The 1153433-nt window shown below is 46.2% G+C and overlaps 8 protein-coding genes, 1 long non-coding RNA gene and 1 other non-coding gene across 10 annotated transcripts; 4 read left to right on the top strand and 6 right to left on the bottom strand.

Moving 5' to 3' along the window:
• Positions 1 to 23129: 23129 nt before the first annotated feature.
• On the bottom strand, positions 23130 to 137856 carry dusp22a (dual specificity phosphatase 22a). The gene is made up of 7 exons (XM_080188071.1): positions 137602 to 137856; positions 118000 to 118033; positions 114559 to 114641; positions 99738 to 99787; positions 58694 to 58768; positions 58380 to 58551; positions 23130 to 23850 (listed from the first exon to the last, which is right to left on the bottom strand). Exons 1-7 carry the CDS (start codon positions 137620 to 137622, stop codon positions 23644 to 23646), a joined length of 642 nt encoding a protein of 213 aa, XP_080044197.1. The 5' UTR covers positions 137623 to 137856; the 3' UTR covers positions 23130 to 23643.
• A 14420-nt stretch (positions 137857 to 152276) lies between these two features.
• Positions 152277 to 164340, bottom strand: cox4i1 (cytochrome c oxidase subunit 4I1). The gene is made up of 5 exons (XM_080186718.1): positions 164250 to 164340; positions 160635 to 160708; positions 157731 to 157895; positions 153676 to 153807; positions 152277 to 152537 (listed from the first exon to the last, which is right to left on the bottom strand). The coding sequence occupies exons 2-5, from the start codon at positions 160705 to 160707 to the stop codon at positions 152401 to 152403; spliced, it is 507 nt and encodes a 168-aa protein (XP_080042844.1). The 5' UTR covers position 160708; positions 164250 to 164340; the 3' UTR covers positions 152277 to 152400.
• Positions 164341 to 175063: 10723 nt separating this feature from the next.
• Positions 175064 to 191178, top strand: emc8 (ER membrane protein complex subunit 8). The gene is made up of 5 exons (XM_080186716.1): positions 175064 to 175504; positions 183504 to 183580; positions 186931 to 187000; positions 187411 to 187505; positions 190611 to 191178. Exons 1-5 carry the CDS (start codon positions 175301 to 175303, stop codon positions 190768 to 190770), a joined length of 606 nt encoding a protein of 201 aa, XP_080042842.1. The 5' UTR covers positions 175064 to 175300; the 3' UTR covers positions 190771 to 191178.
• Positions 191179 to 206263: 15085 nt separating this feature from the next.
• Positions 206264 to 232731, top strand: LOC145341790 (uncharacterized). The gene is made up of 3 exons (XR_013886451.1): positions 206264 to 206377; positions 223287 to 223419; positions 224382 to 232731. It is a non-coding gene; the product is annotated as an uncharacterized LOC145341790 (long non-coding RNA).
• A 14603-nt stretch (positions 232732 to 247334) lies between these two features.
• Positions 247335 to 265131, top strand: gins2 (GINS complex subunit 2). The gene is made up of 5 exons (XM_080186717.1): positions 247335 to 247606; positions 249621 to 249735; positions 251959 to 252058; positions 254888 to 255014; positions 262995 to 265131. The coding sequence occupies exons 1-5, from the start codon at positions 247517 to 247519 to the stop codon at positions 263118 to 263120; spliced, it is 558 nt and encodes a 185-aa protein (XP_080042843.1). The 5' UTR covers positions 247335 to 247516; the 3' UTR covers positions 263121 to 265131.
• A 66874-nt stretch (positions 265132 to 332005) lies between these two features.
• Positions 332006 to 907653, bottom strand: gse1b (Gse1 coiled-coil protein b). The gene is made up of 17 exons (XM_080186715.1): positions 906459 to 907653; positions 654571 to 654739; positions 418709 to 418927; positions 399877 to 400076; positions 383377 to 383537; positions 381605 to 381799; positions 375753 to 375932; positions 371864 to 372183; positions 368324 to 368639; positions 358971 to 359581; positions 355300 to 355412; positions 350251 to 350521; positions 347383 to 347499; positions 345624 to 346013; positions 338683 to 338952; positions 334927 to 335030; positions 332006 to 332636 (listed from the first exon to the last, which is right to left on the bottom strand). The coding sequence occupies exons 1-17, from the start codon at positions 907437 to 907439 to the stop codon at positions 332502 to 332504; spliced, it is 4752 nt and encodes a 1583-aa protein (XP_080042841.1). The 5' UTR covers positions 907440 to 907653; the 3' UTR covers positions 332006 to 332501.
• A 65304-nt stretch (positions 907654 to 972957) lies between these two features.
• On the top strand, positions 972958 to 1004081 carry LOC145341785 (CBY1-interacting BAR domain-containing protein 2-like). The gene is made up of 9 exons (XM_080186714.1): positions 972958 to 973067; positions 983034 to 983268; positions 988229 to 988297; positions 992032 to 992133; positions 995178 to 995183; positions 995851 to 995955; positions 998036 to 998149; positions 1001230 to 1001328; positions 1003835 to 1004081. The coding sequence occupies exons 1-9, from the start codon at positions 973048 to 973050 to the stop codon at positions 1003979 to 1003981; spliced, it is 897 nt and encodes a 298-aa protein (XP_080042840.1). The 5' UTR covers positions 972958 to 973047; the 3' UTR covers positions 1003982 to 1004081.
• A 17197-nt stretch (positions 1004082 to 1021278) lies between these two features.
• Positions 1021279 to 1113526, bottom strand: LOC145342508 (meckelin-like). The gene is made up of 28 exons (XM_080188070.1): positions 1113326 to 1113526; positions 1103413 to 1103495; positions 1100916 to 1100997; positions 1100431 to 1100506; positions 1099454 to 1099520; positions 1097758 to 1097793; positions 1095663 to 1095734; positions 1093765 to 1093880; positions 1082530 to 1082629; positions 1079810 to 1079887; positions 1076464 to 1076529; positions 1074693 to 1074837; positions 1073761 to 1073869; positions 1071174 to 1071267; positions 1067082 to 1067138; positions 1060622 to 1060720; positions 1056566 to 1056664; positions 1054324 to 1054419; positions 1050225 to 1050324; positions 1047664 to 1047794; positions 1040269 to 1040409; positions 1037650 to 1037730; positions 1035070 to 1035186; positions 1034261 to 1034377; positions 1032396 to 1032500; positions 1025902 to 1026004; positions 1023800 to 1023942; positions 1021279 to 1021459 (listed from the first exon to the last, which is right to left on the bottom strand). Exons 1-28 carry the CDS (start codon positions 1113507 to 1113509, stop codon positions 1021379 to 1021381), a joined length of 2778 nt encoding a protein of 925 aa, XP_080044196.1. The 5' UTR covers positions 1113510 to 1113526; the 3' UTR covers positions 1021279 to 1021378.
• Positions 1113527 to 1121009: 7483 nt separating this feature from the next.
• Positions 1121010 to 1121201, bottom strand: LOC145342808 (U2 spliceosomal RNA). The gene has a single exon (XR_013886651.1). It is a non-coding gene; the product is annotated as a U2 spliceosomal RNA (small nuclear RNA).
• Positions 1121202 to 1139237: 18036 nt separating this feature from the next.
• LOC145341784 (protein phosphatase 1 regulatory subunit 3E) lies at positions 1139238 to 1142961 on the bottom strand. Its single transcript, XM_080186713.1, has one exon. It carries the CDS (start codon positions 1142930 to 1142932, stop codon positions 1142006 to 1142008), a length of 927 nt encoding a protein of 308 aa, XP_080042839.1. The 5' UTR covers positions 1142933 to 1142961; the 3' UTR covers positions 1139238 to 1142005.
• Positions 1142962 to 1153433: the final 10472 nt, after the last annotated feature.

The following is a 1153433-nucleotide window of genomic DNA, read 5'->3' as shown; positions in this document are numbered from 1 at the left end:
ACTTCAGACTGCATTTGCATCCAATCATTTTCTTTTCCGTAGGGACTGTTGGATTTGTGAAGTCAGCTTGTTGGTATTTGGGCAGGGGATGAGGCGGTGCGGATGTTTTGTCAGAAGTCTAACAAGTTGCTCTTGTTGCTGGCCTCCCTTTACAGTTTAAGTTTTGGGCTTGAGTCTTTTACTGTGCTGCTCACCATCCAAACTACCTTTATGTGCTTCTGATGCCTTTTCATTATTTTTCTTCCATGATTTTTCATATCCCCAAGAATATCAAACCTGGCCTCTCACCAATCTTGTCTCTTCTGGAGATCTTCCTGTCATGCCCTCCAACCTCATTGGCAATTTATTGCTATTTGTCTCCAGTTTCTGGTGTAAGTCTAACACACCTTAACCTGGGTTCAAGTGTCTGCTTCCTAATAAAGCTAGCTCGATGCATTGGGTGTTCCAAAGGACAGGTGTGGGCGTGAACATTCATTTTTATGTTCTGCACATATACAATCGGGTTCTGCCTTTCAGAATGCTGCATCTACATACTAATAAAACTCTCCGAAAAAGGGGAAAAAAGCAACATAAATGGAGAAGTAAGAATGTTTTTCTGGACTAGTCTTGCATATCTTAAAATGGAACACCAGTAAAAACTGGGAACTAAGGAATACTGATCTGAACTTTTTTTTCCTGTTTGATTTGATTTGGTTTGATTTGATTTGATTTATTATTGTCACTCATATTGGGATACCGTGAAAGGTATTGTTTCTTGTACGCTATACAAAGCATATCATTCATAGAGTACATAGGGGAGAAGGAAAGGAGAGGCTAGGATATAGTGTTACAATCACGGCAAGGGTGTAAAGAGAGATCAACTTAATATAAGATAGGTCCATTCAAAGTCCGAAGGGAAGGAGCTGCTCTTGAGTTGGTTGGTACACGACCTCAGACTTTTCTATCTTTTTCCTGACAGAAGAAGGTGGAAGCGCAGATCTGTCACTTTAAATAATGCCCAACTAACGCTGATGACCTGAGTATAATACCAGCTGGATTCCTGGCTCCTGTGCTTAATGTTCTAAAGCTGCCGGTCAGAAAAGAGTCTCAGCACAGATATTTTAGGGAGATTAACTCTGCCTGCCTGGTGGAAATTTGGGGCAGCCAGTTGAAAAGCGGAGAGCAAGTTACCCCATGGGATCCGATTGTCCTCTCCATGGAGATGCAATTTTAACCCACCCCATTGCACAGAAGAGAGAGCACCCACTGCATGGTGGTGGAGTCCTTCCTTAAATATGTAGATCAGGCTGTAATGATGTCTTTTGGAGGCTGCCTGCAATTTTAACCTGAGGCCTGGCTGGGGAACCTGTGGTGATGTTGCCTCCACTCCAACTTAATGAACGAAGGAGCTGGTGCCAGAAGAGTGCAGCAGCATTGGCCATCTTTCATTTTATTTTGTTTATTTCTGGTCCAGGGACATTGGGAATGTTTATTTGGACTCCATAGGGAAGCATAAGTCTGGCTTCCCACCCCATCCCTTCAACATAAATCATCTTAAATAATTAGTCCCTTTGGCACTGCTATTAGGAATCCTGAGGCATAATCAGAGGATGGAATCCTACATGCCGTGCTTCCGCTGCAGCAATGATGGAGAATTTGGCAAAAGCTAAATCCCCATTCCCTGCGGCAGGATGGGAAAATCCCGCTGGTGTGAATGGTTGGGACATTCCAGCCAGAGGCTTTTAATTGTTTTTCATTTTCTACGACCGCTTTGTTGGCAGAAAAGGTCTCCAAGGCATCTCGGAGTGAAAGGTCAACAGTCAAAACCTCCAGGAAAAGGTCAAGCCAGAGATAGAACAACGAACAAAGAAAATAACAGCACAGGAACAGGCCTTTCGACCCTGCAAGCCTGCACCGACAATGCTGCCCGTCTGAACTTAAAACCCTTCCAGACACTGTATCCCTCTATTCCCATCCTATTCATGTATTTGTCAAGACGCCCCTTAAAGGTCACTATTATATCTGCTTCCACTACCTCACACGGCATTGAGTTCCAGGTATCCACCACCTTCTGTGGAAGAAACTTAATTCATACATCTCCTTTAAACGTTGCTCCTCGCAGCTTAAACCTCTACTCTCTAGTAATTGACTCTTCCACCCTAGGAAAAAGCTTCTGACTATCCTACAACCCTAGTTGGCTGTGAATGTACCCCCACACCCCCCACCCCCTGCTGTCCGCCCCCCTCCACCCCCAAAGCCTACTCAGGATCATTGGTCATCCCGACAGGTTCAGGCACAAGACTAATAGCGTCATATGCAGATGAGGTCAGGTAGTTCACCGTCTACCCGCGAACTCCACACATCAGGGCGTCTGCGATGGAGCCACCTACAATGACAAAATTGAGACTGTAATCACAGCTCTCTCACTTCATTCATGAAACCACTGATTTGGAGATTATAGATGATTGTCCACTCCCACAACGTGGTTTAATCAGCAACTTAGAGCACAAGCCATGGAAACAAGGAAGGATGAAAAGGTCCCAGTAAATGTATAAAGTCTTACAAATCAGGAGGTGCAGTTTCACATTGGGGTGGCATAGTGGCACAGTGGTTAGCACCGCTGCCTCACAGTGCCAGAGACCTAAGTTCGATTCCCGGCTTGGGTCTCTGTCTGTGCGAAGTTTGCACGTTCTCCCTGTGTCTGCATGGGTTTGCTTTGGGTGCTCTAGTTTCCTCCCACTATCCAAAGATGTGCTGGTTAAGTGCATTGGCCATGCTAAATTGTCCCTTACTGTCAGGGGCTCCAGCGAGGGTGAATGCATGGGGTTATGGGATTAGGGCTTGGGTAGCATTGTGGCTGGTGCAAGCTTGATGGGCTGAAAGGCCTCCTTCTGCACTGTTGGATACTATGATTCTATGAGAGGGCAAGTTGAAGAGCCTTTGAATTTCTGGTACCTGCACATGCCCAGTTACTGCTGGGGAATCCAGTTCCACAGAGCGGAATTCCTGTGCAGCGCTCTCACTGGCACTGCTCCATGCTGTATTATTGTGACTGATAATATTGTATCCTATTCTGCCTGAAAAGGGAAGAGCAGTGCGTCGGCTACACTGGAGATCGTGGAAAGCAATGCGGTAGCTAATTGGTAGTAACTAGTTCTTTCATTACCGTAGAATAGAATTCCAACAGTGCAGAAACAGGCCATCCGGCCCATACAGTCTGCACCAACTTTCTGAAAGAACATTCCACCCAAGCTCTCCCTTCTACCCTATCCTCCTTTCCCCAGGGATTTACCACAGCTAATCCACCTAACCAACACATCTTTGGATACTAAAGGTTAATGTGCCATGATTTATCCACCTAACGTGCACATCTCCGGAGTGTGGGAGGAAACCGGAGCACCCGGAGGAAACCCACGCAGACACAGTTATTGTGCAAGCTGTCTTCTTGAAAAATCTCCAAGTCTTTCGAAGATCTTCATGAAGCAATCGCCAGCTTTCTGACAATGACAATATTCCTTTCTGAGTTTTTTTGTGGTTTCTTTGCATGCCAGATGATGTGTTGAACTCGCAATGAGATGTGGAACTGATTGCACAACGCCCTTGGAGATAATATGCAGTGTCATATTTTAACATACCTTACATCATCTCAGTGTGGAAATAGAATTCTGCTGGGAATCGGCCAGGACTCTGCTTTGAAGTGCATTGTTACAATACTGGCACACTTCACTAAATCATTCCTGGTAATTTCAATTGCATTACCACCATAGAAAATGAGTTTAACTTTAATACTGACTTATCTTACATTTCAGGTTCACTGCCATCTATTGGAACCGCTTAGGAACAGAACAGAGTCGCAGAATTGCTTAGGCACAGAAGGTGGCTCAACATGTCCACACCTGCTCCCAAAGTGAGCCCTCCTCCTTGTTCCATTCCCCCTCCTTCTCCCTGTAAAACTTGCACACTTTTTCTTGTCAGGTAGCAATTCTCTCTCCAACGCCTCGATTGAACCTGCCTCCCCCACAGCCAAGGACAGTGCATTCCAAACCCTAATCACTCACTGCGTGAAGAAGTTTCTCTTCGTTTCCCTTTTGCTTCCTTTGCCACTTATTTTAAATCTGTGTCCTCTCGTTCTAGACCCATACAAAACTGGGAACAATTTCTCTCCACCCATTCTGTCTAGTATTTATTTAAATACAACAACATGATGTTAGATAAGGGAAATTATAGTCAGAAACAGAAATTTGAAATGCTTGGTGTTTTTCTACTGGAGCAGAAAAGGTTGAAAAGGGAAAGGAAAGAAATACTTGCATTTATATAGCACCTCTCACAGCCTAAAGACATCAGAAGGTGTGTTTCCGCCAAGCCTGGACAAAATTCAGCCTTGAGATAATGAGTGACAAGGAACATTTGTGCCAGGAAATGACCATCCCAAAGAGGAAAATCTAAGCATCTTCCTTTGACATTCAATGCCACTGCCATCACTGAATCCCCCATCATTGACCAGAAACTGACCCGCACCAGCCACGTTAATATTGTGGCTACCAAAACAGTTCAGAGGCTGGGATTCCAGTGGAAGGTATTTCACCTCCTGTTGTCAGTGCCTTTTCACCATCTACAAAACGCAAGGAGTTTGTGTGATGGCCTCCTCTCCACAAGCCTGGATGATTGCAGCTTCACCAATGAGCTCAACACTATCGCAGGTTCACCAATGCCTCTACTTTCTCAGAAGACTAAGGAAATTTGGCATGTCAGCTACGACTCTCACCAACTTTTACAGATGCACCATAGAAAGAATTGGTTGTATCACAGCTCCTGCTCTGCCCAAGACCGCAAGAAACTACAATAAAAGATCATGAATGTAGCCCAATCCATCACGCAAACCAGTCTCCCATCCATTGATTCTGTCTACACTTCCCACTGCCTCGGCAAAAGAGTCAGCATAATTAATGCTCCTGCGCATCTTCCACCTTCTTCCATCGGGAAAAATATACTAAAGTCTGAGGTCACGTACCAACTGACTCAAGAACAACTCTTCCCTGCTGCCCTCAGACTTTTGAATGGACCTACCTCTCACCAAGTTGGTTTTTCTCTACACCCTGGCTATGACTGTAATACTGCATTCTGCACTCTCTCCTTTCCTTCTCTATGTGCAGTATATTTTGCCTCTATAGCATGTGAGAAACAATACTAATACATGTGACAATAATAAATCAAATCAACCTCGGAAGATGCTCACACCTCAGTGGGAATAATGATCAGGCAAGCTACTGGGTCACTCACTGGTGAGCACCTCACAGCTGATGGTCCACAACAGGTAGAGTAGGGATGTCCCAGGGATCCAGCACTCAGAGGGATGATGAGGGAGGATGCTGCTGAGTGCTGGTCGTACATACTCCTGCGTCTAGTCGTTCCAGAGCTTCTGGGCCTACAAGGGCAGAGTTGCAAGCATCGGGAAGGGATGTTAGTATTCCTCCTCGGATTCCAAGGCTGACTGGGAGAGTTCCATTGTGCCATCACGACAACGCAATGAGGCCGGAACTGCGAGGGTGGTATCCACTGTGGAGGCCTTGGTGCAAGACATGCATTCCATGGCCAGTGAAGTCTACTGCATGGTTCAGCTCATGAACTCCATGGCTGAGAGCTCCATGGTGCAATGTTTCGACTGGCCCAGGAATGAATGGGAATCCACAAGTGTCAGCGCCAGAGGATAGCAGGGATTCTGAATCTCACTCCAGCTGCCCCTCATTCCCATGAAGGAGCCCGAGATCCATCGGGCAGCTGAAGAGATGGGAATGGTCTGGATTACAGCCCTGGAACTTCCACCCAGGAGACCGTGTGGGGTGTCTAGTTCTCCTGAAACCTCCCTCCCTGTGAAAAACACACCTCCAGCCCTGCACATTGAGGAGGGCAGAACTGCAACACCCTTTGTTGCCCAAGACCACAAAAAACTACAACAAAAGGTCATGAATGTGGCCCAATCCATCATGCAAACCAGTCTCCCATCCATTGACTCTGTCTACACTTCCCACTGCTCAAAATTAGGCCCAGATCCTCAATATCCTATCCTCCCAGCCAGCAAGCCAATTCATTCCTAATAACCTTGCCTCCAGGATGCACTACGCAGCCTGAGGGTGGGGGCTCATTCTCAGTGCAGTCATCCTCACCTGCTATGTGAGAGACTTTTGTCTAATGTAGATAGTAACCACCCCTTGTCATTGCCCCTAGTCTGCCCATGAAGCCAAGCATTTTAGGGCACCCCACCCAAGGAATTCACAGTTGCCCCCTGCACTGACCTTGTGTTTATATTCCACACTCACTCGCTTCCACCTGCCAGCCCAAAAGGGCAACCCCTCAGCAGACATATAGCCAGAAGCCCTGAAAGGGGACCAGAAGAGCATTTCCTGCACGCCAGCTGCCAGACCCTTTGAGACCTAGAGATTCATGGTAATGAATGGCAGCTAAGGCATGCAAATCAGCCTACCCCACCCACGCCCATGCCACCGCCCCCCCCTCCAACACAAGTGAAATCCCAAGACTGAATCTCCTTTCCCAGCCTCGAGTTTCACTTACTTGGTTCCTCTGCAATGCCTCCAGTGCCCCCTCTCCATTGGAAACCCTGGAGGGCAATGGCAATGTGAGCACTCACCTCCAATGTCCCCTTTGGAGGATGAGGTCGTCAATTTCCTGTTTTTATACTAAGCCGTGCACAGTGGCACAGTGGTTAGCACTTCTGCCTCACAGCGCCAGGGACCTAGGTTCAATTCCGGCCTCGGTTGTCTGTCTGTGCGGAGTTTGCACATTCCCCTCCTGTCTGTGTGGGTTTCCTCTGGGTGCACCGGTTTCCTCCCACAGTCCAAAGATATGCAAGTTAGATGAATTGGGCATGATAGATGGCCCCATCGTGTTAGGGGGAATAGCAGAGGAAATGTGTGGGGTTAAGGGGATCGAGCCTGTATGGGATTGTGGTCAGTGTAGACTTGATGGGCCAAATGGCCTCCTTCTGCATTGTAGGAGTTCTATGATTCTATGCTGTAAAGAGCCATTCAGTACAGAGTACAGACTGAATAGACTGGGTCTGTACTCATTGGAGTTTAGAAGGCTGAGGGGGCATCTTATAGAGACGTATGAGATAATGAAGGGGATGGATAGGGTAGAGGTAGAGAGATTCTTCCCGCTTAGAAAGGATAGCAGGACTAGAGGGCACAGCCTCAAGATAAGGGGGGGGGGTAGCAGTTTAGATCAGAGTTGAGGAGGAACTTCTTCACTCAAAGGGTGGTGAATCTCTGGAATTCTCTGCCCGTTGAAGTGGTGGAGGCTACCTCGCTGAATATATTTAACTCACGGGTAGATAGGTTTCTGATAGACAGGGGAATGAAGAGTTATGGGGAGAAAGAGGGAAAGTGGAACTGATCCACTTCAGATCAGCCATGATCTTATTGAATGGCGGGGCAGGCTCGAAGGGCTAGATGGCCTACTCCTGCTCCTATTTCTAATGTTCTTATGTTCTTAAGTGGCATCACATTGGCATGCACTGAATATTCAGAGAGTGGGCAAGTTCCATTGCAAAGGCTCACTAATATGTTGATGTATTTATGTGAGGTTTCTGAGCTTCCTTGGCAAGAACCTTGTTACATCATTGGCAAGGGATGTGGAAAATTGGGAAATGCAATCTCGCCGGCAAGAATCACATTTCCCAATTCTTGCTGGATATTACGCCAGGCTCAGAATTCTGCCTGTTGTTTCTTCATGTGGGTGAATCCAGAACCGGGGGCATTGGTTTAAAATTAAAAGTTGCCATTTTAGAACAGAAGAGGAAAGTATTTTTCTTTCAGAATATTTTTAAGAAGGAGCGAGATGGATTTTTGTTGGGCAAGGGAATCAGAAGTCATCAGGGGTAAATGGCAACATGGAATTTGAAACACAAACAGAACAGTCATGATCTTATTAAATGGCAGAGTGTGCTCGAGGGGCTGAATGGCCTACATCTGATCCTCATTCACATGTTTATCATAATATGGATACTTGCTTCAGAGGAAGGGGAGCACAGTTATTATTTGTTCTGCCACTGAAGAGATAAAAATGTAAAGTTTATTTATTAGTCACAAGTAGGCTTACATTAATTACTGCAATGAAGTTATTGTGAAAATCCCCTAGTCACCACATTCCAGTGCCTGTTCGGATACACTGAAGCAGAATTTAGCATGGCCAATGCACCTAACCAGCACATCTTTTCGATTAAGGGAGGAAACCAGAGCACCCAAAGGAAACTCATGCAGACACAGGGAGAATATGCAGACTCCAAACAGACAGTGAACCAAGCCAGGAATCGAACCCAGATCCCTGGTGCTGTGAGGCAGCAGTGTGCCACCAGGGATAATGTTTTCACCTCTGTTTGTCTGCTAATCTATAAACAGCGGCCGAAATCTTGATTCTTTGTTTGCAGCTGGGGCGTTCCAGTCCATTGAGAGTAAATGGAATTTTGACTGGAACGTCAAATTTTCCATTCTCGCTCCCAATAGGTCACGCATGGGCGAGACCAGAAAATCTTGGCCACAATGTCTCAAAAATTAGCGAATGAATTTTAATGAAACATTTACATCTGGTCCGAGAGTGGATTAGTTTTTGATGAAGGTGAGGACCTGAATGCGTTGCTTGGCATTTTAAAAGAATCCATTAAAATTGGGAGACGGGGCAAATTGATTGTTCTTTTAGAATTATTTGACTTTTAGAAATTTTGAAATTTTAGAGTCCCAGACAGTCAGGGCATCATTTGAAGCCAAGTGTTGTTAAAAGGAAAGAGTCTTGATTGCAAGTGGGGCAATTTGTCACAGCTATCAAAATGTGAGCAGAGTTTTCAGAGCAAGTTGTTGGGTGGATTGGCCTTTAGCTTCCTTGGCGAGTTGGATGCTCCTAATTAAAAGATTTTTTTTCAGTTTTGTAGTTACGGTGCATCAAGCATGCAGGGAAAAGTCTCTAGGAAGAGTCGCACAATTGTAATAACATTGAGTTAATTTAGCGTGATGGAGATCTGCGCTCATCTGAGTTCCCTCTTCACTTGTTGTTATTGCTTTTATTTTGCATTGTTAGTTACTAAGCAGGATTGATATGCACCACTTAATTTTCACTGATCATTGACTACCAAAGGGAGGAAGCCAGGAGCCAGGCACCTGCCTGAAAAACCACAGCCGTCTTAGACATCTTCCAAACACCCAGATAAGGATTTGAACAGCCAGCATGTGAGAAAAAATGAAGATGATAATCAGTGCAGGTTGGTTGATTTACAGGATGTACGCCCAATACTGAAATCAGAATCATTTACTACCTTAAAACACCATTGAAACATTGGAACATGAAATACATTGCTGAGACCTTACTCTGCCGCACATATGGCCTATGAGCTCAACAAGACACTGCAGTGTCTGAAGGCCCTCAGTAGAACCCAAGCCATTTGAAGGCAACAAGTGCCGCAGACTGCTTGATGTCCAAAAGCAATTGACAAGGTTATTGGGTAGAAATCCAATTCGGCAGAATTCGCCTCAGAATGCGTGTGCTACACGCAGATGGCATTCCAGTTATTAGGCAAGCATTAGCCTGCTTCTTTTATATTGCTTAATGTTTGCAATACAAAGCACAGACTGAAATGTAATATGACTGCGTTAATCACTCGCACATAAACTTCACCAGTCGTGACTTCTCCTCTCATAAGTCTAACATGATGCTCAGTTAAAGTGATTGAAATGGGTCAGCAACTTCTGGTTGCATTTCACTAATACTGAATTACCTGCCCATCATTCGGCTGAAAATACATGGATGGACTAGCTAGGTCACTTCCTAGATGATGCAGGCAAATGTAAAAGCCAAGGCTTATTCGTATTAAGGAGCGCCCGTCATTTAAGTAGCTGTAGAATCATAGAATCCCTACAGTGCAGATGGAGGCTATTCAAGCCTGCACTGACAACAATCTCATCCAGTAACGCCACCTAATCCCCTGACACTAAGGGGCAATTTAGCATGGCCAATCCATCTAACCTGCACTTTGGACTGTGGGAGGAAACCCGCACGGACCTGGGGAGAATGTGCAAACTCCACACACACAGTCACCCAAGGCCAGAATTGAACTCGGGTCCCCGGCGCTGTGAGGCAGCAGTGCTAACTACAGTGCCATCATGCCGCTCATGGTAATCATTAAGAATTTGCCAAGCTTGATGAGATTTCATTGTGTATTTGAAAAGTGTCAATAAAAATACACACCAAAATCAAATACTGTAACAAAAGGTTCATAATGAGACTGCTCCCATTTCCTATTATTTATTTAAAACTATTAAAGTAACAAATGAAAACTAACCACAATTACTGTTCAGATCCTTAAACTCTGACCAGCCAGCAGTTTGATCATGGATCCATCACCTCTTAGCATCCTTTTTTGAAGTTTCTGAATGACAGGTTCAAACCACACATTCATTAACCCCCTCCGTCTGCAGTCAGGGGGATCTGCAATTTTCCACAGAAGTTCTAAATTGTGTGCACTGTTGGATGCAGTATATGATTTTCCGATCACCATTTCTCTGCCTCTTATTGGCGCCGTCAGGTTAAATCCTTAAGTTAAATTTTAACACGTCTTGGTCTCACTTACATGCCTAATGCATTTTTCAGTGGGAAGTCGTATTAAGAGATTAAAAAGAAAATAACTACTTAATCTTGTGAGAGAGATATTAACTGTATGTAGTGAGGACATTACGGAATTAAAACACGGGGTTAAAAAAAAAAATCATGCTATACTCAGATAAGCCATCAGGAAAATAATTCCACTGGTGAGAGTATTGTTCATGGTGATGGATATGGTGTGCATTCGAGTTATGCTGTATATTTGCCGTGTCTCAGGATTATATCTTACTTTTGACAGTGCATGGTATCTCAGTTGATATTTGGTCACCAGTAATGATTATGAACCGCAGCCCCACCCTAAGTCCTTTCAGTCTTCAACGTTGCAATTGCAGAGAGAGGCTGTTTGGCCTTGGATTTTGATTGCAGTGAAGTGGAGAGCTGCCAACTGGCATTCCTGAGACAGAGTACTGAGCAATGAAGCTATTCCTAACAGCACATCAAAGGCCCAAAGCCAGCAAAGTTCTTTAACAGGAACCTCAGTGGAGTACATAAAGGTGCTTTCGCATCCGAGAGGAACTATATTTATGGTGGTTATATATGCTTTAATGTTCCAATCCCAGCAGAATAAAAAATTAACTCTGTAGCTCAAAAATGGTATTCACGTGATGAGTTTAGCCAAATACCATATTCTCGCATCAGGAATGTTTCATTAAATATTCCTCCACAATTCCTTTGAATTGCTTGCAACGCTTGACATTCTGAATTACTTCTAATATAATATTTAGAAGGGCTTGTACCCATTTTGGACTCTGAATTGTGTTTCTGCATTGCAAAAGGTTCCATGTTGACTTAATATCGAGTTCGTTCCAGTAAATCTGGTGTGTCAGAATGATAAGCTGCACAGGAAGCAATGCAGAGGCATATCAAGATTGAGATATGACAGTGATAGAGTCAATGGCCATTAGATTCTATGTTACAACAATGATTACACGTGTATACTTGTACTTTAGAGTATCCTAAATTATGAAAGATGTTATTTAAATACGAGGTTTTTGTTTTATTTATTTAATGGATTACATGGTGATTATTGGTGAGAAACTTACCATTTGAAATATGATGATGAGGTTTATAAATACTATGTTTGATATGACTATAACATTAAATGGGAGGATGAGATTAATTGGATTGCTTCACAGAGAACCAATACAGTCAGTTTTCGCATTTATACGTGGAACATGGGTGTCGCTGGCTGGCCAGCATTTATTGCCCATCCCTTGTTGCCTGAGGACAGTTGAGAGTCAACCACGTTGCTGTGGCTCTGGAGTCACATGTGGGCCAGACCAGGTAAGAATGGCAGATTTCCTTCCCTTGATGACATTGACCTCTCATTGCTTTGTATTCACCCCGGTTATATTTAGGTCATTTGCAAAGTGTGAGGTAGAACAGAGGTCATCTGTAAGCAGGTTAACCCATAACCTTTGAGTACACATCATTGACCAGCATCCAGCAAGCAATGTTTGCATGCAGAGGCTGGTGAGGTAAAAAGTGAGGACAAGAAGATTCTTGGGCAGCGTGGAGGGAGGAGGTAAAAGTGTAGGACCTTCTGCGATTGTATGGGAAGGTGCCGAGGGAAGGGGATAAAGGTTTCTAAGTGATGGAGGAGTGGATGGGTGTCACGCAGGGAGTGGTCTCTGTGGAATGCTGACTGGGGGGTGGAGAAGATGTGTTTCATGGCGGTATCGTGCTGGAGGTGGTGGAAATGGTGGTAGATGATCCTTTGAATGTGGAGACTCTTGGAATGAAAAATGAGGACCGGAGGGTTTTGGGAGGGAGGGGAAGGGGTGAGGGTAGAGATTTGGGAGATGGGTTGGACCCTGTTGAGGGCCCTGTCAACTACAGTGGGGGAAATCCTTGGTGAGGAAAAAGGCAGACACGTCAGAAGCAACATTTCCCAAGATGGTATCATCAGAACAGATGCAGTGGAGGCACAGAAACTGGGAGAATGGGATGGAGTCATGGTGGGGGATGGAGATGTAGTGTGAAGGGGACACAGTTGGATTGGGAAACTGGAAATTGTTGATATGACATAGGGCATTTGTGGAATCACGGATGTGGGAAGAGACTGGCCAAGCGGAGTGAGAATAGAGCCAGGATAGGAAGAGATGTGTTCAGTGGGGCAGGAACAGGTCCTGTTTGTGAATTTTGTGAAAGAGGTAGAAATGGACTGTGTGGGGTTAGGGGTCTATGAGGTTGGAAGCTGCAAAGGGAGGGTCCTCAGAGGCACTGTGGTGAGTGACAGTGCTGGAAACAAATGGCTTGATATTCGCTGGTGGGGTTGCCGAAGGGTCTGAGAGGTCTCCACTTCTTCTTCAAGCAGGGGCCCAAACAATCCCTGTCAAGCACCACTCTCCAGCACCGAGCTAAACATATTCTGTCACTAAATAATTTCTCCATTAACTTATCTCACATCCTGTGAAAACAACACTCTACAATGAATCCAGGGATACAGGTGATACTGGAAACACATCATGCATCCTGGATAAACAGGATGTGGCTCCTGTTACTCGAATTTGAGCTCAGGGTTTGTGAGTTTGAGGTGTGGCTGGAGTCACTGCAGGGAGAATTTCCTGGAGCAAATAGTCCAAAAAGTGGTCATGCCAGAGTCACAGAGAGTCCAGGAGATCAGTAATCCTGCCAAGAGTTTTTCAACATTTGGGGTTTTCGTGGATAGAAGCCTGATTATTTTGACAACTGCTCATGCTGCAACTTCTCGAAGGAAAGATTTGGTTTAGATTCAGCTATATGAGTATATGCTGAATTGAATTTACTTCTCGCCATTCTGACTCTGAATCAGAACTTCTTTTCCAACTTTGACAGAAAATGGTTCAACTTGTTAGCTTTTGCATCAAAATGCAAAGTTTATCAGAGTATTATGTTTTGGGACAGTTTCTTTAACTTCGGGGAAAATGGAGATCATGAGACCTTTTTAAAATTTGTGCGTGGGACATGGATGTTGCTGGCTGGCCAGCATTAATGTTCAGAGAGCAGTTGAGAGTAAACCACATTGCTGTGGCTCTGGAGTCACATGTAGGTCAGACCAGGTAAGAACAGCTGATTTCCTTCCCTAAAGGACATCCGTGAGCCAGCTGGGTTTTTTCCGACAATGGTTCATCAGTAGATTCTTAATTCCAGGTATTTTTTTATTGAATTCAAATTCCACCATCTGCTGTGGTGGGATTTGAACCTGAGTGCCCCAAAAACATTAGCTGAGTTTCTGGATCAATAGTCTAGCAATAATGTCACGAGGCCATCACCTCTCCCCATGCTCCAAATCCTGCTGATAACAAGACTGGGTGACCTGGATGTTACAGTCTAAAGGGTGAACTGGGAAGTAGGGCATCAATGACCAGAGTTGCTGGTGTTAGGGCCCAATTTTACCATTTTAATTCTAAGTGCTGGGCAGACTTGAATCTGGGGGTGTTTCAGATCCGACTTTTAGACCCATTCTCAAGCGCTCCCATAGGCACTCTGCCTGAAAAAATAGCAGCGATTCTGAATCGCACTGCACAAGTCTGTGGGCAGGGCCTATCGCACCCAAAATCCTGCAGCTCCGATCGGAGTCTCCAACTGCGCATGGGCATTAGTAAAAATATAGAAAAACTGCCACATCGCTCCCGGTCCGGATAATGCCTCCCCCCGGCCCCCACAGGCATTACCCCATCCCCAAAACATTATTGAACCCCTTATTTCCTTATGCCCACCCCCCCCCAACCCAGACTGATCGCGGCCCCCTGCCCCACTTTCTCCCCATTGACTGCACGCAGAGTAACAGCAGATCCCTCCTTTCTCTCCACCAACCACACACAGAATGGCAGCAAGCTGCCCGTCCCCCCCATCGATCACATGCAAAGTGGCAAAGGACCCCCCCCCCCACTTCCCTCCCCCCCACTGATCGCACGCAGAATGGCAGCGGAACCCCCTTTTCCCCCACCGATTGTACACAGAGTGGCAGTGGACCACCTGCCCTTGCCTCCTCAGCTCCCCCCACCCCCACCAAAGAGCCACGTGACCCGCCTCCCCCCACCAAAGAGCCATCTGTCCCGCCTCCCTCCCTCCCTCCCACCAGAGAGCGATCTGACCCACCTCCCTCCCCCCCTCCCACCAGAGAGCCATCTGACCCACCTCCCTCCCCCCCCGATCAGAGAGCGATCTGACCCACCTCCCTCCCCCCCTCCCACCAGAGAGCGATCTGACCCACCTCCCTCCCCCCCTCCCACCAGAGAGCGATCTGACCCACCTCCCTCCCCCCCCGATCAGAGAGCGATCTGACCCACCTCCCTCCCCCCCCCGATCAGAGAGCGATCTGACCCACCTCCCTCCCCCCCCGATCAGAGAGCGATCTGACCCGCCTCCCTCCCCCCCCGATCAGAGAGCCATCTGACCCACCTCCCTCCCCCCCCCGATCAGAGAGCGATCTGACCCACCTCCCTCCCCCCCCCGATCAGAGAGCCATCTGACCCACCTCCCTACCCCCCCGATCAGAGAGCGATCTGACCCGCCTCCCTCCCCCCCCGATCAGAGAGCGATCTGACCCACCTCCCTCCCCCCCCGATCAGAGAGCGATCTGACCCGCCTCCCTCCCCCCCCGATCAGAGAGCCATCTGACCCACCTCCCTCCCCCCCGATCAGAGAGCGATCTGACCCGCCTCCCTCCCCCACGATCAGAGAGCGATCTGACCCGCCTCCCTCCCCCCCCGATCAGAGAGCGATCTGACCCGCCTCCCTCCCCCCCCGATCAGAGAGCCATCTGACCCACCTCCCTCCCCCCCGATCAGAGAGCGATCTGACCCGCCTCCCTCCCCCACGATCAGAGAGCGATCTGACCCGCCTCCCTCCCCCCCCGATCAGAGAGCGATCTGACCCACCTCCCTCCCCCCCGATCAGAGAGCCATCTGGCCCACCTCCCTCCCCCCCGATCAGAGAGCGATCTGACCCACCTCCCCCCCCGATCAGGGAGCGATCTGACCCACCTCCCTCCCCCCCGATCAGGGAGCCATCTGACCCACCTCCCTCCCCCGCGATCAGAGAGCGATCTGACCCACCTCCCTCCCCCGCGATCAGAGAGCGATCTGACCCACCTCCCTCCCCTGCAATCAGAGTGCCATCTGACTCACCTCCCTCCCTCCCTCCCACTGAAGAGCCATCTGGCCCACCTCTCTCCCCCCCACCGATCAGAGTGCCATCTGGCCCACCTCCCTCCCTCCCCCCCACCGGAGAGCCATCTGACCCACCTCCCTCCCTCCCTCCCTCCCACCAGAGAGCGATCTGACCCACCTCCCCCCAACCGGAGAGCCATCTGACCCACCTCCCTCCCCCCCACCAGAGAGCTTTCTAACCCACCTCCCTCCCCCCACCAGAGAGCAATCTGACCCACCTCCATCCCCCCCACCACCACGGTGTCCATTTTGAACACTTGGTAAGGGGGAATGGGCATGGAGGCGGGCGCGGATCGTACTACTCACCTCACGCCCAACTTTACCAAGTTTTAATGCTTGAAAACGTGCGCAACTTGATGGTAAAATTGAGCCCTTCGTCTCCAAGATCCAGGGAGACATGGTTACTCCATTGGCAAGTTTGGGCATTGCTTTCTCTGGCTGACCACAGAGCTGAAGACAAGGGTTACGTTTAGTTTAATTACAATGAGTTTTGAATCTTTTTCATGGCACACTTGGAGGTCTTCACAGCACACCACCACTGCCTTATGCTATAATCAAAATGTCACGGGCAGGTTCAGAGAACAATTAAGAAGATCAGTGGAATTCTGGCCTTGATATCTGAAGAACTAGAATATAAAGGGCTGAGGTTATTCCACAGCTATACAAATTAGACCATAGCTGGAACTGTTCTGGGCAACACACTGAGGAAGGATATCCTAACATTAATGGGTGTGCAGCACAGATTTACCAGAACGAAACCTGGTTTCAAGAACGGCACTGTGGCACAGCAGTTAGCACTGCCACCTCACTGCACCAGGGACCCAGGTTCAATTCCAGCCTCAGGTCACTGTGTAGAGTTTGCACATTCTATTGTGTGCAGTTCTGGTCACCTCACTATAAGAAGAACGTGGAAGCATTGAAGAGGGTGCAGAGGAGATTTACCAGGATGCTGCCTGGTTTGGAGGGTAGATCTTATGAGGAAAGATTGAGGGAGCTGGGCTTTTCTCTTTAGAGCAGAGGAGGATGAGAGGCGACTTAATAGAGGTTTATAAGATGATGAGGGGGATATTTAGAATGGATGTGCAGGGATTTTTTCCTCAGGTGGATGTAGCTGTTACTAGGGGGCATAACTGTGTGGTTCATGGTGGGAGATATAGGAGGGACGTCCGAGGTAGATTCTTCACTCAGAGAGTAGTTGGGATGCGGAATAGACTGCCTGCTGTGATAGTGGAGTCGGACACTTTAGGAACTTTCAAGCGGTTATTGGATAGGCACAAGGAGCTCACCAGAATTATAGGGAGTGGGATAGCTTTATCTTGGGATTGGACATAGCTTGGCACAACATTGAGGGCCAAAGGGCCTGCACTGTGCTGTAATGTTCTATGTTCTATGTTCTATTCTCCATGTCTGCGTGGGTTTCCTCCAGTTTTCTCCCACACTCCAAAGATGTGCAGGTTGAGTGGATTGGCCATGCTAAATTGACCCTCTTTCAGAGGGATTAAGAGAGTAAATATATGGGGTTACAGAAGTAGAGCGTGGGTGGAATTGTGGTCGATGCAGATTCAATGGGCTGTCTGTGCAATGCACTACATTGATTCTTTGATTTTATGAAATGCGGACTCCAAAGATTAAATTACAAGGGGAGGTTATACAAACTGAAGGTTTATTCTCTGGAAGTGAGAAGACTATGGACTGATTCGGTCAAAGTTTCAATAAATTAAGGGGAAGTGACAGGATGGATAGAGATAAACTATTTCTGTTAATTAAGGAGACTAAGATTAGGCGACCATGATGCAAAAGTTAGAGTGAGACCTTTCAGGGAGGACATCTATGTTCTTCATGATTTATTTTTAACTTGGAAACATTTTATATAAAATTTTAAATGTACCTTTCGGCAACAGCTCCTCTACTGCTGCCAGTGACACCAATAGACACACTGGTAGCATCTTACTCTTTCCATTTTAATGTTCACTTTAGATAAGGGACTAAGACATCACAGGTACGTCACCAAAGTGAAAGTTATAAAGTTTATTTATTAGTATCACAAATGAGGCTTACATTAGCACTGCAATGAAGTTCTTGTGAAATTCCCCTAGTCCAGTGCCTTTTCGGGTCAATGCACCTAACCAACACATATTTCAGAATATAGGTGGAAACCAAAGGCAACCCATACAGACACGGGGAGAATGTGCAAACTCCACACAGACAGTGACCCAAGCTAGGAATCAAACCCAGGTCCCTGGTACTATGAGGGGGCAGTGCTAACCACCGTGCCATTGTGCTGCCCCATCATGGTTCTGAATGAATGCAGCACTGAGCATAAGTTTAATGTCTAGATGGTAGGCACAAAGGAGTGGAATATTTCACAGTCAGTGAAGGAATTAAGGGTTATGGCGAGCAGGCAGATAAGTGGAGCTGGGGCCACAAAAAGATCAGCCATGATCTTACTGGACGGTGGAGCAGGGTTTGAAGAGCCAAATGGCCTACTCCTGCTCTGTGTTCTTATGAATGATGCTGGGAGGCAGTGTACTAAATACAGGGAGGAGGAAGATCAGACTAGATACTTTTACTTTCCAATGAAACCACTTCTCCAGCAGCATCATACGCACAATCTCCACTGAACTTTCATACATGCTGACCACAATATCCCTAAAACAATCAGCATGACCTGAGAATTTGAGCTCAGTTGGTGGAAGATTCATCCAGCAATGTTTGAGGGAATGTAGTCACAGTCCTAAGTGGCCACCACTGGAAAGTCAACTGACCCGCTTTAAAAGGAAGGCATTTCTTCGATTGGCCCAGCATGGTCAACAAAACTAGCAAAGGAAGCTCAACAGGAGAAACAGATCGAATTTTTAAAACCGATCTTGTTTTTAAAAGGTTCAGTCATTATATTGATTCGAGGCAGCTCTCCTTCATATCTTCCAAAACAATTCAAAAAACTTGGGACTTGGATGAGCTGAATCTCAGTAGTTTCAGCACTCCCTTTAACTATTGTGTCATTAATCCTAGTGCACATAGTCGCATCAATATATTTGATTCATATCCAGGTTGGAGAAAGATGCCAGGAGAACAATGGAGCACTCATCTTGCAAAGAATTCTAGCCTGATAAACCAAGAATCACAGCCACAATCTCCCAGACCGACAGAGTTCGATCCTGTGCGATTCAGTGTGATTTTTTTTTTGAATTTCACGGGATATGGTTGTCACTGGCAAGACCAGCATTTGTTGGCCACCCGAATTTTCCTTGAATTGAGAGGTTGCTAGGTCACTTCTGAGGGCAGAGTTAATCACATTGCTGTGAGTCTGTTTACAAGGATGTTCCTTGACTGGGTGGCATGCCTTATGAGGATAGGTTGAGGGAGCTAGGTCTTTTCTCCCTGGAGAGACGAAGGATGAGAGGCGACCTGATAGAGGTTTATAAGATGTTAAGAGGTATAGACAGGGTGGATTCTCGGAGGCTATTTCCCAGGGCTGAAATGGTCGCTACGAGAGGACACAGGTTTAAGGTGCTAGGGAGTAGGTACAGAGGAGATGTCAGGGGTAAGTTTTTCACTCAGAGGGTGGTGAGTGAGTGGAATCGGCTGCCGTCGGTGGTGGTGGAGGCGAACTTGTTGGGTCTTTTAAGAGACTTCTGGATGAGTACATGGGATTTAATGGGATTGAGGGTTATAGACAGGCCTGGTAGGTAGGGATATGATCGGCGCAACTTGGAGGCCAAAGGGCCTGTTTGTGCTGTAGTGTTCTATGTTCTATGGAGACACGTAGACATCCTTCCCTCAAGGACATTAGTGGCCCAGATGGGTTTTATAACAACAATCAATTATAGTTTTCTGGATAGCTAGCTAAGACTAGTTTACAATTATAGATTTTATTAGATAACTAAAGGTGTTTCACCCTCTGCCGGAGTGGATTTGAACCCATGTCCCCAAAGTATAGGCATTTTGAAGAAGTCATACTGACACAAAACCTATCTCCCTTCATATATACTGCCAGACTTGCTGAGTTTATCCAGAATTTCCTGCTTTTCTTTGAATCTCTACAGTACCAAAGGAGGCTATTCAGCCCATCAAGCCTGTGCCAACTACAATCCCACCCGGACTCAATCCCTATAACCCCACATATTTACGCTGTTAGTCTTCTGACAGTAAAGGCAATTTAACATGGCCAATCAATCTAACCCGCACATCTTGGGCCTGTGGAAGGAAACTGGAGCACCCAGAGGAAACTCATGCAGGGAAGAACTTACAAACTCCGCATAGACCCAAGCTAAGAATCGAACCCGGGACCCTAGCGCTGTGAGGCAGCAGTGCTAACCACCATGCCACCGTTACGCCCCTTTTATTGCCAGAGCATTAGCCTGGACATCTAAATTATTAGACTCGTGACATTACCACAATACAGCCATCACCCAGTGGTAATGTTTTCTTGTCAATGAAGGAGCAACGGCCCACGGTTGTTATATGACTGTGTAAACATCTTTTTGAATACATTTGGTGTTTTCATGCATTGCAATTCTTCCCACAATCCAGGACACTGTGACTGTGAACAATTAGTGAATAAGGACCAATGGTGCAATGTAATTCTTCAAAGTGAGTATTTCAGAAAATTATGTGTTGCACTGCCATGATTTCCAGAAAAGCACTACTGGTGAGAGCCACTCCCCACTGGGAGCGCCAGATCAATGACAGAAAATTGCATTTATATAGCACCGTTAATATAGTGAAACATCTCAAGGCGTTTCACATGCAGCATGCATGCCATCGCAGAAGGGAACATTCGGACAGACCATGGCTAAGTGTGAAGTTATAACTTTGATGTGAAAAACAGAAAGGAAGGGTATTATTTAAAGGATGATATACTGGAAACGTGGATGTACAAATGGATCTGGGTGTCCTTGTACACCAGTCAATGAAAGCAGCGATGCAAGTACAGCAAGTCAACAAGGTTGAAACTCATGAGATCCACGATGAGGTATCTAAATGGATACAAAATTGGCTTCTCTGGTTGTAGAGGCCTGTGATCAGCAGTGTGCCTCAGGGATAGTGCTGGGTCCACTATTGTTTGTCATTTATATTAATTATTTGGATGAGAATGTAGGCGGCATGATTAGTAAATTTGCAGATGACACTAAGATTGATGGCATAGTGGACAGTGAACAAAGTTATCTCCAATTGCAACAGGATCTTGATCAATTGGCCAGTGGGCTGACGAATGGTAGATGGGGTTTCATTTAGATAAATGCGAGGTGATGCATTTTGGTAGATTGAACCAGGGCAGGATTTACTCAGTTAATGGTAAGGCGTTGGGGAAAGTTACAGAACAAATAGATCTAGGAGTACATGTTCATAGCTCCTTGAAAGTGGAGTCACAGGTGGACAGAGTGGTGAAGAAGCATTTGGCATACTTGGTTTCATTGGCCAGAACAACGAATACAGGAGTTGGAACGTCTTGTTGAAGTTGTACAAGACATTGGTAGGACCACACTTGAAATACTGTGTGCAATTCTGGTCACCCTGTTATAAAAAGGATATTATTAAATTAGAAAGAGTGCAGAAAAGATTTACTAGGATGCTACCGGGACTTGATGGATTGAGTTATAAGGAGAGGCTGGTTAGATTGGGACTTTTTTCTGTGGAGCATAGGAGGCTGAGGGGTGATCTTATGGAGGTCTATAAAATAATGAGGGGCATAGGTCAGTTAGATAGTCAATATCTTTTCCCAAAGATGTCAGGATGTTGCCTAGTATGGTGGGAAGGTCATATGAGGAAAGGCTGAGGAACTTGAGGTTGTTTTGTTAGAGAGAAGGTTAAGAGGTAACCTAATTAGGCATACAAGGTGATCAGAGGATTAGATAGGGTGGACAGTGAGAGCCTTTTTCCTCGGAAGGTGATGGCTAACACGCGGAGACATAGCTTTAAATTGAGGGGTGATAATTATAGGACAGATGTCAGAGGTAGGTTCTTTGCTCAGAGGGTAGTAAGGGCGTGGAATGCCCTGCCTGAGCAGTTGTGGACTCGCCAACTTTAAGGGCATTCAAATGGTCATTGGATAGGCATATGGATAATATTGGAATAGTTTAGGTTAGATTGGTTCCACTGCTCGGCGCAACATCGAGGGCTGAAGGGCCTGTACTGCACTGTAATGTTCTATGTTCTAAAGGTAGCGGAGGCTAAAACTAGAGGGCATGAGTTTAAGGTGAGGGGAGAGATACAGAAGTGTCCAGAGGGGCAATTTTTTCACATAGAGGATGGTGAGTGTCTGGAACAAGTTGCCAGAGGTAGTAGCAGAGGTGGGTAAAATTTTGTCTTTTAAAAAGCATTGAGATAGTTACATGGGTAGGATGGGTATAGATAGATACAGACCAAATGCGGGCAACTGGGATTAGCTTAGGGGTTTTTAAAAAAAGGGCAGCATGGACAAGTTGGGCTGAAGGGTCTGTTTCCATGCTGTAAACCTCTATGACTCTATAAGTCATTAGTGCGGCAAATGGAAAATTGGCCTACATTGCAAGAGGATTTGAGTTCAGAAGTAGGGATGTCTTACTGCCATTGTACAGGGCCTTGGTGAGATCACTTCTGGAGCATTGTGTGCAGTTTTGGTCTCTCTATCTAAGAAAGGCTATACGTGCCATCGAGGAAGTGCATCAGAGGTTCACTAGGCAGGTATCAGGTTTGGCAGGACTATCCTATGAGGAGAGATTGGTTCAACCGGGCCAGAATTCACAGGGGTTTACACGGATCAGAGGAAATCTGATTGAAATGTACAAGATTCTGACATGGCTGGATAGACTAGATGCAAGGAGAATGTTTTCCCTGGTTGGGGATTCTAGAACCAGGAAGCACAATCTCAGAATATGGGGTAGATCATTTAGGACTGAGATAAGGAGAAATTTCTTCACTCAAAGGGTAGTGAAGCAGTGGGATTCTCTACCACAGAAAGATGTGGAGGTCAAGCAACTGAACATATTCAAGTAATAGATTTATTTTAGATTTTAATGGCATCAAGGGGTATGGGAGAGTGTGGGAACACGGCATTGAGACTGAGGTCAACCATGATCATATTGAATGGCGGAGCTGGCTTATAGGGCTGAATGGCCTGCTCCTGCTCCAAGTTCCTATCATCAGAAGCTGAGTCAAAGAGGTAGGTTTTAAGGAGGACCTTAACGGGGAAGAGATGAAGGGAATTCCACAGTTTAGGAAGGAATTACAGAGTTGGGGGACCTAGGCAGCTGAAACAAGACTGCCAATGACGGGCCAAAGAATGTGCTGGACGGACATGAGGCCAGAGTGAAAAGACCACAACTTATTTGAAATGAAGTACAACGCTGAAGGTCCAATTTGCGATTTTATTTCACTCATTTTAAAATTCAATTAGCTTAAAGAGTAAACACAATAAACAATTATTGGCACATGCTACACTGAAAACAATTTATGTGGTTTCATATCCATTTGACAACACTGTCCATGCCTGTAGGTAAAAGTAGCAACATTGTTAACCGTTGAATAATTTATAGCCCTACATGGCAGTGCCCATAGTTACTGCAGCAAATATCTGTTCCAAATAAAGGTCAGGAGCCAACCATTCCACCGCAGCACGATTTCATACCTGCAGTCTTAGTTAGGCACTTAGTTTAAGGAAAGGCACAACTTGCACACTCTAGCTAATGGGAACATTATTGAAAGTGATAAATAGAAAAAGGAGAAATGATGGTATATAAAGTATATGCCTTTCTCCTGCTTCGTATTGCACTGTTGGTACATATGGCTATATATATTCTTGCTGATTTACAATGAATAAAACGATGTTGAAACATCCAGCAGTCAGGCCCTCTCTCGCCTCTTATCTGTTCACCCAGCTGCGGCTGGTGCTGCCATAGGCATTGTAAGGAAGGGGGTAGACCGTTGCAGTGTGGTTTGTCCAGTGACGTTCTCCAAATCTCAGCTGCTGTTGCTTTTGTTGTTCATCGTACTGAGACAGCAGCTTCTCAATCTCCTGCTTGTCATTGAAGCGATTCTCGCCATATTCTGCCCGGAGCCATCGACGGTACTGGAACAAAACAGGGACATGTAACAATTCTGCTTCTCTCCCCTGACAGCACTACAGCAGGTTTCCAAGAAGTCACCAATGTTCACCAAAGCGCGGGAGTTCTAGGATTTCCCATCCCAACCCAATGACTGTGCTCTCCCACACACAGCAATGTGATAATAACCAACTGTTTTAGTGATGTTGATTGGGCGAATGTTGGTCAGGACATGGTGTAGAACTTCTGTTTCCCTCTTGAAATAATGCCATGGAATCTCTTCTAGCCGCCTACAAAGAGGGACTTTAGTTTAATGTATCTATGAAGAGATAGCACATCCAACAGCACAGCATTCCCTCAGTACTGTACTGAAGTTGTGGCTGTTTAGCATATCTTCACGCCCATTCTGTTTTTTATCCGTCGGGGCAAGTGGGGGCAGGATTTCTGAGCTGATTAGCAGCCCACGTTGAGTGCTATTCCGTGGCCAACAAGTCCTAGTGTTGGACTCAAACCCGGAGCTTCTGGTCTAACGGTAGGCGTGCTACAAGTGCGACACAAGGCCTCCTCACTGTACTGAAGTCCCAGCCTTGATTGTTGAACTCAACCTCTAGAGTGAGACTTGAACCCAAAACCTTGCGACTCCAAGACAATTGTCCTGGCAACAGAGCTACATCCGACATTGGTTAACATTGATGTTTCGATCAACATCAGTAAAATTGTAAGATTTGATCATTATTATTACATTGCTGAGAGAGTGAACGTGCTTTGTGTAAGTTGGCTACTGCATGTCCTACATTACAACAGTAGTAATATTTGAAAAATATTGCCTGGCCCTGGGAATTCCAGGATTTTCTGTGTGGAGGGATGAGACCTGGGCTCATGCCTGTCGTGAACGCAGGTTCATTGAAACAGCATGCATGATGCAGGATATTCTTGTGTGAGCAGTGAAATGGAGTTCTACCATTCTGTGGGGTGGCCCCATTGATCTCCATCAGTAATCAAGAACTCCTGATCTCAGTGGTCGGGTTGTGCAATGCTTTCGGATGTTTGGAGATTATGGAAAACACTATGGGTGGGATTTTACAGCCTCCACGGACGAGACCGGAAATTCCTGCCAGGGATCAACAGGGATGTCCGTTGTCGGACCCTCGCCCGTTCCGATTCCGTGGCGGATGAGGTGATAGAGTTCCGGTCTATATAAATGCAAATCTTTTTTGTCAGAACATGTTACCCTCCTAAGGTCCAGTGGAGAGAATTTTCCCATTCTGTCCGCCACAGGAATCAGAGTGGGCAAGGGGCGGACCATGGAAAGGTCTGTTAACTTGGAGCGGGATTTTCCGGTTTCGGGCCAAGCGCGGCTGGAAAACCCCTCCCAGTACATTGAAGCAGAGCAACATGTCAGATCGCTGAGATCAGAAGTTCTTGATTACTGCTGGAGGTCATAGAAACATAGAGAATAAGGGTGGGAATGGGCCATCTGGCCCTTCGAGCCTGCTCCATCATTCGTTTTGATCATCAGAAGCCAGCAAGTCCCCATTGCCTGTGAATATCTAGAGACACTGAAACATGGGTAGATAAGAGGTTTAAATTAAAAATTGTCTATCATCTGCCTCGGGACCTATGCAGTCTCCTTCATGTCAGCCCAGGTAGTGCCACGATTTCCCACCCCAAGTCTATAACTAACAATGGGGCCACCCCTCAGAATGGTAAAACTCCATTTCACTGGTCACACAAGAATATCCTGCAGCACACATGCCGTTTCACTGAACCTACATTCACAACAGGCATGAGGCCAGGTCTCGTTTCCCCCCACCCCCCACACAGAAAATCCTGGAATTCCCAGGGCAAGGTAAAAACAGTCTCCATCCCTGAGCCAAGAGTCAGGAAAATCTGTTTTATTGATCCTTTTGTGATTTTTACTGGGGTATTGTTCCAAATGCTTTGCCACCTGCATCTCATCCAAACATATCACTTATTGCCAAATGGGTATTTAACCAGCAGCCAAGCACAATCCTGTCTTCATTCCATATCTATACACTTTTGGCAGGGATATTTCCTCTCCCTTTCCCAAGGCACCAATTTGGGTGGCACAGTGGCACAATGGTTAGCACTGCTGATATCACAGTGCCAAGGATCCGGGTTCGATTCCCTGTTTGGGTCACTGTCTGTGCAGAGTTTGCACGTTCTCCCCACGTCTGTGTGGGTTTCCTCTGGCTGCTCCGGTTTCCTTCCACAGTCTGCTGGTTAGGTGCATTGACCCAAACAGGCGCAGAAGTGTGGCGACTAGGGAAATTTCACAGTAACTTCATTGCAGTGTTAATGCAAGCCTTACTTTTGACTAATAAATAAACTTAAAGACAAGGTTGGTACCAACATTGCCATCTTGGCTGAGATTAACCATCAGCAAAGACTTGGAATTAATCCATCGGCCTTCCTGACCTGCATGGCACACTTGGCAATGTTGGCTAATGCACTGAGAGAGGCTGGTTTATTTTATAACAAAAGAACGTTCATGTGTATATTCAGCAAATATTGGCCAGTGATGGTTGAGGATCACACTTTCAAATTGTCTTTTCATGATTAGTGGTTTGTGATGCTTGCACAAGTGAAGTTTAATGTTAAAGAAGTAAAATTGAGGATTATAATGTGTTACATTCCACAAACCTCCTTAAGGCAGCACCTTCCAAACCCGCATGGGAACACCACTACTTGTAAATTGGGGCCAGGATAGCCTAGTGGTATTATCGCTAGACTATTATTCCAGAAACTCAGCTAATGTTCTGAGCACCTGGGTTCGAATCCCTCCACAGCAGATGGTGGAATTTGAATTCAATAAAAAAAATCTGGAATTAAGAATCTACCGCTGACCGTGAAACTGTTGTTGATTGTTGGAAAAACCCATCTGATTCACTAATGTCCCACAGGGAGGGAATCTGACGTTGTTGCCTGTTCTAACCTACGTGTGACTCCAGAGCCACAGCAATGTGGTTGACTCTCAATTGCCCTTCAGGGGTGACAAGGAATGGGCAATAAATGCTGACCAGCCAGCAAAGCCCGTGTCCCACAAATGAATTTTTCTTTAAATTCACACGCCATTCCGAGCCACTTACCATCCTGACTTGGAACTATATCACTGTTCCTTCGCTATCGTTAGGTCAAAATCCTTGAACTCCCTTCCTAATTATGCATCAGAGTCAAAGGTTTTAGAGAAAAGGAGCTGCCTTTTGTTCTATATTGACCCAAAAGGCGGTGATCAAAATGAAAACATATTTCTCAAAACTTTTACTTGTCAGACACAGATCAAGTCTCATAAATAGACCAACGTAGATAAATATTAACATAAGACTAGGGACAAGGTCACTTTCATTACAGTTGCGCAGAACTAGTTGGTTTGATCTGATTTTTGATTTGATTTCTTATTGTCACATGTATTAGTATACAGTGAAAAGTATTGTTTCTTGCGTGCTATACAAACAAAGCATACAGTTCATAGAGAAGAAAAGGACAGAGTGCAGAATATAATGTTACAGTCATAGCCAGGGTGTACAGAAAAATAAATTTAATGCGAGGTAGGTCAAGACAAGACAGAAATAAAGTTATCTGGGAAGGTTCTGTGTACAGACCTAAACAATGTGGCTTGTTGAATAGTTAATGTGTCCTCTGTAGAAGCTTAACCAAGTAAATGTCCCTTTCTTACTCTAAACTTATGCTCCTATCATAGCTGTACTATTATAATTCTGACTAATACAAACTTACATTTATGTAGTGCTTTTAACATAGCAAAAAGTTCCAAAGAGCTTAACAAGAGCATTATCAACAGAAACATTTTTTTAACGCCAAGACACAGAAGGAGATATAAAGATAGATGATGACAGTCTTGATTCAGAGATGGATGCAAGAGCTGAGGGCAGGTTTAGTAGGTGTGCTGGGGGTGCTGGACAGAGTAGATAGGGAGAAACTGTTCCCCCTCATTAAAGGATCAAGAACGAAACAGTACAGATTTAAGATGATTTGCAAAAGTAGCAAATGTGATATGAGGAAAAAACAGTTTCACGTGGCAAGTGGTTTGGGTTTGGAACGCACTGCCTGGAAAGGGGCAAACGTAACTCCATTATTCGAAAAGGGAGGGAGACAGAAACCAGGAAACTACAGGCCAGCTAGTCTAACATCCTCCACAGGGAAAACGTTCAAATCCATTATTAAAGATACGGCAGCAGAGCACTTAGAAAATTTCAAGATAATCAGGCAGAGTCAACATGGTTTTGATTGAGCAAATTATTGGAGTTCTTTCAATATTTGCATTGGATGATCTGGAGGAGGGAACCGAGTGTATGGTGTCGAAATTTGCTGATGACACCAAGATTGGTGGAACAGCAAACTGCGCGGAGGGTGTGGAGAGTCTGCAGAAGGATCTAGATAGGCTGGGCGAATGGGCCAGGAAATGGCAAATGGAATTTAATGTTGGCAAGTGCGAGGTGGTCCACTTTGGTAGGAATAATGGTAGGAAGGACTATTACTTACATGGCGAAAAACTGCAGCAGGCGACGGTGCAGAGGGACCTCGGGGTCCTTGTGCATGAGTCGCAAAAACCCAGCCTGCAGGTGCAGCAGGTGGTCAGGAAGGCGAATGGGATGCTGGCCTTCATAGCGAGGGGGATTGAATATAAAAGTAGGGAGGTCTTGCTGCTGCTGTATAGGGCATTGGTGAGGCCGCAGCTGGAGTGCTGTGTGCAGTTTTGGTCGCCGCACTTACGCAAGGATATTTTGGCCTTGGAGGGAGTGCAGAGGAGGTTTGCTAGGCTGATACTGGAGTTGAGGGGGTTGAGCTATGAGGAGAGGCTGAATAAACTAGGCTTGTACTCGTTAGAGTTTAGAAGAATGAGGGGAGGTCTCATTGAGACGTACAAGATGATGAATGGGATGGATAGGATAGAGGTGGAGAGACTCTTCCCGCTCAGAAAGGACAGTAGGACTAGGGGGCACAGCCTCAAGATAAAGGAGGGGCAGTTTAGAACGGAGTTGAAGAGGAACTTCTTCACTCAAAGGGTGGTGAATCTCTGGAATTCTCTGCCCGTTGAGGTGGTGGAGGCTGCCTCGCTAAATATTTTTAAGAAGCGGGTTGATGGGTTTTTGATGAGCGAGGGGATTAAGGGTTATGGGGAGAGGGCGGGAATGTGGAACTGAGCCACGACAGATCAGCCATGATCTTATTGAATGGCGGGGCAGGCTCGAAGGGCTAGATGGCCTACTCCTGCTCCTATTTCTTATGTTCTTATGTAAAGTGAATGCACTGTAGTTAGATTTTGATTTGATTTGATTTATTATTGTCACATGGATTGGTATTCAGTGAAAAATATTGTTTCTTGTGCGCTATAGAGACAAAGCATACCATACATAGAGATGGAAAGGAGAGGGTGCAGAACGCAACTTAATGCGAGGTAGGTCCATTCAAAAGTCTGATGGCAGCAGGGAAGAAGCTGTTCTTGAATCAGTTGGTATGTGCCCTCAGACTTTTGTATCATTTTCCTGACAGAAGAAGGTGGAAGAGAGTATGCCCAGGGTGTGTAGGGTCCTTAATTATGCTGGCTGTTTTTCTGAGGCAGTGGGAGGCATTAACAGAGTCAATGGATGGGAGACTGATTTGAATGACGGACTAGGCTTCATTCACAACCCTTTGTAGTTTCTTGCAGTCTTGGATAAAGCAGGAGCCATACCAAGCTGTGGTACATCCAGAAAGAATGCTTTCTATGGTGCATCTAAAAAGTTGGTGAGAATTGTAGTGGACTTACCAAATTTCCTCAGTATTCTAAAAAAATGATTTCCAGAATGCATTTGACAAGGTGCCACATCAAAGATTATTGCAGAAAAAGAGCACACAGTGTTCGGGGGATAACATATCAGCATGGGTTAAAGATTGGCTGGCTAAGAGGGAATAGATAATTGACATTAATGGGTCTTTTTTTGGTTGGCAGTATGTGATGAGTGGTGTGCTACAGGCATCAGTGCTGGGGTCTTAGCTTTTCTTAATTTACATAAATTATAACTTAGATGAAAGGATGAAAGGTATGGTTGCTAAATTTGCCGATGACACAAAGAGAGATAGGAAAATAAATTATGATGAGGACATGAGGCAGTTATAAAGCGATAGAGATGGGTTAAGTGACTGGGCAAAGATCTGGCAAATGGACTATAATGCAGGGACATGTGAAATTGGCCATTTTGGCAGAAAGAATAAAAGAGAAGCATATTATCCAAATGGTGAGAGATTGCAGAGCTCTGAGAGACAGAGGGAAAGGGGTGTCCTAGTGCATGAATCGTAAAAGGTTCGTACACAGGTGCAGCAAATAATTCGGAAAGCTAATAGAATGTTCTCATCTATTGTCAGAGGAATTGAATACAAGAGTAGGGAGCTTATGCTTCAATTATACAAAGCAACTGGTGAGACCATAACTGGAGTACTGTGTAACAATATTGGTCTCATTTAAGGAAAAATGTCTATGTGTTAGATGAAGTTCGGAGAAGGTTTACTGGGCTAATACCTGGAATGGTTGGGTTGTCTTACAGGGAAAGATTGGGCAGGTTAAATTGGCATTCACTGGTGTTTAGAAGAATAAAGATAAAGTCACTATAGTCTCAGATAACCATAGGCTGCTCTCCCCTTCGAGGGTGCCACTCTTTCATCACTAACCAGCTGTCCAGCTAACCAACTCCCCAAAGAGAAAAGTAAGAGGTGAATTGATTGAAACCTTTAAGTTTCTGAAGGGTCTGGACTGGATGATGGAGAAGATGTTTCCTTTTGTGGGAGAATTTAGAACTAATGGGTCACTGTTTAAAAACAAGAGGTCATTCATTTACGAGAAAAATTAGGAGAATTTTTTCTCTGAGGGTTGTGAATCATTGGAATTCTCTTCCCAAAGGGGCAGTGGAAGCAGAGTCCTTGAATGCTTCTCAGGCAGAGTAATATGTGGAAATGCTGCTGTTGGACTGGGATAAGCACATAAGAAGTCTCACAACACCAGGTTAAGGTCCAACAGGTTTATTTGATAGGATGAGCTTTCAGGATGCGGCTCCTTCATCAGGTGAGTGATGAAGGGGCAGTACATCCTGCCAACCAGCATTCTATCAGCTTTCCTAATTTTTTCCTCACCTGATGAAGGAGCAGCGCTTCGAAAGCTCGTGTTACCAAATTAATCTGTTGGACTTTAACCTGGTGTTGTGAGGCTTTTTACAAACAGAGTCAAATAGATTCTTGGCTAACACAGGGGTGAAAGGTTACCAGGGACAGGCAGCAACGTAGGTTTGAGGGTTTATCTTATTGAATGGGGGAGCAGGCTTGAAGGGCCAAGTGGTCTATTCCTGTTCCTAACTCGTATATTTGTGTGTATGTAGCCATGCCTTCAGGAGTAGTCAAAGTGTATCTTTCACTGTCTCCCTCCTCCATATTTCTTGCATATTCCCCGCCTGTTGTCCACTTTACACCATGGTTCTGCAGAAGGGAAGATTTCATTTCTATCAGGTTTGTGCTGTATTCAGTTGGATTGTCACTTGGGACCATCAGATGATATGGTTAAAAAGAGTGCAATGAGTTAAATGTGTCAAGGGACCAAGTACACAGCGAAAGACAGTATATTTGTGACTGCACAAATCACTACTGAGCACACCAACCCTAGAGTTACAATGAACTCCACTGAGTATAAAAGCAAACAATGAATACAGTTCTGGGTATCAGGGATTTTCACTTACTAGTTTAAGGAAATTACTCTTTCTTTCTTTGAAAAGTAGATCATCTGTTGACCTAACTGAAATTCTTAAGGCTATAAAAATAAATTTAAGAGTTGACTCAGGCATACTGGTTATCATGATCAAAGACTCAATGTCAACCCAGTCATGTACGCAGCATGAAAGCACCTTCCAAATGCACAAATGCTACTGTCTAGAAGAGCAAAGGCCGCAGACACATGAACAGGATTTTACCACCCCACCTGCCACAGGAATCGGAGTGGGCGAGGGGTGGACAGTGGGAAGGTCCGTAAGCCTCAGGATTTTTTTCAACATTGGGAGGCCCAGCTAAAGAATCATGGCCCAACATAGGGTTGCTACCAAGAACAGATCGGGAACAAAAGTGAGAAAAGTGAGGAAGTAGTTGGTTTGAAACCAATTTAGCCATTAAAATCACGTGGATTGTAAGTGGGAGGGAAAGCTGAGAAGAAGAAGGAGCCCCCTGGGACAGAGTTGAGTTGGAATCGAAAATAGTGTGATGAGTCTTAATTCCATCGGATGGAAATGTAATCATCTATCAATAATTTTATGGGATTTTACACTTTTGGGATGAGCAAGGCCATAAAATCCCACCCTTGGGAACATTACCATTCTGCAAGTTCCTCTCTGAGCCACTCACCATCCTGACTTGGAAATATATTGCCATTCCTCCACCGTCACTGAGTCAAAATCCTGGAACTGCCTCCCCATCAGCACCATACCTACACCTTAGGGAATGCAACAGTTCAAGAAGGCTGCTCACCACAACTTCCTAAAGGGCAATTAGGGATGGGCAATAAACGCTTGCCTAGCTAGCAACGCCTACATCCCGTAAATTAACTTTTAATTAAATAGTCTCTATTTAGTTTTTGCAGGAATTATATTCAAATAAGGATCAGTGTGCTTTTAAAGCAATGTTCTGCCCTTCTGAATGAGTCTTGGTTTAGCAAGCTGTATTCATGTTGGAGCACATAAAAAAATCAATGACACAAAATGACTTCAGTGATGTTTACTTCCCAAACTATACTAGGGTATTTCCAATGGAATTTCCCCCCTGCTGAAGCTTGGCTCAACAGCATTTTGTGACAGATAACTAGTTTAACACAGACAAACACATCTGCATCTTTTACAGTTTGAGCTGATAAATTGTTCAAACAGCAGATCATCAAGCAATTAAGGTATTAAAGGTGCATTGTCTCCATGAAAAAAAACCTGGCAAATCATTTAGTCTCTTATTGTAAATTACTCACAAGAATAACCTAAATCCCTTTGGAAGGCATCATTGTGTTATTTGGGAATTAAACCATCAATGTCGGGAATTATCACTGACGGGGATTTTGGGTTTGGGACAGCTCAGCAAGAACTACTGCAGGAGAAAGTGCCTTCCATCTTTCCAAAATAATATTGGATAGATATCTTAAAGAGAATTTCACTTCAGATGGAACTAATAGGATAGAAGAGAGATGAATTGGATGGGCTGATGGTATCATCCAGCCTTAAGATGGTTGGCTTTGAAAATTGCATTAGATTTCTTGTCTGTCGACCATGTTCAGAGGGAGAATAATCCAGGCCAACAGAGCTGCTCCTCAGACCGAAACAACATTTGTCAGGAGATACATCTCACGTTAAGGAGCATAACCAAAGATGCACGTTGGTTGTGTTTAAGATTGTGTTGTGCCTGGGCGATGTGCCCTGGATGAACGGCAGGAGATATGCAGAGACAATGATGGCATCCTTGCATTGGGAAAGCTATGGTAGCAGCAGCATCTGGAGGAGTCATGATAACAACACGAAGAGTTCCAACCAAGTCACTATCAGAAGAAAAGTGCTTTCCAATTATACAAACCTTAGCCAAGGAAACAGAAGCTTTATTTATTACTTTTGGCAATTAAGAAGTCGCTCTATCAACATGAAAATATTTTGCAACATAGAAAATATTTTTGCGACATCTGACAGATGGAATTTAATCCAGATAAATGCGAAGTGATGCATTTTGGTAGAACTAATGTAGAGGGGAGCTATACAATAAATGGCAGAACCATCAGGAGTATAGACACACAGAGGGACCTGGGTGTGCAGGTTCACAGATCCTTACAGGTGGAGAAGGTGGTGAAGAAGGCATATGGCATGTTTGCCTTTATAGGACAGGGCATTGAGTATAAAAGTTGGCATATGATGTTGCAGCTATATAGAACGTTGGTTAGGCCACATTTGGAATACTGCATCCAGTTCTGGTCACCACATTACCAGAAGGACATGGAGCCTTTGGAGAGAGTACAGAAAACGTTTACCAGGATGTTGCCTGGTATGGAGGGTCTTAGCTACGAGGAGAGATTGGGTAAACTGGGGTTGTTCTCCCTGGAAAGACGGAGGATGATGGGCGACCTAATAGAGATATATAAAATTATGAAGGGATATGGTGAACAGTGGGAAACTTTTTCCCAGGTCGGAGGTGACGAACACAAGGGGTCACAGGTGAGGGGGGCAAGGTTTAACACAGATGTCAAAGGGGTGTATTTTACACAGAAGGTGGTGGGGCCTGGAATACACTGCATTGGGAAAGCTATGGCAGCAGCAGCATCTGGGGGAGTCATGACAGCAACACTAAGAGTTCCAACCAAGTCTCTAACAGAAGAGGCGGACACGCTGGGATCGTTTAAGACTTATCTGGATAGCCACAACAGACGGGAATGGAGGGATACAAATGAGCGGTGCAGGCTTGGAGGGCCGAAGGGCCTGTTTCCTGTGCTGTACTGTTCTTTGTTCTAGTTCTTCACTCTTGCTTGCCTTCTCGATAAATGATTACATTTCCATTGCACGGAACTAAGACCCATCACACTATTTACGATTCTAACTCAACTCTGTCCCAGAGGACTCCTTATTCCTTTCAGCTTATCATCCATTTACAATCTACGCGACTTTAATGTTTAAATTAGTTTCAAATCAACTACTTCCTGACTTATCGTACTTTTGTTCCTGCTCTCTTCTTGGTAGCAACCCTATGGTGGACCATGATCCTTTATCTAGGCCTCCTAATGCAATAATTATGAGCCAGTAACAGTTAGGAGCAATCATATTAATGTAAAGGTACTGGAATTACAGAGTCAGAGCACAGCCTGATAGTGGAGTGGAAATGGGTGAACAACAATGAAAACGGATGTCTTACTCATCTATGCTGTAGAATAAGTTTCAGGTTGACATCCGAGTAATGAATCCACAAGTTTAGAATCAGTGCCAAGCTAAAATAAGCATGGAATTCGATGGCTTACCTGTCGGGAGGATTGAAAGAGAGGATGTGCAATGTATATTTCTGGAAACTTTTGAAAACATCAATAGTTTATAGTTTATTTATTAGAGTCACAAGTAGCCTTACATTAACACTGCAATGAAGTTACTGTGAAAATCCTCTAGTCGCCACCCTCTGGCACCTGTTCGGGTGTACTGAGGGAGAATTTAGCATGGCCAATGCACCTAACCAGTATGTCCTTCGGAATGTGGGAGAAAACTGGATCACCCGGAGGAAACATGGGCAAATATGAAGAGACGTGCAGTCTCCGCACAGACAGTGACCCAAGCTGGGAATCCGAACTGAGCCCAAATGAAGCAGAAATACAGCATTTCTTTCCTAAACAACACAATGCAAATTCATGGGGGCTAAACTTGAGAGCCAATTAAACAGACACAGCAATCGTGACACACAATTATCTTGCACTCATTTTTGGAACATACTCAGCTTTGCTGCTCCATATTGCCTGTTCATTTCAGAAACCATTGTGCACTAACCACACTATTGATTGGTCAGATCAGCAGGAGGCCAATATCACAGTCTGCACCGCTTAAAGCTAGCCTACACCCCTTAAAGAGGGCACTGTGGCTGCAGCAATCACATAGGAGGTGAACCCGGCTTGTCAAACACTGACCAATGACGCAATGTGGGAAACTACTGGCTCCAACATTTGGATGCAGTGCTGCTGGTGTTGGAGGAGGAGATGGGAAGGAGCAGAGATGTCCTGTATCTGGAGGAGGCCTGGAGCCTCTCCAGATACATGTTCAAAAGTGGGAGCAGATAACCATGGAGGACATCCTGCAGATGCACTCAAAAAAATGAGGCCACCTCTGGGTGTCTTCACAATCTTGGCAGTTCTGTCCCTTTGAGGACAGCTACATTTGTGAATTTGTCCTCCTAGGATATCTCCGTAATTCATCACAGATAGCCAAGATGAAAATTGTTGACGTCCTTTTCTTGGTGGCTGTAAGTGGTCTGCATTTCACATTCACAGGATGCTGAGAGCACAGACCTTTATGACAATACTGTGCTCTTAAGAATGTTATGTACCTTGTTGAGGATTTTTTTTAACAGGCAGTTTTATGCATTGGTGCTGCTTTGTTTGTGCCTGGCAGCCCTTGTTGTTCCTGCAGCAGCATAATTGATCTTAACTGCTAAAATGTTTGCTTTAATCTGGACTAATGCAGGGTTGTTATTTTAGTGTTTTCCCAGGAGGTTTTCAGAGTAGGGCTTGATTCATGTTTTCATGGGACAAGTCACATGACTGGGCATGGCTAGACTCACAGAACGAAATCCAGTTCAGTTACTGTTTGGGGCCTGTAGAGAGAAGGGATAGCTCTCTGTATGTCTCTCTCTCTCTCACTCGCTCGCTCTTTGGAGATTAGGATTTGCCAGAAAATAAGACTCTTTCTCTGAAGTTCTGCTGCTTGAAGGTAGACCTTACTCTGGAAACTGTTGTATGGGAGTCAGAAGGCAGATGTCTTTCTGTATCTGTCCAGAAGGGTTAAGAGAATAGAAATCTAGAATCCAAATGAACTTATCTGTTTTTGGTGCTAACTGGTTCTGAAGAAGGATGTATGTCTATAGAGTTCCTGCTTAAATTGGAACTATAGAGATAACTCTTAAAAATTACTGTGTCATGTTTAAGTATTTTAATTGGTTGAGGTTATGCTGATTCTTTTTGTTATATTCTAACTGTGTTCTTAAATAAAGTTTGTTTTCATAAAAGCTACCTAATGGGTCAATAAAATCATACATGGAGCAAAACACCTTATGCTCGCACTATGGCCAAAATTAAATAAAGCTGGGGTCTAGGCCAACTTCATGATGTACCTTGGAGTTTCTGACCTGGTTCCGAACAACTTCTAAAGTATCAACTTTGCCTTAAGGGTCAGCTTGATGTTATTCTATTTGCATTTCATGAGTCAGCCAAAGGTGATTACTGTTTTCCCAATTCCAATGTCAAGTTATGAATCTTTGGAATTCTCTACCCCAGAGGCTCCATCATTGAATATAGTTAAAGCTCAATGGACCATGTGGTCTACTTCTGCTCCTATTTCCTACGTTCTTAGGGGAGGCAGTGGTATAGAGATATTGTCATTGGGCTAATAATCCAGAGACGCAGGGTAATGCCCTAGGGACCAGGGTTCAAATCCCAACACAGCAGATGGTGAAATTGAAATTCAATAAAAACCTGGAATTAAAAGTCAAATGATGACCATGAAACCATTATAATAGAATCCCCACAATGCAGAAGGAGACCACTTGGTTCACTGACTCTGCATCAACTCTCTGACCCAGGCCCTATCCTCATAACCCTACATATTTACCCCACTAATCCCCCTAACCTACACATCTTTGGACACTAAGGGACATTCAGCATGGTCAATGCACTTAACCTGCACACCTTTGGACTGTGGGAGAAAGCCGGAGCCCCTGGAGGAAACCCATGCAGAGGAGAACGTGCAGACTACACACACACAGTCACCCAAGATTGGAATCAAATCCGGATCCCTAGCATTGTGAGGCAAAGGTGCTAACCACTGTGCCACCATGCTACCACCATCATCACCCCCCCCCACCACTTCCCCCTCCACCCGACCCCCCACCACTTCCCCCTCCACCCTGCTCCCCCCACCCCCCCAAAATTGTTGTAAAAACCCAACTGGTTCACGAATGTTCCTTAGGGAAGGAAATCTTTTTTTTAAACATGTAACTCCAGACGCATAGCAATATGGTCGACTCTTAAGGTAATACATGCTGGCCGCAGCCAGTGACACCCACATCCCATGACCATATAAATATAACTCTGAAAAACATTTGCACCAAGAGACAGATTATCTGTCATCGTGAACCCAGATTTAACTGAGTTCAGGTTCAACCGAGAAAGTGGAACTCTCTTAGCATCAGTGATACCCTGAAATCCACACTAAGCATTCCTTAAATGAAACTTTAAATGTGTGTCCCCACACAGGAGCATGGGGGCAGTACCTACAATAATGGAAGCAAACAACCCATCCGTAGATGAAGGGAAGCTGAACTAACTGAAGCATCTTCAAAATCTTGAACCAAGACAGGCAGGTGAGCATTGCGAATTGGCAAGTGAGTGTATCAGTTCAGCTTCAACTGTCTCAGAGGGTGATATCACCTCTGGCATACTAGGAACTGCAAGAATAGGTGATAGATTGATCTGGCTTTTCTTACAGAGCTTTTCGCTCTGTCACTGAATTCCAGCATGTCAGTTTATTGAATCAGTTAGCCCCAGTTTTAACCTGAAGTCCAGCAGGGGGCACATTAAGGTCAGATGCCCAAGATTGGAACACCCCTCTTCCTAGTGGTCAGGGAGGGCGGTGCTTAAAATAACGTGGGCATCCGCCCACCACCTATCCACCTAGCCCTGCAGCTGTCCAATTTTCCCAGTGGTGGAGGGCATCTGGTAGCCCATTTGCCCATAGGCCAATTAAGACCCTTAAGAAGCCAACTAATGCCCATCTCATTACCACAGGGACTTGCGGTGGGAGAGGCCGACTCCAAGCCCTGAGTTGGACAGCTTCCCTCCAAAAGCTGGTGAAGAATAAAGAATGGGGATACCTCCTAAACGAGCACTCTGGATCCTACCAAAGTTCCCTTCCACCTGAGCCTGTCTATCCCGGTCGCCCCTGTTATATAAGGGAGGTTGATCCTCTCTCTGAGAGCTAACGCCTAAGCACTCAAAAAGGAGTACCTCGCTTTATAATCTGTTAAAAGTGTGTGAGAAAGAGAACGATCTGTTCTTAAGCAACTTTTTGTGGTTAAATCAAAATAACTACCTGAGACTCTTGCTGTAAAATCAACAAGTAACAATTTATTCATCTAACTAACAGTGAATAGGTAAACTATTAACGAACCAAATAAAACACTATTCTGATGGAATGCTGTTTAGATAAGTACAATTCACACTTATTAACCAAAAAAAAATTGTTTTTAACCACTCTCAGAATACAACCAGGTTTTATCTTCCAGAATCTTCCATCTTTTTTCTTCTTTGCTATCTTCACTATTGAGATGAGACTTTCTTTTAAGACATAAATGAACTGTGGCAGACACAGTTGTTGTGTCAGAGAGCAGTTGTTGGCTGCCTCTCTCAAGCTGAGAGCTGTCTCTTATACCCCTCATCACATACCAATATCCCCACAATAGGATTGATTCTCAGGTTACTAAAACATCAAATTCAAATCTGAGAGGCTGCTGTTATTCAAATGCCTAGTTTAAATTGACTGGTTAAAATTCAAAAACAGCCTGTTGTCTTTGCAACACTGGCCTCTCAATACAATGTTTCACTCAGTGTACTGCAAATGCACCTGCATCTGTTTCTTTAAACTTTTCTAGAAAAAAAAATCTTTTTAACAGATAATTTTACAAACACCAACTTTGCAACACGCCTCAGAAATATCTGCCAGCCTGGCCCCGACAAGATCCCACCTCCCTCTCCCCTACTGTCACATACCTCTCAGTCCGACTCTGAATCCAGGCCTGGTTCCTCAGCACTGGAGACTATATGCAGTCCCAGCAATGGCCATCACTCCCATGACCACCTGCCCATTTCGGGGCTGAAGTCTCACCTCAAGACAATTAATACCCCTCCTCACATAAAATGCCTTGGGGCTCCAGCCCTGTTTAATCCAGCCCCACATTTTCAGCTTGTTTGATTTTTGGTTTCATGAAAGTCAGTGGAATGTAAAATTGTGAAAGGTGTAAATCATCTCAAATAGCAAGCTGGCTCTTGGGTTAATGTTTGAACAGCAACAGTGAGGACAACAATCTTTCAGGAGAAGGAATTTAGAAAAAGTATCTAAAAAGACTGGAACTCATAGAATCCCTACAATGCAGAAGGAGACCATCTGGCCCATCGAGCCTGCATTGACTCTCTGACAGAACATCTTACTCAGGCCCTATCCCATAATACCACATATTCACCATGGCTAATCCCCCTAACCTAAACACTTTTGATGTGGAGATGCTGGCTTTGGACTGGGATGGGCACAGTAAGAAATCTCACAACACCAGGTTAAAGTCCAACAGGTTTATTTGGTATCATGAGCTTCCAGAGCGCTGCTCCTTCATCAAGTGAGTCTCACCAAATAAACCTGTTGAACTTTGACCTGGTGTTGTGAGACTTCTTACTGCTATACATTTTTGGACACTAAGTGGTAATTTAACATGGACAATCCACCTAAACAGCACAGCGTTTGGATTGTAGAAGGAAACCAGAGCACCCAGAGGAAACCCATGCAGACACAGGGAGAATGTGCAAACTTCGCACAGACAGTGACCCAAGCTGGGAATCGAACCCAGGTCCTTGGCACTGTGAAGCAGCAGTGCTAACCATTGAGCTACCAGGCTACCTTACCTGAGTGGTCACAGGTTTGGAAGTTGTTGTCTAAGGAGCTTTAGTGATAATAGTACAGTATTACTAAAATTTAAATTATTTTTCTCTGATCTGTAGCCAATGGAATGTTCAGATTGTATCAAAATTAACCTGATTAGAGAGTGTGAACTGCAGTTTAAAATGCTGTGCATGTTCTGTGACTTGACTTAAAGAGAATAGCTACCAAATCAAAGCTAGATACAAATAATTTAATCCTGTTACAAGGACTGATTTAAAAAAAAGTACTTTGAGAGCTCAGTTCTGAGAGATTCAATTTCAAGCATTTACAGCCAGTACAGACTACCTTGCAGGAATGAATCCACCAACATGCTGTGAAACAGTCCCAAATTCATCTCCCTATAAAGTATTAGCAGCAAGCAGCTCATTCCATGTTATAACCAGGTCTCTTTCTTCTGTAGGAGCAGCATGGAAAAAGCTACATACACTAGTACTACTGGTCCATGTGAAATAAGTAAAGATCTCAGCATACACTGACTGATGCTTCAAGCTCTGAATTAGTTAAACCAATTAGTATCATGTATTTACATTCAATGAATGGCCTAACTATTTCTCAGTCCAGCCATCTGATGATTCACTGGAGTCAAGTTAAAGGGAACTGAAGGCAACTTAAAAACAGATTGGCTTGTTGTCAAACTGCAACACAGGGTTGGCACAGTGGTTAGCACTGCTGCCTCACAGCACCACGGACCCGGTTTCAATTCCTGGCTTGGGTCACTGTCTGTGTGGAGTCTGCACATTCACCCTATGTCTGTGTGGGTTTCCTTCAAGTGCTCCGGTTTCCTCCCGCAATCGGAAAGACATGCTGGTTAGATGCATTGTCTGTGCCAAATTCTCCCTCAGTGTACCCAAACAGGTGCCGGAGTGTTGGGATTTTCACCGTAACTTCATTAATGTAAGCCTACTTGTGACACTAACAGATAAAATTTTACAAAAATATATATTGCAGTTACTGAAAGTATACAAAAGAAAGCAACTAGAGTGATTGAGGGGGTTTCAGAAATTGAACCAAGAAGAGCCACTATACAAATTGGTCCTGTACACATTGGGAAAGGAAGATTGAGAGGTGGTATGGTTGCCATTTTTAGGATAGTAAAGGGACTGGATAACGTGGGCCATGACATCGGATTTTAAAGAATCGTCCCTTTTGCCTGATGTTGTGCCCTTCCTACTAGTGGAAGCATCCTCTCCACATCCATTCTATCCAGGCGTCACAGAATCTGTACATTTCAATAAGATCCCCATTCTAAACTCCAGTGAGTATAGACGCAGAATCCTCAACCATTCCTCATACGACAAGCTTTTCATTCCACTGATCACTTGCGAACCTCCTCTGACCCCTTTCCAAGCCAATAACATTGAGGCAGAAACACTTTGGGGTACTGTATATGAATAATTTGAGACAGGGCATGTGACTTGCCTGCCAGGGAAAAGATCATTTTTTTTTGACATATGGTTCCCCAAGCTTCTCTGACTACTGAGATTTCCCGTGCATAATGAACTAATTGATAGAGGCGCATTGTTGATTGGTCAACAAGTCAATTATCATCGTGCCATGCAACCATCAGGATGGGAAAAGATGAATAAAGTTGACTTTGGTCACAATTCCCGTGTTTCTATGGTAACCTTATTAGGGATAGGAAATTAGATTGTTTGTTGTACAAATGACTTTGTAATACACATGAAGAAGCAATAATATATCTCTGCGCTGTATACTCAATAATAAAATTTGTCATATTGTCTTCCATATTTTAATTCACTTCCTCCAAGTGGCTGGAATGAGCAAGTTGACTTATTGTAGAATCACGGAATCCCTACAGTGCCAAAGGAGGCCATTCAGCCCACTGGGCAGGATTTTCCAGTCACGCTCACCCCAAGGTCGGAAATTCCTGGCCGAAGTCAACGTACTTTTGAATAGTCTGTCCCCACCCGATACGATTCCCGTGGCAGGCAGGGCAAGAAAACTTCACTCATTGAGTCTGCACTGACTCTGTTTTGACAGAGTGTCTTCCCAAGACCTCTCCCTTGCCCTATCCCTGTAATCCCACACTTTTTACCATGGCTAATCCGTCTAACCTAGAAAGTTTGGGACACCAAAGGGCAATTTAGCATAAGCAATCCACCTAGCCGACACATCTTTGGACTGTGGGAGGAAACCGCAGCACCCGGAGGAAACCCATGCAGACATGGGGAGAATGTGCGGACTCCACACAGACAGTCAGCCAACGCTGGAATTGAACCCTGACCCCTGGTGTTGTGAGATTGTGTTGCCAATCACTGTGACTTATGGGAATAGATCGAAAAGGCTGGGCTTGTTTCCACTAAAGTTCAGAAGAGTGAGGGGTGACTGGATTGAAACATCTGAGATCCTGAATGGTATTGACAAGTGAAAGGATATTTCCGCTTGTGGGTGAGTCCAGAACCGGGGAAACTGTTTTAAAATTAAGAGTCGCCCTTATAGGAATGAGATGAGAAGATTTTTTCACTACCAGAGGATTATGCAACTTTGGAACGCTCTGCCTCAGAAGGTGGTCACTGAATATTTTTAAGGTGGAGGTTGATAGATTCTTGTGAGACAAGGAAATTAAAGGTTATGGGGGATAAATGGGGAATGTTGAACTCGAAATGGTGGAGCAGGCATGAGGGGTTGAATGGCCTATTTCTACTCCTATTTTGTGTTTTTGTAAATGGATTTCTCAAAGTTTTTGCTATTTTTCAACCAAATATTTACAAAGCACTCTGGCGTTACACTTGAGATCCCCTTGGGAGCAATGTACGTGCTTCCTCTTTTTAGGGGCTGTGGTTCCCACAATACTTCCTTGTCGCTATCCATAATCTCAGTTTCAGTCAGGACATGGAAGTTCAAAGGCTAAAAATTCATCCACACCATTTTTATTGGGCGCCAGAGTCTCGATTCTCAACCTGCCCCCGCTGCTTGAGGTGGAGGTAAGCAGCACACTACTGTTATGCTGTCACCTCCTTTATCCGATTATAGGGCAGGACTGAGCATCCGCCACGCTTCTGGTCACCACACGACCAGAGAGACGTGGAACTGGTCACCACACGACCCGAAGGACGTGGAAGCTTTGGAGAGAGTGCAAAGAAAGTTCACTGGGGTATTATCCCCACAGATGCTGTCAGACTTGCTGAGATTTTCCAGCATTTTCTGCTTTTTGTTTCAGATTCCAGCATCCGCAATGTTCTGCTTTTAACACCAGGATGTTGCCTGGTCTTGAGGGGTGTTGGCTTTGAGATGTTGAATAAACTGGGATTGCTTTCAATGGAAAGTCAGAGTCTGAGGGGAGACCTGATAGAGGTCTACAAAATTATGAGGGGCATAGACAGGGTGGATAGTCAGAGGCTTTTTCCAAGGGCGGAAATGTCAATTACAAGAGGACACAGGATCAAGGTGAAAGGGGGGAAGTTTAAGGGAGATGTGTGGAGAAGATTTTCACATAGAGGGTTGTGGGTGCCTGGAACGCGCTGCCAAAGAAGGTGGTGGAAGCAGGCACATTAGCAACATTTAAGAAGCATCTGGATGGGTACATGAATAGGGAGAGAATAGAGGGATATGGGCTGAGTAAAGGCAGAAGTTTTTTTTTAGTTTAGCTACGGCATCATGATCGGCACAGGCTTGGACGACCGAAGGGCCTAAGGGCCTGTTCCGGTGCTGTACTTTTCTTTGTCTTTGTTCTTGCGGCATCTACTCTCAGCACCAAGCCAAGCATAGGGTGCCAGTGGCACATGCTATAGCCAACCTTATGTTCTTCAAGGTGGTCTGTCCCTCCTGCATTGAATGAAAGAGTGTTTCAGCTGAATACTACTGCAGCAAAGGAAAATGGAACACTGGGCCGGTGGCACGGCTGTAGTGGGAGACATGCACGTCCTTAGTGATGGAAGTGGAGAAGGAGAGAATACCCATGGTTCTTTGGGGGAGGGGGAATGTGGGTGATGGAACAGGTAGTCCTTGAAGACTATCCTTAGAAGGCATTGGGAACAGGCAGCTGGGGAGGTCAATCCCTGGCATGTGAGACTGAGGACCTGGCCACGGTGCCCCAAGAAGTCTAATGATCTCATGCGGGACTGGAGCAGAGCTGGTGTGGAAAAGGATGCCTGCTTCTCCTGAGGCTTACAGAGGGGATGGCTCTCAACCAAGTTACCTAGCAGTGCTGATAATATTGAGGACGACAATACGTTCCTGCCTCGCGCCCCTTCTCAACTCCAAGCTTCCTCTCACACTGCTGGTCGTCACAATGAGTAGGCTGTGCACGATGTGGCCATGGACTTCCTACTTTCCACCATACGCTCCTCCCCTCACCCCACTTCTGATTTCAGGCAGCTAAGAATGACCATCTGCCCAATCATAGCACATTTGGTAGGATTTAATTTGACTTATTAATGTCACATGTATTAGCATACAGTGAAAAGTATTGTTTCTTGTGCGCTATACAGACAAAACTTACCGTTCATAGAGAAGCAAAGGAGAGAGTGCAGAATGTAGTGTTACAGTCATAGCTAGGGTGCAGAGAAAGATCAACTTAACGTGACATAGGTCCATTTAAAAGTCAGCAGGGAAGAAACTGTTCTTGAGTTGGTTGTTACGCGTCCTCAAACCTTTGTATCTTTTTCCAGATGGAAGAAGGTGGAAGAGAGAATGTCCAGGGTACGTAGGATCCTTAATTATGCTGGCCGCTTTGCGGAGGCAGCTGGAAGTGTAGACAGTGATAATGGGTGGGAGGCTGGTTTGTGTGATGAACTGGGCTTCATTCATGACTCTTTGTAGTTTCTTGCTATCTTGGGCAGAGCAGGAGCCATACCAAGCTGTGATACAATCAGAAAGAATGCTTCCTATGGAGCATCTATAAAAGTTGGTGAGAGTCATAGCTGACATGCCAAATTTCCTTAGTCTTCTGAGACCACAGTGAGGAGGAGAGACAGCAACAATAGCACAAATGAAGAGATCCATCGCATGATGGGATGGCACAATGGCACAGTGATTATCACTGCTGCTTCACAGGTCCAAAGACCAGGGTTCAATTCCCCAGTGGGTTCAATATCTGTGTAGAGTTTGCATGTTCTCTCCATGTCTGCATGGGTTTCCTCCAAGTGCTCTGGTTTTCTCTCACAGTCCCACAGTGTGGGTTAGGTTGATTGGCCATGCTAAATTGCCCTTAATGTCCTGGGATGCTTAGGTTAGAGGGAGTAGCAGGATAAATATGTGGGGTTATAGGGATAGGGCCTGTTTGGAATTATAGTTTGTGCAGAAATGACAGTTTTTACGATCAGACGACACTCACAGCCATCAGCTCAAATACTGATGCTTGGAAGATAATATCAAGTTGAGTTCAGCACATGGGGAGTTATTGGGCATGAGTGGGCGTCAGTGGGATGAAGGATAGCTTGTGCACCAGGATGACGTGTAAATTCTGCTGTTATGGACTCAGATGAGGACTTTGAGACAGTATGTAGGATAATGCTGGTGGGGTTGGCCTACCTCCTGTCATTATCAGGGAGCCTGGAGATGCCTAGATATGCATTGAGAGGGGCATTGATAGGAGCTGCCCTCTGCAGTCTCTGCTCCATCTCTCTGTTATGCTGCAACTCCAGAGGCATTTAAATTGCAGCCGTTTCTTCCTTTGCAGGGACAGCTCACCAAGACCTCTGTTCTCCTTGTCGGGGTGTAGTTAAATCCAGGGACTCACCACAACTCTTCCAAATAAACAGCAGAGTACTTCCAGTGACTTTGCAATAGTGGGAGCTATTCATAATTATCTTATCTGTAAATTGGGTGCCTGGTGCTTCATTAATTCATGGGACATGGGCGTCACTGGCTGGCCAACATTTATTGCTCATTCTTAGTTGACCGAGGGCATTTGAGAGACAACCACATTGCTCGAGCTCTGGAGTCACAATGTAGGCCAGACCAGGTAAGGATGGCAGATCTCCTTCCCTCCAGGACATTAGTAAATCAGATGGTTTTTTTCTGACAATCTACAATGGATTCACAGTCATCAGTAGATTCTTAATTCTTAAATACTCTTAATGTTTTTATCGGACTCAAATTCCACCATCTGCTGTGGCGGGATTCGAACCTGGGTCCCCAGGACATTGGCTGAGTTTCTGGGTTAATAGTCTAGCGATAATACCAGCAGGCCATCGCCTCCCCTTTAAATAACATTAGTGCTGAGCATCTACTGCAGTTGACCTTTGTTGAGTGCGGGGTGAATTCGCCCAATGACCTGTGTTCCAAATGTGGAGAACGGTCATATCGCCTATCATAGTGATAAGACTGGTCTTGTTATTTCAGGTGCACCCAGCAGATGCCCACACATGCACCTTTCTTAATACACTGTGTCACCTGTATTACCAAGTGGAGGCTCAGTTCCCATAAGGCCATCCCAAGACTCGCTACAATCCAAATTTCACATTACTATTCTTTCTTAAGGCTATCGCTTAATAATCGCAGCCGGAGCCTTCATCAGCATCCTGCTGACTGACCTTATTACAGAACAATCCAAGCATTACAGACACCATTGACTGAACCTCTTCTCTCAGTTTTTCTCCTTGACAGTTCTGTGATTAGAGAAACTGTGGCTGTAATAGAGACTAATAATGCAGTTTGGGGTCCACTTGCAGTCCACTTCCTTTTTATTTGTAACCCACAGCAGATGCTCCATAGATCATTCAGGCTCCTTTCCCTATCCAGTGCAGGAGGTTGTCCAAGTTGAGATGCAGTTTAGTCAAAATCCACAAATGACCTGTGACATCATCCAACAATCATTTCACTGACTGCTTCATTTTCGTAAGAATCAGAAGGAACCAGTCAGCCCATTGCATCTGAACCAACTCTCTGACAGAGTATCTTACCCAGGTTCTCTCCCTCACCCCATCCCAGTAACCCCATACATTTCTCATGGCTAATCTTTCTAACCTACATATCTTGGGACATTGAGGGGCATTTATCATGGCCAATCACCTAACCTGCACATCTTTGGATTGAGGGAGGAAACCGGAGCACTCGGAAGAAATCCACGCAGACATGGAGAGAATGTGCAACCTCCACACAGACAGTGACCCAAAGCCGGAATTGAACCTGGGTCCCTGATGCTGTGAGACTAATCACTGCACCACCGTGCTACCCACACCTGCCCCTTTTCACCTTTGTTCGCTGATTCCTTTTGAAAAACAAACTAATTCCTCTTTCATTTCCCAACTCCAAAGCCTAAATTATAGATTTATTTTTCTCCGCAGACGTTCACTGGCCTGCTAAATCTTTGCTGTATTTTCTGTATGATTTTTTTCAAATTCTCCTGGGATTCAGTGTTCTCTCTACACTTATTGATTGACAGAGGGCAGCGTAAAGTAAAAAATGACAGCAGGTTGTTGTGATCTGTCTGAAAGGGCGGTGGAAGCAGATACAATTTCAAAGTTTCAAAATCGAATTGGATAAACTATGTGAAAGTAAAAAGAGGTTGTGGAGAAAGAGCAGGGGAGTGGAACTAGGGCCAGCACAGATAATGGTGGGCCGAATGGCTCTCTTTTGTGTTATATCACTCTAGGATTCTGTAAGAAGTCATGGGGATGCTATTAGAAGAAAAGATTATAGAATCCACAGTGCAGAAGGAGGCCATTTGGCCCATTGAGTCTGCACCCCGATTCTAGCCCTGTAACCCCACATATTTACCCTGCTAATCCTTCTGACACTAAGGGGCAATTTAGCATGGCTAATCAACCGAACCTGCAAATCTTTGCACTGTGGGAGGAAACCGGAGCATCCGGGAGAAATCCACGCAGACACGAGAAGAAAGTGCAAAATCCAAAACTACAGTGACCCAAGGATGGAATTGAACCAAGGTCCCTGGTGCTGTGAGGCAGCTGTGCTAACCACTGTGCCATCCTGCTGTCCAGTTTTTCCAATTTCTAGTCATCAAGTAAACTTGCTCTGTTAACTTAACAGTACTACTGATTCTGCAGGATCCTGACAAATGTGCTTAGCTGTTAATTGCCCCGTCACATGGTTCATATCAAAAGCTCAATGTGGTGGAAAATCACAGATTGAGAACTTGTCTGCGGTTGACCCAAAGGATTCACCCTGATTCAGATCACAAGTATCAAAATTATATGCTTTAATTAAATTTAAGATAGGAAAGCACCCTGGAATTTTTTTTTCAATGGATTTCAGTCAATGATTCTCAAGGGAAAGGGGACTTTTATTTTAGCCGACTATGCAAATTTGGAGAGCGAAATTGCCGCATCTGATGTCAATGTGACAAAGTTACAGCATTTCTGTCTATGTTTTATTATTTACTGGATGCTTTTTTACCAACTATAACACAGACAGGAAAAAGGTCTGTTTTTTCAGGTAATATACATTGTTAATGTTGACTTATTAATATTGACTTTTCAGAGTAAGAGCTCCTGATATCAATGGTTTGATTGCTGCCTTTGTTTAGCAATCGATCCAATGTTACATTGATCTCTTAGTCAAGCTCTCCTAATCAATACCTTTGTCTTAGTGTCATAGAATTCCAAAGATGCAGGAGGAGGCCAATAGGCCATCAAGTCTGCACTGACTCTCCAACAGAGCATCCGACCCAGGCTCTATCTTCATAACTCCACATATTTACCCCATTAATCTCCCTAACCTTGGGATATTAAGGGGCAATTTAGCATGGCCAATCCATCTTTGACGGTGGGAGGAAACCAGAGCACCCGGAGGAAATCCATGCAGACACGGGGAGAATAGTCACCCAAGTCTGGAACTGAACCTGGTTCCCTGGCGCTGCGAGGCAGTAGCTCTAACTACTGTGCTGCCCTAATTTCGCTACACACTAGTAATTGTGCATGAGGGGTGGGGGTGGGGAATCCATTACCACATGGGAAAATGTAGCAATTCCATCCGTGACCTTTCTAACTACAATAAAACAACTTGACTTCCAGATTTCCATGCACACGTTCTGATTCAATCCAGTGATGGCACATTCTCGGAAGGCAGTGGTGGTTGTGATGTTGACCCTATGACACAAACTCCTGTATTTCAAACATGCAACTTGAAAGTGTTTGGCGTTGTGGGGGAATAAGAAATGCAAGTGGTTAAAATGGTTTCTGTGCATTGCAGGTTGTGTCTCAGTTCAGTGAGAACTCCCTGGATGTGCTGCTGTCTTTTCCCACCAAGAAATTTGTAACGAAGATAGAGAAAACAGGGCTAGAGTTTGGGAAGGGGGCCAGCAGCAGGGGCATGATGTCACACCCCTGGATTCAGTGCCAATAATGATCAAAGACTCCATCACATCGCTCTTCACACCTTGTAGGTGTATCCATCCATCTGCGTCTAAAGACTTTCTTGCAAACCCCCATCTTCACTTTAATTCCCCTTCACACTCATCATATCTTCAAATACTCCAGAAAGTTATTATCAAGGAGTTCAGACCTTAAATGTATTTTGCCTCTTCCAGACTGAAACTAACTCATGTGGTGATTATCAGTAATTTGAGAAAGGAAGCATATGGATGAAGTTTTAGATTACATCATCTGTGGTATCAAAGAATAGTGCAGTATAGGAACAGGCTATTCGGCCCATCATGCATGCACCAATACATGACGCCTTTCTAAACTAAAGACCTTTCGTCTCTCTGCCACTCCCAAGCCTTGAGAGGCAGAAAACAAATGCCAGTTGCATTTCTCAGCTCTCAAACCTGCCACCTTTACTTAAGACAATGCACCAATGAAAGGTACGTCAAAAAGAACTCAGAGAAATCAACCAAAAACTCCAGAAGTTTCCAAAAGACACAAAACCTGGTTGTATATATTTTGAGAGTATACCTCTCTCTAGACTCCCATCCACCATGTTCTTCTCCTTTGTGAAGAACAATGCCAAGTATTAAACATCTTATTGCTCCATTTAGAGACACTAAAGGCATTCTCTGCTGAAGAACACATTTTCCATTTCAATTCAATTTACATGTGCTCTGTCTAACGTAACTCTGTACATTGCTGTCTATTCTCTCCCTCTTCATGTATCTGTCAAGATGCTTCCTCAACATTGCTATTGTATCTGATTCTACCATCTCTTCTGGCAGTGCATTCTAGGCACTTACCATCCCTTGTGCAAAAAGCTTGCCTCTCACATCTCCTTTAAACTTTCCCCTTTTTATTTTAAACTTATGTTCTCCAGTAATTGACATTTTTACCCTGGGGAAAAAGACTCCAACTATCCTTTCTATCCACACCTTTCATAATTTTATAAATTTCTATCAGGTCGCCCCTCAGCCACCAATGTTCAAGTGAAAACAAACCACATTTGTCCAACCTCTACTCATAGCTAATACCCTCCAAGCCAGGCAACATCCTGGTAAACCTTTTCTGTACTCTGTCAAAGCCTCCACATTCTTCTGGTAGTGTGGTGATCAGAACTGTGTGCAATATCTCAAAATTGGCCTAACTAAAGTTACAACATGACTTGCCAATTTTTATACTTAGTGCCCCGAACAACGAAGGCAACCACGCTATGTGTATTCTTGACCATCTTATCCACCTGTGTTGTCACTTTCAGGGAACTGTGGACCTGGACACCTCAATCCCTCAATATCTTAATGCTTCTCAGAGTTCTGCCATTTACTTTACGCTTCCTTCCTGCATTAGAACGTCCAAAATGCATCACCTCGTATTTGTATGGATTAAATTCCATCTGCTATTTCTCTGCCCAAGTCTCCAGCCAATCTAGATACTGCTGTATCCTTTGGCAACCCTCCTGACTATCCCAGTCTTGGTGTTGTCCATAAACTTATATCACAAACAACAGGGGTCCTAGCACTGTGGAACACCACTGGATCACAGATCTCCAGTCAGGAAAACACCCTTCCACCACAGTTCCCTGTCTTCTCTAATGAAGCCAGTTGCGTATCCATCTTACCAGCTCACCATGGCTCCCATGTAACTTCACATTCTGCATCAGGCTGCCATGAGGGACCTTGTCAAAGGCCTTGCTAAATTCCATGTAGACCACATCCACTGCCTTTCCCTCATCAATCATCTTTATCACTACCTCAAAAAACTCAATCAAGTTTGTGAGACGTGACCTCCCCACACACAGCCATGCTGCCCATCACTAATAAGTTTATATTTTTCCAAATGTGAGCAAATCCTGTCCCTCAGAATCTTCTCCAATAATGTTCCCACTACTGACATAAGGCTCGCTGGCCTGCAATTTCCCAGATCATCCTTGTTGCCCTTTTTAAGCAAAGGAACAACATTGGATATTCTTCAGTCCTCTGGGACCTCTCCTGTGACAAAAGAGGATGCAACGATTTTGTACAAAGCCCCAGCAATTTCCACCTCCACCTCCCTCAGTATTCTGGGATAGATCCCATCAGGACCTGAGGAACTGTCTACCTTAATGCTTTACAAAACACCCAAAACCTCCTTTTTTATATCAACATGCCCTAGAATATCAATGTACCCCTCTCTTGACTCCCCATCCACCACGTTCTTCTCCTTTGTGAATATTGATGCAAAGTATTAAACATCTTATTGCTCCATTTAGAGACACTACAGGCATTCTCTGCTTAAGAACACATTTTCCATTTCAATTCAATTCACACGTGATCTGTCTAACGTAACTCTATACATCGCTGTCTTATCTTTCTTCAAAAGCTTTTCCTTATTTCTCTATCATTCTTCACAGTGTTGCAATCTAACAGGGTGCTCACAACTTCAGCCTGAAATGTTTGCTATTATCGTCAGTTGGGAACACCTGCTAACCCTTGCTTCAGTTTCAATTCTGCTGCTGCTTATTTTGGCATTAATAACTTGCTGTGTGCAAAGGATCCGAATTCCCATTCCCCCAACAACAAACACAGCTTTACCATTTTCAGATTCAGGGAAGTGGATTGGTGGGGCGGAGGGTGCTTTTGGGGTTGGGTTAGGTTAACAGCACAGATCAAGCAAGGTATCAATCCACTGATTTCACTTAGAGAGAAATCACATTGAGAAACTATGCTCAGTCACATTAAGCGGAGAGGTTGGCGAGGTGATATCGTAACTGGACTAGTAATCTAGAAACCCAGGGTGATACTCTGAGGACCCGAGTTCAAATCTCACCACGACAGATGAAATCTGAATTCCACAAAAATCTAGAATTAAGACCATTTTCGTAAAAATCTGTCTGGTTCATTAATAAACCTTTAGAGAAGGAAATCTGCCCTCCTAATTTGGTCTGGCCTCCATGTGACTCCAAACTCTGAAATGAACCCCACTCAGTTTAATGACAATTAGGGATAACCGATAAATGCTAGCCCAACCAGCGATGCCCATATCCAATGAATAAAGAAAAAGGTCACAGCCAGCGAAGCCATCCTGCCAGCCCCTTGCACCAATCACACACAAGTTCATGAATCAACAACCTTTACAGATGCACCATAGAAAGCATTATTTCTGGTTGTGTCACAGCTCGGTTTGGCTCCTGCTCTGCCCAAGACCGCAAGGAACTACAAAAGGTTGTGAATGTAACCCAATCCATCATGCAAACCAGCTCCTATCCATTGACTGTGTCTACACTTCCCGCAGAAAAGCAGCGAGCATAATTAAGGACTCCCGGACATTCTCTCTTCCACATTCTTCCTTTGGGAAAAAGATACATAAGTCTGAAATCATGTACCAACCGACTCAAGAATAGCTTCTTCCCTGCTGCTGTCAGACTTTTGAATGGACTTACCTTGCATTAAGTTGATCTTTCTTTATACCCTAGCTATGACTGTAACACTACATTCTGCACTTTCATGTTTCCTTGCCTGTGAATGGTATGCTTTGTTTGTATAACATGCAAGAAACAATACTTTTCACTGTATATTAATACATGTGACAATAATAAATCAAATCAAAATCAAATTATCTATAGGACAGTGTTCAATAAATGCTCCCTGATTTCCAATGATAATCAAGTCAAAAGTACCGGTGCATTCCACATGACCTTTAACACACGGTCCCCAGTATTCCATCTCCCCCACAACCATTCCAAAATCCCAGAATATTCCAACACAGAGAAAGGTTATTTGGTCCACAAGTCTTTGTCAGTTTTCAGGCTCCAAGAATCATCGACACTAATGCAACTCTCTCCTTCTACCCTTTAACATTTCCCTTTTACAAGCAACCCCTTAAGTTCCTTTATAAAGATCTCCCTTTTAAGGGGGCTTTTCTTTAACAGCTTGAAGCAGAGAATTCCAGACTCCAACCACACTCTCACATCTTTCATGAACTTGAAGACATTTCCATCTTGCATTTCAGCTCTAATTTTTAAAAGGAAGACTTAATTTCTCCAGACCATTTTCATAATTGAAACTGAGCATCTTCATAGAATCATAGCACCCCTACAATGCAGAAGGAGGCCATTTGGTCCATTGCGTCTGTGCTGACCACAATCCCACCCAGGCCCTATTCCTATAACCCCTCATATTTACCCTGCTAATCCCCTGACACTCGGGTTAATTTAGCATGGCCAATCAACCTAACCTGCACATCTTTGGGCTGTATCTCTAGTCTGATAAAACAAGGCCAGTAAACTTTGACTTATCCAAAACTCTACCACCCAGATTTCCCTGCAGACTGGAATTTCTGAAATTTCCCGAATACAAACCATCCCATTAATTGATATTTTAATGCGCTGTTGATGATTAGAAACAAATACTGTCCTTTACTTCAACAACAGAAACAGAAAATGCTGGAAAATCTCAGCAGGTCTGGCAGCATCTGTGGAGAGAGAATAGAACCAACATTTCAAGTCAGGGTGATCCTTCGTCATCTGATGCAGGGTCATCCTGTCTTGAAACATTGGCTCTATTCTCTCTCTATAGACGCTGCCAGACCTGCTGAGATTTTCCAGCATTCTATGTTCTTGTTTCAGATTCCAGCATCTGCAGTGTTATGCTTTTATCTTACTGTTCTTTACTTCCTGAGTATATGCATGTTAGTTCATGCAAGTGTTGCCATGCATTCCATCGGTAAATGGAACTCTCCATTAACAAGCATTTCTGATTAACTGACACTACCCATTCCCCACACATGCGACGGCACGGTAGCACAGTGGTTTGCACTGCTGCTTCACAGCTCCAGTGACCTGGGTTCAATTCCCGGCTCAGGTCACTGTCTGTGTGGAGTTTGCACGTTCTCCTTGTGTCTGCGTGGGTTTCCTCCGGGTGCTCAGGTTTCCTCCCTCAGTCCAAAGATGTGCAGGTTAGGTTGATTGGCCGTACTAAAATTGCCCCTTAGTGTCCTGAGATGCGTAGGTTAGAGGGATTAGTGGGTAAATGTGCAGGGATATGGGGGTAGGGCCTGAGTAGGATTGTGGTCGGTGCAGACTCGATGGGCTGAAAGGCCTCTTTCTGCACTGTAGGGTTCTATGATTCCACATGCTGGATGCTAAAGATGGGACTATATTTGGCACACACGCTATCAGAGTGTGTAATGCATTGAATAGTTTAATAAGTGTTTCATTTTGCAATGTTTGTACCACATTTCCACCACCTGAACTCATTCCGTTTTCAGAGACCAGGTCCCTGTACTCTTTTACCCTTATCAAGCCTTCTGAACCTTTGGAATTCATACAGCGCTGGATCATGAATGCTTGCTACACTTTATTAATCTTACAGAAGATGGGTCTCAGATTATGAATGAACATAAGAACATAAGAAATAGGAGCAGGAGTAGGCCATCTAGCCCTTCGAGCCTGCCCCGCCATTCAATAAGATCATGGCTGATCTGAAGTGGCTCAGTTCCACTTTCCCGCTTTCTCCCCATAACCCTTAATCCCCTTGCCTACCAAAAACCTATCTACCCGCGTCTTAAATATATTTAGCGAGGCAGCCTCCACCACTTCAACGGGCAGAGAACTCCAGAGATTCACCACCCTTTGGGTGAAGAAGTTCCTCCTCAACTCTGTTCTAAACCGCACCCCCCTTTATCTTGAGGATATAAACCATTGGTTTATAAACCAATGGTTTATATTGAGAACAGTACAGCACAGGAGCAGGCACTTCGGCCTTCCAAGCCTGTGCTGATCATGTTGTCCTATCTAGACCAACCACTTATATCCCTCTATTCCCCGTTTGTCTATCAAGATAAATCTTAAATGTCGCTAATGCAGCTGCCTCAACCACCTCATTTGGCAATGCATTCCACGTGCCCACCACCCTTGTGTAAAAAACTTCCTCCCCTCAACTCCACTGAACTTGTGCCCCCTCGTAATTATTATTTCTGCCCTGGGGAAAAGCTTCCAACTATTCACCCTAGCTATACTTCTCATAATTTCATAAACTTCTATTCGGTCGCCTCCGTCTTTCCAGGGAGAACAATCCCAGTTTATTCAATCTCTCCTCATAGCTAATACCGTCCATGCTGGGCAACATCCTGGTAAACCTTTTCTGTACTCTCTCCAAAGCCTCCACATCTTTCTGGTAGTGCGGTGACCAAAATTGGACACAGTATTCCAAATGTGGTCTAACCAACATTTTATATAACTGTAACATAACTTGTCAACTTTTATACTTGATGCCCCTTCTGATGAAGGCAAACATGCCATATGCTTTCTTCACCACCTTTTCTAGCTGCTACATTTAAATTTAGCTACAGAAATTCAAAATTATTGGTACAGAACAAGGGAAGATTAGATGCAACTACAGTGGCAACTATGACTTTTGAAAACTCCATTCTATTCTTGACGGTATTTAACGTAGTTTGAGTCCGGTTACCAACATTGAAACATGCCCTGTGCCCAATTTTATTTTCAATCCACTCAATAAATTTCTTTGTGCTTTCCAGCTTCCTTGTTTCTCCCCCTCTCTTGCAGGGGCCACACGCTGGCACAGCGGTTAGCACTGTTGCCTCACAGTGCCAGGGACCTGGGTTCAATTCCTGGCCTCGGGTCACTGTCTGTGTGGAGTCTGCACATTCTCCCCATGTCTGCATGGGTTTCCTCCGGATGCTCCAGTTTCCTCTCACAGTCCAAAGGTATACAGGTTAGGTTGAATGGCCATGTTAAATTGCCCTTCGTGTTAGGGTAAGTATGTGGGTTTACGGGAATAGGGCCGGGGTGGGATTGTGTCGGTGACACTCGATGGCCTCCTTCTGCACTGTAGGGATTCTACGTTGAATCTACATTCTATGTTGTGTTTCAGCTCAAAGCTCAAATGCTCCAGTGACCTTTCAATGGCCTGATGGGCAGGATGAAGCCCACGCTCACACAAGAGGAATGCGCACAAATGCTAACACTTCCTCTGCCAATCTTTTCCCCAGGTTGAAAGATCCACAGGAAGCCGTTGTTTACAAAATCCAAACCTCAGCTTCCAGGCTTAATTAACACATTAATGCTCGGTGGAACTTGAATGCAAAAGCCATCTCCAGGATCCCGAGCTTTGTAAATGCAGACAGCCATCCTGGGATGAAGGGGGTGTCCTATGGCATGAGACTGAGCTAATTAGGTCCATTTTCTCTGGAGTTTAGAAGAATGAAAGGCGATCTCATTGAAAAGTACAAAATTCTGAAAGAGCTTGATAGATAGACACCGGGAGATTGTCTCTGCTGGTCAGGGATACTATTTCACTCAAAGGGTCGTGAATTTTTGGAATTGTCTATCTCAGAGGGTTGTGCGGGCTCCATCATTGAATACATTGAAGGCTGGAATAGACAGATTTTTGGTCTCACTGGGGATCAAAAGATATGAGGAACAATCAGCAGAGTGAGGCAGGAACCCAAGGTTAGCCATAATCATATTGCATGGCAGAACAGATACAATAGGCCTCTGATCTATTCCTCATTCTATTTTGTTCTGCAGCCTTAGTTTTATACTTATCCAGGACAAAATGGGGAGAAATTTGTTCATGTAGCGCTACTTCTCGAGGTGCAATGCAGATTTACATCAATTCCCCAGGGTAGACAGCATTGATACCAAGCAGCAGTGCTGCAAGAAAAAAAATCAGCCATGTGCTGCCTGTCCCTAGGCAATCAAGTAAGAAGTCTCACAACACCAGGTTAAAGTCCAACAGGTTTATTTGGTAGCAAACGCCACTAGCTTTCGGGGCTTTTCTCCTTCATCAAGTGAGTGGGGCGTTCTGATCACAAACAGAGCATACAAAGGCACACGCTCAGTTTACAGAATACTGATTAGAATGTGAGCCATTACAGCTCTTCAAGTCTTAAAGGTGCAGACAATGTGAGTTAGCTAGGCAATCAGTGCATAGCTCTGCAAAATGTCTCCCCCTTAATCCATTTATTTATATTTGTACACAAACAACGTACTGCCTCTACCTATTTTTCAGTGAAAACACTAAAGTCTGTCATACTTCTTAACATTCCAATAAAACCAGCAGTGCATCTGTTCTACTGATTTGGAATCTTTCCTCAAAGAGAATTTTCAAAAAGTATATTTAATGTCCAATGAAGGCATTTCTCCAATGAGGTTCATTGAATCAAGAGTCACTACAGTGCAGAATGAGACCATTCGACCCAATGAGATTGCACTAACTATCTGACAAAGTATCTTACCGAGACCCTCTCCCTATCCCATCCTCATAACCCCACACATTTACCGTCTAACCCGTACATCTTTGGACTGTGGGAGGAAACCAAAGCACCCTGGAGGAAACCCACACAGACACAGGGAGAAGGTGCAAACTCCACACAGACAGTCGCCCAAGGCTGGAATCGAACCCGAATCCCTGGCACTGTGAGGCAGCAGTGCTAACCACTGTGCCAGTGTGTCGTATCTTACATCATGTCTGGATCTAATGGAAACTAGCCCACAGAAACTGAGTGCTTTGCTGAGTCAGAAACTCCAGTATTGTTCTACCGTACAATTTCCAACAGAAGTCAGGTATATTCTTGCATTTCTTGTCTAGCTATTTAGTTTAGCACTTTTTACTGACCTTTCTCAACAGCAATCACAGCAGCGCACATTAAATATCACTAACAGTCAATGGCAGTGCGTAATTCACAGTGAACAAATTCATCGATCATTACATTTCATTTGGCTTCTTTGACATTAATCGTTTAGGTCTAAGACTCAGCATCGCCGGGGCATTGCTCCTGAGCTGCACTTACCTCTTTTACAAGAGTTGCCTCAAACTCTTGGAGCTGTTGCTGAAAGCCAAAGTTAGGGCTGACGAACGACCTGGCAGCCTTCACCGCAGACAAGCACTCTTCCCAGCCACAGTCGGTTACCGTCATGAGGTAGGCCACCACCACTGTCGTGCTGCGTGAAACTCCGGCTAAACTGTGCCGCGAGAGGCAGAGGGATGACAAAGGAGAAGACGTTTAAGAATGCATCGTTCTGCATGATTCCACAAAGGAAGCAGAAAGCAGACGTGGATTGACATCCAAATTTTCCGCCACTGAGAAGCTGCCACTGCACCTACCAGTGAACGATGCAACCTCCTCCTTGCATTCGACATTCATGGATAAACTTGATGCACTCCTTAAAGTGTTGTATCCTAGGAGACATAAATCAATGATTTACGTGAGAAGTCCATTTTCATTATTTTTCAACAAGTTCAGATACAACAACAGAAGATAGATTGTCATGTGAAAGTATGTTGTTCGAGAACTTTCTCTCTCATCAGGTTATGGTGGCACGATGGTTAGCGCTACTGCCTCACAACATTAGGGACCCCGGGTCTGATTCTAGCTTCAGATGATGCCTGTGTGGAGTTTGCACATTCTCCCCATGTGTGCGTGGGTTTCCTCTGGGTGCTCCAGGTTCCTTCTACAGTCCAAAGATGTGCAGGTCGGGTGGATTGGCCATGCTTAAGAGTCAGGGGGTGTGGCAGGGTAAATACTTGGAGTTACTGGGATAGGGTCTGGGTGGGATTGTTATTGGTGCAGGCTCTATGGGTCAAATGGCCTCCTTCTGCTCCACAGAGATTCTATAATTATCATCATGAGGGATCTTAACGTGACAAATCTTTGGCAGTCAAATTGGGGTCCTTACCAGTGGAGCCAAATGCACTGATAAGCAAGGCATAGCAACAGTGTATTATCTTTTCCACTGATTATGAGCTGTTGCATGAGCCTGAGAGTGTGAGGAAGCCATTTTGCCATGGGTGTGTCTGTAACTGGCCACTTTATCCATTTAGTGATTATCAATTCTGCTCCCCCTCACTATGGGGCTCAGCAGTTGTTCCCTCAATAGTGTCTCTGTCAAAAATATTCCAGTTCAATTCTACACACTGCCGGAAAGATGGGAAAGCTCTAGAGAGGGCCCAGAAAAAGTTCACGAGAATGGTTCCAGGAATGGGGAACCCCAGTTACATGGACAGATTGGAGAATCTGGGGTTACCATCCCCAGAAAAGAGAAGGTTTAAAGGATTAAAAGCAGAAAGTGCCAGAAAAGGTCAGCAACATCTGTGGAGGGAGTTACAGAGTTAATATTTCAAGTCCAGTATGATCCCTCTTCGGAACTGAAGCAAGGTAGAGATTTGATGATTGGACATTTGATGGAGATGTGCAAAATCATGAAGGGTCTATTCAGAGTAGATAAGGAGTGACTGTTCCTGTTGGCGGAAGGGTTGAGATCCAGAGATCGCACGTTTAACCTGATTGGTAGCCTAATGAACGAGCGCCACCAGTGACAAACACCAAGTCAGTGATGGTTAAAACCAACTCCTTAACTTGGTTCAAATTCCTGCTACCACCATCTTTTCCTGATGACCAGGGCTTGGGGCCTAGTCTGTCCCTCATGCTGTTACTTAAGCAAAGAGGCAAACTTTGCTTAAAGCTACCTCTGCTGTTTGGTCCTTTTTAATGCTTTTTTTTTATTAACTACTCTGTTTTCTTCATACCATAACTTTTTAAAATTCATGTGTAAATGTTGTGCCAAATTTGATCTCGGGGAGAGGGAACAAATGTGCACGACCTGGAATGCACTGTCTGAGAGTATGGTGGAAACAAATTCACACAGCAAGTGATTAGGATCTGGAATGCACTGTCTGAGAGTATGGTGGAGACAAATTCACACAGCGAGTGGTTAGGATCTGGAATGCACTGTCTGAGAGTGTGGTGGAGGCAGATTCACACAACAAATGGTTAGGATCTGGAATGCACTGTCTGAGAGTGTGGTGGAGACAGAGTGACATAGTGAGTGGTTAGTATCTGGAATGCACTGTCTGAGAGTGCGGTGGAGGCAGATTCAATCATAGCCTTCAGAAAGAAATTGGATAAGTGCCTGAAGAGGAAAAAATTGTCAGGCATTGGGGACAGAGTGGGTGAATGAGATTCACTGAGTTGTTCCTGCAGTGGGTGAGCATTGACACAAGGGAATAAATGGCCTCCTTCTGTGCTGTCACCAATCTGTGATAAATCAGGTGCAGAAATAAGCAGATATAATGGTAAGAATTTAATATTTTTCAGCAAAGGTAATAGAGACTATTCAAAAATACTCACTAAAAACCATGAATCAAATAATTCCTGGAATCCACTGTAAAGGGGTCTGAAGAGATGCAAGTCCGGATGTTATACATGGAAACAAGATACTTTATATGGCTCTTGCTATGTCCAAGACCACAAGAAATTACAAAGCATCATGAATGTAGCCCAGTCCATCATGCAAACCAGCCTCCCATCCCTTGACTGTGTCTCAACTTCCCACTATCTCGGAAAAGTACCCAGCGTACTCAAGCATCCCACGCACACTGGACATAGTCTCGTTCACCTTCTCCCATCAGGAAAAAGATATAAAAGTCTGAGGTCACACAGCTTCTTCCCTGCTGCCATCAGACTTTTGAATGGACATACTTTATATTAAGGTGATTTTTCTCTCCGCCTATCTGTGACTCGTTCCTTTCCTACTCCCCTATGTGCTCTATAAACAGAAAGTTTTGTCTGTATAGCACAAGAAACAATACTTTTCACTGTATCCTAATTGATATAAAGCAGAGATTGATCCCCCTTTGAGAATTATCCAAAGAGGAGTACCTCACCTTATAACCTGTAAAAAGTGTATGAGGTAGTGTAACCAGCTCTTCAGCAACTCCTTGTGGTTAAATACAATATAAATCCCTGACACACTCTCTAAAATCAACAAATAACAATTTATTTATTTAACTTACAGTGAACAAATTAACTAAACTATTCACAAACTGAAAAAATCCCTTCTATTCAAAGTTCTGAATAAAACAAGTAGTCTCTCAACACCAGGTTAAAATCCAACAGGTTTATTTGGTAGCATGAGCTTTTGGAGCACTGCCCCTTCATCAGACTACTCACTGCACCTACCCCAGTCCAACGCCAGCAACTCCACATCATGAATAAAATAAGATTCTAATGGTATGTTGTTCCAATAAATACAATTCCCACTCATTAACAAAAATAGCATTTAGTCACTCTCTCAATTACAACCAGGTTTTGTCTCTTCTGGGCCTGATTCTCCTACCTGGAACTCCTTTCTTCTTTGGTCCCCTTGCCATCTAGATGGCGCTTTCTCTAAGACACAGGTGAAGCTATGAGAGCCAGCAATTGTCTCTCTTTCTAGAATTGAGAGCTGTGAGCTGTTATCTCTGGCAGGTGGCAATTGCTCTCTCTTCTTTGTCCCACTGCTTCCTTTCAAGATTTTCCACCACAGGATTGTTCCGAGGTTGTGAAAACCATCAGATTTAAATTTAATAGATTCTTGGTATCTAAAGAGTCAGATTCAAATTGATTGGCTAAATTCAAAAGCCTGTTGTCCTGGTAAAAACTGCTGCTTGGCCTTTCAATACAAATGTTTCAGTTTGGCTCCCTATGTGCTTGCACTTTTTTTAACTCTCTAAGCACAGAAAAAACACCACCTTTGAAAGGGATCACGCAATGCTTTCCCCCCTAGCATTGTACAATTTTACCATTCTTACAAACACCAATTTCTAACTTTCTACCTTTCAGTCTACAATTACTCCACCCAACTTCACAACATATATATGTGACAATAATAAATCAAATCAAATCAAACTGTGTACAGTCCTGTGGCTTTCCTTTATCCTTAGAAAACATTGTTAAAATATCAGTGTAATATCATACGAATGCATTTCATTTCCTTCTCCTTTTAGGCTACTCTTTCAAGTTTGTGCTCTACAAGACGATTTATTTTGTGTAATTGACGATATGAATTTGAAAACTGAAAATAGAATCTGAAGTTGAGTATACAACCGGACTGTAATACTAACAATCGCCTTTCTCGCACACACGATCAAACAATGACTGTTTTCAGATAATAGGTGATTTTAACCGATTCGCAACGACACAAAATGTTTTCAGCTATAGCAGCGTCACGGATTGATTGTCATAAAGAGTCTGTTCATACAAAAGATTAGCAGAGATTTTGAGAAGAATAGTGAAATAAAGATGAAAATAAGATTATGATATCCAATGGTAGCAAGTAAAATTATGCTAATTTACCAACTTAACAGGCACTATTGAACAGTTTGACTTTTGCTCTTGAATTTCAACTTAATGCAAATCCTCCCAATCTACAAATAGAAAGTATCCGATACAGAGAACTAAAGCTTTAAAAGATGAGTGATGAAATTTATTTTCTTCCCCATTTTGTTCTCTGCTCAATCCACCCTGCCTCCTCTTCACAGCCCCCCTCTCTTCAAACACTTGATCCCATGTTTGGTTTGTGTTTTCTTTTATTCATTCAGGAGGTGTGGGCGCTCACGGGTAAGGCCAGCATTTATTGCCCCAGCTTGCCCTTGAATTGAGTGGCTCACAAGATCATTTCAGAGGGCATGTTGAGGAATCAACCACATTGCTGTGGCTCTGGAGTCACACGTAGGCCAGACCAGGTAAGGACGTCAGATTTTCTTCCATAAAGGAACATTAGTGAACCAGATGGGTTTTTCCGACAATCGACAATGGTTTCACGGTCACCAGTAGATTCTTAATTCCAGATTTTTTTTTACTGAATTCAAATTGTACCATCTGCCGTGGTGGGATTTGAACCCAGGTCCCCGGAGTATTACCCTGGTTCTCTGGGTTACTAATCCAGTGACAATACCACAGTGCTACTGCCTCCCTCCTTATGTGTTACATGGTATTAGGCACTGATGATCTATCATCTGAGGCTGGGGGTGCACTGGCTGTTGCTATTGAGAAGGCATATGGGGATTTTAGGTAGCAACAGCAGACAGGTTTATTTAATGGATGTTCAAATCCCAACTGCAGGCAACCTGTGGAGACCCTGATGACAGCATGGAGTGATCACACGACTGTTCTGTGAAAAGGGCCATGCCACAACACGGTAACTCCCCCAAATCCATCAGGAGAAGATGCCCACATTCCTGATCACCAGATCCTTGCTGGGACTGGCACTGATCAACATCCACTATCATTCATTAGCCATCTCCACATTTCCATTCTATTAAGAATAGCAGGCAGTTTCTCAAGGTGGGAGGCCTAGTCGGTGGGCCCACAACACAAGGCAGCTAGCAGCCACACGCTCACCATCCCCCTGTATCCCCCTCGCTCCCCCAAGGGGAGGTGGGTGCTCCTGAGGCTGAAAGGCAACCTCAACATGGAGGAAATGTTTTGGCAGTGACGCCTTCGTGGGTGAATCTTTGGCTCCGATAGTCTCCGGGTTCGTAGCCTGGAGGCTGCCTCCCAGGAGCTGTCAGACACCACAAGCAGCTGAGGGAAGCTTTGACATTGGGAAAGTGCTGTCACTTCTGGAAAATGGCCCCCAAGTAGGACCTCAATTAACCTAATCCACTGTCCACCTCTGTGGAGTACATTGCCAACTTTGTACCCATTCCACCTATGGGAAGTTCCCCCAGAGGCTGACAGGCCTCCCAAACTGATTCCTAATTTTCCTGGACCCCTGTGGCTCCAAACCCATCTTGACAGGGCCGGGGAAATTTCACCCCCAACACTACAGCACAGGGGCAGGTACCAATACCGGCTCTATGAAAGAACTATCCAATTAGTCCCAATCCCCTATTTATTCCTTAAGGCCCTCCAGTTTTAGAATCCATAGAATTCCTACAGTGCAGAAGGAGGCCACTCAGCCCATCTGAGTCTGCACTAATCCTTCGAAAGAGCACTCTACCTATCCGACTGGCACTGATCATGGCCAATTCGTCTAACCTTCACATCTTTGAGAGTGCAGGAGGAAACTGGAGGAAACCCACGCAGACACGGGGACAACATGCAAACTCTGCACAGGCAGTCACCCAAGGCTAGAATCAAACCCGGGTCGCTGGCATGTGAGGCAGCAGTGCTAACCACTGCCGCCCATTTAAGTCTCTATCTTGCTTCTCCTGGAAGTTGCCACTGAACTTGCTTCCATTCCAGGAACTTGCATTCCAGATTTTAAAAATTCTCTTCATCTCACTTCCGGCTCCTCTGCCAATTAGCTCAGTTGCATTGAAGTTGTGTGAGATTCACACAGAAGATGTCTTGGGGACTGTCATTTCTATTGCTAAGAGCTAAATAGAACGCCAACTCACTTACTCTTTTAACCGTGTTGCTCTTGCAAATCATTTATCATAAAAACCTAAAAATAATAATTTGTTTTAGGGTATAAATCACTCTCCAATTTGAACTAAGAACTCTTTTATTCTGTAACTAAGGAGATTGCTTCACCATTTCCTGATGCGTTATTAAAAGATGTGACAAGCTCCTCTATTTTTGGCTTTAAGAATTTACAGTCTCTTTTTCATTCAGAGGCCTGTGTTTTTTTTTGCTCCTGAAGCCTTCCCAGGGGTTTCTCTTACAGGTACCAACTCCGGCTCGATGCCCATTGGCTGCAATGCACCTGCAGTCTCAAAAGTCACAGGGACCACAAAACTGAGAAGTAATTCATTACCACAGAATGTAGTTGAGGCCAAAATATTGTCCGATTTCAAGAATAAATTACATATAGCTCTAGGAGCTAAAGAGATCAATGGATATGGGAAGTGGGAGACCAGGATAGTGAAGTCAATAATCAGCCATGATCGAAGTGAATGGTGGAGTAGGCTCGAAAGGCCGAATGGCCTACTTCTAGTTTCTATGTCACGGATTCACATACACATGTAGGAACCCTGTTCCGCCATTCAATAAGATCATGGTTGATCTGATTGTCATCCTAACCCCACAGTCCTGCCCAACCGCCAATAACCTTCCACCCCCAGTAACCTTTCACCCCATGTTACACCGCTAAAGAAACGGACAGATACAAAGAAGCTCTGGTGAGACGTACTCAAACTTGGAAAATAAATGCTGCCTTTCCATGGGGACAAGGTGGGGGCTGTGGCAGTGAGGAGGCACCAAGGTGCTGCCGGTATACTAAAAACTGAAGAGGATCTAGTGTAAGGCAGAGACAGGAATGAGCACAAGTCAAACCAGAGCTGAAAAAGCAGCTCGTCTTAAACCAATTGTCATTTAGAGATTGGGCCAACTTGTCGCAGTTGGAGCTGCTTCCCATTGGTTCCGGTTGACGTCAGATGTCACCATTTGTCCACGCCTCCAGTTGGAGCTAGTTGTCACCAGTAGCTCCAAACACCCTCCTCCTACTTACAACATTGGGAAGCAAAACCACGATTTATACAACAGCTTTATGGCAATTGGGTTCCCTAAAATGTCTCATAATTCAAATAACAACCTATTTTTGGCTTACAAGGCTAGTGTTTAAGCTGAGTTGTGACGTCTGACTGTGAGTTGGAAGCATTAAATCTTTTTAAACAGTTGTACAACAACCAAACCTTTTTGAAGTATTTAATTCCATATGACATCAAATGTAGAAACGAGTAGCATTGACGTCTGCTATTTTCACTGATAGACATTCAACATGATGTTACGTCAGTACTGATCGCCCGACTTGTCTATATACATTCACTTCAAAGGCTCGAGTCAAAGCTGTCAGGCTCAAACCTACCCTCTATCCTCCTGCTTTCAACAATTAAAGTACAGATTCTCCACCCTGACGTGGTCAAGTTCCTTTCCATTTTCGTTTGAAACAAATTTGCAACAAGCAAATTTCAAAACTGAAAGATGTGGTAATGGACGGCTTTTGCCGGCATGGAGAATGAAGAACAAGTACAATTCAGGCTTAGTCACGGCTGAAATGTGGCTTTTGTCTGGGGTGAGATCATGGGCTAAAACACTGGAAAAGGCCTATGGGCCAATGCAGAGGTCACAATGAGGCGCGTGCTCAATGGAAGAGATGCAGGCAGCATGCAAGCTTTCTGCTTCCTGTTCATCTCCATGACTGTGGCATGCAGCCCAGTACCAATCATGCTGCTGAATGGTAGAACGCAGAGATAGGCTTGTGTGACGCCAGCACAAATTAAAGTCTGCACTTTGAGAAGCCAATCTGCCCTTCTTAAAGCAGAGGGTGCACTCTTGTTGTGGCTGGTGGCATAGCTGTTTGCAAAAGATTTTCTCAGCACGAAAAGACCAGAGCACAGGAGCAACAAGCAGGAGAGAGAGAGGGCGGCTTTGGGAGGGGTGGGGGGTAGTGCAGGAGACAGGAAGGAGGAGAGAGTGTTATCTGTCTGCAAGGGGCCGTGAGGCTCACAAGACAAGCTCTTAGATGAGAATAGAGGCAGATAGTCAACAAGGTCATTGCCAGGACTCTGGCCCCTGAGATCACTGTGGGAAAAAGTTCAACGACTTTGTATGAATAATCAAGATTAATGGTCAAAAGTCATCTGTTCCTACACCATCAACCTCACACATTGCCCAATGCTGCACACCCACACCACTGATCCAAATCACAATCAGAGCTCATTTCTAACGCTCATTGCTCCACTTCTTCCTCGCTGACTTAGCATTGCTGTAAACCTCATGTTACATAACATAAGAAATAGGAGCAGGAGTAGGCCATCTAGCCCCTCGGGCCTGCCCCGCCATTCAATAAGATCGTGGCTGATCTGTCGTGGCTCAGTTCCACATTCCCGCCCTCTCCCCATAACCCTTAATCCCCTCTCTTATCAAAAACCCATCAACCCACGTCTTAAAAACATTTAGCGAGGCAGCCTCCACCACTTCAACGGGCAGAGAATTCCAGAGATTCACCACCCTTTGAGTGAAGAAGTTCCTCCTCAACTCCGTTCTAAACCGCCCCCTCCTTTATCCTGAGGCTGTGCCCCCTAGTCCTACTGTCCTTTCTGAGTGGGAAGAGTCTCTCCACCTCTATCCTATCCATCCCATTCATCATCTTATACGTCTCAATGAGATCTCCCCTCATTCTTCTAAACTCTAATGAGTACAAGCCTAGTTTATTCAGCCTCTCCTCATAGCTCAACCCCCTCAACTCCGGAATCAGCCTAGTAAACCTCCTCTGCACTCCCTCCAAGGCCAAAATATCCTTGCGTAAGTGCGGCAACCAAAACTGCACACAGTACTCCAGCTGCGGCCTCACCAGTGCCCTGAACAGCCGCAGCAAGACCTCCCTACTTTTATATTCAATCCCCCTCGCTATGAAGGCCAGCATCCCATTCGCCTTCCTGACCACCTGCTGCACCTGCAGGCTGGGTTTTTGCGACTCATGCACAAGGACCCCGAGGTCCCTCTGCACCGTCGCATGCTGCAGTTTTTCGCCACGTAAGTAATAGTCCTTCCTACCATTATTCCGACCAAAGTGGACAACCTCACATTTGCCAACATTAAATTCCATTTGCCAGTTCCTGGCCCATTCGCCCAGCCTATCTAGATCCTTCTGTAGACTCTCCACACCTTCCGCACAATTTGCCGTTCCACCAATCTTGGTGTCATCAGCAAATTTCGACACCATACACTCGGTTCCCTCCTCCAGATCATCTATATAAATGGTGAATAGCTGAGGCCCTAGCACCGACCCCTGGGGCACTCCACTAGTCACCAACCGCCAATCCGAATAGCACCCATTGACCCCCACTCTCTGCCTCCTATTTGACAGCCAATCCTCTATCCATGCTAACACCCTACCCCCAACTCCATGCCCCCTGACCTTCTGCAATAACCTCTTGTGAGGCACCTTGTCAAACGCCTTCTGAAAATCAAGAAAGACCACAACCACCGGCTCTCCTCCATCCACCGCCCTGGACACATCGTCATAGAACTCCAATAAATTCATCAGACACGACTTCCCCTTAACGAAACCATGCTGCGTCTGCTCTACCAAACAATTCTCCTCAAGATGCCTCGCTATTTTCTCCTTGATCACAGATTCTAACATTTTTCCTACAACAGACGTTAAACTAACAGGCCTATAATTCCCCGCCTTTTGCCTGCCACCCTTCTTAAACAACGGCGTAACATTAGCCGTTTTCCAATCTTCCGGCACTTCCCCGGAATCCAGCGATGTTTGGAAAATAATCACCAAGGCATCCACTATCACCTCCGCCATTTCCTTCAGGACCCTTGGATGCATTCCATCCGGTCCTGGGGACTTGTCCACAATCAGTCCCTCCAGTCTGACGAGCACCGCCTCTCTAGTAACAATAATGTCATTCAGACCCTCCACTCCTACCATCTTTCCATCGCTAACACCCGGCAAATTACTCACGTCCTCCTCCGTGAAGACCGAAACAAAAAAGTTATTCAGGGCCTCAGCCATTTCCCCATCCCCTACCACTAAGTCCCCCCTCTCATCCTCTAAGGGTCCAACGTTCACCCTAGCCAGCCTCTTCCTTTTTATGTATGTATAAAAACTCTTGCTATCCTTTTTTATATTAAGCGCTAGCCCAGCTTCGTAGTTTATCTTACCCTTCTTTATCAATTTCTTTGTCATTCTTTGTTGACATTTAAACCTCTCCCAATCCTCTTCTCGCCCACTACTCTTAGCTACTCTAAACGCATCCGCTTTACCTCACAGCATTCACATACTTCCAGCCATTCAGTGATCACAGGCACATCTTTTAACCAGACTGTAACTCATTCACTCATAATCTTTCCTCTGTGAGGCAAAGTGGTAGGTAACAGTCCAGAACAGCAAAGAACTGCAGGGGACAGGTACACCTCCAATTCCTCACCCTCTTGTAATAAACGGCATTCCTCATCATTGGATTGATCTCCACTGAAGTGGTAACATCCAGCATTGTTAAAGGGGATGGTATATTTCTGTCTTATGCACCACCTGAAATCCAATTTCAGTCTCATTTTGCCAACTGGTATCAAACACAAGCTGTAGATAGTGTAATCATGCACCACTTGCTTTGCACATTGTACAGGTAAAACCTGATGGATATTCACCCAAAATGCTTGGCACAGAGTTTAGACTCCTTCCTTTTCAACTTCAAAGCACTGGCTGACTCAGCTGTATTTTTTTTAAGGTTATTTATTAGTGTTGCAATTAGGCTTACAATGAAGTTACTGTGAAAATCCCCTGGTCGTCACACTCTGGCACCTGTTCGGGTACGATGAGAGAGAATTTAGCATGGCCAATGCACCGATTCAGCACATCTTTCAGACTGTGGGAGGAAACTGGAGCACCCAGAGGAAACCCATGCAGACACGGGAAGAATGTGCAGACTCTGCACAAACAGTGACCCAAGCCGGGAATCAAACCTGGGTCCCTGGCGCTGTGAGGCAGCAGTGCTAACATAGGAAATAAAACATAGAAAATAGAAGCAGGAGTAGGCCATTCAGCCCTCCGAGCCTGTTCTGCCATTCATTTTGATAATAGCTGAGCAGCAAATTCAATATCCTGATCCCCCTTTTCCCCCCGTATCTCTTGATTCCCCAAGAGCAATATTTAATTCTTTCTTGAAATCACATAACATTTTGTTCTCAACTACATTCTGTGGTAGTGAATTTCACACATTCACCACCATCTGGGTGAAGAAATTTCTCCTCACCTCAGTCCTTAAAGATTTACTTCTTATGACTCCATTGCTCTGGACTCCCCCACCATCGCGAACAATCTTTCTGAATCTACCCTGTCTAATCCTATTTTAAGTTTCTATGAGTTCCTTCTCACGATCTCTTGAGTGAAAACTAAAGATCCTAGCACTAATTTGAAAATTATTCCCAGTGTCCTGGTCAATATTTATCAATCATCCTCCAGAATTATAGGGAATTATACTGATCTTGGGATTGGACATAGCTCGGCACAACACTGAGGGCTGAAGGGCCTGTACTGTGCTGTACTGTTCTATAATAAAACAGATGATCTTGTCACCAGATTTTTCCTCGCTGGGCCTTGCTGTGTGCAAATTGGCTGCCATGTTTCCTGCACTCTCACAGTGACTGTGCTTCAAAAATATTTCATTGGCAGACGCCCTGAGGTCGTATAAGGTTCTATATAAATGCAAAAGTGAAAGACAAAAGCTGAGGGGAGATAGAGGTCTACAAAACTATCAGAAGCATAAACAGAGTGGATAATTAGAGATAATTAATGACCTGCCAGAGGAGGTAGTGGAAGCAGGCACATTAACAACATTTAAGAGACATCTAGATGGGTACATGACTAGGGAGGGAATAGGGGGATGTAATCCAGGTAAGGCATAAGATTTTTTTTTTAGTTTAGTTAAGGCATTATGATTGGCACAGGCTCGGAGGGCCAAAGGGCCTGTTCCCGTGCTGTACTTTTCTTTGTTCTTAAGGTTTTTCATCACCTCTTCACCGTAGAATGTTCCTTCACCCATTCTTTAAGTACAAGATAAGTGACTCGGTCTTCGATCAGACTTGTGTGTTTTTGGAATTGTAACTGGAAAATTTTATGCCTCTACAGCTTATGCTCCTTTGCCTTGTGCTGTAACGAGCATTTACTTCAGCACTGGTTATTTATATTCTATTACACAACACATGGTTTAAACACTAACTGCCCACTCCCACAAAAAAGAGGAATTGAGTTTTTCTTTAACTTTAACCAAGAAAATGGGAATTAATAAACATTCAGTGGGCTGTTCTCAGTCCAACAGCAAAAGAAAAAAAAATATAAGGGAAAAGTAAAAGTGTTTGTAGGGCACTCGTTGGCTGATATGTTAATTGTGCCGCATGGTAGGATAGCAGATGGTTGTCAACAGTTCAGCAGTTGTTGATCTGGGCTGTACTCTCAAAGAGAGGAGTGGCTCAGATACCAGGTGCTTCCTGACAGGCTATGAACAACAGTTCAAGGACCTTCTCAAGCCTGGATGGCTCTTGTGACATCGCCTCTAAGCTGTCTCAAGACTTGCGGGGGTTGGGGGGAGGAAGAGACGGTGGTCACATTGCAACCAGGGCAGCTGGCCGGCTTGTGAGCCAAGGTCTTACAAAGCAGAAGGGAAGAAAATCAAACGAGGGGAATTGTTAAAGTGGAGCAGGAGAAAAGCTGCCTAAATGTCTGCTCCAAAGATGTGCGGGTTAGATGGACTGGCCATGCTAAATTGACCCCTTAGTATCAGGGGAACGAGCTTAGGTAAATGCATGGGGTTATAGGGATAGGGCCTGGGGGGAATTGTGGTCAGTGCAGATGTGATGGGCTGAATGGCCTCCTTCCGCACTGTAGGATTCTATGGTGCTAAATGGAAGACAGCAGGCTGCAAGTTGACAGGGAGACATGTAGTTCAACTCAAAGCCAGAGGGGGGACCGGAGACTGAATACGGCCTATTTTTGGGTCTGATCCCATTGATCCTCACCTCAGCCATTTCATGATGCGCTGTGGACTGGCTGCACACTCCACAAGGGACCCCACAGCCTCCCGGGCAAGAGCAACAGACAGCGAGACTAGGCCTTAAACTGAACTGCACTCATGCAACGTCACTGCACACCCTCAGAAAGAAATGCAAGCAGTAGACCAGGGCGATCAATTCCTGGAGTCTAGCCTGGAGGACCTAACTGGGAAAAGTCCAATGACCTTACACGGCCGGTTAAGGTCAGTAAGTGCTCCTTCCCTTTACATCTCCTGCCTACTGCTCCACCAACCACTCACACTGCTCAGTGAGCTAAACCCCCACCACTCACCCAGCAATCAGGATCCATCCCTAATACTCAGATACTCCAGTACCAATGCTACCTACCATCCTCACACCCACCTCTCACAGCATTCATATACCTCCTGCTAATCAACCCTGACAGATACATCACTCAGGTACACTGGAACATACTCACAGTTTTCCCACTTTCTTGCAGGGGCAGATAACACAAACCTGCAGGGAGCAGCAAAGAGCCTGGATGATACTGGCAAACTTGTACCAACTGAGCTCTGTATGGTACTCTGCATCTTGGGCCCAACTTTGACTGAGACCATTGAACAGAATCGCTACAAGTGCAGAAGGTGGCCATTCGGCCCTTCGAACCTACACTGACAACAATCCCACCCAGGCCATTTCTCTGTACCCCCATGTATTTACCCAGCTAATCTCCCTGACTAAGGGTCAACTTAGCATGGCCAATCCACCTAATCTTTGGACTGTGGCAGAAAACCGGAGCACCGGGAGGAAACCCACGCAGACACGGGGAGAACGTGCAGATTCCATACAATGACCCAAGCCGGGAATCGAAGCCGGGTCCCTGATGCTATGAGGCAGCAGTGCTAACCACGGTGCATCCAGGGAACATTCAGGGTGACAGCACCTCTTGATCTTATGTCCCTTCTCAAATTCCACCTCACCCTCATCCTCCGATCTGGCAGGAAATGCAATCTACAGAGGGTGTGATTATAAGCCTCCAGCTCTTCAGTGCACCCCATCCCCTATATAACCTAACCCTCCCCTTCTGTCTTTCTGAATCCAGATACCCAAGGACACCGACGTCTGCAGCCTCACTGAGAAGGGTGAGAGAAACACCAGAATTCTGGCGAAGAGACACCATCACTTGATCTGACAATCCGTTGAGTCGCGCTCATTGAGAACTCTGATGGGGCGACACGCTGGAGAACACTGAAGGACATTGGCGCACCCCAAAAAGAAACCAGGGGTCATTGCCAGAGAACATGGATGACCATGAAGCTCATCCATTCCAGCATGGAAACGATGGCCCACACCATGACAGCGCTTGCAGACCCAGCCACAACATAGTTTCCAGTGGTTGATGTCTCAGCTTCCATTGCAGCACAGGCAGAAGCCACAACTCAATACCATAGTGGGCAGCATGGGGGCACAGTGGTTAGCACTACTGCCTCACAGCGCCAGGGACACAGGTTCAATTCCCGGCTTGGGTCACTGTCTATGTGGAGTTTGTATGTTTTCTCTGTGTCTGCGTGGGCTTCCTCCGGGTGCTCTGGTTTTCTCCCACTATCCAAAGATGTGCGGGTTAGGTGGATTGGCCATGCTTAATTGTCCCTTGGGGGACTAGCTAGGGTAAATGCATGGGGTTATGGGGCTAGGGCCTGGATGGAATTGTGGTCAATGCAGACTCGAAGGGCCAAATGGCCTCCTTCTGCACTGTAGGATTCTATGAAAAAGTTCAGACTGGGGTCATGAGATCCCTGCCTGTTATCATGATCAACCTGCTTTCCCTGCAGGCTCTAATTGCTGCAACAAGGGCTGCGGCTTTCAGTGCTTCAAGGGCCTTGCAGACCCTGGTGGCAGTCCAGCTGTCTCTGCTCCAGCAGATTACTAGGACCGCTGAGGCACCACCCCACCCCCAGCGGAGTGGCAGTGGCTCCATGGAGACCAAACCTGCAGTCATTTCTGAAGGTCATGATGTGGAGATGCCGGCGTTGGATTGGGGTGGGCACAGTAAGGAGTTTCACAACACCAGGTTAAAGTCCAACAGTTTTATTTAGAATCATAAGCTTTCGGAGCACTGCTCACCTGAGGAAGGAGCAGCACTCCGAAAGCTCTTGATTCCAAATAAACCTGTTGGACTTTAACCTGGTGTTGTAAGACTTCTATTTCTAAAGTTGACAGCATTTGCACTCTCATCAAGGCCACTCCATCTGTGTCCTTGCCAATTCCAGTCCAGACTGCTCGCGCTGAGGTGTTACAGTCTAAAATCAAGCCCTCTAGGTCCTGAACTGCACGAGGTCAGTCTGAAGGGCCATCTACTGTCTTCCCTAATGAATGCAGTAAGAAAGTCTCACAACACCAGGTTAAAGTCCAACCAGCTTATTTGATGGTAATCCCGCAAGCTTTCGGAAATGCTGTTCCTTCATCAGGTACGGAAGGCAGAACGTTCCACGCACCTGACGAAGGAGCACCATTTCCGAAAGCTTGTGGGTTTACTGTCAAATAAACCGGTTGGACTTTAACCTGGTGTTGTGAGACTTCTTACTGTGTTTACCCCAGTCCAACACTGGCATCTCTACATCCCCTAATGAATGTCAGCAACCGTCCACCGTCCACACCTCAGTCATTGAGATAAAACTGTGACGGTGCAGTGGTGCTCAATGCCTCCTCCTCAGAAATCCTCCTTTTCCTCTTCCTCCCATTCTTCTCTCAGCGCACTGATCCCCCTCTCTGTTGCTCATGCTCCATTTCCAAGTCACACGGCAGTCCTTACGGAACTGAAACTACAGTCTCCGTTACCGAAGTAGACTTTCTCCTGATAAATTTTCCAACTCCTCGCAACTCCTTATCAAGATCCAGCATCATTCCCTCAAAAATCCAAAGTCTTTGCGAAGCTCCCACCAATAATGCTTTGATAGGAAGAATAGGGAATGTGCAGGTCCAAGTGCAGTAGAGGAACAAAGGGATATCCCAGAGTACAAACACATCAATCAGTAAAAGTTACGCTAAATGTTAAGCAAAAGGAGGGGACAGTTAAAAAAGCAAATCAAAATTTACTTAATGACAGATAGAATTGAAAAGTGGAAATTTTTTTTAAAATTCATTTTACAGGATGTGGGCATCGTTGACTAGGCCAGCATTTATTGCCCATCCCTTCAGATTGTGATGCCGAGCTACCTTCTTGAACCACTGCAGTCCCTGAGGTGTAGGTATAACTACAGTGCTGATAGGGAAGAAATTCCAGGAGTTTTGACTTTCCGAGACACTCACCATCCTGACTTGGAAATATATTGCCGTTCCTTCACAGTGAGATATCCAGAGATTAGGGATCTCAGTTACATGGAGAACCTGGGGTTGTTCTCCTTCGAGAATGGCTTGACAGGAGATTCAATCATGATGTTCAAAACCAAGTGGATCTGGAAAGAGACAATTGCCGGAATTTTACCGCCTCGTCCGCCCAAGGCTCATAAGATCCCGTCTGAGGGCAACAGAGAATGCCGTTCCGCAAGCCTCACCTGCCCCAATTCTGGGGCAGGCGAGGCAGTAAATTTCTGGCCAATCTCTTCAATGTCACTAGCCTATGAAGTAAAGGCATGTTGTTGGTTTCAGTTTACATGTCTCATTGACATCTTGCTGGAAGCTAATGGATCTGCCCAACCATCCAATGAGGGGTGAAGCTAAAAGTCTCACAGCTACCAATTGATAGGTGATACAACACGAGCACTTATCCACCGTTCGGTGAGGGCATCAACACTCTGCAATTAACTTCTTAGCACATCAAGCTACGTGGCAAGCTTCAAATGGTTGCTATCTAGATTTACTACCGCTCGGCAGACAGGCTACTCTCCAACAAAGATGCAACTTTCATTCAGAGTTTTTCAACTAGGAGATGAACCAAAGGTGATCGAGAGAGAAACGCAATCCAGGGGACAAGAAGATCTGAAAAGGATGCCAGTGTATTTGATAAATGTTCGAAGGAGAAAATACTGGACATGGAAAGAACAAGTTCCAACACCTTCACTTGGATTAACTCCAGCATTTTGAATTATTGACCTTAAAGATGTGATGCTGTTCCGTTAAGCAAGGGAACAATGGCCAGAGTTCATGTTGGCGGATCTCACATGGTTTCCTATAACTTTTAGAAAATATTACTGATGGCTGCTGACAGGTACAATGGCAGACTTCTCCAGTCTAAGTAACAGTGCACTGCTCTCAAGGTACACTCAATGGCATTACCATCACTCGAATCCACGACTATCAACATCCTGGGGGTCACCATTGACAAGAAACTGAACTTGGCCAACCATATACATGCTGCAGCTACCAAAGCAGGTCAGATGCTAGGACTCCTACAGTGAGTAACTCAACTCCCCAAAGCCTGTCCACAATCTACAAGGCATAAGTCAGATATATGATGGAATATTCTCCACTTGCCTGAATTTGTGCAGGGAGGCGATGGCTAGTGGGATTATCGATATTATATTAATCCAAAAACTCAACTAATGTCCTGGAGACCTGGGTTCAAATCCCACCACGACACATGGTGGAAAGTGAATTCAAACAACAATATCTGGAAATAACAATCTTGGGTCAGCACAGTGGTTAGTACTGATGCCACATAGCGCCAAGGACCCGGGTTCAATTCCAGCCTGGGTGACTGAATAGAGTCCTCCCCGTGTCGATGTGGATTTCCTCCGGGTGCACAGGTTTACATAAGAACATAAGAACATAAGAACATAAGAAATAGGAGCAGGAGTAGGCCATCTAGCCCTTCGAGCCTGCCCCGCCATTCAATAAGATCATGGCTGATCTGTCGTGGCTCAGTTCCACTTTCCCGCCCTCTCCCCATAACCCTTAATCCCTTCTCTTATCAAAAACCCATCAACCCGCTTCTTAAAAATATTTAGCGAGGCAGCCTCCACCACTTCAACGGGCAGAGAATTCCAGAGATTCACCACCCTTTGAGTGAAGAAGTTCCTCCTCAACTCCGTTCTAAACCGCCTCCCCTTTATCTTGAGGCTGTGCCCCCTAGTCCTACTGTCTTTTTTGAGCGGGAAGAGTCTCTCCACCTCTATCCTATCCATCCCATTCATCATCTTATACGTCTCAATGAGATCTCCCCTCATTCTTCTAAACTCTAACGAGTACAAGCCTAGTTTATTCAGCCTCTCCTCATAGCTCAATCCCCTCAACTCCGGTATCAGCCTAGTAAACATCCTCTGCACTCCCTCCAGGGCCAAAATATCCTTGCGCAGGTGCGGCGCCCAAAACTGCACACAGTACTCCAGCTGCGGCCTCACCAATGCCCAGAGGGGAGTATGGTAGGATGAGAGAAGAATTGGCGAATGTGGACTGGGGGAATGTGTTGGAAGGTAGGTCTGCTGAGGAGCAGTGGAGGATCTTTAAGGAGATCTTTCTTGGTGCTCAGCAGAAATTTATTCCGATGGTTAAAAAGGACAGTAGGAAGAGAGGTAATAAGCCGTGGATAACGAAGGAGGTGAAGGAAAGTGTTAAATTAAAAGCGGAGGAATTTAGAGTAGCTAAGAGCAGTGGGCGAGAAGAGGATTGGGAAAGGTTTAAATGTCAACAAAGATTGACAAAGAAGTTGATAAAGGAGGGTAGGAGAAGCTATGAGGCTGGGCTAGCACTTAATATAAAAAAGGATAGCAAGAGTTTTTATAAATATATAAAAAGGAAGGGGCTGGCTAGGGTGAACGTTGGTCCTTTAGAGGATGAGAAAGGGGAGCTAGTGGTAGGGGATGGGGATATGGCGAAGGTCTTGAATAACTTTTTTGTTTCTGTCTTCACGGAGGAGGACGTGAATAATTTGCTGGGTGTTAGCGATGGAAAGGTGGTAGGAATGGAGGGTCTTAATGACATTACTGTTACTAGAGAGGTGGTGCTCGACAGACTGGAGGGGCTGATTGTGGACAAGTCCCCAGGACCGGATGGAATGCATCCGAGGGTTCTGAAAGAAATGGCGGAGGTGATAGTGGATGCCTTGGTGGTTATTTTCCAGACGTCGCTGGATTCCGGGGAAGTGCCGGAAGATTGGAAAACGGCTAATGTTACGCCGTTGTTTAAGAAGGGTGCCAGGCAAAAGGCGGGGAATTATAGGCCGGTTAGTTTAACGTCTGTGGTAGGTAAAATGTTAGAATCCATCATTAAGCAGGAAATTGCGAGGCATCTTGAAGGGAATTGCTTGATAGGGCGGACGCAACACGGTTTCATTAAAGGGAAGTCGTGTCTGACAAATTTACTGGAGTTCTATGAGGATGTGTCTAGGGCAGTGGATAGAGGAGAGCCGGTGGATGTGGTCTTTCTGGATTTTCAGAAGGCGTTTGACAAGGTACCTCACAAGAGGTTATTGCAGAAGGTCAGGGGACATGGAGTTGGGGGTAGGGTGTTAGCGTGGATAGAGGATTGGTTGTCAAATAGGAGGCAGAGAGTGGGGGTCAATGGGTGCTATTCGGATTGGCGGATGGTGACTAGTGGGGTGCCCCAGGGGTCGGTGCTGGGGCCTCAGCTATTTACCATTTATATAGATGATCTGGAGGAGGGAACCGAGTGCAGGGTGTCGAAATTTGCTGATGACACCAAGATTGGGGGAACGGCAAATTGTGCGGAGGGTGTGGAGAGTCTGCAGAAGGATCTAGATAGGCTGGGCGAATGGGCCAGGAAATGGCAAATGGAATTTAATGTTGGCAAGTGTGAGGTGGTCCACTTTGGTAGGAAGAATGGTAGGAAGGACTATTACTTACGTGGCGAAAAACTGCAGCAGGCGACGGTGCAGAGGGACCTCGGGGTCCTTGTGCATGAATCGCAAACAGTCCAAAGAAATGCAGGTTAGGTTGACTGGCCATGTTAAACTGCCCCTTAGTGCCAAGAGGATTATCAGCGTAAATATGTGGGGTTATGGGGAAAGGACCTGGGTGGGGTTGTTGTCGGTGCAGGCTCGATGGGCTGAATGGCCTCCTGCTGCACAGTAGGGATTCTATGATGACCACGAATCCATTGTCGATTGTCAAAAAAACCAATCTAGTTCACTAATGTCCTTTAGGGAAGGAAATCTTCAGTCCTTACCTAGTGTGGCCTACATGTGACTCCAGAGCCACAGCAATGTGGTTGACTCTCAAGTGCCCTCTGAAATGGCTAATAAAGCCATTCAGTTGTGTTTCAAGGAGGCAGCTCACCACCATCTTCTCAAGGGCAACTAGGGATGGGCAATAAATGCTGCCAGTGACGCCCATGTCCCACAAGTGAATTAAAAAAAAGAAAAAAGCTCCATCAACACTCCAGAAGCTTGATGCCATACAGAACAAAGCAGCCCACTTGATTGACACCCTTTCCATAAATATTCATTCCCTGCACCACTGATTCACAGTAGCAGCAGGGTGTACCATCTATTGACACATTGCAATAACTCACCAAAGCTCCTTAAACAGCAACTTTCAAACCCAAAACTGCCACCATCTAGAAGGACAAGGGCAGCAGATACATGGGAACACTACTACCTGCAAGTTCCCCTCCAAGCAATGCACCATCCTGATTTGGAAATATATCACCGTTCCTTCACTGTCGCTGGAGAAAAATCCTGGCACTCCCTCGCTAACAGCGTTGAGTATGTACCCACACTGCATGGACTGCAGCAATTCAACAAGACAGCTTACCACCACCTTCTCAAAGGCAATTATGGATGGGCAATAAATGCTGGCCGAGCCAGAGATGTCCACATCCCATAAATGAATTAACAACCTGGAGATGAATGTGCACAAGTATATGAAGGTCATAGAATCTTACGGTGCAGAAGGATGTCGGCCCATCGAGTCTCCACCGACAACAATCCCACCCAGGCCCTATCTCCACAAACCCACACATTTATCCCAATAATCCCTCTAGCCTATGGAGCAATTTACCACGGCCAATTAACCTAACCCACACATCTTTGGGCTGTGGGAGGAAACCGGAGCACCCAGAGGAAACCCATGCAGACACAGGGAGAATGTACAAACTCCACACAGAGCCAGGAATTGAACCCGGGTCCCTGGCGCTGTAAGGTAGCACTGCTAACCACCGTGCCACCACGCCGCACAATTTAAGAAGGTTGTTTAAAAAAAAAAGCACATGGGATTCATGGCTTTACAAATAGAGGCATTGAGTACAAAAGCAAAGAAATTCTGCTAAATCTTTATAAAACACTGCTTTCACCTCAGCTGGAGTACATTATGGTTGGGAAATTTAACTGCAATTAATTAAGCTAATTCGGGAGAAATTAATGGTGGCCATAAATCTGCCAGATTGTCGTCAAACCCATCAGCTTCACAAATGCCCTTTAGGAAAGGAAATTTGTCCTTACAAAGTCTGGCCAATTGGTGACTCCAGACCTACAGGTTGGTTGATTCTTAACCCTGTGAAATGGTTGAACAAAATATTCAATCACCAATGCCATCACCACCACCTTCACAAAGGCAATCAGGATAAGCAATGACTACCCCCCACTTCAGTGACACCCACAACCTATCAGTAAATAAGGAAAATGGGTGCAACCAACTTTGGCTACAATATTACTAGTGGACCATATAACACTTTGCAGAACAAAGAACTGTCCTGCACAGGAACAGGCCCTTCGACCCTCCAAGCCTACGCCAATCATGATGCCTGCCTAAACTAAAAACGTATGCACTTACAGAGCCGATATCCTTATATTCCCATCCTATTCAGGTATTTGTCTAGATGCCCCTTAAATGCCACTATTGTACGTGCTTCACCACTTCCCCGGGCAACGTGTTCCAGACATTCTCCCTGTGTAAAAAACATGCCTCATTCATCTCCTCAAAACTTTTCCCAACGCACCTGAAACCAATGTCCCTGAGTTCTTGACTTTTCTACCCCTAGGAAAGAGCATCTGACTATCCACTTGCCCATGTCACTCATAATCTTGTAAACCTCTGTAAGTCACTCTTCAACCTCCAGTTCCAGTGAGAACAAACCGAGTTTATCCAACCTCTTCTCATTACCAGGCAACATCTGTTTGGAGAACAGTTCGACAGCACTATTGCTGGAATATTGTCAGGGATGATATTCTTTTCTGTATCTACAGCTTTAAATCGTATGTTAATATTACATAGAGTAAATCATAGAATCTTAGATTCCCTACAGTACAGAAGGAGGCCATTCAGCCCATTGGGCCTGTACTGACAACAATCCCACTTTATCCCCATAAACCTACATTTATTCTGCTAATCCCCCCAAAACTAGGGTCAATTTAGCATGGCCAATCAACCAAACCCAAACAGCTTTGGACCATGGGAGGAAAGTGGAGCACCCGGAGAAAACCCACACAGACACGGGGAGAATGTGCAAACTCCACACAGACAGTGACCCAAGCCGGGAATCGAATCCAGGTCCCTGGAGTTGTGAGGCAATAGTGCTAACTACTGTGCCACCGTGTCGCCCTGTGATAAGCTCATATGAATTAGGAACAGCACATTCAGCCCATTGAGCTTGCTAGCCCATTCAATTAGATTATGGCCTTATTTCCACTCTCCTGCCTACACGTCGATAACCTTTGACTCCCTTGTATATCAAAAATCTGTTGTACAATATGTCCTGGCAGTTGTTATGAAGCATTTCCTGTGCAGGTGCAGCTTAGTCATATGTGTTATTTAAGTCAGTAAAACCCCCTCACCCCCTTTCCAGGTTTAAACCAGCAACCAGCATCTCCCCTCTCCCTCACACCCTCCTCCCTCAAAAACAACTTCAACACTCCGGCCAAAATTTTCCAGTCGTTCCTGCTGGGTGGGATGTTCCTGTCCCGCCACTGGCGAGCCCCAGTGAGAACAATGGGAAAATCTGCGGACAGCAGTGACGGGAGCAGAAGATCCCATTGCCAGCCAACTCCAACACTGGAAAACGCCTTGTGGGGGATTGTGGAGGTGGAGGTGGAGGTGGAGGTGCGGGGCGGGGCGGGGCGGCTGGTGGAGGGGGGGGTGCGGGGGGAGGAGGGGGTTGCGGGGGGAGGAGGGGGTTGCGGGGGGAGGAGGGGGTTGCGGGGGGAGGAGGGGGTTGCGGGGGGGAGGAGGGGGTTGCGGGGGGGAGGAGGGGGTTGCGGGGGGGAGGAGGGGGTTGCGGGGGGGAGGAGGGGGGCAGAAAACTCAGCCTCTTGTGAATGAATAGGGATCTATCCTGTTTCAGAAGCTAGGAACATGCAACACCTTTTTCAGACAATTATTGCCATAGAAAAGGAGTGATTTACCTTTTTCACTTTTTAGTTATCTTTCGTTTTCTTTCTCCCCAAACCATATACATAAATTAACTATATTATGGAATAAGGTTTAAAAATTTTACATTTCAGAACTCAAATTAAATGCCATGATGTGGGGTCGCGGGGTTGGACTGGGGTGAGCACAGTAAGTAGTCTCACAACACCAGGTTAAAGTCCAACAGGTTTATTTGGTAGCACGAGCTTTCGGAGTGACTCACCCGATGAAGGGGCAGTGCTCCGAAAGCTCGTGCTACCAAATAAACCTGTTGGGCTTTAGCCTGGTGTTGTGACATTATTTACTGGGCAAATTAAATGTATGAAGCAATTAAGATTCAAGACTTTTGAATGACCGGACAAAACTGAAACAGGAGCTTAGCCTTCTAGGAGCAGGAATAGGCCATTCAGCCCCTCGTTCCTGCTTTGCCAGTCAATTCGGTCATGGCTGATCTGAGCCTCAGCAAATATATTTACCCCAGGAAAGTTATGAAAGTGATGGGCCAGAACTTCCTGTCAAAATAACACTTGGGGCCAACGGTGTTCTCTGTTATTTAGGTGCAAGTTACAAGGAAACTTCAGGCAAGAACAGATGTGCAGTTAGATGCAAAAATCCAGTCGTTGCTCTCAAAGATGCAGCATTCCACTGTTACAGCACAGTGGTTACTGCTGCTGCCTCACGGCCCCTGGGATCGGTATTTGATTCCTGGCTTGAGTCTTTTTTTAATCAGTGATGTTATAAACTAATTAAATAACAAAAATATACTCTATGAAACCATGTTTAAAATGTCACGGAGATGCAGGGGGTGATGGGGGGAGAGTGGGCATGTTTTTTTTTACAGTGGAAGGATCTGTATTCTGCCTCCATCCATAATAAACAATGGAATAATTTGTTTGTCCAATTGGAAATTCCAATCCCAAAATAGACTAAATTTCCACAATAAACTCAATGAGTCAGCTATGATAAGAGGCTGGGGTTGTTCTCCTCAAAGCAGACAAGGCTGAGAGGCAGACCTGATATAAGGAGCTGTTGAGGAGTTTGGGTCTATACTCAATAGAGTTTGGAAGGATGAAGGGGGGAACCTAATTGAGACCGAGATGAAGTGGATGTGGAGAGGATGTCTCCACTGGTGGGGGAGACTAGAACTCAAGGGCACAACCTCAGAGTGAAGGGCTCTCCTTTGAAACTGAGATGAGGAGGAATTTCTTCAGCCAGAGGGTGGTGAATCTGTGGAACTCATTGTCACAGAGGGCTGTGGAGGCCAGGTCATTGAGTGTCTTTAAGACGGAGACAGGTAGGTTGTTGATCCATAAGGGGATCAAGGCGTGAGAATGGGGATGAGAATCACATCAGCCATGATTGAATGATGGAGCAGATTTGATGGGCCAAATGGCCTAATTTTGCTCCTATATGTTCTAATCTTATAATTGCGTTGTACAAAATTATAGGGTATGTAGATAGGGTAGGTAGTAAGAAACGTTTCCCCTTAGTAGAGGGGTCAATAACCAGAGGGCATAGATTTAGGGGCAGGAAATTTAGAGGGGATTTGAGGAAAAGGTTTTTCACCCAGAAGTTGGTGGGAATATGGAACTCACTGCCTGTAAAGGGTGGTAAAGGTGGGAACCCTCACAACATTTAAGAAGCATTTAGGTGAGTAAATTCAAAATGCATCCGGCAGAGGGACCTAGGTATCTGTGTTCATGAATCACAAAGTTGGCATGCAGATACAGCAAGTAATAAAAAAGGCAAATGGGATGTTGGCATTTATTGCAGGGGGACTGGAATATAAAAGTAGAGGAGTGTTGTTGCGATTGTATACGGTGTTGGTGAGACCACATCTGGAGTATTGGGCCCAGGTTTGGTCTCCTTATTCAAGGAAGGATGTGGTGGCATTGGAGAAAGCTCAGAGGAGGTTCACCACATTGATTCTGGGGATGAAAGGATTGACGGATGAAGAGAGATTGAACAGTTTGGGCTGATACTCATTTGAATTTAGAAGGAGGAGGAAGGACCTGACGGAGGTAAATAAAATTTTAAAAGGTATTGATAAAGTAAATGTAGACCAAATGTTTCCCCTTGTGGAGCAGTCGAGAGCAAGAGGTCACTGGCATAGGTTGAGAGGCAGTAGATTTAAAACTGAGATAAGGAGGGACTACTTGCAGAGGGTGGTGAATTTGTGGAACTCGTCGCCTCATTGTGTGATGGAGTCTGAATCATTGAATGATTTCAAGAAGGCGATAGATATATTTCTAATAAAAAAGGGATAAGGGGATATGGGGAACAAGTGGGGAGGTGGATTTGAGACACGGGAGAGGTCAGCCATGATCTGACTGAATGGCAGAGCAGGCTGGAAGGGCTGAATTTGCCAACTTCTGCTCCTAATTCCTATGTTTTGATTAGAATAGGTAGGTGTTTGATGGCTGGTGTGGCTATGATGGGCTGAAAGGCCTTTTTCTGTGCTGTAAAAACATAGTGGAACAGAAAACAAACAGTAAACAAACAGCACCCAGCATCCATTAGCATTATCCTTGACTTTTCAATTACTTAAGCCTTTGTACTGGAAAAGCTTTGTAAGTAGGAAACGAAAACAGGAAAGCTAAGAGCTGTGGAAACAGGGCAAGCAACTGAGTGTCTCCTTAACCAATTAAGTAGAAAGGTTGTGAAATGAACAGTGGGATACTTTGGGAGTACTCAACGTATCAGATATCATCCGCGGAGAGAGGCAAAGACATCAATGTCTCAGATCAATGACTCTTCATCAGACTGGAAGATGTTAGAGAAGGAACCAGGAGGTGCCAGTAAGAATAGTGAATTCAGTGTTAAAAGGGAGCTAAATTAAGTGAGGGAAAGAATTAAGCGACAGCGCGGCATAGTGACACAGTGGTTAGCACTGCTGCCTCACAGCACCAGGGGTCCAGGTTCAATTCTTGGCTTGGGTAACTGTCTCTGTGAAGCTCGCACATTCTCCCCATGCCCACGTGGCTGTCCTCTGGGTGCTCCGGTTTCCTCCCACCAGTCCAAAGATGTTTGGGTCAGGTGGATTGTCCATGCTAAATTGCCACTGAGTGTCAGGCGGACAAACAGGGTAAATATGCGGGGCTATGGGGATAGGGGCTGGGTGGCACTGTGGTCAGTGCAGACTTGATGGGCCAAATGGCCTCCTTCTGCATTGTATGGATTCTATGACAGGAAGAGAAAACAAATTGGCAGAACCAAAAAAAATTAAATTGACTGTTTAAAAAAAAAATCTCCAACAACAAATAAAAGCTGAAGGAAAGATACACAACACTGATAAGGTGGGAATCCCTGGCCATGCATGCCCGAATACAGGAAATTCCCACCTGAGGTCAATGGGACTTGAAACAGTCTGCCAAATATTCTGTCCCACCTGTTACAATTCCCACTGTGGGCGCAACCAGAATATCTCGCCCATATTAACATAGGAACATCAAAACTAGAAGCAGGAGTAGGCCATTCAGCCCGGCAAGCCTGCTTCACCATCCATTTTGATCATGGCTGATGGTCAAATTCAATATCAGTATCGAGTATTTGTTGACTTATTGTGCCAGAGAAGTTGATTGGCAACAACTGGGATTTGGCATGACAAAGGTATTGGAAATTCTATGTTCCATACATTTGAATAGGAGCCAGATTTCCATTAAAGTTTAAAGTTTTAGTTTATTTTTTAGTGTCACAAGTAGGCTTACATTCACGCTGCAATGAAGTCGCCACACTCTGGCACCTGTTCGGGTACACAGAGAGAATTTAGCATGGCCAATGCACCTAACCAGCACGTCTTTTGGACTGTGGGAGGAAACCAGAGCACCCAGAGGAAGCCCATGCAAACAGGGGAGAATGTGCAGACTCCACACAGACAATGATTCAAGAAGAATTGGGTTCACAAACAGGGCATATATAGACATACAAGATAATGGTTGGAATGCGAGTCTTAACAGGTAATCAAGTCTTTACCGGTGCAGACATGCAAGTGGAGATGGGTTAAGCCCTTACCTCTTTAACTTGTGCTTAACCCTCTCTCCACTTGCACTTGTGAACCCAATTCGCCACTCACCTGATGAAGGGGCAGCGTTCCGAAAGCTCGTGTTACCAGATAAACCTGGTGTACTTTAACCTGGTGTTGTGAGACTTCTTGTGTGCCTACCCCAGTCCAACTCCAGCATCTCCACATCAATGTACAATTGGTTGTGCCATTTTTAATGGAGATTCCTAATGTGCAGCTACAGTCAATCATCTTACTGAATTCTCATAGACAGCCAACCAGGAAATAAAGAGCCAACCACTAAGATCAAGCTGAAACATCGAATATAGTTACTATACGCATCAGCGTTGAAAACCCAGTTACATAAAATTAAATAAGGCATAACTTTGGGAGGATTTCATGCCAGTGATGTGACAGTGGAAATGGGGAAGTTCTCACCACCTCATCTGATTTTAATGATTGCTGCCTTAGGCCATGGCTGCTGGGGGGTGGTGGTGGAGGATGGAGGCATGGGTTTGGAAGCAGAGTAATGAGGAACAAGCCACAGCTTCACAATACTGGCGTTAGTCTGTCCAAATGACAAATCCTGAAATTGCAGTCAACTGCAGTGATGAAATGACAGCTTGCCATCAACAAACCCTGCGCCCCCCCATAAAATCTTTCCATCATCCCAAGCTTTGGTTGGTCTAGTATTGCTCTGTAATAGTAAATACTGGGCGGCACGGTGGCACAGTGGTTAGCACTACTGCCAAACAGCGCCAGGTACCTGGGTTTGCTTCCAGCCTCAGTGACTGCCTGTGTGGGGCTTGCATGTTCTCCCCGTGGCTGATATAATATTTATGCACCGAGATCTTGGGGCAGGATTTTCCGGTCACGCTCACCCAAAACCGAAAAAACCCGCCCAAGGTCAATGGACGTATGCATGATCCGCCTCCCCGCTATGACTCCCGTGGCAGGCGGGATGGGAAAATTCCACCCCTTGTGTTTAATAAACATGCGCAGTTAACCTACTTCAGACTTTGAGGACTTCATTAAGACCTACCAAACAGTATCCAACACTCTAAACATGGTGGCAGTGAATGACGAAACCCAAAACCTCACAAAAAAATATACAGAGAAACTAAAATCTTGATGAAAAATTCAAAGAAAAATTCTGCCTGAAGAGAAGCTGAAGAAGCAGATGCGCAACGGGTCACCAGATGTGAGCGGCATGGTGGCACAGTGGTTAGCACTGCTGCCTCACAGTGCCAGGGACCCGGGTTCGATTCCCGGCTTGGGTCTGTGTGGAATTTACACGTTCTCCCCGTGTCTGCATGGGTTTCCTCCAAGTGCTCCACTTTCCCCCCACACTCCAAAGATGTGCGGGGTTAGGTGGAGTGGCCATGCTAAATTGCCCCTTAGTGTCAGGGGGATTAGCTAGGGTAAATGCATGGGACTATGCGGATAGGGCCTGGGTGGGATTGTGATTGGTGCAGACTTGATGGGCCGAATGGGCACCGTAGGGATTCTATGATTCCTTCTTAAAAGCTGCGAAGGAAGTCTCAGAAACTGAAGGGTGAAATTGAAAATTCCTCTTTGCAGCAGGAGACTCCGTGGGATCTCACGGGACTCCAGCTTCAATTCCTGGAGGGGTCAGCTGACCTATCCTTGATGAACTTCAAGCATCAGAAGTCCCTAGTAGGCATCTTGCAAAATGCCTGCAATAGGGGAAGGAATTGGTGATGATTCAGACTAGCTGATTGAAGGCAGACTTAAAAACCAAAAGTGGTGAAATTCTTGAACTTCGGTCCAATCTGAACAACATGAAGAATGAGCTGTGCAGTATGGAAGAGCAAATCCAGACTTTAAAAGCAGTAACGGGGAACTCAATGGAACAGATCGAAGATTGAACAAGTGAATTTAAAGAGTCTGAGGAACGGTCACACCATGGATTCCAAATCGAACTGAATACTCAGCCAATGTTTAAAGTGTGCCGCAGTCACATTGTCATTTCATCACTGGGGAGGCGATGGCCTACTGGGATAATCACTAGACTACTAATCCAGAAACTCAGCTAATGTTCTAGGGACCCAAGTTCAAATCCCATGGCAGCAGACAATGGAATTTGAATTCAATTTTTTTTTAAATCTGGAATTAAAAATCTACTGATGACAATGAAACCATTGTCGATTGTCAAAAATACCTGTCTGGTTCACTAATGTCCTTCATGGAAGGAAACCTGCCTTCCTGACCAGGTCTGCCTGGCACGTGACTCCAGAGCCACAGCAATGTGGTTGACTCTCAACTGCCTTCTGAACAAAAGCAACTAGGGATGGGCAATAAACACTGGCCAGCCAGTGATGACCATATCCCACAAATGAATAAAAAAAAACACTCTGAAACAAAATTACTCAACTTAGCAGAGTTGTTACCAAGTTGAATGAAAAGATTCTTAATCCCGAAAAGCAATATTGGCACCAGAGCGAGGCGACTTCATACAAGCTGTGCCAAACACACTATCCAATTCTATCTTTTATTCTCTTTCTATGCTTACAATGTGCACTCTCTCCTTTCCTTCTCTATGAACGGAATGTTTTGTCTGCATAGTGAGCAAGAAACAATACTTTTCACTGTGTACTAATACACGTGACAATAATAAATCAAGTCAAATCAAATCATTTGGTTAGAATTGTAAAAGACATGGGAATGAGGATCCCCATTGTTGAAACATGAACTTCCATATGCGTCACAGTGATGAAAGGAGAGGAAAGATGCCATGGGAATGAGCACAGCATTCGCCCACCCCGGGAAAGACAGGGCAAATCAACAACTACCTATCGCCACAATATTCAAATCAACAAGGAGGGTTCGAAACTAATGAATGGAAAAAGAGGATAAGAACAAACTTCGATGTCAGACCAACCTCCAACTCAACAGAATTTGCCTGCAATGACAGAGTCTACCATCTTCTGGATGTCGTGCAAACAACATGTAGAAGGAGTATAAAACTCCATACTGCCTGAACCTATGAAATCAGAGATTTGAAGAGGGGGAGAGATGGGGCAGGAGTTAACAACATAAATACAAGGGGTAAACTAACTTGAAATATATTGGCTAATGATATGGGGGAGGTGTGGTATAATGATCCAGCACATATAAGGTTAATGTGGGATGTGTACATCACTGTGTGAGTAGTATTGTAAGAGAATACATCACGCACACCTAGGGGCCTTGCTTAGTCTAGGACAGAGCACAACAAACATGGAGGCAACTCTTAGTTTGAACCCCTTACTGTATATATGTACATTGTCATAAGAACTTAAGAAATAGGAACAGGAGTAGGCCATCCAGCCCTTCGAGCCTGCCCCGCCATTCAATAAGATCATGGCTGATCTGTCACTGCTCAGTTCCACTTTCCCGCCTTCTCCCCATAACCCTTAATCCCCTCTCTTATCAAAAACCCATCAACCCGCGTCTTAAAAATATTTAGCGAGGCAGCCTCCACCACTTCAACGGGCAGAGAATTCCAGAGATTCACCACCCTTTGAGTGAAGAAGTTCCTCCTCAACTCCGTTCTAAACCGCCCCCCTTTTATCTTGAGGCTGTGCCCCCTAGTCCTACTGTCTTTTTTGAGCGGGAAGAGTCTTTCCACCTCTATCCTATCCATCCCATTCATCATCTTATACGTCTCAATGAGATCTCCCCTCATTCTTCTAAACTCTAACAAGTACAAGCCTAATCTATTCAGCCTCTCCTCATAGCTCAACCCCCTCAACTCCGGTATCAGCCTAGTAAACCTCCTCTGCACTCCCTCCAAGGCCAAAGTATCTTTGCGCAGGTGCGGCGCCCAAAAATGCACACAGTACTCCAGTTGCGGCCTCACCAATGCCCTATACAGCTGCAGCAAGACCTCCCTACTTTTATATTCAATCCCCCTCGCTATGAAGGCCAGCATCCCATTCGCCTTCCTGACCACCTGTTGCACCTGCAAGCTGGGTTTTTGCGACTCATGCACAAGGACCCCGAGGTCCCTCTGCACCGTCGCCTGCTGCAGTTTTTCGCCACATAAGTAATAGTCCTTCCTACCATTCTTCCTACCAAAGTGGACCACCTCACACTTGCCAACATTAAATTCCATTTGCCATTTCCTGGCCCATTCGCCCAGCCTATCTAGATCCTTCTGCAGACTCTCCACACCCTCCGCACAATTTGCCGTTCCCCCAATCTTGGTGTCATCAGCAAATTTCGACACTCTACACTCGGTTCCCTCCTCCAGATCATCTATATAAATGGTAAAAAGCTGAGGCCCCAGCACCGACCCCTGGGGCACTCCACTAGTCACCATCCGCCAATCCGAATAGCACCCGTTGACCCCTACTCTCTGCCTCCTATTTGACAACCAATCCTCTATCCACGCTAACACCCTACCCCCAACTCCATGTCCCTCGACCTTCTGCAATAACCTCTTGTGAGGCACTTTGGCAAACGCCTTCTGAAAATCTAGAAAGACCACATCCACCGGCTCTCCTCTATCCACCGCCCTAGACACATCCTCATAGAACTCCAGTAAATTTGTCAGACACGACTTCCCTTTAATGAAACCGTGCTGCGTCTGCTCTATCAAGCAATTCCCTTCAAGATGCCTCGCAATTTCCTCCTTAATGACAGATTCTAATTATAATAATATAATAATCATAGTTAATAAATACACAGTTAACCTACTTTAGCCTAGAAAGACTTCATTAAAACCTACCAGTCTCCAACAGCTTACAATAATAACCAGGAAGGTAACCCTTGTCAAGGGCAATAAGGGATGGGCAACAAATACTAGCCTAACTAGCTGGGTGCACATCTCATGAATGAAAAAAATAAGAATCCTGGCTTTCTTTGTAATATATCTCCCATGTCACAATCCCATGTAGCAATTAGCATCTGCAGCTCACCAGACTTACTAATTGCACTGGAGGTTACAATTAATGTATTACACGTGTAGCTTGACTGATGTAATCCATTTTCTGGAAACAAAAGGAACATGTCCAAGACTTGCACCGCTTTTGAACTACCCAGGCATCTGCGGAGCCAACTGTTCCCTGTTACATTCTCCATGGCATTGCCTCAGCCAATCAGGATCCTTTTCTCCAGCAGTATAAAGTGTGATGATGGTTTGAAATTTGGCATTCTTGTTTGTCTTAATGAGTACAAGATGAAAAGCTGTCTTTCTTTTCAGTACTATTCACGTTCTGTACTACCAAGAAATTGTTTGTCCTTTGTGGTAAGTTTTGTCATGTTTTGTGCTGTGTCTTGCACACAAGTGGTAGTCACTGGATGGCTGTGAACATTTTACCCATAAAAGTGTAATTACGTTGGAATACCCCTTCCAACATCACAGACTTCCACAAAAGTCACCTACTCCCATCCCTGCCTTAGCTCATTTCACTATGTTGAAGGCACGATATAGTATATGTTGCTGCTGTCATATAAAAGCCAACAGATCTTTATTCTTACAATTCCTCTATGCTGCATGATTCTTTGATCTCAAACATCCCCACAATGAAGCCCATTCCATCACTCAAACCAGCCTTCCATGCATTGACTCTGTCTACACTTCCCACTCAGAAGTGTCTCGGGAAAGCATAATTAAGGATCTCACACACCCTGGGCATATCCTCAACGAAGGTTGAGAGGCGACCTGATAGAGGTTTATAAAATGTTGAGAGGAATGGATAGGGTGGATTCTCTGAGGCTATTTCCCCGGGTTGAAATGGTCGCTACAAGAGGACACAGATTTAAGGTGCGGGGAGGTAAGTACAGAAGTGATGTTAGGGGTAAGTTTTTCACTCAGAGGGTGGTGAGTGAGTGGAATCGGCTGCCGTCAGTGGTGGTGGAGGCAAACTCGCTGGGGTCTTTTAAAAGACTTCTGGATGAGTATATGGGGTTTTATGGGATTGGGGGTTATAGATAGGTGTTGATGTGATCGGCGCAACTCGTGGGCCGAAGGGCCTGTTTGTGCTGTAGTGTTTAGTGTTCTATGTTCTATGTTCTTCCACCTTCTTCAGTGGAAAGAAAGATACAAAAGTCTGAGGACATGTACTAACTAATTCAAGAGCAACTTCTTCCTGGCCGTCAGACTTTTGAATGGACCTACCTCACATTAAGCTGATCTTTCTCCACACCCTAGCTATGACTGTAACATACATTCTATACTTTCTCTTTTCCTTCTCTATTACATTTTGCTTTGTATAGCGCGCAAGAAACAATACTTCTCACTGTGTACTAATGCATGCGACAATAATAAATCAAATCAAATTAAAAAGACAAGTGCAACATGAACAGATCCCCATCATTTTAGCATGAAATCTACCACTGTATGAAACACTGGAAGATTGTGTGCAGTTCTGGTCACCACGTTGCAGGAAGGATGTAATTGCTCCAAAGAGAGTGCAGAGGAGGTTTAAAAAAAATTGCTAGGACTAGGAAAGTATAGCTATGAGGAGAAAGTAGATAGGTTGGGTTATTTTCTTTGAAACAAAGAAGGTTGAGGGGTGACTTGAGAGAGGTGTACTGAGTTATAAGGGGAAAAGTTAGAGTGGGCAAGATAAAATAGTTTCATTTGGTGGAGAGTTCTAGAACAAAGGGACATAGAGTCAAGATAAGTGGCAGTAGGTATGGAGGAGTTTATAAGGAAGAAATTTTTTACACAAAGGGTGGTGGATGTCTGGAAGTCACTGCCCAAATTATTGGTGGAGACAGAGACCCTAAACTCTTTGAAAAAGTACTTGGATCTGCACCTGCATGGTGGCACAGTGTTAGCCCTGCTGCCTCACAGCGCCAGGGACCTGGGTTCAATTCTCAGCTTGGAGTGGAATCTGTGTGGAATCTGCGCGTTCTCCCTGTGAGCCCTTCAGTTTCCTCCCACAGTCCAAAAGATGTGCTGGTTAGATGCATTGGCCATGCTAAATTCTCCCTCAGTGTACCCAAACAGGTGCCGGAGTGTGGCAACTAGGGGATTTTCACAGTAACTTCGTTGCATTGTTAATGTAAGCCTACTTGTGACACTAATAAATAAACTTAAACTTAAGTGCTATAGACTATGGGCTGGGTGCAGGAAGGTGGGGTTAGAAAGGCTGCTTGGGTGTCCTTGGGCTAGCATGAACAAAATGGGCCAAATGGCCTCCTTCCGTGCTGCAATTTTTCTATGGTCCTAGTCAGCACAGCTCCTTGCTTATTGTTCTTGCAAGAATTTCATTGCTGCTTGAATAGAGACAGGCTCGAAACTTGCACGGAGACACCCGTACCAGTGAAGAAAGTGATCTATTAGCGGCTCGCCATTTTGCAATGTGCCCTTTGGCCAAGCCAAGCCCCTTGTACCCTGCCAGCCGATGTCTACCTGTGCAAAAAGCAGCGCATGCATAGTTTTTAAACTTGCAATGATCTGGTTTTACTGCTGTGCTTTGGAGACAGGATCACACACCGCCAGTCACTCTATATCTGAAATCTTCTGTTACGTGTGATCCGAGGTGGGTTTTCACACTTGCGACAATTGTGAAATCAAAATGTTAAAATAACGACTGCAGAAAAGTATCACTTCTGTAAAAAAAAAAGACCTCGCATCTTCCTTCCTGTGGCCTTTGTTCTGGACACGTTCTGATTACAAAAAGGAATAAAGCTATGTATTGCGCAGAAAAGCATTTCTTGTAAACAGAGACATTAGTTCTCCATAATCTGATTCCAGAGGGGCAAGTTTGTTTCTTTATGTCTGATATTCATCCAGGATGTTTGAAATCGCGTTCTGCTATTGGCTTGGCTGGAAGGTTTACAGTAAAGCCTACTGGCTCTGAGTCAAATCACACTCAGCATAACATCACTGGAGAAGATCTTCCACGCAACAGGATTTCACTCAACACTCCCATTAGCGGACAGGTCTCCCTGGGTCAGCAATTGTTATTACTATAATTTCAAAAAAATCGAAAGCATTCATTACCAGCGCCATAGTTTCAGGAACTGACGATTCCATTACAGTTAAAATTGAGTGGCACAGTGCTGTCTCACAGCTTCAGGGACCCAGGTTTGATTCCTGGCTTGGGTCACTGTCCATGCGGACTCTGCACGTTCTCCCCCATGTCTGTGAGAGTTTCTTCCAGGTGCTCCAGCTTCCTCCCACAGTCCAAAAGACATGCTGGTTAGGTGCACTGGCCATGCTAAATTTTCCCTTAGTGTACCCGAACAGGCGCCAGGGTGTGACGACAAGGGGATTTTCACAGTAACTTCATTGCAGTGTTAATGCAAGCCTACTTGTGATACAAATACATAAATAAACTTAACTAAAATTGAGCATAAATAACGCCCATCCCTACCCTAGAAATGCAATGCCCACAACTAAACCTATGTATCTGAGACAAAACTTGGCTTAAAAAGCATCAAAGGATCAGGAAAAAATGGTAAAAGCCCAAACAAGCAGAAAATGTGACTGAGTTAAGAAAGATCTTGCATTTATGTAGCCTTTAGCAACCAGAGGATGTCCCAAGGCACTTCATGTGAAATACATTTGAAGCGTAGTCCTCGTAAGAAATGAGGCAGCCAATGCACAATAAGGTGCTACAAACAGCAATGTCGCAATGACCAGATAAACAGCTGTTGATTGAGGGATTAACATTGGTCAGACACTGGGGAGAACTCCCAACCTCATTTAAACAGCACCATACAATCTTTAATTGGACCTCAGTTGAGCACCTCAACGGTAAGAATAGACTAAGGAAATGCTGGTAGAAGCAAAATGAAGACAATTGGATTTTAACCAGCCTCAATTCATAGCAGTGTAGCCAAGCATTCATTAACAGCCAGAATCAATTTTCCACCTTTAAATTGCACTACAGTGAAATGGCCATTGGGAAGATACATCAAACACAGTTATTTCTTAACCATCTTACTACAGTGAACATCAAAGCACACATGACCAATAAACAGGACATCGTCATGCATTTTTTAACAGCATGGGAATACTCTCAATGCTGGAGGTGTGATAAGGGGAAAGTATTTTCAATTTGAATGAACAACCCTTCTTCATTAAAGGAAGAGAGAGTGTTGTGATGGAGCACCAGTGCTTGAGCACCAGGGAAAACCTGAAGGCCTGCTCGGCACAGTGAATGTCAAATAAGAACATAAGAACATAAGAAATAGGAGCAGGAGTAGGCCATCTAGCCCTTCGAGCCTGCCCCGCCATTCAATAAGATCATGGCTGATCTGTCGTGGCTCAGTTCCACTTTCCCGCCCTCTCCCCATAACCCTTAATCCCCTCGCTTATCAAAAACCCATCAACCCGCATCTTAAAAATATTTAGCGAGGCAGCCTCCACCACTTCAACGGGCAGAGAATTCCAGAGATTCACCACCCTTTGAGTGAAGAAGTTCCTCCTCAACTCCGTTCTAAACCGCCCTCCCTTTATCTTGAGGCTGTGCCCCCTAATCCTATTATCCTTTCTGAGCGGGAAGAGTCTCTCCACCTCTATCCTATCCATCCCATTCATCATCTTATACGTCTCAATGAGATCTCCCCTCATTCTTCTCAACTCTAACGAGTACAAGCCTAGTTTATTCAGCCTCTCCTCATAGCTCAACCCCCTCAACTCCGGTATCAGCCTAGTAAACCTCCTCTGCACTCCCTCCAAGGCCAAAATATCCTTGCGTAAGTACGGCACCCAAAACTGCACACAGTACTCCAGCTGCGGCCTCACCAATGCCCTATACAGCTGCAGCAAGACCTCCCTACTTTTATATTCAATCCCCCTCGCTATGAAGGCCAGCATCCCGTTCGCCTTCCTGATCACCTGCAAGCTGGGTTTTTGAGACTCATGCACAAGGACCCCAAGGTCCCTCTGCACCGTCGCATGCTGCAGTTTTTCACCACGTAAGTGATAATCCTTCCTACCATTATTCCTACCAAAGTGGACCACCTCGCACTTGCCAACATTAAATTCCATTTGCCATTTCCTGGCCCATTCGCCCAGCCTATCTAGATCCTTCTGTAGACTCTCCACACCCTTCACACAATTTGCCTTTCCTCCAATCTTGGTGTCATCAGCAAATTTCGACACCCTACACTCGGTTCCCTCCTCCAGATCATCTATATAAATGGTAAATAGCTGAGGCCCCAGCACCGACCCGAGGCACTCCACTAGTCACCATCCGCCAATCCGAATAGCACCCATTGACCCCCACTCTCTGCCTCCTATTTGACAACCAATCCTCTATCCACGCTAACACCCTACCCCCAACTCCCTGTCCCCTGACCTTCTGCAATAACCTCCTGTGAGGTACCTTGTTAAACGCCTTCTGAAAATCCAGAAAGACCACATCCACCGGCTCTCCTCTATCCACCAAATCTATCCAAATAGGAGTCAAGGATCTCTACATTTGGAGGCAATGGCCCAGAATGATTTAAATAGGACACAGATGAGTCTTGATTTCAACATTGAGGATACAGAAAGAAGGAAGTGCTTGTAGGATGCCCCATAGTTTCCACAGAGTGAAAGAAGGAAAAATCAGGTCAGACTGACAATGTAGGTGTGTGGCGACTCCTTGCAAGCTGTCCCCAGCATAGCTATCTTTCACTCTCGTTCTCCTTCCGTTCTCCCTTTTGTAGTCTACAAACAGTATGCTTTGTCTGTATAGCACACAAGAAACAATACTTTTCACTGTATTCCAACACATGTGGCAATAATAAATCAAATCAAAAAGCTCAACTCAGTTCAGCTGCTTAGCAGCAGCGCGGCTACACACGAGTTTCACTTATTGTCCACTGCATTTCACATACCCCCATTTTCTTGACCATTGATCAAGAGGAGCAGGGCTTGGCATCTTTCCAGGAAGGGGGGAGGGTGTTCAAAGCAAACCTACTCAAATTTTCCAGTCTTGGATAGGCTTGTGTTCATAAAGAGTTATCACCTGGTCACATCTGGACCGCTATTTTACGACCTTGCTCAGGCGAAGGTCTTGACATCACACCTGAGGCCAACAGAGAATTCTGTCCTGCGAACCTCCCCCACCCCAATTCCATGGCGGGCGAAGCAGTAAAATTCCTGCAATGGTGTCTGTCCATCTCTGACTGATCTTTTTCTTTCTCTTACTGCTTCATTTTTACAGTACCTATTTCTTCTCTTGTTCCTCACAAGTTCCAAATACAGCATCTTACAAACCCTTCCTTCTTCCTGTATCCTCAATGTTAAAATCAAGACAAGGGCAGCACGGTAGCACAGTGGTTAGCACTGCTGCTTCACAGCTCCAGGGTGCTGGGTTCGATTCCCAGCTCGGGTCACTGTCTGTGTGGAGTTTGCACATTCTCCTCGTGTCTCTGTGGGTTTCCTCCGGGTACTCCGGTTTCCTCCCACAGTCCAAAGATGTGCGGGTTAGGTTGATTGGCCATGCTAAGAAATTGCCCCTTAGTGTCCAGGGATGGGTAGGTTAGAGGGATAAGTGGGTAAAATATGTAGGGATATGGGAGTAGGGCCTGGGTGGGATTGTGTTCGGTGCAGACTCGATGGGCCGAATGGCCTCTTTCTGCACTGTAGGATTCTATGATATTGGCTTCAACACTACATTCTGCACTCTTTCCTTTCCTTCTCCCGAATGTACTATGTCCTATCACGCAAATCAGCCTCCCATCCATTGACTCTGTCTACACTTCCCGCTGCCTTGGCAAAGCAGCCAGCATAATTAAGGAGCCCGTGCACATTCTCTCTTCCACCTTCTTCCTTCAGGAAAAAGATACAAAAGTCTGAGTTCACACACCAACCCACTCAAGAACAGCTTCTTTCCTGCTGCTGCCAGACTTTTGAATTAAGTTGATCTTTCTTTACACCCTAGCTATGACTGTAACACTACATTCTGCACTCTCTCGTTTCCTTCTCTATGAATGGTATGTCTTGTCTCTGTAGTGCACAAGAAACAATACTTTTCACTGTTTGTTAATACACGTGACAATAATAAATCAAATCAAATCCTCCATAAATGATGTGTATTGTCTGTATAGCACGCAAAAAACAAAACTTTTCATCATAGCCCAATACAAGTGACAATAATAAATCAAATCAAAAGTCTCAGTGCATTGTATCCTATTCAAAACCATTCTGAGCTATTACCTCAAAATGTAGAATTCCTCATCCAATTAGTTTCCTCTTCTTTCCACCATCTGCGGGCTTTGGAAATGTATTTCTGCCTTGTCTTCATCATTTTCCTTTGACTAAAGTCATCTTCTTCACTACTCTTTGAAAACTTGGTTACGGCCTGCAATTCAGGCCTTGTCTTAATAACTCTTTCCCCAGGAGTTGAAAAAAACATTCCAAAGGTGCTGAACATCATGGCTGGAATTCTCCGACCACGCCCGTGGCTGGGATTCTCCGGTACTGCTGCAGTGAATGGAGACTGGGCCGAGCGCCAAATTCTCCATTCTCGCTGGCGGTGGTGGTGGTGCCATGCGAGGCCGGAGAATTCTGGCCCGTGTAGGTTTCTAAATTGCACGAGCTCTTGGTGCGGCCGTGCACTACAACAGAAAGTCTCAATTTATCCTTACAGAACTTAATGCCACAATTATCAAAATCAGCAACTAAAAATACTCTAGGAGAGGAATACATTTTCAAAAGGACAGCAAGGATTGTGCCAATGTTCATGCAGATAAAAGAATGAAATGGGTTCCTCAGTAAAGCCCGCTTGGAAGTTGGCACTGGGTGGCACGGTGGCACAGTGATAAGTACTGCTGTCTCACAGCGCCATGGACCTGGGTTCAATTCTGGCCTCGGGTCACTGTCTGTGTGGAGTTTGCACATTCTCCCCGTGTCTGCATGGGTTTCCTCTGCGTTTCACCCCCCCCCCCACCCCAGTCCAAGGATGTGTGGGTTAGGTTGATTGGCCATGCTAAATTGACTCTAGTGTGACTAGTAGGGTAAATATATGGGATCAAGGGATAGGGCCTGAGTGGTACCGCAGTCAGTGCAGATTTAAGAACATAAGAAATAGGAGCAGGAGTAGGCCATCTAGCCCTTCGAGCCTGCCCCGCCATTCAATAAGATCGTGGCTGATCTGAAGTGGCTCAGTTCCACTTTCCCGCTTTCTCCCCATAACCCTTAATTCCCTTGCCTACCAAAAACCTATCTACCCGTGTCTTAAATATATTTAGCGAGGTAGCCTCCACCACTTCAACGGGCAGAGAATTCCAGAGATTCACCACCCTTTGAGTGAAGAAGTTCCTCCTCAACTCCGTTCTAAACCGCCCCCCCTCCTTATCTTGAGGCTGTGCCCTCTAGTCCTGCTGTCCTTTCTGAGTGGGAAGAATCTCTCCACCTCTACCATATCCATCCCCTTCATTATCTTATATGTCTCTATTAGATCCCCCCTCATCCTTCTAAACTCCAACGAGTACAGGCCCAGTCTATTTAGTCTCTCTTCATAGTCCAACCCCCTCAACTCCGGTATCAGCCTAGTGAACCCCCTCTGCACTCCCTCCAAGGCCAAAATATCCTTGCGCAAGTGCGGCGACCAAAACTGCACACAGTACTCCAACCACTCCAGATTTGATGGGCCCAATGGCCTCCTTCTGCATTGTGGGATTCTATGATTCTCTAATTCATTCCAGCTTTAAGTCAATACTTACAGATTCTGACTAGAAGAATCAGCTGCAGCGATACAAAGATATGTCATGTCCTGCCAAAGAAAAAGAAGCACAATGTCAATGAGACAAAACAAGAGTGTAACTTCTCTGCCTTCTATCCTTTTCATGCATGGATTGAGGCGGTGGCAGTGATGTAATTTTATATTAACCCACCTGTATGTGGGGGTGGGGGGATACTTAGACTATGTTGAATGGTGGTGCATTTACTCTCTATATTACTTGTGTTACTCTCCTTTGATTTCAATAGTAAGGACAGATGGGGGGAGGGGGGTTTTATCCGTTCATGGCTAGGCCAGCATTTATTGCCCATCCCTAGTTGTCTTTGAACTGAGTGTCTTGCTAGGCCAATTCAGAGGGCAGTTGAGAGTCAACCCCATTGCTGTGGCTCTGGGGTCACATGTAGGCCAGACCAGGTAAGGATGGCAGATTTCCTTCTCTAAGGGACATTAGGGAACCAGATGGATTTTTCCGACAATCAACAATGGTTTCATGGTCATCAGTAGATTCTTAATTCCAGATCTATTTTATTGAATTCAAATTCCACCATCTACCGTGGCAGGATTTGAACCCGGGTCCCCAGGGCATTAGTTGAGTTTCTGGATTAATAGTCTAACGTTCATACCACTAGGCCATCGCCTCCCTTGAAAAATTGATTTCCCAATGGGCAGGTTAGGCTAAACATTTGACATGCAGTCAGGTAAAGAGTGCATTGGCCAGCTTATGCACAGTAAACTTTGTCCTGGATGGTGTCGAGCTTCTTGAGTGTTGGAGCTGCATTCATCCAGGCAAGTGGGGAGTATTCCATCACACTCCTGACTTGTGCCTTGTCAATGGTGGACAGGCTTTGGGAGGTTAGGAGGTGAGTTACACGCCACAGTATTGCCAGCCTCTAATCTGTTCTTGTAGCCACTGTGCTTATGTGGCGAGTCCAGTTGAATTTCTGGTCAACGGTAATCTCAAGGATGTTGACAGTGGGGGAATTCAGTGACATCACTGAATGTCAAGGGGCAGTGGTTAGAGTGTTTCTTATTGGTGATGGTCATTGCCTGGCATTTGCGTGGCACGAATGTTATTTGCCACTTGTCAGCCCAACCCTGGATATTGTCCAGATCTTGTTGCATTTCTCCTTTAATTTACACTTTCTAATTTTCCATGTAACAGTTCCCTCCTTCCCCAGTGCCAATGTCCCTCAATTTCAAACCCGTTTCTCCCACACCAACCTTTTATCCACACATTTACCTCTCTAATCTTGTTGACCCCGTGCCAATCAGCTTGTGGCTCACGTTGTAATCCGGAGATTATTACCTTTTAGGTTCTGTGTTTTTTTATCCCCTGGATGCTCACATTCCCTGGGCAGAACCTCCACCCTGAGTTCAGCTAAACTGTTGGGTCTTTACTCTCCTTCTCCAAGTTCCTCTGCAGCCCAGATGTGATAGCCCGAATCCTGGCACAAGGAAGGCAACACAATTTACAGGAATCTCGATCCTGGTCACAGAGAACACTGCCTGTGCCTCTGGCTATAAGATCTCTGATTACGACTACATTTCCCTTCTCCCTCCCCGCTTGAATGGCTCCCTGTACTTCAGTGCTGTGGTTAGTTAGCTCATCCTCCCTAAAGCCCCACTCTCGTCCACACAGGCAGCAAGAATCTCAAACCTGTTGGAAGGATAAGAGGCGAGGCTCCTGCAACCCTACTTTATGGATCCATCTACCTGCCTCACTCACAGTCACACCCTCCTGTCCCTGACCACTGGCCACATTAAAGGTAGTTAATCTAAGGGGTGTGACTGTCTCCTGAAACACAGCGCCCAGGTACCTCTCCCCCTCCCTGATGTGTCACAGGGTTTGAAGCTCAGACTCCAACTCATTAAATTTGAGGCAGAGTTCCTCGAGCAACCAATACTTATTTTGTTTTTCAAACTCTGCTCGCTGCCTCAGTACAACGTGTCTCTCACAGATCCTCCTGTAAATATTGTGTCCCTCACAGGCCCGGCTGTCTCTGCTCCCAAGAAGGAAAGTAAAGGCCCAAAGCCTGACTGTCTTTACTCTCTCCTCTGTACAGTGTGTCCCTCACAGGTCCAGCTGTTTCCTCTCCCGAGAAGGTAAGTGAAGGCCCCAAGCCTGACTCTCTCCTTATCTTCTCCTCTGTAAGGTGTGTCCCTCGCAGGTCCAGCTGTCTCAGTTCTCAAGAAGGTAAGTGAAGGGCCCAAGCCTGGCTCTCTTGTTACCTTATCTATAAAGTGTGCCCCTCGCAGGGTCGAATGTCTCCACTTCCGGGAACGTATTTGCTTCGTTCTCAGTCCATTATCGTTTTTTTTTGGAGGAGTTAGACTGCCAGTCCTGATGTCTGCTCAGGTTACACAGATGCCTCGTTGCCCTCACCATGCTCACATTTTATCAGCTTTGAGCAAATTACAGGCAAGTGATTTCCCAGTCAAAGGTTGAGAGGGAATGTCTAACCAGTGACACCTACGTCAAGATGGCCCATTCTCATAATATTCCAGCCATCACAATGAATATTGTGCATTAGGCAATCAGTACATTGTATATTACTGGACTGGGCAAAACAGAGACACTCCCCCTTTTGAAATAATGAAACTCAGCTAATGTTCTGGGGACCCAGGTTCTAATCCCACCACGTCAGATGGTGGAATTTGAATTCAATAAAAAAAATCTGGAATTAAGAATCTACCGATGACCGCAAAACCATTGTCGATTGTCGGAAAAACACATCTGGTTCATTAACGTCCTTAAGGGAAGAAAATCTGCCATCCTTATTTTGTCTGGCTTACATGTGACTCCAGAGCCACAGATGACTATCAACTGCCCTCTGAAATAGCCCAGCAAGCCCCTCAGCTCAAGGGCAACTAGGAATGGGCAATAAATGCTGGCCAGCCAGCGACGCCCATGTCCCATGAATGAATAAAAAGGAAGCTAGGAGGAGCCTTGTGTGGAACACAATCATAAAATGGACCCATTTGTGTGAATGATGTGTTTCTGTAAGATGCTACGTAATTCCTCTCTTTGTATCTTCCAATTCTGTGCAACAAGGTGGGAGATCAACTCTCAAGTTATTTAAGTGCTTTTCGTGCTAATATAGTCAACATGATGTGATTATCTCACTTCTCACTACTCTTTCCCAGTTCATCTACGGAACTATGCGAGTTGAAATGACAGAATGGCCTTCTTCCGGTGACAGACTAAGCTGCTGAGTAGTATGCCTCTGTGGGATGTTGCCCTGGCAACTAGTAAGCAAAGTTCACTGAGTGATTTAGAGGAACATCCTGTTCTTGATGTTATGCGGAGCTTTGTCACCAGAAATGACCTCCAACATGCCTCCTGGGTGACTGAAGTCTATTTCCATAAACTCCAAGCAATTATGTAACTATAGCAATAATACAAACGGACAGCAAAGACTATTAGAAAATCTATTAGAAATCTAATAAAAATATGAAATCCTGACATGAGATAACGACAATATTTCCTGGATGTAACTATCATTAAGGCAATGGCAGGCTGTTACTTATAAGTCAGTGGAGAGATAGTGCTCTGTTATAAAACAGTACACACTTAAAGTCAATTACTCAGACTGAAGATCAAGCATTTGGGACGGCACAGTAGCACAATGGTTAGCACTGCTGCTTTGCAGCTCCAGGGACCTGGGTTCGATTCCCGGCTTGGGTCACTGTCTGTGTGGAGTTTGCACATTCTCCTTGTGTCTGCGTGGGTTTCCTCCGGGTGCTCCGGTTTCCTCCCACAGTCCAAAAGATGTGCGGGTCAGGTTGATTGGCCACGCTAAAAATTGCACCTTGGTTTGTGAGATGTGTAGATTAGCAGGTAAATATGTAGGCACATGGGGTACGGCCTGGGTGGGATTGTGATCGGTGCAGACACAGTGGGCCGAATGGCCTCTTTCTGCACTGTAGGATTTCATGTTTTTCTTCATTCATTCATTCATGGGACATGGGCGTTGCTGGCTGGGCAGATTCATTGCCTATCCCCAGTTGTACTTGAACTGAGTGGCTTGCTAGGCCATTTCAGAGGGCATTTACAAGTCAACCACATTGCTGTGGCTCTGGAGTCACAGGTAGGCCAGACCAGATGAGAACGGTAGTGAACCAGATGGGTTTTTCCAACAGTTTCAATGATTTCATCAGTAGATTTTTAATTCCAGATATTTTTTAATCGGTGCTAAATTTAGTCTGAGAATGATGCTAGGAAGTACCTTAGTATGAGTTACTGTGTTAAAGGTGCTATATAAATGTAAGTCATGTTGATCTCCTTCTAGATTAGAGGCATATTGTTGTTGTTGGCGGCTAATAATGCCAATAATTTACGTACCAGAGTGGACAAGGAAGGCCAGCAGCCTTCCCAGCTTCCAGACCTGACAACTCCCAGCTGCAGGGCACTGATTACTAACCAGAGGTAGACACCCTGCTTATTGTACCCACCCTGATTCTGCAGCAGCTCAGATAATCAGACCAGACAACCCTTTCCGTTTGGTTTATCACCAGGGGAGTGTGTACTGGATGGGAGGGAGAGGCCACAACTGTAAATTCCCGTTCAATTATCTCTCCCTGTAATTAACCTTTACTGAGCCTCTTCAGAACAACAGCCAAAAGGCTTTGCGATAAGCTGTTGCCCTGTGCACTCTGAACTACCTTAAGCTCATAGTAACCTTGATATCAGAGGTTGTGACAGGGTAAATTACAGTTTGAACTTTCAAAGGTTTATCACTCCTCTGCAGAACCTGATTAAAAGCGGCTGCAAAGTAAAGATGACTTAACATGTATAATATGATGCACAGTGATCACTGCAACAAAGAGATTGTAGTATCAGCTCAGTTGGCTTATGGTGCAAAGCAACGCCAACACCATGGATGGCACAGTGGTTAGCACTGCTGTCTCACAGCGCCAGGGACCTGGGTTTGATTCCCGGCTTGGGTCACTGCCTGTGTTGAGTCTGCACATTCTCCCCATGTCTGCGTGGGTTTCCCCCAGGTGCTCTAGTTTCCTCCTATAGTCCAAAATATGAGCTGGTTAGGTGCATTGGCCATGCTAAATTCTCTCTCCGTGTACCTGAACAGGCGCCAGAGTGTGGCGATGAGGAGATTTTCACAGTAACTTCATTGCAGTGTTAATGTAAGCCTACTTGTGACACTAATAAATACACTAAACTAAACGTCAATTGCTGTACTGGCTGAAGAACCCGCCTTCTCAACCTTGCGCCTTGCCTGAGGTGAGCTGATCCTCAGGTTAAATCGCAGCCTTAAGATCATCTGGGACGGTGGTGACTTTATCTTACTGCAACTTAATGTTGCAAAGATCATCAACTGAGGTTCGACAGGGCTTCTACTTTTCAGGAAGTTTGATTCCCTCACTCTTCTGAATTCCAATGAATATAATCCTGACCAACTAGAGTGAGTGTACATTAATCCAGGATTAACACAAATTTAAACACTTCCTTCCTGATGTCAAAAACAAAAGCCACGCATATCATTTTATTTATTGATAGGTTGCGGGGTTAGAGGGTGGGAAGTGGTTAATGTGAAGCATAAACACCAGCATGGGCCTGTTGGGCTGAATGGCCTATTCTTGTGCCTTGTAACTTTGCAATAGATTTAATTGAGGGGCTACTTTGTAAACTGACAACAACAACTTCCAAATTCTATGTAGCACCTTTAAACATAGCAAAATATCCCAGGGAGCTTCATGGAAGCATTATTACAGTGATCCCTTTGACCAGGGTCATTCAAATGGTCAGTACAGGCAGCAGATAAATGTCCGTGATGTGTGCTGCTGATCCTGTGATCCTCAAAGCTTTGACAAAGAGTCATCTGGACTCAAAACGTCAGCTCATTTCTCTCCTCACTGATGCTACCAAACCTACTCAGACTTTCCAGCATTTTCTCTTTTGGGTTCAGATTCCAGCATCCACAGTAATTTGCTTTTATGCTGAGCAGTGTTGCTGAATATCCACTAACACGTCCCAGGCCTTTCCTCCCCAAACTGCTGCTACATTTTAAAAAAAAATTCCACTTCAATTTGTCACATTGCGCAGGGATACTCCATTCAAAACAGTAGTGGTTAGCACTGCTGCCTCACAGCGCCAGGGACCCAGGTTCGAATCCCAGCTCAGGTCATTGTCTGTGTGGAGTCTGCACATTCTCCTCATGACTGCATGGGTTTCCTCCGGGCGCTCCAGTTTCCTCCCACAGTCCAAAGATGTGCTAGTTAGGTGCACTGGCCGTGCAAAATTCTCCCTCAGTGTACCCAAACAGATGCCAGAGTGTGGTAATTAAGGGATTTTCACAGTAAATTCATTGCAGTGTTAATGTAAGCCTACATGTGACTAATAAATAAACTTTAAAATAATAATAATATTCAGTGAATATTTGCAGCTTCGCTGAGGAAACATCTCTGAATCACACGAGGCCTTAAGAGAGGGCACACGCTCGGGGAAGGGACTGTAAATATGCTGGGTGCAGCTTTAGTGACAAACGTGGATCTGCTGATTGACTCAAAACTCTGCTCAAATGCTTTGTACTACTGCCCTCTGGTGTGTTCCTGCTACAATATACAGGCTGTGGTTATATAAAACAACTTGTTGTTTGACTAAATCTACATGAGGCTGCTTCATTGGAAATAATGCTTTGTCAAATGTAAGTGATAATTTCATTCATAGGCAGATGATTATATCCCTGTACCCCACGATTCAGGAAGTGAAAAGCCAAAAGCTGTTGACCTCTTTACCCTTTATGTAAATCATTATGGGGAAAATTTGGAAAAGATACTGTGGGATCCATCAGTGTCAACGGAATATTGAGATTATATCTCACCAAGGAAAAGCATGCACATAGAACATAGAACATTACAGCGCGGAACAGGCCCTTCGGCCCACAATGTTGCGCCGACCAGTCTTATTTTTAAAAAAAAACATTGACCCACTAATCTAAACCAATCCCTTTTCGTCCATAAACCTATCCACCAATCTCTTAAACGCCCCCAAACTAGGCGCATTTACAACTGCAGCAGGCAGGGCATTCCAGTCCCTCACCACCCTCTGGGTAAAGAACCTGCCCCTGACATCCGTCCTATAACTACCCCCCCTTAATTTAAAGCCATGCCCCCTCGTGCTAGCTTTCTCCATCCGAGGAAACAGGCTATCACCATCCACCCTATCTAAACCTCTAATCATCTTATATGTTTCTATAAGATCCCCTCTTAGCCGCCTTCTTTCCAGTGAAAACAACCCCAAATCCCTCAGTCTCTCCTCATAGGACCTCCCCTGCATACCAGGCAACATCCTAGTAAACCTCCTCTGCATGTACCACCACGACAGTGTATTCACATGCCACCTTAGTACAGTGGGCTTAGATACCAATAAGACATGATGCCAGCAGAGAAACATGGAAACTAGAAGCAGGAGTAGACCATTCAGCCCTTCAAGCCACTCTGCCATTTATTTTGATCATGGTTGATCACCAAATTCAATATCCCGATCCCTCCTTCCCTCATATCCCATGATCCCTTGAGCCCCAAGAGCTATATCTAATTTCTTCTTGAAAATCACACAACTTTTTGGCCTCAGCTACTTTCTGTGGTAGCAAATTCCACACATTCACCACCCTCTGGGTAAAGAAATTTCCCCTCGCCTCAGTTCTAAAAGGTTTACCTCTTCCGCTCAAACTATGACCCCTAGTTCTGGACCTCCCCCACCACTGGGAACATTGAGGGCGATTCTCCCAAAAAAGTTCTAAATGCGGACTCGCGGGCAGGTTGGTGTAAATCACAATAGTTTTTCCAATGGGAGTTCACACTCGAATCTCCCACACACTGTGCAATGCAGAGGTCACAATCGTGAATATCATTAAAAGGTTGGTGGGGGTGGGCGGAGGGGGTCTTATTCACGCTGGAGCCTGACAGTTCTGGGCTTCTGCACACGCGCAGTGGGCCTGAACTGTCAGCCTGCAGTTTGCTGGCCAGCTCAAATCGCCTGGGATCCCCACAGTGCTGCCCCCCCAACCCACCACAGCCCGATCGCAGCCACCATGACCATTCCAGGGCCAGCTCGACCAGCCTCCCTCCCATCCCAGAGCACCTGATCTCCAGCCTCTGCTCTGCCCCCCACAAGCAGTGTCAATTCCCCCACCCTTTCCCCACCAGGCAGACCCCCCTTCCCCCAGCTAACCACCATCCTTCTCCCAGGCCATCCTGACCACTGGCCTCCCTCCAGTCCCAACCAATCCCCATGCAGAGTGACAGCAGGACACCTCACCCCCACCGATTGCCCCTGGGCCCCACCCTTAGACCCCGCCCCTAGGTGTATAGCACCAAGGTGCTCCCCGGGCATGGGCACTTTGCCCCCTTAGTCAATGCCAGTGGGCACAGGCTGGCACTGCCAGGGTGTCCATATAAGAAGTCTCACAACACCAGGTTAACGTCTAACAGGTTTATTTGGTAGCAAAAGCCACTAGCTTTTGGAGCGCTGCCCCTTCATCAGGTAAATGGGAGTTCTGTTCACAAACAGGGCATATAAAGACACAAACTCAATTTACAAAATTATGTTTGGAATGTGAGTCTTTACAGGTAATCAAGTCTTAAAAGGTACAGACGACGTGGGTGGAGAGAGAGTTCAGCATAGGTTAAAGAGATGTGTATTGTCTCCAGACAGTACAGTTAATGAGATTTTGCAAGCCCAGGCAAGTCGTGGGGGTTACTGATAGCGTGACATGAACCCGAGATCCCAGTTGAGGCCATCCTCATGTGTGTGGAACTTGGCTATCAGTCTCTGCACAGCGAACGCTTACCCAAAGATCAGAGGCCGAATGTCCGTGACCACTGAAGTGTTCCCCAACAGGAGGAGAACAGTCTTGCCTGGTGATTGTCGAGCAGTGTTCATTCATCCGTTGTTGTAGCGTCTGCACGCTCTCCCCAATGTACCATGCTTTGGGGCATCTTTTCCTGCAGCGTATGAGGTAGATCGCTTCCTGTTGGGAAACACCCTCAGTGGTCACGGGCATTCGGCCTCTAATCTTCGGGTAAGCATTCTCCAAGGCGACCTTCACGACACACGACAACGCAGAATCACTGAGCAGAGGCTGATAGCCAAGTTCCGCACACGAGGATGGCCTCAACCGGGATCTTGGGTTCATGTCACACTATCTGTAACTCCCATGACTTGCCTGGGCTTGCAAAATCTCACTAGCCGTCCTGTCTGGAGACAATACACATCTCTTTAACCTATGCTTAACTCTCTCTCCACCCACGTCATCTGTACCTTCAAGACTTGATTACCTGTAAAGACTCGCATTCCGACCATTACTTTGTAAATTGAGTTTGTGTCTTTCTATGCCCTGTTTGTGAACAGATCTCCCACTTACCTGACAAAAGGGCAGCGCTCCGAGAGTTAGCGGCTTTTGCTACCAAATAAACCTGTTGGACTTCTAACTGTGTTTACCCCAGTCCAAGGCTGGCATCTCTACAGGGTGCCCATGCCCAGGGGGCACCCCCCCCCCTGCTGCCTGACCCCCTGGGGGGCTGGTCTGAACCCTGCCACAGTGAAATTGTACTGGCGGGGTGGGAGATGCTAGGGGACCCAGAGACTTCAGTCTCGGGCCTGCTAATCACATTAAAATAAGATTACAAATAGATATAAATCACTAACTTCCTGTTCCCGCTGGCTTCCAGTGTGGTTCCAACTGCACCGGATATCCAGCGCTCAGGGATGTGCATGCAGTGGGAACGCATGCGCGAATTGGCCGACACGCAATTCTCCCGGCCTGCCACGCTTAAAGATTAGCACAGTGGAGTGGGAGAATCATTCTCATTCTTTCTGAATCTACCCCATCTAAACCTGTTCATAGATCATAGAACCCTACAGTGCAGAAAGTGGCCCTTTGGCCCATCGAGTCTGCACCAAACACAATCCCACCCGGGCCCTACCCCCATATCCCTGCATATTATACCCACTAATCCCTCTAAATTCTGCTACCCCAGACACTAAGGGGCAATTTGGTAGGAATGACTATAATGGTAGGAAGGACTATTACTTACGTGGCGAAAAACTGCAGCAGGCGACGGTGCAGAGGGACCTCGGGGTCTTTGTGCATGAGTCGCAAAAACCCAGCTTGCAGGTGCAGCAGGTGGTCAGGAAGGCGAATGGGATGCTGGCCTTCATAGCGAGGGGGATTGAATATAAAAGTAGGGAGGTCTTGCTGCAGCTGTATAGGGCATTGGTGAGGCCGCAGCTGGAGTACTGTGTGCAGTTTTGGGCGCCGCACCTGCGCAAAGATATTTTGGCCTTGGAGGGAGTGCAGAGGAGGTTTACTAGGCTGATACCGGAGTTGAGGGGGTTGAGCTATGAGGAGAGGCTGAATAAACTAGGCTTGTACTCGTTAGAGTTTAGAAGAATGAGGGGAGATCTCATTGAGACGTATAAGATGATGAATGGGATGGATAGGATAGAGGTGGAGAGACTCTTCCCGCTCAAAAAAGACAGTAGGACTAGGGGGCACAGCCTCAAGATAAAGGGGGGGGTGGTTTAGAACGGAGTTGAGGAGGAACTTCTTCACTCAAAGGGTGGTGAATCTCTGGAATTCTCTGCCAGTTGAAGTGGTGGAGGCTGCCTCGCTAAATATTTTTAAGACGCGGGTTGATGGGTTTTTGATAAGAGAGGGGATTAAGGGTTATGGGGAGAGGGCGGGAAAGTGGAACTGAGCCACGACAGATCAGCCACGATCTTATTGAATGGCGGGGCAGGCTCAAAGGGCTAGATGGCCTACTCCTGCTCCTATTTCTTATGTTCTTATGTAATTTCTTAGCATGGCCAATCAACCTAACCCGCACATCTTTGGACTGTGGGAGGAAACCGGAGTACCCGGAGGAAACCCACGCAGACACTAGGAGAATGTGCAAACTCCACACAGACAGTGACCTGAGTCGAGAATCGAACCCAGTGCCCTGGAGCTGTGAAACAGCAGTGCTAACCACGGTGCTACCCTGCTGCCCGTCAGAATTTATAAGTTTTTCATGAGATCCCCTCTCACTCTTCTAAACTCCAGTGAATATAGTCCTAACCGATTTAGTCTCTCCACATATGATGGACCTGCCATCCCAGGAATCAGCCTCAGAAACCTTTGCTGCACTCCCTTTGTAGCAAGGACATCCTTCCTCAAACTGCACCCAAACTCCAGGTGTGGCCTCACCAGCACCCGAACAGTTGCAGCAAATCATCCTTAAACTCAAATCCTCTCGCTATGCAGGCCAACATACCATTTGCCTTTTATACTGCCTGCTGTACCTGCCAACTTACTGATGTCAGAGAGATTTACAACATGGAAACAGGCCTTTTGGCCCAAGTTGTCCATGCTACCTTTTTTTTTTAAAACCCCTAAGCTAATCCTAACTGCTCGCATTTGGCCCATTTCCCTCTATACTCTTCTTACTCATGAACTGCCTAAATGCTTCCTAAAAGACAAAATTGTACCTGCCTCTTCTACTACCTCTGGCAGCTTGTTCCAGACACTCACCACCCTCTGTGTGAAAAAATTGCCCTTCTGGACACTTTTGTATCTCTCCCCTCTCACCTTAAACCTATACCCCTAGTTTTTGACTCCCCTACCTTTGGGAAAAAATATTGACTATCTACCTTATCTATGCCACTCATTATTTTATAGACCTCTATAAGATCACCTCTCTGCCTTCTATGCTCCAGAGAAAAAAGTCCCAGTCTACCCAGCCTCTCCTTATAACTCAAACCATCAAGTCCCAGTAGCATAGTAAGTCTTTTCTGCATTCTTTCCAGTTTAATAATATCCTTTCTATAATAGGGTGACCAGAACTATACACAGTACTCCAAGAGTAGCCTTACCAATGTCTTGTACAACTTCAACAATATATCCCAACTCCTGTATTCAATGTTCTGACTAATGAAACCAAGCATGCTGAATGCCTTCTTCACCACTCTATCCATCTGTGACTCCACTTTCAAGGAGCTATGAACATGTACCCCCTAGATCTCTTTGTTCTGTAACTCGCCCCAACATCCTACCATTAACTGAGTAAGTTCTGCCCCGGTTCAATCTACCAAAATGCATCACCTCACATTTATCTCAATTAAACTCCATCTGCCTTTCGTCAGCCCACTGGCCCAATTGATCAAGATCCCGTTGCAATCTGAGATAACTTTCTTCCCTATCCACTACGCCACCAATCTTGGTGTCATCTGCAAACTTACTAACCATGCCTCCTATATTCTCATCCAAATCATTAATATAAATGACAAATAATAGTGGGCCCAGCTCTGATTCATGAGGCACACAGCTGGTCACAGGCCTCCAGTTTGAAAAACAACCCTCTACAACCACCCTCTGTCTTCTGTAAAGAAGCCAATTTTGTATCCATTTAGTTACCTTATCCTGGATCCCGTGAGATTTAACCTGATGCAACAACCTGCCGTGCGGTACCTTCTCAAAGGCCTTGCTGCAGTGCGAGGACACTAAGGTCTCGCTGAGTATCCACCTCTCGGAATTTACACCCATTCAAGTAATAATCTGTCTTCCTATTATTGCTACCAAAGTGGATAACCACACATTTATCCATACTATTCTGCATCTATCATGCAAATGCCCACACACTCAGCCTGTCCAAATCACACTGAAGCATTTCGGCATCTTCCTCACAGCTCACCCTCCCACCCAACTTTATACCATCTCCAAATTTGGAGATAATAATTCCCCCTTCCAAATCATTAACATGTAATGTGAACAGCATGGCACAGTGTGTTCAGATACCAGCATGGCACAGTGTGTTCAGATAACAGCACCACACAGTGTGTTCAAATTCAGCACGGCATAGTGTGTTCAGATACTGGCATGGTACAGTGGGTTCAGATATCAGCACAGTGCAGTGTGTTCCGAAACCGGCGCGGCGCAGTGCGTTCCAGCTCCAGCCTGGCACAGTGTGTTCAAAAACTAGCACAGCACAGTGTGTTTGGATATACCCATGGCATTGAACACCAGCCAGTTTTCAATGGGGTTTTCCGTAGGATGCGCCCCTCGCCACTGGGAAACCCCACTATGGCAGGGTGTGCGTTGTCGGCTGGACAGGAAGATCCTGCCGGAATGTCCATCTGGAAGGTTTCGGCCTATAGCCTAGAACAGACTACACAAAGCCTGAACCTAAAACTCAGTGCCTATCTTACCCTTTTTAAGAACATCTACGTGGCAACTGAAATGCAATTACTTTTACGAACAGGCCCACAGACTCCACTAGCCCATCACTATTACTGACCCTAGCTCTAAAGCATAAATGATCTGCTAAACAGAGTACTTCAAATCAATCTGTTTTTCTTTTGTACCCACACGTGTCTTTATTTCAGCTTCTTGTGGTATCTCGAATATTCCATTGCTTATTGAAAAAAGAATCCAACCTGCTTTCCATTTATAAGTGATTACTTTAAAAGGACCCGTTCCAACTACAAAAAGTGAGGTTTGCCAACACGCACAATTTTTTTAACATTAGCCAAAGCAAGAAATTTGTCTACTTTGTTATCTTTTTAATAACTTTTTTGAGAAGTTATTGAACATAAGGGTTTTAATTTGTACACTTGGAATGGCATAAGCCCAAGTCTAACCACCGTCATTACTCATTAACCCGGGTGTTTTGTGCTAGTCTTGCATGTCGTTGTCGAAACTGCTTTTGAGAGTTTTGAGCTCAATAAACTCTCAAGACCAGGAGCTTACAAATTTTCATCCCCAATTCAAATATCTATTTTTAAACTGGAACATGTGACAGACACATAACACACATTTACTCTCTTTTTCAAAAGTGGTGTCAATAATGATTTCCCCTTCTTACGTACAAGATCTCAAGATGGCGCCAAAGTGAGGAGAGTTTTTGCAAGCTATGCCCAGCATACCTTCTAATTCTATCTTTTACTCTTGTTCTAGACTTCTAAAACTTTATTCTAACTCTCTAACAATGCTAATGAAGTTGTTCTTTCTCTACTCTCTAGCTATGACTGTAACACTACATCCTGCATTCTCTCATTTCCTTCTCAGTGAACAGTCTGTTTTGTATGTGTAGCACGCAAGAAGCAATACTTTTCACTGTATACCAATATACGTAACAATAATAAAACAAATCAAATCACAATACCATGCCTGAAAATCTGTGTCTGAAATTAAGAAGGACGCAAAGATAAAAAGGCTAAGAAGAGAAAGGGTAGGGAGAGACAGAGCAAGAAAGAGTTGGAGACAGAGAGGTGGGGGAAAGACTCAGTGAGAAAGAGAGGGAGAACAGGAGGGAGAGAGGCAGGAGAAAGAGATACGGGTGTGAGAGAAAGAGTGGGAGGGAGAGGCGAGAGAGAAAGGCAGAGGAACAAAAGCTAGAGAGAGAACACAGGAGAAAGAAAAATGGGAAAAGAAGTAGGCGATGAAGGAAGAGAAAGAGTGCTATACAGAGAGGTAGGGGAAAGAGGCAGGGGAGCAAGTAGATAAAAGAACAGGAGGGAGGTGAAAGATAGAGGGTGACAGGAGAATAAGAACAAAAGCTCATAAGAGACTGGGGAGAGAAGCAGAGGATGAGGAGAGAGGAAACGAAAGTAAGAGAAAAACACTATAATTTCATAATTCACTTCAAAGTATCAAGGTAAAACTTTGTCCACGATGGGCTGCACCCGTTTACTTCCAAAGATTACATTTTTCCAATGCGTACTTATGGTATCACCTTCCCATGAATGGCAGATAAGTACAATCGGACAAACATGACTGTTGCAATTCTTGCTGAGTTGCAACACTTACCTCAAGCACAGGCTTGGCATTGTGGCAAATGGACAAGACATGGGAGATCCCATTCTTTGCCAGGTTGTCTTTGTCCTGGGAGTCTGTGCAGGACAGTAAATACAAAAACCATAGTCACAGTCACTTAGCACAAAGAATAAGGGTGAATTACAACCTGGCAAACCTATTTCTACGTAACTGTGGGATGTGACTAGCAATTAGTATAAGTCTCACCCTGGGTTATTTCAACATAGCACACATAGTTCTAACAATTTGTGGAAACTTTACTGAAAAGTTGGCTCATTTTACAGTGTAGGTAACGAGGCAAGATCACCTCCGATTACAAAAAAAAACAGACTTTGCAAATCACAAAAATAGAACAGAAAATGCTGGAAATACACAGCACATTGATGACCTTTGGAACAAAGATATCAGTTCTGGGTGGGCCCTTTTGTCGGAATGATTATAATGAAGTGTCCCACCTAATCGGTGTCAGAGGACAATGGGGTTGTAGACAAGTCTTCCTGTTCCTCTTTGTGCAAAGTGTTCCAAAATTAAATCGCAGCAAGCAGGGATTCCCATTCCCTTGAGCGTTTATGCAGAAGGCAAAAGCACTGTTTGTTCCAGGCTGAGCCTTGAGCTGACTGATTGCAGAGCTCCAATTCAATCTTCATTTGCGGAATGAGAACAGCAAGACATTCTCAGGGTGCTGGCGTCTATCCACACAGCAACCCTGAGCATCAATCTCCGCACACTGCATCTTCAACTCCCTGCAAAGCAGATGCAGCAAGAATAACTTCCCTTCCCTTCATTTCTTAAAATTTAAAATTTGCTTATTAGTGACAAGTAGGCTTACATTGACACTGAAATGAAGTTAGTGTGAAAATCCCTTAGTCACCATATTCCAGCACTTGTTCGGCTACGCTGAGGGTCAACTTAGCATGGCCAGTGCACCTCACCAGCACATCTTTGGGCTACGGGAGGAAACCCATGCAGACATGGAGGGGGGGGGGAAACACGCAAACCCCACACAAGCTGCCACTCCTGTCTTGGAGCTACTGACTCTTGCTGGGGTTCAGCCCTATGGGCATCAACCACCCTCTGAAGTGCCTCTCCCAATATTCACCAATGGACCTATTGAACCACAGGAGCCAACGCAGCAGAGCCCACTCTTTCCTCACCTGCCCACTCTTGGGTGTATGAGCTCTTCAACAGCCATCAGATCAATGACAGGACCAAGAAACAGGGAGATGGCACAGTGCCACAGTGGTTAGCACTGCTACCTCACAGTGCAAGGGACCCAGATTCAATTCCGGCCATGAGTGACTGTGGGAAATTTGTACGTTCTCCCCATGCCTGCGTTGGTTTCCTCCCACAGCCCATGCTAAATTGCCCCTTAGTATCCCAAGATGTGTAGGTTCTAAGGCCAGAGACAAAACCCAAACAATTTTGATAAATTTTCCTTCATTGGACATTGAAAACAAAAGTAATGGATGCAATTAAATATAGTTTTGTATTAAGAGATGATCCAACTGAAATAGTAAAAATTATTGAAAAGGATAGAGAGAAAGAGAGAGAGAGAAACTATTTCCTACGGTGGGGGAGTTCAGAACAAGCATGCACAATGTTAAAATTCGAGCTTATCCATTAAGGAGAGATTTTTATGTTGAGGGTAATTGGAAATCTGGAACTTTCTCCTCCAAAAGCTGAGAGTCAAATTCATAATTTCAAAACTGAGCTTCACAGATTTTCATTAGGTCAGAGGTTCATGGGATACGGAACCAAAGGAGGTAAATGGAATTGAGTTTAAAAAAAATAGCCACAATCTAGCTGAATGAAAGTCGCCATGATGTGTAGATACCAGCATTAGACTGGGGTGGGCACAGTAAGAAGTCTCACAACATCGGTGGCACAGTGGTTAGCATTGCTGTCTCACAGCGCCAGGGACCTGGGTTCGATTCCCAGCTTGAGTTGCGGTCTGTATGGAGTTTGTACGTCCTCCCTATGTCTGCATGGATTTCCTCCAGGTGCTCTGGTTTCCTCTCACAGTCTGAAAGACATGCTGGTGAGGTGTGTTGTCCTGAACAGGTGCTGGAGTTTATGACAATTTCACAGTAACTTCATTGCGGTGTTAATGTAAGTCTTACTTGTGACTAACAAATAAACTTTAAAAGAAACTTTAAACCAATTTAAAGTCCAACAGGTTTATTTGGAATCACGAGCTTTCGGAATGCTGCATCTTCATCAGGTGAGTGGACCCACACCCAAAGTGTCTCCTGAGAAAGGAACAGTGCTCCAAAAGCTTGTAATTCCAAATAAACCTGTTAGAATTTAACCTGGTGTTGTGAGACTTCTGACTGAACAAAGGAAAGGGTTCGAGGGGCTGAATGGCCTATTCTTGTTGTGGTGGACGCATTAATAGAGGGACAGCAAACAGAAGCAAAGAAAAGTAAGGCACGGTGAAAAAGGGCTGGGCTCTGTTTAACATCCTGTTGTTTAATGCTGTCAGTTGCACAATAACCCTAAATATACACACAGGAAGTACTGAAAATTTCACAGAGTAAATAGTAAACTTACAAGGTGAAATATAGCTAAGGATGGAGCCTCTGCCATTTGTTTACACTGATATTTCTTCCCAACACAATTATTGTTTGGACCTGGATTTCTTTCTGAGATCACCCACAAGAGGAAATGAATCCAGTAGCCACTATTTATCAATGAAATGTGGGAGGTGACAAGGACTGATTCCAAACTGGATGCTGCAACCAATTAAAACCTGTTCGCTGTGAGCCTGGTGTCAGATTAGTAGCATGGTGATTATGTTCTTGGACAAATGTTAAGGGGTGGAATTTTATCCCCCCAACCCCTTTCTGCTCCTCCAGGTTAGAACGGTCACTGAGAGTAGGGGAAGAGATTAAAAGTTTCGTACACAACAGGTTGTTGCAAAGTGAGATGCTCTGCCACTAAGTTTATTTATTAGTCAGAAATAGGCTTACATTAACACTTCAATGAAGTTACACGAGTCGCCACACTCTGGCGTCTGTTTGGGTACACTGAGGGAGAATTCGGCATGGCCGATGCACCTAACCAGCAAGTCTTTCGCACTGCAGAAGGAAATGCACTTTGCCACTGTGCCTTCATCTTGGGTCAGACTGTGCAACTACTCAAAGCAGAGAAAGATACAAAGCTTTTGGGAGACTGCTGGGCAGTAATATTAGTTTTGGATTGGTTTTTAGCAGGCTCAGGCATGATGGGCTGAATGGGCTCAATCTGTGCTGTAAGTTTCTACATCAGACAGGAAGTTCTATTGTCTGCTCTAGGCACTGACAATTGCATTTTATTGCAGGAAATGGCTTTATTCAAATGCTGGGCTGAAGAATTTCATGAGACATTAATACCGTTTCAATCCATAGCAATCTTGATAACAGGCCTATCTATTTAAGAAATGATGACCACACTTACCTCTAATATTTCCAAGGTAGAGGCCATCTAAAACCTGGAAAGAGAATAAGATTGCTTTATTAAATCAAGGATACATTTTCTTAACCCTAGCCCCACAACTAACAGTGAGTTCAATGACACCAGTAAATTAATTAATCAGTGAGTTCAACTTCTGCACTGAATGGCAAGTGTGACTCCCTGAAGAATGGGTTTGATATACTACATGGTGTGGTGCTCAGTCATACTGCTTAGACTGTGCCACTAGCTTTGAAACCCGGTTTGCACTTTGCTAATGAACCCCAGATGAGATGGTGCTGCACCCATCTATCTCCCTTACCCTGCTGTAAATTAGAAACATAACACAGCTCTGAAGGATGTACCACGACACAGAGGGGACTAACAAAAAAAATCAAAGGATCATCCTTTGCCATTTCTGTCAATTCCAGCATGACACCACCATAAAACGACTTCACTTTACCTCACCCTCCAGTCAGTATTCTACAGGGACCCCTCTCTGGTCCATTCTTCCATCACCCCCACCTCCCCATCCCCTTCCCATAGCACCACCTCTTGCAGTCTCAGAAGGTGCAACACCTGTCCCTTTACCTCCTCACCATCTAACACCCCAAACGTTCTTTTCAGGTGAAACAACATTTCACTTGCACCTCCTTCAGTTTGATCTACTGTATTCACTGCTGCCAGTGTGGTCTCCTCTACACTGGGGAGACTAAACGCAGACTGGGTGACCACTTTGCGCAACACTTTCACTCAGTCCACAAGCATGACCCTAACCTTCCTGTTGCTTACCCTTTCCACTCACCATCCTGCCCACATGTCTGTCCTTGGCTTGCTGCAGTCTTCCAGTGAAGCCCAGTGCAATCTGGAGGAGCAGAATCCCATCTTCCGATTAAGCACATTACAGCCCTCGGAACTCAAGGTTGTGTTTAACAGCTTTAGACTGTGACCCTTCTCCTCCATCGTGACCTTTTTTTAAATCCAAAATATATTTTGGCTCAATGTAAATCCCCTCCCCCCACTGGGCCATCTGTCACTTGTTCTTTAGATTTGCTTTCACTGAGCACTGACCTTTGATTTCCTATTAATATATTCTAATCTTTTACCTTTATGCCACTGTCAGCACCTTCTATAATCTTTCACTCTGCCATTAACACTTCCTCTGTCTTGTGCCCTACATATCTTTGCTGCAATCTCTCCAAGCTCCCACCTATTATTCTGCTCCAATTACTCCTCCTACACAGTATAAAATCTAACACTTTTCTCCCTCTCCTTAATTCTGAAAAAGAGTCATACAGACTCAAAATGTCAACTCTGTTTCTCTCTCCATAGGTGCTGAGTTTATCTAGTAGTTTCTGTTTTTATTTCCAATTTCCAGCACCTTCAGCATTTTGCTGTCACTTAAAAGGCAGCGCTAAGGTGTTTCACACAGGTGATCACATAAGTCTTGATGTTAAAAGAGCAGAGAAGACCTGATTGAGGTATTCAAGAATATGAGGAGCATGGACAGAGTGGATAGGGAGCAGTTGTTCCCCTTAGTTACGAGGAGACACAAGTTAAAAGTGAGGGGTAGGAAGTTTAGGGAGGATTTGAGGGAACCTTTTTTACCCAGAGGGTGGTGGCAGTCTAAGATGCACTGCCGGAGGGGTAGGGGGGTGGGGGGGGAGCGGAGTGGGGACGTGGTGGTACGCACAATGCCTCACATCCTTTACAAGATACCTGGATGGGTACTTGGCATGCCATAACACTCAAGACTACGGGCCAAGTACTGGCAAGTGGGATTAGGTGGGCATGTCATGGCCTTTCATGTGTCGGTGTGGACTCAATGGGCCGAAGGGCCTCTTCCACACTGTAGTATTACGTGACTCTGAGAAATGTGGGATATTTGGGAGGAGGCGAAGCAGGTAAATTGGAATACTTGCAACTTAGAAGGAAACGATCCTGAGAAAAAAAACTTTTAAAGTCTTGGCTTCCAGTCGATTTGCGTAAAACCTTATCCTGCGCCTGTCCAATCAATGGCTGTCTGTAGCTGACAGCTCGCAGTCACAGGAACTCCCAGCACCAATCCTACATCTGGATTTTATGATTTTTCACACAGCCCACATACATCAGGCCTTTACTCAACAATTGCTCACACAAGCATCTTGTGTAAAATTTCACAGAAGTGCTGTGTTTTCAATTCCTTTTACACCTTTTACAACAGAATCTCCTGATTTCTCATAAAGCATGTATAAAGGTCAGTGCACACTGCTAAAGCTTCTGGAGGAAGGAAAGGGGGATTATTCTCAGCGTTAGTGCTTACGTGCGAAGTACTCAATCTTTTATGTGCTATACGAAAGCAAGCCTCAGAATATCCCCTTCCGAAGAATTCCAGTATTTCAAGATATATGCAGGAAGGAGTAATGGCTTTAAGTAAGAGCCTTTACACAATTTACAATCACAAATTGAATTGTAAAATTTATGGTGCAATAAATTAATCCTTAAACTATATCTTAGGTCATTGAGTGTCTTTAAGACTGAGATAGATAGGTTCTTGTTTAATAAAGGGATGAAGGGTAATAGGGAAAAGGCAGGAGAATGGAGTTGAGAAAAATATCAGCCAGGATTAAATGGTGGAGCAGATTTGATGGGCTGAGTGGTCTAATTCTGCTCTGCTGTCTTATGATCTTATATCTGAATAAAATTATTAAAATTTGATAATTGCATTACACTAACATTGATCAAAAGAGGGGAGGCAATGGCCCAGTGGTATTATTGCTAGACTATTAATCCAGAAGCTCAGCTAACGTTCTGGGGACCTGGGTTCGAATCCCACCTCGGCAGATGGTGAAATTTGAATTCAATAATAAGAAAGTATCTGGTATTAAGAATCTACTGATGACCATGAAACCATTGTCAATTGTCAGAAAAATCCATCTGGATCCCAAATGTCCTTTAGGGAAGGAAATCTGCCACCCTTACCCAGTCTGGCCTAAATGTGACTCCAGAGCCACAGCAATGTGTTGACTCAAGTGCAAGGGCAACGAGGGATGGGCAATAAATGCTGGCCAGCCAGTGATGCCCACGTCCCACAAAAGAAAAAGAATGAATGAATAAAAGATCAAAATGAGTTGTGGGAAATTTGATGCTGTTTTAAATTGGATCAACTATCACTCCACTTGAAAAGGCAGCCATGTTGCTGAAGCTAAAGGCAAAATACTGTGGACACTGGAATCCAAAACAGAAAATGCTGGAGACACTCAGGGGGTCTGAGAGCACAGAATCATAGAGCCATAGAACCCTACAGTGCAGAAAGAGGCTCTTCAGCCCATCGAGTCTGCACCGAACACAATCTCACCCAGGCCCTACCCCCCATATCCCTACATATTATACCCACTAATCCCGATAACCTACGCATCCCTGGGCACTAAGGGGCAATTTCTTAGCGTAGCCAATCAACCTAACCTGCACATCTTTGGACTGTGGGAGGAAACCGGAGTACCTGGAGGAAACCCACGCAGACACGAGGAGAACGTGCAAACTCCACACAGACAGTGACCCGAGCTGGGAATCGAACCCAGGACCCTGGAGCTGTGGGGAGAGAATAGAGCTACAGTTTTGAATCAACATGACCCTTCAATCTTGACTCAAAATGTTGACTCTACTATCTCTCCACTGGTGCTGTCAGGCCGGCTGATTTTGTCCAGCATTTTCTGTTTATGGTGCTGAAGTTTTTTATCTTGCACTCATCTGGACAATGTAAGAATGTCAAATTTTAAATGATTCCAACAATTTATACCACAGGGAAAAAAGGTGCTGATTGGTTGGGAAGCTGACTCTGGTTGGCAGAGGTGTGAGAACTGTAGGCTTAGAAAACTCCTGGGTAATGCAAAAAAGGGCACAAGAACTGAAGAGATGTCTTCCATTTGTAGAGAACGGGTTCCAGAGTAGGTCGCTTCTAACAAACATGATTGAGTTAACCTAATTATCTTAAATTGTTTGTTAGTATAACTATTGGCACACACAGGATTGGTCAGCAAGTGCAGCCCAATCACAGAACCACATTGAGCAGTAGATCTATGAATTTCAATGCTGATGCGACGATAGGTGCACAGGTTATGGGTCCCAGAAATTGGTTGATTGAATCAAACAGCCTGTTCATTTGGTTGTTCGTAATAGGCAGAGTACAGACTGTACTCAACCAGCCCACGCTTGCAAAACCCAAAACAAAACATCTCATTGTACTCCCACATTGCTGTTAGATCTTAATAGATTTTTGTTTCAGTGTTTTGATACAACTCTGTTTCCTAGCAACTGATTCCATTTGTCTCATGAGCAAATGTCTGAATCTGAACCAGACTATTCATGACCTTGGAGTCATATTTGACCCTCTTTTGAGCGACAGATGACATGACTAAGACTGCCTATTCCCAGCTCTGTAATAACACCCAACTCCACTCCACCTTGCCTCCAGAATTTCCCAAAACAAAGCTGTGTCATTATGGGTGAGAAAACCGGCAGATCCAGCGTGATCAGGGTCACAATTTTCCCCACATTTCTTTGGGAGACAGGGCGGGGCCTAAACACACCAGCAAGCCTGACTCGAAAGAGATTGGGCCACTGTTTTTCAAGGGCAAGATTACGCCTCTCAAGCTCTAGAATGAAACTTTCCTCCCTAGGGCAAGATTTTCCATCTGGGCTCGCCTCGGAAAATCCCGCCCGAGGTTAACGGAACTTTGCGTAGTGCTGTTCCGCCAGTTGCGATTCCCATGATGGATGGGACAGGAAAACTCCGCCCACAATATCTAACTCAGAGACAAAAACGCCACCTTACAACAGGAACTACATTTCAAAAGTACTTAATTGGCTGTAAAGTACTTTGGAACAGTCTGAGGTTGTGAAAGTTCCTACATTAATGCAACTTCTCTCCTTCTTGCTTTCCAAGAACTGATGCACATCTTGTAGTAGGGACCAGGAAATCTTTGTTTAGCAGGCCAACATCGAGGGCCGAAGGGCCTGTACTGTGCTGTAATGTTCTATAAGCTAACACACAGCAAGTAAGGAACCTCTGCTAATTTGTAAACTGGCTGCCAGCTGACTTTTCACATCAGTTCTGCTCAAGCAGAGGCCTGGGAACCGAACTTAAACCCTGTAGATTTCAGCCGAAACTAACTGGTGCTACTTGCTCTCAGCGTGTGGTTAGCTGCAAAGGAATAAAGCCCAGAGACTTTGTAATCGTCAAAATCCGTCAGGAGGCTTTTTTTTTAATAATGTTGCTATGAATAAAAGCTGATTGCAAACAGATTCTGTTTCTTGGCAAGTGTATGTCTGAGATAGTCTGGCAAGTTTACTGCATTTCTTTGTAAAGGTCAGCTTGTGGTCAGACTGCCATGCACGTTCTAGAATGTTCCAGTTTGGATTACTAGCCTTTCTGACAGCATGGGTTTGCAAAATCATCTCTGTACGTTGCTCTGCAATAACAATAGTTTAAAATTTTCTTTTTATTAATTTATGGGGTGTGGGCAACACTGGCAATGCCAGTGTTCATTGCCCATCTCAAATTTCCTTGAGAAGATGATGGTGAACTATCTTCTGAAACTGTTGCAGAATCACAGAATCCCCACAGTGCAGAAGGAGGCCATTCGGTCCATCGAGCCTGCACCGACAACAATCCCACATAAGCCCTATCCCCTTGTGTTTACCCTGCTAATCCCCATGACACTAAGTGGCAATTAAGAATGGCCAATCAACCTAACCCACATATCTTTGGACTGTGGGGGGAAACCCACGCAGACATGGGGAGAATGTGTAAACACAACACAGTCGCCCGAGGCCAGAATTGAAGCCGGGTCTGTGGCACTATGAGGCAGTAGTGCTAACTGCTGTGCCAACTTGCCACTGTAGTTGTTGTGGTCAAGTTGCTGTTAGGCAGTGATTCCTTAGATTTTGACCCAGCAACAAGTGAAGGAATAGTGATCCTTCTGCCCATGCTTCTAGCAGGTGTGTAGTGATCTATGGCTGCACAGTGGTTAGCACTGCTATCTTACAGCGCCAAGCCCCCGGTTCAATCCCCAGCTTGGGTTCACACTGTCTGTGTGAAGTTTGCACATTCTCCCTGAATCTGCGTGGGTTTCCTCCAGGTGTTCCAGTCTCCTCCTACAATCCAAAGATGTGCAGGTTAGATGGCCATGCTAAATTGCCCTTAGTGACAGGAGGACTAGCTATGGTAAATGCATGCAGTTATGGGGATAGGGACTGGGTGAGATTGTGGTTGGTGCAGATTCGATGGGCCGAATGGCCTGCTTCTGCACTGTAGGATTCTATATATCAGTAAGGACACGTCTGGCTCCTACAGAACAAATTGATCCTTTTCTCACTGCCTCAAAGGTGCACTGTTCAGTGGAGTGCATCACTGTGTGGAGAGCAGCTCTGTGTCACTTGCTGACATGACAGCTCATCAGGCATTTAATATCCAAACCATGGGTACGTTTAGACTGTGATGGGGGTGCAATTCTATCACCATCTGGCACCACAGAGGCACTTAACAACATGGATGCTGTATGGCAACCGGGATTGGCAATTCTGCAGCTCATGCCCCAGACCAGGAGTGTAGAGACTAATTATGTAGTCACTGTTCCAACTGAAATCAGCAAATGGGTCCCAATACCAGCAACAACTTGCATTTATGTAGCGCCCTCAACATAGTGAAATTTTCACAAAGCACTTCGCAGGAACGCAATTGGACAGAATGTGACACCAAGCCATGTAAAAACACGTTATGATAGTGGCCAAAGAAGTCAGCTTTAAGCAGAAATAGAAAATACTGGAAAATCTTAGCAGGTCTGACAGCACCTACAGAGAGAGAATAGAGCCAACTTTTCGAATGAGTTCTGACAAAGAGTCATCCAGACTCAAAACACTGGCTCTGTTCTCTTTCCACAGATGCTGTTAGACCTGCTGAGATTCTCCAACATGTTCTGTTTTTGTTTCAGATTCCAGCATCTGCAGTATTTCACTTTCACCTTAGATCAGTTCTTAGAATATAGAATCCATACAGTGCAGAAGGCAGCCACCCAGCCCATCAAGTCTGCACCGACCAAAATCTCACCCAGACCCCATCCCCGTAATCCCACATATTTACCTTCCTAATCTCCCTGACACTTAGGGTTAATTTAGCATGGCCAATCCACCTAACCTTTGGAGTGTGGGAAGAAACCAGAGCTCCCGGAGGAAACTCATGCAGACACGGGGAGAATGTGCAAACTCCACTCAGACAGTGACCCAAGACTGGAATTGAACGCAGGTCCCTGACACTGAGGCAGCAGTGCTAACCACTGTGCCATCGTGCCGCCCATAAGTGTGACTTAACACAGGAGAGAGAGGGTAAAAAGAACACAGATGTTTATGGTGGGAATTCCAGAGTCCAGGGCCCAGATGGCTGAGGGCAAGGCCATCAGTACAATTAAAATTGGGGATGCTCAAGAGGCCAGAATTGGTGGAGTGCAGAGGTCTGAGCGTGTCATACAGTTGAAGTAGATTAACAAGATGGTGGGAGGATAGTGTTGGTGAGGGCATGGAGGGATTTGAAAACAGGGATGAGAATTTTAAAAGCAAGGCATTGCTGGATCAGGAGGTACTGTGGATGAGTGAACACAATCAGTGCTGCCTCACAGCGCCAGGGACCTGGGTTCAATTCCAGCCTCGGGTGACTGTGTGCGGATTCTGCACATTCTCCCCATGTCAGCGTGGGTTTCCTCAGGGTGCTCCGGTTTCCTCTCACAGTCCAAAGATGCACTGATTAGATTGATGGGCTGTGTTAAATTGCCTCTTCGTGTCAGGGGGATTAGCAGGGTAAACACATGAGGTTACAGGGATAGGGCTGAGTGGAATTGTGGTCGGTGCAGACTCGACGGATCAAAGAGTCTCCTCCTGCACTGCATGGATTCTATGATTCTATGACAAGGATGATGTGTGAACGAGATTTAATGTGAATTAGGAAGCCAGGCAACAAGGATTTGGATCATCTCCAGCTTACAGAGGGTGGCAAGTGGGAGGAAGGCCAGGAGGATATTGGTATAGACTGATATATGATATTCTTGTGCGGCGTTGGAAAATGTGGATCATATTCAACATCATTAAAAACCTCTCCCAGTCTGTGCTTAAGATATCATGCTGGGAGCTAATGACGTAATGCGGGTTGCTGCCGAATATAGCCTGCTGTGTGAGTAAATACATGGTCTAAATTCAGCTCAGACTACTGCTTTCCGGAGGAGAGATTGCTTGACATCTGCTAGGGTACTGGCATTAAACATGACATGTTGTGCACTGAAGCCCCCCAGAAAGGGGCCACAGACGTTATACAGTACAACAACAACATGCATTTATATAGCATCTTTAACAAAGTTAAATATTCCAAAGTGCCTCTAAGTGTTGTTAAACAACATTGAACACTGAGGAGATATTAGGACAGACGACCAAATGCTAAGGCAGTAGAGGTTTGGATAAACTCAACCCGATGGAGAGTGAAAGGTCGGTGAGACCAACCCCTCCCCAATTTCATCCTGTGGATGGTTATCCCTCTTTTAAATTCCTTTTATTATGCAGCTCCGTTCATTGGATTAGAGGCCCACTGCTGATGTTTACAACTTTATCCCATGTATAGCTGTGGACTTAAGTGAACGTCTTTAGTCCAGAAATCCATGGGCCCTGAGATTATGTCCTTCAGTGCTAGACACAAGACTTGTATCTTCTGTGCCACTGCATTGTCGTCACATAAAAGCACAGAGTGTGCTACCAAGTCTAGTCTTCAGATGAAGCAGTTTTAGTGGGCCAGAGGCTAACTGGACTAGGTAGTGCAGTTGGAATTTAGTCCCTATTTAAAGTTCTTGTTTTGAAGTAATATTTTGGTTTTACGGCCTCATGTATGGTTAAGTAGGGAAACTTGTGACAATGTGGGATGCAGATAAGAGGTATTCGGGGCATTCAGGCTGGTGGATACACAATGAAGGGTTTCAGTGCTGCCAATCATAAAGCATTGAAATTACAGCAATAACCCCACCGGTCCCCGTTATAATTATGGACATGGGAATTTTAAAGAGAAAGTTGACATAAGAGGCAAAGAACACATCAGAAGCAAGGGCGATTATCGCATAAAGGGAATGTCTTCGATTCATTTATTCCATGCCGGCCTTGCAAGGAGTTATAAGGAAAAGGGAATGGATGCGAGTGAAGATGGTTAACATTATATGCAGTAGCAATGTAACTACAGTGTGGAAATAAAGCAGAAAAATGATCATTGAACAAGAAACTATTTATTTCACATTGAGAATTGACATGAATTGGCGTATGTCCTTAATGAAACTGTCTGAAAATGTTCTTTTCTGTTACAGTGACTGGTTTATCACCGATGCATTCATATCGCAAGCTACCAGTCCTCACAACCTTTCACCTAGAAATGCTTGTCCACTTTTTAACACACATGCAGACTGACTACTCACTCTTTGACACACTCTGTTGCATACTCACCGTTATGCATGCACTCATACACATGAATCCTTACTTACTCTTTCACCTTAGGATAGCATTTCCTGATTGAGTTGACAGGCAGGTTCAGTAACACCCTCATCCATTGTCTTGCCGAGACCAAAAGAACATTCCTTTCTGATTTCATGGCCTCTCTTTGTTTACAGAGCTACCCCTCAGAGCTAATAGTCCACTGGGATTGACAAGAAGCCCAAGCGTCAGTCTAGGAATAGACCATAAGCATCAACAACTCCAGTTTTCCATGTGAAAACAGTAGGGTTGGTGACTGAATTTAGAATGGGCTAGTTAATTGAATGCAGATCTCCACAGAGAATTCTATAGAGGAAGTGATTTGTAAGACCTGGAATAAAGCCACGATTACTGTATAAGTAAATATTTAACACTGATAGTGTTCAGTCATTGGGCTGAATTTATTGATGTCTTCTGGAATGGGATCAATGGAGGAAAGGGTGAGTTAACTATGTAGGAGCTCGAATTTCAAAATTACGATGGTATGTACAATCTGAAGAATTAAGTCTTGGGCTTGGCGGAGGTATGTCATTGAACCATCAAATCCCTACAGTGTCAAAGGAGGCCATTTGGCCTATCAAGCCTGAACCAACTCTTGGAAAGAGCATCTTATCAAAGCTCCTCTATTCCACTTGAACTTTTACCATTGAAGGTGCATTTCTTTCCCTTTTCTTTTCCAAAATATGTCACTTCACATTTTCTGTATTGAACTGGATCTGTCACCTTTCTGCCTGTTGTGCTAAGTTTAAGTTTACTTATTAGTGTCACAAGTAGGCTTACATTAACCATGGGGGTGGCATAGTGGCACATTGGTTCACACTGCTGACTTACAGCTCCAGAGACCTGGGTTCTATTCCCAGCTTGGGTCACTGTCTGTCTGGAGTTTGCACATTCTCCCTGTGTCTGCGTGGGTTTCCTCCAGGTGCTCCAGTTTCCTCCCACAGTCCAAAGATGTACTGGTTCAGTGAACTGGCCATGTTACATTCTTCCTCGGTGTACCTGAACAGGCACCGGAGTGTGGCAACTAGGGGATTTTCACGGTAACTTCATTCTAGAGTGAATGTAAGCCTACTTGTGACAAGTAAATAATAATAATAAACATTAATACTACAATGAAGTTACTGTGAAAATCCCCCAGTTGCCACACTCTGGCAACTGTTCAGCTACACTGAGGAAGAATTTAGCATGGACAACACACCCAACCAACCCTAACCTATCAATGGTCTTGCAGCATTTCATAATCTCATGATGTTCTCAGGCAATCAGAATTCATTTGACACATTCTCATAATCGAGTGGTGAGGTTATTATTGTTTCTGGAACCAGGTGTTACATCCATTGTCGTTTTGATGTGAAAATATTAATGTGCCGCTCTGACTAAACAGCAAGGATAGCTTTTGCCACATTCATGGTCCAGGTCTTATAGGCTGGCATCACAAAAACTGGGACATCCATCCACCATATCCCCAAATGGTCAGGAAACCTTGAGCCCTCTTTCTCAATTTGGACTGCTGACAGATGAGAACACCTTCTGACAACAAAATTACTTCTTCATTCTTTGCTCTGAAATAGTTAAAAAGTTAAAGGTTTTTTTTATTCATTCATGGGATGTGGGCAAAGCTGGTGATGCCAGCATTGATTGTCCAGCCCTAACTTCCTTGCGAAGGTGGTAGTGTGCTACCTTCCAGATTGGCTGTAGTAAGTGTGTTGAAGGTCGTCGAAGGGTGCTGTTAAGTAGCAATTCCTTAGATTTTGAACAATAACAGTGAAGAAATAGTGATATATTTCCAAATCAAATGGTGCGTGACTTAGAAGAAACCTCCAAGCCATTGTATACCTATATTCCTGCTGCTCTTGTTCATCTCGATATGAGAGGTTAACAATCCTGGAGATGCTGTCAAAGGAGCTCTGACTCAGCGTATTTTGTAGATGGTATATTCTGCTGCTACAGCGTGCTAGTGCTGGAGGGAACAAATGTTTAATGTGGTGGATGAAATGTTATTCAAGTGGGCTTTGATGGTGTCAAACATATTGAGTGTTGTTGGAGCTGCACTCATCCAGACAAGCGGAGAGTATTTCATCACACTCCTGATTTGTGCCTTGCAGATGGTGGACTGAGTTTTGGAAGAACATACAAATATATGAAGAGAGGAATGAGGAGCAGGAGTGATAATTCGGCCCCTCGAGCCTGCTCCACCATTCCATAAGATCATGGCTCATCTGATTGTAGTCTTCAATTCACATTCACACCTATCCCCGATATCCTTTGACTCCCTTATTGGTCAACAATCAATCTACCTCTACCTCAACAATATTCAATGACCCTACATTTATCGTTCTCTGGGAAAGAGCATTCCACACAGACTCACAACCCTCTGAGAAAAAACATCCTTCTCATCTCTGTCTTAAACAGGAGACGCCTTAATTTTAAACCACGTCCCATAGTTCTGATCTCTCATAAAAAGTGAAATGTTCCTTCAGCATCCACGCTGTCAAGTCCCATCAGAATCTTATATGTTTCAATAAGATCACCTCTCATTCTCCTAAACTCTAATAGTTACAGACCCAGATTGCCCAACCTTCACTCAGAAGGCACCTTCCCATCCCAAGAATCAGTTGAGTGAACCTTCTCTTAACTGCTTCTGCACGTTTATAACCTTTCTTAAACAAAGAGACCAAAACCTTCTCTGGACGTGGTCTCACCCACTATGTGTACAACTGAAGCAAAACTTCCCTATAGTTACATTCCATTCACTTTGCAATGAATGACAATATTCCAGTTGCCTTCCTAATCACTTGTTGTACCCACATGGTAACTTTGTATGATTCCTGCACCAGAACGACCAGATCCCTCTGTACTCAGAGTTCTGCAATCTCTCCCCATTTTAACAGTATGCTGCTTTTATATTCTTTCTGCCAAAGTGGACAAGTTTACATTTTCACTCATCATACTTCCCCTGAGAAATGTTTTCCCATTCACTTAACCTATCCCTATGCAAACTCCTTCCGCCCTCTTCACAACTTACTCTCCAACCTGTGTCGTCAGCATTTTCTTTTCTTAGGATGTGGGTATCATTGGCAAGAATAGCATTCATTGCCCGTCCCCAATTGCCCTTGAACTGAAGGGCTTACCAGGCCATTTCAGAGGGCAGTTAAGAATTAACCACAAGTGCAGATCAGTGGGACTAGGCAAAAAATAGTTCAGCACAGACAAGAAGGGCCAAAAGGCCTGTTTCTGAGCTGTAGTTTTCTGTACATTACTGTGAGTCTGGAGTCACACATAGGCCAGACTCGGTAAGGATGATAGATTTCCTTCCTTAAAAGGGAGGCCTCTTCTTTTAGGATTCTAGGGTGAAGTTCATTAAGACCTGGGGACTTGTTACCTTTTAGTTCTAATAATTTTCTCAGAACCCTTCTCCTAGTAATTTTTATGACAATCATTGATAGTTTCTTAATCACCATTACTGAGACTAGCTTTCAATTCCACATTTCATTAATTGAATTTAAATTCCGCTAGCTGCAGTGGTGGGATTTGAACCTGAGTCCCCAGATTGTTAGTTTGGGCCTCTGGATTACTAGCCCAGTGACATTACCATTACCTGCACCCCCCCCCCCCAACCCCACCATCTCCTTTCACCAAACCATACATTTGGCCCCTTCATTAAAGTAATTTATATAAATTGTAGACACCTGAGGCCATAACTTTGGTCCCTATGGCATTCCATCTGTCACCCCTTGCCAACCCAATGATGACCATTGATGTCTACTCTCCATTTCCTGTTGGCCAACCAATTCTTTTTTCATGCTAATGTTACACTCTACATCATGAGCTCTTATTTTGTGTATCTTGATGTACCACCTTATCAAATGCATTCTGGAAATCGAAGTGCAGTACATCCCCTTTTTCCAGTTACTTCTTCAAAGAGTTCCAATAAATCCATCAAACATGAATTCCCTTTCACAAAACCATGTTGACTCTGCCTGATTGCATTGGCATTTTCTTTGTGCCCTACTATAACCTCCTTAATTACAGATTCTAGCATTTTCTCTTTCAGAGATGTTAAGCTAACTAGCCTGTAGTTTGCTGCTTTCTATCTCCCTCCTTTTTTGAATAGAGAAGTTACATTCATTATTTTCTGATCTGATGGGACATTTCCAGAATCAAGGGAATTAAAGAAAACAATGCAGCTAATATCTCAGTGGCCTCTTCTTTTAAGACTCTAGGATGAAGTGCATTTGGACCTGGGGACTTGTTATCTTTTAGTTCTAATCATTTTCTCAGAACCCGTCTCCTGGTAATTTAATTGTTGTAAGTTCCTCCGTTCCTTTCAACTCATGATTCACAATTATTTCTAGAATGTTGTTTGTATCCTTTACAGTGAAGACAGATGCAAAATACCTGTTGATTTCAGCCACCATTTCCTTATTTCCCATTATTAATTCCCCAGACTCAGTTTCTCAAGGACCAACACTCACTTTACCTACTCCTGTCCCTCTGTAGAAACTCTTACCATCTGTTTCATATATTTTGAACTAACTTTCTCTCATACTCTAAATTATCCCTCCTTATTAATCTTTTAGTTAATCTTTGCTTTTCTTTATATCCTAGCCAATCTTCTGACCCGCCACTCGTCTTTATGAATAATACATTTTTTTCTTTCAATTTGACACTGTCTTTAACATCCTTTGTTAGCTATGGATAGTCTTTTTCAATGGTATGTAATTTTTCAGAGTATTCTGAAATATCTCCATAAATGTCTGTCATTGCATCACTACTGACCTGTCTCTAAGCCTAATTTCCCAATTCATTTTCGCCAGCTGTCTTCATGCCGTCATAATTGCCTTAATTTAAGTTTAAAACACTGGTCTTAGACTCACACCTCTCTGTCCTTCAATAAATGTGAAATTCAGTCATATTATGACCAGTGCTCTCTGGGGGAATCTTCACTATGAGGTCATTAGTTAATCCTGTCTCATTGTACATTACCAGATTTAGTATAGCCTGCTGTCTGGTTGGTGCTAGAATGTGTTGCTCTAAGAAACAGTCCTAAAAACACTCAATGTGTGACACATGTTGAGCCACTCATGGCAGAATCCCCCCACTTCACCTGCTCTTGCAGTACGTATGTGCCTTGTCCAGTTAAATTTCTGGTCCCCTAGCAGAGATATTTGAAGGGTCGCAAATGTGGTGCCTTTGTTTAAGAAGGGATGCAGGGAAAAGCCTGGGAACTATAGGCCACTGAGCCTCACGTCTGCAGTGGGAAGTTGTTAGAAGGTATCTTGAGAGACAGAATCTATAGACATTTAGAGAGGCAAGGACCAATTAGGGACAGTCAGCATGGCTTTGTGGGTAAAAAATCATGCCTCACGAATTTGATTGAGCTTTTTGGAAGGGGTAACCAAAAAGGGTAGATGAGGGCAATGCAGTCAACGTTGTCTACATGGACTTTAGCAAGGCCTTTGACAAGGTACCACATGGTAGGTTGTTGCATAAGGTTAAATTCCACAGAGTCCAGAATGAGGTAGCCAATTGTATACAAAATTGGCTTGATGACTGAAGACAGAGGGTGGTTGTAGAGGGTTGTTTTTCAAACTGGAGGTCTGTGACCAGCGATGTGCCTCAGGATCAGTGCTGGGTCCACTGTTATCTGTCATTTATATTAATAATTCGGATGAGAATATAGAAGGCATGGTTAGTAAGTTTGCAGATGATACCAAGATTGGCGGCGTAATGGATAGTGAAGAAAGTTATCTCCAATTGCAACGGGATCTTGATCAATTGGGCCAGTGGGCTGACAAATGGCAGATGGAGTTTAATTTAGATAAATGCAAGACGATGTATCTTGATAGACTGAACCAGGGCAGGACTGACTCAGTTAATGTTAGGGCGTTGGAGAGAGTTATAGAACAAAGACAACTAGGGATACAGGTTCATAGCTCTTGAAAGTGGAGTCACAGGTGGACAGGTTGGTGAAGACGGCATTCAGCATGCTTGGTTTTAATTGGTCAGAACATTGAATAGGGGAGTTGGGACATCTTGTTGAAGTTGTACAAGACATTGGTAAGGCCACACTTGGAATATTGTTTACAGCTCTGGTCACCTTACTATAGAAAGGATATTATTAAATCGGAAAGAGTGCAGAAAAGATTTACTAGGATGTTGCCGGGACTTGATGGTTTGAATTATAAGAAGAGGCTGGATAGAGTCGGACTTCTTTCCCTGCAGCGTAGGAGACTTAGGGATGGCCTTCTAGAGGGCAGTAGTGGCACAGTGGTTAGCAGTGCTGCCTAACAATGCCAGGGACCTGGATTCGATTCCCAGCTTGGTTCACTCTCTGTGTGGAGTCTGCACATTCTCCCCATATCTGCATGGGTTTCCTCCAGATGTTCCAGTTTCCTCTCTCAGTTTGAATGATGTGCTGGTTAGGTGCATTGACCTGAACAAGCACCACAGTATGGTGACTAGTGGATTTTCACAGTAACTTCATTGCAGTATTAATTTAAGACTTACTTGTGACTAATAAATAAACTTTATCTTTTACTTTACTTTATAGAGGTCTATAAGATAACGAGGGGCATAGATCAGCAAGATAGTTAACAACTTTTCCTAAAGGTAGAGGAGTCTAAATTAGAGAGCACAGGTTTAAGGTGAGAGTGGAGAGTTACAAAAGGGTCCAGGGAGGCAATTCCTTTCACACAGAGGGTGGTGAGTGTCTGGAACAAGCTGCCTGAGATAGTAGAAGAGGTGGGTACAATTTTGTCTTTTAAAAAGCACTTAGACAGTTATATGGATAAGATTGGTACAGAGGAATATGGACCAAACACAGGCAATTGAGACTAGCTTAACGGCGGCATGGATAAATTGGTCCAAAGGGCCTGTTTGCGTGCTGTAAACCTCTATGACTCTATATTCAATATAAGCAACTATGTAGTCATCACCATGTTTTATTCTAAAGATTGGCATAACACTAATTTAAACAATAAGAACAAAGAACAACACAGCACGGGAAACAGGCCCTTCGGCCCAACGAGCCCGCGCCGCCGTCCTACTGTCTGTGACCTATTCCTGATTTTAGTCTACGCCTAACGTGCGAGGATCAGGGAGGTCCAATTTAGGGACAATTTAGTACCCAATCAATCAGCCTAAAAGCACATCTTTGGGGGATGTGGGAGGAAACCGGAGCACCCGGAGGAAACCCACGCAACCACGGGGAGAACGTGCAAACTCCCACAGACACAGGCCCAAATCCATGTGTCCACACAGCAACAGAGATAGTCTCTGAGCTGTCATGTTGCCCTCGAGATGAATGTTCATTCTCTATTAATCTCCATGCTGTAATATAAGCCTATCAAGGTGTTACTTTGGGCTGATGTAACATTAGCCTGTTGAAGCCTTTCAAAAGCAAAGCATGCTATTATTGCACTCACTTAAAGTATCTTATTACCTGATTACATGGAAACATCTTTTAACAGACCAAGCACCCAGAATAGCCTGTCCCAAACATTACTGAACAACAGCCACAGTGCTTATCTAGCACGACATTGCAGTGTAGGTGCAATAACTTCCAAATATATTTCCAAAACAAAACATTAACAATAATAACTGCTCACATTATTTGTACATGAGAGAAACACAGATTAAAACCACAGAAGCATAGAAGTTTCAGGACACAGACAGAGACCACTCTGCCCTTCATGTCTGTACTGGCTAAGAAACCCAGCCTAATCCCACTTTCCATCATTTGGTCCATAGCCCTGCAGGTTACAGCATTTCAGGCACGTATCTAGACACCGGTTATATGAGTTCAGGGTTTCTGCCTCTGTTACCTTTTCAGACAGCTAGTTCCTCACAAACTCTCTGGGTGAAAACAGTTTTTCCCCATCTTCCCTCCATCCCTTCCTTAAACCCATGCCCCCTCATCACTGATTTCTCTGCCAAAATAAATGGGCCGTTCCCACCCATCTGATCCAGGCCCCTCACAATTTTAATATAAAAACAAAATACTGCAGATGCTGGAATCTGAAACAAAAACAGAAAGACGCTGGAAAATCTCAGCAGGTCTGACAGCATCTGTGGGGAGAGAATAGAGCCAACCCTTCATCCAAGGACCATCTCGAAACGTTGGCTCTATTCACTCCCGATAGGTGTGTCAGACCTGCTGAGATTTTCCAGCATTTTCTGTTTTTGTTTTCCTCACAAAGGTAAGAACCCTTGGATCTGAGGACACGGAAAGTTTGCAGAGAGATCTGGATAGGCTGAGTGAGTGGGCGAGGAACTGGCAGATGGAGTATAACGTTGGCAAGTGTGAGGCTATCCACTTTGGAAGGAATAATAGTAAAATGGACTATTATTTAAATGGTGATAAATTACAACATGCTACTGTGCAGAGAGACCTGGGGGTCCTTGTGCATGAATCGCAAAAACGTCTTCAGGTGATCAAGAAGGCAAATGGAATGTTGGCCTTTATCGCGAAGGGGATAGAATATAAAAGCAAGGAGGTCTTGCTGCAACTGTACAGGGCACTGGTGAGGCCGCAGCTGGAGTACTGTGCGCAATTTTGGTCCCCCTATTTGCGAAAGATATATTGGCCTTGGAGAGAGTACAGAGAAGGTTCACCAGGTTGATACCAGAGATGAGGGGGTTAGCTTATGAGGAGAAATTGAGTAGATTGGGCCTGTACTCGTTGAAGTTTAGAAAGCTGAGGGGTGATCTTATAGAGACATATAAGATAATGAAGGGGCTAGATAGGGTGGAGGCAGAGAGATTCTTTCCACTTAGAAAGGAAAGAATAACTAGAGGGCACAGCCTCAAAATAAGGGGGAGTCAGTTTAGAACAGAGTTGAGGAGGAACTTCTTCTCTCAGAGAGTAGTGAATCTCTGGAATTCTCTGCCCATTGAAGCAGTGGAGGTTACTTCGTTGAATATGCTTAAATCACAGGTAGATAGATCCAATAAGGGAATTAGGGGTTATGGGGAGCAGGCGGGTAAGTGGAACTGAACAACTATCAGACCAGCCATGATCTTATTGAATGGCGGGGCAGGCTCTAGATGGCTTACTCCTGCTCCTATTTCTTTCGTTCTGATGTTCTTATTAGGGAAGGCATTCCACTCAGAAGCAAAATCTTGGCCCCAAATCACTCCAGTTCAGCTTTGTCAGATGAACCTAACCTAAATGACCCTTCCATTCCACACTGTGATCATTCTTTGCCTGAGGATCAAGCTCCAAAACAGTTACAGGCAGCTCAGCACAAATCTGATCAAGGGGCTGCCCCTTTAAGACAGGGTAACCCCCCCCTCCCCTCCCCGCCCTCCTTGCATATTTTTTCACGATCACTGTTAAGTGGAGCAGAAATCTGTAAACAGCAATTACAGGAGTTTAAACCCCGTTGCTGCGGAACCAGACAAGGCTGTGAGCGGACTGGCAGCTATCTGAGAGTCCTCGGTGCGGACAAGGACATGTTTAAGTCATGGCCTTGTTTGGTGCTGACCGGGAGAGAGATGCGATTTAAATGCCGGTGTCCCCTGTACAAAATGGACAAAAAGAGTTCAGGCACAAAGTCAGTTGGACAGGCACTGGCTGGACCTTAAGGGTCATCTCCCAAATGTTTTCAAACAACGTTTTCTCGGATCTTTGGCTTTTCTTGTGCGTGTGATTACTGCACACACAGCTGGGTCAAAATCTCCGGTCAACTTTTGGGACATTTAAGACGAGCTCCGCGTAAATAGAAACACATTCTTAAGTTTAAAAGGGAGGTAGTTTCCTGCGCCCTGTTTTTTGTTTAAACCCCCCCTAACCGAGAGGTCCAAGACGTTTTGTTGAAGTTTTCCCCTGAGTTTACTGTTCTTGCTGTCGGGGGTATATTAATAACAGAAGGGGGGAGACCCCCCCCGCCCCAGTTCATTTCCCCCACCAGATGTCCTGTTAATTTCAGAACGTCAGCACCGCTGTCCTTTACACCCCGTGCAATTTCCAGCAAGGATTTCACCAATCCATTAAAACTCACTCCCCCCCCCCCCACCACCACCCGAATCCTCAAGTCTCCGCGGCCAGCTTGCAAAGATCTCCCCCTCACATACCTTGCTCATTCCAGTACCCATGGCTGCTTGTCAGGATCAGAGGCAGAGTGCAGGACACACACACACACAAAAAGACCCCAGCAGACTTGACGCTGATTTAGATGCAGGGCTGGGGGAATCCCGGAGCCCGGAATCTAAACAAGTCAATACCCTTACTGAAGGACTTTGCTACCAGGAGCTAGGGAACGCCGCACTCTGTCACCCGCTCCTGCTGCACTGATGTGAACCTTTGCTTCGCTTCCGCACTCCCTGCTGGAAAACACATCCAAACCCCTCTGACATCGCCACTAGGTGTCTCCGACTTGAATTAAAGGGACCTGCCTGGTCTTCACCATCCCTCATACCATTCAGTCACTCATCCCTTCCATGCTATCACCCCACTCTTTTTAATTCTTCCTCCCTTTCTCCCGACCCCCCCTCCCTTTTTCCCTGTCTTCTGACATTCTTAAGTTAAAGTTTATTTATTAGTTACAAGTTTCTGTGAAAATCCCCTCGTCCCTACACTCCGGTGCCTGCTTGGGGACACTGAGGGAGAATTTAGCACGGCCAATGCACCTAACCAGCACGCCTTTCGGACTGCAGAAGGAAACTGGAGCACCTGAAGGAAACCCACGCAGATATGGGGAGAACGTGCAGGCTCCACACAGACAGTGACCCAAGACAAGAGTCAAACCCAGGTCCCTGGTGCTATGAGGCAGCAGTGCTTTACATCTATTATTCCTCCAACTTTTAACAATTCTGGCAAAAGGTTGTAACCTTAAAGCTTTAAGCTTTCTGTCTCTCTCTGTCCAGTGATGCTGTCTAACTTACTGAGTATTTTGAGCATTTCTTCATTTTTATTTCCAATTTCCTACATCTGCAGCATTTTGCATTTGCCAGTGGGATATGTGTAGAGCAAACTGTGGCCCAGTGGTCTGTAAACACTTGATGGTGTGACTTGATGGTCATGTCCTTGCAGTGAACCCCATTCTTGTTACATCGTCTCAGGGGCAATTAGGAATGGGCAATAAATGCCAGCTTAGCCATCAATGCCCCCATCCTGTGTCTGCCACTGTGCATCAGTGGTGGTGGGAATGAATGTTTGTGGAAGGGATGCAATCAAACTATCTGCTTTGTTCTGAATGGTGTCAAGCTTCTTGAGTGTTTTGCAGTTGCACTGACTCCAGTTGGAGTTGTTGGGGTGCATGGTGGCACAGTGGTTAGCACTGCTGCCTCACAGGGATCTGGTTTGATTCCCGGCATGGTTCACTATCTGTGCGGAGTTTGCACATTCTCCCATGTCTGCATGGATTTCGTCCAGGTGCTCCAGTTTATTCCCACAGCCCCATGGCATGGATTGGTCATGCTAAATTCTCCCTCAGTGTACCCGAACAGGCCGCTAGATTGTGGCGACTAGGGGATTTTCACAATAATTTCATTGCAGTGTTAATGTAAGCCTACTTGTGATTAATAAATAAACTTTAACTTTTCATTGAGGAGTGTGGAGAATATTCAATCATGCTCCTGACTTGTACCTTGTAGATAGGTGCACAGGTTTTGGGGAGGCACAGGTTTTTAAGGGTGGCACGGTGGCACAATGGACCGAATGGCCTCCTCCTGCATTGTTGTGATTCTATTCTATGAGTCTACGAATCAAGAGATGACTTACTTACAATAGGATTCCTAGCCTCTGACTACCCTTGTAGCCACAGCACTTATACAGCTAGACTGTTCAGTTTCTGATTGAGATGAGAAGAAATTACTTCATTCAAAGAGTTGTGAATCTTTAGAATATATTTAATGTTGGGATGGGAAGAATTTTGGTCCCTCAGAGAGATAGCGAGGGGGATTGAATATAAAAGTAGGGAGGTCTTGCTGCGGCTGTATAGGGCATTGGTGAGGCCGCAGCTGGAGTACTGTGTGCAGTTTTGGTCGCCGTACTTACGCAAGGATATTTTGGCCTTGGAGGGAGTGCAGAGGAGGTTTACTAGGCTGATACCGGAGTTGAGGGGGTTGAGCTATGAGGAGAGGCTGAATAAACTAGGCTTGTACTCGTTAGAGTTTAGAAGAATGAGGGGAGATCTCATTGAGACGTATAAGATGATGAATGGGATGGATAGGATAGAGGTGGAGAGACTCTTCCCGCTCAGAAAGGACAGTAGGACTAGGGGGCACAGCCTCAAGATAAAGGGGGGGCGGTTTAGGACAGAGTTGAGGAGGAACTTCTTCACTCAAAGGGTGGTGAATCTCTGGAATTCTCTGCCCGTTGAAGTGGTGGAGGCTGCCTCGCTAAATATTTTTAAGACGCGGGTTGATGGGTTTCTGATAAGCGAGGGGATTAAGGGTTATGGGGAGAGGGCGGGAATGTGGAACTGAGCCACGACAGATCAGCCATGATCTTATTGAATGGCGGGGCAGGCTCGAAGGGCTAGATGGCCTACTCCTGCTCCTATTTCTTATGTTCTTATGTTCTTATTAGCCACGATTGTACTGAGTGGCAGAGCAGCTCAATGGGCCAGGTGGTCTATCCCTGCTTCTATTTCTTGTGTTCCTGTGATGAATGGCCAGTTAACCTGATTGAGGAAATCTATTGCCTGAAGAGATTCCTATTTTTAACCTCAAAGTTTTGACAAAGGATCATCTGGACTCGAAACGTCAGCTCTTTTCTCTCTTTGCAGATGCTGCAGACCTGCTTAGATTTTCCATCATTTTCTCTTTTGGCTCCATTACTTTCTGGGGAAAAGAATATCATAGACTAATAGCCCTCTGAAAGAAAACAATTTTCCGTCATTATGCCTTAAATGATAGACTCTTTATTCAGAAACTAATTCCCTCATTTCTCATCTCTCCCACAAGCAAAACATCCTCCTCATACTCATCCTACCAAGTCCCCTCTGGACCTTGTACATCTCAATAAGACTATCTCTCATTCTTCAAAGGTCTAATAGGTACAGACCCAACCTGTTCAACCTTTCTTCATAAAATAAAACCCTCATCACAGGAAAGAGTCGTGTCACCCTTGCCTGAACTGCTTCTAACGCAAATATATATATTGCTGGAAAGAAGAGGACAAAACCGTACACAGTTCTCCAGATGTGATCTCACCAAGGCCCTGTACAACTACAGTAAAACATCCAGACTTTTATATGCCATTCTCCTTGCAATAAACAATAACATTCCATTTTCCTTCCTAATCACTGTATACTAACTGACTGGACTCCAATGTTTTGGAATCCATTCCCTAAACTTCATTGGTTCTCTTATCCCGCTTTCTTCCTGGAAGAGGCAGACTGTGGCCATCTGCCCCAAGCAGTTCTGACTTATGAATTAGTTTAAGGTAAGAGGCAGATGATTTAGAGGGGATTTGAGGAAAACCTTTCTCACCCAGACTCTGGAAATCACCCAGGTGAGAATCTTTAAACGCAGCTGAAAGCTGGGGGTGAGGTGGGGGTGGGAAGGGTAGGGGTGCAGCATACAAGGCTATGGATCAAGTGTTGGGAAATGGGGCTAGAATAGATACATACTTGATGGCCAGCGCAGGCATGATGGGCCGAAGGATCTCTTTTTTGTGCTGTAAAACTCTATCGGCAGAATTTTCCAGCCACGCTCAACCCCCTAAATCCCAGCCATTGTCATCGGACCTTTGCACGGTCCACCTCTCACCCGTTGCAATTCCTGTGGTGTGTGGTACAAGAAAAATCCTCCCCCTGACTCCATGATGTGAACAACTAAAGGTGAAATGAAAAATGAAGAAGCTCAAAGGTAATAATGGTTGGATTATTAACTGAGCTACAAAAAAAAATTGGTGTAGGGTAAATAAGATTAGAGAGTTAAACACTAGGCTTAAAGATTGGAGTGGGAGAGAGCAGTTTCAATCCCAGAGATACTGGTATCAGTACTGGGGAAAATGGGAGCTGTACCATGGGGATGGTCTCCACCTGAACCATGTGTCCTGGTGAATCATATGACAAGGGTGGTGGAGAGGCCTTTCATATAACTAGTGGAGGGGATGGACGGTGTGGTTAACTAAAGAGGGAGGAGAAGGTAAGGGAGCAGGATATCAGTGAGGGAAATGATTGCCAATGTGTGGCAGGACAGGGCAAAACCTACAAACGTAAGAGCACAGCAGCAGCGAAGGCCACAGATTATGAAAATACTAAGACTGAAGTAAAGGCGATCTATCTGAATGCATGCAGAACTTGCAACATTGTAGATAAATTGACAGCACAATTAAAAGTAAACAAATTATAACCTGATTGGCATTACAGAGACGATGCTGTTGGAAAATTCAAGGGTATTCGGCATTTAGGAAAGATCGGCAAAAAGGTAGAGGAGAACAAAGAACAAAAAGAGCAGTACAGCACGGGAACAGGCCCTTCGGCCCTCCAAGCCTGTGCCGATCACGTTGTCCTATCTAGACCAACCACTTATATCCCTCTATTCCCCGTCTGTTCAGGTGTCTATCCAGATAAGTCTCAAATGTCATTAATGTATCTGCCTCAACCACTTCACTTGGCAGTGCATTCCAGGCGCACTTTTCATAATTTTATAAAATTCTATTAGGTGGGGTAGTGCTGTTAATGAAGGGTGGGACCAGTACATTAAACCAAAGAGGGAGGAGAAGCTAAGAGAGCAGGATATCAATTGAGGGAAATGGTTGCCAAAGTGTGGCAGGACAGGACAAAACCTACAAACATAAGAGCACAGCAGCAGTGAAGGCTAGAGATTATGAGATGAAGTAAAGGTGATCTATCTGAATGCATGCAGAACTTGCAACATTGTAGATAAATTGACAGCACAATTAGAAGTAAACAAATTATAACCTGATTGGCATTACAGAGGCAACGCATGATCAGAAGATCACGATCTCGAATCACTTTCAATCTAGCTAAGAAACAGCAAAGGACAGCAAATTTTTATTCAAAATATTAACTCTCTTTCCCTCTCTACAGATGCTGCCAGATCTGCTGAGTTAATCCAGCGGTTTCTGTTTTTATTTCAGATCTCCAGCGTCTGCAACATTTCACTTTTATTTGCTTTCTTCTTATAATGTGGAGTTGCCGGCGTTGGACTGGGGTGGGCACAGTAAGAAGTCTCACAACACTGGGTTAAAGTCCAACAGGTTTACTTGGAATCACCAGCTTTCGGAGCAGCAAAGATGTGCAGGTGAGATTGATTGGCTGTGATAAATTGACCCTAGTGTCAGGGGGGATTAGCAGGGTAAATGCTTGGGGTTGCAGGAGTGGGGCCTGGGTGGCATTGTAGTCGATGCAGACTCGATGGGCTGAATGGCCTCCTTCTGTACTGTAGGTATTCTATGATTCACTGCTCCTTCATCAAGTGAATGACTCACCTGAGGAAGGAGCAGTGCTCTGAAAGCTCGTGATTCCAAATAAACCTGTTGGACTTTAACTTGGCGTTGTGAGACTTCTTACTTTTTTTTATAGGAGTTGTTAATAGGCCAACAAGTAGTTGGGGTAATGTAGGGCATGGTATAAATCATGAAATTGGAGATGCATATGACAAGGGTAATACAGCAATCATGGGGGAATTCAATCTAAATATAGATTGGTGAATCTAATCAGCATTATTGCTGAGGAGGATATATTCCTGGAATTTATCAGTATGTTGAGGAATCAACCAGAGAATGGACTATTTTAGATCCAGTATTGTGCAATGTGGAAAGGCTCATTAATGATCACACTGAAATGGAGTCTTTAGGAAAGAGTGACCATAATATGATAGAATTTGATATGCAGTTTGAAAGTGCAATCCAAAACTAGGGTTCTTAATCTAAACAAAGGAAATTACAAAAGTGTAAGGGGAAAGTTGGCTGAGATAGATTGGAGAGCTACATGAAGAGGTATGAAGTAGGCAGCCAGTTAGTAGCATTTAAAGAATTAATACAAGGCTTGCAAAAAATTATGTTCCTTTCAGAAGGCAACGCCACAGGAAAAGTGATCTAACCATGATTAACAAGAGCTTACCTCAAATCTATACCCCCTCAGTCATTGATCCCTCCATCAAGGGGAAAAGTTTCTTCCTATCAACTTTATCTATGCAGCTCATAATTCTATACATCTCAATCATGTCCCCCTCAGCCTCCTCTGCTCCAGTTTCCACCCACAGTCCAAAGACATATAGGTTAGGTTAGCCATGGAAATTGCCCCTTGGTATCCCAAGATATATAGGTTAGGGGGATTTGTGGGGTAAAAGATGGGGTTATGGGTAAGACTGGGTATAGATGATTTGAATGGCTTCTGTACTGTAGGGATTCTATGAAAACTAAAATACAACATAAAAAATGCAAAATGAATTGAATTAAAGTGAGGCCTGTGTAATTGTTATTTAAATATCTTTCAAAATTCTGTGAATGTTGGCTTTTCTTCAAATCTAACTGCACTGAAAAATATGTCCGCTACACTATTGGATCATTTTCTGACTGTACTAACTAGAGGAAAGAACATTGTAGAAAGCAATTTAAACCCCAGGGTTACGTTCAGTTTTTTGATACCACATGAGTTCAAATCACATCACAGATCTTGAGAATGGTGTACAAACTCAACACATGACTCATTCAAAATGCAGGATGTTATAATTATGAAGTTATAATTATCCACAAGTCACAAGTAGGAACAGGCAACTTAAGTTTTATTCCGTATGTGATCTACCACTTCAAGACACTCCCATCAGTCATGTGTAGTGAATATGTATTCAAACAGATACTTGGAGCATTACTTCAGCCATTTCCATCAGTAAAATAGTCAGGAATGTCCAAGCCTTTATTTCTGCATCATCACATGCAGGCGTATAAAGTGGGTGTAAAAGACTATGTCAGAAGTTTTGAAACTTTACTTTGATTTGAAATTAATATACAATGTAAAGGTCCAGTTAAACCACCTCTCTTGCATCAATATAGAAGAGATTCAGCTCCACATTAAAATTAAAAAGTAAAGTTTATTTATTAGTCACAAGTAGGCTGACATTCAGACTGCAATGAAGTTACTGTGAAACTCCCCTAGTTGCCACACTCCAACGCCTGTTCACTGAGAGAGAATTTAGCCTGGCCAATGCACCTAACCTTTCAGACTGTGGGTGGAAACCAGAGCACCCAAAGAAAACCCATGCAGACGCAGGGAGAACATGCAAACTCCACACAGACAGTGGTCCAAGCCAGGAAATGAACTGGGGTCCCTCGCACTGTGAGGCAGCAATGCGAACCACTGTGTCACTCCAGATGAAAGGAATAGTATGACCCTCGAATCAATCCCAAATTTTTCTCTGGAGATCCATTGGCAAGGATGTCTCATACTGTCTGTGTACGATATATATATATATATATATAGATAGATACGGAGAAAAACATAACTGGTATCAAGTTCAGTTTAGAAAATCTTCGGGGGCTCCATTGGGCCTTTAGAAGTTAACTCGATCCATTTTCCGTGATTTGAGAATGCATTAAAAATACATTTGCAAATCTCTCTTTCATGACTTGTTGAGTGCAGTTCATAGCTGGGCATTAAAATTGGCATCTCGCCAGCTGTACTTACCATCCTCCAACTAACATCTCGGAGTTAAGAGTCTGCTTTTGACATACCCGCAGGAAACGAGTTACTGGAAAAGGAGCCTATCATACAAGTCACAGTACATTTACCATTCCCCATTCTGTGTGAAGGAACCATAGCTGAAAAAGGGTCCTTTTTAGACCCAAGAGAATACTTTGGTGTAATGTTTTATTCATTTTTGTTTCACCATACATTGTGCATTATTTCCTGAGAGGGCTGAAAGCTAACTGCCTGTAATTATCAACTATAGTATTTGCCTGGATTCATAGAACACAACACTATAATTACAAGAAAATGTATACATTAAGCACACAAATAATAAAGAGGGAACAGAAGAAGCAAACACAAAAAGGCAAAAAAAAAGAAGGCAAAAACTGTAACATAAAATTATTAAGGAATATGAAAACAAATAAAAGTATTCTATACACACAAATAATAAAGACACTGATGATAGATGTAAGGCCATGAATGGATACAGAACAATAAAGGGGCAGGCAATGGTGTAGTGGTATTGTCACTGGTCTAGTAACCCAGAGACCCAGGGTAATGCTCTGGGGTTTTTTTTTTAGTTTATTTATTAGTGCTACAAGTAGGTTACATTAACACTGCAATGAAATTACAGAGAAGATCCCCTAGTCGCCAAACTCCGGCGCCTGTTCTGAGGGAGGATTTAGCATGGCCAATGCGTACAACCAGCACATCTTTCAGACTGTGGTAGGAAACTGGAGCACTCAGAGTAAACCCACAGAGAAATGGGGAGAACGTGCATACTCTGCACAGACAGTGGCCAAAGCCGGGAATTGAAGCCGGCTCCCTGGCATTTGCCAACTACCCTGGATTTGAGTCCCGCCTCTGCAGATCATGGAATTTGAATTCAATTTTTAAAAATCTGGAATTAGAAGTCTAATGATGACCATGAAACCATTGTTGATTGTTATAAAAACCCATCAGGTTCACTAATGTTCTTTAGGGAAGGAAATCTGCTGTCCTTACCCAGCCTGGCCTACATATGACTCCAGACCCACAGCAACGCAGTTGATTCTTAACTGTCCAGCCAGGCACACATGTATCCCAAAGAAGAACGAACTAAACTAATGACAATGAAATGGCAGAAATACAAATTACTTTGCCTTGGCGTTTACCAGAGATCAAGAAGTATAGAAAGGCATTTAAGATAGAAAGGGGAGAGATGATTGATAAACTAATTAAACTAAGAGAGGACAAAATTCTTGATTTGAATGATTCACATCCACTCATTAAAAGTGAAGTAAGCGATTGATGAGGCACTATTAAAAAATATATATATTCATTACAAAAAGAAATAGTGCCCGAGGTTTGGTGGAACAAGTCTAGTCAATTATAAACTAATTAACTTAACATCAGTGGTAGAAAAAAAATTAAGCCCTTATTTAAAATTATAAAGAAACTGAGAATTTGATTTGATTTGATATTGTCACATATTGGGCTACAGTGAAAAGTATTGTTTCTTTCACACTATACAGACAAAACATAGAGAAGGAAACAAGAGAGCACAGAATGCAGTGATACAGTCACAGCTGGGGTGTAGAGAAAGATCAACTTAATACAAAGTATGTCCATTCAAAAGTCTGATGGCAGCAGGGAAGAAATTGTTCTTGAGTTGGTTGGTACTTTTGTATTTTTTTTCCCAACGGAAAAAGGGGGAACAGAGTACGTCCAGGATGTGTGGCGTCCTTGATTATGCTGGCTGCTTTTCCAGGAAGTGTAGACAGAGTCAATGGATGGGAGGCTGGTTTGCATGATGGACTGGGCTTCATTCATGACCCTTTGTAGTTTCTTTTGGTCTTGGACAGGGCAGGAGCCGTACCAACTGTGACACAACCAGAAAAAATGTTTTCTATGGTGCAGCTGTAAAAGTTGGTAGCAGACATGCCAAATTTCCTTAGTCTCCTGAGAAAGTAGAGGCATTGTTGGGTTTTCTTAAATATGGCATTAGCATGGGGGGACCAGGACAGGTTGTTGGTGATCTGGACACCTAGAAACTTGAAGCTCTCAACCATTTCTACTTCATCCTCATTGATGTAGAGAGGGGCATGTCCTCCACTAAATATAATAATCAGAATAGATAATAATCAAAATATAATAATTCGAATAGATTTCAAAAGAAGTATTGCTTGACCAATCTTACTGAATGAGTGAACTAACAGAATAGAGAAGAGTAGTGCAGTAGAAATAATACATTTCAGTTTTCAAAAGGCTTTCAATAAAGTACCACAGAATAAACTGAACTTGAATGTGAACATTCAAGTGGATGAGTAGCAGAACGTTTAACAAATTGGCTACAAAATGAAAAAGAGAGTAGGAATTAAATGTAGTTACATAGATTAGGAAAAGGTGGAGAGTGGCATTCCACGAGGCTTAGTGTTCCTCACTGTTCGCATGAATGATTTGAACTCTGGGGCTCGAAGTACAATTTTAAAATTTGTGAATGATACCAACCTGGATGTTACAAGAAGACTGCAATAAATTATGGGAAGTCATTAATAACTGTACAGGATGGACATGCAATTAGTAAATGAATTTTAGTATAGGCAAGCAGTACTCATTGATAAGGATAACAAGGCCACGAAATCTTTGGAAAATAAATGTCTAAATGGCACAGAGAAGCAGAGGGATCTGGAGGTACAGACTCACAAATCAGTACAAACAAGTAGCAATGCCATTTGTAAAGCCATAAAAAAAGATACACAGCAGAGCAGTTTGTTTTTGGAAAGATAGAATTGAGTAGCAGTAAGGTTTAGTTAAACTTGAGAGATTAAGCTTGGGGTAGAATCATAGAAATCATAGAAACCTACAGTGCAGAAGGAGGCTATTTGGCCCATTGAGTCTGTACCAACCACAATCCCACCTAGGCCCTACCCCCATATCCCTACATATTTTACGTGCTTATCCCTCTAACCTATGCATCTCACAAACTAAGGGACAATATTTTTTTAGCATGGCCAATCAATCTAACCCACACATCTTTGGACTGTGGGAGGAAACCAGAGCACCCAGAGGAAACCCACGCAGACATGAGGAGAATGTGCAAACTCCACACAGACTGTGACCAAAGCTGGGAATCGAACCCAGGTCCCTGGAGCTGTGAAGCAGCAGTGTTAGTACAGTGAATAATTAGGTTACACTGTGGGTACTGTGAATAATACTGTGAATAAATGCAGAACATTTAACAAATTGGCTACAAAATGAAAGAGAGAGTTGGGATTAAATGTAGTTACATAGACTATTCACAGTCTCTGCAATACAAAAAAGGATACACTGGAGAAGGGGCAACAAAGATTTACTCAGATGAAACCAGAGTTGAGGGGCTACATCTATCAAGAAATATTGAAAAGGTTGGTGCTCTTTTGGTCAAAAGAAAAAGAGAAAATAGAGAGGTTTCTTGGATTTTGAAAGGCCATATATGCAACAATGCTTTCATTTGAATTAATTTAGTCCCCCTAATTTTTAAGATAGTTGCATAGAAATCAGAAAATCTACTGTGGAGAAGAAGGTCATTTGGCCGTTGGAGTTTGCACTGACAACAATTCCACCCATGGTCCTATCCCTGTAACCCCATATATTTAGCCTCCTAGTCCCGCTGACACTAAGGGGCAATTTATCCTGGTCAATCAACCTAACCCATACATCTTTGTGTGGGAGGAAACCAGAGCACCCAGAGGAAACCCTTGCAAACACAGGGAGAACATACAAACTCCACACAGACACACAGTGACCTGAGGCCGGAATCGAACCTGGGTTGCAGATGCTGTGAGGCAGTGGTGCTAACCACTGCGCCGCCCAATCTAGTTACGACTAGATCCAATTGGAAATTCAGGAGGTAGTTTAGACAATGAGTGGAAGTTGCTACCATTCTGGTGGTAGTTGAGGGGAACTTTTAGGCGGGAGTGGGGGTGTGAATAAAGAGATGAAAGAGAAAAGAATATGTTGATGGCGTCAGAAAGAAGGTTTGGGGATGGTCTGTGCGGAATATAAACATTGGCATCGAACTGTTGGACTGAATAACTTGTTTCTGTGCTGAAAATACTCTTATGCAATGCCACAAAATGCCTATGCCAACTCTTTGGAATAACTATCCAATTAATTGCAGTCTACTGATCTCAGCCCGTAGCTCGGTATGAATTTTCGTCAAGATCCACCAGTGAAGCCCCCAGTCCCGATGTGAGAAAAATTATAAGCGTTATCTTATGTTGACACACAGATGAGTCACCTCTGGTGTAACATTCAGCTGTTGTTCCCCACTGAGATATGAAAAACAAATTAATTGGCAGAAATAGTGTATTACTGTTACTGTTTTAAACTGTCATCTCCAGCAATTGAATTTACCAAAACAACTAAATTAGAGCAATATTTAAAATATGAAGTGTATTTCATTTGTAATTAAGGAGTTTCACGGAGCCAAAGAATTACAGTTGCTTCACAACTAAGTACATACTGCATTTCCTCCCCTGCATTCTACTCTTAATGTTGAACAGTCCTCATTCAAAATTGATGAAAAACCTTCAATGCCCAAGGCTTCTCAAAGTGCAATGTTGGAGAAGTAGAGGAACCAAGCTGAGCCAGGAAGAGATTACATCAAAAAGATGTTTTGAGAATGTTAAAAGTAACAACACGCAACCATAAGGGGAGGGAATTCCAGAGTAGCGCTGACGCAACGTAAGCTTTCTGAGTGAAAGAAGGAATCCACAAGACCAAAAGAGGGAGATAAAGCTGGAGGTGTTTACGAAGATAGGGAGTACTGTTTTCACATTGTCAGATTCCAACCTGGAATCGAAAACTCCAAAGGCAAGGATTCTAAGTTGCCTGTGTTGCCAAACAGGAAGCCAATGCGTATCAGTAGAAATGTAGGCACATCGACAATCAGTCAGTCCCTTCCTTCTACATGCTCTGTAATACAGGAGGGAGGAGGGGTGGGATTGAATGTTTTATTTTGTACAGCTGAATGCCACCAATTAGTGAAATTATTGATGCTGGAACTCGGACCGCTCTCCTCCACACATCCACAACCACCCCACCAGACCATTTTACTCGCTTCCTGACCTTCCTAAACATCCTGTATCCTTCAATATTAAGAACCTCACACACCCCGGACATTCTCTCTTCCACCTTCTTCCTTCGGGAAAAAGATACTAAAGTCTAAGGTCACATGCCAACCCACTCAAGAACAGCTTCTTCTCTGCTGCTATCAGACTTCTGAATGGACCTACCACGGATTAAGCTGATCTTTCTCTACACCATAGCTATGGCACGGTGGTTGGCACTGCTGCTTCACAGCTCCAGGGACCTGGGTTCGATTCCTGGCTTGAACTTTGTGTGTGGAGTTTGTACATTCTCCTCATGTCTGCATGGGTTCCTTCTGGGTGCTCCAGTTTCCTCCCACAGTCCAAAGATGTACAGGTTAGATTGATTAGCTGTGCTAAAATTGCCCCTTAGTGTCCTGAGATGCATAGGTCAGAGGGATTGGCAGGTAAATATGTAGATAGGGATTGTGGTTGGTGCAGACTTGATGGGCCAAATGGCCTTTTTCTGCACTGTAGGGTTTCCCTGGACCGTAACACTACATTTTGCATTCTCTCGTTTCCTTCTCTATGAATGGTATGTCTTGTCTGTACAGTGCACACAAAATAATTTTCACTATTACATGATAAATCAAATCATCAGGTCCCAATCCATTCCCTCCTGCTAGTCTCTATAACAACTAGCAAACCATATTTATTTCTATGTGCACTACTTTATTTAAAATGCTTTGTGTATCAGATTCAGACCTGCTTTATCCTTTTATTCCGTTGATAGCCTCTACTCATCTACTGGTTTATTATTAGATGTGCACTCTCTATCCCTTCCCATCACAGCCTGTTTTTCATTTCTCTAATAATACTTAGTGTTACAAGTAGGCTTACTTTAACACTACAACAAAGTTACTGCAAAAAAATCCACATCCCCATTCTCCGATGCCTGTTGGGATACACCAAGGGAGAATCTAACATGGCCAATGCACCTAACCAGCATGCCTTTTGGACTGTGGGAGGAAACTAGAGCATCCAGACAAAACCCAAACACAGGGGGAATATGCACTCTCTGCACAGCGACCAAGTCAGGAATTGAACCAAGGTCCTCGTGCTAACCATTATGCCACTGTTTCTCCTTTACCTTCACTCTACTCTCGTTTACACCTTCCAAAATCTGATTCCTTGCCCCCGCTGCTTGGTTTAAAACCTTCATTAGTTCTCTTTTACATGGCTCACAAGAACACCAGTCCCAGCCATTCAGGCATAGACCTACAGTACAGACCCACTTTCCCTTGTGTTGGTACCTGTGCCCCATGAACCAGAACCCATTTCTCCCACACCAGTCACAGTGTAGGTGGCACAGTGGTTAGCACTGCTGCCTCATAGCACCAAGGAACTGGGTTTGATTCCCAGCCTGAGTCTGTGTGGAGTTTGCATGTTCTCACCATGTGTGGATTTCTTCTGGGTGCTCCAATTCCCTCCTAGTCTGAAAGACATGCGGGTTAGGTGCATTGATCTGAACAGACACAGAGTGTTGTGACTAGGGAAATTTCACACTAACTTCATTGCAGTGTCAATGTAAGCCTTATTTGTGACTAATAAACAAGCTTTACTTTTTACTTTACTGGTTTTTTAGCCACATTCGTCTCACTAATTGGATTTGTCCTATGCCAAAGTGACTGTACTTGTGATCCTGTCAATTTTGTTCCAAATTCTGGTGTCTTTTCCGTCCAGCCTCAAATGCTTGAGATATCAACTTTTGAGAGTAATCAATTTTTTTTTGCACAAAACCAGAACAATATTAAATGAAGCTCACCATAAAAGGGATTAAATAGATAATACATTCACCAGTGACTTTAATGTGCAGAAACTCTTTGTATTAATGATATTACAGCACAAGTTGCTTAAGACCCTCATTTGGATTTACAATAATTTGACTATAATACATCTTTTAGATGACAGTAAATTGGAAGGATTCCTGCAGAAATATTTCAAAAGTACTAGGGTGTTGTTCCTAGCTTCTGCATCCTCCCCATCTCAAGTTAGAAATTGCCACTTTTAAAACAACAACCAGCAGACAAACTCACGTAAAGCAGTCAAGTTTATTATATTGAATTTACAGATTAACACCCGACTGTAAGTTGAAGTCCTGAACACAAGCTCATATTTGAAATGTTAAGAGTAACCGTCAAGGATTCCAGTGCACTTCATTTCTTCCACTTGTTATTTTCATAATCCCACATTGAAGCAATGCCTTCAACTGGATTCATCTTCATGTCCAACATTCTTTTGGTCTGCTTTGCCTTCCATTCATCAGAGAATGTGTGAGGAGCATCGCTATACACTGCAGGTGAGAGGCACACATTAGAGCACCAACAATTGATTTCTCCAGCTGGAATCTAATACTTGAATAAATTGTTCATCCTTTTAATGAGCAGTAACAAGAGTATAATTGAGAAAGTTGAAGGTATAAATATATATTTCCTCTGCTTGGAAGTCTTGCCAGTTTGAGCTGGTGCTTTGACCCTTTTCTGATGGCAGCATCTTATTTCAATTTTACGAATGTTTACTTCATAACTATGTTGCCACATTGACAGTTTTATACAATGGAAAATACCAGTTATTTTCAAATTCTGAATTCAATCACATTTCCTCATGTTATCATTGAAGATAAAAGGAAATTTTTTGTCATTAAAATGATGGAATTATTGTGCGGCATTACATAGAACATGCAGCACAAACAGACAATTAACCAGTTCACACTGGCATTCTGCACTACCCCCTATTCCCTGTTCCATAATACAATTCCCCCCAAGAAACCATAACTTGGAAATATTCTTGAATATTTCACAAGTGTTTGAATTTTTAAAAGTGCATAAATTCTTAAGCAAACCGCAATGCTAAGCCACCTGTCCCCAATCCTGGGTAATCATTCAGTTCAAGCACAGACAATGCAGGAGGCTGTGCTGCACACAAGGGTGGCACAGTGGTTAGCGTTGCTGCCTCATTTCACCAGGGACCTGGGTCAATTGTCTGTGCAGAGTCTGCACGTTCTGTGTCTCCGTGGGCTTCCTTCGGGAGCTCCAGTTCCCTCCCACAGTCCAAAAGACATGCTGGTTAGGTGCAGCGGCCATGCCAAGTTCTCAGTGTACTGGAACAGGTGCTGGAGTGTGGTGACTAGGGGATTTTCACAGTAACTTCATTGCAGTGAAAATGTAAGCCTACTTGTGACATTAATAAATAAACTTAAAAAGTGCAATGTGACCCAAAATCTTTCCCTTCTAAAATTACATAACTGCATCCATCTTGGGCAGCCAACTTGATTCGACATAACATTCTCTGCCAGGGGCAGTTACCCAACACTCAGTTCAAGCACAGATAATACAGGGGGTTGTGCTGCATATGTGGTGAGAGAGAGATGTGGCCTAAACAAGGCTTGACATAACTTCTCTTATCTAGCACAACAACCTCATTCCACTTACCAAACATCTTCTGCCACAAGACAACCAGTCCAGTAAAACCCACCATGAAAAGGGCTCCACCAACAACAGTTTTCCATTCACTTGATGATTTGTTCATCTCTGCGAAGCTTTGGTGAAAGCGAATACGATACACTGAGGAAATTAATTAAAACCAAATTAATAAGAAATATATTTTTTAAGCATACCTACTTTAAAAAATGATAACTTTGAAAGACAAGTGGTTAGGGAGACTTAGTAGGTGTCCAAAATCAGGAAGGGTTTGGCAGTAGTAAACATTTCCAGTGGCAAAGGTTCAAGAAACCAGAAGACACAGTAAGTGCCAAAAGAGTGACAAAAAGAGGGTTTTTAAAAAACTAAGTTATGACTTGGAAGGCACTGCCTGAAATAAGGCAGAAGCAAATTCAATAAGAACTTTCAAAAGGGAGCTGGATAAATATGTGAAGGGGGAAATTTTTGCATGGCTACAGAGGAAAGATCAGGGAAATAGGACTAATCACTAAGCTCTTTCAAGGAGCTGGCAGACACAATGGTGCAAATGGCCTTCTTTTGTACAATATCATTCTATCCTTCAAGCTAGGCTTCTAGCCAAAAAGCAAAGTGCAATTACATTACTTGCTACAGAATGAGTATGTTCCAAAGGCAGCATTTCATTCACATAGACCTGCCTGTTAGGAGTTATTCAGTTTGTTTGCCAGGCTACTAGAAAATAAAAATGCCATGCAATTGCACTTAGAGGCAAGATAGGGAAAGAACTGCATTTTGTCTCACAGCTCACGCTCTTCACTTTGTAGGTATCACAAGCCCATGGAGAAATCCACAACCTTCTCCCAAAAATTAATTCTTAGAACCAAGTAACGGAGGGAAAAGGGAGAAAGAACCTGAGAAAGAGGTAAAAAAAATAATTGCAGTGGAATTTAAGTATACCACCACACAATTATTTTAGTAACAGAACGTAAAGTCATTTTTAATAATCAAAATATGAAACTAAAAAGATTCCACAAAAGATAAGCAGCAAATTGGTTTTAAACACCTGTATACTTGTCAGTGCCTATCCAAGTGATGAAAAATATTTAACCAAAGATAGCAGGGAGGTGGTCTGGAGCGTATGGGAGGAAGCAGGGGGACAGAGAGCCAGAAGCATCAAGCAAGAAGCTCAGGATACTTACCGAGGTATCAAATAAAACAAAATTTAAAGTGGCTCAATAGTTGATAATTCCCCTTGCTGGGCAGCCTAGAGCAGTCTCAGAATAAAGGGCCACTTCAGACTGGAGGCGAGGAGAAATGTCTTCAAAAGGTTTGCATCGTTGGATGCTCAGTTGATCAGTACGTTTGATGACTGAGATCTACAGGTTTTTTTTGAAGATGGGGAGGGGGGGGGGGGGGGGGGAAGATGGGGGGGGGGGGGGAGATGGGATGGGGAGGGGGGGGGAAGATGGGATGGGGAGGGGGGGGGGGAAGATGGGATGGGGAGGGGGGGGGGAAGATGGGATGGGGAGGGGGGGGGAAGATGGGATGGGGAGGGGGGGGGGAAGATGGGATGGGGAGGGGGGGGGAAGATGGGATGGGGAGGGGGGGGGAAGATGGGATGGGGAGGGGGGGGGAAGATGGGATGGGGAGGGGGGGGGAAGATGGGATGGGGAGGGGGGGGGAAGATGGGATGGGGAGGGGGGGGGAAGATGGGATGGGGAGGGGGGGGGGAAGATGGGATGGGGAGGGGGGGGGGAAGATGGGATGGGGAGGGGGGGGGGAAGATGGGATGGGGAGGGGGGGGGGAAGATGGGATGGGGAGGGGGGGGGGAAGATGGGATGGGGAGGGGGGGGGGAAGATGGGATGGGGAGGGGGGGGGGAAGATGGGATGGGGAGGGGGGGGGAAGATGGGATGGGGAGGGGGGGGGGAAGATGGGATGGGGAGGGGGGGGGGAAGATGGGATGGGGAGGGGGGGGGGAAGATGGGATGGGGAGGGGGGGGGGAAGATGGGATGGGGAGGGGGGGGGGGAAGATGGGATGGGGAGGGGGGGGGAAGATGGGATGGGGAGGGGGGGGGAAGATGGGATGGGGAGGGGGGGGGGAAGATGGGATGGGGAGGGGGGGGGAGATGGGATGGGGGGGGGGGAGATGGGATGGCGGGGGGGAGATGGGGAGGGGGGGGGAGATGGGGAGGGAATGAAGGAAAGCGAAGCTGATGGTTCAGTCACAATCTTATTGAATGAGCGAACAGGGCTGGATGGTCTATGCAAACTTCTACTTCTCATGGTCTTATGCTGCACGTCCCAAAGGGGACTGGTGAGGTAACATTCATGCCATACATTACTGTGGACAATTAAAAACTGCATATTTGATTAAATGGCATCTGATTATTTTTCAGGGAAAGAATAGGAGGGAAGGATCAACTGGAAAACCTTAACCAACTTAATCAGAAATTCTTTGGTTCTACATGAATTTAAATACACACAGTTCTGCCCTTCTCAGCTTAATGAAAATCATCCATACACAGTTACCCAGATATAAAATATCTAATCCATTAACCTAACCTGTAAACAATTTTAAAGGAATATAAATCAGATAGCCACCACCTTAATTTCCAGCCTGTACAGACATGAGCAGAATTCAGTTGGTCAGTGGGGAAGATATTTCTATTAGGAGACACTAGGAAACAGCCTCAGAGTAAAGGGACAACACTTTAGAATCAAGATGAGGAGGAACTTCGTCAGCCAGAGGGTGGTGAATCTGTGGAATTCATTGCCACAGAAAGCTGTGAAGACCAGATCATTTAATGTATTTAAGACAAGAGGTAGATAGGTTCTTGATTGGGAAGGGGATCAAAGGTTACAGGGAATGGGGGGAGGATGAGGTTGAGAAACATTATATTCCTTTAAAATTGTTTACAGGCTAGGTTAATGGATTAAATATTTTATATCTGGATTACTGTGTGTGTATGGATAATTTTCATTAAGCTGATAATGAAGCAATGGGCCAAATGGCCTAATTCTCCTATATCTTATGGTCTAGCAGTTGGATACGAGATAAAATCCACATCAGAAAAGGACGCACTTAAAGTGAATGCTTATTGCTCTTGAAAACAGCTAGCACAGCCACAATGGGCTGATTGGCCACCAGCTACACTGGAAAATTCAGATTTTATTCTACAAGAGTTTCTGCTTAATTATTATCCAATTAATTTTCCCATAGTGTGTACAATGGCAGGATTGAACTCAGGTGCAAAGCTTCATCAATTAGCCCGCCAATCTTGAGACTCTCACAAAGGGCCACATGGCTGAGTGTTAATTGTATAAACGAAGGTTAAACATATACAGGTGGAGGGCATAGGATGATTGCACTTAATCAAAGAGACATTTATTGACACCGATGCGGTTGAATTAGGTATTAGTAATGTTTCACTTTGCAGGTAAATTTAAAATTTTGATAAGATTGTCTTGCGTCTCCTATTTCACCAACTGGCTGTCAGGAATTTAACCACCAGGAGGTGATTTGCACTAAAACTAACACGCAGCCCCAGGAACAGTGAAAACAATGGCAAACTTGAATGCTTTTGAAGTTACCGAGTAACTGAGTCTGAAGATGCGCTAAATTGAACTTCTATGCACCTTATTCGCAAACATTAAGAACTGGAGTAAACAGATCTCTTCCTTCACCATACCCACACACACTATTTACTGAGGACACCTTGAGATTCATGCAGTCAAGTTCCAAGCTGATTGCAAGTAAACCAGCTCCAACATTTTACTATCCCCAATACCCCCCCCCAACTCTCTACTCTCACTTCTTCCCCCCCACCCCAACTCTCACCACACTCCTCCCCAGTATTTACTGAGGGCACCTTGAGATTTATAGTCAAGTTCCAGCTGATTGCAAGCAAACCAGTCCCAACCCCTCCCCTCTCCAACCTTCTACTTCCCAACTCCCGTTCTCCCCTTGCCTTCTCCACAGCTCGCTCCCCGCCCCCCATCCTTTCTCCTCCCCTCTCGCCAACCACCAAATCAGACGGGTCCAATGTCAGCACGCAGTTTACGCAACATCATCTCAGTTACTTACACTGCAGCTTCTCATCGCTGGAAAGAGAAACCCAAGAGCTTTTCTCCTTTTCCTTCAGGGACTTCTGCTCTCCAGACAGTTTATCCACAAAGTCAACGGCAGTAAGAGGCTCATCTTTACGATCGTAGTAAGCGGAAAGTGAAAAATCGTCAATCTTTGCAACACCTGCAGAGGCGAGAGATTTCTTAAAGACATCAGTGTGCAATAAAATGAAAACACAAGCATACACACCCAAAAAGAAAAGGCAGCAGTGAACATATTTCAGATCTTGTGGCTTTCCATCCACTAATATTTGGATTAACCTCTGCAAATCTTGGTTAAACTGTGTTGAAAGCAGTTACTCAAAGTATTTGCACTATGTGAGCTGTGACTAGCAAATGTATTTTGGCTGTGTTAAACTAATAGATAATGTGGTTAGTTCAGCTTAGACCTACTTTTTCTAAATACAACACTGAGTTAATGGACTTAGAAATTTTCCTGCTATCAGAATTTTTTGACATGACCTTAAATCCCAAAGCTTCTGGTCTACATTTATGATCCAGATATTGATTTCCAATGTAAGCACGCATTTCCTCGAGACACTAAAAATAGGACAGAGGATGCAATTTCCTGAAGGGCTTAGCCATGAATGGCAAATTAAATTTAACATTTAAAGCTTTCCACATTGTCATTTTATATAAATTGGAACAATAAATGGGACCAAATTGGCAGACTGAGAAAGTGACTTCAAAATATGGGAGACTTATCATTTTCATGTCTGCACAATGTGGAAGACAGTCGAAAGGAATATGCTGGAGCATACAGAACAAACAGTAGAGTACATGTCTCGAGGTTACACTGAGCCTGTGATACTTCTGCCAGATCACATTTGGACAATTGATTCATTTCTGTGCACAGTGCTAACAAAAGCACTGAGGCGTTCATGTGTTGCAAATAAGGTCCATAACTATAAACTGACTGCAATTATAAAGGTGACAAGTAAGGTTTAATGATCATAGAGGCTAAAGGCCTGAAATGAAAGGTGAACCTCAACAAGTTGTATGAAAGATTGAATGGTACAAACAAAAAAGCTGGAATTTTACCTCAAATCAAATAAAGTCAAACTAAATTAGTGAAAACACATTTTAAGTTGGAAAACTCTGAACATTTAGCAGGTGAAGTAGTAGGGATAAAATGATTAGAGACATGCCAAGTGCAGATGGAACTTTAATTGCAGAGAGTTAAAGTAACAGAGGGCTTGAGTTCGGTGGCCTTTCTTGTTCTCGTGTATACAGTAGTATTATTTTACATTGTTCGGGGAACGACTTCCTTTAGACAAGTACTACGGGGTGATTAGCACAAGACACTCATACTTAGGGTTAGGATGTGATCTGGGCATGTGGTAGAGTTGAGCAATGTTAATGCCACTAAGGTTCTGTTCTCAGTGGCAGCTCCTAGCTGCATGCCTGCATATCAACCCAAAGTTTCCACAGAGGCTGCATAATGGCACTGGAGTGAGGCAATTTCTTGCGAGTTGTCTCCAGCATACATTATAATTCTATTTTTTACCCACATGCTATACTCTCTCCTTTCCTTCTCCATGAATGGCTTTGTCTGTATAGTGCACAAGAAACAATACTTCTCACTGTACACTAATACATGTGACAATAATAAATCAAAGCAAAAATTCAAAAGTTGATCCCTGTAAGTTGCATAACTGTACAAAAAGGGATAGCATATTTAAACTAATCACTCACCCACTTCAAAACAATTAAGGGGATGCACTGACTCCAAATTGATACTGCTGCTATAGAGATTTGGAGTGTTCATGTCATCCTTTTCTAAATCAAACCACCCTTTGAACTTAAAAGATGCGTGGTGAGGTGGATTGGCCATGCTAAATTGTCCCTTATTGTCAAAAGACGTGTAGGTTAGGTGGATTAGCCATGGGGGAAGGGGGCATCTGGAGAGATGCTCTGTTGGAGGGTTGGTGCAATCTTGGTGGACCCAATAACCTCTTCCTGCACAGTAGGGATTCTATGGATTAATTTATCCCCATCTTTTAACATCACAATTATTCACCAGCAGAGCACTCGCATGCTGCATACAAATTTTGACTAAATAAAATTAGATAAGCATATTTATCCTTGAATTAAGGACAAAAAGCTTTTGATTTAGTTTAGACATCATCTTCAAAAGTTTATGCGTAGATGTATCTAGACTGATTTTGGTGCAAAATGTCTGTCACTGACCCAAAGTGGAACAAGAAATATTACAATATATTGTGAAAAGTTTTAATTTAAATTTTCATTGAGAAGTTCAATGAAATATAATATAGAAACTACCAAAGGTTATCCATTGTAAGGTGCTAACTCAATAATACATTGTCATTGAAACCAAATAAATTGATTCATTGCATAAACATCTAATGCTACACTAATAAGACCATAATCATGCAATAAGACTAAGAACCAGCATTCATTTGTGGGACATGGGGGCCACTGGCTGGCCAGCATTTATTACACATCTCTAGCTGTCCTTGTTCAGAGGGCAGTTGAGAGTCAACCACATTGCTGTGTCTCTGGGGTCACATGTAGGTCAGACCAAGGAAGGATGGCAAATTTCGTTCTCTAAAGGGCATTAGTGAACCAGATGGGTTTTTCCAACAATCTGCAATGGTTTCATAGTCATCAGTAGATTCTTAATTCCAGATTTCTTTTATATTAGAATTCAAATTCCACGATCTGCCAAGGCAGGATTTGAAATCGGGTCCCCAGAACATTAGCCGAGTTTCTGGATTAATGTTCCAGCAATAATACCACTAGGCCATTGATAGAGATTTAAAACACATTATCAGTCAAAATTAGACCAGCATTTTAACTCAGCACTAGAATTTCGAACCTCCAACCACAATTTGCTACTCACCTTGTCCTCGCATGCAAACAGATGTGGAAAGTGCACGCTTGGTGACGAGGCTCAGAGCCCTGGAAGCCAACATCCTGCAATGGTTTAACAAGGCACATTCGTCAGACCATGCGACTCCCATCAGTAACATTGTGGTTAAAATCAACTGTAGTATCGACATGCTGTACTTGGTTGATTATTTTATGAGAATAGAGGAAGCGGAGGTGTCTTTCAGGTCAAACCAAGTAAACAAACTCAAATTACATTCGGAGTTATAGCTTCATCTAAGCAATTTTTTTTTAAAAGCGGCATCTTGGCCTTTTGGCTGAGATGCAAATGAGATCAAGCCTTGAAGGAGGTGCAATGCCTAATCCAATCAGCTTGGATCGTGTAGATTAAGCCCAAGACAGGTGGTGAGAGTCCCCTCTTGTCAGCTTGGATCGGGAATGTCTCAACTTGAGACTCTGAATTGGACTTTTAAAAAATTGTTTAGAAATTCAATGCCGAGAATTTAGCACAGCATGTGGCAGAAGCTGCAAACACCAAAGCTTTGATTCATGAGCAGGGCCAAAGTTCTAATCTGATCACCTTCAGAGAAAATGCAAAACAGCAATCTTCAAAGACGAACAGCCACTAGCAAAACCAAAGGTGGATTTATCAGATGAATCCAGTCACCTTTGGAATTATAAACTTCAATCAAAAAACACAGGGATAATTGAACATCTTAATTTTCCTTATATGAAAATGATAAGATTGGGGGACTCAAAATGAATCGTTAACATGTACTAGTCATTTCTAATTAGTTAAGCAATATTGATAGTGTGGGAGGTTTTAAAACAGTGGAATCTCCCACAGCCCAAATACAGAACAAACATTTCCTTGACTCTGTCTTAGTTCAGTGAGGGGGTCAACAACATGACTGCATATTATTAATCCTAATCACATAGCAAAGTAACGATATGCAAGTATTCAGATCATCAAAAGCAATTCTTGCAGGCTACCTTATGTTGGGGCACATGCTTGGTGCAGAGCTGACTGGACAATACCCAGTATGACCTTGCAGATCCTATTTTTTAGGTCAAACCAAGTAAACAAACTCAAATTACATTAGGACTTCAGAGGGACACACACCAGAGCATTTGAAATTATGGGCATTTCTAATCAATCCAGTTAGGTGGCCCCACCCAAAATGACTACTTCCTCAAAAAAATCTGTAATAAATTAGAACAAAGATTCCATCCAATGGTTTCACTTCTCTGATTTATCTGTAATTAATTCAAATAGACATATGGAAGTTCAAACGTTGACTAGATGACAAGAAATGAATAGAACCTAAACTTAAAAAATCCTGTAAGAATATTCCACTGTGCAAGGCAGCTATACAAAATGCAGTTGTAGAATACATTCCAGCAACAATTGCACAGAGAAGAGGAAGTACTTGGGGCTGAATAATAGTTTATTATTGACTGAAGCAAGGATACAGTCAGGCAATACTACCTGACTGGAACTGCAATTTACCTGTCCCTGCCTCTGTGACCATGACTGAGAATTTATACAGAATATGACCTACAGAGAATATGACCCCTACGGAGAACTGCTATAGAGTGTAATCAGAATCTGTGGGGAAATTCAAACTGAATAGAATGAATATTTCCAACTATTAAAGTAAAATAGAATTAATTGATTACCATTGCAGTTTAACTATGACACCACCAAAAGATTGAAATGATAAAAATGCCATGACTACTAATCATGCAAAGCTGGAGTATACTTTAAGGTTCAAAATACCTTGATTAATTCTTCAAACCTTGGCAACAGAACATCAAATTATTACCCTGCGAAACTCCAACTTATTTGCTAACCTAATTATCCTAAAAGTGAAACTAGGTTTGTAAACACTAACATCCAAATACTCTCAGTACGGAAATGCAGTCGACATCAGATTAGCTTAAAGTCACTAAGGAGCACAATTTATTTTTAAATAAGATGTCTATTGATGTCCAGCATAAATATATTCACATAGGCAGTGCTTGGGACAAATTAGCATAGAAAAGGATCATTAAAAACCCAAGTTGGAAATGGGAAAGGGATATTTAGCTCAGTCCCTTCTTTCAAATAAATTAGTTTGGAGAGGAGCCCATTTATCCTGATTTAACTAGTCAGAGCGCAAGGAAAAGACAGGCAACTGAATTACAATCAGGCATCACTCCCTTGCAGGCAGCTGCACTCCAGGCAACATTCTCAGTATTCAGAGATGCTTCAGTTGAAAGGCTGCGATTTTGCCAATTTGAAACTGTCAGCCATATTGCCCAATCTAACCAACCAATCCTACGTGGATAACCTGGCACTTGAGAATTTTGCAAATGTGTCACCCTCCCCACAGTTCAACTGGTAAGGGAACTTGATATCTTCATGTAGATGATACCAAATTCAACCTTAAACAATGCAACAGTAGATGTGCAAGTCAGTGAAAGATACATCCAGTGATAATACAGAAGCCCATCACTTGTTCCTCCTTTTCATCTAAAATACACATCAGGATTAATGGGGATCAAGGAGAAGGTTGAAGAGTTAAGGTGGCTGCTCAGTGACAGTGGTTAGTACTGCAGCCTCACAGCACCAGGGACCCAGATTTGATTCCCAGCTTTGGGTCACCATACGTGTGGAGTCCACACATTCTCCCCATGTCTGCATGGGTTTCCTCTGGGTGCTCCAGTTTCCTCCCACAGTCTGAAAGACGTGCTGGTCAGGTGCAATGGCTATGCTAAATTCTCCCTCAGTGTACCCAAACAGGCACTGGAGTGTAGCAACTCAGGGATTTTCAGAGTTACTTCAATGCAGTGTTAATGTAGGTCTAATTGTGACGCTAATAAATAAGATGGGGGGATGTTTTTGCAAATTAATGTAGCACAGGCTAGGGTGAGGATGTGCTTTGTAGTGATTACCTCCCTCCCCACCCCCTTGTTAGAAACATAGAAAATACTTAAAGGAGTAGGCGATTTGGTCTTTCGAGCCAATGCCACAATTCAAAATGATCATGGCTGATTGTACACTTTCACTATCCCGCTCCTGCTTTCTCTCCATACTCCTTGGTCCCTTCAGCCACAAGAGCTACATCCAGCTCCCTCCTGAACCTTTCTAACAAACTGGCCCCCCAACGGCTTTCTGTAATAGAGAATTCCACAGGTTCACAGCCCTCTGAGTGAGGGAGTTCTTCCTCATCCTCAGTCCTGAGCGGCTTATTTTTAAGACTGTGCTGAAAGCTGCACAGTTACTTCCTGCTTTGAGAGGTAATAGCGGTAGGTAATGGGAGTGCTCACCCAGCCCCCTCTGCTCTTACCCGGGGGGGGGGGGGGGGGGGGAGTGGAAGGGAGGCCTAAGAGACATTCCCCCCCCCCCGTCCCCTCATCCCCTTCTCCCCCACCCCCCCCGTCAGGAGGTCCAAGGCCCAGGCCCCGGGCCTCAGTAGAGCCCCCGCCAAGGTCAGGCCGTCCCAGGGCCGGCTCCATGGGGCCAGAGGAAGCGGGACAGCCGCTGCTGGCGAGGGGCAAATGGGAGCTGGGGCTGCTCCCCACCCCCGCTGTCCCCCCCCCTCTCGGACAGAACCCCACCCTCCCGCAGCACAAGGATACTCACTCTGCAACTGGAGCGCACAGCCACCCGGAGAGACGGAGAGGGAGAGAGCGGAACTGACGCAGCGCCGCCGGATGTCACCCCCGCGCCTGCGCACAGCCAGCAGGGAGCGAGCGTGTATCCCAATCCCAACCAGCAGGGGGAGCAAATCCACCCAGTGTCAGATATCCCCATACGCTATTATAGACCCAGCGTCAGAGATCCCCATACACTGTGTATAGACCCAGTGTCAGATAGCCCCATACACTGTATATATGAACTGAATGTGAGATACCCCCATACAATGTGTATATGGACCCATTGGAAATGTCATCATATAATGTGTATATGGACCCAGTGTGAGATCTTCCCATACAATGTATATGGACTGGATGTAAGATATCCCCATGCACTATGTATATGGACCATGAGATATCCCCATACACTGTGTGTATGGGCCCAGTGCGAGATATCCCCATAAACTGTGTATATGGACCCAATGTGAGATACCCCCACACACTGTATCTCTGGACCCGTGTGAGATATCCTCTTACACAATGTATATGGACTCTGTAAACAGATGGTAAACAGTGGCTACATTGAATTCTGCCAGTTTAAGCTGGCTGTTGATGCAAGTGATATTGGCATTTGTGATGTGTTATTACAAGAAGATGCAGGTATCAAAAGGCCTGTGGGATACTTTTCAAGAAAGTTACATTATCATCAACAGGAATATTTTACTGTTGAGAAGGAAACATTGGGTTTGGCTTTGGTATTGCAACATTTCAAAGTTTATGTTGCCAACAATGCATTGGAGACAGCTATTTATATGGACTGCAATCCAGTGTGAGTTTTGGAAAATTTTAGAGATTGGAATTTCAGACTGCTTTAATGCACTCTGTCGCTCAACTATTTAACTTCAAACTTATCCATGTGGCACGAAGATGTACTATTAAGGATTTAAATTGTGAAGAAGATTGGTGGCAAAAAACTGACATGGGCTTTATTTTCAACAAATGTTTGAGGTACATCTTCATCTAAATGCATTAATTGGATAATGTGATTGCATATCAGTTGGAAATAGCAGGAAATGATTTTCAAATGAAACCATCTTTCTTAATTACAAAACTTAATTTCTAAAAATGGGGATAGATATCAGAAAAAAATAGTGCTGACTTGAAAGTATCTGGGAAATGCATTAAATTGGAATGGTTTTTTCTGGCAATAGATTTTTAAAAACTATTGGAAAATCTAAGCTGTTTAAAGGCAGGAACAGTCTGATTATGTTAGTGAAACTAGTGCTTTTGATATGTTGGTGAGCCTAGTAACCCTGCAAACAGATATTTACCTAAGGCAAGCTGATAACAATGGGGATTGTTACAGAAAGAGTTTGAATAAGGAGTTAGAAGTTCAAAGGAGGAAACAAGGGGCAGAATTTTACAGCTTTGCTTGTCCCGAAACTGTAAAATTACGTCTGAGGTCAACGGAATTTCACATTGTCCACCCCCTGCCCGCTCCAATTCCCATGAAAGGCAAAACAGAAATTCAAGTGAAAGTGTGAACTTTGCATTTACACTCAAAAAAAGAGTCATAAAATGAAGTTGTTAAGTTTGACTTTTGAAGAGGTTAGTTCAGATAAGGGACGATCAAAAGGTAAAAATGTTGCATCAGAAGATCAAACCAATGCCACCAACCTCAGCCACAGCAGGAATAACTGTTTAACTCAGCAAGCTGAGTCTGTGAAGAGAGCATGTCTTGAAAGGTTTGTTTTACCTTAGAAGCAAACACCAAAGAGATATAATTGCCTGGTGTGGTAACAGTTACTGGATTTTATTGTTGTAGTATTTAAAAGTCTGTAAGAGCTGACCAAGGCCGTCGAGTCCTTGCAGAAGGGTAAAACTCCCGGAAGCGACGGCTTACCGGCGGAGTTTTACTCGGCGTTGTGGGACTTGACGGGCCCGGACCTCCTGGAAGTATACGAGAGTATGCTTCTGGAGGGCAGGATGTCAGAATCCATGAGGAAAGGCATCATTACCCTCATCTACAAGCAGAAGGGGGAGAGGGAAGAAATTCGGAATTGGCGACCCATTTCACTATTGAACGTGGATTACAAAATTCTGGCCAAGGTCATCGCCAACCGGGTCAAGTCTGCTCTGGGGTCAGTGATCCATCCTGATCAAACCTGTGCTGTACCCGGCAGGAAGATCTCTGACAGCCTGGCGCTACTCAGGGACACGATTGCCTACGTGCAGGACAGGCAGGTGGATACGTGCCTCATCAGCCTCGACCAGGAGAAGGTGTTTGACAGAATATCGCACAACTACATGATGGATGTGCTCTCCAAAATGGGTTTTGGGGAGGGAATACGCAATTGGATCCGGCTGCTCTACACAGACATCAGTAGCGCAGTCTCAGTCAACGGGTGGGAAACAGATAGCTTCCAAATCAGGTCTGGAGTCAGACAGGGCTGCCCTCTCTCCTCCGTCCTTTTTGTGTGTTGCATTGAACCCTTTGCCCAGGCCCTCAGAAGCGACCCAGGCATCAAAGGGGTGACAATCCCAGGCAGCGGAGGCACGCAGGTCAAAGCCTCCCTGTACATGGATGACGTGGCTGTGTTCTGCTCGGACCCCTCGTCTGTCCGCAGGCTCCTCCAGGTCTGCGAGCAGTTCGAGCTGGCCTCGGGAGCCAAAGTCAACCAGGGAAAGAGCGAGGCCATGTTCTTTGGGAACTGGGCCGACAAATCCTTTGTCCCCTTCACCGTCAGGGCAGAGTACCTGAAGGTGCTGGGGATATGGTTCGGAGCGGCAGGGGCATGCACCAAAAACTGGGAGGAGCGCATCGCGAAAGCCAGGCAGAAACTCGGCTTGTGGGAGCAACGCTCGCTCTCCATAACAGGGAAAAACCTGGTGATCCGGTGCGAGTTGCTGTCCATGTTGTTGTACGTGGCGCAGGTGTGGCCTATCCCCAAATCCTGCGCTGCAGCAGTGACGCAGGCCATCTTCAAATTTATCTGGAGATCAAAGATGGATCGCGTCCGGAGGGAGACGATGCACAAATCTCCAGAGAACGGAGGGAAAGACATTCCCAACGCCGCCCTCATCCTGATGGCCACCTTTGTGTGCGGCTGCATCAAGCTGTGCGTAGATCCTCAGTACACCAACAGCAAGTGCCACTACTTTTTGAGGTTCTACCTGTCCCGAGTGTTGCGAAGGATGGGTCTGGCCACACTGCCGCGGAACGCTCCGAGTAGTTGGACCGTACCGCAGCACCTGTCCTTCGTGGAGAAATTTTTCCGCAAACACACCTTTGACCACAAGGCGATTAAGCAGTGGTCAGCGCGTAACGTCCTTGGGGCCCTGAGAGAAAAGGAGACGGCGGATCCTGTCGGATGGTTCCCTGAGCAGACTGTCAGTGTCATCTGGCAGAACGCCTCATCACCAGAACTGACAAACAAGCACCAAGATCTGGCTTGGCTGGTGGTGAGAAGGGCACTCCCCGTCAGATCCTTTATGCACGCTCGAGGTCTCAACATCACCGCACGCTGCCCTCGAAGCGGCTGCGGGGCTGACGAGACGGTCGCACACCTCCTTCTGGAATGTGCCTTTGCAAAGAAGGTCTGGAGCGAGATGCAGTGGTATTTGTCGAGGTTCGTCCCGAGCAGCTCGATGACGCAGGACTCTGTGCTCTACGGGCTGTTTCCGGGGACGCACACCGAGACAAATATCAACTGCTGCTGGAAGGTCATCAACTCGGTGAAGGACGCACTTTGGTCCGCCCGAAACTTGCTGATCTTCCAGCTGAAAGAACTGTCCTCGACCGAGTGTTGCAGACTGGCACATTCCAAGGTCCAGGACTACGTGCTGAGGGATGGGCTGAAGCTTGGGGCAGCCGCCGCAAAGGCACAATGGGGAAAGGCCACGCTGTAAGGCCTTTTAACGGAGGCAGACCGAGGGCCCAGGAACTGCAGAATACCCTCGACCTGCGTAACTGTGTGCCAATCTGAGCACTAACGGCACACAGTAATCTATTGAGGCGTGTATATAGTTTTTAAGTATTGAAATGTAATCATGGTAATTAGTACAAATATGTAAATTTTGAGACATGGACATAGTTTTTTAAGTACTGAAATGTAGTCACTGTAGTTTGGACAGATCTGCAAAAATGTTTTGATTCCGCATTGTTTTGCTACTCGAAGCCCTGTACATTGTAATAGATTACTTGAGATTTTTATGAATAAAGTATATTTTTGGAAAAAAAAAATTTAAAAGTCTGTAAGATGTTGTGGAATGCTCGGGAACAATTAGCTCTGAAGATAGTGAAATAATGGGTTTTAGTACTAGATAAAATTAGAGACATTGTGGATAGCATTGTCTTATTTAAGTGCACATCTATTTTATTTTGTTGGGTTTTTTGCTTAATAAATACTTACTTTATTTAAAATTATCACAAAACATTTATTACATCATTCTCTGAATTTTAAGTTTTAAGTTTATTTGCCAGTGTCACAAGCAGGCTTACTGCAACGAAGTTACTGTAAAAATTCCCTAGTGGCCACACTCTGGCGCCTGTTTGGGAGGGAAAATTTAGCATGGCCAATGCACCTAATCAGCACATCTTTTGGACTGTGGAAGGAAACCCATGCAGACACTGGGAGAATGTGCAGACTCCGCACAGGCAGTAACCCAAGTCGGGAATCAAACTTGGGTCCCTGGCACTGTGAGGCAGCATTGCTAACCACTGTGCCATCGTACCACCCCTTTCAAACCTTTCCTCACATTATGTCAAATTGCAAAATTCAGTTGCGGGTGGTTGCTTCAAGTTTCCCTTCCGGGAATTGGAATAATCCAGCATTAACCATCAGTCGTGTTCTTAACACCTGACAACTGTAATACTGAAGATTTGTGCATCAGACCTAGCTGCACTCCAACCAAGCTGTTCCAAAGCAGCTACAACCCTGGCATCCAACAACAATGTGGAAAATTGCCCAGGTATGCCCTGTCCACAATAAGTGTCACAAATCCAACTGCCACTGCATCAACATTATGGAAGGGGTGCCAATCAAGTGGGTTGTTTTACCATGGATGCCATCTAGCTTCTTGGTGTTGGAGCTGCATTCATCTAGGCAAGTGAGAGTATTCCATCAGATTTTTGACTTGTACCTTATAGATGATGATTAGGATTTGGGGAATCAAGAGGTAAGATAATTACTGAAGAATGCCCAGCCTCAGGTTTGTTGTTATAGCCAGCACTTCAGTTCAGTTCCTGGTCAATGGTAACCGCAAAATAGTGAGCGATTCAGGAATGATAAAGCCATGGAACATCAAAGGGAGAATATCTCTCCTTTGGGAAATGGTCATTGTCCGGCACTTTTGTGGTGCGAAATAATTATTTTGTAAGTTGAGTTTGTGTCTTTATATGCCCTGTTTGTGACCAGGATTCCCACTCACTTGATGAAAGGGCAGCGCTCTGAAAGCTTGTGGCTTGTGCTACCAAATAAATCTGTTGGGCTTTAACCTGGTGTTGTGAGACTTCTTACTGTAGGGATTCTGTGTGCAGAGATGTCAAGGGTTGAAATTATTGAGGTAGCCTCTCCAGCTGTATCATGTATGTAAAGCAAAGATTTGGCCACAACAAAAATATGAAGAGGAGGCAGGCGGGTCACAAATGCTTTGAGCCACATTGTAACTATCACTGAGCTACACTGCGTTAATTGGGCTGGCTTAGATGAGCTATTTGTGGTTCACTACGTGCCGAAGTTAGTGAGAGCAAGCCAATTATAAAAACTTCTGTAGGATGTCACTGGATTGTACTAACTGGCTGAGTTCATCGGAACATCTGTTTTTATGAGGGATCGCAGTTCTGGAAAACTCAAATCCTTTATTTAGTTTCCAAGGATTGTTTTCTACATTTTAGAAAATCCTTGGCAGAAACTTAAAGAGAACCTGGCTACAATGGGTCTGTAATTAGGCAGTGATAAAAAGCAGATGTTCTCCCAGGGAACTGTGTCAACTTCACAGCTTTCCAGCTAAATGAAGATTAGGTTTCATATTGAAGCCCTGGAAATGGGATTTTTAAGAATTCATTCATGGGATGTTGGCACCGCTGCCTAAGCCAGCATTTATTTCCCATCCCGAATTGCCCTTGAGAATGTGATGGTGAGCTGCCTTCTTGAACCATGTGGCGTAGGTACACTTGCAGTGCTGTTAGGGAGGAAGCTCCAGGATTCTGATTCAGTGCGAGTGAAGGAATGGTGATATATTTCCAAGGCAGAATGGTGAGTGGCTTGGAGGGGTACATCCAGGTGGTGGTGTTCCCAAGTGCTGCCAACTTTGTCCTTCTAGGTAGTAGCAGTCATGGGTTTAGAAGATGCTGTCTAAGGAACCTTGATGAGTTCCAGCAATGCATCTTCTGAATAGTACACACAGCTGCACTGTTCATCGATGATGGAGTTTGTGCATGGTGCATCAATCGAGTGAACTGCTTTGTCCTGAATGGTACTGAGCTTCTTGAGTGTTGTTGTAGCTGTGCTCATCCAGGCAAATGGAGAGCATTCAATCATACTCCTGACTTGTGCCTTATACATGGTGGACAGATTCTGGGAAATTAGGAGGTGAGTTACTCACCATACAATTCCTAGTCTCTGATCTACTCTTGTCGGCACAGTATTTGGATGGTCTGTCCAGTTCAGTTTCTGGTAAATGGTAACCCATATTGATGCCATATTCAGCAATGCTAATGCCATTGTCAAGGGGTGATGTAGATTCTCTCTTGTTGGAGATGCTCATTGCCTGGCATTTGTGAGGTGCATTCGTTACTTGCCATTTGTCAGCCCAAGCCTGGATATTGTAGAACCTTTTGCATTTAAACATTGACTGCTTCAGTATCTGAAGAGTTGCTGAAAATTGTTCAATCATCAATAAACACCCCTACTTTTGAACTGATGATGGAAGGAAGGTCATTGATGAAGCAGCTGAAAATGGGCAGCATTAATGACGCCTCACAGATCCAGGCTCCTGAGGTCAATTACAATCTGTGTGGAGTTTACACATTCTGTCTGCATGGGTTTCCTCTGGGAGCTTTGGTTTCCTCCCACAGTCCAAAGGTGTGCAAGTTAGATGGATTAGTCATGGGAAATATGTGGAATTAAGGGGATGGGGGTCTGGGAAAGATACTCTGTCAGATAATTGGTGCACACTTGAGCCCAATGGCTTCTTCTACACTGTAGCAGGGACACCACCCTGAGGAACTCCTGTAATGATGTCTTGGAACTGAGATGATTGATCTCAAATAACTTTGTCTAAGTGTGACTCCAGCCAGTGGAGAGTTTTTCCCCAATTCACATTGACTTAAATTTTACAAGGACTCCTTGATGCCACACTCTGTCAAATGCGGACTTGATATCAAAGGCAGTCATTCTTACATCACCACTTGAATTCAGTTCTTCAGTCCATGTTTGGACCAAGGCTGGAATGAGGCCAGGAGTGCAATGACCCTGGCAGAATCCAACCTGAGCATCCATGGAACAAGTTATTGCAAATAAAATGCCTCTTGTAAGCATTGTTGATGACGCCTTCCATCACTTTATAGATGATAGAGATTAGACTGAAAGAGAGGTAATTAGCCATACCAGATTTTTCATGCTTTTTTGTGTACAGGACATACATGGGCAATTTTCCCCATTGCCAGATAGCTACCCAGTGTTATAGCTGTACTGGAACAGCTTGGCTAGGGGCGCAGCAAGTTCTAGACTGCACATCTTCATTACTATTGCTGGACTATTGTCAGAGCCCATAGTCTTTACAGTATCAAATGCTCTCAGCCAATTTTTGATATCATGTGGAGTGACTTGAATTGGCTGAAGATTGGCATCTGTGATGCTGGGGACCTGTGGAGGAGGCCAAGATGGAGCATCCACTTGGCACTTCTGGCCAAAGACTGTAACAAATTCTTTATCCTTATCGTTAGCATTGGTGTGCTAGGCTCCCACATCATTGAGGACTGGTATATTTGTGGAGCCTCCTTCTCCATTGAGCTGTTTACTTGCCCACCATTCATGGCTGGATGTGGCAGGATTGCAGAGTTTAGATCTGATTCATTGGTTGTGGAACTGCTTAGCATTATCTATCACTTGCTGCTTATGCTGTTTGACAGCTTCACCAGGTTGTCACCTCATTTTTATGTATGCCTGGTGCTGCTTCTGGCATTCCCTTTTAGTCTTCATTAAACAAGGTTGATCCCCTGTCTTGAGGGTAATGGTAGAGTGGCGTATATGCCAGGCCATGGGGTTACAAATTGTGATTGTATACAATTCTACAATTCTTATGGCCCAGAGTGCCTCGTGGTTGACCAGTCCTGAGTTGTTAGATCTGTCTGTAATCTATCCCAGTAATATTTGTGTTAGTATTGAATCATTGGGCCCCACACCTAGATTTATATACCTACATATTACTTGAGGGAATTGCTTCAGAGTCAGGACCACCTTGAAATAATTGTAAAAGATTCAGAGTTTTGGTTACAAATCAATGCTAAAAATACACAGAAGGTTTGGTCAAAGATTGGGTTTTTAATGAATGTCTTTCAAGAGGAGATGGAAATGGAAAGGTACAGGGAATTCCAAACTGTAGACCTAGATCAGTGGTTGCACAGTTGCTAATGGTGGAATAAAGGGATGCAGCAATGTATGGATGGTACTCTGGCACAATGGTTAGCACTGCTGCCTCACAACACCAAGGAACCAGGTTTGATTCCTGGCTTGGGTCAATATCTGTGCAGAGTCTGCACATTCTTCCTGTGTCTGCATGGGTTTCCTCCACGTGCTTCAGTTTTCTCCCATAGTCCAAAAGACATGTGGTTAGGTGCACTGGCCATGTTGAATTCTTCCTCGGTGTACCCAAACAGGTGCCAACGTGTGGCAGGATTTTCACAGTAACTTCATTGCAATGGAAGCCTACTTGTGACACTAGTAAATAAATGAATATAATCATGGTAAGAGAGTGCTTGCAATACCGGGGAATATTGTAGAGATGGAGAGCACAAAGATGAGAATTTTAATTGGGAAGTGTTGAGAGACTGGAAGTCAATGTATGTGACATCTCGATTTTAAAATTTTCATTCCTGTTTTAAAATTTGTCCATTGCTTTACCCTTCCCTTTCTCAATAATCTCCTCCAGCCCTGCAACCCTCCACCTCATCTATTTTGGGCCTTGCATCTGTCCTGAAGAGTGCAAGATGAAAAGCTTCGACAGCACATCTCTTTTTACAGCAATACTAAAGTTTTGTATTTCCAAGCTACTAAAAGAGATAAATCCTCCTTCTTCTGTTCCTTCCTAACCAAAAGAGAAAGTACAAATTAAGATAGTCCTTCTTTCATTACATTCCTTGTCATTAGTCAGTTACAATAGGCCCTCCCCTGAGACTGGTCTGTATAAATGGCTTGTTTCCTCCCACAGTTCAAATATGTGCTGGTTAGGTGGATTGGCCATGCTAAATTAACCCTAGTGTCAGGGGATTAGCTGGGTAAATATGTGGGTATGTGGGGTAACAGGAATAGAGCCTGAGTGGGATTGTGGTCAGTGCAGAATCTATGGGCTGAATGACCTCCTTCTGCACTGTAAGGACTCTATGACCCCCCAAGTTATTTTCGTCCATCAAGGTGCTCTTTTGCATGCCAAACAAGTAAACAAACTCAAATTAACTTAGGGACAAATTAAAAGGGGCAGCCCCCCATTCGCCCATCAAGGTAGCTTCATTGGTCCATCTAAATGGTGCCTTGCTGTTTATTGAAATAGTTGGTCACTTATTGATCATCAAAATTGTCCTTCCAATTCTACTGGTTCACCAAAATAAACCCTCAAATACTGTTTGTTCATCAAAAACAGATCTGCTAATCTTTTTGGTTAATCAAAATAGAACCTTCAAGTTATTGGTCCATCAAAATTGGCCATTCACTCTTATTGTTCCATCAAAATAGTCCTTCCAATCCCACTGGTCGGTCTTTTGGGTGGGCCAAACAAGTAAACTTCCAATCCCACTGGTCTATCGCAATAGGATCTTGAGTCTTGTTTCATTAAAATAGACTCTCCAATCCGATTGGTCTTCCAAATTAGGGCTGCAATCCTACTGGTTCCTTATAATAGGCCCTTCAATTTTATTGGGAAGGGTCTATCAAAACAGTCCCTCTAATTCTCTTGGTTTGCCCTTCAATCTTATTGATCCACCAGTTTGAGCACTCCAAGTCTATTGGATTGTCAAAAAAATCCTTCAATCCTATTGATCAATCAAAATAGACCATTTAATCATATTGGTCCAACAGAATAGGTCCTTCAATTCTATTGCTCCAGCAGAATATGCACTCTAATTCTAATGGTTCATTAAACGAGGCCCTTCAATCCATTAAAAAAGGTCCTGTAATTCTATTGGTTGATCAGAATATGTTCGTCTAGCTCTATTAGTTGATCAGAATAGGCTCGCTAATCCTATTGGTTCATCATAATAGGCCCTCTAATCCTCTTGGTTCATCAGAATAGGCCCTCTAATCCAATTGGTTCATCAGAATAGGCCCTCTAATCCTATTGGTTCATCAGAATAGGCCCTCTAATCCTATTGGTTCATCAGAATAGACTCGCTAACCCAATTGGTCGATCTAAATAGGTACTTTAATACTATTGGCTCATCTAAATAGGCTATTTAATCCTATTGGTGCCTCAAAATAGACACTCTAATTCTATTGGTCGATCTAAATAGGCACTTTAATTCCATTGGTCTATCACAATTGGCCCCGCCCTCTGAAATGTTAAAGGGTGGTGAAGCCTTCAGTTCTTTACGACAGTTTGCGACCGAGTTTCAGTTTGTGGCGGTGCCGGTGACTGGGCCTGGATCACGGTGTGGAGCCTGGGGGATGTGAGAGAGGCCGGGAGCGGGGCACCGAGTGGAGTGAGTCCGAGAGAGAGAGAGAGGGAGGTCCCGGCTCCAGTCCCAGGCCAGGCTCCCCGCGGCCCGCAGCGGGCAGCACCGACACTGAGGGGGGGTTTCCTCCGGCCTGCGGCCGCCTTTGGGCCTCCCCCAGCCCCGCGGCCATGACTCTGTTCAGGCTGACCACCCAGGCTTACTGCAAGATGCTGCTCCACGCCGCCAAGTACCCGCACTGCGCCGTCAACGGCATCCTGGTGGTGGAGAAACACAAGAGGAAGGACGGCCAGCCGGTCCTCTTCGTGGACTGTGTCCCGCTCTTCCATGGCACCCTGGCTCTGGCACCCATGCTGGAGGTGGCCCTGACCCTGGTAAGATTCACTCTTACAAAGACACACACTCACACAGTCGTAAACTATCTCACAAACATACACACTCGATCTCATACTCACTCTCTCTGTCATACACACTCACTCACAGTCTCTCTCTCTCTCTGTCATACACACTCTCTCTGTCATACACACTCTCTCTGTCATACACACTCTCTCTATCTCTCTCTCTCTCTGTCATACACACTCTCTCTATCTCTCTCTCTCTCTGTCATACACACTCACTCTATCTCTCTCTCTGTCATACGCGCTCTCTCTATCTCTCTCTCTGTCATACGCGCTCTCTCTATCTCTCTCTCTCTGTCATACACGCTCACTCTATCTCTCTCTCTCTCTGTCATACACACTCACTCTATCTCTCTCTCTCTCTGTCATACACACTCACTCTATCTCTCTCTCTGTCATACGCGCTCTCTCTATCTCTCTCTCTCTGTCATACGCGCTCTCTCTATCTCTCTCTCTCTGTCATACGCGCTCTCTCTATCTCTCTCTCTGTCATACGCGCTCTCTCTATCTCTCTCTCTCTGTCATACGCGCTCTCTCTCTCTGTCTCGTACGCGCGCTCTCTCTCTGTCTCGTACGCGCGCTCTCTCTCTGTCTCGTACGCGCGCGCGCTCTCTGTCTCGTACGCGCGCGCGCTCTCTGTCTCGTACGCGCGCGCGCTCTCTGTCTCGTACGCGCGCGCGCTCTCTGTCTCGTACGCGCGCGCGCTCTCTGTCTCGTACGCGCGCGCGCTCTCTGTCTCGTACGCGCGCGCGCTCTCTGTCTCGTACGCGCGCGCGCTCTCTGTCTCGTACGCGCGCGCGCTCTCTGTCTCGTACGCGCGCGCGCTCTCTGTCTCGTACGCGCGCGCGCTCTCTGTCTCGTACGCGCGCGCGCTCTCTGTCTCGTACGCGCGCGCGCTCTCTGTCTCGTACGCGCGCGCGCTCTCTGTCTCGTACGCGCGCGCGCTCTCTGTCTCGTACGCGCGCGCGCTCTCTGTCTCGTACGCGCGCGCGCTCTCTGTCTCGTACGCGCGCGCGCTCTCTGTCTCGTACGCGCGCGCGCTCTCTGTCTCGTACGCGCGCGCGCTCTCTGTCTCGTACGCGCGCGCGCTCTCTGTCTCGTACGCGCGCGCGCTCTCTGTCTCGTACGCGCGCGCGCTCTCTGTCTCGTACGCGCGCGCGCTCTCTGTCTCGTACGCGCGCGCGCTCTCTGTCTCGTACGCGCGCGCGCTCTCTGTCTCGTACGCGCGCGCGCTCTCTGTCTCGTACGCGCGCGCGCTCTCTGTCTCGTACGCGCGCGCGCTCTCTGTCTCGTACGCGCGCGCGCTCTCTGTCTCGTACGCGCGCGCGCTCTCTGTCTCGTACGCGCGCGCGCTCTCTGTCTCGTACGCGCGCGCGCTCTCTGTCTCGTACGCGCGCGCGCTCTCTCTCTGTCTCGTACGCGCGCGCGCTCTCTCTCTGTCTCGTACGCGCGCGCGCTCTCTCTCTGTCTCGTACGCGCGCGCGCTCTCTCTCTGTCTCGTACGCGCGCGCGCTCTCTCTCTGTCTCGTACGCGCGCGCGCTCTCTCTCTGTCTCGTACGCGCGCGCGCTCTCTCTCTGTCTCGTACGCGCGCGCGCTCTCTCTGTCTCGTACGCGCGCGCGCGCTCTCTCTGTCTCGTACGCGCGCGCGCTCTCTCTCTGTCTCGTACGCGCGCGCGCTCTCTCTCTGTCTCGTACGCGCGCGCGCTCTCTCTGTGTCTCGTACGCGCGCGCTCTGTGCTATACAGTTAATAGGGAAGGAGAGAGTTGCAGAATTTAGTGTTACAATCATAGGCAGGGTTTAGTGAAAGGTCTGCTTAATACGTGGTAGATCCTTCAAAAAGTCTTTATCGTTCTTGCGGTCTTGGTCAGAGCAGGATCCACACCAAGCTGTGCACCAAGCAAATGTTTTAGGCTGCTAAACCTTTACTTTGATTTGGTTCACTGGCACAATGGTTAACACTGCTGCCTTACGGCACCAGGAACCTGGGTTCAATTCCGGCCTATGGTCACTGTCTGTGTGGAGTTTGCACTTTCTCCCCATGCCTGTCTGGGTTTCCTCCGGGTGTTCCAGTTTCTTCCGACAGTCCGAAAGATGTGCAGGCTGGATGCACTGACCGTGTTAAATTCTCTGTGTACCCAAACGAGCACCTGACTAGGGGATTTTCACAGTAACTTCATTGTGCTGTTAATGTAAGCCGACTCGTGACACTACTAAGTCAACTTCAAACTTCAGGGTAGAACTGTGGTTAGCACTGCTGCCTCAGTGCCAGGGACCCAGGTTCAATTCCAGCCTCGGGTCACTGTCTGTGTGCAGTATGCGCATTCTCCCCGTGTCTGCTCGGGTTTCCTCCCACAGTCCAAAGATGTGTGGATTAGGTTGATTGACAGTGCTGGGTAAATATGTGGGGTTACGGGAATAGGGCCTTGGTGGATTTTGGTTCGTGCAGACTCAGTGGGCCGAATGGCACTGTAGGGGTTCTATGTGTTTTAATCGTCACGTATATTGAGGTACATGAGCAGTATTGTTTCTTGTGCACTAAAAAGACAAAATATACTGTTCAGAGTGCATATGGGAGAAGGAGAGGGTGCAGAATAGTGTTGCAGTTCCAGATAGGGTGGAAGGAAAGATCAGCTTAATATATGATAGTTCCATTCGAAAGTCTGATGGCAGCTTTCTTTGTAGAAAGAAACTTTGCCATCTGTATCTCACGGTCTGTTTTTAAAATCTAGAACAAAGAACACCACAGGACCAGGTCCTTCAGCCCAGCAAGCTTGCACTGACACATGACACCTTTCTAAGCTAAATAACTTCCGCTTCCATGTGGTCCCTCTATTCTCTACCTATTCATGTATCTGTCAAAATACCTCTTAAATGTAGTTATTATATCCATTTCTACCACCTCATTAGACAGTGCATTCTAGGTACTTTACACTCTGTGTAAAACAAAAACTTTCCACTCGCGTCTCCTTTAAACTCCACACCCCCCCCCCCCAACTTTTTACGTTGTGTCCCTGAGTAATTGATGTTTCTACCCTGAGAAAAAGACTCAGACTATCCTTTCTATCCTTGCCTTTCATAATTTTGTAAAGTTCTATCAGGTCACCTCTCGGCCTCTAACATTAAAGTGAAAACGGGCCAAGTTTATCCAACGGCACAGTAGCATACTGGTCAGTACTGCTGCTTCACAGCTCCAGGGACCTGGGTTCGATTCCCAGCTCGGTCAGTGCCTGTGTGGAGTTTGCACATTCTCCTCTTGCCTGCGTGTGTTTCCTCCGGGTGCTCCGGTTTCCTCCCGCAGTCCAAAGATGTGTGGGTGATTGGCCATGCTAAAATTGGCCCTTAGTGTCCTGAGATGCGCAAGTTAGTGGGATTAGCAGGTAAAATGTGCAGGGCCTGGGTGGGATTGTGATCAGAGCAGACTCGATGGGCCAAATGGCCTCTTTCTGCACTGTAGGGTTTCTAGGATTTCTAATCTCTCCTAGTAACTAATACCAAGCAGCATCCCAGTGAACCTTTTCTCTACCCTTTCCACATCCTTCTGATAATGTGGTGACCAGAACTATACATAATAGTTTTGTTGCAAGGTGAACCTTTCACATGTCAAATGGACTGATCTCCTCTTTTCCCCCATTGCAAAATGGTAACACATTTTTGATATGTTTTGGATTTCCACATTTTTTATAAAATTGCAACTCTGAAATCTTCTATATGCCAATGTTGCCACTCTAATTTTAATAGTTTGCTTGTGAAACGTTCCAATTTGTTGCTGAGCTCCCTAAGTAATTCATTGTATGTGAAGCACGCTGTAATGTTTGATTATCGGATGTAATCTGGTACTGTATAAATTCGGGTCTTTACAATTCTGATTATAGATCTGTGCTAATTGTTTTGAGTTCTTTTGACATCCTTCCACTTCTCCCCCCACCTTATCCCACCACCAAACAAGGTTCCTCATGGGAAATCTAGTTCAGAAAATTCAAGTGATATTGGCTGCCACACTCAAAAATGGTTAAATTGTGGTTGGGTGTTGGGATGTGCGAGGTGGTCCACTTTGGTAGGAATAATGGTAGGAAGGATTATTACTTACGTGGCAAAAAACTGCAGCAGGCGACGGTGCAGAGGGACCTCGGGGTCCTTGTGCATGAGTCGCAAAAACCCAGCTTGCAGGTGCAGCAGGTGGTCAGGAAGGTGAATGGGATGCTGGCCTGCATAGTGAGGGGGATTGAATATAAAAGTAGGGAGGTCTTGCTGCAGCTGTATAGGGCATTGGTGAGGCCGCAGCTGGAGTACTGTGTGCAGTTTTGGGCGCCGTACTTACGCAAGGATATTTTGGCCTTGGAGGGAGTGCAAAGGAGGTTTACTAGGCTGATGCCGGAGTTGAGGGGGTTGAGCTATGAGGAGAGGCTGAATAGATTAGGCTTGTACTCGTTAGAGTTTAGAAGAATGAGGGGAGATCTCATTGAGACGTATAAGATGATGAATGGGATGGATAGGATAGAGGTGGAGAGACTCTTCCTGCTCAGAAAGGATAGTAGGACTAGGGGGTACAGCCTCAAGATAAAGGGGGGGCGGTTTAGAACAGAGTTGAGGAGGAACTTCTCCACTCAAAGGGTGGTGAATCTCTGGAATTCTCTGCCCGTTGAAGTGGTGGAGGCTACCTCGCTAAATATTTTTAAGACGCGGGTTGAAGGGTTTTTGATAAGAGAGGGGATTAAGGGTTATGGGGAGAGGGCGGGAATGTGGAACTGAGCCACGACAGATCAGCCATGATCTTATTGAATGGCGGGGCAGGCTAGATGGCCTACTCCTGCTCCTATTTCTTATGTTCTTTATGTTCTTATGTGTAATTATACTGTGTTATCGTTCACCAAGACACAGTTGATGTGGCAACTGCACTCTTCCACGCCCATCGAAGTCAGGAGCTATGGATAGTGATGGTAGAGACTCCAGCTTGCCATCACATGGCTGATCAGGAATCTCTCCTGCTCTTATCCCCTGCTATAGTTAATCAACCAGTTTGGCTGCATTATGAAGGCACCTTTCTTCACTATCAAGTCCTGGAGTGACCATCAAACCCAAAATTTCTGGCTTGAGAGCAGGGCTGCCACAAAACCACATCACCACAAGACCTCTCTCTATTGGGTCTGTGTAACTGGAGATTATTCTGGATGGAAAGATGTTGGGTAAAGTGCCATATCCGAGGTAGATTCTTTACTCGAGAGTGATTGGGGTGTGGAATGCACTGTCTGCTGTGATAGTGAAGTCGAACACATTAGGAACTTTCAAGCAGTTAATGGATAGGCACATGGAGTCCACCAGAATGATAGGGAATGGGATAGCTTGATCTTGGTTTCGGACATAGCTCAGCACAGCATTGAGGGCTGAAGGGCCTGCACTGTTCTATAACTCTTGAGGCCAGCACTTCAATTTTTTCATAAATTGTCTGAAGAGTTGCTAGTAATGTCACTTTGAAGATTGTGGACAACAAAACAAAGATGGACTTGACTGAAGCAGCTTTAGAACAATTTATTTTGTAGAGTTGGGCATATAATTGGATGATGCAGTATTGAAGTTTATATATTTGGGAATACAGGGCAGTCTGAGATGTAGGCAGAGCAGGGAAAATATTGACTGGTGAGTCTTTGTGTAAATATGTCAACGTCCAGCTAATAACTTGGAGCTGTCACAATATGAAATAAATGTTAAATTGCAATAAAGGGATATCTTTCTGAATAGAACATTGATTAGCCTTTTATAAATTCCTTCCTGGGATGTTTCTGGCTGGGCCATTGCCCATCCCTAATTGCCTTTGCTTGAACTAAGGGCATTTAAGAGTCAACCACACTGCTGTGGCTCTGAAGATGCATGTAGACCAGACCAGGTAAGGGCGGCAGATTTCCTTCTCTAAAAGGAATTAATAATTAGATGGATTTTTTTCAACAATGGTTTCATCGACCATTAAATCCAAATTTATTTTTTTAATTGAATTCAAATTTGATCGTCTGCCATGGTGGGATTTGAGCCTGGATCCCCAGAATGTTATCCTAGATCTCTGGATTACGAGTCCAGTGACAGTGACAATGCCAATGCCACTGTGCCACCACCTCCCTCATTTAGTTATGGTACCCGCGCATCAGGATGCAACTAAGCTGGAAAAAATATTGTGAATAAATGCGAGTGTATAAAGGAGTGGAGACAAAATGGGTTCAATTCAGTGGGCTTCTTGAAGTTGGGATGGGTACTGGTGGTGGACGGTGTAGGGCTAAGATGACATGGGCCAGTTGGCATGATTTGTACTGGCACAACACTGTACACCTGAGTAGTGGTGACTAAAATGGGAAGAACTTTATTCAGGTATGAAACGTTACTGAGGGGTTTAAATACCATGTCAAGGAAGGTAGTTGGGCGACCTATCAAATATTTGAGAAATGAAGGTAAGCAAGTTTCTTTGGATCAGGAACACCATTGTATACAACCGTTTGGACCCCAGCAGGTCTTTAATATTTGATAATTGAGATGAGAGAGTGCCATACTGATAAAATGGGCTGAATCGTTGCTTCCTATTACAAGAGAGCTATTCCCTCCCAAAACTGGTAATGACCACAACATGTTTTAGCTGCAGCTGTACAACACTCCAGTGATGAAGTCAGCTGTGTATACGGTCTCTTCAAATGTTCTTGATGTTCCCCATGTGTTTAGAATTAGTTTTTCTTTGACTGGTGAGGACAGCATTGTATAAGCCCTGATGCTTGAACAACCTGCTGAACCTCATTAACATGTAAACAAAGGCAATATTCATATTGTCCTGCTACTCCAGCTCATTTTAAATATATTACCCCACCCTTCAGAATCTTGCTGAAGTAGTGTGTCCTTGGGTACCTGTCTTTGTCTCTTATCATCTCTCTACTGTCTTTTCTCAGTCTGTATGATAAATAGCTTGTGCTCAATTGTTTTTATTTTTGCCAAAGTTCAGTCTTTCTTCACCCCATTTCCTCTTTTCTCCTACCTCGGTGTGTTACCACTGACTGCTCCTGACTCACCATTCTGTTCCATTAAACTCTCCTTTCTGCTCAACTCCTGCACCTGCACACACGCTGCCTTCTTGATCTTGCTATCGTATAATTGTCTTGAGACCTCCCAATGTTTCTGTTATTCAGTAGACTCTGGTTACTTCCTTGCTTTCATTCTCCTGCAAACTTCTGTCTCTGGGGGTAGCTACCTACTCCCCTGACACTGTCTCAACTGCCTGCATGTTTCTGACCTATTTTGACTGCAAACCTCTGGCCTGTTTCAGATTCAACGGCACCGGTGGCACAGTGGTTAGCATTGCTGCCTCACTGCGCCACTGACCCGGGTTCAATTCCAGTTTGGGGATCTCTGCCTGTGACCATTTTGCACATCCTCCCCGTGTCTGCATTGGTTTCCTCCCACAGTCCAAAGATGAGCGGGTTAGGTTGATTGGCCATGCTAAATTAATCATAGTGTCATGGGGATTAGCAGGGTAAATATGAGGAGTTATGGGGAGTAGAGCCTGGGTGTGATTGTGATGGGTGCAGACTCGATGGGCCAAATGGCCACCTTTTGCACTTTGTTACATTAGATTCAATGTCCTCCCACCTGATTTTCTGTGCTGTTTATGGCATTAAATTTGCAAGTTATAAATATATCCTGTGCAGCTGTCGCTACCTTTTGTCTCTTCTCTCTCCTAATTGTTTATTTTGCAGTCTGTCTCCATTGCAGTACTGTTACCTGGCTTTTCTCACTGCTGTTTCCAAAAGGTAGTTCCTCCTGGCTTGGATGGTCACACCATACGTGTGCTCTCCCAGATTTCATCGAATCCTCCATTTACCAGAGGAAATCCTAAGATGTGGCCAGTGTGACAGGGCAAATCAAGAGCCACTCTTTTTCTGTGTAGCAAGTGGTACTGTATACATAGCTGTTTTCTAAATGCCTTTATTTGTTTTGCTTTCAGGTAGATTCTTGGTGCAAAGAAAATAACTACATAATAGCGGGATACTACCAGGCCAATGAGCGTATGAAGGACACCAGGTGTGTAAAAATTTTGACATTGTAGGTAAAACTTACACAATCTCGATTTTAATCTTGAATTGTATATCAAATATTTTGGGTTCCTCAAACATCCCTCTGCCTTCTCCTTTAAGTAGAGAAGATGTTAGATCAGCTCGCGTGAGTGAGATTCTTCAATTAATTCATGAAGTGTACAAAAACAACATGCTTGGCTTCCTGTTGTTCCTGGATTATGTACTCCTGAGGGGAGAGGTGAATCGTGAGCTCCATGTTTTTTAGGAAAGCTATTTCCCGTGGGTTCAGCATCCAAAGGTCCACGAACACACCGCTAAAGTCGCAGCTTGTTGTTTCTGCTGTTTATTATTCTGTGCATTGATTAGAACCACTTTTTAAACTGAATCACCTGCTTGAGGAAGGGTTGTGTAAGTGTGCACAACAGTATGCATTTTTAAAGCTTATTTATTATGTCACAAGTAGACTCACATTAAGTTACTGTGACAATCCCCTAGTTGCCACACTCCCCCACACTTTTTTGGCCAAGCTAAGGGAGAATTTAACCAATGCACCTAACCAGCATGTCTTTTGGACTGTGGGAGGGAACTGGAGCACCCTGAGGAAACACGGGGAGAGCATGCAGATTCTGCACAGACAGTGACCCAAGCCGGTAATTGAACGTCACTCCCTGGTCCTCTGAGGCAGCACGTGCTATGCCACCGTGCCATCCCACAATGTAGTAAGTGTAGTTGTAATGAAGATCTTGCATAGTTAAGTGGCAGCACAGTGGCTAGCACTGTTGCCTCTCAGTGCCAGAGTTTGATTCCCAGCTTGGGTCACTGTCTGTGCGGAGTCTACGTGTTCTTCCCACGTCTGTATGGGTTTCCTCCGGATGCTCCAGTTTCTCGTGCTGGTTAGTGCGTTGGCCATGCTAAATTGTCCTTCAGTGTATCCAAATAGGTACCGGAGTGTGGCAACTAAGGGATTTTCACAGTAACTTCATTGCAGTATTAATGTAAACTTACTTGTGACACCAATAAATAAACTTCACAAAATTTTATATGGTTATATACATTTGGGTGAGTGGAAAGCAGGAATTATTCCTGATCAGGATTCTAGTATTTTTCAGGAAGAACTAAAATGGAGAGGATGCAACAGTATTCAGAACCAGTTAGTATTGTGTTTAACAGGCAATCCCCATGATTATAGGGATTTGTGGTGGTAGGGAGATTTTCTCCAGTTCCATATACTGTCTTTGGTACTTGCTCTGAATGCCCAGCAATTGTTTAACCACATATTTGTAATAGGGAATGTTGAGTATGCTGAAGCAGAGGACGACATCATCATACTGAGATCTAAGTGTTGGGAGTTCATTGTGTAAACTGAATCCAAAGGATAGCCTTACTGTTGATTGCTTTGCATCCTAAAAGGCTTGATGTGGTACAGGACCAAGGCATGTTTTGGAATGGGTTCCTGAGATTATTGTTTAACGAGTACTAAATTAACCCTCAGTGGTGTTGTCAAAGGCTCAAGACTAGCTGACTTGTTTATCTAGCTTTGTATCATGAGCCATTTTACTGGTGAAGAAATTGAGTAAATGAAAAATAATTCTGAAGTTCTGACAACGACATCTACTCATCTCAATCTCTCTCCCATTTTTAAGTATGTTTCCACAAAATTGCCTGCAACAAGCTGCTTGCTAGTTATTTTCCATCATGTACTTCTGATATAGCACAGGAATTATTTTGGGAATGTTTCACCTGGAAGTCTTTGAACATGGAGATCTGCAATCATGTGATTACCAGGACTCAAGATTATCATTGCATATCAGACATCAAGAAAACAGGATAATTGCTGGTGTCTGAGATGTGCCTTGATGGGAAGCATGCACTAGTTAAACAGACTCCAGTCCCCCCACCCCATCCTGCAATGCAGCTTGTACTGGATGGTTTGATTATGATAATTCTGGAGGCATGCTTCTTCAATGAAACCATTGAACTAAGAGAGCAAAGAAAAGTACAGTGCAGGAACAAGGCCTTCGGCCCTCCAAGCCTGTGCCAATCATGTTGCCTGCCTAAACTAAAACCGTGTGCACTTACGGAGTCTGTATCCTTCCATTCCCATCCTGCTCATGTATTCGTATACTTGCTCCTCAAATGCTGCTATCGTGTCTGCTCCCACCTCCCTGGGCAGCACATTCCAGACATTCACCACCCTCTGTATAAAAGAACTTGCCTTGCACATCTCCTCTAAACTTTTCCCCACGACCTTCAACCTATGTCCTTTAGTACTTGACTTTTCTACGCTAGACAAGAGCATCTGACTATCCACCTTGTCCATGCCTCTCATAATCTTGTAAACCTCTAGAAGGTCACTCCTCAACCTCTGTTCCTGTGAGAACAAACCAAGTTTATCCAACCTCTCCTCATAGCTAATACCCTCCAGACTAGGCAACATCCTGGTAAACCTCTTCTGTACCCTTTCCAAAGCATCCACATTCTTCTGGTAGCGTGGCAACCAGAATTGTACATCTATACTTGACAGCAATAGCCCAAGTGCTCTTTTATCATTTTGTTATTCACTAGTTTTTTGAATTTTTCACTATCTTCAGTTTATAACGTTCAGTATTGTATCTGTTCCTGTATAGATTTGGCTTGTATATGAACCATGTTCTTGGGCTGTCAGCTCTGTAGGGACAGTAAATTTTGTTGTGGAGGGGGGGGGGAGCAAAAAATAGTAAACTAATTGAAGAAGAAGTTGAAATGGGTGTCAATGTCTTAAGATTTTTAAGTTCAGTGTTTGCATTGACTGCAGGGATGGGCAGTGTCACAATGACCTCGCAGTTTGTTTATCCTTGTTCCCTGAGGACTCTGCTCAGAACCAATGATGGCACTGAAGGTATTTTGCTGAATAGGTATACATCCACAATCTGAAGGACCTAGTAAGGAGTCTCTCAACACCAGGTTAAAGTCCAGCAAGTTTATTTGTAATTGTGAGCTTTTGGAGCACTGCTCCTTCCTCAGGTGAGAAGGAGCAGAGCTCTGAAAGCTCGTGATTCCAAACAAACTTGTTGGACTTTAACCTTATGCATTGAGACTTCTTACTGTGCCCACCCCAGTCCGACACTGGCATCTCCACATGGCTACCACGGACACAGTCAGACTCGACTATACCTTTGGCAATTTAAATCAGAATGTAAATGACTGAATTTTTGGAATAATTTAGTTTGACAACTCAAATGGTGTCAACAAATGACCCCAGTTTTCCTCTCCCCAACACTGGTGCCTTGCACCTTGCTGACAATATTTGCATTGAAGTCTGGAATAATTGACAAGTTGACAGTTTTGAGTTATGTCTTTCCTCTTTTCCTTTTGCAGCCCAAACCAGGTTGCGGAAAAGGTTGCGTCTCGGATTGCAGAAAACTTCAGTGATGCAGCCCTAATCATGGTATGGTATTGTACGAGTTAATATCTCCAGGAGCATAAATTGCAGAGGAAGAAATGGCAGTTCGCCGTGTTGAATTTTGGGACAACTGGCGTTTTTGTCATGGCCGTCGGAAAATTCTCAAATTTGGATTGAAATTCCACTTTTAAATTTGATAATTTGAAATCCATCTTACTTCATTCCCCCTCCGTGGAGCTCTGTGGGTCAGGATAGGAATAGCCACTTGGCCAAGGTACTGGATGGCTGACGACCCCTGTGAGAATAGCTCAGCAAGCCTGAGCACCTATAGGAGAGATCAAAAAGGCTGGCATTAGAATGGAGAGAGAATCAAGACCGTGTCCATTTGTGATGTGATTCTGCAGTGCTGTTTGTAGTACTTGTCTCTAGTTCTAATTCTTGTCCATTTTTATTAGGTGGACAATCACAAATTTACAATGGAGTGTGAAGAACAATCGATTGTAGTGTACGAGCACCATGAAAATAAATGGCGATGCAAAGACCCAAATACGTGAGTATAGATGTGTTCCTAGTGAAACAGAACAGTGTTTAACACACAGCAGATATCTATGTATTCAGATTGGTATCAGCAATGGCTGTGGTATCATTCATCACTGAATAAGAAGGTTGTAGGTTGAAGAGCCATTTCAGAGACTAGAGCAGAAAATCTGAGGGAGAACTGTACTATTGGATAACATCAGTATAACATAGAATGTTATACTTAGGGGTATACAGCCCACTTAAGTGGATGTATACGATCCCCTTGCATTTGTTGGAGGGTGAGTGGAAAGGGAGTTTGTGTCCTGGCCACCATTATCTAGTAATTAACATGAGGTGGCATAGTGGTTAGCACTGCTGCTTCTCAGTGCCAGGGACCTGGATTCAATTCTGGCCTCGGGTCACTGTTTGTGGAGTTTGTACATTTGCCCTGTATCTGCGTGGTTTCATCCAGGTGCTCTGGTTTCCTCCCACAATCCAGAGATGTGCAGGTTAGGTTAATCGGCCATGCTTAATTGACCCTAGTGTCAGGGGATTAGTAAGCTAAATATATGGGGTTACAGGAGTAGGGCCTGGGTGGGATTGTGGTTGGTGCAGACTTGATGTGCCAAATGGTTTTCTTCTGCATTATGACCAACAACAGCACCGAGAAAATCACAGTACCTCTGGTAGCATCTATGGAAAGAGGAGTTGATGTTTCAAATCTGGTATAACTTTGGAATGGTTGGACTCAGTTTCTGTCTCCACAGTTGCTGCCAAAGCATCTTTCAAATATTCAACAACTGCAGTGTTTTGCTCTTCTGACTTCACAGTTCAATTGGTTATTTATCTCACTGGGATCTTGCTGGCTGATGGATTTTCTTACATTACAACAGCCACTGCAGTTCTGGCTGTTAAATGTTTTGGGATGTCCTGAGGTTGTGAAGGAAGCTTTATAAATGCAAGCACTTTTCTTGTATCCCATGGGAAGTGAGAGATAATTGTTTAACTATTCACGTATCTATTACAATTAACGATTTTTGGGAATTGACATGCTTCTAATATTTGTAATGCATTTTGCAAAATGGACTCCTAACGATAAGGGACATGGTCTGTCTTAAAGGACAGTTTTATTTGACTTTTAATATATAAAATAAGACGTGTATTTGCTAACTAGGTAGTTTGCTTTTCTTTTTAATTTGTTACTAGATACAGCTACTGATCTCTCCAATCCAGAATGCTTGGGACCAAGTCATTTCTGGACTTTGGAATTTTCTGAATTAAAGCATGACGTTAAAATGCCTAACCACACATGCATGAATTCAAGTTTTTTTAGGCTTATTTACTAGCTTCAATGAAGTTACTGTGAAAATCCCCTAGTCGCCACACACTGGCACATGCTTGGGTACACCGAGGGAGAATTTAGCATGGCCAATGCACCTAACCAGCATGACTTTTAGACTGTGGGAGGAAACTGGAGCACACAGAGGAAACCCGCACACATGGGGCAACATGCAAGCTCTGCACAGACGGTGACCCAAGCCAGAAATTGAACCCGGATTCTTAGCACTAAGGCAGCAGTGCTAAGCACTGTGCCACGCTGGAAAACACTCTAGATATAAATATTTACTTAAAGTTTAAGAACAAAATTCTAGAAAATCCTTTCAATCAGGAATCTTTTGATTTTGTTCCCTTTCTTGTCCCCTCACCATTCCCCTGAAGAAAAACTCTTGTTCAACCTTGTCTGACTTTCGTGGACCTGTTTTTTCCTTGTCCCACTGACTCATTGCTCAAAACGTATTAGCCCAATTCTGATGAAAGATCATCCTCCTGAAATGTTAATTCTGTTTCCCTCTCCACAGGTGCATTCTAACCTGCTGAGTATTTCCAGCATCTCCATTGTTCTATTTTTAAAGTTGATTTTAGTGTCGTAAGTCGGCTTACATTAACACTGCAATGAAGTTACTGTGAAAACTGCCGATCGCCACGCTCTAGCATCTGTCCGGGTACACTGAGGGAGAATTTAGCATGGCCAATGCACCTAACTTGCATGTCTTTCGGACTATGGGACGAAACCGGAGCACCCAGAAGAAACTCACTAGGAGAACGTGCAAACGCCACACGCAGTCACCCAAGTCAGGGATCAAACCTGGGTCCATGGTGCTGTAAGGCAGCAGTGCTAACTAGTGTACCACCATGCTGCCCTTGTCAAATCTACTCATCCTAAAACTGTGACCTTTTGTTCTAGATTGCCCCACAAGAGGGAGCATCTGCTTTGCATCTAGTTGTCGATACCTTTTATTATACTATGTACTTCAATGTGATAGTGTTTTACCTTGAACCTCTCTGAATTTACTCTCTGGGCTTTGTTTTTGCAGAAGCTATTTTAAATTTAAAAAAAAAAATTCCTGCTGCTGCGTAGCAATGACGGGTGCATTTTGTGGAATGTAACTTTAGAGGAATTTCTAGCCAAATCCCAAACTTAATATGCCGCATACCATATTGTTTTTCTATGAAAGTGACTGCAAAGTATGTAAGGGAACTTTTCTCTTTAGCTGAAAAATCATTGCAGAAATGTACCTTCTGCAGTTTAAATTTTCGTAAGCAAATTACATGTAATGTTTGAAGTAAAAAGCTCTGTTCAGCACATTTGTGTTGTGGCTGTTTCTAACTTAAAGAACTTCTAGGGCAGAGAATGGGATTAACTTATTGTTACTTTGGCATATATTTCTTGAAATATAAAATAGTGCAAGAACATAAGAACTAGGAACAGGCACCTTGAACCTGTTCTGCCATTCACTAAGAAAATGGCTGATCTTCTTGTGTAACCAGCTCCACTTAGCCGCCTGCTCACCATAACCTTTAACTCCTTTACTGTTCAAAAATTTCTGTCATTGCCTTAAAAATATTCAATGAGGTAGTCTCAACTGCTTCACTGGGCAGGGAATTCCACAGATTAGCTGAGTCAGATTTGTGAACACTTGAAAGAATAAAGTAACATCCTTCTTCAGAATGAATAATGAGAGGATTGTATCCAAGATATTTCCCAGCTCCCAGTGTTGACTTCTTTTGCATTGAGCCCTGGGACATATAGCTGGTCATGTATGTATATATTTGCTAAGTGCTTTTCCTTTTGCAGTGATTTCTGTGAAGACTGGTCAGAGGTGCAGCGAATCACAACCTGTCTCCTGGATGGTAAATCGTATGACTCCTTAGTGGATTTTGATAACCACATGGATGATCTCAGGAATGACTGGACAAACCCAGAGATCAACAAAGCTGTTCTTCATCTCTGCTGAGACAGCTTCCTGCGAATGTTCTCGGGGCATTCTCTGGTCGACGGGGACCTACAACCTCCTCTGGCTGCAATGAGCGACCCTTAATGAATGTGAAACCTGATAAGTGGTAAAATGGAAACATTAAGCACACCAGCTTACTGTGCTAAGAGATAAGTGAAATGTTTCAAGCCTTCTCATAACTGGGCCATGGGCCCCTTGGTTTCCACAACAGGACAGTAGGCTTGTGATCAAACCACACATCATTTTTTTTTTAGTTAAGTAGTTTCAGTCATAAAATCAAACTTTGGGCATTTCAAAAGGAGACAAGTGAATTATGAGATTTTTAAAATTTGCAACCTTAAATAACTTTAGTCTGTTTGTTTTAAAGGAAATGCTTTTAGAATATTTGATTAAATGAGAGTTTAAGCACCTCTTGGCTGAATGTCCTGTAGCATGTGTTTGGTTAATTTTATTACTCCAGTTGTGCTATTATGGTTCATCTCCAGTTTATGAAAGATTAAACGTGGGCTAATTTACAAATGAATGGATGGGGGGGGTAAGATTTATTTTTTTTCACTAAATTAACCAAATAAGTTTTTTTTGACTGTGCAGTTTAAAAGCCTGAAGAAAGATCTTCCAAAATGTAACAACACCAGTGGATAGTAATGACATTTTATGCACAGATGCAATGGTGTGTTGCAAGAAAAGTAAGAGTGTTGATGTTGGGATTGGGACTTTGTACAAATTGCATTGCAACAGTGACTAGACTTCAAACTCCTTCACATATATATACATAAAATCTTCCATACCCACAAAATATTTGGTACGGTTATATCTTTTTATTTTGAAACTGGAATTGTAGGTGCAACATTATCCCAGTTTGAAAAATTGAATTCTTGAAATTGTATTCACAACATTCTAAATCCCTGGTTTAACCATAAGTATCTCTCTTGATAATCCTTACATTCTTGGAATCCAGAAGTGAAAAGTGTTAACTTTCATTTAAAGCTCTATGAAGCCAATTGATCAGTGTGAACTAGTTTAGTTGTGGAATTGAGCACTAACAAGTTCCATCCAATTTGAGAACGTATTTTCATGTTGCGCCACCTGAGCATTTGGTGACACAACACTCAGCAATCTACTGCAGATTGCAGTATCTGTATACAACTTGTGTGATAGGCAATTGCCCTGACTTGTTTGTAAATTTTTGTTAAACAAATCCCATGGTACAAGATTGGGATTGATTGTTCTGTCATGAAGAGTTTATTCTGGATGTGGCTGGTTTTAATATGTAAATAATTTGGCAGCAAATGTTTGCTGGTTTGAATTTTGTTCTGGCCGTTTTTCTTCACTCCAGCAGCTTTTGTGATTACGATTATCCCTATCTTCAGGTTATGCCAAGTAAAATACAACACAGCAGCAAATTTATATTTTGGAAGAAACCTTTGCGATTTTGCAGATACCATTGCAGTTCTTACACAGTTAACTTCTTTGCAATCATCCATTGTATAAACCTGAGTGTTTTTGTTTATAACTGTTCCATTAGTTCTGGCGATCACTCCCAGAATTTTTATAACTCTGGACTGCATCTGATTCCATATCCTGCATTCACAGATTGTAGTATGGTGAACAAAAAAAAGAGAGACACTATCAAATCCAAACACCACTGCATTGTGTCATATATATTTATTTCATAATTGAACCCATGTCTTTTATCTTTTTTCAAGCTTTCTGCTCTGTAGATTTTTTTGAATGTGTTGGAATGTTCTGTGTCTCCAGACTTGAATCCAAGTTTGTTTCTCCAGCAGCTTGGGAGATGTACAATATAGACGGGCTCAACTCCGAGGTTTAAGTAATTATAGCAAAGAAAGTTTACATAAAAATGCAAAATGAAATTTTTGAAACAAAATTTGGTTGTTTTTCCTTGAGCAAAACTGCCAGCAGTTGAGCTGCCATTAAACTTGTGGCCAATTATATTCAAGCACTTAATTACAAGACGGCATGGACAACTCACCTTATTCCCTGCGTTGTATGGAGGATACCAAGCTAAGCATTACATAACAATTCATTGTAAGCTGATCTTACAATACCACTTTCTGTGGTATTAGAGGAAGATACTTTACAAATTCTTGAATATGTGTGGAACAGTTGCTAGCTTGGAATTCTGAGCCACTTGTCTGGGAGCAATGGATAGGAGATTATTTTTGATTTCCTCAAGGTGGGAAAAGACTTGTTTCAGAAAATAGTGAAACAGGTCGAGTTACTGAGATGTCAGATTTGCTGTTGTGGGAACATTTGGATCATCACACTGCACCCTCCCACCATGTGCCTTGCTGAAATGTGTTCAGGTTAGAACTAGTCTGCCTTTAATCTGCAGCCACTTGTTGCTTTTCTGTTGCATTAGGTCTTCAACAGATGGGAGGTTTTTACAGGGCATGTTTACAGAGCATGACCCAGATATCTTGGTCATCGTTTCGGCTGAAAGAGAAAGCCGTAGTACCACCACCAGCCCTCCCCCAAGTTAGTCACTGGATCTTATTTTTGAAGTTGGGTTGCAGACCTCATTGGCAAAAGCCTGGGGTGGGGAAGTTGATGAGGACATGACCCAATGCTGTTCCTATATGGCTTTGAGCTTTATTCTAGCAAACTGTATGAAAATCTGTTTATAAAACGTATATTCAAAAACATGAAGGAGTAATTTGGTCTTTTAATGAGCTTAAAACTTCTCTATCTCCTACATCTGCAACCCCCCCATGCCCCACAAGGGGTAACATTGAGTTTTTTCACTTTTTCCACCAAAAGTTCCAACCTTCAGTTTTTAGTTTCACTCATTAAAAACATGCTCACATTGGTGATTACAGGGACCTGTAGGGTAAAGCAGAACCACTTAAACAAGGTGTGGAGTAAGAAGGGACAGGGAAACAGTTAATGGCCTTAGACCAGCCCTTCCCAAACATTTTTTTCTGCTGCGCTTAGTGGAACCCCAAAGTACAATTTGCAGAAGTGGGGAGTAGATTAGAGGCTCAAACAGCAAGTATACAGTCAGGAGAAAGAAACAACTTTTCATGCCAACCATTTAGCCAAGCATCCGATTCCAGGATTATCAAATCAGAGTTGCCGCTCCCACAGCTGCCAATGCTACAGTGGAGATTGTGACCCCAGTGCTTGTTCCATGACTTCAAAAGCGGGGTGGGGGGTGCTGTGACCCAGATTTTGAGAATCCCCACCTCACAGTACAAAGATGGAAATGCAAACGGATGCAGATGCAAGTTGGACACGAGGAAAAGGCAATGGAATCGAAAAAATCACTTTGACAGATTAGCATGGTTAACTTCCCTTTTCTTTACTCTGATCTGTTCCTGGCGGTGGTTTTATTTCACATTTCCAGCAGTTGATCAGCTTAAGAAAAATCAGAATGTAGACCTAACTTTCCAAAGAAGTGCCCCATTTGGGGGAGAGACAGTCACTTGATTGCAGCACAAATGGGGCATTCATATGCTCCATGTTCCTGATTCCTGTTTTTTCTCTACAGGAACCACCAAGTTTAACTCAACTTCTGAACGAGTATTTGGTTGTGCTCTGTTTTCCCTCCTCCCCCCCCCGCCCCAACCCCCAGCCCTTCCCGGCACAGTGAGGAATGTAAGCATTGTTCTACTGTCGTCAAATGCATTAAAACAAAAATTATTTTGGCAAAATGGTAACATTTTCAGCTCCTGAATCTGATGCTGTACGGTCATGCCCTACAGACTTAACCGCACAATCTCAACAACCAATGCATTATTGATGCAAAGCTTCATTGTAAGAGTCTTGTAGATGAGACTTTTTGAGTCCTTGTTGTCGCTTAATCCTTAGGTAGGTGTTTTTAAAAAAATCTTTTCACACAATTGAAAGGGAATCATATCTCTGTTCTGCTAAGCATTTATCCCTCCACGAATTCTGAAGAAATTATATTTCTCATCTAATTTTTGTGGGATTTTTTTGCCAATTGCTGCGATTCTCTGTAACAGTGCACACACACAACTGTTTAATTATGTCAGGGGTGGCCTGTAGTTGTGAAAGGCTGTAAACGCAAGTCCTTTTTTATGACGGAACATATTGTAATTCCAGAGCTGTTAAATGCCAGCTCTTTGAGAGGTCATTTCTATTTCATGCTATCTATTAGCTTTAGTTCCAAATGTTAATATGTACAAAGGCTCCTCCAGTGCCTAGATACCAGTTAAAAATGGCCTGTGTAATTGTAGCTTGCTTCCTGCTTAAACAGTTGGTCTCATTAGATCAATTCTAATCACAGGCTGCTCAAAAGCTCCCAGGCTATGATGGACAGAATTTAGTGGAGCAAGTTGGAGTGAACATGATGGTGGGGAGCCAGGAAAATTTAGCAAGAATACTTGATTTCCTGGCATTGGAAAAACTGTCTCTTGGTGGAAGCAGGTAGGGCCTCGCGTAGGAATCTCACCTGCTTGTAGTGGGATGTCAACTAGCATCATTAATAAGCCACTGATTCCTGAGCCTGACTTGTACAAGTCTCCCACTCCTCCTGAAGGCTGCCAGCAGCCTACTTTTGGGGGAGAGAGCATACCTTGTTGATGGACATGATTGAGAGACCTGGATTTGGGGTGGTTCAGGAGAGGCCACTGAAAACTACCTCTGTGCCCTTGCTGGCAACCCCCATCCTGTGCTACTTGTCTGTCTGCAGTGATCCCTGGCAAAGCCCTCCCAACATAACTGGCAGCAGTCACTGCTCCCATTGGTACTGCTGACCTCTGGTCAGCAACTTATGTGGGTGGGATTTCTGCCCTCTTTGGGACTTTGATCCCATGGAAGGCCTGATCATTAAGTTATTGTATTTGTGTAGTATTGGGCCTCCTGGGCAGAAGTAACATGGGGCTCCCATTGGTTCTCCAATGTGTTTGGGTGGAGGGGGGGGGGTGGTGGAAGAGGGAGAGAGATGGACCTCTGTCACAGGAACTAAACTTGCATAATATCTTCAACACTTGTATTTCATGTTCCTTCAACACTTGTATTTTTTTAATACTGTTGTTGAAATGCTTTAAGAAGTCTCACAACACCAGGTTAAAGTCCAACAGGTTTATCTGGTACCAAACGCCACTAGCTTTCGGAGCGCTGCTCCTTCTTCAAGTGAAGGGGAGAGTTCAGGTGAAAGGGAGTTCAGAACTCCCATTCACCTGACAAAGGAGCAGCGCTCCAAAAGCTAGTGGCGTTTGCTACCAAATAAACCTGTTGGACTTTAACCTGGTGTTGTGAGACTTCTTACTGTGCTTACCCCAGTCCAATGCTGGCATCCCCACATCGTTGAAATACTGGTTGGAGGCCATTTATATTTCAGGAGAAGTTGGGTAAATATGTGAAACAAGGAAAGGTGTTTGACGGTGGGAATAGTTTCCAGTTGTTCTAGCATATCTCAAAACAGGATGGGTCACTTGTGTTTCCACTTGTAAATGTCCAAGTTTCTAAACCCCAGCCCTTCAATCTGGTGAAAAGTAGTGACTATACAGTCATTCTGGTTCTGCAAGGAAATCTCAGTTTGAACCTCCGTCTTGGTGTCATTTGTATTTGTGTACGCCGTTTCTTTGTACTTAAAATTGACCTCCTGCTCAGTTGGTTGAAGGTGTTGCAATATTTCCATAAGTTATTTCTGTGGCTGGACGAGCATTTTGCTGCCTAACTTGTGATTTAATGGGTTTTTCTAAAGCTCTATAAGGTACCAACCACCATTTTAATGTCCATCGTTTCAAATGGCAGAACTTTGAAGGTGACAATTTGAGGATGTTTTATTACACACTGCTCAAGATTATATTGAAGTTGTAAAAGCGTATTTGTAATACACTAATACCAATGCTGTCACCTCGAAGACTATTGTGATAAAAACCTAAATAAATAATTGAAATGGAAATTTGACGTTATTTACTAAATGCGCTGCAAAGATTTTGAAAACTTGGATAGTACAGTGGGTTGCAGCCCTAGTTTGAAGTTTGAGGAGCCTGGACAGAATATCAAGCCAAAACAGCAATGTCGGAGTGCAGGAGTTGAATCCAGTAAAATGACTGACTATTAAGATAGAAGCAAAATGCCACAGAATTGGAAATCTGCAATTTAAAACAGAAAAGGCTTTTGCTCCCACCACATCCTGATGTGAATATTTCCAGAGTTAACACTTCAGTTTTATCATCTTTAGTCAGAATTGGGGAAAAAGTTAGATGAGTTTTAAGCAAATTGTTTCTCCCCCACAAATATTTTTTAATTACTGGGATGTGGTGTCGCTGAGTAGGCCAGCATTTATTACTCATCTGTAGTTACCCTTGTAGGTAGTGGTGAGCTGCCACCTTGAACTTGTTATAATCCAGGTCAGAAAATCAAGCGTTTTATGAAGTCTGCCCGGGTTTTGGGTTTTGCACTGAATTTGGCTAGGAGGAGGTATTTCAAATTCAGATGACCTACTTGGAAGTTTTTATCGAACAAAGTTTATTTAAGAACACATTTAACACATTGATAAAAGCTATCACTAATTTTCTATTATGAATGGAAAAAAACCATGACATTGCATTTCATTGTTAAAGTTCCAATACAACAAACCTCCTTGTGAACATACAGCTACCACAGGTTTAACACGGAGAATAAGAATGCTCACGTGATGTTGGAAGTTAGTCCTTTGGTTGGAGAATTGAAACTGACTTCTCAGCCTTGTAACTTCCAACAGAACTCAAGGTAGAAATAATGCTACTGTTGACCTCTAACCTTTAGCCAGCAAACCACTGCAAGAGACAGAGGCAATCCTTGCCTCTTGTTACCAGCTAGCAAACCAGCAGAACTTTCACTCCACAGAGGGGCAAGATGCACACTTGTCAGTCTGGATTCCGCACAGCTTCTAACCAGCCGGCATCCAAAAGTGAAAACTCTTGGGAGAGGAAAAAAAACTTGTCTCACCTGACCTGGCCTGTCAATAATTCTCCCCACAACAATTCAAAAGGCCGTAAACTCCCAGAAAGTGATTAGGTCCAGACTAAAAATAAACACAGCCTGAGTTAAAGCATTTAAACAGCAATACAAGGACATCTAAAGCCAATGGCTTGCTTATAAACAGAGAACATGATTTAAAAATGCATTCAAGGGCACAGTACCATCACAGACTGTGATCTGTCATGTAGGTACTCATGCTGTTAGAAAGTTGAGAATAGTATAAATGTACTGGGAGAAGCTAGATAAGCATATGAGGACAAACATTATTCTGATAGTAGATGGAGTGTGGATGGAGGCATTTCAAGCTTTCCTTTCCAGCCTGTTCCTGTAGTTAAAGACTACATACTGGACAAAGGGTAGATGGTATTTGTGGAACTATACTCCAGCTAGAGCTATCTTTGGGTGATGAAGGGTGATGATTTATATTTGGGTGGGAAGATATAGTGATCCACACATATATCCTTACTAGTGAAATGGATGCTCATACATTGAATTGTTTTTCTAGTTGGTTTTCTTTTTGACTTTCACTTATTCAGTCTTTCTTTGACAGCCATCTATTTATACTATTTAGAAAGTAAGAAAGATTTGCATTTATAGTGTATTTTGCAAGCTCAACATCTCAAAGCACTTTACAGCCAATTCATTTTTAATCTGAAGTGTAGTTGTTTATAATGCAAGAAACAGTGGCCGGTTTGTACACAGCAACCTCTCTATCACAGGCACATGATGATGACTAGATGACCTGCTTTTTTAAGTGTTCATTAGTGTCACAAGTAGGCTTACAATAACAGTGCAATGAAATTTACTGTGAAAATCCCCTAGTTGCCATACTGTGGCGCCTGCTCGGGTACATGGGGAGAATTTAGCATAGCCACTGCACCTAACCAGCATGTCTATTTGGAGTGTGGGAGGAAACCAGAGCACCATGCAGATGCCGGGAGAACATGCAGCCTCAACACGGGCAATAACCCAGACCAAGAATTGAACCCCAGGCCCCTGGCGCTGTCAGACAGCAGTGCGAACCACTGCAAATTAGCGCCAGTTTGCACGCAGCAATGACTGATGGATAAATATTTGCCAGGAATAAATCCAACTCTTTTCCAAATTATGCCATGAGATTTTTCACTCTATTGGAGTCACCACCTCCCTTTAATAAAGAGTGCAGCAGAAGTGAGTCATCTGCCTTGAAGGGCCAATGGGAACTGAATGTGAGTGATTGCCCCAGAGAGAGTGCCCCCTTTCAGGCAGCTTTGCTTTTGGACCCATGTTGTAAACATGTAAGAACTGGAGTTCTTACTGGAGTGCACGTTAGATTGATTGGCCACATTAAATTGACCCTAGAATCAGAGATATTAGCAGGGTAATAGTTACGTGAATAGGCCTGGGTAGAATTGTGGTCAGTGCAGACTCGATGGGCCGAATGGCTGCCTCCTGCACTGTAGGGATTCTAAGATTAACAGGTATCTAAAATTGAGGTGCAAATTGCCATATCAGAAACATTGTTTACCTGGGATCAGTGGGGTTATACAAATGATAACTTCTTAAAGACAAGGAATTTGAGAGATGTTGACAGTTGAATCCACAGGGTGGAATATGAAAGAGACAGAACAGTATAACTGCTAGCACCCTCGTAGGGGAAGTAGGCTAGTTTTCCACCCAATAGTCCATCTCAATCTAATCTTCAAAGAGGCCAATTGCATCTAACATTTAGAGCCGTGAAGATTTCAGATAATCTCTGAAAGACGCAGTTTTGTGCTTTCACTGGACCAGGGAAAAACCTCATTTATTAAAGCTGTGGTAACTATGAGCTGGATTTGACACGAGTTACTATGGTGCATGTTTAGGAAAAGGGATATCTCAGTGTGTTCAGGGAATGTGGGTATATCTTGGGAACAAGAGGTAATTTTGGTTAAAATGGTGTGATTATTTATGTGCTTGTCATTATATAAATTAGACTTGTGTATGTTTTTTTTTAATAAATACTCTTTATTAATTGTTTACACCACAACTGGACTGATTCCTTATTGGGTTGTGCACTGTTCTTTACATTCCAAACAAATATACACCAATAAGAACCAGTGTTTCACATTTTATACTTTGAGGTTTTGAGACACTCTCGCAGGTAACATCAGCAGGGTTCTTAACATTTACATTCACTTCCTAATCCACGGCCACTTTCATCTAGAAGGACAAGGGCAGCAGATACATGGGAACATCATCTACAAGTCCCCCACCAAGCCATTCACCATCCTGACATGGAAATATATCAGTGTTCCTTCGTAGACGCTGTGTCAAAATCCTGGAATTCCGTCCCTTATAGCATTGTGGGTCACCCCACAACACGTGGACTGCAGTGATTCAGAAAGGCAGCTCACCACCACCTTCTCAAGCAACTAGGGATGGGCAATAAATGCTGGCCAGCCAGCGACATCCAGGTCCCATGAATGAATTTTTAAAAAAAACTTACTTTGAAGTAGATCAGGTAAGTTCTTCCACACTGACCCATCCAATATTTATCCCTCAGCCAACATTTTTCTTAAGTCTGGCCCTTTAACTCATTGATAGTTCTGGGATCCTGCTGTGTAAAATTTGGTGGACACGTTTCCTCTATTACAACAATTCAAAAGGAGTTTGTTGCCTGTAAATACAGTTTGGGCTGGAACGAGCATGAAGTGGAAGGCACTATATTGATGCAAGCCTTTTGCAGATTTATCCATTAATTCTGCCGATCCTTTGAATAGTGAGCATTTGAAATTGCATGGATTTGTACTGGGCGTATAACTTTCTCTTGTAAACATTACTTTTTATTCTGATGTTAAGCTTTGTAAATTAGGAAAATCTCAAGTGCTGCAGCTTGTCTGTTTTTAGCTGTTTATATTATGAAGGGATGTTACACTGGGGCTGAGTAATAACTGAAGGAGAAAGATAAATTGGTCAGTGCTTTTCCACCTAATTGGTACCTGATGGACACTGCTCCTAAATGTGTATGTTGAGGTCAGAGGAGAAGCGGATAGGGATCAGCTATGATGTTTCAACTATGCATTTTGCATCCCTTGTCTGAGCTTGTTCATGAAGAACATTGCTTGGGTGGAGTACTGGCACATACTGCTTTCTGGAGGGATGTCAGAAAGAAAATTAAGGGGAGGGAGTATAAGTAATTCATGTCCCTGGTATTATTACTCAGCTTTTGAACACCAACTATCTTCACTAACTCGGTTTGCGATCCACCAGAATCACTCAGTTCCTGACCTCATTACAGTGTTGGTTCAAACATGGACAGAAGAGCTGAATTCCAGAGAGTGAGTGCTCTTGACATCGAGGCAGCTTTGACCTTGTATGGCGCTAAGCAGTGTAATTGAATACTCTCCACTTAAACTAGATGAGTGCAACTCCAACAATATTCAAGAAGCTCACCATCCAGGATAAAGCAGCCAACTTGACTGGTTTGCTTTACGCAAGCATCACTCCCTCCACCACTGACAAGCAATAGCAACAGAGTGTACTATCTGCAAGATGCACTTGGAGGGGAACTTCCAGATGGAAGATAATGACAAAGAAACTATGGTGAGTTCTTTGTCATTACCTTCCATCTGGAAGCTCCCCAAGTCAATTACCATTGTGATTTGAAAATATATATCACTGTTCCTTTTCAAATGAGAACAAATGTTGGCTCAGCTGATGACGTCCACATCTTGTAAATGACTTAATTTTTTTGAGAGAAGTCATGTTTCAGCAAGTAGTCTGCAAGAGGCAAAACATCATGGTATCATTTCACCTAACAACGGGAAGTTTCTTGTTTGAGTTAGGCACATTTCTCAATAGTACTGTGTGATAGATTAGCATGATAAGACATGTTAGTACATTAAGAATGTTAGAAAAACTCAAGGACAAGATGAGGTCATTCAGCCGAGTAATTGTTCCCTGTTGTATTTGAACTCATCAAATCTGGCACTTAACTGTTCTTAATTTTACTTCCTAGTAAATAGTTGAACATTTATTTGCTTTGAACTCATGTAAATTTGTATTCTGCTTTTCCATTTGTCTGGAATGTAATCTTGTAGGTTTGCCCTATATGTACGACTTAATTATTCATCATATTGAAATTAATGAAGATTTGAGTATTCACCTCCAAGGTACTTCGCTTAGCAAGCTCTTTCACCTCTTGTGTGCTCTTGCCTATTTATAAACCAAGGTCTGATCCATTCCTATATTGTACTCAATATTCCCATTAACTTCTATTAAGCTGCCTCATGGAATTGTGCCAAAAGATCCTGAGTTTAAATAAGCTAATATATATTTATTTATTAGCGGCACAAGTAGGCTTTCATTAACACTGCAATGAAGCTACTGAATGAAAATCCCCTAGTTGCCACACTCTAGTACCTGTCCAGGTACACAGAGGGAGAACATAGCCTAGCCAATTCACCTAACCAGCTCGTCTTTCAGATTGTGGAAGGAAGCCGGAGCACCCAGAGGGAATCCACACAGACACAAGGAGAACAGGCAGACTGCACAGACAGTGACTCAAGCCAGGGATCAAACCTGAGTCTCTGGCACTGTGAAGCAGCAGTGCTAACCGTTGTGCCACTGTGTCACTGTAACAATATATTTTAAAGCAATCAAGATGGTGTTCCTTTTGACTTGCTGACAATTAAGTTAATTATTTCATGAATGTTACGTCTCCAATGGGTTTTAGAGTATAGTTACATTATTTTAAGGTTATTGCGCTTGTCTTTTTGAAGAAAATATGGGCTCAATGTTTGCCAATTTCTAATGGTGTGGAACTTCTCCGGTACCAGTACATTGGTAAGACCACACTTGGAATACTGTGTGCAGTTCTGGTCACCCTATTATTAGAAAGGAAATTATTAAACGAGAAAGAGTGCAGAAAAGATTTACTAGGATGCTACCGGAACTTGATGGTTTGGGTTATAAGGAGAGGCTGGATAGACTGGGACTTTTTTTCTCTGGAGCGTAGGAGGCTGAGGGGGTGATCTTATAGAAGTCTATAAAATAATGAGGGGCATAGATTAGCCAGATAGTCAATATCTTTTCCCAAAAGTAGGGGAGTCTAAAACCAGAAAGCATAGGTTTAAGGTGAGATGGGAGAGATACAAAAGTGTCTAGGGGGGCAATTTTTTTACACAGAAGGTGGTGAGTGTCTGGAACAAGCTGCTAGAGGTAGTATTAGAGGCTGGTACAACGTTGTCTTTTAAACAGCATTTAGATAGTTACATGAGTAAGATGCATATAGAGGGATATGGGCAATTGGGATTAGCTTAGGGGTTTAAAAAAAGGGGTGGCATGGACAAGTTGGGCCAAAGGACCTGTTTCCATGCTGTAAACCTCTATGACCCTACCTGCTGAATCCTTCAGCTCCAAACTCTAGCAGTTAAAGTTCCACCATACAGATTGAATCTGCCCCACCAGCTCCTTTTACCTGGCAATTGGTTCCCTTCTTGGATGCGCAATGCTAAGTCATTAAAACCGGGCCCCTGATAAGGAGCTTGTTGCCCTTTTCAGAAATTTCTCAATTTATAGCCTATTCTGGGGGTTTGATGGGATTCACAGCCTTCCACCTTCTCCTCAGACCAACTAACATTCAGGATCAACTCCCAGCCCTGAAGCATTAGTTGCGGCTGCTCCTTGATTAGTGGATTCGAATTGTAGAATCCCTATAGTGCAGAAGGAAGCCATTCAGCCCATCGAGTCTGCACTGACAAAAATCCCACCCAGGTCCTATCCCTGTAACCCCATGTATTTACCTTGCTAATATCCCCCTGACACTAAGGGACAATTCAGCATGGCCAATCCACCTAACCCACATATCTTTCTACAATGGGAGGAAACCGGAGCACCCGGAAGAAACCCATGCAGACACGGGAAGAACGTGCAGACTCCGCAAAGCCAAGAATCAAAGCCAGGTCCTTGGTGATGTGAGGCAGCAGTGTAAACCACTGTGCCACTGTAGGGTGGAAAACAGGAGAGATTAAATGACAAAAGAGGTATGCAGCGCCAAGGGGGATGGTAACGGATCAAGAAAAGAAACAAAAGATGCGCCTAGGGGCAGATGTGAATGGCAGAATGAAGAACAGCTGTCGTCAGAAAGAAAAGCAAAGAGAAAAGTGAAGGTAAAAACAAACCTGCAAAAAAAGGAAACAAAATGGAAGTAGCAACTACAGTCTGAAACTGTTACATTCAGCATATAGTATGTTGTGGATGTATATTGAATTGGCCTTGCTTCATATGGTGCTCTGTTTATTTATACATAGAAGGGCTGCTTACCCTGATGACATTGTCCATCAGATTTACACACAGCTTGGTTTCAGAAATGTGCTGCAAAGACCGCATCTTGATTTGAAATTGCAATGCTATCTCGGACTCTGTTCGAGAATCTATTACCACCCCAGAACCGTCCAGCAGTACCTCACGATTAATCAAGATGATGCAACAAAACAAATTTCACTCCCAGGCAATATGTTATCTGGCCTGCAGCCACGCCATAGTTAAGAAAGTCCACCAATGCCTCTGCTTTCTCAGGAGACTAAGGCACAGTGGTTAGTACTGCTGCCTCACAGTGCCAGGAACCCGGGTTCAATTCCCGGCTTGGGTCACTGTCTGTGTGGAGTTTGCACATTCTCTCAATGTCTGTGTGGGTTTCCTCCGGGTCCTCTGGTTTCCTCCCACATTCCAAAGATGTGGAGGTTAGGTGGATTAGCCATGTTCAATTCTCCCTCAGTGTACCTGGAGCAGGAACAGGCACGGGAGTATGGCGACTAGGGGATTTTCACAATAACTTCATTGCAGTGTTAATATAAGACCACTTGTGACTAATAAATAAATAAACTTTAAACTTTTAAAAATTTGGTATGTCTGCTCCAACTCTCACCAACTTTTACAGATGCACCACAGAGATCATTCTTTCTGGTTGTATCACAGCTTGGTATGGCTCCTGCTCTACCCAAGAGTACAAGAAATTATAGTCCATCGCAGTCCATCACTCAAACCAGCCTCCCATTCTACACTTACCGCTGCCTTGGAAAAGCAGCCAGCATAATAAAGGAACCCATGCACCGCGGACGTTCTCTCTTCCACCTTCTTACAATGGGAAAATGATACAAAAGTCTGAGGACGTGTACCAACCAACTCAAGAATAGCTTCTTCCCTGCTGCCACCAGACTTTTGAATGGACCTACCTCGCATTAAGTTGATCTTTCTCTACACCCTAGCTATGACTGTAACACTACATTCTGCAGTCTCTCGTTTCCCTCTCTGCAAGCAGTATGCTTTGTCTGTATTGTGCACAAGGAATAATGCTTTTCACTGTATACCAATACATGTCACAATAATAAATCAAATCAAATCAAAAGAAATTTGTTAAATAGGGTATCATGAATATTCCTTTTGAGATTCCTTATGCAATCCAAGTGTTCTTAAATACATTGGACAGGGGCTTGTGCAGTGGGGGAATGAGTAACGGTAATATTTGTCGAATAGCCTTCTGACCAAGCTCCTACCCACAGTTTTATGCCTGAACAGTCAAGCTTAGGACAGGCGTAGGAGTGTCAGAGTAGGGGATTTTCACAGTAATTTCATTGCAGTGTTAATATAAGCCTACTTGTTTTTTTTTATTCATTTGTTGGACAAGGGCATCACTGGCCAGCCAGCATTTATTGCCCATCCCTAGTTGCCCTTCAGAAGGTGACGGTGAGCTGCCTTCTTGAATCGCTGCAATCCATGTGCTGTGGATTGACCCAATTCCAGGATTTTGATCCAGCAAAGGAACGGAGATATATTTCCAAGTCAGGATGGTGAGTGGCTTGGGAGGGAAGTTGCAGGTGGTGGTGTTCCTATGCATCTGCTGCCCTTGTTGTTCTAGTTGGAGATGGTCATGGTTTGGAAGGTGCTGTCTCAGGGTCTTTGGTGAATTGCTGCAGTGCATCTTGTAGATAACACACGCTGCTGCTACTGAGCGTCGGTGGTGGAGAGATTGTAACTAATAAATAAACTTAACTTTAAAACGTAGATGTCTCGCCCACGGATTTACACTGACCATTGCATAATTTTACATTGCAGCCAAGAGATAGGAATGCTGGAAGTGTCACAGCTGAGGTTGCAGTCTATTTTAATTTCCAACATCTTACTGTTTTCAGAATTAAAAATGCCTTTAAACTATTTAGCCAGCAATGTCAATGTATTCCCTGCTCGTGAGACGGACCTGCAAGTTCACCACCTCCCCCCACCCCCAACAAACTTCTCTTTTCAAAAAAAAGACGAATGTTAATTGACACCTCCTTCCCTAGAATCCAGATAAACATTACCTGGCTGCGTGGTAACACTCAGCTAATCATTGACCGCTCGCCATCACTTTACAGGCACGGGAAATCTTGTGATCTCTTCATTCTGTTTATCGAAAGGAGGTTTATATATATATATATATATTTGAAGGGGTGGGGATGTGTGTGTGTCCCGGCGCCAGAAGAATGTAGAGAGAGGCGAAGGGAAGCGACTTGGCGGAATCTTTAGGAGGTGGAGGGGGGGAAAAGAAGAAAAAAATATATAAATGTCTCTTTGACGCAAGATCCAGCAGCGAAAGAGAAATCATGAGGATACGTTGTGAGAGCGTGTGGAGGAAGCGGCGAACGCCACGGTAAAGTATACTGGGAATTTCTCCTGTAATCCTGGACAGAAAGAAACTCACTGTGGCCACAGTGTCAGTAGGAGCAGGGTCGAAGCGGCAGTACCCCCTCTCCCTCCATCTGTCTCTGCCACTCATGTTCTAAATGTGGAACACTGGCTTTTAAATCCCCCTCCTCTTTATGTCACTTAAGTGAACACGACAGAGCGTTCATCCCACACCATAAATGCCCAATAATACCTTTGTCCATTCCGCCCCCCCCCCCCCCACCACCCAAAAATATCTTAGACAATTGTCCACTGGCTACATTGAAGACTGGAAAATAATTCAACCCCCGGTACTTTGTCACAGAGTTTGTTTTGACAAGTACATTTACAGCTTTCAGTTACTTACATAAATACGTGCATTTGCAAAATTCCTCTGCGAGCTTTGCCACCACCCCCGCCAGCACCCCCAGCTGCCTCTGGTTGTTGACTATCTTGTTAAGAGCTCCTAAGAGGAGTGACTGGGTGAAAAGCGGGCAGTTGGCACAAGTTCTAGGGGCTGAACCCCAGAAGAGACTGCAGCAAGGGTTTCTTAAACTTAGCTTGCATTCTTCCCCACCCCAGATGGGGCATCACCCAGGCTGCACGTAACCAACACCCACTGGGGGGTTTGTATCGCTTAATAAGCCACGTACACTCATTTGGCTGTCAGAGTGTCTGGAGGGGTTTTTTTTTAACTGGCCTCTTCCGAGGTGAGCTCAAAGTAAGCACGAGTTAACTGTGTCCCAGCCTTTTGCTGGGAACACTTGACCTGTAATGTGTGAAACAAAACAAACAAGAAAACATCCTGGTGCCGACTCAGAGATGGTCTGCGGCGAGGGGAACCTGGCATGTATGACAAACTGCAAAGTGCCTCCAACAGAAACAGAAAATTCTGAGAAAATTCTACAGGTCTGGCAGCATCCGTGGGGGGAGAAAATAGAGCTAAGGTGACAAGACCCTTTAAGTTTGCTTGTTTTGGATTGCTAGGTAACAGGAGTTGTTCCTCTTTTTGGTTTTAAGCCAATCCTTGTCTTCCCATGGGCTCTGCCAATGGGGAGGGACTTGGCTGTCTTGAACGACATTGGTAAAGTTGATCCTGCCTCTCTGCAACTGTGACAAAACATGTTAACAGTAAAACACGTCGTTAAAGCCCCATTTAACCATCCCAAGGTGTGCTGTCTAACAAAACTTGACACGTGAAGAGATAACAGGACAGTTGGCCAAAAGTTTGGTTGGGAGCGGAAGGTTTAAGATGCAGAGGGTCGAGGGGATAAAGAGGCTTAAGGAGCAAATTCCAGAACTTGGGGCCTGGGAGATTGAAGTGTAGACAGGGTTGTAACGCTAGAGGAGGTTGCAGGGGCAGTGAAAGAGGAGCAGTCATCAGCTCCTCCAGCCTGTTCTACCATTCAATAAGATCATGGCTGGTCTGCTTGTGGCCTCGCCTCCTTTTCTGCCTCTCTTCTATAAACTTTGACTCCCCTTGTCAATCAATAATCTGTCTATCACAGCCTTGAATCTGGTAAATCCAAGGAGGCCTTTGAAAGCAAGGATGAGGTTTAAAAGTTGAGGCATTGCTGTTAGTGAGTCAATGTAGATCGGTGAGAATAGGGATGAGGGGTGAACTGGATTTGACGCGAAATAGGATATGGGTTTGGATTGGTTCAAGTTTGCAGTGGGTACAATTTGGGAGACTGGCTAGGAGAACGTAATCACTACTTGCCTTTCTAGAATCCCTACAGTGCAGAAAGAGGCCATGTGGCCCTTTGAGCCTACACTGATTCTCCAACAGAGCATCCCACCCCTGTGGAGAGTGAAATAGAGTTAACGTTGTGAGCCATATGACTCCCCTCTTCACAAAACGTTAACTCTTGTTTCTCTCTGCACAGCTGCTGCCAGGCCTGCTGAGTCTTTCCATCATTTTCTGTTCTTATGTGAAATAAATCGCTAGAACGCAAAGGAAAGTGTGATTCAATGTGAATGTACGAAGCTATTACAAGTTCAATTGTTAAGCTCATCAGTACTTAAGCTGGCAGGAAATGTGAGTTTAGAGAATGGGAATAATCAAAACCCAGCAAAGAAGAACTATTGTAAAATATTTGATATTGTTTTCGGAGTCAAATTCCATCCATTGCTACTTCAGCCAGGTTTCATCACACCAAATGTTAGAAAATACCACTAGGTTGGATGTTACAGAAATATCACACCTGCAACATGAGCTTTTAAATCTGGAGGTTATTTATTTTATTAGTGTCCCAAGTAGACTTAAGTTAACACTGCAATGAAGTTATTGTGACAATCCCCTGGTTGCCACACTCCGGCACCTGTTTGGGTACACTAAGGGAGAGTTTAGCCTGGTCAGTGCACCTAACCAGCATGTCTTTCAGGCTGTGGGAGGAAACCCTCACAGACACAGGGAGAACATGAAGCTCTGCATGGACCCAAGCTGGGAATTAATCTCGGGTTCTTGGCGCTGTGAAGCAGCAGTGCTAGCCATTGTGTCACTGTGCCACTCGTTTATGACACATTATTGAGACAGAATAAATTTGTACTTTGTAATATTCCAAACAAAAGTGGAAAGTTTAATCACACGCAGTTTCCTTCAGGCTGTAGTGATGCCAGGAGGCTTTGTCTGTAAAAGAGTCTGGGTTGGGTTGGTCTGAGCCTTCTGAACCGTGAGTCATTGTGTTAATGTACCTGAAACTTAAAATATATAGAGGAGAATGTTTCACTACCTTTACTCATTCTGAGAAAGATTCCAGCCAAGAAAATAGGAAGGGGCTGCAGAATTATCCGATTGAAAAGAAAAAGCTTGGAGCTTTTCACCATCACTGACTGTAAGTGCTTTACAGCCAATGGATTTTCTTTGGAAGTGTAGCCAAATCACTGGTGTATTGCAGGAAAAGCAGCAGCCAATTTGCATACAGCAAGCTCCCACAAATAACAGTGTGATGATGACTACATAACCTATTTCTGTGATGCAAAGCATAAATATCAGCTACTCAACACTGGGATTACTCCCCCCCCACCTCTTCATCCACTTGAGAATGCAGACTGGCTCTCAGTTTAATATTTCACCTGGAAGACTGTGCAGCACTCCCTCAGAACTGCAATAGGGGTGTCGGCTTTTGATCTTTGAATTCAAGTCCTGAAGTGGGATTTGATCCTGGACCCTTGCGACTTAGCAACGAGGGTGCCGCCAACTGAGCTGACTGTGAGATATTGTCCTTAATGTATATATAATGTGAAGCTCATTCACTGTGACAATGCAGTTAAGATTAGCTAGTCATTTCTTTTTATTCATTCCTGGGACGTGGCATCGCTGGCTGGCCAGCATTTATTGCCCATCCCTATTTGCCTGAGGGCAGGAGAGAGTCAACCATCTTGCTGTGGCTCTGAGTCACATGTAGGCCAGACCAGGTAAAGACGGCACATTTCCTTCCCTTAAGGACATTCGTGAACCAGATGGGTTTTTCCAACCATCGTTAGTGCTTTCATGATCATCAGTAGATTCTTAATTCCAGATATTTTTATTGAATTCAAATTCTGCCATCTGTGTGCAGGACTCGAACCCGGGTCCCCAGAACATTAGTTGAGTTTCTGGATTAATAGTCTAGCGATAATACCACTCGGCCATCACCTAGAATGAATGGAAAATATCAAACTCCAAGTTTAGAGCTACATGTCGTGGCTTCAGTGTACGTTACCACTGCACTGCCTGCTTAACAATCTACAGGTTAGGTTTGGCATCACATTACTTCTAGTTTCTAATTTGCTAGTCTCCTCGGCTTTGGTCAGCCTTCCAGGGTCCTTTCCAACACCTTACCTGTTTGCAAAAGTAAGTAAATCCATACCTAGCTTCCCCTGCTTCTAGTTACACAACTTAACTAGAAAGGGTCAGCTTCTGCATGTGATACAAACGCAACATTGGTACCCAAGGAGGAAGGAAGAAAACCAGATCCAAGGATTTTTGCTTATCAACCTTTCTTCTTTTCACATACATCATTAGTTAAAGTTTATTTATTAGTCATGAGTTAGGCTTGCATTAACACTGCAATGAAGTTACTGTGAAATTCCCCAAGTCGCCATATTCCAGTGCCTGTTGGGGCCAGTGCATCTAACCAGCATGTCTCTCAGACTGTGGGAGGAAACTGGAGCACTAGGAGGAAATCCACACAGCCGTGGGAGGAGAATGTGCAAACTCCCCATGGACAGTGGCCCAAGCTGGGAATCGATCCTGGGACCCTGGCGCTGTGAGGCAGCAGTGTTAACCACTGTGCCACCATGCCAACTTCGTGATGATAAGGGAACATACTGTACACCTGTTTGTTTTTAAGTGGACACAACATCTTTCACAGATCAGAGTTCATGGTGGTGCAAAATGATAGATTGCCAAACTATTGAGCTATTTAACCAACCAATGCATGATCATTTAAAAGATAAGTAATGAATCAATAGGTCCAAGCAGCATTAACTTCTGAAGTGAAGGTTGCTCGAGCAAATAATTAACAACAAGCAATGTTTAATCATCAAATTAATGAGAAACTCTAGTTCTTCTCCCATTGGTAGGTCAGTTTGACACTTAAAGCCTGTGACAGGCTGGCTTTAGAAGGAGATTTAACTCCGCAAATAACAATTAACTTTTCATTTTTGAATGGAACACTTCATCTCTCTGCACTGCACACAAGAAGTCGAGGACAAATGTAGTTTGGGGGTGAACTGGGATTTCAGCTGGGGTTTAAGTGAACCCAGGAATGCAATGCTACTTTCGAGTTAGACATTTGTCCTTATTTTAAGATATACTTTCATCACAAATCCCTAATTAGAATTGAAACCACATGTGTAAACTTGTCATAGTTTAATTACAGTTTCATATCAGTTGGTGGCAACCCTACAGAGTGTGGGATGCAATTTCAGGATGGGAAATTTCCGCCATTTCCATTGTAAATGTGAACATAGGGACTTTCCTCTTTCCCTATCATTTAAAAATCATAAGGTTTTAAAAATATATCTTAATAGATTTGACCAAAAAACAAGCTGCAAGGCATTTCCAAAGTTGAAAACAATTAAGTGAAGACAAGATAAGTTAATAATTTGAGTAGTTGACATCATGCTTCAGGAGTTCTTATCATGCAGCTGATAAGTCTGGGCTGGAAGCTCTGGTTTCGAGTCCCACTTCAGGACTTAATTCCCCTGGTTCATAATGTGGCCAAACAGGTTGATTATCAGCCTGTAATTCCTTCCAATATTCCTGATAGTAGCTGGTAAGAGAGGGAGAGTTTGCTGGTCCCATATTGCACAAGATAACTTTCTAAGCGGAATCATAGACCAATCTAATAGAAGTCCATGTTGCCAACACCCACTTTGGGAGGACTTCAGGCTTGGATTTTGGAAACGTGCAGACTGGTGGAGGGAAATGGATACTGATGCAAATAAGCATCCAGATTTTGGGTGAGATTGAGTTTGAGTGGGAGATTGTGTGGTGTATTTGGATTTCAGTGCAATGAAGACATGGGGAGGGAGAAAGAAGAACACATAGCCTGAGCTTTTAAATGGCATCTTCAAGTCTGGGAGTGTGCAAGTTCCCCTTGACATCAGAGCAAGACATTGAGATTCTGAATGTCAACAGCTAAAAAAGGACCAAGAGCAAAAAGATCTACCAAAAGCAAGAGGTGGTAGCAGTTGGTTGGAATTTCAAGATCCATGTGGCTGTGGCGTAGTGCTCGGCAACCTGTGACCCAGGGGCCACATGCGGCCCATCTAAGTTTCAGGGTGCAGTCCACGAGGCGTTTTGTTGACCGTTGCCCACGTGCAAGGTTGCCATGTTCTGCTGATTTCCATCTGCGTAGATTTTTTTTCCTACTGATATGATTGAAGTGATGCGCATGTAAAGCAAGGGCAAGTGGAATGAGGTGCGTGCTGATTGCTCACAACATTGACTGTAAGAGCTGTGTGCTCCCTCTGCATCCAAAGTCTTTTGTTTTTACCATTTGAAGTTGATAGTTCTATTAATATATAAATGAACATTTTCTGTCTCTCGTTGTGAAATATTTGACACGTATTAAATGTATTTAAACTTATTCATGGGGTCATAGTTAGTGAACAAGCCCGATTTCAATCTTGCAGCCCATTGCAATGAAGGAGGTGCCACTCATGTGACCCATTCACTAGCCAAGGTTGCCCATCACTGCTATAATGCTTTCAAAGAAATTAATGAAAGTAGATTTCGTTATTCCGTTGAATGGTATAGATCATGGGACACACTGGTCTGTCGTAATTGTATTCACTGCCAAATGGATGTTGAAATGAAATGACTGCTTCAGAATCACTTCCATACATCCAATGTTTTTCCATTTAACACTTACAGTGTTGACAAGATAATTAGCACAATAGCTTCTTGAAGTATGAAACCGGTTTTTAATCTGTCAAATGCTCTTTCCTCTCAAAAGTAGAGGGGATCTGATTTGTACATTTAGACAGAGGAAACTGCTTTAGTCTTGGTGAAGAGATTGGATTACTTACAGTCAGGAACAGCCTGGTGAAAAGTATTTGGTGATAAAAATCTCTTGGTTCAATTACTGTAAGCTAATTGGGAATGGATTAAAAATGCATAGCCAAGCTAATGTCCTGAACATTAATGGAATTCAGAATGCATTTATTCTTTAACACCGCACCCCCCCCACTTAACAGTCTCCTCTCTTCCCCTGCGTTGCTAATTCATTCACAGCTACTTAGCCATGTGGCTGTCCTTTATCATTTGAGACTGGAGAAGTGGGTGCCTGTACGTTTTCAGGCCATGATGTTTGTCAGAAGCAAGTCTGATTTGAGCTGCTCCACCTAGTTGAACACAGACGCCATCCATCAGCAGTGTCCATTAGAAGGAAAAAGGTAGATGTTTGCCCTTTCCCAGCCTATCTCTGACAAGCATAGCACCACTGCTGAGACCAACAACTTGGAGCAACCCTAGAAGGAACTTGGCTGTTTTTATATAAATCAGTATCTGTCCAAGCAATGAAGTTACCTCCTGAGCCATCAGGGCAAGGAGCCCAATTTCCTTCTGAAACGAAAACATAGCAGCGATCTCTTGAACCTTGATATTCATGAATCAAAATAGATTGTTACCTAAATTTGTAAACTCTTTCCGCTGTCTAAATGTGCGACTTTGTCATGACTTATGTCTGTTTAGACTAGTAAGTTTGTAAAACCTACTGCTGAATGTATTCTTCCTTATTAGGCCACAGTGCGGCTGACATCGGTACTGGAGTTGGCCAACACTGGAACATATCCCCACCCCTACTATTTTTCCTGAAGGCATTTGATTGAAATCTTCCATTTTGTCACCCGTGTTCCTCCGTTTAAATATTTTGCACACTTCTGTTTCAACCATGGTTCATTCCAGATTATATGAGAATTTAAAGATATTGTCCACGTATAAAATCAACAATACAATTAATTTATATTTTTGTAGCAGTTAAGGCATAGCAAGTAAAAAGAAAGGGGAGGCAATGGCTTAGTATTTTTGTAACCGGCCTTGTAACCCAGAGACCCAGGGTAATGTTCTGGGGATCCAAGTTCATAGAAACATAGAAAATAGGTGCAGGACTAGGCCATTCAGCCCTTCGAGCCTGCATCACCATTTCATGGTTTATCATACACTTTCAGTAAGCCACTTCCACTTTCCCTCCATACCCCTCAATCCCTTTAGCCACATGGGCTACATCCAGCTCCCTCTTGAACGTATCTCGTGAATTAGCCCAAACAGCTTTCTGTGGTTGAGAATTCCACATGTTCACAACTGAGTGAAGAAGTTCTTCCTCATCTCAGCCCTGAATGGCTTTGACTGTGATCCCTAGTCCTGCACTTGCCCAATATCGGGAACATTCTTCCCACATCTAGCCTGTCTAGTCCCATCAGGATTTTATGTTTCTATGAGATCCTCTCTCATTCTTCTAAATTCCACTGAGTATAAGCCTAGTTGATCCAGTCTCTCTAGACTCTTAGTTTCTGAACTCCCTCAATAACAAAATTGTCCTTCCTCAGACTAGGAGACCAAAACCACACACAATACTCAAGGTGTGGCCTCATCAAGGCCCTGTATAACTGTAGTCAAACATCCTTCCTACTATACTCAATTCCTCTTGCTATAAAGGCCGACATGCATTAGCTTTCCTCACTGCCTGCTGTACCTGCATGCCAACCTTCAGCGGCTGTTCCACCATGACACCCAGGTCACACTGCACTTCCCCTTTTCCTAAACTGCAGCCATTCAGATAATCTTCCTTCCTGTTTTTGTCACCAAAGTGGATAACATCACATTGGTCCACATTATATTGTATTTGCCATCATTCGTGTGACATGGGTGTTGCTGGCTGGCCAGCATTTATTGCTCAGCTTTAGTTGCCTGAGAGTTGTGGTTGAGAGTCAGCCATTTTGCTTATCAAACACCTTTCAAGTACACCACATCTTCAGGTTCCCCCTTTATCCACATTACCTTTTTCTTCCCCCTCAAAGAAGTCTAATAAATCAGTCAAACATTATTTCCTTTTCACAAAACAATGAACTATGCCTAATTGCAGTGTCCAAGATACCCTGCATCCTCCTCACAGCACACGCTGTCACTCAGCTTAGTGTCATCTGCAAATTTGGAGATATTGCATTCAATTCCTTCATTTAAATCATTAATGTATATTGTGAATAGCTGGGGTCCCAGCACTGAATCCCACCACAGCAAACAGTGAAATTTAAATTGAATAAAAATCTGGAGTTAGAAGTCCATAAAACCATTGTCACTTGATATATTTTAAAAAAACCCCAGCCACCTCAGCACACCTGGGGATGAGATGAGGTGTCTGCTGTGGTACGGTGGATAGCATTGCCAGCAGAGAGTCCAGCAGTTGTCAGTTCAAGACTCACTCCAGAAACTTCAGCCTTTTTCATTGAGGGAGTGCTGCCCCATGAGACATTAATCCGAGTTCCCACTGGCCTTGTCAAGAGGACATCAATGATTCTATGGCAGTATCATTTTTTTTCCATTAGATTATAAAATAGTGACTTTAAGAAAGTAAGGAGACAGAGTGCAGGAAACTACTGGGCAGTTGGCCTAGCAATTGTCGTAGGGAAATTGCTAGAATCATTTATAAAAGAGGCTCTAGCAGGGCACTTAGAAGATCTTAATGCAATTAGACAGGGCACTTAAAGTCTTAATGCAATCATGTGGAGATGCCAGTGTTGGACTGGTGTGGGAATTAATGCAATTAGGCATAGTTCATTGTTTTGTGAAAAGGAAATAATGTTTGACTGATTTATTAGACTTCTTTGAGGGGAAGAGAAGGTAATGTGGATAAAGGGGGACCTGAAGATGTGGTGTACTTGAAAAGTGTTTGATAAGCAATGTGGCTGACTCTCAACCACAACTCTCAGGCAAGTGAAGCTGAGCAATAAATGCTGGCCAGCCAATAACACCCAGGTCCTATGAACGCTTAAAAGGAAAATCACAGGTTACCACACAGAATAAACACTCATGGTGGAAGGGGTAACATATTATCATGGACAGCGGATTGGTTAGCTGGCAGGAAGCAGAGAGTGGAGATAAATGGATCATTTTTGGGTTGGTAAGCTGTAACCGGTGGAGTGACGCAGCAATCAATACAGATGACTCAACAATCAATGACTTGGATGAAGGAACCCAATGAGTGGTTCATTAATGGGGCAGCACGGTGGCACAGTGGTTAGCATTGCTGCCTCACAGCGCCAGGGACCCAGGTTCAATTCCCAGCTTGGGTCACCATCTGTGCAGAGTCTGCATGTTCTCCCCGTGTCTGCTTGGGTTTCCTCCCACATTCTGAGGGACATGCTGGTTAGGTGGATTGGCCATGCTAAATTTTCCCTCAGTGTAGCCGAACAGGTGCCGGGGTGTGGCAACTCCGGGATTTTCACAGTTACTTCATTGCAGTGTTAATGTAAGCCTACTTTTGACAATAAATACATTTTAATATTTTGATGAAGAACATGGAGTTTCTTCCGGTGCTTTGGTCAATAATTATCCCTCAACCCGAATCACTGAAGCAGGGAGCTGTGGGATTTTGCTGTCTGTAATCTGATTACAATGCTCCCTACACGACAACAATAATTGCATTTTCAAAAAATACTTCATTGGCAGTACTTTGAAACATCACAAATAGTTTCATATAAACAGAAATTTATTTTAATGGCAGAAGAACAAGTTTTGTTGAGGGATTTTAAAAGAACAAAAAATAGATGGCGTGCTTGAGAAGTGAATTCAGGAGTACAGGAATCTTTCACCCATGATAGGATGAAACTCACCTGATGAAGGAGCAGTGCTCCAAAAGCTCATGCTAGCAAATAAACCTGTTGGACTTAACGCTGGCTACTCCACATCATGATAGGACAAGGAGAAGAGAGATGTGCAAAAGACTGGAGCAGAAAGGAATGTTCAAGGGAATTTTGGGGGAATTTAGGTTTGGAGGAGATTGCTGTTGTAAGGGCATGAAGGGATTTGAAGGTGAGTTAAGAGATTTCTAAGTGTATAATAAAGCCAACATAGATCAATGAGAACAGAGTGATAATTGAGTGATACTTATTGCAGGTCCAATACATTTGACTGTATTTCCACACCAATTTGCTATCTAGTCAATCTTGCTGAAGATTGCAGATTGGATAGAACTCTACTGCAGTATTCCTCTGGGATTAGTGCCTAGGGCTCAGCCTTTCAATATTAAATTTAATTTCTCAGTAAATGTCTTTTCTAATCCAAATGCATTTAATTTTTAATAAGGAATCTATCCAACCAGGTGTTCTTGAGTCGAAGAAGAGTATAATTATTAGTTGCTAAACTCAAGAAAAAATAATAGACACAGCCACACACACACATTAGATGTCAGAAAGTTAGACTCCAGTAAAAAGTTAAAAGGATATACAATTAAGTCCTTTGTTTATCTTTCAGGTGTCGAAGATTGAGCATTGTGGCTGTTTGAAGTTAATTGGTTTCCTGTAGACTTGTGATGATAATTTGATTCAGGTCTGTACTTTGTTGAAGACACTGTTTTAGCTTCAGGGAAACAGGGAGAGATCTCTACTGCTCTCTTCCAGCAATATTTTTAGATGACAATGATGTTTTGTTTTCCTCCTTTTCTGATTCTGCTTGGCAGAGCCAGTGTTTAAAACTCCTGTCTGTATATTCTCAGGAAGGAATTTGATTAGCACATCTTGCAGTCATTATTGCAGACAAAGCAGTCCCATGTTTTGATCTTTTCATCTCTAAAACTTTTGACATTTCAAGATAGAAGTCGATGGTAGATATAATTATTTCATTGTCCAAAGTAGGTTTTGTCTGGCTGGTTAGGAGTTCCCTTCACCTTGATATAACTACTGCTGATCACAGTCCAGCACTTTGCATTTCCAGTGGCCAGAATTTTCCAGACATTCACACTGGCAGAATCTTCTGGTGTTGCCCATGGTGCACTCCCGCTGCAGATTTCCCAGCATCGAGGGGCACATTCAGCAGGAAACCCTGTTGGCAATGGCAGGACAAAAAGATCCCACCTCCATCCAAAGGGGGTTGTATGGAAAATCCTGCCCATTGTCTTTCTTTCAAGAGAGTTTCTGTTTGAAATGGACTGGGACACCTCCCAGTTGTTGAAGTCTATGCAACAGGTCTGTAGTGTAATCCATACAGAAACTTTCCAGAGAAATGGTCAACTTGCGATATCCGATATTGGGTGACACATGACAGCCATGTTTTGATTAGTGGCTTTCCTTGCACTTGTATAAACATCCGATTATATTAGATGAAGGAATAGAGAGTTGTGCATCCTAGTTTGGAGAGATACAAAGAGACATAAATAGATTAAGTCAGTGGGTAAAACTGAAATGCTTCACTTTAGATTCAGAAAAGACAATTGGAAATTATTTTAACAATGAGGGACTATAAAACTATGGAAGAAGGATGTGGATGGTTTAGAGAGAGTGCAAAGAAGGTTTACTGGGATGTTGCCAGGCCTGGAGAGCTTTTAGGCATGAGGAGAGAGTGTATAAACTGAGACTGTTTTCACTGGAAGATGGAGATTTAGGGGCCAACTGATAGGACTCTACTAAATTATGAGAGGCATAGATCAGGTGGATAGTCAACGACAAGAAGGCACAGGTTCAAGGTGAGGGGGGGGGGCAGTTTAGGGGAGTCACATGGGAAATGTTTTTCACACTTGAGGGTGGTAGGTGCCTGGAACACACTGTCACTGGAGATGGTGGAAGCAGACACATTAGCAACGTTCAAGGTATATTTTGATAGACACATGAACGGGAGGTGAACAGAGGGATAGAAACCACATAACGACAATAAGTAGTGGGTCTAAATAAGATTTAAAAATTGGTGTGGGCTTGGTGGCCATAGGGCCTGTTTCTGGGCTGTATTGCTCTTTATGTTAAGACAAAGCAGTTTGGGAGTCGAACACAAATCACTAAGAACTGGTCCACAGACACTAAAAAAAAGAAACTATTAATGGAATTTATTTAATGTTAAAGGTTATGAGTCCAGTTGCACAAAGCTTTGGTCAAACTCTATCTGAAGTATTGTGATTTGTTTTGGCCATTATTCCTCAGGTGTTTGTATGCTACAGGTTTACCAGAATGGTACCAAACTTAAAGGATTTAATTGTGAGGACAGGTTACATAAACTTGGGTTATCATCGCTGTCAGTTGGCCATTATTTGAGGATGATGTCTAGTCTGCATCACGAGTTTCTGCCAATGGTCTTCATGTCATCAATCAGCCTGATTTGCAACCCACAGATCTTTGGTCACATGGGATAGGACATCCCATGAGTTATTCCGATCCAAAGTGCAGGATTTGCCTCTTTATTCCTTTCTTTTCATTTGTTACTACTCTACCCCATAATTAAAGCATTGGTACTCGAAGCCCAATGCAACTTGATAGATTGTCATTTTAAGCTCGTAAGATAGAAGTTTTATTTATTAGTGTCATAAGTAGGTTACGTTAACACTGCCGTGAAGTTACTGTGAAAATCCCCTCGTCACCACACTCTTGACGCCTGCTCAGATACACCTAAGAGACAATTTAGCATGGCCAATGTATCTAACCAGCATGACTTCTGGATTCTGGGAGGCAACCAGAGTTCCCTGAGGAAATCCATGGAGGACATGCAGACTCCATGCAGACTGTGACCCAAGCCAGGGACCAAAACTGGGTCTTTGGCGCTGTGAGGCAGCAGTGCTATCCATTGTGCCACTGTGCCAATCATAAGAAATAAAGGATTAGTAGTGAATCCCTCATTGTCATTAAAGTCAATCCTGCCACACCTCAAAGGTGAGTTTCTTTGAAATGTTTTCTTTAATCTTCCCCTGGAAGGTTGGCCATTTGAGAATTGCACCTGGTGGGGGAGAAGGATTTTGGCCATCCAGCCATAGAACAAGATTTTTCTGCAAATTGGCAAAGGTGAAAAGTGGCATTTGTCGGCTGTTTTCTCTGCCACGTAGTGCAGGACTTGTGGGGAAGAACAAGTCAGAAGCCATCTCATATCGCTGGTGGGATGACTTCACCACTGGCAACTTAGTAACTCAAGGATTGGGGTGCCATTTCTAAAGGCCACCCCAGCCCAAAAGAGTTCACTCTGGGATTCCCTGACCCTGGCACTGTACAAGATCAGTGCCTGGGCCTGGCCACCAGAGTGATGCTGATCCACCTGAACTCCTCTTGGAGACCTGCTTGCCAGACTGGCATGGCCTTTAGAGACCAGTCAGGTATCACGCCATCATGCTAACATGAATGGATTTTCTGAAGTGGGGCATGAGATGGTAGGTGTCTGATAATACATTACTGAATATGGGAGTGGAAAATCCTGGCCACAACATCCAGTCCATCAAAGTAGATTTTGCAAGACTTTTGCCTGAATGCAGTGGACCTGGCTTCAAGCAAGACTCTAGTATTTGTTTGACTGGTGTCCTATTGAATCCAGGCTTGTATTCCATTGAATTTAGACATTTCTGGGATTGTCTAATTTTTTTTTTAGCACGCACAGTAATCAGCAAGCAAGGCAATAGCCTCCACAGTGGCTCAGCACTGTTCTCTGAATCCTCCACTGAATTTTGTCAGGGACAGTCTGCAGTGACGTGAGCCATTCATTGGGGTGCACCACAACTGCAGTCTGGGCTCTCTGCAAGGCCCCACTTGTGCCAATTTGCTGCACGAGTGCCTTGGAAACGGTTGAGGAGTGCCCAGTGTTGGCCTGACAGATTGAATCTGGGTGAAAGTGGAACTGATCCACTTCAGATCAGCCATGATCTTATGGAATGGTGGGGCTAGATGGCTCAAAGGGCTAGATGGCCTACTCCTGCTCCTATTTCTTATGTTCTTATGGATGGGTGACAGATCTGTGCTGAGGAAATTATTTTTAATGGTGGTGTGTTGGTTCCAATCCCGCTGCCATGGGGCCTCTAGTGTCATTCCTTGGTGTGATTGGTCCACACTGTACAGACTGGCATGGTGGGAGAGGCACAGCGGTTGGATTGGTAAGATCCTTGCTTAGAATAATGTAAACCTTCTCCAGGAGATTTCCTGTTGCAATCTCCCTCCTTGTGTGAGGAGGTGGGATGTTGTTCAGGACTGGGAGCCAAGGGAGTTGAGTGGATTTGAGGGTATATGAAGTGATGCACATTGTTATGTTGAGATGGGTATAGCCTGCTATGGGGTGAGTTGTACCATACTGGTAAGGTAAAAGTTAAAGTTGTCATTGTCCCAGATGACCATAGGCGGCTCTTTCCTTTTGAGCGGGGAGAGCTGACTGGTGATTCAACCGAAGGATCACCACGCCTCAGGCAAGGGGCAAAGTTGACAGGGCGGGATAACTTCAGCGGGAATTGAATCCATGCTGTTGGCATCGCTAACCTGCCATCCATTCAAGTGCAAAGTGAAGCCTGGAGCATACTTCATGACTGTCAAGTACCTTGCCAGCGCATCATCTAAAAACCCTCACGTGAACCGGCTAAGAGAGATTTTGGGGGGAGAGGTGGGGGTGTGAATAATGCCAGTGAACTTGTCTTCCAGCTCCTCAGAGGCTCCGAGGTGCAAGAGAAAACTAGGATGCTGCTCGAGCTGCGATGGAAGATGTGAGGAGGAGCTGAGGAGAAGTATTTTTACACAGTGTGCTGTTGTGATCTGGAAAGCCGTTGGAAGAGAATTCAGGAGTAAATTTCAAGAGTGTTTGATGCATAGTTGAAAAGAGGGAAAAGAAATGTACACAGGGCCAGAGGAGCTCCTGTGCTGGAGCATTCTGTGGCTTTACTGTGATTAGTGCTCTGCTCACTAGGTGGATTCAAACCAGCTCAATATCCCCAATTCAGCTCAGTGCATCTACCTCCTGAGCTCATCTTTATTGTGCCAAAGAGTCATGGTGGTAACGTCACACAACAGATGGTAGAATTTGAATTCAATAAGAAAATCTGGAATTACAAATCGACTGAGGGGCGGCACATTGGTTAGCAGTGCTGCCTCACAGCGCCAGGGACCTGGGTTTGATTCCCGGCTGGGACACAGTGTGGAGTCTGCATATTCTCCCTGTGTCTGCGTGGCTTTCCTCTGGGTGTTCTGGTTTCCTCCCACAGTCCAAAGATGTGTGGGTAAGTTTTTAGGTGGATTGGCAAAGCTAAATTGCCCCTTTAGTGTCAGGGGGGTTGGATTGTGCAGACTTGATGGGCCAAATGGCCTGCTTCTACATGTAGGGATTCTATGACTATGAAACCATTGTCGATTGTCAGAAAAACCCACTTGGTTCACAGATATCATTTAGGGAAGGAAATCTGCCATCCTTGCCCAGTTTGGTCGACATGGTTAGAACTGCTGCCTCACAGTGCCAGGGACCCGAGTTCAATTCCGATCTCCGGTGGCTGTCTGAAATTTGCACATTTTCCCCGTGTCTGCGTGACTTTCCACCGGATGCTCCAGTTTCCACCCACAGTCCAAAGATGTGTGGGTTAGGCTAATTGGCCATACTAAATTGCCCCTTAGTATTAGAGGGATTAGTAGGGTAATTATGTGAAGTGCAGCCTTGATGGGCTAAATGGCCTCCTCCTGCACTGTAGGGATTCCATGATTCTACATGTGACTCCAGATCCACAGCAATGTGTTTGACTCCAACTACCCCTTGCAAGCCACTCAGTCAGGAAAAGCAACAAATGCTGTTAGTGCCCACAATCCATGAAAGGATAATATAGAAAACTTGTTATACCAGCAGAATAAATATTCTGATACACATAGTGCTTATTAATGAGGTAAAGAAGCCTTAACTGAACTCAATAGGTACTGTCACAGGGAGGGGGAATGAAAATCCTTTGTAAGGATCCTAGAAAACATGTTCTTAACAGGGTATAATTTGGTAGATTTCTCAAAAGCATGACTGTATCCTTATTGCTAATTCATATCAACTCTACCCTGCTGAATAAAGTACTCATAAAAACAACAGGAGTTCAACAGATGTTGCCAAACTGAGAATCAATAGCGTTACAGCTCAGTGCTAATTAGTATTTTCCTTTCTGTTAGTTTTTAACCAATTCAGAAATGTGCTGGACTCTAGTGCGTATGCCAGGTCTCTATTCCAGGCTGCTTTCGTTATCCAGGTGTCTCTGTGGATTTCGTAAAGGTGGCTTGAATTTGATATATTAGCAGCTGATTATTTTAACATTTCAAGGATGGAATAACAACATCTGTCTGTTCTATTTTTCATCTTTCAATATCCACCGAATTTAGATGGCTAGGAAGGGGATCAGTCCCTTTTGAAATTGTTAGGTTGGTGTTTGGTGGCTTCTCCAGTTTTTATTCCAATGCTTTCTTGGTCACCTTGAATAACGAGGGTCTTTTTTCTGATGCAGGAAAGCAACATTGGACTGTTGACCTGGAATGTACATCCTGGTTCAGAGAGTTCTGTGGCTACCACCTCTCAGATCACAACTTGTACCCCTCCAAAGGATGAAACGATGGGTCTGAAGCAATCCTGCTTGGGTGGTAAGACAATCTCCTCACCCATAAAAGCTTCCTGCTTCCACTAACGCTGACTTAAGCCCTGCTACCTTGTGGTCAGATAAACATCATCCCAGGTCACAACTTGCTCACTCCCTCTCATGCCTACCTTTTGCCCTCCATTCACTTATTATAACCAACTTATTTCATTATGCATCTTCTTGACAGGTGGCACAGTGGTTAGCATCGCTGCCTTTCAGTGCCAGGGACCAGGGTTCAATTCCAGCTCGGGTCACTGTCTGAGTGGAGTTTGCACATTTGCCCCATGTCTGCATGGGTTTCCTCCCACAGTCCAAAGATGCACGGTTTAGGTTGATTGGCCATGCTAAATTGCCCCTTGTGTCAAAGGGATTGCCGAGCAAATGTGTGGGGTTGCAGGAATAGGGGCTGGGTGGGAGTGCGATTGGTGCAGACTTAATGGGCCGAGTGGCCTCCTTCTGTACTGTAGGATTTCTGTTGACACAAATTAAATATTAATTTGACAACTGACCCCTTCCTGACAGCACTGTGGGTTAAGGACGTGCATCAAACGATTCCAGAAGGTTCACCACCACCTTCTCATGGGCAACTAGGGATGGGCAATGAATGCTGACACACCCAGCAACACCCACATTTTTAAATTAATTGTATTTGAACAAAGAAATTCAGCAATTTTCCTGCCTTTTGCTCGTCAGCTTTTGGGAAAACGAAAATGGCTTTGAAATTTTGCTGTCACCTACAGCAACCGATGTTGGCTGGATACCCAAGAGTCACAGTTCCTCCCTGGTGTTACACCGGAAATTATTTAAATTTCTTGGGTTAGGTGCAAGGTGTGGCAGCTGTCAGCCCTCTTTACAGTCACGGGAAATCAGTAAGATTCATTTTTGTCACTTTGTATTTTTCTTCTAATCCCCTCCTCCTGCCCTCTCTGTCTATCTGTCTGTCTCTCTCTCTCTCTCCGTGTCTAGGCTGCAGATTATGTTTACAAGGTGAATGTGATAGAAGCGGCAGTTCAGAGGAGAATGGTCTCCAAGTCCCTGCTATTATAATAACACCCCCGACACCTACCGTTCTCTCAACACCCGGAGGCCTGAAGCAGGCTGACAAGGACTCACTGCTAGACAACACTCTCCCAAACAGATGTTAGCCACAGAAAAAAAAAACCCTGATACTAACGCAAAAAAACCCAAACACTGAGATCACATCAAGAATGGTTCTTGTTTGAAGAAGCGTTAAGAACAGATTGCACTGCCTCCATCTGCCTCGTTTCACTTGGTGTGTGAATGATAAACTATACGCAGATTTATCTCCAAGTCTGTGTTTTTCTTTTTAAACTTTGAAAATTAATTCTGATGACAATGATAATATTGAGCTTGGATTTTAAACTTAAGCGTTTGCAAAAAATTACTGATTGCTTTTTGCACCATCTCCCCGTCTGCTCCTGATGGGCTTCCCAAACACCACAACTAAAGCGCCTTTGGAAAATGTTACTTGGAAAAAAAAAATTGCGGTTACAATTTTTCGCAGATGCCCTTTGTAATTAAAGAGGAATTCTGCATCAAGTCATCTGAATTCAAACTCCCGATGTACATCCAGAGTACCTCAATCCAGCTCCATGACCTGAACTCCGGAGATAGCCAAAGATGTTTTCGATAACGCAGTGAGATTATCACCATGCAAAGATGATCAAGGATCTGTAAAGGAAGACCAGATGGAGTGTCATTTCATCCTGGTACTGTTGATGCCTAAAGGAATTTTTAATGGAGAGGCAGACAGATGGAAATTCTTAATTCATGATGACAGCCAACAGATGGCAAAAGGCATAATCTACAACTGCAAGATTCCAGCGACGCTTTCTTTAAAAATGTCAGCAACCAAATGGATAACAGTGCCTTTTAATTCATCCTGTCTATCAGAAGTGGAAATCCCATTTCATTTTCTTGGGTAAATGAGACACTTAAGTGCCAGTCATATAAATGTGAAGGACAGTTGCAAGCCAGCCTGGATTGGGAGCAATGTTCGAGATCTGTTGAGGAAAGCTACTGCTGGAGTTACAACTCATGTTTTTAGGATCTCTTACATTTTTTAACAATGTTCTTCCTTTTGTATTTCTGAAGGGTTCTCAAAAATGTCCTTGCTTGCATAGGTTGGAGAATGCATCACTAGTTACTCTTGCACAATGGCTCAGTTAGTAAACGCACTGACTGGAATGGCACAAAATCAGTCAGAAGGATCTGCAGTTGGTAGCCTTGACCTCATCAGATTTAGCAGTCATCTGTCAACCATGACTCTGTTAGCAGCTCTTGCCTCCGTGTCAAAAGGCTCTCAGTTCAAGTTCTATTCCAGAAATTGACCTGAAAAAATCTAGGTTGACACTTAGGGTGCAGTGCTGAAGGAATGCTGCCTTTAGGATGACCTGATCTGCCCTCTCAGTTGGATATTAAAATCCCAGGACACTGTGAAGAAGAGCAGGGAGGTTTTGTCCCATCAATATTACTGATTTTTTTTTTAAATGGATTGTCTGGCCCTTTATCACACTGCTGCTTTGTGCACAACCTGGCTGCCATGTTCCCTATATTTACATTGCAAGACAATTAAAGTAAATTTGAAATGTCCAGAGACCATGAAAGGCTATATGTAAATACAATTCTACATTATTACAACTGACATCAGTGCCTCTCAATGAGAAAGAGAAATAACTGGTGTTCCTGATATCCTGCGACTGACGGAGGGGAGTGGTTTATTGGGTTGAGTATCTAATTCAACTAAAGTGCCCATCATGACTGAGTTGCCAATCACTGTCAAGCACGAAGAATGTCCGTTTTGGGTGAGTTAATAGTGGGGATATTGCCAATGGCATCGCAGATCAGCAAGCGTTCATCATCATTTAACATGACAAATTAAAGGTTTAAAAAGTACTATACCCCCTCATAATCAAAGAGTGTCTCATCTAGTCTTCACTCTTTTTATAAGTGACCAGTTGTGTCTCTATTGCTGGAGTGCACTTCTTACTTTGATTTAAAGCAATTTGGGGTGGTAGAAAATTTGACTCAGACTGAGGCTAATGGGATCCACTGAGCATGTTAAGAACATGCTAAAGAATTGGTTTCATGTTGCTGTGATGGTACAGTCCTGGTGGAGGCTGAGTTCTGTCTTCACAGTGATGCCCCCTCCCCTTCCATCATGTTGTGTGGCATTACCTCTGCGCCATTTGTGTAGATTTTGAAACCAATCCAGCCATTTTAAAATTGGGCATCCACGAGGCGCTGTGGGCCATCCACAGCAGCAGAATTGTACTCAACCACATTCTGTAACCTCACGGCCCAGAATGTTCCCCTTCCTCTACCATCGCCATCCAAGTTGTGGCTTAATAAACAGTGCAGAGGTGGCAGGTCAGGAGCAGCACCAGGGATACCTAAAAGCGAGGAGTCAACATAGGGCTACTTGCATGCGATAGAGTTAAAATGACCACACAACCAACAGATCAGCTGTAAGCTCCGCAGTCCCGTCACATCCATTCGTGAATAGTGGTGGACAATTAAGCAATTCACTGGAGGCAGAGGCTATGCAAATATCTCCATCCTCAATAATGGTGGAGCCCAGCACATCAGTACAAAAGATGAGGCTGAACCATTTGCAACACCCTTCATTCAAAAGTGCCTACTGAATGATCCATCTCTGCCTCTTCTTAAACTTAGGAGCAGGAGTAGCCCATTCAGCCCTGTGTGCCTGCACCACCATTAACGATCATCATGGATGATCCCACCTTCTTTCCATGTCCTTTGATCCCCTTCACCCCAACAGCTATATTTAACTCCTTCTTGAAAACACACAATGTTTTGGTCTCAACTGCTTCCTGTGGTAGTGAATTCCACAGACTATCCATTTTCTGGATGCAGAAATTTCTCCCCATCTCAGTCCTAAAACATTTACCCCGTATCCTTAGACCGTAATACCTGGTTCTGGATGCCCCCACAATGGGGAACGTCCTTCCTGCATCTACCCTAACAAGTCCTGTTAGAATTTTATAGGTTTCTATGTCAGAATTTTATGGGTTTCTCTTGACGTCCACAGCATCACAGTTGTCAGTCTTCAGCCAATTTGATTCACTCCATGTGATATCAAGAAGCAGCTGATGGCACTGGATACTGCAAAGCCATGGGCCCTGACAACATTTTGGCAATAGTACGAAAGGTTTGAGCCCCAGAACTTGCCGTGTCCCTAGCCAAGCTGTTTCAGTACAGCTACAACATTGGCATCTACCCAGCAATGTGGAAGATTGCCCAGGTATGTCCAGTACACAATAAGCATAACAAATTCAAAACAGCCAATTACTGCCTTATTAGCATACTGTCGATCATCAGTAAAGTGATGGAAGGGATCAGCAACAGTGTCATCAAGTGGCACTTATTCAGCAATAACCCCATTCACTGACACTCCATTTAAGTTCCGCAAATACCATTCAGCTCCTGACCTCATTACAGCCTTGGTCCAAAAGATGAGAGTGACTGTCCTTGACATCAAGGCAGCATTTGACCAAGTGTAGCCTCAAGGAGTCCTTGCAAAACTGGAGTCAATGGGTATCAGGAGGGAATGCTCTCCATTACTTGAGTCATCATACCTAACACAAAGAAAATGGTTGTGGTGGTTAGATGTCAATCATCTCAGCTCTAGAACATCTCTGCAAGAGATCCTCACCGTAGTGTCCTAGGCCCAACCATGCTTAGTTGCTTCATCAATCACCTTCCTTCCAGCACAAGGTCAGAAGTGGGGATGCTCACTGGTGTTTGCACTATGTTCAGTACTATTTGCGATTTCCCCAGATACTGAAGCAACCTGTGCCAATTTTCAGCTTTGGGCTGAGTGGCAAATAACATACATACCACACAAGTACTAGGCAATGACCATCTCCACCAAGAGAGAATTTATCCAACTCCCCTTCACGTTCAATGATATTGCCATCCTGCTGAATCCTCCACAATCAACATCCTAGCGATTACCGCCAACCAGATACCGAACTGGACTAGGCATATAAATACTGTGGCTACAAAAGCAGGTTAGTGGCTGGGAATTCTGCAGAAAATAACTTATTTCCTATCTCCAAAGCCTGTCCGCCATCTACATGGAATGTGATGGAATATTCTCCACTTGCCTGAATGAGTATAATTCCAATAATGTTCAAGAAGCTTGATGTCACAACCCTGGACACAGATCCTATCCACCTTTTTAACCTTTGCTCCCTCCTCCACTCCTCTATTGATGAACAGTGGCAGCAGTGAGTACCATCTATAAGATGCACTGCAGCATCTCACCAAAACTCCTTTAATGACACATTAAACCTGAGACCGCTACCACCTTGAAGGACAGGAGCACCATATTGCATAGGAACCACCACCATCTACAATTTCCCCTCTGAGCCACACACCATTGTGACTTGCAACTATATCAGCCTCCCTTCACTATCACTGGGTCAAAATCCTAGAATTCCCTTCCTAACAGCACTATGCAGGTATCTATCACACATGAACTGCAGCAGTTCAAGATTATACTTCATCATCACCTTCTCAAGGGCAAATAGGGATGGGCAATAAATGCTGCCCTAGCCAGTGCCACCCAAATTCCATGAAAGGATGTTAAAAAAAAGCCACAGTGTAGCAAGTACATATTTTAGGCTTCACGATTGTACCATGAGATGCCATGTCAGGTCTTGTGCATATTTTCCAAGGAGTGTCATTGAAGTATGTGGAAATGTTGCAGTTGAGCTATGTCCCTTCATGTTGCCATGATATTGAAGCCAGCATTAAATCGTTTCAAATAGAATCATAGGATTCCTACAGTGCAGAAGGAGGCCATTCAGCCCATCAAGCCTGCATTGAGAACAATCCTACCCAGGTTCTATCTCCGTAACCCCACAAAAAAGGCCATCTAGGTAGCTCAGTGAATACAAACAACGGTTGGTGGGATAGTGAGTCACACAGATCAGCAAATTCCCAACTCCACGCTGCATTATCCATTGACTCCTGCTGGCTATAGAGCATGTGAAGAAAGAGGCCTGGATTTAACTGTGATACCTTCTACAGTTAAACCAGTTGTTTAAGCTGACATATGGAGAACAAGTGGGCAGTGCCTAATGGAACTTTAGGAAGAGCTGAAACTTCCAGGAGAATAGGGCACAAAATGGGATTGTATTCTTTAAACTCAGCCTATGATTCAATCCATAAACGCAGCATGAAATCCAATAGATATACATTTCCATTATTGGGCCTCACCGTAGAATGAGATTCGTAAATTGTGCAACTAAATGAGTGCACTTTTCAATGTCTCCCGTAAGCGGTGCATTTCCTAATTCCAGTGGCCTGACTTTACAGTTTTCAGTGTTTGTAATGATAGATAGCACCGATGGTGTCACAAAGAAACAGTCCATTTTTTTAAATGCTACCTTCATTAACCCCTAAGGTTGGAAGAATAAGTAGTGGTTTCCTCCTTTGTCTTCCTCGGCATGCCTTCCCCCTGTTACCGAGAATTACAGAAACTAATAGGTTGCATTACTGTCTCCCTTAAAGTAAGAAGGAATCGCTAAGAGGCAACACTTTCCCTTCGATAAATCCATAAAGGGTTTGATTATATATATTAAAAGAACGCTAAAGATAAAACTGTCAGGGACTTAGAAAGGGCACTTGTTAGTTTTTGGTCTGTACTGAACTCCCCTATCTCACCTGTGGTGACAGAGTTGTGACACTTGGTCCCAGTATCTTTATATCAGGGAGGAAAGGGGATAGGTTTGAGTGGAAAGGAAGCAGCTATGGCTTCTACTCTTACTGTTTACTAGTTACATCCTGTTGCAAGCCATATATTTTGATTTCATTGATTATTGTCATGTGTATTAATGTACAGTGAAAAGTATTGCTTCTTGCGCACTATACAGACAAACCATACTGTTCATAGAGAAGGAAAGGACAGAGTGCAGAATGTAGTGTTAGAGACATAGCTGAGACATAGAGAAAGATGAATTTAACGCATTGTTAGTGAGTTTAAAAGAGCTAGAATGAAGTTTTAAAAGCATAGAACAAAAGTAAAAAATAGAATTAGAAGGTATGCTGGGCACAGCTCGCGAGGAGCCGCCACGCTCTGGCGCCATCTCAGATTAAAAAAACACATAGGTGTTGGTCAGGCGAGACATAATTGGGTTCTGCCCCAATGCTCGAATTTCTAACTGGCATTCAACGCTCAGTTTCACACAGGAAGAGTGACATAAGAACATAGGAGCAGGAGTAGACCATTCTGATCATCGAGACTACTTCAATAGTCATAACTCGTCTTCTTTCTCCACTCTATTATCCTGCCCAATCCCCTTATCCATTTTATTAAAGCATATCTTCACACCCACCATTCTTTCCCCTTTGGGGAATAGGGGGGAAGTGGTGGAAAGATTCTCCAGCTGATTATCAGCCCATTAAACTGAGTTATGTACACTCCTTTTGTGGCCAACGTGTTCTGGCATTGGACTTGAACTCAGAGGTTCTGGTCCAAAGCTGGGGGACACTACAACTGTGCCATAAAACCTCTTTTATATCATGGATTGCCTGAGAGACCAAAAATGTGTCTATCCTAGCCTTGAAGATATTCAACAATGGAGCATCCACAATGCTCCAGGTTAGAGAATCCCAAAGTTTCACAACCCGTTGAGTGAATAGGTTTGTCCTTATCAATCCTAAATGATCACGCCCTTATCCTGTAACTGCACTCCTGTCTTTTCTAGATTCCCTAAATAGAGGGAATTAGCCTTTCAGTCTATGCTGTCAAGACCCCTTCCTGCCACTTGGATAAAAGTATTAATGCCCATGGATCTTTGCTCCATCAGGAACCAACACCTTGAGGACAGCATTAAGTTGGCAAGCAAAAGCAGTACTACAAAAAATCGACAAGTCCTGTTACTATCAAGGACCTGTGGGCATACACTCCAATGACCCTCTGTTCCTCTAAGCCTCTCAGTTTACCCATCATTTATTGCATATTCCCTTGCCTTGTTTGCCCTCCCCAACATCACTACTTCATGCTTTTCAAGACTGAATTCCATTTGCCACTTTTTTCTGTCTAAATGAGCAATCCATGATCCCTTCCTGTAGTTCTCACTCACTATCAGCCACAGAGCCCACGTTTATATCATCTTACATGCATCCCTACATTTAAGTCTAAATCGCTGATATATGTCAATAAGATTTATTTACAGCTTTTATGCATTCATGAACCCAATCAGTGTAACAAGTGCCTGAGTATTACTTATTTAAAAACATAAATTCCCTAAACTACTATAGTAATGCTAGGCAGAAATGAGAATGGCCCACACAGTCCCTTGGCCTAACCCTTTTATTTATGCCTTTTTGTTTGACGATATTGCATGAGAATTTCCTCCAAGTTGCTTTTGCTCTGCCATTGTAGCTTTGCCACCAGAGCAGCAGTCATGCATGTAAACGGATTTTCCCACTCAAGCTGTCCGGGAAGAACTCCAGGGAAATGCTTGACCATTCTCTTTCCTTAACAGACCGAGATCTATCAGGTCCATGGTCATGGGAATAGTCCTGTGTTGGCTCAGCTGTGTTTAGAAGTTCAGGTGCCTAAAATGCTTCAAAAACTAACCTTTGCACTCTTTGAACCAAGGGTGTAATTGCTTTGTGGAAAAAAAAATAAATGTTTCATTTCTATAAATGCAGCGTCCAGCACTTCTTTTGGAACTTTGCACCCACGGTATAGCACCGGCCTTTGGGAGTTTTGAGGTTGGACACAATGGCTAATGCTTTTCAATGTTTTGAATAAAATGTAATCCATGGTCTAACTCGGTATCATGTGACAGTTGATTTCTTCTGTTGATTACCCTTATCCGAATTACAAATACAAACATTAAGATAAGTTGGGAATAAATGGAGGAGTGGATCTTTTCTCCTGGCGTCCCAATAACGATGGTGGGACTTTGCTTTGCCAAAGTGAAGTGATTGGGTGACACAGTGGCTAGCACTGCTGTCTCACAGCACCAGGGACCTGGGTACAATTCCCACCTTGGGTCACTGACTGTGCGGAGTCTGCACGTTTCTCCCCGTGTCTGTGTGGGTTTCCTCCCACAGTCCGAAAGATGTGCTAGTTAGGTGGATTAGCCATGCTAAATTCTCCCTCCATGTACCCGAACAGGTGCCGGAGTGTGACAACTCAAAGATTTTCACAGTAACTTCATTACAGTGTTAATGTAAGTCTACTTGTGACACTAATAAATAAACTTTATACTGAAGTAGTTTTAATGCGTTTTGGTGAGAAATGGCAGTATAACTAGCATCCAGAATCTTAAACCTAAGTGCAGGTAGAGCCAAAGGATGGGAGACATCTTCAAACAGGCAATTTCAGATGGATTTCAGCTTGGATGTGGCTGTGCAAAGTGCTTGAATCTCCTGAGAACTTTCCGCATGGAGTCTTTTTGACGTGCTGCTCTCCTAATGTTACAGGATTGTCATCAGGAAACAGGAATTGTGCAGCTGTATAGAGACATGTGGCAATGGAGCTCCATTGTTATTGTCATTCACTGTCAGTCAGGATAAATTCAATCTACAAAAAACAATAATGTACAATTTCGACAACGTGATTTCCTATCGTGCACTCAATATTGCAAAACGTTCCAACTAGCTTCGCAGGAGCTGTGATCAGGTCAGCAGAAAAAGTGACAATGAACCAGGCTAACGGACCAGAAAGATTGGGCAGAGAGTTTAAAGAACATCTTAAAGAAGGAGATGCGGAGAGATTTAGGGAGGGTGTTTATCATTAAGGAAGTGATAACAGAGCACTCCAAAATCAGACTGAGCCAGAGTCAATGTGACTTTAGAACATAAGAACATAAGAAATAGGAGCAGGAGTAGGCCATCTAGCCCTTCGAGCCTGCCCCGCCATTCAGTAAGATCATGGCTGATCTGTTGTGGCTCAGTTCCACTTTCCCGCCCTCTCCCCATAACCCTTAATCCCCTCTCTTATCAAGAACCCACCAACCCGCTTCTTAAAAATATTTAGCGAGGCAGCCTCCACCACTTCAACGGGCAGAGAATTCCAGAGATTCACCACCCTTTGAGTGAAGAAGTTCCTCCTCAACTCCGTTCTAAACCGCCTCCCCTTTATCTTGAGGCTGTGCCCCCTAGTCCTACTGTCTTTTTTGAGCGGGAAGAGTCTCTCCACCTCTATCCTATCCATCCCATTCATCATCTTATACGTCTCAATGAGATCTCCCCTCATTCTTCTAAACTCTAACGAGTACAAGCCCAGTTTATTCAGCCTCTCCTCATAGCTCAATCCCCTCAACTCCGGTATCAGCCTAGTAAACCTCCTCTGCACTCCCTCCAGGGCCAAAATATCCTTGCGCAGGTGCGGCGCCCAAAACTGCACACAGTACTCCAGCTGCGGCCTCACCAATGCCCTATACAGCTGCAGCAAGACCTCCCTACTTTTATATTCAATCCCCCTCGCTATGAAGGCCAGCATCCCATTCGCCTTCCTGACCACCTGCTGCACCTGCAAGCTGGGTTTTTGCGACTCATGCACAAGGACCCCGAGGTCCCTCTGCACCGTCGCCTTTATGAAAGGGAAGCCATGTTTGACACATCTAGCTCAGTTTTCTGAGGATTTAATTAGAGGATAGATAATGGGGGATCAGTAGATGTAGTATATATATGTGTATAGATTTTGAAAAAGCATTCGATCAGTTGACACACAAAAAGTTGTTGCACGAAATAGGGCTCATGGGCTGAGGGTTATATACTAGCATTGAGGGAATGAATTGGTTAAAGGATAAAGAGATAGAGTAGGAATAAATGATTCATTTTCAAGTTGGCAGGCTGTTACTATTGGGATGCCACAACCTCAGCTATTTACAATTCCTATTAATGATTTAGATGACGAGACTGAGTGTAATGTATCCAGGTTTGCTGATGATACAAAGCTCGGTAGGAAAACAAGCTGTGAGGAGGACACAAAGGGCCCGATTTTACCATCAAGTTGCGCCCGTTTTTGGGTGCAAAAACTTGGTAAAATCGGGCATGAGACAAGTAGCGTGATCCGTGCCTGCCTCAATGTTGGTTCCCCCTTTACCAAGGGCTGAAAATGGCCACTGTTGGGGCCACATCCAAAATGGGCATGCATTTGAATTGACTTAATGGGCTGCACACCCAAATTTACCGGCATTTCCTCCTTTAGCACCACGTTCACCTGTCCAGATTCAGTGTGAAACATATATGGTCCACAAAGGTCTGATTTGGGCGCTCCAGCTTCTGAGGAGCTGAGTGCAGAGCTTCCAGCACCTCCCTGACTCAGAATGGGTTGGGGGTTGGGGGGGAATGGGTGGATCAGATGGCTCTCTGACTCAGATCACTAGGTGGGGGGTGGGAGGTGGGTCAGATGACTCTACTCAAATCATTGATTGGGGCAGGGTCTGGGTAGGGTGGCAGGGAGTCCACTGCCACTCTGCTTCTACTCAGTGAGGGGGAAAGGGGGGTCTGCTGCCACTCTGTGATCGGTGTGGGGTCAGGGGGACAGGGGGCTGCAATCGGTCTGGGTAGCAGAGGGGTGAGGGCATAAGGGGATCATTAATGTTGTGGGAGTGGGGCAACATCTATGGGAGCCGTGGGGGAGGCATTATCTGGCCAGGGAGTGTTGTGGCAGGGAAGCGTTTTTCTATCTTTTTCACTGCGCACGTGCAGTTGGAGGCATCGATCAGAGCTGCAGCATTTTGGGTGCATTAATTCCCTGCCCATTAATCCCTGCAGCACAATTCAGTATTGCTGATACTTTTTCAGGCAGAGTGCGTATGGGGATGCCTGAGAACGGGTCTAAAAAGTCAGATCTGAAACACTCCCAGTTTCAAGTCCGCTCAGCACTTAGAATGGTAAAATGGTAAAATAGAGCCCAAAGAGTCTGCAGAAGGGTATAGAAAGGTGATGCCAGTGGTAAAAAAGTGGCTGGTGGAATATAATGTAGGGAAATGTAAGGTTAATCATTTTGGTATGAAGAATAGAAAACAGTTTGGCCGGAACTTTACGGCTGTCCTCAATGATAAGATTTTCCAGTCCCGCAGTGACGCACCCCCATTGCAGGTTTCACAACAAGAGGTGCAATCAATGAGAAACCCCTTTGACAATGTTGGGACCAGAAGATCCAGCCACCAGCCAAAGGCAAGTCGCCTCCTGCTGCCATGAAGCCCACGGCAGGTTCAGTGGTAAGTCCCGTCCATGTAATCGAGAGAAACTGTTAAACCCTGGGATATAAGATGCTTGGGTAAGCTTGAATTTAAAACACAGAAAGTCAACACATGGGTATAACAGCTAAATGGGGTGTTGGCCTTTATTGTAAGGGGGTAGGAGTATAAGAGTAAGGACAATTTGCTGCAATTGTACAAGGGTTTTGGTGAGACCAAACCTAGATTACTGTGTACAGTTCTAGTCTCCGTACCTAAGGAAGGATATATCTCCCTTAAATTAGATCCAACAAAAAATCATGAGGTAGATTACTAGGAGCTGTTCTTTGAGGAGAAGTTGAAGAGAATGGAGCTGTTCTGCCTGAGTTTTAAAAGGATGAGTGGGTGACCTCATTGAAGTAGGTAAGATACCATGAAGACTTGATGGGGCAAGTGCTGAGAGGCTGTACCGCTTGGCTGGGTCTAGATTTAGAGGGGGCCAGTCTCCAGATAAGAGATTGGCCTATTGGACTGAGATGGGGAGAACTTTTTTCACTCAGAGGGTTATGAATCTTTGGAATTCTCTGCTTCAGAGTACTGTGAGTGTTCAGTCATTAGGTATATTCAAGACTGGCTTTGGAATCAAGAGATATGAGAATAGGAAAGGAAGTTAAGGTAGAAGATCAACCATGATCTCACTGAAAGATATACGCTCAATGGGCTGCAAGGCCTACTCCTGCTCCTAATTCTTATCAATTCCAAAGCTTAGGGCCTAGGCATTGACGGGTTTCCTCTGGGTGCTCCAGTTTCCTCCCACAGGCTGAAAGATGTGCTGGTTAGATGCATTGGCCATACTAAATTTTTCCTCAGTGCACCCGAACTGGCACTGGAGTGTGACAATGTGGGGATTTTCACAGTAACTTCATTGCAGTATTAATTAAGTCTATTTGTGACGCTAATAAATAAAATTTAAACCGACATAGTGGTCTAAAAAGACCCAGAGCCAGGGTGAGTTTAGAGATGGACAGAAATGTGTGAAGAGCTAGGGTGGTGTCAGCTCCATTCCTGTACCTTCTACTATATATGGTGAGGATTTTTAATAAAAATTTGCTATTAATATACTCAAGATTGAAGGGGCATGCAAGAGAGTCCTTCTGGAGTTTTAGGTTCATACTCCAGATGAACAGGAATAAGTAACTCAATATCAAGCAATGTATGAAAATAACAATATGAAGCAATTATTGAACAACAAATAAAAAAATGAAAGAGATAACTTCATTAAAAAGAAAAATATATTCTACATATATACTATATAAGGACATGTATGTTAAGAGAAAGGAAGACAACTTTATGTACATGCTGTGTGTACTATATTGCAAATATATATAAGTACATATGTTACAATTGTTAACCACAAATCGGCCTGTTCACAACTGCTCCCTAAACTGGCAACATTCCCTTTGGTTCATACATTACCAAGTCTCTGAATAACATTGCATGGATGGACATTCCAGTCAGCCACTCTGCTGACACCCCTTCTGCCCATACTCTTGACTGGTTGACTGATCCATTCTGGCTACAGCCCCAACTGCTGTACAAATTTTATCTTAGTCGCCTAGCTTGAAAATGAAAAACGATGATGTAGATGACAGGTAAAGACAAAATACTGTGGATGCTGGAATCTGAAACAAAAACAGAAAATGCTGGAAAATCTTAGCAGGTCTGACAACATCTATGGAGAGAGAATAAAGCCAATGTTTCAAGTCTGGATGATTCTTCATCAGAGCTCTTTCCAGCATTCTTTTGTTTTTGATGTCAATGAAAGACTTAGTTGTGAAGGGCAAGTAGGGTACCATAAGCATAAATGTTTAATTCACTTAGCAAAATGGCCAGTTGTTTACCTTCACTACAGTTGGACCCAGAATAAAAGGAACTTCTTAGGGCGGCACGGTGGCACAGTATTTAGTACTGCTGCCTCACAGTGCTAGGGACCGGGATTCGATCCCTGGCTTGGGTCACTGTCTGTGTGGAGTTTGCACATTCTCCCCATGTCTGCATGGCTTTCCTCTGGTTTCCTCCCACAGTCCAAAAGGCGTGCTGGTTAGGTGCATTGGTTGTGCTAAGTTCTCCTTCAGTGTACCCAAACAGGCACCGGAGTGTGGCAACTAAGAGATTTTCACTGTAACTTTATTGCAATGCTAATATAAGACCAATAAATAAACTTTGCTTTTTTCAATAAACTTTGAGTCAATGATTTATTATGAAATGAAACTTGCACACACATACAACATTGAGGCATGGCATAATTGAGAATGGGACTTAGGCTGAGCTAGGAAATGGGCAGCCAATTTTTGAATGAACTCATGTTTAAGCAGGAAGGCTTACCAGGAGAGCATTGAAATAGTCAATATTTGTTTTCCTACCCCAGCACTGTAAGCTTATGATGTCTCTTGGAGCAATATTAAATCCTTTGACACTTCCAAGTATGTTCCTTCAGCAGCGATTAGATTTGTATTGAAATAAATCAAACTCAGAAAAGCTGGTGCATTATAGATCTCCGAATATATTCCTTGGTTCATAAACACTGAGATTTTTCAGCTATCTCCAAAGGTCACCTTCTTTGAAATGCTAGCAAACTACAAACAGCACCCATTTATAATGAAAGAATTCTAGATTTGGAGGGTCTTGACATCATTTCCCAGAATGAGAGAAGATTCCATGCAGTGTGCTTAAGTGCTTAAATGTCTGACAATGTTGCCAAACCTTTCTGTGTCAACAGTAAAAGTTTTAAAATGTGAAATCTTGTAAAGTGATTGTTCGAATTGATCATAGGGGATTCGGATATCTTTTTAAAAGTTACCGATCGCCATAGGGATTGTAACCACAGGATCCCATGGCACTGTTGCACAATGAGAAGGAGCTAGCTCCAATGTCCTGGACAATATTCATTCCTCAAACAACACCACGAAAAGTGGTTATTACCACATCGTTGTCTGAGGGAGCTTGCTGTGCATACCAAAAGGGAAAATGCTGGAAAATCTCAGCAGGTCTGGCAGCATCTGCAAGGAGAGAAAAGAGCTGATGTTTCGAGTCCAGATAATCCTTTGTCAAAGCATGGTCATCTGGACTCGAAACATCAGATTTTTTCTCTCCCTACAGATGCTGCCAGACCTGCTGAGATTTTCCAGCATTTTCCCTTTTGATTTCAGATTCCAGCATCCGCAGTAATTTGCTTTCATCTTGCTGTGAATTAATTGGCTGCTGGGTTTGCTACATTACTATAGCAACTACACTTCCAAAGTACTTAATTAGCTGTAAAACACTTTGGGATTTCCCGATGTTGGGAAAAGTGCTAAATAATTCCAATCTCTCTCTTTCGAGGCTCAGGCCATCCTTTCACCATTTCAAAACTACCTGCATGTTTTCCGATATGGAATTTTAAATTATTTTGGTTCAAATTCAATTAATTTCCATCAGTGAACATTGGAATTCAGCTCATGGTACCATCTCACTCTCTGTCCATCCTATTCCCTTGTCTGGTTTCCAGTGAGGCAAAACTTCATCCTAAAATACCAACAGATCAATAGCGTAACACTTTTGACATCTAACCAGGGTGCGATTTGCAACCCACTTAAGTTCAAAAGTACACCCAGCTTATCGCTTGAGTATTACAAAGCTGTCTGGGTCTTTGCTGCTTGCTGGTTTATTTGGGTGGGTTGCTGTCCTCATCGAATATTCATCGTGGTAATGAGAGCAGTTTGACCTTCAGTACAAAGGGGCCATTAATATTTCACTGCCTGCTGGCATACAGACTTGTTTTTTTCTGTTGGTGCCAAGCTGGGAGCAGCTTTTGTGGTAGAAAATTCTAATCCAGGTTTTTAGCTGTCGTGCTAAAATAAATTCAACTCAGTTTTGCTACAGAATGAAATCTGCTTTCCTCACAAGTACTCCTCCAGCTTTCACTCAGATCTGCTGCTTGAGTAATGCCAGGGAAATAATGATATTCTCCCTTGATTCAATTTAAACCATGATTCTTAAGTGATAGACATCTGATGCTGTGATGTCCTTCTCCCCTGGCCTGCAGTTTCCTGTCATTATAACTGGGGACCCCTAAGGAACTAGGCTTGGTCCCCTCCCAGCTCTCTGCAAGCTGTCGCTCGATCACATCATCTGAAAATACATCAAGGCGTTGAATTTGTCTTTCTGTGAAGAGGGTAAACCAGTGGCCAAGTTATAAGTTATGCTGCTTTTTGTACCACTGGATTCCTGGCACAGATAATGCAGCTGAAAAATACATATTTCATTTCCACCCTTTTATGTTTTTGATGTGGGGGATTGCAATCTTCACCACGCCATACTCAGTTTCTTCAAGGGAAGTAGGGACAAATATTGGCAGCTGGTGACCGTTTCATCCTGCCTCAGTGATAATCATTTTATCTCAGTTGTGCACTCATTTTAGGATGCGAGCACAAATTCTCTGCTGACTCTTCAGTGCAGTACCGGAGGAGTGCTTCACTGTCAGAGGGGCAGGGTTTGAAATGAGACATTCGGGTGCATATAAAAGATCCGATGGCACTGTTGGAAGAAGGGAGTTCTCCCAATGTCCTGGCTAACATTCATTTAACATCACCAAAAACAGATGAACTCATTATTTATCTGACTGCTGTTTGTGGAGCTGGGCTGTGGACAAATTAAAGGCTTAAAAAAACAACAATGATTACAGCAGAACAATGACGGTGAAGCAAGGATGTAAAAAGGTGCTATATAAATGCAAGTTCTTTCTTTTGCCAGTAGTGCTATCCTTAACATCCATTCTATGGGTCAAATATGCCCTTCTCATGTCTGGTCTTCAGCCCTTCATGTTAATGATTAGATTCACTGGTTTAATATTTTACTAAAATTATAATATTTATGATAATTATTCATACCGTCATGTTGCCACTAACCTCTCTCTGCTGTGAAACTTTTCACTTCGCTTCATGTTGGCACCTTTGGGTTGTTACCGTAAACTGAAACTCAGGTTTTCTCGATATTTTGTTCACAGTAGGAGAATGTAATTTACATGTTAATACTGTGTTATGGATGAACTCGCACACTTGAATTGGTGGCTCATTAGCAATGAATTACCACCAGCCCCAACATTACTTTTATGAAGAAGTGCTAATGTGCTAAGAAGGTTGTCTTTTAGTGTGGGCTGCTGTTCTGGAGGGGCGCAAGCAGGAAAGCATCTTGGTAGATTAATGTCAGCTCAACATTGAATGCACGAATGAAGGATGATGGTTCTAGAGGCATTCCTGCAAGTGCACACATACCTATGGAAGGACCACAGCCAAATTGACTCAATATTAATGACATTCAAACCAATTAAGCCACATTATAGGAACGATGTGATTGCACTTGGGGAGGTGCTGCAGAGGAGATTTACCAGGATGTTGCCTGGGATGGAACATTTAAGTTATGAAGAGAGGTTGGATAGATTTGGGTAGTTTTCATTGGAGCAGAGAAGATTGAGGGGGCAACCTGATCGAGGTTGACATGATTATGAGGGACTTGGACAGAGTAGATAAGCAGCAGCTGTTCCCCTGAGTTGAAAGATCAGTCACAAAGAGACATAGGTTCAATGCAGACTTATAGAACCTTAGATAGGCCACACTTGGAATATAGTGTTCAATTCTGGTCACCACACTACCAGAAGGATGTGGAGGCTTTGGAGAGGGTACTGAAAAGATTTACCAGGATGTTGTCTGGTATGGAGGGCGTTAGCTATGAGGAGAGGTTGGAGAAATTTCGTTCGTTCTCACTAGAATGACAGAGGTTGAGGAGTGACCTGATAGAACTCTACGAGATTATGAGGGGCACGGACAGAGTGGATAGTCAGAAGCTTTTTCCCAGGGTGGAAGAGTCAATAACTAGGGGGCATGGGTTTAAGGTGCGAGGGCCAAGATTTAAAGGAGATGCTCAAGGCAAGCTTTTTACACAGAGAGTGGTGGGTGCCTGATTCTCGTTGCCGGAAGAGGCAGAGGAAGCGGATACGGTAGTGACTTTTAAGGAAAGTCTTGACAAATATCTAAATAGAATGGGAATAGAGGGATACGGTCCCCAGAAGTAAAAGGGGTTTTAGTTCAGTCAGGCAGCATGGTCAGTGCAGGCTTGGAGGGCTGAAGGGCCTGTTCCTGTGATCAAATGTTCTTTGTTCTTTGGGAGGGGGAGAAGGTTTGGATCCCAATTTCAGAGAAGATACCGGTGGAAGTATTGAAAATGGAACTTGATTTTGTCACTTGCAAACCTATGGGCCTGCCGTTCATCAATAAAAACACATATCATAGTATCAATAATGCGGATGCTTTGTCAGTTCTCTTATTTTTCACCTCCCACCTCCATGGGCACTAACCATCCTCCAATGTCTTGATGCATTTCCTTCAGTTTTTGTTTCTCTCATTAGTTCTTAGGTGGACAGTAGAGCGAATCTTTTGGAAAAAATAAACTTCCTTCCTGCACGTTTGATTCAAATCAACTTCCCAGTTGAAAGGTCAGTGAATAACACAACTCAATGACATTACTAAATAGTTGAAACAAAACCTCTTCGAAAGCAGGGCATGCGTTGTTGGAGCTGCTTGTTCTACCCAACCACCAAACATTTAGCACAGGAGCAAGCAAGATATACCTGTGCAGGGCGCAAAGGTATAAGAAAGTTTGCTCACTCTCACGCAGTCTCATTGCTATCTCTGTGTCAGAATTGTAGAATAATATTATAGAAGGAAGGTGATTTGGTTTATCATGTCAGTGTTAACTCCTGGAAAGAATTATCCAGTTATTCTCACTCACAGAATCACATGGTGCAAAAGAAGTCTTTCAGCACATTGAGTCTGCACCAACACAAGAGAAACACTGTCCAACCTATCAAATCCCATCTACCAGCACTTGGCCCATAGCCCTGAATGTTATCATATGCCAAGTCCTCATCCAGATATTTTTTAAAGGATGTGAGGCATCCTGGCTCCACCACCCTTCCAGGCAGCGCATTCCAGCCTGTCACCTCTCTCTGGGTAAAAATGGCTTTTCCTCACATTCCCCCTAAGCCTCCTGCCCCTCACCTTGAACCTATGTCCCCTTATGACTGACCCTTCAACTAAGGACAACAGCTGCTCTTTATCCACTCTGTCCGTATCTCTCTTAATCATGCACACCTCGATCATGTACACAGTCTTCTCTGCTCCAGTGAAAACTGCCCAAGCCTACCCAACCTCTCTTCATAACTTAAATGTTCCAACCCAGGCAGTCTTCTGGTAAATTACCTCTGCAGTCCCTCCAGTGCAATTACATCCTTTCCATTATATGGCGACCAGGATGTACATAGTACTCCAGCTGTGGCCTCAGCACAGTTCTATACAACTCCAACCTCTCTGCTTTTGTAAACTATGCCTCGATTGATAAAGGCAAGTGTTCCATATGCCTTTTTCACCACCCTATTAACATGCCCTTCCGCTGTCAGAGATCTATGGACAAACACGCCAAGTTCACTTTGTTTCTTAGAACTTCCTAGTATCATGCCGTTCATTGAATACTTCCTTGTCAAATTACTCCTTCCAAAGTGTAACATCTCATATTTTTCAGGGTTAAATTCTATCTGCCACTTATCTGCCTATTTGACCGCCCTGTCTATATCTTCCTGTAGCCTAAGACATTCAGCCTCACTGTTAATGACCTGGCTAATCTTTGTGTCATCCGCAAACTTATTAATCCTATCCCTACATAGTCATCTATGTCGTTTATATAAATGACAAATAATAGGGGACCTAGCTCAGATCCCTCTGGTACACGACTGGACACTGGCTTCCAGTCATGAAATCAGACTCTGTCATCACCCTCTGTCTCCTACAACTAAGCCAATTTTGAATCCACTTTATCAAATTACCTTTATCCCATTTATCTTCTTTATTAATCTCCCATGTCAAAGGCTTTGCTGAAATCCATATAAACAACATCAACCTCACTCCCTTTCCCTTTCCCCAAAACCCAGCAATTTTTTCCCCTTCAAGTATCCATCTAGTTGCTTTTTGCATGTTATTTTTGTGTGTGCTTCGATTAGGCAGTGCATTCCAGATTAGAAAAACCTCACAACACAAAAAAAATCCTCCTCATCTTGCCTCTGGTTCTTTTCCCAATTACCCTTAATCTGTATGCATCGAAAGCAGTTTGTCTTGAGTTATCTCATCAAAACCCATCATCATTTTGAGTTCCTCTGTTATATCTTCCCTTAATCTTCACTCTGCTGTGTGGAGAACACCACAGCTTCTTCAGTCAAGAAGATTCTGGGTCCCAGAATCATAAAATCATAGAACCCTACAGTGCAGAAAGAGGCCCTTTGGCCCATCGAGTCTGCACCGACCATAATCCCACCCAGGCCCTACCCCCATTTCCCTACACATTTACCTGCTAATCTCTCTAACCTACGCATCCCAGGACACTAAGGGGAAATTTTTTTTATCATGGCCAATCAACCTAATGCGCACATCTTTGGACTGTGGGAGGAAACCGGAGTACCCAGAGGAAACCCACACAGACACGAGGAGAATGTGCAAACTGCACACAGACAGTGACCCGAGCTGGGAATCAAACCCAGGTCCCTGGAGCTGTGAAGCAGCAGTGCTAACCACTGTGCTACCATGCCACCCCTATATATGGATCTCAGTTGAAAACACAGACTGATAACTGTGCAAAGTAGTGGAAGTCAAGGACTCTCCTTTCAATGAGATACCAAACCTGGGTCCAATCAAAAGAAAAAGGTCCAATAGCACAATTTGAAGAAGAATACTGGGTTTGTTGCCCTGGCTAATATTCCTCTCCCAATACAATGTGACATTTATTAGTCATTTATCTCCTTTATCTGTCACTTCTTCTCACCATGTAGTTGATACTGGCAAAGCCGTATACATCGGTACACCAGTCAGTCTTAGAAAGTATAGTAATAGATAGGAAATTCCAACATTCAGAAGCCAAATACAGTGAAAGAACAGATACTTGTGTAAATCAAGATGGGCTTGTGACTTGGAGAATAACTTAGAGGTGATAGTGGAGTGGCACAGAGGCACAGTAGGTCAGCATGGTGGCACAGTGGTTAGCACTGCTGCCTCACAGCGCTAGGGACCAGGTTCAATTCCCGGCTTGGGTCACTGTCTGTGTGGAGTCTGCACATTCTCCTCATGTCTGCATGGGTTTCCTCCAGGTGCTCCAGTTTCCTCCCACAGTCAGAAAGACATGCTGGGTTGGGTGCACTGGCCGTGCTAACTTTTCCCTCAGTGTACCGAACAGGCACTGGAGTGTGTGGTGGCTAGGGGGCTTTCACAGTAACTTCATTGCAGTATTAATGTAAGCCTCGTGACTAATAAATAAACTTTAACTTTTACTGATGTTTCCATGACACCAGAGCTCTTCCTCTGCTTAGCCATCAAGCCCACAGAGCTGGCACCTGCTCTTCAACTTGGTGAGTTTGGTGAAGTTCCTCTTGGAATTAGTAGGTGATACAGACGCCATGTGCCTGTGCTGGAGTTTAATCAAGAGAAACTGTTCAAGCTTTGGCATTGCATGTTGGTGCACTATTCTCTTCCAAGTGAATGCTGAATATTTAACCAAGCTTTCTCATAGAGATTGGATCATATAGGAGGTGGTGCAGCATTTACAAAATGCCCAGTCTCTGCCTTGTTCTCACAGTCTTGGTATTGATAATGGCTGCAGGTGATCCCGAATATGGTGGTGAGGACTCTACAGCAGGGGAAGTTATTTTTCATTTAGGTTACTGTCAATTGTCAGCTCAAACATGAATGTTGTTGAGAACTTGTTGTAGACTGGCATGTTCTTGAATCATTATTGGTAGAATTGTGAATATAAATGAGCTGTCTTTATCAGTAAACCACCCTATTATATTGGAGGGCAGATCATTAATGATGTACTTAAGATTGGTTGGGCCAAGAACAATTCCCTGAAGATCTTCTGCAGCAATGTACCATGGATGTGATAATTAGCTTTCAAAAACTATAACCATCCAAAGATATGCAGGTTTGGCAGATTGGCCATGCTAAATGGCCCCTTAGTGTCAGAGGGTCTAGCTAGGGTAAATGCATGAGGTTGTGGAGATAGGGCCTGGGTGGGATTATGGTCAGTGCAGACTCAATCGGCTGAATGGCCTCCTTCTGCACTGTAGGATTCTATGATACATCCTCTTCTGTACAGGTCTGTCTCCAACACCAGAGAATTTTGCCCACGATCCCCATTGGGCTATTTGATACCAGAATCGATAAAAAATCTTGCCTTCATTTCACTCCAAGATTCCATTCTTGCAGTCATGCCCAATTCAGAAGAGGGAACAGGTCTGTTGACGTGGATTGATGAACAGCTTATCGCTGGATGGGTGCTACTTGAGGACAATATCAATGAATCGTTCCATCAACTTGCTGATTGAATGCAGGATGTTGGTGATGCTGAATGAAACTGTGCTCCCCTACATAACCACTGAACTCCAACAAGCACTTCATTGTGCAAAGTCCTTTGAGGAGTTTTTTAAATACAAGAGAAAATTACAAATTCCTAATCTCTGTGGTCACTCCTCTTCCAAATAAGCATGGACATCAGTGCTACAAGTAGGTATAACACTTTGAGTAGGTTATCGATAAAAGTTTGAAGAGTTGTAGTGGGGGATGAGGCACTGGTAAAATGCCCATCAGAAAATAGGAAAAAAACAAAAGAAGTATTATTCAGAACTTACAAAACAGAAAGCGGTGGCATGGTGACACAATGGTTAGCACTGCTGCCTCACAGCGCCAGGGACTCGGGTTGAATTCCAGCATTGGGTCACTTTCTGTATGGAGTTTGCACATTGTCTGCATGCCCTGTGTCTGCATGGGTTTCCTCCCACAGTCTGAAAGCTGTGCAGGTTAGATTGATTGGCTATGCTAAATTGACCCTGGTGTCACAGGGATTAGCCAGGTCAATATGAAGGGTTATAGAAATAAGATCTGGGATTGTGTTTGATGTAGATGCGATGGGCTGAATGGCACTGTAGGGATTCTATGATAAACTGACCATTCATCCCAACTGGTCAATCCCAGTGTTTATGATCCAATTAAGACTCCTTCCACCCTACTTCATCTAAAGACTTGCATTTAGCACGTTTCACACTCTCAGGGTGTTCCAAAACATTTTACAGCCAATGTGGTAGTTTTTGAAGTGTTGAAGCACAGTGGTCATGATGTGGATATGCTGGCGTTGGACTGGGGTAAACACAGTAAAAAGTCTGATAACACCAGGTTTAAGTCCAACTGATTCATTTGAACTCTCCATTCACCTGACGAAGGGACTAACCCCGAAAGCTAGTGAGTGTACTATCAAATAAATCGGTTGGACTTAAACCTGGTGTTGTCAGACTTTTTACTAAGATGCTCTGTCAGAGCGTAGGTTAGATTTGATGGGCCGAATGGCCTCCTTCTGCACTGTAGGGATTCTATGATTAACAGAGAAGAGAAAGGTTGTACTTCCGTTGAGAAATAATTGTTTTAAAAAATGATTTTTCAGAAAAAGTTAACATTTTGTCGAAAAAGAATACGGGTAAGCCTATTAAAAAGTTAACCAGCTGGGGGAGTGGGCTTGCCTACAGAGGGGCGGGGCTTGGCGTTTGATGGGCGGGAGTAACAATGAATGGGGAGGTGCGGCCATGGGGCGTGGCCTGCAGTCAGGGGTGGAGCTAGGCTTGTTGAGTGTTTCCGGGGTTGCGTTTGCGCGGGAAGGTGTCTCAATGTTCTCTGTAGTGTTTCAGTGTTCCATCCGGTGTCTCAGTGTTCTATTTGGTGTCTCAGAGTTCTATCCGGTGTCTCCGGGTTCCATCGGGGTGCTTAAACCCTTGAGGGAAGCATGGAGCCCTCGGAGGTGGAGTTTATCGCGGAGAAGCAGTCCGTGACCATTATACCCAACTTCAGCTTGGATAAGATCTATTTAATAACTGTGAGTCTGCTCTAGCAATTTGTCCTCTATGCCCCAGCTTGAATGAATGGGAGCTTGCTTACTGGAACTCTCTATAAGAATATCCGGTGCAGATTTGTACGTGAAAGCACTTTTGAAACAATACTCACGCAATACACATGTAAACAAGTCTAAACTAGAAGGCAAGGTGTTTCTTTTTAAAGGAATTAAATAGATGCAAACAGTGTTTGGGGTTACAGGGACAGAGCAGACTCGATGGGCCGAATGGCCTCTTTTGCACTGCTGGTGTTCTGTAACTTCCATATAAAAGAGAAGAGGGAAATCTTTTCCTTCTGTCGTGTTTCCAGTATCTGGAAGACTCAAACGTTCAGAATAGCTGATCAATTACTTCAATTCTGGACTTTCTTCAAATTTAATTCTGGTTGATCCAAACCTTATTGATGTTACTTGGATAGCTTTTACTAATTTTGTTGCATGCCATGTACTGTGTATACAGGAGTTGATGGTATGCAACAGTTGGCCCCAACCTTTTGACCCAAAAAAAGACATCCATATTTTGATATATTGGTACAAGAGCAATATTTTCACTTTGGTCGCAGAGGGAGCACAGGGCAATCAGCACCTCACCTCACCTGCCCTTGGTTTACGTGCAAATCACTTCTGTCATACCAGTAGGAAAAAACTACACAGAAGGAAATCAGAGGAATGTGTGGATAATGGTAAACAAAATGTCTCGTGGGCCGTAATCCCAACCCAGTTGGGTCACGTGGTTCCCGGACCACAGATTGCCCATTACTGACCCAAGGCACAAGTCAGGAGTATGATGGAATACTCTCCACTTGCCTGGATGAGTGCAGCTCCAACAACACTTGAGAAGCTTAACACCATCCGGAACAAAGCAGTCCACTTGATTGCCATCCCTTTCACAGACATTCACTCCCTCCACCACTGACGCACAGTAGCAACCGTGTATACCATCTACAAAATGCTAGTGGGAACTCACCAAGGTTCCTTAGGTGGCACCTTCCAAATCCATGACCACTACCAATAGAAGGATAGGAGTAACAGATACTTGGGAACACCTCCAGTTGGAGGTTCCCCTCCAAGGCATTCACCATCATCACTTGGAAATATATCCGTCACTGTCACTGGGTCAAAATCCTGGAACTCCCTCCCTAACAGCACTGTGGGTGTACCTACACAACATGGCCTGCCGTGGTTCATAGGCAACTAAGGTTGGTCAATTAATGCTAGCCTAGTGTGTGATGCCCATATCCTGTGAATGAGAAATAAAACTATGGTTCACAGTTTAAAATTAAAGATCTCCAATTTAAGACAGAGATGAGAATTTTTTTTTCCACTGGGGGTTCTGAATGTGTGGATTTCTCTTACCCAGACAGTGGTGGAGGCCGGGTCATTGAATATTTTTCGAGCTGAGTTGGATTCTTGATCGATATGGGATTTAAACTTTATTGAAGATTGGAAGAAAAGGGAAGCAAAGGTTGCAATCAGATCAGCCATGATCTTATCAAATAGCGGAGCAGACGCAAGGGGCTTATGGCCTCCTGTTCAGTATTCGTGTGCCTGCCTGCATGTTCATGTTAGCGGAAATTACCCAAAGTGTTTCATGGCGAACAAACATAGCTTATGGTCAGCAAAGCACCAATTATATTGAAGGCTTCATAAACAGGAATGGGATAAATGAATGTGTGGGTTAGGTTGATTGGCCATGCTAAGAAATTGCCCCTTAGTGTCCAGGGATGTGAAGATTAGAGGGATTAGTGGGCATAATATGTAGGGATATGGGAGTAGGGCCTGGGTGGGATTGTGTTTGGTGCAGATTCGATGGGCTGAAGGGCCTCCTTCTACACTGTAGGGTTCTATGTTCTATGATTTGTTTAATCCATTTTTGGTGGTGTTTGATTATGGTGCATATTAATTTGTGTATAAACTATATCCATCCAGCATGAGTTTGTTGGGCTGAATGGCCAGCTTTTCTGCTGTTATGATTCAGTGTTGTGCTTTTTGTACACAGGGCGATTTGGGACCATTCAATCCGGGGCTTCCAGTCGATGTTCCTGTGTGGCTGGCTATTAATCTGAAACAACGCCAGAAGTGCAGGATTGTTGTGCCAGATTGGATGGATGTGGGTGAGTTATCTTAATTGTGTTTGAGCTTCAGATAGGAAATCAATTTGCATACATTTAAAAGACTTACCCCTCCCACCCCAGGCGTTTTACTGGGGGAGTGAGAGGGGAGTGGGGCTTCACTCACTCTGTGGCTGATAGGACAGGTAACTTGCTACTAAATCCACTTCATTCTTCAGTTCATGTTTTTTTTATTCATTCATGGGACACGCGCATCACTGACCAACCAGCATTTATTGTCCATCCCTCGCTGTCCTTGAGAAGGTGGTGGTGAGCTGCCTTCTTGAATCGCTGCAGTCCATGTTCTGTGGGTTGACCCACAATACCATTAGGGAGGGAATTCCAAGATTTTGACCCAGCGTCTGTGAAGGACTGGCGAAATGTTTCCAAGTCAGGGTGATGAGTGGCTTGGAAGGGAACCTGCAGGTGGTGGTGTTCCCATTTATCTGCTGCCCTTATCCTTCTAGATCATAATAAATTCCCAGGGGAACAGCACTCGAAATCTATGCCTCTCCTGTATGCTGCTATCTCCATTTATCTTGCTTCAGGTATATTAGAGACTGAAGTTAGCTGCAAGTAGTGGGGAGGGGACTCGCAATAGTCCATAGATGACCATAGGCTGTTCTCCCCTTTGAGAGGGAGAGCTGACTGGTGATGATTTAACCTGAGGATCACCACAGCTCAGGCAAAGGGCAAGGTTGAGAAGGCAAGGCCTTTATGGATAACCTCAGCTGGCATGGGAATTGCTGTTGGCATTGCTCTGCATCATTAACCAGCTGCAATTGAGCTAAACCAACTCCATGTCTATCATCAGGTTGATGACATAATGTGTTGGCCTGCCCACTGCTACCCTTTACAATGGCAACGTCACGGCACGGTGACACTGTGGTGAGCACTGTTGCCTCACAGTGTCAGGGACTCGGGTTCAATTCCTGGCTTGGGTCACTGTCTGTGTGGAGTTTGCGTGTTCTCCCCATGTCTGCGTGGGTTTCCTTCAGGTGCTCCGGTTTCCTCCCACAGTCCAAAGATGTGCAGGTTAGGTGCATTGGCCATGCTAAATTGCCCCTTGGAGTCCCAGGATGTGTAGGTTAAAGGGATTAATGAGCTAAATATGTGGGGTTACGTGGATGGGGCCTGGATGGGTTGGTGGTCGGTGCAGATGCAATGGACCGACTGGCTTCTTTATACACTGTAGGGATTCTATCGAAGAAAGAATTTGCATTTGTGTAGCAGCAGTCTTCATATCTTCAGAACATCCTAAACTGCAGGTGGCAAAATGAAGCCCAGGATCAGCTATGATCGTAGTGAATGGCGGAGTGGGTTCAAGGGTCCGTGCCAGGCTACTCCTGCTCCTGTTCCAAATGCTCATGACCAGAGACATATTTTTTGAAATGTAGTTACTGTTTAATCCAGGCAAATGTCACAAAGTCAGCTTTTGCAAGCGGCAGTCAAATAAATAGATGTGTGTTAGGGGGATTAATGCGGTAACTACATGTGGTTATGGGGATAGGGTCTGGGTACAAGTTGGTGCAGACTTATGGAAACTAGAAGCAGGAGTTGGCCATTCAGCCCTTCGAGCCTGCTCCATTATGATCATGGCTGATCCTCAAATTCAATGAATTGAATGGCCTCCTTCTGCACTGTAATGATTCTAAATGAGATGAACACATGAATAGACTGGGAATAGAGGGATACAAATGAATGGTTTAGTTAGGAACATATGGTCGGTGCAGGCTTGGGGTGCCGAAGGGCCTGTTCCTGTGCTGTATTGTTCTTTGACTAGATAATTTCTGTTAACAGTTTTCAGGAATGTATAATGACTATGAGAATTCCCTCGCGGTTCATATCGCCCTGGAATCATTTATCCCATATGAAACCTCCGCAGAACATCTGATCTAAAAGCGGCAGCTCCTGTTGTGCGGTACTCCCTCCATACTTTATCACGTTGTCAGTGCCAAAGTGGGGCTTAAAGCTCACAATCTTTTGACCACCGCTGATCCAACACCGAGCCCCGTGGGTTTGAGGAGTTCAGGATCATTCGTTTTTATACGTTCTTCATCAGGAGGCAAGACGTTCTCGGCCTGTTGTGTGCTGAGACAGTGCCGCTAGCTGGCATTCTGCTGGGAGCCAGCAGTGTAAAAGAAAGAAAGTTTTCGATTATAACTTTTGACTGTGAGTGAGGATTAATGGTATGGGTTATATAAGCATTGTGTTATTTTCCTGCAGAAAAACTTGAACAAATCAAGGAACAGGAACGTAAAGAAGACACCTTCACCCTGATGCCCAATCCTCACTACATGGAGCTCACTAAGTTACTGTTGAATCAGTAAGTTGTTCACAGAACCCAACAATTGCACTAACAATGGTATCTCATATCTCTTTCCTCTTCACTCTTTTCAAAGTGTTAACCTTTTGCTTGGGGACACTGCTCACCCTCTGACTCCTCCTCCTAACTAGTCCTCATCTGTGAGTTAACTTTGGCAGTGAGAATGAGCAATGTAACTGTGATGGGTTGATATCAAAACCAAGCCTTGTGCAATCAGCAGTGTTGGTCCCTCACGTGCTCGGACACAGATGCACATGTGTGCACAGGCACATGCATGTGTGCACAAACCAATGTGTGCACAGACACACAGACATCGATAGATGCATACAAAAACATGCACGGGTACACAGACATACACACTACCTCCATGGACATGTACAGGTGTGTGCACACAGGCATGTACACAACCTGTACAGCCATGTACAGATGCACAGGCACACACAGATGTGCACACTGTCTGCGCAGGGCATGTACTAATGCATACACGCACAAGTATACACGTGTGCCCAGGAGCACACACACATGCGCGTGCACGCACAGGCACACTTCGAGACTGGCTTGATGGAAAGAACTGGAACTGTAGCCGATTTTGCTTCCTCCCTAATCCCTGGTGCTGAAGTCCATTATAGCACCAGAGCCTTGGCTGGGAAGTGGATCAGAGAGCTTTATTTTAAAACAAGAGAAATTTCCAGGTTTCCCCGTCACCTTCAGTTCATCATTCAGCCTGGCTAATGCCACTCTTGAGCTTGACGTTAAGTGCGACAATTCTTGCTTTATTTTCCTGCTGATTAGCATTTCCCCAATCAGTACGCACAAGCTTGGGAATTAAGCGCGTGGAAGATCGAGGTGCAATCCCACAGCCTATGGCTCCATATGCTTTTTGTTGTGACATTAAAAATAATCGAAGCAAGTTAAAGCAAACCTGTTTACATGAGCCCTGATTCTGCTGGCTTCTGGTGCTGAACATGTTGGGGGTTGCTGCTGTTAGCACTGTAAATACTTCCTTTTGCTCATTCCTTTTCTGATTAATCATTTAAAAAGCAATTAGAATGGCTTGAAGTGTGATTCATACAACAAATGGAACAATAAAAGCTTAACGTGCATAGAAACGAAAGGATTATTTCCTTGTATACGGGGCTAGTTGGATGACATCTTGCACCAATATTATGGGACAGGATTCATCGATCATAGAATCTCTACAGTGCAGAAGGAGACCATTTGGCCCATCGAGTCTGCACCAACTACAATCCCACCCAGGTTCTATCCCCATTACCCCAGGCGTTTACCCTAGCTAGTCCCGCTGACACTAAGGGGGCATATTAGCATGGCCATTCCACCTAACCTGCACCCCTTTGAACTGTGGGAGGAAACCGGGGCACCCGCAGGAAACCCACGCAGACACAGGGAGAATGTGCAAGCTCCACACAGACAGTGAGCCAAGCTGGGAATCGAACCCAGCTGCTGCTGGTATTTGCCACCTCACTGGATTGCTGGTAATAAGGCAGGGCCCCAAGCGTAGATCAAACCATCCAGTAAGAAAGGGGGTGGGGGGAGGCAGTGGGAGGGTCACTCTCCACTGTTGTTGGCATGTAGCCAATTCAGAGCAACATTGACTGCGGAGCGCAAGGTGCAGACAGACTGCAGTTAGGCACCGCGAAGAAGGGAAAAGGTGAACATTATTTAAATTAGTGTTCAGTTTTGAAGCCTGCTAGGTTTCACTGTTGATATAAATATATATATGGGGTGCGATCTTACCAGCTCCCTGCGCCTGTCGATTACCGTGGCAAGCCAGAAAGTTAGAGAGAGGTCAGAAATCTGGTTTGTGCCAGGCAAGAATTGGATTGCTATCTTCCCAGCTCCGCATTACTGCCCAGAACAGCTTTGTGCCCAGAAAGGGGGCGAAGCTGATTAACGTAAGATTGCCAACATCTCCATGTGAGTCTGGCACAGCAGCTTCGCCCCCTCTTGGATGCTTCCCACCTCACCGGCGAGACTCACGCCAGCGAGAATTACTACTACTCTGCAGAATGTGGAACTCGTCAACCAGGCCAGCCCTGATCTTATTGAACAGTAGATGTTGGATTCATTCATTCCTTTAAACAGACGAGGGGAAGCTGGTACGGGGTTTTAAAATGAATTCCTTGTATTGAACAAAACTTAAGAAATTAACATGACAGAGGCAGAAAGAAAAAGCAAATTTGGACACTGGCTTCTAAGTAAGCCAGGTCCTGCGCCGCACACACTGGACTAGGCTGGGACAGGATCTCAAAAACTGAACGCTGAAAACACACACTAAAATCCACAATATATCTCAACCCTTATCTTGTTATTGTCAGTGTTCTTCATTGGTTGGCTCTGTTTAGAAAAAGAAGCCTTGCAGCTGCTGCTGTTTGCCTGAATCGTGTACGCTTCGGGAATGCAGTTAGTTTTTTTGCTAACCCAGCATGCCTTCTGAGTTTTAAAATGTAGTCAAGTCAGCAGTCAATTTTTTAAGCTTAGCAGAGTTAGTTACATAGGCAGAAATATCTTAAAATGAAGTATTTGCACAGACTAAAGCAAGCAGGTCTAAGTGATCTCTCAAACTAGAGGAGCCAAATGGCCTGTTATTGCTTCTACGGCTTCTACTTCCTATATTTGTACAGCTGTGTGTGTGAGACCACTTCCGGCGTCAGTAGAAGTCACCACTATGAATGGAAAATGGTGGCCACAGCCCAGAAATGATTTCTTTATTTGTTAATATTAAAAGATAATTTGGATGTGCTTCCTCATCAGGTTATTGGTTTCAGAGTGGTGGCCTAGTAACTCTAACTATTTATTTCCCTTTTCCAGTGCCTCCGATAACATTCCCAAAGCGGATGAGATCCGGACCTTAGTAAAAGATACGTGGGATACTCGCATTGCAAAGCTGCGGTTGTCTGCGGACAATTTTGTGAATCAGCAGGAGGTGCACGCTAAGGTAACTTTAACTTTATTTATTAGTCACCAGTAGGCTTACATTAACACTGCGATGAAGTTACTGTGACAATTCCCTAGTCGCCACACTCTGGCGCCTGTTCGGGTACACTGAGGGAGAATTTAACACAGCCAATGCACCCAACCAGCACCACTTTCGGATAATGGGAGGAAACCAGAGCACCTGGAGGAAAGCCAAGCAGAGAACATGCAGACTCCGCACAGACAGTGACCCGAGTAGGGAATTGAACCCACGTCCCTGGCGCTGTGAAGCGGTGGTGCTAACAACTGTGCCACAGTGCCATGCAAAGTAGGAGACTTTGATGTTCTCACCTGGTGCTCACAGTTTCCAAATGGAAAATTTGACTCCCAGTCTGTATTTTGGTGGCGTCTGGGTAAGTGGAGCCTTTTAGCCTCGAGAGAGACTCACTGAGGCTTTCCAAAGACTCAGTCAACACAAGTCAATGCTGCAGAGACCAAGGAGAGAGAGTTTCGAAGGAATGACCAGAAACTGCGACGTGAGATGGGGCTCGTAAAAGAGAAGAGGGTGGTGAGGAGTAGGGGGCGAGGGGGAACAGTGTTAAGGAAGGATTTTCAAACATGGAGACTGAGGCCAGTGTTGGGACGTACAGGTTCAGAGAATGCAGAGTTTGTGGGACAAGAACAGAGATGGAAAATCTCAGCAGATCTGGCAACATCTCTCAGGAGAGAAATAATATTTCCAGCCCAGTAGACTCTGTCAGAACGGAAAGGAGTTTGTGGGAGCTCACAGCGATCGCGAGGAGCAAACTTCCTGCAAGCATTTAGATATGAGAAATTTGGAATTGGAAGCTTTGAGCAACTGGAAGATATTCGAGGTCAGGGTGATGGTTGATTGGGATTTGCTGCTGGATACAGTACATGTGCTAGAACGTGGATGAGCTGAAGATGTGAGAGGCTGGCATGTGTGACCCGGTGACACCGCGGCAGTCGGGTTGAGAGGTGACAGAGGCACAGCTTGAGGACTTCAACAGCCTGGTTCAGCGGGCGGTGGTGGCTGCGGGAGGGTTGTGGAGTCTGTGGGTAAAGCTGTGGCACGGGCAGGTTCGGCTTGGTGGGCAAGGGAGTGAAGTCAATACAGTGGCTGGACCGATAAGGGAAGCCTCTGATCTGGAAGGGATGGAGAATTTTGGACAGTTGATGCTGGAGACAGGTAGGCAGCACTATCTCCACTTAGTGTGGCAGACAAGAGGAAGATTTAAGAACATAAGAAATAGGAGCAGGAGTAGGCCATCCAGCCCTTTGAGCCTGCCCCGCCATTCAATAAGATCATGGCTGATCTGTCGCTGCTCAGTTCCACTTTCCCGCCCTCTCCCCATAACCCTTAATCCCCTCTCTTATCAAAAACCCATCAACCCGCGTCTTAAAAATATTTAGCGAGGCAGCCTCCACCACTTCAACGGGCAGAGAATTCCAGAGATTCACCACCCTTTGAGTGAAGAAGTTCCTCCTCAACTCCGTTCTAAACCGCCCCCCTTTTATCTTGAGGCTGTGCCCCCTAGTCCTATTGTCTTTTTTGAGCGGGAAGAGTCTTTCCACCTCTATCCTATCCATCCCATTCATCATCTTATACGTCTCAATGAGATTTACAACTATGTGACATGATCCAGCAGATCGGCTGTTTATGGCAGTACCCTGGTGCACACCAGATAAGACACAGCCGCCTTCTTAATTCTCTCATGGGATGTGGATATCGCTAACAAGGCCGACACTTGTTGCCCATCCCTAATTGCCCTTGAACTGAATGATCCACTTAGAAACATAGAAGAACTACAGCACCATACAGGCCCTTCGGCCCACAAAGTTGTGCCGAACATGTCCCTATGCTTGCTGAGCCACTTCAGAGTGGCTGTGGCTCTGGAGTCACATGTAGGCCAGAGCAGGTAAGAACAGCGGACTTCCTTCCCTACAGTGGCACTAGTGAACCAGATAGGTTTTTACAATCGATGACAGTTTCGTGGTCACCATTACTGAGACTAGCTTTATAATTTCATATTTATCTAATGAATTTAAATTCCGCCAGCTGCCTTGGCTGGATTTGAACTGAGCTCTCCAGTGTCTGGGCCTCTGGCCAAGCGACATTGCTACTATAGCACTATCTCTTCCCCACCCCCACTTTTGAGGGAATGGAAATAGATTCCAAACCAGTCTTCCAAAACACCCGGAAGTTGGGAAGAGTAGGGATTTTGCTGGGCAACAAAGACACAGGAGAAGGAGTGACTGAGCAATTTAGCTGTGGAACCGTGATGGTGAGTAGAGGACTGAAGGGTAGACAGTTCCAAGTTACTGAGGAGGGAGTCTTCTCCAGGAAAGGGGTTGGGGAGGGTGTGGGACCTGAAGGATACAAGGAAGTGGTCAGAGATGTTTCACCATGAAGCATGGGGGTTGCCTTGTCTTTGAGGGGGTGGGGATATGAAGAGAAGGATTTTGCTGAGGCTTGTGTTTTGAGTTACTTCCTGACCGGTCGGTGTCTGTACGTGACCCACATTCCTCCCCCACTTTCCAAAATATTCACATTTCCTCTTTGTTAGTCCACCGTCTTCCTATTTTTGAGGCCTCAAGTCGGCCTTGCATTGTCCCACAAACCAGAGTCCTCTCGCCCTCGCCTTTCCCGGGCAAAATTGAGGAACTCGAAGTGAGGCGATGCTAGCCTCGACTGCAACAACAAGTTACATGAGGAAGATAGTGCAAAGTCCCACGGGGCTTCCAGAGCTGTGAACGCTGAGAGGATTCTGGCAACATTTGCCTGCTGTTTTGAGGACATTTTAGATATGCTGATTTTTGTAAAAGCATCAAGTTCCAAATGCCCCTCAGTCAATTTGTCGAGTGGCTTGGACTGTTTATACATTTCATTTGCCACTAGAGGTTGCTGTTCCTCAGTTATCGCCGTGTTGCAAAATAGCACCATGCAAGCCAGTTTCCAACAGGATCGCTCACAAACACCACTCACTTCAGCACTTCTGCTGGTGAGGTTTTTACTGATTAGCTCCAAAGGGGTTTGTATTTGAGACTTAAGCCAGGCTTTGCAGAACTGAAGTTTGAGAAGAGATATTCGACAGAGGTCTGCAAAATCGCAAAGGGTCTGGACAGAATAGACAGGGAGAAGCGCTGAGAACCAGAGGACACTGATTTAAACGGGATTCACCAAAGAACCAGAGGTGACGTGAGGAAACTTTTTTTTAAACGGAGATCTGGAATGCACTGTCTAAAAGTGAGGTGGAGACAGATTCACACAGCGAGTGGTTCGGATCTGCAATGCACTGTCTGAGAGTGTCGTGGAGACAGATTCACACAGCGAGAAGTTAGGATCTGGAACACACTGTCTGAGAGTGTGGTGGAGACAGATTCACACAGCGAGTGGTTAGGATCTGGAATGTACTGCCTGAGAGTGTGGTGGAGACAGATTCACACAGCAAGTGGTTAGGGTCTGGGATGCACTGCCTGAGAGCGTGGTGGAGACAGATTCACACAGCGACTGGTTAGGGTCTGGGATGCACTGCCTGAGAGTGTGGTGGAGACAGATTCACACAGCGACTGGTTAGGGTCTGGGATGCACTGCCTGAGAGTGTGGTGGAGACAGATTCACACAGCGAGTGGTTAGGATCTGGAATGTACTGCCTGAGAGTGTGGTGGAGACAGATTCACACAGCAAGTGGTTAGGGTCTGGGATGCACTGCCTGAGAGCGTGGTGGAGACAGATTCACACAGCGACTGGTTAGGGTCTGGGATGCACTGCCTGAGAGTGTGGTGGAGACAGATTCACACAGCGAGTGGTTAGGGTCTGGGATGCACTGCCTGAGAGTGTGGTGGAGACAGATTCACACAGCGAGTGGTTAGGGTCTGGGATGCACTGCCTGAGAGTGTGGTGGAGACAGATTCACACAGCAAGTGGTTAGGATCTGGAATGTACTGCCTGAGAGTGTGGGGGAGACAGATTCACACAGCGAGTGGTTAGGATCTGGAATGTACTGCCTGAGTGTGTGGTGGAGACAGATTCACACAGCGAGTGGTTAGGATCTGGAATGTACTGCCTGAGAGTGTGGTGGAGACAGATTCACACAGCAAGTGGTTAGGGTCTGGGATGCACTGCCTGAGAGTGTGGTGGAGACAGATTCACACAGTGAGTGGTTAGGATCTGGAATGCACTGCCTGAGAGTGTGGTGGAGACAGATTCACACAGTGAGTGGTTAGGATCTGGAATGCACTGTCTGAGACCCTACAGACTGGGATGCTGCTAGTCCGAATGGCTGTTCCACATCATACTGTTCACTAACTTCCGACTGAACAATTGGGGGATTTTCACTGTTGGAAGCTATCTGTGCCCCCAAGCTGTGCTATCAATACCATGACTACAGCACCTCTCCCATGTACTGTTCTGGCAGGAGATTGCATCCAACAGATGGTATAGTTCTGGTGAGAATCTCCGATGTGCCTTGTTTCCAGTTGAAATGAAGATCAGAAAAAATAGCCACAGACTTTTTTTTTATGTAAAACCGATGGAGTTGCTGAGGAAAATCTGTTGGTGTAATGCAGAGTGGGTGTAGTTCGTGATCTCCGCATTTCATTCTGCCGTTATTGGAATGACTGAACTTCAGTAACACTTCGTTGACTGGAACATGCTGAGTTGAGACAGCGGCATAATGGTGACTTCACTGGACTCGCAATCCCAAGGCCCAGGCTTATCCTCTGGGGACATGGGATCAAATCCCACCATGGCAGCTGACTGAAAAATTCACTTGATAAATCTGAAGCCAGTCGTAAAAACCCATCTGGTTCACTGCTGTCCTTTAGGGAAGGAAATCTGCCGTCCTTTCCTGGTCTGGCCTACATGTGACTCCAGAGCCACAGCAATGTGGTTGACTCTTAACTGCCCTCTGAAGTGGCCAAGCTCAGCTGAAGGGCAATAGGCAACGAATGTCCACATTCTGTTAATGAATAAAGATTCTGTACAATTTTGGATCTTTTGTTCTTGCTTTCTCTCCTTTAACAGTAGAACTAACATTAATATCAAATACTTTCCCTCTGTACACATACTCTTTGCTCATACCACCTAAGCCCATGGTTCTCAAACCTTTTTGTCTGTGAGCAACTGAAGTGGGACAGAAGATCCCCTGGACAATTTACTGGTCCTATGGGTGGCACGGTGCACAGTGGTTAGCACTGCTGCCTCATAGTGCCAGGGATCTGAGTTCGATTCCCAGCTTGGGTGACTGTCTATGTGGACTCTGCACATTCTCCCCATGTCTGTATGGGTTTCCTGCAGGTGCTCAGGTTTCATAACATAAGAAATAGGAGCAGGAGTGGGCCATCTAGCCCCTTGAGCCTGCCCCACCATTCAATAAGATCATGGCTGATCTGAAGTGGATCAGTTCCACTTTCCCGCTTTCTCCCCATAATCCTTAATTCCTTTGTCTGTCAAAAACCTATCTACCCGTGACTTAAATATATTTAGTGAGGTAGCCTCCACCACTTCAACGGGCAGAGAATTCCAGAGATTCACCACCCTTTGAGTGAAGAAGTTCCTCCTCAACTCTGATCTAAACTGCTCCCCCCTTATCTTGAGGCTGTGTCCTCTAGTCCTGCTATCCTTTCTAAGCGGGAAGAATCTCTATCCATCCCTATCCATCCCCTTCATTATCTTATACGTCTCTATAAGATCCCCCTTCATCCTTCTAAACTCCAACGAGTACAGACCCAGTCTATTTAGTATCTCTTCATAGGTCAACCCCCTCATCTCTGGTATCAGCCTAGTGAACCTCCTCTGCACTCCCTCCAAGGCCAATATATCCTTCTGCAAGTGCGGCGACCCAAACTGCACACAGTACTCCAGCTGCAACCTCACCAGTACCCTGTACAGTTGCAGCAAGACCTCCCTGCTTTTATATTCTATCCCTCTCGCTATAAAGGCCATCATTCCGATCACCTGCTGCACCTGCAGACTGGGTTTTTGCGACTCATGCACAAGGACCCCAGATCCCTCTGCACCGTAGCATGCTTCAACTTTTCACCTTTTAAATAGTAATCCCTCCTACTATTATTTCTGCCATAGTGGATAACCTCATACTTGCTAACATTATATTCCATCTGCCAGGTCCTCGCCCACTCGCTCAGCCTATCCAGATCTCTCTGCAGACTTTCCACACCCTCCACGCAATTTGCTTTTCCACTCATCTTTGTGTCATTAGCAAATTTCGTCACCCTACACTCAGCCCCCTCCTCCAGATCATCTATATAAATGGTAAACAGTTGAGGCCCCAGCACCGATCCCTGCGGCACTCCACTAGTTACCAACCGCCAACCAGAATAGCACCCATTGATACCAACTCTCTGCTTCCTATTAGACAGCCAATCCTCTATCCAAGCTAACACCTTACCCCCAACTCCATGCCCCCTAACCTTCTGTAGCAACCTTTTGCGAGGCACCTTATCAAACGCCTTTTGGAAATCTAAAAACAGCACATCCACCGGTTCCCCTCTGTCTACCGCACGAGTCACACCCTCATAATAAATTCGTCAAACAGGACTTCCCCTTAACAAATCCGTGCTTTCCCCCCACAGTCCAAAAGATGTGCTGGTTTGGTGCATTGGCCATGCTAAATTATCCCTCAGTTTACCTGAACAGCGCCAGAGTGTGGCGACTAGGGGATTTTCACAGTAACTTCATTGCAGTGTTAATGTAAGCCTACTTATTACACTAGTATTTAAACTTTACTCCTATCGCTCGCCCCTGTAATAAAACTCACCTGAATTCTGTAAGAACTCATTGAAATCTTTGCTCTTTCACTGCTGAATGAATCAAACCAATATAAGCCCTGATTCTTCTCTCTGTAAACTGTTCATCCATTTTATTCTTAAAGGGGTTAATGCCAGCGTGCTTTATTTTTTAAAATTAAAAATCATAAGTCTGTTATTAGTTCGTGCCAAAAACAAAAGTCTAGACATTTTCACATTATAAACATTAATTCTACAAGAGAACATGTTTATTTGAAACATTCTCATTTGTGTTTAAAATATCGCAATCATCCCCTTCTGAGAAACTAATACTTAATTCACATCGATGTTTATCTGATAAAACCACCAGGATTATAAATCTTGGTTAACAAAACTACGTTGTTGTTGCTCACACTGATGACAACTCTCGCTGCACACGCAGGAGCTTGTCTGGTTGTGTGAGGACGTGTGGCGGAGGTGGGCCGGAACTACCCAGTTCTCTTGTACAGCCTTGGCAGTGTGTCAGCAACTTGCAGTTTGGACCCTTGCCGATGGTTACCCTGCCGCTGTTCAGTTTGCACCCTGGAGGGGGAGCTGGTGAGTTGGGTCTCAGTAAATCCTGTGCACAAAAGTGTTACAAGAACTCGGCAGATCTGGCAGTGTCTGTGGAGAGAGAAACCGGGTTGATGCGTCAAGTCTGCGTGACTCTGCTTAAGTCTCACGTCACCAGGTTAAAGTCCAGCAGGTTTATTCCTCTCATTCGCCTGAAACAATCCTAACCTTGCCAATCTCTCCTCATACGTCAGTCTCGCCAACCCCGGAATCAGCGTTTGGTATGGGAAGGCACAGTGGTTAGCACTGCTGCCTCACAGCGCCAGGGACCCGGGTTCGATTCCCAGCTTGGGTCACGGTCTTGCACATTCTCCCCGTGTCTGCGTGGGCTTCCTCCGGGTGCTCTGGTTTCCTCTCTCAGTCTGAAAGACGTGCAGGTTAGGTGCATTGACCCGAACTGGCGCCAGAGTGTGACCACTGGGGGAATTTCACAGTAACTTCATTGCAGTGTTAATGTAAGTCTTACTTGTGACTAATAGATAAGCTTTTTACTTTTGATGTGAGCGTTGTTGGTTATAGTTTCCAGTGGAAACGGACATGGCTGATGGCGGATTTTTGTTGGATTAAAGTTTTGGTAGGGAAGTTTAATGATCATTTGCTTTTCTTTTCCCTCCCCTCGCAGCTGGACAACCTCACTCTCATGGAGATTAACACGATTGGGACGTTCCTTACAGAGTCCCTGAATCAGATGCACAGACTCCGAGCAAACCTTCAGCCCGGGGAAGAGGCCCAGTCACAGGACTATTAAACTGCTCTCTTTGAGAGAAGTTTGGAGGAGGGGAGACAGAGAGAGAGGAAATGATGATATTTAGGCAATTTTTAAACCTTGAGAAGTATTTACAGCATGGAAGTGGACTATCTGCTCCGCACAGATATTTACGCTGTGCACAGCCGCCTCCCACTGTCCTTCCTCAAAAACTATCCAATCTTCCTATTTCCTTTCTCCCACATACACCCAACCAGCTTCCCCTTAAATGCATCAATGTTATTTGCCTCAGCTACTTGTGGTAGGGAGTTCCACATTCTCACCACTTTCTTGCTAAGGAGGTTTCTGCTCAATATTCCCCATCAGATTGATGGGTGACTAGGCTTGTATAGGGCAGCACGGTGGCACAGTGGTTAGCACTGCTGCCTCACGCAGCCAGGGACCCGGGTTCAATTCCGGCCTTGGGTCACTGCCTGTGTGAAGTTTGCACATTCTCCCCGTGTCTGTGTGGGTTTACTCTGGCTGCTCCGGTTTCCTCCCACAGTCCAAAGATGTGCAGGTTAGGTGGATTGCCCATGCTAAATTGCCCCTTAGTATTAGGGGGACTAGCAGGTTAGATGGGTCATAGGGTTAGGGCCTGGGTGGGATTGTGGTCGGTGCAGGCTCGATGGGCTAAATGACCTCCTTCTGCACTGTAGAGATTCTATAACTGTGTGGTATATTTATGACCCTTAGTTCTGGCTTTGCTTGCAAGTGGAAATATTTTCTCTACACCTGACCTACCAAAACCTACATCATTTTAAGGATCTCTATGGGCACACACACACACCCACACACCCCACCGCCCCCCAGGCTTCATTTCTCAGTGAAGGTCATAAAATCCCAACAGTGTAGGAGGAGGACATTCAGCCCATTGAGTCTGCACCTTACCCCAGTCCTATCCCTGTAACCCCACACATTTACCATGGCTAATCCCCCTATCCTGCACATCTTTGGACTGTGGAGGAAACCGGAGCTCCCGGAGGAAACTTTCAGTTAATTGTACAAAAATCCATCGCCAATCAGGAAGCCAGCTGCGAGCCCTATTGGCAAAGGGAAAATAAAATATTAGTGGCTGAAAAGAATCAATTCTAAGACAAGTCACCCAATCCGCCACTAGGAGGTGCTCAGCTCTGAGCCTAGAGAGCAGGGTAGTGTTGTCCAGTGCCACCAGCTGGTAGGCCTGAGCGCCAGGGCAGCGACTGGGCCGTGAGTCGAATCCCCCAGGGACACACCTCCCAGAACAAAATAGAAGCCCGGCCCGCGGTGATCTCCATGAATCGGCCATTGACGATTTGAGTTTAGTCAAAGCAGTGCAGAAACTGTCTTTAGGTTCCTCGTCGATTTGGCCGCCTGTGGGGGTGTTTTGGGAATACCGCACTGGAGATCTGTGATCGAAACGGCAGATTATGCAAGGGGAAAAGTGAATGCTTTGACTACAATCCTCTCAGGTAGGGTGGCACAGTGGATAGCACTGCTGCCTCACAGAGCCAGGGACCCAGGTTCAGTTCCAGTCTCAGGTAGAGTTGGCACATTCTCCCTGTGTCTGCGAGGGTTTCCTCCGGGTGCTTTGTCCAAAGATGTGCAGGTTGGGTGGATTGGCCATGTTAAATGTGTGGGGTTACAGAAATGGGGTGGGCGAAGAAGGCCTGCGTAAGACGCTCTGTCAGAGAATCGGTGCAGACCTGATGGGCCAAGCAGGCTCCTTCTGCACTGCAGGGACTCGATGATATTTTACAGACGCTGACAAGTGGTGCAGTTCTGAATTCTGTCTCCTGAGGTTTGTTTCTAACAGAGATGGGCAGGTTAGGTGGTTTGGCCATGCTAAAATTGTCTCTTAGTGTCAGCTGGGTTAGCAGGGTAAATACATGGGGCGTCGGCGATAGGGCCTGGGTGGGATTGTGGTCAGGTGCAGGCTGGATGGGCCAAATAGCCTCCTTCTGCGCCATAGGGATTCTATTTAACATCATGGGTTAAAATATGAAAATGAAGGGGGGGGGGTACAGAAGATAGAGAGAAGTAGTGTATTTGAGCTAATAAATGTTTTTTAATTAACACTAGTGCCCTGCCTGACTTCCCAGCGCGTTTATTTGCTGTCATTTTACAATGTGGATGTGTCTGTTCGTTCATATTTTTGACAAAATCTGGAGGAATTTTGCAAACAAGTTGCAAATAGTTGTAGGCTCGGCAACTCTGAGATGAAGATGGTTTCTGTGACCCTCACAAGTTTGGAAGGTTCCACTAGTGGGAGAGACTAGAACTCGAGGGCACAGCCTCAGAGTGAAGGGACGCTCCTTTAAAACTGAGATGGGGAGGAATTTCTTCAGCCAGAGATTGGCGAATCCATGGAACTCATTGCCACAGAGGGCTGTGGAGGCCAGGTCATTGAGTGTCTTTAAGACAGAGATAGATAGGCTCTCCATCAATAAGAGGACCAAGGGTTCCAGGGAGAAGGCAGGAGAATGGGGATGAGAATCATATCAGCCATGATTGAATGGCGGAGCAGACTCGATGGGCCGAATGGCCTAATTCTGCTGCTATATCTTACGGTTCAGATTTCCATTCCGGCTTTGTGGAAAGCCCAGGGTGCAGAGATCCTAGACTTAAACAGAGTGCAGGAAGAAGGGGAAAACCAGGCTTCTCTGGATTACTGTGTAGCTTCATCACTTGGCCATCTTCCTATGAGGCAAGGCCTTGATGAGGGCTGGCTGCATGTGCCTTACTCCAGATTCTGTGCATGGATCATTACTCGGCCGATCGCGTTTGTCCCAGAAGAACGCCTCACATCATCCACCTACCAACTGGACTCAAAAACAAGAACTACCCAAAGCCTTCACGAGGAGCGGAAAACCCCTGCACTGACTCCTTCAAGTAGGGAAGAAAGAGGAATCTGAAAGAGGAGCTTGAAACTTTAAAGCTTTGCAGCTGCAGGCCCATGGGTTTGTGTGTTAACAATGGGGCACTTTGTCATTCAGGAAGATTCCAACACTCTTGCCTCTCTCTCATGTTTGGGTTTAACATTTTACAATCAGTTCGCTCTCAGGGCCGGCGTTTACTGTGCCATTAACATCACCGGAGGGTGGCACAGTGGTCAGCACTGCTGCCTCACAGTGCCAGGGACCTGGGTTCGACTCTGGCCTCGGACCAGTGCCTGTGTGAAATTTGCACGTTCTCACCGTGTCTGCGTTTCCTCTGCGTGCACCGGTTTCTTTCCACAGTCCAAGGATGCGGGTTAGGTGGATTGGCCATGCTAAATTGCTCTTTAGTGTCAGAGCGATTAGCAGGGTAAATATGTAGAGTTATAGGGAGAGGATCTGGGTGGGATTGTTGGCGGTGCAGGCTCAGTGGGGTGAATGGCCTCCTTCTGCACTGCAGGGATTCTATGAATCAAGAAAATCTGACCCAGTAAAACTTAAAATATGTTGGCAGCTTTACACGGGAGAGGAATACTGTTCTTGCTTTTTCACCGCTGTGTCCCACTTTATCATCCAGTTGAGTGGAGAATTGAGCTGCTACATTAGCTGGGAACCCATCCTGAAATTCCTACTTTCCAGTTGAGCATGAGTAGGGCAGCGCAGTTCAGTGTCTTAATAATGAATGTTTCAATTTTACATCCCTGTTTTCGTAATTCTGAGCTTAGCCAGGATATAAATGCAGCCCTTCCCAAGCCAGAATGGCTGGGATTCTAACCCTGATCATTCTCTGACAAGAAGGGGAGATGCAGTTACAAATCACCATTTCTTGTTGCAATGTGGGTATGACGAGCTAGCAAGGATTTTCTACAGCCCTGTACAACACTTCTAAGGTGCTTCGTTGGTTGTGCAGAATTTAGGGCATTCTCATTTTTTTTATTCATTCATGGGACCTGGGCGTCGCTGGCTAACCAGTATTTATTGCCCATCCCTAGTTGCACTTGGGAGGGCAGTTCAGAGTCAACCACATTGCTGTGGTTCTGGCGTCACACGTAGGCCAGACCAGGTAAGGTCGGCAGATTTCCTTCCATGAGGGACATCAGTGAACCAGATGGGTTTTTATGACAATGGTTTCGTGGTCATCAGTAGATTCTTAATTCCAGATTTTTTTTATTATTGAGTTCGAATTCCACTATCTACGATGATGGGATTCGAACTTGAGTCCCCAGAACATTGGCTGAGTTTCTAGATTACTAGTCTAGCAATAATACTTCTCGGCCATTGCCTCCCCAGAGGTGTTTTGGAACATGGTAAGTGTAAGTCTTTCTCGCACTTCCTGTAAAAGTAACCATCTTCAATGGCCTACGGATTTTGGTCTGTATGTCTTCTTTTCTTTTAGTTTTGATTTTGTTGCTGTCCCTATTAAGGCTGGAGCTCGAGCCTCGCCCTCTAACCACATCCACGGAAGCCTGTATTTATCAATAAACTGCTGTGTAGGCTTTTTGATTTGAAGAAGGAACTTATGCCAATTTTGCTGAATCACACAGTGTAAACGGTATCCTGGAAGATGCTGACAGCTAGTATCCTGGTAGTTTTGAATGTCACCGGATAATTTTGTAATCTGTGACTAAAGCAAGATGCAGCAACTGCTGAAAATCAGAAATTAAGGAACTAGGAATACTCAGTAAGTGTTATGCAGTACTGAGTGGCTGCTGCATTCCTGCGGTGCTGCTGCACTGTTACAGATGAGTGTTAATGAGCTCCTGGCGCTGTTAATACGAAAGCAGGAAGTTTATCATAGAATCCGTACACTGCAGAAGGAGGCCACTCAGTCCATCAAGTCTGTACTGACCACAATCCCACTCAGGCCCTATTCCCGTAACCCCACATGTTTACGCTGCTGATCCCCTGACACTAAGGGGCAATTTAGCATGGCCAATCAACCTAACCTGCACATCTTTGGACTGTGGGAGGAAACCCACGCAGACACAGGGAGAATGTGCAAATTCCATACAGACAATTTATGGGCAGTACGGTAGCACAGTGGTTAGCACTGCTGCTTCACAGCTCCAGGGATCTGGGTTCGATTCCCAGCTTGGGTCATTGTCTGTGTGGAGTTTGCACATTCTCCTCGTGTCTCTGTGGGTTTCCTCCGGGTGCTCCAGTTTCCTCTCACAGTCCAAAGATGTGCGGGTTAGGTTGATTGGCCATGCTAACATTGCTTCTCAGTGTCCTGAGATGCGTAGGTTAGAGGGGCTAGTGGGTAAAATATGTGGGGATATGGAGGTAGGGCCTGGATGGGATTGTGGTCAGTGCAGACTCAATAGGCTAAATGGCTTCTTTCTGTACTGTGGAGTTTCTACGATTTCTAGTGACGCAAGGCTGGAATTGAACCCAGGTTCCTGGCGCTGTTAGGTAGCAATGCTAACCACTGTGCTACCGTATTGCCCCACATTGGCTTTCTCCCTACCCTTGAGTTCAGAATGGAGATCCTGGGGGGAATTTTCCCTCCTGCTCGTCACAGGAATAGTATCTGGGTGGGTGGGGGATCTTGCAAAGGTCTGTTGACCTTGGGCAGGATTTTCCAGTCTTAGGATGAGTGTGGCCGGTAAGTCCCATCCTAATATTTCCCAGTACATACTTAGGAAGGGCTGCTCTCTCTAGCAGGTGAGAAGTTAAACCGAGGGACCCATGCGTCCTCCTGAGAGAGAATGTCAAATATCCCTCAGAATTATTTGGAAAAGTGGGCAAGTTCTCCTTGGGCAATATTTACAAAGAACAACCCAGCACGGGAAACAGGCCCTTCGGCCCAACGAGCCCGCGCCGCCGCATCACCCTACACCTATTCTACCCTGCATGTCTACGAATGGAACCCCTAACTTAGCCAGATTCAGGGGAGAATAGTGTCAATTTGGTAAAACCAATCAGCCTAAGAGCACACCTTTGGGGTGTGGGAGGAAACCGGAGCGCCCAGAGGAAACCCACGCAACCACAGGGAGATTTACCCCTCAATCAATATCCCTAATCAGAAACAGGTTATCTGTTTATTGTGATATTTGTGGGAACTTGCAAATTGGCTCCCTGTTTCCTACATTGCAACAGTCGCCATTGTTTCAAAGTATTGGTGACTGTAAATCTCCTTGGGAAATTCAGGGATCCGGAAAGCTATTATCTAAATGCAACTCTTCAAAGAGCTGACATGGGCATAATGGGTTGAATGATCTTTTGCACTGATTTACTCTATAATTTCTATGGAAGTAATCTGATGTGGGTTTGACATTTGAGGGCCAGGAGTATATTCAGCCACAGAAGGCATCACAGCCAAGCCCAATTCTGTCCTCTGAATTCCAAGCGCACGGGCTTACACTGGGAGTTGCAGAAAGCAATCCCATGAGTCCCACTCTGCCCATTTTCCTCATCCTCGCCACACTTAAACATTCCCCTTTGATGATTACTATTGAATTTATTCTCTCCCCTATCAGACAGGTTCATTCCAAATCGCAAACCACACATTGTGTAAAAGGAAAACCAGCATCCCTCCCTGTCTCTTCTAGTTCTTAATGATCTCCATCCACTGGAAACAGACTCTCTTCCTTCACTCTACTTCCACCCTTTGTGATTTTAAACTTCTCTATCACATCTCCTCTGAGCCTTAGCTGTTCTAAGGAGAACAACCTCAGCTTCTCAGGTCTATTCATGAAGCTGAAATCCCTCAACCCTAGAACCATTTTAGTAACTCTCATAACGTAGCCGCTCTAAAATCTTCCTGTCCTTCCAAAAGTGTGGAGTCCAGAACTGGCCACAATGAAGGCAAACTACTGTTTTTAATAGATTCAACAGTACTTCCTGGTCTTTGGACTATATGCCTTGATTTGATTTGATTTATTATTGTCACATTTATTGGTATACAGTAAAAAGTATTGTTTCTTGCGGACTGTACAAACAAAACATACCGTTCATAGAGAAGGAAAGGAGAGAGTGCAGAATGTGGTGTTAGAGTCAGAGCTAGGGTGTAGAGAAAGATCAATTTAATGTGAGATAGGTCCAAACAAAAGTTTGATGGCAGCAGGAAAGAAGCTGTTCTTGATTCGGTTGATATGTGACCTCAGACTTTTTTCATCTTTTTCCTGATGGAAGAAGGTGGAAGAGAGAATGTCCGGGGTGTGTGGGGTCCTTAATTATGCTAGCTGCTTTTCCGAGGCAGTGGGGAGTGTAGACAGTCAATGGATGGGAGGCTGGTTTGCGTGATGGATTGGGCTACATTCACAACCTTTCGTAGTTCCTTGTGGTCCTGGGCAGACCAGGAGTCATACCAAGCTGTGATACAACCAGAAAGAATGCTTTCTATGATGCAAAAGTTGGTGAGAGTCAAATGCCAAATTTCCTTATCTTCTGAGAAAGTAGAGGCCTTGGTGGGCTTCCTTAACATAAGAACATAAGAACATAAGAAATAGGAGCAGGAGTAGGCCATCTGGCCCTTCGAGCCTGCCCCGCCATTCAATAAGATCATGGCTGATCTGTCGTGGCTCAGTTCCACTTTCCCGCCCTCTCCCCATAACCCTTAATCCCCTCTCTTATCAAAAACCCATCAACCCGCTTCTTAAAAATATTTAGCGAGGCAGCCTCCACCACTTCAACGGGCAGAGAATTCCAGAGATTCACCACCCTTTGAGTGAAGAAGTTCCTCCTCAACTCCGTTCTGAACTGCCCCCCCTTTATCTTGAGGCTGTGCCCCCTAGTCCTACTGTCTTTTTTGAGCGGGAAGAGTCTTTCCACCTCTATCCTATCCATCCCATTCATCATCTTATACGTCTCAATGAGATCTCCCCTCATTCTTCTAAACTCTAACGAGTACAAGCCTAGTTTATTCAGCCTCTCCTCATAGCTCAACCCCCTCAACTCCGGTATCAGCCTAGTAAACCTCCTCTGCACTCCCTCCAGGGCCAAAATATCCTTGCGCAGGTGCGGCGCCCAAAACTGCACACAGTACTCCAGCTGCGGCCTCACCAATGCCCTATACAGCTGCAGCAAGACCTCCCTACTTTTATATTCAATCCCCCTCGCTATGAAGGCCAGCATCCCATTCGCCTTCCTGACCACCTGCTGCACCTGCAGGCTGGGTTTTTGCGACTCATGCACAAGGACCCCGAGGTCCCTCTGCACCGTCGCCTGCTGCAGTTTTTCGCCACGTAAGTAATAGTCCTTCCTACCATTCTTCCTACCAAAGTGGACCACCTCACACTTGCCAACATTAAATTCCATTTGCCATTTCCTGGCCCATTCGCCCAGCCTATCTAGATCCTTCTGCAGACTCTCCACACCCTCCGCACAATTTGCCTTTCCCCCAATCTTGGTGTCATCAGCAAATTTCGACACCCTACACTCGGTTCCCTCCTCCAGATCATCTATATAAATGGTAAATAGCTGAGGCCCCAGCACCGACCCCTGGGGCACCCCACTAGTCACCAACCGCCAATCCGAATAGCACCCATTGACCCCCACTCTCTGCCTCCTATTTGACAACCAATCCTCTATCCACGCTAACACCCTACCCCCAACTCCATGTCCTCTGACCTTCTGCAGTAACCTCTTGTGAGGTACCTTATCAAACGCCTTCTGAAAATCCAGAAAGACCACATCCACCGGCTCTCCTCTATCCACCGCCCTAGACACATCCTCATAGAACTCCAGTAAATTTGTCAGACACGACTTCCCTTTAATGAAACCGTGTTGCGTCTGCCCTATCAAGCAATTCCCTTCAAGATGCCTCGCAATTTCCTCCTTAATGACGGATTCTAACATTTTACCTACCACAGACGTTAAACTAACCTTAACTATAGTGTCGGCTGGTTGTTGGTGATTTGGACACCTAAAATCTTGAACCTGTCTCAGTTGCAGAGAAGATGAGCCCATTAATTCTCTCTCTTACACACCAGCACAACCGCACCTCCCCCCGCCCCCTCACTCTTGATTGGCAGAAGACAAGTTCTCAAGACTTTTTTTTCAACCAATAGAAGAATAACTTCTGGGGGAAGATGGTGGTGCAGTGATAATGTCACTGAGTTAGTAATCCAGAAGCCCAGGCTAATGCTCTGGAGGTTCAAATCCCAGCTGGTGGAATTTCAATTCAGAAAATCTGGAATATAAAGCTAGTCTCAGTACTGGTGACCATGGCAACTATCGTCAATTGTTTTAAAAACCTATTTGGTTCACTAACAGATGGAAATCTGCTGTCCTTACTTCATCTGCCCAGGCCCTTGACTCCCACGGCAATGCGGTTGACTCTTAGCCGCCCTCTGAAATGACCAAATAAGCTGCTCTGTTCAAGGGCATTTAGGAATGGGCAACAAATGCCAGCCTTGCCACAGCTGTGCCCACATGCCATGCCAAGGATGAGTTAAAATAAAGATTGGGACCAATGCTCCAGAATGAGCAAGGAGCAGCTGGAGCATGGGAGGGATGGAATGGGAATGGAGAGGTGGGATGGGGACAATATGACGGATAAAAGGAATGCTGTGGGAAACCAAAGGAGAAAATGCTGGAAAATCTCAGGTCTGGCAGCGTCTGTAAGGAGAGAAAACAGCTGACATTTCGAGTCCACGTGACCCTTGGCTCTTTTCACTCCATACAGATGCCGCCAAACCTGCTGAGATTTTCCATTTTTTTAATTTGGTTTCTGATTCCAGCGTCCACAGTAATTTGCTTTAATGCCGTGGGAAAGATGGGATGAGGTACTGTTGAAGACACCAATTGAACCACTAATGTTTTGTGGTCTGTGCTGTTAATTCACGGGATGTAAGGTTTAGTTTAGTTTATTTGTTAGTATCGTAAGTAGGCTTACATTAGCATTGCAATGAAGTTACTGTGAAAATTATAGCTGCACTCCGGCGCCTGTTTGGGTACACTGAGGGAGAATTTAGTATGGCCGATGCACCTAACCAGCACATCTTTCAGACTGTGGAAGGAACTGGAGCACCTGGAGGAAACCCACGCAGACATGGAGAGAACGTGCAGACTTCTCATAGATAGTGACCCACGCTGGGAATCGAACCCGGGTCCCTGCGCAGTGAGGCAGCGGTACTAACCACTGTGCCACCAATGTCAGTGCATTCAAATAATGCCAGAACAAAGGAGAAAAGAAGCAGACATGCAACAGAAGTAATTTTAAACTGCATTTTAATTTAAGACCTTAATATTGGCATTGGGCAACTTTTCAGTGTTCGTGGGTTGGTCGAATTTTTCTTTTTTTATAAAAAAAAAACTTGGACTAAGAAAGAAGAGAATTCCCTGAGCTTTCAGGATGTAGGGGTTAAAAAAGCCTTCAGCTAAATTAAAATCCATGGAGCTCCTGTGGGATGTTGCCACTAGCTCAGATTGCTTTCAACTCTGCAGTTGCTTCCTGTCTGTTGTAAGGCCGTGCATCACAGTGTTGCTGCTATGAATACATTAGCCCAGAGTTAATCTGATGGAAATCAAAGGTTGTGTTGTCATCATCATGGGAATTGGGGAGATTCCTGTGGTTGCGTTAAAGACTCTGAACCTTTCTATCGTTGTATGAATTTAAGCAACAGCAGCTTTTCAAAGTGAATTCAAACCTCGGGGATTCCAGTTTGCAAAAGCGGGGATGAGATTTGTTGGATTAAGCCTGAAGGTTTTGATACTTTCCTCTGTAAGGGATTTCCTGCAATTAATAACACACACCTTGGAGGACCTCATATCTGAAAGAGCGTTGGAATGGCTGAAGGAACCCAATCCCGTCATCAACCAACTTTGTTTCTTTACAACAACAGAGATAATGTCAGAAAGCTGGGCAGCATGGCGGCACAGTGGTTAGCACTGCTGCCTCATAATGCTAGGGACCTCGGTTCGATTCCCGGCTTGGACTACTGTCTGTGTGGAGTCTGCATGTTCACCCTGTGTCTGCGTGGGTTCCTCTGGGTGCTCCGGTTTCCTCCCACAGTCTGAGAGACATGCAGGTTGGGTGCTTCGACCCAAACAGGCGCTGGAGTGTGGCAACTAGGGAAATTTCACAGTAACTTCATTGCAGTGTTAATGTAAGCCTTCCTTGTGACCAATAAAGAAAGTTTTAAAAAATGCTAAAATGCGATTACTTCATGAGATCCCCCTGAGTGGGGCACACCCACACTCACGCACATGTACACCCCCTCACGGGGTTTTGGAAGTGTATAGATTGAGGGAGAGCAGATGAAAGAAAGTGCTGAGTGAGCTGACTTCTCGGAGGGAATTGTAAAGCAATGGTCACGGTGGGACCTGGTGCCTTCAAGTCTGGCTCGTTCATGTAACCTGACGCCAGGATTGAGTTTACCTTTAACCATTTATTGTCACTTTTCCATGTTAAAACCTATGTGTCTTCAAAGATTACTTCCTGCCTCTCTGTAACCAAGGATGCATTATCCTTGGTCTCTTCCCATGAGCAGCTCTTTGGGCTAGAGTTGCCAACCCTCCAGGATTGGCCTGGTGTCTCCAGGACTTGAAGATTAATCTCCAGGACACTCTAACCCTGAAAAACCATCGGGACATTCAAAAATACTGTTGCCGTTTGTCAATTTCTTTCAATGTTTCTCTTTATTAGATATAAATATCGAAGTGGGAGGAGGAGAGACAAGGCTGATTGGCTGACAAGTCAAGCATCATCCGATTGGATAATGGGAGCACCCAGAGGAAACCCACACAGACACGGGGGGAAATTGCAAACTGCACACACACAATGACCTGAGGCCGGAATTGAACCCGGATCCCTGACACTGTGAGGTGATAGTGCTAACCGCTGTGCCACCCCAACCTCCTTTGCCGTACCAGCGATCTCCCAGTATATGTGCCACCGTGCTGTCCCAACCTCCTTTGCGATCTCCTAGTATATACCCACATGTCCCCTTCCATAATGCCACGGTGTCTTCTTGAGAGCAATTTATTTTTACAAGCTGTTACTTGCTAATTTACGAGTGACAGTGTTCAAACAACGGCTGCCTGAGATTGTGAAGCTTACTTTCTTAGATTGGGTACACTCAGTGGGCAGTGAATCCAGCAGAGCATCATAATTGTAAAGTAATCTCCAGTGGGTGACTATCTTGCGGCGTGGAACTGATGCATCCAGATTGTGGAAGGCTTTGTTCTGATCAATAGTCTGTGTGAGTGAACTGATCTCAGTCGGAATGGCAGTCACAGCTTTATAATTATCCTCAGCATGTCGATCCAGAGGTGAGAAAGTCAGCCTGGGTTGCTATGTGATGATCCGTGAAGACAGAACTAAAAAGCGCTTTTTTTCCCCACTCAGTCGTGGGGCGTGGGCGTCGCTGGCAAGCCCAGCATTTATTGCCAGTCCCTAATAGCCCTTGAGAAGGAGCTGAGCTGCCTACTTAACCACTCCAGTCTGTCCAGTGTGGGGACACCCCTGGTGCCATTAGGGAGGGCGTTGCAGGATTTTGACCCAGTGACGTGTTTCCAAATTGGGATGCTGGTTAGAACAGAATTTGCAAGTGGTGTTGTGTCCACGCTCCAGCTACCTTCTCCTGGATGGTGGATGTTGCGAGGATACCCCAAGTGTTTCCCCCAGTGCCTCTTGTAGTTGTCAGACAGTGGTGCTGGAGTGTGCAGGTACATTGGGAGTGGGGTGGTGGAGGAGGCTGCAGTACAGTGGTATTGTCGCTGGCCTGGTAATCCAAAGGCCCGGCGTAATGTTCCAGGGACTTGGATTCGAATCCCACCAGGGCAAAATTCAATTCAGTATATATCTGGAATTAAAGTTTACCTTAATTTATTAGTGTCACAATTAGTTAAAGTTTATTTATTAGTCAAAACTAAGGTTTACATTAATACTACAATGAAATTACTGTGAAATTCCCCTAGTCACCGCACTCCGGCTCCTGTTCGGGACAATGCACCTCACCAGCACGCCTTTCAGACTGTGGGAGAAAACCCACACAGACATGGGGAGAATGTACAAACTCCACACAGACAGTGATCCAAGTCTGGAAATCAAACCTGGGACCCTGGCACCATGAGGCAGCAATGCTAACCACTGTGCCACCCACCCTTCTTTGTCCTCCCTGCAATCTCCCAATATGTACTCACATGCCTCCTTCCATAATGCCACCATGTGAGGCTGCAGTGCTAACCACTGTGCCAACCACTCTTACGTTACAGGCTTACATTAACACTGCAATGAAGTTACTCTGGAAATCCCCTAGTCGCCCACACTCTGGCGCCTGTTTGGGTACACTGAGGGAGAGTTTGGCATGGCCAATGCATCTAAACAGCACAGTCTAAATCGGATGATAACCATGGAGCAACTGTTGTAAAAACCCATTTGGTTCACTAATGCCCCCTTAGGAAAGGAAATCTGCTGTCCTTACCCAGTCTGGTCTACATGTAACTCCAGATTCACAGCAACACAGCTGACTCTTAAATGCCCTCAGAAACAGCCTAGCAAGCCACTCAGTTCAAGAATAATTTAGGGATGGGCAATAAATGCTGCCCACATCCCATGAATAAATTGTAAAAATGGCATTGGAGGGAGTGAATTTTAAGCTGGTGATGAGAGGTACATAAGTTTCATTTGTATAGCATCTTTCACAGCCTCAGGGACTCTCAAAATACCTTACAACCAATGAAGTACTCCTGAAGTGTAGTCACTGTTCTGATGTAGAAAATGCAACAATCATGGCAAGCTCCCACAAATGACAATACGATGAAGACGAGACTGCTGGTGTTGTCCATGGGATGAATGCTGGCAGGGACACAGGAAGAAACCTCCCTGCTCTTTAACACAGTAATGGCCTGCGATTTACTTGTACATCAGCCTGACAGCTCAGTCAAGATTCAGCACCTCTGGCAGTGCAACACTTCACACTGCACAGCTGCCGTCAACCTACATGATCTGCTGTAGAGCCTGGGATGGGACTCGAAGCCACTTGGTTGATGAGCACGGCCACTGAGCCACAACTGACACCCCCTAGATGTCACGAGGGGGAGGAAAGAGAAAACTGAAAGTGAAGCAGTAAATAAAAGTAGCTGCGTTGTTTAGAGTCATCGAATTACTACAGTGCAGAAGGAGACCTTTCAGCCCATCAGGCCTGCACCAACAACAATCCCATCCAGGCCCAATCACCGTAATCCCATGTACTTACCCTGCCAAGCCCCCTGACATCGAGGGGCAGTTTGGCATGGCCAGTTAGCCTAAACCGCACATCTTTGGAGTGTGGGAGGAAACTGGAGCACTTGGAGGAAACCCACACAGACACCGGGAGAACGTGCAGACCCCGCACAGACAGTGACCCGAGGCCGGAATTGAAGCTGGCGCTGTGAGGCAGCAGCGCTAACCCACTGTGCCTCCATGCCGCCCTAAATGAGTCATGTAAATATGATACATGAGGCATTGCTGTTTGCAGAGATACACTATGTGTATCCCCAGTGGAGGTGCTGGCGTTGGACTGGGGTAAACACAGTAAGGAGTCTCACAACACCAGGTTAAACTCATATGCTGTGTTTGAGACCAGAACTCTCCACTTACCTGACGAAGGGGCAAACCCGAAAGCTTGTGGGTTTACTATCAAATAAACTTGTTGGACTTTAACCTGGTGTTCTGAGACTTCTTACTGTGTTATCCCCAGGTGAGGCGGAACTATGTACTTTATATCTAATCCAAAGCCTTCACTGAAGGAGCTGGACCACTCCGGTTTAAAATTGCATGCTGCTACTGTGCTGGTGTTATTCACTGCTTGGTTGAGTGAGTGCCTCTCTGCTACTCTCTGTAGCTTCACTAAATACATTGTGATGGAGCTGTGGATGTCCCTGTGATTTGACTCAATCTGGATGAGTGCAGCTAAACATTGTCTATTTGTGCACAATGCAACACATTCGCACTAACTGATGTATTCAGCTGATTGACACACTCACATCATTCTTTTTGGTATAGTAATTATTTTAAAAGTGCTTGTTAACAGCAGGGAGTAAAAGTGCCTGAGAATTCTCTTTAAAAACAACACCTAATGGTTGTTGACAATCTCCTGCCATGTGATGTGTGTTGGATGCTGATATTTATTATGCAATACTAACAGGCTGAAAAATCAATCCCTAGCACAATTCCAGCACTGCAGGCAGGAATAGGAGAGATTTGCATTTATATTGCACCTTTCACGGCCTCAAGGCATCCCAAAATGCCTCATACAACCCTTACAGTACAAAGGAAGCCATTTGGCCCATCGAGATCTGTACTGACCACAATCCCATCCTGGTCCTATTCCCGTAACCCCACACATTTAGCCTGCTAATCCCCCTGACACTAGGATCAATTTAGCATGGCCAATGCCCCTAACCCGCACAACTTTGGTCTCTGGGAGGAAACCGGAGCACCTGGAGGAAATCCACGCAGACACAGGGAGAATGTGCAAACCCCACACAGAAAGTGACAGAGGCCGGAATTGACTCTGGGTCCTTGGCGCTGTGAGGCAGCAATGTTAACACAGGAAGTGTCTTTAGCTGCAGCTCCTGGAAGCCTGGGTTTCAGAGCTAAAGCTATGGCTGGGGGCACTGTGGCACATCCGCGAAATTGAGAGTATCGTGGATAACATTTACAGAGAGGTGATCACACCGCAGTCTAAGACTCCACAGTCAGAAAGGGATTAGGTGAACACAAGGTAGAGTAAGAGGTGTGGGTAGACAGTGCAAGAAACCTCTGTAGCCATTCTCTTGCAGAACAGATATACTGCTTTAGATACTGTTGGGGAATGGCCTCTCAGGGAAAGCAACAACATCCCAATTTGTTGCATCACAGTTGGCCCTGGAGGAGAAAGAGTGGGAATGCAAGAGTTATAGGGGATTCAACTGTAAAGGGAATAGATAGATTTTTCTGTGGTCACGAGAAAGATTCCAGGATGGTATGTTGCCTGTAGGGTCAAGGATGTCTCAAAGCAGCTACAGGTCATGGAGGAAGAAGGTGAACAGCCGGTGATTGGGGTATACGTTGGTACCAATGACATAGGCAAAAAAAGGAATGAGGTCCCAAAAGCTGACTACGGGGAGTTAGGAAATAAGTTGAAAAGTAGGATCTCAAAGATAGTGATTTCAGGATTGCTACCAGTACCACGTGCTAGCCAGAGTAGAAATAACAGGACAGTTCAGATGAATAGCTGGCTTCAAAGATGGTGCAAGGGGGAGGGTTTCAGATTTCTGGGACATTGGGTCCAGTTCAGGGGGAGATGGGATCAATTCAAACGGGATGGGTTACCTTGGCCAGGACTAAAGTCCTAGAGAGTGTATTTGTTAGCTGTTTAGAGAAGGTTTAAATTAGAATGGCAGGGGATGGGAACTAAAGGAGTATGACAAGAGAAAGAGAAACAACAGTCATAAAAGAACAGCAAAACACAAAAATGGTGCACAGAGTAATCAACAGCGAGAGGTAGAGTGTTCGACAAGGTACCTCTCAAAAGGTTAAGTCATAAGATAAGAACCCATGGTGTTGGAGGTAGTATATTGGCATGGATAGAGAATTGGTTAATGGGCAGGAAACAGCGAGTGGGGATAAGAAGTTATTTTTCTGGCTGGCAACTCATAACCAGTGGGGTTCCACAGGGATCAGAGCTGGGGCTGAAACTGTTTACAATATATATTAACTTGGAAAAAGGAAGCGAATGTACCATAGCCAAATTTGCAAATAATACAAATATAGGTGGAAAGGCAAATTGCGAGAGGGATAAGGATTACAAAGAGATATTAATAGGTTAAATAAATAGGCAAAAATTTGCCAGATGGAGTATAATGTGAGAAAATGTGAAGCTGATCATAGAGTACATAAGGGAGAAGGAAAGGAGACAGTGCAGAATGTAGTGTTACAGTCATAGCTAGGATGTAGAGAAAGATCAACTTAAGCAAAGCTGGGTCCATTCAAAAGTCTGACACCAGCAGGGAAGAAGCTGCTCTTGAATCAGTTGGTACAGAAGAATGAGAGGTGATCTCATTGAAACGTATCAGATTCTTAAGGAGCTTGACAGGGTGAATGCTGAGGGGATGTTTCCCTTCATGGGTGTGTCTGGGACCAGAGGGCATAGTCTCAGGTTAAAGAGGCACCAATTTAAGATTGTGGTGAGGAGTCTTTGGAACTCCTTGCATTGATGATTGGCGAAGGGTCAGATTCCAGTAATGCCTGTTGGGGGGGGATAAGGGGCAGGGGTCTGATTCCAATGATGACTCTTGGGAGGTGGGGGCTGGGGGGAAGGATCTGATATCAGTGATGACTGTTAGTGGATGGGGGGGGTGGGGAAGGGGTCTGATTCCAGCAATGACTGTTGAAGGGGTGGGGGTGTTGGGGCAGGGGTCTGATGTCAGTGATGACTGTTGGGGGGGCGGGGGGGGGAGCAGGGGGGGAGGGGTTTGATTCCAGTGATGACTGTTTGGGCAGTGGGGGGGTCTGATTCCAGTGTTGACTGTTGGGGGAGCGGGGGGTGCTGGGGGAAGGGGTCTGATTCCAGAGATGACTGTCGGGGTGGAGGGGAGCAGGGGTAGGGGTCTGATTCCACTGATGGTTGTTTGGGCGGTGGGGGCCAGAGGGAAGGGGTTCAATGCTGATGATGTCTGTTTGTGTGGATGTGTTGGGTGTGGTCAAGTGCTAGTATAGACTGTTGATTAGGGGTGGGGGGGGTCAGGGACAGAGAGAGAGTGGGAGAAGTGAGGAGGAGCCTCTGAGATCTTCGTGGTGGGGTGGGCGGGGGAGATTATTTCTTGATTAAGGCACCGTTTTAAACGACACCCCGACCTCGGTGTGGCTGGCTTTAACGCTGTGTTCAGGACCCATCCTTGAAAGTTACTGTGTTCCCCTCCACTCCCACTGCTGCTGTTGTGAGAAAGTGCCATAAGATCTGGAGGGGAAACAGCTTGTTTCTCTGGAGACAGACACACCGATTTTCAGGCAGACCCTGACACTTTCCCATTTTCTGGTAAGATTGGGTTTATTTAAGGCTGAGATGGATAGATTTTAGATCAGTAAGGGAATCAACAGTTACAGGGAAAGGGCAGGAATGTGGACATGAGGAATGTCACATCAACAGTGATCCTGCTGAATGGCAGACTAGACTCAAGGAGCTGCAAGGCCTACTCCTGTTTCTGGTTCTTATGGTATTAAGGCCTAATGGATATCCTCTTGGAATCTGGGTTTAACATCTTGAAATTGAAGGTGCAATGCCCCCTCAGTCCTGCCCTGGAGTGTCAGCTTTTGGTTTTTGTGCTCAGGTCCCAGATTAAGACTTAACTCAATACCCTTCCAACTGATGGGACTGCCACAATTGAACAACATTTCCCCATCCTGATAAGAAAGCAATGGTTTGGCAACGCAGATATCCAAACTGTAATCTTTCACAATTCTCCCAATTCAGCAATCATTCCTTCAGATTGAAAAATTCACTCCGCTATTTAAGAGAGATGAGGAAGGAATCCAGAGAAGTCTAGACTAGTTAATGTAGAGTCTTCAAAGCTTATTTATTCGTCACAAGTAAGGCTTACATTCACGCTGCAATGAAGTTACTGTGAAACTCTCCTGGTCGCCACACTCCAGCGCCTATTCAGGTCAATGCACCTAACCAGCACGTCTTTCAGACTGTGGGAAGAAACGAGAACACCCTGAGGTAACCCATGCAGACACAGAGAGAATGTGCAAACCCCACACAGACAGTGACCCAAGCCAGGAATCGAGCCCAGGTCCCTGGCGCTGTGAGGTAGCAGGGCTAACCACAGTGCCACCATGCTGCCCAGTTAGCCTATTATCAGGGAGTTATTAGCGTCCATAATGAAGGAGAGAGCCAGTATCTATCTGTGAAAGGAAATTGATTAACGTCATTGGATTTTTTGAAGAGTTGACTGCAGCAGTGGACAGGGGTATGTCTCTGGATGTGATTTCTATGGATTTCCAGAAGGCATTAGTTCAATCCTCCCATAACAGCCTGTTAGTTAAAATTGAAGCTGATGGAATTAAAAGAAAATTATTGACCTGGTTAGGAAATTGATTGAGTGGAAGGAGTAACAGAGGAGGGATAATAGACAGGTACTCTCACTGGCAGCATATAATGGTGTGCTGCAAGGATCCGTGTTGGGGCTGCATTCATTCATGGCATCATATCACAGAATCTCACAGTGCAGAAGGAAGCCATTCAGCCCATTGAGTCTACCACGACCACAATCCCACCCAGGCCTTATCCCCATAACCTCATGCATTTAACCTCATTAGTCTCCCAACACTAAATGGCGATTTAACATGGCCAATACACCTAACCCGCACATCTTTAGACTGTGGGAGGAAACCTACGCAGACATGGAGGAAGATGTGCAAACTCCACACAGACAGTGATCCAAGTCAGGAATCAAACCCAGGTCCCTGGTGCTGTGAGGCAGCAGTGCTAACCACTGTGCTACTGGCTAACCACTGTGTCACCAATTAACCACTATGTCATTGTGCTGCACAGATGATAGGATTAAAAAGACACATATCCAAATCTACCGATGAGACAAAGATAAGCAGGATTGTAAACAGTGTAAATGAAAGCATATATTACAAGATATTGATGGATTAAACGAATGGGCAAAGCCATCAGGTGTAGAAGCAGAAGTAGGCCATTTGGCCCATCGAGTCTGCACCACCATTCGGTATCGTGATTAATCTGATGTGATAATCATCAACTGTAGCAACGTTTAAAAAGCCTTTAGTTAAGTACATGGATGGAAAAGGATTAGAGGGATGTGTGCCAAAGCCAGGCAATTGGGGCAGGCCAGGAGGGCACTGTGGTTGGCATGGACCAGTTGGGCTGAAGGGCCTGTTTCCATGCTGTATTGCTTTATGACTCTATAACTCCACTTTCTCACCTTATCCCCATAACCCTTGATTCCCTTACTGATTAACAATCTGTCCATCTCGGCCTTAAAAAACCTTGGTAAATGGATTTCAATGGAGAACAATTATGAGGTCTTCCCTTTTGGACTCAAAGTCGATAGAACAGGGGACTTTCTAAATGGTGAAAAGCCAGAAATTGTGGAGATCCAGAGACTTGGGGTCCATGGATCAATAAAATGATATGAACAGATAGAGAAAATGAACCAAAAGGTTAATGGAATGGTGGCCTTTGTATTTCATTGTCTGGAATTCAATAGGGCACAAGTTATGCTTCAGATATATAAAAAACCTGGTTGAACTATATCTGGAGCTCTGTGAGCAGTTCTGGGTGCCAAATCATATGAAGGATGTATAGACCTTGGAGGGAGTGCAATGCAGACTTACCTTGACTCTATGGGTTACACCTATGAGGAAAGGTCCTACAAACTGGGTTGTATATCCTGCAATTCAGATTAAGGGATGATATAATCAAAGTTTTCAAAATATTAAGGAGAATCGATAGGGTGGATAGAGAGGAACTATTACCTCTAGTTGCAGAGTATAGGACCAGAAGGCATTGCCTAACTATTGGCTTGATCATTGAGAGCTTGAGTATTGCTGAATAAAGATAGATGCTGTCAAAGTGTTTTTGGCTTCCTGATGAATACAGAACAAAAAACTTTGACAGCATGTCTCTTTTTTATCAGCGAATTTAATTGTCTAAATATGAGAGCCTGATATCACAGGGTGGATAAGGAGTTTGGGACTCTCCTGCCAAGAGCAGTTGGTGCTAGATCAATTGTTAATTTTAAAACTGAGACTGATAAGATCATTGTGAACCAAAAGGATATGATTTGATTTGATTTAATGTTATCACATATATTGGGATACAGTGAAAATTGTTTCTTGTATGCTATACAGACAAAACATACCGTTCATAAAGTACATAGGGGAGAAGGAAAGGAGAGGATGCAGCATGTAGTGTTACAGCCAGAGCTAGGGTGTAAAAAAAAATCAGCTTAACATGTATATACGGGCCACACTGTGGCACAATGGTTAGCACTGCTGCCTCACAGCACCAGGGACCCAGGTTCAATTCCAGCCTCGGGTCTGCATGGGTTTCCTCTCAGAGTCCAAAAATGTGCAGGTTTGATTGATTGGCCATGCTGAATTGTCTCTTAGTATCAGGGAGATTAGCAGGGCAAATATGTGGGGATTACCAGGAAAGGGCTTGGATGGGATTGTGGTCAGTGCAGACTTGATGGGCTGAATGGCCTCCTTTTGCACTGTAGGGATTCTATGATATAGCAGGTCCATACAAAAATCTGATAGCAGCAGGGAAGAAGCTGCTCTTGAGCTGGTTTTCTTACTTTTGTATCCTTTTCTGACATAAGAAGGTGGAAGAGAGTATGTCTGGGGTACGTGGGGTCCTTGATTATGCTGACAGCTTTCGCAAGGCAGCAGGAAGTGTAGACAGAGTCAGTGGAAGGGAGACTGGTTTGAGTGATGGACTGGGCTACGTTGTCAACCCTTTATAATTTCTTGCAGTCTTGGGCTGAGCATGAGTCACACCAAGCTGTGATACATCCAGAAAGAATGCTTTCTGTGTAGCATCTGTAAACATTGGTGAGGGTAAAGTTGGGTCACAGAACGACCACAATCTCATAGAATGCCAAGCGGGCTCAGGGGGATAAATGGCCTCCTCCTGTTCCCATATTCCTGGAGCCTTGTCCTACCAGGATCATGTACCCTGGAGAGGGAGTCAAACCCTGACTCCAGAGGCAACCCATCCAGCAATGACTGTTACCGTCACAGTTCACCAACAGTTAAGCAAACACTTTGGATGGCACCAAAGCAAAGTCAACAGCGCAAAGTACCAGACCAGCTGTGTGACAACCACTTCCCCAGTCTGTCATTTGACTTTCATTAATAAATTGCATTAAATATCTGGAGGTGGTATTTCATCACCAGCAATCCTGAGATTAAGTTCCATTTAGCCCTGATTCTGTCAGTGAAATATGGCTGTTCATGTCAGCCTCTAATTTATTTGAGATTAATGTCATATGCAGCCTTCTAAAAAGATTAATTATTGAAAGGTATTTCGGGAAACATTTTCACAGCATTAACCTGCATATTTAAACATGAATGGGCTATTTAAAGAGTTATAAAGGAATCCACTTCATTGCTTTTATCTCCTTATTTATTCCTAAATAGGGTCTGACAGTCAGGGTGAATCTAAAAAAAAATTGGTTTACTAAATACAATGCGGAATGTGAAATTTTCCCCCAGTGGTTTGATTGGTGAAAGCACTACATGCTGACTTGTTAACTTGTGGTCTCAGGAAAGGCTGGAGATACACAGTGGCATTGGCAGCATCAGTGGAGAGAAAAACAGAGTTCAAAGGTGAGATTCTCGTGGCGGGAGGCGGTCCACCGTTTTAGAGTCATAGAGCTTTACAGCATGGAAACAGGCCCTTCAGCCCAACTTGCCCACGCTGCCCTGTTTTACCACTAAGTTAGTCTGTATTGCCCGCATTTGGCCCACATCCCTCTATACCCATCTTACCCATGTAACTGTCTAAATGTTTTTTAAAAGACAAAACTGTACCTGCCTTTACTGCTACTTCTGGCAGCTTGTTCCAGCCACTCACCACCCTCTGTATGAAAAGAATGCCCCTCTAGACACTTCTGTATCTCTCCCCTCTCACCTTAAACCTATGCTCTTTAGTTTAGACTTCCCTACCCATGTTGACTATCTAGCTGATCTATGCCCCTCATTATTTTGTAGACATCTATAACATCACCCCTAAGCCTCCTACGCCCCAGGGAAAAAAGTCTCAGTCTATCCAGTCTTGCCTTATAACTCAAACCATCAAATCCCGGTAGCATTCTAGTAAATCTTTTCTGCATTCTTTCTAGTTTGATTATATCCATTCTATAATCGGGTGACCAGAACTGTACACAGTTCATACCAGCGGGATCTTCTGGTCCCACTGATATCAATGGGATTTCCCATTGAATCCAATCCATGCTGCCAGCAAACCCGCATTGGAGGTGCACTATTGGTGCGACCAGAAGACCCACTGGCATGAATGACCAGAAACCGCAGGGCTCAGTACTGGGACCTCTCCTCTTTGTAGTATATATAAACGACTTGGAAGAGGGTGTACGTGGTGTGATCAGCAGATTTGCAGATGACACCAAGATGGTAGGATTGGCAGATACTGAGAAGGATTGTCAGGTGACAGCAGGATATAGATAGGTTGGTATATTGGGCAGATAGATGGCAGATGGAATTTAATCCTGACAAATGCGAGGTGATGCATTTTGGAAGGAATAATGCATGGAGGAGTTATGTGATAAAAGGTAGACCGATTAAGAGTATAGAGATACAGAGGGACCTGGGAGTGCAGGTGCACAACTCTCTGAAGGTGTCGACACAGTAGAGAAGGTTGTGAAGAAAGCTTATGGAATGCTAGCCTTTATAGGAAGGGGTATAGAGTATAAGAGCTGCCGTCTAATGCTTCAGTTGTACAGAACGTTGGTTAGACCGCATTTGGAGTACTGCGTCCAGTTCTGGTCACCTTACTACCGGAAGGACGTGGAGACCCTGGAGAGGGTGCAGAGGAGGTTTACCAGGATGTTGCCTGGCATGGAAGGACTGAGTTACGAGGAAAGGTTGGAGAAACTGGGGCTCTTCTCCTTAGAAAGACGGAGATTAAGGGGTGATATGATAGAGGTATACAAAATACTGAAGGGGATAGATAGAGTAAACAGTGGTAGGCTTTTCCCTAGATTGGGGACAACTATTATGAGAGGTCACGATCTAAGGGTGAGGGGGGAGAAGTATAATTTGGATATGAGAGGAAGGTTTTTCACGCAGAGGGTCGTGGGGGTATGGAACGCGCTACCGAGTAGGGTGGTGGAGGGAGGCACATTGAACTTGTTTACGGTTTACTTAGACAGACACGTGAGCGAAGCAAGGATGGAGGGTTATAGTAGAGGGTATTAAATAGGGTCAGAGCCTCAGGACGACACCGGAAATGTAGTTTTATATGTTAACGTATTGTCTTTTTATTCCACAGGGTCGGTCCACCTTGTTGTCAAACGAGGGGCATGCACACGGTGGGTCGTGCGTGCGCTGCTCTTGGAGGTTCCGGGAGTGGCCTAGTACTTTGTGTCATTGTGTGTGCTTAAACCTGGACCAGCAGACGGGCACCGCAACAGCTCAGTGACTATCACTGCTGGCTGTGCAGATACATGGATTTGGGCCTGTGTCTGTGGGAGTTTGCGCATTCTCCCTGTGGTTGCGTGGGTTTCCTCCGGGTGCTCCGGTTTCCTCCCACACCCCAAAGGTGTGCTCTTAGGCTGATTGGTGTACCAAATTGACACTATTCTCCCCTGAATCTGGCTACATTAGGGGTTCCACTCACATACACACAGGGCAGGGTAGGTGTAGGAGGATGCGGCGGCGCGGGCTCGTTGGGCCGAAGGGCCTGTTTCCCGTGCTGGGATGCTCTTTGTTCTTTGTAACCTGTGGCCTTACACCTTAGCCCATGCTTAAAGTTTATTTATTAGTTGTCACAATTAGGCTTACATTAACACTGCAATGAAGTTACTGTGAAAATCCCCTAGTCGACATGCTCAGGGGCCTCTCCGGGTACAATGAGGAAGAACTTGGCATGGCCAATGCAACTAACCAACACGTCCTTCAGACTGTGGGAGGAAACCAGAGCACCCGAAGGAAACCCATACAGACAATGTGCAAAGTCCACACAGACATCCACCCAAGCCAGGAATTGAACCTGGGTCCGTGGCACTGAGAGGCAGCAGTGCCACTGTGAAAGTTGGCTGCACTTGGAGGCTGGTTGGTGCAACCTATAGCCTGCAGAGAAATAAGTCCTTGAAAATCTTTTGGATGAGACCTAAATGGACACCCCCTGCTGGCTCTGTTGGGATAGGAGAAAAGACTATTTCAGCACTATTCCAAAAAGGCAGCAAAGGAATCCTCCCCGGTGTCAAGGTCAATATTTATCTTTCAATCAGCATCACAAAAAACAGGTCATGTAACATCACACTGCTGTTTGTGGGAGCTTGCTGTGCACAAATTGACTGCTACACTTCCTACGTCACAAATCACTTCAAAGATACCTCACGAGCGCTTCGGGGTGCCCTGAGGGCATGAAAGGCGCTATATAAATGCAAGTCTTCCTTTTGCAGTCAAAGCACTAAGATGTAGCCTCAGTTGGACTCATCACCTCCTGGGCTAGAGAGAGGGGTCAGCCTCACAATCCAGCAGCCGCCTTGGTGAAGTGCGGGCGTTGAGTGAGCATGGGATGGAACTCCAGCCGCCATGCCTGCTGAATAGCTGGTCAACAGATGCTGCCCCAAGTTGAGGAATGGCCGTTCTGCTGAGATATCGGAGCAGGGCTGTCAGCGAATGGGGAACAAGACGTGAATAAGAACCAGCACCTCAGGATAGGACAAATGGGGAAACGGAATAGGAAGGATGTGGCACATATAGGAGGAGGAGAATGAAATCTCAATTGTGACTAAGATTTTCAAGTAACTTACTGACACAGTCAGAACCCCAAAATCAGACTTTCTTGTAAGCCAAAAAGCACAAGTTTGAAAGCGGGGGGAATCCCATGGGAAAGGACCCATATATGTCGCACACAATGTAGACCAAAAACCTGTGAGGAATGTTGCTATTTTCATGAGGAAATCCCAACCCAAGTACCAGCCTGCATGCAAATACCTTTTTAACTAATAACTTCATAGATTCATAGAATTCCTACAGTGTAAAAGGAGGCCATTTGGCCCATCGGGTTTTACACCAAGTCTCTAACAGGCCCTCTTTCTGTAGTCCCACTTATCTTCCCTGCTAAATCCTCCGGTCTACACATCTTGGGACGCTAAGGGGTAATTTAGCAGAGCTGACCCACCTAACCTGTATATGTTTGGGGCGTGGGAGGAAACCATGCACATTGTGCAAGAATATTCAAGATACTTCCTGAGACAAATGTGATCATCTGTGTTTTAAAGTTTAAAGTTTATTTATTTATTGTCACAAGTCGGCTTAGATTAACACTGCGATGAAGTTAGTGTGAAAATCTCCCAGTCGCCACATTCTGGTGCCTGTTCGGGTACACTGAGGGGGAATTTACCATGGCCAATGCACCCAACTAGCACGTCTTTCAGACTGTGGGGGGAAACCCATGCAGACACGGAGAATGTGCAACTTCCACGCAGACAGTGACCCAAGCTGGGAATCGAACCCAGGCCCCTGGCACTGTGAGGCAGCAGCGTCAACCATTGTGCAACTAGATTGCCCCTTATTGGGCAATTTATTCCAAACTTAATTGGACTGAAACAAGTTTTTTGCTGTGTTTCCAGCCTGAGACAGTGACAATGCAGGCAAGGGCTCCCTGTTCTCTGGCACAGTCACCACAAGAGGGAGCCATTCTATCTCCACAACAGGAACAATCTCTCATTGTAATGAAGGGCCCCAGTTGAGCTCTTATTTAAAAGTTTTATAAAATTTTTATTTCCTGTGTTAAACCCCAAGTAGAAACCATGTGGGGGAGGGAAGGTGCGATGTGGAGTGTTGTGATGGGAAAGAACGCAAATGACAGGAATTGTTGCAAATCCATTTTAGCAGTGAATGTCACTAAACCGTAAACCAGGGATTACTCACTCTATTGCATTAAATGACACACTGATTGACATTATTTTATCACCCTCAGCTGTATCCTCTTTTTCACCCTGCCAAGAATAACACTGATCATACCAGTTTACTGCACAGGAGGCCATTCAGCCCATATCGCCTTTTTCAAAGGCTTGTCATTTTAAGATAGTTTAAAGGACAAGGGAGGCACAGGGTATAGAGGGCTGGTGGGAAAGAGGAGTTGGGGTCCACAATCAGATCAGCCAGCCTCCAGGGACCAAATCACCTACTCCTGCTCCTCATTTATACATTTGTGTGTTTACCTGATCTCCCTGCTGCTGTGAAATCCTTGATTCACCTCTCCCTGTTAAACAATCTTGGCTCCATTCCCTGGTCAATGCACTCTTGGACATGGTCACCCAACACCAGTGAGCTCAGTCTCAGGATATCAAAGAACAATACAGCACAGGAACAGGCCCTTTGGCCCTCCAAGCCTGCGCCGATCATGATGCCTGCCTAAACTAAAACCGTATCCGTCCATTCCATTCATGTATTCATCTAGATGGCCCTTAAATGCCACTATCGCACCTGCTCCCACCCCCTCCCCAGGTAGTGCATTCCAAGCATTCAGCACCCTCTGTATAATAGAATTGTCTCGCACATCTCCTCTGAAATTTTCCCCATGCACCTTAAACCTATATCCCCTCGCACTTGACTTTTTTACCCGAGGAAAGAGCATCTGACTATTCACCCAGTCCGTCCCACTCATAATATTGCATCAGAGCAGGGACCTCGTCCCAACCATCTTCAGCTGCTCCATCAACTCCTCAATGCAAAATGTGAATTGTATAAATGGTGGAATTCTGTGTTGTGATAAATGTTATGGCAGCTATCCTTGTAGTTGAAGTGACATAAACCTGTTGTGTATAATGTAAAGCAGCTTAACTTGAGTTAGATTGCGAAGGATCAAGAACATTCAGATGTCAGCGGGGTGAGGAGTGGGGTTAAAGATTTGAAGTGAAGGGTGGCATCGCAAGGCAGGGAGTGGATTCCTTATTGGTGCTTTGGGATGGACAATGATTTGCTTCCACTCCAGTTCAATGGGCTCTGAGATGGTTGAGAAATCCAGTGTGTGATCATTTACCCTGGTACATGTGGGACAGATGCTGCTTGAAGAACTGGATTGAGGAGCTGTTCAGAGGTTTGCGCGCTCCCTCCAATTTTGCCTCTGAGCGCTCCCAGTGAAACCTCTTGATGTGTTTGCTGCCGTCCCACATGAACCTTCTTCATTTTGGTTGGTCAGGAGTCAGCATGTCCCAGGAATCAGCAGGGAAGCTTTGACCTCTTCATGGCTGCTTTTGAGGAGATCACTAAAGCGTTTCCATTGTCCTCCTAGGTGTCTTCCCCTGTGACCAAGCTGCAGGTAGACCAATTGCTTCAGGAGTCAGGCATACAAATGACATCTAATGTCACAATCTAGTGTAGTTCACTTTGTAAAGTTCTTCTCCTCATATTCAAATTTCTCTATGGCCTCGCCTCTCCCTACCCGTGTAACCCTGTGAAATCGCAGTCTTTCATATCCAGATTCCTTTCACCGTTCCATCTTAGACCATTCCACTCTCCCGTGTTTAAGTTGCTCTTTAAAACTGACCTCTTTGACCAAGTTTTTGATCATTTATCCTATTTCCTGGTGTCATGTTTTGTTTGCCAATGTTTCTGGGAAGTGCATGGGATGTTTTACTGCGCTTAAGACACTACATTAATGCAGGTTGCTGTTGTTGCTTTTATACGGTAGCCAGAATTTTCACACCTATGGGATCTTCTGGTCCCACCGATGGGCAGACCTCCTGCCGTGTGTTCCCCGTGACGGAGGTTGCAAACAATGTGAAGGAATGGTCCCACCATCAGCCAATGGCGGGCCATCTCCGTTGCCACAAGAAAGACTCCAGGTATCATTGAGGATCCGGCCCAGTGTCTGATTAAATCAAAATCTCTCAATCCTTCTCATGTGCGTTACGTAGGCAAAGATTATGAAGTTCATTCACAAGATTTGAGTGTCTCTGGTAAGGCCAGTGTTTATTGCCCTTCCCTAATTGGTCTCAAGAAGGTGGTGTTCTGGTGTTCTAGAACTGTGTGGTGTAAGTCCACCCACAGTGCTGTTAAGGAGAGAGTTCCAGGTTTTTGACCCAGTGACAGTGAAGGAATGGTGGTATACCTCCAAGTCAGGGTGGTGAGTGACTTGGGGAACCTCCAGGCGGTTCCCTTGCACACATGTCTATCTAGTTGTTTGAGGTCACAGGTTTGATAGATGTTGTGGAAGGAAGCACGATGAGTTGCTGCGGTGTGTATTGTGGTACACAGTGCTGGCACTGTGCATCAGTGTTGGAGGGAGAGAATATTCATGGTGGTGGATGGGTGCCAATCAAGCAGGCGGCTTCTTCCTGGATGTGTGTGCGTGTGTGTATTTGTGTGTGTGTGTGCATGTGTGTGTGTGTGTGTGTGTGTGCGCGTGTGTGTAAGTATGTGTGTATTTGTGTGTGTGTGTGTGTGATGTCGAGCATTGTTGGAGCTCTACTCGTTCAATTCAGTGAGACAATTCCATCGCACTCCTGACTTGTGTCTTGCAGCAGGAGGGGAGTCTGGAGCAATGTTTCATTTGTTGTAAAGGTTGTTGGTGAGTCACTAAGAGGCTTGGAGCCTTGTATGGTTAAACATTAACTGTTTATTGCTAAACCATAAATATATATAAATATATATCCAATATACAGCCATGTATGGATGCTGTCTCCATGCTGGCTCCTTCTATACACACAGACACACACACCATAGAACCACAGAATCTCTAAGGTGCAGCAGGAGGCCATTTGGCCCACTGAGTCTGCACCATATTCTATTTGATAGAATACAGTCACACACAAACACACAACAAATACACACACACACACATACAGACAGACACCAACAAATACACAAATATACACACACACAAATGCACTTACACACAAACACACAAGCGTACACACACGCATACACGCACACACGCATACACGCACACACACACATAAATACACACACACACAAATACACACATACATACACACACAAATACACACAAACACACACACAAATGCACACATACAAATACACACACACAAATACACACAAACACACATACACACACAAATACACTCCTTCATCATGTGATTGTTTGCATCACACCATGTTCTCCAGTCCCACATTAACCTTTTCTTTGCCCGAACACCCTTAGTCTACACCGCCCCCAAACTCTTATTCATATATATTTACCATACATCTTTACTAGCTATCTCTTCTCCCGGCCCCACGTGTCTTGCTTGATAAATTAGGACGGTTTCGAGGCTTGACAATTCTTCCAGATTTTGATCTGTCACATTTTACGGGGAGTGATAATCTCAATCGTTTTGGCATCAGATGAAAGACTTTGCGTTTCCAGCGCTTAGTTGTCTCCATTTGATCTGCTTTTTATGCACCTTCAAGTTGCATTTTTCTTTCTGGACGGACCCAATCGCTTTGATTGGAAACCATAGGAGCTATTACATGAATTTTGGTCAAAGTGATGAGCAGGCGTGGAACTTGGAGACTTCAGATCCATTGTTTGGGCATGGTCTCAGGTCCCCCCCCGTACGCACTCTGGCTGCAAAATTTTGAGTGAGTCTGTTGCTCGCTGAACAAACCTATGGGCGGGGCTTAACATGCCTGAAAGCCTGCAGGGGGAGGTAGTGCACATGTGCAGACAAAGAGAGCTGTCAGGCCCCTGCTACTGCAGGCAGCCTGAAGCAGCTCCTCACCCCGTCATAATTGTGGGGGCCCTTGGCCCAGTATACAGCCCCCCGCTGTCCCCCCTTGCTGCCCTGATCGATCACGGACTTCCTCCCTCACTCAAAGATCCGTGCAGAGTGACAGTGGGTCCCCTCCCCCCATTAGCCCTGTCCCCACTGCTGCCTCCCCAGTGGCCACACCTCCAATGTCCCTGCCCCATGTCACTGCCCCCCAGTGTAGTTACACCATGAAACCAAAAGAGAAAATGCTGGAAAATCTCAGCCGGTCTGGCAGCATTTGTAAAGAGAGAAAAGAGCTGACGTTTCGAGTCCAGATGACCTTTTGTCAAAGATTCAGCACTTTTCTCTCCTTACAGATGCTGCCAGACCTGCTGAGATTTTCCAGCAGTTTCTCTTTTGGTTTCCAGCGTCTGCAATAATTTGCTTTTATCGAGTTACATGATCTTGCTGGATATTGATGTTTCAAAAATGGAACCTCCATTTTCACCTGTTTCACAACTTTGGCCTGTGCACTCTCTCACTTCCCGATCTTTCTGCAAGCTTAAGAATCTTTTCCTTTGGCTCAGCAACCGTTTTGGTGAGTTTACTTGTCTTTGGTTCAGAGTTATCTGCTTTTACAGTCTGGATTAGTTCTTCCATACCAGAATGGATCAAAGTTCAACAATTTCATTGCCCTTTTCACAATGAGGTTCCAATATTTTGAGATCTTTTGGTTGTTAATTCCACATTCTGAGTGATCCGTAATGCCTTTTCCTGTTCCAGGCAGTTTTTTTGTTGAAAGAGAAGTCTCATCGGGACTTCTGATTCTTGAAGTTAATCAAGTTGTAAATTTTCATTAACAAGTTCATCTTCCATATGTGAAAGTATGTTCTCCACACTGACTACTTTGTCCTAATTCTTGTGTGCTATCCTTCAAGGTCACATCCTTTAATTTACTAGGGGAGGCAATGGCTGAGTGGTATTATCGCTAGAATATTAATCCAGAAACTCAGCTTATTATCTGGGGACCCGGGTTCGAATCCATGGCAGATGGTGGAATTTGAATTCAATAAAAACTATCTGGTTTTAAGAATCTACTGATGACCATGAAACGATTGTTGTAAAAACCCATCTTGTTCACTAATGTCCTTTAAGGAAGGAAATCTGCTGTCTTTACCTGGTCTGACCTACATGTGACCCCAGAGCCACAGCAATGTGGTTGATTCTCAACTGCCCTCCAAGGGTAACTAGGGATGGGTAATTAATGCTGGCCAGCCAGCAATGCCCATGACCCAGGAATGATTTTTTAGAAAAATCACTTCTGCTAGTTGTTTCTGAGGCACTTCACACTTCTCTGAGAACTTTTACTTTTTCTCGCAAATGTTCAACTTTTACTTGACATTCGGGTTTCTCAATTTTCATTTCATTTTTCAACAATTCTTAATATGTTTGAGGCATTCAGTGCTTCTTTCTTTAGTTCAATGAGCTCTATCATCATTTACATTTTCTGATCTTATATTTACCTTTCATTTCTCTGCCTGCAACAAAGCTCTGTTCAGGCCCTCCATTTTGGTTCCATTGAGGCCAGGTCTGTCTCTGGTGAAGTCTTGTTTCGGTTTTGTAGTTGTGCTACGTAAGAACATAAGAGGGACAGTGGACAGTGGTTAGCACTGCTGCCTCACAGTGCTAGGGACCCTGGCTCGATTCCCAGCTTGGATCTGTCTGGAGTTTGCACATTCTCCCCGTGTCTGTGTGGGTTTCCTCCAGGTGCTCCAGTTCCCTTCCACAATCCAAAGATGTGTGGATTAGCTGGCTGGCGATGCTAAATTGCCCCTTAGTGTCAGGGGACTAGCTAGGGTAAATGCATGGGATTATGTGGATAGGGCCTGGGTGGGATTGTGATCAGTGCAGACTGGATGCTCTCCTCCACCCTAGGATTCTATGATTCTAAAAACCAGGAGCAGGAGTAGGCCATCAGGCCCCTCGAGTCTGCTCTGCCATTCAATAAGATCATGGCTGATCTTTTCATGGACTCAGGTCCACTTACCTGCCTGCTCACCAAACCCTTGATTCCTTTACTGTTTAAAAATGTATCTATCCTTGCCTTAAAAACATTCAATGAGGTAGCCTCAACTGTTTCACTGGACAGGGAATTCCACAGATTCACAACCCTTTGAGTGAAGAAATTTCTCCTCAACTTATGACTTAATTATCCACTTGCAGCTTGGAAAGTTCAACAGCTTTTCCTTTCAATGCCTCATCTTTATCGATTGGACTGAAACCTGGTGTTGTCAGACTTTTTACTGTGTTTACCCCAGTCCAACGCCGGCATACCCACATCATCTTTTCCATCCAGCTCTAAGTCCAGCTCTTCAGTCTCTTGCTTGTACGTCTTGGCTTCCTCTTAGACATTGCTGGGCCTTCTGCACCTTGAGTGCTGTAAGATACAGGACTGTGGAAAGGTGGGATTAGGAAAGACAGGGTGTCCTCGGGCTGGCATGGACACGATGGGCCCAATAGCCTCCTTACTGTGATGTCACTTTTCTATGGTTCAATGATTCCCTGCTAACTGATTCTTCAGCCCATTCAGAGTGAGATTATTTCTTTCTTTGTAATTTTTCAGAGTGACAAACTTTGACCTGAGGGAACCCGTGTCACGTGTAAACATTGTTCAGCAGGTTTTCCTTTTCTTTGTGCAGTTCAACTGCTTCATCTTGATTTTTCTTGTAATTCAACAGAGTCTCCTCCAGTTTCTTCTGCTGTTCTTCCATTCTGCTGCTGAAGAAAGTCTTAACTTCTCTGTGCGGCTGTCAGGTTCTGTACTCCCTCCGCCTTTGATTTGGAAGGACAATCTCTTCTCCAAAACTCCCAATTTCGGGTCTTGTTTGGCTCTTGACTTAGCCTTTAGGTTTTAATTTTATTTATTAGTGTCACAAGTAGGCTTACATTAACACTGCAATGAAGTTACTGTGAAAATCCCCCCAGTCGCCTCACTCTGGCATCTGTTTGGGTGCACTGAGGGAGAATTTAGCATGGCCAATGCACTTAACCATCACATCTTCTGGACCGTGGAAGGAAACTGGAGCACCCAGGGGAAACCCACACAGACATGAGGAAAATGTACATTCTCTGTGCAGTTAGCCGAGGCTGGAATTGAACCTGAGACCCTGCCGCTATGAGGCAGCAGTGCTAACCATTATGCCACCATGCCGCCCCTATGCTGGCTGTGGACCCATTGCTGCAGCTTTCTTCCAGCTGTGCTTTCGATATGCTGATCCTTATTGCTACATGTTACGAAAGGTAATCTCAGCTTTTTTTGTCTTACATTTTGTTCACCCTTCCAATGATTTGACCAGGCCTCTTGATACTGCATTCACTCAGGTTCATCCTTTCACCTGCACAAATTATTGCAGATGCAGGAATCTGAAACTGAAAGAAAAATTGCTGGAAAATCTCAGCAGGTCTGGCAGCATCTCTGAGAGAAAAGAGTTGACATTTCAAGTCTCGATGACCCTTTGTCAAAACTTTGAAGGGTCAACTGGACTCGAAACGTCAGCTCCTTTCTCTCCTTAGAGGTTGCCAGACCTGCTGAGATTTTCCCACATTTTCTCTTTTTAATTCTTCTTTTCAACCTATTTTCCTTTGTAACATTTTGCTCAGCCTTTCATGATCTAACTAGGTCCCTTTACTCTGCATTTAACCCGGTCTGAAAATGGCCCTCCACATGCTCTGGAGGAGTCCTTCAGCTTCCATGTCTGCAAAGGGCAGCAGACACATGGCAACACCACCATCTGCAAGTTCCCCTCCGATCTACTCACCGTCCTGACTTGGAAATATATTGCCATTGCTTCACAGTTGCTGGGTCAAAATCCCTGCTTAATGGCATTGTGGGTCAACCCACAGCACATGGGCTGCAGTGTTTCAAGAAGGCGGCTCACCACCACCTTCTTAAGGGCAACTAAGGATGGGCAATGAATGCTGGCCTAGCCAGTGGTGCCCATGTCCCACAAATGTATAGTAAAAAATTGACCTTTGTTTTAGGCATCCTGCAAGTGTATCTACATCTCTCACACATTAGGCTTCAGTTTCTTTACTTCTTCATGCTTTGAGATTCTGGGTTCCTTCTCCAGGTTTGCTGGGATTTGGGGTTCATCTTTCACTGGTGACCAAAATCCCAGTTAAAGAGATGTTCACGGAGTTTGTTAAAGGAGGAGAGGGAAACGGAGAGGTGGACAGACCGAGGGAATAGATTTCAGAATGCTAAAAGCCAAGTCATCACGAGCAGACAGGGAGAGAGGAACCAGAATCAAGCAAAGTGCTGAATCCAAATATAGATGACATTATAAAGAATAATACAATCAATGTATTTATGATAACAAAATAGAGGCTGCAGGCTACAGATTGAATGTTCCTGCAGCTGTACAGGCTGTTTCTGTTATTGCAGAATCTGCTATCATTATTCATATTCATTCCTGGGCAACATATGTCTGAACTGAGACAGTCATGCCAACACCCACACCCCCAAAAAAATTATACCAACATCCATCAAGTTTTCATCTAGTTATCACCAACAGTGAAACATTTGTTTTTATTCTAGTCTACTACATCTCATTTACAGCCAACATATCCAATCTATTATAGCGTTTATGGTCAGTATAAACCTCCTCTCAATCTCCTTCATCTAACCCGATCAAAATATCCTTCTGTGCATTTTTATGCTAAATACATTTGTTTGCATCAGTCTTCACAATTGCAGCTATCCCTAAGAGATCAGATGGGCTGATTTCAAATAGCATGATGACTCATCTGATGAAGGGGCAGCATTCCAAAAGCTGTGCTACCAAATAAACTTGTTGGACTTTAACCTGGTGTTGTGAGACTATTTACTGTGCCCACCCCAGTCCACTGCTGGCAACTCCACGTCAAATAACTTGGGAACAACTTACAAAAATCCTTATCACAAGAAATAGAACATTAGAGAAACTCAAGGGGCTAAAGGCAGACAGGACCCAATGAAATGCGTGCTAGGGTTTTAATGGAAGTCACTGCTGAGATAGTGGATCCATTGGTTGAAATTTCTTTGTAATTCGCTAAATTCCAGGAGCACACCAGAAGATTGGAAAACAGCCTTTGCGACATCCTTGTTCAAAAAGGAAGAAGGCAGGGAACTATAGGCCAGTTAGATTAACTCTATTATTGGCAAGGCGCTGAGGACAATAATCAAAGAGGAAATAGCTAATCAGTTAGAAAGATGAATGCAATCAAACCTAGTCAATGTGGCTTTATGGAAAATAAATCATGTTTGACAAACTTGTTTGAATTCTCTGAGGGTGTAACAGGGAGAGTAGATAGAGGGGAACCTGTGGATGCTGTATATTTAAATTTCCAAAGGGGCATTTGATAAGGGACCACATTCAGAGTGGAAAGATATAACCATTGGAGTAATGCAAGGATCAGTTCTTAGTCCACAATTGTTCACTATTTACATTAATGATCTGGAGGAAGAAACAGAACGTAAGGTTTCCAAATTTGCCGATGATACGAAGATAGGTGGAAGGACATGTTGTGATGAGGATATCGTGATTCTGCAACGGGTATAGATAGATTGGGTGACTGGGTGAAAATCTGGCAAATGGGGTTTAATGTGGGGAAGTATGAGGTCATGGATTTTGGTGGAAGGAATCAAAAGGCAGATTATTATCTAAATAGAGAGAGACTGCAGGTGAGTGAATTTCAGAGGGATCACAAGAAACTAGCAGACAGGTACAACAAGTAGTTAAGAAGGCATCAACAGTTGGGTCTTATTGCAAAGGGGTTGGAGTTTAAAAATAAGGTGGTTTTCTTGCTATTGTACAGGGTGTTGGTGAGGCCTCACCTGGAATACTGTGTACAGTTTTGGTCCCCTACCTGAGAAAGGATATAGTAACATTGGATACAGTCCAAAGGAGGTTCACCAGGCTAATTCCTGGGATGAGAGAGCTGTCCTATCAAGGGAGATTAAATAGTCTGGGTCTATATCCCTTGGAGTCAGGTGTGACCTTATTCAAACATATAAGATCCTGAGGGGGAGTGACAGGGTAGATGGTGAGATGTTTTCACTCGTGGGAGAGTCTCAAACAAGGGGACATAGCTACAAGATAAAGGGCCGGTCATTTAAAACTGAGGTGTGCAGAAATTTCTTTTCTCAGAGGTTGATGAATCTCTGGAATTCTCTGCCTCAAAGGATAATGGAGGCTGGATCATTAGAAATATTCAAAGTGGAGATGGATAAATATTTGATAGACTGAGGAATAAAGGGCAATGAGGAAATGGCTCGGAAAAGAAGTTGAGATTGGCATAGATCAGCCATGATGGTATTGAATGGCGGGGCAGGTTTAAAGGGCCTGGTGACCACTCCTGCTTCTGTTTCTGGTGCTGTGTCTCTTTCTTATTTGCTTTTTTTAACCTTTATTCTTCCGCAGAATGTGGGTGACACTGGCAAAGGCAGTATTTGATGCACATCCCTAATTGGCCTTGAGGAGAGCAATTAAGACTGCTATGGTAAAATAGATGAATAGGATGGAAATAGAGGGATATGGTCCTCGGGAAGGTAGGGGGTTTTAGTTCAGTCGGGCAGCATGGTCAGTGCAGGCTTAGAAGGCAGAAGGGCCTGTTCCTGTGCTGTAATTTTCTTTGTTCTTTGGATTTGGAGCTACACGTAGACCAGATTTCTCTCCTTAGAGGACATTACTGAACCAGATGGGTTTTTAAGGCAATCACTGATGGATTCCTGATCATCATTATCAGATTTATATCGCTTTAGTTGAATTCCAATTCCATCAGCTGCTTTTTGGGATATGACCCATATCCACCACAACTTTAGTCTGAGCCTCTGGATTTAAGATTTGTTTATGAGCGTCACAAGTAGGCTTATATTAACACTGCAATGAAGTTACTGTGAAAATCCCTTTGTCACCACACTTTGGTGCCTGTTCAGATACACTGAGGGAGAATTTAACCTGGCCAATCCACCTCACCATCACATCTTTCAGAACGTGGGAGGAAACTGGAGCACCCGGAGGAAACCCAGAAAAACTCCACACAGATCGTGATCCAAGCTGGGAATCGAACCTGGGTCCCTGGCACTGTGACACAGCAGTGCTAACCACTGTGCCACCGTGTTGTTAGTCCACTGGTATTTCCACTATGCTACCATTAGCATACCCTCAGCTTCCTTCCTTGCTGTTCACCCCAACTAATCCAGTGAGTGCAGGCTTTCAAACATCTTCTGGGTAATGGTGTTCCTCCTAAGTTCTGTGTGGTTCTTGGTTCCTGTCTTTCTCCTCAAGTCATACTAGCTGCAGCCAAGCTAATTCAGCACTAGATAGATGTTGACTGGTTGTGACTCTTGTATCTCTTATTGTTTTCTGTAGCCATTGTCCCCATTTCTCCTGAAGGTGCTGATTCATACCGAGATATGAGAGCAATTGGAGCTCCCCATCTATGTCTTGGTTGAGGTCAAGTAACTCAACATAGGCTGATCAGACCTGGATTCTATCGGTCAGGAAGACTACATGTGATTGTCACTCTATCCCCGAAAGACCTTTGATCAGATAGGGGTATCTCTGGCTGCATTTTCATATCTCTAAACTGCTAGACTTAAAATGGAGGCTCTTTTCCCTTCTCCCGATTTCACAACTTCCAGATGAATCAAGCCAGGTCGGTTGTTCTGGAGAAGTAGTTTGGACATTTTTAGGCTTTTTTTATATGATCGGCAGGAGAGTTGTAATAGATTGAAGGCAACTCGATCTGGCTTGAATAATCAAAGGTTTTATTGCCAATGATAAATAATAACATATGTAGACTGAACTATCTAGGCAACTGTTCAACTGTGCTCCCAGGCTCCTACTGCAGACAATTCCTTGACCCAGGGCACGCACCCTCTTCCTGATTGGCTCAACTTCCCACCATGACGATCCATAGGGTCCAGCCTGATCACGTGACCCTCAGATAATGCCCACTTAAAGGCACCCACCACAGGAATTAAGAGTACTGGGGGCAGACAGGATAGGAGTTAAGGATGATCTTTCTGAATGGCAGAGCAGGCCCAAATGTATGCACTTCATACACTCCTAACTAACTGCATTAGACATCGGAAATAGGATGTTAGTTTCACAGCAGACTGCCACACTGTCTATTTATACAGAAGATCACGCAGACAACCTATTTTGACAGTTTTGTAGTCATGCTGATGTACGCAGCTGTGGTCTGGTGCTGTTGTCAGCGCATTGCACGAGTTATAAACAGCTGGGATGTAATATGCCTCGCATTCACTTATCGATCCCACATATGGATCAAGCTACTTAATGTTAACGTGAATTGATTAAGAAGTTAAGAGGACAATAAGCTCCTCATAATCATTAACTATTGTTTGTATCTCATTTAGCAGAGCCCTGCACATACATTTAAATGTGTTTGTGTGTGTATCTATGTATATGTTCGTGTGTGTATCTGTGTATATGTTTGTGTATGTGTGTATCTGTACATAAGTGTATATATGTTCATGTGTGTTTTTGTGTGTGTATCTGTGCGTATCTGTGTGTATATTCATGTATGTTTGTGGTGTATATGTGTGTGCTTGTTTGTGTATCTATGTGCGTGTTTGTGTGTATTTGTGTGTGTATCTGTGTATACTCATGCATGTATCTGCGCGTACCTGTGTGTGTTTGTGTGTGTATCTGTGTGAATACTTGTGCATGTATCTGTGCGTACCTGTGTGTATATTCGTGTATGTTTGTGGTGTATCTATGTGTATGTTTGTGTGTGAATCTATGTGTATGTTTGTGTGTGTATCTGTGTGCACGTTTGTATGTGTTTGTGTGTGTGTATCTGTGTGTATATTTGTGTGTGCATCTGTATGTACGACTGTGTCTGTTTGTGTGTATATGTTTGTGTTTGTGTATCTGTGTGTTTTGCCACCCTAAATGTTCATCTTTCTTCCCTAAAGCGGCTACTGGTATGGAACCACAGTACCGAATATCAGGTGGCACAAAGCCAGTGCAGATATGTGACAGGAATGTGAATCTGCAACTGACTCAGGGAGTAATCTATGATAAGACATTACAGTGTAATGTGTTCATGTGTTTGTGCGTGTGAGTATGTTTGCATGTGTGTATTTTTGTGTTCATGCAGAGCCCTGCACTTATGCAAGTGTGTACATATGTTTTTGAGGTTCATTTTTTGAGTGTTTTTGTCTATGTGTATTTATGTGTTTATATGTTAAAGTTTGTGTTTATGTAGAACCCTGCAATGTATTTAAATATGTGTGTGTGTGTGTGTGTGTGTGTGTGTGTGTGTGTCTGTCTGTCTGTCTGTGTCAAGGCTGATTGCTACTATTTTGAGGGAATTGAGCAGAGAATAGTATAATTTATTAGCTAGACCTGATGGTAAAGTTTAAAGTTTATTTATTACTGTCACAAGTAGGCTTACATTAACATTGCAATGAAATTACTGTGAAAATCCCCTAGTCACCACACTCCAGTGCCTTTCGTGTACACTGAGGGAGAATTTAGCATGGCCAATGCACCTAACCAGCACAACTTTTGGACTGTGGGAGGAAACCGGAGCACAGACAGTGACCCAAGCCGGGGATCGAATTTGGGTGCCTGCTGCTGTGAGGCAGCACTGCTAACAACGGGTGCCGCTGTGCCACCCTAAATGTTCATCTTTCTTCTCTAAAGCGGCTGCTGGTATGGAACCACAGTACCGAATATCAGGTGGCACAAAGCCAGTGCAGATATGTGACAGGAATGTGAATCTGCAACTGACTCAGGGAGTAATCTATGATAAGACATTACAGTGTAAAAGCACCCCGGTACAAGTTCGCATGACACGGGCATCAGAAAGGTCTGACTCTGAACTATATTTGAAGCTCTTCACTGAGAATGATTAGGCTATCTTGTTGCTGTCTATACTTTTTCTGCGATGTTGATTTTTATTTTCACAACACTGAACAAGGAGACAGAATCTAATCCTGACCATAAATGTGCAGATGTGGATCTGATCAACCTCAGGGGGTTCAGTTTGGTCTCCTTCTCTCTGATTGTAACTAAACTGAAAATATCGAGTATCGCCACTGTTCAGTGCAAGCCTAAATTTTTGACTCTATCTTTAGAATGAATTAATTTGATGAGATATTCTTGATGCATTCGATCGCAACCCAGGTTCGATTCCTGGCTTGGGTCACTGTCTGTGTGGAGTTTGCACGTTCTCCCCGTGTCTGCGTGGGTTTCCTCTGGATGGTCCGTTTTCCTCCCACAGTCTGAAAGACATACTGGATTTGGTGCACTGGCCATGCTAAATTCTCCCTCAGTGTACCCAAACAGGCGCCGGAGTGTGGCGACTGGGGGATTTTCACAGTAACTTAACTGCAGTGTTAATGTAATCCTAGTTGTGACAAATAAATAAACTTTAAACATTACATCAGAAAATGAGTCCTTCAATGAGCCCAAAACATCTTGGCACAGTGGCACAGTGGTTAGCACTGCTGCCTCATAGTGCCAGGGTCCCAGGTTCAATTCCCAGCTTGGATCACTGTCTTTGTGGAGTTTGCACATTCTCCCCATGTCTGTATGGGATTCTTCCAGGTGCTCCGGTTTCCTCCCACAGTCCAAAGATGTACAGGTTAGATGGATTGGCCATGCTAAAACTAGGGAGGGAGCCTACAAGGATGGTGTGGGGGAGAGGGTTTGGATCCTCTGTCAGAGAGTTGGCACAGACTCAATGGGCTGAATGGCCTCTGAATGCATTGTAGCGATCCTATAAGACACAGGAGCAGAATTAAGCCACTTGACCCATCGAGTCTGCTTTACCATTCAATAATGGCTGATATTTGTCTCATCCCCAATCTCTTGCCTTTTCCCCATAATCCCTGATCCTCTTATCAATCAAGAACCTTTCTATCCATGTCTTAAAGAAATCAATGGCCTGGCCTCCACAGCCTTTTGTAGCAAAGAGTTCCACAGATTCACCACTCTCTGGCTGAAGAAATTCCTCCTCATCTCTGTTTTAAAGAATCGCCCCTTTAGTCTGAGTTTGTGCCTCTGGTTCTAGTGTTTCCGACTAGTGGAAGCATCCTCTCCATGTCCACTCAATCCAGGCCTGGGAGTATCCTGTAAGTTTCAATAAGATCCCCCCTCATCCTTCTAAACTCCAACGAGTACAGACACAGAATCCTCAACCTTTCCCTCATACGACAAGCTATGGAGCAGAACGTTGGGAAAAGAGACTCAAGTTTAAATGAGTGTGGAGCACTGACCGTCCCCGAAGAGAGAACTCCTGGTTTGATGTAGAACAAGAAGGTTAAAGGATGGTTTAATAGAAACTTTCAAAATGAGAAGGGATTTTGATAGGGTAGATTAGGAGCACTCTTTCCACAGCCAGGAGGTTTGGTACCAGCCAGAGGACACAGATTTAAGATAATTGGACATGAAACCTAGTGGTGGGGGTAGGGAGAGGAAGGAAGGGATCTTCCTTTTACACAGAGTGATAATGGTCTGGAATGCAATGTCTCAAACCAGATTCAGTAGGAACTGTTGAATATCTAATATTTATGTGGAGATGACACTAGGTTCTACGTGGTACAATAGGTTTTATTCATAGTGCTTTGAAATGCCTGTTCTATGTTTCTAGCTGTGGAGATGCCAGTGTTGGACTGGGATAAACACAGGAAGAAGTCTCACAACAACAGTTATTTGGCAGCAAAGGCCACTAGCTTTCGGAGCACTGCCCTTTCATTAGGACCTGGTGTTGTGAGACTTCTTACAATGTTCCTAGCTCCAGCTTTCAATTCTTTCTCCAGCTTTGTTCATTTCCCTCTGAGTCCACATCCAAGCTTAACCAATCCAGCACAGTGAGCATCAATAGTAAATGGACGCACATAACCAAACACAGAACAATTAAACTGTTGAACACAACTGTGACTTTAAAAGGGGAATTATATAGATACTTAGAAAATAAAACACTTACAGGGCGATCGGAGAAGAGCGAGGGAGTGGGCTAATTAGATAGTTCCTTCAGATAGCTGGTACAGACAAGGAGGGCTGAATAACCTCCTTCTGTGCTCTGGGATGTGAAAAGAGTTAACTCAATGCTGTGATCTGTCAGAAATAGGTTTTATTATCTTGGAATGAAATTGTCTTCGTCAAACATCGTGTTATATTGATAGAAATTCTGCACCATTAGTTTTGCCGATGCGGCATGTAAAATTGCATTATATATCCTATTAAAATCTCTCTTCATCTTGGGACGCTATCGCTACTTTTTATAGCTGCTGTTATAAAGCAATGATGCTATGCCCCAGGTCCTTTCGATGCATTATGGATTTACAAAACGCCTAGTGACACAAACAATACAATGCTGTTTGATAACAGATGATCACAGGAACCGTGGTAAATGAAATCATTAGAAAAGTCTCCATGTTAAATAAACTGCAGCACTCCTACCCAGGGGTTACCCTGGAGACTCCTGCCTTCCATTCTACCTCCCGTTTCTTGCTAAATGCCAATTCATACAAAGACAGCGTTTACGGCTTTTGAAGGAGGAAAGGGAAAAAACAGACAAGGAGGCAGGAGGGAGAAAGTAAAACATATTAATTAAAGGCAGGTGTCATTTGTATTAAGAAGACTGATGTGATCAAAAGTGGAAGGCAGCAATGCTCGCTCTTGCAGGCAGTTCCACAGTCAGGCCCCAGTGCACATCATGGGCAATAATGTCACTCCCTCTACCCAGCTCTCAAACTGCAAACTGACTGCAGCCTAGAAAGGCAGGCACAGGTTCAAATCCCAGCTTGGCCTAGTGGTTTATTGCTAGAAACTCAACTCATGTTCAGGGAACCCAGCTTCAAACCCCACCATGCCAGAAATGTGAATTCAATAACAAATATCTGGAATTAAGAGTCTACTAGAGTCATAGAGGTTTACAGCTTGGAGACAGGCCCTTTGGCAAAGCTTGTTCATACCACACTTTTTTTAACCCCTAAGCTAATTCCAATTGCCTGTGTTTGGCCCATATCCCTCTATACCCATTTACCCACGTAACTGTCTAAACGCTTGTTAAAAGACAAAATTGTACCTGCCTTTCCTCCTACTTCTAGCAGCTTGTTCCAGAATTTTACCACCATCTGCGTGAAAAGATTCCCCCTCTGGACCCTTTTGTATCTTCCCCCTCCCACCTTAAACCTATGCCCTCTAGTTTTAGACTCCCCTGCGCTTGGGAAAAGATATTGACTTTCTACCTTATCTATGCCCCTCATTATTTTGTAGACTGCTATAAAATCACCCCTAAGCCTCCTACATTCCAGGGAAAATTGTCCCAGTTTATTCAGCCTCTCATAACTCAAATCATCAAGTTCTGCTAGCATCCTAGTAAATCTTTTCTGCACTCTTTCTAGTTTAATAATATTCTTTCTGTGACAAGGTGACCAGAACTGTACACAGTATTCAAGTGTGGCCTTACAAACATCTTGTACAACTTCATAAGAAACATAAGAAACATAAGAATCTCACCCATCTCTTATGGATCCGCACATAGTTGACCTTGTTGATCCTTCTAACAACTTATCCAATACAACTTCGACAAGACGTCCCAACTCCTGCATTCAGTGTTCTGATCAATGAAGCCAAGTTTGCCAAATGCCTTCTTCACCACTCTGTTGACCTGTGACTCCACTTTCAAGGAGCTATGAACATGTATCCCTATATCTCTTTGTTCCATAACTCTCCCCAGTGTCCTACCGTGAATTGAGTAAGTCCTGCCCTGATTCAATCTACCAAAATGCATCGTCTCTCATTTATCTAAAATAAATTCCATTTGCCATTTGTCAACCCACTGCCTAATTGATTAAGAATCCGTTGCAATCCTAGATAACTTTCTTCACTGTCCACTATGCCACCAACCTTGGTGTCATCTGCAAACTTACTAATCATGCCTCCTATGTTCTCATCCAAATCATTCATATAAATGATAAATAACAGTGGATCCAGTGCTGATTCCTGAGGCACACCACTGGTCACAGGTCTCCAGTTTGAAAAACAACCCTCTACAAACACCCTCTGTCTACTGTCATCAAGCCAATTTTGTATCCATTTGGCTACCTCACCCTGGATCCTATGAAATGTAACCTTCTGCACCAACCTACAATGGGGTACCTTGTCAAAGTCCATGTAGACAACATCAACTGCACTGCCCTCATCTACCTTCTTGGTTACCTCTTCAGAAAATTCTATCAAATTTGTGATACATGATTTTCCACTCACAAAGCCACGCTGATGTCCTGAATCAGCCCTTGCATCTCTAAATGCCTGTAGATCCTATCTCTCAAAACACCTTCTAACAACTTACCCACTACAGAAGTAAGGCTCACTGGCCTGTAGTTCCCAGGCTTTTCCCTGCAGCCCTTTTTAAACATAGACACAACATTTACCATTCTCCAATCTTCAGGCACCTCACCTGTGGTTGTTGATGATTTAAATATCTCTGCTAGGGGACCCGCAATTTCCTCCCCAGCCTCTCACAATCTTTTGGGATATACCTCATTAAGTCCCAAGAATTTATCTATCTTGGTGCACTTTAAGGCTTTCAGCACTTCCTTCTCTGTTACATGTACACTCCTCAAGACATCACTATTTATTTCCCCAAGTTCCCTAATATCCATGCCTTTCTCAACAGTAAATACTGAGAGAAATATTAATTTAGGATCTCACCCATCTCTTATGGATCCGCACATAGATGACCTTGTTGATCCTTAAGAGGCCCTACTCTCTCCCTACTCCCTCTTTTGCCCTTTATGTATTTGTAGAATCTCTTTGGATCCTCCTTTGCCTTATCTGCCAAAGCAATATCGTGTCCCCTTTTTGCTGTCCTGATTTTTCTCTTAACTCTACTCCTACGCCCTCTATACTCTTCAGGGGGTGACCGTGAAACCACTGTCGATTGTCGGAAAAATCCGTCAGGTTCACTAATGTCCTTTAAGGAAAAAAAATCTGCCGTTATTACCCGGTCTGGCCTACCTGTGACTCCAGAGCCACAGCAACGTGGTTGACTCTCAGCTGCCCTCTGAGATGGTCTAACAAGCCATTCAGTTTCAAAGGCAAATAGGAATGGACGGTAAATACTGTGATGTGGAGATGCCGGCATTAAACTGGGGTAAACATTGTAAGAAGTCTCACAACACCAGGTTGAAGTCCAATAATTGCTGGCCAGCCACAAATGCCCATGTCCCACAAATGAATAAAAAAGCCCCCAAGATAATAATTACTGTACTGCTGATTGCCCATGGCTTTGTCAGTAGCCCATATCCTATATCATTATATAGGAGGCTTAGGGGTGATCTTATAGAGCTCTATAAAATAACGAGGGGTGTAGATCAGCCAGATAGTCACCATCTTTCCCCAAAGATAGGGAGTCTAAAATAGAGGGCATAGCTTTAAGGTGAGGGGAAAGAGATACAAAAGGGTCCAGAGGGGCAAGTTTTCTTCACACAGAGGGTGGTGAGTGTCTGGAACAAGTTGCCAGAGTAGTAGTAGAGACGGGGACAATTTTCTTTTAAAAAGCACTTAGACAGTTACATGGGTAAGATGGGTATCGAGAGATAAGGGCCAAACGCGGGCAATTGGGAATAGCTTAGTGGCTAAAAAAAAGACAGCATGGACAAGTTGGGCTAAAGGGCCTGTTTCCATGCTGTAAACCTCTATGACACAATGACTCTAACTGCTTGTAAAATTCAGGTTTCAATGTATGGCTTCCAATCTGTTTTTTTAAAATCTGATTTTACGCTGAGTTATTTGTTCATGTCTTCCCACTCTCTCCTTTGCTCTGCTTCTTTACTGAATGTTTGAACTCTGGGTGAGAGATTGGTTTCTCTGGGAGTCTCCTGACCTCAGGCACATGTCTGAGCCAATGGGCAGAATGGCCTCCTTCTGTACTGTAAGGATTCTATGGGGACAGTACATGTTGGACTGGATATTGGTCTCTATGGGCAGGATTTTCCAGCCATGCTTATCCCAAGGCCGGAAAATCCCACCCAACGTCAATGGACTTTTGTACGGTCGGTGTCCCATCTGCTACAATTCCCGTGGTAAGCAGGATAGGACTATGTGCTTGTATGTAGCATCAAAGCCTAGGCAAACCCAGTCCTCAAGTGGCACCCACATAGTTTGGCTTTCTCTAACAAAGTATCTTACCTAGGCCTTCTTCCCACCCTATCCCCATAACTCCACACATTTCCCATGGCTCATCCATTCAGCTTAACATAGAAACATAAAAACCCTAAAGTGCAGAGTGAGGCAAATTGGTCCATCGAGAGTGCACCAACAACAATCCCACCCAGCCCCTATCCTGGGAACGCATTCCCTGTGATAGGAACACAGGAATGAAGACCAGAAGTGGGCAATTCAGTCCTTCAAAGACCAAGCAAGTTCAACTCCTGAGAAGATCCAAACCAGAAAGAAACTGATCTCTACGTCTTTACTATGTTGAGTCAGCTAATCGTAACTGGGGCTACGATTCACACAATGTCTTTGGAACGCCAAAGGTTGCCAAGTTTGCCAGTCAAGACCCCCAGTGGAGTTGTGTCTGTGTAGACAATGTCTGCAGTGGAATGGGGCTTGCTGTGACGTTAGTGACAAACGCAAATAGAGAAGTGCTGCAGGGCAGCCGTGTCCATGGAAGTTTGCTGGACTAACACCTGGAATGTTGGATAGTTTTCTGAGGAAAGGCTGGACAGGTTGGGCTTGTATCTGCTGGAGTCAAGAAGAGTAATTGGTGACTTGATTGAAACGTATAAAATCCTGAGGGGTCTTGATTGGGTGGATGCAAAGAAGATGTTCGCTTTGTGGGTGAATCTTCCCAAACACCCTCACAACTCCAAACCCCTCTCTAAGGTCCCTGATTCCATAGAACCATCAAATCTGCACCAACCCTCTGAAAGAGCATCCCATCCATTCTCCCCCCCATTCTACTCTGTAACCCTGTGCATTTTTGCTAATCCCCCTAACCTACACTAAGGGGCAACTTAGCATGGCCAATCCACCTAATCTGCGCACCTTTGAACTGTAGGAGGAAACCAAAACACCTGGAGGAAACCCACATGGACACGGGGAGAACATGCAAACTCCACACAGATGGTCACCCAAGGCTGGAATTGAACCCGGGTCCCTGGCGCTGTGAGGCAGCAGTGCTAACCATTGTGTCACCGTGCTGCCCATTCCTATCTGACCAAATTCTCCTGACTTACCCCTAAGCCTGATATCCATTTTCCTTCTTCCTGGGGAGTGTTTGCAGTTCCAACATTGGCCACTACTTGCTTTAGGGCACTCCTGAGTCTAGAGCGTTCTCAGCCAATCAGATTGGCCAGTAGCATTCCTGGGCAGAAATCCCATTCCCAGGATGTGACCACTCCCACTACTGCGCAGACAACTGCATTTCAAGTTGTTGAGTGACCGACTGAACTTTTGACCAGAGTGTAGGCTATACCTCCCTGTAACATTCACCCCAATACCGAGAGAAACTTGCTACATTGAACAACACTCCTGCTCTCCTTGGTACAAGGATTGAGGGCACAGATGTAAGGTAATTGTTAAAAGAAGGAATGCAGACATGTGGAAAAGCTTTTCCACACAGCGAGTGGTTAAGATGTGGAATGCACTGTCGAGGAGAATGGTGGAGGAAGGGTCATTTGTGGTTTTCAGACAAGAATCAGGCTATTTTCTGAAAATGAATGTGCAAGATGTGGGAAGGATGGGGACAGCCCTCAGTAAATTGTCCTATGACGCAACAGTGTAAGCATGATGGGCTGAATGGCTTCCTTCGAGCTGTAACTATTGTGTGATTGTCACTAAGATTTGATGGTTTGCCAATTCTTGCACCTATCTGCTTGTCACAGTGGCTCAGTTGGCTCCATTCTTGCAGTGAGATGTGTCACTGGAATGTTCAAGTTGATCCTATTACCCTGGTTACCTTTCACAGCTCACATACACCATTCTCTCACCCCCTAACAATCCCCACCCTCGCTGCAATCTGCCCCACCCCCTAACAATCCCCACCCTCACAGCAATCTGCCCCACCCCCTAACAATCCCCACCCTCACAGCAATCTGCCCCACCCCCTAACAATCCCCACCCTCACAGCAATCTGCCCCACCCCCTAACAATCCCCACCCTCACAGCAATCTGTCCCACCCCCTAACAATCCCCACCCTTACAACAATCTGCCCCACCCCCTAACAATCCCCACCCTCACAGCAATCTGCCCCACCCCCTAACAATCCCCACCCTCACAGCAATCTGCCCCACCCCCTAACAATCCCCACCCTCACAGCAATCTGCCTCACCCCCTAACAATCCCCACCCTTACAACAATCTGCCCCACCCCCTAACAATCCCCACCCTCACAGCAATCTGCCCCACCCCCTAACAATCCCCACCCTCACAGCAATCTGCCCCACCCCCTAACAATCCCCACCCTCACAGCAATCTGCCCCACCCCCTAACAATCCCCACCCTTACAACAATCTGTCCCACCCACTAACAATCTCCACCCTCACAGCAATCTGTCTCACCCCCTAACAATCCCCACCCTCACAGCAATCTGCCCCACCCCCTAACAATCCCCACCCTCACAGCAATCTGTCCCACCCCCTAACAATCCCCACCCTCACAGCAATCTGCCTCACCCCCTAACAATCTCCACCCTCACAGCAATCTGTCTCACCCCCTAACAGTCCCCACCCTCACAGCAATCTACCCCACTCCCTAACAGTCCCCACCCTCACAGCAATCTGTCCCACCCCCTAACAATCCCCACCCTCACAGCAATCTGCCCCACCCCCTAACAATCCCCACCCTCACAGCAATCTGCCTCACCCCCTAACAATCTCCACCCTCACAGCAATCTGTCTCACCCCCTAACAATCTCCACCCTCACAGCAATCTGTCTCACCCCCTAACAGTCCCCACCCTCACAGCAATCTACCCCACTCCCTAACAGTCCCCACCCTCACAGCAGTCAGCGACCTTTTGTGAAACTCAGCGAATCGAGGAAAACAAAGACCTCCCCACTCACGAGGGTGTCACCAATGTCCCTCACCTCTGCTGAAAGTCACATAAGCCCTTTAGGGCCACACGCTCAATCTCAGGCAAGTTTGGGGAATCTGAATGATCTTCATAAAAAGTCATGAATGAACACCCCATGGAAGGTTGGACACAATCCCTTGTCCACCTCTGATGCTCATGGGTATCCATAAACCACATCTGCACAATTCATGGCAGATGCAGGTACCTGATACACAAACAGAAGATTATAAACTCTCCTGTGTGCAATTGATCACCCGGAACAGACAGTGGAACACATAACAACTCAATGTCCAATTCATAGTACAGAGGAAGCATTACAGTGATACACAGTCACTCCTGACATAATAACCTGGCTTGCCCACCTTGATGTGAAGTTATAGTTGTTCCACACTCAGCCAGATGGAAGAAAGGGTCCACTCTTGCCTTTGAGTCATGGTTAAGGGGTCACACATACATACCCATCTGTACTTGGGAATCCACTCCAACCTCACGCACACAGTGAGGAGATATTAGATTATCAGATGTTCCCATAAGACCATAAGATATAGGAACAGTATTAGGCCATTCGGCCCATCGTGTCTGCTCCGCCAATCAATCATGGCAGATCTAATTCTCATCCCCATTCTTCTGCCTTCTCCTGATCCCCTTATTGGTCAAGAACCTATCTATCTCCGTCTTAAAGACACACAATGACCTGGCCTTCAGATGAGAGAATCAACCTATATCCCTGCCATGACACTATTGGAAAAGCAGGGAACGCTTGTGGCCTTCTTAACCAACATTCCTTCCTCAACCAATAACACATTTGACAGATTAACTGGTCATTGATCTCACAACCTCCTGTTGATCTTTTATCTTAAAGCTGTCGTGCACCGAGTGCCTCGCAATAACAACCATGACTACACTTGGGAGTTAGTCATTGCGTGTGGAGTGCTTTAAGACTTTGCTGAGAGATACGAGAAATGCAATATAAGTGAGAGTTATTTTCTTTGTAAGAGTGCTACTTGTTTGTGGGAAAAAAAATCACGTTATCATGTAATTTGAAAGTAAACTATTTCCTTTTATGATTCACTGAGCTGCCTTAGCTCTGAGATACTTCACAGCATTCAGGAACAGTGATCAATCACTCCTCCAATTTTGAAAGTTAATTTTTCTCTTCTCCCTCTTTCTCAATTCCTCAGATCAAAGACTTTTACATGACCAAGGGCGTTTGTTGAGTCCTAGCCATCTGCTGTGTAATCTGGTTCCAGTATAACCTGGTCTCTGTGTAATCTTATTCAGATAATCCAGCTTGTAGATAAGGCTGCAGTATTAATTTATCTCTCTGAAATGTCTAATCAATTATATGAATTTTCTTCAGGATACTTTACACTTATAGCTGCACAAGAACCCTGGAGGAAATTGTAAGGCAGATAATTTATTATCTGTGACATTTAGTTGGCTAAGATAATGCCTATTTTGTTTGGTGTTTGACAATTGATGGACCTATTTTGTGACAAGTAGAAGTTGTACTTGGAAAAAGTTTTTGATTCGTGAGTTGATTGTGGAAAGTAATTTTTTCCAAATGCATGTGTGGAATGTTATCGTCGCAGGCAAGGCAAACATTTAATACCTATCAGTAATTGCCCTTGAGAAGGTGGTGGTGAGCTGCCTTCTTGAACTGCTGTGGCCCATGTGGTGTAGAAGCACCCACAGTGCAGTTAGGGAGGGAGTTCCAGGATTTTGACTCAGCCACAGGGGGGAGGGTTTTTTCGACCCACCCCAAGACTGCAAGTTCCCGCCTGAGGTCAACAAACCTTTGCACAGTCCGCTGTATTTTCTCTCCTGCCAGCTACGATTCCCCTGGCGGACGGGATGGGAAAATTCCGGCCAGGGAAGGAGTAGTAAAATAGTTCCAAGTCATGATGGTGAGTAGCTTGGAGCAGAACTTCCAGGTGGTGGTGTTCGCATGTGTCCGCTGCCCTTTGTCATTCTAAGACGGTGGAGATTGTGGGTTTGGGAGGTGCTGTTGAAGGCATCTTTGAAGATTGGTTTTGGTAACGGAAAAATAAATTCGCCAGAGTTGGACGGGTTAACATCCAATTAAGTGCCTTTCACCATCATCTTCATTCGAAGTTGGTGGTAACTAATGAAAAATCAATAACCCCAAAATATTGATTGAGGCTAAAGTGGACTCCTGGCAGATCCCTAGATTGGAAAATGGAGCAGAATATTTTCAGTGGAACCATTTTCTGGTGGGAAGGGAATTGGGGGAAAATGGCCACATTCACCTCTGTCAACATCAAAGGATCAGTTGTTTGTGGTTGGGGAGGGTAAAGCTCCTATCTGCCCTCTGACGTTTGATCCTTTGTGTCTTTAAAAAGCCTCAGTATTAAATTCTTGCCAGCTGAGAGCTGGTGTGAGTCTCACTGAAGCTCCTTTCGAAAGGAGCTCTGCAGAAGAAAGAGATCCTTTCCCGATCGCTGAATTTTGCTTCAGATGGAGTTCCGAAATGACTGATGAGGTGACGGTGGGCTGCTCTGCCTGAGAAAGAGTGGATTGGCATTGCTGGGCATCACTTGAAGACACCCGCACCTGTGTGCTGGGTCATGCCAGATAGACGGACTCAGCTTGGGACAGGGCCCTTCCGGCTTCTGCCACCAGCAGAGACTTGTGGCCTGCCCCGCTAAATAATGTTCTGGATTTATGCTGCTGATGCCATTTTATGATTGCATACTCATGGCCATTCTAATAAGAACATAAGAAATAGGAGCAGGAGTAGGCCATCTGGCCCTTTGAGCCTGCCCCGCCATTCAATAAGATCATGGCTGATCTGTCGTGGCTCAGTTCCACTTTCCTGCCCTCTCCCCATAACCCTTAATCCCCTCTCTTATCAAAAGCCCATCAACCCGCGTCTTAAAAATATTTAGCGAGGCAGCCTCCACCACTTCAACGGGCAGAGAATTCCAGAGATTCACCACCCTTTGAGTGAAGAAGTTCCTCCTCAACTCCGTTCTAAACCACCCCCCCTTTATCTTGAGGCTGTGCCCCCTAGTCCTACTGTCCTTTCTGAGCGGGAAGAGTCTCTCCACCTCTATCCTATCCATCCCATTCATCATCTTATACGTCTCAATGAGATCTCCCCTCATTCTTCTAAACTCTAACGAGTACAAGCCTAGTTTATTCAGCCTCTCCTCATAGCTCAACTCCCTCAACTCCGGTATCAGCCTAGTAAACCTCCTCTGCACTCCCTTCAAGGCCAAAATATCCTTGCGTAAGTGCAGCGACCAAAACTGCACACAGTACTCCAGCTGCGGCCTCACCAATGCCCTATACAGCCGCAGCAAGACCTCCCTACTTTTATATTCAATCCCCCTCGCTATGAAGGCCAGCATCCCATTCGCCTTCCTGACCACCTGCTGCACCTGCAAGCTGGGTTTTTGCGACTCATGCACAAGGACCCCGAGGTCCCTTCGCACTGTCGCCTGCTGCAGTTTTTCGCCACGTAAGTAATAGTCCTTCCCACCATTACTCCTACCAAAGTGGACCACCTCGCACTTGCCAACATTAAATTCCATTTGCCATTTCCTGGCCCATTCGCCCAGCCTATCTAGATCCTTCTGCAGACTCTCCACACCCTCCGCACAATTTGCCATTTCATCAATCTTGAACCAATCTTCCACCAATGAAATGTTATTATCCAGAGGGGAATTTTAACCAGAAATGATGGGCTGGTTTGGGTTAATTATTGGTAAGGGTGAGGGCCTGGAATGTGGATTGGGGGAGAAGGATGTGGGGTGTGATTGGTTCACGTATTAGAAATTAGATTCCTGGCCCAAATCCACCTTCCTCCACCTTTAACTGAGGCAAGAATTTAGACAGATGAATATTTAGCTATTCAACTTTAACAGTGAGTCTTCCCCTTTATCAAAACCTAGTGACTACATCCAGGTGAATGTCCAGGAAGTGACTGCCTATATGTCTATCTTCTGGATCCAACCCGAGGACCCCTTATAATCAGATCCCTGACCACCAGCATTCTCCATGTGGCCTCCAATCTTCCTCCCACCCTCTCCAAGGCCTCTGGTGGCACAGTGATTCGCACTGCTGCCTCACAGTGCCAGGGACCCAGGTTTGACTTCTGGCTTGGGTTACCCTATGTGTGGAGTTTGCACATTCTCCCCATCTCTGTGTGGGTTTCCTCTGGGTGCTCCGGTTTCCTCCCACAGTCCGAATGACGTGCCTGTTCTGTTAGGTGCATTGGCTATGCTAAATTCTCCCTCAGTGTACCTGAACAGGCGCCAGAGTGTGGCGACTAGGGGATTTTCACAGTAACTCCATTGCAGTGTTAATGTAAGCCTATTTGTGACACTAATAAATAAACAATTTTTCCCCACCAAATTTCCCCCTTTGACTCCTCTGATTTTGCCACTTCTCCGACCTCAAATTGCATCCCCTCCAAAGGTTTCTGATCTATACACGCACTGCAACCCCCACCACAGTGCCCCCTACTGCACTGAGGATTCTATGAAAGAAATACTCTATAGCTTTAAACATGTGGCATGAAAATGGGATTTGAGCGTGATCTACCATGTGTGGTCTAACAGGCCCACTCTGCTCTGCCAGGTAGATATCGCTAACATTATTCTATTTGCTTTATTAATTGCTTGGCCAAATTGTCCAGGCATTGAAGATTTACAAAGTTATTCATAACAGCAACTAGCACAGTCCTAATGAGGAACATTCACGTTGGATGCCAGCACTCATAACAGCCTATGGAAACAGTTAGGCAAATTTCTCAGGGTCAAATTAGAAACAGATGGAGATCATTCACTTTGCCAAACAGCAGCCCGTAACCCAAACATTGCACATCACTCGTGAAGAAAACCAGATGCCTTGCTTCTTGACGGGTACATTGCATTAAAAAAATCTTATTTTTTCTTCAACTTGACATTGCCAAGAGTTCTTCAGCCAAAAGCAACCCTGCATTGTGTCATTCTGGGCATTGGCTGGTGTTGAATGTTCTTTGTACTCTGGCAAATATTATATAAACGGAATCTTTCTTATTAAACTAGCCCACCCATTTTATGATTGATGATTGCTGTGGTTGTGAGTGGAAAAGGCACTTTGGGCCATTGATTTCAGCAAACCATCTCCCCATTGCAACATCCGACCGCTTAGATTCAAAGCATTTTAGGCCACTTTCTACTGTTAGATTAGTGTACTTCTAACAGGGTTAGACAGGGCAGATTCAGAAAGAATGTTCCCAATGGTGGGGAATCCAGAACTACGGGTCATAGTTTTGAGAATGAGGAGTAAACCTTTTAGGACTGAGGTGAGGAGAAATTTCTTCACCTCCGGAGCATGATGAATCAGTGGAGTTCATTACCACAGAAAGTGGTTGAGGCCAAAATGTTGTGTGATTTCACAAGAAGATTAGATGTAGTTCTTGGGGCTAAAGGACCAAGGGATATGGAGGGAAAGGAGTGATCAGGATACTGAATTTGATGATCAGCCATGATTATAATGAATGGTGGAGCAGGCTCGAAGGGCCAAATGGCCCACTCCTGCTTTCTATGTTTCTAAAATGGTGCCATATAAGAACTGTAAGATCTTCTAACTGGCCTGAAAGCTATAGCTTTTACTCTGGGTATCAATCAAATTCAACAGCTTGGATATTGGTCCATCAAATGTGGTGCATCTTTTCCAAACCACTAACCAATGGTATAGACTCACAATAATCCCTCAGGACCAGAATCCATCTTAGTGGACAATCTGCCAATGAGTCCTTCATTCACAACTTCTGAGTGACTGATCAGGTCACCCCACCCATCACAGTAACAATAGCCGGCATTTTCTAACATTGCCACAGCGGTCTCCTCTACAGCAGATGCAGTGAGCTGTTCAAATGTCCTTTGGTTTTGGCAGGACCAGAAGATCTCTTGTATGTAGTGCACTTGGAGATCAGAGCGCATGTGAAATAGCACACTCTAGCAATCAGCAGTTGGCTTCCTGGCATGAATAAACTCTATCCACTTTACCCACTGGTGAGAATCACACTTGGCCTCAATTTATTTTTAATTTACATCAGCTTGTGTCTGGAACTTGCCCAAAAAAATGGGCATGATTCTTTCTTGTTTTCAGGCTCGTTCAGCACTTTGAATTTTTTTGGTAAGATCACCCCCATGATCTCTGTGTATAAATCGAAATCTCACTTGTCTATTTGGACTTCATCTTGCAAGATCCAGTGGAGTAATGACCCACCATTGATTTTTCTTCTAGCCAATTTTTTTTTGGGGGGAAGATAGCATGTCCTTTTCTGTTCTTCTCGAAATCCCCCCTCCGCACCACCCCTCCAGGCTGCTATTTCACGTTTCTCTGCATGGAACTGCATTTGCCACCTACCTGCCCACACTGCTTCACCTGTCCTCCTGCTAATCTTCCTCACTTGTCATCATCAGCACACACTAACATACTCCTTCTTTGTACCTTTGCTCAGACGGCTATACAACCAGGGTGTGAAACAAACCCCAGGACAGAGGCAATGATCCTGGACAGTTTAAACATATCATTTAAGACAGAGATAAGGAGGATTTTTTTCTCAGAAGATTGTTGCCAAAATCTTGCTGCCACTTATGCTGGCAGTAGCTTACAGTGCTGCTGAATGTTTCCCAGCCGTTCAACAGGAAACCTCGTTGGCAATGGCAGGACCGTAAGATCCCACCAGTTGCGAGCGGCACGCTGCCTCCTGCCACCACGAAACACACAGCAGAGGGGAAGGAAAATCCCACCCTGTTCATATGTGGAGTGCTCGAACCCCGCTGGAGGTCGGCTCATTCTATATGGTCAAGGCAGAGTGAGACAGATTTTGATTGACTAGGGAATCAAGAGTCATGGGAGGGAGTGGGGGAGTGGGGTGGGGTGGGGGGGGGGGGGGGGGGTGGGGGGGCAGCTGCTGTTGTTGTGACCACAGTCAGGTCAGCCATAATCCTGCTGAATAGCGGAACAGACCGGCGGTTTGGCTGGCCGACTCAGACTCCTAAATCAGAAGTCTCTTTATTGTATGATCAGTCAAATCCTTCAATCAGCCACAATCCAAAACACGAGCATTGGCCATGATAAATTCTCCCTCAGTGTACCCCAACAGGCACCAGAGTGTGGCGACAAGGCCAGGAAATGGCAAATGGAATTTAATGTTGGCAAGTGTGAGGTGGTCCACTTTGGTAGGAATAATGGTAGGAAGGACTATTACTTACGTGGCGAAAAACTGCAGCAGGCGATGGTGCAGAGGGACCTCGGGGTCCTTGTGCATGAGTCGCAAAAACCCAGCTTGCAGGTGCAGCAGGTGGTCAGGAAGGCGAATGGGATGCTGGCCTTCATAGCGAGGGGGATTGAATGTAAAAGTAGAGAGGTCTTGCTGCGGCTATATAGGGCATTGGTGAGGCTGCAGCTGGAGTACTGTGTGCAGTTTTGGGTGCCGCACCTGCGCAAAGATATTTTGGCCTTGGAGGGAGTGCAGAGGAGGTTTACTAGGCTGATACCGGAGTTGAGGGGGTTGAGCTATGAGGAGAGACTGAATAAACTAGGCTTGTACTCGTTAGAGTTTAGAAGAATGAGGGGAGATCTCATTGAGACGTATAAGATGATGAATGGGATGGATAGGATAGAGGTGGAGAGACTCTTCCCGCTCAGAAAGGACAGTAGGACTAGGGGGCACAGCCTCAAGATAAAGGGGGGGCGGTTTAGAACGGAGTTGAGGAGGAACTTCTTCACTCAAAGGGTGGTGAATCTCTGGAATTCTCTGCCCGTTGAAGTGGTGGAGGCTGCCTCGCTAAATATTTTTAAGACGCGGGTTGATGGGTTTTTGATAAGAGAGGGGATTAAGGGTTATGGGGAGAGGGCGGGAAAGTGCAACTGAGCCACGACAGATCAGCCATGATCTTATTGAATGGCGGGGCAGGCTCGAAGGGCTGGATGGCCTACTCCTGCTCCTATTTCTTATGTTCTTATGTTCTTAATTTTCACAGTAACTTCATTGCAGTGTTAATGTAAGCCTACTCACGACACTAATAAATACCCTTCAAATTTAAACTTTAAAACTTTAGCCTTTAAACATTAAAATATCTATTTATCCTACACTCTGCATCATGTCTTCCAGCTCTCCCTGTACTGGACGCTGCAAATATGCAGCCTTCATTAAAAGGTGCTGTCTCGAGATGTTTGATTTAATTCCATCACCTCCTTTATTCTCTTTGACCTTGACGGTGTCCTACATTGTGAACTCTTACTGTGCACCTGGTTTGATCATTTCCAAAAAAAGACATTCATAGAGGAATAGAAATCAAAAGGACTGTACATCCCAATATCATCAACACCAAATAATTGCTTTTTTGTGAATGCAGTGCTGGAAAATTACCAGGATTTGCTTATTTCATAACTAGCTTAACCAGAGTTATTAGGAGACAGAAAATTCTGAGCTGTACAGATGCTTTAATCACCTGCTTTGCACTCAAGATTCAACGCTTACAAGAGACATTACTGCCAACAACTAAAGAGCGAGTCTTCAGGGAAGCCAGTTAGGGTGAAGTCTAATTACGAGATTATTAAGAACACAGAATGACAGCCCAGGAAAAAATTGTCCTGCAGCTTATTCTCCAACGAGCTGATTAGGAGGAGATGCCTTTGCGAGAATGATTAAAACTCAACCCGCAAATCAGGTCAATATTCATTTTAAAAAACGTGTTAATGCGTCTGTTAATGTTATAACGGGGAGCAGAGGAAGCTGAGAATGAGAAACACGTTACAAAGCCGAGAACAGTTGTGGCTGAGACAGAATCTAGAACTTGAAAGAAAACCTCAGGGAATTAAACCGAACATCAGAGCGCACAAAGAGTAAACGCCCCAGTGATTTCTATCTCTTTTTAGGTTTGCTTCCTTGTTTTCTGAAAGCAAAGAATCATAGAATCCCTACAATGCAGAAGGAGACCATTCGACCCATCGAGTCTGCACCAACCACAGACCCTATCCCCATCACCCCACATATTTACCCTGCTAATCCCCCGACATTAAAGGGCAATTTTAGCATAGCCAATTAACCTAACCGCACATCTTTGGACTGTGGGAGGAAATCGGAACACTCAGAGGAAACCCACACAAACACAGGGAGAACATATAGACTCCACACAGATAGTGACCCCAGGCCAGAATTGAACCCAGGTCCCTGGTACTGTGAGGCAGCAGTGCTAACCACTGTGCCACCGTGCTGCCCACATGCAAAATATTGGAAAATATTTACTGTCAAGTGCAAAACATGCTGACAGTTCCAACATCACAGGAATTTTCCTCTCTCACACGCTACAGGAATTATAATGGGCAGAGCAGGGCAAGGGTGGGGCAGCAGGGGGGGAACCTTGCAAAGGCCTGGTGACCTTAGGTGGGGGTTTTCCCATTTTGGGGTGAATGCAGCCGGAAAATCCCAACCTCACAGGTTTTCTTTCTCAGGGTGGGTTCACGCTCCCAATTATTATCCAGCGATCTTTCTCTCAGAAGATTTGCGGGGAATAGTGGGAATGGGGTGGGAGTGGAGCGGAAGTAGGGTGAGAGCAGGGAGGGGGTGGGATGGGTGTAGGGTGGGAGTGGGGTGAGAGTGGGGAGGGAGTGGGACGGGTGTGGGGTGGGAGGGTATGGGAGTGGGGCGGGAGGTGTATTTCTCTCTTCGCGGCCTGATCTAAAAACTCAGTGAGGGCAGGAACACTTACTGCAAACTTGGGATACAAACTGCTCAACTTTCTCCCAGGTCCAAATGGAAAATGGTAGTCAAATAGCGCCTGAACTTTCACATTTTCATAGTGGCTTCAACATAGCAAGATATCGCAAAGCATTTCACAAGAGCCTAATGATTTAAAAAATTGACTCCGATTGGAAAAATGGTTTTGAGCAGTTACACCCAGTTACTGGAAAAGGGGAACCTGTCCTATGTTTGTGTGTGTGTGTGTGTGTGTGTGTGTGTGATGGAGTGCGCTTAGGTCAATTAGTCAGCCAACACCCCCTGTCTATGGTTAGATCATAGAATATCTTAGAATTCCTACCATGCGGAAGAGGCAATTTGCCCATTGAGTGTATACTGTCTCTCTGGCAGAGTATCTTATTCAGGCCCTCTCCCCACTGTGCTATCCCTACAACCTCACACATTTACTATGACTAATCCATCTAACCTATGCTTCTGAGGACACCATGAGACAGTTTATCATGACCAATCCACCTCACCTTTAGACTTATACCTGAAAGATCTTCCCTTTACATGAGGGACTATAGCAAGTTGCTGGTCATATGGTTACAAGTCAACACATTTCGGACAGGAGTGTGTAAGCATGTTTAAGATTATAATAAAGAGGAACAGGAGTAGGCCATTCAGCCTGCTCTGCCATTTAATATGATATCTCACAGCACCAGGTTAAAGTCCCACAAGTTTATTTGGTAACACACGCTTTTGGAGCACTTCTCTTTCATCAGATGAGTGATCAGAGCAGAGCTCCGAAAGCTCATGATTCTAAATAAACCTGTTGAACTTTAATCTGGTGTTGTGACACTTCTTACAACGTAAGTCTGTTTGTGAATCCTCTACTTGCTCAGAATCTTTAGAAAACCAGCTTTCTTTTTAATTCACTTACGGGATATGGGTGTCGCTGGCTGGCCAGCATTTATCACCCACCCCTAGATGCTGTTGTTCAGAGGGCAATTGAGAGTCAGCCATGTTGCTGTGGCTCTGGAGTCCTATGTAAGCCAGACCAGGTCAAGATGGCAGATTTCTTTCCCTGAAGGATATGAGTGAACCAGATGGGTTTTTCTAACAAATGGCAATGGTTTCATGGCCATCAGTAGATTCTTGATTCCAGGTTTTTTTTGTTGAATTCAATTTCCACCATCTGCTGTGGCGGGATTTGAACCCTCATCCCCAGGACAGGAGTTTCTGGATTAATAGTCTAGCGATATTACCACTGGACCATCGCCTCCCCACGTTAGCAGCAAACATGGTATTTTTGGCAGTGAAAGCGAGATTGTAAAGAGTATCACTGATGGTTCGTTGTATCAAGTGATTTCACATTTCAAATGAAGTTCAGTCATGCTGAAATGTTTCAAATTAATTAGTGTAAAAATGCTGCTTTTTTGTTGTTGTTTGCCAAACATTTGGATGACACAGTCAAACTTGGATTAATTATTTGGAAAATGTCCACACATTATTTAATATGCTATTTGCCATCATCTTCTTCAAGTAGTCACGATGTGGAGATGCCGGCATTGGATTGGGATGGGCATAGTAAGAAGCCTCAAATTAAAGTACGTCATATTTATTTGGAATCACGAGCTTTTGGAGTGCTGCTCCTTTATCAGTTGAGTATTCACCTGATGAAGGAGCAGTGCTCCGAAAGCTTATGCTACCAGATTAAATCTGTTTGATTTTAACCTGGTGTTGTGAGACTTCTTACTGTGCCTTCTTCAAGTATCAATACTTGCCTTCGAGTCTCTTGCAAAAAAATCCAGCAGAGACTCCGGTTTTGTTTTCAATTATTCGCTCACAGAACGTGGGTATCACTGGCTAGGTCAGCATTCGTTACTGATTCCCAAATTGCTCTTGAGGAGATGGTGATGAGCTGGTGCTTCTGAGGGTGCTGGCTATGATTCCGGTCATGGCACCCATGCCTTGGAGCTGGAAGGCCCACAGACTTGAACACACAACTCTAGGCCGACAGTTCCAATGCGGCGCTGAGGGAGAGCTGCACTGTCGCAAGTGTTGTCTTTTGGATGAGATGTTAAAGGAAGGAACTGTGTGCCATCACAGGTACATTGAAAACCTTCCCCCTTGTCTGCAGCTGGGATTCTCCGGTGCCAAGTTCTCCATTGTCACTGGCAGTGGGAGCAGGAATGGATGAGATCGGAGAATCCTGCCCGCAGATGTAAAATATCCCAAAGCTACCTATTCCTAATTCCTAACTGAAATTCCTTATTGGAAAGATGGAGGTATTTGGTGGTGTTCGTTTGAGAGATGTAAGAAAAATATCATATGTTTGTTTTAAATTTGTGACATGGAATCGCTCACAGCTACTTGCAGGGATAGGATCTTGGTTTATATCGGATTTCATGGCCCGCTCATCCCAAAACTGTAAAATTCCACCCCCCCCCCCCCAACAAAGTCAACGGAACTTTCCATGGTTAGCCCCTCGCCCATTCTGCTTCCTGTGAATAGATAAGATCAAATGCAGGGAGGTTGTTTCCACTGGCGAGGCATTAGGGAGCATAGCCTCAAAGTAAAAGACAGCAGATTTTGGACTGAGTTGAGGAGGAACTTCTTTACCTATAGGGTTGTGAAACTGTGGAACTGCCCAGTCAAGCAATTGAGGCTACCTCACCGAATGTTTTTAGGGGAAGGATAGATAAACAGTAAAGGAATTAAGGGCGATGGTGAGGGGGACGGGTAAGTGGAGCTGAGTCCAAGAAAAGATCAGCCATGATCTTATTGAATGGTGAAGCAGGCTCGAGGGGCCAGATGGCCTACTCCTGCTCCTAGTTCTTATGAAAGTCGTGTTGGTTAGATGCACTGGCCATGCTAAATTCTCCCTCAGTGTACCCAAACAGGAATGTGATGACTAGGGGATTTTCACAGTAATTTAGTTGCAGTGTTAATGTAAGCCTACTTGTAACACTAACAAACTTTAAACTTTATCTTTAGACTGAGGTGAAAACACTATCCACTAATCCAAAGATGGTATTCAATGTGCATTGATAAGAAATCACCAACACTGAGCATTTTTGTGTCTTTCTGGAAGGTTCTTTACACTGCAAATGCAAAAAGGACACAGGTTTATCACTGTACATGATTTTATTTTTGATTTTTGTCAGAAATTACAGCAATATATTCATAAATACCTAATTACTACATTCAACAAATAATATATTACATTACAATAAATCCAAATACACTTAAAACATAATTTTCACAGCATCAACCCACCCCCCCCTCCCCCAGCTGCACCCCCAATTATAGTGGAGGTCTCATCTGCTTCCTTGAAAGAAAGTGATATATCAAATGTGCACAGGCTGTAACAGAAGTGCAGAGCTAAAGTCCAATCTAACCAGGTTATTAGATACAGTGACCTATCAAGACAAATCTGCCAGTGAGTAGCAGGTGCGCAATGCAGGGAAGGTGGGTTATTAGCAGTGGATCGGATGATTGCAAAGCGGGGATCGTGGCTGCAGGATGTACACTATATATTGTCTGTCAACTCTCTCGTACTTGACCCCCAACCCCTGCCAGGTTTGGGGGGCCAAAGACAGGACGGCGAGTGGGTTGTTGGGGAACTGGCATTTCCCAAGGCCCTTGGGTATTTAATCACGGCAGCATTTGGGTGGCAAAGATATAGAGATTGGAGTGGGGTGGGGTGGAGGTGGGGGTAACGGCTAGGGCAGACGTGGCATTGTCCAGGGAAACATTGGTTCGAGTGTGAGGAGGAACTATTTGGTGCCATTGGCATTTGTTTTTTGTCGGGTACATCATTGAATTCCGTACCACCTCTTGGAAGGTGAATTGCAATTGGCCTCAACAAGACGATACTGTGGCACTCAGGACAGATGCACAGTTAGAAAGCGGTGACAACATTGGCTAGAATTGATCGCTTTTCATTTAATTTCATAGAAAACACGGGTATTCTTCAGAGTCATTTGACCTCAAATTCCCCTCACAAATCTCTGTCCTTGGGTTTTTTTTAAACGTGGGTTCGAGATGGGACTGGATTGTACTAGATTCGCTCAGCAAAGTGCTCACTCCTGCTAACAATGGTACAATTACAGCCAGTTCTCACTCCAGCTGAAGATGGCATCTGCGCCATGGCATCCAAGGTAGATTGCATCACAGCCTCAGCAATACTTTAGCAAGTCTTGCAAAACACCAGCCTTTTTTTAAATATTTGTTAGTGTCACAAGTAAGGCTCACATTAACACTGCAATGAAGTTACTGTGAAAATCCCCTAGTTGCCACACTCCAGTGCCTGTTCGGGAGGGAGAATTTAGTGTGGCCAATGCACTTAACCAGCATGTCTTTCGGACTGTGCGAGGAAACCGGAGGGGTCGGAGGAAAACGACGCAGAGGGAGAATGTAAAGACTCCGCACAGACAATGTCCCAAGCTGGGAATCGAACCTGGGTCCCTGCCGCTGTGAGGTAGCGGTGCTAACCACTGTGCCACCCTAAGATGGTGACGTTCCTTAGAAATTTGCAAAAACCCAACAGACCCTTTAGTTTCCCCATTTTAAAGGGATGGATTGTTTTAAATTCCAGCTCATATTTGCATATCTGTTATCCAATAAGGATTCTGTTGCCAGGTCGGGCAATGGAACTTCAATCTAAAACCCAATTCAATTGGAGACCATGAACAGTAAGTGCAAAGATATCAGCACACCTTCAGCTCCTGATGAGTGAGTGTATTGTGTGTTCCCTAAACAAGCCTCAAAAGTACTGGCTAATGAACCTCTGCTTCCAAGATGAACTGAGTGTCCACACACAGTTTGATCATCATTGGCAGCCTTTATGTCAAATACTTGACTACTGCCATTCAGAATTGGAAAAATGTTCGCGACTGCTCTTTCTTACAAAATAAATTCTGACTTCTTGTGATAAAGAAATTCAGATTTGATTCGATTGTTATCTTTGGTACAAGTGACAGACTCTCAATGGCGTTTGGAGACTGGGTGCTCACTCGTTGGATTGGCCTGTAGTGCCGACCAGCTTCTGATCGTTCAATGGTATGGCAAATGGCACCTATCTTGGAGATGCTAAGAATCATACCCTGCCAAGTTGGACCTGCATTGGTCAGGGTGGAACCATTAGGAAGAAAGTCATTTTTTTTGTATGGTAGTTCCAGTCAGGAGGAAGGAAGCTTGATGGGAAGATACAAATTTTGCAACAGTTAAAGATCAAATTCAACAACCATTTCCTACTACTTGGGATGATTTGCCAGTTAACTGCAGGGTAACAGATGTTCAGTTAGAAATAGGGTGTTGGTGACACCAGTATTAGAAGAAGGCTCTACCATATATTGGAAAGATACACCTTGAACCCTTGTAATTATTTCCTAGGCTTTGGATAATGTTTGTCATGTGATGACTTCTGCAAGTATTGAATCATAGGATTTTGCTACACTGACAATGATGGCAGTTTCTACGTGTTGGTCTATAGGTACTTAGACAGTCTAGGTATTTGTCTGATAACAAATCATAGCAAAGATGTGCAGGTTATGTGGATTGGCCATGCTAAATTTCGCTTACTGTCCCAGGATGGGTCAGAGGGATTAGTGGAATAAATACCTGGGGCTCCAGGGATTGGGACTGTGTGGGCTGATTTGAAGGAGGGTCCTTGCAGACTCGATGGGCCAAATGGCCTCCTTCTGAACTGTAGGGATTCAATGATAAGAGCGACAAGTGTAGTACCAAGCCCCAAGATGGGGTGCAATGCCTTATCTAGTCAGCTTGGATCTTGTTTGTCTCTCTTGTGGGGATTGTGAATTGGATTCAATCTGAATTTGGTTTTTGGAGCCAGCAAGGTGATGGAGTTGGGTCTGCCCGACGCACTCTGAGCATTGGCTTTGTAACTTGAAGAATGGAGTGAAACTTTTTTTTTAAAAACGTGTTGAGATTACTGGGGTTGGCAGGAATGGTGATAAGGCCAGCAATAAGAGTCCCAGTACAGCTGTATGACTGATTGGAGACATGTGGTGGGTGAGAAGGCATCTTGTCATGGTCACTTAGTGGAGAACCTGCAACTAGGTTTGAAGAAGAGGATTTGCTCAAAATCTCTAGTTGCAGAAAGTACAGTAACTATCATAAATACAGTGTGTGGGTGTCCGTATACAACACCCAAAGGAAAATCCTTTCTATCCATCATAGAATTTCCACTCGATATTTGTAGGTTATTGGAAGAAAATCCATTACCTGCACCGGTGCAGAATATTAGCACCATCTAGACTTCAACTTCTAAAGTTGATAAGCAGCGAGAATGGTCTCCTTGCCTTTCTGTATAGGCCCTGATGGGTTACGCTAGGGTCCCAGTGGTTACCAGTCACCATCCAGTACCTCACTCAAGTTCTGACTCAAGTGTGAGAGTCTGGGAGGAGTTGGAAGCTATGGGGAAGGGTGGGGTGGGAGCTTAGCTCCTATCCTTGCCCAACATTCCCACGCACAATAACTCTGAGGGTAATAGTGATCAGGAGCAGAAACCCAGGCCGATTTCTCTCGTTTGGCACATGAGTTGGGTCACTGCTCCCGGCCCAGCATCATACATCAATCAGAACCCTTTCTACTGCATGTGGCTCAGTATGACATTGAGAAGGTTGCACCCCAAGCATGCCATTTGGTGAACTGGATATGTTCTATCTCTACAAGTGGATCAAGCCTAATGAACAAAAGAGAATCTGTTGGTGGTTTGACACACTATCCCTTCATCACAGAATGTACTGAGCCCTCCCTGCAAATACAATAGGAGCAACATATGGCACAAGACCCATTCAGGAAGCACTGCAATCTGACACTGGGGTCCAAACCTCCGAATGATTGGCAGCGGCACTCCCAGGTGCAATTAACTTAGCACTTAGAAGAGTCCCAAATATGAAAAAAAACCCTCTGCAATCTCTTAGCTCTTAGGGCATCCTATTCTTGTCTCCGTTAATCTCTTAGCCACTGAAACTCATTAAAGAAAAGCACCATTCATCCAGCAGGTTGTTGACTATACCTCTTAATCAAGGTACGTAACTACCGTAAGAAAACACTGAGAGGGTGGGTGGGAATGGGATATCAGGGGTACAAGAACCCCATCTTCCCCTCTCCCTATGGTCTTTGTACGCTGAGGTTAGGGAAACAAGAACAGCAAATAACAATTTGGAGCTCTTAAAAAAAATCATTGTTGGCCAAGTCAATTTGTGGCTTGATATCAGATTAACCATTTTCATTATTTGTCTTTTTGACGACTCTTCATTTTGTGGCACTGCACTAGCTAAAGTAGGATAGCCGAGCCTCTTCGATTTTTGTAAATATTGTAGCAATTCTTCTGAATGGGCAGTGGGAGGGTCTATTCTCCCCCGCACAGGAGAGGCGAGATCCCATTCTCCCCCGCACAGGAGAGGCGAGATCCCATTCTCCCCCACACAGGAGAGGCGAGATCCCATTCTCCCCCGCACAGGAGAGGCGAGATCCCATTCTCCCCCGCACAGGAGAGGCGAGATCCCATTCTCCCCCGCACAGGAGAGGCGAGATCCCATTCTCCCCCGCACAGGAGAGGCGAGATCCCATTCTCCCCCGCACAGGAGAGGCGAGATCCCATTCTCCCCCGCACAGGAGAGGGGAGGGCCCATTCTCCCCCGCACAGGAGAGGGGAGGGCCCATTCTCCCCCGCACAGGAGAGGGGAGGGCCCATTCTCCCCCACACAGGAGAGGGGAGGGCCCATTCTCCCCCACACAGGGGGGAGTCCATTCTCCCCCACACAGGGGGGAGTCCATTCTCCCCCACACAGGGGAGAGGGGATACATTGGGAGAGCCCATTCTCCCCCATAGAGGGGAGAAGGGGATATTGGCCATTCTCCCTCATATAGGGGAGAGGGGTACTGTGGGAGGGCCCATCCTCCCTCACATAGAGGAGAGGGGATATGACTGGAGGGCCCATTCTCCCTCACATGGCAGGATTGGGGTATCCCTAAGTCAGAGACTCTAAATATGATTTGATTTAAAGAGAAAAGCTGATCTGTGAGAAATATCGCTGAATGCTACACTTGCACTGGACTAAAGCTTGGAATCTTCGCAGACAAGTGGATTGACTCATTTGAAGGGTCACAGGTTTTGAATGAATAGCTACAGATATATTTAAATTTTCCATCCCTTTGACTTCCCCTGCTTGTCTATGAAGAAAAGCTCAAGGTTTAAAAAAAAACAACCTTGGCTAAGGAGTGGCAGTGTTTATAATTTGCACGGGAGAAGGATTTGAAAAATGAGCTGTAGAACATTAATAAATGCTTTAATTTCTTCCCCTCCTCACAACTTTGCATTTGATGCCCCCATTTTAGGGAATTTTTCTGATGGGACTGTCATGGTTGTAGCCTACCCGGATCTTATATTCATTCAGGGGAAGGAAGTTTACAGATTATGGTTTCACTACAATGGGTCACACGTCTCACACCCGTTATAAAGATGTTACTGGCCCAGTTGAGCGGCTGAGGGGGGTGGTGAGAGGGTGGCGTGGGGGAAGGAATAATGCACATTTAACCCTTTCAATACCAGGACGCAGCAGTCACCCATCAACTGTCAAAGAATGAATAATCCCACCACCTCTGTCGCTGCTCTATTGCTCGATGTGAAAAGAAAAGAGGAAAATCGAGAAGTTATGTCTCGTGTTCAAAAAAATGCACCATCGGACAAGGAGAACCAAGTAAAGAGGGGGGGGGGAGCTTTCCAAAACAGGCTGGGGATGTACAGCCTCTTCCAATTCCAACAAGCGCTGACTTTCCAAGTGGAAACTGGGACGTTCGATCTTTTTCTCTTCTCTCATTTTATGTGGAAGGAATTGAGCGCCCATTACAGGCAAGTGCAAATTAGGTACGGAAATAAAATACATTACAGTACAACAGGAGGAGAGATAAAGCAGCTGATACAGCCACAAGTCGCCAGGGGTGCTTGTCTGTCTCAAGCACGTATAAATATTGGGGATGGGGGCGGGGGGGTAGGAAAGGGGGAATGGGGAGGTGGATGGCGGTGGGGGGCAGGCGGGGGCGGTAGAGGCTTTGCATCCTCCTCCTCTACAGGAATCTTAAACTGGTGCCACATGAAAATAGAACGTCAGCGCATGCACCAGTGAAAGCCACTTCGCTCGCAATTTTTTGGGATTTTTTTTAAAAAAAAACACTTCAATTTTTTTTGTTGTCCTGACCAGCAGCGGGTATGAACACTAAATGCAAGATATTTGCCAAAGCAGAAACATATTAAAAATGGCAAGCTTTAATAACAATAATTAAAGTAATAAAAACATACAAAATCTGTTTTCATTTATATACAGTACAAGGCAAAGCACCTCTTTTGTGAAAAATCATTTTTATTTATTTTTAATTAAAAAAACCCCTGCCCTTCAGGCTGTAGTCTATCTTTTTTTTAAATGTACACACTCAGCTCTGTAACATGCGATTTAAAAGATTCTGGTTTTAAAGGTACCTTCAATTGCCTTAAGTGCATTTTTTTTGTCTGGTTTTAAGAGAAAGCCTCATCATCTGAGCGAGTCTGGAACTGTTGTGGCCTGGTTGCAGTACAAGGGGCCTGAAAGAGAGCCAGTGTTTTTGGGTGGTTTTTGTTTTATGGGTTATGGGGGCTGGGGGATTGGTTTCAGGGTGCGTGGGGAAATGGGCAAGCGATCTCCCAAGGATTGTAGCAGGTGGATCAACGGAGGGAGAGGGGAGGTGGCGAAGCGAGGTCCTTCAATCACGCGTGGTTGGCATTGGGGTGGGGGGGTTGGGGGGGGGGGAGGGGAGGAGCGGGGGCAGCTTTCTCCAGGGATTCGGTTCTTCCGTTGCTCGGGTTTTGGGCTGATAGGCGTCCCCGTGCGAGGGATCCGACGGTTACCGCTTCCCGCTCGAGCAAAGGAGTACAGAGAAACGGTCCAGTCAACGCATGTACATTGGGGATGTATTAGTGTTGGCTCTGGAGGTCACAATGAGGACTCCCCCACTCTCTGGAAAGCAAATTGTCCTTTTTAACAGGGGTCAGGGAACAAAACAACGATATTCAAACAGGCTGGGGAAAAAAAAAAGGTGTCCTTAAGCAAATTTATGTAAAAATAGATCCAGAAGTCTTGTTTCGTTTGCATTGCAATGTTCATTCAAAAAAGGTTGATTATCCATTTACCCCCTTTGCTTCATATGTGGCACGTTTCCTTAGGTCTTGCCTAGAGTATCGATTCCAATGGGAATATTAAATACCAGGATAACAAAATAGTTCCTCTATGTCGTGGCCGAGCTAACAAGGGTGTCACCTTGGGTAGGACTTGAAGTAGCTTCTAGACCAGTGCATTGTGGGCAGTGCAAGGCACTTTCTTAAATGGTCCAGTTCCGATTGGAGTCGTTCCCTTTCTGTAGCGAGTTTCTGCTTCTGAGCCAAAAGTTCCTGCAATTCAAAGAGAACCAGAAGCACATTGTAACCGGTGGTCGGAATCACTGTTGGGAAGTTTGCTTGGTCGAATTCTTTTGAGTTACTTAACTTCTGCCCTTTGTTGGACACTGGTTGACACAGGCTGAAGATTTCATGAAATATGCCAACATCTGTTTCACTTACAGGTAAAAACTTTGAAAAATGTCATCAAGAACGAGCAGTTGACCTCCTTCATGTCTGTGCCAACTGTCTGCACGACCAACTCACCTAACTGTCACTCCCCATGGTCCTGCACTCGTTCCCCGACAGCTAATGATCCAATTCCCTTTGAAAGCCACGACCAGATCTCCCTCCACTGCACTGAGAGTCACAGAGGTTCACAGCACGGAAACAGGCCATTCGGCTCAACTTCTCCATGTTGTGCTTTTTTGTTAAACACTAATCTGGTCCCAATCGCTTGCATTTGGCCCACATCCCTCTATATCCATCTTACTCATTTAACTGTCTAAATGTTTTTTAAAAGACAAAATTGTACCCACCTCTATTCCTACATCTGGCAGCTTGTTCCAGACATTCACTACCCTGTGTGAAAACATTATCCCTCTGGGCCCTTTTGTATCTCTCCCCTCTTACGTTAAACTTATGCCTTCTAGTTTTAGGCTCCCTACCTTTAGGAAAAGATATTGACTATCTACTTTGTCTATGCCCCTCATTATTTTATAGACCTCTATAAGGTCACCCCTCAGTCTCCTACACTCTAGGGAAAAAGGTCCCACTCGATCCAGCTTCTCCTTATAACTCAAGCCACCAAGCCCCAGTACCATCCTAGTGAATCTTTTCTGCACTCTTTATAGTTTAATAATATCCTTTCTATAATAGGGTGACCAGAACTATACACAGTATTCCAAGAGTACCAATGTCTTGTACAACTTCAACAAGACGTCCCAACTCCTGCATTCAATGTTCTGACCAATGAAACTCTAATAGATAGGGGCACATTCTATTGAATCATAAACAAACATTCATCATTTCATAACTGGAGATGCAATTTAATTCCCAACAGTAGTTTTTGGGGGTGGGGGCATGCTCTGGGCTAAACTTGTTCTGTAAAAAAATCTGTTCGAATTCCATATTTCTATGACGTGTTGGGGGGGGTGGGGGTGGGTGGTGAGTGAGGAGGTTGCAATTACCACGTGACCAGGGCAGCAGCCACTCTAAGGATTGTTGACTGGTTAGGTTGCTCAACACCATGGGTGGAACATGGTCCCACTGAGGCACCACTGGCTCTTGAAAACTATGAGCGGGATCCTGAGCCCAGACTCCCTATATGCGAGATCACTGGTGGGGGATTCAAGATCCAGCTGGTAAAATCGTGATTTCCAATACCCCTCGCTCCCAAAATGCTGATGACTTCACCATAGTGGGTCAGATCTCAAACAAAGATGAAACAGAGAAAAGAAAAGAGATAGAGAATGCGGTGAATTGGTGCAATGACATTAATCTCTCCCTCAATGTCAATAAAATGAAGGCAACAGTCATCAACTTCAGGAATGTAGTGGAGGACATGCCTCTGTCTACATCAATGGGGACAAAGTGGAAATGGTCGAGAACTTCAAGTTTTTAGGTGTCCAGATCACCAACAACGTGTCCTGGTCCCTCCATGCCGACGCGATAGTTAAGGAAGCCCACCGACATCTCTATTTTTTCAGAAGTCTAAGGAAATTTGGCATTTAAGCTACTACTCTCGCCAACTTTTACAGATGCACTATAAAAAGCACTCTTTCTGGTTATATCACAGCTCAGTATGGCTCCTGCTCTGCCCAAAACCACAAGAAACTACAATGGGTTGAGGATGAAGCCTAGTCCATCATGCAAACCACTCTCCCATCCACTGCCTCTGTCTACACTTCCCACTGCTTTGGAAAAGCAGCCAGCGTAACCAAGGACCCCACACACCCCAGACATTCTCTCCTCCACCTTCTTCTGTCAGGAAGAAGATACAAAAGTCCGAGGACATGACTAACTGACTTAAGAACAGCTTCTTCCCTGCTGCCATCAGACTTTTGAACGGACCTACCTTGCACTAAGTTGATCTTTCTCTACGTCCTAGCTATAACTGTAACACTACCTTCTGCATGCTCTCCTTTTCTTCTCTATGAATAGTATGCTTTGTCTGGACGGTGTGCAAGAAATAATAATTTTCACTGTATACCAATACATGTAACATTAATAAATCAATAAATAAATCAAAACAGTCAGTTGTAAACAAGTGGATTTTTCGAAAAGGTTTGGTCTCAGCACTTACCGACATACTGAGGGAAAGCTGTTCTGCGGTCAGGCTAAGGTTATAATGAAAGGTTTCCAGCCGTCGGCACTGGGCCTGAAGAACTTGCCTCTCCACATTTTGTTCTGAAATAAAATGATCAATTTTGAGTTATTCCATTTCTTAAAAGCATAAACTGGCCACCGAATTGTTGGCGCTGGAACGGGGGGAATTGATGGGTCTCAGAGCTCAACATTTGAAACAGTCAAGGGTGATACAGGGCCATGCAGCCCTTCAAGTTGATGACTTCTATTGTCTTTGAAGAAAACTTCCCTTCTGATGAGAATGCAAGGTTTGCTTTCTTGACATAATCCTTTGGGTTCTCCCTCAGGTTTCCTTCCACTCCCGAGGGCACTGACCAATCCTGGGGTTATTGACTGCTCTCTAATATCTCCTCATTATTGGGTCTTGAAAGTTTCAGATCAGAGGATAATCAGAAGGTGGCCAATCCTGACATAGGACAATCAGTGTGAAGTGTTCACCTATGGGATTACTGTCGCTGACTCTATTTTCATTCCCCCTTTGACACCACTATGCAAGCACAATATTGAACACTAGCTGATCTTTTATTTTATGTCCAGCCTACTGGCATCTGGACTGAGATGGGCTCAGTTAATTTGGTCTGAACCTGGGATCTACGTGACAGTAGCAAACCCAGCAATGTCCTTACCAAGTGAGCCATCACAATCGCAACATTCTCAGTTTCTCACCTCAGTGAAGCAACTGAAGAAATTTTCTCCCCCAAACACCTGATTCCACTGAGAAACCTTTACAAATATTGCACCTTGAACTCAATGAATGGAGAATAGCAACTTATTGCAATACCACAACAGGAGGTCTGGTGGCGCAGTGATGGCATCTTTATCTCAGGGCCAGAAACTACAAATTCAAGTCCCACAGCAGGGTTTGTTGGCCATGGAAGGAGTGTTCATGGTCATTGGGCTAGGACTCTTTCCGTCACTCCCCCACTATTCTCCAAATGAGATAAAAATGTGTTTGAAGATACGCTAAAACAGTGATGTGGCCTAAGAAGCATAACCTCTGACTAAAACCACGAGTATAGAATGATAGAATCATAGAATGTACGGCATGGGGACAGGCCCTTTGGCCCAAACTGGTTCATGCCGACCAAAAAGCCCATCTAAGTTAACCCCACTTGCCTGCATTTGGCCCATATCCCTCTAAACCTTTCCCATCCATGTATCCGCCCAAATGTCTTTTAAATGTTGTCAATGTCCCTGCCTCAACTGCTTCCTCTGCCACCTCATTCCACAGACGTACCAACCTCCGTGTAAAAAAGTTGCTCCTCAGGTTCCCATTAATCCTTTCCCCTCTTAACTTAGACCCTATGCCCTCTAGTAAAGAAATGAAATATTAGGTTTCAGCATAAATATTTATCTACATTCAAATGGGTATTATTTCTGCAGCTCCATGACTTTTGTCACCAAGTAGTAGAAGAGCTGCAGTTCCAGGACCTGGAATGTGAAGGTTCACATTCCCACCTTCCTTCTATTGCTCTGGGACAACACTTCGGTGCAACCTACAGAAGACCATTGGAAATACTTCTTCAGCACAAGGACTACAGTGGTTCAATAGGAAGTTCTACCACCACTTTCTCAGGGCAATGGGGAAATGGGTTTAAAATAAGGCTGAGATTGAAGACTGGGGACAGTCCTGTCAATTGCTTTGTGAAAACCTTGTTGAGCTCTTGCACCTTAGGTTAAACCTGCACTGTGCACAGAGTACAACCTGGTCACCCAGACTAGTAATCTACAACTTTTACTCCAAGGAAGAAGTCCTCAACCGGTCTCAGAAGTCCAAAAGGCCTATTGGTTAGGTGCAGTGGCCATGCTAAATTCTCCCACAATGTATCTGAACAGGTGCCAGAGAGTGACAACGAGAGGATTTTCATAGTAACGTCATTGCAGTGTTGATGCAAGCCTACTTGTGACACTAATAAATAAACTTAAAACTTAAACGAATATTGGATGTGTACCTAACCTTTGATTCCCTTGCCAAACTAAGAATCTAACTCAGTCCTTAAAAATATTCAAAGATCCTGTCTCCTTGAATTCTGGGAAAGAGAATTTCACAGGCTAATGACCCTGAGTGAATTTTTTTCATCATTCTCTCATGGGATGTGGATATCTCTGGCAAAGTCAACATTTGTTGCCCACCATCCCTAATTACCCTTGAATTGTGTGGCTTACTGGGTTATTTCAGAAGGCAGTTAAGAGTCAACCATGTTACTGTGGGTCTGGAGTCATATGTGTGCCAGACCAGGTAAGGACAGCAGGGGGCATTAGTGAACAAGATGGGTTTTTTACAACAATAAATGATCGTTATCACCATTAAAGAGTTTTATGTTCCAGCTTTATTGATTAATTGAATTTAAATTTCATCAACTGCCATGGTAGGATTTGAACCTGTGTCCCCTAGGCCTCTGGATGATGAGTCCATCACCACTACCAGACCATACAAAAATTCCTCCTCATCTCTACCCTAAATGCGAGACCTCTTATCCAGAGACTCATGGCACTCAGGGAAATAAATTCTCCTCATCTATGTTTTAAATTTCACATCATATTCGGCACATCGTGAGGTGAAAGGCCTGTTCCTGTACTGTCCTGTTCTACGTTCTAAATGAATGACCCCTACTTTGAAACAGTGACTCTCAGTTCTAGATTCTCTGACATGAGGAAACATCCTCTGTACATCCACCCTGCCTATACCCCTCTTAAAGGTTTCAATCAAGCCGCCTCTTAAGTCTTCTAATCTCCAGTGGAGTTGACCAACATGACCACCTCTCGTTGTTCCAAACTTCAATGGACACAGGCCTAACCTTTCCTCATAAGGTAACCCCTTCATCCTCAGTTGACTGAACCTTCTCAGAACTATTTCTTGTGGAATTACATACTTCAAGTAGGGAGGCCAAAACTATACACTGTATTCCAGATGTGGTTCACTGTACAGTAGCAGTAAAACTCTACTTTTATATCCCATTCCTTTTGTAATGAACAACAACATTCCATTTGCCTTCCGCATCACTTGCTGTATCTGTGTACTAACTTTCTGCGATTCATATCACAGGACATCCAGATCCCGCTGTGGGACCTGGGTTCAATTCCCAGCTTAGGTCACTGTCTGTGCGGAGTTTGCACGTACTCCCCGTGTCTGTGTGGGTTTCCTCCGGGTGCTCCAGTTTCCTCCCACAGTCTGAAAGATGTGCTAGTTAGGTGCATTGGCCATGCTAAATTCTCCCTCAGTGTACCCAAACAGGTGCCGGAGTGTGGTGACTAGGGGATTTTCACAGTAACTTCATTGCAGTGTTAATGTAAGCCTGCTTGTGACACTAATAAATAAACTTTAATTTTAAAACTCAAGAGTTCTCTCCATTTAGATGATAAACTTTCAGAAATTTAAGACAGTGTTACTAGACCATTAATCCAGAGGCTCAGGAGCTGGGTTCAAATCCCATTATGGCAGCTGGTGGAACTTAAGTTAACTTAGTTGAAAGAATGAAATCTGGAATTAGTCTTGGTATTGGTAACAATGAAATTATTAGATTGTTGTAAAAGCCCATTCAGTTTACTAATGTCCTTTAGGGAGGGAAATCTACCATCTTTACTGAGGCTGGCCTACCTGTGATTCCTAGTCCACAGTAACATAGTTGGTTATGATTGACTTCTCAAATGGCAGAGCAAGCCAGTCAGTCGTACCACACCCATTGCACCGTACCTTCAACATATTCCTGGTAAGCCTCGAACACCGCTTCAATGCCCTGCCACTTTGACTGGAAAGGCCGCGGGTCCTCCTCTTCCTCGTCATCCTCATTGTCGGACTCCTCCTCGCGCTCGCACGCCATCCCTTTCCTGGTCTGGGTGGCCGCGTGCTGGCCGTTCTGATGTGTAAACAGGGTCCCGCTGACCGAGTGCATCTCTGGAATGTTGTAGCGGACAGAGGCATCCAGCTTGTGATTTTGTTCCGCAGTTAGTGTCGCCGTGGTACCTGGAGAGAGACGCAGGTCGGAGAAAACAAAAAGAAATCAAGGTTTCGAATGGTGGTGGTGATACCCTGGGGAAGGGGGGAGTAAGGAGATGGCGTTGCTGGGTTGAGAATATCTCAACAATGCTCACTTTGATAACGTGCTGACCTGTACCTCAACATCTCTCACTCAAACAGATGACCCAAGTGGGCAATCTCTGGATTTGTGTCAACAAACCTATAAATTTAGTTGATCTTTCTCTACACCCTAGCTGTGACTGTAACACTATACTTTGCACCCTATCCTTTCCTTCCCCCATGTTCTACATGAATGGTATGCTTCGTCTGCATAGCGCACAAGAAACAATACTTCTCACTGTATCCCAATAAGTGTGACAATAATAAATCAAATAATGACATTGCCATGCCAACCAGTTGAAGAAACGCACATTATTTAACTCCTTTCTTGCAATCTATTTCTGCATCTTTAGGTTACCTCCAATTACCTTGCTTTAGTTCATCTACTGCTACTCTCTTTGCTCAACTCTTTATGAAGCCACTTCATAACATTAAATTTTAATATTTTATTTATTAGCGTCACAAGTAAGCTTATAGCTTCCATTTGTGGGCTCTAATTTGTTTGAAGTTTATTTATTAGTGTCACAAGTAGACTTACATTAACACTGCAATGAAGTTACTGTGAAAATCCCCGAGTCGCCACTCTCCAGCGCCTGTTCGGGTTACACTGAGGGACAATTCGGCACGGACAATGCACCCAACCAGAATGTGTTTCAGACTGTGGGAGGAAACCAGAGCACCCAGAGGAAACTCAAGCAGACACGGGGAGAACATGCAGACTCCGCACAGTCACCCAAGCTGGGAATGGAACCCGGGTCCCTGGCACTATGGAGCAGCAGGGCTAATCATGTGCCACCATGTTGCCACCACTCAGGCAGCCCAATGTGTGTTTAAACTGACCGCAATGAAACAGGGACTTGCCTTCACTATTTGCCTGTGTTTATCTAATTCTGAATTTCAGCCAGAAAAACAAGGCAAACTAATAAAAAAATGCAAACAAATAATCATTTGCAATTACTGCCGGTTGACATGTTCAGAATCTCCTTCTTGCTGAAAAGCCAGCTGGTTAATTGGATGCTTTGAGAGGGAGTGCTCGCTTCGATCAGGTTCAAACCCAGCGGGTGTTTGGCTTCCTGGTGTAAGAAACAGTTGCTAAATCACACAGCTTTGAAAGGAAGCAGCAATCTATCCTCAAACTCGTGAGCAGCATTTGTAACAGGTTTGCCCTTTCCAACAGCCCAATCACTCAACATGGAAAGAACAAAAAAAAACTTGCATTTCTATAACACCTTTCACAACCTAAGGACGCCCCAAAGCTCTTTACAGCTAATGGGGCAGCTTTTGAAGTGCAGTAGGCCAACTTTACACACATCAGGATGTCACTGACAGCAATGTGGTATTGACCAGATGATCTGTTTATGTGATGGTGCTTGAGGAATATGTTCTGGCTCTGGACAGAGTACTAAGAGAATGCCACTAATCTTCTGAATCCCTGAGAAGACAGACTGGCACCTCAACCGAAACACACCACACCTCTGACAATGCAGCACTCCCTCAGTACTGCATTGGAGTGCACTAGGTGCCATGCTTAAGTCTCAGGAGTGGGACAGCATGGTGGCACAGTGCTTAGCACTGCTGCCTCACAGTTTCAGAGACCTAGATTCGATTCCAGCCTTGGGTGACTGTCCATGTTTGCCCATTCTTCCCGTGTCTGCGTGGGGTTTCTTCCGGGCGTTCCAGTTTCCTCCCATGATCCAAAGATTGCAGGTTAAGTGGATTGGCCATGCTAAATTGCCCCTTGATGTCCAAATTGTTAGGTTAAGTGAATTAGCAGGGTAAATGTGTGGGGTTACGGGGATAGGACAGGGGAGAGGTCCTGAGTAAGATACTTTATCAGAGTGTTGATGCAGACTCAATGGGCTGAATGGCTTCTTCTGCATTGTAGGGATTCTATGAACCCAAAATCTTCCGAGCTGGAATCGGGGAATGCTACCACTGAGCCAACAGTGACACCTTAGTGTAATAATACTGTGGTCAGTTCTCCTGATGGCTCTAAATACCCTCACACAATGTGGTTCTGTGCTTCTTAGCTACAGAGACTACAAAACATAAGAACATAAGAAATATGTATCTAATATCTATCTAATTTCTGGCAAAGTGGATAAAGCATAAACTGGATAAAGGACAAGGCATTTGGTTTAACAACTGCTCTGTTAGCTGCCCTCAGCTGGGTCCTTGAGACAATAGCACTGTAGTATTGTCAGTGGACTAATAATGCAGAGACCCAGGTTAGTGCTCTGGTGACTGGGGTTCAAATCCCACGATCGATATAAATCTGGAATTAAATAGCTAATGATGATCCTAGTCCACTTTGTTCATTAATGTCCTTTAGGAAAGGAAATCCACCCTTCTTGCCCGGTCTGGTCTATATGTGACTCCAGACCCACAGCAATGTGGCTGATTTTATGCGGGAGGTGATGGTGTAGTGGTAATGTCACCAGGCTGACATTCCAGAGGCCCAGGCTGATGCTCCGGGGACACAGGCTCAAATCCCAATGCAAGGGAATTTAAAACCAAAAGGGAAAATGCTGGAAAATCTCAGCAGGTCTGGCAGCATCTGTAAGAAAAGAGCTGACGTTTCGAGTCCAGATGATCCTTTGTCCAAGTTGGAACATAGGAGAATTTTAATTCAATTCCGTAAATCTGGAATATCCAAGTTAGACTGGGGGAGAAGATTCCAATCAGGAATTGTGCTGGAAAGTGTGAGGACTGCTGTGATGGGTTCCCATTGGGGCGGCACCCAGTGGTCAGCACTGTTGCCTCACAGCGCCAGGGACCCGGATTCAATTATGGCATTGGTTTACAGTCCGTGTTGAGTTTTCACGTTTTCTCCGTGTCTGCATGGGTTTCCTCCGGGAGCTCTGGTTTCCTCACACAGTCCAAAGATGTGCAGGTTTGATGGATCGGCCATACTTAATTGCTCCTTAGTGTCAGCGAGATTAGCAGGGTAAATACATGGGGTTACAGGGGATAGGGCTTGGGTGGGATTATATTTGGTGCAGGCTCAATGGGCTGAATGGCCTCTTTCTGCACTGCAAGGATTCCACAAAAGCTGCAGTCTCGAATGCTGCATGACTCACGGCCACTCGGGTGACACCATGCGCCAGCACCGGAGGAGGATAAGGGTTAGAAAAAAAAACAAGCAAGAAAACAAAAGTCAAACTTCAATGTAACCTGGACTATTTCAGATTCCAAAACGGAATGGGCTGGATTTGATAAGGTGCCATATTTCCACCCACTATCCACCCCCGACTGGTAGCACAGTGGTTAGCACTGCTGCTTCACAGCTCCAGGGTCCTGGGTTTGATTCCCGGCTCGGGTCACTGTCTGTGTGGAGTTTGCACATTCTCTTTGTGTCTGCGTGGGTTTCCTCTGGGTACTCTGGTTTCCTCCCACAGTCCAAAGATGTGCGGGTTAGCTTGATTGGCCATGCTAAGAAATTGCCCCTTAGTGTCCAGGGATGTGTAGGTTAGAGGGATTAGTGGGTATAATGTGAAGAGATGAGGGGGTAGGGCCTGGGTGGGATTGTGTTTGGTGCAGACTCAATGGGCCAAAGGGCCTCTTTCTGCACTGTAGGGTTCTATGATTCTATGACTAAAAGCTTTGATTGGGAAGCTGCCAAAGTCAACGACAGCAACTCTGCAACCATTTTACACTGTGATTGGCTTCGGGTATGACCTCTGGCCTTGTCTGGGGAGGAAGCCCCATCGTCCAAAGCTGCTGGCCTAGAACTCCAGGTTCCACTGAAGCCACTACTGGAACTGGAGCCAGCCCCCTTTTTTCATGTTTGTATTCACTTAAGAGACGTGGGTGGCAGTGGCTAAGACAGCATTTACTGCCCACCCTGAGAAGGTAGTGAGGAGCTGCCTTCCTGGACTGCTGCAATCCCTGAGATTATAGGATGGTATGACCTTGGGAGGAGGGTGGCATGGGAGGCCCCTTGATAGCTGGTTCCTAACCCCTTTTACCAACACTGGCCCACATAACTAAAGCTGCTGGACTACACTTGGCATGGACCTCCCCTGGCTAAGTGTATAATAGCAATCGGGGGTAGGGGAGGAGGGGGAGGAGCTTAAATAACCATTAATTGGACACTGATGGACTTCGATAGGCCCCATGGTGGTCAGGCCACCCAATGCCTCTTCCGTCTCCCACACGATGGGAGGCAGGTGAGGGTGGGCAGGTGGACAAGTCACTCGCTGCATTTCACAAGCATTGTCCCACCTTCAAACACACCTGTGGAGGATACTGAACTCCAGCCCAATATCTAATCAGTCTTTTAACTTACTAGGGGATGCGATGGCCTAGTGGTATTATCGCTAGACAATCAATCCAGAAACTAATGTTCTGGGGACCCGGGTTCAAACCCCATCATGGCAGATGGTGGAACTTGAATTCAGTAAAAGGTATCTGTAATTAAGAATCTACTGATGACCATGGAACCATTGCCAATTATCAGAAAAACCCATCTAGTCCACTAATGTCCTTTAGGGAAGGAAATTTGTTGTCCTTACCTGGTCTGGCCTACATAGAACATAGAACACTACAGCACAAACAGGCCCTTCGGCCCACTAGTTGCGCCGATCACTTCTATACCTACTAAGCCATTGACCTATCTATAACCCCCAATCCCATTAGATCCCATATACTCATCCAGAAGTCTTTTAAAAGACCCCGGCGAGTTCGCCTCCACCACCACCGATGGCAGCTGATTCCATTCACTCACCACCCTCTGAGTGAAAAACTTACCCCTAACATCTCCTCTGTACTTGCTTCCCTGCACCTTAAATCTGTGTCCTCTCGTAGTGACCATTTCAGCCCTGGGAAATAGCCTCTGAGAATCCACCCTATCTATTCCTCTCAACATCTTATAAACCTCTATCAGGTCACCTCTCAACCTTCGTCTCTCCAGGGAGAAGAGACCTAGCTCCCTCAACCTATCTTCATAAGGCATGCCTCCCAATCCAGGCAACATCCTTGTAAATCTCCTCTGCACCCTTTCAATAGCTTCCACGTCCTTCCTGTAGTGAGGTGACCAGAACTGCGCACAGTACTCCAAGTGGGGTCTGACAAGGGTCTTATAAAGTTGCAGCATTACCTCCCGACTCCTAAACTCAATCCCTTGATTAATGAAGGCCAGTACACCATACGCCTTCTTGACCACATCCTCCACCTGTGAGGCCGATTTAAGAGTCCTATGGACCTGGATCCCACAATCCCTCTGCTCTTCGACACAGCTAAGACTCCTACCCTTGATATTGTATTCCTTCATCCCATTGGTCCTGCCAAAATGGACCACTATACATTTATCTGCGATGAAGTCCATCTGCCACTTCTCCGCCCAGTCTTGCATCCTATCTATGTCCCGCTGCAGCTTGACATCCCTCCAGACCATCCACAACATCACTGACCTTCGTATCGTCTGCGACACATGTAACTCCAGAGCCACAGCAACTTGGGTTGATTCTCAACTGCAACTAGAGATGGGCAATAAATGCTGGCCAGCCAGCGACACCCATATCCCACAAGAGAATTAAAAAGAAAGCTGATTTTCTGAAGGTTCTGAGCAAATAGAGGATCCACAAACTGATTTACATTGTAAGAAGTCTCACAACAACAGGTTAAAGCCCAGCAGGTTTATTTAGAATCACAAGCTTTCGGAGTGCGCCTCTGATCACTCACCTGATGAAGGAGCAGCGCTTCAAAAGCTTGTAATTCGAACCTGGTATTGTGAGATGTTTTACTGTGCCCACTCCAGGCCAACATCTCCACATCATGACTTACACTGTGGAAGATGACAGACACACAGGGTGGGATCTTTCAGCGCTGACGCCAGTGGGCACACTTTGATTTGATTCATTATTGTCACATGTGTCGGGGATACAGTGCCATCTGTACCGTGGGCACTGCCATGATTTTGCTACAGAGAGGCCAAAGCCTGAAGGTTGCTGGCTGGTGGCAGGCTAACGGGAGGCCTCCTACACTTACCGCTCCACCAGAGACACAGGCATCTGTGTGTGGGCCGCAGCTGTGTCCGTCGGTCACTGTGTGGAGGGGGTTCAGCGCCACAGGGGCAACCTGCCAGCCCACACCACATTTCAATTTAGTATCTCCATAGCAGCTGGAGCTGGCACTGAGGGTTGTCATTTTACAATGGTGGATAAGGGGGTGTCTCACAGTCAGGTTTTACTGAGCGGATGTTATAAAAATCCCATGGAATTAATGCAATGGATTCTCTTTCAACCAACATCATCAAAAAACTGAGCGCTGCTTGCATGAAGCTTATTGGTGGAGAACGGCTGCAGAATCAAATGCGTTTCAAAATATAATTACACGCATGAATTGTTTTTGGATGTTTTGCTGTTTGAATTTAAGGTTATTTACCACGATATATCTACTGGTACATTAAGCCTTATCATAATCATACAGTTTGGGGCTATTAGACTGCGACAGATTAGCAGCGATGTGCACCATACTGTCTAAGATAGCTTAAAGTGCACAATTAGCAGTTGTATTTTTCCTTCAGGAGTGTGAGGCAGGCATCCGGTCCCATTTACCTTTATGCTTCTGTAATGCTCGCTGCGTGGACTGCAGCACGGATTCGTGAAACTGCTGGGCAAAATCCTCCGCCATGAACACTTCCCAGGGCTTGCTTTTCTCACTCAGGCTGTGCACGGACGCAGGGTTCTCCTTCTGCGGGGCACCCGCGGCATTGGTCAGCACGCTCACTGTTCTGCTCCCGACTGGCCCTTCCAGAGGCCGACCCTTGTCGCCGTGCGGGCCGCCCTCCTTGGGCCTGGCGGTCGTCTCCGAGGCTTTGGGCGGCTCCGCCCGGACCGGCTCGGCACTCTTCCGGAGCTCTGGCGGGGCCGGAACGAGGGGGGTGGCACTTGGCGGCCTGTCGGAGTCGGCCGCTGAATGTGCGTTCGGCAAGTCGGCGGCGGCAACTGCAGAAGGAAAAACAGGCAAAGGGTCTCAGGATCAGAAAAAAAAGGGCATGCTCTTCTAACGCTGCAGGGTTCTGCTCAAGGTGCTGCCCAGGCATGAACGCTAGGACTTAAAGGAAAATCAGTTTCCTTATTCCCTGTTAGAAGGTGACTAATGCACCCAGGAAACTGTGCGAGTGCGTGGCTACGCAGTAACTCACAAGCCCTGCTCTGTGAGAAACACTGTGTGCACAGTCACACAAACACCTACAGAGGAACCATGCAACAAATAAAATGGACTGTGCTACACAACAATTAATTTTACAGGCAACAATATGCAGGAGGGCAGGGAAAAGGCACTAGACCATGATACCTGTTTGGAGGGGTCGGTGCAGGCATAATGGACCAAATGGCCTCCTTCTGCACTGTAACAATTCTGAGGCAAGTCTGGTGCTAAGACACGTTTCAACTGGCGACTCTCTCCAGTAAACTCACACTCAGGTGGACAGTCTGTTGTGTAGGCTTAGCCGGGGCGGTTTGGTGGGGGGTTGTCCTTGCTTATTCCTCCATTCACGCATTGCCCAGCTGAGATCGGCGAAACCAGTAGACTTGAATCTCGGCCCTCTAGATCAGTAACTGCACGAGGCAGTGGCTTCTCCAACTGGAACTCTGATTTCCATGGTTACCTTCCCCTGTGGTTATTTTGGCCTCTGAATCTTGGCTACTTTTACCTCAGTAAGAAGTCTGACGACACCAGGTTTAAGTCCAACCAATTTATTTGACAGTAAACTCACAAGCTTTCGAGGTTAAGCTCTTCGTCAGGTGAATGGAGAGTTCTGGCCTCAGAATTCCATTCACCTGATGAACAGCTTGTGAGTTTACTATCAAATAAATCGGTTGGATTAAACCTGGTGTTGTCAGATTTCTTACTGTGTTTACCCTAGTCCGACGCCGGCATCTCCACATCATGACTACTTTTACCTCACCCTAGGCCGCAGGGTACTGGGAGATAACTGCACTGCACCAATCCAGGCCAACGTTCATTACTGCAGCACGAACCAGGGATCAAACCTGGGAGTCCCTCATAAGCCAACGCAGTGCCATAGATTTAATTACTAACCACTGGACCAGCTTACATTAACTTAGGGATTTGCACACTCTGACTAAAGGCACAGGAAAAGACAAAGCCTAAAAAAAACCCCTTTAGCACATCATCTGCCTGGGGCTTGTAGGTCACGTGAGGTGCCATTTCTCCAGGTGTGAAAATTGAAGGTGTCACCACAATGCCAGAGGAAAGTTACCCTAGGGTGTACTTCCCAATACGTTCAGCAGTTCAGGAATCTCCCGCGGACGGGTTACACAAGGATCGCTTGAAGAGGTCAACACTCACCAGTCTGAGAAGAGCTGGGACTGCTACACGATGGAGGAGAGAGATATTTAAAAGGTGCTTCTGAAGGCCGTGGCTTCTGCTTTAGGGAATGGATCATTTCCATCAGGGTCTCCTTTTCTGTGTGTGGGAGGGAGAGAAGAGCACCAATAAATAAAAGGGTCAACTCCGAGATTTTAAACATTAGTTAATTCAATAGAGGAATTTCACACACATATGCGCACACACTCGTGTGCACACACACACACGTGCACACACACACACGGACACGTACACACATAACACAAACACTGCACGCACACAGACACAGATATACTCACACACAGTCACTCACTCTCATACACACAAGCACACTCACTCTCACACACACACACACACACACACAGACACAGAAACACACATGCACAATCCCACGTAAATGGCAGAAGGAAAGTTTAATATCTTCTGATTTCAGCTCAAAGATTCTTTCAAGGTTTTAATTAACAATTCTTCCATTTATTTAATCATCTTTAAAATGACTCAAAGTGCTGCATCTAATCAAGTCCTGCTCGCAGCAGGAACTCTTGTCAATTTCAGCTCAGTAGCGTTCTCACCCTCTGAGTGGAGGGAGCAAAGGTTAGTGGAGTGGGTAAAACACTTGGAATAGAGACATAATATGGGAGGGAACTGTCATAGTGTTAAGTGTCAGCCACTGATGGCTCAGTTAGTCCCACCATCACCTCCCAGGCAAAAAGTCACTGGTTCAAATCCCACCCTAGAGATTCAAGCAGAAAATCCAAGCTCTCGTTCTGGTGCAGTGCCGAGGAAGGGCTGCACTGCTGGAGCTGCTGTCTTTAGATAAGACAATCTTTCTTCAACTCCCTCTCCCCCTTCTTGGCCCTCCAACAGATAGATGTGTGACACCAGGAAGGCTCGGTATGAAGAGTAGCAATGTGGATGAGATACCAGATATTAGGGTGGAAAAGACTGTTTTCAGGGAGGATGGATAAAGGGGGGATTTGGGAGAAGGGAGCAACAATGGGAGTGGGAGTGGCCAGAAGAAACTGGTGCAGAATTAGGCCATTCGGCCCATCGAGCCTGCTCCACCATTGGATCACGGCTGTTAAGTTTCTCAACGTGTGGGGATGCCGGCGTTAGACTGGGGTAAACACAGTAAGAAGCGTCACAACACCAGGCTAAAGTCCAACATTAGTTGGTATCAATGGGTGCTATTCAGATTGGCAGTTGGTGACTAGTGGAGTGCCCCAGGGATCGGTGCTGGGGCCTCAGCTGTTTACCATTTATATAGACGATCTGGAGGAGGGCGCTGAGTGTAGGGTGATGAAATTTGCTGATGACACAAAGATAAGTGGAAAAGCAAATTGTGCGAAGGGTGTGGAAAGTCTGCAGAGGGATCTAGATAGGCTAAGCGAGTGGCAAGGACCTGGCAGATGGAGTACAATGTTAGCAAGTGTGAGGTTATCCACTTTGGCAGGAATAATAGTAGGAGGGATTACTATGTAAAGGGCGAAGGGCTGCAGCATGCTACGGTGCAGAGGGACCTCGGGGTCCTTGTGCATGAGTCGCAAAAACCCAGCCTACAGGTGCAGCAGGTGGTCAGGAAGGCGAATGGGATGCTGGCCTTCATAGCGAGGGGGATTGAATATAAAAGCAGGGAGGTCTTGCTGCAACTGTACAGGGCACTGGTGAGGCCACAGCTGGAGTACTGTGTGCAGTTTTGGTCGCTGCACTTGCGCAAGGATATTTTGGCCTTGGAGGGAGTGCAGAGGAGGTTTGCTAGGCTGATACCGGAGTTGAGGGGGTTGAACTATGAAGAGAGGCTGAATAGACTGGGCTTGTACTCGTTGGAGTTTAGAAGGATGAGGGGGGATCTCATAGAGACATATAAGATGATGAAGGGGATGGATAGGGTAGAGGTAGAGAGATTCTTCCCACTCAGAAAGGACAGCAGGACTAGAGGGCACAGCCTCAAGATAAGGGGGGGGGCAGTTTAGAACGGAGTTGAGGAGGAACTTCTTCACTCAAAGGGTGGTGAATCTTTGGAATTCTCTGCCCGTTGAAGTGGTGGAGGCTACCTCACTAAATATATTTAAGACATGGGTAGATAGGTTTTTGGTAGGCAAGGGGATTAAGGGTTATGGGGAGAAAGCGGGAAAGTGGAACTGAGCCACTTCAGATCAGCCATGATCTTATTGAATGGCAGGGCAGGCTCGAGGGGCTAGATGGCCTACTCCTTCCTGCTCCTATTTCTTATGTTCTTACCAAATAAACCTGTTGGACTTTAACCTGGTGTTGTGAGACTTCTTACTAAGTTTCTCAACCCCATTGTCTCGCCTTTTCCCTGTAATCTTTGACCCCCCCTTACTAATCAAGAATCTATCTATCTCTGTCTTAAATACACTCAATGACTTGGCCTCCACATCCTTCAGTGGCAATGAATGAGTGGGTGGGTAGAGGAATAAAATGATCCCATTAGAAAAAAAACAGCTGATTGCTGCCCGGGACTTGTCTGTCCATAAGAAACAGTCATCGAATCCACAGTGCAGAAAGAGGCCATATGACCCATCGAGCCTGCACCAACAACAATCCCACCCAGGCCCTATCCTGTCCTGTAACCCCACAGTTACCCTCCTAATCCCCCTGATATTAAGGAACAATTTAGCATGGCCAGTCAACCTAACCCGCACATCTTTGGACTGTGGGAGGAAACTGGAGCCCCCGGAGGAAACCCGCACAGACACGGGGAGAATGTGCAAACTCCACACAGACTGCGACCCGAGGCCGGAATCGAACCAGGGTCCCCGTCGCCGTGAGATAGCAGTACTAGCCACTGTGCCACCCCTCAATGGGAAGGTGCATGCATGTTTTTACCTTTTCTTTTCTCTGGGAGTATGTGTGCAAGACTAAAAGACGTCAGGAATCTCTTCTTCTCCGCGAGGTCGGGAGTGCTGTTCATCTCGTCGGCGCTGTACTTGCTGGTGGGCAGGGGCCGTGGCGAGGGCGCCTGGCGTTTGTTGGGGACGCGTGGCGGTGAGGGACTCCGCTCCATCAGCATCCGCCGCCTCTTGCGTTGTTTCTGTTTCAGCAGCTCCTCTCTCCGCGCCTGGGTGGTCAGGCTGAACACTCTCAGAAAATCCAGTTTCTAAAACGACAGAGGACAGGGTGTGATGAACTCGGTAACACTCGAGAGCACAGGAAGAGGAAAGGGCAATGGTGCAGATACCGAAAAATTGTTCCTTTTCTGCTTCTCACTCTATTTATATTTCATAACTATTAACTCAAAAGGTTAGATAGAGCCTGAAGTTGGTGTGGGGCCGCAGGGGTGGGGAGGAAGAAGAAACCTGCATTTATATAGCGCTTTTCACATCCATCAGATGTCTCAAAAGTGCTTTGCAGTCAATTAAGTATTTTCCACTGCAGTAATCTCAGAAGCACGACCGCCAATTTACACCAAGCAAACTCCCACAAACAGCAACGTGCTTTCTGGGGAGATAAATGTTAGTCAGGACACCAGAGTTTAACATCAAAGCAAATTACTGTGGATGCTGAATTTTTTTTACTCACTCATGGGATATGGGCATTGCTGGCTGGGTCAGCACGGGGTGGCTTGGTGGCACAGTGGTTAGCACTGCTGCCTCACAGCGCCAGGGACCCGGGATCGATTCCCGACTTGGGTCACTGCCTGTGCAGAGTCTACACATTCTCCCCGTGTCTGCACGGGTTTCCTCTGAGTGCTCCAGTTTCTTCCCACAGTCTGAAAGACACGCCGGTTAGATGCATCGGCTATGCTAAATTCTCCCTCAATGTACTCGAACAGGCGCCGGAGTGTGGCAACAAGGGGATTTTCACGATAACTTCATTGCGTTGTTAATGTAAGCCTATTTGTGACATTAATCAATAAACTAAAACTAAACTAAATCGAGCCCGGATCCCTGGTGCTGTGAGGCAGCAGGGCTAACCACTCAGTTCAGGAGGAAGGCTCTAGCATGACCAGGGCCTCGGCCTACTCCCACAGGCTTACAGTATTCTTATAGGCCTATACAGCCCCACTGCATCCTGACTAGGGAGGACAGGTGATACAGTCACAAGTCACAGCCGGCAAACATCTCTGCAGGATCGTGTGTGCTAGTCCTCCTGCTGTTGTGTAAATCGTGGAAAAAGCTGAGTGTTTCGTCCAGCTCCCAGAGACCGAGCACTAGCATGGGACCGTCTTCTGAAACTATTTAACAATGCGGTTTGGGTCAACTGAAGCTCTTCAACTCATCGCCATGTAGCTGAATTCAAGCTGGTAAATTGGTGAATTGATGAGTAGAGGAACTAATGATCCTGTTCAGTGATTTAATTGGAAGTATCAGGGGACAGAATGAAGAAATGCATCGAGATGATAATGTAATTAAATGAAGATTGATTGACGCAAGCCAAATTAAGTTAGTTTTTACACCTAATTCAGGTCAGTCTGTTGCTATTTAGAGCTGTTATGTCAATTGCTGTAATGCCACCCACCTAGTCAGCCACCCCACTGCATTGTAGACCCAATCAATTTCTTATCTTCAGTCACCATTATGTTAGTGTTAGGAACAAGGACGCAAATGTAAATTACTGGACAAATACCTGAATGCTTGTTTTGGTAAGGTATTCTATACAATCTCCCTAGTTTAGTTACACAGAATCAGATGAAGAGCAAGTTGAAGGGATACTGCCATCCAGAGGGTACACAGGGGGCAAAAGAAAGAAGTACAATGTCATGTGATTGTAGAATCCTACAGCACAGAAAGAGGCCGGCTTGGCTGCCAAGCCAGGTTACCATGGCTGGCACAGTGGGTCAAAAATTTGACACAAAGGCTGCCCCAAACAACCCAGGATAAGGGACGAGTGTTCAAATTACAGGATGGTCCCATAAAATCCAGGATGGTTAGTCAACCTGCTGGAACCCGAGAGATGGAGGATATTGTGGATGGGAGGAAATGTAAAGAATCTTACGGCACAGAGAGAGGCCATTTGGCCCATCGTGTCCTTCCCGGCTCTTTGGAAGAGCTACATAATTTGCCCACTCCCTGGCTCTTTCCCATCTATCAATATTCATATGGTCCAGCGTTTTAGACTCAATATTTATCCACTTACTATAGCGATTAACCAAAACAAGGCTTTCCTTTCCACCGTGAAGAAATCGTGCACCCACAGTCTTCTTGCGCTTGATTTTGGAATGAAACCAACCTGGGCTGGATCATGTCTCATTCCGAAACACACTTTGCAACCTTTCACTAACCTGTCACCATTTTACCTTCAGATACATTACATCTGGGGACGGGGTGACTCAAAGACCAGAATTCCTCCAGATCTGAGTGTTAAAATGTTCCACTTTTTATTTCATGGGATGTGAGCTTTGCCAGCAGTGCTGACCCTAATTGCTGTGATGAGCTGCCTTCTTGAATTGCTGCATTCCGTGTGATGTAGGTACACCCAAAGTGCTGTTAGAGACCGAGTTCCAGGATTTTGACCCAGCAACAGTGAAGGAACAGCCATTTATTTCCTGGTCAGGATAGTAAGTCATTTGGAGGGGAACTCTGTAGGTGGTGATGTTCCCATGTCACTGCTGCTCTTATCCTTCTAGATGGTAGTTGTCACGGATTTGGAAGGTGCTGTCTAAGGAGCTTTGGTGAGTTCCTGCACTGCTTCTTGTAGATGGTACACACTGCTGGTACACCTGTTACATTGCCAGGTAGATGCCAGGAAAAGCTTGGCTAAGAGCACAGCAAGTTCTGGAGCACAAGTCTTCAATACTGTAGCAGCAATATTGTCAGGGTTGTAGATTTAGCAACAGCCAGTGCCTTAGCCATTTCTTGATATCATATGGACTGAACTGAATTGGCTGAAGACTGACATTTGTGACACTGGGAACATCCAGATGAATCATCCACTCTGCATTTCTGACTGAAGGTTGTTGCAAATGTGCTTTGCACTGATGTGCTGGAAACACTTTTTGCAGCCTCCTCCAGTTATTTGTTTAATTTCCCCCCTCCGTCATTCACCATTTCTTTGTCTATTGATGAGTTTTTCTCACCGCTACAGGTCAGTATGTACTGTCCTTCCTGCACTTCTTAATGAACTCTAAGTAGGTGTGCAGCACGGTGACACAGTGGTTAGCACTGCTCACTCACAGGGTCCCGGGTTTGAATTCCGGCTTGGGTCACCGTGGAGTTTGCACGTTCTCCCCATGTCTGTGTGGGTTTCCTCCGGTTTCCTCCCACACCCCAAAGATGTGTGGGTTAGATGGATTGACCATGCTAATTTGCCCCTTAGTGTCAGGGGGACAAGCTGGGGTAAATCCTTGGGATTATGGAGATTGGGTCTGGGTAGGATTGTGGTCAGTGCAGACCCAAGGGTCAATGGTGGTTATTCTAATGATCACAGTCCAGGTATAGCACTGCTCTGTTCTGAAGTCTGCTTGCTCCACTCGGTGGAACGACCGTGCAATTTGCTTTTGTTTCTTGCAGGGCTACATCTGTTTTAATGCACCGTCCGATAAGCTGCTTCAGTGTACAGCTGATCCATAGAACGCAGTGGGAAATGGGAATCTCCCTAACTGCGTCAAATTAAACACGTAGCCTGGGAAAAGCTACTCAGGAGCACTTTTATTTTGCTGGGAATGCGATGCTCAGGCCAGTGCTGAAATAGCATTACTTTGTCTGGGTAATTTATTTAAACACAGCACCGTGACTCTTGTTGGCTCAGGTGACGTTGGTGCCACACTGAACCCTCCAGGACAAACAGCATTTATCCCAGGCTGGCTCTAGAGGGATCAGCAACTCAGTCCAGAGACAGGGAAAATCATGCAGTGATCAATTCTTCCTGGTAACTGTGTGTGTGTGTGTGTGTGTGTGTGTGTGTGTGTGTGTGTGTGTGTGTGTGTGTGTGTGTGTGTGTGTGTGTGTGTGTGTGTCAGGGTGTACATATATATACGTCTATGTGTATAAACCTGGTTCTCTGTTGACATTGGGTGAGGATGTGGGTTGGTGTGCCACCACTCACAGTCAGATTGCATGCCCACATTAACCAAAGAGTGGGCATTTTATTTATTAGAGTCACAAGTAGGCTTACATTAACACTGCACTGAAGTTACTGTGAAAATCCTCTAGTCGCCACACTCCAGTGCCTGTTCAGATACACTGAGGCAGAATTTAGCATGGCCAATGCACCTAACCATTGTCAGGGAGTGAAAGTTAAAGTTTATTTATTAGTCACAAGTAAGGCTTACATTAACACTGCAATGAAGTTACTGTGAAATTCCCCTAGCCGCCACGCTCCGGCGCCTGTTCGGGTCAATGCACCTCACCAAAACATCTTTCCAAATGTGGGAGGAAACCAGAGACCCAGAGGAAACCCATGCAGACATGGGGGGAACATGCAGACTCCACACAGACAGTGACCCAAGCCGGGAATTGAACCCGGGTCCTTGGCGCTGTGAGGTTGCAGTGCTAATCACCGTGCCGCCCCAGTGAGGGAAGGATGGGAAATGTGTGTAAGGGGCCCTTCCAACCAGGTTGTAGAGGGAAGGAACTTGAAGAAAAGTTGGAATAAAAGAAGCATTATGAGCAATATAAATACAAACTTAGAAGTTGACGACTGCCAACTTTATGATAACTCAATTTTAAGCTCTTTTCTCTTTCACAGAGTTTGACATAAAATAGCAGTAAAATGTGAGCTCAACAGATCAACATGATGCATTTAATTTTGTTTGAAAATCCAACAATAAGTAGGGAGTTTGAGCAGAAACGTTTTTGTTACAGAAAAGGGGGATGGCAAATTGACAATGTGGCGAAGAAGGCAAAAAAAAACTGGAGGCTTCTGAAGTCGATCAGATTCTCATTATCGTTCCACGAGCTATTTTTGGGATGTCACAACGGAGAAGTGTTAACATACCTCAGATGAATCGTCAAGTTTCAGAGGCGGCTGCTCAGCAACTCGCCAGAGATGTGCTCGAACTTCCTCTTCATCACTTTCATCATACGAGTCATCAAAGTCATAGTAATAACCTAATTAGGAACAGTGGAAGCAAAGTGACAGAATAACTGACAAAGCAGCCTGACAGCATGCAAATATAGTCTGCTGTGTCAGCACATTCACTCCGAGCAGCACTGCCCAATTAGTTCATTTCAATCCTACAATTAACTAACTGAGTGCACACACACACATGGAAACACAGGCGCACACACATGCGTGCACACACACACAGGCACGCACACACACACACACACAGGCGCACGCACGCGCACACACACACACACACAGGCGCGCGTGCACACACACAGGCACGCGCGCACACACACAGGCACGCGCGCACACACACAGGTGCACGCGCACACGCACACAGGCGCGCGCACGCACACACACACACACACACACACACAGGCGCACGCACGCTGAGAGATACAGCAGATTCTGACTAAATATAGTCCCACTGAATCAAGTACCGCAGTGGCTCAAAATACCAATCTTACTTTCCAGAAGTACACCACTTTGAAGCGATTGTTGAGAAAGTTGACCCTGCTTACGTGCTGAACAGCAGCCGAGTCACAGTTTTAGTACCTGGACTACATCAGCTGACATCAGCCCGAGTGGTTTTGCAATTGGTGTTTGACGCAGAGGGGAGTGGGTTAGAAGAACACAAGGAATAGTGGCAGGAGAAGACCATTCGGCCCCTCCAGCCTATTCCTCCACTCAACATCATCATGGCTGATCTTCTGTACCTCCTGCACTTTCCTGACCGCTCCATGTCTCCTTCGATGTCCCCAAGAAAGCAAAACCCTGTCAATCTTGGCCTTAAACATACTCATGATGTGGGGATGCCGGCATTGGACTGGGGTAAACACAGTAAGAAGTCTGACAACACCAGGTTTAAGTCCAACCGATTTATTTGATAGTACCAAATAAATTGGCTGGACTTAAACCTGGTGTTGCCAGACTTCTTACTTAAACATACTCAACAGAGGAGCATCCCTAACCTTCTGAGGTAGAAAATCCCACAAACTCACAACCTTCCGAGTGAAGAAATTTATCTTTAGCTCCATCCTAGGTGATTGTTCGCTCATCTTGAGATTGTGCATCCATGTTTGAGAATCCCCAGGTGGGTGGGACTGGGGTACTGGGGGACTGGGGGGTGAAATGTCGGGGGACAATCTCTGTGTCAACCCTGGTCAAACCCTCTACATTCTTCCACATTCCACTGATGTTGCCTCCCAAGCTTCTAAACTGCAGAGGATTTACCCATCCCTCAACACAGAACCCCTCCTCTCCCACTCACACCCCTCATCAAAGGAACCATTTTAGTGAACCTTCACCGTACCACTTCCAGTACAAGTAAATCTTCCCTGGAATATGGAGGTCAAAACTGCAGAAAAGTGAGGGGAGAAAAATATTGGAATCCTTGTCTTAAGAAACTGCCAGATCATTTATTAAGTTTTAATGTCTATTTATTAGTGTCACAAGTAGGCTTACATTAACACTGCAATGAAGTTACTGTGAAAATCCCCTAGTCACCACATTCTGGCACCTGTTTGGGCACACTGAGGGAGAATTTAGCATGGCTTTCGGACTGTGGGAGGAAACCGGAGCACCTGGACAAAGCCCAAGCAGACACGGGGAGAACATGCAGACTCCGCACAGACAGTGTCTCAAGCCAGGAATCGAACCCCAGTCCCCGGCGCTGTGAGGCAGCAGTGCTAACCACTGTGCCACCGTGCCGTCCACATTTATTCCAGGACTCCTCGCAGTTTGGAAAGTCTGAGCAAGTCCATGAGCACTCTGGAAGTAAGTGGCACTAAAGGCATTTTTTGATATTATTTATAATATAATTATTTATAAAGGTATCCGTCATCGCCAATGAGGATATTCACAGTTTCTCCTGCTCCTCAGGACTTATGTTACAGTTTCACCGATTGAATCTATCAGCTCACAGGCTATGTTGCCTGCTGCTATGCATGAGGCTGAAACTTTGGGTTTACTGAGCTGACATGGTCTTGTTCATTTTCCTTCTGAGTTAGAACGATAGAACCATAGAAAATTCCAGTTCAGAAACAGGCCTTTGGCCCTTCTTGTCTGTGCTGAACCATTTCTTGCCCAGTCTCACTGACCTGCACTTGGACCATATCCCGCCACACCCCTCTCATCCATGAACCCGTCCAAGCTTTTCTTAAATGTTAAATGTGACTCTGCATTTACCACTTTATCCAGCAGCTCATTCCACACTCCCACCACTCTCTGCGTGAAGACGCCCCCACTAATATTCCCTTTAAATTTTTCTCCTTTCACCCTTAACCCATGCCCTCTGGTTTTTTTTCTCCCCTAGCCTCAGTGGAAAAAGCCTGCTTGCATTCACTCTGTCTATACCCATCAAAATCTTATACACCTGTATCAAATCTCCCCTCATTCTTCTATGCTCCAGGGAATAAAGTCCTAATCTATTCAATCTCTCTCTGTAACTCAGCTTCTCAAGTCCTGGCAACATCATCGTGAACTTTCTCTGCACTCTTTCAACCTTATTTACATCCTTCCTGTAACTAGGTGGCCAAAACTGTACACAATACTCTAAATTTGGCCTCACCAATGCCTTATATAACCTTACCATAACACTCCAACTTTTATACTCCGATTTATAAAGTTACTTCAATACCATCCACAAAGCGCCCCATTCTTTCCCATTATCAATATTTTTACATATTTTCACATAAAAGCCTCTGTACATTGATTATTTTAGCTACACCCTTGGTTATGGGGGAGAAGCCCTGCCAGGGGCAAGGCCTGTGCCAAGGATGCACTGGAGCTCTATGGAGCAATGGGCCTGGACCACGGCAGCGAAGCAGCAGAACAGACTGAGGACAAGCCAGAGGCCAAAAAATAGCTCTATTCTTCGCAGTATAGAGAATAAGTCATCACACTCTCACTGTCACCGCAAGACCACAAAATAATGCTCGAATACTGGTGGGGGGGTCCAGAACTAGGTGTCATTTATTACTAACAGGGGTCTTATTAAGGGGTATTTATTAGTTACAGGTAAGGCTTACATTATTGCAATGAAGTTACTGTGAAATTCCCCTAGTCGCCACATTCTGGCGCCTGTTCGGGTCAATGCACCCTAACCAGCACATCTTTCGAACTGTGGGAGGAAACCGGAGCACCCGGCGGAAATCCACGCAGGCACGGGGAGAACGTGCCAACTCCACACAGACGGTGACCCAAGCTGGGATTTGAACCTGGGTCCCTGGCACTGTGAGGCAGCAGTGCTAACCACTGTGCCACCGTGCCGGGGGTAAACCTTTTAGAACTGAGGTGAGGAGAAATTTCTTCACCCAGAGGGTGGCGAATGTGTGGAATTCACTACCGCAGAATGTAGCTGAGGCCAAAAAGTTGTCTGATTTCAAGATATCAGATGGAGCTCTTGGGGCTAAAGGGATCAAGGGCTACGGGGGGAAAAGGGAGGATCAGGATCCTGAATTCAATGATCAACCATGATCAAAATGAATGATGGAACAGGCTCAAAGGGCTGAATTGCTGACCCCCGCTTCTCGTTTCTATCTTGAGCCACCAAGACTCACCTTTCTCTTTCGCCTCTTTCCGTTTCTTCTCCTCAAGGTCCAGCTTGCTGATCAGCCTCCTGTGGCGTTGGAGAAGTTCATCGTAGACGTACATGGGCCCTGGTGCCCGCGGGGGGCCGTGGGGCTGCCGATAGGCCGAAGTCGACTTGTGCAACAAACTCATGTCACTGTAATGTCCCGGGAAGGGCACGGACATCCTCTGCTGGTTGAGGATGGTCTGGGCAGATTTTTCCAGCTCGGCGAAAGGGGGACCATAGGAATGAGTGTGGGTGGCGTGCTCCAGGGAGCCAGGGCCCCGCGGCGGCTGGTACTTCTCGAGGCTGTCGCGCCTCTTGGCGCTCTCCTCGTGGCCATGGATCTTCTCCATCTTGATGAGTGGGCCCGGCTGCCGGTGAGAGTCGTAGTGGCTGGTGTAGTTGTTCAGCACGTGGTGATCGTGGCTCTTGCGGGCCTCAGTGTGGTTGTCCATCAGGCTCACCGGGTTCCAGAGGACAGCCGGGCCGGAATGGTGCTCCTTGTGCTGGGGTTTGGGGGAGATGAGGGGCGGTGGAGCTCCCAACTGCTGGGGCTGATCTCTGCTACAGAGCTCATGGTGACTGTGTCCAGATCTGCTGAGGGAGCAACAATACAAAGAGACAACATTAGCCTTAGGCGCACTGGTATCTGTCTCCCATCCTGTTGCAGGAATCCAACACTTGCACAACAAAATCCGTTACATTTCAAAATTTCCTCAGAAAGGTCAGGGTGATAAAATGTGAGGCGATTCCCTCTCCACAGGTGCTATCTGACCTGCTGAGTGTTTCCAGCACTGAGTTTTTATTATGGATTACAAAAGCAGGGAAGTCCAAAGATGTGTAGGTTAGGTGGATTGGCCGTGCTAAAACTGCCCCTTCACGTCAGGGGGACTAGCTAGGGTCAATGCATGGGGTTGTGGGGATAGGATCTGGGAGGGATTGTGATCGGTGCAGACTCGATGGGCCGAATGGTCTCCTTCTACATTGTAAGATTCTGTGAAGTCATGTTGGGAGTTGTACAGGACTTTGGTGAGGCTAGAGGACTGTGTGCAACTTCTGGTCGCCACATCAGAGGAAGGGTGTGATTGCACTGGAGGGGCCGCAGAGGAGAATCACCAGGATGCTGTTTGGGAAGGAACTTTTATGAAGAGAGGTTGAGTAGGCTTGGGTTGTTTTCGTTGGAGCAGAGAAGACCAGGGACAACCGGACCGAGGTACATAAGATGATGAGGGCCATGGACAGAAGGGAGAAGGAGCAGCTGAGTTGAAGGCTCAGGCACGAGGGGACATAGGTTCGCAGTGAGGGGCAGCAGGTTTAGGAGGGATGTGAGGAAAACCTTTTTAGCCAGAGGGTGATGAGGGTCTGGAATGCGCAGCCTGGGAGGGTGGTAGTGGCTGGTTGCCTCACATCCTTTAAAAAAAACCTGGATGCGCACTTGGCACGTCATAACACTCAAGGATATGGGCCAAGTGCTGGTAAATAGGATTTGGTGGGAGGTCAGGTTTATTGTATGCTGGTGCAGACTCGATGGGCCTCTTCTGTACTGTCTGATTCTATAAGAAGGGGGAAGCTGATGAGGACAGAAGGTCCATGCAGTAATGACAGCAATCCAGCTCTGCCTAGTCGAATCACTGAGTTACTCCTTCCTCTGACCATCTGATTATTGAGCCTTGGGCCAGTCACCATGGTGACACCTGATCACTGCCAGATCGCAAAGCACAAGAGCCAAAGAATACAATGTGGACCTCAGCTGCCACATTGTTCAAGATAAGGATATCTTTGCTCTCAACCTGTTATGTCCGAGGTAATGCGTAAACATTATTAATGAGGAGTAAAGTAACGAGGCCTTTCTCACGTATCCACAGGTTGAGAAGACCTTGCCATCAAAATGAAGCAAGACTACCTGGCAATCGGCTCTATTAAAGATTTGTTTCCTCTGGTTTTGAAGGAAGAAGAAATACATGGGTGGCTGTGTCACAAGACAACTCCATCTGGTTAGCCACAAGTTGGAGATGCCGGCGTTGGACTAGGGCCCATATCCCTACAGGTTAAAGTCCAACAGGGATCTCATTCACCTGATGAAGGAGTAGCATTCCGAAAGCTCATGATTCCAAATAAACCTGTTGGACTTCAATTGGTGTTGAGAGACTTCTCACCCTATCCGCTTAGGACTGCGCATGGGAATTAAAATTTAAAACATTAGGTTTTACAGGGAGGCATTCAGTACCCAAAAATGTATGAACCATGCTGGAAAGGGGGACACTCAGCCACTCCAATCAAAGTTCAGTAACTGTGGCTTAATGTTTTTCGAGTTATGGTCATTCTCACCTCAGTGCTATACAATGTGATAGTATCCACATAAATACCTAATTTTAATGATGGGTTCAACCCCATATCCCTCACAGTTCCCCTGGGATGCTGCAAATTAACCCTACAAGCTTGGCTCTTTATAAATCTGCTTGGACACTAAGGGGCAAGATGTCAGTGTGCCGGGGGTGTGTGTGTGTGTGTGTGTGTGGGAGAGAGGAGCAGAGGCAGACGGGCACATAATTCTGTGCCACCAGTGTCAGTGCTGGTTTGCTGACACCAGTACTGAAGAGAAATAGTTTTGTGGAAGTTAATAGATAGAAGGTGGATTAATCTCCAGGGCCTGATCATCTTCATCTTCATCCAGGAGTACTTAGGGAAATGGCCCTAGAAATAGTAGATCCGTGACACAATGTCCCCCTCTCGGTTCCCCAGACATTTTAGCGCTCCCATTATTTATTCTCAACACCATCCGCACATTTACAATGAATAGGTGAAGATGGTAGAGACGCAAGACCCCACCCAGAGACTGACTACACCATCTCGGCACACACTCCCAGTGCAGTGTTGAGGGAGTGCAGCACAGGAGAAGCTGTTGATTGTGGATTAGACATTATACCGAGAAGTCTTATCTGCTGTCTCAGAGGGACCATGCCAATATTCTGAAGAAGCAAGAAGGGTGATACAGGGCCACGGTGGTTAGCACTGCTGACTTTCAGCAACCGGGACCCAGGTTCGATTCCTGACTTGGGTCACTATGGAGTTTGTGCATTCTCCCCGTGTCTGTGTGGGTTTCCTCTGAGCACTCTGGTTTCCTCCCATGCTCCAAAGATGTGTGGGTCAGGTGGACTGGCCATGCTAAATTAACCCTTACTGTTGGGGGACGAGCAGGGTAAATACGTGGAGTTATGGGGATATTGGCTGGGTGGGATTGTTGTTGGTGCAGGCTTGATGGGCTGAATGGCCTCTTTCTGTGCAATCAGCGACACTGGAACAGTGAATCTGTTGTGATTACATTGTTGTTTGTGGGAGTTTGCTTTGTGCAATTATTTGGCATGCTGCTTACAATAGTGACTGCACTTCCAAAAATACTTCATTGTAGTCTTTACCTGGCAGATGCCCAGATACCATGAATGAATTAAAAACAAGGATACTCTTCACAACTCTATAGGTACTCTCGTAACACTTAGAATCCCTACAGCGGCATTCAGCCAATCGAGCCTGCACCGAGACCTTAAAACAGCATTTTATCCATGCTCTATCCCCATAACTGTGGTACGGTAGCAGAGTGGTTAGCACTGCTGATTCACAGCTCCAGGGTCCTGGGTTCGATTCCCGGCTCGGGTCACTGTCTGTGTGGAGTTTGCACATTCACCTCGTGTCTGCGTGGGTTTACTCTGGGTGCTCTGGTTTCCTCCCACAGTCCAAAGGTGTGTGGGTTAGGTTGATTGGCCATGCTAAGAAATTGCCCCTTAGTGTCCAGGGATGTGTAGGTTAGAGGGATTAGTGGGTATAATACGTAGGGATATGCGGATAGGGCCTGGGTGGGATTGTGTTAGGTGCAGACTCGATGGGCCGAAGGGCCTCTTTCTGCACTGTAGGGTTCTATGATTCTATGAACTACACATATTTACCCCCAGTGTGTACATCTTGGGACACTAAGGGGCAATTTAGCATAGCCAATCCACCTAACTTGCATCTTTAGAGTGTGGGAGGATGCTGGAACACCCGGAGCAAACGCACGCAGACACGAGGGAGAACATGCAGACTCCGCATCGTCACCCAAGCCGGGAATCGAACCCAGGTCACTGCAGCTGTGAGGCAGCAGTGCTAACCATTTTAAAGACTCCGTACCCAGTTATGAAGTTGCAAGTTCATTCTGTGTAGGGGGCAGTGAGACCTGGTCTTTCTTTGCCTTGCATAAGCAGATTAGATTCATCAACTCAACCGCGTCTCATCACCTTCCTTCTTCCGTCACCATTTAATATAAGCAGACAGTTGCAAAGAGGCTTTTTCTTGTTCAGAACAATGCAATTATCAGCCAGTATTAGACAGATGAAGCGGGATTATCGTCCGCTTCCTGAACACCAGTCCCGTGTTCTTGTGTTATTAATTAGAAATCACCTTAAATTCCTCAAAAGCAGCCAGGGGTTTGGGCTATTATAAAGCTTTGGGAATTGTGCGACCAATCCCTAGCGGCGCACACAGAGAATAAAGCCAGAATCACAGATCCCAGCTCCTCCCGCACCTGATTAGCCTGCTAAGCTGAGAGAGAGATATTAAAAAAGAACCCTGATGATAATAAATCACCAGAGCGGAAAGCTGCCCGTGCGAGCAATGCTTAATCATCCAGCAATGGACCGAACAAACAGGCGTCAGAACATTTTTTTTTTCATCGCAACCCCTGTGGCTTCAGGATGTGAATACAATTACCTTTTCAGTTTTGCTCATAGCTGTGTCAATAGAGTGAGGAAGAGAGGGAGAGGGAGAGACAGACAGAGAGAGAGAGTAATTGTAACACAGCAGCTTGCAAATTATGGTGACCTTTGCTCCCCATAAAGTATCATATAATTATCAGTGCGGTTATCTACATATAATTTGTCATCCAACATACTGTTAAAAACCCAATTTAACTGTAATAGTAGCTGGTGTATGGATCTGTAGTCGCATCAGGGCTATGCATATGAGTCCATTATCTGTGAGCACTCATAGCTGGATTGTCATGACACACAGACAGATCGTTTGAAAATATGGCAGTCTTTGTAAGAAGGGAATGTTTTAATTTGACAATCAAGCCAGTAAAAGTGCTGATACTGCAATGCCATGACTACAATTTCCTTGCAAATCTTTTCCATTGTCAGTGAACGAGCTGACCAACACGGAGACGCCGTTCCACAACAGCCAGAGGACCTCTGCGCTGGGGTACCGTCATCGTTCTTCACTTACGTGCCAAGACAAGAACAACTTGTATTGACATAGCACCTTTAATGTAATGTGGACATCCTACATTGCTTCAGGTGGCACCAAGCCACATAGCGAGATATTAGGACAGAAGATCAAAAAGCTGATAGGTTTTAGGAATGTCTTAAAGGCGGAAAGTTAAGCAGAGAGGTGGCAAACTCTAGGGAGGGAATTCCAGAATTTGCAGCTTAGGTAACTGAGGGGACAGCCATAATTGGCGGAGAGATTAAAATCAGGGATGTACGGATATCTCGGAAGGTAGTGGGAGGGGTGTAAAAGAAGTTACAGAGCTAGGGAGAACAAGGCTAGGCAGTAATCTGATACAAGTAGCAAAGTTCTGGAAGACCTCAGGCTGGATTTGCCATCCGCGCTCGCCCACAAGACTGGAAAATCCCACCCGAGGTTAATGGACCTTTGCATGGTGCGCCCTCTCCACCCGCTACGATTCCCGTGGCGGGTGGGGCAGGAAAATTCCGCCCCTCATGTTTACACAGCATAGAATGCGGGAGAGCAGCCAAGAGCATGTTGGAATAGTCAGGACAGCAAATGCTGGGAGACCATGTCACCCACAGCGGGCATCATTTCCAAACTCAACATCCCAATCCTTGTATTTTCCAGCAGGGGGTTCTGGACAATGATGGATCTTCGGGTAAACTTTCTCCAAGGTGGCCTTCACTTTTACATGACAGCGCAGGGTCGCTAATCAGAGACTGATAGCCAAGTGCCGCACGCATGAGGACGGCCTCAACTGGGACCTTGGGTTCGTGTCACACGAGCCGTAACCCCCATGACTTGCCTGGACTTGCAACATCTCACTAACTGTCCCGTCTGGAGACAACACACATCTCTTGAACCCATGCTTAGTGCTATTTCCACTTACATTGTCTGCATCTTTAAGACTTGATTAGCTGTAAAGACTCGCATTCTGAAGTGTTCTGTAAACTGTGTGTGCCTTTATATGCTCTGTTTGTGATCAGAACTCCCCACTCACCTGATGAAGAGGCAAGCCCCGAAAGCTAGTGGCGTTTACTACCAAATAAACCTGTTGGGCTCTAACCTGGTACTGTAAGACTTCTTACGGTATTTACCCCAGTCTAACGCTGGCATCTCCACATCATGACAACAATGGAAGAGCAGGAGATTGTCAAAGAGGCTAATATATGTTGGCCTTTATCTGAAGGGTGTTGAAATTTCTAAGTGAGGTGGGCAGGCCCTTCAGTAGTGCAGAGGATTGGTTGGACCCCTGCCAGAAGACAACATTCAGTTGGGCACCAGTTCCTCAGGGAAAATGTCCAGATATTAGCCCTGGAGAGGGAATGGCAGATTCATGAAAATACTAGAGCCACAAGACTTCAACTAGGAGGGCTGCTTGCACAAACCAGAGTTGTACTGTACTGTCCAGGGCTTAGGAGACTGTGAGGGAGGGTATTTAAAATGACAAAGGGATTTGAAATGGGCAGATACAAAGAAACTATTTCATCCAAATGAGGAAGGGAGTTCAGAACAAGTCTAAAAATTGAGGCTGGCCATTGGGGAGTGAAATCAGGAAATGCAACTGCAGATAACTGGGAGAGAAGCTGGAATTCACAATTTCTTAACGAGGTAGTGGATAATGAGAGTAAGTAGACATTTTCAAAGTCAATAGACTTATGTTGAATAAGGCGTAAGGAACAAAGGTGGGTTAAATGGAGGTGATGTGCAGACCAGTCAAAATCTACCTGAATGTTGGGAGGGGTATGATAGACTGAATGACCTTAAAATTTATTTATTAGTGTCACAAGTAGGCTTACATTAACACTGCAATTAAATTACTGTGAGAATCCCCTAGTTGCCACACTCTGGCGCCTGTTCGGGTACACTGAGGGAGAATTTAGCATGGCCAATCCACCTAACCAGCATGTCTTTCGGATTGTAGGAGAAAATTGGAGCATCTGGAGGAAACTCGTGCAGACACGGGGAGAACATGCAGACTCCGCACAGATAGTGACCCAATTACTAAAGGATTTTCACAGTAACTTCATTGCAGTGTTAATGTAAGCCTACTTGTAACACTAATAGATAAACATTAAACGTTACATTTCTCAACCCTAATCTCCCACTTTTTCTCTGTAATCTTTAATCCCCTTACCAATTATGAACCTATCTATGTCTTAAACAGACTCAATGTCTTGGCCTCCACGGCTCAGCTGCGTGCCCACTCTGTTCTAAGCTTCTACACTCTGAACACCATCTTGCTGATTCTGGTTGATGTATGCATTCTTAACAACTGCAGGGCTAACATGGCACAGTTTGGATGACAATTTTCACCTGGCTGTTTCTCAATGTGGCATGGCATTGTGGAAAAATGGGAATTGCGTGTGACGGGGTAGGGGTGTCTAATTCGGGAGGCTGGAGGGTGCTTAATCGAAAGCTGCACTCAAAGTCAAGCAAAAGGGCAGATTTTGCCATTAGTCCCTTTCCCAGGGCTCTTTCCCTGCATGCTGGAGATCACAATGTAAATTGAGAAACCATCGCAGGTTCATATAAGATGGATGGATATAATGAGCTTCTTCAGAACTGTTCCTAAAGGGAGGTTGGGACAGTTAGTTCAGACTGTTACAAGTGAGTTCTGGGACTCGATTTAATCCCCAGCAGATACACTGATAAAAAAATAACATTCTGCATGCTCCTAGCTGATGCTGAATGAAACACAAGACAAAACTGCCATGTGCACACTTCCCTTGTGACCTGTTACAGCCTTTAGCTAAGGCTGACTTTACTAAAATTTAATTAATCCCAAAGCCTCCAAGGGTTCTATTTTGCTATCTCTTCGTATATATATTCCTGAAAATGGTTCCTTTATTCTCTCTTCAAATTATTCTTGTTTGTTTTAAGTTCAATCTCAAATAGCGTGATTAACAGATTGCCTGCAACCTTAACGCAATGTCAATAGCTCTGCGAACTATTATAGTTTGGCAACATTCATGTAGGAATCTGGCCTAGCCTTCCTAAATGGTGCTGCTGTGCCAATAATGTCCTCAACAGCTACCAGAGAGTAAAGGTGGCATTGAATCTGTTCCTATTACACACATCATAGGCCGGAGTTTTCCAGCCCTGTCACCACAGCAGGCTGCCCAGCGAGTTGGCCCCAAAGTCCATTGACTTCCGCGGGACTGGATAATCATGCTGGCATGCGGGCTGGAAAATTCTGACCCAAGTTTCTATTTTTTATTTGCTCGTGGGACATGGGCATCGCTGGCTGGCCAGCATCTGTTGCCCATCCCTAGTTGCCCGAGGGCTGTTGAGAGCCTGTGGCTCTGGAGTCACATGTAGGCCAGACCAGGAAAGGATGCAGAATTCCTTCAGATTAGTGAACCAGGGTTTTTCCAATTACAATGGTTGCACGGTCATCAGGAGATTTTTAATTCCAGATATTTTTTATTGAATTCAAATTCCACCATCTGCCGTAGCGGGATTCGAACCCGGATCCCCAGAACATTAGTTGAGTTCCTGGATTAAATAGCTTAAGTGATAAGACCACTTGGCTATCTGCCTTCTCTTACTCAATACGGAATCACAAAGTTTAGTAAATTTAGGGGTGACATCTCTCTCAAGCCAAGATACTCATTGAACACTCCTCTTGGCCAATCAATAAACTTGCTGGTTAACCTAGTTGAAGTAAAAGGGTTAACAAATGAGTTATCGTAGCACGAGGAGGAATGTGTTAATTATAAACACTGTTGGGAGCAATCTCCTCCCCATCATCTCAGGCAAGGAGCATATTTCAAAGCGGTCGGATAGTCTTACTCTCCCACTAATTGACAGAGGGGAAAATGGACCATTGGTGTTTGGCTTTAAAGATCTGCATGCTTCAGGACTGATGGGTGACTTGAATAAGGCTCCAGTGTACACCCTGATCAATGCCTTGTCACTTTTTTCCCACTGAGTTTAATGGATGGAAATTGAGTTGTTGCTGATCTGGCATCACCCAACCTGCGGTAACGTCCAGTCGAGTTAATCAATCTACAGTTTCCATTGATTACCCACTGTCTCAACGGCTTAACCCCCGAGTCTCACATCACTCAGCCTTACCTAACAGAGTCCCTGTGCTCCACTTCATTATGCGAGCCTGGTCGGCCAATGTCCAGGTGCTGCTCAAGTACCTGTTGCCGAAACTCCGACACTTGGTACTGCCGGTCCTCCTTCTCCTGCCGCAGCTGCCGCTGTTTGGCCATCCACTTCTCTTCCTCATTGTTCCTCTGCAGCAGCATCGCCGAGCTGCTTCCGGGCGGGATGAAGCTGTTGTGGTTGGAGATGAGGGTGGGCACAGCGTGGTGGGAGACGGGGGACTGGTGCAGGTTTGGATGGACTGCTTTGGGGCAGGTCAGTGCAAAATCCTTGGCCTTATCTGCAAACGAAAGACAAATTTTGAGATCACAGCTCTTGCTGCGCACAACGTCACCACAAATCAAGAGGCATTTGTTTTTAATGTACCGAGTTGCTGTGGTTTGGAACCCATTGCCTGAAAAGGTGCTGGAGGCAGTAAGGAGAATCATCTATCACTCCACGTGGGACATGGCGACTGAGTCACGTTCTCTTAGATCAATCTGTAAACACATGCACCTTCCTGGAGAAAGGGATTTTTCAGCACAGTCACAGACAGTGGTTAGCACTGCTGCTTCCTGGCGACAGGGACCCTGGTTCAATTCTCGGCTTGGGTCATTGCCTGTTTGGAGTTTGTATGTTCTCCCGGTTTCCTCCGGGTGCTCTGGTTTCCTCCCACAGTCTGAGAGACGTGCTGATTAGGTACATCCACCCAAACAGGTGCCGGAGTGTGGCGACTAGGGGATTTTCACAGTGACTTCATTGCAGTGTTAATGTAAGCCTTTCTTGTGACTAATAAATAAACTTCTACTTCTATTGTTCTTTGATCTTAACGAACAGGCTGAGCATATTTAGCGGACAAGATGCTTTATGAATGCAGTTATATCACCCAGTTAGTCCTGTACAAGGCACGTTGAACACCGATGCTCTATTACTGTTGGGTTGACATTAATATGTGATTGCTTGGCACAATGGTGGATTGTATGAAATATTCAATGAATAGCGTTTCAATTTGGATTTGCCTGCATGAATGGTCCACATTTGCTTGCAGTATACTAAATCGCAGTGTAATAATTTCCTCGCTGCACACACAGATCATACAAATTTTTGCCAAAGCAAATCGCTAAGAAATAAAGCCTTTGTGCTGAGACAAGGATCATGCTATGATAACAATGCGTGTTTGTGTATGCTATTCTGGTGACCTTTGCAAAATGTCAGATCTGGTCATGGCACTGGGGAGCGAGCGAGCGAGAGAGCAGCCAAGCACAGAGGTCCTGATAAATCTGTAGCTACAGCCATAGCTAATTGCATTACACAGACAGAAGGTTAGATGCCGAACTGCAGGCTGATTGAAGTTGAAACGTTTCAAACACTCGCAGATGGCTTTGGTTGAATAGTTTGCTTGTTTTTGCTCATCTACAATCAAAGGAAAGGCATTTGGCCAGCCCCTTCTGCGACCTCAGGCTGTCCCGCTAGTTCTTCAGAACCAGTTTGACTTCATTGTAACGGGAGAAGTGGCAATAATCTACGTACAGAAAGCTCCTAAAACAGCAATGAGATAAAAGTCCAGAAAAATCTGTTTTCCTGACATTAGTTGATGATATTAGAATTTCCTCCAGGTGCTTCATTTTCCTCCCACACTCCAAAGATGTGCGGGTTAGGTGAATTGGCCATGCTAAATTGTCCCTTCGTGTCAGGAGGACTAGCAGGGTAAATATGAGGGGGAATGGGGATAGGAACTGGGCGGGATTGTTGTCAGTGCATATTTAATGGGCCGAGTGGCCTCCTTCTGCACTATAGGGATTCTATTGGCCAAGGACTCCGGGGAGGGCTCCCTCATTATCCGGAATTTTGAAGTAATGATTTTCTTGCCACTGAAGGCGTATGGTGTACTGGCCTTCATTAATCGAGGGATTGAGGTTAGGAGTCGGGAGGTAATGCTGCAACTTTATAAGACCCTTGTCAGGCCTCATTTAGAGTATTGTGCGCAGTTCTGGTCGCCTCACTATAGGAAAGATGTAGAAGCTATTGAGAGGGTACAGAGGAGATTTACAAGGATGTTGCCTGGACTGGGAGGCATGCCTTATGAAGTTAGGTTGAGGGAGCTGGGACTCTTTTCCCTGGAGAGACGAAGGTTGAGAGGCGACCTGATAGAAGTTTACAAAATGTTGAGAGGAATAGATAGGGTGGACTCTCAGAGGCTATTTCCCCGGGTTGAAATGGTTGCTACGAGAGGACACAGATTTAAGGTGCAAGGAGGGAAGTTCAGAAGTGATGTTAGGGGTAAGTTTTTCACTCAGAGGGTGGTGAGTGAATGGAATCGGCTGCCGTCAGTGGTGGTGGAGGCGAACTCGCTGGGGTCTTTTAAAAGACTTCTGGATGAGTATATGGGGTTTAATGAGATTGAGGGTTATAGATAGGTCTGTAGGTTGGTAGGTGTTGATGTGATCGGCGCAACTCGTGGGCCGAAGGGCCTGTTTGTGCTGTAGTGTTCTATGTTCTATGTTCTATGAAATCTGTGCGAGATGAATAATCAGTTCTTCCTTTGTATGCATTTTGTTTATATAGACCAATGGCAAAAAAAAAGCCCGTTTTCAAATAGTTTTCTCAGTCATTAACAAGCCTTTAGCAAACATTTGTTTTGTACTTGTTAACCGCCCCCCCAATATGGCCACCTTGGCACTTAAAGTAACTTCATGGTGGCCACTCACTTTTGTCCGAGAGGTTTTTTTTCTCTTCCTGAGAAGTGACAAGTGGCCTCTGTTCTGTGTTTCTGTGCTACGGTGTATTGATTGTTACCCCTTTCACAAACTTTCAATCCATCCACCACTGACAAACAGTGGCAGCTGTGTGTGTACCATCTACAAGATGCATCACAGGATCTCACTAAGGCTCCTAAGGCATAGCCCACAGCCACTGTCATCCAAAAGAATGAGGGCAGCAGATACCAGGAAACATCACCGCCTGTAAGTTCCCCCCGCCAAGTCACTCACCATCCTGAATTAGAAATATATTGCCATTCCTTCACTGTCTCAGGGTCAAAATCCTGGAACTCCTTCTCTAACAAGATTGTTTTTTCAATTCATTCCTGGGACCTGGGCGTCGCTGGCTGGCCAGCATTTATTGCCCATCCCTCGTTGCCCTTGGGAAGGTGGTGGTGAGCTGCCTTCTTGAATCGCTGTAGTCCCTGCGCTGTGGGTTAGCCCACAATGCCATTAGGGAAGGAATTTAATCTTCACCACAGGGACTGCAGCAGTTCAAGGAGGCACCTCACCACCACCTCCTGAAGGGCAACTAAGGGTGGGCAATAAATGTTGGCACAGCCAGCGACGCCCACATCCTGTGAATTAATAAAAAGAAACAGGAGTTGTAGGGATAGAGAACCCCTGCAGCTGTAACTAAGGCAAGTTAGGCGAGAGTTAAGGAACTGGACTTGATTTTTATTTTGCCTGATTTAATGTCAACCAAAACATCGCTGGTCAATCACTGGACGCATTTTATTCCTTCCTACTGGAACATTTTTATTACCTGTGCGGTTTGGTGTTAGCCTCTCTGCAGCCTTCACTCTGTCGTCTATCTGTTGGCCTCGCAGGCTGTGCAGTTCTGGCACGTGTAAGTAGTGATTTTCCATTGCTTTCGCTGTGTTCATTTCCTTTTCCCTGTTCCTTTCCCGATCCCTCTCCATCTCTCGCTCACGTTCCCTCTCTCGCTCCTTCTCCTTCTCCCTTTCCAGCTCTTTCTCCCTTTCCTGCTCGCGCTCCCTCTCCTTCTCTCGCTCTGCCTCGCGCTCCTTTTCCCGCTCTCGCTCCCGTTCCCTCTCCCTGCGGATTTCTTCGTCCATTTGGAGCCTGCAGATTAGGGGTGGGTCGGGGGGGGAGAGAGGGAGGTGGAGGGAAAACAAACCCATTATTATTTACCGTGGAACACAAAACGGATTCTTCTGTTTTCAGCTTTAAGATGGAGCATGAGAAGAAGCAGACATGGTTTAGAGGGAAATAGAAGAATCACTTTCACGCCGGGAGTGACAATAATCTGAAATAAGAACATAAGAACATAAGAAATAGGAGCAGGAGTAGGCCATCTAGCCCTTCGCGCCTGCCCCACCATTCAATAAGATCATGGCTGATCTGTTGTGGCTCAGTTCCACTTTCCCGCCCTCTCCCCATAACCCTTAATCCCCTCGCTTATCAAAAACCCATCAACCTGCGTCTTAAAAATATTTAGTGAGGCAGCCTCCACCACTTCAACGGGCAGAGAATTCCAGAGATTCACCACCCTTTGAGTGAAGAAGTTCTTCCTCAATTCCGTTCTAAACCCCTTTATCTTGAGGCTGTGCCCCCTAGTCCGACTGTTCTTTCTGAGCGGGAAGAGTCTCTCCACCTCTATCCTATCCATCCCATTCATCATCTTATACGTCTCAATGAGATCTCCCCTCATTCTTCTAAACTCTAACGAGTACAAGCCTAGTTTATTCAGCCTGTCCTCATAGCTCAACCCCCTCAACTCCGGCATCAGCCTAGTAAACCTCCTCTGCACTCCCTCCAAGGCCAAATACAGTCTGAAATGGTGCTGGAAGCTGATACAATATAACCACACAACAGGGAAAGGGATATGTAACTGAAATGGAAACCTTTGTGGAGAAAGAGTGAAGCTTGGGTGGCACAGTGGTTAGCACTGCTGCCTCACAGCTCCAGGGATCTGGGTTCGATTCCCGGCTTGGGTCGCTGTCTGTGTGGAGTTTGCACATCCTCCCTGTGTCTGCTTGGATTTCCTCCGGGTGCTCCGGTTTCCTCCCACAGTCCGAATAATGTGCTGGTCAGGTGCATTTGCCACGCTAAATTCTCCCTCAGTGTGCCCGAACAGGTGCCGGAATGTGGTGACTAGGGGATTTTCACAGTAACTTCATTGCAGTATTAACCTAAGCCAACTTGTGACACTAATAAACAAACTTAAGCGGGCACAGAAGATGGACTGAATGGCTTCATAACTGTGCATGGAATCATTTTCAACCTCTAATCAATGGTGATCTCCACCACAGAGACCCAGGCTGAGATAAACCTCCGTCAATCATAATTCCAAACTAGTCATGAATCCTCCTCCTGCACTGAGGTAATGAAAACTTGCATAGTGTGTGACAGATATGACTGACCAGCCTGGAGTGGGAGCGGCGGGGAGGGTGTGTGTGTGTGCGTGTGTGTGTGTGTGTGTGTGTGTGTGGGGGGGGGGGGGGGGGGTGGTAGCGGTTGCAGAGGACATTAGTGGAACCTACTACTTTCCTTTTTAAACAAGCAATCCAATGGATTTCATGGACATTTGCTCCCAAATGACCAGATTTATTAAATTCACTTTCCCAGATGGCTTAAGTGGGATTTGAACTCGAGACCTCTGGAACCACGAGTCCAGTCCAGTAGCTTTTCCGATGACGTGCATAGGAGCACCGAGTGCTGACAGGCAGTTTGACACGGGGCAGCATCTTGCCTGCATACGTAGCCAAACCCAATATTGGCACAGGAGCAATAGGAATGGTTAAGAGGCAGGACAATGGATTGCACCAGTTGTTTAAAATTATAGAAAGATAAGCAGGCACAGCAGGAGAGGCACTCTTTACATTGCAGCAGAAATCACCAACTTTGCCAGTAGTGTCTAACGTCAGCCATTAGATAATAAAGGGGCAATGCCGCCACAATATTAGCACCTGTCATGGATCGTATTGCATTTAAAGACTTTGCGGATTATATTCCACCGGAAAAGCTACTGGACTGGACTCGGGGTTCCAGAGGTCCTGAGTTCAAATCCCACTTAAGCCAGCTGGGAAAGTGAATTTAATAAATCTGGTCATTTGGGAGCCAGTCCTAGAGAAACGTCCATGAAATCCACTGGACTCCTTTCTTAAAAAGAAAAGTAGTAGGTTCCTCTAATGTCTTTCGTAACCCCTCTCCCACTGCAGCCCCCCCTCAAAACACACACACTGCACCCCCCCCCTCAAACACAAACACACACACACGCACACCCTCCCCGCCTGCTGCTATTGTACTAAACTAGCGTCAATGCACTATGGGATAGTGTTGGCACAGTGGTATTGCCATTGGACTAATATTCTGGAGACCCAGAGTAATGCCCAGGTTCGAATCCCACCACGGCAGATGGTGAAATTTGAATTCGTTAAAAATCCAGGATTAAAATGATCATGAAACCACTGTCATCTGTTGTAAAAAACTATCACTAATGTCCTTTAGGGAAGGGAATCTACCATCCTTACCTTGTCTGGCCTACATGTGACTTCAGATGCAGCCTTAATTCACTTAATTTAAATATAATTAGTGAGTCCCGGATACTATTTGATTTAGTGGCCTTGCCAGCACCTCCTACCGTGCAGCACGCCACTGGAATATCGGCCTGGGTACCTTTTGCACTCAAGTTTGAACCTAGAGACTCAGAGGCAAGTGTCTGACCAACGTAACCATGGCTGACACAACTAGTAACCCAGAGAATGAGAATTCAAATCCTGCCATGGCACCTTGCGGCCTTGTGTTTAGTTTAAAGAACAATCTGCAAATGAAATAATGAAATGAAAAGAAACATTGGCACCGTCCATTTAAACAATTCTTGGAAACACACAATCTCTCAAATGAATGAACCTGAATGGGAAACAAAAATATCACAGATCTGAAATTAAAATATAAAATGCTGAAAAATCTCCCATCAGGCGGTATCTATGTTCACAGAAATGTTAATTCAGTTTATCTCTCCACAGATGCTGTCCAACAGTTGGATGTTTCCAGAATTTTCTGTTTCTACACTGGAGTGAGAAATGCGGATTCAGGTTTTGAATGTGGGATTCCTCTCCTTTGAAAAACATTAACCTGTGTTTTCTCTCTGTAGATTTATTTTTAATCTTTCGTGGGACATGGGTGTCGCTGGCTGGGCCAGCATTTATTGCCCATCGCTATTTGCCCTTGGTGGGCAGTTGGGAGTCAACCACATTGCTGTGGCTTGGGAGTCACATGTAGGCCAGACCAGGTAAGGATGGCAGATTCCCTTCCCTAAAGGACATCAGTCAGCCAGGTGGGTTTTTCCGACAATGGTTTCATGGTCATCAGCAGATTCTTAATTCCAGATTCTTTTTATTGAATTCAAATTCCACCATCTGCCGTGGCAGGATTCGAACCTGGGTCTCCAGAACATTAGCTGAGTTTCTGGATTAATAGTCTCGCGATAACACCACTCAGGCCGTCGCCTCCCATACTCGTCAGAAGTTAGGGGAGGCGTGGTGGCCCAGTGGCGCTGCACAGTGCCGGGGACCCGAGTATCTGTCATTCATTATCTCTCAGCAATAAAAGTCCTTTAATGTTGCTTTTTTTTTCTTCCCCCCCTTGCTCGTCGGAATGTGCGTGCAATGTGTTGCAGATAGATTTACCTCTCTGACAAACGCTCTGACTGCAGGGCAGACAGTGATGGATGAGAAAACTCTGCTGGGAACCTCATTCCAGGCAGGTGCAGATGCATGGCAGAAGGGTGAAGAGGCGGCAGAGAGGCAGGGGTCGCAATTGGGTAGAAAGGTGACCTTAAGGCTGAGAGACAGTATGAATCATCCACTCTGCAAACACAAAGGAACAAGAGCACTTGTCAGTTAGGAAACAAATTCCTCCTTGCCCGCCCCAGCTTCACAATACAGATCATTTCACCGCGCTCCCATTACAGACGAGCTCTCAGCAGCCAGGGGGCCAACGTTCAGGAATTCCCTCCCTCAACGTATCTGCCTCCCCTGTGGACGTTCCTCAAAAGCTTCCTCTTTCCTTCATATGGTGTTCAGCATCAAATGTGGTTTGGTAATCGCTACTGCGAGGTACCTTGGGAAGTTTGACACAATGGCGGCGATCTCACCGGCTTGTCCAGCCAGTTAATTGGCGTAGCTGACTGGTGAGATTGGGCGAGAGGCAAAAATTAAATCAGCTTTGCGCCCACTTTTACTGCCACTCATGGGTGTTACTAGCGCCGAATTGCCTGCATAAATCACAAGCCCATTTCAATATTTATAACCTAATTTAAAAATAATTAGTGAGTCCCGGACACTATCGTGTGGACTCACTTCTCTTAATGCCTCGTCGATTGTGAAGATCACGTCCCCATCAACAGGGGACTGACATGATGGCCTTGTTGGTGGGACTGGAGGCCATTCAGGCTCCCCCCCCGCCTCCCGTGTTTGGGGGGGCAGGCCCAACCAATGCCAAGATGAGGCGGTGCCAGCTTGGCACCCTGGCACTGCCACAGGGCAGTGCCAAGGGGACAGGCCTGAGGGTGGCAGGATTGAAGGGTTGAGGGTGGCAGGCCCATGGTGGGTGGAGGCAGGGCAGGGGAGAACTTTATAGGCTGGGAAGTGTGAAGGGGGGTACTCTGCATCGGGTTGGATGGGGGGGGGGTGCAGAGGGTTTGGACGGGGCGGCGATCGGGGGCAAGGGGGATCAGCATCAGGGTCGGCCTGTGCAATGGCACCCCTAGAGCTCAATAGCCAGCTTCCCGGTGAGAATAGGCTCCGCCCCTCCCCCTACTGGCAAGAATCACATCTTGGCTCTTATTTTTCCATCAGTGCCATACGTTGCGACTCGGATCTTGCCCAAAATATCAGCTCGATTGTTTCCTGTTTTCACACTCGTTCATCACTTAGAATTTCTTTTACTAAGATTGCCCCCAGTAGGTTGTTGCTGGTACTGCTACAGTGAGACTCGATGTGAGGCCCAGTTCCTCTTTCACCCCAGTCTTGATTTTGGCAATCTTAACAGATCAGGTAAACCGTCTTGGGAGGTACTCATTGGGTTCAAGGATTCTCCTGTGCGGAGAGAATGAAGGTAACGCACTCAAAGTATTTTACTTTGGTGGCACTGTGGTTAGCGCTGCTGCCTCACAGTGCCAGGGTTCTGGGTTCGATTCGTGGTTTAGGTCACCGTCTGTGCGGAGTTTGCACATTTTCCCCATGTCTGCATGGGTCTCCTCTGGGTACTCCGGTTTCCTCCCACAGTCCAAAGATGTTCAGGTTAGGTTGATTGGCCATGCTAAATCGACCCTATTGTTAGGGGGATTAGCAGGGAGGTTATGGGGGTAGGATGGGATTGTTGTCAGTGCAAACGTGAAGGGCTGAATGGCCTCCATTTGTACTGTAGGGATTCTATGACTCTCTGAAGCGTATTTGCAGACTATCTTTCGTCAGTCACACAGCAGGAGGCAATGAGTCATAGGCAGTGACAGCCAAGTCAAATTTTTCCCACCCTGGTCAGTTTGCATATCATAACCAGCAGCTTGGTATTGTTTTGTTTGCAGGAGGGAGTGATAATTTGGCTCCATTTTCACCTCAAATCAAACGAGATAAAATTTTACTGGATTCTGTCTAATGAGGCTCCATTATTGCCTATAAATCACAAACCGTGGGCCCTTCGCCTCCATGTTGTACACAGAACAGGGAGAGAATTCAGACATTTTTTCCCATACAAATGGAATGCAGAAGTCCCTTGATCAGTAAACACCAACATTTGGGCGGTGCAGTGGTTCGCACGGTTGCCTCACAGTGCCAGAGACCTGGGGCCAGAAGACCTGGGTTCGACTCCCGGCTCAGATGACTATCTGTGTGGAATTTGCATATTCTCTCCGCCTGTGTGGATTTCCTGCAGGTGCTCCGGTTTCCTCCCACAATCCAAAGGTGTGCAGGTTAGGTGGATTGGCCATACTAAATTGCCCCCAAGTGTCAGGGGCACTAGCTAAGATAAATACATGGGCTTATGGGATTAGCGCCTGGGCGGGATTGTTGTCAGTGCAGACTCGATGGGCTGAATGGCCTCCTTCTGCACTGTAGGGATTCTATGATCCTATGTAAATTGCCATAACAGCGTGGTTACAGAACTTTGCCATCAGCATTTTGTGAGGTGATTCATCTCCTCCAACCTGCCCTGGTTTGTTTATAGTTAGCTCAAAGTCTCACTTAGACGTACAAAGTCTCACAACACCAGGTTTTAAGTCCATGCAGTTTATTCGATAGTAATCCCACAAGCTTTCGGAAACGGTGTTCTTTCGTCAGGTGTGTGGAAGGTTCTGATCAAGAAGGGCAGATAAGGACACACACAGTGTACAGAATACTGATTAGGATGCAAGTCCTAACCTGCTATTCAAGTCTTAAAGATGCAGACAATGTGAGTGGAGAGAGCATTAGCATAGATTAAAGAGGTGTGTATTGTCTCCAGACAGGACAATAAGTGAGATTTTACAAGCCCCAGGCAAGCCATGGGGGTTACACATAGTGCAACATGAACCCCAGATCCCAATTGAGGCCGTCCTCATGTGTGCGGAACTTGGCTATCAGTCTCTGCTCAGCGACTCTGCGCTGTCGTGTGTCGTGAAGGCCACCTTGGAGAATGCTTACCCGAAGATCAGAGAATGCTATCTCCACTCACAATGTCTGCATCTTTAAGACTTGAATAGCAGGTTAGCTGCAAAGACTTGCATTCCAATCAGTATTCTGTAAACCGTGTATGACTTTATCTGCCCTTCTCTGATCAGAACCTTCCACACACCTGACGAAGGAACACCGCTTCCAAAAGCTTGTGGGATTACTATCAAATAAACTGGTTGGACTTAAACCTGGTGCTGTGAGACTTCTCACTGTGTTTACCCCAGTCCAACGCCGGCATGTCTACATCACTTAGACGTACCAGAGAATGCATTCCATACCAACGCCACTCAGATAATGTGCCCTCCTAGCCTCAAGGCCATGGTGAGGCTTTCATATTTGTCAGCAGTTGGCCAGTTCATTCTTCATGTGCAAGCGCAGTAAATGAGTATTGGGAAGCGATCCGACTTTGGGATCAATCGCAGTGCCCTAGGTTGTTTTGATAACAGGGGCTCTGTGCACTTTGCAAGTTGTAGCGTTCTTGCTGATTTGGAGGAGCCAACTCTCAGATTGTGTGGGCTCCATCTGATGCTGCCTTCCAAAACTTTTCAAGCTTTACTGAACCCACCATTCACTTTGTTTGCCCTCCAACTTTCCAACTGCCTGGACCCCACTCCTCTGCCAAAAGATTAAAATGCCCACTGCCTTACAACATATAGTATAGGGTGGCACAGTGGTTAGCATTGCTGCCTTCACAACGCCAGGGACCCGGGTTTGATTCCTGGCTTGGGCCACTGTTTGTGTAGAATTTGCATGTTCTCCCCGTGTCTGTGTGGGTTTCCTCTGGGTGCTTCAGTTCCCTTCCACAGTCCAAAGATGTGTGAGTTAGGTTGATTGGCCATGCTGAACTGCCCCTCAGTCTCAGGGGATTAAGAGGGTAAATATGTGCTGTTAGAAGACAGAGTCTGGGTGGGATTGTTGTCAGAGCAGACTTGATGGGCTGAATGGCCTCCTTCTTCACTGTAAGGATTCTATGAAATTCCATCTATTCTGGATGAAGAAATTTCTCCTCATCTCAGTCCTAAGTCATCTACTCTGTATCCGCAGACTATGAGCCCCTGGTTCTGGACTCCCCCACCATCGGGAACAGCCTTCCTGCAAGTACCCTGTCTCGTCCTGTTCGAATTTTAAATGGTTCCAATGAGATCCCCCCACCTCTTTCTTCTCAACGTCAGTCAATACAACCCTAACCGACTCAACCTCTCCTCATAAGTCAGCCCCTCCATCCATAGTGACAGCAGCATCTTACCACTGCAGTGAACAGAATCTCCTAACTCTGTTATTAATGTCAACGGGGCTTCTTTATAGCTCAAAATGCAAAAAGTTTAAACAATTACAGTTTGCACTATTGTTTAAAAGAACATAAGATGCAATGCCTCCGAATTGTCACAAAGTAATTACTCCCCACTTCCAAATTGTCAAATTAGGGCCTCGGGGCCCTCCACATTAAGTCTCTCCTCTTACTTTTGTTAGGAGAGCAATTAACGTTTGTAGCCTGTGGCCACGTCAGGTGGTCTCTTCTACTTATTTCACCGACCTCTCACCCTTTGCCCCTTCACTCCTGTCAATCACCGAGGCCGAACTCTCTCAAACCAGCCACTATTGCTATGGCTCTCTGATCAGAGAGCAGCACTCGGGTGGGTTTTGTTAAGTAGCCATTCTCTGTATCCGAGTCCACGGCCGTGACTGCAGAGCTATTCCAGCCCGGTGTGATACTCTGGCCCTCGGCCAGTGTCCCCGCACGCACACCGGCCCGGGGCAGTCGTGGGTCACCACTCAGGAGGGAGGGACTGTGGTTGATTTTCCTCTTCCTTATCCCAGTAATAACTCAAAAGAGGGCTGTAGAGTTGACGAGGTTACAGAGATAAGAACAGGCGAAGGAGGCAGAATCTGAGCACGAATAGAGGCACTGGGGCGGCACAGTGCTTAGCACTGCTGCCTCACAGCTCCAGGGACCTGGGTTCGATTCTCAGCTTGGGTCGCTGTCTATGTGGAGTTTGCACATTCTCCCCATGCCTGCGTGGGTTTCCTCCCACAATCCAAAGATGTGCAAGTTAGGTTGATGCTAAATTGACCCTAAGTGTCAAGAGGATCAGTAGGGTAAACATGTGGGGTTACAGGGATAGGGCCTGGGTGGAATTGTTGTTAGTACAGATTAGATGGACTGAATGGCCTCCTTCTGCGCTGTAGGAAGTCTATGATTTCTATGATGAACTGGGAGACAGTGTCGGTGAGCGAGTGTTGGGGTGACAGCTGAATGGGTCTTGGCGCAAGCTTGGATTTGGGAAGCAGAGATTTGGATGGGCTGGAGTTTGCGGAGAGTGGGGAGTGGAAGGCAGACCAGGAGAGCAGCGGACTGTTTTTTCTGAAAGTGACAGAAGCAGGGATAAGGGATTTTCAACCGCAAATAGGTGATGTGACAGAAGCGCTCTTGGATGACAGCCATTCTACTGGGCCACAAGAACAAAACAGGATGCGGAGGTTGTGACAAGTCTGCTTCAGCCTCAGGCAGTTGTCAACAAAGAGGTTGGAAGTTAGTGGCTTGGGAATGGAGTTGGTGACTTTGAATTTCAGCCTCCCCAGTGCGCAAATGATATCCTAGGAAAACAACTGCGCTGGGGGTCAAGAGTCCGACGCAAGGCATGGAATGACCATCTCCTTTCTGTGGCCTGACAACTCGATCACTAAATTGGCTTTGTGGATGTTGGGAACCCACATTTGCGTTTTGCCCACCCGTGAGAGCACAGAAGAGTCCATTCCAACACAACGAAGCAACCAAACCCACAGAGTCAAGGGACGAGGTCTCAAATCCCAGCTGCAGCCGTGAACCTTACCGAAAGGCTGGGTGAGGGAAGGGGTGGTGGGCGAAATAGCTGGAGTGGTAATAGGCGGTCGCAGCTGCCTCCAGGCCCATGGGTGGCAGCGTTGGCATGCGGAGCTCTTCCCCCGTGTGATACGGCCTGAAGCTGCGAAAGTACTCCTCCTGCATGTCGCCGGGAGTGACCACGTGAGGGATCGGTCGCTGTAAACTGTGGACGCAAAAATCACAAAGAGTTTGATTGTTACTTCAGACATTTCCTCTGGAAACAAACACGACCCTTCAACCTTCTCTGCCACAAGAAGTGCGTTCAAAGTTTAACTCCGGGGAAGTTTTTTTTAGGCGAAAGAAAATCAGAATTAAAATTGTTATCTATTGAGATAATGATCTTATCAAAGAATTGGTGTTATCAGAATTGCTTCAAAAGGCCTGAACTATAATCATCTTTCAAACATTTGTTCTTTACACTCTTAAATAAGCAACAAAAAAAGATGAATTGGATTCATCTCTTTTTGTTGCTTATTTAAGAGTGTAGACCTACAGAGTTACAGTTGGAATCTAAGCCCCAAAGACTGGCCTTGGTTAACTGCCACCTAGTCAAGTTCATGGAAATCACAGAATTCCTAGAGTGCAGAAAGAGGCCATTCAGTCCATCGAGTCTGCAATCCTACCCAGGTCCTATCCCCGTAACCCTACATATTTACTGTGTTAATTCCCTTGACACTAAGGGGTAATTTTTTATCATGGCCAATCCACCTAATCTGCACATCTTTGGACTGTGGGAGGAAAGTGGAGCACCCGAAGGAAACCCACGCAGACACGGGATAAATGTGCACACTCCACACAGACAGTGACCCAAGCTGGGAATCAAACCCGGGTTCCTGACCTTGTGAGGCAGCAGTGCTAACCACCGTGCCGCCCCTCAGTTGAGTCAACATATTCCAGAACAGGAACATACAATGGTGCTTTCTGTAACTGGCCAATGATGGTTGGAACAGGGGGTGGAGGACGTGTGAATCACAGCATCTTAACTACCGCATAAAGAGGGTGCAATGCAGTACAAACTGACGTGTCATCACTGTGTAAGAAAGCTTCATCAAAACTGCCACTTTCCAAAAAAAAATTGCATCAAATGGGTGGGACAATAGCTAGTATTGCTGCCTCACAGCACCAGGGACCCAGGTTCAATTCCCAGCTTGGGTCAGCGGAGTCTGCACATTCTCCCAGTGTCTGAGTGGGTTTCCACTGGGTGCTCCATGTGCTGGTTAGGTTAATTGGTCATGCTAAATTCTCCCTCCGTGAACACGAACAGGCGCTGGAGCGTGGCAGCCAGGGAATTTTCACATTAACTTCATCGCAGTGTTAACGTAAACTTACCTGTGACACTAATAATTAAACTTAAAGCTAAAAGAAAGACTTTCCACACTGCTGAACCTTCTGAGGGGCTGGAGGAGAGTTCTGAACGAGCTGCTTAAGTACAAAAATGAGTCCAGTTTGCGAAGCAGCCAACTTCACTCTCCTGCCTTCCTCCGAAGGGATGGCAGGGTCAGGAACAGAGGTGGCAGGCTGGCATGTAGTCCATTTCTTTGGGTCAGAGACCTTCACGCCAGCCCACTGCAGCTGCTGAGAATCCGACCCCGGGATTTGCAAACTGCCTTAATGGAGTTGGAATGACCACATAACAATGTCGCGCATTTCTCTCGGCTTTGGTCTACGCAGCTGACTGGAACGTCAGTTCCTCTTTAACCCGTTTTTTTCCCTCCCTCTTTTAAGGATCAGCAAACTTACTTAAGAGGAGGGAATCGGGAGTCCTGAACCACTGTGCCGTGAGTGCATGCGTAAGGTGTCCCCAGGAGATGAGATGTGATTGATGGAGTTCCCTTCTCTGACTGGTGCTGTGACTCCGTGTGCATTCGTTCTCTGCTGGGTCCCCTGGCTACCGGTTCTGGCTGCAAAAGAACAAAAGAAAAACATGAAATGGAAACCGGCTTTGTGCACCTGATTGACAACTCTGACCGAAAAGGTTTCACGTTAGATCGACAAGGCCGACCAGGACAGGTTCTGTAGTTGTGAAGAATTCTGCTTGAAAGAATCTCTCTTCGTTAAAAAGTACCACATAAAGGAAAACTCCTCAATCCATTTGAAAAGTAATCCTTGGCACTATTTCAACATATTGAGACTTTAAAACTGAGGCCTTGCCTAGCATCAAGGACTTAGATGAAGGGGCCCAACGAATAGTTGCTAAATTCGCTGAAGACACAAAGATAGGGAAGTGAAGAGGACAGGGGAGTCTGCAAAGGACAGATAGATTAAGCAGATGGGCAAAATATTTGACACATGGAGTATAACGTGGGAAAAAGTGAACACGTTCACTGGAGCCAGAAGAATTGAAACACTGCATATCATTTAAATTGCAGAACTCTTGAGGTACAGAGGGATCTGGGCGTCTTGGTATATGAATCACAAGAAGGTAGCATGCAGGTGCAGCAAGTTATTGGGGGGGCGGGGCAAATGGAATACTGTCATTTATTGCGAGGGAGAAGAATATAAAAGTAGGGATCTATCCAAAATTGTACAGGGCATTGGTGAGATACAGATATAGAGAGCTGCGTATAGTTTTGGTCTCCTTATTTAAGAAAATACACTACTGCACTGGAAGCAATTCAGAGAAGGAGCCTTGACTGATCCCTGGGATGAGGCAGGTGATCTTCTGAGGAAAGGCTTGGCTTGTATTCACTGGAGTTCAGAAGGACGCGAGGTGATCTAATTGAAATAGGCAGGGCAGAATTTTCTGGCCGTCTACGCCGGCGGGATTCTCTGGTCCCGCCGCAGTGAACGGAGATTTGGCTGAGCGCCAAATTCCCGATCCCGGTTTTGTGGCTGCAGTATGGGAATGGCCGGAAAATTCCAGCTGTAAGATCCCGAGGGGATGCGAGAGGGTTGATGCTGAAAGGATGATTCCACTTGTGGGAAAGGCTAGAACTAGCGGGCATGGTTTAATAACAAAGGGGTCTCCCTCATTAAGAGAGAGATGAGAAGGCTCTTTTTCCCAAGTGAGTGGTGAACCTTTGGAACTCTCTTCCCCAGAGTGCGGCACAGGCAAGGTCATTGAATATTTTTAAGGTTGAGGTAGGTGAAATTCTTGACTAACAAGGGAGTCAAAGGGCATTGGGATAGACAGGAAAGTGAAGCTGAGAACATAAGAACATAAGAAATAGGAGCAGGAGTAGGCCAACTAGCCCTTCGAGCCTGCCCCGCCATTCAATAAGATCATGGCTGATCTGTCGTGGCTCAGTTCCACATTCCCGCCCTCTCCCCATAACCCTTAATCCCCTCTCTTATCAAGAACCCATCAACCTGCGTCTTAAAAATGGCCACAAGCAGGTCAGCCATGATCTTATCAAATGGCAGGGCAGGTCAAAGGTCAATCCTGCTCCTGATTTGTAGGTTTGGTCAGCCTGTCCATTGTCCATGGGGAGGTAGACGGACGATTTGAAAATTATACGGCTGATTTCCTGATGGGTTGTTAGTTTGGGACACAACTCAAGTTTTCGATCTGCTTCAATTTTAATGAGGTCTTTGTATGAGGAAACAGTCGTGACCTTCCCCCCCAGGGACCAACCTGATGACCAGTGGCAAGCAAACCTGGCACTAGAAAGCCAAGAAAGGCAAATTTATTTAGGTGGGACATTTGAACTAATTTTTGGAAATTGTTGGGACATTGAATAAAAAAGTGGGGCTGTCCCAGTAAAACCAGGACATCTGATCATCCAAACTAGGTCTCAGGCTGTGCTGGGAGGACGTCTTTTCCTCTGTCGCAGCCCACATCTACACAACTCCCCACCAGGAGTTAAAATTGGGATTTACGTCTCAACGCTGGCTTGCATGAACCTTGTATTCCACTCCAAACCACTTGTAAACTTACTATTCTCGAAGGGTATTCATGCTAATTCAGATCCATGCCCTCTGCTACCCTACACTAGTGCCTGAGGCTAGACAGAGAGTGTCCATAAGACATAAAATATAGGAGTGGAATTAGGCCATTCGGCCTATTGTGTCTGCTCTGCCATTCAATCATGGCTGATATGTTTCTCAGCCCCATTCTCCCACCTTTTCCCTGTAACCTTTGATCCCCTTTCCAATCAAGAACCAATCTATTTCTGTCTTAAGTATACTCAATGATTTGGCCTCTATAGCCTTCTGTGAATTCCACCGATTCACCACCCTCTGGCTGACAAAATTCCTCCTCATCTTGGTTCTAAAGGGTCTCCCTTTACCCTGAGGCTGTGCCCTCAGATCCTCGTCTCTCCCACTAATGGAAACATCTTCCCCACATTCATTCTATCCAGGCCTTTCAACATTCTGTAAATTTCAATGAGATTCCTCCTCTCATCCTTCTAAACTCCATCGAGTACAGACCCAGAGCCCTTAAATGCTCCTCGTTCGCCAAGCGTTTCATTCCCGGGATCATTCTTGTGAACCTCCTCTGGGCAGTCCAAAGATGTGTGGGTTAGGTGGATTGGCCATGCTAAATTGACACTAGTGTGAGGGGGATTAGCGGGGTAAATACGTGGTGTTATGGGAATGGGGCCTGGGTGGGATTGTGGTCAGTGCAGACTCGATGGACTGAATGGCCTCCTGCTGCACTGTCAGGATTTTATGATTCTATGACCCTGTCCAGGGCCAGCACATCCTTCCTTAGATACGGGGTCCAAATTTGCTTGCAATACTAGTCGTCTACGTCAGTTGCCTGTCTGATGTTCAAACTGTGGCTTCCTCCCTTTACAATGGAAAGTGAGGGGGGGGGGCAAACAAATCAAATGAGAGAGAGAAAAGAAATCCAAGTCATCCTTCTCCCGCAGTAGTGTTTTGCAGAAGGTCTGGAAAAGCACAGATTAAATTGTCCTGACCTCAAAGCCCCCAGCACTGCTGACAGGCACTCTGAGGAGGGGTGCTGGATGTATTTTCATTTAAGGGAAGTCACATTTGTTGAACTATTTCCTCTCTCAAGAGGTTGCCATGCTTCAGCGCGGGCCTACACGCTGATAATTGTTGACCCCTCCTGACTCTGCTGTGCTAACATGTAATATTAAATGTCAGTAATGTTATTTCTGAGCCGGGGTGCTGATCCGCTGCGGTTCCGAGTCTGCCTCTCGTGGCAGGGTTCCAGCCGACGCGATCTCTCTCTGGACCCCACTTCTGAAAGGCTAAAATGTTCTGATGCATTTTTCATGCTGGCGGGAGAGCTGCTGAATCTCCCAGGCACCCTCGATGCTCGCCCAAGCATTAAAGTGGTTCAAAAAATGTCAACAGAAGTCAAAATCAAAGTTCAGGGAACGAGCGCAGGCACACAGCTCTTTTCAATGTCAGCCCACCCGAGGAAAAACAATTCAAGCACTTTTTATATGCAAAAGACAACTGCAACAGACTAAAGAGGCGTCACATGATCACTCCCTTTCAGGCAAAGAGGATTTTATTTGAAAAGTATGTAACGACCCATTAAAATCCTTCCTCACTCTCTCTCCTCTACCACTGAGAAAACACTTGCATTTCTGTAGCACCTTTCACAACCTCTGGATGCCTCAATGTGCGTTAAATGTCAATGAATTCCTTCCTGAAGTGTAGTTGCTCTAGTCCCTCAGGAAATGCGGCAGCCAATTTGTGCACAGCAAGCTCCCACAATCAGGAGTGTGGTAATCATCTGATAATTAATGCGGTGAAGATCAAAGAGGGGATTCCTCACCAAGGTACAGTTCCATCAGAGCACAAGTAGGCCATTCAACCCATCTAGTCTGCTCCACCATTCTATGAGATCATGGTCACATGGTTTACACGCCAGGTGATTACATTCACGTGTTCACTAAGTGTGTACAGTGCTCACTGGAAGGCCGATTGGCCGCAGACATCCTTCTTTTTAAAGTTTATTTATTAGTGTCACAGGTAGGCTTACAGGCTTACATTAACACTGCAATGAACTTTCTGTGAAAAATCCCCCAGTCGCCATACTCCGGTGCCTGTTCGGGTACACTGAGGGAGAATTTATCAATGTACCTAACCAGCACGTCTTTCAGACTGTGGAAGGAAACCGGAGCACCCGGAGGAAACCCATGCAGACACGGGGAGCATGCACAGACAGTGACCCAAGCGGGGAATTGAACTGGGGTCTCTGGCGCTGTGAGGCAGCAACACTAACCACTGTGTCACCGAGCTAGCCTTCCCACATCCACTTCCAGCCAGGGACTGCTAGATGGCAGTCAGCAGTGAGGAAACATAGAAAATAGAAGCAGGAGTAGGCCATTCAGCCCCTTGAACCAGCTCCATCACTCATTTTGATCGCGCCTTCCCCTCAGGTTCTTTAATCCCTTTAGCCCCAAAGGCTATATCTGACTACCGACAACTGACTAGTTTCCACCTTGCTGGCTCTGGGGCACCGAGATTGCTTGAAACTCATTAAAGGGCTGTAAGAGATATCATCAGTCAAATCAACGAAGACTAGAAATCAAACCATAATGTTAAAGGCATTATATGAATATATAATGAATGCACAATATTTTGAATTTTCAGACAGATTTTTTTAAGTTGTGTTTCTTTGTAGGGTAAGGTGTCCCTTCTTATTGGGATATCTTTTCATTCATGGGACATGGGCATCACTGGCTGGCCAGCATTTATTGCCTATCCCTCGTTGCCCTTGGAGGACAATTGGGAGACAAGCACATTGTGGCTCTGGGGTCACATGCAGGCCGGACCAGGTAAGGATGGCAGATTTCCTTCCCTAAAGGGCATTAGTGAACCAGGTGGGTTTTTTCTGACTATGGTTTCATGGTCATCAGTAGATTCTTAATTCCAGATATTGTGAATACAAATTCCACCACCTGCTGTGGCGGGATTCGAACCCGGGTCCCCAGAACATTAGTTTCTGGATGAAGATGCTAGCAATAATATGACTCAGCCATTGCTTCCCAAAGAACCAGAAGCTCATGAAGAACGGACATTCTTTCCCCTGCATTATATTGTGAGTACGATTCAATTTTCTACCAACATGGACCCTGAATGGGTGGAGAATCCAGGGACATCATAACCAAATCCAGTAATATTGTTCTGCTCCTCGACTCACCTCAGGATGCATTAAACAAAGAACAAAGAACAATACAGCACAGGAACAGGCCCTTCGGCCCTCCAAGCCTGCACGGATCATGTGTTCCTAACTAGACCACCTGTTGGTATCCCTCTATTCCCAGTCTGTTCATGTGGCTGTCTAGATAAATCTTAAATGATCCTAGTGTGTCTGCCTCAACCCAGCTTGCTTGGTGGTGCATTCCAGGCCCCCACCACCCTCTGTGTAAAATACGTCTCCCACATATCTGTATTGAACTTTGCCCCCCTTACCTTGAGCTTGTGACCCCTTGTGTTTGTTATCTCTGACTTGGGAAAAAGCTTCCAACTGTTCACCCTAGCAATGCCCTTCATCATTTTATAAACTTCTATTAGGTTGCCCCTCAACCTCCGTCTTTCCAGGGAGTGCAACTCTAGTTTACTCAATCTCACCTCATAACTAATAGCCTCCAAACCAGGCAACATCCTGGTAAAGCTTTTTTGCACTCTCTCCAAAGCCTCCACGTCCTTCTGGTAGTGTGGTGACCAGAACTGGATGCAGTACTCCAAATGTGGCCTACCCAGCGTTCTACATAATTGCAACATCATATGCCAACTTTTATACTCCATGCCCCGTCCAATAAAGGCAAACATGCCATGTGCCTTCTTCACCATCTTTTCCACCTATGCTGCCACCTTTAAGGATCTGTGGACTTGCACATCCAGATCCCTCTCTGTGTCTATACTCCTGATGGTTCTGCCATTTATTGTATAGCTCCCCCCGATCTACCAAAATGCATCACTTCGCATTTATCTGGATTAAATTCCATCTGCCATTTCTCCGCCCAATTTTCCAGCCTATCTATATCCTGCTGTATTCTCTGACAATGTTCATCACTATCCGCAACTCCAGCAATCTTTGTGTCGTCTGCAAACTTACTAATCAGACCAGCTATATCTTCTTCCAAATCATTTACGTATATCACAAACAGCAGAGGTCCCAGTCCAAAGCCGGCATCTCTACATCATGAACACCACTAGTCACAGACCTCCAATCAGAAAAAGACCCCTCCACTGCTACCCTCTGTCTTCTATGGCCAAGCCAGTTCTGTACCCACCTAACTAATTCACCTCCAACTCTGTTAAACACGCAATGAAAGGGCAAGTTGTTGTTGTTCTCAGCTAATATTCACACATGTGCTTTTCACCAGGTACCTATGAATTATGATCCAGACAAGGAGACCAGGTTACTATCCCTCGTTTCTTGGCCCAGGTTCTGTCGCTGATGGCACCCACACTACGATAAGCAAACTCCCTGCAGATTGGGAATCAGATCTGGAAATTGGCTTACCCAAATATTCTCAAGCATGGTGCTTAAACCAGTCAGTCATGGGAACGGGATGAGGCCATTCAGCCCCTCGAGCTTGTTCTGCCCTGCTGAATGAGAGGTGATTTGATCTGCATCCTAACTCCATGCCAGGAATGAGGATATTCGTGGATGCTGACTTCAATAACATCCCAAGTGTGGCCGATTGCAACCGAAACACTTTCAGCAATAAAAAAAATTACAAACGGCCCATTTTCTTTCTCTCTCTCTCTCTCTTTTCTAGTGGTTAGTGCAACTTCCTGCCACAAAAGAAACGCAGCTGCCAGTCAGCTGCAGAGATTTAATCGAAACAGGAAATGCCGGTTTGAACAGCTCCCATGATGCATAACCAGCAGTGTAAGCTAAAATAAAACACCCACGAATGATAAAATTGGGAAGGATGAAGTATGATAATGAGGCAAAGGTTTGACTCATTATCTCAGGAACTTCCACCCACTACATTCCCCCGAGGCCTGTGCATTGGCCAATCTGGCCGATGCTGCCTCCTCAGGTGCCTCCAGCTTAATCTGGTTGTTTTCCAGTCCACACTGGAGAGAGAAACCTCGCAGCTAATTGTCATTGTTGTCAACGCACACACGGAGATGGCATGGTGCCACAGTGGTTAGCACTGCTACGTCACGGTGCCAAGGACCCAGGTTCAATTCCGGCCTCAGGCGACTGTCGGTGTGGAGTTTGCACATTACCCCCGTGCCTGCGTGGCTTTCCTTTGGTTTCCTCCCACTTTCCCAAAGGTGTGCAGGTTAGTTGGGTGAATTGGCCATGCTCAATTGCCCCTTGGTGTCAGAGGGAATAGCACGGTTAATGCATGGGGGTTATGGGGATAGGGCGTGGGTTGGATTGTTGCTGGCGCAGGCTCGATGGGCTGAATGGCCTCTTTCTGCACTGCAGTGATCACAGTTCAGGCATCACTTTACTATTTGGTGCCGAACTCTTTTAAGCAGCAGGCAGATAAGAGTCGGTGAATGGGGCATCCACAAATCATGGAGGGATCGAAACTCCACTGACACCGGAACAAGGCAATTCATAATGAGGATAGATATTACATTGCTGTCATGGTTTCCTATATCATAAGGATTAATGCTCATGAGGAAAACCTCCTGTGGCCCTCAACAAACCACTTGCTTCTATTGACACCCAGCTGCCATTCATGGGCTGCCCAGCTGCCTGTTGCTGTCCATTCTCCTCTTGCTGTCCAAGGAATAAGAACATAAGAAATAGGAGCAGGAGTAGGCCATCCGGCCCTTCGAGCCTGCCCCGCCATTCAATAAGATCATGGCTGATCTGTCGTGGCTCAGTTCCACATTCCCGCCCTCTCCCCATAACCCTTAATCCCCTCGCTTATCATGAAAGGCTTTCTCTCAGAGTCACTGAGCTACCTCACTGCCGATGCAGCAAGTGAAGAGAACACCATTAAAATACAAACACCAAACTAAATATCACATTATATCATAGAAAGCATTCTTCTCAGTTGTATCACAGCTTCTGCTCTGTCCAAGACTGCAAGGAACTACAAAAGATTATGAACGTAGCCCAGTCCATCACACAAACCAGCCTCCCATCCACTGACACTGTCTGCACTTCCTGCTGCCTCAGCATAACCAAGGGCCCCACACACTCCAGACATGCTCTCTTCTACCTTCTTCCATCGGGGAAAAAGATACACAAGTCTGAGGTCATGTACCAACTGACTCAAGAACATTTCTTCCCCGCTGCTGTCAGAATTTTGAATGGATCTATCTCGTATGAAGCTGATCATTGTTTACACCCTACCTCTAACTGTAACTACATTCTACACCCTCCCCCTTTCCTTCTCTATGAACAGTATGTTTCGTCTGTATAGCATGCAAAAAACAATACTTCTCACTGTATACTAATACATGTGACAATAATAAATCAAATCAAAATCTGAGTACTGTTACAGTGCAGGAAAAGGCCATTTGGCCTATCATGTTTACACCAGCTCTCCAACATGATTATTACATTTCTCCTTTTCTTCCTGTTGCTTTTATATAAATATATATCCTTTTCCATGTGGGGAAAGTACTTGGCATCTTCCCACCCTGCATGACACAAACTTAAAGTTCACGGTTTATTTATTTAAATTTTATTTTTTATTAGTGTCACAAGTAGGCTTACATTAACACTGCAATTAAGATACTGTGAAAATACCCTAGTCGCCACACTCTGGTGCCTGTTCGGGTTCACTGAGGGAGAATTTGGCATGGACAATGCACCTAACCAGCATGTCTTTCAAACTGTGGGAGGAAACTGGAGCAGCCAGAGGAAACCCATGCAGACATGGGGAGAACATGCAGACTCTGCACAGACAGTGACCCAAGCCGGGAATCGAACCCAGGTCCCTGGTGCTCTGAGGCAGCAGCACGAACCACTATGCCATCGTGCCACCCCATACCAAATGCTCTGTGTGTGTGAGTAGACCTCCAACCAATTAGCACTGATGCCTCACGATAAACAGAAAGCAAGCCTTTCCTGACTCCAAAACATTCTTGCACACGCCTCTCAAAGGTAGCCAGTTGCCTCTTTTGTCTTTCGAGCTCACCTCCTTCTTATCATCGAACTAAGCCGAAGCCTCAAGGGTGTCATAACCACAGAGAAACTTAAAAAGCATTACCACATGGCTGAAGAGATCAGCGAACAGGAACACACACTCCCAAAATACTACCCTGGTTGGTTCAAACAACAACTTGATTTGTTACTGCACTCTAACTCGGAACAGTATTTACAGTTGAACTGCCAAGCATAATATTGTTGCGCCCTGGAGAAGACTGATGGTCTGTTTGTGTGTGGTTGGTTAACACAGTGCACACTCTGTCACCCCGTAACCATACGCGAGGCCTTACACAGCAGACTTTAATTTGCAACATGCAGGGAGTACAAATCAGGAACCACACACATAGGTGGGGGCTGATACAGATAGCGTAAGGACCATTCCACAGTGGGTGTTGAATTGGGAGTTTTTTGTAACGCAATCAGTGAAATTGCTGTAATTATTTAGTGGATTGATACCAATACATGACACAGGGAGCCATATTTAAGCCAATGTGCTGCAATCATAAGGTTTGATAGATATCAAGCCAGATTTTCTGGCCATTCCTGATGGTGGCATGACACCCCCCCCTTCCCCCACTCCGGCAACGTTCCCCTCTGGGGTGAGGATGCAAACAATGGGAATTCCCCTTGACAGTGGTGAGACTGGATGAGCCCGCTGTCGGCTAATGGCGGGCTGCCACCTCACAGTGCACCGGGGGGGGGCATAAAATCTCATCCATCATGTGCGATACCCTGAATTTGCCGTCTCGAATCTCCCTATCTACTGTAGCTATGGATGGCCTGTCAACAATCCAACACTGCTCCTCCTCTCTGTGCTCTAAAAGTGCCCGATCCAAGGCAAAGTTCTCCCAATGGAGGAGATTCCCCACCAACTGGGTTAGATTCCTGGACACCAAGATTTCCACAGATGCAATTTGAACTCTCCCTGGAATTTTGCCTCAATGCCATGGTGGTACAGCGTAAAACACCAGGCAGGAACGAGCTCAGACTATTGAAGTACAGGTTAGTATAAAAGCCAGCCGGGAGAGGAAGAGAAACGTTTTGACTTGAGTCAGTTACGATGATCTCAATTCTAGAATGCGATGCTGCCAAAGGTACAAATTGCAGACTCAGTCTTCAGTTTCAAAAGGGAATTGGATTTAACCCTTGAAAAGGGGGAAAAGTAAAGATTTGTAGGGTTATGGGGAAAGTGCAGGGAACTTGGATCCAATTGGATCGCCCTTTCAGAGCTAGCACAGCAATGATGGGGTAAAAAGCTACCTTCTGTGCAATACGAATTCAAGCCCAATAGGCAGGCAGGAAGAGAATGGGATTCTGTAAAAGTCCTATAACCACTCCACCTGCAGTAAGAAGTCTCACAACACCGGGTTAAAGTCCACATGGTTCAAGCTTTAACCTGGTGTTGGGAGGCTTCTTACTGTGCCGCACCCGAGTTCAACGCGGACAACTCCATATCATTTTCATCCATGCGTGACCCCACTGACTTCCTCATGTCTTTGGGCCAAGCCTTTGCTCTCTTCCTTTGCTAAACGTTGCAGCTGAATGGATTGTTCGCTGGACGAGATGCCGTTCCCTCTACCTGAGAATTTGAGCCTCGCCTATTTTAAAACTATTGTTTTTATTCATTTCCAGGATGTGGGCATTGTCAGCATTTATTGCCCATCTCTAGGTGGCTGAGTTCTTCTCCAATTCTTTAGGAGAGGCACAGCGGCACAGCGGTTAGCACTGCTGCCTCACAGTGCCAGGAATATGCGTTTGATTCCTGGCTTGGATCACTGTCGGTGTGGAGTCTACATGTTCTCCCTGTGTCTCCATGGGTTTCCTCCAGGGGGTCTGGTTTCCTCCCACAGTCTGAAAGACATGCTGGTTAGGTGCATTGGCCGTGCTAAATTCTCCCTCAGTGTACCTGAACAGTCGCCAGAATGTGGCAACGAGGGGATTTTCACAGTAACTTCATTGCAGTGTTAACGTAAGCCTACTGGTGACACAAACAAACTAACTTTACTCCTTGAATTCAGTATTCTTGGCCGAATGGTTTAATGGTTTTTGAGATTTTTCACCCATTTAACTTCAGTGTTACAAGTGCAAGGACAGAAATAAGGAAATAATGGGATCGTTTCCAGAGCTGTGTCCAGCTGCCAGACTAGGTCAACATATTCAGTGTACCACAGCCCAATTCTGTTCCCTCTCCCTTGTGCAAGACTCTACATTTATACCTGTCACTTCAGTTGACTTAGGGAGAAGTTGAACATGTTACAGGCAGATGGAGTGAGTGAGTTTGGATGAAGGGAGATCAGGACAAGTGAGTTGGAGGTGAGTCCATGTGAAAGCAGAAAAGGGACGAGGAAATGGCGGGAAATTACAGGGAAACTTCAGCACCTTTTGGAACTGTTCATTTTTAGCACCTTCACACAATGAGTGGGATTGCAAAAAACAGGCCTTTTAGTTGGATACTCCCCAGTGCATTAGGTAATGAATGAACACTGTGTTTGGTCACCTGCTCTGACACTGAGCTACATGAGGTGTCTCTAAGTTCCGTCCACGATCGATGTTGAATGAACTGGTCTCAATGGGGGAGGGGTCCCCAGCTAGGACAGCTGCAACTGGCCAATGGCTCTTCGGATGTTCAAATTATTATCCTCAGCTTGGAGCCACGTTAGAAAATACTTGAATGTTGTATTTTCTGTAATGAACCACATGATGAGCCAGCCTGCTGACACCCACAGAATGTACAACACAGGAACAGACCATTCAGCCCAACTGGTCTGTACTCCACACGAGCCACCTCCAACCTTACTTTGTCTCATCCTATCAAAATACACTTCCAATCCTTTCTCACACAAGTGCTTATCTAAATGCAACTGTGCTGTTTACCTCATCTACTTTCTGTGGTGGTAGATAGCACAGTGGTTAGCAATGCTGCCTCACAGCGCCAGGGGCCAGAGTTCAACTCCTGGCTTGTGTCACTGCCCGTGCGGAGTCTGCATGTTCTGCCCGTGTCTGCGTGGGTTTCCTCCGGGTGCTCTGGTTTCCTCCCACAGTCTGAAAGACGTGCTGGTTCGGTGCATCGGCCATGCTAAATTCTCCCTGAGTGTATCCGAACACGCACCCAGAGTGTGGCGACTAGGGGATGTTCGCAGTCACTTCATTACAATGTTGATATAAGTCTACTTGTGACACTAGCAAGTAAGCAAGCTTTTAAACATTAGGATTCACATTCTAACCTCTCTCTGGGTGAAAATATTTTGCCTGAGTTTCCAGTTGGTTTTATTAGTGACTGTCCTATATTTATGGGCCTTCATTTTGGACTCCCCACCCACAAGCGGGAACAGACTGTCCAGACTAAAAAAACCCTTGTATAATTTTAAAGACCTCGATCAGGTCAGCTTGTCCTCCTGCTGCTTTTTTTTTTCTACGATCACTCCACTGTCATCATCTCTCCGTTCTGGTGTCACATTTCATATTGCACCTTTCCCCTTGTTCCCGTGTCTGCTCTGTATCATACTGAACAGCAGAATTGATTTGTGAATCCAACTGCTGGCCTGACAACACAGAACAGTGAAGCACCGTTAAACAAGCAGAATCATTTCCGATTGTATTTTTGTTAAAGGGAGCAGCGAACTGCATCACGGTCAGGACAGTGTGAAGGGCTGGGAGCACCTCTGGAGCTTGTATCCACGTACGGACCAGCGCTCCTGAGAGGACGAGGGAAAGTGAAGGGGGGGAGGGAGGGGTGAACAAAGAACAGTCCAGCAAAGGAGACAGGCTCTTTGGCCCTCCAAGCCTGCACCGATCACGTTGCCTGCCTAAACTAAAGCTGTCTGCACTTAGGGAGTCCCTATCCTTCCATTCCCATCCTATTCATGTATTCATTTAGTTGCCCCTTAAATGCCACTGTCGTACCTGCTCCCACCTCCTCCCCAGACAGCGCGTTCCAGACATTCACCATCCTCTGTGTAAAAAAACTTGCCCTGCACATCTCCTCTAAATCTTTCCCCATGCACCTTAAACCTATGCCCTCTAGCACTTGACTTTTGTACTCTAGGAAAGAGCATCTGACTATCCACCCTGTCCATGCCACTCATAATCTTGTAAACCTCTATCAGATCATCCCTCAGCCTCCGTTGTTGCAAACAGGGTTTATCCAACCTCTCCTCATTGCTATCATTGCAAGCAGGAGTAGAACTCCAAAGTTGCACAGGATTCAAAGAACTTCTACGGTGCCCATCGGGTCTGCACCGACTGTTACCAAGGCCCCATCCCCATAACTCCAGCTAGGAATGTATTCCTTGGAACATAGAATGAGGGGTGACCTTATTGAGGTGTATAAAATCATGAGGGGCATAGATAGGATGAACGCACATGGTCTTCTTCCCAGGGAAGGGGAATTGAAAACTAGAGAGCATAGGTTTAAGGTGAGAGGGGGAAGACTTAAAAGGAAACCTGAGGGGCAACTTCTTGAGGGTGGTGTGCATATGGAATGAACTGCCAGAGAAAGTGGTTGAGGCAGGTTCAATAGCAACATTTAAAAAGCATTTGGATATTTCATGGATGGGAAAGAATTAGAAGGATATGGGTCAAAGGCAGACAATTGGGACTAGCAAGTCAGCATGGACCAGTTTGACTAAAGGACCTGTTTCCGTGCTGTATCGCTCTAACTTTATGAACCTATGTATATATTGGGACAGTAAGGGGCAATTTAGCATGGTCGATCCACCTAACCTGCACGGCGGGAGGAAACTGGAGCACTCGGAGGAGACCCATGCAGACATGGGGAGAACGTGCAAACTCCACACAGAGAGAAACCCGAGGCTGGGATTGAATCTGGGACCCTGGCACACTGCGAATCACTGTGCCACCGTGCCAGCCCAGAGTACTCATAAAGAAACCATTTCTCCGAGTAAAGATTTCATTTTCCTCGGGTCACTGCACCTTGAACAACTGGAGCTAATTCTGCCGTTAAGAAGCACTCCACGAGTGACTGTAATATCCGAGTGCAGGCACTCAAGGGCTTTGCAACACGGAACAATTTACTGCGCTCTCAGAGAGCATCTCCGAACCTTTGTCTCTCCTTTTTCCACACACGGAGCTCGTCCCAGCTGGGGCCTGGGCCTACCAGCCACTGAGCGCTGCTCAATTTGAAAATTCAATACATTTCTGACAACAGTCGTGAAACTTCAATGGCTGGGCCACCTAAAAGAATACTCTCTTGATTGGATTACCTGAATGCAAATCAGATAAAGGCAAACACATTCTGCTTGCTTTTGGACCCCAGAGAATCAATTATTCTTTGGGAGAGAAAAAACAAATATTTGCATCAGCCATTTTCCATCTGAATTATAACTGTCTGTTTGTTACTTGGCACCACCAGCTCAGGCTAGCTCCCCTTATTAATGCAGCCTTTTCATGCAAAGACAGAGACATGAAGACTACTTCTTTTTGTTTACTCTATCGCATCCGAATGTATTTGCTTTGCTGAGCAAGATTCTAATAATACAATTAGCTGGGACACTGAACGCTGCTGCTCCCAGTGTAGTCGGGTAATAAGGTGATTAACTCATTGAAAACACACTAGTGCAGTGTGCACATTCACCACGCACGAGTGTGGAAAAATGCACGGGATTCTAAGGGCTAGATTTCCCGGCTGCGCCCACCCCAAGATCGGAAATTCCTGTCCGAGGCCAGCGGACATTTGCACGATCCTGTCCCGCCTGCTATGATCCGTGTGGCGAGTGGGATTGCAAAGTTCCGCCCAAAGTGTCAACTTTCTCCCCCATTAGCTACATCCACACACACAGATAAATCGCTACGGTCTCCATCCAAGTAAACCACAGAATAGAATCATAGAATCCCGACAGTGCAGAAAGAGGCCATTCGGCCCATCAAGTCTGCACTGACAACAATCCCATCCGGACCCTATCCCCATAACACCGCACATTTAACCTGCTAATCCCTCTAACCTACACATCCTGGTACACTGCGGGGCAATTTAGCATGGCCAGTGCACCTAACCTGCACACCTTGGAGTGTGGGAGGAGACTGGAGCACCTGAAGGAATCCCAAGCAGATACGGGAGTGGGGGGGGGGGGACATGTAAACTCCACACAGCCAGTGACCCAAGCCGGGAATCGAACCTAGGTCCCTAGCGCTGTGAGGCAGCAGTGCTAACAATTGTGTCGCCGAGTTGCCGCCTCATCGTGGAACTGGCGAGGCTTCCTGCTTTGAACTCAAAGTCAGAAAATTATTCAAGGAGTTTCCCCTAAGATACTGCTTAACCTATCATCAGTGCACTGTTGTTTACAGGAGTCTGCAGTGCACATATTGGCTCCCACATTACAACAGTGACCACACTTCAAAAAGTAATTCACTGGCTGTGGAGATGTGGTGAAAAACACGATGCAGATGCAAGTCAAGGAAACTATCTAGTCCTGAATAAAAGGAGAGGAACAAGATTGAGCACAGTTACCAGTTGCTGTCACAAGTAAGTGCCAAAGACACCAAATAAAATAGTACAAACTGTCAGTATCACTGATCTAAGGGTCACGGTATTAATTGTTTGCTGGGGCTAACCCTTGTTGGAAGCAAGTCTTTCTGGGGTTGCAAGGGCAGAGGAGCTCTCATGAGTTAACCCTGGCCCCAACCCACACTCACTTCCTCAGCAGCTTCCTTACATGGCAGTAAGTCACCGTTCCTGTCCTCTGCCACCCTCACAAGAAAGAGGCAGCGAGAGATTGAGGAGTTGAATTCTAATACTAAACCAATCTCCTCACCATTCTAATCCTTCAAGTTTGATTTCTGTGAAGAAAATGGTTGTGGGATGTGAGCAGCATTGATAAGGCCAGACTTTGCTGCTCATCCCTAATTTCCCCTGAACTGAGTGACTCGCTAGGCCACTGCAGAGGGCAGTTAAGAGTCAGCTACATTGCCGTAGGACAGGAGTCACATGTAGGCCAGCCCAGGTAAAGATGGCAGATTTCCTTCCCTGAAAGGCATCAGTGAGCCAGATAGGGCTTTTTTTAAACAACTATCAACGATAGTTATCATGGTCACCACTACTGAGCCTGACTTTATATTTTAGATTTATCAATTGATTTTAAATGCCACCACTCATGGTGGGATTTGAAACCATGCCCCCGGTGTATGAGCTTGGGCCTCTGGATTGCTGTGCCTGTGACAATGTCCCCATCAAGTCTCAGTGGCTTCAGTTTGAGCTGCCCAATGGGCCTCGGTGTACTCACCTGCCTGCTCTCGCTCCTCCACAGCCCATTCACTGTTTTTGTTGGTGCGATGGTCACTACAGGAGGGGTGCTGGGAACGCTGTGGCCTGCGGTGGGGGCGAGCATGGGTCCAATCAGGCCTCTTTTGGGGGTGCTGGCAGGAGAGCTGTGATTGGTTGCTGGGGAAGAGACCGGTGAGGACTCACTGCTTATCGAAGAACCTGGAAAACAGAACAAAACGACAACTGTTGAAGCCATAGCTCTGTGAAAAGTCTTACTTCCAAACACTTAGTTGGTTGGAAGAGGCAGTAGCTATTTTCGCACACACCCAAGTTGAAACAAATAAGCCCCAGTATCAATGACCGGTTGACGGTACTGATTGAGTGGTGTGTGTTGGGGTAGAACAGCAGGAGAGCTGCCAACTCTCCAGGAGGGGATGGCGAGTAATATTAAAATCCCACTGTTGGGATGGTGCTTTGGACAATCCCCTCAATGCCACGTTGGATCAACAGCCTCGATTACACACTCTTGGAATGGGGCTTAAACACAACCTTCTGACTCAGGAGGCAATGCTGATTGTAACATTACATTCTGCACCCTCTCCTTTCCTTCTCTATGAACGGTATGTTTTGTCTGTATAGCGCGTAGGAAACAATACTTTTCACTGTAAACCAATACATGCGACAACAACAAATCAAATCAAAATCAACAGTGTTTTCAAATGAGCCAAACCAACACTTAAGATTTGACCTCATTTCGAACGTTGAGGGAAGTCTGTGTGCCCATGTCACCCCCACTCACGCCAATCCAGTGCCCGCCATTTCATCAGTTCTTAAGGTTTTTTTGGTGAAATCATTGCCTAGTCTCACTGCCCCAGGAGCCTCCAGAGATCTCCAGGCTTTGAAATTTAGAATGCAGATATAACACAAAAGTTAGAAGGCCCTTTTGTTGAAGGAGCTTTTGTAGAAAAGGACTTGCACTCAATTAAGGAACACATGTGACTTTATGCCTCACTTGTAATTAACAGTTATATTCACTACACTCCCAACAGGTCGGCGTGAAAAGGTAGCCAATCAGGAGATGGTGGCTAATCTTTAAACATGCAGGTTTGCGCTTTCTGAAGCAGATCACAGGAAGACTATAAGACATAGGAGCAGAATTAGGCCACTCGGCCCATCAGATCTGCTCCGCCATTCAATCATGGCTGATACTTTTCTCATTCCCATTTTCCTGCCTTTTCCCCATAACCCCAGATCCCCTTATTAATCAAGAACCTATCTATCTCTGACTTAAAGACACTCAATGACCTGGCCTCCACAGCCTTCTGTGGCAAAGAGTTCCACAGAGTACCGTTTGCTTTGAATCCCAGCCTGAGAAAGGAGGCGGAGGTTCGCTCGCTGGCAGGGTGACTTTGGCCCCAGCACATCCTCTCCTGGCAGAACACGTGCCTGAAATGCCCTTGTATTTGCAGATTGCACGCCTCAGTTCCGAGAACAGACCCCAGCCAGCTTCACGGGCTAGCACAGGATCAGTGTGGTGACTCAAACACAGTCGGGACCAACGCGCACTGTTCGATACAGTTAATAACCCACCAATATCACTGTCCTCTCAGAATTTGTCACTTAGGGGGGAAATTTCCCATCCGTTGACCTTGGGTGGGATTTTCTGGTTTTGGGGCGAGTGTATCTGGAAAGTTTCGCCTCCAAAGCCAAACGCTCCCTGATTAATGGCTGCTGCTTCAGTGTAAATAGACGGTCACAGACGGAAAGTAATTGAGCCAAGAACGAAATGGCCCAGCAAGCCACTCAGTAGCTGGGAATGGAACGTTTATGGAACTTACACAAGGTGAAGATTAGGCTGAATACGCAAGTACTGGCTTCACTGAAGGCCTCATATGCTGATAAGCACTGTCCAATACTTGACAGAGTTTTTCTTTGGGCGGCACAGTAGCACAGTGGTCAGCACTGCTGCTTCACAGCTCCAGGGACCTGGGTTCGATTCCCAGCTCGGGTCGCTGTCTGTGTGGAGTTTGCACATTTTCCTCGTGTCTGCGTGGGTTTCCTCCGGGTGCTCCGGTTTCCTCCCACAGTCCAAAAACGTGCAGGTTAGGTTGATTGGCCATGCTAAAATTTCCCCTTAGTGTCCTGAGGTGCGTAGATTAGAGGGGTTAATGGGTAAAATATGTAGGGATATAGGGGTAGGGCCTGGGTGGATTGTGGTCAGTGCAGACTCAATGGGCTGAAGGGCCTCTTTCTGCACTGTAGGGTTCTTGATTCTATGATTCAGTTCAATGGCAAGTAGGGATAAACAATAAATGCTGACTCAGCCAGTGTCGCCCATGTCCCACTGATGAATAAGAAGAAAATCTGCAGGATGGTTAACAAGATGGTGGAGGAACAAGGTGGGGATTTGGAATTAAAAAGGCAGAGCTTTCCTGGACTAACAAACGGTGGTTGGTCTTGTTCTAGTGAACCATTATAGCTTCTGGAGCAGAGAGATTGAGCCTGTGCACGGTCTTAGGAAGCTTCATTTACATTGGAAATATGGACGGAACAGCCGGAAATCTCAGGGCATTTGTTTTGGATGGATTGTCGGGTTTTTTTTTCCCTACCTCAGGCTTGGAGGCAGCCATGGATGTGTCTGACAGTGAGTAGCACTGAGCCCAGTGGCTGAGTATAAATCACAAATACAGGAAGGAAAATATACCAAAGTAAACATAATTTGAAGCAGTAATCATTTTTTCCCCTCGCATTATGCTGTATGAAAAGAAGTGGGTGAGTCACTGCTAAAATGATGTTTCATTGACAATTGACTACTGTGTCCATTTTATCCTCAATTTTCTCCCCATCTCTCCAAACACTGGTGAATCTCAACCAGTACATGAGAACTCTCTCACATCTCTGCCAAACGTCTGGTGCTGTGAGATACTGGGGTGGCACAATGGTAAGCGCTGCTGCCTTACAGCGCCAGGGACTTGGGGGTTCGATTCCTGGTCTGGATCACTGTCTGTGTGGAGTTCACACGTTCTCCCGGTGGATTTCCCCCGGGTGCTACGGTTTCCTCCCACAAGTCCAAAGATTAGGTGGACTGGCCATGATAAATTGCCCCTGAATGTCAGGGAGACTGGTTCGGGTAAATTCATGGAGTTATGAGGATGGGGCCTGGGTTTGGATTATTGTCAGTGTGGACTCGATGGGCAAAATGGCCACTTTCTGCATTCCTGGATTCAATGGTACTCTCCTGGGCTACTGCTGCCATCTGAAATCAGTAGCACAGCAAAGCCATCTGTAACCACATGTACCAACTTTGTTTAAGATATTTAACATTCACTCACGCTATACCGCTAATTGTATTCAGTTGCTAAAAGAATAAGGCACTTGCATTCTGATTTAGCTTTCTGACTAACTGGCAAGTAAGGTTAAAGTTCACACCAATATTCTGTGGCAACATGGAAGTCACACGCCCAATAAAGGCGTCCGTTCCTCACTTTGGGTTCCCTATTGAGAAATCGACTTCACTGCAACTGGATTCCAAATGCATCACGAGGTGGGTGTGTGGGACAGTGACCCAGTAAGAAGATGGCGGTACAGCGGAAATGTCACTGGGATAGTAATCTAGAGACCCAAGACTAATACTCAGGGAACATGAGTTCAAATCCCATCATAAATAAAACTGGAACTTATAATGGTGACCATGACAACCATCATCGATTATTGTAAAAGCCCATCTAGTTCATTAATCTTCCTTTAGGGAAAAAACACCTTAACCTGGTCTGGCCTGCATGTGATCCATAGAACAGAATCCTCACAATGTAGAAGGAAGTTCTTTGGCTCATCGAGTCTGCATCGACTTTTCGAAAGAGCATCTCAAGTCCTCCCCTCTGCCCTATCTCCATCACCCTGCGCATTTATCATGGATAAGCCACCTAAACTACACACCTTTGGACACTAAGAGAGAATTTAGCATGATCATTCCACCTAACTCACACATCTCTGGACTGTGGGAGAAAACCGGAGCACCCGGAGGAAACCCACACAGACAGTGACCCAAGGCCGCAATCGAACCTGGGTCCCTGGTGCTCTGAGGCAGCAGCGCTAAACACTGGGCTATCGGGAGCGAAGGGAGTAGGTGAGATGCTCTTTCAGAGAGTCAGTGCGGACTCGACAGGCCAAGTGGCCTCATTCTGCACCCTAGGGATTCTATGGAAAACACTGGAGCTGAAACCAAAGGCCAGAAAGATTTGCATGTCTGCAATTAAAAGGAAGTGAGAAACATGGGGCAAAATACAGTGCACCGTTTTTTAAAATATACTTGTCAGGAGATGCCAGAAACGATTAACTGCATGTGCTGATGTTGGGCTTGCACCCGGCTCTTTCCATCCCAGAGTGTTACCAGCTAACCCAAAATGACACTTGGAGAATTCAGAGTGGGGCCCACTCGCAATCCCACAACCTGTATGAAGTCATGAAGTATACGTACAGAAGGCCATTCGGCCCATTCTGCCTGTGTTGGTTCTTTGAAAGACCAATCCAGCTCCTCTAACTCCTCTATCTTTCCCTTTTCGAATGTTGCCTTTTAAATGTGTTTATCCCATTCCTGTTGATACATTGTTCAATCCACTTCCACCGTCCTTTCTGTCAGTGGGTTCCAGATCATAACAACAGTCTCTCCACAAAGGCTGACGCACGATGCCATTTAGATTGGACCTTGGCGGTACCGTTTAGTAGTTATAGAAAATGAACTGTTGGACATTCAGGTTCTTTCTCTACATACTTTATCCACCACTTTCAGTCTGCCTATTGTGAAGTGTTTGATTTATTATTGTCATATGTATCGGGATACAGTGAAAAATATCATTTCTTGCGTGCTATGCAGACAAAGCATACCATTCATAGAGAAGGAAAAGAGAGGCTGCAGAAGGTAGTGTTACAGTCATAGGTAGTGAGTTTATAAGAGTTAGCTCAGAGTTTTAAAAGCATAAAACAAGAGTAAAATATAGAATTAGAGGGTACGCTGGGGACAGCTCGCAAGATGTTGCCACGCTCCATCTTGGGCACAGTAGGAGTCCACCAATGTGCGAAACATCTGGAAAGGAGGATTTCTGTGGTGCATCTTTATCCACCACTTTCAGTCTGCCGTACCGTGAAGTGTTTCTCCTGCATGGATATCAAAGACCAATCTGAATCCTTGGTGGAGTGTGAACTGCTTGCTTCTTTTGTGAAACGAATATCTGCTTTGTCTCATCTAACACGGACAGAAAGTACGGGTGTAAAATAAAACCTTGCACAGCCTGGCCGGGAGATAAAAGAGAGAGTCGTGTAACAGGGTTGTCCACATGCAGGTAATTAACGAGAAGCCCAGTATCAAACGTATCCCTCAGATCTGTGACTACCTAGAAATGGATGGAGATCCTCCCCCCCCGGGACATAAAGCTTTCAAAAAAAAACATCAAGTGCGGAAGGGTGGATTCTCGAAATTTAATGCAAGGGAACGCTGGAGAAAGGCAGGAAAAAAAACTCAAAATGTTAAAAGGAACGAGTGATATCAGTTCAAAAGCCAGGAAATTTATCTTGTCAGTCCAAGGTCAACAACAATTAGCAGACTAATCCCCCCTGGATTAAAGAAAGGTATTATTCGAGTCTGTGATAGTTTAACAATCAATACCATTAAATGAGAGCAGAATTTAAATGATTCAAAAGGTCCTCGTTTAGAACTTTAATTCTCAGAGCGTGATTCTGGAAAGGACATGAATTGCTTAATTAACCTCCTTCTTACAGAAATAAGGCAGTTAATTGAACAAATTTAGATTAAAAGTGACAGATGCAGAGCCTTGACTAGCAGCTTTGGTGTTGATCCTGCACACTGCACACGACCGAGTATGTTAGATTAGCAAGCACGGGGAGGCAGTGACACTTCATCAACCAATGACTTATTTCACTTATTTGCTGCTTGATGACAGCATCCAAATTGGCTGTTTATTGGGTGATCTTCCGTCCGTGCATTGATCCTCTGTCCTCTGTGGACAGCATGAGCCAATGTGCCTGCTCCGGCCTCCTGATTATCTAATCAAGGCCTTATTACGTTTTTTATTTTGCGTGCTAGGCATTCTGGAAGAACCAATTTGTTCCAGCCCCACAACTCTGCGGGCAGGATTTTCGCATCCCGCCCGCCTTGGGAACCATAACGGATTTTCCGGTTTTGGGGTGGGCGTCCCACCCTACATTACTCTAACTCTGGCCTCACACGTCCCCCCAATCTCCTTTCAACCCTCAGCTGGCAGTGTGCCTTCAGCTACCGAGGCCCGACAACGAGATTCTTAGGACTTGGCTCTCTAATTTTCCCGACTGTTCTTTCCTGCGTCATAGAATCCTTAGAGTGTAGAAGGCAGGAAGCTATTCATCCCATTGAGTCTGCCCAGGCCCTATCCCTATAACCCCACCCTACTAATCCTACTGACACTAAGCATGGTCAATTAACCTAGCCTGCATATCTTTGGAATGTGGGAGGAAACTGGAGCACTTGGAAGAAACCCATGCAGACATGGGAAGAATGTGCAAACTAGCAGTGCTAACCACTGTGCTGCCTCATGCTTTAACACGCTTCTTTAAAAACTGACCTCTTTCACAAAGCTTTTAATCATACCCTCCTACTCTTCCTCTTTTCAGCTCAAGGTCAATATTAATCCAATTATAACTTTTAAAAAATCCATTCCTATGGTGTGAGCATTGCTGGCTAAACAAGTATTCATTGCCCATCCCTAATTGCCCTTGAGGAGGTGATGTTGAACTGCTGCATTCCATAGTGGTGCAGGGACATCCACAGTGCTGCTAGGAAGGGATTCCCAGGATGCTGGGGGGGCGGGGAGCAGGGGGTATTTTTCTTTAATGGCGCTATATCAATGCAATCTTGTTTCTTTTCAGTTGGAAAACCTTCGTGGAGATTGAGTGCCGTAGCACAAGAGCACCCTCAAGGTTGGAATGAGTGGCTGAAAACGTAGGTACATTTAGTACCTTATCTGAGGAAGGATGATCTTGCCATGGAGGAAGTGCAGTGAAGGTTTACCAGACTGATTCCTGAGACTGGGGAACTGATGTGTGAGGAGAGATTGAGTCAGTTAGGATTATATTCACTGGAGTTTAGAAGAATAAAGGGTAATCTCGTAGAAACCTATAAAATTCTAACAGGGTAGACACAGGAAGGATGTTCCCGATGGTGGGTGAGTCCAAAACCAGGTGGCACAATCTGAGCTTATGGGTTACACCATTTAGGACAGAAATAAAGAGAAATTTCTTCACCCAGAAAGTGGTGAGCCTTTGAAATGCACTACCATAGAAAGCGGTTGAAGCCAAAACATTGCTTGTTTTCCAGAAGAGGTTAGATATAGCTGTTGGGGCTAAAGGGTAACAAAGGATATGGGAGATGGAAAGTGGAATCAGATTACTGAGTTGGATAACCAGCTATGGTCATAGTGAATGGCAGAGCAGCCTCAAAAGGGCCAAAAGGTCTACCCCTGCTCCTATTTTCTAGGTTTCAGTGATGTTTAGAAGATGGACAATTTGAGTTTTCAAAGCCAAAGATATTTGGAGGAGAGAGCTGGAATTCTAATGTTTTGAGGTTCTGGGCTACATCAAGCTTGATTAAAAGGAAGTTACAAATGTGGAGCAAAATACACTAAGGGGCTTTGTAACAATGTTTGGTGATAGGAGCAAAAATGGTGAAGGTCATCCAGCCCAACTGTTTATATCCAATTCTCTGATCTTTACAGAATATTTGTATCACTTGTTCCCCTATCTACGTCATCTACATTCCAGCTTGGGTCACAACTTGCATTTCCATAGCACGGTCAACATTCTAAAATACCCTATGTCACATCACCGGAACGCTATCAAGCAAAATTTCAACCAGAAAGGATTCAGTGCTGCAGGTCAAGGAAGTTTTAAGGTGTATTTTGGGAGGAGAGAGGAGCTGAGAGGTGGACAGGTTTGCTAGGGCGGCACGGTGGCAGGGTGGTTATCACTGCTGCCTCACAAAGCCAGGGACCTGGGTTCGATTCCCGGCTTGTGTCACTGTCTGTGTGGAGTTTGCACGTCCTCCCCATGTCTGCGTGGATTTCCTCCCACACTCCAAAGATGTGCGAGTTAGGTGGATTGGCCACGTTAAATTGCCCCTTAGTGTCAGGGGGATTAGCAGAGTAAATATGTGGGGTTACGGGGATAGGGTCTGAGTGGGATTATGGTCAGTGCAGACTTGATGGGCCGAATGGCCTCCTTCTGCACAGAAAGGATTCTATGATTCTAGTTTAGGAACCTGGGCGAAGTCACGGCCACCAAAGGTGGAACAAATCACATCGAAAATGCTCAGAAGAGTAGAATTGGAGAAGTACAGATATGTCAGGAGGGCTGGAGCAGCTTACAAAGTTACACTGAGGTGAGACCATGGAAAACAAGAATGAGAATTTAAAAATCAAAGCAAGCAAAAGGGTGATGGGTGAACAAGACTTCTTGGATGCTAAGACACAGGCAACAGAGTTCTGGATGACCTCAAATCTACCTCAAAGCCTGTCCACCATCTACAAGGCCCAAGTCAGGAGTTATCTGGAGGAGTGCAGCTCCAACAACACTCAAGAAACTGAGCACATCCAGGACAAAGCAGCCCAGTTGGTTGGTACTCCATTCACAAACATTCATTCCCTCCACCATACACAGTGGTAACAGTTTGTACCATCTGCAAAATGCACTGCAGCAACTCACCTACACCCTTTAGACAGCACTTTCCAAACCTTCCACAACCACTGCCATCTAGTGTCAACAGATACCTGGGAACACCACAACCTGGAAATTCCCCTCCAAGTCATTCACAATCCTGACTTAGAAATATATCACTGCCACTCTTTCACTATCGCTTGGTCAAAATGCTCCCGAACACACATTGTGAATGTGCCTGCACCGGATGGACTCGAACAGTTCAGGAAGGCAGCTCACTACCACCTTCTCAAGGGCAATTAGTGGTGGGCAATAAATGCTGGCCAGCCAGCAACACCCACATCCCAAGAATAAATGTTTTATAAACACCAAGCAGGGACCAATGCAGATGGGAAATATAAGCGCCCAAGGACAGATCCTTAAAGACCACAAGAAGTATCTGGAAGGGGGGGATATTACTATTGGAACCAGGCCATATAGTCCTATCCAGTGAGTTGACAAGAAACAGCTTTGGAGGAAGATGAAATGTTTTAATTGTGTCAAAGGTCGCAGAAGAGAAGGATGAGTGACAGTTTACCTTTGTGTCATTTGTGACTTTGATACAAGCCATCGATCCCATCAAAGTGATGTTGTGGCAGGGGCAGGAACCTGATTGGAAGGATTCACACATTAAGTTCTGGGAAAGGGTGGCATGGATTTGTTTGGCAACGTGGAGAAGTCCAGGATTGGTTTTCTGAGGAGAGGTTTGACGATAGCAGGTTTGAAGGTGAGAGGGATGATGGTAAAGGATGGGCAATACCAGGTCATGTGGAAGGCAGTGAGCGCAGTTGGGTGGTTAGCCGTTTTAATGCGAATAGGGTTGAGATAACAGGAGTTGTGTCTCACAGACAAGGTGAGGTTGGAGATAGCGTGAGGGGAGATACAAGAGAAACGAGTGACGGATGCGAATTCGGGGTCTTTCAGGTGAACGGGTGTGTGGGTGGGGAGGGAGGGAGGGGGGTTTACTCGGAGGAAGGCTGCTCAGGGGGAGGAGGGAGCAGCGGATTGTCTCAACCTGAGTAACAAAGACATCTGTGAACTCCTCAAACGTTGTTGGGGGTGGGGGAGGAGGGGGTGGGGGAGTGGAGCTTATGATAATGATTTTCAAGCAGAGAGAAAAAAAACTGGGGACTACATCTGAGGACAGCACAGTGGCACGGCTGTTGGTCTGTGCGGGGTCTGCATGTTCTCCCCATGTGTGTGTGGGTTTCCTCCAGGTGCTGCTGGTTCCTCCCAAAGACAGGCTGGTTAGGTGCACTGGCCGTGCTAAATTCTCCCTCAGTGTACCCAAACAGGCACCCGAGTGTGGCGACAAGGGGATTTTCACAGTAACTTCACTGCAGTGTTAATGTAAGCCTGCTTGCGACACTTTATTTCCATTTGAGGAAGATCCCCAACACTGATCTGTGTACACCACTGCACAAGCACTGAAATAAATAACACTTAACACGGGGCACCACAGAGGATTATTATTGTGGCATCTAGAACACCGATAATGAAAAATGTTTTCCCATCGGCTCTTTAGCTGATGATTACGCAATTAGCCTGCTTTGGCCGGCGTCTCTCTGAGTGTATGACAGGAACCACAGCTGCCCCCGTTTAAATGCTTTTGAAACTCATTCACAGGGTGTGGGTGTCACTGGCTAAGCCAACATTCATTGCTCATCCCCAACTGCCCTCGAGTAGACGGTGCCTTCTAAAACTACTGCACTCCATGTGGTGCACATACACCCACTGTGCTGTTAAAGGAGAGAGTTCCAGGATTTTGACCTTGCAACAGGAACGGTGACGATATATTTCCAAGTCAGGATGGTGAATGACTGAAGTTAAAGTTTATTAATTAGTCACAAGTAGGCTTACATTAACACTGCAACGAAGTTTATTGTGAAAGTCCTTACATAAAAGCAAAATACTGCGGATGCTGGAATCTGAAACAAAAGCAGAAAATGCTGGAAAATCTCAGCAGGTCTGACAGCATCTGTGGAGAGAGAATAGGGCCAACATTTTGAGTCTGGGTGACCCTCTGACAAAACGCCATTCTCTCTCCACAGATGCTGTCAGACCTGCTGAGATTTTCCAGCATTTTCTGTTTCTGTATCTGCTATGCTTGTCCTTCTAGACGGTGGTGGGTTTGGAAGGTGCTGCCTAAGGAGCCTTGCTGAGGATTGTATGCAGGGGACGGTGTAAATGCTTTCGGAAATCTATCTGTCATGCTTAAGGGCCTGTGTATGCAAATTAAATCCTCACATCATTCTTTTTATTTTGGGGTTTGATGGGGGATTCTGGAAATCTGTCAATCACTGTCACAGCTATTCAAACAAAGAAGCTGTCAGTACTTTGCAGCGCTGACTATAGTACAGTACTGGAGCAGTACAGACCTTGACAATAGACGTAACATAGAAACAAGGGCGCAAGTTTAATGTAAGCTGAACATTGGGGGACTGACAGGACTGAGCACTATATCTTGGGAAGGTTGGAGGGAGCTCAGCAGTGATTTATATAAGAACTTGAGAACTAGGAGCAGGAGTAGGCCATCTGGTCCCTCGTGCCTGCTCTGCCATTCAATAAGATCATGGCTGATCTTTCCGTAGACTCAGCTCTACTTACCTGCCCGCTCACCACAACCTGTAATTTCTTTACTGTTCAGAGTTGACCAGAATTGGTCCCTGGTTTCCAAAGGCCAAATAATGAGGAGTGTTTAAAACAAGCAGGGTCACATTCTCTGGAATTTAGAAGATTACGGGTGACTTAACTGTAAGCTTTCTAGGTTTTGTAAGGACAAATAGAACAGAGGGAAAATATTTTTGTCATTGGTGCGTCTGGTGTACTGGTAACACAGATGAAAAGTTGGAGCCAGCCCGAGGAGCAGCAAAAATCTGGAAATACTTGCAAAGGCTGGTGGATGTTTGGAACTCTCTTCTGCGAAAGGCAATTTATGCTGCATCATCTGCCAGTTTTAAACTCTGAATCAGAGATTGGGGCTTTTTTTTTGTTATCCAGAGGGTAATGTGGGTACAAGGAGTTAGGTAACTGATCTTTCATCATCTCAGTGGATAATACAACAGGCTCAAGGGACTGAATTCCTACAGTGCAGGAGAACACCATTCAGCCCATTCAGTCTGCACTGACTCTCCAACAGAGGATCCCACCCAGGCCCTTTCCTATACATTTCCCTCATTCCATCCCCTTAATCCACCCACCTTGGGACATTAAGGGGCAACACAGCATGGCCAATCTGCCCAACCTGCACATCCTTGGGCATCTCTTGAATGGTCCACTCCATTTCGATGCCACCGACACTGGCTTTCCACCTTATCAGCTCTCACTCAACACTGATGTCGTCGGAGAGCAAAGTTGGACGAGATGTAATAAACAAGTGCCCGGCCTGACCCCACGGACATCCGACCTGCAGGGTCGGGTTCAAATGATCACCTGCCAAGTTCAACTCATTTACTAAAGAATTAATAGCCAACTCTTGACCCGGGATCAAGGGGGAGAAAAAAATGAACTTGTTATTTGTTCTCGAAAATGTGTACAGGTGCAAGCCAGTGGTCTTTCTTTCTCGTGTATCGGACAACCGACTGCAGGTCTCTAGATCCTTCCGCTCCTGCCTTTGGATGCACCTTTCCTACTGTTGTTGGACAGAAAAACAGACGGGGTTTTCTTCTTTATTTTGACGCCGTTTATTCAGCAAGTCCTGTAGCTTGGAGAAGCCGCAGGGAACAGCCGTACGCAACAAGCAGCAATTCATGCAGAGCCGGGCAGGTCCAGCACTCGCTTGCTCTGGGTGGCCACACACTGAAGCCAGCCTGCGTGCTTTGTCACAGACAGCGAATGTTGGCAACTGTTCGCGCACACCTTCTCAACAGATGGGCCTTGAAAATATGCAAAATACATGCAACAGCTACCTGATGTCTGTGTGCAATTCAGAGGCACGTAACAGCGCGATCTGCAATTCAAATGAACTGGAGGAACTACTACACAGCTTTAGCAGAGCTTAAATATTTAGTGCCATATGGAGATCAAAAAAAAGACTACATTTGCATAACTCTTCAACTCACCATTATACGTGGATCTAACTCTGCTAGCTACACTGTCCAGTTTGGGACTGAGCCACAGAGAGTGGCAAGATCCCGCATTCAATCCCTGGTATTCATCTCAGGGCAGAGGCAGAGGGGCAACAGCTGTTAGCAGTGTCCGATGGGTTAGACAGAACTTCTGCTGCCCTCTGACTCCTTGCTGGAAAATACGTGGATGTGGATTGGTTGGAATGTGTTTCCTGCTCAGCTGATGTGAGCTGTCCAGGTTCACAAGGGGACCCCTGGGGCCATAGGGAACACTTACCGCTCCTTAGACCCATCATTCCATCCATGAGCAGGATGTGGGCATTGCTGGCTAGACTGGCATTTGTTGCCCATCCCTAATTATCACTTCCTTGTTGGTGTAGTGGTTAGTGTCCCCGCCTGTCATGCAGGAGATCAAGGTTCAATTCCCCGACGGGGAGTTCATCGCCACTTTGTGGTGGCACAATGGTCAGCACTGCTATCTCACAGCGCCAGGGACCTGGGTTCGAATCCTGGCTTGGGTCACACCGTCTGTGTGGAGTTAGCATGTCCTTCCCGTGTCTGCATGGAGTTCCTCCGGGTGCTCCAGTTTTCTCCCACAGTCCAAAGATGTGCAGATTAGGTGAATCAGCCATGTCAAATTCTCCCTCAGTGCACCCAAACAGACGCCAGACTGTGGCGACTTGGGAATTTTCCCAGTAACTTAATTGCAGTGTTAATATAAGGTTACTTGTGGCTAATAAATAAACTTTAACTTTAAACTGCCCTTGAGAAGGCAATGGCGATGAGAGTGTATTTCAGTTGTGGGGACAATGTGGGGCGACCACTTGATAGTTCCTTATCATTAATACTAATGTGTGTTAACATATGGAACATTTGGAGAAAGGCTTTCACAGTCAAGGTGTAACTCCCTCAAGCTTTGACACCCATTTGAAATCCTCTTTGGTGGGGAGTGGTGGGGGTTTTAAATAATGTTTGCCGCCACTCTTCTGCTTTGTAAATGGTTCTTTTCATAGCCAGTGAAAGGATTATTTGAAAAAAAAACAGTTCTTCTGTTTGGCCAGTTTGCTCACTTGGCACTAACACTTGATAGAAAACAAGACTTTCGAAAATCAATTTCCTTCCTGGTTTCCCACTAACTTCAGGAGTAGATTTTGTGCCGCTGAGACTTAAGAGGAAGATACGGGTTACGATTGCGGATCTGTGGTGAGCTAACAGATCCCAACATGTACCTTTTATTCGGCCACACAGTTCCCTGGGTTAGAAGAGGGCAAAGTTTAACTAGTGTCCTTAAGCGTCCATTGCTACCTCTTGCTGACAATGAGGTGAAGACACAGGCTTCTGTTGGGAAGACCCACCTGCCCCAAGAGGATCTCAGCACTTACTGTCACGGATTAGAGGAGAACAATGGGTCCCTGTGTGAGGTAGTTAGTGTCAATGGAACTGCTTGCTAAGTAGTCAATCTCTGGGGACAGCATGGTGCCGCAGTGGTTAGCACTGCTGCCTCATTGCGCCAGGGGCTCGGGTTCAAATCCGGCTTCGGGTGACTGTGTGGAATCTGCACGTTACCTGCATGTCTGCGTGGGAATTCCTCCGGGTGCTCCAGTTTCCTCCCACACTCCAAAGATAAGCGGATTAGGTGGATTGGCCAAGCTAAATTGCCCCTTCGTTCAGGGGAACTAACGGGGCATTAAGCGGGGTTACCCGGGTGGGATTGTTGGCGGTGCAGGCTCAATGGGCCAAATGGCCTCCATTTGCCGTGTCGGGATTCTTGAGGGAATGGGGGAGGGGGAACAAAGTGTGGGGAGGGAGGGGGAGAGGCAAACTGGAGTAAAGAAAAATAACATTCAAAATAAAGGAATGATTCTCACAGTTCTGAGGTGGCAGCCCAATTTCCTGTCTCTGAATCACAATCGACTTGTTCAGCTAAAACACGCACAAGCAACTGAGAGAGAGATTAAATATTGAGTAGCAGCATTCTAGCGCTGGAACAACACATTATAAAGCCTAGGGACAGATGAAATATCAATGGAGCATATCAGAATGTAAACTATATTGAGAGGGGCAGGTTTTTATTCAAACAAGCTCTTAGGGTACGACAAATGATGTGGCATTTGGATTAGTTAGGATGAATTGAATTTCAAACTGTGCCCTGAAGACAGACGCGTTTTGGAAGATGTTTCGGTAACAGAATTTACATATGTCTGTTGCAAATGAGGCGAATTCATCGCCACCAGCGCCAAGCAGCAGAGGCTCTTCCATTGAGCTCAATGCTTGGAGAGACTGAGCAGTCGGCGCGTGATGTACTCCGCACGGAGAGGATACTGCACACCGACGAGGGCCCACCTCTCCGGGAGCCTCCTGGCTTTCGAGATCCAGGTGTCCAAGGCAAGGGTTTGAACGATGCCTCCTGAATCTCTCACCCAAGCTATTAAACAATGCGGACTGGTCAGATCTTTTCATCCGCAAAGGTTTTAAAAGCAAAAGGGTGTGGCAATTTGGCAGCTGGCACCACCCACACCCAACAAAGCTCCTCTAATTCTGACTGTTTGATCACCACCAATTTTAGTTGGTCCACCTTTGGTGGCCATGCCTTCCATTGCTTGGGCCTTAGCTCTGTAACAAACCCACACCCACCTCTCTTCATCCTTTAAAGGCTCTCCTTCAAATCTATCTCTTTGTCCAAGCTTTAGCTCATTCCATCTAATATCCCTCCATGCGTCATGGCATTATATTTTGTTTCATGAAAATACAGCACAGTATCACACAGTTGACTGCCTCACAGCGCCAGGGACCCAGCTTCGATTCCCAGCTTGGGTCACTGTCTGTAGCATTTGCACATTCTCTTTGTGTGCTATTCGGATTGGCGGATGGTGACTAGTGGAGTGCCCCAGGGGTCGGTGCTGGGGCCTCAGCTTTTTACCATTTATATAGATGATCTGGAGGAGGGAACCGAGTGTAGGGTGTCGAAATTTGCTGATGACACCAAGATTGGGGGAACGGCAAATTGTGCGGAGGATGTGGAGAGTCTGCAGAAGGATCTAGATAGGCTGGGCGAATGGGCCAGGAACTGGCAAATGGAATTTAATGTTGGCAAGTGTGAGGTGGTCCACTTTGGTAGGAATAATGGTAGGAAGGAGTATTACTTACGTGGCAAAAAACTGCAGCAGGTGACGGTGTGAAGGGACCTCGGGGTCCTTGTGCATGAGTCGCAAAAACCCAGCTTGCAGGTGCAGCAGGTGGTCAGGAAGGCGAATGGGATGCTGGCCTTCATAGCGAGGGGGATTGAATATAGAAGTAGGGAGGTCTTGCTGCAGCTGTATAGGGCACTGGTGAGGCCGCAGCTGGAGTACTGTGTGCAGTTTTGGGCGCCGCACCTGCGCAAAGATATTTTGGCCTTGGAGGGAGTGCAGAGGAGGTTTACTAGGCTGATACCGGAGTTGAGGGGGTTGAGCTATGAGGAGAGGCTGAATAAACTAGGGTTGTACTCGTTAGAGTTTAGAAGAATGAGGGGAGATCTCATTGAGACGTATAAGATGATGAATGGGATGGATAGGATAGAGGTGGAGAGACTCTTCCCGCTCAAAAAAGACAGAAGGACTAGGGGGCACAGCCTCAAGATAAAGGGGGGGCGGTTTAGAACGGAGTTGAGGAGGAACTTCTTCACTCAAAGGGTGGTGAATCTCTGGAATTCTCTGCCAGTTGAAGTGGTGGAGGCTGCCTCGCTAAATATTTTTAAGACGCGGGTTGATGGGTTTTTGATAAGAGAGGGGATTAAGGGTTATGGGGAGAGGGCGGGAAAGTGGAGCTGAGCCACGACAGATCAGCCATGATCTTATTGAATGGTGGGGCTGGCTCAAAGGGCTAGATGGCCTACTCCTGCTCCTATTTCTTATGTTCTGCGTGGGTTTCCTCTGGATGTCCTCCCGCAGTCTAAAGATGTGTGGGTTAGGTTGATTGGCCATGCTAAATTGACCCTTAGTGTCAGGGGACTAGCTAGGGTAAATAAGGGGGGTCACGGGAATAGGGGCTGGGTGGGATTGTGGTCGGTACAGACTCGATGGGCTGAGTGGCCTCCTTCTGCACTACAGGGATTCTATGTTCATAATGTATCTGTGAAGTGCTTTGGAATGTTTCATTATGCTAAAGGCATTATATACACATGACAGCACAGTGGTTGGCACTGCTGCCTCAGAGTGCTAGGGACCTGGGTCCGAATCCTGCCTTGGGTGATGGATTGGCCATGATAAGTTGCCCCTTAGCATCTAAGGATGTGTAAGTTATGTGGATTGTATGGTTTTACAGTCTACCAGGCTCAATATTTATGCAGGATCACAGGACTGGAAAGGGACCAGTCTACAAAGCACTGCACATTGTAATCTCTCCCACGTTTCAATCACATGCCCTGTGACACAGTGGTTAGCACTGCTGTCTCACAGCACCAGGGACTTGGGTTCGATTCCCCGCTTGGGTCACTGTCTGTGCGGAATCTGCATGTTCTCCCCATGTCTGCGTGGGTTTCCTCTGGGTGACCCGGTTTCCTCCCACTGTCTGAAAGATGTGCTGCTTACACGCATTGGCCATTCGAAATTCTCCGTCAGCGTACCCAAACAGGCGCCAGAGTGTGGTGACTAGGGGATTTTCACACTACCTTCATTGCCTACTTGTGACACTAATAAATAAACAAATTCCTAGACAGTCCAGCCGTGCTGCCCTGTCCAATGATCTCTTTGGGAAAGCGTAGGACAGATTTTGATGCTTGCAGATTTTAACAGCTGAATAGAACATTCAGTGCTTGGTTAAGGGCAGGATTGAAGAGGACATTTCGGTACTCTCCATGAACTGGAAGGGACTTCCCCTCCCTCCATTGCACTTTCACTCTAATGATAGCAGGACCCTTTCATTTATTTGAAACAAGACAATCCCAGTTCATTCCTGAGAGCTCTGTCTGCTTGCTGCAACCACCCTCTGCCCAATGTCAGTCCTGGTTAGCTGTTTTCCTAATCGGAGGACACAGTGTACCAGGGTTACGGCACAAATCCAATGTAGTTTCTCCATTTATGTGGCGTGTTGTAAGACTTCCCCAATCTCTGCAATCTGCCCGATTGCAGTCTGATAGTATTAGAGCAGTGTGAAACATTGTCAGCCAGGCCCAGCAAAGCTCAGCTGGCTCCTGTTTCCCCCGCAGGGACTCACGGGAGGACAAGAGGAGCTATTGCCTTCTCTTGACTGAATGTGCTGAGTCTTGTACTGTATGCTGGCCACTCTCTGCTGAACGTCAGTAAAGCTGTGGGGCCACATAGGACTCAACAGTTGAGTTTGACCCTATCCTTGCCATACATCATATTGTAGCAGGAGGTTATGAATCCAGAGCGAGCGCGGGAACCTTCTGACTGCTGAGAACAGCCATGCAACTCAGATCAAGCACTTTCGTAGAATCTCTGCCATGCAGGAGGAGACCATTTGGCCTCAATCGCACCCAGACCCGTAACCCCATGTATTTACTCGCCTGATACTGAGGAGCAATTTAGCATGGCCAATCTACCTAACCTGCACATCTTTGGACTCTGGGAGGAAACCGGAGCACCCGGAGGAAACCCTCGCAGATGCAGGGAGAACATGCGGACTCTGCACAGGCAGTGACCTGAGCCGGGAATCGAACCCAGGTCCCTGACGCTGTGAGGCAGTACTGCCAACCACTGTGCTGCCCTGGTGTTCCCCTGAACTGTACGGCCCTCCTCCACACTGCATTTACTTATCTATCCTGCCACTTGCTGAATTGGCGTCAGGATTTGTGCAACAGGAAAAAATTCCTGTGAAGCGGACAGCGAACAGGAATCGTCTGTTCTTACATGCAGCTGATCTGATCAAACCAGACCAGCTGTACCAAGGGTTGCTGGTAACCTTTTGTGAAACCTCGCAGTAAAAAAAAAACCCAGTGCAGATAAGCAGCCCTGTGTCTAACGGTACATCGCAGCGACAAAGCATTTGTCCGTAATGTGCGACTGAACACTTTGCTTGTTCTCTCTCTTTCTCTCACTCACTCACCTCTGGGCTCCTCTGCTTGTTTGGCGAGTTTGCGGAGAGCGGCTGCAAAGCTGGCAGAGTGCGCCGACGGGACGGACAATGTGCTGTTGGCCGCCTGGCTGCCATTGGGCACTATGGAACCATTGAGGGAGGATGGGTTGAGGGGGCTTACGGTGGCCGTCGTCCGCGTCGCAGTCGAGATCATTCCTAGAGAAGGTGACTTTGGCTCATGGCTCATGCCTGGAGAGGTTCGGAGGCGAGGCAGGGAGGCGGCAGCGGAGGGGGGGGAGAGGAAAAACAGAAAAAAAAAGGAGAGAACAAAGATTTTAGATGGGAAAAATAAGTGCTAAATCTCTCCTCCTACAAAGCATAACTAGGCTAGGTGAAATATAGGATAGCAAGTGCTTAAAATGCAGTCATGCACTGTACTTGTAGCATTGTACTGCTATATGTTTTTTTTAACTGTAATTTCTGAAAGACTTTTGGAATATGAGATAAAAGGTTTTCAAATAAAGTGCCAAAACACACACACACACACACACACACACACACAACTGCATATAAACACACGTAAATATACATTTGACCAGTCACACATATACATCCACCCACATTCCCGAACGTACGTGTATACACACATTCAGACAGAAATATTCATGTGCATGCACACATGCATACATACACACGCATACTCACACTCATACACATATGCATGCACACGCACACAAAAACACACACATACATGCACACACATACACACACAAGCGTGCACGCACGCACACACATGCACACATGACTGCGTGCAAGGTAGATAACACTGATATTTTGTCAAGTACATCAATTCCAACATCTGACCCCCAGCGTCCTCTCACTAAAGCAACACTCACATCAAACATGACACTAATTATGCTTTCTCATGAACCCGTGACAGGAAAGTGCTGCCACAGGTTGAGAAACGGCTGTGTCTGGGAGAATAGGTCTGGAGGAGCCGATGCCCTCTGCCCACCTTGTGGCCAATACATTATGGACATGCGACATTAAGGGGCTGAAATCCGAGCACCGAGCCACTTAGACCGGCACCGCACTGCCGTGACATCAATGGGATATGTCTGGGGTTTTCTTTCAACTCTGCACCACCGCAAACCAAGGTTTTGAGACATGGGCTGACAAAGCACCTTCTTTTTAATGAAGTGCCAGATCATTGTGTGTCAAACACAACTTAACTCCTGTTGCAAGTGAACTGGAATGTTGAGCTTGGAGTGTAACACCCGTGCTGCCAACCAGGTTACGGTGGTTAGCACTGCTGCCTCACAGCACCATGGACCCAGCTTCAATTCCAGCCATGGGTCACTGTCTGTGTGAAGTTTGCACATTCTCCCCATGTCTGCGTGGGTTTCCACCAGGTGCTCCGGTTTCCTCCCACAGTCCAAAGATGTGTAAAGATTAGGTTGATAGGCCTTGCAAAAACATGCCATGCATATCTACGGAGAGTGTGGTATCATGTATAAATGCAGGTTAAGAGCTTTTTGTAGTGTTAAGAAGTTGAGGGAGGGGACAAGATACCCTTTTTGCTGTTTAGTTGCCGACTACATAATGTTTAGTCAATCTTGATTTCAGTTGGTTTGTTGCAGTAAATGTCTTAAAACATGAAGGGTGGGATTTTCCGGCCACACTCGCCCCAAAACCGGAAAATCCCACCCAAGGTCAACCGATCTTTCCATGGTCTGCTCATTGCCCGTTACAATTTCCATGGTGGGCAGGAAATCTTACATGCAATTCTTTGTGTGAATATGTTTTGTCTCTTAAAAGTTCTCAGTCTCTATGAGGATGGTAACACTAGTCTGGCTACTGACTCACTTGCCCGAGGAAACAGTCTTTCTCTTCTCTGCCTACTCAATCAAAGCCTCTCACCAACTTGAAAACTCTGATTGAGTGACCTCTTAATCTTTCTAACGCCCTGGAGATCAAGATAGAAGGAAGGAAAGACCAAGTTGCGCGTTAAGCAGTGATAGAGCAGGACAGAAGGGAAAACCAAGTCAGAGAGGAAGCAAAGAGATGATGAGAAGGAAGAGTACGGGGAAAGAGGGGAGGAGACACCAAAAGCAGTGACACTCAGGTAGACAGTGAAAAGGCAACAGCATACCTGGGAGGGATAATTGAGGGGTGCAGCATTTAGAGAGCTGGAACTGTGTGCTTGTGGGGGATGGCTGAGCAAACAAAACAGTGGTGATTATAGGTATTTTCCTCGATGGTATTATTGCCGAGATTAAGGTGTAGGAATCCCATATCCCATTGTACAATGGAATGATTGTTTGGGCGTTTTAATGTTTGGTGAACTATTAGTTGGTATGGATGGGTTTCACAAGCACCTACCTACGTAATCACAGGCATTCCAAAGAGGAAGTGAAACAATCCCACACAAAACTCCTGCCATTCCCTTTGCAGCAGTGGATGGAATGTTCCAACACTGAGCCACACAGGATGGCGCCAGCACGGTTTTAAAGTCAGTCCTCTGATTGGAGCCGGCGGTGAATGTAGGGGTGGGTATGTGGACAGAGGGCAAAGGGGGAGAGAGCAAACATTCAAATCATAGACCATAGTGTGATTTTTTCTCTTGTAGCAGCATCCTAGAGATTATCATTGAATCACTGAATCCCTACAGTGCAGAAGGTGGCCATTCAGCCCACCAAACCCACACGGACAGCAATCCTGCCTAGGCCCCGTTCCCACCTATTTATGCTGCTATTCCCCTGACACCCAAGGTCAATTTAGCGTGGCCAATCAACCTAACCTGCACATCTTTGGATTGTGGGAGGAAACTGGAGCAGCCGGAGGAAACCCACGCAGACTTGGGGAGAATGTGCAAACTCCACACGGACAGTGACTCGAGGCTGGAATTGAACCCGTGTCCCTGGCGCTGTGAGGCTAACCACTGTGCCACAACACCTCTGCGAGAGAGGAAGAAATGTCAGCCCCACATTCCTGCTCCTCATGCCTGAGCCCACAACCAACATCAGCGAGTAGAAGTGGGTATCACCAAGGGACAGAGTCGCCCCCTTGGACAAGCTGGCAGGAAACCCGGTGTCACTTACTGAACCATGAGGGAGCAGGCGGTTAAAACAAACGGGAGGGAGCACCTTTCCTCACGGTGATTATCTAATGAGCCGCTAACGAACAAAACAAAAATAAATTATCACCTGACTTGACCAAGGGGACGGCTGCAGTTGCAAACATCGCTCCCTTGAGACTCAAGAATGGAAATGTTACACACAAGCAGCTGTAAACATTCTGACGGTAACACCAGTATTCCTGGCATCATTAGAAAAGCTTTGGAACCTGAAAAGCTTGCTCAGTGGCCTGGGCTACACAGTCAGCCAATTCTGGCGGAAAGTAGCCGCGGATTATGATGAAGACCGTGATTCCGATAGACAAGAAGAATGGTAGCACTTTACCAATAAGCGATGGTTCCGGGAGTGGAAGTGGTGGGGGCAGAGCGAGAGAGACACATTATTCACTCCCTTAATGGGCTGCACAACATCCTCCCTACAACCAAACATTTCTGCGCCTTCAATTCCAGTTCACAGCTTCAGCACCTGGGAATACATTACTTTCCACGGTGTATGATTGATGAGATGTGATTGCATATATACGTGGTTGCAGGGGAGTGGAGGGGGGGGGGGGGGGAGGATGCCTGGCGTTCAGCATCTATAAGAACATAAGAAATAGGAGCAGGAGTGGGCCATCTAGCCCTTCGAGCCTGCCCCGCCATTCAATAAGATCATGGCTGATCTGTCGTGGCTCAGTTCCACTTTCCCGCCCTCTCCCCATAACCCTTAATGGGAGGGGAAGGAACTGAAGCTCGCCCTCAAGGTCCACTGGAACCAGAGAGCTCCGAGCGGTGAAGTACAAAGCCGTCCCTGTCACTTCCTCCCACACGTGCAGCTCTCTGTACTCCGTGCTCTTGAGTCACAGGCCTCACTTTATTCCGATCCTCCCCCCCACAACCTCCCTGTCCCCATTAATTCCGCCAAAGCCGCTCCTAATCACAGATCCACCGATCCCTGCCGTTCCCTAATTACAAAAACCCAGTCGCCAGCAGTCTCCTGACTTCAAACCACACTCTGCGATCACCATGCGCTGTAATTACAAACTAACAGTTTGGATGAATTTTCTTTTTACTGGATCCATGCAGAACCCCTCCTGGATAATTATACCCTAGAGCACCAGGCTGGCAGGTCTCCTACTTAATCGGAGCTACACATTTGTGTCCTGCACTTCATAATAATCTCTCTTGACAATTTTCATTACAATTGGAAGAATGTTGAACAAATAAACAGTATTATTTAGCTGCCTCCTTCATCTCAGACAACCTTCCATCCCCTTGGGGCTAGTGCTCAGCATATTAACAGTGATAGGCCACTATGTATGCGGCACACATGACAGCATCTGACATTCAGCTGATCTCTCTACAGCCAGTTGAATTCTGAGGTCGATTATAATAAAACTATTGAACTTACGGCAATTTCTCTCCCCCATAATGTCCTAATTTCTTTTAAAACCTCTTATTTTTCTCCATTTCCTCGTCCTTTGCCAGTCAATTCACGACTGTCACTTCAATTCTTTTTCTCTTTCATTTTCCACATTGTAGGGCGGCACGGGTGGTTAGCACTGCCGCCTCACAGTGCCAGGGATCCGGGTTCAATTCCGGCCTTGGGTCACTATCTGTGTGGAGTTTGCGTGTGTCTGCGCAGGTTTCCTCCAGGCGCTCCTGTTTCCTCCCACAGTCCAAGATGTACGGGTCAGGTTGATTGGCCATGCTAAATTGACCCTTAGTGACAGAGGATTGGCAATTAAATACATGAGGGTTAAGGGGATAGGGCTTTAGTGGGATTGTTATCGGTGCAGGCTGGATGGGCCAAATGGCCTCTTTCTGCACTGTATGATTCCATGGACTGGCTCACGCTGGTTTTTATGCTCTGCACAAATTCCCATACCAGCTGAGGTTATTCTCAACCTTGCCCCTCGCCTGAGGTGTGGTGATCCTTAGGTTAAATCATCACCAGGCAGCTCTCCCCTTTGAGGGGCGAACAGTCTATGGTCATCTGGGACTATGGCGACTTTATTCAAGATACCTCTCAGTTCTGATCACAGCCTTTTAAGTCAGCTTTGCACTTTCTCCGATCTCTCCGCAGCATTTCCTCCAGGTAAGCAGCCGAGGAGGAATGGTCTGGAGTCTCCAAGACCTGGAGATCGGGTCTGGGTGGGATTGTTGTCAGTGCAGGCTCGATGGGCCAAAGGGTCTCCTTCTGCACTGTAGGGATTCTCTGATAATCTCCAGGATAAGGCTATCAGAAGAATCACCCCATTGTTAACACTCAGAATTCTTTCAAACAATGCTTTAAGACTCATAGGGTGGGATTTTACGGCTTCACTCGTCCCAAAACTGTAAAATCCTACCCACTGACTGCCTCCTCACCCGCACCGATCTCCGTGGTGGGCAGGGTGGTAAAATTCCGGCCACAGAATCACACTATGCAGAAGTGGCCCTTCAGCCCATTGAGTCCGCACAGACATGTGTGAAACACCTGAACTCCCACCTAATCCCATTTACCAGCACTTGGCCCATAGCCTGGAACGTTATGATGTGCCAAGAGTGTTGGAAGCCAGTGGAGAATAAGCCGGTCGGGTTAAAGAAGACCCTGTCTGCTTCCCAACTGAGCACCGCATCATGAGGATGGGCCAATTATACAACCAATCCAGGGACAGGGCTCTTGGAGAGAGCGAGGAGGTCGTGTGATGAATCCTTCAGTAATGGGTCCAGCCAGAGTTGGCAACTCGAGATGGCATCTCAGGGACACACCACTGCATCTTTACAGAGCACTTGCTTCGCTTTCCTCCCGCTACCAGCCCTGCCACACACTAAGGGAATAATACCCAGCGCACAGCCAGTTTCAAAACTAAACAGACGGTAAGAATTTGAAACTTCACAAAATAATACAAGGAGCTGTTTGTAAAAGTAACTAGTGTTTTCTGTCCATGTGCTGTTGTAATAAGTTGAGATACGGGACTGGCTCTCGTTTCCATGTTGTTTTTCAGATGGATCTATATTTTATCTCAATGCCAATTTAGACTGTAAGACGCAGGAGCAGAATTAGGCCACTCGGCCCATCGAGTCTGCTCCGCCATTCAATCATGGCTGATATTTTTCACATCCCCATTCTCCTGCCTTTTCCCCATAACCCCTGATCCCCTTATTAGTCAAGAGCCTATCTATCTCTATCTCAATGACCTGGTCTCCACAGCCTTCTGTGGCAAAAAGTTCCACAGATCTACCATTTCCTGGCTGAATAAATTCCTCCCCATCTCTGTTTTAAAGGATCGCCCTTTTAACCTGAGGTTGTGTCCTCTGGTTCTAGTTTTTCCTACTGGTGGAAATATCCTCTCCACATCCACTCTAACCAGGCTTCGCAGTATCCTGTAAGTTTCAATTAGATCCCTGAAAATTTATTTCTGTGTTTTTCACTGGCTGCTAAAACACCCCATGGGGAGCACAATTTTGGAGTTTGCAGGCAACACAAAATTTCAGCAGACGTGGTGAGGAGTGATGTACCGTCCTTGCAATGCCAGCACCTGGGTCCATGAGACAACCAGGTCAAGTGCCGCTCCAGGTCAGACAGAGGAGTGTACAAACCTGGGCTCAGATTCTCTGGCCGCCCCGCAGCGTTCTGTTTGCTGGCAGCGGGATCCTCTGTAATTCCCACTGAAGCCACCCCGTGCCACCAGGAAACCTGCAGCAGGGGGTGCTCCACCGGCAGGGGCAGAGAATCCCAGTGGCCTGAACGGCCGGAGAATTCCGGCCCGGATATCCAGGGTTCTGGGTTTTTAGTTCCCTCCAGGATTAGTAGTGAAGTCAGGCCAGAGGGAAAATGCTTCCAGTGACCAGCATCTCACCTCCCAGCCATTAGTGCAGGATTACCCGTCCATACACCGCGTGTAGCCGCCCAGGTTCTTTAAGGGTCAAAGTGAGGCCAATTAATGGAGGCTGATTGAAGTTTGCCCTGCCTACCAGCCTCGGTGCAAGAGCAGCCACAAGTTTCTCTGTAGAGGAGTTACCACCCCACCTCCCCAACATCTGACCACCGACCCCCCCCCACCGGCCTACCACCCAACCATCTGTAATCCGCACAAGTGGTGGCCTGGTCGATGAATCTACTGTTTAATTAATGTTTGCAAAAAGTTGGCAAGAGGGTGGTGTTTCCATTTCGAGTGTCCTCCCTCTTATTTACCTGGCATTACAAACTGTTGCCCCTCTCAAGCACGATGGGCTCTGACTGGCCCTTTCAGACAGGTGCCCACTGGCCCATTTAGTAGCAGTCTCCCCACCCCCGGGTCAGTTTTGCCATCCATAAACAGTCCCCATCGCTGACCCCTGTTCAGGGAGAGAACATTCAGGCTTCAGTCAAATCGATGAGGTACCCTGACTGTGGGCATTCCCAGGGAGGCAATGCCTGGCTAGAACTTCCCACTCGCCTGACGAAGCAACAGCGTTCCAAAAGCTTGTGGTGTTTACTATCAAATAAACCTGTTGGACTTTAACCTGGTGTTGTGAGACCTCTTACTGTGGTTAGATACCAGCAAGGACAGGGACTGACAACAGTGGGGACTGAGTCTCACTTCCCTGCACTTTGCTTTCGTGGTTCACCTGCAGTATATGGCATGGCCTAATGAGAATCTTCATTGCAGACATAACTCAAGCAATGTGGGCAATGCCATGTTAAACAGGGTAACAGGGTGAAACTACAGACATAAGAACATAAGAAATAGGAGCAGGAGTAGGCCATCTAGCCCTTCGAGCCTGCCCCGCTATTCAATAAGATCATGGCTGATCTGAAGTGAATCAGTTCCACTTACCCGCCTGCTTCCCATAACCCTTAATTCCCTCATCGATCGGAAATCTATCTATCCGTGACTTAAACATATTCAACAAGGTAGCCTCCACCACAGAGAATTCCAGAGATTCACCACCGTCTGAGAGAAGAAGTTCCTCCTCATCTCTGTTCTAAACTGCCCCCCCTTATTTTGAAACTGTGCCCTCTAGTTCTGGACATGGATTTCATGACAGTATCATATTCAAATGAAGCACTGGAGGAGAGGGGAACCCAGCATCATTTAATGAACAGATAATGGGAGCCTAAGGAATGAGGGTAAACGGGCTGAGTGGCCTCCCTCATCTACAACAAAGCACACGGTTGCTTTAAATATGTGACCTGACGCAATGCAAAGCCACAGCTCCAGAGAAAATAAAACAAACAAACCCTCAATATGAATCACGTTGAAACAGTCCCACCATTAAATGAAGTGTCCGTACTTATGGGACTGGGGTGAAGGGCGTGTTAGACTGTTTAGCCCATTGTTCCCTCCTGTAACACATTCCTTTCCAAATCCATCAACCATTCTAACACAGTGTCAGAGCTCTAAAGCCTTAATGGAGGCTCCCAAGGAATTCTGCTGTCCCACCAGCTTTGCGAATATTGAGTGATCTCCAATGTACGAGGAGCCTGCAATCGTTCGCATTACAAGAGTCAATTAGACAGTAAAAGGTTTTTTTTAAACAATACATGTTTGGCTTCCCTTAGCAACACGGACTTGGTAATCGCAATCGTTGCAGAAAGTACTTGTGTGTTCAAACAGGCCAAGCATTATTAACAGTGAGTGCAGTGTTTGCCCGAGGCACATTCAGTCCTCCTATTATACCAGCGCCTTGTCTCCTCAGCCCAGCTGAACCTGTTACATTAACTGTGTCCAGTCAATCATCACCCAGCTCCGAGAGGGGGACAAACAAATAGAAAATGAAAGGGTTGAGAAATGGGGGAGTCAGGGTGGGGGTGGCGGTGGCGGGGGGGGTGGGGAAACAAAAAAAAAAATCAGTGTCCAAGGATGTCACAGGGGGAGTTTCTGCTGTTTTGACAACACTGCAACTGTCATCATCTCTCTCCCCTGCCACCTCCAAAAAAAAATTACACAGCATTGGCATTTGTGCATCAGGACAGTGTGTACTCAGTGCCTCTTCACTCTGCCCTTGTTGGAAACGTTTTGGAGTGGCACAGTGCTGCTTCACAGCACCAGGGACCTGGGTTCGATTCCCAGCTTAGGTTACCGTCTGTGTTTGGGTCTGCACGTTCTCCCCGTGTCTGCATGGGTTTTCTCCGGGTGCTCCGATTTCCTTCCACAGTCTGAAGGACGTGCTGGTTAGGTGCACTGGCTGAGCTAAATTCTCCCTCAGTGCACACAAACAGGTGCGGGAGTGTGGCGACTAGGGAATTTTCACTGTAACTTCATTGCAGTGTCACTATAAGCCTACTTGTGACACCAACAAATAAACTTTAAACTTTAAAAAAGATTGAGTGGATTTTGTTTTCCTGATGAACCGGTGGTAGATGATGTGGAGATGCTGGTGTTGGACTGGAATGGGCACAGTAAGAAGTCTCACAACACTAAGTTAAAATCCAACAGGTTTATTTGGAATCACCAACTTTCTGACTCACCTGATGAAGGAGCTCTGAAAGCTCGTGATTCCAAATAAACCTGTTGAACTTTAACTTGGCATCGTGCGACTTCTCACTGATCCAATCAGCCAGTTCCACGTCTGGCTTTCAGTTTCTCCCCTCCAGCCCCCATTCACCGCCTTGTCCCCCACCCAAAGACACAGACACCCCTCTGTGCTCCACCCAACTTGCTATTTTTTCATTTGTGAACCTCGGTGGTGAATGTTGGCCTGTACAGCTGTACTTTGATGCAACTGGCTTGTGCTACAGGTAGCTTTCAAGAGTTACAGACTGGCCTCTCTCACCGGGCAATAATCAGGTACAGCAGTGTGACTATACTATTTCGGAGAAAGTGAGAGAGTAGGCCATTCGGCCCCTATGTGCCTGCTCCGCCCATTCAACATGATCATTGTTGATTCTCTGGCTGGAATTTTACCACCCTGCCCACCATAGGAACTGGCTTCATTTGAATATGATACTGTTATCAAATCCACGTCCGTACTATCACCCTGTTTAACATGGCATTGTCCATGTTGCTTGTGTTATGTCTGCAATGAAGATTCTCATTTGGCCATGCCATATACTGCAGGTGAACCACTAAAGCACAGTGCAGGCAAGTTAGAGGTTCAGTCCCCGCTGTTGTTAGTCCTTGTCCTTGTCCTTGCTGGTATCTAGCCACAGTAAGAAGTCTCACAACACCAGGTTAAAGTCCAAATGGGAAGGACCATTGACCTCGGATGGGATCTTACGGTTCCAAGACGAGCAAGGTCCTAAAATCCTGCCACCTATCTCAACGCCATACCCAGTGACACTTCTAAAGTCTCTAAATTTATCTATCTCCTTCTTAAATATAGTCACTGATTTGACCTGTACAGCCGGGTGTAGTAGAAAATTCCACAGGTTCACCACTCTCTGAGTTAAGAAATTGCTCCTCAGCTCAGTCCCAAATGGCCTATCCCATGTCCTGACTCTGTGACCCCCCCCACCCTTGTCCAGCCAGAGGGAGCAACTTCCCTGTATCCAGTCTGTCCAGCCCTATCAGAATCTTATATGTTTCAATTAGATCCCCTCTCATTCTCATTGTCTGACAAATTTATTGGAATTCTATGAGGATGTGTCTAGTGCGGTGGACGGAGGGGAACTGGTGGATGTGGTGTTTCTCAATTTTCAAGAGGCGTTTGATAAGGTGCCACACAAAAGGTTGCTTCAGAAGGTTAGGGGGCATGGAGTTGGGGGTAAGGTGTTAGCATGGATAGAGGATTGGCTGTCTAATAGGAGGCAGAGAGTAGGTATCAATGGGTGCTATTCGGATTGGCGGTTGGTGACTAGTGGAGTGCCCCAGGGATAGGTGGTGGGGCCTCAGCTATTTACCATTTATATAGATGATCTGGAGGAGGGAGCTGAGTGTAGGGTGTCGAAATTTGCTGATAACACAAAGATAAGTGGAAAAGCAAATTGTGCGGAGGGTGTGGAAAGTCTGCAGAGGGATCTAGATAGTGAGTGGGCGAGGACCTGGCAGATGGAGTACAATGTTGGCAAGTGTGAGGTTATCCACTTTGGCAGGAATAATAGTAGGAGGGATTACTATTTAAAGGGCGAAAAGCTGCAGCATGCTACGGTGCAGAGGGACCTGGGGGTCCTTGTGCATGAGTCGCAAAAACCCAGCCTACAGGTGCAGCAGGTGATCAGAAAGGCGAATGGGATGCTGGCCTTCATAGCGAGGGGGATTGAATATAAAAGTAGGGAGGTCTTGCTGCAACTGTACAGGGCACTGGTGAGGCCACAGCTGGAGTACTGTGTGCAGTTTTGGTCGCCGCACTAGCGCAAGGATATTTTGGCCTTGGAGGGAGTGCAGAGGAGGTTCACTAGGCTGATACCGGAGCTGAGGGGGTTGAACTATGAAGAGAGGCTGAATAGACTGGGCTTGTACTCGTTAGAGTTTAGAAAGATGAGGGGGGATCTTATAGAAACGTATAAGATGATGAAGGGGATGGATAGGGTAGAGGTAGAGAGATTCTTCCCGCTCAGAAAGGACATCAGGACTAGAGGGCACAGCCTCAAGATAAGGGTGGGGCAGTTTAGAACGGAGGAACTTCTTCACTCAAAGGGTGGTGAATCTCTGGAATTCTCTGCCCGTTGACGTGGTGGAGGCTGCCTCGCTAAATATATTTAAGACACGGGCAGATAGATTTTTGGTAGGCAAGGGGATTAAGGGTTATGGGGAGAAAGTGGGAAAGTGGAACTGAGCCACTTCAGATCAGCCATGATCTTATTGAATGGCGGGGCAGGCTTGAGGGGCTAGATGGCCTACTCCTGCTCCTATTTCTTATGTTCTCATTCTTCTACATTCCAGTGACTACAGCCCAGTCAACCCAATCTCTCCTCATCTGACAATCCTGCCATCCCAGGAATCAGTTTGATGAACTTTTGCCGTACTCGCTATGTGACAAGTGTATCCTTTCTCATCACTAATTGGTAAGGTCATATTTAATGATTTGAGACTCAGGTACATGGGTAGAGTCTTGCCCCCTCTGCTTTCCAAAGCACCGTGGCACAGAATGCCAACTCATAAAACTATCCCGGGGCCATACATGAAACAGACAAGGAATTGAAGTGAGTTTGAACCATTTTGTGTTCAAACTGGCTTTTCAGTCTCTGAGCTCAGACAGGAAGGGAAGTGAGCCAAGACTTGCCTAACTGTGACAGTCCATGGAGACTCGAACCTGCACCAAGCTTCAGATCACTGTTGCAACAAAGCCTAATCAGGAGCAACATGCACTTCTAGTGAAACCCAACTTTCAAAATCTATAGAATCCCTACAATGAAGGAGGAAGCCATTCGGCCCATCGAGTCGGCACCGACTTTCCAAAAGAGCATCTTATCCAGGTCCAACACCCACTTTCTTTATCTCCGCAACCCTGCATTTTTATCCCACTAATCCCCTAACCTACACATCCCTGGACATGAGCACGGCCAGTCCACCTAACCTGCACATCTCTGGATGGTGACTTCCACATTAAGGAGGAATCACATGTTCACGTGGACTGGATTACCTGAGTAAGTGTGTTGGGGAGAATGAGGGGATTATGCATACAGAAGGATTTATAATTCAAAAGGAAACATCTGCAGGGCTATGGGGAATGGACTGATGATTGTGAAAAATTGGATAGCACTTTCAAAGGGCAGGTATGGGCATGATGGGCTGCAATGTCTCATAGAATCCCTACAGTGCAGAAGGAGGCCATTCGGCCCATCGAGTCTGCACCGACTCCTTGAAAGAGCATCTTACGCAGGCCCTATCTCCGTAACACTACAAATTTACCCCCTTAATCTATACATCTTGGGACAATAAGAGGCTATAACATGGCTAAACTGCACATCTTTGGACTGTGGGAGAAAATTGGAGCACCCGGGGGAAAGCCACGCAGACACAGGGAGAATGTGCAGCCTCCACACAGAGAGTGACCCAAGGTCGAAACTGAACCTGGGTCCCTGGCGCTGTGATGTCAACAAATACTCTGATTAGGATAGCTTTTCCCAACATGGGCTTCAATGCCTTTCGCCTCACCATTTCAAACTGGTGTCTGACAGGCTCAGCATGTCTGCTTCAGAATGCCACCGCCGCCCCCCCCCAAACCCCTCGACCTCCCCAGTAAGACGTGTCACTGAAGGCATGTCATTGGATTACTCAGAGTGAATCCCTCCAGAGCAGGCAGGCTGCTCCCCTGCAGGCGACACAGCTCTCTCCGTAACAGTGAATTACGAAACTTACACTCGACTACAAACGGCCGTCTAAAAGGCGCTGGATAATGTTTCGCCGCTGTAATTGTCAGCCTTAATTGTCAGTCAGCTCTTAGCCGGCAAGTCGAAAGGCCCTGCCTTAATGTGATCAGCCACTTTCTTGATCCAGTGTGACCTCCACCTCGCTCTGACATTTCTCTGATCACACTCAGTCACTAACTGGGGGCGCAGCCTGTACTAAGGTGGTGCTGGCTGGCTGGAGCCACCTTTCTGCTTACAGAACCAATGATGTGGAGATGCCGGCGTTGGACAGTAAGAACTGTCATAGCACCAGGTTAAAGTCCAACAGGCTTATTTGACAGTAAACCCACAAGCTTTCGGAAATGCTGTTCCTTTGTCAAGTGTGTGGTCCAAATTTTTGGAAAAATTGCTATCCAATTTTTCACAATTATCGGTCCATTCCCCAAATAAACCGGTTGGACTTTAACCTGGTGTTGTGAGACTTCTTACAGAACCAATCCCAGGCTCTTGTCACGATACCTTGTGAGGTCCTGTTTAAGCACCTTGCCTTAATCACAGCAATCCCATGCTGAGCCAAAGAGACAGTGCACCATCAAAGCCCTGCCATTAGAATGCTGCAGGCAGATTGATATTGTTGTGATGCGGTCACCCTAACACGCACTGTGCCATTAACACTCGTCCTCAATTGATATCGGAACCAAGGCATCTGCCTGTGTCGTGTCCTCAAAGCTACTTAACAACATCTGCAGATCACACTGTTCAGCTCTCAGGGAGGTCAGCACCACTTAGAAATGGGCTGCTGCTTCTTCTGCTGTGGGTATGTGTAAAGGCATTTGGATGTGGAGATGCCGGTGTCGGACTGGGTAAGCACAGTGGGAAGTCTCACTATACAGGCATTGGAGCCAGGAGAGGAGACATCAGGTCTCAACTGTGGCCTGTGAGGGGACCTGGCTTAGATTTGGATTGTGACAATCAGCCCTGTCTCCTGGAATCAACGAAGGGGCTAGAGGGGAAATCAGCCGGGTTTCCTGCTCGCGATCACGTTGCAAAGTGTACTCGGGCAAGATCATCAAGTGAAAAGGCTGCTGACATTCTGGTATCTACATTCTCGCACTGAGGGTGAGGACCTGACCCAGAATCTCCTTTTGTGTGGCATGGGGGTGCCAGCGGTCAGTGCCAGTGAGCGAGGAGGCATGCAGATAGAGGGAATTTGGATCACACTTTCCACCCACACACACACACACACACACACACACACACACAGAGGCATGCACACATACACACAGGAACACATGGATACACAGAACGGCACACACGCACACCCACAAAGGCACACGCATACACAAGATAGGCATGTGCATACACACATAGGCGCACGTGCACACAAACGTGGCCATACGCGCACACAAACACAGCTGTACGCACACACAAACACAGGCGCACGACCACACATGCACACATAGAAAGGCACATGTATACACACAGGCACATGCACACAGGGGCACACACACACTCAGGACAGGTTTGCGCATGCACACAGGTACACACATACACACACAGTAGCAAGAAAAGGCAGCAAAGCCCTGGTGGGACAGGGGGAATCTGTCCGTCCCCTCTGAGGCCCCAAAGCCAGTTCATTTATTAACAGACACAGGAGAAAGTAATCTAACAGCCCTAATCGGTTTATTGTTAGGAAACAAAGATCCAATCCTGTATCAAGTTACCTTATGGTGTGCCCATTCAAATAGTTAATAGTAACAAGTTTATAGATTCAAAATACTGACATGCACATTCAGTCTGCAGATTTATCACAGCTTTGTATGTCAAGTCCTTTAGCAAACTTCTAAGGAAGCAAAATCCATTTTCGAGAAGGTGAACAATGTCAGTACTTGGAGACATACATATACACGCTCTCTATTCAATGACACCACTAAGCACTCCCTGGCCAAGTTTATTATTACTTATAGACAAAAGCTAAAGCTCTCTGCTCGCTGCACTAATAATGTGTTGTTTAACCTCCTGACGAAGGGGTGACAGTCCCATTTCCCACACCATCTATCCTTCTGCTCTCTGAAATTGGCCAGTCACTGTGAAATTATGGGCTGCCTTTGTTTTCTCTCTGCTGTAGACTCACACGCGCCAGGAACTGGACAGAGAAAATCCAGATAGATCTAACTCAGGATCCTGATCAGAACTGAGGCGCGGAACCATCCACTTCATTCTGGTACGTAGAAAGACACAAGCCATTCCCTCCTCGCCTCATTTCGTGGCTTAGAAGGAAGAAAGGTAATAGTGAGGACTTGACCCAGCAGGGAAGCAAGAATGCTCGCCGAATGTCTTATAAATGCATTCATTTGAGAGTATTTTGCAGCATGACGCTGTAATCAAGTATCACGTGCTTCACAAAACCAGTTTTGGGTGACACAGTGGTTAGCACTGCTGCCTCACAGCACCAGGACCCGGGTTCCAATCCGGCCTCAGGTCACTGCTTTGTGTGGAACCTGCACATTCTCCCCGTGTCTGCATGGGTTTCCTCCTGGTGCTCTGGTTTCCTCCGACAGACCAAAGATGCGCGGATTAGGTTGACTGGCCGTTCTCAATTGAACCTCAGCGTCAGGGGGATTAGCAGGGTAAATATGTGGGGTTATGGGAATAGAACCTGGGTGGGATTGTGGTCGGTGCAGACTTGATGGGTCGAATGACCTCCTTCTGCACCATAGGGATTCCATGATTCTATTTTATGATTTAGTTCCACTGCCTCCTTTGCCTTGCTGTGTAACTTTAATGCTTCACTCGAAAGCTGCGAAGGGTACAGTTAGAGTCACCACCATCTCGGTGATAGGATGTATTCTCGGAGGCTATTTCCCAGGGCTGAAATGGTCGCTACAAAAGGACACAGGTTTAAGGTGCAGGGGAGCAAGTACAGAGGAGATGTTAGGGGTAAGTTTTTCACTCAGAGGGTGGTGAGGAGTGGAATCGGCTGCCATCGGTAGTGGTAGAGGCAAACTCGCTGGGGTCTTTTAAGAGACTTCTGGATGAGTATGTGGGATTTAATGGGATTGAGAGTTATAGATAGTTCTACGGCCTGGTAGGTATGGATATGATCGGCGCAAATTGTGGGCCAAAGGGCCTGCTTGTGCTGTAGTGTTCTATCTCGTCCAAGTGGCCTCCTCGCTATGTAGAAGCGTATCACGACCGAACGCAATCTAGACTTTGCTTCACATTCTCACACCTTTACAGCAGCAAACCCCAGAAAGTGGGAATCCCTTCTTAAACTTGTCAGGTGATGAGTGGCTCAGTGGTCAGCACTGCTGCCTCACAGTGCTAGGGACCTGGGTTTGCTTCCCAGCTTGGGTCACTGTCAGTGTGGAGTTTGCACATTCTCCCCGTGACTGCCTGGGTTTCCTCCGGGTGCTCCAGTTTCCTCCCACAGTCTGGAAGACATGCTTCTTAGATGCACTGGCCATGCTAAATTCTCCCTCAGTGTACCCGAACAGGAATGTGGCGACTGGGGGATTTTCACAGTAACTTCATTGCAGTGTTTGTGGCATAACTCTTGAGGCAAAAAAATGTGTGCGTGAATGTTGGGGAAGGGAAGGAGCATGTTTCACTGTGATGCCTGGTGAAGTCAAATAGTTTTTTAAAGTTTATTTATTAGTGTCACAAGTAGGCTTACATTAACACTGCAATGGTCGTGAATGCAGCCCAATCCATCACGCAAATCAGCCTCCCATCCATTGACACTGTCTACACTTCCTGCTGCCTCGGCAAAGTAGCCAGCATAATTAAGGACCCCACGCACCCCGGACATTCTCTCTTCCACCTCCTTCCGTCAGGAAAAAGATATAGAAGTCTGAGGTCTCGTACCGACCGACTCAAGAACAGCTTCTTCCTTCCTGCTTTCCAATGGAATTACCTCGCACTAAGTTGACGTTTCTCTACACCCTCGCTATGACAGTAACACTGCATTCTGCACTCTCTCGTTTCCTTCTCTATGAACGGTATGCTTTGTCTGCATAGCGCACAACAAACAATACTATATGTTAATACACGTGACAATAATAAGTCAAATCAAATTAATTATTGTCCCACATGGTCACTTACTGGCATTTCCTTAATCTCCAGTCTTGTTTGCCAACACTCCCTCTCCCCATTTCCTTACCCCCTGAACAGAGTGAAGACCCCTAAGAAGCCACCACTCATTACAATCCACTTAGCACCTTCAGAGGTCAGAGGTCCCTGCAGTCAGAGGTGGGTCAGTAAAAGCCTCCGTCAGGCAAAGCAGGGGACTGAGCCTCACCTCAAAGCTCGAGCTTCTCTTGCTGCGTACCTCATTAAGGAGGGATTGCCTCCAGGCTGCCCCAGGCCAAGGGGCAACGACTACCCCAGTGAAAAAAGAACCACAAATGAGAGTAATACAGACTCTGGTGCAAAAAATCCAAAGCTGTATCAAAGCTACCCCTGTCAACTATCCACAAGTATATTATTTGGGAAGTCAAAATTCTATGCAGTTTGGAAAAACAACAAAAAGACAAGCATTCATGTCGTAAAAAAATCTGTCAAATAAACGTTTAAAAAAAAGTCATTAAAATAAATAGACAGCATCAATAGTTCATTGAAAACTGGGCAGAACGGGTGAGACCAGGTCAAACGTGTTATTTATGCCTTTTCAAAACACCATCTGCAATTTGAATTGGGTCTCGTATTGAGAGGATGAGCAGTCCCTATGCCTGGGGCAATAGTGGCATGCTGGCAATCACACTGAATCTAACAGTACACGCACGCAAACACACGCTCTCACACACACATGCACGCACATGAACTCTCTCACGCACGCATGCAAGCATACACACGCACATGTACACACACACACACACGCCCACAAACTGAATGGCTCACTTGACAGCTGGACTGCTGGGGATTAAGATTGATGACTTGCTCAGAAGCTCATGTCAAAAGCCACTCTTACTGTACACACATGCGCCCATTGTTACCAGAACCATTATCTTTTGTTCCTAATTCATGGTCACAGGGTTCACGAAGATGCCTGAGTACTGGGATACTCAGGAATCAGCAGCAGCCGTCCAGTGCACAGGCCACGGACAAAATATTTACAGTGAGTTCGGGCCGGGTCACTGCTGTCAAGTAGCCAGAGGGTTTCAGGCTCACTCTTTGCTCCTAAATCTACTCAGTAACAAAGAAGGTCTATTGTTCTCACTTGACAAGGAGGGGTCTGATGTGACCCGTAACTTCCCCTCTTCCCCCTTCCCAGCTCCAGGGTCTGAATCGCAGTCACACTGGCCAGGAGTGCACTGGCGAGATAGTCTGCCAGGAGAAGCCGTTCTTTAGAGTCATGCTAGCAGACGATGATGAGTCTGCTGGAGATGGCCACACTTCTCACCTGAAGGTGACAACTTGCGCTGCAGGGGTAATGCCCCATCAGTGACATCATGCGCTATTCAACCACAGGGGCTATTACATTTCAGGCAGGACAGGGCTGGATAGCAAGGAACTGATGGAAGCACAAGTCCAGACTAGTTCAGAGAGAAGTAGCGAGAAGACAGTGCAAAGTCAAAGAGACTAGGTTGCAGGGGTGGGGAATGGTGTTCAACGTATTTAAAAAGACAGCTAAAATCTACCTCCATTCTAACTGATTATCCACCACATAAATTCTTAATAGAAGCAATCCTTTAATAGCACCCCAACTTAGTGGTGTCACTCTATGGAAATTATAGCGCTGACTTGCTGCCCTTCATTTAAATGCCTGCCTGCTCAAGAATCCATGTTAGACTTATCCACGTGTAGAAGAATGATTTATTCCGGCTTTCGAGAAAGAGCAATGTACTGAAGTAACGGTGAAGTTGTCATAAATCAATTAGGGACAGGATTTAGAGGTGATACTGCACATTGATTATTTGGAAGCCTCGCTCGGAATGACAATGAACATCCTCTAAAACACTTGCATGATCCATCTCACTTCACTGCTGCACTTTGCTACTTAACCCACACTGCCCCACATTCCCCGGCAAGTAGGAGCCCTTGTGTTGCACTCCCCAGTTAATGGGCAGCTGCACTCCTTTACAACCATTTAACTGCTGTTTTGCATGTATTTCAAATTCTAATTGTTCTGCGTGGTTGTGCCCGAGGAAGACGCAGGAAAGGAAGGGGCACATTTGTGCTTCACTGCTCTACACGTGATGGTGCTCTGAGTGATGGGGACAGGGGACTGGGGGAGAGAGAATGGAGTTTGCATTTGCGATGGTTAGCAATGCTTCCCTTTTACACCCCTACCCCCACTCTTCCTCTTTAGTTTCGTCATGGACTTGCATGGCTGTTCCCCATAACAAGCTAGCTCACCACCTCTCTCCAAATGGCTGTTCTTCTTGACTGAGCAGCAGACAACACAGTGCAGGCGTGGAGCCATCGCAGCCTATCCTTAGCCACGTGTGTTCGCTTTGCGATAGGAAGTTACTACCCAACAGTGAGAGCCTTTAGGAGTGTAAACTTCCTCAGTCAGAAGCACCTGAAGCCTTCCTTGTCATCCCTCCACTCTTAACTATCACCACCATTGCACTGGCGTTGGTGAGGCTGCACCTGGAATATAGTGTGCAGTTCTGGTGTCCTTATCTGAAGATGTTCTTGCTACAGAGGGAGTACAGCGAAGGTTTACCAGACTGATTCCAGGGATGGCAGGTCTGTCATATGAGGAGAGATGATGTGGAGATACTGGCATTGGACTGGGGTGGGCAAATCCAATGAATATAATCCAAACTGAATTAGTCTCTCCTCACAGTAAGAAGTCTCACAACACCAGACTAAAGTCCAACAGGTTCATCTGATATCACAAATTTTCACAGCGCTGCTCCTCCATCAGGTGAGTGGCTGATGGAGGTGGGGACCACTCACCCAAGGAAGGAGCAGTGCTCTGAAAGCTTGTGATGCCAAACAAACTTGCTGGATTTTAACCTGGTGTTGTGAGATTTCTTACTGTGAGGAGAGACTAAGTCAGTTAGGATTATATTCATTGGAGTTTAGAAGAGTGAGAGGGGATCTAATGGAAACTTATAAAATTCTAATAGGGTTAGACAGCGTAGATTCAGAAAGAATGTTCCTAATGGTACAGGAGTCCAGAACCAGGGCTCACAGTTTGAGGATAAGGGGTAAACCTTTTAGAACTTGAGGTGAGGAGAAATTTCTTCACCCAGAGGGTGGGTGAATGTGTGGAATTCACTTTCACAGAATGTAGTGGAGGCCAAAAAATTGTGTGATTTCAATAAATTAAAAATAGCTCCTGGAGCTAAAGTGCTCAAGGGATATGGGAGGAGAAAGCAGGATATTGAATTTGATGATCAGCCATGATCAAAATGAATGGTAGAGCAGGCTCGAAGGGCTGAATGGCCTCTTCCTGCTTCTAGTTTCTATCACACTGAAACCATGACAATAAGACTCTGTTCCAAATGCGTTTTGGACAATGAGATGTTTCCCAGCTAAACCCAAGATCAACAGATGCAACCACTTGTCACCGTGTTCATAAAAGCTGGAACTTCTCCAGCCAGCCGCTGGATTCTACCTTCAAACAGCACTGCTGACATCCAGATAACACACCAAAGTAGCACAGTCTGCTCCGCAAGAGATAGGAACGGAAAATTGAAGACACAGCGAATGGGGCAACTCAAATCAGTTTCCATAATCCCCTCCCGCTGTGCTTAATTCCCCAATGCACATGGCATAATGAACATTTAGTTAGCTCAAAGGCAGCTTTTCAAACATTGGGCAACAGGAGAATCAGTGAGCTTGCATGTCTGAACTGCAACAAAACTTCTGTATACGGGGAACATCCTTCTCCGCAACATACGCAAAAACCCTTTGGACTCAGGAGATGGCAGACAGTGCTCAACTGGTGCCAGGGCTCCCAAAACAGCAATGCACAGGCAGAAACGCAAACATAAAATGCTGGGAAATCTCAGCCATTCTGACAGCATCTGGAGAGGGAGAACAGAGCTCATGTTTCGGGTCTGGATGACCCTTCGTCAGAGGCAAAGTTCCTTGGTATTGGATGCCCTCAGGGCAGGGGGCAGAATGCTCTCAGTTCTGAGGTGGAGTACTGCTTGTCTGTTGCGATGGTGCACCATCGTTGTAAATGCACCTTACATATTGATTGAAACGTCAGTAATGGATCATTTTGCTCCGCGCTCCCTCCTACATGAATACACTGAGCTAATACAATGGGCCCTTCTGAGGCACCATGTGGGAGCTGCACAGTATACAATGCTTTATAAAAACACAGAATATTGCTTTGGTGTAACACATGCAGGCCCCACCTCCCAGTACTTGAAGTGCTCAGTTATCCAATTAACTCTGGGTCCTGGGAGTCTCAGATAATCGGAAGTCTATTGTAATTAAACAGGATTACATCAAGGAATATTAGAAGCGCTAACATTAGTTAACTGTAGGATATACATGAAACATTCATTGCCACTGTTGTTTGTACAAACACTCTAAAGACTAAATGCTCCAGATGCAGCAGATTACTGAGACACCCCATTAACGGTGGACAAAGTACCATCTCCAAGTAAGCGAGTTGTCGATGGGATTATTCAAGACAGTAGTTTCTCATCGTGAATAGTCCCTGGTAATGTAAATGGGTATGGTGTGATAATAATGTTTTTTCTCTTTTCATTCACAGGTTTTAAGTCGGTCCACCTCGTGTCCAACGAGGGGCATACACGCGATGGGTCGTACTGGGGCTGCTCTTGGTTGTTCGAGATTGGCCTAGTGCTTCATGTCGTTAGTGTGTGCCTTAACTGGACAAGATACTGGGCAAGACGACAGCTCAGTGACTATCGCTGATTGCTGTGCAGACACATGGATTTGGGCCGGTGTCTGTGGGAGTTTGCACATTCTCCCCGTGCTTGCGTGGGTTTTCTCCGGGTGTTCCGGTTTTCCCCCCACACCCCAAAGATGTGCTGTTAGGCTGATTGGCAGGAATAAATTGTCCGTAAATCAGATTCCCTCAATCTGGATGGCCATAAAACATTAGACAGGGGTCGTGGGTGGAGAGGTGGACTGGTGGTGTTGAGATGGTGGCGCGGGCTCGTTGGGCCGAAGGGCCTGTTTCCCAGGCTGATTTTGTTCTTTGTTCTTTGAATACAATTTCTCAAAACAATAACGGCCACTCACTGCTTCTGCCAATTGAAATTTGGCAGGTAGCAGTGGGAAAAGTCCTTTTGTCCACAATTTATATTCTTTACGACTTTGTGGTATGTACGGGCACAAAGGCATTAGGCCTGATGTCGTTCCTTAGTTCAGGTGTTGTACAATGGCAGAGGCTTAGACTGGGCAAGGAAAGCAGATAGGAACTGGGGATGGTATCGACTAGAGTGTCACTGAGTGGGATGCGGGAGGGGGTTGGTGAGGAGACTGAAGGACGAGTGCTGGGAGAATCACTGAATTGGGGGGGTGGGGGGCATGAGGGGGAGCCACATGCGTGATGGCCTCACTCTGCTGTGTTCCAGATATTAGTCATCTGGAATGAGCTAGAGCAGGGATTGGGGAACTCGCAAAGTTATCAGGCGATTCTCTCACAGTTTATCCCCTCCCCCCGCCACAGTATAATTAATAGAATCATCGAATCCCTATGCTGCAGAAGAAGCCATTCAGCCCATCGAGTTTGCACCGACTCTCTGACACAGTCTCTTACCCCGCCCTATCCCCGTAATGAACCCCACCATTGTCAACTTTGACCCAAAGCGAGCATTCTGTGCAACATTAAAAACTGGCAGATTGGATAGGCCGCGGTAAGCGAAAGCTGTGTGGGGAGAGGAGGGACAGACTGATGGACCCTGACGTGACACTTCCTCCCTGCAGCTCAAATAACAAGCCATGCCCCGCAAAATTGTTGCGATCTGCGACATCTCACAACACAACTCCCAAACGAGATGGTCAGTGAACTTGGCCAGCCAGGTCCAAGGATGATGCTGCAGTTAACAACCAGTTAGCTGAGTGTACGTTCCATCGAACGCCTGCACAAAACCTCCTTCACCCCACCCGCCCTTTGGTACTTAGAGAGGCCCATTAAGCAAAATGTGGTCCACGTATTTGGTAAGTAAGTACAATTAAACCATCCACAACACATTTAATTGTGCCCCCGCCTCCTTAATCAGATTTTTTTTCTGCCTCATTGGCTGAATTTTGCTCGGATACGGGTGCCTGCAGCTCTTCACTATCTCACCCACCCCATTATCAAGCAAGTCAATCATAGAGGTGGAGGGGGGGAAGCCTCATGAGTCAGAGTTGGGATCCTGGCTGGGTTTCCCGAGAAGTAACGAGGCCAACAGAGCCTTTTCACCAGCCACTAAGCCTCACCACCGGACTCAAACCTGTTCCACTGTGCGTGTGGTTCTGAGATGTATAACGAGCAAACTTGGTCACACTGCTCCCCTGGGATGTCAACAAAATCCAAAGTGTTTACAGTTTCACTGGGCCTTGGAAGTCAACAGCAGCAGAAATTTGCATTTATAGAATGTCTTTAACACCATGAAACACACCAAAGTTCTTCACGGGTATATAAAGCTAGCAGTGCGGAAGGAGGCCATTTGGCCCATTGAAACTGCACCAACAACTATTTTACCCAGCTCCTATACCCTAACCCCCATGTATTTATCCTGCCAAATTCTCTGACATCAAGGGTCAATTTAGCACAGCCAATCAACCTAACCTGCACATCCTTGGAGTGTGGGAGGAAATGCAGCACCCTGGAGGAAACCCATGCAGATACTGGGAGAGCATGCAAAAACTCAACACAAACTTGTCACCCATGGCCAGAATTGAATCCAGGTCCTTGGCATTCTGAAGCAGCAGTACCGACCACTATGCCCGCCCACAAGATGTCAAAATTTAAGGCAAATCACATAAGCAGCTATTTGGGAAACTAAGCAAAAGTGTGGCCAGAGAGGTAGGATTTAAGGGGCACCTTAAAAAAAGAGATAGGGATGTAAGGTCTTAGGCCCCAGTCAGCTGAAGGCATGGCCACCAATGGTGAAAATATAAGTGTTGCGAGACACGCAAGAGGCCAGAATTGGAATAGTGCATGGATCTCTAACCTTACAGCAAACATCAAATCACGTCTTTAAGATCCATTTACATGCCCTCTGACCAAACAAACATGACTTATCCTGCAGTGTGACTAATTGCCCTTTTGACCCAGGGTCCAAATCTGACTCAGCCATTAAAATATCAGTCATTATTTATCCAAAAGTACTTCACATTGATTGCAAGTTATGTAAAATCAATTGATGTTGTCAGCTACACTCTTGTTCAATAGACAGTATGCAATGATAAGTCAGTGTTACAGCATTGCTCCCATGACATGGTTCATAGTAAGTCAGAGGACAAGCTATTTTAGCAGCCCTGTATTCTCTGGTGTTTTGAAGAATGGGAAGTTGTCTCATAGGATCCTATGAGGCCTTTTGGCCCACTGAGTCTGTCCTGACCTCAATCCCACCCAGGCCCTATGCCTATAACCCTATGCATTTATCCTAGCTAATCCTCCTGACAATTTAGCATGGCCAATCCACCTAACCTGCACATGTCTGGACTGTGGGAGGAAACCCAAGCAGACACAGGGAGAACGTGCAAACTCCACACAGACAGTGACCCAAGCTGGGAATCGAACCCGGGTCTCTGGCGCTGTGAAGCAGCAGCGCTAACCCGCGCCATCTTATTGAAAAATACAAGATTCTGAAAGGGCTTGACAGGGTCGATGCTGAAAGATTGTGTCTCCTGGCCGAGGAATCTAGAACATAGTGGGACACAGTCTCAGGGTGAGGGGTCAATCATTTAGGACTGAGATAAGGAGGAATGTCTTCACTCAAAGGGTTGTGAATCTTTGGAATTTTCGACCCCCGAGGATTGTAGATGCTCCATTGTTGAGTATACATAAGGGTGAGAAAGGCAGATCTCTCAAGATAAGGGGAGGCGACAGCAAAGCAGAGCTGAAGCCAAAGTTCAACTGTGATGGTGTTGAATGGTGGAGCTCACTCACCTCCTGCGTTCTTGTGACGTCAGAGGAATGCACACAACACTACATAGGCCATAACTCACATGTAGCAACACAACAGAGACTGGAGGACAAAACACAGCCGACACTCCAGTGGAATACATTTCCAATGAGATGTTAAACCCTCTCGGATGGATGTAAAAGCTCCCATGGCACTATCCCGGACAACAACAATGGAATATTCCCTGGAGTCCTGGCTATTGATAGTGAATTATCAATTCACTATTTATTATTATTGATCAATTCACTATCGAGAGTGAATTCATTATCACTGAAAAGCACCTGGCAGTGCACCTCGGTGCTGTTTGCGGGATCTTCCTGTGCACAAGCTGACCGCAGCGCTTGCCACTGCGCAACAGCGACTGCAACTTCAAACGCACTTTGTGGTTTGTTCAGCGCTCTGCGACCTTCTGAAGCTGTGAACGGTGCTATACAAATGCAATTATTGGTTTACTGATAAAGTCAGGGCCTGTGTTATCTCGTGTGACTCTTTATATCACACACCAGACAGGCTGACCGCTACCGGGGCACCATAGGAAAACTCCCATTTGAACAAATGCGCTTTGGTGTTGTGCGATCGACCACTGTCAAGATGCTTAATTCATCACTTCAAATTGCTCCCACTAGCAATGACCCATAACCACCAGCACTTCACCCCAGCTGTATATGTAGTTGTAATTTCTCTCCAGGCACGATCCAGCTCTGGAAGGTCACAACTGATAATTGTATCTTTGAAATGTTTTTTCACAGTTCCAGTGCTCAGGAGTATGAACATTTCACAATCCCCATTGCATGATAGAGATCATTCTAGGGAACCAACCTGGCAATGATGTGGTTATGCAAAACATTGCAGCAGCTCATTACTACACTTTGCTGTTACTCACCGCACCAGGCAGCAATCAACCTTCATCGTTTTACTGCTTCCTCCCACACCAGCACCACCCAAGCTCCTTAGGCACATGACTTTATCGTGTGCCAACACCTCACCTGACGAAGGGGCAGCCAGTGCCCCGAAAGCCAGTGGCTTCTGCTATCAAATAAACCTGTTGGACTTTAACCTGGTGTTGTGAGACTTCTCACTGTGTCAATACCTTTACAGGGAATTTGAGATACAGAGGGCAGGATTTTATGGCTTTGCCCGCCCCAAAACCGTAAAATCCTGCCCAGGGTCATGGGATCATCCCATGCTCTGCCCCTCACCCACTCCAATTCCCATCGCGGGCAAGATGGTAAAATTCTGGCCAGGTGGCTTTGAAGACTCACATGAAGCTAGGATCGTATCTTGTGTTCACTGAACAGAATCATGGAATCTCTACAGTGCAAAAGAGGCCATTCGGCCCGTCGTATCTGCACCGGCTCTCTGACAGAGTATCTTACACAAACCCTTGCTCCACGCCCTAACTCCATAACCCCACACACTTCTCATGGCTAATCCATCTAACCTACACATCTTGGGGCACTAAGAGGCAATTTAGCATGACCAAGCCACCTAACCTGCACATCTTTGGAGTATGGGAAGAAACCTGAGCACCTGGAAGAAACTCACACAGACGCAAGGGGAGTGTGTAAACTCCACAGAGACAGCAACCCGAGACTGGAATTAAACCTGGGGTCCCTGGCGCTGTGAGGCAGAAGCGCTAACCACTGTGCTGTCCCAGTGCTGCAAACTCAACCTAAATAGTCAGTATACCAGTAGAAAGAGAAAACAAAAGTTTTAAAGCTTTTTTGAAAGTTTTTTTAAGTTTCAAGCTTACTTATTAGTGTCATAAGTAGGCTTACATTAACACTGCAATGAAGTTACTGTGAAAATCCCCCAGAAAAAAAATCAGGATAAGAGGTGGCCCAAATTTATGGGGGTGCAGTGGTTTAGTGGGAAATTAATTTCAGTATTTGGTGGCATGAATTCTTCCTGCCTCGAGCAAATAGGTCACTAAAGTTAACAGAAGTTATTAACTGGAAGGAGCTTTGTGATAATCGAATGAAACCGCATCTGCAGGACACAATGCAGCCTTCAGAGCAGGAAATGTCCTGAGTTGCTTGGCAGAAGCAAACTCAGAGAGCTGCCCCGACAACTTGGTGACATTTTATAGGCCTTTTCCATAGACAGCTGGATACTAATGATCAGTTAGTCAAATAGTGGCCCGTGATACAATGAGTCCATTTCAGCTCAAATTCCAGAAACTATTAACTGGGCTACGGTAGACGGGGGTGGAGGTACAAGATACTGTTTATCCTGCTAGTTGGACAAGAAGGTCAGTGGGGAGGGGTAAGCACTGAAGTATCTTATTTATTAGTGTCACAAATAGGCATTAACACTGCAATGAAGTTAAATCCCCCTGGTCGCCACACTCCGGCACCTGTTGGGGTACACTGAGGGAGGATTTAGCCTGGCCAATCCACCCTAACCAGCACGTTTTACAAGTATCATGGTGACGCCACGGCTTAGTGGTGGCACCTATCACTGTACTCTCCATCCCTGAAACACAGATCCAGGCCAAAGATGTGCAGGTTAGGCTGATTGTCCATGTTAAATTGCCCCTTAGTGTCCCTGGATGCGTAGGTTAGAGGGATTAGCAGGGTAAATATGTGGGATTACGGGGATAGGGCCTGGGTGGGGCTGTTGCCGGTGCAGATGGGCTGAATGGTCTCCTTCTGCAAAGTAGGGATTCTACAATCTAAAAGCAATGCACCTTCTGCAGAAGAAAGAAGCAAATCTTATAAACCCACGAATGCAGAAGCCCTGAAAAAGTACCATTTTTTAACTACAAACAAGCACACTTGTAAATCTTTCGCCATTTTTACTGCACACTGATTTTCCTCCCCCGGTGAACATAAAAATGGTTTCACAGGAACGGGATGTGAAGTTCTTTACTTTGAGTGCACATTGCCCTTCAAGCGCAGTGGTTTGTACATACCACTGCTGGAGCCACTTGGCGATGAAGCCTCGCATTCTCCCAAACGCTGAGGAGTCCTCTTGCCTCCTAAGGTTTATTTTCCACTGCCCGTGGCTTCCTGACGCCCCCCCGGTCAACTCTGCCAACCAGAATAAACTGCCTTTTGTCTCCCCTCTCTCCTGCCTTCCGGAACAGATGAGGCCAATTCTCTGCATTCCTCCAACTGGACACGCGCTTTGCCTTGTGAGCACGCAAGCACCACTCCCAAGTAGTGGTGGGTTTGTTTTGCAAATGTGACACGGGGCATTTTAAAAAAAAAGAACACAGCTCTCATTGATCAGTCAGCTGCTCATATGAGTGCAGACTATTTGTCATTCATAAATTACCCTCATTGTTCTTTTTAACAAAGTTAAATTCATTTTCCCTTTTCCCCACATTTTTCACGCTGCAGCCAACTTGGCTGCAACTCAGGAACCACCAGCAGTCAAAGACATAAACTATGAAGACATACATCTTTGAGAGGCTCCTTCGCTAAGTGGATGGCATCGAACTGTCTCCAGAATTTTAAAAAAAAGCTTGAGAAGGGAAGCAAAGAGCAATGTCTGAGTTGGACCCCAGTTAGAGCAGTGCTGGCTCCTGAAGCACACATCAGAACGATCGCGGGGACGCAGCAACAGAGGAAAGCAACTGATAAAAGCAAATTACTGTGGATGCTGGAATCCGAAACCAAAAGAGAAAATGCTGGAAAATCTCAGCAGGTCTGGCAGCATCTGTAAGGAGAGAAAAGAGTTGATGTTTCAAGTCCAGATGATCCTTTTGTCAAAGCAGCTTTGACAAAGGGTCATCTGGACTCGAAACATCAACTCTTTTCCCTCCTTATAATTGCTGCCAGACCTGCTGAGATTTTCCAGTGTTTTCTCTTCTGGCAACAGAGGAAAGCAATTCTCCCTCGTGTGTATAAACTGAGGGGGTGGGAGGAGATGGACTGAGCTAAACATCCTAATTAACAGCACAGGACAAAACCCAACACACGATTAGAAGGTGCGCCGGGGACAGTTCATTTTGGGCTATCTTCTTGTCAGAGGAAGGTATATAATGTTATTTGTTGTTAAGTCTTAAAGGAAGGCATGTTGGCACAGTGGTTAACATGGTTGTCTCATAGCGCCAGGGACCGAGGTTCAATTCGGGCCTTGAGTGACTGTCCGTGTGGGTTTCCTCTGGGTGCTCCGGTTTCCTCCCACAGTCCAAAGATGAGCAGGTTAGGTTGATTGGCCAGGATAAATTATCGCTTAGTGTCAGCAGGATTAATAGGGTAAATATGTGAGGTTATGGGGATAAGGCCTGGGTGGGATTGTTGTGGGTTGAATGGCCTCTTTCTGCACTATAGGGTTTCTGTGATGTTTAATTCATTTCAATGATATGACATGGGCAGCGCAGTGCCACAGTGATTAGCTACCTCGCAGCGTCAGGTACCCAGGTTTGATTCCAGCCTTGGGTGACTGTGTAAGTTTGCATTCTCTTGATGTCTGCATGGGTTCCCTCCGGGTGCTCCAGTTTCCTCCCATGGTCCAAAGATATGCAAGTTCAGAAAAATATGTGGGATTACAGGGGTAGGCCCTGGGTAAAATACTCCATTGGACAGTTGGCGCAGACTCGATGGGCTATGTGGCCTCCTTCTGCTCTGTAGGGATTCTACGCTCCTATTCTATGAATTGTGGAGTATTTCAACAGAGTTCTCCTTTGTTAATGTGTTTTGATACTAAACAAAGTTGCACTATCTGAGCCAAAACACCAAAATAATCTGGGTAGCCCTCCAGAAGAAGATACATCTGCTCACACTCCTCATTCTAAGGTGCCAGTTCTGTTACAAGCGGCTGCTGTGCGAATCCCCGGTCAAATAATTTTCTCCAAAATGAGATCAGTTTGGCAAAGAGCGTTTATCATTCGCCCTAACGCAGAAGCATGAAGCCGAGGGCAGAGGTAACCTTCATTCAAGTGTAAGCATCATTAATAGATAAAGAATGCACGAGGCCCGGTTACTGTGAAGGACGTCTTTGTGAAGTACAAAAAGGCAGGTTGTGGGTTAGCACACCGGAATGGAAACTATCAGTCTGACACCTTAACTGTGCTACCTTACAAATGCGGATATGGAGAGGCACAAAAGAATAACGGTCACATTGGTACCATGTAAGATTTTAGAAGAAGTGCAAACCACCTCCATTCTCATTGTCAGGTGTTAACTAACATGTTAATAGATCTTGTTAATCGGCTCTGTCACCACTGAAAGTCTTAACTCTCCTTGCAGGGGAGACTTGTACAGTTGTTACACACCCTCCTGTATCTACACTTTAACTTGACCAGTAACTGGCTTAGAGTCAGAGAAAGTTCTAGGGTGGGATTTTCCAACCAGAAAATCCTGCCCGAGGTCAACTGATCTTTACATTTCCCGTGGTGAGTGGGATGGGAAAATTGCCCCCATATAGAGTCTTACACCACGGGAAAACAACCATTCGGCCCATCATGTCTGCGCCAGCCATCGAACGCTTATCTATTCTAATCCGATTTTCCAGCACTCGGCTTGTGGCCAAAAGTTTGTTTAAGGATTTGTCGGACAGCCTTTGATCTCCAAACAGGAACAGGAATGTAAAACCAACGGGGCCCTTGATGTAGACCCGGTAATTAAGTCTATCCCAAGGGCAGATGTTGCGAGCAGTTCCATTTGCTTTCCTATCTCTCACTTGGGATGAATGGATATTCAATTCCCGTGAAGCAACCAGACAGTCCATTCTCAGGTAGCTTTTCCATTGAGGTTCAAGGTAACTTAAACCCCTGAGTTAGTACTGGGGCAATAACAGGTGGTGTCGGTTCAGGAATAACATTCTTCATCAAGTGAAGGGAGAGAGAGCGAGAAAGAAAGTGATAGAGAGAGAGCGAGAAAGAAAGTGATAGAGAGAGAGAGCGAGAAAGAAAGTGAAACAGAGAGCATGAGGAACTGAAAGAGAAAGGAAGTGGGAGCGAGCTGTGAGAGTGAGAAAGATTGAGAATGAATGAGGAGGTGACAGCGGGTGAGAGTGAGAAATTGAGAGAGAGTTGCGAGAGAGCGTGAAAGCAAGTGAGAGCAACTGGAAAAATAATGGAAAAAAGAAAGGAGAAAGAGAAGAAAAAGATGGTTCAGGGATACTGCAAAGAGAAAGAGACGCAAAAAGGGGAACAAAATGAGGAAAAAAGAGTAGAGAGAAAAGGGTGGCACAGTGGTTAGCTCTGCTGCCTCACAGCGCCAGGGACCCAGGTTCAATTCCCAGCTTGGATCACAGTCTGTGTGGAGTCTGCACATCTCCCTGTGTCTACACGGGTTTCCTCCGGGTGCTCTGGTTTTCTCTCACAGTCTGAAAGATGTACTGATTAGATGCATTGGCCACTCTTCAGTGTCAGGGGAATTAGCAGGGTAAATATGTGGGGTTACGGGGATAGGACCTGGGTGGGGTTATTGTTGGTACAGACTCAATGGGCCGAATGGCCCCCTCCTGCACTCGAGGGGTAAAAAGAAAGGCTGGGGGACCAATTTGACAGTGCTTGAGGTAACACTTCCATTTCTAAAATTCAGGGTCTGGGCTGTGCACGGAGACACATATTGTCAGATTTAGCAGCAGGGCACCAACCACTGATGCAGCTCAAGAGGTGAATTTCTGCAGTCAGAATGTATCAGCTAAATACAACCTCATAACATATCAAATACTCAAACAGGTACAGGAAGCAACCCCACTGATCAAGGAAGGAGTTTAAAACCAAATTCAATCTCTAGCTCGTATAGCTCACACTGTTCTGTATTAGTCACTAACCACAGCGACAGGCACTGCCCTCCACACTACCACATCCTGTAGGTGGTTGGTGCCAATACATCCGGGCAAAGGCCACCTCCTGGTCTACCGACATAGCCTAGGCTGATGTAGCTGGGGAACTGGGGGCGGGCAGTGGGGGCAGAGGGCCTGGGTTGGGGAGCTTGGGATAAGACAGTCAGGTCTATCCTTTCACTAGCTTTTCCCAACAGTAATAAATGCTTCATCGGCAGACAAGAGATACAATTTCTGAAGATTGCGCTCTGGCACAACTTATTTGTCATGTTAAAATCCAAGTGGAACCTTTCGAATGTTAATTAGTGCTAATTAAACCTGGCGCTTCAAAAGAACAAAAAGGAAAGAAATGTAGACAGCCATGAACCCATCTAGAAATTGCTACCCTTTTAACAGCTTCACCAGGTTCGCGATAATTCTGCTTTGACTGAGTGTTCAGATGAGCCGAATCAAAAATCCTATTGTCCAATTGGACCTTCCGAAGCCAACAAGACTGCTTCCTCCAGTCAGCTCCCAGAGTGTGGCTTTGCTCATGGTCAATGCTCTCACCCTGCAAACTGAAGTGTTACCAGATCTCAGATAACAAAGGAAGTTCCTCCAATTTTTTCCTCTCCTCCCACAGAGAGGTCTACAGAACCAACGACTCCTCAGTGATTTGTCCAATTGCCCATTCATCCAATGTTTATAATTTTGACAGAGAGATTCTTAGCAGGGTGGTGCAAAGCACCAACTTTTGCAGATGCACCATAGAAAGCATCCTTCCTGGTTGTATCACAGCTTGGTATGGCTCCCGCTCCGCTCAAGGCCACAAGAAACTACAAAGGTTGTGAACATAGCCCAATCCATCACGCCATCCAGCCTCCCATCACTGACTCTGTCTACACTTCCCACTGCCTTGGAAAAGCAGCCAGCATAATCAAAGACCCCACACGCTTCAGACATTCTCTCTTCCACCTTTTTCAAAGCATCGGGCAAAAAGATGCAAAAGGCCGAGATCATATATCAACCAACTCAAGAACAGCTTCTTCCCGGCTGCCAGAGTTTTGAATGGACCTACCTTATATTAAGTTAATCTTTCTCTACATTCTAGCTATGATTGTAACATTGTATTCTGCACCCTCTCTCTTCCTTCCCCCATGTACTTTTTGAACAATATGCTTTGTCAGTATAGTGCATAAGAAACAATACTTTTCACTGTATCCTGATACAGAATACAAAATCATTCACCTCACTGATGTTTATAGTGGGGGTTACACTGATGACACAGGCTACCTTTGCACACACAACATAGGGGAGACAGTGCTTTAATGGTATTATCGCTAGACTATTAATCCAGAAACTCAGCTAATGTTCTGAGGACCTGGGTTCAAATCCCACCACGGCACATGGTGAAATTTGAATTCAATAAAAAATATCTGGAATCAAGAATCTACTGATGACCATGAAACCATTGTTGATTGTCGGAAAAACCCATCTGGTTCACTGATGTCCTTTTGGGAAGGAAATCTGCCGTCCTTACCCGGTCTGGCCTACATGTGACTCCAGAGCCACAGCAACGTGGTTGATTCTCAACAGCCCTTCAAGGGCAACTAGGGATGGGCAATAAATGCTGGCCAGCCAGCGATGCCCATGACCCATGAATGAATAAAAAAAACACTATAGTTTGAAGTGTTTTGAGACGTTTTGCCCACCGTTTCCATAAACCTCCACAACCAAGCCTAAATACAGCTCCACCCCTGTATCAACCCCAATCTAATTGGAAAAGCAGGTTCCAACAAAGGAAGGTTTTTTTTGTTGGTGTTGAGGAAAAGCTGGATGAAGACTCAGAAACCTTGAAGCACAGCTAATGAGGCAGGTGTTTCTGGCTACTTTGCAGAATACATCTTGAAAGCTTTGCAAGGTGCGGGGGGAGAGGGGGGATAACAGAACAAAATAAAGTCAAATATACTAAGCTTCTTCTGTGTGAAACAAGGCCCTGGTAATGATCTCATAGATGAATAACTAAAGTGCCAAATCGGAAAGCATTCCACAGATCCTGCAGTCTCAGGCTGGATTCCAAAATACGGCTCTCCGCAGATAAGCAGTGAGTTCCAGGATCAGCCTTCCGAGATGTATTGTTTTGAGACACAGAAACTGCCCAGCAGATGGCAGCTATAACAAAAGCAGCTTGCTATGGCCAAAGCAATTATTTATCTAATTATGATTTACCACTTAACCACATGATCTTTGTGGAGTTGTGGGCAATTAAAATCAGTGTGATTATGTGGATTATGCAAATTGGGCAGAGCAGAGCAATTAAATCTTAGTGCACACACGCGAGCTGTCAGCGAGTGGGTCACAGAACCCAGGGGCCCCCGTGCTCGCACCGGGATGGTTGACCTGCTGTAGAGCGCTGCTAGCAGGGACATCAATTATCATCCCTTCATCCTGATCCCTGCTCGCCTGTCAAAGCCTTTCAGTGGTGCCGCAGGGGAGTGCATCCAGAATGATAAGGAAGGGAAGGAGGGAGGGAAGGAGGGGGGCAAGGAACAAGGGCTGTCTACACAACAGAGAGAGAGAGAGAGGGCTACAAAGCCGTTAAACGTATATAGTGCAAAGCAACATTAAAAGGCCATTCGGAGATCAACTTGTGTGTCTCTTGTAATCTCCCCATTGATTACGGTGGGGGGGGGGAGGGATTGCTGTCTGACCTGATACACAAGAGGCTCAATATAAATCACTCTAACTATGTGATGCAGCCATTTGCTTGTCTGTGGGATTATCTGATAATGTAACCTCCACTGCCCTGATCATTTAATGACCAAATCTGTACACAACCTGCAGCAGTGGACTTGCTTTCCATTTTTTTCTGTTTATAAATAGAGGTCTTCTCATTTGATTTTGATGATTTTTTTTCTTTTCCAGCCTTTGTTTTTGCTGAGACCCCCAGAACCAGAGCTTCTTAAAACAAATGTTCACCTCGCTGCCTAAAACTTGAGGAGGCAATTTTGTGTGTGTGTGTGTGTGTGTGTTTAAAGTTTATTTATTAGTGTCACAAGTAGGCTCACATTAACACTGCAATGAAGTTACTGTGAAAATCCCCTCGTCACCACGCTCCGGCGCCTGTTCGGGTACACTGAGAGAGAATTTAGCACGGCCAATGCGTGTAACCTGCACCTCTTTCAGACTGTGGGAGGAAACCCCAGCACCCAGAGGAAACCCACTCAGACATGGGGAGAAGGTGCGGCCTCCACACAGACAGTGATCCGTGCTGGGAACCAAACCCAGGTCCCTGATGCTATGAGGCAACAGTGCCGCCCCAGGTGTGTGTGTGTCATTGTGTGTGTGTGTGTGTGTGTGTGCGTGCAGCCTAAAGGTATTTGATGGATCATTTTAATACATGGTTGTGGGAAAAGTGGATGCTTCTCACACACAAGCCTTTATTTTGCATTCCGCAGTGAAAATCGTGTTTCTGTCACATTTGCAGCGAAGGTTAAAGGTTGCCAGGTGTAAAGTTAAAGGTTGCCTCTAATGAAAATGTTAGCTACACAACGAGGAGCTCATTTACAGCAGTGGTTTCAGCATAACACAGCACGGGCTTTTTGATTTGAGGAGGAGTGTGAGGGGCAGCAACTTTCACCTCGGGGAAGGGGAGCGGGGGTGGGGGGGGGGGGGGGGAGGCCTGCCGAGCCCAGAGTGAAAGCATGTTATCCGTAATGCACCCCAAGCAAAGCGTCCTAATCCAATTCCTGGTGGGAACAGACTCTGCAGCGTAAAACTGTCCCTAACTTCACAGCAATCGGCAATCAAACACAGCTCGGGGCTGCAGGACCAGCCCGGGGGGGTTGGGTTGGGTTGGGCTGGGGTGGGGGCGGGGGGATCCAGTCATGCCATGCTTCCCAGATTGGAGTGGAAGTAGGTGACTGGGAGGAGAGTTGAGGGAACATTTGGCCAGGACGAACAGAGCACACCTGAGCTTGTGTTGTACCCGAAATGGGAAGTGTTGCAATTCGCCGGCATAAACATCCCTCACCTCGCTGAGCATTGAACGAAAAACAAACTGTTTCAAATTACAGGAACTGCTCCTGGATAAAGCTCAGGATAATTTATCCAGTTGGTAATTTATTGGACAAATCTGGAAGATCCTAGCTTCCACCCACTCATCAGTAAGGATGAGCATGGGGCCATCAAATCCTATTGCTGTCCATTCTGAAAACGCACATGTGAGATGAGGATTGATGCAATGCTCCCCACTGTCACAGCGAGATTCACTGTCATATCGAATAATGGACCTGTTGTCCTGAAGTTCAGATCCGGATATATTGGGGGGGATTTTCTGGCCCTAAGACTGGAAAAGCATGCCCGAGGTCAACAGACCTTTGTGGCCTGCTCGCCACGGGAACCGTAGTCGGCAGGATGGGAGAATTCCACCCACTGACTTTCTCATCTACTGTCAGTCAGTTCAGGGACATTCAGTTCCTCTCAACCATGGCTTAGTTGTCTCTAAGTCACAAAGGTCCAAGTCCCGCTCCAGAGCTTGGGCACAGAAATAAAGGCAGTGTACTACTGAGGGAGGGCTACACTGTCAGGGGTGCCGACATTTGGAAGAGATGTTAAACCGAGGGCCCATCTGTCTGCTCGCGTTGAGGAATGGGGTTATGCCGAATGTTCTGGACAATATTTACCTCTTGCTGTGCATCAATTGGTTGCCCAATTTCCTACATTACAAGAGTGATCACATTGCCAAAAGCAGTGGACACTTCAAAGTGCCATAAAAACACAAGTTTGTTTTGTAACCCAGTTGGATTGGTCTCAACTGGCCTGTGCACCATTTGCATCAAAGATGGCATCTAGGCAAGCTGATGTCAGATTATCTGGAGCAATCACATTAATGGATGCTGTGTCTAGAGCTACAGTTGTGCTCAGTGTTCCTGAGATAAAAAGCAAAATTCAACCAGAAATTCTGCCTCTGGTTTACCATTCAGTGTCCCTACATTGACCATAGGCAGGACTGCACTTGACTGTTATGCTTCCCATGGCCAAATAGTCTGCCAACACTGTCAAGGTTCTTACTTGGCTATTGGGTTGAGGTGATGCGCCAGGAGTTTGCATGTTCTCCCTGTGTTTGCGTGGGTTTCCTCCAAGTGCTCTGGTTTCCTCCCACTGTCCAAAGATCGTAGAATCTCTGCAGTGCGAAAGGAGGCCACTTGATCAATCAAGCCTGCACCGACAACATCTCACCCAGGCCCTATCCCTGTTACCCCACATTATTTACCCTGCTAATCCTCCTGACCCTAAGGGGGTCCAATTAACCTAACCCGCACAACTTTGGACTGTGCATGATAGGTGAATAGACCATGTTCAATTGCCCTTTGGTATCCCAAGGTATGTAGGTTAGGGGAGGATTAGCAGAGTAATAATACGGGGATAAGGCCTGGGTAAGATGCTGTCTCGGAGAGTTGGTGCAGCCTAAATGGGCCAAATGGCCTCCTTCTGCACTGCAGGGATTCTACGAAACTGTAAACCTGAGCACGAGTCTTGTGTCAGGGGAGGAAACGCGGGTCAGGGATGTCAGAAAGCAGAGGGAAGAGATGCATTTTCTTTTTCGCAATTTCTTATTTTCCAGCTGGAAAAATTGAAACGGGAAATAAAATGCTTCATTTATTGGAATAAACATCTGATGTGGTGTAAGGCACGGTGGGGAGAAAGGCAATGAGAATCTCCCTTCACTAAACAAGTACAAATGGCTAAATAATAAGCCCGGACAATGGAGATAATGAAGTATTCATATTATTGATTGTTCCGGTGACTTGTGCTTCTCATTATCAGTACAAAGTGTGTTTATTGTGCTGTTTCACCCAGCCGGTCCCTCTCCCTTTTTAAAATGGTAAACCCACATGCACCGACTCAATCAATTCAGGCTTAATGCACTTTGCAAGTCTGCAGATGGTACCAGTGGGCCAGCCGGGTTTATCTGGGGGTAAGAAATGAACACTGGCAACGCTGCAGATTTGCTGCGTGTATCTTGATTTTGCTAATAATCAGGCCATCTGTTAGCAATCGATGGCCCGCACTGTTCGCGTCGTCACTCATCCAGCAAGATGTCGCCTGGAACTCAAACAGATCAGTCTGAGCCCATCTCCCGCTGTCAGGCTCCAACCCACCTCCAAACTAGCAATTTCTCCCTTCCCGGTTAACAACAAAAAAAAACTCTCTCTTCCTCCTAATGAGTTCGTTTGCTTGGAAATTTAGCTTAAAAATCAGAAAATGCACAAGGTGGAAGGGTGGAGAGAGAGAGAGAGAGAGAGAGAGATAAACACGAGGCTGGAAGACAGAAGCCAGTTAGAAAGCTGGCAGCTTTTACATGATAAATGTTAGGACTAAATACTAGGCACAGATGTGGCACACATTACCACAAAATGAATACCGCACATAGCAGTTGAGGCATCCGTATTTATTTATTAAACAGCAGTTACAGGAAGGGTAAGCGTTTTAGATATCAGTGTAAGCTTCCAGGATTCCAGAAGCGTCAACTTCGGGTAGGAAAAGGGAGCAGCGGGGACACACCGGGGTGTCAACTACTGCTACATGATTACCACCAAGGTGGGGACAAGGCTCTCTATATGGGTTGGCCAACAGGCCCTTCCTTTATCGATTCTTAATCCACTCATGGATGATTATCCTGTCAAACAAAAGTTCACCTGAAGCTACTGTAACATGTTCTTTTTTTAATTCATTCATGGGACATGGGTGTCTCTGGCTGGCTAGCATTTATTGCCCACCCCTTGGAGGGCAACTGAGAGTCAACCACACTGCTGCAGCTCTGGAGTTACATGTAGGCCAGACCAGGTAAGGGAGACAGGTTTTCTCAATGAAGACAGGACCTTAATGAATCAGATGGGTTTTTCCAACAATGGTTTCGTCGTCATCAGTAGATTCTTAATTCCAGATTTTTGTTTTATTGAATTCACATCCCATCATCTGCCATAGCGGGATTCGAACCCGGGTCCCCAGAACATTAGCTCGTTTCTGGATTAATAGTTTAAAGGTAAACTGGGCCTCGCCTCCTTTGCGATGACTTATTTGTACCAGCATTTGGTACAGAATCACGGAATACTACAGTGCACAAGTGACCCTTCAGCCCATCGAGTCTACACCGACTCGTGAAAGGTCCTGATCTGGCCACCTAATCTCACTTACCAGCACTTGGCTCAAATAACGGCGCTTCACTACGGGCCCAAAGGAACAGAGGAATTTAACTCTTGTTTTGGGAATCCTGAAACCAACACCAATGCAGATCTCTGGATTGAGCCCTGGGCCCGGTTCCCATCCACTGCTGCCCTGGTAGACTGCAGCTAGGCCCAAAAACCGATCTACGTGGCTGTGGCAACTGGAGCTGCCAATGAGGAGCATCAGTGCTTCTCTGTCGTGAGCCCGGTACGAGGGTTGGGAGAGGTGAGTGCTGCTTGAACTGTGCGGTGTAGGACGTCCTAATTTTCCTCGTCTTGGACTCCGGGTTGCAACAGGCAACTCCTGGATGACTGGGCGGGAATAGTGATGGGAGCTCAAAGGCATTAGTCAGGGGAATGGGATTCCAACACGCCCTGCAGGCACACATTCAATGCTGCGGTACTGCAGTCAGTGGGTAAGTCCCACAAATTACTCATGCTCAATTATTTATTGCACTGCAGACAGCCAGTGTCCCCCTCCTTGGTGAATGGCGTCACCAACAAAACCACTAGGAGTGAGCCTCTGTGCAGTACATCATTACTGTCTTAGAGGAAGAGACAAATAAAATCTGGATCTGCTTTCCCTCCGGCTGACAACAAAGGCTTCAGTTCCAAGACATAAATCATATTCAGATGAGAGTTCCTCTTTACTCTGCATGAAGGTGCTGTGGTGTGTTTAAAATGTTGTCTATGGTAATCTTCCATCTTCAGTGCGGATTATTAAAATTCACTGTATATTTAATCTGCTCGTCTGAATTAATTGAATTTTTAGACTCGGTAATTGTCAGTATTTGCACTACTCCAATCATGAGCTCATGACAATTTAATGACAAAACAGAGGACCAACCACAGAGCCATCATAGCCCAAATCAATTATCTATCATGGGTAAAATATTACGCCATTAAAAAGGCAAGGAAACTCATTCCAATCACTGGAGCTGCCTAACCTCATGTGCCTTAGAGGAAGACGGGGAAATAAGTATCCACGTCCAGCAACGCTCGGCTACTAACCCATCTGGGCGGCACGCTGGCACAGTGCTTAGCACTGCTCTGCCTCACAGTGCCAGGGAGCTGGGTTTGATTCCCGGTTCGGGACACTGTCTGTGTGGATTTTGTACGTTCTCCCCGTGTCTGCATGGGTTTCCTCCCGCAGTCCGAAAGATGAGCTGGTTAGGTGCATTGGCCATGCTAAATCCTCCCTCAGTGTATCCGAACAGGCGTCGGAGTGGCGATTAAGGAATTTTTGCAATAGCTTCATTGCAGTGTTAATGTAAGCCTACTTGTGACACTAATAAGTCAACTAATAAATTAAACTAATTACAACATCACTACCTGCATCTCATGCATCCCGCAATGCTGCTCAAATCACCCCTGTCCTCCAGTACCTCTCCACGCGCAGTGCATTGATTTATAAATCCTTGGCATCCTTCAGAGAGGTTGGCATGACCTCTCCCAAACCCTGCATCACAGCTTGCACCAACTGTGCCATTCTGCCAGCCACCTCCCCTCTTCCATCAGCAACAGAACTTTCACCATCATGGACGGGTTTCTTATCATCCTGAAAAGGACGAGATGGCTTCGAAAAATTGCATCAGGCGACATCTCAGTCAAAGCTCATCGGCTACGCTGACTCTCCCCTAGCCTCGGAGATCAACCTGCCTGATCACTCATACCCCTGTTGTCAGGTTTAACCACTGTAACCTCCTCCTTCTGCAATGTAGGGACTCTATGATTCTAAACTATTCTTCAGCGTCCATTCCTCTCACCACTGCAAAGTACCTTTGGAATTTTCATGATGTCAAAGATGTAAAATATTAATTAAGTGTTCTTGATGAGTCACCATTTAAACAATATCTTGGATGGATTTTATTCCTCAATGATGGCTGTAAGTTGGCAATAGTGGATCTGCTATCCACTGCAGATACCACCCGATCAAAATCAGCAGTGACAATCATTTCCCTTTTCTGTAACTCTTCCAAGTGCACAGTTCCTAAGTGCCAGATGAACAGGGCATTAAGTACAGACTAGGACAAGGTGTAAGTTCCCTGATTTGATCCTCGCTCTGTCACCACTCTGAGGAAGAGCCATGGCGTTCCCAGGGTTGAGGATATGAAACCAACTCTAGTTCTTGCTCCTGATCACTGGCAACCCTCCTTACCCCCAAACTCCTCAAGAAACAAAGACTTAGTGTTAAGGAAAAGGTTGAGTTCTACTGAAATGTCCTTTATGCCTACATGGTCTGAGGACATTCAATGTGAAGACTCGTGCACAAAGAGCTACCAATGGACATTCCACTGGAGAGCAATTGACATGAGTCAGCCCCTTCAGGGAAAGCTAGAGGTGTATAATTTACACAGGAACTCTCTTTCTTCTGGTTATCTTTCCCACTCTTCAGTGATGACAGTCCCAGCCTTCTCAATTGGGAAGGCAGAAGTATTAAGCTTAAGCTCGTATTGGAGATAAGTGCTATGAGAAAACATCCTCCTCTATAGGCATCCATTCCACTAAAAGAGTCACTGACCCGAGGGAAATCTGAACACTTTTTAAGACCATCTATTGAACAGAGAGCTCTAAGTGCATTGGTCATTGACTGCCATTACTGTCAATCAATAAATAACTTTGCAACAAAAATGGAGGTAGACCTTCAGAAGCCATTCATTCCAATTGTAACCTTCATGGACAACTCCAATCCTGCATTCCATCAATACAAAATCGCTTGCTGAAAATTTTCAGACATATTTCGAATTACCCAAATTCATGATGTATCAATTTGACAAAAGCACACGTGCCGTCAAACACAGCTTTCCTTTCAATTCCCTCATGCTTTGCATTCAGGAGTAAAGAGGATCAACACAGAACACACAAAGGCTCATCGCACCAACATTCTGTGGAGCCCTCAGGATGGAACAGAGCAGCAAAAAAAAATCTCCACTCCCCTCAAACTGAGCTAAAGATAATCAAACCCACAGCATGTACAAAGGAGGTTGTGTGCCTTTGCGTGTAGAGCGTGTTGATCTGCTAATAAAAGTTTTAATAGGCACATACCACTAGTTCATAAAAAGCATCAGGGTAGCAAAACAACATAGTGCCATAAATGTTTAAAGTGCGGTAAGTAACAATTCCCTGTCAAAGCTTTCGAGGCCGCACACAGTGTGCGTGGCTAATAAACACTTTGGGCTCACTATACTTATCAGTTTTAGGGACATATGTTGCCGCTGTTATTGGTGTCATTACACAGCAGTAAAGTGTAAAAATTGATTACAATGGCATTTATCCCTGTCCATTGACAGATGCTGTGAAGCCCAGGGAAGGGACAGCAAACATCTGGTCAACCTGCCTGCTTCACAGATGTTGAGCAAATAATTCGGGAGTCCCACCCTTCCTCCGACAGCCTTGCCCTACAGGATTATTTCAACATATTAACCTGTACAATTAAGATGGCCAGTCCCTGTGCTTTGAAACATTCCCATCCTGTTCATTGATGCACTTCCATTTTATTCCAAATGGATGACGAAAAGCAGGGTTCACACTCAGCACCAATAGTTAGCACAGCTAGCACCTTGCAAAGATACAGTAAGAATTTCGTTCCTCACATTGAATTTATGGAGTACCCAGTTCTGCAATTGCTACGTGGGACTCTTCCGAACATTAGCCTTCATGGGGAAACAGCAGTTTCATAAATCACAGCACAAAATTACTCAGATTGCAACGAGTTGCCAGATACATCATGCTCAAGGGAATCACTACCAGGCTACAAACTCGAGGGGGCAAGTGACACCACAGAGGTTAGCACTGCTGCCTCAAAGAGTCAGGGACCCAGGTTCGATTCCCGGCTTGGGTCACTGTGAGTACGGAGTCTGCACGTTCTCCCTGTGGCTGTGTGGGTTTCCTCCAAGTGCTCCGGTTTCGTCCCACAGTCCAAAAGATCTACAGGTTAGGTGCATTGGCCATGCTCAATTCTCCCTCAGTATAAGCAAACAAGAATATGGCGACTAGGGGGTTCTCACAGTAACTTCACTGCAGTGTTAATGTAAGCCTAAATTAAAATTAATTTAAACTTTAGGCTACTGCCCTCTGACAAAGCATGTCAAGGTGGTCTTTCAAACCCCCCATATGGGTATCTCTTTGCCCAGATGTTTTCTCCTACCCCTTCCCTGCAATAGGTTTCACGGTTTGGCAGCTAATACATCACCCAACTAAAGTGCTCCAAATGCAAGCTGGACAAGAACGAACGAAAGAGAATTTTGCTGCTGGGAACAAGTGCACACTTGCATCTTGCACCCAACAGAAACCCACACTTTTCTGGCGTGGGGTTTACTTTCAGCTGCGATTCCATCACGTGGAAAAGAATAAAGTAAGCAAATGTTTATTGTATTAATCCCAGTGGAATGGGTCAAGAGAAGTGATGCACGTATCGGTTACCCTGACAGATTCAGGGTCTGAAAGCACATGAAAAACTCTTACAGAAATCGTTCTTACAGGCGGCACGGTGGCACAGTGGTTGGCACTGCTGCCTCACAGTGCCAGGGACCCGGGTTTGATTCCCAGTCTGTTTGCACCTTCTCCCCGTGTCTGCATGGGTTTCCTCTGGACGCTCCGGTTTCCTCCCACAGTCCAAAGACGTGCAGGTTAGGTTGATTGGTCCCTTAGTGTCAGGGGGACTAGCTAGGGTAAATGTGTGTGGATAGGGCTTGGGTGGGATTGTGGTCAGTGCAGACACAATGGGCCGAATAGCCTCCTCCTGCACTGTAGGATGCTACGGAAATGGGACGGCACTCGAACTGCCTGAAAATATTCACAGTGATCGATCATTGAAAGGAAGCATTTCCAACAGTACCTCACAGAGGTAAGTGGAACTCACGATGCCCAGGTCTGGGGAAGGGAGAATGGGATAGGGAGGTGATAGTGTTGGGTGAACTATGGAGCATTATATTCAAACTGTTAGTGAATGCTTAGTTACCGCTTTCCCTCTTTTCTAAACAATTATGTCTCTTTTCTTCCCATGACCAATGTCTATTTGGGCTCAGCGTAGCTGCTATGGTTGCAGCCAGTAACATTATGGACACTCACAGAATCCCAAGAGTGCAGGAGGAGGCCATTTGGCCCATTGAGTCTGCACTGACCATAATCCCTCCCAACATGCTCTTCTGGTATTAGGCGATTTCCAATGGTCAGGGATACAGCTTTCCAAGTTCTTCTAAGCTTTCGTAGTTGCACATTGCATAGGTGCGCACTTAAGGGGGCAAATGTTCCCATTCCGTCCACCACAGGAATCGTAGTGGACGAGGGGCGGACCATGGAAAAGTCCATTGATCTCAGGTTTTGGGAGGGATGCAGCCAGAAATTCCAGCCCAAGGGGAAGGCGGGGCATGCATGTATCAAGTTTAAATCCATATTCTCTTCAAGTTGCATACATACCAAATTGCTGCTGTATTCAAATTGTGAGATTTAGGTTCTATTCACTAAATGAGACAACTGTGCTATAAATAGTCCCTCCCAATCCTCCAGGGACCTCCAATTTTAAAGAACAAATATGGACCAGAAATTCAAAAAAATCACAGTATCATTGCAGGAAGGGCATAGATCAGCTAAATAGTCAACATCTATTCCCAAAGGTAGGAGAGTCTAAAACTAGGGGGCATAGGTTTAAGGTGAGAGATACAAAAGGATCTAGAGGGGCCAATATTTTACACAGAGGGTGGTGAGAGTCTGAAAAGAGCTGCCAGAGGCAATAGTAGAGGCGGGTACAATTTTGTCTTTTAAAAAACATTTAGAGAACTACATGGGTATAGAGGGATAGGGGTCAAATGAGGGCAATTGAGATTAGCTTAGTGGTTACAAATAGAGGGCAGCATGGACAAGTGGGCCGAAGGGCTTGTTTCCATGCTGTAAACCTCTATGAGCAAATGTTCAGAAGATTTTAATTTCTTCTTAGAGTTCAAAGACAATAGATTGGAAGTTCAAAGACAATAGATTGGGAGTCATACTGGAACAAACACTTGTGTTAATAAGCACAAATTGGATTGAGTTGCCTGAGCTTCCAAGGCCAAGTGGCCAGGCTAGGACGGGAGAGGTCGGAGGGGGAGAGCCTCACAGGTCAGCCCCACGCTCTTCCACACCAACAGAAGTGATTCCATGAAACTTCTGCGTTATCACCACACAGAGAACACGCACTATCTGCTGGCATTGCAGGAAGTATGTTGAGTGCCCATTTAAAAGGTCACTTTTGGGAGACAGGTGAGAAAGGATATTATACTGAAAGGTGCCACGTAGATAAGCTGCTTCTGGCAGAATCTCTGATAAGATAGCAAGGCAGGAACAGCGAGCTGCAGCAAGGGTTGTTGCAGCATCTCAAACACATAGTTCTCATGCGGTGTGAGACCGTGTGGCAAAAATGAATCCCCATTAACGACCTTTTCCCAAATATCCATGGGAAACTGTAACAGAAGACAGGTCACATATTCGTTGTGTGTAAACAGATAACTGCAGAGCCCAACTTCCTGAATTGTTACATAGAAAGCAGGATTAGGCCATTCATTTTGATCATGGCTGATCATCAAATTTCAACATCCTGATCTCACTTTCCCCCCCATATCCCTTGATCCCTTTAGCCCTACAAGCTAAAGGCGGCATGGTGGCACAGTGGTTAGCACTTCTGCCTCACAGCTCCAGGGGCCTGGGTTCGATTGCCGGCTCAAGTCATTGTCTGTGCAGGGTCTGTATGTTCTCCCTGTGCCTGCATGGGTTTCCCCTTTGTGCTCCAGTTTCCTCCCACAGTCCAAAGATGTGCAAGTTAGGTGGATTGGCCATGCTAAACTGCCCCTTGGTGTCAGGGGGACTAGCTAAGGTAAATGCATGGGGTTATGGGGATAGGGCCTGGGTGAGATTGTGGTTGGTGCAGGCTCGATGGGCCGAATGGCCTCCTTCTGCACTGTATGAGTCTATGGTCTAGATCTAATTGCTTCTTGAAATCAATGAAATGAGTCAAAGCGTTGACAATTGACCTCGCTTGGAGTTGCCCAACCTTCAGAAAGGCTGCAATGTGACCTCGCCTTGGAAGCTCCAAGCAACTGTGTCAGTCAAAGGGCTATTTTGAGTTGGCTGGCTCACCATCAGTTTGCCTCACCGACCGGGGAGATGCAGCAGCCAAGTCACACTCGCTGCCTGTGTTTCCAGATGGATTTTGTATCTTTGACATTTGCAGCGAGCAGGCACTTGACATTGAAACGTAACTGTGCGGCAGACACTGGGAGGGCAAAGAGTGTGGAATTACAGGGGTGGTGACCAGAGAGAATGATAGAACCCTTACAGTGCAGAAGGGAGCCGCTCAGTCTATCAAGCACGTACCAAATCAATCCAACCCTATCCCCGCAACCCCACATATTTACCCTGATAATCCCCCAACACTAAGGGGAACTCAGGATAGTCAATCAGCCTAACCAGCACAGCTTTTTGACTGTGGGAGGAAACCGGAGCATCCGGAGGAAATGCATACATACACGGTGGAGAACATGGAAACACCACACAGACAGTTATCTGAGGTCAGAATTGAACCCAGGTCCGTGAAACTGTGAGGCAGCAGTGCTAACCACCGTGCCTTTTGAATACATTCAATGTTTTGGAATCAGGGACTTCCTGTGATAACGAATTCCACAGGCTCACCACTCTTTGGGTGAAGAAATGTCTCCTCATCCTAAATGGTCTACCCTGAATCCTCAGACTGTGATCCCTGGTCTGGATTCCCCCACCATCAGGGACATCCTTCCTGCATCTATCCGTCTAGTCCTGTTAGAATTTTGTAAGTCTCTATGGGATCCCCCATCATTTGTCTGAACTCCAGTGCTGCCAGCCTCCTGAGACACAGGTTGCAGGTGCAGATAAAAATTGGCTAACATAGAATCCTACAGTGCAGAAAGAGGCCCTTCGGCCCATCGAGTCTGCACCGACCACTATCCCACCCGAGCCCTACCCCCACATCCCTACATATTATACCCACTAATCCCTCTAACCTACACATCCCTAGATACTAAGGGGCAATTTCTTAGCATGGCCAATCAACGTAGCCTGCACATCTTTGGACTGTGGGAGGAAACCGGAGCACCCGGAGGAAACCCACGCAGACACGAGGAGAATGTGCAAACTCCACACAGACAGTGACCCGAGCCGGGAAGCGAACCCAGGACCCTGGAGCTGTGAAGCAGCAGTGCTAACCGCTGTGCTACCTTAGCCCAATGCCCTAGCACACTTCGATCGTCAACAAAATGATCAGTGAGAAGGGGCAGGGTGGGTGGGGGTGGAATGCAGATCTGGCCTGGGCAGTGGCAGACATATATTCATGCACATTCATGCCTTCATCATTTTGGACTGAATCACAAAGTGCAGCTGCTGGCTGCTTTGGCCATGGGAGGGGGTGGGGAAACCGCATGTCACCTCAGTCTTGCCAGCGTTTGTGTTCACATGAGCGCAGGTTCCAGTGGGCGCCGCCACACAGCAAACAGAAGCTGGAACATTTGTGAAGTCAGGTGCAGCGCCTCTGTCACCAACCCAGCAGAGAGGACAGCTGACTGGCTCGAAAAACCTGACGCAGTCCGTGGAGAACGCAGCTATGCATCAGATAACTAACCAGCCGCCCAGGTAACCGGGGAGCTCTCTCGTAAGAGACATTCTGAATTTAGCTGCTAAAACACTGGCTGCAAAAATCTACTGCTGCTCAGAGTTTGCTGGTAATCTCACAATCTGGCCTCTGCTTGTTGAGCAGTGGCCAGTGTGACACCACTTGCGGTTCAGTCGCCAGTGTCAGGATGGCTGAATTGCTTCCTTCAATCTACTGAAACCGTTGCGATCAGAATCCTGAAATGGGCCAGCACTGCCTGGGTGAGAAATGTTATCACCTCACTATAAGAAGCATGTGGAAGCATTGGAGAGAGTGCAGAGGAGATTTACCAGGATGCTGCCTGGTTTGGAGGGTAGGCCTTATGAGGAAAGGTTGAGGGAGCTGGGGCTTTTCTCTTTAGAATGGAGGAGGATGAAAGGCGACTTAATAGAAGGTTATAAGATGATGAGGGGGATAGATAGAGTGGACGTTCAGAGACTATTTCCTCAGGTGGATGTTACTATTACTAGGGGGCATAACTGTAAAGGTTAATGGGGGGAGATATAGGAGGGATGTCCAAGGTAGGTTCTTTCCTCAGAGAGTGGTTGGGGTGTGGAATGCACTGCCTGCTGTGATAGTGGAGTCGGACACTTTAGGAACTTTCAAACGGTTATTGGATAGGCACATGGAGCACACCAGAATGATAGGGAGGGGGATAGCTTGATCTTGGGTTCAGGCACAGCTCAGCACAAATTGAGGGCTGTACTGTGCTGTTTTGTTCCATGTTCTGTGGAAGAAAAACCTCAAAATTTTACATTTTGAAAAGTCAATAAAAACTAGAAAAATTTAGAAACGGCACGCCCCTCTTTTCCTGTTTGGGTATTTTACTGGATTTGTGTCATCGATAACAATTCTGTCTAAATCATATTTTGCCTCAATAAAGGCTCATAAAAAACATAAAAAATAGGAGCAGGAGGAAGCCATTCAGCCCATCGAGCCTGGTTTGCCATTCATCACAATCATGGCTGATCATCCAACTCAATAGCCTCATCCTGCTTTCGCCCCATAACCTTTGACCCAGTTTGCATCAAGTGCCATACCCAGCCAACTTTTGAATACATTCAATGTTTTGGAAGCAGGTACTTCCTGCGATAACGAATTCCGCAGGCTCACCACTCTTTGGGTGAAGTAATGTCTCCTCATCTCCGTCCTAAATGGTCTACCCTGAATCCTCAGACTGTGATCCCTGGTCTGGACTCCCCCACCACCAGGAACATCCTTCCTGCATCTATCCAACTAGTCCTGTTAGAATTTTATAAGCCTCTAGGAGATCCCCCCCCCATCATTCATCTGAACTCCTGTGCTGCCAGCCTCCTGAGACACAGGTTGAGGATGCAGGTAAAAACTGCCAGGAATAGGTATAGATCATAGAACCCTACGTGCAGAAAGAGGCCCTTCAGCCCATCGAGTCTGCACTGACCACAATCCCACCCAGGCTCTATCCCCATATCCCCACATACTTTACCCGCTAATCCCTCTAACCTAAGCATCCCAGGATACCAGGGGCAATTTTAGCATGGCCCATCAACCTAAACCGCACATCTTTGGACTGTGGGAGGAAACCGGAGCACCCGGAGGAAACCCACGCAAACATGAGGAGAACATGCAAACTGACAGACAGTGACCCGAACTGGGAATTGAACCCAGGTCCCTGGAGCTGTGAAGCAGCAGTGCTAACCACTGCGCTACAGTGCCACCCATGTTGGTGCTGGTGCCTCAAAGACCCAGATTTAGTCACCTGGCATTACATTCCTAGCGAGTGCCCATCATTCCTAACTGAATGTTCCCTCTCTTACACAGGGATGCTGAGTCCAAGTATAGGTCATTTCCTGATGGCACAAGAGAAGATTTTGCAAATGCAGCAACAGACCTATAAATCAAACCCCTTGACGGACAGTGGCATGTCAGTAACCACTCAGTAACTGGTTTGAGTTATAAGGACAGGCTTTTTTCTCTGGAGCGTAGAAGGCTGAGGGGTGATCTTATAGAGGTCTATAAAATAATGAGGTCAGCTAGACAGTCAATAACTTTTCCCAAAGGTAGGGGGGTCTAAAACTAGAGGGCATAGGTTTAAGGTGAGAGGGGAGAGATACAAAAGGGTCCCAAGGGGCAATTTTTTCACACAGAGGGTGGTGAGTGTCTGAGGCAAGCTAGAGAGGCACGAGTAGAGGCGGGTACAATGTTGGCTTTTAAAAAGCATTTAGATAGTTACATGGGTAAGATGGGTATAGAGGGATATGGGCCAAATGCGGGCAATAGGGACTAGCTTAGGGGTTTAAAAAAGGGCGGCATGGACAAGTTGGCCCAAAGGGCCTGTTTGCATGTTGCAAACCTCTTTGACTCCACTCTGATTCACTAAACCTTCGGGAGCACTTGCTCCCGCCTATTTCACCCTGCCCCTTTCCCTCATGCTGACTTCCAGTTGGTTTATGAGCATCTGTCATGCGCTGGGAGCTTGCCAAAAGCAGCCACCGGTCCAGTGTAAGACTAAGCTGTAAACGCAAGCATGATCTTTGGCAGGGGGAGGGGAGACGGGGGACGGGGAACCGGGGGTGGGGGGGATGAGGGGAGGCAAGGGGGTAAAACAGAACTCTGTCACATCCAGCCTTCATTCATATCCACACTTTCAATGGGGTGGGGGGGGGGTGAACAAAATCACTGGGAATAGTCAAAAGAGGAAACAGTGAAACACAGAGAGACTCAGCTGAATACTGCACTGTCCTTACAGCACAGAGTACAAAGGTTCCAGACTGAATCCAGAACCCTTCTGGATTGTCTGGCTCAGTTGCCGATTGGGAAACCTGGTGAGGAAACTGGGGGGTTGGTGGTGGTGGTGGGGGGCGGTGGGGTGTTGACAGTGGCAGGGGGTGGGGTAGACGAACACTTCAGTTTTTTTTGTGGCTCACACTCAAAAGGCAGAAACCGGTCAAATGTTTTGGCAATTCTGTTTTGGTCAAATATGACTTGGACACACGTTAATTCCTCGCAAGGAAATAGTTAAAACACAGCAAGGTAAAAAAAAAACACTCAGAGCCTTCCAGAAAATCCTGAAGCACAAATGAACATTTTTCCAGGCAATACGGCCACAAGTTCACTTCCAGGCTGTGTTAAAGGAAAGAGAATCCCTGTGGAACCTGGAAAAGATTTCTACTCTCTGGGCGCCGAATTTAATTTGCACTTTGCCAAGTCTTCAGGTTTTTCATTTTAGTCACTATCTTTGAGAATAAGTTGCTGGTGGTTGTAAAAGGCATGCAAATAAATACTAACCACCTGGAAGTGGGAGGTGGGGAGGTGTCTCTTTCACGGTGTTACTGAATAAACTGATTGCCTCAATCTAATAATGAAAGGAGATTTACTAAGCAACTACAAAGTGATGAAGCAGATTCACCCCAACGCCAGCATCTCCTCCAAGGCCACGAGTATCACGAACTCGCTCGAGCACCTTGCAGGTCAGGCTTCCCGGGAGATCCAGACCACCATGTTCCTGGCCTTGGAAAAGGTCCAGAGGAGCTTCACGAGAGTGATCCCTGGAATGAAGAACTTGTCGTAATGAGGAATGATTGAGGACTCTGGGACTGTACTCGTTGGAGTTCAGAAGGATGAGGGGGGATCTTACTGAAACTTAGAGGATATTGCAAGGCCTAGATAGAGTGGATGTGGAGAGAATGTTTGCACTAGTAGGAAAAATTAAAACTAGCGGGCACAACCTCGGGCTAAAGGGACAACCCTTTAAAACAGAGATGAGGAGGAATTTCTTCAGCCAGAGAGTGGTGAATCTGTGGAACTCTTTGCCGCAGAAGGTTGTGGAGGCCAGGTCATTGAATGTCTTTAAGACAGAGATAGATAGGTTCTTGATTAATAAGGGGGCCAGGGGTTAAGGGGAAAAGGCAGGGATGAGAAAAAAATCATGAACAGAATAGCAGAACAGACTCGGTGGGCCGAGTGGCCTAATTCTGCTCCTATGTCTTATGGCCAAGCACGCTGTGAAGGAAGGGACAAGGGCAGTGACCAAGTGCATCAGCTCCAAGTAAAACTCCACAGTGGATCGAAAAGCACCCTTTGAATCCGGAGTGCTTTTTGCAAAGTGACACGGGGACACAGACACACTCCACTTCTGCAAGTTGGATATTGCTCCTTTTATGATTTTACGAGGTTGTTAAATGGATTTGTTCAGTCCTCGCCTTTTCCAGGTATTCCTTTCAGCCTGAAGTGATGTTGCAATTAGTTGCTCTGGTTCAGTCTAATAATGTTTTAAATATGTTATGCCCCTCTTAGAAAGGGAAAGCTTTGGGGGTATTTTGGAGTGCAGAGTTGTTAAGTGTTGCTGAACTTGGGGAGATGGGTTTTAATAGTGAAGGTATATCGCATTTCAACCCTTTGGTGAAAAATCCCTCAACAAAGTGGTTTAAAGCACAACAGAATGCCACCAACAATGGCAATGGGTCTCTTCTTGAAGAGACGACAAGGGTGAATTACTTTCAGCAGCTCTCAAAATAAGGATAAGATCTTTGAGTCTATCATACAAACATACAAATTAGGAGCAGGAGTGGGCCACTTGGCCCTTCGAGCCTGCTCCACCTGATTGTAGCCTCAACTCCACATCCCTGCCTCACAGATATTCAAAGACTCTGCTTCTGTCACCTTTTGAGGAAGAGAGTTCCAAAGTATCACAATCCTCAGAGGAGAAAATTCTCCGTGCCTCTGTCCCAAATGGGCGACCCCCGTATTTCCAAACAGCTGTCCCTTAGCACTCGATTCCTGACCCTCTCCAGACCAACCCCACTGAGGCCCCTCAGGATCTTATGTGTTTTAACCCAGACGCCTCTTAGTTATCCACGCCCCAGCAGATACCTTGAACTGTTGAAATTGCCTTTTGGAAGTGGTAAGCGAGGAGAGCTTGGAATGGAACAGGTAAAGGAAAAAGTATTAAAAATAATCTGAAAAATTGAGGCACAGAGACGGTGAGGGGGTGGAGTCAGAAAATGATAACAGATCGAAAAATCCAACATGTGTTTTAAATTGCAGCTGTGGTTCCTGATGTATGTCACCGAAGGATACTGATCATAATTCTGAGTCAGGCTACCAAGGTGTTATTAATTGACACAGTTTATTTTAATTGCTGATTACTAATAGTATGGTCGTCAGCATTCTGCAAATACCCAAACAATATGAGACACCAAGGAATGCATACTTAAAGCAAACACATCATTCCTACACAGTGGAATTATTTGGGTCCAAGGACTGGAAAATATGGATTTATTTTCACAAACAAGTGATCATTCTTTAGCCATCAGCCACCCATTCAGCCGTCACATCCCATTCTCTAGCCCAACTCAAGGGCCAACAATCCAGACGGGCCAAGATAATTTAAAGACCCTGTTTGACAATAATTATTCCACTGGAGTCGAGTGGTATGTTTTCTTATATCTCGCTCTCTCTCTCTCTCTCCACTCCACCACCCCTCCCTTCCCCCACCCCACCCCCGGCCCCAGGCCAATGACACCCCCACTGCCCTTTCCTCATTCTCTACCTGTCAAATAATCGCTTGGAAACTAAAATGTGGCTCACACGGTTACCATGACAGCTGCACACGAAAACTACAATAAAAAGGGGCTGCAGTTAAGACTAGTCAAAATCTCCATCAAAATAAAAAGACACACATTAGGTCCTTTCATTTAGTGGAGATCAATGCAAAAACCAAAGAGAAATGAGATAATTAAAACAACAAGCGGCACGGGGGCACAGTGGTTAGCATTGCTGCCTCACAGCGCCAGGGACCCGGGGTTCAATTCCCAGCTTGGGTCACTGTCTCTGTGGGGTTTGCACATTCTCCCCGTGTCTGCGTGGGTTTCCTCCAGGTGCTCCGGTTTCCTCCCAGAGTCCGAAAGATGTGCTGGTTAGGTTGATTGGTCATGCTAAATTGACCCTCAGTGTCAGGGGGTTTGGCATGGTGAATGTGTCATGTTGTGGGAATAAGGTCCGAGTGGGATTGCGACTGGTACAGCATCGATGGGCCGAATGACCTCCTTTTGGGATTCTAAAACGTAAACGCTACAATGTGAATGGAGAGCCTGGTCCATCCCACAATTTTAAGAAGTCATAAATAAAGCTTGCTGTTCATTCAGTTTTTATCCAAAGGTCACCTTCTTCTGAAACTCAATTGGTGTGTGTGTTATGACTAATAATAATACTGATGTAACAATTCCACCGCTGGTAAGTACATGACTTTACAAAAATCAATCTTCTTCAGATGCACTTTACGAAATCTTTTAGCCAGTTTTAACTTGCTTTGATTTAATAGGAAAATTAATTGTTTGGCATCGGAAAACTGGATCAACTCAGGATTGGGTCATACATCTGGTGGGGGGAGGTGGGGGGAGGGGCCCTGGAAGGGAAGCAAGATTACCAAATAATTCTTCAGTCAAGAGCGATCAAGCTGGATTACGTGGAAAGGATGACACACAAGACACTGAGGTCAGACCACCAAAGTATGTAGGACAGGCTGAGGGGCCAGGGAGGCTACCACGGGTAAGGGATAGGAAGGACTTTTTTAAGTTTATTAACACTGCAATGAAGTTACTGTGAAAATCCACCCGTCACCATACTCTGTTTGGGTACACTGAGGGAGAATTTAGCATATCCGCTGCACCTAACCAGCTAGTCTTTCGGACTGTGGGGAGGAAACCCACGCAGACACGAGGAGAATGTACAGACTCCACACAGACAGTGACCCAAGCTGGGAAATGGAGCCCTAGCTGAGATGGAGATTTTTAATTTGGACTGGGAGCCATTGGAGGTTAGAGAAGATGGGGGTATGTGAACAGAGGGTGCCGGCGAAGCATAACAATGTAAAGGAACCAAGTGTGCCAGGTAATAAACACAGGGACAGATGTTTAAACATCTGAAGGACTGAGGTGGGGCACCATGCGTGGAACAAGCTGCCATATGATGGATATGGACTTTAAGCTACATTCTGGGGTGCCTAGCTCAGCCTAAACAAACATCTTGATGGGAATACCGGCGACGACAGTGACTTGGGAGTTGAATCCCAAATTTGAGGAAATTCCATCTCCTTCCCAATCCGCAGAACAGGATAAGTGGAGTGACCACAAAGCTGGGGAAGAGCAAGTTGCTGGCAGCAAAGCTTTGGGAATAGTCCTCAACGCCTAGCGATAGTTTTGACCAAAAGAGGCTGAAACGAGATAAAACTGGAGGGGTGATGGTACAACTGGAGTTAGCAAGGCACTGTTCGGAGTGGGCCGGTCAGAACTGAAACCACACAAGGGGGTAGTCGAGCAGGGGTGGGAGATGCAGAGAAGGTGGGAGAGAGTGATAGTGGTTTAGGAACTTTGCAGAGAGGTCAAACCAAAAAAAAACCCACAGTTGGCAACTTGTCCCACTGCATACCTAATGCACCAATAACAAGCTAGAGTTCTAAGTTGCTAGTTTGGTTTTGAACACATAATCAGGATTCGCTGAGCTACCGATGGTAACGCACACCATGCCTAAGACAGTCAGATTGCCTAAGTGTTTTGAAACGAGCTGCTAAATAAAACAGACTCAGCACTTACAGAAGCTTTTAACCAGAGAGTGCGTGTGTGAGAGGCAGACAGAGGGATGGATATGGGGAGGGGGGGGATGGGGAGAGAGAGAGAGAGAGCTGGAGAAAGAAGCCAAGACCTCTGGATGGTAAAAGGTAATAGGCTGACGTTGCTACAAGAAATGAACTGCACACACACATATATATATATATATGTATATACATAGAGAGAGAGATAGAGGAGATTGTTGATGTGGCTTACCTGGGAGGTAATACAACGCTGGCTTCAATCCAAACATGGTTTTAACTTACAATGCCATTGTTCCTCACCAGGGGAGATCTGCAAGCATGAATGAGTTGTACAGGTCCAGAGAACAAGGTGATCTTGTTATTCAGTAAGGCACACAGACTGTCAGTCCCAGACCCACATTGTGGTTAATTGGCCACCAACAATACTTTGAAGCAACCAAGCAGCTGCCATCGCCGGATCCTCCTTCCTTGTAATGCCAAGGGGCTGGGGGGGGGGTTAACTGGGTACTGCCAAGAGGGGAGGGGAGGGGTGGGGGCTGGAGATTATGAGCAAACATTCATTCTGCGTTGGATAGAAATAATTCCCAGGACTTGCGAGGACCAATCCTTCTCTTCCCACCCAGGCATCTGATGAGAGTCAAGGTGGGAGCGCAGTTCAGACACAAAGTGGGGAAGGGGTGGGTGGAGGGGATGGCAGGGAGCAGAGGCTGTGACCCTCTTAAACTGAGGCTATGCCCCCCCTCCTAAGTAAAGGCTGTGCCCCCCAGAGCAGGGACTGTGCCCTCCCAGACAGAGACTGCGCCCTCTCTAAGCAAAGGCTGTGACCCCCCTCTAAGCAGAGACCGTGCCCCCCCCAGACAGAGACTGTGCCCTCTCTAAGGAAAGGCTATGCCACCCTCCCCTCCCCCCACAGAAACTGTGCCTCCTCTAAGCAAAGGCTGTCTCCCCCTCCCCAGACAGAGACTGTGCCCCCCCCCAGAGACTGTGCCCTAAGCAAAGGCTACGCCCCCCCCAGACAGAAACTGTGCCCCCCTCTAAGTAGAGACTGTGCCCTTCTCTTAAGTGGAGGCTGGCTCTCTGGCTCCGGGCTGCCGCGGAGAGACAGGGAAGGAGAAAGGGAGAGAGAGAGAGACACACACACAGGACGAGCTCTCCTCCCGGCTGCACGTCCCACCACTGCGGGGAGAGGAAGAGACAGAGAGAGAAGCGAGAAAAAAAAAGGGAAGAAAACTCGCTCCTCCTCTTCACACCGCAGCCGCCGATCAATCTTCATGCAGGAATCATTAGCTGTAAACTGCGAGTCTGGCTGAATGACAGCAGATTTGTCACTCTTAATGAAAGAGTGGGGATATAAAAGCTGGCAGCATCTGTTCAGCAAACCACCTCCTCCCCCCGCCACCACCCCGCCGTCCCGGGGAAGCTTCACTTTCGCCCTTGTGTCAATAAACGAGACGATAGTTCAGCCCTCCTCGCAAAGTGCACACTTCTCTTCCGTGTGTACGGAACTGGCTGTGTTAATACACACACACACACACACACAGAGCGAGAGAGAGAGAGAGCTGGTTAAATCAGCAGCAAAGCTCTCTGCCAGACACACACGCAAATCTCCAGCACCAACACCCCCACCCCTGTTTCTCTCTGTGTTAATATCAAGTCTGACACAAACGGGGGGGGGGGGGGGGGGGGTAGAGAGATCTGGCTGAATATCCTGTGACTTCTAAAGCAATGTGTGTGTGAGAGAGAGAGAGAGAGGAGGGACTAAGGAGTGGAAAATAACCATCTCCAGACCACCCCTCCACTGTGAAGCAGCCAGGAAGAGGTTAATGTGGTCCAGCACTCACCGAGACCTGTTGGGGGTTGACAATCAGGTGTCTTATTTTCATTCAATCTCCACACACACACACACACATATCCCCTTTTGATCATTTCACCCCCCCCACACCCCCAACAAAAAACACACACACACACACACAATATACTTATTTTGTTAGGAGAACTACAATTTCCACACTCCCACTCAGCACTGACAAATCCAAAATCCATCCCACAAAAGGAACATGAGGGTCCAGGGAAACTTTTATTTTTGTATTAGTGTCACAAGTATTTCATTTTGGGCATGTGGCACAGTGGTTAGTGTACTCCTGCCTCTCAGCGGCAGGGACCCGAGTTCGACTCCCGGCTTGGGTCACTGTCTGTAGGGAGTCTGCACATCTCCCCCGTGTCTGCGTGGGTTTCCTTCGGGGAGGCGGTTTCCTCCCAGACGTGCGGGCTGGGTGGATCGGTGGTGCTTAATTGCCCCTTAGTGTCAGGGGGGAGTAGCTGGAGTAAATGCATGGGGGTCATGGGGATAGGACCTGGCTGGAACTGTGTGGACTCGATGGGCCGAATGGCCTCCTCCTACGCTGCAGGGATTCTGACATTAACACCGCAATGGAGTGACTGTGAAAATCCCCTTGTCGCCACATTCCAGCGCCCGTTTCGGGCGCACCGAGGGAGAATTCAGCGCCCAACCCCAGCACGTCCTTCGGGCTGTGGCAGGAAACACACGGGGAGCTGTTTGGGGGGGGGGGGGGGGTCAGTTTGCACCCCTCCCCCAATCACTCTGAGCAGAACTAATTTGGAAATGAAGGGATAGGAAGGGGGAGGAGGGAAGGGAAATCTTCCCCACAACGAGCGATTCGGAGGAGGAGTAACAGCCACTGGTTTTGAAATGCAGGGAGGCGCACAAACAGACCACAAGAACGCATAATTTCTCTGCCCCAAACTACTTTCCTTTTGCATCAGGGGTTCAATGAGCCCAAGCATTGCGAAAAGAAAACCCACATCCTCTGTTTCGGTCACCACACAGATTTTTTTTAAAAGTCAATACCTAATCTATATCTTTTTTCCACCATCCCCTCCCAACAAACCACCTCCCCTCCCCTCCCAGTTCTTTTATTTATAAAGATAACACAACATTCCTTTCTAAAGAAACATATATATATATATACACATATAGGACATAAAGGTTTCTTTTGCACAGTTAATAGTTCCTCAAGTCCCTGGCACTGACGGTTCAGTGGGTGTATAAGCTTGCAAGTCTATCTACAGAAGCAGCAAGAGGAAAACGATAAACCATCACTTAATCTCTCCCCAACACACGAGCCCCCCAGTGTCTCCAGGCTGCTGGAGGATTTTTTTTGTGTGTTGTTGCAAGATTGTATGTTGGGCTGGGGAGAGGAGGTGGGGAGGGGGGGGAGGTGTGGGTTTAGAAGTAGGAGGGCGGAATCGAGCGAAATTATCTGCTCCAGGGCCGTGAAAACACAAGTGCTAAGCATCTGGCCTATTTATTTGACTGTGACCTCCGAGGTCGAGCGAAGCCTATTATCAGCTGCTGCACTTCGGAGGTTCATTGTTTGCCGAGTTGTCTGTGTGTATTCCCTCGGAGAATAATGCCAGGCTGTCTACGAACACACACAGCTTCCCTGCTGCTAGCTTCCAGAATGGAAATCCACACTCCCCTCCCAAAAAAAAAGCCTAGACATGGATAGCAGCATTTTTTTCCACACACACACACACATATATAAATCAGAGTGTTGCAGCGAAAGAATGGGCTTTGCCGCAATTAGCTACAACAAACGGATTCTGCATTTTTAGGTGGAGGCAGTGGTATTATTGCTGAACTAGTAACCCAGAGTAAAGCTCTGGGGGCATCCGGGTTTGAATCCTGCCATGGCAGTATAAAAATCTGGAATTAAAAGTTTGATGAATGCTCATGAAACTACCGTCAGTTGGAGTAAAAACCCATCTGGTTCACTAATGCCCCTTAAGGGAAGGAAACCTGCCGTCTTTACACAGAAGATAGGAGGAGGCAATTTGAGCCTGCTCCACCATTTATTACAATCATGGCTGATCATCCAACTCAATTGCCCAGTCTCGCTTTTTCCCCATAACCTTTGATCCCATTCGCCCAAAGTGCCATATCCAGCTGCCTCTTGAATACATTCAATGTTTTGTTACCTAGTCTGGCCTATATGTGACTCCAGACCCACACCGATGTGGTTGATTCTCAAATGCCGTCAGAAATAGGGGCAATTAGGGATGGGCAATAAATGGTGGGCCCAGCCAACAATGCCCCCATGTCCCGTAAAAGAACAAATAAATAAAAGGATTGCAATATACAAACATAGCATGACATTTTTGGCTTTGTCTTTCTCGCACAGAAGTCAAGTAAGAGCCTAAGATAAAGGAGCAAAATTAGGCCATTCAGCCCCTCAAGTCACCATCACCACTAATTATTAAAACAGTACAGGTAGCACAGGAAATCAGTAAGCAACTTCTACAAGTACAATGATTTAAGATGAAGATTGTAAACAAGCTGTTTTTTTGTTCTCATGGGCGGGGGCTCTGTTCTGTTGGTGGTTTGCTATATTTTTCATGTATTATTGATGCCATTTGAGCTGTACAATGAGGTAGCACCTCAGACACACTGGGTACAGTGTCACAAATTAGCCGCAGAGCAGGTTTATTGTCGCACGCGATAGTGTACTTTGAAAACACACAGAAAAAAAAACCCTCTTGTGGGTAGCTGGTTATTTTTAGAGTGAAGATTATCTGTAAAGGCTGCGATAACCCTACCCCGTTCCACATCCACCTACATACACCACCCCTCCACCATCATCCCATTCTTATATACTGATGCTGTTGAGTAGAGTGAGTATCTAACAGCATTCTTCCTGTGTATTACAGGGAAGGGAAACTGTTTGTGTTAATTGGATCTGCCTTGTGAGTGGTGAGAGGTGTGAAATAAAAGCAAATCTTCCTTTTCAAGAGCTCGCATTTATCATTGAATAAAATCATACAATCCCTACAGTGCAAAAGGAGTCCATTTGGCCCATCGAGTCTGCACTGACTCTCCATAATCCCATTCATTTACCCTGCCAATCCCCCTAATTTACACATCTTGGGACACGAAGCAGCAATTTAGCACGGCCAATCCACCTAACCTGCACATCTCTGTGACTGTGGGAGGAAACCGGAGCACCCGGAGGAAACCCACGCAGACACGGGGAGAATGACGTATAAGATGATGAATGGGATGGATAGGATAGAGGTGGAGAGACTCTTCCCGCTCAGAAAGGACAGTAGGACTAGGGGGCACAGCCTCAAGATAAAGGGGGGGGGGGCGGTTTAGAAGGGAGTTGAGGAAGAACTTCTTCACTCAAAGGGTGGTGAATCTCTGGAATTCTCTGCCTGTTGAAGTGGTGGAGGCTGCCTCGCTAAATATTTTTAAGATGCGGGTTGATGGGTTTTTGATAAGAGAGGGGATTAAGGGTTATGGGGAGAGGACGGGAATGTGGAACTGAGCCACGACAGATCAGCCATGATCTTATTGAATGGCGGGGCAGGCTCGAAGGGCCAGATGGCCTACTCCTGCTCCTATTTCTTATGTTCTTATGTGCAGACTCTGTTCAGACAATCACCCGTGGCTGGAATTAAACTCGAGTCCCTGGTGCTGTGAGGCAGCAGTGCTAGCCACTCTGCTATCATGCCACCTATACCTAGCACCCACGAGAACTTCAACAAATCTCAAAGTACTCTGCAGCAGTGAAACAGTTTTGAAATCTGGTCACTGTAATACAGGAAACACAGCAGTCAAGCAGTGCACAGCAAACTCCCACAAACAGCAATGAGATAGTGGCCAGATAATCTGTCGGGAGGGGACAAGTATTGGCCAGAAGATCACTTCCTGGTTCTTCTTCAGAACTCTCCATTCACCTGACGAAGGGGCAAACCCCTGAAAGTTTGTGAGTTTACTATCAAATAAATGGGTTGGACTTTAACCTGGTGTTGTGAGACTTCTTACTCTTCTTTAGAATAGCACCATGAGAGCTTTCAAGTCCACCCAACAGAGGCAAGGCTCCATATGAAAGATAGCACCTTCATTGGTGCAACACTCCCTCAGGGCAGCACTGGAGTTTGAAGATCTGGTGTTGGAGCCTCTGAGGCACGACTTGAAGCCATGACCTTCTGTCTCACAGGTGCTACTTGCTCTGCCACAGCTGACAATTGGGCATTCTTATGGGAATGATAAAGAGCAGATGAAGATCCATATCTTGAGTGTAACAACTCTGCAGTAGCCATGCTCACTCCCGTAAAATGTTGACACCATCTGACCATAATAGGATTCCTACAGTACAGAAAGAGGCCATTTGGTCTATCGAGTCTGTGCCGAGTCTCTGAAAGAATATCCCACCACGGCCCTCTCCTCCACCCTATGTACTATCATCCTGAGCATCGATCAGGAGTCAACCCTGGGACCTCTGCTCTGTATATTTCAGCACCACAGCAGATATTGCATTTTGCCATTGAGCTGTGGGACTGGGATGCCTAGACTTCTTTCCAAAGAAAGGGTTGTGCTGATGAATTCTGTGCAGAAGCCTACTTTGGCTGTTCAGTCTGCAGAAATGGTGTCAACACAATTAAATCATAAAAACAGTGTTAAAGCACGTCCAAGGCATGATTATATAGAACTCAATTATCTCTGCTCCTCACACGGTACGTGGAATTGTGCACCATATTCATTTTCCCTGCCACAATAAACAACTGCGCTATTGTTGAAGTAAATAATTACTGGTAGTTCGGAACAGTCTACCATTTACTTTAATAAACTGCCTTTGGAAACTAAAAATTCCCTTCTGTCACTGCACAGCCAAATGATAAAAATGGCTTCACTAATGCTCGGCAATAAATCAAACCTAATTACAACAGAAACTTATTTATAGGAAATGATGGGCGGAGTGGTCATGAGGCTAATTCAGGCAAGCTGTTCATTAATGCAAATACCTTGAATGAAATAGCTGGGAAGCTGGATGAGTCTCTATCCCTACTTTGCACTTTCAGCTGCAGAGGGATCTCTTTCTGTTAGTGGTGTCATTTCAGCTGGAATTCCAGAAGGTCAGTGTCTGTGAGGCAGCTCCATACAAACATACAAATTAGGAACAGCAGTAGGCCAACCTGCCCCTTGGGCCTGCTCCGCCATTCAATAAGATCATGATTTTATCTAATTGTAACTTCACTGCTACCTACTTCCCCCGCCACACCCTGATAAGTTTTCACCCCATGATAATCAAAAATCTATCTTTCCTTAGAAATATTCAGCCTCCACTTCCATTGCCTATTGAGGAACAGAGTTCCAGAGACTCATCATCCCCAGAGAAAAAAATTTTCCTCATCTCTACCTTAAATGAGTGACTCCTCATTATTAAACAGCGACCCCGGTATAAGATTCTCCGACAAGAGAAAACATCCTCTTCTTATCCGTCCTTTCGACACCCCTGAGGATCTTAAAGGTTTCAATCTTGCTCTTTTAAACTCTACTGGATACAAACCTAATCTCTCCAACCGTTTCTCAACCCTCCCGATATTGGCATTAGTCTAGTAAACCTTCTCTAAACTGCTTGTAATGTACCTACATCTTTCCTTAGATAACGAGACCAATACTGTACACGATACTCCAGATTCCCCCTCACAATAAATCATAACGTTCTATTAGTTTTCCTAAATGCTTGCTGTACCTGTATTCTAACCTTTTGTGATTCATATGCTAGGACAGCCAGGTCCCTCTGCACCTTAGAACTCTGCAATCTCTCAGCATTTGGATAATATGTTTTTGATTTTCTTCTTCCTAACAAAGTGGATGATTTCACATTTACCCACATTGTGCACCAATTGCCAGATTTTAGCCCACTCACCTAACCTCTCTATGCCCCTTTGAAGCCTCCGCATGTCCTCTTCACAATTTACTTCCTTAACTATCTTTGTGTCGTCAGCAAATTTAGCTACCGTGGGTTCCATCCCTTCATCCAAGTCATTTATATAAATTGTAAAAATGTTGCGGCTCTGTGGCACGCCCCTTATCACATCCTGCCAACCAGAAAAAGACCCAGTTTATGCCTGCCCTGTTTCCTGTCAGCTCGCCAATCTCCAATCCATGCCTACACCATGAGCTTCCATTTCCTCAATAATCTTTGATGTGGCACCTTATCAAATGGCTTCTGGGAATCTAGCTACAATACATGCAACAGTTCCCCTTTATCCACACCACATGTGACTCCTTCAAAGAACTCCAATAAATTAGTTGAACATGATTTCCCTTTCACAAAACCATGTTGACTCTGCCTGATTATCTTGAATTTTTCTAAGTGCTCTGCTACAACACCCTTATTAATGGCTCCATACATTTCCCCTATGATAGATGTTAGGCTAACTGGTCTGTAATTTCCTACTTTCTGTCTCCCTCCCTTTTTGAATATGTAGGAATCCTAGAATCCCTACAGCGCACAGAGCCATTCAGCCCATCGAGCTTGCACTGACAACTATCCCACCCAAGCCCTATTACATTTGCCATCTTCCAATCTTGCATTTACACTGCATCAGGCCAGCAGAAGGAGTTATGGTTTGTCTACGGGTCTGCCTCCGAGGGTAGGAAAGCCAGTCTCATCGGGATGTCTGTGCCTGCATGCCCATCTCCTGAATACAAACCGAAATGGGGGCTATATTTTTAAAAAGTGCTGTCCTTAGCAATCACTCAAAATCTGTGATAATGTTGCGCTTGGCAAGGCTATAATGTCCCACGTCCATAAGTCTTTACAATACACCTATCTGGTAACTAAAAGTACAGAATACATTCCATAAGCATGGCACTTGTCTTCCTCGCTCTACGTCCTGCCTCTAAACCAAAGGTTTTCTCTCATCTTCCTTGTAGATTGGGTTTTGTTGCACAACCATTCTACTGTTTGTATGTGGGGTGCCCAATACAGGGGCCTCTGGTAACCACTGAATTTTGCAGCGAGCGCTTGAATAGATCCTTGTGGGGCTCTGTTGGAGCACCATTTTCTGTGTTATCTTGGAACTCAGTCCCCAATCCGGTCAGAAGTACATGGTTTGCAGGATTTGGATCCAAATTGTGCCGCGGGCAGGCACAACCTCCCTGCTGGCAGCAAGCGTATCAGTGTGAGAGTGCCTTGGGGTAAGCGCCCTTTTCACCTTTCCTGGATTTCACCGGTCACATTCAAACCCCATGCTGCCACACCCCAAACCCAGCAACGCATTGCACCAAATAGTGAGCAAAAAAAAAATCTCACATCCTGCCCACTGTGTGACTGCAGTGCTTGGGTGTGACAATGTGTTGCCACAAAGCCATTTGATTATGGAGTGATTATGATTCCACCCCCCTCCCCGGAGCTTCCTCTTCCTGTAGTTTACTACTGTAGCTACACACAGAATAATGGTGGTGAGGGCCTGAAATTTGGTCTTTGCCATATCTCAAGACTGACCTGGGTAAGGCTATGAGCCCTGCCTGAGACTATATGTCCATCACGGAGCAATTTCAAGCCTTCAATCTTAAAATGACCTGAAATGTTGTGTACTTCTGTCCCCTTCTTCTACACTCTACCTTTAGCATATAATGTACATCGGGTGAATTCACTTCTTTTTCATTTCTTAAGTACTCAATCTTTCAACTCTGCAACCTCGGCTACCCAGAAGGACAAAGGCGGCAGACAGATGGAAACACCACCACCTGGAGGTTCCCCTCCAAGCCATGAATTATCCTGACTTGGAAATATATTGCTGTTCCTTCTCTGTTGCAGGATCAAAATCCTGGAAACTCCCTTTCTAACAGAACCACATGGACTGCAACAGTTCAAGACAGTGGCTCATCACCACCTTCTAGGGCGGCACAATGGCACAGTGGTTAACATTGCTGCCTCACAGCACCAGGGGCCCAGGATCAATTCCGGTCTGTGTGGCGTCTGCATGTTCTCCCTGTGTTTGTGTGGGTTTACTCCGGGTGCTCCGGTTTCCTCCCACAGTCCAAAGATATGCGGGTTAGGTTGATTGGCTATGCTAAGAAATTGCCCCTTAGTGTCAAGGGATGCGTAGGTTAGAGGGATTAGTGGGTAAATCCGTAGGGGTATGGGGGTAGGGCCTGGGTGGGATTGTGTTTGGTGCAGACTTGATGGGCCGAAGGGCCTCTTTCTGCACGGTAGGATTCTATGATTCTGTGCTTCTGGATGGCTGCTCACAATGTGTTATTTTTGCTTCATATGCATGTAGCTGTTCATCCCTTCGAGCTGCTTTTGAGCAACTTTGCTCTGGGGACGTTGACAATATATTCCAAGTATCTGGGTCCACCAGCATCAACAGCGGGAATGCAAACAAAACATTACCCACCGGATACCCATACTCTCAGCCTGCAGTGAAATCGCCAGCACATACTAGTTCATGATTTCAAAATGAAATCCATGTAAATAACACGCAAGAAGGTTTTGATTTTTCTAGCACGGAACAGTAGCTGGGGTGGCACAGTGGCTAGCGCTGCTGCCTCATAGCACCAGGGGCCCCGGTTCAATTTACAGCTTGGATCACTGTCTGTGTGGAGTTTGCACATTCTCCCCATGTCTGTGTGGGTTTCCTCCGAGTGCTCCGGCTTCCTCCCACAGTCCGAAGGTGTGCAGGTTAGGTGTATTGGCCATGCTAAATTCTCCCTCAGTGTACCCAAACAGGCACTGGAATGTGGCAGCCAGCGGATTTTCACAGTAACTTCATTTCAGTGTGAAGGTAAGGTGATTTGTGACTAATGAATAAACTTTAACTTTTAACTTTAGGCACCAGTGCGAGAACACAATGGGAAAACCACCCTTTATTGTTCCCATCGTACGCGATTTCCTGCACATTCTGATCACAAATAGCCTTTTGGTTTGAGTGCCCCTGGCACAGCAGCTCACCCAGCTGGTGGGCATATCAGGAAAATATGTGGCACGGTGGTCTAGGGCGAATGATTGCCCACCTCTGCAGGTTGCCATCCCATGCTGGGAATGCCAAAGCTTTAAGAACGCAGTGTGCATGGATTTCATTCCCAGAAAGGTAGTAAACCTTGTGTCTGTCATATTGCTGTTCCCTGCAACTCACTTTGTTTTATGAAACATCATATTGGTTACAAGTCTGTGGAAGTTCCAGAAAAAGAAGTACCTGCCTTAAAATAAAAATCAATTTTTATTGAGAATATCCACTGGATAACAAGGCACGCAGACATTGCAGGAGATTTGTAACACCTCATATTAGATTTAGGGAACATTGGGGAAGAAAGGTTTCTATTCCCTTAATAGAGTTGGCCACAGGCCACAGCACAGGATAGGTCTTCAGACCTCCGAACAGTTTCACCCAGCCAATACCCTTTGTGGTCCCACTGGCTTCAGCTGCGATTGTAAGAGGGAGCTGATTCAGCTCACCTGGGGTTGCTTGAATAGGGTCAGAGGCTGTGGCTGTGGGATTTCACACAAGATCAGTTCAGATGAAGCACAGCCTTCAGTTCATTTAATTTAATCTTTCCAACATTCCAAATGGAAAGCTTTGATGAAGAGCTCTGCAAGAGGAGAGACATGCAGACCTTAAAACGATTGAATTAAAGGCCTGTAAATATGGCAGATATTCGATGTAATTCTAAGAAATACAGCGGTAAAAAGTTAGGAGCAGTGTAACAAATCAGCTAAATCTTTTTTTTAACTCATTCAGGGGATATGGGCTTTGTTGTCTATGGAATGGACAATAAACCACAGTATTTATAATCCATCCCTAGTTGTCCTTGAGTAGATAGTGGTGAGCTGCTTTCTTGGACCACTGCAATCCCTGAGCTGCAGATATCCCCACAGTGCTGTTGGGGAAGGAGTTCCATGATTTTGATCCAGCGACTGCTGATATATTTCCAAGTCAGGATACCGAGTGGTTTGAAAAAGAAGTAGTAGGTGGTGGTGTTCCCAGATTTCTGCTGCCCTTGTCCTCCTAGTGGTCATGGGTTTTGGAAGGCGCTGCCTAAGGAGCTGTTAATGAGTCGCCACAGTATATTTTGTAGATGGTACACACTGCTGCCACTGTGCAACGCTAGTGCAGAGAGTGAATGTTTGTGGAGGGGGTGCCAATCAAACGGGCTGCTTTGTCCTGGATGGCATTGAGCTTCTTGAGTGCTGTTGGAACTACACTATTCTAGGCAAGTGGAGAGTATAGGTAGGAGTGGCAAGCGGCTAGCACTGCTGCCTCACACTGCCAGGGACCCAGATTCCATTTCAGCCTTGGGTGACTGTGTGGAGGGCCTGGGTGGGAATAGGGCCTGGGTGGGATTGTTGTTGGTGCAGGCTCGATGAGGTGAATGACCCCCTTCTGCACTGTAGGGATTCTATGACCTCTGATTAAATCCTCCAGATCTCCACCCCGTGCTTTGAGACCCAGTTCCTTGACCAAGCTTTTAAAATCCCCCTGAATATCTCTTTCTTTGCATCAAATGCCTGCAGTATATCATTTCTCGACGATTCTATGATGAGAGCTGGAGGGTTTTACTGTAATCAAAGGCCCTTCATAATTGTAAGTTGCTGTTGTAGTGCTTTACAAAATGAACCGCCAAGAGGCATTCAAGGACTATCCAGAACTATCAAAACCAGTTCCTGCAAAGTAAACACACTCACGGAGCTCAGGTGAAACCAGTAACACCAGTTGTGTCTGTTTATTCTGACTGTGCTCCTTATTGCAACAGCTTTTAAACAAATCCCCAACAAAAATAGATCAGCCCAATTTGTCCACTTCATCAAAACACAGTGCAGGTGGGTTCTGGCTGGCTCAGACATTGGAGCTTTGGCAGGAAGGATGAGTGCATGACAATCCAATGGGTGTGTTAAGAATGGTGATACAGTGTCATTTTTGGACCAAGACAGAGGTGCGTGCATTACGTGAAACTTTTTCACTCGGAGAGAGGGTGTTGGGAATCTGGAATGCGCTGTCTGGGAAGGTAGTGGAAGCTGGAAACCTTACAGCCTGTAATATTATTTGGATTAGCACTTGAAATATCTTAACATTCAAGGATATGTGACAAGTGCAGGAAAATGGAATTACAGTACCTTTGGTGGTAGTTATTGTCAGTGCAGACTCGATGGGCCAAAGAGCCTTTTCTGTGCTGTATGACTCTATGGGTGTTAATTTCCTGCCACGCTCGCCCTGAAACCAGAAAGTCCCGCCCGAGGACAATGGACCTTTTCAGGTTCTGTCCCTCACCCACTCCCATTCCCATGGCGGGTGGAATGGGAAAAAGGGCACCTATGTATATGTGTTTCTGAGAGAGAAACACATTTATCACACACTGTGGGCAGGTGAATCACCGTTTACAAATGTATCAAAGAGGGGGGGGCATTCACCACAACTAAATTAGGAAGGTGATACAGTAAAAAGTAAACTTTTATTTATTAGTGACAAGTAGGCTTACGTTAACACTGCAATAAAGTTACTGTGAAAATCCCTGAGTTGCCACGTGCCTATTCGAGTACGCTGAGGGAGAATTTAGCATGGCCAATTCGCCTAACTTGCACGTTTTTGAACTGTGGGAGAAAACCGGAGTAAACCCACGCAGGCACAGGGAGAATGTGCAACCTCCATACACAAAGTTGACCCAAGCCAGGATTCGAACCTGGATCCCTGAGGCTGTGAGGCAGCAGTGCTAACCTGGCGTATACATGGGCGAGTAACCCAGGGCCAGTGAAGCATACAGTGGGTGACGAAGGGTGATATGCACATTATGGACTCATGGCTGGGTTAGGGAGGGGCACTGAGTATGCTACTAAGCAGCAGTGGTGGAAAGCAGAGCCACTTATTGAGATGGGAGAATCACACCCCAAAAAAGTTGATGTTTCTCTACATCGATAAAACGAGAGGGAAATATATTAAAGAATCTGTACCGTGAATCAAGGTTTGTCCTTACGCGCAGCAGATTTGTTGCTGCTTCAGTAAGGATTTCAACCTCATGCGAATCCACATGGTGCTGTCTCTGCCTCCCCGTCCAATACTATAATCTCACACCCCTCAGAATTCCTAAACCCTGCTCGTTACATGACTGCACAGTGTCAGAAAACACTCTGCACGTTAACAGCAGTCAAGGCACCAAGGAAGCTGGAGAAGGTGAGGCCGGTAACATCCAGGCAACTCAAACAAGCTGATTAATAATTCAGGAAGTGAAAATTGACATCAAAAGCTCAGAGCCGGGGCCATCTGTGTTATTGGACGGCTGTTGGGCGCAATCACACCTGACTGCAGAAACTGATCCAGACAAGTGCAATACTGTGTCCAATGGGACCAGGGAGGGAGGTGGGGAGAGCAGATGGATAACTAACCGTGCAAATGATGGCAAAGTCACTGTGACAACAACAGTGCTTCTAAATCCCTCATTTGGCAAATTTACAGGAAGCTCAATTAACTTTTTACATTTGAAATATGTGAACCAGCTTTCCACTTAAAGAGACCATGCCCCTTCCTTTCTTCTTTTGCTCTGCCTTGGCAGAAGGCCAAGGGAGGCCTTAAGCGATACTTTTCTTTTAAAAGTATGCCAACCTCTTACAAATCCATGCAAAGGACATTTTTTTTTAATTTAAAATTCACCCCAAAAAGAGCCTACTCCACAATATCATTTTTACTGAACTTGCCTTGAGTGTTCCGTTAACATTCCTGTATTTGAAAATCGCTCTGACGATCCCGCCATTCATTTAATGCCGGTGTTCCACTCTATTATACACCTTCGGGGGGAAAAATATCTGGGGGGATGAGGATGGAAGCGGGATGCTACTCTCGGAGGGAAAAAGAGAAGCATATTCCCAAAGCAATTCCAGTTGGAGGGATGCACTCAGTTACAGCCAGGGGATGGGTGTGTTTTCGTAGAATCCCAACAGTGTAAAAGGAGGCCATTTGGCCCATCGAGCCCACACTCATGCATACCCTATCCTCATAAGCCCACATATTTACCCTGCTAATCTCCCCATCGTTAAGGGGCAATTTAGCGTGGCCAATCCACGTTTAGCAGTGTGGGAGGAAACCGGAGCAATCCCAAACACAAACACACACACACACACACACACAGGGAGAACGTGTTAACTCCACACAGTCACCCAAGGTTGGAACTGAACCGGGTCCCTGGCTGTCTGAAGCAGCAATGTTAACCACTATGCCACCGTGCTGCCCTAATATTATGTACCACCTTCTCTCCATCTCCACTGCTACTGACAATCACCTAAGTTATATCAACAGTCAAGGTCAAAGGGTGCAAGATCCACAGTCTTAGCCACTTTAAAAATGAAAGTGCTACCCTGCAAACCACGCTGTGAATGTAAACATTCTCAAACTATTTATTTCTTCATGTTCTTTCTTTCAGAATAATGCAATTTCATAAAAATAAGAATCCGCGAAGTGCCTCCACACTTTTCATTATAGCTTCATGGGTTTATATATGAATTGTTCCGGCCACATTTAACCCCATCTGACTAGCCGCTTAAAACAGGAGGGCTGCAAGCACTAACATTGCTGTACAATCTCCTCCAGAAGCTGCAGCCCTCGAAAGCTTTTATCTACTTCAAAAAGAATGCAGTGACCTGCATCTATGTCCCTGGTTGAAGGCTAACTGTACAAAGGAGAAAGTTTAAACACTGGTGTCTGCGCAATTTCTTCAGAGGAAACATCTTTAAAGTGGATTGGGGATCCCTTGAGTGCTCGGTGATTAAATGCATCACTTGGTGCTAGACTGAGCCACATGGAGCAGCAGGTCCAAGCTTGAACCCATGTCTGCGTTGAGTTAACTGATCTCAGCTGGTACGAGCGCTAAAACCTGGCTTTGGGATGCTTAAAGGATTCCTGCTCCTGATCGCTATCCTGTGCCATCTGCTGAATAATGTATAGGATTTGGGTGATGCCTCTCAGAGTCAAATAACACAACAGCTGGGACTGCACTTAAAAGGAGGGATGGGACATGCAGCCAGCACTTGCGGCAGTGGATTAATAGCGACTGTAGGAATAAAAATCATAGAGTCATAGAGCAGCAGTACAGTATAGAGAGAGAGAGAGGCCATTCTGCCAGTCGAATCAGTGCTGACACTTTTACCAAGTGATTTGGTTAGTCCTATTGCCTTATGTAGGGTTAGCGTAAAATTCAGGCATTTGTACTTTCACAGTGGCACAGTGCTGCCTCACAGCGCCAGGGACCCGGGTTTGAATCTCGGCTTGTGTCATTGTCTGTGAAGGCTGCATGTTCTCCCTGTGTCTGAGTGGGTTTCCTCCGGGTGCTCCGGTTTCCTCTCACAATCCAAAAGACGTGCTGGTCAGGGTGCATTGGCCGTGCTAAATTATCCCTCAGTGTACCCAAACAGGCGCCGAAGTGTGGAGACTCAGGGATTTTCACAGTAACTTCATTGCGGTTTTAATGTAAGCCGACTTGTGACACTAATAAATAAACTTGTGACTCCATCATTTGTCATGTACTGTCTCTTCATTTTTCCTACTGCAATGTTTCAGCTCAAATTTTCAGTGTTGAATTCCATCTGCCCATTTCCTCTTGCAGTTTATTATTATCTCCTGCATGCTTCCAAGTTTTATACCATCTGTAAATTTTGAATTTGTACCTCCCTGTATCCCCATGTGAAAACTGCTCACTCATATCAAAAGGAGCAGTAGTCTTAGTGATTAATACCCTGGGAAACACCACTGTAAACCTTCCTCCAGTCCAAAAAAAAAGCCCTTTATCACAATGCTCTACTTTCTATCCAAACTGCTACTGTTCCTTTTATCCCATTGGATTCAGTTTTGTTGAGAAGCTTATCTTGTGGCACATTATCAAATACCTTCTGAAAGTCTGTCTATACAGCATCAATTGCACCACCCACTCTGTTATCACAACAAGAAACCTAATTAAGTTAATCATCGCTTAAATCACCAAGACATTGTAGGTTATGGTCCAAGTGCTGGTAAATGAGATTAGTTTGGATTGGTATTTAATGGTTAGTATAGACATAGTGGGCCAAAGGGCATGTTTCTGTACTATATGACCACTTTCTTCTAAATCCATGCTGGTTCTCCTTTATTAGTCCATGACACTTCATGCAGCTTTTAATTTTCTCCCAGGCCACTGTTTCGAAAAGCTATGCCCACTGTGCTTGATTTTGCCAGGTAAAAGCAGGGTGCCAGGTAAACAAGCAAGATGATATCGCCACGTCTGGATCCCCTGGCCAGGCTGGTAAGATGGCAGAGTCTGAAGGATGTGGATTCGAATGCTGCTCCTGAGACTTTGAACACAAAAACCAAGCTTTGCACTTCAGTGCAGTACTGAGGGGGTGCTGCACTGTCTGAGGTGCTGTCTCATGCATGAGACATTCAGCTGAGGCCCTGCCCTGTCTGGCCTTTCAGATGGATGTGGAAGATTTTACTATTTCACTACTTCAAGAAAATCATTACGGTTACCCTTGCTGTCTCTGCCAATACTTAGCTGGCAATCCGGAGCCTGAAAAGGGGATTGTTTGATCATTGTTGCTTTGCTGCTTGTGGGATCCTGCTGTGCACAACCTGGCTGCCACGTTTCCCACGTGACAGTGGTGACTACACTTTGAATGTGTGCGACGCGCTTTGGGAGTTCTTGAGGTTGTGGAAAGGGGCTATATAAATGCAATTCATCCTTTTTCATTTTTGAGAGAGCACTGTATTGGAAAGATGGCTGGGCTGGTGGGCATCTGGGTAGATTAAACACAGAGACAAGACTGGAAAACACTCTGGGCCACATTTTCGTGGGCCAACGCTCGGATAAATCCCACAGTTTGGGACTCAGAACTGTGGGATGCAGCTGCGTATCACAATTCCAACTAATTGATTAGGATTGTATTCAATGGAGTTCAAAAGGTTGATTGGCCGTGCTGAAGTTGCCCCTTAGTGTCCTGAGATGTGCAGGTTAGAGAGATTAGTACATAAATATGTAGGGATATGGGGGTAGGGCCTGGTGGGATAGTGGTCGGTGCAAACTTGATGGGCCAAATGGCCTCTTTCTGCACTGTACGGTACCAGTGATCTATCTGTGAAAAGAGTGAGAGGGGATCTGATCTAAACTTATACAATTCTAACAGGGTTAGACAGGGGAGATGCGGAAAGAATGTTCCCAATGGGGGGAAGAGTCCAGAACGAGGGCCCATAGTTTGAGGATAAGTGGTAAACCTTTTAGAATTGGGATGAGGAGCAATTTCTTCACCCAGAGGATGGTGAGTGTGTGGAATTCACTACCATAGAAGGTAGATGAGGCCAAAACATTGTCTGATTTCAGGAAGAAATTAGATATGGTTCTTGGCGCTAAAGGGATTGAGAGATATGGGTTGGGTTGGGGAGTTGGGATCAGGATTTTGATGATCAGTCTTAACTGAAAGGAATGATGGAGCAGACTTGAAGGCCGAATGGCCTACTCCTGGCTTCTATTTCCTATGTCAGGAATTTGGGCGTGGGAGTGGGTATTTGTTTGGAGCGTGACATCCTGTCCAAGGCAGTGTGCAACCACTCGCTATTCGACCACGAGGGCATCACAATTAAATCTGATTCTGTTCTTGTCCGACAGTTACATTTTCTCATCAGCAATCAGTGGGGCGGAATAAGTGGATTATCAGCCGCATTAGAGAAAAAGCGCCTGAGAGAGAGACTTGCAACAAGCGCATTAAGTGTTGATATGGAAACAGTGCGCGGCCAAGAGAATATATCCCATCATTGGCAGGGGAGGAAGAGAATGACAGCTCTTGGCTAAACTTCTCCACATTGGCCACAGCGGTGACCCTTAACCCCCAACAGCACTCTGCCAGCCTGCTTCCTTTAAACAGATCCTAAACAGCCGCATCTCCTGTTGCACAGTCATAGGTTGAGAGAATGAATTTCCCTCAGGATCTCAGGCTGGAGAAAAAGGGGATTGGGATCTGCTGATTCTGCACCTCCATCTAGTGGGAGAAGTGTTCAGCTGCAGGCCTGGCTGCCAGTCACAGGATGATGATGCCCAAATAAGGATTTTTTTAAAGAAAGAAACTGTGATTGGAATGTGAGCAGTTTTTTGCCCATCCGTGCCTAATTGCCCTTGAGAAGTTGGTGAAGAGCCGCCTTCTCAAACTGCTGCAGATCGCCTGGTGTAGGTCCACCCACAGCGCTGTTAGGGAGGGAGTTCCAGGATTTTGACCCAGCCACAGTGAGGGAATGGCGACATATTTACAAGTCAGGATGCGAAGTGACTTGAAGGTGATCTTGCAGGTGATGTTGTCCCCATGTATCTGCTGCCCTTGTTCTTCTAGGTGGTAGCAGTCACAGGTTTGGAAGATGCTACCTAAGGAGCCTTGGTGAATTGCTGCAGTGCATCTTGCAGATGGTACACATTGCTGCCATTGTGCGTCAGTGGTGGAGGGAGTGGCTGTTTGTGGATGGGGTGCCAATCGAGCAGACTGCTTTGTCTTGGATATGTTGAGCTTCTTGCATGTTGGAGCGACGTTCATCCAGGCAAGTGGGGAGTATTCCATCACACTCCTGATGTGTAGATGGTGAACAGGCTTTTTCAGGTCAGAAGGTGAGTTTCTCGCTGCAGAATTCCCAGCCTCTGACTTGATCCAAGATCCACCAAACATAAATAGGTAACAAAGTTGCCTAACTGCTGATTCCATCCCTCTCTCTGGCAGCTGTCTGTGACTAAATCCGACTGTTCGCAACTTTGGTGTTCCACTGTGTTTGTCACTGAGATAATCTTCCAATTATACATTCCTGCCATCGCCAAGAATGTGCATTTCCACCTCCGCAGTATCGCCCAACTTCACTCTGTCTCAGTTAATCTGTTGTTGAAAGACTCATCCGTGCCTCTGCTACCTCTACACTTTGACTGTCCCAACATTCTACCCTCATTGGCCTAAGATCATCCAAAAGAGTGCTGTCCAACTCCTATCTCATACCAAGGGCAGTATTTTCCGACCATGTTCGCCCCAAGGCAGGGAATCCCATCCAAAGTCAACAGATCGTTGCAGGGTGCTGCCCTGCCTGCTATGATTCCCGTGGCAGGCAGGATGGGAAAATCCCATTCTCCCCATCCATCCCTGTGCTCACTGACCTACATTGGCTCCCAGTCATCAAGCAATGTCTTGATTTTCAAATTCCCATCGCTTGTTTTGAGGTCCCACTACGGCCTTGCCCCTCCATGACTTCTCTAGCCCCACAGCCCTCCGAGCCCTGGGGCCCCCTCTAATTCTGGCCTCTTGAGAGTCCCTGATTTTAATCACCCCACCATGGATGGTTACGCCTTCAGTTGCCTAGGCCTCAGGCTCTCAAAGTCCCTTGTTAAAGCTCTCCACCCTGTGTTCGTCCTTGCGATGCTGATTAAAAGCTACCTTTTTGGCCAATCTTTTAGTGTTCAGATCTCATAACTAAGTAGCTGGATGTCATATTTTCTTTTATAATGATCCTGTTGAAGCACCTTGAGTTATTAGGTTGAAAGTACTGTATATATGTATGTATACATATATATATATATATATATATATATAAAACAGCACAGCATAGTACAGGCCCTTCGGCCCTCGATGTTGTACCGAGCTATGTCCAAACCCAAGATCAAGCTATCCCCCTCCCTATCATTCTGGTGTGCTCCATGTGCCTATCCGATAACTGCCTGAAAGTTCCTAAAGTGTCCGACTCCACTATCACATCAGGCAGTGCATTCCACACCCCAACCACTCTCTGAGGAAAGGATCTACCTCGGACATCCCTCCTATGTCTCCCACCATGAACCTTATAGTTATGCCCCCTAGTAATCCCTGGGTGGGATTGTGGTCGGTGCAGACTCGATGGGCCGAAGGGCCTGTTTCTGCACTGTAGGGTGCTATGTTCTACGTTCTATGTTCTAGTAACAGCTACATCCACCCGAGGAAGTAGTCTCTGCACGTCCACTCTATCTATCCCCCTCGTCATCTTATAAATAGAAACATAGAACAGTACAGCACATAAGTTCTTATTTCTTATTTTTTATTGGTGGGACATGGACGTTGCTGGCTGGCCAGCACCTACTGCCCATCCTTTGTTGCCCGAGGACAGTTGAGAGTCAACCACATTGCTGTGGCTCTGGAGTCACATGTAGGCCAGGCCAGGTAAGGACGGCAGATATCCTTTCCGAAAGGGCATGAACGAACCAGATGAGTTTTTCCGACAATTGTTTCATGGCCATTAGTAGATTCCTTAATTTCAGATTTTTTTAAATTAAATTCAAACTCCACCATCTGCCATGGCGGGATTCGAACCCGGGTCCCCAGAACATTAGCTGCGCTTCTGGATTAATAGTCTAGCAATAATACCACTCGGCTGTCACCTCCCTGATTACACCCACCCTTTCCCTCAGCTTTTGACAATAACTCTTGTTAGTCACCTGTCATAGAACATCTGCCCACAAAGTCAAACCTACACCACCACAACTCTACGGAGCACAATCAAAACAAATATCTCTCAACAGGAAGGTGTTTCGAGGCCAGAGGGAGATTTAAATGAGAAACAAGTGATGGAACTTGGCACGGGGAAGACTTTGGCAGATCCCTCACCTTTGACCTTGCCCTCTCAAATCGGACAGGAAGGGTCTGCCAGAGAAGCACCGACACAAAATGGACGCAACGAGAAAGAAATGGGACAAATGGAATCATTCTCAGCCCACAGGACATGTCAGTGCTACAGGATGGGGTGGCGGGTGGAGGGCAAGGCGTGGAACTGTCGTGATCCATGTTGCCGCAGCTACTGCTCTTCCTCATTTCACTAACAAATGCTGCCTAACCACTTCATGCTCAAAAATAACCAAAGGGAAGGGAAAACAGGTCAGGAGTAAACAATAGGGGAAGGTCACATCCAGAAAACTAACTCTTCCCAGTGCCAATTGCTGTTAACAAGCGAGGTTCTATGTAAATGACCCTGAGCCAGCACAATGGTGGTATATTCAGACAGAAGATAGAACTCACAGCTGTACCTTTCCTTTTTGCATATTTCAGTTGAGGTTTGCTCAGGATCCTCACTCAGTGGGGAGGTTCTGAATCACCTTGTCCATTGTCTCTCAAAATACATCAGCTAACTTGCACCCAAAAAGGGTTTCAATTTGATTTGCGGCTGTAGCTACAAAAGGATTAAATGTTGCAAAGCAGGAATTAAAAAGCTCAAGAGCGTCACATCCGTCCATTCACCTAATAGACAGTCTCACAACAACAGATTAAAGTCCAACAGGTTTGTCCGGAATCACGAGCCCTGCTCCTTCATCAGGTGAGTGGAGAGGTGGGTTTGCAAACACGGCATATATAGGCACAGACACAATTGCAAGGTAATGGTTGGAATGCGAGTCTTTACGGGTAATCAAATCTTTACAGGTATAGACAACGCAAGTGGAAGGAGGAATAATCACAGGTTAAAGAGGAGTGATTTTCACACAATAGATTGTCTTCTTGTGCAGTGAGTTTCAATATTTGTTGGGCAAAATGAAACTGAATTCAGTCTCAGCTCAGACAGTGAGGACAAGTTCACAGCACAAAACTCTCCATAGTTCTGCTCCAAGCTGCAGGGAGGGCAATGGGCATGGCAAATGGACATGCGGGACTGCTATAGCTAAAGGGGTACTTCAGAGAGTGGTGGACAGCACATAACTGGAAACCTCAGCCTTTGGTCAGCATTTTAACTGAAACCTCCAACAGTGTAGCACTCCTTCCACCCCACGCTGCAGTGTTTCCTTTGTTGTTCAGGGTCTGGGGTGGGACTTTGAGCCTGCAACCTCTGACCCAAAAGTTCAGAGTGCAACCACTGAGCCAAGCCTGACAATGTCTCACAAAGTCTGCTCACTCGACTGCCTCTCAAGCAGGACTCACCAGCACCGGAAAAGAGAAGGGGAGAAAGCTATCTAAAAATGACTGATACCATTAATAGTTGGAGCTGCTTTTAGAAACTTTGACAACACAGACAAATAGGTTGAGTTTCGACTTATAAATCCTTCTAATCATGTCCTTGGCAGATAGCAAGATTGGGAGAGATTGCTGGTTGGCTGTGTGATGGAAAGAAATTGGAGCCTCTACCTCTGTGGTTGGCACAGTGGTTGGCACTGCTGCCTCGCAGCGCCAGGAACATGGGTTCAATTCGGGCCTTGGATGACCGTCTGTCTGGAGTCTGTTCAAGAAAAGCAACTGAGCTTCTTGTGTCAGGCAAATGGGCGGTACAGACTATTAATGCACATGTGTGAATGTGCGGCACCGTGGCACAGTGGTTAGCACTGCTGCCTCACAGCACCAGAGACCCTGGTTCAATTCCCGGCTTGGGTCACTGTCTTGCGGAGTTTTCATGTTCTCTCTGTGTCGGCGTGGATTTCTTCTGGGAGCTCTGGTTTCCTCGCACAGTCCAAAGATGTGCAGATTAGGTGAACTGGCCATACTAAATTGCCCTTTAATGTCCCAAAATGTGCAGGGTAGGTGAATTGACTATGCTAAATTGCTCCTTAGTGTCCCAACGTGTATAGGTGAGGGGAATCAGCCACAGTAAGTATGTAGGGTTGCAGGTATAGGGTGGGGTTAGGGCCAAGGTAAGATACTCTGTCAGGGAGTGCAGATTCTATGGATTGTATGGTCTCTTCTGCACCATAGGGATTCTATGACACCCTCACTATCCAAGCTCCAGGTTACAATATGCATGTTGAAGTGTATGTTGCCATAGGAACACAAACTATGGTTGCGGTTGGTTTTGTTGGCTGGATGGCCAGTGTGGGTCAGATTGGCGCCAATAACACAGGCTTTGATCCCACCCTCTTCCAGCTGGAGTGGATTTGGGACCTGCCTCTTCACTCTACCCATGGTGGAGGTCATGACACCTTTGGGTCAGACTTTGCCTTTGGGCAGAGAACCACAAGAAGAAGAGTTTCCTCTATTTTCATCCTGAAAGGGTGTAATCTGATTGCAGTGATCCACGATCCTGTCAAGTAGTTTCAGTGCAGAGACTGTGGCGGAACCAGCCTACTGTTAGAGTGTGCTCTGGGATCAGTGAGTAACAAAGGGATGGCAAAAAGGTGATAAGAGCAGTTTCTGATAAGTGTAAAGTCTGTCTCTGGTGAACTGAACGATTGTACAGGAATGAAGCCCAGTCTGCAGAGTGGCCTCCCGACTGCATTCCCTGTGCTGATAGAACCTGATACAGCTTTTCACGCGTGGACGATGGATTCAAATCCAAGCCAGAACGATAGAATTAATGTTTCTTCAAGGGGAAATTTTGACTAAAGTGTGTACTTTTTCTTTTATTTTGCCTGTTTATTGCTGGGAATTAAGCACTTCTCATTTCAGACACCCAATGTCAGTGTTGAGTACAGTTGGGTCAATCTTAGCAGAACAAGGCATGGAGCTAAGTTTGCCAAAGTGATCCAGACCCTCCCAAGGATGCGAGGGTCTGGATGAAGATTCCCTGATTTTGCAACCAGCAAGGCTTCAACCCATTAGCCTAAGCTGGGTCTGAACACAAGCCACAAGGTGAAAGGTCAGTGGCTAACCCATAACCCATCATAAATTTTATTTATTAGTGTCACAAGTGGGCTTAATTCACACTGCAATGCAGTTACTGTGAAAATCCGCTAGTCGCCACACTCTGTGTACCTGTTTTGGCACACTGAAGGAGGATCTAGTATGGTCAATGCCCCTAACCAACATATCTTTCACACTGTGGGAGGGAACTGGAGCACCCGGAGAAAACCCATGCAGGCATGGGGAGAACATGCAGACTCCGCACAGACATCCAAGCCGGGAACTGAACCAGGGTCACTGGCATTGTGATACAGCAGTGCTAACCACTGTGCCACCATGCCATCCATTCACATATGTGCATTAATAATCAGTACCACCCATCTTCCTGACACAAGAAGCTCGGTTGCTTTTCCTCAGAATTTTTACTTATTGAATCTTTGCGTTTCCAAACTTTTTCGTAAAATTATTTTATAATGTTAATTTATTGTTAAATTACCTTTGCCTTATAATTGATTGAGGACAAAGATTTTGGGTTATTTTGTTAAAAATACAGTATCCGGCCTTGGTTCAGGAAGCAATTCACGACTTACAACATTGTTCTTACGGGGGAAATCAGTTCAGGCTTACGACATTTCGACCTAAGACACGGTTTTCAGGAAGTACTTGTGAGGTCAGTCCCGAAGACCGCCTGTAATGTATCACAGGCCCCAAATTTCTCCCATGTTCTTTCTGCAGTTCCTCATGTTCAGATGGCCCTCCCAAGCACCTATGTGTTAGCAAGCTATTGAAGCCAAGGTGCCTGTGCCCGGTTACTGCCTGAGTTCCACTGTCCACATCCACTTGGTGTGGCGGAGGGGGGGGGGGACTCAAAGGCACTCAGGAACAGGGAATCTAAGCTGACTTGAGTTTTATTTTCTGCTCCGTAACTGGGGTCTGAAATCCTACACACCATTTCCTCAGGCTACCTGGCTAAGATTAGCTAATCCTCCGTGGAGCTCGGGAGTTGAGCCACACAAGGCACAGTGCGTTTACACATTGCGCATCCCTCCCATCATATTATTCTCTTTAAAGTCTAGGCGATTGCTGCCTTTGTGCATGTTACATGATACATTATACATTAAAATAGCATCCCAGTGCACACTCCCTGCGGTTGACATTTATAGCTGCATTCAGCAGATACGTTTCATGCTTTGGATTTATTAATTGAGAGGTTATACATGGCTGTACAAAATCGACACAACTTGTGACACAGTGTTTGCATTGCTGATGATTTGGTTTTATAAAATTGCCCAGCCCAGTGGAAAAATTGCTGCCTAATTGTTGCACAGTAGCCTTTTAAAAATCCTGTTCCTGCAACGAAACCTAATCATTTGCCGCTTTATTCCGAATTATCTTTGAACACCATTTCCCCCAGGAAAGCTTATTAAAAGCCGTATGGTTACATCTGACTCAAAGGCTCTAATGGCGAATGAAATATATATTTGAGACGGAGGGTGATCTTTCACATGTGTCACTCTCCAGTAACTATCAAGAGTCACAGTCATAAAGTCACAGAGGTTTATACAGAATGGAAACAGGCCCTTCAGCCCAACTTGTCCATGCCACCCTTTTTTTTTAAACGACTAAGCTAGTCCCAATTGCCCGCATTTGGCCCATATCCCTTGATAGCCATCTTACCCATGTAACTGTCGAAATGCTTTTTAAAAGACGAAATTGTATCCGTCTATACTATCTCTGGCAGCTCGTTCCAGACACTCACCACCCTCTGTGTGAAAAAAGTGCCCCTCTGAACCCTTTCTCCCCTTAAACCTATGCCCTCTAGTTTTAGACTCCCTTACCTTTGGGAAAAGATATTGACTATCTAGCAGGTCTTTACCCCTCATTATTTTATAGACCTCTATAAGATCACCCCTCAGCCTCCTATGCTCCAGGGTAAAAAGTCCTAGTCTATCCAGCCTCTCCTTATCACTCAAACAATCAAGTCTTGATAGCATCCTAGTAAATCTTTTCTGCATGGAGCGCATGATGTTGAGAGAAAATTTTGTGAGGGCAACGCAAGATTCTTGATTTTTATTTTGTGTAGAGGCTCCTGGACCCCACTTGGCCCGATTCACAGTAAATTAATGCAGTGCTTTAATCATCCTGATGGGTTCAGATCTTGCACCAGCTTAATTCTCCTGCTGATCTGGATTTGTCCTCAGTATTTGTGAGACTTAACCTTTCACCCCTTGATTTTACAATGCGTTAAACAGAGAGGCTCGAGGGTGAGAATGCTTTCTACATGTACGGTGAGTGTGGAATTTGGTCATGTACCTCAGAAGTTAGCCAAGTTTAGAAAAAGAGCTGGGGCTGAGATTCTCCGGCCTCCCAGCCGCATGTTGCCGACCAGTGGAAGGCGGTGTGTTGTTTGCTGGTGGTGGGATTCTCTGGTCCTGCCTCTGTCAATGGGAATTCCCAATGACATCACCCCACACTGGCGGGAAATCCATGGGTGCCAGCAGGACTGGAGTACCCCACCAGCATGAATGGCTGGAGAATTCCAGCCCCTGTCTTTACATAGCACCTTTCGGCATACCCCAGGGCACTCACTAGCCAATGGCGTACCTTTGAAGTGCAGTCACTGTTGCGGGGTGGGGAAATTCGGGGAATCTATTTGCACAGAGGCAGATCCCACAGTAGTAATGTGACGATGACCAGGTACTCTGTCTCAATGATGCTGGTTGACAGCCAGGGCAGAGAGAAAGTGTTTTGCTTTCATCCCCAGTTCCGATGCGCGATCTAACCCGTAGCTATAACCTGTCTGATCTCTTTATGAATTGGATTGAGCTGTGTGGATACAAACACCTGCTACAAGCTTGGCTGCTTTTCCAATTCCATTTCAGAGTGTTTACCGTTAGAAATTTCGGGCACTTCCTCTCTCTTTCTCTCTCTCGCAGATGCAATTTGATGGCAAACACATGTTGACAGCTGCAAGGGATGCTGAACACGCAACAGGTCAAAATGCCTTTGGGGAAACAGCCCATCCAGGCCTTGTATCAAAAGATGAGGAGGAAAAGGGAATGGGTCTGAACGCGACAATGTCATCGCTTCTGACCCCGGAGAGCAAAGGCAGCTGGTTTTTGTGATGCACTTTATCTGACAAGGTGGGAGTACAAGAGTAAAATGCGTTTAGATTTAAATAATTTTTGATTTAAATACAAATAACCCAGCTGCTCCAGACTGGCAAAGGGATATTGTATTCTGAGAACTAATACAGGCGTGTCCACTGCGTCCACCTGCACTGGCCAATGTGTTTTTTTTTAAACATTCATGGGGCATAGGCGTCACTGGCAGGTCAGTATTTATTGCCCATCCCTAGTTGCCCGAGGTGAGCAGCTGAGAGTCAACTGCATTGCTAGAGCTCTGGAGTCACATGTAAGCCACACCAGGTAAAGATGGCAGATTTCCTTCCCTAAAGGCTATTGGTGAATCAGATGGGTTTTTCCAACAATTGACGATGGTCTCATGGTCATCAGTGGATTCTTAATTCCAGAATGTTTTCAATCGAATTCAAATTCCACCATCTGCTGTGGTGGAATTCGAACCCAGGTTTCCAGAACATTAGCTGAGTTTGTGGATTAATAGTCTAGTGAGAATACCACTAGGCTATCGTCTCTCCTTATGAGATGGGTTACTGGATCTAACTCCTCACCCTTTCATCCAATTCCCTAATAGTGTTGAGCTTTGCTTCTGATATCGTTGGTACACTGCCAGTACCAAGTCCAGGCCGGCTACCTGGGCCGGCCTGGTGGCACATTACTACCTTATATAGCACCAGGGACCCAGGTTCGATTCCCAGCTTGGGTCACTGCCTGTGTGGAGTCTGCACGTTCTCCCCATGTCTGCGTAGGTTTCCTCCGGGTGCTCTGGTTTCCTCTCACAGTCTGAAAGACTTGCTGATTTGGTGCATTGGCCATGTCAAATTCTCCCTCAGTGTACCCAAACAGGCACCGGAGTGTGGCAACTAGGGGAGTTTCACAGTAACTTCATTGCAGTGCTCATGTAAGCCTATTTGTGACATCAATAAATAAACTTTTAACTTTAAACTTTACACATGAATCTCGACGTGAGCTGGCCTTTAGAACAAAGAACAGTATAGCACAGGAACAGGCCCTTCGGCCCTCCAAGCCTGTGCCGCTCATGCGCCCAACTAGACCATTCGTTTGTATCCCTCTATTCCCAGTCTGTTCATGTGGCTATCTAGGTAATCTTAAACGATCCCAGCGTGTCCGCCTCAACCACCTTACTTGGCAGCACATTCCAGGCCCCCACCACCCTCTGTGTAAAATACGTCCCCCTCACATCTGTGTTGAACCTTGCCCCCTTAACCTTGAACTTGTGACCCCTTGTGTTCGTCACCTCTGACCTGGGAAAAAGCTTCCCACTGTTCACCCTACCAATGCCCTTCACAGTTTTATACACCTCTACTAGGTCACCCCTCATCCTCTGTCTTTCCAGGGAGAACAACCCCAGTTTACCCAATCTCTCTTCATAGCTAAGACCCTCCATACCAGGCAACATCCTGGTAAACCTTTTCTGTACCCTCTCCAAAGTAGTGTGGCGACCAGAACTGGACGCAGTATTCCAAATGTGGCCTAACTAACGTTCTATATAGCTGCAACATCGTATGCCAACTTTTATACTCTATGCCCCGTCCAATAAAGGCAAACATGCCATGCGCCTTCTTCATCACATTTTCCACCTATGCTGCCACCTTTAGGGAACTGTGGACTTGCACATCCAGATTAGATCACAGAAGCGGGTAAAACACACCATGGCCTGTTATTATCGTGTGGCCCACCAATGGGAGCTACCCAACATAAGTAGTGGGATAGCAACAAGGAATAGAATGGCACCCCTCCACGCCGCAACACCGATTTCCTCCTCACTACAACTCACTGCCATTTGCTTCTCCCGTACCGAGACCCATACCAGTCTCAGTGGCTGGGAATTTGGATGAACGCCATTGTGGGTGGCACGGTGGCATAGTGGTTAGCACCGCTGCCTCACAGAGTCAGGGACCTGGGTTCGATTCCCGGCCTGGACCACTGTCTGTGCGGAGTCTGCACATTCTCCCTGTGTCTGCGTGGGTTTCCTCCGGGCGCTCCGGTTTCCTCCCACAGGCCATATCAAATTCATCCTCAGTGTCCCCGAACAGGCGCCGGAGTGTGGCGACTAGGGAATTTTCTCAGAGACTTCATTGCAGTGTTAATGTAAAGCTACTTACAAAATCCGGAACGAATAAACTTTAAAACTTGAAATCCTGTCTCAGCAGGAGTTAATATCTTTGGGAGAGAGTGAATCGTGGAGCGAGGGGGGAGGGAACACGGTTAGAGATGTTTTCTAGTGTCAAGTCACGGTGCAAGTCTAACTCTGGAGACGTCAACACAAATGATGCAGGCTGACATTCAGAGCTGGTACTGTCATCTCTTGGATGAGACATTTATCTACATCTGCCCTAGGGTGGGTGTAGAAGATCCCGTGATGCTACTTTGAAGGTTAGCGAGGGAGTTTCGCTGCTGTCATAGTCAATATTTATCTCTCAACCTACACCCACGAGAAATTATTTAGTCATTTTTGTCTGTGGGAACTCGCTGCCCTCGAGTAGGGCATCAAGCAAGGTCAGCCAGACTCAAAACATTGCCTCTATTCTCTCTCCACAGATGCTGTCAGACTTGCTAAGATTTTCCAGTATTTGCTGCTTTTGCGTCAAGCACTTTGTTAGTTGTGGGGTATATGAATGCAAGTTCTTCTGTCCTTTAGCCTGTAACTGATTGCGGTTGGCATTAGTAGCTGAAGACGATGATTAGACTATCGAGAGCCGATGGCAAGGAAGGGAGTGGTGTAAGCTGGAGTTTCCCAAGCCAAAAGATGTTAGTTGTGATGAATGATCCAGTAAGTGAGCAGTCAAAACACCTGTGTGCGCTCATTCTGGAACCAGACAACGCCCCCAGCCCACTTTATCATTTCCAAAAATAAAAATGTAGGGTTACCCGACCCCTAGATTTGCAAGTTCAAAGCTATGAAAATATCCACTCGACACAGTCATGCACGTGGGTTTGGACAAAAAAGAGAACATTTTTATAAACAACTTTCATTGTGCAGCCCCAGCAGGTAAAATATATGGAGATGTTGAAGGATTTGGTCTTGATTGTCAGGTCTTTGGTGAGTCAATTTACCTGATGGGCCCCATCGTTTAATCATGACTCTCTGTCATTCATATTTTGATTAATTATACACAACACTGCATAAATATCAGACAGTCTATTCCTGCTACTCATCAATTAATCACAGCTCTCTACATGCTCAACTTGTGTACATGTCTTATTTGATGCTTCATTGGGACACTCTTCTCCCCGGCATTAGTAACTATTGGCAGCCTGTTAAGTGATGCATTGCTCTGAGAGTCAGTCCCCCTCGGTTTTGTGCTCAGGTACTCATCTCAAGCAGGAAGCTAATGGTATGTCACAACTGACCACAGTGCCTTGAACTGGAAAGACAGCAAGAACGAGAGAGAGGAGGGGGGGTGGGGGAAACCACATTTCAGTCAGGGTTGCCACTTCTGGCTGTGTAACCAGTGACCCAGACAGTGGAGGACATTTGACTGGCTGCTCAGAGAACGTGCAGGCAGTCAAGGAGAGGCGGTGGCCGAGTGACACTATCGCTAGACTATTAATCCAGAAACTCAGCTAATGCTCTGGAGACTGGGTTCGAATCCCACCACAGCAGATGGTGGAATTTGAATTCAATTCTTAAAAAATCTGGCATTAAGAACCTACTGATGACCATGAAACCATTGTCGATTGTTGGAAAAAGATGTGCAGGTTAGGTGGATTGGCCATGCTAAATTATTCCTTAATGTCCCAAGGTATATAGGTTAATGGATCTAGTGGGGTAAATAAGTGGCATTACAAAGTAAGCCTCGTTATGAGTCGGTGCAGACTTGATGGGCTGAATGGCCTCCTTCTGCACTGTAGGGATTCTATGATTCTATGAATTCTAGTTTCTTAAACATCATCTATTGGTCTCACGCCACCATATTTTTTCAAATGGTGCCAAAGTACCATCAAGCAATCACAGTGTTCTGCATGCTGAACTTGTGTACAGCTCTTGTTCGATGCTAGGCCAGCATCTATTGTCCACCCCGATAATTGCCACATTGTAGCAGAGTCACTGTCTCGTTTGTAAATTGAATTCAAATTCCACCATCTTCCATGGTGGGACTCAAACCCAGCTCCCCGGAGCATTACACCGGGTCTCTTGAGTTACCAGCCCAGTGACAATACCACAATGCCACCAACTCCGCAATAAGTTTGTCAAACATGATTTCCCTTTCGTAAATCCATGCCGACTGCCCAGTTTTACCATTCTTCTTTAAATTTCCAGTGATCACATCTTTATAATAGATTGGAGCATTTTCTCGAGGACTGACATCAATCTAACAGGCCTGTGCTTCTCACGTTCCTCTCTCCCTCCCTTTTTAAACAATGGGGTTACTTTTGCTGTTCTCCAGTCTGCAGGAACCTGTCCAGAATCTAGAGAAATCTGAAAGATAACTGCAGACACAACAGTCTGAGATCAGGTACCAACTTAATCAAGAACAGCTTCTTCACTGAAGCCATCGGACTTCTGAAAGGACCCACCTCGTATTAAGTTCATCTTTCTCTACATCCTAGCTCTGACTGTAACACTACGTTCTGCAGTCTCTGGTTTCCTTCTCTATGAACGGTATGCTTTGTCTGTACAGTGCGCAAGAAACAATACTTTTCACCGTATACTGATACACGTGACAATAATAAATCAAATCGAATCAATGCATCCACTGTCCCTCCAGCCAGCTCTTTCAACACTCTGGGATGTTGCTCAGCTGGTCCAGAGAGTTTATCAGCCTTCAATCTTATTTTTTTCTCAGTACTATTTCTTTACTAACATTTGCTGCCCCTTTTCTATTCCTTAACCCCGCCCTGCTGGAAAGGAACCACACACAAAGCCAAGAGGAGAAGTTGTAGGAAGCCTCCGTCCAGCATGCCTGCTTAGGGGAAGGGGATGGTCAGGCAGAAACCTGGGACAGTTGACCTCTGAGGTCAGAGGACAGTGGGTTACTGGAGAGGGTGCTGCACTGTAAGAGATGCGATCTTTCAGATGGGACGATGAACAGGGATGCCCGTTTGCATTCTCAGGTGAGATTACAGAACTCAAGCCGCTTTTTGCAAGAGGAGCAGGGAGGTGTCCTGGCCGATCTCCATCCCTCAATCAACACCAAACAAGGGCTAATCTGGTCGTTATCACTTTGCTGCTTGTGGGACTTTGCAGTGTGTGAACTGAGTGCTGCGGTTCCTACAATGATTGCATTTCAAAAGTACCTTACTGGTTGTAAAGTATTTTGGGACGGCTTGTGGTTGTGAAAAGGGTTATGCAAATGTGAGTCTTTCTTCTTTGTTGTTTCTTTTGAGTCTGAGAGCACTTACACTCTGGAAGTGTAAAAGACCCAGCTGCCTTGTGTCAGTTACACTGCTTCAATACAAGGGTACATTACATAAGGCAGGTTCGGTACCTCCAGCCAGCTTGTGTGAAAACTCTTACAGAATAATAGAAATTACAGTTATTCAGTCCCAGCCAGAACTATCGACTGTGCTCTTTCCTGCATCTTTATATTTATCCCATTCTAACGTTCATCCAATCCATTTTAAATGGCTTCATAGACTGTCTCAGTTACCATTTGTGGTAAAGTGTTCTGCCTTTAGCCTGGAAACATTTCTCCCAATTTCTTTCATTCTGCTTAGTCTATGGCCCCGTGTTCATAATAACTATTGCTTAGAGTTATTACTGTTCTGATCTTGTGGACAGGACAGTATCAGTAATAGTAATTGCAATTCTTGCTTACAGTAATGGGCACTAATGCCCCAGTGAGGAAATGCTGGACAAGTGGACTTCTGGACAAAAGCCAGGAAAAATCACCTGTCAATACAGCTGTATACACTGCCTGGGGAAAGCATCTAATCAGCATGGATGCAATGACAATTTTATATAATACTGTTAAACACAAGCACAGAGTAACTCATACATACACACGAATACCCACACAGTGACTCACATACACACTGATCGATACACTTTTGCACACATATAACATACATGCACACATCATACACACAACAGTGACTCACATACACACACACACACACACACATGCGCCAACGCAACACCCATTCACACAATCAGTCACACATACACAAACTCATTCACACATACACACTCATTCACACAACATACATTCACTCATACATAACACACTCACTCACATACACTCATACACACATTCATTCACACATACATACACTTAATCATATATAACACTCACTCATACATATATACCCACTCATTCACACACACTCACTCATACATGCACACACACACACGTTCACATACACACACGCACCCTCATTCACATACATAGACTCATTCACTCACTCACATACACACTCACCCACATACACACACTCATTCACTCACATACACACACTCATTCACTCATTCACTCACATACACACACTCATTCACTCACACTCAGACATACACACTGATTGCAGAGTGGAAAATGAAAAAGTGTCAAGTGCTGCAAGAGATGATAAAAAGATTGAAGTGGGGAGGGAGAAAACATTTTCTTTATATTTCTGCTTAACGCCAATGTGAAGCAAATACATCAGAAAAATTTAACACCAGCAGGGGATCAGCAGTGACAAGAAAATGTCCCTCATTGTCCGTCCAGCTCACTAATCTGTAAATCTGTCTTTACAGAGCAGTGTTAAATCTTCCAAAATACAGATGGAAAGATTTAGAAAGCAGCTGAAGATCCCCGCGCTTATTCAGAGAAACATCAGACTTCCTACTCCATCAGGGATGTCGAGGGGTCACGTCTGATTCCGATTAAAACCCAGCAGCAGCTCAGAATTCAGGAATTCCGCTCTTACTTGCTTGGCGACCTTACAAGGTGGAGTTTTAAGCAAGGAGCTTACACAGTCGCGCGCTGGTAAGATTTCAGTATGTTTAGCATATCTGGCCCCAACCCCCTAATCTCCCAATCTGCAGACTGCTCCTGTTATAGGTTCCATCCTGAAGGGACTCCAGGATACCCACACAAAGCTAATTATATGAGTTGATCTCATTAGGCACAGCCACCGCTGCAGTGACAGCAGTGCATTTGCATAGCGACCTCTGAGCCCCTTCTCCCTCCCAACAGTGCTTGTCATCATTTATCATTGCTGTAAGTAAGTTGAAAAGTCAGCAATGAACTGACACCGTCCCTCAGAGAGCCGGTGACCCCTGCTAACCATCACACATTTACATCAATCTCTGCAGGCCGCTTTTCAATACAGCACTGTCTCCATTCTTTCTCCATTCCCCGTCCTGTGTAGCCACGTTAGCAGCCAGTGGCATTGTCAATGCATGAAGCATGATTACTACGCACATTGGAAAGTCCATCGCTGTTCACTGCTAACCAATGTTTCTGAAATGTTCATTTCCTCCCCCACCACCATCCAATGGCACAAATACTTCTGTTACCAGAATAAAATGTTTGGACAGTTTGTCTGTGCCGGGTCTGCGGATCTTAGATAGGGAGCAGTTGCGGCCTTAGAGTTGAACACACACATACACCATGTCGACAGCACATAGGCGGAACGCATATACACAGGAACAAGGACACTCACCAAAATACACATGCAACATACATACAACATGCACAACACATATACAACACACGCAACACACACACACACACACACACACACAACATGGACTAAACATAAGCAGAACACACATACATGGGGCAAGGACGTTCACCAACACACACACGCAACACGCGTACACAACATGGACTGCACATATGCAGGATGCACATACATGGGACAGCAATGCTCACCAAACACACACACATACACAAATTGGGACTGCACATAGGCAGGACATACATACACAGGACAAGGCCTGTGACCTAAATATACACAACACACACACACAACTGCAGATACTCGAAGCGCCCACAGGACACAGAACCTCACCTGTCTCTACACTTCCGTAAAGCACCTGAGATTATTTTTCAATGTAAGGGGGAAGTTCTCTCTATTGTTGCCTGCTATTTGCTCTCAGTGACGTCACTGGGTATTTATGTAGTGTAAGCAGGAAGCCTGCCAGAGGTCAGGCTGGGTGGGAGATACTGTGTGTCTGTCATACACTTAGTCACATATCTAGCTGACAGTCTTCGCATGGGCAGCCCTGTATCCGGTGATCGGAGCTGGAACTTATTGATAAGTCAATGGCTCACTGCACAGTAACCTCTAAGGGCTGTGCTTACAATCTTTACCATTGCAGAAAGCATCAGTGGGTGACATTTCCATTGAAGCAACTACAAATATTCTTCCAAGAGCCTCTGTTGTGAAGTTGTCAGATTAACGAATCATACGCAGCAGAGATATTGATGGTATAAACGCTGCAGTGCGAATCCACACCAAGAAATCTAACTCAGAGCCACAGCAAGAGAGGCAGTCTGCAAGTGTAAATGTCACAGGTAGCAAGCACTTCAACACGTTCTTTACACAGTTCATTCGCAACATATAGCAAGGTGTCGAGGTAGCTTCTGTCTATCCCTGAGGCTGGGGAAACAACTATAGTTCAATGTCGTGGTTAACAATCCCATTCAGCTGTTCCAGTCAGCGCAGTGCGAATGGTTGTGATTCCAGTAGGGATGGATTTCTCAGGGCAGGAGTTCAGTGTCTGGCCCATGTTCTGATGTGAAAGGCCACAGTCACAATTTGAGCTGTTCCTGCTGTTCCACTTGTGGAACAAACAGTCATGCCTTCCCCAGTCCATCCTCAAGGTGTCCAGTGTTGTCCAGATTTGCCTTAGACGATGGAAACCTGGGATTTCACCTTGTACTCGTTAGAGTTTAGAAGAATGAGGGGAGATCTCATTGAGACGTATAAGATGATGAATGGGATGGATAGGATAGAGGTGGAGAGACTCTTCCCGCTCAAAAAAGACAGTAGGACTAGGGGGCACAGCCTCAAGATAAAGGGGAGGCGGTTTAGAACGGAGTTGAGGAGGAACTTCTTCACTCAAAGGGTGGTGAATCTCTGGAATTCTCTGCCCGTTGAAGTGGTGGAGGCTGCCTCGCTAAATATTTTTAAGAAGCGGGTTGATGGGTTCTTGATAAGAGAGGGGATTAAGGGTTATGGGGAGAGGGCGGGAAAGTGGAACTGAGCCACAACAGATCAGCCATGATCTTATTGAATGGCGGGGCAGGCTCGAAGGGCTAGATGGCCTACTCCTGCTCCTATGTTCTTATGTTCTTATGTTCTTATTACCAGTTTGCGGTTGGCGATGTTCACATTCAACCAGGAGGTGTGCCATTGAGGGGGTGGGCTGTTTCACTGGGTGTGAGGGTCCAGGCTGTGTGAGTGTGTGAGTGGGCCCGGGCTGTGTGAGTGTGTGAGTGGGCCCAGGCTGTGTGAGTGTGTGAGTGGGCCCAGGCTGTGTGAGTGTGTGAGTGGGCCCAGGCTGTGTGAGTGGGCCCAGGCTGTGTGAGTGGGCCCAGGCTGTGTGAGTGGGTGTGAGGGCCCAGGCTGTGTGACTGGGTGTGAGGGCCTGGGCTGTGTGAGTGTGTGAGTGGGCCCGGGCTGTGTGAGTGTGTGAGTGGGCCCAGGCTGTGTGAGTGGGCCCAGGCTGTGTGAGTGTGTGAGTGGGCCCGGGCTGTGTGAGTGGGCCCGGGCTGTGTGAGTGGGCCCAGGCTGTGTGAGTGGGTGTGAGGGCCCAGGCTGTGTGACTGGATGTGAGGGCCCAGGCTGTGTGACTGGATGTGAGGGCCCAGGCTGTGTGACTGGATGTGAGGGCCTGGGCTGTGTGAGTGTGTGAGTGGGCCCGGGCTGTGTGAGTGTGTGAGTGGGCCCGGGCTGTGTGAGTGTGTGAGTGGGCCCGGGCTGTGTGAGTGGGCCCGGGCTGTGTGAGTGGGCCCGGGCTGTGTGAGTGGGCCCGGGCTGTGTGAGTGGGCCCAGGCTGTGTGAGTGGGCCCAGGCTGTGTGACTGGGTGTGAGGGCCTGGGCTGTGTGTGTGTGTGTGAGGGCCCGGGCTGTATGAGTGTGTGAGTGGGCCCAGGCTGTGTGACTGGGTGTGAGGGCCCAGGCTGTGTGACTGGGTGTGAGGGCCTGGGCTGTGTGAGTGTGTGAGTGGGCCCGGGCTGTGTGAGTGTGTGAGTGGGCCTGGACTGTGTGAGTGTGTGAGTGGGCCTGGGCTGTGTGAGAGTGTGTGAATGGGCCCGGGCTGTGTGAGTGGGCCCGGGCTGTGTGAGTGTGTGAGTGGGCCCAGGCTGTGTGAGTGGGCCTGGGCTGTGTGAGTGTGTGTGGGCCCAGGCTGTGTGAGTGGGCCTGGGCTGTGTGAGTGGGCCCAGGCTGTGTGAGTGTGTGAGTGGGCCTGGGCTGTGTGAGTGGGCCCAGGCTGTGTGACTAGGTGTGAGGGCCCAGGCTGTGTGACTGGTCCCAGGTTGTTGTCTGGTTGTGTGGGCCTAGACTGTGTGGCTGTGTGTGAGGGCCCACATTTGTTATATTGCTCTTCCTAAGTGAGAATGCTGCTAGCCGGTGCCTCAAACCTGAACAGATGGGAGAGAGGAAGGAAATGGGTCGACAAAGGCTGGCAGTGGAAAAAAAAAGAGTTGGACTCTGAAGGGGTTAGGAACAAGGAAAGGACGGATCGAGGAATGTGTCAAAGGGAACAATGAGAGTGAAAGGGAGGAAAGAGAAAAGAAAGGGAAAGAAGAGGGGATAGGCAGCAAAGGGAAAAGAAACAGACACCAATTTCCCCAGCCTTCCCTTCGTGAGGAGCCAAGTTAACACCAAAAGCACGAATAAAAATGTCTGGCGCTCTTTCTGGACACATTACTGTTTGTGTGGGGGTGGCGGTGCACAGATTTACTATATTACCACAGTGAGTGACGCCACTTTATTGGCATAAAGCGTTTTTGGAAAAGCCTGTGTTCACAAGAGTATCATACAAATGCAAGGCTATCTTCTAAACCACCATAGTCCCAGATGACCATAGGCTGCTTTCCCCTACGAGGAGAGAGAGCCTACTGGTGGTGATTTAACCCGAGGATCAGCACACTCAGGCCAGGGGCAGGGTTGAGAAGGTGAGACCTTCATAAATCATTTTTTTTAAGGTAAAAAAGGCTGTCGTACTCTGTACTGGATTCCAGCCAGTCCCTCTGCAACTTCAGGATAGGTCTGGCTTCTAAGAGAGAGGGGGAGCGAGTGGGAGTGACAGGAAGAGCGATGGAACGGGATGGGAAAATGCTCCCTTTTTGTTTGAGTCAAGAAAAACAAAAGCAAGGCGGCTTAATGTAGCAAGAAATGGAGATAACTATCTCGACGTGCACTGACCCATACTGTAATCTTCAGGATGCAATATCAAGAGGATCAGTTGAAGAAAATGACAAGGACACAACAACAGTGTGGTAGCGTGATAAAGACGCTGTGTGAAGGAGTGATAAATAGCCCCAGCAGCTAGAAGATGTGTTTGCCGGGATGTTAATAGCGTCTGTCAGAGTGTTTTAGTTGCAAAGCAGCATTTTGTTGCTTGAATGAGGAGAGGAACAGGAAGTGACAATGAAACCAAGCAGAAACCAAAAGATACTCAGAGAAAACCACATCCTCTACGAATGGCGATAATGTTGAAAGTTGCAGTCGTTGTTTGTGTAGTGGACCGCACATATTGCCAGGCCATGTGAGGAGCACTTGTCTTCTGCTTCTGTGCTCACTCAGACCTCCACTTGCAGCATTTCTCCAACAAATATCTCGACGCTTCAAGCTGGGCTTAATGTGCCATCTTTTCCAGCTGTTTACCCCCTTTGCTGGACAGGTGATCCTGACTGTCATTCAGCTCAGTCGAATAAAAGACTCGCAAACCGTTCTAGCAGCTGCTCCCACTCGCTCAGTGATGTACTGAGCCATAAAGATCAGGGAGGGCTTGGCTCACAGCCCATCTGTGATCAATTAGCTGATTTTCAAAAGGAAGGGTTGCAGGATTCCTGCTCCTGATCACTGCTCACAGATAGCTGCTCTGTGTGTGTGTGGGGGTGGGGGTGGGGGTGGGGGTGGGGGTGGGGGGGTGGGGAGCAAGTGTATTTTCGACTGTGTCCGTGCGTGTGTAGGAGTTTGTGTCCATGTTTGTGTGTCTGTGGGGGGGGCGCAGTGGGGGAGAGTGTCCATGTGTGTGGGGAGTATAGTCCATGTATGTAGTGAGTGTGTGTCCATGTGAGTGTGTGTGTGGGGAGTGTGTGAGTGTGTGTGTGGAGTGTACATGTGTGTGTTGCTGTGTGTGGGGAGTGTGTGTCCATATACATGGGGAGTGTGTTTCTGTGTGCATGGGGAGTGTATGTCCATGTATGTGTGTGTGTGTGTGTGTGTGTGTGTGTGTGTGTGTGTGTGTGGGGAGGGGGGTGATGCTTGGATGAGTGAGCGTACATTTGAGATATCAGGTGAGATACTGGGTGGATGAATGAGTAAGTGGGCGCCAACAGGAATGATGATGCCAGCATTCTGGGTAAGGGGGTAAGTTAGTGACTAGTTGTCAGGTATCCAGCAGAAGGCACAAATATCCCAGAGTAAACCACAACCTCTTAATCCTCTCCCTCAATTGGATTCAAGTCAGCACATTTGTAGCTCAATGTTGAAGCTTGACGTATGGGATAAACAGGGAGTAAGAAGTCTCACAACACCAGGTTACTCCCACTTACCTGACGAAGGAGCATCGCTCCGAAAGCTAGTGGCGTTTGCTACCAAATAAACCTGTTGGACTTTAACCTGGTGTTGTGAGACTTCTTACTGTGTTTACCCCAGTCCAACGCCGGCATCTCCACATCATGACTACCATCTAAACGGGGAGCCCTGCACCCTTTCAACTGCACAATCTCTCTCCAAATGTTTCATTGCCAAATGGGAGTAGCCATTCAGTGCAGCTGATTTTACTCAGTCTGCTCATGTTTTTGCCATGGGTCAATGGTAGAATTAGTATCATTTACCAGTTCAAACACAGGGCAACAACACTTACTGGACTTCAGATCTTCTCGTTTTAAGGTCATGCAAATTGCCTGCCGCACACCAGAGAAGCTGGGACCTTCGGTCAGCCTGTGGCTGGGACCAAATGTCAAAACAGGAACCCAGTGGACACACTCATTCAGTCCTTATTAGTGTGGGAATTGCAGAAATGATACAACACATATGGCTCGTTTTACAGAGTCACAAAGTCTGGGCTACAAAGTCTGTCCAGTTCCATATAAACCTGACGCAGTAGTGCATTGTGAAAGAGAATGCAGACAACTAAGCAAGGCTCCTTCGGAAGCACCTTCCAAACCCATAACCTCCACAACCTAGAAGGACAAGTGTAGCAGAGACACTGGAACACCACCACCTGCAAGTTCCCCTCCAAGACAAGTTCCCCTCCTGACTTGGAAATGTATTGCTGTTCCTTCACTTGTCGCTAGGTCAAAATCCTGGAACTCCCTCTGTAACAACACTGTGGCTGTACCTACACCACACAGGACTGCAGCGATCCAAGGGGGAGTCCATGGCATAGTGGTATTATCGTTAGGCTATTAATCCAGAAACTCAGCTAATGGTCTGGGGATCCAGGTTCAAATCCCGCCATGGCAGATGGTGGAATTGGGGTTCAATAAAAAATCTGGAGTTGAGAATCTATGGATAACCATGAAACCATTGCTGATTGTCGTGAAAACCCATCTGGTTCAGTAATGCCCTTTAGGGAAGGAAATCTGATGTCCTTACCTGGTCTGGCCTACATGTAACTCCAGAGCCATGGCAGTGTGGCTGACTCTCTGTCCAAAGATGTGCGGGTTAGGTTGATTAGCCATGCTAAAATTGCCCCTTCGTGTCCTAAGATGCTTAGGTTAGAGGGGTTAGCGGGTAGGGAAATGGGGGCAGGCCCTGGGTGGGATTGTGGTCGGTGCAGACTTGTTGGGCCAAAGGGCCTCTTCCTGCACTGTCGGGTTCTATGATTCAACTGCCCTTGGGCAATAAATGCTGGCCAGCCAGCGATGCCCGTGTCCCACAAATGAATTAAAGAAACGGAATAAAAATAGAAGGCAGCTCACCACCACTATCTCAAGGGCAATTAGGGATGAGCAAAAATGCTGGCCTTGCCAGCGATACCCACATCATGATGAAATAAAAGGAGATGTATTCTGAAGACAATCACTGATAGTTTCATGCTCACCTTTACTGAGAATAGCTTTCAATTCCCAATTTTATTAAATGAATTTAAATTTCACCTGCTGCCCTGGTGGGATTTGAACCCATGTCCCCACATTATTAACCAACGCTGGTTACATTGCCACTGTGCCACCATCTCCCCCTAGTGTTACTGTCCATCCTTTGCGGTTTCTGTCTGTCAGACAGGTGGACTTCAGTGTGTTCCTAAAAGAAAATACAATCTCCCATCTCTTGCACCCCAGTGCAAAGCTGGGTGAAGGGGGCAGGGGTCCCACTCTCCCAGCACAGGCAAAGTACAGAGCCTGCGTATAAAACTGCTTCAAATGAGCTGTTTAAACTAAACCAGAAACTCTATCATTTTATGACGATAGCCTAGACCCTGGACTTTTACATTTGAATTTGGCACAGGTGAGCATAAGCTGTTTCACTCCCAGTATGATTCAAATAACCCGTTAGGAAACTTTTATCAAACAAAGTCTATTTAAGGACACAGTTAAAATATAATAAAAAGAATTAGCATAATTTATACCAGTCACAAGATTTGAACATGATACAGTATAAACCTTAACAGCTAGCTATCTCTGTTGTTCCAAGTCAAGGCTGGAATTGAACGCAGGTTCTCGGCATTATGAGGCAGCAGTGCTAACCACTGTGCTACCCAAGCTCTTAAGATTGAGTAAGAAACAAGAAATGTCTGAATCTGGATGACAGCGATGTACAATCCAATTTCAATGCGGGTGCAGCCTTACACCAGTGGATTTTAAAATTGCGCAGATTCCCCAACTAAACAAAGACTCATTTGTATTCTGTCTACTCACTACTCTCTGAATTTATGGACATTTAAAGGAGCACTCTGCTTTTTCTACAGTGTTTTTACTGATTTTGCGGATACAGGTGTGTGCAGTAACATCAGCCTCGCATCAACAACTGCAAGCAGCCTCTTTCCTTCATAATGGAGGCACGGAACAAGCAAATTGAATGACAGAAGTCACAGCATCTGCTATTGCACCAGCTTGCTCTATTGGCTATCCTGTCACACCTTCACAACATTTACACATCCTGCCCAAAAGAGTCAAAATTAAGGGCAGCACGGTGGCAGAGTGGCAGCACAGCTTCCAGGGACTCGGGTTCAATTCCCGGCTTGGGCCCCTGTCTGTGTGGAGTCTGCACGTTCTCCCCGTGTCTGCGTGGGTTTCCTCCGGGCGCTCCAGTTTCCATGCTAAATGCGTGGGGTTATGGGGATGGGGTCAAAGCAATTCTGCACATAGTCAGCATAATCCTAGAACAAGATAGATGAGGAAAGAAAGATTGGACTCAACTTTGTGAAGTTTTTAAATTTGTGTCACAGGTGAGGCTTACATTAACACTACAATGAAGTTACTGTGAAAATCCCCTAATTGCCAGACTCCGGCACCTGTTCGGGTACACTGAGGGAGAATTTAGCATGGCCAATGCACCCTAACCAGCACGGCTTTCACATTGTGGGAGGAAGCCAGAGCATCTGGAGGAAACCCAACCAGACAACAGGAGAACAAGACTCCGCACAGACAGTAACCCAAGCAGGGAATTGAAACCGGGTCCCTGGCGCTGTGAGGGAGAAGTGCTAACCCGTGTGTCACCGTGCTGCCCCTACAGAATGTGTGCTGACTGAGTCCACAGCCTCTGCTCCGGGGAAAGTGCAATGAGAATGGAGCAAAGGCCAATCTGCACTCTATAGTGTGCACACATATGTTGTACATTATACAAATGTATTTATGCAGGAACCAATTCTCCTCAATACTATACAGAACATAGAACAAAGGCACTCTTACAGTACTGCATGCTGAGCATCTTTCAATGTTAAATTACATTCGTCCCTCAAGAAGAAAGTAAGTGGCCATGGTGCAGAATTAATAAAAGCTCCTCGCGACTTCTGGAGTCTTGTTACACATTCAGTACATGTCCGATTGGTTAAAGGAGACCAATTTAGGAAGAACCCATTACGTTTCATTGCCCTTAGCTACAGGTGGACCTCAAGCCATCTGCTTCATCACTTTCGCCCACCCAAGCATCTCGAGAATCTCCACCACTCTGCCAACATCCTGAGAAACTGCCTAGAAGACTATTCTCGAAAGACACTGAAGGTTAAAATAAACAGCGCACTGAATATTGGGCAGCACCTTCCACCATCAACAAATTCATTTGGCTGACAGGATTTCCAATTCCTTGGTTTTGGAATGTGCCAAGCTTTTTGGGAAGCCCTTCTCCAGACAGAGTGGTAACAATCTGGAACAAGCTGGGGAGGGTCTCCCAGACTGAGATTAACTTAGTTTGGTGAGATATATCTATGTTCTACGTTCTGTATAGTTACCACAGGATATGAAGCAAAGGCAGTTGAGGTTTGATCAACCAACATGAGAAATATCTGCACTGACAACAAGGTTTAGCCTCCTGGGTGGCGATAAGAGGTCCCATGGCACTGTTTTGAAGAACAATGAGGGAGTTCTCTCTGGTGTCCTTGCCAATATATATCACTAACCAACAGTGATTACAAAAAAAACAGACTATAAAGGGAGAAGTCTAACCCAAAAATGGCAGAGTGTTGGTTCCAGAGAGAACAACAGTGTGTTTCTTTCCAGATCTTACCACACTCTGTCACAAAGAAACAACTGGGTCAGTTTCACACCTTCATGTAGGCAATGGGACCTCAACATCACGGCTGCACAGAGATCGGGGTGCGTGTTTAAAAGGGCACCACCCCCCACCTCCCGCCCGATTAAAGCAGAAATTAACCTCCCTCCCAGACCACCGAGGTGGTCTCAGGGACTCCCCTCCTCTGTCCCCACCCCACCCACCACTGGAGCCAGCATTTCTCTCCAACCCACCCCCTCCAGCATTCAGCGCCAGCGAACCCAGGCGGGGTCTCAATATCTGGCTGGATTGGGGCGGGGGGGTATGTATAATAATATGGAAATTTAGTTAAATGTATTTAAATCAGGTTCACGCCAGTGGTGGCCTTCAGCCTCTTAACATCGCCAGCAAGGGGCAGTGGGAAACGGAAGTCACAAGCTCCTGCCGCCTCCAATTCCCCAGACGGTGAACGCGGGCTCAGGATCCCGTCCCCGGTCTTTAATGGGATCTTGCTGTGTGCAAATTAATGTCCATGTTTCCTACATTGCACGGGTGACCTGCAGAAGGTACTTCATTGACTGGGAGATGCTTCTGCGACATCTTCAGGCTGTGAAAGGTGTTGCACGGTGACAGACTGGTTAGCACTGCTGTCTCACAGCGCCAGGGACCCGGGTTCAATTCCAGCCTCTGTGCGGAGGCATGCACGTTCCCCTCGTGTCTGCGTGGGTTTCCTTTGGGTGCTCCACTTTCCTCCCACAGTCCAAAAAACGTGCTGGTTGGGCACACTGGCCAGAATGAATTCTCCCTCAGTGTGGGTGCACTGGCCGTGCTAAATTCCCCCTCAGTGTACCCAAACAGGCGCCCGAATGTGACGACGAGGGGACTTTCACAGTAACTTCACTGCAGCGTTCATGTATGCCTACTTGTGACGCTAATGAATAAGATAAACCAATGCCAGTCTTTCTTTCGACATAGAGCTCCGGTTCCACACAACAGGCAGCCTGTACATTATCACCTGAGACCCAGACTGAAACTGGTGCCGGGGAGAAGGCTTCAGAACAAAAATCATCAACAGAGAGACATAGTTCTGCTCCGATCACAAAAGAATTTTGTTTTTTGAAATGTACATATAATTAAACTGTTCTTAATTGTGTCCTTTGTGTTTATGGTGCAGTTCTAACGATCTGGAGCTTAATGTAACACATTTTTCCAATTCATATTTGATGCCTGGGCTTTGATATCAAAGTAGCCTCTAATAGCTGTGTATAAGTGGCCTGATTTATTGCAGAGCTGTAATTGATGTGTAGAAAAAGTAGCTCTCACAGCTACTCAGAACGGGAGATGAAAGACAATAAATCAGCTACTTGCCTAAAATTTTAAATGTCTGAAGTAAAAGTGAGGCACTGAGTTACTTTGAAGCTGTGTTACACCCTTTTATTCCCAGTCAGTTGCTCTGCACAGTGTGCTCACACAGGTTACTCCGCACTGAAGTCAGTTCTAAGCGTTTACAATAACCCCATTTACTGCAGGGACTGAGTGGGAGGGGGCTTTCATTTCGCCATTCCTCCTTCCACACTCCTTCCCAGGCCCGGGCACCGCACTCACAGCCCACGCCAAGAAAAGCCGTTAAACCCGGAGTATCAGGAGCTGGAGCTTTCCCCTGCCAGATAATGGCAGCGTTTCCATAGCCGCCCTGGATCCGGGAAGGAGCAGGGGGGCGGCGTGACTCAGATCTGGAAACAGCTGCAAGCCACAGTCTAAAGAGAAGCAGAACTTTGGATGCTCTCCTTTCTAAATATAAATGACATTGCATTGTCTTTCAGTGTCAAGTGTCTTGTTCCTGGCCCTGTGATAATTTTGGCCCATTCACAGATGGAGTGCACTTGACTCCATTCTCTGTGGCTCTGAGCCTCGCGGTGCACAATAACATCATCATGTTTCACTTCCCAAATGTCTTCCCTTCTCTCCACCCTCACCCCACCCCAGCGACTTATCCCCTCTCGCACCTCTAACTCCCCCTCACCCCATCCCATCCCTTTACCCCCTCACCCACCTCTACCCCCCTCACCCCACCCCAGCAACTTACCCCCTCACCCACCCCTACCCCCCTCACCCCACCCCAGCAACTTACCCCCTCACCCACCCCTACCCCCCTCACCCCACCCCAGCAACTTACCCCCTCACCCACCCCTACCCCCTCACATCCCACCCCAGCAACTTACCCCCTCACCCACCTCTACCCCCCTCACCCCACCCCAGCAACTTACCCCTTCACCCACCCCTACCCCCTCTCATCCCACCCTACCCCCTTACCTCCTCTCATCCCACCCCACCCCCTTACCTCCTCACCCCACCCACCCCAGTGAACTACCCCCTCACCCACCTCTATTCATAGATTCATAGAACCCTACAGTGCTGAAAGAGGCCCTTCGGCCCATCGAGTCTGTACTGAACACAATCCCACCCAGGCCCTACTCCCACATCCCTACATATTATACCCACTTATCCCTCTAACCTATGCATCCCTGGACACTAAGGGGCAATTTCTTGGCATGGCCAATCAACCTAACCCGCTCATCTTTGGACTGTGGGAGGAAACCGGAGTACCCGGAGGAAACCCACGTAGACACGAGGAGAATGTGCGAACTCCACACAGACAGTGACCCGAGCCGGGATTCAAACCCAGGACCCCGGAGCTGTGAAGCAACAGTGCTAACCACTGTGCTACCGTGCTGCTCTACCCTCTTCTCATCCCACCCCACCCACCCACCTTCACCTCCCTTCCCCCACCCCACCCCTCCCCCACCTCTATCCCCCTTCCTCACCCCACCCCAGCAACTTACCCTCTCACCCACCTCTACCCCCCCTCCCTTACCCCACCCCAGCAATCTATCCTCTCCCACCTCTACCACTCCCTCCTACCGCTCCACCCCACTTCGGTAGCTTATCCCTGACTTCTTCCCTCATGCCAACCCTCCCTCCCCTCCCACCTCAAACCCCAGTCCCCCCACTCCTTTCCCTCCCTCCCTCCCCACCTTTACCCCCCACACCACCTCTCCCTCTCCCCCCCCCCCCCACTGCTACTCCCACTCCCCCCACCATTTATTAGTGTCACAAGTAGGCTTACATTAACACTGCAATGAAGTTACTGTGAAAATCCCCCAGTCGCCACACTACGGCACCTGTTCGGGTGTACCAAGAGAAAATTTAGCATGGCCAACGCACCTAACCAGCACATCTTTTGGACCGTGGGAAGAAACCAGAGCACCTGAAAGAAACCCACGCAGACACAGGGGTAATTTGCAAACTCCGCACAAACAGTGACCCAATCCAGGAATCAAACCTAGGACCCTGGCGCTATCAACTGTGCCTCCGTGCCGCCCATCTGCCTTCTCGGATAGATAAGAGATCTTACTGCACTACTTGATCAAGAACAAGGTGTCCTTGGCCAACATTTATCCTTCAGTCACCACCACCACCAAGCAATCTGGTCAATGCTCCCACTGCTGTTTGTGGGATCTCACTGTGCACTAGTTTCCTGCTGCATTTCCCCAACATTGCAACAACGACTGCATTTCAAAAAGTACCTCGTTGGCCGTCAAGCACTTTTGGGCATCCCAAGTATGTGACAAAGTGTTAGGTAAATGAAAGTTATTTATTGATGCCTGTAGCTTTAGACTAGCAATTTCTCCATGCACCTAGCTTCTTGTTACTGTTGACAGAAAATAATCGCGGCATCCTGATATTTCACATCAGGATGCCTTGAGGGTCTTGGCCGCCACTGAGTATATTTGTGGTGCAGCCACTGGTGTACCGTCTCTGCCGGCCATTCATTTTCTCCTCAGTTCCCGGAACGTGAGCTCCTATGGCCAGGCTATCCCTAACTGCCCTGGAGAAGGTGCTGGCGAGAGGCTCTCTTAACTGCTGCAATCCGTCTGGTGTTAGGGACACCCGCAGTCCCAGGCTTTTGACCCAGTGACAGTGAAGGAACGGCGATATATTTCTAAGTCAGGATGGTGAGTGGGTTGGACGGACAGGATGGTGTTCCCATGTGTCTGCCACCCCTGTAGGTGGGAAAGCTCAAGGGTGTGAAAGGCGCGGTTGGAGGAGGCTTGATGAGTTGCTGCAGTGCATCTTGCAGATGGTACGCACGGCTGCCTCTGTGCGTCGGTGGTGGAGGGGGTGAATGGTTGGGGTGCCAATCAAACGGTCCGTTTTGTCCTGTATGGAGGGAGTGAGTGTTTAAGGTTGTGGATGGGGTATTAGAAATCATAGAAACTCAGCAGTGCAGAAGGAGACCATTCTTCCCATCGAGCCTGCACCAACAACAATCCCACCTAGGCCCTATCACCGTTGATCAAGCTTTGTCCTGCATGGTGTTGAGTTCCTTGGGCGTTGTTGGAGCTGACCCATCCTGGCAAGCAGAGAGCTCCCATCACACTCTGAGCTTGTGCCCTGCTGATGGCGGACAGACTCTGGCAAGTCAGGAGTTGATTGGAAGCTAGATGCTAACTTTCTGTACAGGGATAACCATCCACACTAGCAGCCTTGGGTGCTGCAGTATTACATCCCAACAGAACGTTCTGAAGCAAATTCACCAGCAGAGAGCCACACAATCCTTGGGAACGCATGCTAAATTGGATCAATCCATCTCAGAATTGGCTGCTGTCGTCTGCGGTTGGGAAAACCATCTGCGACTAGAAGGACTGCTGTTCAGCGGAATAACATGCGACGTTTCAGGGGGAGCCCCTGGGCAATATGAAGCAACCTACCTTATAATGACTGGATAATGAATGCATTAATATAGTTTGAAAAAAAAATCCTTTTGAGTAAAAGCTCAGGTAGGAATACAACTAAAATCACCAGACGTCTAATTTTGAGGGGGATGAAAGCGTGAAAATGAATCCCGTTGGCACATTAAGAGCGGCCGACAGACTGGGGCAAAGCACACTCAGCAGGAAAATGATGCACGTGGAGGGACAGGAGGAGAGGGATGTAGAGGGAGATGGGGAAAGAAGCAAGGAGTGAGGGAGAGAGGGAAAAGATGGAGAGACGGGGAAAGGAGCAAGAAGTGAGGAAGAGAGAAAAGATGGAGAGACTGAGGCATGGAAGGGGAAAAGCAAAGTCAAAGAAAGAGAGAAAGAAAGAGCAGAACAGAAAGAATAGAAAGGGACAAAAAGTATAAGACAGAGATAGATGGAGGGGGAGGGATAGAGAAGGAATTGAGGAACACAAACATAGCTGGATGCATGGGGAGGGACAACAACTACAGGATGGAGAGATAATGACCAGGACTAAGTAAACAGCAAGAAATAGAGATGGATGGATAATAATTGAGACACGTGTTAAAAAAAATGTGCCTGTACCATAATTAGCTCCAGCTCTGCGAGAACTGCAAGCTCAGATGTTCCAGACCTAGTAGGATAACACTGACTATAAAAAGCCTACACTTTCAATTGATATGTAATTCAGGGGTTGGGAGAAATAGCTACATTATTGATCCCCTGTCCACACAACCAAACCACCTAAACATCACACCGGGACGAGTACATTTAACTCGATTGTAGCAGAGTCTTGAGGGTCTATTTCTAATTGGTGGTGGTCTGCTCCTAATTATAGAGGCAGATGCCAGGGTCACTTTGTGGCGGCTCCCTCTTCACCTATTTAAACAGAACAATCTCGCACTGTTTACCAGCTCGCCTCACCATTCATCCTCTCTCCGCTGTGCAAAATAAGGACGCAAAATCCCAGAAAAACAGGATGCTTGTCGCAAGTAACAAAATGTTTTTTGAATTGCCTCCAGCGTATTGGTGCAAGTTCCACCCTCAAACAGTTACAGGGTGAAATGGAAATCTCTGCTTGGTTCTGAAATCAGGGATTTCATGTGGAGCTTTATTTAGGGGGTCAGTTGGTAACTCTTTCCCTCGCAAGGCAGGAGGTTTTGCGCTTGAGTTGCACCTCAGAGACATGAGCACCCAAGTCTAGGCTGACACTGAGTGCAGTACTGTTGGAGGACTGTATTGTTAGAGGTGATGGGTAAGACTCTCCAGCTTCCCAGCCATATGTCTGAGGAGGCATGCTGTTTGCCAGTGGCGGGATTCTCTGGTCCCGCCACTGTCAATGGGAATTCCCATTGACGTCACTTCCCACGCAGCTGGGAAACCCGCGAGCCAGGGCGCGCTGCCGGCCAGACTGGAGAATCCCGCAGGCATGAACAGTCGGAGAATTCCTGTGTTTCAGATGGGGCGCCAAACTGAGCAGCCATCTGAGCAATATTTACTGGCCAGCCTCAAAGGTGGGGATCATCCAGTCCCGCCGATGGCGAACCCCTGGCCCAGGTTCCCCAGCGGCAGAGGGGGCGAACAAGAGGAAGCCCTGCTGGCAGCGACGGGACTGGAAGATCCTGCCAGCAGCCAATGGCAGCCCAATGCTGCAAAACACAGCTGGGAGGTCAGGGTAGAAAATCCCACTCCCCATGATAATATTTGAGAAAGAATGGGTGAGTAAACAGTGGCATGGTTCATGCTCAAGCTTCAATCAATGTCATCAAAGCAGATGATCCGGACACAATTACATTGCTGTGTGCGGGACCTGGCTGTGCAAATGGGTTATCCCATTTCTGACGGTAAAATTCTTCATCGGCTGCAAAGTGTTTTGGGGGATACCCTGAGGTCGTGACAGGTGCTACACAAATGCACGTTTCTTTGCTGCTTCCCCCACCCTGGTCATTGGGTGAAGCATCTTCCAGTCATGGGTGAGCAATGTGTACGAGCCTTAATATGAAAGGGGAAAACCTCTCTGCTCCTCGTTTGCACTGGTAACATGTCAAATCAATTTGCTGTAGAGATGTCAGATGACCTATCATTTAAGTGCCCAGAGTCTTAATTATACGAGGCACAGCTTTGCTCTTAATCCCTCTTCTCATCTTTTATTAACCCGTAGCCAATGCACACTTAAACAATCCCTTGCCATCCAAAGCAGCTGGGTTCGTTTCACCAGCTCTACGAGGCGTTCTACAAATACTGAACATTTGCTAATTATAAGGTTTGATGCCAGTAATGATTTGTACAATAGGGATCACTCTGCTGCGTGACACTTACACCTGAGTTTACAGCTAATCAGAAGACAAGGCACTTGAAGTTAAATGCGTTGTGCCATACAAAGGTTTACAATTACAGTTTGGGTCACTGCAGTACTTAATTAATTTGCTTGGTGTAATCAAAGCTCTATATAATCTATATATTTATGCGCAAGCCTGCTGAGGTATTGAGATCAAGCCTGTTGCTGCATCCTTTAAATTAAAACAATTAATATTATATTCGCGCAGCATTTGCCAGATCGTTACAGTGGCTCTCTGGAAATGACAAACAGGTTCTCACGTGTGAGTGACATCTAATTTGTTTTCAATGGGTTTCAATCAATTCTGCTTGGTTCCTGAAAAGAACGGTGCACCAATAATTGGCTAAAATAAATCACTGTGCAATTCAAAAGGGCCCTTCCACAGACACGCAGCAGATGATCATTCGATTTTTAATAAACCAGTAAGTGGGTTCTGTATCTCTTGAGCACTATGGGAACCAGGCTCCGGGTAATAAGGAGCTGCATCAGTAAATCACTGAAACAGAGCTCCAAACAGCATCCTCGGCTGAATGCAACGCTGCATTTTAAATCAGCAGCTCCAGAGGTATTGGGCTTGCTGTTGGCACACACACAGGTGAAGCTCAAATCCTACCCCTCGCGCGCCTGCGTCAACTAAACTTTTAAAACTGCGACCTCCCTGCTCCCTCATTGACCTCCCTATTCCCAGAACAACATCTTCACAGACATCTCATTCCCAAACCAGCTGGGTAACAAGGTCGAACATAGAATCCCACAGTGCAGAAGGAGACCATTCGACCCTGCACCGACCACAATCCCACCCAGGCCCCAGAACCGTAACCCCATGATTTCATCCTGTTAACCCCCTTGACACTAAGAGACAATTTAGCGTGGCCAATCCACCTAACCAGCACACTTTTTGAAACTAAGAGACAATTTAGCGTGGCCAATCCACCTAACCAGCACACTTTTTGAAACTAAGAGACAATTTAGCGTGGCCAATCCACCTAACCTGCACATTTTTTGAGACTAAGGGGCAATTTAGCATGGCCAATCCACCTAACCTTCACATTTTTTGAGACTAAGGGGCAATTTAGCATGACTAATCCACCTAACCGGCACATCTTTGGAGTGTGCAAGGGAACCAGAGCACCCGGAGGAAACCCACGCAGACCTGGCAGAATGTGCAAACTTCCACAGACAGACACCCAAGGCCAGAATTGGGCCTGGGTCCCTGCCGCTGTGAGGCCGCAGTGCTAACCACTGTGCCACCTTGTCACAACTCCATCTTGGTTCACAGTGGCCATGTGGACAGTACCTCAAGGCCTCTGGACAGTTATATTGGTGCAATGGCAGCCAATGCACTGGGACAGATGTTGTCTGCCTGTGTATTGGACCTTCCTGTGGAGTCAAGACATCATCTGAATTGCCTTGTCTATAATGTTTGAACCAAAGAAAATGGCATCAGATCCCTTCCTCCGATACCACAAAATGACAGGACAGCACGGTGCCACAGTGATTAGTAATGCTGCCTCTCAGCTCTAGGACCCAAGTTCAATTCTGGTTTTGGGTGACTGTGTGGAGTTTGCATATTCTCCCCGTGTCTGCGTGGATTTCCTCTGGGTGCTCTGGTTTCCTCCCACAGTCCAAAGATGCGCAGTTAGGTGCATTGCCCCATAGTGTTCAGGGGAATTACAGGGTGAGTACGCGGAGTTACGGAGAGAGAGTCCAGGTGAAACTGTGATAGGTGCAGACTCGATGGGCTGAATGGTCTCCTTCTGCACTGTTGGGATTCAATGATACATGTTTCTAGGATCAGAGGTTATGGGCAATTACCCACTTCTACGCAGAGGGCATCACTGAAATAATCAATCCGAGGCCAGTGGAGGGGCTTTGGGTAAATAAAGTATAACACGGTTTGTTCGCAAAGCTCAACTCCGAAGTATTTGAAGGGAACTGGCAGGCATTGTGCAATTGTGCTCAGGGACCAGCCAGGCACACACACAAGTCCCATGAAGAAAAGGCAAGTGATCAGAGAGCTCCACACCACCAACCCAAGCCATGCATCTCACCCCCACACAACAGGCACATCAACCATACACGTCTGAGAACTGGTGATTGTCCAGGGCCAGAAACAGACCGAGTATCACTCAGAAACATAGAGGACTAAAGAAAATACCCTTTCCTACGAAGGTCAGCGTTGTAGGGGTCCCAGCAGTTGCTGGCAGTTCAGTTTCATTGCCTTTTCGATCAAAGTTTAAGGGTATTTATTAGTGTCACATTAACATTGCAACATTAACATTAACAGTGTTATATTAACACTGCAATGAAGTTACTATGAAAATCCGCTAGTCGCCACACTCTGATGCCTGTTCGGATATACTGACGGAGTACTTAGCATGGCCAATGCACCTAGCCAGCACGTCTTTTGGACTATGGGAGGAAACCAGAGCATCCAGAGGAAACCCACGCAGACATGGGGAGAATGTGCAAACTCTGCACACCCAAGTCGGGAATCAAACCAGAGTCCCTGGCGCGATGAGGCAGCAATACTAACCACTGTGCCACCCCAATGTCACTTGACATTGTGGTTGGAACTTTTCTCTCTGTCATGTCCTCCAACAATTGTTTGACGGTATCATGGACACACTGGCTTTCCTCGAGTAGAAATGGTGTTGACCCCACAAAGTGATCCAAGGAGTATTACTGTGCCCAATGGACACACCAATCAGTCATGCCTCTGCAGCTTAGTTCAATTCAGAACTGATTTCAGAACTTGCTTTCAGCAAGAATACAAAATGTGATTCATGACTTTTCATATGTCTTGTTTGAAATGGTCAGGATCACTTGGTAGAAAAAGACACTCTTTCCAATCTGCTCTGTCCCTGGCCTGTGAATAACGTACCACAAGGAAGCAAGTCAGCAAGAAAGCATCATGTTCCATTAATCCAATGAAAAGGCCAGTGATGACAGACACACTCTGTTTGCTTCTTAGATATATTACATCTTGAAACACGCTCACAAATAAGCAAGCTGAGAATCATAGAAACCCTATAGTGCAGGAGGAGGCCATGAGGCCCATTGAGTCTGCACCACCAACAATCCCACCCAGGCCCGATCCCCGTCACCCGACATATTTTCCCCAATAATCCCTCTATCCTACGCATGCCAGGACATGAAAGGGCAACTTAGCATGGGTCAATCAACCTAACCTGCACATCTTTGGAGGAAACTGGAACACCCGGAGTAAACCCACACAGACACGGGGAGAATGTGCAAGCCCCACACAGACAGTGACCCAAGCCGGGAATCGAACTTGGGTTCCTGGAGCTGTGACGCAGCAGTGCCAACCACTGCGCCACCATGCCGCCCAACTTGCTTCACATTTATTCTGCATTGTTCTCTTTCAGTAATGGATTTTAAGTTTGCTAATGCTCAGGTTTGCCCCAATTCTCCAACAATAAAAGGCTAATGTACAGAACATTGCTCCGAGCGCACTGGGAGAAAAATCACACTGACATTAAAAAAATGATTTTAGTTTGGTTTTCCCTGAATGCTTTTATTATTAATTATAAAAACACTGGAGATGGAGGGAAAAGCTCTTCTGACAGTCAAGCATTGTCGAGTCGGCTAATTAAGACCCCATTTGTTTTCCAATTGGAGCATCAAAGCGGTGTTCTGGCAAGAGTGGCATGTTGAGGGACCAATGGAGAGAAAATGGAGGTGGGGCAGTTGTCATGTGATGTAACCTCAACAACAATGCAATGAATATTTATCTAGCATTCTTGAAGATAATGAAAGATCAAAAATACTTCATAGGATCATTGTAAAACAAATTATGACAATGAGCCATGTCAGGAGATACTGGGCAGGGCCTTTCCCCCAATTCCCCGTGGCCTCGGTGGCTTGCCATTGCCATTGAATCCCTACAGTGCAGAAAAAGCCATTCGGCCCATCAAGTCTGCACCGAACAGCATCTCACCCGAGCCCAATTCCCGTAACCCCACATATTTACCCAATGAAGCCCCTGACACTCGGGTCAATTTAGCATGGCCAATCAACCTAATCCGCACATCTGTGGACTGTGGGAGGAAACCAGATCACTCGGACGAAACCCACGTAGACACGGAGAGAACGTGCAAACTCCACACAGACAGTGACCCGAAGCTGGGATTGAACCTGGATCCCTGGCACTGTGAGGCAGCAGTGCCAACCACTGTGCCACCGTGCCGTCCAACAATGAGATCTTCCAGACCTGCCGAGGTCCATGGAATTTTGCATGGTTCACCTGACCTGCTACCGGGAAGCCGTGGGGCGTCACCTTTGGTGGGATCGGAAGATCTTGCCGGCAAGAAGGGCTGGAAATCTCACCCCATTTCAGGTCATCAAAAGCTTGGTCACAGAGGTAGATCTTAAGGAGTGCCTTGCAAGAGAAAAGTGAGATAAAGAGGTAGAAAAGGTGTAGGGAGGGAATTCATGACCTTAGGGTGTCCAAGTAACTGAAAACAGTCACCAATGGTGGGGCAGTTAAAACTCAGAGTGAACACACAGGCCAGAATCACAGGAGCACAGATGTCTTGGAAGTTTGTGGGGTTGGAGAACTTTATAGAGAAAGGGAAGGATGGCACCACAAGGGATTTGAAAACAAGGATGAGAACTTTAAAATCAAGGCTTGAAATCATCAGGAATGCATTTCTCCAGGAACTGGCAATCCTAGTTGTAGACATGAACTAGATGAAACATTGTAGGCACTCTCACGTGTAAATCTCTAAAATTTCATTCACAGGATGCGGGCATCGCATCTGTGGAGATCCCAGACTGCCCACCACCTCTGAGGGCACTTTTACGAGTCAACTATATTGCTGTGGATCTGGTGTCACATGTCGTCCAGACCAGGTAATAATGGCAGATTTCCTTCCCTAAAGGATATTAGTGATCTAGAATTCATATTTCACTATCTGTCATGATGGGGTTTGAATCCAAGTCCCCAGATCACAGCCTGAGGTTTCTGGATTACTAGTCCAGTGACAACATGACCATGTTTTCCTAAGCAAAGTATCCTAGCAAGGCTGTGTTTGTTATCCTTGCCTATACTGACTAACAGTATCATATCAAATCTCAGCAACGGAACTAACGTTCTTGAATTCAATAAAAATCTGGAATTGAAAATTTACTGATGACCATGAAATTATTGTAAATTGTCAGGAAAAACACATCTGGTTCACTAAGATGTGTGTAGCATTTCAATGCATACCGTGACCTCTCAGCAGGATCGTACATTCCAACCATGTTATAGAGGAAATAACCAAACCCCTCAGTATTGCTCCCACTCATATTCTGCTGTGGAGTGATCCTGGCTAATGCATATTGTAGGTGGGTAATCACAGGGGAACTGGATTCCTCTTTACAGTAAACAGAAGCTGGATTTAATTCAAGGAAACATAGGATGTTGGTGGGAATGGAATTCCACGGAAAGGAAAGGGAAAAGGTGATCGGGAAGAAGGGGCGATGAATGGGGCACAGCTGAATCTGCAGGCGGGAGAAATGAGGAGAGGTCCAGCATCAACACTGAATGAGTGCGGGAGAAGAATGCGAGCATTAATAGAGAGAGGAGGGCAGTGGTACAGCTTGATACGAGGGACCAGGATGGAAAGAGCAACATACTGAAAAGCTTCTTTGGGGAATAAGAGTATCAGAGACAGACACAGACAGTAAGAGCGGGAGAGAGACAAACAGAGAGTAAGAGCGGGAGAGAGACAAACAGAGAGTAAGAGCGGGAGAGAGACAAACAGAGAGTAAGAGCGGGAGAGAGACAAACAGAGAGTAAGAGCGGGAGAGAGACAAACAGAGAGTAAGAGCGGGAGAGAGACAAACAGAGAGTAAGAGCGGGAGAGAGACAAACAGAGAGTAAGAGCGGGAGAGAGACAAACAGAGAGTAAGAGCGGGAGAGAGACAAACAGACAGACAGTAAGAGAGGGAGAGAGACAGAGCAAGAGCTAGACAGAGAGGGACAGAGACACACAGAGAGACAGAGATGAGTGCCAGCATGAAGGGCATTAGTGAACCAGATGTATTTTTCCTGACAATTTACAATAATTTCATGGTCATCAGTAAACTTGCAATTCTAGATTTTTATTGAATTCAAATTTTACCATCTGCCATGGTGGGATTCGAATGTAGGTCCCCAGAACATTACCCTGGGTCTCTGGATCACGAGCCCAGCAACAATGCCACTACACCATCAACTCCCTCTGCCCTCAAACAATTACTCAGCTCCCCCTTCAACGCAGAAGAGATGGATCATCGCTTAAGGATAAACACAGAGTCATACAGTGCACTCAGAGGCCCATTTGGTTCTTTGTGTCAGTGCTGGCTCTCTGAACAAAAATACCACTGAACACTATTCCCCTTGCATAGCCGGAGCTGCCCCTTCTACTTTATCCTGATTTAACCTGAGTTTGTTTAGTTGGCTTGACCTTAAAAAGAGGCCACTGAATGTTGTCATTCTTGTTGGATCTGGTTCTACCTGCCTTACGAGACAGTGCATTCCAGGTGGCTAAAACTCCAGGTTAAAAAAAGAAGCGATGTTATCGCACTATTGTTCTCCTGAAGGAGCTTGACCCAGATGCCCCAGGGCATCAAGAAGGTGCCAATGTTATTGACACCATCAACTTTAGAAAAAGGTACATAATGTGGGCTGCATCAAAATTCTGCTGCACCAGCCTTCCCGTGCACAGACGCTGGAGAAATATGGATGGATCGCACGCACTGACGTCTCCCATTTATTGCAGTCTGAGAGAGCAGTGATAAATGTGATCGATAAGCTTTGAAGAGTGACTGAAATGGAGGCGCTGCATTTAAAACTCAGGAGGTGTGGGGGGGGGGGGGGGGGGGGGGGCACGGTGGTGTTAGAAGAAATGGTGATGAACTGTTTTGTTTTAGCCTGATCCAGGCTCCAGGAACTGAACACACTGGAGCCTGCAGCACCTGCACAGGGTTCTGCGTGACAGCATGTTTGATGAGGCGCACACAGAGGGTAATGATATTGACCCTACTAAGTGAACTAGGTAGCATTAATGCTACCAAATATACACACTAATCAGCTCTCACTCTGACATGGAGTTCAATCCAAATTGATTTCTGTTGTTTCAGAATGGACACAAATGTGATTAGAGGCTTTTTATTTTACGTAGGCTTTCGATAAAATTTTTAAATCAATTGATGGGCAAGGCAGGTCTTATCTCCAGCACTCACTGCTCCCCCCACCCCTGCTCTGTGAGGAATGTGCAGAGAGGAATAACACTGAGCGAGGAAGCACTTCTCGGCCTTTTGGCTAAGCTCAAACGTAGTTTTAGCATCCTGCACTTGGTTGAAGCCATGAGGTTACACTGAAGCTTCATTTGAAGCAACTTTTTAAAACGGCATCTCGGCCTTTTAGCTAAGATGCAAATGAGATCAAGCCTTGGGGGCGTGGGGGGGGGGGTCAATGCCTGCTCCAATCAGCTTGGATTATGTAGGTCAAGCCTAAGACAGGAAGTGATGAGCCAGTCTTGTCAGCTTGGATCTGGAATGTCTCGCTCGCTGAGGCTTTGAATTGGGCCTTGATTGGATTGAATTGGATATAAACAAAGAAAAAAGAAACCACTAGCGAGGAAGTGTTTATCAATTCGGAGAAGACGGTCAAATGAGACGCTGTTTCTGGACTGCGCCTCACATGGTACAAGACTTCGGAGCAAGTGACACAAGTACTAGCTCGCTAGGAAACCGTGTGGCGCAGCATCCAAAAGACTTACCCAATAACAGCACCAGGAAGGATACTCAACAATACCACCTGACACCAACAGCAATGTCCTTCACCACCCACCACCAGCATCGCAAGGTCAAACGTCACAAACATCATCACCCTCACTGTTAGCAGTACCAACAAGAACACCATCACTACCAACAACAGGACACAGAATTGGACAGGCATGTCTCAAGACAACTCAGAGATAGAAACACAAATTTTGACAGTGTCTTTCACAAGCTCAATATGTGCAGACAATGAGGTACTTCTTGCAGTCAATGTTGGAAAGAGGGGAAATGCGCAGGATTCAATACAGAAGCTGGAAAGTCAGGGGAAAGTCCTGGTCCTGGAAGACCTAGCTGGATCTTATAATTGTCAGGCCTGAGGTTGTGGCTTCGATTTCACATGTCCTGGCTCCAACAGCTTCTGGCCAATCAGAGAGCTGCTAGCTCCTCTGTCCCAGCAGTGCCACCAGCTGCTGTGGCCAGTGCTGGGACTGCAACCAGTCGCTGACCAGGAGACTGGACAGGGAGTTGAACTGGGGTGTTCCCGTTGGGGCCAGTGAGGCAGGCTCTGTTAAGAAGGGTAGAGGCAGAAGGGGTGGTGATTGGGTGGGGCTGGTTCTTTCTGCAGGGGGAAGCTGGCGGGTGTGGGGGGGGGGGGGGGGGGGGGGTGGGGGGGGACGGTTGGGGGGGACACCATGTGGACCACAGGATGCCCAAACGGAATGGGAACCCAACCCCCACGATCCCTCCACCCTTGAGCTCACAGTCAGGTTGCTAGGGTGACATGAGAACTCCCTGCCGACGGCAAGCTTTTGCTGGCGATGGCTTAGCCATGGATCCAGCATCTTCCTCCAGATACTCTACCCAATTTTACACCCCCACTGCCCAATGAGGGGCGGGTGGGGGGGTCACATATTTCAGTCAATGAGATTTTGAAGCAATTTTTAATTTAATCATCTTCTGCTCTTAGTTGAATGTGTTTAAAGCGGTGTTAAAAGGAAATAATTGCCCCAATGTTTATTTAGGATTTTAAACATAGAAACTAGAAGCCGGAGAAGGCCCTTCGAACCTGCTCCAATATTCATTATGATCATGGCTGATCATCAAATTCAATATCCTGATCCCCCCTTTTCCCCCCCATATCCCTTGATCCCATTAGCCCCAAGAACTATATCTAATTTCTTCTTGAAATCACACAATGTTTTGGCCTCAGCTACTTTCTGTGGTACTGAATTCCACACATTCACCACGGTCCGGGTGAAGAAACTTCTCCACACCCCAGTTCCAAATATTATAGAATCATAGAATCCCTACAGCACAGAAGGAGGCCATTTGACCCATTGAGTCTGTACCGATCACAATCCCACCCAGGCCCTATCCCCATAGCCCCATGCATTTATCCCAGCTAGTTCCCCTTATTACTAAGGGGCAATTTAGCATGGCCAATCCACCTAACCCGCACATCTCTGGAGTGTGGGAGGAAAGGGGAGCACCCGGAGGAAACCCATGCAGACATGGGGAGAATGTGCAAACTCCACACAGGCTGTGACCCGAGCCAGTTTGATATTAATTATATTAAGAGGTTAATATTCATTATTGGGCCTTCTCACTTACACCATGACAATTTTATTCCAGTAAACATTTGGAAAAAGGCAATGCAACTTCAGCACTTCCACTTGCTCAGTCTGACATTTACTAAAATTCTGAAGCAAGATAAAAATCAATAAGATTTTACTGTTGCTTCCGTCAAGGCAAATTTATTGTGCCATTGGCCAGACTGAACTTGTTTTAACCTCCTTTCCCTGTTCAGACTGTATTAACGTCATGAAAATGGTACGGCCAGTTTCTTTTCCCTGAAAACCAGAACAGGGAAGATGGCGTGTCATTGTGACTAATGGGAGGAAGCCGGAGTCTGCCACGCTAGGTTGCGGAGGCGTGACAGTTCACCGCTGGAGGAAGAGGAGGGAAAGTGCGAGGAAGAACAGCCATGACGAAGGCTTATAGTGTGCTAGCGTTTATTAACAGGGGATTTAAGTTTAAGAGCCGTGGGGTTATGCTGCAACTATACTGGACGTTGGTGAGACCACATTTGGAATACTGTGTTCAGTTCTGGTCACCTCGCTATAGGAAGAATGTGGGAGTATTGGAGAGAGTGCAGAGGGGATTTACCAGGATGCTGCCTGGTTTGGAGGGTAGATCTTATGAGGAAAGGTTGAGGGAGCTGGGACGTTTCTCTTTAGAGCGGAGGAGAATGAGAGGCAACTTAATAGAGGTTTATAATATGATGAGGGGGATAGATAGAGCAGACATGCAGAGACTATTTCCTCAAGTGGATGTAGCTGTTACGAGGGGACATAACTATAAAGATCATGGTGGAAGATATAGGAGGGGATGTCCGAAGTAGATGCGTCACTCAGAGAGTGGTTGGGGTGTGGAATGGACTGCCTGCTGTGATAGTGGAGTCGGACACTTTAGGAACTTTCAAGCGGTTATTGGATAGGCACATGGAGCACACCAGAATGAGAGGGAGTGGGATAGCTTCATCTTGGGTTTGGACATAGCTCGGCACAACAGAGGGCCGAAGGGCCTGTACTGCGCTGTACTTTTCTATGTTCTAAGAAAAGAACATCGCCAAACTCAGCACAGACTTGGAACCTAAGCAGGGAATCGGTGCTAGCTTGTGCTAGCTCAGTGACTGACATGCTTCAGGGATACACCGGGGGAGAGACCATGAACAGGGAAGGAGCTGAAGGAAACAATTGTCCCATTGTTTATTTAGGGTTTTAATTTTTATTTTTAATTTTTAAATTAATTTATGTTGCAAGATCTGCAAGAACCTGGTGAACCAAGTGTCTAGTTTTTTAAAAATTCATTCGTGGGACATGGGCATCGCTGGCTGGCCAGCATTTATTGCCTATCCTTAGTTGCCCTTGGAAGACAGTTGAGAGTCAACCACATTGCTGTGGCTCTGGAGGCACATGAAGGCCAGACCAGGAAAGAACGGCAGATTTCCTTCCCTAAAGGGACATTAGTGAACCAGATGGTTGCCTCTGACATGGTTTCGTGGTCATCAATAGATTCTTAATTCCAGATTTTTTTTATTGAATTCAAATTCCACCATCTGCCGATACGGGATTCGAACCCAGGTTGGTGAAGGAGGGGCACCCTAACTGCAAGTTACCTTTCCTTGTTGGGTATAAGCAGGAACTTCGTGATAGAACTTCCACCCCAAGTTCTGGGCATCAGACCCTTTCCAGAGGATTGAGCTCAAAATCTAGGTTGAGGCTTCAGTGCAGCGCTGAGGGAGAGCTGCACTGCTGGAGGTGCCTTAAAACCGAGGCCTCGCATTGTCCTCTCCGGTCAGTGTCCCACAGCACTCTCCCAAAGTGGAGCAGGAAGAAGACCAACTGTGCCCTGACCAATATTTCTCCTTCCGTCAGCCTGACTATCACAGATTATCCCAAATGAAAGACATAACCCCACAGCACAACAATCTACTAAACATCATAGTTGTAACACTGTACAAATAAAAATCCTTCTTTCTATGAGAGTGGCACAGTGGTTAGCACTGCTGCTTCACAGTGCCAGGGACCTGAGCTTGAGTGTCTTTATGACAGAGATGGATAGGTTCTTGATTAATAAGAGGATTAGGGGTTAGAAGGAAAAAGCAGGAGAATGGGGAATGAGAAAAATATCAGCCATGATTGAATGGCGAAGCGGACCCAATGGGCCGAGTGGCCTAATTCCGCTCCTATGTCTTATGGTTTTCTTGGGTCACTGTCTGCGTGGAGTTTGCACATTCTCCCCGTGTCTGCGTGGGTTCCCTCCGGATGCTCCGGTTTCTCCCACACCCTGAAAGGTGTGCTGGTTAGGTGCATTGGCCGTGCTGAAATCTTTTGAGTCAGCGCACCATTCTATGTCAGCTGTGGCTGAGTTGGCCGCACTCCCGCCTTTGAATCACAAGGTTCCGGGTTCAAACCCCACTCATTGGAAAAATCAAGCCAACACCGGGTGCTCCGGTTTCCTCCTACAGTCCAAAGATGTGCGGGTTAGGCCGTGCTAAGTTGATCCTCACTGTCAGGAGGACTGACAGGGTAAATAAGTGGGGCCATGGGCTGGGTGGGATTGTTGTCGGTGCAGACTCAATGGGCCGAATGGCCTCCTGCTGCACCGGAGGGATTTTATATTTACAACTGGAAGAATATGTCACCACAGGGCGAAACCCTCACACTGATTCCCTGGAATAACCATCGAGTCCCTTGAGGGCAAAGGGGAGCAAATGCCTGCGCACAACACGAAAGAAGCCACGCAGCAGCAAACGGGTCAAGCTCTTCCTTGTGATTTCCATTCAAATTGCAAGAAAATATATTTGCAAAATATATATTTTTCTGGGAGGAATAGAATTGACGGCATCCTCAAGTGCTGCTTATTATCCATTTAGTGCCTTCATTCAATGCGAATCTAATTTGCGGCATTAGTTTGAAACCTAACAAGCCAGGCAATGGAGATACAAAGTTCAGATACATGTCAGGCGCGATGATGCTGCAGGGCTGAGCGCCTCCGGAGAGAGCTGTGCAATTATGAGAACAATTGTAAAAACATTGATGCACAGCCAGCTATCCTGCGCTCAGCAAAGTAGAAAGTGACAATCCAGCCATCATCGCTTTATCTTTGATATAAAGAAGACTTTCAAGTATTGATGGTTTGAGCAGGCTCATTAAATGTAATCAATCTGTCCTTTATGTGTGAGGCACTGAATCTAATCGAGATGAAGAGTGCCCTCCTGTGAAACAGCAAAAATAGCAGCAAAGCATTGTGCCACAGTGCAAATCTCATTCACTGTCTTACCCGATCTCTCTAAAGAGCCAAAATGAGTGGGGAACTAAAATATTTTGCTCATCTATCAACCAGTTTGGGTTTCTCAATTTCTCTTAATAGTATTTATATCCAGGTCTTACGATCCATCTGTGAACCTTTGCCTTTGTACAACTGCAAAATCCGCACAGGCTTTATTTTGGGTTGTTTTTTCTCACTATCCTTCACCAACCCACGATTTACTGACCTTTTTGGGGGGGCAGGCAGCATGGTGGCACAGTGGTTAGCACTGCTGCCTCACAGCGCCAGGGACCCAGGTTCAATTCCAGCCTGGGGTCACTGTCTGTGTGGAGTCTGCACGTTCTCTCTGTGTCTGTGCGGTTTTCCTCCCACAGTCCAAAGATGTGCAAGTTAGGTTGATTGGCCATGCTGAATTGCCCCTTAGTGCCAGGGGAATATGTGGGGTTATGGGAATAGGGCCCGGGTGGGATTGTTGTCAGTGCAGACTTGATGGGCCAAATAGCCTCTTTCTGCACTGTAGGGATTCTATTTGTTTCAGGAAAATAGCGCGCTGGATGAAAACTGGAATGGCCAAAGATGCATTTGGTAAAACATAGAAAGATTATGATCAACTCAATATTAGCCACAAAGACAGAGTTGAGAATATTGGGATGCTACATCATAGGTGGCACAGTGGTTCACACTGCTGCCTCACGGTGCCAGGGACATGGGTTCAACTCCCAGCTTGGATCACTATACGTGCAGAGTCTGTATGTTCTCCCCATGTTTGTGTGGGTTTCCTCCCACAATCTGAAAGACGTGCTAGTTAGGTGCATTGACCATACTAACTTCTCTCTGTGTACCTAAGCAGGTGCCAGAGTGTGGCGACTAGGGGATTTTCACGGTAACTTCAATGCAGTATTAATGTAAGCCTACTTTTGACACTAATAAACGAACTTAAATTGTACCAATTCTGACATCCAGAAGTGAGTGTTGGACATTCACTGAAAGAATTGAACCTGCAGAGTTGTGGTTTATGAGGCAAATAATGAGACCTTGGACAAGTCACACCACCAGTGAAGAGATGAAAATAAAGTCTGAGACTGAAAGAACTCAGACTGAGATCAGGAAGAGACAGATAGAATTCCTTGGACACGTGAAAAGAAATCATGCATTAGAAAGTCCAATGCTAATGGAATAGATCAACAGTAAAAGAGACCAAAGATGATCCATGCCTCTCGAGCAAGATTAACATGGAGCTCCATGGTTGCCATGGTACCTGAAGTGAATGTGGAAATCCAATGGTGACAACTATGTTTGTTTTCAAATCAGTGTAGAACTGGTTTACCACTTGGAAGTTGATGGGGATATATAGTCTGACTGTGTCCTGTCTAACATGTTTGATATGGGAAGGCTGGAATAACTCCGAGGCACTTCTGTGTGAAGTGTTATCTGTGGCTCAGTTGGTTGCGCTCTTGTCTCTTTAATTGGCCTCCTTCTGCACTGTAGGGATTGTATGATTCACAATGTCATTCTGCTACAATTCCTACACTTGGCTTCCAATGAGAAAGGACTGCATAGGTGTGTACATTGTATACCCATATACACTTATAGTGTGCGTACACATGTGACTTCAAATAGATTCTGGATTTATGCACAGAGTATTAAACTTGTGTGTATATTACCAGTTCATTTTGCTGAGTGGGCCTTTAATTGTAATAATATATATTCTTCTTTAATTTACTATAAAACCTTATTTTCACAATACCTTTCCAGTGTTGAAAATGTAGCTGTGTAGCTGGTTGTCATAAAGGGATCTGATTAAACGTTGCTATTGACTTGGAACTGTTCCAACTCAATGCACATTGACATGCAGCTATTTTTTTCTCGTGAAAACTGAATTCTGTCACTTCATAAGGAAAGCAATCAGTTAGAAGCGCTCTTGTACTTAATACTTTGAACCTCCTTCCAGATCCTTCATGCGGAGAGAGCATGCTTGTACTCAATATTATTTTTATGGCTCTCAGGAACCAAAAACTTATGAATAATTTACACCCGCTAACGTTTTCTCCCCGACTTTGCTGAGGACGGGAGTGTCGTCTCATCATGTAGAAAGGGGAAACTGCTCTGCTGAAAATGGGTTAACCAGACCAGAGCTGGTGGGGTGTCTGGCCAACTTGACGAAGCTCTCAACCCAGCCCCCATCTGAGTGGAGGCACGGCGGCAGAGTGGTGAGCACTGCTGCCTCACAGCGCCAGGGGCCGGGTTCAATTCCGGCCTCGGATCGCTGCCTGTGCGGAGACTGCACGTTCTCCCTGTGCCTGCGTGGGTTTCCTCCAGCTGCTCCAATTTCTTCCCACCCTTTAATTGTAATAATATATATTCTTCTTTAATTTACTGTAATACCTTATTTTCACAATACCTTTTCAGTGATGCGCAAAGGTGCGCAGGTTAGGTGGACTTGGCCATGCTAAATTGCCCCTTAAGTGTCCCAAGATGTGTGGGTTAGATGGAATGACCCATGGTAAATGTGTGGGGTTACAGGATAAGGCAGGGGGAGGGGACCTGGGTGAGATGCTCTGACAAAGAATCAGTGCAGACTCGATGGGCCAGATGGCCTCTTCTGCACTGTGGGGAATCTATGATTCTGTGTCCACAGATACGAGGGGGTTGGCAGCGGGTGGGGGAGGCTGTGGGGGTAATCTTCCTGTTTCCACCTCAGCAATATAGGAAATTCAGGTCACGAGTAGCACACTGTCAAGGCTTGCCAACTTTCTATCCAGTCATTGAGAGAATAGAAAACACAAAGACTCTTTCAGAGACACACCACTGCATCCACTGCCCAGTTTGGATCATAAGGAAAAATTTGCCCCTTGTATTCATCCCAGCTAATTCTTCACATCCAAGTACCCAAAGAACAAGGATAGCACGCCTGCCCCTCGCTTCAGCACTGGCCAGGAGTCAGGCCTAGGGCTTTCCCAACCTGCACCTCCAGCAGCACAACAGAGAGCACTTCGATCCTTTGAGATACCTACAACCCTCCGCAAGTTGCCTTTCCACAAAGGTTTGTTAGAAGTTGGAAGGAGGGTGATCTGACACCTCAGATCCAACCTCTGTAGAATTTAAGTTACTGGAGGGGGGAGGCCAGCTAGCTCTGGTGCTACTTTTAGATCCAGCGGACAAAGAATTCTGCAGTTCTCAGGATCAGTGAAATATTTCAGAGGGAGTCCACACAGAATGTGGCCATAAGTCCTCCAAAACGGTGGCCCATAAACCACACTGTCGGGGAAGGGGAACAACATTAATTAAACCCACATCTCCTTCAGCAACTCTGCCATCGGTCTCAGGCCCCTGTTTGTAAGAACCTTTATCTTTGTCCCAGTGATGGACGCCCCACCAGGCAGCAACTGGGAGCTGGCACCAGGGCAGGTCAGCAGCCTGCAAGCACCACTCTTCCTCTTCTCTCAAAATTGGTGGAGATTATATGGCACTTTCTGCACAGAATCATACAATCCCTACAGTGCAGAAGAAGGCCATTTGGCCCATCGAGTCTGCACCCAACACAATCCCACCCAGGCCCTATCCCCATAACCCCATGCACTTATCCAGCTAGTCCCCCTGACACTAAAGGGGCAACTCAGCATGGCCAATCCACCTAACTCGCACATCTCTGGATTGTGGGAGGAAACCGGAGCACCCGGAGGAAACCCACGCAGACATTGGCGGGGGCGGGGGGGAAGGTGCAAACTCCACACAGACAATGACCCGAGCCAGGAATCGAACCTGGGTCCCTGGCGCTGTGAGGCAGCAGTGCTAACCACTGTGCTACCCAGCCCCCATCTTTAGCCACTAACTATATCCTGTAACAAACTATTCAATCGAGTTTTCAAAAGGGTTCCTAACAAACCACTTGAAATCTTAGAAGTGATGACAAGACAAAAAGGCTCATTTCTATGAAGCCATTCGTCACCTCAGGAGGTCCCAGAGTACTTTGCAGCCAATAAGGAACTCTTTTTGAAGTGTAGTGATTGTTGTAATGTAGAAAACACAAGCAACTGATTCACAGGAAACTCCCACAAAGAGCAATGGGACAGGAAGAGGCCATTCAGCCCTTTGAGCCTGCACCATCATTTAATGAGATCATAGCTGACTCACACTAAGGTCACTGTCCTGCCTTCTCTCCGTAACCCTTAATTCCCCAACTGACTAAAGCCCTAACAATCTCAGCCTTGAAAACATTCAAGGCCTTGGCCTCCACAGCTTCCTGGGGGAAAAGAATTCCAAAAGATCCACCACTCTTTGACAGGAGAAATTCTTCCTCACATCTGTCTTAAGTAAGCAGCCCCTTATTCTGCAACTTTCCAAACCATTGGAAAGGGTGCAGAAGAGATTTACCGGGATGTTGCCTGGTTTGGAGGATATGGACCATGAAGAAAGGTTGAACAAACCTGGATTGTTTTCACTGGAGCGTCGGAGGATGAGTAGGGACCTGGTAGAGGTTCACAAGATTATGACAGGCTTGGATAGAGTGGATAGTCAGAGTCTTTTTCCCAGGGTCAAAGGGTCAATTACTCGGGGGCATAGGTTGAGAATGAGAGGAGGTAAGTTTAAAAGAGATGTAAGGGGCAGGTTTTTCCACACAGAGAGTGGTGAATGCCTGGAAATTGCCGCTGGAGGAGATGGTGGAAGCAGATTCTATAACAACGTTCAAGAAGCATCTGGATAGATAGATGAATAGGCAGGGATATGGACCATACAGAGGCAAGAAAGTATTAGAAAGGCATCTGTATTGGCACAGACTGATGGGCCGAAGGGCCTGATCCTGTGCTGTACTGTTGTTGGCACAGTGGTTAGCTCTGCTGCCTCACAGCGCCAGGGGCCCGGGTTCAATTCCTGGCTTGGGTCACTGTCTGTGTGGAGTTTCCACATTCCCCCTGTGTCTGCGTGGGTTTCCTCCGGATGCTCTGGTTTCCTCCCACGGCCCAAAAGATGTGCATGTTAGGTGGATTGGTCATGCTAAATTCTCCCTCAGAGTACCCGAACAGGTGCTGGAATGTGGCGACCAGTGGATTTTTCACTGTAACTTCATTGCAGTGTGAACGTAAGCCCACTTTTGACTAATAAATAAACTTTACTTTGTTCTTGTTCTCTTTGACTATGCCCTCTGGTCGTACACTCTCCCAATGAGTGGAAACATCCTCCTAACATTTATCCTGTTTAATTCCCCCTCTAAGAATCTTACATGTCTCAATCATATTACTTCTCATTCTTCTGAACCTTCTCAAACCTTGCCCCTTGCCTGAAGTGTGGTGACTCTCAGGTTAAATCACCACCAAGTCAGCTCTCCTCGCTCAAAGGGCAGAGCAGCCTCTGGTCACCTGTGACTTTATCTTTAAACTTGCCTCCAACTACAACCCATCAGGGAAAGAGAACAGAATCAGGATTGACACTCAGGTCTCCCTCACAGGTGGTTATGGTCTAGGTTCAGTGCATTAAGAACATTTGACCGAATAGCCATGGACAGCACCACCTTCAAAACTATACCCCTGCCTCAAGAGTGAGGATAAGTCAAAATCAAGGATAGGATAGCTGAGATTTCGGGAAGAGGGGACTGCTATTGTAGGGTCCCATGTTGCTATGGGAGGATGTCAATGTGTTCTGCAAATAACCTCACGTATAACCCTCTCTGCATTCAGCACATATTGAGATCCAGGAGATTATGTCGAATTGTACGAGAACAAGCTACTTACAGACACAGCCTGATGATTAGGTAAAAATTTACCCAAGTGTGTTCTCAAGTACATTGCCGCAGATGAGCCGCTTATCCATTTGCAGTCCCCCTTCCAGCTCTATCCTGTTTAATCCAGGAGTCTGCATAAATCAGTCTGTACACAATGCACCTACCGTGGCTCTTAATCCTTTGTTACTCTAATACCCAGTTCAATGTTAGCTCCACATTCTGGTGCGTGGTCAATTCATCAGAATATTACAGTGGGCACATCCTACTGAGTGTGCGTGTGTGTGGCCTTCCTGCGGATATTTTAAAAGGTCTCCTTTGCTCTTTGAGGAAATGTTAAATGTCTATTCTGTCATGTACCAGTTTTTGTGATGGAGTGCCCTCTCTGTTCTAACGAGGGCCTCGGTAAAGCGTAATGGTGGCTGTGAAAAATTCATACAATCCATTTGAGCTGTAAAAAGCATCCAACAGCATCTTTATAGGCTACATCCTTCCAGATTTCATTACATTTGGAGAGAGGGAGAGACAGCAAGAGAGAGACAACATCAGAGTGAAAGTCTGGATAACCAATCCTCCAGGACAGTCCCACAGTCTCCAGGAATTAAAGATTAATCACCTGCTCACCGTTGTCAGCAACTCAGGCAAAAAATGTTCATTAATGTTTGTTCTGAGTTTTTGTTATATTACTGTTAAACGTTTGAGGGACAAAATAGGCTAGTCGACTGACAGTCAAGGGTTATCCAATCAAATTAGAACACAGTCTGCCCAATTTGCAATTAGCCCTGAGTCAAATGTGCACCTCAAACACAGACACATAGAAGATAGGAGCAAAGAAGGCCATTTGGCCCTTCAAACCTGCTCCACCATTCATTATGATCGTGGCTGTTTGCCCAATTCAACAGCCTAAGTCGGCTTTCTCCCCATAACCTTTGACCCCATCTGCCCCAAGTGCTATATCCAGTCACCTCTTGAATGCATTCAGTGTTTTGGCATCAACTACTTCCTGTGTTAATGAATTCCACAGGCTCACCACTCTTCTGGGCAAAGAAATGTCTCCTCACCTCCGTCCTAAATGGTCTACCCCAAATCCTCAGACTGTGACCCCTGATTCTGGACTCCCTCACCATTGGGAACATCCTCCCTGCATCTACCCTGTGTACTCCTGTTAGAATTTTATAATTCTCCCCTCATTCATCTGAACTCCAGTGAAAACAATTCTAACCTAGTCAATCTCTCCTCATACATCAGTCCCACCAAGCCCGGAATCAGCCTACTAAACCTTCACTGCACTACCTCGAGAGCAAGAACACCTTTCCTCAGAAAAGGAAACCAAAACTGCACATGATACTTTAGGTGTGGCCTCACCAAGGCCCGTTATAACATGGATGTGTCAGGTAAATGACAAGAGTGTGGGTAGGGCACTTGGAGGAATTTTTAAGAATGCATTCGTGGGATATGGGTGACACTGGCTAGGCCAGCATTCATTGCCCATCCATAATTGAGCCCCCTTATTGAACTCCGCTGCAGTCCACGTGATGTAGGTACACCCACACTGCTGTTAGGGAGGGAGTTCCAGAATTTTGACCTAGTGACCGGAAGACAGTGGGAAGATAGTGGTGTAATGGTCATGTCACTCAACTAGTAACCCAGCAGCCAAGGCTAAAGGTCAGAGGACAGGAGTTCAAATCCCCACATGGCAGCTGGTAGGATATAGAATTCACTTAACCAAGTCGTGAATTGAAACCCAGGGCGAGATCTCCCAGCCTCCCCAGCAGTGCTCTGTTCACCAGCGGCAAGATTCTCTAGTCTGGCCGCTGTCAACGTGCTTTCCCACTGATGTCACCCCACATTGCAGCAGAACCCGGGGAAGGGATTGCACTGCCAGGAAAATCCCGTTGGCATGAATAACCGGAGAATTCCAGTCCTAGTCTGAGTAACGGTGACCATGAAACCGCCATCGATTGTTGTAAAAGCCCATTCATTAATGCCCTTTAGGGAAGGAGATCTGCCATCCTTACCCTGCCTGGCCTACATTTGACTCCATAGTGTTGGACACTTTACTGCCTTCTGAAATAACAAGCAAGACATTCAGTTCAAGGGCAATTAGAGATGGGCAATAAATGCTGGACTAGCCAGCGATGCCCACAAGATCTGGCGGCAAGTGAAGCAGGTTTGTAACAATTCTCTGCACTCAACTATGTGGCGACTCTGGAGCTCTCTCTGAATGAGGAACCCAGCAGGTTGCTCCAAACGCCACACTGGTGCTGCAGCCTGTTCCGAAAAGCTTCCCTGGGCCACAGGTGAATGTTCCAGGGCAAAGGATGCCAGAGGGCATTATCAGGAGATCAGGAGAGGTACAGCGGCACAGTGTTTAGCACCACTGCCTCACAACCCCAGGGGCCTGGGTTCGATTCCTGGCTTGGGTCACTGTCTTTGCGGAGCTTGCACATTATCCTCATGTCTGCATGGGTTTCCTTCGAGCACTCTGGTTTCCTCCCACATTCTGAAAGATGTGCTGGTTAAGTGCACTGTCCATGCTAAATTCTCCCTCAATGTACCCGAACAGGCGCTGGAGCGTGGCGACTAGGGGATTTTCATTGCAGCGTTAATGTAAACCTACTCGTGACACTAATAGGTAAACGTTAACTTCAGGTTCATTGATGTCTTTTAGGGAAGCAAATCTGCCATCCATACCCAGTCTGGCCTACATTTGACTCCAATATGTTTGACTCTTTAGCTGCCCTCTGAAGTGGTCTAGCAAGACATTCAGTTCAAGGGCAATTAGAGATAGGCAACAAATGTTGGACTTGCATGTGACCTTAAGGAAAAAATATAAGGTCAATAACAATTTGGTTAAAACCTGCAGATGAAGGGGAAAGTCATTCCGCTTTTCACCATTGCCTCTTTGAATTGTTTGAAGTTCTGGATCTGTATGAGGGTAAAATCACAGGGATCGACAGAGGTGGAAACAGACAACTTTCAGCCTCAATACTAGGCAGGCAGCTGGAAATGAGTGGCGCGGGGCTAGATCTCACGTCTTGTTGATTATTCCGTATTTATTCACCATAGGCCAAAACGGACTGCTTCCCCGGCGAAAGGAAACGGATACAGACCCTATTAAGGCTTGTAAAGCCGCGGTGATTACTTGTCTCTGTAGGGAATCAGAATCTGCTCTTGCCCACTACTCCTCAGCTGATTAGAGATTAAGCAATGCTCTTGTCTCAACGCACCATCATATTCCCCTCCCCAGCCCCTCCAGAGCGTTGCTCAGGGCCGGGATGAGCTTATTAGGGTCTTCTCCCAATTGCAAAGAGGAAGGGAGTGGGGTGGAGTGAGGGGGTCACCATCAAGAGTCAGGCGGGGTCAATTAATTTCAGTTGGAAATGTTATTACAAGTCAAAATTTATTGCCATCAGACAGCATTAGCACTGACAAGAGGAACAGCAGGTCACACCCCTGCTGAATAAGTGGATAAATTAGAGACATCTGGAGACGCAATGAAAGAAAGATTATTAATGCAGAAATCTGAAAGGCACGGGCTCAGATCGAATCTATCAGCACGGTCACTTATACTCAGTAAATTAGGAGAGATAGAGACTGAAGGTTAGTGTGTTAACAGCTTGGCACGCCTCCAAACTGACAATGCCCTCTGGCATCCATTGCCCTGGGGCATTCACCCGTGGCCCGGGAAGCTTTTCGGAACACGCTGCAGCATCGGTGTGGCGTTCGGAGTGACCCACTGGGTTCCGCGTTCAGACAGAGCTCCAGGGTCGCCAAATAGTTGCGCGCAGAGCATTGGGGCCGGCCTGCTTGGCTTGCCACCAGACTTCGTCAGATTGGAGTGTAGGCATTTTAAATGAAGCATGCCATGCCCCGGGGATGCCTGTAGGTCCGCCACATTTCACCATTCGGACGGGAGGTCTAGCTGCCATCCCGAGCATGCACCATGTTAACCCATGCCATAGAAGCAGGAGGAACAGTAGATTGTGTGCAGTCACCTTTACAGCGTTAAGTCGGCCTGTTTAAACTTTTTCTGAATCACTAACTCTCTCTGTCAAAAGTAGTTAAAAGTTAAAAGGCACATCAACAACGGTAGCTGTCTACGTTTGCTTAGCTTAAAAATGTCCAAGTACTCTCTTTCATTTGCTCTCCATAATCATTGCTTTCACAAAAGTACCATTAAGGCCTGGTAATGTGACCTTCATTTTGTCACTGTAAAATCTGACCTAAAGAGTAAGATAACATTATCACAGATTGTTAAATATTACCATTATTAGATAAAGCAACAGCTTGGCATCAATGCGTTAAGCCAATTACAACCGTACTGCCCTGCTTGCAAGAATTTTCAGAATGCCTTTGTTTTAACCGCTGCTGCTGAATCGAACGTTCTAGCAGACAAAACAGTGGTCTTGGCTTAACTCTTTAATGGCCCTGTGCTGCCTATTAACCCTCAAGAGGTCTGGTCCTCCTTTAAATCATAGAATCACCACACTGCAGAAGGATACCATTTGGCCCATCGAACCCGCACCGACAACAATCCCACCCAAACTCTATCCCTGTAACCCCACGCATTTGCCCTGCCAATCTCCCTAACACAAAGGGGCAATTGAGCACGGCCAATTCATCTAACCCGTACATCTTTGGAGTGTGAGAGGAAACCGGAGCACCTGGTGGAGACTCATGCAGACACGGGGAGAACGTGCAAACACAGCACAAACAGTGACCCAAGCCGGGAATCGAACCTGGGTCCCTAGTGCTGTAAGGCAGCAGTGTTAACCACTGTGCCACCGTGCCGCCCCAAAAGTAAGTTTCCTCCCCATCAAGGAATTGAACCCCGTTCTCCTGCGTGCCAGGTGGGGACGCTAACCACTATACTAACGGTAAGCTGTCCTATGTGACCTGTGCTCTCAGGCTGACTGATAGGCACTCAGTGGGTGAGGGAGTTCTCCCTGGTGTCACAGCTAATATTCTTCCCTTGATCAGGGGCAGTGAAACAGATGATCTGGTTGCAATCAAACTGCTGAATGCAAATTAGCTGCCACATATCTGCACTTGGATTTAAAAACTAACTTACACTGGCTGGACAGCACCTTAGGATGTCCTGAGGTCAGAGTCATTGAGCAATACAGAATGCAATTTGGCCATTCGGCCCAACTGGTCCATGCCGACCACAGTACCCTCCCAGCTAGTCCCAATTGCACTCATTTGGCTCATATCTCTCTACTCCTTTCCCATCCATGTACTTATCCAAATGCTTTTTAACCGTTGCTATTGTACCTGCGTCAGGTAGTGAAAGGCACTATATCAATGCAAGTCTTTCTTTGGTAGGAATGTTACTATTGGACCTTTGGAATCCAGGGTCAGGAGAGAGAAGCCACCAATTCTTGATCCAGACCCTGCAACCACACCCTCCCCACCTCTTCATGTAGCAGGTGTGAGGCCAGGATTGTGCTTGGTTGTGAGACTTCCATCCCCCCACTACCTGTCCATGACTAAATTTGCACGAACATTGACTTGTCTCTCAAGTTAGGGGTGGCCATTTGAACAGAGGGTGCATAGCCAATGGGGTTTAAGTGCTTTCAGTAGCAGCAGGATGTGGGTGGCACAGTGGTTAGCATTGCTGCCTCACACGCTAGGGACCCGGGTTCGATTCCAACCTCGGGTGACCGTCTGCGTGAATTCCCCTGACAACTCAGTGGTGACAGAAAGTCACCCAAGCCGGGAATCGAACCCGGATCCCTGTGAGGCAGCAGTGCTAACCATTGTGGTACGGTGCTGCCCCTGTTGAAATCTGACCTGTTCACCAGCCTGATGCGAGCCTATGTTGGGATCTAAAACCCAGGTTGTCCACATGTACCTTAAGCTCTGGGTGGAATAAACCGTCAAACCTATCCTTTAATTCCCTTCATTTGGCATGTGGAAAGCTACATTTTTATTCAGTATCGATTTTTACTATAGATCAGATGGCCTGGGAGGGTAACAGAATCAGCAGAAATCTTGTAAATATTCGTTTCTGGCATAGCCAGCCAGCACAAACTCATAAGAAGTGATATCCTTAAGAGTAAAAACTGCCACCACATTTCTGATTTTCACACAAACTTTTCTCGTGACACAGTTTGAGTCGGTAACTTTCTATATGAATCTACTTTTCAAGATACCATCTCCGGCTGATAATTTCACTCACCCATCAGTTCCGATACATGAGGAATTACTCATCAGTTTAGCTGACCTGAAATTGACCTCAAGGCCTATCCAGAAGCACCCAGTCTTTAACCATGTGCTCAAGGAAGTCCAGAGAGTGGCCAGAATATGGAACTCATAGGAAATAGTTGGGATGAATGTCATCGATACATTTCAGGAGAAGCTAGGTAAATGTATAAGGGAAAAAGGAAGAGGGGATATGATGATAAAGTTGGGTAGGAGGAGTCACATTCACGCCAGCATGGACCAGTTGGGTCGAACAGCCTGTATCTGTGTTGCAAATTCTACATGATTCTATCTCGTTTCTACGCAACGCAAACAGTTTAAAAATTGCGGTTCAGATATGTTGCTGTTAGCTACCAGAACACATTGCCACTCTGATAGACTGGACTCTTAGACATTGGAAACTAAACACACGAGTGATCAGTTAGCGGTTTCCTTTCCAGTTTTCTCACGGTTTTGTTTCTGCAGGTATCAGCAATCCTCCTGTACCACACCCATATAGCTTTAGTTAACCCAGTCATTAGATGGCAAACCATTAGTCGTGTATTAGTCGGGTGGTACGGTGGTTAGCAACGCTGCCTCACAATTCCAGCCTTGGGTGAGTTTTTACATTTGAATTGGGTGGCACGGTGGCACAGTGATTAGCACTGCTGCCTCACAATGCCAGGGACCCTGGTTCAGTTCCAGCCTCGGGTCACTATCTGTGTGGAGTTTGCATGTTCTCCCCGTGTCTGCCTGGGTTTCCTCCGGGTGCTCTGGTTTCCTCCCACACTCTAAGTGAGTTAGGTTGATTGGCCATGCTAAATTGTCAGGGGGATTAGCAGCGTATATACATGGGGTTATGGGGATACGGTGGGGTCACTGTCCGTGCGAGCTCAGTGGGCTAAAAGGCCTCCGTCTACACTGTGGGGATTCTATGATACCTATCCTATAGTTGTCAGAAACATTGTGACCATGCCCAATCTGATAGGTGCCCTCTCCAGACTGTATGACTCTCAGGTTTGATCATGTCTCAAGTGGAGGTGAAGCTATATAAATGCCACTTCTTTCCTCACTGCTGCCGTGCTCTGAGACCCATGACCCCAGCACATCCCAAAAATTGAGCCCTGGAAAAGTTTAGATGCGCAATTGCGATGCCAAGGCACACAAGGCTATGTGCGGGAAAATGTGATTGGAACAGTTAGGTGGTTGTTTCAGACTGGCACAGGCACGATGGGCCAAAGGGCCTTTTGTGTGCTGTCGATCTCTATGACTTCACATTGCCGAGTGGCACCAAAGCTCAGGGAGGGGGCAAAATTTTAAAAGAAACCAAACTTCAGACTTTAAAAAAAATGATTCTTTTAGAACATAGAACACTACAGCACAAACAGGCCCTTCGGCCCACAAGTTGTGCCGATCATATCCATACCTACCAGGCCATAGAACTATTTGTAACTCTCAATCCCATTAAATCCCATGTACTCATCCAGAAGTCTCTTAAAAGACCCCAGCGAGGCAACTGAGTGCAAACCAACAAGCCAACGATGAAAGGTCCTTGTACCTCCTGATGTTTATAAACCGGGTGTCACTCATCAATCTACAATAGGTTCCTACAATGTGTTTATTATAGACTGACATCCAGGAGCGAGTGAGAGAGCAGGGCTGAGGGAAAGACAGAATCAATAAAGAAATATCCTCAATTAATTCCAAGGCAGCAGTAAACAGATAAGGTTCTTCTTCTACTCTTGGTTTACTAACGATTTGCTGCCCACGGGTGGAAGGCCCTTCACTTACAGCCCTGGCCCATTACACAGAAAGATCTCAGGGAGAAGAAATGCCGAGCAGCTGGCCTCTCTCCGGGAGATGATCCGGTCACCGCACTCAGACTGTACCGGGTCACAGCGTCTGCACCCTGTCTGACCTTGCTCTGACTGCCTGCCTCTCCGGGGTTAACCCAGCTCTAACTGGGTCAATCAGTTGCCCATAAACACCCTCAGTACATCCATAACGGCCAATAAGAGGGAGGGGGGGTGGAAAGAAAGGGAATGGTCGTTGACCCATGAACCTGTAATCATGGAAACACCCAGCAGCGCTCCTCACGTTGTTGCTGGGATATGAATACAGGGCACCAGCTGAGAAAAGATAAGAGGCCTGAGGCTCGTGTCGTTTTATTAGCTTCAGACCTCCCGCTCTCAAATGCTTCATAAAATTTCTAAATTGATCGAACGGCCCTTCGTGTTTTACCACCCAGTCTGTGTTGGGTGTCGAAGACGTTGTGGTGGCTTTTATTTAATCAAAGAAAACTACAGGGTACAAGTTCACCCTCGTCGAGTGTGAGGTCCCAGATTAGACACTAAGGGCACAAAATTCAACTCCAGAGCACCGCCCCAGGAGCAGATAATGGCTGCGAAACTGGCCCGAGCCACCCCCCAGCGTGGCCCGCTACGTTGGCAAGGACGCTGGCAGGGACGTGCCCCTCGAACCCTCCCAGCCCAACATGTGTTGAGCAGCACGAGGCCCCACCCCCCCACTCCACGGCCAGCGCTGCTGAAAGGATCAGAGTGGGACTTTCCGGTGAGGTGCTTTCCAAAGCCTCTGCAGCTGCCGTGACAGTAGAAACTCTGCGTTTCTGAAGCAGTTTTGAAAAGATGTTGGGACTCAGAGCCAACCATTACTGGAATTTTCGGGGGTGGGTGGGGAGATGGTGGAATTTGAAGGCATTGGGTGAGATAGGGCGAAATTTCCGGCCTCCCCACGCTGTGTTTTCTCAGCAGTGAGAGGTAGCTTGTTCCTTGCTGGGAGGTGGGATCTTCCTGTCCCACTGGTGTCAGCAGAGAGACACCCATCATTAACAGCTGGGAGGGGTAGGGGGTGCGCGGAGGGGGTCTTTCACACTGTGAGAGGATTGAGTTATAAGGAGAGGCTGAATTGACTGGGACCTTTTTCTCTGGAGTATAGGAGGCTGAGGGGTGACTTTATAGAGATCTATAAAATAATGAGGGGCATAGACAAGGTAGACAGTCAATATCTTTTCCCAAAGGTAGGGGAGTCTAAAACCAGAGGGCATAGGTTTAAGGTGAGGGGAGAGATACAAAAGTGTCCAGAGAGGAATTTTTTCACTCAGAGGGTGGCGAATGTCTGAAACAAGCTGCCAGAGGTAGTAGTAGAGACGGGTACAATTTTATCTTTTAAAAAGCATTTAGATAGTTACATGGGTACGATGGGTACAGAGGGATATGGACCAAATGCAGGCAATTGGGATTAGCTTAGGGTTTTTTTATAAAAAAGGGCAGCATGGACAAGTTGGGCCGAAGGGCCAGTGTTGTAAACCTCTATGACTCTATGAATGCCTGCTACCTTAGCAGGATGCTTTCATCCTGAGTCAGACAGTCAGGGCATACCTGAACTAGGAACTACCTGCCGCCAGGTGCTCCACTCTCTACAGGACACCACACCACCACCCAGTCAGGCACCGGCTGCACACGTACAACGGAAGCCACGCTGCGACTGGAAGTGTCACTGAACAAACCAGTAATGTTCTCAAACAATGTGGCTGCCTGGCGGAGACCCCTCCAGATGCAGCGGGGAGCGGCTACATCCATCATGAGGCTGCAGCCACTCGGCCTTCACTGGGAATCTCAGAGGAGGAAGACAGCGACATGAGAGAACCAATCGCTCTGTCTGAGGGATTGAAGACTCCCTGAAAATCTCCCCGCTCACATTCAGCTTTCCCGCAATCTGCACCCTGCTCCACCCCCTCCGATACCGATCAGCTCCAGGCCAAAACCCTGAAATAAAAGTTACCACACTAAACCAAACACTTTAAGTAACACACACAACATTTCACTCGGCACCTTCTGCTTCCCTTCCTTGCCTATCCTACAGGAGGCTTTGCCTTGCCAAGAGCTCCAACCTGCATGGCTGCTGACTATCAGTGGGGGAAGACTGCAGATGGCCTTGAAGGACACCCACCAGGCAGCGCCAGAGCCTGACTTGGCACTGCACCCGCCTGGCATGGCCAGCAGCAGTTTTGGGCTGGCTCTCAAACAACAGCAGGGGCTTTGGCAGTGACAGGAGTGCCAAGGCTGTTACCCAGAGAGTGGGAGAGCTGGCTCGAGAGCCACAGAGTCACAGCCACTCCCCGAGGTAATGCCTCAGCAGCTCGAGTGCTGGACTGGACTCGGCTGGGCTGGACTGGACTAAGCTACACGGGATTGAACTGCACTATGCTGGACTGAATCAGACTGGACAGGCCTGCACTGCACTGGAATGCACTGCACTATACTGGACTGGATTGGACTTGACCGGACTAGACTACATTGGATTGGATTGGACTGGATTGAACTGCACTATATTGGACTAGATTGGGGAGGACTGGACTGGACTGCATGGACCAGAACAGACTGGACTGGACTGGACTGCGTGGACCAGAACAGACTGGACTGGACTGCTGTCACAGTCTGCCTGACCCGGTACCTGCAATCACGTTGACAGCAGTCTGAGCCCAGATGGCACCAAGTATGGATCTCTTGACCTTGGTCTCAGCTTCCGCTGCAGCACCAGAGACGTTGATTGTGCCTGTGTTGCAATGGAAGCTATGAGATTGCTGGCTACTGCTCCCACACAGGAAAGGGTGGCTTCCAAGCTCCACGTGAAGCCTTGTGCCAAACTGGAGTCAAACTCCTCCAGGTTCTTTAGCAATGAGGGGGAGGTGATAGTGTAGTGGGATTGTCACTCAATTAGTGACCCCGGGGTAATGTTCTGGATTCGAATCTCACTACGGCAGATGGTGGAATTTCAATTCAATAAAAATTTGGAAGTCTAATGATGACCATGAAATCACTGTTGTAAAAACCCATCTGGCTCACTAATGACATTTAGGGAAGGAAATCTGCTTTCCTTACCTGTTCTGGCCTATATTTGACTCCAGACCCACAGCAATCTTAAATGTCCAATATTTCACAACACAACAGACAGATTTTTAATCAGTAACAGAATCAGCTGTTGGAGGTAAGGCAGGAAAGTGGAATTGAGGATTATCACATCAAATCAGTCATGATCTCATTGGAGGGCAGAGCAGACCTGATGGGCCAAATGGCCTTCTTCTCCTCTTACATCTCATGACCTTATAGCAACACCTTCTGCTGAGGCGCTCAGGAGATACATACGAACCTACCCCCTTCCACTCCCCTGCTGCTGCCACCCGCTCATCTCCCCTCAACCCGCTCCCCCCCCCCCACCCCACCCCCCCGCGCGAACTTGTCCTGCAAGACAGAGGGAAGGGTGTCAGTGAGCAGTGAGAATGCTGCAATGTGTTTTAATTCCTGTCATACTGAAGTAGCTAGCTGGAAGTGTGTGAAGCTTCAAGATGTGGGTGGGAAGTATTGCAAGAATGTGAAGTTGAGGTGGGGTATTAGATTCATTGTGATTGCTGTGTGATGGGGGTGGGGGCTGATGGTTGGGAGATGTCACTGGAAAATGTTGACCACTGCAGCTATCTTCTTGGGGCCATACCCCTGGGATTTACCTCCCTGGCCACCTGCTCGCACTCCTTTCTCCTGGTATGAGTGAAGGGCCTTCTAGATCACATTGGAAACACAGCTGATGGGATTTCCCAATCCTGCCAGCCCTAGGACTGGAAATTCCCGCCTGAGGTTAATGGACCTTTCAATGGTCCATCAAATTGTCCGTTCTGTCCGTAACAATTCCCATGACAGACGGGACCAGAAAATGTACCCAGGTGTCCAATCCATTTTGATCCCTTGGGCTAGAACTTCCAGCACCACTTTGAGAGAACATGGCCATCATCCCTCGAGCCCGATGTGCCAATGGCAATCTTTCTTCAAAGACTTTCACTAATAGCCTGAATTAGTTGAAAAATGGAATGACAATGAGGCTCTGAACCTCATAGGAATATAGAAGATAGGAGCAGGAGGAGACCATTTGGCCCTGCAAGCCTGCTCCGCCATTCATCGCGATCATGGCCAACTGTCCAACTCAATAGCCTAATCCTGCTTTCTCCCCATAACCTTTGATCCCATTCGCCCCAAGTGCTACATCTAGCCACCTCTGGAGTACATTATTGAAATTTCCATCCCACCCTCCTCCCACTTTGCCGCTCTCCCACCTTCTGTCAAAAGGGGTGGGATGGAGTTGGGCTTGGGTTTGGAAACAGGTCGCAGCAGACCCAAAACCAACCCTTTTATGTTAGGTTAAAACACCCTCCCCTTGAGCCCTGGAAATGATGCACAATCTTCTACGATTGTACAGAGCACTCAATAGGTCTCCTCAGTGCTTCACAATCTCAACCCAGCCAGCACACAGCTCCATCATTAGAATTTCTAAAATGAATTCCTTTCAGTCTACCCACAGAGTCTAATACAGAGTTGCACGTCCAAAGGATCCATGACTGTCAGGCGTTCTTGCGCTGACGACTTAGAGAGGCTTTGTTGTCAGGGATACTTGGCTTGCCAGCCGCAAATTCCAGATTGTTAATAAATAAACTGCCTCAACCTGGTGTCATTCAGCACGGCAAAGCGTTCTGAAGCCCCATCTCCTTTTCCAATTGCCCATTTAATCCGACACATCACAAGCTCCTGGCAGAAGCCTCCAGGTGAAAAGCCCAGGAATAAAAACTCAACTCCCACACCCCCCCGCCCCCCTCCTTGCAAAGCTGAAAGAGTGCTGGGGAGAAAATGAAAACTCTCCATCCCTCAAACATTTTGAAAACCCCAGTCGTATTGGGTTAAAGCTTTGTGAAGTTAGGATGATTTGACCTACTCATCACCTCAGCAGGGTTAGATAGCATAACATTTAAAATCTCACCCAGACCCGAGGGATTATTCAGAGTGGGAGTTGAGGTAACCAAATTTTATCGACTGGTTTCATGTCTGAAATAGTGAAACGTGATCTCTCTGATGCACCTGTTATTCTGCTAACACACAGTGTAAACGAGGTCACAGACTCAGGTATTTTAGTTTCATTATCTTTGTTCCAATCGACCTGGCACAGTGCATCCCGCCCTTAAACTCCTTGCTAACGCTGGGAGGATTCAGTTGAACCCCTGCCAGTTGTCAGGAACCTGAGCAGGCCACCGAGTATCAAAAACACTTGTCGAACTTGCTGTCTAACACCCGCCAAACCAGTTTCCTCTCGCCAAGACTCACGTTGTCACCAGAGAGAAAAGTAGCACTTGCAAAAAAAAAATCAGAAAGCCAAGCGAATTGAGAGTGCGTTTTGATTAAGTAATCACCTTTAGAATGTCACAGAACTGCTTCTGTCACCACCTGATTGTAGCACCATCTCATAAAAATAGCCCAATAATTCAGGTTTGCATTTCATTTGAAATAATCAAACTTTATGTGAATACTGTGTGTGTGTGTGTGTGTGTGTGTGTGTGTGTGTGTATATGAGTGTTTATATGTGTGTATATATATATATATGTGTGTGTATGTATGTGTGTGTATACGAGTGTTTATATGTGTGCATGTATGTGTGTATGTATACGAGTGTTTACATGTGTGCATATATATATATGTGTGTATGTATGTGTGTGTGTATATACGAGTGTTTATATGTGTGTATATGTGTGTGTGCATATGTGCGTATGCATATGAGTGTGTGTATACCTGTGTGCATATGTGTATATGTGTGTGTACTTATGTGATTGGATGGGTGAGCGTGTGTGTGTGTGTGTAGGTGTGTGCGTATAAATGTATGTGTGTGGGGGAGTATGTGTGTATATATGTGTACATATGTATGTGTGTGTGTATGTACGTGTGTATGTGGGGAGGTTGTGTGTTATGTGTGTGAGGGTGTGTGTGTATATATGTGTGTGTATGTATGCATGTGTGTGGGTGTATGTGTACGTGTGTGTGCACATGCACTCATATGTCTATGCATGTCTTCACGTGTGTGTCTGTGTCCTTGTGTATGCATGTGTCTGTCCATGTGTGCGTGTGGAGCTCTGCCAGCTCTCAGCCTCTCTCTGCCCTACCCCATACTAGATCTGTTCACTTAACTCAGTGTAAACCTGTTAGTCACTCATCCAATTGCCCAAATTGGCACCACTGTAGAATTTGGAGGCCTTACACTTTGACGAATGTGTGCAACTATTTCTTGGCTAATTTCCTGAATCAAACATCCTCTTCAGGCCCAATGGATTCACTCTGTCCCGGGCTCAGCAAAAAAAAACAGAATGCTGCATTATTTCCTCGGAGCCTGTTACAGCGTCTCACTATCTGAGCAGCTTATACAAACATCATCTCAGATCTCTCACATCCACTAATCCTCTTGAGGAAAGAGCGTTGATGGCAATGAAGCTTAAGTGATGCCTTTTGGCCTCCTGCATATTGCAGGGTGCAACCTTTCCCCAGCCTGGCTACCTCAACCTGTACTGTCCACCCTTCCTCCCCTCTCCCCCCCACCCCTCACTCCTCCATTATGAGCCTGCTGACGCGGGAGAGATACAAACGGGATACAGTTTGTCCTGATCTATTTACGGTGTTGTATTTTTTAACCCCATTTTATCCCCTTAACGCCGCTCGACTCAACAATCTGTATAATCTGACAGCCAACGCAACAGAAGAATCACTTTAGGCTTTTGTTCCTCTGCCCTTCAGTCGATTAACATTAAATTTTTATGCCGTCTGCAATGTTTGGTTCCACCAGCGACCAAAATAAAAATGTCAAAACACTGTTAGCTTGAACGCAGCAGCGGAATCTAGATGAAAAGTTTGACTTGTCGGGAGGGAGGGAGGTGCGGTGACACAGAGAATCACATCACACTTAACTTAACTGGATCCTACATCGCTGAGTAAATGAGTTGAGTGGCAACTCTTCCCTCCGAGGGGGAGTTGACTGGGTTCCTAAAGGGATTATGAGACTTGGTGCCGACGCGCATCGCAACAGTGGCACCGAGAAAGGAAGAAAAATAACGCCGGAGAGAGATTTCACATCTCAACACAGAAAAAAAAACAAAACCCCACAGGCTTTACGCATCTTTCACTAGGACTGAAGTAAACCTCCCAATTCCTCAGCACACGGCGTTCCAAAGAACTCCACCTCAGGCCAACTCCTTCACTCAAAAGCACTTAACAGGGTACCATCTCAGGGTCAGGTGCAAAGGTCAAAGGTTCGCGACCTGCTCAGGGGCCAGTGTCAGATATTTGGTGTTAAAGCCTTTCCTTACTTTTGTGTGGCTTTTTTTTAAAAAAAGATAGAGAAAGTGACACCACATTACAGATTACAGTCATGTTAAACAGTGCATACATAATTAATTACCCCAGCCCTGCTCAAGAGTATATTGCTGCACACAGATGTGTAATTTTTTTTAACACCAGTGCCATGCACACTGTACGAAATCCATTTGCATCAACATTATCTCAGCCGGATTTTTAAAATCAAAGAACAAAGAAGGGAAACAGCATTTCAACACTCAAGAAGAGGAGGGAGCGACAGTCCCCCCCCAAACAATTCACTAAAGTGCTCAATGGCTCCTGTGGTACTTACTGAGATTCTGGAGCAGTGACGACCAGCTTTTCATCTCGATCATACTGTCTCAGGCTCTGACAAAGAGAAACCACCAGGGTCCGGCAGAGGACCCCAACATTACCTTCCCCTTTTCTCTCCAGTCACGGCTTAGCGCACGAGTCCCTCTGCAGCCGCAGCCCTCGCCTCCCCACACACACACACACACACACACACACAGAGCTTTGGGAATAACTTCACTCACACAACATTAGCTCTCTTGACAGGCGAGACTCTCTCTCTCTCTCTCTCTCTCCCATTCTCCCTCACGCTCTTTATGTCTCTGTGTGTTTGTGTGTGTGTGGGTGGGGGTGTGTGTGTGTGTTCCCTTTGGGGAGTGAGCTGCATCAGTAGTGCACAGGAAGAGAGCAAGTTCACTCAGAGCCAATTGTCCCTGTTAGAGAGGCAGCGCGATGATCACACAAACTAGCCTCAGTGTCTCGCACAGATGCCAGCTCTTTCCTCCACCGGGCTGGTCCTGAATTATAGAAGCCTCTCTCTCTCTCTTTTTTTTGCTTCTTCTTTCTTTCTTTCTCTCTCCTCCTCTTCTGTTACCCATGAACCAACTCGATCCCCCCCCCTCTCTCTGCACTTGATAGGAGGGCTGTCAAGACTGCTGAGCTGCCACTGACCTCTCACCCAGAGCTGCTAATTAAGGCTCCACAGTGACGGCTCATGCACCTCGCCTGAAGTTTGCGGGGACCAGAGCATCTATAATTGGCACTCCTTCTCATTTCGCCACAGCTCTCAACATTCCCGAGGAAAACGACGCGGCTTTCTCTCCAAAAGAGAGAAAATTACAGGGGGAAAGGGAGAGAAGGGGGGGGGGAAAAAAATGCCATGTTGACTGCCTTTCCACTTCACCCTGCCAAATCCGATTACATTAGTACCCTGCAAAGAAAAATCTCGTAGCAGATTGACTCACACCTACAGACTAAAGAGCTCCCTAAAGCTACTGACATATTGCTGAGAAACAAACCTACACATTTAGGTCAAAGGTCTGCATTTGAATAAACACAAGGATACAGTCTGCTGTTCTGAACAGTGTTGGCACTCTTGTTTCGGTTCAGTAAAACCCTGTACAATGTTTGATGAATCTCTTCATAGCCGTGCTAAACTACTTAACACCTTGATAAAAGCTGATGGAACATAATGCGGTTTACTTGTGGGTTTTACTCCAGAAGTCAAGTCATCTGGTGATAAACTGCGAAGCAGGAAAAGTTTATCATTTAACCCACAGGAATGTTTAGCCGATAAGATTTTAAAGCAACACCCCGTCAGAAATGAATGCTTTCTTTATCTCGCCCTCGCTCCGCCAGAAAAAAGGACTTGACAAATCTATTGTGCTGCTCACGGAGGCTGGGTTTTATCACTGGAAGCAAGTCAGCCAGGGATGTCCTGACCCCTCATCAGTCTGAGGAGAAACAGAAGAGGGCTTGTATCATCCTCGCGGGGCAAAGGTTGTGAGGAGGCAACCATTACCCTCACTCGGTTAAATTCCTGAGATTTCACATCCAGACAGGCAGCTGCTGCCAGAAGTGATCCACAGGGGCTGAGCCGTCAACTTAAACCACCCTGCGTCTCCATCCTCTGGGGCTAGCTCCTTTAAAATAAAACATTTTTGATGGCACAAATATTTGATTGTGCTTACAGGAAAACATTTCCTTACGGATAAATAATCTAGGATCAGGGATCTTTTCCAGGTCCCCGGTTTGCTCCCCACATCCGATTACAGTATATTTGTACTGACAATGAAATGCTTCGCAAACATACAACGCACCACTTCCCTTCTTTATTAGCCTGTTGAATATCTCTGTCAAAATCTGTTTCATCTCCATCCCAGCCTAGGGGTGCTGAGGCCAAGTTTAATCCTGTAACATACAGCTGCCAGTGGGTAGCAGACCAGAAACACCAATACAATCATACAAATACATACTGTAACACACACTATCACACTCACACTGACATACACACTAACACACTCACACTGACACACACACTGACACACTCACACTAACATACACTGAGACGCACACTATCACACACACACATACTGACACACACACACCAACACACACACTATCACACTCACACTGACACACACACTAACACTCACACTGACACATACACTAACATACACTGAGACACACACTATCACACTCCCACTGACACACACACTAACACACAAACATACTCACACATTCATACAAATACATACAGTAACACACACTAACACACACACTAACATACTCATACAAATACATACAGTAACACACACTATCACACATTGACACTCACACTAACACATTCATTAAAATACATATAGTAACACACACTATCACACTCACACACACTCACTAATACACTCACACTAACACATTCACTAATACACACACAATTACACACTAACACATTCACTAATACACATACACTCTAACACACACACTAACACATTCACTAATACACACACACTCACACCAACTCACGTACACCAACACACACACCAACAATTCCATAAATTCATACACCACACACTAACACACACACCTAGATGCATACACTAACACACTATCACACTCACACTAAATCACTCACAAACACACTAATACATACCCACTAACAATCTCACAAATACACACACTAAAACACCAACACACACACTTACACACTCACTAACACACGTTCACTCACACACACACACTAACATATTTACACTTGAACACACTCTCACTAACACACTTACACTAATACATTCACACTAAGGCATTCACATTAACACATTCACACTTACACACTCACGAACACACTCACTCACACCAAAACATTCACACCAACACATTCACGCCAACATACACAAATACACTAACATGGATTCACTGACATGAGCAAACTTCCCTTGTACATGTTCATGGAAGTCAGTGGATATGCAGGGCAGGATTTTATAGCCTCACTTGAGCGAGACTGGAAAATCCCGCCGGACATCAATGGACATTTCCATCGTCTACCTCTCAGCTGCTCCGACTCTGTGGCGGGCGAGGTGGTAAAATTTCTGTAGCAGCGTTTTAGAAATATCAACATAATATCACGTAAAATGCAACAAAGGCTGACTCTGCGTTGGCAGTGGGATAACTGCACTTTGGAGAGCGTGGAGCAGATAACTGGAGAATACATAGGTGCTTTCAGGGATTGGAACACAAGATTAAGAATCAGCCCAAGTCAGGTTGCCAACTGCGATTAAAGGTATTCCTAGAGATTTCACCGTATGACTTACTCCCTTACATTCCAGCCATTAGTCGGCCAACACAACCATCCTTGTGACACACGGCCTTCCTACACTAATTGGAAAGCAAGAAGACTCATTACCCAATTACTTGACTGTCGGCCAAACAGTCTTTTGTTTTCTCTGCAATTTTCAATATTTGGATCTGGTTAAAAAGAAATGTTCAAAGAAAATGACAAATCCTTTTTAGTGCCCCGATAATTTTTCTCCAGGGTTCCCAACAACAGTGTCTTAAGAGATTGACCTTTAATTCCTGGAGGTTCTGGGCCAGTGAGGCAACTCTGAATCTATCTGCTGAAGTGCATGTCCCTTTAAGGCTACAAAGTCCGACTGCTGTCAGGCAAATACTGCCTGAGTTTATGTCCCTCCCAATCCAGGAACAGCAGACAACCTGGCTCCTATTTTTTGAGTTTATGGAGTTCCTCCACGATGCACTGGAGTCTCAGGCAACTTAGAGAGGGCACAGGAGAAGGTGTTATTGGAGAGATCTCAACACACACAAAAGGCAACTGTTCAATAATTCCGTTGTGAAATGACATTTTAATATGTTTAGCATATTAAAAACGTTAACTATAATACCAGGTTCCCTCCTTCCAATTGAGCAAACAGATGGCACCCAGAAGCATTTTCCACCAAATGTATTGAGAAGGCTGTTCAGACCTCTGAACTTCTGATCACACAGAGGAACATCATTGTGAGCAACAGGGCAGCCCACGCAGTAAAAACATGCCTGAGATGGCAGGTCTGTCATATGAGGAGAGACTATGTCGATTAGGATTATAGTCACTGGAGTTTAGAGGAGTGAGAGGGGATCTGATAGGAACTTATAAAATTCTAACAGGGTTAGACAGGGCGGATTCAGAATGAATGTTCCTGATGAGAGTGGGGGAGTCCAGAACTAGTGGTCAGAGTTTGAGGATAAGGGTTATATCTTTGAGAACTGAGGTTTGGAGAAATCTCTTCACCCAGAGAGTGGTGAATCTGTGGAATTCACTGCCACAGAAAGTAGTTGAGGCCAAAGTGTCTGATTTCAAGAAGAAATTAGCTATAGGTCTCGGGGCTAAAGGGACCAAGGGACATGGGGGAAAGGGGGGAAATCAGGATATTGAATTTGATGATCAGCCATGATCATAATGAATGGCGAAGCAGGCTCAAAGGGCCAAATGGCCTAGTCCTGCTTCTATTTTCTGTATTCTTGTGCTTGGGTATGGAACATTATTTATCCAGCAGGGGATTCGAGCAAAAACAGGTATTACAGTCCTTATTGAATAGAGCATTGTCCAAATGGTACATATGTGTCTACATCCATGTGTAGATGTGTGTGCTCATGAAGAAACAAATATACTCCATGCACTGGAGGGTGACACAGGCCTTTGCAAATTTGGAGGGGTGTTTTCTTTATGATTATGTACAAAAAGAGAGTAAGGACAAAAAGCATCTGATTTTCACTTAAAAGAAACAACTTATGGGTTGAATTTCATGAACCTTCCCTCCCCAACCTCCACCATCCACACTCCCCACTGCCCTATACACAAGTCAGAACCACTGTAATACATGATGCATGTGACAGAAGTGATACAAGTTGACGAACAAAGCCATCAGCATCAGGTCCCTGGGCATTTAAGGAATGAGATAAAACGATCATCCAACATAAAGTCAGAAATCGGGATGTTCACTGATAATTGTCCAACATTCAGCACCGTTTATGACTCCTCAAGACACTGAAGCAGTCCATGCCCACATGCAACAAGACCGCAACAATATTCAATCCTGTGTAGACAGGTAGCAAGTAACATTCATGCCACACAAGTGCCAAGCAATAGTCATCTCCAGCAAGAAAGGAACTATCACTCCTAGACCTTACCATCATTGCATTCCCCGCCATCAACATTACCATTGACCAGAAACGTAACTGGATTAGCCATATAAACAGACTGGGAATGTTGCGGTGATTTGGAAAGGCTGAGTGAGTGGGCAAATGCATGGCAGATGCAGCAGAGATGTGGATAGGTGTGAGGCTATCCACTTTGGTAGCAAAAACAGGAAGGCAGATTATTATTGAATGGCTATAAATTGAGCGAGGAATGTGTAACAAGACCTGGGTGTCCTCATCCACCAATCACTGAAGGTAAGCATGCAGGTGCAGCAGGCAGTAAAAAAGGCAAATGATACGCTGGCCTTCATAGCAACAGGATTTGAGTACAGAGGAAAAGTTTTAAAGTAGGAAAGTCTTGCTGCATTTATACAGGGTCTTGGTGAATCCAGACTTGGAAAAATTTGCACAGTTTGGTCTCCTTATTTGAGGAAAGATGTTCAACGGAGAGAATGCAACAAAGGTTCACCAGGCTAATTTCTGGGATGGCAGCACTGACGTATGATGAGATATTGAGTGATTGCATTTGTTGGAGTTTAGAAGAATGAGGGGAGGAATCGTACAGAAACCTATAAATTTCAAACAGAACTAAAACAGGGGTAGATTAGAAAGAATGTTCCCGATGGTGGGGGATGTCCAGAATCAGGGGTCATAATCTAAGGATACGGCAGGAAGTTTTTAGGACTGAGATTACGAGAAATTTCTGAACCCAAAGAATGGTGGGCCTGTGGAATTTGCTACTACAGAAAACAGGTGAGACCAAACCATTGTTTGTTTTCAAGAAGGATTTAGATATAGCTCTTGAGGCATTGGGGATCAAAGGATATGAGGCGAAGGCAGGATCAGGTTATTGAGTTGGATTATCAGCCATGATCATAACAACTGACAGAGCAGGCTCGAAGGGCTGAATGGCCTATTCTCAATGTTTCTATCAGTAGTTCATCCCTTGGCTCCTCAAAGTCTGTCTACCGTTTACAAGGCACAAGGCAAGAGTGTGATGGAACACTCTCCACTTGCCTGGATGAGTGCAGCTCCAACAACATGCAAGAAACACAATACCATCCTGGACAAAGCAGCTCACTTAATTGGCACCCTATCCACAAACATTCACTCCCACCACAGGCCCACACTTGCAGCAGTGAGTACCATCTACAAGATGCACTACAAGAACTCACCAAGGCTCCTTACGTAGCACCCTCCAAACAAAAGACCACGACCATCTAGAAGGACAAAGGCAGCAGGCAGATGGGAACACTACCACCTGGAGGTTCCCCTCCAAGCCTTGATGCATCATCCTAACTTGGAAACATATCGGTGTTCCTTCACTGTGGCTGGGTCAAAATCCAGGAACTCCCTCCCTAACAGCACTGTGGGTGTACATACACCACATAGACTGCAATATTTCAAGAAGGCAGCTCAGCGCCACCTTCTCAAGGGCAATTAGGTTGGGGCAATAAATGCTGGCATAACCAAGGGTTTTTGAGAAATGTTTTGAAGGAAGAATGCGAGGTTGAAAAGCTGAAAGATGTAGGGAGGGTATTCTAAAGTTGGGGGCTTAGGCAGTTGAAAACATGGCCACCAACGGTGGGGCAATTTTGAATTGGCAATGCGCAGGACAGCAGGTATTTTGGAGGGTTGGGGCATTGCAGGAGATTACAGAGACGAAGAGTGGTGAGGCCACGCAGAGCTTTGAAAACGAGGATGAGAAATTTAGAATTGGACGGGATTTTCTGGCTGTGTTCTGGCAAATCCTGCCCGAGGCCAACAGGCCTTTTCATGGTGTGCCCCTCGCCCGTTACAATTCCCGTGGCGGCAGAATGGGAAAGTTCTGCCCATTGTTTGAGTCGAGCTTTTTATTCCCACCAATTCCCTGCCTGACAATCCAACCTCACTCCTCTTCCTCTCTTTACCCTGGTCCCCTTCGTTTCCCTCCCAACCCCACCCACTGAATACAGATACCAGCGCTTCATTCCAGTATAGCTTCCTGAGCGAGGGAACTCTTAGCACAAACCCCCGATTCAGATTACTGCAGCCTACCCTATTTGGAACATTCAGGCAAGTTCCCTTGCTCAGGCTTTTAAGTGTCAGTGATTCCTCGCTGTTTTATTATAGTTATTTGCACTGTAATAACATGACATGAACAGAGCCGCCTCCTACACATTCCAGCTCCTGCTTTTGCTGAGAGACAGGCCCGACACTAATTCCAACACTTAGCAACCAGTTGAGAGAAGGAATGTAAACTTCTTTACTTACTGCTGCCTGCAAGGTCAGGAACTCTCTCTGACTCGGACTCATTATCAACTCACTTTTCTTCAGATTACGGGGGCAGGGAAGGGCGAGTGCAGCAGCAATGCCAAAGCATTCACACTGAGAGATGCAGCAATGTAACATCTTTAAAAGGAGAGGGATGAGAAAGGATGTTCAAAGTAGCTCTTATGGTTTATTGAATTCAGTCACTGCCTTCTTTTTCTGAATGAGCTATAAGCAAAAATAGGAGAGGAAAAAAAATACAAGAGACATAAAAGGCAGCGGAGGAAGAACAGAACGACGTACAAACACAGACAGAATGATAAGGGACTAGATATATTTACCACAGTGGTACTCAGACACTATAGAAAATAGCATCCTTAAGCCAGAGCACTCTAACATTGTGCCAATTCCCCTCTGGTGTGACACGCACTTCATCACCTCAGGTGACAGACTTGTCCTTATGACGCGATACTTCATCCTAGTGGTATGTAGGCTCAATGATTTTCCCCAGACACAATTCACTTCATTCGCTAATATTAAAGAAAACTTTCTGTGAGTGTCAGACTCTCACCAATAAAGTCATTTACGTTCTTCACAGAATCACAATATTGATAGTAAACAGAGGCCATTTGGCCCATCATGTCCGCACTGGCTCTCCAAATGAGGAATCTGACTCAGTGCCATTCCCCTGCCTTTTCCCCATACCCCTGCACATTATTTTTACTCAAATGCCATCTCGAACGCCTCGCTTGAACCTGCCTCCGCCACACTTCCAGGCAACACATTCCAGAGCAGAACCACCTGTGTGAAGTTTCTTCTCACATCACATTTGCTTTTTTTTTGCAAACCACCTTAAATCTGTACCCTCTCTTGACCCTTTTACAGGTGGAGACAGTTTCTCCCTATATACTCTGTCCAGTCCTCTCATGATTTTGAACACTCCTATCAAATCTCCTCTTAGTCTTTTTCTCTCTGAGGAGAACATTCCCAATCTCTCCTCATCACTGAAGTTTCTCATCCCTGGAACCATTCTTGTAAACCTCCTCTGCACTCTCTCCATCACGTTCACCATCCTTCCTGTAATGTGGCGCCCAGGGCTGTACACAATACTCCAGCTTGAATGCATTTAGAGAGGAATTACTAGGGCAACTTTGGAGATCCTGTGACCTGAGTGAAGAGCAGTGTCTTGATGGATGGAAGCTGGTAAATAAACGCTTCAGTTACTGTAGATCAAGACCTGTCCCATGATCCCTTTGCATACAACTCCCCGCGGGGGCAGAGAATTCACCCACAATAAAACATGTGCTGGCATTGAACACGTCAGCAGTGACCACAAGAAACAGATAGAAATGGTCCAGAAAAGATTGACACAAAAGATAAGCTTCAGCAACTGAACATCTTATCGCCTGCAAAAATGATTGAGTCAAGACATGATTCAGGTCTTTAAAGCAGTGAATGGTATAGATAAGGTTGAAGTAGGCAAGCTATCTAACTTGGACAGAAAAATACAGAACCTGATAGTACAAGCTAAAAACACACAATCTTTGATCAAGATTAGAGACGGGATAAGCCTTTCCCACGGTGAACATGTGGAAGAGACTTTCCAAAGTAGGTGAATGATTCAGAGCCAATGACGCTATTAAACTCGAATTGGGCTGGTTTACCTCTGCAGAGGTTGAAGGCAGTGACGATATTGACGGATCTCTTTCAGAAGTAGGAACTGAGGTGTTCCTTAAAACTGGTCACCAATATCTAGCCTACAAGCGACACCAGAGCTACAGCGGCACAGTAGCACAGCGGTTAGCAATGCTGCCTCACAGTGCCATGGACCCGGGTTCAATCCCAACCTTGGGTGGCTGTCAGTGTGGAGTTTGCACATTCTCCCCATGTCTGCATGAGTTTCTGCTGGTTTTCTCCCACACCCCAAAGATGTGCGGGTTAGGTTGACTGGTTATGCTAAATTGACCCTAATGTCAGGGCAATTAGCAGGGTAAAGAAGTGGGGTTACGGGAATAGGGGGTGGGTGGGACTGTGGCCGATAGAACATAAGAAATAGGAGCAGGAGTAGGCCATCAAGCCCTTCGAGCCTGCCCCGCCATTCAATAAGATCATGGCTGATCTGAAGTGGATCAGTTCCACTTTCCCGCTTTCTCCCCATAACCCTTAATTCCCCTGTCTATCAAAAACCTATCTACCCCCGGGGATTGGCCTGCACTGTAGGGATTGCATGTGGTCGACTCTGAACAACCTCTGCAATAGTGTGGGAAGTCATTCAGTTCAAGGGCATTAAGAGATGGGCAACAAATGGCGGCCTTGCCAACGATGCCCACACCCCGTAAAAGAACAAAGGGAGAAAAATAGTTGCATCAGGAGTGGTTCTGTCTCTGTCACATAGCAGTGTTAAACCATTCCCACTTGTGCACACAGATCCTGATCAAATTTCACTAACCCCCGTCCCATTATCAAGGAACCAGGTTGGAGTTCAGCACATCTAATTGAAAAGAAAGCGATGATGATGACAGCATCAAATTATATATGCAGAATGTCAGGCAGAGTGACTGTGCAGACATAATCACTTTAATTGCAAACCATCACAAACAACAGACGTTGAAATTTTACCCTCGTAATTTTATTAATATCCAATTATCCCATGTTGCCAATGGTCATTTTTCCGCAAGCTTGCTATTTATTTTAGCAGCTGCCGCGACAATAAAAGGGCCCACTTGCTAAAAGGTTTTCATTAACAGGGCTGATTCCTCTCCCCACCCCCAATAAAAGGCTGCTTAATGAGGGCTGATTTAAACTGGGAGCTCTGTGTCTCCCTCGAACATAAGCCTGTCATTAGCAACTCACCAAACCCAAAGTGGCTGCTCCTAAACTGCAATTCAATAAAACTGCTACTTGCCTATTTATCATCTTCAAGGCTTTTTATCACTGTGCAGATGGTGTCAACCTTTGGAAGGCAGGGCTGCGTTGCAGCCTGTACCGAGAGGATTGTTGTATGCTTCCTCTGTGATTGAGTATACCGCCTGTCTGTATACGTATCGGTACAATGTATATCGGATTACCATTAAGCGGCACGGTGGCACAGTGGCGAGCACTGCTGCCTCACAGCGCCAGGGACCTGGGTTCGATTCCCTGCTTGGGTCACGGTCTGTGCGGAGTCTGCATATTCTCCCTGTGTCTGCATGAGTTACCTCCGGTTTCCTCCCACACTCAGCTGGTTGGGTGCACTGGCCATGCTAAATTCTCCAGCAGTGTATCTGAACAGCACTGGGGAGTGGCGACTAGGGGATTTTCTTCATTTAACATTTAACTTCATTTAAATGTTAATGTGAGCTTACTTGTGACGCTAATAAACTTTCAAAATGTATCCATCTTGCTACATCTATCTATGTGCATACAACTGACCTATTTATCTATCCCACGTACACCTTACTCCCCCCCCATCTTGCTCAGGGCACTGGGTTGAGCAGGGTCACAAAGCTATTGGTTCAAAGATGTGCGGATTAGGTTGATTGGCCATGCTAAAAATTGCCCCTTAGTGTACTAGGATACTTAGGTTAGAGGGATTGGCAGACAAAATATGGAGGGATATGTGGGTAGGGCCTGGGTGGGATTGTGGTCGGTGCAGACTCGATGGGCCAAAGGGCCTCTTTCTGCACTGTAGGGTTCTGTGATTCCATGATCAAGAGTTCCTCCACACAAGGAGGAAGACATACCAACTGGCTGTACCTCCCTCCACCAGCTGTCTCGCTGGCTGGTCTAAGAAAAAGTCCAGAATGAAGAGATGGCCTGTGTTCTTTGTTTTACGATAAGTGCGAGGTGCAGCGGCGGAGCCAGGCCAGCCATATTCAGGAGGTACTGCGGCGGTCAACGCTGGGCCAGATGGTCGAAAGTGCACGGCCCTTAATCTGGCGCAGAACAATAACCGGGGTCAAGCAGGTCCATTCCTCCTGACCTCCTTTCAGCCCAGCGTATTAATTATCCTCCATGTGAACAAACAAGAGTTCCTTGATAATTACACAGGACACCAACAAAGCAGGGCTGACTTTTGAACCTTGCTGACCTCTTGTCACTCCCTAACCTCTGGCACTGTCCTGCACAACCCCTCACGGCAACCACCCAAAAATTAGCCATTAATCAAGTGCTGCTGACAGGATAAGGCCAAGGGGCATGGCCCGAGTCAGAAAGCAAGTCAGACCCTTCCCCTTGTTAGTCTGCAGACAATCTTAGACCACTGCCCCCCCCGCCAACCCTCCACTCCAGGCCATTTCTGAGGAACATATCACATCATTCCAAGGCTTTCTTTCCATCGAGTTGTTAAGTTTATGTTGCCTGGAAAATAGTTTAATTCTCCATTCTCTGAACTCAGCTGAGGGAAATAAGCTGCAGAGGTGAAAAGATCAAGTCTACATTTCACCAGCCTAGGGTTTGGAAGGGGTTTAAAAGCAATGAGTCAATCTCTCTCTCTCTCTCTTCAAAACCACCCATTCACAGAATCATAAAATCCCTACAGTGCAGAAGGAAGCCATTCAGCCCATTGAGTCTGCATTAACCATAATCCCACCCAGGCCTTATCCCCATAACCCCATGCATTTACCCTAGCTAGTCCCCCTGACACTATGGGGTAAGTTATCATGGCCAATCAACATAAACCGCACATCTTCGGACTGTGGGAACAAATCGGAGCACCCGGAGGAAACCTGCGCAGACACGGGGAGAACGTGCAAACCCCACACCGAAGGCCAGAATTGAAGCCGGGTCCCTGGAGCTGTGAGGCAGTAGTGCTAACCACCTCAACCCCACCCCAAATCCTAATCTGCCATCCTACTGCAAATGGAAGGTGATGCCTCACCCAGTCCAACAGCCCGCTGAAGCTCAGGCCTTCCTTATGAGGGTTAGTGGCCCAGTTAGTGGCCCACTGGTGCTGAGATGACCCCGGTCGATAAACCCGGGCACGCATCCCATCCAGGTTTCCTTTGGAAAAATGGGAACATTGGCAAGAGTCTGAAGATGGGTCAATGTTAGGTGGGGAGCAGAGCGAAGAGAAATCAATGTGATTTCAAGTCAGTGGCATGCTGAACTTGCTGATAACTGAGTGATAAAAATAACCCTGTCCCCCAGGATCAGCACTGGGGGCGGTGGTTTGCAGTTTAATGTCTACCCTGAGGACATCAGAGCGGGTAAGAATAGGCACTTCAGATAATGTAACAACGCCTGACAACGGGCTGTCATTGTGTTTAGATTTCCACCCACATCTATACATGTAATATCCACAACGTATCAATACTGTCTCCCTCAATTAGAATTAAATATTTCTCAATGTATTCTGATACTGTAACCCCACTTTCACTACACTGTCAAAATAAACTGTACCTTTAAAATCTGCCAAATACTGTATTTCAAACCTATTTTGAGTGTTTCTTTTTCTCCTTTTCAGATACTGAAGTGTAAAATTCCACTGCATTAAGTGACCGGGTGCAGTTATCCTGCAGATTGTGACTGCACTCAGTATAGGGTGGGGTCTACAGAGGGTTCTCCCCACCTCGCCTTTTGTATGTTCCCATCCTGCAAAACATCCTGGTTCATATTTGAGTGGCAGGAAATCTGACCTGCCACTCACAGGTTAGTTCGCTATGCCACCTCTGAACCTGACAAGCCACCCACACGTTTTTGCAGGGGGGGCGGTGGGGGGTATGCGTAAGCTTCCAGGGCACTCAACACCATTATTATCAAATGCACTGCCAAGTACCCGAAGCCTAGGGAACAAGGCTAAAACACTCAAAGGCCTGATCAACAGTGGGGAGTGTAATTTGAATTTGATTTGATTTATTATTGTTGTATGTATTGACATACAGTGAAAAGTGCTATACAGACAAAACATACCATTCATAGAGTACATAGGGGAGAAGGAAAGGAGAGGGTTCGGAATGTAGTATTGCAGTCATAGCTAGGGTGGAAAGAACGATCAGCTTAATATAGGGCGGGTCCATTTATAAGTCTGATGGCAGCAGGGAAGAAGCTGTTCTTGAATTGGTTGGGGTACGTGACCTCAGACTTTTGTATCTTTTTCCCGGTGGAAGAGAGTATGTCCGGGATGCGTAAGCAAGAGGAGAGTGGGTTGGAGGGGTAGGGGATTGGAGGGGTACGAGGTGGAGGGGTGGGGGTGGAGGGGTTGGGGTGGTGGGGTAGGTGTGGAGGAGTGGGGACTGGAGGGGTGGGAGTTGAGGGTGGAGGAGTGGGGGCAGAGGAGTGGAGGAATGGAGGGGTGGGGGGTGGAGGAGTGGGGGTGGAGGGGTAGGTGTGGAGGGGTAGGAGTTGGAAGAGTAGGGGTGGAGGAGTGGGACTGGAAGGGTGGGAGTTGGAAGTGTGGGGGTGGAGAAGTGGGGGTGGAGGAATGGGGGTGGAGGAGTGGGAGTGGAGGAGCGGGGGGGTGGAAGGATGGAGGGGTGGAGGGGGGGAAGCGGGCGGGAGAAATGGGATGAGTGGTTCTTGCTTTGGTCTGCGGCACGGAAACCGATGCACAACAGCAAACAAAAAAGTGACGGAATGATTACACTCTGCGGGCACATAAAATGTTGGTTGAGGGGCGCATTTATCATTCACGCACTTCAGACGGAGCTATCAGAGATCATTGTGAAAAGAATGGTCGATGGGCTAATCTGTGACAATGCAATGCACTGGTTTGACCTCATGGGAAAATAGACTATGGGATTATGAGCAGACGAGCTAGCCTGTAACAAACAGAATGTGGCCTGGTCCACATGTCCTGTGCCGATAATATGGAGCACATCATGTAAATGAGTAGCACTGTCCGTGCAGTTGCCATCCTCTTCGGCAGCCCTGTTTGAAGCAGGAACTTGCTTCGATGTTCGCTTGTCAGGAGATGATTCACCAGCGCCGCAAAGCAGCACCTGTCATCATGGCTCATTTGTGCCTCACAGCCACCTGCCATTACCAGACACTCTTTGACCCCCCGCGCTGACACTCCCTCAGTGTCGGGAAATTAATGCCGTTTGGATTCAGTGCTAACTGTCAGCGGCCATATGCTCGCTGGACACTCGTTCGGGAGCCCCTGTGAGAGCGTCAAGCAGAAAGAGAGGGAAATGGAGCTCTCCGTCCCGTTCACTCCGCCAGTCACCCAGCCGGTTAGCGGACTGCCGCAGAGACAAATAAGAATCTTTAGGAGAAGTTGTGGAGTTGGATCCCACATATCGCCCTGGGAAGAGAGAGGAGAGAAAAGTGCAGGAGGGGTGGGGGGGTGCCGGGGGGAGGCGGGGGGGAGCAGAGGTGCAAGCGTCTCATTTTGAAAACGATTGGATTTAATTGTCACGTTGCTACATCAATATTGACACAGAGCCCAACCCACAAAACCAGAAGACGCATGTTACTGTGGTAACTCGCTGCCCAACACCACTACTCTTGGGCAGTAGGCCGAAGGCTCTCACTGGCCATATAAAGGAGGTCCCCTATTCGTGGCTGTACATTGATTTTGAACTTCTCGCCTTGTTTACCTTGTTGTTCATCCTCAGGTTGGCACATAAACTGGATCGCGATAGCAACAGTGTTTAGGTGAAACCTGCAATCGACCTGTACACTATGCAATACAAAATGGCCGTGCCCTCGTGGGAACGGGCTCCCAGCCACAAAACAATGATAACCGATACAGTAATGCTGTACCTTCTTTTTGACCATTTATTGATTTAACGGTGAGTGGCAATTATTGGAGGCAGGGAAGCAAGTGGGGGGAGTTTGGCACTCCAGTAATGTGAGGTAATAGGGTTATCAACAGAAGCAATGTTGAAACAAGGATACATCAGTAGTCGTCACTGCAGGGGTGTGTGTGTGTGTGTGTGTGTGTGTGTGTGTGTGTGTGTGTGTGTGTGTGTGTGTGTGTGTGTGTGTGTGTGTGTGTGTGTGTGTGTGTGTGGGCACCAGGTGGCATAGTGGTTAGCACTGCCATCTCACAGCATCAGGAACCCGGATTCAATTCTGGCCTTGGGTGGGTGACTGTTAGTGTGGAGTTTGCACATTCTCCCCATGTCAGCATGGGTTTCCTCCAGATGCTCTGGTTTCCTCCCAAGGTCCAAAAATGTGCAGATTAGGTGGATTGGCCTTGCTAAATTGCGCTAGAGTCTTATTTAAATATGGGAAAGACCCCCCCCCCCCACCCTCCACCCCCCAACTGGCCTCACAATTGCCTGACTAATCTGTGGTTCAATGAGACTTCCTGAAAAGAGACTGCACGGGCCAACCAGCAGGTGGGACCCTCCCCCACCACACCTGCAATGCCCTCAACAAGGTTCCACCCTTCGTTACGCATTTTATCCACCTCAAGTATATTCCAGTATTCCTACTTACCAATTGGCTATTTCTAAGGCTAGCAATCCAAAACTGCAAACGGTTCCAGTCGGTTAAAACAAACTAAAGGTAGCTGAAAATATTTTAGGCATGGCAAAAATCTTTAAAATAATGATTCCTACAATACGAATTATTCATATCTTTTACCCCTTACCCTCGGCTTTCTAACCTACAGATTGAAAAACAGTCTTAAAAATAGTGTGCATTTTAATTCCTTCTCTCCAGAGGATGAGATCTATCATATTCAGCCTGTTAATTCATGTGTGAGTCAAATTTAATTGGCCCCTGACCCATAGTGGTTAGCAGTGTGCCTCACAGCGCCAGGGACCCGGGTTCAATCCTGGCCTTGGGTGACTGTGCGGAGTCTGCACGTTCTCCCCGTGTCTACGTGGGCTTCCTCATAGAATCGTAGAACCCTACAGTGCAGAAAGAGGCCCTTCGGCCCATCGAGTCTGCACCAGCCACAATCCCACCCAGGCCCTACCCCCATATCCCAATATATTTTACCCACTTATCCCTCTAACCTACGCATCCCGGGACACTGAAGGGCAATTTTTAACACCGCCAATCAACCTAACCCGCACATCTTTGGAGTATCCTCCGGGTGCTCCGGTTTCCTCCCACGGTTCAAAGATGCGCGGGTTAGGTTGCTTGGCCATGCTAAATTACCCCTTCGTGCCAGGGGGATTAGGAAGGCAATATGTGGGGTTACGGGTACGGGACTTGGGTGGGATTGTTGTCGATGCAGGCTTGATGGGCCAAATGGCCTTCTTCTGCACTGTAGATTCTCATGATAATTCTAAGCATCACTTTATCAGTGACCACACTTCAAAAATGCTCAGTCTGAAAGAGACCCAAATTGCTCCATTTGCTTTTACAAGATACAGTGGGCTGGATCTTACAGGGCAACGTGGCTCTAGCTAAAAAAAAAGGGGGGGGGTGGTGTTAACCTCCCACAACCCTGACAGCTGCCCCTCAGCAGTTTATACCACCGCCTCCTCACTAGTGATAGTGTTGCTGGAGTAGTGAGTCAGAAATCCAGTGTAATGTTCCAAGGAGCTGGGTTTCAATCCCCCCCAGGGCAGATGGTGAAAGTTGAATTCAATAAAAATTTGGAATTAAGAATCCACTGACGCCAATGAAACCACTGGCAATTGGTCCCATCTGGCTTACTATTTTCCTTTAGGGAAGGAAATCTGCCATCCTTTACCTAATCTGGCCTACATGTGACTCCAGAGCCACAGCAATGTGGTTGACTGTTAAAATGCACTCAGCAATGAGCAATAAATGCTGACCCAGCCAGTGAGGCCACTTCCCCCCAAAAAATTAATACTTTAAGGTAAGACTTTCGCCTCATCTTGGAAGGAGGTCCAGCTTTAGGGTTCTGCCGGCTCATTGGATGACTAGAATCAGTGTAGTCTCACCAGCGCCACTAAATGTGATGGCCATTGTTGGTACTGCAGGCAGTCCCACCACACTGAGGAACCCAGATAAGTCTCGGGGGGTGGGGGGGGGAGGGCAGGCAATGAAGGGTTGGGGAGGATGGATTCAAGAAGCCGGGGGAAGGGTTAAGCAGGGGTGGGGATGTAGAGGAGATAAGGCAATGATGTTCATAGGGGTGAGGGTGCCTCCAATGGGGCACATGAACCAGCAAAGAACGATCTCCCCTCTCTGTCTAACATCAACATGGTGCTGTTAAAGCCTCCTGCAGGTTGTGTGGCATCCCTTGTCAAGGTGGGGAGGTTGGGAGAACGAAGCCCAAGGGTGGGCAGTGGTTTGCCCGACGTCTCCCCTCTACGCCCCCTGTAAAATTCAGGCCAGTTGGGCGGGTGGGCCAGCAGTGGGAGGACCACCCCCTGGATTTGACATGCTCCCTTGCCTTCAAACCCACTGGCTGCAGGGTGTAAAATCCAGTCTGATGTTCCTTCCGCCAACAGCACAATGGAATTATCTCTTTATCACAGACAGAATCACAGGAAATCCACTGGGGCATGGAAAACGTAGGTGCACATACCTCACGTCAGGTATCACACGAACAAATCTGTCAAAAAATTCTAAACAAACTCCATCCACATCGCACCTTTTACAAAGTGAGTCACCCTTTCACAAGAACCTTATCAAACCAAAGGAAGACATTTTAATATCAAGATGACATCTGACCTGGAGTCAATTTAGGTCAGTGAACAGTGGGTTGGTGGTGGTGGTGGGTGGGTGGGGGACTGACAGGGATTCGATACTGTCTATGTACATTGTCTGTACCTTTAAGACTTGATTACCTGTAAAGACTCACATTCCAATCATTATTTTGTAAATTGAGTTTGTGTCTTTATATGCCCTGTTTGTGAATAGATCTCCCACTCACCCAATGAAGGGGCCATGCTCCAAAAGCTATTAGAAAAATCGGGTTAGCCTATGAAGAGAGACTAAATAGACTGGGTCTGTACTCGTTGGAGTTTAGAAGGCTGAGGGGGGATCTTATAGAGATGTATAAGGTAATGAAGGGGATAGATAGGGTAGAGGTAGAGAGATTCTTCCCGCTTAGAAAGGATAGCAGGACTAGAGGGCACAGCCTCAAGATAAGGGGGGGTGCAGTTTAGATCAGAGTTGACGAGGAACTTCTTCACTCAAAGGGTGGTGAATCTCTGGGATTCTCTGCCCGTTGAAGTGGTGGAGGCTACTTCGCTAAATATACTTAAGTCACGGGTAGATAGGTTTCTGACAGACAAGGGAATTAAGGGTTATGGGGAGACAGCGGGAAAGTGGAACTGATCCACGTCAGATCAGCCATGATCTTACTGAATGGCGGGGCAGGCTCGAGGGGCTAGATGGCCTACTTCTGCTCCTATTTCTTATGTTCTTATGTAAGCTTGTGGCTTGTGCTACCAAATAAACCTGTTGGACTTTAGCCTGGTGTTGTGAGACTTCTTACCTGGGAAACAGTGTTTCGGATGAGATCAAATTGATGTGGGATTGGGGATCGGAGGCTGGCTCGGGGAGCACCGGAAAAGGCATGACTGAAAATATCAGAGGCATAGACACAAGAAAGGAATTAAGTCATTTTCTGTAGGTTGCCTCTGTGACTTGGGTAGAACAAGGTGCAGACGAGAATCTGCCAGTCTATACAGAGAATCTCACCCAGCTAACAGCAAGTACATTTTCACTCACTTCCAATCCATCCAAGAAGAATTATCTTTTAATTAGCCTTGGAGTGTCTCTGGGTTATATAATTAAACCTCAGGAGCTCAAGGGAGCATTGCTCCACTGTAATAATGGAATAATGCATGATTTGTTGTACAGTATAATGCTCCTTACACACTGTGACCAATCACAAAAAAGATCCACCAGTTCAAAGACAATCATTCTTTCCTTTATCACTTCCTGAAGACACAACTGGAAAACAGTGTTGGGATATGGGGAGAAAACTGTGTTCAAGAGGCCAGCGCTCTTTGCAAGAAACCAAAGTTGTAACTGACCTGCCCACCGTGCTGCTGAATGATCGAGATCGAGAGCGTCCCAGGGTCAAAGTAACCCGCACATCTGCAAAGTAATCTGCAAAGATCCTGCTCCAAAGATGTGCGGGTTAGGTACACTGGCCATGCTCAATTGCCCCTTCGTATCCCGATGCATAGGTTAGTGCGATTAGCGGGGTAAATATGTGGGGTTATGGGGATGAGGCCTAGGATGGATTGTTGTCGGCGCAGACTTGATGGGCCAAATGGCCTCCTTTTGCATGGTGGGGTTCCTATAATTCTATGACCTGTGAATACAGGATAATCAGGCGAACACAGGATAAAGCCAGATTGTTACCAGGTTACTGGTGTAATGGTATTGTCACTGGACTAATATTCCAGAGTCATGCTTTGAGGGGCTGGGTTTAAATCCCACCTTGGCTGATGGTAGAATTTGAATTCAATAATAACAAAAATCAGGAATTAAAAATCTAATGAAACTATTGTCGATTGTCCCAAAAGCCCATCTGGTTCACTAATGTCCTTTAGGGAAGGAAATCTGTCCTCTTTACTCGGTCTAGCCTACACGTGACTCCAGAGCCACAACAACGTGATGGACTCTGAAATACCCTTGGAGTGGGCAATAAATGCTGCCCCAGCCAGCGAGGCCAATGAACAAATTTAAAAAGTTGGCCATGACTTTGGAGGTTTCAACAGATGGAAGCCAAATGCCCCAGTGTCAAATTCCCATGATTGGTCACCCCGCATGTCCAGCATCTCAGCACCTCGCTTTCCTACACCAATCAGAAAGCAAAGAGCCTTTTAATTACCTCAGCAGATGATGCTTGACTATCAAACCGTCTTTAGATCGCATCCCCTATACTTCTAAATCATTTTTCTACAAATGATCGCAGAATTTTATTTTCTTTAAATGACCCTATAATTTTTCTCCCAATTGGAAAAACGGCCCATCTAATCTTTGTTGGCATTTAAGCTCCATTCCAGCTTTTTCCAGTCTTCCAGCCTTTCCCTCCCCAAAGGTAGGAGAGACTAAAACTAGAGGGCACAGGTTTAAGGTGAGAGGGGAGAAATACAAAAGTGTCCAGAGGGGCAATTTTTCACACAGAGGGTGGTGAGTGTCTGGAACGAGCTGCCAGTGGTAGTATAGTAGTAGAGGCGGGTACAATTTTGTCTTTTGAAAAGCATTTACACAGTTACATAGGTAATGGGTATAGAGGGATATGGTCCAAATGTGGGCAATTGGGACTAGCTTCATGGTTTAAAAAAAAGGGGCCGGCATGGATAAGTTGGGCCGAAGGGCCTGTTTCCATGCTTTAAACCTCTATACCTCTATTTCCCCATCTAAATCTAGCCTCACAGCTCTCTATTCCCTTCTCCTTGACATAGCAGAAAGGCTTCTGCTTACATCAGTAAAGAAAAACCTCAGCTTGACAGTGGGCTGCATGAGGGGCCCTCCCCCATCTCAGTGGGCCACAGGATTGAAATCAGGCTTGTTCACTAACTGTGACCCCACGAATAACATTAAATACATTTAATAAGGTTTAAAGTTTATTTATCAGTCACAAGCCGGCTTACATTAACGCTACAATGAAACTACTGTGAAAGTCCCTTAGTCGCCACACTCCGGCGCCTATTGGGAGAATTCAGCATGGCCAATGCACCCAACCAGCACGCCTTTCGGACTGTGGGGGGAAACCCACGCAGACACAGGGAGAACGGTGCAGACTCCACACAGACAGTGACCTAAGCCAGAAATCAAACCCTGTGAGGCAGCAGTGCTGATCACTGTGCCACCGTGCCACGCTAAAGGGCTGGTATATGAAGTTAGACCACAGATCAACCATGATCTCATTAAATGGCAGAACAGGCTCGATGGGCTGAATGGCCTACTCTCCTTCCTATATTCATAGATGGGTCACGTGACCCCCCCCCACCCCCACCCCCACCCCCACCCCTTGCTGCAGGGCACCCTGCCTTAAATACTTTTCCGATTTCTGGGTGTCCATTTTATATTGATGGCCCTCAGTTACGCTCTTCTGCACAAGAGGACACGCTCTCTCTCTCTCCATACCCACTCTTAACAAAAACCTTTCCGAATTTTAAAGAGCTCAGCTTGGTCTTGTACGGTCTGTTTCATGATTATCTCATTGTTGTTTGTCGTATACAGATTGCTGCATTTCCTACACTGTGACTACACTTCCACAAGCTGCACTGCACTCGGAGATGCCTGGAGACGTGTCTTTTTTTACTTCCCTGACTGGGGAGGAGGGAGTGATAAGAGACTGTTGTGATTTTCGCTTTAAAACTCAGCCAGACAGTCTCTCTGAGCAAGATGTGATTGTATTGACACATTATAATATTATGACATCCCTATTTAAAGACTTACTGAGCACATCTTTGCCACCCTAGACTGACTGAGCAGCAGTTGTGTAACAGAACTGTGTGTTGGACAAAGAAAAGAGGGCTCAGAATGCAGGAGTGGTGAAGTCGGGGAAGCAGGGAATGGCCTGTACATTCAAGGATGTAAAGGCACTGAGCCCCACCACCGTTGATATAGAGTCGTAGAGGTTTACAGCATGGAAAGAGGCCATTATCTTCCTTCAAACAATAAAGAAAAGGCCTGGTAGGGTCAGGATAGGAATCTGGGCCACTTTCAGATGTGCCCTCGGGCCATCTGCAAAGGGCTGAAAGTCACCCTGCCCAGACAGGCATTATTTTCAGTCCCAATCAACTGGCAATTTCGGAGAGAAAAGAAATGGAGGAAGCAGCAGATGTCCCTCATCATAAAAAAATAAAGTGAGGTTTGTTCCCTCCCCCTACCCTCCACTCATCCACAAAAGGGAGGGAGGGGGGGGGCTCCACTTTGACACTGTCATTCTGCACGCACACTTGGGGGTGGGGGGGGAGAGCAACCCCTCGGTGAAGAGTGGCTGCCAGATCTCTGCCCCCACAGCACTCCCCGGCATATAAAAAAATAAAAATTGCGAGCGAGGTCCCTCTCTCTGACAACTGCCTCATCTCATTAATCTTGATGAGTTTCTGCTGAACACTCTTCCACGAGCTTTCAAACTGTTCACTAATTGCAATTAATCACTTGCCGAAACAGATGTCAGGGACAATGGAATGTGGGAGACTGGAGGTTTGATAAAGCTGTCAGCCCGGGGTTGGTGTTGTGTGTGCGTTGGCTCCTCCTGCCAAGAGGGGGGCGCGAACCACCTTCTCGCTTCCATTTGTTCAGAGTCTGAGTTTGACCCCCCCCCCGCCCCATCCCCCCCCCCCCACCTCCACCAACTCCCTCCTCTCTTTTTGACAAGTGATAGCAACTGTCAGGTCGCAACTCTTTCAAACAAAAAGTGCATCAAATTAGAAAGAAATGCGCATCATCAAATATTTAAGGACCCGCTCGCTCTCAACCACTTTGCAGCTCTGTCTTCGATTTGCTAAAACGTTGCTCCCAGGCAAAAGAAAGGCAATGACACCAGACGCAGGAGCAGACCTCTTTCCCAGCTCCCCCTCCCTCAGACACACACCCTCTCGCCAACCTTTAATATCTTAACAGTCTGTTGAATTTCCTACACTTTGGATGGTCCTCTGAGTTGAAATGTTCCACCTTCTTTGGGGAAAAAGATACAAAAGTCTGAGGTCTGGTACCAACCGGCTCAAGAACAGCTTCTTCCCTGCTGCTGTCAGACTTTCGAATGGCCCTACCTGGCATTAAGTTGATCTTTCTCTACACCCTAGCTATGACTGTAACACTACATTCTGCTCTCTCTCCTTTCCTTCTCTATGAACAGTCTGCAAAGCGCGCAAGAAACAATATTTTTCGCTGTATGTTAATACATGTGACAACAATAAATCAAATCGAAATAAGGAGAGGTTTAAAATGGGGGGCAGACTTGCTGTCCCCTCCCCCCCCGCAAAGTCTGGATGTCAAGATAGTCACGTGGTAGGAATGTGGATATTCAGTAACTGGGATTTTTTTTATGTATGTATTGGCTGCATCTGCTGGCGACTGAACGTTCATCATCACCTGTGCTGACAGCTGCCACAGCAAAGCTCCAACAATAACCTGACCAAATCAGGAAGGATTGGGTCTGCAGAGTGTTTATAACTTCCTACATTGGTTCAGAGAGAAAGGTCGCCGAGATTATTTGTCTCAACGGTGTTCGTTTGGAAGCAAAATGCCGGCTTCGCCTTTTCAGATTACTCCTTTGAACAAGAAAGAGGAAGCGGTTGCTGGTGAAATGAGGCAGGTGTTCACAAGCAGTTTGTTGGCAGTAATTACGCCGAGATTAGGTGCTGAGATCTCTTTAGAGAGCACTGAGAATTAGGCAATCTTCAAGATTCAACAGTGTCACGTGACATCCAGACTTTCGGAGGGGGGGAGGAGGGTTTTGGCTTTACGTGAGGGGTGGGGGGATCAGCAAGTCTGCCCCCCATTTTAAACCTCCTTATTTGATTTGATTTGATTTGAAATATTATCGTCACATGTATTAATGTATAGTGAAAAGCATTATTTCTTGCATGCTGTACAGACAAAGCATACCATACATAGAGAAGGAAAGGGGAGAGTGCAGAATGTAGTGTTACAGTCAGGCGGAGAAAAATCAACTTAATGCAAGGTAAGTCCATTCAAAAGTCTGACAGCAGCAGGGAAGAAGCTGTTCTTGAGTCAGTTGGTACAAGGCCTCAGACTTTAGTATCTTTTTCCCGAAGGAAGAAGGCGGAAGAGAGAATGTCCAGGGTGCTTGATTATGCTGGCTGCTTTGCCGAGGCAGTGGGAAGTGTAGACGGAGTCAATGGATGGGAGGCTGGTTTGCGTGATAGATTGGGCTACATTCACCACCTTTTGTAGCTCCTCTGTACAAACTGCACATTTTAAGGCAATAATCACTCTCGTTCTCACTAAGATGTGGAAATGCCGGCGTTGGACTCGGATGGGCACAATAAGAAGTCTCACAACACCAAGTTAAAGTCCAACAGGTTTATTTGGTAGCACGAGCTTTCAGAATGCTGCCCCTCACTCACCTGATGAAGGAGCAGCACTCCAAAAGCTCGTGCTACCAAATAAACCTGTTGGACTTTAACCTGGTGTGTGAGATTTCTTACTGTTCTCACTGAGAGGACGTTCCAACCAATTTGATGGACAGTTACCAGAGAACCATAGAATCCTGATCATAGAGAGGGCATTCAGCCCATTGAATCTGCACCAACTTAGGCTTGTGGAAAATTACACTTTTTCAGGTCAAGTAGCAAAGGGTGGATTTATGCATTGGATGAACTTTTACACAAGTATATACGGTAATTAAATAAGCACTACACCTTTCCTCAGACAGTTCAACTGGGAAATGTAATGTAGTGTTGCGAGGCGGGTCGGGGAGGGAGTGGGAAAGTGATACCTTTCAGGTAGATTGCCCAAGTTTAACCCCTTACCTATGTCCAGTTGGCAGCACTGGGTTGTTGGGGTAAGAAGTGACCACACTTGAGTCTGTGAGCTTCAAGCACGCAAAGGTTTCATTTCAAACACATGCAAAGGACAAAGAGAATCTTGGGCAGCCAAGGAGCCCCTCCTAAAGGTACAAGATCCACAGTACACATTTATGGTCTGTATCTTCCTAATTTTCATTGTAACGTCTCTCATGAATTTTTTAACTAACCATCAGCAGATGTTCCCATTCTCTCAACCGTCAGCCTTAAGTATAGCCTTTGGTTCCCGCTTATCTCCTGTTTCTGTATAACAATGAATAGTCTGTTTATACAGCTGCTATAGTAGCAATTTTTAAAAATCATTTATGGGACGTGGGCATCGCTGGCTGTGCCCAGTGTTTATTGCCCATCCCTAGTTGTTCTTGAGAAGGTGGTGGTGAGCTGCCTTCTTGAACCATTGCAGTCCCTGAGGTGTAGGGACACCCCCAGTGCTGTGAGGGAGGGAGTCCCAGGATTTTGACCCAGCGACGGTGAAGGGACGGCGATATCTTCCCAAGTCTGGATGATTTAGGGGTTTTGTGTTCCCATGCATCTGCTGCCCTCGTCCTTCTAGATGGTGGTGTTTGTGGGTATGGAAGGTGCTGCCTAAGGAACCTTGGTTAGTTCCTAGCTGCTAGCTACCAATCCAATGACCCCTTGGTCACTTTGGTCAATTATCCCATCATGCCTACAGTGTTGGATACATTTCCCATCACACTTAGTAAACGCTCTCATAATTGTGTTTGTCCATTCTAAAGGTATTAATGCACATTTTAATATCAACAAATATGAAATAGTTTCAGTTATCCCACTTCAGGGCTTTAACTCCCCCCCGCCCCCCACCACACCACACCTACCCCCTCCTTTATTGCTAAACTCACCGACCTCAGATATGGAATGTCACAGTGGCACAGTGGTTAGCACTGCTGCCTCACCACGCCAAGGGACCTGGGTTCAATTCCTGGCTTGGGTCACTGTCTTTGCAGGGTCTGCACATTGTCTGCACGGTTTTCCTCCAAATGCTCCGGTTTCCTCCCACGGTCCGGGGGACTGGTTGGGTGCATTGACCATGCTGGGTTCTCCCTCGGTGTGCCCAGGTGGGTGCCAGAGTGCGGTGACTGGGCGGGGGGGGTTTCACAGTAACTTCACTGCAGTGTTAATGTAAGCCTAACTTGTGACACTAATAAATAAGTTTAAACTTAGATGGCAGTAGGGCTGCAGAGTGGGGATATTGACTCTTGCTCTCGGGCACTGACTCATGATGGAGGCATCAGTGTGCGGAAGATGACGCTGCATCATTGCCAGTCAAATATGCCGGCCAACGCTCAGAGTCACTCAGGCAAAGTGCCAATCAGTGCCAATCGCCCAACAAGAGTCAACATCTTCAACGTCCAGCGATAATACAATGAATATATCATGAGCAGTTCACTGAATTGTCCCCAGAAGGGAATTTGATATATTCTATTCCTTTCCTTAATTTAGACAACATTAAAAATCTCCAATTTAAAAGCGGGTTTCTGTGCTTTTTTTTCATTTCCGAGGGCACATGAAGTATCAGTTAATCATCCTCGCCCACTCAGCGAGCTGTGTGAACAGTTTTCAGTGCAACTCTGCAGGGAATTATAATCCTGATTCACATGCCTCCTACAACTAAATATTACAATTACCCACAGAAAGAAATGACATTCTTCATTAAAAACATATAAAGGATCTCTGTCACAGGCTTTACCTCTGTGAGAATGATAATTAAACTATTTGTTAATATGCTTCAGTACAAACTGGGTTTTTTGCACCGCCCCTATTTTTTTATTTGAATAAAACAGCTTGGTTCACCTTAAAACCATGACGACGACAACAACTTGTACTTATAAGTGAAGACCTTATTAAAGCATTATTAAAGCAAAAATAGGATGCCAAGCTACGCAAGGAGACATTCGTTCAGGTGGGCAGCACAGTGGTTAGCACTGCTTGCCTCACAGCACCGGGGATCTGGGTTCAGTTCCAGCCTCGGGTGACTGGGTGGAGTTTGCACGTTCTCCCCTTGTTTGCGTCGGTTTCCTCTGGGTGCTCCGGTGGCTTCCCACAGTCTGAAAGGCATGCAGGTTAGGTGCATTGGCCATGCTAAATTGCCCCTGTCCAAAGATGTCTCAGTTAAATGGATTAAGGGAAATGTGTGCGATTACGGGGAAAGGGCCTGGGTAAAATACTCTGTTAGAGAGGCGGTGCAGACTCAGTGGGCCAAATGGCCTCCATCTGAACTGTAGGGATTGTACGTAGGTATTCTATGGCTGAAAGCTTGGTCAAAGAGTCAGGTTTTAAGGAGTGCTTTAACAGAGGAAAGTGGGGCCAAGCGGTTTAGAAAGAGAATTTCAGAGCCTGGGTAACTGAAGCAGCAACCATCTATGTTGGAGCAATTATACTTGGGGTGCACAGGACGCCAGGATTAGAGGAGCACGGATATCTTAAAGAGGGTTGTGGGGTTTGAGGAGATTACAGAGATAGGGTGGGGAAAGGCCATGGGGGGATTTAAAGACAAGGATGAGAATTTTAGCACAAAGCCATTGCTTGACTGGGAATCAGTTCAGATCACAGGAGTGATAGGGGAACAGTTGGAACAAGGGCAACAGTGTTTGGGATGAGCTGAGGTTTACAAATGGTAGAATGTGGGATGGCACAGTAGTTAGCACTGCTGCCTCATAGTGCCAGGGACCGAGGTTCAATGTCTGGCTTGGGTGACTGTCCGTGCGGAGTCTGCACATTCTCCCCATGTCCGCGTGGATTTCCTCTGGGTGCTCCGGTTTCCTCCCGCAATCCAAAAGACATGTCGATTAGGTGCATTGGCCATGCTAAGTTCTCCCTCTGAGTACCCAAGCAAGTGCCGAGTGTGTTGACTAGGGGATTTTCACAGTAACTTCATTGCAGTGTTAATGTAAGCCAACATGTGATGAGAATAGGTAAGGTGGGAGACAGGGAGGAGTGAATTGGAATCGAGATAACAGAAGCATGAGTGAGACTAAAGCAAAAGAGTTCATTTCAAAGTGACAACTGGTGGGTTCCAGTCTGTGCCACTTAAAAAAATGCTAGAGTGTGTATGGATTTGGGTCGAATGGGGTGCTGTTCTGGTTGTACACTATGTCCACCGGGTGTGAAAGAGGCAGACTGAGCCTGCACTGATGCCCTGGTGAGCTGGTATCTCCACCAGGGCTGAGATGGGGTGACGATTAAAGAGGGGGAACAGCGCACTGTCAGCTGAACCTCACAAAACTGGACGAGTGGAGCAAGTAACATGAGATCATGGCAGCTACACCCACACTGACATTTGAGACATTTCTTGGAAAGGGAAGTAATGAGTTAAAAAGGCTGCGCTACAAAGAGGAAAACAAAACCGTGCATTGCGTTTCATTCAGAAGTGCCAAAATGCTTCCAGCCTGATAACTGAAATTCAGACAGCAAAACCACAACATCACAACACCCAACCCTGAAGCACAGCAACTAATCGACCTCACTTGCTCAAATGTCACGTCCCCAAAGTTTTTTTTTAAGGGCAAATTTACCACTATGTGTAATAAGTTTTCGTAGGCAGCAATCCATTCAACAAAATCCCTTTATTTACAAACTCTAACAGCCGTACGCAGAGTGCTAGCAGTTAGCACTCTATCTCCAGGGGGGTGCCAGAGGAACTGACATTCCGGTTAAGTACAAGGCAAAGGCTCCCTTTAATTGGATCCTTAATCGGGGAGCTCATACTCCAGTAAGCCAATCTCAAAGACCCAACTGAAGTTGTTACAGTGTGGAACCTGGTTTATGGAGTTACCAGATGATAATGAGACTCGCATGCGTTGGGTCTGCCTTACTCTCAAGTCTCAAAACATCTGTCACAATATTGGGCACACTCTGAATGGGAAGGCCCTGTGTGATTGAGAAATGTACCTTGAAGACCTAGAGTCACCAACGACAGGATACAGCAGGAGATTGAAAGATTTAAAGGTTACTCATTAGTGTCACAAGTAGGCTTACATTAATCCTGCAATGAAGTTGTTGTGAAAATCCCCTAGTCGCCACACTCCAGCGCCTGTTCGGGTACACAGAGTGAGAATTTAGTGTGGCCAATGCATCTAACCAGCACATCCTTCAGACTGTGGGAGAAAACTGGAGGAAACTCAGGCAGACACGGGGAGAATGTGCAGACACCACACAAACTGTGACCCAAGCCCGGATTGGAACCCGGATCTCTGGCGTTGTGAGACAGCAATGCTAACTACCGTGCCACCCAAAGGGTCGAGAGCTTCAAGTTTTTAGGTGCCCAGATCACCACCAACCTGTCCTGGTCTCCCGCTGCCAACACTATAGTTAAAGCCCACCAACACCTCTACTTTCTCAGAGGACTAAGGAAAATTGGCATGTCAGCTATGACTCACCAACTTTTACACGTGCACCATCGAAAGGTTCTATCACAGCTTGGTATGGTTCCTGCTCTGACCAAGACCGCAAGGAACTACAAAAAAAGGTCATGAATGTAGCCCAATCCATTACACAAACCAGCCTCCCATCCATTGACTCTGTCTACACTGTCACAGCAAAGCAGCCAGCATAACTAAGGACTCCACGCATCCTGGACATTCTCTCTTCCTTCTTCTCCCTTCAGGACAAAGACACAAAAGTCACAGACCAACTGACTCAAGAACAGCTTCTTCCCTGCTGCTGTCAGATGTTTGAACGGACATACCTTGCATTAAGTTGATCCTTTTCTACACCTTAGCTATGACTGTACATTTGGCACTCTCTCATTTCCTTCTCTATGAATGGTATGCTTTGTCGGTATAGTGCGCAAGAAACAATACTTTTCACTGTGTGTTAATACATGTGACAATAATAAATCAAATCAAATCAAAACCTAGAGGAGCCAAGACTCCTTCAACAGCGCTTTCCAAACCCATGACCTCTACAGCCGGGAAGGACAAGGATAAGCAGATGCATGGGAACAGCACCAACCCCACAAGTTCCCCTCCAAGCAACTCACCATCCTGATCTGGAACATGTTGTTGAGTCAAATGGCTGGAATTCCCTTTGTGTGGATGTACCACATGAACAGCAACGGCTCACAGGGGCAGCATCATCCTCCCCCAGGTAATTTGGATTGGAAAACAAATGCTGGCTTTGCCATTGACTTCCCTGTCCCGCAAACAAATAAAACAATATCATCCCAATGCAATCTCCCAGATCATCCCCCACCCCTGAGGTATGCCATTATATAGGAAAACTACTTTTGGCTTTTTTATAAACTATAAAGCTGCAATTAATATCGACGAGCACACACAGATGTTTAAACCTTACAGCTAGCAGCTGAGCTCCATACTGGTTATTTATCTGCTCTGTCTAAGATGTTCTTTTTCAGTTCCGTGGGTGAAATGATTCCTGCTCGGATTGGCAAAACATTAAAACTATCATTACATTCTTCATCTCACTACACACTGTAGCCGGTGTATCACTCAAACCAGCCTCCCATCCATTGACTCGGCAAAGCAGCCAGCATAAGGATCTCACACACCCCGGACAGTCTCTCTTCCACCTTCTTCCATTGGGAAAAAGATACAAAAGCCTGAGGTCACGTACCAACCAACTCAAAAACAGCTTCTTCACCGCTGCTATCAGTCTTCTGAATAGACCTACCTCGCACTAAGTTGATTTTCTTGACGTCCTAGCTACGACTGTCACACTGCATTCTGCACTTTCTCATTTCCTTCTATGAACTGGATGCTTTGTCTGCAGAGCGCGCAAGAAACAGTACTTTTCACTGTATACTAATACTTGTGATAATAAATCAAAACAACTCAAATCAAACTGTCTCTCTGAAGCATCTGAGGTTAAAAATTTTCCAGAAATCATTTAGTATTGACAGCAGAGGGCAGCTGGTCTTTAACTCAGTGAACCGGCAGGTAGATTGTAAATAGTGTGGGGGCTATCACACAGCCTTACTTGGCCCTGGTGCAGTTCTTGAAGGCATTTCTTTCAGATCTACCATGCCTGACCTTTCCACTCACATCTTCGTGAAGCAACTGCAGGAATGTGCCGAGGTTGCTCGGACATCCACAACACGAGCCCGGCGATTTACTGAGCCAGATGCTCGGGGATTCGAGTAACTGGGAGCTGCCTTCCAATGCCAGCATGCAGAGCTGCCATCAAGCATTCTGAAGACCTTGGCTACGTCGTAGGTAACAGGAAGCACAGATACCCTCGGAGCATTTCACTCGCTTGTTTTTTGTTGCTAATCCTCAAAGTGCTGGCTGACATTCCACCGTTTTGTATCTCACGACTTCACACACTCACTTGTTCATCAGTGGGTGACCTGTGGCCCACCTGGGCTCTGAGTGCAGCTCGTGAGATGTTTTATTGACTGTTGCCACACTCTGATTCCCACCTTCCTTACCAGTCTGACTGAAGTGATTCACATGTAAAACAAGGGGCAATTGAAGTGAGATGCGTGCCGACTGCTCATAACATTGACTGGGAGAGCTGGGCACTCCCTCTGTGTCCAAAGTGTAAATATTCCCTTTGTTTCTACCATTTGATGCTGATGGCAGTTCTATTAGTCTATGAAGTGGGGAGGTGATGGCCTAGTGGTATTATCGCTAGACTATTAATCCAGAAACTCAGCTAATGTTCGAACCCGGGTTCGAATCCTGCCACGGCAGCTGGTGGAATTTGGATTCAATAAAAAAAATCTGGAACTAAAAATTTACTGATGACCATTGTCAATAAAACAATCTGATTCATTAATGCCCTTTAGGGAAGGAAATCTGCCATCTTTACCTGGTCTGTCCTACATGTTTAAGTTTTAATAGTGTCACAAATAGGCTTACATTAACACTGCAATAAAGTTCCTGAGAAAATTCCCTAGGCGTCACACTCTGGTGCCTGTTCAGATATGCTGAGGGAGCACTTGGCATGGCCAATGCACCTAACCAGCACATCTTTCGGACTGTGGGAGGGAACCATAGCACCCAGAGGAAACCCATGGGGACAATGTGCAGACTCTGCACAAACAGTGACCCATGCTGGGAATTGAACCCGGGTCCCCGGCGCTCTGAGGCAGCAGTGCTAACCACTGTGCCACTGCGCTGTCCCACGTGACTCCAGAGCCACAGCAAGGTGGACAACTGCCCTCAAGATAGCTAGCAACACCCATCTCATACGAATGAATGAAAAAAAGAGGTTTCAGTACTTCTGATAACTAGTTACAACATATTCGGGTGTATTAAATGTATGTAATCTCACTCATGGGTTAGTGAACAAGCCCGATTTCAATCTTGCGGCCCACTGAGGCAGGCTGCTCACTGGCCTAGGTCGCCCAACACTGACATAGTTGCAGGACTCTGAGGATCCCAAGTGGACATTCTGTAATCTGGGTTCAAATCGTAGTCCTGGAAAAGGAGTCACCCAGTCTACCTGGGTGCCACACAGTCTGCACAATTCGTTACAGATTTACATGTCTCAGATCCTGCGTGTTCAATTCTTTCCTAATCTGGAATGTAAACTTTAAACTGCAAATAAAACATTTAATGTGTCGGGGCAAGGAACCACTCAGGCTTTTATTTTCACAATCTCTCCATCTAAAGAAAGCTAATCTGCATTTTGTACAAACAACGCCTTAAAGGGTGAGTGCTTGCTGGCGAACCCAAAACTCAGCAAAAGTGCACGCTGATACACATGGTGCACAAAGTGTGAGCCTCACTGCACAATTGTCGTAAAAACAGCGCAAGGCAGTGCCGGCGGGGGGGCAGAAAAAACTAGGAAGGCAACTTCCAGCTCCAACAAGCACTGTGTGGTGCACAGCGCTGGGCAGACAGAGCGAGGGAGTACTATCCTATTTCATGGCATTTTAAAAGTCTCTTGTCACAAGTTCATTGAACTGATAACTGATCCTTCATGTGGATTTATGTCAACTGTATATCTTTTTTTCCGGAAAGTCACGGGCCCAGTTCAGTAAATAACAAGCAATCCTTCCAGTGCTGCTGGCCTGCCGATAAACCTGTCACTGTGAAGCTTGTAGCAAGCGCCTTAAGCTCACTGATACAACCCATTAAACTATCGGCTTTCACCCTGCATTTCTCTCTCACTGTTTAGCTTGTTGGCACTTTTATTTGCCGTTGCGGTTAAGGAATGCGGTGATATACACACACATCTGGAAGGGAGAAGCCAGCATCGTTCAGTACTTTACCCACCAGTTCACTCACTCTGCGATCAATGAGGCATTGTCCTGAGGCATTATCTCAATGAGAGCATGACAGATGATAGCTGGGCAGCAGTTTGTGGGATTAAGGAACAAGGCAAGGTCAGCGTCATATCAACTGAAGATGATCCTACAAAATTCCCCCTGACACACAGACACAGCAACACACACACACACACACACACACAGACACAGTGACACAGAGATACACACGCAGTGACACAGAGATACACACACGTACACACTCATTCACACATACATAGACATACACACACAGTGGCACTCACACACACACACACAATGCACACACAGTGACACAGAGACACAATGATACACACACAGTGATACACACATGTACACACTCATTCACACATACATAGACACACACACAGTGGCATTCACACACACACACACAGATGCACACAGTGACACTCACTCAGACCCACACACAGATGCACACCCACACACACAGATGCACACCCACATGCACACACAGATGCACACCTACACACACGCACACCCACACAGATGCACACACAGTGACACACACACACACACACACACACACACACACACACACACACACACACACACACACACACACACACACACACACACACACACACACACACACACAGATGCACACACACGTCATTAATCACCGGGACGCAGTTTGCTGCACAGCTTTGTCACAATACACACAGCATTTTAAATTTCTCTTCACAGATGACTCCTGACCTCAGGGGTCACTTTGTAATATAAAGGCAACACCAGGAAAAAACAGCCTTGCCTTTGAACTAGTCAAGGTCGGCCAGGTCAGCACATCATGGCTATAAAAACAGGAATTTATCAGCCAGGCTGTCGAGGGACAGGTTTCATTATTAATAGTAAACGGTGACACTAGCTGTCCCACTATCAGACTGGATGTATTCTGAAGATCCTCCACTAAAGACAAATAAATGACTGCATTGTACTTTTACCAAATATGTCCATTTTTAATATTCCCAATGTGTTGCTTGCAAGGACTGTACTGTGAATTGTGCAGAACATCTCCAGTAACAACTCTTCCGAGCCGGATTGGGTTGTGTGGGTTCCACCAGCTTCCAATCCCGAGGAATTGTTCCATCCTCTGTTCAGGCTAAAACTCCAGAGGCTTCCCTGTTTCTACGTGTTTTGCCAGATTAAAGGCAGTTTTTCATTTATTCATTAGTGGGAGATGAGTGTCGCTGGCTGGGCCAGCATTTATTGCCCATTGCTAATTGTCCTTGGAGGGCAGTTGAGAGTCAACCACATTGCTGTGGCTCTGGACTCACATGTAGGCCAGACCAAATAAGGATGGCAGATTTCCTTCCCTCAAGGGCATCAGTGAACCAGATGGGTTTTTCCCACAATCGGCAATAGTTTCATGGTCATCAGTAGATTCTTGATTCCAGATGTGTTTTTTTATTGAATTCAAATCCTACCATCTGCCGTGGTGGGACTCGAACCCAGGTTCCCAGAACATTAGCTGAGTTTCTGGATTAACAGAACACAGAACCCTACAGTGCAGAACCAGGCCCTTTGGCCCATCAAGTCTGCACCGACTACAATCCCACCCAGGCCCTATCCCCATATCCCTACACATTTTACCCACTAATCCCTCTAGCCTACACATCCCAGGACACTAAGGGACAATTTTAGCATGGTCAATCAACCTAACCCGCACATTTTTGGACTGTGGGAGGAAACCGGAGTACCCGGAGGAAACCCACGCAGACACGAGGAGAATGTGCAAACTCCACACAGATAGTGACCCGGGCTGGGAATTGAACCCAGGATCCTGGAGCTGTGAAGCAACAGTGCTAACCACTGTGCTAACAATGCCGCCCATTATAGTCTAGCGATAAAACCACTCAGCCATCACCTTCCCAGTTGTCTATTGGAAATACACAAGAGAAATCAGTTCCCTTTTTAATGTTTTCGAAAGCAGGAAAATTGATTGAAGACAAGAATGTTTAATACTCCTCAATACTACAGCAGCTGTATTTCAAATAGCTGGAAAACACTCAGGTTTTCCTGAAGTCATACAAGTTGCTGTATGAAAACAAGTAACCCACTTGATTCAGGTTTAACCTGTTCCAACAGTGACACTGTCCAAACATTTGCCTGTAAAATGACATTCCGCTGTTTCAGTGTTCGTGTTGATAGGAGGATTTCCATATCTGATTGTGTTTTGCATATCAGTCAGCATGGACCCAAATGGAGCTGGGAGATATCGCAAGCACGTGAAAGAACTTTCAAATATATTGGTCGCACCAGCACCAGTGCTCCCAGGGGAGACCAGTTACAGAATCACATTTTCCTTAACCTCACACCCCTGCTTCTAGGAAACCGTAGACTTACGCAACGCAGTTCCCTGGGTAACGAGGCTGTTCGGGGCAACAGCTGCCCTGGGGGAAAGGTATTTAACTCTGCATGGTTTCTCACTACAGCAAGAAAGTGTTTGCATTTACATATCACCTTCCCCAACCTCATGATGTCCCAAAGTACCTTATGGTCAATGGTGGCACAGTGGTTAGCACTGCTGCCTCACAGCGACAGAGACCCGGGTTTGATTCCGGCCTTGGGTGCCTGTCTGTGTGGTGTTTGCACATTCTCCCCATGTCTGCGTGGGTTTCCGCCAGATGCTCCGGTTTCCTCCCACCCTCTTAAGATGCGCGGGTTAGGTTGGTTGGCCATGCTAAATTGTGCTTTAGCGTCAGGGAGATTTGCAGGGTAAATACATGGGGTTACAGGGATAGGGACTGGGTGGGATTGTTGTTGGTGCAGGCTTAATGGGCCAAATGGCCCCCTTCTGCCCTGTAGGGATGCTATGATAAGGTTAGAAGAAGACAAAAAGATGTTCCTCATTAATTCAACCAGTTTGATTAATCTGATGATCGGTGACTGAAAAGACAACCAAATGTTTGCAGCCGCTTTACATCTGCGAATCACTGAACACTGCTCGTGGGGGCCAGTCAGTGTGTTTGTAGTGAGTCTGTGCTGCCAATTATTGCTGTATCACTATTGCGCGTTGGGCCAAAGACCTTTTAGCGGACAGCAAACTTTTCACAGGGGTGGAAACGGGGCAGATGGGAAATTAGCCTGGCGTTCCGCACTGTGAGGCCTGGGAGACCTCTCAAATTCAATAAGACGACCTTAGTAACCGGCCGCTTTCTGACATACTGCTCACTCGCTGCTCAAGCAGCCCTTTCCAGGTAACTCGATAAAAACATGTTCCCAGCTACACCAATTATTTAATCATTCTTCCTTAACATCCGTCAAATTAAGCGGAGGCCCAAAACCTGCCAAGAGTAGCACTGATAGGCATTAACCGTTAATGAGATCAAATGGTCGTGGCCTACTCTATAAAGCATTCGGGCCTCCATTTATGAACATTTAATTTCCTCGGCCCTGACCTTTCACTTGTATACGAACGCCTGTTTCTCTCGCAGAGAGAGAGTGGCTTCTGTCTCCGCAGCTGGTTTACATTAGAACGAACGGAGCCAGCAAGGCTGAGGGAGCTAAGTGGCGGCTTCAAATAATGTCAGAAGCAATCCACTGTGATCCTCCACAGGGTTTTCCAACGTTAATCTACGTAGTACTCAGAAGCTAGAGTACTGATAGCATCAAACACATTGGAGACAATAAGGAAGGATCAAGCAAACACAAATAAAATGAAATCTGCTCACAGGCTACGGGGCCATACACACAATGTTGATTTAAGTAATTTGCTTTAAATTTTGCATTAGGCTGCAGGTCAGAGCTGCAGCCCACATTAAGTCATGGAGCAGAACAGAAAGGGAAGCGTGTGCCTGGATAACAGCATTTTGTGATTAGCTTCAGGGTGTTGCTGGAAGGGTTGACACTGGAAAGTAGGGGGAGGCGGCAGGAAGGCTGTTTTCTGTTGAACGGGCCCTACATCCTGCCGCTCAGTCCAACACCTGTCCCATCAACTAGCTAATCTCAGCAGAAAGGCTGTTACTGTTGGTTCCCACTGCCCAAGTTAAAGAAAGAGTCCCTCAGGGTAACGGCCTAGTGCCAACCACCTTCAGCTGCTTCATCAATGACCTGTCCTCCAACATAAGGTCAGAAGTGGGATGATGATGGAACAATGTTCAGCACCATTCGAGACTCCTCAGATACTGAAGCAGTTCATGTTCCAATGCAACAAGATCTGGACAATATCCAGGCTTGGGTTGACAAGTGGCAAATACGGTTGTGCCACACAAATGCCAGGCAATGACCATCACCAATAAGAGACACTCTAACCACTGCCCCTTGACATTCAAGGGTGTTACCATCACTGAATCCCCCACTGTCAACATCCTTGGGGTAACCATTGACTGGAAACTCAACTGGACTCACACAGTGGCTACAACAGCAGGTCAGAGGCTAGGAATACTGCAGCGCGTAACTCACCTCCTGACTCCCCAAAGCCTGTCCACAAAGCACAATGTGGGTATGCCGGCGTTGGACTGGCGTAAACACAGTAAAAAGTCTGACAACACCAGGTTTTAGTCCAACCTATTTATTTGATAATATTCTCACTAGCTTTCGAGGGGACAGCCTCTTCGTCAGGTGAATGGAGAGTTCTGGCCTCAGACAGAGCATATAAAGCACAGACAGCTTTATATGCTCTGTCTGAGGCCAGAACTCTCCATTCACCTGACGAAGAGGCTGTCCCCTCGAAAGCTAGTGAGAATATTATCAAATAAATAGGTTGGACTAAAACCTGGTGTTGTCAGACTTTTCACAAAGCACAAGTCAGGATTGTGATGGAACGCTCTCCACTTGCCTGGATGGGTGCAGCTCCAACAACACTCAAGAAGCTTGACGCCATCTAGGGCAAAGCAACCCGCTTGATTGGCACCACATCCACTTCCTGCACCGCTAGTGCTCAGTAGCAGCAGTGTGTATCTACAAGATGCACCGCAGCAATTCACCAAAGTTCCTTAAACAGCCCCTTCCAAACCCACGATTGCTTCCATCTGGAAGGACAAGGGCAGCAGATACATAGGAAAACCACCACCTGCAAGTTCCCCTCCAAGCCACTCACCATCCTGACTTGGAAATAGGTCGCCATTACTGGATCAAAATCCTGGAATTCCCTCCCTAACGACATTGTGGGTCAACCCACAGAACATGGAAGAAGGCAGATCACCACCACCTTCTCAAGGGGCAACTATGGATGGGCAATAAATGCTGGCCTAGCCAGCGACGCCCGTGTCCCATGAGTGAATACAAAGAGAGATCATTCAGGGCTGTTGCACCTGATTATCAACTCGTGATTCCCAGCTCACCGTCCCTACAAGGCGCTTGGACCTCGCTGTTATCACAGAACATGGCTGACCTTTGATGCCTTCCACAGTTGAATGGGCTGCTGACACTGTGGCTGGAATTCTCCTGCCCCGCCCGCAGCACACCCCCGCCCGCGGGTTTCCCGCCAGTGTGGGGTGACATCGATGAGAATTCCCATTGACTGCGGCGGCATCAGAGAATCCCACCGTTAGCAAAGAACGTGTCACCTCTCGCTGGCGGGAGACACATGGCTGGAAGGGCGGAGAATCTCACCCTGTGACTTGTCTGAGACATGCATCAACGGGCGACTGGCAGCGATGGAATTCAGCTGAGGCAAAGTGAAAAACAAGTGCAACCTGTCATCTCGCTGACCGATACTAGCTCCACATCTGAAAATTCCCCTCCTTGTTTTCAAATTCCTTCATGGTCTCACCCCTTCCTGATCTCCTCTGGCCATCTTTGCTCTCCTACAATTCTTGCTCCTTTCCAATCGTTCTGCCATTAGTAGCCATGCTTTCAGCTGCCGAAGCCATGCCTAAGCTCTGGAGAGACGCCCCTGTATTTCTCTCTGCCTCCCTCACACAATAAGGCACCTTAAAACCTGCCTCTCTGACCGAGGCCTTTTTTTTGGTCATCCGTCCCTGCGTGTGCTCTGAGTCGGTTCGCTGTCAAGTTGCATTTGGGAATAGTTTCCCGTGAAGAGCTCGGGGCATTTTTCTCCCAGTAAAGATGCCACACTGTACAAAGTGCCTGTGGATTGCAGTAGGCCTGAAGCACAACAAAGAGGAGGGCAATTAAGCAGACGCCTAAAGACACCACCAAGGCTGGCAGCAGCACCGGCCTCGGTGCAGCTCCATACCTACCTGCCCGCTGGCAAAACGCCACTGGCTGCATGTCACTTCAGCGCTGGGGAGGGAAGCGTGGAGAAGTAAAAATAAAAAAGATTATGTGAACATTAAAAAGGAGATTAGCATAATGAGGCAACCGTTATTAGAAATCATATGAAGAATGATGAACACCCTGGAGTGATTGCATAGGTTTAATCTATTTAAGGGGGGTTCAGATGCATTAAATAAAGAATTATGGACACCCGGGAGTGATTGCGAGTCTGCGATCTAATCAGGGGGCTGTATTCGCCTATTTTATCACATCAGCCAAAGCCTAAAATGAGGTTACGGATTTGACGATCACTCCTGCGCACGTGGAACATTCTATCGATTAATCTTCCCACCATTTACATTACTTTACCCACCCGACGGACAGCAACGCGAAAGAGCAATTGATGAGGAAATCTGACACGGAATCGGAACGACTAAACAAGCAGAGACTGCATTAATTAATGTTTGAAAAGATAAACCTATCAGCAAGACGGCTAACCTTAAGCTCCTTAAGGCAGTGCGACTTCCGAAGGTGCAGGATCTCGGACCGTGAAAGGTGACCGGCAAGGGAAAGGTCCCGTTCTTTTGAACTTTGCTGTTTTGGAAGGACGCTCGGGGTGACCGAATGAAATGGACTGATACAGACGCCCAAACGAGTGGCTATTCCAGCAACTGCAGTAAGAAGTCTCACAACACCAGGTTAGAGTCCAAACCAGTTTATTTGATAGCAATCCCACAAGCTTTCGGAATCGGTGTTCCTTCGTCAGGTGTGTGGAAGGTTCTGATCAGAGAAGGGCAGATAAAGTCACACACAGTGTACAGAATACTGATCAGATAAACTGGTTGGGCTTAAACCTGGTGTTGTGAGAATTCTTACTGTGTTTACCCCAGTCCAACGCTGGCATCTCCACATTATTACTGCAACTGGCAGCCAACGACACGGACAGGTTGTTGTACGAGTGAGTAGTGGGCACAAAATGTTGGGTGAGTGGCATGAAGTAATGGTTTGGAAAAGATGGCAGAGGAAGGAGTGGCGGTGGCGGGTGAGTGCAGTGTTAGGCAGGCAGCAAACCAGACGGTTGTTGGTGGGGAGAGTGAGGGGGGGCGGGGGGGGGAGGTGGTGGTCACACTATGGGATGAAGGGTCTTTCATGTCACGAGGGCACAGAGCCGATGCAAGCTGGGGAAGGAAGTACATGTCCCCACCACAACCCTGTCTCCCTGAGTTATCTGGGTCGCCATTTTGGTTTGATTTGATTTATTATTGTCACGTGTATTAACACACAGTGAAAAGTATTATTTCTTGCACGCTATACAGACAAAACATACCATTCATAGAGAAGGAAAGGGGAGAGTGCAGAATGTAGTGTTGCAGACATAGTTAGGGTGTGGAGAAAGATCAACTTAATTCAAGCCCATTCAAAAGTCTGACAGCAGCAAGAAAGAAGCTGCTCGAGAGTTGGTACGTGACGTCAGACTTTTGTAACTTTTTCCCAAAGAAAGGTGGAAGAGAGAATGTCCCGGGTGCATGGGGTCCTTAATTATGCTGGCTGCTTTGCCAAGGCAGCGGGAAGTGTAGGCAGAGTCAATGGATGGGAGGCTGCCAAATTTAGACGACGGAGTCAGGTCCAGTTGGTTCACTCCCAGGTTCAGTTCTTGCTTTGAATCACACTGAGTGATTAACAAGAGTGCCTGAATATTTTCCAAGTTGCCACCTCTTGATTTGCTTAGATTTCTTTCATTTTTAAATGATAAACTCCAGGCCACACCCTACCCTTCTAACACAGCCATGCTCCAACTGGCTAGGTTTCAGTGCTGAGGACTGGCTGAGGACTTGCCAGGAGAGATGTGCATTGCGTTCTGTCACGTACATTGAAATCAAATTCTTTTGTCAAACTGACAGGTTGTACACGGTAGTTCCACGTATGTGTGTTTGTGTATATGACACGGAAACATGAGAAGTAGGAACTGGAGTAGGTCATTTAGCCTTCCAGCCAAACCCACCATTCAATAAGATCATGGAAAATCTATTACCTCAACACAGCCTTCCTGCACTATTCCCACCACCAGGCAATGGTTGGACAAGCTCCAAGAACCAGCTTTATCCCCTGGGATGGAGACATCATATTCAATTTGTTTATCTCAAATGGAGAATGAAGTTGGAGAGTGTTAATGTCCCCAGGACATCTCAAATCGCTCTACATTCACCTAATCTAATCCCATTCTCCTGGTCACACTCTGTCTTGACTAATATTCCTCATTTTCAAGCAACTATCAAAGTCCCTTTTAAAAGCATTTATGGGGATTGTTTCAAAAGCACTGAGATGGTGCCAGAGTGAGGCGACTTCTTGCGAGTTGTCCCCACCGTAGCCTATCTTTTACTCTCGTTCTATGCTCTTCAAACTGGACTCAAACTCTTTTGACCTCTCTAATAATGCTCTCTGATTGTAACACTCTCTCCTTTCCTTCTCCCCTATACACTCTATGAACGGTACGCTTTGCCTGTATAGCGTGCACGAAACAACACTTTTAACTGTATCCCAATATGTGTGACAATAATAAACCAAGCAGTGGATATTGGAGAAGAATTTCACATTCTAACCCACTTGCTGCGTGGAGATAGGTTTTTCTAACCTTCCCTTTAATCCCTGATGCAATGACCCTCGCTGCAGTTTCACAGACTGGTCGAATGAAGTCCATTCCTGACTCCAGTGTTATTTGACACGGTTCCTACTCTTGGTTAGATGGTTTAAAATCCTCACAGCTGCACACACCTGGTTATTGAAGAGCGTTTGAGTGAATCTACATCACACATTCACTTGACAACGGGCAGAGGGTTCAAGCTCTGCGTCTCAGTACGAAACACCGCATGAGGAATCTTCCCATCCTGCCTGCCATGGGAACCGTAGCGGGTGAGACACAGGCCATGCAAAGATCCGCTGACCTCTGGCGGTTTTGGGGCGAGCGCGGCCAGGAAATCCCACCCCACATACGTAAGATAGTGCTCCCTGCAGGAGGCTGAGGGAACTACATCGACACAAAACGATACAGGGACACCAGGCAAAAGAGAAAGCAACTGGGCCGGCTTGGAGTGCATTCTCTGCAATGGGATCGAGAGAAGCCAGCTCAGAATTCTCTGTTCAAATGTCCATTGGAAAGGGTGCTGAGGAGATTTACCAGGACGTTGCCTGGGCAGGAGAGGTTTAGTTATGAAGAGAAATTGGACAGACTGGGGTTGTTTTCCTTGGAGCAGAGGAGACTGAGCAGGGAGAACATGACTGAGATGTGCAAAATTATGAGGGGCACAGACAGGAAGGAACTTTTCCCCTTGGTCGAGGGATCAATGATTAGGGGGCACAGATATAAGGTAAGGAGCAGAAGGTTTATCTGGGATATAAAGAAAAGCTTTTTGATCCAAAGAGTGGTGGGTGTCTGGAACTCACTGCCTGAAAGGATGGTGTAGGCAGAGACCCTCGTAACATTTAGGAAGTATTTAGATGTGCACGTGCGATGCTGAGGTGCACAAGGCTATGCGTCAAGTGCTGGAAAATGGGATTAAAATAATTGGGTGATTTGTCTTTGACTGGCGCAGACTCGATGGGCTGAAGGGTCTTTTTCTGCGCTGTAGACCTCTGCGATTAATATCTCCTTCATTTCTGGAAGGGCTTTGTGTTTCTCTGAACTGGATATGCTGGACCATCCCTGCCCTCTGCTGTTAAAAGCTGCTAATAGTCTCCCCCGGCAATGCTCAAGTATTTGGCTGGGGCATCACCAGGCATTCTCCAGGATTTAATTATTCTCAGTTAGAGCCAGCTTTCCCTCAATTCAATCTTAACCACAAAATCCTCCCTCCTGTTTGGGTGCAGGTAATCTCTCATTCTTCCCTGCCAGCTGAGATTTGGATGTAACTGTGTACCCATAGGTATGTAAAAAAAAAAATTTTTCACCCAGAGGATGGTGAGAGTCTGGAACTCGGGTGGCACAGTGGTTAGCACTACTGCCTCACAGCGCCAGGAACCCGGGTTCAATTCTGGCCTCGGAATTGTGTGGAGGCCGGAATTGAATCTTCAATTCCGGTGGAGTTGTGGAGTTTCCACGTTCTCCCCGTGTCTGCATGGGTTTCCTCCCACAGTCCAAAGATGTACGGGTTAGGTGGATTGACTAAATTGCCATTTAGTGTCAGGGGAATTAGAAGGGTAAATATCTGGGATAGGGCCTGGGTGGGACGGTTGCCAGTGCAGGCTCGATGGGCTAAATGGCCTCCTGTGGGGATTCTATGGCCTGCGGCAGTTCAAGAAGGTAACATACTACCACCTTCTGGAGGGCAATTTTTTTTAAAACTTTATTCCAATCCAATCAAGTCAAATTAAAGCCAATTCAGAGTCTCAACAAGCTGACAAGACAGGGCTCTCACCTCCTGTCTTGGGTTTGACCTACATGATCCAAGCTGATTGGAGTAGGTGTAGCTCCTCCTCCATGGCTTGATCTAATTTGCATCTTAGCCAAAAGGCCCAGATGCCGTTTTAAAAAATTGCTTCAAATGAAGCTGAGATGTAATGCAATGACCTCAACCAAGCACAGCATGTCGATACTACATTTGATCTTAGCCAAGAGGCTGAGAACCTTCTGTAGGACAACTAGGCATGAGCAATGAACGCTGCACTTTTCTTCAACTCGGTAAATTTGGCTTCCAAATGTTAAGATTCCCCCACAGCAAATTCAGGAGAACCTTCATGAGCAGGAAGAGGGATTCCCTGAGGAGTACAGAACATGCAGTTCCTGTCAAAACCGCTGCAAAATGGGAAAACCAAAAGGGCAAAACATGCAAAAACAAAACAGTCTTCACCCTTTGAGTGTCTCAGCAGCAAACAGAAGAATATTTAAATGAGAGAGTCATTCTTCCTGCATGTTAGGAAAAGTTGGGAGTTAATTTGTGTGCAATTAAATACAGATGTGACATTCCAGCAAAAGTTAAAAACTCTGGAAAACCCTGGTCATTAGTGTTCTGGGGCGTCGGCTGAGAGCAGCATTCGGATCTCGAAATCCAAAAATTGTGAGTTCAATTCTCACCACAGTGACTTGGGTACAAAAATGAAGGCTGGCACTCCAGGGTAACACTGAGGGAGTGTTGGCAATGCCCTCTTTCAGATGAGTCTTCAAACCGATGATCCCATTAGGCCCAGTCAACATAAATGATACCGTCATACGCATCTAAAATGGGACATGGTATCCTGACCAATATGTATCACGCAATCAACATTATTGGCACAGTGGTTAGCACTGTTGCCTCACAGCGCCAGGGACCCAGGTTCAATTCCCTGCTTGGGTCACTGTCTTTTTACACGTTCTCCCAGTGTCTGTGTGGGTTTCCTCCGGCTGCTCCGGTTTCCTCCTACAATCCAAAAGACCTGCTGGTTAGGGTGCATTGGCCATACCTAAATTCTCCCTCAGTGTACCCGAACAGGCGTCAGACTGTGGCGGCCAGGGGATTTTCACAGTAACTTCATCGCAGTGTTAATGTGAGCCTACTTGTGACACTTATAAACAAACCAAAACTTACTGATGTAGGGTTAAAGGGTTAATGCTAAATATGTAAATTGACAGTCTACATTAGATCACACAACACAGAGTATGCTGCGACATAGTTCTATGGGAAGCGCTGTGCTACTCCCAGTACTGAATATAGTTAGTAGAATGTTCAGTAAAAGATAAATTATACCAACAGCCTTGCCTCCAGCATCAGCTGTGAATCCTAACCATGGACAACCTCACCTAAGACCCACAACGATGATAACATCACCATTGGCAATGATCTGGTTGGTGTCACATTGCTGTCTGCAGGAGCTTGTTCTGATCAAATTTATTGGCACATTTCCTGCATTACAACAGTGACGCTCTCTCAAAAATCAAAGCAGAATACTGCTGGAAATCTGAAATAAAAATGGAAAGTGCTGGAAAATCGCGGCAGCCCTGGCAACATCGGTGGAAAGTCATACAGACTGGAAACGTTGGGTGCAACTTTCCCGTCTCGCCTGCCGCGGGAATCGTAGCGGGCAGGATAGAAAATTTGACAGACCATATAAAGGAGTCCTTGGGCGAGAATTTCTCGTCATAGGCACGCATGGCTGGAAAATCCCACCCGTTAACAGTGGTTCTCCCTCCACCGATGCTGCCAGACCTGCTGAGGTTTTCCAGCATTTTCTGTTTCAATATCTCAAAAGTTTTCATTGGTTGCAAAGCAGCATAACATATAGGAGCAGAAGTAGGCCATTCGGCCCATCCCATTTAATCATGGCTGGTATGATTCTCATCCCCATTCTGCTGCCTTCTCCTCATATCCCCTGATCCCCTTATTGATCAAGAGCCTACCCATCTCTGTGTAAAACTGTTAGCTTGTGAAAGGTGCTACATAAATGCAAGTTCTTTCACAAGTGGAGACGAATACATCGATGATGACCGCCATTGGTTGAAGAACTTAACTACCGAATCATATGATTGTGTGGTGGAGGAGTAGTGTGTGGGGAGTAAGGGTGTTGTGGGGAGTAAGGGTGTGTGGCTGGGGGGGGGGGGGGGGGGGGGGGAGAGTGCGGGAGAGGGGGTGGGGAGGAGGGAGGGAGGATGGGTCGGAGGAGATTGGAGGTGGGGAGGGTGGGAGAAATGGGGATGGGGTGGTGGGAGGGGGGACGGGGTGAGGCAGAGAGGGGGGAATGGGGCAGGTGGGGCAGTAGGGAAGAGTGGGAGGGGGAGTGGAGGTGGTGTAGGGGGTGGCCCATGCTTCAAGCGTCCAGTTACTCAGCAGGATGGGGGCTTTGCTAAGAGATTCCTCATGGAGAAAAGGAGATCCATCCCACTGATGACTCTTTTGGTAAATATACACAAGCCATCTGGCTCGGTACTGGCCCATACTGACCCGTAAAGGCCCCCATTCAACCTCAGTGCAAGTTCAGCTGAACTTCTGTTTGATCTCACTTCCTGACCTTGGGATGGGGAGGGAGATGAGACAGCGAGGAACAAGCAGTAGGGGTCAAGGGAAACGGGGGAGTTCTCCTGCTTTCCCGGCTAATATTCATTCCTCAATCAACACAACTATTAAAACAGACTTTCTCGCTGTTCCAACTTGCTGTTTATGGGATTATAGAATCCCTACAGTACGGAAGTAGGGCCATTCTGCCCATCGAGTATTTACTGACCACAATCCCACCCGGGCCTTATTCTCATAACCCCACACATTTACCCTGCTAATCCCTCTGATACTAAGGGGCAATTTAGCACAGCCAATCAGCCTAACCCACACATCTGTGGGCTGTGGGAGGAAACCAGAGCACCCAGAGGAAACCCACGCAGACACAGGGAGAATGTGCAAACTCCACCCAGACAGTGACCTGAGGCTGGAATTGAACCCAAGTCCTTGTGGCTGTGAGGCAGCAGTGCTAATCACCTACCACTGCGCCACCCCCCGCAGGGATCCTGCTGTCCAGAAATTGGCTGCCACATTACAATAATCATAAAAAGGTCAGAAATGCTTACTAGGCTGTAAAGGTTAGGAAGTTTGCTGTGTAAGGTGTCACAACTGTACAGGCCACTGTTGAAACCACACTGAGTACTGTGTGACGTTTTGTGTTAGGAGGGACATTGCTTGCATTGTGAGCATTGTAACAGAATTGTTACAATGCAGAAAGAGGCCATTCAGCCCATCATGTTTGCCACTGAAAGCAGTTCAGAGAAGGTCCATTAGGCTGATTCCTGGATGAAGAAGTTATTCCATGAGGAAAGTCATGAACAGATTGGGCCTTTAGCCATCGGAGCTTCGAAGAATGAGAGGTCTTCTTATCGAGACATAAAAGTTCCTGAGGGGGCTTGACAGGGTGGATGCTGAGGGAGTTTTCCTCCTTATTAGGGGTGACATGGTGAGCACTGCTGCCTCACAGCGCCGGGGACCCATGTTCGTTTCCAGCCTTGGGTCACTGTTGGTGTGGAGCCTGTACGTTCTCCCCGTGTCTGCGTGGGTTTCCTTCAGGTGCTCCGGTTTCCTCCCACCGTCCAAAGGTGTGCAGGTTAGGTGGACTGGCCACTGTAAATTGCCCTTTAGTGTTCCAAAATGTGTAGGTTAGGCGGGGATCAACTATGGGGAAATGGGGTGGTTACAGGGATGGGGCTGGGAAGAGGGCCTGGGTGAGACACTCTGTCAGAAAGTCCTGGTGCAGACCTGATGGGCCGAATGGCCTCTTCTGCACTCTAGGGATTGTATGATTCTGTGGTTGCGAATTGTTGGAATCCTTTGCCAGTATAGGTGGGAGAGGGGGAAGGGTGTAAAAGGGCAAGTACCCCGCGCTCCTGCCCGCTCCCTCCCAAGGTTGGCCCGAGTGGGTGAGAAACTGAAGCAGCATTGTGGAAAACAGCAGAAAACCCGGGTGCACCCCCCCCCCCCCCCAGCCCCCCACCACGCACCTTGGGTGATATGTGATGCAGGTTGTGCAATAGTAAAACTGCTCGGTACGCCTGTCAACACACGGCAGCAAGCCAGGGCTTTGCAGCAGCTGCTCACATTATAATGAGGGACAACTACATGTCTGGAATCAGCTCACAGCTAACTCAGCAGACTGGCAAACCCCAGCTGCAGGCAAGTGGAAGCTGCGCATTAATTGAGACGCTCAAACAGAGAGGCGAGAGGAAAAAAAATAGAGGGTTACTTGTCGACACTAGTAAACGAGCTTTAGGTTGCCTGGTCGGTTCTTGTACGATAAGGTTTCTTTCTGCCACCCGACCCACGCTACCCACCACCCCGCCCACCCCCTCTTGCTTCATCTGTCACCTTTCGGCTCTTGTTATTTAGTCAGATGAAAAGTTAATGCGGCCCTCCCGAGTCAGTTCTGCCTCATTTAGCCCCCAAACACTTCCTCCTCCTTCACATCAACACCAACCCATCCCCCGCCTGATCTCTCACTCACCGCACTCGCCACCCCCCCCCCAGCCACCGCCCCGTTCCCCCGTTCACAGGACTGTGAGAAAAATAAAGCTTCGGCTGCGAGCGGGTACAAACCTCAGGGCCGTGGGGTCAGTGGAGTGAAAAGCCCCGGACAGCAGCACGTTCTGCCAAGGTGGTCAGTGTTCACAAGAGGCAGCACTTCTCGGCCTTCCCCCGGGCTTGTCCATCCTTCCAGACACTGCGCCCCCTACACCACACCCCCCACCCCCCACTGCCCTTTGGCCGAGATTTTGGTCACCTTTGGTCAACGAGGTAGAAGTTAAATTTGTCTGTAGTTCGCTCATCTGAAGCACCTTGCAACGTTTGATGAAGTTAGAATGGTGCACTGCAAACGCAGCTCTTGTGTGAAAGCTCGACACAAGAGGTTACAAGGAAAGGGTCAAATCTCCTCCCCCCCGCCCCCGCGCTCTCCTTTTTTTTAGGATCACAAGTCGGCTCACGTTAACACTGCAATGAGGTTGCTGTGAAAATCCCCTAGTCGCCACACTCCGCCACCTGTTCGGGTACACTGAGGGAGAATTTAGCGTGGCCAGCGCACCTAACCAGCACGTCTTTCAGATTGTGGGAGGAAACCGGAGCACCCGGGGGAAACCCACGCAGACACGGGGAGAATGTGCAGACTCCGCCCAGACAGTGACCCAAGCTGGGAATCGAACCCGGGCCCCTGGCGCTGTGAGGCAGCGGTGCTAACCACTGTGCCACCATGACACAGTCTGGCCTGCATTCCTGCTTGTCCTCTCCTAAACTTTGTTACACTTTGTCTCCTCCTCAGCTCCTGATCAAGTGACCATCATCGATGTAACAGACCCCTTCTGGGGAAGGGTGGGGGAATAGGCTGAGACTGCTCTGATCCCATCTTCACATCCTTTCCTGAAGAATTTGGACTGCAATGTTTTGAGGAGCTCGAGGTGGGCTATATAAATCAAAGTTGTTGTTGCTTTATCCTTTCCTTCCTTCCCCTCGACACCCTCCCCCTCCCCACCCTGGGGTTCACAGGCCAAACAGGTGCTGAATTTGAGGGCTCGCGATCCCTGCGCGCTTCAGGCTGTGGGTTTTTGCAGATTTTCTAGTTGTGAAGTGAGCAGCAGCGTCAACAGTTAAATGAAGCCCTGCGCCTGAACAGCTCGTGTGGACACAGGCATTGTTCCACTGTCGCCAAACACCTGCTGAGGTCGGCCCCACCGCCATGAGGCAACTGTTACACAGTCACGTGGGGCTGTGGTCGGGGAGTACACAAAGGCCCCTCCATTAGAGGCTTGTGGCAGACCTGCCTGACAGATGGTGCAACACACACACACCCACACACATACACACAAACACACACACACATACACACAAACACACACACACCCACACACATACACACAAACACACACACACATACACACAAACACACACACACGTACACACATACACACAAACACACACACACACGTACACACAAACACACACACACCCACACACACACACAAACACACAAACACGTACACACAAACACACACACAAACACACACATACACACACACACACATACACACAAACACACACACACGTACACACAAACACACACACACACGTACACACAAACACACACACACACGTACACACACCCCGCACTGTACAGCAGCAGGTGACAAGCAGTTCTCCTGCCTCAGAATAATTGCGACTAACCAAGGAGCCTGCACGACACCACCCTCACTCCCACACTGCCCACCTATCCACCGCTACCCCCCACCCCCACACCCCACCCCAGCCCAGCCACTAAAACTCTTGCCATCTGAACAGCAATCTTGACTTTGCTCTACAAACATCCCCCTGCCCTAAGCCGCACGGGATGATCAAACACTGAGGTTCTTGGCGCAGACAGCACAAACGCGAGGGGCCAAATAGCCTCCCCATTCTGCACCATAAACCTTCCTCTGTTTCCAATGCGGGCCTCAGGACATTAACCCCTCCAGGCTTCCCCTCACATTCTACCGTAAAGGATTTCCCGCAGCCTCTCTGTAGCAGTTTTTCTTGAATCCACTCTGCCCGAGGTATCGGGGGCTCCGGAAACCTCAGGTACCTCGCAATAGGCACCATGTTTCAGTGCAGCAGGTAAAGTGTTGACGAGCTATTCGACTACATGGAAGCGGGATCCACGGCGGTGTAACTGGAACACATTTACCCTTCTTTAGCTCAAGGTGGCACAGTGGATAGCACTGCTGCCTCACAGCGTCAGGGACCTGGGTTCGATTCCCAGCTTGGGTCACTGTCGGCGCAGAGTTGAGTCTGCACATTCTTCCCACGTCTGCGTGGGTTTCCTCCCACAAGTCAAAAGACATGCTGGTTAGGTGCATTCTCCCTCAGTGTATCCGAACAGGAGTCTGGTAACTGGGGGATTTTCACAGTCACTTCATTGCAGCGTTAATGTAAGACCTAATTGTGACACTAATAAATAAACTAAAGAGTTGTTATGAATCTGGCTGTATCTGCGAGATGCAAATTGACAGTGAACCTGGCATGTCTGAGTTTAATGGTTTGTAACACACAGGGGCTCACTTACAGAGCCAAAGTGTACAGGGATCATTCTTTTATAAAAGGGGTTACACAGCACTGGTGCAGCGCACAACATCAACAACTTGCATTTCTATATCGAGCTTTTAAACAAATTAAAATGCCTCAAGTTGCTTCACTCAACCAGACATGAAAATAATAGGATGGATGACCAAAAGCTAGATAGTCAAAGAAGTAGGTTTAATGAGCGTCTTCAAGGAAAAGAAAGGTACAGAAGTTTAAGAAGAGAATTCTGGAGCTTAGGACTTTGACATTTAAAAAGCAAGGCCACAAATGGTTGGATGATGTATGTTTAGGGATAAGCAGGAGGCAGAGTTGGAGTAGTGCAGAGATTTCAGAGGATTATAGGGCCGGAGATGCTTACAGACTTAGGGAAGGGCGAGGGAGCAAGGGGATGGAGGGATGAGGAAATTAGAATTTTAAAATTGAGGTACTGCTGGACTGGGAGCCACCATAGATCAGCCGGCACGGGAATGGTGGGGTGAACGGGATTTTCGGCCGGTTAGGATATGAGTAGCAGAGTTCTGGATGTATGTGGGGTGCCGTCAGGATCCAGAAGTTCATTTTTATTTGTCTTTTCAGGTTTTCAATTCCCCAAACCAAGGGGACAAAAGAGGTGACTTGGTACCAGGCCCCAGGCAAGGCACTGTTCTGCAATGAACTGCTGACTTTCACATAGGGATAAGGAGCAGAAGTAGGCAACTTCAGTCCTTCCAGCCTGCTCCACCATTCAATCAGATCATGGCTGATCTCTCCCTGGTCTCAAATCCACCTCCTCACCTGGTCCCTGTATCCCTCTTTTCTGTTTTGTATTAGAAGTATGTCTAGAGTGGGGGTCAATGGGTGCTATTCGGATTGGCGGTTGGTGACTAGTGGGGTGCCCCAGGGGTCGGTGCTGGGGCGTCAGCTATTTACAATTTATATAGATGATCTGGAGGAGGGAACCGAGTGTAGGGTGTCGAAATTTGCTGATGACACCAAGATTGGGGGAAAGGCAAATTGTGCGGAGGGTGTGGAGAGTCTGCAGAAGGATCTAGATAGGCTGGGCGAATGGGCCAGGAAATGGCAAATGGAATTTAATGTTGGCAAGTGTGAGGTGGTCCACTTTGGTAGGAAGAATGGTAGGAAGGACTATTACTTACGTGGCGAAAAACTGCAGCAGGCGACGGTGCAGAGGGACCTCGGGGTCCTTGTGCATGAGTCGCAAAAACCCAGCCTGCAGGTGCAGCAGGTGGTCAGGAAGGCGAATGGGATGCTGGCCTTCATAGCGAGGGGGATTGAATATAAAAGTAGGGAGGTCTTACTGCAGCTGTATAGGGCATTGGTGAGGCCGCAGCTGGAGTACTGTGTGCAGTTTTGGGCGCCGCACCTGCGCAAGGATATTTTGGCCTTGGAGGGAGTGCAGAGGAGGTTTACTAGGCTGATACCGGAGTTGAGGGGGTTGAGCTATGAGGAGAGGCTGAATAAACTAGGCTTGTACTCGTTAGAGTTTAGAAGAATGAGGGGAGATCTCATTGAGACGTATAAGATGATGAATGGGATGGATAGGATAGAGGTGGAGAGACTCTTCCCGCTCAAAAAAGACAGTAGGACTAGGGGGCACAGCCTCAAGATAAAGGGGGGGCAGTTTAGAACGGAGTTGAGGAGGAACTTCTTCACTCAAAGGGTGGTGAATCTCTGGAATTCTCTGCCCGTTGAAGTGGTGGAGGCTGCCTCGCTAAATATTTTTAAGAAGCGGGTTGATGGGTTTTTGATAAGAGAGGGGATTAAGGGTTATGGGGAGAGGGCGGGAAAGTGGAACTGAGCCACGACAGATCAGCCATGATCTTATTGAATGGCGGGGCAGGCTCGAAGGGCCAGATGGCCTACTCCTGCTCCTATTTCTTATGTTCTTATGTTGAAACCATCCAACGGTTCATTGCACTATGGGGCAGCGACACCACCCTCCGCGAGGTGTAGTTCCTCCTCATCCCAGTTTTAAATTTATCTCTTGTACCTCTTCATATGGAGAGATGCCAATCACGGCTGGATGTCATTGGACAAAGCTGAGGTAAAGCACAACCTCAAAAGTTCGCAAAAGTTAGCAGAACGGATAAATCAAGAGCCAGAAATAGAATTCCGAGATCTGGCAGATTGGTACCTGGAGATGTAGGGCATTCGAGGCTCAACATCCCCATCTCAGGACCACGCATTGCTTAATCCCTCTCCCCGTCGCATCATATCTGGTTGTTAGTCAATACTAACATGATCTTTGACTCTTTACATTCCTGTCCTTTTTAATCCCCCCTACACAAACCACCTCTTCATTGTTTTGGCATCCATACACATCTCTTCCTCCAACTCATCCTTTCCCAGAAACCAAAGACAGTTTTGTTTTATTGTATTTTACTTATTAGTGTCACAAGTCGGCTTACATTAACACTGCAATGAAGTTGCTGGGAAAATCCCCAAGTCGCCACATTACGGTGCCTGTTCAGTATACTGAGGGAGAATTTAGCATGGCCAATGCACCTAACCAGCACGTCTTTTGACCAGGGTGTCAGAGACAGAGATGTGGGAGGAAACTGGAGCACCCAGAGGAAACCCATCCAGACACTGGGAGAATGTGCAGACTCCGCACAGACAGTGACCTAAGTCAGGAATCGAACCTGGGTCCCTGGTGCTTTGAGGCAGCAGCACTGTGTCATTGTGCTGCCCTAGGCCTAGGCCAACAAATGTTGGCCTACTGTAGTAGGCCCTTCAACTCAGTGTCCGAAATTTAATCAAAAGCAGGGTTATCGGAGAGAGATTTGATTGAATCCCAAAACCCAGCCGACACTGCTCGGAACAGAGTGTGATCGCGCAGCCTCTTCTTGTCTCCCAGTTTCCTGGGTGTAAAGGGTAACGTGCCATGAGTTCATGGATGGCCTCACAGCAGTGCTGAAGGTGGAAGTCTTTACCACCCATTCCCACATAATCTACAGCCGTGCCAGCCAGGACCGTGCCTGGGATTGGGGAAGAGGACAGGAGTGAGAGGGAACTATTAGGGTCTGGGCCCCGGGCTGGAACGAGATCAGCTTCTCTGATCACCGTCCACCAAATATCCATGGACACTTAACAGAATTCAGGAGTGATTAAAAATCAGAGAGCGTAGGCATATTTCCTATCATATCATGAACAAACAATAATGATTACATGGTCATTGATTGAAAGCTGAATCCTAGATTCTTCCTCCATTTAAAGAACATCATAAAATAAAGATGGGCCTGCCAATCCTGACATCTTATTGATTTTGTTAGTGTTTCCCAGACAGTTAACCTCACCCACCCCCCCTTCTCCCCTGTGGAACAAGTACTCCACATACTTCAATTCTCAGACTAAAAACCTTCATCTTGACTCTGGTAATGTGGAATGACGGACACACACCCTCTCACACATCCACACACTTTGACACACATACACACATTCACACACTGTTTCTCACACACACAAACACACACTCTCTCTCACACACATACACACACCTCACACAAAAACACACACACGCAAAAACACACACGGTCTCTCACACACGTACATACACACTGTCTCACATATATACACACACACTTCTCTCACACACACACAAATATACACACACTCTCTTACACACAAACACACACATACACGCATTCTTTCTCACACACACACTCTCACACACACATATACACACTCACATACACTGTCACACAACTGTCTCACACACACTCACACACATTCTCACATAAACACACATACTCTCACACACACATGCATACACTTACACACACAGACATATACACTCACTTTCTCACATACATACTCACTCTCACGCGCACACATATATACACATTCTCTCACATGCACTCACACATACATTCTCACACATGTTCTCATTCTCACGCACACACACACACTATCATAGTCTTCCACACACATTACCTCACACACACACATACTCTCTCTCACACATTGTCTCTCTCACATACACACACACTTTCACAGTCTCCCATAAACACACACTCATGCACATATGTAGAAACATACTCACACGTACACACTCACACATGCACTCTCATACAAATACTCACATACACCTGCACATACGCACCTTTTCTGTTCAGTTTATTGCCTCACACATCAACAGAGATTAAGATCAAACAGAGACATGGCAAACATGAACCTGGCTGAAACACACACTAACAATGGAACAGCTGCCTTGCCATTCATTCTGCTGGACAGAATTCCTGATCCACTTAATATCATCAATGTGCACGTTTACAGAACTGTTAAATTGAAAATATCCCAAAGTACCTCAAAGTCCGAATCCAAAAGCATTCATAAAAACCCAATGAGTTACCTGGAATTTTACAGCTCAGAAACAGGCCATTCGGCCCAATTGCTCTTTGCTAGTGTTTATGCTCCACACAAACCCCCCTCACCCATAGTTCATCTCATCCTATTAGCACCTTCCAAACACGCCTCCTCTAACGCCCAGAAGAACAAGGGCAGCAGATAAATGGGAATACCACCAACTACAAATTCCCTCAAAGCCAAACAGCATCCTGACTTGGAACTATAACATTGTTCCTTCACTGTCGCTGGGTCAAAATCCTGGAATTCACACTCTAACAGCATTGTGGGTGTGCCTACACCACATGGACTGCAAAGGTTCAGGAAGGTGACTCACTACCATCTTCTCGAGGGCAGTCAGGGATAGGCAATAAATGCTGGCCTATCCAGCGAATGAATAAAATAAATACTTCTAATCCTTTCTCCCTCATGTCTTTATCTAGTTTACTCTCTAATGCATCTCTTTTATTCACCTCCACTAGCCTACGCCCAGGCAAGTTCTGCATTCTAAACACCTTCTAAAGTAACAAAGTTTCTCCTGAATTCCTTGTTTGAGTAATTAATGACTTATCCATAAGACCCCTGGATTTTCCCATAATTCGAAACATTGGGTGAGATTTTAAATCTTGAGGAATTTCTACGTCTGTGAGATGAAAGGGAATAAAGTTCTGGATGTATGAGATTGGGGTAGATGGTGGCATTTATATTTATTCATCCGTGGGACCCGGGCGTCACTGGCTGGCCAGCATTTATTGCCCATGTCCCGCGGATGAATTATTGCTCGAGGGCAGTTGAAAGTCAGCCACATTGCTGTGGCTCTGGAGTCACATGTAGGCCAGACCAGGTAAGGACAGCAGACTTCCTTCCCTAAAGGACATTAGTGAACCAGATGGATTTTTCCGACAACCGACACCGGTTTCATGGTCATCAGTGGATTCTTAATTCCAGGTGTTTCAAATAGAATTCAAATTCCGCCAGGGTGGGATTTGAACCCAGGTCCGCAGAACATTAGCTGAGTTTCTGGAATTAATAGTCCAGCGGTAATACCACTAGGCCATCACCTCCCCTTCATAGTGGTGATGTCAGTGGACTGGTACTGCCAAGACCCCTGCCCATACTCAGGGGACATGGGTGCAACCAGGGTGAATTCAGTTGATAAACTGGCAACTGAAAAGTTTGTCTCTGCAATGGTTGAACTCGTTGCCGGGGGAGGTAGTGGAAGCGACTTTAGTAGTGACTTTTAGTCAGTAGTGACTTTCAAGGGGCGCCTTGACAAATAACATGAATAGGATGGGAAAAGAGGAATATGGTTCCCGGAAGGGTAGGGGATTTTAGTCCAGTCGGGCAGCATGGTCGGTGCAGGCTCGGAGGGCCGAAGGGCCTGTTCCTGTGCTGTAATTTTCTTTGTTCTTTGGTGACCACGAAGCTATCGTAGATTGTTGTTAAAAGCCCCGTCTAATTACTAATGTTCAGGATGGCAAAGGCTGTGCCATCCTTACCCAGTCTGGCCTCCAGACCCACAGCAATGCAATCGATTCCTTTGAAATGGTCCAGCAAGCCATTCAGTTCAAGGGCAATTAGGGATGGGCAACAAATATTGGCCCAGTCAGTGATGCCCACATCCCACGGAAGAATTAAAAAAAACAGTGAACAATAACTCTCCCCAACACACACACACACGCACGCACACACACACACGCACGTACGTACGCACGCGCGCACACACACACACGCACGCACATATGCACACACACACACACACACGCACGTACGCGCACACACACACACACACACACACACACTCTCATTCTGTCCCAATAAGCATTTAACTGGGGAATGGAAATACCTTGAAGAGATCAGTGTACTTGGAGTACATTCCCTGCAAGGATGGCAGAAGCGAGGTTGAATTGTCACTTCTGGAGGTGCACTCGATGGTGGACATGGCAGGGATTATAGGGAAAGTGCTGGGGGGGGGGGGGGGGGGGGGGGCGGTGCTGCTAATTGGACAGTTCTTGGCAGAGAACTGTCACAGATACAAGGGGGCAGAATGGCCTCCTTTCTGTGCTGCATCATTCTATAAGTTGCCCTTCTTTCAATCTGACCACACACGGCGAGACCCTTTTACTTCCCTCAGCGCCAGGTCATAGCGTCTCGCCAGCCCACGGACTAGTCTCCAAATGGTGATGGGAAACTCCCCCTGTCAGCCACTGCAGCGCCATTTGACTCGTTTGCGTGACAGACTCAGCCGACACATCACTCCCACCAGTCTGCACTTCACAGGCACGACGAAGGACTAAACACAGTTGGCCCTGCTGCGTGCTTGCAACCCGTTTCCTGGCTTAATAATCTCGGGTTAGGTTCACTGGAGGGGAATTCAACTGCGGAACAGAGATACGCTGAACAAGTGGCTGTTTGACTCGAGTCACACACAAGCCAGCGACACCTCGGAAGCAGATAAGTTCAGACTGGTCGATGCTGACACAAGGGTAGGGCGAAACCTGAGCTCTGGTGTGCCGTTTATTTACCGAGCAGCCCAGCACTCCACCCACCCCCTCCCCCCCCCCCCCACCCCCACCCCCGCCTCCTCCATGTCTTAGCGTAGAGTGGTAGAGTCTCTTACCTGGGTGGGGTTTCATGTCAGAATTAGGTTCCTGTGGGAAGTCGCACACTCCTCGCAGGTCGATGTGAAGGGGGCCAGCAACGGGAGGGTAGGGGTCCGAGGAGGGGAAGTAAAAATCCACAGCGTTTGGCATGCGCAGAGAACGAGGGGTGAGCCAGTCTCCCTCCCTAGTGCATATCGGCTGATAGCGTGGATTGTACTGTTCAAACTTGTCACTAGGAGAACAGTAATGAGTCAAGTTTCTGACTCACCCTTGCCTGTGACAGTGAGCCTGCAATCACTCCAGAGAAGGCACTAAGGTCAACAGTACCCTGCACTGCAGGCACTCTATAAAAACTCGAGTACTTGAATTGAATTGAAGGCTGCAGTGGCGTGGATCAGCAAAGCATCCTTGCACCCCGAGAATTTGTTTCTAAAAAACAAAAGATTATCTTGGTCTGGGAGTAGGTGTTCTTTTTTTTAACAGTCCACACTGCTTTATGCAAATCCAGCCCAGCGCTCCAGGCAGGCTGAGGGTTTTGCATTTCCTCATCGGACACATTCCTTTCTCACCTGCTGCTATTGCACCATTTCCAGGGCTGAATGCCCAGGCCTGCTGGAAGTGTCTTAAAGATGTCTTGCTGTCCCACAGGTGAAGGGAGGGGCGGGGGTGTCCCAGGAATGAGAGGCTGAGTTAAATTGGGTTTGTATTCTTTGGGAGTTTGGAAAAATGAGGGGTGATCCCGACAAAACCCGCAACATTCTGAGGGGGCCTGACAGGGTAGGGGCAGCACGGTGGCACAGTGGTTAGCACTGCTGCCTCACAGCGCCAGGGACCCGGGTTCGATTCCTGTCTTGGGTCACCGTCCGTGCGGAGCCTGCAGGCTCTCCCCGTGTCCGCGTGGTTTTCCTCCCAGTGCTCCGGTTTCCTCCCACAGAATATTTCCGAGTTGCCACATTCCCTCCGTGTACCCAAACAGGAGTGTGGCAACTAGGGGATTTTCACAGTGACTTCATTGCAGTGTTAAAGTAAGCCTACTTGCGACAACAATAAATTAAAAAAAAGGCACTGAGAGATCCTTTTCCCTGGCTGGGGACAGGGCGGGGGCACAGTCTCAGGACAGAAGATGGGGAAAAATTTCCTCACAAACGATTCTGTGAATGGACAACATTTGCTAAATTATCCTCAATGTGTGCAAATTACCCTGACAAAAATTGTCATAGCATGGTTGCCTGTACTGGAAGTTACATATATTGTCACAAATGCCTGTTTCAGCTAAACAAAGTAAGTGACAGCCGCTTGTTCATTCATTCCTCAGAGCAATGTCTTCATTAGTCAGTGTCAAGCTGCTTGATTTCAATTTCAAACAATGCTTCGCAGTTAACTGACAGTCACCATCAGCTGGTGCACTCTCCATGGAAATGCCTCTACCAATCAGAGTCTGCTTTCTAACCAACTAGCACTCTCTTCTCATTCAGTATAAATTGTTGTAATTTCTTACATTGGTATTCTTGCGAGAAGTGTCTTCATGAGTCCAAGACGAAAAGCTTCAACATGCCTCCTTTTTCAGTAATACTAAAGTTTGGAGTGCTGTGCAGTGAAATTACTTGCAACTTTTCTTCGAGAGTCTTTCAGCTCTGTCTAGCTAAGTAGGATTCAGCATTAGTGTTTTTGCAAAGCAGTTTCTATAGACTAACAACAGAGCTGTGAACCCCTTTTCACCTCTGCTACCTATCAATCAAATCACATTTCACCCCAGGAGTGTCAGGGAGGTGAACTCCCAGGATCTGACAATAAAAAGCAGCTTATTAATTCAACAATAGCTTCATAAAATGTATATGTGGGAAGAGATACTCGTTCAATTTTAAAACTCTCATCCTTGTATTCGAGTACCGTCTCAGTCTCCACCTCTCCCTATTCCTAACCTTCTCTCGCCCCGATTCCCCGAGAATTCTTGTGTTTTCCAATTCTTGGTTACTTGTACGGCTCCCCAATTCCTCTGGCCCACGCTTGCTTCAAATTTGTTTCGTTCATTCACGGGACATGGGCGTCGCTGGCTGGCCAGCATTTATTGCCCACCCCTAGCTGCCCTTGTTCAGAGGGCAGTTGAAAGTCAACCACATTGCTGTGGCTCTCGAATCACATGTAGGCCAGACCTGGTAAGGACAGCAGATTTCCTTTCCTAAAGGACATTAGTTAAGCAGTTGGATTTTACCGAAAATCCACAAGGGTAATCAGTACACTCTTAATTCTAGATATTTTTTATTGATTTTGATTTGATTTATTATTGTCACATGAACTGGTATACAGTGAAAAGTACTATTTCTTGCACACTATACAGACAAAGCATACCGTTCACAAAGAAGGAAAGGAGAGAGTATTACAGTCATAGCTGGGATTTACAGAAAGACCAACTTAACGCAAGGTAGGTCCATTCAAAAGTCTGAAAGCAGCAGGGAAGAACCTGTCCTTGAATTCAGATTCCACCATCTACTGTGGCGGGATTCGAATCCAGTTCCCCAAAACATTAGCTGAGTTTCTGGATTAATAGTCTAGCAATAATACCACTAGGTCATTGCCTCCCCATGGATGTTATGCATGGTTATGCTGTCGTAACGCAGTGTGAGCCACTTTATGACATTGAAGACGCTACATAAATGCATGCTGTTAGTGTAACAGCTTTATAAATGCACTCTTGTGGCAACTGCAGTAAAAATAAATAAAAGCAGCTTTACTTCTGCTTTCAAATGCAACAGAAAGTTCTGGGCAGGAAGGAGTTATTGAGGATTTATTGCTGAATCCTTTGCCGACAGTGCTGAGGTAATGTGCATTGGTGTCTTTTAAGCACTGTCAATGGACAGCTGGATCCAATTTCTCTCGGCTAACTAATTGTGCATTTATCAGGATTCAAACCTACAAATTTATTCTGTCCAGAAGGAGTTTTATTCAAAACTAGATACAATAGGCCCACTCTCTCTTGAGCTGTCTTGGAGAACGGTGTAAAGAGTGTTATGGCGAGAAGCTACAAAGAGGGTGCTTTGCGAAAGAGCTTTTATTAATACAGGAAGCCGTGATCAATGTGCATTCTATCAGAGGTTAGGGCACTCCAGAGACAGTGTCTGTGAGCGGCTGCTAGGCAGACAGGTCAGGGATTGTAACCCTCCTGACAGCAAGTGACTTTGAGGCACAGAATCATGCTCTAATCAACTGTAGATTACTGCTCATAAAGCAGCGGTAAAGAAGTCACAACCTTTACTCGTGTCGTGTGAACAACATGGCCCATCTGGGAGGTATCGGAGCACTGACAACTGTTGCCTGTGTGGACACGAGAGCTGATTGAAAGCAGAAGCAAACACTGCCTCTCACAACACGGCACCCCCCCCCTCCGCGCCCCCCCCCCCCCCCCCCGACCACCCCCAACCCCCTCCCACCACCTCCCCAGAGCAAGTTGATCCAGTGGGAATATAAGAACATTGCAATATAGGAACACGACTAGGCCATTCAGCCCTTTGAGCCCGTTCTGCTGTTCAATACATGGTCCAACCACATCTTCGCCCCCACTTCCTGAATTATCTTGGTTATCAAAACTCTACCAGTCTCAGTTTCAAAATGAGCAATTGCTGTGACGTCAATTGCCACCCGTTTAAGACAGACTTCTGGCACCCTACAGCCAGAATTCTCCAGTCTCGCACACATTGTCATATGAGGATCAGTTGAGGAGCTTGGTCTATACTCGATGGAGTTTAGAAGGGTGGGTGGGTTTGGGGGGTGGGGCGGGTGGATTTAATTGAACCTCACAGAATACTGAGGAGCCTAGATGAAGTGGACGTGGAGAGAATGTTTCCACTAGCGGGAGAGGCTCAAACCCGAGGACGCGACCTCAGAGTGAAGGGACACTCCTTTGAAGCTGAGATGAGGAGGAATTTCTTCAGCCAGAGGGTAGTGGATCCGTGGAACTCTTTGCCACCAGGGTCTGTGGAGGCCAGGTCATTCAGTGTCTTTAAGACAGAGAGAGATACATTCTTGATCAATAAGGGGATCTAAGGTTATGAGGAGAAGGCAGGAGAATCTCCATTCACTGCAGTGGAATCCCTGCTGCGGGCGAGGTCGGAGAATTCCAGCCTATGTGTGAGGAAGTGTTTCCTATTTTCCTTCCCAAAATACCTGGCTTGAATTTTTAGACTTTGACCTCTAGTCCTAGACTCTCCAACCAGCAGAAATAGTTTCTTTAAGCCTAATCTATCAATTTCCTTGAAAACATCAATCAAAACTCCCGTCTATTTTCATAACCGGAACCATTCTTGTTAATCTCTTCTGCACTCTGTCCAATGTGTTCAGATGGCATGGGTTTCCAAAGGGGAAATGCCTCTTAATTAACTGGCTGCAGCTTTCTGAGGAGATAACAGAAAGGGTCAATGTGGGTAATGCTGTCGATGTGGTGTACGTGGACCATCAGAAGGCATTCAATGCAGTGCCACACAACAGACTTGTGAGAAAAGTTATAGCTCATGGATTAAATGGGACAGTAGCAATATGGATACAAAATTGGCTGAATAGTAACAATCAATGGACATTTTCTGGGCTGGAGGAGTTTTTGTAGCGGTGTTCCCTGACGTTGGTATTGGGACCCTTATTTCTCCTGATATATTTTAATGATCTAGGTCTTGGGGTGCAGGGGACAGTTTCAAAGTTTGTGGATGATACAAAATTTGAAAGTGTTGTACACTGTGAAGAGGACAGTGTGGAACTTCAAAAGGACATAGACAAATTGGTGGAGTGGGCAGAGAGGTGGCAGATGAAGTTCAATGCGGAGAAGTGAGGACTGCTGCATTTTGTTAAGAAGAACATGGAGAGACAATATCAAATAAGGGGTAAAATTCTTAAGGAAGCAGAGGAACTTGGGTATATATGTGCATTGATCATTGAAAGTGGCGGGAGAGGTGGAGACAGCAGTTAATAAAGCAAATAGTATCATGGGCTTTATTAATAGAGGCATAGAGTACAAGCGCAAGGAGGTTGTGCTGAACTTATACAAGACACTAGACAGATCTTGACTGGAATATTGTGTACAATTCTGGCTGTCAGTGCAGAAGAGGTTTACAGGAATGGTTCCAGGGATGAGAAACTTCAGTTGTGGTTCACACTGCTTCCTCAAAGTGCCAGGAACCCGGATTCGATTATGGCTTGGGTTACTGTATGTGCAGAGTCTGCATGTTCTCCCCATGTCTGCATAGGTTTCCTCCCACAGTCCAAAAGGTGTGCTGATTAGGTGCATTGACCATGCTAAATTCTCCCTCAGTGTGCAGGTGCCGGATTGTGGCGATTAGGGGATTTTCACAGTAAATTCATTGTAATGTTAATGCAAGCCTACTTGCAACACTAATAATTAAACTAAACTAATAAGATTGGAGAGTTTGGGAATGTTCTCTTTGGAGAGAAGAAGGCAGAGAGGAGATTTGATAGAGATGTTCAAAATAATGAGGGGGCTGGACGGGAGAAAATGTTCCCGCTCGGAAAAGGGTCAGGAATGAGAGGGCACAGATTTAATATGATTTGCGAGAAAAAGCAAATGTGATGTGAGGGGAAACCTTTTCAGACTGTAAATTTGCTGCCTGGGGAGGTGTGGTGGAGGCAGGTACAATCAAGGTACTCAAGATGATTACTTGAACAGAAACAATGTGCAGGGTTACAGGGGAAAGGCAGGGGAATGGGCGCTAATCCATGATGCTCGTTTGGAGAGCTGGCACAGACACAATGGGTCAAATGGTCTCCTTCTGCACCATAACCTGTGATTCAGCAAAATCATTCACTTATCCTTCTAAATCGAAGGAATAGAGCCTTTGTTTGTGTAATCTCTCCATGTAGATTAATGTTTGCAGATCAGATATCATCCTGGTAAATCTGTGCTCCACTTCCACAAAGCCCAATATATCCTTCCTGAAGTGTAGTGCCCAGAACAGCTCACAGTGCTCCGGGTGGGCTCTAATAACCAAAGGAATCCCAGTTCCAGTTATCAACACAGATACGATGCGACAAATGGCCTCCACATGCATTGTATCAATTTATAATATCCGCCAGAAGCCAGTAGGAATAGAGGAGGAATACAGGACTCGAAACATCAATTCTGTTTCTCTCTCCACAGATGCTGACAAACCTGTTGTGCATCGCAAGCACTTTTAGTTTGATTTCAGAGCATTGTGATATTTTGTAAATATGGATAAACATATAGTCATCCACTAAGAAAAAGAGATTCTATGTCAACACAGTCCCTACTGGAGAATGATAGGTTATACATAAACACACTCCCTATGGAGAATGATAGGTTATTTATAAACGCTCACTATTGAGAATGGTAGGTTATATGTAAACACAATTCCTATTGAGAATGGTAGGTTATATATAAACACAATCCCTACTGAGAATGGTAGGCAATATATAAACACAACCCCTACTGTAGAATGGAAGGTTATATATAAACACAGCCCCTACTGGAGAATGGAAGGTTATATAAGAACATAAGAACATAAGAACATAAGAAATAGGAGCAGGAGTAGGCCATCTGGCCCTTCGAGCCTGCCCCGCCATTCAATAAGATCATGGCTGATCTGTCGTGGCTCAGTTCCACTTTCCCGCCCTCTCCCCATAACCCTTAATCCCCTCTCTTATCAAAAACCCATCAACCCGCTTCTTAAAAATATTTAGCGAGGCAGCCTCCACCACTTCAACGGGCAGAGAATTCCAGAGATTCACCACCCTTTGAGTGAAGAAGTTCCTCCTCAACTCCGTTCTGAACCGCCCCCCCTTTATCTTGAGGCTGTGCCCCCTAGTCCTACTGTCTTTTTTGAGCGGGAAGAGTCTTTCCACCTCTATCCTATCCATCCCATTCATCATCTTATACGTCTCAATGAGATCTCCCCTCATTCTTCTAAACTCTAACGAGTACAAGCCTAGTTTATTCAGCCTCTCCTCATAGCTCAACCCCCTCAACTCCGGTATCAGCCTAGTAAACCTCCTCTGCACTCCCTCCAAGGCCAAAATATCCTTGCGCAGGTGCGGCGCCCAAAACTGCACACAGTACTCCAGCTGCGGCCTCACCAATGCCCTATACAGCTGCAGCAAGACCTCCCTACTTTTATATTCAATCCCCCTCGCTATGAAGGCCAGCATCCCATTCGCCTTCCTGACCACCTGCTGCACCTGCAGGCTGGGTTTTTGCGACTCATGCACAAGGACCCCGAGGTCCCTCTGCACCGTCGCCTGCTGCAGTTTTTCGCCACGTAAGTAATAGTCCTTCCTACCATTCTTCCTACCAAAGTGGACCACCTCACACTTGCCAACATTAAATTCCATTTGCCATTTCCTGGCCCATTCGCCCAGCCTATCTAGATCCTTCTGCAGACTCTCCACACCCTTAAACACAATTTCTACTACAAATGACAGGTTATATATAAACACAATCCCTACTGAGAATGATAGGTTATATGTAAACAGAAATCCCCACTGAGAATGGAAGGTTATATATAAACACAATTCCTACTACAAATGACAGGTTATATATAAACACAATCCCTACTGAGAATGATAGGTTATATGTAAACAGAAATCCCCACTGAGAATGGAAGGTTATATATAAACACAATTCCTACTGAGAATGGTAGGTTATATATAAACACAATCCCTACTGAGAATGGTAGGTTATATATAAACACAATCCCTACTGCAAATAATAGGTTATATGTAAACACAATCCCTACTGAGAATGGTAGGTTATATATAAACACAATCCCTACTGAGAATGGTAGGTTATATATAAACACAATCCCTACTGAGAATGATAGGTTACATATAAACACAATCCCTACTGCGAATAATAGGTTATATGTAAACAATCCCTACTGGAGAATGGAAGGTGATATATAAACACAATCCCTACTGGAGAATGGTAGGTTATATATAAACACAATCTCCTACTGAGAACAAAAGGTTATGAAATAACCTGTTGAAGAACTGAAGTGTGCATGTAAACACAGCATTAAGTTTGAATTCTATAAATACATATCACAACCAGGGAACCCAAGAAACACAAACTCTTTGCTTTGGAGCCAGATTTCTTTGCACATTATTCAAAAAGGTTGATGTTTTCTTTTATACTGGGTGAAAGGTGGAGGGAAGAGGCTAAAAATGTGAGCAACTTGTAATAAATAGCCCACTGACTGTAAGGGAAAGGCCTGTACACAACTACATGCTGAACAGCTGGCTTGTTATTTTAAGCACTACCTTAGGAACCCACACAGCAGCAATTGGATTAAATAGGTTATTCTTTCTGGTGTTTGATTAAGGATTCCCCCCTCAACCTAAGTGTGGCCTTTAAATAAAACAATACATTATTCAGCCTATAGCTCAGAGCCCGAGATAGGACGGGTGCAACTAAAGAGCCCATCCTGATGGTAATGCAACATGTGCAAGATTCACAATGCTGGGGTTGGAGGGGGGAAACCTGCAGCGGAGGGTAACTGGGGAAGAGACCGGGTGGGATTCTCTGGTCGCCCCAAAACCAGAGAATCCCGCCCGAGGTCAATGGACCTTTGCATGGTCCATCACCCACTACGATTCAGGTGGGACGGGAGAGCTCCCCCTGCCATTTTTCTCTGCTGACACGACCAAATCCCAGACATGCTACAGATTCTTCTCAATAGCGTCGACTTTCTCCCGCTCCCGAGCCTTTACAAGAGACAGCAAGCATTCTGGCATTTGGCCAACGCCACTGTCTCCTCTCTAATTTTGTTTTCCTGACTCTCTCCTTGACTCCTGCAGAGGAATGTTGGTAAAAAGAGAAGGCCTGGTCAGGAAATCTGCCATCAAACACAAACGCTTTTATGGCTCACGCCAGTGTAGATTTTAACAGGAGAATGGGAGTTACCGCCAACAATCTCCCAGAGATTCCCCACACTTCCCTGCAGGATTACTTGAACTCCTCCTCCTCCTCCTGTCCCTCAAACTCCTGCTTGAACTCCCTCCTCCTCGAGTTTCCTCCTCCCCCAGTGCTGTTCAAATTACACCACTGAGTTTACAAGTTCAGCTTGCTCAGTTTCTGTGCTTTAAAGTTGCCACAGGCCTGGGGAGGAGGGGGGGTTAGTCTTTTCCCCAGAAGCATTGTTGTAAGTCTCACACCAGGGACAAGATCCATCAGGTTCAACATGCAGCTCTGTAGAGCTTCAGGGATGCCGGCCATGGCTCAGTCAGAAGCACATTTGCCTCAAAGTCAGAAGCTTGTGGGTTCAAGTCCCACTCTAGAGACTATTTCCTTGGCTGTAAAGTGCTTTGGAACATCCTGAGCTGCTGCAGGAAATGCAAGTTATTTCGGAGGATAGCTGGAAACTTAGTCCCTTCATATTTTCCCAGAAAACCATTTAAGAACAAAAAGAACAAAGAAAATTACAGCACGAGAACATGCCCTTTGAGCCTGCACCATCCACGCTGCCTGTCTGAACTAAAACCCCCTTTCGGGGACCACATCCCTCTATTCCCATCCTAATCGCGTATTTGTTAAAATGCCCCTTAAAACTCACTATCGGATCCGCTTCCACTACCTCCCCCTGTTCCAGGCATCCACCACCCTCTGTATAAAAAACCTGCCTCGTACATCTCCTTCAAACCTTGCCCCTCGCACCTTAAACCTACGCCCCCTAGTAACTGAATTATTCAGTGGAGTGAAAAAAACAGAAAATGCTGGAACGACTCTGCAGGTCTGGCAGCTTTTGTGGAGGAAGGAACAAGGTTAACATTTTGGGCCCACATGACTCTTTTTCAGAGCTGGATAATGTGATGGATTACATCCTGTGTAAGCAGCAGCAGCAGGATAGGTCAGTGAGTCAGTGTAGTCATGGTCTCACTGAAGGGCAGAATTGACTCAAGGGGCAACATTGCCTCCTCCTGTTCCTACAAAGGAATCCCAAACTTCTGTCCTAAGCTCTTTGCAACTTATCAGGCTTGCGTTTGGGCTTCTCCTCTGCAAACAGCAAACTCCCATGGTTACTTTGACAAAGGGAAACATCTCGATTTGAGGTTGCCTCTGTCCCAAGATGTGTAGATTAGGGGGATTCACGGGGCAAGTACATGACTTACGGGGATAGGGCCTGGACAAGTTACTCTGTCTCAGAGTTGGTACAAACTCAATGGGCCGAATGGCCTCTTCTGCACTGTAGGGATTCTATAATTCCTTAAAAACCATCATTTTGCCCAAACATTTGGTTCTAATGATTCCTTTAATGTCAAATTTGTTTGAAAACGCTCCTATGGAATTTCCTAGGACTTTACCGATGTTTCTTGAGCAGCTCACTGTCCGACACTTCATTCCCCATCTGGGAGCCTGAGCGTTCTCTGTCGATGTACATCAGAGGAGTGATCACTGCTTTCTCATCTGTACTCCGACTGTGCGGCAGAGAGTGAGACCCCAGCTTCGTGACCATCAATATATTGATGCGCCGTCAAGGGACAGGTTTTCTCACTGGATGGAAATCCACGTTGACAAACGCTGGAGTAACTTCACTGGTTTGCTCATTCAATCACAGCAACAAATTCAACCCATCCCAAACTGAGGATAAGATTTGATTGAGTGAACAAAGAACAGCACAGCACAGGAACAGGCCCTTCGGCCCTCCAAGCCTGTGCCGATCCTGGTGCCCGCCTAAACTAAAATCTATGCACTTACGGAGTCCGTATCCTTCCATCCCCATCCTATTCATGTATTCATCTATATGCCCCATAAATGCAGCTATCATAGATCATAAGATGCCTACAAGTACAGAAGGAAGCCATTCGGCCCATCGAGTCTGCACCGACCACAATCCCACCTAGACCCTATTCCCGCAACCCCACATATTTACCCTGCTCATCCCCCTGACGTGAGGGTCAATCTAGCATGGCTCATCCACCTAACCTATCGTATCTGCTCCCACCCCCTTCCTGGGCAGCACTATCCAGACGTTCGCCCACCCTCTGTGTAAAAAATGTGCCTCGTGCATCCCCTCTAAACTTTTCCCCACGTGCCTTAAACCTATGCGCCCCCCCCCAGTGCTTTTGTCGCGCTGACAGGGCTCACACCAAACTTTTACATCTCACAGTTCACAAACTCTGCATGAAGATCAGTCCAGAACAGGAACGTCTCCTCTTACAAAGCTCTCGCTGCAGTCAGAATTGTTAAGTTTCGCAGTGGTAACAACAAAAGGATAAAGGGACTGATATCTCAGCACACACTGTCAAAAACTAGGACTGACTGTGACGTGGCCAGCTCTGAAAAGAAACCCATTTCCCCTTACCCTCTCCCAGCCCGCTGCTGCCCGGTACTCTGGTTGAAAGGCACACTTTGTGAAAAATGGCTGAGCTTGCACAACAACAAGGATGAATCAGACTGTGGCTCTAACTGATGCCAATCTGATTGGTGATCAGGTGGTTGCTTCAGTGCGCCAGCTCTCTGCATTCACACCCGCAGCTCCTTGGCAGTGTCAGGTTGTCCTCACAATCTGAGCCGATTGGCTTATCCACCCCACACAGCTCCAGCAGAGAGTTGGGCAGTGCCAGTGCGGCTCAGTCACAACACGGTGACGCAGAGTGCCACCCATCACCTCACACCCATTAGTCTTTGTCACTGTGTCGGACAACGATGTAGAAGTGGACTTATTACATTGGAGAATTCTCGGTACAAGTGTTGTGGGCCATAAATTTTTAAAACCTTGCATTTATATAGCACCTTTCATGACCTCAGGATATCTCTTCGCTGCCCTTGGGGCCAGAATAAAGTTTAAAGTTTATTTATTAGTGTTACAAGTTAACACCACAATGAAATTACTGTGAAAATCCCCTAGTTGCCACACTCCGGCGCCTGTTCGGGTACGCTGAGGGAGGATTTAGCATGGCCAATGCACCTACATGTCTTTCGGACATCATGCATTGGATTATAACTCTTTGACTCTTCCATGAATGATGTCATGAAGTCTTTCACATCGATCTGAAAGAGCAAATGGTATTGTCTGATGGGAAAGGTGACATCTCTGACAGTGCAGCACTCCCTCGCCACCTCACTGGCATTCCAGAGGAGGTCTTGAACATTGTGCAGGGAGCCAATAAGGCTGAAAAGAGCAGGAAACTGGACATTCTCTCGTCCACCTTCTTCCGTCAGCAAAAAGATACAAAAGTCTGAGGTCACGTACCAACCAACTCAAGAATAGCTTCTTCCCTGCTGCCATCAGACTTTTGAAAGGACCTAGCTTATATTAAGTTGATCTTTCTCTACATCCTAGCTACGGCTGTAGCAGTACATTCTGCACTCTCTCGTCTCCTCCTCTATGAATGGTATGCTTTGTCTGTACAACGCGCAAGAAACAATACTTTTCACTGTATCCCGAAACATGTAACAATAATAAATCAAATCAAAAGAAGGATAGGGAAAAATGCCTAACCCTGACCAAACGTGGGACTTTAAACTTAGTAGGTTGAGGGAGGAAGGCAACAAGGAGGCCCGTAGGAGTTGGTAGCCATGATGTGGAGTTGCCGGTGTTGGACTGGGGCGGGCACAGTAAGTAGTCTCACAACACCAGGTTAAAGTCCATCAGGTTTATCTGGTGGCACAAGCTTTCGGAGCGCCTCTCCTTCATCAGCTGAGTGAGGTGAGGAGTTGGTGTGATATTCCCTCAGAGCGAGGAAATAGTTTGGGGTCTGACAACGTTGAATTGTCAGCCTGGAGCTTCGGAGAGTCGAGCGCTCTGAGGGTTACTCATAAATAAAACAGTGAAGGCAGGGTGGGTTGTTGAAGGTCAGTTTTTAAAGAGTTCCGTGTGAAAGGGTTGAGTGAGGCATTTTAAACGTGGGTAACACAGGAGTTCAGCAAAGTGTACACCATGAGTGGAAGTGCAGCCAGTGCACTGTGTGTATGTTTATGTAGGCACACTGTTTTGCCTCATTACTTCTGATGGGTTGCAATCCCAGAGGCCTAGACCAGGAAGGATTGTGATGTCACCACACAATGGCCCCATAAACAATGCCAGCTGCGGAGAGACTGCGCTGGAAATACACCACAGACTTCTCTCCATGCCTGTGGTATCCATTACAACTCACTGCGGATTTGCACTGTAATAAATCTCGTCTTGGTAACGAGGCGTTTAGCCGTCTTATTCCTTTCAGCGTTGCACCTTCACGTCAGTGATCGACAAGCCAGTACAATCGGACACAAGGTGCTGTTTTCCTTGCCAGCGCTGCAGGGGATCCAGCTGAGAGTTTGAAACGAATGAAAAACATCTGCGATCATAGGCAACGCCAGACCAAAATAATGACTCCCAAACCCCGAGGAGCCCGGAGCCAACACCACAAACTAGGGTCATCTATAATTTCCACTAAATGCAGTACATAAAAAAGACTTGTAGCTTACTGAGGCATGCAGACAAGTTGGCACTATGGAACTCATGTCACAGAGGAAAGCTGCTGAATAGGGGCTTGACAAGGCTGTGGTTGCCTTGCATTATGCCTGACAAATCATCCTCCGCGTGCCTGCATGGGGCCCTTCATGGCCTCAGGACATCCCAAAGCCTTTTTTTCAGCCAACGATGTCACAGAATCATAGAACCCTACGGTGCAGAAAGAGGCCCATCGAGTCTGCACCGACCACAATCCCACCCAGGCCCTACTCCCACATCTCTACATATTTTACCCACTACTCCCTCTAACCTAAGCATCTCACTAAGGGGCAATTTAGCATGGCCAATCAGCCTAACCCGCACATCTTTGGACTGTGGGAGGAAACTGGAGCACCCAGAGGAAACCCACGCAGATATGAGGAGAATGTGCAAACTCCAGGCAGACACTTTCTATACTTCTGAAGTACTCCCACAAAAGACAATGCCGGATATTCTGATTTTTCTTTTTGAACTGATGTTAGCGGAGGGATTAAAAATTGGCAGACGCCAGGGAGCATCGCCCTACCGCCACCCCCACCCCCACTTTGAAATAGTTGCACGGGATCTTTGAGACGCAGACTTGGCCTAACATCTTATCCGAGAGATGGCACCTCTAACCAAGCAGCACCGTCTCACTACAGCACGGGGAATGCCAGTCTGTCTGGATTTTGTGCTCGGCTAGCTTCAGTGGGGAGTGAGCACAAAGTGCGGAGTCAGAGCTCGGCGTGCTACCAACTCAACCACAGCTGACAGCCAACCCCAACTGAGGTCAGCAAACAGAGAGTAGGGACCTGGAGCCATGGCCACCTGAATTGTTCTGTTCAAACCTGCCATCGAACTGCAGCAGGGATGGAGATGTTGGCAGTGAACGATGTACTCAATCTGTGCAAACTGGCAGTTGTAATGCAACACCACGACTATCAGTGCCAGGCCAACCAACAGTGTAATATGATAAAACAAAACGAACAATGATGCACCAATTCAAATATTTTGCTGCCATTTATCTGTTTCTGGATTTAGTTGATAGACTAGAATCTAACGGAACAGCTTTGACAATATTCCACTCACAGAACTAATGGGAAGCGGGTACAATTCTGTCTTTTAAAAAGCATTTCGAAAGTTACGTGGGTAAAATGAGTATGGAGGGATATGGGCCAAATGCAGGCAATTGGGATTAGCTTCGGGGTTTAAAAAAAAGGATGGCATGGAGAAGTTGAACGGAAGGGCCTGTTTCAATGCTGTAAACCTTTATGACTCTAAGCTGACGTGCAGTGAGGGACTTCTCTTCCTATTAGTTACCTTGCCTTTTCACTATGTGTGTCTCACCCACTTTCTTCCCTTCACACGTCTGTGTCGCATCTGAAACATGAGGCGAGGCTGGCAACCTTTTCCTGCCCACGCAGCTCTGCCAACCAGTTTGCAGAGAGATGGTGTGAGTGGTCTGAGATGACTCCCCTCCATTTCCCACCCTAATGTCCATGCCTCTCTGTGGGCAGGTCCTTAGTACTTCATCGCACTGTCCCTGGTGACCCCCAGAAGCTGAGACCACTGTGACCCAAAGCCTGCTGTTCTGCGGTGGAACGCACCTTGTTCCAATGCACCGGTCGTGGCAAAATCCAGGTAATTTTGCCTTCCCCTTCGCCAGCCGCCTCCAATGGCTGGAACCTGGAGGAACAGCTGGGGAAATTGGAAGCCACTGTGTTAAACAAACAGTTTCTGACCACTCCAGCGATAAGTGGAATCATCCATCAAAGAATCTGTACAGTATTCCCCTTAGTCCTGTGTCCCTCTGCAAGAATACGAGCGATTCAGAATTCTCATTGCTAGATTTCGAGGGGCCACTATGCTGGCAACGAGAAGTTGCCATGAAGATTCCTGACAGCCTGTGCCCAAACCTCACTTTAGTTTCTGTCACGCCGCCCGTCTGTTAGAGCTACAGATGGCAGGTACATCTGCTGTGGTGCAACCGACCAAAGAGCAGTTTCAAACTACTTTTCTCTCTTAATTTTGCATGAATACAAAAAGGATTCCTCCCTTCCGCCAACAAAGATGAATTGTTTCAATGCAGTTGCTGACAAGGCCTTGAGTTCTCCAAACCAGGGAGGCCCTTCTTAATTATATAAAAAATTACACCCGCAATGTGAATCATCCAATTCTTTGCATGAGGAATGGGCACTGTGGCAGCGTACCAGATGCCAGCTGATGCACATGGCATCAAATCCCAGTGAGAATCCAGAAGGGAAACTGGCAAACGGATTTGGAGGGTGAGGCACAAAATGGAGTCCTCTCCACTTGCGGGGGGGGAGCAGGTAACTGGAAGAGGAGAGACGGGAGTTCTGGGTAGAAGCACTCAGCAATCTGGCTGATGTCACTTCCTCCCCTCGCAGTCACTGATTTCTTGTAAAGATAAAGTGGCTATTAAAACAGTCTGTCTCAACAATGTCAAATTTTACCACCCAACGGGGAATTATGAATCCAGAGGGAATTTAGAAGAATTGTCTTTACCCAGAGGTTTATGAGAATGTGGAACTCACTGCCAGGAGGAGTGGGTGAAGTGAATAGTTTGGGACAAGCGTTTGGGAGAGGAAAAAAATAGAGAGTAATCATGTTAATTTGGGTAAGGATAGATGGGCAGCCCGGTGGTTAGCACTGCTGCCTCACAGCAAAAAGTCTGACAACACCAAGTTTTAGTCCAACCGATTTATTTGATAGTAAACGCACAAGCTTTTGAGGTTTCCCTCTTCATAAGAACATAAGAACATAAGAAATAGGAGCAGGAGTAGGCCATCTAGCCCCTCGAGCCTGCCCCGCCATTCAATAAGATCATGGCTGATCTGTTGTGGCTCAGTTCCACTTTCCCGCCCTCTCCCCATAACCCTTAATCCCCTCTCTTATCAAGAGCCCATCAACCCGCTTCTTAAAAATATTTAGCGAGGCAGCCTCCACCACTTCAACGGGCAGAGAATTCCAGAGATTCACCACCCTTTGAGTGAAGAAGTTCCTCCTCAACTCCGTTCTAAACCGCCTCCCCTTTATCTTGAGGCTGTGCCCCCTAGTCCTACTGTCTTTTTTGAGCGGGAAGAGTCTCTCCACCTCTATCCTATCCATCCTATTCATCATCTTATACGTCTCAATGAGATCTCCCCTCATTCTTCTAAACTCTAACGAGTACAAGCCTAGTTTATTCAGCCTCTCCTCATAGCTCAATCCCCTCAACTCCGGTATCAGCCTAGTAAACCTCCTCTGCACTCCCTCCAGGGCCAAAATATCCTTGCGCAGGTGCGGCGCCCAAAACTGCACACAGTACTCCAGCTGCGGCCTCACCAATGCCCTATACAGCTGCAGCAAGACCTCCCTACTTTTATATTCAATCCCCCTCGCTATGAAGGCCAGCATCCCATTCGCCTTCCTGACCACCTGCTGCACCTGCAAGCTGGGTTTTTGCGACTCATGCACAAGGACCCCGAGGTCCCTCTGCACCGTCGCCTGCTGCAGTTTTTCGCCACGTAAGTAATAGTCCTTCCTACCATTCTTCCTACCAAAGTGGACCACCTCACACTTGCCAACATTAAATTCCATTTGCCATTTCCTGGCCCATTCGCCCAGCCTATCTAGATCCTTCTGCAGACTCTCCACACCCTCCGCACAATTTGCCTTTCCCCCAATCTTGGTGTCATCAGCAAATTTCGACACCCTGCACTCGGTTCCCTCCTCCAGATCATCTATATAAATGGTAAATAGCTGAGGCCCCAGCACCGACCCCTGGGGCACCCCACTAGTCACCAACCGCCAATCCGAATAGCACCCATTGACCCCCACTCTCTGCCTCCTATTTGACAACCAATCCTCTATCCACGCTAACACCCTACCCCCAACTCCATGTCCCCTGACCTTCTGCAATAACCTCTTGTGAGGTACCTTGTCAAACGCCTTCTGAAAATCCAGAAAGACCACATCCACCGGCTCTCCTCTATCCACTGCCCTAGACACATCCTCATAGAACTCCAGTGAATGGAGAGTTCTGGCCTCAGACAGAGCATATAAAGCACAGACAGTTTAGGGATTACTGATTAGAATGCGAATCTTTACACCTAACCTGCTGTTCAAGTCCTAAAGTGGCTGACAATGTGTGTGGAAGGAGCACTGATCACAGGTTAAAGAGATGTGTATTGTCTCCAGACAGCACAGTGAGTGAGGTTTTGCAAACCCAGGCAAGTCACGGGGGTTACAGATAGTGTGACATGAACCCAAGATCCCTGTTGAGACCGTCCTCATGTGTGTGGAACTTGGCTATCAGTCTCTGCTCAGCGACTCTGCGCTGTCGTGTGTCGTGAAGGCCACCTTGGAGAACGCTTACCCGAAGGTCAGAGGCTGAATGCCTGTGACCACTGAAGTGTTCGCCAACAGGAAGGGAACAGTCTTGCCTGGTGATTGTCAAGCGATGTTCATTCATCTGTTGTCGTAGCGTCTGCATGGTCTCCCCAATGTACCATGCTTCAGGACATCCTTTCTTGCAACGTATCAGGTAGACAATGTTGGCTGAGTTGCAAGAGTATTTACCGTGTACCTGGTGGATGGCCTCACAGCGCCAGGGACACAGGTTCAATTCCAGCCTCGAGTCACTGTCTGTGTGGAGTCTGCACATTCTCTCCGTGTCTGCGTGAGTTTTCTCCGAATGCTCCGGATTCCTCTCACAGTTCAAAGATGTGCTGGTTGGGTGGAATGGCCATGCTAAATTGCTCCTTAGTGTCAGGGGGATTAACAGGATAAATCCATGGGGTTACAGGGCCTGGCTGGGATTGTTGTCTGTGCAGGCTCGGTGGGTCGAATGGCCACCTTCTGCACTGTAGGATTCTATGACTCTATGACCAATGGCTGAATGAGTCTCCCCAGTGTGTAACTGAACTCTGCCATCCAGGGAGGTTCCAGTCTGTGCTGAATTTGACATACTCTGAACAGTTGAGTTCTACAATTAGTCTCACACATCCCTGGTAGAGAGGTACAAATTGCACAGGGTTCCTGCCCTTGATTTTTCTAAGTGACCTCCCTCAGGTAAGGTTAATCTGTGAGGGACCACACACACCACTGTCTATACAGGACAGGCCGGTGACTATGCAGCTACAGGGGGCAGCACTCAGCATCAAGCATGGGGCAAGGCAAAGAGGGAGCTACCTAGGAACGACCACAGCCGGCAATGAGATAGACCCCACGCCACTAACTTCATTCTGAATCACAAGCTAGCCGCCTAGCTAACTGAGCTAACTGACTTCTTTCAGTAAATCACTTAACTACCTCCAATATTTACGCACATTATCAGTTGTCCGAGTACACTCCATCACAGGGCCTTCCAGGGTGGTTTTCCTTAAGAGGTCAATGCTGGATGACTTTCTGAAGACTATGTTGACCATGACTTATGCTTTACCCACATGTGCCGTGGGGACATGGCATGAGGGACCTGAGCACAAAAGCCCAGCTGGCACTCCAGTGCAGAACCGAGGGACTGCGGCACTGTCGGAGGTGAGGGCATTCAGATGAGATGTTAAATCGAGGTGCCATCTATCCTCTTCCAGTGCACACGTTCTCCCCAGTGTTCCGCCTGATACTGTATCCCTGAAACAAGTGCTGCCGATATTGTCATCATTGCAATGCTGTTTGTGGGACCTTGCTGTGCACCAATTGTCTGCCAAATTTCCTACCTTACAACATACTTCAAAGTACTTCATTGGCTGTAAAGTGCACTGTGACATCTTAAGGTGGTGATGGGTACTATGCAAGTCTTTCATCCCATCGTTTCATTCTTCAACAGAATTCAGGAAACACAACGGTGAGATTTTGTTCAGTTGTCTTTGAAGTTTTCAGCGCATTGACTCTGTCTACACTTCCCGCTGCCTCGGAAAAGCAGCCAGCATAATTAAGGACCCCACGCACCCCGGACATTCTCTCTTCCACCCGCTTCCGTCGGGAAAAAGATACAGAAGTCTGAGGTCACGTACCAACCGACTCAAGAACAGCTTCTTCCCTGTTTGCTGTCAGACTTTTGAATGGACCCACCTTGCATTAAGCTGATCTTTCTCTACACCCTAGCTATGACTGTAACACTACATTCTGCACTCTCTGGTTTCCTTCTCTATGAACGGTATGTTTGGTCTGTACAGCGCGCAAGAAACAGTACTTCTCCCTGTATACTGATACATGTGACAATAAATCAAAAGGTCACAGAATTTTAACCATGACTCCACTCAGCACTGCACAGGTTTCCACAATAAAATTACAGCAAATTACTGCGGATGCTGGAATCGGAAACCAAAAGAGAAAACGCTGGAGAATCTCAGCAGGTCTGGCAGCATTTCGTTTCGAGTCCAGATGACCATGCTTTGACAAAGGGTCATCTGGACTCGAATCATCAGCTCTTTTCTCTCCTTACAGAAGCTGCCAGACAGGTTTCTGCAGTCTTTGACGTCTGTTTGAAAAACAATGGCGGCAGGAGGAGGCTCCACCACAAAACTGGCCACAAACCCCCGGACTGAACTCATCATCATTACAACTTTCCGCTAATAATGCCCACTTAAGGCTGTAAGAATGACACTGATACTCTTCGCGACGAGGCCATCCTAGGCAGGTGGAAAAATCTCTGAAAGTAGGTTAAGAAAGAATGAGAAAGAAATCCCACAATCAGTATAACAAGCTACTGGTCCTGTAGAATTCTTGTTAAAGTTATTTTAAGTCATTTAAAAATCTTGTCACTCACAAGAGATGCAGCAGTTGCGATGATGAATTTTTTTTTCTAAGTTGAAGTTTATTTATTAGCGTCACAAGTAGGTTGACATTGACACTGCGATGAAGTTGCTGTGAAAATCCCCTGTTCGCCACACTCCGGTGCGTGTTTGGGTACACTGAAAGAGAATTTAGCGCGGCCAGTGCACCTAACCAGCATGTCTTTGGGACTGTGAGGGGGAACCAGAGAGGAAACCCACAGAGAACGCACAGGCTCCACGCAGACAGTGACCCAAGCCAGGAATCAAACCCGGCTCCCTGGCGCTGTGAGGCAGCAGAGGGGAAACCAGAGAGGAAACCCATGCAGACACGGGGAGAACGTACAGGCTCCACGTAGACAGTGACCCAAGCCAGGAATCAAACCCGGCTCCCTGGCGCTGTGAGGCAGGAGAGGGGAAACCAGAGAGAAAACCCATGCAGACACAGGGAGAACATACAGGCTCCACGTAGACAGTGACCCAAGCCAGGAATCAAACCCGGCTCCCTGGCGCTGTGAGGCGAAAGTGTTTAATTTTTAAAAATATTACCAGAGTCTGACAAATTCTATCGGTTATGCAGGCTCAAAACTTTGCTCTATTTTCTCTCCACAGGTGCTGTCAGGCCGGCTGAGATTTTCCAGCATTTTCTGTTTTCATTTCAGATTCCACTATCCGCAGTATTTTGCTTTTGTTTTAAAAGCTGCGCAACTGTGCCAATAAATGGCAGATATAGCACCCCTACAGTGCAGAAGGAGGCCATTTGGCCCATTGAGTTTACACCAGCTGTCTAGCAGAATATCAAACCAACACCCAACCCCCCCTAACTGCTAACCCAGTACATTTACCATGGCTAATCCACCTAACGTACAGAACTTGGGACGCTAAGGCGCAATTTAGCATGACTAATCCATCTAACCTGCACATCTTTGGAGTGTGGGAGGGAGCTGGAGCACCCGGAAGAAACCCACGCAGACATGGGGAGAATGTGAAAACTCCACAGAGACAGAGATCCGAGGCCAGAATTGAACCCGGATCCCCGGCACTGGGAGGCAGCCATATACGACTGGCCTGCGCTACATGCAAATAGCTTTGAGCAGAGACTCAAAATAAACACCATTCAAAAATGACACAACGGCACCCAACGCAGACAGTGCACCTCAAGCCTCATAATGGAACATAAGTGCCCGTGAACTCAAACCACTGCACTTCAGACTGGTTTCCAAATTCTGTGGGTGGGGCTTTATGTGCATCTTTCGCTGCCAGCGGGAGCAACCTGCTATTGGCCAGAGGCAGGATCTTCTGGATCACTGACTGCCCTCCTTGCCCCCAGGAGTGGAAGATCCCACCAGTGTAAACAGCTGTGAAATTCCAGCCCGCATGAATGTTCTACACGGTGATATAACACCCTCGCGGTGATTATAACATGACATTCTCCACTTTCTATTTTCCTTCTCTATGAACAGTATGCTTTGTCTGGACAGCGTGCAAGAAACAATACTTCACGCTGTCTACTGATACAAGTGACAACAATAAATCAAATCAAACCAAATCAAAAACATGTTAAAATATATTTATTCCTTTCTCAGAGTTGCAAAGCCAATGCGCAGAGTGGACAGCGCAAACCCTTGACCTGTCTCCTTGCTTGCTCCAAACAAAAAATTCATATTCAAACTGAATCAAATTCATAGTTCCCACAAAAAGGTTCGATTCCCGGCAGGGGTCACTGGCCAGCACAATGGCACAGTGGTTAGCACTGCTGTCTCACAGTGCCAGGGACTTTGAGTTCAATTCCCAGCTTGGGTCACTGTCTGTGTGGAGTCTGCACGTTCTCCCCGTGTTTGCCTGGGTTTCCTCCAGGTGCTCCAGTATCCTGCCACAGCCCGAAAGACTTGCTGGTTCGGTGCTAAATTCTCCCTCAGTGCACACCCGAACAGGCGCCAGACTTTGGCGACTAGGGGATTTTCACAGTAACTTCATTGCTGTGTTAATGTAATCCTTAGTTGTGACTGATGAATAAACTTTAACTTTTAACCAAACTTGAAACCTTAAAATAATACTTTTTAAATCCAAGCTGACAAGAGCAGGCATTACGCCTGATCCTGGTACATTTACTACACGCCTTTAGCACAGCACAAGGCTTAGCAATAACCACAAGCTCGACCGACCTTCTGCTTACTCTCTTTGCTGACAGTCCGTGACAGCAACACCAACATTGGCCAAGCAAAGAATTGCTGTCTGAGAAAAAAGCCGACAACTTTCGGACTGGGACGTTTTAGATTTACAAGTACAAGTTGAAGAAGCTGTAACTAGTACACGCAAGGTGAGTGCTTCACCCTTCCCTCCCACCCTCATCCACCCACCTCTCTCCTACACCCAAAGCCCCGCTTCAAACCACTGACTGACTTACCAAGTTTAAAAGGTTTCCACCTTTCGTCCTTCCAATCCATTCTCGAGCCGAGAATTGCCTGTCGCACACAGTGGCTCGAGTGAAAGAAGCAAGCTGAACTTTTTTTTTCTCTACACCCTCGGGGAGACGCACAAAGAGAAAAAAAATCTCCTGAAACACATAACTTGTCTTTGTGATAAGGCTGTGAACGAGAAGTATGGAGAGTCGGGGTTGGGGGGGGGTGGTGGAAAAGAGATTGAATTCCACATTCAATCACTTCCTGACGAGCTGCGTCTGGCCACAGTTCCAGGTTTCCAGTTTCGCAGAAAGTGACTCAGCCTGTTCGGCATTACTGGGAGCAATTTGTGGCAACATCTGTCAGCAGCAGCCACTACATCCGCACCCGGCACTCTGCACCCCTCCCCGAGAAAGGGGTTTGTTCACTCACCCAAGCCAGGTTGCATCAAGTATCTCGCCTCCATCTAGATACCTGCCTATCTCCTCACAATCTGCACAGTGTACACTTTAGACTTCCTCAGACCTCAGATTAAACCTCATTAGCCTCCATTCACTGAGATAAAATAAAAGGTGCCAACGCTCAGCGTTCTGAAGCTTAATTGTAACTGACTTATTTTCCGATTACCTGCGTGCCTTCAGGGAAATGCACTCACTTTGAGTATATTTTAGAAGAGTTATTCTTTTTTTAATTCATTTGTGGGACGTGGGCGTCGCTAGCTGGCCAGCATTTATTGATGTGGAGATGCCGGTGTTGGAAGGCGGGGGGGGGGGGGCGCGGGTGGCGGTACAGTAAGAAGTCTCACAACACCAGGTTAAAGTCCAACAGGTTTATTTGGTAGCACGAGCTTTCAGAGTGTCGCTCTTTCATCACTCTTCAACTCGTCACTCACCTGAAGGAGCGACACTTCAAAAGCTTGTGCTACCAAATAAACCTGTTGGACTTTAACCGGGTGTTGTGAGACTTCTTACAGCATTTATTGTCCATCCCTAGTTGCCCTTCAACTGGCCAGCTCACTGGACCATTTCGGAGGGCAGTTGAGAGTCAACCACATTGCTGTGGCTCTGGAATCACATGCAGGCCAGACCAGGTAAGGAAGGCAGGTTTCCTTCCCGAAAGGACAGAGGGATTTTTACAACAATCGAGAATGAATCATAGAATCCCTACAGAGCAGAAGGAAGCTATTCGGTCCATTGAGTCTGCACCAACAACAATCCTATCCAGGCCCTAATCCCGCAACCCCACATATTCACCCTACTAATTCCCCTGATATCCTCCTAACACTAAGGGGCAATTTAGCATGGCCAATCAACCTAACCCGCACATTTTTGGACTGTGGGAGGAAACTGGAGCACCCGGGGGAAACCAATACAGACATGGGGAGAACATGCAAACTCCACACAGACAGTGACCCAAGTTGGAAATCAAACTCAGATCCCAGGCGCTGTGAGGCAGCAGGGCTAACCTCTGTGCCACCATGCTGTGATGGTTTTATGGTCATCAGTAGGTTCTTAATTCTAGACTTCTTTTTATTGAATTCAAATTCCACCATCTGCCATGGCGGGATTCAAACCCTGTCCCCAGAACATTAACTGAGTTTCTGGATTAATAGTCTAGTCTAGCAACAATACCATTTGGCTGTCACCTCCCCCAAATGTGCTTAAATGGTTAGAATAAAACCACAAATCCTGCAATGGCTTGCAATGGGTTTAAACTCTCTTTTCCTCTTTTAATTAATTGGGATGTCACAATGGCACAGTGGTTAGCACTGTTGCCTCACAACTCCAGGGACCTGGGTTCGATTCCTGGCTTGGCTCACTATCTGTGTGGGGTTTGCACATCCTCCCTGTGTCTGCATGGGTTTCCTCCAGGTGCTGTGCTTTCCTCCCACAGTCCAAAGATATACAGGTTAGGTGGATTGGCCATGCTAAGTTGTGCCTCAGCATACCCGAACAGGCACTGGGGTGTGGCAACTAGGGCATTTTCACAGTAACTTCATTGCAGTGTTAAGACTAATAAATAAACTTCAGCTCCTATTGTCAACCATGTCCTAAATATCTGAACTTCTTTCACTAATCTGTGCCTGGCAACTATTCCGCAAAGTTTTGGGGTACAAATGTGGAAGGATAATCTCTTTCAGTGAATTTCTCCCATCTAGTAACTCCCGCACCCTATTTCCCAAGGGCTTCAGCTTCCTGTGGCACAGTCTCTCGTTAGGTTACAGATCATGGGCTAGCTGTTTACTTACTGAAGTGGCCAATTCTCTCAAGACAGGAGAGTCATACTAAAACAACACTTTATCCCAGTACAACATCCCAAAGAACATCACACAAGCATGATCAGACTTCTGTTTGACACCAGATCACATAAGATGAAAGCAGATATCCAAAAACTTGGTCAAAGAGGTAGGTTTTAAGGGGAATCTTATATGTGAGGGTGGGTGGAGATATAATAGAGAGGTCTTGGGATGGGATTTCAGAGCCTAGGGTCTAAGCAACTGAAGCTACTAGGGTGACACGGTGGCACAGTGGTTAGCACTGCTGCCTCACAGCACCGAGGACACGGGTTCAATTCCAGCCTCGGGTCACTGTTTGTGTGAAGTTTGCACATTCTCCCCGTGTGTGCATGAGTTTCCTCCAGGCGCTCCGGTTTCCTCCCTACTCCAAAGATGTGCAAGTTAGGTTGATTGGACATGCTAAATTGACCCGAATGTCGGGGGGATTGGCAGGGTAAATATGCGGGGTTACGAGAATAAGGCCTGGGTGGGATTGTGGTTGATGCAGACCTGGTGGGCCGAATGGACTCCTTCTGTACTGTACGGATTCTATGATTCTAACGGAGGATTGAAGAAAATCAGGAACGTGCGAGAGGCCAAAACTGAAGGAACACTGAGTTCCCGGCTGTTTACAGGAAGTTACAGGGATTATGGAGAGACATGGTAATGAAGACAGGGATGAGAATAGAAGGTCAAACGGAATGTGACTCTTACCAGGATTCAGACATGAAGAGAATAAGTGATAACACTGGCAAAGATACAGGAATGGAAAATTCCTAAACTAACTTTCTTGAACTGTCTTTCAAAATCATATGGATTGGAATCGTACACTGATAACTGATAACAGGCAAATAACGTTACACAGGGCCTATCAAAGTGAGACAGTATTTACATACTGACTTAATTGAGTTCAATTGGGTCCTCAGTTAATAAACACCCCACAGAAACTGAATCCACCCACCCCCAAATCTTGTTGTGTTTTACCTTTCAAATTACAGATTAATTGTCCTCTTCCATCCAGCTCCCTGTCATAGTTTGTACCACGAGATCAAAGATTTACACATCCAGTCATCTGGATAACATCCACAAGTCTTGGATCTTTCACATGCTCCCCATCTTTCACATTATTACAAAAGCCCATCAACGTCTCTACTTTCTCAGGAGACTAAGGAAATTTGGCATGTCAGCTACGAGCCTCACCAACTTTTACAGATGTACCATAGAAAGCATTCTTTCTGGTTGTATCACAACTTGATATGGCTCCTGCTCTAACCAAGACTGCAAGGAACTACAAAAGGTCATGAATGTAGCCCAATCCATCACGCAAACCAGCCTCTATCTACACTTCCCACCGCCTCAGCAAATCAGCCAGCATAATTAAGGACCCCACGCACCCTGGACATTCTCTTTTCCACCTTCTCCTTTCCAGAAAAGGATACAAAAGTCTGAGGTCACGTACAAACCGCTTCTTCCCTGCTGCTGTCAGACTTTTGACTGGACCTACCTCAGATTAAGCTGATCTTTCTCTACATCCTAGCTATGACTGTAACACTACATACTGCACTCTCTTGTTTCCTTCTCTATGAACGGTATGCTTTGTCTATATAGAGCGCAAGAAACAATACTTTTCACTGTATGTTAATACCTGTGACAATAATAAATCAAATCAAAAATCCCTAGCCTTGCCCAGAATCTCTTTACTTGAACCCACAAAAACCTGGCATGAAAGCAAAATATTGCAGCTGCTGGAATCTGAAACAAAAACAGAAAATGCTGGAAAATCTCAGCAGGTCTGACAGCATCTGTGGAAAAAGAATACAGCCAATGTTTTGAGTCCGGATGACCCTTCATTAGAACTGGCACTTCCCCTCCAGTTCTTAACTCAGCCAGCAGACCAAAGAGTCATCCGTTCCCCGAACGATACTCACAACACCCAGCCAAGATGGTCCCTCCCACTCCCTCATCACTCCAGAATGCCCAGGGAAAAAGACGCAACCTCTGACACATTTGCCAATATTTGGTATGTTGTGAGCAATTTTGAGCTCCGTATCGAAGGAAGGATGTGCTGGCCCTGGGGAGGGCCCAGAGGAGGTTCATGAGAATGATCCCAGGAATGAAAGGTTTGATGTATGAGGAGTGCTTGAGGACTCTGAGTTTGTACTCAATGGAACTTAGAAGGAAGAAGGGGTGGATCTTATTGAAACTTACGGAATATTGAAAGGCCTGGATAGAGTGGACAAGATGTTTCCATTAGTAGGCGAGCCTAGGATCCGAGGGCACAGCCTCAGAGTAAAGGGACGGTCCCTTAGAACTGAGATGAGGAGGAATTTCTTCAGCCAGAGGGTGGCGAATGTATAGAATTCACAGAAGGCTGTGGAGGCCAGGTCATTGAGTATATTTAAGACAGAAATAGATTGGTTATTGATTGGTAAGAGGATCAAAGGTCACAGGAAAAAGGTGGGAGAATGGGGTTGATTGAATGGCAGAGCAGACTCGATGGGCTGAATGGCCTAATTCTGCTCCAATACCTTATGATCTTTCTGGAAGGAACAAAGGAAAGGTACGGCTTTCTTACACCTCTCTGTCCAAGTGTACAGAGCCTGTGATGATCAGAGCTTGGTTACACCCTGGATGGTCAACTCAGTGAGTGATCAAAGAGTAATGTCACCCCCCCTCATGCACAGAGCCCCTATGAACTGTTTCAAAATGCCTTTTCTGAGCATGGCAAGATCCCAAATAAACCTCCAGTCACCATGGTTGATGAGCAGCACACTATTTCCAGATTCTCCACTCCCCTGACCACACAGTGATAACCCAGCAGAGCTCCTTCATGAGACATTTCCATCCTTGATCATCAGAGATATTTGTACCACTGGAACACCAACCCACACCTGACTGCTTACATTCGCAGGCTTTTGCTCTTTTTAATGACCTATATCCTGTTTTAAGAAAGCGACACATACCAGACACATGACATTTCATTCCAGAGCCTTGTTAAAGTACTTGTTTTCACTGACTTAAATTTAATGCTCCTGCAAAGGTCACGTTAGCAAAGCTCAACAGTAGCCCACCCAACCTAATGCCCTCTGTATAACCTCACATCACAATCAGCTGCTCATCACTCACATCTTAGAACAGAATCATAGAACCCCGACAGCGTAGAAGAGACCATTTGGCCCATCGGGTCTGTACCAGCTTGCTGACAGAGTATCTTATCCAAGCCCTCTCCCCGGCCCTATCCCCGTAAGCCCACACGTTTACCCTGCTAAGCCCCCAAACCTACAAAACTGTGGACATTAGGGATCAATTTAGCGTAGCCAATCCGCCTAACCTACACGTCTTTGGAAACCGGAGCGCCCGGAGGAAACCCACGCAGACCCGGGGAGAAGGTGCAGATCCACACGGACAGTGACCCAAGGTTTTGGAATTGAGCCCAGGTCCCTGGCACTGGGAGGCAGCAGTGCTAACCACCGTTGCTGCTTTCAGACTTCCTTCCCTGTGTGACAGGGAGCGAGCCGGAATTATGGCTTCTATTGCTAACCTACGCTGCAAAATGCCTGTGCTTGTTCTCTGAATGACTGCCAGGTAACTGCAAGGTTGTGAGGTACCTGACTCCACCTTGTTCAGCTACACCTTCAAGCAGTCTCCCGTCCTCACCCAGCAACCTTGTAGGCAAAATCCCCAGCAGCACTTGCGGAGGAGCAATCAGGAGAAATACTCTTGAGTATCGCAATCGGCACCCCCCCACCCCCGCCATCCCACCCAGGTGCAGGGAACCCCAAGGCAACAGCAGCGCTCGCTGGGGACAGATTACAGACAGCAGCTGGGGCGTGAACATCGTCCTGTGGTTAAAAATGATTCCACGATGCGGGGAAGCGCGTCATGTAAGATAAATATTTCCCTCATTTCCCCCGCAGCAAATCAAAACAAGAAAGGGTTTATTTTGCTCTTGGCTCCTGACCACTCCTCACGAGGTGGGGAGGGGGGTGGGGGGTGGTGTGACGTGGCCACAAAATTCGTAGCAAACCAACCCACTGTGAGGTGAACTGACACTCTCAGCCCAGAAACACTGACTGCTGAGAAGAGTGTCAGCCTGCACAGCAGAAGTGGTTTGGTTAAGATTGCAGTCACACAGCTGCGGGAGGAAGTGCTCACAGTGGCTCGGTGAGATTCCCAGAAACAGCCCACGCTCGGCGACGCTCGGTCCAGGGTGAGGGGGAAGCGGCTCGTTGGCTGGCAGGAAGGAAAGCAACACCCCCCCCCCCACCACCCCCACCCCCCACCCCGTCCATCCCACCCCCTCGCCGCCAGCCCCACCACCTTCCTAAAAATGTCTTGGCTCAGGGATTTGCACACATAATCCATCCCTGTGGCACTGGGAGCACAATCCCACCCAGGCCTTATTCCCGCGACCCCACCTATTTACCCTGCTAATCCTCCTGACACGAAGGAGCAATGTAGCATGGCCAATCAACCCAACTCACACAGCTATGGACTGTAGGGGAAAACACTTAGTAAACCTTGGTTTACTAAGGCGTTTGCTATGAAATTGTGGCATTGAACCAAATTAGGCTTCTTGCCAGAGATGTTTGATTATCTTCTAAGCCTCCCCAGATACTAAGTTAGCACATTCGTGTTAGAGATCCCGTGGCACTATCTGGAAAAAAAGCATGAGTGTCTTGGTCAACATCTATCACTGAACTAACAACCTAAACTGATGTGTTGATCCATAATCTCTTTACTGTTTGTGGAACCTTGCTGTCTGCAAATTGGTTGCCGTGTTTCCCTGCGCTAAATAATGACTAGACTTCAAAAGAAAAGTACTTCAGTTTGGGTTATTTCCTGTGGATTAGGTGCCATACAAAAGATGAATCGGCTTTCTAATGTCCTTTAGGGAAGGAAATCTGCCGTCCTTACCTGGTCTGGCCTACATGTGACTCCAGAGCCACAGCAACGTGGTTGACTCTCAACTGCTCACCGAGGGCAACTACTCCCAGAGTCAAATTGCAAGCTGACATTGCCTCTTGACGACAGCGGATCCCAATACTTTCCTCACTCAATGGTGAATTCTTCAGGCACACATATCCTTCAACCAACATCACGTCTACAAAGTACAGTGATTAGTCACTTTGCCACTTTTGCTTCTGAAGGGAATTTCGCTGCATGCGAATTAATTACATTTTAACCTCCATGACAGCAGTACCTTTGCAACAGAAGTAATTAATTGACAGTAGCGCTCTCTGAGATGGTCAGAGGGCATGAAAGGTGCCACATAAATACATTCTTTCTTTGAGTGTTATTTGTTAGGATGCTCTCCTCATACATTGCTCCAATTATTTTTTGCCCTATTGCATCTGTTTCACACACACTTCCTTCAAAGTGAGGCACCCAGTCACCGGGTGACAAAGAATACTTACTCTGCTTCTCAGCTGCATTCTAACTGTGTGCTGAGGCTTAGACAGGCTAATAGTGGGAAGAGAATAGTGTACGTCATTTTAAACTATGGTTATCTCATATACACACACACACACCATACACACACACACACGCACACACTACACACACAAACACGCCATACATACTCTCACACACACACACAGACACACAATACTTCTTGCATCTGCTTGGATTTCCTTCAGGTGCTCCAGTTTCCTCCCATTGTCCAAAGAACATGCTGGTTAGCTGCCCTGGCCGTGCTAAATTCTCCCTCAGTGTACCCGAAAAGGCGCCGGAGTGTGACGACTAAGGAATTTTCACAATAACTTCATTACATTGTGAATGTAAGCCTACTTGAGACACGAATAAATAAACTTAAACTTATATGCCGCGATTGATGGTTCTCTCTCCACAGATGCTGCCAGACCTACTGAGTTTTTCCAGCATTTTCTGTTTATTTTTTATTTCTGCTGTTCCTTATGCCTTCTGAAGTTAACCTTTAGTATCACATTTGATGTACTGACAGCTGTGAGAATAATACTCTGCGAGCACACTGCAACTGCTGCTAAATCAAGCCTGTCAACATCTATAAAAAAAGAATGAATGACAGGTTTGGGATTCTGGATTAATGAGCAACTTAAAATTATCAAGGAATTTCAGATGTGTAACTTGTTCTATTGTTGCCCGGGTTCCATTCAAATCTGTTGATTAGATTACAGCCTGTAATTCACTTCCCCTATTGATTTTCTGATCATGAAATAAACCTTGGTTTGTTTGTTCCTCAGCTAGTTACCTCGATTACCTCCATTATATTCCTTTATTTCAGCAGTTATGTTGTGCCACACAAAGTGACAGTGAGCTACGAAGGCCGTGGTTGATTGAAGGGGCAGCAGCAGAGTTCACAACAATTATCTCCTGGACGAAGGGGCAAGGGTGGTGATCAGACAGAATTCCAATTCGGAATCACACTCCTGTTCTGGAAAGATTATGTGCACAAGACGGGAATGTGTTGATGGTTCCTCCCAGGGGTGACTTGCTGCCCTTTGTCCATGGGGCAGCACGATGGCACAGTGGGTAGCACTGCTGCCTCACAGCGCCAGGGTTCGATTCCGGGCGTGGGTCATCATCTGTGTGGAGTTTGCACATTCTCCCCATGCCTGCATGGGTTTCCTTTGGGTGCTTCGGTTTCCTCCCACAGTCCAAAGATGTGTGTGTTGGGTGGATTGGACATGCTAAATTGCCCCTTAGTGTTGAGGGGTCTAGCTAGGGTAAATGCGTGGGGTTATGGGGATAGGGCCTGAGTGGAATTGTGGTCGGTGCAGACTTGATGGGCCGAATGGCCTCATTCTGCACTGTAGAATTCTATGATTCTCATTACATTCTCAAACATTTGGTCCCAGAGCAATACTTAATACTCTTGATTTTGAATGAATACTTAGAGCTTTATTTCAAAGGGAATTTGTTAGGACAGGTTTCCCTAAGTTCCTAACATTAGAGGGAGTGCCCAACGTTGAACAAGCGCTCCTGAAGGAACTGAAGTGCCAGATCCTCAGTCCATCTAAACAACAAGTCACCTCAATGACACAGTGAAATAGCTGTGAAGGTTAGAAACAGAGTAGTGTAGTAATTATGATTCCTGAAGCTAACATCAGCCAAAGTTAGCCTCAACATCAAAATGGAGAAAACCGAGATAATGTGAATAAACACCAGGAACAACAACTCCATTAAGATAAGGAACACCGAGCTGGATAAGTAACATTCTTTTCCTATCTGGGTGGTGTTGTAAGTACTATTGGTGGGATAGACAAGGATGTGAAAATCAGGAGTTGGGAAGCTTAGAGTATCATCCATCACTCTCTCCAACCTCTGGAAATCAAGAGAGGTCACCAAAGCCACAAAATTAAAGATCTTCAACTCCAATTTAAAGTCTGTTTCTGTGTTGTATTTTCTTAATTCTTTCACGGGATGTGGGCATCGCTGGCTAGGCCAGTGTCTTCTGCCCATCCCTAATCATCATTGACAGAGTGGTAGTGTATCCCCTTCTTGAACCGCCGCAGATGCTGTGATGTAGGTACATCCACAGTACTGTTAGCAAGGGAATTCTAGGATTTTGACCCCACAACAACAAAGAAATGGCAATACATATCCAAGTCAGAAGGGAAAATGCTGGAAAATCTCAGCAGGTCTGGCAGCATCTGTAAGGGAGGAAAAGAGCTGATGTTTCGAGTCCAGATGATCCTTTGTCAAACATTGATAAAGGGTCGTCTGGACCTCGAAACATCAACTCTTTTCTCTCCTTACAGATGCTGCCAGACCTGCTGGAATTTTCCAGCATTTTCTCTTTTGGTTGCAGATTCCATCATCCACAGTAATTTGCTTTTATTAGTTCTAAGTCAGGATGTTGAGAGGCTTGGAGGGGAATTTCCAGGAGGTGGTTCTCCCATGAACCTGCTGCCTTCCAGGTGATCAAGGCTGCAGGTTTGAAGGGTGCTGATAAAGCTTCCCTGGTGAGTTGCTACAGCGCACTTTCTAGATGGTACACACTGTTGCCACTGTGTGTCAGTGGTGGAGGGACTGGATATTGAAGGTGGTGGATGGGGTGCCAATTAAGCGGGTTGCTTTATCCTAGACAGTGCCAAATTTTTTGAGTGTTGTTGGAGCTGCGCTAATCCAGGCAAGTGGAGCGTATTCCATCACATTCCTGACTTGTGTCTTGTGGATGTGGACAGACTTTGGAGAATCAGGAGATGAATTACGTGCCTCAGAATTCCAGCCTCTGATCGGCTCTTGTGGCCACAGTAATTATATGGTTGGTCCTGTTCAATTTCTGGCCAACAGTAACCCCTTGGATATTGATAATGAGGAATTCAACAATCGGAATGCCACCGAATGTCAACTGGAGATGGTTAGATTCTCTCATTACAGCTGGTCATTTCCTGGTACTTGGGTGGTGTGAATGTTACTTGCCACTTATTAGCCCAAGCCTTAATATTTTCCATTGCTGCATATGGAAATGGACAGCTCCAATGTTTGAGGAGTTGGGAATGATACTGAACATTGTGCGGTCAACAGTGAACATCCCCACTTCTGACCTACTGATGGAAGGAAGATCATTGATGAAATAGCTGAAGATGACTGGACCTAGGAAGCTACCCTGAGGAGGCAATGGAGAGGCAGTGGCCGAGTGGTATTATCGCTAGACTCTTAATTCAAAAACCCAGCTAATATTCTGGGGACCTGGGTTCGAATCTGCCACAGCAGATGGTGGAATTTGAATTCAAATAAAAATTATCTGGATTTAAGAATCTACTGATGACCATGAAACCATTGTCGGAAAAACCCATCTGGTTCACAAATGTCCTTTAGGGAAGAAAATCTGCAGTCCTTATCTGGTCTGGCCTATGTGTCACTCCAGAGCCACAGCAATGTGGTTGACTCTCAACTGCCCTCAAGCAACGAGGGATGGGCAATAAATGGTGGCAGGCCAGTGACGCCCATGTCCCATAAATGAATAAAGAAAAGATCTCCGGCAGTGATGTCCTGGGACTGAGATGATTAGCCTCCAACCACCAGAATCAGCTTCCTTTGTATCAGGGACTCTAGCCAGTGGGAGAATTTTCCACCTGATTACCATTGACTCGCTCGGGCTCCTTGATGCCACACTCATGCAAATGCTGCCTTGATATCAAGGGCAGTCACTCTCACCTCACTCTTAAGTTCAACCCTATTGTCCACGTGTGGACCAAAACTGTAATGAGGGCAGGAGCTGAGTGACCCTCTGACTGCAAATTATACAGAATAGCACATATTCTTGTATTGAGGTGTGACATTCAGACACAGCAAGCAACAGTTCCTACATGTTTTATGGGAGGGTGAGCAAAAATTATATGATCAAGTATGCAGCATGATTGTTTCATGCATATTATTTATTACTGCTTGGGGCAGCATTAATGTAGTTAGATATACAAGTTGCAAAGCTGAAAAGAAACTTTATATCAAAAAAGCAAAAGAAATGCTAACTGTACATGAATAAGATTGTTTCCGGTAATACTGAATGATTCATTTAGCCACTTTGTTTGCACTGTTATTATCCCTCTAAGTCACAATTTGCAACTGCTGCCATAATCACATACATTCTAGTTAGCTCTTTTATCAATTGCCCACCTTTTTACTGTGTTTGAATTCCCAGATAAAAAAAAATCTCACTAATCTTATCCAGTGGCATTCACAGAAAGATACACAACAGTAAGAGGCCATTCAGTGAAACTGTCCAATTAATCACATGGTAAAAGCAAAATACTGCAGAGGCTGGAATCTGAAACAAAAACAGAAAATGCTGGAAAATCTCAGCAGATCTGACAGCATCTGCGGGGAGAGAATAGAGCCAACATTTCGAGTCTGGGTGACCCTTCTTTAGACCTATTCCTAATCAGAGAGACCAAACATAGACTGGGTGATAAAAGACTCTGATGAAGGGTCATCCTGACTCAAAACGTTGACTCTATTCACTCTCCACAGATGCTGTCAGACCAGCTGAGATCTTCCAGCACTTTCTGTTTTTGCTGCAATTAATCACGTGTCTCTGCTCTAACCCTTTAGGCCTGTAGTTAGTCCTTTCAATACTTATCTCAGTCTCTCTTGAAAGTTACTGTTGAATTTGCATCCTCTCAGGTAGATCATAACAACTTGCCCATTGAAAAGAAAGATTTTCTCATGTCACAAAGAATAAAAAGAACAAAGGAAATTACAGCACAGGAACAGGCCCTCCGGATCTCCAAGCCTGCACCAACCTTGTTGCCTGACTTAACTAAAACCCCCTACCCTTCCGGGGATCATATCCCTCTTTCCCATCCTATTCATGTGCCTGTCAAGACGCCCCTTAAAAGTCACGACCACATCCGCTTCCACTACCTCCCCCAGCAATGATTCCAGGCACCCACTACTCTGTGCAAAAAATCTGCCTCGTACATCTCCTTTAAACCTTGCCCCTCGCACCTTAAACCTATGCCCCCTAGTAATTGACTCTTTCATCCTGGGAAAAAGCTTCTGACTATCCACTCTGTCCATGCCTCTCATAATCTTGTAGGCTTCTATCAGGTCTCCCCTCAACGTCCGTCGCTCCAGTGAGAACAAACCAAGTTTCTCCAACTGCTCCTCATAGCTAATGCCCTCCATACCAGGCAACATCCTGGTAAATCTTTTCTGTACCCTCTCCAAAACGTCCACATCCGTCTGGAAGTGTGGGGACCAGAATTGAACACTATATTCTAAGTGCGGCCTAACTAAGGTTTGATAAAGCTGTAACATGACTTGTCACTTTTTAAAGTCAACACCCCAGCCGATGAAGGCAAGCACGCCGTATGCCTTCTTGACTACCTTCTCCACCTGCATTGCCACTTTCAGTGACCTGTGTATCTGTACACCCAGATCCCTCTGCCTATCAATACTCTTAAGGGTTCTGCCGTTTACTGTCACCTCTGGCGATTTTGCCCATCATCTTAAATCTGTGTTCTCTGGGTAGCCTCTGGAAGCAGTCTTGCTTAATCGATGAGATTTTGACCCAGTCTCAATCTCCTTCTCTCCTAGTAGAACAATCTCAGGTGAAGTCTTTAATTTCACTACTTTAGCCATTTCTCTTGCCTAGCTCCCACCACCCCCCCTCCCCCAGCTCACCACATACCATTATTGGGCATCATGGTGGTATACTGATTAGCATTGTGGCCTCACAGCGCCAGGAACCCGGGTTTGATTCCCGGCTTAGGTCACTGTCTGTGTGAAGTTTGCACATTCTCCCCATGTTTGCGTGGGTTTCCCCCGGAGTTGCTCCAGTTTCCTCCCGCAGTGCAAAAATGTGCCGGTGAGATGGATTGGCCATGCTAAATTGACCGTAGTGTCAGAGGGATTAGCAGGGTAAATATGTGGGGTTACGGGGATAGGGCCTGGGTGGGATTGTGGTCAGTGCAGACTCGGTGGACCAAATGGCCTCCTTCTGCACTGTAGGGATTCTCCATTACTTCTCCTGGGCCTCATCAAATGGAAGGGCCGGATTCTCCCACTGTTTCCTCCTTAAAGGAGACTGACCTCCCTTCAGACTTGATGGGCAGTGACATTGTGGAGGGCATAAAATTAGCTTTACACCCAGTCCCCATAACCTCACATGTTTATTGCACCACAATACTACAACAACCGGCAGCAAAGCCCTCAGCCATTGACTTAAGCACGTGAGTCAATATCTAACTGTATGGGTAAGTAACACAGCCCCCAGGCTTTAAAATGGCCAACACCACCACGCCAGCCAGTGAGTAATTCCAGTGCCAGTATAAATCCAGGACTTGGAGCTGTCGGAATGCTAATTCCCCGCCCTTGTCAGCCATGCCTTACTGCGCACTGGAGGCAGTCCTGGGTGACATTTGGTGGCACCCGATTGGTTGGTGAGAGCAGCCCCAGGCCCCCTACACACAATGCAATTCTCTAACCACTGACCTCAAGGTCGCAGTGATCTGAATCTCTGCTCGCGACAAAGGGCCACTCGTACCGGGCTGTACAGAAATGCACACTGAACGACCCAAACATGCCATCTGGGCTGGAGGAAGGGACAATACATGGAGCAAGCAAGTGGGAGAAAACACAAGAGACAGGAATACAAATGAGCAAACCCCAAACCAAACTGTCTAATATTAGAAGCTGTGTAGCAGCCTGTAGGGGAACATGTATTATTCAGCATGTAAAAGCTGTGAAGCAGCTAAACCTCAGGCTATATGTGTCCCCTGTAGGCATCTCTGTTGCGTTGTACATCAACCTAGTTCACGTCGGTTCAAAGTTCATTGTTCCTTGAGGTACCTCCATGTAACGGCTGTTGAATACCAAATGCTGATAACAAGCAAATCATCTCCACATTCTGACCTGTTAATGAGATTTGACTGCGCCTTTTTTTCTAAAAAAAAAGCATGACTGACTGTCAGGAAGTAGCAAAAGTTCACTCACTTGTGGTTTCGTGCTCCAGACTCCCCACATCCACCGTTAGCCGAGGCGCGTGTGTCAGGGATGTGTCCGTGGTGACCTGCTCTGAAGACTCCCCTCTGTCCAGGGAAGAGTTTGACGCCCCCTGCTTCTTGCTGGAACTGGAAAGGTGAAGCGGCGAAGATGACTCCCGCTGTGAAAGGGGAAGGGAGGAAGATTTTAGTCTGTTTTGCAATTGGAAGTGATGGATGCCGTACCCCGAGCCACTCCCGGACCCTTTCCACTCGAAATGCAGAACAAGGCACAAATTCATTACGAGCCTGTCTAAAGTACAAGCGCTGACTGCCCACTGTCCAAAATCATCAAAGTGGGCTGGCTTCTCTATTTCTTCATTTTGCTTCCCCATCCCCTCTCCTAAAGGCAGTGACTCCACATCAATGCAAATTCCACTGGCACAGGACATGTCGTGGCTCTCCCGGTGTTTGCTCTGTGAGTCTCACCATCGGCCTGACAGCAACAGCAGGCGCACACACTTGGCAGGAGGCCTGGCAGGAATGGCAATCCCTACAGTAAGAAGCCTCGCAACACCAAGTTGAAGTCCAACAGGTTTATTTGCAGAAGGAGGCCATTCGGGCCATTGGGTCTGCTCTCCGACAGAGTATCCCACCCAGGCCCAATTCTTGTAACCCCACATGTATTTACCCCACTAATTTCTCTAACCTGCTCATTTTGGGACTCCAAGGGGCAATTTACTGTGGTAAATGCACGTAACCTGCATGTCTTTCGGAAAGTGGGAGGAAACCCACGCAAACTCCACATAGACAGTCACCCAAGGCCAGAATTTAACCTGGGTCCCTGGTACTGTGAGGCAGCAGTGCTAACCACTGTGCCACTGGGCACCTGTCTTGGTTCCTCTCCCTAACCATGATTTAGTGAGGCCAACTTTACTGCCATGCCTGAACACTGCATCATTTCAGTGAGGTTGCAAAGCACAAATCAAGGTTTGAACCTGGGGCTTTCTTGTCTACATGGGTCAGACACTTTTCCCTCATTTGATTTTCCAATGGATGTTACGCGCATGGCACAATCTCCCCACTGTGAATGGGGAGGTCAGTCCCATCCCCTACTCAATACTGACTTGACTCAGTTGTTGCTTGGGTTTCCTTCTCCACCTTGCGTTTCAACTAAGAACTAACCAATCTCAGCCCAAGAGATGGAAAGCTCCTTCCTCAACCCTCACCTTGGGTCAACATCTAGTGTGGTACAACCGACCTTTGTTACTGATACAAGTCCACAAGATTACATCGGGGCGGGAGCACAGCTCTGAACATGCTTGTGGTGAAGCGAATCATTACAATACAGGGCAGCGCAGTGGTGCATTGGTTAGCATTGCTGCCTCACAGTGTCAGGAACCTGGGTTCAATTCCTGGCTTGGGTCAGTGATTGTACGGAGTCTGTACACTCTCCCCATATCTGTTTGGGGTTTCCTCCACACAGTCTGAAAGGTGCTCCGGTTCCCTCCCACAGTCTGAAGGGCATGCTGGTTAGGTGCATTGGCCGTGTTAAATTCTGCCTCAGTCTACCCGAACAGCTGGACTAGAGAATTTTCACAGTAACTTCATTGCAGTGTTAATGTCAGCCTATTCGTAACTAATACATAAACTTTAAAAAGGAGATACACAAATTACGCTGAGTTACATAATGCATATTTGAGGTCACCCAATGGACAAAGGCGAGAGAGCAGTTGTTTCAAAAATGTTATTGTTGTTTCTCTTCCTGCACCTAGTGATGCACTTTTGTCTGTTTCCATGGCTCCTAACGCAACAGACCGGAACAGGTCGCCAGTCTACTGCCCAGGGCTTGTAGCTTGAGGGGCGCCACTCCACACCAAGCGTGGCTGACCAGGAGTGTCTCTCGCACTTACCGCCAACCATTGAAAAGGTTTTGCAGGTTGGCACGTGCAACAGGTTGGACCACCTTATGGGAGTACCTTCCTCAGAATCAGGTCCTGGGGTGAGACTCTAACCCGGAGCTTCTGGCTCAGAGGCAGGTTCACTGCCCCAGCGCGCCACAAGAGCACCATTTTTGATCACGAGAGCCCAGCACTTTACAGCTGAGTTACGTTTTCGAGAAAGTGTGCTGAAGAACATGATGTGGAGTTAAAGAACGCCGACCGAAAATTAGACTTTGATTTTATTCTCGGAATAAACCGCCTGAAACCAACATCACAGCAGCAAAGCGCTATCTTTGTAACATGTAGCGTTACCTCCCTAACAGTTCTGGTGCTACAGTGACAGCATGCGAGCATACCCATGTGAAGTGCACAACATTACATGGGCTGATGCCAGCTTTTGAGGTTAACTTGGAGGCACAGCTTCAGGTGCAGAGAGCACGTATGCTAATGCTGTGAATGAACAACAGCATGCAAGGGAAACTTTTAAAGGGAAGGGCCGATTAAAGGGGAAGTGTCGGGGGGGACAAATATTCTAAAAGGCATTTCAGGCATCTTCTCTAAGAATGAGCAGGGCAAATGGCAGGTGATAATGGAGCAAGCAAAGTGGCAAGCCAGCCCACTCAGGCAGCCCGCTTTTCTTTTTAAATAAAGGACTCACAATTCCATAACAGCTTCATGACCTCAGGTCACCCCCCAAAGCACTCTGCAGCCAATGCTGAAGTTACTGTTATGACGTCGGAAACACTGCAGCCAATTTACTCATAGCCAGATCCCCCAAATAGCGATGAGATAATGACCAGAAAATCTGTCCCACTGATTTTGTGTTAAAAAGAAATTGGGGTGGCATGGTGGCACTGTGGCTAGCATCGCTGCCTCACAGCGCCAGGGATCCAGGTTCAATTCCTGGCTTGGGTCAGAGTCTGCATGTCTCCCTGTGTCTGCGTGGGTTTCCTCCCACAGTCTGAAAGGCGTGCTGTTTTTTTTTTGTTTGATGCAGTGTCCCTTTAAGGGGCTGCTCTTTTGATTTGTCCCTCAGTTGAGTAAAAAGTCTAAAGCCAGAAGAATTGTTGAAAGAATTACACCCTCCCCCTCAAGAATTTTCTTCAGTGTCTCCCAGTCGATGAGTGACATCTGCTTTCGGATCGGATTTGTATTGTTTGAATTTTCCTCCGCAAGACTTCAATGTTTAAACATTCTCTTCTCTTTGCCCACCACCTCTGACACCCCCCATCCCACCCCCACACCCTAGGAGTCGCTCAGGGCTCTGAGCTTAGCTGCCATTAGTAACCGAGGGAGGGGTGGAGGGGGGAGCAGTGTGTGCTGATCATCCCGGCTCCTCACTTTGAGGCTGGTGCTTCAAGGTCCTGTAGAGATTGGTGGGACTTGGGTGTCTGCAGCGACTGGGAACAAAATTTGAGTTCCACAGACACCCCCCCCTCACCACTCCACCCTCTCTCTCCCCACCGCTGTTCCCTCAAATTGGGCACAAGCCAAACTGCCCACCGCAGCATTGGAACAGAATGACAGGAAACATTTGTTCTTTGGCAGACGGAGAGATAAACAGGTCCCCGGCCTTCGCGAGCCACCACAGTCCAGCTTTACGTGTGAAAGCAGCGACTGCAACTTCTCTACAGTTATCTCAGGGTTCCTGCTCCCCTCTCCAACCGAAAACTGTTCCCGAGTTGGATTGAAGCACTGCGTTATCATCTGGCCCCAACTGAAGAGGAGAGAACTCTCGCTGCGTATCTGTCTTCCTGCCCAGCTGTCCGTGTAGTTGAGGAAGAACAGAATCAGAGGACGGGCTTTTTCTCGGAGCTTTGATCGCCTCTGTCCCGTGGCATGCACGCAAACCCCCCCACCCCCTGCCCCATGGCAGAATCATTTCACCTCTGTGTAATGATTGTAATTGGGTAATTGAGGTGGGCACATTAGAACGTGAACTCACTGACTAAGGGCCAAATTGGTGGGCCAGTCAAGAAGCCTCTTGCTTTGTACTTAACCAGAAGTTCCTCTGAAACGGCTGAACAAGCCAATACGCCAACAGGCTGCCACAATACACAAGGGGAGCTAAGGGTAGGTAATAAAAATGGCCTTGCCAACACTGCCCAGGCCCTGAAAACAAATTAAAGGTTGTAAGTTGGTGCATCATCCTCCATTTCCCTCCTATCAGCCCATGTGGTACAGTGGTTAGCACGGCTGCCTCACAGCTCCAGGAACCCAGGTTTGATTCCAGCCCTTGGGTCTATGTGGAGCTTACGCATTCTCCCCATGTCTGTGTGGGTTTCCTCTGGGTACTCCAGCTTCCTCCAAAGATGTGCTAGTTAGTACATTGGCTGTGCTAAATTGCCCCTCAGTGCATCTGAACAGACACCAGAGTGTGGCAACTAGAGGATTTTCACAGTAACTTCATTGCACTGTTAATGTAAGCCTCCTTGTGATTAATAAATGAATTTTAATTTTATGTCATAGCACTGTTGCCTCAGAGTTCTGGGGACCCAGCTTCAATCCCAGCCTTGGGTCTCTGTGTGGAGGTTGCACGTTCTCCCCATGTCTGCGTGGGTTTCCTCTGGACGCTCCAGTTTCCTTCCACAGTCCAAAGGCATGCTGGTTTGGTGCACTGGCCATGAAAAATTGCTCCTCAGTGTACCCAAACAGCTGCTGGAGTGTGGCTACCAGAGGATTTTCACAGCAACTTCATTGCAGTGTTAATGTATCCTACTTGTGACTAATAAATAAACTTTAATTTTATGTGGTGGCACAGTAGCACAGTGGTTAGCACTGCTTCTTCAATGTGCCAGGGACTCGGGTTTGGTTCCTGGCTTCACTCACTGTCTGTGTGGAGTTTGCACATTCTCCCAATGTCTGCATGGGTTTCCTCTGGGCGCTCCAGTTTCCTCCCACAGTCCAAAGATGTGCGGGTTAGGTGGAATGGTCATGCTAAATTTCCCCATGGTTTCCCAAGATGTGCAGGTTAGACACATAAACCATGTGTGGGATTACAAGGATACGGTGGGGCAGAGGGCCTGGGTTAGACACTTGGTGGTAGCCATGATGTGGAGATGCCGGCATGGGACTGGGGTAAGCACAATATGAAGTCTCGCAACACCAGGTTAAAGTCCAACAAATTTATTTGGTAGCACAAGTCACAAGCTTTCGGAGCTCCAGGGTAACCGGGGTAACGTGGGTGCCACAGAAACAAGGGCCTGCATTCAGCCCCTTGAACCTGTTTCTCCATACAAGTGGTCCACAATTTCTAGTGTCTGGATCACCAACAACTTGTCCTGGTCCCTCCACGCTGATGCTACAGTTAAGAAAGCCCACTGACGCCTTTAATTCCTCAGGAGGCTAAAGGAATGTGGTATGTCCACTACAACTCTCACCAATTTTTACCGGTGCACTACAGAAAACGTTCTTTCTGGTTGTATCACAGCTTGGTATGACCAAGACCGCAAGAAATTACAAAAGATTGTGAACGTAGCCCAATCCACCACACAAACCAGCCTCCCATCCATTGACTCTGACTATCCTTCCCACTGCCTCAGAAAAGCAGCCAGCATAATCAAGGACCCTACGCACCTCAGACATTCACTCTTCCATCTTCTTCTGTCAGGAAAAAGATACAAAAGTCTGAAAGCACGTACCAACCCAACTCAAGGACAGCTTCTTCCTTGCTGTCATCAAACTTCTGAACGGCCTTACCATATATATGAATCTGACCTTTCTCTATGCTTTAGCTATGACTGTAACACTATATTCTGGACCCTCTCCTTTCCTTCTCCCTTATGTGCTTTATGGATAGTGTGCTTTGTCTGTACAGCGCACAAGAAACAATACTTTTCACTGTATCCAATATATATCACAGTAATACCCCTGCCCATCAAAAACCCATCAATCTCGAATTTTAAAACATTCAACTGACCTCCCCAGCCCCAAACCAATTTTATGGATGTCTGCTGAGATTGTGGCTGGAATTTTACTCCGAGACGGTGAGTCTCGCAGAATAGAATTCTCCACTGGCCTCGGGAGGGGATGGATTTTACCCGATCGAGGTCATAAAATCCCGGGCTGTGGGTCATTGCCTATGTTTGATTCTTTGTTGGCATTGACAAAAAACGCAGTTCTCAGCGAAGAGCGTGGACAATATCTTGCATACTGACAGATCGATAACTTGCAAGGAACAAGGCAGTCTCTCGGTGAGACTGGTGAGGGAGGGAGGGAACTAATTTTAAAGTGGTAAATGTGGGGTCGCTTTTAACATTTAAGAAAAACTTGGACGGGTTCATGGATGAGAGGGGTGTGGAGGGATATGGTCCGAGTGCAGGTCAGTGGGACTAGGCAAAAAATGGTTCGGCACAGACAAGAAGGGCCAAAAGGTCTGTTTCTGAGCTGTAAATTTTCTATGGTTTCAATGGAACAGGCCCTGGAGCCACTCGGAAGAGGAATACAGAACTGTCACTGGTATACAAAATAGTAAGAAGGAGAGGAAATGGAGGGAAGATAGCAGAGATACATGGAGGCAGAGTGTCAGATAGAGATAAGGAAAGAGTAAAAGGAAGTCACCCACTGAGGACTCATGTAAAAATAACAGAAAAAAAAGACTTGCATTTTGCTGACACCCAATTATCTTCCAGGCACAAGGGGTGAAATAGTGCACAGAAGTATCAGCCCAGCCATTGGCTTCACCAGAATACTGGCCAACACACACTGAAGTGGCTGATAACATCATGCATTGATATAACACTTTTAATATATAAAAGTTTCCCACAGAATAATTCCATGATCAGACTACAGCAAGACTATCAATTTATAGGAAATTCTCTGGCACGCTCCGTGAATGGGAGGCAAATGTTAACCAAATATGCCAGATAACTGAGATTTGTGGTGTGTTGCGCATTTTCATCCAATGAGGAAGCTCCAAGGGTGAGGTCTCCCGAGAGACGTGGAAGAATGTGAATCAAGCGAGGGGCGCTGGGGGGAGATGGGAGGCAGATACCTGAGAGAGGACGGGCTGCCAATAACTATTACCGGTGATTTTGATATCTCCAATCATCGAAGATGGAGATGGAGTTTAATTTCAACAAATGCAAGGTGATACATTTTGGTAGATTGAACCAGATATATAAGAATATTTGGTTCTTATAATTGAACCAGATTATAAAAATAATCTTACTATTGAAGATTATAATTCAATAATCTTATTGAAGATTAGTAAATCGAGTTCCGACAGTGCAGAAGGAGGCCATTCTACCCATCGAGTCTGCACCAACTCTCCAGCAGAGTGTCTCACCCAGCGACACACCCCGCCCTATCCCCATAACACCATGCATTATCCCCACTAATCCCCTTAGCCTACACATCTTGGGACACTAAATGGCAATTTAGCATGGTCAATTCACCTAACCCGCACTTCTTTGGACTGTGGGAGGAAACTAGAGCACTTAGAGGAAACTCACGCAGACACGAGGAGAATGTGCACAGACAGTGACCTAAGACGCGAACCGAACCTGGGTCTCTAACCACTGTGCCACTGGGCCACTTAATCAAAAGCAGACCTGACAGACCCTAGTCCAGAATTACAGCCTTTGACAAGGTACCGCATGGTATGTTGTTGCATAAGGTTAAATCTCCAGGATGACGAATCTAAATGAATACAAAATTGGCTTGAAGGGGTTGTTTTTCAAATTGGAGGCCTGTGACTAGCAATGTGCCTCAGGGATCAGTGCTGGGTCCACTGTTATTTGTCACTTATATTAATGACTTGTATGAGAATATAGAGACATGATTAGTAGGTTTGCAGATGACACCAAGATTGGTGGCATAGTGGACAGTGAAGAAAATTATCTCCAATTGCAATGGGATTTTGATCAACTGGGCCAGTGGGCTGACGAATGGCAGATGGAGTTTAATTTCAACAAATGCGAGGTGATACATTTTGGTAGATTGAACCAGGCATATAAGAATATTTGGTTCTTATAATTGAACCAGATTATAAAAATAATCTTATTATTGAAGATTATAATTCAATAATCTTATTGAAGATTAATAAATCAGATTAATTTTACTTAATCTGAGTAAGATTGAATTTACTCAATTCATGGTAGGGCATTGGGGAGAGTTACAGAACAGAGAGATGTAGGGGTACATGTTCATAGCTCCTTGAAAGTGGAGTCACAGGTGGACAGAGTGGTAAAGAAGGCATTTGGCATGCTTGGTTTCATCGCTCAGTACATTGAATACAGGAGTTGGAATGTCTTGTTGAAGTTGTCAAGACATTGGCAGGGCCATACTTGGAATACTGTGTGCAATTCAGGTCACCCTGTTACAGAAAGGATATTATTAAACTAGAAAGAGTGCAGAAAAGATTTACTAGCATGCTACCGGGACTTGATGGATTGAGTTATAAGGAGAGGCTGGATAGACTGGGACTTTTTTCTCTGGAGCGTAGGAGGCTGAGGGGTGATCTTATAGAGGTCTATAAAATAATGAGGGGCCTAGATCAGCTTGACAGTCAATGCCTTTTCTCAAAGGTAGGGGAGTCTAAAACTAGAGGGCATAGGTTTAAAGTGAGAGGGGAGGGATACAAAAGTGTCCAGAGGGGCAATTTTTTCACACAGAGGGTGGTGAGTGTCTGGAACAAGCTGCCAGAGGTAGTAGTAGAGGCGGGTACAATTTTGACGTTTAAAAAGCATTTAAATAGTTACATGGGTACGATGAGTGTAGAGGGATTAGGGACAAAAGCGGGAAATTGGGATTAGTTTAGGGATTTTAAAACAAAAAGGGCAGCATGGACAAGTTGGGCCAAATGGCCTGTTTCCATGCTGTAAACCTCTATGACTCTATAAATGGAGAATTCTGGGTAGAGTGCTGGATAATGGAAATATTATTTTATACAGTGCCTTTAACATTGTAAAATGATACAAGATGTTTTTTTAAAATTCATTTATGGGATGTGGGTGTCGTTGGCTAGGCCAGCATTTATTTCCCATCCCTAATTGCCCTCAAGAAGGCAGTGGCGTGCTGGTTTCTTGAACCCCAGTGGACGGTGAGGTGTAGGTACACCCATAGTGCTGTTAGGGAGGGAGCTGCAGGATTTTGACCCAGTGACAGTGAAAGAAAGGGCGATATATTTGCATGTCCGGATAGTGAGTGGCTTGGAGGGGAACCTGCAGGTGGGGGGTGGTCCCCCATGCACCTGCTGCCCTCGCCCTTTGCGGTGGTAGAGGTCACGGGTTTGGAAGGTGCTGTCGGAGGAGCCTTGGTGAGTCGGTGTGGTGCATCTTGTAGGTGGCACACACTGCCGCCATTGTGCACTGGTGGTGGAGGAGGTGAATGTTTAGATGGGATGTCAGCCCAGCAGGCTATGTTGTCCTGGATGGCATCGAGCTTCAGAGAAGCAATTATCAAACAAAATGTGACCCTGCCTCTCAACCTTTCTCTCCTTAAAACCTACCTCTCAGCCAAGCTTTTGGTCATCTGTTCTATGTTACCTTAGTCAAATTGTGTTCGGTAACTCTGCTGTGGCACACTTATGGTTTGTCATAAAATAAAGGTGCTGTACAAGTGGTTTATTTTGTAGTCTGTTTTTTTCACACATACACGGTTAACAGCAGGGCCCAGTTTCCTGGCAGGCTATTTAAACCTGTTCCAAACTCAGCTTTTTCAGTAAGTCCCCGCCCCTAGCAGCACATGTCCCTTTAAGATGCTGCATTTCCAAAGGCACTGACTTCATCGTGGAGTCAGCTCCAAAGTAAAACCTGCTGGAGAATCTGGAACACATTTAATTGCCCCGCATCAATCCACAGCCGAGTGCTTGCAGCGTGAGACATGCTCAGGAGCTGTCCGTGCGAAGGGAAATTAATTAGTTTCAGTGGCTTACAATGACCTGGCAGCCATATGGAATATGTTTAAAGCTGTAACCCCAATTTATCTTGTCACAGTCTCAAGCCCTCCATAGAGAGTCTCTTAAATTTCTATCTGTCGCCGCAGATCAGAGATGTTCCCTTCGAAAGGATTTGAGCCCTCCTGCGCAATCCATCTCCTCGGTCTATCAGTGCTGCTCCAACCCGTATCCCCAGCCCCTCCCTTCAACTCAACCCCCTTCACCTCCCTCCCCACTTCCCCCCACACTTCCCAGCCCCCACCTCCCTCCCCCACCCTCCCCAACCCCTCACCTCCCTCCCCCAGCTCCCCCCACCCTCCCCAACCTCTCACTCCACCTTCCCTCCACCCCAATCTCCCCCCATCATCCCTCCCCAAACTCCCTCCGCCCTGACCTCCCACCTCCACCTCCCCTCCACATTCCCCCATCCTCCCCAACCCCCCACCTCCCTCCCCCATCTCACCTCACCCTTCCCAGCCCCCACCTCCCTCCCCCACCCTCCCCAACCCCTCACCTCCCTCCCCCAGCTCCCCCCACCCTCCCCAACCTCTCACTCCACCTTCCCTCCACCCCAATCTCCCCCCATCACCCCTACCTCCACCTCCCCATTCCCCCATCCTCCCCAACCCCTCATCTCCCTCTCCCAACACCTCATTCCAACTCCCCTCCACCCCCATCTCCCCCCAAACTCCCCACCCTCCCAAACTCCCCCACCCTCTTCAAACTCCCTCCATCCCAACCCCTCATCTCCCTCCCCCATCCACTCTCACCTTCCCTCCATCCTCCCTAACCCCCTACCCCATCACTACCTGCCTCAGCCCCTACCCCAATCCTCCTCTCCACCCTCCCCTCCCCACCTCCCCAGTTAATACACAGCAGAGGGTTGCAGTCCCCTGTGGCTCTGACATCTCGCTGCTCTTTGCCTTGCCTGTTTTGGCTTGCCTGGGCTAATCTGGGCTAATGCGCCTTCCTCACTGACAGGGCTGGAGAATTACGAGCCCTTTCTCCCCATAGTGCTGCGAGTCCAGAGTGATTTACACCCTGTGTCCAGAACACATCGTTAGTCTGCTTTCCACTGGCGTTTGTCACTGCTTCCTGGCAGAAAATATTTGCTGGGTGTCTCCTGTGGGCTGTGGTTGGGGTGGGAACTGGTGGGGCGGGGGTTGGTGCTTGGAGGTTTGCTGTTGTGTCTCCACCCCTCCCACCCCACACACACCCACACCCACACCCAGAGCAGCAGTAGGCTGGTGTCCTGTTAAACTTTGTTTATTTTTGAGACCAGTCCTGCTCCCCACCGCCCCCCCCCCCCCCCACCCCACCCCCATCCCTCTCCACGGCTTTGAAAGCACATTGCCCAACAGCTGGAGTGTCTCATCTGAAGATGCTCCTTTAACGTTCTCCCTTTCTCTTCCTCCTCCTCCCGGCTCCACCCTCAGTTAGAATTTACACTGAAATACGGCTTAAGAGAGACTGAGATACAGAAGTAAGATTCCTATCTCTGTAACCTCCTTCAGCCCTACCACCCTCCTGCATTTCTGAACTCGTCCTTTTGCGAATCTCCCTCACCCTTTGCTCCGTCATTTGATTTGATTTGATTTATTATTGTCACGTATGTTGCAATACAATGAAAAGTATTATCATAGAATCCCTACAGCACAGAAAGAGGCCACTTGGCCCATCAAATCTGTACCAACCACAATCCCACCCAGGCCCTACCCCCACATGCTTACATATTTACCCGCTAATCCCTCTAACCTATGCATCTCAAGACACTAAGGGGCAATTTTAGCATGGCCAATCAATCTAACCCGCACATCTTTGGACTGTGGGAGGAAACCGGAGCACCCGGAGGAAACCCACGCAGACACAAGGAGAATGTGCAAACTCCACACAGACAGGGACCCAAGCCAGGAATCAAACCCAGGTCCCGCAAGCTGTGAAGTGGCAGTGCTGTCCACTGTGCTACTGTGCCCCAGGGGTCGGTGCTGGGGCCTCAGCTATTTACCATTTATATAGATGATCTGGAGGAGGGAACCGAGTGTAGGGTGTCGAAATTTGCTGATGACACCAAGATTGGGGGAAGGGCAAATTGTGCGGAGGGTGTGGAGAGTCTGCAGAAGGATCTAGATAGGCTGGGCGAATGGGCCAGGAAATGGCAAATGGAATTTAATGTTGGCAAGTGTGAGGTGGTCCACTTTGGTAGGAAGAATGGTAGGAAGGACTATTACTTACGTGGCGAAAAACTGCAGCAGGCGACGGTGCAGAGGGACCTCGGGGTCCTTGTGCATGAGTCGCAAAAACCCAGCCTGCAGGTGCAGCAGGTGGTCAGGAAGGCGAATGGGATGCTGGCCTTCATAGCGAGGGGGATTGAATATAAAAGTAGGGAGGTCTTGCTGCAGCTGTATAGGGCATTGGTGAGGCCGCAGCTGGAGTACTGTGTGCAGTTTTGGGCGCCGCACCTGCGCAAGGATATTTTGGCCTTGGAGGGAGTGCAGAGGAGGTTTACTAGGCTGATACCGGAGTTGAGGGGGTTGAGCTATGAGGAGAGGCTGAATAAACTAGGCTTGTACTCGTTAGAGTTTAGAAGAATGAGGGGAGATCTCATTGAGACGTATAAGATGATGAATGGGATGGATAGGATAGAGGTGGAAAGACTCTTCCCGCTCAAAAAAGACAGTAGGACTAGGGGGCACAGCCTCAAGATAAAGGGGGGGCGGTTCAGAACGGAGTTGAGGAGGAACTTCTTCACTCAAAGGGTGGTGAATCTCTGGAATTCTCTGCCCGTTGAAGTGGTGGAGGCTGCCTCGCTAAATATTTTTAAGAAGCGGGTTGATGGGTTTTTGATAAGAGAGGGGATTAAGGGTTATGGGGAGAGGGCGGGAAAGTGGAACTGAGCCACGACAGATCAGCCATGATCTTATTGAATGGCGGGGCAGGCTCGAAGGGCCAGATGGCCTACCCCTGCTCCTATTTCTTATGTTCTTATGTTCTTATGTATAGTTTCTTGCTATTTCTACAAACATACTATTCACACTGGCAGCATGGTGGCAAGTGGTTAGCACAATGCTAGGGAACCAGGTTCAATTCCGGCCTCGGTCATTGTATATATGGAGTCTGCATGTTCTCCCCATGTCTGTGTGGGTTTCCTCCGGGTGCTCCGGTTTTCTCCCACAAGTTAGGTTAGGTTGGTTAATTGGCCATGCTAAATTGCCCCTTAGTGTCAGGGGGATCAGCAGGGTAAATGTGTGCTGATACAGGAATAGGGCCTGAGTGGGATTGTGGTCGGTACAACTCAATGGGCCGAATGGCTTCCTTGTGTATTGTAGGGATTCTATGATCAGATTGAAAGGAGAGAGCGCAGAATGTAGTGTTACAGTCATAGCTAGGATGCAGAGAAAGATCAATTTAATTCAAGGTTAAAAAGTCTGATGGCAGCAGGGAAGAAGCTGTTCTTGAGTTGGTTAGTATGTGACCTCAGACTTCTGTACCTTTTTCCTGATGGAAGAAGGTGGAAGAGAGAATGTCTGAGGTGCGCAGGGCCTTTCTTATGCTCACTGATGCCTTCAGCAATCAAGATGTGGAGTTGCCGGCAGTAGGCTGAGGTGAGCACAGTAAGAAGTCTCACAACACCACGTTAAAGTCCAACAGGTTTCTTTGGTAGCACGAGCTTTCGGAGCCCCGTCCCTTCATCAGGTAAGTGCAGGATTTGTGTCACAAACAAGGCATATATCGACACAAACTCAATTACAAGGTAATGGTTGGAATGCGAGTCTTAACAGGTAATCAGATCTTTACAGGTGCAGACAATGTGAGTGGAGAGAGGGTTAAGCACAGGTTAACGACAGGGTTAAGCACAGGTTAAAGAGGTGTGAATTGTCTCCAGCCAGGGCAGTTAGTGAGATTTTCAACAGTCAATGCATTAAACTCTGGAATTCTCTCCCTAAACATCCCCTTTAAAATACTCCTTAAAACCTTGCGCTTTGACCAAGCCTTCCGTCATCGACCCCTGTATCTCCTTATCAATTTTTGGTGATACATTCTTGTGAAGAGCTTTGTGATGTGTTACCGTTTGTTTTTTCTTTATTAGAAGAAAGAACAGAACAGCAGAGGAACAGGCCCTCTGGCCCGCCAAGTCTCCTTCCATTGGATGTGGACATCGCCAAAGTTTCTTGCCCATTCCCCACGGCCCTTGAACAGGGTGGCTTACTATCAGCTATTTCAGAGGGCAGTTGCTGTGGCTCTGGGGTCACATGTAGGGATGGCAGATTTCCTTCCCTAGAGGGTATTAGTGAACAAGACGAGCTTTTCCGACAATGGTTTCATGGTCATCGGTAGATTCTTAATTCCAGGTTTTTAAAAAATTGAATTCAAATAACACCAGTTGCCATGGCGGGATTTGAACCTGGGTCCCCAGAGTTTTACACTGGGTTTCCCAATCACTAGTCCATTGACAATACCAGTACGCCACCGCCTCCCCTAAACAGACACCCCAGCAAGTCCAATTGCTAGGCTCGATCTTGCATCTTCTGCCACTGCACAATAAGACCTCCTTTAAAGTGAAAGGGATAGATACATGTATGAGGATGAAAACAAGAATTAGCGGAAGTAAGCCATTTGGCCCCTCATACCTGCTCCGTCATTTGATAAAATCATGACCGATTTGCTTATGGCCTCAAATTCACTTTCCTTTCTGACCTCTCTTGCTGTTCAAAACTCTCTCCAACTCAGTGTGGAATACATTCAAAGAGCCAGCCTCCACTGCTGTCTGGAGAACACATTAACCACCCTCTGAGAGAATAAAACCTCTCTTCACCCCAGTGCGAAATGGAAGTCCACTCATTTTTAAACTGCTAAAACAGTGCAAGCTAAATAGGTACATCAGCCTGAAAAGAACAGAAGGATATCGTAGAATTATATGAGGACTATCGATGCTCCATCACTGTACACGTTTAAGACTGGGCTAGACAGAGGGCGAGACCTTCCAGCCATGCTCATTCCAAGACTGATAAATCCCGTCCGAGGTCAACGGACCTTCGCACGGTCCGTGTCCCGCCCGCTATGTTCCTGTGGCGGGCGGGACGGGAAAATTGCCCCAGAGTTTTAGTCTCAGGGAATTAAGGAATACGGGATAGAGCAGGAAAATGGAGTTGGAACCAAGGTCAGCCATGATCAGATTAAATGGTGAAACAGACACAATGGACTGTGCAATCTATGCCTGCTCTTAGTTCTTATGTTACAACACAGAAGAAGGCCATTTGGCCCATCATGTCTGTGCCATCTCTTTGAGACAGTTATCCAATTAGCTTCCTTCTCCTTCCTTTACATATTTAGTTTTGCTCCGCCCTCCAGCTCCTTGGGCTGTGTGGCCAAGCAAAGGCCTAAGCAGCTAGGCCCAACATAAAATTGGACACTTGTAATTAAACACGGAGAAACAACTCGTGCAAGCAAGGCTTGAGGGAGTGCAGACGAGCGAAGGTCAGAAGCCAACAGGGGACCAGCCCAGACCTGTCGGGGATAATTGACAGACAGACTCAACCTTAACAATGGGAGAGTTGTTCTCATCCGGAATCCATCAAGAGGGACTCAGCCAGAACAAGAGACAAAGACATTGCCGGAATCTTATCACCATTCAGGCCAGCAGGATTTTCCCATGCCCGCTGCTGTGAATGCAGATTGGGCTGGGCGTCAAATTCTCCAACCTCACTGCAGTAGGATGGGAAAAGATGGAAAAGTAGCCAGTAAGATGGCACCCACCATTCTTTTGTTTGTTTCTGCACGTTTGTGCATTCCCCAGTTTCAGCCAGATTCCCTGGAACCATAATTTGAAAGGGGAGACGTGTACCCAGGATGACCTGGCCTAACCTCATTGGGTGCTGTGATTCCTTGCCCTGTGGCCCCATTGGCTGAAAACCAGGGAACATTCCAGAAGGGCAACACGGTGGCACAGTGGTTAGCACTGCTGCCTCGCAGTGCCAGGTACCCGGGCACTGGTGACTGTGTTGAGTTTGCACCTTCTCCCCGTGTCTGCGTGGATTTCCACCGAGTGCTCTGGTTTCCTCCCACACTCCAAAGATGTGCGGGTTAGGTTGATTGGCCATGCGAAATTGCCCCTGAATGTCAGGGAGATTAGCAGGGTAAATTAGAGGGATAGGGCCTGGGTGGGATTGTTGTCAGTGCATACTCGATGGGCCGAATGGCCACCTTCTGCAAGGGATTCTGTGATACAGAGGGCCAGAGAGGGGGCTAAAACGGACATGTGGAGGCGAGTCCCAGCGAAGATTCTGCTGTGACCAGCGACCCATGTCGATGGAAGGGGGTGGGCAAGATCTACCTTCGCCCGAAGATGACCCTGAGTTCATCTGTCGATGTGGGCTCGGTGAATTTAACCCAACAGCCCAGCCAAGTTTACCAGAGCAGGTAACGTCTGTGTTTTTCAGGCAGTCAGCCTGGTTTGAAGAAAAGATAATCTATTGTGTAAGAATTGTCTCTTTAACTTAATAAAAGTAAGTTTGAATTGCAATCCTTTGTTTGAATCAGAGACGTGCAAAGATGTTTTTCAGTAATAATCTCGTCAAAGTGTTTGTACAGAATATTTCACGGGGTATTGTGCAAAAATAAGGTAAGGTAGTATAAAATGGGAGGAGGTGTACGTGGTGGATAAAAATAATCCAGAGAGCAGGATTTTCCAGCCCTTCCCACCAGTGGGATCTTCCGTTCCCGCCAAGGGTGGCCTCGCTCGCGGTGGGTTTCCCCCACCAGCAGGACGGGCAAGACGGTGTACAGGGGAGGCGATGGCCCAGTGGTATTATCACTTGACTATTAATCCAGAAACTCAGCTAATGTTCTGGGGACCTGGGTTCGAATCCTGCCACGGCAGATGGTGGAATTTGAATTCAATAAAACAAATATCTGGAATTAAGAATCTACTGATGACCATGAAACCATTGTCAGGGAAAAAAACCCATCTGGTTCATCAATGCTACTTTAGGGAAGGAAATCTGGTCTGGCCTACATGTGACTCCAGAGCCACAGCAATGTGGTGGACACTCTGGACAGGGCATCTAGGGATGGGCAATAAATACTGGCCAGCCAGCGATGCCCATGGCCCACGAACGAATGTTAAAAGATCAGCGGGAGTGGACTGGAAGATCCCACAGGTAGCCAAAGGCGAACTGCCCCTGCTGTCAGAAAACATATCACAGGGAGCGGAGGTGGAGGGAGAATCTCACCCATAGATATTTTAGATCAAAGGGCCTGTTTCTGTGCAATTCCATATTATTTAAAGTATCAGTGGCTTGTGCAACCCAAGGAAGGCAGCTTTGCGCCACAGCACTGGCTCTCCAATCGACTTGCTTCCTCGCCTAGTTCCTGCTCCCGGCATGTCCCAAAGAGTGAGGCACGCTCACCCACAGAGGGAAAGGAGAACTCAAGGGGAAGCATCCCTGTGTGGGCCTCAGGCACCTTCTAGTGGCAGAGCAAGGCACAACTTCAGAGGAAGGACCTGCAGTGGAACAGCAGCACGCCCTATAAAATGTGTAAATCCAAGTAGATTAAGTCAAAAGCTGCTTTTACAATGGTATCAGCCACTGGCAGCTGCTGTCCCGGAGACACTTCAGAATAAAACCAGCAGATATTTTAAGGTCGACGGCCTGCAGAATTCGCGTGTTTTTTTTTTGTGTGGGGTCTTCCTGAGGACAAATAAGCAAAGTTGCCTCGTAAGCTGCAACTCCCCACTGCGGTGACCCCGGGAGACAGCGTCATGGTCTCACAGACAGTCCATGCATCCACGCATCCCGGACATTCTCTCTTCCACCCAACATTCTTTTTTCCACCTTCTTCCATTGGGAAAAAGATACAAAAGTCTGAGGTCACGTACCAACCGACTCAAGAACAGCTTCTTCCCTGTTGCTGTTAGACTTTTGAATGGACTTACCTTGCATTAAGTTGATCTTTCTCTACACCCTGGCTATGACTGTAACACTACATTCTGCACTCTCTCCTTTCCTTCTTTATGAATGGTATGTTTTGTCTGTATAGTGCGCAAGAAACAATACTTTTCACTGTTTGTTAATACATGTGACAATAATAAATCAAATCAAACCAAATCAAAGCATGTCCAGGAATGAAACAACAGAAAAAGAACGCTCAGTCAGTATCTGCGCAGAGGGAGAGAGAATCTGCGCTCACATTTCAGGTCATTGACCTTGCATTAGTACTGGAAGGTGTTAAGAGATTTATCGGGTTTTAGAGGCAGGGGAAAGTGGTGTCGGTGGAGATGGAGAGCCTGGAGTCTCCATGAATTGAAGATAAATCTCCAGGAGGCTGCGGTGTGCAATCCTGGAGAAAAGTAACTGGAGTTCGGGGGCAAGTCATCTAATTTAACATCCAGGAATGCATCCAATCCCAGTTGACGGCCCTACGTCATTTGTACTTGCTTAAAAACTGCTGTGAAATGTCCAACACGTCGCCACACTACCAGAAGGCCGTGGAAACTTTAGAGAGAGTGCAAAGAAGGTTCACTTGGATGTTGCCTGGTCTCGAGGACATTGGCTATGAGGAGAGGTTGAATTGGGAAATCCCATTGGCTGCGATGGGACTACAGAATAGCTACTTACAATTCTCCATCAGTGATTTCAGGAAGGTGGCAGAGTAATGTATCTAAATTTGCTGATGATACAAAACTAGATGAGGATGCAAGCTGTGAGGAGGATGCAAAGAGGCTGCAAAAATATAGACAGATTAAGTGAGGGGCAATAAGAGGGCAGATGGATTGTAATGTAGGGAAGTGCAAAGTTGTTCACTTTGGTTGTAAAAGTACAAAGGCAGAATATTTTTAAAAGATGTGAAACTTCTAAATGTTGATAGAGAGATTTGGGTGTGCTCATTCAACCGACACAGCGAGTTAGCACTTAGTGATAGCAAGTAATAAACCAGTGCAGGCACAATGGGCTGAATGGCCTCCCCTGCGCCTATTAACCTCTAGAGCTGATTTTAATTGCTGCACATTTTGTGGTCTTACTTTCTGTAGCCTGGGACTTCCTACTGGGAAAGAAAGCAATAAAGGTGGGGAAATAAAAGTGTGATTCGTACTGGTGTTCCACTTTGAAGTATAGAAGACCAGTTCGCAACAATATTCTTATTTCCCAATTTGGATTGTTCTGTTCCCATGAATTCCCTCCCTGCCACACTCTCCCCCTTTATAATGTGGAGACGCCGGCGTTGGACTGGGGTGGACATGGTAAGAAGTCTCACAACACCAAGTCAAAGTTCAACAGGTTTATGTGGAATCACGAGCTTTCGGAGCACTGCCCTTCACTCACTTGATGAAGGAGCAGCGCTTTGAAAGCTCGTGAATCTACATAAACCTATTGGATTTTAACCTGGTGTTATAAGAACATAAGAACATAAGAAATAGGAGCAGGAGTAGGCCATCCAGCCCTTCATCAGCAAATTTCGACACTCTACACTCGGTTCCCTCCTCCAGATCATCTATATAAATGGTAAAAAGCTGAGGCCCCAGCACCGACCCCTGGGGCACTCCACTAGTCACCATCCGCCAATCCGAATAGCACCCGTTGACCCCCACTCTCTGCCTCCTATTTGACAACCAATCCTCTATCCACACTAACACCCTACCCCCAACTCCATGTCCCTCGACCTTCTGCAATAACCTCTTGTGAGGCACTTTGTCAAACGCCTTCTGAAAATCTAGAAAGACTTGTTGTGAGACTTCTTACCGTCCCCCTTTATAAGAAGCTTCTTAAAGACTGTCTTTCTCCTGTTTCTTTGTATAACTTGGTATGAGATCTGACATGAGTGAGACAGAGTGCGCTGGGACTATGTTAGATGCGCGTCATTGGTATTGTTGGAGGAATTCACCGGATGGAAAGCGCTTTGCGATGTTTCTGAGAGGTGGAATAAAACAGTGAATAAAGGCGAATATCTCTTATTTTGTCACTCAGCGGTGCTCAGTGCCAGTGAAACGTACTCATTTGACAGCTGTAGTTTGGATGAGGTTTAAACACAGCATTGCCGTGCAGTGTAGCTCTCATGTTATTGATGTGCTTTATTATTCATTCCTGACTTATGATGCTTTCATAGCAGAGAGAAGTGTAGGGAAAGCACTGTCACTCATGTAATATATGATGCCACACGCTGTTGTTGTTAAGTGTGTCAGTGATTCGGGGGGATTTTTATGAGTACATTAGGGAATATAGATGGACTGACAACCTCTTGAGCTAATTAACAGCAGGTCTGTACCTAACAGAGTCCAAGTGCTTCTGTTTGCCTTTGCTGCCAAGGTTACAGAGTCCAGGCCATTTACACTGCTTGTCAGCCCCACAGCACTGCCCGACAGTGCAAGTAACCAAAGGTGCACCCCACTGGGGGATACTTCTCTTTGGCAACACAAGACCGTAAATAAGGTCATCAAATGCGGTGTTTAAAAAAATTACCTTCTTTATATAAATATTTATTAGTGTCGTAAGCAGGCTTATATTAACACTGCAACGAAGTTACTGTAAAAATCCCCCAGTCGCCACACTCCAGCGCCTGTTTGGGAGGATTTAGCACGGTCACTCATCTTTTGGAGGAAACCCACACGTGCAAACTCCACACAGACAGTGACCCAAAGCCAGGAATCGAACCCGGGTTGCTGGTATTGTGAGGCACAGTAAAAAGTCTGACAACACCAGGTTTTAGTCCAACCTATTTATTTGATAATATACTCACAAGCTTTCGAGGGACACCCTCTTCGTCAGGTGAATGGAGAGTTCTGGCCTCAGACAGAGCATATAAAGCACAGACAGTTTAGAGATTACTGATTAGAAACTAAACTGTCTGTGCTTTATATGCTCTGTCTGAGGCCAGAACTCTCCATTCACCTGACGAAGAGGGTGTCCCTCGAAAGCTTGTGAGTATATTATCAAATAAATAGGTTGGACTAAAACCTGGTGTTGTCAGACTTTTTACTGTGTTTACGCCAGTCCAACGCCGGCATACCCACATCATGACTGGTATTGTGAGGCAGCAGTGCTAACCACTGCACCACTGTAATAGCTACAAAAACAGGAGCACTAATAAGACAGATCTTGCTTGCAGAACACTCTCTTGCAGACAGGAAAGCCCTCACTGCTCAGAACCCTCAACAGATGCCAGTAAAACAATTACATAGGAGAAAAGGCTTGTAAGAACGCTCTGTACTCAAAATGTCACTCAGAAACATTATCCTGACTGGTGCTTGACTCTCAACCAAGATCACCAGGTAGGCTGGGCTGGGGTGGGATGAGGGCGCAGATCAGTTAATTCTCTTGTTGTTATTACTGGGAGTTCATTGTGCAAGTTGGCTGTCATCATTCTCCCCATTACAACAATGACTGTATTCTAAGGTACTTTGTTAGCTGTAGGAGCAATTTGGGTCGCTACATAAATACAATCATTGAGCAATCTTACCAAAAAAATTTCAGTTCCGAACGGTATCGAACGGGAGAGAATCACATCCAATTTTGGGCGAGCTCCCAGATGTAATTGTACAGCACTTTGAAAGATAAATGAGGCAAAATATGATTCTTGCCAGTAGCAGGAGTAGGTGGAGCCTCTTCATGCCGGGAAGCTGGCTGCTGAGCGGTAGGGGTGCTATTGCGCATGTGCCCCAATATATTGGGAGATCTGTAATTTCCCCCATCTCTGGACATAGCACCCCCATCGATCATCACGCCCTCCCTCCCCGATCACTGCCTCTCTGGCCAAACTCTGACTCCAATGCTCTTCCCAGCCAATCACTGGCCCCAATCCCCTTCTCAGGCTGATCACTTTCCCGATCCCTCCGCTGCCCACCCGATCGTTGTCTCGATCCTCCCACTGCCCCCAGCCGATCACTGGCCCCGAACACCTCCCACCCCCTCCACCACAATCAATTTCCGCTCTGGTTCATCCCCGATGTAGACTAGGCCCGCCTCCCTGTCGTGGTCACATCCCTTCAGCCCCCACTTCCCCTTCAGGTCCCTCCCCTTAGACCCTGGCATGGTGAGCTGGTAAGATTGCCCCATTGTTTTTTTTGTGCGCTTGTGGTGCATTCTCAGACCACAGGTTGCCAGCACGGAGTGCCAACTTCAGCAAATGACGTTGCAAGGAGTTGGAAATATTCTGTCATGAAACGAGACTGGAATTGGGAATTTCTGATTCGGTATCGCCTTAATGATAAAATAGGTTCCTGTTAACGCTAAAATGTCAGCAATCCCTGGATTTGCCGCCACGTGGAGTGATTGAGGCAAAGAGCTTGGCTGTAATCAAGGGGAAACGAGGTGAGTACATGAGGGAGAAAGGAATAGCAGGATGTGCTGTTCAGGTGACATGAAGTCGGGTGGAATCGAGAGGCTAATGTGGAGAATAAAGACCGGGTATAAATTACTTGGGCCATTTTCTGGATTGGTACATTCTACACTGGAGTTGGTATCAGCTAACAGGCCAAACAGAAGAGGAAAGAAAGTTCTATCGATCTCAGCTCATCTGTGGGAAGAGTAGGTACTAAGTAAACCAACGGGGAACTCCCTATCCTTATACTTCACAGCTTCAGCTTGTGATCCTGAAATGTATGATTGATAAGAGTTTAAATAAAGCCTGGCCTAGTACAATTACAGTAACATATTACAAACAGGTGCAAACGGAAAACTACGACAGAGTAACGAGTATGTCAATTAAAATAAATACCAGTAAACTATGCGTGAGTAAGTATGGTGAGTTTGAACAGCTAATTAGTGCACGGTTTGCAAACGACACACACTTCATCAGACGCAGAAATGTATTTGCAGCGTTCTTCGCTAACTTCTGACCCAAATGCAGCAATGCTGAGATTCATCTTCTCCCCCAGCATCTCTCTGCCACCTGGTATTACAGAGAGATGAACACCCTACAGTCACACTCCCCACAGAGTGAGCCATGTCTCTCCAGGAAACTGTCACGTGAAGTCCAGGCCTCTCCTCGGTAACAAGAGGTATCAGTGCAGGAGGGCAGAATGGGAGCGTAAGGAAGTTGCTTTCTCAGTGGTCTAGATAAAAGGGCAACCGCAAACTCCAGCTGTGGTTAAAATCTCTCAGCTGGATAAGTGGTGAATGGAGGCTCAAAGACACAGAGCTTGGAGAGTTCCCCACTTGGAGAGAACATGAGGCACCAAGTTCCCCAGGGCTGTTTTTGCCCACAGTGTATTCTTCACTGATCCGTGTACATAGAAATACATAAAGCAGGATACATTTGTATTGCCTCTATAGGCAGCCAATAATGACTGACTATATCCAGACCTTCGGAGTCTTATTAGTGTCACAATTAAGGCTTACATTAACTCTGCAATTAAGTTACTGTGAAATTCCCCTAGTCGCCACACTCCGGTGCCTGTTCGGGTCAATGCACCTAACCAGCACGTCTTTCAGAATGTGGGTGGAAACTGGAGCATCCGGGAGAAACCCACGCAGATACGGGGAGAATGAGCACACTCCACACAGACAGTGATTCAAGCCGGGAATTGAACCCTGGTCCCTGGCGCTGTGAAGCAGCAGTGCTAACCACTCTGCCAGCTGAATTCAGAATTGGATGTCCAACTTTCCCTTTTAGCTTTATAACAAGTCATTACACTCAGCGGTATGTAATCAGCTCCGACAGCATTGGCACAGAAAAGGAACTTGCGAAAAGTGAGTTCTTTCTTTCCATCCATCAATATTTCACTAGATAAATGTGGATGAAAAAGACAAGTTGAAAGAGGAAAAGGACTTAATATTTACATAGTGCCTTTCATGAATTTTCACAACGTCCCTAAGTGTTTTACAGCCAATACAGTACTTTTTACAGCAACATTATGGTTGTAATGTAGAAAAGGTGTCAGTCAGACTGGCCCTACAAACAGTAATGTGATGGTGACCAGTCTCGGAGAGGGTGAGCAGGTGGGGTTACTGAATGAGAGCCAGAAGGAGAAAGAGCAAATCGATAGAGAGTAGCAGCTGACCAAGAACTTCAAATGTAGACTATGGACATGAATGGGATTTTCCAGCCGCAAAACTGGAAAATCCTGCCCGAGGTCAAGAGACCTTTCCATTGTCCACCCCACTACAATTCACATGCCAGGTGGAACAGGAAAAATCGCCTCTATGGACTACTTGGAGTCCTAACCATTGCTCTTTATAAAACACAGATTTATAAGGGGAGGGGAGGGGCAGAATCATTGGTCTGGAAAGTAGACGATGGATCTTACATATGGGGCTCTCTATGCGAACATATAATGGACATGGTGTACGTAAGGGTAATTCTTCAACTGCAGGGCAGGCTGAGATACACAGATTTTTAATCAGTTAGAGAATCAAGGATTAGAGGTATACGGTGGGAAGGTGGAGTTGAAGATTATCATCAGATCAGTCATGATCTCATCGAATGGCAGAACAAACTTGATGGGCCGAATGGCCCACTTCTGCTTCTACATCTTATGGTCTTATGGTTTGGCCGGTCTCTCTCTTGATTGAATTTTCTTGACTGCGGATTCTGTGGATTGTTGCTGTCTGCGTGCTTCATTCTCTACCTCTGGGTTCATTCCTAATATCGGGATTCCAGACTGCTGTACAATAATATCCTTTCCAGGGATCAGTAAACTCCCTTGCATAGCCAGCATAATTAAGGGCCCCACGCACCCTGGACATTCTCTCTTCCACCTTCTTCCGTCGGAAAAAAGATACAAAAGTCTGAGGTCACGTACCAACCGATTCAAGAACAGCTTCTTCCCTGCTGCCATCAGGACTTATCTTCTATTAATTTGATCTTTCTCGACACCCCAGCTATGACTGTGACACTACATTCTGCACTCTCTCCTCTCCTTCTCTACGTATGATATGTTTTGTCTGTATAGCGCGCAAGAAACAATACTTTTCACTGTATGCTAATACATGTGACAATAATAAATCAAATCAAATCAAGTTGTCTTCACAAGCTCTCAGTGATTGACTAGTGGTTTACTCTTTAAGATTCAGGAGGCTTTTCTACACCTGACAATAACGCTTGGGTTATGACTGCTTCCTCAAGCTACCTCTTGGAGGTTCTCCTCTTCTCTGTTGTAATGCTGCACTTGCCTCTTTCTCAGGTTCCCATCAGGCTTCCCTGGTCATGGAAGCCTTGCTGTTTCAAGACAGAATACCTCAATTCTATTTTTCCCATCGGTCCAGCTGGAGAAGAGTCAAGTCTGTTGCTTGGAATGCTTCTCCTGTCAATCAGGAGTAAACAAAATTCCTCAACAATTTAACTTGGCTCTCTCCACGCTCTGTGAGCACACATTTTGAATTCCTCAGCTTACAAAGACGAGGCACATTTGGAAGGCTCGTCAACATTATCAATCCAGTTCCCCATTTCCTTGAATATCTCGAGAAGTTCCTAGGACCATAGAATCCTTACAGTGCAGAAATAGGCCATTCAGCCCACTGAGTCTGCACCAACCCTCCAAAAGAGCATCCCATCCAAACCCTTCCCTCCATCCTATTCCTGTACTGTGGCTAATCCCCCTAGCCTATCCTCTCTTTATAAGTTAGTCCTCTTCCCTGAGTAACATGATATTCTTCATCCTCTCCTTTCTGTCTCCCCTATGTACTCTATGAACAGTCTGTTTTGTATAGCACGCAGGAAACAAAACTTTTTATTGTATCCCAATACATGTGACAATAATAAATCAAGTCAAATTCTCAAACTACTCAACATTTTATTTCCATTGCCCCCACTGTGTGCCATATATACCCCAGTAGTGCCATTTATGGGGCAACTTTTACAGATGCACCATAAAAGCATTCTTTCTGGTTGTATCACAGCTTGATATGGTTCCTGCTTTGTCCAAGACCACAAGAAACTACAAAGCATTGTGAACATAGCCAAGTCCATCACTCAAACCAGCCTCCCATCCATTAATGCCATCTACACTTCCCGCTGCCTTGGCAAAGCAGCCAGCATAATTAAGGACCTCATGCACCCCAAACACACTCTCTTCCACCTTCTTCTGTCGGGAAAAAGTCTGAGGTCACATAACAACTGACTCAAGAACAGCTTCTTCCCTGCTGCCATCAGTCTTTTGACTGGTCCCACCTCACATTAAGTCGATCTTACTCTACATCCTAGCTATGACAGTAACACTACATTCTGCACTCTCCTTTCCTTCCCTATGAACAGTATGTTTTGTTTGGTGTGCAAGAAACAATAATTTTCACTGTACACTAATACATGTGACAATAATAAATCAAATCAAATCATTTCCAATGTTAAATTGAACCCTCAAGTATTCCTCCAATTCCTTGCTAGTTTATAATCCACCCAGTCATTGAGTTAATGGTAAACCCTCTGCGCCCTTATCCTGGCCTGTTTGTATCATCTATTCAGACCTCAGTTACTTGTCTATAACACTTCCTGACACCATGTAATCATGCCCTCTAGTTAAAGCGTTCGCCTCTTTTCTACCCGGTGGCTACTGTATCAGCTCTTTAGAAATCATGCAACTTCAACACGGTATCTGAGAGAACTGGCTCCACCAGCTGTATACTTAGCTAATTATATGTGCTGACCTACTTAAATTCCAAGAGCTATAGAGGAACATAATGTTCACATGCCTAATCTGTGCATTATGCAAATATCGTTACAAGCGCGCATGCTGCTGACTCTCAACATCCATTCAAGAGCACAGGTGCTGGGTTTTTGTCTTGTAAGCTCAACAACTTCAATGTATCGCTCTGAATTAAACTCACTCTAATCAATCAGGCCAAAACTTTAGCTTCATTTCAAATTAATGCATCGCTACACTTGCCAGAGTTAGTGCGTCAACGGTACAGTGCTAAAAGCGCCTTTAATTCAATTGTTTAGCTCTTGTCCTCGCCGAAGACAGCTGAAGAACCAGAACAAACGGTGCAGTGTAGTATCCCCCGGGGTGCTTTGGGTAGTTAGCTGGACAAAACGTCGCAATAAGGGATAGAGTGGGAGGGGTAAGGAGCTGCGGGGAGGAGGAATGTGAGGAGGACCACAAGAGCTACAAAAATCAGGGAAAGGGAGGGGCATCAGAAAGAAGTGACAGGCAAACTGACTGACAGAATAATTAATGGAAGAGCAAAGTAAAGTTAAAGTTTAACCATTAGTCAGAAGAAGACAGATTCCAGGTGAGTTCAGTTGATGGCGATGAGCTGATGGAATCTGCGTTAGAACATAAGAATATAACATAAGAACATAAGAAATAGGAGCAGGAGTAGGCCATCTAGCCCTTCGAGCCTGCCCCGCCATTCAATAAGATCATGGCTGATCTGTCGTGGCTCAGTTCCACATTCCCGCCCTCTCCCCATAACCCTTAATCCCCTCTCTTATCAAAAACCCATCAACGCGCGTCTTAAAAATACATAAGAAACATAAGAAATAGGAGCAGGAGTAGGCCATCTAGCCCTTCGAGCCTGCCCCGCCATTCAATAAGATCATGGCTGATCTGTCGCTGCTCAGTTCGCAGCCTCCACCACTTCAACGGGCAGAGAATTCCAGAGATTCACCACCCTTTGAGTGAAGAAGTTCCTCCTCAACTCCGTTCTAAACCGCCCCCCCTTTATCTTGAGGCTGTGCCCCCTAGTCCTACTATCCTTTCTGAGCGGGAAGAGTCTCTCCACCTCTATCCTATCCATCCCATTCATCATCTTATACGTCTCAATGAGATCTCCCCTCATTCTTCTAAACTCTAACGAGTACAAGCCTAGTTTATTCAGCCTCTCCTCATAGCTCAACCCCCTCAACTCCGGTATCAGCCTAGTAAACCTCCTCTGCACTCCCTCCAAGGCCAAAATATCCTTGCGTAAGTACGGCGCCCAAAACTGCACACAGTACTCCAGCTGCGGCCTCACCAATGCCCTATACAGCCGCAGCAAGACCTCCCTACTTTTATATTCAATCCCCCTCGCGATGAAGGCCAGCATCCCATTCGCCTTCCTGACCACCTGCTGCACCTGCAGGCTGGGTTTTTGCGACTGTCGAGAGTCTGTCAAGAAATTAGTTTCCTGCTGTTTAAGAATTAAACAAACATGAAGTAATTCCAGTAAACCCTCTATTTGCAAACTCTCCAGCTCAGTCCATTGGAATGGAAGCTGCCTGGCTCAATATATTATCAAGTAAACATTCTCCTGGAAAATGAACGCTCCGGCCTGTCGATCTTCTCAAAGCCTGACTATAAATTAGAAGCAGGGGGGTGATTGTGGCTCCTGTCAAGCGTGGACCAGAGGCAATGTTTGCTAGGAAAGGTGGCGGGGGGGGGAGTTGCACACCGGTACAGATGGCAATGATTTGTAACATAAACCGCTTGCAGGAAAATAAACCCGTGTGGAGACATGAGGAAATCTTCTCAACTGAGTTTTAAAGGTTACAAATACAGAGACACTCCAAATGGTAAAAGACATCACAATCACTTTCCACCTTGTTTAAATTATCCACCCATCATCTCCAAGGAACCACAGCTCAGGATCACATGGGAACATTGCGTTTGTTCAAGTAGTCTTCTTTTCAAAAGCCTGCTGTGTAATGTTGTGGGATTATTCTGCAGTGGTGGGGGGGAGCAGGTGTGGCACAGTGGTTAGCACTGCTGCCTCACAGTGCTAGGGACTCAGGTTCGATTCCTGGCTTGGGTCAGTGTGTGTGTGGAGTTTGCACGTTCTCCCTGTGTCTGCACGGGTTTCCTCCGGTTTCCTCCCACAGTCCGAAAGATGTGCACTGGCCATGCTGAATTCTCCCCGCGTGTATCCTAACAGGTGCCGGAGTGTGGTGACTCGGGGATTTTCACAATAACTTCATGGCAGTGTTAACATAAGCCTACCCGTGACACTAATAAACAAACTTCAAATTTACTTTAGTCCTCACCCCCCCTTTCCCCACCCGCATTCTCCCAGGTTAACCGGCAAAGCCAATTAAAGTTAAAGTTTATTTTATTAGTCACAAATAAGGCTTACGTTAACACTGCAATGAAGTTACTGTGAAATTCCCCTAGTTGCCACAGTCTGGCACCTGCTCGGGTCAACGCACCCTAACCAGCATGTCTTTCAGAATGTGGGAGGAAACCGGAGCACCCAGAGGAAACCCACGCAGACACGGGGAGAATGTGCAAATTCACACATACGGTGACTCAAGCTGGGAATCAACATGTGTTCCTGGCATCCAATTTAGAAGAAAAAAATCAGTTTCTTCACCTGCCAACCCCCACCTCCCCCCACCTTCTCTGTCCACCCCCACTGCACCCCCCCCCAAAATCATGTAATTAGCTCTGTACTAAGAAACAACATAGGTCAGTGTCAAGATTATTAAACTGCAGTTAGGGTAAATTGATAGGGTTGTTAAGGATGGCATTCACATCTAATGGATTAAGGAGCTGGTCGTGGTGGTCTGACTATATTTTGTAATGACCTCAGCGAGGCCCACGAAGGGGAGTATGAGCTCCCTGATTGAGGCAATGATTGACAGCCCAATCAGGGAGTCTCACCTATGTATATAATAAGAAGCATCAGGCCCACCGACACACTGGATTCTGTCTTTATACCAGAAATACTCTTCGGACTGGAGATAACTTAGTAAATAAAGGGAATCTGGTGAAGGGACACCGCCTTCTGGGGAGTAATTCCATATTTCTCCAGGCAGTCTTGCACTGGAGTCCAGAGGCAGGGGCCACAGCCTGGCGGTTCAGGGTAGACCATTTAGGACTGAGATGAGGAGAAATTTCTTTACCCAGAGAGTGGTCAGTCTATGGAATTGGCTATCACAGCAAGTAGTTGAGGCCAAAACATCATATGTTTTCAAGAAGCCCTCCAATATAGCACTTGAGATGCAGGGGATCAAAGGATAAGGGGGGGGGGGGGGGGGGGGGGAGGTGGGACTAGACTATTGAATTTGATGATCAGCAATGAATGGCAAAGCAGGCTCGAAGGACTGAATGGCCTCCTCCCGCTCCTATGTTCTGTTTCTGTGTTGATTTTATTTTCTCCACTATGTGTTCTTCTCCAGAGGACATTTGATGTGATGGGGCGCGGTGCCAAGCTCTGGTATGACGTCCAGGTGGCAGATTTTGAAATAACCAAATCACTGGACACAATACTGCAAGAACAGTAAGAACATCACAAGGCGCTTCACGGGAACACTGTAGAAAAATGCTTGCATTCCAAGTGGTGATGTTAGGATGGAGGAACAGAAGCTGGCTGAAGGAAATGGGCTTTAAAGAGTATCCCAGTGGAGGAATCTGAGCTGGAGAGATGGACAGATTTAGGAAGGGAATTCCAAAGCTTAATGTCTGGGCAGCTGAAGACACAGCCTCCGCTGTGTAAAATCACAGAGGTTTAAGTCATGGATTAATGTCCAATCTGGAGTTCAAACAATCCGTGGATGAGCACGGAACATGCATTAGATATCAGTGTGCGACCGTGTGCTTGTTAAAGAGCTTGCTGTAATCCTCAGCAGCAAAGGTATTACTTTTCTCAGCCACATCCTGCAGCGAACAAGATTAACTTTCAGCATCTTCTATTTACACAGGCCCCACTGGCTTCCCCCCTACCATCTGCATGCTTCGGAGCTGGTTGGAGAGATATGCATTCGGTGTGATTTGATTTGATGTGTCACATATATTAGCGTACAGTGAAAAGTATTCTTTCTTGCGCGCGGTACAGACAAAGCATAGAGATGGAAAGGAGAGGGTGCAGAATATAGCGTTACTAGGCCGTAGAGAAAGATCAACTTAATGCGAGGCAGGTCCATTCAAAAGTCTGACAGCAGCAGGGAAGAAGCTGTTCTTGAGTTGATTGGTACATGACCTCAGACTTTTGTATCTTCTCCCAGCGGGAGAAGATGGGAGAGAGAATGTCCAGGGTGCGTGGGGTTCTTGATTATGCTGGCTGCTTTTCCAGGGCAGTGGGAAATGTGGACAGTGTCAATGGACAAGAGGCTAGTTTGACTGATGGACTGGACTTCATTCACAATCCTTTGTAGTCTCTTGTGGTCTTGGGCAGAGCAGGAGCCATACCAAGCTGTGGTACAACCAGAAAGAAGCTTTCTATGGTGCATCTGTAAAGGCTGCCGAGAACCATAGTGGACTTGCCAAATTTCCTTAGTCTTCTGAGAAACTAGAGGTGTTGGTGGACTTTTTCAATTATAGTGTCAGCATGGAGGAACCAGAACAGGTTGTTAATGCTCTGGACACCTAAAAACTTGAAGCTTTGACCATTTCCACTTCATCCCCATTGATGTCGGGGGGGCATGCCCTCCACTGTACTTCCTGAAGTCGATGACTATCTCCTTCGTTTTGTTGACACTGAAGGAGAGATTATTGTCCTCGCACCAGTTCACCAGATTCTCCATTTCATTCCTGTACTCCGTCTTGTCATTGTGTGAGATCCAACCCATGACAGTGGTGCCATCAGCAAATTTGAAAATCGAGTTGGAGGGGAATATGGCCACACAGTCATGGGTGTATAAGGAGTATAGTAAAGGGCTGAAGACACAGCCTTATGGGGCACCACAACAAAAAAATAAATTTGTGAATTATCAAGCTGGCACTGTAATCTGCCATGGCGCGAGTCTGCACAGGGGTTATTGTGAGGCTAACATTGGCTTCGCAATTTTTGCTAATGACTCCAAGCATGAAATGCTAACTTTGGTTCAAATTGTCAGTCCAGCCTCACTGTCCATCATCTTCCAATGGGAGTGGCACACAGCGCACACACTGCAGTTAGCAAGGCAGCAGGAATACGTAGCTTAATTAGTGTCTCGGTGGTGAAATGGCCCTAATTAAGCATTGAATACCGACACTGAAGCCTTTATGCCACTGACCTCAAGTACTTTCTCCCCCCTGCCTTGTCGTTTGACAGTTTCAGACAATTACAGGATGTGTGGGTGATGGTATTATCTCTTTGACCCTGGGGCTTCTGTGGTAAAAAAGCACAGGTTTGATTCATCTGGTCTCGCTGGGGCGAGCTCGGAGGCGGAAAGGGCATTAGGTAGATGATACAAAGCTGAATCCTGCTCCCCTCCACTAATAATAGTTTATTTATTTTTGTCTCAAGTCAGCCATTCTGCCTCTCTGACAAGAGTATCTTAGTAAGAAGTCTCACAACGCCAGGTTAAAGTCCAACCAGTTTATTTGATAGTAAACCCACAAGCTTTCAGAGTTTGCCCCTTCGTCAGAGACTTCTTACTGTGTTTACCTCAGTCCAACGCCGGCATCTCCACATCAAGAGTATCTTACCCAGACCCTCTCCCCTGCCCTAATGCCACACCTTTATCATGGCTAATCCATTAAACCTCCATATCTTTGGACACAAAGGGGCAAGTTAACATGGCCAATCCACATGATCTGCATGTCTTTGCAGTGTGGGGAGGAAACCGAAGCACCTGCAGGAAACCCACGCAGACACGGGGAGAATGTGCAAACTCCACACAGACAGTGACCCAAGGACGCAATCGAACCCGGGTCCCTGGCACTGTGAGGCAGCAGTGCCAATCACTGTGCCACCATATTTTGAAATACAGTCACTGTAACATAGAGACAATTTGCGCAGAGTGAGCTCCAACCCATAGCAATGACCGGTTATAGTGATGTTGGTTGGGGGTAAATTATTGGCCAGGTCACCAAGGAGAATACCATTACTCTTCTGCAAAGAAGTGCCGTGGGATTGTAATGTCGGCTTGACAGGGCAAAGCCTGCATCAATTTAGTGTTACGCATAAGAAACAGCACCTCTAACAATGCAGTGCTCACATTGTGCTGCACCGAGCTGTTATCCAGGATTCTGTGCTCACTGGAGTGGGACTCAGACCCAGTCAGAGGCAGGAGTGCCACTGAACCAGGGCCAGCAACCACCAGCCTAGCTTTAGCTAGCATTCGCAGCATGGGAGGAAGCCATTCAGCCCAACAAGTCAATGCCGGTATTTATGCTCTCACCCTAATAGCTAATCAAAATCAGGAAAGCAAAATTGGGAGGAGGACACAAAAAAAAGTGGGAATTCTTTATGGATTAGAGGATGCATTTCCCCGAATCCGCCACAGCCCCATAATTCACCGAGAAGTGGGACAAATAATTGGGACGAGTCTTTGAGGCAGCCTCGAAAGATGAGTTTTCAGTATGAATCAGAACTCCATTCAGCATCATAAAGGTTAGAATTGACTTTATTTCCTGCTCCTTGAACTTATGCTCCAATTAGAAGATTCTCGATAGTTCGTAACAGCCTCCTTTTGCCATTTGGTGCAGGAATTTATCTTCAGCAACATGTCTGGGAGCTGTACTTACAACTGTCTGCGGTCCCACAATACGCTGTAATTATGATTAACAGAGCTTAATAACGCGAAGCTTGGGCCTACCCTCGGAGCTGTTGAAACCGCTAATGATGGAACAGAATAAAATAAATGCGGGTCAGGAGGACTGTAATTGTTAATTTAACGCCTCAAGAGAGCAGAGACTCCTAAAGTTCACGTGAAAGAGAAAAACATTGCTCGGTGTAGCAAAGGATTTCTTGTGCCGTCCCTCAATTGCGTTCTAGATCACTGCTTGGCTCCCATGGCCTGCAGCGGAATTATTCTCCCTTTAAGTGGTGCCTGCTCCCTCATTGACGCTGAAACTACCGTTCTTTTGTAGCAAGGTGACAGTGGACAGAAAGGTATCATTTGTCACTGTCTATCTTTCCGACCATCAGTCCAACAGAATAATGGGTGACAAGAGTCAACATTGCAAACATGTGGGTGGCAGGGTGGCACAGTGGGTCGCACTGCTGCCTCACAGAGCCAGACAGCTGGGTTCGATTCCTGGCTTGGGTCACTATCTGTGTGGAGTCTGCACGTTCTCCCCGTGTCTGCATGGGTTTCCTCCCACAGTCCGAAAGACGTGCTGGTTAGGTGCATTGGCAGTGAACCCGAACAGGTGCACGGCGGGGTATTTTCACAGTAACTTCATTGCAGTGTTAGTGTAAGCCTACTTGTGACACCAATAAATAAACTTTAACTTGACAAAAAAAAAGATGCCACGACTGCCGGGGTTCTCGGGATTTGCTGTTGATGCCATGTTAATTATATGGTTAACATACGCAGTGAAGGGCACTGTTTATTGAAGTATTTTGAGCAGAGATAATTAGGCTATGGTCGGGTGACCTTGGAGAGGGAGAACATGGTGTCCACTGGCAGGCAACAGGCCTTAGCAACTGGTGGGCACCACAGGGGTTGGGGTACATCATCACCCCCCACAAAGAATAATATTTTCATGTGATTAGTTAAGTTCCCCTTTAACATTTTTGTTTTTAGTTTAGGATTGTTTCACGCTTGACAGGGGCTGGCACTGTCTCTCATTTTTGTTTAAATTCCTGATCTTTTAGTTTTATTAAAAGGAGTTTAAATCAGGGATCGCTGGGACACTGGGTGCTCGTAAAGCCACGAGACTGAACAACATCAAGAAATTTCCCAAGAAAAGCTCTCTGTCTTGTCTTTGACTTCCCCAACCAGCTTGGGAACCAGTTATATTAGCCACTGTTTACAGATACAGCATGGAAATGGTCACCTTTACTTCCAGGGGAACGGTCACTATTTGTTTCAGTTTTAACGTTCGTTGATTATTGTCACGAGTAGGCTTACATTAATACTGCAATGAAGTTATCGTGAAAATCCCCTGTACGCCACACTCTGGCTCCTGTTCGGGTACACTGAGGGAGAATTTCACATGGTCAATGCACCTAACCAGCATGTCTTTCAGACTGTGGGAGGAAGCCGGAGGAAAACCATGCAGTTATGGAGAGAACGTACAAACTCCACACAGACAGTGACCTACGCTGGGAATCGAACCCGGGTCCCTGGCACTGTGAGGCTGCAGTGCTAACCACTGTGCCACCATGCTGCCTCTGCACTGATAGTGCCAGTGATGGAGCAAACTTTTTAAACTGCTTGGCTAATAAGTTGTAAAATTTAATGTATATCACAGAGCTGAATCTGCCACCACTTTGCAGGTGTGGTGGAGTCAAATGGTATCGGGCCAGGGAACCACAGCAGTAACTGGAATTGGTTATGGCAGCGGATCTGAATGAAGCTTTCCAGAAAAATTGCTCCTCAGCGGCTCAGCTCCCAGTCTCACAGAACAGGAGGCGAATAATCAACAGCACTCCCAATTTGTCCGTGAGTAAATGGGAGAGTTCTGATGTCTGGTCTACATGAAGCCTGAGTCCTCTCTCACACACATTCTCCGCCTCTGAGCTAGAATATCAGCAGTCTATTCAACTGTTGGGCCATTATATCCTTTCCAATATCAGTGTGGGGAGGAATGGTGGGGGGGGCAATGGTAGAAATCCATTCTGATTGTATTTGCTCCCAGTAGTGGCAAGCCCACTAGTACTTCCCCTGCTACTGTCCCAGCTGATACTAACTCAGCGCTGATAGGGAATCTAAACTGAGACCATCTGGCCTGCATGTCTCAGTCCCATACCAGATGGACTGTTTGGCCGCGAAACCATGGGAGAGATTGTGTGTGTTTTAAACATTTTTATTTGTTTGTGAGCTCCCTGATGACTCAGAGGTTCAGAGGCAGCAAGATGTGCTAATGAGACAGACTGAATGAGAATCTCGAAGACCAGTGCCGGCGCTGAGATACACTTGACTTCAGCTGGAATAATATAACTGGCAGATGCTGGGATCTGCTGGATGGTCGGAAGGGGCCACCAGCCAAGCCTTCAGTTCCTGTCTGCCACCCAGTGTGGCTGCCACTGCATTGGAGACATGGGCATTGGAACATTGAATTAAAACAGGATCTGTCTGATGGTGATGGCTTCCACAGTTAAACAACTTGCATTTCACAGCACGTTGATTAAACTTTTATTAAGCGTTATTAAACTAGGAAGAGTGCAGAAAAGATTTACTCGGATGACACTGGGACTTGATGGTTTGAGTTGTTAGGAGAGGCTGGGACTTTTTTCCCTGGAGCGTAGGAGACTGAGGGGTGATTTTATAGAGGTCTATAAAATAATGAGGGGCATAGATGAGCTAGGTAGTAAATATGTTCTCCCAAAGGTAGGGGAGTCCAAAACTAGAGAACATAGGTTTAAGGTGAGAGGGAAGAGATACAAAAGGGTGTAGAGGGGAAGTCTTTTCACGCAGAGGGTGGTGAGTGTCTTGAACAAGCTGCCAGAGGTGGGTATAATTTTATCTTTTAAAAGCATTTAGACAGTTACATGGTTAAGATGTGTTTGGATGAATATGGGCCAAAGACAGGCAATTGGGACTAATTTAATGGTTTAAAAAAAAGGGCAGCATGGACAAGTTGGGCCGGAGGGCCTATCCCCATGCTATAAACATCTATGACTCTATGTAAAAGGCCCCAAGCACTTCACAGAGACATTTGTAAACAGCCACTTAAAGAGATTATCCAAAGCGTCGTCAAAGGGTAAGATATGAAGGAGCAGCTTATTAAAGGTGCAGAGACAAGGGGATAGGCTAAAGGAGGAATGCTACAGTGTAGTTTATTTATTAGTGTCACAACATTACATTAACACCGCAATGAAGTTGCTGTGAAAATCCCCTAATTGCCACACTCTGGCACCTGTTTGGCTACAATGAAGGAGAACTTAGCATGGCCGATGCACCTAACCAGCACATCTTTCAGACTATGGGAGGAAACCAAAGCACCTGGACGAAACCCGGGCAGACACAGGGAGAACACGCAGACTCCACATAGACAGTGACCCAAGCCGGGAACTGAACTTGGTTCCCTGGTGCTATGAGACAGCAGCGCTAACCACTGTGTGACCATGTCATGTTAGATTGCAAGCAGCAAAGGCACAATTGCAACATGGTTAAAATTTGGGAATTTGCCTGTGGCTCGACTTGAGGCGGCACAGTGGTTAGCACTGCTGCCTCACTGCACCAGAGTCCCAGGTTCAATTCCGGCCTCAGACCATTGTTTGTGTGGAGTTTACACGTTCTCCTGTGTCTGCGTGGGTTTCCTCTGGGTGCTCCAATTTCCGCCCACAGTCCAAAGTTGTGCCAGTTAGTTTGATTGGCTATGCAAAATTGCCCCTTAGTGTCAGGGGGATTAGCAGGATAAATGCGTGGGGTTACAAGAATAGGACCTGGGTGGGACTGCAATTGGTGCAGATGCGATAGGCCGAATGGCCCCCTTCTGAACTGTACAGATTCTATGGAGAAGCACAGAGACTGTCTTGTTTTTTGTGTTACAGTATAACCAATATCATTGTTGTAAACTAACTTTTTCAATAACATGAGATGAACACACATTGCAAGCTTTGTGCTGCTTGGTTTGAGCTTATTTACATGTGCTAACTGACCTTCGATGCACCCTCCCAGCTCAAGCCCCCCCCCCCTCCACCCGATATAGAGATTACCGTATTATATCTAATTTATAATCCACTAGCACAATCACCCTAATATCATAACAGAGATCTGGGAGGCTTGTATGGTGGGGGGAGGTTGCAGAGGTCGGACCCTACGTTCACACTTGAAGGGAAAGTCACCGAACAAGGACGTGAGGCAATGTCCAGGTTGTTGATCTGTGGTCCTGCATGATCCAGTGGTGTCAGAAGATCAGAATGTCGATTTTGATTTGACTTGATTTATTGTTGCCACATGTATTGGGATACAGGGAAAAGTATTGTTTCTTGCGCGCTATACAAAGCCAACCGTTCATAGAGAAGAAAAGGAGAGAGTGCAGAACGTAGTGTTACAGTCATAGCTAGGGTGTCGAGAAAGGTCAACTTAATGCAAGTTAGGTCCATTCAAAAGTCTGACAGCAGCAGGGAAGAAGCGGTTCTTGAGTCGGAAGAAGCTGTTCTTGAGTCGGTTGGTGATGTTGAGGAGATGGACAAAGAACTGAAAGTGTAAAAGGAAGAATGACGGGGCGGGAAGGGGACGAGTATGCGGACAGACATTTGGTTTCTTGCTAATTGGAAGAGAATGGTATCAGGTTTTTATTTCTCAGAACTTTTGAGTTCATCTTGTCCAGATTTCACCCCAGTCGAAGCTGGAATTCGCGAGTCTAATTGGATCAGTGCGAAGTTTTATAACCCTGACCTTTCCTTACCCACAGAAGGTTCCAGGGTGACGTCACAGCTGTGGAAACAGTCATTTGTTTCCCTAACCATTATCCCGAGCACAGGAAATGCAGCTAGATGCACAGAACATGTAACTACATAACTATGTACAACCCTTGTGTACCCCTGCAGCCCGCCAGTTCCCCACACACACATGCAGACACAATTTCCAGATCTCAGACAGGTAGGAGCCAACATTTTTATGGGAGTCTCTGTTTTTTTTAGACTTCTTTTCCAAGAAATTGATACAAAACACACAGAAAGCAGGAGTTTCTTGTAACACCACCCCCCCGCACACCCCCCCCCCCACAAGCTTAAAGCCCAAAGCAGCCCTTTATTCTGCATCAGCACATTAATTAGCCCACTAACAAGCAATAATCAACAGCTCAGTAACCTTAATTGTACCCCACGATCGTGGGCCTAGCCTGGAATAATCACGGTCACCTTTACTATACCCAGGGAGTTTTACAAGCATCAGCAATAACTTATCTTTGTATAATGCCTGTCACACGGGAAAATGCCCCAAGATGCCTATTGCAGGAGCATTATAAAACGACAAAGAACCATGTGAGGAGTTACTAGGTCAGATGGCCCAATCTTGGTCAAAGAGCCAGATTTTAAGGAGGGTTTTAAAAGGAGAAAAGCGAGGTAGTGGGGCAGGGAAGTCGAGGAAGGCTATTCCAAAGCTTAGGGAAATATTAAGGTAAGGTTGGTGGAGCCCCATAACATTCAAGGACATGGGGAACAAGTGCAGGAAAATGGGATGAGCACACCTTTAATGGTAGTCATTGTCGGTGCAGACACGATGGGCCGATGGATCTTTTCTGCACTGTAAGACTCTATGAATGATAAAAATTGGGGTTGCTCACAAAGCCACAATTAGATGAGTGGCAGATATCTCAGAGGTCTGGACAAGGTTATGGAGACATGATGTGGAGATGCCAGCATTGGACTGGGGTAAACACAGTAAGAAGTCTCACAACACCAGGTTAAAGTCCAACCAGTTTATTTGATAGAGGGATACACCTGACGAAGGAACAGTGTTTCCGAAAGCTTGTGGGTTTACTATCAAATAAACTGGCTGGACTTTAACCTGGTGTTGTGAGACTTCTTACCAAGATTATGGAGATCAGGAGTAGCGACCATTGGAGGAATCTGAAAACACTGCTGAGCATTTCTTCCGTCTTCCTTCTTCCGCCGGGAAAACGATACAAAAGTCTGAGGTCGCGTACCAACCGACTCAAGAACAGCTTCTCTCCTGCTGCTGTCAGACTTTTGAATGGATTTATCTTTCTCTGCACCCTAGCCATGACTAACACTACGTCCTGCACTCTCTCATTTCCCTCTCTATGAATGGTATGTTTTGTCTGTATAGCGTGCAAGAAACAATACTTTTCACTGTATGTTAATATATGTGACAATAATAAATCAAATCAAATCAAAAGCATTTTAACATCAAGAGGACTTGCACGCTCTTCACCCTCTGCCAAGGAACTTACAGAAGCTGTATTTAAATTCTGTATAAACACCCCAGATGACAATCTCGCCAATCTGACATCTCAAGCTCACTTCCAAGTTTTCACCTCCGCTGAGATTCTTTGGCTGCCTGCATTTATCTAGTACCCTTCAGGAAGTTCCAAAATACTTTGTCCTAACCTTTGAAACGCTAATTTGAGCACAGATCAACAGCAATGAGATGGTGGCCTGGATTAGTAACTGAGTGATGGGCTAATTGGCACAGTGTAAATAAAATTAGAGACACGGACGCGTGGCTCAACGGCTGGTGTGAGAGAAATGGATACCAGTTTGTGGGGCCCAGGCATCAGCACTGAGGAAAGCGGGAGCTGCCACTGGGACAGGTTTCACCCAAACTACGTGGGGGCTGTTCTCGCAAGTCCTTTAACTAGGGAAGTAAAGAGGGCTTTAACCTATCAGGAGGCCTAGGGGTATTATCGCTGGAATATTCATTCAGAAACTCATGTTCTGAGGACCTGGGTTCAATCCCACCATAGCAGATAGTGGATTTTGAATTCAATGAACAAAATCTGGAATTAAGAATCTACCATGAAACCATTGTCGAATGTAGGGAAAAACCCATCTGGTTTCCTTTAGGGAAGGAAATCTGCCATCCTTACCCGGTCTGGCCTACATGTGACTCCAGGGCCACAGCAATGTGGTTGACTCTCATCTGCCCTCCAAAGGATGGGCAATAAATGTTGGCTAGCCAACGATGCCCATGTCCCATGAATGAATTTAAAAAAGTAAGGTGGGGTGGGATCTTGTTGGGGAAGTTGAATAAACCAAAGGGAAATGATAAGACAATCGACTAAGACAGCTAATCTAAGGATAAAGGTAATCAGATTAGGGCAGGAAAGGACAGTAATTGCGAACTTAAGAGTATGCTATCAGTCAGCGCCAGCATTTATAAAACTGTAAAAGAACTAAATTAAGTGCTCTGTATCTGAATGCCTACAGCATTTGTAATAAAACAGATGAATTGTCAACTCAAATAGAAACTCATACTTATGAGCCATTAAAGAGACGAAGCCAGGACCGGGATGTGAATATCCACGGAAAGGCAACATTCAGGAAGGACAGGTAGCTGGGAGAAGGTGGTGGAGTAACCCTGTTAATTAATGAGGGGATTAGTGCTGTCATGGGAGATAACCTTAGTCCTAAAGATCAGGAAGTGAGACAGAATTTCACCCTCTCCCACTGGTATGTTCAAGATTAAGGTCGATAGTTTTCTACGTATTATTCTCTCCCACAAGGGAAAAACATCCATCCTGTCAAGTTCCCTCAGGATTGTATACGTTTCAATTTGATTACCTTGCACTTTTCGAAACACCACCGGATACCTTAGATACCATTAAAAATCGACAAGTCATGTTGCAGCTTTATAGAACCTTAGTTAGGTCGCACTTGGAATATAGTGTTCAATTCTGGTCACCACACGATCAAAAGGATGTGGAGGCTTTGGAGAGGGTACAGAAAAGATTTACCAGGATGTTATCCGGTATGGAGGGCATTAGCTATGAGGAGAACTTGGTTTGTTCTCACTGGAACAACGGAGGTTCAGGGGTGACCTGATAGAAGTCTACAAGATTGTGAGAAGTATGGGCAGAGTGGATGGTCAGTAGCCTTTTCCCAGGGTTGAAAAGTGAATTAATAGGGGGCACAGATCTAAGGCACAAGGGCCAAGGTTTAAAGGAGGTGTGCAAGGCAGATTTTTTACACAGAGAGTGGTGAGTGCCTAGAACCCGTTGCTGGGGAGGTAGTGGAAGCAGATACAATAGTGAGTTTTAAGGGGTGTCTTGACAAATACATGAATAGGACGGGAATAGAGGGATATGGTCCCCGGAAGGATAGAGGGTTTTAGTTCAGTTGGGTAACATGGTCAGTGCAGGCTTGGAGGGCCGAAGGGCATGTTCCTGTGCTGTAATTTTATTTGTTCTTTGTTCTAATCCCTACACTGCAGAAGGAGGCCAATCGGCCCATGGAGGATGTACTGAGTCTCTGAAAGAGCATCTCATCCAGGACCTATGCTCCTCCCCCATTCCCATAATACCATGCATTTGTCATGACTAATCCACCTAACCTACACATCTTTGGACACTAAGGGGTAACTTAGCCTGGCCAATCCACCTAGTGGGTCCTGGCATCCACCTGTCCAAACTTTCCTCATAAGATAACCCCTAGGAATCAATCAACTGCTTCATTGCTGCTGGGTTGGAGATAAATATTTCCCATGCAGTGGTTAGCACTGCTGCCTCACAGCACCAGGGACTGGTTTGATACTCAGCTTGGGTCACTGTATGTAGTGAGTTTGCACATTCTCCCCGTGTCTGTGTGGGTTTCCTCCGGGTGCTCCAATTTCCTTCCACAGTCCATAGACGTGTAGATTAGTGGATTGGCCATGCTAAATTGCCCCATGAGTGTCAGGGGAACTAGCTGCGGTAAATGCATGGGGTTCTGGGGATAGGTCCTGGCTGGGATTGTGGTTGGTGCAGACTTGATGGGCTGAATGGCCTCCTTCTGCACTGTAAGATTCTGTGATTGCCCGGAGCGTTGGGAAGAACTCACCTGTTCTTCAAAATACTGAAGTGGGACCTTTTCTTGAGTGGGGGCAGACAGGCTTAATATCTCAGCTGTAAAGACAGGCCCTCTCCTTCAGTCCTGCACCGAAACATCAGCCTAGGTTGGGTCTCAAGTGTCTGGAGTCGCCCACAGCCTTCCGATTCCGAAGCTAGGGTACGACACTCGAGCCAGGGCCGACACAGCTGGGGGACTACATAACAAAAATAAACGTATACGGCAAGATTTATGTCTCAGGAGAAACGCTCCAGTGCTTCTGACTGGACTGCTGCCGGTAGCTACCAGCTGAGGAGGCCTGTGTGAAATGCCAGCCTTGTCAAAGGTGTCTGATTTCACGTCCTCTGTGTTGAGTCCAATCAACAACATATTAGTCTGTCTTGGCCTCACCACAGACTGATCGGGATGTAGACGGGAATCAAAAGCAATCAGAGGTGCTATAGCTCAAGGCTACTTGTTTTCGCAACCAGCTACTTTTAATGGCATTTTTGGTGCCTAAGTGTCTGCATGCTGTAATAGACTTCAGGCCACAATTATCTCCCAGCCACAGAACCACAGAGAGGTTTTCTTTACTGCACAGTCAGCTCGGATATGTGTGTGCAGCCCAGGATTCCAGCGTACCGCCCCGCTGGGTGATGCCAGTGACACAGCCATCAGGGGATGTGAAAGTGAAGGGCCCTCCACTGGATACAGCCCGCATAAAACTATACGCAAGCCAGCCTCCCATCCATTGACTCCGTCTACACTTCCCGCTGCCTCGGAAAAGCAGCCAACATAATTAAGGGCCCCACGCACCCCAGACATTCTCTCTTCCATTTTCTTCTGTTGGGAAAAAGATACAAAAGTGTGAGGTCACCTATCAGCCGACTCAAGAACAGCATCTTCCCTGCTGCCAGACTTTTGAATGGACCTACCTCGCACTAAGTTGATCTTTCTCTACACCCTAGCTATGACTGTAATACTACATTCTACACTCTCTCCTTTTCTTCTCTATGAATGGTATGCTTTGTCTGTATAGCACACAAGAAACAATACTTTTCACTGAACACTAATGCACGTGACATTAATAAATCAAACCAAATCAAAATCTGAAAACACAGAATCATTTTCATGATATCAAATAAATCTGTTGGACTTTAAAACTGGTGTTGTGAGACTTCTTATTATGTCAGGAAGTCAGAGGGGCCTGAGGGAAGAGCTGTTAAATAGACTGTTTGAGCCTCTAGGTTGTGGCTCAGTAAAGGAGATATGGGTTCTGCTTCTTCATAAACTACCTTCATGTTTTTGATCCAACTCCACATACAATTCTCCACCAACACCCAGTGCCACCTGTGACACCCAACTTGACTTCACCCCTATCTCTCTCTCTCTCTCTGCCCCTTCACTGTCCTTCAATTGCTGTTTCTCCAGTACTGGCGAACTGAAACTCTTCCAATCACATTGGGAAGTCCTAAATGACTGGTTTTGTCCCTTGCCACAAACCCCACTCCCTGCTGTCGATTCCATTCCTCCTTTGACTGAACGAGACTGTTCACAATCTTGGTGGTGTATCTGGCCCTGAGATGAGCTTCCAGCCACATATCCCGAAGACTGCCAACTTCCATGTCCAAGACGCTGCTCGAGCCCCACCCCGCCTCAGCCTATCAGCTGCTGAATTGTTACTTCAAGAGTCGACAATTCCAACACAGCCTGACCTGCTACACCCTACAGTCCAGAAACATCAGACACCCAAAGCACCATCGCTTATGCCCCACACTACATGAGGTTCCATTCATACATCATCCCTGTGACCTATCTTGGCCCTCAGTTTATGAATGTCTCAATTAAAAATTTTTTATCCTTGTTTTAAAGCCCCTTTGTGGCCCACCCCTGCCCTATCTCTGTGATTCCCATAACTCTTCGAGATATCTCTGCTCCTCGAATTCCAACTCCCAATTTTAATCCATCCTGAATTAGCTTTCAGCAGCTTTTTTTTTTAATTCATTCATGGGACATGGGCATCGCTGGCTGGCCACTATTTATTGCCCATCCCTAATTGCCCGTGGGCAGTTGAGAGTCAACCACATTGCTGTGGCTCTGGAGCCACATGTAGGCCAGACCAGGTAAGAATGGCAGACTTCCTTCCCTAAAGTACATTAGAGCTTATGTCCTAAGCTCTAGAATTCCCTCACTAAACCGCTTCACCTCACCTTTCTCCTGAGACTACTCGATACACCTGCCCTCTTTGTCCAAGCTTTTGGTTATCTGCCCTAATGCCTCCTATACAGCTTAGGCATCATTGTTTGTTGTATGATGTCCCTAGGCGGGATTTTCAGGCCATTCTCATCGGCGGGATCTTCCAGTCCCGCCAAAGTCGACCCCCTGCCATGGGATCCCTGGCAGCGGGATGAGCGAGCCATGCAAATTAATGTTGACTTTGGCGGGATCTTCCAGTCCTGCTGATGAAAAATGGCAGATTGCTTCCCCAGTGGAAAAAGCCACTGTAGCGGAGGTGGGGTGAGGGGCAGGGATGGTGCTGGAAAATTCCGGCCCCTGTGAGGCTGTCTGGGATATTCTATTATGTTGAAGCTGCAATATAAATAGAAGTTGTTCTGGAATGTACTGCCTAAAAGGATGTTGGGAACAGGTATCAAAAGGGGAGTCGGATGAGGAGAAAAATTTGCAGGGCTAAGTTTCAAGTTTATTTATTAGTGTCACAAGTAGTTAACACTGTAATGAAGTTACTGTTACTGTGAAAATGTCCTAGTTGCCACACTCTGGCACCTAACTAGCACGTGCTTCAGACTGTGGGAGGAAGCCAGAGCACCCAAAGGAAACTCATGCAGACATGGGAAGAACGTGCAGACTCCACACAGACAGCGACCCAAGCCAGGAATCGAACCTGGGTCCTCGGCGCTGTGAGGCAGCAGTGCTAGCCGCTGTGCCACCGTGCCACCCTACGGGAAAAGAGCAGCGTAAGTGGGACTAGTTCTTCAGCGACACGAACAGGCACAATGAGATGAATGGCACCAATCTGCGCTGTATAGTACGGCTCTGTGAGTCGTAAATAAACTTACAGGAAAACCATGACTAGAGTGCTGGGCTGTGTCCAGTAGAGGATGCAGGCTCCTGCGGCGCGTTTGCTTGACAGTGCTGCCAAACTATCTTGGCAATGAGTTAATGTAAACAAAACACCATTCCTTTGACAAATACCAAAAAAAAAATAAACGGCTGGAGGTAGAGTTCATGGGTGGCACAAAATGGCTGCCAGAACTGGTGACGCACCAATAAAGACAGGCCAAAGGTTAAACCATTTGAGGTGTCCACATCCATCCGACATCCCAAAGGTACTCCGTGCGGTATCTTCGCGGTGTCATCACTGCCGCAATGTAGAAATAGAAGATCTCGGTTTCTAACTCAATGTGCTTTCAGACTTGCACAGTTTGACCACAATTCAGCTTTCTATTCCATTTGTTAATGATTTGCTCTGCGTCTAAATTCAAGTCTACAAAGTCTCGCAGATATTTTTGGACATCCTTCATTAATGTCTCCTCCACATTAATTACAGAGGGCAAGGATTGCTCATTTCTGCCTTTCATGTGCCGTGCTTTACATTATCTCCATCTAATTTAATCCACATGGTTCTGCACACTTACAAATCATCCAGTTCATTCCAACGTTATAACAGTTCTCCTCCTCAAGAGTACTGCATTGATTATAGAACATCTTGGGAAGACCTGCGGTAGTGAACAGTGCTGCAAAAATGCAAGTCCTCCTCTCCTTCTGTTGGTTCCAAGTCGCATCCTGTCAATCCCATTGAAATCCTGCATTAATTTGGGAATGGGTTTCTGAATGCATGCCAATCAGAATTGCTCGTTGTGTCAACACCTCTTGTTCCCCACCTCTCACTCCTGTTGTCCAATATTCAGTCAGTTTTTTAATCCATACCCAAGAACAACTACCAGCTTTGAGCTGAGTTAAAAGTATTTCATGTGAAGTTCTGAACACAAGATGCCATTCAGCACGTTTGCTACGACTCTCATCAGCGTTTACAAATGCACCATAGAAATCACCCTTTAACCTGAGGAAGGGGCAACACTCCGAAAGCTCATGGCTCCAAATAAACTGGTTGGACTTTAACCTGGTGTTGTGAGGCTTCTCACTGTTTCTGGTTGTGTCACAGAGTAGTATGGCTCCTGCTCTGTCTAAGATCCCAGAAATTACATGAGGTTGTGAATGTAGCCCAGTCCATCACACAAACCAGCCTCCCATCCATTGACTCTGTCCACACTTCCCACTGCCTCGGAAAAGCAGCCAGCGTAATTAAGGACCCCACGCACCCCGGACATTCTCTCTTCCACCATCTTCCGTTGGGAAAAAGATACAAAAATCTGAGGTCACGTACCAACCGACTCAAGAACAGCTTCTTCCCTGCTGCCATCAGACTTTTGAATGGACCCACCTTACATTAAGTTGATCTTTCTGTACACCATAGCTATGACTGTAACACTACATTCTGCACTTTCTCCTTTCCTTCTCTATGAATGGTATGATTTGCCTGTAAAGCGTGCAAGAAACAATACTTTTCACTGTATATTAATACACATGACAATAATAAAACAAATCAAATCAAAATCAGACTTTAGAGCTACTGATGTCCCCCACATCAGCTGGGGTCTAATCTCAAAGGAGTCTAACCATGGCTCGAGAATTCAAGTGATTCAAGAAGGGAGCTCACTACCACTTTCTCAAAGGCAATTAGGGATGGACATCAGATGCTGGACAGCCAGCGATGCCCATGTCCTATGAATGAATAAAAAAAAGCAGTAAGAAAACCAGAAAGTGACCCGTCACGCACAAACCTGCTTTCACTTTATGCTCTGCAGTTAACACATTTCCGCAGGTCCCAGAACGGCACGGTAGCACAGTGGTTAGCACTGCTGCTTCACAGCTCTAGAAACCTGGGTTCAATTCCCAGCTTGGGTCACTGTCTGTGTGAAGCTTACACATTCTCCCTGTGTCTGCGTGGGTTTCCTCCAGGTGCTCCAGTTTCCTCCCACAGTCCAAAGATGTGCGGGTTAGGTTGATTGGCCATGCTAAAATTGTCCTGAGATGTGTAGGTTAAAGAGATTAGTGGGTAAATAAGTAGGGATTCCTTTTAAGCTGTGGCTTTGTTGACTTTGCTTGCCTCAGCGATCAGAGACTCCAAAGTCTCGCTAATTATTCACCTCTCTCAATTTACATTCATTCAAGTAATAATCTGTCATAGAACAAAGAATAGCACAGCACAGGAAACAGGCCGTTCGGCCCTACAAGCCCGTGCCACCCATTTTAACACACTCAGTGAGTGCCTTATTCGAGTCTTACGTCGCTCGTTGTCGTTTTTGTCTACCTCTAGTGGAACCCACAATAAAGTGGGTGGAAATTTAGGGAATTGCATGTACGCCGGATTAAGAGAGATCCAATTAAGGGACAATTTATTGACACCAATCAGCCTAAAAATCAGCCTCAAAATTTACAGACACCAATCAGCCTGTCTTCCTATTATTGCTACCAAAGTGGATAACCTCACATTTATCCATATTATACTGCATCTGCCATGCAACTGCCCACACACTCAGCCTGTCCAAATCACGCTGAAGCATCTCCGCATCCTCCTCACAGCTCACCCTTCCACCCAACTTTGTATCATCTACAAATTTGAAGAATTTAGTTCCAAATCATTAATATATAAAGTGAACATTTGGGGTCCTAGCACAAATCCCTGCAGAACCCCGTTAGTCACTGACTGCTAATCAGAAAAATGACCCATTTATGCCAACTCTTTGCTTCCTAACACCTGTCCAAATATCTCCTTACACGCCTTGGAGTCAAACTCTGATTGAGACTGCTCCTGGGGATGTTTCATGACAATGAAGGTGCTAAATAAATGCAAGTTGTTGTTGTTGAAGATGACTGCATCTCTTGCGTACTGGAGAAAGGTCACGTGGACCTGAATCTCACTGAACATTAAGCCACCTAAGAAAAAAGATGCAGGAAGCAGTGCAGGTTAGGGTGCTTAATTTGACCCTGCAACCTTCTTAGGATGTTTACAAAAATGGTGTAAAAAGGCTACTCAGCTTTCAAATCATATTTCAAGGACCCCACAAATGCCACACATTCTCTCTTCCACCTTCTTCCGTCAAGAAAAAAATACAAAAGTCTGCAGTCACGTACCAACCAACTCAAAAACAGTTTCTTCCCTGCTGCTGTGAGACTTTTGAATGGACCTACCTCATATTAAGTTGATCTTTCTCTACACTCTAGCTATGATTGTAACACTACATTCTGCACCATCTCATTTCCTTCTCCCCTATGTACTCTATAAATGGTATGTTTTGTCTGTATAGCGTGCAAGAAACGATACTTTTCACTGTACCCCAATACATGTGACAATAATAAATCAAATCAAATCATATTGGGTTAGACAGACTCCATTGAGAAAATGCAGCAATCAGGATATACTGTTCTGCTTTTGCATCCTTGTTAAACCCATCCCCACCCCACACCCGAACCCCTGAAGGACTGAAATTCTGATCCATAGCTGCCAGGAGAGGGGACAGAAATCTTTAAGACATGCTTCCTATCACCTGTCCGAATATCTCCTTACACGCCCTGGAGTCAAACTCTGATTGAGACTCAATGCCCACCAGAGTAACTCATTCAAACCAGCAGCGCTGATGATTTGTGGAAAGTCTTAGTTAACCAGTTAAACCTGGCTGTTCAACACCCTTTCTTGTGTAATTCAGTTTCATTCAACATACCATTCATAGAGTACACAGGGGAGTAGGAAAGGAGAGGGTGAAGAATGTAGTGTTACAGTCACAGCCAGGGTGTTGAGAAAGATCAATTTAATATAAGTTAGGTCCGTTCAAAAGTCTGATGGCAGCAGGGAAGAAGCTGTTCTTGAGTTGGTTGGCGTGTGAGCTCAGACTATTGTATCTTTTCCCTGATGGAAGAAGGTGGGAGAGACAATGGTTCCCCTCTCTTAACACCCCCTCAGCAAACTACACTGAAGGAAAGAAACAAATCCTTTCGAAACATGCCCTTTTCCTGTTGAAAAAATGAAATACAAAAAAGCCTCCCAAAGAGGCCAAAGGGGAATGTGCCTCTCACTGAGGAACTCCTGACACTTACTGGGCCACAACTAAAATCTTCTACACAACTGACCCCCAGTGGGGCTGAAGCCAACGCTCTGATTAAGTTGATTGCACACTCCTGATTCTTTAGCTGGTACACATCACATCTCCTGCACACCCACCCACAGCCCAGCTGCCCAGCCTCTGCAGCAGACACTCTTTGGCTATTTTGCAAAGATCCCCTTCTCACTCTCCTTTCAACAGATGGGGAGCGAGGCTGCTCCCGCTCCGAGCAAGCCAACTGGAAAAGCCCGCTTTGGGCCGGCCGCTCGGAATATTGATCGTATTCCACCGCCCCCCGCTCCCCCCTCCGCAGACGGAGATTGGAAACTCCCGGCGCTACCTCTGCCAACAATGGGGCAGCGTCCAACAAAGGGTTAAAGGTGAGAACAGCAATAAGTGGCTTATGTTTGGTGAAGTGGCTGCAATGACAGCAGACAATATTAACAAAGGCATCCTCTGTTCCGAGGCTGGTCATGTGGAAAACACCAGTGTGACCCCTTCGAGCTTGAGCGACTTCCATTTGTTTCCAAACAATGGGGGTGGGTGGTGTGCTGGGGGGAGGGGAGGGGGAGGTAGGAAGGCTGTGGATTGAGGGTGGGGGCTGGGTCAAACCCTCAGGCTACGAAAACTAAATCGGTTATTCCAAAACACAAATGACTAATGCTCGCAAGATTAAGGAAGGGCCGGTCCTGATTTATTGTTTGGTTTATTCAAACACGCTCTTGGCCACTGTTAGCAACACCATGCCAAAGCCCTGAGAACGGCTTGGAACATTTTGGCCAACTCACCACGTATCCATTTTCCTCAGAAGAGGGCCTACTGGAAGGTTGAATGACGCCATGGTTTGAGCTGGCCTTGACCGTATGACCACACAGCCTCCCTAATGACGTCCGTGACAATGGACAACCTTCAAGTCCCTCTGCCAAGTGCCTCATCAGTCCAACTGTGCACTTTGGAATATTCTTTTCATCTTGAAGCTGACTTTTTGTTTGTAAAGTACCTCCAGGCTGTACATGTTTTACACACACAAAAAATCTGAACTATTAAACAATGCTGAGTTTCCAATACTCACTACAAAACGCACAGCACAAGCTTCAGACCTTTTCATTAAATAATTTGATTTTGACTTGATTTGATTCATTATTGTCACACGTATTAGTATACAGTGATAAGTATTGTTTCTTGTGCACTGTACAAAGCATACAGTATATAAGGTAAGGATATATTGGCCTTCGAGGGAGTACAGAGAAGGTTCACCAGGCTGATACCGGAGATGAGGGGGCTGGTTTACGAGGAGAGATTAAATAGGCTGGGCCTCTACTCGTTAGAGTTTAGAAGGCTGAGGGGGGATCTTTTAGAGACTTACAAGATAATGAAGGGGCTAGATAGGGTAGAGGTAGAGAGATTCTTTCCGCTTAGAAAGGAAACCAGAACTATAGGGCACAGCCTCAAAATAAGGGCGGGGGGGGCGCAGTTTAGAACAGAGTGGAGGAGGAACTTCTTCGTTCAAAGGGTGGTGAACATCTGGAATTCTCTGCCCATTAAAGTGGTGAAAGCTACTTCGTTGAATATATTTAAGTCAAGGGTAGATAGATTTCTGACAGACAAGGGAATTAAGGGTTATGGGGAGCAGGTGGGAAAGTGGAACTGATCTGCTTCAGAACAGCCATGATCTTATTGAATGGCGGGGCAGGCTCGAAGGGCTAGATGGCCTACTCCTGCTCCTATTTCTTATACTCTTATGTACGTAGAAGAGAAAGAAAGGAGAGGATGCAGAATGTAGTGTTACAGTCAAAGCTAAGGTGCAGAGAAAGATCGACTTAGTGCAAGGTAGGTCCATTCAAAAGTCTGACGGCAGCAGGGAAGTAGCTGTTCTTGAGTCGGCTGGTACCTGAAGTCAGGCTTTTGTATCTTTTTCCCGATGGAAGAAAGTGGAAGAGAGTATGTCCAGGGTGTGTGGGGTTCTTGATTATGTTGGCTGCTCTGCCAAGGCAGCGGGAAATGTAGACAGAGTCAAAGGATGCGAGGCTGGTTTGCGTGATGGATTGGGCTACATTCACGACCTTTTGTAGTTTCTTATGGTCTTGATCAGAGCAGGAGCCATGCCGAGTTGTGATACAACCAGAAAGAATGCTTTCTATGGTGCATCTGTAAAAGTTGGTGAGAGTCGTAGCCGATGTGCCAAATTTTCCACACTGCCAGGCAGACGCCAGTCATTGACTCCATAGAATCTCTACAGTGCAGAAGGAGGCCATCGAGTCTGCACCAGCAACAATCCCACCCTGGCCCTATCCACGTTACCCCATGTATTTAGCCTGCTAATCCCCCTCACATTAAAGGGCAATTCAACATGGCCAATCAACCTAACTCGTACATCTTTGGCGTGTGGGAGAAAACCGGAGCACCCGGAGAAAACTCAAGCAGACACGGGGGGAACGTGCAGACTCCACGCAAACAGTCATCTGAGGCCGGAATTGAACCCGGGTCCCCGGCGCTGTGAGGCAGCAGTGCTAACCACTGTGCCACCGTGCCTCCTGCTGTAACTGTACTGGAACAGCTTGGCCAGGAAAGCAGCAGGTTCTGCAGCACAAGTCTTCAGTACTATTTAGTTCCATCTGCCACGTGTCTGCCCATTTCACCATTCACTCTCCGTCCTTCTGTTGTCTGCTCCTGCCCTCCTTAACGTTTGCTACTCTTCAGAGTCCAGTTGGACCGAGTGTGATGCTCTCCATGATGGTACAACTGGCAGCCGGAGCTTCAATGTGGAAAATGGCCACACAGGCAATTAACAGAAGGCAGGCGATGCCCTGGCGCCATGTGCCAGTGTGAAGAACCACTTTCAGAAAGCAACAGAGGAACGAGGGAAAAAGTCTGGAGCACAAATTCCCCTGGGTGGAGGGAGCAGAGTTTAGGGGCCACAACCTCCACTATATTAACGTAAGCAGTTTTGGACAAATGACATATTGCCTGAAAGCTCGGGAAGGAAACAAGACTTTAACTTCTGTCAAAGTAACAATGTTTATTTAGATTTTTACCCCCTCTAAGGAAGAGGCATTTCTGGGGTACAGGGTGAACAGTGGGAAGCTTTTTCCCAGGTTGGAGGTGACGATCATGAGGGGTGACGGGCTCAAGGTGAGAGGGGCGAGGTATAACGCAGATATCAGAGGGACGTTTTTTTTTTACACAGAGGGTGGTGGGGGCCTGGAATGCACTGCCAAGTAGGGTGGTGGAGGCAGGCACGCTGGGATCGTTTAAGACTTACCTGGATAGTCACATGAGCAGTCTGGGAATGGAGGGATACAAACAAATGGTTTAGTTGGACCAGTGAGCGGCAGAGGCTGGGAGGGCCGAAGGGCCTGTTTCCTGTGCTGTACTGTTCTTTGTTCGTTTGTTCTTGTTATAATACACAGGCAGTGCTCCAATACCTCACCCAACTGGCCAATTTTTATATGCGTGGCTGGACACTGGGCAGCACCTCAGCTGAGTTCCATCCTGCCCCCACTTTGTGGTCGTGGCGCTGGGTTAGGGGGCAGGGAGCCTGGACTGATCTATTCCCCCCTACCCCACATTCGCCCAGGGGGTACAGAGACCACCTGCAGTGGCTGTAAGGTGCCCAGACTGAAACCACGCCAATCTTCTACAGCCAAACCATAGAATCCCCACAGTGCAGAAAAAGGCCATCCAACCAACTGAGTCTGCAACGACTCTCCAAAGGATTATCCCACCCGAGACCCCCCCACCTCGCCATCCACCTAATCCCATACATTTACCATGGCAAATCCACCTCATCTGCTCATCTGTGGACAGCGGGAAGAAACCACTGAGACTATTTCCTTGGGTGAATGTAGCTGTTACTAGGGGCATAACTATAAGGTTCACGGTGGGAGATATAGGAGGGATGTCCGAGGTAGATTCTTTACTCAGAGAGCGGTTGGGGTGTGGAATGCACTGCCTGGTGTGATTGGGGAGTCGGACACTTTAGGAACTTTCAAGCGGTTATTGGATAAGCACACGGAGCACACCAGAATGATAGGGAGTGGGATAGCTTGATCTTGGGTTTGGACATAGCTCGGCACAACACTGAGGGCCAAAGGGCCTGTACTGTGCTGTAATGTTCTGTGTAAACCGGAGCACCTGAAGGAAACCCATGACTCCCCAGACTCGGGGAGTGTGTATAAACTCCACACAGACAGTGACCCGAGACCGGAATTGAACCCGGGTCCCTGGCGCTGTGAGACAGCCACTGCCTTTCTAGAACTGCCTGGCTCAGCCACCCAAGCTGCTTTGACGTTTAGTATTTCTTCAATCCCTCAGTTAATAATTGACTAACTGATTCGAGAGAGAAATCTGTCATTGTTGTACTCCTCAGAGGTATTGTAAGTGACAGGAAGTGCCTGAGCTCTGAATGGCGGTGCAGAGAAGCACAGCAGATGGCAGCATGCTGGTTTGTGATTGATTAGAGCCAGCGCTGTAACAGGTCCAATGCCGCAACTAAGATCAGGCAGTCTGCAGTAAGTGGAGAGGATGTGCCCCTGCTGAAAGGGTGTACCAGGTTGTTTAAGGGAGTTTGTAAATCGGGAGGGTAAAGCGTTTTTCCTATGGGCTGTGCTGCCATGCAGCATCATGGGACATACCCATTTGCAACAGTCCCAATGCCTAACAGCTTGTGTTCTACAAGCTTAGCGCAGACTTTGCAAAAACATCATGAGGATTGCCAACTATTTATTGACTATTTATCCAATGACTCTGTCTACACTTCCTGCTGCCTTGTAAAAGCAGCTAGTGTAATTAAAGACCCCACACACTGTGGACGTACTCCCTTCCACCTCCTCCCATCAGGAAAAAACTACATGTACCAACCTTCCCTGCTGCCATCAGATGTTTGAATGGACCTACCATATATTAAGGTGATCTTCCTCCACACCCTAACTATTACTGTAAAACTACATTCTGCACTCTCACCTTTTCTTCTCCCCTATGAATGGTATGTTTTGTCTGTATAGCGCGCAAGAAACGATACTTTTCACTGTGTATCCCAATACGTGTGACAATAATAAATCAAATCAAAATATCTCTATTGGACGTATTTCCAGATACAATGGTCTACCCTCCTCAACTGCCCCATCCTGTCAAACAGCCAGTTTTCAGCCCTGTCTCATCTCCGACACTTGCATAACTAATAAATGAAAGTGCCCCCCCAAAAAAGGAAAATGAAACACAATTTATTTGCAGCACTGCAGCATCTTTTCTCTTCCTACCAGCTTGCCTCCAGAAGTATCCAAATGATGGTTCTTTAATTCCTGCCAACTCCAGGCTAATGCAGAAGAGTTGGCAACCTTACTCCTCATGTACACACAATGTTCTGAAGTATCCTGGGTGCCTCCTCTCCCTGCAATATAAAGCACCTGTAAGTGAGTAGGACGCTCCCAGATGCTTGTTCTGATCGTGAATTTGGGTGGCACTAAGGAAACCACTGAGCTGTCATACGCCTGGGTCAATGTCACCTACCCTGAAGTTCGCCACTTCACTATTTTTCCTTCATTAACACTCTCCTCACTGGCACCCATGACAAAGCTTTTGGTCACCTGTCCCAATGTGCCCTCACACAGCTCAGAGTGCCATTTTGCTTGGACTTTTGTGAAGTATTCTAGGGTATCTTATAAGTTAAAGGTGCTATATAAATACAAAGTTGGTAGTTATCCTATTCGATCAGATAACAGGATTTCAAATCCCACCAGTTTGGAAATCTGATTGCAATGTAAACAAAAACAATGACGTTATATTAAAAAAAACGTTTCATTGAGTTGGAATATTAGGAGGTGCAATAATGAGCAAAGATCTGCAAGGAAACCTGAGAATATAGGGACTGTTAAAATCCCCGGAAATGGATATGCAACAGCCTTCGTCAATATCAGAATATCTGGCTCTCCTTGTACAGATAGATGCACCATTAGCATCTGGTGGTAACGCACAAGCTCTCTGTTCTGGTAAAAGGTCACACTTTTAAAGCTAACTAGCTCTGTCATAGAATAATACAGCACAGAAATAGACCATTCGGCCCATTGTGGAAATGCATCACCTGTAAGAAACACTTTAAGATTTCCACTTTGACAATTTTACCTGTTACATGTAGAAAGAGCAACTCCCTATCAGAGCTCACTACAAGACAGCAGCTCCTGGTAACAAAGCAGCTGTAATCACTAATTACACATACAGCTGAATTCCAGGAGCCTTACACAATTGCAGTGAACCATAGAACTCCTACAGTGCAGAAAGAGGGCCATTCAGCCCATCAAGTTTGCACTGACTCCTCATAAGAGGATCCCATCATGCCCTCTCCTCCATCTCTGTAACCCTGCACATTTACCATGGCTAATCCACATAACCTACACATTGTTTGGACACAAAGGGGTAATTTAGCATGGCCAATCCACCTGACCTGCACATCTTTTGAACATGGGGTGAAACCACAGCACTGGGAGGAAACTCACGCAGGCACAGGGAGAATGTCCAAGGCTGGAGTCGAAACCAGGACCCTGGCGCTAACCACTGTGCCACCGTGACAGCAACTTTACCCAAAGCCCTGCAGCCTCTTAGCACATTCCCAGGTCACTGGCTGTCTGAGTAGTTCTCAGCTGCTCAGTGAGCTGTACAGCCCATTCCTTCGTAAACAGTCAGGAACATCTGACAATGAATTACCAGTCCTGTCTGCAATGGTGGTTACAGGGGTCCGTGTCCCAACCTCTTAGTGAAAATATAAAAATGTGAAGACAAATCTCTGTAATAAGAAAAGGAAGAGAATATTTCTTCCAACCTATTTCTGCAAATAGTCCCACTGATATGCAAGTTCTGGCTGTGTGCCTATTTTTTATTATTACAAAAAGAATACCCACAATTTCCAGTCACAAACAAAATAAACTCACAAATCTGTTCCTCTTATCTCACCTTCCCTGCTCAGAAACTAGCTCTCCTGAGCTCCTTATCTCCTGTCATTCCAAATGTCAGTCTTATTCAAATTGCTTCTCAAAATGGCTGCAATTTTACCCATGCTCCCTTGCCCAAGAGAAACCCCTTTATAATCTTAAGACATGGGAGCCCCTGCTGTGTGTTATGAAATGGACCACATATGTCCATTGTTAAAAATGTCGAAAATTGCTAGAAATAAAGAACTATATTTAAAATCTATTACTTCATGATGTATCTCTATAGAAAGTCCCGTTGGAAGAGAAAGAGCAAATAGTAAAATGTACATTAAATGTAGGGCTCTCAACGTTGTTCCAGTGTCTTCGTTATAATACTATTTGAAGGTAAGAAGCTCACAGAAAAGACTTCTATTATGCATATCAAAAGCTTTCAAATTGTCAAACAAAACATTTTTTCAACTCCTCCCCTATTTTAATTTCATTTGATTCGATTTATTATTGGCACATGTATTAGTATTGTGAAAAGTATTGTTTCTTGCGTGCTATACAGACAAAAACATACCGTTCATAGAGAAGTAAAGGAGAGAGTGCAGAACGTATGTAGTGTTACAGTGATAGCTAGGGTGCAGAGAAAGATTAACTTAGTTATGAGGTCGGTCCATTCAAAAGTCCGATGGCAGCAGGAAAGGAGCTGTTCTTGAGTCGGCTGGTATGTAACTTCAGACTTTTGTATCTTTTTCCTGACAGAAGAAGGTGGAAGAGAGTATGTCCAGGGTGCGTGGGGTCCTTAATTATGCTGGCTGCTTTGCTAAGGCAGCAGCAAGTGTAGACACAGTCAATGGATAGGTTTGAGTGATAGACTGGGCTTCATTCATGACCCTTCGTAGTTTCTTGCTGTCTTGCTGTCAAGCTGTGATACAACCAGAAAGAATGCTTTCTCTGGTGCATCTATAAAAGTTAGTGAGAGTCGTGGCTGACATGCCAAATTTCCTTAGCCTCCTGAGAAAGTAGAGGCGTTGGTGAGATTTCCTAACTGTAGTGTCGGCATGGGGGGGGGGCAAGTTGGTGGTGATCAGGATGGCCACTCCCTTCTTGGGTTTCTGTTCCAAAGATACTGAAGAATGTGGAATGTGGAATTAAGTTTGAGGAGGTACCACTGAGAAACAGAGAACAAAAAGAAGCAAAAAATGCTGGAAAATCTCAGCAGGTCTGACAGCATCTATCAAGAGAAAATAAAGCTAAGACCTCGAAAGGTTCATCCAGACTCAAAACATTGGCTCTATTCTCTCTCCACAGATGCTTTCAGACCCACTGAGATCTTCCAGCATTTTCTGTTTTTGTTTCAGATTCCAGCATCTGCCATATTTTGCTTTTATCTGAGATGCAGTGCAACAACGCTCTATGGCCTAAGCTTCCTGGAGCCCTCTCGTACCACAACCATGATGAGAGGGGAGGTGATGACTTAGTGGTATTATCGCTGTACTATTAATCCAGGAACTCAGCTAAGATTCTGGGGACCCGGGTTCGAATCCTGCCACAGCTGATGGTGGAATTTGAATTCGACAAAAAATATCTGGAATTAAGAATCTACTGATGACCATGAAGCCATTATCGATTGTCAGAAAAATTCATCTGGTTCACTAATTTCCTTAAGGGAAGGAAATCGACCATCCTAACCTGGCCTGGCTAACACGTGACTCCAGAGCCACAGCAATGTGGTTGACTCTCAACTGCCCTCCGAAACGAGGGATGGGCAATAAATGTTGGCCAGCCAGCAAATGCCCATGTCCCACAAATAAATGAAAAAAAGCCACCATGGAGGAGCCCAAACCCTGTCCACTAACTAGAATAACAGCTTCTATTGATTAGAATATAATTTATGGGTGAGATTTCCAATTGGGTGAGGGGGATGGGCATCACTGATCGGTCCTGAGAAGATGTTCTAGGCAGAGGGTTAACATGATGGTGACCTGTTATCCTTTGTAAACCTGGGAGATGCTAAGGACAACTTTACAGTTCCACCAGCTGGCATAAGCCCCAGTGCATGGGGTCTTTATGCTTTCAATGACTCAGCGCCTCACTGCCTCAAGCAGCTGACCAGGTGTGGCTAAACTATTTGACTTTGGATAGCATCAGAGTAACTTGCGCAGGAATGCAGGAAAGTGTCTCACGGAAGCTTAATTCAGACCAAAACGGGAGCACAGCTAAAGGACAAACTTTTAGATGTGGTGCAAAACCAGAAACGTGAACAGTGGGGTGGATTTTAAAGAGAGTTTTAAAGGGCGTTTGCAGAGGGAGTTCCAAAGTGCAAGGACTACAGTCAACTGGAGGAATGGTCCCAATCAGAACCATAGAATCTCAACAGTGCAGAATGAGGCCATTCAGCCCATCGTGCCTGCACTGACAACAATTCCACCCAGACTCTACCCCCATAACCCCACGTATTTACCCCACTGTTCACTCTAACCTACACATCCCTGGACATTAAGTGGTCATTTAACACGGCCAATCAACCTAACCCGCACATCCTTGAAGAGCAGGAGGAAACCCACGCAGACATGGGAGAACATGCAAACTCCATCCAGACAGTGACCAAAGCCGGGAATCGAACCCAGGTCTCTGGAACTGTGAAACAACAGTGCTAACCACTGTTCCCCCGTGCCGTCCCCGGAGGGTGAAAGGCTGACTAATGCACAGCATTTCCAGCAAGGGAGCAACCGTCACAACAAGTGAAATTTACAGTGAAATGCATTTAAGATTCCCTTTTATGCGAGACACTGCCAAATACGGTAAACTTGTTACATCAACAGATGCTTGGTTTATTGAGGCATTATGTTTTATCTAATTAAAGATATTAATATAACAGTTCATTAAACACTGGGACAGTGCCATACTTACAAGATTTTTATATTATTTATAATGCATGATGAAAACTCCTTAAAGGGAAATGAACTCGAGGAATGGGAACCAGGCCCTTTAACTCCAGGTAATTACTCATTGCAACCCCCCTGAAAAGATTTCATGCATCCGATTCACATACTGAGCTTTAATGGTCTGGATTCTGCTTAATGCATAGGTTAATACTTGAAAAAAAGCAGAAACCTTCCCATTAAATAGAAAATCAGGACTAATGGGGTCCATATGGACCACAGAAAGGTTAATTAAATTAGATTACATTGCACTTAATTACATTCAAAACTAAAATGATACCATGGGGACTGATTGAAGGCTTGATACCAGCTGGAACAGTCCTCAGTGACATTGCACACACCCAGGATGCTTACCAGGAGAAGCCTACCTGGAGACCTTAAATAAACAGTGCAATGCATGTTTTGACCACAAGAAAAAGACAAAATAGAATGTATGACAAGAGAAGAGGAAGTGTACCAAGTCCTCAGAATGGTTTATCAGGCGCAGCGGCACAGTGGTTAGCACTGCTGCCTCACAGCGCCAGGGACCCAGGTTTGATTCCGGCCTCGGGTCGCTGTCTGTGTGGAGTTTGCACATTCTCCCCGCGTCTGCGTGGGTTTCCTTCGGGTGCTCCAGTTTCTTCCCACAGTCCAAAGATGTGCGGGCTAGGTTGAGTAAATTAACCCGAGTGTTCGGGAGATTAGCAGGGGAAATGTGTGCGGTTGCCGGGATAAGGCCTGTGTGGGATTGTGGTCAGTGCGGATTCGATGGGCTGATTGGCCTCCTTCTGATTGTAGATTCTATGAAACATCATTGGGTTTGGTACCGAGTCCCAAATAGATTTCCAGGTTGAGCCTCCAGCGCCAATCCCAACAGGGCAGCGTTGAGTAAGGTACAATTGATTTCAGCGCTACTGAATGGAAGGGTTTTGCAACTAATGAATCCCTACGGGAGATATGATGCTCCACTTAAGTTAAATAGCATTTCCCCCGCCCCCCCGCCCACCACCCCTCATCTGCTCCCCAATCCCGCTGCCTTCTCCCGAAGCGCATGAAGAATAACTATGTAGCAACACCAGCGGGGCCTCCCCCTGCTGTGCCTGCACAGCAGCAGAGGTTAATGCGTTCAGGAAATGTGGGTGGGAGATAAAGAAAAACAAAGTGAAGCAATATCTTCTGCGAAGCTTACCTAGGTGATATTTTTGTAACTCGAAACTGATCAAAGCTGCAGAGACCTGCAGTTAATCCCTGCTCGGCTGTCAGGCTAGCTGGGATTCAGCCTGTGGCAGGTTGGTGTTGCAATTCTTGCTGTAATCCCACTGGGGAGGGGTGGGGGGGCAGAAACATCAACCAGCTCCTGATTGCAATCAACAGCAACAACCCCGCATTTGTACATTGCCTTTAAAGTTAGAAAAATATCCCAAAGCACTGCACACGAGCATAAACAGAGAAAAACTGACAGCAAACCAAAGAAGAATACTGCAGAACAGGTGAACCACACCTTAGTCAGAGAGGTACGTTACAAGACTGTTGAGATTGGGACTGAAGTATATATACTTACCCTCAATAGAAATCATAGAATCCCTACAGTGCAGAAGGAGGCCATTCAGCCCATCGAGTCTACACTGACAACAATCCCGCCTAGGCCCAATCTTCATAACTCCACATATTTACCCCACTAATCCCTCTAATCTACACATCTCGGGATGCTAACAAGCAATTTGGCACGGCCAATGCACCTAACCCACAAATCTTTGGACTCTACGTGGAAACCGGAGCACTCGGAGGAAACCCACGGAGACACGGGGAGAATGCACAAACTCCACACAGACAGTGACCCAAGCCGGGAATCGAACCCAGGTCCTTGGCGCCATGAGGCAGCGGTGCTAACCACAGTTTTGTAAACCAGCGGTGCTAAGCACTGTTTTGTAAACCATAGTTTCCAGGAAAATTCTGCACGCACAATGGATTTCACTCCAAATTGTTGACTTTCTCACCTGAGCAGCAACTACCCAGAACTTGGGTCAATGACTTAATTTTGTCTCGTTATGCTTCTCCTCGGTCCAAGATATCTGTCCAAAGTCTCTTTGCATCTCGATGTCGGAAGGCGGACAAACCTTGCTACTTGAAGCAGCAGAGGTTTTGGCTCAGTCAGCAATCCCACCACCCACACCCTGCCACCATGCCCCGCACTAACACCATCTCTCTGATGCCATGTCTGGAAATGTAACTATGAGATCACACCTCAAGGAGGGTATTTCCTGTAACCTACAATAAGGGGGCTTACCAGACTGGGCTACACAATGGAAGCAGGCATCAGGGGACTCGGGGAATCTCTCCAGTGGAGAACTCAAGAGGAAAGTCCCAGGTTTAGTCCTGGTGTTAAGTGATTCCAATCAGCATACAATGGGGTGCTGGGTTGACCTCGTTCTCCATTGGTTGAGGGAAGGGAAAGTGGGAACTTAAGGTGAATTCCTTATACTGAATGTGCGCAGCCCAGAAACGGAACACCTTGAAAAATCCATTCATGGGATAGGCATCACTGGAAGCCAAGTATTTATCACCATCCCTAAAAATCCTTGACCGGTAGTCAAAAGGCGGGCAAATTACAGTCACGTACCAACCGACTAAATAACAACTTCTTCCCTACTGCCATCAGACTTTTGAATGGAACTTATATTAAGTTGATCTTCCTCTGCACTCTAACTATGGCTGTAACACTACATTCTGCACTGTCTCTTTTCCTTCTCTATGAACGGTACGCTTTGTCTGTATAGCGCGCAAGAAACAATACTTTACATTGTATGTTAATACATGTGACAATAATAAATCAAATCAAATTAAATCCAAAAACAAGTGACCAAGCAGCTCAGCAAATGCCACACTTTTCCTTCCACTTCAATGTTTCCTGATGTCACTCGGCTGTCAAGCTGCATTTTATACTTTGATAACATGTTTCAGACCTCAGACGCTCAACAGGTCAGCAGGGTGGCACACTGCTGTCTCAGAGCACCAGGGATGAAGGTGCGATCCCGGCTTGGGTCACTGTCCATATGGAGTTTGCACCTTCTCCCTGTGCCTGGGTTTCTTCTGGGTTCTCCGGTTTCATAACATAGAACATAGAACATTACAGCGCAGAACAGGCCCTTCGGCCCATGATGTTGCGCCGACCAGTTACAAAAACAATGACCCACTAGCCTATACCAATCCCTTTTCGTCCATAAACCTATCCATAGATCTCTTAAACGCCCCCAAACTAGGCGCATTTACAACTGCAGCAGGCAGGGCATTCCAATCCCTCACCACCCGCTGGGTAAAGAACCTACCCCTGACATCCGTCCTGTAGCTACCCCCCCTTAATTTAAAGCCATGCCCCCTCGTGCTAGCTTTCTCCATCCGAGGAAAAAGGCTATCACTATCCACCCTATCTAAACCTCTAATCATCTTATATGTTTCAATAAGATCCCCTCTTAGCCGCCTTCTTTCCAACGAAAACAACCCTAAATCCCTCAGTCTCTCCTCATAGGACCTCCCCACCATACCAGGCAACATCCTAGTAAACCTCCTCTGCACCCTCTCCAAAGCCTCCACATCCTTCTTGTAATGTGGGGACCAGAACTGCACACAGTCCTCCAAGTGCGGCCGCACCCGAGTAGTGTACAGTTGCAACATGACGCTGCGACTCCTAAATTCAATCCCCCTGCCAATAAACGCCAAGACACCGTACGCCTTCTTAACAACCTTACTCCCACAGTCCAGAGATGTGCGAGTTAGGTGCATTGGCCTTGCTAAATTGCCCCTTAGTTTCCCAACATGTGTATGTTAGAGCGATTGGCCATGCTAAATTGGCCTTAGTGTTTCAAGATGTGTAGGTTAGGTGGATTGACCATGCTAAATTCCCCCATAGTGTCCCAGGATGTGTAAGTTAGGGGGATTAGTGGGGTAAATATGTGGGGTTACGGGGATAGGGCAAGGGAGAGGGGCCTGGGTAAGATGCTCTTTTGGACAGTCGGTGCAGACTCGATGGGCTGAATGGCCTCCTTCTGCACTGTAGAGATTCAACGATCGGCCACAGCAAAGCTATTTGGCTGAGTGGACTGCAACTTCAAACTGTCTGATTTTTGTTGAAGATTTTATCAATGAAACAATTGCTCTCTGCAATGCTGACACATGCTAAACTCCTGCTACACACAAAATAGACTTTGGGGAAAAAGCTTAGTGAAGCTTTCAGTGCGGATAACCTGCTGGGGATTCAGCATGCCACCAATGAATTAGGAGTTTGATTTCGCCAAGTGCGGCTGACCTGGAGCCAGTAATTCACCAATGATTCATCTCAGCTTGAAAGGAGAAAATGTAAACCTTATTTCATGTGTCTTGTGAGGATCTAAGTGCTTCTGGAGGTGGACCATTGTCTGAGAGTAGGGGCTCACATTGCGTCACAAAACAATTACGATAACCTATATTTATACAGCATCCTTAAGGTAATGAAGCATTCTCAAGCCCTTCATAAGTGAAGCATAGAATAAAATATGACACCAATTCACATAAGAAGGTATCAAAGCTTGGCCAAATAATTCTTTTTATTAGTATCACAAGTAGGCTTAGGATAACACTGCAATGAAGTTACTATGAAAATCCCCTAGTCGCCACACTCTGGCGCCTATTCAGGTACACCAAGGGAGAATTTAGTACGGCCAATGCACCTAACCAGTACGTCTTTTGGACTGTGGGAGGAAACCGGAACCCACGCAGACATGGGGAGAATGTGCAGACTCCGCACAGTGATGCGCGGCTGTAATTAAACCCAGATCCCTGGTGCTGTGAGGCAGCAGCGCTGACCACCGTGCCGCCCCCTAAATGTAGAGGCTGTCCTTTAAACAGGACAGAGGGTCATCCAGACTCGAAACTTTGGCTCTTTTCTCTCTCCACGGATGCTGTCAGACCTGCTGAGATCTTCCAGCATTTTCTGTTTTTGTTTCAGATTCCAGCATCCGCAGTATTTTGTTTAAGAAAGACAAACTTTCTTGATCGTCTTATATTTCTGCCATCATCTCTTGAAGGTTGCAAACCTTGTGCCATACAGCATGTTGCCACTCCTGTGCAGTCCTGAAGGAGTGCTGCAGTGTCAGTGGTAGTGCCTTTTGGATAAGTCAGTTAACCCAGATCCCGTCTGTGCCCTGAGGTGAACATAACAAACCCCCGTGGCAGTGTTTCGAAGAAGAGCAGGGGATTTTTCCCCGGCATCCTGACAAATAGCTATTCCTCAACCAACATGACCAAAGACAGAGGACGCGATTTTCAGCCCTTCCCCCACAGCGCATTTTGCAGTGACAGAGGCAGCCCACTATTGGCAGTTAGCGGGATCTTCCTGTCCCGTCGCTGTCAACGGCTTTCCCCGTTGTCTGCACCCTCCGCTGCCGAGGATTCTGCTATGAGGTGTCGCCCTCGACGGAAATGGAACTCGCCTGAAAATTTCAGCCAAATTATCTGGTTCTAACTTTGGTATCGTGGGATCTTGCTGAGTACAAACTGGCCAGCACATTTCCTGCATCTCTGCGATGAATAAGCTTCAAAAGTATTTAATTGGTCGCCAAATACTTTGGATGTCCCGAGATTATGAAAGGTGCTATATAAACACAAGTCTTAGTTGTTTTCTTGGGATTACCACCCTTTCTGGTGGATTACCCACTTGCCCCACACCTCAACCAAGGAGCTGGTATTACTAAGCGGTCATGGACATTGATAGTCAACAGGCTTCATGTTCACCGGGCAACCGAGTCAAAGGTTGGAATTTTGCCGCCCCAGAATCGGAGCAGGCGAGGTTCGCAGAACGGCATTCTCCACTGGCCTCGAGCGGGATCTGACGATCCTCGGGTGGGCAAGACAGTAAAATTCCGACAAAAGAGTCAGTGGCTATAAAGAAGAGTAGCGCTACACCAGCAAAGCTGCGTTGACTTTTCAAAGCCTGAACTGTATTTTGAATAAAACGGGAAATATAGAGAGGATAAGATGTCCCACAGCTTTGAGGATAGAAAGAGTTAAAAGTAAGAGACGGGAAGAATGATTCTATTGGAATATACGAACGAGAGTATCCGTCCAGCCTCTCGAACCAATTCTTCTGTTCAGTTAATCATGTCTGATCTGTATCTCAACTCCTTGGCTGCGTTTTCTTTTCACCCTTATCTATAACCTTGGAGTTCAAGTTATTAAATGAGCGAGCACTGAGCGCTTCCAATGGAAGAAAGTTCCACACTCCTACCACCCTGTGTGGTTATGAGGTGAGGTTCCCCACATTTGTTAACCCAGGCGAGATCTCTCAATTTGTCACCATGGCACCTTCACACTGCTACCCCCTGGGTGGGGAGGGCTAAACTGGTTCCCTTCCTTTATTCAAACCCCTCTGTTGGTCGCAGCAAGATGAATCTAAACAGTATCGCTCCTTTCACCCAGACCTGATATTTATGTTTTAGCTGGAGCTGATTTAACCAGGCTTTCCTGAAATAAAGACAGACGGAGTTTATTCACTAAAGGCAGGAAATGAATATACATTCATACAGATTCAACGTGAGAATTGAATCCACAGTCAGTAAGTGAGAAAGGACATATGAAACAGTCCCTGACTGTTGGGGGAGTAGGGGATTGAGCATTGCGACAGTTGCAATTTGAGATTCCAGAAGTGCTGACTTCAGCAGGCGAATAGTCAGCTTTGAGGTTCTGGTGTTTTGCAGGTTGGAGGAGAAGCTTCTTGGTTTTCATTTTAGCTGTAGTCTCTGCTGACTCGGCTTCAACAATGAGAGAGAGATCAGCTTCTTCCTCAATGTCACACACACTCTGACACCACAACACTGGTACACACAGCACACTCACACGCGGGCACACAAACACACACACACACACACACTCTCTCACACACACACATTCTTATACACACACACACACTTAGACATCCACATACTCAGACACAATATACACACATACAGGTGCATAGACACAGGCACATACATGCATACTCAGACACACACAGGCTGACACACACACACACACACACACACTCAGACACACACACATACACACACACACGACACTCACTTGGGACAGCTTTTCAGCTAGATTTTATCCCAGTTTTAGAATATTCCTGGAAGATAAAATCCACAAATCCATCTGGACGTTATTCACAGGATATCTCTTGCTGAAAATGATATACATCTCCCATTGTCTTCACAGGAGACAGCAATTAGTTTCTGGGTGCTTTAGAAGTGTGAAACAGGGTGTGGCTCCATTGTCTCTCAGAGCACCAACCACACGCAGCAATTCAACCAATGACTGACTTTACATTCTTAGCCCGTATGGTTCATATACCCATTAAATAAAATGTCACAGCTCTTATTTCAAGTTCAACATTTCCGGATGTAATTCGCTCTGTTTTCTTCATTATTGTGACAGTGTGAAGGGTCTAATTTTGACTTAGACTGCTTGGTCACGTTGGTGAAGACGATCAGACCTGAGTCAAATCCCACTCTCATTCAGTTCCCACCTGCAGAAATTTTCCAGTCTGTGGACTGAGATTGGGAATGGGAAGGCTAGCAGCTTCCAATCGGATTGCCAATTGTAGTATGCATTCGCCAGCTCGCTGAGATCCAACTCTGCCTTGGAACAATTTGGATTAGCTAATTTCTTAGTTTCTGTGGTGCGTCGTAGAGCAAAACAGCGTTCTCAGCTAACCTCTACTCTTAGAACATAGAACATCGGACCTTGATGTTGTGCCGAGCTATGTCCGAACCCAAGGTCAAGTTATCCCAATCCCTATCATTCTGGTTGTGAGTAACTCAGCTGATGAATTGCCCCTCAAAGGGGCACTCAAACAATTATCAGCACTTTAAGAGAAACTTAACAAACATGAATTTGGAGCAGGAGTAGGCCATTCAGCCCTCAATCCTGCTCCACCATCTAATGATGATCTGATTGGAACCACAATCCCACATTCCCCCTACCCTCAATAACCTTTCACCCCCATGTTGATCAAGAATTTATCCAGCTCTGCTATAAAAAAATCTCCATTCTCTCCATTCACCTGACGAAGGGGCTAACCCGAAAGCTTGCGAGTATATTATCAAATAAATAGGTTGGACTAAAACTTGGTGTTGTCAGACCTTTTACTATAAAAAACAAAGACACTGCTTCCAATGCCTCTTCTAAGGAAGAGAGTTCCAGAGACTCATCATCCTCTGAGTGAAAAAGAATTTCTCCTCACCTCCGTCTTAAATGAACGACCCCTTTCTGGGGAGAGCAAAATGAACTCCAGACCACCTGCTGTGGAGATCAAGATCAGATGGCCTAATGGTTAATGTCGCTAGAATATTAATCCAGAAACTCAGCCAATGTTCTGGGGACCTGGGTTCAAATCCCAACACGGCAGGTGGCGCAATTTGTATTCAAAAACAAAATCTGGAATTAAGAATCTACTGATGGCCATGAAACAATTAAAAGTCTGACAACACCAGGTTTTAGTCCAACCTATTTATTTGATAATAGACTCACAAGCTTTCGAGGGGTTACCCTCTTCGTCAGGTGAATGGAGAGTTCTGGCCTCAGACAGAGCATATAAAGCACAGACAGTTTAGAGATTACTGATTAAAATGCGAATCCTTACACCTAACCTGCTGTTCAAGACCTGAAGTGGCTGATAATGTGAGTGGTAGGAGCACTGATCACAGTTTAAAGAGATGTGTATTGTCTCCAGACAGTACAGTAAGTGAGGTTTTGCAAACCCAGGCAAGTCACGGGGGTTACAGATAGTGCGACATGAACCCAAGATCCCTGTTGAGACCGTCCTCATGTGTGCGGAACTTGGCTATCAGTCTCTGCTCAGCGACTCTGCGCTGTCGTGTGTTGTGAAGGCCGCCTTGGAGAATGCTTACCCGGGTAAGCATTCTCCAAGGCGGCCTTCACAACACACGACAGCGCAGAGTCGCTGAGCAGAGACTGATAGCCAAGTTCCGCACACATGAGGACGGTCTCAACAGGGATCTTGGGTTCATGTCGCACTATCTGTAACCCCCGTGACTTGCCTGGGTTTGCAAAACCTCACTTACTGTACTGTCTGGAGACAATACACATCTCTTTAAACTGTGATCAGTGCTCCTACCACTCACATTATCAGCCACTTCAGGTCTTGAACAGCAGGTTAGGTGTAAGGATTCGCATTTTAATCAGTAATCTCTAAACTGTCTGTGCTTTATATGCTCTGTCTGAGGCCAGAACTCTCCATTCACCTGACGAAGAGGGTAACCCCTCGAAAGCTTGTGAGTCTATTATCAAATAAATAGGTTGGACTAAAACCTGGTGTTGTCAGACTTTTTACTGTGTTTACACCAGTCCAACGCCGGCATACCCACATCATGAAACAATTGTCAGGGAAACCCATCGGGCTCATTAATCTAAGGTCACATACCAACCGACTCAAGAACAGTTCTTCCCTGTTGCTGTCACTTTTGAATGGACCTACCTCGCATTAAGTTGATCTTTCTTTACACCCTAGCTATGACTGTAATGCTACATTCTGCACTCTCTCCTTTCCTTCTCTTTAAACGGTATGCTTTGTCTGTATAGTGCAAGAAACAGTACTTTTCATTGTATGTTAATACATGTGACAATAATAAATCAAATCAAATAATGTCCTTCAGGGAAGGAAATCTGCCATCCTAGCCTGGCCTGGCCTACATGTGACTCCAGAGACACAGCAAAGTGGTTGACTCTTAAATACCCTCTGACGTGGCCTAGCAAATCACTCAGTTCAAGAATGATTAGGGATGGGCAATAAATGATGGGCCAACCAACAACACCCATGACCCACAGAGAAAAAAAAAGCATACTGACCGGCAGGCACCCTCTCCAGGGCCACCCATGTCTGAATACAGCCATGGGAGAGAGGCCAAACCAGTCTGTTGCCTGGACCTGGTTATGGCCACCTTGGCCAAGCCCAGGAGGAGGCTAACCTGGGGGTGTTACGCTCCATCCGCTCCTCTTAGTGTCCCATCCAAGTACTAACCAAGACCTGAGTTCACTTAGCTTCCGGGATCAGGCATTTTTGAACGAGACAAACTCAGGCATCCTACTTAACCTTAAAAAGTTGCAAACGCGGGGAATAGTGAAGTAAGCACGCTGGCAATCCCCTCAAAGAACAGAAGGAAAAACCCAAATGTGAATCGTGAAAAAGCACCTGAGTTTCAGGGAACAAAACTGTCGGATATTTTCAGATAAAGACTAGGGTTGGAATGTAACGGCCGTCCACGCGGGTGAGATTTTCCCATCCCGAGATGTGGCTGGCCACAAAATTCTCCAACCTTGCTGCAGCGGGAGTGTGGCGGAAACAGCCAGTAAGATCACGCCCTGGGCGTTTGGAACCAGTTAACGGCTGATAAGATCGCATCCTGGGTGTTTGGAACCAATTTATAATTACATTGCATACCGGTGTTATGAGGTGGTGAAATAATGACTGGAATTTTTCCGCCATGGAAATCAGAGCAGGCCAGGGATGGACCATGGAAAGGTCCGTGAACTCGGCCCTGCCCCATGATTCACTGCCACACGTTCGCATCAGCTATTCCCAGGCTGCAGGACTGGCCCAGCAATGAAATTACTGTCAACCGATCCCAGGCTAACCAATCACTCTTCCTCACACAGTCACATGGAGGGGTAAAGTATTGCTGTATAATTAGTGCTCCTGCAATTCTTCATGCTAAAATTCACACAACTATACAGGCAATCTTGTATTGATGGCTGAAGGAGAATTTATATAGTTGATCTCCCTTATCAGATCGCTACTGGAAAGACACTCACTTCATATTGCTTTGTCTCCTTTTTAGCAGTGCATTCCAAAAGGTGCATTTTCCAAATGGTTTTTCTTCAGCTGAGGATACTACAGTGCATGATTATTAGACTGTGTGGGCCATCCCAATCCCATCTACTGGTCTGTAATTGCAGAGAGGAATCACCCCCAGCATTATCCCTAGGAGACTTGGAGGTCAATTGCTGTTTTCCTGCCAGTGCCCATGTTACCAGCCAATCCAGCTCGTGATCAATCGGAAGATCTACCTGGCTCAGCCAATCACTGGATAAACCTTATGGATCCATCAGAAGCAATTTTACGGTTTCAAGTTTAGTGGCATAACTATCCCCTATGGCTCAGAAGTCATACAGTCAGGGTGCTGAATTGTGGACATTGGGCTGTGAGCATTGGACTAAGGGCATTGGGCACTGTGTCCTGGAAACTGTGCTATGGGTATTGAGCTGTGGGCACTATCTTATGGACACTGTGCTGTGGGCACTGACCAATGGGCAGGACTGCTTCAGAAACTCAGTGTGGCAGAGTCTTTGCTGTGGACCATTCCAGACATCAAATCACTGAACAGTTACACTCGATTTGGATGTGCAGGTCAAAATCTATTGCCTCAATGATACGGCCAGACTGGGTAATAACAGCAGATTTTCTTCCTTAAAGGACATTAGTGAGCCAGATGGGTTTTTCCAACAATCAACAATGGTTTCATGGTTATCAGTAGATTCTTAATTCCAGATATTTTTTATTGAATTCAAATTCCACCATCTGCCGTGGTGGGATTCGAACCCGGGTTCCTAGAACATGAGCTGAGTTTGTGGGATTAATGGTCTAGTGATAATTCCACTAGGCTACTGCCTCCTCTAAATTTAATTCATCTGCATTTTCAAAAAGTCTTCAATAAGGTACCCTATGATAGACTGAAGAGTAAGGCAATGTGGATCAGTGGATTGGCAGAATGGATTGCTAGCTGGCTTCAAAGCTGAGAGTCGGAGTAAAGGGTAGTTATTCGGAGATGCAGAAGGTGCAAAATGGTGGTGTACGTGGAACAGTGTTAGTATCAGAGTCACGCAGATAAAAAACAAGGTACTGTCAATGATTCCACATGCGTGATGAATAAGGGTAAATGTTAATGTCTTGTCAATTACATTGTTTAGGTTAAGAGAAACAGATGATGAGTATTAATTGCCATTTAGCAGATACAATAGGAAGATGATTGTGACACTGGGTTAGTGGGAGGAGCACTACGAGATTGAACAAGTCAATAAACTCTCTCATTAAAGAAAAGCTCAGGGTCTTGGTTCCGGCCTTACTAATTAACTTGGATCCTAGAACACTGAAGGCTCAAATTCACAACTGGACCTAACAGTAAGGCAGGCAAATAAGTAGCAAAGCACAGATTCCATTCAGAATTGACAGGAACGATTTGGACTCTAGAATCCAAACCACAATTTCTAAACTTGCCAGTGTGGGTGGGAGGGGTGGGGGATACGGTTCATACTGAGGAGGACTGCTGCAAATTACAAGAGGATATCAATAAACAAGCAAAATTTCCAACTAATTGACAGATGAAGTTCAACACAGGTAAACGTGTAATAGTAGAAGGGAGAATAGGAAGGTCACGGATTACTTGGAAGATGTAAGTCTAGGTGAGATAGAGGAATAAAGGCACCTCGGAGTATAAATATATCAATCGTTAAAAGTTGCTCCACAGTTAGCAAGGCCATAAAAAAAAGCAAAGCATTGGGCTTCATTCCTCAAGGTATAGATTTGTACAGTAGGAAGGTTATGCTGAACCTGTATCAAACCTTGGTTAGATCACACTTTAAGAGAATTTTTAAAATTCATTCTTGGTGTCGCTGGTTGGCCAGCATTTATTGCCCATCCCTACTTGCCCGAGGGCAGTTGAGAGTCAACCACGTTGCTGTGACTCTGAAGTCACATAGAATATAGAAGAGTTCAGCACAAACAGGCCCTTCAGCCCACAAGTTACGCCGATCACATCCCTACCTACCAGGCCTATCTATAACCCTCAATCCCATTAAATCCCATGTACTCATCAATACTTGTAGGCAACACCAGGTAAGGATGGCAGATCTCCTTCCCTAAAGGACATTAGTGAACCAGATGGGTTTTTCCAACAATCGACAATGGTTTCATGGTCATCAGTAGGTTCTCAATCTACTGATGACCATTATCTGTGGGAGACAGAGAGGTTAAAATAGCGAGAATTAGGGAGAGATGGAGGTTAGAAGAGAAAAAAAGAGCAGCAACTGACGACAGCACCGTACAATATGGGTTCGAATCCCAGTCGGGAGATGCGAACACAAACTCTCGGGGTCACACTCCACTGCAGTGTTGTTGGAGCACTGCACTGTCAGAGGAGCTATCTTGCAGCCAGGTCTGCCCTCAGGTAAATGATGATGTCCTGGTCACTACTCAAAGGACAGCAGGGGCATTCTCTCCAGCATCCTGACCAATAGTTATCCCTCAACCACCATCACTAATTATCCAGCCATGATCACATTGCTGTTTGTGGGAGCTTGCTGTGCACACACTGACTGCCCCTGCTTCTTACACTGTGACAGTGACCACACTTCAAAGGGATTTCATTGGCTGTAAAGTGTTCGGGGTCATCATGGGGTCATGAGAGGTGCTGTAAGAATCCGAGTTCTTTGTTCTTTCTTTCGTTTAAAGCCAGCACCGCCTTGTGAATGAAACAGGGCCGTGGGGGGTGGGCGGCGTCCTGTCTCTGAGAGCACAGATCACTCGGTGAACTGGCTCCTCGCCCTCTGGAGGGAGACGGGCTGATTTTCTGCCTTGCCCGCTCTGTGAACACGCGTTGTGGCACTCACAGTGTGCACCCAGGTTCCGGACTGTGCGCGGTTGGAAAGTTGTTCCTGGTGCTCAACGTAACAGCTCACCAAGATTGATAGCTGGACACGGGTGGAGCTTCCAATAGCAGCTTACATTTATATAGCACCTTTGATAGCCTTCTGCTAATAAAACCGGGATAAACAAGTAATACCTCATTGTGAGTGAAAAACATTCCAGTACCAGAGTGAGCAGTGTGAGGGAGGCTTCCAGAAAAGAAAAATACACACACACACACACACACAACCACACACACAGTGACATACATACTGACACATACACTGACACACAGAAACACACACAATGACACAGATACTAACACACACACACACAGTGACATACATGCTGACACATACACTGACACACAGAAACACACACAGTGACACAGATACTAACACACACACACACAAAATGACACACACACTGACACACAGAAATAGTGACACAGACACACACTCACACAGTGATACACAGACAAATAGAGACAGTGTCACAGACAGAGTGACACATAGGCATTCGCGTGCGTGCGCACGCACACACACACACAAAGATGGACAGACATACAGACACATACATACACACACACAGTGACACACAAACAGACATACAGACACACACACATACACAGTGATACACACACAGACACACATTGATACACAGACATACAGACACACACACATACTCACACACAGTCACACAGTGATACACAAACAGACGCAGACACACACAAACAAACAAGGACACACAGAGACACACAGTGACATACAGTGACACATAGACATATAAATACATACGCAGATATCTACATGCAGGCACACACACATACGCACTTAAAATGAGGTAATTTTGTAAAACTGAACTGCCACCTTGCTTTCCATATGAAAACCACGTAGATGAAAATGAGTTTTGACAGTGAGTAGTTAGACTGAGATGTGGCCACAGTAAAATCGAAGCATTCGCTGGAGACAATACTTCTCACACATGTGGCTGATTATGCAAATCCCACAGCAGCACCAGCTGCTATATGAGTGTGTAAAACAGCCTTCTACCTGCGGCACTCAAACTCTTTCATTATTTACATTATTATACATACATCACACAAACCCAGATGTGAGACAGACGCTTTCCATAATGACACCCCTTGGTCATATTCTTCATGTGCCAAGATGTAGTCATTGGGTCTCTGAGATACTGGGCAAGGGGGTTGCGCTGCCCTGCAAGTGGGAATAGGGGCTGTGCGGCGCTCAGTGAGTAACCCACCAATGTCAAGTTTCATTTTCATTACCATTACTGGGATACAGCCATGGTTGCCAACACTAGTGACCTCCTGCGGATCCACCTACACCATTGGTTGACTAACTATATGATGCCCTACCATCCCTACTAACAGAGAAGTTGATAGGTTCTTCATTATCCAATGGGATGATGCTCAATGTCAGTCAAAATGCCCTTTTCTCCCCCTCTCCAACTTTGCTTCTGTACACAAAAACTCAGAACTGAAAGTATTAAAAGAAAGTGGATTTTGTTTTGGAAGTCCTGATGATTTTTTTCCCCAGTGCACTCAAGATCAATCTTCAATTCCTGGGAAGACCAAGAGACAGTGGCCGTGTTGGTAGCCCTATACTCAGGCAGTTACTCGCCCAACACAGATCCAAGTGTTAGCTGTGGCTAACTGGGTAGCATTCTCACCTCGGAATCAGTGGGTCTACTCTCTCAAAAGACTAAGAAAATTTGGTATGCCCACAATGACTCTCACAAACCCCTACAGATGCACCATAGAAAGCATTCTTTCTGGTTGTATCACAGCTTGGTATGGCTCCTGCTTTGCCCAAGGCCGCAAGAAACTACAAAAGGTCGTGAACGAAGCCCAATCCATCACACAAACCAGCCTCCCATCCACTGACTCTGTTTACACTTCCTGCTGCCTCGGAAAAGCAGCCAGCATAATTTAGCACCCCATGCACCCCAGACATTCTCTCTTCCACCTTCTTCCCTTGGGAACAAGATACAAAAGCCTGGGGACACAAAACAACCAAATCAAGAACAGCTTCTTCTCTGCTGCCATTTGACTTTTGAATGGACCTATCTCATATTAAGTAGATCTTTCTCTACACCCTAGCTATGACTGTAACACTGCATTCTGCACTGTCTCTTTTCCTGCTCTATGAACAGTATGCTTTGTCTGTACAGCACACAAGAAACAATACTTTTCACTGTACACTAATACATACGACAATAATAAATCAAATCAAATCATGAGTTCAAATCGCACTCCGGATACCTGAGCACATAATCAACCCCGCTGACGTGATAATGAGGGAGTGCTGCACTGTCAGAGGTGCTGTTTTTAAAAGGAGCTGTGAAACGGAGATTCTGTCTGCCCCTTTCCAGCTGAGGTGATCATTATTGAAGAAGGGAAGTCCTTCCTGGTGAGCTGGCCACTAATTGATCAACCAAGAGCAATAGAAGAAGACAAACGATCCAGTTATGATCAGGTTGCTGGGGGCAAGTTGTGTTTCCCACAGTACAACAATGAGTACACCTCAGAAGCATTTCATTAACTGTAAGGAACTTTAAGATATGCTGAGGTTGTGTAAGTCTTGCTGTGCTTTAATATAAATGAGGCCGCGCTGCTGCCATGGCTAGAATCATAGAATCCCTACATTGCAGAAGGAGGCCATTCAACCCATCAAATCTGCACTGACTCACTGTATTTTACCCAGCCCCGCCCTATCCCCATAATCCCACACATTGAGTACGGCTAACCCACCTAACCTACACACCTTTGGACACTAAGGGTCAATTTAGCATGGCCAGTCCACCTAACTTGCATATCTTTTGCAGTGTGGGAGGAAGCTGGAGCACCCGGAGGAAACCTGCGTAGACACGGGGAGAATGTGCACGCAGACACTGACCTGAGGCTTGAATCGAGCCTGGGTCCCTGGTGCTGTGAGGCAGCAGTACTAACCACTGTGCCACCATGCCGCCCCCACAATCACTTCATGAGGTTATCTTCCCCATGGTGCTTCCAGAGGTAAATGGTAAATGGTTCTCATTTTGATTCCATAACGAGTCACTGTGGTTGTGTGTTCAGTCTGAACTCTGAACCCAAAAGATTGAGGTCTTTGACTCAAGTTGCTGACTGTCTTACTGTGTCGTTCATTGAATGTGGGCATTGCTGGTTGGCCAGCATTTATTGCCTATCCCTGGTTGCCCTTGTTCAGAGGGCATTTGAGAGTCAACCACATTGCTGGAGCTCAGGAGTCACATGGAGGCCAGATGAGGTAAAGACAGCAGGTTTTCTTCTCTAAAGGACATTAGTGAACCAGATGGGTTTTTCCAAAAATCAACAATGGATTTATGGTAGATTATTAATCCCAGACTTTTTATTTCATTTTCATCTGCCGTGGGGGGATTCGAACCCAGGTCCCCAGAGGTTACCCTGGGTCTCTGAATTACTAGTCTAGCGACAATACCACTACACCACTGCCTCCCCCTTTTAGCCTGTCAATGCTACAATTGAGGGTAGTTTGTTGCCAGCAGCCCCTGCAGCCTTCAGACAAAACAGTCCTATTGCATGGTACCCAAGGTGGAGACTGATCCACTTTCCCATATCCTGCAAATGTCTTTCCCGAGAGGCCCCATGCCCTGAATTTTTTATTCATTTTCCATCCATTTCCTGAGAAGTGCAAACACGCTCAGAAAAAAAGGGTTAGAAAGGCTGAATACTTTTTGTTCTTTTGTGTCTTCTGAAAGCTTGTTATTTTACAAATGGCGTGACTTATTCTTTGCTCTGTCTCTGATTCTTTGCTTTACAAACCTATCTCTTCCCTCCCACTTCATCCCCAAAGTGTAGTCTGTCTCTGTGGGACATGTTTCCATGGAGTGCTTGCCTGCTTCCAGCAATTGGCTCATCTGGTAGTCGTCTCCTCCTCTGAGTGAGTCTGGGATCAGGACCCATTATGGACCTGAGCACATTAATGAAGGCTGACATTTCAGTGCACTACAGCAGGTAAACCGTCCCCTGCTGTATTTGGAAAAGGGAGCACAGAGTCCTGGCTCACATCCAACATCCAAGAAGATAAATGATCAGGTCATTCTTACATTGGCTGCTTGAGGGATCTCAGGTGCAATCACAGTTGTTGTATCTTCCTTCTTACAGCAGTAAGTAAACTTCAGGAGTCATTAATCTTCAATTGGGCTCTGTGGAAATGTCCAGCTCTGTCCTATAAACATGTGAGCTTTTTCATTCTGAACTATGCTAAGTGGTCATGCTTCACATGTGAGAGCAGACACTGAGAGTTAGCCATTTGTAATGACCTTTCCCCAGTCAGCATCCTCACATTTTGGCAGGGTTTACAGAGAACTCAACAAACACCACACTGATGTTCATCATTTGTTAAACTCAGAGAATCCGTGATCAATTGCAGTGATCTAAATGGGCTAAATCCATCCAGGTCCCACTGCCACATCCTTTTCCCATGACTCATTCATCCCTATCCCACTGCCACATCCATCCCTATCCCACTGCCACATCCATCCCTATCCCACTGCCACATCCATCCCTATCCCACTGCCACATCCATCCCTATCCCACTGCCACATCCATCCCTATCCCACTGCCACATCCATCCCTATCCCACTGCCACATCCATCCCTATCCCACTGCCACATCCATCCCTATCCCATTGCCACATCCATCTCTATCCCACTGCCACATCCATCCCTATCCCATTGCCACATCCATCTCTATCCCATTGCCACATCTATCCCTATCCCACTGCCACATCTATCCCTATCCCACTGCCACATCTATCCCTATCCCACTGCCACGTCCATCCCTATCCCATTGCCACATCCATCTCTATCCCATTGCCACATCTATCCCTATCCCACTGCCACATCCATCCCTATCCCATTGCCACATCCATCTCTATCCCATTGCCACATCTATCCCTATCCCACTGCCACATCTATCCCTATCCCATTGCCACATCTATCCCTATCCCACTGCCACATCCCTATCCTGCTGCCACATCTGTCCCATCCCCCTGCCCTATATGCACATGTCCAGTGCTACATTTGAACATGTTGTAGGTGTACGGCTGAACTTTTTGTTGTTCATATTTCTCTTTGTCCAACATTAGTTGGTTTATTGCATTCAGGCCTCTTGTATGTTTCAGCTGCTGGCTAATTCTGCTCACTGGCTCTTGGTTACATCTGAATATTTCTGACACTCTGCTTCCTCAATCCTGTTCAATCTGCCCGCCTGTTTCCTGGTCACCTGTTCTTCGTGTCACCCTGTGCCCCCCCAATATGGCTAACCTCAGTTAGCCAGGATCAACCCTAATAATGCTGGACTTATCCTTGTAGTGATACAATCCTGTGGTTTGAAAGATTCCCCTCATGGTTCCCAACTAAATGGAGCTGCTCCAGTCAGAACTAATCCATGTTGCTTACAACCTAGCATCAGACATTTGTGAAGAGACAGATAAAAGAATCATAGAATCCCACCGCACAGGAAGAGGTCATTCAGCCCATTAAACCTGCACTGACTCCCTAGGTAGAAGACAGGTAGGTGGATTTAACGTGGCACAACAGACTGAAGGGGCTGAATGGGCATGGCAGCACAGCAGTTATATTACTGGTTTAGTAACATTGAATACAGGACAATGCTTTGGGATAGAGGTTCAAATCCCATCATTGCTTTGAGGGAATTTAAACTCAATCAATGAAAGAAGTTTGAAATGAAGAAAGCTAAAATCAGTCGTGGTGGCCATAAAGCTATCAGATTGCTACAAAAACTCAGCCAGTTCTTAATGTCCTATAGGGAAGGAAATCTACCGTCCTTAACCTGATCTGGACTGGCTCCACTGAATCTATGATGTGGGTATGCCGGCGTTGGACTGGCGTAAACACAGTAAAAAGTCTGACAACACCAGACTGATAACATAAGAACATAAGAAATAGGAGCAGGAGTAGGCCATCTGGCCCTTCGAGCCTGCCCCGCCATTCAATAAGATCATGGCTGATCTGTCGTGGCTCAGTTCCACTTTCCGGCCCTCTCCCCATAACCCTTAATCCCCTCTTATCAAAAACCCATCAACCCGCTTCTTGAAAATATTTAGCGAGGCAGCCTCCACCACTTCAACGAGTAGAGAATTCCAGAGATTCACCACCCTTTGAGTGAAGAAGTTCCTCCTCAACTCCGTTCTAAAACGCCCCCCCTTTATCTTGAGGCTGTGCCCCCTAATCCTACTGTCTTTTTTGAGCGGGAAGAGTCTCTCCACCTCTATCCTATCCAGCCCATTCATCATCTTATACGTCTCAATGAGATCTCCCCTCATTCTTCTAAACTCCAACGAGTACAAGCCTAGTTTATTCAGCCTCTCCTCATAGCTCAACCCCCTCAACTCCGGTATCAGCCCCGAAAGCTTGTGAGTATATTATCAAATAAATAGGTTGGACTAAAACCTGGTATTGTCAGACTTTTTACTGTGTCCACTGAATCTATCCACACTTCCCACTGCCTCGGAAAAGCAGCCAGCATAATAAGGACCCCACGCACCCCAGACATTCTCTCTTCCACTATCTTCCGTCAGGACGAAGATACAATAGTCTAAGATCACATACCAACTGACTCAAGAACAGCTTCTTCCCTGCTGCCATCAGACTTTTGAATGGAACTACCATGTTCTAAGCTGACCTTTGTCTAGCTGTGACTGAAACACTATACTTTGCACCCTATCCTTTCCTTTCCTTCCCACCATGTGCTACATGAACGGTATGTTTTGTCCTTGTAGTGTGCAAGAAACAATGCTTTTCACTGTATGTTAATACATGTGACAATAATAAATCGAATCAATTCAAATCAATGGTTATATCTTCAGCTGCAGTCAGTGACTGTGTGAATAAAGTGACTGGGACGAGCGCAGGCTCTGAGCAAAGGCAAAATCTCCCAGGCTGGAAACTCACTGTTTATTGAAGGAGAACCAGCCATTCGGATTAGGGAAAGGCAGCTGATCTGAAAGGAGCCGCATCTGGAGAACAGCTTAACACACAGATGTTTGGGTGTCGTTCCCTACCTTGTAAGATGTTTGCAGCATTTCAGCAGCAAGCTAACATCCAGGAAGAAAATCTCAGCTTTGTGTGAAGTGCAGACAATGGGGAACAGGAAGTTCCAACAGCCGGACAGCACCTCACCATCAATCCCAATTTGAAATATGAATCGCTCACAATAAACTATCAACTTTCACACCCTCCTGCTTTGCAGAGACGCAGGTAGAGGAAGAAACAGAGGGACAGGCAGTGCCTGACTAAGAGTAGAGGCATTTATTCATTCTGTTCCCTTTACTTCCACTCCACCAGCAGATCTCCAGTGGCATTGCTCATAGCAGGTCAGAAGATAAATTCTTGTAGTTTTGATTTGCTTTGATTTATTATTGTCACATCTATTAGTACACAGTGAAAAGTATTGTTTCTTGCACGCTACACAGGCAAAGCATACCTTTCACAGAGAAGGAAATGAGAGGGTGCAGAATGTAGTGTTACAGTCATAGCTAGGGTGTAGAGAAAGATCAACTTAATGCGAAGTAGGTCCATTCAAAACTCTGATGGCAGCTGGGAAGAAGCTGTTCTTGAATCTGTTGGTATGTGTCCTCAGACTTGTATCTTTGTCCCAATAGAAGAGAGAATGTCAGGGGTGCATGGGGTCCTTAGTTATGTTGGCTGCTTTCTGAGGCAGTTCCTGTATAGACTCCTCTACAACAGAAGAGTTATCAATTAGCTAATGATAGCAAAAACATTACTCAGGTGTGATCTGTACCATACATAATGGCGTTAACTGTGGCCTAGTCGCATTCTCCCCTTCAAGCCCCCAATCAAGAGACGAGAGATCAAAATCGAGATTGACAGTTCAGTGCAGTATTGAAGGAGTGCCGCACTGTCAGAGATGCCATCTTTTGGATGAAGCGTTACTCCGAGCCTTCTTCTGCCCTCTCAGGGTGGCACAGTGATTAGCATTGCTGCCTCACAGTGCCAGGGTCCCGAGTTTGATCCCCCCCTCTTGGGTCACCGTCTGCATATTCTCCCCATGTCTGCGTGAGTTTCTTCCCACAGTCTGAAAAGACGTGCTGGTGTGCTGAATTCTCCCTCAGTGTACAAGAATAGGCGCTGGAGTATGGCGACTAGGGGATTTTCATCGTAACTTAATTGCAGTGTTAATGTAAGCCTATTTGTGACACTAATAAATGATTAAATAGGTGGATGGATAAGGTACCAAGGCACCATTTTGAAGAAGCGCAGGGTGTGTCCTGGCCAGCATTAAGCCCTCAGCCGTTGGAAAAAACCCCCAGATTAACTGGGCACTGTCATGCTGTGGGACCTCACTGTATGAAAACTGGCTGCCACATTTCCGGCATTGTAATGATGGCCACAATGCCATACCTGGAATCATCCTGAAGGTGGCACCTCTGACACTGCAGAGCTTTCTCAGTACGACAGTCAGCCAGAAGATCCTGAGGTATAGGAACAGGAGTAGGCCATTCAGCCCATTGAGCCTGTTCCACCCACCAATCAATGAGATCATGGCTGACCTGATTGTGGCCTTAATTCTACTTTCCTGCCTGTCCCCCATTGCCCTTAACTCCCTTTTCGATCTGTTGAACTCAGCCTTCAATATGTTCAATGAGCCAGCCTCCATTGCTCTCTGGGGAAGAGAATTCCAAGGACTGACAACTCTCTGAGCAGAAATTCCTTCTATTTTCTGTCTTAAATGGGGAGTCCCTTATTTTGAACTGCACCCCCTTATTCTAGATTCCCTAATCAGTGGAGACATCCTCCCAGATTCTGTGGCACAGTGATTAGCATTGCTGCCTCACAGCGCCAGGGTCCCGAGTTTGAACCCCCCCTTGGGTCACTGTCTGCATATTCTCCCCACGTCTGCGTGGGTTTCTTCCCACAGTCTGAAAAGACGTGCTGGTTAGGTGCACTGGTGTGCTGAATTCTCTCTCTTTGTACAGGAATAGGCGCTCGAGTATGGCGCCTCAGATTCTGATATGGTTCACCTCTCGTTCTTCTAAACCCAATGAGTGCAGGCCCAACCTCTCCTCAGCAGCCTTGATTAGGTGCTCAAGTCTCACAACCTTCTAACTCAGAGGTGAGAACGCTGCCCACAGCCAAAACTGGCACCATGGCACCTGGATCAGAGAGATCGGGGGGACCAGGTTCAATACTTTTTTGTCCAGAAGCCAGGATGTGACTCGTGCAGTCTTGTGACCATTCGTTTGGGTAGATTTGTACCTTCATCATTGTTGAATTGCAAACTACTGGAATGTACTTGACAGACGAGGGAAGATGCTGATTTCCAACGGCAAGACTTCGAAACACAGAAACTAGAACCAGGAGGAAGCCATTCGGCCCTTCGAGCCTGCTCCGCCATTAATTTTGATCATGGCTAATCATCGAGTTCAATATCCTGATTCACCCCTTCGTCCATGTCTCTTGGTCCCTTTGGTCCCAAGAGCTATATCTAATTTCTTCTTGAAATTGGGCAACATTTTGGCCTCAACTACATTCTGTGGTAGTGAATTCCACACATTCACCATCCTCTGGGAGAAGAAATTTCTCCTCACCTCAGTTCTAAAAGGTTTCCCTCTTATCTTCAAACTATGATCCCTAGTTCTGGACTCCCCACCATTGGGAACATTCATTCTGAATCTACCCTGTCTAACCCTGTTAGAATTTTCTATGTGATCCCCTCTCAACTCTTCTGAACTCCAGTGAGTACAATCCTAACCAATTTAGTCTCTCCTCATATGACAGACCTGCCATCCCAGGAATCACCCTGGTAAACCTTCGCTGTCCTCCCTCTTTGGCAAGGACATCCTTCCTCAGATAAGGAACACAACACCCAATACAAGATTTTTTTTATTCATTTGTGGGACATGGGTGTCACTGGCTGGCCAGCATTTATTGCCCATCCCTAGTTATCATTGTTCAGAGGGCAGTTGAGGGTCAATCGCATTGCTGTGGCTCCAGAGTCACATGTCGGCGAGACCAGGTAAGGACAGCAGATTTCCTTCCCTAAAGGACCAGATGGGTTTTTCCGACAATGCTTTCATGGTCATCAGCAGATTCTTAATTCCAGATTTTTTTTATTGGATTCCAATCCCACCATCTGTCATGGCGTGATTCGAACCCGGGTCCCCAGAACATTCGCTGAGTTTCTGGATTAATAGTCTAGTGATAATACCACTAGGCTATTGCCTCCAAGTATAATTAATTGTAGTTGTTTGAATTTAGATTGTCATCAAAAATGTTGCAAAAATCCTATCCCCTTATTCCCGGGGCAGAATAGGAGATGCACAAAAAATGAGATATTTGAACCAGATTTAGTTGTGAAAACACTACGGGCTTACCCCAGTCTCCCAAAATCAGGGTTAAAACAAGGCTATTAGCACCAAAGGAGCTGTAGTTCATCACCTCAATTGACTGTGATTGCTATCTCCGTCAGTGTTGCCATGACATAATGCTGTACGCCAGGCACAACCCCATGTTTTGAAGGGCAAAGTCTATAATTTAGTTTTAACTGCTGGGTGATGTTTATCCAGGGATTAAGTGGACACTGAATGAAACCTTCCCACACTTACCGTGCCACCTTTTCTAATTCCATCTGGCAACAGCGAGAGAGGGTGTACGCAGAGTGAAACACATTGTAAACAAGCAACCATCCAATCCGGACTAGTGCTTTCAGAGTGACTCAATGCTCTTTATCATCACCATGTTTTTGAAGGAGGGCTCTGAGGGGCAACGTGTACACGCACGCTTTTCCCAATACAAAACAATAATTGTTGCACTTATCGCATACCGGATTAAACATTCCTTATGGGGTCAATAAAGTACTTTGGAGCTTCTTACTGATGCTTTGGGAATAAGTCCAAGAATGTGGAAAGTAAAACAAATATCTCTTTCAGAGAGAAAATGATAGATCATCAAGAACTTATATTAATATTGGTCCCTTAACTAAATAAAACATCCCGCAGCAATCCAAAGGAGTGCTAAGCAAGATTAGACATCGGACCACATCAGGAGGTATTGGCCGGGATTCTCTGGTCATTTGCAGGATTCTCCGGTCTCACCAGCAGTGCACCCCCTCCCGCAGGTTTCGCCGCGGAGTGGGGTGGCATCAATGGGAAATCCTATTGACTACAGCGGGGGTGGAGTATCCCACCACTCGTGAACAGAGCACTGCCTCCCGCCACCGGGAGGCACATGACTGGGAGGCCGGAAAACCTCATCCATTAAGTCAGTTGGTTAAAAGGTTGGTCAAAGATTTAGGTTTTAAGAACATAAGAAATAGGAGCAGGAGTAGGCCATCTAGCCCTTCGAGCCTGCCCCGCCATTCAATAAGATCATGGCCGATCTGTCGTGGCTCAGTTCCACATTCCCGCCCTCTCCCCATAACCCTTAATCCCCTCGCTTATCAAAAATCCATCAACCCGCGTCTTAAAAATATTTAGCGAGGTAGCCTCCACCACTTCAACGGGCAGAGAATTCCAGAGATTCACCACCCTTTGAGTGAAGAAGTTCCTCCTCAACTCCGTTCTAAACCGCACCCCCCCCCCCTTTATCTTGAGGCTGTGCCCCCTAGTCCTACTGTCCTTTCTGAGCGGGAAGAGTCTCTCCACCTCTATCCTATCCATCCCATTCATCAACTTATATGTCTCAATGAGATCTCCCCTCATTCTTCTAAACTCTAACGAGTACAAGCCTAGTTTATTCAGCCTCTCCTCATAGCTCAACCCCCTCAACTCCGGTATCAGCCTAGTAAACCTCCTCTGCACTCCCTCCAAGGCCAAAATATCCTTGCGTAAGTGCGGCGACCAAAACTGCACACAGTACTTCAGCTGCGGCCTCACCAATGCCCTATACAGCCGCAGCAAGACCTCCCTACTTTTATATTCAATCCCCCTCGCTATGAAGGCCAGCATCCCATTAGCCTTCCTGACCACCTGCTGCACCTGCAGGCTGGGTTTTTGCGACTCATGCACAAGGACCCCGAGGTCCCTCTGCACCGTCACCTGCTGCAGTTTTTCGCCACGTAAGTAATAGTCCTTCCTACCATTATTCCTACCAAAGTGGACCACCTCGCACTTGCCAACATTAAATTCCATTTGCCAGTTCCTGGCCCATTCGCCCAGCCTATCTAGATCCTTCTGCAGACTCTCCACACCCTCCACGCAATTTGCCATTCCACCAATCTTGGTGTCATCAGCAAATTTCGACACCATACACTCGGTTCCCTCCTCCAGATCAGGGACACCTTAAAGGAGGAAAAGGGGAATGTAGAGAGAATATTCCAGAGTTCAGGGCCCAGTCAACTGAAGGCGCAACCACCAATGCTGGAGCAATTAAAATCAGGGATGTTCAGTACAGTAACTCGTCAGAGGCCTTCCAACAGATTCCCTTTATTTAAAGCTTATCTCCTAAGAGTGCTTCAGGTACAAAGACAGAATCCAGATCGTCTGTAGACCTGAAACTCCTCATTATATACACAGATGAGACTCCCTGATTGGGAAGGCATTCAGTTCCTCAATCAGGGAGCTCATACTCCAAGAGGCCTACCTCACTGGCCTCACTGACGTTATTATAGTCAGGAGGTCAGACTGAGATGAATCCCAGACGCTGGTAAGGCCGGAGGAGATTGCGAGAAGCAAGGGCTTTGAAAACAAGAATGCGAATCTTAGAATCAAGATGTTCCTTGGCCGGGTGGCAAAGTAGGTCAGCGAGTGCAAGGTCAATTGCTGAATTGAGCTTGGTGCAAATGAGAACATGGGCAACGGAGTTTGGGATGGCCTCAAGTTTGAAGAGATGTGGGAACAATCAAGCAAAAGGGTAACAGAGATGAGAATGAGGGTTTCAGCAGCAGATACTGATACTGGGGTGAAATCACACCATGTTACTGAAGTGGAAATAGACAACCTGTGTGGTGACACAATGAGAACTGATCTTGTTCAGAACTATGTTATTATCCTTTCCGGCCTCAGGTCACTGTCTGTGTGAAGTTTGCACATTCTCCCCATATCTGCGTGGGTTTCCTCCAGGTGCTCCGGTTTCCTCCCACACTCCAAAGATGTGCAGGTTAGATGGATTGGCCATGCTAATTTGCCCCTTAATGTCTCAGGGTGTGTAGGTTAGGGGATTAGTGGGGTAATACATGGGGTTACAGGGATAGGGCCTGGGTAAGATGCTCTGTTGAAGAGTCGGTGCAGACTTGATGGGCTGAATGGCCTCCTTCTTCACTGTCGGGATTCTACGTTTCTAAGTTGAGGCTTAAAGCTAATGAAATTTCCTTTCCATCCTGACCTTTTTCATACCATCAGTGGTAGATGCGCCTTCAGCTGTCCATTCTCCAAACTCTGGAATTCCTACATAAGAACTAGGAGCAAGAGTAGGCTACCTGGCCCCTCAAGCCTTCTCCGCCTTTCTGATCTTTTCGTGGACTCAACTCCACTTACCTGCCTGCTCATCACAACCCTTAATTCCTTTAATGTTCAAAAATGTATCTATCCTTGCCTTAAAAACATTCAATGAGGTAGCCTCAACGGCTTTAGTGGGCAGGGAATTCCACAGATTCACAATGCTTTGGGCGAAGAAGTTCCTCCTCAACTCAATCCTAAATCTACTCCACTTTATTTTGGGGCCATGTCCCCTAGTTCTAGTTTCACCCACCTGTGGAAACAATCTCCCTGTTTCTATCTTCTCTATTCCCTTCCTAATCTTATAGGTTTCTATAAGATCTCCCCTCATTCTCCTGAATTCCAATGGGTGTACTCACAGTCTATTCAGTTTCTCCTCATAAGCCAACCTTCTCAACCCTGGAATCAATCTAGTGAATCTCCTGCACCCCCTCCAGTGCCAGTATATCCTTTCTCACGTAAGGACTGTACGCCGTGCTCCAGGTACATCATCTCTTTCTCCCTTACAGATCCTCCTTAAGACAAACTTCCCAAGTTTACATCCCCATTTCTTAACTTCTCTGTTTCAGATCCATCCCAAGGTGCTCAACATGTAATTAGCAATCTAAACAAGCCAAGCAGAAGTTTAGAGGGGATTTAATAACGAAGAAAGCCTCAGGCCATTCTCCATCATCCACCCATTTCCATTCCTGTTTAAGCTGGGGGGGTGGCTTTGGCTCTCTATGGCAGCTCCACAGTAAATCACTGAAGAATGTGGCTGAAGTGTTACCACAACACGCACGACAATGTAGCTTTCTCTCTCACGGCACGGCCAATTTAATTCCACACGGGGACCACATTACACGTCTCCTGAGTCGGAAAGAGCATCGGACTTTCCAGCCAGGCACAGACTTTACACGCAGACTTGAACAGAACGCAGTTGGTGAGGACAGCATTGAAAAAGAAAGAAATCTCAGATTTGACGGTAATCTGCATAACATAACACCACAAAGAAGCTTCTGTACTGAGAGTCAGCTAAATGGGTTAATTGCGAACGGAGTTAATATACCAGCCGCTTGGAAAACAGACTGGAGTGTAATTAAATTGGACGCTGGATTTCCTGTTGCTCTTTATGACACAATAATAAGACTCCCCGGCCACTTCTATTTGCAGAATTAATATTCTGCGAAAATTGTAACGTCGTGTATTGTGACGGGCGAGTGTCGCTTTAAGCCATGACACCCTCCCACGGCACAAGTAATGGGAGCTGCCACTGCTCGTGAACAGGTTTGTCCCTGGTAGCATCCGGCTGAAGAGCTCTCAATATAAGGGGTGTCACCACATTGCCACATGCCCATATATCATTACAGGCGGTTACCATTCATTAGGAATAAATTAGCCATTACTTATACGTGTTAAAATGGGAATGGCATTCAATCATGACAATAATTGAAGGGCGCTTAGCATCCTTAGCAGTGTTTAAAAAAAAACGCACACAATTTCTGTCTCAGTTGGTTTCCTTGGCCTGTGACTATGGGCAGGCTAAGTTCCCACGGCCACTGGCCGGTCTCCAGATCTTCACCCACGTGACAGGGTGAACTTTATCACTCAGCAGGCAGGAGGTCATCCAAGCACGAGGACCTTCACACTCCAGGTCAGCTGACATTTCCACCTCACCTCAGCAGCTCATTTTATAAAAATACCCGGGAAGCCTCAGAATCCCTACAGAATGGCAAAAAGAGGCAATCCGGCCCATTGGGTCTGCACTGACTCTCCGAAAGAGCACCCAGGCCCTTCCCTCCGCCCTACCTCGTAACCCTGTTCGTTTGCCCCACTCATTAGCTAACCTGCATATCTTTGGACACTAAGGGACAATTCAGCATGGCCAATCCACCTAACCCGCATATAGAATTATAGAATCCCTACAGTTCAGAAGGAAGTAATTTGGCCCATCGAGTCTATACCGACCACATTCCCACACAGGCCTATCCCCGTAACCCCAAATATTTACCATGCTAATCCCCACCCCTGCCGATGCTAGGGTTACTTTAGCATGGCTAATTAACCTAACCCACATATTTTTTGACCATGGGAAGCAACTGGAGCACCTGGAAGAAACCCATGCAGATACAGGGAGAACATGCAAACTCCACACAAACCCAAGGCCAGAACTGAACCTGGGTACCTGGCGCTGTGAGGCAGCAGTGCTAACCATTGTGCCACCAGGTGACAGTTGCATTACCTGTTATCATAGCCCCACTTAAGGCTATTTATTGGAGGGAACACCTTGTCTAGGATCTCAATGTTCCATTTATTCAAATTGTGACGTTGCTAGGGTTTAGACAAGAAGCCCTCCCCAAAAGCAGAACATTAATCAACACGAGTCGCTAGTTTTTGTTTATGGCAATACACAGAGTGTCACTGTTAACATCACGTCGCTTTGTTTAACCTGGAATCAGACACGGCCAACCTACAGATGGAAACTGGCAGCATTAGTCAACGTGTGTCAAAGTTTATGACTAACTGAAACAGCAGTCGAGATATAAAATGACTTTAAGAAGAGGACATTCTCCAGACCAGACCAGCTCATATCCACAGCGAGTAGGAGGATGAATTTTTATGCACTGATTGTACACTCTCCCCTGAGTCAGTGGTTGCTTGATTCAAGCTCCATGCCAGAGATTTGCGCACAGCCCGTGAAGAATTTCTGAACTGGGCTCATGTTTGTCATGTAAGAAATGCAGTGGCCATTTTGTGCACAGCAAGTTCCCACAAAAAGAGGCGATGTGACAAGGACCAGGCCCTCTGTCCTTTTAGTGACATTGATTCAGGGCTGAATACTGGCCCCAGGCACCAGGGGGAATACCTTTGCCCTGCCTCAAAATAGTGTCATGGGAAGCTTTAAATTCACACGAGAAGGGAGATGGAAACTCGGCCAGTATATGCTGCTTAGCACTGCTGCCTCACAGCGCCAGGGCCCGGGTTCGAATTTCTGTCCGTGTGGAGTTTGCACATTCTCCCTGTGTCTGCGTGGGTTTCCTCTGGGTGCTCTGGCTTCCCCCCACAGACCGAAAGGCACGCTGGATAGGTGCATTGGCCATGTTAAATTCTCCCTCAGTGTACCCAAACAGGAGTGTGATGACTCGGGGATTTTCACAGGAACTTCACTGCAGTGTTAAGCTTGTGACACTAATAAATAAACTTTAGAAGTTTAACACCTCATCTGAAAGACAGCATCTCTGAGAGTACAGCACTCCCTCAGTGCTGCATGGGAGTGTCAGCCTAGATTCCCTTTACACTCTGGCATTGGGCTTGGATTCCAGAACATCTGACTCAAGAGGTGAGACGGTGACCCACTGAGCGGTGACTGCTCATGGGCTGTTAATACTCTTCACACCCTTGTCAAGATTTGGTTCAGCCCAGCTAGTCGCTGGCTCTGCATCATGATCTGACCTTATCTTCGATGGACAACCTGCCTAGCCTGTACTGCTGAACATCTGGTTCCACCCCAGCCCAATCCAACCCATCATGACAAAGACTTGGCAATAGTGCCTGATCTGATTTAACTGGTGTGCCAAGCTGTCTTGACATTCAGATTAAGCCACGCCTGCACGTCTGGTTTAGATCCACAGCCCACACTCGCTCGCAAGCATGTAACCAAAAACAGCTTCCAAAAAAGATGAACCAGTCAGATATGCAGCAATTCTTCCACACACTTCAATATTACGCATGATCTGTGCCAGAGTGATTGGCTCGCTAGTGGCCAACAAAGAAGACCTCAACCCCAGAGAAGAACTGCAGCTTTTAATGTGGGTGATACAGGCGGTGAAGAATTCAGGCTTAAGGATTGGCTTAGAGACCGGCAGCACTTAACCCAGTCTAACAGCTCCATTCAAAGTATCGAACAGAGCTGTGATGACAAGGAAATGTTAGCAGGTAGCTAGGTAAATGCAGTAAAGAGGATCAAATGCTAAACAACAACGACTTGCCGATACACTGGGGCGGGAGGTTTCAGCCGCACTTGCCCCACAGCCGCAAAATCCCACCCGAGGTCAACAGACCTTTGCAGAGTCTGCTCCCCCTCCCACTCCGATTCCCGTGGCAGGCAGGAGGGGAAAACTCCCTCCAAAATGTTCCCTTCAAAGGAATGTGATCTGACAAATCTGCCACTGAGTCAATAGTGGTAATGTCACTGAGTTGATTCAGAAGCCTCTGGAGGTGTGAGTTCAATTCCCACCATGGCAGCTGGAGGAATTCAAATTCAATTAATTTATAAAATACAAAACTATTCTCAGTAACGATGATCATGAAACTATTGGAATGTCGGAAATTTCTGATTGATTCACTATTATCCTTTCGGGAAGGAAATCTGCCATCTTTACCCGGTCTGGCCTACATGTCAATCAAAGAACAAAGAACTGAAAAAAGGAAAAGCACAGGAACAAGCCTTTCGGCCCTCCAAGTCTGCACCAACCATGCTTCCCAACGGAATTAGAGCCCCGTACTCTTCCAGGGACCATATTCCTCTATTCCCATCCTATTCAGGTATTTGTCAAGCTCCTTAAAAGTCACAAACGTATCTGCTTCCACCACCCCTCCCAGCAACGTGTTCCAGGCACCCACCACACTCTGTGTCAAAAAACTTGCCTCGTACATCTCCTTTAGACCTTGCCCCTCGCACCTTAAAGCTATGCCCCTTAGTAATTGACTCTTCCACCCTGGGAAAAAGCTTCTGACTATCCACTCTGACCATGCCCCTCATAATCTTGTAGATTTCTATCAGGTCGCCCCTCACCCTCTGTCATTCCAGTGAAAACAAACCAAGTTTCTCCATCCTCTCCTTATAGTTAATGCTCTCCATATCAGGCAACATCCTGGTAAATCTTTTCTGCACCCTCTCCAAAGCTTCCACATCCTTCCATTAGTGTGGCAACCAGAATTGAACACTATATTCCATGTGAGGCCTAACTAAGTTTCTATAAAGCTGCAACATGGCTTGCCAATTTTTAAACTCAATGCCCCGGCTGATGAAGGCAAGCGTGCCGTATGCCTTCTTGGGACTCCAGATTCACAGCAATGTGGTTGATTCTCAACTGCTCACTGAAATGGCTGAGCAAGTCACTCTGAATGGACCACCTGTTATTGACCAAGGCACCAAAAAGGACTATGACACAGCTTCCCCTAGCGGCCTCCTCACTAACATCTAGGGACTTGTGCAAATATTGGGAGAACAGACAGCAACCTGATGTAGTTAAACTGACAGGAATATGCCTCAATGTCCCAGGCATCCCTGTGCACGTCCTGTCTCATCAGCAGCTGGCAGAGGTGGCAGACCCAGCAGAGGTGGTGACACATTGGTATATAGTGAGGAGGGATTGGCCCTGGGAGTGCTCAACATTGACTCCAGACTCCAGTAGCTGTCATGGCATCAGGTCAGACATGGGCAAGTAAAGCCTCGTGCTGATTACCACCTACAACCCTCCCTCAGCTGATGAATCAATACTCCGGACCGCACAGGAGAAGCACCGAGGGTAACAAGGGTACAGAATGTACTCTGGATGAGAGGTGTCAATGTCCATAACCGTGAAGTGTTTGGGAGCATCACTACTGATTGAACTGGCTGAGTCCTGAAGAACATATCTGCCAGAATGGCCTGCAGCAGGAGGTGAGGGAACCAACTAGACAGAAAATCTTACTTGGCTTCATTCTTGCCAATCTACCTGGTGCAGATGCAACATGACAGCAGGGGTAGGATTTAGTTCCAAATACAAAATCACAATGAGTTATGATACAGACACAAAAAGGTATCAAATGGGTGGTACGGTGGCACATTGGTTAGCACTGCTGCCTCACAGTGCCAGAGACCAGGGTTCGATACCTGGCTTGGGCCACTGTCTGTGCGGATCCTGCATGTTCTCCCCATGTCTGTGTGAGTTGCCTCCGGATGCTCCAGTTTCCTCCCACAGACCGAAAGACATGCTGGTTAGGGACATTGGCTACACTAAATTCTCCCTCGGTGTACCCGAACAGGTGCCAGAGTGTGGCGACTAGGGGATTTTCACAGTAACCCCACTGCAGTGTTAATGTAAGCTTACTTGTGACACTAATAAATCAACTATAAACAAATGGGTTTAGGAATGTTGGGCCTTATCTTAAAGAAGTGAGGAAGCAATGGACCCCATCTGCAGTACTGCATTAGACATTAGACTTCAGGATATCGTGCAGTGGAGCTTCACCAGAGAGATACCAGGATTTAAGAATAAGATGTAAGTTGGCTTGCATTCCCTTGAGTTCTGATATTTTGAGGAGTGATCTTATCAGGATGTTTCCAGTAACATTATCAGCACTGACTGGAGTGCCGTGCTTATGAAAATAACCCATTTATTCCAAATGGACTCACTTTGAGGCCATTGAACAGGAAACTACTTTTGACAATGCAGCCCATTTTCACCAGCAGAAGCAGCTCTGCTTTCCGAATTAGCTGCCTGAGGTGTCTCCTACATACTACAGGTGGTGTTGCTGTTCCAGAACCAAAGCATGGGATAAATACACCTTCAGATTCAGAAACACGGCGTGTATATGTGAAGGTGCAGGATCTATTGCAACAATCTTGCTGGAGGAGCCAGGAATCTGCAGGAAATTTCAATGGTGCACTATTTCCCTCGTCTGTGTTGCTTTGGTCGATGTGCACAGTTTAAAGTTGTTATTGGTGTCTCAAGTAGGTTTACATTAACACTGCAATGAAGTTACTGTGGAAATGGCTGTGACGCCACACCCCGGTGCCTGTTTGGGTACACTGAGGGAGAATTTAGCACGGCCAATGCACCTAAGCATTAGGGAATAGGGAGGTTAGCTCCAGCAGGGCCTAGGCATTATACGAGAAAGTTATACTCCACGTGCTTGTATCGTTACGCGGATGCAACAGAGCCATACAGATATCAGATGCACAGTATTCACTCCAAACAATTAGCTGGCCAGAGCAGACGAGTTAACTGATCCAACCCATGAAAATCTGGATTTGCAACGGAGGTCAGTGTTGTCAACAGTGGGAGAGTCAACATCCCAACAATGGCAGCAAGGATATCAGTGGGCAATAACGTGTCATCTCTTCAGGGTGTCCCAGCTTCCCCAGGTCTCATTAATGAATAGCACAGAGGCCTACAATTCTCACAGCACCCCCACCGCCCCCTCAAGGCCCCCACCTCCCGGCACTTGCTGCTGCCTAATGGCACAACAGTCCTGCCACATGTTTGTTAAAGTCAAACACCTCCCAGCCTTTTTTCTTTGTGGTCCCGCAATGACTTTATCGTGAGAGCTTTCAGTGAACGGCGGCAAGCGGCCACACACTGTGCACAAAGCTGTTGCCTCCAACCTTGTGTCAACCAAAGGGCTTTCACTTAACAAAACAATCAAAGGCTATTCAGTCACCTCAGATAAAACACAAGCCGGTGTTTCTCCCCGCCACGGGGACATTAAGTACCAGCTATTTATACTGCAGCTGGAAAGCCTCGCCGGGCCTAAGTTCATCACAATGGCCCCGACTTCTCCTCTCCCCCTCCCTCCCAGTGGGGCAGCACCTGGCCTCCACTCAGACTTACCCTCCCCCAGCCTGACACACAAGTTTGCTGTGCGCACGACCCTGACAGCAACCAGCGCAGCAAGAAGAAGTTGCCACCTGTCCGTTGCTGAGGAAAGAACGATTACCAATTCCAATCGGTTAGTCACTGAGCTCGTCTGTCGGAGAGCGGGCAACGACAATTACTTGTCTATATATGGAGCCTTTAACCTAATAAAACGCCACAGGGGCGTTACCTCGCCATATAAGGAGACAGGAGATCAGATGTCCGCACCTTTGGTCAGAGAGGCAGGTAGTAAAGTTTATTTATTAGTCACAAGTAAGGCCAACATTAACACTGCAATGAAATTACTGTGAAATTTCCCCTAGTCACCACCTGTTCGGGTCAATGCACCTAACCAGCACATCTTTCAGACTGTGGGAGGAAACTGTAGGAGGAAACCCACACAGACACGGGGAGAATGTGCAAACTCCACATCGACAGTGACCTAAGGTGGGAATTGAACCTGGGTCCCTAGCGCTGTGAGGCAGCAGTGCTAACCACTGTGCTGTCGTGCTGCCCAGTAAGGAGTGTCTTAAAGGAGGAAATCTAATTCCGGGGGGGGGGGAGTGACAGTGGGAGAGGGGCTTTAAGCAGCTGCCTAATGGTGCAGTGGTCAAACCTCCAGTCCAAACCCCACAGAAGGGGAGAAGGGGGGGGGCAGATTAATCTGCTCAGGCCAAAGTTCCAGTGAAGGATATCCTCCTTGTCCACCCAACTCCTGTGTTGGGGTTTAAGTTTATTTATTAGTGTCACAAGTAGGCTGACATTAACAATGCAATCTCACCAACTTTTACAGATGCACCATAGAATGCATTCCTTCCGGTTGGATCACAGCTTGGTATGGCTCCTGCTCTGCCCAAGACCGCAAGGAACTACAAAGAGTTGTGAACGAAGCCCAGTCCATCACTCAAACCAGCCTCCCACCCACTGACACGGTCTACACTTCCTGTTGCCTCAGAAAAACAGCCAGCATAATCAAAGATCGCATGCACCCCGGACAAACGCTCTTCCACCTTCTTCCGTCAGAAAAAAGACACAAAAGTCTGAAGGCATATACCAACCGATTCAAGTCTTTCCTGTTGCCTTTAGAATGGGCCTCCTTCACATTAGGCTGATCTTCCTCTGCACCCGAGCTATGACTGTAACATTACATTCTGCACTGTCTTCTTTCCTTCTCTATGAACAGTATGCTTTGTCGGTATAGCGCACAAGAAACAATACTTTTCACTGAATACCAATACATGTGACAATAATAAACCAAATCAAAAGTTACTGTGAAAGTCTCGTAGTCGCTACAGTCCAGCACCTGTTTGGGTACGCTGAGGGAGAACTTAGCATGGCCCATGCATCTAACCAGCGTGTCTTTCGGACTGCAGGTGGAAACCGGAGCACCCGGCAGAAATCCACGCAGACACGGACAGAACTTCGCACAGTGACCCAAGCCAGGAATCGAACCCGGGTCCCTGGCACTGGCAGTACTAACACTGTGCCACTGTGCCACCCATAGGGTTGGTCCATCTTACACATAACTGGTTCTCATTATGTGGCAAACCCAACGGAGGAAACTTTGTGACATCAGAAGAGATGGCGAGTAACCTTAAAGAGGGGGGGAAGCACACTGAACCATCAGAAAGACAGCCTCATCCAAAAACAAGGCCTTCAGCAAGTTATATGTTTGGAGCTGTGCCTGGAGGGGGTGGAGGGTTCTGAACGACCCTCTCATACATCACCAGGCAAGTGTGAGACCTTTAGAATTATTTCCCAGGATCCGTTGTCAGTCTCCAAATCTCAAACTCTCAAACAACTGGTGTCAGAAGTGATGTATTTGTCCAACAAGAGAGAATCTAACCATCGCCCCTTGAATCTCAATGGCATTATTGTCACTGAATTCTGCACTATCAAAATCCTGTGGGTTACCATTGAACAGAGCCTTAACTGGACTAGCCATATAAATATTGTGGCAGAAAGAGCACGTAAGACACTGGGAATCCTGTGGCAAGTAACTTCCCAAAGTGGTGGTCCCAGTTTGAGAGGGAAATCCTAGTCTGGGTGATGAGATTTTAGTCTGTACTTTGCTACAGTGATTTCAGACACCACTTGAAGAGGAGAATTCTCCCCAGTCTTCTCTCATTGGCCAAAATGTTTCCAGTTATGTTGCATCATCGCCTCTCTCTTCATCTTGAAGATTTTTTTAAAAGCCACCTCTTTGACAACATTAGAAACAGGAGCAGGAGTTGGCCCTACAGCTCCCTCAAGCCTACTCCTCAATCCAGTAGGATCATGGCTGTCCCTGAACCTCAGCAGTACCTTCCTACCCTCACCCCGTACCCCTTTGTGTCCAAAAATCTTTTGACCTCAGTCTTAAATATACTCGACACCTGAGCTTCACATCTCCTGAGCTGGAGAATTCCAAAGATTGACATCTTTCTGAGGGAAGAGATTTCTCCTCATTCCAGCGCCAAATGACCAACCTCTTATGCTGAGAGAATGTCTTCAAATTCCAGACTCTCAAATTAGGGGAAACAGCCTTTCATCATCTATTCTGTCATCTTGTGGAACAACCTTATGGTCTCATTGAGTGTCTTCTGAAAATGTACATAACACTTTTGGGTCACCTTTCTGAAATCTTTCCTTCTGCACTTTGTTGTTCCTTCTCCTTTCCAGCGCTGAGGAGCACCTTGTATTATGGATGCTATTGGATCATGAGATACGGGAAGGTAACATAAAAGACCTGAAGAGGACTTCCCTCAGAAGCACAAGTCCCCTCCATGTTGTTGTGCCTGCCACACAGTCTGTTTTAACTCTTAAACGATGGGCAAAGAACTGTGAGTAGATGTCTTGTTAGTACGACCAAAATTTATTTAGAATACACAATCAATAATCACCCACCCAGCCAACAATAAGTTACCTTGTCACATCTTGTCCACAGATCAAGCCTCAGTGACAGCTGTAGCATACATTAAGCAACAGACTAATACAGAACCATAGAATTCCTACAGTGCACAAAGAAGTCATCTGGTCGATCGAGTCTGCACTGACTCTCCGAAAAACCATCCCACCTAGGCCCTCCCCTCCATCCTATTTCTGCAATCCCACACATTTACCATGGCCAATCTACCTAACTTGCATATCTTTGGAATACAGGAGGAAACGGGACCACCTGGAGGAAGCCCACGCGGACACAGGAGAACGTGCAAACTCCACATGGACACCCAAGGCCAGAACTGAACCCAGGTCTCTGGCACAGTGAGGCAGTAGTGCTAACTACAGCGCCACGATATATCTATTATATATACACATATATATATAGTTAAAGCAGATTGGGGCTGTTCTTTCCAGAGGCAACTAGTGTTATTTGGGTCATGTGATTTAAAACAGAGTTAGATAGGGTAGATTTAGAAAGAATGTCTCTGATGATGGGGGAGTCCAGAGCTAGGGGTGATAAGAGGTAAACCTTTTAGGATTGAAGTCAGGAGAAATGTCATCACCCAGAGTGAATGTGCAGAATTTACAACCACAGAAAGTAGTTGAGGCCAAAACATTGTGCAAGTTCAAGAAGGAATTAGATATATCTCTTGGGGTTAAAGGGATCAAGGGATATGGGGTGAAGGCAGGATCAGGATATTGAATTCGATGATCCAAATGAATAGCGGATCATGCTTAAAGGGCCAAATAGCCTATTCCTGCTTCTAGTTTCTATGTTTCTATGATACTGCTGTGCAATGTCCTCAACTAAAGCACCACGACAGGTATTTCAGTTATGAAGATAGATCGGAGAAGTTGGAACTGTTGCCTTGGAGAAGTCGACGGTTGAGGTTTGGCAAAGATCTTCAAGATCATGAGGGGTCTGGGCAGAGTAGACAGGAAGAAACTTATCCCGTTGGTGGAAGGATCGACAATGAGAGGGCACAGGTTTAAGGTTATTGAAAATTGAGAAACATTTCCACGCAGTGAATGATTGAAATCTGGACTATGCGACCGAACGGCATGGTGGAGGTTAGTTCAATGAAGACATTCAAGAGAGAATTGGATTATCATTGGGGAGGAAGAATGTGCAGGGTTACGGAGAGAAGGCGGGAGAATGGCACTGGGTCAACTGCTCATTCAGAGAGTGAGCACATACACAATGAAAAGTTTATTCATTAGTCACAATTAAGGCTTACATTAACAGTGCAATGAAGTTACTGTGAAATGCTCCATGTCGCCACACTCTGGTGCCTGTTCAGGTCAAAGCACCTAACCAGCGTGTCTTTCCAACTGTGGGAGGAAACCGGAGCACCTGGAGGAAACCCACACAGACAGGGGGAGGACGTGCAAACTCCACACAGACGGTGACCCAAACCAGGAATCAAACCCAGGTCCCTGGCACTATGAGGCAGCAGCGCTAACCACCGTGTCACCCCACAGTTAGGCAAAGTTTGATCTTACTGAATGGAGGAGCAGACTCCAGGTCTACTGCTGCTCCTAATTCTTATGTTCAGAGCAGTTATAGGCAATGAAGCACTTTGGGAGTGTAAACACTGTTGTAAAAGTAGGGAATGCAGCCGCCAAACAGCAAGCTCCCACAAACAGCCACCGTGCTGCCCCCTATGGGCCGAGCGGTCTCCTTCTTTGCTGCACCAATTCTGTGACTCGGACCAGAATGCAACCTTTTCGCTTTCCTATTTGCAGTCGGCACCGGCCACAGAACCTCCTGGTAATCCACTGCCAATTACAGCACGCCTCTGTCTTTCATCAATCGTGTGGCTCTGCACTTTACGATGTCACAGATGATCACTGACTCCCAATGACGTCAAGTTACATCCGAATTAATCACTCGGGCTACAAATGCACAGCTGACAACCTCAACAGGAACCTATTAATGAGCTCCATTTGAAAACCATGTCAGTGTGCATTATATAAAACCGCTGAAGCTGGGAGGCAGATTAATAGCTTCTGTCTTGGTGAAGAGTTTAGCCAATTTAAAATAAAATTATTTATGAGCACGCAGCTCAATGATGCAAATGACTTTGAAACATGGTCATGTCACTTCTGCACAATTCATGGCATCAAAATGGCTCGAGGTCCATTATCTCCAAACAATAAAAGGGCTTGCAAGTGCTGAAGAACAGTGCCCTCGTCAATGGCGCACAGGTCATGGGTCAAGAGCAACAACTGGCATTTACTTAGCACCTGTAATGTTGCAAGACATCTCATGATGCTTCAGAAGAATGTGGTATTGAGCAGCTCAAGGAGCTACTGAGATGGGTGGTTTGGGTCAAAGAGGTGGGTTTTGAGGAGCGGTCCAAAAGGAGGAGAATGAGGTAAAGAGGCGGCGAGGTTTACGGAGGGAATTCCAGAGCTTAGCACCCTGGACATTCTCTCTTTCACCTTCTTCCGTCAGGAAAAACATGCAGAAGTCTGAGGTCACGTATCAGGAACAGTTTCTTCCCTGCTGCTGTCAGACTTTTGAATGGACCTACCTTGATTTTATTGATCTTTCTCTACACCCTAGCTATGGCTGTAACTCCACATTTGGCACTCTCTCATTTCCTTCTCTATGTATGGTATGCTTTGTCTGTATAGCGTGCAAGAAGCAATACTTTTCACTGTATACTAATACATATGACAATAATAAATCAAATCAATGGTGGAATTCAAATTGTGGTTTTACACGAGGAGTTTGGCCAAGAACAGGCCTCTTGATCATCTGTCCATTAAAACAATAATGAAGTGTATTGTACGGAACCCGAGTTGAGCACCTGTCCAAATTCCTGATTTAATGCATTCTTCCACAAGGAAGGTGTGAAATTTTTCTCCCCCCGCCCAAGTTAACCCAAGCCATCCCATCATAATGTCACAGGATCTGGCTCAGTCGAGCTGCTCAGGGACTCGCTGCACTCTGTACTTTGGCCAGCTCGCCTTAACACCTGCTTGTTTGAGGCAGGAAGTTGGTGGGGGGATGGTGGGGGAGGAGGGTGTATCACAGCTGTGTCGATCCTTCCGTCAGTAAACAATAGGCAGGAATGGAAATGTATCTGGACTCGAGCTCTTTCAGTAGGATGCTAGATTGTGGCTCTGGATGTCCCTCTTAAACCACTTCACCTCTCTATCTCTCCTACCCTCCTTAAGACCTGCCCTTTGGCCAATCTATTGGCCAACATGTGCCAAATTCTCCTTCATATCAAATTTCATGAGGCGAATATTCTTGTGAAATGCCTTGAGAAATTTTATGACATTTGAGGTGTTAAAGGAATGCATGATGATTTTGACCTGGACTTCAAAACATCAAAAAACAGGGAAGCTGTTCTCCCTCCAAGTCTGGCCAACCTCACTCAGTAAGAAGTCTCACAACACCAGGTTAAAGTCCAACAGGTTTATTTGGCACACAAGCTTTTGGAATCTCATTCCTTCTTCAGGAAGAAGGAGCGATTCTCCAAAAGTTTTTTCTTCAGGAAGAAGAAGTGAGACTCCAAAAGTTTGTGCTGCCAAATAAACCTGTTGGACTTTAACCTGGTGTTGTGAGACTATTTACTGTGCCCACCTCCATCCAACGCTGGCATCTTCACATCATGGCAACCTCACTCAAACAGACAATCAGGGCATTTATCTCATTGCTGGTTGTGGGGGTTTGCTGTGCAGGATTTGACTATAGTGTTTTCTACAGAGTGTGCAGAAGAGGTTTACCAGGATGTTGTCTGGTTTAGAGGGTATGAAGAGAGTTTGGATAAACTCGGTTTGTTCTCATTGGAATGACGGAGGTTGAGGGGGTGACCTGATTGAGGTTTACACGAATATGAGTGGCATGGACAGAGTGGATAGTCCGATGCTCTTTCCCAATGTAGAAAAGTCAAGTACGAGGGGACACAGGTTTAAGATGCGTGGGGAAATGTTTAGAGGAGATGTGCGAGACAAGTTTTTTATACAGAAGGTGGTGAATGTCTAGAATGCACTGCCTGAGGAGGTGGTGGGAGCAGGTATGATAGCAGCATTTATGGGGCAACCGGACAAATATATGAATAGGATGGGAATGGAATGATACGGGTTCTGTAAGTGTATATGGTTTTAGTTTAGGCAGGCATCATGACTGGTGCAGGCTTGGAGGGCCGAATGGCCTGTTCCTGTGCTGTATTGTTCTTTGTTCTTTGTACAGTAAACTGATGACTAAATTTCAAAAGTACCTAATTGGCTGAAAAGTGTTTTGGGGCATCCTGAGGTGCCGATAGGTGCTACAATAATACAATCTCTTTCTTACAATCATAGAATCCCGACAGTGTAGTAGGAGGCCATTCAGCCCATCAAATCTGCACCACCTCTCCGAAAGAGCATCTTGCCAAGTCCCATCACTCACCCCAACCAAGCATTTACCATGGCTAATCCCCCTAATCTTTACAGCTTTGGACATTAAGGGGCAATTTAACATAGCCAATCCACCAAACCTACACATCTTTGGGTTAACACACTGCAGTGATTTGAGCACAGGATCTAGGATGGCAGGTGCGTAAATGGAAGTGGGCTATCAAATTGCTTTGATTGCAAGGGACCGGATGGCCTTCTCATGTTCCAACAACACTCCAGAGAACGCTGCCTGGCTGCTGAAACATTATACTGAGGTCCCCGTCTACCCACAGCGCTATTCAAAAGAGTGTACTGGCCAACATTCATCCCCCCACCAACCTCTGAAAACAGGCCATCTCTGCTTTCATGGGACTTTGCTGTGTGCAAACAGTGTTCGTGACACTGCACATTGGAAGAAAAAGTATCTAACTGGCTGCAAAATATTTTGGGGAGATCCTGAGGGGCGCTATACGAATGCAAGTTCTTTATTTTTCAGAGAGGAAGCAGGGAAGTAAAACTCTGTTGCAAACGGTTGTAGATTCCCATCAAGAGTAAAAGCATGTTGGGCCAAACAGTAGTCAGGCATCAGGGAGACGCCTAAAAATAACAAAACAAAACCTCTCCGGGTCTAACATGTAGAAAAACAGTGACAGTGATGAGCCCCTCCTCTGCAACTGTGGGAAAGCACAGTAAGAAGTCTCATAACGCCAGGTTAGAGTCCAACCCGTTTATTTGATAGTAATCTCAATACTGTGGGATTAATCTCAATACTGCGAGATTACTATCAAATAAACTGGTTGGACTGTAACCTGGTGTGAGACTTCTTACTGTGTTTACCCCAGTCCCTCGCCGGCATCTCCAAGACACAGTGGGAGAGGCCGGTAGGGCCCAGGCAACTCAAGACAAAATGGTCAGTTCAAAGCCAGCAAGCACCTCCTTTCACTCCGCAACCTGTAGCTCCCCACATCGCAGGCACGGGCTTCTTATTGTCTCTCGATTGTCACCCAGGTCAGGTTCTCCATTCACGTGGCCCAGTTATCAGCGAGACACACTTATTTTTTTGCATATATAAGAAATACATTTCGCAGGTCGCAAACTCTTCCCCCCCACCCCCCGGCTTTTACAACTCAACTGTGGCACACGTCAAAACTCTCCCGCACAGCCTATATACCATTCGCCGGGCGGCTGGACTCTGGCGTTTGAATGTCTGCAACAATCTTAATTCTGGAGTGGCGATAAGGAGCTCACAGGCTCCCAGATTAGAAAACTGTGATCCGTCGGGGGGGGGGGGACAGTAAGGCAGTCGAATGCAAACTGAATTAGCTAAGAGGTTCACAACACACACCCCAGGCTGCCTACTCCAAGGGAGCTGTCCCATTAGTGGTAGGACTTTTCTTCCAATGGGTCTCACACTCCCCCCGAGATCCTTAACACTTGAAACCACGTTGAGGAAGCCGCTCTCTGCGTTGCTGCAACAAGTAGCGAAGGCAAAAGTTTTCTTTTTCACAGTCAGAAACTGGCACAGACCGGCAACAAATCCACCCCCACCCCCCACACAACCCAGTCTTTTACCTTTAACAAAGAGCTGGCGTGCACAGGCACTAGCGGGTATAACTTCCCCCCTCTTTACAGTCAAACAATTCAGTGACAACTTCCCCAACCTAAAGTGGAGGGGGGGGAAAAGAAGCAACAAGCTTTCTCTCACCTGGATTCAGGCCACCAGCAGCAGACAAATGATTTCCCCCAGTCGCTGCGGTGAAGTTCTCTCTCTCTCTCTCTGTCCCTCTCGGTATCTGTGTGAGCTATCTGTGTATTTAGATGTTGGATATGCCCACAGAGACAAAATGCTGTATTTTAATAAGAAGCAGAGCCTTTTCCTCCTCACACACACACACTGGCCTTGCTCACACAGGGAAATCAGGGGCGGCAAGCCAAAGCTGACACAACAAAGGACTAGTGGAAACAAAAGAAACATATGGCTCTAGTAGCAAAAGGCCTGTAAATTAAACATAAAGAGGAGATTAGATAATCAATGTGTATTCACATGCAGAGTTTTTGCCTGAGGTGGAAGCTACCATCCTGGCTGAAGGGGGTGGGGGGGGAGAGACTGAGCTGTCAGCACTGCAGAGGTTCCCAGCACAAAGGACTTTCCCTCACTAACCAAACTTTGCCACTGGGGTACCCCTCCTGACTGACCCCATCGTAATAGGTGGCCGAGCTATCGTTTCTACAGTGATGCTTACTGGAGGGGAGTTTCACTGCCAGACTGGAAGTACCTGCCCTGTGAAATCTGCTGCTCCATCGCAGACTACCAGCTGCTGTGGGCATATGCATAGTTGGACTTCTAACGCCTAATAGGATTATAAAACTCTACTTCTTTCTGCTGGGGTTTGCGACAAGCCACTTGTACCCCCGGCCCACTGACAACTTGTCTTGTCTATGGCTTCCTGCAAACCTACCCCCACCCCCCACCACCACCTTTTTTTATAAGTTAACACATGCACAATTCACTCCCACCCTTTGAAAAGAGAATCTGCCCATTTGTTTCAGAGAATGGGTCTTGACATTCTTGACGGAGTGTTAGACGGTGGAGACAAATTGACCTCCTTCACAATTTGGAGAGGCAGGTGAAGGTGGCACCGCACAAAAACACTAACCGCCGTTTCTTCTCATCACTCTTCAGCTGCCCACCACGTGCAACTGGCATCTCACGTTTCACTTATTACAGCACCCTCACTTACCCTTACACACACACACGCACACTGTACCCACCCCCAGCTCACAGACTGGACTCTGGAATTTCCTCCCCAGAACTTTCTTCCCTCTCCTCCTTTATTCAGCCTTTTATTAAACTCCTTATACACCTACAACTGTGTGGCCAAATTCCCCTCCAACTCCGTTTTTTAAGTTTGCTGATGATAACCACCATAGTGGGTCAGATCTCAAACAATGATGAGACAGAGTACAGGAATGAGATAGAGAATCTGGTGAACTGGTGCAGTGACAATAATCTCTCCTTCAGTGTCAACAAAATGAAGGAGACTGTCATCGACTTCAGGGAGCGTAGTGGAGGACATCCACTGTCTGCACGAACAGGGACGAAGTGGAAATGGTCGAGAGCTTCCGGTGTCCAAATCATCAACAACCTGTCCTGGTCTCTCCAGGCCGATGCTACAGTTAAGAAAGCTCACCAATGCCTCTACTTTCTCAGAAGGCTAAGGAAATTTGGCATGTCCACTATGATTCTTACCAACTTTTACAGATGCACCACAGAATGCATTCTTTCTGACCGTATCACGGCTTCATATGGCTCCTGCTCTGCCCAAAACTGCAAGAAACTACAAAGGGTTGTGAGCAAAGCCCAGTCCATCATGCAAACCAGCCTCCCATCCATTGATTCTGTTTATACTTCCCACTGCTTTGAAAAAGCAGCCAGCATTATCAAGGATCCCATGCACCCTGGACATTCTCTCTTCCCTCTTCTTCCGTCAGGAAAAAGATACAAAAGTCTGAGGGCACGTACCAACCAACTCAAGAACAGCTCATTCCCTGCTGCCATCACTCTTCTAAATGGACCTATCTTATATTAAGTTGATCTTTCTCTACACCCCAGCTACGCTGTGACATTACATTCTGCACCCTCTCCTTTCCTTCTCTATGCAAGGTATGCTTTGTCTGTATAACACGCAAGAAACAATACTTTTCACTGTATACCACCACTGTAGTAACTTCATAGAATCCTACGGTGCAGAAGGAGGCCTTTCGCCCCATCCAGCCTGCAATGGCCACAACCCCACCCAGACTCTATCCTCACAACCCCATGCATTTACCCTTCCTAGTCCACCTGACATAAAGGGCAATTTAGCACGGCCAATCCACCTAACTTGCACATTTATGGACTGTGGGAGGAAACAAGAGCAGCTGGAGGAAACCCGTACAGGCATAGAAAGAACGTGCAGACTCCACACAGTGACCCAAACTGGGAATCAAACCCAGATCTCTGGGGGCGCTGTGAGGCAGCAGTGCTAACCACTGTGCCACCGTGCCTGTTATCCAGCAATGATCTCAGCACCTGGTGGCCACAGAAGGCAAGAGGGCAGGTCAGGCAGACACTCTGCCCTCCCCCGGTGAGTGTCTGGGGGTCCTGGTGGAGGAGGTCAGTTTCAGGTGGCACATTCTCATGCCCAGGTGGCAGCAGGTGAAGGTTTCTCCACCTGACCAAAAACAGGGTGGTGAGAAGTCGCTGCCCAGGACAGTGGGCACAGTGTGGTGTGCTGCACCTGGTTTCAGTGCAGCAGGAGGTTCAAGGATCTGCTTCGGTCAGCATGGGTAAAGGTACACAACACACAGTAGAAAGAGGAGCATTGGTGCAGAAGGCAACCCGAAAGGCTAATGGAATTTTGGCCTTTATCTCGAGGGGATTGGAACCGTGAATGGAGGAAGTGATGATGCTTCTGTTGGACAGCTCAGACACTGTGTGGAGTACCTTGTTCAGTTTAGACATCAGATCATAGCACGGATATATTGATATATCAAAGATTCATAAAAGGATAAATTCAAAGCAGGGAAGGTGCAATCTTAATATTGGAGTTGTGACTTCAGGGAGTAAAATCCAAATAACATCTTTTACAGAGAGGGGGGCTTAAATCCAAACTCTGTCCCTCAATAGCCTCTGGATTGATGGGGTCAGTTGAAATTTTCAAGACTGTCGGCTGATTTTTATTAGGCCGCAGGGCTATCATTTGGGGGAAAGACACTCAATGGCCTGCCTGAAACCTGCTGGCCTCCTGGCAAAGGGTTATCCTCCACCGAGTGCGGCGGACTGACACATTCCAAACTACACGACTATGTACTGAGGAAGGCACAGTCCCCGACAGAACACTTCTCGGTTCAAAGATGCACGTCTCCACGCTGAGTCCCATCTGTAAACGCCCTGACCACTCATTTAATTTGACTCCATCCCTTTATAACCTTTTGCTCCCATCAACTAAGTTTAACTTGTGGGTGGCCAGTGATACAGTGGTTAGCACTGCTGCCTCACAATGCCAGGGACGTGGGTTCGACTCCGGCCTCAGGTGACAGTGTGTGTGGAGTTTGCACGTTCTCCCCGTGTCAGTGTGGGTTTCCTCCTGGTGCTCCGATTTCCTCCCACAGTCCAAAGATGGGCAGGTTAGGTTGATTGGCCATGCTAAATTGCCCCTTAGTATCAGGGGAATTAGCAAGATAAATATGTGGAGTTAAGGGGATCGAACCTGGGTGGGAACGTTGTTAGTGCAGGCTTAATGGGCCTCCTTCTGCAGTTGGAGGGTGTCTATGATTCTATCAATTAGCAACCCCCCCCCGCCACTTTTGTCCCCGCAACTTAATGTCAGCAGCAAACTTAGATACACAACCCTTCATCCAAGTCATGGATACATATGGCTAAAAGCTGAATCTGACAGTGCAGGTCCCTTGCGAACACCACTCATCACAGCCTATTAATCAGAGCATGTTCCTTTTATTTCTCCTCTCTTTTCCTCCCTCCCAACCAATTACCCACCCATGTCAAAAGGTCATCTCCAATATTGTGCATTTCACTATTCTGTTGCTTTTGTGTAGTCCTTAGAAATATTAGCATACAGTGGGATCTAGGCGTGCAGATTCACAGTTCCCCGGAAGGTGGGCAAGGCAGTTACGCTGGCCTTCATCAGTTGAGTATAGGAATTGGAAAATCATGTTGCAGCTGTTTGAGACTTTGACTAGGACACATCTGGAGCATTGTGTACAATTTTGTTCGCCACACTGCTGGAAGGGTGTTGATGCATTGGAAAGGGTGCAGAAGAGATTTACCAGGATGTTGCCTGGTTTGGAGGATATGGACTATGAAGAAAGGTTGAACAAACTTGGATTGTTTTCATTGGCGCGTCGGACGATGAGGAGGGACCTGATAAAGGTTTACAAGATTATCACAGGCTTGGATAGAGTGGATAGTCAATGTCTTTTTCCTAGGATTGAAGGGTCAATTACTCGGGGGCATAGGTTGAGAATGAGAGGGGGAAGGTTTAAAAGTGATGTAAGGACCAAGTTTTTACATAGAGAGTGGTGAATGCCTGGAACATGCTGCTGGAGGAGGTGGTGGAAGCAGATCTATAACATTCAAGAAGCTCCTGGATAGATACATGAATAGGCAGGGAATAGAGGGATATGGACCATATAGAGAGACAAGAAAATATTAGATTAGAGAGGCATCAGTGTCGGCACAGACTTGGTGGACCAAAGGACCTGTTCCTGTGCTGTACTGTTCGTTGTTCTTTATATCAAATGCCTACTGGAAATACAGATTGGCGACACCCATAGACTCTTCTTTATCTGCCCTCGTAACCTCCTCAAAATTGTGATGACGTTGTTAGTCAGACATGAGCTACCTTTCACATGTAGACTCTCACTGACCAGTGCGTGCTTGGTCAAATATTCACTCCATCCCCCTGATGGCAGATTCCACTGACGTTCCCACAAATGGCATTAAACTGCCAAGTCTATCTTTTCCTGGTTTTGTTCCCCTCAGCGACTTGGTGAAGGGGAGGTCCCAGCAGGACGGGGCATGGATGTGAATAGAGGGACTGAACGCCGAACATAAACCACGACCGTTGTCTTAGCTCTTCCCCTCACCTCTTTCTGTTGTGCACTTTTTAGATATTTGATATATCGTCAGGGGAAGCGAGTCGTTAATGATCCCAAGGGTGTTGAAGCTGCAGACATTGCGGAGCCACACTGGAGCTGCTGAGCCCTCCTTCTTTGTTACAGCCTCTGTTTTATCCCATGGGACCCAGAGCCTGTGGGGGTGTCCCCAGCTGCAGACAATGGGAACCCCCAAAATTAACCACCTCCCCACCCCCCTCCAGGGAATATCTTTGTTTCTCCCAGTAAGCAATCCAATCCATCATAAAAATCATCCTGTCTACACTTCCCGCGGCCCCCAGCATAATTAAGGACACCACGCACCCCGGACATTCTCTCTTCCACCTTCTTCTGTCGGGAGAAAGATACAAAAGTCTGAGATCACGTACCAACTGACTCAAGAACATCTTCTTCCCTGCTGCCATCAGACTTTTGAATGCACTTACCTTCCATTAATTTGATTTGGTTTTTTATTGTCACATGTATTGACATACGATGAAAAGTATTGATTCTTGCGAGATCTCATTGAGACGTATAAGATGATGAATGGGATGGATAGGATAGAGGTGGAGAGACTCTTCCCGCTCAAAAAAGACAGTAGGACTAGGGGGCACAGCCTCAAGATAAAAGGGGGGCAGTTTAGAACGGAGTTGAGGAGGAACTTCTTCACTCAAAGGGTGATGAATCTCTGGAATTCTCTGCCCGTTGAAGTGGTGGAGGCTGCCTTGCTAAATATTTTTAAGACGCGGGTTGATGGGTTTTTGATAAGAGAGGGGATTAAGGGTTATGGGGAGAGGGCGGGAAAGTGGAACTGAGCAGCGACAGATCAGCCATGATCTTATTGAATGGCGGGGCAGGCTCGAAGGGCTAGATGGCCTACTCCTGCTCCTATTTCTTATGTTCTTATACAGACAAAACATACTGTTCATAGAGAAGGAAACAAGAGACTGCAGAATGTAGTGTTAGAGTCACAGCTTGGGTGTAGAAAGATCAACTTAATGCAAGGTAAACCCATTCAATAGTCTGATGGCAGCAGGGAAGAAGCTGTTCTTGAGTCGGTTGGTGCGTGATCTCAGACTTTTGTATCTTTTCCTGAAGGAAGATGGTGGAAAAGAGAATGTCTGGGGTGAGTTGGGTCCTTGATTATGCTGGCTGCTTTGCCGAGGCAGCGGGAATTGTAGACAGAGTCAATGGATGGGAGGCTGGTTTGCACGATTGATTTTTCTCTACACCCTCACCATGACTGTCACACTACACTCTGCACTCCCTCATTCCCTTCTCTTTGAACAGTACGCTTTGGCTGTATAGCGCGCAAGAAACAATACTTTTCACTGTACACTAATACATGTGACAATAATAAATCAAATCAAATCAAATCAAATTCAAACCAACCTCTGAAACAGGAACCCAGAAACACCCCACCCAGATAAATAAGTTGGAGCAGCAAACAATGGAACAGTTCAGCAGGCCAGGTAGCATCTGTGGAATGAGGAACGGAGCACATGTTACAGGTCGAAGTCCATTTTCTCCACACGGATACTGCCTGAGGACTGGCAGCAATTTTCTTTGTTTTTATTTCCGGTTTCCAGTGTCCGCAGTATTTTGCATATGTATCCGTTTGGATAAAGGGATCACCAACAAATCGGAACGTAGAATATAAAAAGAAGTCGGACTAACTAAGTATTTGTAAATAACTGGTGGCCCTTAGTGGGATAATTGTGTCCAGTTCTGGGCACCCGTTACAACTTTGAAGAGAATTCAGAAGAGGCTTTGTGTGATTGTGATTTCGAGAAGGAACTAGGTATAGCTCTTGGGGCTAAAGGGACCAACGGACATAGGAGGAAGGCAGGATCAGGATATTGAATTCCATGATCAAAATGAATGGTGCAGCAGACTCAAAGGGCCGAATGGCCTGCTCCTGCTTCTAGTTTCTATGTTTCTATAAAAAAAAATACCAGGAATGAAAAGATTTCAGTTACTTGGAGGGACCTGAGAGGTTAGGATTGCATTCCTTAGAGTTGGCACTCCAATGTTTGGCATGATGAGGGTTTTTGGAGTGAGGAGAAACTGTTTGCACTGATAGATGGGTAACTGGGGATGGAGGTTGGGGGAGAGGGGGTGCGGGGGCACAGAACTGAAGAGGGAGACAGAAGAATTTTTTAATGCAGTGATTGTTACGATCCAGGACAAAACAGCCTACTTGATTGTTAACCCTTCCACAAACATTCACTCCCTCCACTACCGATGAACAGTGATTTGATTTACTATTGTCACATGTATTAGTATACAATTAAAAGTATTGTTTCTTGCGTGCTATACAGACAAAGCATACCATTCATAGAGAAGGAGAGAGTGCAGAATGTGGCAGCAGTGTGTACCATCTACAAGATGGTAAAAAAAAAAGGGTAAATGAGCTGGCCTCTGAGCTACAGACACTGAGGCTCATCAGGGGGAGAGAGGGTGCCATTGTCAATGGGGTGCAAGTGACATCCACCCCCCCTAGACTGGCTAACTCTAAGGGTCAGGGACAAGAGGGGGCTGCTGGGAGGAGGAAAGGGGGTGAGGAGCGGAGGCCTCAGCCTCTTAATCTGCATAACAGGTTTGAGGTTCTTGCTTCCAGGCTGGACGAGAACGAGGCAGGTGAGGTTGGTGAGCAAGCTGCACACGGTACAGTGCTGCAGCAGGACATAGGCAAAGAGAAGGGGAAAAGGAATGTAGTAGTGATTGGGGATAGTGGGGTGAAGGGTATTGACACTGTCCTTTGTCACAATGACAAAGTGCACAGAAGGGTGTGTTGTCTGCCTGGTGCTCGGGTCCGGAATGTCGCAGCTGGGCTGCAGAGGAACCTGGAGTGGGAGGGTGAGAATCCGGTCGTTGTGGTTCATGTGGGTGCCGGCGACGTAAGCAAAATGCAGACTGAGGATCTGGGGAGGGAGTATGAAAAGCTGGGAATGGAATTAAAAAGTAGAACCGACAAGGTGCTCATCTCTGGGCTACTGCCTGAACCGTGTGCAGACGGGCGTAGGGTTGACAGGATTAAGGAAATGAATGGGTGGCTCAGGGATTGGTGTGGGAGGAATGGGTTTGAATTTATGGGGCATTGGCACCAGTATTGGGGTAGGTGGGACCTGTTTGGGCGGGATGGGGTTGGTCTGAACCGTGCTGGGACCAGAGTGCTGGCGAATCGAGTAAAGAGGACTGTAGACAGGGCTTTAAACTAATTAGGGGGGGGGGGGAGGGTGCGAGGGTAGGTGACCTTACGAGGTCTAAAGTTAAGGAGAGTGTACATGTAAGGGAAGAGGCCGAGGATGTCCCAATAATAGAGGGAGTAGGGGGCGTGAGTATAGTTGGTGGCGTTGCGGCAAATAGGGTCCAGGTGAAGGCTGGGATGAAAGCACTTTATCTGAATGCACAAAGCATTCGGAATAAAGTGGATGAGCTGGTGGCGCAGATCGACACAAATGGATACGATCTGGTGGCCATTACAGAGACGTGGCTGCAGGGTGACAGGGACTGGGAGCTGAATGTACAGGGCTATCAAGTGTTTAGGAAGGATAGGCAGGACGGAAAAGCGGGGGGGGGCGTAGCTCTGCTGATTAAGGATAGCATCACGGTGGTAGCAAGGGATGATATTGGAGCCAAGGAGCAGAGGGTGGAATCGTTGTGGGTGGAGATTAGGAACAGCAAAGGGAGGAAGACGCTGGTGGGTGTCGTCTATAGGCCCCTGAATAATGATCTGGAGATGGGGCGGGCTGTTAACGCGCAAATAAGTGCGGCGTGCAGGAATGGGACGGCCGTAGTTATGGGGGATTTCAATCTGCATATTGATTGGTCGACCCATGTTGGACGTGGGGGGCTCGAGGAAGAGTTCTTGGAATGCTGCCGGGATAGTTTCCTCGAACAGTGTGTGTTGGAGCCGACGAGGGAGCGAGCTATCTTGGATCTGGTGCTATGTAATGAAGCGGGTAGAATTAGGGACCTTGTGGTGAAGGATCCTCTTGGGGAGAGTGATCATTGTATGGTGGAGTTTCTGGTGCAAATGGAGGAGGAGAAAGTGGGTTCCCGGACACGCGTCCTTTGTTTGAATAGAGGGGAGTACGGTAGGATGAGAGAAGAATTGGCAAATGTGGACTGGGAGAGCGCGTTGGAGGGAGGGTCTGTTGAGGAGCAGTGGAGGATCTTTAAGGATATCTTTCTTGGTGCTCAACGGAAATTTATTCCGATGGTCAAAAAGGATAGTAGGAGGAGAGATAATAAGCCGTGGATAACGAAGGAGGTGAAGGAAAGTGTTAAACTAAAAGCGGAGGAATTTAGAGTAGCTAAGAGTAGTGGGCGAGAAGAGGATTGGGAGAGGTTTAAATGTCAACAAAGATTGACAAAGAAGTTGATAAGGAAGGGTAGGAGAAACTATGAAGCTGGGCTAGCGCTTAATATAAAAAAGGATAGCACGAGTTTTTATAAATATATAAAAAGGAAGAGGCTGGCTAGGGTGAATGTTGGTCCTTTAGAGGATGAGAAAGGGGACCTAGTGGTAGGGGATGGGGATATGGCTAAGGTATTGAATAACTTTTTTGTTTCTGTCTTCATGGAGGAGGACGTGAATAATTTGCCGGGTGTCAGCGATGGAAAGGTGGTAGGACTGGAGGGTCTTAATGACATTACTGTTACTAGAAAGGCGGTGCTCGACAGACTGGAGGGGCTGATTGTGGACAAGTCCCCAGGACCGGATGGAATGCATCCGAGGGTTCTGAAAGAAATGGCGGAGGTGATAGTGGATGCCTTGGTGGTTATTTTCCAAACGTCGCTGGATTCCGGGGAAGTGCCGGATGATTGGAAAACGGCTAATGTTACGCCATTGTTTAAGAAGGGTGCCAGGCAAAAAGCGGGGAATTATAGGCCGGTTAGTTTAACGTCTGTGGTAGGTAAAATGTTGGAATCTGTCATTAAGGAGGAAATTGCGAGGCATCTTGAAAGGAATTGCTTGATAGAGCAGACGCAGCATGGTTTCATTAAAGGGAAGTCGTGTCTGACAAATTTACTGGAGTTCTATGAGGATGTGTCTAGGGCGGTGGATAGAGGAGAGCCGGCGGATGTGGTCTTTCTAGATTTTCAGAAGGCGTTTGACAAAGTGCCTCATAAGAGGTTATTGCAGAAGGTCGAGGGACATGGAGTTGGGGGTAGGGTGTTAGCGTGGATAGAAGATTGGTTGTCAAATAGGAGGCAGAGAGTGGGGGTCAACGGGTGCTATTCGGATTGGCGGATGGTGACTAGTGGAGTGCCCCAGGGGTCGGTGCTGGGGCCTCAGCTTTTTACCATTTATATTGATGATCTGGAGGAGGGAACCGAGTGTAGAGTGTCGAAATTTGCTGATGACACCAAGATTGGGGGAACGGCAAATTGTGCGGAGAGTGTGGAGAGTCTGCAGAAGGATCTAGATAGGCTGGGCGAATGGGCCAGGAAATGGCAAATGGAATTTAATGTTGGCAAGTGTGAGGTGGTCCACTTTGGTAGGAAGAATGGTAGGAAGGACTATTACTTACGGGGCGAAAAACTGCAGCAGGCGACGGTGCAGAGGGACCTCGGGGTCCTTGTGCATGAGTCGCAAAAACCCAGCTTGCAGGTGCAGCAGGTGGTCAGGAAGGTGAATGGGATGCTGGCCTTCATAGCGAGGGGGATTGAATATAAAAGTAGGGAGGTCTTGCTGCAGCTGTATAGGGCATTGGTGAGGCCGCAACTGGAGTACTGTGTGCATTTTTGGGCGCCGCACCTGCGCAAAGATATTTTGGCCTTGGAGGGAGTGCAGAGGAGGTTTACTAGGCTGATACCGGAGTTGAGGGGGTTGAGCTATGAGGAGAGGCTGAATAAACTGGGCTTGTACTCGTTAGAGTTTAGAAGAATGAGAGGAGATCTCATTGAGACGTATAAGATGATGAATGGGATGGATAGGATAGAGGTGGAAAGACTCTTCCCGCTCAAAAAAGAGAATAGGACTAGGGGGCACAGCCTCAAGATAAAAGGGGGGCGGTTTAGAACGGAGTTGAGGAGGAACTTCTTCACTCAAAGGGTGGTGAATCTCTGGAATTCTCTGCCCGTTGAAGTGGTGGAGGCTGCCTCGCTAAATATTTTTAAGACGCGGGTTGATGGGTTTTTGATAGGAGAGGGGATTAAGGGTTATGGGGAGAGGGCGGGAAAGTGGAACTGAGCAGCGACAGATCAGCCATGATCTTATTGAATGGCGAGGCAGGCTCGAAGGGCTGGATGGCCTACTCCTGCTCCTATTTCTTATGTTCTTAAGATGCACTGCAGGAACTCACCAATGCTCCTTAGGCAGCATCCTCTAAACAACCACTTCCAGCTAGAGCAACAGGTACCTGAGAACACCACCACCTGGAGGTTCCCCTCCAAGTCACTCACCACCCTGACTTGGAAATATATCACCGTTCCTTCAGTGTCACTGGGTCAAAATCCTGGAACTCCCTCCCTAACACTGTGGGGTGTGCCTACACCACAGAGACTGCGGCGCTCCGAGAAGGCAGTTCGCCACCTTCTGAAGGGCAATTCAGGATGGGCAATAAACGCTGACCCAGCCAGCAATGCCCACATTCCGGAAATCATATTTAAAAATCTGGAACAGATTGCCTGAGAGTGCGGTGGAAGCAATGACATTTGAAAGGGAATCAGATATGTACTTTAAGTGATGAATCCGCAGGTCTTTGAAGAAATAGCAGGGGAGTGGAACTAATTGGACAGCTCCTTCAAAGATCTAACACAGACACATTCCACCAAATGGCCTCGAACTGTGCTTTATAATTCTTCCTAGTCATTCGTTGTAGTCAATTTGGGGAGTTTACGTTGCGATTGCCATTGTTTGGACCAGAGCCAGGAGCTGGCTAAGTGGCACAGTATGACACTCAGTCCGAACTCAGTTGCCTGTCAGTTCCACTGAGTGAGTTCTCCTTCTTGGGCCCTCGCTTGTTATTGAGGATGTGTCACTCCCACTGCAGTTTGATGAGTTGTGAGTTGGCTGCAAAGCCCAATGTGCAATCTGCAGACCTGCCACACGTGGGGGCAGACAGTGGTGGAAGGATTGGAGGTGAGATGTTTGGAGGTTTGTGCACTCTTTCCAACACCTTAACTTTGACTCCCATGTCCTCACCAAAATCTCTCCATGCGTTTGCTGCCTTTTCGAATGGATCTCTTCCATTTTGGTGAGTCACAAGCCAGAGACTTGCACGAGTGAGTGTGGATGTTTGAACTCTTCAGGGAAGTTTGATGCTTTTCAGAGATGTTTGACGTCTTCAGGGGCACTTTGAAGACTTCCCAAAGTATTTCTGTTGTCCTCCTGCAAGTGTCCCACCAGGACTGAGTTCCAGGTAGAGCAGTTGCCTTAGGAATCTGGTGTTAACCGGTGCCAGGGGCCCAGGTTCAATTCCAGCCTCGGGTGACTGCCTGCGTGGAGTTCTCCCCATGTTTGTGTGGGTTTCCTCCAGATGCTCCAGTTTCCTCCCACAGTTCAAAGATGTGCAGGTTAGGTAGATTGGCCATGCTAAATTGCCCCTTAGTGTCAAAAGATGAGTAGGATAGGGGGACTAGCAGGGTAAATATGTGTGGTTACAGGGTTGGATGGGTGGGTGGACCCGAGTAAGATGCTCTGTCGGAGAGTCATTGGAGACCTGATGGGCTGAATGGCCTCCTTCTGCACTGTAGGAATCCTAGGATCCAATTGAAATGTGCCTCTGAGAGGAGCTGGTTTTCAGGGATTTGCGTCTCAATGCTGGGTAAGTTGGCTAAGGAGAGGATGCTGGTGATGGACTGTCTGTATCTGAGTCTCTGAGGCTGACTCAAGGACAGCTGTTTCCCTGTTGCCATCAGACCTTTGAGTGGACCTATCTCGGATTAAGTTGATCTTTCATTGCACCCTAGCTATGATTGTAACACTATCCTTTCCTTTTTTATGAACAGTATACTTTGTGTAGTGTGCAAAAGATAATTTCACTGTATACTAATACATGTGACAATAACAAATCAAATCAAAGTCTTTCCTGCCACTTGATTTGGAGGATTTTGTGAGGGCATGGGGGTTGGCGATATTTCTCCAGTGCTGTGAAGTATCTACTACGGGTCATCCAAGTCTCCAAAGTGTACAGGAACGCAGTGATCCCTGCTGCCCCGTCCCGGGTTTGAGATCCTGGTCCTCAAATACTCTTTTTCCTCCGCTGGCCAATGGCTGAGCTGGTACATTGGAAACAATGGCGAATTTGGTGCCCATTGGCAAAAAGGTCAGAAGATATGGATGGGTTTTGGTGTCGCAGCGAGGAGTTCTGGGGACCGAGTGACCTCTTGGATTAGCCGCGGTCCTCTAGCTGCAGTCATTTTGGTGGCACCCTCATGGTGCTGGTAGGCCTGTGCCATGGTGCAGAAAGGCTGGCAGATTGGATACTACGTGTCGGTGAGGTTTGCTGTTCGGGGCACTGGTTGTGTCTGTTGCCAGGGACACACATCTCAAATTGACGCCACAGCACGCACGAAGGAAAAGCATCTCTTCGGCGGCAATGTCACTGTGTGATTGCATCAGCTCCCAGACTGTCATCAAAAGCGAGCCTGTTATTAATAGCTGCACTGCGAGCTGACCTATTAAAAGGGGTCCCGATAGTGACATTTACTCTTTATAGGAACCAGGCTTGTTAATTGACAGCAGAATGACTAATAATACAGTCGGAGTGAAATGCAGCTGTGTGTACCCGACTACTTGGAGGCTGACCCTTGTTCGCAGGTCGCTATTATAGAATGACAGGTCCCAAACAAATCACTGTTACATCTGTCACAGCAGCTGATTCTGGAGTTGGGGGGGGGGGGGGGGGGGGGGTGCGGGCAGCTGAGTGAGGATGGAGACGTGCTTTGGGGAGCTATCTGAAAGTCCAAGCCCCCATTCCCCCACTTTCTTTCATCCACATTCCATCCAACGACGTCTGCCCATCTCTCCCTCCCCCTCACCCATAAAAATTCCAAGCCCACACCCATTCTCCCCGTCCCAGAAGGACCAAGAATACAAGAGGTACAGCAAAATGGGACCCCAGGGAACACAAAAGCCTCTTCTCTCCTTCCCCACCTCAGCACGCACACACACACACACTGCTGCCCAAGTGCAGTTACTAAGGTGCCCAGCCCCCATTTCACCCCAGTGGGTGACATGGTGGCACAGTGATTAGCACTGCTGCTTCAAATGCCAGGGACCTGGGTTCGATTCCCAACTTGGGTTCCTGTCTGTGAGGAGTCTGCACATTCTCCCCGTGTCTACGTGGGTTTCCTCCGGGTGCTCCAGTTCTCTCCCACAGTCCAAAATATGTGCTGGTTAGCTGCACTGGCCATGCTAAATTCTCCCTCAGTGTACCCGAACAGGTGCCGGAGTGTGGCGACTAGGGGATTTTTCACAGTAACTTCATTGCAGTGTTAATGTAAGCCTTACTTGTGACTGATAAATAAATAAGTAAAGTGTTCCCCACTTTCCTATTCTCTCCTGTCTTCAGAGTTTCAGGCCAGGAATATCAGTTTGCAGCTTTTAACAACTCAAGTGACGTAATAAAAGCAAAAAGCTTAAACCCACCGAAACCCATCAGTGTTATTTACAGTCCCACATCTTTAAAGACAGCTGTTCTTAAAACAAGACAAGATAATCCAGGATAACATACATAAAACAAGACCGAAAAGAAATAGATCCCTCCAATTCAAACTTACACTCCCAACATCTCTCAACGGTGTCATAAATCAGCATAAAGTGTAATCGTCCATTATTGTGAGGAACTACTCTGCTCTGTTGGTAACCATGGCAAAAGTAAAAGGGAGGCTTGAACCATAAAAGCAAGAAAAATGAAATGTTTAATACTCTTTTCTGCGAGACTGCCTTTGGGAGACATACAAAAAGTGACTTACACTGAAAAGCATCTGAAAGAGGTTTTTTTTAACTTAAGTACTTATAAATAACACCACATGTTACACCAGAGACTATTTATAGGGAAAAGTGAGTGTTATAGACAGAGCGCTTTGTGTGGGTTTGCACAATGCTTTTAAGGTGCTTGTATATTGCATGAGATCTGTGCTACGCTGTTATTTTTTGAAGCAGTACAACAGGCTCCAGGTCACGCAGAAACTGTTGCTCCCTCACCCCGATGAGGTGTGACTTCATTAAATGTCCTGGGGCAGCACGGTGGCACAGTGGTTAGCACTGCTGCCCTACAGTGCCAGGTTCGATACCCAGATTGGGTCACTGTCTGTGCGGAGTCTGCACGTTCTCCCCGTGTCTGTGTGGGTTTCCTCCGAGTGCTCCAGTTTCCTCCCATAGTCTGAAGGATGTGTTGGTTAGGTGCACTGGCCGTGCTAAATTCTCCCTCAGTGTACCCAAACAGGCACCGGAGTGTGGCAACTAAGGGGTTTTCACAGTAATCTCATTGTAGTGTTAATGTAAGCCTACTAATAAATAAACTTTAAACTTATAAAGTAATAAAAATAGATGAATAAATGAAAAGAAATGAAATAAGATGAAGAAAGTGGAGGAGAGGGTTCATACTCTGAAGTTGAACTCAATGTTGAGTCTGGATCTGATCAGATTGTCTGTTGTTAATGCTGGGCGTGGAAGGAATATTGGCCATGAAACAGGGAAGAAGCCCTCTCCTGCTCATCTTCAAATGATAATCTTTTACATCCAGTTGAGGAGGGCAAGCAGGATCCGTTTTATGTTAAAAACTTGCACCTTCAAAGGTCCACACAGAAGAAGTGGAAAAAGATGAGACTTGTACTTATCATGACCCCAGGAAGCACATTCAGCCCTTCGAGTCTGCTCTGCTATTCATTATGATCAAATTCAATGTCCCGATTTCCCCCCTTTCCCCCATATTCCTTGATCCCTTGAGCCCCAAGAGCCATATCAAATTTCTTCTTGAAATCAGACAACTTTTAGGCCTCAACTACTTTCCTTGGACGAGTCCTCTGGTTTAATGACTCCTCAGAAAGCTGTTACCTCAGACAGTCCTGTGCTCCCTCAGTGTTCGCAATGAGAGTGTTGAACTAGCAGACTGGGTGCTTATGGTTCAAGGTGCCATTGGCTTGCTTAGATGTGTTCCCTGTATAAGAGTTAGTGCTTTCAGAGCCTCAAGGGGGTAGGAATTTGATAAATAAAACACTCATCATTGCCTTACAACCAGGCTATCAATGCTCTGGTAGCCTGACTGTATACAGTGTAGAGTCCAGCAATGCCAACTACAAGAGGAATCAGGTTTACTGCATGGTTAATCCATTACAGGAGACATTGAGTGTTCTATCAGAGCCATTACAAGTCCCAATGCAGTATCAAAGCACAGTGTGAAGGTTATGATATCTGGAGTTCCATGTGGTCCTGCACAAGGTTTTTCCAACCAATGGAAGATTTTATTTATTTATTCATTTTACGGGATGCGGGCATCGTTGGCTGGGCCCAGCATTTATTGCCCATCCCTAAATGCCCTCCATTTCAGACAGCATTTGAGAGTCAACCATCTTGGTACGGGTCTAGAGTCACATGTAGGCCAGACCAGGTAAGGATGGCAGATTTCCTTCCCTAAAGGGCATTAGTGAACCAGATGGGTTTTTACGACAATCGACAATGGTTTCATGGTCATCATTGGGCTGTTAATTTCAGATTTTCAAATTTCACCATCTGCCGTGGTGGGATTCGAACCCAGGTCCCCAGAACATTACCCTGGATCTCTGGATTCTATTTTAGTGACAATACCACAATGTCACCACTTCCCCTAGAACTAAACACATAATCTGTCATTAGCACACCTCCTCTGCCTGAAGCCCCGGGTATTCCTGCCAAGTTCTTCCTGTTCCTCTTGTGGAGCAAGCGAGACACATTTTCCCTGGTCCGTCCTCAAGGGGTCAAGGGTCATCCAGATATTGCAATGAAAGGTTGAAACCTGGGACCTCACTGCTTGGCTACCAGAAATCGGGTGAGCCAATGGATGGTTTTTGAGGTCCTGTGTCAGTGGGGGTGTTTTGTTAGCTTTCACCCGGTGATGTTCTTTGAGGAGGATGTTTTCCCTGTGGGGACAGCACAGTGGCACAGTGGTTAGCACTGCTGCCTCACAGTGCCAGGGGCCCGGGTTCAATTCCCACCTTGGGTGACTATCTGTGCGGAGTTTGCACATTGTCCCCGTGTCTGCATGGATTTCCCCTAGGTGCTCTGATTTCCTCCCACAGTCCAAAGATGTGCGGGCTAGATGTGCTTGCTAAATTGTCCCTTAGACGATACTGGGATAGTTAGGTTAGATGGGCTTTAGATCGGTTTCACAGGTCAGTGCAACATGGAGGGCCAAAGGGCCTGTACTGCACTCAATGTTCTATTTTCTACGTTCTATGTTACTGTCCCAAGATGTGAGAGTCAGGGGATTAGTGGAGGAAAGATGTGGGGTTATGGGAATAGAGCTTGGGTAAGGTGCTCTGTCAAAGAATCGATGCAGACTTGATGGGCTGAATGGCCTTCTTATGCACTGTAGGGATTCTATGATTCTACAATATCAGGAAGTTTAGTAAGTGTCAGCACAGGAAGCCACTCAAGCTGTTTTGGCCTCACTAGGCAGCCATTTAGCAGTATTATGGGGCATCTTTTTAGGCTGCTGGTATTTTTCCAATGGGTTAGCAATCCCTTGCTGTGGAAGGCCACCAGTGAATTGGAAATGTCCTCTGTGCAGTGAGTGAGGGTGAGGCCATCTCAACCAGACTATAGGCAGACAAGGCAGCCCTCGTAGCCCCCGTATTTGCCCTGGAACAGTTCCCTGAAGTGGAGATGCTGGCTTTGGATTGGGATAAACACAGTAAGAAGTCTCACAACACCAGGTTAAAGTCCAACAGGTTTATTTGATGGTAAATGCCACAAGCTTTCGGAACGCTGTTCCTTCGTCAGGTGACTGGAAAGTTCCACGAAGGAACAGCATTCCTGTTGGACTTTAACCTGGTGTTGTGAGACTTCTTACAGTTCCCTGAACACAGCCCTCAGCCTAACTGGAGTATTTTTCCATATTTATCTGGCCCAGCTCCCGAGATCCCCTATCTGCCTCTGCAGCAGCCACCTCACCCACTGGCGCGGCCAAGGCTTTGAAGCCACTGGCTCTCTGATTGGGCTGGCACCATCGGCTGGCAGTGGGGTGGAACCACAGAATTGCTTTTCACTCTGAGGATGGGGGTCTGGCGCCCAGTAAAATACAAGCCAGGGGCATAAACCATAGAACCATAGAACCCTACAGTGCGGAAAGAGGCCCTTCGGCCCTTCGAGTCTGCACCGAACACAATCCCACCTAGGCTCTACCCCCATATCCCTACATATTATACCCACTAATCCCGATAACCTACACATCCTTGGACATTAAGGGGCAATTTCTTCGCATGGCCAATCAACCTAACCTGCACATCTTTGGACTGATGAGGGGAGAATGCTTTTCTTCCCTCTCCAAGGTTCTTCAGTAGAGCTCGTATCCCCAGAGGGCTATGGAGGCTGGGTCATATCCCAGGTTGGGTTGGATTGGTTTTTGGTTAACAGGGAGTCAAGAGTTGGGGGTTGCAAGGGCAGGGTAGGGCTGGATGGGAAGAGGGACCACAAGAAACTACAAAGGATTGTGAATAAAGCCCAGTCCATCACACAAACGTGCCTCTCATCCACTGACTCTGTCTACACTTCCTGCTGCCTCAGAAAAGCAGCCAGAATAATCAAGGGCCGCATGCACCCAGACATTCTCTCTTCCACCTTCTTCCATCGGGAAAAAGATACAAAAGCCTGAGGTCACGTACCAACCAACTCAAAAACAGCTTCTTCCCTGCTGCCATCAGGCTTTTGAATGGACTTACTTTAGATTAAGTTGATTTTTTTCTACACCCTACCCTAGCTATGAGTGTAACACTACATTCTGCACACTCTCCTTTCCTTCTCTTTGTACGGTATGCTTTGTGTATACGGTGCACAAGAAACAATGCTTTTCATTGGATATTACTGAATTAGAAAGAATGCAGAAAAGATTTACTAGGATGCGACTGGGATTTGATAGTTTGAGTTATAAGGAGAGGCTGGATAGACTGGGACTTTACTTCCTGGAGCGTAGGAGGCTTAGGGGTGATCTTATAGAGGTCTATAAAATAATGAGGGGCTTAGATGAGGTAGATAGTCAACATTTTTTCCTAAAGGTAGGGGAGTCTAAAACTAGAGGGCATAGCTTTAAGGTGAGAGGGAAGAGATACAAAAGGGTCCAGAGGGGCAATTTTTTCACACAGACAGTGGTGAATGTTTGGAGTGAGCTGCCAGAGGGAGTAGTAGAGGTGGGTACAATGTTTGTCTTTTAGAAAGCATTTAGACATTACATGGATAAGATGGGTATAGAGGGATATGGGCCAAATACGGGCAATTGGGACGCGGTTAGTGGTTAAAAAAAGGTTGGCATGGATAAATTGGGTTGAAGGGCTTGCTTCCATGATGTAAACCTCGATGACTCTATTACACTGTATCCCAATACATGTGACAATAATAAGTCAAATCAAATCAAAGGAGAGTGAAGTTAAGGCCACAATCCACAGTCTGAGTGGAAAGCAGACTCGAGGGGCCCAGTGACCCCCTCCTGCATTAATTCCTCTATTCACCCCTAATTTAGGATTAATTGGTAGCACAGTGGCACAGTGGTTAGCACTGCTGCCTCACAGCGCCAGGAATCCAAGCTCGATTCCTGGCTTGGGTCACAGTGACCCACAGACCGTGCGGAGTCTACACGTTCTCTCCGTGTCTGCATGGATTTCCTCCCACAGTCCAAAAGACATGTTAAAATCTCCCTCAGTGTACCTGAACAGGCGCCGGAATGTGGCGACTCGGGAATTTTCACAGTAACTTCATTGCAGTGTTAATGTAAGCCTACTCGTGACACTAATAAATAAACTTTAATCTCTGTCAGGAGATGGCTGGCACGGTAAACAGGGCCAAGTGTCATGCTGGCACAGAGCTGATCGAGTGCTCCTTCCGAGGCTGGTGCTGAGGTGCAGCCGTGTTGTGAAATCGAGGTCATTCTACCCAGCCCCGGGTGGTTCCCGGAGAGTGCCTAATCCTGGAAAGGGAGGCTTGAGTTCCCTAACAGACACTCAAACCCTCACCTTGATGAGCGCGAAGAAACAAAACAAGACAAAGAAGAAAATCCTTCCTGACAGCACAGGGCTGGAAGCTTTTTGTTTGCTCCGTGTCTGAGAGCTGTAGGATATCCATTCACCGCTGAGAGCCAGCGAGCTTGTCCTGACTTGTTCCCTGCAGCCATGCCGCATGAATGATCATTTGTTCTCTTTGTTCCTCAGCTAATATCTCACTTCCCCCTCCTCCACTTGCTGGTTCCAGAGGTGCTGCCCGCCACAGAGGTGAGAGTGAGCCTTGCCAGCCTATTCGACCACAGGGGTTATCACAGCCTTGCTATCTGCACTAGTAGCAATAGCCAACGGATAAGGATCAGGAAACCCTGGTCAATTTTCCCTCCCGATTCCAACGAGAGAGACTTGCATTTATGTAGCGCCTTTCACCACCTCAGGACATCCCAAAATGCTTTACAGCCAATTAAATGTTTTGGAAATGTAGTTAGAATGCAGGACATGAAATCTGGTTGTAACACAGCTTGGTATGGCTCCTGCTCCATCCAAGACCACAGGAGACTACAAAAGGTCGTGAACAAAACCCAGTCCATCACTCAAAACAGCCATGATCAAAATGGTTGGTGGCATATTTTACTGCTAACTCGGAGTTACAAAGTGATGGCCCCAAGTTCCACTCCAGAGACAAATTCCTGGTTGATATTCCAGTTCAGTGCTGAGGGAATGCTGCGTTGTGGGAGATGCCATCTTTTGAGGGGGAAGGTTAAAGCAAGGCCCCCCCCATTGCCATCTCGGGGTGCATGTAACAGATCACACGGCAGAGGCACACCCCCCCGCCCCACGCATGCTGATATCAATCAACATGACTATAAACAGATGATTTGGTGGGAGATCGTTGTGTAGGTGTGATTTTTGACATCCATTGACACTGTCTTTACTTCCCACTGCCTCGAAAAAGCAGCCAGCATAATCAAGGACCCCACACACCCTGGACATTCTCTCTTCCACCTTTTCCATCGGGAAAAAGATACAAAGTCCAAAAACACATGCCAACTGACTCAAGAACAGCTTCTCCCCTGCTGTCATCAGACTTTTGAAAGGACCTACTTCATATTAAGTTGATCTTTCTCAACACGCTAGCTATGACTGTAACACTACATCCTGCACTCTCTCCTTTCCTTCTCTATGAACAGTGTGCTTTGTCCGTACAACGCGCAAGAAACAATACTTTTCACTGTATACTAATACATTTTTATTTATTTTGTTTATTACTAGTCACAAGTAGGCTTACATTAACACTGCAGTGAAGTTACTGTGGAAATCCCCTAGTCACCACACTGCGGTGCCCGTTCGGGTACACTGAGGGAGAATTTAGCACGGCCAATGCACTGAACCAGCATGTCTTTTGGGCTGTGGGAGGAAACCGGAGCACCTGGAGGAAACTCACAGACACAGGGAGAACGTCAGCACAGACAATGACCGAAGCTGGGAATCAAACCTGGGTCCCTGGTGCTGGGAGGCAGCAGCGCTAACCACTGTGCCAGTGTGCTGCCCACCTGTGTCAATAATAAATCAAATCAAATTTTAAAAAGTCACATCGACACAGCGATCTCCCACCAAATCATCTGCTTTTAGTCATGTTGATTGATATCGGCATGCGTAGGGGGGCAGGGGGGAGGGGGAGCTTCTCTGCCGTGTGATCTGTTACATCCACCCCGAGATGGCAATGGAGGGGTGGGGGGGCCTCGCTCTAACCTTCCCCCTCAAAAGATGGCATCTCCCACAACGCAGCATTCCCTCAGCACCGAACTGGAATATCAACGAGGAATTTGTCTCTGGAGTGGAACTTGGGGCCGTCACTTTGTAACTCCGAGCTGGCGGTAAAATATGCCACCAAGGCAGTGACATGTACCCACCATAGTGACTGATCCAGAGACCTCCAAACTCCTCATGGCTCAGCCAGTTACATATAGAAACATAGGAACTAGAAGTAGACCATTCGGCCCTTTCAGCCTGCTCCAGCATTCATTTTGATCATGGCTGATCATCGAATTCAATATTCTGACCACCCCCCCCCCCCCCCGTATCATGGAATCTCTACAGTGCAAATGGAGGCAATTCGGCCCATCGAGCCTGCACCAACAACCATCCTACCCAGGCCTTATCCCTGTAATCCCATGTATTTACCCTGCTAGTTCCCCTGAAATTAAGGGCAATTTTTCATGGCCAATCAATCTAACTCTTGATCCTTTCATCTCCAAGAGCTGTATCCAATTTCCCCTTGAAACCAGACAATGTTTTGGCCTCAACTACATTCTGTGGTAGTGAACTCCACACACTCACCACCCTCAAGGTGAAGAAATTTCTTCTTCTCCCCAGTCCTGAAAGGTTTTCCTCTTATCCTCGAACTATGACCCCTAGTTCTGGACTCTCTCACCATTGGGATCATTCTTTCTGAATCTACCCTGTCTAATCCGGCTGGAGGTTAAAGGGTAAACTTGCTGACCCACTGCGCGGACTCTCTGTGGCCCCAGTCCACCGCACGAGTGCACAGGAGCCTAAAGCCTCGCGCATTATGGGAAGTCAGATCCAAGAGGCTGTGCAAACCTTAATTGAGCTCGACTGAAAGGATTTAGTAATTAGTTTGGTAAGCAGTACCCTGAGGGGGTTGGGGGAGGAGGGCAGGAGCCTGAGAGGGCAAGAATCCACTACATCAACCTCCGGATGTTATGAAGCAGGGCAGGTCAACAGCGCACCTCGACTGTGGACCAGCCCTAACTGCATCTGGACCTGCTCACGGAGCAGAGTCCCGTCACACTACTACTCCCCAGAGGAGGAAATCTGTCGTAGCCCCGAGGTGTCAGCTAACAACCCACAGCAGCAGGCAAACATCAGTGTATATTAAATTCTAAAAGATTTCACATCTCGCTGCAGGGCTGGATTTGATTCGTGCTGCATAATGCACCAGGTTTTAACTAATTTGAGAGAGGCGGAATTGTGGAGGGATTAAGAGGGACAGATCTGTGCCTCCACTGTGTATTTACACAGAGGTACAGCATCAAAAAAAATCTCCTATTCATAAAATTTTAATAGGCAAAAAGTGCAGAAGTTACAATCTACACACAAACAATGTGGGCACATGATGACATCCTGGCGCTGTTTATTCCATTTTAAACTCCAACATCTTGTCACAAGAGGGAAAGCGCTGCATCAATTTTATTGCTGAATCCACAGTTCAGTGTGTTACTGAGGCCAGGCTCCAAACCTTAATCTGTAGGAAGTTACTAGCCTCCACCCGCCTGGTATTCTGTTCTCTACTGCAAGCTTGGAACATCTGAGCACCGCAGAATTCGTGATCCTTACAGCAATAGTTTGCTTAAAGTTTATTTATTAGTGTCAGATGTGGGCTTACATTAACACTGCAATGAAGTTACGGTGAAAATCCCCGCGTCGCCACACTCCGGCGCCTGTTTGGGTACACTGAGAGAGAATTTAGCACGGTCAATGCAGCTAACCAGCACCTCACCATGCCAGGGATCCGGGTTTGATTCCTGGCTTGGGTCATTGTCTGTGCAGAGTCTGCATGTTCTCCCCGTGTCTGCGTGGGTTTCCTCTGGATGTTCCAGTTTCCTCCCACAGTCCAAAGTAGTGCTGGTTAGGTACATTGGCCGTGCTAAATTCTCCCTCAGTGTACCCAAACAGGGGCTGGAGTGTGGCAATGAGGAGTTTTTCACAATAAATTCATTGCAATGTTAATGTAAGCCTATCTGTGACACTAGTAATAAAACTTTATATTTTCATTTCCCTATTCTATAATCTCCTCGTGTGACTGAGTGTCCAATTCTGTTGGCTAATGCTGCTGCAAAGCTACTTGGGGGCTTTTACTATGTAAAAGGTACTATATAAATGTCAGTTGATGTTGTCTTAGGGAAGTGCCAACTGCACTGAGACCCACGGGCACCGTTTTCTGTTTGCCCCGACTTACCTTTCCACTTACTACTGCTCCAAGTGAAGGCCAAAGTCTCTGACTCCTCAGAGGAAGGGAGGTGATGGCCTACTGGCATTATCGCTAGGCTATTAACTCAAAAACTCAACTAATATTCTAGGGACCTGGGTTCGAATCCCAGATGGTGGAGTTTGAATTCAATAATAATAAAAAAATCTGGAATTAAGGTTCTACTGATGACTGTGAAACCATTGTCGATTGTCAGAAAAACACCTCTGGTTCACTAACGTCCTTTAGGGAAGGAAATCCGCTGTCCTTATCTGGTCTGGCCTATTTGTGACTCCAGAGCTACAGAAATGTGGTTGACTCTCAACTGCCCTCGGTCAACTAGGGGTGGGCAATAAATGCTGGCCAGCCAGCGATGCCCACGTCCCACAAATGAATTTAAAAAACTTAGGAATGTATGTACTTTGAATGAATCTCCAATGATCTACACTACAGTCTGCCCCATTAGTCAGGTAGTGACAACTCCATCAGGTCAGGACACAGTAGAAGCCTAATGGCTTCTGCAATGTGAGAGGAATGATATGCATCCATCAGTGGATTCAGAGCCACTGTGTGTCCTTGTCTAAAACAGCTTGTACTTGGCTCAGAATCTGGAGGATGACCAGGAACCAAGATCAAGACATCTTAAATCATGCATTAAGAAAGGCCTGAGGGTCTTGATATTCCAGGAACCAAATGTTGGTCGAACAGCTCCTGGGTTGTTACAACTGGCCACTGAAGACCCTGGTTAAGAAGGTGAATCACAGGATTGTTATGGTGCAGAAGGAGGTCATTTAGCCCATTCTGTCTGCACCAATGAGTATTCAGACCTACTGCCATTCCCCCGCACATTGTTTCTATTCAAACAATTATCTCATGTCCTCTTGAATGCCTTGGTTGAACCTGCCGGCAACACACTTGCAGGGAGAGTGCATTCCAGATTGCAACCACTTGCTGTGTGTAGAGGTTTATTTCTCACATTTGCTTCTTGCTTCACTGAAAATGGCAGAAAGAGTCCTGTTCTGCTGCTCACCACATTTCTCCTCACCCCCTCCCCTCTCCTCCTCCCCCTCTCCCCTTCCCCCCTCTTTCCCCTCCCCCCTCCTCTCTCCCCCTCCCATCTCCCCCTCCAGAAGGCCAGACCTCAGAAACATACACTGATGAATATCAGGTGATGTTAAAATCATAAAGGCCAGAATGGATCAAAGTTGGATCCTTGGTTTAATTGGTTGATTCCAGCTGATCACACTGGATCCTGGCTGGAGAGCAACAGTCCCTACATCACCCTCATGATTACAAACAAGAGTTGAGGAGTTCTCCCACTTCTTGTCCAATACTAATCTCTCATTAACAGAGATTATCAGGTCATTACCATTCTTCATTGTTGGAAACTTGCTGTGCGTAAATTGCCCACCATGTTTCTTACATTACAGTCCCATCCGCCACGAGAATCGGAGTGGGTGAGGGACAGAGCGTGGAAACGTCTGTTGACCTTGGGCAGGATTTTCTGGTTTTGGGGCGAGTGAGATTGGAAAATCCTGCCTAGTGACTACATTTCAGAAGTATTTCATTGGGTCTGATGCACTTCTGAGGTCATGACAGGCAGTATAAAAATGCAATATTCTCTTTCTTTACAGGGTGTTTGGGATGGGGAAAGAGGAATGATTGTGCGAGATAAATAAATCAGTCAAGCTTTGTGCTCTGGTCACTGCCTGCGCTGTCTCAGTTTTAGACACGTACTCCCTTGCACATTATGCTGTATTTAGCTAACTGCACCACCACAAGCCAGGGTGTCTGAGTTTCAACTGTGTAAAACCTCAGCAACTGCAGGAACCCACTCAGATTAAACTCAGACACACACACACACACATACAGATTCACATGCACGCACAGACAAACACACATACACACATTTACAAACATCACATCAGCACACACACACATATACAAACACACACACGCACACATACACATATACAGACACACATATACAGACACACACACATATACACACACACAGATTCACACACACACACATACAGACACACACACACATTTACAAATGCACATAGGCATACAGACACACACACACGTACACACGCTCACAAATGCACATAGGCACACATACAGACACATAGAAGCACAAACACACATAGGCACACACACAGTCACACACACTTGCACATAGGCACACACACAAACATGCTCTCTCACACACACACAATCGTGCAGAGTGAGGGGAATTTTTGAAACATGCATTAATAATTAACGTCTCTCTCTCTCTGTAAAAACTGGCAGCTGGGAGATGTGCAAGAGCAGGTGCAGAAGGCTCTCAGTGTGTGGCTCTCTGACCTGCCTCATCCTGTAGGTAAAAGCTTGGCTGTGTTAGACTTCTCCCTCGAGTGTAGAGAGGAAGAAGATGCCTCGACATCGCAACATCAGGAATGCTGGAAGATTGGAAGTGTGTGCAGTCAACTTGAACGACCATTATGTGCCTCTGTTAAAGCAGTTCAGTTTAGATATACACAGCCCTGGTTCTAAGTACCTCTTCCTCTGACCTGATCATTTCCAATAATGCACATTCAATCCTGTTTAAATCCAAGTGCCTTTTCCCTACTCCTCCCTGCACCTCATACCCCCACCCACCTCCCCTCACCACAACCCCAGAACCCATCCATGGCTCTCCACTGTGACTCTATCATGACATCTTGTGGTTGGAAACCAGCATTTCACTCACATCCTGTGGTTCACATTTTTGGTAACCAAAGAACCATAGAAAATTACAGCTCAGAAACAGGCCTTTGGCCCTTCTTGTCTGTGCCGAACCATTTTTGCCTAGTCCCACTGACCCGCACTTGGACCATATCCCGCCACACCCCTCTCATCCATGAACCCGTCCAAGTTTTTCTTAAATGTTAAAAGTGACCCCGCATTTACTACTTTATCCGGCAGCTCGTTCCACACTCCCACCACTCTCTGCGTGAAGAAGCCCCCCCCTAATATTCCCTTTAAACTTTTCTCCTTTCACCCTTAACCCATGCCCTCTGGCTTTTTTTCTCCCCTACCCTTAGTGGAAAACGCCTGCTTTCATTCACTCTGTCTATACCCATCAAAATCCTGTACACCTCTATCAAATCTCCCCTCATTCTTCTACGTTCTAGGGAATAAAGTCCTAACCTATTCAATCTCTCTCTGTAACTCAGCTTCTCAAGTCCCGGCAACATCCTTGTGAACCTTCTCTGCACTCTTTCAACCTTATTTACATCCTTCCTGTAACTAGGTGACCAAAACTGTACACAATACTCTAAATTCGGCCTCACCAATGCCTTATATAACCTTACCATAACACTCCAACTTTTATACTCAATACTCCAATTTATAAAGGCCAACGTACCAAAAGCACTCTTTACGACCCCATCCACCTGTGGTGTCACTTTTAGGGAATTCTGTACCTGTATTCCCAGATCCCTCTGTTCAGCTGCACTCTTCAGAGTCCTACCATTTAGCCTGTATGTCCTACTTTGGTTTGTCCTTCCAAAGTGCAATTCCTCACACTTGTCTGCGTTAAATTCCATTTTCCATTTTTCAGCCCATTTTTCTAATTGGTCCAAATCCCTCTGCAAGCTTCGAAAACCTTCCTCACTGTCCACTACACCTCCAATCTTCGTATCATCAGCAAATTTGCTGATCCAATTTACCACATTATCATCCAGATCATTGATATAGATGACAAACAACAATGGACCCAACACGGATCCCTGCGGCTCTCCACTAGTCGCAGGCCTCCACTCAGAGAAGCAATCCTCCACAACCACTCTCTGGCTTCTGCCACTGAGCCAGTGTCTAATCCAATTTACACATGGAGACATGTGTATACCTAGCGACTGAACCTTCCTAACTAACCGTCCATGAGGGACCTTGTCAAAGGCCTTGCTGAAATAACACTGAGGACATCTTCATTCACAGGGGGGTCAGTTTCGCTTGAGCCGCTGGTTAGTGATGCAGAGTGACACCAGCGTCGCGGGTTCAATTCCCGTACTGGCTAACATTATCCGTGACCTCAATCTTTCTCAATCTTGCTCCTCGCCTGAGGTGCGGGGATCCTCAGGTTAAAATCACCACCAGTCGGCTCTCCCCCGTCAAAAGGGTGATGGGGGGGGTTACCCCTATGGTCATCTGGGACTATGGTGACTTTATTCATTCGCACCACAGCCTCACCAATGTTCAACTGGACAGCCAGCGAAACACTAATTTTCCCCAATGTCTTACCCACTCTGGCAGCAGGGAGGGCACAGAGAGGGGAAAGGTCAATTCAACAAAAAACATTTCCTCTCGCAAACGAGAGGATATCACCTTAAAATTAGGCAAGGCCAATATTCCGGGCTGAAATCAAGAGACATCTTTTCGACGCACAGATGAGCGGAAACTTCTACTATAAAGATGTAATGACCTCAACGAGGCCCATGAGGCAGGCCTCTTGGAGTATGAGCTCCCTGATTGAGATAATGATTGCCTATCCAGTCAGGGAGTCTCAGCTGTATCTATATTGAGGAGTGTCATAGCTGCCTGCGCTCTGGATTCTGACTTTGTACCTGAAGCATCCAAAGATCTGTGGGTCAGGTGGATTGGCCATGCTAAATTGCCCCTTAGTGTCAGGGGGATGAGCTAGAGTAGGGGTTGTGAGTATAGAGTCTGGGTGGGATTGGTGCAGACTCAGTGGGCCTAATGGCCTCCTCCTGCACTGTATGATTCTGGGACTGGAGCTAAGTGTGTAAATAAAGAGAATCTAGTGAAGGGACACCAACCTCTGAGGAGTTATTTCAAAAAGTCTATGGCAGCACAGTGGTACAGTGGTTAGCCCTGCTGCCTCACAGTGCTAGGGACCTGGGTTCAATTCCGGCCTCGGGTCATCGTCTGTGTGGAGTTTGCGCATTCTCCCCATTTCTGCGTGCATTTGCTCTGGGTGCTCCGGTTTCCTCCCACAGTCCAAAAATGCAGGTTAGGTTGATTGGCCACACTAAATTGCTCCTTGGTATCAGAGTGACTAGCAACATAAATATGTGAGGTTACAGAAATAGGGCCTGAATGATTTGATTTGATTTATTATTGTCACATGTATTCGTATACAATGGAAAGTATTGATTCTCGCTCGCTGTACAGACAGAGCATACTGTTCATAGAGAAGGAAAGGAGAGAGTGCAGAATATAGTGTTACAGTCATAGCTAGGGTGTAGAGAAAGATCAACTTAATGCAAGGTAGGTCCATTCAAAAGTCTAACAGCAGCAGGGAAGGAGCTGTCCTTGAGTCGGTTGGTACGTGACCTCAAGCTTTTGTATCTTTTTCCCAATGGAAGAAGGTGGAAGAGACAATGTCCAGGTGCATGTGATCATCTGTTGTCTCCTTCTGCACTGCAGGGATTCGATGACGTGTAAACAATTGAAGATATCAAGTCTGAGACTGATGATTATTTTGTAAGGCCGAGGTGTCACAGAGATATTGGGCTACAGTGGAACAATGGAGTCAGGGATAAGAGCAGCTGTAATTTAACAGGTTTAAGGTGCTGTTGGGCTCTCTTCTGCTCCCTACATTGCTAAAGAACATGAAAACATGGGAACAGCTTCTTTTGGTTGGGTCATCGAACCCTTTGCTCTGCCCTCAGCATCACTCCTGCTGAGAGTGGGGCAACGTGATGGGTTAATTGCATCACTTTGTGGCGAATAGTCTCAAGGTGCGACAGGGCACCTTTAATTCTTCATCTTTGCTTTCCCTTATTCCCAAAAAAGAAAAATAGGAAATGCTCAGCGGGTCTGGCAGCCTCTGTGATGATGAACAGAGTTAATGTTTCAGGTCACTGAGCCAGACACTGAGTATTGGGATATGGTTACACAGTCACCTCACTAATTATTAGCTTCTGCTTTTCTATTGTCTCTTCTTCAAGTACCAACTCCCTATTGGGATGTGGTGCCGTGAGGCTGTATGGGACACCCTCTGTTACCCTTAATAAGTAAGTAACCGACAAAATCGGTTGGACTTAAACCTGGTGTTGTCAGACTTCTTACTGCGTTTACCCCAGTCCAATGCCGGCATCTCCACATTATGACCCTTAATAAGTGGCAGTTTCCTATCTGGTAGCTGAACACTGAGCACTGACTTCACCAGCTCTGCACACAGATACACATGCACGCACACACACGCACTGATGGAGAGGCACATACCACCTCATGGACACACTCATGTACACATAGTCTCACTCATCCTGGTGCACGCACCCACACACACAAACGAAACACATGTAGTTACATACACTTTCTCATGCACTTACACAACACATCCATGAGGATACTCACATGTTTAGTTTTAATTTAGTTTATTTATTAGTGTCACAATGCAGTTAACACTGCAATGAAATTATTGTGAAAATCTCCTAGTCGCCACACTCAGGCACCTGTTCGGGTACACTCAGGGAGAATTTAGTACGGTCAATGCACCTAACCACCACGTCTTTCAGACTGTGGGAGGAAACCGCAGCACCCAGAGGAAACCCACGCAGACATGGGGAGAACATGCAGACTCTGCACAGAGTGACCCAAGCTGGGAATCGAACCTGGGTCCCTGGCGCTGTGAGGCAGCAATGCTCACCACTGCGCCACCCACTCCTTGATGTGCGCGAGTCTTCACTCAAAGAAGCCACAGAACAGAAGATGATAAGTGGAGGACGTGGACTGAGGCAAGGAGGACTCTGAGGACAGATATGAAGCAATTCCTGGGAAGCAGCGAGTTGTTGTGATCCAGAACCTATTTCCCAAAGGGACAGTGGGAGGAGATTCAAATAATTGTTTTCAGAGTGATGGGAAAAGGAAATTTTTGTGGGATTTGGAGGGGGTGGAAGAGCAGGGGTGAGGATCTGATTGGTTACACGTTGCAAAGAGCAAGATGGGCTGAGTGGTCTCGTTCTCTGCTTCTCCCCAGTGGTGGATCAACCCTTTTGCCTCCGTGGAGAGCTCCGGAATATTTATCAATATTAAAGTTGCTGTTTAAATGTAAGGTCTTGGTGGTAATGTTCAGGCACTTGCACCAACCCCCACCCCCACTCCCTCCCCTTGAGGGGGGGCTTGAACTGAGCAGGTGATGAGTAGGACTAGGGGGCATAGCCTCAAGATAAAGGGGGGGCGGTTTAGAACAAAGTTGAGGAGGAGCTTCTTCACTCAAAGGGTGGTGAATCTCTGGAATTCTCTGCCCGTCGAAGTGGTGGAGACTGCCTCGCTAAATATTTTTAAGACGCGGGTTGATGGGTTTTTGATGAGAGAGGGGATTAAGGGTTATGCGGAGAGGGCGGGAATGTGGAACTGAGCCACGACAGATCAGCCATGATCTTACTGAATGGCGGGGCAGGCTCGAAGGGCTAGTTGGCCTACTCCTGCTCCTATTTCTTATGTGACGATGGTGTCCCAGCAGTTTTCCGGCGAGATGATTGTATGAATGCATTGAATGTATTCAAGAGGTGGCTGGAGATGGCACTTGGGGTGAATGGGATCAAAGGTTACGGGGGGAAAGCAGGATTAGGCTACTGAGTTGGATGGTCAGCCATGATCGTAATGAATGGCGGAGCAGGCTCAAACGGCCAAATGGCCTCCTCCTGCTCCTGTCTTCAATTATGTTTCTATGTATGATGTTGAACTAACTGTTGGAGCTGGAGTGAACAGGATGTGAAGTGTGGCAGAGACTCACTGAAATCATGGCAGCCACAAGCGGAAATGAAACCTAAATAAGAGCTGGTTAGATGATCTGGTTTATTTGGTGGTTACCGATTGTGATCTGTAGCCTGTTATATTTCTGCTGCTCTACAGATGAGGTGTACGATTACTCACGTAGCTGTGGGGAGCTTTGTCCTCCTCCACCCCCCCGCCGTGTCAGCCCAACAGCTGGCCAGCTCACTCCCACGCCTCTGCTATCTCTGCTCTGAGATTGATCACAGGAGTGGCCTTGTTCTCATTTGAGTTCAAAGCCCCTCACAGGGAACTTGTGTCACAAACACCTGTATTTAAACAGTGGCTCCAGCATGGATAAATATTCCAAGTGTTCCACGGAACAAAAAGGGAAGAAATCCATGGGGAAATTCCTGTTTCCTCACCACGGTCCAACACAGTTTGATTTTAGCCAGCTGCATGTCCCCGTAATTTGCCATCAGAGGAACTGAGTCACACAGAGTGGGAAGATCCCAGGTGCAATCGGGACTGGACTGACTTCAGTTCAATCCCACTGGGATGCAGTGTGAGGGCTGAGGGTTGCCAACTCTTCAGGATTGGCCTGGAGTCTCCAGGAGTTGAAGATCAATCTCCAGGCACTGCTATTGGCAACCCGGGAGAAAAACCATAGGGACATTAAAAAAAAGGTTGGCTGGGAAGATAGGAATTCACTGCCCAGCTTCCGAATGATTTTCCAGGAAACATGCTCAGTCTGCATGTGTATGTGTGTGTGTGTATATCTGTGTGTGTGTGTGTATCTGTGGCTCACTGTCTATGTGTGTGTGTGTGTGAGCGCGCGTGTGTGGGGCTCACTGTGTGTATGTGTGTGTCTGTGTGCGTGTGTGTGTGGCTCAGTGTGTGTGTGTGTATGTGTGTGAATGTCTGTGTGTGTGTGTCTGTGTGGCTCACTGTGTGTGTGTGTGTGTGTGCGTGCGTGCATTCTGGACTAATACACACACACCCCCCCCCCCAGCTGCACACATGTAAAAACACACGTTTATACACACGGACATGCACATTTTCACAGATTCTCACCCACACAAAAGTACACATGCGCAGACATACACACTCACACGTACTCACCAGTGATGTAAACCATCTGTTGTGCAGACTTCTGAACGGGCCTACTTTATATTAAGTTGATCTTTCTCTACCCCCTAGCTATGTCTGAAACACTACATTCTGCACCCTCTCCTTTCCTTCTCCCCTATGTACACAATGAATGGTATGTTTTGCCTGTATAGCGCACAAGAAACAATACTTCTCCCTGTATCCCAATACATCCCAGCACAGATAGGAAATATACAGTAAATGGTAGAACCCTTAAGAGTATTGATAGGCAAAGGGATCTGGGTGTACAGGTACACAGGTCACTGAAAGTGGCAATGCAGGTGGAGAAGGTAGTCAAGAAGACATAAGGCATGCTTGCCTTCATCGGCCAGTGTATCAGTTCAACAACTGGCAAGTCATGTTGCAGCTTTATAGAACCTTGGTTAGGCCGCAGTTGGAATATAGTGTTCAATTCTGGTCACCACACTATCACAAGGATGTGGGGGCTTTGGAGAGGGTACAGAAAAGATTTACCAAGATGTTGCCTGGGCCTGGTGTGGAGGGCATTAGCTACGAGGAGAGGTTGGAGAAACTTGGTTTGTTCTCACTGGATCGATGGAGGCTGAGGGGAGACCTGATAGAAGTCTACAAGATTATGAGAGGCATGGACAGAGTGGATAGTCAGAAGCTTTGTCCCAGGGAGGAAGAGTCAATTACAAGGAGGCATAGGTTTAAGGTGTGAGGGACAAGATTTAAAGGAGATATATGAGGCAGATTTTTTTTACACAGAGAGTACTGGGTGCCTGGAACTCGTTGCCGGGGAAGGTAGTGGAAGCGGATACAGTAGTGACTTTTAAGGAGCATCTTGACAAATACATGAATAAGATGGGAATAGAGGGATATGGTCCCCAGAAGAGTAGGGGGTTTTAGTTAAGTTGGGCAGTATGGTCGGTGCAGGCTTGAAGGGCCGAAGGGCCTGTTCCTGTGCTGTAATTTTCTTTGTTCTTTGGTCTAGGCGACAATAATAAATCAGTAGAAAACTCAAGGCTAACACTCTGGTGCAGTGCTGAGCGAACGCTGCACTGTCAGCATCAAGGGCGCTGTCCTTTGGATGAGATGTTAAGCCCGTCTGCTTGCTTGGGGTAAATGTGAAAGATCTCCATGGCACCATGGAGGGAACTTTATTATTCCTGGTGGCCTGGCCAATGCTCATCTGTCGATTAACATGGCAGAAAAACAGAATACCAAGTCATTAACACATTGCTGTTTGTGGGATCTTGCAGTGCGTGAATGGGCTGCCATCTTTCCTACATTGCAGCAGTGGCCGCACTTCACAAACTCATTGGCTGTAAGGTACTCTGAGACATCTGGCATGTCGAATATGACGGGTGAAATTTTACAGACGTGCGCAGTGAGGGTGGGATCAAAAAAATAGTGAGCCAACCAGGATCACAGAATCCCTTCAGTGCAGAAGGAGGCCATTCAGTCCATTGCACCAACCACAATCCTACCCAGGCGCTATTCCCGTAACCCCACACATTTACCCTGCCAATCCCCCTGACAAGAGGGTCAATTGAGCATGGCCAATCAACCTAACCCACACATCTTTGGACTGGGGGAGGAAACTGGAGGAAACCCACGCAGTAACAGGGAGAATGTGCAAACTCCACACAGACAGTGACCCAAGCCGGGAATCAAACTCGGGTCCCTGGCACTGTGAGGCAGCGGTGCTAACCACTGTGCCACCCTCAGATATCTCCTGACTTGTCGAGTGTTTCCAGCAGTTCTTGTTTTCAGCCTGGGAGGACAATATGGCGAGATGAAGTAAGGCAGGACAATGTTCCCCGTGGAACGTAAGCTCTGCAACAGAACCGCTGGGCAGAATGGCCACTTTCTGCATTGTAAACTGCCATTATCACTGTGCATTGGCCTCCCTGTGGGCAGCACGGTAGCACAGTGGTTGGCACTGCTGCTTCAGGGTCCTGGGTTCGATTCTCGGCTCGGGTCACTGTCTGTGTGGAGTTTGCACATTGCCCTCGTGTCAGTGTGGGTTTCCTCCAGGTGCTCCAGATTCCTCCCATAGTCCAAAGATGTGCAGGTTAGGCTGATTGACCATGCTAAGCAATTGCCCCTTAGTGTCCAGGGATGGGTAGGTTAGAGGGATTAGTGGGTATAATGTGTAGGGATATGGGGGTAGGGCCTGGGGTGGGGATTGCAGACTCGATGGGCCGAAGGGCCTCTCTGTGCACTGTAGGGTTCTGTGATTCTACCTGGCGGGTCAAAGTGAACAAACTGACCCCGCCGGAATATAAACTGCCCCTTTTCTTCAGATGTACGCGGACGGGCTCACTAACGGAAAAGGTATTTTCCCCTCAAAAGCACTTCACCTTTTACCCACCAGGTATAATCCAGTCACCGCCACCACAGTGGGGGGGGGGGGGGGGAGATGGTTTTATTTTCGTTGATGCTTTGCCCTCTGGACCTTCAGTTGTGCGGCGAAACAGTAGTCACGCTGGCGTAAAGGCATGTGCTGGAATATCTTTGTTTGCATCCATCCATCCCCCCCCCCCCCCCCTACCTCCGCCATCCCTCACCCCTCCCCACCCCCCACAGCCTTGTGCGCAGTCAACCACAACAGGGGCCTGTCAAAAGCAACAGATGCCGTGACACCGAAGAGACGAGGCGGGCTCCAGGATGAAAAAGATGCAAATGAATTTTGTTCCCCTTTACCGTGTCAGCACTGCGTGTTAGGTCGCCAGGAAGGTTGTGTTTACCGAGCGGTGGCTGTTTAAGCAGCTGCTATTGTTTCTTGTTTCAGGTGGTGCCGGGCCGCCCCAGACAGGGAGCCTGGTGCTATCTGAACACAGGACGGTTGTGGGGGGGGAAAAGAGAAAAAAACGAGAGCGCGCGAGGGAGAGAGAGAGAGAGAGAGGGTTGCCAGGGCAACCGACGGGTGCCGAGGACAGCTGGCGGGGAATTTAATCAGGATAAACAAAACGTGACCCCCCCTCCTCCTCCCCCCCTCCGCGCGCCGGTTCGGTTGGGGGTCAAAGGTCACCCTTTCAGCCAGGTCACATCCTTTTCGGAGGAGCTGGCACTTTTGTGGGGTTTTTTTTTGTGTGTGTGTTCGGGCCTGAAAAGCGCCTGATTAAAAAAAAAGGGTGGAGTGGGGTGGGGTGGGGTGGGGTGGGGGGCCCGGTGGTGGTGGCGGCGGCGGCGGCGGACAATGCGGGACTGTGGCGCCTGGCTCGAGTAATCCCGGCCTCCTGCGAAGCGATGGAGACGTAACTCCCGACACCGCGTGCCAGCAGTTAGTTAATGACTTCATTTGCTTGATTCCACACACACACACCCCCACCCACCCACCCACCCACCCACCCAAAAACCAACGGCCGTTTCCGGTTAATTAACACATGCCCGCAAACCCCCTCGGCCGCTCCAGCCTTCCTCCCGGAGCGCTTCCCTCAGGCGGCGCGGGCCTGCCGGCGCTCGCTTTGAGCTGACCCTGTTTTTCAGACCGCGGCAAGAGTTCGGTCTTTCCTTTTTTTTCCCCCTCCCTCCCTCCCTCCCTCCCTCCCTCAATCCTTCTTTCTGAGGCAGGGCCCAGACGAGAGAGGGTGTTTGCCACATGCCAGGGGCCGCCACTTCCACCACTGCTGCCGCACTGAAACGACGCAATTTCTGACTCGCAGCGCACGGCTGGTCTCAAGAGCAGAGTCCCAGCTGCAGAAACAGAGCTGTAATGAAACACGCAGGAGCCAGCATTTAGAAAGCGCCTTTCACAATGTCCCCGACCTCCTCACAACAGACAAAGCACTCTTAGCTATGATAGCAAAGGGAACCTCATCCTTTCACGAGAGTTTGAGTGTTGCTGCCTGGGCCGGCATTTGTCGCCTAACCCTAACTGCTCTGAATGGTTTGCTATGCCTATTTCAGAGGGGCAGTTCAGAGTCAACCACATGTGCATTGCCTGGGAAGGAAGTGGAGGCTGGAAACTTTACAACCTTTCCTTGAAGTTTATTTATTAGTCACAAGTAAGGCTTACATTAACATCGCAATGAAATTACCTGAGTCACCACAGTCCGGCGCCTGCTCGGGTCAATGCACCTAACCAGCGTGTCTTCCAGAATGTGGGAAGAAACCGCAGCACCAGGGGAAACCCACACAGAGAACATGCAAACTCTGCACAAACAGTGACCCAAGTCAGGAATCGAACCTGGGTCCCTGATGCTGTGAAGCAGCGGTGCTAACCACTGTGCTACCGTGCCACCTTTACCTTCTTCCATGTGAAAAGGACACAACAGTCTGAGATCATGTACCCACTCACTCAAGAACAGCTTCTTCCCATCAGACTTTTGAATGGATCTACCTTGCATTAAGTTTAGCTTTCTCTACACCCTAGCTATGGAATTTAATGCGGACAAATGTGAAGTAATGCATTTTGTAAGGCCTCACACAAATAGGAAATATACAGTAAATGGCAGAACCCTGAAGGGTATTGATAGGCAGAGGGATCTGGGTGTACAGGTACACAGGTCACTGAAAGTGGTAATGCAGGTGGAGAAGGTAGTCAAGAGGGCATTCGAGTTGCTTGCCTTCATCGGCTGGGGCGTTGAGTTTAAAAATTGGCAAGTCATGTTGTAGCTTTATAGAACCTTAGTTAGGCCGCACGCGGAATATAGTGTTTAATTCTGGTTGCCACACTACCAGAAGAATGTGGAGGCTTTGGAGAGGGTACAGAAAAGATTTACCAGGATGTTGCCTGGTATGGAGGGCATTAGCTATGAGGAGAGGTTGGAGAAACTTCGTTTGTTCTCACTGGAACAACGGAAGTTGAGGGGTGACTTGATAGAAGTCGATAAGATTATGAGGGGCGTGGTCAGAGTGGATAGTCAGAAGCTTTTTCCCAGGGTGAAAGGGTCAATTACTAGGGGGCATAGGTTTAGGTGCACGACGCAAGGTTTAAAAGAGATGTATAAGGCAAATTTTTTACACAGGGGTGGTGGGCGCCTGGAACTCGCTGCCGGGGAGGTAATGGAAGCAAATACAGTAGTGACTTTTAAGGAGTGTCTTGACAAATACATGAGTAGGAAATGGAGAGATATGGTCATTAGAAGGATAGGGGGTTTTAGTTCAGTCAGGCAGCATGGTCAGTGCAGGCTTGGAGGGCTGAAGGGCCTGTTCCTGTGCTGTAATTTTCTTTGTTCTTTGACAATAGCACTATACTCTGCACCCTCTCCTTCCCTTCTCCCTATGTGCTCTATGTCTGTATAGCACACAAGAAACAACACTTTTCACTGTATACCAATACATGCTACAATAATAAATCAAATCAAAAAAAATTTGGATGAGCATTTGAAATATCAATATTCAAGGATATGGGACAAGTGCAGGAAAATGGGATTGGTGTGACTTTAGTGATAGTTACTGTCAGTGCAGACTTGATGGGCTGAAGGGCCTTTTCTGTGATGTATGACTCTATGATATTGCTGTGGGTCTGGAGTCACAGATAGGCCAGAGCAGGTTAGGGGCGGGCTGAGGGAGACTCAGCCTTCCCAAGAGGGAAATGAAGTGAACGAGATGGGTTTTTACAACAAACGATGATGGTTTCATAGTCACCATCGCTGAGACTAGCTTTCAATTCCCGATTCTTAAGAACATAAGAACATAAGAAATAGGAGCAGGAGTAGGCCATCTAGCCCTTCGAGCCTGCCCCGCCATTCAATAAGATCATGGCTGATCTGTTGTGGCTCAGTTCCACTTTCCCGCCCTCTCCCCATAACCCTTAATCCCCTCTCTTATCAAGAACCCATCAACCCGCTTCTTAAAAATATTTAGCGAGGCAGCCTCCACCACTTCAACGGGCAGAGAATTCCAGAGATTCACCACCCTTTGAGTGAAGAAGTTCCTCCTCAACTCCGTTCTAAACCGCCTCCCCTTTATCTTGAGGCTGTGCCCCCTAGTCCTACTGTCTTTTTTGAGCGGGAAGAGTCTCTCCACCTCTATCCTATCCATCCCATTCATCATCTTATACGTCTCAATGAGATCTCCCCTCATTCTTCTAAACTCTAACGAGTACAAGCCTAGTTTATTCAGCCTCACCTCATAGCTCAATCCCCTCAACTCCGGTATCAGCCTAGTAAACCTCCTCTGCACTCCCTCCAGGGCCAAAATATCCTTGCGCAGGTGTGGCGCCCAAAACTGCACACAGTACTCCAGCTGCGGCCTCACCAATGCCCTATACAGCTGCAGCAAGACCTCCCTACTTTTATATTCAATCCCCCTCGCTATGAAGGCCAGCATCCCATTCGCCTTCCTGACCACCTGCTGCACCTGCAAGCTGGGTTTTTGCGACTCATGCACAAGGACCCCGAGGTCCCTCTGCACCGTCGCCTGCTGTAGTTTTTCGCCACGTAAGTAATAGTCCTTCCTACCATTCTTCCTACCAAAGTGGACCACCTCACACTTGCCAACATTAAATTCCATTTGCCATTTCCTGGCCCATTCGCCCAGCCTATCTAGATTCTTGTCACTTGAATTTAAGTTTCACCAGCTGCTGTGGTGGGATTTGAACCCCAGTTCCCCGAGCAATGGCCCAAGTGACTGTGGATTACCAAACCAGTGATGTTGTCATGAAGCCAACTACCTCCCTGGTGTGAGTTGATTGATGCACAGCAACAGCAATAAATGAAAGATTGCAATGAAACTTTGACTTTGCTTCCCTGGCTCCCCACATACTACCAGACCTGCTGAGTGTCTCCCAATATTTTTTGGTTTAATCCCAGATATGTTAAATTTATTTTGGTGCTCTTGGTTTGAGGGATAAATATTGATCAAGGATACAAATGCCATAGGATCTTTTATCCTATGGAGAGGACAGGTGGGGGGATGGGTTATTGGGGGCGGGGGCTTAATTATTGTGTCATCTGAATATGGCCTTCTCTGATCAGAACCTTCCACACACCTGAAGAAGGAAAAGCTGGTGGGTTTACTATCAAATAAACTGGTTGGACTTTAACCTGGTGTTGTGAGACCTCTTACTGTGCCCACCCCAGTCCAACGCTGGCATCTCCACATCAAGACAGCACCATCGCCAGGGCAGTATTCCTTCACCTACACACTGGAGTGTCAGCCTGGGCTTTGTGCTCAATCCCCTATAGTTGGGACTTGAAACCTAACTGGGAGACACCAGCCAAAGCTTGGCTGCACATTGAGAACAGGGAACTACAGTTGCACAATATCACTTGATTTCCCAGTTGTGCAAGATTTGTCCCCTTGATACTGAAGGGTGCTCTCAGCAATTTCTGCATCACCCCCAAATAAAATGATGAAACCATATCGGCAAAGGTTTGCAAAAACACTTAGGATTACCCAGGAGTCTAATGAACAACCTCTCGGACTCTGGTGCAAATAACCCCGGAGAGAAATCCGAGGGATGCTAAAGAGTTGCATTTTAAAAACATCTTTGTGAACAGTCATTTGGAAGTTTATTTATTTGCATCATAAGTAGGCTTAATGAAGTTACTGCGAAAATCCCCTGGTCACCACACTCGGGTGCCTGTTTGGGTACACTGAGGGAGAATTTAGCACAGCCAGTCCATCTAACCAGCACATCATTCAGACCGTGGGAGGAAACTGGAGCACCCGGAGGAAACCCACATAGACATGGGGAGAACATGCAGACTCCGTACAAACAGTGACCCAAACCAGGAATCGAACCCAGGCCCCTGGCGCTGTGACGCAGCAGTGCTAACCATAGTGCCACCATGCCGCCCATATTATATTAGCTATAAAAACATCACACAAGACAGTTTGACTAACAGTAAAGAACTGTCCAATTTTTTTATTCATTTGTGGGACACGGGAGTCGTTGGCTGGCCAGCATTTATTGGCCATCCCTAGTTGCGCGAAGGTAGTTGAGAGTCAACTACATTGTTGTGACTCTGGAGTCACGTGTAGGCCAGACCAGGTAAGGACGGCAGATTTCCTTCCCTAAAGGACATTAGTGAACCAGATAGATTTTCCTGACAATCGACAATGGTTTCATGGTCATCAGTAGATTCTTAATTCCAGATATTTTTTATTGAATTCAAATTCCACCATCTGCTGTGGTGGGATTTGAACTCGGGTCCCCAAAACATTTGCTGAGTTTCTGGATTAATCGTCTAGCAACAACATCACTAGGCCATTGCCTCCTCAATGGCTGCTGACCAGTGTATTCCTATTCTGATAGGCAGGGGAAGACAATGCAGTGTGATTACTGACACATTGATTGACAAATGGGAGCGAGCGTGTGGTGGTAGGTAGGGCGGGGTGGGGCGGAGATTTGCAAGCAATAGATCATGTGATAATGCCTCCAGAAATACATCCAACTGGAGTTGGCAACTCTTAAGTCGACACGGTTCTGCAATTAAATAGGGGCGCAAGCATGTGAGGGGCAAAATGTGCAAATTCTCACTCACTTGGTCAACCATTGCCAGTCCCCTGACATCTCCAGTAGAAACACATCAATTTCAACAGTTTGGCAGGTGGCACAGCGGCACAGTGGTTAGTGCTGCTGCCTCACAATGCAGGGACCCGCGTTCAATTCCCCACTTGGGTCACCGTCTGTGCAGAGTCTGCACGTTCTCCCCGTGTCTACTTAGTTTTCCTCCGGATGCTCCTGTTTCCTCTGGTTAGGCGCAATGGCCGTGCTAAATTCTCCCTCAATGTACCCGAACAGGTGCCAGAGTGTGGCAACTAGGAGATTTTCACAATAACTCCATTGCAGTGTTAATGCAAGCCTACTTGTGATGCTGATAAATAAACTTTAAAGAAACATTCAGAAGTCAAATCCCACTGAGTCGGACACACGTTTGAACATTAAACTGGCCATCAAGCATAACAAAGCAGGCTGGAGCACACCACCTTACCAAAGACACGGTTAACCCAAGAGTACGAGGCATCGGGCTCAAGGCAGTATTAGCATGCAAAGCAAATAAGTCCTGAGTTCAAGTCAGTTAATACTTTAATCCTTTTACAATGGCACCATGGAAACTTTCCGATATCTACATGATTAGAATTTTAAAGCGGAGTTTCACCTGCTGCGGAGTCAAAGGGTTAAACGTCGGCAGAGACAGAGAGAGAGGCACTCACACTGAGAGTGTTGAAGCAGCCAATCTCTGAAGTGTAAACACATCTGATATAAGTAGCAGGGCTCAAAGGCAACCTTGTCTGCCAAAAGATGTTGAAGATTTCCACATGAAACTGGGAATGGAGTCTCTATCCTACAGGGATTTTACGGTGCTACAGAATAATACTCTCGTCAGCTCAGAGACGAGCGAGTGAATATATGGGATGGCTAGCAGAGAGGTTTCTGGTTACATAACAACTTTCATATACTCAGGTATCCCAAATTGCTTTACAGCCAATGGCAGTGCTTTGGAATTGCAGTCGCTTTGTTAATGTCGGAAAGGTGGCAGCCAATTTTTACACAGCAAGGTCCCACAAACAGTAATGTGATAATGATCTGATAATCTGTCTTTTCTTCAGTGATGCTTTTTAAGAGATAAACATTGGCCAGGGTGGGATGGGATGGAGACAGAGAGAATCCAGCGTTTCTTCAAATATTCTGCACTCACTTCGGAAATCCACTGAGCCATTGTGCCAAGCCTGGGGACGGATTCCCTGCCAACATTCAAAGTGGACATTATACATGCCCTGTGCTTTGGTGGCAAATGTAAACTGGGGAAATCCCAATCCTACTGGGTGCTCCAAATTCTTACAAGTTCAGATCACCAACAACATCTCCTGTCCCTCCATGCCGACAACATAGTTAAGAAAGCCCATCAATGCCTCTACTTTCTCAGAAGACCAAGGAAATTTGGTATGTTTATTACGACTCTCACCAACTTTTACACATGCACCACAGAAACATTCTTACTGGTTGTATCACAGCTTGGTCTAGCTCCTGCTCTGCCCAAGACTGCGAGAAACTACAAAGGGTTGTGAAGTCCATCACTCAAACCAGCCTCCCATCCATTGACACTGTCTATATTTCCTGCTGCCTCAGAAAAGCAGCCAGCATAATTAAGGGCCGTACGCACCCTGGATATACTCTCCCCCGTTCGTCGGGAAAAAGACACAAAAGTCTGAGACCGCATACCAACTGACTCAAGAACAGCTTCTTCCCTGCTGATATCAAACTTTTGGATGGACCTACCTCATATTAAGTTGATCTTTCTCTATCCCTGTAACACTACATTCTTTCCTTCCCTATGTACGGTATGTTTTGCCTATACAGCATACAAAAAACTACTTTTCACCGTAAAATATGTGACAATAATAAATCAAATCAAAATCAAAATCCAGCAACACATGCTCCCAGATGGGACTGCCAGACAGAGGTAAGGAGTGGAGGCCAGCTCAATTATCCTTTGCTAAATCAGGAGAATCAACGCCAACCACAGCCGCTATACTGGTACAGGGATCCACTCAGATCTTACTGAACCAAGAATTCAACCTGGATCCTTCCTGGTCTCTGTGACTCAGTTACTCTCTGGTTAAACTGACTGAGGCATCTGAACAGGGTTAAGTTCCCCAGCTACTGGAGTCCACTGAGGTGTGGTCAATATGCAGCACCACTCACTACGGCACCACCTTTCATCAGACTAGCCTAGAGTGGATGGGACCTGTATTGTGTTGTCAGAGTGGAGTATTTTTAGTAACTCCAGAAGTCTGTCGGTTGCAAACACTAATTTACAATTATGAGAATATTCCTGTACACAATCCATACCACTCACTCCAAGAGCAGTGGTGGGCAACCTTTGGCCCAGGGGCCACATGGGCCCATCCAGTTCAGAGTGCAGACCACCAGACATTAAGTTGACCAATGGCCATCTACAGAGTTATCACATTCTGTTGGCTTCTATCCATGTAGTTTTCCTAACCAGTATGACTGAAATGATACACGTGTAAAGCAGGGGCACGTGTTTAGTCATATAAAGAAATTAGGGCGGCAAGGTGGCACAGTGGTTAGCACTGCTGCCTCACAACACCAGGGACCCGGGTTCAATTCCAGCCTCTGGTCATTGTTTGTGTGGAGTTTGCACGTTCTCCCTGTGTCTGTGTGGGTTTCCTTCCAAAGGTGTGCTGGTTAGATTGATTGGCCATGCTAAATCACTGCTTAGTGTCAGAGGGATTAGCAGGGTAAATATGTGGGGTTACAGGGATTGGGCCTGGGTGGGATTGTAGTTGGTGCAGGCTCGATGGACTAAATGGCCTCTTTCTGCACTGTAGGGATTCGATGATTCTATGATAAGTGAGGTGTGCGCTGATTGAGTGATTGTCAGAACCATGCACTATCTCTGTGACCAGAGTGAAAATATTCCTTTTGCTTTTACCAATTGAAGTTGATAGTTCCATTACTATATAAATGATTGTATATTTTCTATAACTCGTGACTCGGGAATTATGGCATGGTGGACAGTGAGGAATATTATCTCCAAATGCAGCAGGATCATGATCAACTGGGCCAGTGGGCTGACGAACGGCAGATGGAATTTAATTTAGACAAATGTGAGGTGATGCTTTTTGGTAGACTCAACCAGGGCAGGACTTACTCAGTTAATGGCAGGGCGCTGGGGAGAGTCACACAACAAAGAGATGTAGGGGTACAGGTTCATAGCTCCTTGAAAGTGGAGTCACAGGTGGACAGAGTGGTGAAGACGGCATTTGGCATGCTTGGTTTCATTGGTCAGAACATTGAATACAGGAGTTGGGACATCTTGTTGAAGTTGTACAAAACATTGGTAAGGCCACACTTGGAATACTGTGTGCAATTCTGGTCACCCTATTATAGAAAGGATATTATTAAACTAGAAAGAGTGCAGAAAAGATTTACTCTGATGCTACCAGGACTTGATGGATTGAGTTATAAGGAGAGGCTGAATAGACTGGGACATTTTTCTCTGGAGCATAGGAGGCTGAGGGCTGACCTTATAGAGGTCTATAAAATAATGAGGATCATAGACAAGGTAGATAGTCAATACTTTTTCCCAAAGGTAGGGGAGTCTAAAATTAGAGGGCATAGGTTTAAGGTGATGGGGGAGAGATACAGAAGTGTCCAGAGGGGCAATTTTTTCACATAGAGGATGGTGAGTGTCTGGAACAAGCTGCCAGAGGTAGTAGAAGAGGCGGGTACAATTTTATCTTTTAAAAAGCATTTAGATAGTTACATGGGTAGGGTGGACATAGAGGGATATGGGCTAAATGCAGGCAATTGGGATTAGCTTAAGGGTTTTCAAAAAAAGGCAGCATGAACAAGTTGGGCTGAAGGGCCTGTTTCTATTCTGTAAACCTCTATGACTCTATGAGGTGGAGGGGTTGAGTGGGGGGGTGGTGTGGTGGTGGTGGTGGGGTGTGTGTGTGTGTGTGTGTGTAGGGGGGGAACCATGCAAAGGTCCATTGACTTCAGACAAGCTTTTCTGTTTAGGGGCTACGCTATGGTCAATGGTAACTATAATGTGGTGGTGAGGTCACTGGAACAGTAATCCAGAGGTCCATAGAATCACTACAGAAGGAGTGCAGAAGGAGGCCATTCAGCCCACTGGGTCTGTACCGACCACATCCCACCCGATCCCTACCCCCGTAACCCCACATATTTACCCTGCTAATCGCCCTGACACGAGGGTCAATTTCGCATGGCCAATCAATCAATCTAACCTGCACATCTTTGGACTGTGGGAGAAAACTGGAGCGCCCGGAGGAAACCCACACAGACACGGGGAGAATGTGCAAACTCCACACAGAGAGTCACCCAAAACTGGAATTGAACCTGGGTCCCTGGCGCTGTGAGGCAGCAGTATGAACCACTGTGCCACCGTGCCATAGTCTGTGGCCAAATGCTTTGGTGACAAGGATTCAAAGCGCACCAGAATGAAATTTAAATTCAATGAATTAATGTTGGGAATTGGATATTAGCCTCAGTAATCAATTGCTGTAAAAACTTCAGCGTTCACTCTTCGCCTTTAGGGAAGGAAATCTGCCGTCCATACCAGGTCTGGCCTACATGTGACTCCAGACTCACAGCAACGTGATTAACTCTTAGCTGCTCTCTAAAATGGCCAAGCAAGCCACGCAGTTCCACAGTCATTAAGGATGGGTTATAAGTGCTGGTTTCGCCAGCGACGCTCACGGAAGAATTTTAAAAATGGCACTGCAATTAAAATCAAGGATTACTCGGGGGGGAGAAGAGAAATTATCTCAGAGGATTGTGAGGCTGGAGGAGGTTAGAGGGATGGGGAGGGGTGAGATCACATAGACATCTGAACACGGGAATTTTAAAGATCGAAGCATTGCCAGGCTGGGGGGCCGATGGAGCCAGCACAATATCATGGGTGACTTTCTTATTTAACTGCCACAAGTAGACCTTCACTTCCAAACCCACAACCACCCACCGAGGTCTACAGGAAGACGACTTCCCGTTGCATTCACGACTGAGTGGGTGTTTATTAGATGAAGCGTCTGCTCTCTCCAGCCGTCAGCCTCTTGGAAGGTGTTAATGAGTTCAGACAAAGGCAATCTCCTCGGAGATCAACTTGAATGAAACGCGCACCGTTTTATTCTGCACTCCGCTAGCCCTCTTCTCAATCGAACATGGCTGTGGCGCTAAACAGCAGACAATGGGACCCGGAAAAAGAACTGCGCATCCCATTTTTCTGTTTGGTCGGGAAAAGCCAAGTGACAAGGCAAGACGAGAGAGGCAGAGTGTCAGAATCACATAAAGGAAACCTAATTATCGCACACACAGGCCTCCAATAGACTGCTTCACAGCCACACAGCGGGGACGGGGACAAAAGGATTCACTTTTTTTCAAACCGAGTTAATTAACTAGCCCCTTGTTCGCTTGAACAATGACCTGCTCTCCTCAGATACACTACTGGAACATTGTGAATCAGGGCCCTGTGATAATGAGCCTGGCTGTGAAAAGGTAAGGCTGTAGCAGCAGGTTAATGGTGATCACCACCAACACACATTGCTGGGGAGAGGGAACAGGTGCTTGCCATCTCTATTGTGCACAGGCTTAGGGCCAGGGTTGGATCACGCAGCAGATGAGAATGTGGATGTTCACCCCGGGGAAGAAAGGGAGAGATCGCATTAGAAGCTCGAGTTGATCCTTAAAGCATTCTGTACCAGCCATGACCAAAGTGACTTGATTTGATTTATTATTGTCACATGTATCGGGGTACAGTAAAAAGTATTGTCTCTTGCATGCCATACAGGCAAAGCACCCAATTCATGAAGTACACAGGGAAATGAGAGGGTGCAGAATATAGTGTTACAGCCATGGCTAGAGTGCAGGGAACGATCAGCTTAATATATTCAAAGATCTGACAGCAGCAGGGAAGAAGCTGTTCTTCAGTCTGTTGGTATGTGACCTCAGATGTTTGAATCTTTTTCCAAATAGAACAAGGTGAAAGAGAGAAAGTCTTTCTTTATATCGCAATTGTCTTTTCCAATCTTTTCCCAATTGCCCTCCCAAAGGCAGTAAGCTCTGCCTTAGTATAGTTCCACAACAACAGGATACTTTCCAGTGTCTTAATTGATGAGTTTTTACCTGGAGTGTGAACTAAGACCAAAAATGTGCAGGTTAGGTTGACTGGCCATGCTAAATTGCTTCGGGTCAGGGGGACTAGCAGAGTAAATAGGTTGGGTTACGGGGATAGGACCGGGGTGGGATTGCTGTTGGCACAGGCTTGATGGGGCCGAATGGCTTCTTGATGCACTGTAGGGATTCTAAGACAGGTTAGCAACCCATCATCCAATCAATGGGGAAGGTGGGTATCACAGAGAGAGCAGACTCTTTTACAGAGCTGGAAGCAGAGGTTCGATGGGCCAAACGGCACTAAATGATTCTATTGAATGCTTTATTGATGTGAAATCTTACAGATGTGGGCGATTTGACCCATTGTTCCTGCGCCAGTACGTGCAAAGAGTTATCCAAATAGAACCACTCAATCCTGTTCTTTTCCCACGCCCTTGATAATATCCTCTTTCACACGGCAAACTATGATCTCCTCCAAGTTGTGGGCAACTTTGTACTTACCACCCAACCCTAGATGCCCTTTGTCCTGCCCTCTCCTCACAGGATGTGGGCACAAGTGCTTGGGCCAGGGGCCTTTAAACTTCACTCCCTCCCCCCATCAGCTGAGAATGGTTTCCTGTAACCATCAGTGGGGTGTACCGTGCCAGCGGTTTCGTTCGGCCAGCGGCAAGCCTCAGACCAAGCCTGAACTCTTTGGCCAAGCGAACCAGGCTTTGGCAGGAGCTGAGATGCACGTGTTCCTGACACTAATATCTGAACGCAGTTACCAAATAAATCATAGCCACAATTTAATGGAGCTTCCTCTGCGGGGATGGGTTGCAGGCCCATGTAAGGGGGAACTGGGGTGAGGGAGGTGGAGCAATGGCTCCCATTTAGTGAGGGGTGGGATTGGGTCGCTACAGGGAATCCACATGGTTAATTACGCTAACTACCGGAATTTGATATGGTTTTGGGAGTATCTGGAACTTGTGCTAGTGTCGCATGCCTTCAGCAGGCTGCCAGGTAAACACTTCCGGGTTTGCTGGTGGTCTCCTGAGGGGGGGAATGCGTCTTTCAGGGGCATTTCAGGCTGGATTGAGGCACCAGGAAGCTGGGAGCACATTGAGAACCATCCAACTGCACTGCCGTTTTGGGAAGGGAATCTGCCGTCCTTACCCAGTCTGGCCTACACGTGACTCCAGACCCATAGTAACGTGTCCTACCTCCAGCTCATCAACTTCCCTCCAAGGGCAATTAGAGATGGGCAATAAATGCCCCACGATTGAATAAAAAAAAAACCTCATATCCGAATGCCTTTGTACTCCCTGCCCGCACCCATCCCACACTCACCCATCTGCAGGGGTCCCACTCATGATCCCAAGGAAAGATCTCACAGCAAAGGAAAGCTGTTGGTCCCTGATTGGCTGGCAGTTCTCGGGGTGGGATTTCAATCCTACGGGGAACTTAATTCTGTCAGAGGCCATCTGAGTATCTTGACAGCCGTGGGGGTTGGGATGGAAATGGGAACTGGTGATACCTTTGGAATGGGGGTGGGTGAGGGCGGGGGCAGGGTGGGGGTTTAGTGAGACTGTGAGAACTGGGTCTTAGGACAGCAAAAATCCAGAGCAAAACATGGCCCAGGATGGCCCTGTCCAGGACGTGACATGAGATTCCAAGTTACAGGATGCTCGGTCACTCTTGGGGTTCTTGGGACACTAAATTCCACCCCATATTCCTGGTAACCACCAAACCTCTAACAAAAGCTTTATTTTTGCTCTGTTACCATGTCAACTACATCAACAAATATCTTACCAAGTAGACATGTCCATCTTGTTCCTGAATTCTGATGAGTGTTTTTGTCAGGGAAGGGGGGAAGCATTCGGTTCCAATAAATGAAGTGTTAGGAGCAACGTTAGTAAGGCACCGGCAATGTAACAATTTGTATTAAAGTATCTGGGAGGCAGCCCATGGATTTTCCCTGGAAAAGTATAAAGGAAGGGGAATTCCAAAATGGTGACATGAAACCCTTTGGTGCAAGATTGTTCAGCTCCCAAGGGGACTGAAAGGGGAACTACTGAACCAACAATACTAAATCTATGATGTTGGAGAGCACATTGATCTGTGGTTGCAATTGTGCAGCTGAAACCCGTGGTTAATGGGGACTTTCCAACTCACCACAGACCACACAACATCGCTCACTTCTGTAACACTGAAAGAGTATAAGATATAGAGGCAGAATTATAGATCATAGAATCATAGAACTCTACAGTGCAGAAAGAGGCCCTTCGGCCCATCGAGTCTGCACCGAACACAATCCCACCCAGGCCCTACCCCCATATCCCTACATATTTTACCCGCTAATCCCTCTAACCTACGCATCTCAGGACACTAAGGGGCAATTTTATCATGGCCAATCAATCTAACCCGCACATCTTTGGACTGTGGGAGGAAACCGGAGCACCCGGAGGAAACCCACACAGATACGAGGAGAATGTGCAAACTCCACACAGACAGTGACCCAAGCCAGGAATCGAACCCAGGACCCTGGGGCTGTGAAGCAGCAGTGCTAACCACTGTGCTACCGTACCGAATTAGGCCATTCAGCCCATTGGGTCTGCTCCGCCATTTGATCATGGCTGATATGTTTCACAACCCCTTTCTCCTGCTTTTTATCCGTAACCTTTGATCCAAAGTTCAAAGTTTATTTATTAGTCAAAAATAAGCTTACATGCAAAGTCACACAGTCACTGTGTAAATTCTAGTCACCACTCTCCAGTGCCTATTCGGGTACACTGAGGGAGAATTTAGCACGGCCAATGCACCTAACCAGCACGTCTTTCGGACTGTGGGAGGAAACTGGAGCACCCGGAGGAAACCCATGCAGAGATGGGGAGAACGGTCAGGTTCCGCACAGACAGCGATCCAAGCCGGGAATCAAACCCAGATCCCTGGTGCTGTGAGGCAGCAGTGCTAACCACTCTGCCACCATGCCACCCCTTACCAATCAAGAGCCTATCTGTCTCTGTCTTAAATATACTCAGTGACCTGGCCTCTCTCATCTCAGTTCTAAAGGGTCGCCCTTCACTCTGAGGTTGTGCCTTCGAATCCTAGTCTCTCTGACTAATGGAAACATCTTCCCCATGTCTGCTCTACCTAGGCCTTTCAGTATTCTGCAAGTTTCAATGAGATGTCCCCATATCTTTCTAAAGTCCATTACCTAGAATCCTCAAATGATCCTCATAGAGCAAGCCCTTCATTCCCACTTGGGCGGATGTGAGGAAGGAAAGGCAGGGGAGCTTGTCCCAGTCCCAAAAGTGCTACGGTGGCACTGTGGTTAGCACTGCTGCCTCATAGCATCAGACCCAGGGACCCAGGTTCAATTCCCAGCTTGGGTCACTGCCTGTGTGGAGTTTGCACATTCTCCCTGTGTCTGTGTGGGTTTCCTCCGGGTGATCCAGTTTCCTCCCACAGTGCAAAGATGTGTGGGTTAGGTTGATTGGCCATGCTAAATTGACCCTAGTGCCAGGGGGATTAGCAGGGTAAATCATGTGGGGTTACGGTGATAGGGCTTGGGTGGGATTGTGGTCGGTGCAGACACAATGAGCTGAGCTCCTTCTGCACTGTAGGATTCTATCCCCTGGCTGATATTTACCCCTCACAGAAACAGATGATTATATTGCTGCTTGTGGGGGCTTGCTGTGCATAAATTACTCAACACATTTCCCTTCATGTGAGTGCTCCAGACGTTCTCCATCGTTAAAAAGGCACTTGCTGAAGTCACTGCTAAGTGCTATAGCAGCACAAGGTATCCTTTCATTCATAACCACCCTCTGTCAGCTTTAAGATGAGAATTCTTTCTGAACAGAGAGACAAATTGGAGGCTGAGCCTTCAACTGAGGCTGAAATAATTATCAGGCAAACCAGCCTCCCAACGCGCGAACCAGTGTCCCCTCATGCAAATAGCCTCCCAACACACAAACCAGCCTCCCAACACACAAACCAGCCTCCCAACACACAAACCAGCCTCCCAACACACAAACCAGCCTCCCAACACACAAACCAGCCTCCCATCCATTGACTCTGTCTACACTTCCTGCTGTCTCAGAAAAGCAGCCAGCATAATTAAGGACCCCACGCACCCTAGACATTCTCTCTTCCACCTTCTTCCATCAGAAAGAAGAGACAGAAGTCTGAGATCACATACCATCGACTCAAGAACAGCTTCTTCCCTGCTGCCATCAGACTTTTGAATGAACTTACCTTACACTAAGCTGATCTTCCTCAATACCCTATCTGTAACTGTAACACTACATTCTGCATCCTCTCCTTTCCTTCTCCCCTATGTACTCTATGAACCAGTATGTTTTGTCTGTTCAGCGCACAAGAAACAATACTTTTTCACAGCATCCCAATACATGTGACAATAATAAATCAAACCAAAGGGGGGAGGTAGGATTTGAATTGAGTTGGCTTTGGTCTTATAGGGTTTTGTTTGATCTCTGGCAAGAACGGTCCAGGTCTGACACCAACTGCAGTGAGGAGGAGAGAGACTAGTGTATGTGCAACTGAAGTATGTTGGGAAAGATCTGCTAGCCATCAAGACAGTAGCAAGTCTGGAAGGAATACTCTGTCTCGTAAAGGAGACAGCTCGGGGCAGGGGTTATATTATTGTAGGGTTGGAAAAGCTCAGGACAAACCATGTAACTTTTTGTGCCACGTGGTCTATCTAGGGAAAAATATCGCGCATTTATCTAGTACCTTTCACAACCACCGGACATCTCAAAGAGGTCAAACGGGTACTGTTGAAGTATATTTAGTGTTCTACTATAGGAAAAGCAGCTGTGCACAGCAAGCTCCCATAAATAATAAAAACGCAATGAGTTGTTTTTGTTATACTGATTGGGGAATCAGGGCAGGAGGGATTTATTGCTCATCTTTAAAATCTGTAACATCCACCCAGGACAGTGAATGGGGCCTCAGTGTAACATTCAAAAGCTGGTGCCTCTGGCAGCACTGGCGTGCCAGCCGAGATTACTGTGTTCAAAAGTCTCAGAGGCAACAGGCACAGCTGACTCACGAAAGCCTTCACTGACACCTAGTGACAGCACACCAGAATGACGACTTGTGAGGGACCACGTGCGCGCCCAGCTCCGTTTGCCTGGTTCATGCAAAGACTTTGTTTTGAGATATTTCCGCCGATGTAACTAACTCCGCTGAGATTGTTTTAAAAAAAAAGTAGCTAACACTTGACTGTATTTTAGAACTCGGAAGGCATGCTGGGTTGGTTAAAAATTGGCCACATTCCTGAAAAGTACACAGCCGGCAAAACAAGTTTTGATAACTAACAACAGCTGCAAGGCTTGTATTTCTCCAGACAGAGACAGCTTGCAGAAAATGTTTACAATAATGAGATAACGGTTAAAACATAGTTTTGGAATGTTCAGGTGGCAGTCTGTTCTTCAGGTCCTGTCCAGTCCATTACAGCCACTGGCTTTGCCACCAGCCTCGAGCTTTTCTCTTTCTTTGCATTTCTGTAATGATTTAATTTTCTTTAAGTTCTGTTCAATAAAAGAAATCCATTTAAACTCCATTCCAGTGCCGTCTTCGTCTATTCAAAGGAATGAACGGACCTTACAATATAATACCAAGTCCTGTTTATCCATCACCCATCTGATCACTGACTTGACCGATTCTCGACTCCCATTCCGGCAATGTCTCATTTTTAAAATCCCACCTTTTCAAACCCATCATTCGTCCCTCCTTACCTCAGTAGTTTCTTCTCCTGCCGAAATGGGATTCCCCATTTTCTTCACCGGATGGGGGAAGAGAGGGCCGAGGTGACGTACATGCCTTCAGTTCTAGAATTCCTTCCATAAACCCCAACACACTCCCTTCTCCCTTTAAAACCCCACTTCCTATACTCAGTTATCTAGGGCGGCACGGTGGCACAGTGATTAGCACTGCTGCCTTACAGCGCCAGGGACCCAGGTTCGATCCTGATCTCGGATGACTGTCTGTGTGGAGTTTGCAAGTTTTCTCTGTGTCTACATGGGTTTCCCCTGCTTTCCTCCCACAGTCCAAAGATATGTAGGTTAGGTGGATTGGCCTTGCTAAATAAATTGGACAGTGTCCCAAGGGGATGTGTGGGTAAGGGAGAGGGTAATGCTCTGTTGGAAAGTGGGTGCAGATTTACGGAGGCAGGAATTGAGAGTGAGCTGGAAAGTAATTTTCTGACCCATCCCGCCTGTGGCATCTTCCAGTCCCGCTGAAGGCAACTCCCTCCCCCCGTGGCAGGTTCCCTAGCAGCGGGACTGGCAAGCCTACGCAAAATGCTGTAGACATCAGCGGGACAGGAAACTCCTGCAGCGGTCAATGGTGACTCACCTCTGCCACTGGAAAACCCTCAGCGGTGGAAAGAATCGGAGTCAAAATTAACGGGGTGACTATTTTAATGGTGTTCATTATATTTAACGCTAAGATCTGGCACTGATGGACCAGTGACACACTGGAAGGGATTAAGCAGAGACTAAACAAGCTTTTAAAAGGAATATAATTCCTCAGCAACTCTTCCAGGTATACCAAACATTCACCAATAGTTTTACTGAAAAAAATAGCCAGGTGATTTTTTTTAGGGTTCTGAAGGAATTGGTGTTGAACTGTGCTAAGCTCATTCAAAGGTGAATTATTTACCTATCCTGTGCGCTAGAAAGCTGATTATTGTTATTACATAATGCAATTCAGCTCTGTCAAATCAGCTGGTGTACAATAAATCAGGTGCTCACAGAGGCATGGTGACACACAGCTCCCAATGGGTCACACCACACAGCAACAGCTCAAACACCAATCTACAGAGATCCCACAGAGATCCACGATCTTTATTCTTTATTTGAGGTTCTCTGGAATCTGGATTTGTTTTATTTTCTCTCTTGGATGGTAGTCAGCGGGCGGCACTGGCAATTGGCATCATTTAGTGTCCCTACCTTGCTGCCACTGAAGGTGGCAATGGGCCTTCTCTTGGGAAAGGCGAGTTTCAGGATCTTAAAGTGGGTGCCAGTGTACATCCCAGCTCGACGATGTGGAACTCGGGAAGGGAAACTTGGGAAGTGGTGCTCTGCCTGTGACTGTGCTGCACTTCTCCTTCTGGTTGGTAGCTTACTGGAGGAGGCGCTACCCAACTCCCGGAAAACCAATCCAATCTCCTCCATCACTTTCCTCCCCCTTCAAACTCACCACCTATCTCCCCCTCCTCACTTCCTCCACTGACCATCCAAGGAGCTGATTCATGATGTACTAATGTGGAAGAATTAAACCACTGACATGCATCCATCTCGGACTGTCACAACCCAACTCCACAGATGCCAGGCCCCACCCACAACACCCCAGGCCTCATCCACCCACAATACCCCTTGGCCCCAACCACAACACCTCCAGGCCCCACCCACAACACCCCAGGCCCCACCCACAACACCCCTGGCCCCACCCACAATACCTCCAGGCCCCACCCACAACACCCCAGGCCCCACCCACAACACCTCCAGGCCCCACCCACAACGCCTCCAGGCCCCACCCACCTACAACACCCCCTGGCCCCACCGACTACATCCCCGGCCCGCTCACAACACCCCAGGCCTCACCCACAACACCCCCTGGCCCCACCCACAACACCCCAAAACTCCAACCGCAACACACCAAAGCCCCACCCAAAAATACACCCAAGCACCGCTCCAACATCCCCAAGACCCACCCACAACAAGCCCAACTCCCACCCACACCACCCTCAAGCCCCACCCCAACACCCCTCCACCAACTCTGGTTAAAGGCGACGCAACTGACATCCTGTATAACAATGGCCACTGCTGCCTGTGTCTCCTCATCCTCTGTGACCTCTCTGTTGTATTTGACGCTCCCATCAGTTCATCCTTTCCCAGCGCCTCTCTTCTGATCTTCCGCACCCCCTCCACCCCCCCAAACCCCCCTCGTAAACTGCTCTCTCCTACTTTTGAGCAATACTTTGACAATACTGAGATGATTTCATCTCTGACCGCGCCCCCCCACCCCCCCTCCTCCCCCCGACCCCCCCCCCCTCCCCCCGACCGACCCCCCCACCCCCCCCTCCTCCCTCCATGGAGAGGGAACATCCAACCAGAACCACCACTGTCACTGAGACAACAAAAACCTCGAGCTCATGTCGGTCAGACAGGGGCTGGGGCACACCATTTAGGTGACATCCTGCAGTGCGGCGCTGGGGGAAGTGCTACGTTGTCAGAGGTGCCACCACGCACATGGAGAGTTAAATCAAAGCCCTGCATCCTTGTTTGGGTGAACGTAAATGATCATGTGAGCGTTAGTCAAAGGAGAGAACGGAAGTTCTCTCTACACCAACGATTAAAGCAACCTTTCTTCAGGAATTCAACTGCCTTGCACCTTGTCACCACCTGACACATACATTGGTGGTGCGAACAATGAACTTAAGTGTTCCAATTACAGCATCTTTAAGATACATTTTTTTGGATGATTCTTCACATCAGAGAGACCTGGGAATAATTTTTCAATGCATCACTGCGATATCCTTCCACTCAATTTCCCTGTCGTTAAGTTGGGTTTGATGCCAGTTATCAACCTTGATTACAGGTACTCATGTACACACGCGCACACACATACACACACAGACAGACAGACAGACAGACACACACACACACACACACACACACACACACACAGACATACACACATACATACACACACACAGACATACACACACACGCACACTCAACTAAATCACTACCTAATTATAGACTTGAATCAAAAGTAAGATATTTACACATATTAAAAAAGGCCTTAAGACGATAAATCCAATTAAAATCTTTGTTTGCTGCCTTTTTTGCACTCAGCAGGATTTCATTTTCAAAAAAATCGGCTGCTTAAATATGTCCAGTACGCTGTCATTTAATTCTTAAGTAAACCTGGATTGTTAATTAAACATTGCTCTGTTGTCACAATTAAATATTGAGCTCAAATCAAACTAGTGTATTAGCCCTGAGCGCTGGGGATTCGCAGCAGTTCCTGGGCAACACATTACCATAGTTAACATTAAATTATTCATCTCTGCTCTTCTCCATTTCTCTGTTGTACTTGTGGTATCGTGTTAACTCATGCTGATGACTTACTGGTGTTGACTCAGATGCTCTGTACGACCCACTGGCCACCCTTTCTAATCAGCGGTGGCGAGAGGTTCCTTACAATGGATCGATAGATGCGGTGGAACAATTAAAAACCGTCTGCAATTTTTCTAATTCAACATTGATTACTCAATTAGGGATAATCACCTCATTCACTTCAATTAACTGTCTGCTTTATTTCTTTTTTCCTTTATTTGCTCGTGGTCCCAGCAGAACTCGTTCAGTACACATGCCGATTACCCGAACCGCATTAACGCTCCTGCTGCCTCACAATCCTTTTTAACCCGTGTGTAACTCTCCATCACACAACACTGCCCCCACTGATCTTCACCCCGCCTCACGATGGGTCAGACTCGAGGGTGGTTTGCTAGGTGTCAGGAGCAGAGGTGATGGCCCAGTGGTATTATCTCTAGGCTATTAATCCAGAAACTCAGCTAATGATCCGGGGACCCAGGTTCGAATCCCACCTCGGCAGATGACGGAATTTGAATTCAATTAAACACATCTGGAATTAACAATCCACTGATGACTATGAAACCATTGTCAGAACAACCCATCTGGTTCACTAATGCCCTTTAGGGAAGGAAATCTGTTCTCCTTTACTTGGTCTGGCCTACATGTGACTCTCCAAAGCCACAGCAATGCGGTTGACTCTCAACTGCCCTCAGGCAATTAGGGATGGGTAATAAATGCTGGTCAACCAGTGATGTACATGTCCCATGAATGAATACAAACATGGATCCCATCAGTACCTCAACCGGGTGGTCACTCATCATGTATTAGGCTAGACAGCGATGTTGTCATAGAATCTCTACAGTACAGAAAAAGGCCAGTTGGCCCATTGTGTCTGCACTGACCACAATCCCACCCAGGCCCTACCCCCATATCCCTACATATTTACCCAATAATCCCTCCAAACTAAACGTCTCATGACACTAAGGGCAATTTTAGCATGGCCAATCAACCTAACCCACACATCTTTGGACTGTGGGAGGAAACCGGAGCACCCAAAGGAAACCCACACAGGAGAACATGCAAACTCCACACAGACAGTGACCCGAGCCAGGAATCGAACCCAGGCCCCTGGAGCTGTGAAGCAGCAGAGCTAACCACTGGGCTACCGAGCTGCCCCTTTTTTTTGACTTAGGTGAGTTAAAGATAAACTCAACCCAATCTTCAGTTTCTGTATGTTTCTCACTTCTTACAAGGTGTCATTAGCTACCAAACAGAAGCTGCAAATCTGGCTCAGAGACTGAAACCAGGTTCAGGGTTCCTGCTGCTGCCTCAGAGCAATCCATTCACGTCACCATGGGAAGTGTACTTAATGCCATAGAGGATTTATATTCCAGAGACCAATTGAATATCACCCGGGTGCCAGACAAGGGGTTGGACTTGATGCAGGATGTCAGATCTTAGAGGGCAATACGTTGGCACAGTGGTTAGCACTGTTGGCTCACAATGCCAGGAACCCGGGTTCGAATCCAACCTTTGATGACTGTCTTTGTGGCGTTTGCATGCTCTCCCCATGTCTGCGTGGGTTTCCTCTGGGTGCTCCGCTTTCCTCCCATAGTCCAAAGATGTGCAGGTTGGGTGGATTGGCCAAGCTCAATTGTCCCCTAGTATCCAAAGATACGCAGGTTATGTGGACTAGCCATGGTAAACGCAGAGTTACGGGATAGGGCAGAGGAGAGGGCCTGTGTGGGATGCTCTTTTGGAGAGTTAATGCAGACTCAATGGCTTCTTTCTGCACCATAGGCATTCTATGGATTAACTAGGTTATTAGAGAAAGCTATGGAGGGTAAGCAAATAACCGTCTACAGAAACTTACTCCAGAGGACAATTCCCCAAGTGCTCCTCATGTCCCAAGGATCTGTTTCTGTTAAGGAGATCAACTAGCCTGTCGTCCTAGCCTGGGATTTGTACACAGAAAGGGAATCTCTGCCCATGCAATCAGATATATCCCAACTTGGGGTAATCTTCCCTTCAAAACCTAGGCAGTTCAGACCCACCTGTAATCATATTTCTTATAGAGAGGTTGGTCCTGAAGGATTGGATAGGCTTGAGTTTATTCAGCATGAACCAAAACGCAATGAACTTTTACCATCGGCAATTAAAATATCAGCAAAATGAATGGGACCACTGAGGGGAAACATCGTTACTGAGTAAAGGGGGAGAAATTGTTTTCATTGCCAGGGGGTTGGGATACAGAGAACACGGGATTGAAGGCAATTAGCAAGGGGGAGCTGGGGAGAATTTGTTTAATGCAGCAAGTTGTTATGATGCAAAAAGATCTTCCTGAACGATGACAGAAGCCGGTTGAATAATAATTTGCAATAAAGAATTGGATATATGCTCAGAAAAGGTCAAACTCGGAGGGCTGCGGGGAAAGTGGGACTAATTGGATGGCTCTTTGAAAGAGGCAGAACAGACACAATGAGCCAACTTGACTCCTCCTGGGCTGTGAACCCTGTGGCCCCCGGAGCCGGAATACCATTGTGTACCAGGCAGGCTGGTTAGGTCACACAATGGGCCACAAGTGAGCCCATCTCATTAGCCATTTTAACTCTAAAGTAATGTCATGATGCTGCTGTGAAGCTGATGGATGTTTTTACTATCGTGAGCAATTAGCTTCGTACAGAGTCATGCAGTCTCGAAAGGCCCTTCGGCCCATCGAATCTGCACCGACAATAACTACCACTAAGGATGCGCCAATCCCACAAAGAGTTTCTATGTTGTCAGACCATCTATGACAATGCTCTCATCACCGTTTATAGTTTAGGGTGGCACAGTGGTTAGCACTGCTGCCTCACTGCGTCAGGGGCCCGGGTTCGATTCCTGGCTTGGGTCACTGTCCAAACAGAGTCCGCACATTCTCCCTGTGTCTACGTGGGTTCCCTCCGGGTGCTCCGGTTTCCTCCCACAGTCCAAAGGATGTGTTGGTTGGGCCATGCTGAATTCTCCCTCGGTGTACCCAAACAGAGCGTGGCGGCTAGGGGACTTTCACACTAACTTCGCTGCAGTGTTAATGTAAGCCTTACTTGTGACGCTAACAAATAAGCAAATAACAGTTTACAGTGAAGCCGAATCATCCGTCTGAGTCCAGGATAGAGTGCGGTGAGGCCCTACCCAGGCCCGACACCAGAATCAAAAAAGTTCCTATTGCCTGCCAGCTGAGAGATCAATTAAGCTCCGTTGTAGGATGACATTCAAATAGCTGAGAACGTCAGAACAACTGGGAATTTGCCCCGAATGGTTCTGGAGTGGTGTGTGCGGCGTAGCTTTAAAAAGGGATGAGCTAAATAAAGAGATGAAACTGTTTGTGAAAAAAATACCGCTGGCTCTCCTCTCATTTGAATACCACTAAAGTTTCTCAGCTGTTTCCAATATCTCTCTTCGGGATAATCTGGTCAGATTTATTGGACCACCTGAGTTGCCATAACATCCTGTTGGGGAAACACGGAAGGGGGAGATGTTATATAATTTTCTTCGTAAAACCTGCTATTCAAAACATAATTTCAGTTCTCGAGTGGAGTGTGTGTGTTGGGGGGAGTGGGGGGGGTGATGGAGCAGGAGCCAGACTCTGCAGGAAAACTGTTAAAACCCAGCCATTACACAATTTACCCACAATGCTGATGGTAAAACAGATGTCATGGCAACCCAGGTGGCCTAAATAAGTGAGCAGAGAGTTGAGAGCTTAATAATTCTTCACACCCACTGATCACAATTAATTTAAAGCCCTGACTCCCCTTAGCGAGCTGAAGAGAGATCAGATGGCTGTCATTTTTTTTCTAACATCAATTAAGTCCCCACCATTCAACATATCTGTAGGCCTCTAATTTATTTTTAATCAGCGGCGTAGGCCCGACATTGATCTGTGGGGAAACAAAGAACGCATGCACGGCAACCACCGTGTGGCTTTGTTCTAAAAAATGGGGCCTACCTTTTTAGGCTGCAGAGAGCAGCCAATTTCCTCAATAAATTTTCTACGATTCACAGGAGCTGTCTCGCTTTCCCAGAAACTTCACCTTGTTTACATATATTGACTGACTGGCAGCCGTGCCTAGCTCGGCCAATTTAGTTTGTCTCTGGAAATTGTGCAAATAGAATCACTACGGCGCAGAAGGAGGCCGTTCGGCCCGTCGAGTCTGCACCGACCACGGTCCCACCCAGGCTCAATTTCCATAACCCCGCATATTTACCCTGCTAATCGCCTGTCGCTAGGGTCAATTCAGCATGGCCAATCAACCTAACTTGCACCTCTTTCAGACCGTGCGAGGAGATCGGAACACCTGGAGGAAACCCCACGCAGACATGGGGAGAACGTGCAATCTCCCCACAGACAGTGACCTGAGGCCGGAATTGAACCCGGCTCCCTGGCGCTGCGAGGCAGTAGTGCTAACTACTGTGCCATCGTGCCGCCCATATGGTAGAACTGGTGGTTTCCTCAAACACACTCAGAAAGCTCGGAAAAGTACTGTTACTCAGGTGGTAATACTCTTGTCTGAGTCTGAGGGGTCTGGGTGTGTGATCACCCTCACTGTGTCCACTGGGAATCACGGACTGATTCCCCTTGTGGGGCTCGAATAATATGAGTTTCCCCTGGTAACAGGCAGTGGCCTACCCAGCTCGAATGCATTACCTGCCACAGTGGTTAGCACTGCCACCTCACAGCACCAGGGACCCGGGTTCGATTCCGGCCTTGGGTCACTGTCTGTGTGGAGTCTGCACACTCTCCCCATGTCTGCGTGGGTTTCCTGCCGGTGCTCCGGTTTCCTCCCGCAGTGCCAAAGGTTAGGTGGATTGGCCATGACAAAATTGCCCCAGAATGTGTAGGTTGGAGATCGATTAGTGGGTAGGGTCACGGGGTAGGGTGGGGGAAAGGTCTTGGGTGGAATGCTCCGTCAGAGAAACTGTGCAGACACACTGAGCCAAGTGACCTTCTTCTGCCCTGCAGGGATTCTGTTCTACTAACACTGGCCCCAATAATATTCTATAACGATCTGTATTACTGATTATTAAAGGCATTCTGACCTGACCCTTGAGTGATCAGATGGCTTAATTGTCTCAATTTCTTCCTCATTAGGTGTCAAAAGAAGCCCTCCAACTCCCTGTCAATGGACAGGAGGAAATCCTCGCAGGGCATGCCCCGTATAGGTACTACTTCCACCGAACCTCAACTGCACACGATATTTACTCACTTTCTCTCCAGTTTCTCTCCATCACTCTACTTAAAGGTTCGGACTTGTAGCCTGCTTCCTTCCCACACCTGGGATCAGCCTGCCAGCTACAGGTACATTGCCCAAGTCAATATTTTTGACCACCTGGAGATTGCCCTCCAAGCCAGGCACATTCCTGTCTTGGAAAAGTACCATCATTCCGTCAGCATCGCTGGATCAAAGTCCTGGAACACCCTCCCTAACAACACTGCGGGTGCAAGTACACCTCAGGGACTGCCGCGGTTTCAAGAAGGCAGCTTGCCACCACCTTCTCCAGGGCAACCAGGGATGGGCAATAAATGCTGGCCAGCCAGCGATGCCCACACCCCAGAAATGAATAAAAACAAAATTCTGCCTACATGAACCTGAATTCAACCAAGGCTTGCATCTTAGCAGAGACAAACAAACCTCGTTCTTAGCCAAAGGGGAACCTTGGTTGGTTCCTTCCCATCTCTCAGAGAGAAAAGAAACACTCAGACCAGTTTGCCTTGGGTGAGACCACTCCACAGAGCTGAGCACAAATTCTAGGTTGACACTCCCAGTGCAACATTGGGGGTGCGCTGCATGGTTGGAGATGCAATCTTTCAGATAAGATATTAAACTGAGGCCCTCTTAGATGGGTGTAAGTGATCCCATTTTGAGAGAGAGCAGAATGAATATAGAACATAGAACCCTACACTGCAGAGACAGGCCCATCGAGTCTGCACCGACCACAATCCCAGCCAGGCCCTACCCCCATACCCCTACCCATTTACCCGCCAATCCCTCTAACCTAGGCATCCCAGGACACTAACGGGCAATTTTAACATGGCCAATCAACCTAACCCGCACATCTTTGGACTGTGGGAGGAAACTGGATCACCAGGAGGAAACCCACGCAGACACGAGGAGAACATGCAAACTCAACACAGACAGTGACCCGAGCCGGGAATCGGACCCAGGTCCCTGGAGCTGTGAAGCAGCAGTGCTAACCACTGTGCTACCGTGCCGCCAATATTTATCCCTCAATCCCTGAGTACCCGGTCTGTAGCTGCTTGTGGGAGCTTGCTGTGTGCTAATTTCCTGTTAAAATTCCAACACAACAACATGCACTACATTCCAACAACACTTTATTTTCATTCATTCTTGAGACATGGGTATCAGTGGCTGGCCAGCATTTATTGCCCATCCCTAGTTGCCCGAGGGCAGCTCAGAGTCAACCACATTGCTGTGGCTCTGGAGTCACACGTAGGCCAGGCCAGGTAAGGATGGTGGATTTCCTTCCTTAAAGGACATTAGTGAATCAGATGGGTTTTTCTGACAATCGTTTCATGTTCGTCAGTAGATTCTTAATTCCAGATATTTTTTAATGGAATTCAAATTCCACCATCTGCTGCGGCGGGATTCGAACCCGGGTCCCCAGAATGTTAGCTGAGTTTCTGGATTAACAGTCCAGTGGTAATACAACTGGGCCATCGCTTACCCAAGGTCTGTAATAAATCACTTTGGGAAAAGTTGTGGGAGTCACTAATTAACTGCGAGTCTTGTTTCCTTTCACAGCTCACTTTCAGGGGAAAGTTCGAATCTTGGAGCTTCTTTGCGTACTTTAGTGGACGTTTTCACCAGTAGGAAAAACTAGAACCAGAGGGTACAACCTCAGGCTAAAGGGACGATCCTTTAAAACAGAGGTGAGGAGGAATTTCTTCAGCCAGAGAGTGGTGAATCTGTGGAACTCTTGGCCGCAGAAGGCTGTGGAGGCCAGGTCATCGAGTGTCTTTAAGACAGAGATAGATAGGTTCTTGATTAATAAGGGGTTCAGGGGTTATGAGGAAAAAGCAGGAGAATGGGGACGAGAAAAATATCAGCCACGATTGAATGGCAAAGCAGAAGCAATGAGCTGAGTGGCCTAATCGCCTATGTCTTATGGTCTCACTGGGCAGTGCACCTCAAACTCACCCCGCTGATGAAGATCAAATGAACTTTTCAGTACATTTCAAAGTGGCTGGGGAAGGGGTCAGAGAGCTCACGCCGGTGATAGTTAGGTGTCTGTGATCTTGTGCAAGAATGGTGGTTTTCCAAAACTCCACTCCCATTGCATACAATTCGTAACCCACCACAAGCCCCCAGGTTTTTGACCGCTTGTGGGGGCTGCAGGTTGGGCAACGGCACTTTTACATGAATCAAGGCCCATCTAACATATGTGCACAAACTCATTACTAGGAGAGCCACAGACCACAGGTCTGTAACACTGAAGACGACAGGAAGCATTTCACACGTTTAAAACAAGGACATCCTTGGACTTAATCATTCGCCTGGAATGTGGCTGACACCGCAATCGGGGGAACGTGTACTTTTCTTGTGCACGGTTCAGAGATCGGAAAATTGTTTGGCAAAGTTAAGGGATGCATTCAAGATCACACTGATTCTGAGTGTATTTGGAGCAGTTAATGTACTGAGGAACGGTGAAACAGGCTCTGACTGCCCTCTACAGTCTGGGCTAGCTCATAACGCAGCTTGAAGTACGCTTGTTGGAAGAACTTGCATTTGTCATAGGCTTCCCTACAGTGCAGAAGGAGGCCATTCGGCCCATTGAGTCTGCACCAACCACAATCCCACCCAAGCCCTATCCCCATAACCCCACATATTTACCCCGCTAATTCCTCTAACCTGTGCCTCCCGGGACACTAAGGGGCAATGCACTCAACCCGCATATCTCTGGGCTGTGGGAGGAAACCAGAGCACCCGGAGGAAACCCACGCAGACACGGGGAGAACGTGCAAACTCCACACGTATATACCGTGACTTTCACAACTCCAGAATCGTTTATTCAGGTTTGTTGTTGTAATGTAGGGAGCAGCAGCAGCCAGTTTGCATATATTTTCTATCCCTGCATCCAAATCATTCATATAGACGAGTGAAGGATAGAGGGTGTGGGAGTGAGTGAGGGCTGGAGGATGGTTAGGTTTAACTTTATTTATTAGCGTTACAAGTAGGCCTGCATTAACACTGCAATGAAGTTACTGTGAAAATCCCCTAGTTGCCACACACTCTGGTGCCTGTTTGGGTACACTGAGGGAGGATTTAGCATGGCCACTGCACCCAACTAGCTTTCAGACTGTGGGAGGAAATTGGAACACCCGGAGGAAACCCACGCAGACATGGGGAGAACGTGCAGACTCTGCACACACAGTGACCTGAGGCAGGAATTGAACCCAGGTCCCTGGCGCTATAAGGCAGCAGTGCTAACCATTGTTCCACTGTGCTGCCCCAATTGTGGGGGTGAATGGGGGATGGAGGGTGTGAGAGTGAATGAAGGATGGACGGTGTAAAGGTGAGGATGGCTGGAGGGTGATTGTTGAAAGATTTCTGCTGTTATATCAGAAAAACATAAAGAAGTTTTAAAAATCACAGGTCAAAGATAAAGCAATAAGTCTTTTGCCTTCTGAGAAAATTTTTCATTCAAACTCGTTACTAGTTTAGCTTTTTTTATCAGCTCCACATTACAGTCATGTTCAAAATCATTGTCCTGGAAAATTGGATTGCACAAAAATCCTGGAATTTCCCTGATGTTTCCCACGGGTCTGAGGGAAGCGGAGAGATCAGCAGACGCTGATGAATCACTCAAACACTCATCTCCACCGAGGCAGAGACAGGGACAGCTCGGGAGAGTGTGTGTCTGCACTGTCCTGATGTCCTGGCTTCCCTGCTAATGAACTCAATGTGTTCTCCCCGCTGCCCCGCTGACAGCAGCTGCTGTCGCGGTCCACGCCTCATCTGTGGCGAGATGGTGGCATCGTGATAATGTCACTGGCCTCGTGATCCAGTGGCCCGAGTTAATGCTTTGGGAACCCGGGTTCGAATCTCACCACAGCAAGTGGAAATGAAATTTGGCTAATTAATCATTTCAATGAATTGAAAGCTAGTCTCAATTCAAAAGATCCTTACTTGCTCTGGCCTTACATTGTGACTATGATGTGGAGATGTTGGACTGGGGTAAACACAGCAAGAAGTCTCACAACCCCAGGTTAAAGTCCAACAGGTTTACTTGGTAGCACGAGCCACTAGCTTTCGGAGCACTGCCCCTTCATCAGGTGAGTGACATTGTGACTCCCAGACGCTTAGCACAATGGCTGAACAAGCCAACCCCTCTCATGGCCTATCAGAGACGAGTGATTAAAAGCTGGCCTCGCCAGCGACCCCCGCCTCCCAACGAGGAATTTGAGGCTTGCCTTCCACTGGCGAAGGCCAGGAAATTCAAACTCCAGCACATCTGCTCCTACTTCCCAACCTCAAGATTCCCGCAGTCTCCAAGATGAATCATTTCACAACAACTTTAAACAATTACAGAGCTTGGGGTTTGTGGCGGGGGGGTGTTGGTCGGGAGACAGGATTCAGCGGAAATCTGACCCCTAACAGGAACGACTTTGGCAATCGGCAGGACTCTCGACAGAATGCTGGCTGCTTTCAACTCTCTCTCACAGCCAGCACCAGACCTCCCCTCCCACCTCCAACTGATCAAACGCAGAAACTATAAGCAGGAGGAGGCCATTTGGCCTTCGAGCCTGCTCCACCAGTCATTCTGATCATCGAATTCAGTCTCCTGATCCCCTCCATATCCCGTTAGCCCCAAGAGCTACATCTAATTTCTGCTTGAAATCAGACAATGTTTTGGCCTCAACTTCTTTCTGTGGTAGTGAATTCCACACATTCACCACCCTCTGGATGAAGAAATTTCTCATTCACCTCAGTTCTACAAGGTTTACCCCTTACCCTCAAACTATGACCCCCCCCCCCCCCCAGGACAAGTTTTTATGCACTCATGGGATCGTGGATTTCACTAGCTCAGTTGTTGCCACAGCTAGGGGACCCCATTTAAAAATTAAGGGTCTCCCACGGGCAGCACAGTGGTTGGCACTGCTGCCTCACAGCACCAGCGGCCCAGGTTCAATGCCTGGCTCGGGTCATTATCTGTGCGGAGTCTGCACATTCTTCCCATGCCTGCGTGGGTTTCCTTTGGGTGATCCGGTTTCCTCCCACAGTCTGAAAGACTTGCTGGTTAGGTGCACTGGCCAGGCTAAATTCTCCCTCAGTGTATCCCAACAGGCGCTGGAGCGTGGCGACGAGGGGATTTTCACAGTAACTTCACTGCAGTGTTAATGTAAGTGTGCTTGTGACACAAATACATTTTTATAAAAATTTAAGACAGAGATGATGTGCTCTTTTCTCTCTGAGAAGGTCGTGAACCTTTGAAAGTCTCTTCCTCGGAGAATGAGGTTGGAAGGGCCATTGAATATCTTCAAGGCAGAGATGGATAGATATTTGACTAACCAGGGAGTCCAATGTTACCGAGGATAGGCAGAGTGTGCAGTTCGGGCCATAATTGGGTCAAATGGGGGAACAGGCCCAAGGGGCAGAGTGGCCTATTCCCGCTCCTAATTTGGATGTTCAGATGTTAAGGAGGATCTTGCCCTGCTCATGAAGGGAGGGAGGGTGATATATTTCCAAGGCAGGATGATGTGTGGCTTAATGCCCAGCATGGGGTGGGGCAGGGGGGGGGGGGGGTCATCGGCAAAAATAACTGTCTTGGTCAGCTTTTATTGCACCTGACTTTAAACAATCAGGGTCCCTTCCCCTTTCCCCTCCCATCTGTGCTGGCAGGACAAACCAGAGCTATGACCCCTGTGTCCGCCATGACTGCAACCAGACAGGTGTGATGGTCATTAGCCCTGAGCCTCAGGTAATGTGAGTGTGAGTCGTAGACAGGTCTACAACATCGCGAGCCCGATGGCCAAAATCTTCCGGCCATTCCTGCCAGCGGGGTCTTCTAGTCCTGCCAAGGGTGACCCCCCCCCCCACCCAACTTCATCCATTCCTGCCCCCACCCCCCCCGCCGGTTGCCTGGCAACGGAGGATGCAAACAGTGGGAAAACCCATCGACAGCAGCAGGACCGGAAGATCCCATCCCCGGCTAATGGCAGCCTGGCTCCGCCTCTGCAAACCTCGCCACAGATCGACACGGAAAGTCTCACCCAGTGTTTGCAGCTGGTGATATCTGAATCATGATGGTGCAGGTGCCGGTGTTGGACTGGGGTAAACACAGTAAGAAGTCTCACAACACCAGGTTCAAGTCCAACAGGTTTATTTGGTAGCACGAGCTTTGGGAGCGCTGCCCCTTCATCAGGTGAGTCTCACCAAATAAACCTGTTGAACTTTAACCTGGTGTTGTGAGACTACTTACTGTGACTGCCAGAATCAGCTTTTCAACTTCAGAACACCCCTCCCAAAGCTGTTCGAAAGCACGGCTGACCCTAAGGTTTCTCCTCCACATTTTCTTTTCTCCCTCCTGCCAATGAGCTGCTATTTAATAGAACTCCTTGCAGATCCCACCCCACCCCCCACCCCCCCTGGCACCGCCCTGTACCTTCTGAGAGTTCACCAATTCTTCCTGCCTAAATCTCACAGGGAAATGTTGGCAGGCTATTCAACCAGGTTGGCATCCAGCCTCAATTATTCAGAGATCATAGAAACCTCCAGTGCAGAGTGAGGCCATTTGGCCCATCAAGTCTACATTGACAACAATTCCATCCCAGGCCCTACCCCCACTGCCCCACACATTTACCCCAATAATCTACACATCCCAGGACACGAAGGAACAATTTGGCATGGTCAATACATATAACCTGCACATCTCTAGACTGTGGGAGGAAACCCACGCAGACACGAGGAGAATGTGCAAACTCCACACAGACGGTGACCCAAGCCGGGAATCGAACCCAGGTCCCTGGAGCTGTGAGGAAGCAGTGCTAACCACTGCGCCACCGTGCTGCCCCAGTAAGTGGGCTCACCGAATGGATGAGGAGTGTCAAGCCTGGTCGATCCAGATCTTCCCTAGCCCACGATTTCAGTCCTATTTCAGAGCCCTTACATTGGCTCTTTGGCCAGGAACTGTTCACTCAGCACAGACCAGGATCTGAAATAAGGTAAATCTTGGCCCATATGGCTTGAAGGCAGCAGAGTGAAGAGGGAGTTGACTCCCAGTTTAGTGGGGGTGGGGGGGAAGATAGAGGGGATGCAACAAGAATTACTTTACGCAGTGAGTGGTAATTGTTGGAATGTAACTGGGGGTAATATTGGATGTATTGTAATGTGACTAATGGTAACAAGCTGTGAGGATCAGCTGACCCAGTAAACCACGTAACCAGTGATAGAATGATGTGATGATCAGCTGACTAGCTGATTCAGTATAAATAAGAACCTGTTGGGAATTGTTAAATTGCTTGGGGTGGCCCAGGGTGAGGCCTCAAGTTTGGAGTAATGAAGTTTCTTTATTAAACCTTTTCTTTGATTTGTAAATCGGAGTAAGTTTTGTTCTATTTTTATTGTCTACACTGGAAGGGTTCCTTCTGGATCAAGAGCAATGACCTGGATCTCGCTGCACGTGAAGGAAGTGGAAACCGGGACTATTAATGATTTCAGAATGAGATTGGATAGATAGTTGAGGGAAGGATGGCACAGTGAAAGGGAGAGAACAAGGGGAATAGAAATGGATAGGTTGCTCGATGAAGAGTTGACTTAGATTTGATGGACTGACTGATCTGCTACTGTCTGATAACGACTCTATGACTCTTGGTTCCCCTGATGGGTCACTGAGTTTATATAGCTCCAAGCTGAGCTACACATACACAATCCGCCACATGTTCGCCCAGCCAGTGGTAAAGTTAGCTTACCCAAGTGGGGTAACGAGTGAAGAATTGGTATTCTTGTGTTGCTCGCCATGGGGAGCAGTGGGAAAGGGTCTCTGCGTGGATAATATTGGTTCCCCCCCCGCCCCCGCCATGATTGACCTGACAAAGCTGAATAATGGCCACTTTGGGTGGGGTCGTGGAGTGTGCCTGGGGTACCACTTCCCAGTGCGGGAAGAAGGAAGCAGCTGGGACGGGGGGAAGGGCCTTCTCACTGCCACAAGTCTAGACGAAAGGTGTCCCCCTGCTACGCTCCCTCGGGTTCCTGTCTGGGTTTGGATATATGTGAAAGTTTCCAAACAAAGAGTGGAAATGGGAAATGATTCACCAGCCTGGAATCCCATGCTCGGATACACTCGGCGCATGTTTATCTGAAGCGGGCTGTAAGCTCAGCCAAGGATCTCCCATTGGAGCAAATAAGTCAGGATCAGATCTTTCACTGTCCAATAACTGGAGATAAAATAATACCGCCAGCACCTAATTAAAAAGAGCCAGAGCGTGCACAGTAAGATCCCACAAACACCACTGAGATAAATGACTAGATGACCTATCCTGGTGATGATGTTTGTGAGTTATGGTTTGGCTGGAGCCAGAGAAAACGCTCTTCTACGTAATACCATGGGATTTATTTCTTTGAACCAAAAGGTGCAAGAAGGACGGTACCTCTGACAATGCTGTCCTGGTTAGATGTTTGTGGAGCAGGACTCACAGAATCACACAGGGCAGAAGAGGCCCTTCGGCCCATCAAGTCTGCACCAATATGCAAGAAATGTCTGACCCCCCCCCCTGTCTAATCCCATTTACCAGCACTTGGCACATGGTCTTGAATATTGTGATAGAGCAAGTGATCATCCAGGTACTTTTCAAAGGGTGTGAGGCAACTTGCCTCTACTATCCTCCCCAGACAGCACATCCCAGACCGTCACCACCCTCTGGGTAAAAAGGCTTTGCCTCACATTCCTCCTAAACCTCCTGCCCTTCACTTTGAACCTATGTTCCCTCGTGACTGACCCTTCAACTAAGGGGAACAGCTGCTCCTTTATCTGTGACTCAAACCCCCACAACTCTCTGACTTAACAGAGCTACCCACTAAGCCACGGCTGACACCAAACCAGCTCGTGGCTGCCAACAGATCTGCACAAGCATCAAGGCAGGGAAACAGGGGCTCTGACCACTTTATGCCAACTCCATATGAGAACTGGCACGCAAGGTGTGGGGGAAAAAAAGAGATTGAATTGAGCTGGCTTGTAAAAGAAACCAGAATTCTGTGGTTAAAATAAAATGACACATGTCTGTAGCGTAGGCCAAGTACTAAAGTAGGAATTGTGAAATAAATGAACGCAGATCCAAATGTGAAAACATATTCGAAAGGTCAAGCGTTTTTTTAATGATATTCCAACAATGGCCCAGCAAATAAAGGTGAGACAAAGAACTTTCATTTATATATCGCATCCATCAAGTCCCTCGGAATGTCCCAAAGATTTTAAATAATTCATTAAAGTATAGTTCCTGTTGGCATGTGGATAATCACCACGGGCAACTGATACACAGCAAGATCCCACAAACAATAATGACACACGTCACCAACAGTTTGGCTTTGATAAATGTTGTGCGGGTCTGCAGCAACTTTTTCTTTGTTTTTTTGTGCAGTGCTATGGGACCCTATTTATATCCACCCGAATAGGCAGATGAGCTGTTAAACTGAGGCTCTGTCTGAAAACCAGCCAACAACGCAGCACTTTTTAAAATCAATTCAGGGGTGAAGGAACATCAGGAGGAACATTGGTCATGGCATGGGCAGGGTCAGCTGTGAGCTCCCCCCAACCCCCCTCCCCTTTCCCCCCACCCATGACCAATCAGCCTGCCATGGTGCAATGTCAAAAGTTTAAAGTTTTTTAACGTTTTAAAGTTTATTTATTGGTGCCACAAGTAGGCTTACATTAACACTGCAATGAAGTTACTGTGAAAATCCTCTAGTCAACACACTCCGGTGCCTGTTTGGGTACACCGGGGAACAATATCGCATGACCAATGTATCTAAGCAGCACGTCTGTCAGACTGTGGGAGGAAACCGGAGCACCCGGAGGAAACCCCTGCAGACACGATGAGAACGTGCAAACTCCGCACAGGCAGTGACCCGAGCCTAGGTTGTCGCATCAGAGCCAGTCACCTGAACTGAAGGAGTGACGTTTGGAGAGCTCGCAGCTTCAGGGAAGGGGATGTGGTGAGGGAGAGGAAGGGCATGTGAAGCTGAAACTGGCCAAAGAGCCACAGCTGATGTTTGGATCGGCTCTCGGTGAATGTGTTACAGCGAGCAAGAGCCTCACAAACACCCAGAGGGGCAAAAGAAACGGGAGCCGGTTTGAGAAACACTTGTCTCCAGTTTCAGCCTGCTTTGCAAAGCACTCAAATGATTTTCGTGTAGGTTTAGCTTGTGACGCATTTGTCTAAGGCCCGGGGGCTCTCTCTTGCATGCCAGCTGAAGTGTGAGCCCAGGCCGCACAGCTGTACCAAACCCTTGTACCCTCTACAAGGTGCCAACTTACTTACCTCTTTAGGCAGCCCATACCCTCAGTTCAGCCGTGAGGTTGGGTCCTGGCTTTGCCAGCTGACCCCAGGCTGCGAACACGGCCTTTCTCCTTTGAGGAGGCAGGAGGTGAGCTACTTGGGATGGAGGCGTGGTGGCGCAGTGGTTAGCACTGCTGCCTCACAGCGTCAGGGACATGAATTCCAATACCAACTTGGATCACTATCTGTGTGGAGTCCGCACGCTCTCCCCGTGTCTGTGTGGGTTTCCTCCCACAGTCTAAAGATGTGTGGGTTAGGTGGATTGGCTGTGCTAAATTGCCCCTTAGTGTCAGGGGAACTAGGTGGGGTAAATACATGTGGTTATGGGGATGGAGCCTGGGTGGGATCGTGGTCAGTGCAGACTCAACATCGGGTTCTTTGATTCCTCCTTTACTTCAGGATAGGAATGCGGAGGAAAGATAAACCAAAGTTTCCGCTCCAGGTAGCTGTTTATTCAATGGTGAACACATAACATCTGAGAGTGAGCAGACTGACAAACTCAAAGAGAGGCAATGGCCTAGTGGTATTATTGCTAGACTATTAATCCAGAAGCTCAGCTAATGTTCTGGAGACCCAGGTTTGAATCCCGCTATGGCAGATGATGGAATTTGAATTCAATCAAAAAATATCTGGAATTACGAATCTACTGGCAACCATAAAACTATTGTTGGAAAAATCTACCTCATTCACTAATGTCCTTTAGAGAAAGAAATCTGTTGTCCTTTCCTTGGTCTGGCCTATGTGTGACTCCAGAGCCACTGCAATGTTGTTGACTATTGACTGCCCTAGTCCATTTTATGTCCTCTCTGCCTCATTGTTTTGCTGGGCAGTTTTAATCAGGGGTGATCAGCCTTCCACTATCAGGGGCAAACCCATGAGGGAGGCCCCAGGTCTAATTCAGCTGGAACAGGAATTGAACCCATTGGCATTATTGTGAAGCACAGACTGCCCATCTAGCCAATGGAGCTAACCAGCCTACTGTAAGGATGAGAGAGAGGAAGTATTTCTGTTAGTTGGGAAGACCGGAGCTGGCGTGAATGGCTGGAGAATTCCGGCCAAGGACTATGAGACACAGTCCAAAAACTTTGAGCCAAATATTTCAGGAGAGAAATAAGGAAACGATTCACTGCTCAAAGGGAGTGAAACTCTCTTCCACAACTGGGAGTTGATGGTGAGTCAATTGTTCAGTTCGAATCTGAGACTGATAGATTTTTGCCAGCCACTGATGTGTGGCAAAGATTGCTCACAGGTCAGCCATGATCTCACCAAATGGTGAGACAAACTCAGGGGCCAAGTGGCCCAACCTTGTCCCTCAGCTCCAAATGAAGTGATCCGTGAGACAGCAAGACACCATCCACAGCACGTCCTTGTTGTGCTTGGACATCCAAGATCATTCGGAGGTGGGGAAAAGGTGGAAGTAATTTTGAAGAGCACAGCAAGTTCATTTTTGTAAGGGGTTTAACTGAAAGCTGACTCCCGTGAGGATTTGGTTGAGCTTTTTATTTGCCAACTGCTGTTGAGAACTGCATTCCCATCTACACCTCTGCGTCTTTTGTTGCATCAATGCTATTTCCCATCCACCGTCTGTTTCCCCCTTTTGCCAATCTTCTTGCATCTTCTGTTGTGGTGGAAGAAATGAAGCAACAGTTGCAACACGGTGACACAGTGGTTAACACTGCCGCCCCATAGCACCACGGACCAAGTTCGATTCCAGGTCACTGTCTGTGTAAAGGTTGTACATTCGACTCATGTCCACGTGGGTTTCCTCTGAACGTTCCGTTTCCTCCCACAGTCTAAAGATGTATAGGTTAGGTTGATTGGTTGTGCTAAATTGTCTCTTAGTGTCCAAGGGATTAGCAGGGTAAATATGTGGTGTTAGGGGGATAGGGTGGGATTGGTTCAATGGGGCGAATGGTCTCCTTCCGCGCTTTAAGAATTCTATGATTCTTCGGTAGGGATTGTCTGATTTAATGGAGGAATTTGAGAATTGGTCAGGTAGCTCAGAAGATAGAAAGCTACTTCCAGCAGGCACTTTGTGCAGTTTTAATCTCCACATTTCAGAAAGGATATACTCGCACTGAATCACAGAATCCTTACTGTACAGAAAGAGGCTATTCAGCCCATTGAGAACACACCAACAACAATCCCACCCAGGCCCTATCCCCATAACCCCCTGACACTAAGGGTCAATTTAGCATGGCCAATCAACCTAACCCACACATCTTTGGCCTGTGGGAGGAAACTGGAGCACCTGGAGGAAACCCATGCAGACACTGGGAGAACATGCAAACTCCACACAGACAATGACCCAAGACAGGAATTGAACCCGGGCCCCTGGTACTCTGAGGCATCAGCGCCAACCACTATGCCACCATGCCGCCCCGAGGCAAAGATTCACCGGACTGGTCCCCGGGATGAGGGGGCTGTCCCACAAAGCTGTGGAAAATTGGGCTCTCTGGAGTTTAGAAGAATGAGAGGTGATCTTACTCAAATCATCCAAGATTCTGAAGCGGCTTGATAGGATTGACGTAATAAATGGTTAAAGGTTATTTATTGGTCATATGTAAAGCTTACATTAACACTGCAGTGAAGTTACCGTGAAAATCCCCTAGTTGCCACACTCTGGCGCCTGTTCGGGTCAATGCACCTAACCAGCACATCTTTCAGGCTGTGGGAGGAAACTCCACAGAGCACCTGGAGGAAACCCACGCAGACACGGGGAGAACGTACAAATTTCACACAGGCAGTGACCCAAACCGGGATTGGGACCCAGGTGGGGCTGCAGTGTTAACCACGGCGGGGCACAGTCTGAGAGTAAAGGGTGATTTAATCTTCACACTAATGTCCACACAGAAGTAATCAGCAGGGTTAACAATCAGAAGCGAGAAATCTGGTCTCTGTTTTTCTCCTCTAGACAATTTAAGGACTCATAATTGCCCCTGTCGGCAACATTTTAGGATGAAGTGGCACTGTACCGCGTGGGTGAAGTGCCTTCAACCAGTGGTCTGAGAGGGAGGCAGTGGCGATAGAGAGAGAGATGGCAGACAGTGTAGGAATATCAAGCACGTTTTACTCAATCTATTAACTGTGTTCCGTCCGAATTAAAACATCTTCTTTCGCAAGAGCACCCTAATTAAAAACATTTCTTCAGACCAGATTGGCTTGCCCCGATACAGATTTACTGTATGTTTGAAACATTATGGGAGTAGCTGTTTCTTCACAGACCCTTGTTCTGGGCTCCATCCAGACTGGGGTCTCAGTAACTTCTGGAATTGGAGTCGGCACGGGGCCAGGCCTAATCAGCAGCTCATCAGGCCCAACAACATGAAGTGCCGCACATATAAAAACCGGAGCTCCAAACGTGGGCCAACCCTCACTCAACAGCAATCACATTGGACAGCTACACGAATGGCAACATTGCCACCCAGTGCCAGTTCAAGGGACCATCGAAAGAGGTGCGGGCAGCATGAGTGAGGCATGGCGTTCGTGGATCGGGCTGTTTATTTTGTGGTTGAGGCGGTCACTGGAGATTTCCATCACCGTTCATGAGAAATAAATGCTGCCCATGAAGCAGGAGATGCAGGAAGTGAGTCTTAAAAAAGGTAGCGGCAGAGCCAGTCTTAAACCCCCTATCCCGGAATCTGGTTGATATTATCGACCGTTCTGCGCTGCCAACTCCCAAACGAAAGATTCGAAGCATCCAGTCCAATGTCAAACCCAAAAAGGCAGAGTTTAGTTTACTTGTGTCACCAGTAAGGCTTACATTAACACTGCAATGAAGTTACTGTGACTATTCCGCAGTTCGCCACACTCTGGCGTCTGTTAGGGTACACTGAGAGAGAATTTAGCACAGCCAATGCACCTAACCAGTGTGTCTTTCGGGCTGTGGGAGGAAACCCACGCACACACGGGGACAACACGCAGACTCCGCCAAGACAGTGACCCAAGCCGGGAATCGAACCCAAGTCCCTGGTACTGTGAGGTAGCTGTGCTAACCATTGTGCCACCATGTTGCCAATCTTCTTCCCTGCTGCTGAATGGACCTACCTCGCATTAAGTGGATCTTTCTCTACACCCTGGCTATGACTGTAACACTATATTCTGCACTCTCCCGTTTCCTTCTCGATGAATGGTATGCTCTGTCTGTATCGCGTGCAAGAAACAATACTTTTCACCGTATGTTAACACATGGGATGATAATAAATCAAAGCAAATCAAATCACCAGCTCAACATGTAGATATTCCATCACTTCTGCCCTAACCTCAGAATAAACAGTGTCATTGCGTCCTATCTTCTAGTTTAACCAGCTGGGTAGAAATATAGAAATGTGGGAGCAGGAGGAGGCCATTTGGCCCTTCAAACCTTCTCCACCATTCATTACGATCATGGCTGATCACCCAACTCGACAGCCTGATCCTGCTTTCCCCCATATCCTTTGATCCCCTTCGCCCCAAGTGTTCTATCTAACTGCTTCTTGGAAACACACGGGGCCAGAATCTTATCAGCATTCACACCGGCAGGCATTTCCCACCCGCCGCAGTGACCGGAGGTTTGTCTGGGTGATAAGTCTTCTGACCTCGCCACAGCGGGAGTGTGGCGTGAATGCCCGGTAAGATTGTGCCCGTAATGTTTTGACCTCAATGACTTCCGATTCCACAGACTGATCACTCTCTGGGCGAAGAAATTTCAGCTCATCTCCATTCTAAAGTCTGTATCCTCAGACAGTGGGCCAACCGCCAACCCCCCTGCCCCAGCCCCAGGTCTGGACAACCCCCACCATTGGGAACATCCTTCTTACATCCATCCTGCCTGCAGACATGGGGAGAACATGCAGACTCTGCACAGACAGTGGCCCAAGTTGGGAATCAAACCAGGGTCCCTGGTGCCATGAGGCAGCAGCGCTAACCACTGTGCCACCGTGCTGCCCATGCTAACACTGTAGTTGGACCCGCTCTTCCAACTCAATGTTGAGGGCCAGTCAACAGCCACACAAAACCTCACTTCGATTAAATGACATGAATTACTGGAGATTATTGGTGAAATTCGGCAATCAACATTTCTGCCCCTAGAATTTTTCGACATCTTTTCATGCATCAGGAAATTGCTATAACCCTGGGAAGCGTACCTGATTTCTGTCCCTGAGCAGAGAGGGGACGTGCCTGAAGGTGTGTCTCAAATTCTAGGTCTTTTAATAATGTCTTCAGTTCCTGTGTCGACAGAGATAATACCGAGCAAGCCCTCTACCATCTCTCGTGATCCCAGATAAAACTATTCACCTCTCTCTTCACAAATTTCACCAAACCCTACTCAACTTTCGGCCCCAAAACAGCCACAAGTCACCTTGAATGTGCCTCCTCGCCATCTCTCAAGGAATCGGTGACAGGATAAGACAAATTCGCTCGGTTCCATGGCACCCATCTCACTCTCCACATCCAAGGACTGACTCAGCTGCCTGGGGGACGGGGTCTGTGCCAGATCGAGCCCCCCAGATCAAACAAGTCCTTTGACTCAATCTTCGGTCATTGTCGAGAGTTTGCTAGGTTCATCCAAAGAGACAGTGGGGTCACCTCATTTGGCCTCAGTGCCACTGGACTGGGGAAATATGAGTAAGAAGTCAGCGAGAGTCCTGATCAGTGACTGGAATTTAATGGGGCTATCGAGGGTGTATTGGGAGACCTGGGGCGGGAGGGGAGAGCGGAGGGAAGGGTCGTAAAATTGGCAGAGGTTGAATTCTCACTGTCTTCCCGGCACTGTGGAGTTTTACCCAGAACGGGCATTACAACAGTGAGTACGTCTCCCAACCTTGTATGTGAAGTGTGCCCTGAGATCGTGAAAGGTGCTATATAAATGCAAGTCCTTTGCTCTTGTAAGAAGAGCAGCCACTTGACGGGCAGCAGCCAGGCATGGGATTGAACATTAATTAGCACAAGGCAGCGCAGACTGTGTCTTCAAAAGCTGAAGCGAGAACATGAAGAGGGACTGGGCAATGTGCTGAGGATAAGTCGACTGTGCAGCTGGCTACGCAGACCAGAGTTTCTTCATCCTCCCAGAGGCAGCTGTGCAGGAGCCTGAGATCTGGCAGCTTCTGCAAAGCTCTGTGCTTGTATCCTGCTTCTGATTATTGTTGTAATGGATTGAGGATGAAAAGAAAATCTCCATTTTTTTAAAAAAACCAACAACTATTGTCGTACAATGTAAAATTCTGTCATGTATTCAATTAAAAGACACTAGACATTTCTTTTCTCATTCATGGGACATGGGTGTTACTGGCTTGCCCAAGGGCAGCTGAGAGTCAACCGCATTGCTCTAGGGTCACATGTAGGCCAGACCAGGTAAGCACGGCAGATTTCCGTCCCTAAAGGACATTAGTGAACCAGATGGGCTTTTCTGACAACTGTTTCATGATCATCAGCAGATTCTTAATTCCAGACTTTTTTTAATGGACTTCAAATTCCACTAGCTGCCATGGTGGGATTTGAACCCGGGTCCCTAGAACATTAGCTGAGTTTCTGGATTAATAGTCTAGCGACAACACCACTCGGCCATTGCCTCCCCTTGTTTATAAGGATGGTACCAGAACAGAGACAGTGTAAGTACCTGAAGAAAATAGACAACGCTAGGCTCTTTTCTCAAGATGACTTGTGGGATGGTCCAATAGAGACCTTTAGAATCATGTAGATGTTTCATGGGATAACTTAGGCTGATAAGTGGCAAGTTGCTATCATGTTACACAGGAGCGACCATCTCCAACAAGAGAGAATCTAATCATCTCCCCTTGGCATTGAATGGCATTACCATCAATACTCTGGGGTGGTCATTGACCAGAATCTGAACTGGGCCAACCCTGTAAAAAACGGTGGCCACAAGAGCACCTCAGAGGCTATAAATCTCTCCCAAAGCCGTTCCACTGTCTGGGATAATCACTACTTGACTGAATGAGTGCGGCTCTAACCACATTCAAGAAGCTCGATGCCATCCAGGCAAAGCAGCCTGCTGGATTGGCACCCCATCCATTACCTCAAACATTCACTCCCTCCACCAGCAATGTACAATGGCAGCCGTGTGTACCAGCTACAAGGTGCACCCACAGGAATTCACCAAGGCTCCTTAGACAGCACCTTCCAAACCCATGACCTTTACCACCTAAAGGGACAAGGGCAGCAGATACATGGGGACACCACCACCCTGGAAGTTCCCCTCCAAGACAGTCACCATCCTGATTTGGAAATATGTTGCTGTTCCTTCACTTTCTTGGGTCAAAATCCTGGAACTTTCTTCCCTTACAGCACTGTGGGTGTACCTACGCAATAGGGACCGCAGCAGTTCACCAAGGTGGCTCATCTGCATCTTCTCAAGGGCAATGAGAGGTGGACAATAAATGTTTGCCTTGCCAATGATGCCCACAATCCAACTGGTGTCCTTATCTGAGGAAGAATGTCCTTGCTACAGAGGGAGTGCAGCGAAGGTTTACCAGGCTGATTCCTGGGATGGCAGGTCTGTCATATGAGGAGAGACTAAGTCAGTTAGGATTATGTTCACTGGAGTTTAGAAGATTGAGAGGGGATCTCATAGAAACTTATAAAATTCTAACAGGGTTAGACAGGGTAGATTCAGAAAGAATATTCCCAAGGGTGAGAGGAGTCCAGAACCAGGGGTCATAGTTTGAGGACGAGGGGTAAACGTTTTTGAACTGAGGTGAGGAGAAATTTCTCCACCCAGGGGGTGGTGAGTGTGTGGAATTCACTACCACGGAAAGTAGTTGAGGCCAAAATGTCTGATTTCAAGAAGAGATTAGATGTAGCTCCTGGGGCTAAAGGGATCATGGGATACTGGAGGAAGGGAGATCAGGATATTGAATTCAATGAACAGCCATGATCAAAATGAATGGCGGAGCAGGTTCAAAGGGCCAAATGGCCTCCTCCTGCTTCTAGTTTCTGTGAAAGAATTTTTTAAAAACGTAGTTTCCACTTGTGGGGGTGGGGGGAGGTGCGGATCTAAAACTGTAGGCCGTAAATATATAAGGTGATTACTGATAAATTGGATGAGGAGTTCAGGAGAAACTATTTTCGGCAAAGAACTCACTCCCGTGCAGAGTAAGATGAATAGCATAGATGCCATTAAAGAGAAAATAGATAAGAGCGTGGCGGCGGGGAGGGGGGGAGCAAGGAACGAAAGGACTGGATAAAGTAGGGTGGGAGGAGACTCACGTGGAGCGTAAACACCAGCATGCACTCGCTGGGCTGAATGGCCTGGTTCCGTGCTGTGCATTCTGTGTAATTTGATGTAAAAATCCTCTTGTGTGTGTGTGTGTGAGTGGAACACAATTAGCAATGGGATCCTTTTTCCTCTCTCTCCCCTATTGTTCCTTCATTTGATTTTGCCAGTGGAAATAGCAGCCTCCCAGGAGAGCAGCAACTGTATCAAAGCCACATGGAACGTCTCAATAGAAAATCTTGGCAGCGGCCGTGGAAATGGCAGCCGGGGAGGAAGATGTAATTAAAGGATGTGAGTGATTTCTCCCTCCGAGTTGTTATGTAAGGAACACTGCCATGACGTAATCTGAACTGTCACCTTCCTTGCCAATACAAATCCTGTTAAATGGGCTCTAATTAATTTGACAGGGAAGTTTGGGGGGGGGGGGGGGGGGGGGGGGGGGGTGAGGGTGCAGGGAGAGGTTGGGGGGGACTACCCGAGTCCTCACCCTGATTCAAGAGTGAGTCTTTTTTGGGAGCATGTAGCTATTTATACAGGGCTCTGTGTGAACGATTCCTTACTCTACAGTTTTCCCAGCTGGATCCTCTTGTTGTCCATAACACTGTGGGCTTTATTTGGAGAGAGTGTTGGGGTTTGAGTAGGGGGAGAATAAAGGTAGAGGGGGAATACAGCATCTCTACAATCACCAACTCCACAAGGCCAGCACTCATACAGTGACAAAGCATTTCGTTTCATGTCATGTTACATTAACATTGCAATGAAGTTACTGTAAAAATCCCCAGCTGCCACACTCCAACGCTTGTTCAGGTACACTGAGGGCAAATTTAGCACGGCTCATACACCTAACCACCATGTCTTTTGGACTGTGGAAGGAAACTGGAGCACCCGGAGGAAACCCACGCAGACATGAGGAGAACGTGCAAACTCTGCACAGACACTGATCCAAGCCGGGAATCGAACCCACATACCTGGCGCTGTGAGGCAGCAGCGCTAACACCATGCCACACCATGGATGCTCCTCCCCTTACCCCTCACGTATTTGAACAATGCTTGCAGTTTGTCCAGCCAGCCCTCTCGAAAAGAAATGAAATGTCATCGGGTTGTCGGAGGGGAATTTGAGGCATTTGCATTCGTGTCAATGCCTTCTTTATAGAGTTTTTATCCTTATCTTTAGATCCCAGTGTGGCTTTGCCCTTCCCAATCTCACTGACTTCCCTCAGGCCTACTACCCTCTGAGATCACTGTATCCCTCCAATTCTGGCGTCTTCTACAGCCTCGATTTACTTTGGTCCACCATTGATGGCCAACTCCCTAAACTCTGGAATTTCTGTCCTTAACCCCTCTCCCCTGCTCCAAAGCAATCCTTAAAACTCATCTCTTTGACCAATCCCATCACCCGTCTAAATATCTCTTGATCTCCTTCAGAGGAAAGAACAACTCCTCACTGTATCTGTGCCCAATTTCAACCTAGCAACTCCTGCCCAGATTGGAATTTGTTGCACATGGAGCAAGGGCCTAATCATGCCTGGTTAACAGGCCGCGTAATCTATTATCACTATTTTGGCTTCATATGTGGAGGGCAGTCACTTGAACTGACAAAGTGGGCCTGATCTCACCACTGCAGCTGTAAAGGAAGACGGAGAATTTGGCATTCAGAATTTGGGACTGAGAATCCCGCTGGCATGAATGACTGGGAGATTCCACCCATGGTAACGAATGCTGTTGAGTTCTGTAGTAAGGAGCTCATGTGGAATTCATTGTCACAGAAGGCTGTGGAGGCCAGTTCATTGAGTATTTCTAAGACAGAGACAGATAAGTCCTTGATTGGCAAGGGAGTCAAAGGTTACAAGGAAAAAGCAGGAGAAAGAGGCTGAGAAACCTACCAGCCATGATTGAATGGTGGAGCAGACTCGATGGGCCCATATCTTGTGGTCTTATTTCTTCTGGAAAGAGTGGTGGAAAGTGACAGGAAGAGGTGGGTGAAGGAAAACAGCTTAAGACATTGCTGCAGAAGATATAACATTTCTCACCACTCCCAGTTAATTGCGATAGGGGGTGGTGGGGGAGGTATTGCAGTCACAGTTCTGAACTGGGAGAACAAATCTTAAAACGGATTCTAATTTTCTGCACATTGAAATTCGATTCTTGCCTCGCAATCACCACGAGCTGCTGTTTGTGTTGTAAAGTTTACAAGGTAGCTCTGATGAGATTGGAGCTTGTGGCAGTGCTCTGAGGGGCGCCCCTGCCTGAAGACATTGTTCAGGGATGTATTTTACATTTGTTTTACATTGAAGTTTGTCAGCCTCTAAGTTTAGATGTCCAAAACGTTTTCAATGAGTATGTAGAGAAAAATAATGAACAAATGTTCCCTTTCCAAATATTCCCTGGATGGTGCCGAGCTTCCTGAGTATTGTTGGAGCCACATTCATCCAGCCAAGTGGAGTGTATTCCTTCACACTCCTGACCCATGTTTTGATGACAGCACTCGTGGGGAGTCAGGAAGCAAGCTGATCTGTGATCACAGTCAAACATACGATGAAACTAGGGCCGGAATTCTCCAGCTGTTCACGCCGTCAGGATTCTCCAGCCCCGCCAACAGCATGCCCTCGCCCGCGGAGTTTCATGCTGGCATGGGGTGACATCAATAGGACATCAGAGTCCTGCCGCCATCAAACAATGCACCACCCCACCACTGGCGGGAAACATGCGGCTGGGAGGCTGGAGAATCTCCCTCTAGTTTTTTCATTTCAGCGGGCGGGATTTTATCACCTCGTCTGGGCGAGACTGGAAATTCCCGCCTGGGGTCAACGGAGGTTTTCGTTGTTGGACACTCACCTGCTCCGATTCTGTGGCGGGCGAGGTGGTAGAGTTCCAGCCGTTATCATATTTTTCTCTCATTAATATTTTCCTCATTTGGAGACTATTTTACTGGCATTCTCCGTTGGCCTCGAGCGGGATCTTACAAGCCTTGGGCGAGCGAGGCAGTAAAATTCCAGCCTATAACTCTTCACAGGCTACGCACCCCTACTTTGGTTTCTGATGTGAGTCTTAATGATAACAATCAGCAGGACTTTCCACAACTGAGGGATTCTGGTTGAGCCTAAACCTGCCTGACCAAATGTCTCTCTGCCTTTGCCTACACTTATGCGTACCTGCATGTATATGTGTCCAATGTTCAGCCTTCAGCCTGCTGCGGGAAAGAGTATTTGAGGAGCAGGATTGTAAACCTGCGGTCAAGATCATAGTTTACAGGGCTGCAATGATCCCTGTGCCCCTATATATTTCAGAGTCTTGGATAACCTACAGCAGCATCTCACAGCACTGGGGAACTATCACCAAGAGTGATGACGAAGGGTCAGCCAGACTCGAAATGTTGGCTCTGTTCTCTCTACACAGATGCTGTCAGACGTGCAGGGATGTTCCAACATTTTCCATCTTTGTTTCACTTGCCTGATCCTTCAAGCACCATCTGCCAAGCATGTGGCAGACTGTGCAAATCACGCTCTAGACTGGTCAACCATTTTAGAGCCCATTGAGCTCGATTGGGAACAAGTCATCCTCGATCCTGAGGCATTGCCTAAGAGGCAGACTGAGGTGTGGTTACCTCAGGCTAAATCACCACCAGCTTATGGTCACTTGGGACTATGGCGACTTTACCTCTTAAATGCACCTGCACTAGTTACCTCAACTACTTGCAAGAGTGAGTTTCCATTCTCATCGCTGCCTGGATTAAAGTTTCTCTTGACTCCCCTACTATTGGTGACTACCTCTTGTTTTGGACACCCCAGCATCTTGAAGAAGGAATGGATGACCCAGATAAATTCATCGGTTATTGAGTGAGTCACTCAAGAGGAAAAGAAACGAGAACGTAAACAGAAGTGTGGGATGGGGTGGGGGGGAAGAGATTTGGGTTGAAATGCATGCAAAGGTCACCTGTTTATGACATGACTACACATACCAGCCAGAGTAAACCCAGCACAACCCGGGGTGAAGAAGTGTTCCTGCAGTTGGATGGAACCTTGGTGAGTATTGTGCCGAGCGCTGCGGTCTCCTTACGAAAGGAAGGATATACTAGCAATAGAGGAAGTGCAGCGAAGGTTCACCAGACTGATTCCCAGGGTGACAGGATTATTCTACAAGGAGAGATTTGAGAATGGGCCGCTACTCTCAAGAGTTTAAAGAATGAGGGGTGACCTCACTGAGACCGACAATGTTCTTCGAGGGCTCGACATGTTAGATGCAGGAAGGAGATTTTGCCTGCCTGAGGGATCGAGATCCAGTGAACACAGTCCCAGAATAAAGGTCATTTTGGGCTGGTTGTCTACACTCAGAAGGTGGTGAATCTTTGGAATTCTCTACTCCAGGGAGCTGTGGAAGCTCAATCACTATGTTCAAGACAGAGATGGGTAGATTCCTGGATATTAAATGCATTGGGGCGGCACGATGGCACAGTGGTTAGCACTGCTGCCTCACCATGTCAGAGACCTGGGTTCGATTCCTGGCTTGGGTCACTGTCTGTGTGGAGTTTGCATGTTCGCCCTGTGTCTGCGTGAGTTTCCTCCGGTTTCCTTCCACAGTCTGAAAGATGTGCTGTTTAGCTGCATTGACCCGAAGTGTGGCGAATAGGGGGATTCCACAGTAACTTCACTGCAGTGTTAATGTAAGCCTTACTTGTGACATTGATAATTTAACTTTATATATGGAGCCATACAGGGATAGTGCAGGAAAACAGTGTTGTGATAGAAGATCAGCCATGAGTTGGCTGAATGGGGAAGCAGATTCCAGGGGCTGAATGGCCACCCCACTCCTACTTCCAACGCTCCTATGACTCCACAGAATATAAAAGTATTCCACAGTATTCCTATATGAATGGGCCCTTGAGGGAAATAAACCTGCAAGGCTACTGGAATTGGGACTGTCTGAGCGGCTCACCAATAGACTTGATGGAGCGAATGGCCTCCTTCTGTGCCATGATGCCTCTGTGACTTCCAACCCGCTGCCTTGTAGGGAATCTCAAGATTCGCACTACCGCCTCCTAGGTATCCGGGTTCGATTCCCGGCTTGGGTCACTGTCTCTGCAGAGTTTCTCCCCGTGTCTGTGCAGGTTTCCTCCGGGCGCTCCGGTTTCCTCCCACACTCCACAGATGCGAGGGCTAGGTGCACTGCTGAATGGCCCGCTTAGTGTCAGGGGGACCAGCTGGGGTAAATGCACGGGGTCGTGGGAATAGGGCCTGGGTGGGATTGTGGTCGGTGCAGACTCGGTGGGCCTCCTCCTGCTCTGTAGGGATTGTACGACTTTGACTCCGAATGCCTCCTTCCAGCTCGTGAATAAACAGACCAGAGGGAAAACAAAAATCCTTCAAAGGATTCAACTGTCAAGTGGAAGCTATCAGCAGGAAGGGCCAAGAATCCAGAAAGGACAAGAGATGCACAAAGGGGCGGTGATGGAATGGCCACGGGCAACGGACCAACTAACCCTCGCTCCAAGCCTGTGAGACCCACAGAAAATAAACAGTTCCAGTGAATTCTCTCTATCCTTCCCTGGGAGTGAGGAGGTGTTGCTGGAGTGTGGGGTGGGAATCAGAGGAAAGGCGGAGGAGGTGGGGGGGGGGGGGTGGGTCCGCCTTCAGGAAGAGAGAAAAAAATAATAAGGCCGGTGTGTTGTTATTATTGGTCCAGGTTCAATCTGGCCTGTCAGTTTGGAGGGGTGGACGCTAAACTATGAACCCAAGCTACCGGACAGGCGCCTCTGATGACAGCAGGGAGAGAGAGAGAGAGGAAAAAAAAACCCCCGCAGAAATTCTCAACAGATGCGTGAAGCCCTGTCAGCATTCCTGTAAGGTAAAGCAAGGTCACTCAGGCAGGAAGACAATATAAGGACTATTTGAGCTTCCTCAGCCAGATGTGTTTTAATAAGGCGGCTGCCCTCCCAGTTAATAAGGTCAGATTCTGGCTCCAGGAAGACGAGCAAACAAGTAAGGTCTTGGCTCAAGTACAGCACTGACTTGGCACCCGTTGCCTGGCTTCCTGAATTATTCCAGCTTCAGAGCCCGCCTCGCTCCACGCTTTTATTAGAAGTTTCCCCTTACGCATTTTTTTTAAAAAAAAAGAAAGGGAATTTTTTAAAAAAAATACTCAAGGCTGCTTTTGCTAATTTTAGCTCGGCAATCCAACACCCCCCCCCCACTTCCAGTACTGAGTTTGGGAAGTAAATCTAACAACAAGCCCCTCAATGTGTGACTGATTTTTTGTCTGCTGGTGTGGGCTAAGGGCTACCCCCCCACCAACCCCTCCCCTCCCCCCCCCCAAAAACTCTCTTTGCCCTCTCTAACCATCATGTTGGCAGCTAAACAAACATAACTGTGTGTGTGTGTGTGTGTGTAAGGGCCATAATAGGGGCCATTCGAGGAGGGGTAAAAAAAGGGGGGGTGCAACTGAGATGTCAATGAAACATTTTCTTGGCAGGAGCTGGCCCCAGCATCCTGGCGGTCGGCCCGGCTCTGAACCGAACTTAAACAAACTCCTGTCGCAACCATCTGCTCGACTTAAATAAATCAAACAGTCTGCTGAGTGGCTGAGTGATCAAGTTTCCATCTGTGCAGCAGTCCTCTCGCCTGCCTGGAGCCTCCACTTGCCTCCACCAGCCAATTGTCCTGGCAACATGTGTTTTCTCTCTCTCTCTCTTTCTCTCTCTCGCTCTCACTTGAATTCCTCCAGGAAAATTCTACTAAAATGGAACCCAGGACTATTTATACAACTCTCCACACGCAGCAAGTAAAATCCCCACTCTTTTATTGCCGGGGGTTGGGTTGCGGGGGGAGGTATTGGGAAGCTGGAAAGAACCTAGGAGTTTTACATTAATTTGCCAAGTAGATAAACTATTCCCCATACACAAGCAGAACCGCTGGAGGGGGGGGCAACTAAAAATAAATAAAACCCGCCAACCGCGTGAGATCGAGAAATAAAAGGGCTTTGGAAGTTCTCCTCCCGCGTTGCCGATCGGGTCACCACGTGTGGGGGGAAAAGCAAAATGGAAACACGTTTATTGCCGCCACTCTGTCCAGTTATTGAAGACCTTCGGACCTCCACAACAACCCCCGCCTCTCGCTTTGTGCCAGTACGCAATGCAGCCGGGCTCGGAGAGAGCAAGCATGACGCCGGGTTATGGCAGAACCGGGTGGCATTCCCAGGGATGGTGGCACAGCTCCAAGTGCGTCAGCATGTATGAGGGGCGTGGACAGGGTGGATAAAGGGGGGCAGCTGTTTCCCCCTTAGCTGAAGGGTCAGTTATGAGGGGACGGCAAGTTAAAAGTGAGGGGTGGGAGGTTTGGGTGGTGGTTGGGGGGGGGGGGGGGGTGGTGTGTGGATTTGAGGAAACCCCTTTTTACACAGCGGATGGTGAGGGTCTGGAATGCGCTGCCTGGGAGGGTGGTGGAGACGGGATGCCTCACATCCTTTGACAAGTACCCGGATGAGTATCTGTCACGCCATAACGGTCAAGGCTGTGGGCCAAGCGCCGGCAAGTGGGACTAGGTGGGCAAGTCAGGGCCTTCCTTCCGTGCGTTGGGTCAGACTCGATGGGCCAAAGGGCCTCTTCCACACCGTCGGATTCTGTAAATGGCATGAGCAGAGATTCCGGTGAAGCTGTTTGAGATTTGATCTGAATTACTGGTTTATTTGCAGCACATTATAGGCAGCAGGAGAGCTGGAATTCAATCCAGCTTGGAAACCTCTCTATCGGTTTATAGAGAGCGTTGCCCTGGGGCTGAATCAGGCAGATCACGGGCCACTTACATCTCGTTCCTCGACATTAATAAGAATGCCAATAAAATTCCTGTGCCTTGCAATTTATCATTTCTACTCACACAAGGGGTGCGAAGCAAGATGTCTGAGTTCCCCGCTTTAACTCGCAGGCCTGGACAATTCTGCCCCCTTTTGCACCCCTTTGCCTTCTTCATCCCCTCAGGGGGCAGCCTTGCTCTCAGTTACCCAAGCTTCGAGATGCCCTGCCTAAAATCTCTCCACCGCTCTCTCCCCTCCTCCAAGGTGCCGCATTAATACCTACCCCTCAGATCAAGCCTTTTGGTCACCTGCCCTAATTAAACTTGAAAAGTTTATTAAACTTTATTTATTTACTTGTCACAAGTAAGGCTTACATTAACACTGCAATAAGGTTCCTGAAAATTGCCCTAGTCGCCATACTCCGGCGCCCGTCTGGGTCAATGCATCTGACCAGCACGTCTTTCAGAATGTGGGAGGAAACCAGAGCACCCGGAGGAAACCCGCACAGACACGGGGAGAACATGCAAATTCCACACAGACAGTTACTCAAGCTGGGAATCAAACCTGATTCCCTGGTGCTGTGAGGCAGCAGTGCTAACCACTGTGCCACCCTCTTTGGCTGGTTGCCAACTTTTGCTTGACTATACTCCTTTTAAAGGGCTTGGAATGTTGTTTACTACATTAAAGGCAATTATAAATGCAAGTTGTTTTTTCAGTGTCCATGGGGTACTGGAGGCATCATTATCAAGCTCCCATCGTGTCCTCAATCAATAACCATATGCCCATAGGGAAACATGGTGACACAGTGGTTAGCACTGCTGCCTCACAGTGCCAGGGTTCGATTCCCAGCTTGAATCACTGTCTGTGAGGAGTTTGCATGTGCTCCCCATGTCTGGGTGGGTTTCCTCTGGGTGCTCCAGTTTCCTCCCACAGTCTAAAAGACGTGCTGGTTAGGTACATTGGCCATGCCAAGTTCCCGAACAGGTGCCAGAATGTGGCGACTAGGGAATTTTCATAGTAACTTCATTGCAGTGTTAATTTAAACCTCTTTTTTCTCCTTGCAGATGCTGCCAGACCTGCTGAGATTTTCCAGCATTTATTTCTTTTGATTTCTGATTCCAGCATCCGCAGTAATTTGCTTTTATTTAATGTGAGCTGACTTGCGACACTAATAAATAAGCTTTAATAGATGTGCACACTTCCCAGGTGCTGAGTCCCCAAGCTTACTGACACTTCGGCCAATGCTCCATCACAAAGGCTGACCACACCACCATCGACCAACTCACCACACACTAGAAACTAACCTGGGGGCTTCTGGTTGCTATGTAGTTCACCCGCCAAACCATCAAGGGCACTCAATGGCAACATATTCACACGTCTAGTTCAGGCTATTGATTATCACGGAGACAGTCACGAGAAACGTCAAGCACTGCAAGTCTGGAATAAAGCCAAGAAGAGATTCTGGAAATGCAAGAGCGGCCAGTCAACATTGGAAAGAGAAAGACAGACTGCTATTTTCAGAATTGACCCTTCAGTGGCGAATACTTGTTGGCAGAACTGAAGGCACTGTCTTCAGCCTCTGATCTTCAGGTAAGTGTTCTCCAAGGTGGTCTTCAAGACACACGACAATGCAGAATCGCCGAGCAGAAACTGTGCCAAGTTCCGCACATACGAGGCCAGCCTCAACCAAGATCTTGGGTTCATGTCACACTATCTGTAACCCCCACGACTTGCCTGGGCTTGCAAAATCTCGCTGACTGTCCTGGCTTGAGACAATACGCATCTCTTTAACCTGTGCTTAACCCTCTCTCCACTCACATTGTCTGCACCTGCTAAGACTCGCATTCCAACCATTATCATGTAATTGAGTTTGTGTCTATATCTGCCCTGTCTGTGAAACAAATCCTGCACTCTCCTGATGAAGGAGCAGCACTCCGAAAGCTCGTGCTGTCAAACAAGCCTATTGGACTTTACCTGGTGTTGAGGGACTACTTACTGTGCCTACCCCAGTCCAACGCTGGCAACTCCACATTCAGATCTCACAAACACCTCCAGCCTCTCTCACCCTGACACTCACCTCAATTCAGCCTTATCCCCAGTGTACAATCACATCAACTGCTTCCTTTCACCTTCACCCGTTGTCTGCCTCTGACTCTTTGCTTCGGGGAGGGGTGGGACCTGTCTCGTTTTGACTCTTGGCCATCTTAGTCTGGGACAGTTTTAATGAATCAACATTTCATCAATTCCAAACATTCATAGAGCTGCCCCATGTTTACGTTCCATCCAGATTTCAGCGTGGGTTTCCCCCGGTGCTCCGGTTTCCCCCCACAGTCTAAAGATGTGCGGGTTAGGTTGATTGGCCATGCTAAAATTGCCCTTAGTGTCCTGACATGCATAGGTTAGAGGGGTTAGTGGGTAAATATGTAGGGATATGGGTTGGGCCTGGGTGGGATTGTGGTCAGTGCAGACTTGATGGGCCAAATGGCCTCTTACTGTACTGTAGATTTTCTATGATTTCTATGATTTCAGATTAAGTGTTGAGTGATAATAACACTAAGCCATCGCCTTCCCATCTTAGTAGAAGCCTGCTGTGTTTCCTAGATTATGATGTGGAGATGCCGGCGTTGGACTGGGGTAATCACAGTAAGAAGTCTCACAACACCAGGTTAAAGTCTAACAGGTTTATTTGGTAGCAAACGCTACTAGTTTGCTACCAAATAAACCTAGTGGCGTTTGCTACCAAATAAACCTGTAGGACTTTAACCTGGTGTTCTGAGACTTCTTACTGTGTTTCCTAGATTACAACAGCGACCGCACTTCAACACTGCAGGTTGAGTATCCTTTATCCAAAGCTCTTGGGGCCAATTACATTTTGAATTTCAGATGGTTTCAGTTTTCAGATACATTACAATAGCCTAAGTCCGGTCATAGAGTCTTGCAGCACAGAAAGAGGCCCTTTGGCCCATTGTGTCTGTGCTAGCCATCAAACACCCTATCAATTCTCATCCCATTTTCCAATACTGGGTCTGTTGCCTTGCCCACTATGGTGTTTCATGTGCTCATCTAAATGGATCTTAAATGCTATGAGGGTTCCTGCCTTAACCACCCTTTCAAGCAGTGAGTTCCAGATTCTCATCACCCTCTGGACGAAAAGTTTTTTCCTCAAATCCCCTATAAATCTCCTGCTCCTTACCTTAAATTTGTGCCCCCTGATTATGGACCCCTCTACTAAGGAGAAAAGTTCCTTCCAAGCTACCCGATCTCTGCCCCTCATAATTTTGTACACTTTGGCCAGGTCGCTCCTCAGCCTTCTCTGCTCCAAGGAAAATAACCCCAGTCTAGCCAGCCTCTCTTTATAGCTGAGATGCTCCAGCCCAGGCAAGATCCTGGTGAATCTCCTGTCTAATGCAATCACATCTTTCCTACAGTGTGGCAATGAGTGTTGGCTAGCTACAGACTAAAGTAAATAAAATGGAAAAGTTAGGTAATAACTAATACAGTGTACTGTAAAAAGTTTTGTTTTGACATGTTCACCATAAAACCTGCCAGGTAAACAGTGCAGATAAGCAAATAGACTTCCCATGTTAGATAAGGTAAAAACAAGCGTGGTGTTTGGAAAAGTTCAATTTTTGGATTTACGGGTAAAGGATTCTTGAATTTTTAACTAACTGTAAAGCGGTTGGAGATATCCAGCTTTTGTGAAAAAGCACCATATAAATGTGAGTCTTGCTTAGGTGTTGGCAGAATATGGCATGGTGGCACAGCGATTAGCACGGTTGCCTCACATCGCCAAGGACTTGTGTTCAAATCCGGCCTTGGGTGATTGTCAGTGTGGAGTTTGCATGTTCTCCCTGTGTCTGAGTGGATTTCCTCCGGGTGCTCCGGTTTCGTCCCACACTCTGAAGATGTGCAGGTTAGGTGGCTTGGCCATGTTAAATTGCCCCTTAGCGTCTCAAGATGTGCAGATTGGATGGATTAGCCTTGGAAAATGTGCAGGGATTACAGGGATAGGAGGGGGGAGAGACACTCTGTCAGAGAGTCAGTGCAGACCCGATGGGCCGAATGGCTTCTTCTGCACCGTAAGGATTCGATGATTCTATGAATATCGACATTTGATAGGGTTGTGTCATCTTCTTTTGAAGGCGAGCTTGTTTATATAATTGACATGTGATATCATGAGCTCTGATTAAATCAAACCAGCTGCATTAAGTGTCACATCACTATCCTTCATATCCACTGGTGCAAGCGCTAAAATCAAACACACTATAAATCTCCTCATTCCTACCACCACACTGCCAGTTCCCTGTTTCCATGTGGTCACACTTCCTCATAAGATCAAAGCCAAGTCCCGCACCTGATCTGATTCACTGTTGTCACGTGTATTGGGATACAGTGAAAATTATTGTTCCTTGATCACTATAAAGCATATCATTCATAGGGAAAAAGGAAAGGAGAGGGTGCAGAATGTAGTGTTACAGTCATAGCTAGGGTGTACAGAAAGATCAGCTTTATATACAGTAGGTCCATTGAAAAGTCTGAGGGAAGAAGCTGTTCTTGTGTCGTTTGGTACGTGACCTCGGACGTTTGAATCTTTTTCCCGACAGAAATGGAAGAGAGTATGTCTGGGTTGGGGTCTTTGATTATGCTGGTTGCTTTTCTGAGGCAGCTGAAAGTGTAGACAGAGTCAGTGGATGGGAGGCTGGTTTGCGTGATAGACTGGGCTACGTTCACAACCCTTTCTTGCGGTCTTGGTTGGAGCAGGAGCCATGCCAAGCTGTGATACAACCAGAAAGAGTGCTTCCCATGTTGCATCTGTAAAAATTGGTGAGAGTCGTAGCGGACATGCTGAATTTCCTTAGCCCCCTGAGAAAGTAGAGGCGTTGGTGGGCATTCTTAACTATATTGTCGGCGTGGAGGGACCAGAACAGGTGATCTAGACACCTAGAAACATGAAGCTCTCGACTATTTCCACATTTCCTTCACAAAGTGAAAGGCCATCGGGAATATCCCTGTTAGAATGCCAGGAATTCAGTCACTTTTTTCCCTCCGGACAGCTGGAGATAAGGTAGTGAGGGATTCGACCGGGTGCAACTCAGAAACATAGGGGTAATTTTAATCTAAGCAGCTCAGCAGAAAAATCCATCGAATCAGGTAGATTTACTTTTAGTGTTGCTTTAGAAAAACACAGGGTGTCACGATTCATCTATTTATAATACCGTAAGCTAGAGAAATCTCTTCTTATTTGAATGTGTAATCACAGATTAATGAATAGAAATGGAAATGATTGGGTCAATGAAGACTCAGAGAAACAAACACTTTGGTCTGTAATCAAATTATTCCAGATGAACGAGCATTCTCAATAGGTTTATTAGGTTTGAAATCTAGGTAAGTGAAAATAGGTTGCAAATTCTTGTTGCATGGTGTTAGCGAATGATATTTAATATTCATATAGACCGATGTGATACTCTTATTCACAATGCTGCAGACTTCATAGAATCCCTACAGCGCAGAAGGAGGCCATTTGACCCATCGCGCCTGCACCACCCACAATCCCACCCAGGCCCTATTCCCATAACCCCATATATTTACCCTGCTAATCCCCTAACACCAGAGTCAATTTGGCACGGCCAGTCAACCTGACCCACACATTTTCGGACTGTGGGAGGAAACCGGAGCACCCGAAGGAAACCCACGCAGACACGGGGAGAATTTGCAAACTCCGCACAGACAGTGACCCGAGCTGCGAATAGAACCCGGGTCCCTGGTACTGTGAGGAGGCAATGCTAACCACTGTGCCACCTGGTGGGGCAGGAACCGACAACAGTCTGGTTTCAAGGCAAATGCATTTGGAACTAAACCGATATTGTCCACTCATTGAAATGAGGGACTGACTTATTTACAATATTTGGCTTCGTGCCTCTGTTAAAATAGCAAATAATGAAATGTCATAAGGTCATATTAAAGAACCTTCCACTGACGTCACCAACAGACATTTCTAACCTCACAGCTGGGATCAGTAAAACTATATCGAGATGTGGGTTTGTTCTGTGCCACAGTCTCAGGGATACGTTTGTTCGAAAACAATTTTAACTCTCAGAACACTGCAATGAAGTGTTATTGCTGAGTCTTCTGAATCTGACAACCCCCAACACACTTAAAATCCCTCTTGCTTCTTTGTCAGATGTGCTCATCCTTATGTGTACTGATCCAAGGAGATGAGGGTGGTCCCGAGGTGTGAGCTGAAATGGCCAATCTTGGCCAGGCTGACACACGGACTGTTACAACTGCTCTTAGGGAAGACTAGAATTGGGCAATAGGGGCAGATAATGTGCATGTAAGAATTCAAAGCAGGGCTTTTGCTCCGGATACCATCTCAGAATCAGTGCTGGATAATGCACTAGGAGCCACCAGGTGAGAACAAGATCTGGCTTGCTTATGATGCTCCACTCTCCACAGTCAAATAGTCCATACTCCCTATCCACTTGGCAGCTATTTGAGACCTATGCCAGAATTCTACCACCCACCCATCATGGGAATCAGAGTGGGGGAAGGGCAAACAATGGGAAGGTCTGCTGACCTCAGATGGGATTTTCTGGTCTTGGGTCTAGTGAGGCAGTAAAATCTCACCCCTAGAGTCAGGTACATGTCAGTATCTTGCCAGGGGCAGAGGTCTATCAGAGGTATGTTGGAGGCCTGCCAACTCCATTACCAAGATCGTCTGCCAACTTCCACCCCAATAACATCACCTGACTCCAGCCCCACTTCTGTTTGTCTGCTGCTGAAACTCTTATCCATGTCTTTGTTACCTCTAGAACTGACCATTCCAATCCCCTTGCACATCTCCCATTTTAACCACTCCACCATGTTTGGCCGTGTCTTCAGCTGCCTTGGTTCTGTGCTCTGGAATTTCCTCCTTAAACCTGTCCATTTCTCCCCCTCTCTCTGTCTCTCTCCTTTAGGACACTCCTGAAGACCACGTTTTCAGTCATCTCCTTATGTAACTTGGTGTCAAATTTTGTATGATAATATTGGTCTGAGGTCCATGGTTAACCAATATTGGCCAGATCAGTGTGGGTTCAATCTCTATTCCAGCTGAGATAGATTCAGCACCTACATCCTCACCCTACCCCTAGGGGGGGCGATGGCCTCGTGGTATTATCACTAGACTATTAATCCAGGAACTCAGCTCATGTTCTGGGGACCCTTGGGTTCAAATCCCACCATGGCAGGTGGTGAAATTTGGATTCAAAACCTGGAATTACGAATCTAATGATGACCATGAAACAATTGTCGGAAAAACCCATCTGGTTCACTAAGGTCCTTTAGTGAAGGAAATCTGCCGTCCTTACCTGGTCTGGCCTGCATGTGATTCCAGAGCCACAGCAATGTGGTTGACTCTCAACTGCCCTCTGAAATGGCCTAGCAAGCCACTCAGTTCAAGGGCAATTAGGGATGGGCAATAAATGCCAGCCGGCCAGAGATGCCCATGTCCCATGAATGAATTTTTTAAAATCACTGCGATCGCCGCGGTTCAGTCGATAATTGCCATGGACCTGCCTTGGGGAAGAGAGCACAGTAAGAAGTCTCACAACACCAGGTTGAAGTCCAACAGGTTTATTTAAACACCACCAGCTTCCAGGGTTTGCCCCTTCATCAGGTGAGTTGGTTAGAACGTGATCTCAGAAGTGATCACCTGACGAAGGGGAAACCTAGTGATGTTTACTACTAAATAAACCTGTTGGACTTTAACCTGGTGTTGTGAGACTTCTTACTGTGTTTGCCCCAGTCCAACGCCGGCATCTCCACATCACGGGGAAGAGAACTCAGGGAGAGGAATGAACCGGTGAAGGCGCTTGGAATGCTTTGCTATATTAAAAAGCGTCACACAAATGCAATTTGTTGTTGTCTCATTATCTCCTTGTTAGCTCTGCTGGCTTGAAAATTCAGCAGAGTAAAATCCAAACACCTGGTGGATCACCACCCTCCATCCCATCCCCATTCCCAGCTGTCTGATCCGTCACAGATCCGCAGTCACATATCCAAGCTCTGTTACACTGCTGCCGTTGAAAAGAGTGCAGTGCACTGGAGCCCTATCCCTCCGCAACCACCTGCTACTGCTGAAAATAACTCCTGCAGGAACGACAGCTGCAGTCCACTTTCCGCATTTAGTGCTGGACCCATCGCCACGATTCTGTCCCTTTCTGTCCACCACGGTTTCTGCTCTACCTGGAGATTTATATGAGCATGAGGTACCTTTCACTCTACGTACGATTGTAGGCATTATCTGTACAACAACTCTCTGAACTGAAGCTTGAAAATGTGCTTGTCTGTCTTAATTAGGTCATCACCTTAAAGAGAAATGGGTGGGTTTCTCTTTCCTTTCTCATGCACAGCACAATGGCGTTACTGTCATACAACGTCACATTGGTGTACAGCACAGAGCTGGATGGGCAGAATGGTGGCACAGTGGTTACCTACCTCCTTGATCCAGTTTTTGGTTATCTGTCACCCTCCTATATGACTTGGTGTTAAATTTAGTTTGCTAACGCCTGGAATGTTTTGAAGACGTTACAGGTGCTATATAAATGCAAGTAATCGAAAGTGAGGGATATTCTCATTTAGTCACACTTCCTTTAGAATCATAGAATCCTTAAATTGCAGAAGGAGGCCATTCAGCCCATCTAAGTCCACGCCAACTCTCTGATAGAGCATCTTACCCAGGTCAACTAACCCCCTGCCTTGTAACCCCATTGCCAATCCATCTAATCCACACATCCTGGGACACTAAGGGGAAACTTAGCATGGCCAATCCACCTAATCTGCACATTCTTGGACTGTGGGAGGAAATTGGAGCACCCAGAGGAAACCCACGCAGACATGGGGAGAATGTGCAAACTCCACACAGACAGTGACCCAAGCCAGGAATCGAACCTAGGTTCCTGGCGCTGTGAGACAACAGTGCCAGCCACTGTGCCACCATGTCAAGTCTGAGATCACATGCTAAACGACTCAAAAACAGCTTCTTCCTACTGCCATCTGACTTTTGAATGGATCTACCTGGCATTAAGTTGATCTTTCTCTACACTGTAGCTATGACTGTAACACTACATTCTGCACCCTCTCCTTTCCTTCTCTAATAATATGCTTTGTCTGTATGGAGTGGAAGAAAGAATACTATTCACTATATACTAATACATATGACAATAATAAATCGAATCAAAATCACCATTACATTTTGGCATTGAGCATTAAGATTCAGTGTTGTTTAGCTGGACTAACAGCTGGAGCTTTTAACAGGGGTGATGAGAATGCTGCTGAGAGTTCGAGGCCTCACACAGTGATGGTCGATGCTCGGTGATGTTACCTGACCCAGAATTCATCCGGGAAAGAATGTTCCGGCAGCTAGCCTGGAGTAAACACTTACTCCTGCAAACGGTTCTTCCACTTCAGTGGGAAACAAGTCCCAGGGAGCTGGATGTAGCCGGCGAATGTTGGGGCCAGGGCTGATCTCAGCAACTGTGGACGCAGTTCCCCTTTAATGCATTCAACAACACGTTAGCTCACTGAGCCGCACATGGCTCACATCTGGCCTGGAAGGGCTTGCCTGCCTGCCAGCCAGATCGAAATCCCAATGTTCCCGGCCCCTGGCTGGCTTCCTCCACCAGGTAGTGGGGTTATTCCCACTCTGTAGTGGGATTGTTCCCACTCTGTTGATAAATGAATGGCCACAACCGGAGTGTGTATGTGCATGTATATGTGTGTGTGTGTTTGCAGTTTAACAGTGATGTTCGCTGCAATTCTATTTGGTTCAGCAGAACTGGCAAAATAATGAATGAAAGCAGCTGGGGAGGAAATAAATTGTTTGAAAGCCGAGTTTCCTCTAACAGTAATTTTTTCAACGGAGGAGTAGCCAAACAAGCTCTCCCTCCTTGCAGCAAAGCCTCAGATAGTTGGAGGAACTTCATTTAATTCATTTGACGGTGAGGGTTTTTTTTGCATTTTAAATGCTGATTTTATCAGTCGCCGCTCGACAGCACAAATAATCCTGATTTTCAGCTGTCGGGCGTTTACACTTCGAGATGTCCTGCTGTGTGTGGCTGCTCTTTCCCATTATCTCTGCCCTCATCCATCTCTCGTGTTCTGTGTTCTCAGCCAGTTGGATGGGTATCTTACAGCTCAGTGTTCACACTGTGCTGTAGACAGCGATTGCTGATACTGTGTCTGAACGCTGCTGACAGCAAGATAGAGATGGCAACTCGGCTTCACTGAATTCCACTTGGTCCAATTTCAGAAAATCGAATTCCCCCTGATACCTTGCCCACTACAAGCCAATCTGCATTGGCAGGAATCAGGTTTGTTTGGGGGCGAGGAAAAAGGGGAGGGTGGGGGGGACTACTGGAAGTACCCCAGTTAATCACCTCCGTAAAGTAGTGCAAACAAAGTTTTAAAGTGTATTTATTCGTCATAAGCAGGCTGACATTAACACTGCAGTCAAGTTACAGTGAAAATCCACCTAGTCACAACATCCTGGCACCTGTTCAGGTACACTGAGGGAGGAAACTGGAGCACTTGGAGGAAACCCACGCAGACACGGGGAGAACATGCAGAATCGCACAGTCACCCAAGATGGGAATCGATCCGGGGTCCCTAGCGTTGTGAGATAGCACTGAGGGAGGAAACTGGAGCACTTGGAGGAAACCCACGCAGACACGGGGAGAACATGCAAAATCCGCACAGACAGTCACCCAAGATGGGAATCGATCCAGGGTCCCTAGTGCTGTGAGATAGCAGTGTTAACCACTGTGCCTCATGGCACAGTGTTTCCAGTCTAATATGGTTCTTCTTTGGAACACTAACATCAACAAAACAAGACCTGGAAAGCAACTGACACTCTGAACAAGAGAGAAGGTAACCCTTATTGATGCTTCAAGATGACAGATAACTCGATGGTGCATACATCTACATTCGAACACACTCTCCGCTGGCTTGCAGCCTTTAGATTTGATTTGATTTATTATTGTCACATGTATTAGTATAGTGAAAAATATTGTTTCTTGCATGCTATACAGACAAAGCATACTGTTCATAGAGTGCATAGGAAAGAAGGAGAGAGTGCAGAATATAAACGCAACATAAGCGAGTTCACCGCCTCCAACCACACAGCACCATTACCCACCCTCAAACTGACACACGCAGAACCAACCACACATTGCTTCATGATCATTTGCCAGGATTAAACCATTCATCCTTTCTTTTCATCTCCTAATTAGTTGAACACAGCGACAGGTTGATGGACTTTAATCACATCCGTTAAGCAAATGGACCTCCGAGTGAGCCATTCATTCAGGTTCAGGGTGGTGGTGTTGCACCAGCAAAAGTTATAAAACCTACCACTAACGACCCGAGATATGAAAGAACGATCTTGGCCTCGATAAATTCAGACCAGTGCGAAGGAATTGTGCTCTTCTTACAAAATTTATGCAAACACACCCATATAATTACAAAAATTACCTAAGTTCATTTGATCACCACTCTGACTATACCACAAGTAAATCAGATACAGAGTTAAGCTCTCATCATGCTAACTTTATTTTGTAAACAATTTCTATCTGCCTGTAACATCTAGCCAAAAAACAAAACAACACACGACTATGAAGAAATCAAAATTGTGGCTAATCAGGCCACATCTGTGTTTTGTTTTATTAGTGTCACAAGTAGGTTTACATTAACATTGCAATGAAGTTACTGCGAAACCCTCAGTCGCCAAACCCTGGCACCAGTTCGGGTGCACTGAGGGAGAACTTATCATGGTCAATGCACCTAACCACCATGTCTCTTGGTCTGTGGGGGAGAAATCGGAGCACCCGGAGGAAACCCACACAGACACAGGGAGAAAGTGCAGACTCCACACAGACAGTGACCCAAGGCCAGAATCGAAACCATGGGCCACCGTGCCGCTCTCTCTGTGGAGAGAGAAACACAGATTAGTGGGAGAGAAATTCATTCTCATGTAGGGTTGCTAGCCATGTAGGCGGCATGGTAGCACAGTGATTAGCACTACTGCCTCACAGCGCCAGGAACCCAGGTTCGATTCCCGGCTTGGGTCACCCTCTGTGAGGAGTTTGCATGTTCTCCCCATGTCTGTGTGGGTTTCCTGTGGGTGCTCCGGTTTCCTCCCACAGTCTGAAAAACGTGTAGGTCAGGTGCATTGACCCAAACAGGTGCTGGAGTGTGGCGACTAGGGGAATTTCACAGTAACTTCATTGCAGTGTTAATTTAAGTCTTACTTGTGATGCTAATAAATAAACTTTACTTTTACTTTGCTGTACAGATTTGCCTCACTTCCCCGTGCAGGCAGCACGATAGAGCTTTTGTTACTTGTGGAACCCATTCATCATTCTTCAGTGATGAAAGCTCTCTCCCCCGCAAACTCTCTTCCCATTTATCATAAGTCTCCTTCCCATTTTTCCGACCAATATGCATGACCTCACACTTCTCCACGTTAAACTCCATCTGCCACATTTTAGCCTATTCTCCGAACACATCTGTAACTATTTGTAAGATTCACTTAAGGGCATGGGCTGAATGGCTTATTCACTTTACACATCAAAGACAGATAAATTTTGTTTAAATCTTGCTGAAAAGAGAGACATATTGCTGAAGTTTTTCTTCTTGCACTCATCAGGACAAATGCAAGAATGTCTAATTTCAATTTCAACAACTAATACTACAGGAGAAAAGGGTGCTGATTGGTTGACAAGTTGATTCTGACTGGCTGGGGAATTGCCATGCGGATAGCAACAGGCTCCCTGAGATCCCCAATAATTCAAAAACAGGTGCAAGGCTTGAACATATTCCTTTTGTTTGCAGGGAGTGGGTGCCTGGATATGAATTCAAGGCACCTCCAGCCAGCATGAATGAGCCAGGTAACGAGCTGGAATAATGATCTTAAATTGGTTGCTGGTGTAACTATTAGCACGGTCAGGGTTGCTCCCAACCAGCCAACCACTATATAAAATCCAAAACAAGGAGCGGGATTTTCCGACCGAGCTCGCCCTTGGAATGGAAAATCCCACCTGAGGTCCACAGACTTTTGCACGGTCCTGTCCTGCCTGCTACGATTCCTGTGGTGGACATTTCAGGACAATTCTGCCCAAAATATCTGAGTCCATGATTAGGCAGCACCTACTGAACAACCCTAAGTCATCCAAAAAGGTTTGAAGCCTAGTGTAGCATTCCTCACTCCTGTGCAGTTGCCTGGACCTGAGCAGCTTTCCGGTTTGCTTGCTGCAATATGCAGTATGTGGTGAAGGAAAGAGGTGTTTTGATGTCCATTTGCCAAGATAAATAAGTTCAATTAAACAGTCCTGCCACAATCCATTGCTCAACACTCTAACCACAAATTCACTAGCATTGCAAATTACCCTTCAATTGTGACCAACCAGAGAGCCACACCATCAATCAAGCTGCCTACTGCCACCTTCATAACATTGACTCTGGACCAATATCAACTGCTGTAACCCTCACTCCTGTTACCGCTCGTCTTAACCATTTCAATGTGTTTTTGGTTAGCCTCTTTGTAAACCACAGGTCTTGCACATAACCCAACACTCACTGACCTACATTCGATTCCCAGTTAAGCAATACCTCGATTTTAAAATTCTCATCCTTCCAAATCCTTCCATAGCCTCACCCTTCCCTACCTCTCCCACGTCCTCCAGGCCCAGAACCTCTGAGACATCGAACCATTGAATTCATTACAGTGCAGAAGGAGGCCATTCAGCCCATCAAGTCTTCACCAACTCTCTGAAAGACCACCTTACCCACTCTCTGCGCCCCCTCCCCCCGCCAAACTTTATCCCTGTAACCCCACACATTTACTATGGCTAATCCACCCAAACTACACATCTTCAAAAACTAAGGGGCAATTTAGCACGGCCAGTCCACAAAACCAGCACACCTTTGGACCGTGGGAGGAAACCGGAGCACCTGGAGGAAACCCATGCTGACACGGGGAGAACGTGCAAACTCCAAACAGACAGAGGCCTGAGGCCAGATTCGACCCCGGGTTCTTGGCGCTGTGAGGCAGCAGTGCTAACCACTGTACCACCTTCTCAGAGTTGAGTGAGTATTCCCGATTTTAAGCATTCCAACATTGACGGCTGTGCCTGTCAGGCCCTTAAGCTCTGCAGTTCTCTTCCTCAGCCTCTCTGCCTCTCCACCACTCCTTCCTCACATAAGAGATGCATTAAAACCCATTCCTTTGGCCAAGCTCATCTGCCTTATGTACCTGAAAACCAGTTGGTGAAGGAGAGGATTGAAGCCAACCTTTGCACATTTTTATAAACATTTATTTACGTATATGCACATCACAAGCACATGCCTCCTAACACAACAACTATATTTTCACTCTTTGCCTAATTTTAGGAGCGCAAGTAAATTCCCAGTTAAAACCCACCACTGCATTGAATTAAATCAACTAATATAAAATTAATAATCTACCTAAATATCTGCCCATGGGACTCAATGTCAAGTGTCATTTGATTATGCTCCAGTTAGGTTTCTTGGGGCGCTACATAAATGCAAATCGTTTTAGTTATAATTGCTATCTTATTTACATGGAATTCGGAAAGATTGAACCCAGGTCCCTGGCACGGTGACACATGGTTGGCACGGCTGCCTCACATCACCAGGAACCCGGGTTCAATTCTCAGCTCGGGTCACTGTCTGTTGGGAGTTTTCACGTTCTCCCCGTGTCTGTGTGGGTTTCTTCCGGGTGCTCCGGTCTCCTCCCACTGTCCAAAGATGTGCGGGTTAGGTGGATCGGCCATGCTAAATTGCCCCGAGTGTCGGGGGGCTAGCAGGGTAAATGTGTCGTGTTACGGGATTAGGGCCTGGATGGGATTGTTGTCAGTGCAGGATCAAGGGGCAGAATGGCCTCCTTCTGTACAATAGGGATTCTATTCTATGGCGCCACTCTCAGATCCTGACTGATAGCACGTGACCCCTGCCAGGAATATCCGTGTGTGGGAAAAAAAGAATTGGCCACTGCAGGGATGCTGGGCATCCAAATGGAACAAGAAAATAAGTACGCATTGTGACTGATTATTGATATTTTTTTCATAAGACCAGCTGTACAGTTCAACAGTAGATTCAAGTTAGCGCCATAATGAGGCAACGTCTTACGAGATGCCCCCAGCTTTCCCTCTATCTTTTACTCTCGTTCAACGCTCTTAAAACTATACTCTCGCTCTTTTAACCTAGCTGTAACACTATATCCTGCACCCTCTCCTTTCATTCTCCCCTATGTACTCTATGAACAGTATGCTTTCTCTGTATACCGCACAAGAAACAATACTTTTCACTGTATCCCGACACATGTGACAATAATAAATCAAATCAAATAGAAGTCTCTTCCAAAACTCTGAAGCGAAGCGTTCAGAATGTGCTTGTAGCACCTTTTATAACCATCTTGGGGGTACACCAGATTGTCTGTCCGTAGCAGATTCAGTTGGAAACCAAACCACCAGATGATGTACATGGTCATCTTCACCTCAGAGGATGAACAAGAGTAAATGATGGCACTCAGCTCTCTGGGCAGTTTGACGTGTGTCACAGCTGGCAAAGACCTGGACTCGAGGAAACGAGTAAAGCCTCTTCAGGTCTTTTCAGCTCATCCTCATCTATCCCAAACTATTCTTTCAGAAAGTATCTACATCCTCAGCACAACGTCCTTTAATTTAAAAGCAGAGGTTATTTACTAGCGTCACAAGTAGGCTTACATTAACACTGCAATGAAGTTACAGTGAAAATCCCCTAATCGCCACACTCCGGTATCTGTTCGGGTACACTGAGGGAGAATTTAGCCTGGCCAATACACCTAACCAGCATTTCTTTCGGACTGTGGGAGAAAAACGGAGCACCCGGAGGAAACCCACGCGGACACGGGGAGACAGTGACCCAAGCCAGGAATCGAACCTGGGTTCCTGGCGCTGTGATTCCAGGATTCTGATTCTATTACTCGACACATCGGGATAGTTTTAAAAATTCCAAGGGAGAGAACGCGTCATATTATCAGGGGCACCAGCAGGGGTACATTGCAGGACTGCCAACTCTACTTGGACGTGTTTCTGGAGATTCCATCACATAACTACATCGCTACGAGAGGACACAGGTTTAAGGTGCTGGGGAGCAGGTACAGGGAAGATGTCAGGGGTAAGTTTTCCACTCAGAGGGTGGTGAGTGAGTGGAATCGGCTGCCATCAGTGGTGGTGGAGGCGAACTCGTTGGGGTCTTTTAAGAGACTTCTGGATGAGTACATGGGATTTAATGGGATTGAGGGTTATTGATAGGCCTGATAGGTAGGGATATGATTGGCGTAACTTGTGGGCTGAACGGCCTGTTTGTGCTGTAGTGTTCTATGTTCTAGAACCTCTCCCTTCCCCCACTGTCTCCTCATTGGTCCACAAAGACAACAATCTTTGCGGGCATCAGCCTGACCTCGCTAAGTGGAAAACTTTTTATTAACCGCATGGGTAATTCTTAACCATCAGTCAAAGTCCAGTGTTGTCCACAGGATTAATCTTCAATTCCAGGAGACACCAGGGCAATTCTGGAAGATGGATCACCCGGGGGGAGGATTTTACGGCCTCATTTGACCCGAGACTGGAAAATCCCACCCAAGGTCAACGGACCTTCCCACTGTCCGTCCCTTGCTTACTCCAATTCACATGGTACAATTCCAGTGCCTCTGTCAATAAATAATATTCAAAATGAACGAACCTATGTTGGCACGGTGGCCCTCACAACCTCAGATTCTCCAAAGCACCTTACAGCCAACTAATTAGTTGCAAAGTATCGTCACTATTGCTTCATAAGCAAACACAGCATTAATTAGAACATTGCAGGGTTCCACAAAGTTAAATGGCCAGGGATTTTGGTGGTGTTGATTGAGGCCTGACTGTGGGCCAGGACACTGAGAACTCCCTTCACCTCTGTGGAAGGCTGATGTGTGGGAAGGCAGATGGGGCCTCGGTTTAACGTCTCACTTCGAAGATGGCACCAACGGCAGCACAGTACTCCTTCAGCACTGCGCTGAGGTGTGAGCCTGGATTATTAGATGCCCAAATTCTTCGAACAAACACTTCAAACAACAACATTCTGGTCAACAGATGGTGAAACCTCCACTTCAAAAGTACATTTTTCTGATTTTTCAGGCCAGATTCGGTGATAAGTATCAGTCATATGTTCACACAGGTTTTAGCAGTTATCCCACCAAAGTACTGACGTTCACAGAATCTTTTTAAAACCAGTGTGAATATGATTCTTCGCTTTCTTCCAATTTCCTTCGGCTTTGGTGCTTTGTCATCAGTTTTAAAATAACGCCAATCTCAAAATTTATCCTGACTAGATTTTATTTTGGTCTGGTGGTCTGAAGACACCCCCTCACCCCCCACCCCAGCCAACACGGCTCAGCAATTCCTGGCTGCACCACAAGATGGAGCTCTTTGTGACCAAGGGCAATCCCACCGTGGGTGCTGAATGGGGTTTGGGGAATGGGAAAGGAGAGGAAGAGATCATTCTTTGTCCCTGTTCACTGCACCCTTCCCTGGTCTGTCACTCAGCCCAAAACATCCCAGTTCCTATCAGTGGATTGACAAGAAAGTTATCATGTAGAGTTGCCAAGACCTTATCTCCCTGGGCGGTGGTCAGGCCTGTTCACAGGTGAAGGGATTGCGTGCAGTGTCGCACAGTCAGCTCATTCACGTGTAGGGAGTGACCCACTGGGTTTCTCAAGTGGGCACCTGCAGTGCAAAAAAGACCCAAGACCCAAATCCCCGAAAAGGAATTGGTCACTTTGACATCAAAAATACAGGGCAGAGAGGGAGGGGGACTCTATATCATGGAGAGGGCGATACAGGAGCAATACGCCTTTGGGTTCTCAGTGTGGATTTTGAAATAATTTCTGAGAGGCCAGTGTCCCATCACCAAAACTGATTTATTTACAACAGTTAGTGATACTCAAGCAGGCTTTTCCCAGTACAGAGAGTACCCACCCCAAGTGTTGGTGACCCAGACACTCCACATTAGATAGATCTCTGTAGAGCTCCCTGATTGGACAGCATTAACAGACCTCAATCAGGGAGCTCATACTCCAGCAGGTTCCTCTCCTGGAGCTCAGTGAAGTCAATGTAGGTTTCTCCTGAAGTGCTCATTGCAAATGGCTACAGACGGTCCAAGGGTTGTCAACCCTCTAGAGAAATACCAACTCCAGGACACGACTGGAGCAACTCAAAAGAAAAATCACAGCCAGTGCCATTACAAAAAAGTGTTCTATTCATTCTCTCCAAATCTTTATTAGTTAGAAAAGTATTGAACAGTAAGAAGTCTCACAACGTCTGGTTAAAGTCCCAACAGGGTTTATTTGAAATCACGAGCTTTCAGAGCACTGCTCCTTCAGGAAGTGAGTGGTCTATTCTCCTGATGAAGGAGCAGTGCTCCGAAAGCTCGTGATTCCAAATAAACCTGTTGGGACTTTAACCTGGTGTTGTGAGACTTCTTACTGTGCCCACCCCACTGGCATCTCCACATCAAAAATATTGAAGAGGAGGAATAAAAGTTTCAAATCGTCAGTTTGGAAAACACAGTTATTGGTGGGTGGGGGAGGCACCCAAGGCTGGGATCCAACTCGGGTCCCTGGTACTGGGAGGCAGCAGTGCTAACCACTGTGCCACCGTGCTACCCCAGTGCTGGTGTTATAATGAAATCACCCAGAATCAATTCACACAGAGTTGGAAACCCTCCCCGGTGCGTCAGTCAGTGTCTCAGCATCATTATGGGGGAACGATCGCTAATTTAAACCAAATGCCTGGAGTAAGGAAGCTCAAGTACAGGTGGTGTCTGTGGTGTGAAGTAGGCCTCAGGCCTCTCTGTCTAAGCACACAGAGTCCCACGGCCTGAAAGGGGAGGACATCGCAGGCATCTGTTTAAGTTTATTAAGTTTAGTGTCACAAGTAGGCTTACATTAACACTGCAATGAAGCTGCTGTGAAAATCCCCTAGTCATCACACTCAGGCACCTGTTCGGGTACACTGAGGGAGAATTTAGCATGGCCAATGCATCTAACCAGCACGTCATTGGGAGGAAACCGGGGCACCCAGAGGAAACCCATGCAGACACGGGGAGAATGTGCATACTCCACACAGACAGTGACCTAAGCCGGGAATCGAACCCAGATCCCTGACACTGTGAGGCAGCAGTGCTAACCACTGTGTCACCTCTGTGGTGCTATTGGCCACCTATGTGTCAAAGGTGCTGGTAAAATGATGGGTTATGATTTCCACGGAAGCAAAAATAAAATTTAAAATGGCCAATTTGATAACTGAGGCGTTTTAATCAAAAAGGAAAGTGATGCAGGCGAGGATCAAATCCCAGGCAGCAATCTGGGTGGAATACAGGGTGACTGCAATGATTCCCAGCTCTTCCACCTATATGAGTGAGATGGGGAGGGGAAGGAGATGAGGAGGGACAAAGCAGAGAATCCAAAACTGTTTCCCATGGCAAGGTGCCCAGTAATAGGAGGTTAAAGATGTACAGCAGTTGGCAAAGTAAAACAGAGAAAGGGGGAATAAGGAGAAGTCCTTTCTCATGATCCGGGAGGGAGAGTCTGAAAGAGTGGTGAGAATGAATTCAATGGTAACTGTGAGAAGGAAATTGGATTCATATCCGAGACAGAAAAATTGCAGGAAAAAGCAGGGGATTGGGACTAATTGGACTGATCTTTCAGTGGCACAGGTTCAACGGGCCAAGAAGCTTCTTTATGTAATGACCTCATCATTTTCCCTGGGTTTGTACTTGTGCCACTCCCACATTTCAGTTGCGTCGTTGGGGAGATCTGATCCATGGGAAAAGATTTGGAATTCAGCACCACTATTCTGGTGATGCTGGCGATTGGACAGCTAGGGAGAAGCTAGATAGACACAAGGAGGAGAAAAGAATAGATGTGTATGTTGATGGGGCGAGATGACGCAGAGAGGAGGGAGCCAGCGTTGAGTATCAGCTACTGGCATGAAGAGGTTGAATGCATGGCTGGATTCTGTGCTGTAAATGCTGTTAAAAGCTTACTCCACCATTGGTGGCCATGCCTTCAGTTGCCTGTGCCCTTCAGCTCTGGAATTCCCTCCCTGTGCCTCCTACTTCACGGAGATCTGGGAACAGCAATCAAAGCGGGTCTAGCCAGTGATGCTCACATCCCATAAATAATTTCTTTTAAAAACTCCCCTCCTTTAAGACACCACTTAAAACTTACCTCTTTCACCAAGCTTTTGGTCATATCACCTAATCTATTTCTACATAGTACAGTGTCATACGTAGTTCTACATTCCTTCAATAAGGCACCTTTGGGATATCTTATCACATTATGGGCACTATATAAATAAAAAGTTGTTGTTGTTAAGGGATGCCAGTGTGCAAGATCAGCCTGTGTGCCCATGGTGAAAACACCACAGGACAATGTCAGGGACCTTTCTTTGATTTGATTTTTTATTGTCACTTGTTGGGAGACAGTAAAAAATACATTTTCTTACGCACTATACAGACAAAACATACCGTTCACAGAGTACATAGGGGAAAAGGATAGGAGGGGTGCAGAATATAATGTTACAGTCATAGCTAGGCGTAGAGAAAGATCAGCTCAGCTTAAAGTTTTTACAGTTTATTTATTAGTGTCACAAGTAGGCTTACATTAACACTGCAGTGAAGTTACTGTGAAAATCCCCTAGTCATCACACTCCGGTGCCCATTTGGGTACACTGAGGGAGAATGCACCTAACCTGCACATCTTTCAGAGAAAACCAAAGCACCCAGAGGAAACCCATGCAGACACGGGGAGAATGTTCAGACTCCACATAGATAGTGACCCAAGCTGGGAATCGGACCCAGGTCCCTGGTGCTGTGAGGCAGTAGTGCAAACCACTATGCCACTGAGAGTTTATAAGAGTTAGAGTACAGTTTTAAATGCATAGAACAAGGGTAAAAGATAGAATTAGAGGGTTTGCTGGGCACAACTCGCAAGAAGTTGCCATCTTGAATCAAAGAATTTCAGAGCAGACGCCAGGAGCTTGGGGGCAGGTTACCTGTTTGGGATTGTGTGCTACCTTCAAGACCTGTAAGGGGAACTACTTTTTCTTGGCTCCGCAAGCTCATTTGGGCAGTGAGCGCAACTTCAAATATATTGTGCCAAGCTGCAGGAGCGAATGTGACGCAAAGCAGCCGTAACACTGGGCGAGGGAACTTTAATCATGGGGACAGCAAGAATAACTTCCTCCCTGACCTCAGGAGTGTCCTATCACCCAAAGCCACCCTGTATCGATTGGCATGGACTTCTTCAGTCTGCATGGCTATATACTTATTATTTTAAAGATTTCAAGAAATTAGTCTTTTTCAAACATACCTTCTTGAAAATTAAACCAATTGGAATGATCCATCCCAAATGAATTATACTAATGCTCAGCCAATGGATTGAAAAAATAGTCCCTTAGCTTTGATATTAGCACTGAGTTATTGGCCATGCTGAATTGCTCCTTAATGGCTGGGAGATTAGCAGGGTAAATATACGGGGTTAAGGGGAGAGAGCCTACTGGGAATGTTGTCAGTGCAGATTCGATGGGCTGAATGGCCTCTTTCTGCACTGCAGGGATTCTATGATTTGATGTGTCCACACTGTGTACGGTTCCCTCGTTAACAGAGAACCTATATAAAAATCACTCAATAACATGTCCCTCGCTAGAATATGGCTTCTGTGCAATTTCCAAAGACAGCATTAGAAAGAAGGTCTACAGTGCTATGCCTTCGCTGGCACACAATGACTTCTTTCATTGACTGGGAGTCAAGAAAAAAAGGTACCATGCCAATCCAGCACTGACAGATGAAGCTATGATAATAATTCTCTCCGCCAAATCCTTTCAACAGTTGACTAACTTTGACTAATGTTGTGCTGTGATTCTGGCAGTCATCTTAAATAGCCCAGGGAGATCACATTAGCCAATGTATTTGGTGCAGAGTTTTTCGAAATGGTTCTCCCCTTATTGAGAACATAGAAAACAATGGAGCTTAACCTCGATTAGGCGAGTCAGACGACCTATTTTCCTCTCCCCATTCTCTCTTGTCAACACTTCACTTCCCCTTTGAACTTCCATCTGTAGCAGGGGTGAGGACAATAGCTGACAGTGTGAAGTAATGGGCTTTAAGCGAGGCCTCATTTTCCTCTGGTACACCAAAGCATTGTGCTGGAACACATATCAAAGAAATTTTGAAGTGGTGAAGATTTTGACATTAACCCTCCAACACACGATTGCATCCACTGCCCAGTGATATCCATCTTTGCTCATCCTCTTCAATGTTTTTGATTTCACTTACAAATTTTCTTTCATTTTATACTGACGGTAGTTTTTTTATCCGCACTCCTCAGCACAAGTAAAACCGCTTCACCATCCTTACTCTCTAAGATAACAAAGTAAGTAGTCGCACAACTCCAAGTTAAAGTAGAACAGGTTTATTTGGTAGCACAAGCTTTCGGAGCACTGCTCCTTCATCAGGGATTCACATTCACTTGATGAAGGGGCAGCACTCCGAAAGCTCGTGATACCAAATAAACCTGTTGAACTTTAGTCAGTTGTTGTGAGACTTCTTACTGTGCCCACCCCAGTCCAATGCTGGCATCTCCACATTGTAAGATAACAAAGAACAATGAAAATTATCGCACAGGAACAGGCCCTTCAGCCCTCCAAGCCTGCACCAACCATGCTACCCGTCTGACTTAAGACCCCCTACCTTCCCAAATACCTTCCCCGTCAGCGAGTTCTAGGCATCCACTGCCCTCTGTGTAAAGAACTTGTCTTGCATATCTCCTTTAAACCTTGCCCCTTGCACCTTAAACCTCTGCCCCCTAGTAATTGACTCTTCTATCCTGAGAAAAAGCTTCTGACGATGCCCCTCATAATCTTGTAGACTTCCATCATGTCACCCCTCCAACCTCCGTGGTTCCAGTGAGAAAATCCAAGTTTCTCCAAGATCTCGGAACTTTTCCAATTCTGGACTCTTGCACATCCCCTCCCCGCCACAACCTTTTGTCACTCTACCATTGGCAGCCAAGCCCTCAGCTCCATTAACACAAAGTTCTCAAAGTCCACAATGGCACAATGGTCAGTACTGCTGCCTCACAGCACCAGGGTCCCGGGTTTGATTCCCGGCTTCGGCCTGTGTGCAGAGTTTGTACGTTCTCCCCAAGCCTGCATGGGTTTCCTATTGTTTGTACCACTGTCCAAAAGATATGCTGGTTAGATGCATTGGCCATGCTAAATTCTCCCTCAGTGTACCCAAACAGGCGCCGGAGTGTGGCAACTAGGGGATTTTCACAGTACCTTCATTGCAGTGTTAAGTCTACTTGTGACACTTAATAAATCAACTTTAAACCTCTCTTCGTTTCAAACTTTTGGTCACATATTCTAACACCTTGCATGGTTTGGTGTCAAATTTAGTTTGTTAATACTTCTGTGAAGCACCGTATCATTTTGCGTATCATTAACACAACGGTAACAGTTTTAAGGCTTTAAGTTGGCTCTGCTCACACTGGGGTGTGAGTATTTACACTGCCCTGCAGCACTGAGGACGTACTGTGCTGTTTCAGGGAGCATCTCTCAGATGGGACATTAAACCAAACCCCCAACTGCTCCTGCACGTAGACAGGAGCAAAGAAGTTCTCCCAGCTAATATTTATCTACCAACAAATCTGAAAACAGATGAAATAAAAACAGAAAATGCTGGAAAGACTCAGCAAGTCTGGCAGCATCTGTGCAGAGATAAACAGGGTTAAAGCACATGGGATTGCAGGTAATATCTTGAAATGTACAGAAAGCTGGTTAGGAGATAGGAAGCACAGAGTTGGCATAAATGAGTGTTTTTCTGACTGGCAGTCACTGCCTAGTGGGGTTCCACAGGATCCGTGCCAGGACCCCACCTGTTCACAATATCTGTTAGTGATTTGGAAGAGGGGATTGAATGTATTATCTCCAAATTTGCAAATGGTACAAAGTTGGTGAACTGTGAAGAGGATGCGGAGATGCTTCAGCGTGATTTGGACAGGCTGAGTGTGTGGGTATCTGCATGGCAGATGCAGTATAATGTGGATAAATGTGAGGCAACAATAATAAGAAGACAGACTATTACTTGAATGGGTGTAAATTGAGAGAAGTGGATACTCAGTGAAACATTGGTGTCCTCGTGCATCAGTCACTGGAAGTAAGTGCGCAGGTACAGAAAGCAGTATAAAAGATAAATGGTATGTTGGCCTTCATAGTGAGAGGATTTGAGTATAGGAACAGGGATGTTTGCCTGCAGTTGTATAGGGTGTTGGTGAGGCCACACCTGGAGTATTGTGAGCAGTTCTGGTGTCCTTATCTGAGGAAGGATATCCTTGGAATGAAGGGAGTACAAAGAAAGTTTACCAGGCTGATTCCTGGAATGACAGGTTTGTCATATGAGGAGAGACTAAGCCAGTTAGGATTATATTTACTGGAGTTTAGAAGAGTGAGAGGGGATCTCATAGAAACTTATAAAGTTCTGACAGTATTAGACAGGGTAGATTCAGAAAGAATGTTCCAGAACTAGGGTCAAAGTTTGAGGATAAGGGGTAAACCTTTAAAATTTCTTCACCCTGAGAGTGGTGAATGTGTGGGTTAGGTTGATTGGCCATGCTAAATTGCCCCTTAATGTCAGGGGGATTAGGGTAAATGTGCGGGGTTACAGGGAAAGGGATTGGTGGGATTGTTGTCAGCGTAGGCTCGATGGGCCGAAAGGCCTCCTTCTGCGCTGTAGGCAATTAGCACCAATGTATTTATGAGGAAGCTCATTAAACACATGCAGGAAAATGAATAGAAGGGTCTGTTACGTCGATAAGATGGAATCGGAAGCAGTTCAAGGGGACTAAAAGGACCAACATGCCACAGTTGGGCTGAATGGTTTGTGCCTTAGACTGCACTATACTGTGCTGATATAACCTGTAAACATCCAGTATTGAGACTTTAGGCACTATTTAAAGCACGAGTGACTCTATTCAAACAGCTGATCATGCATCCTTGTTAGCTGGTTTATCACAGGGACATTCAGCTCAATAAAACCTCCAATTCAAGACAAAAAATAGACTTTCTGTCTTCAGATATAAGCTGCTGACTGTTAATACTGAGTCTATACTGGCAACCCTTCCTGTAGCACTATAGAGACAGTAACATCTCCGGACTGCGATGCACTGGTTAACATTAGATGCCGACGTTATAAACTCATGTCAGCTGCCCAAGAGCCAGCAGTTGAAATAGCCGGCCTCCCCTCCTCCTTTGCCTGGGACTGAATAATTCCCAAGGGCTCAGCCCTCTTAACCTGGTGTGTCTAAATTACTCTTGAAGTGATGATTTCAGAGCAGGAGAGCAACTCAAAAGAGGGAAATCAGAAAAAAGCTGAGAAGTTATACCTGTCAGGACATATTGAACAGAAATGACCTAACAGAGATTGTTAAAGTCATTGAGGGGTTTGATAGGATAGACATAGAGAAGATGTTTCCACTCGTAGGCAAAGACCAGAACTTGGTGCCATGAATATAATTATAATTGCTAATAAATCTGATCAGAAATTCTGGAGAAACATCTTTCACCAGAGAGCAGTTTGAATAGGGATATACTAAAGCAGCACAATGGCACAGTGGTTAGCACTGCTACCTCACAGTGCCAGGGCCCTGGGTTCGATTCCCAGCTTGGGTCACTGTCTATGCAGAGTCTGCACGTTCTCCCTGTGTCTGCATGGGTTTCCTCTGAGCGCTCTGGATTCCTCCTTTCCTCCCACAGTCTGAAAGCTGTGCTGGTTAGATGTATTGGCCACGCTAAATTCTCCTTCAGTGTACCTTAACAGGTGCTGGAGTGTGGTGACTAGGGGATTTTCGTAGTGTTAACGTAAGCCTACTTGTGACACTAATAAATAAACTTTAAAACAAAGAGTCACTGAGGTGACAAGGATAGATGCATTAAATGGAAAGCTGGATAAGCAGGTGAGGGAGGAAGAGCTGGAAGGATATATCGATGGGAGGGTTGGGGGAGAGAGCACAAGACCTCTTTGGCCAAATGGTTTATTTTTGTTACAAGCTGATGAAGTACTATCCAGAAGTCAAGAAGTGACGGACATTTAGTCAATAGTATAATGAGGCTGGGTTCCACTTATCTCAATTTATCTTGTGTTTTCGCTGAGAAAAATCTTTGTCTGTATGCGCTGTTGCAAATAAATACATCCATGTATCTACCAGTCTGTACGTATATATCAAATATACATCTGTGTATCTTTCAGTCTATGTGTATCGAATATACATCCATGTATCTATCAGTCTGTACGTATATATCAAATAAACATCTGCGTATCTATCAGTTTGTGTGTATCGAATATATATCCATGTAACTATCAGTCTGTATGTGTATATCAAATATACATCTGCGTATCTATCAGCCTGTGTGTATATCAAATATACATCTGTGTATCTTTCAGTCTGTCTGTGTATGTCAAATATATACCTGTGTAACTATCAGTCTGTGTGTGCATATCAAATATATATCTGTGTATCTATCAGTCTGTGTGTATATCAAATATACATCCATGTATCTATCTGTCTGTGTGTATCAAATATACATCCATGTATCTATCTGTCTGTGTGTATCAAATATACATCCATGTATCTGTTAATCTTTGTGTTTGTATCAAATATACATCTGTGTCTATCAGTCTGTGTGTATATCAAATATACATCTGTGTATCTATCAATCTGTGTATCAAATATACATCTTTGTATCTATTAATCTGTGTTTGTATCAAATATACATCTGTATATCTATCAGTATGCATGTATGTATCAAATAGAAAATTGTGTATCTATCAGGCTGTGTATACATATCAAATGTGCATCTGTGTACCTATCAGTCTGTGTGTATATGTTTTTTATTCATTTGTGGGACATGGATATAGTGGCTGGCCAGCATTTATTGCTCACCCCTAGTTGTCATTTGACAGTCAACCACATTGCTGTGGCTCTGGAATGTATATATCAAATGTACAACTGTGTATCTATCCTTCTGTGTGTATATATCAAATATACCTCTGTGTATATATATCAGCTGCTCACTAGCTGTCTGTGTGCAAGACAGAGAGTGTGCATGTATGTGCACCCACGTGCGAGGACACATATGTAGAGTAGCTACGCTTTTTGGAACTGGATGATCTGAGAAATTATTTAGTAAAAGATTTGAATGTGGCTCGTGCATCATCAGTTGGAGGATCTGAGCTCCTGTCCTTTCCTGACCTGCCTTTCCTGCCTGTGAATTCCTCAATAGACAGCTGGCATTTAGAGGGTGAGGAGCTTCCACAATCAAACTGCTTACCTTTAAAAGCTTCCCTTTTCTAAGGGGCTGGTGTTTACAGCTCAGAGAGATTCCTGGACTGAGAAATGAAACAAGCTTCAGCTCATTAATCAGAATGAGGCGCAGTCATTAGCCTTCCTGGGGAATATTGAGAGCGCAGAGTACATTGCGCTGACACTCTGTGGCTCTGCTTTCATTGTGAAAGCCAATTAAAAGAACAAAAGTTCATTATATTAAGAATAAATTCCTCCATAAGGAATTGACTTCAAAACTGAAACAGCTGGCCACAGAGTTAGGATGAAAAAGTCTTGAGTTATACTGCTGCAGCACTGTCTGACTCGTTCAACAAGATTGTAGCCTTTTCATTATTCTCCAGTGTCTGTTCTGCTCTGTATAATCAGTGCTGAAGATTGCAGTATTGAGAGAGTGTGTTGCATGATTGGGGGCACCAGTGTTGAACTGAAAGGTCAGACCAACAGATCGTTCCGAATGTCCTGGCACTGCATCAACGCACGGCTACAATGTTAAAATAAAACCCACCCAAAAAACACTCGCAGAAGACTTGCGGTGTCTCCCCATCCACCAGTCTAGCTCGCGTCTCCGTGGTAGGCTCAATAGTAGGGATCCATGCACCAAGTCAGACGCTTGAGGTCAGGTAGATAAAAGCAAAGTACTGCGGATGCTGGAATCTGAAACAGAAACAGAAAGTGCTGGAAAATCTCAGCAGGTCTGACAGCATCTGAGGAGGGAGAATAGAGCCAATGCTTTGAGTCTAGATGATCTTTTGCCAGCTCTGACGAAGGGTCACCCAGGCTCGAAACGTTGGCTCTACTCTCTCCCAACAGATGCTGTCAGACTTGCTGAGATTTTCCAGCATTTTGTGTTTTTGTTACATGAGTGCGTATGTAAGTGGGGTACCGTTAATGGAATGCTGCAGTGTCAGAGGTGCCAGGTTTTGGACAATTTAAACTGAGGACCCATCTGCCCACTTAGCATAGAAACTAGAAGCAGGAGTAGTGAATTCCACACATTCGCCTCCCTCTGGGTGAAGAAATTTCTCCTCGCCTCAGTCCTAAAGGGTTTACCCGTTATCCTCAAACTATGACCCCTGGTTCTGGACTCCCCCCACCATCGGGAGCAGAGGTGGATGTACAAGATTCCACGGCTCTGTCTGAAGAGCAGCAGAAGAGTTTCATGAATGAGTCATATAGAATTTACAGCAAAGAGACTGGCTAATTGGCCCAATCGCTCTCGACCGATGGTGAGGCTCAAACTTAACCTCCTCCAACCCTACTTCATCTCGCTATATCTGAATATCATAGGAAACCTATAGTGCAGAAGGAGGCCATTCGGCCCATCAAGGCTACACTGATAACAATGCCACCAATGCTCTATCCCTGTCATCCCATATATTTACCCCACTAATCCCTCTAACCTACGCATCCCAGGACAATAAGGGGCAATTTAGCATGGCCAATCAACCTAAACCTGCAAATCTTTGGAGTGTGAGAGGAAACTGGAACATCTGGAGAAAACTCACGCAGACATGGGGAGAACGTGGAGGCTCTGCACAGACAGTGACCCAAGCTGGGAATCAAACCCTGGTCCCTGATGCTGTGAGGCAGCAGTGCTAACCACAGTGCCGCCCTTCAATATCTTTTCTCTCACGCGTTTACCTGGATTTTCTTTAAAGACATCTATGCTGTTCGGCCCAACTCCTCCGGTGGTAACAGGTTCCTGCCCACTGGCTAACGTTTACCCCTAAATCAACTGCATTATTGCTGTCTGTGGGATCTTGCTGTGTGCGGTTACATTGCTCCACATCGTGGCAGCGGCTACCTTTACTTTAAGTGTCAAAGTATTTGCTTAAGTATTAACCAAATTGGAGCAAGAATACCAAAACCCCCAACACTGCACCACCTCACCCACAAGTCCCACCTTCCAATGCCCATGCCAATTGCTGTCCCTTCACCAAGATGAGCAGAAAAAGATTAATTAGTCTTTATTTATTTATTATTGTCACAAGTAGGCTTACATTAACACTGCAGTGAAGTTACTGTGAAAATCCCCTAGTCGCCACACTCCAGCATCTGTTCAGGTACACCGAGGGAGAATTTAGTATGGCCAATGCACTTTACCAGCACATCTTTTGGACTGTGGGAGCAAAGCGGAGGATCCAGGGGAAACCCATGTAGACATGGGGAGAATGTGCAGACTCTGCATAGACAGTAATCCAAGCCATGAGTTGAACCCGGGTCTCTGGCAATTGCACTGACAACAATCCCACCCAGGCTCTATCCCTGTCATCCCACATTTTTACCCCGCTAATCCCTCTAACTTACACATCCTGGCACAGTAAAGGGCAATTTAGCATGGCCAATCAACCTAACCCGAAAATCTTTGGAGTGTGGGAGGAAACTGGAGCCTCCAGAGAAAGCCCACGCAGACATGAGGAGAACATGGAGACTCTGCACAGACAGTGACCCAAGCTGGGAATCGAACCCTGGTCCCTGATGCTGTGAGGCAGCAGTGTTAACCACTGTGCCACCCTTCAATATCTTTTCTCTTATGCGCTTATCTGGATTTTCAGTGTTAATCACTGTGCCACTGTGCCACCCAATCGGAATTCCTGGTGATTTCTATTCTGGGATCTTGCTTTACACAAACAAACAGTGATTCTGCGTCTGTGTCTTTGAGACAATCCTAAGACAAACATGTATGCCTTTACTGAGGTTTTCTATCTTATTTAAAGTTTCAAATACGAGAGATGCGGCACAGGACATTCAGAATCGCGTCTGATTCTACATTTTAAAATGAAATTTCTGAAAATGGCTGAATGTACGAAAGTTGAAAAGAAACTTTAACCAGGACCAGTATTCAGTCACATGATGTTGAGGACCACACAAGGGCACAGAAATGTGACACTCATTAAACTGGATCTCTCAGTCCAGTCAGGCGTAATCCCTTGCTCCGTGTGCAGTCAGTCTAATTTACAGGCCGGGCACAGTCACTCATATTCCACTCCCAAAAGACTGGTAATGTCATTGAACTTAGCAATCCTGAGGCCCCGGCTAATTCACTGTGGATGTGGGTTCAAATCCCACCACCGCAGCTAGTTCAATTAATAAAATCTGAAAATGAATGTTAGCCTCTAACTGTGACCGTGAAACTTTGATTGATGTAAAAAAAAAACCCATCTGGTTCTTTAGGGAAGGAAATCTGCCATCCTTTCCTGGTCTGGCCTACATGTGACTCCAGACTCAGAGAAGATGGGGGGTGAGGCGGGTCTGGATGAGATGCCCTTTTATACTCATACATTACTGACACATTACAAACATGCATCTTTACTCTGGCTACCCTTGTGTTTCTCAAAGAAGGATCTAATCTGACTGGATAAGAACACAGTTATGATTAACTTGAAATGACCATTAGGGCTACATTGCAATAACTTGCATTTATGAAGTCCCTTTACCACAGCAAAACATCCCATAAATTTCTCCCACAGACTCACTTGTGAAGCATTAACTTTCTGGTATGCCAACATGCTTGAGATATAGAGGGTGGGTTTTTCTGGCCACGCTCACCCCTAAGACTGGAAAATCTCGCCAGAGGTCTCTGAACCTCTGCATGGTCCACACCTCGTCCACTACGATTCCCGTGACAGACGGGATGGGGAAGTTCCACCCGCAGTGTTACAATATAGACCATGGGGGCGATTCACCCGATGGTGCAGCAGATCGGGAAATATCAGTGGAGGGCCTGCAGCGGGACTCACAATTTCAATATGATTAGCAAGCCCGGGACGGTAGCCTCCAGGCTCACTACTGTCTCCCACTCCGTTTGGAAAGATTCCCACCAGCGGCGCGATCAAGCCTGCTCTCCATCAAAGGGAATCAGGTGTGATCGCCCCACTGTTGGGAGCAGAGGCTATTGAGGTCCCCCCACGGGAGGTTGTGGGTTGGGGAGGTGCCCCTTTGGATTGTGCCAGCCTGGCATCTTAGCAGTGCCAGCCTGGCACCCTGGCACTGCCAGGAGGCTGGCATTGGAGTGTCAGTCCACACCTACTCAACTCCCCACTGACAGATCGGCGCATACAAGTGGCCCGCTCTGCGCACTGATGCCAGCTCTCCAGCAGGTTCAGCCCCCCGCCTCTTACCAACATGAATCTCCCTGCGGCACTCTGTGACGCACAGCATGCCAGAGATCCATTCAACTAAGTACACCCAAAAAATACAGATGGGAGAAACTTCTGTGTTCCAATTCATTGGGCACTTCATGTTCTTCTGGGAGAATCACCCCTCGTGATTCTCTCTTTAACCTGTGCTTAATGCTCCCTCCACTCACATTGTCTGTTTCTTTAAGACTTGATTACTTGTAAAGACTCCAAACATTATTTTGTAAATTGAGTTTGTGTCTTTATATGCCCTGTTTGTGAACAGAACTCCCACTTGAAGGAGTAGCACTTCGAAAGCTAGCGGCTTTTGCTACCAAACAAACCTGTTGGACTTTAACCTGGGGTTTTGAGACTTCTTACCAGATTCTGATACCCAGCCCCAAAGGAGAGGTATTGAAATTTGCCCCCTGTCCCTGGAACCTGGGTTTAGATGCAAGCTGGCCGATCTGATGGGATAAAACCACGCTCACACTTTGTGACTGTGGACGGGATTTTCCTGCCGCATTTGCCTCAAAGCCAGAAAATCCCACTGGAGGTCAATGGCACGGTCCGTCCCTCGCCCACTACAATTCCCGTGGCAGGTGGGATGGGACAAATCCGCCCTGTATCTCAGAAGGTGACATCTGAAATCACGCTGCCCAGTTCAAAGTAGGTGCAAGTGCATCACACAGAACTGCTGTCCCTCAGCACTAACTCTCACTACCTTTTACAGATGCACCATAGAAAACATTCTTTCTGGTTGTATCACAACTCAGCCGCAAGGAACTACAAAAGGTCGTGAATCTAGCCCAGTCCATCACGCAAACCAGCCTCCCATCCATTGACTGTCTACACTCCCCGCTGCCTCGGCAAAGCAGCCAGCATAATTAAGGACCCCACACACCCCGGACATTCTCTCTTCCACCATCTTCCATTGGGGAAAAAGGCACAAAATTCTGAGGTCACGTCCCAACCGACTCTAGAACAGCTTCTTCCCTGCTGCTGTCAGACTTTTGAATGGACCCACCTCGCACTGAGTTGATCTTTCTCTACATCCTTGCTATGACTGTAACACTACATTCTGCACTGTCTCCTTTCCTTCTCTATGAATGGTATGCTTTGTCTGTACAGCGTGCAAGAAACAATACTTTTCTCATGTAGACGGATACATGTGACAGTAATAAATAAAATCAAATCAAATCAATGGCAGTCTGAAACAGATGCTATGAACCTTATAATGAAAATACAACATGGTCCAGGAGGGGATAAATCAGGAAAACCCCACTGTGCTTCTGGCCCAGATCCCCTTGGCAGCGATGACAGATATCAAATTCAGAAAGATGTTCCAATCCCTAAAGCAAATTCTCCTCAACTTGAAGAGCTCAAACACTCTCTAAAAAATTAGGAAGATAAAGTTCTGACAACAAAATCTAGCAACGTGCAAAACAGGTCAACTGATCAACACAAAATTGAGGCTACGAACGGTGTAATTCATTGGCTGCCTCATTACAATGTGAAATCATGGAATCCCTACAGTGCAGAAGGAGGCCATTCAGCCCATCAGGTCTGCATCAAACACAATCCCATCCAGGCCCTATCCCCATAACCACACATATTTACCCTGTTAATCCCCTGACATTAAGGGACAATTTAGCATGGCCAATCCATCTAACCCACACATCTTTGTGACTGTGGGAGACAGCCAGAACACACGGAGGAAACCCATGCAGGTACACGAAGAATGTGCAGGCTCCACACGGACAGTGACTGAGGCTGGAATTGGACCCAGGTCCCTGGCACTGTGAGATAGCAGCACTAACCACTGTGCCACCACGTGTTACGCCTGACCAAAGCTGACTGAAATATTCGATAATAAAGTCTGTGTCCATTTCACATTTCTTGTAATGATCTGGAAATGCACCCAGCTCCATACGGTGACACGGTGGCAGCGGTTAGCACTGCTGTCTCACAGTGCCAAGGACCCGAGTTCGATTCCTGGCTTGGGTCACTGTCTGTGTAGAGTCTGCATGTTCTCCCCGTGTCTGCGTGGGTTTCCTCCAGCTGCTCCGACTTCCTCCCACAGTCCGAAAGACGTACTGGTTCGGTGCTAAATTCTCTCAGTGTACCTGAACAGGTGCCGGAGTGTGGCGACCAGGGGATTTTCACAGTAACTTCTTTGCAGTGTTAACGTAAACCTACTTGTGACACCAGTAAATAAACTTTAAACTTCAAACAACATGAGCGCTGTGTCATTGAGTCCCCAAGCAGAAAAACTATTGCCCGAATTCTACTGCCTTGGTCGCCATGGGAATCGGAGTGGGTGAGAAGCGGATGTGGGAAGGTCTGTTAACCTCGGGCGGGATTTTCTGTTCTCGGATTGACTGAAGCCGGAAGGGTTTTTTAAAACTAAAAGTTTGCTGCCCACTCTGTATCTCCCTCTGTTCACTGCCCAACAACCCCCCCCCAAGCACTTTCTTCCCTCAGTCATTGTCCAATAACTGATCCACTTGGCATGTCAAGGCTTGTGAAACTGAATAACCTCCGACAGTGGTCCGCCTTGCTCAGCTGAATGCAGATTTCTCGCACAGTGGACGAGGTTTCCACACTCCCCCTGCTCCCATTGGAAAACACACTGCAGCCGACTCTGGCTAACTCCACTCTCAAATCGTATAAACTGCAAACCCCATTCCTCCAGAGAAACGCAAGGATTGTCCCGTCGACACTATTTTTCCCTGGCCACGTGCTCCCCCTGAATGCAAACACAGGCCCTGGTCTGTGTGAACACAGGGAAATCACCAGGGAGTCCGGGTAAACAGGTAGAAGGAAAGTTAATTATGTGCAGAAAATGAGTCAAATGGACTAAATGATAAATCTTTGATTAACGCATGCCAAGTATCCCCACATGTTGTTTCTTGCTCATTGCCTTCTCTCCCGCCTCTGGTGGCTGCTTTGATTTCCTCTCATTCTTTGCATTCCTTTCCCTCTGATGCTTTTGAGGTTTTGCCTCCCCACTCCTCACTCGTTATAAATCAGGACCAAATGAAAATTCGAACAGCAACACTTGGAGGGCCAGCTGATAAAAGCACGGCCCACGTCAACTTGGGAGACGTGTGGAGGAGACTCCCAGCACTTTCAAACCATCATGTCTGACTCCTGGGAGCAACTGGATAAATATCTGGTTAAGAATGGGACTGCAGGTTAGACAGTTCAGCACAGGCAGAAATGATCAAATACTCTGTGGATCACAGAGACTCTTAACGCTGTTCGGGCTATCAGTGAAATGTGCAACTGGTCAGAGTTGATGTTTTAACAAATTGTTTTTTGGGATGTGGCTGTTACTAGAAGGACCACGTATATTGGTTGCAATAGGATGTCTGGTATTCGCGAACGACACTTTGCATGCACACACTAAATATATTTAAGACGCGGGTTGATAGGTTTTTGATAGGCAAGGGGATTAAGGGTTATGGGGAGAGGGCGGGAATGTGGAACTGAGACACGACAGATCAGCCATGATCCTATTGAATGGCAGGGCAGGCTCGAAGGGCTAGATGGCCTACTCCTGCTCCTATTTCTTATGTTCTTATACTTCTTCCTTCAAAGCGGGGGATGATTTAGCTCATTTTACACTGATCACTTAATGGACGCAGAGCTCATTCTGTTACTAAAAATGATGAATATTGATCACCTAGCTACCCTGTCTGGAAACAGCTGTCTGTGTGGAGTTTGCACATTCTCCCCATGTCTCCTCCGGGTGCTCTGGTTTCCTCCCACAGTTTGAAAGACATACTAACAAGGTGCATTGGCCATGTTAAATCCTCCCTCAGTGTACCCGAACAGGCACCGGAGTGTGGTGACTCGGGGATTTTCACAGTAGCTTCATTGCAAGTTTAATGTAAGCCTACGTATGACAGATAAACAATGTAGATTCACCTGAACTGTAGCTGTGGCTGAGGGGCTGGAATGATGAAGCCAAACAAGTCATTATTCACTCGAATGGAAGCAGGTTGAAGGTTTACTCAATAATGTCCTACTCGGCTAATGAACAGCTAGAAAGCAGAATCCATCAAACCTTTGAGAAAGGACTTGACACAATAGCTCAGAAAATAATGAACAGAGTATGGAAGGTAAGACAGCGCAGAGCGATGAGACGAGGTGGCTCTTGTCAAGCTATCATTTTCGGCTCAATGGGGTTCACATCTCGTCTCCAGCTCAGAAGATTACAGTCAGAATTTTACTATCACTCAAGCTGGAATGATTATCCCATCCCAGCTCACTGAACGGAGATTTGGCTGGCAGTTAAATTCTACAACCTTACAGCAGGGGAAGCATGGTGTGAATGGCAGGTAAGATCCTATCAACTCTGCTTGAATTCCACAATAGCGAATCGAGCACATGGGGAGGCCATGGCCGAGTGGTATTATCGCTAGACTATTAATCCAGAAATTCAGCTCATGTTCTGGGAACCCAGGTTCAAATCCCGTCACGGCAGGTGGTGGAATTTGAATTCAATAAAAAAAATCTGAATTAAGAATCTACTGATGACCATTGTCGATTGTTGGAAAAACCCATCTGGTTCATTAATGTCCTTTAGAGAAGGAAATCTGCCGTCCTGACCTGGTCTGGCCTACATGTAACTCCAGAGCCACAGAAATGTGGTTGACTCTAAATTGCCCCCCAAGGGCAACTAGGGATGGGGCAATAAATGTTGGCCAGCCAACGGTGCCCATGTCCCATGAATGAATAAGTAGAACAAACATGATCCAGGCTGTCGCTCCAGTACAGTACAGAGGGATTGCTGCGCTGTTGGAGATGTTGTCTTTCAGCTAAATAGTGGTTCCCAACCCTTTGTATGTCGTGGCACGTCTCTGTACGATAAAAACTTTCCTATTTTCACTGTCATCTTCCCTTTCTAGGCACTTCATTTTTAATTTCTTTTGCCTTTTCTTCATCTCTCCCTGTCTCTCTCACTTCTCCCAGGGTTTTTGTACACTTGGGGGTCTTCACAGCACGCCAGGCAAACTAGTTTGATACCACTGAGCTAAAGCAGCCCAGTCTACACTCTGAGATATATATATAAAACATAAGAACATAAGAAATAGGAGCAGGAGTAGGCCATCCGGCCCTTCGAGCCTGCCCCGCCATTCAATAAGATCATGGCTGATCTGTCGTGGCTCAGTTCCACATTCCCGCCCTCTCCCCATAACCCTTTAATCCCCTCGCTTATCAGAAACCCATCAACCCGTGTCTTAAAAATATTTAGCGAGGTAGCCTCCACCACTTCAACGGGCAGAGAATTCCAGAGATTCACCACCCTTTGAGTGAAGAAATTCTTCCTCAACTCCGTTCTAAACCGCCCCCCCCCTTTATCTTGAGGCTGTGCCCCCTAGTCCTACTGTCCTTTCTGAGCGGGAAGAGTCTCTCCACCTCTATCCTATCCATCCCATTCATCATCTTATATGTCTCAATGAGATGTCCCCTCATTCTTCTAAACTCTAACGAGTACAAGCCTAGTTTATTCAGCCTCTCCTCATAGCTCAACCCCCTCAACTCCAGTATCAGCCTAGTAAACCTCCTCTGCACTCCCTCCAAGGCCAAAATATCCTTGTGTAAGTACGGTGCCCAAAACTGCACACAGTACTCCAGCTGTGGCCTCCAGGGAGGTTCATAGAATCATGGAATCCCTCCAGTATAGAAGGCCATTCAGCCCATCTAGTCTGTACCAATCACAATCCCTACCCAGGCCTTATTTCCCAAACCTTCATTTACCCTGCTACACCCCCCGTGACATTACAGGCAGTTCAGCATGGTTAATCAACCCAACCTGCACATCTTTGGACTGTGGGAGGAGACCAGACCACCTAGAGGAAACCCACGCAGATACAGGGAGAATGTGCAAACTCTGCACAGACAGTGACCCGAGGCTGGAATTGAACCAGATTCCCTGGTGCTGTGAGGCAGCAGTGCTAACCACTGTGCCAGAGGTTGTCCTGGGAAACTCTTTGGCACTCACCCAACACCCAGAACAAATGATTTGATTATTAATTTAATTGTGGAAGCTTGTTGCGGGCAAATTATTTGTCATGTTTTCTATATTACAGCAGTAACTATAAAAGGTCTCTATTGGCTGAACGGTGTTCTGGGACATTCCGCTGTCATGAAACACATGGGCCGAGATTCTCCAGCCGTTCACACTGACGGCACACCCCCACCCCTGGCATGGGGTGACGTTAATGGGAACTCCCACTGACTACCACGGAACCAGAGAATCCCATAAGACCAATAAACATAGGAGCAGAATGAGGCCACTCGGCCCATCGAGTCTGCTCCGCCATTCAATCATGGCTGATATTTTTCTCATCCCCATTCTCCTGCCTTTTTCCCATAACTCCCGATCACTTTATTAATCAAGAGCCTATCTATTTCTGTCTTAAAGACATTCAATGACCTGACCTCCACAGCCTTCTGCGGTAAAGAGTTCCACAGATTCACCACTCTCTGGCTGAAGAAATTCCTCCTCATCTCTGTTTTAAAGGATCGTCCCTTTAGCCTGAGGTTGAGCCCTCTGGTTCTAGTTTTTCCGACAAATGGAAACATCTTCTCCATGTCCACTCATTCCAGGCCTCACAGTATCCTGTAAGTTTCAATAAGATCCCCCCCTCATCCTTCTAAACTCCAACCAGTACAGACCCAGAGTTCTCAACAATTCCTCATATGACAAGCTCTTCATTGAAGCCCGCAGGAAACATGTAGCTGGGAGGACGGAGAATCTCACTTGTGATGTAAAATAAGTCTTTTCTGTCCTTGCTAATCTGCTGTGGTGGGATTGCTTAAGGTCTGAATGTTGATTGGAACACAAGGACGACTCCACTCTTTATCAATAAGAAAGTTTTAATCTTGGTGTCCACTTGAATAAACAGATGGGTTCACATTCCAACATCTTGCCTGGAAAAGCACAACATCGACAATGCAGCTTACTCCACTGAAATATCAATTACATTACGCGCTCAGATGTTGGAGCAGGGTTTGAATCTGCAACCTTTGACTTAAGAAAAGTGCTACTGAAGTGAATATATATCAAATGTCGATGGATAAGGGTGGCACAGTGGTTAGTGCTGCTGCCTCATGGCGCAACGGACCTGGGTTCAATTCCAGGCTTGGGTCACTGTCTGTGTGGAGTCTGCACGTTCTCCCCGTGTCTGCATGGGTTTCCTCTGGGTGCTCTGGTTTCCTCCCACAGTCCGAAAGACATGCTGGTTAAGGGGCACTGGCCATGCTAAATTTTCCCTCAGTGTACCCAAACAGGCGCCGGAGTGTGACGAATAGGATTTTCGCAGTAACTTCATTGCCTAATTGTGACACCAATAAATAAACTTTAATATACTCCATTGTACGCTACCTTGCTCCCAGAGTAAAACCCGATAATGCTGCTTGGGGATGCACCGTCTCAATACTCTGGCCTCTTACACAACCCTGATTATAATGGTTCCACCATCGCCTTCAGCTGCCAAGGCCCCAACCCTGGAATTTCATCCTTAAACTTCTCCCCCTTTGGTACCTCATTTCTTTCCTCAAGCACGCTCCTTAAAACCCACCTCCTTAACCAAGCTTTCTATCTACTACCTTCTTACGTGGCTTAGTGTTGAACCTTTTTTTGACAATCACTGTGGTGAAGCACATTGGAATGGTTTACGCTGCTAATGACGCTACAACATGACAAATTGTTGATGTTGCTTACACACAAGGTCAAGTTTTATTTCAAGCCCAGGAAGCCGTCATTTGTACTAAATGTGAACAGAAGACATCAGGAGAGAATCTGAATCCTAACTGTACACATGATGTGGCAATGCCGGCGTTGGACTGGGGTGGGCACAGAAAGAAGTCGCACAACACCAGGTTAAAGTCCAACATGTTTACTTGGTAGCACGAGCTTTCGGACCACTGCTCCTTCATCAGATGAGTGACTCACCGCTCAGAAAGCTCGTGCTACCAAGTAAACCTGTTGGACTTTAACCTGGTGTTCTGAGACATCTTACTAATGGTACACATATAGTGTTTAAAAGGGGAAAGATCCACAAGATCTATTTTGCACTCCTCCTTTCAATTTGTGCTTCATTTTTGGTGCTCTGATTTCAGAGAAACAACAGGAAAAAAATAATATTTGAATCCCACACAGTTACAGATGTCGATGTTAACTAAACATGGTCAAGGTCGGGAAACAATCTTCCTGCCCACTCTCAAATTGGCAAGGGCTTGAAACACAGGCTTGGATCAGCAAACAGCAGACATTACAGATCCAGACATCTGATAGAATTGTATGGTTTTGCTATCCCAGCATCTGAAAGGATTTCCACTGCAAATTAGGATTTTATCCCCTCGACAAAAAGAGCACCCATTCCGCAAAGAAGGAATTTTCATTGATGTAGTCTCTTTCACGACCAACCACTTTATAACCAAAGAAATACTTTCTGCGAGGTAGTCACAACTGTAACGCATGGAATGTGACTGAATCGCAAGATGTTACAAACAGCAACATGATAACCAATGGGTAATCTGTTTTTTAAGGCAACGTCAACAGAGAGAGAAATATTGTCCTGGGCACTGAGGATATCGGGCGGCACGAGGGTACAGTTGTTAGCACTGCTGTCACACAGCACCTGGGACCCGGATTCAATTCTGGTCTTATGGAGTTTGCACATTCTCCCCCATGTCTGCATGGGTTTTTCCAGGTGCTCCGGTTTTCTCCCATTGTCCAAAGATGTGAGCATTAGGTGCATGGCCATGCTAAATTGCCCCTTTGTGTCCAAAGATGTGCAAGTTAGATGGATTGGCCATGCTAAATTGCCCCTTAGTGTCCAAAGAAGTGCTGGTTCAGTGGGTTGACCATGTTAAGTTGCCCCTGACTGTCCAAAGATGTGCAAATCAGGTGGATTGGCCATGCTAAATTGCCCCTTACTGTCCAAAGATGTGCAGGTTAGGTGAATTGGCCATGCTAAGTTGCCCCTTATTGTCCAAAGATATGCAGGTTAGGTGAATTGGCCATGCTAAGTTGCCCCTTACTATCCAAAGAGGTGCTGGTTCGGTGGACTGGCCATGTTAAGTTGCCCCTTACTGTCCAAAGATATGCCAGTTAGGTGGATTGGCCATGCTAAGTTGTCCCTTTCTGTCCAAAGATGTGCAGGTTAGGTGAATTGGCCATGCTAAGTTGCCCCTTACTGTCCAAAGATGTGCAGGTTAGGTGGATTGGCCATGTTAAGTTGCCCCTTAATGTCCAAAGATGTGTAGGTTGGGTGAATTAACCAAGGTAAATCTGCATGGTTACACAGATAGGGCAGAGAGGAGGGCCTGTGTGGGAGGTTATTTTGGAGAGTTGGTGCATGGGCTGAATGGCTTCTTCCTCGACTGCCAGGATTTAATGGTTCCATGGAGAACACTCTAGCTCTTCTTCAGACAGCGCCATGGGCTCATTTAACTCTTGTACTCAGAACCCTGGAGTTTGAACCCACAATTTTCAGATTCAGAGAAACCCACTGCTACCCACTGAGCCACAGTTGGCACCAGAACCACAATGTTGCACCAGGAACAAATCAGATGAATGACGAGTTGTTTTATTTTTGGGTTATATTTGTTGAGGGAGGAATGTTGGCCAAGATTCCAGGAGAGGTCCCGCTGTTCTTCAGCTGTCTTCTTAGCATTCCCGTGCCAGGCCCATGCTGCCAACTCTCAATTTATGAGCAGCTGGAGGTAACCACGGTGTAAACTGACCATGTATGTTAAGGCTGCTGACTGGGAAGGTCCTTTCAAAACAGAGTCTGCCGCCAATGGCCTTAAAGCATCTGGCAAACTCAGATTTGGTTTTTGCTGTTCCAGAACTTTGTTGCAGTGTTAATGTAAGCCTACTTGTCACACTAATAAATAAACTTTAACTTTCAACTTTATTAATCAACTTGCTACATAAAAAAACTTATTCTCCTTATCTCCCTTCTGGCTTTCTAGACTTCATTTGATCTTTCATCTGAACGATAGCATATGTATTTTTTCATAAGATCAGAAGCCAGTGATATAACATCAAACTTGGGCCTTCCATTTTTGCCCAATATAGCAGGCAGGACTTATCACAAAATCATACAGCACAGAAGAAGGCTATTGGGCCATCATTACTGGGCTAGCTCTCTCAACGAGCTATGCAATTTGGCACAGCGGTTAGCACTGTTGCCTCACAGCGACAGAGACCTGGGTTCGATTCCCGGCTTGAGTCCCTGTCTGTGTGGAGTTTGCACATTCTCTCCATGTCTGCGTGGGTTTCCTCCGGGTGTTCCAGTTTCCTCCCACAGTCCAAAAGACATGTTGGTTAGATAAACTGGCCATGCTAAATTCTCCCTCAGTGTACCCGAACAGGCACTGGAGTATGGCGACTCGGGGATTTTCACGGTAACTTTGTTGCAGTGTTAATATAAGCCTACTTGTCACACTAATAAATAAACTTTAACTTTCAACTTTATTAATCAACTTGCTACAAAAAAAAACGTATCCTCCTTATCTCCCTTCTGGCTTTCTAGACTTCGTTTAACCTTTCATTTGAACGATAGCGTATGTATTTTTTCACAAAGCGGTTTGATATAGCAGAGGATATGGGGGGGGTGGTGGGAGAAGGGTGGGTTGTGGTGGAGGTGGGATCAGGGTATTGAGTTGGATGATCAGCCGTGGTCATGATGAATGGCGGAGCAGGCTCAAAGGGCCAAATGGCCCGCTCCTGCTTCTGTTTTCTACGTTTCCATTTTCAACTGTGCAGCGTCCCTTCAGGACAGGACTGGGAGCACCGGTGGAATCAGCTGCTGGTGTGGGGCTTGAATCCACGACCTTCTGATCCAGGTAGCGAGAATGAGCCGAGTGACCAGGCCGTTGCTATAGAAACGGAGGCCAGTCAGAGATTTCAGTACAATGAATCAGAGGAAACAAAAGATGCTGGAGGTGCGTAACAGGACAATGAGCATCGGTGAGAAGTTAACATTTCAGATTTACCCGTCATCAGATAGTGACTAAGAGCTAAGTCTGAAGAGGACTCGCTGGGCACAGGCACTAAAGTGTTAATTGGGTTACGTGCTCAGATCTCTGCGATGGGACGGTTTCCTCCCACAGTCCAAAGATGTGTGGGTTAGGTTGACTGGCCGTGCTAAATTGCCCCTCAGTGTCAGAGGGATTAGCAGGGTAAATAAATGGGGTTATGGGGATAGGGCCTGGGTGGGATTGTGGTCGGTGCAGGCTCGATGGGCCAAATGACCTCCTTCTGCACTGTTGGGATTCGATGATTCTAAACGCACAATCTTCTGGTTCAGAGAGACAATGCCTCACCAGAATAATTCAACATTAAACACATTTTGGATTATACAATCATTAATTTTTGTCCCGAAAAACTGGAAAGGTCAGTTAAGATGTTAACAATACTGTTATTATTCTATTACTTGCGTAACATTCAGAGCACAGAAGGAGGCCATTTGCCAAAGAACAAACAAAGAACAAAGAACCGTATGGCTCAGGAACAGGCCCTTCTGCCCTCCAAGCCTGTGCTGACACATGACGCCTTTCTGAACTTACAGACGTTGCCTCTATGTGATGCTTTTCCCTCTATTCCCTGCCTATTCATGTATCTGTCACGATGCCTCTTAAATGTTGCTATTGTGTTTACTTCTACCACTTCCTATGGCAGCGCATTTCAGGCACTTACCACCCTGTGTGTAAAATACTCACCTCTCGCATCTCCTTTAAACTTTCCTCCTCTTACCTTAAACCTATGTCCACTAGTATTGACATTTCTACCTTTTGCTGAAGAGTTTACAACATTCCACAAGAGGAGGTCAGAGCTTCGGAATATTGCAGCAAGTAACTCACCTTCTGACTCCCCAGAGCCTACCCATCATCTACAAGGCACAAGTCAGGATTGTGATGGAATACTCCCCACTTGCCTGGATGGGTGCAGCTCCAACAACGCTCAAGAAGCTCGACACCATCCAGGACAAAGCAGCCCCACTTGATTGACACCACATCTACAAACATCCACTCCCATCATCACCGATGCTCAGTGGCAACGCTGTGTGCCATCTATCTGGGGGAGGCGGGGGGGTTTGGCATGGGAGTGACAGATCTCTCAGTGCACTCCCAGTGTACATGCTGTGTACAATGCACTGGGAGTTCAGGGCGCCTGTGCAATGATGCACCTAATGCACAGCAGCCAGCTTCCTGGCGTGAACAGGTTTTACCCACTCCCCCTACTGGCTAGAATCACATTTTCCCTGATTTTTTCTAAGTGCCATATAATTGCATCTGGGAGCTCGCCCCAAAAATGGGCGCAGTTGTCTCCCGTTTCTGCGCTCATTCTCCATTTAGACTTTTTTTTGATAAGATTGCCTCCTGAGAATTCAAACAAAAACCATAAACAAGAAATAACATATGCCAAGTTAACCATGTTGAAAGCCAAGCATAGAACAATAGTACACAAGCATGAACTTAGTTTTGCCACCCAAGGATGAAAGATTTGCTTTTGTGTAACATGGAGTTATCGCTCAGGCAGATCTTCAAGTGTTTCAATGAACGACTTGTAGTAACAATGATTTTTGTTATGTAGGAAATAATGCAGCCATTTGACACAGAGGAAGATTTCACTATTAGAATGGCTATGTTGGCAAAGAAATCAGGAAATTCCACTGTTTGTCTTGAATAATACCATGGGGTTTGTTTCTAGTGGAGGTTTCCTTTACCCAGAGAACAGCACCTCTGACAATGTGGCCCCCACTCAGTACTGCATGGGAAGTTCATCCTAGATTCTGACCTCAGACCCTGGAGTAGGACTTGAACCCACAACTTCCAAGAGGTGCTGGTGATTCTCAACAAAGCCGAGTTGGCACTGAGTAAGGCATCACACCCAGGGCAGGACAAAAAAGGCCTCTTGCAAACTGGCTCATAGAATCCCTACAATGCAGAAGTAAGCCATTTGGCCCATCGAGTCTGCACAGAGCATCCCTGCCGGACCTAACCTTGTAACCCCACGTATTTACCCCACTAATTCCCCCCCCCCAACTTTGACACTGAGGGGCAATTTACCATGGCCAATCCACCTAACCAGCACATCTATGGTCTGTGGGAGGAAATTGGAGCACCCGGAGGAAACCCATGCAGACATGGGGAGAAGGTGCCAACTCCACATCGACAAGTCACCCAAGGCCGGAATCGAACATGGGTCCCTCGGGCTATGTGGCAGCAATGCTAACCAGTTGCAGGTTCCCCACCCATGGTTTGGAATAGAGGAAGGGAGACGGGCCCCTCCAGACCTTTTAAGCTCAGGGCCAATTTCCCAAATGCACCTTACTTGCAGCCAAGTCCTCAAGAACGGAGGGCAAGTCAAGGGAAGGGCGCCCACCATGTGTTGACACACCAGGCTGCTGAATGAGGCTGTCAACCCAGATGTGGAAAACCCACACTCTCTGGTGGCAGTGTTTTTGCAGTCTTGGTTGCTTTGAGATGCCCGTGGTGGCTAACCCCTTGGCAAACATCTCTGTGTCTTCCAACCTCAGAAAACACGTCGCCCTCCTGTACCCGTGCCACAATCCATACAAACACCCTCTCGACCGCTTGGACTGGAGGTTGCTAATGAAATACTCCGCCAGTGCACCGCGGATAAAATCCTTCTTCCAGTAAAATATTTTTGGAATTCACACGGCTGCAACAAAAAGGCAGCTCATCTCAGTTCAGCAACTTCCTTTTATCATTCTTCACTTTCCGTTGGCTCTCTCTGCATCACACACTGTGCCCCACTGACAGCTCAAACAGCACTGAATGCACTCGGTAACCCTCCTCCACAACCAGCAGGTAGTTTTAAAGAGGGGCAAAACTATTAGTAACTAAAGGCTTTTTCATCCCAGTCAGAATAATATTTTTACAGACCTTGTTGATAGGTCAACACTAAATATTTAGCGTAGACATTTTGGCTTCCGGTCTTCTGGGGGATTTTATACGTTTGGTGTGTGCACCAGTGTCAGGATCAATAAACAGCAGCTCAGAGAACTCCGATAGAGCTTTCTCCACTGAGCGGCACCACGAAACACTAGGCTGGCAATCCAAGGTCATAATTCCTCGCATCGGTGATTTTTACAAGCCAGGCCAGGGCATCTGGCCAAATGGAAACTTGGGAAGGGGAAAAAAGAAAGAAATCCAATCATTTTAAATGGGGTGGGTGAGTCATTTTGACTACTCCAGTGTGCCTCTTTGGATCCAGGTCAAAAATGGTGCTGAAACTGAATCATAAGATTTTTAGCCACCGCGCCCCCCCCCCCCACCACCCCCCCCCCCTCCTGCCCCACTCCCCCGTTGGGGCCAGGATGGGAGGCAAATGGGCACTAAAAATAGCACCGCTGACATCCCCGGCCCGAGGAGTGGGCAGAGTGGGAAGAGAACGTAAACAACTACCAACTCAATTAAATAAACTGAGGGTCAAAATAAAAGGGGCAGCACCATAAACTGCTAGAAACAAACAAATCTCAAATGAAACTTAATGCATCAAATTAAAATGTGATTAAAGGGGTCAATAATACACCCCAGTCCCTGCGGTGCCCAGCGGGCACGGAAGGCATCAGTGGTGCCCTCGGACATTGCATGCTCCCTCTCCAAGACACCCGGCTGTGAATGTAGCCGTGGTAGAGGGTCAGGCAATCTGGTCAAAGGACCCCCTCGATTGCTCCCGCCAGGGATACCCACCCACACGTGGGAGAGCAGTAGATTCAGCTTGTTAATAACTGTTAATACCCCATTAAAGGATGTCGGCTGGGACTTTGCAGCTTAATTACCTGGTGGGGGGCGGCCTTCTCCCAGCAGTGAGCCACAGGGCCAGTGTACCAAGCAGGCTTTCGAGATTGTCCCTCCCTCCCTCCTTGCCTGGGTTCAGCAGCAGCCACAGGTCATTCTGTGGAGGCTTCTTCCCCATCCCCACCCCACAGTGGTTCCCAAGCTGCAAAGACCACCTTCAAATTGAAATGTACAATAAATGTTTTTATTCATTTGCGAGACCTGGGTGGGAAACATTTATTACCCATCCCTAGATGTCCTTGGAGGGTAACTGAGAGTCAAGCATATTGTTGTGGCTCTGGAGTCACATGTAGGCCAGACCAGGTAAAGACAGCAGATTTTCTTCCCTAAAGGACATCAGTGAACCAGATGGGCTTTTCAGACAATCATTTCATGGTCATCAGTAGATTCTTAATTCCAGATATTTTTTATTGAATTCAAATTTCACCAGCTGCCATGGCGGGATTCGAACCCAGGTCTGCAGAACATTAGCCGAGTTTCTGGATTAATACTCTGGCGATAATACCATGAGGCCATCACCTCCCCACTTGGAAGGTACCTCCATATCGAGGCGTCCACTCTTCTTTCAAACTGGAAGACCTCTGATTGGCCTCCCAGATTCTCGAGCCCACCCACTGTTCTTCATTGGGTGGAGGACCTACCCTCTGGCTATCAATTGGCCACTCGGGTGAAAACCTTGATGAGTGACTGTTTCCCTAATGAGGTTCCCACCTCAGTTTGAGCTTAGCGGCAGAGTTCAGAAGCATGCAGGGAAATTCCAGCCTATAGATACAAGCTATGTAGAACCAACAGCATAGAAAGAGGCCATTCAGCCCAATTCTACATGGTCACAAGTTCCAATTTTGAGACACCCTCTGGGTAAAGAGGTTTTTCCTGAGTGGATTTATTAGTGACCATTTTACCTTTTGGCCTAAAGCTTCATTCACATCACAAATTAAAACATCTTCTCTCCATCCAGCCTATAAATCCCTCCCATAATATCAAAGCCCTCCACTAGGTAACCTCACAATTTTCACTTTTCTGGAGAAGAGTCCCAGCTTGTTGCAACGCTGAAATTGAGAGTTTATTTATTAGTCACAAGTAAGGCTACGTTAACACTGCAATGAAATTACAGTGAAAATCCCACTGCGGCATCTGTTTGGATACATTGAGGGAGAATTTAGCCTGGCCAATGTACCTAACCAGCACGTCTTTCGGACTGTGGGAGGAAACCAGAGCATCCAGAGGAAACCCACACAGACACGAGGAGAATGTGTAGATGCCGCACAGACAGTGACCCGAGGCTGGAATTGAACCCGGGTCCCTAGCACGGTGAGGCAGCAGTGCTAAACATTGTGCCACCGTGCCATCATAGACAATTAGCGATAACCATACAGCTCTGACATTATCCTTTAAAATCTTTTTTGCATCCACAAGATGTGGAGTGCCTCAATATTCTTTTTGCTCCATGGAAACCAAATCTGTATAAATTCAAAGTGGCCTAACCAAGGTTCTATACAAGTTAATGTAAGAGAGGATGGCACTGTGGCTAGCACTGCTGCCTCACAGTGCCAGAGACCCGGGTTCACTTCTGGCCTTGGGTCACTGTTTGTATGAAGTTTGCACATTCTCCCCGTGTCTGCGTGGGTTTCCTCCGGGTGCTCCGGTTTCCTTCCACAGTCTGAAGATGGGTGGGTTAGGTTGATTGGTCAGGCTAAATTGCCCTTTAGCGCCAGGGAGACTAGCAGGGTAAATATGTGGGGGTCGCGGAGATAGGGCCTGAGTGGGATGTTGTCGGTGCAGGTTCAATGGGCCAAATTTCCTCCATCTGCACAGTAGGGATTCTACCTGCCAAAGATTTTGGAAATCTAAGTTCTCTCGGGAAAGATGGTGGGGTGGATACTGGACTTCTCAAGACTGAGGAGCCTCGCTGCAAAATAAAATCCCTCAAGGGTTATGGAGCTAAGATAGGGAACCGGAGCTGAGGTATACACCAGCTCTGATCGATCTGAATGTCGGAGCAGGGCCGACGGGCTGAATGGCCCCCCCTCACATTCCGATGTTCCCTACAGAAAGACAGGGGCTGGCTGCTCAGCACGTTGCCGATCTGAAGATTGCACCGAGTGATGTTTATACAAGCCATTGAACATTCCACACCTGTAACTTCATCCCCCTCCTGGGTTACAGGCCCGGTGGGGGAGCTGCCACTCATCTCAGTTTCCGCACTGTAAGTGCCGTGATTATTTCGCCTTCTGGGAAGTTGGTTCATAACTCAGGCAGGGATACATAGGAGAGAGCAAATCTCTAGCTCGCAATGACAGTAATCAAATCAAGAGGTTCAAATTACATCAGAAACTTTAAGCCAATCTCAGTTTGAGGTTTCAGATTTGCCAAGTATCCGTGATGCGAATTATAAGCCCTGGAGTGAGAAATTATGGGGCAAGAAAATTAATGTTTGATTTATCACGACTGCCGGCCTTCCTCCCTCATCTCCAGGCTATTTGCATATTCCCTACCCACCCTTATTCAGACACCTGAACTGAAAGATGGTACTTCAGGCAGTGCAGCACTCTCTCACTGTCCCACTCAGATGCCAGCCTGGATTGCGTCTCTGAAGTGGGACCAGAACCTTTGACCTTTGGATTCAGTCAGCAGGCGTTGTGTCAATCAGTAACCCTGTCACTGCAGGGTGTGAATGACTGCTTAAAACGCCCGAGGAATGCACTCCTAGTCACACAGTCCTCAGGTTGAAATCAAAAAGTTTAAAGCTTATTTATTAGTGTCACAAGTCGGCTTACATTAACACTGCAATGAAGTTACTGTGAATGTCCCCTCGTCTCCACACTCCGGTGCCTGTTCGGGTACAGGGAAGAACAATTTAGCCTGGCCAATGCGCCTAACCAGCACGTCTTTTGGACTGTGGGAGGAAACCACAGCACCCGGAGGAAACCCACACAGACATGGGGAGAATGTGCAGACTCCCCACAGACAGTGACCCAAGAATCGAATCCAGGTCCCTGGTACTGTGAGGCAGCAGTGCTAACCACTGTGGCACTGTGCTGCCATTAGGAGTCAAAAGGTACTTCAGACTGGGTGCACTATTACACGCTCATCATAACATACAAAGTCCAGGGTAATTATACTATCATTACCTCAATGTTATCAGAAGATTTATTTTGTAAATTAGCATCAATGCCCCATTGACCTACAGAAACAACCACACTTAGACTCTCCTATTCTTTCAAACCACTTGGTTCATCAACCCAAATTGCGCCAATCGCAGATAGTTTAACTGCAGCCAACTAAGCCTCATCCTCATGTAGCAAAGCTCTCCCCAGACCCGAGACAATAATGAGCGGCACAGATCAGCTAGATAGTCAATAAGTTTTCCCAAAAGTAGGGGAATCTAAAACTAGAGGGCATAGGTTTAAGGTGAGAGGGGAGAGATACAAAAGTGTCCAGAAGGGCAACTGTTTCACACAGAAGGTGGTGAGTGCTGCCAGAGGCAGTACTAGAGGCGAGTACAATATTGTCTTTTAAAAAGCATTTAGATAGTTACATGGGTAAGATGGGTATAGAGAGATATGGGCCAAATGCGGGCAATTGGGATTAGCTTAGGGGTTTTAAAAAGAAAGGGCAGCATGGACAAGTTGGGCTGAAGGTCCTGTTCCCATGCTGAAAAAAGACTACAAAAAAGGAAAGAGAATCTAATGAGCTGGTGCAATGACAATAATCTCTCGCTCAATGTCAACAAAGCTAAGGAGATAGTTATCAACTTCAGGAAGCGTAGTGAAGGACATGCTTCGATCTACATCAAAGGGGGTGAAGTAGAAATGGTTGAGAGCTTCAAGTTTTTAAGTGTCCAGATCACCAACAACCTGCCCTGGTCCCCCCACGCCAACACTATAGTTAAGAAAGCCCACCTACGCGTCTACTTTCTCAGAAAACTAAGGAAATTTGGCATGTCTGCTACGGCTATCATCAACTTTTGCAGGTGCACCATAGAAAGCATTCCTTCTGGTTGTATCACAACTTGGTATGGCTCTGCCCCAAGATCGCAAGAAACTACTAGGGGTTGTGAAGGTAGCCCAGTCCACCACACAAATTAGCCTCCCATCCATTGACTCTGTCCACACTTCTCGCTGCCTCAGAAAAGAAGCCAGCATAATTAAGGACTCCACGCACTGCAGACGTTCTATCTTCCCCACCTTCTTCTGTTGGGAAAAAGATATAAAAGTCTGAGGTCATGTACCAACCAACTCAAGAACAACTTCTTCTCTGCTGCCATCAGACCTTTGAATGGACCCACCTCGCATTAAGTTGATCTTTCCCAACACCCTAGCTGTGACTGTAACACTACATTCTCTCTCCTTCTCTATGAATGGTATGCTTTGCATGGCGTGCAAGAAACAGCATTCTTCACTGCACACACGTGACGATAATAAATCAAATCAAATCAATAAATGCCCTCTCACTGTAAGGCGATAATAAACAAATCCATCAGCATCCTGGAAAACTATATGGAATAATATGTTCACACTGGGAAATTCTTTATCAGACAAATGATTCTAATATTATGGTGCAATCAATGACTATGATGGTAGCAGATCACTAAACTAGAAACAGCAACAGACCAACTAATGTGCAATAATTGTCAATGCAATATTGTAAAATAATTGATGGGAAATTTGAATTGGTCCTATCATCTGTTAAGCTGATCTTTCTCTACACCCTAGTTATGACTGTACATTCTGCACCCTCTCCTCTCCTCCTCCCCTATGTACTCTATGTGCGGCATGTTTTGTCTGTATGGCATGCAAGGAACAATACTCCTCACTGTATTCCCATGCATGTGACAATAATAAAAGCAAATGAATCATGCATTGCATGATTTATCTATCCAACATCATGAAATCACAGCAAGCATGACTGACTAATTAGTGATAGGTTTTGGCTGCATTTCATTGATACAAAGCACTGGTGTTTTTTGAAAAACGTTTCAGTCAATGGAGGAGATCATTTGCATTTATATAGCACCTAACGTGGTCTCAGGACCTCCCAGAGCACTTCACAGCCAATATTGTAACGCGGGACACATGGCAGCTAATCAGCAAGTTTTGTGGGAACAATAAGGCATTAATGATACGTTTTAGTGTTGTACGTCAATGGAGGGTGCCTGGAACTCACTGCCGAGGGAGGTAGTGGAAGTAGATACGATAGTGACTTGTGAGGGGCATCTGGGCAAATACACAAATAGGATGGGAATGGAGGGATGTGGTCCCCGGAAGGGTTTTAGTTCAGTTGGGTAGCATGGTCTGTGCAGGTTTGGAGGGCCGATGGCCTGTTCCTGCACTGGAATTTTCTTTGTTCTTTTTATAAACACTGGTCAGCACACTGGGCAGAACCTCCCTGCTCTTTTTTCACAAAAGTGTCCCTCTGAGGGGGGTTAATGTTTTGTGCAAAGTGCCCTGAATTGGGGCTTGGAACTCATAGCGATTTGACCCCAATACAAGACCGCTGCTGCCTGACTGGGGCTGTCACTTTAACATGAAGATGAAGCAAGAACTTCTGACAGAACAGGTCTGACAAAGGGTCACCTAGACTTGAAACGTTGGCTCCATTCTCTCTCCACAGATGCTGTCAGGCCTGCTGAGATTTTCCAGCATTTTCTGCTTACTGTTTCAGATTCCAATATTTTGCTTTTAGCCAGCGTTGATGAGTGGCAGATAGAAGGTTTCTTAGCCTTTTTTTTGAAGTGTCTGAAGCACTGTGATGAAATCCAAACCAGCAGAGCTGATGTGGAATCGGATCGAAGGTGTGGTTTGGGTTAAGCCTGAATGTGAAGGGCTCCTGAAAGATCCCAGAGTTTGATGCACTGAATAACCTCTGAAATTACAGGGGCAAATTTGCATTGAGGAACACCCAAAATCTTCCGCTTGAAAGAACGGTCCTCGACGGAGTGTTGCAGACTGGCACATTCCAAGGTCCAGGGCTACGTGCCGAGGGATGCGCTGAAGCTTGGGGCAGCCACCGCAAAGGCACAGTGGGGAAAGACCACACTGTAAGGCCTTTCAATGGAGGCAGACCGAGGGTCCGGGAACTGCAGAATACCCTCGGCCTGCGTAAATGTGTGCCAATCTGAGAAATAACGGCACACAGTACATTTTGAGGCACGTATATAGTTTTAAGTTTTGACATGTAATGACTGTAATTTGTATAGGACTGTAAAAATGTATTATTTGCAATTTATAGACATGTAGGTCTGTATTGGTTCAATTGAGATTTTTATGAATAAAGTATATTTTTGGAAAAAAAACACCCAAAACCTCTTTGCACCAATGAAAAAGTGTGTCTAACTGCAAACAGATTACCTCCCAGGATGGCGGAGGGATTGAACCAGTGTGATCAGAAGCTGCTGATAGAATTAATGAACTCTCCCACGGGAGAAGCAGCATGGCGACACAGTGGTTAGCACTGCTGCCTCACAGCGCCAGAGATTCCCAGCTTGGATCACTGTCCGTGCGGAGTTTGCACATTCTCCCCGTGTCTGTATGGGTTTCCTCCGGTTTCCTCCCACAATCCGAAAGATGTGCAGGTTAGGTGGATTGGCCATGCTGAACGGCCCTGAGCATCAGGGAGACTAGCTGGGATAAATGCGTGGGGTTATGGGGACAGGGCCTGGGTGGGATTGTGGTCGGTGCAGACTCGATGGGCTGAATAGCCTCCTTCGGCACTGTAGGATTCTCTGATTCTAGAGAGGAAGCTGTGGCAAATCACCGGACTTGAAAATGCTTTAACCAAAAGAAAAATACATCTACAATCCTGTAATATTAGTACATTCACACAGCGGCACATTGTTACCACTGCTGCCTCAAAGCACCAGGGACCTGGGTTCGATTCCTGAGCTTGGGTCACTGTCTGTGCAGAGTCTGCACATTTTCCCTGTGTCTGCGTGGGTTTCCTCCGGGTGCTCCGGTTTCTCCCAGAGTCCGAAAGATATGGTGGTTAGGTGAATTGGCCGTGCTAAATTCTCCCTCAGTGTACCCGAACACGCGCCGGACTGTGGCGACTAGGGGATTTTCAATAGTAACTTCACCGCAGTGTTAATCGTTAACAACCTACTCGCAACCGCTCTTTCGTTAAGTAAATATATTTGATGTTTGCATTGAATCTGTGAATCCCTTACTCCCACCATATGCACACACACTACTTGAGGCCCCTGTGTAAGTGTAATTGTGGGCACAAGCACTAGAGGGTGCAGTTATGTAATCTTATAATAGACTACTGTTTACAATAAAAGATAGTGCAGACTTGCAATTATTTTAAAATCAAATAAGCAAAGCCCGCAATCAGACAATCATCATATAACCCATGCCTTGTTTATAATTGTTGCCAGCTGTTTCCCTACTCCTGGGGTTCAGTACTGTAGGAGACAGGGCTGCACATCTGGAACTTTCATTTCCATTCAGCAGTGAAGCAGTGTAGTGAATATTCAGCGCAGCAGCGTGAGTGACAGACCAGAATTACATGCTCCAGATATCATCATTATTTTATACCTTTGTCCTGCACAGGCGGGAATGCAGCTATTCCAGCCGTGCTTTTTAATTACCACCCTCTCCCTCAACACACGCACAGACACCTTCCTTTGCCTCCCATGGGGCAGCCCACACTCGGAACACAATGCCTGACTGCACCAATGTGTCCTGCTACTGATGCGTGCAAAACAAGGTTCAATCCCCACTCTGCGCGCACTGAGTGAGCAGTTACGGGCACGGCGGTGCTGAACTGGGAGATCCTGTGGGTGGCACGGTGGTGACCAGAACTCTCCACGTCGAGTCTCTCCACTCGCCTGACAAAGGGGCAAACCCCGAAAGCTCGTGGGTTTACTATCAATTAAACTTGTTGCACTCTAACCTGGTGTTGTGGGACTTCTTACTGTGTTTACCCCAGTCCAACGCCGGCACCTCCACACGGTGGCAAGCACTGCTGCCTCACAGCGCCAGGGACCCGGGTTCAATTCCCGCCTCAGGTCATTGTCTGCGTGGAATCTGCACATTCTCACCGTGTCTGCTTGGGTTTCCTCAGGATCCGCTGGTTTCCTCAAACAATCCAAAGATGTGTGGGTTAGGTGATTGGCCATGCTAAATTGTTCCTTAGCGTCAGGGGCAACTATCTAGGGTAAATGCATGGGGTTATGGGGATAGGGCCTGGGTGAGATTGGGTGCAGACTCGATGGGCCAAATGGCCTCCTTCTGCACTGTAGGATTCTATGATTCTAAGGGTCTCCAACTTACAGTACTCCAGCCGGAAATAGGGCAGTAAACAGGATCACATTGGGCAAGTCTCCAGATTTAGCCGCAGCGCAGGTAAAGAGTCCCGTGTTAACTCCACACAGCAGGTACACCAACCATTAAAGTTTGGCCACCAGGTACTGCGGGGCAGTGGGAAAAGTTCGTGGAATACTGGTCGTCACTTCAAGAGGGCTGGATTATCTGAGGGATGTGGGAGAGTTCAAGAGTATTGAGCTTCAGTTCCAGGCTCTACATCTCGGGGAATGTGCACTGGTGGGTGGGTGCATCACAGCTACACCAGAATTACACCGAGACATTGAAAGGATAAGTGTTGTAATCAGTCTTCGGAAGTCCCTTCACCAAAATCCCTTTATTTACAGTTCCAACAGCAGTACACAGAATGCTATCAGTCAGAAGTCTACATTCAGGAGTGCCAGAGGAACTGACACTCCCCGTAAAATACAAGGAAAAGATTCCTTGATTGGCCCATCAGTTGACTCCTTAATCAGGGAGTTCATGCTCCAATAGGCCAACCTCAAAGGCCTGTCACCATTCTTGTTAATTTAAGAGACTGAAGGATATACAATGTTCAAAAGGAATTGGTGGGGCGGGTTTGAGGAAGATTTCCTCTGATGGGGAAAGGGACATCATCTTAAAATTAGTGTTAGACTCTTTGGGAAGGAAAGTGGGAAGCATGTTCGCGCCCCCCACCCCAACCCCCCAACGCTCCAGAAAGAGTTGGAGTAAATTAGGAATTCTATTCCCACAAATGACTGTTGAGGTTTGCCAGAAAGAATCATAGAATCCCCTCAAGGCCACTCAGCCCATTGAGACTGCACCCACAACAGTCACAACCAGGCCCCACCCCCACAATCTCATGCGTTAACCTCTCTGACACTAAGAAGCAATTTAGCACGGCCAATCCATTTAACCCACACATCTTTGGACTGTGGGAGAGAAACCGGAGCACCCGGAGAAAGTCCACGCAGACACGGGGAGAGCGTGCAGACTCTGCACAGTCACCCAAGGCTGGAATCGAGCCCAGGTCCCTGGTGCTGTGAGGCAGCAGTGCTAACCACAGCTCGTTTTGAATGGGTCAGAGGAACAAGGGATATGGACCTGAGGCAGGTAAATTAAGGTAATGAGCAATGAGTCATGATCTACTTGAAGGGTGGAGCAAACTCAGAGTGCTGAATCTCTTCCACCTGTTTCTATGCAACTCAAACTCCAGTATAATCCGCATCCTATTTTTGGCCCTGTGTTGTTTCATTGCATATTGAGAGAGTTATCAGTTACCTTGCTGCTGTTAAAAACATTGTGTTTTCAGGCAAAGACAGAATGGCAGTTCAGAGTGTGGAAAGGCAAAGCCAGCCATTCAAGAGTGAAATATGAAAGAGAGACTCCTACACAGGGAGTTTATTCAATGCACCGTGTTCTCTTTTTGTGGGAAATTATGATAAAAGCCTAATAGAAAATGAGTGGAGGACACTGTCACAAAATATCATACAGACTTATGAAAGGATTAGGACAAAGTACATAGAATCCATACAGTGCAGGAGGAGGCCATTCAGCCCATCGAGTTTGTACTGACCATAATCTCACTCAGGCCCTATCACCATAACCCCACATATTCATCCTGCTAATCCTGAGGGAGCGAGCTATCTTGGATCTGGCGCTATGTAATGAAGCGGGTAAAATTAGGGACCTTGTGGTGAAGGATCCTCTTAGGGAGAGTGATCATTGTATGGTGGAGTTTCTGGTGCAGATGGAGGAAGAGAAAGTGGGTTCCTGGACACGCGTCCTTTGTTTGAATAGAGGGGAGTGCAGTAGGATGAGAGAAGAATTAGCGAATGTGGACTGGGGGAGCGCGTTGGAGGGAGGGTCTGTTGAGGAGCAGTGGAGGATCTTTAAGGAGATCTTTCTTGGTGCTCAGCGGAAATTTATTCCGATGGTCAAAAAGGACTGTAGGAGGAGAGGTAATAAGCCGTGGATAACGAAGGAGGTGAAAGAAAGTGTTAAATTAAAAGCGGAGGCGTTTAGAGTAGCTAAGAATAGTGGGCGAGAAGAGGATTGGGAGAGGTTTAAATGTCAACAAAGATTGACAAAGAGGTTGATAAAGAAGGGTAGGAGAAACTATGAAGCTGGGCTAGCGCTTAATATAAAAAAGGATAGCAAGAGTTTTTATAAATATACAAAAAGGAAGAGGCTGGCTAGGGTGAATGTTGGTCCTTTAGAGGATAAGAAAGGGGAGCTAGTGGTAGGGGATGGGGATATGGCTAAGGTATTGAATAACTTTTTTGTTTCTGTCTTCACGGAGGAGGACGTGAATAATTTGCCGGGTGTTAGCGATGGAAAGGTGGTAGGACTGGAGAGTCTTAATGACATTACTGTTACTAGAGAGGCGGTGCTCGACAGACTGGAGGAGCTGATTGTGGACAAGTCCCCAGGACCGGATGGAATGCATCCGAGGGTTCTGAAAGAAATGGCAGAGGTGATAGTGGATGCCTTGGTGGTTATTTTCCAGACGTCGCTGGATTCCGGGGAAGTGCCGGATGATTGGAAAACGGCTAATGTTACACCGTTGTTTAAGAAGGGTGCCAGGCAAAAGGCGGGGAATTATAGGCCGGTTAGTTTAACGTCTGTGGTAGGTAAAATGTTAGAATCTGTCATTAAGGAGGAAATTGCGAGTCATCTTGAAGGGAATTGCTTGATAGAGCAGACGCAGCACGGTTTCATTAAAGGGAAGTCGTGTCTGACAAATTTACTGGAGTTCTATGAGGATGTGTCTAGGGCGGTGGATAGAGGAGAGCCGGTAGATGTGGTCTTTCTGGATTTTCAGAAGGCGTTTGACAAAGTGCCTCACAAGAGGTTATTGCAGAAGGTCGAGTGTCATGGAGTTGGGGGTAGGGTATTAGCGTGGATAGAGGATTGGTTGTCAAATAGGAGGCAGAGAGTGGGGGTCAACGGGTGCTATTCGGATTGGCGGATGGTGACTAGTGGAGTGCCCCAGGGGTCGGTGCTGGGGCCTCAGCTTTTTACCATTTATATAGATGATCTGGAGGAGGGAACCGAGTGTAGAGTGTCGAAATTTGCTGATGACACCAAGATTGGGGAACGGCAAATTGTGCGGAGGGTGTGGAGAGTCTGCAGAAGGATCTAGATAGGCTGGGCGAATGGGCCAGGAAATGGCAAATGGAATTTGATGTTGGCAAGTGTGAGGTGGTCCACTTTGGTAGGAAGAATGGTAGGAAGGACTATTACTTACGGGGTGAAAAACTGCAGCAGGCGACGGTGCAGAGGGACCTCGGGGTCCTTGTGCATGAGTCGCAAAAACCCAGCTTGCAGGTGCAGCAGGTGGTCAGGAAGGCGAATGGGATGCTGGCCTTCATAGCGAGGGGGATTGAATATAAAAGTAGGGAGGTCTTGCTGCGGCTGTATAGGGCATTGGTGAGGCCGCAGCTGGAGTACTGTGTGCAGTTTTGGGCGCCGCACCTGCGCAAAGATATTTTGGCCTTGGAGGGAGTGCAGAGGAGGTTTACTAGGCTGATACCGGAGTTGAGGGGGTTGAGCTATGAGGAGAGGCTGAATAAACTGGGCTTGTACTCGTTAGAGTTTAGAAGAATGAGGGGAGATCTCATTGAGACGTATAAGATGATGAATGAGATGGATAGGATAGAGGTGGAAAGACTCTTCCCGCTCAAAAAAGACAGTAGGACTAGGGGGCACAGCCTCAAGATAAAAGGGGGGCGGTTTAGAACGGAGTTGAGGAGGAACTTCTTCACTCAAAGGGTGGTGAATCTCTGGAATTCTCTGCCCGTTGAAGTGGTGGAGGCTACCTCGCTAAATATTTTTAAGACGCGGGTTGATGGGTTTTTGATAGGAGAGGGGATTAAGGGTTATGGGGAGAGGGCGGGAAAGTGGAACTGAGCAGCGACAGATCAGCCATGATCTTATTGAATGGCGGGGCAGGCTCGAAGGGCTGGATGGCCTACTCCTGCTCCTATTTCTTATGTTCTTAATCCCCCCGACACTAGGGTCAATTTAGCATGGCCAATCCACCCTAAGCCGCACATTTTTGGACTGTGAGAGGAAACCGGAGCATCCGAGGAAACCCACGTAGACACGGGGAGGATGTGCAAATTCCACACAGACAGTGACCTGAGGCCAGAACTGAACTGGGTCCCTGCCAGTGTGAGGCAGCAGTGCTGATCACCCGGTGGTACGTGTAGAAACAGTGTAACCAACTGTAACCTTAAAACACTCCTGGAAGATGAATGAATCTTCACACACCGTACCCTGCACTACGGTGACACAGTGGTGTCACAGTGCCAGGGTCCTAGGTTTGAATTCCGGTTTGGGGTCCTCCAGTTTCCTCCCCCAGTCCACAGATGTGCAGGGTAGGTGGACTGGCCATGCTAAATTGTCCCTTTGTGTCAGGGGGACGAGCACGGGTAAATGCATGGGGTTACGGGAATAGGGTCTGGGTGGGATTGTGGTCAGTGCAGACTCGATGGGCCGAATGACCTCCTTCTGCACTGTCGGACTCTATGATTCGATGATAAGTACTGTGCAAGCTCACTTGCAAAACCTCTGCGCTTTACTTTCATGTAGAATGATCAACTGCACCAAGGTGAAGCATTTAACTATCGCCTGGCTCATTCATCTGGTCTGAAACTGCATGACTTGCTAGAGGTTACCCCGCACGGGAGCGGGGAGTTGCAGCGGCCAACTTTCTCGGAAGGTACATGCCTAATATGAAGGAAAAGTGCGCTTCTTCCAAGACTGAAGGGCCACATCCTTTATAGGAGAAGTGTTTGACAAACAAAGCACTTGCCAAGCACTTAGACCCAATGAAGGAAATTGAGTCAAAAGTCAGCATTGTGAATTGTGAAGATCTCGTCTGTGTGTGTGTAACAGCAGTGCACTGTAACCAGGTTTATGTAGCTTATTGGCAATGATACACAAAAACAATAAAAATAAGTCAGTCTGCAACTTAATATCCCATAGTTTGTGTGACTCTCTGATTTCTCCCTCTCACGTTACTCCCATGACAGGGCTGTAGCTACCAGTACTTGGCATCAAGTGTACTGCGACACAGAACTTTCTCCCCAAGCACGACTAGATTCAGAGTAGTGACAGAAATTTCACACACCCACTGGCACACACGCGAGTGGTATTTTTTTTCCCCCGAAAATCCACAAGCCAGCTGTGTGGCTTTGCGAGAATGTCACGTGCCCGCCACGACACTTTGCTGCCACCCTGGTGATAAGTCCGTCTGGTTCTGCCTCAGTCAAAATAACACACAGCTGCTTCCACAAAGCAGCAAGCGTTGCCTCTTGGAAGCCCGAGGTGGACAGGGTTATCCCTCTGCAAGTGACAAAATAGGAACACATGCTCCTTGTAACAAGGGCAAGGCGATGAGGACCAATCAGCTCCGACGTAACACAGCATCTGTCTTATTAGTCAGGCAACAACTGCTGTCAAATTTCTTCAGCAGTGAAAAATCAGATTGCACCAAAGAACTGATATTTCACAGGTTACCGAGCATTTTGAGAATGAGATCAGATTTAAAGTCCTAAGACAAATAATCATTATTTTTACAATGCACCAGTGTGCTCACTTGGGCTTCAGAGTCTTGAAGCAACAAAGCCTGGCTAAAAGTTCGACACTTAACTCTTTCAGTGATGAGTACCTTTACAGTTTGGGAAATCTGTACAGTCAACTCCAGAAAAAAAATCCTCTTTCCTCATTCTAAACAATGAGGGGAAGCATGCTGAAAATCAAATCTAATTTATCATGACAACATTTCCCCAGAATGAAGGGAAAAGAGAGAAGAACCTTGAGGCAGGACCTGAAATAACATCACAACGTTCCAACTCTATTTCAGGACAAACAATTCGTCATCATTGAGTATGTGGGCCCTGCGTTTCGTATCTGCAACGCCAGCTTACGTGCTTGGTTCGATTACCAGCTTCTCCTTGGGTACTGAGTTCTCAAGTATCCAGGTGGGCAGCACCTGGCCAGATTTAAGGTGCTGTTGCTAGTGATTTTGTAACCCGTCTCACACCCAGATGACGTGAAAATATTACCTGCCCCCTCCCCCGCCCCCCCCATCTCAGTTGAGATTAATTTTGGATATCGTGAAACAAAGCAGAGAACCAGGCATTGTAAACTGCCAAAAACATCATCACTCTCAAAAGTGGCAGCCTGATGGAAACAGAGTGCCACCAGACCGGAAAGAAACTAGTGGTTTACCTGTGCGTTCCTGGATGGCGTTAAAGAATCCACTTGGCTTCCTTGTTTGAGGCAGTTCCCAGCCAGTACCACAGCTCTGCAATCCTCGCAGGTCCCGATCGTCAAGTGTTCGCCGTTGTCCACCACGAGGGTTTCCAGCACTCGAGGTGCGTTCAAGAAGACTGGCAGTCGGTTTATTGTGATGGTTTTCAGGCCAAGGTAGCGTCTTTGCTCATGTCTGCAGAAGAAGCAGACAAAGGTGTCCACCTTGTACTGCCTGGACCAGGGGCTGCTTGGGTGCTGAGAGTTCTTCCCGCGCCACCACTGCTCCAGCAGGTCGTGGTAACACAGAACGCAGGCGAACGCCAGGCCAGTCGAATCCACGGGTTGGGCGCGGGCTGTGCCCGGGCAGCTGGCCAAGAAGGGGAAGAAGGGTTCGCGGTCTCCGTGGCGGCTGGGGGGGTTGACGTTCAGCTGAAACTCCCGGCCGGGTTCCAGCTCCGTGCCGCACAGCAGGCAAACGGAGGCGCGCCCCGGCCTCAGAGGCTGGCCGGCCGCCGCGTTTGGATGGGAGGCGCTGGCGTTGACTTGGAGGTAGCGCCTGAGGAAGGCCTGGGGCGACGAGATCAGCTCCTCGCGCTCTGACGCAGTGTACGCTGCCCACATATCCTCCAGCACGGCGTAGCATCTCCGGCAGCAGCCCACCTCCCCGCGCTCGCTCATGGCTTTGGAAGTGGGGGGGCTGGGCAGGAGGCGGATGAAGGGGAAGTACATGGCGTTATCCCCCCCGCTGAGCTTCCTGGAACGGGCCACCCGAGTGTCCTCGCCGCAATCCTCCGCACAAAGGTAGCAGCCCCGCTCAGGGCTCTTCCTGCCGCTGCCCGCGTCCCTCTCCCCCGCGTTTCTCATGGCCGTGCCCAAGACGCCAGCGTTCAAGGGCACCACGTACAGCCTCTGCAGCACGGGCACGTTGGCAAGCTCGAAGCCTTGCCACTGTTGCATCAGGGACACGTGGCAGTAGGAGCAGATCAGGGTGCTGCCCTCGGGGCTCAGAGGGCACGCGCCGGGGGGAGGGTTGTGAAGCCACAGGAAGGGGAAGAAGGGTCCGTCGGAGGTGTTCTCCTGCTTCTGAACATGGACCCGGTGCTGGGCGCCCCTCAGCAGCCTGGCGCCGCAGATGAAACACGAGCGATCCGGGCGTTCCCCCGACGCTGCGCCCCCGGCCTTGGCGATGACGCTGCCCGCCTCCCGCGCCTGCCGGTTGGCCCTCGCCACCTCCCGCCCCCCCGTCTGCCCGTTCCGGCCTCGGTGGCCGCCCGGCTCGTCCCCCGAGGAGGAGGCGTCGCCGCCGGCGTCGCTGCCCTCGCTGGACTTGGAGGGGCTGAGCCGGCCGGGGGTCTCGTCCGAGGAGCCGGGCGCCGGGGCGTTGGCGTCGGCCCCCCCCGCCGGGGCCCTGGGGCACGCGACGGGGCGGCGCTGGGGGGCTGGGTGGCTGTTGGTCAGCTGGTGAGGGGGGCAGCCCTGGCCGGAGCAGGAGGAGGAGGAGGAGGAGGTGGAGGAGGTGGGGGGGACGGTGAAGGGGAGCGCCAGCCTGGGGAAGTGGCGGCTGGGGGTGGCACTGGCGGTGGGGGGGATGCCCAGGGCTGGGGGCTGGTCCAGCTCCAGCTCCTGGTCCGAGATGTCCTGGTCAGACAGGGAGGAGAGGGAGGACAGCTCCTTGCTGCCCCTGCCCTGTGCCAGGCTGCCCTCGGGCTGGTAGCTGGGGTTCCACTCCTGGGGCACCCTGCGGCTGTCACACTGGTGGGGCCGCTTGAGCCAGTACATGCGCTTCTCCACCGGGGTCCGCGACCTCTCGAAAGCCTCCCACTGCTCGCCCAGGAAGCAGCGGCACACTCCGCACGCCAGCACCCAGCCCTCGGCGCTCAGCCCCTGGGCACCGGGAGCCGGCTCCTGCTGCAGCAGGAAGGGGAAGTAGGGCGAGTCGCACTTGCCCCGGACTTGCAGCCGCTGCTCCCGCCCGGGGCTCATCCAGCCCCCGCAGATGAAGCAGTGCAGGCGGGCAGAGCCGTTCGCCGAGCCGCCCACCGAGCTCTCCTCCCCGGACGCGATCGCTGCCATCAGCCGGTGCTTCCTGGAGAGCGGAGCAGCCGCTGCTTTGTCACTCATGCTGGGGGCTTGTTAGGGGGGGGTGGGGTGGGGGTGTTGTTGTCTCTGTCTCTCTCTCTCTCTCTGTCTCTCTCCCCCCCCCCCACCACCACCACCACCTTCCTCTCTCGCTTGCCTCCACCCCGCCCCGGCTGCAGTTTACACACTGGAAGCTCTCTCACAATCTGCTCCAAACTTTGCCCAGCTCCCCACCCCCCCCCCCAAACTCTCCAGCTGGCTACACAGCGCCATCTCCTAGTGAGCATCCTCAAGGTCCCAGACAGCTCGCAGCTCCCACTCCACTCAACTTCCAGAGCCTGCACTGCACACCACCCCCCCCCCCACCAAATCCAAACTGCATCCCCCCCCCAACTACACACTGCACCCCCACCAACTCCACACTGCACACCCCCAACTCCACACTGCACACCCCCAACTCCACACTGCACCCCCCCAATTCCACACTGCAAACCCCCAACTCCACACTGCACCCCCCCAACTCCACACTGCACCCCCACCAAATCCACACTGCACCCCCCACAACCCCAACTCCACACTGCACCCCCCAATTCCACACTGCAAACCCCCAACTACACACTGCACCCCCCAACTCTACACTGCACCCCCCCAACTCCACACTGCACCCCCACCAACTCCACACTGCACCCCCCCAACTCTACACTGCACCCCCCCAACTCCACACTGCACCCCCCAACTACACACTGCATCCCCTCAACTCCACACTGCACCCCCACCAACTCCACACTGCACCCCCCAACTCCACATTGCACCCCCACCAAATCCACACTGCACACCCCCAACTCCACACTGCACTCCCCCAACTCCACACTGCACCCCCCCAACTCCACACTGCACTCCCCCAACTCCACACTGCACCCCCCGAACTCCACACTGCACCCCCTAACTCGACACTGCCCCCCTAACTCCACACTGCACCCCCCCCACTCCACACTGCACCCCCCAACTCCCACACTGCACCCCCCAACTCCACACTGCACCCCCCCCAACTCCACACTCCATCCCCCCAACTCCACACTGCACCCCCCCCACTCCACACTGCACCCCCCAACTCCACACTGCACCCCCCCCAACTCCACACTGCACCCCCCAACTCCACACTGCACCCCCCCAACTCCACACTCCATCCCCCCAACTCCACACTGCACCCCCCCAACTCCACACTGCACCCCCCCAACTCCACACTCCATCCCCCTAACTCCACACTGCACCCCCCCACTCCACACTGCACCCCCCAACTCCACACTGCACCCCCTAAATCCACACTGCACCTCCGCAACTCCACACTGCACCCCCCCAACTCCACACTGCACACCCCCAACTCCACACTGCACACCCCCAACTCCACACTGCACCCCCCCACTCCACACTGCACCCCCCCACTCCACACTGCGCCCCCCCACTCCACACTGCACCCCCCCACTCCACACTTCACCCCCCCACTCCACACTGCACCCCCCCACTCCACACTGCACCCCCCCCACTCCACACTCCATCCCCCCAACTCCACACTGCACCCCCCCAACTCCACACTGCACCCCCCCAACTCCACACTGCACCCCCCCCAACTCCACACTGCACCCCCCCACTCCACACTTCACCCCCCCACTCCACACTGCACCCCCCCACTCCACACTGCACCCCCCCCACTCCACACTCCATCCCCCCAACTCCACACTGCACCCCCCCAACTCCACACTGCACCCCCCCAACTCCACACTGCACCCCCCAACTCCACACTGCACCCCCCCAACTCCACACTGCACCCCCCGAACTCCACACTGCACCCCCCCAACTCCACACTGCACCCCCCCAACTCCACACTCCATCCCCCCTAACTCCACACTGCACCCCCCCACTCCACACTGCACCCCCCAACTCCACACTGCACCCCCCCAACTCCACACTGCACCCACCAACTCCACACTGCACCCCTAAATCCACACTGCACCTCCGCAACTCCACACTGCACCCCCCCAACTCCACACTGCACACCCCCAACTCCACACTGCACCCCCCCCACTCCACACTGCACCCCCTAACTCCACACTGCACCCCCCCACTCCACACTGCACCCCCCAACTCCACACTGCACCCCCCCAACTCCACACTGCACCCCCCAACTCCACACTGCACCCCCTAAATCCACACTGCACCTCCGCACCTCCACACTGCACCCCCCCAACTCCACACTCCATCCCCCCCACTCCACACTGCACCCCCCAAACTCCACACCCCATCCCCCCAACTCCACACTGCACCCCCCCCAACTCCACACTGCACCCCCCCCACTCCACACTGCACCCCCTAACTCCACACTGCACCCCCCACTCCACACTGCACCCCCCAACTCCACACTGCACCCCCCAACTCCACACTGCACCCCCCCAACTCCACACTGCACCCCCCAACTCCACACTGCGCCCCCCAACTCCACACTGCACCCCCTAATCCACACTGCACCTCCGCAACTCCACACTGCACCCCCCACTCCACACTTCACCCCCCCACTCCACACTGCACCCCCCCACTCCACACTGCACCCCCCCCACTCCACACTTCACCCCCCCACTCCACACTTCACCCCCCAACTCCACACTGCACCCCCCAACTCCACACTGCACCCCCCCAACTCCACACTGCACCCCCGAACTCCACACTGCACCCCCCCAACTCCACACTGCACCCCCCCAACTCCACACTCCATCCCCCCTAACTCCACACTGCACCCCCCACTCCACACTGCACCCCCCAACTCCACACTGCACCCCCCCAACTCCACACTGCACCCCCCAACTCCACACTGCACCCCCTAAATCCACACTGCACCTCCGCAACTCCACACTGCACCCCCCCAACTCCACACTGCACACCCCCAACTCCACACTGCACCCCCCCCACTCCACACTGCACCCCCTAACTCCACACTGCACCCCCCCACTCCACACTGCACCCCCCGACCTCCACACTGCACTCCCCCCCACTCCACACTGCACCTCCCCCAACTCCACACTCCATCCCCCCAACTCCACACTGACCTCCGCAACTCCACACTGCACCCCCTCAACTCACACTGCACACCCCCACTCCACACTTTACCCCCCACTCCACACTGCACCCCCCCACTCCACACTGCACCCCCCCCCACTCCACACTTCACCCCCCCCACTCCACACTTCACCCCCCCACTCCACACTGCACCCCCCCCCCACTCCACACTGCACCCCCCCTCTCCACATTTCACCCCCCCACTCCACACTGCACCCCCCCACTCCACACTTCACCCCCCCACTCCACACTTCACCCCCCCACTCCACACTGCACCCCCCCCCCACTCCACACTGCACCCCCCCTCTCCACATTTCACCCCCCCACTCCACACTGCACCCCCCCAACTCCACACTGCACCCCCAACTCCACACTGCACCCCCCAACTCCACACTGCACCCCCCAACTCCACACTGCACCCCCCCAACTCCACACTGCACCCCCCCACTCCACACTGCACCCCCCAACTCCACACTGCACCCCCCCAACTCCACACTGCACCCCCCAACTCCACACTGCACCCCCCAACTCCACACTGCACCCCCCAACTCCACACTGCACCCCCCCACTCCACACTGCACCCCCCAACTCCACACTGCACCCCCCAACTCCACACGGCGCACCCCAACTCCACACTGCACCCCCCAAATCCACACTGCACCCCCCAACTCCACACTGCACTCCCCAACTCCACACTGCACCCCCCGAACTCCACACTGCACTCCCCCCCCACTCCACACTGCACCTCCCCAACTCCACACTCCATCCCCCAACTCCACACTGCACCCCCCGAACTCCACACTGCACCCCTAACTCGACACTGCCCCCCTAACTCCACACTGCACCCCCCCCCACTCCACACTGCACCTCCCCAACTCCACACTCCATCCCCCCAACTCCACACTGCACCCCCCGAACTCCACACTGCACCCCCTAACTCCACACTGCCCCCCTAACTCCACACTGCACCCCCCCCCACTCCACACTGCACCTCCGCAACTCCACACTGCACCCCCCCACTCCACACTGCACCCCCCCACTCCACACTGCACCCCCCCAACTCCACACTCCATCCCCCCAACTCCACACTGCACCCCCCAACTCCACACTGCACCCCCCAACTCCACACTGCACCCCCCCAACTCCACACTGCACCCCCCCAACTCCACACTGCACCTCCGCAACTCCACACTGCACCCCCCGAACTCCACACTTCACCCCCCCACTCCACACTGCACCCCCCCACTCCACACTCCATCCCCCCAACTCCACACTCCATCCCCCCAACTCCACACTGCACCCCCCCAACTCCACACTGCACCCCCCCAACTCCACACTCCATCCCCCCAACTCCACACTGCACCCCCCCACTCCACACTGCACCCCCCCAACTCCACACTCCATCCCCCCAACTCCACACTGCACCCCCCAACTCCACACTGCACCCCCCAACTCCACACTGCACCCCCCCAACTCCACACTGCACCCCCCAACTCCACACTGCACCCCCTAAATCCACACTGCACCTCCGCAACTCCACACTGCACCCCCCCAACTCCACACTCCATCCCCCCCACTCCACACTGCACCCCCCCAACTCCACACTCCATCCCCCCAACTCCACACTGCACCCCCCAACTCCACACTGCACCCCCCAACTCCACACTGCACCCCCCCAACTCCACACTGCGCCCCCCAACTCCACACTGCACCCCCTAAATCCACACTGCACCTCCGCAACTCCACACTGCACCCCCCACTCCACACTTCACCCCCCCACTCCACACTGCACCCCCCCACTCCACACTGCACCCCCCCCACTCCACACTTCACCCCCCCACTCCACACTTCACCCCCCCACTCCACACTGCACCCCCCCACTCCACACTGCACCCCCCCCCACTCCACACTTCACCCCCCCACTCCACACTTCACCCCCCCACTCCACACTGCACCCCCCCCCCCACTCCACACTGCACCCCCCCTCTCCACACTTCACCCCCCCACTCCACACTGCACCCCCCCCACTCCACACTGCACCTCCCCAACTCCACACTGCACCCCCCAACTCCACACTGCACCCCCCCAACTCCACACTGCACCCCCCCCACTCCACACTGCACCCCCCCCACTCCACACTGCACCCCCCCACTCCACACTGCACCCCCCAACTCCACACTGCACCTCCCCAACTCCACACTGCACCCCCCAACTCCACACTGCACCCCCCAACTCCACACTGCACCCCCCCACTCCACACTGCACCCCCCAACTCCACACTGCACCCCCCCAACTCCACACTGCACCCCCCAACTCCACACTGCACCCCCCCACTCCACACTGCACCCCCCAACTCCACACTGCACCTCCCCAACTCCTCACTGCACCCCCCAACTCCACACTGCACCCCCCAACTCCACACGGCGCACCCCAACTCCACACTGCACCCCCCAAATCCACACTGCACCCCCCAACTCCACACTGCACCCCCCCAACTCCACACTGCACCCCCCAACTCCACACTGCACCCCCCAACTCCACACTGCACCCCCCAAATCCACACTGCACCCCCCAACTCCACACTGCACCCCCCAACTCCACACTGCACCCCCCAAATCCACACTGCACCCCCCAAATCCACACTGCACCCCCCAACTCCACACTGCACCCCCCCAACTCCACACTGCACCCCCCAACTCCACACTGCACCCCCCCAACTCCACACTGCAGCCCCCCAACTCCACACTGCACCCCCCAACTCCACACTGCACCCCCCCAACTCCACACTGCACCTCCCCAACTCCACACTGCACCCCCTAACTCCACACTGCACCCCCGAACTCCACACTGCACCCCCCCAACTCCACACTGCACCCCCCAACTACACACTGCACCCCCCAAATCCACACTGCACCCCCCAACTCCACACTGCACCCCCCAACTCCACACTGCACCCCCCCAACTCCACACTGCACCCCCCAACTACACACTGCACCCCCCAAATCCACACTCCACACCCCCACTCCACACTGCACCCCCCAAATCCACACTGCCCCCCCCGACTCACACCCCGACTCCACATTGCACACCTCAACTTCACACTGCCCTAGGGGAAAGGGAGCACACACACAGTTATACACACAGAACAGACATACACACTCACAGAGACACATGCACTCACACAGACATATACACACACACAGACATACACACAGACACAGGCTCACAAAAACACACACAAACACACACAGATAAACAAGCACACACTGAAACTCAAACAGAGAAGCAGACATAAAAATGCACAGACACGCACACATAGAAACACACATACAGACACACACAGTAGCACAGACATAGAAACACACACACACAGAATACACACATAGAAACACACACACACACAAAAACACACACAGAAAACATACACACACATACAGAAACACACACAGATAAACACACATAGACACATGTAAACAGATAAACACACACACAGTGAAACAGATGCATTGAAGCACACACAAAAGTGCACACACACACAGAAACACACACATAGAAAAGCATAAACACACACATTGAAACACACACACAAATAAATGTGCACACATACAGAAACACACACACAGGAGCTCACATACAGGAACACGCGCAAAGAAACACACACAAACACAGGAGCGTGCAAATATGCAGAAACACACACACAGAAACACACAGAGTAATACATTGAAACACATACACAAATAAATGCGCTCACATACAGAAACACACACACTGGGCCACACGCATACAGAAACACACAATAGAAACACACAAACATAGGAGTATGCACACACATAGGAACACATGCACAGAGAAACACACACACAGGAGCACTCACACACACACAAACACACACACACACAGAAACACACACACACAGAAACACACACACACAGAAACACACACGCAGGAATACATACACGCAGGAACACACACAGAGAAACACACACAGAGAAACACACACACACACGCAGAAACATCACCCTCCCCACTCCCCACCATCAGTTTAAAATAAAGCAGATTTCTTTGATTGAAGCAGGGCTGTCGGATAATGTCTGCTCAAAGGGGCTTTTTTAAAAAATTGGCTGAAGGAAAGATTTGTCCCACCGACTTTAAAACATCAATCCGGCTAAAACACAGCTCGGAAATCTGAAATGTTAAACCTCTTGTCTTTGTTTTCCCTTTCCAGATGCTATTCTCAAACATCCCCCTATTTGTTTGTTACATTGTGAATGAAAGACAATTTAAGCAGAAGTCAAATTGACAATGTCCTCCTTCCACTTTGAATTCCAAGAACCCCCTCCCCACTTCCCCCTCACCCACAGTTCTAAACGATTCTATCCTTTAAGAAAATACCAACATTTCTTCACCATCCTTTCAATGAATTCCACGCTCACGTTATTCCAGTAACGAAAAACCTGGAGTGTTTCTCACTGCATCAAGTTTAAAGTATTTGTTACCTTTCCAACCCGGAGAAGTTTAAAAAAAAATCAGATTAATGTTGACATCGGAATATTCTTAAAATATCTGGGCTTTATGGACAAAACTTGCATTTTGAGCAACAGAACCAAATCAAAATGAAGAACACACTTGCATTTATGTAGCAGCCTTTAACATCCTCGGGACATCCCAACATGATTCACAGACAAGCATTTCTAAAATAGTGTCATATTTATTTAGGCACTGACAAACAAACAGTGCACACAGCAATATTCCCCCAAACAGCAATGAGATAAATCACCAAGAAAAACAGAAAGTTCTGGAGAAACTCAGTAGGTCTGACAGTATCTGTGGAGAGAGAACAGAGGCAACATTCCAAAAGGATCAGCCAGACCCGAAATCATAGAATCCCTACAGTGCTGAAGGAGGCCATTCAGCCCATCAAGTCTGCACCAATCCCACCAGGTCCCATTCCCTTCACCCCACATATTTACCCTACTGATCTCTTGACACTCAGGTCAATTTAGTATGCCATATCAATCCTGCACATCTTTGGACTGTGGGAGGAAACTGGAGCACCTGGAGGAAACCCACGCAGATACAGGGAGAATGTGCAAACTCCACACAGACAGTGACACGAGACCGGAATTGAACTGGGGTCGCTGGCACTGTGAGGCAGTAGTGCTAACCACTGTGCCACCGTGCCACCCTCTGTGTGCACGAAATGTTGGCTCTATTCTCTCTCCACAGATGCTGTCAGATCTGCTAAGGTTTTCCAGCATTTTCTGCTTTTGTTTCAGGTTCCAGTATTTTGCCTTTATCTTAGATATATCACCAGTTGATCTGTTTTGACAGTGAGGGCTAAGGGGTAGATTTTGACTAGGCACCCTTCTTTGGAAAGGTAACAGGGGATCTTTTACATCCATGCAAGCAGGCAAGTGTTAATAATGCAGCACAGGCTTTGGGAATACCAGCCTTGGGGGTGGCCCGGTGGTTCACTGGTTATTGCAGCTGCCTCACAATGCCAGGGACCCAAGTTCGATTCCCGGCTTGGGTCACTGTCTGTGTGGAGTTGGCACACGGTGTCTGCGTGAGTTTCCTCCGGGTGCTCCAGTTTCCTCCCACTCTCCAAGGATGTGCGACTCAGGTTGATTGTCCATGCTAAATTGCCCTTATGTCGGGGGATTAGCTAGAGTAGATACATGGGGTTATGAAGATAGGTCCTGGGTGAGATTGTGGTCAGTGTAGGCTCGATGGGCCAAATGGCCTCCTTCTGAACTGTAGGGACTCTATGATTCTTATCCAAGAAGCAAACACTACCAACAATGCAGCACACCCTCAGTACTACACCAAAGTATCAGTCTAAATGATATGCTCAAGCCCAAATTTCATCCATCAAAAGTAATTTTATGTTGCTATAGATCTTTACCAGGTCAGAGTATTCAGTGACATGAAATCAAGTAAATGGATCTAAAACACACATCAACTATGATCAAACTAATGGTGCATCAGCTTTGAGAGGCGCCAGGGACCCGGGTTCAATTCCTGGGTCGGATTACTGTCTGTGCAAAGTTTGCATATTCTCTCAGTGTCTGCGTGGGTTTCCTCCGGATGCTCTGGTTTCCTCCCACAGTCCAAAGATGTGCAGGTTAGGTTGATTGGCCATAGTAAATTGCCCCTTAGTGTTCCAAAATATATAGGTTGGGGGTGTTGAGCGGGGTAAATGCATGGGGCTACAGGGATAGTACCTGGGTAACAGTCAGTGCAGGCTGGATGGTCTCATAGAATCCCTACAGTACAGAAGGAGGCCATTTGGCCCACCGAGTCTGTACCAACCACATCCCACCCATCCCCTACACCCACAACCCCATGCATTTATTCTGTTCATCCCCTTGACACTAGGGTCAATTTAGCATAGCCAATCAACCTAACCCGCACATCTTTGGATTGTGGGAGGAAACCCACGCAGACAATGTGCAAACTCCACACGGACAGTGACCCAAGCCGGGAATCGAACCCGGGTCCCTGGCGCTGCGAGGCAGCAGTGCTAACCACTGTGCCACCGTGCCGTCCCCAGCAACGTCCTTCCATACTGTAGGGGCTCTGTGATTCTACGATAATTGACTTCTTCATTTTTAATTACTACAAGTTGTGGCTCTTCACCTGAATGTTTTTGTTACTTATTGAAAACTGAACATCAGGCAGCTTATTGTGAAAGTGCAGTCACTTTCCTTTATTGGTTTCTACTATACAAAATGCCCCTGCACGTGAGGAAAACCTCCTGTTACCGTCTGCACAAAAGACAAAATAAATATTTTTTGAAGTGTTTAATGAGAAACTTCCCTCACAATTCAAATAGCTGGTGAAATGTTTTCTTTGCAATCCGCCAGTTTGTTTTAATAATCTTGCCCTTTAAAGTCCCTCTACCAACAATATACAACTCAAATTCTTGAAATGCTTTCACTGTTTATCATGGTGCAAGATGCTTATCTGGCCCTGACGGTCCACACATGGGATTGCAGAGTGTGGACGTACTATCTTTGTTCTGGAGAATTTGAATGTTTATGTTTCCAGCTGGAGCAAACATCTGGATAATAGCACAAAAAAGGGTAAAAGATTCCTTGCATATAATAATTGATGATGGAGCCCTGCTTAAAACTTGTGAGGAGGTATATTCCCTCACACCAGAATCTTGCCACCCATGTTCTGTTAATAAAATGATGTAATTCACTCCATAGAATGAGATCATAGAACCCGACAGTGTAGGAGAAGGCCATTCGACCCATCGAGTCGGCACTGGCCACAATCCTACCCATGGCCCTAACCCCATAACACCAAACATTTACTCTACCTAGTCCCCCTGACACTAAGGGGCAATTCAGCATGGCCAATCCACCTAACCTGCACATCTTTGGCCTGTGGGAAGAAACCGAAGCACCCGGAAGAAACCCACGTAGACATGGGGAGAATGTGCAAACTCCACACAGCCAGTGACCCAAGCTGGGAATCAAACCTAGGTCCCTGGCGCTGTGAGGCAGCCATGCTAACCTCTGTGCCACCATCTGACTGTAAACCAGTTACTTGCTCCATTTGTAGCCAGCTCACTCTATTCTTTTTAAAAATATGTTGCTGGCTATTTTTCCCATCATGTTGTTCTCATGGTTAATCTCTGTCGGGGTGGCTCGGTGACACAGTGGTTAGTATTGCTGCCTCAGAGCACCAGGGATGTAGGTCCAATTCTGGCCTTAACAACTGTGTGGAGTTTGCATGTTCTCCCCATGTTTATGTGGGTTTCCTCTGGATGCACCGGTTTCCTCCCACAGTCCAAAAATATGCAGATTAGGTGGATTAGCCATGCTAAATTGCCCTTTAGTGTCCAAAGATGTGCGGGTTAGGTAAATGCTTGGGCGGTGTGCGGGGGTAGAAGAGGAGTGGGTGGGGGTGGGAATAGGGGGTGATGAGCAGTGTGGAGATGGATATCACTGAAAAAATGTCTTCAATTATTTTCAAATGCATAACATTTTGAAATAGTATTTTGCAATAGTGTGATAGGTCGTGACTTCATTAACAGAACTCCCCACAAACCTTCTTGTCAAACATTATTAGACTGTCTAAGCAAGAAACCAAAAAACAACAACTGGGAATGGTAATTACTGCGTAGTCTTCATGGCCTTGTATCGTTTAGCCATCCTTCCCAGCGGCTAGTTCCGATGTTCCACTAACCAGCCTCTCAACTCTTTAAACTGAAGCTGGTTCAAACTCTGGTATTCATGACACAAATCTCCCACGTCCTGATCACCCATCACCCCGGTGCCCTCTGACCTTTGGCTCCTGGTGATATCTCCATTTTAAAATTCTCACCCTGGGGTTCAAATCTTTCCATTGCCTCAACTCTTCCCATCTCCTTGTATGTTCCTCCAGTCAGCCAATCCACTCAGTTCAAGGGCAATTAGAGACCGGCAACAAAAATGCTGGCCCAGCCAGCGATGCCCGCATTCCATACTTTTTTTTTTAACTCCTCCAAGGTTTCTGCGCTCCACAAATTGTGGCCTCTTGTGCATCTCAGATTTTAACTGGTGGTTGTGTTGCCAGCTGCCAAGACCCTAAAGCTCTGGAACCACCTCCCTAAACCTTTCTGAAGATCCTTAAACCTGCCTATTTCGAAGCAAAATACTGCAGATGCTGCAAACCTGAGATAAAATGCTGGAAAAACTCAGCAGGTCTGGCAGCATCCGTGGAGAAAGAAACCGAGTTAATGTTTCACGTCCATATGACTCAAGTATCATAAGGACTTAAAATGTGAGCTCTGTTTCTCTCTCCACAAATACTGCCAGACCTGTTTAGTTTATCCAGCATCTTCCGCCTTTATTCATAGGATCCTTACAGTGCAGAAGCAAGCCATTTGGCCCATCGAGAGACTGCACCAACGCTTATGCCCGTAACCTCACGTATTTACCCTGCCAATCCCCCTGACGTTGAGGGTAAACTTAGCATGGCCAATCCACCTAACCCGCACATCTTTGGACTGTGGGAGGAAACCGGAGCACCCAGAGGAAACCCACACAGACATGGGGAGAATGTGCAGACTTCACACAAACAGTGACCCAAGCCGGGAATCAAACCCGGGTCCCTGGCGCTGTGGGGCTAATCACTGTGCCACCGTGCCACCCTATTCCTTAAACCTACTTCTTTGACCCAGCAGCTGGTGACCTATCCTGACATCTTGGGGTCAATTTTGTTTGATAATGCTCTGATGAAGTGCTTTTGGAACATTGAGCTAAGTTAAAGATGCTACATAAATACAAGTTGTCATTGATGTAGGACAACATTAACAGATACTTATGATAAGTAAAACAAGTGAAGGAAAGGAATTCAAAGTATTAGTGCTTACACAAACTAAACATACAAGAACCATATGGAGTGCCATTTCATGTCTTGGCTTCACTTGCGTAGATCCTGCAAAACTACGAAGAATGTCAACAGCAATGGTTCCACTCATATGGAGCTCTGAAATGAACTGTCTGCTACTTACTTTTCTTACAACCAGGGCTATAAAAGAACAATAAAGATTAGTTTGGGGTCCTGTGAATTTTTATCAGTGTATTTACTGTTATTCTCTCTTTTCTTGGGCAGTCCCTCAGGATCGATGGACTCGAGATGGCCAACAAGCCCAGTCTGCGATCTGCTGATGTGAGACAGATTGCACTGGAGGGCTGGATAGGTGGCTGATTGGAGGTTTGTGTGTTCCCTCTGGTGCCTCCACCGGATTTTGGAGGATCTTGCGAGGGCACTTCTGGTGTCTTGCATCGGCAGAGTTTACAGATCGCGTACTGGACTTGTCGGCCATCTTGAACCCATCGATCCTGAGGGAACTGCCTAAGAAAAGAAGGGAAGCGTGTTAATAACAGCAAATGCACTAGTAAATACCTTTGCAACAATCTGAGGTCCCTATCTGCTTCAAAAAGACGGCCATCACCCTGGTACCTAAGAAAAACCAAGCAGCGTTCCTTAATGACTATCAGCCGGTGACTCTGACATCCATCATTATGAAGGTTAGTCATGGCATGAATCAATTCCAGCCTCCTGGACTGCCTGGATCCATTACAGTTTGTCTATTGCCACAACAGGTCCACAGCAGATGCCATTTCCCTGGCCCTGCACTCAACCCTGGAACACCTAGATAACAAGGACACCTAAGTCAGATTCCTATTTGTTGACTACAGATCAACCTTCAATTATTCCCATGAAATTCATCTCCAAACTCCATGGACTGGGCCTTAGCACCTCCCTCTGAAACTGGATCCTGAATTTCCTAACTCACAGACCACAATCAGTAAGGATAAGCAACAATACCTCCTCCACAATCATCCTCAACACCGGTGCCCCACAAGGTTGGGTTCTCAGCCCCCTACTATACTCCTTATACACCTATGACCGTGTGGCCAAATTCCCCTCCAATTCAATTTTCAAGTTTGCTGACGACACCACCGTAATGGGTCAGATCTCAAACAATGACAAAACAGAGTACAGGAATGAGATGGAGAATCTGATGAACTGGTGTAGCGACAATAATCTCTCCTTCAATGTCAACAAAACAAAGGAGATTGTCATCGACTTCAGGGACCATAAAGGAGAACATGCCTCTGTCTACATCAATGAGAACTAAGTCGAAAGGGTTGAGAGCTTCAAGATTTTAGGTGTCCAGATCACGAACAACCTGTCCTCTTTCCCCCATGCTGACACTATAGTTAAGAAAGTTCACCAATGCCTCTACTTTCTCAGAAGTCTAGGAAATTTGGCATGACAGCTATGACCCTCAGCAACTTTCAAAATGCCCCATAGAAAACATTCTTTCTGGTTGTATCATGGCTTGCTATGGGTCCTGCTCTGCCCAAGACCGCAAGAAACTACAAAAGGTATTGAATGCAGCCCAATCCATCATGCAAACCAGCCTTCCATCCATTGACTTTGTCTACACTTCCAGCTGCCTCGGCAAAGCAGCCAGCGTTATTAAAGACCCCAAGTACCCGGGACATTCTCTCTTCCACTTTCTTCTGTCGGGAAAAAGATACAAAAGTCTGAGGTCATGTCCCAAGCGACTCAAGAACAACTTTTCCCTGCTGCTGTCAGACTTTTGAATGGACCTACCTTGCATTAAGTTGATCGTTTTCTACACCCTAGCTATGACTGTAACACTACATTCTGCACTCTCTCATTTCCTTCTCTATGTAAGGTATGTTTTGTCTGTATAGCGTGCACCAAACAATACTTTTCACTGTATGTTAATACATGTGACAATAATAAATCAAATCAAATCAAATCAAGATTCCAATGATGTTTCTCGATGTGTTCGGCTGCTTCCTGAGTGAGACTTCTCCATTGTGGGTGACCACAAGTCAGGGTCTCTCCAGAAGCCGGTACGTATGGTTGGACTTTTCCAGGATGTTTGAAGAGATCCCTAAAGCTTTTCTCCTGCCCTGAAGTGGTTTTCCTGCCACAACCAAGTTCTGAGTAGAGTAGATACTTCAGGAGCCTGCTCTCAGGCATAAAACATCCCGCCCAGTGGAACTGCTTTGGAATTGGAGTTCCTCAATGCTGGGCAACTTGTCTCTGGAGATAGCGCTGCTGTTGAATCGTCTTTCTTGCCATTGATTTGGAGGATTTGCGAGGGTCCCTCTGGGCATACTTCTCCAGTGCTGTGAGGTGTCTGCTGTAGGTTGTTCAAGTCTTCAGAGTGTGGGTACTACTGCCCAGTAAACCAGGACCTTCATCTCATTTTTGAGATCCTGGTCGTCAAATGCTCCTTTCCTCAACTAGCCAGAGGTTGAGCTGGCACGTTAGAGGTGGTGGTGAATTTCATTGTCTGCGTTATTCATCTAGAGGGGGCTCCCAAGATACGGAAAATGGTGTCACCATGGATCGTAAACAAGAGGGTGTGGGGATGGGAGGGTTGGTGGGTGGGGGGAAAGCGGGAGAGGCAGGGGAGTGAAGGCATTAGAATGGGAGCTGGTTAGAAGTGGGCTTTGAGTTCCCATCTGTTTAGTGAAAGACCCATTTTCTGAAATGCTTCAGGGAAGGAGTCTTGGGTCTATAGTGAAGCTTCATGTCTCAGGTAGGAATGGTTTCGTGTTGAATTGGCATCTAGGTTGACTATTTTCCCATCTGTCTTGTAGATGATCCCCACAGTTTTGGGGAATTTGCTGGAGGTAAGAATATTGTGTCAAATTCTGGCCACTACACCCTGGGGAAGCTGTGAAACTTCAGGCAGGGTGCCAGAGAGGTTTACAAGAATAATTCCAGGGTTGAGGGATTATTACTATCTGGGTAGACAGAAGAAGCAGGGGTTGTTCTTTAAGCAGAGAAGGCAAAGAGAAGTGTTTAGAGGTGTTTAAAATCCTGAAGGCTTTAGATAGGGAGTCAGTAACTAGAGGGAACAGATTTAAGGTGATTGGAAAATGAACCAAAGTCAACATGGAGAAAAACTTTGAAATGAAATGAATGTTCAGGATTTGGACCATACTACCCAATAGTGCAGTGGAAACAAATTTGATAGTGGATTCAAAGGGAATTGGAAAAATATGTTGTTTCAGTTTGTTTATTACTTTCACAGGTAGGCTTACATTAACACTGCAATGAAGTTACTGTGAAAGTCCCCTAGTTGCCACATCCTGGCTCCTGTTCGGGTACACTGAGGGAGAATTTAGCATGGCCAATGTACCTAACCAGCACGTCTTTCAGATTATGGTAGAGAAACTGGAGCACCTGGAGGAAACCCACGCAGACATGGTGAAAACATGCAGCCTCTGCACAGACAGTGACCCATGCAGGGAATCAAACCTGGGTCCTTGGCACTGTGAGGCTGTAGTTTTAATCACTGTGCCACCATGTTGCCCTGGGATTTTGCGCGTGTGTGTGCATATATGTGTGTGTGTGTGTGTGTGTGTGTGTGTGTGTGTGTGTGTGTTGGGTGCATGTATTTTGAGTGTGTGTGTATGTTGGGTGGGTATGAGACTGTGTTTTTTGGTATGTGTGTTTGGGTGTGTATGTGTGTATGTATGTGTGTGTGTTTGTGGATTGTGTATGTGTGGGTTGGGTGTGTGTGTTTTTGCACGTGTGTGTGTTTTGGTTGTATGAGTGTGTGTTGGGTGTATGTGTGTTTGTGTGTGTTTGGTGTGTGTTCTGGGTGTATGAGTGTGTGAGTGTTTTGGGTGTGTGTGTGTTTGCATGTTGGGTGTGTGTGAATGTGTGTGTGTGTTTTACATGCGTATGTTCTGGGAGTATGGGTGTGTGTGTTTTGGGTGTGTTTGTTTTGGGTGTGTGTGCATGTGTGTGTGTGTGTGTTTTGGTGTGTGTACATTTTGGGTGTGTGTGTGTGTTTGCACGTTGGGTGTGTGTGAATGTGTGTGTTTTACATGTGTATGTTCTGGGTGTATGGGTGTGTGTGTTTTGGGTGTGTGTGTTTGTTTTGGGTGTGTGTGCATATGTGTGTGTGTGTTTTGGTGTGTGTGCACTTTGGGTGTGTGTGTGTGCGTGTTTACATGTTGGGTATGTGTGAATGTGTGTGTGTTTTACATGTGTGTGTTCTGGATGTAGGAGTGTGTGTGTGTTTTGGGTGTGTGTGTTTGTTTTGGGTGTGTATGTGCATGTGTGTGTGTGTGTGTTCTGGTGTGTGTACATTTTGGGTGTGTGTGTTTTGGGGTGTGTGTGTTTTGAGTGTGTGTGTTTTGGGTGTGTATGTTTGTTTTGGTGTCTATGTGCATGTGTGTGTGTGTTTTGGTGTGTGTACGTTTTGGAGTGTGTGTGTTTTGGGTGTGTGTGTGTGTTTTGGGTGTGTGTGTTTTGGGTGTGTGTGTTTGTTTTGGGTGTGTATGTGCATGTGTGTGTGTGTGTGTTTTGGTGTGTGTACGTTTTGAGTGTGTGTTTTGGGTGTGTGTGTGTGTTTTGGGGTATGTGTTGTGTGTGTGTGTGTTTTGGGGTATGTGTTGTGTGTGTGTGTTTTGGCGTATGTGTTTTGTGTGTGTGTGTGTGTGTTTTGGGGTATGTGTTTTGGGTGTGTGTGTGTGATTTGGTGTGTGTATGTTTTGAGTGTGTGTGTTTGTGGTCATGTATTTCATGTATTTAAAGAATGTTTGGTTTCAGCTCTTTAGAACAATTAAACATCCAGATACCACTAAACTGTCCATTGTGTCGGGTGTGCTGTCCTCTCCGCAGACACAGTGAAACTTTAAACATGTCCTTTACACAAAAGGGCTTATGATTTTCTTACATGGGTCACACAGCGGAAATCTCCCACTCCCCCATCAGTAATTGCTTAAATTGCTGCAAACGTCATCACCTCCAATCACAGCCCCTTTCCCTAGTTTCCCAGCCCCTATCAGGATCCAAATAGCCCTTTAAGCTCTCAACACTCCATCAGCACTTCTTTTTAAATTCCTGAGTGGTCCAAAGTTTGAGTCATTACAGCTTGTACCCACGCTGGCCTCTGTACACATGCCTGAGTGGCTATATTAGCAGATATTTAGGCATTGTCTGACTGGCTATCCGACTGCACTGATACTGTGAGCCAATTCTCCCTGAAACTGTGAATGCCTCAGGCTAAACACACATTTGGCCTAAATAGATTGGTCACGATAAACAAAAGTTAACTCAAAGGCATGAACCTTGCAGCAGTGTAATGCAGCGTAACAACGCAAGGCTGGTCAGTCAACAGGGTTCATGGGTAAGGGGGAATTCTTTCGACAGCTAATGACTCCCCTGATTCCCCCACCGCCCCCCATTCCTCATCAGACTGGTGTAATGAGAGGGAACGAGCACGTAAATATTTCTGAAGCTGCCTTTCTGCACACATCACCGAGTTAGCCCAGCCACAAAATAACAACGATGTCTGGAACATTTCAATTGGCAAATCATAAAATGCTCTTTGTTATTTCATTGCACACTTAACACTGCTGTAACACTGCAGCCTGAGTGTTTTGCAGTGATTCCAGTCAACCAACTGTTTGTGAGGCCCATCCCTCCCGTGAGGGACAGCTGTTGTGATAGATACGATAGTGACTTTTAAGGGGCGTCTTGACAAATACACGAGTAGGATGAGAATGGCCGAGTATGGTCCCTGAAGGGTAGGGAGTTTCAGTTCAGACAGGCAGCATGGTCAGTGCAGGCTTGGAGGGCTGAAGGGCCTGTTCCTGTGCTGTAATTTTCTTTGTTCTTATCTGTTATCTTATTCTCAGCGGAACCCATTTTAATACCATTGCTTACCCATTCTTCTGGATGAATTTATATCTAAATCCTCTCAGTGGGGCCCCATATCTGGTTCCCGTTGCACTTCCTCATTCTCTGTTTTAAGGGTCAGGTCAATGAGACCTCTGCCAGGGAGACTTCACATCTGCTCCACAGGGGCTGTGAGTGGATCATAGAGGTTTACAGAATGGAAACAGGCCCTTCAGCCCAACTTGTCCATGCCGCCATTTTTTTTAAACCCCTAAGCTAATCCCAATTGCCCGCATTTGGCCCACATCCCTCTATACCCATCGTACCCATGTAGCTACCTAAATGCTTTTTAAAAGACAAAATTGTCCCAGCCCCTACTACTACCTCTGGCAGCTTGTTCCAGACATTCACCACCCTCTGAGTGACAAAATTGCCCCTCTGGACACTTTTGTATCTCTCCCCTCTCACCTTAAATCTATGCCCTCTAGTTTTAGACTCCCCTACCTTTGGGAAAAGATATTGACTATCTACCTTATCTATGCCCCTTATTATTTTATAGACCTCTATAAGGTCACCCCTCAGCCTCCGACACTCCAGAGAAAAAAGTCCCAGTCTATCCAGCCTCTCCTTATAACTCAAGCCATCAAGTCCTGGTAGCATCCTCGTAAATCTTTTTTAAACTTTTTTTAGTTTAATAATATCCTTTCTAAAATAGGGTGACCAGAACTGCAAACAGTATTCCAAGTGTGGCCTTAGCAATGTCTTGTACAACTTCAACAAGATGTCCCGACTCCAGTTCAACATTCTGATCGATGAGACCAAGCATGCTGAATGCCTTCTTCACCACTCTGTCCATCAGTGACTCCACTTTCAAGGAGATATGAACATGTACCCCTTAAACTCTTTGTTCTGTAACTCTCCTCAACGCCCTACCATTAACTGAGTAAGTCCTCCCCTGGTTCAATCTACCAAAATGCATCACCTTGCATTTGTCTAAATTAAACTCCATCTGCCATTCGTCAGCTCACTGGCCCAATTGATCAAGATCCCGTTGCAATTGGAGATAACTTTCTTCGCTGTCCGCTATGCCACTAATCTTTGTGTCATCTGCAAACTTACTAACCATTCCTCTTATATTCTCACCCAAATCATTAATATAAATGACAATTACAGTGGGCCCAGCACTGATCCCTGAGGCACATCGCTTGTTGCGGGCCTCCAGTTTGAAAAACAACCCTCTACAACCACCCTCTGGCTTCTGTCAAGAAGCCAATTTTGTATGCCAATTTTGACAAAGCAGTCCTCCGTTTTCCCAGTGCCATGCTTAATGTTTTGTGTTTGTTTTGGAAGCCAATCAAATGAACGTCCAAAATGTTAATCAGTAAAGAGACCAACTAATCCAACAGACCATCCCACATTTATGATGCCTGAACCATTGTGACTAGGCTCAGCCTCTTGTCCTCAGAGCACCCACCCCAACATGTGATCTTTTGAGAAAGGCAAAAAAAAACATTTTAAGGCTAAAAGGGAAATAAAAATCTGAAAAGTTCTTCTCCAGCTCTGTGGAGTTTATGTCTAAAGTTTATGCTTTTGCAAAAGGATATTACAAAGGAGCATTTTGTGATGGAATCTGCCAGTAGAATGTGCTAAAAACAAAGGCCCAAATTGTCCGACCTCACCTGCAGCTGGGATTATCCAGTCCCGCTGCTGTCAGTGAAGATTTGGTTGAATGCCACATTTTCCATTCTAAACTGGCTACAGAAGCGGGGTGCGCTAGACTGGAGGATTCTGGCCAAAGTTCTGTGTGTGTGTGTGTGTGTGTGTGTGTGTGTGTGTGTGCGCGTGCGTGCGTGCGTGTGTGCGTGCGTGTGTGTGTGTGTGCGCGCGCACGCGCGTGTGTGTGTGCGCGCGCACGCGTATGTGTGTGTGTGCGTATGTGTGTGCATATGAGTGAGTGCGTGCATGCATGCATGTGTGTGTGTGTTAGTGTGTGTGTGAGTGTGTGTGCGTGAGAGTGAAACCCCTTCAAGTCTGCACTGATTCTCCAAACGACCATCCCACCCAATCACTCCCCTCTGCCCCACCTCCATAGCCCTATGCATTTAACTTGGCTAATCTACCGAATCCATACATTTTTGGGCTGTGGGAGGAAACTGGAGCGCCTGAAAAAACCCACACAGGCTTGGGGGCAATGTGCAGACTCCACACAGATAGTCATCTAAAGCCAGGAATGAACCTTAGTCCCTGGCACTATGAGGCATGTAACTCAGCCGTTAAATCACTTGCCTTTGATACGATATGACCTCCATGCCAGCTAAGAATTGTCCAGCTCCTTTTTGAGGACATTCAGAGTGTCGGCACACATTGCACAAGCTAGAATTCACTGTGCTTTTAACCCTATGATGTGGCACAGTTGTCTGCCGACATACTCTTCCACCAAAGATGACCCTTAACTGAAATTGTTTGTGTCATATTTGCATGAATTTAATTCCCATACAGCCAGTTCATGTCCAAATAAATTAATGAGAAGAAAATGTTGTGAAATGAAATTCAATAAACCTTACCCTTTGCGTGTTAGAACGAGGAGATGAGTATTTAAGCTGCTGCATTATTGCAAAAACTCAACTTGAGTTGTTAATGGTTTTCAAAAGGAATGGCAACCTCCCGTCCCCTTATGGTACAACCTCAATCCCCTTTGGTCCCCTTAGGCCCGCAAGAACAAGTAGGGATAGACAATAAATACTGGCCTAGTGGCTCTCACATCTCAAGAACAAATAAAGAAATACCGAACCAATTAAACTCAGAGGGGTGGATTACAAATCGCTATCGACGAAATTAGTGATGGGGATTTACCAGCCCAGAGAACATCGCCCACAGGCAGTAATTCGTGCTATCAGTATTTTTCATTCAACAGGATGATCCTACAATTTAAATTTCTCACTGCGGGAAGTGCTCATCCTGAACTGGAGCATTAGGTTTGAGGTTTGGTTAAACTAATCCCACTGTTGGCTCACCCAGCATGAGAAAACACCAAATCTTACTTTCTGGCTGTATGGTCAGCAAGGAAACATTATATTCTTTCTGGTCATATGACATATCGTTATTTGTTATTTTAACAGAGGTGCTAAAGTAGTATAAAAAAGCCCGCCCCTCTTTTCAATTAGTGGACAATATCAGTTTGAATCATAGAACCCTACAGCGCAGAAAGAGGTCCTTCGGCCCATTGAGTCTACACCGAACACAATCCCATCCAGGCCCTACTCCCACACCCCTACATATTATACCCACTAATCCCTCTAACCTACACATCCTTGGACACTAAGGGGCAATTTCCTGGCATGGCCAATCAACCCAACCTACACATCTTTGGACTGTGGGAGGAAACCGGAGTACCTGGAGGAAACCCACGCAGATATGAGGAGAGTGTCCACACAGACAGTGACCTGAGCCGGGAATCAAACCCAGGATCCTGGAGCTGTGAAGCAGCAGTGCTAACCACTGTGCTACCATGCCACCCCAAAGGTTCTAAAGGCAGTGCATTTGACTTTAAACCAGGTTCAAGTCCCACCAGGATGCTCAGTATTGCTGCCTCACAACGTCAGGGACCTGGTTTCAATTCCTGGCTTGGGTCACTGTCTGTGTGGAGTCCTTATGTTCTCCCCATGTCTGCGTGGGTTTCCTCTGGATGCTCCGATTTCCCCCACCATAGTCTGAACGATGTGCTGGTTAGGTGCATTGGCCAGGCTAAATTCTCCCTCAATGTACCCAATCAGGTGCCAGAGTGTGGCGACTTGGGGATTTTTGTAGTAACTTCATTGCAGTGTTAATGTAAGCCTACTTGTGACACTAATAAATAACCTTCAAATTTTTCTGTGACCTGGAATTGAATCTAAGCAGGCTTACCCTGGTGGCTTCAGCAGAACATTGGGCAGACTCATACCAACTTTGATGTGGGCACAGAACAAAAGAGTGGGAGAAAAATGGTCACCAACCAGAGGGAATTGGCAAATTCATTCTGAGGCAGAACAAATATTGTTGGAGTGGTCAATAAAAGTATCACAAAGTGCAGTGGTAGATTCAGCTTTGAGATTGGAGTTTTTCTGTTCTTTGTTCTTTGTAGAACAACCTTCGCCTTAACTCCAAGTGGACACTGGGAATAAAAGCAGGGAGAAAAAAATTGACTGCATCTAAGTTGACTGAGGTATGGTGCAGAAGGACAAAGAACAAAGAACAGTAGAGCACAGGAACAGGTCCTTCGGCCCACCAAGCTTGCGCTGATCATGTTGTCCTATCTAGACCAACCTCTTCTATCCCTCTACTCCCCGTCAGTTCATGTGCCTGTGCAGCTAAGTCTTAAATGTCGCTAATGTATCTGCCTCGAGCACTTCACTTGGCAGTGCATTCCAGGACCCCACCACCCTCTGTGTAAAAAACTTGCCCTGCACATCTCTACTGAATCTTTCCTCCATTAACTTATGCTCCTTTGTGATTGTCATTTCTGCCCTGGGACAAAGCTTCCAACTGTTCACCTTATCTATGCTCCTCATAATTTTATAAACTTCTATCAGGTCACCCCTCAGCCTCCGTCTTTCCCAGTTTATTCAATCTCTCCTCATAGCTAATACCCTCCATACCAGGCAGCATCCTGGTAAACCCTTCCTGTCCTCCCTCCACATTCTTCTGGTAGTGTGGCAACCAGAACTGGACACACTTATTCCAAATGTAGCCTAACCAATGATTTATATAACTGTAACATCATTTGCCAACTTTGATAGCTTGAACCAAATGTGATCTCATGGCAGACAAATTCACAGGAGCAGCCTGCGGTATAAATGGGAAGGTGTCACAAAGATTACAGACTGTAAAGTCAACAGAATAAATGAGTTGCGATTGGACGGACAAAATCATCCCAGATTCTGCAAATAGAAAGCTAGCAATTGTTTTTTGATAATCACTACTGTGATGCATCTTCGGACACTTTGTTAAAGGTGTTGGTTGGAGTCTTCCTGGCACAAAGGAAGATGGTTGTGGTTGTTGGAAAGCAATCACCTCAGTCCCAGGACATTGCTGCAGAAGTTCCTCAGGGTCTTCAGTCAACTTCCATCATTAGGTCAGAAATAGGAATGCTCGCTGATGTTTGCGTAACGTTCAGTGCTATTCGCAACTCCTCAAATACTGAAACAATCATGCCAACATGCAGAAAACCCTGAACAACATTCTACCTTGGGCTTAAAGAGTGGCCTTTAGATTTGCACCAAGAAGCATCTCCAGCAAAAGAGAATCTAACCATCTCCCTTGAGATTCAATGGTTTCATCATTGGTGAATCCCCCACTATCAACAACCTGAGGATTACCATTGACCAGACACTGCATTGGACTCGAGATATAAATACTGTGGCTATAGAGCTTTAAATCTATGTTCACTAGTCATTGACGTTTCTACCCTTTCCTGAAGAGTTGAAGACACTCTACAAGAGCAGGTCAGAGGCTGGGAATACTGCGGCCTCACCTCCTGACTCCCCAAAGCCCAAGGCACAAATCAGGAGTGTGATGGAATGCTCTTCACTAGCCTGGATGAACAACATTCAAGAAGCTCGACACAATCCAGGGCAAAACAGCCTCTTGATTGGCACCCCATCCACGAAATTAAACATTCATTGCCTCTACCATCAACGCATTGTAGTAGAAGTTAGTGCCGTCTACAAGGTGTACTGCAACAATGCATCAAAGCTTCTGAGATAGCACCTTCCAAACCTGCAACCTCTACCACTTAGAAGGCCAAGAGCAGCAGATGCATGGGAATATCACCACTGGAGTCCCCCTCCAAGCCACAAACCACCCTGACTTGGAAATATATCGTCATTCCTTCACTGCCGCTGGGTCAAAACCCTGGAACTCCCTCCCCAACAGCAATGTGAGTGTACCTACACCAGATTGCAAGCGATTCCAGCAGGTGGTTTACCAGCACCTTCTCAGGGACAGTCATGGCTAAGCAGCAAATGCTGGCATAGCCAGCGATGCCCACTGCCCATGAAAGAGTAAAGAAAAAAAAACCTGCAGGCCACACAAAAATATCAATCGACCGGACAAGTGGGCAAATGTAATTCAATCCGGAGACAGCTGAGGAAATTTATTTGGGGAAAGAAATCAATAAATAATAGGATTATAGAGAAGTGCAGAGGGGCCTTGATGTGTATGTCCATAGATCCATCAAGATAGCAGGAAAGGCTGATAAGGTGGTGTTGTGATTGAGGTTCTTGCCCCTATAAAGGGAACACAGCAGAAGAGGGTCACTTGGCTTAAGGGACCAATTGAGGTTGAAAGTGGGTAATCACCCGAGGGGGTGGAGCTCTCTGTTCAGTAGAAAACAGAAGGCAGGGAAGTGATAGCCTAGTGGTAACATCACTTGATTATTAATCCAGAAACTCAGCTAATGTTTCAATGAGTTCAGATAGTTGGAGTTCTGTAATATTGAAGGATTAATATTGATATTATAATTGATATTATAATAGTAATATTGGAGGATTGATATTGATATTATAACTGATATTATAATAGTAATATTGGTGGATTAATATTGATATTAATTGACATTATAATAGTAATATTGGAGGCATATGGCATGCTTGTTTCATCAGCAAGGGCATTGAGCTTAAAATTTGGGAAGTCATGTTGCAGCTTTATAAAACATTAGTTGGGCCGCACTTGGAATATAGTGTTCAATTCTGGTTGCCACACTACCAGAAGGATGTGGAGGCTTTGGAGAGGGTACAGATAAGATTTACCAGGATGTTGCCTGATTTGGAGGGCACTAGCTATGAGGAGAGATTGGAGAAACTTGATTTATTCTCACTGGAATGATGGAGATTGAGGGGTAACTTGATAGAATTCTACAACATTATGATATTCTATAGAATGGGCTAGTCAGAAGCTTTTTCTCAGGGTGGAAGAATCAGTTACTAGGGGGCACAGGTTTAAGGTGCGAGGAGCAAGGTTTAAAGGAGATGTACGAGGCAAATTTTTTACACAGAGGGTGGTGGGTGCCTGGAACTCGCTGCTGGGGGAGGCAGTGGACAAATACATGAATAGGATGGGAGTAGAGGGATATGATTCCCGGAAGGGTCAGGGGTTTTAGTTCAGTCTGGCAGCGTGGTCGGTGCAGGCTTGGAGGGCTGAAGGGCCTGTTCCGATGCCTGTAATTTCCTTTGTTCTTTGTTCTTTGATTCCCTCGAAGTGAGTATGAATGTTTAACTGGTCTTGAAGTTAGGCAAGTGTGACTGTCATATCAGGAGATCCAGGTGGACATGGATTTAGGAATCAGGATGGGAGGCTTTTAAAGACTTTACAAACTCCAGGTTCTTCCAGGAAAAGATGGCACAGCTTGTGCTACAGCTGTGGATTTACATAGAACATAGAACATTTCTCCAACCTTTTTCTGGATCTTGGTATAATGAAAGTTTTCAACATCAGAGGCCAGTTCAGTCGTTGAATGAGGTCACCCAATGGCCAGATCAACATTGTCCGCTCTGAATGCTTTGTAGCTTGAAAGCCATTGATGTACAATAATCTATAGATAGAGGCCATTCACGCTTAGCATGTGGATAATTGGTCCCTTCAGTTCTCTTTTGTGGAGGATTGCTCTTGGAGATAAGAAGTCTGGAGCTCTACTGACTTTAAGTTATGGGTAAAGCCGGGGCAATAGACAACGGAAATCTCACAGGTAACATTTGCCTTGGTGTACCCATTCCATGGAGAGGTCTGCACCCAGGTTGCTTCAATTAGAGCTTTCCAAAAGCTTGAACACACAAAGGTCACATGACCCTTGGGGTCATCTTAGCCACCTTGTGAGTGCCATTTAAAAATATAAAAGATATTCTAGAAACTTCCACAGGAACACAGTCTATGTTTGAAGCTACGAATAGGACTGCCTTCACTGATCATTAAAGTTTGGTTTATTAATAAGTGTCACGAGTAGGCTTACATTAACACTGCAATGAAGTTACTGTGAAAATCCCCTAGTTGCCACACTCTGGAACTCGTTTAGGTACACAGAGAAAGAATTTAGCATGGCCAATACCCCTAATCAGCATGTCTCTCAGACTGTGAGGGGAAAGCCAGGGCACTCAGAGGAAACCCAGGCAGACACAGGGAGAATGTGCAGATTCAGCTGACAGTGACCCAAACCAGGAATTGAAACCGGGTCCCCGGTGCTGTGAGGCAGTAGTGCTAACCACTATGCCACCTTCTCCCAATTGCAATCTTTGATATCAGGGCTCCTGAGCCTATTCTTGTAGTAATCTGGCACATATTAGCTACAAAACATTGCCAGAAAGTTTTACGTGTGAGACAGAACATTTTTCATAACTTTTTAAATATCTTAGCATTTACAAGAGATTTCCCCCATCACTAAAATGATCACAGATTAGTCCAGCTGTCTTGCAATGGTAAAGGTCCAAAGCATAAATAACAGTTAGAATCTCTTTGGCCCCAGTACAATTTATTATTTGCTATTGCCTGTCTCATCTCAGAATCAATGTTGAGTAACTATTTTGTTTTATGACATGTGGCTAAGCCAGCATTTATTGCCCATCAGAGAACCCCATTACATCCCATTGGGTGGCACGATGCCACAGTGGTTAGTACTACTGACTCACAGCGCCAGGGACCTGTGTTCAATTCTGGCCTCGGGTCACTGTCTGTGTGGAGTTTGCACGTGGGTTTCCTCTGGATGCTTCAGTTTTCTCCCACGGTCTAAAGATGTGTGGGTTAGGTTGATTGGCCATGCTCAATTGACCCTTATGTCTGGGACCTAGCAGGATAATTATGTGGGGTTATGCGAATAGGCCCTGGATGGGATTGTAGTCGGTGCAAACTCAATGGGCAGAATGCCTCCTTCTGCACTGTAGGGGTTGTATGATTCTACAACAATGGTGGCGTCATAGTATTGCCACTGAACCTAATAATTCAGGGTTATGTTCTGGGGACATAGGTTCGAATCCCACCATGGCAGTGGGTGAAATTGGAATTCTACGGAAAAAAAAATCTGGAATTAAAAGTCTAATAATGACTATGAAACCACAGTCATCTGGGACTGTGCAAATTTTACCTTTAATATAGTAACAGCATAGCAGGGCTTGCATACCCTGATCAACCTTGTGAGATCAGAGTGCCACTCAGCACTCTGCGGTGTAAACTGATGTGATTGTTTGAAATTTCACATTTTTGGATTTGTCCTGATGAGTGCAAGATGGAAAGCTTCAGCAACATGTCTGTTTTCAGCAAAATTCAAGTTTTGTATGGCTAAGCGACAGAGTATTCAAATAGCTGATCTCCAGCATTGGTAAAGGCAGTGCACAGGAGTGAAATTATGGATTTCTAGAAATTCCCAATTGTTCCTGGTATGCTGGGAGCTCTGTACTATTGGGGATCCAACACCCAGAGCATTCAATGCCTCAAATAATATTAATTAGACCCAGTCAACTTTGATACGTTATTTTGTGCATGGAGGATATCATAGTTTTTGTCTCATGTTCACACTCGAGCTTTTCCCAGTGGGAATCACACAACAGAGATCAGGATTGGATACCTCAATTTATTTTTAACCTCTTCCTTGTTTCAGTGGTACTGAGGGGTTCTGTAGCTCCCTTAATGCTGTCTCTCCTGAGGCTAGGAACATCACACTAAGAAGGCTCACAACACCAGGTTAAAGTCCAACAGGTTTATTTGGTAGCAAACACCACTAGCTTTCGGAGTGCTGCTCCTTCATCAGGTGAATGGGGAGTTCTGATCACAGGCAGGGCATATAAAGGCACACACACAGTTTACAGAATACTGATTAGAATGCAAGATATCTCCACTCACATTTTCTGCACCTTTAAGACTTGATTAGCTGTAAAGACTCGCATCCTAACCAGTATTCTGTAAACTGAGTGTGTGCCTTTATATGCCCTGCTTGTGATCAGAACTCCCCACTCAGCTGATGAAGGAGCAGTGCTCCGAAAGCTAGTGGTGTTTGCTACCAAATAAACCTGTTGGACTTTAATCTGATGTTGTGAGACTTCTTACTGTGTTTACCCCAGTCCAACGCCGTCATCTCCACATCATGGCTAGGGACATCACCATAGGCCAGGTTTAAGTCTGAAGCCTCCTAATGAGCATGGCTCAGGACTTTGGAATTATAGACTATCGTTTCTGCGTGCACTCAATAACTTTGCAGGAGATGGCAGCATTGTGGTAACGTCACTGACCTAGTAACCTGATGGCTCAGACCAACGTTCTGGGGATTTGGGTTCAAATCCCATGGCGGTTGGCGGAATTCAAATCCCATTAATAGATCTGAAATAGAAAGCTAGTCTAAGCAACGGCGACCATGACAACAATCACTCATTGCTGTTAAAAAGCCGTTTCTAATGCCCTTTAGCCAGAGAAATCTGCCATTCTTACCTGATCTGGCCTATGTGACTCCAGCCCCAGAGCAACCTGACTGACTCTTAACTGCCCATTGCAATGTCAGTTCTAGACAAATCAGGGATTGGGGAGCAAATGCTGGTCATTCCACAGAAGAATACATCTTTGCAAAATGCTTAAAGGCCATAAACAGATCTGAGATCCAAAGATCTGAGCACAAAGTCCAGAGTTGATACTCCAGTATTGAGGGAGCGCTACACTGTCAGAGTTGCCATGTTTCACGTGGGACATTAAAACAGTGCCTGTCAGCCCTCACAGGTGGATACAAAGATCCAATGGCATTAATAGTGGGAGACCAGGGGGCATTTTATTGAATGGCGGGGCAGGCTCGAAGGGCTAGATGGCCTACTCCTGCTCCTATTTCTTATGTTCTTATGTTCTTATATTTCCCCAGTATCCCAGTCAATATTTACCCCTCAAGCCAACACCATCAAATTAACATCAATTTTCTGGCCATTATCACATTGCAGTTTGTGGGATCTTGCTATGCGTAAATTGGCAGTCGGGTTTCCTACGTCACAACAAAGCCCAGAGGCGATAGAAGACGCTACTTGATGCTTCCACTGATACAAAGAACCTGAAAGGAATTGTCCTGAAGCACGCTCCCCTTCCCCCACCTCTCCAAACGGTGCATTTACTCACTAATTCACCAGGGCCAGGAGGGCTTTTCTCAATCATTTGATCTTTTACGTGTCTGGCTGTAGGAACAATTATCATCAGTGCCTAGCTGCGAAGAATTACCTTGCGAACCTCTCAGTGCCGTCCACCTAAGGAGCAGAATTCTTAAGCAGCAAAGGCTGCGCAGAGGAGACTCTGCTCACTCTCACAAACTGAACATAGAAAGCACAGAGAGAGCACGCGGGAAGCCAATGTCATGTTACTATACATGTCGTATACAGATTCTTATTTCTCGACATTGCTCCCCTCCTCGCCACCTCCCCCACGACATACAGCTTTTCATTTAAAAACACAACCTCCTTTCCCACACATTTCCCCAAAACGAAACATCAGGCCTAAGAAAACTGGCAGTGGAATGGACCTTTGTTTTTTTGAATTACATCAAATATTTTGCCCTGGAACTTAAGGAAAGAAAGAGAAGCTTATCGTCAAGTTAAAAATATTTGCGTGGAATGTGTGTGTGTGTTTTTTTTTCGAGGCTTTATGGCTCTTTGGGGACTTCCCAACAGGCATTCTGGCTCTCAGCAGCCGCGTACAAATCAGTTTCCAACCTTTCTTTTCCTGTGGCGACCTGCTGGAGTCGGCTGTTGTTGTTGGCAGCCCGCCACCCAGAAATAACGTCCCCAAGCGCTCGGAAAAAGGCTGATGACACGACACCTTCAATATCCTTCACCGCGTGAGGAGGAGTGGGGGGGGTGGTGGGGGGAGGAGGAGAACCAACAGCTCAGAGGCATCACTGCTCTCTGCTGTCATTGCAAACAGAAGAGGAGAAAAAGATGCACGACTAAATGTTTGATGCTGGCCGGGCTTGGATGGGGACCAATCTGTTCCTCTGAGGCTGACTGGCAGCACAATTTAACTACAAACCTTCAACTTTTAAAAAGTTCACCATTTGACACTTTGATCTGATTTATTATTGTCACACATATTAGCATATAGTGAAAAGTATTGTTTTATTGTGCGTTGTACAGGCAAAGCATACCATTCATAGAGTATGTGGGGCAGCACGGTGGCACAGTGCTTAGCACTGCTGTCCCACAGCACCAGGGCCACGGGTTCGATTCCCAACTTGGGTCACTGCCTGTGCGGAGTCTACACATTCTCCCCGTTGTGTCGGTTTCCTCCAGGTGCTCCAGTTTCCTCCCGCAATCCAAAGATGTGCAGGTTGGGTGCATTGGCCGTGCTAAATTCTCCCTCAGTGTACCCGAACAGGCGACGAGAGGAGTTTCACAGTTACTTCATTGCAGTGTTAATGCAAGCCTACTTGTGACACTAATACTTATAAACATGCATTGGGATACAGTGAAAAGTATTGTTTCTTGCATGATATACAGACAAAGCATACCATTCGTAGCGTACATGGAGGAGAAGGAAAGAAGAGAGTGAAGAATGTGGTGTTACAGTCTTAGCCAGGCTGTAGCGAAAGATCAACCTAATGCAAGATAAGTCCATTCAAAATTCTGAAGGCAGCAGGGAAGAAGCTGTTTTTGGGTCGGTTGGTGTGTGACCTCAGGCTTTTGTACCTTTTTCTCGATGGAAGAAGCTAGAAGAGAGAATGTCCAGCATGCTTGGGGTCCTTAATTATGCTGGCTGCTTTTCCGAGACAGTGGGAAGTATAGACAGTGTCAGTGGATGGGGTTGTGCACTGTCCTGTCCTGAGGACGAGAGACTCCTGTCATTGGCAAAGCTGCGTCTGTTCCATTTAGAGAGGAAAATTAGGTTGAGAGGAGATTTGATGAAGTCCGGAGATGTCAGGACAGAGTGGACAGAGAGAAACTGCTCCCTTGGGAACAGATGGAGAACCAGAGGACATCGACTTAAGGTGATTCCCAAACGCACTGGAAGTGACATAAGGAAAAAACAACTTTACACAGTGAGTGGTTAGGATCTGGAATGCACTGTCTGAGAGTGTGGTGGAGACAGATTCACACAGCAAGTGGTTAGGATCTGGAATACACTGTCTGAGAGTGTGGTGGAGACAGATTCACACAGCGAGTGGTTAGGATCTGGAATGCACTGAGAGTGCGATGGAGATAGATACACATAGTGAGTGGTTAGGATCTGGAATGCACTGTCTGAGGGTGTGGTGGAGACAGATTCACATGGCGAGTGGTTAGGATCTGGAATGTACTGCCTGAGTGTGTGGTGGAGACAGATTCACACAGCGAGTGGTTAGGATCTGGAATGCACTGTCTGAGAGTGTGGTGGAGACAGATTCACACAGCGAGTGGTTAGGATCTGGAATACACTGCCTGAGAGTGTGGTGGAGGCAGATTCACACAGTGAGTGGTTAGGATCTGGAATGTACTGCCTGAGTGTGTGGTGGAGACAGATTCACACAGCGAGTGGTTAGGATCTGGAATGTACTATCTGAGAGTGTGGTGGAGGCAGGTTCACACAGCGAGTGGTTAGGATCTGGAATGCACTGTCTGAGAGTGTGGTGGAGACAAGTTCACACAGTGAGTGGTTAGGATCTGGAATTCATTGTCTGAGAGTGTGGTGGAGACAGATTCACACAACAAGTGGTTAGGAGCTGGAATGCACTGTCCGAGAGTGTGGTGGAGACAGATTCACACAACAAATGGTTAGGGTCTGGAATGTACTGTCTGAGAGTATGGTGGAGACAGGTTCAATTGTTTTCAAAATGGAATTTCATAATTATCTGAATAGAAAAGACTTGCAGGTCTGGGGAAAAGGTTAGTGGGGTGGGACTGGGTGAGTTTCTTTCAGAGAGCTGTCACTTACATGGTGGGCCAAATGATCTCCTTCATTGCTGTAACTATGAGTCTATGAATTATAGTCTGCACTGGAACTGGTGCGAGGAAGAACTAATCACATGGGTGACTGGAACGCTAAACTGGGAGCAAAAATCAAAGTGTTCATTGCTATTTAAACTTGGCTGAATCTGTCCTCATAGACAATAACCTTGCGGAGAAGAGATCCACTATCTTGTCAGCTCGGACAACAGTGGAGCAACATGACAAGATAAGAAAGATTTTGCATTTGTATAGTGCCTTTCACATCCTCACCTCCCAAAATGTTTTAGTACCAATGAATTGCCGCCCCATTGTCTGAGGCTGGGACTGGGATTTTATGCAACCTCAAGGAGTGAGTGGGAAGTGGGGGAAATCAGGCGGGAGGGAGAGCTGGCTCTAATGTATCCGTCACTTTCCCACTACCATGGCATCTTGCCAGCGGTGGCGAAGATGGCAGACAACACTCCCACCCAGAGGCCAATTGAGATTCTTAGGTGGCCAATCTTCCCACTGCTGTTGGTATTTTACCAAAGGTGGGGCCCCCTCCACCACATAAAAATATTCTTGATGAAGTCCCTGTGTCCAGAGGCATCAGTGATGGTGATTTTGTATTTTAATGTTCCAACTTTCAACTGAATTTCAACTGAATCCAGGAATCTTGGCCGATGAGGGCCCAGCAGGAGTGCCTCTCGACCAGACACCCTGCGGCCCATGGAGAGCGCATGAAGCAACCCCTGCTTCCCTCACCAACCACCCCTCCACTTTCCTAGGGCTGCCTGCCAATCCCAGTGACCCTAATTCCACCTTGGTCCAAGGAGCCCATCCATGCCGGCTGGTTCAAGTCCACCAATGGCCACCGTGCCTGGTGGGGCTGTTGGGATTGAAGAGGTGTCGGTCCCTCTGGCTGGGCGACAGCTCCTGGAGGCTGGATCTCTTCCCTGTCAGGGATGTGGCCGATCCGACATTCCACTTCCCTGCTCTCTCCCAGCAACCCCTGATTCGGAGCTGGAGCAGAGCCCTGCATGTCAGCACTTGGTGGCAATGTCGCAAGGAGACCATTGGGCTGCCCACTGGGGATAAGGAACCTAAACTTTTATTTTTTAAATAAAAGCTAGGACGTAAGTCCCGCTTTTGTGTGAAAACTTCCTAACATCTGCCAGCGTCCAGAATGCCTAATGGAAGGAGGGAACCTCATCAAAGCCAATTTGTCAGTTCTTGCTATGACATTCTGCAGCCCTTGTCTGTCTCGGCAGAATCTGAAATCAATTGGAACATAAAAAGAAGGAAAAGTTTCAACTCAGAAGGGAATATACACATAAATACAGTGGTTATAATAAAGACTTGTACCCACAGGGAGCCTTTATTTTAATTCATCTGTGGGACATGAGTGTCACTGGCTGGCCAACATTTCATAGAATCATAGAACCCTACAGTGCCCATAGAGTCTGCACCGTACACAATCCCACCCAAGCCCTACCCCCATATCCCTACATATTATACCCACTAATCCCTCTAACCTACACATCCCTGGACACACTAATGGGCAATTTCTTAGCAAGGCCAATCAACTTAACCCGCACATCTTTGGACTGTGGGAGGAAACCGGAGCACCCGGAGGAAGCCCACGCAGGCACGAGGAGAATGTGCAAACTCCACTCAGACAGTGACCCGAGCTGGGAATTTATTGTCCATCCCTACCTTGCCCGAGGGCAGTTAAGAGTCAGCCACACTGCTGTGACTCTGGAATCACATGCAGGCCAGACCTGGTAAGGACGGCAGATTTCCTTCCCTAACGGGCATTAGTGAGCCAGATGGATTTTTCCAACAATCGAGATGGTCATCAGCAGGTTCTTCATTGCAGATTTCTTTCATCGAATTCAAGTTCCACTATCTGCTGTGGCGGGATTTGAAACCGGATCTCCAGGACATTAATTGAGTTTCTAGATGGATAGTCTAGTGATAATATCACTCGGCCTGACAGAAGGTTGTAGCAGAGTGATAGTACATGATAGGTCACGCCCAGAACTGTTTGGACACACTCAGGTTTCTGCTGTTGTCTGGGTTAATGCCTGCGGGAAGCAGCCAGCTCCGTCCGACCCACAGCTTTTCATTAGGGGACAGTCAATCTGGGCTGCTGCTCAGATCATCTCACCCTCGTGTCCCCACCACAGCTTCAGATACCTTCCGCTATGTCATCATTTTGCTTTAATGTATGCAGAGTAGTGTTCTGATTAGCATATCACTGGTTATGTATATAATTAAAATACACCCTCACTGCAGGAAGTGGTGGTACACAGCAACGCGTGACACAGTGGCTGAAGGAGCGTTGATCTGATAACATGCGTGTACCCGTGGGGTGGCACGGTGGCACAATGGTTAGCACTGCTGCCTCGCAGTGCCAGGGACCCGGGTTTGATTCCCACTGCCGTGTGGAGACTGCATGTTTCCCCCATGTCTGTATGGGTGTGCTCTGGCTTCCTCCCACAGTCCAAGAGACATGGTGGTTAGGTGCATTGACCTGAACAGGCGCTGGAGCGTGGCGACTGTGGGAATTTCACAGTAACTTCATTGCAGTGTTAATATTACCCTTACTTGTGACTAATAAACAAACCTTTTAAAAGCTGTCGCGCTCCTCTGTAACCCTGCTTATCATCTGAGATTTAACCCAAATCTTTGTTACCATTCATCGAGGTGCGATTGTTAAGTTTGCATTCGAGACCAAAGATACGACTCTTCAATTGCTGCGCTGAGAACATGATTCATCACTGCATTTTCAATCTGAATTCTTCATCTTTTTGTAACCTCAACATGACCTTCATTCCTGATAGTGGCAGGAGTTCAGAACTAGGGGTCATAGTTTGATAATAAGGGGAAACCTTTTAGGACGGAGGCGAGGAGAAATTACTTCACTCAGAGGGTGGTGAATGTGTGGAATTCACTACCACAGAAAATAGTTGAGGCCAAAATATTGTGATTTTAAGAAATTAGATATGGCCCTCGGGGTACACTTGGTGTAAATATTTGTTAATTTTTAACATTCTCCTCACATATAAGAAGCAATCCCTGAACTGATTTCCAATTGCCTTCATTTTTCTAACATGAGAATTTCTTGCCTCTTTGGAGTAATAATGTTTGTTCCAATGTTTGAGTGCTATTTGGTGTTGAACATAGTGCACACTAATGTGGGTATGCAGGGGCGAAGGGTGGGGGGGTATCAGGATATTGAATTTGATAATCAGTCATGGTCATAATGAATGGCGGAGCAGGCTCGAAGGGCCAAATGGCTAACTCCTGCTTCTGGTTTCTATGTTTCTATGTCTTACATCTCCTCTCCCTCTCATTGGAAATGGTTTATCTGGACTTTCAGAAGGCTTTTGACAAAGTCCCACATTAAAAAATAGCATGCAAAATTAAATCGCACGGGATTGGGCATAACGTATTAACATAGATAGAAAACTGGTTAGCAGATAGGAAACAAAAAGTGGGGATAAACAGGTCTTTATCCAAGTGGCAGGCAGTGACTAGTGGGGTACCGCAAGGTTCAGTGCTAGGACCCCGCAGTTCACTATGTATATATTAATTTTAGATGGGGGAACTAAATGTGGTACCTTCAGATTTGTAGATGACACAAAGCTGGGTGGGAGGGTGAGCTGTGTGGAGGATGCAGAGATGCTTCAGCACAATTTGGACAGGCTGAGTGAGTGGACAAATGCATGGCAGATGCAATCTAATGTGGATAAATGTGATGTTCTCCACTTTGGTAGCAAGGACAGGAAGGCAGGTTATTATCTGAGTTACTATAAATTGGGAGAAGGGGCTGTGCAATGAGCTCTGGGTGTCCTCGTACACCAGTCGCTGAAGGTAGGCATTCAGGTGCAGCAGGCAGTAAGGAAGGCAAGCGGGATGAGCATAGCGATCGAGGCAGAAACACGTGTCAGGCTGAGGGAGTGCTGCACTAATGGAGGTGCTGTCTTCAGGATGAGATGTTGAACCAAGGCCTCATTGTCGACTATCGGAAAAAAACCATCTGCTTCACTAATATCCTTTAGGAAAGGAAATCTGTCGCCCTTACCTGGTCTGGCCTACATGTGACTACAATGTGATTAACTCTCAACTGCCCTCAGGCAACAAGGGGTGGGCAATAAATGTCGGCCAGCCAATGACGCCCATGTCCCACGAGTGAATAAAGTAAAACTCGACACTTCACACCAACCTGACTTGTGAAGTCAGTCTGGGGTCAGTACTGGTTCACACCCAGACACAAGTAACAGAGAGACATTGACAAGCTATAAATAGCAGTAGATTTAACAAGAGCACGAGGCCCTATAATTAACAAGTGGTTCTGTCAAACAATGAGACCCATTCGGCACTGGAAGCGAAACTTCCTCCAAAATGCTGGTCAGTTGACTGTGCAACTGATCTTTATATTTGGAGCAAGCCTTGTGTGACCGGAGGAGTAACTGGGCTGGGAGTTGACTGTAAGGGTTGCTAGAGGGAGAAAGTAGAGGAGGGAAGATATGGCATCGAGGGATTACAGAGGATTTCATTGTCTTCCTCAAGAATGTATGTACTTAATCTCATGTCTAAGAACACAAAATAATCAATCTCTCCTCTGCCAGAAGTTATTTGGTCCAACCTCTGACAACAGTGCCAATGTTAACTGCTCAAACTCTACTGTTACTGTAGCCAGAATTGAACAGCCTGCCATTTTCATTGGTCAACGTAGTTATGTTAATTTGACCAGGTGGGACTGTTGCTAGGCGCTCCTAATATCCATCCCTGTTGGTTGAGTTTGTTATATTGACTGAGGCAGCTGTGAGTGTTTCTCAGAAGACTCTTAAAAAAAACCACACGATGTATGTGGTAAGTCATGCGATGTTTAATCCTTTTGGCTTTTTTGTGGGGAGAGACAGAGCAAAGTTCGAATACCAGTTCATCAGTGAAATACAATATTTGATATTCTTTTCATGTTTGCTTCAAATGTTATTAACCCTATAATTCTCAAATATGCCCTTTGTCCTTCAGGAAGAAATGTTTTTGATATAATTTGATTTGATTATCTTAATTTGATTTATTATTGTCACATGTATTGCTTCTTGCACGCTATACAAAGCATACCGTTCGTAGAGAAGGATAAGAGAGAGTGCAAAATGTTGTGTTGCAGTTATAGCTAGGGTGTAGAGAAAGATCAACTTAATGCGAGGTAAGTCCATTCAAAAGTCTGATGGACGCAGGGAAGAAGCTGTTCTTGAGTTGGCTGGTGGGTGTCCTCAGACTTTTGCATCTTTTTTCCAATGGAAGAAGGTGGAAGATAATGGCTGGAATTTTACCACCTTACCTGCCGCAGAATCAAGGCAGGTGAGGCTGGCAGAACGGCATTCTCCGTTGGCCTCGGGTGAGATCGTACGAGCCTCATTTCCAGAGATGAGGGGGTTAGACTATGAAGAGAGACTAAATAGACTGTGTCTGTACTCGTTGGAGTTTAGAAGGATGAGGGGGGATCTTACAGAGACGTATAAGATAATGAAAGGGATGGATAGGGTAGAGGTAGAGAGATTCTTCCCGCTCAGGAAGGACAGCAGGACTAGAGGGCACAGCCTCAAGATAAGGGGGGGTGCAGTTTAGAACGGAGTTGAGGAGGAACTTCTTCACTCAAAGGGTGGTGAATCTCTGGAATTCTCTGCCCGTTGAAGTGGTGGAGGCTACCTCGTTAAAATATTTAAGACACGGGTAGATAGGTTTTTGGTAGACAAGGGAATTAAGGGTTATGGGGAGAAAGCGGGAAAGTGGAACTGAGCTTCAGATCAGCCATGATCTTACTGAATGACGGGGCAGGCTCGAGGGGCTAGATGGCCTACTCCTGCTCCTATTTCTTGTGTTCTTATGTTCCGACAAGCAAGGGGGCAAAATTCTGGCAAGTATGTCCGGGGTGCATGAGCTCTTTGACCATGTTGGCTGCTTTTCTGAGGCAGTGGGAAATATAAACGGAGTCACTAGATGGGATGCTAGTTTGCGTGACGGACTGGGCTTCGTTCACAACCCTTTGTAGTTTCTTGTGGTTCCAGCTTTCTTTTAACTTATAACTTTGATTCATTTGAAATGAGTTTCTGTAAAGAGTGTCCTGTGAAACCTGTAGTGTTGTACAGACCATAAATAGGATGGTATGCCTCATGAATAACTGCTACCTCTTAGTTACCTATCGCCTCTGTTACCTCTTAATTACATTCTATCATGCATGGGATCAACTAGGGTGGCTGCAATATTATGTTGTCTAATTTTGCAGTATGCTACATCTACAGTTAAAGTTTATTTATTAGTGTCACCAGTAGGCTTACATTAACACTGCAATGAAGTTACTGTGAAAATCCCCTAGTCGCCACACTCCGGCGCCTGTTCGGGTACACTGAAGGGGAATTTAGTATGACCAATGCACCTAACCAGTACGTCCTTCAGACTGTGGGAGGCAACCGGAGCACTGGAGGAAACCCATGAAGACACGAGGAGAAGGTGTGGACTCCACACAGTGACCCAAGCTGGGAATCGAACATGGGTCCCTGGCTCTATGAGGCAGCGGTGCTAATCACTGGGCCACCGTGCCACCATCTCCAACCTTTCTAGTGAAATGAGAAATAGTAATGTAGTGTAGAGAAGGTTATTGATAGTTTAAGTACTGAGAAATTAAGATAAGCGCAAAATTGTTGGTTCATCAAGTCTGCTCACACGACAACAGCTGGAACATCATGACTATAAATACTTGTTAGTACAAAACTCAAATATTAATGAAAAGAGATACATGTTGCCAAAGCTATTTGATGGCAACTATTGGTCACTGTAGTCAGCCTGCCAACCAATCAGTATCCTTTTCTCCTATAGCATAAATTGCTGTGATTGCTTGAAATTTGGCATTCTTGCATTTGTCCTGATGAGTGGAAGGTGAAAAACTTCAACAGCATGTCTCTTTTCAGCAAAACTAAACATTTCTTTCTTGCTTACATCCCATTCTCTCCCAACCTTGGCTAAGAGATGGGTCTTGTAAATCAGCAAGGGTGCATTGCCTCTCGCATGCTCTGACATCAGTTCAGCTGAAGCCTGTGGGATTGGCCGGGGAACTCACCTTATGAAACTGAACATGCATCCGAAGCTGGGAAACACCATCAGTGGCCAACCCGCCGGAAAAGTGATTTGATTTAGCATTCATGTTGAGAGGGCAAGAATACTAAAGCAGGGATGTACTTCTGCGGCTGTATAAGGCTCTGGTCAAACCTCATTTGGAATATAGTGAGCAGTTTGGGCCCCATATCTAAGGAAGGATGTGCTGACATTGGAAAGGATCCAGGGAAGGTTCACAAGAATGATCCCTGGAACGAAGAGCTTGTTGTATGAGGAATGGTTAAGAACTCTGGGTCTGTACTCGTTGAAGTTTAGAAGGATGAGGGGGGATCTTATTGAAACTTACGGGATACTGCGAGGCCTGGATAGAGTGGACGTGGAGAGGATGTTTCCATTAGTAGGAAAAACTAGAACCAGAGGGCACAACCTCAGACTAAAGGGATGATCCTTTAAAACAGAGATGAGGAGGAATTTCTTCAGCCAGAGAGTGGTGAATCTGTGGAACTCTTTGTCATAGAAGGCTGTGGAGGCCAGGTCATTGAATGTCTTCAAGACAGAGATAGATAGGTTCTTGATTAATAAGGGGATCGGGGGTTATGGGGAAAAGGCAGGAGAATGCGGATGAGAAAAATATCAGTCATGATTGAATGGCGGAGCCAGACTCGATGGGCCGAGTGGCCTAATTCTGCTCCTATGTCTTATGGTCGTACGATTTGATTTAGTTCATTTATTATTGTCACAGGTATTAGCATACAGTGAAAAGTATTGTTTCTTGCGCGCTATACAGACAAAACATGCCATTCATAGAGAAGGAAACAAGAGAGTACAGAATGTTGTGTTACAGTCAAAAATGGGGTGTAGAGAAAGATCAACTTAATGCAAGTTAAGTCCATTCAAAACTCTGATGGCAGCAGGGAAGAAGCTGTTCTTGAATTGGTTGGTACGTGACTTCAGACTTTTGTATCTTTTTCCCAACAGAAGAAGGTGGAAGAGAGAATGTCCAGGGTGCGTGGGGTCCTTAATTACGTTGGCTGCATTTCCGAGGAAGTGGGAAGTGTAATCAGAGGCAATGGATGGGAGCCTGGTTTGTGTGATGGATTGGGCTACATTTATGACTCTTTGTAGTTTCTTGGGGTCTTGAGCAGAGCAGGAACCATACTAAGCTGTGATACAACCGGAAAGAATCCTTTTGAAGGTGCATCTGTATAAGTCGGTCAGAGTTGTAGCTGACATGCCAAATTTCCTTTGTTGTCTGAGAAAGTACAGACATTGGTGGACTTTCTTAACTGTAGTGTCAGCATGGGGGGAACCAGGAAGGTTGTTGGTGATCTTGGTATCTAAAAACTTGAAGCTTTTAACCTTTTCTACTTTATCTCTGTTGATGTACACAGGGGCATGTTCTCCTTTACACTTCCTTCAATTGATGACAATCTCCTTCATTTTGTTGACATTGAGGGAGAGGTTATTATACGATTATTAAGTGGATGGGGAGACTAGATTTTTTTCTTTTACCCAGATGCTGCCTGGATTAAAGGGTATGAGCTATAAGGAGAGGCTGGACGAAGTAGGGTTATTTTCTCTGGAGCAGCGGAGGCTGAGGGGAAACCTGATAGAAGTCTACAAACTTACGAGAGGCATAGATAGGGTTCATGGGGTAGCATAGTGGCACAGTGGTTAACACTGCTGCCTCGCAGCCCCAGAGTCCCAGGTTCGATTCGCCAGCTTGGGTCACTGTCTGTAAGGAGTTTACACATTTTCCTCGTATCTGGGTGGGTTCCCTCCGGGTGCTCCAGTATCCTCCCACAGTCTGAAAGATGTGCTAGTTATGGTGTGTTGATCTGAGCAGGTGCCGGAATGTGGTGACTAGAGGATTTTCACAGTAACTTCATTGCAGTGTTAATGTAAGCCTTACTTGTTACTAATAGATAAACTTTTATTTTACTTCGTCAGAATCTTTTTCTGAGAATTGCAATGTCTAATACTACAGGGCATGCACTTAAGATGAGGGGGGAAAGTTCAAAGGAAATATGAGGAGCACATTTTTTACGGAGAGAATGAATGGTGTCTGGAATCTGTTGTCCGGGTGGCAGATACAAGAGGAGCATTTAAGGGGCTTTTAGATAAGCGCAGGAATATGCAAGGAATAGAGGACAATGGGCCAAGGGCAGGCAGAAGGGATTAGGTTAAATTTGGTGTCATGTTTGGCACAACATCAAAGGCCAAAGGGCCTGTTCCTGTGTTGCATTGTTCTATGTCCTATGTTCTATAATTAATTCATTCTTTGATGTGGGCATGGCTGCCGTCATATCGCATGATCAGAGATTTTGTTCTGTTGCCCTCTCTGCTGCCCTCTCTGTTGGGGAGGCGTAAACAAAGTCAGTGGTTGCCGGCACATGTCTCACGCGACACACTATAGCTGCCAAGACCAACACTAGCCATGTTGAAGTGCCCTGGAGCAAATGCTGCCAGTTCCTCCTGAATTACTCCAGATCTTATAGTGGAGAAACATCTACAATCCTCTCCGGGAGAGAATTCCAAGTTTTTGACAATGAAGGAATGATGATATCCTTCCGCGTCAAGGAGGGGTGTGTGAGGGGAAGTTGGCGGTGGTGTCCCCGTGCACCTTCTGCTCTTGTTCTTCTAGATGGTAGGGGTTGCGATTTTGAAAGGAGCTGTGGAAGAAGTCTTGGACGAGTAGTCGCAGTGCACCTTGTGCATATGTACACACTGCTGCAATAGTGCACATGGAGCGAGAGATTGCTTAAGGTTTAATGTTGAGTTTAATTTCCCCCAGATCAAACCAGCCATCTTCCACTAATCAAAGGGGTCAATCACTTCAAGTCCCCCCTCTCCAAAAATAAATACTAGTTTCATCTTCCTTCGTCTTCAAGGGTACAGGGCCTAGGCCCCCCCCAATTCTGCCCCATTTTCACCCCTTAAGGCCCAGCTCACCTGGTGACACACTGGGCCACGACTGAAGTCCTGGGAGTCAGAAGTCCCAGCGAAGGATTTCCCCCACCCCCACAGCCTCTGGCCCTGAGCTTGCAACTATTCCAAATGGAACTTGCCAGTATGGTTGCCAGTGATCAGGGTGATGATTCAGTCCTGAAGGAATGAACAGATCTTGTTTACAATGCAGCTTCTCACAACTGGCCAATAATCTGTGGGATTTTTGAACGAAGCAAAGTTTTTCAGCTTTCCCCATATGTGGATAATGCAAAATGCCTGTTACACGGAGCCTGCCTGTCACTTACACTGAACCACAGCGCAACTGAGGTTAAACAGATAAGAGTTATGAGAAGAATTTTGACAAACGTGTTGGGCTCCCAAGTTCCGCTCCACGCCACTCCACGGTGGAAATATATCACCGTTCCTTCACCGCCACGGAGTCAAAACCCTGGAACCCCCTTCCTCACAGCACCGTGGGTGTCAGGGGCTGCAGCAGCTCAAGATGGCAGCTCACCACCGCCTTCTCAAGAGGGTTGGGCAATAAGTGCAGGCCTAGCCGACGAAAGCCACATCCCGCAAAGGAATTTTAAAAAAGACCCCCTTCTGTCCCTCCTCCATAACTGAATGACAGTTCAGTGCAGTGCGTCAGTGACCCATTTACAATCTCCCCGGTTTTATCTCAATTGTCATTTAGCTCAAAACGATGACTCAACTCGCGAATGGTTGAAATTTTACCTTCAAAAGTTGCATCCTGCTTTCCAACCAGATCCTGAAGTTAGAGCTCGCCACATTCTGAAAATAATTATCATACGGAATATGACTTGGCCACAGTGGATCACAATCCCATGACAAATGTGACCAAGCTGAAGTTTGAAGCTTCAGTACAATATACACACAGCTCCCTTTACAATAACAAACAGAAACTGGCTTTGATACGGTCACCCAAATAAAGCGAAATATACTCCATATTATCCTCATCACCAGCAAAAAGGATTTGACATATTTCCTGATAATGTAACTGAACATAAACGTTCAAGTGGGAGGACTTAGATGAAGAAATACTTTTTAATCTAGCTAATTAATCAATGTATTATTAAAAAAAAACAACACACATACTTCATTGTCAAGTGTCAGTTTGGGTCCTTTCGCTGACCTACTCTCCCTGTACCGCTCACAAATCCTTCATTTTGCTGAAGGAAAATTAAACTGTAAATTCTGCTTAAAGTAAACACTCCATCTCACTTGCACAAGCCAGCAGACTTTGTGGAAACAAGATTTTGGGAGGTTGTTCTGTAATTTGGAGACCCTTGTTTGAACTGTGCAGCACGCCTGAGATTCAATCACTTCTCCTGTTTTAATCGGGCAACAGACAAATGCAAATCTTTGTCACACCTGAGAATCTCAGGAGCTTGTGGTAACTTTTACAAGGACGGAAAGCATTTTGATGAGAGCCTTGAAGTTGAGGCATGGGACACAGGGTGGGGAGCGGTGAATATAAATGGATGAGTACATGGTGGGTGACTGAGTGGGGACTTGGTTCAAGTTAGGGTCCTGCCTTCATCAGTTGGGACATTGAGTACAAAAATTAGCAGGTCATGCTGCAACTGTACAGAACCTGAGTTAGGTCTCATTTGGAATATTGTGTACAATTCTGGTCGCCACATTACCAGAAGGATGTGGCTGTTTTGGAGAGGGTGCAGAAAAGGTTTACCAGGATGTTACCTGGTATGGAGGGTATTAACTATGAGGAGAGGTTGGATAAACTCGATTTATTCTCATTGGAACAACAGAGGTTGAGGGGCGACCTGATAGAGATTTACAAGATTATGAGAGGCATGGACAGAGTGGGTAGTCAGATGCTCTTTCCTGGGGTAGAAAAGTCAAATACTCGGGGGCATTGGTTTAAGGTACATGGGGAAATGTTTAGAGGAGATGTGCGAGGCAAGTTTTTTTACACAGAGGGTTGTGAATGTCTGGAAAACACTGCCCGAGGAGGTGGTGGAAGCAGGTACGATTTAAGGGGCATTGAGATGAATACATGAATAGGATGGGAATGGATGGATATGGACTCCATAAGTGCGTACGGTTTTAGTTTAGCAGGCATCATGATCAGTGCAGCCTTGGAGGGCCAAAGGGCCTGTTCCTGTGCTGGACTGTTCTTTGTTCTTTGACAGCAGGGCTTCGGATCAACGAAAGTATCAAAGGGTGGAAGTTATAAAGTCACCGATATAGAGTCATACAGTGCAGGAAAGGTCCTTTGGCCCATCGAGTCTGCACTGACAATAACTGCTGATGAATTCGCACTAATCCCATTTTTGAGCACTTGTCCCATATCCCTGATTTTTCTTATGTTCATTCGCGGGACATGGGCGTCACTGGTTGGCCAGCATTTATTGCCCATCCCTAATTGCCCTTGAGAAGCCGGTGGTGAGTGGCTTGCTAGGCCACTTCAGAGGGCATTTAAACATCAACTACATTGCTGTGGCTCCAGAGTCATATGTAGGCCAGACCAGGTAAGGATGTAAAATACTGCGGATGCTAGAATCTGAAACAAAAACAGTAAAATGTTGGAAAATCTCAACAGGTCTGACAGCATCTGCAGAGAGAGAATAGGGGCAACATTTCCAGTCTAGGTGACCCTTCAAGGTAAGAACAGCAGATTTCTTTCCCCAAAGGACATTAGTGAACCAGGTGGGTTTTTCTGACAATGGTTTCATGGTCATCTGTGGATTCTGCATTTCAGATATTTTTTATTGAATTCAAATTTCACCATCTGCTGTGGTGGGATTTGAACCCGGGTTCACATAACATTAGCTGAGTTTGTGCATTACCAGTTCTAGCAATAATACCACTAAGCCATCACTTCCCCTTGTTATGATATTTAAGGTTCTCATCCAAGTACTTTTTGAACGTTATAAGGTTTCTGGTCTCTACTACCTTCCCAGACAGTGCATTCCAGATACTCACCACCTTCCGAGTGAACTTTCTTTTCTCAAATCCCCTCTGAATCTCTTGCCTCTTACTCTAAAAATATACCCTTTCGTGATTGACCCCTCAACTAAAGGGAACAGCACCCCGTCCCATACCCCGCATAATCTTATACACCTCAATCATATCCCCCCTCAGCCTCCACTGCTCTAAAGAAAATAATCCAAGCCTACCAAGTCTCTCCTTTTGGCTCAAACACTCCATCTCAGCCAACATCCTGGTGAATCTCCTCTGTACCACCTCTCATGCAAACACATCCTTCTTATAGTGAGGTGACCAGAACTGCACGCAGTTCCCAGCTGTGGCCTAACCCACACTCTGTACAGCTCCAACATTACCTCCTCACTCTTATACTCTGATAAAAGTAAGTGCCCCAATTACCTTTTGAACTCTTCACCTGCTCCCCCACCTTTGGGGATCTGTGAGTAAGATTGAGGGACATGTTTGGAAATGACAAATGATGAGAGTTTCAGATGTTAATATCTCATTTATTTAGCACCTTGCGGGGTTACAGGAAATGGGGGGTGCCGGATGGGCCCCTCTTTTGGAAAGTTGGTGCACACTTGATGGGCTGAAAGGCCTCCTTCTGCACTATAGTGATCCGATGGTTCTATTCTACCGTTCATTGTTGTGATGTAGGAAACACAGCAGACAATGTGAATGCAACAGGCTCCCACAAACAACAATGTGATTAAGTATTTTTTTTTGTGACATTGTTTGAAGGATAAACATTGAGGAAGACACTGGAGAGAGCTCCCCTTCCCTTGTCTTCTTCCAATAGGTTGGGCTCCCAAATTAACAGCTCATTCAGACGATAGCATCTCTGACTGTTCAGGACCCTCTCAGTACTGTAGTAGAGCATCAGCCGAGATTTTAGTTCTCAAGCCTTGGGTTGTAACTTAATCCTGGAGACTTGAGACTCAGAGGCAGGAGAGCTACCAACAGAGCCACAGCGGGCACATGGCCTGGAATTCTCCAGCCATTCATGTCCCACTGCCACTTCAAGTGAGGATTGCGCTCAACCAAATCTCCATTCACTGCAGCGGGGCCAGTGAATCGGAACGGCCGGAGAATTCCAACCAAGCTTGCAAGGAAAGCAGGAATGGGTGATATTACAGAGGCACAAACTGTGATTGCAATGGAGTTATTCCATACACATACACAGATCCATACACACATGGAGGTGGCACAGTGTTTAGCACTGCTGCCTCACAGGGACAGGGACCTAGGTTCGCTTCCCGGCTTAGATCACTGTCTGCCTGAAGTTTGCACATTCTCCCCATGTCTGCATGAGTTTCCTCTGGATACTCTGGTTTCCTCCCAAAGATGCTCAGGTTAAGTGAATTGGCCATGCTAAATTCTCCCTCAGTGTACCCGAACAGGCGCCAGAGTGTGGTGACTAGGAGTTTTTCACAGTAACCTCGCTACAGTGTGAATGTAAGCCTGCTTGTGAAAAATAAATAAAATTTAGGATTCTGCGTGCTGATGGTATGTCGCACTCTGTGTCAATTTGTTTAATGGGGAAGGATCGAATGGCTGGATAATCCATTTCTAAGCCATTAATTTTGGATTGGGACCAACTTTTGTATTTTGCGATTTGTATTATACATGTTAAACATAGGGCTTTTCTTGATGTTGCAATTCGCGTACATTATTTTCAACCAGTTAAAAAAACAGTTCAGATTTCCCTTTCTCAGATTTCTCCCAGGTTGTGATGTCTATTACAGATTTACACGGGTTCATGGCAAATATGTAGGGTGTACACTCTGCAGTCATAGAGGACTTGGCGATTTCCTTCCCTAAATACTACTGAAATTACCAGCCTGACATTGACAAATTCATACGGTATAAACTAGTCAATGAAGTGATTGTCTGTCTCCATTTATTAAGTTGCTGCAGTAATAAACTACAGATGTTAATACAGTTGGGCACAATTATGGCCAACTTTACACCACTCTTCAAACTAACATGCAAGTGTTTAAACAAAGCAATTTTCAGATTCATTAATTATTGTTTGTTCCCATCTGTTTCATGCCATCTGGGGGGATTGTGTCTTGAAGGGCAACACAGCAGAGTAAGGGTCACCTGGCCTGGATGACCACTTGGGACTCAGAGTGTGAAATCATCTCATAGTGAGAAATACTCCTGGGCAGTGACATTGTGGGGAGCAAGCTACAGATGTGTGGCTGCTGTACAATTCTTATTAATAAACTCCTTTGTGTTCATTAAGGGAGTCTGTGAAAGTTCATCTTTACACCATTACTTTGATGATACAAATAAAAGGAACATTGTCCAAATTTAATTCCTTCCACATCCTGAATAATAGACCCTTTCATCAATCAAATTTAAGCTTCATTTTCTGAAACTGTTGTCTTGCATTGCTGAGAAGGGGTAGCATCAGTCCACACACCTAGGAACACCTGGGAAGGCGATGACCTAGCGATATTATCGTTTGATGATTAATCCAGAAACTCAGCTAATGTTCTAGGGACCTGGGTTCGAATCCCACCATGGTAGAATTTGAATTCAGTAAAAAATACCTGGAATAAAAAGTCTAATGATGACCATGTCCATTGTTGGAAAAGACCCATCTGGTTCACTAATGTCCTTTAGGGAAGGAAATCTGCTGTCCTTACCCGGTCTGGCTTACGTATGACTCCAGAGCCACAACAATGTGGTTGACTCTCCACTACCCTTAAGCAATTAGGGATGGGCAATAAATATATAGGAAGGACGTGGAAGCTATTGAAAGGGTGCAGAGGAGATTTACAAGGATGTTGCCTGGATTGGGAGGCATGCCATATGAAGATAGGTTGAGGGAGCTAGGTCTCTTCTCCCTGGAGAGACGAAGGTTGAGAGGCGACCTGATAGAGGTTTATAAAATGTTGAGAGGAATAGATAGGGTGGATTCTCAGAGGCTATTTCCCCAAGATGATGAATGGGATGGATAGGATAGAGGTGGAAAGACTCTTCCCGCTCAAAAAAGACAGTAGGACTAGGGGGCACAGCCTCAAGATAAAGGGGGGGCAGTTCAGAACGGAGTTGAGGAGGAACTTCTTCACTCAAAGGGTGGTGAATCTCTGGAATTCTCTGCCCGTTGAAGTGGTGGAGGCTGCCTCGCTAAATATTTTTAAGAAGCGGGTTGATGGGTTTTTGATAAGAGAGGGGATTAAGGGTTATGGGGAGAGGGCGGGAAAGTGGAACTGAGCCACGACAGATCAGCCATGATCTTATTGAATGGCGGGGCAGGCTCGAAGGGCCAGATGGCCTACTCCTGCTCCTATTTCTTATGTTCTTATGTTCTTATGAAATGGTCGCTACGAGAGGACACAGATTTAAGGTGCGGGGAGGCAAGTACAGAAGTGATGTTAGAGGTAAGTTTTTCACTCAGAGGGTGGTGAGTGAATGGAATCGGCTGCCGTCAGTGGTGGTGGAGGCGAACTCGCTGGGGTCTTTTAAAAGACTTCTGGATGAGTATATGGGATTTAATGGGTTGATGGGTTTTTGATAAGCGAGGGGATTAAGGGTTACGGGGAGAGGGCGGGAATGTGGAACTGAGTCACGACAGATCAGCCATGATCTTATTGAATGGCGGGGCAGGCTCGAAGGGCTAGATGGCCTACTCCTGCTCCTATTTCTTATGTTCTTATGTTCTTAATGGGATTGGGGGTTATAGATAGGTCTATGGATTGGTAGGTGTTGATGTGATCGGCGCAACTCGTGGGCCGAAGGGCCTGTTTGTGCTGAGGTGTTCTATGTTCTATGTTCTATAAATGCTGGCCAGCCAGTGATGCCCACATCCCATGGATGAATAAAAAAAAGTTACAATTATGATATGGAAACAGAGCCCTTGCCCCAAGCAGTCCATATCGGTATTGAGTCTCACAGTGAGCAAGTATTGTTAATCACATTTCTGCACCTTATTCCAATGTCTTTTCCTTCCTTCATTGTGTCTGCAATAATTCCAAGCAACCTTTATCGTGTGCCAAAAAAAAAACCGCTAATGCGGCTCACGGCGAGGTAGCATAACGCCTCGGGACTGACAACAGTTGTCCAGGTAAAGTAAAAAGTTTAAAAGCCCCCACTGAATGTTTCCTATTGGGCTCCCTGAGCGAACCTATCTTGCTGAGTTTTTGATTTTCAATTGAATATCTTATTGCTGAACATTTTGAATTATTTAACGCTTTCCACTGTTTATTTACGGCAATGTCCTTTAGTTTTTTACCCATTCAATATTAACAAGAGTAATCGCTATCCACTGACCTCTGTTGGAAAGAATGCATTTGGGCACAGGGCAAGGACTGGGCACACCTTGGATGTGGATTCCGCCCCCACTCCCCCCATATTGAATAACCTGGAGTAATGACTCCGGAAGCCCGACTGGAAAGGAACATAGTTTAAAACGGAATGCAAAGTAAAACCACCACCACACACTAGTCCCTGCCTGGAACTACAGTCCTGATGTGGTAACACTTCAGCGGTCACGGGCATTCGGTCTCTGATCTTCGGGTAAGCATTCTCCAAGGCGGCCTTCACGACACACGACAGTGCAGAGTCGCTGAGCAGAGACTGATAGCCAAGTTCCACACACACGAGGACGGTCCCAACTGTGATCTTGGGTTCATGTCACACTATCTGTAACCCCCTTGACTTGCCTGGGCTTGTAAAATCTCACTTACTGTCCTGTCTGGAGACAATACACACCTCTTTAACCTCTAATGCTCTCTCCACTCACATTGTCTGCATCTCTAAGACTTGGATAGCAGGTTAGCTGTAAAGACTCGCATTCTAATCAGTATTCTGTAAACTGCGTGCGCTGTTATATGCTCTGTCAGAGGCCAGAACTCTCCACTCACCTGACAAAGGGGCAAACCCCGAAAGCTTGTGGGTTTACTATCAAATAAACCTGTTGGACTTTAACCTGGTGTTGTGAGACTTCTTACTGGAACTACAGTTGAACAGACCCAGCCTGACAAAAGGGTCAGGTTATGAGTTCCAGCTGGGGAGGCTACTACCTGTTATCAGGGGAATTCACACATAACCAACCCCACAGGGAGATCAATCAATGATTCCACATGGACCTCGTGGGTGTTATCAGACTAATCGGTTAGACTTAAACCTGGTGTTGTCAGACTTCTTACTGTGTTTATCCCAGTCCAACGCCGGCATCTCCACATCACGTTATCAGACTGCCAACGGTGAGGTTATTGTTAGCACAGAGCCTGTAAAGTGGTTATGTCTCCAGAGCATGACTTAACACGCTCTGAAGATATAACCAACACAAACTTCAGGGAAACGTGCAAAATAAAGTTATGTATTCAATAGTATCATAGATTCTCTACAATGCAGAAGGAGCCTGCACAACAATCCTGTCCAGCCCCTATCCTCATAACCCCACATATTTAGGCTAGCTAGTGCCCCTGGCATTAAGGGACAATTCAACATGGCCAATCCAGCACATCTTTGGAGTGTGGGAGGAAACCGGAACACTCGGAAGAAACCACTGAAGATAAGCATCAATGGATAGTGAGCCTGAATTGGAATGGAATCGGAATTTCCCTTCAGGTGGGGTGATGAATTGACTAGAATTGGATGGCTTGCTCAGGCAGGCAGTTAAGAGTCAATCACAATGATATAGGTCAGGCCAGCTCAGGGTAGCAGATTTCCTCCCCTCATGGACATTTGTGAATCAGATGGGTTTTTAACGACACTCCAATAGATCCACGATCATTTTGATGACACTGACATTTTCTTCCAGGTTAATTCATTTTAATTTTCCCCAGTGACCATGGTGGGGTTTGAACTCATGCCTCTGGAGCACTTCTCCAGGCCCCTGGGGAATTTAAATGATGAAGCGTGCAGACGCATAGCTCAGGCAGCGCACACCCCTGATATATAGATCAGGACATTCAGGCCATACACAAAAGTGTGATGCTAAATACGGTGGAGAACCCAGCAGTCCCTAGGTCTCCTGTATCTGGGATAGAGGGTGTGGAGGATGGGGGAAGTGGGATTCGGGATGTAAGGGACTGGGGGTTTTAATTCTGGGTGGGTGTTGGTGTCAAACTGGGAGATGAGATGGGAACAGTTAGGCTGGGTCGGTGGCAGTGCTGGAAGAGGTTGACAATATAATCACTGGGGGCTCCCAATTGCAGGGAGGAATCATTGAATCCCTACAGTACAGAAGGAGGCCATTCAGCCCATTTGAGCCTGCACCAATAGCAGTCCCTCCCAGGCCCTATCTCCGTAGCTCCACATATTTGCCCTGCTAATCCCCTTGACACTAAGGGGCAATTTAGCCTGGCCGATCCACCTAACTGCACGTCTTTGAGCTATGGGAGGAAGCTGGAGCACCCGGAGGAAACCCACACAGACATGGGCAGAACATGTCTGCTCAGCTGTCAGCTGAGGCCAGAATTGAACCCAAGCCCGGGTCCCTGGTGCTGTGAGGCCGCAGTGCTGACCTCTGTGCCACAGTGCTGTCCTCTTGGCCCACAAGCTATGCTGGAAATGCACTTCACCTTTCCATGCAACTGTCTTCCCCTTCCTCTAGCCACGGGGTTTCCCGAAACTCAGGGACCCCCAGCCCGTTCAGATCAGTTTTAAAATGGAGCTAAAATGTCAGGCATGTAGCTTCGGGAAAATACCCAGTGGAAAAATACCTGCAAGCGAGTTGGCTGCCTATTTTCCCATCCCATCTCCGTTAAAACCAGACGTGGGGGGGGTTCGATGTGGGCTGAGTTCAGGTTCGAGATTTTAAGCCCAGCCTAAACCTACCATTATTAGGGGTTAAAATTCCCTGGCAAGCTCTGAATTCTTTTCATCAAGTTAGAAGCACCAATGTGTAATGTGCTTCACAGAAACAAAAGGGCTAAATTCAATTCTTCTTTTAGAAGGAGGTTGGGAGGTAAGAGGGTACATTTAGTCAGGTTGGAAGTTATGGGGTAGAGACCCATTGCCTGACCAACTTACCCCAGCCCACCCCCCCCACCACACCCCCACCTCCTTCCCCACCTCCCCTCCTCTCCCACTCCCCCCCTGCCAGCCATCCTGCTCTCCCCACACCCCACCTGTTTGTGCCCAGAGTCTGAATGTTCAAGGACAGCCACTTGAGACCGCCACCCTACAGCTGCTGTCATGCAACCAATGGCATCCGAGGACCACATCTTGTTGGCAGCCTACCGGATAAGCCCTGGCAGGGGTTGGTCCCTCCTACTTCGGCAGCCCACACTCAATGGAAAGAACTAAAGAACCCTGCCTTCCCTTAAAACGAAAGACCCAGCCCACCCCTCTCCTTCTCACCGAGGCCTCCCCAGTTGGCCCTGACGAGCCCGTCTTACCGATCTTCACTCTCCAGTGATGATGCTGTGGCTGCACCTCCTGCAGTGCCGGTATTGGCCACTATTCCCAGTGGCGCTGCTGGCCTACCATTGACCGACAACTGGAGATAAGAAACGCCCCCTGACCTCGACAAGGACCCCAACACTAACCGGCTAAGTGCTTGATTGGCACCAAGTTGGGGCAGGGACACAGAAGAACTGCAAAGGAGTTTGCTACTTGACTCCCCAGTTGGGCCCATCACAATAAGTGTTAAATTCCATGATGTGGAGATGCCAGCTTTGAACTGGGGTAAGAACAGTAAGTCTCAAAACACCAGGCTAAAGTCCAACAGGTTTATTTGGCAGCACAAGCTTTCAGAGCGCTGCCCCTTCTTACTGTTAAATTCCATCTGGAGTTTGCTGCAGTAGTTACTTCCCAATCTTCACCTCATGATTAAACAATAATTTGACCTGGGGTTAATCTGTCATTGTTTGGTTTACTCCCCAACACAACTCCTGCAACACTGCAAGGTAGGCGATAGCCTAGTGGTACTATCTCTGGACTATTGATCCAGAAACTTAACTAATGTTCTGGGGTCCTGGGTTCAAACCCTGTCACAGAGTTGGTGAAATTCGAATTCAATCATAAAAAGATCTGGAATTAAGAATTTACTAACGACCATGAAACCGTTGTCGATTGTCACCATCTGGTTCACTGATGCCCTCTAGGGGAGGAAATCTGCCATCCTTACCTGGTCTGACCTACATGTGACTCCAGAGCCACAGCAATGTGGTTGACTCGCAACTGTCCTTGGGCAACTAGGGATGGGCAATAAATGCTGGTCCAGCCAGCAATGACCACATCTCACAAATTAAAAAAAAACACTTTGAAAGACAGCTTCCAATAAGCAGCCCACATTCTTAAGAATGAACATTAATCTTATGTGTATAGTGAAAAGCATGTAATTTGCTTAAAGGTAATAATTTACGCATTTTTTCGCTGCTGGATTATAATGGTTGCGATATAGATATACCTCCCCCACTTCCCCCCACACACACTTACACACACACACACACACATATGTCCTGAAAGCAATACACAGAGGGACAAGCAAACACAGCACTTCACTTCAATCAGTGTATTAAACTGTTTACTGAGTATAATAAACAAATTGTTTCAAGACTCAAAGAGAGTTAACAGGGAGTTTATTTGAGGTTTAGTGTGTGAGTGTTATATTTGTGTTCACTGAGGTCTGTCTCCCCCGCATTGACTTAAACATGTCAGCTTTCAAATGAATTGAAAATTAGCAGCAATCTCAAAAGCTTGATGAAAAGACTCCCCGTGCCACGGGTGTGAATTTTGACAGTTTCTGCCTCTTCACAAGTTATTCCAGTTGGGACGGTCTGTTCTGGATATCAAGCTCTGTCTGTTTCCTGCAGTGACAAATGGCATTGCCTGGGAGTTAATCAAGCCCAAGATTGCCCTGATTGGAATTGAACCTCCCCCATCAGTTGTAGCAAAATCCTGTCCATCTTGTGAAGCTCGCACCTAAAGCTGGATATTTTACTCTCTCGACACAAAGTCAATAGGTGTTTCTTTCAGCGGATTGTGTGTATTCACTCAATCAACATGAGCACATGCATAAAAACACATGCCCAAGCCCGTGTTAGTCAGTGGAAACCAGTCTGTATTTGTTGCCAGATTGAGGTTGAGGCCCTGTCCATTCTGGAGATTGATGTAATAGATCCCATGACACTAAAGAAGAGTAACAAGTCTCACAACACCAGGCTAAAGTCCAACAGGTTTATTTGGAATTACGAGCTCTCGGAGTGTTGTTCCTTCATCAAATGCTGTGAGACTTCTTACTGTGCCCACCCCAATCCAACGTTGGAAACTCCAAATCATGACTAAAGAAAAGGAGATAGACAATATTTAACCAATATTTATTTAATTTGATTTGATTTTTCTTGTCACATGTATTGGAATACAGTGAAAAGTATTGTTTCTTGCGCGCTGTACAAAGCATACCATTCACTGAGTACATAGGCAAGAAGGAAAGGAGAGGATACAGAATATAATGTTGCAGTTATTGATATGGTGAAGAGAAAGATCAGCTCAATATATGCTTGGACCATTCAAATTTTTGATGTTTATACCTCAACCAACAGCTAAAACATTAACTGGTCATTGTTACATTGCTGTCAGAACTTGCTATGTGCAAAATGGCTGACACTTTTCCCACATGAGAACATTGTAACTTTATTGCGCTTTGGGACTTTCTGCGATGGTAAAATATCACATGTTAGTCTTTCCTTTCCTGACTGACCTTGCTCCAGCTTAAGATCTGATTCGAAAGATAGAAAATGTTCTGATTTGAAATGGGATGGATCTGAGTTCCAAGACGGTAGCTCTCACTACTTCTTCAGGTACCATGAGAGCATTGGCAACAATAGGCTTCCAATGGATTGGCCCATTGAGGGATTGGCAAAGTACTGCAGTACCATAGAAACGTTTGATGTCCTTGCCATGGTGGAGGAGCGGGTGCAGTGGTATCACCACTGGGTTAGAAGCTCTGGGTTCAAGTTCCACTCCAGGACTGGCGGCCACATTGTGAATGCACCTTTCTCGGCAACAAGTCCTGGAGTGGAACTTGGACCCAGAGCTTCTAACCCAGTGCTGATACCACTGCACCCAAAGACCTCTTCTCCACCATGGCAAGGACATCAAATGTTGAGAGATAAGTCTGAAGCACAAACATCAAGTGGGATTCCCTGTTCCAGTTCTCCAGCCCACCCAGTTCCTGATCTGAGGTGGACTGAGAAAGGATGCTGAGCCTGGCCAGTAATTGAATTTTTAAGAAGAGACATGCCAGCCTGGGCAGTACCCTGCACCCACTCACATCCAGCAACAAGCTAACCCTCTCACCACATGCAACTGCTCTACACTGAACTCAGTCACACAAGGAGGCTCCAAGGAATGCAGCAGAAAGACTTTAAGGATCTCCTCAAAACATCCTTGGAAGAGGCCGAACATCCCCACCTACAAGACCCCATGTGAGTGTCTCTCTTGTGACTGACCAAAATGGGGAAGGCTCATCAGTCCCTCACCAGGAACATGCAGAGGCAGAGTCTAGACGCTGGAGAGAGCTCACAAACCTCCAAACACCTCATCTACCCAACCCTTCCAAGTATGAGCCTGCACGTTGGATTTGTCAGCCATCAAACTGGAGAGGGGGCAAGTTCTCCTCAATTCCGAGAGAATATCTAAGACAAGACCCTCTCACCAGCAAAAGCAAGGAGGCAGAGAAGCTAATGAATGATCACACTCTAAGAGTGAAAAAAGGTCTTCTTTTTAAAGAAAAGGGTTGTGCGCAATGGCAGCAATTAGAACTTGCAAAAACCAGATATGAGCTATTCGGAATAAAGCAGGTAATATGCACATAGGAGACAAGCACCTTCCAGCAGGCCCAACTGGGAGGGAACTTCGAAAAGAGCGAGATTTAAACAAGAGTTTTTATATGCAAAAATCAGCACTCCAAATCTTCAGAGAATGCTAAATGATAATGCTATGATTTTGGCTCAACCTCCAAGTTGACAAGACAAAGGCAATTCAGTTCCGAAACTAGATTGATGAGAATAAATTGTGTGAGCCAGATATCATGCTCCTTAATGACCCAGCAACGAGGTCAGAGTGCACGGTGAGGTCAATGCCCTCCTGCTACCTCAGCATTGTCCCTTGCGTCCTTGATCTCAAGCCACTTCTGTGCAACCCTTGTTATCCGTGTAGATTCTGCTATATGAGGATGAACATTTACTTGTTAAACAAGGAAGGGTGGCAGCTATCAGATATGGCCAAGAGGAGATTGAATAGAGATTTTTCCCAAAGAAGCCTGTGTAGGGTTTTGACTGAGTCGGCTGAGCTGTTGGAGAGTCGATAATGATGGAACTCATCAATTTGAAATTGTTCCAACACAGTAAGAAGAAAGGTGAAGAGAATATATTTTTCTCCATGGGCAATTGTGGGAGCATCGAATGTATTACTACAGAGATGAGATGAGGGAGACAAGGTTGTATTCTTCAAAGGAACTGGCTTAATGTTGTATGCAATGCAAGTTACAGGACTATGACTAGAAAGTAGGACTGTGGATTCAATTCAGATTTCTCTAGCAAAGGGCTGGCACAAATACGATGGGCTGAGTGGTCTCCTCTGTGCTGTAAATGGTTATGATATATAATCTAGTGACTTGTTGTGGGGAACTAATAGCTTCCTAGTCCAAAGTCACTGCATCCTGGTGTTGTGGAGTTCATGAACAACCAACAAATAGTGAGCGTTCCAACACCAAACTCCGTGGAACGCCACTTGAAACAACTTTCCACTTGTAAGGGAATCCATCGACCATTACCTTTTGTTTCCCGGTGTCATCAACTTTTTATCCAGTTTGCCACATTATTCTGTGTCTCACTTTTTTGACCAATCTGCCATGTGGGACCTTATCAAACGCCTTGCTAAAATCCATGTACACTGCATCCACTGCACCACCTTCATCAACCCTTCTTGTCACTTCCTCAAAGAGTTCAACCAAATTTGTGAGGCAAGACCTTCCTTTAACAAACCCATGCTGACCATCCTTTACTAATCCATGCTCTTCTACATGACAGTTAATCCCATCTCTCAGGATTGATGTGACTAATTTGGCTACACCAATGGAAGACTAACTAGCCTAGAACTTTTTGGGCAGTTCCTTCAACCCCTTTTTAAGCAATGGAACAATGTTTGCATTTCTCCAGGCATTCAATACCTCCCTGTATCTGGTGAGGATTAGAGAACCACCCTCTGAGCATCCATTAGCTCCTCTCTGACCTCCTTCTGCAGCCTCAGAAACAATCCATCTGGCCCTGGCGACTTGGCAACTTTCAAGGATTCCTACCCTTCAAGTATTTTCTCCCTCGTTATGATTATCCCGTACAATATCTCGGTGTTCCCCCGGAATACTAAATCTGCAAAATCCCTTTCCTTTATAAACCCAGGGGAAAATATTCATTTAAAACCTTCCCACAGCCTTTGCACCTACACACATCTTCATCTCTGATAGGTTCCACTTTTCTCTTAACTAACATTTTACCACTAATGCATTGGTAAAACATCTTTGGGTTTTCTTGAACCTTACTTGCTAATCTTTTTTCATGCCCTCTCTTTGATTTGCTTATAAAATAAGAGCAGGAATAGGCGATTGGCCCTTTGAGTCCACTCCACCTTCCACCATGATCATTGGCCGATCCTCTATTTCAAAGCCATACTCCAACAATCTCCTCATATCCCTTAGTGCCTTCAGGGCGGAGTTTTACCGGCACGTCTGCCCGAGGTTCATACAATCCCGCCCAACGCCAACAGAGAAGGCTGTTCTCCAAGCCTCCGTTTCGGTAAAATTCCAGACTTAGCGCCTCAAAATCTATCAATCTCCTTCTTAAGTATGCTCAGTGATTTAGCCTCAGCAGCCTTCTGTGGTAGAGAATTCACCACCCACTGAGTGAGGAAATTTCTCCTCATCTCAGCGCTAAATGACTTACCCTGTATCCTGAAACTGTGGTCCCTTGTTCTAGACTCTCTCCAGCCAGAGGAAGCAACATTCCTGTATCCAGCCTGTCCAGCCCTGTCAACATTTTGTACATTTCAATGACATCCCCTCTTATTCTTCTAACTTCCAGTGAATGCAAGCCCAGTCGTCCCAGTCTCTCCTCATATGACAATCCTGCCAACCCCAGGGATCAGTCTGGTGAACCTTCACTGGACTGCCCCTAAGTATATCCTTTCTTAGGTAGGGTGAGCAAACCTGCGCACAACACTCCAAGTGTGGTCTCACCAAGGCCCTGTACAGCTGCAGCAATGATGTAGAGATGCCGGCGTTGGACTGGGGTAAACACAGTGAGAAGTCTCACAACACCAGGTTTAAGTTCAACCAGTTTATTTGATAGTAATCCCACGAGCTTTCGGAAACGGTGTTCCTCCGTCAGGTGTGTGGAAGGTTCTGATCAGAGAAAGACATATAAAGGCTCCAGTAAGACATCCTTGTTCCTCTACTCGATTCCTCTTGCAATGAAGGCCAACATACCATTTGCCTTCCAAACTGCTTGCTGCACTTGCATGTTTGCTTTCGATGATTGGTTTACTAGGGCACCCTTTGTGCGTCAACTTTTCCCAATCTATCACTGTTTGAATAATATTCTGCATGGTGTCCCCACATATCTGCTTCCCTTGTGTTGTAAGTGGTAGAAGTCAGAGGTTTTGGAAGCTGCCATTGAAGAAACCTTGGTGAGTTGCCGCAGTGCATCTTGTCGATGAACATAAGAACATAAGAAATAGGAGCAGAAGTAGGCCATCTAGCCCTTCAAGCCTGCCCCGCCATTCAATAAGATCATGGCTGATCTGAAGTGGATCAGTTCCACTTTCCCGTTTTCTCCCCATAACCCTTAATTCCCCTGTCTATCAGAAACCTATCTACCCATGACTTAAATAAATTTAGCGAGGTAGCCTCCACCACTTCAACGGGCAGAGAATTCCAGAGATTCACCACCCTTTGAGTGAAGAAGTTCCTCCTCACTTCACTATGGTGGAGAGAGTGGATGTTGAAGGTTGGGGACGGGGATGCCAGTCAAGCGGGCTGCTTTGTCCTGGATGGCGTTGAGCTTCTTGAGCGTTGTTGGAGCCGCACTAATCCAGGCAAGTGGAGAGCATTCCATCTCACTCCTGACCTGTGCCTTGAAGATGGTGGAGTCAGGGTGTAAAAAATGTGTATCTATTCGTCACAAGTTGGATTACATTCACGCTGTAATGAAGTTACTGTAGAGAAAAGCTTAACATGGGCAATACACCTAACCTGCACATCATTGAACTGTGGGAGGAAATCGGAGCACCCAAAGGAAGCCCACACAGTCGCGGGGAGAATGTGCAAACTCCACACAGACAGTGACCCGAGCCAGGAATCGAACTCAAGGTCCCTGGCGCTGTGAGGCAACAGTGCTAACCACTGTGCCAGCGTGCCACCCTATTAAGGTCATTAAGTTACTTGCTGCAGGATTCCTAGTCTCTCTCCTGCTCTTTCAGCCACAATATTTATTTATCTATATATTGTTCACTTGCCAGCAGCCAAATGATTCCAATATCTGATCGGAGTTTATAAATAAAATATTCACTTTCTGCCAAAAAATAGCAGTTTGATTAACAATTTAAAAATGTATCTGAACCTTGGCTACTTGGCAAATCAGAGAAGTTGCCCGTATTTTTCAGAGGAATAGGTTCCATTTTTATTGCACAGTTCGGTGAGTAACGAGGGATTTTCACCATAACTTTATTTACTGTTAAAACACATTTCCTCTGCATCTTTAAAGATATATTTTAAAAAAAACAACACGGAATCTTTCCTTATTCAGTGCTTTGATTTTCTCACGATGGCACTGGACTTAAATTCCAAAGCTCCTGGGATAAAACCCAACAAAACACTGTTACTACGGCAAAGGATTTTGGCTGCTCTGCATTCTAAGCTTGTTTGTACATCAACCTCTCCCTCCCACTCCCCTATATAACATTTGATTTCTGTGATCTCATCGTATACAGACACACACATACACACACACAGACACACACACACGCACGCACACATAGACACACACACATACACACGTGCACACACACACGCACACATAGATACACACACATACACATGCGCATATACACACACGCACACACGCATAGACACACACACATACACACACACATGCACGCACACAAAGACACACACACATACACACGTGCACACACACACACATACACACACATAGACACACACATATACACACACACACATGCACATACACTCAGAGACACACACATACACGCACACTCACACATGCACGCATGCGCACACACACAGACACACACACATACACGCACATTCACACACGCGCGCAGGCGCACACACACACACATGCACACACACATACACACGCGCACACGCACACACACATATACACACGCACACACGCACACACACGCATTGCTGCCTCACAGCACTGGGTTCAATTCATGTCAGCGTGAGTTTCCTCCTGGTGCTCCAATTTCCTCCCACAGAGCAAAGATTGGGTGCATTGGCCATGCTAAATTCTCCCTCAGTGTGCTCAAACAAGCACCAGAGCGTGGCGACTAGGGGATTTTCACAGTAACTTCATTGCAGTGTTAATGCTAGCCTACTTGTGACACTAATAAGCAAACTTTTAACTTTAAACACAGCCAAAATGAGGAGCCCAAAATTGAACCAGTCAACATTTTATCATCCTCCAACAACATGGTTCACCCAAACGGGATTTGCCTTTGAACATGGACAGAGTTTACTCCCTGTGCAGCCACTCCAGCCATCTGCCTTATCTCTGCACGGCAGTTGCTTGGGAACACCAGTTATTCACAGGAACGTGTACCTTGAGCAGGATAACCACACCGTGTGCGCTGCTTGAATCCCTACTTTTACTGCTAAATATTCTGGACGAGGCATGGACATCATCCCAGAAAGTATTATCGCTCAAAGCAAGAGCGCATTTTGGAGATTACGTTAAGTAAACCCTTTAGAACTCAGCACCGCTGAACAGCGAGCCTGGTAAACTGTTACTTTTGGCAGCCTCCAGCAGACCACAGGCTGAAAGCCAAATCTTGCTTGTTTTTAGGACAACAATTGAGCATAAATAAATAAATTATAAGTCCAGTGTTCTATCTCGTCTTCCTGATGCAGAGCCAACACCATTGATATTGAAGACTTGAATCGCACTGATCCTCTCTGCTAACTGGGCAGCTGAACCTGAAGGAGAGAAGGTAATGCTGTGCAATATTTAGGGGGACTATTTAGCAAGCGAGGCTAGGTTTGCAGGGAGGGGAGGCAGCCAGGAGAGAGGAGGAGATGGGGAGATGTGGATCAAAGGAATTCCAGCACTACGCTTCTAATTTCAGCATCAGACAAGTGGGAGCCAGGAAACCTTTTGCCGCTGGAGAAACCCTTCTCTTTTCCTGAGGAAAGCATGGTTTTTAAGTTTACTTGTTAGTGTCACAAGTAGGCTTACATTAACACTGCAATGAAGTTGCTGTGAAAATCCCCTAGTCGCCACACTCCTGTTCGGGTACACTGAAGGAGAATTTAGCACGGCCAATGCACCTAACTAGCATGTCTTTTGAACTGTGGGAGGAAACCGGAGCATCTGGAGAGAAACCCAAGCAGACACGGGGAGAACATGCAGACTCCGCACAGACAGTGACCTCAGTCAGGAATCGAACCCAGGTCCCTGGCACTGTGAGGCTACTGCTCTAACCACTGTACCACAGTGCCGGCCATGGAGATCAGCACTGGGGACCAGTTGTTCCAAAAGATGAGGAAAAAATTATCACTGGGCCACTCAGATATCCTAAAAAGTGCCTATTTTTTTCCTCGATCTCTTGCACCCCTTAATTTGGAGGGGGGGGACAGTTAGGGGGTTGGTTCGGGTGAATGACACGTTTCACCCTAAATGGGATATGAAGAGTCAGTGGGTCTGCTCACATGGTGATAATTCAGCAAACACCAGGGTTGCCAACTCCCCAGGATTGATTCCTGGAGACTTGCCGACAGAGATTTATCTCTCCTAGAGTCTGCTCTGAGCAACCTGGAGGAATAATGATCGGTGCACTCAAATAAAATCATGCTTTTGTAACATTTTCTTTGTATACTTTCACTGATCAATTCTGTGGGGGAAAGAAGGGGTGGATGGAGATGGGAGGCCATGAGGTGGCACCTCCAGGAGTGCTGCCAATCAGAGTTGGCAAACCAGGTTAATGCACTGTCTGCCTGTGTAGAAGTCTCAAACATTGCAACATAGTGGCTTATCCAAGGAACTTCCTAACTGCAAGAAGGGCAGATGAGAGCCATAAAAGAAGCCTTACATGCCAGTTTTATTTTTATACATTCCTTAAGAAGCCAAGAACAGGCCGTATAAATTTTGCAATGATTAATTCATGAATACTTGTTGATGCATAACTTAAACACTCTCCATCTGGGTTTGATGGAGATACTCTGCCTCTTGTGGGACTGGTCCCACAGGCCTCTGCACAGACAGTGAAAAGATGTGGAGATGCCAGCGTTGGACTGGGGTAAACACAGTAAGAAGTCTGACGAAGGGAGAAACCCCGAAAGCCTGTGAGTTTACTATCAAATAAATCGGTTGGACCTAAACCTGGTGTTGTCAGACTTCAGACAGTGGAAGACAGGGCGGGGGTGCAGTTCTACAACTATTGGGGATTGTGGAGAGGGAGTAAACGAGAACAGCCACAGATCTCACTTCCAGGGCAGGTGATGGGAGTGGGGTTGGAGAAAGGCAGCAAAATACCCCTACTGTCTTACATCAGGGAAGGTTCACTGAATTAATCAGGCACTTGACTGGACAGTCACGGGTGTTCCCCAAGATCAAGAATCCCAGGGCAGAAGTCCTTCCTGCCAATCAGGAGTAGTATGTGAAAATATTAGTGGAAGTCTACTGTTATTTGTTATTTATTTTATTGATTTGGATGAGAATTTAGGAGTCTTAGTTAGTACGTTTGCAGATGACGCCAAGGTTAGTGGCATAGTGGGCAATGAAGAAGGTTATCTCAGATTGCAACGGGATCTTGATCAATTGGGCCAGTGGGCTGACGAACGGCAGATGGAATCTAGTTTAGATAAACGTGAGGTGATGCATTTTGGTAGATCGAATCAGGACAGGACTTTCTCAGTTAATGGTAGGGCGTTGGGGAGAGTTATAGAACAAAGAGATCTAGGGGTACAGGTTCATAACTCCTTGCAAGTGGGGTCACAGGTGGACAGGGTGGTGAAGAAGGCATTCGGCATGTTTGGGTTCATTGGTCAGAAAATTGGATACAGGAGTTGGGATGCCTTGTTGAGGTTGTAGAAGATATTAATAAGGCTACACTTGGAATACTGTGCACAGTTCTGGTCACCCTATTATAGAGAGGATATTATTAAAGTAGAAAGAGTGCAGAAGAGATTTACTAGGATGCTACCGGGACTTGATGGTTTGAGTTATAAGGAAAGGCTGGGTAGACTGGGACTTCTTTCCCTGGAGAGTAGGAGGCTGAGGAGTGACCTGAGAGAGGTCTATAAAATAATGAGGGATATAGGTCAGCTAGGTTAGTCAATATCTTTTCCCAAAGGTAGGGGAGTCTAAAACTAGGGGGCATAGATTTAAGGTGAGAGGGGAGAGATACAAAAGAGTCCAGAGGGGCATTTTTTTCACTCAGAGGGCGGTGAGTGTCAGAGGCAGCAGTAGAGATTTCTTATTTCTTATGTTCTTATGTTCTTAGATGGGTATAATTTTGTCTTTTAAAAAGCATTTAGACAGTTATGTGGGTAAGATGGGTATAGAGGGGTATGGGCCAAATGCGGGCAGTTAGGACTAGCTTACTGATAAAAACTGGGCAGCAAGGACAAGGTGGACTGAAAGGCCTGTTTCCATGCTCTATGACTCTGTGAATGTACTGTTTGGTTTCCTCCAACAACCTGAAGGATGTGCTGGTTAAGCGCACTGGACATGCTAAATTCTCCCTCAGTGAACCCGAACAGGCAGCAGAGTGTGGCGGCTAGGGGTTTCTCACAGTAACTTCATTGCAGTGTTAATGTAGGCCTACTTGTCACACTAATAAGTAAAGGACTCTCAACAGAAATTGAAAGTAAATGGTTCGTTGCTGCCATCTAGTGATATTTGAGAATCACGGTGTACAATAAAGGATGACTGATTAGCTCTGCGTGTTTGTCGTCACTATGACAACCAGGGACACCAATGCTTTGCCTTCCTTCCGAGAACGGGTTGGCATTGTCTGCTGTTTAAATCAGGGAGGAAATTCAGAACGTTTCTGGAGCAATGAATTCTTCTTTATCAAGGTAAGGGTGAAGTGTCCTTCAACCCGCAAGAGGTGAAATGCTGCCTTGGTGAGAAAAAGTGTGGTTTAGAAAGTGGAATGAATTGTGTCAGTCACTGATGCAGGCACCAAACTACCACTGCTCCCAGTATCACTGCAGCTGCAAATTGAATCCATTTAAACAGAATTTATCTTTAAATACTTCACGGCAGGGGTCCCGTGCCAGTCAGGACACCTCCAGTTTGGAATATTAATGAGATCAAGTTCAGCAACCTATTTGAGCCACTCTTTCAATTAGGTTGGGCCCATTCTAGGGTTTAATTATTTACCGAGCAGTGGCTAATGTTTAGACACTCTCCCTTCACTTTCCTGACTGATGAGCAATGGAGGTCTATAAAAGACCCCCATTTCTGGCTGACAAATTGGAAGAAAACGGCACCACGTTATTTTAACTCGAAAGGCATTTTGTTTTAACAAATTGTCACTTTAGTCAGAGTTCTGGATCTGTTTTCCTTGGCCTCAGAATTACTAGAGATGTGTCCAAAGCTGTGCAGGTTAGGTGGATTGGCCAGAGTTAAACTGTCCCTTAGTGTCCCAAGGCATGTAGGTTAGATGGATTAGCAAATATGTGGGGTTACAGGGATAGGGAGTAGGTGGGGAGCACAAGCCCGGGCAAAGCCTGCCGAGGTGATGATCTAGTGGTATTATTGCTAGACTATTAGTCCAGGAACTCAACTAATGTTCTGGGGGACCCGGTTCGAATCCCACCACGGCAGATGGTGCAACTTGAATTCAGTAAAAGGAACATCTGGAGTTAAGAATCTACTGATCATAATAACAAAACATCTGGAGTTAAGAATCTACTGATGACCATGAAACCATTGCCGATTGTCGGAAAATACCCACCTGGCTTTCTCATGTCCTTTCGGGAAGGAAATCTGCCATCCTTACCCGGTCTGGCCTACATGTGATTCCAGAACCACAGCAATGTGGTTGACTCTCAACTGCCCTCTGAACAAGGGCAACTAGGGATGGGCAATAAATGCTGGCCAGCAATGATGTCCATGTCCCACGAAGAATGATGAAAAAATACTCTGTCGGAGAGTTGGTGCAGACTTGATGGGCTGAATGGTCTCCTTCTGCACCGCTATGATTCTATGATTAGACCCTGGCGCAAGATGTTCCCTCTTTCAGGTTAATCCTTCCCCATCTGCTTTCCTACCTCATCATATTAACAAAGATCCTCAGACACCCCGTCATTTCCAACATTAGGAAGTGTAAGGGTGCCCAAGGGGTGCCACTCGATTATTCAGTGACGCTGTGGAGAGCAGGACAGAACCAGTCTGATCTATAAACATTTCTCACAAGAGGTACCAGTCATTTTATTGAGGGTACATTGACACTAATCCACAATTAGTTTGATTAGTACAATGGCTGTTTAATCTAGCTCATACGCTGTGCTCATTTTTCCTGCCTAAATTATTCATGTGTTTGAAGGTGTTTTGACAAGATTAGGCAGGGGATTGTCTCTCCTGTCAGGGCGAGCAACAACCAAAGGACATGGGTTTATAATTGTTGGCAAAAACACCAGCACGGAGGTGGCAGAGGCTTTCCTTTTTACACAGCGTGTGATGCTCAAATGGAACGCAAACACTAGCACCAACTGGTAGGGCCGAATGGCCTATTTCTGTGCTTTATATCCATTCTCTGACCCCGGCAACTGCAAGGTGCTGGAAACAGGTTCAACAGCACCTTTCAATTAGAAATAGAAATAGAATCACTCCAGTGCAGAAGGAAGCCATTCGGCCCATCGAGTCTGCACCGACAACAATCCCAGCAGGCCCTATCCCCGTAATCCCACATATTTACCCAACTAATCCCTCTAACCTACGCATCCCGGCACACTAAGGGACAATTTAGCCTGGCCAATGCAACTAACCTGCACATCTTTGGAGCATGGGAGGAAACCGGAGCTGCTGGAGGAAACCCATACAGACATGGGGAGAATGTGCAAATTCCACACAGAGAAGTAAAAGACTAGTTTACTTTAGTTTATTTATTAGTGTCACAAGTTGGTAGAAGAAAAGCAGATTGTAGCTGGGGAGGGGGACTAGGTGGGATATTTCTTTCAAAGCCAGCACTAACACAACAGGCCAAATAATCTCCTTCTGCCATACAGCAACCTTAACTGTTTCCAATGATACCCGCAGACCAACGATACCCCATCAAAGGGCCAATTATCACTCAAATGTGAGGTCTCAACCTACTTGGAATAAATAGCGTCAAACTGGTGGCTGTGTGCTGACTTCACCCTCATTCCCAACTTTCTAACAGGGAATGCTTGGCCAGTGACCAAGGACACACGGGCTGATTTTTGGAGAAACTGTGTCATTGATATGATCAGCCAACTCAATCAATATGGCTGAATGGGTTACTATAATACCAGGTTGCGCAATTAACCTCAATGCCTTGGGAAACTCTATCCAGTTTTTAAACAACTAAAAGCACTATCTAATCGGCTGTTTAACGGACATGACGCTGAAATGGCCACAAGATTTTTTAAATTCATTAATGGGATGTAGACATCACTGGCTGGGCCAGCATTTATTGCATATCCCTGGGGGCAGTTGCGGTGGGTCTGGAGTCACATATAGGCCAAACCAAGTAAGGACGGCAAGTTTCCTTCCCTAAGGGTCATTACTGAACCAGAATGTTTTGTTACGACAATGGTTTTGTGGCCATCATTAGACTTTTAATTCCAGATTTTTAGTGGGTTCAAATTTCACGGGCTGCCGTGGTGGGATTTGAACCTGTGTCCCTGGGGCATTACCCTGGGTCTCCGGTTTACTGGTCCAGTTACAATACTGTGACACTAGCACCTCCCTCTTGGGGAAAAAGGAGACCAAACTGAGCAGGGATCTTCCCTTGTAAAGAAAGACTTGCCTTTATATAGCACCTTTCACAACCTCAAGGTATCCCCAAAGCACTTTCCAGCCAATCAGGTGTTTTTGAAGCATAGTCACGATTGTAATACACTTGCGCACAGCAAGATCCCACAGGCAGCAAACTGATAATGGCCAAGTAATCTGTTTTCACCGTTAGTCAAGGAGAAGCTAGTGAGGAGAAGGGAAAACTCCCTCACACTGTGCCGAAATAGTCTGCCCAAGAAGGCAGATGGAACTTTGGTTTAACACCTATTTTGAAAGATGTTATTTCCAGTGAAGCAGCGCGTCGTGGGTACTACACTGGGGTCCAGGATATGTTCAGATCTGTGGAACTGGTCAACCTATTGATTCTGAGAGAGAGTGTTAGCTTCTCAGCCACATCCGAAAAAATTTGCCAATCTGAAGAAACTACAGCCATATCCAATGGTTAGAGAGATACCATGTAAAGGGTTAGCAAGCAGGTCCATGAGTGGCTTTGTGCCAGAGAGAAAATCAGCTGTACTGCCTCATAGACTCATTTCTGAGATTGCAGACTATTCTAATAACAGCTTGTATTATACAGTGCCTTTAGCATTTAAATATCCAAGGCATTTCACATGAACTTAGCAAACAACGTTTGACACCAGGCTACATTGGGATAAGTAGGAACTGTAACCTACTGGGTTAGGGCAGAAAACCATTAATCTGATCAAGGAAGCTAGTTCTAAAGTGAATCTTCAATGAAGGTTAAATGGGTGGCACAGTGGCACAGTGGCTAGCGCTGCTGCCTCATAATGACAGGGACCAAGGTTCAATTCCCTGCTTGGTGACTAATCTACACTATTCAGCAACAGTTCAATTATTAAGATCTCATCTTTGCTTTCCAATCTCTCCATGGCATCCCTATCTTCCTTCCTTAACTTCACATCATTCCTTAACTCTGTAATCTCATCCAGCCCTGCATCCCTCCAGGATATCTGCACTTTTGTTTTATTCATTCAATTGAGGGACACAATGTCACTGGCTGGCCATCTCTAGTTACCCTTGAGAAGGTGTCGATGAGCTGTCTTCTTGAATCGCTGCAGTTCATGTTCATAGGCTGACCCACAATGCCATTAGGGAGAGAATTCCAGGATTTTGAGCCAGTGGCTGTGAAGGAACGCTGATATATTTCCAAGTCAGGATGGTCAGTGGCTTGGAGGGGAACTTGCAGGTGGTGGTGTTCCCATTTATCTGCTCCTCTCGCCCTTCTAGATGGAACTGGTCGTGGGTTTGGAAGGTGCTGTCCAAGGAACTTTGGTGAAATGCTCTTCCAATTCTGGTTTCTTGACAATCTCCAAATTAATCAGTCTGCCATTGGTGGCTGTTTCTTCAGCTGCTTGGGTCCTAAGCTCCAAAATTCCCTGGCTAGACCACCCCACTGCTCTTAAATTTATTTATTCGTGTCACAAGTAGGCTTAAATTAACACTGCAATGAAGTTACTGTGAAAATCCCCTAGTCACCACACTCCGACACCTGTTCGGGTACACTGAGGGAGAATTTAGCATAGTCAATGCGCTCCAACCTGCACATCTTTGGGACTGTGAGAGGAAACAGGAGCACCCAGAGGAAACCCACGCAGACACAAGGAGAACATGCAGATTCCGCACAAACAGTGAACCAAGCTGGGAATCGAACCCCGATCTCTGGTGCTGTGAGGAAGCAATGTTAACCACTCTGCCACCAACCATTCCCCTCCCTAAAGAACTGTTTTCCTCCACCATCCCATTGAAATACCTTTAGATTATAGACTAGAATGCCCCTGAGTGTCAGGCAAATACACTACGGCGCGATGCTAAAGTGATAAACAGATCGATAATCACTAATAGTTGGGTCCTACATTCTAATGTTACTGTGCACCTGTTCCCAATGTTTATTCAGTGACTGTGACGGGGTGTGACTGTTGGATCAGAAATGGTCAGGCTGAGCAATAGATTACATAGGATTACATAAGATGTTTGGCACAGCAATAGGCCATTTGGTCCCACCTGTCCACAGTGTTTATGTTCTACACAAATCCACCAACGCCTCTAATTTCTCAGAAGGCTCAAGAAATTTGGCATGTTAGCTACGACTCTCACCGATTTTTATAGATGCACCACAGAATACATTCTTTCTGTATCACAGCTTGGTATGACTCCTGCTCTGCCCGAGACCGCAAGGAACTACAGAAGGTCATGAATGTAGCCCAATCCATCACGTAAGCCAGCCTCCCATCCATTGACTCCATTTACACGTCCGCTGCTACCTTGGCAAAGCAGCCAGCATAATTAAGGATCCCACGCACTCCAGACGTTCTCTCTTCCACCTTCTTCCATCAGGAAAAAGATACAAAAGTCTGAGGTCACGTACCAACCGACTCAAGCACAGCTTCTTCCCTGCTGCTGTCAGACTTTTGAATGGACTTACCTTGCATTAAGTTGATCTTTCGCTACACCCTAGCTATGACTGTAACACTACATTCTGCACTCTCAAGTTTCCTTCTCTATGAACGGTATGCTTTGTCTATATGTGCACAAGAAACAATACTTTTCACTGTATGTTAATACATGTGATAACAATAAATCAAATTAAATCAGTATCCTCTCATCTTTCCTCTTCCCCACAAGAGGAGACATTCTCGCTGCATCCACCCCCAACTGCCTCCTATCATCCAAGAACTTTCTCGTGCTCATGACCAAGACTCCCATTTGAAGAAGGGCCGGAGGAGGAAGCTATCGGCTGTACCCTCAAAACATGCCACCTTTCAGAGGACAGGAAACTGGGGGTAGTGATGGAGAACCAGTGCGATGTCCAATCCCAGCATTAGGCTGCAAACCATTCACCAGCACCTTGATAGACAATATGAAAAATCTAGTCAGTGAAGTACAATCCCTGTTGTTTCAACAAGCAGACACAAAAAGAGGGAGGTAGAGCAGGAGTGCTGGGAGCCTAGGGGCGAAGGTAGGGAAGGGGGAGCAGTGATAGTAGGTGGAGTGAAGCAGCAGCTTCCTATAATTGGACACATTCATCAGCAACAAGCTTTCTCCGCCAGGTGATTGGCAAGGATGAAAGCCAAATAAGAAGCCACCAGATTCTGGCAGGAGAAGATCCTGCTGGCACCGTGTTTAGCACTGCTGCCTCACAGCGCCAGGGACCCGGGTTCAATTCCGACCTCGGGTCGCTGTCTGTGTGGAGTTTGCACGTCCTCCTTGTGTCTGCGTGGGTTTCCTCCGTCGATGGTAGTCACGGTGTGGAGATGCCAGTGTTGGACTGGGGTAAACACAATAAGAAGTCTCAGAACATCAGCTTAAAGTCCAACAGGTTTATTTGGCAGCAAAAGCCACTAGCTCTCGGAGCGCTGCTCCTTCGTCAGCTGCTCCAAAAGCTCGTGGCTTTTGCTACCAAATAAACCTGTTGGACTTTAACCTGGTGTTCTGAGACTTTTTACTGGGTTTCCTCCCATAGTCCAAAGATCATAGAATTCCCTACAATGCAGAAGAAGGCCATTTGGCCCATCGAGCCAGCACCAACAGCAATCCCACCCAGGCTCATGTATTTACCCTGCGAACCACTCCCCCTGCACCCCCCCCCGACCCCCCCAACCTACACATCTTGGGGCATACCCAATCAAACTAATCTGCACATCCAAAGATGATGATGACAAATTGACCCTTAGTGTCGGGGGGGATTAGTAGGGTAAATACGTGTGGTAATGGGGATAGAGCCTGGGTGGAGTGGCCTATCGATGCAGGCTCAATGGGCCAAATGGCCTCCTTCTGCACCATAGAGATTCTATGATTCAATGACGCCAAAGTGAAGGTAAATAAATCAAAGATGTCAATCAAATTACACTTCACAATAATTATATATTTGAACGAATGCATTCCTTGTAAAATAATGTAACCAATTATTTTGCAACGCTACTGGCTATCCCTGCTTCTTAAAAATATAATTCACAGACGTTGGAGCCAAGATGAACTCAAACAGCATAGAAAGCTCTACAACGGAACTAGCCAACTGCAGTCAGAAGTAGTTGGAGAGCTCCGAGATTTCTCATAACCTCTGTTGACCCCACATTGGACTCCACCATAAGGGCTTTCTTGTTGAGGATTTATTCAACAATCATCCTGAGAAGCTTTGACAGGAGTTGAAGGATCGATACCTGGAACTAGTGCCGTGTCTAATGAGGACAGTTTAGACAGGCTGGGCGTGTCTCCACTGGAGTTTAGAAGATTGAGAGGGGGGAACTGGATCGAGGTATTTAAGATCCAAAACAGTCTTGACAAGGTGGAGGTGGAAAGGGTGTTTCCTCCGCCGGGTGAGTTCAGAGCCAGGGAGCGCAGTTATAAAATTAGTGATTGTCCTTATAGGACAGATATAAGGAGAACTGTTTTCCCTTTGGGTGCAACTTTGGAACTCTGTGCCTCAGGAAGTGGTGGAAGTGGGGTCACTGAATATTTTGAAGTTGGTGGAGATAGATTCTTCTTAAAATCATAGAATCCTACAGTACAGAAGGAGGTCACTCGGCCCACCAAATCTGCACCGACCACAATCCCACCCAAGCCCTATCCCCCTGCATTTACCCCAGCTAGTCCCCAATTTAATATGGCCAATCTATCTAACTCACACATCTTTGAACTGTGGAAGGAAACTGGAGTATCCAGAAGAAACCCACCCAGATACGGGGACAGTGTGCAGACTCCACACAGACAGTGACCCAAGCCGGGAATTGAACTCAGGTCCCTGATGCTGTGAGGCAGCAGTGCTAACCACTGTGCCAAAGTGCCACCTGAGGAACCAGAACCGAAAAACCTACTGACTCGCCTCTCCCTATCCTGAGCAATGAACGAAAATTGCAGCAAACTGCCTGGATATTAACATTGGCTTGGGGCTGGTAAGAGAGTGGGCGGGGGGGAGTGGAGCAAGAATTGGGGGGCACAGGGGGCAGGGAGTAGAGTTCGATCAAACCTGGGCTCATCTTAGTGCACTGAAAGGTGCATTGAGTAGGCAAATAAGTTGAAAGAGTACTAAGGTAAAAGTAAACTACTGCAGATGCTGGAATCTGAAACAAAAACAGAAAAGGCTGGAAAATCTCAGCGGGCCTGACAGCACCTGTGGAGAGAGAATAGAGTCATTGGGCAGGATTTAACGGCCTCGCTCGAGTGAGACTGGAAATTTCCGCTCAAGGTCAACGGAGATTTCCATTGTCGAACCCTCGCCTGCTCCGATTCCGTGGCGGGTGAGGTGGTAGAGTCCCGGCCAACGTCATCCAGACTCGTAACATCAGCTCTTTTCTCTCTCCGCAGGTGCTGTCAGACCTGCTGAGATTTTCCAGCATTTTGTGTTTTAATTTGAGATTTGAGGTGAAAAAGTTCTGTTGGTCTATTCAGGTGAAGTGTTACATTTGCCTTTGTATTATTTTAACTTGTGGTTTTAGTTTGCTAAAATGCAAGAGCAGCAAAAGTATTTGTTAACTTTCCTGGAAGTGGTGAAACAATGGGAGTAAGATACTTAATTTCCAACATATAGGCACTGGGCCATGTTTTTATTGATTGAAACTTTATCCATTGCTTATGTTGTTACTTCACTCTTCAGATTTTTCTCCATTAATGTGGATTGCTTTTTATTCTTCAGCTATTTTGCTTGCTGGTAGCTATCTTCCTTCTGTCCATAGAATCGTAGAATTCCTATGGTGCTGAAGGAGGCCATTTGGCCCATCGAGTCTGCACTGGCCCATCGAGTCCTGCTAGCCCGACACTAAGGAGCGCTATGGCATGGCCAATCAACCTAACCCGCACACCTTTAGGGAAAATCTGAGCACCCAGAGGAAACCCACGCAGACACAGGAAGACTCCACACAGACAATCACCCAAGGCTGCAATCAAACCTGGATCATTGGCGTTATGAGGCAGCAGTGCTGACCACTGTGCCACTGTGCTGCCCTAATAATCGCATTTATACTTAAGGCAAAACATCCAAAACTGTTCAGAAAGAGCAAGAGGCAATGGTGGTACAGTGGCAAAGGGGTTAGCACTGCTGCCTCTCAGTGCCAGCAACCTGGGTTAGAATCCCAGCTTGGATCAATGTCTGTATGCACATTCCCCCTGTTTCTGCGTGGGTTTCCTCTGGGTGCTCCAGTTTCTTCCCACAGTCCAAAGATGTGTGAGTTAGGTGGATTGGCCATGCTAAATTGGCCCTTAATGCCAGGGGGTTAGCAGGGGAAGTAAGTAGGGTTACGGCGATAGAGCCTGGATGGGATTGTTGTTGGTGCAGGCTTGATGGGCTGAGTGGCCTCCTTCTGCACAGTAGGGATGTTATGATGCTCTGAGGTCTTTGCCGCACAATGTCACCTCACCAGTGAACCGGATGAGATTAAAATAATGTCGCACTGAGTCCAATCGATGCCTGTGAATATAATCAGTTAAACCTTGAACAGTGTGAAATTCAGAGGCATGTGAGTAGCAAGTCCTGACATGCTTCACTGAGGGGTGAAAAATGTTACTAGAATTTGAGGCCGTCTTTGAAAGTCACCAAAAAGTAATCAACAGTCAGAACAGATTTGTGGCAAGACAAAGGCGACTTGTTTGTAAAAGTGAATTGGAGCCAGAGTTACACAAGGAGCTTGTTCTGGTATTTGTGGAAAGCAGTCTTGGGTGGGTAATCGGAGGATTTGGTTCCCCTCTCGTCCACTGAATTCAGGAGGCCACCTGAAAAGCTAACTAATAAGCAATGGGAAACTAACGAGGAACTGAAGAGTTGGCGCAATCTGAAATTTCCACCGGCAAAGAGAGATGGTGACTGCTACGACTTTCAAAAGAGATCAATGTCTTCTTAGCCTGGATTAAGCGCAGAAAAGCTTGGAAGCAGCCCAGCATCATTCCACTACCAAAATTCTGATGTGCCTGAGTTTCAATTCCAGAGCTTCACTCTTTCCCTTGTTAATGCTCCCTGCATTTCAATCCCTGGCAGTATTATCCGGAATTGCTGCAACTCCACAAGCTCCTCTTTCATCTTTTGATGTTTGTTCTCTCTTTTCAAAAAGGGATGCTCAGGTTAAGATCATGGAAGGGACGGTGAACAATGCCGAAAAGTACCTCGGACAATTCTGCTTGCTCCTGGCTTCCTACACTCGGAAGAATGCCAGGCTGAGAGACAAGGTTGACCTGCTGATAAGACAGATCATGGACTTTGCGAACACTGAGAATCCAGAACTGCGGCGATGCCTCAAGGACTTTGGAGAGGAGATGTCTAAAATTCAGGACTACCGTCAGGCAGAGGTAGTAATGTTCACGGGTATTAGTTGTGCTTTATTTTATACACTGTACAGAACCTCCCCCCCCAGGGCAAAGGAGTATGAGGAAATGTTTATCACTTGTACTCATTGTTGCATTCTGGAATCACAGTGAAACTACTTTGGTAGTAGGTTATAGAATCCCTACAGTGTAGAAGGAGGCCATTCAGCCCATCGAGTCTGCACTGACCACAGGTCCTATCCCGTAACACCATGCATTTACCCTAGCTAGTCCCCCTGACGCTAAGGGGCATATTTAGCATGGCCAATCCGCCTAACCCACACACCTTCAGTTTGTGGGAGGAAACCAGAGCACCTGGAGGAAACTCACGAGGAGACGGAGAGAATGTGTAAACTCCACACAGTCAATGACCCAAGCTGGGAATCGAACCCGGGTCCCTGGCGCTGCGAGGCAGCAATGCTAACCACTGTGCCACCATGCCGCCTCTATCCGGAAGGGTAGGGGGTTTTATTTCAGTCGGGCAGCGTGGTCAGTGCAGGCTTGAAGGGCTGTTCCTGTGCTGTAATTTTCTTTATTCTTTGTTTGGTATAAAATGGTCTGTTATTCACAGTTTTGAAATTAATTACATTTCCAATCGGCACTTTATAGATACTTTGCCTATAGGCTTATATTTAGCATTATTTCTTTGTGTTTCTTGTGACTCTTTAACTTTCATTCCGGGGAACTGATGGATGGATTTACTGGTCCTTTACTTAGCATCATCTAAATTATCCCTGACAGCTCAGCTGAACTTCTGAACTGGCAGTGTGAGGGAATGTTGGCATACTCCTGCGTGGTACAGGATATCCAAGCTCGAGTGCAGTTCCTTTCCCTTTCTTTGTCAGTTAAACAGGTTCTTGGAGGCAACATAAAGTTTGAGTGCGTGCTTCCGGCAATTTGCATATATCTCAAGTTGCTGAACGGAGGCAGTGTAATGGAAGTTCACCAGGTCAATCTGTGGGATGACGGATTTGAGGAGACTGGGAATTTTACTCCCTTGCCCGCCCCAGAATCGGAGCGGGCGAGGCTCTCAGAACGGCATTCTTCGCTGGCCTCAGGTGGGATCTTATGCGCCGCGGATGGCGAGGCATTAAAATTCCGGCTTGGGTCTCCATTCCCTAAAATTTCAAAGAATGAGGGGTGACCTCATCAAAAACTTCCAGGTTCTGTCAGGACGGATGTAGATAGGATGTTTTTCCTTGTCTGATGAGTCTAAAACCGAGGGGCGTCACCTCAGGGTAAAGGGTAGGCCATTTAAGATTGAGTCTTTGGGAGACGATTTCCCCACCTCGCTCCGCCTGGCACGGATCGTGCCAATCCTGGAAAATAGCGAGTAGACTTAAAAAACAGCTTCAGGCCTGGCGCCAAACCGTTTGCAATCGACCCGGTCCTTTCCCACGGGCGGGAACCTGATCGCAAAGCTGCTTAGCATGAGATTGACTGGATTTCAATCTCATTAGTAAGTTCAACACACGATTGCTTCCCCCACTTCCTCCCTCCCCCTCAGGATGTTCTCACGCTGGCACAGATCAGTACCCGTCTACATTAGTGGAGATCTGACGCCATGGCAATGCCAGGGGGCTCAGAGCCCATTGAAGCTGCCAGATGGTCAGGAGCCAGAGGCATGGGCGGATGGTGTCCACTGGGACAGCGCGAAGAGAGTGGGGCATGAGTGGTGGCTGTGAATGGGGGGGCTACGGAGGGGGAGGCGTATGCGGTGTTGGTTCATGTCAGGGGGCATGGTGAGGGGGACATGACGGGGGGGTTCATGATGGGAGCTCCATTGAGAGGATCCCAAAGGCCAAATGCTCATGATCCATCTCGGGGGAGTAGGGGTACATGCCGCTGATGAGAGGAGAGGGTCTAATACCTGTGGGGGTCAGGAGGGGGTCTCTCAGTGCACCGTGAGATTGTGGCATCCTTGTGAAATGGTTTCCGAGTGCTCTGAGGCCAGGCTCACCAGCATGTTTAACCCACACAAAGACAAGCCCTTCGGCCTACCATGAAGTAAGGAGGAATTTCTTCACTCAGAGTGTGGTGTATCTTGGGAGTTCTTTACCCCAAAGTGCCATGGAAGCTCAATAATCGAGCGTGGTAGAGACAGAAAATGAGAGATTTCTGGAGACTAATGACACCAAGGGATATGGAGATAGCGCATGAAAGTGTTTAGCTATGATCCAGTTGAATAGCGGAGAAAGCTTGTGGAGCTGAATGGCCTACTCCTGGTCCTGTGAGCCTAGAAACAGGGGAGGCAATGGCCTTGTGGTATTATTGATAGACCATTAATCCAGAAACTCAACTAATGTTCTGGGGACCCGGGTTCGAATCCCGTCACGGCAGATGGCGACATTTGATTTCAATAAAAAAGCATCTGGAATTAAGAATCTAATGATGACCGTGAAAAAAACCATTGTCGATTGTCAGAAATAACCATCTGGTTCACTAATGTTCTTTAGAGAAGCAAATCTGCCGTCCTTACCTGGTCTGGCCTACATGTAACTCCAGAATCCCAGCAATGGGGTTGACTCTTAACTGCCCTCTGAACAAGGGCAACTAGGGATGGGCACAAATGCTGGCCAGCTAGTGATGCCCATGTCCCACAAATGAGTGAAAAAACCTTAGGACTCATCCACCAGGGAGGCAACAGCGAAATTAAAAGTCCTTACCACACTACTGGGCCAACAACTTTCAGATATTATTTGCAGAACATAAATGAACGCAAATTTGGAATGAGTTGCCCAAGTTTCACCAAGTTTGAAAAACTGCAGGAAATAGTTTCAGGATTAGAATCAGTCTTAGGTAATGCTCAGTAAGTGAAATCAATATACTTACTTCAGCATGAACATTTCAAAACAAACTTGCCTGGGACATTGGCCAATGTGAGGGGCGACCTCCCAGTCAGTGTAAGAGAACTTCAGTCCATCGCTTTCCTTTGCCCGCCATTGAGCCATAGAGATACACAACACGGAAACAGGCCCTTCGGCCCAACTCGTTCATGCTGACCAGGTTTTCTAAACTGATCTGGTCCCACTTGCCTGTGTTTGGCCCATATCCCTCTAAACTTTTCCCATCCACATACCTGTCCAAATGCCTTTTAAATGTTGTAATTGTACCCACTTCTACCACATACTCGCTACCCTCGGCTCGTTCCACATACTCACTACCCTCTGTGTGAAAAAGTTACCCCTCAGGTCCCTTTTAAATCTTTCCCTTCTCACCTTAAACCTACGCCCTCTTGTTTTGGACTCCCCTACCCTGGGGAAAGACCTCGGCTATTCACCTTATCAATATTCTCATGATTTTATAACCCTCTATATGATGAATACATGAATAGGACGGGTATGGAAGGGTACGGACTCCATAAGTGCGTACAGTTTTAGTTTGGGTGAGCATCATGGTGGCGCAGGTTTAAAGGGCCGATGGACCTGTTCCTGTGCTGGACTGTTCTTTGTTCTTTGTTTCCCGTTGTGGTAGAACTAGGGGACACCGTTTAAAATTTAAGGCCACCCCTCATCCTCCCACGCTCCTGGGAAAAATCCCCCAACCTATCCAGTCTCTCCTTATAGTTCAAACTTTCCAGGCCCAGTAACGTCCTTCTCAGTCTTCTTCTGCACCCTTTCCAGTTTGATAACATCCTCCCTATAGCAGGGTGACCAGAGTTGTACGCAGTGCTCCAAATGTGGCCTCACCACATTCAAACATAAAGAGAAACAAAACCAATTAATGTTAGAAATCAATAAGAAACGGTGAAAACTTTCAGGGGGCCATTCAGCATCTGGAATAGAATCTGATTCACAGCTGGGACCTGACATTCCGACACCAGTCAAAACATCCACCTTCCCTTTCAGAGGCTCTACCAGTACGGGTACTTAGACATAAAGCACTGAAGCCCATTTGTCTTCAACGCCAGATTGTATCTCAGTTTCCTCGTATCATATATCCACTAATGTTGAAGTATTCAAAGACGAGCAGCTTTGGAATGTAGCAATGAAGTTGCTTTATTTAGAAATCTCTAGATGTTGTCTGCCCTCCAGACTAGCCGGCATTTGAACTCATTCATCTTTCACTGATGTATTTTTAATTGAATATTTTGAATTGTTTCCTGAAATGTTTCCCACCCTTCATTTTAATCTAGTTGCCCAATCTACCTTCATACTTATGTAACTGCCTTTAAGTGCAAGGTTCTTGTTTGTGATTGTCGTATGTCGCTTTCAAATTCAACGGTAGAATTCAATGATATTATGATCACTATTTCCCAATGGATCTTTAATTATGACATTACTAATTAATCTGCCTCACTACACACTTCTAAATTGAATTTAACCTTACCTCTAATTGGTTCTACAATCTGTTGTTCCATGAAATTTTGATAAAAATGTCCCACACACTCATTTTACAAATGAAAGTAAATTTTAAAATGGAACAAACTTTTGGCACAATTAATTGACACTTCTAAACAACCTGCACTAAAATATACTTCGTCTTCTCAACTCATTAAGTCGAGATTTGAACTCATGCGCCAGAATTTTACTGCCCCACTCACCACGGGAATCTGAGTAGTCGAGAGGTGGACAATGGTCTGTTGACCTCAAATGAGATTTTAGTTTTGGGACATTGAGGCTGTAAAATCTGCCTGGGAGCTCTGGGTTACTAATCCAAAACCATCACCATTTTATTGTGATAACGCCCGCAATATTCATGGGGAAATCACTGAATGATTTCCCTGTGGGGCTCGCTGAGTGTGAGTTCCTCCGGTAACAGGCAGTGGCCTGCCCAACTGGAACTCATCAGCTGAGCCTTTTATAAGGCAGGCCCTGTTCTGGGCCTGTTGAACTGTACTTCCAGGCAGGGACGAGCATGTGCACGCCACATTATTTCTTCATTTCTTCACGAGAGTGGCTTTTGGAATAATTCTTATTTTGCCTTCTTCCCCATATCACTTCAGGTTGAAAGACTCGATGCCAAGGTTATTGGACCATTAAAGGCGTACGGTGCGCTAACAAAATCCAAACGGGTATTTACTCTCTTCATTCCGATTTAATTTTCTGCAGGAATGTTTCCAGTCAATCAAAGGTCAATTTCTCCAGCCACAGATTTGAAAATGTGAATGAGGAATGGGAATTATAACATCCAACTGAATTTTATCAGCCCTTTGGGAACAGGATGGAAGGGAGACGGGAAGGCCGGCAAAATGGCACAAGAAGGATTGCCAACGAGCAAGATGCCCGACGTACAAATAAACCACTTAAAGTGTCCATTTCAGGTTCTCTTCCTGCCTCCATGGGCCTTCTACCAGTGGCTGGGAAACCTGCTGCTAGTGGGGAGATTGTTCAGTGAGGCCCGGTGCCTCCTAGCAGGCATCAGAACCGGGTCTACTCTTTTTTGGCCACTCTTTTGGCCTACAGAGGGTTCCCACAGTGACCACAGTCACACCTTTGGGGCCTGTTCACTGAGACATAGCCTGGTCCCCCCCTAACAATCACTGGGGCCTGCCTAATAGGCTTCGTCAATCCCGAACTGCACTTCCCCAGCTTGGAGGGCACCAGCCCTATGAGTGGGTCTGCCGCATTTGGGGAACGGTGCCAAAATACGGCCTGGGTTCCACCGCCCAATAAAGTAGTGCCGGCTCCCGCCCCACCCAGGCTTTGAACTGCGGTGGCAGGATTTATGAGTATATCATTCGCCCACCAAGTCAAAGAACAACACACAACACAACACAGCAAGGGAAACAGGCCCTCCGGCCCAATGAGCCCACGTTGTGAGATTGGGAGCCAATGTAGATTAGCCAACAAAGGGTTGGATTGGACTTGGTAAAAATTCAGATTCAGGCATCAGTGTTTTGGGTGAGTGCGAGTTTCCAGAGGTTGGAGGATGAGAGGCCGGCCAGGGCAGTGTTAGCATATCACTGTCACAGCCTGTTTGTGTTAATCAAAAAAGAGACTGGTAACCATTACTGTGGAATTCCTTTGGCTCCTCCAAGTGCTGATGTAGTCGGATATTGTGGCGGCATCTGTGATTCAGACCACTTATCCTCTTGGCTGCAGGATGCTCAGTGTGAGAGGGTAAAATACTGGGCACGGGACGAAGCCAAATAAAAAAAAACAGCAAATGCTGAACATCAATCCTGGAATTCAATGGCAAATACAGAGAAGATCCACAGCATCTGTAAAGAGGTGGTTTACTCTGATGGGGTCTCGGCTGCCGTGCAGGGCGGCACGGTAGCACAGTGGTTAGCACTGCTGCTTCACAGCTCCAGGGTCCTGGGTTCAATTCCTGGCTCAGGTCACTGTCTGTGTGGAGTTTGCACATTCTCCTCATGTCTGCGTGGGTTTCCTCTGGATGCTCCGGTTTCCTCCCACAGCCCAAAGATGTGTGGGTTAGGTTGATTGGCCATGCTAAAATTGCCCCTTAGTGTCCAGGGATGTGTAGGTTAGAGGGATTAGTGGGTAAATGTGCAGGGATATGGGGGTAGGGCCTGGGTGGGATTGTGGTCAGTGCAGACTCGATGGGCTGAAGGGCCTCTTTCTGCACTGTAGGGTTCTATGATTCCAAAAGGGCTTGGTCGGTTTTTGAAATGATTTTTCCTTTGGAATTGTGAGTTGAAAGATACTCCAAACTCCTGATGGGGGTGGGTGTGTGGGAATGGTGCTGAAACTCCAGGTAAAGAAATCGGACTCAATTTCCTCAAATTTATAAGAATGACAGGCAATTTTATTGAAATGTATGTTTGTAACAGATTTGAAAGGAAGAATTTCTGTTGAGTCCAGAACCATAGAATCCTTACAGTGCAAAAGGAAACCATTTGGCCCATTGAATTTGCACCAAAGGAGCATCTTACCCATCACTCCTTATCCCTCTGTATTTACCATGCCTAATCCTCTAACCTACACATCTTAAAGTTTATTTGTTAGTGCCACAATTAGGCTCACATTAACACCTCAATGAAGTTACCTTGAGAATCCCCTAGAATCAGACTCCTGTTCAGGTACGCTGATGGAGAATTTAGCACGGCCAATGCACCTAATCAGCACGTCTTTCAGGCTGTGGGAGGAAACTGGAACACCCAGAGGAAACCCACGCAGACACAGGGAGAATGTGCGGACTCCGCACTGAGAGCTGGGAATTGAATCTGGATCCTTGGCACAGTGAGTTAGCCATGCTGCCCCAACTTGGGACAATATTGAGCAACTTATCACAGCCAATCCATCTAACCTGCACATCTTTGGGGGTGTGGGAGGAAACCAGAGCACCCCGGAGGAAACCCACGCAGGCACAGGGAGAACGTGCAGACTCCGCACAGACAGTGACCCAAGGCTGGAATTGAACCCGGGTCCCTGGCTCTGTGAGGCAGCGGTGCTAACCACTGTGCCACCGTGCAGCCTACCTGAGGTTCGTAGAACAACGTCTTGTGGAGGTGATGGGGTCTCGGCTGCCAGCAGGAGAGCCAGCCTTCCCTTGAGAGCAAGGGAGGGGGCTGCGGGTGGAAGCCCCCTGCCAATCAGAGGCCGGCAGCTCTGCCGCACTCGGCTTCCGGAATGGTCTTTGCTGCTGGTACTGCATCTACCTGAGGCTCAAACTGAGGAAGGACCCTGGGACGGTTAACTAGGAGGGTTTAACAAGGTGGGGACTACAGGGGATAGGAGTTTGTAGCATGGGTAGGGAGATGGTTTTTCAGGGGACAACCTCCCTCCGTCTACGCCCCCTGCTTTCCTGATGCCAGACCTGTCAGAACCTACCCTCCCCCACCCCCCCACCCCCTCAGAGGTAATAACACCAGGAATCACTTATCGAGCTCCTGACCTGGCAAGCCCACCACCTACCACCCCGCAGCACCCCCCCGCCCCCCTCCCCCCCCCCCCCCCCCCCGCCCCCAACGCCACCTGCCGCTGTGTTAAAAACCCGTAGTTCCTCATTGCTTTCTCCATGGGCAATCTGAATCAACTTTCCAACCATGCAGCATATTTTTCTCCTGTTGTATAAATTGTTGTGAACGTTTGAAATTTGGCCTTCTCGCCCTTGTCCTGATGAGTGCAAGATGAAAAGATTCAGCATATTTTGGCCTTGGAGGGAGTGCAGAGGAGGTTTACTAGGCTGATACCGGAGTTGAGGGGGTTGAGCTATGAGGAGAGGCTGAATAAACTAGGCTTGTACTCGTTAGAGTTTAGAAGAATGAGGGGAGATCTCATTGAGACGTATAAGATGATGAATGGGATGGATAGGATAGAGGTGGAAAGACTCTTCCCGCTCAAAAAAGACAGTAGGACTAGGGGGCACAGCCTCAAGATAAAGGGGGGGCGGTTCAGAACGGAGTTGAGGAGGAACTTCTTCACTCAAAGGGTGGTGAATCTCTGGAATTCTCTGCCCGTTGAAGTGGTGGAGGCTGCCTCGCTAAATATTTTTAAGAAGCGGGTTGATGGGTTTTTGATAAGAGAGGGGATTAAGGGTTATGGGGAGAGGGCGGGAAAGTGGAACTGAGCCACGACAGATCAGCCATGATCTTATTGAATGGCGGGGCAGGCTCGAAGGGCCAGATGGCCTACTCCTGCTCCTATTTCTTATGTTCTTATGTTCTTATGTTCTCTTTTCAGCAAGTCCGCAACTAAAAATCAATGATTAATTTACACAACTGAATTAGAGTTCCTGTCACAATAAAATGCACATTAACTTTTGAGGGTATCGGCTTGTAAAATTTTACACATTTTGAAAGCGTCGGTATTAATTCTGTTTCTCTTTCTGTTACTAAATCAGGCTGACATCAAAAAATTTAACAGTGTTAGAAATCGCGAAATGAAGGAACTGGAAAACCTGCAGAAGCTGAAACAGAAGAACCCTTTGGACAGACAGGGGATTGTATCCTTTTGTAATGGTCTGCTCTTGAGGGTAGAGAGTTTAGAGATAAAATTGCCTTCATTTATGTAACTTTTAAAAAAAATACACTTGTGCCTTAGAAAACGTTGCTTTAACTCTGAGTTAATCCTCCCATTCCAAATGCAATAGCAGAAGGTGTGACAACTGACCCTTTACCTCCTCCCTCCTCACTGCCTAAGGCCCTAAAGATTCCTTCCAGATGAAGTAGTGATTCACTCGCACCTCTTTCAACTTACTCTACTGCATTCATTATTCGCCATGTAATCTCTAATTTGGGGAGGCAGAACTCACTTTGCGGAACTCCTTTGCTCCACCTGCAAGCGTGACCCCAAGATCCTTGTTGCTTGCCATTTCAATTCAAGCGGATGAAGTGGAAAGGGTCGAGAGCTTCAGGTTTCTAGATGTCCAGATCACCAACAATCTATTCAGGTCCCACTATGCTGATGCTAAAGTTAAGAAAGCCCACCAACACCTCTACTTTCTCAAGGCTAAGGAAATTTGGCATGTCCGCTATGACTCTCACCAGCTTTTACACATGCACCATAGAAAACATCCTTTCTGGTTGTATCACGGCTTGGTCCTGCTCCTGCTCTGACCAAGACCACAAGAAACTATAAAGGGTCGTGAACAAAGCCTGGTCCATCACTCAAACCTGCCTCCCATCCATTGACTCTGCCTTCACTTCCTGCTGCCCCAGAAAAGCAGCCGGCATAATCAAGGACTCCACACGTCCCAGGCATTCTCTCCTCCACCTTCTTCCTTTGGGAAAGAGATAAAAAAACTCTGAGGTCATGTACCAATCGACTCAAGAGGAGTTTCTTTCCTGCAGCCATCAGACTTTTGAATGGACTTGCCTTCTAACAAGTTGATCTTTTGCTACATAAGAACATAAGAACATAAGAAATAGGAGCAGGAGTAGGCCATCTAGCCCTTCGAGCCTGTCCCGCCATTCAATAAGATCATGGCTGATCTGTCGTGGCTCAGTTCCACCTTCCCGCCCTCTCCCCATAACCCTTAATCCCCTCTCTTATCAAAAACCCATCAACCCGCATCTTAAAAATATTTAGCGAGGCAGCCTCCACCACTTCAACGGGCAGAGAATTCCAGAGATTCACCACCCTTTGAGTGAAGAAGTTCCTCCTCAACTCCGTTCTAAACCGCCCCCCCTTTATCTTGAGGCTGTGCCCCCTAGTCCTACTGTCTTTTTTGAGCGGGAAGAGTCTCTCCACCTCTATCCTATCCATCCCATTCATCATCTTATATGTCTCAATGAGATCTCCCCTCATTCTTCTAAACTCCAACGAGTACAAGCCTAGTTTATTCAGCCTCTCCTCATAGCTCAACCCCCTCAACTCCGGTATCAGCCTAGTAAACCTCCTCGGCACACCCTAGCTATGACTGTAACTCTACATCCTGCACCTTTTCCTTTCCTACTGCCCTATATACTATATGAACGGTACGCTTTGTCTGTATAGCGCACAAGAAACAATACTTTTCACTATATCCCAACACATGTGACAACAATAAATCAAATCAAATCAAATTCACCATCTTGCTCTCCTGCCCACATTGATGTCCTTAGCCTGCAACAGTGTTGTAGTGAAGTCCAACGTAAACTGGGGACATGGATACCTCATCTTCTAATGGGCACTTTACAGCTTTCTGAACATTGAGTTCAATAACTTTGACCATGAACACCAGCCTCCATTTTGATATTTTTTCCCCAACCCTCTCCTGCCACCATTAGACCAGTCTCTAACTTGTTCCTATGCTTTGCTTTCAGGGTGCTCACTCTTTGACATATTCTGCTTTCTGATCTTTATGCCACTATTAGCACCTGCCCTAGTCTTTAGCATGATCATTACCATTCTTCTTGTCATAGAATCATAGAGATTTACAGTATGGAAACAGGCCCTTCGGCCCAACTTGTCCATGCTGCCCTTTTTTTTTGAAACCCTAAGCTAATCCCAATTGCCCACATTTGGCCCAGATCCCTCTGTACCCATCATGCCCATGTAACTATCTAAATGCTTTTTAAAAGACAAAATTGTACCCGCCTCTACTACTATCTCTGGCAGCTTGTTCCAGTCACTCACCACCCTGTGTGAAAAAATTGCCCCTCCAGACACTTTTGTATCTCTCCCCTCTCATCTTAAACTTATGCCCTCTAGTTTTAGACTCCCCTACCTTTGGGAAAAGATATTGACTATCTAGCTGATCTGTGCCCCTCATTATATTATAGACCTCTATAGGTCTTACATAGGCCTTATTTTATAGACCTCTTGTATCCATGATATCCTGTTAAAGCTCTCCTGGACTCTGACCCAATTCCCTGACTAATTTTGCTCCACCAGTCCCATCTTTCTTCAACACAAAAACTCATCACATCTCTCCCTCTCTTCAGTTCTGAAGAAGAGTCCAGATGGACCTGAAACATTGGGTGAGATTCTTGGCCCCCCCTTCCTCTCAGCATTTCTCCCAGCGGCGGGAGCAGAGAATCCCGCCGGCATGAACAGATGGAGAATTCCGGCCATTAATTCCATCTCCCTCTGCTGCCAAACCTGCCGAGTGCCTCCAGCAGTTTTTGTTTTATTTCAGATTCCCAGCATCTGCAGTATTTTGCTTTTATTTTAGTAATCAGGTCCAATATCATTTGAAATGTTCGTATCTCCTGAGGTACATTTCTTTAAATGTCTCTTTCTCAGGGCACATTACGAAAGGTAAGTAAGTAGATACGGAATATCTTGTGTGCCTAAATAAAACATTCCATGGAAATGGGAGTTTTGGGAATATCAGGGTGGATTTTATAGGACAGGGTTTCACTCCAATCCCCATGTCGACCTCTTTGACCAGAACTGTGACTGCTCTTCAATGATACAACACTGGGGCATCTTATTAGATAAGACTGGGGGTTCTGCCTCTCAAGAGGCTATAAAATCTGCTGCATCTTTTCAGGAATGTAAATGAAATTAGAAATATTCATCTCGTCATTCTGTAAGCGTGTTTTCCTTAACTGAGTTTTACAGTCGCTGGTACGTAGCTTTTGTAACTGCATCTGAAACACAAGAACTTCCAATCAGCTTAAAGCCGAAAATGTTTTAAAGGTTCACGTGCTATTTACGGTGTAGTTTGGTGCGTTTTTAGCACTAAACGGATTGTTTCCACACAGATGTGAACAGGTGGCTGTACCCAAAGGGTGTGATAATGATTAATGACCATGTACAAATTCCCCTGATTAGCCAGTCGACAAATGTACTACCCAGTGTGATATTGACCAACACAGGTTGGGAAGGTCCCATAGACTCATAGAATCCCTACAATGCAGAAGGAGGCCATTCAGCCCATCAAATCTGCACCAACTCCCCAACAGAATACTTTTTCTCATTCTTCATGGGACATGGGCATCACTGGCTGGCCAGCATTTACCCATCCCTACACCCTACCAAGCAGTGATACAATCAGAAAGAATGTTTTCTATGGTGCATCTGTAAAAGTTGGTGAGTGTCATAGCTGACATGCCGAATTTCCTTAGTCTTCTGAGAAAGTAGAGGCATTGGTGGGCTTTCTTAACTATAGTGTTGGCATGTCACCCCTTGGAGTACAGTGCACCTTTCACACAAAAGTGAATCTGTGCAAGGTTTATTTGCATCCTTCAAATGAATGTGTCTGTCTGAATGAGAGTGTTATTTTCTTCCCCAGGCTGAAGCCAATGTGCAGAAGGCTTCAGTCGATGTCAATCACACCACACATCAGCTGGAGGAGATCATTCTCAAATTTCAGCAGCAAAAACTGAAGGACATTAAGGTATGAAGATTGGAGTTGATTCCTTTACTAGTAAATCATGCCTCATGCCTCAATTTCTTTCGGGACACTCCTTGCCTCACATTATTCTGAGATCCACAGCCTTCCACAAACTGACACTTGAACCTCGGAAGACAGTAGAGTAGTGACAACACCACCAGAATCTGGTAGGCCTTGACTAATCCTCTGGAGGCATCAGTTCAAATCCCACCACAGCAGCTGGTGGAAGATAATTAATAAAAAAAATCTGGAATTGAAAAATCCCAATAACAGGGACCATAAAACCGTTGTGGATTGTTGTAAAAGTCCATCTGGTTCACTAACGTGCTTTAGGGAAGGAAATAGGAACACAGGAATTAGGAGCAGAAGTTGGCAAATGCAGCCCTTCAAGCAAAGGATAAAGAACAGTACAGAACAGGAACAGGCCCTTCAGCCCACCAAGCCTGTGCCGACACAGATGCCTCTCTAATCTAATACTTTCTTGCCTCTATGTGGTCCATATCCCTCTGTTTCGTGCCTATTTATGTATCTATCCAGGTGCCCCTTGTTATAGAATCTGCTTCCTCCACTTCCTCTGGCAGTGCATTCCAGGCAATCACCACCCTTTGTGTGAAAACCTTGCCCCTTACATCTCTTTTAAGCTTGCCCCCTCTCACTTTCAACCTCTGTCCCTAAGTAACTGACCTTTCGATCCTGGAAAAAGACTATGACTATCCACTCTATCTAAGCCTGTCATAATCTTGTAAACCTCTAACAGGTCTCCCCTCACCCTCCAATGCTCCAGTGAAAACCATCCAAGTTTGTTCAACCTTTCTTCATAGTTCATATCCTCCAAACCAGTCAACGTCCTGGTAAATCTCTTCTGCACCCTTTCCAATGCATCAACATCCTTCCAATAGTGTGGCGACCAGGGTTGTATACAATACTCCAAATGTGGCCAAGTCAAAATCTCATACAGTTGCAACATGATTTTCCAATTCCTATACTCAATGCCTCGATCGATGAAGACCCAGCATGTCATACTTCTTGACCACCTTGTCCACCTGAGTTGTCACCTTGAGGGAATTGTGGATTTTTTTTATTCATTCATGGGACACGGGCATTGCTGGCTGGCCAGCATTTATTGCCCATCCCAAATTGCCCGAGGGCAGTTGAGGGTCAACCACATTGCTGTGACTCTGGAGTCATATGTAGGTCAGACTGGGTAAGGATGGCAGATTTCCTTCCCTAAAGGACCTGAGTGAACAATCAATAATCGACGATGGTTTCATAAGAACATAAGAACATAAATTATATATATTGCAAATAATAGAGGCTGTAGCACTGATCCATCTGGAACACTGCTTGTCACAGGCCCCCAGTTAGAAGAGTACCCTTCCACTGCTACTCTCTGCTTTCTGTGCCCAACTCAGTTTTGTATCCATCTTACCAGTTCACCTCAGATCTCATATGACTTCACCTTCTGTATCAGCGTGCCTTGAGAAACCTTATCAAAGGTTTTGCTAAGGTCTATATATACAACATCCACTACCCTGCCCTGGTCAATTTTTGTTGCCACTTCCACAAAGATCTCAATCAAGTTTGTGAGACATGACCACCCATTCATAAAACCATACTCTCTATCGTTAATAAGTCAATTCTCTTCCAGATGTGAGTACATCCTGTCCCTAAGAAGCTTCTCCAATAATTTTCCCACCACTGATGTAAGGTTCACAGGCCTGTAATTTCTCCGTTTGTCTCTTTTGCCCTTCTTAAACAGAAGAACGATATTAGTCACTCTCCAATCCTCTGGTACCTTGCCCGTGGCTAAAGAGGATACCAAAGATTTTGGCCAAGGCCTCAGCAATTTCTTCCTTCGCCTCTCTCAGTAGTTGGCCACAAAGCCCTTCAAGCCTGCCCCACCTTTCAATACTGATACTGGTCTATGCTACGCTCAACTCCTTTTCTGTGCCATTTCCCCATAGATATCTACTCCTCGATCTATCAAATATTTATTCACCTCCACTTTGAATGCTTCTACTGATCCAGCCTCCACCTCTTCCCTTTGCAAAACTCAAATAATTTTTTTCCCTTTTATTCATAGGCTGTCTTCTCAAACTTTGTGACAATCGAGATGATATTCCATGCCAAAGCTCTGGAGATGTACACAAATGCCTTCCAACACCTGAACAACTTTGATGAAGAGAAGGATCTGGCTGTATGAATGGAAATAACTTGAGTTTAATCTTTGTGAAAAACCAAAAAAGTCCAAAAATACAAGAAATCTAGACTGGGATTTTAAAAATACCCTTTCATAAAATAACTGAAACATTGAATTGAAAGACAAAAGCTCTTAGACAAGGTGGGCCTTGACAAGGCTGAGAAGACTGGGAGACCAAAACACGAACAGCAATTTTCCATCTCCCCCACCGCAAGAATTGTAGAATTGTGTACAATTTGCCACACTACCAGAAAAATGTGGATGCTTTGGACAGGGCACAGAAGAGGTTTACCAGGATGTTGCCTGGTCTGGAGGCTATGAGGAGAGGTTGGATCAACTCAGTTTGTTCTCACTGGAACGACAAAGGTTGATGGGTGACCTGATAGAGGTTTACAAGATTATGAGTGGCATGGACAGAGTGGGTAGTCAGATGCTCTTTCCTAGGGTAGAAAAGTCAAGTTTCGAGGCATAGGTTTAAGGTGCGTGGGGAAATGTTTAAAGGAGATGTGCAGGGCAAGTTTTTTATGAAGGGTGGTGAATGTCTGGAATGCGCTGCCTGAGGAGGTGGTGGGCGTAGGTAAGATAGCAGCATTTAAGGGGCAGCTGAAGATACCAGAAGAGAGACGAATACATGAATAGGATGGGGATGGAAGGATACAGGCACCTTAAGTGCGTACGGTTTTAGTTTAGGCAGGCATCATGATCAGCGCAGGCTTGGAGGGCCGAAGGGCCTGTTCCTGCGCTGGACTGTTCCTTGTGCTTTGAGACAGAAAATTTGGCAGATCATTTGAAGGTCCGTTGAGCTTGAGTAGGATTTTCAGGTCTTGGGATGCGTGCAACTGGAAAACTCCACACAAGGTGTAGTGAGGTAACCCTGCTGTTGGGAATATACATCAAAACAATGAGGTGTCTCACCTCATCATCTTGCCTTACATTCCTCACACCACAGGGCTTGGTGGCAATGAACATTTGTGTGAACTGATGTCCTTATGCTAGGCAGCGCTCATGAAGCTTAGAAGTTTAAAACCAAGGGGGTTTCGGTAGCAGCAATGGTAATGTCACTGGACTAATAATCCAGAAGCTCAGGCTCTGGGGTCTTGGGTTCATATTTAAATAGAATTATTAAATCTGGAATTGAAAGCGAGTCTAAGTAACAGTGACTGTGAAATTATCATCGATTGTCTTAAGGATCTATCTGGTTCACTAATATCCTTTGGGGAAGGAAATCTGCCATCCTTACCTGGTCTGACCAGGGTGGCATGGTGGCACAGGGGTCATCACTGCTGCCTCACAGCGCCATGGACCCGGGTTCAAATCCCAGCTTGGGCCTGTGTGGTGTTCTCCCCATGTTTGCGTGGGTTTCCTCCGGGTGCTCTAGTTTCCTCCAACACTCCAAAGATGTGCAGGTTAGGTGGATTGGCCATGCTAAATTAGGCATGGTAAATGTGTGGGGTTACAGGGATAAGGTGGGTCTGGGTAAGATGCTCTTTTGGAGAGTCAGAGCAGATTCGAGGAGACAAATGGCCTCCTTCTGCCCTGTAGGGATTCTATGATTCCAATGGGACCCTTATGTCAGGTCTCGTATGAATAATGACAAACTAAAGGATCCACTGACCCAAGCACAATTGTGATGCTTTCACAATAAATACACCCCACAACAGCCAAAAAACAGGTCATCTCTTGAGAGAGGCAAAAAATTCCCATAAAAATCAAGATCAGTCAGAGAGAAATCAAAAACTCCTTGATTCTATGACTTACCTTCCTTTCCATTCAACATCTCTGCAAGTACAGTTAGCACTGTCTTTGAGTCGCCTCAGAAGATGATAGAGTTTGGGGTAAGATTATTCTTCCCCTCCCCATTTCCTAAATCACTTTGATCCAGAACCTGGGAGCAAGCGGCTCACCGTAGGAACAAAGAGAGGCCATTCAGCCCTTTGAGCGTTTCCCACAGTCCTCCACAATGCCCTTTCACTTTCAATTCCTCCTTTAACCTGTTGTCTGTGATTTGTTGTGTGATAACCTGTTGTGTGATAGAAGACAGACGGTGGTGGTTGATGGGAAATATTCATCCTGGAGTTCAGTTACAAGTGGTGTACCTCAGGGATCTGTTTTGGGGCCACTGCTGTTTGCCATTTTTATAAGTGACCGAGATGAGGGTGCAGAAGGATGCGTTAGTAAATTTGCGGATGACACTAAAGTTGGAGGAGTTGTAGACAGTGAGGATGGATGTTACAGTTTGCAGAGGGACATAGATAAGCTGCAGAGCTGGGCTGAGAGGTGGCAAATGGAGTTTAATGCGGAAAAGTGTGAGAGGATTCACTTTGGTAAAAGTAACAGGAGTACAGAATGTAGGGCTAATGGAAGGACGAGCAGAGAGGTCTCGGTGTACATGTGCATAGATCCCTGAAAGTTGGCACCTAGGTTGATGAGGTTGTTAAGAAGGTGTACGGTGTGTTAGCTTTTATTGGTAGAGGGATTGAATTTCGGAGCCGTGAGGTCATGTTACAACTGTACAAAACTCCGGTGTGGCTGCACTTGGAGTATTGCGTACAGTTCTGGTCGCCGCATTATAAGAAAGATGTGGAGGCATTGGAAAGGGTGCAGAGGAGGTTTACCAGGATGTTGCCTGGTATGGTGGGAAGGTCTTATGAGGAAAGGCTAAGGGACTTGAGGTTATTTTCATTGGAGGGAAGAAGGTTAAGAGGTGACCTAATTGAGGCATACAAGATGATCAGAGGGTTAGATAGGGTGGACAGTGAGAGCCTTTTTCCTTGGATGGTGATGGCTAATATGAGGGGACATAGCTTTAAATTGAGGGGTGATAATTATAGGACGGATGTCAGAGGTAGGTTCTTTACTTAGAGGGTAGTAAGGGCGTGGAATGTCCTGCCTGGTGCAGTTGTGGACTCGCCAATTTTAAGGGCATTCAAATGGTCAGTGGATAGGCATATGGATAACATTGGAATAGTTTAGGTTAGAGGGTCATTAGATTGGTTCTACTGGTCGGCGCAACATCGAGGGCCGAAGGGCCTGTACTATGCTGTAATGTTCTATGTTCTATTTTCTTTCTCCCACAGGCCTTTAGGTCAAAGGTCTCCATCAGCGAATTTGAGAATGACGCTCGACCGTCTCAGTCCCAGGGCAGCTCCAGTTTACAACCCTCTCCTGGCAGCCAGGTAACACAAATATCTCAACCTTTCCTTCCCCGTTAAGCGGCTGGCATTGGGATGTCACCCACAGGCAGGCCAGCGTAACTTAGTGCAGCAAGAAATGATTCAAAAGCGATGGGGAAGAAATGACCAGCTGGCCCATCAAGCACGCCAAGGTAGCAGATGCACCAGGAACTAAATACTTCTTTCACTCTCTTCCTCCCCGCCCCCGCAGCCAGGTAAACTCCTGGGAGAGGCAAGAAGAGAGAGAAAAAAGTCCAGCAGGAACAAGGTAAAAATTACTCTGGAAAATTTCTCTCCTGTTCCCCTCAGTCAATCAAAACCAACCCAAGAGATCGCAGGGACCCAGTGTTAATCACAGGAGTGTGGAATAGGGAAGAGTGGGACAATTTGATCCACTGGGCGGGATTTTCCGACTGCGCTCGCCCCCCAAGGCTGGAAATTCCCACCCGAGGTCAATGAACTCTTGCATGGTCTGCCCCTGCCCGCTATGATTCCCATGGTGGGCAGGAAGAGAAAGTTCCGGCAACTGAGTCTGCACCAGCCTGTGGGATTCAGGTTTTTCATTCTTTTCTTTCATGGGATCATTGGCCGTGTCTGCATTTATTGCCATCCCTAATTGTCCTTGAGAAGGTGGCAGTGAGCTGCCTTCTTGAACCACAGTAAGAAGTCTCACAACACCAGGTTAAAGTCCAACAGGTTTATTTGGTAGTGAAAGCCACTAGCTTTTGGGGTTTGCCCCTTCGTTAGGTTTACCCCAGTTCAACGCCGGCATCTCCACTTCTCCACTTCTTGAATCACTGCAGATCCTGGGGTGTAGGTACACCCACGGTGATGTTATGGAGGGAAATCTCTGATTTTGACCCAGCGACAGTGATCTATTTCTAGGTTAGGATAAGGTGCAGCTTAGAGGGGAACCTGCAGGTGGTGGTGTTGCTATGATCAGCTGCCTTTGTTCTTAGAGGTTAGGGCTTTGGAAGGTGCTGTTGTAGGAGCCTCAGTGAGTTGCTGTACATGCTGTAAGTGGTACACACTGTGTGTCTGGGATGGATGGAGCGAATACGTTCATGATCAAGTGGGTTGCTCTGTCCTAGATGGTGTCAAGCTTCTTGAATGTTGTGGGAGCTGCACTCTTCCAGGCAAGTGGAGAGTATTCTTTCATGCTCCCAATTTGCATCTCGTAGATAGTGGACAGGCTTTGGGGGAATCAGGAGGTGAGTTATTCTCTGCAGAACTCCTAGCCTCTGACCCACTCTCGTAACCACAGTATTTATTTCGCTGGTCCAGTTCAGTTTCTGGTGAATGCCAGTGTGGGTTTCAGCAATGGTAATGCCATTCAATATCAAGAAGAGATAGGTTGACTCTCTTTGTTGGAGATGGTCATTGCCTGGCACTTGTGTGGTGCAAATGTTATTTGTGTTCCAAATGCTCAACCTTCTGAGCAGGATTTTGTGGCCAAGCTCACCCAAAACCAGAAAATCCTACCTAAGGTCAATGGACCTTTGTGTGGTCAGCCCCTTGCTGTTACAATTTCCATGGCCGGCAGGATGGGAAAACTCCCCCATCTGACTAAATAATAACTCATGATTTTCCCAAGTCTGACTAAAGCATACCATTCATAGAGTCCATAGGGCAGAAGGAAAGGAGAGGGTGCAGAATGTAGTGTTACAATCATAGGTAGGATGCAGAGAAAGATCAACTTAACTTAAGGTAGGTCCATTGAAAAATCTGATGGCCTCAGGAAAGAAGTTGGCCTTCAGTCGGTTGATACGTGACCTCAGACTTTTGTATCTTTTTCCGGGAGGAAGAAGATAGAAGAGAATATGTCCAGGGTGAGTGGGGTCCTTGATTATGCTGGCTGCTTTTCCAAGGCAGCGGGAAATGTAGATAGTGTCAATGGATGGAAAGCTGGTTTGAGTGATGAACTGGGCTTCATTTTTGACCTTTTGTAGTTTCTTGTGGTCTTGGACAGGTTTGCTGTCTGTGAGAATACTTCAATGTGATTGGCTGCTTGATGACATCACTGTTGGTGGATGCCTGGCATTTCCTTGATTTGGTGCCAGGAAAGGGGAAATCCTTATCATGGAGATTGCGAGATCTTTGTGGAATGTTATCACTTTGACACTGACTGTAGAATCTGGTTGATGAAGAATAAAGGTCAGCATCATTTACAAACCCATTCAGTAACAACTCCCTGTGTCCTGATCTCTGTGTGTGATTCCAGTGCTTCAGACAGGCGTAATCAGCTGGGCACTGACCAAGTTCTTTTGCTTTTGAATTGCGGTGTGCGGATATGAGAATAAAACGCGAATATAAAATTTAAACTATTTATTTTCATGTTTAAAATTTTGAATGAAGACATTCAGATTTTGAACATCATTTCATGCAGAGGTGTCATTTTAAGGCATTTGTGCTTAAGCCACAAAGTTCTAGCCTGCATTTTTTTTTGGTCTTTTGATGGTGACGGTCTCTGTGATTTACTTGCTTAACTAAAGACCTACTGTCGTTGCAGCTCCGCACTCCCCCCAGGTCTCTCCGCGCTCGCTTTCAGGAAGAGGAGTCAGAGGATGAAGAAGAGGAGGAAGAGGAGGAGGATATTGAAGAGTTGCAGGATTTCAGTGATGATGGCTACGACCAATATGCGAAAATTAGGAAATGAGTCTTGCAATGCTGATGGAAAGCAGAGCCCACTTAGCAATATTACTGTCCCTGGTGCTTCTGGAAATAAAATGATTAAAATCGTATCTAGGCCAAATCAACCATGTGTGAGTGTGATTGGTAGGTACCAGTAACTCTAGTGTCTAGGAACTGCCTGACCAACAACAATTGGGTGATGTCTCCAAGATGGGCAAAACAGCAAAACACCAAACCCTTGAGTTTCATAATCAAATCATGTAATTGCTACAATGCAGAAGGAGGCTCTTTGGCCCATCAAGTCTGCACTGACTCTTACTGAGGCTTACCCCATAACCCTACATATCTACCCCACTAATCCCCAAACCTATATATCTTGGGACACTAAGGGGCAATTCTAGCATGGCCAGTCAGCCTAATCTGCACATTTTGGACCTGTGGGAGGAAACCGAAGCACCAGGGGAAATCCACGCAGACATGAGGAGAATGTGCAAACTCCACTCAGACAGTCATGCAAGGCTGGTATTGAACTTGTGCCCCTGACGCAATGAGGCAACAGCGCTAACCATTGTGCCACCATGCCGTCCTTAATGTTCATATTTCACATTGGTTTAGCTGACGTCCGTGGCAGCTCCGGTTTAGATGAAATCTGTCTCCACCACACTCTCAGACAGTGCATTCCAGATCCTAACCACTGGCTGTGTGAATCTGTCTCCACCACACTCTCAGACAGTACATTCTAGATCCTAACCACTGGCTGTGTGAATCTGTCTCCACCACACTCTCAGACAGTACATTCTAGATCCTAACCACTTACTGTGTTCAAGAGGGTAGATGAGGAAACAAATTGACTTCATAAGGAGCTAGGCAAACCATCCTAACACTAAACCCTTGTCTATCTGCAGGAGTGTGGGAATTATCTTAATGGGAACAGATAGAGAGAAACTATTTCTGCAGGTTGGGGTCACCAGGGTTGAGGGTGAATGGTCTAAACATGAACCATTTGGAAGTGAAATTCTGAAACATTTCTACATGCAAAGGGCAGTAGAAGTTTGGAACTCTTTTCCACAATAAGCCTTTGATGCTGGAGCCATTGTTAATTTTAGAATCATAGAATGATTACAGCACTGAAGGAGGCCATTCAGCCCATAGTGTCTGTGCAGTTCTCTGCCATAGCAAATCAGCTAATCCCACTCCTTGCCCTTTCCTTATAGCCCTGCATTTTTCTTGCCAGTTTTTTTTATCCAATTCCCTTTTCAAAGCCCAAGTTGAATCTTCCTCCACCACATTCTCAGGCAGCACAACCCAGTTCCTCAGCATTCACTGATTAAAAGAATCTTTCCCTCAAAGTTTCCAATGACTCCTTTTGCCAACCAGCTTAAACTGGAGTCCCCTAATTTTCTACCCAGTCGAAACTGCTAAAGACTTTAAACATTAAACTTTCTCTCGACCTTCTCTAAGGAGAAGGACTTCAGCTTCTCCAGCCTATCCATGTGACTCAGCTTCCTCATCCCTGGAACCAACCTCATTAAATCATTTCTGCACCCTCTCTAAAGCTTTTAGAACTTCCTAACTTGCAGTCCCAGAGTTGGGCACAATACTCCTGTAGAGATCAAAACAGAGTTTTTTAAAGGATCATCAGAATATTCTTGTTTTTACAGTCTATTTATAAAGCCCAGAATTCCTTAGGTTTTCCTTTTAACCGCTTTCTCAACCTGCCCCTCAACCTTTGCTGATTAGTGCTCATGTGTCTAAGCTCTCACAACGGTTGCACCCTCTTTACAATTGCAAACTTTATTTCATCTTGCCTGTCTTCCCCCATCCAAAATGTCTCCTTTACACTTCTCAGTGCTGAGTATCAGCTGACGTTTCACCCACCACTGCACCAGCTTACACCCTCCTGAAGTCCATCCTTCTCGCTGTTTGTGATTCTGGAATGTTGAACTTGTGCTGGGCCCACCCAGGTCTCATTCATTAAAAGACATCAGAGAACGCGTTGGTCCCCATATCAACCCCTGGGGAATCCCACTGTCGGTCCAATTTTACCATTTTCATTCTAAGTGCTGAATCTGGGCGCAATTCAGATCCGACTTGGAAATTTGCTTTCAGGCTCTCCCCGCCACCATACACACTCAGCCTGAAAAAAATTCAGGGGTCTGAATCGCGCTATAGGCGGGGCTTATCGCACCCGAAATGCACGGAGCTCTGAACTGCACGTGCACAGTCAGAAAAATAATTGAAAATCGCGCCGCTGTCACATCGCTCCTGAGCCGCAGAAAGCAGATAAAGCGGCCTGGGACCAAGAGGCGGGAGCGATGGCCCCCACAGATGTCATCCCCATCCCTACAACATAGCATTCCCCCTTATCTACCCATCCACATCGCTACCCAGACTGAATGTGACCCTCTGGCCCTCTTTGCCCCCACCGAACACTCACAGAGTGGCAATGGAACCCCCTGCCCCTGCACCCCCCACCAAAGATTCATCTGGCCTCCTTCCCCCACCAGACAATGATCGGTCCTCCTCCGCTCCCCCACCAGACAACAATCTGCTCTCCTCCCTCCCCCCTCTGTACCCCTTCCACCCACCCACCATCCACTCCCGCCAACCAGGCAACAATTGGGCCTCCCTCCACCGCCCCCCCCCCCCCCCCCCTTGCTAGAGAATGACCTGGCCCACCCCTCTCCACCACTGATCTGAGCCAGAGAACTGTTGGAAGCTCTGAACTTACCCCTTCAGCAGCTGGAGCGCCCGAAACAACCTTTTGCGGAGTATGTCCGTTTCGCGCCGATTCTGGATGCAGGAATGCGATGGTAAAGAGGGAAATGCTGGTAAAGTTGGGCAGCAATTTATTAATTCAATTTAAATGCATGGAAATACATTTAAATCACCGTTGCGCCCGTTTCGGGTGCGAATCGGATCGTGGCCATTTTTGGGCCTCAGTAAAGTGGGCATCTGCGCGGACACAGGCGTGGATAGCGTTAATGGCCTCGTGCCCAACTTTACCATGTTTTTGTGCCCGAATACAGGCACAACACAATGGTAAAATCATGCCCTGTATATTCCACGGGGAATCCTACTATACGTCCTCCTGGGAATCCCGCTGTATATCTCCAGGGAATTCCACTGTATATACCCACTGTATGTTCCCTTGGGAATCCCACTGTACATCGTCCGGAGAATCCCACTGTATGTCCCCAGGGAATCCCACTGTATATCCCCAGGGAATCCCACTGTATATCAGCTGGGGAATCCCACTGTATATCAGCTGGGGAATCCCATGCATATCCCTGGGGAATCTCATTGTATATCCCCCAGGGAATCCCACTGTATATCTCCAGGGAATCCCACTGTAGAACCCCAGGGAATCCCACTGTATATCGGCTGGGGAACCCCACTGTATGATCCCCAGGGAATCTCACTGCACGTCCTCCAGTGAATCCCACTGTATATCCCTCAGGAAATCCCACTGTATATCTCCCAGGGAATCCCATGGTATATCTGTGTGGGTTTCCGTATGTGGATTAGGTTGATTGGCCATGCTAAATTGCTCCTTAGTGTCAGGGGATTAGCAGGGTATATGTGTGGGGTTACAGGTTAAGTTGGCTTGCTGTCAGTGCGGACTCGAATGCCTTTTTCTGCATTGTAGGGATACTATAAAGTACAGATTGCTTAGGCAAATCATATATGGCTGAAATTTTGATGATGTAACAGAGGGCTGATGAGGATAATTCAGCTGACGTGGTGTACACGGGCTTCCAAACAGTGCTTGATAAAATGCTTGTCAGCAACTAACCTGAAGCTTATGTAATAAAAGGAAGAGTGGAGACTGGGTATGAAGTTGACTGAGTGACAGGAGCAGAGTGGTGGTAGTGTTTGTTTTCCAGACTGGAGGAGAGTTTACAGTGCGATTCCCCAGAGGATACACAGTGGGATTCCCTGGGAGATATACAGTGGGATTCCCCAGGGCATATACAGTGGGACTCCCCAGAGGATATACAGGGGGACTCCCCAGGGGATATACAGTGGAACTCCCCAAGGGATATACAGTGGGACTCCCCGGGGATATACAGTGGGACTCCCCGGGGGATATATGGTGGGATTCCCTGGGAGATATACAGTGGGATTCCCTGAGAGATATACAGTGGGACTCCCCGGGGGATATACAGTGGGACTCCCTGGGGGATATACAGTGGGACTCCCCAGGGGATATACAGTGGGACTCCCCAGGGGATGTACAGTGGGATTCCCCAGGGGACATACAGTGGGATTCCCTGGGAGATATACAGTGGGACTCCCTGGGGGGTATACAGTGGGACTCCCTGGGGGATATACAGTGGGATTCCCTGGGAGATGTACAGTGGGACTCCCCGGGGGATATACAGTGGGACTCCCTGGGAGATATACAGTGGGATTCCCCCAGGGATATGCAGTAGTTAGGTGCATTGGCCATGCTTAAATTCTCCCTCAGTGTAGCAACTAAAAGATTCTCACAGTAATTTTATTACAGCGTAAATGTACATGTGACAATAATAAATAAACTTTTAAAAATGCTTTAACAAAAAACTTTCACTAGATAATTCAAATGAATACATTGATACAAGTACAACAATAATGCAGTTCTAAAACCATTAGCTATCAGTCTAGGCTGTGATTCATTGCTGCTGAGATGAAGCCTATCCCTTTAAACCTACAAAGTGCAGTCCCTGTGAGGAAGTATTCCAATGGATACATCTGAAGTCAATTAAAGGCTTTGTTGCTTTTGCTGTGGGAAGTCTGTGTCGATTGGCAGCAACGAATAAATCCATAGCTTCTGCTCCTGAGGAGAGGCCAAGTTATCAAGACCACAAAAGTCAAAAAAGAATTGACTGCCTCTCTGTTTCTCCAACAATAGTGGTTTTTATTTTGCTGTTTTGTGAATGTAGCATTTAAACAAAGCAGGTGCGAGTCTGACATAGGTTTCACTGTTGTGACATTTCCGTCTGCCGTGTTGACATGGGACCTCCGTTCTTTGGGTGGTTGCTGAGATTTACTGTCAGCAATGCAGTTGTTCCAGTTAAAGGGAACAGCGCACAGCAATACATTCTTTCTGGTTAAGGGAGCGCTGCAAACCAATGTGGTCACTCCAGTTAAAGGGAACAGCGGACAGCAGTCCAGCCATTTGGGGTAAAGGGAACACAGCCGGTGAGTGAAGCAATGCATAACAGTGCATCAGAGGATATTCCTGTGAAAGGAGACACTATACCCTACTCAGCACTATAGCCCATTCCAGTTACAGCCCTGAGAAGGCAGTAGCACAGTGGAATTATCAATGGACTAACAATCCTGAGTACCTGGGTTCAAATCCTACCATGGAAGGTTTGAATTCAGTAATTTAAAGAAAAAATCTGAAATTAAAAGTCTAATGATGGCCACAAAGCCATTGTTGTTAAAGACTCACCGAGTTCACTAATGTCCTTCGGAGAAAGAAATCTGCTACCCTCACCTGGTCTGGCCTCTATATGACTCCAGATCCACAGCAGTGTGGTTGGCTCTGAAATGGAGGGCAGTTAGGGGTGGGCAATAAATGCTGGGCCCAGCCAGTGACCTATAGATCCGGTAAAAATTAATTTAAAAAAAAATGCAATCATACAACCAATTCCTAATAAAACTGGAGCAATTAGAATATACAGCAGCATAGCCTATTTGTGTGGGAGAAAATGTTAGTCAGTACACATCAGCCTGTGTCCAATGTTGAATTTTAAATTCCCACCTGGCTCTGGATATGGCTCCTAGGATGAAATTTCCTTCCAACAGGAGTTTTACTGAAACCTTGGTTGGTATTAACCAGTTCCTCCTCTATTATTTATTTGTGTTCATTTTTATTACTGAAGTTCTGTTTATTAACGTCTGCCTGCATTTACCTGAAGTGTTATTACAAGTCACTAGCGTGGGAAACAGGAAGAGAAGAAGCAGCTAGATCAGAGAACACACACCTGGAAATAAGCTTTTTATCCCTCTGCGCTCCCTGGCATCATTCTCCAATATACAGCATATAAAACTGATGACAATGGCCCTGCTTGCCTGGGACAAGAAATGTGCTGAGAAAAATCGGGGAAAGGAAAAGTTAAAAAGAAAAGAAGCTTTTTGCACACGCTCCGGACCTAATGGGCTGGGTGGACGTGAGTGACAATAATCTGCTGCAGAACTCTTATAGAACCACATTGAATAACAGGCTGAATCTCAGGTTGTTGACTCCTGTGGAAGAGAAATCAAGGTCGCTGCTGGAAATACATTGCAAAGTGTGCATACAGGAAACTTCCATTAGGAAGAAATGCTGGGAGTTTCCAGCATCATGGGATTCACGGTGGCACAGTGGTTTGCACTGCTGCCTCACAGTGCCAGGGACACGAGTTTGATTCCCAGCTTGAGTCACTATCTGCGTGGAGTCTGCATGTTCACTCCGTGTCTGTGTGGGTTTCCACTGGGTGCTCTGGTTTCCTCCCACACCCCAAAAATGTGCTGGTTAGGTGCATTGGCCATGCTAAATTCTCCCTCAGTGTACCTGAACAGGTGCCGTGAATAGAGGATTTTCACAGTAACTTAATTGCAGTCTTAATGTAAGCCATACTTAAATAAAGTTCATTAGCATTGGGACGTCCCTGGTAATGTATAAGGATGTGGAATGGTACTAATTCTTTTAATTCACAGGTTTTAAGTCGGTCCGCCTTGTTGTCCAACGAGGGACATACACGCGATGGGTCGTACAAGGGCTGCTCTTGGATGTTCGAGAATAGCCTAGTGCTTCATGTCATTAGTGTGTGCTTAAACTGGACCAGATGCTGGGCAACACGGCAGCTCAGTGACTATCACTGTTTGCTGTGCAGACACATGGATTTGGGCCTGTGTCTGTGGGAGTTTGCGCATTCTCCCTGTGCTTGCGTGGGTTTTCTCCGGGTGCTCCGGTTTCCTCCCACACCTCAAAGCTGTGCTATTAGGCTGATTGGTGTTCTAAATTGTCCCTAAATTAGTTTCCCTCAATGTGGAATGCCATAAGCATAGATAAGGGTCATGGGGGGAGGGGGGACTGGTAATGTTAAAATGGCGGCGCGGGCTCATTGGGCCGAAGGGCCTGTTTCCCGGGCTGTTTTTGTTCTTTGTTCTTTGGACTTATGACACTAATAAATAACTTTAATTTTAAATCCTTTGATGGAAATGTGGAGAAATGGAGTTCTTGCCCTGAGTGTTTTGACTATTTCATGCAGACAGACAAAATAACTTTCCTGAGCTTGATGGGTGAAAACACCTAATCTCCTCTGTAGTTTTAGTGCAACCTGAAAAGTCAAGTATTAAAACGGTTAAAGAAGTCATACATATTCTGCTAGGGCATTTTTCACCAAAACCCTTGGTGATTGCAGAGTGCTTCAGGTTCCACAAAAGACACCAAGAAGAGGAATCAATTGTACAATTCTTGGCTGTGCTTAAAAGACTTGTAGAATATTGTGAGTTTGGAGACGTGCTGAATGACACTATCCGGGACAGGTTTGTCTGTGTTCCACGCAGCAAAGCAATACAAAAGCTTTTGCTAATGGACAGTGGCCAGACTCTAAAAAGCCATGAAAATTTCTGTTTCAAAGGAATTGGCTGCAAAGGAAGCTCCGCATTTGAGTTTGTGCACTCGAGTACTCAAAATGCAACTGAATCAACGCCAAAGAACCTCAACATTTGTATGCCACTGGTGTGCAAAACCAGGGCATTCTGCTGCTGAATGCCGATGTAAAGACATGGAATATTAAAGTTATGGGGAAAAAAAGATACACAGAGCATACATGCAGGAAGAAAAAGCAAGCTCAAAGTAAACACAAGAACAAACCAAGACAAAAGGGTCTAGAAAAATAAAGCGACTCTGTTGGAGGAGGCATTAGAACATAGAACATTACAGCGCAGAATCTGTGCATTGTCACTGAATATGCAATGCACAGATATTGGGTCACTCCACTGATGGATGGCCAGTCAGTAAGGATGGATGTTGACATTGGAGCAGCAGTCTCACTGGTGCCAGAAGCTGTTTGCAAAGAGAACTTCAGACACATTCCCTTTGGGCTGTCAAGGATAGTACTGAAGGTGTGTACAGGTGAAGTAGTTCCACTGAAGGACGACATCAAAGTGGCTGTGCAACTTAATGGGCAAACAACAGATTTGTTTCTACTCGTAGTAAAGGGCAACTATCCAGTGTTGATGAGCGGTGCGTGGTTGGAGGAGATTCGACTGAACTGATGACCAAAGTCAACACGATGACCAATGGAGAATGAGGCCACACAGACATTTTAACGAAGCAGACTATTGTTTCTGATGAAGAGTTAGGGAGCATGAAAGACATTACAGTCAAACTGAAAATAAAAGATGGAAGCTAAGCGAAAAGCTTGAAGGCAACATCTGGGCCATATGCTATTCGGCTGAAGATGGAGGCTGATTTGGAGTGACTGATGAAGACTTTGCTTGTGTGATTTGGATGGTTTGCTACTGTGGTTCAGCTAGATTTAAACTGGTATGGAGGGGGGTGGTGAGACTCAGAACAGTAGGTCAGCAAGTGTAGAAACTGGGGGTGAGCAGAGGACCAAGACCAGGCTAGCTAAGAGGAAGAGCAGGCTGGGGGAGGCCAAATTCAGTGGGCCTGGAGGTCTGGAGTGCATCTGCTTCAATGCAAGGAGTATAACAAATAAAACAGATGAACTTAGAGCCTTGGTTCATGTACAGAGCTTGGATGTGGTTGTGGTAGTAGAGACTTGGTTAAAAGAGGAACAGGACTGGCAGCTAAATGTTCTGGGATATAGGTGTTTTAGGAGAGACAAAGGGGAAGGCAAAAGAGATGGAGGAGTTGCAGTATTAGTTAGGGAACATATTACAGCTGTACAGAGGGTGGAGACCTTGGAAGAACCATATAATGAGACACAGTGGGTAGAGATCAGAAACAGGAAGGGGACAGTCACTATAACAGGAGTGCACTACAGGCCTCCCAACAGCCCACAAGAAGTTGAAGAATGAAGGTGTAAGCAGATTCTGGACAGATGCAGAAATAATAGGGCTGTTGTAATGGAAGACTTTAATTTTCCTCATATTGACTGGAAACCCCTTAGGGCGAGGAGTCCGGATAGTGAGGAATTTGTTAAGTGTGCCCAGGATGGAGTTTTTGGAACAATATGTAGATAGTCTGACCAGAGAGGGGGCTCTACTGGACCTGGCTCTAGATCATAGAACCCTACAGTGCAGAAACAAGCCCTTTGAGTCTACACTGAACATAATCCCACCCAGGCCCAACCCCCATATCCCCACACATTATACCCACCATTCCCTCTAACCTCCGCTACCCTGGACTCTAAGGAGCAATTTCTTAGCATGGCCAATCAACCTAACCCGCTCATCTTTGGACTGTGGGAGGAAACCGGAGTACCTGGAGGAAACCCACGTAGACACGAGGAGAATGTGCGAACTCCACACAGACAGTGACCCGAGCCAAGAATTGAACCCAGGACCCTGGCGCTGTGAAGCAGCAGTGCTAACCACTGTGCTAGGGAATGAGTCCAGCCAGGTCATCAAAGTTGCAGTGGGGGAACATGTGGTGAACAGCGACCACAATTCCGTGAGCTTTCAGATACTCATGGAAAAGGACAAATGTTGTCCTAGGGTTAAGGTGCTAAATTGGGGGAAGGCTAACTACACTGGATTAGGCAGGATTTGGAGGCTGTTGTCTGGGAGAGACTGTTTGAGGGTAAATCCACTAATGGCCTGCGGGAGCCTTTTAAGGAGAAGTTGATCAGAGTGCAGGACAGGCATGTGCCTGTGAAAAAGAAAGGGCAAGAAAGGCAGGATTCAGGAACCGTGGATGACCAGGGAAATTGCAAGTCTACTCAGAAAGAGAAAGGATTCATATATTAAGCCCAGGCAATTAAAAACAGATGACCTATTTGAAAAAAACAAGGAAAGTTGAAAATAACTCAACACGGAGTTAGGAGGGCAAAAAGGGATCATGAAATGTTATTGGCAGGCAGGACTAAGGAGACTCCCAAGGCATTTTATACATATTTTAGGAACAAGAGAGTAGCTAGAGAAAGAGTTGGTCTACGGAAGGACAAAAGAGGGAAATTATGCAAAAACCAAAGGAAGTGGGTGAGATCCTAAATGAGTACTTTGCATTGGTATTCAAAGAGGAGAGGGACATGTTGATTGATGGTGCCTCGGAGCAGTATGTAAACCCTCTAGAGCAAATCATCGTTATGAGGGAGGAAATGTTACATGTATTACAAGCGTTACATGGACCAGATGTACTAAAAAGTATTAACACAGACAAATATCCAGGGCCAGATGGCATCTATCCCAGATTATTGAGGGAGACAAGAGAAGAATTTGCTGGACTCTAACAGGAATCTTTGTCTCCTCATTGGCCACAGGTGAGGTCCCACAAGATTGGAGAATAGTCAGTGTTACCCTGTCATTTAAGAAGGCAGTAAAAAGTCTGACAACACCAGGTGTTGTCAGACTTTTTACTGTGTTTACGCCAGTCCAACGCCGGCATACCCACATTTAAGAAGGCCGCAAGGATAACCTGGGTAATTATAGACCAGTGGGCTTGACATCGGTGATAGGGAAATTGTTGGACAAGTTTCTTAGGGGATAGGATCGATATACATTTGGAACTGAATGGTCTTATTAGCGACATACAGCATGGTTTTGTATGAGGGAGGTCATGTCTCACTAATTTGGTTGAGTTTTTTGAGGAGGTGACAAAAATGATTGATGAAGGAAGGGCCCTGGATGTTGTCTCCATGGACTTTAGTCAAGCATTTGAGAAGGTCCCTCATGGCAGTCTGGTGCAAAAGGTTAAGTCACACAGGGATCAAGGGTGAACTAGCTAGGTGGATTCAGAACAGAGGGTAGCGGTGGAAGGTTTTTCTGAATGGAGGTCTGTATTTATTTATTATAAAATAAATGGCAGAACCATCAGGAGCATAGACACAGAGAGATCTGGGAGTACAGGTCCATAGGTCCTTAAATGTGACAAAACAGTGGAAAAGGTGATGAAGAAAGCATATGGCACGCTTGCCTTCATCAGCCGGGCATCAAGTTTAAAAGTTGGCAAATTATGTTACAGTTGAATAAAACACTAGTTAGACCATAGTTGAAATACTGTGTCCAATTCTGATCGCCACACTGCCAGAAGGATGTAGAGGTTTTGGAGCGAGTGCACAAAAAGTTTACCAGGATATGGAGGGTATTAGTTATGAGGAGAGATTGAATAAACTGCGATCATTCTCCCTGCAAAGACAAAGGCTGAGGGACGACTGATAGAAGTGTATAAAATTATGAAGGGCATAGGTACATAGGGTGAATAGTTGGAAGCTTTATCCCAGGGCAGAAATGACAATTACAAGGGGGCACAAGTTCAAGGTAAGGGGGCAAAGTTTTAGTAGAGATGTGCAGGGGAAGTTTTTTACACAGAGGGTGGTGTGGGTCTGGAATGCACTGTCAAGTGAGGTGTTGGAGGCAGACGTTAGTGACATTTAAGACTTGTCTGGATAGACACATGTACAGGTGGAAAAAGACATAGGTGGTTGGTCTGGATAGAATAACCCGCAGGCTCGATGGGCCGAAGGGCCTGTTCCTGTACTGTAATGTTCTTTGTTCTTTGACTGGAATTCTGAAACTTGTTAGCATTAGCCAAAAGTTTCAGTCATCAAGAAAGATGGACTCGTAAAGATTTGTGGAAACTTCAATGTCACAATTAATCCAGTGATATACGCAGAATAATCCACATTATTCCACATCAATGACTTGTTTGTGGGATGGGCTGGAGGCCAGTAGTTTAGCAAGATTGCAGACGAATATAGACAAGAAGTCACGGGAACCTCTGACCATCATAAACTTAAAGGCTTGTTGCGGTACTGAAGATTGTCATTTGGTATGACCTCAACTCTTGCATTGTTTCAAAGAGCAATGGATCAGACCCTGAGTGGAGTGAGAGGAGTCCAGTCTTATCTGGATGACATCTTAGTCACTGGAATAGATGACAAGCAACATCTTCGAGACTTGGATGCCAGAGATTGGAAGACTACGGTGTGTGAGTCTGTAAGAGCAAGTGTGAGTTTTTCCAATCCTCCACTGAGCATTTGGGACATCGAATTGAAGCCACTGGCCTTCACAAATCTTCATCTAAGGTAAAGGCCATCACATAGGGGCCCGCACTTCAGAATAGGAACCAGTTACGCCCCTTCCTATTATGGCAGATTTGCCCCAAACTTGGCAATAATTTTGAAACCATTACATAACTTCATGTGCCAGAACAAGAAGTGGAAGAGGCCAGATCAATGCCATAACGCTTTCATGTAAACCAAAGAAGCTTTACTTAAATCTAAAGTTCTTACACATTTTGATCCTCCTTTACCCCCACAGTTAGCTTGTGATGCCTCCCCTCAAGGTGTGGGAGTGATGGTCTCCTCCATCATGCTATTGGGTGAAGAAAGACCTTTTGTTTTAGTGTCTCGAACCTTGAGCAAGGCTAAAAGTAACTGCACACGTTTTGAAAGGGAAGCACTAGGATCATCTCTGGAGTAAAGACTTCCCATCGGTTCCTGTATGGGAGAGAATTTGCATTGTTGATGGAGCATCATCCATTAACTACCATTTTTGGACCACACAAGGGAATTCTGTCAGTGGGACAGCAGTGCTAACCACTGTATCACCCTACTGACCTGTTGAAACCTCCAAAAATGAAATAAACTGTACAACAGCAACAGCAAGGACTAAAGGAATGGAGAAAAAGCAAATCAAAGTGTAGCACATGTAGTGTTTTCCACCAAGGACAAGGAGTTTTGGCTGGAAATAGTCCACAGGAGAGAAATGGGTTCCTGCCACAACCCTTGCACAGACTGGACCTGTCTTTTATAGTGTCCAGACCAGAGATGACATTATTTAGAGGAGACATGTGGACCAACTGTTGGCTGCGAGAACGGATCCTCCAGAATCAGAACCTGCTGAGAATCCAGATTCAGCCTCATCTACTGATCAGACACAGAAACAGCCACTAATTCTTACATCAACACCAGGTAAACCCATTACATATGACAGTTGTGTAAAGATGCAAACGCCAGTGATTGTCACCAGTGTAAAGAAGATACCAGAGTTTCATCGTCAACTGTTTCAATAGCGACAACCTCCAGACTATCTATCTGACTTATTAATAGTTTTGATTTGATTTGATTTATTATTGTCACATGTATTAGTATACAGTGAAAAATATTGTTTCTTGCACGCTACACAAAGCATACCGTTCATAGAAAAGAGAGAGTGCAGAATGTAGTGTTAAAGTCATAGCTAGGATGTAGAGAAAGATCAACTTAATGCAAGGTGGGTCCATTTAAAAGTCTGATGGCAGCAGGGAAGAAGCTGTTTTTGAGTTGGTTGTTAGGTGACCTCAGACTTTTGTACCTTTTCCCTGATGGAAGAAGTGTGAAGGGGGTGTATCCAGGATGCGTGGGGTCCTTAATTATGCTGGCTGCATTTCTGAGGTAGCGGGAAACATTGATAGAGTCAATGAGTGGGAGGCTGGTTTGCGTGATGGACTGGGCTCCATTCACAACCCTTTGCAGTTTCTTGCGGTCTTGGGCAGAGCAGAAGCTGTGATACAACCAGAAAGAATACTTTCTATGGTGCATCTGTAAAAGTTGGTCAGAGTCGTAGCTGACATGCCAAATTTCCTTCGTCTTCTGAGAAAGTAGAGGCCGGCTTTCTTAACTATCGTGTTGGCATGGAGCGACCAGGAGAGGTTGTTGGTGATCTGGGCATCTAAAAACTTGAAGCTCTTGACCATTTCCACTTTGTCCCCATTGATGCAAACAGGGGCATGTTCTCCTCTACGCTACACTAATATATTCATGAACTTACTGGAAGTGGTGTCACAAGTCACTACTGTGGGAAACAAGCAGAGAAAAATCCACCTGTAAGAGAACACATACCTGTACATAAAGTTTTTAACTCTCCATTCTCCTTGGCACCATTCTCCAGTATACAAAATCCTCCAGTAGTCTCTCGAAATAGCGGAATGGTACCCAATCAGAAAGTTTGAGAAGGGAACAATATGCACTGGGGCAGTTGTACCAAGAAAAACCTTTCATTAGTTGAGGAGAGTTTCAGGTGCAATCTTCCTTGCTTCTGAAGAATGATCGCAGATACCCCTTGCAAGCTCAGGAGAAGCAGGGGAAATGGTGTGCAGAATGAGTTAATTCCACAGAGAACTATTTGTGAGGGCAACTTACTCATTGCACAGAAACAAAAGAGCCGTGATATCATTTGAAAACTATTTAATGAGAAATGTGCGATTCACTGAAGTCTAATGAGTGACATATGTTGGTGAAATTAATGACAGATTATTTGCTGCAGTTTTTGTTTCATATGAATGTCGAACTCACGTTCCATTTTCTGGAGTGGTATTTTCACATCAACTTGCACCCTTTTCGGAATCATCAGTCATAATCTATGAATGAATTGGAAATGAACTCTGACCCTCTGCGATCAGAAGTATCTTCTGCTGACTACCAATGGGATGGATGATTTACAATGCGTTCTGATTGGTTGAATCACTCAATGACAACACATTGCAAGAATGTGCATCGAAATAGCATCATGATGTCCCAAAACGCTTTGTAGCCAATCAGGTGTAATCACGGTTCTGAAATAGAAATTGCAATTTGATTTGCAGAGCAAGATTCCGCAGCCATCAATGTAAAAAAAAACCCCATATCATTTGTTTTTCTTTACTTGGTTGGTGAAGGCCACCCAAGGAGAACCCCTCTTTTCTGCATTCAAATAGTACCATGGAATCTCCTCCGAGTCAGGCAGGATTCTAGTTTTGTGTCCCAGCAGAAAATTGGCAACTCTAATTGTGTGGCAATCCCCCCTTGCCCACTCCACCCGCCCCTCGCCCCTATCCCAGCATTGACTCAAATACAGTTGAATTGGTCCACTTGTATAAGTCATTGGTGAGGCTGCATTTGGGATATTGTGTACAGTTTTGCTCACCCTGTTATAGGAAAGACATTGATAAAGTGGAAAAAGTGCGGAGAAGATTTACAAGGATGTTGCCAGGATTAGTGGGCCTGAGTTATAGGGAGTGGTTGGCCAAGCTAGGGCTTTATTCCGTGGAACGTAGGAGAATGAGGGATATAAAATCATGAGGGCATCGATGGGATGAACACACATAGTCTTTTTCCCAGGGAAGGGGAATTGAAAACTAGAGGGCATAGATTTAAGGTGAGTAGGGAATGATTTAAAAGGGAACCTGAGGGGCAACTTCTTCACCCAAAGAGTAGTATGTATATGGAATGAGGTGCCATAGAAAGTGGTTGAGGTTCAATAGCAATATTTAAAAAGCATTTGGATAAGTACATGGGTGGGGAAGGATGAGAGGGATATGGGCGAAACACGGGCAATTGGAACTAACTGGGAGGGTATCATGGTCAGCATGGACCAGTTGGGCCGAAGGGCCTGTTTCCGTGCTGTATTGCACTATGTCTCTATGGGTGGGATTTTACGGCAAGGCAGTAAAATTCCAGTGTAGGACTCTCAATGTTACCCTAGATTTTGTGCTCAGATTCCTGGAGTGGGAAATGAGCCTTCAATCTTCTGAATTTGAGAGCAAAACGATACCCACTGAGCCAAAGCTGACACTTGGCTTTTAGTTCTACCTTCGATTCTGGGCAGTAACTTCCAGGGGGACCTCACAAGGTTCACACAGAACTGCATTATTATTGACACCCAGGGCATTAGTGAGTTCCTATCAGTCATGACCTCTGTGCGCTAAGAGGCTGTAGGTCCAAAATATAAAAGCACCTTCAGACTTTAACATAACATCGAAACCCTACAAAGCAGAAAAAGAGGCCATTTGACCCATTGAGTCTGCACCAACTCTTGAAAGACTATCCCCCCCAGGCCCTCCCCTCTGCCCAATCCCCATAACCCTGTGCTTTTACCAAGGTGAATGCATCTAATCTTCACATCTTTGGATTGTGGGAGGAAACCGGAGCAACCAGAGGAAACCCACACAGACACGGGGAGAACATGCAAACTCCACACAGTCACCCAATTGAACCTAGGCCCCTGACGCTATGAGGCAGCAATGCTAACCATTGTGCCAACCAAATGTGAACACACTTCTTCACATTAACCTGAACTGGAGTGAAACCCAAGTGCAAAGACATTAATTGGTCCGCAGCAATACGGAGACACACCTGACAACTTACAAAAAGGCATTTATCAGAAAATAATTACAAAAATTGTAAAATGCACAGCAAATGTACAAAGAACAAAGAACAGAGAACACTGTACACAAAACAAATTTTAAAAGTTTCTCAAAATATATCACTACCTTAAAATACCTTAGCTCATATCTAATTACTGATTAAAATAGTGGCTGTGATTGGGACACACTCAATAATAGATACAAATGTAAGATGGGAAACTCCGGGGACAAAGCATTTAACAACCTTGCCATATGTTTTCTGACAATACAATAAAAGTAACAGACAGGCCTAATGGTACTGGACGGGTCATTAAAATGGACGAAATATTAGTAGGGAAAAGAAATGCAACTATCAACAGTTTAGTGTGTGTAAACTGTATACACCGTCTGTCATAGCTTCCTCCTAATTCAGCCTAAATCAAAAGGAGTCTTATATGACTGCTCCGTCACGAAGACACACAGACAACTTTGGTGTCAACTTCCAGGAATATGCCAACTCAGTGTTTGAACCCCTGTCACCGACCCAGTCCAACTTGAATTCTCTCACTTCTTATTCCGAGGAATGAAGGCCCCCTGTGCAGTGAAGCTCTTGGCACCCCCCCCCAACCATCATCTGAAGGAGATGGGGGGGGGGGAATGTGGAGAGTAGGGGTGGGAAGATGATCATTCAGAAACTTAATCCACGTCCGCCGCTGCGATGAGAAACCATCACAAAGAGATCGATCGCCTTTCTGCGTCTCCCAGTGCCACCCCGGGCTCGCTCTAAGCTAAACCTTGTCTTCACTGCAAGACAGTCCAGCCAGAAGATATCGGGGGAACTCAGCTCGGCAATTTAGACTGCGAATAACCACGTTTTCACTGCTTCTCTGATTGCAATCCCGAGTTTTCCTTCAGCCGCTCTCACTTTTCAACTCTGACCGCACGGTTTATTCCGTGAGGTGGCCGGGGGTGATTTTAATTGGGCTTTATACCTTGCTATTCAATTGTTCCTTTGGTAAGAAACACTGGACCTCCACCCCCTCTCCCCCACCCCCCGTCGCCCCGCCCCCCATGCATCAGGTCATTGTTCTCAAAATAAAATCTTTCTTGTGTGAGAGCAGCTGAGATTAAAATGTTTCTGTCTGCACAGCAGTCCGTGACAGTGAAGACACTCTAGATGAGGAATCTTTCATCCACCAGTGTCTTTGTGGCTAAATTCCTCCTTGAAATTGCCTTCCTTATTGATCCCAGGATCTGGTTTAAGAAGAAAACACACATTTTTGGGTTAAAATGGATTTTTAATCGACTCTGAGCTGTTCCCAGTGGAACGTGTATTAGTTGCAAATGAAAGACTTGCATTTGTTTAGCGCCTCCCGTAACATTAAAATGCCCCACAGCTGTTTAAGCCAATGCCATGCTATTAAGGTGTTGTCAGTGTTAAAATTGCAAAATACAGCAACTAACTGGTAAGCCCCCAAAGGCATCAATGAAGTAACATCCAGGTGATCCATCTCGGTGATATTGGTCAAGGGACTCGTACTGACCCGGGGGAACTCACCTCTGAAGTAGCACTGTAGGACATTTGGATATTTTCACTGTGTGTTAATACATGTGACAATAATTAATCAAATCAAATCAAATTGTACTTGAACTGAGTGGCTTGCTATCAGTCACTTCAGAAGGTGTTTAAGAGTCAACCACATTGCTGTGGCTTTGGAGTCACACAGAATCGTAGGAAAACTACAGCACAAACAGGCCCTTCGGCCCACAAGTTGCGCCGATCATATCTCTACTTACTAGGCTTACCTATAATCCTCAATCCTATTAAGTCCCATGTACTCATCCAGAAGTCTCTTAAAAGACCCTATCGAATTTGCCTCCACTATTACTGACGGCAGCCGATTCCATGCACCCACATGTAGGCCAGACCAGGTAAAGATGGCAGATTTCCTTCTCTAAAGGGACATTAGTGAACCAGGTGGGTTTTTACATCAATTGATGATCGTTTCATGGTCATCATTAGGGTCCAGCTTTATTAGCCAGGTTTATTAATTGAATAAATTCCACCAGTTGTCATGGTAGGATTCGAATCTGTGTTCTCAGAGCATTAGCCTAAACCACTGGATTATTAGTCCACTATGTTTACTACCTCACCTGAAGGGTCTGGGCCCAGGACAAACTCAATAGATAAACATCTCCGTGACAGTTAAAATGTGAGCTGTACAGCAAGCCTGAATTCTGCAGTGAAACTTCTTCATCAAGGCCCCATCTGGGTTATAGAGTCATAGAGGTTTACAGCATGGATCACAGAATTCCAGCAGGAACGGGGATCACAGGGTTCCAGGGGAATGCGGATTATAGGATTCTAGCAGGAATGGGATCACAGAATTCCAGGAAGAATGCGGATCACAGAATTCCAGCAGGGATGGGGATCACAGGGTTCCAGAGGAAATGGGGATCACAGAATTCCAGCAGGAATGAAGATCACAGGGTTCCAGGGGAATGTGAATTATAGAATTCTAGCAGGAATGGGATCACAGAATTCCAGGAAGAATGCGGATCACAGAATTCCAGAGGAAATGGGAATCACAAGGTTCCAGAGGAAATGGGAATCACAGGGTTCCAGGGGAATGGGGATCACAGAGTTCCAGAGGAAATGGGAATCACAGGGTTCCAGAGGAAATGGGAATCACAGGGTTCCAGAGGAAATGGGGATCACAGGGTTCCAGAGGAAATGGGGATCACAGGGTTCCAAAGGAAATGGGAATCACAGGGTTCCAGAGGAAATGGGAATCACAGGGTTCCAGAGGAAATGGGAATCACAGGGTTCCAGGGGAATGGGGATCACAGGGTTCCAGAGGAATGGGAATCACAGGGTTCCAAAGGAAATGGGAATCACAGGGTTCCAGAGGAAATGGGGGATCACAGGGTTCCAGAGGGAATGGGAATCACAGGGTTCCAGGGGAATGGGAATCACAGGGTTCCAAAGGAAATGGGAATCACAGGGTTCCAGAGGAAATGGGGGATCACAGGGTTCCAGAGGAAATGGGAATCACAGGGTTCCAGAGGAAATGGGAATCACAGGGTTCCAGAGGAAATGGGAATCACAGGGTTCCAGAGGAAATGGGAATCACAGGGTTCCAGAGGAAATGGGAATCACAGGGTTCCAGGGGAATGGGGATCACAGAATTCCAGCAGGAATGGGGATCACAGGGTTCCAGGGGAATGGGGATCACAGGGTTCCAGGGGAATGGGGATCACAGAATTCCAGCAGGAATGGGGATCACAGGGTTCCAGGGGAATGGGAATCACAAGGTTCCAGAGGAAATGGGGATCACAGAATTCTAGCAGGAATGGGATCACAGAATTCCAGGAGGAATGCGGATCACAGAATTCCAGGGGAATGGGGATTATAAATTCTAGCAGGAATGGGGATCGTAGGGTTCCAGGGGGATCACGAGGTGTCACAATTGTGTGGGTAAAGACAGTAGCACATCTTTTTCCTGTCTATGGTATGGTTGCATGCTTGGAATTCATGGCTGAAGACGCTGGTGCTGAAATAAAGGCCATTAGTATTAATCAGCTGCCACTTACCTTTTGTACCAGGTAAGTGACGATTGCTGCCAGCACGAAGTTCTGTGCACCGAGGTCAACAACAGCGAATAGGAGCGTATCAAAGACCAGCAGGACCAACTCATGGCCATAATAAAGAACATTGCTGAAAAGGGTCCGGTCATCTGAAAACAACGAGATTGAAACACAGTTGAGCCCCGAGTATGGATTCAGGAAATCTCACATGAAGTGTTTTGCTGGTTCGCACTGAGGCTGCTACAGCTAGGAAAACAGAATAGGAAATCTGTACGACTAGACAGATGTGATCGCAAACTCCACAAGGCACGGACTGCAGCTCAGAATGGGGCAAAGCAAATAGACAGTTGCAGCTCAATATGAAGACCAGTGAATACAAGCAACAGATTGCCTGGGGGAAGCCTTGGGACAGAGAGAGTCAGCACCAGAGGCCTTTTGCAGCATTCACTGTGGGTCAAGAGAAACAAGAATGCCCTCCCTACACCCTTAAAGAATCCTTTGGTCTTCCCTCTACTGATCATAGTCTCTCTCTCTCCCACCATCATGATCACCAACCTCTCCCCCAACTGAAGGGTCAGTATTACTTGCATTTTTCTTGATTTGCTCTGCAGAATCGGTTCACGTACTCATCACAAATTCAATGCACCCCGTAGCTGAATTTACACTCTTGCTGCCAACCAATATTTTGGGAAACAATCTGAGATACATAAATCCAAAGGCAGTAACTAATACACATGATGCCAGGTCAGTAAGTGACGCTAGTCTTTCTATCAGTTGGAATATGAAATTCCCAGCACTCTGCCGTTTTGTTAGTTAGTAGATGCTAAGTTATAAAGTTATAAAGAGAGGTTGAATAGGCTTGGGTTGTTTTCTCTGGAGCAGAGAAGGCTGAGGGGGCGATCTGATTGAAGTGTTCAAGATTATGAGGGGCATAGACAGGGTGGATAGGGAGCAGCTGTTCCCCTTCAGTTGAAGGGTCAGTTATGAGAGGACACAGGTTAAAAGTGAGGGGTGGGAGGTTTAGGGGGGATTTGAGGAAAAACATTTGTACCCAGAGGCTGTTGACAGTCTGGAGTGCGCAGCCTGGGAGTGGGGTGGAGGTGGGATGTATCACATCCTTTAAAAAGTATCTGGATGAGTACTTGGCACGCCATAACATTCAAGGCTTATTGAAGGTTTTCTCCGGTTTCCTTCCACACTCCAAAGATGTGCAGGTTAGGTGGATCGGCCATGCCCCTTAGAATCCAATGATATGTAGATTTATTGAGAGGGGGGGGGAATGTGATTAGCCATGGGAAATGTGCAGGATTACAAGGATAGGGCAGGGGTTAGGGTGAGATGGGCTGCTGGAGAGTCAGCGTAGACTCGATGGGCTGAATGGTCTCTTCTGCACCGTCGGGATTCTATGAAGCTTCGACACTCTTCCATCACGTGGAATCTCTCTCGCTCTTACTGCCTGCCACTGGCCACTGTTGGAAGGATTCGCAGGTTGATCCTCAATCTGTTTGTTTGTATTGTGAACGCACCCTAACTGGTTGTCAAATTCCGGCTTGGGATTCGAACCCAGAGCTTCTGGCTCAGAAGCCGGAATGTAACCCACTGAATCCAAAAGCCTGGACCCACTGTGGCGTGTGACAAAACACTAACATGGGTACATGAAAATTAACAACATTGAATCAGACCGTTTTGTTATGAAATGTGAGATATTAGATATAAAAACGGCTACACCAAAATGGCCAGTAATATTTCACACAACCTATTACAGCTGTGTTAGATCAGGCAATTAAATACAATTAGATTTTGATGGGGTGATGATTCAATCCTGCTGATCATATTGAACACAATGGCCTGGATTTTACAGCCTCACTCAAGCGAGACTGGAAAATCCAGCCCAAGGTCAAGGCATTTCCGTTGTCCGTCCCACACCCGCTCTAATTCCCTGGTGGGCGGGTGATAGAGTTCTGGTGATACTGCCCTGAACTGCTTCAGAGGATCTCTGAAACTCAAAATGAAGCAATGTTGTCCTGTATTGAACCTGACTGATGAAGAGATGCATCTACACTTCACAGTGTTAGTCACTGCAATACTGGTGAACATATAGCTCTTACCATTGTAGAAGAAACTCCGATCGTCTGATCGTTGAAACTCAAAGTCCAAGATTCTTTCCAGGAAGAGTTTTTCCTTCACCACGTAGTCCATATCTTTGTAGGCCTGTGTGGAAAACACACAATAATATTGCATCGGGGGCAGGATGATCTGCTTTCAAACAGCTACCTACAAATGGTAAAGGTTCATAGAATAGACAGAAGGAGGCCATTTGGCCCATTGAGTCTGTACTGAACGCAATCCCACCTAGGCCCTATTCCCACCACATATTTACCTTACTAATCCCCTTAACACTAGGATCAATTTAAAGTTTTTTGGAAGTTTATTTATTAGTCACAAGTAAGGCTTACATCAATACTGCAATTAAGTTACTGTGAAATTCCCCTCGTTGCCACACTCTGGCGCCTGTTCGGGTCAATGCACCTAACCAGCAGGTCTTTCAGAATGTGGAAGGAAACCAGATAAATGGCCAATCCACCTAACCCGCGCATCTTTGGAGTGTGGGAGGAAACCGGAGCACCCGGAGGAAACCCACGCAGACACAGAAAGAACGTGCAAACTCCACAAAGGCAGTGACCCAGTTCCAGAATTGAACCTGGTTCCCTGGCATTGTGAAGCAGCAGTGCTAACCACTGTGCCACCGTGCTGCCCAAATGCTCACATTCATTGACTGTCTTCATCACTCCAACAGGACAACCTGAGGTGCTTGGCACCTAATGAATTACTTCAAAAGTGCAGTCACTCCTGATCTATTGACAAGCAGCTAAATATTTGCACAGCAAGATCCCACAAATCAAAACTAAATAAACGACCAGTTAATCTACATTTGATGGCATCGGTTGAGGATTGACCAGAGCATCAGAAAAACTTGCTTCCCTACAAATGGTGCAAAGGGGTCTTTTACATCCACTTTGGTCGACAGACAAAGCCTCAGTTTGACGCCTCACTCAACATTACAGTGCACTGGATTCGTAGCCTAGATTATGAGCTCAATGTCCTGAAGTGAACTCACAAAGTGTTGACTTAAGGGCTGAGGGGAATGCCAGCCAAGCCACTGTGGTGGTAAACAAATTGTGGCATAGATTCCAGTGAGACAACCAGTCACAACTCTTCTTCTATGTGTTAAAAACTAAATAGACATTTGTAGTACAGAATTTGAGTATCGCTGAAAAAAAAGGCACCCCTTATTCTTAAACTGTGACTCCTAATTCTGGATTCCCCCACCATTGGGAACATTCTTTCTGATTCTTTCTGTCTAATACTGTCAGAATTTTATAAGTTTCTATGAGATGCCTCTCACTCTTCTAAACTCCAATGAATATAATCCTAACTGACTCAGTCTCTCCTCATATGACAGACCTGCTATCCATGAAGTTAATCTGGTAAACTTTCGCTGTACTTCCTTGAGAGCAAGGACATCCTTCTGCAGATAAGGACACCAAAACTGCCCACAGTGCTCCAGGTGTGGCCTCACCAATGCTCTATACAATTGCAACAAAACATCCCCATCCCTATCCCTATCCTCAAATCCTCTCGCTATGAAAGCCAACATACTATTTGCCTTTTTTACTGTCTGCTGAACCTGCGCATTTAATTTCAGCGACTGATGCACAAGGACTCCAAGGTCTTGTTGAGTATCACCTCTCTCAACTTATACCCATTCAAGTAATAATCTGTCTTCCTTTTATCGTTCTCAAAGTGGATAACCTCACATTTATCCACATTATACTGCATCTGCCATGCAAATGCCCACATACTCAGCCTGTCCAAATCACAATGAAGCATCTCTGCATCCCCTTCACAGCTCACCCTCCCACTTGATTTTGTATCATCTTCATAGTTGGAGATAAGACATTCAGTTCCCCCTTCCAAATCATTAATATATAATGATTGGGGTTGGGGTCCTAGCACAGATCCCTGCGGAACCCCACCAATCACTGACTGCCATTCAGAAAAAGACCCATTTATGCCAACTCTTTGCTTCCAATCTGCTAACCAGCTTTCCATCCATCTCAAGACCTTACCTGCAATCCCATGCATTTTATCTTTTCATAGTAGTCTATTATGTGAGACCGTATCGAAAGCCTTCTGAAAGTCTAAATAAACCACATCCACTGGTTCTCCTCAGTCAACTACAAGTTGCACACTTTAAAAATTCCAATGGATTCGCCAAGCATGTAAGGCCATGCTGACTTTGTCTGATTACACCACTGCCTTCCAAATGCCGAGTTATGATATCCTCAATAATAAACTCTAGAAACTTCCCCAGTACTGACGTTAGGCTGACTGGTCTATACTTCCCTGTTCTGAAATTACTGTGAAAATCCCCTAGCCGCCATGCTCTAGCACCTGTGCGGGTACACTGAGGGAGAATTTAGCACTTACCCAGCACGTTTTTCAGACTGTGGGAGGAAACTGGAGCACCCAGAGGAAACCCATGCAGACACGGGGAGAATATGCAGACTCCACACAGACAGTGACCCAAGGCTGGGGATTGAATCTGGGTCCCTGGCACTGTGAGGCAGCAATGTTAACCACTGCACCACATACCACCCAAGCAATAATGGTAAATAAGATGCAGCAAACCCAAAGAGTGAAGACGAAAATAAATACATTCGCAGGGCGAGGAGAAAGGAACATCATGTTATTTCATGTTATTTAAAATTAGTTCAGATCTGGCCTGCTCCTTTAAGAAACAAATCCTACAGTCCTGTTGCTTTGACATATTTTGCTGTTTAAAAACAGACTTCTATTTTTGCAGATAGGGTTCACTGATTAACCACACCCAGGGTCTAAGCAGCTGTCAAGCGAATTATTAAAAACACATTTCTGAGTGAGCCCTGTCTTTGACCCGATGAGTAGATCCCTCTATAAGTATCTTTCCCCCACTGCAAAGAGCAAAGGGTCACACTGTTGTTGTGAACATTGATTGACTGGTCGGTATGAAGCTCTTCGAGTCAGACTCATTGTCATTTTGGACGGCTGACAGCAGGACAGCTGCGTGTTTAAATTCATTTTGACCAGCTTCTTAAAAGACATCTTAACGCCAAAACCATTCTCTGCACCCTGGGGACGATGCTCTCATTCAGAATCAAACTTTCTGACTTGTGGGGGTTTTCTTTCGCTTTGTAAAGATGAAGGAGGTTCAGATGGTGGTCATCATTTTCTCTCGTCAATTTACAGCCCTCCACAAGTCCCCCGGGACTGCACCCTCTCGGTCTCTGCCTCAGTCATCACCGAGAGTTAGCTTGTGGGTGTCGACAAGCAATTTCCTGAACGTACATGTGGACCCCATGGTTACATGGATGTTGGGATGACACAGGTACAAAAGGGGGTCATGTGTCAGGAGCACGGGAGTTCTCCCAGAGTGTGAGCAGAGATGCAACATGTAAGAGGTGCCCAGTTACTGTTCATAAACATCCACTGTTGTTAGTCTCTGGTCACCAATTATTATAGAATCATAGAATCCTACAGTGCAGAAGGAGGCCATTCAGCCCATTGAGTCTACATCGACAATAATCCTAACCAGACCCTATCCCCGTAACCCCACATATTCACCCTGCTAATCCTTCTGACCCTAAGGGACAATTTAGCATGGCCAATCCGCCGAATCTGCACATCTTCGGATTGTGGGAGGAAATCGGAGCACCCAGAGGAAACCCATGCAGACACGGGGAGAATGTGCAAACTCCACACAGACAGTCACCCATTGCTGGAATTGAACTCGGGTCCCTGGCACTGTGAGGCAGCAGTGCTAACCACTGTGCCACCGTGTCGCCCTCAGTTATTAGAGCCCAATATTTCTACAGGACATTTTTAAAAATTCACTTCTCGGGAACATGGATACCACTGGAAAGGCCTGAAGGCTTGAACTGGAACCGGCCTACTCCATTTCCATCCCGCCCTAACGCAGCATGGGAGAGCTAAACAAAGGCCGAGTGGGTTTTCCACCCCTCGCTGAGGATTTAAGTCCCGCTCCCGGAAACCACCGGCCATTCCGATTGGTGGGGCAGCTCCATCAGTCCTGGAAACATCAAGAGCATCTTAATGGGCACTGCCAGGGCTGCAAGAGGAGGAGGAGGAAGGTCCATGGAATCCGGTGCCAGATAAGCCTGGGGCTTTGGGGAGGGATGGTTCCTAAAGGTCAGGGAGGGGATGGAAAGGGGCAGGGCTGTATTTAAGAGTCTGGGCATCCCCAAAAATTAGTCCACCCCCTCCCCCATTTCCCGCCCTTTGAATAATTTATTTTTAAAAATTGGGCTACCTATTCCTGCCTGAATGGTCACACCAAACGTTTTATGCCTGCAGTGTACTGTCATGGTTAATTGGTTCGTTAACAAACCTAATCTACTTAAATATGGTGGGCCGGGTGCTGATTTTGGCACTTGCCAATCTTTTTACAGATTTACACAGGTTTGTAAGGGTAAGACAAGTTACAAAATTTATCTTATACCCTAGTGCTCTCAGTAAATACATGTAAATAAACAGGCCAAGTGTGGTCAGGCACACCACACTCTGAAATCAAGTAACAGATGCCACCCAATACAACTTTGGTGGATTCCACATCAAATTTCCCCAGATACTTATCACATTGTAAGCCAACAGGTCTCATTGGATCTCTGATTTCCTCAAGAGAGTTTCTAAACTCTGCCCTCAAAGAACATGCTTCGAATCTTTCCCCAAACAAAGCTTTCTCTCAGCTGCCTTCACCAAGGATCCAACTCCAGGATTCCAATCTCTCCTTTTGATACTTCTCTGCCTTGTATTGCCCCATGTATATTCAAGCTCCCACACAATCCCATGCCAACTGAACACTACTGCTTCACAAGCTGTATTAAGGTGTCGCCAATCTTTTGATTTACCTCGGATGTCTGGTTTCTCACGTAGCCGACTTTAAATCTACTTCAGCAGCTCTTTACCTCAGAGCATTTTCTCTGCTTTCTTGGACTTTCTTTTGGGAAGTCTGTTTGCTGCAGCTTCCTTGTTCTTGTCTAGCTTCTCCTGAGTCCAATTTACAACTCATTCAAAAGTTCTTTCTGACCTAGTGTGGGCCCCTGGTTGCTAAGCAATAATGCAGTTTCCCTTGAAGTCCTGTTTGCTTTCACCTCGTAAACCCTCATTACCATGTATGCATCTGAGCCAAGCTGAAGTTATTAATCTTTCTGGAATACAGAAACACAAAGTTAAACTTATTCAAAACTATTTCTAATATCCATAAATACAAATATAAATTACTTAAAACTGCTTCTGTTTCTTGACACCATCTCCAACAAGAGGGAATCTAACCATCTCCCCCTTGCCATTCAATGGTATTATCATCCCTGAATTCCCTACTATTAAAATCCAGGGTCAGCCACATTAATACTGTGACTACAACAGCAGGTGAGAGGCTGGGAATGCTGTAGAGAGTAACTCACCTCCCAGCTCCCCAAATCCTGTCCATCATCTACAAGGCACAAGTCAGGAGTGTGACGGAATACTCTCCACTTGCCTGGATAAGTGTAGCTCCAACAACACACAAAGAGCTTGACATTATCCAGGACAAAGCAACCCCTTGATTGGCACCACACCTTAAATATCCACTCCCTTCATCACCAACATACAGTAGCAGCAGTATGTACTGTGCACTGCAGCAACTCACCAAGGCACCTTTGACAGCATCTTCCAAAACCACAGCCACTACCACCTAGTAGGATAAAGGCAGCAGATTCATGGGATTACCACTATCTGGAAGTTTGCTCATCAACCTGATTGGAAATATATTGCTGTTCCTTCAGTGTCGCTGGGTCAAAATCCTGGAACTCTCTTCCTAACATTGTGGACGTACGTACACCTCAGAGACTGTACACCAGGCAATACACCACAGTAAGAAGTATGTACGTGTACATACACCTCAGGGACTGCAGCAGCTCAAGATGTTAGCTCACCACCGCATTCTCAAGGGTAGTTAGGGATAAGCATTAAATGCTGGCCTAGCTACTGATGCTCACATCACTTGAACAAATATGAAAAACACCCAGAAGTAATGTACTGTGGTTTCAGTCACAAGTGTGATCAGGTCCTTCAGCACCGGAAATAATATATTAACTGCTGGCCTTATTGGTCTAATGATGGGATTAGTCTGGTTCAGCTCAAGACACTTTATTGGACAGGAGACAATATTGGAATTGTTTAAAATTAAGTGACTTGGATAGTGGCTTGTAGTGAGATATACTGATAGCGGATTAAATTATAGCATCCCGAAGATAACTGAGGCCTTCTGCCAGTGTTGGGGGAATGGGTGACACAGGTGAGAGGTCAGCATTTTCACTCACTACATGGTGAATGGTACCCAGATGAGTTCCCCCTTGGTTTTTACACCACACAGTCAAAAAAAGTCAATCAATTTCCAACATCCTTTTATCCCAATGTGCACGCAGCATCCCACACATTAACTGACAATATCCCACACGCACGCACACTCAGTAGACAAGCAAAATGAAAGACAGCGACTCACATGTTCCAGGAAGGATGAAAGGAACTTATTCATTGTGAAGTAGGCTTTCAGGTTCTGCTGCAGAGTGGCTGAATCCTCACGGCCACTTCGGTTTCCTCTTGCTGCCTTTAATAATGAAAAATACGTAGGAAATAATGACCGGTAGGAGAGCAGAACTCCAAGGTCACAGTCTGCGTTAGGTTCGCGTTCTTGCTCACCAAGCCAGAAAACCACTCGGAGGTGCAGCAGACTGAAATGGGAAAGTAAATCAGAGACAGGGCACTTCAACATGGAGGCACCGTCTCTCCAACTTGTTCAAGTCTTTAAAATTCAAATCATAAACTCAGCAGCACTGTGGTTAGAGAGAGAACAGTGAGCTGGGATAAAATTAACAGTCGCTCGGACAAATGAGGATTAATTAAGGGAAGCCAATCCAGGTCTACGAAGGATAATTCACATTTAACTGGCCAGAGTTTTTTGATGAGGTTACAGAGAAGGTACTGTGGTCGATGTGATGTAAATGGACTTAAAAAGAAGACATTTGATAACGTGCCACATGAAAGGCTTGTCAGCAAAGTTAAAGCTCATGAAATAATCAGGAAAGAGGCACAACCTGGCTGAGTGCCAGCAAGAGGAAGTGAGCTGTTTAGCAGACTGGAGGAAGTGAGGTTCCCCAAGGACCATTGCTCCCCTTAATCCATATCGATGCTCTAGACTTGGGTCCACGGGGCACAATTCCGCTATGCGCAGATGACAGGAAACATGGAAGTATCGTGAACTGTGGGGATATTGATCAATTTCAAAAGTGAATGGGCAGACAGGCGACAGATAAAAGCTATTGCAGAGAAGTGTGTAGTGATACACATTGGGAGGAGGAATAAGGCAAAAGAGAGTGAGAAAAGAGGATATAATTCCAATGTGGGTGCAGGAGTAAGAAGATGTGGGGGGTATATGTGATCAAATCATTGAAGGCAGCAGGGCAGGTCGAGAAAGCATTGCCATATGAGATCGTGGGAGGGGAATTTTCCCATTCCATCCGCCTTGGGAATTGCAGCATGGTGGGCGGGGGAGGGGGGTATGCAAAGGCCCATTGACCTCGGGAAGATTTTCTGGTTCTGGGGTGAACGTGGCTGGAAAATCCCTCCCAGGGAATACAAAGACAAGCAGCTTATGGTGGAAAAACAACTGAAAGTGCTGGAGAAGCTCAGCAGGTTCTCTCAATGCAGAGAATTAACTGCTGGCAACCTCCAACCTCGTCCGTTTCTGGGATTGTCCAGTCCTGCTGGAGTTTTGGTTGAGCGCCGAATTCTCCGTTCTCGCCGGCAGTGAGGCAGATACAAACAAGATTGGAGAATCCCACCCAACTGAAAGCCTCTTTCCAGTCCGTATGACTCTTCATCAGGACCGTTTCAAAGTAAATTTCTATTGGACTCGAAACCTTGGGTGGGATCTTGAGGCCATCCTGTCCATCTGCGGGATTCAGGGCAGCGGGGATTCAGGATCCAGGGAAACCCGTAAATTTGCAAAGCTTGCTGAGGGACATGGCCCGGCAGTAGCCTGGCACTACCAGTGCTAAGGGGTAGCCCCTCTGGGAAGCTCCATTGGAGTGGAGGGAGGAGTGTTTCCCTTATCGATATATGGGGGTGGGGGGCTTCCCTGTGTGCACTTGGCAGGTCCTGTCTTTTTATCGGAAATTGGGTCACCCTTTAAAAATGGCACCCAGGTTTCGGGGTTCCTGGCACTGCTGTTTTATTTTGGATCCGCCTTGGTGGCGGGGGCCACACCTGCCAATTTCTTTCTGCCCGGGTCCTGGATTATTAGGCTGCCGAATCGGTTAATGTCCTTGCAGAATGTTATTTACTGGTTATTACTAAAACTCAAATTACCTCATTGAGTGGTGAGAGTATCCGATCGTACTGTTGTCTGACTTTATTCGAAATTAGGACCTCAAAGGTCTGGACATCCATGTTGGGTTCCAGGCCTCTCATTGCACAAAGATTATCCTGTGGTAAAAAGAGTGGAAGATTAGGAGGCTCTGCCAATTCTGACCCTTCCCGAACACTAACCTCTCTGTTTCCCCATTTCCGCCCTAATCAGGTCAATTTCATCATTGGTCTCTCTGATGCGCAGTCATTGTCATTCCCTCCGTGCGTAGGTTTTCCTGCCCCGAAACCACTGGTTCCCCTGGACTGATGTAACTCTGACTGGAAAACACACCCTCTTGGATGGAAGTTTGTGTAAACAGGCAGCACGGTGGCACAGTGGTTAGCACTGCTACCTCACAGTCCCAGGGACCTGGGTTCAATTCCTGGCTTGGATCACTCTCTGTGTGGAGTCTGCATGTTCTCCCCATGTCTGCATGGGTTTCCTCCGGGTGCTCTGGTTTCCTCCCACAGTCTGAAAGACGTGCTGGTTAGGTGCATTGGCCGTGCTAAATTCTCCCTCAGTGTAACCCGAACAGGTGCTGGAGTGTGGCGACTAGAGAATTTTCACAGTAACTTTATTGTAATGTTGATGTCAGCCTGCTCGTGACACTAATAAATAAATTTTAACCTGAGTTAAAAGCTGAATGGAGGAACATGTTTGGGGGGCCCATAGTCTACTCCTGCTACTGTTCTTTAATGTTCTTTGAGTGCAAGTTGCGATTTATTAAGATCAATCTGCCCTTGTATGGTAAACTGCATCATCTGATTACCTCTTCTTTCTTGAGGTTGAGATACATCGACTCCATACCAATGTCAGCTTGTCCATGTACCGATCGCCCGTGGATATAGTAACCATAACACCTGTGCAGTAAGACCAGAACCGATACCTGGATGCAATTGTATTCAAAAAATACTTATTCATACTTTTGACACAGATATAAAAGAAAATTATGTTGATATTTCTATTCTAAACTCTATTTTGGACAGTGACATTTGGATCAATAACAGGGACAATCAACTTGGTGAGCTAGCTTAGAATGGCTTTATTGGAAAATAGGATTCTTAACAGGAGTCAGAAATCTGGGAGGAGGGAAGAGGTCGATTAGCAAAGTGATTTAAGAGAAGTTTGAAAATAAAGTTAGGTTGTTAAATCACTTTTCTTTTACAGTAGCTTCTTGGCTATTTATCCTACACTGCACTGGCATATCAAGGGGATTCTTCCGAGGTTGTTTCACGTGTGGGTGTCAGCAATGGTTCAAGTGCGAGCACGTTCACCTCTGAATCACAATGGCTCTTGGTTCAAGTCCCACTCCAGGCTTGGGACATAAAGCGAGGCTGACACCCCCATGCAGCACCGAAACATCCCCATGCAGCACCGACACAGCACTGGGCTGCTGGAGATGTCACCTTTCGGGAGAAATGTAGAACTAAAGCCTTATCTGTCTGCGTGGGTGAATGGAAAAGATCCCATGACACTATTCCAAAGAAGAGCAGGGGACTTATCCCTCATGTCTGGCCAATATTTAATCAACGTCACACAAAAAATGATTTTTTAAATTCATTTGTGAGATGTGGGCATCACTGGTGAGACCATCATTTATTGCCCATCCCTAATTGCCCATGAGAAGGTGGTAATGAGCTACCTTCTTGTACTGCTGCTGTCCATGTGGTGTAGGTACTCTCACAGTGCTGTTAGGGAGGGAATTCCCAGGTCTTTGACTCAGCAACAGTGCAGGAACAGCGAAATGTTTCCAAGTCAGGATGGTGAGTGACTTGGAGGGGAACTTCAAGGTGATGGTGCCCCCATATTACTGCTGCCCTTATCCTTCTAGCTCAGGGGTTCCCAAATGGGGTCCGCAGGGTCCGTGAAACTGGTGGCCGCCACTTGATCGGCAAATGCTGGTTCGGACGTGCAGAGTTTAAAAAGATTTAAGGAAAACAAAGAGTTCAATCAGAGCGAGGCCTCTTGAAGTCCTGGAGCGGAGGAAAGGCCCTGGGTGGGCTGCTGTTTCAGACAGTAGGTGAAGACTCGATGGGCTGAATGGCCCTTTTCTGTACTGTCAGAATTATATGGAAAGACAATGGCCTTGGATTACATCGTCAGATTAGCAATACAAAGGTCCTGTGGTAAGATTATCACTGGACAGTCAATCCAGAAACTCGGCTAATGTTCTAAGGACTGGGTTCGAATCCCGCCACGGCAAATGGCAGATGAAGTAAGAATCTACTGATGACCATGAAACCATTATCGACTGTTGGAAAAACCCATCTGGTTCACTCATGTCCTTTAGGGAAGGAAATCTGCCGTCCCCACCCAGTCTGCTCTGCATGTGACTCCAAAGCCACAGCAATGTGGTTGACTCTCAACTAGCCTCTGAACAAGGACAACGAGGGATGGGCAATAAATGCTGGACAGCCCGCAACGCCCATGTCCCACGAAGGAATAAAAAAACAGGTCCAGCCTTTCCTGTCCATCCTCGGGGAAATTTTTGCCTCCTTGTTTGTTGAAAACTATTCCTTGGAATTTTGCCACTGCTCCTTTCCAAAATCACAGTCCGAAAGTCCCACTCCTAGGACTTTTATTTTGCGCAACTGATAATTCCCATTTTCTCCAGAAAGCCCATGCTCAGTTTGGGTGCAGTCACTCTGATCGTGGGAGTCTCCCAGTCCTACCCCTCAATGGCCATTCAGACAGTATAGGCAAGTAACTTAACTGTGAATGGCCACACCAGAAGTCCACACCCTCACACTTCCCAGCCAGCGTCTGGGTAATAATCAGAGAAACAGGCCCTTTGGGAACACTGACTGGTTTTATTTTTACTCCTTATTTTTATTCCATGGGTGGCACGGTGGTTTGAACTGCTGTCTCACTGCACCAGGGACCTGGGTTCAATTCCCGGCTTGGGTCACTGTCTGTGTGGAGTTCTGTTTTCCCAGTGTCTGGGTTTCCTCTGGGTGCTCTGGTTTCCCCCTACAGTCTGAAAGATGTGCTGGTTAGCTGCATTGGCCATGCTAAATTCTCCCTCAGTGTACCCGAACAGGCGCCAGAGTGTGGTGACTAGGAGATTTTCACAGTAACTTCATTGCAGTGTTAATGTAAGCCTATTTGTGACAACTAATAAATAAACTTTAACATTATTCCTTAGCCCAGTGGCACTGAGATCAATTATAGTGTTCTGACTTGAGAACTGACTGAAGCCATCAAACTCCATAAAGACCAAGGGAAGACACAAGATGGTGTGACCCAGTCCCACTGAGACAGTGACAACGTTCCTCTCCATTTGTACCTCAGTAACTGTGCAGTAACTGGGCTACGTGCAGGCTAGCAGAGCAGGAAGCTGAATACTCACATTGCTCACAGAGCACAGGTCGACAAACTGCTGAATCTTGTCTTCCACAAATCTCTCACAGAATCCAACACAGAAGATTACCTGCAAAAGGTTGGAATATCTCCAGTTAACGCAGTTAGCTCAATTCCGAACCATCTCAGTGTGTGATTATTTTTAAGTTAGTAAGCCGGCACAGAGTATTTATGCTCCACCTCTGTGGTGAGGGTTGAGGGGGTGGATGGTACCATATGTTGTCCCATCTGCTTCTCCTCGTGGATTGAGTTGTGTCAATAATGAGACACAATGACCTGCTCCTCCAGGAGAGAAGGAGAAAGCAAGGGGAGGCGTTTGTCAGAGGTGACACTCAGGGACCTGCCAGTGACTGACAGTAGGTGTAATGGGTGAATTAGTGTCAGGTAAGTAACTGATGTCTGCCGTACCGATCGAGCATCACTTTCATCCATAACAGATACAAATAAACAAGGGCATCAAACAAGCTCGTTACTTGCCACCATTAGGGAAGTGGGAAATGTTCACAACCCGTGAAACATCTATCTGAGGTAAACTCACATTCAGCGTGAGTGTGTCACGGAAATATCGCGCTCATTTCTAAGTGCAACACTTCAGCAAGGATGTGAAGACCCAAGAGAAGCAGATAAGGTTCACGAGAATGTTCCCAGGGATGAGAAACCTCAAAGACGTTGACAGATGGGAGAAGTTGGGACTGTTTTGTTTGGAGAAAGTTGAGAGGCGATTTGATAGAAACATTCAAAATCAGTAGGGATCTGGGCCAGAGTAGGTAGGGAGAAACATTCCCATTGATGGAAGGATCAAGAACTGGGGGAACAGATTTACGATAACTGGGAAGAGATGCAATGGGGATGAGAGAAACATTTTTAAAGCTAGAAATTGTTTAAGATCTGGAATACACTGCATAGTGCAGTCAGAGTCTATTAAGGCTTTCAAGAGGAAATTGGACTATTATTTGAGAAGCAGGGATGTGCAGGACTACAGGGAGAAGGTGAGGAAAGTATACGGAGTAAACTGTTTCTTTAGGGAGCATGGATAATGATGTTTGGTTCAGAGCCCGGAAAACCATTACTCTTGTTGAGACAGCTGCACCCTAGAGAAAGTATTGCTTGATTGATAGCTCAGGTTCTCTGATCTTTGCTGTCGATTTCACAATGTGTGTTTATACAACATTATGTGGTCTCGTGGTTTTCATTATTGATACTTTAAGGGGTGTGGACAATTGCCACTTTCATTGCCTTACACTGAAATGAGTTTTTTCAACATCGTAGAAAGTTATGAATGAATGACTTTTTCAAAGCATTTTTTAGACCATCCTACTGTCACTATCGGGTTCATTAGTTCTATACAGCGTTAGTTCCATAGGTTCATGGGCACTGAAGTGCTTGAAATGAGAACATGGGTGGATGGAAGAGCAGAGCTTGATACAGGGGGCATGAGGAGGACCTTTCAGAACTTGCCTTTATAACGATTCCCTCGCACAAACTAGTGTTCACTATTCCCTTGAGGGGTTGTGAGGTCTTTAAAATCTTGGCCTGACTCCATGGACATTGGGGTAGAGTGAGATATGCCTGTGGAACCTGCCAGGTTGGGAATGCCAAGTGTGTGCTTTTGACAGAACCAGCCCACACGCTTTAAAGATACACCCAAAAATCAGCCAGCCTGGGAATGGGGTCGGGATTCCCAAAAGTGGGAGCCACCCACCATCTTTAAATGGCTCTCAAACTAAAGCAGTGAAAACCCAGAGTAGCGTTAGGGATCTGTGACCTTTCATCAAGCTCTGGGTGTGATAGCCACCCCCTGCAAACAGACGCTAACCAATTACCGGGGGTCCCCTAAGGGGCCTGCGAAGACCACTCTGCCAACGCCAATCGGAATTTCCCCATTATCTGTTGCTATTTACGGGAACATGCTGTGCACAAATTGGCTGTGGTGTTTCCAACATCACAACAGTGAATAAACTTCAAAAAAGTACTTCACTGGCTGCAAACCACTTTGCGATGTCTTGAGATCATGAAGGGCGCTTCGATTCCTTTCCATTTCTTGTTCTTGTGTGCCAGAAACTATGATGTCTGTCACGTGCCTGACAGTTCAAATTCCTAAATAGATTTATATTTCAACTAATCATCTCTTGATGGAAAGCTGCTCCTTCACTGCCAGCACCATGGCAGACATGTGAAGGAGAAATGCGTTTGTGATAGAACAGGGAGGCGAGTCTATGGTCGTTCTATCTCCTGATTCTGATGGCAACAGGGTGGCACAGTGGTTAGCACTGCTGCCTCACAGCGCCAGGGACCCGGGTTCGATTCCCGGCTTGGGTCACTGGCTGCGTAGCGTTTGCACGTTCTCCCCAGCTGCCCTGGCTTCCTCCCACAGTCCAAAGATGTGCGGGTTAGGCTGGTTGTTCATGTTCAATTATCCCTTATCATCATGGGCATTAATAGGGTAAATACGTGGGGATAGGACCTGGGTGGGATTGTTGTTGGTGCAGGCTTGATGGGCCGAATAGCCTTCCGCACTGTTGGGATTCCGGCCTGTGAAAAACAGTGTTTTCCATTTATCCGGGTCAGGGCTCCAAATATATAAATGAAAGAAACTGGGACAACTTACTTGAGCTAAACCAACTGCCAGCCACATGGATACTGCTATTCCGTATCGGAGAATGGGACTCCAGGGAGCCAGAGTAACTTCAGATCCTGGATGTAGATTCAGATTCAGATCTCTCCTAGTGAGGTTCTTTAAGCCAATGATCTGGAATTAAAAATATGTAAGGCAGATACAGCAACTCGTTACATCTGCCAAGATTGTGTCTTTTACAAGCCGCGAAGGAGAAAGACTAACAGAAATTTATTTACGCAGATGATCATTGGAGTATGGAATGTTTTGCCATGGGCAGTTGTTGAGGTTAAGAACATTACTCCTTTTAAGGGCAAAGTGAATAAATATTTGAAGTGGAGGAGGGCACAGGGCAATTGGGAAGCGCATGGGAATTTGTTTCCTCATGTTCCAGGAAAGTTTCGACACAGATAGAATGGACTGAATAATTTCCTTCTGGCATGTAAACATCTAACTTTGAACCTGTTAGAGGGCAGGTGCAGACAGTCATCCTTCTTGTCCCCTAAGAACTGGGACCATGAATCATGAAGTCCATTCTAGGTCTGAGATCATTTATTTCCTTTCTCAGATTTCTGCTTGGTAACCTCACCAGAGAACCGTTTGCCCATCCAAGTTCAAATCTTTTCTATTGCTTCAGGGAAAGGGGCAGGATTGGACTCTCCTGTTCTCGAGCGTTTCCTCCCCCCACCCCCCTCACCTCCCCAGATGCAACTTTTACAGATACACCAAACAGAGCATTCTTTCCGGTTGTATCACAACTTGGTATGGGCTCCTGCTCTGCCCAAGGCCGCAAGAAACTACAAAAGGTCATGAATGTAGCCCAATCCATCACGCAAACCAGCCTCCCATCCACTGACACTGTTTACACTTCCCACTGCCTCGGAAAAGCAGCCAGCATAATTAAGGACCCCACACGGCCCTTCCACCTTCTTCCATCGGGATAGGGATACAAAAGTCTGAGGTCACATACCACCTGACAGAAGAACAGCTTCTTCCCTGCTGCCATTAGACTTTTGAATGGACCTATCTCGCACTAAATTGATCTTTCGCTACACCCTAGCTACGACTAGAACATTCTGCACTCTCTCCTTCCCTTCTCTATGAACAGTATGCTTTGTCTGTATGGCACGCAAGGAACAATACTTTTCACTGTGCGCTAATACATGTGACAACAATAAATCAAATCAAATCAAACTGAAAGATAGACCAAACCGTGGTTGGTGACTCCCTACCCAACCTCCAGTGACAGCCGTCCACGGCACAGGCCTGAGGCCTGCCAGCTCGCAGCCGTGAATTTTGTAATTTTGCTTTGCTCACAATTTGAAGCCCATAATGAATACTTCAAGTCATTTTGTAATTGGCAGAGATTGACCTTAACCCAACTATGACTGTGCTTTGATGAATTAATCAATAACTGTTTTCCCCAGCCTTGTGCATTGTTGATACTTAGACTATGGGTTGTGGGGGTGGGGGGGATTTTCCTGTCCCGCCTGCCACAGTATCGGAGCGGGCAGGTCACGGGCCATGCAAAGGTCCTTTGACCCTGGACGGGGTTGTCCGGTTTTGGGGCGAGCGCGGCTGGAAAATGCCAGCCGACATCTTTGCTTTCCATCTTTCAAGCCCGAACAAGCTGTCTCTGGCTCGATTAGAAGGCCTCTTTCCTGCTACGTTCAGTGACACTTGGACTACAGGCCAGTATGGTGAGTAACCTTACACGCATGGGGTAGTCTCTTAATCTGAAGCATCAGAAGGTGAAGTCTGGTCGACCGGCTTGAATACTTGACTTGAAAGATGGCAGACGGGACAAGACACTATCAAAAGATGTGTAAACAAAGTGGGTATGACCTTGCACTGCCTGCAAGATCAGGACTGAGACTTAGAATCATAGAATCCCTACAATGCAGAAGAGGCCATTTGGCCCATTGAGCCTGCACTCACCACAATCCCACCCAGGCCCTATCACCATAACCCCACACATTTACCCTGCTAATCCTCCTGACACTACAGGGCAATTTAACATGGTTAGGGACATAAACCATGGGGACATGGTTGGGGTGGCACGGTAGCACAATGGTTAGCACTGTTGCCTCACAGCGTCAGGGACCTGGGTTCAATTCCTGGCTTGGATGCCTGTCTGTGTGGAGCTTGCATGTACCCCCATCTTTGCATGGGTTTCCTCCAGGTGCTCCGGCTTCCTCTCACAGTTCAAAAATGTGCGGGTTAGGTTAATTGGCCGTGCTAAATTGCTCCTTAGTGGCAGGCAGATGTCAGGGAGATTAGCAGGGTAAATATGCGGCGATAGGGCTTGGTGGGATTGTTGTCAATGCAGGCTCGATGGGCCGAATGGCCTCCTCCTACACTGTAGGGATTCTATGAATGTAAACAGGGGCATGCCTTCCACTACGCTTCCTGAAGTTCATGACTATCTCCTTCGTTTTGTTGACATTGAGGGAGAGATTATTGTCATCGCACCAGTTCACCAGATTCTCTAGCTCTTTCCTGTACTCCAACACTGTTTGAGATCTGACCCACGCTGGTGGTGGTATCAGCAAACTCGAAAATCGAGTTGGAGGGGAATTTGACGCGGGTTCCCTGGGGTGAGGACTGTATTCAGAGTGTATTCCCCCGGTCAACGTACACACTGATAACCACTACCACGACTCACTCATGGCCAATGAATGAGCTTGTGGTAATCACTGCCTTGGACAGGAGGGTGGCGGTGGGGGATTGGAGTGAATATTACTGTAACTCCTTTATCTTTAAACATTGTACACAGACCCTGGGAGTGCTGCAATTCCATTTCTTCGAAAAGGCACCACTCTTAAAATTCACACATCACTTTGACAAAACATTCAGGGCACAAAAACATCCAATTAATATTCTTAAATTGAGTGCACTGTCAAATAATGACTGGATTAGATAAAGTTTTCTTATTAATTTTGACGGTTTCTTCTGAAGGCTGGGAAAAATCACCAGCAAGCATCTTAATTAACCTTTAAACAGCAACCAGAAGGAAGAAATATGGGGAGTTTTGAGAGCTGCTCAGAATTTTCCGACACGCTGTCCTAGTGACTGGTGATCTGGAACAAATAAAGCATTTCTTCCTGCCCATTTGATAGAAGACAGATCTCCAGTCCAGCTACACAGACAGGAATTCGCTTTGCTTCTTTGAAAAGTGGCCAGAGGAATTTTGCATGCAGAAGGTCACTAATCCCCAAACGATAGTAACTTGAGGGAATTTTGTGTTCTCGCATTCTAATCCTGCCTGCGCCAGACCGCAAACTAATTTCCAACCAACCTGAGGGAATAATGGGATTCTTTCCCTGGGTAAAAAAAAAGTAGCTCGAGGGCGGGCGCTAACAGATTGGGAAATAGCCCTGTAATCTTTCACCCTCTTCCTTCATCACTCATGCCCATCCCTTCCCCCCAGCGCCATCTCAATTTAACGCGCATCAGTCACCAGTTACACTCCAGTTGATTTGAGTCTTGCTACATTGCTAAGGAAAACACATTTTTTCATGGATGGAATTTTTACTCATGACGTTCTGACTGACTAACTGTTGTGGTCTTGACATTCCTTGACTCGAGGTACCATCTCGCCAGATGAGTACAGATAAGCAGCTCTCCTGAAGAGAGAATACTCCAATGAACGAGGATGTAAGTTGCGGGTCGATTCCTGCAGTTGGGCTGAATGCTTGAGAGAAAATTGACCGCTTGGGAAAAAGATGAGATGGGTGAGTTCAGATTATAGCTGAACATAAACTCACAGCCAGTGGGTCTAGGTGTACAGCAGTGCAACACAGCAGCTGTAAAGGAATCCTCTGCATTCAGTCACAGAGTACATGGGGCGTAGTGGACCTTAACTGTTAAATCCACCAGAGAGTCTCTGTCATCAGACCTACCACAGAGTTCCAAAACTCCAATATCAGCTAATGAGATTCCCATACCCTGATATTAGATTCACCAAAGACTTAACACTCCACATTACAGTCAATACAAACTCCAACACTCACCATTACAGTCAGTACAGACTCCAACACTCACCATTACAGTCAATACAGACTCCAACACTCACCATTACAGTCAATACAGACTCCAACACTCCCCATTACAGTCAATACAGACTCCAACACTCACCATTACAGTCAATACAGACTCCAACACTCCCCATTACAGTCAATACAGACTCCAACACTCCCCATTACAGTCAATACAGACTCCAACACTCCCCATTACAGTCGATACAGACTCCAACACTCACCATTACAGTCGATACAGACTCCAACACTCCCCATTACAGTCGATACAGACTCCAACACTCACCATTACAGTCGATACAGGCTCCAACACTCCCCATTACAGTCAGTACAGACTCCAACATTCCCCATTACAGTCAGTACAGACTCCAACACTCCCCATTACAGTCAGTACAGATTCCAACACTCCCCATTACAGTCAATACAGACTCCAACACTCCCCATTACAGTCAATACAGACTCCAACACTCCCCATTACAGTCAATACAGACTCCAACACTCACCATTACAGTCAATACAGATTCCAACACTCACCATTACAGTCAATACAGACTCCAACACTCCCCATTACAGTCAATACAGACTCCAACACTCACCATTACAGTCAATACAGACTCCAACACTCACCATTACAGTCAATACAGACTCCAACACTCCCCATTACAGTCGATACAGACTCCAACACTCCCCATTACAGTCGATACAGACTCCAACACTCCCCATTACAGTCCGTACAGACTCCAACATTCCCCATTACAGTCCGTACAGACTCCAACACTCCCCATTACAGTCAGTACAGATTCCAACACTCCCCATTACAGTCAGTGCAGATTCCAACACTCCCCATTACAGTCAATACAGACTCCAACACTCCCCATTACAATCAGTAAGACTCCAACACTCCCCATTACAGTCAGTACAGACTCCAATACTTCCCATTACAGTCAGTACAGATTCCAACACTCCCCATTTCAGTCAATATAGATTCCAACACTCCCTATTACAATCAATACTGTCTCCAAAATTCCCATTACAGTCAATACAGATTCAAACGCTCTCCTTTGCCATTATTATAGACTCCAACCCTCTCCATCCTACAAGGCTGTGTCCTCAGCCCCTTATTATACTCCTTATACACCTATGACTGTGTGGCCAAATTCCCCTCCAACTCGGTTTTCAAGTTTGCTGACGAAACCACCATAGTGGGTCAGATCTTAAACAATGAGGAACTACAGGAAAGAGATAGAGAATCTGGCGCAATGACAATAATCTCTCCCTCAATGTCAACAAACTGAAGGAGATAGTCATCGACTTCAGAAATCATAGTGGAGAACCTGCCCCTGCCTACATCAATAGGGAATAAGTATAAAGGGTCGAGAGCTTCAAGTTTCCAGATCACCAACAACCTGTCCTGGTCCCTCCACACTGATGCTATAGTTAAGAAAGCCCACCAATGCCTTTACTTTCTCAGGAAGCTAAGGAAATTCGGCATGTCCGCTATGACTCTCACCAACTTTTACAGATTCACCATAAAAAGCATTTTTTCTGGTTGTATCACAGCTTGGTACGGCTCCTGCTCTGCCCAAGACCTCAAGAAACTAGAAAGGATTGAAGCCCAATCCATCACTCAAATCAGCCTCCCATCCATTGACTTTACCCGCTGCAGCGGAAAAGCAGCCAGCATAATTAAGTTCCCTACACAACCTGGACATACTCTCTCCCACCTTCTTCCATTGGGAAAACAATACAAAAGTCTGAGCACATGTAACAACCGACTCAAGCACAGCTTTTTCTATCAGGCTTCTGTGTGGACCTACCTTATATTAAGTTGATTTTTCTCTACACCCTAGCTATGACTGTAAACTACATTCTGCACTCTCTCCTTTCCTTCTCTATGTACGGTATGCTTTGTCTGTATAGCACACAAGGAACAATACTTTCACTGTATGTTAATACATGGTGACAATAACAAATCAAATCAAATAATATAATACCAGCACTCCTCCACTACAGTTAATACAGACTCCACCACACTCTGTTACAGCTAATTGACTCCAGCACACTCTGTTACAGTTAATACAGACTCTCACGCTTGCCATTACAGTTAATATAAATCCCAGAAAGAGCGGGGACCTCATTTAAACAGATTCGAATACATTTTAATCTACTCGCCCGGCCCCTCTGCCACCCACCCCTCTTGAATATTAATACCTTGGCGATGCAATGTCACGGTTGCGAGCTTCACAACAGCTAATCAAACACGTGCATTAGCCAAGGGGGTCTCTCCAGGGCTATAAAGGCAATTGTCGCCCCCCCTCCCCCTCCCTGGGGTGGGGGAAGGGCCATGCCCAGACAGTGCCCTGTCACTGTCCCTTGGTAAGAAGTCTCACAACAACACCAGGTTAAAGTCTAACAGGTTTACTTGGCAGCACGAGCTTTTGGAGTCTCAGGCTCTTTCTTTAGGTGACTGCCCCTTGGCACAGGTTAGTACTATCAGGTTAGGTCTACCCAGCAGTGCCAAAAGGCGTCAAGGGGCAATGCTGGGGGGAGGGGGGCAGTGCAGGGGGCAGCACCAGGGCACACTGCCAACAGGGCAGCCCTTCTCGGGAGCCTCAAATGCGGGTGGGGTGGAGTTTCCCATGATGTGTGCTGGGGTGGAAGGGGGCTGAGGCCATTGAATCATAGAACCCTACCGTGCAGAAAGAGGCCCTTCGGCCCATCAAGTCTGCACCGAACACAATCCCACCCAGGCCCTACCCCCAGATCCCTACATGTTATACCCACTAATCCCGCTAACCTACACATCCCTGGACACTAAGGGGCAATTTCTTAGCACGGCCAATCAACCTAACCCGCACATCTTTGGACTGTGGCAGGAAACCGGAACACCCGGTGGAGACCCACGCAGACACGAGGAGAATGTGCAAACTCCAGGAGAACGTGCAAACAGGAGAATGAGGAGGAACGTGCAGGCAGCCCACGATTGTGGTTAATACAGACTCCACACTCCACCACTGCAGTGACCACAGACTCTATCGCTCCACAACAGCTTCACCAGGAACTTTCACTGAACCTTCAAAAGTGTGCCAGGAGAAAAAAGCCCCAAAGGATCTGAGCCCAACATTCAGGAACTCCTGCAGCAGGAAACTCGAACTTGCGAGTCTTTTTTTAAACTCAATCTTGTAACATTTCGACAGATGCTGCTGCAGTTGGTGCCACCCACACAGACATAGGAAGCTGTACTAATTATTCAATCCTCCACTGGTATTGGGCAGAGCTGGAGGTAAAAGCCAAACTTTTCCCCTGGAGTTTATTACCAGATTGATTGGGTCAAAGTGAAGCTGCCACCTACCTCCAGCAGTAACAGAATGACAAAGATTTGCAGGATTGGGTTTATCTTTCTCTTCGTCTGGATCTCATTCCACTCGTTGGCGATGAAATAGGTTCTCCAGATACTAACTGAGGAGGGAGTCGTGCTGTTTGCTGCAGAAAGGACCATTTCAGTGTGGTGAGCCATCAGCAAGATATGCAGCAGTTAATAAACCAAAGATACTCAACAGCAGGAAATCGTTGTCTGTTTTACAAACGTACACAGAATCTACAGTGCAGGGGGAGGCTAATTGGCCCTTCGAGCCTGTTCCGTCACTCACTTTGACTGCGGCTGATCATCAAATTCAATATCCTGATCCCCCCTTCCTCCCATATCCCTTGATCCCTTTAGCCCCCCGAGCCAAATCTAATTCCTTCTTGGAATCACACAACGCTTTGGCCTCAATTACTTTCTGTGGTGGTGAATTCCAAACACTCACCACTGTCTGGGTGAATAAATCCTTCCTTACCTCAGTCACAAAATATTTACCCCCTTATCCCCAAACTATGACCCCTGAGTCTGGACACCCCCACCATCGGGAACATTCTTTCAGTCAGAATTTTGTAAGTTTCCTTCTCACTCTTCTAACCTCCAGTGAATATAATCCTAACTGACTTAGTGTGTCCTTATATGACAGAGTTGCCATCCCAGGAATCAGCCTGGGAAACCCGTGCTGTACTCCCTCAGGTAAGGATACCAAAATGCACACAATATTCCAGGCGTTTCTCACCAACACCTTGTAAAACATCCCTATTGCTATACTCAAATCCTCTCGCTATGAAGGCCAGCATACCATTTGCCTTCTTTACTGTCTGCTGTACCTGCGTACTTACTTTCAGCAACTGATGCACAAGGACACCAAGGTCTCACTGAGTATCCACCTCTTTCAGTTTATGCCCATTCAAATAATAATCCGCCTTTGCTACAGAACTGGATAACCTCACATTTATCCACATTATCTTCCACACACTCAGCCTGTCCAAATTACACTGAAGCATCTCTTCACCCTCCCACCCAACTTTGTTTCATCTGCAAATTTGGAGAGAATACATTTACTTGCCTCGCCCAAAACAATATAACGTGAAGAGTTGAGGAAAAGCTTGAATCATAGAATAGAATCAATAATGTTCCTTTACGGAGGAAGCCATTTGGCCCATGAGGATCATGCTAGATCTCTGCAAGAGCAATTTAGCTAGTCCCACTCCCCCAAAATCCTGCAAATATCTTCTCATCAGCAACTTACCCAATTCTCTTTTGAAAGACACAACTGACATTGTCTCCCCCACACTCTCAGACAGTGCATTCCAGATCCTAACCACTCACTGTGTGAATCTGTCTCCACCACACTCTCAGACAGTGCATTCCAGATCCTAACCACTCACTGTGTGAATCTGTCTCCACCACACTCTCAGACAGTGCATTCCAGATCCTAACCACTCACTGTGTGAATCTGTCTCCACCACACTCTCAGACAGTGCATTCCAGATCCTAACCACTCGCTGTGTGAATCTGTCTCCACCACACTCTCAGACAGTGCATTCCAATTCCTAACCACTCACTGTGTGAATCTGTCTCCACCACACTCTCAGACAGTGCATTCCAGATCCTAACCACTCGCTGTGTGAATCTGTCTCCACCACACTCTCAGACAGTGCATTCCAATTCCTAACCACTCACTGTGTGAATCTGTCTCCACCACACTCTCAGACAGTGCATTCCAGATCCTAACCACTCGCTGTGTGAATCTGTCTCCACCTCCTGCCCCTTACCTTAAAATCTATGCAACCTGGTCATTGATCCCTCCAGCAAGGGGAAAAGTTTCTTCCTGTCTACTCTATCCGTAGTAAGTAGTCTCACAACATCAGGTTAAAATCCAACAGGTTTATTTGGCAGCACAAGCTTTTGGAGCCCCACTCCTTCATTTGGTGAGCTCTGAAAGCTCGTGCTACCAAATAAACCTGTTGGACTTTAATGAGGTGTTGTCAGCCTACCCCAGTCCAACGTTGGCATCTCCACATCTTACCCAACCTATCTGTGCCCCTCATAATTTTGTACATCTCAATCATCTCCCCACTCAGTCTCCTCTGCTTCAAGGAAAACAACCCCAGTCTGTCCAATCTTTCTTTATAACTAAAACACTCCAGCCCAAGCAACAGCCCGGTAAATCTCCTCTGCACCCTTTCCAGTGCTATTGTGATGTAGAAAATATGGCAGCCCAATATGAACACTTCATAGAAATCTTACAGTGCAGGAAGAGGCCATTGGGCCCATTGTGTCTGCACCAACCACAATCCCACCCAGGCCCTACCCCCACATATCTACCCGCTAATCCCTCTAACTACATGGCCAATCGACCTAACCCGCACATCTTTGGATTGTGGGAGGAAACCAGAGCAAACCCACGCAGACATGAGGAGAATGTGACCCAAGCCAGGAATCGAACCCAGGTCCCTGGAGTTATGAAGCAGCATTGCTAATCACTGTGCTACCATGCCATCCCAATACTTATCTTCAATCACAGCACTACACCAGGTGAACTTTACCTGCTGGTTTCGAAACTGGTCTGCCTTTTGGCTTTTCCCAGTCGATCAGGAAGATCGATACCGTCACCTGAACAATGAGGATGTGAATCAGTTCCAGGGCCTGTAAGAAACCCAAAGTCCCAAAGTTAGGCAGTCTGGTTTGCGAATCTTAAGAGGCACTCACATCAAGAAAGATACAGGGCAGGATTTTACGCCCTCGCTCATCGTGAAACCATATAATTCCACCCGAGGTCAAGGGACTTTCCTATGCACTGCCCCTCGCCTGCTCCGATTCCCATGCTGGGTGAGCTGGTAAAATCTCACCCATTACGCGTAGTTTTCGCCTCTAATTTTACCACAAGAGATCTCCTTATCCTAACAATATGGTCAGACAGTGTCCAGACATAAATGTTGCTTATTGGTTCTGTAAATAATTACTAAACAAATGTCTGGATCTCAGCTTCATCTTCATTGAGAATCAGATTATTCAGGGCTGAACTCTGACTTTGCTCGATCAGTTTGTGTCTTCAGAACGTTTGCACCAAAAATTGAATGACTTTGACCATCCCAGAATGAAAGAGAAAGGTCTGTTTACATCACTCCTGCCACTCTGCATTTTTATTGATAAATTCTCTATGGATTAAAGGAATTTACGTGTAGTTGTAATCTTTATACTAAAGATGATTTCACAAAAATGTCGGCGCACCTTTCACCGTTGTACAAATCTTAAAGAAGTTAATTTGCTTTATGCCTAAACACATGGTGGCACAGTGGTTAGCACTACTGCCTCACAGCTCCAGGGACGCGGGTTCAACTCCGGCCTCGGGTGACTGTCTGTGTGGAGTCTGCATGTTCTCTCTTTGCCTGCATGGGTTTCCTCCGAAAGACATGCAGGTTAGGTGAACTGGCCATGCTAAATTCTCCCTCAGTGTCCCAAGATGTGTAGGTTTGGGACATTAGCTATGGTAAATGTATGGGGTTACGGGGATAGGGCAGCAGAGAGGGCCTGGATAAGATACTCTGTCAGGGAGTTAATGCAGACTCAACGGGCCAAATGACCTCCTTCTGTACTTTAGGGATTCGATGATTCTACATGACAACACCTACACGGCAGTGCTGCAAACTCTGTTCTCTCCCAAAACAACAAAATCAGCTTCCGTATGAACATATTGTTCCCACTCATGGGAGAAGGTTTGTGTTGGATTCTTACAGGTCACGTGGCAAAGCTTCAAAATAACTTGCAACACACTCAAATTCTCTGTGTAAACATTTTCCGAGTGATCGGATTTGAGCAGGGCTGTCTTCGTCAGCTGCAGTCCTCAGGAACCCCCTACCCCCGGCTTACCAGGGACGGAGGGGGAGGAGTGGAAGGATAAAGTAGGCTGATAGATTGATGACTGGTCAGTGGTGAGGAATTGTAGATTTTTACATAGCTTTTGACTGCAGTCATGTGTTGGGCTGTGACAAGCACCAGAAGATCTGTGCGGTTAGGCCACACGCTTCCATCAGGGAGTGTGACTGGCGCATGGAGATAAGGTCAGGAAAAGACAGTGTACATCAGCATTTCCTGCCTCAAGTACTTAACCTGTCTCTGAAATAAGTTCACCTGGAATTGTGTCTTGGCCGTGACTCCGCGTGTGCAAGGACACAGGAGGCTGACCAGCGCCACAAATAGTTTCCTAATGTTGTAAACCCTGACATCTGAATGTGGGCATTGGGGATAAATAGATAAGTTCATAAGTTCACAAGATAAAAAAGCAGAATTAGGCCATTCGGCCCATTGGGTCTGCTCTGCCATCCGATCATGGCTGATATACTCCTCATCCCCATTTTCCTGCCTTTGCCCCATAACCCTTCAACCCATTACCAATTAAAAATCTAACTCCTCCCTATATTTACTCACTGTCCCAGCACCCACCGCACTATGGGGTAGTGAATTCTACAGATCGACTTCCTTTGGGAGAAGTAATTTCCCTCAACTCTGTTTTAAATTTGCTACATCTTATCCTAAGACTATGACCTCTTGTCCTAGAATGTCCCACACGAGGAAGCATCCGCTCCACACCTACTTTGTCCATACCTTTTATCATCTTGAGGACCTCAATTTGATCTCCCCTCATTCTTCCAAATTCCAGAGAGTATAGGCTTACAGAACGTAATGAGCCAATAGAAAATTACACAGCTCTTCCTCACATAGATGGTTTTACTGCCCTGTCATGGCATATCTCCCCCACCCCTCCCCCCCAACCCCCGTCATGGCATATCTCCCCCACCCCTCCCCCCCAACCCCCGTCATGGCATATCTCCCCCACCCCTCCCCCCCAACCCCCGTCATGGCATATCTCCCCCACCCCCCCACAACCCCCACCATGGTATCTCCCCCACCTCCCCCCCCAACCCCCACCATGGTATCTCCCCCACCTCCCCCCCCAACCCCCACTATGGTATCTCCCCCACCTCCCCCCCCCCCAGCCCCCACCATGGTATCTCCTCCACCTCCCCCCCCAGCCCCCACCATGGTATCTCCCCCACCTCCCCCCCCCAGCCCCCACCATGGTATCTCCCCAACCCCCACCATGGTATCTCCCCCACCTCCCCCCCCCCAACCCCCACCATGTTATCTCCCCCACCTCCCCCCCCCAACCCCCACCATGTTATCTCCCCCACCTCCCCCCTCCAAACCCCCACCATGGTATCTCCCCCACCCCCCCCCCAACCCCCACCATGGTATCTCCCCCACCACCCCCCCAACCCCCATCATGGTATCTCCCCCACCACCCCCCCAACCCCCACCATGGTATCTCCCCCACCACCCCCCCAACCCCCACCATGGTATCTCCCCCACCACCCCCCCAACCCCCACCATGGTATCTCCCCCACCACCCCCCCAACCCCCACCATGGTATCTCCCCCACCACCCCCCCAACCCCCACCATGGTATCTCTCCCACCACCCCCCCAACCCCCACCATGGTATCTCCCCCACCTCCCCCCCAGCCCCCACCATGGTATCTCCCCCACCTCCCCCCCCAGCCCCCACCATGGTATCTCCCCCACCTCCCCCCCAGCCCCCACCATGGTATCTCCCCCACCGCTCCCCCCCTTCACCCCCACCATGGTATCTCCTCCCCCCCCACCACCAAGGTTGCGGTAAGCCATTTAGATTGCTGATGACTCCAGCAGGACTGTGATATCCCACTGAGCTCGAGGAGGCCATAAACATCCTGGCAACAGGCCCTAGAACCACACTGGGGAATAAAAATCATCTACTAAAATACCATAAAGGGAAATCTCAGAGGAAGATGTGCCAACAACAATCCCCAGAGCGATACTCTGACAGTTCTCTTTTATAAGTGAAAAGCAGCTGCTGAAATCCATTCTTACTGGCATCGGCGTTTTGCAGTTTTGTAATTCTGGATGTCATTCTGAGAGATTGTTCAGCGCAGAAAAGGCCCTTTGGCCCATTGAGTCCGCACCGACAATCCCTACCTCTAAAGTGGCACTAATCCCATTTTAGGGCACTTGTCCCATATTCCTGGTTGTTTTGATATTTTGTGTGTTCGTCCAAATATTTTTTGAAGGTTGTAAGGTTTGCAGTCTCTACTACCTTCCCAGGCAGTGCATTCCAGATCCTAACACACCTCTGAGTGAAAAGGTTTTTGTCTCAAATCCCCTCTGAATCTCCTCACCCGAGAACTAAGTCCCCTTTTGATTGACCTCTTAATCAAGGAGAACAGCTTTTGCCTATTCATCCTGTCCATACCCTTCATGCTCTTACACACCTCAATCATGTCCCCTCTCAGCCTTCTCTGCTCTGGAGAAAACAACAATAAGAAGTCTCACAACACCAGGTTAAAGTCCAACGCCGGCATCACCACATCATGGCTGTTGGACTTTAACCTGGTGTTGTGAGACCTCTTGCTGTGTTTAACCCAGTCCAACGCCAGCATCTCCACATCTAGAGAAAATAATCCAAGCCCATCTAGTCTCTCCTTATAGCTCAAATCTGAAGAGAAGGAAGGTGCAACATCCATGTTAAACACCAGATATTCAAAGAGATATCTGAGGCAACTCTGGGCAGAAGTTCACCAGGAGTGCCCACTGCTAATGCTGTTTTGTACCTTCAGTCCAAATGCACAGGACACATAGATGATGAAATCGGTTTCAATCTTCCCACCAGCTGGGGGCAGTGCTACCTCAACTGTGGACTGCTGACCCTGTGAAGAGAAATGCAAAAGGGAAATGAATGCATTGGTGCTAAATGCTCTCCGCCCACACCGTTTCCTGGCTCCTGAACAATGTTGAAACCTCCCTGACAATATTGTACTAGACGTGTTACGTTCCATTTGGATTTTAAGGCTTGCCAAAGGAATATGATTTTAACAAAGACTTTGCCCTACATCAGTTTGATCACACTGTCCCCTCATCCACTGGCTTCCATCAATTTATCATAAATATATCTTGATTCAAGGCTTGAGGATGTGTAACGTGACAAGGGGAGCTGCTTCGCAGAGTCTGTGAACACAATGTATTGAACAAATAAAATAAACATCAGTGGGGACCCAAGCAAACCTGCCCGAATCTACAACTTTCCAAGACTCCTTTGCTCTTCTATCCTTGGTTTTCATCACCGGCCGTACCTTCAGCAGCCTGGAGCCTAAGTTTTGGAATTCCTTTCTTCAACTTTTCTGCCTCTCCAGCTTTTACTTAAAACTCATTAAAAAAACATTTAAAAAGCAGCCAGCATAATTAAGGACCTCACGCACCCCGGACATTCCCTCTTCCCCCTTCTTCTGCTGGTAAAAAGATGCAAAAATCAGAGGTCACGTTCCAATCAACTCAAGAACAGCTTCTTCCCTGCTGCCATCAGACTTTTGAATGGACTTACCTTATATTAAACTGATCTTTCTCTACACCCTATCTGTGACTGTAACACTACATTCTGCACCCTCTCTTTTCCTTCTCCTCTATGTACTCTAAGAACATCCAGACTCTTTGTCTGTATAGCACACAAGAAACAATATTTTTGTTGTACCCAATGTAGCCCGATACATATGACAAGAAAAAATCAAATCAAATCTTTCGGTCACCTGTCCCAATATCTCTCTATGGGGCTCAGTGTCAAACCTTTGTCCTGCAATGTTACTGTAAAGCATCTTGAGATATCGTACAATGTCAAAGGTGCTACATAAATGCAAGTTGTTGTTGTAGTGTCATTACCCTTCCTGGTTGACATGATTCAGCCTTGAGAACGTAACCCAGAGAAAGGTCATGAGGAACGATATGCTTACAGTGAGCGGAAACTGGGAACGATTCACTGTAATACCTCTGTCGCTCAGCAAGAGCCTATCTTCCACAGGACTGTGCACTGCCAGACCTTCTGTCCATTTGTTTCAATGGGTTACAGGCTGGGCTGGTGTTCAGCAGGTAGTCTCCAAATCAGGAGGTTTCAGGCTAAAGTCCAACTCCAGGGACGGGAGCACAAAATCCAGGCTGACACTTCCAACGTCAGCATTAAGGCAACATGGCATCATCAGATCAGGGAAGGTAACCTGTGGCCAGGTGGATTCAGTAGATCCCATGGCATAGTGGTTAGCACTGCTGCCTCACAGCACCAGGGACCCGGGTTATGCTAAATTCTCCCTCAGTGTACCCGAACAGGCGTCGGAGTGCGGCAACTAGGGGATTTTCATTGCAGTGTTAATATAAGCCTACTTGTGACATTAATAAATAGACTTAAAGTGGAGGTTCTTCCCGATGGCCTGGCTAATACATATTCCACGTTCGGCAGTATTAGAGGACAGAATGATCTGTGATTGGTGTTTGTGGCTTCTCACTGAACACAAGCTAGTTATTACAAAGTCACAGATGGCACAGTGGTTAGCACTGCTGCCTCACAGCTCCTGGGTTCGACTCCCGGCTTAGGCCACCGTCTGTGTAGAGTTTGCAGGTTCTCCCTGTGTCTGAGTGGGGTTTCCTCTGGGTAGCTCCGGTTTCCTCCCACAGTCCAAAGATGTGGGGGTTAAGTGCACTGGCCGAGCTAAATTACCCCTTAGTCTCCTCAGGATATGTAGTTGAAAGGGATTAGTGGGATAAATATATGGGGTCACAGAGATAGGGTCTGGATAGGATTGTTATTGGTGTGGACTTGAAGGGCTGAACAGCCTCTTCCTGCACTGCAGGAATCCACGATTCTACAAACAGTGACCGCATTTCTAAAAATCACTTCTTTGACATTAAAGCGATTTTGAAATGTCCTGAGGTTGTGAAAGGCACGATATAAATGCAAGTCTTCCTCTCCATGACGTGCACTTCCCTTGGATGATTGGCGGACGAGACAGGAGTAAGCAGTGACCCCCTTACCTTGTACACGATAAGCCAGTAAACACCCGTGCCAAACGTAACGAGGAAGAAGGTATTGGACAGGGCACCAGCAAAATAGGCAAAATACTTCACAATTGTCTGTGTAAAGGAAAGGAGATAATGAGGAATGCGATATACAACAAGACTGTATCAACAACTGCTAGTAGGGAAGGGGGAAAAGTGGATCAATTTTCTGGTATAAATGTCAACAAAGGTTAAAATAGTTAGTGTCAGGTGTTTGAACTGTAACTGGGCACCACCTTGGTATAAATGGAACATCTCAGCTAGAAACCTTCTTAGAGTGCTCGTAGACATACCTGACCTCTGCCCTCAGAGGATACCTATCCCTCAGAGGATACCTATCCACTAAGTGGCTGTCACTTCCCCAACTCCCCCATTCTCCACCCTTAACAATCCATCTGGTTGAGTCAGATTGTCAAATTGGCAGTGAACTTTCGCACCATTCTCCCCCGACAGCAAGTCACGTTTTTAGATGTCAGTAAGCTGATTAACGTGGACCGTGAGCAAAAGGGTTAAGGAGCAGGAGTGCATTGACATTTATGGGCAAGGCTAAAGATTATATGATACCTTTCTTCCAATATTGACGGTAGCAATAACAGATAACTAGTGTTATCAGAATTTGCATCTTGGAGAACAGTACGGATTGTTCTCTGATGGCGGGGGGGGGGGGGGGGGGGGGGGGGGGTGGAGTTGGTCAGGGGTTGCGATCGGTCTGGGTAGCGGGGGGGGGAGGGAGTGGGTGGATAAGGGGGACAGTTATGTTATAAGAACATAAGAAATAGGAGCAGGAGTAGGCCATCTAGCCCTTCGAGCCTGCCCCGCCATTCAATAAGATCATGGCTGATCTGTCGTGGCTCAGTTCCACATTCCCGCCCTCTCCCCATAACCCTTAATCCCCTCTCTTATCAAAAATCCATCAACCCGCGTCTTAAAAATATTTAGCGAGGCAGCCTCCACCACTTCAACGGGCAGAGAATTCCAGAGATTCACCACCCTTTGAGTGAAGAAGTTCCTCCTCAACTCCGTTCTAAACCGCCCCCCCTTTATCTTGAGGCTGTGCCCCCTAGTCCTACTGTCCTTTCTGAGCGGGAAGAGTCTCTCCACCTCTATCCTATCCATCCCATTCATCATCTTATACGTCTCAATGAGATCTCCCCTCATTCTTCTAAACTCTAACGAGTACAAGCCTAGTTTATTCAGCCTCTCCTCATAGCTCAACCCCCTCAACTCCGGCATCAGCCTAGTAAACCTCCTCTGCACTCCCTCCAAGGCCAAAATATCCTTGCGTAAGTGGGGATGAGGTGATGTCTGTAGGGGCCATCGCTCCCGAGCTGCATAAAGCTGTGGCAGAAGAGTGTTTTTCATATTTTTTTTACTGCACTCACACAGTTGGAGACTCCAATCAGAGCTGCAGTGTTTCACGCGCAATAAACCCCATCCACAGGCTTCTGCAGTGCGATTTAAAATTGTGACTTTTTTTCAGGCAGAGTGTGTGTGGGGGCACCAGGTTTACAAATCAGATCTGAAACACTCTCAGATTCAGCGCTTAGAATCACAATGGTAAACGTGTACACAGACTGCACGATAGGGTAGAACTCGTTAAGAAGCTTTGAGCCCAAAGCAACTAATTTCTGTTCATTTTAGATAAAAAACAAATATCACTAAACCAATAATCCCCAGATCCAACCTCATGTTCTTGGGCCATGGATTCAATTCCCACCACAGCTGCTGGTGGAACTTAAATTCAACAAATAAAACTGGAATATAAAGCCAGCCTCGGTGAAACTATTGTCACAAAGACTCAGCTGGTACACCAATACCTTTTAGGGAAGGAAATCTGCCATCCTTGCCCAGTCTGGCCTGCATGTGACATCTCTGCATTGCCTTCTGAAGTGTGCAGTTCAAGGTTAACTGGAGACAGAGAAACTAGGAGTAGGCCATTCGGCCCTCCAGGATGGGACTCAAATGCTGGCTTTGCCAGCGCCATTCACATCTCATGGAGAAAAGTAAAGAAGGAAAAATCAGGATCCTCCGGCCTGAGATTTTCTCACCAGTCTCCCAATGAGCGCCACTTACCCCTAACCCGGGGCATCAGTCTGTATGTACTGACTGTACATCATGGGCACAGGTTGTCCGCACGGAGTATAGTACCACATTCTGAGGGGGGGGGGTTAACAGTTGCAGGTCTTGGTCTACATTGGTACCAATGACATAGATGGAAAGAGACACAGTCGTGCAGTCAGATCTTAGGGAGCTAGGAAAGTGATTAAAAAGTAGAATCTCAAAGGTCATAATTTCCAGATTACTCCCAGTGCCAAGTGGGAGTCATTACAGGAATAAGAGGATGGCGCAGATGAAAGCGAGGCTAAAGTGATGGTGAAGGCGGGAGGGTTTTGGATTCCTGTGGGAATGGGACGTGGTTCTGGAGGAGATGGGACCTGGACAAACTGGTGGAGTATTTCTCCAGACTGCAGCCAGGGGGCGTTATTATTGCAAGGTGAGCGTATAAACTAGCTTGGCAAGGGAGGAGGGGTGAGAATCTGAGCACAGATTCCGAAGGGAGAGATACCTAGCTGGAAATGGAAGGTGGAAAACTATTAATTGGTTCACTAATATCCTTTAGGGAAGGAAATCTGCCACCCTTACCTGGTCTGGCCTACATGTGACTGCAGAGTCACAGCAATGTGGCTGACTCTCAATTGCCCTCCAAGGGCAACTAGGGATGGGCAGTAAATGTTGGCCAGCCGGCGACACCATTCCCACAAATGAATTAAAAAAAGTAAAGAAAACAATAGCTGTAAAATAGAGAACAAGGACTTGTTCAGCGACTGCGGTATGTACCCTCAATGCAAGGTGAATAAGACAGTTAAGCTGGGAACAGAAGTAAGTCCTTGGAAGTATATCATAGCCAATGGCTTGTAAAAGCAGGAATGACAGTTCAACATTGCTGGCTACTGGATTTGCAGACAGGACAGAGAGAGAATTAGAAACTGAAATGGGCAGAAAGGGATCAAAATATTGATTAAAGAAACAATCCCTTCTGTGACAAGGGCTTCATGAGCCATAAAGATCATTAAATGGAGCCATATGGATTGAATTGAGGGAGCGGAATGGTGAGCTATACTGGAGTGCAGGGTGTACTACCAGAGTGTAGGGGGAGATAGAAGAATAAATATCTTTGATTTTGATTTGATTTATTATTGTCACATGTATTAGCATACAGTGAAAAGTACTGTTTCTTGTGAGCTATACAGACAAAACATACCATTCATAGGAGAAGGAAATGAGAGAGTGCAGAACATAGTGAGTTTAAAAGAGTTAGAATGAAGTTTTAGAAGCATAGAACGAGAGTGAAAGATAGAAGTTGTGTTGCGCACAGCTTGAAAGAAACCACCTCGCTCTGGCGCCATCTTGGGAGAAAAGAGGTATAATGTTAAAAAGTGCAGAACCAATAAGGCAGCACTGGTTGGCAATCTCAAAAACCCTAATATTAACTGTGATAAAGTAAATGTGAAAAGGGTGCAGAATTCTTAAAATACATTCAGGAGAAGTTTATTGCCAGGAAGTGACAAGCTCAAGACTGGGGGGCAGCTCTGAATTTAGTTTTAGGAAGTGAAGTACGGCAGGTGGGAGAGGAATCAGTGGGGAGCATTTGGGTGGCAGTGATCAAAATACAGTTAGATTCGGAGTAGTTGTGGCAAAAGAAAAAGATGGACTGTCAGGAAACAGGCATCATTTTAAGCAAGTTAGATTTGTATTTATTGGCTTTATGAGTAAGATATAACTTTATGTAAGCTTAATTTTGTGTTTGCGTGTTAAGAGAGGGGTAAAACTTCAGTTAACCGCGCTTCAAAAGAACTTCATTGGCTGTAAATTCCTGAGGTTGCGGAAGGCTCCACATTAATGCAGTGTTTCTCTTTCCTCTATAACAATGTGCATTAATATAGCAGTGTTAACATAACCAGGTCCTGTACAAGTATTATCAAACTGATTCGGACACCACGCCACACAGCAAGACATTAGGCCTGTACTTACCACCACGTCTATAAATTCTAGTCCGCTCCTCCGTCTCCAGCTGCTTGTCTCCAGCATCGCTATGAAAACAGCCAGGGATCCAAGAACGCCCAGGGCTATCTACATAGTGAAATCAGACACAGCTGGTCAGAGGTGACATGGGGCAAGTTCAAAGAGTGTGGACATTCATGGAATATCACTGATAGCAGATTTGTAAAATAGCAAGCATGAATAACGTAATTCATATCATCAAACAGCCACTCACTGAAAAGAGGCACAGGTTGCTGAATCTTTTCAAGTTGCACTCATCAAGACAAATGCAAGAATAGCAAATTTTAAACAATCACAACAATTTATATCACAGCTGCTGATTGGTTGGCAAGTTGACTCTGATTGGCCAAAGGGTTGCCATGGAGAAAGCAACAGCAAACTATAAGCTCCCTAAGCTTCTGGATAATTTGAAAAAAGTGTAATATTTGAACATGTTGTATTTGTTGGTGAGGAATGAGCCCATTTAGCATTTCTAACAACAATAAATGAGCCACATTACGAGTTTGGCTGATTATCTTAAATTGGTTGTTGGCCTAACCATTAAAAGACGATTTTCCTACCATACAACTGAGCAACCTTGTGTATACATTTCAGTGCCAGTGTAATGCCAGGTACACAGGTTGTATGACCCTGTGATTTGCTGATTGAATCATAGAATCATAGAACCCTACAGCACAGAAAGAGGCCCTTCAGCCCTCAGGCCTGCACCAAACACAATCCCATCCAGGCCCTACCCCCATATCCCTACACATTATACCCACGAATCCATGCATCCCTGGACACCAAGGGGCAATTTCTTGGCGTGGCCAATCAACGTAACCTGCACATCTTTGGACTGTGGGAGGAAACTGGAGGAAACCCACACAGACACGAGGAGAATGCGCAAACTCCACACAGTGACCCGAGCCAGGAATCGAACCCAGGACCCTGGAGCTCTGAAGCAGCAGCGCTAACCACTGTGCTACCTGTTCCTTCGGTTGTTCCTGAGAGGAAGAGCGCACATTGAAAGTGGTGTGTCACCTTGCTGTTGATGTCAGTCCTAGCTGACAGCAGGCTCCCAAGGTGTGAAAAGTGGTCCATGTTGTCCAATGCCTCATCGTGGGTTTTGATAACCCTGGAGGTTGAACAGATTCCCACTTTTCCGTAGTTTGGCTCCATTCCAGCGGGGAGCTTACTGAGGGTGAGATGAAGCAATGCAGCGAGGAAGATTACGAAGAGTGTGGTGCGATAACACAGCCTTGCTTGACCCCAGTTCAAACGTCAATTGGGTCTACAGTGGGGAATAGTGGGTGGGAAGGCATTTGGGAGGGAAATTGCAGAGGAGCGGGGCTGGCAAAGAATCCAGGCTGCGGCAAAGTCTTGTATGAGGCTGGGAGGACCACACCATCTCCTTTTAGCCCCAAGTTCTAGACTTACTTACAGGGCTTCTTCTATATTGAGGTCACTGTGCAGACCTAGGAGGAAAACAGGCATTGGTCCTCCACTCAGGCACTAGTTAAAACTCTACTGAAATCCAATATTGTTTTTCATGAATTTATGATGCACACCCCCTTGCTATAGGCGGCCACCTCCCCTACCTGGAAAACCCCACAGATTATTCTGGAACGGACTATGATCTGATCTGGTCAGTAAGTGAACCTGCTCATTTTTAATCACACCCCATCCCTTTCCACTGAGCGGAGAGGATTACGTTCAACCGCCAACCCTAACGACATGAACTTCCACCTGAACGCCATCGTCAAACGTCCCAAAAGCCCACAATGGGAGCAAGGAGATGAGAGATGTGATGAAGAATATCCGTGCGACAAAATGGCAGCTACAATGATGCTTGTTTACAGGTGAAATAAAGATAGGGACAGGATCTGAAATGGATAGTTCCAAACAGACATCTGGCACAAGTTCAAGGCTGCAACCTAATCTTCCAGTTTGAATGTCTGTTTGCTTACATTACCCAAATCCCTGACTGCCTTGTAACACTGCCTGATATTATTTACTCTCCACGTTAACCATTAACCTCATGCCGGATCGCTCAATTCTTCGCACGCTTTACTGTTCTCAACCTGTTGGTTTTGTCGCGATCTTTGGACTAAAATCTTCCCCCTTCACTCAGGCACTGGTTAAAACTTTACTGGGGTCCTACTGATGTAATCCAACGGTGTGTTTTTCATAAATTTATGATGTACAGGGTGGCATGGTGGCACAGTGGTTAGCATTGTTGCCTCATAGCACCAGGGACCCGGGTTCAATTCCCGGCTTGGGTCACTATCTATGTAGAGTTTGCACATTCTCCCCGTGTCTGCGTGGGTTTTTCTCCAGATGTTCCGGTTTCCTCCCACAGTCCAAAGATGTGCGGGTTAGGTTGATTGGCCATGCTAAATTGCACAATTAGCGTCAGAGAGATTAGCAGGGTAAATATGTGGGGGGATGGACTGGGTGGGATTGTGTCGGTGCAGACTCAATGGGCTGAACAGCCTCCTGCACTATAGGTATTCTCTGATTCATGATTATGGGTTTGAGGTAAACCTTGGCCAGATTGCATGATGTTATGGGGTTTAAACTGAGGTAGAGGAGTCACAGAGAAACCTCAATAAAGTCATCAAAAGGTTACAAAATGAGGCCAGTAAGGAACAGCTAAAGGCAAAATACTGCAGATGCTGGAATCTGAAACAAAAACAAAAAATGCTGGAAAATCTCAGCAGGTCTGACAGCATCTGTGGAGAGAGAACAGAGCCAACATTCTGAGCCTGGATCACCCTTCAGAATGCAAAGAAAGAGGACAGTTAGAGGAATCCAACTGTAGCTCCACAAGATCACTCTTCATGCAGGGTGGAAGTTGTAGGATGCGCGTGAACTTTTATTTACAAATGTAAAGTCATTCCACTTCAAATCTAATTTCTAATAGCATTTGCTGCAAAGTCCCTAATTTTCTTACATATAAAACAAGCCCAACTGCTGGGTTTCTGAGTTGGTCACTTATCAGAAGTTATCATATAATCCCTACAGTGCAGAAGGAGGCCACTTGACCCATTGAGTTTACAGCAACCAAAATCCCACCCAGGCCCTATCCTCATAATCCCATGCTTCTCCCCTAGTTAGTCCTCCTGACACTATGGGGTAATTCAACGTGGCCAATCCACCCAACCCGCACATCTTTGGAGTGTGGTAGGAAACCGGAGCAGCCAGAGGAAACCCACCCAGACTGGTGACAGTGTGCAGACCCCACACAGACAGTCACCCAAGCTGGGATTCGAACCCAGTCCCTAGCGCTGTGAGGCTGCGGTGCTAACCACTGTGCTACCCACGCCTTGATCAACAATGTCCGGAGCAAACATTGAACATGTTAAAATAGTCACTGAGATTCCAGAGCCAAGTTTATACGTTGATGACAATACACTTCAGGTGGTCTGAAGTCTATCCAGTTCAAACGTCTATTGAAAACATTGGCCAGGATTACATAGCCATTCACACCAGTGGGAATTTCCCATCCCTTTGCAGTGAACAGAGATTTGGCTGGGTGCCAAAATCTCCGATTTCATTGCAAACATGGTGTGAATGGCCGGTAAGATCGTGCGCACTGTGGCTGCAAATGAGTTTGAGACAGGATGAACCCACAACAAAACCCATTTACTCAGCAAAACCTATGTAAACGTCACACATCAAACAGTCCACAGAGTCTATTTAAAAACAGTCTCTACAAATTGTAGCAAATAGAACTCATACCATAGCAACTCATAACCAAAATTTCAGCAATGTCTCTTGATAAATGCAGGGTAACTTCTTCAGCACATTTCTTTGAGTTGTGGATAGCTACCCAATGCAAATGTGTAAAAACAATCCCAGACACGTACAGTAGTGTGGTCGTCAAGGGATACTGGAGCAAAGAATTACCCAATCATCTACATTCTAATGGGGAACAGTCAGTATATGCAGGTCTTCCGGCTGGGTCAATATCACCATTCACCCAGGGGTAAAGGCTAAGCACCTGTCCAAGAATGTTGCAACTACTCATTTCTACATCTAACTGCGCATTCTCTCTGGTTCCTCACTGATACCAGAGGTGGACTCCGAAAATCACCACAGTTAGGAGTACTGAGGCCAAGTGTCAAGTGCAGAGCCTCAATAGGCACAAGGCTTACAACAACTCTACAGGAGCATTGGGCTGTTCCTGTGATCAATATTCATATCTATTAGGGATCTACTTCTGAAAGATGAGGTGCACTGGCCATGCTAAATTGGATAGTCAGAAGCTTTTTCCCAGGGTGGAAGAATCAATTACTCGGGGGCATAGGTTAAGATGCGAGGGGTAAGGTTTAAAGGACAGGTACAAAGCATGTTTTTTGACACAGAGGGCGATGGATGCCTCGAACTCGCTGCCAGGGGGAGGAAGTGGAAGCAGATATGATATTGACTTTTAAGGGATGTCTTGACAAAATACATGATGGGAATGGAGGGATCGGGTCCCGGAAGGGTAGGGGGTTTTAGTTCAGTTGGGCTGCATGTTGGAGGGCCAAATTTTCTTTGTTCTAAATTCTTCCTCAATGAATCCGGACAGGTACTGGAGTGTGGCAACTAGGGGATTTTCACAGTAACTTCATTGCAGTGTTAATGTAAGCCTGCTTGTGACACTAACAAATAAATACATTTTAACTTTAAATTTTACTTAGAATCGGAATTATACTCTACCCCGTTCAATATGTTGTAAGCCTTATGCCTTGTTATGATATTTTTAGCCTGTTTTTGTCACTGTCAATATTTTTTACAGTCAATCACTTTCTGGCAACATTTCAGTATTATATTTCATTGGGCAGTGAAACAGCAGCAATGCAAAACTGCGGGTCAGGGACTGTACAAATCAGAAATACAGGGAACTACCGCTGGAAAATTCACACGGAAACAGGAACAATACCTAATCCTGGAATAATCAAAATCAATTATAATTTTTTTTTAGAAAATGAACCATTTAATTCGGGATATATTCAAAATAAATCGGGATATTATGTACTCCCAGTGGTCCCATGCTCCTGCACAATGCCCCACGCTTTCACATTCCTGACTCCGCTCTCCAAGTAACCTCAGACTCCATCCTCCCTGAACAATGTGCATTTATCTAGTGCCTCTAGAGTACTCAGCATCCTAAGGCACGTCACAGGAGTGCTTATCAAACCAAATCCGACACCAAGCCACATAAGAAAATGTTCCGGTAGTTTAACATAAGCTTGGTCAAATGGAACCACAGAATCCCAAACAGGAGTCTAAACTAGAGGACATAGGTTTAAGGTGAGAGGGGAGAGATGCAAAAGGGTCCAGAGGGGCAATTTTTTCATACAGAGGGTGGTGAGTGTCTGGAATAAGCTGCCAGAGGTAGTAGTAGAGGCGGGTACAATTTTGTCTTTTAGAAAGCATTTGGACAGTTACGTGGATAAAATTGGTAGAGAGGGATATGGGCCAAATGTGGACAATTGGGACTAGCTTAGTGTTTTAAAAAAAGGGCAGCAAAGACAAGTTAGGTTGAAGGGCCTGTTTCCATAGCGTAAACCTCTATGACTTCAGAAGGAGGCCATTTGGCCCATCAACAACAATCACACCCAGACCCTATCCCCATAACCCCAAGTATTTACCCTGCTGTCCCTCTGACACTAAGGGTCAATTTAGCATGACCAATCCACCCAACCAGCACGTCTTTTGGACTGTGGGAGGAAACCAGAGCATCCAGAGCAAACCCATGCAGAGAACGTACAAACTCCACACAGACAGTCACCCAAGCTGGGAACTGAACTTGGGTCCCCGGCGCTGTGAGGCAGCAGTGCTAACCACTGTGCCATGGTGCCGCCCACAGATTGTGGTGTACGGTTGGCCTTTGAAGCTTCGATGGACGAACATGCTGAGTATACAACATGTCAGGCTCGGCAGCAACATTAAATGTAAACACTTGGATTGGTCTCCACTGAGAGGCACTGAAATCTGTGCACCACTCGCATGGGAAGGCGGAAGACCTGAACTCTACTCTTGAGGCAGCAGGGATATTTTCAATATTGAATTTCATAAATCCAGTTCATTCTGGGGTCTTGCAATAGAGATTTGTGTCAAAAGAAGGCAAATTAATCACGTTGTGGCCATCTAACTGCACTCAGCAAATGAAATGAGAGGGGCATTGGACGCCATAATAACACCCTTACGGGGCAACTTCTCACTAAACCTCCATGTCTCCACCAGCACAGGGTGAAAAAGAAGCTCAAAATCAATGACATCACTCGGCTGGAACTGTGACTTAACATTCGGCAAATGTTTCACAAAACTCTAGTGCAGAAACACTACGCTGGGAAGGCGCGGAGACGTTTAGAATTGTGTTGTAATTATTCTTCTGTAGGATTGACGGATGGAATCGAATGAGAAAATGTGCCACGTTTTGGGTTTTTATCCCAATACTTACATCGGTATCTCTCTTGTGTACTGAATAGCTCATGTCGTAACGCACAGTGAACGTTACCTAGAGGAGAAAGCCAGAAAGAACCAGTGAGGGAGTCTTCCACAACCGTGTCAGCTCCTTGGGTAACCAAGGCAACGTTCATTACAGAAACAATCTTCTCCTGGAGGCAATCTGCAAGAACACTCTTCCAGTGTGAGGTATTGGGTGGGATTCTCCGGCTTTGCTCATCCCAAGACCGGAGAATCCAGCCCGAGGTCATGGACCTTTGCATGGTCCGCCCTCTCCTTCCGCCTGCTCCGATCCCTGTGGTGGTCAGGATGGGAAAATAGCCCCCATTATGACTGGACTGCTTTCCCAGGGCATTGTTTTGGCTTGTCAGAGGTTTATTCATTCCATTTCACATCATTTGATTGATTGTATTGCAGCCTCATTGCGGTGATGAGAATTGAGCCAAATCATAGAATCCCAACAGTGCAGAAGGAGGCCACTCAGCCCATCGAGTCTGCACCAATCACAATCCCACCCAGGCCCTATAAGCCCATACATCTGCCCTAGCTGGTACCCCTGACACTAAGGGGCAGTTTAGCGTGGCCAATCCATCTAACCTGCACATCTTTGGACTGTGGGAGGAAACCGGAGCACACGGAGAAAACCCACGCAGACACGGGGAGAATGTGCAAAATTTCATACAGACAGTGATCTAAGGCTGGAATTGAACCCGGATCCCTGGGCGCTGTGAGGCAGCAGTGCTAACCATTGTGCCGCCGTGCCAACGTCGTGTCTCCTCCTGTAGCTGTACCTTGATTCCCTTCCCAATTTCTATCCACAAGCTTCAGCGGAACTGTCACTTTCCAGGGGGTGGTTAGAATCTAGAAACTCGCTACCACAAGGAGTCTCTGAGGTAAATAAGACTGATGTGTTTTAGCTTGAAGCTAGTTAAGCATGTGTGAGAGAAAGGGATTAGAAGGCTCCGTTTATCCGGTTAGATGGAAAGGAGCGGGAGGAGGCTGGTGTGCAACATAAACACCAGGGGAATTTTCCCATCCTGCCTACTGTGGGAATCGTAGCGGGCGAGGGGTGGACCATGTCTGTTGAAATCAGATGGGATTTTCCACTTTTGGGTTGAGTGTGGCCAGAAGGAGAGGTGATGGCCTTGTGATTTCATTGCTTGATGATTAGTCCCGAAGCTGTTCTGGGGATCCGGGTTCAAATCCCGTGGCGGCAGATGGCGGAATTTGAATTCAACAAAAAATATCTGGAATTAGAGTCTACTGATGATGGTGAAACCATTGTCGGAAAAGCCCATCTGGTTCACCAATGCCCTTTAGGGAAGAAAATCTGACGTCCTTACCCGGTCTGGCCTACATGTGACTCGATGTGGATGTCTCTTAGCTGCCCTCCAAGAGCAACTAGGGATGGGCAATAAATGCTGGCCATCCAGCGATCGACGCCCACGTCCCACGAATGAATAAAAAAAACCAACCCATTGGATGGTCCTGTACTGTAACATTGATAGAATTCAATGTAAAGGTGGCTGTTTCTGTTCACCTCTCTCAGTCACCTTGCTTTGTCTCTCCAGGCTTAGAACGTTGTCAAAATGATTGAAACTGATTACAAAATAATTCAACCATTGCAAATTTTTTTCTTCCAAGAATGAAAGTGGCTCCAGTTTTGTTTTTCAATGTCCTTCCACCTTGAACTAGAGGCACTGATGTCCTCCGGCAGCTTGGAATTTGGGGTAGCTCGTACCAGTCAAATATTACACTCTGGAGGCATCACCTATTCTTAGCTGTGGCTTTTCCAACAGTCACGTGAGTTAGGTAGCAGTGAAATTGTTTAAAATGTATTTATTAGCTTCACAAGTAGACTTACATTAACACTGCAATTAAGTTACTGTGGAAATCCCCTTGACGCCACACTCTGATGCCTGTTCCGATACACTGAGGGAGAATTTAGCACGGCCAACGCACTTAATCAGCATGTCTTTTCGGATTGTGGGAGGAAACCAGAGCACCCAAAGGAAACCCACACAGACACGGCGGGAGGAGAGTATGCAGACTCCACACAGGCAGTGACCCAAGTCTGGAATCGAACCAAGGTCCCTCGCACTGTGAGGCAGCAGTGCTAACCACTGTGCCACCGTGCCACCCTAGAAGGTTACCCCCTCTCCAGTGAGGTCAATGGGAGCACCCAACTGAGCAGTTTCTGGGCAGTTTCCTACATTAAAGGGGCTACAAGTGTTTGTCGTTCTACCCTACCTGTATCATTCACTGCCACAGCTGTCAGGGAGAATGAAGAATTATCTTAAGTGCCTTTGGGTGGGCCAATAGCTATTTTATTAATATGGTCTGCTCAAACCTGTCAGTGACCTGAGTTCAATACCAGCTTCGGGTAATTGTCTGTGTAGATTTTGCACATTCTGTCGGTGCCTGCTTGGGTTTCCTCCGGGTGCTCCAGTTTCCTCCCACACTCCAAAGCTGTGCAAGTTAGGTGGATTGGCCATGCTAAGTTGTCCCAAGATGTGTATGTTAGGGGGATCAGTGAGGTAAATATGGAGGGTTATGGAGATATGGCCTGAGTAAGGTGGTCTATCAGAGAGTCGTCCTTCTGCACTGTAAGATTCTATGATTCTGATTCTATGACTCAGTCCCCTTGTCCATTTTGGAAGGTGATTCCAAGACTTCAGTCACTCCACTGGTCAAATGCAATGCAGTATTCAACCAAAACTGAGTTCTTCATTGACTGACACAGTTGAGATAGTATTCAGGGGGAAATAATGTCAACTCCCACTGATCCAAAGAAGCCCTCACTGATAAGTTAGTGTGAAAATTCCCTAGCCACTTCACTCTGGCGCCTGTTCGGGTACAATGAGGGAGAATTCAGCACGGCCAATGCACCTAACCCGCACATCTCTCGGACTGTGGGAGGAAACCGGAGCACCCGGAGGAAACCCACACAGATATGAAGAGAACATGCAGACTCCACACACACACAGTGATCCATACCTGATCTCAGTTGGTACATTTAGGCCACTAGTGTTAGATCTGCATGGAGATGTACTTTATCAATTTAATTTACATATGTGTAGTAGCAGGTGGATAGTAAAACAAGGGAAGATTTGTATTTATATCTTGCCCTTCATAACATCAAGATATCCCAAAGCATTTTACAACATAGGAACCATGGCAACCAATTTGCATACAGCCAGCTCCCTGAAAACAATGGGATATGTGGCAGGTGGCACAGTGGTTAGCATTACTGCCCCACAGCTCCAGAGACCTGGGTTCGATTCCTGGCTTGGATCACTGTTTGAGGTCTGTATGTTCTCCCTGTATCTGCATGGGTTTCCTCCGGGTGCTCTGGTTTCCACCCACAGTCCAAAGATGTGCGGCTTAGCTGCATTGGCCATACTGAATTTCCCCTCAGTGTCTCGGGATGTGTAGGCTAGAGGGATTAGCGGGGTAAATATGTGGGGTTATGGGGATAGAACCGAGGTGGGATTGTTGTCAGTGCAGACTCGATGGCCCGAATGGCCTCCTTCTGCACTGTAGGGTTTCTATGATTCCATGAATGACCAGATATTGTGCTGTATTGGCTGAGGGATAAACGTCTGCTAAGACACCAATTATAACTCCCTTGTCCTTCAAGTGGGATCATTTGTTGTGGGATCTGTTCTGGTCGTCTGAGGGGACAGATGGGGGTCTTGGTTTGATGGCTCATTAGAAAGATGGCTCTTCTGACCATGCAGCACACCCTCAATACTGACAGCGGAGATGACTCATCATATCCCTACTCAAACTCATTGGCCGGAATTCTCTGGGTTTCGCCTGCTCCGCTATAACTGCCGGCGAGAACGGAGAATCTGGTGCTCCGTTCACAGCAGCGGGTCTGGACAATCCCAGCCGCGAGCAAGGTCGGAGAATTCCAGCGATTCTTTCCCCAGACTTCACTTCTTCCTCATAGATTTAGTGAAGGCTGAGGAGTATAAGCTTCAATAAGAATAGCACGGTAGTGGAATGACATGGGCATATTACGAACTTGTCCGCTGTCATGCAAGTTCTAAGCACTGCACTTGAAAATGAAAATTGAACATACCTGCGTTTGTGCTCGGAGATCTGGTACTTGAGCGTATCGTATCGTCAGTAAAAATGGTGGCTCTCTGATTGGGTTCCTTGTCGGCTGGTAGGTCCTTTACCAAGATGTATAAAAGATTAAAAGCAGCTGACGGAATCTGTCAAAACACTATTCCCTTCAAAACAAAATCCACCGGAACATACACAGGGCCATGAGCAAAACTCTTAACAATTAATTACAGATGTGAATATTGTCAAGTTGAACCCACCCACCTTCAGATAATCTATTATAAAAAGGATAAGGAGGCACTGGAGTAGGTGCAAAAGAAGGTTTTTAAGGATAATGCCAAAAAATGTCTTGTTCTATCCATTGGAAAAGAATTACTTCAGCCCTCTGCTTTCTGAGTTTCGGATTGTGGGAGGAAACCGGAGCACCTGGAGGAAACCCACGCAGATATGAAGTGACACGATGGTGGAGTGGCTAGCATTGCTGCTTCACAGCTCCAGGGACCTGGGTTCGATTCCCAGCTTGGGACACCGTCTGTGTGGAGTTTGCACATTCTCCCTGTGTCTGTGTGGGTTTCCTCCAAGTGTTCCAGTTTCATCCCACAGTCCAAAGATGTGCGGGTTAGGTTGATTGGACATGCTAAATTGTCTCTTAAGTGCCAGGAGGATTAGCAGGATAGATACGTGGGGGTTAGGGGGTGAGTAGGATCGATGGGCTGAATGGCCTCCTTCTGCCCTGTGGGATTCTAAGACTTTCCTCTTTCTTAGTCATTGGAAGAATTATGAACGATAATGACGGCAGCGCCCTCTACAGAAAAAAATCAGCAAATATCAATAAAATAATAAACCAGCCCACTGCACATCATCGCCCTTCAAGGCTACCACTATTTATTTTAACTTAATTTTTAAAATTTCATTCTTTGGATGTGGGCATCATGGGCTAGGCCAGCGTTTATTGGCCATCACTAATTGCCCTCGGGAAGGTGGTGGTGGGCCACCTCCTTGAAGCGCCGTGTGGCGTTGGTACACCCACAGAGCTGTCAGGGAGGCAGTTCTGTCATTTCCAAGTCAGAGTGGAATACAATTTGGGGATTAGTGAGGAAATTTTCAGGTGTTCTCAACTCTTTGAACCTGCCACCCTCATCTCTCTCCTGGGGTCAGAGGTCACGAGCTTGGACGGTGCCATTGCAGAAACCTTGGCGAGTTGCTACGTCCAGTAACCTCATGCCGATGGAGTCTTTTGACTTACTGATACGCGTTATCACATTAGTCACCAGATTATGCAGGTGACTGGAGGTGCCACGAGACTGCCTCTACTTTATGTCTTACAAGCCTCCACATCTATCGAGGGTGGGTTGCTACTGATGCCAGCCAGGCTTCCTGACTGCACATTTCTATGAATGCACCTCGTGTAGTCATTAACCTGTAACACTGGGAGTTAGTAAAGCAGGGAATCTGTACGAAGGTAGGTTCATTCAGGTTTGCACAGGTTCCAGGAAAACTGTGCTGATGTTATTACTTGTGCTTAAGTGTCCTGTCATAAGGATATAAGTAACCCTCTTGGGAGGTATGTGATGGATATTTCCTAGAGGTTTTGTCTTAAGATGGGAGATACAATTCTATGGAAAATATCTGTACTGCTCAGCATGATCAGTAATAGAATCCATAAATCCCTACACTGTAGAAGGAGGCTCTTCGGCCCATCGAGTCTGCACCAACAACAATCCCACTCAGTCCCTATCTGCCTAACTCCACACATTTACCCTGCCAGTCCCCTTGACACTAAGGGGCAATTTAGCACAGCCAATCGACCTAACCCGCACATGCTTGGAGGAAACCAGAGCACCCTGAGGAAACCCACACGGACATGGGGGGGGGGGGGGGGGGGGCACAGCCACCCAAGGCTGGAATTGAACCCGTGTCCCTGGCATTGTGAGGAGGCAGTGCTAACCACTGTGCCACAGTGCCACCCTAGTTGGAAACTTGGGGTGAGATTTCACATAAAACTCTCTCACTGCACGTGCACGCATCCAGCAAGCCCTGCCACATGAGATGGCCCTCACACACAAGATGGCCCTCCCCACTCTGGATGGTCCTCCCCACTCTGGATGGTCCTCCCCACTCAAGATGGCCTTCTCACTCGAGATGGTCATCCCACTCAAGATGGTCCTCCCACTCGAGATGGTCCTCCCCACTCGAGATGGCCTTCTCACGCGAGATGGTCCTCCCACTCAAGATGGCCTTCTCACTCGAGATGGTCCTCCCACTCAGGATGGCCTTCTCACTCGAGATGGTCCTCCCAGTTGAGATGGTCCTCCCCACTCGTGATTGCCCTCCCACTCAAAGGCTAATTCTGTGGGGCAGTTTGAACAGACCACGACTGCTGTACATGGTCACCATTTCCGGGGGATAGTGTTGTACTCGAAAAGGTTTAGATGGATTTGCTGATCACATTCCGCACCCTGAGCTGGGCTGAAGGGAGGTGAAACTGGGTATGATCAGAGATCTGATTCTCTAATTGGTGAGGCACGTAGTTCCTAGCATCAGCCATTCAACAAACTCAAGCCTCAGACAGAACCAGCCTGCGATGCTCATCCTCTCACCTGAGTACAATGTCTTTGGCGTAGGTGACAGAGTTTGGTGGGTTACTGAGACTGCCTGTCCTCCCTGTCAATCCATCGACCAAAAAGAATCTCCGCAATGCCCCTGTTCCTAGAAGCAAAAACAAGAGCGAGTCTGCAGTTCATATCGCACCGTGCACAACCTCAGGACATCCCAAAGTGCCTACAACCAATAAAGTACTTTGGAAGTGTAATCATTTGTAAAGTAGGGAACGTAACAGTCAATTTTCACACAGCAAGATCCTGCAAACATGATAATGAGCAGAAAGTCCGATTTTGTGAACGTATGTTAAGGGTCAGCTATTGACCAGAACGCTGGGATAATTCCTCTGCATTCCTTCGAGATACATCGAAGGTGGGGAGCACGGCGTAATGTTTCAACTGTAACGCGGCACCTCGTGACAGTGCAGCACTCCCTCAGTGCTGCACTGATGAGTTGGCGAGATTTCTGTGCCAATACACTGGGCGAGGACCCTGTCGCTATGGGTAAAAACTGCACCACCCTTCACGTTCACCACTGCTTTTCCATGTTGAAGCCGCTGGCAGGGCTTGGGAGAAAAACTCTCATCAGGAAAAAACCCAATTGGTTCACCTACTATCCTCTGGAAGGACAGCCTGCGCCTTTATCCAATCCGGCCTTTGCACTCTCTCAGGCCAACACATCTGCTTCTTATCCACCTTCTGGTGCTGCCCAATCACACCACGTTGGTCAAGGGTATGGGTAATAACTGCCAGGCTTGCCAGCCCAGTTGACACATCAAGAATGGATAAACTTTCTGTTAGTTGAACACATTTAGGAGTCAAACTATCAGAAAAGGAAAACAACACCTTAGAGTTAATGAGATACGATGATCTGCCCAATAACTGTCAGAGGAACGAGAGCATCAGAGTGTTACTGAACACGGTGGACTTACGTATTTCGTTCCTTCCCAGGTTCAGGTTCTGCATGGGGATGGGCCAGACCTTCTGTACTCCTTGGCTATCATTGAACAGGAGAAAGAGCTCATAAAAGACCGGCTCTGGGAATCGATTGAGAAGATCCGAGATCAGAATCTTGCACTGAAATAAAATAATAAGATACACTCAGCTCTGAACGCAGTCTCCAAACTCCTTTCCCAATGCTCAAGAAATCAGATCAGCAGTTTGACAGTTAGGCTAACAAGGCAGCTCAGCATCACCTTCTTGAGGGCAATTAAGGATGGGCGATAAATACTGGCCTGGCCAGCGATGCCAACAATTCATCAGTGAGTGAAAAAATAGGTTAAGGTCAGCACCCAAACTCTGCCGAACATAACTGGCATGTTTATTATAGGTTCCTACACTGCAGAAGGAGGCCATTCGGCCCATCGAATCTGCGCCGACCACAATCCCACCCAGGCCTTATTCCCATAACCCCATGCATTATGCTAATCCTCTTGACACTAAGGGGCAATTCAGCATGGCCAATCCACCTAGCCCACACATCTTTGGACTGTGGGGGAAAACCGGAGGACCCGGAGGAAACCCACACAGACATGGGGAGACTGTGCAGACTCCACACAACCAGCGACCCAAGCTGGGAATTAAACCCGGGTCCTTGGCACTGTGAGTCAACAGTGTTAACCACTGTGTCGCCATGCTGCCCCAATTCACTTAGATTAAACAGGCTTGAGTTTAGCTACTCCACTCAACTCAACTCCAAAACAGTTCAACATCATTTCAAAGGCTTAAATGTATAATACTGCTTATTCTGATCAACTCTGGAATTGGCCATCTCACATGCAGCAACTGGAATGTACATTGTTGGCCGTGCCTGCTAATGCTTAGACTCTAAGCTCTGGACTTCCCTCCCCAAACTGGCACCTTCGAAGACCAGAGTAAAGATGTCCCATGTGTAGACAGCTTATCCAAACAAATCTGGAAGTTAATTTTAAAAAAAGTGCCTTTCAGGTTGCCCAAGCCTTGCGGTCAATGTGATGATCCCACTCCTATTCTGAGGCTCATCTTCCTTAGCTTATCTGCGGCCTCCAACGCAGGGCAGCAGGGTGGCACAGTGGTTAGCACTGCTGCCTCACAGTGCCACAGACCCAGGTTCAATTCTGGCTTCAGGCAGAGTTTGGAGTTTGCACGTTCTCCCCGTGTCTGCGTGGGTTTCCTCCGGGTGCTCCGGTTTCCTCCCACAGTCCAAGGATGTGCAGGGTAGGTTGATTGGCCATGCTAAATTGACCCTAGTGTCAGGAGGGTAAATATGTGGGGGTCACAGGAATAGGACCTGGATGGGATTCTGATCGGTGCAAACTTGTTGGGCCGAATGGCACTGTAGGGAGTCTACGAACAACTCATAAGGTTTACTGCTAGTGGGCACAATAAGCAACTTATTTTAGTAACTGGCCTTTGACACACAGGCTGAGTCTTCAAAGCTGCTGGCCCCTTTGACTGGGCAGAGAGTCAGGATGCCTTCTGGAGTAAAACAGCCTAGCTGGTCCAGCTGCTGCCCACTGCAGCCCCAGTATCCGTTGTCTGCCCCAATGTCAGGGTCCCAAAGCCCATATTAAAATCCTTTGGGAGGATTTTGGAAAATATTCCTTCATATATCGCAGCCAAGATTTCCCTTAGGATGAGTAAGGGAGAAAGTCTTCTCCGACACCATCAGATTTAGTATAAACAGTCAACCAGGAAAATCTGTCCGCGTTGATCTATACTCACAGACTGGACGTAGGTGGAGCCAAATTTATACGCTGCATCCTGCAATACCTGAGTGTCTGGACATAGCTGTTAAAGTGATAAATATGTGAATTAGATAAACCAAAGTCATTACATAACCATTGAAAATTGCTGTACTTTGTTACCTCGTAAAGAGCAACAATGAAATAAACAGTAACATTTTCTTCTGGTGCACCCAAAACTTGATTTGTATAGCACCTTTAACAAGAGATGCCAAGGCATTTTACAGGAGCATTGTCAGTCAACATTTGACAATGAGCCACATACGGAGATGTTATGAGAGGTGACCTACAGTTTGGTAAAAGGTGTGGGTTTTAAGGAGAGTTTTAATGGCGTGGTGGAGAAGTCAGCAGGTTAAGCGAGGAAATTCCAGTTTACAGATGCTAATCCGTAGAGTGCATGACCGATAATAACACAGCAGTTAAAATCCAGGATGCAAAAGAGGCTACAGGGAGGAGGCGGGATCTTATTGAAACTTACAGGGTACAGTGAGGCCTGGATAGAGTGGTCATGGAGAGGATGTTTCCACAAGTAGGGAAAGCTGGAACCGGAGGGAACAACCTCAGGCTAAAGGGACGAAGGCAGGGATCTTCAGAGGGTTATGGACCTGGTGAAGGTAACTGAGAGATGTGCACAAAATGAGATGTGCACACTACGCATTTCCAATGGGTGGGTGGGTAGATTGCCTTATTTAGAGGTTTTTCTTCTGGTTAGACCTCATTTGGAGTATTGTGAGCAGTTTTGGATCCCGTATCTAAGGAAGGATGTGCTGCCCTTGGAAAGGGTCCAGAGGAGATTCACAAGAATGATCCCTGGAACGAGGAGCTTGTCATATGAGGAATGTTGGGTCTGTACTCGTTGGAGTTTAGAAGGATGAGGGGGGATCTTACTGAAACTCACAGGATACTGTGAGGCCTGGAAAGAGTGGGTGTGAAGAGGCTGTTTCCACTAGTAGGGAAAGCTAAAACCAGAGGGCACAACCTCGGGCTAAAGGGACAATCCTTTAAAACAGAGATGAGGAGGAATTTCTTCAGGCAGAGAGTGGTGAATCTAAGGAACTCTTTGCCACAGAAGGCTGTGGAGATCAGGTCACTGAATATCTTTAAGACAGAGATAGATAGGTTCTTGATTAATAATGGGCTCAGGGGTTATGGGGAAAAGGCAAGAGAATAGGGATGAGAAAAATATCAGCCATGATTGAATGGCGGAGCCAGACTCGATGGGCCGAGTGGCCTAATTCTGCTCTTATGTCTTATGGCCTTTCCTGTCTTCCTTTGCAGTATGGCACATTGTGTCTCCAGTGTCAGCCAGAACATCTCTGTAGCCGGCGGATCACAAGCTAACACGTGCAACTTCCATTGAATGCGGAATTATTGATTGGTTCTGTCACACTGGGCAGGATTTTCCAGTCGCGCCCACCCTGAGACCAGAAATTCTCACTCTAAATAGTCCATCAAATTTTCCAACCCGCTGAAGGTGATTCCCAAAATGAGCAGGACCAGAAGATTTACCCCATTCTTCTGTCTAAGTTAACTGTTGTAAGAGCGAGTGTTTCAAACACTGGCGGGGGGGGAATGGGGGTGGGGAGATTTTCCAGCCACGCTCACCCCCCCGGAACATGCCACCCAAGATCAACTGACTCTTGCATGGTCTTGTCCTACCTGCTACGGACAGGATAGGAAAATTCTGTCCCTGGTGTTGATGGCTGGGACTGCAGGAAGAGTGGAGATACTGGGACTGAGGAATTAACTGTGCTAATGTTGTTAAACTGGTTTTCCTTTTTATTGACACCAGGAGGAAGTTTGCTGTAATCAGCATTTGGAGCATTCTAGGATTTACTCTCACTTCCGGCATTAACTTGATCTTACTTTGGGGAGGAGTACCAAAGGAAAATAATGCAAGTGCTGGAAATCTGAAATAGAAACAGCAGGTGAGGCAGCAGCCATGGAGAGAGAAACAAGACGAAGATGCTTCATCACTGCCTCCTTCACACCTTAACCACCAACATCCTCACACCCCCTGTGATCTTCCCTTTCCAGCCCTGTACGTGCCGTTATGGGGAAGTTGGTCTGAGAGTGGAGGATCCCAGGCACAGCTGACACTCTGGGGCTTTGATACTCCGCATTATTCCACCTTTAATCACAGTCATGAACGGCGCGGATGTTACCTACACGGGCGTCTCAACTTGAAGCACTGGTTCGTGATGGTGTATAGTTTTGTTTTGGAATGGGGTGAGGACTCGTGTAAAAGTTTCGGTGAGAATAATCATTGTGTAACAATTACTAAAGATTAGTTATCAAATTAAAGACAAATATACATGATAAGGACTGTAACGTTCTAAGACAATTAAATATATAAACTACTAAACATCTGGATAGTTTATATAGAAATTACCCCTTGTTCCAAAATATATATATTTGCCATCCCTGACCTGCTTAAGATTTTCTAGTTCCCAAACAACATCCAACTTAAACAAGTCTATAAGTCAAATCCAGCTTATAGTTACCACACAATACAAGGCAGGCGATCAAATTGGGAAATGTCTTTTCCTGGTGCAGCAAAGATATTTAAACTGCTTTTGTGAAGGTTCCTGCACTCTCTTGGCTCTAAGACTTCTTAAATGGTACAACGCCTTCTTGGCTGTTAGATGTTAAACTGGCCTGCCTGCTTCGGCACATGCTAGTTATTATACCCTGGTTCCACAGCGATTTTCCCCTTTGTGTATTTGTGCTATCTGCATCTCTCACGTTATGTGACTCTCGAAATTGGCATCTGTGTGCCTCCACAGATCTCTTAGTTATCTAGGTAAGCTGTTTCCTGATGATAGTCATTTATAAAAGCAAATTATTGCAGATGATAGTATCAAAAGAGAAAATGCTGGAAAACCTCAGCAGGTCTGGCAGCATCTGTAGGGAGAGAAAAAAGCTGATGTTTCGAGTCCAGATGACACTTTGTTAAAGCTGAAAGGCATAGAAAGTGAGAAATATTTGTACTGCAGGGTGAGGGAATGAAAGATGAGTCATAGCCACAAGAACAAGGGGAAAGGCGGCTAATGGCAGTCCAGAGAGAGAATAGAATGTGTGAGTGGACTAGAAACATCACCTCTTTTCTCTCCTTACAGATGCTGCCAGACCTGCTGAGATTTTCCAGCATTTTTTCTTTTGATAGCTATTTATACCTGATTCTGCTAATCTCGATACTGGCAAAGGTCGCATATCACCATCCCTTTTGAAAGCCGGCTACTCCTGTCACTAGGCAGATCCATGACAACATTTTTGACTGATTACTTCACGGCAAAACCAGAGAGCAATACCACACAATCACTCACCTGTAAAGTACCTCCTCTCACGTCTTCCCAGCCCAGGAAGTTCCCACGAGCATCATATTTCACAATCTTCAAGGTGATCTGTTGAAAAACAAACCGGAAAGCTCTGGAACTGGACACTACGAAACAGTTTAACTAAAGACACAGGGCAGGATTCTCAAGCCATGCTTGCCCCAAGGCTGGAAAATCCTGCCCGAGGTCAACGGACATTTGCACGGTCCTGTCCCGCCCGCTACAATTCCCATGAAGGACGGGACAGGAAAATTCTGCCCACAGTGCGAATTTTTCATTCCCACTTTCACGTCCATTGGAGTTTATTGCCAGCGAGTCAGAGTGGGAAAGAATGACGATGAGCTGTGCATTGCAGCTCAATATCTTGAATGTCCTTCAGTTCAGTGAGCCACCCCTAAAAAGGTCCAGCTACCATTATTAGCCTTTTGTTATGATCCCAGCTGACGTTACCACTGGGCGGTTAGCTCCCAGACCCCAAACCAGGCTCAACTGATCAGATCTATTAATATTTTTGTTTAGAGATGTGGATGAATTGCTCTGATGATTAACTTTCCCCAAAATAATAAAACGTTTAGTAAACAAGAAAAGGTTAACTGTAATACACTACTCCTTCACCCCAGCTTTGCACTGGTACACAGATTTGTAAAGATAACACAATTTACAAAATTTATGGGTTTTTTTAGTTTGTTTATGGGATGTGGGTGTCGCTGGCTGGCCAGCATTTATAGCCCATCCCTAATTGCCCTTTAAGATCTTCTACATTGCTGTGGGTCTGGAGTCACATGTAGGTCAGACTGGGTGAGGACGCCAGATCTCCTTCCCGAAAGGACATTAGTGATCACAAGAACATAAGAACTAGGAGCAGGAGTAGGCCATCTGGCCCCTCGAGCCTGCTCCGCCATTCAATAAGATCATGGCTGATCTTTTCGTGGACTCAGCTCCACTGACCCACCCGCTCACCATAACCCTTAATTCCTGTACTGTTACAAAATTTATCTATCCTTGCCTTAGAAATATTCAATGAGGTAGCCTCAACTGCTTCACTGGGCAGGAAATTCCACAGATTCACAACCCTTTGTGTGAAGAAATTCCTCCTCAACTCAGTCCTAAATCTGCTTCCCCTTATTTTGAGGCCATGCGCCCTAGTTCTAGTCATTGGAAACAACTTCCCTGCTCCTATCTTATTTATTCCCATCATAATCTTATATGTTTCTATAAGATCTCCCCTCATCCTTCTGAATTCCAATGAGTATAGCCCCAGTCTACTCAGTCTCTCCTCATAAGCCAATCTTCTCAACTCTGGAATCAACCTAGTGAAGCTCCTCTGCACCCCCTCCAGTGTCAAAATATCCCTTCTCAAGTAAGGAACCAGGTGGGTTTTTACAACAATCGACAATTGTTGCATGGGCATCGTTAGACTTTTAATTCCAGATTTTTATTGAACTCAAATTTCACCATCTGCAGTGGTGGGATTTGAGCCCCGGTACTTGGAGCATTAAACTCGGTCTCTGGATTATTAGTCCAATGACAAAATTTAGGAGAGGCGACGGCCTAGTGGTATTAGCGTTAGACTATTAATCCACAAACTCTGCTAACGTTCTGGGGAATTGGGTTCGAATCCTGCCACGGCAGCTGGTGGAATTTGAATTCAATAAAACGCCTCGAATTAAGAACTGACTAATGTCCATGAAACCACTGTCGATTGTCAGAAAAACCAATCTGATTAACTAATGCCCTTTAGGGAAGGAAATCTGCCGTCTTTACCTGGTCTGGCCTACATGTGACTCCAGAGCCACAGCAATGTGGTTGACTCTCAACTGCCCTCTGAAATGGCCCAGCAAGCCACTCAGTTTCAAGGGCAACTAGGGATGGGCAATAAATGCTGGCCCAGCCAGCGATGCCCACGTCCCACAAATGAATAAAAAAACCACTACGCCATGGCCTCCCCAGTATGTTATATTCTCATGTTCTCAGTAAGTACACAGTCCAGGTAAACCAATAAGTGAAATACGGTCAGACACAAAACAGCTGATGATTATTTTGTGGTCACCTTTACTGAGTCTAGCTTTCAATTCCGGATTTATTAATTAACTTTAAATTCCACCAGCTGCCATGGTGGGATTTGAACCCATGTCTGGAAGTCTGGCCTGTGACATTACCACTGCACCAACATCTCAGCAGCAAAACCACAGGTTTTGACAGGCAGTCCCTGTGCTATATAAATGCAGTAAGAGGTCTCACAACACCAGGTGGAAGTCCAATAGGTTCATTTGGAATCACTAGCTTTCGGAGCGCTGCTCCTTCATCAGGTGAGTGGAGAGTTGGGTTCACAAATACGGCATATATAGACAGAGAGACAACTGCAAGACAATGCTTGGAATGCGAGCACCATGGCTACCACCGACACTATATAAATGCAATTTCTTTCTTTCCAATCCTGCCTCTGGACATCCCAATTGTTGGGGAAGCATTTTTGTCACGTTGTTACACGTGACATGCAGGAAAACACGGCTGCTAAAACGTGGATCATCCAACTGCCCAGCCCAGCAGCCCACTCAACAATCCTCAAAAACAAGAAACCACACACATCGATGTATCTGTCACTGTCCAGTTACAGATGGCTGCCTGCCAGTGACCACCCTCCTGCTTGTCAGCTAGATTGACCTTTTGGTCAAAGGTGTGCCCCCCACCCCCCATCACCGCACACTTGCCTGTGCATCCTTCCTGAAGAGGAGCCCCTTAGGGGCTGTCTGTCCCAGGGACGCTGCTATATTCGTATCCATGTAAAAGAGTTTCGGGAGGTAGTTAGTACTGCAATAAAAAAGGGGAAGGATTACAAAGACCACAGATTAGGCATCCTGAAAAAAAAAGAATGATTAAGTGGCTACTGTCAAGGAACACAAAGCAGGTAACGGTCACAATCATAGTAAGCATCATTTGCCAAATGACCTGGCATCGTGCAAGCTTTGGAAAAGTCTGCCATCAGTTGCCCAGTGACCCCTCCCCCTCTCCCCCTCCCACCACCCCCACCCCTCCCCCACCCCTCCCCTCTCCGGCTCCACTTTACAAGTGAAACAAGGTGTTCTGTGCTCAGAAGTACCTTTTTGGTACAAGAGTGTTTGTCAATTTGGTTTTGAGATTTGAAGGTAAATTCAATGCTCCTATATTCCCAGTGGAGTGCCTCCCCTGTCTACATCAATGGGACGCAGTAGAAAGGGCCGAGAGCTTCATATTTTTAGGTGTCCAGATCAACAACCTGTCCTGGTCCCCCCCATACCAACACTACAGTTAGGAAAGCCCACCAACGCCTCTACTTTCCCAGAAGACTAAGGAAATCTGGTATGTCCACTACCACTCTCACCAACTTTTACAGATGCACCATAGGAAGCATTCTTTCTGGTTGTTTCACATCTTAGTAAGGCTCCTGCTCTGCCCAAGACTGCAAGAAACTACAAAAGGCTCGCGTGAATGAAGTCCAGTCCATCAGTCAAACCAACCTCTCATCCATTGACTCTGTCTACACATCCCGCTGTCTTGGAAAAGTAGCCAGCATAATTAAGGACCCTATGCACTCCAGACATTCTCTCTTCCAGCTTCTTCCATCAGGAAAAAGATACAAAAATCTGAAGTCAGATACCAACCAACTCAAGAGTGGCTTCTTCCCTGCTGCCATCAGATTTTTGAATAGATCGACCTCGCACTAAGTTGATCTTTCCCTACATCCTAGCCATGACTATAACACTACATTCTGCACTCTCTCCTTTTCTTCTCTATGAATGGTATGCTTTGTCTATATAGCATGCAAGAAACAATACTTTTCACTGCATACTAATACACATGACAATAATAAATCAAATCAAATCAAGGGTGTTAAAACAAAAGAAAGAAGGAGCTTGCATTTATATAATGTCTGTGCTATTCCTGTCTGTAATTAGCCATAACCTTCAAAGGACCATTGGTCGCCAGAGAGAGACATAAGTGGTTATTGCTTGAGGGACAGTTCTGGTTACCTAACAATAGGAAGGATGTGATTGCACTCGAGGGGATATCGAAGAGGTTCACCAGGATGTTGCCTGGGATGGAGCCCTTGAGTTATAAGGAAAGACTGGATAGACTTGGATTATTTTCTCCTGAGCAGAGAAGGCTGAGGAGGAACATGATTGAGGTTCTGAGGTGTATGAACAGGATGCATAGGAAGCAGTTGTTCCCATGGTTAAGGGGTCAATCATGAGGGAACATAGTTGTAGGGTGAGGGGCAGGAAATCCAGAGGGGATTTGAGAAAATTTCTTTTTCGCTCAGAAGGTGATGGAAATGTGGAATCACTGCCTGGGAAGCGAGTGGAGGCTGGAAACGCATTTGGATGAACACTTGGAAATGTCATAACATTCTAGGATATGGGATAAATGCTGGAAAATGGGATTAGTGCCACATCAGGGTAGGCTGACTCGATGGGCCAAAGGGCCTTTTCTGCACTGTTCTATGGCCGGAATTTTACCACCTCACCCACTCAAGGTTCATAAGACCCCACTCAAAGGAGGCCAAAGGAGGATGCCGTTCTGCAAGCCTCGGTAATATTGCAGCCTATAACTATGACACACTTCATATCAAGTATGGCTGCCCAGGAGTGCCCCTCACATCACCTGACCATGAGCACAGTAACGGCCAACCTGCCTGACCGCATCATGATCACTCCTTCCGTGGTCCAAAAGACTCAGGGTGGGACTTGAAGCTGAAACATCTGACTCAAAGGCAGAAATGCTACCCACAGAGGCACAAGATAGTCTTGTGAAGCTTCAGTGTTGTTCCAAAATGTCTTCTCGCCAACAGCATACTTTTGAAATGTAGGGGCTGGATTCTACGTCCTCGTTCATCCCAAAACCATAAAATCCTCACCGAAGTCAATGGACCTTTCCATGGTCCGCCCCTCGCCCGCTCCAATTTCTGCAGCGGACGGAACAGTAAAATTCCAACCATAATCCCTGTTGAGACAGTGTCATAGCCTTGACTCTGATTCCCATGGGAGTAGGAGATCATTAGATTTAAAAGCAGTTACCAGCTCGGTACACCTGACTGCCAAAAATCAGGAGATATTGGTCAAAAGGTCCAATCACTTATCATGCCCTTTGGGTGGTATTAGAAGGATGCTGCTAACCAGGTTTTGGGATTATTATTGATGATAGAATTCTACATGATAATGCGAAGATGCTGTGCCTTTAAGACATGTATTTGTGTCCTGTTTCTTGTGAAGGGAACGTTTTAAACTCAGTTCTGATTACAGTGCCGATTTGTCTGCTCCAGGCAGCCCACCTGCTACGAATGCGGAAGAATAATTGCTCCTAGTTATTGGGCTGTTTGATTTAATCCGGGTGAATGCAGTTTTGTTATTTTTTTTGGGTTGTCTCATGGGTTTCTGGGCGGGGTTTAATCAGGTTGATTGACAAGAGTATGTCATGTACAAATGGGAGGAGCTAAGCTTACAGAGACAAGCAGGCAATTTTCTGTTTGGATTTGCAATGAGCAGCAGCTGTTCTCTCTCTCTCTCTCTTGAAATTGTACTTGGGACCTGCTAAAAAATAGGTATCTCTATCAAGAGGTGTCCTGGAGGTTTGAGGACTAGCAGCCTGCATAGCAGCACATAAGAACATAAGTCTGTTGTTTACTAACTGATTTTGAAGAAGAGTTTATGTTTATGAGGAATATTGCTTAAATTGGAACAAATAGAGATAGATTAGCAGTTATGAATTGTATCTTGTCATTTTAAGCATTTCAGTTGGTAAAAGTTATGTTACTTCTTTTCGTTCTAATTAAGATGTAATGTTAAGTTTCCTAGTGGGTTAACAGATCAGACCTGGAGTAAAACACCCTATCCTCACACTAATGCCGAAATCAAAAATAGTTGGGGTCTAGTCCAAATTTGTAATATACTGTGGAGCTTCTGATCAGGTCCCTGACAGTAAGCTCCTCTGAAGGATTGTTCTGATCATCCAGGCTGCCTTGCCCAAACATTGGGCCAGAGCCTCAGATGAAATATTGCCGGGAACTAACCATTAAATGAAAACAACATTTTGCATCCCAGAGGTTGTACACTTCTATTGGTGACATGCCCTATCATCAGAGATATTCGTTCCCCACTTTGGGCGACTGTGTCAAATGGATGATGTTGTATTGCCTGCCTGTTTTATACCTCCCTCACTCAGAAGAGATACACAAACAGAAACAAATCCAAAATCACATGTTAATGCTGTCAAAATGGCCACCATCAAACGTGCCTGATTTAATAGCATGGTGGCACAGCGGTTAGCATTGCTGCCTCACAGCACCAGGGACCTGGGATCGATTCCAGCCTTGGGTCACGGTGTAGAGTTTGCACATTCTCCCCATGCTTGCATGGGTTTCCTTCGGATGCTCTGCTTTCCTCCCACAGTCCAAAGGTGTGCAGGTCCAGTGGATTAGCCATGCTGAATTGCCCCTTAGTGTCCAAAGATATGCAGGTTAGGTGGATTGGCCATGCTAAATTGTTGCTTACTATCTAAAGATATGCAGGTTAGGTGGATTGGCCGTGGTAAACTGTCACTTACTGTCTAAAGATATGCAGGTTAGGTGGATTGGCCACGCTAAATTGTTGCTTACTATCTAAAGATATGCAGGTTAGGTGGATTGGCCGTGGTAAACTGTCACTTACTGTCTAAAGATATGCAGGTTAGGTGGATAGGCCACGCAAAATCATTGCTTACTATCTAAAGATATGCAGGTTAAGTGGATTGGTAAATGCACAGGATGAAGGGGATAGGGCAGAGGGACAGCCTGGGTGGGATGCTTTTTTGGTGAGTTGGTATTGACCTGATGGGCCGAATGGCCTCTTTCTGCACTGTAAGGTCTCTATAGATTTTATGGTTCGAGAGAAGTGGAGGAGTTTCTGGACAATGTGCGCCTCCAGGAGAAAACAGTCTGAGTCCCTTCTCCGAAGAACACAGTCGACAGCCCGTTTATCATCGACACTGTTCAAAGCTGCTGCAAATTGACCTCATTCTATCGTTGCCTTGCCCTTGGCTGTCTGACAGACTGAGCTGATCCAGCATCTCACCTGTAAGATAATCTGGTTCACTAGACACCGTCCCTGAATGTGTCATTGTCCTGAGCCAGTGAATTATATGTCTGCTACACAAGGACATTCTTTAATGAAGACACAGGACTGTACAAATGTAGAACAGTTTCAGCAAAGGGGAAGTTCACTCAGCCCATTGTGACTGTGCTGGTTCACTGTAAGAGCAACTCAGCTCGTGTCGCTCCCCCCAGCCTTTCACCGTAACCCTGCAAGTTCATTCTTTCTGATAATTATCCGATTCCTTCCCAATAACCAATGTTGAGTCTGCCTCCACCACAACATACACTGAGAGAATATTTCCCCTAGCAGGGGGGAATCTGGAACCAGGGGGCACAGTTTCAAATAAATAAGATGGAGGTGAGGAGGAACTTCTTCTCTCAGAGGATCATTAGTGTTTGGAATTCTTACCCCCCCCCCCCAATCTCCTCTGCACCCCACCACCACCCCCCCACTTCTACCCCCTGAACCCCAGAGTGAACAGCAAAAACTGAGTTACATAGATTACTGATTGATGAAGGAGTCAAGTGTTATAGGGGGCTAGGGGGAAAGTGGGGTTCAGGCCACAGTCAGGTCAACCATGACTGGCACCAAGTGGCCTTCTCTGCCCCTATTTCTTATCTTCAATCTCAGACTGCACATTCCAGATCCTCACCACACAACATAATAAACAAGTTATTCCTCATATTGTCTTTGGTACTTTAGGAACACACCTTTAAATTATTGCCTTCCAGTTATTGGTCCTTCTGGGACAGTGTCTCCCTATGGAATCTGGCCAGACGCGTAGAACATGTCTATCCAAACTCCTCCCACCTTTTTCTTTAATGAGGACAGCCCTAGATTCTCCAATCTAACCAGAAACTCAAGTCTCTCATCCATTAAACCATTCTTGTGAATCTTTTCTGCGACTCTCTGCAAAGCTTTCACATCATTCCAAACCTCTGCTGTCCAGAAACTGACACAATACTTCAACTGTGGTCGAACTAGCATTGAATAAAGGTTCACCATCGCTTCATAGAACAGAATCCCTACAGTGCAGAATGAGGTCATTCGGCCCATCGAGAGTGCACCAACCACAATCCCACCCAGACCTTCTCCCCATAACTCCACATATTTACTCTGCTGATCTCCCTGACACTAGCTTTGACTAAGGGTCATCTGGACTCAAAATGTCAGCACGGTGGTGCAGTGGTTAGCACTGATGCCTCACAGCGCGAGAGAACCGGGTTTGATTCCTGGCTTGGGTCACTGTCTGTGTGGAGTTTGCACATTCTCCCCGTGTCTGCGTGGGTTTCCTCCGGGTGCCCCAACTTCCTCTCACAGTCTGAAAGACGCGCTGGTTCGGTGCACTGACCTGAACAGGTGCCGGAATGTGGCGATTTGGAGATTTTCAGAGTAACTTCATTGCAGTGTTAATGTAAGGCTACTTGTGACTAATAAATAAACCTTTAACTTTCTTCTCTCTCCTTACAGGTGCTGCCAGACCTGCTGAGATTTTCCAGCACTTTCTCTTTTGGCCCCTGACACCAGGGTCAATTTAGCATGGCCAATCAACCTAACCTGCACATCTGTGGAGTGTGGGAGAAAACCGGAGCACCCAGAGGAAATGGGTAGAACGTGCAAACTCCACACAGACAGTGACCCGAGGTTGAAATTGAAACCGGGTTCCTGGTGCTGTGAGGCAGCAGCGCTAACCACTGTGCCACCGTGCTCTGTGCTGTTATACTCTGTGCCTCTATTTATAAAGCCCAGAATCCTGTACGCTTGAATGCTTTCTCAACCTATCCTGCAACTTCCAACAGTCTGTACACATATACCCAAGGTCCTGCTGCTCCTGCACTCCTGTGTAAATTTGTCCTTTATACGATATTGCCTTTACTCATCCCTCCTACCAGATCGGAACACTTCATGCTTTCCTGTATTAAATTCCACTTACCATCTGCCTGCCCTTTCCAGCTTACCTACATCCTCCAGAAGCCAATCACCATGGTCCTCACAGTTTAGTGTTTTGTGCCATCTGCAAATCTTTAAAATGTGCCCTGCACACCAACATCTGGGCCATTAACACAGACCAAGCAAAGCAGTGATGCCTCGCAGTGCCAAGGACCCAGGTTCAATTCCGGCGTCAGTTCACTGTCTGTGTGGAGTCTGCACATTCTCCCCGTGTCTGCATGGGTTTCCGCCAGATGCTCCAATTTCCTCCCACAGTCTGAAAGACGTGTTGGCTAGGTGGATTGGCCATGCTAAATTCTCCTTCAGTGTACCCGAACAGGTGCCAGAATGTGGCGACTAGGGGATTTTCATGATAAATTCATTGCAGTGTTAAGGTAAGCCTACTTGTGACACTAATAAATAAATACATTTTAAACACCTCTAGTTTGGAAAACAACTGTTCACCATTACTCCAATTTTAATCACCCAGTCAACCTCAGACCCACACAGTTACTGTCCCTCTCATTCTACGATCTCTACTCTTGCTGACAGGTCCATTAGGTGGCACTTTATCAAGTCCATGTCCACCATACAAGCGCATTATCCTCATCACCCACCTGTTACTTCATTGAAAGACTCTGCTAAGTTTGTTAAATGTAATTTTCCTTGAATAAATATGTTCTGGCTTTGTTCATTTCTCCAAATGTTAATTCTTTCCCCCAAATTCTCATTTCTTGAAGCTTGCCCGTCACCAATGTTAAACTGAGTGGCCAGTAACTTGAGCACAACATGTGCAAGCCTCCAGTCCTTAACTGTCCCCCATCTAAAGAAGGAATGAAATTATACCCATTGTCTTCTCGATTTCCAACCTCATTTCCCTCAGTATCCTTGTATTTCATCCAGTAATGGTGTCTTATCAACTTTAAAGCAACCATCATTTCTGAAACTTCCTCGTTATCAATTTTAAGAGCATAAGAACATAAGAAATAGGAGCAGGAGTAGGCCATCTAGCCCTTCGAGCCTGCCCCGCCATTCAATAAGATCATGGCTGATCTGTCGTGGCTCAGTTCCACATTCCCGCCCTCTCCCCATAACCCTTAATCCCCTCTCTTATCAAAAACCCATCAACCCGCGTCTTAAAAATATTTAGCGAGGCAGCCTCCACCACTTCAACTGGCAGAGAGTTCCAGAGATTCACCACCCTTTGAGTGAAGAAGTTCCTCCTCAACTCTGTTCTAAAGCGCCCCCCCTTTATCTTGAGGCTGTGCCCCCTAGTCCTGCTGTCCTTTCTGAGCGGGAAGAGTCTCTCCACCTCTATCCTATCCATCCCATTCATCATCTTATATGTCTCAATGAGATCTCCCCTCATTCTTCTAAACTCTAACGAGTACAAGCCTAGTTTATTCAGCCTCTCCTCATAGCTCAACCCCCTCAACTCCGGTATCAGCCTAGTAAACCTCCTCTGCACTCCCTCCAGGGCCAAAATATCCTTGCGTAAGTGCGGCGGCCAAAACTGCACACAGTACTCCAGCTGCGGCCTCACCAATGCCCTATACAGCTGCAGCAAGACCTCCCTACTTTTATATTCAATCCCCCTCGCGATGAAGGCCAGCATCCCATTCGCCTTCCTGACCACCTGCTGCACCTGCAGGCTGGGTTTTTGCGACTCATGCACAAGGACCCCGAGGTCCCTCTGCACCGTTGCCTGCTGCAGTTTTTCGCCACATAAGTAATAGTCCTTCCTACCATTATTCCTACCAAAGTGGACCACCTCGGACTTGCCAACATTAAATTCCATCTCCAGTTCCTGGCCCATTCGCCCAGCCTATCTAGATCCTTCTGCAGACTCTCCACATCCTCCGCGCAATTTGCCGTTCCACCAATCTTGGTGTCATCAGCAAATTTCGACACCCTGCACTCGGTTCCCTCCTCCAGATCATCTATATAAATGGTAAATAGCTGAGGCCCCAGCACCGACCCCTGGGGCACTCCACTAGTCACTAACCGCCAATCTGAATAGCACCCATTAACCTCCACTCTCTGCCTCCTATTTGACAGCCAATCCTCTATCCACGCTAACACCCTACCCCCAACTCCATGCCCCCAGACCTTCTGCAATAACCTCTTGTGAGGTACCTTGTCAAATGCCTTCTGAAAATCAAGAAAGACCACATCTACCGGCTCTCCTCTATCCACCGCCCTAGACACATCCTCATAGAACTCCAGTAAATTTGTCAGACACGATTTCCCCTTAACAAAACCGTGCTGCGTCTGCTCTATCAAGCAATTCCCCTCAAGATGCCTCGCTATTTCCTCCTTGATGACGGATTCCATCTAGTGTTTCAAGTATCTCCTCTTTCACAATGACTTAGCCAGCATTTTCTTCCTTGCTCAAGACAGACGCAAAGTATTTATTCCAAAGCCAGGCCGCACTCTCTCCCTCCATGTTTAAACCCTCTTTTTGGCACCGAATGGGCTGCAGTGCTCCTCCTACCACCCTTTTACTATTGGTTTGTCTGTCCAGGACATTTGGATTCCCTTTTATATTAGCTGCCAGTCTCTTCTCATACTCCCTCTTTGCTTCCCTTATTTCTCTTTTCATTTCTGTTCTGAATGTTCTGTATTCAGCCTGAGTCTCTCTTGTACTTTCAACTTGTTGCACTCACTTGTTGGTTCATCCTACTCTCTATCTCCACATTATCTAGGCTGCTTTGTCCTTCCTTTACCTTTGTGGGAATACGCCTCGACTGAGTCCTGTAAGGACAGCCCACTTTCCGATAACAGCTATCCCTGGCAATCTTTAATTTCAAATTAGCTGGGCCGGATCTGTTCTCATCTCCTCAAAGTTGACCCTCTTCATTATTTTTATTCTGGATTATTCCTTTCAGTTTTCCCCTTTACGTATTATAATTTACTGCCCCCCTTTCTCGATCCATTTGATTCATCTCATTCCCCAGAACCAGATCCAGAAATACTGTCCTGACATGTGGTTAACTCTTAGCTACCCTTCGAAATGGCCTAGCAAGCCACCCAGTTCAAGGGCACTCAGCAATGGGCAAAAAATGCCAGCCTTGCCTGTGATGCCCGCATCCCATGAAGAAATAAAGAAAATGATCCCATCACCATCTCACTAGGGATACTATCACTGGTTAAATATTTGCTGAACATATTTCAATCGTCTGGTCAGACATGATCAGCTCTGTGCTAAGCACAATGTATTCAGTGGTTTGTTTCCTGTACTTAACCCATAAAAGAGTGGCGAGACAGGGTTGGGCAGGATTTGGGTGAACTGCCACTCACAGCAATGATAGAGGGACCTTTAACCTTGATGGGATGACGTGCCACTGCAATAAGCAAACAGCGCCGCACTCATTTTCTGACTGATTCCTTTGGTATACACATCAGCATTGTCTGAGGGAACAGGTGGGCATCCTAACGTCCAACCTCTGCTAAAAGCACTTCAAAACTAACCACGAGACTGTGCCAGAAAATCATAGTATCACTGAATCCTACAGTGCAGAAGGAGACCATTCGCCCCATAGAGTCCATACTGACAACAATCCCACCAGGCTCTATCCCCATAATGCCATGTATTTACCCTAGCAGCACAGTAGCACAGTGATTAGCACTGCTGCTTTACAGCACCAGACACCCGACTTTCATTTCCCAGCTTGGGTCCCTGTCTGTGTGGACTCTGCACGTTCTCCCCGTGTCTGCATGGGTTTCCTCCGGGTGCTCCGGTTTCCTCTCACATTCTGAAAAAAAATGCTGGTTAGGTGCACTGACCCAAACAGGTGCCAGACTGTGGCAACTAAGGGAATTTCACATTAACTTCATTGCAGTATTAACGTAAGCCTTACTTGTGACCTTTACTTTACTTTACTATAGCTAGTCCCCCTGACACTGAAGGACAATTTAGCGTGTCCAATCCACCTAACCTGCACATCTTTGGACTGTGGAAGGGAACCGGAGCACCTGGAGAAAACCCTCACAGACATGGCAAGAGTGTGCCACATACAGTGACCCAAGCTGGGAATCGAACCCGGGTGCTAACCACTGTGCCACCATGACAGCCCCACAACCTATCTTGTCCTCAGATTTTTCCTGAGGAAAGCAATCAGTGGCTCCCCTTAATGGTACAGAGGAGGAACAGTGCCAGGAGGCTCTCTCCAACACCTTGGCACAGTGGCACAGTGGTTAGCACTGCTGCCTCACAATTCCAGGGATCCTGGTTCGATTCCGGCCTTGGGTGACTGTAAGCATGGAGTTTGCACATTCTCCCCATGTTTGTGTGGGTTTCCTCCGGTTTCTTCCCAAAAACGTGCAGGTTAGGTGGATTGGCCATGCTACATTGCTCCTTAGTGTCCCAAGATATGTTGGTTAGGTGGGGATTGGTGGGGTAAATATCTGGGGTTATGGGGAAACAGCTGGGTAAGATGCTGTATCGGGGGGTCGGTGCAGACTCAATGGAGCTGAAAGGGCCTTCTTGTGCACTGCAGGGATTCTGGGGATTCTACCACCCACACTGTATCTCCCCCCTCAACCAAGCCCCAGTCCCCTCACCCTCACCCTCACCCCCCCCCCCCCCCCCCCCACCTTCCCCTACACTGCCAATCATCGATCCTTCACTTGCTGAACTCTGCCAGGTGGGGGCTCTGTTTCAGCCTCAGCTCCCCTGGATGCTGTGACCACCTGCTCGAACTGAATGTGGACTGGGATCGAGCTTTGCAGCGATAGTTGACCTGACTGTCAAAGAATAGTTACTTGAACTGGCACCTGGGAACTATATATTGGCACCCAGAAGAATGAACTGGGTGAAAGCTACACAACATGTTTTACATAACGGACCAGAATTCACTGCATGTAACACAGATAGGCTATGGCTTAGAGTAATGAAGGTGCTTCACTCACTTGGGAGGTATCGCGTTGTACAGAGTGTAGGCCTCGCCATTGACTAAGTTGTTCACATCAAGCACCACCAGGTTAGTGAGGAGCTGACACGCTGTCTGATTACTGAAAGTCACATTCTGAAAAGGAAAACTCTTATTAGGTGGTTTCCTCACAGTAGACGGCCATCTTAACCCATGTAGGGCCCAGAGCAGACGGCTCAAAGCAAACCAAAGCAGAGCCTCAGCTGCCACTGGTCTCTACAGCCGGGTTTGAGCGCTGGGATCAACACCAGAATCAGGAAAGAAATAGCCGGTTTCTCTGTGAGGTTCAGAAATACACACACACACACACCGCCTAAAGAGGACATGAGCCTGTAATAATCAGATCATTCCGATGATCAACGACTAAATGAGCAGTTGCAATTTTAAAAGGATATCTTCTAAAATAGATCCCTGTGAGACAATCTAAACACATCTGTTGCTCAATATTGCAGAATAAATAAATGTTGAATGCATGATGACATTTGAAAGTGTGGCCAAAAATGATTGTGGAAGAGGAGAATTTTATATAAAGGATTAGAGTAACTCTACAAGCCTGATTATCCCATTCAATAAAATAATGGATGATCCTCCAACTTCCCACACTATCCCTATACCCCTTCATTTCCTTAGTATCCGAACATCTAACGTAGAAACTAGAATAAGGAGTAGGCCATTCGGCCCTTTGAGCGTGCTCCACCATTCATTTGATCACGGGTTGATCATCAAATTCAATGTCCTGATCCTCCCCTTCTTCCCATATCCCTTGATCCCTCTAGCCCTAAGAGCTATATCTAATTTCTTCTTGAAATCACACAACGTTTTGGCCTCAACTACTTTCCACACATTCGCCACCCTCTGGGTGAAGAAATTTCTCCTCACCTCCGTCCTAAACAGCAGACTCCTTACCCAGAGACTTTGAATGAGAAATGAACCCACAACCTCCTAACGTAGAGACAACCCACTGATCCACAACAGAGACCTGAGGGATCTAAAAGATTCCACAGTCAGCTCCAATCGACAATGGTTTCATGGTCATCAGTAGATTCTTAATTCCAAATTTTTTTTTTATTGAATTGAAATTCCACCATCTGCCACGAAGGGATTTGAACACGGATCCCCAGAACATTAGCTGAGTTTCTAGATTAATAGCATAGTGATAATACCACTAGGCTTCTAGGCCTCCCTGTTTTATTGAGACTTCTCCTCAGTAACTACTCCATAGCCAGACACCAGGGAACACAGCTCTTTATTCAGTCTACTCACTCCACAATGTTGACTGCCTGGACTCTGGGCGGATCCCAACCAGCTCTCTCCACACCTGAAGCCACATGACCCATTCCCTTAAAGGGGCTATGCCCCAACATACCTCACACTTGGATTTGAGGGAGCAAAAGTGGCAGCAGGCCCCAGATGGGAAGTTTTGCTGGGATGAGTGGCCTCAGGGAGCTTGAGGAAGTGGTTGACCAAACCAATGAATTACAGATGAATGGAAAATCAAAAACAGTTGTGGTTTGAAAATGCGGTTTGCAATTTGTTCACCTTTGGTTTCAGCAGGGCAAGATCTTAACATCTGCCGCACCTTAACCCCAGGTTCCTTTAGCCTTTGCAAAGGTACTGACACACTTGGATGTCTTTAATGTTCTCCAGAGACATTTCTGCGTATTGTTCTCCCCCCCACTCAATTTTCCTCTTCTAACAATGGTTCCCAATCTGCATCAGTGGGTTCGCATAATTACACAAAGCAGGTCAGAGTGGAAAACTGAGTACTCTCTGAACTGGAGATTACTGTGAATGTTAAAATAGCACAAGCCAAATGAGAATCACGTTACATGGAAGATAAAACTCATCAGTCTTTGTGGTTTCAAAGCTATAACTTACTGAGCAGGCCAGGTAACTTGCTTGAAGGTTCATTTCATACCAAATGGAATCTGGCAACCTTCCTGCTCGAGACTGAAACAAAATGTTACTGACATTCAATCTTACATCGGAAGGAATAGATAATGTGGCAGTTTCCATCTCCCCTGTTACCACCCATTCCCCTGGTCAGTTCTCTGAAGATGTGCAGGTTCCGGTGGATTGGGCATGCTAAATTACTGTCCCAAGATGTGTAGGCAAGAGGGATTATGGATGGCGCAGTGGTTAGCACTGCTGCCTCACAATGCCAGGGTCCCGGGTTCGACTCCCGGCTTGGGTCACTGTCTGTGCGGAGCCTGCACATTCTCCCCATCTCTGCATGGGTTTCTTCCGGGTGCTCCAGTTTCCTCCCACAGTCTGAAAGATGTGCTAGTTAGGTGCATTGGCCATGCTAAATTCTCCCTCAGTGTACCCGAACAGGCGCCGGAGTGTGGCGACTCGGGGATTTTCACACAACCTTCATTGCAGTGTTAATGTAAGCCTACTTGTGACGCTAATAAATAAACTCATAAACTTAAACTTAAAACTTAGCCATGACCAATGCTATGGGGATTGGGGTAATGTGGGCCTTGGTAAGATGTTCTGTTGGGGAGTCGGTGTTGAGCATTCCAAGTTGAGGATTCAATCATGGTCAGGAACTTTGCAGCAGGACCTGCACGGTAAGATTGTAGATCGGGCAGGACTGGACTTCGATGTTGTGAAGATACAAGGCTGTTATCTCAGGAAACACGTAGACCATCTGAGGAGCAGTGACGGACACAGGGATTCAACAAGGAACAACTGCCATAAACTTGAAGATGCCGGGATCGGTTACTGGGATTCTGGTTGGAAATAAAGGACCTTAGCAACCTCGGGGGGGGGTTACGATAACTGAGGAACCAGCACCCCCAAGGAGGAGCTGGACCTTGGATTGGTGAGTTTGTCTTTTGCATCCGTCTGGCCTAATTCTTCAAAAAGCCTACCACAGAACTGAGGCATTCTACCAGAGTCCAAAAGTCTGTGGACCAACTAAACTTATGATGAGTTTTTTCCCTGGAGTATTCTTGCTGCCCTTTATTTAAGAATTGTCTGCCTACGCTAATGATGTTATTTGTTTCCTCCATACGTGAATTCTGGAGTTGGGGGAGCGGTGGGGGAGGAAAAGGAGGAAGGGGTGTGTTTGCGTGGCCCTTTTAAGTTCCCTGAGGGCCGAACCCTATGGATTGTCTAGGCGGGGAGTTGAGCTAATCGGGAACAAGGGTGTGTATCCCCGAGTGAGGAGATCCCACAGTTGGAGATTGGGAGGAGAGTTGTATAGTTGTGTGGTTGACTCTTTCTGCCCTTCTGTTTTAAATACTTATTTATCATTGGCAATAAATCCCTTGTTACTTTGAGCTACATTGAATCATCCTCGATTTATCACATCAATGATGCACTCTCCCCTCATCAAAGTAGGCAGTCACTCTTTATCAGTTGAATTCCTTTAGCCAAGCAGCACTGAAGCTGATGAGAGCCCTGTAAACACTGTCTTTTCAAAGGTTGGTTAGTGCAACAGAGAATCCAAACCTGGGACCTTCCTCTCAACTGTCTGAACATTAAGCGTAGACAGGGTCATGGGTGGAAGAGGGAACTCCCAATGTTAGAATGGCGGTGCGGGCTCGTTAGGCCAAAGGGCCTGTTTCCCGTGCTGTGTTGTTCTTTGTTCTCCATGTTACATGGCAGATTGGGGTGCAGTTCCCCAACGGGGAGCTCAGATGTATAAAAGTTGCGCCAGCAGTTGAGATTGCTTTTAATTGGTGCATCGGCTCTCTGTTCCACCCAGACCACGTCACGCTGGGGCACATTTCCCAGAGTACATAACTCCCTCTCCCTCTCAATCCCTGTATTCCTTTCATACCCATAAATCTGTTCAACTCAATATTTAATGACTGAACATCCAATCAATATACATTGTGCAGAATTATTTCAATTGTAAAACATGAAACGTAGAAATTTAGCCTCTGTCTGAGTGCCGTTTTGTCCCTCGTGAGTCTACATTTAAAGCTACATAAAAAGAAAAACAAGATGAATCAATACTTACTGGTAGTTTAGTGTTTCCAAAGCAGAGACCTCCTTTCTGAAATAAAAGTCACAATTTAATTACAGAATACTAGAAATTAATAAACTTATAAAGGGCAATCCTGACCATCCTGAGATCGCAGATACACTTTCTCACCAAAGGACAGTAACGTGAATTCCCCCTCATTCTTTCGATCAAGGTTTCAGTCTCCCCCCAGGGAAACTTGTTAAATATGAGCAAGATATATTTATATTTCCCAAGGTGAAGTAAAATCGGAGATGGGGGAGTGGGGATGGTTGTTAATCCAAGCGCCTGCTAGAATGGGTCTCCAAGTGGCGTAAGCGGAGGTAGGCCTAGCCAATGGAGACTTACGCAAGTGATGGCTCGTTGTGAGTGTCAGTTTTGGTTCAGTGGGTAGTGTTTCAGCCGTCCCTCCCTTCGAGGCGAGTGTCTACTCAGCCTTGACTCAGTGGGTAGTGTTGTCATCTGCCCCATAATTCACACTGGCATGTCCACCTGAGGTTTGTATGATCCCGCCTGAGGCCAACGGGGAATGCCGTTCTCTGAGTCTCACCCGCTCTGATTCTGGGGTGATAAAATTCCAGCCATGATGTCTATTTCAGGAAGGGTTACCACTCCTGCCTCTGAGTCAGAAGGTTGTGGGTTCAAGTCCTAATCCCAACATTTGAGCACACAAGCTAGGCTAACGGTACCGCCAGGTACTGCAGCGCAATCCGTTGGAGGAGATATTCAATCAATTGTTCACAAGGGAAGATAGAAATATACAGTCACCGTAAAGCTATAACAGACCAGCTGGTCCAACCCATCCATGTCAGCACTTGCCCTCCCTGCAAGCAAACAGCAAGAGTCAGATTTACCCGCCCTGTTTCTGAAAACCATTGTCTGCCAGTTTAATTTCATCTTAAATATCAACATTGCTTCTGCCACACCCATTAATCCTGGAAGTAAATTCCACATCCTCACAAGAAACTTCCTCTCTGTGCTAAATCGCAGACATTTAAATCTCAGTCTTTAGCCACACAACTCCTGTAACTGAGCTGCTTCAACATATCCCCCTACTATCTTCTCATACTTTTAAACATTTTTTTTATTTTATGAGATGTAGGTGTCACTGGCTCAACCAGTGTTTATTGCCCATCCTTTATTGCTCTTGAGAATGTGCTGACTCACTTTCTTGAATCACTGCAGCTTATGCAGGGTGCCACGGTGGCACAGTGGTTAGCACTGCTGCCTCACAGCGCCAGGACCCGGGTTCAATTCCAGCTCCCAGTCACTGTCTATGTTGAATCTGCATGTTCTCCCAGTCCCTGCATGGTTTTCTCCGGGTGCTCTGGTTTCCTCCCACAGTCCAGGTTGGATGGAATGGCCATGCTAAATTGCCCCTTAGTGTCTAAAGACGTGTAGGTGCATGGGAATAGGGCAAAAGGGAGAACAAAAAGTCGATGCAGAGTTAATGGGCTGAATAGCCTCTTCTGCACTGTCGGGATTCGATGGTACGGCCACAATGCTGTTAGGGAGGGAGTTCTGTTTATTATGTTACTGCATAATCTGCTTTGCTCAAATTAAAAGGGACTCACCTTTATACTTCCTCAAGCCAGGCAGAATTTTATTTGGGCAAAACCGTGTCCACTGTCTGAGTTTAACGAGTATTCTGCTTGGACACATCTGGTGATTCCAACAAGAATAAATCACTTACCAGGTTGGCAGGAGGACATGAACAACTGTCAGTAGCCAAAATGAAAGTTTCGTGGCAGGGTACACACCTAACGGAGAAACAAAGAATGAAGATAAAATTGGAACTGATCCAAAATCTGCTGCATCTGTTCACAAAATAAAGAAACGAGGCACACAGATGGAAAATGACAGTAGTAATATGCTGTATTACAGGGGGGGGGTCAGTTTAGCTCAGTTGGCTGGCCCCCTGGTTTATGGTGCAGAGTGACGTTAACGATGCGGGTTCAATTCCCATACGGGATTGAGGAAATCCTCGCGGACACAAGAACGTGCAAACTCCACGCAGACAGGGACCCAACCTGGGAATTGAACCTGGGTCCCTGGAGCTCTGAGGCAGTACAGCTAACATCTCTGCCACCGAAAAGAGAGGGTGCAGCATGTAGTGTTACAGTCATAACTAGGGTGTACAGAAAGATCAACTTAATATAAGGAAGGTCCATTCAAACGTCTGATGGCAGTAGGGAAGCTGCTCTTGAGTTGGCTGGTACATGGCCTCAGAATTTTCCCGACGGAAGAAGGTGGAAGAGAGAATGTCCGGGGTGCATGGGTGGTCCTTGATTATGCTGGCTGCTTTTCCGAGGCAGCAAGAAGTGTAGATGGAGTCAATGGATGGTAGCATGGTTGGCGTGATGGACTGGGCTACTGGGTTAGTTTGACTCCGCGATAGTTCTATAGCTTACTGACTCTCAGTATGTGATCTTACATCTGAGATATGGCCACACGGAGAAATACCGGGTGGGAGCCAAAGCTTGTAGATCTCTATCCAGGCAGAGTCAGCATCTAGCTCGCGTTGTTTGGGATGGACAGGGGGAAATAAAGGAAAGAGAAGAAAAGTCCCGGGACAATAAACTGTACGGAAAAACATCTTGAATGGCTCAGTCATGTTTATATACAAGTTCAAATACGAACAAATAACTCATAAGATGGTGAGACACTTACATGTTGCCCAAAGCGTTTGGCACTGTCTTGTTGGGGCAGGTTTGACAGCTTGCTGTCTTCATGGCCAGGTTTTCCACTGTAAAAAGGAAACTCTGTGAGTTCTCTCCGACTCCAAATTGGACAGAATTAGTGAATTAGAGCAATTTTCTCCCATCCCTCAGAATGACAGCCTCAAACGTAAATCAAGGCTATCAATGTTTCTCACTTGCTTTTTTTCATCCTCTTCCACTTGCAAAACTACCCACAAAAAAGAGACCCACTGGAATGGTGGAGTTAGCAATCCCTGCAGTCTGTGTATAATTAATCTTTTATATAAAAAGCCTGAGGACCCTGGTGCAGTTCACGATGTGTGGGCTGGCCAGCTTTGGATCGTGCAACAGTTCCAAAGCTGCAGCTCAGCATTGGGAAGGAGAAACCACAGAGGATGACTGCCGGTTGTCGGGAATCGTGTGCGCACATTCAAGCCAGCAGTAATAAAAACATACCTTGAACTTTTCCATCATTTCGACATGACTGGCATTCTGCACACGTCAAACAGAGTTTCTTGTCCACCGACACAACTTGATCCTGAACAGTGAGCAGAAGTTACCAGTTAATCCACAGTGCAGAAGAAGACCATTTGGCCCATCGAGTCTGCAACGACAACATTCCCACCCAGGCCCTCTCCCCATAACCCCACATATTTACCCTGCTAATCTCCCTGACACTAAGGGGCAATTTATCACGGCCAATTCACCTAACCCATACAGTGAGAGGAAACCGAAGAGTCTGGAGGAAACCCACACAGACACGGGGAGGATGTGCAAACTCCACACAGACAGTGACCCGAGGATGGAATTGAACCCGGGTTCTTGGTGCTGTGAGGCAGCAGTGCTAACTACTGTGCCATCGTGCCATCCCATACTTATTAATAATACAATATAATAATTATTATTATTTGCACATCATGCAAGAATTGTCAGATGCCTTTACTGTCACATTCCAGCCTTGGATGTGACCAGATACTGGGTGTGATTCACATCAGTGAGACTAGGTTGAAGACCACAAGACAGAGAAATGCATTAGACCGGAATTACACTGGCAGGGTTGATCCCATCAGCATAGAGGTATCTGCAGTTCAACTGCCTGAGAATGGTAAAGATTTGATTTTGATTTGATTCATTATTGTCACATGTATTGGGATACAGTGAAAAGTATTGCTTCTTGCTATACAGACAAAACATATCACATATAGCGTACATAGGGGAGAAAGAAAGGAGAGGATGCAGAATGTAGTGTTACAGTCATAGCTAGGAGTAAGAGAACAATCAACTTAATATTTGGTAGGTCCATTCAAAAGTCTGACAGCAGCAGGGAAGAAGCTGTTCTTGAGTCGGTTAATATGTGACCTGAGACTTTTGTATCTTTTTCCCAACCAGAGAAGATGGAAGAGAGAGTGTCCGGGGTGCATGCGGTCCTTGATTATGCTGGCTGCTTTTCCAAGACAGCGGGAAACGTAAACAGTGTCAATGCCTGGTAGGCTGGTTTGATGGATGGACTGGGGTATGTTCACCACCCTTTGTAGTTTCTTGCAGTCTTGGTTAGAGCAGCTGCCGTACCAAGCTGTGATACCAGAAAGGATGCTTTTCATGGTGCATCTGTAAAAATTGGTGGAAGTTGTCACAGACATGCTGAATTTCCTTAGCAGCCTGAGAAAACAGATGCATTGGTGGGTTTTCTTAATTATAGCGTCAGCGTGGAGGGACCAGGACAGGTTGTTTGTCCTTCCACAAACGCTGGACTTCCCTGACTGGAGAACTTAACATGGAGGAAAGAAATGCGGGAAAACAGGTAAACTTTCATTTCCATGAAACTTGACCTTCCTACTTTATTATCCAACCTTTCACTCCTCCTAAGGACAAAATATCTCAGACTCATTCAAAAATAGAATCACAGAATGACACAGCTTGGAAGGAAACCATTCAACCTTCCGTGCCTGTGTTGGCTCTTTGGTACAGCTATCCAATTCATCCCATTGTTTCCTCATGTGTCCCCTTCCAAAATTCCAACCTTTGATACTTTATTTATATTTTATTAGTGTCACAAGTAGGCTTACATTAGCACTGCAATGAAATTACTGTGAAAATCTTCGAGTTGCCACACTCCAGCGTCTGTTCGGGTACACTGAGGGACAATTTAGCACAGCCAAAGCACCTAACCAGCACATCTTTCGGATTGTGGGAGGAAACCAGAGCACACGGAGGAAACCCACACAGACACAGGGAAAAAGTGCAGGCTCTGCGCTGACCCAAGCTAGGAATCGAACCTGGTTCCCTGGCGCTGTGAGGTAGCAGTGCTAGCCACTGCACACTGTGCCCCCCCAACATTTGCCACATTAGCCAGGGGCTGGAAGCACAGTACAACAGCTTGGCTGGCTGTAGATGAGCCTGTACTTAATGTGGAGTGATGGTGATCTGTCCATTCGGTAAATGAAATGGATGAGAGGTGACCTGATAGAGGTGTATAAGATGCTGAGAGGTAGTGATCAGGTGGATTCTCAGAGGCTTTTTCCCAGGGCTGAAATGGCTGCCACCAGAGAACAGAGGTTTAGGGTGCTGGGGAGCAGATACAGAGGAGATGTCAGGGATAAGTTTTTCACTCAGAGGGTGGTGGGTGTGTGGAATCGGCTGCTGTCGGTGGTGGTGGAGGCAGATTCGATAGGGTCTTTTAAGAGATTTCTGGATGAGTACATGGAACTGAATAGGATTGAGGGTTACAGGTAAGCCGAGTAGGTAGAGATATGATCGGCGCAACTTGTGGGCCGAAGGGCCTGTTTGTGCTGCAGTTTTTCTATGTTCTATGTTCTAAATGAGGTTAACTGTGTTGTCTTAGCGATGTTCACCCTGCCGCACTGTTAAACACCTCAACTTTCCATCAAAGCATTTAACATCAAAATCAACAAGAAGGGAGTTTCCATTTGCCAATTTTCATTTGGTTACTTACCATGTTGTTGCAAGCAGTGCATTGTGGAATGGGGGACCCATTATCAACCATTGTATAGCCAGCATCGCAGACACAGTGGAGTCCTGGGAGTGAAAGGCAGGCAGAGTATTAAATCAGTTGACACGCCACATGGTGATCAAAAATAAGAACATAAGAAATAGGAGCAGGAGTAGGCCATCTAGCCCTTCGAGCCTGCCCCGCCATTCAATAAGGTCATGGCTGATCTGAAGTGGATCAGTTCCACTTACCCGCCTGCTCCCCATAACCCTTAATCCCCTTATCGATCAGAAATCTATCTACCCGTGACTTAAACATATTCAATGAGGTAGCCTCCATTCCTTCCGGCTCTTGGGATTCTTAGATCATTCACATTTCCAACCGTTTTTTTTTAACGTCAGTTTTTATGCCAGTGAGAAACCCTGTGCCCCAAAGCCCGCATGCCCCTTGTGCTGTCAGCCCTGGATCCAACGCCACCAAGGAGAGGTCACACCTATCGTCGTGGTGACGGTGACTGAGTGCACACGTCAGGCTATTGATCTGATGGGAATGTGTTCATTCAAAGCGTGCAGAAGAACTTCCACTTCATCACTTTTTTTTATTTTTAGAATACGGTGCGCTCGTGCGTCGCTGATGAAGTCACGGTTCATCTAAGTTCAGTTTATCATGTCTTAACACGGTTGGCCCAACTGATGGAGCCAATGATAACATGCCTGAAGCTAAAGAACTCAGAACAACTCTGCTGTTTTGACTGCAAATTGATTCCCTTTGGTCAACAATCGGTTTAGCAAACACGGGGCGGGGGGGGTGGAAGAAACAAGTGAATTCCTTTCACAACAACTGCAAGCTTCCAAAAGCTGTCCTTTGGTCCGACCTGCTTTCTGATTCACTGACACAGCAGCTGGACAGTGCGGCGATATCGCACAGTAAGAAATGTTTAAATGTCATAGAATTCCCTACAGTGCAGAAGGAGGCCATTCGGCCCATTGAATCCGCACCGACCACAATCCCACCCAGGCTCTCTCCCTGTAACCCTGCATGTTTACTCCTCTGACACGGAGGGGCAATTTTAGCATAGCCAATCAGCCTAACCCACGCATCTTTGGACTGCGGGAGGAAACCGGAGCACCCGGAGAAAACCCGTCTGCTCCCCATATCCCTTAATTCCCTTATCAATCAGAAATCTATCTACCCGTGACTTAAACATATTCAACGAGGTAGCCTCCACCATTTCAACGGGCAGAGAATTCCAGAGGTTCACCAACCTTTGAGTGAAGAAGTTCCTCCTCAACTCTGTTCTAAACATCCCCCCCCACCTATTTTGAAGCTGTGCCCTCCAGTTCTGGTTTCCTTTCTAAGCGGGAGGAATCTCTCCACCTCTACCCTATCCACCCCCTTCATTATCTTGTAAGTCTCTAGGAGATCCGCCCCCCCCAGCCTTCTAAACTCCAACGAGTACAGACCCAGTCTATTCAATCTCTCCTCATAAGCTAACCCCTCATCTCCGATATCAACCTTCTCTGCACTCCCTCCAAGGCCAATATATCCTTTCGCAAATAAGGGGACCAAAACTGCACACAGTATTTGAGAGGTTTTGTTGCAAAAAGGGTTATTATATCATAGAAATATAACAGAAATTGAAGTATAGGCACGGTGGCACAGTAGTCAGCACTGTTGCCTCATAACACCAGGGATCCAGGTTTAATTCTGGCCTCGGGTGGTTGTCTGTGCGGAATCTGCACGTTCTCCCCCTGAGAGAAGAAAATGATAAAAAATATATACTTTTTAATGCCCGTTGATCTTTCTCCAGGGTTGCACACCCTAACGTCCTGGAGATTGACCTCCAATTCCTCAAAACTCCAGGCCAATCTCGGCAACCAGTTTGTTTTGCTTTTGCATTCGCCTTCACTCTTTCTATCTGAATGTGGCCAATTGGCAGAAACGGAGGAAGCCCTCGCTGTTATTTTCCACCCCAATTCCAAGAGCTTCAAGTTCGACAGTTGCATCCAGGGCATCTCATCATTTTAATTTTATTTTGCCCCTGTGTGAGACACTTCATCAAATGAAAGAATACCTTACAGATTTCCCTGTGGTTAATCAGTGAAATTTTTGAAACGGAAGCTGACCTCCTTACTTGTTCTTTTTAGTTTGCTTATGTTACACAAGATAATTCACGTGTTACATTTCTAATTTCTGTTATAGCATCATGGAATCCCTAGTGCAGAAGAGGCCATTCAGTCCATCAAATCTGTACCAACTCTCTGACAGAGTATCTTACCCAGGCCTGTCCCCACAGCCCCACACACATTTATCATGGCCAACCCTTCTAACCTACACACCTTGGAATACTGAGGAGCAACTTAGTATGGCCAATCAACCTAACCTGCACATCTTTGTGGCAGCACGGTGGCACAGTGGTTAGCACTGCTGCTTCACAGCTCCAGTTTCCTGGGTTCAATTCCCGCTCGGGTCACTGTCTGTGTCGAATTTGCAAGTTCTCCTTGTGTCTGCGTGGGTTTCCTCCAGGTACTCCAGTTTTCTCCCACAGTCCAAAGATGTGTGGGTTAGGGTTGATTGGCCATGCTAAGAAATTGTCCCTTAGTATCCAGGTTAGAGGGATTAGTGGGTATAATGTGTAGGGATATGAGGGTAGCTCCTGGGTGGGATTGTGTTCAGTGCAGACTCAATGGGCCGAAGGGCCTCTTTCTGCACTGTAGGGTCCTACGGTTCTATCTTTGGACTATAGGAGGAAACCAGAGCACCTGGAAGAAATCCAGGAAGACACGGGGAGAACATGCAAACTCCATACAGACCGTGACCCGAGGCTGGAAGTGAACCCGGATTTATGATGCTCACCACTGTGCCGCCACCAGGTCACCGTGCCGACAGTTCAATTTCTATTATATTTCTACGATATCATAACCCTTCTTGCAACAAAACTTGTTAATGTAGTATTGTTATTTTGGGGCTTTTAATTCACCATGGTGTTCTCAGGTTTTTGCTATTGGAGTGCTTTTAAGGCAGAGATAGATAGGTTCTTGATAAATAAGGGGACCCAGCTTTACGGGCAGAAGGCAGGAGAATCATATCAGCCATGATTGAATAATGAAGCGGATGAGATGGGCCGAATGGCCTAATTCTGCTCCTCTATCTTATGGTCTATGGTATTAAGGAGCACTGCTGGAAGAAAGCCCTCAGAATTAATTTTCCCAATAGCTTGTATTGTCACAATAACTTGTATTGACATAACGCCTTTAATCTAATAAATCATCCCAAGGTGTTTCACAGGGTTCAAGGTTAGGCTTTGCGCAGAAACCTTTATTACTGTCGTTTTAGTTCGTGGCTATGTCAGGTGTCCCTCTGTGCAATCATCCTTATCTTCAGACAGCAGTGAATTAAACAGCTCACTAAATAGAATCTGTTCTGCCAATGAGATGTGTTAAATGGTGTATGGATAAAGAAACAGAGGCAATGATTGTAACACAGCAGAGTGGTTATAGGTTTGATTATTCCTCTCAGACGCCAAAAATGATAACCATCAGATCTGCCCCTCATGCAAAAAGGTCTGCACAATCTCTAAAGGCAAGCCTTTTCCAAGCTGGCTTTGTGACGCTCATTCTGAGCACGCACTCTGTTCATTAAAACAACTGCAGATTTTTTTTTCTCTGTGTACAAACACATGGCATGTTGACGTCAGCCTCAATGCCCCAGTTCACCAGCCTCTGACGGCACTGGGTAAGCACAGCACTGCTGATGCCCTCAGCTATCTCTTGCGTTTCTTGGTAGATCAGTGCTGTTCCACAATTTATCCAACTTATTGAGTGCCGTCAGAGGCAGGTGAACTCAGGCAGGTGAACTCACTCAAGGGTTTTACTCCCCCCTAGAACTGGGAGGAGGGGGAGGCAGGGCGGAGGTCTAAGTTACGACCGTCCGGTTTGCATTTCTAAACAGCCAAGGAGCATTATTGTCAAGTGGCCAAAGAGGTCTTTTTAGTCATGGAATCGTTTCCCTCAGAAATCCATTTGCAGTTACACAGTGCAACCAACCAAAGTGCCCTCACAGCAACTGTTTCCAAATCCTAAAGGCCCAATTCTGTCCACTTCTGTATTTTCCTTAAAGGCCAGTGGGACTAACAGGATTAGGTTAGGAACATTAGGTGCTGTGCTAATTTAAATGGGCCAGAAGCAGATTAAATGAACAGAAATGTCCTGTTCGATGCAATGTGTTGACTAGTAACAGAGGAACTTGAGTGTATATGAGCATAAATCATTGAAGGCCACAGGCCAGTTTCAGAGAGCATACAGTATCCCAGGCTTTACAGGGGCATGGAGTACAAGCAGATGCTTCCTCCTGTGGGGCAGTCTAGGACAAGAGGTCGTAGTCTTAGGATAAGGGGTAGCAAATTTAAAACAGAGTTGAGGAGAAACTGCTTCTCCCAAAGGATTGTGAATCTGTGGAATTCGCTATCCCAAAGTCCGGTGGATGCTGGGAGAGTGAGTAAATATAGGGAGGAGTTAGAGAGATTTTTAATTGGCAATGGGTTGAAGGGTTTTGAGGAAAAAGCAGGAAAATGGGGATGAGGAGTATATCGTTGGAGTTTAGAAGGATGAGGGGGGATCTTATAGAGACGTATAAGATAATGAAAGGGATGGATAGGGTAGAGGTAGAGAGATTCTTCCTGCTCAGAAAGGACAGCAGGACTAGAGGTCACAGCCTCAAGATAAGGGGGGGCAGTTTAGAACGGAGTTGAGGAGGAACTTCTTTGCTCAAAGGGTGGCGAATCTTTGGAATTCTCTGCCCATTGAAGTGGTAGAGGCTACCTTGCTAAATATATTTAAGTCACGGGTAGATAGGTTTTTGATAGATAAGGGAATTAAGAGTTATGGGGAGAAAGCGGGAAAGTGGAACTGATCCACTTCAGATCAGCCATGATCTTACTGAAAGGCAGGGCAGGCTCGAAGGGCTAGATGGCCTACTCCTGCTCCTATTTCTTATGTTCTTACCCAGAATCGAATGGCAGAGCGGACTTGACGGGCTGAATGGCTTAATTCTGCTCCTATGTCTTATTAATAAGAGCAAGGAGATCATTTTCAACTAAGAGAAGATGATGAATGGGATGGATAGGATAGAGGTGGAGAGACTCTTCCCGCTCAAAAAAGACAGTAGGACTAGGGGGCACAGCCTCAAGATAAAGGGGAGGCGGTTTAGAACGGAGTTGAGGAGGAACTTCTTCACTCAAAGGGTGGTGAATCTCTGGAATTCTCTGCCCGTTGAAGTGGTGGAGGCTGCCTCGCTAAATATTTTTAAGAAGCGGGTTGATGGGTTCTTGATAAGAGAGGGGATTAAGGGTTATGGGGAGAGGGCGGGAAAGTGGAACTGAGCCACAACAGATCAGCCATGATCTTATTGAATGGCGGGGCAGGCTCGAAGGGCTAGATGGCCTACTCCTGTTCCTATTTCTTATGTTCTTATGTTCTTAACTAGTTTGGCCTGCTTTATCCAGTTGTGGGCGCCGCACTTTAGGAATGTGAAGGCGTTGGAGAGGGTGCAGGAAAGATTCATGACAATGATTCTGGGAATGAGGAACTTCAATTATGAAGATAGATTGGTGAAGTCAGAACTATTTTCCTTGGATAGAAGAAGATGGAGGGGGGATTTGATAGAGCTATTCAGATCCATGAGGGGTCTGGACAGAGTAGATAGGTAGAAACTGTTCTCACTCAACAAAAGACCAAGAATGGGAGGACACAGATTTAAAGTAATCGGCAAAAGAAGTGAAAGCAACGAGAAGGACTTTTTTTGTGCAGCAAGTTGTAGAGTCTAGAATGTGTTGCCTGAGAGTGTGGTGGATGTAGGTTCAATCAATACGTTCAAAGGGGAATTAGACTGTTAGCTGAAAGGGGATTCAGAAAGCGGAAAGGGAATGTGCAGGGTTACAGGGGGAAGGTGGGGGAATGGTCCTAAATGAATTGCTCATTCAGAGATGGGCTGAATGGTCTCCTTCCACTGTAACAATTCTGTGATAAAGATGGGAATCAAAAAATTTTACAACAAAGGAAGCATTTGGTCCATCACGCCGTTTATTAGATAGAATGGCTGCAGAAGGAGGCCATTTGGTCCATTGAACCTGCACCGACAACAATCCCACTCAAGCCCTTTTCCCCGTAACCCCACCCATTTACCCTGCTAATCCCCCTGACTCTAAGGTGCAATTTAGCATGGCCAATCCACCTAATCCGCACATCTTTGGAGATCTGATCCTGCTAAGTTCCATTTGCCTTCTCTTTGCTCAGGATCTTTAAAATGTTTTTTCAAATATTTACCCACTTTCCTTTTACAGGGTTCAATACATCCACCACTATCTGTGCCAGGACATTCCATGTTCTGCTAACCCTCAGCTAATAAAAAAAACTCTGAATCTTTCCCTTCAAACACTTAGTATTCGTGCCAGATTTACACCTCTATAAATTACCAGTTCAGTGACCAGTCAAGGTGGTTTTCATCCAATTTACCTGCAAAATTTACCTTCAGGAATTTTTAATATTGCCACTAAATCTCCTCCCAGCCTTCTATCTTCTAAAGACGATGGGTGGGATTTTCTGGCTGTGTTCATCCCAAAACTGTAGAATTCAGCACAAGGTCAATGGACCTTTGCATGGTCCACACCCCCACCCGCTACGATTCCCCTGGCAAGTGGGATGGGAAAATTCCACCTAATTTCTCCAGCCTTTCCTTACAATTAAACTCAATTCCAATGTTTAAAACAATAAATTCTTCCACCACAACAGTCTCACCAACGCCCACCAATGTCCCTAATTTCTCAGAAGACCAAAGAAATTTGGCATGTCGGCTACGACTCTCACCAACGTTTACAGATGCACCATAAGAAGCATTCTTTCTGGTTGTATCACAGCTTGGTATGGCTCCTGCTCTGCCCAAGACCACGAGAAACTACAAAAGATCATGAATGTAGCTCAATCTATCATGCAAACCAGCCTCCCATTCATTGACACTGTCTACACTTCCCGCTGCCTTGGCAAAGCAGTCAGCATAATTAAGGACCCCACGCACCCCGGACATTCTCTCGTCCACCTTCTTCCATTGGGAAAAAGATACAAAAGTCTGAGGTCACGTACCATTCGACTCAAGAACAGCTTCTTCCCTGCTGCCATCAACCTTTTGAATGGACCTACCTTACATTAAATTAATCTTTCTCTACACCCTAGCTATGACCCGTAACACTACATTCTGCACTCTCTCCTTTCCTTCTCTATGAACAGTACGATTTGTATAGCGCACAAAAAGCAATACTTTTCACTGTATACTAATACGTGTGACAATAATATATCAAATCAAAATCAATCCCTGATAGCCATTAGATTATAGGGTTCTTGATTTCATTAACATTTCAGGTTCTCTGTCTCGATACTGTAGGGGAGCCATTGGCCAGGCTGATTCCTGGGATAGCAGGATTGTCGGATGAGAAGAGATTGGGTCAACTAGGCCTGTATTCATTGATATTTACAAGAATAAGAGGGGATCTAATTTAAATGTATAAATTTCTGACAGGGCTGGTCAAACTGGATGCAGGGATGGAGTTCCTTTTGGCTGGAGTCACAGCCTCAGGATATGGGGTAGGCCATTGAGGACTGAGGTAAGGAGAAGCTTCCTCACCCATGAGGGTGGTGACCTGTGGCATTCTCTACCACAGAAGGGTGTAGAAGCCAAATCACGCAAAATATTTATGAAAGAATTTTGAGATTCTAGAAGTATCAATGGGTTTGGGAAAAGTATGGTGCAGAGATACAGGATCAGCCATGAACACGTCACTGATCATTAGGGGTGGCATTGTGCACAGTGGTTAGCACTGTGGCCTCACAGGGACCCAGGTTCAATTCCAGCCTTGGGTCACTGAGTGGAGTTTGTACATTCTCCCCATGTTTATGTGGGTTTCCTCCAGGTGCTCTGGCTTCCTTCCACAGTCCAAAGATATGCAGGTTAGTTCAAGTGGCCATCTTAAATTGCTCTTTAGTGTCCAAAGATTTGTAGATCAGCAGGGTAAATGTGCGAGGTTATCGGGATAGGGCCTGGGTAAGATGCTTTTTTGGAGAGTCGGTACAGACCCGAATGGCCTCCTTCTGCACTGTAAGGATGATGGAGCTGGCTTGAAGGGCCAAATGGCCTACTCCTGCTCCTATTTTCTATGTTTCTAGTGCAAGCGATAAGAGTGATAGTGAAGCCAATTAATTTATACCTCTATTATGTTTTTAAATGAAACGATTGGGCCAGAGAAGCAGGGGTAACAGTCAGGTATCTCAATACAAATCACACCTGACTATTGTAGAAAAGATTTGAACCACACAGCTGTGCAAGTCTTTGACACACAAGGATTTGGTCAAGAATTTGCTGCCAGGTTACACAGGAATGTCTCTAAATCAGTCCAAAGCAGCACAAACCAAGCCAGATCAACTCGTTGCAGGTCCCCATTCACCCACTTTACTGTAGCCATATGCCAAGGAACTTCTGGAAGAATCTCACTTCCTTTCAACACTTTTAACTTGTGTTAAACTAAGAGGCTGGTATGAGTAAGGCATATTAAACAAGAGACGGCCTAGATTCCCTATCAACCAGAAGTGCAAATTGTGCATGTACAACAAAACCAACAATGTACGTTTGTGTAACTAACGCCTTTAAGATAGTGAAAGAATCCATAGCATTATCAGGCAGAATGTAACACTGGGGCCGCACACAGAGACAATACAACAGATCTCCAAAATCCTGCTCAAAGTAATGTGTTCGGGGCAGTGTTCACGTACATGTACAAAATGCAGCAGCCAAGCTGTGCACAGCAAGATTCCACAAAGAGCAATATGATAACAGATGATTTGTTACTGTATGACAGGGGATAACTCGCTTGCCTTCCTTCACAATGCCATCAGCTGTTTTACATCTACCCCAACCCACAGTAGATGGGGCCTCAGTTTAATTAATGCTGCATTGGAGTATCATATAATCCCCATGGTGCTGAAGGAGGCCATTCAGCCCATTGAGTCTGCACCAACCCTTTGTGAGAGCCCTATCCTTGTAACCCCATGCATTTACCCCATTAATTCCCCCTAATCTACACATCTTGAGACATTAAGGGGCAATTTAGCATGGCCAAAACACCTAACCCACATGATCCTTTAACAGAAATGGGGAGGAATTCCTTCAGCCAGAGAGTGGTGAATCTGTGGAACTCTTTGTCGCAGAAGGTTGTATGGAGGCCAAGTTATTGGGTGTCTTTAAGACAGTGATAGACAGGCTCTTGGTTAACAAGGGGATCAAGGGGAAAAGCAAAAAATCAGCCACGATTGAATGGCGGAGCAGACCCGATGGGCCGAGTGGCCTAATTCTGCTCCTATGTCTTATGGTCTTTAGAGGAAACCCATGCAGATACAGGGAGAACGTGCAAACTCCACACAAACTGTCACCAGAGGCCATAATTTGAACCCAGGTCCCTGGCATGTGGGGCAGCAGTGCTAACCACTGTGCCACCGCGCTACCCTATCAGTCTGAATTTGGGGGCTTATTAGCTGGAGTGGAACCTGAAGCCACAACCAGAGGAGTCTGAGCTAACATGCCAGATACTTCAACTCCATCACCCATTAATCTTCTACATTTAAGTGAATGTAAGAGCCTCATTGCTGAATTATGCTACATTGAGCGCATTCATTCCTTATCCTTTGTTCCATTTTGGATGCAGCATTTTCTGAGCTGAAATGGGTATTTCAGCAGTAAATCCCACATGCCGGGAATGTCAGGGAAGAGGCAGAGTTGCCTCGGCCCTGTTGGTTTCGAGCAGCGAGTCAGAGCCTTGTAGCCTCGCAGTGAAGGGGGCGCAGGGAGAGAACAGTAGCACAGTGCTGGCTCTTACCGTCGGCGCTCGCTTTGAGATCCTCGCCGCACGGGGAGCACCGCAGGCGGGAGGCATCGTAGAACTGGGAGCTGGTGCAGGACTGCGGCTGGACGAAGGAGAGAGAGGTGTCGGAGAGCTGAGCCAGGCACAGCCTGCTGAGCAGAGTGGACACAAGCACAGAGGCAGAAAGCACAGCCACCATCTCCCTTACTGCCGAGTTTAAACCTGCACCGTTTTGTGTGTATAATCCGTGACTATGGTTTCCAGACGCAGTGTCAAATTACACACTCAAATAATCCCTTTCCCCAGACACTGCTTTGTGAGGACTGCACTCACACACAGTCCTCCTTCTTTATCCTTTCCCCTTGCCCATCTTGGAGTCACAATTTTTCCCAAACTGTACTTAATCTTCAATGAACAGAAACTATTGAATGTTTTTATTTTAAAAAAACTCTGCTGCTGAAAGCAATTGTTTTAAGTTTATTTATTAGCAAGACAAGATATTAACACTGCAATGCAGTCACTGCGGAAATCCCCCAGTCGCCACACTCCAGCGCCAGCTCGGGTACACTGAGGGAGAATTTTAGCACGGCTATTGCTAATAAACTAAGTGGTGTGTAAAGACAAAATTTGCATTTTATTTACTCTAAGGGTGGCACAGTGGTTAGCACTGCTGTCAAACAGCACTAGGGACCTGGGTTTAATTCACGGCTTGGGTCACTGCCTGTGTGAAGTTTGCATGTTCTCTCTGTATCTGCGAGGGTTTCCTCCGGATGCCCTGGTTTCCTCCCACAATCCAAAAGATGTGCAGATTAGGTACATTGGCCCTGCCAAATCCTGTCCTATTTTTAGTGTGTACAAAGAGTCACCCAGACTCGAAACGTTGGCTCTACACAGGGGCTGTCAGACCTGCTGAGATTTTCCAGCATTTTCTGTTTTTGTTTCAGATTCCAGCATTTGCAGTAATTTGCATTTATATTAATAACTAGTTGACCTGATTTAGTGATATTAATTAAGGGAAAAATATTGGCCAAGACACAAGGGAGAACTTCCCTGCTATTGCTCCAGGCCCTTACAAGTACCCAGCAGCACAATCAGGGAGACATTGACCATGTTGACTTCTTCTTTATCCTTTCCCCTTGCCCATCTTGGAGTTACAATTTTTCCCAAACTGTACTTTATCTTCAATGAACAGAAACTATTGAATGTTTTTATCTCAAAAAAAACTCTGCTGCTGAAAGCTATTGTTTTAAGTTTATTTATTAGTGTCACAAGTTGGCTTACATTAACACTGCAATGAAGTCACTGTGAAAATCCCCCAGTTGCCACACTCCAGTGCCTGCTCAGGTACACTGAAGGAGAATTTTAGCACGGTCTGTGGCTCTCCCCGCTAATTTCAAATGCTTTTAGCTTGGATGCTTCGACTGTCCCTTTAAATGCTGCAGTACCATGTGTGGGGTTATCACAGTCACTGGCGCAAAGTGGACCTGAAATCCTCAAGTACAAAGAACAAAGAAAACTACAGCACAGGAACAGGCGCTTCAGCCCACCAACCATGCTGCCTGACTGAACTAAAACCCCCTACCCTTCCGGGCTCCACATCCCTCCATATCCCTCTTTCAGATCCACAATGGACATCCATCAGTTTCTAATATCATCATTAACAGCCCCTTTGTCTCATTTCCGTGACATCTTTGTCGATCCCCCTTAATTCCGACCTAACACTAATTCTCCATTCTGCCCCAAGCCTGCCTCCTCCCCCGACTTTAAGTATATAATTCATTACATTTTATTCCTTTTTAGATCTCTAGAAGGGTCCTGTGGATTTGAAACGTGAACTCTGTTTCTGTCGTCACAGATGCTGTGGAGATGCTGGCGTTGGACTGGGGTAATACTCCACAGATGCTGCCAGACCTGCTGATTTTATCCATCCTTTTCTGTTTTTACGTCAGATTCCCAGCGCCCGTGATATTTTGCTTTTATTTGACAGAAACAGGCCATTTGACCCAACAGCTGTATATTGGTGTTTATGCTCCATTCACGAACCCCATCAGTGGTATAGTGTTTAGCACTGCTGCCTCACAGTGCTAGGAACCTGCGTTCGATTCCCAGCTTGGTTGACTGTCTGTGTAGAGTTTGCATGTTCTCCCTGTGTCTGCATTGGTTTCCTCCGACAATCCAAAAAACGTGCTGGTTAGGTGCATTGGCCATGCTAAATTCTCCCTCGGTGTAGCCAAACAGTGTGTGGCAACTAGGGGATTTTCCACAGTAATTTCATTGCAGCGTTACTGTGAGCCTATACAGAAACTGGAAGCAGGGGAAAAAAAAGGGTGGCATGGACAAGTTGGGCCGAAGGGCCTGTTTCCCTAATGTAAACTTCTATGAGTAGGCCCTTTTAGCCTGCTCTGCCATTCATTTTGATCATGGCTGATTATCGAGTTAAATATTCTGACATCCCCCCCCTTCCCCCTTATATCCCTTGGTCCCTTTAGCCCCAAGAACTATATCTAATTTCTTCTTGAAATCAGACAATGTTTTGTAGTACTTGTGACGCTAATAAATAAACTTTAAACTTTGTGGCAGTAAATTCCACAGGTTCCTTTATCTTAACCTGGGAATACACAAGCATTACGATTATGTGGGTCACTTTGATACCTTGGAGTCCAGTAAACTTCATCTATAATTTAAATGCATGTTCCTATTCATTTCCATACACCTGTAGGTACAGATGTTAATGAAATTCAAGTAGGGCAAATGAGTGAACAAGAAACATGAGCAGAAATAGGATTCATTTGCCTGGGCTTCAAACCTTCATTGAGAGGTTCCTGATGTTGTTCTCAATCTGTGGTATGAATGCGTCCCATGCTAAACAACGTAATATAAAAACTGTGAGACACTAAAGCTAATTTATTAATCACAAGTAAGGCTTACATTAACACTGCAATGAAGTTACTGTGAAATTCCCCTATTCCCCTCTATTCACTTCTATTCCCCTTGTCACACTCTGGCACTTGTTCGGGTCAATGCACCTAATCAGCACATCTTTCAGGCTGTAGGAGGAAACCAGACCACCTGGAGGAAACCCACATAGACGTGAGGAGAATGTGCAAACTCCACACAGACAGTGCCCCAAGCCAGAATCAAACCTGGGTCCCTGGCACTGTGAGGTACCAGTGCTAACCACTGTGCCACCGTGCCACGCCCAATATTGTATCACAATGGAAAACACTTCTAAAGGCATCAGTAATCCTCAGATAATTCACCCAAGTAGCATCAGAATACCCCCTTCTCTTCCTGTTCGTGTTGATCATTGCTAATGCTGAAAATGCCAACAGGGTGACTGATTTCTCAACCCCTACATGAGCAGCAAGGTGGCACAATGGTCAGCACGGCTGCCGCAGAGTGCCAGGAACCCGGGTTCAATCCCGGCCTTGGATGATTCTCTGTGTGGAGCCTGCAAATTCTCCCCATGTCTGCGTGGGGTTTCCTCCAGGCGCTCCAGTTTCCTCCCACAGTCCGAAAGATGTGCAGATTAGATGGATTGGCCATGCCAAATGCTCAGGATTATGGGGAGAGGGCGGACCTGAGTGGGATAGTCTGTTGGAAGGGTGATGCAGACTCGATGGGCCGAATGACCTTTTTCTGCACTGTAGGGATTTGATGACTGTGTAGTGACGTCAGTCGTTTTTTTTGCTCTATGTCTAAATCAGATTGGTCAAGAGGCTGGTTTGGAACTCATCTGTTTAGAAAGCACTGATAGTCTGCCTTGCCCACCGCCTGCAGATGATTAAAACAACCCCGCTCGCTGTGTTTTTATTTCCAAAATCAATTCCCTTAAATGAGGCCAGCAAAATGGGCGAACAAATCTTCCTGGTCACATCGTGGCTGACAGGAAATTAATGGAGTGTGAACGAACGTGCTCAGGAGGGTGTGTTGCGGCACTGCAGATGCTGGAAGAAAACAATCCCTTTGCGGTGAACAGCCTGATTGCAAATCACCCTGACAAAATAATCAGAGGAAGGGCAATTGCGTTGCTTTGTGAGGGAATTTAGGTTTCCCAAGAACACAGAGCGCTGTGAATATTATAAATTTAAGGCAGCAGCAGTGTATCTAAAATATAATTATCTGAAAAACCAGTTAATGCAAGATGTGTGTTCCAATAGTAATCCGGGCAGCATATTAAAGGAAGAGCTCACGATATCCAATAAGATTATCTTACCAATTTTCAAGCAGAAGAGGGAAAATATATCCATCTCTCAGGGTCAAACAGAGAGACGGGGAGAACAGTTACAATGAGCACTGGTGAATCTGGCAGGCACGGTGGCACAGTGGTTAGCACTGCTGCCTCACAGCACCAGGGCCCCAGGTTCGATCCCCGGCTTGGGTCGCTGTCTGTGTGGAGTCTGCATGTTCTCCCCATGTCTGCGTGGGTTTCCTTCTGGTGCTCCCACAGTCTGAAAGATGTGCTGATTAGGCGCATTGGCCGCGCTAAATTCTCCCTCAGTGTACCCAAACAGGCGCTGGAGTGTGGTGACTAGGGAATTTTCACAGTAACTTCATTGCAGTGTTAATGTGAGCCTACTTGTGACACCAGTAAATAAAGTTATTGCCTAATCGTCACATAGCATTAGATGCTTGTGGTGTTCGTTGCCTTTAAGGGTGATCAGTCGAGAGAGTTACAAGACCTGGGTAACCAATTAGAGGCTAGGGTGAGGGAAGATGTGGGATTCTGTATCAGTTCAATCCTGAAAGCTGATGGCAGCCATGAGGCTGTAAGCCTCTGTATTATAGTTATATGTAAATAAATGCTGCAGTTGTTATTGACCTAACTGGTGAAAGGAATTATTACATTGACAATGAGGATAAAAGAAAATAAAAAGCAGTCCCAAGATTGTGAGTTTAAAGTCACATTGAGGTTCAGTTCAAGTTGAGGATCAGAAGAATTTTTGCAGGAAAGCCCTTATTCGGACGGATTGACCCATCCAATGCCTCTGTGGAGGACTGGACACAATACATTGAATATTTGGGCTACTATTTTCAGGCCAATAGAATGGGGAAGGAGGAGAAAAGGAAGGCAATCCTTCTGAGTGAGTGTAGGATCCAGGCCTACAATGTAATACGCAGCCTCACATCCCCAAACACGCCCCGACTCCAGGTCGTTCGCTGAGATAGTTGAATTGGTGGCACAGTGCTTAGCTCTGCTGCCTCACAGCAACAGAGACCCAGGTTCAAATCCTGACTTGGGTCACTGTCTGTGTGGAATTTGCACACATTCTCTGCATGGGTTTCCTCCGGGTGCTCCGGTTTCCTCTCACAATCCAAAGATGTGCAGGTTAGGTGGATTGGCCATGCTTAATTATCCCTTAGTGTCAGGGGGACCAACTAGGGTAAATGCATGGATTATGGGGATGGGGCCTGGGTGAGATTGTGGTTGGTGCAGACTCAATGGGCTGAATAGCTTCCTTCTGCACTGTAAGATTCTATGATTCTAAATAAATTACCACCGAAAACCATTGGTAATATTGCAGAAATTTAAATTCAACTCAATCAAGAGAGCCCCTGAGGAAAAATATGTTATCAAGTTAAGACAGATCTCAGAGCACTGCGACTTTGGAGCCACTCTCAGTGATATGCTCCAGGACCATTTAGTCTGCAAGGTAAATAATGAGGCCACCCAAAGGAAGCTATTAGCAGAGGCAGATATAAATTTGAAGAAGGCACTGGAGAAAGTGATGGCAATGGAGTGCTGAGGAGGGTGCAAAGTGGCACTGTTCACCAGTTAGGGCAGGAAGCTGCAGCCTGCAGTGGAAACCAACACTGATGTCATTTTAAAATGGGAAGAAAATTCATTCAGAAAAAAAGCGAGAAGGTTTACATCAATCACGTGGGTTTGAATAGATTGTTGCCCTTGACAGGGTAATCATTCCCCTGAAGCCTGAGGTATAAAAACTGAAGGTTTATTTCTGCCACTGGAAAGGTCACTCAAGGCACCGATGTAAAAGTAATTGAAGTCTACCCAGTAAGAGAGTTAGTAATACATCGCAGATACATAATGTGGAAGAGTCCAGTACTAAAGGTTCACTCATTGTTCATAGTGAAAGCAGGCAAGGTAGCCCCTGGCACTGTGAGGCTTTTAGTAAATGGTAAACCCTTAGAGATGAAAGTTGATACAAAAGCTTCTGTCATGGTGATAGAAGAACACACATTTTGGTATTTACAAGATGAAGTCCAGCCATTGAGTTTGAGGGGTACTGCCATAAAACTAACAACTTACAGAAAAGAAGCCATCAAGATAAAGGACACTACCACAATCAGGGTAGACTATTGGCAGCAATCCACACAGCTCCCACTAATTAAAGTGCCAGGCCAAGGACTCAATCTATTGAGCCTGTGATTGGCTCATGGTAATCAAATTAAACTGGGTGGAGATCTTCCAAGTATGGGAATGAAAATTGTCTGAGTTAATGAAGTATCATGGAATCCCTACATGCAGAAGGAGGCCATTCAGTCCATCTAGCCTGCACCGACAACAATCCCACCCAGGCCCTAACCCTGTAACCCCACTAATCCCCCCGACACTAAGGAGCAATTTAGCATGGCCGATCTAATCCGCACATCTTTGGACTGTGGGAGGAAACCGGAGCACCCAGAGGAAACCTGTGCAGACATGAGGAGAATGTGCAGACAGTGACCCGAGCCAGGAATCGAACCCGGGTAGTTGGCACCATGAGGCAGCAGTGCTGACCACTGTGCCACCGTGCAGCTCCAGAAGTATGAGAATGTTTCTTGTGACTGGCTGGGTAAACTAAAGGGTCTCCAGATGAACATTTATGTCGAACCAGAGGCAATCCCTCATTGCTTTAGAGCAAGTTCAGTACCGTAACGCCTTGTGGGAAAAGCTGGCCATAGAACTGAAGAGATTGGAAGTACTGGGTATTGTCCAGCCAGCTCAATATGCGGCGTGAGCAGCAATAATTGTTGATCTTGCCAGCAACACTCACATCCCAAGAAGGAATAGAAAAAAGCTGTGCTGAAAGTGCTGTGGGAGCCATTGTTTGTACATGGCAAAGTTACAGGGTCAGAATAGGATCAAGAAAACACCAGGGAGTTGTGTTGCTTGAGAGCTGGCATTGAAGGGAGGGCTTTGGACCTTAGAACCTGACACGGGGTGATGGGCTTCACACAAATCAAGCCAACATTAATATCCTCACAGGGATTGTATACAGAGCAGTGAGGGGAAATTTCAATTTGTCGTGGCAACAGGATTAATCCCCCAATAATTACTTTCGCTGCCTTGATATCAAGAGCTGTCACTCTCACCTCACCTCTGGAGTTGAGCTGTCCTGTGCATGTTTGAACCAAGGCAGTAATGAAGTCAGGCACCTAGCAGAACCCAAACTGAGCACTGGCCAGGTTATTGCTGAGTGAGTGCCGTTTGCAAACACTGTTGATGACCCCTTCTATCACTTCACAAATGATTGACAGCAGACCAATGGAGCTGTAATCGGCATATTGTCTATGTCCTGTTTTTTGTGTACAGGACATAGCTTGGCAATTTTCCACTTCAGCGGATAGATTTTTTTTCTTTATTCCAATTCAATCCAATCAAATCAAATCCAATTCAGAGTCTCAACAAGTCGGGACATTCCCGATCCAAGCTGACAAGACAGGGCTCTCTCACCTCCTGTCTTGGGCTTGACCTACATGATCCAAGCTGATTGGAGTAGGTGTAGCTCCTCCTCCAAGGCTTGATCTCATTTGCACCTTAGCCAAAAGGCCTGCATGCCATTTGAAAAAATTGCTTCAAATGAAGCTAAAATGTAACGTAATGACTTCAATCAAACACAGCATGCCAATACTACACTTGATCTTAGCCAAAAGGCCGAGAAGCTTTAGCGGATAGATGCTGGTGTTGTAGCTGTACTGGAACAGCTTGGCTAAGGCTGCAGCAAGTTCCGAAGCACTAATCTTCCCATCTGGCTCATACATTAAAGTGTCCTGTACACAAAAATCATGACAAACACAATACACTGCACCATCAGTCTACTCTTGGTCATCAGTAAAGTGTTGGAAGGAATCAAGCAGCACTTACTTTGCAGTATCCAAAGCCTTCAGCCATTGCTTGACATCATGCACAGTGAATCAACTTGGTTGAAGACTGATATCTGTGATATTGGAGATCTCTAGAGATACGGCCACATCAGATCGTATTGACTGGCAGAGCAGGTTCGGGGGCCAAATGACTTACGCCTGCTCCTATCTCTGATGTTCTTATCTTTTTAAATGCACGCTTTTATAAGTTTTTTTTATTTTGGGATTGCGTTTTAGTTTGGGGTAAAATGGGGGAATGTTACCCCTTTGGAATTCTGCTGACAACAAGCTTGGCTGGCTTGGGAGTTATGGGGAGATCCAGGTTGTTTTACAGGAAAGACATTCACAGGTTTAAACAATGACCAGAGAGGCTGTGCTGATGGTAGACAGTCCGTTACTCTCCAAGTTCCAAGGAGGTGTTAGGAATTTTACGCTTTCAAACACTTATACTTTAGTCTGCCTATTTAATTCCAAGATAGAATGGAGTTGTCGGGTTTAGAGGATAACTAAGTGACGTTTCTATCTGGATATGTGATTTATATTGCCATGGAGGTGGACTTTGAGAACATTCTGTGGTAGGTTTTCCCAAAATTATAATTGAAACTCACAGAGTCAATCTGCAAGAATTCAAGTGAGAGACAGCCGAGAGATAGAGGCAGCATAGTTCACCATGCAGAATGTGGGTGGGAGTTTGTGCTCAGAATGAAGAGGCTGATTTCATGAGGGTTTAAATGAGGTTGGATGATTCACCTACCTTTGACTAGAGAGAAGAATCTCCAATTTGTCCCTCACCATAAAAGTCAGTTCTGGGGTTTGGAGTTACCTGGCTGAGAAGGGAAAATAAGGGAAACAAGTCCTTGGGAATTTGGATCCATTTTGGAGTGTTCCGGGAGAAGAGTGTTTATCTCAAGGACAGAGTAAAGCATAATTGTGAAGAGAAATTTTCAGTCATTGCAAAAGGCAAATGGGGGATTTTTTCCTGTAGTTTAGATACCTTACCTACTGAAATAGTGTTTAGACAAAATAACATGAAAGCAAATTTCTGGGGATGCTGGAATCTGAAACAAAAGCAGAAAATGTTGGAAAATTTCAGCAGGTCTGACAACATCCGTGGAGAGAGAACAGGGCTAAAGGGTGGAATTTTCCCATCCTGCCTGCCACGGGAACCGTAGGGAGAAGACGTTGACTGCGAGTGAGATTTTCTGGTCTTGAGGCAAGCACAGTCGGAAAATCCTGCCCAATGTTTCAAGCCTGGATGAACCTTCATCAAAGCGTTGAGTCAATGTTGCTTTTAGTTTATGTGTTATTGTATAAACATCTTAAAACTTGAAATCCTGTTGTGTGATCCTTTCATTCACTGGAAGCAGGATTTTATTTTTCATTATTGTCTCTACGGGGATTGTATGGGTCTTACCCAGTTGCTTGCTGACTAATGGTACCATCCTATCTTTCTCTAAAGTGCTGAATGGCCTGCCTCATATTTGGAGCAGTTAATTTTTTTTTTAACATGGAGATGGTATAATTTGTGTGTGAGCATTGTTATTTACATTTGTGTCTGTGCTTACACTGGAAGCAGAACATACAGAGATGTGTAATCGACAGAGACTGTGTAATAAGAAGATGTACATCGATGTATTCACAATCCCTCCGGAGACTGAGCTATAAATATGGACCCACAGAAAGAGGACAGGCACTTAGGGTAATGGAATAAACCATCAAACAAGGCTGACTGTGACTCAAGAGCCTGGACATACAAATCAGCTGTAGCAACAATAAATCTCTTGTTCGCTGATATTTATGTAACACACAAAGTGGGATGTTTTGTCCGATTATTTATTTATCATTTGGATGCTTAAGTAAAAGCTTTTCATTGTTTTGAGACCCTTACGTGTATCATCACAGATGCACAATGGAATCTCACACGATAGGATCCTGTCTGTTTCTGCTGGGCATCTGCTATTACTGATTTTACTTTGCCAGAGTTGCATGCTTGACATTAACACAAAACTGCACGTTTGGTATACAGTGTTCGTGCTGGCAGTGGTTAGCACTGCTGCCTCACAGCGCCAGGCACCCCAGGTTCAATTCCGGCCTCAGGTCACTGTCTATGCAGAGTCTGCACGTTCTCCCTCTGTCTCCGTGGGTTTCCTCCAGGTGCTCCGGTTTTCTCCCACAGCCCAAGGATGTGCAGGTTAGGTGGATTGGCCATGCTAAATTGCCCCTCATTGTCCAAAGGTGTGTATGTTAGTTGAATCAGCCAAGATAAATGTGAGAGAGATAGGGTGGGTGAGTGGGCCTGGGTAAGATAGTCTGTGCAGACTTGATGGGTCGAATGGCCTCCTTCTGCACTGTGGATACTCTGTTTCCTCTTCCTGGAGAGAGGTAGTGCAAGTTTAAGTGACTGTCTTGATGGTGCCTCTGTTCTGCCAACAAGTACCAACTCCAGTTTCCTGATGAACATACGAAAAAGGAGCAGGAATAGGCCATTCAGCCCCTCGAGCCTGCTCTGTCATTTAATAAGACCATGGCTGATCCGACAGTAACCTCAGATCTGCATCCCGCCTACTCCTGATAACCTATCACCCCCTTGCTGACCAAGAATATATCCACCTCTGTCTTAAAAATATTCAAAGGGTGGAATTTTCCTGTCCCACCGCCGCGGGAATCGTAGCGGGTGGGACACGGACCACGCAAAGGTACATTGACCTCGGGCGAGATCTTCCAGCTTTGGAGCGAACTTGGTTGGAAAACCCCATCCAAAGGCTCCACAGCCTTTTCAGGAAGAGAGTTCCAAAGATTCACGACCCTCTGAGCGAAAATATTTCACCTCATCCTTATTTTCAATGGGCGACCCCTGATTTAGTGAGCCCTAGTTCTAGATTCTCCCACAAGGGGAAACATCCTCTCCACAAGGACCTCGTATGTTTCAATCAAGTTACCTCTTACGCTTCCAAACTCCACTGTATACAAGCCTAACCTGTCTGACCTTTCTTTATGAAACAATCTGCCCATTCCAAGTATTAGTCTGGTAAACCTTCTCTGAGCTGCTTCCAATGCACTTATATTCTTCCTTATATAACATGGCAGGTGTACTCCAAAGATGTTACAAATGAAGCATAACCTCCCTACTTTTGTTTTCAATTTCCCTCACAATAAATGATATTGTTCCATTAGCTTTCCTAATTATTTGCTGCACCTGCGCACTTTTGTGATTCATGAACTAAGACACCCAGGTCCCTCTGCATCTCAGAACTCTACAATCTCCCACCATTTAGACAATACGTCTCTTTTTCACTCTTCCTGCCAAACTGGACAATTTCATATTTTTCCACATTACACTTCATTTACCAGATTTTTTCCCACTCACTTTATTTATCTATATCCTTTTTGTAGTCTCCTTACATCCTCTTCACAATTTATTTTCCTACCTATCTTTGTGTCATCAGTAAATTTACTGACTGTTCCTTCAATCCCTTAATCCAAGTCATTTATATAAACTGTAAACAGTTGAGGTGCCAGTATTGCTCCCTTGCCACTCGTTACATTTTGCCAGCCTGAAAAAAGACCCATTTGCGCCTACTCTCTGCTTCCTGTTAGCACCCCCACTACCTTTATCCCCACAACTACCCCACTATCATCCCCCTAACCATCACATCGACTGTCTCAACTCTAGTCCTCCTACAACAATCCATCTTACCTCAACCCCTTGGTTACCACACCCCTACCACATCACCCCTCTTACTGCACTCTCCACCATTAATCCTCCATGATCAAGTCCTATCCCCTAACCGTTCCAGTTATTCATGTGTTCTCTGTCTTCAGTTTTTTTTAATAGTGCTTTTTCCTATTGACTTGTGTTATTATCATATCAGCCATTCAATATGTTCTATTTAATCGCTTCACAGCTTGTTCTCTCTGTGAATATGTGTCATTCCTGTGAGGTTAGTACTGCTGCCTCACAGCACCAGGGACTCGGGTTCAATTCTAGCCTCAGGTCACTGTCTATACAGAGTCTGCATGTTCTTCCCGTGTCTGTGTGGGTTTCCTTCGGGTGCTCTGGTTTCCTCCCAGACTCCAAAGAGGTGTGGGTTAGGTGGATTAACCATGGTAAAAGTGTTGGGTTATGGGGATAGGATGGGGGGGAGAACCCAATGGGCCAAATGGCCTCCTCTGCACTGGAGGAGTTCTATGATAAAATACAGCCTGTGCCACCCATCCCTCTAACTGGTGTCCTAGCCCCTATGAACCAGGTTGTTATGCCTTGTCAGCATACTGCAGCTTGCTGGATCATGTTGTGACTGTCTTGTCGTCAGCAGTTGGAAGAACTCACACTGTTTCGAATCATGGCGAAAGATTGTTAACTATGTCAATAAGAAGCAGGCATTCCATGTAGTAAGCATTTTTACAACAGTTGCAAACACTACCCACCCCCTGCCTCCCACAGCACCTAAAAACAACACGTATGTATTTTTCCTGTGATAACCTTCAGCGCTAATCTGACCCTTGGAACCTGAATTCTTCTGGATATCACATGGTTCACCATTATCATGAACTCTGCTGACTGGTGGGTGATTATAGGCAGTCACATCGAAGCCTGCGACTGAAGCTGCCGTGCTGTCTAAGGGACCAAGACAAAATTGTCTCCTTTCCTTTGAAAGGCCTTCGCAGCCTCCACCTTCTGTAGCAGAGTTTACAGACATCCCTCCCAAATCTGTATGCTGCTGTCCATTCGCTGATCTCTTGTGGGTGGCACCGTGGTTAGCACTGCTGCTTCGTAGCGCCAGGGACCCGGGTTTTGATTCCCGGCTTGGGCCACTGTCTGTGTGCACATTCTCCCCATGTCTGCGTGGGTTTCCTCCAGGTGCTTCGGTTTCCTCCCACATTCTGCAGGATGTGCTGGTTAGGTGTATTGACCTGAACAGGCATCAGACTGTGGCGACTTGGGGAATTTCATACTAACTTCATTACAGTGTTAATGCAAGCCTTGCTTGTGACTAATAAATAAACTTTAACTTTTCTATGTGTGTTTCACAGAGATGTAGAAAAATCCAAGACCTCTCCCTGTGCTAAAAGCTCTGTGGAGATGTAACTCATCACAAGCCCTGACTTTTATTTGCTGCCTCTGTAAAAACACTGTGGGAATTCTTATTATATTAAAGATTTAAGCATTGTCAGCTGTAGCTGGCAATCAAGCAGAATACATTTTTAAAAATCCCTTCAGTAACGATCGCTACGATTTTATTATTTGAATGAATGAATTTTATAACATTGAATTAATGTGTTGGAAGGCCTCAGCAGTCTATTGGAAATCTGGGTGTTGGGAGCCGATGGTACCTGCCCGATGAGTTAATATTTCAGGTTCAGTCTTCATTAGAGTTGGACAAAAATGACAGAGGAGCAGGTTTCTTCTTCTGTTCTGTGTCCAAAGGCAGCCCAACTCACTGCGCCAAGACTTCCACTGCAGCTAGAGCAAGGAGACATGTCCCAAATCCAAGCCAGCAGGAATGGGGATCGAACCCCATACTTTTATTTTCCTCCCCAAAAAATTTAGAGAAGTACCATTACAAAACAGTGGACCAGCTTGCACCAGGGACCCGGGTTCGATTCCCGGCTTGGGTCACTGTGCAGAGTTTGCACGTTCTCCCCGGGTTTCCTCCGAGTGCCCCGGTTTCCTCGCTCAGTCCAAAGCTGTGCTGGTGAGGTGTATTGGCCTGATAAATTCTCCCTCAGTGTACTCGAACAGGCGCCAGAGTGTGGCAACTAGGGGATCTTCGCTGTAGCTTCATTGTAGTGTTAATGTAAGCCTACTTGTGACACTAATAAATCAACTTTAAACTCTAAACTTGAAAGTTAAAGAAACTTGTCTCCATGTAGCTTGCTCTATTCTTGTCTTTTTATAGGTAATACTCTTAATACTTACATAATACATTCCCTGTCAGATATCCAGTCTGAGTGCAAAACATTTCAAATGACGTTGGCTCATCCACACCAATCATCCAGCCAATGAGTCTAAGTTGCTGTGGCAACGTACATCTTTAATACTGCAGGTGCTGGAATCTGAAACAAAAACAGAAAATGCTGGAAAATCTCAGCAGGTCTGGTAGCATCTGCAGAGAGAGAATAGAGCCAATCAGCTCAATAAACCTAATATCAACAAGAACTTGCATCTGTATAGCACTTTTACCATCATAAAACACCTCTGGGCACATCACAGGAGCATTATCAGACAATCCTTGGCACCAAGCCACATAAAGAGCTAGGGCAGTTTACCAAACATTTTAAGAACATAAGAATTAGGAGCAGGATTAGGCCATCTGGCCTCTCGAGCCTGCTCCGCCATTCAGTAAGACCATGGCTGATCTTTTTGTGGACTCAGCTCCACTTACCCGCCTGCTCACCATAACCCTTAATTCCTTTGCTGTTCAAAAATGTGTCTAACCTTGCCTTAAAAACACTCAATGAGGTAGCTTCAACTGCTTCACTAGGCAGGGAATTCCACAGATTCACAACCTTTCGGGTTAGGAAGGACACTTAAGGAGTGTCTTAACGGAGAAAAGAATGGTCGAGAAGCTTAGAGGTTTCGGAGGGGAATTCCAGAGCTTAGGGCCTAGGCGACTGAAGGAACTGCCACCAATGATGGAGCGCTCCCAACCAGAAGATCAGAGGTCTCAGTTTCATAATGTTAAAGGCGCAATATAAGTTGCTACTGTTTGGATCATGGGGCTAGAAGACTGAAATAGGGAGGGATGAGGCCCAGTTCAGGACTGGAAAAGAAGGATGATAATTATAAAATCTAGAGCAGTTAGACAAGGAGTCAATGTATGTCAACAAACAAAGGGGGGTGATGGATGAGCAGAACACAATTAGAACAGTCTTGTCAATGTACCACAGTATATTCTGCCTGAAATAAAACCTCCTCAAGGTTCCTTCTCTGCAACAGCTAAATCTTTATGACATAGTCCACGTTTGGAGTACTGAGTACAATTCTGGTCACCCTGCTGTAGTTTGACACTGGAAAGGGTGCAAAAAAAGATTGACAAGGATGTTACTAGGACTGGAAGCTTGGATTATAAGGAGAGGCTGGATAGTCTGGGACTTTTGTTCCCTGGAATGTAGGAGGATGAGGGATGACCTTATAGAGGTTCATAAAATCTTGGATTATAAGGAGAGGCTGGATAGGCTGGGACTTTTGTTCCCTGGAGTGCAGGAGGATGAGGGATGACCTTATAGAGGGGCATAGATAAGGTGAATAGCCAAAGTATTTGCCCCAGGCTAGGGGAGTCCAAAATCAGAGGGCAAAGGTTTAAGTTGACAGGGGAAAGATTTAAAAAGGAACTGAGGGGCAACTTTTTCATACGAATAATTTCATAATAGGTAGTGCCTATTTGGAATATGCTGCCAGAAGAGGTGGTAGGGGTGGTAAAATTACAACATTTAGAAGACATTTGGACAGGTACACGGATAGGAAAGATTTAGAGGGATATGAGCCAAACAGAGAAAAATGGGACTAGTTGAGTATAGGAAGCATGGTCGGCATGGATGGGTTGGGCCGAAGGGCCAGTTTCCATGTTGTATATCTCTAAGACTCTGTGCAGCTGCACCACAGATAACATTTGAAACTGAGCAAGGGAAAATGCCAAATTTATTCCTGAGACATACCAATTATTTCCTACCCCTTCTGATATACTTGCTGGTGTCTGGCTCAAATCCAGACTGCAGGCTTGTTATCAATGTCAGACGCTTGGGAATTACTCGTCACACAAGTGATCAAGTTAAAGTACAAGGGAAATTTAATTAGAGTATTTTTTTAAGGTAACCCAGTAAGACAAGCTTAAGCTCCGGATTGCATTAACAAAAGCTGGAGCACAAATTACTGCTGGATAATTTCCGGATCTGGATTTGATGCCACTGAGTAATGTTCACGAGGTGATGGGCAATACGGTCCGAATAGAAGGGGTTGATTTCCATTTCCAAAGAAGTACCTAATCAATCTGCAAAGAGACCCACTCAAGGTGAGTTATCTGAAACAATTAACCAGTTCACGTATACCAGCTTATTTCTCCACATACAAATTGACAAAGAATGTGCAGGGTCACTTCCTTTAGCGGTTAGCAACTCCATTGTGACAGCTGACAAAGTAAAGTCGATTTGGAAATATTGACATAAGCATTTCCCATTGTAAATCACAAACAGAAAAGCACGTTATAGAATTGTGACAAGGGGAAGTGAGATTTATGAGCATCACACACGATATTTTGAATGAATTAATAAACAAAAGACATCGAAAACAGCAATTAAGCCATTTATCGGGAGGAAACCTTTATATTTTACTTTGGAATACATCGCAACATGTCTCAGTAGGTTAAAAATTTATTCAAACCTTTGTGTTCCTTATGGGATGGTTATATTGCATATCTTGGAGCTGATTCTCCCATCCTGCTGCGCTGCTTTTGTGACAGAGCAGGCTGGGAGTCTGGAGCAGAGGCCGCTCCGTGGACTTCCCGCTGGACGCCGTGGCCTCCGCGAATCTCCGGTGCCATCAGCTCCGCCTGGAACTGAAGTCACTGGGCCCACTCATGTCTACCCCCCAGCAGCTCTCCATCTGGGGAGAGCTGGCAGCCGGACCCTGCTGAAGTGAAGGGGGGCCATCGAGCACAATCCCCCCCCCCCCCCACCCCCCGAGGATCGGGTGCTGAGGGGGGTGAGTTCTGAGGCCAGAACTCTCCATTCACCTGAACAAGAGGGAAACCCCTCGAAAGCTAGTGAGTTTACTATCAAATAAATCGGTTGGACTAAAACCTGGTGTTGTCAGACTTTTTACTGTGTTTACCCCAGTCCAACGCCGGCATTACCACATCATGACCGTTATTAGCCAGCACACTGAGCTTTGTGACTTGAAAAGCTGAAGGGTTTTTGGCACACCCTCTAACTTGTAGGCAGCACTGCAGCACAGTGGTTAGCACTGCTACCTCACAGCGCCAGGAACCCCGGGTGCGATTCCCGGCTTGGGTCACTGTCTGTGTGGAGTCTGCATGTTCTCCCCATGTTTGCGTGGGTTTCCTCCGGGTGCCCTGGTTTCCTCTCACAGTCTGCAAGAGTGCTCGTTGGGTGAGCTGGCCATGCTAAATTCTCCCTCAGTGTACCCGAAAAGGTGCCAGAGTGTGACAACTAGGGGACTTTCACAATAATTTCATTGCAGTATTATTGTAAGCCTAGTTGTGATGTGAATAAATAATTCTTTAAAAAAAAAACTTTCAGAACATTTTAAGAAGAGCTGACAAGATCACAGAATATTTTGTCCACAACCAAAGAACAAAGCAGACCCATGTAAGGATCCATGTAAGTTTATCTAATTGGAGACGTGCGTGAGTCGATTGTACAGATCTACGCTGTCTATTTTACACCACACTGGTATCACACCATCATAAACTGTAACTAGGGGGCCACAAAACTGAGTCACCAATTGGAAATTCAGGATCAAACTTCTTTGCCTAAAGAATGGTGAAAATGCAGAATCTGAAACAAGGAGCATTTGAGGTGAATGGCACGGACCCATCTGAGGGGCAAGCTCAGTACGGATGGAGAAATGGAATAGCCCGATGATGTTGATGGAACAAGATGAAGTAGGGTGAGAGGACACCCCACCCTAGGGTGGGCGGCACGGTAGCACAGTGGTCAGCACTGCTGCTTCACAGCTCCAGTGTCCTGGGTTCGATTCCCGGCTTGGGTCACTGTCTATGTAGAGTTTGCACATTCTCCTCATGTCTGCGTGGGTTTCCTCTGGCTGCTCCGGTTTCCTCCCACAGTCCAAAGATGTGCGGGTTAGGTTGATTAGCTATGCTAAGAAATTGCCCCTTAGTATCCAGGGAAGCGTAGGTTAGAGGGATTAGTGGGTATAATGTGTAGAGATATGGGGGTAGGGCCTGGGTGGGATTGTGTTCGGTGCAGACTCAATGGGCCGAAGGGCCTCTTTCTGCACTGTAGTGTTCTATGATCTATTCATTTGGGGCATAACTGCCACACAGACCAGTTGTGCCAAATGAGATGTGCTGTACATTCTAGATCATTCTCCAGATCCAAATTTCAACATCTTTTCCAACATTCTTACATTCAATATTTGGTTACTTGATAACGTTCTGACAACATTTAAATGAATCAATATGTTTAAATATACTAACAAGACCATTAGAAACAAAAGCATCTTAAAAATAATTTACCAAGAGAACTTATCAAACCTGCAGGAGATATGAAATCTTATCAGCAGTCTGCAATACTGAACTGTAAGCAGAGGGGAATACACCCAACTCCGATCTCAAGATCCACTGGAATGGCACAAAGTGTAGATACCCTGTAAACGTTCAGTCCTAAATGGAATTGAGTCCCTTACATGATTCCAATGATTCAGGTGAAAAGGTTATTCCGTGGCTGCTGTTGATTAAACATGGGAGCGTTCACCTTTCCTGTATCAAAAAGCCTTGAAGAACTTGGAACCAGACAGCCTTGTAATTGAGGTATTGAATCATATAGCTCAAAGATCATCAGCAATCATTTGAAAGTTTCCACATGTTCAGTTACAACAGCCTAAGATATGGCTTTGCAACCAAATTGGCCTTTGATTGTTTAGAGGACTCGAGATGAGCCTCTATTTATCAGAGGTGAAGCATTTAAACTGACTGTTCACCTAAAATGTTGGAATGAGTATAAGGTTCCTGAAGGAGGCTGAAGCATCTTTGAATGGGCCGAGTGGCCTCCTTCTGCACTGTAGGCATTTTATTCTATGAATATCAATGGCAAAAATCTCTCAACACTGAAAAATGTAGCAGTTGACAAATTTACAATGTTGACCAAACAAATTTAACTGTGGAAGAAGATGAAACAGACAAAGATCATCTGTAATAATGCTGCACTGTCCATCACCACAAACAGCAGGTACCCGAGGGGTTATCTGATATTTATGCTCAGACAACCAACAATACAGCCTGAATACTGAAGAGCTGTCAACAGTGTCCTGAATGTTGACCTGGGAACTTCAACACATTAAGACAGTGGTATGAGCTTAGCTGTGATGGGTGGCACAGTGGTTAGCACTGCTGCCTCACAGCGCCAGGGACCCAGGTTCAATTCTGGCCTTGGGTCAGTGTCTGTGTGGAGTTTGCACATTCTCCTCTTGTCTGTGTGGGTTTCCTCTGGGTGCTCCAGTTTCCTCCCACAATCTAAAGATGTGCGGGTTAGTTTGATTGGCCTTGCTAAATTGAACCTAATGTCAGGAGATTAGCGGGGTAATAAATACGAGGGGTTACGGGGCTAGGGCTTGAGTGTGATTGTGGTCAGTGCAGACTCAATGGGCTGAATGGCCTTCTTCTGCACTGTAGAGATTCTATGATCTTGGTTCTGTAATGCTAAATGAAACCTGATCAATATGAAAACATTACAAAACTTATAGATAAGTTACTGTTATGTTCAAGGTTTAAATTTCTGTGGATAATTCAGAGTTAACTCACCTATTCTGTGATCACCATGTTTGATCTTTGTTGGCGTTTACCGCATCTTTGCAATTTTCGTTAAACAGATTAGCATTCACAATATATCGCCCTGTTCATTTTGATCTTTGATGACTTGAAGAAAAGAATCAAGCTGTTCTGTGGTCCTGCTCCTGTCTGCTCTGGCTAAATCAGGATTCTATATTGTTCAGAATGATTATGTGGAACTGTTGAAAACATCTTAAACAATTTGCATAGCATCTAAAACTTCTACTGATGAATGATTTCGGCCAATGCTGGATGGGAAAAGGGAGATGGAAAAAACAGAAAGGTTTACAACGCACAAGGCAGCCATTTGACCCATTGTGTCCACGTTACAGACATCTGTTGGTTAATACCATTGAATTCTACAGTGCAGAAGACCATCCAGCCCATTGAGTCTGCACTGACCACAATCCCACCCAGACTCTATCCCCATTACCCCATGCATTTAGCCTAGCTAGCCCCCTGACACTAAGGGGCAATTTAGAATGGCCAATCCAACTAACCCGCACATCTTTGGCCTTTGTGAGAGGAAACTGGAGCATCTGGAGGAAACCCACGCAGGCATGGGAAGAATGTGCAACTTCCACACAGACAGTGACCCAAGGCGGGATTCGAACCCAGGACACCAGCACTGTGAGTCTGCAGTGCTAACCACTGTGTCACCATGCTGCCCTACAGATCACATTTTAAGATTTTCAACACAATTTCTTACACATTGTGTAGGATGAAATGTACATATATGTTACAATTCATATAAAGACTCATTTCAGAAACAGGCAACAGAATTATTTCTTCCACCCCAATTTTCCTGTCCTGAATATCTTATTGGGAGTTCGGTTTTATGGCTACTTGTAACCCTCCAATATGTCACTCAGATTGTCACTCTTCACTGATAAAGTATTTCCTAAATGGTGAGAGGTCGGGAAGCGTTGATGGTCCAAAGGTACCTGGGCGTCCTTGTTCATGAGTCACTACACTGACTCACAGGCAGGTGTGGCAAGCATGGTATGCTGGTCTTTATTGCGAGAGGATTTGAGTATGGGAGTAAAGGTATCCTGCTGCAATTAGACAGAGCCTTGATGAGACCACACATAGAGTACAGTATACAGCTTTGTTCTCCTTACCTGAGGAAGGATGTACTTGCCATAGAGGGCGTGCAAAGGATGCTCACCAGGCTAATCCCCGGGCTGGTGGGATCGTCCTGTCAGGAGGGGTTGAGGAAACTGGGCCTGTGCTCTCTAGAATTACAAAGAAAGAGATGTGATCTCTTTGAAACTTGCAAAGTTCTTACAGGGAGTGACAGGCTGGATGTGGGCAGAATGTTTCACCTGAATGGGGGTGGGGTGAAAGGAAGGGGGGCGGAGGGGAGGGAGTCTAGAACCAGAGGACACACAAGTCGCAGAATAAGAGACAGTATATTAAAGGAGGAATTTCTTCACTCAGAGGGTGGTGAACCTCTGGAATTCTCCACCCTACTGGACTGTGGAAGCTCAAATCGTTCAGCATATTCAAAACAGGAATCAAAGACATCAAGGGATATGATGATAGTTGTAAAAAAAATGGTAGATGACCAGCTGTGATCAGTTTGAATGGCACAGCAGTTCCATGGGCCAAATGGCCTACTCCTGCTCCTATTTTCTCTGTTCCTACGTCCACAGGAGAGGGCAGATTGTGGGTGTCAACAGATTATTGGGTCACGACATGGAAGGGATTGATTATGGGGGCAAGGGGCATCAAAGCAAAGATTGCTCCTGTTTCATTCAGATATTCCTATATGTCAACAGTTTAAAGTTTATTTATAAGTGTCACAAGTAGGCTTACATTTACACTGCAATGAAGTTACTGTGAAAATCCCCTAGTTGCCACTCTCCGGCACCTGTTTGGGCACACTGAGGGAGGACTTAGTATGGCCAATGCACCTAACCAGCAGAGTCTTTCGGACTGTGGGAAGAAACCACAGCACTCGAAGAAAACCCATGCAGACATGGGGAGACTCCACACAGACAGTGATGCAAGCTGGGAATCAAACCCGGACCTCTGGTGCTGTGATGCAACCATACCGTGCCGCCCTTGCTAACTATTTCCATTCCACCGTCATTCGCTGTCACCTGGGCTGGGGAATTCTCAAGCTTTCTGAGAAGCAAAGCATTTCTTTATTTTTTTTGTTGGCTGTGCGCCAACTAGACCAGAATTGAAGGAGTTTTGAAGCTAACGGCATGTCAGTTTCCAGGTCCTCAAGGCAGACCACAGATGAACCATTCCTCAGACGACATGTGCTATGGAAGAAAACGTTCCCAGCTAGAGTTGTGGTACAGTACATTTTATTGACAAGACAAAGTACAAAATATAAAGCAATATTTTCACAACGAAAGATTAACACAGAGAAAATACAGTAGTACCATTCTGTATACAGCCAACTTGACTTTGATCGGTCACAGCACAAGTTAGGCTCATGTAATTCCGCCCCTCCCATCTCTCCACTAAAGAACCTATGAGCAAGTGACCATTACGTAAGAGTTAATTGTTAGCCAAGGTTTTTTCCGGTATAAGTCCAGAACATTTGACCACAAACTGTTTGAACATTGTAACAGTGCCATCATTGTAAATGTCACCTCGCAGTACAATGTAACACAAACCTTCTTTCTCCCTAAAAAAAATGGTCTTTATAGAAACTTATTCCCTTCAAATCGACACAAAATTCATGACAAACAATTACTTTGTAGCATTTTACAGCACATTTGGGTCAGAGGTTTTTATTCCATAAAATGAAACGACACGCAGGCAAACAGGCACAAACAAATGGTCACAGGGTCAAAAGTGTTCTACTCAAGCTTAAAATGAAGTTGAACAGAAACTCTTTTCTATATTCCTCCAAAATGTTTTGGAAGCTCTAACAGAACAGGTAGCTATTAGCATTGAATGTTGCATAGTTCATAGATGTACTATTGCACTGATAAAGGCCAAATTCAAAGCTCAAAAGCTGAGAATTCTTTTAAAACATTTTCGAACCGAAGGTCAGATTGTGTGATGGGGAGAAACTGCCCAGGAAAAGTACTCTCAGTCAGGAAACTGAAGAGAGAGCAAAGTCTCACAAGCAGCACCAATTATATATTTTTTTTAATTATTGGTACGTTGTAGATAAAATAATTTATGAAAACGGGTCAAGGAAAAGAAAATTGCATAATCCTCTCCCAGAAACCTCATAGAGGTTACATATTTGATAAATCTCCCTGAAGGTCCAATACTTGACATTAAATGCAAGCAAGTCCATGTGAATGACTCACTTAGTTTTCTTGGCATATATAATTCCGCATTAGTTTTTCACCACGCCCACATTCATTAATCGGCATACAGCCATAAAAAAATTCCAGCTAAAACTTCATTTCTAGTTACGCAGAGTGCCATCATTGCAATAAGTAACCTCACATCAGTCTATATTAATAAAAGAAACTCACACACTTGCTTCCATCAAAATTCAAACACAAATACCAACTCTGTAGTGAAATGGCGAGGGAGATACTGAAGATTGCACGGCTGGATGAATCCTCAATTCAGAAATGTAATTATTACAGACAAAAACTGAACAGATTTTGCTAGACATAAGAATGAATGTCAAAGACAATGCAGACAGATATTCTGTATTCAATATTTACACACAGGTCATTTCCAAACACACTGATTTAGCACATGATTCTTTTATAAAAAATAGATGCACTTCTTTACATAAAGGTAAAAATACAGACATTTATCATATTAAAACAATACAACACAAGTCACGTTTTAAATTCCTAAAATTAAGGACAAGAGTAAATTTCATAAATAGCTAGATAAGGTCATATACATTTTCAATTTTTTTTTATCTCAAGTCTCTCTTTATATTGTTAGAATGCCATGCTGTCTCCCAATCTGCAGAAATTGTAGGAAGTTGTGTGATTCTCAAGTGCATTCCACTGCTCTGGCCCATAATAATCTTATATAAGAGCTGTCACCAGATTTGCACATCTCTTTACTGCCCTCCGATACCTGTTTTACAACAGCTAACATCTTATCTAGAACCAACCCTGAGATGACGTTAGCGAAAATCTTCCTCCAATGCTATCATCATAAATGGGAATGACGGGAACCTCAACAGCATTCCAACACCTTTGTGCAATAACTGACCTCCTTTCATGTTATTTTTGTGTATATTTCTCTGTTCTCCATAATTTAGACACCAAGGGGAGCGGGGCAGGAATGGCAAGGCCTACGTGAGCCTTTTGAGGAAAGCAATCAAAGTAATAAAGCATCCCTATTTTCACAAACAGGTAATATACTGAAACAACTAGTGATAAAGAATGCCGATGTCAACGCTAACACAATACATACACCGATTCATGCTCTACTTACCACTGAAGGTACTAACTCACAACTCACACAAAAGCATGTTCACATCAGGAGTAACAAATGAGGCAATGGCCTAGTGGTATTATCGCTAGTCTATTAACTCAAAAACTCACTTAATGTTCTGGGGCCCAGGTTCGAATCCTACCACGATGGGATGGTGGAATTTGAATTCAATAAAAAAAAAATCTGGAATTGAGAGTCTACTGATAACCATGAAACCAGTCGATTGTCATCTGGTCCACTAATGTGCTTTAGGACAGGAAATCTGCAGTCCTTACCTGGTCTGGCCTACATGTGACTCCGGAGCCACAGCAATTTAGTTGACTCTCAGCTGCCCTCTGAACAAGGACAATCAGGGACGGGCAATAAATGCTGGCCAGGCAGTGACGCCCATGTCCCACAAATGAATAAAACAAAAAAAAAGTGGGCAGAAGTGAAAACCTTGAATGACTTATTTTCCCACTCCTGAGCTCAAGGGAGCAAAGGTCATTTGGAATCTCTCTAATATTGTCCCCAATGGAACTGTTACTCAGCTTGGGCAATACTGGGTTCTAAAGTGCAAGCTGCATTTAATAACTAATCTAGCAGGAAAACCTTTGATTCATAATTTCAAAAATCTTTGGGCATAAGTTTCAACGGTGCATTAGTTCTAAAAGGAAATTAAAAAGAAAGATTTGCACTTACAGTGTGCCTTTTGTTGCCATTGGACGTCCTAAAGTGCTTAACAACCAATGAGAGGCCTTTGAAATGTTGTCGCTGTTGCATTATGGGAAATGCAACAGCCAATGGCAACACAGCGAACCCCCACAAACAGCAACTTGATAATGAACAGATAATCAACCTTTCATCTTTTGAAGACTGATTGTGGGTTAAAAGTTGGACAGGACACCGTGGATAACATCTTGCTCTTCTTCAAAGCAAGATCACGTGATCTCTATACTTTTGAAGGCAGACAGAAACTTCTCTTAAAAGAAAGTGCCACATTTCTGTACTCAGGTCAGTGGAGTGGGATTTGAACCCACAAACCGGTGAGTTAGAAGCAGCATTGCCATCAATTGAGCATTAGCTGACATTTGGAAGATGGATAATCTCAAAATGGCTACTCTTTCATACAGTTTAAAGTTGCTGAAGTTTATTTATTAATGTCACAAGTAGGTTTACATTAACACCGTAGCGAAGTAACTGCAAAAATCCCCTAGTTGCCACACTCCGGCACCCGTTCGGGTACAGCGAGGGAGAATTTAGCATGGCCAATGCGGCTAACCAGCAAGGCTTTCGGACTGTGGGAGGAAACCGGAGCACCCAGAGGAAACCCACACAGACACGGGCAGAACATGCAGATTCCGCATAGACAGTGACCCAAGTCAGGAATTGAACCAGGGTCTCTGGTGCTGTCAGGCAGCAGTGCTAACCATTGTGTCACCGCATTGCACCGATTGCCCTTTTTTTTGGTGAGGCAATGTTATATCAGTTGTCCATTAAAAGAGTTGCTGAGCTAACCTGACCACAAGAAATTTGAATCGCAACTTGCCATGCCTTAGGAAAATGTTAGAGTGTGTCACACACTTAAATTGTTATACTGCTGAATAAAGACCTGGAAATGACTTTCCCCATTTTAATCATTCCTTAAAGTGACACCAGTTATTCAAAACAATTAAGTTGCTTAAGGCAAGTGATAAAGATAAAGTAAAATGAATATTACAAAGCTAACACAATGACAAATGTGCAACAATCCCTCACGGAATTTTTGACTTTGGAACTCAAGCGTTTTGTCCCTCCAACTTCTCCTCACAAATGGGTGGCACGGTGGTTAGCACTGCTGCCTCACAGCGCCAGGGGACCCGGCTTGGGTCACTGTCTGTGTGGAGTTTGCACGTTGTCCCCACATCTGCCTAGGTTTCCTCCAGATGCTCCGGTTTCCTCCTGCAGTCCAAAGATGTGCAGGTTAGGTTGGTTGGCCAGCCATGCTAAGTTGACCCTAGTGTCACGGGGTTTTGCGGAAGGAGGGCCTGCTTGGGATTGTGGTTGGTGCAGACGCGATGGGCCGAATGGGAATCTATGATCCTATTCTATAAAATGGTACTGACTGAAACTGGGCTGCATTTCCATAACAAATGCCACCCACTGAGAATATTTCCTCAACTTCTTTTTTAAGTACAAGAACGCTGCCCATCAACATTTAATCTTGGATGGCAGCAACACTAGTCATGATTCAGCCCTCAAACATCCATGCTATTTAGATAACCATTGAGAGTGCATGGAACTATAGTGAGTCATCACCCGTTCCTTGGTAGGTCATAACTTTTAAGTTTAGTGTTACAAGTAGGCTTACATTAACACGGCAATGAAGTTACTGTGAAAATCCCCTAATCGCCACACTTCGGCACCTGTTCGGGTACACTGAGGGAGGATCTAGCATGACCACTGCACCTGACCACCACGTCTTTCGGACGGTGGGAGGAAACCAGAATATCTGGAGGAAACCCACGCAGACACGGGGAGAACATGCAGACTCCACACAGACAGTGACCCAAGCCGGGAATCGAACCCGGGTCTCTGGCACCATGAGGCGGCAATGCTAACCTAAGAATAAAACGTGATGGGGGCATTTTCCAAGGGATTCAACAAACACAAGACAATAAAGTTGGTGTGCATTCTGCTTATGAACAGTCACTGCAACAGTGCCCCGTAGACGGTACAAGGCAAAAAAATTTTAAAAAGTGAGCAGAACAGCTTCAAAACCACATTTAGAATAGCTATTGCATATGCTGTTGTGAAAGATAACATCTTGTGTTAAACTAATACTGACACTCTCCCTCACCGTTTTCCCTTATTTTGTGATTTAAACGAAGGATTACAATAAGATAGATGTATACATTACAACAGAATAAATTAAAGCGAGTTATAGGAAAAATATTAATCTCTTAATCAAAAGGTGCACACTGCAGTGCTTTCAGTCCTTTACCCTCCATCCCATTGTAAATCTACATCTCTGAAGACAGTTTATACAATTCTAAAACTCTTAGAATAATTTATTTCCTCTACAATATCATCTCGATCAATAGAAAAAAAACCTACAGAACTCTGACTGACTAACTTTCATTTTGCCAGATCTCAAATCAGCTCCTGGACCAGGTCGATCCTTCAGTGCACTGAAATCTTCTCTTTGGCAGCTTACTTTACAAGTCCGGAACACCTCATTACAAACTCCAGCCCTGCTCGACTCCACTTCTCTTTCTGCTAACTTCCTAAAATCGGCCTTCGTTTGTCAACACCCTTCTCATTACCGAGAGGTTATTCAGGTCACCCCCTCCCCTTTGACTCCGGTCAGTCACTGGGAAAGGATAAGATTCTGAGGAAGTGGCACCGTGTTGTGTTTCGACGTGAGCTTACACCAGCAGAAGTGAAGCAAAGGTTTCAATCAGATACCTTCTTCTCAAGATGCTCTGACCCTTTTTTTTAGGCCTTCAGAACGAGCTAGAATGGTTGCTGTATAATGCAACCATTAGAAAGTGCCACTTTAGGATTGCAAAATGCATTAAAAAGGTTTTTTAAAAAGTCCCCATTTCTAAAACGGCCTCTGAAACAGAAACTACACCCATCTCTCTCTCTCTATGGCTGTACTGAATGTGATCAAACATCATTCCTTCAGTATTTGCACAGGCTTCCTGTAATTTATTGGTATTGATGTAAATCAGTCTCACGACACCTCGTTAAAGTCCAAAAGATTTATTTGGAATCACGAGCTTTCGGAACGCTTCATCAGGTGAGTGGAGCCCAGTCACCTGAGGAAGGAGCAGCGCTCCAAAAGCTCGTGATTCCAAATAAACCTGGTGTTGTGAGACTTCTCACTGTGCCCACCCCTGTCTAATGCCGGCATCTCCCCCTCTTGATGTAAATCAGGTCACATCTGAGAAAATGCTGGAAAATTTCAGCAGGTCTGGCAGCCTCTGTAAGGAGAGAAAAGATGTTTCATGTCCAGATGACAAAGCTTTGACAAAGGGTCATCGAAACATCTGCTTGTTTTTTTCTCTCCTTACAGAGGTTGCCAGACCTGCTGAAATTTTCCAGCATTTTCCCTTCTGGTTTCAGATTCCAGCAACCACAGTAATTTGCTTTTATCCACATAAACATCTGACTTCCCTTCCCAAAGAACAAAAATGTCAACAACTTCTGATTTAACAATAAACTGTGACCAATTTGTCCCTAAACACATAGATATTTCTTCATTTAAAAAAATAGTGAATTAACCGGAAAGTCTTTTTTTTAAGTGATAACAGCAAGGAAGGCGAAATGGAGTTGGACGTGTTTTCAGTGTAACATCCTGGCTCTGCAACACACTTTCTGCTGGAGGTGCTGGCATGGTAGATGCAGACAGAATGTTCCCAATGATGGGGAGGGGGGCAAGTCCAGAGCCGGGGATCACAGTCCGAGGATTCGGGGTAGATTGTTCAGGATGGAGGTGAGGAGACATTTCTTCACCCAAAGAGTGGTGAGCCTGTGGAATTCATTACCGGGGGTGTAGCTGATGCCAAAACATTGAATGTATTCAAGAGACGGCTGGATATGGCACTCGGGGAATCAAATGTTGAGGGGAGAAAGAGGATTGGGCGATTGAGTTGATGATGGTGATGAATGGGGGAAAGCAGGCGGGATGGGCTGAATGGCCTCCTCCTTCTCCGTCCTTTGCTCCTTCTTCTCAGATGAAGTGGATCCAACCGTTCTCCCAGTCTTTGGGGGGCGAGATTTTGAACTTGTGGCTTCTTACCTGGTAGTTGGAGCCCCTGTTGTTGTCCCAGAACTCCTGGCCCGCCACCAGGTAGCGGATGGCGAACTGGAGGGTGCCGCCCGCCTCCAGGAAGACGGGGGCCACCAGCTTGAAGGAGAAGGTGTCGGTCTGGCTGTCCGCCGAGTGGGCGCTGTGGCTGGCGGCGAGGTCCATGTGGCTGCGCCAGTGGTCCAGGCTGTACCTGACCAGCACCTGCTTCTCGTAGGCCAGGTTCCAGACCCGGACCCGCCCCGCCACGCTGAAGTGGTCGGTGCAGACGCTCTCCAGGCACACCCGGTTCCTCCGGACCCGCTGCGGGAAGTCGGCCGCCGAGGCGGGGTTGCCGAAGAGGGGCTCCAGCAGGCGGCCGGGGCCGTCCAGGTACACGGCCATCACCCGGTCGGCCAGCGGGCACTCGGCCGGCCGGTCCCGCAGCCTGGCCATCACCCGGGGCGGCACCTGCGGCACGTCGGCGTGGCAGAAGTGGCGGATGGTGGTGAGCTCCAAGCCCAGCGAGTCGGCGAAGCGCACCTTCTTGCTGCTGGCCCGGCTCAGCGCGCTGAGTGCCCGGTCCCCCGGCGCCGGCAGCGACTTGGCTCTCCTCCTCTGCCCGGGGCTGGGGTTCTTGGTACCCCCTCCTCCCCCCCCGCTGCCGCTGCCTCCCTCCCGGCTCCGCTGCTTCTCGCACTCAGCCCCGCGCCCGCGATTCTCCGGCCCCGCCGCCGCTCCCGCTCCCGCCCCCGCCGCCTCCTCCTCCTCTTCTCCTCCTCCGGTGCCGCCGGAGTCCTCGGCCAGGCTGCCGTACAAGCCGGCGATGCAGCTGAAGTTCCGCGGCAGGCACAGCGCCGACTTCTCCATCCCCGGCCCCCCCCCGGGCTCAAGGCGAGTTTTCCTCCCGCTTCCTTCCCGCCGCCACGTCCCGGCTGCCACAAGCTGCATCCGACCCCTCTGCAAACAGGGGAGGGGGACGGGGGTGGGGAGGGTGGGGGTAGGGAAATAATCTGTCAGCGCATTTCTCCCTCCAGGTGCAACATCTGTCCCAGCAGCTGGAAGCAGGAACTGTGTGAATGAGCTGTAGACAGCAGGAACTGTCCCTCTGTGTGTAGAAGCTGTAGACAGCAGGCACTGCACTGTCCCTCTGTGTGTAGAAGCTGTAGACAGCAGGAACTGTCCCTCTGTGTGTAGAAGCTGTAGACAGCAGGAACTGTCCCTCTGTGTGTAGAAGCTGTAGACAGCAGGCACTGTCCCTCTGTGTGAATGAGTTGTAGACAGCAGGAACTGTCCCTCTGTGTGTAGAAGCTGTAGACAGCAGGAACTGTCCCTCTGTGTGAATGAGTTGTAGACAGCAGGAACTGTCCCTCTGTGTGTAGAAGCTGTAGACAGCAGGCACTGTCCCTCTGTGTGTAGAAGCTGTAGACAGCAGGCACTGTCCCTCTGTGTGAATGAGTTGTAGACAGCAGGAACTGTCCCTCTGTGTGTAGAAGCTGTAGACAGCAGGAACTGTCCCTCTGTGTGAAGAAGCTGTAGACAGCAGGCACTGTCCCTCTGTGTGTAGAAGCTGTAGACAGCAGGAACTGTCCCTCTGTGTGAAGAAGCTGTAGACAGCAGGAACTGTCCCTCTGTGTGTAGAAGCTGTAGACAGCAGGCACTGTCCCTCTGTGTGTAGAAGCTGTAGACAGCAGGAACTGTCCCTCTGTGTGAAGAAGCTGTAGACAGCAGGAACTGTCCCTCTGTGTGTAGAAGCTGTAGACAGCAGGCACTGTCCCTCTGTGTGTAGAAGCTGTAGACAGCAGGAACTGTCCCTCTGTGTGAAGAAGCTGTAGACAGCAGGAACTGTCCCTCTGTGTGTAGAAGCTGTAGACAGCAGGCACTGTCCCTCTGTGTGTAGACAGCAGGCACTGTCCCTCTGTGTGTAGACAGCAGGAACTGTCCCTATGCAGACAGCAGGCAGGAATTATCCCTGTGAAAACAAACTACAGACAGGAGCTTAGAGAGAGAGAAGCTCAACCTTCCTGAGAGACAGGGCAAGGTGAATCCTGCACCGGGGAGACACTGGGAGGCGGTGGGGGGCGGGTTTATCTTTTTAAACTCTCAGCGTCCAAGGCGAGTCCCGGGGCGACTCAGACACAACCTGTGGACCCGCCTCCTCCTGCTCAGCTCACTGCAAACCTCCAGCCGTCCGTCCGGCTGACACAACCAATCCTCCCAACTCCAACCCCTCAGCAACTCCTGGGAATGGGAGCGGCGATCCTGAATTTGTAGCCTGGGGGGTGGGGGTGGGGTGGAGGGGATAGGATTTGGAGGGAGTGGAGGGGATAGGATTTGGAGGGGGTAGGATTTGGAGGGGGTGGAGGGGATAGGATTTGGAGGGGGTGGAAGGGATAGGACAGGGGGAGTGGAGGGGATAGGATTTGGGGGGTGGAGGGGATAGGATTTGAAGGGGGTGGAGGGGATAGGATTTGAAGGGGGTGGAGGGGATAGGGGTCGGAGGGGATAGGATTTGGGGAGTAGAGAGGATTGGATTTGGGGCCTAAAGGGATAGGATTTGGGGGGTGGAGGGGATAGGATTTGGGGGGAGGCAGGCAGTGGGAAGGAGCAGAGGGACAGACGGGGGTGGGGGGGGGACTCCAGAAAAGGGGACAGATAGAGGAGGTAGACACAGGGGGACAGAGTGAGTGGACAGACAGGGGTAAGCTACAGAGAAGCGGACAGATAGAGGGGCAGAGAGGGGATGGGGACAGACAGAGGGGGAGTGGGCACACAGGAGGGACAGAGGGGGGAGAGGCAGACGGGGGGGTACAGAGAGGGGGACAGATAAAGGGAGAGAGGGACAGAGGATGAGGGGACAGTCGGAGGAGAGGGATAGAGGGTGAGTGGGCAGACGGGAGGGGCTACAGAGAGGGGGACAGATAGAGGAAGAGAAGGACAGACAGAGGGAATGGGGACAGAGAGTGAGGGAGCTACAGAGAGGGGGACAGATAAAGGGGGTAGGGGACAGGCAGGAGGGACAGAGGCAGGTAGAGAGGGAGGAAGAAGTCAGCAGCCGCTGTAGTAAGAGTATGAAGAAGACTGGGGCGATCAGTGTGTAATTCCGGTGAATGCAGCCACAGTCCAACATTGCAAAGCCAGGGGAGTACCGAGGCCAATTATAAACCTCGCCAAAATCTCCTGACACCACGGAGGGTAAAAACTGCAGCTGTAAACCCGGTGGAGGGGGTGGAACGTGTGAGATTGTAACCTGGAATATGCAGTCAGTTTGTGCTGGAGTTTAAGGGAGAACTGGATTCAAATAAAGATCTGCAATCGTTCTTGGAATTACAAGTTTAAAATTCGAGCCTGTTAATCTAATGACAAGATTTGGACAGGACAGAAACAACCTTCAGTTTATCTGACCTGCTGTACATTTCTGCTTCATTCACATTGTGAAAGGAAGCGCTTTTCTACGTTTCGACTTTAAAGATCAAAAATTCTGAGCTGCAGTATTTTCTGGGGTTGTGTTGATTTTAAATGAACACTCCTGATCGCTCATGTTGCACCAGCTGCGGGATTTTCCCCGGCTGGCTTTGAAATATGACTTGAACTCTTGAGTTGGGGGGAGTATGTTTTAGTCTCTGTTAAAGCAGCACAAGGGGGCATTGCGCCTTCCCTGGGCTGAGCTGGGCTTGGTGGGGGCGGGGGGTAGAATCGTGCAGCCAGGCACGTTTACATCCAGTGCTATCAGCAAAGGGAAGGGCGAGCGACCTCTGCAGACACTCACACACACATGTCTCAACCTTCAGCTCATTCACCCAGCCTTTCCGCACAGAGGCACACCGAGCCAGAGTGTTCCACATCTGTATGTTACGTTTACAAAGCTCAGCCTGTCAGAGGGGGATGGGCTTTTAAATATATATTAAAGGTTATTTATCAGTGTCATAAGTAGGCTTACATTAACAATGAAGTCATTGTGAAAATCCCCTAGTCGCCACACTCCGGTGCCTGTTTGGGTACACTGAGGGAGAATTTAGCATGGCCAACCCACCTAACCAGCAGGTCTTTCAGACTGCGGGAGGAAACATCTTAAGCCCAGTTAGTGCCCCGACATTAAGGGACAATTTGGCATAGCCAATCCACCTAACCCACACATCTTTGGAGTGTGGGAAGAAACTGGAACACCCAGAGGAAACCCACGCAGACACAGGGAGAATGTGCAAACTCTGCACAGATAGTGACGCAAGCCGGGACTCGGTCCCTGGCACTGTGAGGCAACAATGCTAACCGCCGTGCCACTGTGCTGATGCAAATGCAGGATTCAGGATGTCCCAATTTTTAGACACAATAATCACAAGTTTTTGACCAACCTGGTTGGATTGTGGGTTGGGGCGGAGGATGGTGACATTGCAGATTAACCAATTTGAGAGGTAGGGAAAATATTGACCTACGCTTCAATTGCTCAGCTAAATACAATCTCAGTTCCTGCTTGTACATTTAACAGCGTCCTGGACATACTGTCAGTGTCTGTGTGTCCACCAGCTGCTGCTTTTTGTACAGAAGGACCTTGCTGTGGAAGGGTCATCTACAGTTTAAATGTTAACTGTGTCACTCTGTCTGCAGATGCTGCCAGACATGCTGAGTTGATTCTACATTTTCTGTTCTTATTTTTGGTCTTTTGGCTAAGATCAAGCCTAATAAGGCAATGCCTTATTTAATCGGCTTGGATCTTGTTTGTCTCTCTTGTGGGGACCTTGAACTGGATTCAATTGGATTTTGAATTTGGTTTTTGGTGCAAGCAAGGAATGGATTTGGATCTGCCCCATCCATTCTGAGCATTGGCTTTGTAACTTTTAAGATTGGAGTTTAAAAAAAAACAGTTTTTATTTCAGATTTCCACTATCCACAGTATTTTGCTTCTAGGAGAGGTTGGATAAACCCAGATTGTTCTCACTGGAAAGATGGAGGCTGAGGGGTGACCTGATAGAAATCTACAAAATTATGAGAGGGATAGATAAGGTGGATAGTCAGAGGCTTTTTCCCAGAGTCGCCTACAAGAGGGCACAGGTTTAAAGTGAGAGATGATAAGTTTAGGGGAGATGTACAGGGAAAGTTTTCCACACAGAGGGTGGTGGTGCCTGGAATACGCTGCCAGTGGAGGTGATGGAAGCAGGTATGTTAGCAACGGTCAAGGTGTATCTTGATAGACGCATGAACAGGAGGCGAATAGAGGGATAGAAACCGTGTAATGACACAGGCTTGGTGGGCCGAATGGCCTTTTCCTGTGTTGTATTGCTATAAGCAATTTTCCCATCTTTTGCAGGTGGGCAACTGAACGTTTCTAGCATTCTGTGTTCACCCTACACATTCCCAATTTTTTTTTGCCCTTTCAATCTGTTCAAGTACAGTGAATCAGTTAATTTTTTGTGCATTTTCTTTTAGAAAAGCAATCTTTGTCACTGGGGTACCATGTAGCAAAAACACAGCCATCAGGGTGTTTGACTCAGGGTTCAAAATGTAAGGGAAGGGAGAACAGAAGAGAACTTAACTCAGGAGTTAATTGTTCAGTTAAGCCAAACTAGTGATTCAGTAACCTGTGACCAGTGGGAGCAAAAAGAGAGTAGGAGAAGTAAAGAGTTTCACAATGTTCAGGTCTTGAGAAAGATTGTGTTCAGAAAAAACAAAATGTCATCCATAGATTTCAACATAATTAATGATGGAAGAATTTGTAACGTCAGTTAGAATCATAGAATCCCTACAGTACAAGGGAGGCCATTCAGTCCATCGAGCATGCACCAGCAATAATCCCACCCAGGCCTTATCCCCGTAACTCCATATATTTATCCTGCTAATCACATCGAAACTGGGGTCAAGTTAGCACGGCCAATCAACCTAACCTGCACATCTTTCGGACTGTGCGAGGAAATCGGAGCACTGGAAGAAAACCCACACGGACACGGGGAGAATGTGCAAACTCCGCACAGGTGCTGTGAGGCAGCAGTACTAACCGCTGTGCCACCATGCCACCCTGAATAAAACATAAGATAAATTAGTAATATAATTTTGGTGAGAAAAATAAACTTGTTGTGATGTCGCAAATCTCAAACATCTATGGGGCAGCATGGTGGCGTATGATTAACACTGCTGCCTCACAGTCCCAGGGACCTGGGTTCAATTCCCAGCCTTGGGTCACTGTCTTTGTGGCGTTTGCATGTCCTCTCCATGTCTGCGTGCATTTTCTCCAGGTGCTCCGGTTTCCTCCCACAGTCCAAAAAACATGCTGGTTAGGTGCATTGGCCATGCAAAACTTTCCCTCAGGATACCTGAACAGGCACCGGAGTGTGGCAACTATGGGATTTTCACAGTAACTTCATTGAAGTGTGAATGTCAGCCTACTTCTGACACTAATAAATAAACTTTAAACTTATTTTCCCAAAAATAATAGTCTCCATGAGATCTTCTTTGCATATTTTTGCAATTATTTAGAAATTTTATCTATTAATATGGAAGTTATACAATATGATGTATTAAGGCAACACTATGTTGACCTTTAAAACTGTCCTACTATAATGGGGTGGCGTAGTGGTAATGTCACCGGACTTGTAAGGTAAAGGTCCAGGTTAATGTTCTGGGGATGGGTTCAAATCCCACCATGGCAGCTGGTGAAATTTGAATTCGGTTAATAATCTGGGATTGAAAAGCTACTCTCAGGAATGGTGACCATAGTTAATTGTCATTTAAAATCCAATTGGGTTTGCTAATGCCCTTTAAGGGTTGGTGTAGCCTACATATGACTCCAAACATCAAATTAATGCAACTGCCCTCTGAAAATGGTGTGGCAAGCTACTCAGTTCAGAGGCATTTAGGGATGGGCATCTAATGCAAGGCTTGCCAATGATGCCCACTTTCTATGGAATAATAAACATGTTGGCCTAATTTTTTTAAAATTCATTCATGGGTCATGGGCATCATTGGCTGGCCAGCATTTATTTCCCATCCCGAAATGCCTAAGAGCAGTCGAGAATCAACCACATTGCTGTGACTCTTGAATCACACAAAGGCCAGACTAGGTAAAAATGGCAGCTTTTCTGTCCTAAAGGACATTAGTGAACCAGATGGGTTTTTCCAACAATGGTTTCATAGTCATCAGTAGATTCTTAATTCCAGATATTTTTAATTGAATTCAAATTCCACTATCTGCTTTGGTGGGATTTGAACCTGGGTTCCCATAACATAAACTGAGTCTCTGGATTAATAATCTGGCAATAATACCACTAGGCCATTGCCTTTTATGATCCAGCGTCAATGTCTGCACTGTAAGATCCTGGGAAGCCCCTTAGTTTGAAGGCATTGTATAAATATTAGCAGTTGTCTAGATTAGAAGCCCAAACATACAAGTAAATGCAGAATAATAGAATGGCTAGGATAAGTTTACAAAGCACTGAGGGGTGTAATATAAGGTTGGAGATTTCAACAGTAGAGTTAATGTAGTTAATGCAAACCATCTTAATTGACATTCTGTGTTCACGCTGCCTTCAACACCATCAGAATTTGATGTTTGTGTTATTCACCAACAGGCTTTGATGATTCAAGTCCTTCATTGCTGCAGTGCACGATTGGCATTAACAGTATCGAGATAAGTTCAGCTTCACACATCTTTTCAAATGTGACGGCCAGCTGGCCACAGAGAAACCAAGTGAAGGGACACAGGAGTTCACAAAGGCTTTCTGTAAGTAGGGGAAAGAATGGAATAAATCAAGTACTTTATGGTGCTTGTCCTTTATTCCTGGCATACAAACCCCTTGTCATTTAAATCACTATCTACGGGTGGATAATAAAGTCCGCTGATTTATATTTAAGCTGTGTGCAAGTTCTTTGTATTGAAAATGAGGTGCTGCCTCCCAGTGCCAGGGACTCAGGTTCATTTATGGCCTCAGGTCACTGTTTGTGCAGAGTCTGCACGTTCTCCCTGTGTCTGCTTGGGTTTCGTCCAGGTGCTGTGATTTCTCCACAGTCCAAAGATACGCTGGTTAGGTTGGTTGGCCATGCTAAATTGACCCAAGTGTCAGGGGATTAGCAAGGTAAAAATGTAGGGTTACGGGAATAGGCTCTGGCTGGGAAGTGATACAGACTTGCTGGGCCAAATGGGCTCCTTGTGTATTGTAAGGATTCTATGAAAATTGAATATGCTGTAAGAATCACCACAATGAATATGTTTGTGCAACGATGCTGATATTTATTTGTATGATTCCAAACAGAATAGCCAAAGTGAACACACATTGCTTCTGGTGAACAACAGTAGGGCCAGTTTGGTCAAACTCTGAATCTTAAAATGATAATATTTAACCTAACTGAACTGTTACATGTTTCAGGTCTGCACCAGATGTTCACTGGCTGTAACCCCTGGTCACTGCCACAGGTAGAATTCACATCCATTACTGTGATCCAGGAACATAACATAAGAACCTTTCATGTACTGTCCTGGACACTGTCAGCTCACACCAGCTGTCACATAGCTTTCCTGTCTTTTCACAAGCGTGTCTGAAGAGCATTCTGGAGTGATGAGGCTAATCCTGGATTAACAAAGTGGTTTATTTTCCATGAAACATGAATGGAATGCAGATGTGTAGTTCAAAGTTTATTTATTAGTCACAAGTAGGCTTACATTTACACTGCAATGAAGTTAATGTGAAAATCCCCTACTTGCCACTCTCTAGTGCCTGTTCAGATACACTGAGGAAGAATTTAGCATGAACAATGCACTCAACCAGCACATCTTTCAGACTGTGGGAGGAAACTGGAGGAAACCCACGGAGACAATGTGCAAACTCCACACAGTGACCCAAGTAAGGAATCAAATCCAGGTCTCTGGCGCTGTGAGGCAGCAGTGCTAATCACTGTGCCAACATGCCATCCTCTTTTAAATACCTCTAAATAAGTATTTATGTAACCTTAAAATATGTAGTCCTACCTGTTCCAGACTAAATTTACATGCCAGCAGTCCCTGGGAAAACTGGCATTCATTGTAGAAAGCACATTCTCGCTCTTCCAGATGCAAACTGCTCTCGGAGCTTGAGAGAAAAATGGCTGACTTTTGATCCCTCCTTCAGCTTGCTTTTCAAGATTGGCTACATTGTGAATGAGGAACCTCACTCCTCAATAAAGGAGCTGTGTCAAATACATTGCCGAGTTCTCGGACATACTGGGTGCTGGAGAATTGCCACCAGTGGTGTCTCTGAAGGATACTCAAAGTCAATCGTGAAGACAGGCGAACAAATTCCAGCATCCTCACGGAGAACAATTCCTCCAGTGTGAGCACAACCATCCACAGCTCTGTCAGAGAGTTGGCACAGACTCAATGGGCTGAATGGCCTTCTGCTGCACTCTGGGGATTCAATAATGATCATATGAAATCAGCCCCACTGATCTGAACACTGCATCTACATGACAAATAATCAGCTTCTAAAGCAGATCCTCTTTTCGCAACTTAAAGATGGCACCCAACCCCAAGGAGACTTCAAAGTTGGAAACATTGATGTTGGTGCGTGGGAGGAATTTGCCCCAAACCCTGCCATGTGGCGGCAGCTCCTTCAACAAGCCATAGTATAGTCAGAAATTTCTGTATGAGGTCTACTGCACAGAAGTGATGCACGCAGAAGGAAAGAGAGCAGAACCCTAACTTGAGAAACCCAACTTCCCTTCCTCAGGGCAACACTTTGTCCACTCTGCCATAAGACCTGTGGCCTGCTGAGTCACCTGAGGACACACAAATCATGGAACTAGGCCGATGCAACTGTGTTCCGATGGACTGTCGATAACAATGAGGAGAATGATGATCAAACAGATCATTTCAGCATTAAAGATGTAATTGAGTCTAGACAATAGTATTCATTGTTTTTCTTTAAGTTTTTAAAGTTTATTAATGTCACAAGAAGGGTTACATTAACACTGCAATGAAGTTTCTGTGAAATTCTCCAAGTCGCCACACTCCAGCACCTGTTCAGATACACTGAAGGAGAATTTAGCCTGGCCAATGCACCTAACCAGCAAGTCTTTCAGACTATGAGAGAAAACCCACGCAGACATTGTGCAAACTCCACATAGACAGTGACCCATGTCAGGAATCGAGCCTGCGTCTCTGGAGCTGTGAGGCAGCACAGAGTCATAGAGGTTTACAGCACGGAAACAGGCCCTTCAGCCCAACTTGTCCATGCTGCCCTTTTTTATTTAAACCACTAAGCTAACCCCAATTGCCTGTACTTGGCTCATATCCGTCTATACCCACCTTACCCATGTAACTGTCTAAACATTTTTTAAAAGACAACATTGTACCTGCCTCTGCCACTACTTCTGGCAGCTTGTTCCAGACAATCACTCCCCTCTATGTGAAAAAATTGCCTCTTTGGACCCTTTTGCATCTCTCCCCTCTCACCTTAAATCCATGCCCCCTTGTTTTAGACTCCCCTACCTTTGGGAAAAGATATTGACTATCTAGTTGATCTATGCCCCTCATTATTTTATAGACCTCGAAAAGGTCACCCTTTAACCTTCTACCCTCCAGAGAAAAAAGTCCCAGTCTATCCAGCCTCTCCTTATAACTCAAACCATCAAGTCCCGGTAGCATCCTAGTAAATCTTTTCTGCACTCTTTCTGGTTTAATAATATCCTTTCTATAATAAGATGACCAGAACTGTACACAGTATTCCAGGTGTGGCCTTATCAATGTCTTGTACCCCTTCAATGTTCTGACCAATGAAACCAAGCATGCTTAATGCCTTCTTCACCACTCTGTCCACCCGTGATTCCACTTTCAATGAGTGAACCTGTACACCTAGATCTCTTTGCTCCCCAACGTCTTACCGTTAACTGAGTAAGTTCTGCCCTGGTTCAAACTACCAAAGTGCATCACCTCACATTTATCTAAATTAAACTCCATCTGCCATTCTTCTGCCCACTGGCCCAATTGATCAAGATCCCATTGCAGTCTGAGATAACCTTCTTCACTGTCCATTGTGCCACCAATCTTGGTATCATCTGCAAACTTGCTAACCATGCCTCCTGTATTCTCATCCAAATCATTAATATGTGACAAATAACAGTGATAAATAGCGGCGCTAACCATTGTGCCACCATGCCATCCCGTTTCAACACTGAACTGATTCCTGAGAAGGGTCGCATTTGACAGTTCATTCCATTCGATCATCACAACTAAATATGCTGCAGTGGTTTGCCTCCAGATTTGATTGAAGTATGTAAGATTCTGAGTGGTCTTGCAAGGTGGACATGGAAAGGATCTTTCCTCTTGTGGGTAAGTCCAGAGCTAGGGGGAACTGTTTTAAAATTAAGGGTCGCCCTTATAAGACAGATATGAAGAGAGTTTTCTTCTCAG

Source organism: Carcharhinus amblyrhynchos, chromosome 4, assembly GCF_965287045.1.
Source record: "Carcharhinus amblyrhynchos chromosome 4, sCarAmb.v2.hapA, whole genome shotgun sequence".
NCBI classification, from domain to species: domain Eukaryota; kingdom Metazoa; phylum Chordata; class Chondrichthyes; order Carcharhiniformes; family Carcharhinidae; genus Carcharhinus; species Carcharhinus amblyrhynchos.
The sequence above is the reverse complement of the archived record's forward strand: the minus strand, read 5'-3'. Positions and strand labels throughout refer to the sequence as shown.

What these genes read in the sequence shown, in the direction of transcription:
- LOC145342508 (XM_080188070.1), bottom strand. Translation starts at nt 1,113,509, where the DNA reads ATGGTGGCTGTGCTTTCTGCCTCTGTGCTTGTGTCCACTCTGCTCAGC. An exon ending in TACTCTCACCACTCAATGAG is followed by an intron (nt 1,032,501 to 1,034,260) that starts GTAATTTGAGTT and finishes TCATTATTAAAG; the next exon opens with GCAGCAAGAGGAAACCGAAG. An exon ending in TCGGAGTTTCTTCTACAATG is followed by an intron (nt 1,023,943 to 1,025,901) that starts GTAAGAGCTATA and finishes CGTTGTTTTCAG; the next exon opens with ATGACCGGACCCTTTTCAGC.
- emc8 (XM_080186716.1), top strand. Translation starts at nt 175,301, where the DNA reads ATGACTCTGTTCAGGCTGACCACCCAGGCTTACTGCAAGATGCTGCTC. An exon ending in GTGATGCAGCCCTAATCATG is followed by an intron (nt 187,001 to 187,410) that starts GTATGGTATTGT and finishes CATTTTTATTAG; the next exon opens with GTGGACAATCACAAATTTAC. An exon ending in CGATGCAAAGACCCAAATAC is followed by an intron (nt 187,506 to 190,610) that starts GTGAGTATAGAT and finishes TTCCTTTTGCAG; the next exon opens with TGATTTCTGTGAAGACTGGT.
- dusp22a (XM_080188071.1), bottom strand. Translation starts at nt 137,622, where the DNA reads ATGGGTACTGGAATGAGCAAG. An exon ending in TGGGTACTGGAATGAGCAAG is followed by an intron (nt 118,034 to 137,601) that starts GTATGTGAGGGG and finishes TTCTCTTTCCAG; the next exon opens with GTTTTAGATGGCCTCTACCT. An exon ending in GATTCTTCTAGTCAGAATCT is followed by an intron (nt 58,769 to 99,737) that starts GTAAGTATTGAC and finishes TATGTCTCCTAG; the next exon opens with GATACAACACTTTAAGGAGT.
- cox4i1 (XM_080186718.1), bottom strand. Translation starts at nt 160,707, where the DNA reads ATGTTGGCTTCCAGGGCTCTGAGCCTCGTCACCAAGCGTGCACTTTCC. An exon ending in CAGCGATGAGAAGCTGCAGT is followed by an intron (nt 153,808 to 157,730) that starts GTAAGTAACTGA and finishes TAATTTCCTCAG; the next exon opens with TGTATCGTATTCGCTTTCAC. An exon ending in CTTGTGGCAGAAGATGTTTG is followed by an intron (nt 152,538 to 153,675) that starts GTAAGTGGAATG and finishes TCTCACCTGCAG; the next exon opens with TGTATAGCGATGCTCCTCAC.
- gins2 (XM_080186717.1), top strand. Translation starts at nt 247,517, where the DNA reads ATGGAGCCCTCGGAGGTGGAGTTTATCGCGGAGAAGCAGTCCGTGACC. An exon ending in ATAAGATCTATTTAATAACT is followed by an intron (nt 247,607 to 249,620) that starts GTGAGTCTGCTC and finishes TTTTGTACACAG; the next exon opens with GGCGATTTGGGACCATTCAA. An exon ending in AGCAGGAGGTGCACGCTAAG is followed by an intron (nt 255,015 to 262,994) that starts GTAACTTTAACT and finishes CTCCCCTCGCAG; the next exon opens with CTGGACAACCTCACTCTCAT.
- gse1b (XM_080186715.1), bottom strand. Translation starts at nt 907,439, where the DNA reads ATGCAACAGTGGCAAGGCTTCGAGCTTGCCAACGTGCCCGTGCTGCAG. An exon ending in TTCCCTCACCCAGCCTTTCG is followed by an intron (nt 375,933 to 381,604) that starts GTAAGGTTCACG and finishes TTGTGTTTGCAG; the next exon opens with AGTGGATGATTCATACTGTC. An exon ending in GAAAGAGGCGAAAGAGAAAG is followed by an intron (nt 355,413 to 358,970) that starts GTGAGTCTTGGT and finishes GTTCCTAATTAG; the next exon opens with GTTATTACTATGACTTTGAT.
- LOC145341784 (XM_080186713.1), bottom strand. Translation starts at nt 1,142,932, where the DNA reads ATGGAGAAGTCGGCGCTGTGCCTGCCGCGGAACTTCAGCTGCATCGCC.
- LOC145341785 (XM_080186714.1), top strand. Translation starts at nt 973,048, where the DNA reads ATGAATTCTTCTTTATCAAG. An exon ending in AGGACTACCGTCAGGCAGAG is followed by an intron (nt 983,269 to 988,228) that starts GTAGTAATGTTC and finishes ATATCACTTCAG; the next exon opens with GTTGAAAGACTCGATGCCAA. An exon ending in AAAAACTGAAGGACATTAAG is followed by an intron (nt 995,956 to 998,035) that starts GTATGAAGATTG and finishes TTTTATTCATAG; the next exon opens with GCTGTCTTCTCAAACTTTGT.